The sequence below is a fragment of the Leptopilina heterotoma genome, unplaced genomic scaffold (genome assembly GCF_015476425.1).
Source record: "Leptopilina heterotoma isolate Lh14 unplaced genomic scaffold, ASM1547642v1 Lhet_352, whole genome shotgun sequence".
NCBI classification, from domain to species: domain Eukaryota; kingdom Metazoa; phylum Arthropoda; class Insecta; order Hymenoptera; family Figitidae; genus Leptopilina; species Leptopilina heterotoma.
The window spans coordinates 1-1081217 of NW_025111034.1; the positions used below are offsets into that span (position 1 = coordinate 1).

Below are 1081217 nucleotides of genomic sequence, written 5' to 3' on the forward strand. Positions count from 1 at the left end.
GTTTTTGGAGATAATTGAGCGGATATGCCGATTTCTTTCTATAAAAAAAATGATTTAAAAACATATATATGGTTGGATTTCTATCGAAATACTCTTTTGTGGTTAAAAACATGAAAAGAAAAAAAAATTTATTATGTCATGGATTAATGCACAGTAATGTATATTGAGCCTTTTCAAAAAATCTACAATTAAGAGCATGATCATGGAACTTTTAGTTTTAAAGTAGTATTATTTTAAATTAAAATGTTACAAAAAAATTAAGAGGTTAAAAATTTGGCCGCCGGCGTTTTTTATATATATATTTGTCGATTACCAAAAAATATTAAAAATATAATTTATTAATATTATCTGAAATTTTTAGATTTTGACAATACTTATAGTTTATCAAAAATATCTTAAAACAATTTGTCAAAAATTATTTTTCATACAGTTTTAGGTTCACTTTTCAATGGGGCAGTTTGTAAACCAACCTGTGCAATGATAGACAATTTTTAAGTTTTTACAGTCCAAAAAAGTGAGAGGAATGAAGGGTGAGAGGAATGACGATTTCAAATAGTTTAATTGTATTAATTGACCGATAAATTTTCACTCTAGCTTAGAATGCCTATCATGTTTATAAAGGATAACTTTATGTGAACAAAAATTTGCGATCCATTTTTTTATAAGAGTCATATTGTTTTTATTAGCGGTGAGAGGAATGACGCTTTAGGTTGTGAATCTCTGCTTATGTCTCAATTTTAATTTTTTTAACGCAAAATAATGACATTTTTAAAAAGTAACTTAGAAATTAATATTAGAGATGTTATTTAAATATTGATCACAATAATTAAGCAATATCTCTACCCACAGCAAAAAATATTGGATAATATTCAACGAGTGAGAGGAATGACGCGGTACTACATGACAAATTTCATTTTCTATATTTAAAAAAACTACACGACATATTTTATTTATATTTTTGAAAATTATTCTTAAATATCATAACTTTTAGAAAAAATTAATAAAGTACCAATTTTCATGTTTTAAATAATTGTTTTATCTATTGAAAAAATGAAAAGCACTTAGATGACAGGTTAGAAAATCGCATTTTGAGGTGGTAAAATATTTTAAAAATGTATTAAACAATAAAATTTTACAACTTTTTCTTGCAGAACATTTAGAAAAGTGATAAAATAGGGAAATATGACTTGGTATTTTCCCAAATGATTATAATTATTTAGAAAATCTTGGATTACACGCAAAATGAGGTTTTTTGGAGAATCACCCCATATATACGGTGGTTTTTCCGGAAATTACTAGTTTTTGGTTAATGTGAGCATTTTTTGAGTACAATGGGGTAAGAATATGTGGAAATTAATGTAATAATTTTTTTCTCTTTGAGAAATTTGATTTTTAGCGTTATTTTCGGATTTTTGAGTATTTTTTTGTTATTAAGAGCCTATAACTCCGAAATTTGACTTTCTATGAAAAAATGTTGTAGAGGAAAGTTGTTTGTATTTTTCTAATCTAAAGTAATATAAAGTTAAAAACATTGAAATTTGAAAAAATTGAATTTTCAAAATTTTGAAACTACTGTAGTTTGCGTAATTTTCGACGAAAATGGCTGGCTAACGAACTCGATCTGTATTTTAACACTAACTTTGTGCATACAAAGTTGCAAGTTGATGCAATAAGTTTTCAAGAGTTATCGTAGGGACACCATTGTGTCTACAGACAGACACGAAGACAGACATACGGACAGACACTTTTTTTAGACCATGTTTTTCGGACTCAGGGGACCCCAAAACGTCGAGATTTCATGAAATTAGCGAAAGTCAATTTTCGACCAAAACTAATACTTTCTCATATGATGAGAATGTAATAAAAAATTAGTTTTTTGCAAATAAGTCGAAAAGTTTTAAGTTTAGTGAAAAGTTGTCAACAGCAAAGTTGTAGCTGATGATAAGACGAGAAAAAAAGTCTCTGGTAGCAAGCTCCCATAGGCAATAGTTTTGGAGATAATTGAGTCGGAATATGGATTTTTTGTTAAAAAAATGATAAAAAATATATATATACGGTGGTTTTTCCGGAAATTACTAGTTTTTGGTTAATGTGAGCATTTTTTGAGTACAATGGGGTAAGAATATGTGGAAATTAATGTAATAATTTTTTTCTCTTTGAGAAATTTTGATTTTTAGCGTTATTTTCGGATTTTTGAGTATTTTTTTGTTATTTAAGAGCCTATAACTCCGAAATTTGACTTTCTATGAAAAAATGTTGTAGAGGAAAGTTGTTTGTATTTTTCTAATCTAAAGTAATATAAAGTTAAAAACATTGAAATTTGAAAAAATTGAATTTTCAAAATTTTGAAACTACTGTAGTTTGCGTAATTTTCGACGAAAATGGCTGGCTAACGAACTCGATCTGTATTTTAACACTAACTTTGTGCATACAAAGTTGCAAGTTGATGCAATAAGTTTTTCAAGAGTTATCGTAGGGACACCATTGTGTCTACAGACAGACACGAAGACAGACATACGGACAGACACTTTTTTTAGACCATGTTTTTCGGACTCAGGGGACCCCAAAACGTCGAGATTTCATGAAATTAGCGAAAGTCAATTTTCGACCAAAACTAATACTTTCTCATATGATGAGAATGTAATAAAAAATTAGTTTTTTGCAAATAAGTCGAAAAGTTTTAAGTTTAGTGAAAAGTTGTCAACAGCAAAGTTGTAGCTGATGATAAGACGAGAAAAAAAGTCTCTGGTAGCAAGCTCCCATAGGCAATAGTTTTGGAGATAATTGAGTCGGAATATGGATTTTTTGTTAAAAAAATGATAAAAAATATATATATACGGTGGTTTTTCCGGAAATTACTAGTTTTTGGTTAATGTGAGCATTTTTTGAGTACAATGGGGTAAGAATATGTGGAAATTAATGTAATAATTTTTTTCTCTTTGAGAAATTTTGATTTTTAGCGTTATTTTCGGATTTTTGAGTATTTTTTTGTTATTTAAGAGCCTATAACTCCGAAATTTGACTTTCTATGAAAAAATGTTGTAGAGAAAGTTGTTTGTATTTTTCTAATCTAAAGTAATATAAAGTTAAAAACATTGAAATTTGAAAAAATTGAATTTTCAAAATTTTGAAACTACTGTAGTTTGCGTAATTTTCGACGAAAATGGCTGGCTAACGAACTCGATCTGTATTTTAACACTAACTTTGTGCATACAAAGTTGCAAGTTGATGCAATAAGTTTTTCAAGAGTTATCGTAGGGACACCATTGTGTCTACAGACAGACACGAAGACAGACATACGGACAGACACTTTTTTTAGACCATGTTTTTCGGACTCAGGGGACCCCAAAACGTCGAGATTTCATGAAATTAGCGAAAGTCAATTTTCGACCAAAACTAATACTTTCTCATATGATGAGAATGTAATAAAAAATTAGTTTTTTGCAAATAAGTCGAAAAGTTTTAAGTTTAGTGAAAAGTTGTCAACAGCAAAGTTGTAGCTGATGATAAGACGAGAAAAAAAGTCTCTGGTAGCAAGCTCCCATAGGCAATAGTTTTGGAGATAATTGAGTCGGAATATGGATTTTTGTTAAAAAAATGATAAAAAATATATATATACGGTGGTTTTTCCGGAAATTACTAGTTTTTGGTTAATGTGAGCATTTTTTGAGTACAATGGGGTAAGAATATGTGGAAATTAATGTAATAATTTTTTTCTCTTTGAGAAATTTTGATTTTTAGCGTTATTTTCGGATTTTTGAGTATTTTTTTGTTATTTAAGAGCCTATAACTCCGAAATTTGACTTTCTATGAAAAAATGTTGTAGAAGAAAGTTGTTTGTATTTTTCTAATCTAAAGTAATATAAAGTTAAAAACATTGAAATTTGAAAAAATTGAATTTTCAAAATTTTGAAACTACTGTAGTTTGCGTAATTTTCGACGAAAATGGCTGGCTAACGAACTCGATCTGTATTTTAACACTAACTTTGTGCATACAAAGTTGCAAGTTGATGCAATAAGTTTTTCAAGAGTTATCGTAGGGACACCATTGTGTCTACAGACAGACACGAAGACAGACATACGGACAGACACTTTTTTTAGACCATGTTTTTCGGACTCAGGGGACCCCAAAACGTCGAGATTTCATGAAATTAGCGAAAGTCAATTTTCGACCAAAACTAATACTTTCTCATATGATGAGAATGTAATAAAAAATTAGTTTTTTGCAAATAAGTCGAAAAGTTTTAAGTTTAGTGAAAAGTTGTCAACAGCAAAGTTGTAGCTGATGATAAGACGAGAAAAAAAGTCTCTGGTAGCAAGCTCCCATAGGCAATAGTTTTGGAGATAATTGAGTCGGAATATGGATTTTTTGTTAAAAAAATGATAAAAAATATATATATACGGTGGTTTTTCCGGAAATTACTAGTTTTTGGTTAATGTGAGCATTTTTTGAGTACAATGGGGTAAGAATATGTGGAAATTAATGTAATAATTTTTTTCTCTTTGAGAAATTTTGATTTTTAGCGTTATTTTCGGATTTTTGAGTATTTTTTTGTTATTTAAGAGCCTATAACTCCGAAATTTGACTTTCTATGAAAAAATGTTGTAGAGGAAAGTTGTTTGTATTTTTCTAATCTAAAGTAATATAAAGTTAAAAACATTGAAATTTGAAAAAATTGAATTTTCAAAATTTTGAAACTACTGTAGTTTGCGTAATTTTCGACGAAAATGGCTGGCTAACGAACTCGATCTGTATTTTAACACTAACTTTGTGCATACAAAGTTGCAAGTTGATGCAATAAGTTTTTCAAGAGTTATCGTAGGGACACCATTGTGTCTACAGACAGACACGAAGACAGACATACGGACAGACACTTTTTTTAGACCATGTTTTTCGGACTCAGGGGACCCCAAAACGTCGAGATTTCATGAAATTAGCGAAAGTCAATTTTCGACCAAAACTAATACTTTCTCATATGATGAGAATGTAATAAAAAATTAGTTTTTTGCAAATAAGTCGAAAAGTTTTAAGTTTAGTGAAAAGTTGTCAACAGCAAAGTTGTAGCTGATGATAAGACGAGAAAAAAAGTCTCTGGTAGCAAGCTCCCATAGGCAATAGTTTTGGAGATAATTGAGTCGGAATATGGATTTTTTGTTAAAAAAATGATAAAAAATATATATATACGGTGGTTTTTCCGGAAATTACTAGTTTTTGGTTAATGTGAGCATTTTTTGAGTACAATGGGGTAAGAATATGTGGAAATTAATGTAATAATTTTTTTCTCTTTGAGAAATTTTGATTTTTAGCGTTATTTTCGGATTTTTGAGTATTTTTTTGTTATTTAAGAGCCTATAACTCCGAAATTTGACTTTCTATGAAAAAATGTTGTAGAGGAAAGTTGTTTGTATTTTTCTAATCTAAAGTAATATAAAGTTAAAAACATTGAAATTTGAAAAAATTGAATTTTCAAAATTTTGAAACTACTGTAGTTTGCGTAATTTTCGACGAAAATGGCTGGCTAACGAACTCGATCTGTATTTTAACACTAACTTTGTGCATACAAAGTTGCAAGTTGATGCAATAAGTTTTTCAAGAGTTATCGTAGGGACACCATTGTGTCTACAGACAGACACGAAGACAGACATACGGACAGACACTTTTTTTAGACCATGTTTTTCGGACTCAGGGGACCCCAAAACGTCGAGATTTCATGAAATTAGCGAAAGTCAATTTTCGACCAAAACTAATACTTTCTCATATGATGAGAATGTAATAAAAAATTAGTTTTTTGCAAATAAGTCGAAAAGTTTTAAGTTTAGTGAAAAGTTGTCAACAGCAAAGTTGTAGCTGATGATAAGACGAGAAAAAAAGTCTCTGGTAGCAAGCTCCCATAGGCAATAGTTTTGGAGATAATTGAGTCGGAATATGGATTTTTTGTTAAAAAAATGATAAAAAATATATATATACGGTGGTTTTTCCGGAAATTACTAGTTTTTGGTTAATGTGAGCATTTTTTGAGTACAATGGGGTAAGAATATGTGGAAATTAATGTAATAATTTTTTTCTCTTTGAGAAATTTTGATTTTTAGCGTTATTTTCGGATTTTTGAGTATTTTTTTGTTATTTAAGAGCCTATAACTCCGAAATTTGACTTTCTATGAAAAAATGTTGTAGAGGAAAGTTGTTTGTATTTTTCTAATCTAAAGTAATATAAAGTTAAAAACATTGAAATTTGAAAAAATTGAATTTTCAAAATTTTGAAACTACTGTAGTTTGCGTAATTTTCGACGAAAATGGCTGGCTAACGAACTCGATCTGTATTTTAACACTAACTTTGTGCATACAAAGTTGCAAGTTGATGCAATAAGTTTTTCAAGAGTTATCGTAGGGACACCATTGTGTCTACAGACAGACACGAAGACAGACATACGGACAGACACTTTTTTTAGACCATGTTTTTCGGACTCAGGGGACCCCAAAACGTCGAGATTTCATGAAATTAGCGAAAGTCAATTTTCGACCAAAACTAATACTTTCTCATATGATGAGAATGTAATAAAAAATTAGTTTTTTGCAAATAAGTCGAAAAGTTTTAAGTTTAGTGAAAAGTTGTCAACAGCAAAGTTGTAGCTGATGATAAGACGAGAAAAAAAGTCTCTGGTAGCAAGCTCCCATAGGCAATAGTTTTGGAGATAATTGAGTCGGAATATGGATTTTTTGTTAAAAAAATGATAAAAAATATATATATACGGTGGTTTTTCCGGAAATTACTAGTTTTTGGTTAATGTGAGCATTTTTTGAGTACAATGGGGTAAGAATATGTGGAAATTAATGTAATAATTTTTTTCTCTTTGAGAAATTTTGATTTTTAGCGTTATTTTCGGATTTTTGAGTATTTTTTTGTTATTTAAGAGCCTATAACTCCGAAATTTGACTTTCTATGAAAAAATGTTGTAGAGGAAAGTTGTTTGTATTTTTCTAATCTAAAGTAATATAAAGTTAAAAACATTGAAATTTGAAAAAATTGAATTTTCAAAATTTTGAAACTACTGTAGTTTGCGTAATTTTCGACGAAAATGGCTGGCTAACGAACTCGATCTGTATTTTAACACTAACTTTGTGCATACAAAGTTGCAAGTTGATGCAATAAGTTTTTCAAGAGTTATCGTAGGGACACCATTGTGTCTACAGACAGACACGAAGACAGACATACGGACAGACACTTTTTTTAGACCATGTTTTTCGGACTCAGGGGACCCCAAAACGTCGAGATTTCATGAAATTAGCGAAAGTCAATTTTCGACCAAAACTAATACTTTCTCATATGATGAGAATGTAATAAAAAATTAGTTTTTTGCAAATAAGTCGAAAAGTTTTAAGTTTAGTGAAAAGTTGTCAACAGCAAAGTTGTAGCTGATGATAAGACGAGAAAAAAAGTCTCTGGTAGCAAGCTCCCATAGGCAATAGTTTTGGAGATAATTGAGTCGGAATATGGATTTTTTGTTAAAAAAATGATAAAAAATATATATATACGGTGGTTTTTCCGGAAATTACTAGTTTTTGGTTAATGTGAGCATTTTTTGAGTACAATGGGGTAAGAATATGTGGAAATTAATGTAATAATTTTTTTCTCTTTGAGAAATTTTGATTTTTAGCGTTATTTTCGGATTTTTGAGTATTTTTTTGTTATTTAAGAGCCTATAACTCCGAAATTTGACTTTCTATGAAAAAATGTTGTAGAGGAAAGTTGTTTGTATTTTTCTAATCTAAAGTAATATAAAGTTAAAAACATTGAAATTTGAAAAAATTGAATTTTCAAAATTTTGAAACTACTGTAGTTTGCGTAATTTTCGACGAAAATGGCTGGCTAACGAACTCGATCTGTATTTTAACACTAACTTTGTGCATACAAAGTTGCAAGTTGATGCAATAAGTTTTTCAAGAGTTATCGTAGGGACACCATTGTGTCTACAGACAGACACGAAGACAGACATACGGACAGACACTTTTTTTAGACCATGTTTTTCGGACTCAGGGGACCCCAAAACGTCGAGATTTCATGAAATTAGCGAAAGTCAATTTTCGACCAAAACTAATACTTTCTCATATGATGAGAATGTAATAAAAAATTAGTTTTTTGCAAATAAGTCGAAAAGTTTTAAGTTTAGTGAAAAGTTGTCAACAGCAAAGTTGTAGCTGATGATAAGACGAGAAAAAAAGTCTCTGGTAGCAAGCTCCCATAGGCAATAGTTTTGGAGATAATTGAGTCGGAATATGGATTTTTTGTTAAAAAAATGATAAAAAATATATATATACGGTGGTTTTTCCGGAAATTACTAGTTTTTGGTTAATGTGAGCATTTTTTGAGTACAATGGGGTAAGAATATGTGGAAATTAATGTAATAATTTTTTTCTCTTTGAGAAATTTTGATTTTTAGCGTTATTTTCGGATTTTTGAGTATTTTTTTGTTATTTAAGAGCCTATAACTCCGAAATTTGACTTTCTATGAAAAAATGTTGTAGAGGAAAGTTGTTTGTATTTTTCTAATCTAAAGTAATATAAAGTTAAAAACATTGAAATTTGAAAAAATTGAATTTTCAAAATTTTGAAACTACTGTAGTTTGCGTAATTTTCGACGAAAATGGCTGGCTAACGAACTCGATCTGTATTTTAACACTAACTTTGTGCATACAAAGTTGCAAGTTGATGCAATAAGTTTTTCAAGAGTTATCGTAGGGACACCATTGTGTCTACAGACAGACACGAAGACAGACATACGGACAGACACTTTTTTTAGACCATGTTTTTCGGACTCAGGGGACCCCAAAACGTCGAGATTTCATGAAATTAGCGAAAGTCAATTTTCGACCAAAACTAATACTTTCTCATATGATGAGAATGTAATAAAAAATTAGTTTTTTGCAAATAAGTCGAAAAGTTTTAAGTTTAGTGAAAAGTTGTCAACAGCAAAGTTGTAGCTGATGATAAGACGAGAAAAAAAGTCTCTGGTAGCAAGCTCCCATAGGCAATAGTTTTGGAGATAATTGAGTCGGAATATGGATTTTTTGTTAAAAAAATGATAAAAAATATATATATACGGTGGTTTTTCCGGAAATTACTAGTTTTTGGTTAATGTGAGCATTTTTTGAGTACAATGGGGTAAGAATATGTGGAAATTAATGTAATAATTTTTTTCTCTTTGAGAAATTTTGATTTTTAGCGTTATTTTCGGATTTTTGAGTATTTTTTTGTTATTTAAGAGCCTATAACTCCGAAATTTGACTTTCTATGAAAAAATGTTGTAGAGGAAAGTTGTTTGTATTTTTCTAATCTAAAGTAATATAAAGTTAAAAACATTGAAATTTGAAAAAATTGAATTTTCAAAATTTTGAAACTACTGTAGTTTGCGTAATTTTCGACGAAAATGGCTGGCTAACGAACTCGATCTGTATTTTAACACTAACTTTGTGCATACAAAGTTGCAAGTTGATGCAATAAGTTTTTCAAGAGTTATCGTAGGGACACCATTGTGTCTACAGACAGACACGAAGACAGACATACGGACAGACACTTTTTTTAGACCATGTTTTTCGGACTCAGGGGACCCCAAAACGTCGAGATTTCATGAAATTAGCGAAAGTCAATTTTCGACCAAAACTAATACTTTCTCATATGATGAGAATGTAATAAAAAATTAGTTTTTTGCAAATAAGTCGAAAAGTTTTAAGTTTAGTGAAAAGTTGTCAACAGCAAAGTTGTAGCTGATGATAAGACGAGAAAAAAAGTCTCTGGTAGCAAGCTCCCATAGGCAATAGTTTTGGAGATAATTGAGTCGGAATATGGATTTTTTGTTAAAAAAATGATAAAAAATATATATATACGGTGGTTTTTCCGGAAATTACTAGTTTTTGGTTAATGTGAGCATTTTTTGAGTACAATGGGGTAAGAATATGTGGAAATTAATGTAATAATTTTTTTCTCTTTGAGAAATTTTGATTTTTAGCGTTATTTTCGGATTTTTGAGTATTTTTTTGTTATTTAAGAGCCTATAACTCCGAAATTTGACTTTCTATGAAAAAATGTTGTAGAGGAAAGTTGTTTGTATTTTTCTAATCTAAAGTAATATAAAGTTAAAAACATTGAAATTTGAAAAAATTGAATTTTCAAAATTTTGAAACTACTGTAGTTTGCGTAATTTTCGACGAAAATGGCTGGCTAACGAACTCGATCTGTATTTTAACACTAACTTTGTGCATACAAAGTTGCAAGTTGATGCAATAAGTTTTTCAAGAGTTATCGTAGGGACACCATTGTGTCTACAGACAGACACGAAGACAGACATACGGACAGACACTTTTTTTAGACCATGTTTTTCGGACTCAGGGGACCCCAAAACGTCGAGATTTCATGAAATTAGCGAAAGTCAATTTTCGACCAAAACTAATACTTTCTCATATGATGAGAATGTAATAAAAAATTAGTTTTTTGCAAATAAGTCGAAAAGTTTTAAGTTTAGTGAAAAGTTGTCAACAGCAAAGTTGTAGCTGATGATAAGACGAGAAAAAAAGTCTCTGGTAGCAAGCTCCCATAGGCAATAGTTTTGGAGATAATTGAGTCGGAATATGGATTTTTTGTTAAAAAAATGATAAAAAATATATATATACGGTGGTTTTTCCGGAAATTACTAGTTTTTGGTTAATGTGAGCATTTTTTGAGTACAATGGGGTAAGAATATGTGGAAATTAATGTAATAATTTTTTTCTCTTTGAGAAATTTTGATTTTTAGCGTTATTTTCGGATTTTTGAGTATTTTTTTGTTATTTAAGAGCCTATAACTCCGAAATTTGACTTTCTATGAAAAAATGTTGTAGAGGAAAGTTGTTTGTATTTTTCTAATCTAAAGTAATATAAAGTTAAAAACATTGAAATTTGAAAAAATTGAATTTTCAAAATTTTGAAACTACTGTAGTTTGCGTAATTTTCGACGAAAATGGCTGGCTAACGAACTCGATCTGTATTTTAACACTAACTTTGTGCATACAAAGTTGCAAGTTGATGCAATAAGTTTTTCAAGAGTTATCGTAGGGACACCATTGTGTCTACAGACAGACACGAAGACAGACATACGGACAGACACTTTTTTTAGACCATGTTTTTCGGACTCAGGGGACCCCAAAACGTCGAGATTTCATGAAATTAGCGAAAGTCAATTTTCGACCAAAACTAATACTTTCTCATATGATGAGAATGTAATAAAAAATTAGTTTTTTGCAAATAAGTCGAAAAGTTTTAAGTTTAGTGAAAAGTTGTCAACAGCAAAGTTGTAGCTGATGATAAGACGAGAAAAAAAGTCTCTGGTAGCAAGCTCCCATAGGCAATAGTTTTGGAGATAATTGAGTCGGAATATGGATTTTTTGTTAAAAAAATGATAAAAAATATATATATACGGTGGTTTTTCCGGAAATTACTAGTTTTTGGTTAATGTGAGCATTTTTTGAGTACAATGGGGTAAGAATATGTGGAAATTAATGTAATAATTTTTTTCTCTTTGAGAAATTTTGATTTTTAGCGTTATTTTCGGATTTTTGAGTATTTTTTTGTTATTTAAGAGCCTATAACTCCGAAATTTGACTTTCTATGAAAAAATGTTGTAGAGGAAAGTTGTTTGTATTTTTCTAATCTAAAGTAATATAAAGTTAAAAACATTGAAATTTGAAAAAATTGAATTTTCAAAATTTTGAAACTACTGTAGTTTGCGTAATTTTCGACGAAAATGGCTGGCTAACGAACTCGATCTGTATTTTAACACTAACTTTGTGCATACAAAGTTGCAAGTTGATGCAATAAGTTTTTCAAGAGTTATCGTAGGGACACCATTGTGTCTACAGACAGACACGAAGACAGACATACGGACAGACACTTTTTTTAGACCATGTTTTTCGGACTCAGGGGACCCCAAAACGTCGAGATTTCATGAAATTAGCGAAAGTCAATTTTCGACCAAAACTAATACTTTCTCATATGATGAGAATGTAATAAAAAATTAGTTTTTTGCAAATAAGTCGAAAAGTTTTAAGTTTAGTGAAAAGTTGTCAACAGCAAAGTTGTAGCTGATGATAAGACGAGAAAAAAAGTCTCTGGTAGCAAGCTCCCATAGGCAATAGTTTTGGAGATAATTGAGTCGGAATATGGATTTTTTGTTAAAAAAATGATAAAAAATATATATATACGGTGGTTTTTCCGGAAATTACTAGTTTTTGGTTAATGTGAGCATTTTTTGAGTACAATGGGGTAAGAATATGTGGAAATTAATGTAATAATTTTTTTCTCTTTGAGAAATTTTGATTTTTAGCGTTATTTTCGGATTTTTGAGTATTTTTTTGTTATTTAAGAGCCTATAACTCCGAAATTTGACTTTCTATGAAAAAATGTTGTAGAGGAAAGTTGTTTGTATTTTTCTAATCTAAAGTAATATAAAGTTAAAAACATTGAAATTTGAAAAAATTGAATTTTCAAAATTTTGAAACTACTGTAGTTTGCGTAATTTTCGACGAAAATGGCTGGCTAACGAACTCGATCTGTATTTTAACACTAACTTTGTGCATACAAAGTTGCAAGTTGATGCAATAAGTTTTTCAAGAGTTATCGTAGGGACACCATTGTGTCTACAGACAGACACGAAGACAGACATACGGACAGACACTTTTTTTAGACCATGTTTTTCGGACTCAGGGGACCCCAAAACGTCGAGATTTCATGAAATTAGCGAAAGTCAATTTTCGACCAAAACTAATACTTTCTCATATGATGAGAATGTAATAAAAAATTAGTTTTTTGCAAATAAGTCGAAAAGTTTTAAGTTTAGTGAAAAGTTGTCAACAGCAAAGTTGTAGCTGATGATAAGACGAGAAAAAAAGTCTCTGGTAGCAAGCTCCCATAGGCAATAGTTTTGGAGATAATTGAGTCGGAATATGGATTTTTTGTTAAAAAAATGATAAAAAATATATATATACGGTGGTTTTTCCGGAAATTACTAGTTTTTGGTTAATGTGAGCATTTTTTGAGTACAATGGGGTAAGAATATGTGGAAATTAATGTAATAATTTTTTTCTCTTTGAGAAATTTTGATTTTTAGCGTTATTTTCGGATTTTTGAGTATTTTTTTGTTATTTAAGAGCCTATAACTCCGAAATTTGACTTTCTATGAAAAAATGTTGTAGAGGAAAGTTGTTTGTATTTTTCTAATCTAAAGTAATATAAAGTTAAAAACATTGAAATTTGAAAAAATTGAATTTTCAAAATTTTGAAACTACTGTAGTTTGCGTAATTTTCGACGAAAATGGCTGGCTAACGAACTCGATCTGTATTTTAACACTAACTTTGTGCATACAAAGTTGCAAGTTGATGCAATAAGTTTTTCAAGAGTTATCGTAGGGACACCATTGTGTCTACAGACAGACACGAAGACAGACATACGGACAGACACTTTTTTTAGACCATGTTTTTCGGACTCAGGGGACCCCAAAACGTCGAGATTTCATGAAATTAGCGAAAGTCAATTTTCGACCAAAACTAATACTTTCTCATATGATGAGAATGTAATAAAAAATTAGTTTTTTGCAAATAAGTCGAAAAGTTTTAAGTTTAGTGAAAAGTTGTCAACAGCAAAGTTGTAGCTGATGATAAGACGAGAAAAAAAGTCTCTGGTAGCAAGCTCCCATAGGCAATAGTTTTGGAGATAATTGAGTCGGAATATGGATTTTTTGTTAAAAAAATGATAAAAAATATATATATACGGTGGTTTTTCCGGAAATTACTAGTTTTTGGTTAATGTGAGCATTTTTTGAGTACAATGGGGTAAGAATATGTGGAAATTAATGTAATAATTTTTTTCTCTTTGAGAAATTTTGATTTTTAGCGTTATTTTCGGATTTTTGAGTATTTTTTTGTTATTTAAGAGCCTATAACTCCGAAATTTGACTTTCTATGAAAAAATGTTGTAGAGGAAAGTTGTTTGTATTTTTCTAATCTAAAGTAATATAAAGTTAAAAACATTGAAATTTGAAAAAATTGAATTTTCAAAATTTTGAAACTACTGTAGTTTGCGTAATTTTCGACGAAAATGGCTGGCTAACGAACTCGATCTGTATTTTAACACTAACTTTGTGCATACAAAGTTGCAAGTTGATGCAATAAGTTTTTCAAGAGTTATCGTAGGGACACCATTGTGTCTACAGACAGACACGAAGACAGACATACGGACAGACACTTTTTTTAGACCATGTTTTTCGGACTCAGGGGACCCCAAAACGTCGAGATTTCATGAAATTAGCGAAAGTCAATTTTCGACCAAAACTAATACTTTCTCATATGATGAGAATGTAATAAAAAATTAGTTTTTTGCAAATAAGTCGAAAAGTTTTAAGTTTAGTGAAAAGTTGTCAACAGCAAAGTTGTAGCTGATGATAAGACGAGAAAAAAAGTCTCTGGTAGCAAGCTCCCATAGGCAATAGTTTTGGAGATAATTGAGTCGGAATATGGATTTTTTGTTAAAAAAATGATAAAAAATATATATATACGGTGGTTTTTCCGGAAATTACTAGTTTTTGGTTAATGTGAGCATTTTTTGAGTACAATGGGGTGAGAATATGTGGAAATTAATGTAATAATTTTTTTCTCTTTGAGAAATTTTGATTTTTAGCGTTATTTTCGGATTTTTGAGTATTTTTTTGTTATTTAAGAGCCTATAACTCCGAAATTTGACTTTCTATGAAAAAATGTTGTAGAAGAAAGTTGTTTGTATTTTTCTAATCTAAAGTAATATAAAGTTAAAAACATTGAAATTTGAAAAAATTGAATTTTCAAAATTTTGAAACTACTGTAGTTTGCGTAATTTTCGACGAAAATGGCTGGCTAACGAACTCGATCTGTATTTTAACACTAACTTTGTGCATACAAAGTTGCAAGTTGATGCAATAAGTTTTTCAAGAGTTATCGTAGGGACACCATTGTGTCTACAGACAGACACGAAGACAGACATACGGACAGACACTTTTTTTAGACCATGTTTTTCGGACTCAGGGGACCCCAAAACGTCGAGATTTCATGAAATTAGCGAAAGTCAATTTTCGACCAAAACTAATACTTTCTTATATGATGAGAATGTAATAAAAAATTAGTTTTTTGCAAATAAGTCGAAAAGTTTTAAGTTTAGTGAAAAGTTGTCAACAGCAAAGTTGTAGCTGATGATAAGACGAGAAAAAAAGTCTCTGGTAGCAAGCTCCCATAGGCAATAGTTTTGGAGATAATTGAGTCGGAATATGGATTTTTTGTTAAAAAAATGATAAAAAATATATATGGGTGATTCTCCCGAAATACTCCTTTTTGTGAGTTACAAACAGAAAAGAAAAAAAATTATTATTTATGGATTAATGCAGTCAATTATATTGAGCTTTCAAAAATCTACCACCTCTATAGCATGATCATGCTAACTTTTAGCTTTTAAAGTATATATTTTAAATTAAAATTTACAAAAAAATTAAGAGGTTAAAATTTGGCGCCGGCGTTTTTTATTATATATATTTTTCTATTTACAAAAAATTATTTAAAAATTATAATTTATTAATATTATCTATAAATTTTATAGATTTTGAAATACTTACAGTTATCAAAAATCTCTTTAAACAATTGTCAAAAATTATTTTTCATACATTTTAGGTTCACTTTTCACTGGCAGTTTGTAAACAACCGACAATCATATCAATTTTTAATTTTTATTCAAAAAAGTGAGAGGAATGACGGGTGAGAGGAATGACGATTTCAACATTTTTTAATTTTATTTAATTGACAAATAATTTTCCTCCAGCTTAGAATGCCCTATCATGTTTATAAAGGATAACTTTATGTGAAAAAAATTTGCGATCAATTTATATATATTAATATTGTTTTTATTAGCGGTGAGAGGAATGACGCTTTAGGTTGTGAATCTCTGCTTATGTCTCAATTTTAATTTTTTTAACGCAAAATAATGACATTTTTTAAAAAGTAACTTAAGAAATTAATATTAGAGATGTTAATTTAAATATTGATCACAATAATTAAGCAATATCTCTACCCACAGCAAAAATATTGGATAATATTCAACGAGTGAGAGGAATGACGCGGTACTACATGACAAATTTCATTTTCTATATTTAAAAAAACTACACGACATATTTTATTTATATTTTTGAAAATTATTCTTAAATATCATAACTTTTAGAAAAAATTAATAAAGTACCAATTTTCATGTTTTAAATAATTGTTTTATCTATTGAAAAAATGAAAAGCACTTAGATGACAGGTTAGAAAATCGATTTTGAGGTGGTAAAATATTTTAAAAATGTATTAAACAATAAAATTTTACAACTTTTTCTTGCAGAACATTTAGAAAAAGTGATAAAATAGGGAAATATGACTTGGTATTTTCCCAAATGATTATAATTATTTAGAAAATCTTGATTACACGCAAAATGAGGTTTTTTGGAGAATCACCCATATATACGGTGGTTTTTCCGGAAATTACTAGTTTTTGGTTAATGTGAGCATTTTTTGAGTACAATGGGGTAAGAATATGTGGAAATTAATGTAATAATTTTTTTCTCTTTGAGAAATTTTGATTTTTAGCGTTATTTTCGGATTTTTGAGTATTTTTTTGTTATTTAAGAGCCTATAACTCCGAAATTTGACTTTCTATGAAAAAATGTTGTAGAGGAAAGTTGTTTGTATTTTTCTAATCTAAAGTAATATAAAGTTAAAAACATTGAAATTTGAAAAAATTGAATTTTCAAAATTTTGAAACTACTGTAGTTTGCGTAATTTTCGACGAAAATGGCTGGCTAACGAACTCGATCTGTATTTTAACACTAACTTTGTGCATACAAAGTTGCAAGTTGATGCAATAAGTTTTTCAAGAGTTATCGTAGGGACACCATTGTGTCTACAGACAGACACGAAGACAGACATACGGACAGACACTTTTTTTAGACCATGTTTTTCGGACTCAGGGGACCCCAAAACGTCGAGATTTCATGAAATTAGCGAAAGTCAATTTTCGACCAAAACTAATACTTTCTCATATGATGAGAATGTAAAAATTAGACAATTGCGAGTTGTCGCACTGCAATGGCGGGTTCCGTACACAAATATTAAAACAATACTTGCAACATTTATCATTTGATAAAAAAAATAACTAAAAGAAATTAAAGTATTATTTATCTAATATTGTAAACAATAATAAGTAGAGGAACAAAATTGTCAAAATTAGTTCCTCTACTTATTATTGTTTACAATATTAGATAAATAATACTTTAATTTCTTTTAGTTATTTTTTTTTATCAAATGATTTTCATATATTTTTTAAATTGTCTATTTTAATTCTACCAATTACTGATAAATGTTGCAAGTATTGTTTTAATATTTGTGTACGGAACCCGCCTTTGCAGTGCGAGTTCAACTCGCACTTGTCTATTTTTTTTTACTTTTATTTAGAAGTTATGCAAATTTTTTAACTTTTTTGAAAAATACTGGAGATTTAGTTAAAAAATTATGATGAAGAAAGAGAAATGATACATATTAAATCATTTTTTTCTAAAAGAAACAAATTCGAATTTTACCCAAAAAAAAGTCAAAAGCCAGAGATCACACCCCTATCACCTCTATCCCCATGTTTTTGGGGTCGCTGAAACCGAATATGACCATGAAAAATTTTTTTCATCGGCAATTTTCCCGCTACAACCCCCTTACACCTGCTCCCGGGGGTTGGAATTTCAGTATAAAAAAAACTTAATCCCCTACAACCCTCTTAACACCCGCAGGGTAGGGGTTGGAATTCGAATTTTCACGAAAAGTGGAGTGCGGTGTCTAAACCTACGTTTTTTGGATCTCTGAAACCAAAAAAGACTACCAAAATCAAATCCTTTCCACCCTCAACCCCCTACAACCCCCTGCAATAATTTTTTTTAAATAAAACGAACCGATTTTTGGGAAATTGAAAATTAAATATTAATTATCAAAAATTATTGCAGAGGGTTGTAGGGGGTTGAGGGTGGAAAAGATTTGATTTTGGTATTCTTTTTTGGTTTCAGCGACCCAAGAAACGTAGGTTTAGACACCGTAATCGAGTTTTCGTGAAAATTCGAATTTCGACCCCTCACCCTGGCCGATGAAAAAAAATTTCCATGGTCATATTCGGTTTCAGCGACCCCAAAAACATGGGGATAGAGGGGTGTGACCTCTGGGTTTTAAATTTTTTCTTGTGTGCCTGTGTAATTATTATAAAATAGAAATTACTTTAAACTGTTTTTTCTTTTATTTCTAAAAAATATAATCTCGTCAAAAATTATGGAAATTATTTTCCTTTTTTGTAAAAAAGAAACTTGTTAAAAGAATTACCCTTTCGTACATATGTATAGTACTTTTACAAACTAATAATTTTAAAAGTAACTATACTAGGGCTACAATGATTTAAATCAACTTGATTTAAATAAATATGTGAAATGCATAAGAAGACAAAAAAACTGCAAAATTAATATTTTTGTTTAAAGTTTTGAATTCAAACAAGCAAAAAAGAATATGTTATAGAGTGAAAAATTGGAAGTCAGGAAAAAGTTTAAGGGGAAGTTAGGAAATTTTTTTTAATTCTTCAAAAGTCAGAGAATTTTTATAAAAAAACCACAAATTAAAAAACTTTGATCAATGTCAATTTAGTTTTTGTATTTAGAATTGTTTGTATAATGTAGCTCATAAAGCACGATTTTTATAATAAGTTTTAAAAACAATACAAATTTTTTTAACAAACAATTTTTAATTATCTTATGTTTTTCTTTAAAAATAATATTGTCAATTAGAAAGCATTAATTAATTTTTAATCAACAATACAGAATATTGAAAAATTAAGAAATGATTTTTATCAGTCCACAACTATACTAATAATAAAAATAAATCTGGTTACATTTTTATGAAATGAAAGAAAATCAATATTTTGAGAGATTGTATCTGATAATTTACTAAGACTATTTATTGCATAAATAATATATATCATGAGTATGAACAAACAATATAGAGTGCAAATTAAAAAAAATCAAGGAAATAATATGTAACATAAAAAATAGCACACGCAGCATCGAAAATTTCCTAAACATTTATTAAAAATTTACCTGCAAACTTCAAAATATTTACTGGAAAAGTTTAGTGACAATTTTGTAAAGATTTAAATGTCCCACTTCAATAAATATTTATTGTCAAACTTTCCAGAATTTTTCCAGAGCAGAAAATTAAATTTTCGCCTAAATCTTTACACAATTTTTACTAATCTTTACAAATTAATACTCCGAAGTTTGAAAGTAAACCTTTAATATATTTTTTATGAAAGTTTCGGTGCTGTGTGGGCATATACATATATTATATATATATATAATAAGCGGATTCAATGAATCGATGCAATCATCAGTTTTTAAAAATCCAAAATGGCGAATTCAATATGGCGGACGACGTATCTAAAAATCAATGCAATTTGTTTGAAAGTTGTTACTCGGGGGTTTTTGGGGTCGCTGATTACGAATCTAAAGTCAGATTTAAAAAATTATCCAATATGTATCCAATATGGCGGAAGACTTTTATAAAAATCAATCCGAATTGTTCAAAATTTTTTATACGGAGGATTTCGGGGTCGCTGCCCTGGTAACAATTTTGGGCTAATTCCGAATTAAATACGGACAGATTTGTACGGATTATTCCGAAAATTGTACGAATAAAGTCCAAGAATGATCCGCGCTAGTCTGATATCATTCCGAACGAAAACCTGAATCCGAAAACACTCCAGAGTAATCCTGAATGTCTACGAATTCAGTCCGTAATTAGTCCGCAATTATCTGAATTTATGGCCCGTAAAGAATACTTCTGAAATAAGTACGGAATTATCCGAAATCAATATGTAAAGAAAACGGAATCAGTCCGCAACAATCCGAGTTTAATCTAGTTAAAAAAACTTAATCCGCAAAATGTCTGGAGCAATCCAAACTCTGTAAGCAAGAAATACGGTATTAGTCCGCAGCAATTTGAAATTAAGTGTGGCAAAATCCTATTCCGAAAGAAGTACGAAACAATCCGAAAGCTGTATGTAACGAATCCGAAAATTGTCTGCAACAAATTGGGATTAAATCCAGTTGGAAGACATAATCCGAAACAAATACGAAATAATCAAAAAATCTGTACACAAAGAATCCGACATTAGTCCGCTTCAATTCGGAATTAGTGTGGTAAAATCCTATTCCAAAACAAATACGAAACAATCCGAAATATGTATGCTAAGAATCCGGTATCCCTGGTAAAAATTTCGGACTAATCCGGAATTAATGCCGGTATATTAGTGTGGATAAGTACGATAATTGTACGAAAATAATCCGCGTTAATCTAACATCAATCCGAATGAAATTGTGAATCCTAAATCAGTCTGGAGTAATCATAAATATCTATGAATTATGTTTGTAATTATTACGCAACAATCCGAAATTATGTCCGTCAAAAAACTCATTTAAAATAAATACGAAATAATCCGAAATCAATATGTAAAGAATTCGTATTCTTTATCATTCAGTCCGCAATAATCCGAATTTAATCCAGTTAAAAGATTTAATCCAAAACAAGTATGAAACAATCCAAAATTTGTATGCAAAGAATCCGGTAATAGTCAGCGTCAATCCGAATAATATCCGATCAAAACACCCCAGTCCGAAAATAAGTCTTATTATTATAAGAATTTGTAAATATGTACAATCCACAGACAGTTCAAAACAATTCATATTCAATCCAATTCAAAGACTTAATCCAAAATGATTTTGGTATAATATTGAATTTGTATATTAAAAACAATTTGTATTAAATGCAGATAAATTCAAACTATAATTATAATTTCGTAGGATAAAAACCTGACCAAAACTAGATTAATTCCGGATTTAATAATTTCACATTTCCAAGTTGCGTATTATCAGACTAACTTCGGACTAATTCCGGATTCACTGGTTATACACAAACCGCATTGAGCTTGAATTTATGAGCGACAAAAACCTGTCCATAAGCAGACTGTTTCGGATTAGCTACTGCGGATTCACTGGTTAAACCAACCGGATTACTTCTGCATTTACTAGTCGCATATGATCTGACTAACTGCAGATTAAACCGGACTAATTACGGATTCAATAGTTATAAAAAACGGTATTAATTTCAAACCTAATTCATGGTAAAAAAAACTCCACAATAAACCGTACTGTTGCGGAAAAATTCCGGATTAGTCCGAAATCGGTCCCAATTTTTATTCAGGGTATTTACTTATGGTAAATAAAATATTTAATTCTGCAGTCAATTTGTTTTTAAAAATTCACTAGTATTATTAGTTATCTTGTTTCAATATTAAAATTAACAATGATGTGTTAGTTTCTTGTAATTTCTTTTCGTGGCACTTCATAAATTCTATTATGAATTTGAACTCCCATGCGAGCGTGGTATAGTGGTTAGTGTATTCGATTTCGGTGCGATATAATGTTAGATAGGTGTAGGTTCGAATCCCCAAGCGTTAGAAATGTTAAGTTAATGTAAATAAAATTGCGATAGGTAAATCGAAAAATATGTTGAATGTACCATAAAGTAATAATAATTATGTGTAACTTGTATAATTATTTCTTTATTAACATTCACTAAATTGTCTGGACTAATTTTTGACTGTTTCGGACTAATTCCGGATTTACTAGTTAAAATTAACTGATTAATTTCGGACTTCATCGAACCAACTCCGGTTTCTTTAGTTGTTCACAAACCGTATAGAGTTCGGATTTTTCCGGATTAATTTCGGGTGACAAAAACCTGACCATAAACCGCATTATTTCGCACAAATTTCGGATTAGTCCGATATCTGTCCGGTTTTTTAACCAGGGTGATTACGAATTTAAAGTCAGTTTAAAGAAAAAACAAAATGGCGGATGAATTTTGAAAAATTGACTGAATTTGCTTGAAACTTGTTTCTCGGGGGTTTTTGGAGGCGGTGATTGTAAATTTGAAATCAGGTTTTAAAAATCCAAAATGGTTAATTCAATATGGCGGACGAATTTTCTAAAAATCAATACTATTTTTCTAAAACTTATTATTCGGGGGTTTTCCGGGTCGCTGATTACGAATCTAAAGTCATTTTTTAGAAATTAAAAATTATTTTTTGGACTAGGAATAACTGTTGTAAACTTAAATATTGACAGGAAAGTCGGAAAATCTATGCCAAAATTATGAAAATTGTAACAAATTGAGATTTAGTAGCCAGAATCAATTTAAACTTGAAAAATTGTTTTTTCTTTCAGTTTTTTCTTCAAATTCTTTTGTAAATTATTTTGTGGACTAGAAATAACTGTTGTAGGTTTTTTTATTGACGGAAAAATCGGAAAGTCTATGAAAAAATTATAACAAATTAAGCTTTCGTAGTTAAAATCAGTTTAGAGTTGAACAAAGTTAACTGGAGTTTAGTTCTAAAATATTTTTAGATCTATCATCATATTGATGATTTTTCTTTAATATCGGAAAATGTGTGAAAATAGCGGAAAACTCAGAAAAAGTCAAAATATCAAAATAATGTGTTCAAGTTGTTTCAGAATTAACAAATGTTATTCAAATTCATTTCCAAATTATTTTTTGGTCCCGGACCACAGTGGTCCAAAATGCAAAAAAGGTGGCCAAAATAAAAAAATTAAGTAATTGAAAAATTTTTTTTTACTTTTAATTTGGTTGAAGAAAATGTTAAAATACAATAAATACATGTTCAAAGCAAAAAATTTGTTTATATAATATTTTTTAAAAAAGTTTAAATATTGCTTTTCAATTCTTCTCAAATATCTTATAGCAGGATGAAAATTAACTTGTTATCTAAAAAGGTTGAAAATCTTTTAAATTCTAATAATTATGACAGTCCAAAATATATTTGAAATTAAAACATATATATCATTTGACTGTATATTTCAAACATAATAAAGTTAACACTAAAGTTAGCATCTTATACAAACAAACCTCTACTGTTTATGTCAAATTAATAAAGAAACTTTAGAAATTGTGAACAAAAAGTATATTTGTACTACATTGTTCAGTTAAATAATTTATTGTGATTTATTTTCCATATATTCATTTAACCCTTTATCGCCCAAATGGACAAAATTTTGGCATGAACTTTGAGGATTTATTTCGGTACTTAAAAATCAATAGAAAAATTCACGAATTATAAATTATAAAATTATAAAATTGTTATCAAGTAAATAAAGTATTTAGAATTAACTTGTTTATACATTTTTAAATTAAATTAAATATGAATAATAAGAATAAATAAAGACAAATAAATTTAAAGCGATAATAAAATATTTAATTTTGCTTTAAATGTTTATAAAATTAAATTTAAAACATACATAGTAGAAAAGTTATTCATTTTTAAACGTGTTTTTTTATGAAACATTTAGGGCTCCAACCACGATGTATCTGTTGATTGAACGAAGAATACAATAAATAATCAAAGATATTTCTTTTTAATACTAATAATACTTCACGTTTTCATACATTTATCAGTCTTTTTAATCTTAATTTAAGCATTATGACTGTATTCGTATGATATTAATACATAAAATTACTAATCACATAAAATAGAAAGATACTAACAATATTTAAATACTGTAGATGAAAATAAATTTAAATTTAGCATAACATTAAACAATGATTCGGTTTTAAGTGACAGTTAATTTAAAATTAAAATGAGATCTTATTTTTGTTAAAATAGAGATAAAATATATCCAAATATAATCATTAAAGTGCGATTTCCTGAGAAATTTACTACTTTTCAGGCTATTCTTAATAAATTTGTCAATATTACATTTATTGCTTCTCAAATAGCTTAAAAACAATTTTTTTATATTTCGCAATTAACAAAATAATAGTTGACTGTTATTGTTAAAATATTAAGAGATAATAATTGCCTGGTAGTTTCATTTTTCTTAATTTTCTGCAACACACTACACTTATTTACCTTAAATTTTTAAAAAGATATAACAATTTTTTAAATTTTCATTAGTTTTAAATTTGAAGTCATATAATAGTTATTTTAATTTAAAACATTTAGTTCTTTTAAACTTTGGCCTCATAAATATAATACTATTTTTAAAAAACATTTGTTATTATGCTCCAAGAAGTGATGACCTTTTTGTGGAATCACACTAAAAAGTTAAGTAGCCAAACGATAAAAAATCTTTTAACTTTATATTAATTAAACGTTGCTGCTCATTTGTAGAGGATCCAGCAAAATGTCTTCTTCATCACTCAAATGAGAATCAAGCAGTGCACTTTCATCCAAGTTTAAAAGAAACATTTTTTCCTCGTTTCCTATATCATTTTTAATTTCAACATTACTTAGGTTTAGCACATTTGCTATATTTCGTTTTTCCATAGAAACGTCACTTCCTGTGACATCTTCTTTGGAAACCGATTGATTATTATCAATTTCTTCGGATTCGAAAATTCTTTCAGTTAGTGTTGCAGTGTCAACATTCTCTTCTTCCTCTACCCCAAGGAGATTTCGTTGATTTTTTTCTGCATACGCTTTTGTTTTCATTTCTGTAATTTGAGCTATTTTCTTGCTAATATAAAGATGAACTTTGCCTGCAGCAACATCAGCATCTTCTTCTTTCCACTTTTTTTCCGTAACCAGATAATAACTGTAGAAATCTTAAAGGTATATGAATTTAAATTAATACATTCATTATTAAAAATTGGCACTTTCTTATTATTTTTCGATGCTGCAATATTAATAACTTTTTTAGTCAAAGAATAGAAAAATTGGAAGCTTAGAAAGTATTTACAGTAACACTTTTAATAAAGACTTACAAAATTTTTTGGGATATAGAACGTTTAAGTGTAAAAAATAATTAAATTTCAAAACCGTACGTTCATTTTTAGGTTACGTTATAATTGTCAGACTTTGATTTAATTTAAGAGCAATCGAAAGTTTAAGAAAATAAAGATATTTTGTAAAAAGTTAGACTTGTTCTATAGACTATATGTATAACTTATTTTTTTAAAGTAATTTTAATTACCTCTTACAGCAAGTAAAATTTTCGGGTCCAGCCTTTTTTTAGGATTTTTAGTTTGCTTATTCCTATTACTCCCCTTGCCAGGAACAGTGGTCTCTGATAAATAATCGTATCCGCAAAGTGCAACCAAAATATTTTTGGCGAAAGTAATATGTCTATTGTTAGGCACATGAAGAGCTAAAGTCCATGCCTGCATTGATAAGTATAATCCTCTACCAATATGAACCTATAAAAAATAGATTTATATTTAATAATTCTATTATGGATACTGTGTATATATTTTATTCTTTATTTGACTTATTCTTTACCAGTCTAGTCAACTTTCTACACAGAATTTTTTGATTGATTTGAAATTTTTTTACATTTTGTTACACTATATAAAGGAAATAAATCTCCAATATTAAAAATAGGCAATATAATCAAAAAACAGCTGCTCACAAAAACATTTTTTTAGGAAGAGATAAAATAGCATTTTTTTAAATTGTAATATTTTCATGCACTCAGAAGAAGTAAGATATTTAACCTAAGTTTCATCTTCTGTAATAAATCCAATTGCTGGGTATTTACTGCCTTCTTGGGGAGCTGAAGATTTTTCTACGGTCGCTTTATGAACTTCTATATAACATAAATGCTAATTAGATTTTAATAATTTAAATTAAATAATAAAAATTCAGTTATATGTAATTACCTAATAGAGTCTTATATTTATCGAGTCCTGTTTTTTGCCATTCCATATTTAATTTTCGAAGATTGGATAGTTCCTCAACTCTTCTTTGTACTTCATCATCCAAGAAATTTATTACATTTTCTTTAGTTGACAAATCATGATCTTTCTTTAACAGGCTATCCTTTAACATATTTATTTCCTCGAAAAAGAATGCATTCTGTTTTTCCAAGGATTCAATTTTATTTTGTACATTTTCCTGCAGATTATAATTTGATTAAATTTAATTATATGATAAAGAGGTATAATATTATTACTATAATTATTTTTAAAAAATTTCCTTACAATATTTGTAACGTTAGTCTTGATATTTGAAGAAACATTAATCATATTATGTTCACCACTTGTATTATCTTGATATAATGGTTCTTTCTCTGAAATATGAATAATATCACTTTTCGCTAAAAGCCGGTTATTATTCTTTGTTTTTAAATTTTCTAGACGCTTCTTTACCGTTTGATGAATTTTCTCTTGTGTTGCCTACAAGAAAATATCTCAAATAATAATATTTCATTTACAATTGATCAACTAAATAATAAATTAACTTTTTTAAAATATTATGTCAATTTAAAAATATGCAATGACACAAAAAATATGTTCGTTAATTCGAAGTAGATATAAAAAAACTAACCTGTCGTTTGCGACTAGTATTAGAAGGTTTCTTTTCATCATCAGTTGTTTCTGCAGCGGAATGTAGTAATTTATTTGAAAGTTGTCGAGGTCGATGATTCTGAATGATAAGATCCAACTCTTTTTCGTTTTCTGAAATTTTGTAAAAATAAAGATAAAATTGAAAATATATAGTGAAACCAAACAATTGTAGTGAACAGGGTAACGTATATTTATTTTTTCAAAAATAACAAATATCAATGTAAACATTCAATTTTCAAAGGTCAATTAATATTTTCTTATTTTTAAAAGAGATTACAAATAAAAATAACGAAATATATGAAGATTAACGTAAAAATAATGTCCACATTTTATTAACAATTTTCTATTTATGTATTTTTTAAATACTGTCATTTTTAATGTTTCAAAAAAAAATTTTTACGTAATTTTTTAGAATGTAAGCATAGAACACGTAATCTTTTTTATAAAAAATAAAGCTATCAAATATGTCTTACCAAGCAAAATTATAAAATTACTCTAATTAGGGATTTATTTATATCAATAATAAATTAGAAAAGATAAATTAATATCAAATTTTAAAAATACTCAATTTAATTTATAAAAATTAATTCTTTTTACTCTGACAAACTAAAACATTAACCTATAAAATTACTTGTTTGCTTACAAATGTCAAAATAATATTGTTTGGTAATTGATTTATTATAGCCATGGCATTTTATTAAACATTTTTACTTACCTGCCATAAAGAGAATAATACATTCTGTTTGAGGTTCTCCTTCTAATTTATACTTTTGGTTAGGCACGTGTTTTTCTGCGCTGAATTTCTTAATACTTTTAATAGGAACTTTCTTTTTTATTTTTGTTCCTCCGGTTCCTCCTAATATTAAAACATATGCTACAGACATTATTCAAAATTAATACTGAGCAAAAATTTCACTTTCAAAACTAAACTTTTACATTCGTCGAACAATTGCGATTGATATTTATACACCATGTACTACCGGCAAATTTTTTCCAAGAGGAATTGAGAACGAGGAAGATTCCCAAATATCACGTGACTTGTTGTATTTATGCGTGGTGCGCAAGTGCGCGGTTTAAAAGAATACGGCGCTATATCGTATAGGTTATATGTACTAACCTCTTTTACTTCCTCTTCTCATTCTCTAACTGTGCAAGTCCCTTTTCAATTAATAATTGAAAGTCGCGGAAAGTTGTAAAATTTTATTAACAAAGGAAATATTAAACCTCGTAATAAATATTGAAAAATTTGGTAAGTACAATTTAACATTCAGTAAAAATAATCAAAGCAAAAGTCTCTTGATTATCACAATGTTGTTTCTATTCTCTCTGTACAAGAAACCACATGTATAACCTCAAAATGGTTTTAAATATAACAATCTAATAATTAAATCCAATTAAATCTAAAAAAAGTATACTATTATAATAAAATTCAAAATATATTACTTACTAATTTTAAGAATTCATATATATATATATATATTATCATAAAATGCAGATCATGTTGTTAATGATAAAGTGTGCTTTATTATATTCCATTGTGCAATTAAAATAATATTTATGTCTCAAAAAAATATTCCATTTTACATAAATTGTAATCATATTATACCTACGCTATCAATTTATTTCAATGAATCTTCAATTTTTCATAAATATAATCAGTATATTTACATTATTTTATATTTGTAACTTATAGAAAATATTCATAAAGCCAACGATCACTTCGCATTTAAAGTGATAACCTTTATTGTTTTTATTAATCTGCCAACAGAGTGGTAAATACATTTTGACAAAATACGTTTTTCATAAAGTAAATATTGAATTCTTAGTTCAATAAGTTTTGATATATTTGCAAAAACATTAATATAGTTATTATAATTTATCTCGAAAAATTAAAATCTCTTCTTTACTGACACTTTTATTGAGCATTCAATACTTATTTGACATTGTTTTGTGAACATATTATTTATTTACAAATTTATTTTAGCTGCAATATGAGTGAGGAAGTAGCAGAAGTAGGTGCAAAACGCAAACGGTACAAAACGATTTTAGATCCAAATTATAATTCATCTATGTTGAGCATGAAAAGCGAGAGAGCCTGGTACAAATCAGCAGAAGAGAAGTTAAGAAACATAAAAGAAAGTAAGTGCAAGTGTATATATATAAATGGTTCATTGTCAAAAATAATACTTTATAATATAAAGTCTAGAAATTTTATAAATCTTTGCCCTATATTCGACTAAAAAATCAAGCTCATTAAAGACTATTTTAATTCATATTATATTAAAAAAAAAATTTAATTCTTAAATAGGGACTTTTAAAGCTTTTATTTCAGTGATTTTTCAAATTTTTCTAAATATAGAAAAAATAATTATCTTCTTTTTCAAAATCAAACTTTATTTTCTTCCTGTTTGCAATTTCTGTCGCTACTTTACTTTTGAAAATTTTCTATTATTCAGACAAAAATTTATTTTTTTAAAACTTAATGCTTTGTATGTTAGATAATTTTTAAAATACTATAAATTTAATTTCTTTATATATAATCATTATATTATGAAACAAAATTTAAATCTGTATGCGTATTAGATATCATACTTTTTTGTGAACTTCTATATAACATAAATGTTAATTAGATAAATTTGATAATTCAAATTAAATAATAAAAATTCAGTTATGTGTAATTACCTAACAAAGTCTTATATTTACCGACTCCTGTTTTTTGTCATTCCACATCCATTCATACAGTAACATCATTTTATTGACAAAAGTTTTTAATTTAAAGAAAAAGAATAAAAAGAAAAGAAATTGAAAAAACTTTTAAAAGTTATATTTTTTTGTACAGGAATGGCAGAAAAATCCAATGATCAAGCACTATTGAAAGAAGGATTACATGAAAAAAAGATCAAAGACGAGTTGGATGTATTGCATCAAGATGATTTAGATCATGGCATAAACTGCAATAAGTACGATGGTTGTTCTACAGACGATGAAACAGACGATGAAAATTTTCAAAATATGGCGCATCATAATAACAATTCTTGTTCTATAAATTTGGAAGAAACTCTAGTAAAAGAAAACATACCGACGAGCAGAGAAGAAATATTACGAAATGATCCGACTATTGTTGACAATGGCCAATGGTTTCAGTATCAGATTTGGTAGTACTAATCAACAACGTGAATGGCTTTTAGAAATGTTAAAAGTCTGCGCAGGTTCATCATTTAAAGATGTTAAATTATCGAACTATAAGGTTTTTAAATTATGTCACACTCCTTCCGACAAGATCGTTCATCACTTTTATTGTGACAATTGCGAAAAAAAGATTCTGTTTTATATTCTGGTTTTAAAAAAGAAGTAAAGGGTCAAAGAAAAGTTTGTTCAAAATGTGATAAAGAACATAGTATCGTTCTTAGCAATACAAATTTTTTTTTATCAATTGATTTAGAATATCAAATTAATTTATTATTACAAAATGAAGAAATTGCAACATTTGTCTTCGAAAATTTTAAAAGTCGAGAAACTGAAGTCTTCGATCCTATAATTTGTGATATTCATGATGGACAATTACACAAATCTATTATTGAGAGAGATAGTAAAATGTTAACGTACGTACTTAGTACAGATGGGGCTCCTCCTTTTAACATGTCGAAACGTTCATTTTGGCCCTTGCAAGTAATATTGAACTTTTTGCCTCCTCATCTTCGATTTAAATATGTACTACTTGTTGGTATAATGATTGTTCGTCATGAGCCAAAACCTGACTTAATGAATCTATTTATCAAAAAGTTTGTAGAACAAACGAAGCATTTACAATCAGAGGGTATACAAGTTAAAGTTCCACACCATGACAAATATATTTTACTGAGATTTGGACCTGTTTGTGTCGTTGCTGATTCTAAAGCAAGATGTGTATTGCAGAATAGATTCCAGTATAATGCATATTGTTCATGTTCATACTGCTATCATATGGCAAAATATTTTTATGGAGCGGGAATAAGGTTTCCATTTTTAGAGAAAGAACCAGAACTTAGGACACATGAGACTCATCTGACGGATGTAAAGGATGTTCTAAAACTTGGCTCCTCGTCTGTGCTAGGAGTAAAAGGCGAGTCAGCTTTTTTAGATAATCCTATTATTGATATGGTATGGGGATTTCCTCTTGATTATGTTCACAACGCAGTTTTAGGTGTTATTGTACAAATGTGGAACAACTGGAACAAAGAATATCTTGTTCCTGCTGAGCGTAGAGAAGTCGACAAATTGCTTCTTCAAATTCAACCTCCTCGTGATTTACATAGAGTGACTGAAAAAATATCAGATAAAAGTTTGTGGAAAGCGATGCATTGGAAGTCTTGGCTTCTGTACTATTGTTTGCCTATTATGTCCAAATTTTTACCACTCGAATTGGTAGAAAAATGTGCCTTATTCGTAAATTCAATTAAAACTTTGCTGCAAATAAAAATTACAGAAGCGGAATTAGCGAAATGTGAAGAAGATTTGTTAATATTTGTTGGTGATTATAACGCATTGTACGGTGACAATAACATGACATTCAATGTTCACATTTTATTACATGCTGTTCAATCTGTTAGAATGACTGGTCCCCTTTGGTCCACATCAGCGTTCCCCTTTGAACATAATATTTTCTGTTTAAAAAATACTATGAATGGGCAAAAAAGTATAGAACAACAAATGTCATCAAAGTCACTGAAACTACTTTCGTACAAACTTGAACCACAGAATCCTAATGTTTCTAGTATTGTTCAAGAGTATTGTAAAAATATTTTTAACTCTAAAACTGTAACTGACAGCGCTTTTACATTTGACAATTATACATTTTTCGGACCACATTTAAAAAACAAGTTTCAGAAGGAGTTGGAATTTGATAGGTGTATAATTAACAATCGAATTTATTGTAGTACAAAGTATAATAGATCGAAGAAATTCAACGACACAATTGTTATTTTGAGAAATGGGACAATTGCACAAATTACGGGAATAAAGGTAATAAACGGTGTAAAAAAATAAAAACGGTAATAAACGGTTGGTTGGAATTGAGAGAACTAGTTCTTAAACCTTTTTCTGTTGGAGAAGTAAAAATCGACCATATTTGGGAAATTACGAAAAATATTCAACATGTAGATATTCCATTGACAGAAATTGAATCCAAAGTTGTAGGCTTAGAATTTGTGGATAAGCAATATGTATGCCAAATTCCGAACACTATTGAGGCTCAGTAATTGTATGGAAATATATATACATTTATATTTCATTCAATTTAACTTTAAATAAAATAAATTGTGCATTAACTATTATATTTTTATTTGCTTATTCCTATGTTACATATACAATATTGCATATATGTTAATTATTTATCATACTTCTTTATTTATTTAAAATGATTATTATTATCAACATAGAGGAAAATAATAACAATTAATGCTTTCTATTTAATTTACTTACTAAATTAAAAAAATTTATTTTTAATTATTAATTTATTATTTTGGAAATTATTTGCGAATTATAGTTGATAAATAAATTTTTATAATTACATATTATTTAAGTAATTTGCATTAATAAAAAATGATTAAATTTAATTATTATTATCTAATTATTTTTATTATTAATTCTTAGAAAATTGACAACAAGATTTAAAACGATTGGCTTTTTCTCAATATTATTTCGTCTAAAGGAATTAAAATTAATTAATATGATTACTTTGATTTCATATACTTTATCGGGGATAGTATAAAATTGTGTTCAATGTTGAATTGGATTTATTTGCTAAAAATCGTATGCTCGCCACGACAATTAAAATTACTTCAGGTTAAGCACTTATTTTACAGAATACAATGGTTTTAAACTGATTCCAGTTTACGCTATTAGGATAAGTATTAAAATGTAAACAACTTGTGTACTAAATTTTCAAAGAATTAAACAGAATAAAAATGGAAACAGTTGTTTTTACCAAAAATGAATAAAAATGGAACTGGACAAAAACGACATTCGTTTGGATTAATGTGTGTACAGATTTCATAACAATTTGAATTCACTTTTATCGCTTTTAATCCTCACCTTCTTACCAGGTTTTATCTATAATTTTCCTTGCGATGAAGGAAGATACCTGGGTCCCTCATTTACAAAGGCTATTGTTCAAGGGTTCGTATTTTTTGTGGTAATCCTTCGTAGGGTCTAATACAGGTCTAATATATATGTATATATATATATATATATATATATATATATATATATATATTATTTTTTTGGCAAAAAATCGATATTCCGACTCAATTATCTCCGAATCTATTTGATATAGAATCTTGCTACTAGAGACTTTTATTCTCGCCTCATCCTCTGCTACAACTTTGCTGTAGACACCATTTCGCCAAACCCTATACTTTTCGAGTTATTTTCAAAAAAAGTAATTTTTATTACATTCTCATCATATGAGAAAGTATTAGTTTTGGTCGAAAACTGACTTTCGCTAATTTCATGAAATCTCGACGATTTGGGGTCCCCTGAACCCAAAAAACATGGTCCAGCGATGGTGTCTGTCTGTCTGTAGATCAAAAATTTTGTTCCCACGATAACTCTTGAAAAACTTATCCGATCGTATTTAAATTTAACACTTACAGTTGGTGCAAAAATGAAGGCCAAGTTCGTTAACCAGCCATTTTCATTAAAAAATACAAAAATTACAGTACTTTCAAAATTTTGAAAAATCAATTTTTTCAAATTTTTTAATTTTTATTTGCATATTACGATAGCTTAGGAAAATACAAACAACTTTTTTCTACAACATTTTTTCATAAAAAGTCAAATTTCGGAGTTATAGGATCGTAAATCGTCAAAAAAACTAAAAAATCCCAAAATGACTCTAAAAATAAAAATATTTTCAAAGAATTAAAAGTAACTTCAACTATTTTTACATAATCTCACCCAAATACACCCAAAAAACATATTTATAGACATAGAACTCTTAATTTCTCGAAAAATTACTGTATATATATATATATGGGACGTTCCATGTCAACCGGATCAGTTCTCTGTACATAATTCTATGGGATCAATTGTAACGTGTAAGGTATTAAAATGTTCGTCTTGAAGTACTCTAACAGTTACAATCTGGCCTTTTTAAAAATCCAAAATGGCGGCCAAGTTCTGACAGATTATATGTCTGAAAAGTAGAAAATATCTAAATAAAACTTCATTTAAGAAGAAAGAAAACGTTCGAATTGGTATTTCATTGATCACCAACACTGCTAGAGGTCTAAAAAATCAAAATATGTTGACACTTTTCAAAATTTTCAGAAATACAAAATGGCGGATCCAATATGGCGGACTATTTTTTTAAAAAATGACCAAATTTACTCGAAACTTGTTACTCGGGGGTTTTTGGGGTCGCTGATTACAAATCTGAACTCAATTTTCAAAAGTACAAAATGGCGGATCCAATATGGCGGACTATTTTTTTAAAAAATGACCAAATTTACTCGAAACTTGTTTCTCAGGGGTTTTTGGGGTCGCTGATTACAAATCTGAACTCAATTTTCAAAAATACAAAATGGCGGATCTAATATGGCGGACTATTTTTTTTTAAAAATGACCACATTTACTCGAAACTTGTTACTCGGGGGTTTCTCAGTTAGCTAAGTACAGATATTAACTTAGTTTCTCAAAGTACAATCTTTAGAAATTCCTTCTTTTTTCTCTGTGCTTTGAAAATTGTTACTGTATAAACATGTTTCTTTTAAACTTAGCATTACGTAATATTATCTTATGCATAGAATACAAACATGTTTTAATATTTTGAACGCAATAAACTTGAAGCAGTGATGTTGAAATTTTATTTAAGTCTGTATGTTTTGTCAAAATTTAGAACGAAATGTTTTTTCATCTACACTGAATGAATTTTGGTCAGACTGTAAGCTTTACATAGGAGCCGCCAGATTTCTCTGTCTCAGATTTCTCATCTCACCTCAAAACAGGAAGAATCTTTTCCCGAAAGGTGAACAGCAGCACCTAAGGAGTTACTGCTTACCCTTCGGAAGTAGATCTTCGCTTTTGGAGGTATGATGCGATCCCTAAGACAGAGAGCTCTGGCGGCTCCCATTTAAAACTTGCACTCTGCCCAAAATTCTTTCAGTGTATTTGAGGTTTTTGTTGATTAAACATACACATTATTTTGGTTTTAGTTCTGCAAATTTTCTTCAATTAATTTTAATTTTAGAATTTTTATATGCTTAAACAGTTCATTAAGTAGATTTAAATGTAATTACAATATTTTCTACATAACCTGTTTCTGACCATCCATTCTTAGGTTTAGTCTAGTTAGGCCATTCGCGATTTTTTTGGACAAGTTCACAAGCGTTACCTACGCGCATGCTTGCCGAAGCTTATCTTAGTGAAACCTAACTTTTCGTTCCATTACAATTTCGGAGAATCAAAAGTAGTGTTTTCTGTGACGTCGGTACAAAAAAGCTCAATGAAAGTTTTGTCCATCATGTGAAAAACCATTAATAAAAGATAAAAAAATGGAATCATCAAGGTAAGCAAGCAGAAATTTTGTGGGACTCATGGTTAAAAAAACAAAGTTATTTTATTATTTTATTAAGTTACAAGCTGTAAACAATAAAGGATCAATTTTCCGTTACTCAAAAAAAGGTGGTCCGACTATACTGCCCTATATAAGTGTGAAAATATTAACAGTATTCATTGTAAATTTTTTTTAACCTTTACAGTGTGATTATCAATTCATAAAGGAATCAGACATTCATTGAATCGTGCTTGCAAAAATGTTCCGTTATTTTGTACTTTTGAAAATTGAGTTCAGATTTGTAATCAGCGACCTGAAAAAACCCCGATTTACAAGTTTCGAGTAAATTAGATCGTTTTTAAAAAAATACTTCTTCATATTACATCCATCATTTTGTATTTTTAAAAATTGGGTTCAAATTTGTAATCAGCGACCCCAAAAACTCCCGAGTAACAAGTTGCGATTAAATTTGGTCATATTTTAAAAAAATAGTCCGCCATATTGGATCCGCCATTTCGTATTTTTGAAAATTGGGTTCAGATTTGTAATCAGCGACCCCAAAAACCCCCGAGTAACAAGTTTCGAGTAAATGTGGTCATTTTAAAAAAAAAATAGTCCGCCATGTTAGATCCGCCATTTTGTATTTTTGAAAATTGGGTTCAGATTTGTAATCAGCGACCCCAAAAACCCCTGAGTAACAAGTTTCGAATAAATTTGGTCATATTTTAAAAAAAATAGTCCGCCATATTGGATCCGCCATTTTGTATTTTTGAAAATTGAGTTCAGATTTGTAATCAGCGACCCCAAAAACCCCCGAGTAACAAGTTTCGAGTAAATTGGGTCATTTTTTAAAAAATAGTCTGCCATATTGGATCCGCCATTTTGTATTTCTGAAAATTTTAAAAAGTGTCAACATATTTTGATTTTTTAGACCTCTAGCAGTGTTGGTGATCAATGAAATACCAATTCGAACGTTTTCTTTCTTCTTAAATGAAGTTTTATTTAGATATTTTCTACTTTTCAGACATATAATCTGTCAGAACTTGGCCGCCATTTTGGATTTTTAAAAAGGCCAGATTGTAACTGTTAGAGTACTTCAAGACGAACATTTTAATACCTTACACGTTACAATTGATCCCATAGAATTATGTACAGAGAACTGATCCGGTTGACATGGAACGTCCCATATATATATATATATATATATATATATATACACGCATGCGCAGTAGTGTTTTATCACTATAACGCATGCGCAGTAGTGTTCTACCAATGTCAGGCATGCGCAGTAGTGTTCTGTCAATGTCAGACATGCGCAGTAGTGTTCTATCACTATAACGCATACGCAGTAGTGTTCTATCACTATAACGCATACGCAGTAGTGTTCTATTACTATAACGCATGCGCAGTAAAGTTCTATCAGTATCACGCATGCGCAGTAAAGTTCTATCAGTATCACGCATGCGTGGTAGTGTTCTATCAGTATGACGCATGCACAGTAGTGTTCTATCACTATAACGCATGCGCAGTATTGTTCTATTACTATAAAGCATGCGCAATAGTGTTCTATCACTATTACGCATGCGCAGTATTGTTCTATTACTATAAAGCATGCGAAGAACATTCAGAACTTTAAAATTTAATTTTTTAATTCACACACGATCTAAAAATTATTTTTCGACAATAACAAATTTTTAAAGCCCAAAATGTCCAAAATATGAAATTTCCAAAATAAAAAGTGTTGAATTGTAGTGTAAGTGAAAAGAATTAGATTTTTGAGTATTGGGATTTAACAATTCTATTTCTGTGTAAGATATTTTTTAAAAATCATTATTTTCAATGTTTTACAAAAATTTAAATAACTTCTAAAAAAATGAACACTTTTTAATGGTCTTAGGCTTATTTCAAAGGTTATTTTCTACAGAATGGGAATTACTTGTAAACACTAACGTGTAATTTTTCTTAGAAATTGCAAGTCGGCAAAGTTATATCCAAAAAATTCAATTTGAAATAATTTTTTTGTACAAAAAACTATCCTACTAAAAATATAAAACATGTTATGATGTAGATTTTTCAAGAAAATTTAGTAAAAAAATATGTTTGAATTTTAAAAATTATTTTTCTGTTAACCCGTTGCCTGTTAACGACCGTTGGGTAGTAAACATCTTAGCGCAAAATAAATGTAATTTCTAATGTAAATTATAGAATAAATTCTTTTATATCATTATTAACACACTATTGATTGCAATGATCCTAAATTAAGTAATAAATTAATGATTATTTATTATTTTTAAATAATAATAATTTGACGCAATTAAAGAGATATTGGTCTAAATTAAAATAATTAATTATGAAAAATAATGCCATATTTGATATAAATAAGGGAAATTCCACGTCAACACGGACAGAGCTCTAAACAAAAATTGCTTTGATGGATTTAAACGTTCTAGGACTTAAAAGATTTCTACATTCATGTAGAAGATGGGATTTAAGATACCGATCCAATATGGCAGACAAAATTCAAATTTGACCCGATTCTCTTAAAACGTGTTACTCGGAAGCTTATGGGGCCACAGATTACAAATATGAAATCACTTTTTAGAAATAAAAATCGCGGATCCAATATGGTGGAAATTTTTTTAATTTAATCAGATATAATTAAAAGGTGTTACTCGGGGGGTTTTTAAGGTATCTGATTACGAATCTGAAATAACAATTTAAAAATTGAAAATAGTGGATCCCATATGATTGAAAAAAATGTCCAATTTTGATACATTTCGCTTAAAGTTTGTAATAATAACAAATTGTTTACATTACAGAACAGTATGAAGCTAGAATTTCTTAAAAGTAACTTCAAATTCGTAATCAATTTAATTAAATCTGATCAAATATAAAATTTTGTCTGACATATTGGATCCGTCATTTTGAATTTAAAAAAAACTTTAGATTTATATTCGGGGACCCTAAAAACTGTTAAAGAATGAGTTACAAAATAATTTACCCTGTTTTTTGCTTTTAATTCATAAAAGTATTTTGAGATTTTTGGACCTTTTGACTTTTGACAGCTCTATTGGCATCGGAAATGAAAATTTGCAAAAAACGCCCATCGGCATCTTAAAGTACATGAATGTAGAAATATTTTAAACCCTAAAACGTTTAAATCTATCGAAACAATTTTTGTTCATTTGTTTAATTCATTTGACTTAAATAATTCGAATTTGCTACAAATATTTATTTATTTGATACTACAAATTAAAACTTTTATATCAAGTAAATATTTACTTGAATCAAATAAATAAAAACAAATAAGTTGAAATACAACCGAACGAGGGTTTATAGAAAATAGTTATTTGAAAATGTTTAATTTTGCCATAAAAAAATTAACATTATTTAAACAATAGAAAATTTAGTTATTTTTCTTCCATATAAAAAATCTATTTTTATTTTAAGAAAATCAAAATATTTTACTTGTCTGTAAACGAAGAAAATGTATTTTAATACTTTTTTCAGATAAAAAATATTTTTTTAAATGCGCAACAAAAAACATTTAAACATTGGAACTAATAAAAATTTTAAAATTTAATAATTATAAAAATTAAATTAATGTTTGTTTTACATTGTAATATTTCCAAACAAAATTTTTGTCTCCAAAAACTTTCATAATAATAACAATAATTTAAAATTAATTGAATCAATTTAATTAATACATATTATATAATTACATTATAATAATTATATATATATATATATATATGGGGCATTCCACGCCAAGTCGGACACCTTTTGACTTTTGCATCTCCGATTTTTTTCAAATATTTTTTTTCTTTTAGTGCTCGTTGAAATGAGCTACCATGATTTTTTTCAAATTTTTTCATCAAGCGGTTTAAGAGATACAGGTTTTTGAAAAATCACGTTTTTTACGTAAATTTTTTTCTGATCAATTTTTTTTTTTTTTTTTTTGATCAATTTTGACGTTCGATATATGAAAATTTTTGTTTTAACACGTAGTTTTTGATAAAAATATTAAAAATTTTTTTTTTAAATTTACCAAAAAAAATTTAAATTTTAAAAATAAAATTTAATTTTTAAGAATGTATGTATCGATCGATTTTTTTCAAAATTTTTTGTGAGAAACTGGTACTAAATTAAGAATTTTTAAGCATAGTCTGATGATGGGCTGATGAATTACAAGACGTTCAGGATATTAATTACTTTATTGTAATTTTGAGAAAGCATATTCATATGTAGAAAAACATTTAATTTCGTGACCGTTTAAATATTTTAAAGGTTTGAGATGTAGCGGATGAACGCAGCGCGTAAAATAGAAAAAGGCCAACGCACAATGAAATCTTAAGACGTGAACTTATAACAAAACAATGAGATAGAAGAGGACAGGAGCTTTGTCTGTCCTTCTCTATCGCATTCTTACGATAATTCATTCATTTTTCATACTTTTAGCTATAAATATAAAAATTGAAAAATCAGAAACAAATAGATCCCATCGTTTGCCCATCATCAGACTATGCTTAAAAATTCTTAATTTAGTACCAGTTTCTCACAAAAAATTTTGAAAAAAATCGATCGATACATACATTCTTAAAAATTAAATTTTATTTTAAAAATTTAAATTTTTTTTTGGAAATTTAAAAAAAAAATTTTTTAATATTTTTATCAAAAACTACGTGTAAAAACAAAAATTTTCATATATCGAACGTCAAAATTGATCAAAAAAAAAAAAAAAAAAAATTGATTAGAAAAAAATTTACGTAAAAAACGTGATTTTTCAAAAACCTGTATCTCTTAAACCGCTTGATGAAAAAATTTGAAAAAAATCATGGTAGCTCATTTCAACGAGCACTAAAAGAAAAAAAATATTTGAAAAAAATCGGAGATGCAAAAGTCAAAAGGTGTCCGACTTGGCGTGGAATGCCCCATATATATATATATATATATATATATATATATATATATATATATATATATATATATATATATATATATATATATATATATATATATATATAATTATTATAATGTAATTATATAATATGTATTAATTAAATTGATTCAATTAATTTTAAATTATTGTTATTATTATGAAAGTTTTTGGAGACAAAAATTTTGTTTGGAAATATTACAATGTAAAACAAACATTAATTTAATTTTTATAATTATTAAATTTTAAAATTTTTATTAGTTCCAATGTTTAAATGTTTTTTTGTTGCGCATTTAAAAAAATATTTTTTATCTGAAAAAAGTATTAAAATACATTTTCTTCGTTTACAGACAAGTAAAATATTTTGATTTTCTTAAAATAAAAATAGATTTTTTATATGGAAGAAAAATAACTAAATTTTCTATTGTTTAAATAATGTTAATTTTTTTATGGCAAAATTAAACATTTTCAAATAACTATTTTCTATAAACCCTCGTTCGGTTGTATTTCAACTTATTTGTTTTTATTTATTTGATTCAAGTAAATATTTACTTGATATAAAAGTTTTAATTTGTAGTATCAAATAAATAGTTATTTGTAGCAAATTCGAATTATTTAAGTCAAATGAATTAAACAAATAAACAAAAATTGTTTCGATAGATTTAAACGTTTTAGGGTTTAAAATATTTCTACATTCATGTACTTTAAGATGCCGATGGGCGTTTTTTGCAAATTATCATTTCCGATGCCAATAGAGCTGTCAAAAGTCAAAAGGTCCAAAAATCTCAAAATACTTTTATGAATTAAAAGCAAAAAACGGGGTAAATTATTTTGTAACTCATTCTTTAACAGTTTTTAGGGTCCCCGAATATAAATCTAAAGTTTTTTTTAAATTCAAAATGACGGATCCAATATGTCAGACAAAATTTTATATTTGATCAGATTTAATTAAATTGATTACGAATTTGAAGTTACTTTTAAGAAATTCTAGCTTCATACTGTTCTGTAATGTAAACAATTTGTTATTATTACAAACTTTAAGCGAAATGTATCAAAATTGGACATTTTTTTCAATCATATGGGATCCACTATTTTCAATTTTTAAATTGTTATTTCAGATTCGTAATCAGATACCTTAAAAACCCCCCGAGTAACACCTTTTAATTATATCTGATTAAATTAAAAAAATTTCCACCATATTGGATCCGCGATTTTTATTTCTAAAAAGTGATTTCATATTTGTAATCTGTGGCCCCATAAGCTTCCGAGTAACACGTTTTAAGAGAATCGGGTCAAATTTGAATTTTGTCTGCCATATTGGATCGGTATCTTAAATCCCATCTTCTACATGAATGTAGAAATCTTTTAAGTCCTAGAACGTTTAAATCCATCAAAGCAATTTTTGTTTAGAGCTCTGTCCGTGTTGACGTGGAATTTCCCTTATTTATATCAAATATGGCATTATTTTTCATAATTAATTATTTTAATTTAGACCAATATCTCTTTAATTGCGTCAAATTATTATTATTTAAAAATAATAAATAATCATTAATTTATTACTTAATTTAGGATCATTGCAATCAATAGTGTGTTAATAATGATATAAAAGAATTTATTCTATAATTTACATTAGAAATTACATTTATTTTGCGCTAAGATGTTTACTACCCAACGGTCGTTAACAGGCAACGGGTTAACAGAAAAATAATTTTTAAAATTCAAACATATTTTTTTACTAAATTTTCTTGAAAAATCTACATCATAACATGTTTTATATTTTTAGTAGGATAGTTTTTTGTACAAAAAAATTATTTCAAATTGAATTTTTTGGATATAACTTTGCCGACTTGCAATTTCTAAGAAAAATTACACGTTAGTGTTTACAAGTAATTCCCATTCTGTAGAAAATAACCTTTGAAATAAGCCTAAGACCATTAAAAAGTGTTCATTTTTTTAGAAGTTATTTAAATTTTTGTAAAACATTGAAAATAATGATTTTTAAAAAATATCTTACACAGAAATAGAATTGTTAAATCCCAATACTCAAAAATCTAATTCTTTTCACTTACACTACAATTCAACACTTTTTATTTTGGAAATTTCATATTTTGGACATTTTGGGCTTTAAAAATTTGTTATTGTCGAAAAATAATTTTTAGATCGTGTGTGAATTAAAAAATTAAATTTTAAAGTTCTGAATGTTCTTCGCATGCTTTATAGTAATAGAACAATACTGCGCATGCGTAATAGTGATAGAACACTATTGCGCATGCTTTATAGTAATAGAACAATACTGCGCATGCGTTATAGTGATAGAACACTACTGTGCATGCGTCATACTGATAGAACACTACCACGCATGCGTGATACTGATAGAACTTTACTGCGCATGCGTGATACTGATAGAACTTTACTGCGCATGCGTTATAGTAATAGAACACTACTGCGTATGCGTTATAGTGATAGAACACTACTGCGTATGCGTTATAGTGATAGAACACTACTGCGCATGTCTGACATTGACAGAACACTACTGCGCATGCCTGACATTGGTAGAACACTACTGCGCATGCGTTATAGTGATAAAACACTACTGCGCATGCGTGTATATATATATATATATATATATGGGACGTTCCATGTCAACCGGATCAGCTCTCTGTACATAATTCTATGGGATCAATTGTAACGTGTAAGGTATTAAAATGTTCGTCTTGAAGTACTCTAACAGTTACAATCTGGCCTTTTTAAAAATCCAAAATAGCGGCCAAGTTCTGACAGATTATATGTCTGAAAAGTAGAAAATATCTAAATAAAACTTCATTTAAGAAGAAAGAAAACGTTCGAATTGGTATTTCATTGATCACCAACACTGCTAGAGGTCTAAAAAATCAAAATATGTTGACACTTTTTAAAATTTTCAGAAATACAAAATGGCGGATCCAATATGGCAGACTATTTTTTAAAAAATGACCCAATTCACTCGAAACTTGTTACTCGGGGGTTTTTGGGGTCGCTGATTACAAATCTGAACTCAATTTTCAAAAATACAAAATGGCGGATCCAATATGGCGGACTATTTTTTTTAAAATATGACCAAATTTATTCGAAACTTGTTACTCAGGGGTTTTTGGGGTCGCTGATTACAAATCTGAACCCAATTTTCAAAAATACAAAATGGCGGATCTAACATGGCGGACTATTTTTTTTTTAAAATGACCACATTTACTCGAAACTTGTTACTCGGGGGTTTTTGGGGTCGCTGATTACAAATCTGAACCCAATTTTCAAAAATACGAAATGGCGGATCCAATATGGCGGACTATTTTTTTAAAATATGACCAAATTTAATCGCAACTTGTTACTCGGGAGTTTTTGGGGTCGCTGATTACAAATCTAAACCCAATTTTTAAAAATACAAAATGATGGATGTAATATGAAGAAGTATTTTTTTAAAAACGATCTAATTTACTCGAAACTTGTAAATCGGGGTTTTTTCAGGTCGCTGATTACAAATCTGAACTCAATTTTCAAAAGTACAAAATAACGGAACATTTTTGCAAGCACGATTCAATGAATGTCTGATTCCTTTATGAATTGATAATCACACTGTAAAGGTTAAGAAAAATTTACAATGAATACTGTTAATATTTTCACACTTATATAGGGCAGTATAGTCGGACCACCTTTTTTTGAGTAACGGAAAATTGATCCTTTATTGTTTACAGCTTGTAACTTAATAAAATAATAAAATAACTTTGTTTTTTTAACCATGAGTCCCACAAAATTTCTGCTTGCTTACCTTGATGATTCCATTTTTTTATCTTTTATTAATGGTTTTTCACATGATGGACAAAACTTTCATTGAGCTTTTTTGTACCGACGTCACAGAAAACACTACTTTTGATTCTCCGAAATTGTAATGGAACGAAAAGTTAGGTTTCACTAAGATAAGCTTCGGCAAGCATGCGCGTAGGTAACGCTTGTGAACTTGTCCAAAAAAATCGCGAATGGCCTAACTAGACTAAACCTAAGAATGGATGGTCAGAAACAGGTTATGTAGAAAATATTGTAATTACATTTAAATCTACTTAATGAACTGTTTAAGCATATAAAAATTCTAAAATTAAAATTAATTGAAGAAAATTTGCAGAACTAAAACCAAAATAATGTGTATGTTTAATCAACAAAAACCTCAAATACACTGAAAGAATTTTGGGCAGAGTGCAAGTTTTAAATGGGAGCCGCCAGAGCTCTCTGTCTTAGGGATCGCATCATACCTCCAAAAGCGAAGATCTACTTCCGAAGGGTAAGCAGTAACTCCTTAGGTGCTGCTGTTCACCTTTCGGGAAAAGATTCTTCCTGTTTTGAGGTGAGATGAGAAATCTGAGACAGAGAAATCTGGCGGCTCCTATGTAAAGCTTACAGTCTGACCAAAATTCATTCAGTGTAGATGAAAAAACATTTCGTTCTAAATTTTGACAAAACATACAGACTTAAATAAAATTTCAACATCACTGCTTCAAGTTTATTGCGTTCAAAATATTAAAACATGTTTGTATTCTATGCATAAGATAATATTACGTAATGCTAAGTTTAAAAGAAACATGTTTATACAGTAACAATTTTCAAAGCACAGAGAAAAAAGAAGGAATTTCTAAAGATTGTACTTTGAGAAACTAAGTTAATATCTGTACTTAGCTAACTGAGAAACCCCCGAGTAACAAGTTTCGAGTAAATGTGGTCATTTTTAAAAAAAAATAGTCCGCCATATTAGATCCGCCATTTTGTATTTTTGAAAATTGAGTTCAGATTTGTAATCAGCGACCCCAAAAACCCCTGAGAAACAAGTTTCGAGTAAATTTGGTCATTTTTTAAAAAAATAGTCCGCCATATTGGATCCGCCATTTTGTACTTTTGAAAATTGAGTTCAGATTTGTAATCAGCGACCCCAAAAACCCCCGAGTAACAAGTTTCGAGTAAATTTGGTCATTTTTTAAAAAAATAGTCCGCCATATTGGATCCGCCATTTTGTATTTCTGAAAATTTTGAAAAGTGTCAACATATTTTGATTTTTTAGACCTCTAGCAGTGTTGGTGATCAATGAAATACCAATTCGAACGTTTTCTTTCTTCTTAAATGAAGTTTTATTTAGATATTTTCTACTTTTCAGACATATAATCTGTCAGAACTTGGCCGCCATTTTGGATTTTTAAAAAGGCCAGATTGTAACTGTTAGAGTACTTCAAGACGAACATTTTAATACCTTACACGTTACAATTGATCCCATAGAATTATGTACAGAGAACTGATCCGGTTGACATGGAACGTCCCATATATATATATACAGTAATTTTTCGAGAAATTAAGAGTTCTATGTCTATAAATATGTTTTTTAGGTGTATTTTGGTGAGATTATGTAAAAATAGTTGAAGTTACTTTTAATTCTTTGAAAATATTTTTATTTTTAGAGTTATTTTGGGATTTTTTAGTTTTTTTGACCATTTAAGATCCTATAACTCCGAAATTTGACTTTTTATGAAAAAATGTTGTAGAGAAAAGTTGTTTGTATTTTCCTAAGCTATCGTAATATGCAAATAAAAATTTAAAAATTTGAAAAAATTTATTTTTTCAAAATTTTGAAAGTACTGTAGTTTTTGTATTTTTTAACGAAAATGGCTGGTTAACGAACTTGGCCTTCATTTTTGCACAAACTTTAAGTGTTTTAAATTTAAATACGATCGGATAAGTTTTTCAAGAGTTATCGTGGGAACAAAATTTTTAATCTACAGACAGACAGACAGACAGACAGACAGACAGACGAACAGACAGACACCATCGCCGGACCATGCTTTTTGGGTTCAGGGGACCCCAAAACTTCGAGATTTCATGAAATTAGCGAAAGTCAATTTTCGACAAAAACTAATACTTTCTCATATGATGAGAATGTAAAAATACACATTAACAGATAATATGAGAGCTTTATTACAAGAAACGGAATTTGTAGATTTTTTACTTAAAGTTGTCAATGGTGAATTAAATGATGCAGATGATAATGTTATATTACCAGAACATATTATTCAAAAAGGGAATAGGTACACAAAATTTAAAATAAAATTTAATTCCTTAAAGATAAAATGTTTTTAATAACTATGTGTGTATCTTTAGAGTAATATTAGAAAATTTTCGGTGTAAAAACATTTCCATTTTTAATAGCAGAAAGAAAAGGGATGTTCGTAGCGCGCAAAAATAGTGACTAGTAAGAATAAAATGATGAAAAATAAGAGATGAACACGGGCTTTCTAAATATGAGTCTATAAGTGGTTTCTACCTTGGACAATGGGTGATCCTGGTCGCTGAGGTATAATGGCACTAGTCCAATAATGGTTGACTAAGTGGATGCAGTATTGTGTGACTTAAAACAGGAACTATAACAGCAAATTTGACTTCCACATTCACTTTCAAAGATGCACATTTGAAATACACGTAGAGTGAAGGACCACCACTAAGACTGGGTTTATAGAGCACTGTGTCGTAGACAAACCACTTGTTATAGATAAAATTTGTAGACTGGACTTGTACAGAGCACCACTTCTCAATTTGAGACTTATAATATTGACGACTATATTTTCTTGACTGACTTTTCTTGACTGCTTTTCATGACTGCTTTTCTAGACTGAATTGCTGTTGATAATCTGGCTCTTCTTATACCAAAATTTGCCTGTGTATTTTAGAAATTGTTCACTTTTCAATGTATTTTAGGAATTGTTCACTTTTTCATGTATTTTACGAATTGTTCACTTTTCCACGCATTTGTATAAAACCTTTGTTACAGGAACACTTGTGGTGACTCACTATTAGATCGCACGTGTACATTCCCTATTACTCATATGTTATTTTATCATTTTGTTATTAATTGTTTATAATTTATTACAATTTGTTTTTTATAATTTGTTGTTATTTGTTAATTATAATTGTTTAATTTTGTTACAATTAAAGTTGTTATTATTTATTATTACAATTATGTTGTTGTTGTTGTTGATATTTATTATTACAATTCTGTTGTTATTTAATATTTATTATTACAATTTATTATTGTTTATGTTTATTTATTGTTGCTTATTATTGTTTGTTAAAGTTGTTGTTAAAATTGTTATATTTAACTATTTATTATTACATTTTGTCATTATTTGCTAATATTTATTATTACAATTTATTATTGTTTATTTTTGTCTATTATTACTGTTTGTTATATTTATCTATTATTATTTATAGTTATTATTTATAATAATATGTAAATAACAATTTTCTTATTAACTTTTATTATGATTATTATTATTAATTATTATGATTGTATTATTAATTATAATTATTATTAATTATAATTCTAAATATTATTATTAATATTATTGAAAATAGGTTACGGTGACGTAACACTATTAAAAAACACACCCGCACAGAAACAGTGATAACTCGGTTAAAAATGAAGCTAGATGCTTTTTTTAAGTTGTATTGGAAAGCTTATTAAATTTCCAATGAAATGCCACTATTTTAAGTCGTATTGCATAAATAGGAAGTGAGATATCATGTTATGAAGACAAAAAATAATTCTATATTTTTCGGAATTTCTTACCCTGACTTTGACTCCTGGCAAAATTTAGAAAAGTTAATGAAAAAAATTGTTATTTTTACAGACTATTCCTTGTAACCTAAGCTTTATATAGAGACCAAAAACAGCAAAAAATATTTACAGGTTCCCGAGATATTACAAACAGAGTCGGACCGTGCGAAGCAGAATTTTCAATCATCGATTTCTCTAATTTGCCGTTGAGTCAATTGCGTGTCTGTGTAAAAAGAGTCAAAAATTAATTTTACCAAGTACATTCTTACTGGGATCCCCTTTTTAAATATCAATATATAATAAACTAAATTAAAAAATGGATCCCAGTAAGAATGTACTTGGTAAAATTAATTTTTGACACTTTTTTCACCGACCATTGGATTTGTACTTATTATGATGGAAAAAGCCTTTACATTTTTTATAGTCTTAATAAAAAAAGTTTAAATGATGATCAAAGAGGTTATTTAATTAGATGATATCCTTTTGAACCACCAGTAGTTTTTACAACTGTTGATCAACAGGTTGTTACCTGAAAACAGTCTTGCTTGTGAAGTATATGCAATAAAATTCGCAACATCGTTATTTTTTTATATTATGCCCCACTCTGTCAATAACTACACAGGACCACAAAAGGGAAATTGAGGTGGACATGTTCTAAGCATAGGTAACCTTTATGTTTTTGGGGTCGCTAATTACAATGCCGGTGTCCGTATGACCCCATCACGTCAGCATCAAGGTCAACTCAAGGTCGAACACCATATATTTCAATATTTAATTTTTTTGACCTCGGATTCGGAAAAAGCGGAAAATTTTACGTCCGAATAAGTTTTGGCCATTTTTATGAACGTACCTTTCAAGGTCAATTGAAGGTCATCTAGAAGGTCAAATTTTAATTTTAATTCTCTTGTCCGGAGAGTTAGCTAGAAATGGATTTTAAAACAAATTGCTCTTAATGTTTTTGGGGTCGCTGATTACGATCTAGGTGTCCATATGACTCCATTACGTCAGCGTCAAGGTCAAATCAAGGTGAAAAACCTTAATTCGAAATATTTAATTTTTTTTGGAGGACAAATTTTTGAATTATATTTGTTTGATGGCAGTAAGGTGATCGTTTTCCAGGTGCCCTAATACTCCACTTCCCTTTGTCAAACTTCCCTCGATATCTTTCCACTTCGGTGATCACACTCTACCCAAGTCAATTTTATCAAAACCTAAAAACAATGAAATAATTAATAAAAATTTCATTTCATTTAATTAGGAAAGTACTTCTTAAGGTCTGTAACATGGATTTTTGGATTTCTACGACTGTCTTGGGTGCGTAATACAAAAACTAAAGGAGATAATTGTTTCAAAATTTTAAATGGACCTTCAAATATTAAATATAGGAGCTAACTTTGTTGCAAATTTTTGTGCCCCACTTGATAGTTTATGATACTTTCTAAGTACTAAATCACCAACCTAAAAGTCAACTTCATGTCGATTTTTATTATAATACTCAGTCTGTCTATTTTTCTCCTTATCAATAAATTTTGTAACCAAGCCACGTAATGCGTCAAGTCTTCTAACCCTGTTAATCCATTTCTCGGGAGAGATTCTGCGTACCCTATCCTACTTTTCTAATTCTTGTCGTAAATTTTTTACTGGTCGAGGATACCGACCAAAGTTTAAAAACGCAGGAGAAGTCTTTGTCGCAGCTTGAGTGGCAGTATTTACTGCATGACGAAATTCATGGATATGTAAGTCTCAGTCTCAATGGTCATTTCCAATAAATGTCGATATCATAGTTATTAGAGTCCGATTGCTTCTTTCTACCGGCTTAGCTTGAGGATGGTAGGGTGGCGTAGTAATATGCTTTACTCCATATTCCTCCAGCGTTTCTTTAAGGGTTTTGTTGTCATATTCTTTACCATTGTTAGTAAAGAGGAAGTCTGGAGTCTACCATCTAAACAGGTTCAATTCTTCGAAGGCCTTAGTCACAGATTTTCCGTCTGCAGATCTTAACGGTTTCAATTCGATCCATCTCGAAAACAGGTCTTGAAAAACAACAAGATATTTACATTTACTTTTACTTGGTGGAAATTCCATCGTGTTAGCTGTAATAACTGTCCATGGTCTCTCTTATATTCTTTGCCCGATCAATCCTACAGGTCCTTTTTGAGATACTTTATGTAATTGACATTGTACACAATGCTTTACAAAATTATGTACATCATTCCAGATTTCTGACCAAAAGTATTCTCTTGCAACCCTATCATAAATGTTTTCTCCACTCCCAAATGTCCCATAGATGGATTAGAATGAGCATCGCTTAAACTCTTAGTCTATGTTTGTCTGGTACTACTAATTTCCAACCATCTTCATCACCAACAATAGGGAGGAGTAAAGGATCACTACGATGACGGTATAAAAGGTCATTTTCAATTCTCCAACCAGGAAATCGGATTAGAAATTGTCTAATCATATCCCGTCGTCTAATATACCATTGATCCTCAATAGTCTCGAAAGCATCTATCAATACTTTATCTTCGGTCATTCTTGATAATGCGTCTGGAACTTGGTTTAATGCACACTTTCTGTAAATTATTTCAAATTCCCAGTTCAGCATCTCCAAAGCCCACCTTGCGAGTCGTACAGTCAGATCTTTTAAATTCTTCAACTACTTTAAAGCTGAATGGTCAGTATTGGCCTTGAATTTATATCCTTCGATGTAGGGTCTAAATTTTTTTATAGACCAAAGGAGTGCTATACACTTTTTTTCCGTCACAGAATAGTTTCTTTCAGCCCCAGTCAACACACATCTGATATACATCACTGGATGTTCTCCTTCATCAAACTCCTAAGTTAGAGCGGCGCCAAGGGCATAACTACTTGCATCACACTGTATTGTGAAAGACAAGCTGAAGTCAGGGCGAGCGAGTACTGGTGCTTCCTGTTGTCCGTCTCCCCATTCCCATGGTCGTCCTTTCTGCTGCATCTTAAAAAGTGGCAGCCTGATCTCACTGTCATTTTTGATGAATCTTGAAAACCATCCAACCATTCCTAGAAATCTCCTTAGTTGTTTGACATTCATAGGTGGTGGATAGCTTCGTACTGCTTCAGTCTTCTCTTGATCTGGTCGTAATCCTCCCTCGTCTAATAAATATCCCAAATATCGGACGTGTGAACATCAAAATTCACACTTGTCAGGATTTACAGCCAGATTTGCTTTTATAAGACCAGGTCCAAGTTGAACTTCCATATTCAAAGCTTTACAAAATTCAATGCCCAGAATGATGTCTTGTGTAACTGAACTAAAAATTTTAACGTCAAACTGTTGTGAATGTCCGTCTACTGTTATATTCAGTTTTAAAATTTGAGACAAATCGGACCATTATTAATGGAGATATACATTTTTGAATGGAGCCGTCTCAGCCGTTACTGTGCCCAGGCGGCGGTACTTAAAACTTTGAACTCGTTTTTCTCAAAACCATGGTTTGGGAGTCGATGATCACTGTAACTATTAGTTTGTCGTTTGTATTTGTCCTTATTTTGAGAAATCTTTTTCTCCCTAGTCTAAATTTTCTCGAGTTCGTTCGAGTCATAGTCACTAATACTATCTCTGTCTTCTTCTAATATCCGTTGTAACGAGAATTCTATTTTTATTATTTCCAAAATTAGTTTTTGCCAAAGACTATTTTCTCCTTACAATTACGAGTCAAAATTTTTTTTTGTGATTAAGAGAAGGAATTTAAACAAACTAAATGCCAAAAGGGCGCCAGACTATTTTTCACGGAAAGAACAAAGTTTGAAACAATAATTAAATTGTAGGGAAACGCCAACCACAATGAAAGAAAACTGGAGCAAAACTACACCGGCAAGACAAATTTTGAGGGCAATCGCCAACCTCAATTTGGCTCGCCGAGTGCGTAAGCTGGACTCGACCACGCGGGGAGACGCCAACCGCGTGCAATCGGGGCACAAAGAACAAACAAAACTAACTCACGACTGAAATATTAATTTAAAACGCGAGAAATTACCGACCAACTGCCGAGGAAAGAACAAGAGAATAATCAGGAGAGTTGTACTCACAATTAAATTTAACAAAGATACCAGTCACTACACTATAGCACTTTTCGAAAATGTTCTTCGACCCAAATCGACAATTCATGTAGTGGTAGCCTCCAAGAGCACAGGAAAAGAATGTGAGACTGTTGAAAATGGGCCACAACGTCCAATTCAACATCACGGTGAGAGAGTTCCATATAAAAATGTAAGATTCGGTACTGTAGGCAAACGTGACAGTTTAAGAGAAGAGAGGCGGTCTGCTGCTGGTAACATAGATTCCGTCTTGCGTGGCGTGTGGCAGGAATGAGTGCTCATTTTGAAGTGCATAAAAAAAGAAATAAAGTGAATTAATGAATTAAGGTATTTGTCGCGTAAATTCGTTTTCGACAGAATTTTTTTAAATTTCACATAATTATTCTTTGGATATTTATCTACAAAATGAGGCCTATTAAAATAAAATTGACCGTCTGTAAGTCTCTCAAAATGAAATTAAAGTTTCGATTTTTAACATGTACGGTATAGGAAAACTATATGAAAACCACAGATTTTTAATTTTTGCACTTATACTAATCGACAGATTTTTTAGAAAAACTAAAGTTTTATTTATTGAACCAAAATGAACTTTTATAAAAAAAATGAAAATTTTTCACCGTCTTGTTTAAAAGATATTTAACATCAAACTTGAAAAATTATTTTAACATTTACTGTAAATGACAGGTGAATTTTTAAACGTGGCAATAGCGCTTGTTAAATACTACAGCTTGTCTGCTACTTTTGGCGCGAAATTTTAAAGACGGCCATACGCCAAACTTGCGACGTTGCCACGATCGTTTTTGCATGCGAGAGGTTATGAACATACTTTGAGAACATCTGTGTGTCAAACTGTACGTCGGCAAAAGTTTTTCGGAAACTCGCATTCATAATCGTTTCATAAGTACAGTCAACGGATACAAACTTTTGACAGTGACCAGTCGCGCGACAAATACCTTAATATTTATTGACCATTGGTTTCCGAGCGCTTGTGACCCTCCTGGCGAAGTTTAGGCAAAATCTGCCATGTAACGTTTTACAGCGTTATACCGTCTTGGACAGATGCTTTCTATTCGCCTGTTCTGGTTGGTCGATATTTTTGTCATTTCTATTGCTAACTAATTTACTCTTATTATGAGTGGATAGTGAAATATGTACCTCTAGGCCAGTCGGTGAGTGCAAAAAGTGCACAAAAGTGCAACTGGAAAAGTCTCAATAGTTTCTTGTAGTTTGGGGGCCCCATATAAGAGCCCCATGGTTTGCTCTCGATTTCCGGTTGCAAAAAATAGTGTAAGCAATCGTCAAAGTTCGAGAAACGTAGTTTTTCGATGACCCTTGCTTCCGGTTAAATTTTAGAGGAAAAAGTTGTTATTGAAAGTTGTAGAGCCTAAAAATACCTTTCAAATGATTGGTCATACGTTGAAAAAGGTTAATTAGTTTAGTTGCAAATGAATTTAAACCATTAAAAATAGCACTTTTTTAATTGTTTAATAACTTTGTTAATAATTATTGAATTTGTTTACAACTCACCAGGAATATTCTCCTTGCGAAGCTGAATAAATTAAAAAAAAAGTCAACTCGATCGGACAAATAGTTTATGTTTTATTCCATTTGTTAACTAAAAACATGAAATTTTTCAACAGAATTTCCCCACTTTTGGACCTGCGAATTTCGTTTTTTTTTCTTCGAGAGTACAGTTTAGGAGTCAAACTTTGATTCCATTTAAATGGGAAATTGATTTTTCTTATCTAAGTGCATAATAATAGACGTTAAAAAAGGGTATGTTTTTTTGACATAAACAAATGGAATAACTCAGTCAATTTTCACTTTATCGATTTGGTGTAAAGGGATTTAAATTTCATTCGTTTTCACAAAACTTTTCCAAAAAAAAATCCGACCTAGCTTCAAGGAGGGGGGAGTTAGTTTATTTTTTTCAAAAAATTCCTGACTAGTTAATTATCAATATTTTTAATTGCAATTCATACCACTTATAGTTCAATGTATGTATTTTATGAAAAAAAATTGGACATAAGGTTTTGTGCATTTATTTTTAATTTATATCAAGTAAAAGTAAATGTATCCATTTTTCAACCTCTGAACGGCGGAGTGGGGGTACTCGGAGGAGCGTGATTCTCGCCGCCACAACTGAATTTAGCTGTTCAAATTTGCAAAAATGGTCATAACTTCGTTAATTATTTACCGATTTTTATCTTTCTTTTTTTAATTTGATGTATTTTTTTACGCTGAATCCAAAAATAATTTTATATGTTTTCAAAATACAATATTTTTAATAATAAGAAAGAAAAAATTTTTAACAACAAATTTTTAATTATTATTTATCATATTTGACAAAAAATTCTTTTCGTACATATAATTCCATTGAATTTAAAATAATATTATGACATAAAAAAATTAAAATTAATTATATATAAGTGTGTAGCATCAGGTTCACATATGCACGCCTGTTCAACTATCAATACAACGATGCTACACACTTATATATAATTAATTTTAATTTTTTTATGTCATAATATTATTTTAAATTCAATGGAATTATATGTACGAAAAGAATTTTTTGTCAAATATGATAAATAATAATTAAAAATTTGTTGTTAAAAATTTTTTCTTTCTTATTATTAAAAATATTGTATTTTGAAAACATATAAAATTATTTTTGGATTCAGCGTAAAAAAATACATCAAATTAAAAAAAGAAAGATAAAAATCGGTAAATAATTAACGAAGTTATGACCATTTTTGCAAATTTGAACAGCTAAATTCAGTTGTGGCGGCGAGAATCACGCTCCTCCGAGTACCCCCACTCCGCCGTTCAGAGGTTGAAAAATGGATACATTTACTTTTACTTGATATAAATTAAAAATAAATGCACAAAACCTTATGTCCAATTTTTTTTCATAAAATACATACATTGAACTATAAGTGGTATGAATTGCAATTAAAAATATTGATAATTAACTAGTCAGGAATTTTTTGAAAAAAATAAACTAACTCCCCCCTCCTTGAAGCTAGGTCGGATTTTTTTTTGGAAAAGTTTTGTGAAAACGAATGAAATTTAAATCCCTTTACACCAAATCGATAAAGTGAAAATTGACTGAGTTATTCCATTTGTTTATGTCAAAAAAACATACCCTTTTTTAACGTCTATTATTATGCACTTAGATAAGAAAAATCAATTTCCCATTTAAAAGGAATCAAAGTTTGACTCCTAAACTGTACTCTCGAAGAAAAAAAAACGAAATTCGCAGGTCCAAAAGTGGGGAAATTCTGTTGAAAAATTTCATGTTTTTAGTTAACAAATGGAATAAAACATAAACTATTTGTCCGATCGAGTTGACTTTTTTTTAATTTATTCAGCTTCGCAAGGAGAATATTCCTGGTGAGTTGTAAACAAATTCAATAATTATTAACAAAGTTATTAAACAATTAAAAAAGTGCTATTTTTAATGGTTTAAATTCATTTGCAACTAAACTAATTAACCTTTTTCAACGTATGACCAATCATTTGAAAGGTATTTTTAGGCTCTACAACTTTCAATAACAACTTTTTCCTTTAAAATTTAACCGGAAGCAAGGGTCATCGAAAAACTACGTTTCTCGAACTTTGACGATTGTTTACACTATTTTTTGCAACCGGAAATCGAGAGCAAACCATGGGGCTCTTATATGGGGCCCCCAAACTACAAGAAACTATTGAGACTTTTCCAGTTGCACTTTTGTGCACTTTTTGCACTCACCGACTGGCCTAATGGGGTTGGAATTCAACTCCTTTAAATTAAGGGTTTAAATATTATTTAATGGCCACTGAAGGTTATTTTCTAAATTAGCAGGGCCGGGATGCTCGCTAATAGGGAAAAGAGTATCAGTCATTTGTTTGTTTAATTTGATAAAATGTTTCATTTCGGGACTAATACTAAGTCTTGAGACTGATTGTCGTAAACTAATTACATTTGGTGCCATTGTTGTTGAAATAATATGCTGAGGTGTAGTCATGATCATTGTGGTTGCTGACAATGAAAGTGTATGGAAGGCAGTTGTCAAAATTGAGGTAGTAGGGATACTAGGTGTTGTCACAGTGGAGTATGAGTCACCTTTGGGGGGGGGGGGGGTTGGAAAAGGTTTACTGATCGGACTTGATATAATGTGTGGAGAATTTCTCTTCCTCTCCCTGCTAATAATCCTTGATTTTGATTAAATTCTCCCAAAACTCTCATGTCTCTTATTCTGAAATTGTCAATTTCCTCTTCGTCATCAGTTGTCACACCTGCACCCCCCTGTCTGGCAAACATTGGCAAACAATCTTTCTCGAAGAACTTGTAAAGTTCCTGCAATTGATAGTTGTTGGGAAAGTAACAATGTTACTATTTGTCCTACTGGCATTTTAGCAATAGAATTCTAAATATCTCTAAATCGGGACTATCTATCATTCTTTCCTTGTAGTCTATCATTTGCTCGATTGCACAAGCCATTTTATTAGTCAAAACACAGACTATATACGGTCCTGATATTATCCAATAATTAATTTTTTGTTGAAGATAAATTCGATGAATAGGAAGGTATCAAACATAAAAAGGCTTATGTCATATTTAAAGTTGCGACGTTTCGATGGTGTGGTTTACCATCCTCTTCAGGCTAATTTATTTAATAAAACACCAAAATTAATAAATTACAATAAATAATAAATAACACAATTATATAAAAAATTATAGTACCTGAATATTACAATTTAGAATACATTGCAACTAGTCAAGATTAAAAAAATAAATAACACGTAAACGTGAACGTAAAATGGACAAGCACACGACGAATGCTGTCATTTCGATACAACGATCAAATCAAACTGAAATTAAATATTAGAAAAAGCCATCTCTGCTAAAATATGGAGTCAATGAACTTGAAGGTAAACACGTGCGATAAACTCGTGGCATCTATTTTGAATTTAATCTTCTAATAAGGGGAAGATAAGTTTTATTTAGAAAACAAATGTCTTCTTTCTTATTAATAGTAAAATCATTACTCAAAATGTGTATCATTTCGGAAATAGATCGTTTTTTATAATTTTGTTCGCGATCGAGTATAGTGGAATTACTCCAGTCAAAATCATGGTTAAAGTTTAAATGATGTGCACGTACCACTGATGTGTCATTTTTGTTATTCTTATGTTCGCTGATACGGACTTTCAGTGGACGCTTAGTTTGACCTATATAATTCGCTGGACAATCTTTACACTTAAATTTATAAACGACATTCGTTTCTTGCCATTTCTCGGTCGTATCCTTACCCAATTTTACAACTGATTTCAAATTTTTATTAACAATTGGGATAGAATGAATATTATTAGACTTCAAAATTTTTGACTATTTAGTGTAATTATAATTATTGAAAGGTAAACAAACTCTAGGGATTTGTTTATACAGCTCTGAACGATTTTTTTGCAATAGAATCTATGTTAGAAAATTTAATTTTATTTAATCGAGATTTAATATATTTTTTAAAAAAGGAAGTAGGGTAATCGATATTTAAAAGAATTTGTTTAAATTTCACTAAATTGTCATTGTGAAACGAAGTGTGTGAAAGAAGAATCGCTTGATCTATAAGATTGTATATAATGTTTATTTTTTGTTGAATTGGATCTGAATGTGAAAAGTGGTAACAGTGATCGCAATGTAAACAAAAACAACGACAGTTACAATTAACGTTAAAAGTTAAAGAGTAATTTTTGTGGAAAAAATGGCCACAAAGAATCGAAGTGTTTTAAAAAGAAAAGAAGTCTAAATCAAAACGCGAATACAGTGAACGACGTTTTCGTCGCGATCGATGAAAATAATCTGTGTCGTGATAAATTCTTTTTTAGTACCGCATACAGCGAAAAGTGATGTTTGGATAGTGGTTCGACCGCGCACATTTGCAAAGACAAACAACTTTTCACAAATTCGTACGAAATTAAAAGTGGAGTGAAACTGGATAGCAATGCGACCGCGGAAGTGACAGCCAAAGGTGACGTGCAAATCACTACTTCTAATAGTGTTTGTGTTTTTGTTTGTGTTTGTTTTTGTTGTTTTTTTTAAAAGAATAGGGTTGTTTGTGTTGACTTTATTCTTTTGCAAAATACGTTTTTCGTCCCAAATATACGCACCAAATTGCTCTCAGTGTCTAAAATCGTGGACAGAAATCACAGTGTCGTTTTCACCAAAAATCGCACGCTTATAAAAAACGAAAACGGAATTTTAAGATTCACTGCTGATCGCGAAGGTGACCTATTTTTTGTTAAAACCGAATCTAACATCGCGAACGCTGTCGATAACATTAAGAGTGACAAAGTCGAAGGGCACCGACGATTAGGTCATTTGAATCAAAACGATATGAGCCTAATGATAAGAAACGAATCGGTCACCAGGATAAAATTTAAATTCGATAGTGACAGTTCGAAGTGCGACACTTGTGTGGCCGGAAAGATCGTTCGCGCACCGTTTCCAAAAGGAAGTCATGGATCATTCTCTTTGCTCGAAATTGTACATACAGACTGTGTGGTCTTATGACGACAGAGTAGAAAGGAGGAGCCCGTTACCTATTGACTTTTACAGACGACTACAGCCGATGGACGGAAATCTACCTCCTTCACAACAAATCCGAAGTTGTCAACAAATTAATCAAATACAAAAATCTTGCGGAAACGCATACCGGAAAGAAAATCAAGTCAATTCAATCTGACAATGGCAAAGAATTTGTCAATTTAGAACTAAATCGCATTTTGAAAAATTCAGGAATTCAAAGCCGACTCTCTGCTCCCTACACGCCGCAGCAAAACGGGATCACAGAACGCAAGAATGGATTCTGATTGAACCAGCTTGCATGCTAATAGACTCCGGACTACCGACGTCATTTTGGGGTGAGGCTGTTGCAACCGCGTGTTATATCCGAAACAGATGCGTCACGAAACCATTAGGCACCAGAACTCTACACGAGATATGGACGGGAAAACGTCCCGACATCCGACACTTTCGAAAATTTAGAGACAAGGTCTACTTTCTTAACAAATCGCCGGGCAAGGACAAATTGAAACCTCGAGGCATCGAGGGAACCTTCAGCTTATCAAATCTGGGGACACGACGACAAAAATATTCATGTCATACGTGACGTTCGATTTATGAATGAATCACCACAAAAATTGGTGAAAGTAATCCAACTGTCACTAATGAAAGAGAATTTTTTCACAATCCGGTGAGTGATCACTGATCAGGATGCGGACATCCCAATCGACAACGCTCCCATAGCTGATGCTCCTCACGTGAACAACCCAGAAATTCCGGTGGAAAATAGACGAAGACAAGGCAGACCTCAAAAAATAAAAACTGGCAAACCTGGACGACCGCCCAAGAGACGACGCTACATCAGCGCAGATAGGAATATACAACCAAACATTGAACGCGAAGGATCCATTCATTCCAGTGTGAAAGAGTTCCAAGAAGAAACACTCGAAAGGAATGATGCTCCCGAAAACTTTCAACAAAATGATCCGAATTCTTCAAATGACGAGGATTTTCATGGCTGGGAGAGCGCTGAATTCGCCATGAGTGTATGTGAAATTCCTCTTCAGCAAGCATTATCAGGACCTGACAGCACCGAGTGGGATGATGCCATCTACACCATACTTCGGAATAAACTGGGATCTGATGGATAACTGTAGAGAAGAAAGGCTCGAGTTGTCGATAAAGGCTACGCACAACAATATGGAATTTATTTTTTCGAGACGTTCGCTCCTGTTGCCCGTCTCAGCTCGCTTAGATTGATGGTGTCTTTGGCGGCTAAATTTATTCTTCGCATCACTCAGCTGGACATCGAGACAGCATACCTGAACGGGAACATGAAGATGGACACCGAAGTTGATATGGAGCAACCGGAATTACTAGAAGAAAATTCTTCGACGATTGATCAAGCACTCTGATCCGAAGATTTCTCGACGTGCTCAACAAATGTTGAATTAACTAAAAGGAAAGGCAACAGTCTGCAAGGTGAACCGAGCGATATATGGTTTACGTCAAGCCAGGCGTCAATGGCACACCACCTTAGACTCGACTCTCCGAAGGATGGCCTTGACGCCAACGAACTCTGATCCCTGCGTCTATGTCAACAAAGTAAATCTAACTTTAATTTTTGTTTATGTTGACGATATTTTGATTTTAACAGATGACAGGAATAGAGAGAACGAAATCAAGCAGTAACTTTCCAAGCAATACAAGGTTAATGATCTTGGTGAGGCAAAATATTTTCTGGGCATCCAGATTCATCAGGACAGGGAGAGCGGGACGCTATCTCAAACTAGCTACATCAACGAAATCCTACAACGGTTTTCCATGAGTGAGTGCAAACCTGTCAAGACTCCCCTCGCACCAGGTACAAAATTCACCAACGCCAACGACCAAAACTATCCCAACGACAGCAAGAAATTCCCGTACAGAGAACTGTTGGGATCTTTCATGTACGCTGCCTAGGAACGAGACCCGACATTGCACACGCTGTCAGTGTGCTAGGACAGTTTAATAACAATCCGAAGGACAAGCATTGGAAAGTTGCTAAGTGCGTGCTTATGTATCTCCTAAAGACGAAGGACTTGGGTCTAAAATTCGTCAAGGACAACAAACCATTGATCGCCTACACGGATGCCGATTGGGGACCATCCATAAACCACGTAGCTCCGATTTTTGAACTTTTCGACCCCTCCCCTCCCCCACGTAGCTTAACGTAGCATATTACCGAACCCCCTCCCCCCCTACCTAATGGAACGTAGCTTTTTTCTTTTTTTATGAATATTAAATTCTCTTTTCTAAAAATAATCAATAAAATCGTATTGAAACATAGTAAACAATATTAAACGTTTTTAAATCACAGTTTATTTTTTTCTTTGACAAGTAAGAGTTTGATACAAGACTAATTCTTAATTTTAATCGATATTTTTGTATATATATGTATATTTTTTCATCACTATATATTTTATCAATACCCAATGGGAAATTTACAACTGGCGTAGTACTGCGCCAGCACTGGCAGCACTGGCGGCAAGGCTGAGAGCCAGCACTGGCATAACTCTGGGATGATAACGCCGTCTGGCGCTGCCGAAGTACTGTCTGTCAGTGCTGCCAGACAGCGCTGGCGCAGCACTGGACCAGTGCTGGCTGAGAATATTGCCGCAATAAATGCCGTATTGCTATTAATTAGTCGTAAATTAATAATTATAAATAATTTAACAACAAAATGGTAAATAATATTAATAAATAGTTATTATTCATAAAATATTTCTCTTCTTAAAGAAATTGTATTAAAGATGGAGACTAACAATGGATATAGTAAATGAAGTAGAAAAAAATTTTTTATAACATTTAAAAATTAAATAATAAACAATTACAGTAAGTGAGCATTAGATTTTCATATTTTAGTACCTAACGATTGGAATCTAGAAATATCGCAAACCTATGAAAATAAACAAAATTGCTGACGAGGGGAATCGAACCTACGACCTACGGACTAACAGACTAACGCTCTTACTACTATGCTAACGACACGTGTGTGCAGTAAAATTTTAATATCTCAGTATCATTCAGACATACAATTATTGAGTCAAAGATGAGAAAAAAATAGGGATACGTTAGAAATAATAAATTGAAATAAAATAAATTAAACTAAATTTTTAAAAATTAAATTAAATTACTTTACTTATTGCATTTAACATTTTACGTAATTCTTAAATTACGTGGTAATTTTTTAATAATTTTTTATTCATAGTAAGAAGTATAATAGTATTTTAATAGGAACCAAATTATTATTGAAATTAAAGTTTAAATTTTGTTTATAATTTTAATTTGTTTAAATAATTTATTATTTACAAAATTAGACAATTGTGTTAAATTGTTATTATTAAATTTAATAAGAATAAAAAATGAACAACTGAAAAGTAAAATATTAGTTTTTTTCAATAAATTTATATTTATAAACATTTATAAACTTTTTTTATAATTTTTTTCAAGTTTATGTCAAAAAAGCAATGTTGGCAAAGAGCGTCGTGAACAATTTTTCTATACTCAGCCAGCACTTGCCGCCGTGGCTTGTCCAAGCTTTGGCGAAACAAAAATTCTGTACTGCGCCAGCACTAATTGTCGAGGCTCGGCTAGACTACGCCGAACAATCGCCTGAGCACTAAGCCAGTGGTGAACATCGGCACTACACTGGCATTTCCCATTGGGTATATGTGGACGTCCACATGAAAAGGGCCTATATTGTCGGTTCTAGTTTTCGAGATAATCACAATTTAGTAATTTTGGAGCAAAATCTTAATTTTTAAAAATTTTTTATTATCAATCTACATGTTTTGACAAGTCGAATCATGCGGTTTTCATTAATTTATCGATAATTTAACTGTTTGATTTCATTGGTTCTTTAGAAAATTGAAAAGGGCCCATTTTGGCGGTCATTTGCAAAATTAATCCGTATTTTAAAAATAGAGGTGTGGAAAAAATTTAAAACCTCTTGATTTTTTATCTTTAAGGTATCCTGGACTGTAAACAATTCTTATCTGAATAACTTCCCAGAAGAACCAGAGATATTGATGTTAGAGTCTTTTTTTCGTAATTGTCGAAATGAAAATTTGAATATTACGTTAATTTTTTCATAATAGAAACTGTCAAAAATTTTTTAATAAGTTTAATATCTATCCTTTTTCTTCAAATGACACAATTAAATTGTACCTAATAATTAATCTTGTTAAAAAATGGTTCTTTAATAGAAAAACTGTCCTTTTTAGAAAAAAAAAGTTTTTCGTATTTTCAAAATTAAGAGGGGGGGGGATGGTTTTAAAAATTTAAAACCTGTTGGTTTTTTATCTTCAAGGTAACCGTTTTTCTCGAAATGAGGTTTTTGGCGTTCTAAACTTTTAAATTCGTAACTCAGCGAATTTTTAACCAAAAAAGTTCTAAGACCACTCAAAATTTTCCAACTTTTGCCAGGAATACGCCCATATAGATAACTCCAATAGTGTTAAAATGGGCCCTTTTCATGTGGACGTCCACATATATTTCTCGACTTGACTTTCGAGCTGCCCGCGTAATTTCAAAAAAATGTATGTCAAATAAAAATACAAAGCTACGTTGCTCAGACTAAAACACCCTCCCTCCCCCCATGTGGTCTAACGTAGCACATTACCGAACCCCTTCCCCCCCAAAACAGGCTACGTGGTTTATGGATGGTTCCTTGGGGAAATTGACCAATCGACAATAGGTCATACATTGGTTCCATCTTCATTTTTGGTGGAGCCGCTGTCTCGTGGGGATCACGGAAACAACACACAGTCGCGTTATCATCGACAGAAGCCGAATAAATGGCCATCACAGATTCTGCGAAGAAAGCTGTATGTATCATCAATCTGCTGAACGATCTACGATTATCAACTCTTGCCAAGGTGCAAGAGAAACACGATTGTTTGTCGTTTTCAGCGACAACCAGGGAGCTGGAAAACTTGGGACGCTTGATTATTCCCCAAATGTCATTTTTCCGAAATGTCATTTTTCCGAAATGTCATTTTACCGAACTGCACTTTTGCGAATAGTCATTTTTGCGAAAAGCCATTTTTGCGAAATGTCATTTTTACGAATAGTCATTTTTGCGAAAAGCCATTTTTGCGAATAGTAATTTTTCTGAAAAGTCATTTTTACGAATTTTCATTTTTACGAATAGTCATTTTTGCGAAAAGCCATTTTTACGAATTGTAATTTTTCTGAAAAGTCATTTTTACGAATTTTCACTTTTGCGAATAGCCATTTTTGCGAAAAGTAATTTTTACGAATTGTCGCTTTTGCGAATTGTCATTTTTGCGAAATTTCATTTTTGAGAAATGTCATTTTTGCGAAAAGCCATTTTTGCGAATAGTAATTTTTCTGAAAAGTCATTTTTACGAATTTTCACTTTTGCGAATTGTCATTTTTGCGAATCGACATTTTTACGAATTGTCACTTTTGCGAATCGACATTTTTACGAATTGTCACTTTTGCGAATCGACATTTTTACGAAATGTCATTTTTGCGAATAGCCATTTTTGCGAAAAGTAATTTTTACGAATTGTCGCTTTTGCGAATTGTCATTTTTGCGAAATTTTATTTTTGAGAAATGTCATTTATGCGAATTGTCACTTTTGCGAATCGCCATTTTTACGAATTGTCACTTTTCCGAAAAGTCATTTTTGCGAATTGTCTTTTTTGCGAAAAATACAATAGTAAACTTGTAGGTATATATATATCCACTATTGTATTTTTCGCAAAAATAACAATTCGTAAAAATGACTTTTCGGAAAAGTGACAATTCGTAAAAATGGCGATTCGCAAAAAATGACAATTCGCAAAAATAAAAATTCTTAAAAATTACTTTTCGCAAAAATTACTATTCGCAAAAATGGCTTTTCGCAAAAATGACTATTCGTAAAAATGACATTTCGCAAAAATGGCTTTTCGCAAAAATGACTATTCGTAAAAATGACATTTCGCAAAAATGGCTTTTCGCAAAAATGACTACTCGCAAAAGTGCAGTTCGGTAAAATGACATTTCGGAAAAATGACATTTGGGGAATAATCATGCGTCCCGAAAAACTTCCCGAAAACCCGGTCTATCACTCCAGATCGAAACATATTGCAGTGAGATACCACTTTATTCGTCAAGTGTTAAAAGAATATCCAGTCGAGTTAAAATACTTACCCACGAAAGAAATGATCGCTGATGAGTCAGACAACAATTGTCAGAGGACAAAGGGTGTTTTTGGGTCAAAATTCGCAGATTGTGTTTCCGGTTTTGGACTAAAAATAATTCGCAACAACAGGTCACAAATTATGGAAGAGTGTTAGAATTTATAATTCCTTTTTGTTTAACTCTTTTTATTTCATATAGACGGCGCTTTCTTTTTTAATCGCCTTTTATCAACGTCTCCCTACACACATTGTCTTTTGGTTTCTCGATTTCGATCACCACGTTGTTCGCGACAAAATCAAATCTTTTGTGCAAAACTCAGTATTAAAGTGTTTATTAAAGATAATTATTTCTAACCGAATAATATCCTTTTTCATTTATTTCATCAATCCACTGCCAAACTTATTAACTTCTAATAATAATAAAAGAAAAATAGCTTTGATGTTTTCAAAAAATGTCAATAGAGTTATTGCTGATGACTTTAAAACAATTTATATTGCCAAAATCTTGGAAAGTAGGTCAAGTATTTCCTGTATATAAGGCTGGTGATAAGTCCAACTGCAAATAGTATATTACATTATAAGGGCAGAAAGATCGAAATTCCTGCACTACGCAAGATGATGCCCGAAGCGAAGCCGAGGGCATCATCGCGTAGTTTAGGGCTTTCGAACTTCTGCCCGTGTAATATATACTATTTTTCTTTATATACGGTCGAAAGAACGCTCGCTAATATATTTTTTAAGAATTAAGAAAATTGCAATTGAGTGCTTGGATACAACAAGGGGACGTACGCTCGGCGAGCCGCTTTAAAGTCAGTCAAAGGTACCGTAAAGTGTAAAAAATGAAAATTTAAAATTTTGAATTTCAAAAACTGCCATCCCATAGGAAATAGAAATGCGCATCTTTTTTTGAAATTTCTTTGAATAATTAATATTTTTATATGATAATGGAAAAAATGTGATTAATTTTCATTGGCAAATTTCATTGAATTTTAAAATATAAATCGTCGTATCTCCGACAAAAATGAATGAATTCTTTTGATTTTTGGTATACAAATGCATTTGGACCTATAGAAGACGACAATATCACGAAAATGTTAAAAGCAATTAATTGTTTATTGATTTTTAATTGTTAATACTGACCGGTCAAAAATAATTTTTTCTTATCTTTGGCTGCAAAAAATATGCGGGGAACTTTAAAATTTAAACAACTTCCAGTGAGACATTTGTTTATTACGATGTAAATAAGTTTTCTGTAAAATTGCAGAAAGATTAGTTTTATATTTACAGAAATACAATAGTTTTAAGAAAAATGCTCGCGCCGCCAACGATCCCTACCGCACAGATTTTAAGGTTAGTTGCACGGTAAAGTTTTATTTATATATAAATACATATATGTGTGTAATATTTGCATTGAATTATTTATTAACTATTACATACTATATATGTCGTAGGTAACTAGAAGAATCCGGCATTAAGCTTAATTCCTAGGCAATAAGCTTACTGCCGGCAATTAGACGAATACACGACGAAATCGTTCAGATTTGTCTATTTGCCTAGGCAGTAAGCTTAATGCCCGGCAGTAAGCTTATTGCCCGATGAAGATTCGGCAATTAGACGAATCACATTAGAATCCATTTGCAGTGCACAAACGTCTTATAAAAAATTAATTAAAAACAATAATAATAATAATAATAATAATAATTTGCAAAAAAATTTAAACTATAACTATTAGACGCAATTTTTCTTACGAGTTCATTGATACCAAAAACTCATTTTTCACCAAAATGTCAGTTAACTAAGTTTTTATATCTTATAAATATTTGTTATCATTGAGAAATATTTCTTGAGTCTAATAAATATTTTTTGACTCAAAAAGAAAAAAATTTCTTGGATGAAAAAAAATATTTCTTAGGAAAATATAAATTATTTATTTGACTCAGGAAATATTTTTTTTACTCAAAAAATATTTAATTCTGTCCAGAATTATTTAATTGATCCAAGAAATGTTTACTAGACTCAAGAAATATTTTTTTTACCCAAGAAATGTTTAATTCTGTCCAGAATGATTTATTATTATTATTATTATTATTATTATTATTATTGTTTTTAATTAATTTTTTATAGGACGTTTGTGCACTGCAAATGGATTCTAATGTGATTCGTCTAATTGCCGAATCTTCATCGGGCATTAAGCTTATTGCCTAGGCAAATAGACAAATCTGAACGATTTCGTCGTGTATTCGTCTAATTGCCGGCAGTAAGCTTATTGCCTAGGAATTAAGCTTAATGCCTGATTCTTCTAGTTGCCTACGACATATATACAACATAGGTATAAACTTTTAATAATTTTGTAAAACATTATGTGTAAGAATATAAATATTACAAATAATTCTAGCAGTATTTAATTAAATTAAGATTAATATCTGTGTTAAAAGAAATGTTTTTATTTTAAACATTATAAAATTTTTAAAACGTTTTTAGATGTCAATGTTATTGTTTAAAAACTGGAAAAAAATTTTATTTTAAAAATTTTTTGACAATTGTGATATTTTGAACTATTATATTTTAATAGATATTATTAGATTATACTAGATTCAACGTAATATGTTATTAAAAAGGACATTAAGTGTTGTTACAGCATATTAAATAATAGTTTTAATACATTATAAAGTCGATAAAAATTGAGTTATAAATAAACGATATACTAACAAAAATAAATATTAGAATTAATCTTAATTTAATTAAATACTGCTAGAATTATTTGTAATATTTATATTCATACACATAATGTTTTACAAAATTATTAAAAAAGTTTATACCTATGTTGTATAGTATGTAATAGTTAATAAATAATTCAATGCAAATATTACACACACATATTTATATATAAATAAAACTTTACTGTGCAACTAACCTTAAAATCTGTGCGGTAGAGATCGTTGGCGGCGCGAGCATTTTTCTTAAAACTATTGTATTTCTGTAAATATAAAACTAATCTTTCTGCAATTTTACAGAAAACTTCTTTACATCGTAATAAACAAATGTCTCACTGGAAGTTGTTTGAATTTTAAAGTTCCCCGCATACTTCTTGCAGCCAAAGATAAGAAAAAATTATTTTTGACTGGTCAGTATTAACAATTAAAAATCAATAAACAATTAATTGCTTTTAACATTTTCGTGATATTGTCGTCTTCTATAGGTCCAAATGCATTTGTATACCAAAAATCAAAAGAATTCATTCATTTTTGTCGGAGATACGACGATTTATATTTTAAAATTCAATGAAATTTGACAATGAAAATTAATCACATTTTTTCCATTATCATATAAAAATATTAATTATTCAAAGAAATTTCAAAAGAAAAAAAGATGCGCATTTCTATTTCCTATGAGATGGCAGTTTTCTAAATTCAAAATTTTGAATTTTCATTTTTTACACTTTACGGTACCTTTGACTGACTTTAAAGCGGCTCGCCGAGCGTACGTCCCCTTGTTGTATCCAAGCACTCAATTGTGTTTCTGTTACGTACAAGGTACTTAACAGGTACTATTTTATTATTATTTTTCTTTTTAATAAAGCTACAAAAGATAGGACAGAATTTATAAAACATAAATTCCTATATATTTTATAATATTGTTTATAAATTATATGCATAAATTTATAAACATTATTAATATTTAAAATTTTATATAATAAAAGAAACCTCTATTTGAAAATAATTAAAGGTAATGCATTTCACACATATGCATTAAGACGACCTAGGTGTATACGTTCACATCTACTGATTCCGCTGGCTAAAAGATCTAACACGACCACACCCTTGAGTTCTTCGCGTTACGGGCACACATACAAGCATGCTACACATGCCTCTGCTCATTGCCTTGTCTCTCCTATTGTCTTTCCTTGTCTCTCCTTCCTTTTCCCCTTTGGGCCTACATACTTAGGGACTAGAATATCATAACAAATGCACATGCATTTTGTAAGAAAATTTATATTTTTAGAAATGTATTTTATTACGAGGAAGTTCTCTCCTGTTGATGGGCAACCGAAAATGATGCCATGAATGTACGAATTTTGTCTTTGGGTTCGCGCTTCGGGGAAAATCGTTTTGGGTTCGGAGAATCGGTGGAGTTGGGGGGAATATTTCCGCGATATGAAGCGATCGTCCCTCTAGTTCTCTGTCTCATTTGCTTATTGAACTCAAGGGAAGGTTCCGCGCCATACGCGAAGTCCAATGCCTGAGACCTCGAGGTAAAAACAAGATTCGTATTTCTTATAGTTTTCTTTAATTTTATTTTGTTCATTGGTTTTTTTTTTGTTTATCTCAAATTTTGTTCAATTTTTTTATTGTAATTTCACGTAGTGTGGCGTTTATTTGCAATTTATGGGCGGAATAAATTTCATGGCGAGGGTGTGGATTTATAAAGGAGAACTAGACGGGTGATTTGCTGTATCTGCGAGAAATAAAAGGAAGATTGGAGACGAGCCTGAATTATCGTGCCAATCCTTATCAAAAGTAAAGGAGGATAACAAAGAGACCTCAACTTCGCGACAGAAATCAACAACGCTGTTTCTCCCGACCCACGCCATTGATGATCTTCCCAATCATTGTCGAAAGCGATGAGTATTTTGTTGAATCTCTCTTTATTGTTTTATAAAAGTATTGTCATGCACTGAATTTCATTTGACTATATATTTTCTGTGTGATTTAATTTATAATTTATATGTATGTCCTAAATTTGTATAAAATACTTGACTTGTTGTGTGAATGTCTTTTTGAATGTATGTATATTAATAACGCGGGCATAAGTTATAATTGTAAATTATTTGATTGACTCGAGTCAAAACGATCGATTTTCTGAATTTTAATATATTATTTTATTGTGCATTTATTTGTGATATTTCTTCTTTATTGAGTTCATTCCTTTTATCAATTGTTAAAATTTTCTTGATGTTTACATTTTCTATTTGATTTATTTTATTTGAAATTCAATTATTTTCTCTTTTAAAAGTGTATTTATTACAATTTGGAGGCTGACTCAACGCTTTATGAAGCGTATATATTTTATTCGTTTTATGCACTATTCCAAATTTACAGAAAATAATTTGATAATAGCTAAACATTTTATTGTAACTTATTATTAACAATAAAATGCCGGAGGACTGTAAGTTGCATGTATATGTGTATATGTATAATTATGAATGCAAAATACATATACTAGTAACTTATAAAATGTAGGACCAATATAACGTTATTTATACAACATATATTAAACACTTATAACTATGAATAAATTATAATTATAAATTAAAAAATTCTTTCTTTACAATATAATTATAATTTATATATTTAGTTATAAAAAAAATTGTTTCTGATAAGTATCAAATTAACAACGCCGTTTCCGTTCTCACGAAAACTGCATGCAATCAGAAACGTCAGCATAGTGCAAAGTCCAATGGGCCTGAAGAATTTCCCTACTTCTAATTCTAAAAATCCTTAGTTGACAAATTTACCCCACTTTGACATCAGGACAAGGAGTAGAGGCTTGTCGCAAAATTTCTATCGCTGCTGTACAATTTTCCTCTTCAAGCGATCAACACCTGTCCTGGCTGCGGCCTGACAGATCTGTTGATCGCAAGAAAGTAGGAAATGCCGCGACTAAGCCCGTCTGCGCGTCGGACCCCCGCGTATAACATATCAAGTACAACGCGAAAGGCAGACGAAAAATGTAATAGAATCTTCTAACCGACGGAGTCCAGTGAGAGCTGTTTTGAGTGAGATTCCAATTAATTAAATATTTAACAATTGTGAATCTTGTTTGTTAATCGGCCAGGCCGTACGTTTAGTACCTGCGCCGTCTCAATGCAGTGGCCATACAAAATTCGCGACTTCGCGTAAATAAAAATTGGTCGCATAGACGACTTAATTTTCGACATTCAACTTGTGTTTTGCCCGATGGAGGATCCCTGTTTCTCGACCGGCCAGTCCGCGCGCGTAGCACCTGCGCCGTCTAAAAGAAATTATGCCCTGTCGGTAGGATTAAGGATTTTAGCGGTAAGTCTGTATCGTTTCAATGATTTAATGTTACTTTTAACTTTAATTCTCTTTCAAACATGTGCAAGTTTGTAAATTTCTTAAAATCTTGTTAAAATAAAATTTTAATGTGAATGCCAAATCTGATTTTATTTATTTTAAAACTCCTGAAATAAATAAAGTAAATTGAAATAATTATTTATCAGAGTTAAAACAAAGCAGAAACGGTAACTTTTAAAAGTAGGATCACGAACCCACACAATTAAACAGGGCCTTAAAGACCCTGGCAGCTTGGTGCCTCCCCAAACCGAATTTAAATAAGAGCCATCTCAAAAGCTCGAATAAAAGGAACAACATAAATTTATTATTCTGGTTTGTAACAGTTTCATTTGACAGCCAGCCATCTTTATTTACTTTTGTTCCTCGCTTCAAAGCTTCTATCGGATACTCGTGAACGAAAAACTATAAAGGATAATAATAATAATATTATTTTTTTAAAAATACTTTGTTCTTACAATATTAAGATTTACGTTCCTCAAATTTTGAACGTTTTAATAAACAAAATTTAATTATATACAATAGATGGAATATATCAATCAATCCAAGTCAGGTTAATAATAAAAAACACATGTCTTATTTTAACGTTTCGACAGTCACAGCCGTCCTCTTCAGAAACTAATAAAAAAATTTTATTTATATTTTAATTAAAAATTATAAAAGAGAAAAAAAAGACAAATAAATTACAAAATAATTAAATGATAAAAATCACAAATTAATACAACATAATTATTTCCAAAAAAAAGACGTCACGAACACTTATCAATTAATACTTATAGTGCGATATCACTTATTAAACTAACGCAAAGAGAAAATTGAGAAAATTACAATGTACAGATTTTGTGTATTATTGCAGGTCAATGACCCGCGTATCAAATGCTAATGAGATTTCTTATAAAAGTAAACACACTAATAGAGAATGATCTATGAAATATACAATTAATATTAAATTAAGTAAAATGAAATAAAATTGGAATAAAAGATTTTAAGATATTTTTTCAAAAGTTTTACTAAAAAATTTTTTATAACTTTGATTTCGGTTTTTAGTATCCTCTTTTTTATTTAGGAATTTCTTTTGCAAATTTATATGTATCATTTTAGAGATCAATCTCTTACGCCAAACAGGTTCACTATCGAGAATCGATGTGTCATCCCAATCAAAATCGTGTTTTAACACCCGTCTATGCGCCGCAATAACATTTGTTTTTTGATTTTTTATGCTCATCCACTCTCACATTTAACATTCTTTTAGTTTCCCCGACATAACACGCAGAGCAGTCTTTACATTTTATTTTATAAACACAGTTACTTTTTTCTTTTTTATTTGTTATATCTTTACCTTTCTTTATATAATTACAAATGTCATTTGATTTTGGAATTGTTATTATATTGTATTTATGTAGAAGGTATAAGTTTTATTGTAAATATGTTTGAAGTTTTATTGTATAAATATTCTGAATATAACAATGTGATTTTTTTTAACTTTTTGAAAATAAACTGTCTTATCTATGCGTTTCTGGTTTAAAAGAATAACGCTAAGTCGCTTCTTTATAAATTTAATGATAAAGTTCAAAGGATAACCATTTTGACAAAGCAATTTTTTGACAATTCCGATATTTTTCTCATGAAAATTTTTATCTTCAGACCCGATTGAGGTTACTGAGGGAGTGTTGCAGGGCGAGTCACTTAGTCCACTCCTGTTTATTTTGTTTCTTGCTGATTTCGAAAGAAAGCTCAGGGACGCGGGAAATGAGGGTTTGAATTTAAATGGCTACGTCGATCTCCTCTTGTTGCTGTATGCCGACGACGCTGTTGCATTATCAAATACTCCGTCAGGAATGCGTAAATTAATAAGGGGAATTGAAAGATACTGTGAATTGAATCAATTGAAAATAAATGTAAAGAAAACTGAGATTGTACATTTTAGACGAGCGGGCAGAGCAACATCGGAAAGCTTTTTTTTAAATGGGAATCGTCTTAAAATTGTTAATTCGTACAATTATCTTGGTACCGAATTTTCTAGTTCTTCCTTGGGCAGATTGGCGGCGGAAAATGCAATTTTGAAGGCAAATCAGGCCCTTGGTACTGTAAAGAGGGTTGTGCACATAGGAAAGGCAGATTTTTGGCCGGCTCATTGTAAACTTTATAATAGTATCTCTGTAACAACTTTTTTATATTTAGCGCATATTTGGGGTTTAAGATATATAGATAAAATAGAAGCAGTACATACAGCCCATTTTAAACAATTACTGTCTCTCCCTAGGTGCACGTTTAATGCAGCGCTACGACTCGAATTGGGACTTATTAGTTTTGAATTAAATATTTTTAAGGCGGCGTTTCTTTATGTAATTAAAATCTTATAAATGAATGAGCTGCGATTGCCAAAGATCTGTCTCTTAAGACAAATTCAAATAATGAATGATCCTAGTTCGATTCTTGAATATAATTGGACAGCTCAATTGAATGTTCTTTTTATTAAGATAAATATGTCTCATTTGTGGACAACCCTCTCACCTGAAGTTTGGTCGGAAAACTTGAATATGGCTCTCAAAAAGTACGAAAGATTTTTGAAGTTTTCTGATATTCTAAGGTACGATAGATGCGAATCAAAAATTAATCGAGGGATCAGAACGTTAGAGGATAAAACCTCAATGTACTTGTTTCGACAACGTAGTCTTTATTTAACAAAAGTGTTTGCGCAATTGAGATTGGCAACGAAACATTATATTGGGTTTACATATAAGGGAAATCTTTATAGGTGGGACCAAAAAGCAATTTGTAGTATGTGCAATCTGAATGAGGAAGAATCTCTGGAGCATTTTGTGTTTCATTGTCCGATATACAAAGGGTACCGAGAATTTTATTTAGAAAAACTAACACTGTGGAATGAAAATGGTTGCACAATAACGGAACTTTGTAATATATCAAATGAATGTGATTTAAGAAGTGTTTGTTATTATATTATAAATAGTTTATTGCTGCGTTCTTTTGTTTTAAATGAGTAAGGACTGTCTATAAGTTAAGCGGAAACTCTCTGCAACAAAATTGTATATTTTATAAGCAGAATAAATATGATTATTATTACAACATAATTATTACCGAAAAAAAGACGTCACGAACACTTATCAATTAATACTTATAGTCGGACATCACTTATTAAACTAACGCAAAGAGAAAATTGAGATTTCTTATAAAAGTAAACACACTAATAGAGAATGATCTATGAAATATACACTGAGAAAACTGAAGTATTGGACTAAACATCTGGAGGGACAAATCGTTGATATTTGAGAGTTAGCTTTTGGATAACAATCTAAATGTTTAAATACACCATTGACAGATATTCGTGCCATTTCTCTTGGAGGGAAAATGAGTTTATAACAGAGGGACAAATTAACCATCTTGAGAAATCCCTTCCTTATCCTGCGCGAAATGAATAAATATGGCAACCTAACCCCTAAATTAAATACATAAAATGTCAGAAAAATAATTTCGCGCGCATCAGATCGTACACACTTTCTGCGCAACTTTTAACCCTCAGATATAATGGGAGAGAATATACAAGTAGATTTCCATTATCAATTCAAAATTTATTCTAGAAGGACTATTTAACTCTCTTCATAAGCAAAGGAAGCATACACTTTTTGAACCTCTGAATTTGACTCTCCAGTTTTCTCAGTGTACAATTAATATTAAATTAAGTAAAGATAGAGAAGATAAGTAAGATTTTAAGATATTTTTTCAAAAGTTTTACTAAAAAATTTTTTATAACTTTGATTTAGGTTTTTAGTATCCTCTTTTTTATTTAGGGATTTCTTTTGAAAATTGATATGTATGGTATATATATTTGACCAAGTGATAAATTCTACATATATTAAAATTTAATTATATTTTTTCAAATCATTAAAATTTTATTACAACATTGCAGCACTTATTAAAAAAATCAACTATTTAATGTTTGTTAAAACAAGTAATTTTTGAAAATAATGATAGATTTTGTTTATTAGAATTTTTAGAACTTGTGGATAATAAATTACATAATAGAATATAAAGTTTGATAGTTATTTTTTGTCTCATTTTATATACCAATAAAAATCTTCTCCTATCTCCTATAATATCTCCTATAATATTAACATATTCGTCGTCGTTTTGTCGTCCGTCGTTCGTGTATTTCCGTACTTCATCGTATGGTCATTCGACTTTTATCATTTATTCATATAGTATTGTATACATATACTCATGTATATGTATATGTAGGGGAGACTGGGGTAAACCCGTTCATTTTTTTTCAGATCGGCTAAAATCTAGGAAATTATTCTCTAAATCCAAGTTAATTTATATCATTTGAAAGCTTATGATTTCTACTAAAAAAATTAAAAAGAGTTTTTGATTTATATTTTTTAGTTTTACTTAGAGAAACTTTTTAATAAACATATACCAAATTTCGAAATCACAATTTTCCAGGGTAAACCCGCTCACCTTATCTTTTCAAGACGGAAGAGTTTTATTTTTTAAATATTAAAGTTCGTCTTATTCCCGTCTTAAGTATGAATTATTATTGATAATTTATGAGTTTTATAAACAATTCTATAAACAACAAATTGGTTTAATAAATAACACAGGCACACAAAAAAAAAGTGTCGTGGCCGAGACACTACAGTAGTATATTCCCATGTACTTTTGGCCGCTGAATCCGAATCTGAAGTCCGAATGCTCAAATTGGTTCTTTTTTTTGAGTTATACTCAAAAAACGACTCAAAACACGAATTTGAACCAAAAAAATTAAAAATTTTTTTGTGACATGACAATAGCATATTTCCATGTATTTTTTCCCGCTGAATCCGGATTCGAAGTCAGAATTGACAGATGTGCTCAAAATTATGAGCTAAACTCAAAAAACGACTCAAAAAACCGAATTAAAATGACGAAAATGAAAAATTTTTTCTGTGACATTGCAAAAGTATATTCCTTTGTACTTTTGCATGCTGAATCCGAATTCGAAGTCAAAATTAACAGATTTGCTCAAAATTTTGAGATAAACTCAAAAAACCACTCAAAAAAAGACTGAAAAAACCGAATTAAGATGAAAAAAATTTTTTATGACACTACACTACTATATGTAGTGTACTTTTTCATGTACTTTTTCCCGCTGAATCCGAATTCGCAGTCAGAATTGACAAATTTGCTCAAAATTTTGAGATAAGCTCAAAGAACTGAAAAAAAGCGATTTAAAATAAAGAAATGGAAATTTTTTGCTATGACACTACATTACAGTATTTCCATATCGAATCTCGCATTTAAAGTCAGAATTGACAGATTTATGACTGATTTGCTCAAAATTTTGAGATATACTCAAAAAACTGATAAAAATGTAATTTAATATGAATAAAGGAAATTTTTTGCTATGACACTACACTAGTGTATTCCCATGTATTTTTTCACTGTGATTCCAAAGTCAGAATTTTCAAAGTGGCTCAAAATTTTGGATTTCATTAAAAGTGCTCAAAAACATGCATGCTTGTACCTGTAACCAGGGTTTGAGTTCTAAAAAATTTTATGTCATTCTGATAATTCTAACTTCAAATTTGTATTCAGCGTACAATAAAATTCATGAGAATACACTACCGAATACCAAAAAAATGAACTCTTTTGCATTAAATTAAATTTTGAGCATTTTTGGATTTAACTTAAAATTTTGAGCCAATTTAATAATTTTAACTTTGAATTTAGAAGCAGATGTAAAAACATGAGAATATACTAATGTAGTGTACTAGCAAGAAAAGTAGAGTTTCTTGACTTTAATTTTTGTAACTTAACAGATTTTCTTGTGTGTCTCAAAATTTTGAGCCATTAGAATAATTCTGACTTCAAATGCGAGATCCGAGTGTAAAAATATATGGAAATACTGTAATGTAGTGTCATAGCAAAATATTTCCATTTCTTTATTTTAAATCGCTTTTTTTATCAGTTCTTTGAGCTTATCTCAAAATTTTGAGCAAATCTGTCAATTCTGACTGCGAATTCGGATTCAGCGGGAAAAAGTACATGGGAATATAGTAGTGTAGTGTCATAAAAAATTTTTTCATCTTAATTCGGATTTTTGAGTCTTTTTTTGAGTGGTTTTTTGAGTTTATCTTAAAATTTTGAGCAAATCTGTCAATTTTGACTTCGAATTCGGATTCAGCATGAAAAAATACATAGGAATATACTTTTGCAGTGTCACAGAAAAAATTTTTCATTTTCGTCATTTTAATTCGGTTTTTTGAGTCGTTTTTTGAGTTTAGCTCAAAATTTTGAGCACATCTGTCAATTCTGACTTCGAATCCGGATTTAGCAGGAAAAAATACATGGAAATATGCTATTGTCATGTCTCACAAAAAAAATTTTTTAATTTTTTTGGTTCAAATTCGTGTTTGAGTCGTTTTTTGAGTATAACTCAAAAAAAAGAACCAATTTGAGCATTCGGACTTCAGATTCGGATTCAGCGGCCAAAAATACATGGGAATATACTACTGTAGTGTCTCGGCCACGAAACTTTTTTTTTTTGTGTGCCTGTGTAATGAACATAGATTTCATGAATTACAACTATGGATTTAAATAGTGTTATATTTTATTAAGAGAAAGTGAAATGTAGTTACAATTTTGGTTTTAATAAGTCATAAATTGTGTTATTGTTGAAATATAATACGTGAAATTATTTTATTCTAAATTTTAAATTTAAAACTAAGTGAGCGGCTTTACCCCGACTTCACGTAAGCGACTTTACCCCGAGTGTATTCCTCACATTTCAGAATAAATTTAATTTAATCTTTTTAAAATAAGACAAAACTATATATGTACTTCGAAGAAGGACATCCAATAGCAACAAAAAAATTTGCCAGATAAATTAAGACTCAAAAATAATGATCGAAAAACTTAAAAATCCAAAATACGTTTTTTTTCTGACACCTCTAAAAACATTTGATCGTCTCTGATTCTATGTTGAGTTCATGAAACTAAACGAAAGTTCGTTAATATAAGTTGAATGTCAAGTACTATTCACAGTACCAATATCTTCATCTTAAGTTGAGGTCATGGCGTAAAATCGCTAGTGAGCGGGTTCACCCTGTGAGCGGGTTTACCCCAGTCTCCCCTACATATATATATATATATATATATATATATATATGGCAAAAAATCGATATTCCGACTCAATTATCTCTGAATCTATTCGATATGTAATCTTGCTACTCGAGACTTCTTTTCTCGTCTCATCCTCTGCTACAACTTTGCTGTAGACACCATTTCGCCAAACCCTATACTTTTCGAGTTATTTTCAAAGAAAGTAATTTTCATTACATTCTCATCATATGAGAAAGTATTAGTTTTGGTCGAAAATTGACTTTCGCTAATTTCATGAAATCTCGAAGTTTTGGGGTCCCCTGAACCCAAAAAACATGGTCCGGCGATGGTATCTGTCTGTCTGTAGATCAAAAATTTTGTTCCCACGATAACTCTTGAAAAACTTATCCGATCGTATTTAAATTTAACACACTTAAACTTGGTGCAAAAATGAAGGCCAAGATCGTTAACCAGCCATTTTCGTCAGACACTACTTTTTTTTTTTAAGTTTTTGGGTCAGTCAACTTAGGGAGCTCTCACAAATGATGTCACGTTTTTGGGGGCAGGGGAGGGGTCTCTACTTAACGTGACGCAATGTATTTTTGCAAGTGAAATTGCATGAAGTAGCGTGACAGTGTAGGGGGGGTCTAAAATCCCGAAAAATTGCGTGACATCATTTGTGAACGCTCCCTTAACTGTGTTAAAGAATTTGTTATTGATTTTGTAAAATGTTATAACTTGTATAAAAATCTGTTGTTATCAACAACTTGATAATAATACTTTAAAAATATTTTAGCTGCTTCTGCAAATCATGTTTCTGCTAAGAGAGTTAGTATAATTAAAAATAACTTCACAATTTTAATCATCAAGATAAAAAATTAGAGTTGTGCAAAAAGCTTGAAGCTTGATTGAGCTTTTTCGAGCTTTTCATTTTTCGAGCCGAGCCGAGCTGTGTAAAAAGCTCGAATAGTTTCGAGTACTCGAATTCACTCTAGTGCTTAAATTTAATCGAGTCCTCGAATTTACCCGAGAACTCGAATTTTTCGATTTCTTGAAGTTACTCAAGTACTCGAAAATGTCGAGTACATGATACATCGAGCCGGCTTAGGCTTGGCTCGCATCGACATTTCAAGCTTTTTGCACATCTCTACCAAAAATATACATTTTAATCCACTTAATCTTGCAATCATCAGCAAACAAAAACATGTGATGAGAATGTAATCCTTAAAGTCGTAGTAACTTTAAGAAAAGAAATGTACTATTAAACATATAATAGGAAATAATAACAAGAACATAAATAATGCACAACAATTGCAGTCCACCGCGAGCGAAGCGAGCCATTTGCGCGCGAAGCGCGCAACATCAAACGGAGCGCGAAGCGCGACGATCAATATTCGCGCGCCCCGAAGCGCGCTGAAACTTGCGAGCGAAGCGAGCCTTCGCACAAAGCGCGGACAGATTTTTTTAATATTTCTATAGTTTACTATTTTTTATTGATAAATTTACTATTTCTGATTTAGTACCCCGTTCTTTAATTGGTAAAGTTTGTCGAAAATCTCCTCCTAGAATTACAATTTTACCACCAAAAGGTTCGTTGGAATAGATAATCCATAATTTCTAAAGCATATTTTGGAGCCATTGGTGCTTCATCCCAAATTAAAACATCTATATTTTTTAAAAAGAGGCCTTCTAAAGATTGAACTTTAATGTTTGAAGATGAATCACTGTGTAATGGAACGGGTAAGCCTAAAACTTTATGAACAGTTTTTCCATTAGGAAGCAGAGTCGCAGTTATACCTGTAAATGCCATGTTGCAAACATTTATTTCTTTACTTCTTAACAATTGCTATAGAACCATCAAAAGAAGAATCCTTTAGGGCATCAAGTACATAATCAACTATAAGTTTTTATTTTACTTAAATATGTTTTTTTTTAATTTAGCATAATTCTGTTCTTCTATGTTAATATGTTCTGCAATATTTATATCATTAACTTGTTCAGTAAAAATTTCATCTTGTATATCTAATAACCCCTTAAAGTCAGTTAAATTATATCCTTCGTTAAATAACATTGTTTTAATATTTCTACAAGCCCTTTGTTCAGCTTCAATGTCGTTTATTTTTTAATAATCTTCTGACATTTGACCCTTAAATTGTTCCCATATATACACTACCGTCGGGAATTATCGGTACGGCTGCACGCGCACGGCCCAAAAACATACCAATCTTTAAATCACGATTATTTTGTAAATACAAATGTCAGAAAATTAACAAATATACCATTCTAAAGATTATTAAATTCTGCCATTAATGATACATAACTGAAAATTTTAATAATTTATACAAAGTTTGCAGCAATCGACAAATTTGAAAAAAAATTTTAAAAATAAAATTTTTTTGAAAATATTTTTAACCCCTGCACATTTTTTAAAAATTGTAGAAAAAATTTGAAACTTATATAGGTGTGATCATTCAAGTCTCATCTTTAATTCAAGACCAAAAGAGTTCAAATATCTTAATCGGTTAGCGAGATGTCATTATAAACGGCCGAGCATTTTCAGCCAAAAACCATTCAAAATCGACTAATTCAATGCATTTTTAAAAAAACATGGTCGGACGTTTATAATGACATCTCACGAACCAAATAAGATTTTTAAACTCTTTTGGTCTTAAATTAAACATAAGACTTGAATAAACGCACTTATGTAAGTTTTAAATTTTTCTACAATTTTTAAAAAATGTGCAGAGGTTAAAAAAATTTTCATAAAAATTTTGTTTTTAAAATTTTTTTGTCAAATTTGTCGATTGCTGCAAACTTTATATAAATTTTTTAAATTTTCAGTTATGTATCATTAATGGCAGAATTTAATAATCTTTAGAATGGTATATTTGTTAATTTTCTGATATTTGTATTTACAAAATAATCGTGATTTAAAGATTGGTATGTTTTTTGGCCTTGCGTGTGCAGCCGTACCGATAATTCCCGAAGGTAGTGTAGTTTATCCGAATGTACACGATGACATTGAATTAAAATTCTTGTAAATAATTGGCGAAGTAAATGAGGCATCATTCATAATGCAGCTTCTTCGATTGTCCTAATCCACTCAATATCATCTTCTACAAGTCTAAATGCCAAACAAGCAGTTGTAAAAGATTCATGAAAAAATTCAATAAACTGTTTTCAAACTTTTAAAAGAAGTTGCTCCTTTTACTGTAAGCAACAATAATCTAAGATGAAATAACTCCAATTGATGTGGATTAACTAAATAGGGGAATGTCTCCAGTTGTGAGGCGGGTTTTATTTTTTACCCGTAAATTGTAAAACGGGTAAACAAAATTGTAAATAAAATACACCGTTCGAAAGGTAACAGAAATACGCAACTTTTATTAAAAGAAAGTATAGTGTTTCGATGAACTCAAAAAATTTTACGATACATTTTTCGAGCACATTGCTTTTTTCAAAAAAAAAATGTCTCCAGTTGTGAGACACTCATTAAAAATTGCTAAAATTTAATAAGTTTGACATAAAACGTTATGTTTAGTAGAAATAATGAAATATATTAATAATATATATTATTATACAGGGTGTCCTGGTCAAGCGCGAACATATTTGAGTATTGTATTCTTCGCGAAAATCTAAGATAAAAAGTCCTTTGCCGTTTTTGAAAATATTGAGTTGTCTTTGAGTTATTAAATAAAAAAAGCGTCCAATTAGACGCAGCGCGCTAGTAAGAGCCGGCCAGTGGGCGTGGCCACGGGAGTCAGTACACAACGGTAGAAGTAGCACTTTGTAGTCAGTTCCGCTAAATTACTAAAGTTACTAAATTGAATTAACTTAAGTGTACTATAGTTTACTATAGTTTACATTAGTTTACTTTAGTTTACATTAGTTTAATTTAGTTTACTTTACTAAAGTTTAGTTTTGTTTAGTTGATTTTATTTAAGTTTACTAAAGTTTACTTTAGTTTACTTCAGTTTAGTTTACTTTAGTATCCTACAGTTTACTTTAGTCAATTCACTTTAATTTAGTTTACTTTAGTTCAGTTTACTTAATTTAAGTTAACTTTAGTTTCACAAAGTTTACTTAAGTTTAGTAAGTTTACTTATTATTAAGTTTACTTTAGTTTACTAAAGTTTACATCACTTTAATTAAGTTTACATTAGTTAAGTTAAGATTACTTTAGTTTCGTATATTTTACTTAAGTTTACATTGATTTAGTTTAGTTTACTTTAATTCAGTTTACTTAATTTAAGTTAACTTTAGTTTCACAAAGTTTACTTAAGTTTAGTAAGTTTACTTATTATTATTATTATTATTAAGTTTACTTTAGTTTACTAAAGTTTACACCACTTTAATTAAGTTTACATTAGTTAAGTTAAAATTACTTTGGTTTCGTATATTTTACTTAAGTTTACATTGATTTAGTTTAGTTTACTTTAGTTTCGCAAAGTTTACTTAAGTTTAGTAAATTTACTTATTATTATTATTAAGTTTACTTTAGTTTACTAAAGTTTACATTAGTTTAATTAAGTTTACATTAGTTAAGTTAAGATTACTTTAGTTTCGTATATTTTACTTATGTTTACATTGATTTAGTTTAGTTTACTTTAGATTCGTGTAGTTTACTTGGGATTGCTTTAGTTTAGTCAGTTTAATTTAGTTGAGGTTAGTTAAGGTTACTAAAGATTTCTTTAGTTTACTACAGTTTACTTTAGTTTACTTAAGTTTACTTTGGTAAAGTTTAGTTTACTTTAGTATCCTACACTTTACTTTAGTTAGGTAACTTTAGTTTAGTTTAGTTTCGCAAAGTTTAGTAAGTTTACTTATTATTATTTAGTTTACTTTAGTTTACTAAAGTTTACATTAGTTTAATTAAGTTTACATTAGTTAAGTTAAGATTACTTTAGTTTCGTATATTTTACTTAAGTTTACATTGATTTAGTTTAATTTACTTTAGTTTCGCAAAGTTTACTTAGGATTGCTTTAGTTTAGTTAGTTTACTTTAATTTAGTTGAGTTTACTTAAGTTTACCAAAGTTTTCTTTAGTTTACTAAAATTTACTTTAGTTTACTTAAGTTTACTTTGGTTAAGTTTAGTTTACTTTAGTATCCTACACTTTACTTTAGTTAGGTTACTTTGATTTAGTTTACCTAAGTTTACTTTAGTTTCGTTTATTTTACCTAAGTTTACTTTACTTTAGTTTAGTAACTAACCAAATTAACGTAACTAATGAAAATAATTTTTTAAACAAAACATTAGTTTACTTTACCTTAGTTTCGTTAGTTTACTTTAGTTTCATTAGTTTACTTTAGTTTAGTGAGTTTACTTTAGTATCATTTAGTTTACTTTAATTTGCTTTAGTTAAGTTTACTTAAGTTTATTTTATTTTATTTTACTTACCTTACCTTTACTTTACTTCAGTTTATTTAACTGTAGTTTAGTTTCGTTAAGTTTACTTTAGTTTAGTAACTAAATTAGTTTAGTAACTAACTAAATTAAAGTAACTAATGAAAATAATGTTTTTAACAAAACTAACTTACTTACTCTTAAAGATAAGAATAAGACAATTTTTTGGTCCCATACTTTTCCCATTTTTCGGCCATAGTTCAGAATGAGAAATTTCTTACTCTCAAAGTTAAGAAAAAGTCGATTTTTTGTCATAATTCAGAATGATGGGAAACTCTCATTAGCAATGGTTTGCTAGATTTTGACGATACATTAAGTGTATGGCTGAAAACTGATCAACTTTGGCCGAAATCTTGCACATGGTTTTACCATCTTTTTGACACCTTCATAAACAAAATTTTTTGGGTCATTATTGAGGAAGTTATGAATTTTTTATTTGAAAAAATGCCAATTTTAGCGTTTCTGATAGCGAACGGGTGGAGCTGCTAGCTATGAAATTTTGATTGAAAAATGTATCCTATGTTTTTTTAAATAAAAGTAATCTAGCAATAATTTAATACACAAACAAAATTTTTTGAGCTATTAATGAGGAACTTATTTGTTTAGGATTAATTATAATGAAATAATAAAAAATTAAAATGCTGTTCCTTACATTTATTGCAGTGTTATTATTCTTATAAATTAACAGTTATTTTTCGACTAAACAAAACATGACAGAGTAAAACAAATTATTTTTTTTAACTAAGTAATACAAATCATTTTTTTCAAAATAATATTAACAATAAGATACATGTAAATACAAATAAATAAGAAATAACAACTAAATTAAACTTTTTTGGCAATAAATTAAGAAAGAAATAAACATTTAATAACAATATCTTTAAATTAATAAAATTAAACAAAACTTATTTTTCTTTATAAAGTTAAATCTACTTAAATTAAAATAATCAGTCTTAATTTTTTTAAATTAACTAATAACAAATATTTATCATTTTTATAAAAACTAAAATAAAATATGAAATAAAAATAATTAAAACGAAAAAGAAAGTAAATTTTAACCAAAAAAGCAATTCCTTCTGCAGATATTCTTTTTACAGCAAAGATATTTCGCCAAAAATGGCAACCATTTTTTCCAAGCGACAAAAGGACGAACGGTCCCATGCCTTTTTCCCCTTAAGTACTTTGAAGCTTCATATACGATTACTTCCTTTGTTGGAAGTGATGTCCTCCTGCAGCTAAACATTGTGTTGCTCTCGTGATCATTGCTTGCGTTGATTTTCGCACCATTTCTTCAGTAATTGTTGCAAATGCTGCATGGATCCTTGCAACCAGTTCAAGTTCAGCAACTCTTTCGTCCTTAGAAAGTGGCTCGGCATAAACTAAGGATTTGATATATCCCCATAAAAAAAATCCAAGGGATTTAGGTCCAGAGATCTAAAAACATCATATTAAATGTTATTTTATTATAAATTTTAGAGGGTCAGGAATGTGAATTGTTACTTATTTGTAAAAATTTTATTTCAGAAAATATTAGATATTATTATTATAACTTATGTCAGAATTATTATTATGAATATCATAATTTAAAGATTTTTACTTTTAAAATAATTTTTAGTACTGTCCCTGCTTATTTAACAGACATCTAATCTAGTAGAATTAGAATTTAATCAGGGTTGTCATAGATTAGGGTAACTGAAATTGGTAAAGGATATTAGGGAAAAGTTAGGAACATTTTATCAAAAGAATTGGAGTAATAATAAACTTTTATAATTTTAAAAAAATGCAAAAAAATCTACTTTTGGATGTACAAAAATTCCTAAATTTCTTCTTTCCAAAACTGAATCAGTGAAATTTGATTGATTTTCATTGTATTCTCGCAATTTCAATCAGTGAAATTTCACTGAAAATCAGTTAAAAATGACTGAAATTTCAGTCATTTTTCACTGATTGGCCAATTAAAAAATATTTGAAATTTTCAATATGCGTACATATCAGAAATTTCCAGTAATTATTTAATTGGTCATTCAGTGGAAAATGCCTGATTTTTCAATCATTTTTAACTGATTTTCAGTAAGAATTCACTGATTCAAATCGCGAGAATAGAGTAAATTTGTCATTGTTAAAGATGAATTTGATTAATTATTAAATAAAAACAAATCTTTATTTTGAGCAAATTCAACTTTAACTGTATTGAAGATAATTTCAAAAGGTTAAATAGAATAAGACTCAAAACTTATCATCCCAAGGTAAACGTTATTTGCTTTTCGGGAACAAAATTTTTATTCAAAAGGTAGTGGATCCCTCTTTTAGGTTTATTATTAATTCAATAACCCCGGTTAGACGGTATTTTAATTGAAAAAAGTAAAAAAAGGATTAGGTGACAACAGTTAGAAAACCGTAATAAAACACTACTTGCAATATGATTCAATATAGAATGCTCTCGTTTATTCAATTCTAAATGATTAAAATATTCATTTAAAAAAATATTATACAAAACAAGAATTTTACTAGATTCTAAATTCTTTGTGTTTATAATTGCATAATAGTTAGTATTGTGAAATATTCCTTTTATAAAATACAATAGAAAATTCTTTTTTATGCGTAATAATAATATAACATTAATGATATCCAATAGTTATTTTTTGTTTGTTTATAAAATAATAATTGTTATGTCTTAATACAAATCGTAATGTGTAAAAGTGTATAAATGTGTAAAGTACACGGAAAAAATTAATTTAGTACATTTTACGAAACTAATTTTGGAATAGCGGATACGGAGAGGAGTTTAGTATAAGATAAAACAGAATCAATAGTAATATATGATGACTGCGTTTCTCGAAAACTCAAAAAAAATTCTATGGAATTCACAAATGATCGGTTGGACGTTCTAATTCAAGAGTTTTGTAAAATGTTTAGCCTGAAGCGCATGCGCCACGGAAAAAAATATTCACGGAGAAAAAGCGAATAAAGCAGAAAAAAGAATTTCTTAATGTACCAATGAGCTCTCAAGACCATTTTTTCTCGTCTTCTATAGGAGATAGATGATTGGTTCGACACATGTGACTGCACTCTACAACGCAATGGTTCGCTTGGATTGGCTTATTTTATTCTGACACTAACTTAACGGAAATACGCATACATATAAACGAATTCTGACGCAACGCACATACAATATAACTCGCACTTGTAGATGAAAGAATTGAGTTTCTTTATATACTAACTGAGGAGATTAAAACTGCGCTTGTGAGAAATGTCAATATACTGAATATTAATTTTTAAAAAAATCATTTTTTTAAAAGTTATACAAAATATTTTATGGTTTTTAAAATAACATTTTTTGATTATAATTAGTTATAAAATCTCTATAAAATTTTTCAATTTTTAGAAAATAATTTTATTCTTAATTTTAAATTATAAATAAATTGACAAAAAATTTTCAAAATTAAATTCAAACTCAAAAAATGTTTATATTAAATTGTCTAAAATTTGAAGTAATAACAGTTAAAACTTGAGAAATTAATATATATATTGTCATCGGTAAATATTATGATAAACTATAAAATTTATTGGACTGTAAATTAAAAGAAATTAATAATAATTAAAAGTTTGGATTACAAAAGCACATAAAAAATGTTACGAATTTGGAACAATGAAAAAAATGTGAAATACGTAAAAGAAAACAATTATCCAAATGTTACCGGCAGGTAAAGCAGTTCTCTTTTTCCTTCCACATATTATATCTATATACAGCAGACAAGTTAATACCGACGCGACGAGACAAGCTTCAACATATCTATTTATAACGCGACTTTTGGTACACCCCGTATAGAATTTTACGAAACTTTGTGTTCGAGAATTCACGATAGACAGCGAAGTGGAAACTCAAACCACGCGTTTTTAGATTGCACGAAACATTTTTACCATTTTCTGATAAAATGTTCACCAGAAAATACGAAACATTTCTACATTCAAGCTTGTTTTATAAATTACAACACTGGTTGCAGTTTCTCGACAATTGTTCTGCTTAAAGTAGTGAAAGTTTCTGGGTTTTTGAAAAACTTCGTCTAGGAATCTTAAATATCCGCTAGTGCGAAATTAGTTTCGTAAAATCTGCTGAACTTATTTTTTCCGTGTATGTAATAATTAATAATCAACTCACCAACTTATAAATCTTTTATTTATATTAGAGACAGAAAAGTCTCCTGTTACTCTTTATAGGTGAATCACTCAGATTCATACCTGTAGTATATTCCTTATCAAGATTTTCTCTTCCTTGTTTCTTTTATTTCTTTTATTCTTCAATAGTTTTTATTCCTCCTTAATTATTTATGTTCAGTATAAGACTCTTTGCTTATCTTAATTCAAAATTATATCAAAATTGATTTTAATATTCAAAAATCGGGGTCACCGATTTTGAACTTTTAATCAACTCTGATATTTGCAGTAAAGACAATTACAAAAAAATGCTTTTATAATAGCGAGATAGAGGTTCGAAATTTTAACACTCTGTCTTCCCTTTTAAATAAATCACTTTTATTTATTTTTTTAATAATCACTTTTTTTATAGTAATATTTTCTTTAAACAATTCTTTTTTTTTTAATTTAACTTCTTTTTTACTTTTATTCCTTTTTAATGTTATGGTAAATCACTTTTCTCACTTTATTTCTTTAAAATTACCTATTTTTATATATAATCAAAAAATCATATAAATTATCAATTCACTTCAACTCAATTTGATTAAAATCAACCCTTATTTTGGGGACAAAATATAAAACCTCCGCCTTTTGCGGGAAATAAGACTCAAAAATATGAAATCATCCGCTTTGCGGGAAAAACAAATTAACACTCTACCGATTTTCGGGAGGAACACTTAATTCTACGCAGCTTTACTGCGGGAGGAACAAATTCGGACTCCTCGATTATTCCACCTGAAAAATCGGTCACACCCTGGAAATCGACTCAAATTGTTAAAGGTGGGAGAAACTTTTGCACACGGTCCGCCAACTTATTGTTACCAAGGAAGCTTTTTGCAAGCTTGCAAATTCCTTGAAAAGTGGCGTGATAGAGTTCGATGTTCTCTATTCTATATTGCCCATGTGTATGTGTATTCTCCTTACCAGTATTTTACCAATACTTTTAAAAGTCTTTTTGTAGGTGATAATTTTTAATGAAGTCGACAAATTCCTTTTGAAATAAGAGTGATGTTCATATTCTTTCAATCAATTTTAGAATAATAATTTTAAAAATAATATTGAATATTATTGGGAATGAAAACAATTGAAGAATGATTATCGTTATTTTTTAAGTTTGGATATAATTTAATTATGAAAAAATAGTTTTAAGACAAATTAATTGATGAGTTAATTATGTAAAAATCCTCTTATATCCTGATAATATGTCTATTGAGTACTTAATTCTATTTACAAAAGTTCCAATTTTTAATGAAATTATACAATATAACAAATTTTTAATTAATGAAAAAATTAAAAATAGTTACGAAGTCATACGTAACAGTCATCAATAGATTTTCACTGATTCAGATTTGGAGAGTTCATTTAAAAATTACTTTCACCTTGAAAACTTTGGAATTGCAATAAATTTTACAATATTACCCTGAATTTAAATTTTCATGAAAAAATTAATTTTAAAATTATTCAAATTTTAATAAACTTTATTTCCAACAAATTGAAATTTAACTTTTCAGGGATAGTTAAATTTTTGAGTTAAACTTTAATAATAAATAATAAAATTAATTGAATTTTTTAAAAATAATACAATTTATTAATTAAATAGTAATTTTCAGAAATTATTCTAAATTTGACTTAAAATTTAAATAGAGTTTATTAAGAAATTGCTAAAAATTTTGTAAACTTTTTTTTATAAATAATACAGTTTGTTAAAAATTTTATTACACACTTTAAAAAATTCGAAGTTTCAATGAATTTATCTTAAAGGAGTGATATTTCAGAATTTTAGAAGCATAGCAATAAGTTTATTAAAAAAATATGTATACCTTGCAGGCCATTTAGTATGATTGCCATTTCTCAATTTGTAACCAATCCAATTTTCACCATAAGTGCGGTTTAAGTATTGAACAACCGCTGCTATACGATGAGCCGGGCATCCGTCATGCATTAATTTTAGTTGTCTCCGGATAGCTAACGGAATGTCTTCCAATAATTCTGGCAAAACTTGTTCCAGAAAGTTTAAATAGATCCGGCCCTTTAATTTATTAAACGAATTCAATAGGAGTATGAGGCAAATAAGAGATTATTTACAATCCATAAGTTTTGAATGTTCAAATGAACGAAATACTTATTATTAAAAATATTTTCATAAATTGCTGATTGCAATAAAACTTAGAAACTCTAATTTTATATTAAAAAACGTTATAATTATTTTTATTCACAGTGACACAAAATATTGTAATAAAAATTAAATTTGAAGAAGAAAAAAAATAAATTTCGTTCATTTGAACGTTCAGAACTTTGGGATCATGATTATTTTATCATTAAAAAATTAGCATAATCATTAATTAGTTAGTTAGTAAGTTAGTAATTAGCTAATTAGTAGTTGGTTAGCTATTTAGTAGTGTTGAAGAACAAACTTCGCACTCGATAATTAATTTTATAAAAGCAGCGAAAAGTGTCTTTCAAAGTAAAAGAAGTTGTAAAAAAGTAGCTATCAAAAAATTGAACTTGACGACCAAAAAAATCGTTTTAGACACTTGACAAAACTAACAAAAATTTTATTCCATATTTTTTATTTTCCTGAATTTTTCCTAATTTTCATCAAAAATATTTACTTCTTATATCCTGCTAATAAATTGAATTTTTGCAATTAATGTTATTATTCATGAAAGAATTTTAATGTTTATAACAATAATTTAATTCAGGGTGTCCAGCGATTCTTTAAAAAAAAATTCAAGTACTTTTCAAGGTTTTCAAGGTCCAAAATAATTTTCTCAAGGTCCATTTTTAGGGTACTAATTTTCAAAATATTTTTATTTATAATAATTTATAATCGAGTGTATATCAAGTAAATTTTTACTTAGTGTCAAAAATTTGAATTAGTGAAAATTATTACTAATTTGATTTAGTGACTGACTTTTTGCTTTTGAATTAGTAAATTTTACTAATAAAAATAATCATTTCTACTAATTTTTAAAGTGGAATTTACTAATTAAAAAGCAAAAAGTCAGTCGCTATTTTAAATCAGCAAAAAATTTTACTAATTCAAATTTAGAGAGTACTTATAAACAATTTTATCATTTCTACATACAACAGTTATTCATAAATAACATTAAATACAATTTATTGATAAAATATTAGAAATATTAAGAATAATTGATGTTTCATCAATCAAAATTGTTTTTAAATAATTGAATTCTATTGAGAATTTCTATTAAAATAATTGATATACAAATTATTAAATTATGAAAAATTTTTGAAAATAATTGAAATTTTGCAATGAATTTTATTCAAATTTTTGAATTTAATTGAATTTTATTTTACTTTTGAAAATAATTGATTTTTGCGAAAAAAATTATGCAAATTTTAAAATAATTGATTGATTAAAATAATTTTGGAAAATAACTGAAATTTTACAATGAATTTTATTAAAACTTTTGAAAGTAATTGAATTTTATTTTACTTTTGAAAATAATTGATTTTTGCGAAAAAAATTATGCAAATTTTATTTTAAATAATTGAAAGTTTGTGTAGAATTTTTTAAAATATTTTGTTTAATAATAAAATTCTTTCGGGAAATTTTATTAAAATAATAGAATATTGAAAACCATTTCAAAGTTTAAGAAAATTTTTTGAAAATTATTGAAATTATGCCATGATTTTTATTAACATTTATAAAAATATTTGAATTCTTGTGATGAATACTATTATTTACGAAAATAATTGAATTTTGCAATGAATTTTATTAAAATTCTTCAAAATAATTTAACTTTGTCGAAGATTATTGTTATTTATTTATAAAGATAATGGAATTGTTGACCACAATTTTTAAAATTTTTTGAAAATAATTGAATTTCTGCGAAAAATTTAATTTATTTTTAAAATAATTGAATTCTTGTGGTGAATATTGTTATTTATGAGAATAATTGTATTTTGCAATGAATTTTATTAAAGTTCCTGAATATAATTGAATTTTGGCGAAGAATTTTTATAAAGATAATTGAAATATTGAAGAGAATTCAATTTAAAATATCAAGGAAATAAATCTCATCTTTAAGAATTTTAATTTTTAAAGGTTTTGTCATAAAATTCAAGGTGCTCTGGGGTCGTCCATATACCACGTGCACACTTTTGGGGGGAGAGGGGGTTAAAAAAAGTTTGAAAATGTCCACGATCCCATGTATTTTTGTGTCCACAAGGGGGGAGGGGGGGTCAAAAATCTTTGAAAAACTGTCCACGTGGTATATGGACGACCCCTCTCTTAATTTGAATCAGTTAAAAATCGTGGTTTTAACTGACAGTCAGTGACTGACTTTTTGCTTCTGAATCAGTTAAAAATAACTGATTTTTAGTGAAAAAATAACTAATTTTCAGTAGAAAATAACTGAAAAAATAGTTAAACTTGACTAATTGAATCAGTCAAAAAAAAATTTACTGAAAATTCAGTTATTTTTAACTGACAATCAGCTATTTTTAACTAATTGTCAGTAGAAATATTACTATTTGAATTAGTGACTGACTTTTTGCTTCTGAATCAGTTATTTTTAACTAATTCAAATTTAGAGAGTGTTTTCAAGATTTTCAAGGAGCAGAAAAAATTCAAGTACTTTTCAAGGTTTTTAAGGTTTTCAAGGTAGTTGGACACCCTGTTAATTCTTGCGAAGAATTTTATAAACATGTTTAAATAATTGATTTCTTTCGACTAATTTTATGCAAATTCTAATTTAGATACCCAATGGGAAATGCCAGTGTAGTGCCGATGTTCACCACTGGCTTAGTAATGAGACGATTGTTCGGCGTAGTCTAGCCGAGCCTCGATAATTAGTGCTGGCACAGTACAGAATTTTTGTTTCGCCAAAGCTTGGACAAGCCACGGCGGCAAATGCTGGCTGAGTATAGAAAAATTGTTCACAACGCTCTTTGCCAACATTGCTTTTTTGACATAAACTTGAAAAAAATTATAAAAAAAGTTTATGAATGTTTATAAATATAAATTTATTGAAAAAATTAATATTTTACTTTTCAGTTGTTCATTTTTTATTTTTATTAAATTTAATAATAATAATTTAACATAATTGTCTAATTTTGTAAATAATAAATTATTTAAACAAATTAAAATTACCACGTAATTTAAGAATTACGTAAAATGTTAAATGCAATAAGTAAAGTAATTTAATTTTTAAAAATTTAGTTTAATTTATTTTATTTCAATTTATTATTTCTACCGTATTCCTATTTTTTCTCATCTTTGACTCAATAATTGTATGTCTGAATGATACTGAGATATTAATACTTTACTGTACATATGTGTCGTTAGCATAGTGGTTAGAGCGTTAGTCTGTTAGTCCGTAGGTCGTAGGTTCGATTCCCCTCGTCAGCAATTTGGTTTATTTTCATAGGTTTGCGATATTTCTAGATTCCAATCGTTAGGTACTAAAATATGAAAATCTAATGCACACTTACTGTAATTGTTTATTATTTAATTTTTAAATGTTATAAACAATTTTTTTCTACTTCATTTACAATATCCATTGTTAGTCTCCATCTTTAATACAATTTCTTTAAGAAGAGAAATGTTTAATGAATAATAACTATTTATTAATGTTATTTACCATTTTGTTGTTAAATTATTTATAATTATGAATTTACGACTAATTAATAACAATACGGCATTTATTGCGGCAATATTCTCAGCCAGCACTGGTTCAGTGCTGCGCCAGCGCTGTCTGGCAGCACTGACAGACAGTACTTTGGCAGCGCCAGACGGCGTTATCATCCCAGTGCCATGCCAGTGCTGGCTCTCAGCCTTGCCGCCAGTGCTGCCAGTGCTGGCGCAGTACTACGCCAGTTGTAAATTTCCCATTGGGTAATTGAATTCTTGAGAAATTTTTATTATTCAAGAAAATAATTGAATTACTAAAAGTTTTTAAAAATAATTAAATTTTACAAAGAATCCTTTTAAAATTTTTGAGAAATTTTAAAAAAAGAAAAAAAGAGAATAAAATTTCTTTGTGTCATTTTAATAAATATTTTTGAAAATAATTTAATTCCTAAAAAATATTTTATTATTTATTGAATTGATTAAATTTCGCACAGAACATTATTAAAAAATGACTCAAAATAATTTGAATTATGTGCAATAATCTTGTTATTTATCGACACAATTGAATTCTTTTGAAGATTTATTTATTTAAATAATTTAATTCTTGGGAAGAATTTTATTATAATCTAAAATTATATCCAAGACCAAAATATCAACAAATTTATTAACGAAAATTAATGCTAATATTTTTGTAAATAAATTGAATACTTCCGAAGAATTTTAAGAATAATTACATTTTTTGAGCAATTCCTGTAAAATTGTATTAAAAATAATTGAAATCCTGAGATTAATTTTATTATTTATAGAAATAATTGAATAGTTGCAAATTATTTTATTAAAACTACAAAAATTATTAAATTCATGAGAAGAATTTTATTATTTATAAAAACAATTGAATTTTGGATGAATTTTATCATTGAATTTCGATTATGTTTTTAAATAATTGAATCGTCTTAAAGAATTTGATTATAATTTTTGAGAATATTTCTTTGACTTCTAGTATTAGCGAATTTGAAGTACTCGAAATTCTCAAAAGAAAACTGAAATAGTAGCTTTTAGTAGCTGAAATTTAAAAAAGAACCCAAATATTAGCATGACGTAAAAAAAGAAGTAAATAGTAAGTTTAAATAGATGAGTGCAAAGTCTTAATTTATTTTAATTTATTAATTTATTTCTTAATTTTTTAAATATGTAATTGTCATGTTTCAAGAATATTTTTATTTCAATTTTAAAAATAATGTTTATGGTTAAAAAAATGCGTACTTACATTCAATCTGTCGGGTAATAAATACGGACCAATTATTTTGTTGTCAATAATTCCCGCCCAGATATTAATTTTAAATCTCTTTTGAATTTTCCCTTCGTGACAAACAAAAGAATTTTCGTCGTTATAATAATGTTCATTGTGCTGATTGAAAATTCCTTCCCGAGTGAAGAAACTTTCATCAGTCCACAAAATGAAGGGAATTACTTCCCTGTTGTGAAGAACCCATCGGCAAAAGCGTCTTCGGTGCGAGTAGTCATTGCCATCCAACTGTTGCACCTTCGTATAATGATACGGATGGATTTTATTTCTTTTAATTATTCTATTTACTTTTGTCTTAGTAGAATTAATTTCCCGCGCTATTCTCCGGCAACTTGTATTCGGATCTTGGCGAAGCTTATTTAAAATTTGGTTCTCCAAAATTAAATTTTGAGCTTCATTTCTATCGCGGCCTTCTACTCGATGAGGACCAACAGATCCAGTCTCCCGGATACGCTGGTCTAATCTTAAAAAAGTATTGTGTGAAGGCAATCTTCGGCCTTGTGCCCCATAAGTCACCTCGTACGTATGAGCCGCTAACCTGGCATTTCTCCCACACTCCCCAAAGATCAAGTACATATCACAGTACTCAGCAGTAGTGTACGGTATATTCATTTTTAAATTATTACCAAGCACAAAAAATTTTAAATTAATTTTCACACATAATTTGCCAGTTTTCACGATTTACTCACTAATGTGGTTCCGAGGGTGGTTTGCAAAAGACTAACTTTCATACATAATATGTTTTCCATCTTATCTCACTAATACCATTACATACTGAGGTGTTTAACTCCACACATTGCTTATGTTTACATTTTAACAGCAACCCCTTGCGATGTAAACATAACATTTCAATAGATAGATACATATGGGCAATTCCACGGAAAATTTTTCTACGACATTTTAGAATCGGTTAAACATATTTTTTTATCGTTCTTGATAGAAAAATATTAAATACGTATTTTCTTATTTTTCCATATTTGCCAAAATTTTCGAGTTATGAATTTTCGAAATTTTGGATTTTTAAAAGTAGACCTATTTTCAATAGCTTATAACTTTGAAAGTATTGAGTTTGGAAAAAAGTTGTCAAAGGAAGAAAGTTCTGGTTTTTCTTCAACTTTTAAAAGATTTAAAAAAAAAATTTTTTTTTCAATTTTTAATAAAAAAAAATTTTTTTTTATAAACAAATTAATTTTTTTTAAATTTGGGCGCGATTTTTTTTTATTTTTTTTTACTTATTTATACCTACTAATATACAGAAAAATTTCCAAAAAGATTCGAGATGGGCCGACTCGTAGTTTTCGTTCCATAAATTTTTTATAGAACGAAAACTGTAAATTATAAGTCTAATAGCTTGTAACTTTGAAAGTTTTGAGTTTAGAAAAAACTTGTCAGAGAAAGAAAATCTTGGTTTTTCTTTAACTTTTATGTAATTCAAAAAAAAATTTTTTTTTAATTTTTAAGAAAAATTTTTTTTTTTATAAACAAATTAATTAAAAAATTTATAGAACGAAAACTATGAGTCGGCCCATCTCGAATCTTTTTGGAAATTTTTCTGTATATTAGTAGGTATAAATAAATAAAAAAAAAATAAAGAAAAATCGCTCCCAAATTTAAAAAAAATTAATTTGTTTATAAAAAAAAAATTTTTTTATTAAAAATTAAAAAAAAAATTTTTTTTTAAATCTTTTAAAAGTTGAAGAAAAACCAAAACTTTCTTCCTTTGACAACTTTTTTCCAAACTCAATACTTTCAAAGTTATAAGCTATTGAAAATAGGTCTACTTTTAAAAATCCAAAATTTCGAAAATTCATAACTCGAAAATTTTGGCAAATATGGAAAATAAAAAAATACGTATTTAATATTTTACTATCAAGAACGATAAAAAAATATGTTTAACTGATTCTAAAATAGCGTAGAAAAATTTCCCGTGGAATTGCCCATATGTATTACGTTGTAGTATTGGAATCGTAAAATAAAGCATAATAAAAATTTTTAAAGTTAGAATTTTTTTGCAAAAAAACTTAAAAATTAGTTCCTATTAAAATAAAAAGACAGTAAATTGTGAGATATTTAAAAGAGTTGCAGATTTAATTACCACCAAAAAGGATTAAAATAATCCATTTTGGTTTTATTTTATACTGTGACTAAAATTTTACTACAAATTAAAACCAAGTTAACAATTAATAACAACTAACTAATTGTTTAAACTAACGAAAGTAAGTTTCGCAATTAATCAAACGTACGTAATTAAATAAACTTACGCCAATGATAAAATTTACGTAAGTTACGTCACTTACGTAAATGTGATTATTTTCGTAAATGAAGTAATTTTGGCCATTTTTCAAGTTGCGTAACTTACGTTAGTTCATTTAATTACGTAATTTATTTTAGTTATTACGTAAATAATGTGAGTTAAATTAATTGCGAAATTTATTCTAGTTAAGTAATTTACTCCAATTACGTAAGTTACTGTAGTTACGTAATTTACTCTGGTTTCGTAAGTTTCTGTAGTTACGTAATTTACTCTGGTTTCGTAAGTTGCATTAATTACTTACGTTGCTCTACTTACGGGTGTCAAGGGAAACAATTTTTCTGTGATTGACACTAAATAATTATGTGTTTCAATCTTTTGTTTTGAGTCGACGCGAAACTAAACTCAGTTTGTTAATTTAGTTTCGTGTGGATTTGAAACTAAAGTCACTTTGTTAATTTTGTTTCGTGTCAACTCAAACACTAAAACGAAAGTAATTTCTATTTAGTTTCATTTCAGAAGCGGTCCCTGGAGAATAACGTAACAAAATTAAGTAACCTTACGTAAGTAACAAAAATAACGTAACTTACGTAAGTAACAAAAATAACGTAACTTACGTAAGTAACAAAAAATAACGTAAGTTGCGTAATTACGTAACTAAAGTAATAAACGTAAGTATCACTGCTGAGATTATTACATTTCTAACGTAACAGACATAAGTAACATAACTAACGTAACTAAATAAACTAACTTAGCTAACATTAGCTAGTTACGTCAGTTTAGTTATTTACGTTAGTTTATTTAGTTTAGTTAGTAATTTAGTTATTTTAACACATCACAATTTTCAATTATCAGTATATCCCATAAATTCGAAAAAATCCAATTGAGAACAACAAAATTTCGAGTACTCGAAAAATTTGGGTCTCAAAATTATTCGAGCTTTTCATGAGGCTCGACTCGAGCTCAAACTGTTTAGACATTAACTGTTTTTTTTAAATCCGTGACATTCTGACATTAAAATAAATAATTATCAAAAGAATAGAAATGCTTTCGAAAGAAGAAATTGATAATTGTATTAAAATTCCGTGGTCTTTGGTAAATCTGTGACAAAAAAATCAAAAGCAATTAAAATTACTATACTTTCTCCAAATTAGAACTTCTTCAAACTTTTTTAAAGGACGCTTCACCTTAAAATAAAAAATAACCAAAAGAAAAAAAAATTGCTTCAAAGGCGAGGAATTACCAATTTACTTGAAATTAGTGGGCGAATAAATGAAAAATTAGTTAAAGTACCAAAATTTTTAGACATATTTTGACTAAATTTTCATCAGATAAGATTAACATAATCAATTTCGTGTTAATTTTTACTGTCAATGAAATATTACTACACATCACAACCAAGACAATGATTTGTCGAAATTCATCGAATTTTAATTTATCAGACTCAATAGACCCTAATCTGAGTAAGTAACTATGTAAATAAGTAAACAATGAAATACGCAAGTATGTAAGTAAGTAAGTAAGAAGGAAAAATAATTCGTTTACTTGATTACTTACTTGCTTACTGGTGTTTCATGTTTGCTTTCTTGATTACTTATGTAAAAAAAGTATCATCAATTTTTCATAGGTCTTTCAATTTTTAATTAATTTCCAAAAAATAAGAAAAGTCTCATTAAGAATGAGAAGAAGTTAGAATCAGTTATTCGTAAATTTTTCAATTTAAGTTCATTTTATTTACTTTTTTGAAATTGTGAGTACACAAAAAATAATTTATTTGTTTCAAAAAAATTATTACTTCACTATTATAAATTAAAAACCGCTGCCAAGTTTTTTTTATTATTTTTAACATTTTTGTTATAATTTTTGTATTTGAATCAAATAATATTTATTTTTACTTAACTTAAAAACATAGTAGCTAACTAACTGAGAAATTTGCTGGCAAATTAACTTACTCGCACTGTAAAAAGAAAGATACTAATTTAGTACCAAAATTGGTACTAAATCGTAATTTGGTTCTATTTTAGTACCGAAATCAGCTCCAATTTAGAACCTTTTTTTTATAGTGGCGGCAACTAAAATACTAACAAAACGAACTAACGAACTTACTATTTCGCTGGTGAAGTTCAATTCATCGAACTAAAACAAATTAAAATCAAATTTAGTCCCAACTACCGTAAAGAAACTAAGGGTGTTTTCGGCATATCCACAGATCGTGATCCGGATCACACAATAACCAATCACACCCTACGAAAAGTGATCAAGTGATCCGGATCACAAACTAACCAATAGTTTAGTTTAGTTTCGCAAAGTTTACTTAAGTTTAGTAAGTTTACTTATTATCATTTAGTTTACTAAAGTTTACATTAGTTTAATTAAGTTTACATTAGTTAAGATTACTTTAGTTTCGTATATTTTACTTAAGTTTACATTGATTTAGTTTAGTTTACTTTAGTTTCATATAGTTTACTTAGAATTGCTTTAGTTTAGTTAGTTTACTTTAATTTAGTTGAGTTTACTTAAGTTTACCAAAGTTTTCTTTAGTTTACTAAAATTTACTTTAGTTTACTTAAGTTTACTTTGGTTAAGTTTAGTTTACTTTAGTATCCTACAGTTTACTTTAGTTAGGTTACTTTGATTTAGTTTATTTTACTTTGGTTTAGTTCACTTAAGTTTAGTTCATTTAAGTTTACTTTATTTTACTTCAGTTTAGTTTAGTTTACATATGTTTACTATAGTTTCGGTTAGTTTGCTTAAGTTTACTTTACTTTAGTTTACTTTAGTTTAGTAACTAACCAAATTAACGTAACTAATGAAAATAATTTTTTAAACAAAACATTAGTTTAGTTTACTTTAGTTTAGTGAGTTTACTTTAGTATCATTTAGTTTACTTTAATTTACTTTAGTTAAGTTTACTTAAGTTTATTTTATTTTACTTAACTTTACTTTACTTCAGTTTATTTAACTGTAGATTAGTTTCGTTAAGTTTACTTTAATTTAGTTTAGTTTACTTTAGTTTAGTAACTAAATTAGTTTAGTAACTAAACTAGTTTAGTAACTAACTAAATAAAAGTAACTAATGAAAATAATGTTTTTAACAAAACTAACCTAACAAACGTAACGTTAGTAACTTTATTTACATTAGTTACTTTTTTGTAAGTTAGTAATTTAGTTAGTTTGTTTAGTCAGTTAATAAGTTAGTTTAGTTAGTTTGTTTAGGTTATTACGTTAGTTTAGTTAGTTAGTTTGTATGTAAGTTATTTTAATACCTCACAATTTCTGTCATCATTATACCCCATAAATTCGAAATTTTCTACTTATTAATAGTTTTTTAGTAATTTAAAAGCTCGAATCGAATCGAGTACTCGAAAAATTCGGAAACTCGAAAATTTCGAGTACATTATTCTAATCTTTTATGAAGCTCGACTCGGCTCGAACTCGGTTCGAGCTTCATCTGATTAGACTCATCACGGATCGAAAAATGGAAAGCTCGAAAATACTCGATCGAGCTTTTTGCACACCTCTACTAACTTAGATACTAAGTAACTTACTAACTGTCTTACAAAATTAATTACAATTTAACTTTCTAGCTAACTTACTTAACTTAGTTAAGAACTAACTTAATAACTTACTAACAAACTAACTCACAAACTTAATTACTAATTAACTTACCAACTAACTTACTAATCAGCTAACTTACTAACTAACTATTTAATTAACTTACTTAACTCAGTTAATAATTAATTAACTTACTTAAGTTTTTACTTAGGTAATTAGTAAGTTAGTTGCTAACTAACTATTGTCCCTGGTGAATCTAAATTCGTCGAATTTTGCCAAGTCGTAGACTTGGTGTTTGATTTAAAGTAAAATTTCATTCATAGTCAAAAATAACACCAAAATGGACTATTTTAATCCTTTCGGGTGTTAATTTAATCCTAGAGGGATTAAACTGTTGCAGATTATGTATGCAGCAAGAAGACGATTTTCGAGGTGGATATTAAGGAATCCACATAACACATCACTAATCTTCTGGATAGATTTTGTGCAAAATTTATTCAAAAGACTGTCCAAAATTTCTGTATAAAATTTTCATCAAAAATTTCATAATTCCATACGAATTTCGGAGTGAAATAAAAAATTGATTACTAATTCGCTCAAATTTCGAATGTAATTCGTTTGAAAGTGTGTCAAAAAAATTTGTATAACATTTTCAGCAAACATTTCAAGCAGAATTAATTACAAATTTTGAAGCCAAATATTTTTAAAATCTAAAATAAAAAATTTATTACTAATTCGCTCAAATTTTGTACAAAATTGGTTTCAAAGTGTGTCAAAAAATTTTGTATAAAATTTTCAGCAAACATTTCAAGCAAAATTCCATACAAATTTTAAAGCTAATTAGCTTTAAAATTTGTATTTAATTCTGCTTGAAATGATTGCTGAAAATGTTATACAAAATTGTTTGACAAACTTTCAAACGAATTACATTCGAAATTTGAGCGAATTAGTAAAAAAATTTTTATTTCAAATTTAAAAATAATTCGCTCAAATTTTGTACATAATTCGTTTAAAAATGTGTTTGAAAATTTTGTAGAAAATTGTCAGCAAAGAATTCAAGGAGAATCCCATCCAAATTTGGAAGCTTCCATAAAATGGCCTGCAAGGTATATGGGAAATATTAGACCTTTTTATTTCTGAGCTACATTCCACATTATTTCGAATGTGTTGTAACGTTCATATTAAATGCTTCTTAACTTTGAAGATGAAGAAGATCGAAAAACTGCTGTTAGGAAATACACATGCGTTAAGAAAGCGTTGGTTCTTCTCTCTAAATCTGAATATGTGAAATTTCACTTATTGTACGTTATAACAAGACGTCTTCTCGATCAATAAGTGCAGATACACTTATAAATAAGTGAATTTTTCACTTATTCTGGGTGAAATTTCACTTATTATAAGTGTATATGAACTTATTGATCGAGAAGACGACTTATAACGTACAAATATGTGAATTTTCACATATTCTGATTTAGAGAGTTTAATCCGGAAGCCTAAAACAATAAAAAAAATTATAAATAAATTTAAAAAAATTTTTGGTTTAGATCTCCGTACCAGACTCCAGTAAAATTATTATTATTATTATTATTATTATTATTATTATTATTATTATTATTATTATTATTATTATTATTATTATTATTATTATTATTATTTGTGTACTATTTATTTGCATGCTTTTTGTTCATTATAAAGTATGAAAATTCGTAAAAGAGTAATTTAATTTTGTCAAAATGAATTAATCTAAAGAAAGAATAGGTTGCTCATGACGAATATTAGACCTACAATAAATCTCTTGAAGCAGTCCTTTGAAAACAACGATAATAATTGTTATTTCGAAATATTTAATCTCACCCCCCTGAAGAAAAAATGAAAACTATAGTAAACTAAACTGAAGTAATGTAAAGTTAAGTAAAATAAAATAAACTAAACTAAAGTAAACTTTACTATATTAAAGTATACTAACTAAAGTAAACTTAATGATACTAATGTAAACTATCTAAACTAAACGAATCTAAAGTAAACTATACGAAACTAAAGTAAACTAACTAAACTAAAGTAAACTTATGTAAACTAAACTAAACTGAAGTAAAGTAAATTTAAATGAACTAAACTTAAGTGAACTAAACTAAATCAAAGTAACCTAACTAAAGTAAACTATAGGATACTAAAGTAAACTAAACTTAACCAAAGTAAACTTAAGTAAACAAAAGTAAATTTTAGTAAACTAAAGAAAACTTTGGTAAACTTAAGTAAACTTAACTAAATTAAAGTAAACTAACTAAACTAAAGCAATCCTAAGTAAACTACACGAAACTAAAGTAAACTAAACTAAATCAATGTAAACTTAAGTAAAATATACGAAACTAATGTAAACTTAATTAAACTAATGTAAACTTAATTAAACTAATGTAAACATAATTAAACTAATGTAAACTTTAGTAAACTAAAGTAAACTTAATAATAATAAGTAAACTTACTAAACTTAAGTAAACTTTGCGAAACTAAAGTAAACTAAACTAAATCAATGTAAATTTAAGTAAAATATACGAAACCAAAGTAATTTTAACTTAACTAATGTAAACTTAATTAAAGTGATGTAAACTTTAGTAAACTAAAGTAAACTTAATAATAATAATAATAATAATAATAATAAGTAAACTTACTAAACTTAAGTAAACTTTGTGAAACTAAAGTTAACTTAAATTAAGTAAACTGAACTAAAGTAAACTAAACTAAATCAATGTAAACTTAAGTAAAATATACGAAACTAAAGTAATCTTAACTTAACTAATGTAAACTTAATTAAAGTGATGTAAACTTTAGTAAACTAAGGTAAACTTAATAATAAGTAAACTTACTAAACTTAAGTAAACTTTTTGAAACTAAAGTTAACTTAAATTAAGTAGACTGAACTAAAGTAAACTAAATTAAAGTGAATTCACTAAAGTAAACTGTAGGATACTAAAGTAATCTAAATTGAAGTAAACTAAAGTAAACTTTAGTAAACTTAAATAAAATCAACTAAACAAAACTAAACTTTAGTAAAGTAAACTAAATTAAACTAATGTAAACTAAAGTAAACTAATGTAAACTATAGTAAACTATAGTACACTTAAGTTAATTCAATTTAGTAACTTTAGTAATTTAGCGGAACTGACTACAAAGTGCTACTTCTACCGTTGTGTACTGACTCCCGTGGCCACGCCCACTGGCCGGCTCTTACTAGCGCGCTGCGTCTAATTGGACGCTTTTTTTATTTAATAACTCAAAGACAACTCAATATTTTCAAAAACGGCAAAGGACTTTTTATCTTAGATTTTCGCGAAGAATACAATACTCAAATATGTTCGCGCTTGTGTATACTAAATAATAATATTTATTCGACAAAATATGATTATCAAATAAACACAATTAAATAGCTTCAACAAGAGCATTAAAATTGATTTCTTCTGAATCAATTGACTTTTTTCTACTTGACATGCCCAAAAATACTAGAAAAAAAAATCAAAACAACATTTAAATAGTATGCCTGCAAAGTCGTATTTTTTATACTGCCCAGATGGGTGTTGACACCGTCTCACAACTGGTGATATGCTGTGTCTCACACCCAGAAATTGGCGCTATTTTGAAAAAGGAAAATTAAATTATTTTCAAACGTAGATTGGAACAATGCAATATTGCATCACAAAATATAAGGAAAACACTAAAAGAAAATGCATTACATTTACCTTTTTCAATTAATTAACTTGGAAAAAAGTACTTTGCATTTATAGAAAAAACGCTTTTTAGTCGATTATCACACTTAGTGTTGGTATTTAACAAGAACAGTTTATATATCCGCTTCGGCGTACACGAAAAAGTTGGCTCATATAAAAAGAAATGTTTTTATATAAACCAATCGGCTTTTTAATATTGCATATTAAAAAAAATTGACTGTCTCACAACTGGAGGTGTCTCATAACTGGAGACTCTCCCCTACATTCTTCCCTATACTTTTACTTTACGAAATCTTTGTTTCCATTCAAGAGATTTTGTTACCCATGTATAATGCTCTGGTATATTTGAATACGCCCTTTGAGAATATATTTATATAAATATTTAACAGACTTGATACTCGAAACTATTTCTACATTAATATGTCAATTAAATACTTCTGAAAGTTTAGGGCAATACGGAACAACATTAGAATTATCAACAATAAATCCATTTGGTCGTTCATACGCTTTATTATTATTTCATCGACGACAATGAACATAGCAATTTTCTCCAATTGTAGTTTCTTCTTGGTAACTTTTTGGAAATTTTTTAAACATTTTTTATCAATTAAACACCAATCTTCACAAGGTCCGTGAATATTATTTTGCATTATTATTTTATGTAAGATAGGATTGATATTTTCATCAGGAATTTCTGCAGAAATATAACGATCAACACTTTCAACTGTTAATATTTTAGAATTTTCTTTCAACATAACTAACAAATGAATGTGTGGCAATCCTCGCTTTTGAAATTCAATAACATAAACATAAAATTTGACTTCTCCAAATAATTTATTATTAACAATAGGTTTAAGTAAATGTTTAACTTTTAATGCGAAAACCCTAGTTACTATATCAGGTCTATCAGCAGCAGTTTGATAGGGAAATAAATTTTCCTGTATCTCTTACCAATTTGGATTACACATCATTGCGATAAATAAATCTGGTCTACTATGACGAGCAACAATAGCCATCAAATCCTGATATTGTTGCATCATACTGCGAGGGGATCCTATAAAAGTAGAAGGCAATATAAGCGTTTTTCACACGTGTACATCATTTTCCAACACATGATTGTGTAAATAATCCATCAGTCTTTTATATCTTTCACTTCTCGCTTGAGCATGATTATTTGCACAAAATCTTAATCTATCTTTTTCTGTTTTTACATCATTTTCAACCACCCATTGTTAAAACAATCTACCTCCATATAAAAATTGATAAAATTCTTTATCTGTTACAGAATTTTGTATACATTTAATTATAAATTTTATAATTTCCTTTTATTCAATGTGACCAAATTTTGCCTCTTATAGAAAATAACAACAAATTTACAATTCTCTCCGTATTCAAAACTTTCAAATTTTTCCTTTTATTAAATATAATCAATGTCCAATTTAGTCTTTCATCCAATTTAACTAATTTCCAATTTTCTCTCTTATCCAATATTTAACCAATTTACAATTTTTCCTTTTCTCCAATTTAACCAACTTCCAGCTTTGTTTTTATCCAATATAAATAATATACCATTTTTCCTTTTATCCAATTTAACCACTTTAACCAATTTTCAGCTTTGTTTTTATCCAATATAACCAATTACTAATTTTGCTTTTTATCCAATATAACCAATTTCCAATTTTTTCTTTTCATCCAATTTAACCAATTGCCAGCTTTGTTTTCATCCAATATAAATAATTTCCCATTTTTCCTTTTATCCAATTTAACCAATTTTTAATTTTGACTTTTATCCAATATAACCAAATTTTTCCAAAATTTAAAATGGCGGATCCAATATGGCGGACGACAAAATAAAAAATTAATTATAATAGCTTGAAACTGAATATTCGGAGGTTTTTAGGGTCGCTGATTACGAATCTGTCACTATTTTTTCAGGGTATTTATCGAAATTTGATTTCAACAAAATTTTTTTTTATTTTGTTAATTGAAAGTGCAGTATTTAAGGTTTACAAAAATATAAGATTTATTAAAATCCGTTTATTATATTTCAAGATATGCATTTTTTAATTAAGCACTGTAAAAAACTTTAATTGTTTATAACTCAGAGAAATTTAATTTTTTTAAAAAATCCTTTGAACCGTTTAATAAACTTATAATGACGTTTACATTTCACATGTTGTCAAATGAATACAGTAAATATGAAATTTTACAGTTACACTTTAGGAAGCCTTACCCTGCATTCTTTCTTTACACACGTTTACAAATTAATAACTTTTTTTTGTCAATCAAACAAAACATTTTTTTCGAATAGTAGGTGTATATTGAGTAAGAAACTCATAGTTTAAATTTCTTTCCCTCGTGCAGTTTTTCTGTAGCTTCAAATTTTGCATTTTCGAGGTAAAACGTCATTTAAACTTACCTGTAGGAAAATTAGCTTATCAAAATATAATAAATGTGGTATCATTGGAAAGGTTATTAAATTACCTTTCGATCCATAGGTCACAGAATAAAATTCAATAAAAATTAAGAAAGTTACAGTCGATCAAAGATCAAATTTCATGCCAATTTTGATGATTTTTTGACACCTAAGTAACTTCTACTATTTTTTCTACATCAAACAGGAAAAAATGTTTAGGTTTTAATTTTTTTATTGATAGACAAAATGATTACAAAAGTTTTGAGTCTTTGTGGACCTCGATTAGATTAAAAATGACAATTATACACTAAATTTAGTGAACGAAACTACTTTCTTCATTTCTACCCGTGTAGAAATTTTGGCAGGGGCCTGGCCGGGGCCAGACCGGGCTTCCCTAAGTCGGGGTGAAACAATAAAACCGACCGGGGCCATGGCGACAGCCCGATTTGCCCCCGATTTGACGAGCTCCCAGACCGGGGCCCGGTCGGGTTCCCTGTTTCATGCGGGGTCAGGGCCCGGGCGGGCAATTTCTGCACGGGTAGTATCCCATAAACATTTGCAGCAAAAATTCAAGTAATAAAATTAGCCCTAAAGTGACTAAAATCACTAATCAAGGGTTTCAGATGTCGTAGATTTTGAATCCAATGTTAGTTTTTCAAATTTCAAAATGGCGGATCCAATATGGCGGACAAGTTTTTAAAAATCGATGAAATTCGTTTAAAATTCGTTACTCGGGTTTTTTTTTTGAATTTTTGTAATCTGACATCGGATTCGTCATCAGCGACCCCGAAAACCTCCGAGTAACGAGTTTTAAACGAATTTCATCGATTTTAAAAAAATTGTCCGCCATATTGGATCCGCTATTTTGAAATTTGAAAAACTAACATTGGATTCAAAATCTACGACATCTGAAACCCTTGATTAGTGATTTCAGTCACTTTAGGGCTTAACTAAATTTTATTACTTGAATTTTTGCTGCAAATGTTTATGGGATACTAGAAATGAAGAATGTGACATTGCCCTAATATTATTTTAAGAAATTAAATGTTCTTGAACGATAGTAACATAGAAGTGCTTTAAGTACAAGAAATGATTAGATTAATTAATATTTCTTTGAAACAAAATAATTTTTAATTAAGTTGAAACAATTATTAACTTATATTAATTTTCCCATTTTCATGGCTCAAGACTGTGGGTGTTGGATGAAATAAATGGTTGCTTTAAAGGAAATAAAAAAATGATTGACACAAGACACAAGAAAATAAATTTCTTCCAATAAGAAAATATGGGTTTGTTTCAAGTAAATTAGGTCAAGAAAATGCATTTACTTAATTCAATGAACTTTTTTTTTAGTGAACAAAAACTCAAAAAATACATTTTCCCTTGTCTTTACTAAAAAAGATATTTCAAAAATAATATTAGCCCATCTTTTAGTACTTTTGACCCATTTCCCCCTAAATTTTTTATTAAAACCAGCCAATATCGTAGGTTTTAACTTGTCAAAAATGTGAATCATCTTAAAATGCTATATGGGGCGTTCCATGACTCTATGCACCGACGAAATTTTGGTTTTGCTTATACCCAAGCAGCACGGAATATAACCTTAAAATAAAAAGAATATTACATTTCATATTCGGAATATTCTAGTGGAATGTTCCAGGGATCTTAAAGTAATATTAAAATGTCCGCCCTACAGGAATATTCCAAAAATAACATTGAGGGAATGTTCCACGGTAATTTCGAAGTAATATTCCAGGATGATTTTGAGGCAGTGTTCCACCGTAATATTAATGGAATATTCCAAGGTAATGTTGAATGAATATTAAGGGAATATTCCCAGAATATTCCCTGGAAATATTCCAAAATTTCATACTTTGAAAAAATTTGACTTTTTTTCTCTTTATCTTATTTCTTTAGTAAAAACGATTTTCAATGGTATTTTCAACATATTTAATATTATCTGGGAACATTCCCTCAACATCACCCTGGAATATTCCATTAATATTACAGTGGAACATTCCCTAAATGTTATCTTGGAATATTCCTGTGCAGCTGACATTTTAATATTACTTTAAGATCTCTGGAACATTCCACTGGAATATTCCGAATATGAAATGCAATATTCTCTTCAATTTAATGTTATATTCCGTGATACTTAGGTACTTTGTAATTTGATAGTGTTTAGGGTCCTAAATAAGTGTGCCAAAAAGTTTTACAAAATTTTTAATATTTTGCAAGATATTTGCAAGGGAGCGTTCATAAATGATGTCACGTTTTTTGAGGGGAGGGTGGAGGGTCTCTACTAAACGTGACACAATGTATTTTTACATGTGAAATTGCATGAATTTTGTTTGACAGGGGGAGGGGGGGGGCTATAAAATCCCGAAAAATTGCGTGACATCATTTGTGAACGCTCTTCAATCAAATAATTTCAACACTTTTTTTCAGGAATTTTTATCTCGTAAACTATATAAAAATACTGTTTCATTAATTTTTTTGAGAAATGTTTTTTTGAAATTTTTACTACACTATTCTTACGCACGTCACCGTCACCAATCTTGTTACAATATATATTGTAACAATATTGTTACGACAAATTTTCTAGACTTTGGGTTTTTGCAAGTCTAGACAATATAGTTGTATGTATAATAATATAAATTTTTCTTTCTAAACCAGAGTTTGAACATTTACAAAATTAAAACCTTATAGTGGTTAGAAAATGTAAAAAATTATTATTATTTATAAAAATGTAAATTATTTTATTTAAAATCATTGTGTAATAAGACAAAAATTATGAAGTGACATTTTAAAAAATTGTCATTGTACATTATACGAAATGTTATTTTTACGTATTCTCTTTCTAAATCTTTCATTTTGTCCGCTATCCTGGATTCGCCATTTTGTATTTTTAAAAAGTGACTTTGGATTCATAATCAGTGGAATTTTACTGAAAATCAGTTGAAAAGTACTAAAATATCAGTCATTCTTCACTGATTGTTATTTTATTGTGATTTATTTATTATTGTAAATTTCTGTCAAACAAATAATTTTACTAAAAGTTAGTTGAAAATTACACTTACAGAAATATAAGTCATTTTTCACTGATTATCTATTTAAAAAATTATTGTTGATTTCTGTTAAACAAATAAATAAGAAAATACACAAGTAAATAAATAAGTTCCCTTATAACACAGAGAGCGCAGCATTAGCGAGTGAGGTATTCACGTATATTTAAAAAAATTTCAACAGACACTACGTGCATCAACGAACCTTAAAAAAATCAACAATTTATATTATCAATCGTTTATTAAATCTATATATGTGATTTGTGTATATGTAGGCGTTAATATCTGCATATGAGTCAGTATACATGTGTATGTAATTTATGTACATGTGTGAGTATACATGTACATGTGATTAGTGTATATGTATGAGTGTTTTGCGCGCATGCTTGATATTCATAGAACACTACTGCGCATTCCCGACATTGATAGAACACTACTGTGCATGCCTAATATTTATAGAACACTACTGCGCATTCCCGACATTGATAGAACACTACTGCGCATGCCTGATATTGATAGAACACTACTGCGCATGCGTGACATTGATAGAAAACTACTGCGCATGCCTGACATTGATAGAACACTACTGCGCATGCGTGACTGTTAAAGATGAATTTGATTAATTATTCAATAAAAACAAATCTTTATTTTGAGCAAATTTAACTTTAACTGTATTGAAGATAATTTCAAAAGGTTAAATAGAATAAGACTCAAAACTTATCCAAAGGTAAACGTTATTTGCTTTTCGGGAACAAAATTTATATTCAAAAGGTAGAGGATCCCTCTTTTAGGTTTATTATTATTCAATAACCCCGGTTAGACGGTATTTTAATTGAAAGAAGTAAAAAAAGGATTAGGTGACAACAGTTAGAAAACCGTAATAAAACACTACTTACAATATGATTCAATATAGAATGCTCTCGATTATTCAATTCTCAATGATTAAAATATTCATTTAAAAAAAATGATACAACTAACAAGAATTTTACTAGATTCTAAATTCTTTGTGTTTATTAATTCATAATAGTTAGTATTGTGAAATATTCCTTTTATAAAATACAATAGAAAATTCTTTTTTATTGCGTAATAATAATATAACATTAATGATATCCAATAGATATTTTTTTGTTTATAAAATAATAATTGTTATGTTTTAATATAAATCGTAATGTGTGAAAGTGTGTAAATGTGTAAAGTATGTAATAATAATTAATAATCAACTCACCAACTTATAAATCTTTTATTTATATTAGAGACCGAAAAGTCTCCTGTTACTCTTTATAGGTGAATCACTCAGATTCATACCTGTAGTATATTCCTTATCAAGATTTTCTCTTCCTTGTTTCTTTTATATATTTTATTCTTCAATAGTTTTTATTCCTTCTTGTTAATTATTTATGTTCAGTATAAGACTCTTTGCTTATCTTAATTCAAAATTATATCAAAATTGATTTTAATATTCAAAAATCGGGGTCACCGATTTTGAACTTTTAATCAACTCTGATATTTGCAGTGAAGACAATTACAAAAAAAATGCTTTTATAATCACGAGATAGAGGTTTGAAATTTAACACTCTGTCTTCCTTTTTAAATGAATCACTTTTATTTATTTTTTAATAATCACTATTTTATAGTAATATATTATTTTCTTTAAACAATTCTTTTTTTGAATTTAACTTCTTTTTAACTTTAATTCCTTTTTAATGATATGGTAAATCACTTTTCTCACTTTATTTCTTTAAAATTACTTATTTTTCATATATAATTAAAAAAAATCATATAAATGATCAATTCACTTTAATTCAATTAAAATCAACCCTTATTTTGGGGACAAAATATATAACCTCCGCCTTTTGCGGGAAATAAAACTCAAAAATATAAAATCATCCGCTTTGCGGGAAAAACAAATTAACTCTCTACCGATTTTCGGGAGGAACACTCAATTCTACGCAGCTTTACTGCGGGAGGAACAAATTCGGACTCATTAGTTAAAACGACCTAAGGTATGGATCACACCTTGAAATTAATATAAAACGATAGAGTGGGGATGCCGGTGCACACGGCTTGCCAAACTTCGTTGTTGCCAGGCAAGCTTTTTGCAAGCTTGCAAATTCCTTAAAATGGCGTGATATAGTTCGATGCTCTGTATCCTCTATTGCCAATGTTTAAGTGTATACTTTTTCTTTGTATTTTACCAATACAATTAAGAGCCTTTTCTGTGGAAAGTAACTTATAACAAAGTTGACAAATTCCTTTTGAAATAAGAGTGATGTCCATATTCTTTCAACCAATTTTAGAATTATAATTTTAAAAATAATATTGAATGTTATTGGGAATGAGAACAATTGAAGAATGATTATCGTTATTTTTTAAGTTTGGATATAATTTAATTATGAAAAAATAGTTTGAAGACAAATTAATTGATGAGTTAATTATGTAAAAATCCTCTTATGTCCTGATAATATGTGTATTGAGTACTTAATTCTATTTACAAAAGTCCCAAATTTTTAATGAAATTATACAATATAACAAATTTTTAATTAATGAAAAAATTAAAAATAGTTACGATGTCATACGTAACAGTGACATTAATAGAAAACTACTGCGCATGCCTGATATTCATAGAACACTACTGCGCATGCGTAACATTGGTAGAACACTACTGCGCATGCGTAACATTGATAGAACACTACTGCGCATGCGTGACATTGATAGAAAACTACTGTGCATGCGTAACATTGATAGAACACTACTGCGCATGCGTAACATTGATAGAACACTACTGCGCATGCGTGACATTGATAGAAAACTACTGTGCATGCGTAACATTGATAGAACACTACTGCGCATGCGTGACATTCATGGAATACTACTGCGCATGCGTGACAAGACATGTATGTGTTTTGTGTGTATGTGTAACATTCATGGGTATGTGTTTTTTGGACATGTGTGAGTGAAGTATTTTCAAAGATAGTTAGACAGAATAGAAAGAGGTGTGAGTCAGTTAATTTATATCATTTGAAAGCTTATGATTTCTACTAAAAAAATAAAAAAGAGTTTTTGATTCATCTTTTTTAGTTTTACTTAGAGAAACTTTTTAATACACATATACCAAATTTCGAAATCACAATTTTCCAGGATAAATCCGCTCACTTTATCTTTTCAAGACGGAACAGTTTTATTTTTTAAATATTAAAATTCGTTTTATTCCCGTCTTAAGTATAATTTATTTTCGATAAACTATGAGTTCTATAAACAATTCTATAAACAACAAGTTGGTTTAATAATTTAAAAATATAGGTTTCATGAATTACAACTATGGATTTAAATAATGTTATATTTTATTAAGAGAAAGTGAATTGTAGTTATAATTTTGGTTTTAACAAGTCATAAACTTTGTTATTGTTAAAATATAATACGTGAAATTATTTTATTCTAAATTTTAAATTTAAAACTAAGTGAGCGGCTTTACCCCGAGTGTATTCCTCACATTTTAGAATAAATTTAATTGAATCTTTTTGAAATAAGGCAAAACCATATATGTACTTCGAAGAAGGACATCCAATAGCAACAAAAAAAATTTGCCAAATAAATTAAGACTCAAAAATAATGATCGAAAAACTTAAAAATCCAAAAAAAACGTTTTTTTCTGACACCTTTAAAAACATTTGATCGCCTCTGATTATATGGTGAATTCATGAAACTAAACGAAAGTTCGTTAATATAAGTTGAATGTTAAGTACTATTTCACAGTACCAATATCTCCATCCTAAGTTGAGTTCATAGCGTCAAATCGCTAGTGAGCGGGTTTACCCCAGTCTCCCCTACAATAAAAATTATAACATCTGAACTTTTACAAATCATAGACAGTTTATTCAATTCAAACACATTTTTTCTGGCGCAAATTGTTGAATTCTCTTCTTATTAGTCACACACTTTGAGATGGACGAGATTTTATGATCTTCCTGGCGTGATATTTTGATTCACGACATCCCGGAAATGAGAACTCGTGACGCGAATGTGCCAGGATCTTCTTAGGTCGGAGAATATACATCTAAAGCAACATAAATCATCGTAACAAAGCATCCGTGAGTGTCTGCATTCGCGAGCATTAAAAGGGTTCAAAGTCGTACTTTCGCCCGCCCTGGGGGCGCGGGAGCGAAAACTTTATCATATTTTGCACTTACATATATACATATATACCAAACTTTAAAGAAGAGACCTCTTGACAATGGCTTTTGCTCTCTTATTTTGTATATAAATATATATATAAGCAGTGCAAAACTTGGTTTTCTATGACGATTCGTACTACATCTTGATCTCCTGAGCCTTGGAGACAAAAGACATTTGCTAAATGCTATACATATATAGGTATGTGTATAATCGAAAGACACAACTTTCCTTTCTCATGGTGTCCAACTTTTAGTTTGACCTTTAATACCATTTCATGATAAAGTTATGTAAAAATTTTTTATTATCTAAATCTTGATTTTGACTTGATTCGTTTCTCTTCTTTTAACTTAAAAAAAATATTTATTAAATTGTACTAAAAAGCTAAAAATATTGACATTGAAATCAATACAAAAAATTTTTATTTTTTAAATTTCATCAAAAAAATTTTCTAAAGAAAATAGAAATCGAAAATTTAAAAATAGAATCAAATTTAAAGAAATAAAAATGAATTTAAATTATGGTTTAATCAAAATCAACTTCATAGAGTTCCTATATTTATGCAACCAAGAGAGCACGGTATTCTCCCCAGTTGCCATCTATAAGGAGTCAAAGTTTGATTAAGTTTTATAAAATCTTAAAAATAAATAACTTTCATTTTTAAAGGTGAAATTAAAAAAATATACTTGTGTTTTTAATAATACAGTTGTCATATTGAATTTCTTTTAGAGTTAAATGAAAAATATTGTCATACATGGAGAGAAATCTGCTACTAATATTACTCGAAAGAGCACATTACTTAAATTGCTTAACGTTTCTCTTATATTTTTAGCATGGATTCATATACTTATTGTAAAAATACTTTCAATGCAATAAGCATAAGAGACAGTAGCTAATTTTGCACGAAATCTTTATTATAAATACAAAGAGAACGTGCTATAAAAGTATTAGATTCTTCTTATAAGAATCGCTCGAACTCCGACTGATTTTCAGGCGGACTTTATACAACACAATCTTACCTGTGTATACGCACATATAACTCACACACATATATATTTCTCTCTCTCTATATTTGATATTTCTCTGTCCTGTAAAACATTATATATTATATGTAGTATTTAATACTTGTTGCTGTTATAAAAAGATAATATTTATTTAATAGTAAGTATATTAGTTAAAAATTATTGCATTTTTATTCGTGTTTGAATGTATAAACAACATGTGAAAATTGTTAGGTTATGTTATTGCAAACGTCACCGCGTTGTACGCGTTCCGTTCCTCGAAATCATCCAGAGAAATATATATGTGTGTGAGTTATATGTGCGTATACGCAGGTAAGATTGTGTTGTATAAAGTCCGCCTGAAAATCAGTCGGAGTTCGAGCGATTCGTAAGGCGCGTATCCACTAGACGAACCGAACACGAGCGCAACACGAATGACCGATATTTTCCTATTGTGTGTTCGGTTCGGCCCATGCTCCAAGTCGATCCACCAAATTTTCCCTGCAAAGTCGCATGGTTTAAACGTTCGACTAGCCACAAGAAAATATGTACTACATGTGTAGTTAATTTGAAGCATTCGCCACTATTTTTAAGTACATGTAGAAAAAAGGGTAGAAAAAAATTTGGGACCGTTCGGTTCGTGCTCGCAGCCGATCCATCCGTTGTCGGTTTATGACAATACCTCAAAGCAACAATAAAAGTGTGTCCCCAGTTTTCTATTTGCGAGTCCACTAGTAAACCTAAATTTCCCATAAACAAAAAAATTTATTTATTATTCACAAAATAATTATCAGAAAAATTTTTGCTAATATTTTTCTTTGCAACTATTAAAAAATAACTCATTAAAAAAAGCAAACCAAAATACTAATCTTTGTAAATTAGTCGAATTTAACTAATTATATTAATAAACATTTAGTCGCCTTTAACTGATTCAAATTAAGGTAACGTATTATTATTAAAAATTAATTTTTACTTTAAAAAGTAATTAAGAGTATTAATTATATATATATATATATATATATATATATATGATTATAATTAAATTAATCACCTGAAATTTTATTTATCTTTTACTATATAATAGTTAAAAAATAATACTTTCTGAACTTTACTGATTTCTTACTAAAAATATACATATTTTCTAGATTGGGAAATAATTTTAAAAAATGTAAACTTTTTTTACAAATTTTTTAGAAATGAATTAAAAAGTTCAAATTTTTCAATTTAGATTTTTAAATTTCAGAACAAAATCTTTATTAATTATCGGCGTCATTATTTTTGCATAGCCAATAAAAATTGTGAACATCAAATTTTTTAATTTATGACAGTAATAAAAAAGTGTCGAAAAACTTTTTTAAAAAAATCATGAGTTGAGCCCTTTTTGAAGTTTCCCCTTTTTTTTCTTGTACATTTACACATAGACGAGCGCAACACGAACCGAACGTTACCCAGTTGGGACGTACCAAAACGTTGAGCGAACATTTAAAGAATAAAGATTTAGAAAAGTTAGAATTTAAAATTCTTTTATGTGTAAATGTACAAGCAAAAAAAGGGGAAACTTCAAAAAGGGCTCAACTCATGATTTTTTTTAAAAAGTTTTTCGACACTTTTTTATTACTGTCATAAATTAAAAAATTTGATGTTCACAATTTTTATTGGCTATGCAAAAATAATGACGCCGATAATTAATAAAGATTTTGTTCTGAAATTTAAAAATCTAAATTGAAAAATTTGAACTTTTTAATTCATTTCTAAAAAATTTGTAAAAAAAGTTTACATTTTTTAAAATTATTTCCCAATCTAGAAAATATGTATATTTTTAGTAAGAAATCAGTAAAGTTCAGAAAGTATTATTTTTTAACTATTATATAGTAAAAGATAAATAAAATTTCAGGTGATTAATTTAATTATAATCATATATATATATATACTAGCTGTCGTACCCGTCTTCGACGGGTTGTAGTTTCTGATAATGCACTTAACAGTGTATCTACCAACCTAGAAAACCGGAAAATAGCCGGGAATTTGATTTGACAGGGAAAAAATAATAATTAGTTACTATTGTCTATTTCATTAGGAAAATAATACCATTTGAAACAGTGACCGACTTTTTATTATCAAATTAGTTATTTTTAACTAATTCAAATGCAGAAAACAATATTTCTCAATTTGTAGTACTTCAATCAATATAATGTATTAAAATAAATCTAAAATTTCCTCCAGTTTTTTGAGTTATAGTACAGTCTAATTCGAACTAATTGTATAGCAAGTAGATCCAGTTTTTCTCGGTTACATTAAATTCCCTGATATTTTACGTCTTTTCTGGTTGGGAAACACCCTGTTAAATGTATTATTAAAAAAAAACCCGTCCAGTAAACCAGGAAAAATTTGGACAAAGCCGGAAATTGTTTTAAACCAAAATAAACACCGTGTTTAACTTTTGTCTTTACATTGATCAAGATATCTCTAAAAGTTAAATCAGAGAGCCCACAAATACTACTGAATTAAGCTTCATAGCAATTGGTATCAATTATAATTTTTTCAATTTTTTGATATTCAAAACATTTTTATACTTACATCTTCGTTATAAGAAAGTATTTTTGAAAAATTATGCTAAAATGTGACTAAATAACATGTAATACTCAACTATAGAAAGTTTAGAAGCAATCCATGAAAAAATATAAAATTTAGAAATGATTTGTGTTAAATAAATTTATTTATTAGAGTCAAGTATTTATTTAATTAATCCAATTAAGATTTATTTGATTCAACTAAATAAAATTATTTAAACGAAATAAATTCTTATTAGATCGAAATAAAAACTTTTTAAATAAGATATTATTTTTCAAATAATTATAATTACTTGAATCATATAACTTTTTTTAGTGTAGCTATAGTAAACTAAAAGTTATTAATGTGAACGAACATTATCTATATTAATAAAATCAGATTACTATCTGTACATTGCTCCAAACTTGAAAATTTTTATATATTTTTTCGTTTTGAGACATTAGAATTCTAAAAATGTAAAAAAAATTTCTGTCTGTCTGTCTCTGTCTGTATGCAAAACTTTGTTCGCGCATCAATTGAAAACGGTTCAACCAATTAAAGTGAAATTTGGCAGTCTATTAGGTATTAAAGTAACTTACAATCATAGCCTTATCCGCTTAAAAAATATTAACTTGAACAAAAGTTATGACATTTTTCCAAAAAATTCAAAAAAACAAAAAAATGCAAATTTTTTATCTTTTGTAAAATGAATGAAAAAACTATCCTTAGCTAACTTTTTCAGATAAATACAACCCATTTCTACGATAAAATTTTTAAAAAAGATGTATTTTGAAATTTTTTTTCGTTTTTTTAGATCAACTTTTTTCTAAGAAAATAGTGATTTTTAATCTTTAAGCAAGCTTTTCAGGAAAAGTTATTAAAGTTTTTTATTTAAAGATCAGTATGTAAAGTAAAAAATTTGCTACATTAAACAAAAATAATTAGCTAAATGCCATAAAAAAGAAGGAAAAATGTTGAATTTTAAGAAATTCGGTTTTTTGAATTTTTGCTAATTTTCCATAATTTTAGATTTTTTACCGAAGGGTGGAGATAACAAATTAGGTAAAGTATTTTTTAAGAGCACAAAAATAATAAAGCTAAATGCTATAAAAAAGAAGGAAAAATGTTGAATTTTAAGAAATTCGGTTTTTTGAATTTTTGATAATTTTCCATAATTTTAGCTTTTTTACCGAAGGGTGGAGACTATTGAATAAGTAAAGTATTTTTTAAGAGCACAAAAATAATAAAGCTAAATGCCATAAAAAGAAGGAAAAATGTTTAATTTTAAGAAATTCATTTTTTTGCATTTTTGCTATTTTTCCATAATTTTAGATTTTTTACCAAAGGGTGGAGATAACAAATTAGGTAAAGTATTTTTGAAGAGCCCAAAAATAATGAAGCCAAAAGCCATAAAAGAGAAGAAAAAATGTTGAATTTTAATAAATTCGGTTTTATGAATTTTTGCTAATTTTCCATAATTTTAGATTTTTTACCAAAGGGTGGAGACTATTTAATAAGTAAAATCTTTTCAAAGAGCCCAAAAATAATAAAGCTAAATGATATAAAAGAGAAGAAAAAAATGTTAAATTTTAAGAAATTCGGTTTCTCGAATGTTTGATAATTTTTAATTTTTTGCTAAAGGGTGGAGACTATTCAAATAGTATAATTATACTACCGAAATAGCTAATGGTAACAAATTATTAATTAATTAATTATTAACTAATTATTAATTATTATTAATTAACTAATTATTAATTATTAATTATTAATTAATTTATCCCGGGTATTTTTGATTTTCCAGATTGGTAGAAACATTGTTAAATGTATTGGTAGAAACTAAAACCCGTCGAAGACGGGTACGACATGACAGCTAGTGCTATATATTTTCAAAATTTTTAAAATTCAAAATTTATCTTTTGAAATAATTATTGTCATTAATTTTACTTAAATTTTATACAGGGTTAATTTTAGTATTTTTTATTACAATTTAGTCATCAGAATGAAATTTGAGTTTTTCATTTTTTGATCATTAATTAATAAAATATAATAGCAATTTTGAATTCTGTGCAACATACTGACAAAAGTCTCATATTAATTATATGGATATTGTTAATATTCTGACCTAATAGAATTCTTTTAAGAAAGTAAACTTATGATTTCAACAACAAATTTTTATTGTTGACCTAAGAAATACAACCGTATAAAAATTAATTACAAAAAAATTTCAATTTTTAAACTTTTTAATTTTTCAATATTTAAATCTAACACTTTTTATTTGTTATTCAAAATTTTATTATTCTGACGATTAAATCTTCATAAGAAACACTAAAATTAACCCTGTACTAAGTTTAAGTACAATTCACTAAAGTATATGAAAAAACTAAAAATTTCGAATTTTTGAAAAAATGGCATAACTTTCGTCCATATTAATATTTTTTAATCTACTATCGCTAGGATTTTAAGTTAGGCTAATGCCTAAAAGACTGCCAAGTTTCACTTCAAACGATCGAACCGTTTTTCCGTGATACGCGGTCGAAAATTTGCGGACATACATACACACATACACACATACACACATACACACATAATTTTCTTAATAGTATTTTCGCATTCCTTAGAGTGTAAAAAGAAGGAATATAATAGAAATTTTGAATTCTATGCAATGTACAGACAAAAGTCTGATTTTATTAATAAGTATATATATATATATATATATATATATATATATATATATATATATATATATATATATATATATATATATTAATACTCTTAATTACTTTTTAAAGTAAAAATTAATTTTTAATAATAATACGTTACCTTAATTTGAATCAGTTAAAGGCGACTAAATGTTTATTAATATAATTAGTTAAATTCGACAAATTTACAAAGATTTCTTTATTTAAAATAAGTAATTTTTTGTAATAATTAGTATTTTGGTTTCCTTTTTTTAATGAGTTATTTTTTAATAGTTGCAAAGAAAAATATTAGCAAAAATTTTTCTGATAATTATTTTGTGAATAATAAATAAATTTTTTTGTTTATGGGAAATTTAGGTTTACTAGTGGACTCGCAAATAGAACAATAGGGACACACTTTTATTGTTGCTTTGAGGTATTGTCATAAACCGACAGCCGATGGATCGGCTTCGAGCGCGAACCGAACTTACCCAAATTTTTTTCTACCCTTTTTTCTACATGTACATAAAAATATTGACGAATGCTTCAAAATAACTACACATGTAGCACACATTTGGATCGACTTGGAGCATGGGCCGAATCGAACACACAATAGAAAAATATCGGTCATTCGTGTTGCGCTCGTCTAGTGGATACGCGCCTTAAGAAGAATCTAAAATAGCACATTCGGGTATGTTGCTCTGAGAATGCTCTTACTCCGAGAAAGAGTGGCTGTTAACTTGCTCCAAAGCAGTTCAGGTTCCAAGCAAGAGCAATTTGTGACGTCACGATAGACGTCTTCATGCTTCGCTCTGTGTGAGAATTTGGTTTGTGACGTAACAAAATATAAGCACTCTGCCCACGAGTCGAGCGTTACAAATCCAAGCAAATAGCGCCGAAATTTAAAATTATTAATAAAAAATTATCCAACTTTTAACCTAAAGTTAGAAAAATATTGTTATATTTGAAGTATTATTTCAAATTGTCACAAACAATAATGCATAATAATATAGGTATATTGCACAATATTTTTTTAATATTACCGTATTATGCGCCTATAAATTTTAAATTCAAAATTTTTTAATAAATAAATAAATATATTTCCTGCAGGGAAATATTGCATTTTAATTAAAGAAAATGTATAGTTTTATTTTTATGTGTGAAAAGAATTTAAAACTATTACAAAATAAAATTGTTATTATTAAGTATTAAATATTAAATAGAAATATTAAAATATCATATAGTTGTAAATTTGAACAGCAACTCGAACAGCAAAAGTAATATAAATGGAAAATAAAGTTTTCAAAACGCATTTAACCGAAACTTGGAAGGATTAAAGGCAGGACCTTTTTCCGAAGATATTTTGAGTGTTTTATGGGTCTTTTGTATTCTTTAAATTTGTAAAGCAATGGATCGATCCTCTTTTTTTTGCGAAAAATGAAAAGTTGTCACACAGATGTTGGGTTTTTCCAATCCCTACTATTTTTCACCAATTTTTACCTCGTTTTTTTGTATCCCTTCCATTTTCAAAAATTTCCCCTCATGTCCTTTGCTTCGAAAACCTCCTACGCAAAGGAGTTTTCAGTTTTGTTAATTCCGCGAAAGTGAATTGAAGTGCAGTGAAATTCTGTTTCAAAAAGTTTTTGCAGTTGAAATTATGGCAAATCAGGAAAACATTATTTTTCAAAGTATATATTTAAATGAAAAAAATGCAATCGTCGAAAATATGAACGGTCATAATATTATGTGCAACGTGATATCTAATTGTAAATATTAAAATTAAATATATATTTTAATAAATATAATAATTGAAATTTTGGGAAGATGTTTATTAAAATTTTTAAAAAGCCTAATTGATTAATTTCTTTGGATTTTTTTTAAATAATGGAGTTTCTTTAATAATTCTAATTGAAATTTTTGAAAGTTATTGAATTCTATGAACAATTTTTTTAAAGTTTTAAAAATAACCGTGTTTCTTAAAAATTAAAATCAAACATTTAATTATTAAATTTTATTAACATTTTTAAAAAATAATTTAATTCTTTCAAAGAATAAATACTAGTAAAGGTTTAAGATTATTAATAGAAATCTCTTTTAAACAATTTTATTAGAGTTTTTGTGAATGATTAAATTATTTCCAAGAATTTTTTAAAAAGTTTTTTGAAAATAATGTAGTTTTTTTACAATTTTAAATGAAGATTTTAAAAATAATTAAATTAAACAAATAATTTTTTTATTTTTGTAAATTGCTCGTGTCTGTTAAGAACTAAAATGAAATATGTGATTTTTGAAATTTATCAATATTGTATTGAAAATAGTTGAATTCCTCAGGAGAATTTTATTATTTATAAAAAATAATTTAATTCTTGCACTGAATTTTACTTTGAAAAGATTTCTTGACAAGAATCGTATTTGAACTAATAACTTCAGTTGTTTGCTTTTTTGCTTCCTAACTAATTTTTAATAATTTTCCTTTACAACTATTTTCAAATTTTACAATTTATGTATTAAAAATAATTGAATTCTTGCAAAGAATTATGTCAAAAAATTTGAGAATAATTGAATTCCTTTGAAGAATTTTATTATTTATGAAAATAATTAAATTCTCGCAAAGAATTTTACTAACGGTTTAAAAAATAATAATTAAACCCTTTTGAAGAATTTCTTTAAACATTTTTTTAAATAATGGATTTTCTTTAGTACTTTTTGTTGAAAGTTTTATAAGTAATTAAATCTGATGATTGAATCCATTTCAAATCAGGCAAGCCGACTAACTTCAAGTCGTAAAATTACCTGTCGATGAAATATGTTATTTTATATGAAAAATAAAGAGACACGTATTTTTTTATTTTTCGTAAAAACGTTTTTTAACGAAGTTAGCCGCATTTGAATTTTGAGCGGCAAAACCCTAAAAAACAGTGAAAAAAAATGGTTTTACTTATAATTTTTTTTCTACTGAGTTTAAATAAATTTTTCTTCTTGATTCTTATTGGAAGTCTTATTTTCTTCACAACCCCGTTTAAAATTTAGAAAAAGATTCAAATTTAAAAAAATGTCGGCACATTTTCCAAAAAAAATAAGCTTAATTTTCTCGAAAACACCACCTTTTTTGGGCTCAAATTTTTACAGTGACTTTGTATCAATATAAAGAAGAAATTACATGAGTTTCAAGTGGGCTAAACCATATTTGTAGTTAGGAGAATTTTTTTTCGAAAATTTTTTTTTAAGTTGAGAATTATTGAAGAGTACGTTTAAAACGAAGAGCAATAACAAATGAAGGTTTGTTGGGTATGTATAGTAACTTTTTTTATAACCAAAATTGTTGGTTATCTTTACTCAAGTGACAGATATTTTGACACACTGAGGAAATTGACGTAAGTATTATTTATTTCTAATTATATATTAATCTTATTATTCTAATAATTATAGAAATAGAAAACTGACGTTAATTATTTTCTAGAATTAATTGTGCTGAATTGCTATCATAACTTACAATGGAAAAAAGAAGAAATGAATGCTTTTCTACGAGTCGTAAAGTTTGTCCTGATTTCGAAAATGTACATAAGAAAAAAATATTCAACATTAGCAACAACAAATTTACTCAGTTAGAAGATTTGTTTCGTTTATTACAACCTTTATTTCCTGAAAGAAATATTAATTTCGATGATTTGGTGTGTAAAAATTGCTATTTGCGTTTTACTTCAAAATTTATGGTGCGTTCGGATGTAAGTATCTGTGAACCTATCGACGAAGAATTCAGCGACTGTAATTACATATTCCTTGAACCTGAAATACATGAAAATGATGATTTATTTGAACCTGACTTAGAAACACAAATGGACGAAATTAACGAAAATTCTTTGATGTTAAATTTAGTCGTTTCACCTTTACGAATATTAAATTCCGAAATGCCAGAAGAGAATGTGAAAAAATATGTTTGCCAAAAAAGAAAGAAACTTGTAGATTCATTTTCGGAATCAACAACAAATAAATTGTCTAAAATTTATAATGTATCATTGCCCAAAGAAAATGAATGTGACATGTGTGAACAATGGATACAAAATATGAAATTAGCATTACAAAATTGTACAACAATTTCCGAAAAGGTCCGTATTCTGACAATTTTACCTGCAAATCTTTCAAAAAGTACGTTACTTTCAAAGCTACCGGGTATAACTAAACATATGATTGATCAATCAAGAAAATTCCAACGAAACAATGAATTTTTTATTCCTCCTGATCCTTATTGTGGCCATCCTGTGAGAAATGAACATATTGAAATAGCTCGAGAGTACTTCCTCAATGACGATTTAGATTGTTCAAGAGAGAGTCCTAATAAAAGTGATGTTATAAGCGTTGAAATTGATGGTGAAAAATCGAAAAAGATGAAACGCTTTTTGACTAGAAGTATTGAGGAAATTGTTAAAGTTTTTCGTGAGAACAATCCGGATATAAGCATTGGAAGATCAAAATTTTACTCATTACTACCAAAGTGGGTAATAATTAAGCCGCAAAAAGAAGTATGCGTGTGCATATACTGTGCAAATTTTGAACTTCTTCTAATAGCATTAAAAAGCTTTAAAAAAGAACGATCCTTGAATACTAAAGAACTTCAAAAAGTTCTATTCTCTGCAATATTGTGTGTTTCTTCAACTGATAAATGCATTTTTCAAGAATGTGATTTATGTTCTGGGACAGAAGGAATTACAAATCAATTATTGAACATTTCTGAAGAAACAGCTACTAGTGAAGTATATTTTGCCCTTTGGAATAAAGCTGAATTAGAAAAACGAACAACTAGTTTTAACGCATATTTAAATGAGTTGAGAGATTGCACGCTTAAAGTAAGTGTTCATAAATTCATCAAGGATATTCAGAGGGAAGAAATAGCAAAAGTTAAAGATGAAGCTAAATTAAATTCAGAAAAACTGGTTTTGCACGGCGACTTTGCAGAAAATTGGAACATAATAAATAAAAATGAAGTTCAAAGCGCGTATTGGAAAACACAACAGGTTTCAATTTTTACAGCAGTATGTTATAACAACAAAAAAACGCAAAGTTTTGCTATTGCTAGTGATGATACAAAACATGATTCTGCTCATGCGTTATTGGCTATGAATCGCATAATTGAAAGTTGCAAGGAACAATTAGAACCAGAGTCGATACCTGAAATTACAATTATAACAGACGGAGCCCCTGCTCACTTTAAGAATCGTTTCCAGTTCCATGAGTTGTCAATATCACCTGTTAAAAAAAGTGGCTATTCTCTGCAACAGGACATGGCAAAGGAGCCTGTGATGGAATCGGGGGAATTGTCAAACATCTAGCAACGACACACAATTTGCAAAAGTCACATCTCGAATCCATTGATAATGCAGAATCTTTTGTAAGAGAAGTCCAGAAGTACACTTCTTCGATAAAACTACTTCTAATTTTAACTGCAGAACTCGACAAATTTCGAAAAATGAAAAATCGTGAATGGAAGAATGTTCAGACGATTCCAGGAATTCAAAAGTGTCATGTTTGGAAGGTTGAAAATAACGAAAACAATGAGAGAGTATCGTACATGGCTAGAACGGCTAAACATGATTGGAAAGAAATTGAATAAAAAGCGCTGTAAGTAAAATCCACTGTCACTGAAAATGTCCGGACATGGCAAAGGAGGCAAGACCAAGGGTTCTTTTGCCCAAGAAACCGAAAAGAGAGCTTCAATTTTCTACCCACTTTCCATTAAACAATCGGCCCTTTTCAGGGCCACAAATTTCTTTATACGTTTGAATAACTTCAAAAATTTTCAACTTAAAAAAAAAGTTTCGAAAAAAAATTCTCCTAACTACAAATATGGTTTAGCCCACTTGAAACTCAAGTAGTTTCTTCTTTATATTAATACGAAGTCACTGTAAAAATTTGAGCCAAAAAAAGGAGGTGTTTTCGAGAAAATTAAGTTTATTTTTTTTTTGAAAATGTGCCGCCATTTTTTTAATTTTGAAGCTTTTCATAAATTTTAAACGGGGTTTTGAAGAAAATAAGACCCCCAATAAGAATCAAGAAGAAAAATTTATTTAAACTCAGTAGAAAAAAATTATAAGTAAAACCATTTTTTTTCACTGTTTTTTAGGGTTTTGCCGCTCAAAATTCAAATGCGGCTAACTTCGTTAAAAAACGTTTTTACGAAAAATAAAAAAATACGTGTCTCTTTATTTTTCATATAAAATAACATATTTCATCGACAGGTAATTTTACGACTTGAAGTTAGTCGGCTTGCCTGATTTGAAATGGATTCAATCTGATGAATAATTTCTTTCTATTTTTTAAAATAATCGTGTTTCTCAATAATTGGAATTAATCATTTAATTTTTAAATTGTATTAAAATGTTTAGAAAATAATTTAATTACTTCGAAGAATAGATCCTAATATTAAAGGATTTTGACAACAATATTGAGTTGCTTCAAAAAATTTCTTTAATTTATTACATATAATCGATTTTGTTAATAATTGCAATAAATATCTTTTCTTTTAAAATTTTATTGAAATTATTGATAAAAATTAAACTCTTTTAAATTAAACTCTTTTAAATTATTTACAAGAATTTCTTTAAGTTTTTTTAAATAATATACTTTTTTCAATAATTTTAATTAGAAATTTTGAAGAATAATTGAACTAAACAAAGAATTTTTTTCAACTTTTTAAAAATAATCGTGTCTGTTTATTAACATATATATATATATATGTATATATATATAACATGTATATTTCATTATTATTATTAAATAATAATGAAATATTTGATTTTTGAAGTTTATTAAAATTGTATTGTAAATAATTTAATTCCTCAGAAGAATTTTATTATTGATAAAAATAATTTAATTCTTGCGATGAGTTTTACTACTTTAAAAAAATAATTGAATTTTTTCGATGGATTTATTAAAAATTTTGAGAAAATAATTGAATTTATGCAAAAAATTTGATTATTTTTGAAAATATAAACCATAATAATTTATTATGTACATAACATGTGAATTTAAAAACTGAAATTATTAAAAAATGGAAGTTTACATTTAAAAATAAAAAATTTTGTAATTTGCATAATAATAGTGAATTGAATATTTCTTATTATTTGCAGGTTCACATTATGTTATGAGCCTTGACAAGCAGAGTCTCCAAAATGCAGGAATTTTCTTGATTCCTGATTTCAATGAAAATATTCAGGTTAGTATATTATAACATTTTACAACTAAAAAAACAAATATAAATTTTACTAAAATGCTTATTTATATTTTATTATAGATTGATGATGCGATTGACGATGCCATTGATCCCATTGAAGGTTGTAGTAAAAGCCAGTGGTGCAATGAAAGTACCAGCTTTCTCATTGAAAAATACGCAGAATATTTACCGGAAGTTGGACCAATGAAGAAATTTAGAACAAAAGTCCACCTTTTCAAGAAGGTGGCTGAAGAACTAAAAATCAAATTTTCCAAAAGTTTTACTGGAATCCAATGTGATTCCAGATTTAAAACTGTAAAAAAAGAAAAAGTGTAGCAACAAAGCAGAATAGAAGTAACATGGAATTATCAAATTCTAACCTTTTTTCAGTGTGAATAAATTTTTTGAACAAAATTATCCTTTTTTCTTAAAACTTCATTTTCCTTATGAATTTAGCTTTGTTTTAGATGAGAAAATTCATTTCTATTATCTACATTTACTTTAAAATAGTGTTACATTAATAAAAATGCTTTAAAAGTCACCTCGTATACAAGCATCTATACACTTCTCATTACGGAAAAGGCTCGTATAAGAGATTTCTCATATTTCTCATACGAGCTACCGAGCTCGTATACGAACTCCGCGGTCCGTGTATCGAATTTTTTTTACTGGGATGTTAGGCTCAAAGACCGAAAACGCTCATTGAGCGAAAATATAGTCCACAACGCGTTGTGGCTCCTTCAAATTGTCCACAACGCGAAATTCGTGTTGTGGCATGTCAAAAAGTGCTCAAAACGCGTTGTGGTAATTTGAAAAGGGCCACAACGCGAAATTCGCTTTGGGGCTGCTACAATTCTGGATTCTTTTATATTTTCCATTACACGTTTTGGTAATTCAGAAAAATCATAACACACTTTGTTGCTTGCAAACAACGTGTATACTAATTACCTGTCTTATTATTTGATACTTAATTAATCAATTTTCTATTATAAGTATGTCATTAGCCTCTACGATTATAATACCTTTGAAATTTTCTTTATTCAATAAATAGTTACAGTAGTAAAATTTCCGCATCGGTGATTGATAAAGTAGATTTAATTAAAAATCTTTGTAGTCTTTGTGTAATATTTATACTGTAACATTTATATAATTCAAAAAGCTGTGCAGGATTTTAACAATAATATTAATAACTCATAATGGATAATAAAGAGGCAATATTTTTTGAGAAATTAAGTGAATTGATGAAGAATAGCACGGTACGATATTTATTATTTTTATATAAATTAAGTAAGTAAAAATAAAACAATATAAAAATATAGATCAAAGTACAAAATAATAAAATACAAATGTTTATGTTTAAAGTTAATTTCGGGTATTTATAGTTTAAATTATTTGTAAATAAAATTATATGTTATTTGCTAAAAAAATACTACAGTTATTTATTTCTTATCATTTCTAAATTACAAAAACGCGTAATGGCAAATATAAAAGAATCCAGAACGCATTGTGGCATTTTTTAATTACCACAATGCGTTGTGGCCGAATATTGTAGCAGCCACAAAGCGAATTTCGCGTTGTGGCCCTTTTCAAATTACCACAACGCGTTTTGAGCACTTTTTGACATGCCACAACACGAATTTCGCGTTGTGGACTATATTTTCGCTCAATGAGCGTTTTCGGTCTTTGAGCCTAACATATATATTACTAATATAAAAAATATATGCATATTACTTACAATAATATATATTAATGCCACCCGAAGTAAAAACCTAGTAAGTCGCATTTGCCGTTAAGGCGAAAGTTGCTTACATGGTAAGCGACTTTGAACCTTACGGAAAATGAGACTTACTAGGCATTTACTTTGGGCGGCAGATTATAATATAATTAAAAAATTTTTTAGGTGCTCCAAGGAATAGAAAAAGAAAGAGGATGGAAAATTTACTCCAATGGAAAATTCACGAATCCAGTATGGAGACCTGGAGAAAAATTCCCGAAGAAAAAGAATCTGCGAAACGTCGAAGACATGAAAAGAAAATGGAATTCCTTAAGGAGGTTATTGAGACATTGCGTTCTGAATCCAGAAGATTAAAACCTAAAGTATAGTATTGTATAGCTTAACATAATATAGAGTATATATATAAAAATATTTGCTTAAAATATATATTAATTTTTTATATTTAAATTTCAATAAAGGTTTACACATTTGTACACTTACGATAATAATATACAAAATTTATCTTATTCTCCAAAGCTGGTGACTCATCTCATCTCTTTTATTTTCTCCTAATGTTTATTCTCTATTCTCGTTAATGTTATTATTTTCATTTCTAAAAAGTTGTTCATTAACATCATCAAAGTTCTCAACATATTCATCCCACTCATCATCATTTAAAATACACAGGTTGTGTAAGACGCAGCAATCTAAAATAAATTTAGACATTTTTTTTACTGTAAGAAAATCGAGTCTTTGTAATTGACGAAACCGAACTTTCAGTAGTCCAAAAACATTTTCTATTTTAACTCTACTCTGAGATAATTTTTTATTAAAATTACTTTCTTCCTCTGACAAATTTCCATAATCACGATAAGGAACTAATAGCCACTTTTTAATTCCATAGGCTGCATCGCCTATTAAATGCAAAATTTCACCACAAATTGTGCGTATTTCGTTATAACTGAATAAAATTGTTTATATTGTGGCCTTGGGTCCAAAATATTTAAAAAAGTTGTTAAAAATCAGCAATTGTTACTTTACTTCATCGAATGCATTTTCGCTGTGAACACAGCTCATCAGGACTACAGAAAAAAATATAAAAAAGTTGTGTAAATAGAAAATACGAATTCAAGAGCAACATTGTGTGTGGATTAGACTTACCACATTGTTCAATGATACAAATTTATAAAAATTTTTAAAATTTAAATTAGAAAAGTTTTTTTAAGGCCAACATAACCTCAAAGTCGAGACCTGTCAAAACATGGAATAAAATTTGTTTGGATTTACTGGATTCTTGTTTGAACAAGATCCATTGAGACTTCCTTCATTCCAGAATAAATAAAAATCCAACAGAACATTCCAATTGATAAATAAACATAAAAATAATAAACAAAATAAATAACACATGTGCTCATCATTACAAAGGGCAGTGATACAATTTCAAAAAAACATAAAATATACAATAGTAAAGTCTATGACACAACACAAACTTTAGAAAAAAAAAATATAAAGATTGATTCACAGTGACAGAAATTCCTTCAAATAATATGAAGGTTATTTTATAGATGTATATGTATGCACCGGAATTATTGTCCTTTAGTGTTCGAAATTCTATCACATGTTCCAATAATGTCAAAATACATTATTGATAGATTGTCAATATCATTTCGAAAATTTACGGAATTTGAGTCCTTTGCGATGTAATACATTTCTAAAAAATTTCTGTTTCTATAAGAACCATCGACATCTAAGATTTTAACGCTGGTTTGGTCGAAGCAAAATGTATGTTTTAAATTCGTAGAGTGTTTACATAACGCTGTATTGGTTTTTTTGCGTAGTTGTGAATGATTATGAGCAGAAACTCTTTTTCTTAGTTCTTGTATTGTCTGGCCAATATATATGCCGTTACAATCATTACAACTTAATTTATATATAACGTTGGTCTTCTCGAATTTTGGAACTCTGTCCTTAGGGGATGTTTGAGAACATCAGGAACATATGGAATTACTATAGTGCGTGAAGGTTCGATCAATTTTCTGTCAAAATTTATAAAGTTATTATAATTTTTTTTGAAATTCAAAAATTGTATTCTTTGATCGATATTCCTTTTTATGAAATTATAAGGGTAGTTGTTTTGTTTTAATTTTTCAAAAATAAAATTTAAATTTTCAGCATGGAAATGTGGTTCCGATAGTAAAATAATTTTATCCACTAAAGAAAATATGATTCCCTTTTTAATATTAATATGATGGTTGGACCAAAAATTTAAATATCTACCTGAGGAATATGGTTTTTGGTACCAATTTGTCTCAATAAAACCTTTTTTAAAAATCAATTTTAAATCTAAAAAATTGATTTCTTTATTTTTTGAATACTCTACTGTAAATTTTAAGGAATCACCTTTCTCGTTAAAAGCATCTACCAGTCTCCGAATATGTCCCTCCCTGACACAAACAATGGTATCATCAACATATCTGAAGTAGAAAATGACATCCAAGGATTTGGCATTTAAAATTTCCTCTTCAATATGTTGCATCACCAATTCTGCTGAGAATGATGAAATCGGAGAACCCATTGGAGTGCCGAACTTTTGTCTATGATACTCGTGATCATACTGAAAATATGCATTAATCACACACAGACTGACTCCATCATAAAATTGATTAAAATTCAGATCTGTGTGCTCTTTAATCACATTCCACCTAACCTCAAGCAATTTAAGGACCAATGTAGGATCTATATTCGAAAACATGGAAACAGCGTCCAAAGATATGATAGTGTGTGTGTCTGGAACATTCATATGTCTGATTTTATTAATTAATTCTGTACTATTTTTTATGATGTGTTTTGAATTACAAGTGGCTCTATTTAAAGTTTTTCCTAGAAATCTTGAAATATTATATAGAGGTGAATTTAAGAAAGATGTGACAGGCCTCGCTGTAAGATTTTCTTTGTAAATTTTTATTAGTCCGTAAAATAATGGTGGGCGTCCATTTTTTTTTATTTTACGGACTAATAAAAATCCACAAAGAAAATCTTCCAGCGAGGACTGTCACATCTTTCTTAAATTCACCTCTATATAGTATTTCAAGATTTCTAGGAAAAACTTTAAATAAAGCCACTTGTAATTCAAAACACATCATAAAAAATAGTACAGAATTAATTAATAAAATCAGACATATGAATGTTCCAGACACACATACTATCATATCTTTGGACGCTGTTGCCATGTTTTCGAATATACCCTGTAAAAAAAAGTGTTGGAAGGTACGGGATTCCGCATTGCGAGTGCCAACCTACCAATGCGGTATTCGCGAATTACCGCATTGGGTGTCGTGGTGAATACGGAAATCAAGGGGTCCCAATGCGGTGCCAGTTTTAAGGTTTAAAAAAACGAAAATACGTGACAGGAGGAAATAATTAGTGTCAGTGCAGAAATATGCAAGTTAAAGGAATGAGAAAATAATAATAGTGACTGTAAAAATGAAACTTTAAGAAAAAAAGGTAAGTTGAACTGTCAAATATAGGCCCAATGCGGCATAGGCTGATTTCAATGCGCCACAGCAAAAGCAACTTTGACTGGTTTGAATGGCGTGAAATAGGTAAACAAACATTTTCTAACACATTTGTCTCCGTACACAGACACTTTTCATTAAATCTGCTAACGTACAATTGGTAAGCATCTTCTAAATTATAATAATCGAAAATATTGTTTAGATTCATCCAGAAACGTGGTTATAAAATAAAAAATTGGAAAGTAATGTAATGCAAATCATATGTCAGCTGGGCCACTGTGTTCGCTCGATTCGCTCTGCTTGCTTCTGCCCTCTACTGGCGACTTGCACTATGTACCGATTGTGTACCGCATTGAAAGCAGCCTACGCCGCATTGGACTCATATTTGACAGTTCAACTTACCTTTTTTTCTTAAAGTTTCATTTTTACACTCACTATTATTATTTTCTCATTCCTTTAACTCGCATATTTCTGCACTGACACTAATTATTTCCTCCTGTCACGTATTTTCGTTTTTTTTAAGCTTAAAACTTGCACCGCATTGGGACCCCTTGATTTCCGTATTCACCAGGACACCCAATGCGGTAATTCGCGAATACCGCATTGCCAGGTTGGCACTTGCAATACAGAATCCCGTACCTCCCAATACTTTTTTTACAGGGTAGATCCTACTTTGGTCCTTAAATTGCTTGAGGTTAGGTGGAATGTGATTAAAGAGCACACAGATGTGAATTTTAATCAATTTTATGATGGAGTCAGCCTGTGTGTGAATAATGCATATTTTCAGTATGATCACGAGTATTATAGACAAAAGTTCGGCACTCCAATGGGTTCTGCGATTTCATCATTCTTAGCAGAATTGGTGATGCAACATATTGAAGAGGAAATTTTAAATGACAAATCCTTAGATGTCATTTTCTACTTCAGATATGTTGATGATACCATTGTTTGTGTCAGGGAGGGACATATTCGGAGACTGGTAGATGCTTTTAACGAGAAAGGTGGTTCCTTAAAATTTACAGTAGAGTATTCAAAAAATAAAGAAATCAATTTTTTAGATTTAAAATTGATTTTTATAAACGGTTTTATTGAGACAAATTGGTACCAAAAACCATATTCCTCGAGTAGATATTTAAATTTTTGGTCCAACCATCATATTAATATTAAAAAGGGAATCATATTTTCTTTAGTGGATAAAATTATTTTACTATCGGAACCACATTTCCATGCTGAAAATTTAAATTTTATTTTTGAAAAATTAAACGAATTTAAAACATACATTTTGCTTCAACCAAACCAGCGTTAAAATCTTAGATGTCGAAGGTTCTTATAGAAACAGAAATTTTTTAGAAATGTATTACATCGCAAAGGACTTAAATTCCGTAAATTTTCGAACTGATATTGACAATCTATCAATAATGTATTTTGACATTATTGGAACATGTGATAGAATTTCGAACACTAAAGGACAATAATTCCGGTGCATACATATACATCTATGAAATAACCTTCAGATTATTTGAAGGAATTTCTGTCACTGTGAATCAATCTTAAATTTTTTTCTTCTAAAGTTTGTGTTGTGTCATAGACTTTACTATTGTATATTTTATGTTTTTTTTGAAATTGTATCACTGCCCTTTGTAATGATGAGCACATGTGTTATTTATTTTGTTTATTATTTTTATGTTTATTTATCAATTGGAATGTTCTGTTGGATTTTTATTTATTCTGGAATGAAGGAAGTCTCAATGGATCTTGTTCAAACAAGAATCCAGTAAACCCAACCAATTTTTTTCCATTTTTTGACAGGTCTCGACTTTGAGGTTATGTTGGCCTTAAAAAAACTTTTCTAATTTAAATTTTAATAATTTTTATAAATTTGTATCATTGAACAATGTGGTAAGTCTAATCCACACACAATGTTGCTCTTGAATTCGTATTTTCTATTTACACAACTTTTTTATATTTTTTTCTGTAGTCCTGATGAGCTTTGTTCACAGTGAAAATGCATTCGATTAAATAAAGTAATAATTGCTGATTTTTAACAACTTTTTTAAATATTTTGGACCCAAGGCCACAATATAAACAATTTTATTTGACAAAAATTAAGGTCCTGAAAACACTCTACGTTATAAATGAATGACATTTTAAATAGACTAGAGTCATGAACTTTTCCTGACACTCCTGTGAATACATCTATAAATGTTTTTTTCCGCATCACAAATACCTTGTAAGGTTAATGCAGTTTGGTCGTGTCGATTAACATAGGTGCTTTTTACTTTATGAGCTGGTGTTCTTATTGTTATATAGCTTCCATCTATGGCACCAATAATTCCTGGAAATCCGGCAATCTGTAAAATTTATTATTAACAGGTTGAATTTTCCAAACTATATAATAAAATTGCTTATTCAATCAACTTAAAAATAAACTTATTAAAGCATAATACTCACCTCCTCAAACTTTTCAGCAATTGCTGCTTTCTCTTCTTCAGTTTTTGGGAATTTAATTATGAAATTTCATTTAAAAAATTAATAATATTATTAATTATTAGATGACATGTAGATTCAGCAACATCGAATCTCGAAGCCACATCTCGAATTACAGATTTGTTTCCTGCAAACCTGTAGGAGCGAATTAAAATAATTATTTTTTTTTCATATAAGACTATATTCATAATATTATATTTATAAACAAGTAACGTACCAAAGAAACTGCAAAATTTGTGACTCGGTGGGGAAGTACATGGTGAACCATGATTATTTATGCTTACATTATTCGAGTTTTCATATATTTCCTTAAGTTTAGAAAATATTCCTTTTGATACTCGAAAGTTTCTTTTAAACTGCAAAAAATAACCAAATATATAAATTTAATTTTGAAAATATATATTTCATTTTTATATTAATTTTATAAATATAATATAATAATAATTTGAAACAGAGGCAGACTCGAAAAATCAGGAAAAGTGTCGTGCCGTAGAAAAAGATAACACAGCTCAACAAAAAAACGAAACAAATTTGCGCCTGGGATTATATAATGATTTTTCTATTTATTATTCACTAAAATAAAGGAAAAATATACATATTCTTTTTAGAGTTTGCTTTTGTAGTAGTTGCAGACATGTTAAGGGGGGAAATCACAAAAGTTAGGCCTATTTTAGGAATTTTTTTGACTCAATTAAAAATCTGTATAAAGTACGCTTTATTCCATGATTATTGATATGCAAACTATATTTTTTAAAAAAAATTTCATTACAAAATGGCTGCGGTGAATCATTTTATTAGAAGGCGTCTGTATTTGAGGGTTCCATGGCCGGACAACTAACGTCCTTACTTTTTAATTTAAAAAAACCAAAATGTTATAATTTTCTATACATCAACAGCTATCGACACACGTAGGATTTTTTCGATATTTTGATTTTTTGCAAAATAGTGCGTAATTGAACAAAAAAATGACAATTTTCAAAAAGAAAAATTCTAAAAATTGTTGATAAAAATAAAAGTAAGTAATATAAAAAAACCTTCGTGTGTCGATAGCTGTTGATGTATAGAAAATGACAACATTTTCGTTTTTTTAGATAAAAAATTAAGGACGTTAGTTGTCTGGCCATGGAATCCTGAAACGAGATGCTTTCTAATGAAATGCAAAAGTAAAAAAAATCTGTAAAGTACATTTTATTACGTACTTTACAGATTTTTGATTGACTATTGCATTCAGAAAATCATAAATTTTCAAAAATATGGTAAAAACGTTCTCCTATCTACAAAAGCAAACTTTTTGATAAAATATAATTTTTTTCATCATATCTGTCGATAAATCTATCGTAGAAAATATCTTAAATGTCAGGCGCAAATTTCATGTTGACTTGTGTTATTTAATTATTTAATAGTTGTTACCTAATAAAGTAACAAGTTGCTCATTTTATGACCATTTAGCTTTCTCAATATAATATATATACTAATTGCCTAATTTGTTATAATAGAATAAATATTTTAAAGTGTTAAGATAAAATTTCAAAAAATACAAAATTTTAATTTTTTGGGAATAATAAAAATATTGTTTAATTTGATAAATATTGACAATTATATACTTCATATACATGAATCAATTCGTTTTCATGCCAGAAATATAATTTTGACAAGAATTAATGAAAATTTTAATAAAGAAAAAAGTTATTTCAAAAAATAAAAAAATACTCATTTTTGAACCAAAAAAACGACACTTAATTGTTTATAACAATAGTATAAATTAACTTATCAAAAAACCGCTACATATTTCTGTTCGAAATTTAATTTTAAATATGTAGTAAAAACCTTGATGGACAATATCAATTGACAATTGTTTGAGTTATGCTGCTTGCAGATTTCAAAAACTGTGTTTTGAGAAAAACGCGTTTTAACGGACTATAAAAAGCACGTTTTCAATCATTTTGTTAATGTAAGGAAAAGGATGTACAGTAACAATGTTTTAAGTACATATGTATACATATCCTTGGTTAAAAAACCGGACAGATTTCGAACTAATCCGAAATTTGTCCGAAACAATGCGGTTTATGGTCAGGTTTCTGTAACCCGAAATTAATCCGGAAAAATCCGAATTCTATACGGTTAGTGAACAACTAGTGAATCCGGAGTTGGTCCGATGAAGTCCGAAATTAATCAGTTAATTTTAAATAAAATCAGACTTTTGTCTGTACATTGCACGAAATTAATTTTTTCTAGCATAATTTATTTATTTGAACAACGGAGAATCCAAAAATGGTAATAGAAAATTTCCTGTCTGTATGTATGTATGTATGTATGTCCGCAAAATTTTGTTCGCGTATAACTTGAAAACGTCTTGACCGATTAAAGTAAAATTTGGCAATCTTTTAGGTATTGGTCTAACTTAAAATATTAGCTATATTTGAAAAAAAATATTAAGCTGAACAAAAGTTATAAAATTTTCAAAAAATTCAAAAAATTTTTTTTTTAATTTTTGCAGATTGGCATAACTTTTTTAATTTATTAATAATATAAATGATTTTAAAGATATATAACAATAAATTAAATTAAAAAATAGGTAATATTAATATGAAAAAAATTATGAATTTTCCAAAAAATTCGAATTTTTTTTTAATTTTGACAGATTGCTGTAAATTAATCAGTTATGACTTTTGTAAGATATATATAAACAATAAATTTACAGATTTTAATCATATTAATTAGAACGGGAGGTATTCAATTTTTTCAAAAAAATTATAAAAATGGAAAATTTCCAAATTTTATATTTTTTAATGTATATATTTTTAAACTTTCTGTAATTAAATATTGCATGTTATTAAGTTATATTTTAGCATAATTTTTAAGAAAATATTGTCCTTAATTAAAAGATGGAAGTACACGGAAAAAATAAATTCTGTAAGAATTTCTGAATTTGTTCCATAATTGAGGATTTGTGCAAAGTTCCAGAAATTTTTAGAAATTCAATATAAGTATATCTGAATCGTTCCGAACTAATTACGAAACGGTTTTTGTGAGACTTTCAAAATCAGCATTGTAAATAAATTCCTGGAGAAATACAGGACTGGTCTATAATATTATCGAAATTTTATCGTAGAAATTATATTTCTTCTAAAATAGTATTTACAAGCGTCTAATCAAGGAGAACTACAGTTTAAATTTCATAATAATTTCCGAACTTCATCGAAAGAAAAGATCTGCCGACCCCGTTTCTCACAAGCGCTGAATAAAAGTAAAGTCTAGTATATAAGAGACTTCCCAGGTCCCTACAACCAGCGTGCGATTCAATGCGTCGTGTATTTGCGTTTATTTGTGTATAAATTATGTGTGCGTTAGAATATATGTAGGTAGCTATAAGTGTATTATGTATGTATTCATGTATGTGTGTGTATCCTCCTCAACCAATCACAGTTCGCCTTGCTTGACGAATGTCGATCAAGTATATACGCGTATACACAACTTCTTTTTTTTATTTTCTTTGCTACGGAATTGTTCCGGAACTATTATATAGCCCTTATAAGAGCTTCTTCATATATGAAGCGACCCTCTGAATTTTTCCCGAACTCATCGGAAGTTCTACCGTCCAGACTATCTGAAATACTCAGCCGCTACATTTCGTAAAAACTATCACATAAATACCGAGTTCTTACCATATAATTCCTGAATATCTATTTGGAAAGTTCGACATTTCTTCCAAATAACAGCTCTATAATAATTACCAACTTTTGCTCATATCCTCAATTTCGGAACGAATTCAGGAACTATTTCCGAATTATTTTTTTCCGTGTAAGTATAAAGATGTTTTTAATATCAAAAAATTGAAAAATTGTAATTAACAGACCAATTACTATCAAAATTGATACTGCAGGAATTTAAGAATATCTGTGATATGATACTTGCATTATGATACTGGGAAAAAACTTAGATAGTAAAAAGTTTTGTTATTTTAATTCTAGATTTAACTTTTAGGGATGTTTTAAGCATTGTAAAGGCAAAAGTTAAACAGGGTGTCTATTATTATTATTGTTTAACAAACTATCCGGTTTTTCCCAGCTTTGTCCACATTTTTCCAGGTGTATCTTTTCTCATCAAATATAAATTTTCTTGATAAGTATTAACAATGAATAAAACTACAAATGGCTACAAAAATTCACTTATTTTATGAAAATACTCTTCGACGGGTTTTTGTTTTTACTAACACTTTTAACAGGGGTTCTACCAACTGGAAAAAACGGGAAATATATGCAGGAATTTAATTTAATTGGGAAAAACTGTGAATTTAGCCTGCAATATAGGTCTTATTTTAGATTTTAGAAATTATAATACAATTAGTTTGAATTTGATTCACTATATGTAACTCCAAAAACTGGTGGAAATTTTAGATTAACTTATAATACAATAATTAAATTTCTACAAATAATTGACAAACATTGTTCTCTGCATTTTAATTAATTAAAAATAAATTATTTGGTGATAAAAAGTCAATCACTGATTTAAAATAGTAATATTTTTCTAATGAAATAGTTAATGGTACACGGAGAGAAATATCTAGCTTTAATAGTATGACACTACCTATACTAATTTCGCATGGACTATAGTCACGCTTCAAACGCATGAAAGCATACCGAAAAACCATGGTGAAGCGTGGACCCATGGTTTTTGAGTATGAATTCTTGCGTTTGAAGCGTGACTATAGTCATGCGAATTTAGTATAGGTAGTGTCATACTCTATTAAAGCTAGATTTCTCTCTCCGTGTAGCTAATTATTATTTTTTCCGGTCAAATTAAATTCCCCGCTATTTCCCATTTTTCGAGACTGGTAGACACACTATTGAATGTATTTGTAAAAACTAAAACCCGTCGAAGACGGGTTTGACAGCTAGTAAAATAATAATTATACAAGTTACACATATTAATTATTATTACTTTATGGTACATTCAACATATTTTTCGGTTTACCTATCGCAATTTTATTTACATTAACTTAAAATTTCTAACGCTTGGGGATTCGAACCTACACCTATCTAACATTATATCGCACCGAAATCGAATACACTAACCACTATACCATGCTCGCATGGGAATTCAAATTCATAATAGAATTTATGAAGTGCCACGAAAAGAATCCGTAATTAGTCCGAAGTTAGTCAGATCATATGCAACTAGTAAATGTAGAAGTAATCCGGTTTGTTTAACCAGTGAATCCGCAGCTAATCCGAAACAGTCTGCTTATGGACAGGTTTTTTCGCTCGGAATTTGTCCGGATAAATTCAAACTCAATGCGGTTTGTGTATAACTAGTGAATCCGGAATTAGTCCGATCTAGTCCGAAGTTAGTCTGACAATACGCAACTTGCAAATGTGAAATTATTAAATACGGAATTAATCTGGTTTTGGTCAGGTTTTTGTCATACGAAATTAAAATTATAGTTTGAATTTATCTGCATTTAATACAAATTGTTTTTAATATACAAATTCAATATTATACCAAAATCATTCCGGATTAAGTCTTCGAATTGGATTGAATATGGATTGTTTTGAACTGTCTGTGGATTGTATATATTTATAAATTCTTATTTGTATTTATTAAGAAGAGGGTTGTGGGCTTAGGACCTTGCAGGTCAACGCCACTAACGCTTGGGTAATCCCTTTACGTTCCCCATAACCACCCCTATATCCGAAGTCCTTTCCACAACAGGAGGACTTCGGTCAGGTTTCTGGTAGCAATAACGGTCTCCCCCAGAAAGAAGTAGCCCGTAATGTGTTCCCGCTCCTTCACAAGTGCAGGGCAGTGACACAAGATGTGTATCAGTTAATAGCCCTGTTATGATCTTTGCCTCTTTTCTATTTAATTTGCGGAATTCCGCTTTCCTCATAGGGTTAATACTACTTCCCATGAGTACCTTGGCTTGTCTACAGCCCTTAGTTACCTGCCATTCCCTTTGGTGTTCCGCAGCTATCCACTGTTTAATTTCCAGTGTCAGGCATTTGTTGGAAACACCAATGGGAGGTTCAGGTCCAATAAGTTGTTTTCTAGCCCCTTCTTTGGCTAGCTCATCCGCCCTATCGTTTCCCGCGAATCCACTGTGACCAGGAATCCACAGGAGGGTAACGCGGTTCGTTTCAGCTAGTTTGTTAAGTGCTTCATGACAATCACCGACCAGCCGTGATGTTGATACGTATCGTTTCAAGGAGAACATGGCCGCCTTGCTATCCGAAAGGATAAAAATATCTTTGTTGTGACAATTTTTCAAGGCTTCAACAGCACCATAAAATATTGCCACAATTTCGGCTTGTAACACAGGAACAGTGGTCCCCAACTTAAAGGAGTGTCCCACTTGGGAGGTTACATGATAGATTCCTGCACCAACTCCATTCTCGCCTTTTGATCCATCTGTGTACCAGACTTCACAGTCAGCTGGAATACTTGTCAGTCCATTTATCCAATCTTCTCTACTAGGTATATTAATCCTATACTTTTTGTCGAACAAAAGGACAGTTCTGTCCCTAATCATACTTAGAAGGGGGATTCTCACCAATTTCTTTGGGAGACGCCATCTGCCCACCTCCCTGCGGCCCACAGGACCACTCAACCGCAGGGCAGCCTTAACCGCCGCTGCTTTAATTGTAAGGTGTAAGGGTTCTAGCCCCAAGAGGGAACCAAGGGTAGCAGTAGGAGTTGTACGCACCGCCCCCGTTATGCCTCCAAGTACGATGGTACTTACCCTTTCCAATTCTGTTTGTGCTGTTTTTAGCTCAACTCTACTCCACCAGACCACACAAGCATAGGTCAGCCTAGGGAGCAGAATTGCTTCATAGATCCACAATAGTGTATCCGGTTTGAGACCCCAGCTACCACAAATGGCCCTTCTACATTGCCAAAGAGCAGCTGTAAGTTTCTTACATTTTTCCTCTAAATGCTTTTTCCAAAGCAGTTTGCTATCCAGGATTACTCCTAGATATTTTGCCTGCTCTGTGTATTTGATCTCTTTTCCGGACAGCGTAAGTGAGCACGAGGCTTTCCACTTGTACCGTCTGGTAAAGATAACCGCTTCCGTTTTCCCCGGATTTACAGATAAACCCACCTTCTCACACCATTTATCTACCTGGTTTAACGCCTTTTGGGCCACTTCGAGTATAACTTCAAGGTGGGGACCGCGAACGATTAACAAAATGTCATCCGCATAACCAATTACATGGTATCCTGCTTCGGTCAGAATTCTCAGTAGTTCATCCACCACCAAGGACCAGAGCAAGGGTGAAAGAACACCTCCTTGGGGGCATCCAGAGTTGACTGTCCCTTTCAGGACTGAGTCTCCTTTAGTTGATAAGAGGTTCCTGTTTTTTAACATATGACAGGTCCAATCAACCACTCCTGTAGGAATATTAAAAGCTGTCATAGCTCTTTTTATGGATTCCGGAGAGGCCTGACTAAAAGCTCCTTCTATGTCCATAAAAACACCCACAGCAAAGCCCTGATTCTGCAGTTGCCCATCAATTAGGTCTACTGCTCTAGCCAGAGCTGTTATAAATTCTTATAATAATAAGACTTATTTTAGAACTGGGGTGTTTTGATCGGATATTATACGGATTGACGCTGACTATTACCGGATTCTTTGCACACTGAATTTGGATTGTTCCATACTTGTTTCGGGTTAAATCTTTTAAGTGGATTAAATTCGAATTTTTGCGGACTGATTTCTTATGCTTTACATATTGATTTCGGATTATTTCGTATTTATTTTAGATGAGTTTTTTGACGGACATAATTTCGGATTGTTGCATAATAATTACGGACTTAATTCATAGACATTTAAGATTATTCCAGACTGATTTAGATTTCACAATTTCACTCGGATTTATGTTAGATTAACGCGGATCATTTTCGTACAATTATCGGACTAATCCACACTAATATACTCGGATTTAATCCGGATTAGTCTCAAATTTTTACCAGGGATATAATATGATTCGGGTGACTGTCTATTACCGGATTCTTAGCATACATATTTCGGATTGTTTCGTATTTGTTTCGGAATATGATTTTACCACACTAATTCCGAATTGAAGCGGACTAATGTCGGATTCTTTGCATAAAGATTTCGGATTATTTCATATTTGTTTCGGATTATACCTTTTAATTGGATTAAATCCGGATTGTTGCAGACAATTTTCGGATTCTTAGCATACAGACTTCGGATTGTTTCATGGGGGAGAGTCTCCAGTTGTGAGACACCTCCAGTTGTGAGACAGTCAATTTTTTTAACATGCAATATTAAAAAGCCGATTGGTTTATATAAAAACATTTCTTTTTATATGAGCCAACTTTGTCGTGTACGCCGAAGCGGATACATAAACTGTTTTTGTTAAATACCAACACTGTGTGTGATAATCGACTAAAAAGCGTTTTTTCAATAAATACAATAGTACATTGTACAACTAGTGGCGAAAGTGTGATTTTTCGAGAGTGAAGTTTGCGGCTCGAGCGTAGCGAGAGCAGCAATCACTCGAGAAAAATCATTCTTTCACCACGAGTTGTGCACTACGTTTTCTCCAACGCCTTGCGAGGAAAGGTTTCTTCGTGAGTTTCGTATAATTTTAATTTAACGTGTGCTTATGTTTAATATAATAAAAGACGAATATTTTGAGTGGGGAAGAAGTTAGATACAAAATAAATCTTGGTCAAAGAACAAGAAAAAAGAATAAATTCATGATTTACTTTCGCCACGCCAAATTTACTTTCGCCACGCTAAAAATTACTTTCGCCACGCTGAATTTACTTTCGCCACGCCAAATTTTACTTTCGCCACGCTCTTCAGAGCAGTTGAGAAAAGTTCTACTTTCGCCACACTTTTCTACCAAGAAAAGTACTCCTTTCAGAGCAAGTGTTGGAGAAAGTACTTTTTTCCAAGTTAATTAATTGGAAAAGGTAAATGTAATGCATTTTCTTTTAGTGTTTTCCTTATATTTTGTGATGCAATATTGCATTGTTCCAATCTACGTTTGAAAATAATTTAATTTTCCTTTTTCAAAATAGCGCCAATTTCTGGGTGTGAGACACAGCATATCACCAGTTGTGAGACGGTGTCAACACCTATCTGGGCAGCATAAAAAATACGACTTTGCAGGCATACTATTTAAATGTTGTTTTGATTTTTTTTTTTAGTATTTTTGGGCATGTCAAGTGGAAAAAAGTCAATTGATTCAGAAGAAATCAATTTTAATGCTCTTGTTCAAGCTATTAAATTGTGTTTATTTGATAGTCATATTTTGGCGAATAAATATTATTTTTTAGTATATAATAATATATATTATTAATATATTTAATTATTTCTACTAAACATAACGTTTTATGTCAAACTTATTAAATTTTAGCAATTTTTAATGAGTGTCTCACAACTGGAGACATTTTTTTTTTGAAAAAAGCGATGTGCTCGAAAAATGTATCGTAAAATTTTTTGAGTTTATCGAAACACTATACTTTCTTTTAATAAAAGTTGCGTATTTCTGTTACCTTTCGAACGGTGTATTTTATTAACAATTTCGTTTACCCGTTTACAATTTACGGGTCAAAAATGAAACCCGTCTTACAACTGGAGACTCTCCCCTACTTCTTTCGTAATAGGATTTTGCCACACTTAATTTCAAATTGTTGCGGACTAAAACCGGATTTCTTGCTTACAGAGTTCGGATTGCTCCGGACATTTTGTTGATTAAGTTTTTTTTAACTAGATTAAACTCGGATTGTTGCGGACTGATTCTGTATTTTTACATATTTATATCGGATAATTCCGTACTTATTTTAGAAGAATTCTTCACCGGTCATAAATTTGGATTGTTGCGGACAAATAACGGACTGAATTCGTAGACATTCAGGATTACTCTGGAGTGTTTTCAGATTTAGGTTTTCATTCGGATTGATATCAGACTAGCGCGGATCATTTTCGAACCTTTTTCTTACAATTTTCGAAATAATCCGTACTAATCTGTCCGTGTTAAATCCGGAATTAATCCGAAATTTTTACCAAAGATATGCACGGAGAAACTTTAGTTTGAAAAATTTGACATTATAATAATAATTATTTTTACAAAAACAATAGTAAGTAAGGGAGGATATACAGATAAAAATGACATTATTTTCTACTTCTATAGTGCAATAGTATATTGTGCAACAAGTACAGAAAGAAGCTGTTTTCCGACGAGTGCAAAGTTTCCTGTTCCGAGCGAAGCGAGGGCAGCAATTTGCACGAAGTCGGAAAATTTGTCGACAGAAATAGGTTGTTTTTTAGTACCTCATCTTACCCCTTAGGGTACCCCATCTTACCCGCCGGTGGGGCAAGTTGAGGAGATTTGCAATTTTTTCAATATTATTAATTATAAGCTTTTTTAAGAAACAGATGGCCTTTGTACGCCTTTTTTACGAAAGACTGATTCCCAAAGATGATAATTAAAAATAATAATACAGTAGGTATATATTCGATAATTTTCGTTTTTTTGCGCTTTAAACCTTAAGTACCCCGTCTTGCCCCACTCTCCCCTATATTACTGTAAAAACAGGTACTCTACAAATAGAAAACAAATACCTATCTATATCACCAAAAAAATCCAAAAGTTTAAGAACTTTGCCGCACTAGTGCAGCAAAGTACTATTTTGCGCCTACTTTACAGGCATGCAAAGTATTACTTTCCTTACAGGTGTTGCACAAAATACATTTTTCGGTAAACAGGTGTTGCACAAAGTACTGTGTGCAACACGTACGAAAGAAGATTTTCCGACTTCGTGCAAATTACTGCCCTCGCTCCCGTGTGGAAAAATATTGTGGCAGTCTAGAGTCCAATGATTTCCCGATTAGCAATCATCAAGTCCGTCTAATTCTAGACGGTCCATTAAGTCCCGAATCAGTGACTTAACAGATGGGCTTATTAGAAAAAATCTAAGTCAAATATGTCCGCCTAGTACGGTGTTATTAAGACCGTCTAGATTTGGTCTAGGATGTTATACGCGCATGCGTCGATGTATGCCCAGCTGTTAAGTAACATGGCGCCTAATGGCGTCGCGTCGTTTGGCGTCGTCAGATCAGTCAGCGTATGGTGCATTTTCTTTGTGAATTTTAGTATTCGTTGTGGTTTCTTTTTTATGTGAATAATAATGTACTATGTTGTTGCTGTTTTCTGTATAATTTAATTTTAAATGTGCACTGAAAAAAATAGATTTTGATGTGTTTTGATTAGTCGGCTGAAGCTAGCAGTCGTACTCAGCATCAATGTTTAGGCGTCATCTACAAATATGCCTCTCCTTCAAATTTAGTAATACTTAATGATTTAAAAAACCATCGAATATTGTTATTTGAGAATCAATATCCACTAAATAGCAAATGTAGTAAGTTTTTATTTATTAATTTCATTAATTAGTGGTTGACGCCTAAAGATTGGTGCTGAGTACAACTGCTAGTTTCATCCGGCTGTTTTGATTTGCAGTAAATTTTATTTTACAAAAAGACTACTGATCAGACCAGAAACGCTGGTCTATTCTAGACGATAGCGTGGAAGTTTCGTTTCAATTCTGAACAGCCGCTCCACAAGACCGTCTGCCCTGGGTCTAGAAAGACGTTAGACAGTCTATTAAGCGCTTGGTCAGCGACCTAAAATTTTTCACACGGGCTTCGCTCGGAGCAGCAAACTTTGCACTCGTCGGAAAACAGCTTCTTTTTGTACTTGTTGCACAATATACTATTATCGATATCATTTAAAATTATAGTAGACTATTAGTAATTACAATAGTGAGTTGGAAAGATTATTAAAATCTATATGATTTGTAAATTAGGAAAAAGAGATATTCACAAAAAGAACTTTGACAATAATAATTATGAAAAGTAAAAGTTTGAATTTTACATCTTACACTCTGTTATAGAAAAATTACTATTGTTTTGGAAAGAAGCAGAAGTGCTGAAAAGATTGCTCATCTTGAAGTTGACTATTGTATAATCTAAAATTGACTATTGAGAAGATTCCCATTGAAAATAGGAATTTCATTTCTCAGGGGCATACGCGATTGGTTGAACTTTTATATCAGTATTCCCAAAAAACTATAGTAATTTTATTTTTTCACGAGATGGATTTTTACTATAGTTTTTGTAAGTTTAATAATTCTTTTTTAATTATTAATATATTTAAAAAACCCGCTTTCAACGATTCACCAACTTGAGTTTCCTATTTTTATATTGAAATTTGCTACTGTTTTGAAATATAAATCTATAATTATTATATTATTATTTTTCCGATATTGAGGGAACTAACTCAGTAAAATATTTAAATAGTAATCTTTACAAAAATACTGTTATATCCTCGTTTGCTATTCGCTTTTTGTAAAATTCAGTATTATAATATTTAATTTTCCAAACTAGAGTTTCTCCGTGTGTAATTTTTAACACTAAACTAAGAATTACACTTAAAGTTTTTACTATATATTGAGTTTTTTGAATATATATTTAAACCGCACTTTGTAACATTTCACTTAAAGAACACAAGATGAATAGAATAATTTTTTCTTTTTGAATAAAACAAAAACACTATTTTCAACACTACAATAAACACAAAGAATATTTAAAATGGAAATAAAACTTTAAATATATAAATGATTTGCTGAGCGGTTTAAGTACGTCTCACAAATGCTAGAAAGCAACTGACGCTTCAAAGGCATTTCTTTGTAAATTTCCTTGAAAATTCAAGAAATTTCTAAATATTTCCCATACAAATGTTTTTTTGGCACTGAAGTCATTTTTGTAATGCATGCTTTATGCAAGGTAAAATTCTTCTCCCGTAAAAAGCTTGAAATCTCAATGAAATCGATTTCGGACATGTATAAATATTTTTGTCCCTTATTCTAGACTGTTCAAAGAATTGTTTAAGCTAATAAAAAAAAATTTTTTTTTTTGAAATGTCTACAGTGGTATAACCCTTAAAGAACAACATGATTTTGCTAGAGTATTTTTTTGGGAAACTCTTTTTACAGTGTCATAGTGTAGTTAGAAAAAAAGTAGTTAAAACTACCACATTCAGCAGCATTTTAACTACACTTCCACAGTTAGTGGAACCAAAATGAAGTAGTTGGTTTTATGTAGTTAAAATAACTACTTAACGTAGTTGAAATAACTAACAGATGCTTGTAAATGGCTCAACTATACTGTAGTAGTAAAAACTATTGTTAAAAATAGTTAATTTTGCTATTGTGGTAGCAAAAATAACTATTTTGTATTAGTTGCAAACAAAATGAGACTTACTGTTTTTATATAGTAAATACAACCTCTGAAAGTTGTTACTTTTATGATTTATGTAGTTAAAACAACTATTTCTTACTAGTTGCAGAGAAAGAAAGAAATTTACTGTTTTCAAATAGTAAAATCAATTGTTGAAAATAGTTATTTTTACTATTTATGCAGTTGAAAAGATCATTTTTTTCTACAGAGAAAAAACGTGAGTGGTAAAAGCATCCACATATGTGCAGTTAAAAAAATATAGTTAAAACTATTTATTTATTTATTTATTTATTACACTTGTCCTTGACACAGCATGTGTCTACAAGGGAGTTTCTTAATATAAAATCGAGTATTAATATACTAATCTATTGAGGCGTTCTTCAAGTACAAAAACCAAGCTACATACAAAGCGTCTTATCAAACCACGATCATTTGACGATAACACACTCAACCATTTATCAATTGGAGAGGGGTTGTACAAGGGGTCTTTGACTACATTAGCAAAAATGTGTTCACAAGAAGGGCAGAAAGCCAGAATATGAAATAAATTCTCACACTCCAAATTGCAACTGGCACACGTAGCATCGAAGCGAAAAATGAACTTCTTTTTATCAAAACAAATACGCGGAACATGGCAGTTTAATAATCTACATTGCGCTAGGATTCTCTTAAAGTAAAATGGCAAAAATAATTTAAGGTAACTCTGGGTTCCAGGTTGGAAAGATAGATGAGGGTAAATCACTAAGCTCTTTGAAGCAGCAAGACAAGTTCTATCACGATTCACTAAGTAGGCAGCATAAGTCCCGAGGATCGAGTCACCGTCAAGACCGAAAGCCTGGGGTGTCATTGCATCCCATATATCCACCAAACCGCAAGGTTCGAAAAAGAGTCTTTTTAAATGAGATAGCCAGTTCAGTCTGCACCCTGCACCTTTTTTAGCCAAAGATAGTAACTTTGTAAAACACATCCTGGGGTACCTTGAATTGTCCATCGAGTAAAAAATTTTATTAATCCAGGATATGGTGTGTTTCAAAATTTTGAAAGCTAGGTGCAGACTACCGGTTTCCAGTCTCACCGCATAGTTCGGGGTACAGGTGGGAAGGCACAAAAGACCTTTGTAAAAAGCAAGTTGCACCCTCTCCACATTATCCAGAAAATATATTCCCCATACTTGACAATTATAAAACAAAACGCTTAACGCGAGACTTTGGAATAAATTGGTGCATGTCTCCCAGGACTCGGCCCCAACCGAGTAAATCGTCCTCAAAACCGAGCCCACCGCCATATTAGCGGCACTAACAAACTTACGTGAAGCAGAAACAAAGGAACCCGAGTTTTGAAAAGTGACTCCCAAATAAACATATTCATTCACCACCTCGATGCTACCCTCGCCAAACTTAAATGCCTTAAAATTTCTCGCTTTGGAGTTACCAGAATTCGCAAAGACAATTATCTTTGTCTTGTCGACATTAACAGTAAGTTCATTTAGTGCGCAGTATTTATAAAGAGCCTTAAGCTTCCTGTTCAGTTCAGTCGGTGAATCAGCGAGAAGCACGTAGTCATCTGCGTAACCCAGCATAAGGATCTCTAACGAACTACTGATAGAGATTCCACTGCATTTATGATTTATAAAAAATTCTTCTAAGTCTGAAATAAAAAGTAAAAACAAAAGAGGACTAAGTACTTCTCCCTGAAGAACCCCACGCGTTACAGCCACGTAGTCGGTAATACCCTTTTCTGTTCTGATGCATGTTGATGCAACTGAATAAAAATCTCTTAAAATATTATTTATTTTAGAACTCATTCCTAATAAAGATAGTTTCTTCCACAATAACCGATGGGAGACAGATGGGAAGGCTCCCTTAAAATCAATAAAAGCCGCGTATAACACCTTACCGGGGTTACTCAAATGAATTTGTATAATTGAAGCTAAACAAAAAGTGTTATCCAAGCAGCTTCTGCCTTTTCGGAATCCCGATTGAGATTCCGGTATGAGTTTTAACCTATCAGCCCACACCATAAGACGATTACATACTACTTGCGTAAACACTTTCGCAATACAGTTGATTAAAGTGATCGGTCTATAGTTATCTGCAATCAAAGTGTCTCCTTTTTTATGAAGCATGCAGGTAGTTAGTTTACCCCATTCTTTTGGGACTTTTTCTGATTCTAATATTTTATTAAAAAGGTTGTTAAGAAACAAGATCCAGTTCTGTGGTAAGTTTTTGAGAAAGTTAAAATTAATCCCATCAAAACCGGGGGCCTTCCCATTTTTACATTTCATAAGACACTTGTTGACTTCGTCGGTTGTAATACAATTATCAAGTTCGGGAACGTATTGGGGTAAAACATACCTATCGAAAGTCGAAGTTACCGGGGTAGGAGGGAAACAGTTTATCATATAAGAATACCATGCTTCGGTATTAATAACTGAGTCGTGTTTAGGACGAGGACGATACGCATTAATAGCCTTCCAAAATTGAGCCGATGATTTACAATTATTTATGACTTTTAAACGATCAGAAACAAAATTTTTTTCCTTTAATTTTAGTAAGCTCATATGTCTATTTTTCTCGTCAAAATATAACCTCTTGGCAGGGCTTGAAAAATTAGTTTTTATATTGTAAATACAACCTCTGAAAGTTGTTATTTTTATGATTTATATAGTTAAAACAACTATTTATTACTATAGTTGCAAAGAAAGAAAGAAATTTACTGTTTTCATATACCTAGTAAAATCAATTGTTAAAAATAGTTATTTTAACTATTTATGCAGTTGAAAAGATCATTCTGTTCCACACAGAAAAACATGATAGGTAAAAACATCCACATACGTGCAGTTAAAAAAAATGTAATTGAAACTACCATATTCAGCAGCATTTTAACTAAACTTTCATAGTTAATGAAACTAAAATTGAGTAGTTGGTTGCTTGTAGGGTAAACCAGACAGTAGTCGGCCACTTAAGAAAATCTTTTTAATGAATTCTGTTTAAAAATTTCAAATAAAATTTCTTTACAATTTCTTGCACGTTTGATTGTTCCTTATAGTCCGACAAAATATTTTTTTTAATTACAAAAGCTTAGATTTCTTTATGATGACCTTAGAAATGATTAGATAAGCAAATTATTTTTATCTCATACACACAAAAAAAAATATGGTAAATTTGACTACTTTTTTACTATTTCCTGTAGTTCCTATAGGCGCCCGTAACATTATTTAGTAAAATGAACTATGACAGAATAGTTAGTCTAACTGTAAAATGTAGTAATAAATACCATTTTTACAGTAAATTTAACTACTAAAACAGTTATCTTAACTATTTGTTGTTAGTCATACTAACTGCTTCATTTAGTTGCAGTAACTAAATTTTCATAGTTCCTATAGGCGCCCGTAACAAATTGTAGTTGTAACAACTGTAAAAAATAGTTAAATTAACTACACAGCCACACAAAAAAAATAAAGTGTCTTGATCTGGGGTCGAGACATATGTATTCCAATGTATTTTGATGCGCTAAATCCGAATCCGCCATCAGAATTTGGCCAATGGGTCCTGGTTTCGTCCTAACCTCAAAAAATACCCTAAAATCGTTAAAATGGTCACTTTTAATTTATCAAAATTGAATCTAACCGCATATTGTTAATTTTCTAAGATCCCTTAATTTAAATAAACTATTCTATAAGCTTTTTTTTTTTTTTTTTTTTTTTTTTATTAATAGATATTTATTTCCCATTTCTTTTAGATATAAAAATTAGCATTTTTAAAAAAAATGCTTCAAATTTTTTATATTTAACTAAATTTTTTATTAAAATTAAATGTCCCCCTTTCTAAAATTATAACCCTACAATTTTTAAAGAAATAAAAATGATTCACCCATTTATTAATAGATTAAACCAAAACTAATACCTTCTCATGTGATGAGAATGTAAAAAATTTAGTTTTTTGACAGTTTTTAAAAAATAACTCGAAAAGTTTTGCGTTGGGCAAAAAGTTGTCAAAAGCAAAGTTGTAGCTGATGCAAAGCCGAGAAAAAAAGTCTCTGGTAGTAAAATCGCATATGCAAGAACGTCGGAGATAATGAAGTCGGAATATTGATTTTTTATCAAAAAAGTGCACAAAAAATATATATAGAGAGTGATTTTTCTAGAAATTACGAGTTTTTTGTGTTCAAGTATGTTTTTTAAGTATTATAGAGTGAGAATATGTCAAAATCAATTGACTGATTTTTATTCCTTTAAAATAATTCGATTTTTAGTGTTATTTTAGGATTTTTTAAGTTTTTTTGACCATTTAAGAGACTATAACTTCGAAAATTGAGTTTTTATGAAAAAATGTTATAGAGAAAAGTTGTTTGTATTTTTCTAATCTAAAATAAAATAAAGTTAAAAATTCTGAAATTTGAAAAAATTAATTTTTCAAAATTTTGAAACTACCGTATTTTTTGTAGTTTTCAACGAAAATGTCTGGTTAACGAACTTAGCCTTCATTTTTACACCAAGTTTAAGTGTGTTGAATTTAAAAACGATCCGATAAGTTTTTCAAAAGTTATCGTGGGAACAACATATTACCGTCTACAGACGGACAGACAGACAGCGGACAGACAGACAGACAGACAGACACACAGACAGACGCACTCGCCGGACCATGTTTTTCGGACTCAGGGCACCTCAAAACGTAAAGATTTCATAAAATTAGCAAAAGTCAAAATTCGACCAAAACTAATACCTTCTCATGTGATGAGAATGTAAAAAATTTAGTTTTTTGACAGTTTTTAAAAAATAACTCGAAAAGTTTTGCGTTGGGCAAAAAGTTGTCAACAGCAAAGTTGTAGCTGATGCAAAGCCGAGAAAAAAAGTCTCTGGTAGTAAAATCGCATATGCACAAACGTCGGAGATAATGAAGTCGGAATATTGATTTTTTATCAAAAAAGTGCACAAAAAATATATATAGAGAGTGATTTTTCTAGAAATTACGAGTTTTTTGTGTTCAAGTATGTTTTTCAAGTATTATAGAGTGAGAATATGTCAAAATCAATTGACTGATTTTTATTCCTTTAAAAAAATTCGATTTTTAGTGTTATTTTAGGATTTTTTAAGTTTTTTTGACCATTTAAGATACTATAACTTCGAAAATTGAGTTTTTATGAAAAAATATTATAGAGAAAAGTTGTTTGTATTTTTCTAATCTAAAATAAAATAAAGTTAAAAATTCTGAAATTTGAAAAAATTAATTTTTCAAAATTTTGAAACTACCGTATTTTTTGTAGTTTTTAACGAAATTGTCTGGTTAACGAACTTAGCCTTCATTTTTACACCAAGTTTAAGTGTGTTGAATTTAAAAACGATCCGATAAGTTTTTCAAAAGTTATCGTGGGAACAACATATTACCGTCTACAGACGGACAGACAGACAGCGGACAGACAGACAGACAGACACACAGACAGACGCACTCGCCGGACCATGTTTTTCGGACTCAGGGCACCTCAAAACGTAAAGATTTCATAAAATTAGCAAAAGTCAAAATTCGACCAAAACTAATACCTTCTCATGTGATGAGAATGTAAAAAATTTAGTTTTTTGACAGTTTTTAAAAAATAACTCGAAAAGTTTTGCGTTGGGCAAAAAGTTGTCAACAGCAAAGTTGTAGCTGATGCAAAGCCGAGAAAAAAAGTCTCTGGTAGCAAAATCGCATATGCAAGAACGTCGGAGATAATGAAGTCGGAATATTGATTTTTTATCAAAAAAGTGCACAAAAAATATATATAGAGAGTGATTTTTCTAGAAATTACGAGTTTTTTGTGTTCAAGTATGTTTTTCAAGTATTTTAGGGTGAGAATATGTCAAAATCAATTGACTGATTTTTATTCCTTTAAAAAAATTCGATTTTTAGTGTTATTTTAGGATTTTTTAAGTTTTTTTTACCATTTAAGAGACTATAACTTCGAAAATTGAGTTTTTATGAAAAAATGTTATAGAGAAAAGTTGTTTGTATTTTTTTAATCTAAAATAAAATAAAGTTAAAAATTCTAAAATTTGAAAAAATTGATTTTTTAAAATTTTGAAACTACCGTATTTTTTGTAGTTTTTAACGAAAATGTCTGGTTAACGAACTTAGCCTTCATTTTTACGCCAAGTTTAAGTGTGTTGAATTTAAAAACGATCCGATAAGTTTTTCAAAAGTTATCGTGGGAACAACATATTACCGTCTGCAGACGGACAGACAGACAGACAGACAGACACACAGACAGACGCACTCGCCGGACCATGTTTTTCGGACTCAGGGCACCTCAAAACGTAAAGATTTCATAAAATTAGCAAAAGTCAAAATTCGACCAAAACTAATACCTTCTCATGTGATGAGAATGTAAAAAATTTAGTTTTTTGACAGTTTTTAAAAAATAACTCGAAAAGTTTTGCGTTGGGCAAAAAGTTGTCAACAGCAAAGTTGTAGCTGATGCAAAGCCGAGAAAAAAAGTCTCTGGTAGTAAAATCGCATATGCAAGAACGTCGGAGATAATGAAGTCGGAATATTGATTTTTTATCAAAAAAGTGCACAAAAAATATATATAGAGAGTGATTTTTCTAGAAATTACGAGTTTTTTGTGTTCAAGTATGTTTTTCAAGTATTATAGAGTGAGAATATGTCAAAATCAATTGACTGATTTTTATTCCTTTAAAATAATTCGATTATTAGTGTTATTTTAGGATTTTTTAAGTTTTTTTGACCATTTAAGAGACTATAACTTTGAAAATTGAGTTTTTATGAAAAAATGTTATAGAGAAAAGTTGTTTGTATTTTTCTAATCTAAAATAAAATAAAGTTAAAAATTCTGAAATTTAAAAAAATTAATTTTTCAAAATTTTGAAACTACCGTATTTTTTGTAGTTTTTAACGAAAATGTCTGGTTAACGAACTTAGCCTTCATTTTTACACCAAGTTTAAGTGTGTTGAATTTAAAAACGATCCGATAAGTTTTTCAAAAGTTATCGTGGGAACAACATATTACCGTCTACAGACGGACAGACAGACAGCGGACAGACAGACAGACAGACAGACACACAGACAGACGCACTCGCCGGACCATGTTTTTCGGACTCAGGGCACCTCAAAACGTAAAGATTTCATAAAATTAGCAAAAGTCAAAATTCGACTAAAACTAATACCTTCTCATGTGATGAGAATGTAAAAAATTTAGTTTTTTGACAGTTTTTAAAAAATAACTCGAAAAGTTTTGCGTTGGGCAAAAAGTTGTCAACAGCAAAGTTGTAGCTGATGCAAAGCAGAGAAAAAAAGTCTCTGCTAGCAAAATCGCATATGCAAGAACGTCGGAGATAATGAAGTCGGAATATTGATTTTTTATCAAAAAAGTGCACAAAAAATATATATAGAGAGTGATTTTTCTAGAAATTACGAGTTTTTTGTGTTCAAGTATGTTTTTCAAGTATTTTAGGGTGAGAATATGTCAAAATCAATTGACTGATTTTTATTCCTTTAAAAAAATTCGATTTTTAGTGTTATTTTAGGATTTTTTAAGTTTTTTTTACCATTTAAGAGACTATAACTTCGAAAATTGAGTTTTTATGAAAAAATGTTATAGAGAAAAGTTGTTTGTATTTTTTTAATCTAAAATAAAATAAAGTTAAAAATTCTGAAATTTGAAAAAATTGATTTTTTAAAATTTTGAAACTACCGTATTTTTTGTAGTTTTTAACGAAAATGTCTGGTTAACGAACTTAGCCTTTATTTTTACGCCAAGTTTAAGTGTGTTGAATTTAAAAACGATCCGATAAGTTTTTCAAAAGTTATCGCGGGAACAACATATTACCGTCTGCAGACGGACAGACAGACAGCGGACAGACAGACAGACAGACACACAGACAGACGCACTCGCCGGACCATGTTTTTCGGACTCAGGGCACCTCAAAACGTAAAGATTTCATAAAATTAGCAAAAGTCAAAATTCGACCAAAACTAATACCTTCTCATGTGATGAGAATGTAAAAAATTTAGTTTTTTGACAGTTTTTAAAACATAACTCGAAAAGTTTTGCGTTGGGCAAAAAGTTGTCAACAGCAAAGTTGTAGCTGATGCAAAGCCGAGAAAAAAAGTCTCTGGTAGTAAAATCGCATATGCAAGAACGTCGGAGATAATGAAGTCGGAATATTGATTTTTTATCAAAAAAGTGCACAAAAAATATATATAGAGAGTGATTTTTCTAGAAATTACGAGTTTTTTGTGTTCAAGTATGTTTTTCAAGTATTATAGAGTGAGAATATGTCAAAATCAATTGACTGATTTTTATTCCTTTAAAAAAATTCGATTTTTAGTGTTATTTTAGGATTTTTTAAGTTTTTTTGACCATTTAAGAGACTATAACTTCGAAAATTGAGTTTTTATGAAAAAATGTTATAGAGAAAAGTTGTTTGTATTTTTCTAATCTAAAATAAAATAAAGTTAAAAATTCTGAAATTTGAAAAAATTGATTTTTTAAAATTTTGAAACTACCGTATTTTTTGTAGTTTTTAACGAAAATGTCTGGTTAACGAACTTAGCCTTCATTTTTACACCAAGTTTAAGTGTGTTGAATTTAAAAACGATCCGATAAGTTTTTCAAAAGTTATCGTGGGAACAACATATTACCGTCTACAGACGGACAGACAGACAGCGGACAGACAGACAGACAGACAGACACACAGACAGACGCACTCGCCGGACCATGTTTTTCGGACTCAGGGCACCTCAAAACGTAAAGATTTCATAAAATTAGCAAAAGTCAAAATTCGACCAAAACTAATACCTTCTCATGTGATGAGAATGTAAAAAATTTAGTTTTTTGACAGTTTTTAAAAAATAACTCGAAAAGTTTTGCGTTGGGCAAAAAGTTGTCAACAGCAAAGTTGTAGCTGATGCAAAGCCGAGAAAAAAGTCTCTGGTAGTAAAATCGCATATGCAAGAACGTCGGAGATAATGAAGTCGGAATATTGATTTTTTATCAAAAAAGTGCACAAAAAATATATATAGAGAGTGATTTTTCTAGAAATTACGAGTTTTTTGTGTTCAAGTATGTTTTTCAAGTATTATAGAGTGAGAATATGTCAAAATCAATTGACTGATTTTTATTCCTTTAAAAAAATTCGATTTTTAGTGTTATTTTAGGATTTTTTAAGTTTTTTTGACCATTTAAGAGACTATAACTTCGAAAATTGAGTTTTTATGAAAAAATGTTATAGAGAAAAGTTGTTTGTATTTTTCTAATCTAAAATAAAATAAAGTTAAAAATTCTGAAATTTGAAAAAATTAATTTTTCAAAATTTTGAAACTACCGTATTTTTTGTAGTTTTTAACGAAAATGTCTGGTTAACGAACTTAGCCTTCATTTTTACACCAAGTTTAAGTGTGTTGAATTTAAAAACGATCCGATAAGTTTTTCAAAAGTTATCGTGGGAACAACATATTACCGTCTACAGACGGACAGACAGACAGCGGAAAGAAAGAAAGACAGACAGACACACAGACAGACGCACTCGCCGGACCATGTTTTTCGGACTCAGGGCACCTCAAAACGTAAAGATTTCATAAAATTAGCAAAAGTCAAAATTCGACCAAAACTAATACCTTCTCATGTGATGAGAATGTAAAAAATTTAGTTTTTTGACAGTTTTTAAAAAATAACTCGAAAAGTTTTGCGTTGGGCAAAAAGTTGTCAACAGCAAAGTTGTAGCTGATGCAAAGCCGAGAAAAAAAGTCTCTGGTAGTAAAATCGCATATGCAAGAACGTCGGAGATAATGAAGTCGGAATATTGATTTTTTATCAAAAAAGTGCACAAAAAATATATATAGAGAGTGATTATTCTAGAAATTACGAGTTTTTTGTGTTCAAGTATGTTTTTCAAGTATTATAGAATGAAAATATGTCAAAATCAATTGACTGATTTTTATTCCTTTAAAAAAATTCGATTTTTAGTGTTATTTTAGGATTTTTTAAGTTTTTTTGACCATTTAAGAGACTATAACTTCGAAAATTGAGTTTTTATGAAAAAATGTTATAGAGAAAAGTTGTTTGTATTTTTCTAATCTAAAATAAAATAAAGTTAAAAATTCTGAAATTTGAAAAAATTAATTTTTCAAAATTTTGAAACTACCGTATTTTTTGTAGTTTTTAACGAAATTGTCTGGTTAACAAACTTAGCCTTCATTTTTACACCAAGTTTAAGTGTGTTGAATTTAAAAACGATCCGATAAGTTTTTCAAAAGTTATCGTGGGAACAACATATTACCGTCTACAGACGGACAGACAGACAGCGGACAGACAGACAGACACACAGACAGACGCACTCGCCGGACCATGTTTTTCGGACTCAGGGCACCTCAAAACGTAAAGATTTCATAAAATTAGCAAAAGTCAAAATTCGACCAAAACTAATACCTTCTCATGTGATGAGAATGTAAAAAATTTAGTTTTTTGACAGTTTTTAAAAAATAACTCGAAAAGTTTTGCGTTGGGCAAAAAGTTGTCAACAGCAAAGTTGTAGCTGATGCAAAGCCGAGAAAAAAAGTCTCTGGTAGCAAAATCGCATATGCAAGAACGTCGGAGATAATGAAGTCGGAATATTGATTTTTTATCAAAAAAGTGCACAAAAAATATATATAGAGAGTGATTTTTCTAGAAATTACGAGTTTTTTGTGTTCAAGTATGTTTTTCAAGTATTTTAGGGTGAGAATATGTCAAAATCAATTGACTGATTTTTATTCCTTTAAAAAAATTCGATTTTTAGTGTTATTTTAGGATTTTTTAAGTTTTTTTTACCATTTAAGAGACTATAACTTCGAAAATTGAGTTTTTATGAAAAAATGTTATAGAGAAAAGTTGTTTGTATTTTTTTAATCTAAAATAAAATAAAGTTAAAAATTCTAAAATTTGAAAAAATTGATTTTTTAAAATTTTGAAACTACCGTATTTTTTGTAGTTTTTAACGAAAATGTCTGGTTAACGAACTTAGCCTTCATTTTTACGCCAAGTTTAAGTGTGTTGAATTTAAAAACGATCCGATAAGTTTTTCAAAAGTTATCGTGGGAACAACATATTACCGTCTGCAGACGGACAGACAGACAGACAGACAGACACACAGACAGACGCACTCGCCGGACCATGTTTTTCGGACTCAGGGCACCTCAAAACGTAAAGATTTCATAAAATTAGCAAAAGTCAAAATTCGACCAAAACTAATACCTTCTCATGTGATGAGAATGTAAAAAATTTAGTTTTTTGACAGTTTTTAAAAAATAACTCGAAAAGTTTTGCGTTGGGCAAAAAGTTGTCAACAGCAAAGTTGTAGCTGATGCAAAGCCGAGAAAAAAAGTCTCTAGTAGTAAAATCGCATATGCAAGAACGTCGGAGATAATGAAGTCGGAATATTGATTTTTTATCAAAAAAGTGCACAAAAAATATATATAGAGAGTGATTTTTCTAGAAATTACGAGTTTTTTGTGTTCAAGTATGTTTTTCAAGTATTATAGAGTGAGAATATGTCAAAATCAATTGACTGATTTTTATTCCTTTAAAATAATTCGATTATTAGTGTTATTTTAGGATTTTTTAAGTTTTTTTGACCATTTAAGAGACTATAACTTCGAAAATTGAGTTTTTATGAAAAAATGTTATAGAGAAAAGTTGTTTGTATTTTTCTAATCTAAAATAAAATAAAGTTAAAAATTCTGAAATTTAAAAAAATTAATTTTTCAAAATTTTGAAACTACCGTATTTTTTGTAGTTTTTAACGAAAATGTCTGGTTAACGAACTTAGCCTTCATTTTTACACCAAGTTTAAGTGTGTTGAATTTAAAAACGATCCGATAAGTTTTTCAAAAGTTATCGTGGGAACAACATATTACCGTCTACAGACGGACAGACAGACAGCGGACAGACAGACAGACAGACAGACACACAGACAGACGCACTCGCCGGACCATGTTTTTCGGACTCAGGGCACCTCAAAACGTAAAGATTTCATAAAATTAGCAAAAGTCAAAATTCGACTAAAACTAATACCTTCTCATGTGATGAGAATGTAAAAAATTTAGTTTTTTGACAGTTTTTAAAAAATAACTCGAAAAGTTTTGCGTTGGGCAAAAAGTTGTCAACAGCAAAGTTGTAGCTGATGCAAAGCCGAGAAAAAAAGTCTCTGCTAGCAAAATCGCATATGCAAGAACGTCGGAGATAATGAAGTCGGAATATTGATTTTTTATCAAAAAAGTGCACAAAAAATATATATAGAGAGTGATTTTTCTAGAAATTACGAGTTTTTTGTGTTCAAGTATGTTTTTCAAGTATTTTAGGGTGAGAATATGTCAAAATCAATTGACTGATTTTTATTCCTTTAAAAAAATTCGATTTTTAGTGTTATTTTAGGATTTTTTAAGTTTTTTTTACCATTTAAGAGACTATAACTTCGAAAATTGAGTTTTTATGAAAAAATGTTATAGAGAAAAGTTGTTTGTATTTTTTTAATCTAAAATAAAATAAAGTTAAAAATTCTGAAATTTGAAAAAATTGATTTTTTAAAATTTTGAAACTACCGTATTTTTTGTAGTTTTTAACGAAAATGTCTGGTTAACGAACTTAGCCTTCATTTTTACGCCAAGTTTAAGTGTGTTGAATTTAAAAACGATCCGATAAGTTTTTCAAAAGTTATCGTGGGAACAACATATTACCGTCTGCAGACGGACAGACAGACAGCGGACAGACAGACAGACAGACACACAGACAGACGCACTCGCCGGACCATGTTTTTCGGACTCAGGGCACCTCAAAACGTAAAGATTTCATAAAATTAGCAAAAGTCAAAATTCGACCAAAACTAATACCTTCTCATGTGATGAGAATGTAAAAAATTTAGTTTTTTGACAGTTTTTAAAAAATAACTCGAAAAGTTTTGCGTTGGGCAAAAAGTTGTCAACAGCAAAGTTGTAGCTGATGCAAAGCCGAGAAAAAAAGTCTCTGGTAGTAAAATCGCATATGCAAGAACGTCGGAGATAATGAAGTCGGAATATTGATTTTTTATCAAAAAAGTGCACAAAAAATATATATAGAGAGTGATTTTTCTAGAAATTACGAGTTTTTTGTGTTCAAGTATGTTTTTCAAGTATTATAGAGTGAGAATATGTCAAAATCAATTGACTGATTTTTATTCCTTTAAAAAAATTCGATTTTTAGTGTTATTTTAGGATTTTTTAAGTTTTTTTGACCATTTAAGAGACTATAACTTCGAAAATTGAGTTTTTATGAAAAAATGTTATAGAGAAAAGTTGTTTGTATTTTTCTAATCTAAAATAAAATAAAGTTAAAAATTCTGAAATTTGAAAAAATTGATTTTTTAAAATTTTGAAACTACCGTATTTTTTGTAGTTTTTAACGAAAATGTCTGGTTAACGAACTTAGCCTTCATTTTTACACCAAGTTTAAGTGTGTTGAATTTAAAAACGATCCGATAAGTTTTTCAAAAGTTATCGTGGGAACAACATATTACCGTCTACAGACGGACAGACAGACAGCGGACAGACAGACAGACACACAGACAGACGCACTAGCCGGACCATGTTTTTCGGACTCAGGGCACCTCAAAACGTAAAGATTTCATAAAATTAGCAAAAGTCAAAATTCGACCAAAACTAATACCTTCTCATGTGATGAGAATGTAAAAAATTTAGTTTTTTGACAGTTTTTAAAAAATAACTCGAAAAGTTTTGCGTTGGGCAAAAAGTTGTCAACAGCAAAGTTGTAGCTGATGCAAAGCCGAGAAAAAAAGTCTCTGGTAGCAAAATCGCATATGCAAGAACGTCGGAGATAATAAAGTCGGAATATTGATTTTTTATCAAAAAAGTGCACAAAAAATATATATAGAGAGTGATTTTTCTAGAAATTACGAGTTTTTTGTGTTCAAGTATGTTTTTCAAGTATTTTAGGGTGAGAATATGTCAAAATCAATTAACTGATTTTTATTTCTTTAAAAAAATTCGATTTTTAGTGTTATTTTAGGATTTTTTAAGTTTTTTTGACCATTTAAGAGACTATAACTTCGAAAATTGAGTTTTTATGAAAAAATGTTATAGAGAAAAGTTGTTTGTATTTTTCTAATCTAAAATAAAATAAAGTTAAAAATTCTGAAATTTGAAAAAATTGATTTTTTAAAATTTTGAAACTACCGTATTTTTTGTAGTTTTTAACGAAAATGTCTGGTTAACGAACTTAGCCTTCATTTTTACACCAAGTTTAAGTGTGTTGAATTTAAAAACGATCCGATAAGTTTTTCAAAAGTTATCGTGGGAACAACATATTACCGTCTACAGACGGACAGACAGACAGCGGACAGACAGACAGACAGACACGCAGACAGACGCACTCGCCGGACCATGTTTTTCGGACTCAGGGCACCTCAAAACGTAAAGATTTCATAAAATTAGCAAAAGTCAAAATTCGACCAAAACTAATACCTTCTCATGTGATGAGAATGTAAAAAATTTAGTTTTTTGACAGTTTTTAAAAAATAACTCGAAAAGTTTTGCGTTGGGCAGTAGATAGGCTGGGGGAGTTCTGGATAGTAGGAATCTTTTACCGGCATTACCGACATTTTTTAGCGAAAAAAAAAATGAGGGTTGTGCAATAATGCGCAATAAAAAAAAAGCTTGGTATTTCCTGTTTTTGATTTTCGGAAGGTGCATTCTTTACCGATGACGCATTTTTTTTCGGTTCTTTGTTCTTAGGTGTTAAGAATGTTTTTTATAATAATTTAAGTATCAATATTAAAAAAAATTATTTTGATGAAAGAAAAGTGTTTGGGTCCAGACTCCCCGTAGCGAGGGATTTTCGAGTAATAGTAAGAGAGAGGAAAAATAGTTTGGGTAATAAATCTTAAGTCTAGGCAGGCCTCCCCCGCAGCGCGAGGGATTAACAAGTGCTAAAGTGTGCACAATGCAGGCATTGTCCCTTTCTTCTCTAAATACCCAAAATTTTATTACTGTTGAAACAAGTGGAGCAGGTTTCAAACAGGTGCAGTAGATTTGAAACAGGTGAATTTTTGACAAATAAATATATATTGTTTGTTTCTTTTTAAATTTAAATTTATTTTTAACATGGTATTTAATTTAATTAATTTAATATTATTAATTTATTTCTTTAATTATTATATATTTATTATTAATATATTATTATTAATAAATTATTAATAATGTTAAAAAAATGAGGGTTTAGCAATAGTGCGCAATAAAAAAAGCTTGGTATTTCCTGTTTTTTGATTTTCGGAAGGTGCATTTTTTATCGATGACGTATTTTTCGGTTCTTTGTTCTTAGGTATTAAGAATGTTTTTTATAACAATTTAATTAGAATTGTTATGAAAAGTTTATTTATAACTTCCGAGAAGCGTTATCTGTTTTTTTGCGTTTTGGAGTTAAGGGTACATTCTTTGGGAATTACGTTATTGAAATTCTCGATATATTATACTTTTGTCTTTGAGGTATCAAATTTTCTATTAATCTTTGTGCGATTATAAGTTTTAAAGAAACAATCTTTTTACATCTCTCACATGTTGACAGGTTTATTACTCTTAGAGATCGCCGGCCTGAAATTTGAGTGCGGAGTTTTCCATCTAAAAGGTTACGTTTAAATTTTTCAGCTGTATGAAGAGCGAGTGTATTGTTACGTGCTATGGAGAAAAAAAGCTGAGAAAAAAAAATGTTTTGATTTTTCGATTGGAGACTGAAGAATAAAGCCTTTATCTCAATTTGGAGAAAGTATTATTTTACACTAATATTTTTTAATTAGAATATTAGTCATCGTATGATTTCATTTTTCAGATCGTGAGAAAGGAAATGATTATTGTATTTCCAGGAATTGTTTTTAACAATTTTTTATTTAACCTTTATTTAACCTTGAAAATTAGTATAAAAGGAAGGGAACATTTGTTAATAATTTTTAGTATTGTATAAACAAGGTGCTTGTTCGGTTGCTCGTGTTTGTTAAACAAAAAAACATTTATTTTTTAATCTAACGAAAAAAGAACGGAAAAAATGGATTCTATAGATTTTTATAAACTCATTGAAATTATTGAGAATGCTTATGACATAGTGAAAAATATTAAAAGTAAAAAAAAATTATTATTTGAATCGGAAAAGTGGATGAAATTAGCGGTAAAAAATATTAATCTTTTAAATAAAATTTTGAAATCAAAAAAAGAATTGATTAACGTGAGTAAAAGAAAAAGAATTTTAACAACTGTTGGAATTTTAAAAACAATTAGTGAAAGATTTAAAGAAATTCAAAAAACTGGTAGAGGTAGCACAGGAAAAAAGGAAAAAAGAATAAAATGGGAAAATTTAGAATCAGCTTTTGAGAATAGGATTAAAACAGGAATGGTGATTAATTTAAAACACAAAGATTTATTCAACTTTTTAGAAGAGTCTAAATCATTAATAAAATCTCGATTAAAAAAAGCCTTTAGAGAAAATAGTAGTTTAAAAGTAAATTTTGTTTTAATGGGTAATTTTACAACTATTGAAAGCGGTGAAAATATAGAAGAAAAAAAATCTTTTAATACGAAAAATGAAGTTATTTCTCCCTTCTCAGATTTGGATACAATTCTTAATGAAGTAAATAAATATATTTTAAAAGAAGTGGAGGAATTTAATGAAAACAAGTCAGGTTGGTCATTAAAAGAGATTTTAAATTTAATGGTGAACATAAATAGACATGCGCCAATTCAAGTAGGCTGTTCGGAAAATATAAAATTGCCAAAATTTATTATAGAAAAACATGCTGTTGTAAATATAAAAAATGCAGACAATTACTGTTTTCTTTGGTCAGTAATGGCAGCTTTGTTTCCAGTAAAAAATAACGCGAATCTGATTAGTTCTTATCCGGATTTTAGGAATGTTTTAAAATATGAGGGAATAAATTTTCCTATAAGTTTGAAAGACGTGTCTAAATTCGAAAAAATGAATAGTTTGAAGATAAATATTTATGGTTTGGAAAAAGTTGGTAAAAATAAAGAAGAGATTGTTCCTTTTTATTTAAGTGATAATTTCTCAAAAAAAGATACTATTCACTTACTAATGATAAATAAAGGAGAAAATTTTTCTGCAATAAATAAAAGTGATAAAATAAACGATATTGATAATAATAGTAATAATTATCATTTTGCGTGGATTCGCAATTTGTCGCGATTGGTAAAGTCACAATTTACAAAACATAACGGTCGAACTTGGTTATGCGATAGATGTTTATGTCATTTTAATTATGAAAATTCATTTCTCAAACATAAAACTGATTGTATGAATTTAAACAAGTGTAAGGTTATTTTACCGACAGAAGAGGAGAATATTTTAAAATTTAAAAATTTCAGATTCAAAGAAAAGGTGCCATTTGTACTGTATGCCGATACTGAAAGTCTTTTAGAACCTATTAATGATAATAAAGTAATATCTGGGGCGTATAGAAAACATATTCCGACGAGCGTTGCATATTATCTAAAATGTGATTTTGATGATTCACTATCAGTGTTTGAAACTTATAGAGGGCAGGATTGCATTTCATGGTTTATGGAAAAATTAATAAGTATTGCTGATTTAGTTGACTTGTATTTAAAAACAATAGTACCAATGGAAACTTTATCTTTTCAACAAGAATTAGAATTTAGAACTGCAAAAATTTGTCATATTTGTGAAAATCCATTTGAAGATAATGATACTAAACATCGCGATCACTGTCATTTCACGGGAAAATATAGGGGTGCAGCTCACCAGGGTTGTAATATTAATTATAAAAATTCTCATTCGATTCCTGTAATTTTTCATAATTTATCAGGGTACGATGCACATTTTTTTATTAAAGAATTGTGCACTCGTTTTGACGGACCTGTAAAACTTTTACCCATAAATAAAGAAAAATATATATCGTTCACTAAATACGTAGATGGCAAAAATGTATGTTTTAAATTTTTAGATTCGTTTAGATTTATGCCTAGTAGTTTAGATAAGTTGGCGACTTTTTTAAACAATGACGAAAAAAAAATTACTGCGAAATATTGCAGTAATATTGATGAATTTAATTTACTGGTCAGAAAAGGGGTTTTTCCGTACGAATACATTGATAGTTGGCAAAAATTAGAGGAAAATAAATTGCCGCCTATAGAAGCATTTTTTTCGAAATTGAATAATTCAAACATATCAAATGAAGATTATGAGCATGCTTGCCAAGTGTGGAATACATTTAATTTAAATAATTTGGGGGAATATTCTGATTTATATTTAAAAACAGATGTTTTACTTTTAGCCGACATTTTTGAAAATTTTCGAAAAACATGTTTGTCAGCATATAATTTAGATCCCTTACACTATTTTACTGCACCAGGACTCGCATTCGATGCTATGTTAAAATACACGAAAATAAAACTAGAGTTATTGCGAGATATTGACATGTTACTTTTCATAGAAAAAGGTATTCGCGGAGGAATTTCTCAATGCTCAAATAGGTACGCGAAAGCAAACAATCGTTTTATGGGGACAGAATTTAATTCAGAAATTGAAGAGTCTTATATAATGTATTTTGATATAAATAATTTGTATGGCACAGCAATGAGTCATTTTTTACCCTATTCTGATTTTCAATGGGAGACCAATTTATTAGGATTTGATGTGGATAAAATTGATGACGATTCTTCTTTTGGATATATTTTAGAAGTAGATTTAGAATATCCTGCAGAATTACATGATTTGCATAAAGATTTGCCCTTATGCCCAGAACATTTTATTCCCCCCTCTCCAGACAGCAAGTTACCTAAATTGATACCACATTTATTTTCCAGAACAAAATATGTAATTCATTATAGAAATTTAAAATATTATTTAAAACTTGGAATGAAATTAACGAAAATTCATAGAATATTAAAATTTAAACAATCTCAATGGCTAAAAAAGTATATTGATTTAAATACAGAATTCCGAAAAAAGTCTACAAATATATTTGAAAAGAATTTTTACAAGTTAATGAATAATTCTGTTTTTGGGAAAACAATGGAAAATATAAGAAACCATAAAGATATTCGTATTGTTACAAAATGGGAAGGTAGATATGGTGCCAAAGCTCTTATTAGTAAACCGAATTTCAACAGTTGTTATATTTTAGAAAAGAATTTAGTTATAATAGAGATGAATAAAGTTAAAATTACATTTAATAAACCGATTTACGTGGGATTTAGCATTCTTGATATATCGAAACTCTTTCTTTACGATTTTCACTATAATTATATTAAAAAAAATTTCACTGATAAATCTAAATTATTGTACACAGATACTGATAGTTTAATTTATCATATTAAAATTCCAAACATCTATGATTATATTAAACGAGATTCCGATTATTTCGATACTTCCGATTATCCAGAAAATAACTGCTATGGTATACAATTAAAAAATAATAAAGTGCTCGGTTTAATGAAAGATGAATGCAACGGAAAAATTGTCACCGAGTTTATCGGCTTGAGATCAAAATTATATTCATATAAAATATTAAACGAAAATCGTGAGAAAAAAAAGCTAAAGGCGTCAGGTCTTCAGCTTTAAAAGAAATTACATTTGACGACTATAAAAAAACACTTTTTTCCAATGAAAATCTAGTTAAAAATCAATATTCAATTCGCAGTGAAAAACATCAAGTTTACACTGTAAAACAAAAAAAAGAAGCTTTAAGTTGGTTTGACGATAAAAGAGTACTTTTACCGAAAAATACAGATACGCTTCCTTGGGGGTACAAAAAATTAGTTAAATAATTAATGGGAAAAAATCAGTAATTTCAATAAAGAGAATTAAAAGTTATATATATATATTCTAATAACCTTTCTCTTTCTCTCTATATGAATTTCTCATGCTCTCACTCTTCATCTTATTAGTCACCATGCTTTTGGCAAAGCCCTTTGTGTGTTATCAGACTTTTCTCTCTCCTTTCAACATATGTTTATGTCTCTGTTCCTCATTTTCTAAACATTCGGGCCGGGTATAAAAAGTGGCCGGCTCCATATAGAGGACTCATTAGAAAAAGTGATCTCTTTTATTGAAGTTTGACACGTCTCGTCAAAAGCAGTGCAGTGATTTTGTGAATTTTTAGTGAAAAGAAAGTGAGTGAAATAATTCAAATTTATTTAAATATTTGAAAAGTTTTCAATTAATTTTAAAAAAAACTAAATAAATTTTTTCACTTTTTAAAAAATTAAAATAACAACATTTTTTTATTTTTGAAATTAAAATAACAAATTTTTTTTATTTTTGAAATTAAAATAACAATTTTAATTTTATTTTTTGAAATTAAAATAACAATTTAAATTTTTATTTTATTTGAACTTTTAACAATTAACTGATTTTTTTTTAATTTACATTAAACTTTTTTCCTCAATTTATATTTTCTTTTGATTTGTTGCTTTTATAAAAGATTATTGTTTTTTATTTGACTTTTTAAAATATTTTTCATTTAATTTATTAAAGATTATGAAATTTTTTTAAATTTTTGAATTAGTTTTTTAAAATTTTTATGTGAATAAAAGTTTTTTTGAAACATTTATTTTTTTTAATTTTTTAAAATTAGTTTTATAATTTTAATATTTTAATAACTCTTTTTTATTGTTTTTTAAAAGATGTTTAGTTTTATTATGGATTTTTTAAAAAAAAAAACTTTTATTTATTAAAATTTGTTATTTTTTTATTGTTAAGGAAAGCAAGAAAAAAAAAAATGAGCGGGTACGCAACTATGGTAGTGATTGTCCAAGCGCCAAGGAAATGGCTAGAAGAAAGTAATGTCAACTCGTTTATTGAGATGTGTTTAACTGGACTGTCAATGCGGTCCAGAGATATTTTTAACGGCGCAGTGAACCCTTACGCACCTGTCATCCTCAACTATGGTGGGGTCCGTGCAAAGGTGCACGGAATGGTTAGCGGATACTGGATCCGGAGAGTGGATCTACCATTTTCTGAAATCTTGGTAAGTAATTTTTGTTTCTAAATTATTTAATTTTTATAATATTATCAATAAATTCTTTTTTAAAAGTTTACACCTTTTTAAATATTTTTAAAGTTTATAATTTAATTTACTCATATTTAACTACTTTTTAATTATTCATCAATAACAACTTTTTAGAATTAAATTTTTTCTTTATTAAATTTTTTAATGTTAATATTTCTGAACTTTTTTTTGTAATATTATTTATTTTTTTAAATTAAATTTTTTTTTTTTCATATATCAACATTTTAAGAATTATATTTTTTTAAACTTATAATTTTTTATTTGTTTAATTTTTTTTAACCTAATTTATTAATGTCTATATTTTTATAAAATTATAATAACAACAAGAATTGTTTAGTAATTAATTTATTAAATTTTTGATGCAAAAATATTCGGCTTTTTAAATTAGTTTTAAATTACTTTTTAATAATATCGATTATGTTTTTAAAGTTTTAATTTAATTTATTAATATTTAACTATTTTTTATTTATTTATCAATTACAATTTTTAGAATTTAATTTTTACTTTATTAAATTTTTAATGGTTATATTTCTACCATTTTGTAATTTTAGTGTTAAAATTTTTTCAATTAAAAGAAGTTTATCCTCTTTACTATTTAATTTAATTTTTTAAAAAATAAACTATATAAATGTTTTTTTTTTTTTACAGAATGAAGAAAACTATACTGGATTTAAAATATATTTCCAAGTACCTAAAGAATGGGTTGATAACTGCATCGATCTGCAGAGATTAACCGATTTTATCGTGTTAGCGGCGGGAGTGAGACGCTATGGTCTTTTTGGAAACGTATCATTTGATTCGGATGAGTACTTCTTGGAGCACTTGGGGATTGTCGTGGAAATTAAGGAGGTGGGGGAATGCAAGTTCCTCCTAGAGCGAAGACCTGACATTCCAAATCTATGTGGTGATGGATTTGATTTCGATATCATCAACGCACAGGAAATCAATATTTATGATAAGCCTGAAGAAGTCGAAGAATCGGACACTGAAACTCATTCGCAAATGGAAATAACTTTCCACAAACCAACTCAAGAAGAAGGAGAAAAAGAAGAAGAAAAAGAAGAAGAAGAAGAAGAAGAAGAAGAAGAAGAAGAAGAAGAAGAAGAAGAAGAAGAAGAAGAAGAAGAAGAAGAAGAAGAAGAAGAAGAAGAAGACGAGGTTTTAAGGGCAGTGAAACAAATTTTAGTAAAACAGCAGGAGGAGCAAGTTGAGGCACAAAAGGGGGAGCAGGTAGTGGAAGGCGATGTTGTTCCCTATATTGACCCTCTGAATGCTGTTGTTAAAATTGAGCCGGAAGAACAGCAAGACGAACAAATGACAGAATGATAAAAAGTTTTTTTTAAAAAAAGGTCTTTTTATATTCGTTTCATTTTCACTCATTTTTTTAAAATCATTTTTGATTATTAATCAAATTAATAATTTTAAGAATGTATTATTTCAACATTTTTTTTTTAAATATTTGTAACGTCTTCAATAATTATTTATTTAAAATTAAATTAAATTCTTCAAAAGATTTTTTTAATTTTCGTATTAATTTTAACAATTTTTGAACAAATTTAATTTTAATTAAAATAATATTTTTAATAAATTTAAGAACACTAAAAACATTTAAATCTAAAAAAACTGTATTAAATATACATTATAATTAAATAAAAATACCACTTTTATAAAATTTGTTGTTAATTTATTTTGTATCCCTGTCATTTTGTTTACGTTTTTATAATTATAAAAATTGAAATGAAAAACATAAAAATAATTAATAAAGTTTACAAATTAGAAGGATATTTCATGTTGTAAAAAATACGCTTAAATATATAAAACATTTAAATTTATTTGAAACAATTATTACATAACCAATTTTTTAAATTCATGACATTTTGAAGGGCGCAAATAAATTTTTTTTTTTGCACTGAATGTTTTATACAAGCTTTTGTCAATGTTTGATCTCTAAGTCTTTTAATTGATGGACAATTCAAATCATTCATGTCGATAATTTTACAACAATTTTCATCAATGAAATTTTTTAACCATTTCTTTTTTTCTGAACCTTTAACATAAATTATTTTTGCTTCTTTGAATATTCTACTCAATATATCATTCATAAAAGAATATGGTATATCACCGTCATTCCAAGAAATACCATGAAAATTTTTCTCTAACCAATGATTAACACATTTATACTTGTCTGAGATACAATCCCATGAACACGGGGCTTGAAATACTATATTAAATGGCATCACATCATCATTTACGGAAACTACAGCTAATTCTTTTAAAATAAATTCATTAAATGGTAATTTAAATCCTTGCATATCTATTAAATACTTCATTTTTTTTTTCAATGCACTTAAAACTATAGAGAGTAAAATATAGCAAAGCGATGCGTAAGAGAGAGGAGTTTTTCTACACAGCTGGTCCACTTGCTTCGACGTGTGTCAATGTAATAGGAGACGTTTCCATTGAATGAAATCTTATAACTGACCTGGGACAAATTTCTCACAAGGTCGAGCACGTTGCAGTGACATAAATAAAATCCCCCCTTTTTTTTTTCTTCAAACGAATCACCATTAAATTGAAAAGTTGTTTTTTTAATTATTATTGTTGTTATTATTATTTATTATTATTATTTTTATAATTTTTAATAAATAATTGTTATTAATTGTTAATAATGATAATAATGATAATAATAATAATAATAATAATAATAATAATAATAATAATAATAATAATAATAATAATAATAATATTTATAAATTTAAAATTTACACTATTTTTTTTACAATTCCACTTATTGGTTTATATTCAACAATTCTATCATGTAGAATTAAACAATAAGCTGAAGTATTTGCAGGAAAATTTTCTTTTGATTCAAATTCTAAGCGAATATCAACTGGTCCACTTTTTAATGATTCATTTTGCTTCGAACAATCAATAATAATTAAGGGTGCAAATTGTATAAATTCTTTTTTTGTTAAAATTGGTTGTGATTCTTTACTATAATATGCAGATTGAAAATTTGTAAACATTTCATATAAAGTAGAGTACTGATTTTTATCAATATTAAGATTCATATTTCCATATGGATAACATTGGGAATTTAAAAATAATTTTACGTCAGCAATTTTACAATGATCGAAATGACTGGAATTTTGAACTGTATTATTTTTCCTATTTCTCTGAAATCCTAAAACAATAAATCTAGGTTTTTCCAATTGTGACGATGTTTTTACACTCCAAATATGTTTAGGAGTGACAGGTAATAAAGGATATTCATACAATTCCCAAGTTCGAAAACTTATTGGAATAGATGGATCTCTTTCAATATACTTTAATAATTTAAACTTTCGAGCATCTGATAATTTTATATACGGCAATAGCCATTCTACTTTTTCAATTACAAATTTAAATTCTTCAAGTGGTGCTACTTGTAAAACCGCATTTGCATCTGTTCTTGATCTCGTAAGAATAAGCTCATGTTTTGCATTTATAATCACTTTTTGATAATCTTCGGCAAACCCAAAAATCATATTCAATGGTATACAAACATCAAAATAACCGTCAGCATTAGTTAATGTTGGTTGATTACCAAATTCCAACCAGCCAACATTTTCAAGAAATTTACTTTGACTTGCATCAAGAGAAATATAATTTTTCATTAAACTTGTAAGGCCGACATTTTTATTTTTATCAATTTCAATGCCATTAAGTTCATATTTTGCTTCTTCGAATAAATGACAAATTCCATTAGAAACTATGCTTGTATTTGCAACAGCAGTTCCGTCTGCTTTTACGAGTTTACCACTCACACGTATGGAACTTTTACACGGGAGTAGACAGTGATCTTGATTTTGTACAGTGATGCGGATTTCGTCACTGTTATTGTACGTTGATGAGGTATACGGCTGCTGCGCATGCACCTCATAATGAGCAATTGATTCATCAAAAATAATTGGTGAATCAATATTTAAAATTTCCCCCTCCATAGCAAAAAAATATTCGTTTAAAAACAAATAAACTTACACAATTACAAAAAAATTTAAATCTTTTTATCCTCTTTTTTTTACGATTTTGAGACCGAGACTTTTGAGCAGCTTCAGGTTCTGAGGTGTTAACCTTTTCAGGATTCGCAGTTGACTGATTTGTTTTTGGCATGGTGTTTTATTTTTATAACCATAACCAATTTTATTTTTACTATAAAATACAATGCCCATTATTTTAAAGACTTGACGTGAAGTCTAATTGTTATTGTCTCTCCTCGAAAATTAACTAAGTTTCCATCTTGATCAACAATTTTCAGCTGAATATGATCTATTGTCTTTACAGCGACTGGCAAGTAAATGACGTGATTTGGCACTTCCACTATTTTATATCCTGGTGGTACAATAGGAAAAAATTCATGGATTGTATGCACTTTTTTCCCATTAATATATGCCCCTGTAGTTATGTTACACTCTACTCTTAGTGAATTTATTTTAATAATTGAAACTGGTTGATCAGATTCATGGTATTCTTTAGCTTTTAATTTTCGCGGTGAAAAACCAAGCAAGCTACCAATAGAATCATTGTGTTCGAAATTAATTTCTTTATCACAATAAATTGTACACTTTAATGTATTATTATTGGGTTTGACTCTAAAATTTATTCCTTTATTTTTCAAAATAAAATTCAAAACATGATCAATATCATTAATTTCATAACTTCCTGTGGGTATAGTGATAACTTCATTATCTACATAAAATTTATTTTTTCCCTCATCTACATTTGGAATTGAATTAAATGTCAAAAATTCAACAAGACCAAGAGCATAATTTTTAAAGGGAGATAGCTCTATAGGTGGGAAAAATTGAGATTCTAAGATGGAAGAATTTCCAGATAGCGTTAAAATAAGCGATTCGTCCATGATGACTTCTAAATATTTACTGATTTGAAAATTTAAATTATTTGTCTTTTATATGTATAGAATACATATCAGGAAAATTCAACTGATTACATAAAAATTTAAGACACAAATGACCGCATATATATGAGTCATAATTTTGATATTTGTTAGGATTATACATTATACTACCAACACCGAAATATTTTATAAGATCTAAAGGTGGTCGAAGATTACCGAAGCTGTCAAAATAAATAATTTTATTTTTATTTTTCTTATAAGCACACCAATGTGTACCAGGACCATTATTATCATCAAGATTTATTATTGCGGATTCATTTTCATTAGGGCCAAGTACAGGGAGCTCATTTCGCATAAAAACTCCTCGAAAAAATGGAATTTTTAAACATTTTGAAAATTTCAGTAAATCTAAATCTGTAAGGGCTCGGTGAGGTAGTTTCACTTTAAGTTTTTTGACTTGCATCCATGTCCTGTTTTGTACGGCTTCAAATAAAGTCCTAGTCCAGTATTGTATGGTTTTAAATAAAGTCCCTTTCCTAAAGCAATAGATTCCATCGTCGTATTATGTCGTTTACTTTCTTCTAGTTGACGCTTAGCAGCTTTTGCGTCATTCACAGCTTTGGCTATGCCAGCTGCCCCTCCGGCCAGAGCTCCTGTAGCACTTAAACCCGCAAACAAGGGAAGTAGAAACGGTAAAACACCGCCGACTTTAGATGGCATTGGTAAAACTCGAGGCTTATTTATATTACGCTTGCCGCCGGCTTCTTTTACAGCTTTACGTGCACCATGAAGAGCCGATTTAATAGTTGATGGTACATTTTTACCTACTTTCATTGATGCTTTAGCAGCCGTTATAATTTTTCGCAATGTTGATTTTTTCTTTCTATTTTTTCGCTTTTTTTTCATGTTTTTCTTTGTTTTCATTCCCATTCCAAATTTTGATTTTACTTTCATTGTGTTGGTTATTCCATAAGCAGCAAGCTTTTCACCAATAGGAGCGTCTTTTGCAAATACACGTTGCCAAGCTTTTTGTTCAAGAACTTTATCTGCAGCGTTTCGCGCTTCAATATTTTCCCTATTTTTCGAGTAAGAAATATCGTGTTCTTTACACGCTGCGTCAAGAGGGTTAATTCCTGGATCGCCTCTTTCTACTCTTTTTGCTACTTTTGTCCCTGGGCCGCAATATTGGTAGCCAGGAATGTGTAATTCAAAGGGTAAATTGTTTATAATTTTATTCAAAATACCTCTGCCACGTTTGACAGGTTTTTTACAACTGATTGATTTTCTCTTGACAGGCATGCTTATATTCTCTTTGAAATATTTTTTTAATACTAAAGTGAAAAAGTATAAAAACAAGGTATTTATACTAATTTGTGTCAGTTCATTGCAAAGCTTCAAGCTCTGCAGATCTTAAAAAAAACAAAAAAAATGATAATAGTTAATTATCAAAATATAAAATCGAAAAGCACCAACATTCAGCGATTGCATCGAAAAGCTCTAACATTCAGCGATCGCATCGAAAAGCACTAACATTCAGAAACTACATCGAAAAGCACCAACATTCAGAAACTACATCGAAAAGCACTAACATTCAGAAACTACATCGAAAAGCACCAACATTCAGAAACTACATCGAAAAGCACTAACATTCAGAAACTACATCGAAAAGCACTAACATTCAGAAACTGCGCATTCAAGTACAAGGTTCAAAATACTTGTTAACTCAAAAGAGGCTTTCCATAAACTGACCCAGAATCAAATAAAAGCTTCTTATTTATAGTTTTTCAACTCAGTGTATATCAAGATGGAGTTTGAAGCACAGTCTATTAAACTGCCAGTTATTAATTTTGACACGCTTACGCAAAAATGTGATAAAAATCTAGAAAATCGTCATGGCAATTTGTTACCGAACAGTGTTCGAGCGATATTTTGTGGTCCATCAAATTGTGGAAAGACAAATGCCTTACTTTCACTTTTGACACACCCAAATGGACTCAGATTTGAAAATGTTTATGTATATTCAAAGTCATTATATCAACCAAAATATAAATTTTTAGAAAGTATTTTGCAACCAGTAGATGGTGTTGAATACTTTGCATTTAATGAGCATGCGGACGTTATAACACCAAACGATGCGCGACCTAACTCAATATTCATATTTGATGACGTGGCTTGTGAGAAGCAAGATAATATTAAAGCTTTCTTTGCTATGGGGAGACACAAGGCCGTTGACTGCTTTTATTTGTGTCAAACTTATGCGCGTATTCCGAAGCATTTAATACGTGACAATGTTAATTTGTTAGTATTATTTAGGCAAGATGAAATGAATCTTAAACATATTTATGATGATCATGTAAACACTGACATGACATTTTCGCAATTTAAAAAAATTTGCAGTTCTTGTTGGCAAAATAAGCATGATTTTATAGTGATTGATAAAGATCGTGAAATTAATCAGGGTAGATATAGGAAATGTTTTGATTGTTTTATAAAATTAGATGATTAATATAGTAAAACGACAGTGTAATTTTAAACATTGAGCTAACAACATGCCACCTACACAGATAGAAAATTTACGAAAACAAAAAAATATTCTTGGTGAAATTGCTAAAGCGAGTGATTCGATTCGTCGAAAACATAGATTATTAAAATTGGGTAGGGAACAAATTGAACAATCGCTTAATGATACTTTTAAACCAATTGTAACACCAATTCAAAAATTAGTTGATGATATTGAAATAGTGAAACATATACAGCCCCTTAAAATTAAAACAAAAAATGAATTACCAATTAAGTCTGAAAATAAAAGTTTAATGATAAATGAAAATGATTATTTACTAAATAATGACAATAATTTTTATGAAAATTTCGAAACAAATGATGATGATGATATCAATTCATTTAAGACAGCATCTTCTGAAGCAAATATTCATGATATTAAATATAATAGTTCTAAAATTATCAATTCACCAAAAAAGGAAAATATTTTAAATGTGTATTTGCAATTATTAGATGAGAAAAAAAAAGACATAGACAGTGTATATGGCGTTCGAAAATTAACTAAAGGAAAATTAATGATTGGTGATTCACCAATAAATTTTGAAGAAAATGAAATTTTAATTAATAATAATAGTTATCCTACAACTCAAGGTTTACTTGAACTTTTATTTAAAAAAACACCCCAAGAAAATTTTATAAGCTTAACTGATCGTGAAAATTATAAAAATATTGTTATTTCAACAAATGCGCATAAAAAATATTACAAGGTAGATGGCGCTGTTCGTGATAGCAAGAATTTAAAATTTCAATATTATATAGCTACTCATTCCGGTAAAGGTTTAATTCCACAGTATATGATTGATCGAAAGAATAAAAAAATTGATTATGTTTACTGGGATAATCCTAATGAATTGGTTGATCGTTTAAGATTACTTTTAGCATCTCAAGCAGCTGGTAATCCTAGCCATAATAATGAGATAATTTCTATTATTGAGGAATTGCGAGAAGCTAGAATTATTTATTAATTAGTAGTTGATTGGTTTTTTTCATTTTCAAAATGAGTATTGATATATTCGGACGTCAATTTAAGAAGGCACAGGTTGTAAATCGTGGCCCCCCAGGTCTTGGTTTTAAACTCACATCCGAAGGAGATTTTAATATGGAAAATAAAAAGTTACGCAATGTTGCGGAAGCTTCCCACAAAAATGACGTAGTAAATTTAGAATTGTTGCGTAATTCATTGGAAAAAGAAGCAGAGAAAAATTTTAATAATAATACAATTTTACGACAACAAATTAATGATATTATTGGCATGATTAAGAGTTTAGAGTATGCTTTTGAAAAAGAATTTTTAAATGGCATCAAAGCAAATTATGCGGAACTACAAAAATTGGTGCATCTAAACTCTGAATTTATTTATCAATTGGATAGCAGACTGCAAGCACTTGAAGTTAAACTAAATTCATAAAAAAAAAATGGAAAATCAGAAATTGCAATTGGTTAAAGAATTGCACAAACCGGCCAGAAGAAATTATAAGCGTAGAAAAGTGGACATTCGAGGAATTGATGAAACTTGGCAAGCGGATCTCGTTGAAATGCAACCGTATGCGCGAGAGAATAAGGGCTACAAGTACATGTTAACTGTTGTTGATACGTTCTCTAAGTTTGCATGGGCGGTTCCTGTCAAATCCAAGAAAGGTGAAGATGTGACTGCAGCAATGGAATCTGTTTTAAATAAGAAACGCGTACCGAAGAATTTACAAGTTGATAGAGGAAAAGAATTTTATAATAAAAACTTTGAAAATCTTATGAAACGTTTTAATATTAATTTATACTCTACTTATAGTAATTTAAAAGCATCAATTTGTGAACGATTCAATCGTACGTTAAAAAATAAAATGTGGATGAAATTTAGTTTACGCGGTAATTATAAGTGGATGGACATTTTAAGTGATTTAATGTATGAATATAATAATACCAAACATCGAACTATTAAAATGAAACCAAAAGATGTAAATGTCAAAAATGAAAAACATTTGCTGTTAAATGTTTTCAAAAAAATTTCAATTAATGGACAGTTTAAGAAATTTAAAGTTGGAGATAAAGTGCGTATTAGTAAATATAAACATATTTTTGAGAAAGGTTATACTCCAAATTGGACAACAGAAATTTTTACTGTGAATCATGTAAAAAATACAAAACCAGTTACTTACCTTCTTAAAGATTATCAAGAAAATCCAATTAGTGGTAGCTTTTATGAAGAAGAACTTTCTAAAGTTAAATTTCCAAATATTTATTTAGTTGAAAAAATACTTAAAAAACAAGGTAAAAAATTTTTTGTAAAATGGTTAGGCTTTGATAATACCCATAATAGCTGGATAAATGCTTCAGATTTGTAATGTATTTTTAAGATTTCTGAAAAATTAAATAAAAGGTTGAAAAAATAAAAACCATGAATTATCTATTATTTCCTTTTTATTTTATAATACTAACATATTAAAATTTTGTTACAGTAGTTTGTGGATTTCAATCACTGTTTTCTTAATTTTTTCGAATCGATGTTCACTTATATACTTATTAAAAAACATAAAATTCCAATAAAGATTTTTAGCATTATTAACTATAAATTCATCGGAGACATTTTGAAATAGACTGACTTTATCCCAGTTAAGAAAATTTGTATATTTGTACATAAATTCTTCCGACAATTGTAAATGGGAACATAAACAACCCCATTCTAAATAATCAGGTGAAATTCTACGAAGAAGACTTTCATCTATATTTCTAATTTCTGAACAACAAATAGATTTCCATTCAAAAATATCTTGAAAAAATGCAAGAAAATCATTGGAAAATTTAAAGTCTTTATATTTGATTGAATCAATGCAATTATCTTTTCCTGTAATTGCTTTTAATATTTTTAAATCTGATTTTAAATAAGGCAGTGAAAAAGCTTCAGATAGATTACAATAATCTATTAATGCTAACATAAATTTATTATAATGATTCCCATTTAAAAGATCTAGGTTTAAATCAATTAATTTTTTTCGGATTAAGTACAGTATGTCTATATAGAGTGACGTCATTGCAGATAAAACAAACAAACTCTATTTCTTTTACAGCCTGTCTTCGCACAAGTTCTTTATATTACACTTTTTCCAATGCTATTAACTCTACAAATCACTGCACAAACTTTTTCTAATAAATGTTTCAAATTAAAAGCGATAGTATCAACAAATAAAATCTTAAATACTGAACTATTTGCACAATCGTATTTTCTTTGAATGCTTGTCAGGAACGCTTTATAATTTCTTTTTAAAATAACTTCAATTTCATTTTCATTGAAAACTTTTGAAAAAAATAAAATTTCCGCAACAGATTTTACAATTAAATTGTAAATTTCGTTTAAGCGCAAGGAAAATAAATATTCAAATCGATAATCAACACAACCAATGAGATTCTTAAAAATTCTAAAAGAAGTTTCTTTTAAAGTAAAAGGGTAATAAAACTGCTTGTCTCTTCTATCTTCCAGTGCAACTGCATTTTCTCCATGTAAAATTGCGAATCGTAGGTGAAAATTGCCGCATTGCATTACTTGAGGGGGAGTTTCTTCACCATTAAAATATGCTTCAATAAGTCTGATATAATTTTTCAAAGTTGTCCAATCTTCAAAATTCAGAGAAATATTACATTGTGGATGACTTGAAATAAATTTTACAACACTGACTAACTCTCCATTTGATGAAAATTCGGCTCCTATTGCAAGTTGTTTTGTGTATGACGAATTAAGATTAAATGAACTTGAAAAAACCAAATGATTCTTGGGCATGTAAGTCATTTCAATTTCTCACAGTTCGATAAATTCAATGAAGTTATGTGGTCCTCCCAAATATTTCAGAGAAAATTTTTTTTGTTCACACAATTCTTTTAAATGTGGTAATAAGGTATCGTCTTCACTAATTACATCCGCAATTCTCTTCGGCAAAAACACTTGAAACTCCTTTTCTATTTCTGCAACAACCCTGAGTCCAAATCTGGTATTCACTGTCTTTATATCCGAAACTTTTAGCACCTGATTTTCTTCTAAATCACTTAACTTCTTTGTCGGAAGAAAGTTTTTTCCTTTTCCAGCAATGTTTAATTTAGTAAAACTCATTTTTCACTAATACTTAATTTTTCAAAATCTTTTATCAATTTACGATAAGCTTGTAGAAATTCAATTGATTGCTTAGCTTCTTTAATCTCTTTTAAAAGTTTGTTTAATCGACACTGGAACTCTGTACTCTTTGCACTCATTAACATGTAACTTGTTGCTATAAAAATCTAACGACTGACTGAAACCGATCAAAAAATGTTCCTTTTATACCGAAAAATGACTCATAAAAATTCCAATATGATGAGCAATTAACAAAAATAACTAAAAAACAATAACATTTTACTCATCATATTCTATGAAAACCATACGTAGACTAAACAAATAACGGCTCCAAGAAATTTTCATATGTGGAAACAAAGAAATTATGTGTCATCGTTAAAGAATGCACCCTTAACTGTCAAAAACAATTAAACCAAACATTGCGCAATATTCAGGACAAAGAACCTCGATTGCATCATCGTCAAAAAATAAAGAATGTACCCTTAACTAAGAACAAAGAACCGAAAAAAAATGCGTCATCGGTAAAGAATGCACCTTCCGAAAATCAAAAACAGGAAATACCAAGCTTTTTTTTATTGCGCATTATTGCACAACCCTCATTTTTTTTTTCGCTAAAAAATGTCGGTAATGCCGGTAAAAGATTCCTACTATCCAGAACTCCCCCAGCCTATCTACTTTGGGCAAAAAGTTGTCAACAGCAAAGTTGTAGCTGATGCAAAGCCGAGAAAAAAAGTCTCTGGTAGCAAAATCGCATATGCAAGAACGTCGGAGATAATAAAGTCGGAATATTGATTTTTTATCAAAAAAGTGCACAAAAAATATATATAGAGAGTGATTTTTCTAGAAATTACGAGTTTTTTGTGTTTAAGTATGTTTTTCAAGTATTTTAGGGTGAGAATATGTCAAAATCAATTGAATGATTTTTATTCCTTTAAAAAAATTCGATTTTTAGTGTTATTTTAGGATTTTTTAAGTTTTTTTTACCATTTAAGAGACTATAACTTCGAAAATTGAGTTTTTATGAAAAAATGTTATAAAGAAAAGTTGTTTGTATTTTTCTAATCTAAAATAAAATAAAGTTAAAAATTCTGAAATTTGAAAAAATTGATTTTTTAAAATTTTGAAACTACCGTATTTTTTGTAGTTTTTAACGAAAATGTCTGGTTAACGAACTTAGCCTTCATTTTTACACCAAGTTTAAGTGTGTTGAATTTAAAAACGATCCGATAAGTTTTTCAAAAGTTATCGTGGGAACAACATATTACCGTCTGCAGACGGACAGACAGACAGCGGACAGACAGACAGACAGACAGACAGACACACAGACAGACGCACTCGCCGGACCATGTTTTTCGGACTCAGGGCACCTCAAAACGTAAAGATTTCATAAAATTAGCAAAAGTCGAAATTCGACCAAAACTAATACCTTCTCATGTGATGAGAATGTAAAAAATTTAGTTTTTTGACAGTTTTTAAAAAATAACTTGAAAAGTTTTGCGTTGGGCAAAAAGTTGTCAACAGCAAAGTTGTAGCTGATGCAAAGCCGAGAAAAAAAGTCTCTGGTAGTAAAATCGCATATGCAAGAACGTCGGAGATAATGAAGTCGGAATATTGATTTTTTATCAAAAAAGTGCACAAAAAATATATATAGAGAGTGATTTTTCTAGAAATTACGAGTTTTTTGTGTTCAAGTATGTTTTTCAAGTATTTAGGGTGAGAATATGTCAAAATCAATTGACTGATTTTTATTCCTTTAAAATAATTCGATTTTTAGTGTTATTTTAGGATTTTTTAAGTTTTTTTGACCATTTAAGAGACTATAACTTCGAAAATTGAGTTTTTATGAAAAAATGTTATAGAGAAAAGTTGTTTGTATTTTTCTAATCTAAAATAAAATAAAGTTAAAAATTCTGAAATTTGAAAAAATTGATTTTTCAAAATTTTGAAACTACCGTATTTTTTGTAGTTTTTAACGAAAATGTCTGGTTAACGAACTTAGCCTTCATTTTTACACCAAGTTTAAGTGTGTTGAATTTAAAAACGATCCGATAAGTTTTTCAAAAGTTATCGTGGGAACAACATATTACCGTCTACAGACGGACAGACAGACAGCGGACAGACAGACAGACAGACAGACAGACACACAGACAGACGCACTCGCCGGACCATGTTTTTCGGACTCAGGGCACCTCAAAACGTAAAGATTTCATAAAATTAGCAAAAGTCAAAATTCGACCAAAACTAATACCTTCTCATGTGATGAGAATGTAAAAAATTTAGTTTTTTGACAGTTTTTAAAAAATAACTCGAAAAGTTTTGCGTTGGGCAAAAAGTTGTCAACAGCAAAGTTGTAGCTGATGCAAAGCCGAGAAAAAAAGTCTCTGGTAGTAAAATCGCATATGCAAGAACGTCGGAGATAATGAAGTCGGAATATTGATTTTTTATCAAAAAAGTGCACAAAAAATATATATAGAGAGTGATTTTTCTAGAAATTACGAGTTTTTTGTGTTCAAGTATGTTTTTCAAGTATTTTAGGGTGAGAATATGTCAAAATCAATTGACTGATTTTTATTCCTTTAAAAAAATTCGATTTTTAGTGTTATTTTAGGATTTTTTAAGTTTTTTTGACCATTTAAGAGACTATAACTTCGAAAATTGAGTTTTTATGAAAAAATGTTATAGAGAAAAGTTGTTTGTATTTTTCTAATCTAAAATAAAATAAAGTTAAAAATTCTGAAATTTGAAAAAATTGATTTTTCAAAATTTTGAAACTACCGTATTTTTTGTAGTTTTTAACGAAAATGTCTGGTTAACGAACTTAGCCTTCATTTTTACACCAAGTTTAAGTGTGTTGAATTTAAAAACGATCCGATAAGTTTTTCAAAAGTTATCGTGGGAACAACATATTACCGTCTACAGACGGACAGACAGACAGCGGACAGACAGACAGACAGACACACAGACAGACGCACTCGCCGGACCATGTTTTTCGGACTCAGGGCACCTCAAAACGTAAAGATTTCATAAAATTAGCAAAAGTCAAAATTCGACCAAAACTAATACCTTCTCATGTGATGAGAATGTAAAAAATTTAGTTTTTTGACAGTTTTTAAAAAATAACTCGAAAAGTTTTGCGTTGGGCAAAAAGTTGTCAACAGCAAAGTTGTAGCTGATGCAAAGCCGAGAAAAAAAGTCTCTGGTAGTAAAATCGCATATGCAAGAACGTCGGAGATAATGAAGTCGGAATATTGATTTTTTATCAAAAAAGTGCACAAAAAATATATATAGAGAGTGATTTTTCTAGAAATTACGAGTTTTTTGTGTTCAAGTATGTTTTTCAAGTATTTTAGGGTGAGAATATGTCAAAATCAATTGACTGATTTTTATTCCTTTAAAAAAATTCGATTTTTAGTGTTATTTTAGGATTTTTTAAGTTTTTTTGACCATTTAAGAGACTATAACTTCGAAAATTGAGTTTTTATGAAAAAATGTTATAGAGAAAAGTTGTTTGTATTTTTCTAATCTAAAATAAAATAAAGTTAAAAATTCTGAAATTTGAAAAAATTGATTTTTCAAAATTTTGAAACTACCGTATTTTTTGTAGTTTTTAACGAAAATGTCTGGTTAACGAACTTAGCCTTCATTTTTACACCAAGTTTAAGTGTGTTGAATTTAAAAACGATCCGATAAGTTTTTCAAAAGTTATCGTGGGAACAACATATTACCGTCTACAGACGGACAGACAGACAGCGGACAGACAGACAGACAGACACACAGACAGACGCACTCGCCGGACCATGTTTTTCGGACTCAGGGCACCTCAAAACGTAAAGATTTCATAAAATTAGCAAAAGTCAAAATTCGACCAAAACTAATACCTTCTCATGTGATGAGAATGTAAAAAATTTAGTTTTTTGACAGTTTTTAAAAAATAACTCGAAAAGTTTTGCGTTGGGCAAAAAGTTGTCAACAGCAAAGTTGTAGCTGATGCAAAGCCGAGAAAAAAAGTCTCTGGTAGTAAAATCGCATATGCAAGAACGTCGGAGATAATGAAGTCGGAATATTGATTTTTTATCAAAAAAGTGCACAAAAAATATATATAGAGAGTGATTTTTCTAGAAATTACGAGTTTTTTGTGTTCAAGTATGTTTTTCAAGTATTTTAGGGTGAGAATATGTCAAAATCAATTGACTGATTTTTATTCCTTTAAAAAAATTCGATTTTTAGTGTTATTTTAGGATTTTTTAAGTTTTTTTGACCATTTAAGAGACTATAACTTCGAAAATTGAGTTTTTATGAAAAAATGTTATAGAGAAAAGTTGTTTGTATTTTTCTAATCTAAAATAAAATAAAGTTAAAAATTCTGAAATTTGAAAAAATTGATTTTTCAAAATTTTGAAACTACCGTATTTTTTGTAGTTTTTAACGAAAATGTCTGGTTAACGAACTTAGCCTTCATTTTTACACCAAGTTTAAGTGTGTTGAATTTAAAAACGATCCGATAAGTTTTTCAAAAGTTATCGTGGGAACAACATATTACCGTCTACAGACGGACAGACAGACAGCGGACAGACAGACAGACAGACAGACAGACACACAGACAGACGCACTCGCCGGACCATGTTTTTCGGACTCAGGGCACCTCAAAACGTAAAGATTTCATAAAATTAGCAAAAGTCAAAATTCGACCAAAACTAATACCTTCTCATGTGATGAGAATGTAAAAAATTTAGTTTTTTGACAGTTTTTAAAAAATAACTCGAAAAGTTTTGCGTTGGGCAAAAAGTTGTCAACAGCAAAGTTGTAGCTGATGCAAAGCCGAGAAAAAAAGTCTCTGGTAGTAAAATCGCATATGCAAGAACGTCGGAGATAATGAAGTCGGAATATTGATTTTTTATCAAAAAAGTGCACAAAAAATATATATAGAGAGTGATTTTTCTAGAAATTACGAGTTTTTTGTGTTCAAGTATGTTTTTCAAGTATTTTAGGGTGAGAATATGTCAAAATCAATTGACTGATTTTTATTCCTTTAAAAAAATTCGATTTTTAGTGTTATTTTAGGATTTTTTAAGTTTTTTTGACCATTTAAGAGACTATAACTTCGAAAATTGAGTTTTTATGAAAAAATGTTATAGAGAAAAGTTGTTTGTATTTTTCTAATCTAAAATAAAATAAAGTTAAAAATTCTGAAATTTGAAAAAATTGATTTTTCAAAATTTTGAAACTACCGTATTTTTTGTAGTTTTTAACGAAAATGTCTGGTTAACGAACTTAGCCTTCATTTTTACACCAAGTTTAAGTGTGTTGAATTTAAAAACGATCCGATAAGTTTTTCAAAAGTTATCGTGGGAACAACATATTACCGTCTACAGACGGACAGACAGACAGCGGACAGACAGACAGACAGACAGACAGACAGACACACAGACAGACGCACTCGCCGGACCATGTTTTTCGGACTCAGGGCACCTCAAAACGTAAAGATTTCATAAAATTAGCAAAAGTCAAAATTCGACCAAAACTAATACCTTCTCATGTGATGAGAATGTAAAAAATTTAGTTTTTTGACAGTTTTTAAAAAATAACTCGAAAAGTTTTGCGTTGGGCAAAAAGTTGTCAACAGCAAAGTTGTAGCTGATGCAAAGCCGAGAAAAAAAGTCTCTGGTAGTAAAATCGCATATGCAAGAACGTCGGAGATAATGAAGTCGGAATATTGATTTTTTATCAAAAAAGTGCACAAAAAATATATATAGAGAGTGATTTTTCTAGAAATTACGAGTTTTTTGTGTTCAAGTATGTTTTTCAAGTATTTTAGGGTGAGAATATGTCAAAATCAATTGACTGATTTTTATTCCTTTAAAAAAATTCGATTTTTAGTGTTATTTTAGGATTTTTTAAGTTTTTTTGACCATTTAAGAGACTATAACTTCGAAAATTGAGTTTTTATGAAAAAATGTTATAGAGAAAAGTTGTTTGTATTTTTCTAATCTAAAATAAAATAAAGTTAAAAATTCTGAAATTTGAAAAAATTGATTTTTCAAAATTTTGAAACTACCGTATTTTTTGTAGTTTTTAACGAAAATGTCTGGTTAACGAACTTAGCCTTCATTTTTACACCAAGTTTAAGTGTGTTGAATTTAAAAACGATCCGATAAGTTTTTCAAAAGTTATCGTGGGAACAACATATTACCGTCTACAGACGGACAGACAGACAGCGGACAGACAGACAGACAGACAGACACACAGACAGACGCACTCGCCGGACCATGTTTTTCGGACTCAGGGCACCTCAAAACGTAAAGATTTCATAAAATTAGCAAAAGTCAAAATTCGACCAAAACTAATACCTTCTCATGTGATGAGAATGTAAAAAATTTAGTTTTTTGACAGTTTTTAAAAAATAACTCGAAAAGTTTTGCGTTGGGCAAAAAGTTGTCAACAGCAAAGTTGTAGCTGATGCAAAGCCGAGAAAAAAAGTCTCTGGTAGTAAAATCGCATATGCAAGAACGTCGGAGATAATGAAGTCGGAATATTGATTTTTTATCAAAAAAGTGCACAAAAAATATATATAGAGAGTGATTTTTCTAGAAATTACGAGTTTTTTGTGTTCAAGTATGTTTTTCAAGTATTTTAGGGTGAGAATATGTCAAAATCAATTGACTGATTTTTATTCCTTTAAAAAAATTCGATTTTTAGTGTTATTTTAGGATTTTTTAAGTTTTTTTGACCATTTAAGAGACTATAACTTCGAAAATTGAGTTTTTATGAAAAAATGTTATAGAGAAAAGTTGTTTGTATTTTTCTAATCTAAAATAAAATAAAGTTAAAAATTCTGAAATTTGAAAAAATTGATTTTTCAAAATTTTGAAACTACCGTATTTTTTGTAGTTTTTAACGAAAATGTCTGGTTAACGAACTTAGCCTTCATTTTTACACCAAGTTTAAGTGTGTTGAATTTAAAAACGATCCGATAAGTTTTTCAAAAGTTATCGTGGGAACAACATATTACCGTCTACAGACGGACAGACAGACAGCGAACAGACAGACAGACACACAGACAGACGCACTCGCCGGACCATGTTTTTCGGACTCAGGGCACCTCAAAACGTAAAGATTTCATAAAATTAGCAAAAGTCAAAATTCGACCAAAACTAATACCTTCTCATGTGATGAGAATGTAAAAAATTTAGTTTTTTGACAGTTTTTAAAAAATAACTCGAAAAGTTTTGCGTTGGGCAAAAAGTTGTCAACAGCAAAGTTGTAGCTGATGCAAAGCCGAGAAAAAAAGTCTCTGGTAGTAAAATCGCATATGCAAGAACGTCGGAGATAATGAAGTCGGAATATTGATTTTTTATCAAAAAAGTGCACAAAAAATATATATAGAGAGTGATTTTTCTAGAAATTACGAGTTTTTTGTGTTCAAGTATGTTTTTCAAGTATTTTAGGGTGAGAATATGTCAAAATCAATTGACTGATTTTTATTCCTTTAAAAAAATTCGATTTTTAGTGTTATTTTAGGATTTTTTAAGTTTTTTTGACCATTTAAGAGACTATAACTTCGAAAATTGAGTTTTTATGAAAAAATGTTATAGAGAAAAGTTGTTTGTATTTTTCTAATCTAAAATAAAATAAAGTTAAAAATTCTGAAATTTGAAAAAATTGATTTTTCAAAATTTTGAAACTACCGTATTTTTTGTAGTTTTTAACGAAAATGTCTGGTTAACGAACTTAGCCTTCATTTTTACACCAAGTTTAAGTGTGTTGAATTTAAAAACGATCCGATAAGTTTTTCAAAAGTTATCGTGGGAACAACATATTACCGTCTACAGACGGACAGACAGACAGCGGACAGACAGACAGACAGACAGACACACAGACAGACGCACTCGCCGGACCATGTTTTTCGGACTCAGGGCACCTCAAAACGTAAAGATTTCATAAAATTAGCAAAAGTCAAAATTCGACCAAAACTAATACCTTCTCATGTGATGAGAATGTAAAAAATTTAGTTTTTTGACAGTTTTTAAAAAATAACTCGAAAAGTTTTGCGTTGGGCAAAAAGTTGTCAACAGCAAAGTTGTAGCTGATGCAAAGCCGAGAAAAAAAGTCTCTGGTAGTAAAATCGCATATGCAAGAACGTCGGAGATAATGAAGTCGGAATATTGATTTTTTATCAAAAAAGTGCACAAAAAATATATATAGAGAGTGATTTTTCTAGAAATTACGAGTTTTTTGTGTTCAAGTATGTTTTTCAAGTATTTTAGGGTGAGAATATGTCAAAATCAATTGACTGATTTTTATTCCTTTAAAAAAATTCGATTTTTAGTGTTATTTTAGGATTTTTTAAGTTTTTTTGACCATTTAAGAGACTATAACTTCGAAAATTGAGTTTTTATGAAAAAATGTTATAGAGAAAAGTTGTTTGTATTTTTCTAATCTAAAATAAAATAAAGTTAAAAATTCTGAAATTTGAAAAAATTGATTTTTCAAAATTTTGAAACTACCGTATTTTTTGTAGTTTTTAACGAAAATGTCTGGTTAACGAACTTAGCCTTCATTTTTACACCAAGTTTAAGTGTGTTGAATTTAAAAACGATCCGATAAGTTTTTCAAAAGTTATCGTGGGAACAACATATTACCGTCTACAGACGGACAGACAGACAGACAGACAGACAGACAGACAGACACACAGACAGACGCACTCGCCGGACCATGTTTTTCGGACTCAGGGCACCTCAAAACGTAAAGATTTCATAAAATTAGCAAAAGTCAAAATTCGACCAAAACTAATACCTTCTCATGTGATGAGAATGTAAAAAATTTAGTTTTTTGACAGTTTTTAAAAAATAACTCGAAAAGTTTTGCGTTGGGCAAAAAGTTGTCAACAGCAAAGTTGTAGCTGATGCAAAGCCGAGAAAAAAAGTCTCTGGTAGTAAAATCGCATATGCAAGAACGTCGGAGATAATGAAGTCGGAATATTGATTTTTTATCAAAAAAGTGCACAAAAAATATATATAGAGAGTGATTTTTCTAGAAATTACGAGTTTTTTGTGTTCAAGTATGTTTTTCAAGTATTTTAGGGTGAGAATATGTCAAAATCAATTGACTGATTTTTATTCCTTTAAAAAAATTCGATTTTTAGTGTTATTTTAGGATTTTTTAAGTTTTTTTGACCATTTAAGAGACTATAACTTCGAAAATTGAGTTTTTATGAAAAAATGTTATAGAGAAAAGTTGTTTGTATTTTTCTAATCTAAAATAAAATAAAGTTAAAAATTCTGAAATTTGAAAAAATTGATTTTTCAAAATTTTGAAACTACCGTATTTTTTGTAGTTTTTAACGAAAATGTCTGGTTAACGAACTTAGCCTTCATTTTTACACCAAGTTTAAGTGTGTTGAATTTAAAAACGATCCGATAAGTTTTTCAAAAGTTATCGTGGGAACAACATATTACCGTCTACAGACGGACAGACAGACAGACAGACAGACAGACAGACAGACACACAGACAGACGCACTCGCCGGACCATGTTTTTCGGACTCAGGGCACCTCAAAACGTAAAGATTTCATAAAATTAGCAAAAGTCAAAATTCGACCAAAACTAATACCTTCTCATGTGATGAGAATGTAAAAAATTTAGTTTTTTGACAGTTTTTAAAAAATAACTCGAAAAGTTTTGCGTTGGGCAAAAAGTTGTCAACAGCAAAGTTGTAGCTGATGCAAAGCCGAGAAAAAAAGTCTCTGGTAGTAAAATCGCATATGCAAGAACGTCGGAGATAATGAAGTCGGAATATTGATTTTTTATCAAAAAAGTGCACAAAAAATATATATAGAGAGTGATTTTTCTAGAAATTACGAGTTTTTTGTGTTCAAGTATGTTTTTCAAGTATTTTAGGGTGAGAATATGTCAAAATCAATTGACTGATTTTTATTCCTTTAAAAAAATTCGATTTTTAGTGTTATTTTAGGATTTTTTAAGTTTTTTTGACCATTTAAGAGACTATAACTTCGAAAATTGAGTTTTTATGAAAAAATGTTATAGAGAAAAGTTGTTTGTATTTTTCTAATCTAAAATAAAATAAAGTTAAAAATTCTGAAATTTGAAAAAATTGATTTTTCAAAATTTTGAAACTACCGTATTTTTTGTAGTTTTTAACGAAAATGTCTGGTTAACGAACTTAGCCTTCATTTTTACACCAAGTTTAAGTGTGTTGAATTTAAAAACGATCCGATAAGTTTTTCAAAAGTTATCGTGGGAACAACATATTACCGTCTACAGACGGACAGACAGACAGACAGACAGACAGACAGACAGACACACAGACAGACGCACTCGCCGGACCATGTTTTTCGGACTCAGGGCACCTCAAAACGTAAAGATTTCATAAAATTAGCAAAAGTCAAAATTCGACCAAAACTAATACCTTCTCATGTGATGAGAATGTAAAAAATTTAGTTTTTTGACAGTTTTTAAAAAATAACTCGAAAAGTTTTGCGTTGGGCAAAAAGTTGTCAACAGCAAAGTTGTAGCTGATGCAAAGCCGAGAAAAAAAGTCTCTGGTAGTAAAATCGCATATGCAAGAACGTCGGAGATAATGAAGTCGGAATATTGATTTTTTATCAAAAAAGTGCACAAAAAATATATATAGAGAGTGATTTTTCTAGAAATTACGAGTTTTTTGTGTTCAAGTATGTTTTTCAAGTATTTTAGGGTGAGAATATGTCAAAATCAATTGACTGATTTTTATTCCTTTAAAAAAATTCGATTTTTAGTGTTATTTTAGGATTTTTTAAGTTTTTTTGACCATTTAAGAGACTATAACTTCGAAAATTGAGTTTTTATGAAAAAATGTTATAGAGAAAAGTTGTTTGTATTTTTCTAATCTAAAATAAAATAAAGTTAAAAATTCTGAAATTTGAAAAAATTGATTTTTCAAAATTTTGAAACTACCGTATTTTTTGTAGTTTTTAACGAAAATGTCTGGTTAACGAACTTAGCCTTCATTTTTACACCAAGTTTAAGTGTGTTGAATTTAAAAACGATCCGATAAGTTTTTCAAAAGTTATCGTGGGAACAACATATTACCGTCTACAGACGGACAGACAGACAGCGACAGACAGACAGACAGACAGACACACAGACAGACGCACTCGCCGGACCATGTTTTTCGGACTCAGGGCACCTCAAAACGTAAAGATTTCATAAAATTAGCAAAAGTCAAAATTCGACCAAAACTAATACCTTCTCATGTGATGAGAATGTAAAAAATTTAGTTTTTTGACAGTTTTTAAAAAATAACTCGAAAAGTTTTGCGTTGGGCAAAAAGTTGTCAACAGCAAAGTTGTAGCTGATGCAAAGCCGAGAAAAAAAGTCTCTGGTAGTAAAATCGCATATGCAAGAACGTCGGAGATAATGAAGTCGGAATATTGATTTTTTATCAAAAAAGTGCACAAAAAATATATATAGAGAGTGATTTTTCTAGAAATTACGAGTTTTTTGTGTTCAAGTATGTTTTTCAAGTATTTTAGGGTGAGAATATGTCAAAATCAATTGACTGATTTTTATTCCTTTAAAAAAATTCGATTTTTAGTGTTATTTTAGGATTTTTTAAGTTTTTTTGACCATTTAAGAGACTATAACTTCGAAAATTGAGTTTTTATGAAAAAATGTTATAGAGAAAAGTTGTTTGTATTTTTCTAATCTAAAATAAAATAAAGTTAAAAATTCTGAAATTTGAAAAAATTGATTTTTCAAAATTTTGAAACTACCGTATTTTTTGTAGTTTTTAACGAAAATGTCTGGTTAACGAACTTAGCCTTCATTTTTACACCAAGTTTAAGTGTGTTGAATTTAAAAACGATCCGATAAGTTTTTCAAAAGTTATCGTGGGAACAACATATTACCGTCTACAGACGGACAGACAGACAGACAGACAGACAGACAGACAGACAGACACACAGACAGACGCACTCGCCGGACCATGTTTTTCGGACTCAGGGCACCTCAAAACGTAAAGATTTCATAAAATTAGCAAAAGTCAAAATTCGACCAAAACTAATACCTTCTCATGTGATGAGAATGTAAAAAATTTAGTTTTTTGACAGTTTTTAAAAAATAACTCGAAAAGTTTTGCGTTGGGCAAAAAGTTGTCAACAGCAAAGTTGTAGCTGATGCAAAGCCGAGAAAAAAAGTCTCTGGTAGTAAAATCGCATATGCAAGAACGTCGGAGATAATGAAGTCGGAATATTGATTTTTTATCAAAAAAGTGCACAAAAAATATATATAGAGAGTGATTTTTCTAGAAATTACGAGTTTTTTGTGTTCAAGTATGTTTTTCAAGTATTTTAGGGTGAGAATATGTCAAAATCAATTGACTGATTTTTATTCCTTTAAAAAAATTCGATTTTTAGTGTTATTTTAGGATTTTTTAAGTTTTTTTGACCATTTAAGAGACTATAACTTCGAAAATTGAGTTTTTATGAAAAAATGTTATAGAGAAAAGTTGTTTGTATTTTTCTAATCTAAAATAAAATAAAGTTAAAAATTCTGAAATTTGAAAAAATTGATTTTTCAAAATTTTGAAACTACCGTATTTTTTGTAGTTTTTAACGAAAATGTCTGGTTAACGAACTTAGCCTTCATTTTTACACCAAGTTTAAGTGTGTTGAATTTAAAAACGATCCGATAAGTTTTTCAAAAGTTATCGTGGGAACAACATATTACCGTCTACAGACGGACAGACAGACAGACAGACAGACAGACAGACAGACACACAGACAGACGCACTCGCCGGACCATGTTTTTCGGACTCAGGGCACCTCAAAACGTAAAGATTTCATAAAATTAGCAAAAGTCAAAATTCGACCAAAACTAATACCTTCTCATGTGATGAGAATGTAAAAAATTTAGTTTTTTGACAGTTTTTAAAAAATAACTCGAAAAGTTTTGCGTTGGGCAAAAAGTTGTCAACAGCAAAGTTGTAGCTGATGCAAAGCCGAGAAAAAAAGTCTCTGGTAGTAAAATCGCATATGCAAGAACGTCGGAGATAATGAAGTCGGAATATTGATTTTTTATCAAAAAAGTGCACAAAAAATATATATAGAGAGTGATTTTTCTAGAAATTACGAGTTTTTTGTGTTCAAGTATGTTTTTCAAGTATTTTAGGGTGAGAATATGTCAAAATCAATTGACTGATTTTTATTCCTTTAAAAAAATTCGATTTTTAGTGTTATTTTAGGATTTTTTAAGTTTTTTTGACCATTTAAGAGACTATAACTTCGAAAATTGAGTTTTTATGAAAAAATGTTATAGAGAAAAGTTGTTTGTATTTTTCTAATCTAAAATAAAATAAAGTTAAAAATTCTGAAATTTGAAAAAATTGATTTTTCAAAATTTTGAAACTACCGTATTTTTTGTAGTTTTTAACGAAAATGTCTGGTTAACGAACTTAGCCTTCATTTTTACACCAAGTTTAAGTGTGTTGAATTTAAAAACGATCCGATAAGTTTTTCAAAAGTTATCGTGGGAACAACATATTACCGTCTACAGACGGACAGACAGACAGACAGACAGACAGACAGACACACAGACAGACGCACTCGCCGGACCATGTTTTTCGGACTCAGGGCACCTCAAAACGTAAAGATTTCATAAAATTAGCAAAAGTCAAAATTCGACCAAAACTAATACCTTCTCATGTGATGAGAATGTAAAAAATTTAGTTTTTTGACAGTTTTTAAAAAATAACTCGAAAAGTTTTGCGTTGGGCAAAAAGTTGTCAACAGCAAAGTTGTAGCTGATGCAAAGCCGAGAAAAAAAGTCTCTGGTAGTAAAATCGCATATGCAAGAACGTCGGAGATAATGAAGTCGGAATATTGATTTTTTATCAAAAAAGTGCACAAAAAATATATATAGAGAGTGATTTTTCTAGAAATTACGAGTTTTTTGTGTTCAAGTATGTTTTTCAAGTATTTTAGGGTGAGAATATGTCAAAATCAATTGACTGATTTTTATTCCTTTAAAAAAATTCGATTTTTAGTGTTATTTTAGGATTTTTTAAGTTTTTTTGACCATTTAAGAGACTATAACTTCGAAAATTGAGTTTTTATGAAAAAATGTTATAGAGAAAAGTTGTTTGTATTTTTCTAATCTAAAATAAAATAAAGTTAAAAATTCTGAAATTTGAAAAAATTGATTTTTCAAAATTTTGAAACTACCGTATTTTTTGTAGTTTTTAACGAAAATGTCTGGTTAACGAACTTAGCCTTCATTTTTACACCAAGTTTAAGTGTGTTGAATTTAAAAACGATCCGATAAGTTTTTCAAAAGTTATCGTGGGAACAACATATTACCGTCTACAGACGGACAGACAGACAGACAGACAGACAGACAGACAGACAGACACACAGACAGACGCACTCGCCGGACCATGTTTTTCGGACTCAGGGCACCTCAAAACGTAAAGATTTCATAAAATTAGCAAAAGTCAAAATTCGACCAAAACTAATACCTTCTCATGTGATGAGAATGTAAAAAATTTAGTTTTTTGACAGTTTTTAAAAAATAACTCGAAAAGTTTTGCGTTGGGCAAAAAGTTGTCAACAGCAAAGTTGTAGCTGATGCAAAGCCGAGAAAAAAAGTCTCTGGTAGTAAAATCGCATATGCAAGAACGTCGGAGATAATGAAGTCGGAATATTGATTTTTTATCAAAAAAGTGCACAAAAAATATATATAGAGAGTGATTTTTCTAGAAATTACGAGTTTTTTGTGTTCAAGTATGTTTTTCAAGTATTTTAGGGTGAGAATATGTCAAAATCAATTGACTGATTTTTATTCCTTTAAAAAAATTCGATTTTTAGTGTTATTTTAGGATTTTTTAAGTTTTTTTGACCATTTAAGAGACTATAACTTCGAAAATTGAGTTTTTATGAAAAAATGTTATAGAGAAAAGTTGTTTGTATTTTTCTAATCTAAAATAAAATAAAGTTAAAAATTCTGAAATTTGAAAAAATTGATTTTTCAAAATTTTGAAACTACCGTATTTTTTGTAGTTTTTAACGAAAATGTCTGGTTAACGAACTTAGCCTTCATTTTTACACCAAGTTTAAGTGTGTTGAATTTAAAAACGATCCGATAAGTTTTTCAAAAGTTATCGTGGGAACAACATATTACCGTCTACAGACGGACAGACAGACAGACAGACAGACAGACAGACAGACACACAGACAGACGCACTCGCCGGACCATGTTTTTCGGACTCAGGGCACCTCAAAACGTAAAGATTTCATAAAATTAGCAAAAGTCAAAATTCGACCAAAACTAATACCTTCTCATGTGATGAGAATGTAAAAAATTTAGTTTTTTGACAGTTTTTAAAAAATAACTCGAAAAGTTTTGCGTTGGGCAAAAAGTTGTCAACAGCAAAGTTGTAGCTGATGCAAAGCCGAGAAAAAAAGTCTCTGGTAGTAAAATCGCATATGCAAGAACGTCGGAGATAATGAAGTCGGAATATTGATTTTTTATCAAAAAAGTGCACAAAAAATATATATAGAGAGTGATTTTTCTAGAAATTACGAGTTTTTTGTGTTCAAGTATGTTTTTCAAGTATTTTAGGGTGAGAATATGTCAAAATCAATTGACTGATTTTTATTCCTTTAAAAAAATTCGATTTTTAGTGTTATTTTAGGATTTTTTAAGTTTTTTTGACCATTTAAGAGACTATAACTTCGAAAATTGAGTTTTTATGAAAAAATGTTATAGAGAAAAGTTGTTTGTATTTTTCTAATCTAAAATAAAATAAAGTTAAAAATTCTGAAATTTGAAAAAATTGATTTTTCAAAATTTTGAAACTACCGTATTTTTTGTAGTTTTTAACGAAAATGTCTGGTTAACGAACTTAGCCTTCATTTTTACACCAAGTTTAAGTGTGTTGAATTTAAAAACGATCCGATAAGTTTTTCAAAAGTTATCGTGGGAACAACATATTACCGTCTACAGACGGACAGACAGACAGACAGACAGACAGACAGACAGACACACAGACAGACGCACTCGCCGGACCATGTTTTTCGGACTCAGGGCACCTCAAAACGTAAAGATTTCATAAAATTAGCAAAAGTCAAAATTCGACCAAAACTAATACCTTCTCATGTGATGAGAATGTAAAAAATTTAGTTTTTTGACAGTTTTTAAAAAATAACTCGAAAAGTTTTGCGTTGGGCAAAAAGTTGTCAACAGCAAAGTTGTAGCTGATGCAAAGCCGAGAAAAAAAGTCTCTGGTAGTAAAATCGCATATGCAAGAACGTCGGAGATAATGAAGTCGGAATATTGATTTTTTATCAAAAAAGTGCACAAAAAATATATATAGAGAGTGATTTTTCTAGAAATTACGAGTTTTTTGTGTTCAAGTATGTTTTTCAAGTATTTTAGGGTGAGAATATGTCAAAATCAATTGACTGATTTTTATTCCTTTAAAAAAATTCGATTTTTTAGTGTTATTTTAGGATTTTTTAAGTTTTTTTGACCATTTAAGAGACTATAACTTCGAAAATTGAGTTTTTATGAAAAAAATGTTATAGAGAAAAGTTGTTTGTATTTTTCTAATCTAAAATAAAATAAAGTTAAAAATTCTGAAATTTGAAAAAATTGATTTTTCAAAATTTTGAAACTACCGTATTTTTTGTAGTTTTTAACGAAAATGTCTGGTTAACGAACTTAGCCTTCATTTTTACACCAAGTTTAAGTGTGTTGAATTTAAAAACGATCCGATAAGTTTTTCAAAAGTTATCGTGGGAACAACATATTACCGTCTACAGACGGACAGACAGACAGACAGACAGACACACAGACAGACGCACTCGCCGGACCATGTTTTTCGGACTCAGGGCACCTCAAAACGTAAAGATTTCATAAAATTAGCAAAAGTCAAAATTCGACCAAAACTAATACCTTCTCATGTGATGAGAATGTAAAAAATTTAGTTTTTTGACAGTTTTTAAAAAATAACTCGAAAAGTTTTGCGTTGGGCAAAAAGTTGTCAACAGCAAAGTTGTAGCTGATGCAAAGCCGAGAAAAAAAGTCTCTGGTAGTAAAATCGCATATGCAAGAACGTCGGAGATAATGAAGTCGGAATATTGATTTTTTATCAAAAAAGTGCACAAAAAATATATATAGAGAGTGATTTTTCTAGAAATTACGAGTTTTTTGTGTTCAAGTATGTTTTTCAAGTATTTTAGGGTGAGAATATGTCAAAATCAATTGACTGATTTTTATTCCTTTAAAAAAATTCGATTTTTAGTGTTATTTTAGGATTTTTTAAGTTTTTTTGACCATTTAAGAGACTATAACTTCGAAAATTGAGTTTTTATGAAAAAATGTTATAGAGAAAAGTTGTTTGTATTTTTCTAATCTAAAATAAAATAAAGTTAAAAATTCTGAAATTTGAAAAAATTGATTTTTCAAAATTTTGAAACTACCGTATTTTTTGTAGTTTTTAACGAAAATGTCTGGTTAACGAACTTAGCCTTCATTTTTACACCAAGTTTAAGTGTGTTGAATTTAAAAACGATCCGATAAGTTTTTCAAAAGTTATCGTGGGAACAACATATTACCGTCTACAGACGGACAGACAGACAGACAGACAGACAGACACACAGACAGACGCACTCGCCGGACCATGTTTTTCGGACTCAGGGCACCTCAAAACGTAAAGATTTCATAAAATTAGCAAAAGTCAAAATTCGACCAAAACTAATACCTTCTCATGTGATGAGAATGTAAAAAATTTAGTTTTTTGACAGTTTTTAAAAAATAACTCGAAAAGTTTTGCGTTGGGCAAAAAGTTGTCAACAGCAAAGTTGTAGCTGATGCAAAGCCGAGAAAAAAAGTCTCTGGTAGTAAAATCGCATATGCAAGAACGTCGGAGATAATGAAGTCGGAATATTGATTTTTTATCAAAAAAGTGCACAAAAAATATATATAGAGAGTGATTTTTCTAGAAATTACGAGTTTTTTGTGTTCAAGTATGTTTTTCAAGTATTTTAGGGTGAGAATATGTCAAAATCAATTGACTGATTTTTATTCCTTTAAAAAAATTCGATTTTTAGTGTTATTTTAGGATTTTTTAAGTTTTTTTGACCATTTAAGAGACTATAACTTCGAAAATTGAGTTTTTATGAAAAAATGTTATAGAGAAAAGTTGTTTGTATTTTTCTAATCTAAAATAAAATAAAGTTAAAAATTCTGAAATTTGAAAAAATTGATTTTTCAAAATTTTGAAACTACCGTATTTTTTGTAGTTTTTAACGAAAATGTCTGGTTAACGAACTTAGCCTTCATTTTTACACCAAGTTTAAGTGTGTTGAATTTAAAAACGATCCGATAAGTTTTTCAAAAGTTATCGTGGGAACAACATATTACCGTCTACAGACGGACAGACAGACAGACAGACAGACAGACAGACAGACAGACACACAGACAGACGCACTCGCCGGACCATGTTTTTCGGACTCAGGGCACCTCAAAACGTAAAGATTTCATAAAATTAGCAAAAGTCAAAATTCGACCAAAACTAATACCTTCTCATGTGATGAGAATGTAAAAAATTTAGTTTTTTGACAGTTTTTAAAAAATAACTCGAAAAGTTTTGCGTTGGGCAAAAAGTTGTCAACAGCAAAGTTGTAGCTGATGCAAAGCCGAGAAAAAAAGTCTCTGGTAGTAAAATCGCATATGCAAGAACGTCGGAGATAATGAAGTCGGAATATTGATTTTTTATCAAAAAAGTGCACAAAAAATATATATAGAGAGTGATTTTTCTAGAAATTACGAGTTTTTTGTGTTCAAGTATGTTTTTCAAGTATTTTAGGGTGAGAATATGTCAAAATCAATTGACTGATTTTTATTCCTTTAAAAAAATTCGATTTTTTAGTGTTATTTTAGGATTTTTTAAGTTTTTTTGACCATTTAAGAGACTATAACTTCGAAAATTGAGTTTTTATGAAAAAATGTTATAGAGAAAAGTTGTTTGTATTTTTCTAATCTAAAATAAAATAAAGTTAAAAATTCTGAAATTTGAAAAAATTGATTTTTCAAAATTTTGAAACTACCGTATTTTTTGTAGTTTTTAACGAAAATGTCTGGTTAACGAACTTAGCCTTCATTTTTACACCAAGTTTAAGTGTGTTGAATTTAAAAACGATCCGATAAGTTTTTCAAAAGTTATCGTGGGAACAACATATTACCGTCTACAGACGGACAGACAGACAGACAGACAGACAGACAGACACACAGACAGACGCACTCGCCGGACCATGTTTTTCGGACTCAGGGCACCTCAAAACGTAAAGATTTCATAAAATTAGCAAAAGTCAAAATTCGACCAAAACTAATACCTTCTCATGTGATGAGAATGTAAAAAATTTAGTTTTTTGACAGTTTTTAAAAAATAACTCGAAAAGTTTTGCGTTGGGCAAAAAGTTGTCAACAGCAAAGTTGTAGCTGATGCAAAGCCGAGAAAAAAAGTCTCTGGTAGTAAAATCGCATATGCAAGAACGTCGGAGATAATGAAGTCGGAATATTGATTTTTTATCAAAAAAGTGCACAAAAAATATATATAGAGAGTGATTTTTCTAGAAATTACGAGTTTTTTGTGTTCAAGTATGTTTTTCAAGTATTTTAGGGTGAGAATATGTCAAAATCAATTGACTGATTTTTATTCCTTTAAAAAAATTCGATTTTTTGTGTTATTTTAGGATTTTTTAAGTTTTTTTGACCATTTAAGAGACTATAACTTCGAAAATTGAGTTTTTATAAAAAAATGTTATAGAGAAAAGTTGTTTGTATTTTTCTAATCTAAAATAAAATAAAGTTAAAAATTCTGAAATTTGAAAAAATTGATTTTTCAAAATTTTGAAACTACCGTATTTTTTGTAGTTTTTAACGAAAATGTCTGGTTAACGAACTTAGCCTTCATTTTTACACCAAGTTTAAGTGTGTTGAATTTAAAAACGATCCGATAAGTTTTTCAAAAGTTATCGTGGGAACAACATATTACCGTCTACAGACGGACAGACAGACAGACAGACAGACACACAGACAGACGCACTCGCCGGACCATGTTTTTCGGACTCAGGGCACCTCAAAACGTAAAGATTTCATAAAATTAGCAAAAGTCAAAATTCGACCAAAACTAATACCTTCTCATGTGATGAGAATGTAAAAATCTGAAAAAACTCATAAAAGTAGGTTTAAGTACACTCTAAAAAATGGTAAAAAAGAAAATTTTGACCTCGTTCAAAAAGTTAAAATTTTTTTTTAAATTTTAAATATTTTTATTTTGCTATTAAAAACGGGTTATAAAAAAAAAATAAATAAATAAAAAAAAAAAATAAAAAAAAATATAAAAAAAATAAAAAAAAAAATATATATATAAAAAAAAATATATAAATATATAAAAATAAAATAAAAATAAATAAATAAATAAATATATAAAATATATAAATAAAAAAAAATATACAATGTACACGGTATACTTTAACTATATGAATTTTTCTAGAATTTTTTATTGAATTCGTTCATTAGAAAAAGTTTTTTTTTTGAAAAAACCACTTTTACCCCCATAAGAAAGGGTTAAAAGTGAGTTCAGTTATACAGGTGATAGGTACCTTTTTTACATCCCAAAGAACCATTTTATAAGGTTAAATCAAAAATTCAGAGGCAGGGGCATTTTGCCTATGTAAACCGTGGAGACTCTTTTAACAGAAGAATTTAAAAGAGGAGTAAATTTTACATTAAAAATAGTATGTGCAAATTTTTTTATATGCATTTTAATAAAAAACGAGGTCCTCAAAGTCAATTGAAATTTTTCGTCTGTCTGGTCTTTAATGGGTTGAATATATTACTCGGCTTTTAATAAAATTTAGATCCCTTGAAGTAGGGGAGAGTGGGGACAACCGGTCCGGTGGGTAAACCGGCCTGGTGTCAATATCTCCGAAATGGCGAAACTGTCAAAAGTGATGTTTAGAAATTTGAAACATCCATGTGTAGTAAAGTGTCTGTTATTTACCAACTTGTTTATATTTCTTGAGACGCCCCCTTAATTATTAGTTTACCATCTGAAACAAAATGTCAGACCAAAATAAACCCTTAATATTCCCAATAAACCTTGCCCCAAAGACGATACATTTCCTATTTAAAATACATGGGATTTTGCTTCTTTTTACAAATTAATTTTTTTTCGTCAAATATTTCATTTTACATCAATGACAAATATATATTCTTATAGGAAATTTAACGCTCTAAAAAACGGTGTCTTATGACTTTTTGATAAATTATCTCCTTTGAGAGTTATTTAAAGTTAAAGTTCAACACTGTAAATTTTTAGATTTTTGTACTTTTGCGGCAAAATTATTATGAAAAGATTCATATCAAATCATGCAGGCATTCCGACGATATAAATAGCGAATTATTTTCGCAATGACATATGTTATCCTACTCAAAAAAAAATAAAATGCGTATTTTTATTAATCTTGAATAGGATTGTTTGCACTTTTTACGAATATTTTATGATTTTAGCAAAAAAATTACTTTTTTGTATTTTCTTCTATAAAATTGCGTAATTTTCATTTTTTTGTTGCTCTTGAGGCTCATTTTTCTTTTTTATGCTCTTTTATGTACAATTACGCAAAATAAAAAAAATAACCAAGTTGTAAATCAAGATGTTCATTACATGAACATTCTACCTTCCTCTTTACGATCAGCAAAAAAAATTTGCTGCCCCGTGTAAGAAGCATTAACGATAAATATATTTTATTTTTAAATCATTTTTAATACAATTTAACATTTGTAAAATAAAGTTCATTCCTCTTAATAGAAAGAATAAAATTTTCTTATACAGTAATATGAATCTAAATAAACAAAAAAAATTTTAGTAAAAAAGTGAATTTTTCAACTTTAATTGTAATTAATTCTATAATTTTCAATAGAATATATATACTTTATATGGGTAATTAAATTTAAAATGTCATTTTTGATCCTACTAACTTTGATTTTTCGATGTTGGATTTTCAACTTAACGATACTCTATTTTGGTTGACTAGAATATATGATGGACAAAAATAATAGTGGTCGAGCAGGTGGAAGCACATTTTAATTTTCACCAGGTGAAAAACGATAGGCTGAAATGATAAGAAATTTTCTTTTTTCGTTTATTCTTTTCTAAAATAAATTCTTACAACTTTAAAAAGTTAAAATATTTCAAATTACAATAATGAATGTTTCAACATGACTTAAAAAATATTTGCAATGAGTTCTGCCATAAATTAATATACTTTTGAAGACCAAAAAGACATATGAACATTGAGGGACACCACTGACATTTTTGAAAGATTTCACTGATAATTTTTTTTGAATAGTGAGAATAAAATCAGCTTATAAATTACAATCCAGTATCAAATCTTCATTAACTGCATATAAGAAGTAAATTTAACACAAATTTATTAAAAATAAAATAATAAGCTGCAAGAAACAGAATTTTGAGGGGACACCACTGACAAGGGACACCACTGACATTTTGCTTCATTTCTCATTTTCGAAAAAGAAAGAATTTATTTTTAAGTTAAAGTCGTTGCGGTTTTTAAAGTACGTGTAATAACTGAAAATGAGATACAATAATATTTAAAAAATATTAATATTATGAACAATTTTTTGAAGGGGACACCACTGACATAGTGTGCTCGACAAAATGATACTTGCTTTCTGCCACCAACCGTACAAGTTATAGATGTGATAGAATGTTGTAATGTTTTTTCTTTAAGAAGCTATATACATCACCAATACTATTAATGCTTAATAAGGCAATTATCTGCACTAGGTTATTTAAATATCAGACATGATATTCAAAATTTGCGATAATTACTAAAAAATATGAAACTTACGGACAGGCGATTTTGATTTTTTTTCTAGCACTGGATCAAAATTATTCTGCTAGCCCAATTACTATATAAAAATATAGACTCTTAGCTGTACAAAATAATTTTTCTGGTACTAAAAATGTGAGAATCAACAATTTTTATTATTAGGTAAAGTTCTGATTTCTTAAGTGCGGACAAGGGACACCACTGACATTTTGCTTCTAATTCTTCTGCCAAATTTTTTCAGAGAATTTCTAACGACCAAGAATTATTAATTTAAGTAGAAGGAGTGATTAAGAAAATTAATTGACTTGAAAAACTTTTATATATGAACTAGTATTCCAGATTTTTGGGCAGAACATGAAAATGACATTTTAAATTTAATCACCCATATACATCAATCGATTCAGCTTGATGCAAAGAATAAGATTTTTGATTCATTTTTCAATAAATAATAACATTTTATTGTACATCAACATGATTTTTGAGAAAAAATGAATTTTTATTAAAAGTTCAAATTTTTTGTCTATAATTGGTTTTAATTCTATAAATTTAAATACAATATATACTTTATATATACCAATCGATCCGTCTTGGTGCAAAGTTAATTGATAATTAACATGATGTCTGAAAATGATGTTAATTATCTATATGATAATGATGATGTTCGAAAATGTTATTTTTTCCCGAGGTTAGTTTATTTATGACGTTCAAATTTTTCAAATAAAGTTTAAAATTTTTTGTCAATAAAATTGAACATAACTTATTATGAGAGAATATTATTGCCTGATTGAGTCGATTAATTAAAAGAAAAATTTCAACTATAAATAAAATTTTTTTTCTCTTTCATAGATATTGCTTCTGAAATAAATATAAATATATAATAAAATAATATTTATGAACAAAAAATTGTATTTACACTGAGAGAAAAGAAGGTGCACTGCTGTTCATTTGGAGGTTGTGTATCGCAATTAAAATTTGGATCAACTGCGCACTCTAAAGGGGCGTGTAACGCGCCCCTTTAGAGCGCGCTGCTGACTCTTGACTCGTGGGACGCAGTGAGCTCGCATGGTCTCCATAACCTAGGTTATTTGACCATGCGGTCTCACTGCGTCCCACGAGTCAAGAGTCAGCAGCGCGCTCTAAAGGGGCGCGTTACACGCCCCTTTAGAGTGCGCAGTTGATCCAAATTTTAATTGCGATACACAACCTCCAAATGAACAGCAGTGCACCTTCTTTTCTCTCAGTGTATGAATTCCAAAATAAATAAAATAAGTAGAAGAATTTTTTTTTGCCTTTTGTAAAACATTGTTGATAGTACTAGTATAGAAACCTGAAAAGTTGCAAAATTTTAGAATTTTTAGTAAAAAATTGAAAGTAGGTAATTTTTTTTCTTAATATACAAAAGAATACAAAATGGTATCTTTATGTTAAATACTACACATGAGTATCAATAAATCCTGAAAATAAAAAAAGAAAAAAAATTTTTTTTTTTATTGAATTTGTATCTCTTGTTTTTTATTATTTTTTATTTTGCGTAATTTTACATAAAAGAGTATAAAAAGGAAAAATGAGCCCCAAGAGTAACAAAAAATATGAAAATTACGGAATTTTATAGAAGAAAATACAAAAAAGTAATTTTTTTGCTAAAATCATAAAATATTCGTAAAAAGTGCAAACAGAATCCTATTCCAGATTAATAAAAATACGCATTTTATTTTTTTTGAGTAGGATAACATATGTCATTGCAAAAATAATTCGCTATTTATATCGTCGGAATGCCTGCATGATTTGATCTTTTCATAATAATTTTGCCACAAAAGTACAAAAATCTACAAATTTACAGTGTTGAACTTTAACTTTAAATAACTCTTAAAGGAGATAATTTATCAAAAAATCATAAGAAACTGTGTTTTTAGAGCGTTAAATTTCCTATAAGAATATATATTTGTCATTGATGTAAAATGAAATATTTGACGAAAAAAAAAATAATTTGTAAAAAGAAGCAAAATCCCATGTATTCTAAATGGGAAATGTATCGACTTTGGGGCAAGGTTTATTGTGAATATTAAGAGTTTACTAGACGACAAATTGCGCGCCAACAGTGTTTCGAGTTTGACGATGAAAAATTAATTTTCAAAACATAATTAAAAAATCAAATAATTAAACATAATTTATAAAAAATAGACATATTTATATAAAATAAATGATCATATTTTGTTTATTAGAAAAAGCATTTATTACATGAAGTAATACGAACAAAATCATTAAAAATTAGGCCTAATTTTATTAAAATTTACTCTCTAAATCAGAATCAGTGAAATTCCTACTTAAGATTAGTGAAATTTGACTAAGAATCAGTGACTTTATTCTCGCGATTTGAATCAGTGGAATTAAACTGAAAATCAGTTAAAAATGACGGAAACTGAAAATCAGGAACTAAAACGAAACTAAAATTTCGAAACGGTTCTTGGTATTTATTCAAAAATAAATTTTATTTACTTATAAAATACGTTCACATACGTGAACCGCTCGCACCTACAAATCGTCGAATTTATCATGCAGCTTTCGAGTTAAAAAAAGATAATAAAATAAAATACTTATGGATTTCTGGTGGAAAAATCTACTGTAGAAGAGAAGAGGGATCACTGCGAGTTCAATTAACCCAGTTGGAAGATGTCGAGAAATTCAAATAGCAACTACTGGATAAAAATTCACTGGAGTGCTTCTTTTTTATTTGGTTCTTTTGGTATTCTTTAATATTACGATTAAAGCATTATGGATTAATTCACTTAATAACTCACGGTTTTTCAGGGTATAAATATTCAGTTCATTATTTTCATGACTTAATTAACTGTTATTTTTTCGATAGGATTTACTTGTATGCACTATCAAATTGGTTACAAATAAATAAATGTTTCTTAATTAAAACAATAAGTAACCAATTAACAGATTTCAGACCTTTATTGATTTTTTTAATTGTTTTAGAATTTACAATTGTGGATACTTTTGTCTTCAGCAAAATTCTTTTTCTTGTTGTTAAATTTACTTTTCAGTTAAACATCGAACAATGTAAATATATGAAAATACTGTTTCTCATTTGCTCCCTCGATTTCTACTCAATATACACTATTTTTGATTCTTGCACTTACTTTGAAAAGCTGTATTGCTATATCCATATGTTTAATCTAAATTTTATGCATATATTGGAGTTCTTGTTAAGAATTATTTTCTTTAAATTTAAATAAAAATGGATAGTTTATATATATGTCATGTTAATGCTCAGTCCCTTCCTGCCCATTTTATTGAATTTAAAAATTTCTTTAATAATAGTAATTTTGATATCATTGCCGTTACAGAAACATGGTTTAATGAGAGTTGTGCTAATAATCAATTTCAGCTTGATAATCATGTGCTTTTTAGAAAAGACAGATTGAGATGTAGAGGTGGAGGTGTCTGTTTTTACGTGCGAAGGGGTTTTGAATGCTTTTTAGTGTCTATGAGCAGTGAGGGATCATATCCAGCTGCGGAGTTTTTATTTTTAAGGGTCCAATCACCACATGATAATATGTTGATTGGTGTAGTTTACAAACCACCAAATTCTTCTTTTGGTGTGGACTTGGAAAATCAGATTTTTACCTTAACACAAAACTTTAATAATATTATTATTGCTGGTGACTTTAATTGTGATTTAAATGGTTCCTCCGGTATTACTAATTATCTTAGATCTATGACTTACTCAGCAGGCTTGACTGCGGTTCCTCACAGCTCAACACATCACTTATTAAACTCTAGTACCAGAATTGATATCATGTTTGTCAGTGGCTTGGATAAGGTGCGCTCATTTGGACAACACTCGGTGGAGTTCTTGTCCAGTCATGATTTAATACATATTGAGTTTGAATTTCAATTCAACAAATTACATTTAAATCAACAACCAAATCTAGTTCGCAATCTACGTAATATTAATGAATGGTTTATGATGATATTACGGATGAGCTTAATAAAAAACTAGAAAGAGCACTGAACGCCTGCATACGTTTCGTATATAATTTACCTAAGACTGAGCATATAACTCCATTTAGAATTAAATCGGGTTTATTACATGTTGCTACTAGAAGGCAATATTTTATTGGTAACTTGTTTTATTCAATTATTAATAATAAGACTCCTTTATATCTTTTCGACTTTATAAAATGCATGAATGTTAATCAATCATGTTTTGCTAAACTCCGAGAAAGGAAAAATATTTTAGATATACCCTTTCATCGCACATGTATTATGCAGAGATCATTCATTGTTAGAAGTGCAAGATTATGGAATAAACTACCAAATGTAATTAGGGAATCAAATAATCAATTTATTTTTAGAAAACTATTTTTCGATTTTTTGTTTAAAAAAACTAGTGGGTTTTTTGACATTACTTATTGGTAATTTTTTTTTTCTCACTTTGTTTATTTTTGAATCATTATTGTCAGAAGTTATAATTGCTTTAGAATTGTTATTTTCTTTTAATATATATTTTAGTTTTAAGTTCTACATTTTTGTTATATAATTTTAAGAATTTTATAAATATTTACTTAGTTGTAAATTTATGTACACAGTTCCTTAGTGGGCTCCAAGCCCTAGGAACTTGATCTAATTAAATAAATAAATAAATATACATTTATTTTATAATTAATTCAGGGTGTCCTGCAAGTACTAAGAAAAAAATTTCCTGACTTTGATTAAAATTCCCTGACTACCCTGACCGCTAGACACCCTTATTAATATATTAATTATTTATATCTACTGCTATTACTATTATTTATATCTAATGCTTTCATTCAAAAGTATTATTTATTTGAATAATTATATTTAATTATAATGTATTTTCTGTTTTGGTTTAAACAAAAAATATGTTTAAAAATATTATGTTTGAAAGCCTATATTAAATTCTGCGTCGACTGATATGTAAATAAATATTATTTTATATTTTTGAGAGATTTATCTCCTCAGACATTTTGAAAAAAATTGATTAATTTTTCTAATTTCGTGCACCCTAAAAAGAGTAATCTCATAGTTAAAGAAAAAATCCTCTTCTAATATCCTCTAAAGTTTTCTTCTCCAAAGGAAAATATTCCAATTTAATGTATATTATTTTTATTCTTTGGTGGTTAATAATAGAACAAAACAATTTTTTGATGTTCAAATGTCAGAAAAATTGAATTCAAATGAAATAAATAAAGGAATAAATATTTTAATAATTGTAAGTAATTAACTATTAGTTTTTAATTATATTTATTTAATTAAAAACATTTAATTCAGTGCATCAAATTAACTTTCCTTCATAAGTTCATAATCGTAATTAGTAAATAATATGCGAGAGAAAAATCCTCTAAAGTGAAGAGTATTAATTGTTATACCATATATAAGAGGAAAATATGCATTCAGTTTAGAGGATTCGGAATCAAATCAAATTTTAGAAAAACATACTTGGACATTTTTTAGATATTTCAAAAACTGTTGAATAAATTTTAAATTTCAAAGACTTAAATAAAAGCTGAGACTATAATGATTATGTTATATTATGAGAGTTTTTAATTTTGCTCCCCATTTTTCTAGACTGTGCAGCCACACAAACATATTACACGAAAATTGAAAAATTAATCAATTTTTTTTTAAATATCTTAGGTGATAAAATCTCTGAAAAATATAAAATAATATTTATTTATATATCAGTCGAAGAAATTTAATAGGCTTTCAAACAATCTAAGAACCAAGTTTCTATCATTTTGTAATAATAAACTATGTTAATTTAATTTCAGCAGCAATTTTTCTTAGCTCGCCCGTCGTTCGTACCGACAATTTCTGACTGTAGTGTATATTTTATTTTAAATCAATAATATAATTATTATTAATTTCAAAACGTTATATAATAATAAAATTCTTTTAATAACCAAACACTTTTATTTATTATTAATGTTGTCAGTTTCTTCTGACCTTCTTTTCTCTGTTGGTTTATGTATTTCTTTAATAATTTCTTTTAGAATTAATCTTTTAAAATTTATAGATAATACACACTTCTTAGATGAAGCAGATAAATATACGTTTTATTATCTGCAATGAAAGACATTAGTAAAATTAATTATTTTCTAACATTTAATTTTAACAATTTTATATTAGAATAAATTAAATATTAATATTATTTACATAAATTAAATACATAAAACTTAATCATTTAAAAATTAATTCAATTAAATTTATTTAACAATTATATTTATCTAAATAATTTCTTATCAATAATAATTTATTAACTTATAATTTATTTAATTGGATTAAATCACTTTATTACGTCAATAATATATCTGAAGGAATCGCGTTAATTAAGATAACGATTTTCACGAACGTATTTCCGAAATAGACTGAGACTTTCTTTTTTTAAGTACTTGAAAGACGAAGATGATGAAAAAGATTTGGATAAAGGGAATATAGCCCTCTTACGAACACTACTTTTATTTTAATGTGTAAGTATATGTTCGTATAGTGAATGAACCTCTCTATTTCAAATGTTTAAAAGACAAAGATAGAAAATATGAATTCAGCCAATTGAGTATAGCTCACGAGTGAAAGCAACCAATGGGATAGGCGTTACTATACTTCGAGATATTTCGAGAGATTTTCGTTTAGAGATTTCTTATATAGGATTTTTATTTTTTATTTTTTTATTTATTTATTTTTTTTATTTATTTTTATTTACACCTCAGGAATATTTACCACCAAAAACTTTAATGAATTTGCAAAGCGTTTTTTTTAACAAATATTAATTCTCAAAATGGGCCTGTGGGGTAAACCGGCCATAGGATATTTTCATTGTATCAGAGTTTTACGAAAGTTGAGTCAAAATTTCTGAACTGGGCCACCTAAAACAATCTTTTTAAATTTTCATTATGTCTATACATAATTTGTTACAGCCGGGTGATACAAAAACATTCCCGGAATGCGTTTTCAAAAATTTTAATTTTTCAATTAGTTATAAACAATTGAACTTTAAAGTACCTTTTTAGAAAATTTACTATTTCTTCGGTGTTTTTTGATAAAATTTAAAAATATTTGTCAGAAATGTACAAAAATACTGCCTCTATTAATAACAATAAAACATTTAAAAATTCATAATTATTTATGCAAAATAAATTGTTAATTAATTAAACAATTAAAGTTTTAAGTGACTTCTGGACTAGTTACAAGAAAAATTCAAAAACTACTGAAATCTATTTTTTCTACACTTTAATTTCCAAAAAAAAATCTTAGTACCTTTAATAATTGAGCAAATGACATAATTTTAAAGAGGGGCGTGCAAGCGCTCGGACTGCCGCGGCTGCTGCGCTAAGACGCGTCGAGACACGATTGTTCTTGAAAAACGTTTATTTAATACGCTTTTCTTATGATTTGATTTTTATTAATTTTCGTTATTCCTTTTGCAATAATATCTATTTAATTAACGTTCGTATTTTTTGAAAATATATTCATTGATTTTTTGTACAAGAGTAAAAATTCCTGAAGTGTAACAGTAAATTTTGAGATTCACTGTATTTACTTGGTAATACATGAAAATGAAACATAATTATGAGATAATCAAATGCCTAGAAGAATTTTTCAAAAAAATTAAATTTCACTTAATTATAAACAATTGAATTTTTTTGCAGTGTTTTATTAAAAAATTAATATCTTGGAACAGAATAAACGAATCGTTATAAAATTTGGTATGTATACTCAGAAAATGGTGTAGTTTCAAACGAAATAATTTAAAAATCAAATTGTTTAATTTTTGTAATTGTTATTGCAAATTTAATTGTTTACTTACAAAATAAACAATGTTCTTAACGTCGTAGTAAGTTTGTTCAAATTTTATCGTAAAGGATATTTTATAACGATTTCATAACCGTTTGAAAATTTATTGACCCGCAATTAGGAGCAAAGTTATTAGTTTTTTTCTGCCGGGCGGCACGTTTATTTACCGCGCGACACCCTGTAGTATGAATCTGCAATTTGCTGTTGAAAGAAGTGTAAAACTCAGAGATTTTGTCGAAATCTCACAAATTTTTTTTAACAAACTTAAAAATAAATTTTTAAGAAACTTAAGGAAGCACTTTTAATAATTTCGATTTTTTATAATTATTATTTTAATGCAAATAACAAATAAGTGATGACTATAATTGCTTTTCGTCTCAAGAAGAAAAAAATTTGTTTTCTCTCGATATTGGATAAATCTTATTAGTATTAACATATAAAAGACAAAAAATGATATTTCGACAATAAACATTTTTTTATAATTTTGAACAACTTTTCATTTTTTAAGCTAAATTAACAAATGAATAGCTCGCTTGTTTGTAGTGGAACAAAATTTGTTTCTTTTCTATTGGCTTTAGAATTACGTCACTATTAACAGCTGTACATAAATATTGTTCAAAAAATATTATTTATTAATGTTATAAACAAATTATCTTAACAAATTAATTGTTCATTTGTTTATAGTCGAAATGGCATCGTTTTTTCTAATCGTTCTAAAATTATGTTACCAATAATATTTATGGACATTTTTCATAGTTTATTATTTGTTTATGATAGAAACAAATAAAGTTAACTTAAAATGAACTCTTCACTTCATTATAGAAAAAATGGCTATAAAAATGTCTATGAAAATATTATTGGTAACAATTTTAAAACGTTTAGAAAAAAATACCATTTCGACTATAAACAAATGAACAATTCATTTGTCAAGTTAATTTGTTTATAACAAACTTCCTACGACGTTAAGAACATTGTTTATTTTGTAAGTAAACAATTAAATTTGCAATAACAATTACAAAAATTAAATAATTTGATTTTTAAATTATTTCATTTGAAACTACACCATTTTCTGAGTATACATACCAAATTTTATAACGATTCGTTTATTCTGTTCCAAGATATTAATTTTTTAATAAAACACTGCAAAAAAATTCAATTGTTTATAATTAAGTGAAATTTAATTTTTTTGAAAAATTCTTCTAGGCATTTGATTATCTCATAATTATGTTTCATTTTCATGTATTAAAAAGTAAATACAGTGAATCTCAAAATTTACTGTTACACTTCAGGAATTTTTACTCTTGTACAAAAAATCAATGAATATATTTTCAAAAAATACGAACGTTAATTAAATAGATATTATTGCAAAAGGAATAACGAAAATTAATAAAAATCAAATCATAAGAAAAGCGTATTAAATAAACGTTTTTTCAAGAACAATCGTGTCTCGACGCGTCTTAGCGCAGCAGCCGCGGCAGTCCGAGCGCTTGCACGCCCCTCTTTAAAATTATGTCATTTGCTCAATTATTAAAGGTACTAAGATTTTTTTTTTGGAAATTAAAGTGTTGAAAAAATAGATTTCAGTAGTTTTTGAATTTTTCTTGTAACTAGTCCAGAAGTCACTTAAAACTTTAATTGTTTAATTAATTAACAATTTATTTTGCATAAATAATTATGAATTTTTAAATGTTTTATCCTTAATATGAAACGAGTAGATATGCAAATTAGGTAAAGAGAGACAGTCTAATGTTACTTATCCTCGAAAGAGAAAGAAAGCAATAGCGTTAGATTTTCTGCGTTAAAAACAGAGACCGATTTATGTTATTTCTATTTGGAAAGAGGAAGAAAGCAATAGCGTTAGATTTTCTGCGTTATAAACAGGGACCGATTTCTGTTATTTATTTAGAAAGAAGAAGACAGAAAGATATTTGAAATATATATATATATATATATATATATATACTAGGGGGGCTCCGCCCCCCTGCGCGCTTTGCGCGCCAACCCCCTATTTTTATTTTAAAATTAATTTTTAAATTAAAAATTAATTAATAATATTTATTATCAATATTGGTTTTTAGCCAAATTCAGTAAAATTAGTGTTTGTTGAAATTATTTGTATTATTCAATTTGTTTTTAAGATACACTACGGGGGAGTAACCAATTTTGTATCTCAAAATTATAGATTCAGATTGTAGTATTTGAAATCAGGTCCGGAATATAAGACATGACTAATTTCTTTTTATTTAGATTTTGAGTTAAAAAATTCGTTTCTTCCCTGTAATATATCTTCGAAAAAAACGTTGAAATAAATAATTTTAATAAACAATAAAGCAGGAAAATTAATTTAATTAATAATATTACAAAAAATAATATTATTTTTGTAAATTTTTGTAAATTAAAAATACAATTTATTTTAATTTATTTTAATTTGTAATAATATGAAGTCGATTTTAAATAATATGGAAGGTACGTAGAAATGTAATTTAATTTTTGACACTGTTGACATTAATTGTGACGTACGATAACGACTCCTTAATGTCCCCTTTAAGTTAAAAAAAAGGTTGAATTTAATCTAAATTTTGATCCTTTGGAAGGCCTTAATGAGGGCTTTTTTATGTGTAAGTTAATAAATAGGTCAATTTTGATCTAAATTTTGATCTAACTCCAGAAGATATAAGGAAATTTGTCGATTTCATAGGCCCTCTTTTGACCTAAGTTTAAGGTTATGTTCGCCTCTCCACCTATGTCTGTGGCCGCAATAACTTTTGACCTGATTTTGAGGTTATATTTACCTTGTTACCTACGTCTGTGACCGCAATAACTTTTGACCTGATTTTGAGGTTATGTTTACCTCTTGACCTACGTATGTGATCTGAAATTATGTTAAATATACAATAGCTATTTGAGGCCAACTTCAGTGCGATGTCCCTTGACCTGATTTTGAGGTTATGTTTACCTCTTGACCTACGTCTATGCCCTAAAGGCCAACTTCAGAGCGATGACCCTTGACCTAATTTTGAGGTTATGTTTACTCTTTGACCTACGTCTATGACCTGAGGCCAACTTCAGAGATATGACCCTTGACTTGATTTTGAGGTTATGTTTACCCCTTGACCTACGTCTATGACCTGAGGCCAACTTCAGAGCGATGAACCTTGACCTGATTTTGAGGTTATGTTTACCTCTTGACCTACGTCTGTGACCTGAGGCCAACTTCAGAGCGATGACCTTTGACCATTTGTGGCCAACTTCAGGGCACTGAATCCGGCGGCGAAATCTTTTTATAATATAGAGAGATATATAATTTAAAGAGAAACGAAAGGTCTGCTCGAGTACCTGGCCTATTGTTTGAAGGGTTTCTTTCAACCAGTAGGCAGTCTTTTGAGTGACCAGTGAGCAGAGAGAGAGAGGGAGTTGCAGTGGTAGTCTATTTTATACTTGAGTTTATATACACTGTAAAAAATTTAGGGAGTTAACGGACTTGGGAGTTTAGAGTGAAATTTTTCAAGTTAAAAATCAACTCCAAAAGAGAGTTAATTTCTAACTCCCTTTATTCAACACCCGCGCGAGTTATTTTTTCATTAGGGAGTTAACATTTGGGTGTGAAGTTTTAACTCTCTTTATTTAACTCCCCTGGCATTAACTCCTCAACGGGTGCGACTTTTATAGAATCCCCTGGGGAGTTAAAATTTAACTCTCTTTTTTTACAGTGTAGTTACAGTTTATTAACAGATTTTTGCAGTATATAATACAGAAAAATAAAAGTGCAATGTGAAGAACACTTTTTTTTCTTTTTTCAAAACTAAAAAAAAATAAGACGAAAAAAAATTTTGTGATTAAAAATAGGGATAAGGAGGTAAGTTTTTAAAAATTCTGTAAAATACTACTTTTTAATGATATAAAATGATTTTTCTTTTTTGTAATTAAGAAATGCAAGTAATAAATTAACAACTTTCCCATCTAAGTCACTAACATTATCTACTTTTTCAACAATTAAACTTGTAAAGAAATTTAAATAACTTTCTAGAATCATTTTAAAAATGCTTGATCTCGTCCTTGAGTTTGCCTTGTTTTATTAAAAAATTAATATAATTTTAGAAATACTTTACATGGTTTAATATTTTTTTAATAAATCTTAAACAAGTACCAAGTTTTTTATTATAAAAAAGTTTATGTTGTCTGAAACGAAAAAAGAATATTTTTTATTTCAGTTTAAAATTAGAGTCTTGAAGGTAATAAACAGGTGCCATAATAATAAGGTGCCAGTTTCAGAATCATGTTTTTGACTTATTTTGAAAGTAATTTTGATTAGTAATTTTTAACTTTAAATTCTTAAAAATTGGTAAAAATTTAAAGCTTAGAGTGACCATCTGTACTGTTAATTTCAAAGTATTTTTATAATAGTATTTAATGTTAAAATACTTAAATAAAACTAAAAATTACTTAAGGGGGGAAACCACATTAGACGTCTGAAAAAATCGATTTTTTCTTTTTTGCATAAATTGTTCGTTGAGGTATTCAAAAATAGGCTAACAAAGTTTTTAGAGCAAAATTCGAAGTCCTCGCTGTACTAGCGATGAACGGAGCGCGCTCTAGGTTACCGTAGATTAGTAGAATAAGCGTAGCACTTTTGAGACTAAGGAGAGCAGAAAGTCACGAAAAGAGGAATTATTAGACTTACATGCTACTTATGAAGCACATGAAAGGATATATGAGGCAATTGTTCGTTATTAAATTTATTATTAAGTGAACTAAACTTGAAAAGAAAAAAATTTTGAGTACCTTTTTTAAAATAAAAAAGTTGCAAAAAAGTAGGCAAAAAATCGAATTTTTTTTAAAGTAGTGTCAATTTTTCAATTTTTAATATTTTCACTTAAAAGTTAGTTCACTTAATAATAAAATATTTATAGAATATGAATAAACTTGATTTTTTGCTTTCAAACAAAATTTGTGGGCTCAGGACTGCACGGCAGTCATGAACTCCGGCGGAGCAGCTCTATATGCAATAGCTCCCAATTTGGAAGATTTTTTATATAAACGCTTATAAAAAATATGAGTTACAGTTGAATACAAATGAACAACATAGTGGAAATGTTTTATTTCATTCAAAAAAATTCTTACTTTAAAAAAAAATTCGCGAAAAACGGCAAAAAAAACAGCGTTCTAATGTTGTTTTCCCCCTTAACTGACTAATATTCAATTTTTTTTATTTTATAAAAATTTTGTATTTTCTTATAAATTTAAATTTAAAAATAAATTAATATAAATAATATAATTTTTTAATTTTTAAACTTTTTTATAAAAATGTTTTTTGTTTAAAAAAATTAGGTAGGATAGTGTTGTATTATTATGATTACTATGAGTAAAAATGAAAAATTTAAAAAAATTTTATATTGTAAATGTTTTGAAAAAGACAATTTTTGTTTTAGCTTGATACTTTTTTAACCAGAAATGAACAAGCATTTAAGTTAAGATAATACATAAAATTCTGTCATGTTTGGCCTTTTTATTTACATATTTACTTGTAGATTTTAATGTTAAATACTATTAGCATTAATTAATACTATTAACATTAATTGTATTAAAATAAACTGAATGCTTATTTTAGCTTTATCCAAAAAAAATTAAAACATGTAAAGTATTTCCAAAATTATATTAATTTTATTAAACAAGACAAAGTCAAGAAATTTTTTAATGATTTTGGAAAGTTAATTAAATTTTACTTTTAAGTTTACTTTTTGAATACTTATATTGAGTTTTAGTGTCTTAGACGGGAAAAATGTTAATTAATACATTTTGCAAAATGAAAAAATTATTTATAGCACTAAAATGTAGCATTTACATAATTTTTGCAGATAGTGTACAATTAATTAAAATTGATTTAATAAATGGTAATAAATCATTAATTAGAGAATACAGTCGGGCCGCAGAACTGCACGGTACCCCAGAAATAACCCCTCCACTTGATTTCAAACTGAACGCTGACGATCTCATCCCTACTATCTAATTCTCATGACCGTACTTGGATATTTATCCTCTGGGATTAAAATTGAGTTCATAGAATTTTAAAATATACGGCACTGAATTTAGTAGCGCCACCGTTCACTGTGGAGTACTTAGAAACTAAAGCCAGCGTGCAGTTTGGCGACAGCGTTCAGTTTCAAAGCGTGCAGTTCGGAGGCCTGACTGTAATTTAATCCCAACAAAAACATCTTTGATGTTTTAACCCTTAAACCGCACACTTCCGAATCCATCCTTAAACCGCACACTGGGTGTGCGACACCCGGGGACTTTAATGTGTGTTCTCCAAGCTGGAAAAGGATATTATGGTTCAGAAAAATTATCTTCTGTAGCTCAGTACATCTATTTTGAAGGAAAATAAGTTTCATAATGATTTATTTAATCTTAATAATTAAAAAAATGTTTTTTAAAACTATTGAAATCACCTTAAACCGAAAACTGGGTATCAGCCACCCATAAATTTTTCGCTGTTAATTCCATAAAGTTATCAAATACACAAAGACACTTGGAAGACCAATGTCCCTCACGAAACATAAAGTTAAGTACAAAATGTGTCATTCAATAGCGACATATGATCAATTTTTACGACTTTAAACGAAATATTAGAGTAAAAAGCTATAATATGGGTGTCGCACACCCAGGGTGCGGTTTAAGGGTTAATATAATGGGTTTTGACCCAATAAGAAAAAAAAATTTTTTCCCAATAAGGGAAACTTTTTCAAAAAAAAAATCTATTATTAAAGTAATTTGGTGTTAAAGTTTTAGATCATTTTATTTTCATGTTATTATTACTTTGAAACAAATAAAGAAACCGCTGCCAAGTTGTATATTTTTTAAAATTTTGGTGCGCTCATTTTATAAACACTTTGCTTCCTCATAGAGATAATAATAATAATAAAAATAATAGGAAGATATATGAATAACTTTTTATAAATATGGTAAAAGTGATTGAATCTTGGGTCAATCAATGTATTTTTAAATACTCTACAATATAGTTGTAATAGTTTAATAGTTAAACAAAAATTTTCAAACAAAAATTTGAGAAAATGTTATTTTCCACAATTTTTGGTTTTTAAAATACCAATAATTTCGAAATTTATTATCGAATTAGGTTCAAAAATAGGTCAATCGAATCATTTTATAATGCTCTACAAGTTGGTAACGATAATTTTAAGATTACTTCTACATTTTTTAACAAAATTTTCAAAAAAATGTTTTTTTTTTTAAATTTATGATTTTTAAAAGTTTAATATCTCCGGTTAATATGGACGAAAAATGTTCAATTAAGACTCAAAAGATGCGTTTAAGAAAACTCTACAAAATTATGGAAAAACATTTATAGGTGTCCTAACATTTTTTTAAAGTTATGGGCAAAAAACGTGTTTTTGGAAAATTAAAAATCAAAAAAAAAATTTAGTTAAACTTTATTAATCTATCACAAAGTACTCTCACTTTATGTCCGCAACTCCTGAGGTCAAATAACATAAAGATATATCAAAAAATCGAACTCGAAAAATTTTGGTATTACAATACTTCCTCTATGAGGAAGTAATAATTAAGTAATTTTTTTTAATTAAAGCTTAAAGTCTATACTTTAACGATAAAATAAAGGGATTGTTAAAAAATGAAATTTTAAAATTGTTATTAACAATTCTTTAAAACAATTGCAAATTCAAGAATGTTCTCATTATTTTGGGAAAATTAAATTACCCTGTATTGATGTGCAAAACTCCAAGTATTAATTTAAAAAAAATTTCGCCAGTATTTTGGCAGAAAAATCTACACAATTTTTATAATATAGAAGGTTACTGATTTTTTTTTTAATTAATCCTCGGAGTTTGTACATAATTTTTCAAGTCATTTGATCAATATTTTATTTAGACATTTTTAAAAAATGATAATTTTTAATGTTTTACAAAAATTTTAATGACTTCTAAAATACTGAATGCTTTTTAATGATTTTAGGCTTATTTTAAAGGTGATTTTCTCCAGGATGAGAATTTTTTATAGGCATTAACGTGTAATTTTTTATAGAAAATTTAATTCGTCAAACTTAGATTAAAAAAAATAAAAAATTTTTAAACAATCTTATTAACAGAAAAATAATTTTTAAAATATAAACATATGTTTTTATTAAATTAAGATTTAATTTAAGGTTACATTAAGGTTTTATTTTGTGTGTTAAAGGACTAGGAGTGGGCGCGCAACGCGCGCCCTTTTTGTTCTAGTTGTTATTAATAGAGGCAGTATTTTTGTACATTTCTGCCAAAGATTTTTAAATTTTATCAAAAAACACCGAAGAAATAGTAAATTTTCTAAAAAGGTACTTTAAAGTTCAATTGTTTATAACTAATTGAAAAATTAAAATTTTTGAAAACGCATTCCGGGAATGTTTTTGTATCACCCGGCTGTAACAAATTATGTATAGACATAATGAAAATTTAAAAAGATTGTTTTAGGTGGCCCAGTTCAGAAATTTTGACTCAGTTATTATTTATAAGAATGTTTTTTTCATTAAAATATTTGCTTTCAATGGAAAATAATTATATCCCAATGAGAATTAGACCCTTTAATATTGTTTACCTGATAATTTCAAACATTTTTGTTTTAATATTTAAAAAAATTATTTATTTAATTAAAATTCAAACCTGTATTATTATTTACATTATTACAACCATTGTTCACATGATTCTTTATGTTTGTTGTTATTGTAGATTATATAGGGGAGAGGGCCCCAAGGTGGTCAGGGCCCTAAGGTGGTCACCCTAACCCAGGCGGAAATTTCCCACTGGCAGGGTACCGCGCCTGTACAGACGTCGGTAAGACTGTACTGGCATGGGTCCGCCTGACGACCGGAGCGGTGCAGACATTCTACTGGAACCTTACAATGTGTTGTAGTGGCTGCGCGCCTGGCTCGGTACAGATTTAATGCCGCCGAACAACCGGCGTTGTACCGGCATTCGTCCGTCTGGCAACCAGGACGGGACAAATTTTGTTTCGAAAGATGACTTGGTCCAGCGGGTACGGCGTTCTACTGGCATTCGTCCGCCTAGCAAGCGATGCGGGCCAAATTATATTCTCTATTGAAAAATAAAATAAAAAAAAAATTTAATTAACTATGCATGGTGCATGTTAATTAACATTTATTTATAGATCATTTGAAGCATTTTTTACACATTTTACATTTTTTTACACATTAAAATTCTAAACGCTCGCAGTGGGATACGAAGCCCAAGCCTATCCTAATCTACGCACCGAAGTCTAATACGCTAACCACTACGCTATTCGCTCGCTTGCGGATGTAAACAAAACAACGCCAATATACAATACCGCTAAACAAAAACTTATATATAAAGTGAATAATAATTTTTACTCAAATATTTTTCAATATTTTAGCATTTTATTTATATAATAATAATTATATATATTAATATATTAATTATTAATTAATTAATTAATTAATTATTATTATTTATATATTAATATATTATGCAAATAAATTTAAAGTTTTATTATATTTTTATTTAATCTTCAATGTTTTTAATATTTATCTTTATTTTATTATTTAGGAATAATTAGTTGAACACTTCACTTTATAACTATTCGAAATCAATACAAAATTAACCAAAATAAACATTTGTAACTTACTGCGTTTCATTTATACTTTATAAATCCTTTCTTAAAAACGAGGTGCGTAAGATCGACTAACTTCAAGTGTAGAACTTTTTCTTGATTGGCTATTTTTTCAAAATCCTTTATTCCTTTATTTTGATTGGATAAAATTCAAAATCCTTTATTTTGATTGGATATAATCGAGACGACATTATTTACTGATGTCAAAGCAGCTAACTTCAAGTGTAGAACTTTTTCCTCATTGGCTGATTTTTGGCTGATTTTATAATGAGTGTTCCTCATTGTCTGAATTTTATAATGATGGTGACCTCACACTTTTAAATTTTCGTTTTCCTCTTTTTTAAAATTAAAATTAAAATAAATTAATTAGAATTTATTTATTAACTAAAAGTTAACCAAAAGTAGTTTAAGATAAAAATAATTTTTATTTATGATTTGGTTTGTAATAAATGAAAAGTTTTTAATAATAAAATATATTTAATTTTATGATTCATTTTAGACGCTTCAAAATTGTTGCGCGCGCATCTTTTTTTTCAAACAATTGTTTGTTCGCTACAGCCATGTAACCTTACCTCAGTGTGAAACGCATAGTTTTTTTGGTTGGTGTTTTTTAACATTTTGGTAGTTAGTTATTATTTTGGAAAAAACTTTATGAATTTTAAACATGTACTAAAAATAACATGTGATTACGAGATACCAGATACTTGATAAACAGAGATTTAGTCAAGAGGTTCTAGATTAACAGATACTAGATTAACAGATACTAAACAGGTACAAAACAGATACAAAACAGAAAAATTTACCAAAAATATACTTATATTTAATAATATTAATAGATGAAGATACATTCTTTACATTCTTAATAATCTTCAATAAGAAAGGATAAGATAAAAATTCCAGTTACTGTTAAATGTGACAATAGTAACATTATTTACATGTGTTCTGAATTAAGTAATTTTATGAAAAACTATTTTTTAGAAGCGATATCTTTTCAATAAATTGAAAGAAATCATGTCGAACAAAGAAGGAACTGTTAACCCCTTCACTGTCAGTGGGCTCTATAGAGCCATAAAAATGTCGTGCCCTGTATGTCCATGGGCTCTATAGGGCCATCGAAAAAAAAGACATTTAAAAGTTAACGAATATGGCTAAAAATCCTTACTCGGGGGTTTTCGGGGTCGCTGAATCCAAATCCGTTGTCGAAAATTCAAAATTCAAAATGGCGGCTTTAAAATGGTGCCCAAAAAAAATTTTTAAGTTAACGAATCTGTCTAAAAATACCTTAAAATGCCTACTCGGGAGTTTTCTAGGTCGCTGATTCCAAATCCGTGGTCAAAAATTCAAGATTTAAAATGGCTGCTTTAAAAAAGCTAAAAAAAAATTTTTAAGTTAACGAATTCGTTAACTTTTTAATTTTTTTTGGTGGATATTTTGAAGCCGCCATTTTGAATTTTGGCTTTTCGACCACGGATTTTGAATCAGTGACCTCAAAAACATATAATATGACAATATCATGATTTTTAAAAAAAAAATTTTTTTTGAACACTTATGGCACAAAAACTTTATTTTCACTCGACTGTGAAGGGGTTAATTTAAGTGTTACAGATTTTAATATTATACTTACTGAAGGAGGAATGTTAAATGATACTCATATTGATGAATTCGAAAAATTATTGAGAAGGGAATCAAATTCTGCTTTTAGCATGCAAAGCACTTTGTATTTATATACGCTTGAATTTATTAGTCCGATTTAAAAAGGTAAAAAGCATATTCAAATACTTTTTAGTGGACCTATCAAGAAAGGTCATTGGATTTGCACTTATTATGATGGAATGAGACTTTATATTTATGATAGTCTTAATGAAGGATGTTTAAATGAAGATCAAAGGAAATATTTAAGTAGATTATATCCTTTTAAACCTCCAGTAGTTTTCACAACTGTTGATCAACAACCAAACAATAGTCTTGCTTGTGGAATATATGCAATAGCATTCGCAACATCGATATTTTTTAATATTATGCCCCACTCTGTCAATTACTATTATTATAACATGAGAAATCATTTAATGTTAATGTTCAAAAACAATCGTTTAAGTAAATTTCCGTCAGTAAGGTCGACTAATATTAGAACTATGACTGTTGAATGTAATTGGGAGTGTCTTCTTAGGAATCGAGCTAGAAAAAAAAAGTTTCCAAAATGAAGAAAATAAAATTGTTGACAATAATTTATCATCGTTGAATTCAACCAGCAATGTTTGTAAAAAAAATTTTGTTGATAGTTGTTTAGAAAATTTGCCTTTAATTCCAGCAAATGATGTTAATAATATTTCTATTGATTCAAGCAATGGAATGAAAGATACAAGATTAATAATAACTGAGAAGCAAGGAGAAAAAAGAGCTATGGTTTATTTTCCTGAAGATGAGGAAAAATATAAAATCATAAAACGTCAAAAAAAAGCTGCTTATCAAAAAAAATATCGACAAAAAAAGCGAGAAAATAATAAAATTGTTCGCTCTGAATCATTGGATTCTAATGAATTCATTAGTGCAGAGCAAACTTTAAATACGAGGCCCCAAAGCACATCTACAGCTTTATCATCAGCAGAAGAAAATATTTCTACTTCTAAAGTTAAAACGTCAATTCGTAACAGAAATGTTGCTTACAAGCGCACCTCTCGACAAAATAAACATACTTCTGTTCAAAAACAAAATCAGTCTGATATTATTTTAAAGTCACATATAGAGATGGGTTATTGTAATGAAATGAACATTACACGTGATCATTCTTATGTAAAACTTTGTGAACATAAAGTTAACAGTGAATTATTTATAAAATCAAAAACTAATGATGATTGTAATGATTCAAGAAATGTTACAAAATATACTAATTTAAAAAATGAAAATCAAGTAAAAAAAGATCAATAATACGTTCTTTAGAGGAAGAAGAACAACATCAAGTCATGAAACGTCAAAAGAAAGCTGCTTATCAAAGAAAGTTTCGACAAAAAAAACAAGAGAATAATAGAATTCTTAACCCTCAATCACTTCAAACAAAGGACAGTATTATTACAGTGTCAAAATCAAATATAAATTCAGAAAAATCCTCTACAACTGTTACTACATCTTTGGCAAAAGATAATGTAACTGTTACAGCAAATTTAGCAAATACTAATATTTCCTGTCGTCAAAAAAATGTAGCTTATCAAAAAACTCATAGCCAAAAAAACGGGATTCTGCACAGAATCAAAATTTCTCTGACAGTATTTCAGTCTTGCATATATAAGAACATTTTGCTGGTGCGATGAACATTTCATGTGAGCATTGTAATGCTAAACATTTCCAAGCAGAAAGAGTATCTAATAAAAAAAATTCATTTCATGATTGTTTTAAACATGGCGAAGTCATTTTTGAAGGTCTACCTGCTCCTCCACTCATATTAAAAAATTTATTTGATGGCACTCACGAATTATCTGGGCATTTTCTTCATAATATACGACCTTACAATAATTCATTTGGTTTTGCTTCTTTCAACGCTAACTTAGTTAATTTTAACAATAGACGACCAGGACCATATTGTTTCAAAATACATGGTCAGGTTTATTATCAAATGAATACAACTTTGTATGCAGAAAGGAACGATACTCCTTCATTTGGACAGTTATTTATTGTTGATCAAAACGAAGCTTCCGAAATTCGTTGTAAGAATAATGTTCAATTAAACCGAGATATTGTTAATGGAATTGAAACAGCCCTTCGGGATTGTAACCTATTTGCACAGTCCTACCGTATGATGCATGAAGAAATTAAAAAAACAATGAATGAAAATAATGCAGAAATTAAGCCTGAGATGCAATTATTATTTTCATTAAAGCCTGGGATGGATAGTAGACGTTATAATTTACAAAGTGTCAATGAAGTTGCAGCAATTTTTACTACAACTGCTGATGGTGATATTCCAGAATCATATGTTACCGTATATAATAAGAATACAAAAAGTTTACAATATATAAGTTCTATGAATCCCAATGTTGAGCCACGGATATATCCTTTATTTTATCCACATGGAACAAGAGGTTGGGAAAAAATCTGACCTGCGCTAATACAAATATACGTGTATCAAGAACTGCATACATCAGGCATAGAATGGCTTCTAGGGACAACAATGTATTTTTAAAGGGTGGTAGATTATTTCAGCAATGGATTGTCGACAGTTATGTGAAAATTGAAAAAGATAGGACAAATTTCTGTCGAAATAATCAAAAGAAACTTCGTGCAGATACTTACAAAGGTCTAATTGATCATTTACAAAGAAGAGCTGATGATTTGAACAATGAAGTTGGGAAAATTGTAATACTTCCATCATCTTTCACAGGTTCTCCGAGAAATATGTTACAGCATTACCAAGATGCAATGGCTATTGTGAGAAAATTTGGTAAACCTGATCTTTTTATTACGATGACGTGTAATCCAAACTGGCGTGAAATTAAGGAAAATTTATTACCTAACCAAACTGCCTCTGACAGACCAGATATTGTATCGCGTGTTTTTACCATAAAAAAAGATAAACTTATTAATACTATTGTAAAGGAACAATTATTTGGCGAAGTGATTGCTTATGTGTATGTCATTGAATATCAAAAACGTGGATTGCCGCATATGCATTTATTAGTGACTTTGAAACAAAATTATAAAATAACAACACCCGAGATTATAGACAAATATATTTCGGCAGAGATTCCAAGTCAGTCAGAAAATGTTATACTTCATGACATCGTTATGAAAAATATGATTCATGGCCCATGTGGAAATTGGTGTAAAGATAATAGTAGTATTTGTTTGAAAGGTTTCCCAAAACAATTCTGTTCTGAGACAATAATGGATGAAAACGGATACCCAACGTATCGCCGCCTTAGGACAGGATAATACGATCGCCTAAATGGAGGAACTACAGATAATCAATACGTTGTTCCATACAATCCTACATTACTTCAGTTATTTAATTTTCATATTAATGTAGAAGTAGTTTCAAGTATTAAATCCGTAAAATATTTATGGGACATTCCACGTCAACACAGACAGAGCTCTAAACAAAAATTGCTTTGATGGATTTAAACGTTCTAGGGCTTAAAAGATTTCTACGTTCATGTACTTTAAGATGCCGATGGGCGTTTTTTGAAAAATTCCATTTCCGATGCCAATAGAACTGTCAAAAGTCAAAAGGTCCAAAAATCTCAAAATACTTTTATGAATTAAAAGCAAAAAACGAGGTAAATAATTCTGTAACTCATTCTTTATCAGTTTTTAGGGTTCCCGAATATAAATCTAAAGTTTTTTTTTTAAATCCAAAATGGCGAATTCAATATGGCGGACAAAATTCAAATTTGATCAGATTCGATTAAAACTTGTTACTCGGGGGTTTTTAGGGTCGCTGATTACGAATCTGAAGTCACTTTTTAAAAATTCAAAATGGCGGATCCAATATGGCAGAAAAAAGCTTCAAATTTGATCCGATTCCCTTAGAACGTGTTACTCGGGGGCTTTTGGGGTCGCAGATTATGAATATGAAGTTACTTTGTAGAAATTCAAAATGGCGGATCAAATTTTTTAATTTGATCAGATTTAATTAAAAAGTTACTCGGTGGTTTTTAGCGTATCTGATTATAAATTTGAAGTCTCAAACACAAAGTAACTTCATATTCATAATCTGCGACCCCAAAAGCCCCCGAGTAACACGTTCTAAGGGAATCGGATCAAATTTGAAGATTTTTTCTGCCATATTGGATCCGCCATTTTGAATTTTTAAAAAGTGACTTCAGATTCGTAATCGGCGACCCTAAAAACCCCCGAGTAACAAGTTTTAATCGAATCTGATCAAATTTGAATTTTGTCCGCCATATTGAATTCGCCATTTTGGATTTTTAAAAAAAAAACTTTAGATTTATATTCGGGAACCTTAAAAACTGATAAAGAATGAGTTACAGAATAATTTACCTCGTTTTTTGCTTTTAATTCATAAAAGTATTTTGAGATTTTTGGACCTTTTGACTTTTGACAGTTCTATTGGCATCGGAAATTGAATTTTGCAAAAAACGCCCATCGGCATCTTAAAGTACATGAACGTAGAAATCTTTTAAGCCCTAGAACGTTTAAATCCATCAAAGCAATTTTTGTTTAGAGCTCTGTCCGTGTTGACGTGGAATGTCCCTTATATAAATACATTTTTAAGGGACATGATGCTGCTGCTGTAGTAATTACCGATAGTAGTAATAATACATGTTCTTTAGAATATAATGAAATAAAAAACTTTATTGAAACTCGATATGTTAGTCCTGTTGAAGCATGTGATAGAATATTTGGTAGACCATTACAGAGTAAAAGTTATTCTATTCTCCGATTACCTCTTCATTTAATTAATCGGCATACTGTAACCATTAGTGAAGAAGCAAATGATGATGCTATAAATGAAGCTTTACAGAAACGGACTATGTTATTAGAATATTTCGATTTAAATAGGCGTGATCCACAAGCTAGACAATATACATATGCAGAAATTCCATGTTATTATGTTTTTAAGAAAGAACGTGGTGAAAATGCATTAAAATGGGTGAAGCGTAAAGGGTCATTTAATGTCATTGGACGGATGTATTCAATTTCGCCCAGTCAATCAGAACTGTTTCATCTTAGATTACTTTTAATAGTAGTTAAAGGCGCTACAAGTTATGATCATCTGCGAACTGTCAACAATATTGTACATGACACTTTTCGTAGTGCATGTTTAGCATTAGGCCTTATTGAAGATGATGGAGAATGGGAACGTGCTTTGACAGAAGGAGAAGTATGGATGATGCCATAACAATTAAGACGTTTATTTGTGCGTATTTTAATTTATTGCCATCCAGTTCATCCAAACGAACTTTGGGAAAAGTTTAAAGAGGCTATGTCTGAAGATTATCAGAAAAATTATCCATCTAATGAAGCTCATAAAAGAGCATATAATGATATAATTAACTTTCTGTTGCATGAAGGATCAAATATTCGCAATTTTCCTGAAATGATACAGTTAAATGAAATAAGTATTGAAACAGAAAATCAAGCAAACAACGAAATGTCATTGCAACAACATAAAGAGATTGGTGAAATGCAATATGTGAAACTGAATTCCAAACAGAAGGATATTGTTGATGAAGTATTAAATGTAGTTATTCAAGATAAAAGAATACCATCTTCTTCATGTTATTACATTGATGGACCAGGTGGATCCGGAAAAACTTTTGTTTATACAACTTTATACCATTTGTTAAGAAGTAAAGGAAAATGTGTTTGTACTATGGCATTTACAGGCATTGCCGCAATATTACTTCCCCGTGGTAAAACTGTACATAAAACATTTGGGATGCCTGTTCCATTGTTCTATGATTCTACATCAAATATTAAAAGTCAATCTAAGGAAGCTACATTTTTGAAAGAGGTTGATGTCTCTATTTGGGATGAAGCTCCAATGGCGTTAAGATATGCTATGGAATTAATTGATAGAACATTACGCGATTTTATGAATGTTGATATGCCATTTGGTGGAAAAACTATGCTTTTGGGTGGTGATTTTAGACAATTATTGCCTGTTAAGGTTAATGCTACTAGAAGCGAATTAGATAATTTATCTATTAAATCTAGCACATTATGGAGTCATTTTAAGGTGATATCATTAACAGAAAATATGAGAACTTTACCTGGTGAAATAGAATTTTCAGAATATTTATTATCAGTTGGAAATGGTACTTTAAATGATAATGATAACAATATACTAGCACCAGAGAAATGTGTAGAAAATGGTGATATCATTCATAAAATATTTGGAGAATTAATTATCAATAATAAATACGATGATTTAGCAAAAGTAGCAATATTGTCTGCTCGAAATGTTGATGTTGATGAAATTAACAACAAGGTACTTGAACTGTTTGATAATAAAAGTGAGCGAATTTATACAAGTGTTGATAGTACCGAAAATTGTGATAATGGAAGTATAAATGATGCTATTTTACCAGAGTATTTGAATACTTTAAATCCATCAAATTTCCCGCCTTATGAATTACGATTAAGAGCCAATTGTATTGTCATGCTACTTCAAAATCTTAGTATTAATGAATGTTTATGTAATGGAACGCGAATGCAGGTATTAGAACTATCAAACAATCTGCTACGTTGTCGTATTTTAACAGGTGATAAGGTTGGAGATATTGTATTTATAAATCGTATTACGCTGTATTGTGAGGATATGTATCCTTTTACTTTCAAACGACGGCAATTTCCTATAAAATTAGCATTCGCAATGACAATAAATAAAAGCCAAGGACAAACTTTTGACAAGATTGGTGTAGACCTTCGTAAAAATGTATTTAATTATGGGCAAGTATATGTTGCATTTTCACGAGTTAAATCTTGGGAATCATTAATTATATATTTAGGAAATCAAAGACCTAATTTACTATTCAAGAATTATGTTTACATTGAATTATTGAAATAAAAGTAAATATTTTTTCTATAAAAATGTCTGAGTCGTTATATATATTTTTTCTTAAAAAAGGAGTGTGTCTCACAATCAGTATGGCTGTCTTTACGCGTAAGACTTTCTTCGACGCTTCTTATTGGTAAATTACGTCATTTTTTTGTAATAAGATTCACACGTAAGATTTCTTTACACGTTTCTTTCTTATCAATTGGTCAAAGACGTTTTAATTTCCTAATTTCAAATAATAGTTCAAACTTCAGATAATTAAGACACTTATTTGTACGTATTTTAATGTACTGCCAACCAGTTCATCCAAATGAACTTTGAAAAAAGTTTAAAGGTAATATTTCTCAAGATTATTAACCAAATTTTGCATCCCATGAATCTTATAGAAAAGCATATATTGAAATAAATTATTTTCTCACGTAAATTGACTTATTTTTTTCTTAAATAATAAGCATTTAAAAAATTATTGTTAAAAACAATGTTTATGTTTTTTCTCCATCAAAAAAATCAATTATGTTTATAGTATCAAATATTTGATATTCAATGTTAATTCGCTAAATCAAAAGTAATATATGTATACATATATATTTTCTTATAAGTAATTGACACGAAGACTGTTATTAAGACTGATTTTTTGTTAGACGACTCATTTTTAAATGCTATATTATTTTCATTGATTATTATTATCAATTTGAATTTTTTTGTTTAAAAATCTCTAAAAAATCATTTTTTTCTATTCTCACGTAAATTGACTTATTTTTTTCTTAAATAATAAGCATTTAAAAAATTATTGTTAAGAACAATGTTTATGTTTTTTCTCCATCAAAAAAAATCAATTATGTTTATATTATCAAATATTTGATATTCAATGTTAATTCGCTAAATCAAAAGTAATATATGTATACATATATATTTTCTTATAAGTAATTGACACGAAGACTGTTATTAAGACTGATTTTTTGTTAGACGACTCATTTTTAAATGCTATATTATTTTCATTGATTATTATTATCAATTTGAATTTTTTTGTTTAAAAATCTCTAAAAAATTCATTTTTTTCTATTCTCACGTAAATTGACTTATTTTTTTCTTAAATAAAATAATAGGCATTTAAAAAATAATTGTTAAGAACAATGTTTATGTTTATTAATTAGATAAGGAATCTAAATAAATACTATACGTTTCATTTAGAGGTTTACTTTATTTCAAGAATTCATCTCAACATATTCCACTACATAATTCTACATCTTGATTATCATTCTCATAAACATTTCTTTTTCAATTTTTCTTAAAAACATTTATTATATTTGCACCATTATTCTCATTGTAAGTACTTTTGTTAAAAAAAATTTAAAAATTAAAAAAAGGATTGCGCAAGAGAAAAAACGCGCGCGCGGCAGCGCGCGATCGTTCTCGTGTTTTTAAAAAGGAGAAAAAGATGAATGTAATTAATTTGAAAGAAATATTAAATATTAATTAACACTCACCTTGCATAGTTAATTAAACATTTCCTTTATTTTAATTTTTAATAAAGAATATAATTTGGCCCGCGCTGGTTGCTAGACGGACGAATGCCAGTACAACGCCGGGTGCTTGGTGGGCTGAAACCTGCACCGATCCGGACGCATTTTGCAATAGAATCACAGTGCGAATGTACTTTCGGCTCTTTAAAAATTAATAATACAAAAAATGTTTAAAGCATGATGGATTAAATTTATTATTATTATTAATTTTTATTATAAAAAATAAAAATAGCAAAACTTGTCAGATTTTAAAAGATATTTGTGGTAAGATTTTTAAAAGCGAATTTATAAAAAAAATTATCCTATATAAAAATAAAACTAATTTGAAAACTAGTAACAATTACTATATTCTAAGCATATTCTTATTAATAAATTAATTAATTAATAATTTTTAATTCACTTATTTATTGATTTATTATCAATAAATAAACAAATAAGTAATATTAAATAAATTTAATCAAATTTATTTAATATTACTTATAATTTATTTATAATAAATCAATAAATAAGTAAGTAAATTAAATTAATTAATATATTAATAATAAAATAAATTATATAGTTCTCAGTCGGTAGAATGCCTGTATTGCTCGGGTCATTAGACGGACGAATGCCAGTACAACGCCGGTTGCGAGGTGGTATAAAGCGCGTTCCACACTAGATGCACGACACAACGCGCGTGCCCCCTCTGCTCCATCTACCAAATGCTTTCCTCTCCTCACGTAGGAGAAGTTAGCATTGGAGAGGGGGCACGTTTCACGTGCCGGGCATCTAGTGTGGAACCTGCATTAAATTTTGATTCGGCGGTCGGATCAAATCTTTTACCGCGCCTGTACTGCCGACAGTAGAAAGACTGTACCGAACGTCGGATTCGACTTTGTACCGCGCCAGCAGACATTCTCATCCAAATCGGTACAGACTGCCTGCACTGGCATTGACTCTCCAATTCAACCGGCGCGGGCGCTAGACGGTTAGACGATCCGGTATTCGTCCGACTTTTCCGCCTGGGAAGATAAGTTTTTGTATATTAGTTAGTATCTTAAAATGTTTTTTTTATTGTTATTATTTGAGAAGACAAAGATTTTAGTAAAGTTTTGAGGTAAATAGTCGTATGAGTCTCTTTGTAACGTGAACTTCGTAAAATTTCTGTTTTTAAATGATCGAGAAATTTTTTCTCAGGGTGTTAAAATCATCGAAATTAACAATTTTAAATTAGTAAAAATCGTTATAATTATCTTTTTATATCGTACAATAATATTCTAAATGAATATTATTAATATTGTGCTTTAAAAAATTTTTTCATTAACGTTTAAAAAATTGTGTCTTGGCCCAAAGGTGGACACTTTTTTGGCCACAAGGTGGTCACTTTTGATTTTTTATGAAAATGTGTTTATACGCTATATTTATCAACATTTATCACTGTGAATGTGAATTTTATCAATTTTTAAGTTTTATGATGAATAATAATCAAATAGAATAATTTTCAAAACTTTACCTGTCTAATACATGCACAAAAAGTATCATTTTTGACGAAAGGACAAAGTGCAAAAAAAAATATGTAATATGTTTCTGTGATCCTGAAAAACAATTAATATTAAATAAACAACTTAATAATACGTTTATTACATTTTTTAAAAACTTTTTTAGTGAATTTATGTATGGTGACCACCTTGGGGCCACTTTTTTAAAAGTCGAATTTTCAACTTTTTTTAAAAAGTGCCATAACTTTTTTTTATTAATGAAATGAAAAAAACTTTTTGATAGGAAGTTAGGTAATAAGATAAAGTTTCAAATGCCGTATTATTGACCTTTATATATAATTCCATTTGAAATCTTCAGTCGTTCAAAAGATGGGTGACCACCTTAGGGCCCTCTCCCCTAAATGCAATATTATAGATAAAAAAACCCAACTGGCCGGTTTAATACCCCAGGGGGTGAGGCAAACCGGCCAGTTTGTAAAATTTTTTAAAGTTAACACAGCAACTAAACAATAAAACATAAAGTATAGGTGTCTCTGGGAAAAAGTTGCGCAATTAAATGATCTTTCAAACAACACGGAGAAAAAGGAATAGTTGACACATCCAGATATGTACATGGATATCACAGCCATATTATATTGAAAAATACGGGATATCCATAGTTAAGGTTGCTGCATCCATATTCTATGGCTGGCTGTATATTGTTGGAGCAGCAAAAGATCTATGGTTGGGTGATCTATAGTAATGGAAATGGGAAGCAAAAAATTGGAATCACTCAATTAATTAAATTCAATGTCACTTGAGATATTTTGTACACATTTTTGTTAATTAATACACACCAGTTATTGAATAACCGCATATTAACGAAATAAATTATTAACCGATGGGGGGAGACACGAACCCTAGACCTAACGCATACTATTCTTTTTTTCTTAAAACTTCATTTCCCTTATGAATTTTGCTTTGTTTTAGATGAGATAATTCATTTCTATTATCTACATTTACTTTAAAATACCCAGATAACAAAATGCGCGTTGTGTGCTACTAATATCATCTGCACGCGTGCCGATTTATCCGCACTATGCGCGTTCACTGGACCACTCAGATGCGTCATCATATGCGATCCATAACTGTCGCATATTGTGATGGGCACATGCGTGACGGTATAATGCGAATAAATTATATTTATACTTCAGCCTTATTTGAATTAAATAAAAAGAAAAGATTATTGACATTAGTAATTTTTTTTAAATTAAAATGTTATTTATAAAAACGATTTTAATTTAATATTTCAGTACAATTTTGGAATTGAAATTGTTAAAAACTTCCAAATTCTTTTTTTGAGGTTATATCTAATACAACAAAAATATATATGTACTTTAAACAAATTAAATTTAACTTTCTTATTTTGCTGCAGTACTAAAAATTAAATCCACAATAATTCCTCACAATAATATCGCAATAAAAAACAATAAAAAATGAAATCACAATAAAAACTTATTTTGATAACACACCACAAACAATGCTGTCGCCATTATAAAATGTGTGATTGCCGATACGGGTGGTTGCGCATCATTAATTGCGTGCGTATTAAGTGCACACGCATTCACAGCATTCGCACTGTGGATGGTAAAATGCGTATGGATTGACTCTTCTAGCAAGTCGCACTTGTGAACGGAACATGCTTATCATTTTGTATCACAGGCGCTTACGAAATGCAGTTCACAACACTCGCATTATTACCAGCGTCACAGACGATAGTAAGATGCGTATATGAACCGACTCATCTGGTAAGTCGCAGTTAGTGCAAGAAACATGCGTTTAAATGCGACGCACGATTGTTATCTGGGTAGTGTTACATTAATAAAAATTAGAGCTGTGACAAATAATTCGAACCGAACTGTTCGAATTTTTTCGCCTAGTTCGAATGTCGAAAATTCGACATTCGAGTTAGCTTAGTTCGAATGTCGGTTTTTCGACATTCGAACTAGCCCAGTTCGAATGTCGAAAAACCGACATTCGAACTATCCCACTTCGGATGTCGAATATTCGACATTCGAGTTACTACAAAATTCGAACCGAACCGAGTTTTGTTCGTTTTTGGTACGCTAAAATGTCGAATTCTAAAATTCGACATTTCAGTCGCCCAATTCGAATGTCGAATATTCGACATTCGAACTAGCCCAGTTCGGATGTCGAATATTCGACATTCGACATTTCGGCGCCCCAGAACCGAACTAAACTCGGTTTGGTTCAAATTTTGCACAGCTCTAATAAAAATGCTTTAAAAGTCACCTCGTATACAAGCATCTATACACTTCTCATTACGGAAAAGGCTCGTATGAGAGATTTCTCATATTTCTCATACGAGCTACCGAGCTCGTATACGAACTCCGCGGTCCGTGTACCGAATTTTTTTTACTGGATAATATTCCTTATATACTCTACACATATTTCATGAAAATGAATTTACATAAAAACTAATAGACAATAACGATAATAAATAATAAACAATTATAACACTATTTATACACAATAAACTCACAACGTGATTATATAGACGTGACAGGAAACCGACGTGACGGACAAATTGAGACGACCATTTTTAAATGGATGCCATGATAATGAATTGCGCGCAACATCCCGGTAAGAAGGAGTGAATTGAAAAGGAAAAAAACGTTTCTATCCAATAGAATGTCATTTTTGTCCACGATCAAATGAATTCCGAATTAAGAGTTAGCTGGAATTGGACGACATTAAAGTGCTAACAGTCCTTGCAATGGAGAGTATAGAATAGAATAGGATTAAACTGTTATCAAGTAAATAAAGTATTTAGAATTAACTTGTTTATACATTTTTAAATTAAATTAAATACAAATAATAAGAATAAATAAAGACAAATAAATTTAAAGCGATAATAAAATATTTAATTTTGCTTTAAATTTTTATAAAATTAAATTTAAAACATACATAGTAGAAAAGTTATTCATTTTTAAACGTGTTTTTTTATGAAACATTTAGGGCTCCAACCACGATGTATCTGTTGATTGAACGAAGAATACAATAAATAATCAAAGATATTTCTTTTTAATACTAATAATACTTCACGTTTTCATACATTTATCAGTCTTTTTAATCTTAATTTAAGCATTATGACTGTATTCGTATTATATTAATACATAAAATTACTAATCACATAAAATAGAAAGATACTAACAATATTTAAATACTGTAGATGAAAATAAATTTCAATTTAGCATAACATTAAACAATGATTCGGTTTTAAGTGACAGTTAATTTAAAATTAAAATGAGATCTTATTTTTGTTAAAATAGAGATAAAATATATCCAAATATAATCATTAAAGTGCGATTTCCTGAGAAATTTACTACTTTTCAGGCTACTCTTAATAAATTTGTCATTATTACATTTATTGCTTCTCAAATAGCTTAAAAACAATTTTTTTATATTTCGCAATTAACAAAATAATAGTTGACTGTTATTGTTAAAATATTAAGAGATAATAATTGCCTGGTAGTTTCATTTTTCTTAATTTTCTGCAACACACTACACTTATTTACCTTAAATTTTTAAAAAGATATAACAATTTTTAAAATTTTCATTAGTTTTAAATTTGAAGTCATATAATAGTTATTTTAATTTAAAACATTTAGTTCTTTTAAACTTTGTCCTCATAAATATAATACTATTTTTAAAAAACATTTGTTATTATGCTCCAAGAAGTGATGACCTTTTTGTGGAATCACACTAAAAAGTTAAGTAGCCAAACGATAAAAAATCTTTTAACTTTATATTAATTAAAGATTAAACGTTGCTGCTCATTTGTAGAGGATCCAGCAAAATGTCTTCTTCATCACTCAAGTGAGAATCAAGCAGTGCACTTTCATCCAAGTTTAAAAGAAACATTTTTTCCTCGTTTCCTATATCATTTTCAATTTCAACATTACTTAGGTTTAGCACATTTGCTATATTTCGTTTTTCCATAGAAACGTCACTTCCTGTGACATCTTCTTTGGAAACCGATTGATTATTATCAATTTCTTCGGATTCGGAAACTCTTTCAGTTAGTGTTGCAGTGTCGACATTCTCTTCTTCCTCTACCCCAAGGAGATTTCGTTGATTTTTTTCTGCATACGCTTTTGTTTTCATTTCTTTAATTTGAGCTATTTTCTTGCTAATATAAAGATGAACTTTGCCTGCAGCAACATCAGCATCTTCTTCTTTCCACTTTTTTTCCGTAACCAGATAATAACTGTAGAAATCTAAAAGATATATGAATTTAAATTAATACATTCATTATTAAAAATTGGCACTTTTCTTATTATTTTTCGATGCTGCAATATTAATAACTTTTTTAGTCAAAGAATAGAAAAATTGGAAGCTTAGAAAGTATTAAAAGTAACACTTTTAATAAAGACTTACAAAATTTTTTGGGATATAGAACGTTTAAGTGTAAAAAATAATTAAATTTCAAAACCGTACGTTCATTTTTAGGTTACGTTATAATTGTTAGACTTTGATTTAATTTAAGAGCAATCGAAAGTTTAAGAAAATAAAGATATTTTGTAAAAAGTTAGACTTGTTCTATAGACTATATGTGACTGTCCACGAGAAAACAAGGCTTAGCTCCCAAACGTGAATTTCACAGGGCGAGCGATTGAAGTACTACGATTGAAGTTAACTACGCTTGACATACCCATCTTTAAAACGATATATTGTCGAAAGTAATTGATATTTTTAACTTCTGACTTTTGCATTTGAAAAAGCAACATAAAATCTGTCGATTACCATAAAAAACTCAAATTGATTTTTCCGTGTTTTATCGTGGACAGTCAACGATTGAGGTTAACTACGCTTAACATACCCATCTTTAAAACGATATATTGTCGGAAGTAATTGATATTTTAACTTTTGACTTTTGCATTTGAAAAAGCAACATAAAATCTGTCAATTACCATAAAAAAATAAAAATTGATTTTTTGGACCTAAGCCTTGTTTTCTCGTGGACAGTCACATATGTATTACTTATTTTTTTAAAGTAATTTCAATTACCTCTAACAGCAAGTAAAATTTTCGGGTCCAGCCTTTTGTTAGGATTTTTAGTTTGCTTATTCCTATTACTCCCCTTGCCAGTAACAGTGGTCTCTGATAAATAATCGTATCCGCAAAGTGCAACCAAAATATTTTTGGCGAAAGTAATATGTCTATTGTTAGGCACATGAAGAGCTAAAGTCCATGCCTGCATTGATAAGTATAATCCTTTACCAATATGAACCTATAAAAAATAGATTTATATTTAATAATTCTATTATGGATACTGTGTATATATTTTATTCTTTATTTGACTTATTCTTTACCAGTCTAGTCAACTTTCTACACAGAATTTTTTGATTGATTTGAAATTTTTTTACATTTTGTTACACTATATGAAGGAAATAAATCTCCAATATTAAAAATAGGCAATATAATCAAAAAACAGCTGCTCACAAAAACATTTTTTTAGGAAGAGATAAAATAGCATTTTTTAAACTGTAATATTTTCATGCACTCGGAAGAAGTAAGATATTTAACCTGAGTGTCATCTTCTGTAATAAATCCAATTGCTGGGTATTTACTGCCTTCTTGGGAAGCTGAAGATTTTTCTACGGTCGCTTTATGAACTTCTATATAACATAAATGCTAATTAGATTTTAATAATTTAAATTAAATAATAAAAATTCAGTTATATGTAATTACCTAATAAAGTCTTATATTTATCGAGTCCTGTTTTTTGCCATTCCATATTTAATTTTCGAAGATTGGACTTTTGAAGATTTCTTTGTACTTCATCATCCAAGAAATTTATTACATTTTCTTTAGTTGACAAATCATGATCTTTCTTTAACAGGCTATCCTTTAACATATTTATTTCCTCGAAAAAGGATGCATTCTCTTTTTCCAAGGATTCAATTTTATTTTGTACATTTTCCTGCAGATTATAATTTGCTTAAATTTAATTATATGATAAAGAGGTATATATTATTACTATAATTATTTTTAAAAAATTTCCTTACAATATTTGTATCGTTAGTCTTGATATTTGAAGAAACATTAATCATATTATGTTCACCACTTGTATTATCTTGATATAATGGTTCTTTCTCTGAAATATGAATAATATCACTTTTCGCCAAAAGCCGGTTATTATTCTTTGTTTTTAAATTTTCTAGACGCTTCTTTACCGTTTGAGGAATTTTCTCTTGTGTTGCCTACAAGAAAATATCTCAAATAATAATATTTCATTTACAAATGATCAATTAAATAATAAATTAACTTTTTTAAAATATTATGTCAATTTAAAAATATGCAATAACACAAAAAATATGTTCGTTAATTCGAAGTAGATATAAAAAAACTAACCTGCCGTTTGCGACTAGAATTAGAAGGTTTCTTTTCATCATCAGTTGTTTCTGCAGCGGAATGTAGTAATTTATTTAAAAGTTGTCGAGGTCGATGATTCTGAATGATAAGATCCAACTCTTTTTCGTTTTCTGAAATTTTGTAAAAATAAAGATAAAATTAAAAATATATAGTGAAACCAAACAATTGTAGTGAACAGGGAAACGTATATTTATTTTTTCAAAAATAACAAATATCAATGTGAACATTCAATTTTCAAAGGTCAATTAATATTTTCTTATTTTTAAAAGAGATTACAAATAAAAATAACGAAATATATGAAGATTAACGTAAAAATAATGTCCACATTTTATTAACAATTTTCTATTTATGTACTTTTTAAATACTGTCATTTTTAATGTTTCAAAAAAAATTTTTTAAGAAATTTTTTAGAATGTAAGCATAGAACACGTAATCTTTTTTATAAAAAATAAAGCTATCAAATATGTCTTACCAAGCAAAATTATAAAATTACTCTAATTAGGGATTTATTTATATCAATAATAAATTAGAAAAGATAAATTAATATCAAATTTTAAAAATACTCAATTTAGGGGAATGTAGTCAAGGTTGGTCTACTGTCTAGGTAGGCCATCGCGATTTTGTGGACAAGTTCACTAGCGCCACCTACGCGCATGCTTGTCGAAGCTTGTCTTAGTGTAACCTAACTTTTTGTTCAATTACATTTTCGGAAAATCAAAAATTGTGTTTTCTGTGACGTCGGTACAAAAAAAGCTCAAAAAAAGTTTTGTGCATAATGTGAAAAACCATTAATAAAAGATAAAAAACAAATTGAATCGTCAAGGCAAGTATGCAGAAAATTTGTGGGACTCATGGTTGAAAGAAAAACAAAGTAAAAAATCGAATCCCGAAACGTTTTTCTTTATGGTTACAACAATTCGGTAATGTTACTTACTGTCAAGGTCGGCCACTATGTGTTTAAAATGCGCAAAGATGAGGACGAGCTACTTCATTTGCAAAAACTGCAATTCTGTATAACTCATAATATAATAGATCATCTTATTAATATTTTTATTTAATTTTATTAATATTTTAGTGCAAAAATTTTTTTTATTTATATTTATTTTTTTATATTGTTATTATTTTGTTATTTCATTAAGTTACAAACTGTAAACAATAAAGAATCAATTTTCCGTAACTCCAAACATGTTATTTTATTTTTTAACGATTAATGCCCTTTGAATTTTAAACATGGCCGACCTTGACTGTAATGGCCAACCTCGACTACAAATTTTTTTTTTTAAATCTTTATAACTTTTTCAATTTAAAACCAATCAATTTACTTTGTACAGAAAAGATGTTCCTATTAAACAGGACTTTCCAACCATATACTTCAATTGTCCAAATTCATTTTTAAGAAAAAGTTATAAACAAAAGTCAAAAAGGTGGCCGACCTAGACTATGTTCCCCTAATTTATAAAAATTAATTCTTTTTACTCTGACAAACTAAAACATTAACCTATAAAATGACTTGTTTGCTTACAAATGTCAAAATAATATTGTTTGGTAATTGATTTATTATAGCCATGGCATTTTATTAAACATTTTTACTTACCTGCCATAAAGAGAATAATACATTCTGTTTGAGGTTCTCCTTCTAATTTATACTTTTGGTTAGGCACGTGTTTTTCTGCGCTGAATTTCTTAATAATTTTAATAGGAACTTTCTTTTTTATTTTTGTTCCTCCGGTTCCTCCTAATATTAAAACATATGCTACAGACATTATTCAAAATTAATACTGAGCAAAAATTTCACTTTCAAAACTAAACTTTTACATTCGTCGAAAAATTGCGATTGATATTTATACACCATGTACTTCCGGCAAATTTTTTCCAAGAGGAATTGAGAACGAGGAAGATTCCCAAATATCACGTGACTTGTTGAATTATGCAGACGATGAAACAGACGATGAAGATTTTCAAAATATGGCGCATCATAATAACAATTCTTGTTCTATTAATTTGGAAGAAACTCTAGTAAAAGAAAACATACCGACGAGAAGAGAAGAAATATTACGAAATGATCCGACTATTGTTAACAAGGGCCAAAAAGTTATGTTCGAAAAATCAGGATTAACAATCAATGATGTAATGGAGATGGTCGTGGGTTTCAGTATCAGATTTGGTAGTACTAATCAACAACGTGAATGGCTTTTAGAAATGTTAAAAGTCTGCGCAGGTTCATCATTTAAAGATGTTAAATTATCGAACTATAAGGTTTCTAAATTATGTAACACTCCTTCCGACAAGATCGTTTATCACTTTTATTGTGACAATTACGAAAAAAAAGATTCTGTTTTATATTCTGGTTTTAAGAAAGAAGTAAAGGGTCAAAGAAAAATTTGTTCAAAATGTGATAAAGAACATAGTATCGTTCTTAGCAATACAAATTTTTTTTTATCAATTGATTTAGAATATTAAATTAATTTATTATTACAAAATGAAGAAATTGCAACATTTGTCTTCGAAAATTTTAAAAGTCGAGAAACTGAAGTCTTCGATCCTATAATTTGTGATATTCATGATGGACAATTACACAAATCTATTATTGAGAGAGATAGTAAAATGTTAACGTACGTACTTAGTACAGATGGGGCTCCTCTTTTTATCATGTCGAAACGTTCATTTTGGCCCTTGCAAGTAATATTGAACTTTTTGCCTCCTCATCTTCGATTTAAATATGTACTACTTGTTGGCATAATGATTGTCGACAAAAGCCAAAACCTGACATAATGAATCTATTTATCAAAAAGTTTGTAGAACAAACGAAGCATTTGCAATCAGAGGGTATACAAGTTAAAGTTCCACACCATGACAAATATATTTTACTGAGATTTGGACCTGTTTGTGTCGTTGCTGATTCTAAAGCAAGATGTGTATTACAGAATAGATTCCAGTATAATTCATATTGTTCATGTTCATACTGCTATCATATGGCAAAATATTTTTATGGAGCGGGAATAAGGTTTCCATTTTTAGAGAAAGAACCAGAACTTAGGACACATAAGACTCATCTGACGGATGTAAAGGATGTTCTAAAACTTGGCTCCTCGTCTGTGCGAGGAGTAAAAGGGGAGTCAGCTTTCTTAGATAATCCTATTATTGATATGGTATGAGGATTTCCTCTTGATTATGTTCACAACGCAGTTTTAGGTGTTATTGTACAAATGTGGAACAACTGGAACAAAGAATATCATGTTCCTGCTGAGCGTAGAGAAGTCGACAAATTGCTTCTTCAAATTCAACCTCCTCGTGATTTACATAGAGTGACTGAAAAAATATCAGAAAAAAGTTTGTGGAAAGCGACGCATTGGAAGTCTTGGCTTCTGTACTATTGTTTGCCTATTATGTCCAAATTTTTACCACTCGAATTGGTAGAAAATTGTGCCTTATTCGTAAATTCAATTAAAACTTTGCTGCAAATAAAAATTACAGAAGCGGAATTAGCGAAATGTGAAGAAGATTTGTTAATATTTGTTAGTAATTATAACGCATTGTACGGTGACAATAACATGACATTCAATGTTCACATTTTATTACATGCTGTTCAATCTGTTAGAATGACTGGTCCCCTTTGGTCCACATCAGCGTTCCCCTTTGAACATAATATTTTCTGTTTAAAAAATACTATGAATGGGCCAAAAAGTATAGAACAACAAATGTCATCAAAGTCACTGAAACTACTTTCGTACAAACTTGAACCACAGACTCCTAATGTTTCTAGTATTGTTCAAGAGTATTGTAAACATATTTTTAACTCTAAAACTGTAACTGACAGCGCTTTAATATTTGACAATTATACATTTTTCGGACCACATTTAAAAAAAAAGTTTTAGAAGGAGTTGGAATTTGATAGGTGTATAATTAACAATCGAATTTATTGTAGTACAAAGTATAATAGATCGAAGAAATTCAACGACACAATTGTTATTTTGGGAAATGGGACAATTGCACAAATTGCGGGAATAAAGGTAATAAACGGTGTAAAGTGTTGGTTGGAATTGAGAGAACTAGTCCTTAAACCTTTTTCTGTTGGAGAAGTAAAAATCGACCATATTTGGGAAATTACGAAAAATATTCAACATGTAGATATTCCATTGACAGAAATTGAATCCAAAGTTGTAGGCTTAGAATTTGTGGATAAGCAATATGTATGCCAAATTCCGAACACTACTGAGGCTCAGTAATTGTATGGAAATATATATATACATTTATATTTCATTCACTTTAACTTTAAATAAAATAAATTGTGAATTAACTATTATATTTTTATTTGCTTATTCCTATGTTACATATACAATATTGCATATATGTTAATTATTTATCATACTTCTTTATTTATTTAAAATGATTATTATTATCAACATAGAGGAAAATAATAACAATTAATGCTTACTATTTAATTTACTTACTAAATTGAAAAAATTTATTTTTAATTATTAATTTATTATTTTGGAAATTATTTGCGAATTATAGTTGATAAATAAATTTTTATCAGTGCTGATTGAGCTGTCGTGGTATACAGACGTAAATATTGTCCGTCTATTTTCGGCATATAATTTTGAATTTTGTGAATTATTTACTGTCGTGCAAGTGTCTGTGCAACGAAATTTATGGTTCTTAGAATACGAACCGTTACTTTTTTTTTGTTTTTTTGGTTTCCGGCCTCTTGTTCATGTGAATTTTTACCTCCCACACAGCACATGATATTTCCTAAATATTTCCTGAATATTTCACTGAAAGATTGAAATATTTCAGTGCAAAGTTCTAGAAATATTTCTGCAAACAGGAAAATGTCCGCTTATGTGGGAATATTGACGCGAAAGTTGAGAAAATATTTCATTGAAATATTCCTGCAATATTACACATAAAGATTCTGCAATATTGTGAAAATATTTCACAAAATGGAAGAATTTGTTAATGGTTCACCTATGAGAGAAGTTCAAAATTTAGCAAAGTCTGAAAGTTAATAATTAATTGTTATTAATCATAAAATTCAGGAAAAGTTTACAGATAAAGTTGTGTACTGTTGTGGGAAGGGAGAGAGTTACACAATAGTCATACTGTTGTCGTCTTGAGAAATTGCCTCCTGCACAGAGCTCAGAACAGGAAAAATTCCCGCAAAGTTCTGTCAAAGGTGGTGGTTTTTCTCAGTGACGTTCAGACCCATTAACCCCAAAAGCCATCGTCCCGTTCGACCACCTCACGCATTAAGCAGAGCAAGGAATTTCTTCCCGTAGTGCTATAATCAGTGTGGTAGTAAATTGGGGTTAAATAGCTTGTGGGTGTAAGGGTTTCGTTGAGAGTTTGCCTCCTGCACAGAGCTCAGAACAGGAAAAAAATTCCCGCAAAGCACTGTCAAAAGTGGCAACTCTCAGTGACGTATGATTGTGCGTAACTCTCGTACGGGGTGAAGTGAGTACTATAGTACCGACTCACGCGCAAAATCAGGAAATAAATCCCGTATTGCCAGTGTGTACGGTAGTAGTGCAAGAGCTGGTGTAGTAGTGTAGGTAAAAGAAAAAGAGACAACAGTTTAAGTTGGTCTTTAAAATTTTATTTAAAGTTTTATTTAGGAAGAGACTACGGAAGTAGTTCCGTTACAAGGGTTGGCGGCGAAGTGACTCCCTGACTGGGCATTTTCGTCGCCTTTTATACCCAATAACTCTATGCATAAAAAATCTGCCTCTCGGAAGGGGAAGATTTTTTATACATGTAAGAGGGATAACAAGAGACAAACTTGCTAGTCAGCTTACAAATAACTAAAACTTAATATTAAAATATAAAATAAACTTAATTAAACTTAAAAATCTAATTTTACATTCATTTTACCCTAATTGAGACATAATAATGCATATAATTTGCATAACGTTGTATAATTATATTATAAATAAAAGAATATATTTATCTCTTTATTTAATTTAATACTGATTTATTAATTATTTAATTAATACTAATTTATTTATTAATTAAACAATTAAACAATAATCAAAATTAATACTCAAGATAATATAAACGTATTAATAATAAGATTATTATTTTTAAACATTAAAAGAATTATTTCTCAATGGAAAAATAATTAACATTAAATTGATAAAAAATGAACAGCAATTCAATAAAACATAATAGTGTTGATAATATTAACAGTATTAATAATAACACACTAATATAATAATAATTATAATAATAAGAATAATAATATTTATACTTAATCAGTCAAATATTGTTAAACTAATTCTTAGTAAAACAATAAAAAGTATAAGTATCAATGATTATTAAATCATTATTACAATATATCCTGTTAATTTCAAAATTGTTAAAACGAATTTTCACTCGAAGTATATATATATAGTGGTTGCTGGGCCCTTTGAATCTTTGCTGGGGAGGAATGCGAAAGAGGAAAAGCGGAGACGTAGAGTAGAGAGAGACAGAGATAGAAAAGACAGAGAAAGGCGCGCGGTCAGGGAAATCGACGTGTAAGGCCCAGCTAGACTAATTTTTTCTACATGTCGATGTCGAAAAAGTCAACCCAAGGGAAGATACCACATTTTCACGAAGTTGAGACCTTCAAAAAGAAGGGCTCTCAACTTGTGCAGTGGTGTTTTTCTTTCGCGGAATTTTCACATACATGTGACCGGTATCAGAATTAAAATTAATTAATATGATTACTTTGATTTCATATACTTTATCGGGGATAGTATAAAATTGTGTTCAATGTTGAATTGGATTTATTTGCTAAAAATCGTATGCTCGCCACGACAATTAAAATGACTTCAGGTCAAGCACTTATTTTACAGAATACAATGGTTTTAAACTGATTCCAGTTTACGCTATTAGGATAAGTATTAAAATGTAAACAACTTGTGTACTAAATTTTCAAAGAATTAAACAGAATAAAAATGGAAACAGTTGTTTTTACCAAAAATGAATAAAAATGGAACTGGACAAAAACGACATTCGTTTGGATTAAAGTGTGTACAGATTTCATAACAATTTGAATTCACTTTTATCGCTTTTAATCCTCACCTTTTTACCGGGATGTATCGAAATTTTGAACTAACTATGGATCTCCCAACCAAAGTTTATATGGATGAGGCAGCCATATGTGAAAATCCATAGCATGAATTGTAAGCCCAACCATGCCTATGGATGTCACATCCATATTTGATTCAACAATATAATATGGCTCCCTCATCCATTGAATATGGAATGTGCTTCCATTCTGAAAGTTGTCTCTTCCATTGAATTGGATAACACAACAATATTCTGCTCAACAATATTTTTATGGATATCTCTTCCAGACCTTTTCTTTCCGTGAAGATATCGAAAAATGAAATCAATTGATTTATTTAGTCACAAGAGGAAAAAATCGTTAGTATGACCGGTTTGACCAACTCTCCCCAAAATTATACTTTTTTAAAAAAAGTAAAAATTGTTTGAAAGCGAAGCAAAAGTTACTATTTCTTGAGCAGCTTAAAAATTACTACTTGAAAGTAGTAATTTTTCATCGAAAATAGTATAATTATTACTATTTATTTTTCTCCATGTACCAGTAATCATTTAGAAATGCATCCGAAGTTATTCTGATAAAAAGTTTAATTTCGGAAACCATTTCTAAAAGTCACTTCCGAATATCCTCCGACGAGTAATTTTTTATATCACTGTAATATAAGTAATTATAAATGTTTTTTCTATACATTCTAAAAAATAGTTATATTGATATAAATTAATATAATTTATTTATTTCCAGACCTTCCACTTCAACGGATGAAAGTTTGCCAAGTGAAATAAAAGATGCTGAATTTGAGAAAAAATGCGATAAATATAACAACTGTCCTATAAGTCTATTAGATAAAATAAGTTACATGTTGTAAAATTAAAAAATCATCAAACTTGATAGATTTTTCATAAATTTGTCAATTCGAATAGGGGGGAAGTTAAAATAATCTTTGAAAAGCGGTGAAATTTTAAAAAATCTTTTATTATTAATAGGTGAATTTTTTACAATGTTAATAAATAAAAACATTAATAACTCAACTTGTACTGAACCAGTCAGATCCCATTGCACCGAAAAATGCAGCTGCTCCTGATTTTATTGCAGCTCCTGTAGAATCATTTCTTGTATGCTCTTTAAGCTTCTTTTTCTATTATTCAAACAATGTCAAGAAGTACACATTAATAATAAATTATTAACAAAATAGTTATTAGTATAGTGATTTCTCGCGAGTCATTCAATTCTCAAAAATTTTCAAGAACATAAAACTTAGCTTTTCGATTGATTTTAGGGACGTGTGAAGCATATATTTATCGCCCCAAAAGAATATATATATACACGGAGAGAGATTCTGTTTTAATATTTCGTATTATCATATTAGTATTTAGTAAAACCGATTGCAATTTGGGGAAATCGGAATACTTAGAGTTACTGACTGTAAATTTGAAACTTTTTCAAAATACAATTATTTCTCAAAATTCACGCTATAATATTTTCTCTCTAAATTAGAATTCGTAAAAATGTTTACTAATTGAAATTAGTGACTGATTTTTTGCTTTTGAATTAGTAAATTTTACTATTAGATTAGTAGAAACGACTATTAATTAGTTAAATATGCTAATTAAAATGCAAAAAGCCAGTCACTAATTCAAATTAGTAAACATTTTTATTAATTCAAATTTAGAGAGTTTAATATTTAATTATTATCTAACATTTTAATTGATATTCATATTTAATTCAATTTTTATTAGAAAATTCTACGAGAATTCAATTATTTAAATACAAAAAAAAATAATTTATTGAATAATTGAATGTTTCTTAAAATCGAACTCTCATAAAGAATTTTGTCAACAAATTTTTAAATTATTAAAATTCTTTTGACAAAATTTAATAAAAACTTTTAAAAAGAATTTCATTTTTCGAGAAATTTAATTGAAATTGTAAAAAAATAATTGAATCTCTGTAAAAAATTTGATTATTTATGAAAATAATGTAATTATTTTATAAAAAAATTTGTAAATAATTGAATGCATATGAAATTTTCATTATTTATGAAAATCACTTAAGTCAATTGAATGGAATGATTTGATCTAATGAATATTGCTTTAAATCAATTATAAATATTACTTGATTCAATAATGCATAGTTTTTAATTCAAATAAATATTTATTTGCATCAATAAAATAATTTTTTTGAAATAACTAAATATTTATTTGTACACGGAGAAAAATGGAGGGTTAAACTTAGAAGGTTAGGTTTTGAATGTTAGCCTGATTCTCTGGATAATTAGTATGAAAAAGATGAAGATACGTCTATTCTTTTCTTACACGGAGAAAAATGGTGCTGAGTATCTAGTAAAAGTTCCTATGGAATAGTAATAATTCTACTTTTATATTAAAAATTACTATTTATAGTAAAATGTACTTCGCATGAAGTAAATATTACTTTTTCTGGTAGTAAAAATTACTAATAGTAATTATTACATTAGTCACTTTTAAAAATTGCTTTATTTAATTTTTACATCGGCATTGTAAATTTCATTAAATTTTGTATTACTTTTTACATTCGATATGTTGTAAATATTACTCGTAGAAATTCTAATAATTACTTCTGCAAGAAACAACTTTTACTTTTGCAGAGCGAACTTTTTTTGAGACGCATGCATATCCCCTAATCGCCAAGTCGTCGAATGATCAAATAGTCGAATTATCAATTCGTCGAATGTTAAAAACATCGAATGTTCAAAACGTCGAATGCTCAAAACGTCGAATCGTCATTTAGTCGAATGGTAAAACCATCCATTCGTCGAATGCTCAAATAGTCGAAACGCCATCTGTTCGAATTATCAAGTAGTAGAATGGTAAAGTTGTCGAATGTTCAAAACGTCGAATCGTCATCTGTTCGAATTGCCAAGTAGTAGAATGGTAAAGTAGTCGAATGGACAAAAAGTCGAAACGCCATCTGTTCGAATTATCAAGTAGTAGAATGGTAAAGTTGTCGAATGTTCAAAACATCGAATCGTCATTTATTCGAATGCTAAAAACATCGAATCTTCATTTAATCGAATGCTAAAAACATCGAATTGTTAATTCATCGAATGCTTAAATCATCGAATTTTCCATTCGTCGAATGTTCAAAACGTTGAATGATCAAAATGTCGAATGCTAAAAACATCGAATTCTCAAATCGTCGAATGCTCAGAACATAGAATAGTCAGTTCGTCGAATGCTCAAATAGTCGAAACGCCATCTGTTCGAAATGTCAAGTAGTAGAAGTGTAAAGTAGTCGAATGGTAAAGTAGTCGAAACGCCATCTGTTCGAATTGCCAAGTAGTAGAATGATAAAGTAGTCGAATGTTCAAAACGTCGAATGATAAAAACGTGGAATGCTCAGAACATCGAACTGTCAATTCGTCGAATGCTCAAAGCGTCGAATGATAAAAACGTTGAATGCTAAAAACATCGAATCGTCAAAAGTTCGATGTTTTTAGCATTCGACGTTTTTATCATTCGACTACTTTACCCTTCTACTACTTGACATTTTGAACAGATGGCGTTTCGACTATTTGAGCATTCGACGAACTGACTATTCTATGTTCTGAGCATTCGACGATTTGAGAATTCGATGTTTTTAGCATTCGACATTTTGATCATTCGACGCTTAGAACATTCGACGAATGGAAAATTCGATGATTTAAGCATTCGATGAATTAACAATTCGATGTTTTTAGCATTCGAAGAATTGACGATTCGATGTTTTTATCATTCGACTAAATGACGATTCGATGTTTTTAGCATTCGACGTTTTGAACATTCGAAGTATTGACAATTCGATTTTTTGAGCATTCAACAAATTGATAATTCGACGTTTTGAACATTCGACATGTTGACGATTCGATGTTTTTAACATTCGATGAATTGATAATTCGACGTTTTGAACATTCGACGAATTGAGAATTCGATGTTTTTAGCATTCGATTAAATGAAGATTAGATGTTTTTAGCATTCGACTAAATGACGATTCGATGTTTTGAACATTCGACAACTTTACCATTCTACTACTTGATAATTTGAACAGATGGCGTTTCGACTTTTTGTCCATTCGACTACTTTACCATTCTACTACTTGGCAATTCGAACAGATGACGATTCGACGTTTTGAACATTCAACAACTTTACCATTCTACTACTTGATAATTCAAACAGATGGCGTTTCGACTATTTGAGCATTCGACGAATGGACTATTCGATGGTTTTACCATTCGACTAAATGACGATTCGACGTTTTGAGCATTCGACGTTTTGAACATTCGACGTTTTGAACATTCGACGAATTGAGAATTCGATGTTTTTAGCATTCGATTAAATGAGGATTCGATGTTTTTAGCATTCGATGTTTTGGCCATTCGATGTTTTTAGCATTCGACGTTTTAAACATTCGTCGTATTGACGATTCGATGTTTTTAACATTCGACGAATTGATAATTCGACGTTTTGAACATTCGACGTATTGACAATTCGATGTTTTTAGCATTAGACTAAATGCCGATTCGATGTTTTTAGCATTCGACGTTTTGTCCATTCGATTACTCGGCATTCGACTATTTGATCATTCGACGACTTGGCGATTAGGGGATATGCATGCGTCTCCTTTTTTCTCGAAAAAGAAGTAATCCGTACCACTACTACTATAGACCTGTGTGTTTGATGACGTCACTACTGTCATGCCCAGCGATCGTAGCCTGACGTCAAAGTCATTAGATTATAATACTATACTCCAAAGTTTTATACACATATTAAAATGTGCAATTCTAGCTTTGTATAAAATTATTTATAACATTTATTGAAATAATTCTTTTTTATTTTATACAAAATCAGAATAAAAAATCTAAAAATAATTATCTAATAATTTCAGAATTAAATTAAGTAATTTTAAATTAATAAACTGTCGTTTATTATTATTATTATTATTATTATTATTATTATTATTATTATTATTTTTTTTTTTTGTTTTACGAGGGAAGTTGGAAATCTGTTCATTATCAGATACCTCATGGCCCGTACCATGAGGTTATGTGGGGATGAACTCCGAACCACTACAAAGTGTAGCTTCAGCTAAAACAAGTTAGCCTAAGGCTCTGTCGACCCACTAAAACCAACTCCCCTTTACCAGGACTCTATTTCCACTTGCGGAACTACCTAATGGCTTTACTTCGCAAGTGGAAGTCCTCTCTCTTACTCCTCTCTGTCCATTGTTAAAAAGCAATCCTTTCATTAACCACCGGGGGGGAAGTCGCGGGAGTGGGAGGAGGAACGAGAATCTTCTCCCGTCCACATCTTTTGTCCTCATTACCGATGTAATGAAGAACTCGATGTGACGCCAAGAGTCCGCGCTTTGGAGCATAGTTGAGACCATGTCATCAGCGGTGAATTGAGTTTTCACCGCGTCAAACATGGCCCGTCTTAGCTCACTCCATTGCCCGCAGGAGAAGAGAGTGTGTTCCGCGTCGTCTATTTCAGCGCCGCAATACACACATTTTGCCTCCTTTCTGATCTTAAATCTATGAAGGTACTGACCGAAGCAGCCGTGACCAGTCATCGCTTGCGTAAGGTAATAGCCAACCTCGCCGTGCTTTCTTTTTAACCAGGTGGCGAGGTGGGGAATCAGGCGGTATGTCCACCTTCCTTTGGATTCCCCATCCCATCTTGCCTGCCAACTATCGACTAGTCTGATTCTTGCCGATTTGCGGATAGCCATCTTTAGGCTACCGCCGCTCTGTTGTTCCTGCGAGACAACTCGTTCTTTATTGAGCTGAAAGACTTTCTGTCTTTCTCTTGCCAACAAATCTGTTGGCGGTGTACTCGCAAGAACTAGAGCAGCGCAATCAGACACCGTCCTGTAGGCTGAGATTACTCTCCGTGCGCTCCCTGTCTGCACAGAGAGCAACCTGTCCAAGATGGCGTGGGTCTTAAGGGCATCAGCCCATACAGGGGCAGCATAAAGCTGCTTTGCTAGACCCACGGTCGCCACCAAGCGCCGCTTCTTTTCCCTGGGACCACCGATGTTGGGCATTAACCTAGATAGGTTACCCATACATTCGGCGGCCTTGAGTGCTGTGATGTGAGGACCGAAGCTTAGCCTTCGGTCCAACGTCACTCCCAGGTACTTAAGTTGATTTCCCCATGAGACTTCAGTTCCTCCTATTTTCACCTTTGGGGCTTTAAAAACTCGCCGGACTGTAACAAGCAGAGCCTCGGTCTTCTCTAAGGCCATTTGCAGGCCATGACGAGACAACCAACGCTCTACTCGCCGCAGACCTTCATCGAGTTTTATCTCGAGGAATTTAGGTTCCTGCGCTGTACACACCAGAAGTACGTCATCCGCAAAGGCTTTCAGGATCGTGTCTTCGGGTAGCTCCATTCTCAGGAGATCGTCGTACATGACGTTCCATATGAATGGACCCACCTTAGACCCCTGTGGTGCCCCGCAGGTCATCTCTTCCTTGAGATGGAACACATTGCCTTCGTACACGACCCATCTGTCACTGAGATAGTTGTCTATCATTCGCAACAGACAAGTCGGCACTCCTTTGCGTCTCATAGACTCAATGCAGATGTCCCATCTCGCGGAATTGAACGCATTCCGGATGTCGATGGAAACAAGAGCACAGAAACCCTTCCTCTTCCCCTGATTGACTTCCTTTGCCAGTTTCACAACAGAGAGTATTGCATCAACTGTTGACCGGCCTTTCCGGAAGCCAAACTGGTTTTCTGATAGGCTATTTTCGCCTACCAGGATTCTCTGAAGTCTTTCTAAAACCATCCCCTCTAGAAGTTTGCCCATCGTGTCCAATAAACAAATTGGTCTGAACGATGAGACTTTATCCAGAGGTTTATCGCCTTTCCTAAGGAGGACCAACTTTTGCACTTTCCAGTCACTGAGAAACTCTCCGGCTTTTAAACACGCATTAAAGACGTTGAGAAGCAACTCTGGGTATACCGCTACGACCTCTTTTAGGATCTCGCTTGGTATTCCATCCCTGCCTGGCGCCTTGCCATTTTTCAACGCCCTTGCCGCCTTTTTTAGTTCTTCAAGCGTGAAGAGCTCCTCCATCTGTACTACGCAAGTATAGTCCTCCCTGGGGCTCGGTTCCACATGGGGAAACAGCGCTCTTATGATTTTTTGGACCCAAATCGGATTGCCTAGACCAGAGGTTTTTTGTCTTGAAACTAATTTCTTAGTAACAATTCTAAACGCCAAACCCCATGGATCATTCTCGGTCTTCCCGATTAGGTCCTTCCAGCACTTTCGTTGGCTACTCCTTATAGCCCGCTTGAAGATTCGCCTGGCTTTATGCCAATCTTCTTGCAGCGTGAGGTCTCCCTTATTATTATTATTATTATTATTATTATTATTATTATTATTATTTTTTTTTTTTGCTTAGGGACTTTTGGGAAATCTGCTTACAGATACCTTGGATTCCGCACTCCAAGGTTATGTGGGGTTGGTGTGATAAAACAAAAGGAGATAAAAAAAAGAAAAATAAATATATAAAATAGTAAATTTAATAAACTGGCGACCTACTGCCAGCCCGACCCACTAAAACCCGTAACCCTTCTTCTGGAGCCTTTTACCCTCCCTCGGAACTGTCGTAAGACTTTAGCCTTCGAGGGTGGCGCTCCAACTCTGTCGCTAATGCGACTTTCTGCTTTTCTCTGCGGTTATCCTGCGTTAATAGTTAAAAATTTAAAACTATTTCAATATAAAAGCGGAATTAACAGCACAAAAATAATAAAACAAATGTTTAATTAAGTGTAAACAGTCAAAAGATAAAATTGCAAACTGATATATAAAAAAAAAGAAAAAATAAACGCGTATAAAATATTGAAAACATAAAACTGTACAAAGATGAATAAAAAAAACACAAACAATTAAAAAATGTATAAGGACAAATAAATCACAAAATAAATTAATAAAAAACAAACGAACAAAATTAAAAGCTGTTTAAATTACGCTTTTTGGCGGCCGTCGAGATCCTTCCTCGACATAACCGAGATTATGAAGTTCTCGACTTGCCGCCAATTCTCTTCCGACTGGGTCATCAGCGATACCATGTTCTCCGGTGTGCTCCGCGTTGTCCTCAGGGAACTGGCAATATGCACACACCTCGTCCTCGCGTAATTTAAAGCGACACAGGTACGAGTTAAAACACCCGTGACCTGTGAACGCCTGAGTCAAGTAATAGGAAACCTGACCGTGTTTCCTATTTATCCAGGTGGCGAGTGCCGGGATAAGGCGATAAGTCCATCGACCTTTTTCCTCACCATCCCATCTTTCTTGCCATCTTTCTATGAGCCTGTGCCTCGCTTCTTTGCGGATCAGGCCCTTGCTTGGTCTTATTTCCTCATCTAAGGAACTTCTTTCTTTAGAAAAGAGAAACATTTCTTCCCTTTCCCTCGCCAAAAGATCTGCTGGCGGGACACTTGCAAGGACCTGCACAGCACTCGTAGATACCGTCTTATATGCAGAGATGATACGCGTTGTTATCGATCTCTGCGCAGACAGTATCTTTTCACAGATGGTCACACATCTTTTACTCCTTAGGGATGGGGCCCACGCTGGTGCTGCATAGAGCATTTTAGCGTGGGCGACACTCGCCACCAGTCTTCTTTTTTGTTCACGGTGTCCGCCAACATTTGGCATTAGCCGTGAAAGATTAGCCGCACACTCGATCGCCTTATTTGACGCCGTAGCCATGTGGTGGTGGAAGTTTAACCTTCCATCTAACTCCACACCAAGATATTTAATTTGCTTACTCCACTTGACCTCGAATCCGTCTATCACGATTCGTGGGAGCTCATTACCACGTCTGTCTGTGACCAGCAGTGCCTCGGTCTTTTCCAGGGCCATTTCAAGACCTCTGGTATCCAGCCAGCTTTTAGCTAGTCGCAGACATTCGTTCACCAATGTCCCAAGAGCCTCCTCACTTTCGGCAGTGCACACGAACAACGCGTCGTCCGCAAAGCCGATGATCACCGCACCTTCGGACAGATCCATTCTCCCTCATATATAACCCACCTGTCGCTAAGATAATTATCCATTATCCGCAACAAGTAGGGCGGCATGTTTTTGTTTTTCATCGACTCGATGAGATCTTTCCATCTTGCGGAATTAAACGCGTTGCGTATGTCAATTGCTACCAACGCGCAGAAGCTCTTCTTTTTCCCAGGTCCCAATTTGTTTTTTCCTGCTTTGGCTATGTCCACAACTGCCTGGATGGCATCAACTGTGGACTTGCCTTTACGGAAACCAAATTGGTGATCCGATAGACTATTCTCTCCGGTCAAGTGGCTTTGCATTCTCTGCAGAACCATATCCTCTAGAAGTTTACCCATCGTATCTAGCAGGCATATAGGCCTGTACGATGAAACCTTATCTAGAGGTTTTTCACCTTTATTTAGGAGGACTAACCTCTGTCGCTTCCAGTCGCGGAAGAACTCTCCTCTCTCAAGGCAAAGATTGAAGCATCGAAGCAGAATCTGGGGTGAAGTGTCGATTACCAACTTTAGGATCTCGTTACTTATCCCATCGATTCCAGGCGCCTTGCCTGTTTTCAATCTTTTGCCTGCTTTTTGCAGTTCACTAAGTGTGAAGAGTTCTTCCTCTTCGACTTTGCAAAAACTCCAGTCCCTTCTAAGGTATGGCTCCGCAGGAGGAAACAAAGAACTTATTATCTTTCTGACCCAATCGGGATTGTCCAGGCCGGGGGTCTTTTGCCTCGTCACTAATTTCTTAGTTACGATTTTAAAAGCCAGACCCCATGGGCCCTTATCGACTTCCTCGATTAGGTCCTTCAGAGCAAAATTAATTTAAAATTACAGTAATATTAAGGCCAACGCACAACTGCTTCGCGAACGTCGTTCGAGAATGTAAAGCATGAGTTAGAAAAGGACACAAATATATATCTGTCCTTTTCTGACCCAAGCATTGCGTTCGCGAACGACATTCGCGAATTAGTTTTGCTTAGGCCTTTACACGAGCATGTAAAGTAAATGAAAATGGCTGTGAATTGCATATCTAATGAATGCCGCGCAGGTAATATGAAGTTGACCAGTTATGAATATATATATATATATATATATATATATATATATATATATATATATATTATTTTTAGTTTACTTCAATTTTTATACATATATTAATTGTTGTTCTTAGGTCATTAATTATTATAATGATAACAACAACAATTCACGCGCTGACGCGCGCGGTTAGCTTTTCGTTTACTATTTTCTATAAAATTAACAATTTTACAAATGAATAAAAATAAAAATTTATAATTCAAATTTTTTTTATAAGAGTAAAATATAAATTGGAAGTTATGTTTATTACTATTAACAACTATAATGTATAACTTTAACTATAATTCAATTAATTGAAATAATTATATTTTATGACTTCGAACAAACAATTTTGACATTTATAAATATATTGTAAAACTTAAACATAATTTTTTTCTTACAATTAAACCTTTACAATAAAAAATTTTAATTAATTGATTATTTTCAAAGTTGTCAATAAATGAATTCTTGAATGTTATATTTCATGAAGTTAGTTTTTGTATAATAAGCAAGAAAAAATAGTAAAATTGTTACAAAGAAAGATTCAATAATAAATTTCTTATTGAAATAATTATATATAAAAATAAAAAAATATTTAATATTATTGAATTTATCACTTGGTGAAATTATATTAATATGTATAAGAAGTTATCAATCCTCCAAGTCAATCAATAAAAAAAGAAAAAAGAAAAAAATCTTTTTTTAACGTTTCGACAGCACAGCCGTCCTCTTCAGAAACGTAAAAAAATAATAATTAAAAAAATTATTTATAATGACATAGTACGAGCATTATTATTATTATTATTATTATTATTATTATTATTATTATTTGTCAGTTGAGTTCGAAGAGTGATAATGCTCGTACTATGTCATTATAAATAATTTTTTTTTTTTTTTAATTATTATTTTTTTACGTTTCTGAAGAGGACGGCTGTGCTGTCGAAATGTTAAAAAAAGATTTTTTCTTTTTCCTTTTTTTTTTTTTTTTTTTTTTTTTTTTTTTTTTTTTTATTGATTGACTTGGAGGATTGATAACTTCTTATACATATTAAAAAAATATTTATTGTGCATTTATATAAAATTCCCTACTAAAAATTTCCACGGGAATACAAAATATAACAAAAAATTTTTAAAGTTAAATTTTTTAAAGCCTATAGGCTTTTGGACATTTTTTCTAAAAAGAAGCATAAAATATTTTACAAAAAAAGTTAACCGTGCGCGTCAGCGCGTGAATTGTTTCCGGTACTCATTATAATAATACATGGCAGAAGAATAACATATTCATGTATATAAAAATTGCAGTATATACTAAAGATTAATTGTGGGCCTCTTGAACTTTTTTGTCTAGGGCAGCTTAATTCAGTGTTACGCCACTGGTAATACTACCATCAGGCGCCCTGCCAGATTTGGATTTACTATATGTCCACTTTTAAAGTGGACATAAGGTACTTAAGGTAGACATAAGGTAACAGTTGAAAAAAATTATTTAGAAAGTATTATATAGCAAAAGAAAGTATTGATAATGTAAAATGTATATTTAGAGATTCGATTTAATCAAAAATTGCAATTAATAAAGCTCTTAATAATAAATAATTACTTGAAATTCCTGACAAATTCGATAAACATAAATGTACATAGGTGGTTAGACTTTAAATAGTGGAAAAAGTTCATCAAAAAAACTAAAAATGTTAGAAAAAGCTCTTATAATTAATAAATTAACTATTCTATAGTCGATTTATCCATTATTTAAGTTAAATTAAATCGTAAATTGTTCAATTATTAATGATAAATATGCGAAATGAGAGACCTGTCAATGTATTGGTAACATGCGTGATACTTGTATAGCAGACTACGATTGATTACGATCATATTCTAAACAGCGGAACGAAAGGAACTGATTTGGATAAACGTGCGAAGTTTCAAATTGATGTGTAAATATAGTAAACATTGAAAAATTGCTTTCTTTGATTTAAGAGATATTACTAATAAATCATATCTTTTACTTTTAAAAAACCTTTTTTTAACAACAATGTGATCAAAAATTAGAAATTTAGCAAAACTTTTACGATTATTAAAATAAATGAATTTATTTAAATAAATATTATTCTCAAAGCTAAAAATCAGTATTTTACTTAGAATAATAGATTTGAATAAAATTTTTTTAACAATTTGATTTAAAAAATAAATAACATGAACAATTAATTTTGATTGAAAATTAATTATTATTATATTTAGTAAAATATAAAAAATAAAAAAGCAGAAAATAAATATAATTAATGCTACAATCAATTATACTAAGAACGATACTTTATGAGGTGTAGAATAGAAATTATATCATGAGAAGTAATTTCGAAGTTATTTTATGTGAAAAAATCGAAATCTGTTAAAGGTGTCCAAGAGCGCTTCGAGTTCTTTTTAGCGCCATTGGCTATTTTTTCTTTTATCGTAGCAGCTCAATAATACACGGAGAAACTTTTATTACCACTAATTCTTAAAGCTGGTGAGACATTTTAGTATGTTAGATTCAAGGGAAAACGACATAAGTTATAGAAATTGCTATTGAGACTATCAAATACACTCATTCAGTATATATTTTACAGTTCTTCATAAAGAAACTAACGAAAATTAGTATGTTATTTTAGAAAGAAAATAATAATTTTTTAAAGTTCGGAAAGCCATGAATTAAAAAGAAACCAGGGAGTAAGACTAAGGAGGCTGAACTAATGCTATGGAAGTGAAACCATTCGTCGCATTGAAACTATACGTAAATTATGGTTTTCGCGCATGCGCACATGCAATATATTTGTCTCTGTCTTTCTCATTAACTCAGATGCGACTGAGAAAATCATGTTTAATGTTTGTGAATGTTGTGCGTTTCAGGAAATATTATTAATAATAACTATTAATAAATTGAAAAAAAAATTCATTTAATAAATATATATGTGCATACAAAAATATATACTAAAGAGTGTATATTTTTCAGTGATAAGTAATATATTAATAATATAATGAAATATTTATAAATGTTCAGAATCAATTTTTTTGGTATATAACTACAAAGTGTTTTATTCTTTGTGGAAACAATTGAACAATTCCTAATTAAATAATATTTACGAATTTGTAATTTACTTTAATTATATACTTTATAAATAAACAGTTTTAAGTGTCACATAAGAGTTATCAATAAGTTAATTTATTCGTTTGTTGATCATTGTAATATGATGTTTTGCATCCTTGGATGCAACAAACCATAATTTTGTAATTTTATTTTAAGAATTAAATGTCAAAACATAACCATAACCTATTGATATGTTTTTGTTTTCACACTTGCTCATATTTTACGATATAAAAAGAGAGGGCAATATGCGCATGTACTGCGCATGCGCGCGGAGCATAAGTTTTGTCATTCTGCGAGTATAGTTCCCCTACAGAAAAAGGTTTCATTTTTGAGAGACTTCACACAGTCAGTTCAGTCTCCTTAGTCTTACTCCCTGAAAGAAACACAACAAATTAATTGTCTATAGATACTCATAGAGACGATGGTGATACTTGGATCTGATGGTAGATGGCATTAGTGTATGTCAATGTAACTGTAGGTAAATATATTTAACACGACGTAAGAACCTAACCTATATCAATAACGCACACGCAAGTAAAGACACGACGATTGGTCACGGAACCCGAAAGATCGCACGATTCGTTAGAAGTACACAGCTGAATCGTCCTTATATATTAAACGAGTGGAAAAATATGTACCTTCGAGAAAGAGCATTTTTTTAAATAACTTTCTAATCAAATTATGTAAAAAAGTAAAAGTCGTGAAAAAAATTATGTTATATTGAGGAACAGTTCTTGAATTTAATTTGGCATGAGGAGACATTCACGTTTATTAATAAAAGGTTTTTTTCTTTCATACACGTGTGAATTTCAACTTCGAAAACATTAGGGTTAGTTCGCGACGTCAGGTGATGGACTCGGTGATGCTCGGGCGAAATCGGTTAAGTCCGCCCGCAGTCCTTCCAAAATTGGTATGTTACGTTAGAATGTCTGTTATATATTCTATCTATATGTGTAAAAAAGGTTAGAATTACCGTATTATTTCACAAACAAAAACTGGCATCTTATTCTTTTCTAAAGAAAAATAAGACTATTTCTAATGCAGATAGTAATTTTTGTACACCGAAGGTTGCTTAATATATAACGAACTTATCATATTTTCGTATTAATGTTGAAATTATCAGCACAACACACAAAAAATCCTCACATTCTAACGTACTTTTAGAATAAAGATAACCAAATATATTTAATATTAAAAGAAAAAGTTTCTCCGTGTACTGAAGACAGCTTCAAATTCCTCTAAAGGGTGTAAATGAAGGAAATATTAATGTAGAAAGTCACTTATATGGTGCAGACATCGTAGATTAACAGTGGTTTCATTTTTCATGTTTTCACATTACATAAGTTTAAATGCGTTTTTCTCGAAATGACATTTTTCAAAACGGTGGTCAGTCTAGCCAGAACAGTTTTGATCGGATTGACTTCGGCCAAAGTTTTTTTTGTTCGTCATTTACTAATGCTTTCGAGTACGTAGCGGATTTTTTTTCGCAATAAATATTTTGAAAAAATTTCGCTCTAAAAATAGACTTTTTTCATCAAACAGCTGCCAAATACACAAAAAATTAATATTTTTAAAATATCCTACGTAGGGGAGAGTCTCCAGTTGTGAGACGGGTTTTATTTTTGACCTGTAAATTGTAAACGGGTAAACGAAATTGTAAATAAAATACACCGTTCGAAAGGTAACAGAAATACGCAACTTTTATTAAAAGAAAGTATAGTGTTTCGATGAACTCAAAAAATTTTACGATACATTTTCCGAGCACATCGCTTTTTTCAAAAAAAAAATGTCTCCAGTTGTGAGACACTCATTAAAAATTGCTAAAATTTAATAAGTTTGACATAAAACGTTATGTTTAGTAGAAATAATTAAATATATTAATAATATATATTGTTATATACTAAATAATAATATTTATTCGCCAAAATATGACTATCAAATAAACACAATTAAATAGCTTCAATAAGAGTATTAAAATTGATTTCTTCTGAATCAATTGACTTTTTTCCACTTGACATACCCAAAAATGCTAGACCGTAGATTGGAACAATGCAATATTGCATCACAAAATATAAGGAAAACACTAAAAGAAAATGCATGCATTACATTTACCTTTTCCAATTAATTAACTTGGAAAAAAAGTACTTTGCATTTATTGAAAAAACGCTTTTTATAGTCGATTATCACACACAGTGTTGGTATTTAACAAAAACAGTTTATGTATCCGCTTCGGCATACTTGAAAAAGTTGGCTCATATAAAAAGAAATGTTTTTATATAAACCAATCGGCTTTTTAATATTGCATGTTAAAAAAAATTGACTGTCTCACAACTGGAGACTCTCCCCTACTCGAAAGCTAAATCTATCACAGATTTAGAAAAACTTTGAATTTTGGTTTTTGATTAAACGGTCTAACCAGAATATTGCCCACCGATTTACCCTGCATAGAAACAAGACCAACTTCGGCGCCCTCTGTAGGTAACAAATTGAAACTTTTTTAGTATAAATATATTTTCGTAAACTTAAAAAGTTAATAAATAAAGTCCTCGAAACCAAATTTTGTTTACTTTATTCCTGTGTCTTAAGTAAATTCATGTAAAACAGGTTCAAAAGGCACCTCAAAGGTGTCACTCGCCCTTAAGAAAAAAAAGACTTCTGGACAATAAAAATATGCTCCTTCTATTTTCAAAGTGCAATTTTTTATTTGTTGGTTCAGTTAAAGAAAATGGAGAAAGTAATTAATATTTGAAAAATAACACATATAATACCAACCCCCAAAGAAAAAATGGATGATTTAGACCAATAAAAATAATAAACAAACTCCTCCCATTTTCAAAATCAATTTTTCTATTTGTTGGTTTAGTTAAATAAAATAGAGAAAAAATAAATATTTAAAAAATAAATCATATAATTCCAACCCCCAAAAGGAAAAATGGATGCGATTTAGACCAATTAAAATAAAATTTAAACTCCTCCTTCTTAAAGAAAAATATTTTTTATTTGTGGCTTTAATAGAACAAAATGGAGAAAATATTAATATTTTTTTAAAAAATATAAAATTTAGTCCCAACCCCAAAAGATAAAATGGATGTTTAAGACCGATTAAATTAAAATTTAAACTCCTTCCTCTTAATAAAAACTATTTTTTATTCGTGGGTTCAATAGAACAAAATGGAGAAAATATTAAACTTTAAAAAATATGTCTCAACCCCTCACGAAAAAAAACTGTTATTAGCCAATAAAAAAATCAAACTCCTCCTATATTTTTATTAATTTGTTCAGTTAAACAAAATGGAGAAAAAATTATTATTTAAGAAATAAAACATATAATTCCAACCCCCAAAAGAAAAAAATGAATGTTATAGTCTAAGTAAAATAAAATTTAAACTCCTCCTTCTTAATCAAAGCTTTTTTTCTATTTGTTGGTTGAGCTAAATAAAATAAAGAAAAAATTAAATATTTAAGAAATAAATCATATATAATTCCAACCCCCCCCAAAAAAATGGATGTTTTAGACCAATTAAAATAAAATTTAAACTCCTCCTTCTTAAAGAAGGAGAGTTCTTCAATAGAACAAAATGGAGAAAATATTAAACTAAGTTATATAAGAAAACAAAAAATGGTGAAAATATTAAACTAAGTTTAATATTTTCACATTTTGTTCTATTAGAGAACTCAGCCTTCTTTAAGAAGAAGGAGTTTAAATTTTATTTTAATTGGTCTAAAACATCCATTTTTTCTTTTCGGGGTTGGAATTATATGTTTTATTTCTTAAATATTAATTTTTTCTCCATTTTATTTATCTCAACCAACAAATAGAAAAATAGGTTTTTTTAAGAAGGAGGAGTTTGAATTTTATTTTAATTGGTCCAGAACATCCATTTTTTCTTTTGGGGGTTGGAATTATATGTTTTATTTTTTAAATATTTATTTTTTCTTCATTTTATTTAGCTCAACTAACAAATAGAAAAATAGGTTTCTTCACGAAGGTTTCTTCACGAGTTTAAATTTTATTTTAATTGGTCCAAAACATCAATTTTTTCTTTTAGGGGTTGGAATTATATGTTTTAAATTTAAATATTAATTTTTTTTCTATTTTGTTTAACTGAACCCATAAATAAATATGTAGGAGGAGTTTGATTTTTTTTATTGGCTAATAGCAGTCTATTTTTTCGTGAGGGGTTGGAACTAAATTTTAAATTTTTTAAAGTTTAATATTTTCTCCATTTTGTTCTATTGAACCAACAAATAGAAAAAACGCTTTGATTAAGAAGGAGGAGTTTAAATTTTATTTTAATTGGTCTTAAAAATCCATTATATTTTTTGGGGGTTGGGACTAAATCTTATGTTTTTAAAATTATAAATATTCTTCCATTTTTTCAACTGAAGCAACAAATAAAAAAATAGATGTCTTTAAGAAGGAGGAGTTTAAATTTAATTTTGGTTGGTCTATATCTTTCATTTTTTCTTTTGGGGGTTGGAATTATATGATTTATTTTTTAAATATTAATTTTTTCTCCATTTTGTTCTATTGAAGCCCAAAAAAAAAATATTTTTCTTTAAGAAGGAGGAGTTTAAATTTTATTTTAATTGGTCTAAATCATCCATTTTTTTGGGGGGGTTGGAGTTATATGATTTATGTTTTAAATACTATTTTTTTCCCTTTTGTTTAACTCAACCAACAAATAGAAAAATTGATTTTGAAAATGGGAGGAGTTTGTTTATTATTTTTATTGGTCTAAATCATCCATTTTTTCTTTGGGGGTTGGTATTATATGTGTTATTTTTCAAATATTAATTACTTTCTCCATTTTCTTTTACTCAACCAACAAATAAAAAATTGCACTTTGAAAATAGGAGGAGCTTATTTTTATTGGCCAGAAGTCTTTTTTTCTTAATGAGTTAAGACTAAATGTAACTTTTTAAAAATTAAATATTCTCTCCCTTTTTGTACTGTTGAACCAACGGATAAAAAAATTGCTTTCTTAAAGTAGGAGGAGTTAGAATCTCATTTTAATTGCTCTGAAAAGTAAATTTTCTAATTATTTTAGGAAAACGGAAAAATATTGTCTATTTTATCTTTCTTAGTACTCTCTAAATTTGAATCAGTTAAAATTCTACCGATTCATTCAGTATTATTCAATTTAACTCAAACTTTAGTCATTTTCTGAATGTTTGACTGATAAATCAGTTAACTGAAAATTGTTGTCATTTATAAAATTCCACTAATTAGATCAGTAAAAAAGAATCACTAATATTTTTCAGTTAACCAAGTTATCTTACTGATTTTTTAGTTAGCAACTATGTTTCTATGACTGTTTCTTAAAAAGGTAAGTTATATAATTATTATTTTACTTTAAGCATAATTTCTAAATTATTATTTTGTTAAATTTCAAGTTTTGTAAAAAAATTAATTTTGTATTTACAATGTCATTATAAAAAGTGGACTACATATTTAGAAAAGGTAGGTACAGATTATATATTTTAAATGTTTTATTTAACCCCTTCGCAGTCAAGACCAAAATCTCATAAGTGGGCTCAAAATGTCGACAATTTTTTAGAAAACTAAAATTTGCGCAAACGAGCATACTATTGTATTTGAAGTCGCTGATTACGAATCCGATATCAGATTTTGATAATTCAAACTGGCGGATCCAATATGGCGGACAACATTTTCTAAAATTCATCGGATTCCTTTGAAACATTTACTCGGGGATTTTCAGGGTCGCTGATTACGAAACCGATTTCAGATTTTAAAAATTCAAAATAGCGGATCCAATATGGCGAATCAAATTTTCTAAAATTCATCGGATGCATTTGAAACTCATTACTAAAGGGTTTTCGATGATTACGAAAAACTTTTGAAACGATAATAAATACAAAATTTTCCCCCGCAGTCAGCTGTTAAGTATACTACATTACTTACGACCCCAGAGTTTACCACGTGGAGGTATGCGGTCGGATTTTACACTCCTTTATTTATTTTGTTTTTTTATATTTTTTTGTTTGTTCTTATATTGGATCCGCCATTTTCAAAACCGATATTACATTTTTGATCTACGACATCAATAAATCCCAAGTAATAACTTTTTAGTAAATCTGATAAATTTTTTTAAATTGCGCCAGCCATATTCGAACCGCCACATTGTATTTAAAAAAATATGATGCTAGATTCGTAATCAGCGACCCCGAAAACCGCCAAGAAACGAGTTGTAAATGAATCGGATGAGTTTTTAAAATTGTCGTCTGCTATATTGGATCCGCCATTTTAAATTTTTTAAATCTAAAATCGAATTTGTAATCAGCGACCCCGAAAACCGCCGAGTAACGAGTTTTAAATAAATCAGACGAGTTTTTGAAAATGTCGTCCGCCATATTAAATCCGCCATTTTGAATTTTCAAAATCTGATATCATATTTGTAATCAGCGACCCCGAAAACCCCTGAGTAACCAGTTTCAAGTGAATCCGATGAATTTTTGAAAATGTCGTCCGCCATATTGGATCCGCCATTTTTAATTTTTAAAATCTGAAAACGGATTCGTAATCAGCGATCCCGAAAACCCCCGAGTATCAATTTGTGGACAAATCTGTGTGTTTTTGTAGCCAAAAATCTGCTTGCGTCTATACACGTCATCGACAGTTTGAGCCCACCTGCACCATGACGTGTATACACGTCATCGACTGCCAAGGGGTCAGGGCCGTAACGACGTAGGTGCAGGCGGTGCGGTGCACCGGGGCCCCCAGCTGCCAGGGGCCCCCGATGCCAAATAAAGTCTTTATAGAATCGACATGAAAAATTGATTTTTTAGTTTTACAATTTTGCTAAAAATAAAATAAAGAATCCAAGCAACTTTTGTCAATGTAAAAGCGCAAACACAACTCTACTGCCTATCTTTCTGCGGGCAGCTAGCACAAGGGACGCGCATAAGAGTAAGCGAGATAAAAAATTCAAATTTTTCTCATCGCTCTCTCTCATGTGTGCACTTTGTCCCATCCACTTGCAAGCAGGCAACGAGCTGTGTTTTCGCCTTAATACAATTCCAGTCATATTTTGCGTAAGCGCAAACATATATGCTTTGGTATCCACTCATATTACACTGAGAAAAGTGGATATTAAAAATCTTAATATACTAGATATTAAGAAAAGATGCTAATGCATATCATCTACACTACCGTCCAAAAGTATCAGGATGGCATGTTTTTTCATAGAGTCGAATGTAATCGTCTTGATACTTTTGGACGGTAGTGTAGATGTTATGGTTTAATATCTCAGATATTCCAATATCTGAGATATTAAATTTGAACATATAAGATGTTTACATATTTGACTGTCACAGATGTTGACCATTAATATCTAGATAATAAAGCTTAATATCCATTTTTCTCTGTGTCATTTTACAAAATTTATTGACGATTTTGCCGCTATGAAATCAAGGAATAAATCGTTTTAGATGTAGTAACACAAGATTCAAAGAACTTTTTCTACACTGGCGATGTTTCTGTGATTCCAGATAATTTGTGATAATTCAATAATTATATTCAACATTAAATAATTGAAGAAAATATATGTAATATTAAAAATGTATCTTATAAAGTATATAAAAAATTGAAGTAATGATATTTTTTTCCGTTAACCTTCACCTTAAGAGGGCCCCCTGGTTTTTTTGCACTGGGGCCCCCAAGACCGTCGGCACGGCCCTGCAAGGGGTTAATAATTTAATTTATTTATGTTGAAATCAGCTTTTATAAAATGTTAAGTTAAGTTGTAAATGTTAAGGTAATTAAATTTTTATAATAATAAGTAAATAAAATAATAATAATAAATAAAAATAATTAATTTAAATATTAAGTTTCAATTTAATTTTGTAAAGATGTATAAATATAATATATTTTAATTGTGAATTGTTTAAAAACACAATTCATTTTACAATTATCAAACAAAAATTTAAATTCTTTTTCTCGTTTACATTAATTAAAGGTAATTAATAATTTTTAATTTCAAATTGTAATAATTAAATTAAATTAAAGATAATAATAAAAATTATAATAATTATTATTTTTTATTCAGTTTTAATAATTTCCATTAAAAAAAAATATTACTTTATGTGAATTTAAATCTTCTGCCTAAATGAGTCCGGCTGCCTGCGCATGCAGCTGTCGATAAAGAGCTGTGGCAGTACCTTTAGTATCGCGTCCGAAGTACAGTGATTTTAACTTTAGGGTTGCGCGTCATTTATAACCTATAAATTGTTACTCTCTTGCTCTCTGTGCTTCCTATAGTTGTATTATATACATCGTGTTTCGCATTTCTTTATATTTGTACAATTTCTACAAACCTGAAATTTCAAGTTGGATTTGAAGATCATACAGTAATACAAATTGTGAAAACTGAATATTTTGTGTCCGACAGTGTTTTTCGTAAATCGCAAATGAGAAAGTATAGTGTACTGAGACTGAAAACAATATTTTATGACACCTTACCTATAAATAATAATACACATTTCAGAGGAATTGTTTACACTTACTGTTCATTGTAAAGTTTCATTTTATTTATATTGAACTAGACTAAAAAATGTAATAAAATTAATATTTAAAATTTTTTTAGAGTTTTATAAAACATATTAATAAGAATTTCAAGGAATTTAACTCTAGGATTTAAAAAAAATCGATTTTTTTTGCATTAAATAGTCCCTTAGGGTATCAGAAATAACATATCGTAGTATTACGGCTAGGGAAAATCTCTAAGTAATTTATTTTCGTATTTTCGTAGCGGCGAGGTCCTTTTGTTAGCGCGCTACGGGAGGTGATCTTTGAAGGATCTAAAGCTAAATATATATATATATATATATATATATATTCATAACTGGTCAACTTCATACTACCTGCGCGGGCAGGCAGCATTTAAACTCAGGGCGATGTTCGTCCAAGTTAGTCCCGTGAGGGGAAGTAGCCGGGCAGTCATCGATTCGCTCCCGTGAGGGGAAGTGGCATTCTCCCACCATGCGGCCAGGGGCCTGAGCTCGGGGTTCGGAGCGAACGTAGCACAGCGGGGCGCCTGGTCCCTTAATCCCTCATTAAGTCATCCTTCCTTAATGACAGTGTTTAAAAAATATAAATTTCTCAAACATAAACATTTTAAAGTTTTTTTTATTAAATTCAGATCCCTTATTTTATTACGAATCCATACATATGTTGTTTGCCTTAAAAATGTTAATATTTAAAAAAACTTTTAATTTATTATGAACTGACACTCAAATAAATTCATAGTAAATTTGACTTTCAAGTAAATATATATTTTCTCTGGCTGTATAATCTACTTTTTACTTCAGTTGAATTCTGAAAAAACTTAAGAATTACAATCAGTCAGTTAATAATAAATTTTAAACTTTTTAAATACTAAAATTTTTAAGGCAAACTACATATGTATGGATTCGTAATAAAACAAGGAATCTGAATTGAATAAAAAAAATTGAAAAATGTTTATATTTGAGAAATTTATATTTTTTAAACACTGTAATTAAGGAAGGATGGCTTAATGAGGGATTAAGGGACCGGGCGCCCCGCTGTGCTACGTTCGCTCCGAACCCCGAAGTCAGGTACAAGGCCGCATGGTGGGGGAAGGCCCCTTCCCCTCACGGGAGCAAATTGATAATCGCCCAAGTAGCCTTCCCCCACCATGCGGCAAACCAAGTCGAAACTGAGTCCCGAGCAACCCTCGCAGCGGGGGCGCTTGGTCCCTCAAACCCTCATTAAGCAAAACTGTTAATGACTTTTCTATAAAAATATAAATTTGTTAAATAGTAACATTTTTAATTTTTCATTGACATATTTAAATTCCTTACTTTCTCACGATTTCATACATATGTTGTTTATCAAAAAAAAGTTAAAATTAAAAAAATTTGTTATTTTTTTCAGATACATAGAATGAAGTTAACTCTACCAAAAATCTTACCTATTATCAAATAAATATTTACTGTATCACTTAGGTTTTATCTAAATCAATTTAATGCTATTTGACCAAATAATTGCATTATTTGAAGCATAATACCATTTAACTTAATTTTTTAATTTTAACTTTTTTTTGGTGAACAACATATGTATGAAATCGTGAGAAAGTAAGGAATTTAAATATGTCAATGAAAAATTAAAACTGTTACTATTTAACAAATTTATATTTTTATAGAAAAAGTCATAAACCCCCGCCGTGAGGGTTGCTCGGGACTCAGTTTCGACTTGGTGCGCCGCATGGTGGGGATAAGCTGCTTCCCCTCACGGGACTATCTCAGACACTGCCCAAAACTCACATAAACATTCAGTTTATTATATGGGGCCGTCCATAAATCACGTGGACACATTTGGGGGGGCGGGGGGTGAATCAAAAGTCCACGTTTGTCCACGGGCGATTATCAATTTGCTCCCGTGAGGGGAAGGGGCCTTCCCCCACCATGCGGCCTTGTACCTGACTTCGGGGTTCGGAGCGAACGTAGCACAGCGGGGCGCCCGGTCCCTTAATCCCTCATTAAGCCATCCTTCCTTAATGACAGTGTTTAAAAAATATAAATTTCTCAAATATAAACATTTTTCAATTTTTTTTATTCAATTCAGATTCCTTGTTTTATTACGAATCCATACATATGTAGTTTGCCTTAAAAATTTTAGTATTTAAAAAGTTTAAAATTTATTATTAACTGACTGATTGTAATTCTTAAGTTTTTTCAGAATTCAACTGAAGTAAAAAGTAGATTATACAGCCAGAGAAAATATATATTTACTTGAAAGTCAAATTTACTATGAATTTATTTGAGTGTCAGTTCATAATAAATTAAAAGTTTTTTTAAATATTAACATTTTTAAGGCAAACAACATATGTATGGATTCGTAATAAAATAAGGGATCTGAATTTAATAAAAAAAACTTTAAAATGTTTATGTTTGAGAAATTTATATTTTTTAAACACTGTCATTAAGGAAGGATGACTTAATGAGGGATTAAGGGACCAGGCGCCCCGCTGTGCTACGTTCGCTCCGAACCCCGAGCTCAGGCCCCTGGCCGCATGGTGGGAGAATGCCACTTCCCCTCACGGGAGCGAATCGATGACTGCCCTTGTCCACAAAGGGGAGGGGGGTGTTAAAGCAAATGTCAACGTGGACATATAATCAAAGATATTTCCAAAAAAGATATCTTAAGCTTAATCAGGATGATCATAAGTTTCAGTTAATCAATTTCCCTGATAATTTACTGACATTAAAATTAATTTCCCTGACAAAATTCTTTTTACAGGAAAAATATGAATGTTTACGGAAAATGAGTAAAATTTATGATTTTAATTATTTTTTAAAATGACAATTATAACCCTTCCTGAGTTCAATTATTTTCTACAATTTCCACCCAGTAAAAAAAAGTATTGGAAGAGAGCTAATAGTATTGTCGGTAAGTTTCTGCCAATACGGTTTTTATGCGAAAACGTATTGGCAGAAACTCACCGCCAATACTATTCGCTCTCATCCAATACTTTTTTTTTACTGGGCAACTAAACCTTCGTCTCTGAATCAATTAATTTAAATAATTTTCCGAAAGTTCTTCTAAAATTCTGTTATATTTTAAAATTATTTTTGAATTTGATTAATAAATTTTTAATTAAAAATTTTTAACATGATTATTTCCTCTAAAATGTTAAAAATAATTTTAAAATGTTATTTTTTTGTATATATTTGAATTTTTGAAAATATGTAATTGAAAATATTGAATTTTAAAAAATTAGAAGCTAATTTTTAGGGGAGCGTAGTCCTAAGTTGGCCGTGGGCCTAAGTTGGCCACCCTGCATTTCTCAGAGATGGTATACTGGACGAATCTATAATTTTGTGGTATGATATATTGATAAACCGTGATATAATTTATGGACCTAATTATAATCTAAGATTATTCTACGCATTGTGAGGACAATATTATTGTTTACGACCAAAAAAATTTAATTTTTCTTGTTTTTTCGAGAGCAGCTACAAGATATAAATAATTAAAAATTTCTAAATGAGTGTGTGCGTTAGTTCCCACATAGCACAATAGTATGAGGTAAAGTTATGTTGAGTACTAATCGTAAGGCTCATAAGGTTACACGATATTGCTGTGGTAGACCTGAGGTGAACTAAAAACTTCCGCCATGGAGGTAAGGTTACATGTTAGGGTGTGGTAAGTATATATTATAAGGCTATGGTAACCTTACACGTTAAGGTTGAGATAACCTTACACGTTAAGGTTGATGTAACCTTACACGTTAAGGTTGAGGTAACGTTACACGTTAAGGTTGAGTTAAGGTTATATGTCAAGGTTGAGGTAAGGTAATTATTAAGTTGTAAGGTTGAGGTAAGGTTAAGGTAAGGTTGTGATAAGTTTACCATTTATGGAAAATATTGACAAAATAATTAATAATATAATAAATAAATATTAAATTAGAAATTTAAGTTTGTTGCTCTTCTCTATTTTGGAAACCTGACATGAAGCAGAAAATTTTGAAAACAAATTTGGGGGGACTGGGATTCGAACCCGGGATCTACGCGCATAAACCTAACATCCTAACTAACTGAGCTAAGTGGAGAACTGGTAGCAAGAAAATTAATTTTGCCTTTAAGGAGTTAATCATATTCTTGGTTCACCTTAAAGGCAAAATTGATTTTCCTTCTGACAGTTCTGTACTTAGCTCAGTTAGTTAGAATGATTGGTTTATGCGCGTCGATCCCGGGTTCGAATCCCAGTCCCCCCAAATTTGTTTTCAAAATTTTCTGCTTCATGTCAGGTTTCCAAAATAGAGAAGAGTAACAAACTAAACTTTTTAATTTAATATTTATTTATTAATTATATTATTAATTATTTTGTCAATATTTTCCATAACTGGTAAACTTATCACAACCTTACCTCAACCTTACAACTTAATAATTACATTACCTCAACCTTGACATATAACCTTAACTCAACCTTAACGTGTAACGTTACCTCAACCTTAACGTGTAACGTTACCTCAACCTTAACGTGTAAGGTTACCTCAACCTTAACTTGTAATGTTACATCAACCTTAACGTGTAAGGTTACCACAGCCTTATCATATATACTTACCACACCCTAACATGTAACCTTACCTCCATGGCGGAAGTTTTTAGTTCACCTTAGGTCTACCACAGCAATATCGTGTAACCTTATGAGCCTTACGATTAGTATTCAACATAACCTTACCTCATACTATTGTGCTACAGTATACTACATACTATCTACACGGAGAGAAAAATCAAGCGTTTTTAGTATGGAGACTTCCTATGGTAATTTTGTATGAACGCCCTGCTTAAGAGGCGTGTCCTTATATCTCAGTTGCATGAAACATATACTAAAATAGCATGGATCTCTTGCAATCGTAGTATACTGACGTCCCATGCGTTTAAAGGTAGAACTTTTATGCTGATAACGTAGAAATTGATACAAATACAGCAGAAATTTTACGCCTATTGCGCATGTGCATTCTTTTACTAAATAAGGTTAACTGTCCATACTAAAAACGCTTGATTTTTCTCTCCGTGTACAGTGGTCCTAAGTTGGCCACCTATTGTTTTTGTTTGTTTTTATTTATGTTTTACTTCTTTTTTGTTTTTTTCATCACGAGAAAGACCGTAAAAGTGTAATGTAGGAATTAAACAAAGACAAAAAACAAAAAAAATGGTTTAAAAAACATTAGAAAAGACATGGTACAAAAACGCCTTTCTCCACAGCCATCCACCACTGCAAATAAATGAAATAAAACAATGCTTCATTTTCTAAATAAAAATAGTTAAATAATGCGTTTTTATTCTCCTAAATGTATCAAATTTGTAAAATTTCTGCGTAATTAAAAAGAATATGCATTTCTTCCTTATACAGAAGCGAAAAAAGTGGTGGCCAACTTAGGACCGCTGTTTCTGAAATGTCCAAAATGCAGCTTTTCACTATTTATTGTATTAAGACTACAAAAACCATTCTATAACGTTCTAAATACCACAAAATTATAGCAAAACGATCTCTGAACACTAATATATACATTCCGAAGTGATTAAATTTCATTTTTTTTACCATTTTCGACCAATTTGCTTAGGCGGCCAACTTAGGACCACTCTCCCCTATTAATTTTCATTTTTAAATTTACCTTTAAAGATTTTTTATTCTTCAAAAATTGTAACTTTTTTTTTACTAAAAATTGTGGTATTTTGTAATCTTTTATTTTGCAATCTTTTTAAATGAGTCGAAAAAAGTCACAATTTTCTTAATTTCCCTGACAAAAAATTTTTTCCTGACATTTCCCTAACTTTACTGACATTCTTGCTATGAAATATGTTCAAAAATAATTTTTTTTATTTTTTAACATACATGAGTAAAAAAACTTATTCTTTTAATTTGCAATATCCACGTGGACAATTGTATAGGGGGGAGGCAGTTTGACAAATGTCCACGACTGTCTACAACGGGGGTGGGGGGTCAAAAATTGGTGAAAAATTGTCCACATGGCTTATGAACGGCCCCTATACTATTTTATTGCTTATGAAAAAGATCAATTTTATCATTTTTGGGATCCCTAGTTCGCCGGGGCCCCGGACAATCTAACCCTCCAAACCGTCTATTGCTACGCCACTGTTAACGTTCGACAAATATTTTTTTTTGGACAATTAAACATGGATCTCTTAGAATGTTGCATGTGTGATGAATTTGAAAATACTAGTGTAGGTGATTATGTGTATCATTTAAAATACGTTCATGGACTCACAATAAATCGTGGTAGTAACTCAGGTTTTCCATGTCCAAAAGTGGGCTGTTAAAGACGATTTGATTTATTCAGTTCATTAAAAAGGCATATACGAAGGTTTCATGCAGGGGATATGCCTAATGAAGAGGTTGGAAATGAAAACCGCGATGAACATAATGAAATTGTTGATAATGAACAATTTATTAGACATGAAAATAATTTTGAAAGAGGGAAAGAAAATAATGGACGGCAAATTCCTGATATTAATAACGAAAATAATCTACCCAAATTGAATCTACGAATGTCTGTAGTGCGTGTGATTGGTCGTTTGCAAGCTAATAGCGCAATGACTGGAAGCATGTTGTCGGATGTAATGGATGAATTCGAAGAACTATTATTAGATGTTGTAAATTCTTATAAAGAACGAGTTAAAAAATTGTTTTAAAATCGAAATATGATTGGTGATGAGGATGTACAGAATTTATTAAATGATTTCGAATTTGATAGTTCTTTTGAGGGATTGAAAACGTTAAATCATCAAATAAATTCCCTTAAACAATATTGTAAATATATTGATCCACATCAAATGCTCCTTGGTATACTAGAAGAGATCAGACTCTAGAAAAAGAAACTGGTTTTTATTTACCAGCCGAAGTTTTTGAAACTTTTCAATACGTACCAGTTATTGATATTTTAAAATTAGTTTTGTTTTTGTTTTTTTTTGTTTTTTTTTTGTTTTTGTTTTTTTCGCCATGCAATTTTATCCGAACGGGAGTCTGAAGATGATACCATGAGAAGTTTTATGGATGGTGAATATTTTAAGTTACACCCCTTTTTGCAAAGATTTAGAAATGTTATCAGAATTGAACTCTACGCCGATGAAGTAGAGATTGTAAATCCATGCGCTTCAAAGACGGTTGTCCACAAATTGTTAATGTGGTACATTAGAATTCAAAATATTCCTCCTCTTTTAAATTCACGAAATGCAAGTATTCATCAACTTTGCGTACGCTACTCTGAGGATTTAAAAAAGTATGGATACGAAAAAATATTGAAGCCTTTTCTGCATGACCTTAAGCAATTAGAATCTGATAAGGGAATAGTCATTAACTTTGGAGAAGAAGAGTTTGTTCTTCGAGCTACTGTTGTTGCTTTCTGTGGAGATGGCTTAGCTGTCCATGACTTTTATGGCCTTCTTGGTTCAGCTGCAAATAAATTTTGCAGAATGTGCTTAATAAGAAGAGCAGAGTTAATAGATGGAGACGTCATGCCAAAAGAAGAAAGGACCTCAGAAGTATTTGCTCATCACCTTGCTCAAATTAGAGCTGCAACAGGAGAGAGACTTTCAGCACTTGAAACAGAAACTGGCGTCCGTAGGAAGTGTTATCTCGAAGAATCAAAATATTTCAAAGTTGCTAAAAACAAAATTTTTGATCCAAAGCACGACATTCTTTTAGAAATAGGGCCGATGACTTTAAAATTAATTATTAATCATTTTGTATTCAAAGAAAAATTGTTTGATGTAACGTATCTAAATGGTCGTATCTCATCATTTTCATATGGAATATTGGAAAGAAAAAATAAACCATCACCAAATTTAAACTACGCTAATATTCGCAATGTTAACGACCATTCACTTAGCCAAAAGGCTATGCAAATGCGGTGCTTTCATCGAAGTTTTCCTATTCCTGTAGCCGAAAAAGTACCAAAGGGACACTCACACATGAAGTTACTGGCCTTACTTCTACAAATAATGGAAATTTTTTTTTCTCCTAGAGTTCCAAAAAGTATAATTGCATTTCTTGTATAATTGATTAAAGTCTTTTTAAAAACTTTTAAAGAAATGTTTCCAAATGTGAATTATATTAATAAATTCCATCATCTATCTCACTACACGGAATGCATTTTGTGGGCTGGTCCTATTAAGCTCCTATGGTGCATGGGTTATGAAAGGAAACATGGCCAAATTAAAAAACGCGCTCAAGTTGTCAACAATTTCAAAAACTGCCCAAAAACTTTAATACGTGTTCATTAATGTCAACAAAGTGCATTCTGGGGAGCAGGTAATGTAAATATGCATTTAGTTGTATCTCAAGGAGGAAAAACAATAAAAGTAGAAAATACACTCAGCCAGTTTCAATTAAGACAACTTAACTTCTTGGATAGCGACGTAGTATTTAAAACAAGAGCTGCTCGTGTGAATGGTGTTCAGTTCTGTATCGGCTTATATGTTTGTCTTGATGGAAAAGGAGACGATAACATTAATCTTCCAATATTTGGAAAATTTATTGAAATAATAATAATCGAAGAGAACAGAGTTTGCATTAGATCTGTAGTTTGTGAAACAAGTCACTTCGATCCAGATTTAAATGCATATTGCATTTTATCTAACGACGAAGAAAAAATCGATTATTTAACTATGAATACATAGAAAGAACCAACTTCTGAAGCATTGTTCATTAGTTTACGACATTTATTATGTTAATTTAGTGTTTTTATTTTTACAAAGCAATTTTTACAATTAAAAATAATTGTAAGTTCTATTAAAATTATTAATATTCGTGTTTTTATTAAAGTAACAAAATTTTATTAATGTGTATTGTTTCATAAAACGATGTTTTCTAACAAAGGCAAGGACTAACAAGGACTAACAAAGGCTGATTTTTTAAGTCTTAAAATTAAAATGGGACCTGTGATCAAACTATGTAACTTAATAAAAGAGACTTCTATTATTAGGGTGACTATTTAAATTTCAAAAATTCATTATTATTTTATAAATTATTATAATGAATAATGAAATTCGTATTCATACTTATTTTAGGAATATGTAATTAGTTCCAATGATACCCCAGATAATGGAAGATTAGAATCTTTAAATTCCCAAAATTCGCAAGAAGTCATCGACAAAATACCTGGCACATCCGACGACTTGTATACAACTTCGGCTTCAAATGAGTTTTCAGTATGTATGAATAAAAATATATTATAATAATAAAATGATTCTATTACCTAACATAAAAAACTTTTAGGTACATGGCACTGTCAGAGCCACTTTAGAGAATCACTCTCAAGGAATTTCAATTCTCCAGAATCTGGACAATGTCATTTGTGGAGAAAATCAAAGAAAAGAACTCGTCAGAATATTAGTAGCGGAACTCATAAATTGTCAACAAACTGGGTAACTATTTATTTGCACTTAATTGTTTCCAGGGTGTCTACTAACTTTAAAAACAGAAATAAGCGGGAATTTAATTTGACCGAAAAAACCGGCAATAAGCCAAGAATTTTTTGACAAATCGGGAATTTTTTTACCAAATTAAAAAAAGTTTTATTATTTTAATTCGTTTTTAAAAAATCGCTTTTTATTAAAATTTTTATAGATATTTATACTGTTCTCTAAATTTGGATTAGTTAAAAATAATTAATTTGATAGTAAAAACTCAGTCACTAATTCAAATTCACATTAACGGCGTTGGAGGTCGAGAACTGTGAAGTATTGCCAACCCACTCTCTCACATCTTTCTGTATTTTTTCACTCTGAGAATTTTTTTTTAAAAAACTAAGCACTTAATAAAAAATGTGGGCCTTTACCCTAAAATAAAATTAAATAAAGAATTTGTAAAAATTTATTTGGTCTCGATACGATGTTTCTACGAGCCACAAAACGATTTTTGCGATGAATTTTTACCTTATATATTTGTTAAATTATCTTTAATCATGTTTTGTAGTCTAAAAATTTATTTATTTTATTCCTTTGTATAAAAATAATTAATTTAATTATGTTTTTTATTCCTCAATTATATGATATATTAAAGGAAATTTGGCGTTAATAAATTTTCTATTCTAAAACAATAATTACTTATTCTACTATTGTAAATTACCTTTCTATAGGCAACCAGGTCATAAGTTTATTTCCGACGTCAAAGCTGTCAATTTATATAGCGAAAATAATATTGACGCTCGTAGAAACATCGTATTATTACAATTAGATTTTTACTTAAATCCTTAGTTCATATAGAATTTCAATAAGGAGCCCTTTTCTCTATAAGTTTCTGCTCTTATTCTTTCTTTTTAAATTACACAGCCACACAAAAAAAAAAGTTCTGATCTGGGGGTCTCACTATGTAGACTTTATGTTTTTTGGGTCGCTGAATCCGAATCCGAGGTCCATTTAACCCCATCAGATCAGGATTTTGACATAACCTCAAAAACCCAATATGGCGGACACATTTTTAAAAAGTTCATTGGATTCGCTTGAAATTCGTTACTCGGGGGTTTTTGGGGTCGCTGATTACGAATTTGAAGTCTGATTTCAAAAATTCAAAATGGTGGATCCACTATGGCGGACATGTTTTTGAAAAATTCATCGGATTCGCTTGAAATTTGTTACTCTGGGGTTTTTGGGGTCGCTGATTACGAATTTGAAGTCAGATTTCAAAAATTCAAAATGGCGAATCCAATATGTCTGTGTCAGCCATATTGGATCCGCCAATTTGAATTTTAAAAAACCGACATCAGATTCGTAATCAGCGACCCCAAAAACCCCAGAGTAACAAATTTCAAGCGAATCCGATGAATTTTTCAAAAACATGTCTGCCATAGTGGATCCGCCATTTTGAATTTTTGAAATCAGACTTCAAATTCGTAATCAGCGACCCCAAAAACCCCCGAGTAACGAATTTCAAGCGAATCCAATGAACTTTTCAAAAATGTGTCCGCCATATTGGGTTTTTGAGGTTATGTCAAAATCCTGATCTGATGGGGTTAAATGGACCTCGGATTCGGATTCAGCGACCCAAAAACCATAAAGTCTACATAGTGAGACCTTCAGATCAGAACTTTTTTTTTGTGTGGCTGTGTTATCCAACACTTTCGACTGATTATTACAAAACTTTTTACTTTGACAATTTTTTTAAAAATCATTTGACACTTAATCATAAAAGTGGGCCTTTACCCTAAAATAAAATTAAATAAAGAATTAGTAAAAATTTATTTCGTCTTGATACGATGTTTCTACGAGCCACAAAACGATTTTTGCGATGACAATTTACAGATGTAGGTGACTTGATTTGAGGAAAAAAAGTCCGCACCGAAAGGTGGAGTAAAGCGGGTTGCCTACGTAAAGGCATAACAGTATGATGAAACAGGACAGTAACTTTTAGTTTGTTGAAAATGATAAAAAAAATATTTTGCAATAATAAAAACTAATATAATGAATATAAATAAAGGGATTTTTGTTTATAAAAATATACATAATATAAAATATGTTAAATTAAAACGAAAAATATGAAAAACATTTTTTTTTATTTTGTTATTCATTAAAATAATTTTTTAAAAAGATTAAAAATTATAATTGCTAATTAGTATCTCTAGAGGAACAATTTATTAAATTGTAATTAATAAAAATATTAAAAATGACAAATATACAGAATTTAAAAAAATAAAATTAGGGTCATTTGGGGTACCTAAATGTAAACGGAATATCTATTTCTTACGAAAATCATTAGTTTTTTTTTTGTTAAAAGGTAAAACGGACGGATTTCTTTTGCATGAACTTGTTACAAGAGTTCCCTAGAAAAATTATATGAGGTACAAAAAAATATTGATGCACCTGAATCGCCTAAAACTGACTGTTTACATTTACCCCGAGATTTTGAAATTTTCCTAAAATTCGGGGTAAATGTAAAAACCACTGTAGTTAATCGAGGTTTAGGAAACAAGTTATTTCAAGTATACTACTGTTTTAAGATATAAAAAAACTGAAAAAAAATTCTTCGTAGATGTATAGTAAATCAACCAGTTGACTGTTAATGTATCATATAAAATAATCAATCAACCATTACAAAATTAGTAATGTAAAAACTTGAATTACTTGAACAAATTTTAAAAGATTTTCATTTAACTTGGTAAAAAGAAGTTTTTAAAGTTGCTAAAAAAGAATCTAAAATTGAATTTTTAAATTTTAAAATGGTAGATCCAATATGGCGGATGAACCTAAAAATAATATTTTTAAAAATTGATGAAATTTGCTTGAATCTGGCTACTAGGGGGTTTTTAAGGTCGCTGAATACGAATTTGAAGTCAAATTTTAAATTTCAAAAATGGCAGATCCAATATGGCGGATGAACCTAAAAATATTTTGAAAAATTGATCAAATTAAAATTTTTTTTTTTGATCAACTTTTTTTTAAAGAAGACCTAATTTCCTTTTCTATGTAATTTTACATTGCTAAAGTAATGAAATTGTGAAATAAAAGCAAATTTATTCCATTATTTTCTTTTAAAATGTATTTGAAGTTCTGTTTACATTTACCCCGAGTTTTCGAATTCTCGGGGTAAATGTAAACACTTAATTCTTTATTAACTAAATTGAAGAAAATCAAAAATCAAAGTCAATTTTTGTTAGGGCATTAATAAGGAAGAATTACATATTTTTGTTTGATTTTAAAATTTTTTTATGCAAATGCGGGACAAAATACTAAAACAATAAAACTTTGATTTTCAATATTTTTTGCATTAAAAAATAACTTACACTATGGCATTGCCAATTGTCAAAATAAAATATTGGCAATACTCAGAACATCTTGTAGGTGAGCTGAGGTAAAAATATTGACGTCGTACTTATTTTTGAATTTGTAAATTTAGCTTTTTTTGGAAGGTATTCACATAAGAACTGTTTTCAGTTTAGAGCACCTTGAAGATAAAAAACCAACACAGGTTTAAAGTTTTTAAAACCATCCCCGCCTCTTAATTTTGAAAATACGAAAGTCGACAATATGGGCCATTTTCTAAAAAAGACAATTCTTTAGAGAAATGAAAAGGGACTATTTTGTCGGTTATTTGCAAAAGTAATCAGTATTTTAAAAATGGAGGTGTGGAAAAATTTAAAACCTCTTGATTTTTCATCTTTAATGATAAATCGTCCAAGCGCCCGTTCTGCCGGAAGGACGTTCCGAAAAAAAGGGAATTTAACTTTTTTTTTCTGGCACTCCTTAGAATTAAAGTAGACGAAAAGACGAAAAATTCATATTTTTGACTTTTTTAAATAATAATAATAATAATAAAAAGAACGGGCGCTTGGACGATTTATCATTAAAGATGAAAAATCAAGAGGTTTTAAATTTTTCCACACCTCCATTTTTAAAATACTGATTACTTTTGCAAATAACAGACAAAATAGTCCCTTTTCATTTTTCTAAAGAATTGTCCTTTTTAGAAAATGGCCCATATTGTCGACTTTCGTATTTTCAAAATTAAGAGGGGGGGATAGTTTTAAAAATTTTAAACCTGTGTTGGTTTTTTATCTTCAGGGTGCCCTGAACTGCAAACAATTCTTATCGGAATACCTTCCAAAAAAAGCTAAATGCTGTTCTGAGTATTGACAATATTTTATTTTGACAATTAAAATGCCATAGTGTAAGTTATTTTTTAATGCAAAAAATATTGAAAATCAAAGTTCTACTGTTTTAGTATTTTGTCCCGCATAATTTCATCAATTTTTAAAAATATTTTTTTTAGGTTCATCCGCCATATTGGATCCACCATTTTGAAATTTAAAAATTCAATTTTAGATTCTTTTTCAGCAACCTTAAAAACTTCTTTTTACCAAGTTAAATGAAAATCTATTAAAATTTGTTCAAGTAATTCAAGTTTCTACATTACAAATTTTTACATTACTAATTTTGTAATGGTTGATTGTTTATTTTATATGATACATTATCAGTCAACTGGTTGATTTACTATACATCTACAAAGAATTTTTTTTCAGTTTTTTCATCCCTTAAAACAGTAGTATACTTGAAATAACTTGTTTCTTAAACCTCGATTAACTACAGTGGTTTTTAAATTTACCCCGAATTTTAGGAAAATTTCAAAATCTCGGGGTAAATGTAAACAGTCAGTTTTAAGCGATTCAGGTGCATCAATATTTTTTTGTACCTCATATAATTTTTCTAGGGAACTCTAGTAACAAGTTCATGCAAAAGAAATCCGTCCGTTTTACCTTTTAACAAAAAAAATAATGATTTTCGTAAAAAATAGATATTCCGTTTACATTTAGGTACCCCAAATGACCCTAATTTTATTTTTTTAAATTCTGTATATTTGTCATTTTTAATATTTTTATTAATTACAATTTATTAAATTGTACCTCTAGAGGTACTAATTCTGATTTTTAATGTTTTTAAAAAAATTATTTTAAAATTATTTATTTATTTAATTTTATTTTAGGGTAAAGGCCCACATTTTTTATTAAGTGCTTAGTTTTTTTAAAAAAAATTCTCAAACTGAAAAAATACAGGAAGGTGTGAGAGAGTGGGTTGGCAACACTTCACAGTTCTCGACCTCCAACGCCGTTAAAAACTTTTTAACAAATTAAATTTTCAAAGTATTTATTTTAATAAATAAATTTTATAGAGAGTCATATTTTAATGCTTTCATGTTTCTTAGTGCGAAGATTAATAAATAAAATTTTTATTAGTTAATTTAAAAAAGATACACACTTAAAATTTTTTAATAAAATTGAATTTTCGCAAAGTTTTTTCAAAAATTCTGAAAAATAAGATTTTTGAAATTTTTTAATTCTATTGTTTCAAGATAATTGAATTTTTATAAATAAATAATCTAAAAGTTTTGAAATAATTGAAATTTCTTCGCAATATTAAATTATTTTCAGAAATAATAAAACTCATCACACAATTTCAATCATGTTTAATACAATTTTAATCAAATTCCTCGAAAAATGTAATTATTCTTAAAAATTATGTTAAAATTCTTTGAAAAAATCTAATTTTTTCTAGAAACTGTAAAAAAAATTCTTCTCAAGAATTCAATTACTTCCATAAATAGCAACATTCTTCAGATTTACTAAGTTCTTTTAAATATTATTTTAAAAACCAATTCAATTATTTTCAAAAGTAATAAAATTCTTCGCAGAAATTAAATTACGTTTAAATTCTTCTCAAAATTTTAATTAGCTTTATAAATAATTAAATTCTATTCCACAATTAAATTATTCTCAAAAACTGTAATAAAATTCTACGATAACATTTAATTATTTTTATAATAATAAAATTATTTAAAAGGATTCAATTACTTTTATAAATAGTAAAATTCTTTGCAGAAATTCAATCAGTATCATACATTTTAATAAAATGGAATTAATCAAATTTCCAATTATAATTATGAGCAGACAAGATTATTTAAAAAATTGAAAAAATCCTTTGTTTAATTTAATTATTCTCTAAATTTTTAATTAAAATTATTAAAAAAACATTATTTTCAAAAAATTTAATGAAACTCGTCAATAGAATTTAATTATTGCCAATACGTTTTCGCATAAAAACCGTATTGGCAGAAACTCACCGACAATACTATTCGCTCTCTTCCAATACTTTTTTTTACTGGGTGGAAATTGTAGAAAATAATTGAACTCAGGGAGGGTTATAATTGTCATTTTAAAAAATAATTAAAATCGTAAATTTTAGTCATTTTCCGTAAACATTCATATTTTCCTGTAAAAAGAATTTTGTCAGGGAAATTAATTTTAATGTCAGTACATTATCAGGGAAATTGATTAACTGAAACTTATGATCATCCTGATTAAGCTTAAGATATCTTTTTTGGAAATATCTTTGATTATATGTCCACGTTGACATTTGCTTTAACACCCCCCTCCCCTTTGTGGACAAACGTGGACTTTTGATTCACCCCCCGCCCCCCCAAATGTGTCCACGTGGTTTATGGGCGTCCCCTTAATTCAAATTTTTTTAAAAACTTCCCTCATATACAGTTTCATAGAATTTTATAATTTTTTAAAGGAGCATTATTTTGATCGCAAAACACGAAAAGGTTTTTTGGAAATGCGTTTGTTGAACGCAAGAAAAAAGATTTCTAAATCAGATAAGAAATACCATCTGAAGAAAAATAAAATCGACGAACCCCTTCAAAACAAAATATATGATGTTGTTTTATCGGCAGAAGAACTGAATCAAAAAGTATTAAACTACTATTGAACTGCTATTACATTATTTTTTATTTCAAAAAATTTTACAATGTGCTTAATTATAATTTACGTTTTTAGATATATTTTATGGAGTATACGCTGCCTACAGAAAAAGAAAGAGATAAAATATCATCTGCATTAAGGGAAACGTTCACGAATCGACGAAAATGGATTGAAAATGATGGCCCTTCTATTAATGATATTTACAGAAGTTACCCTAGACTTTTCGATTATAACGGCGATATAGTGAGTTGATATAAATAAATTCTTAAAATAAAATTAAGAAATTTTTTTAAATTTGCATCTTTTAATCACTCTTAAATGTATTGTTTTAGATCAAACAAGAGTTCGACTTGATTATGCGTTAGTGGCGTTGACCTGCAAGGTCCTAAGTCCACAACCCTCTTCTTAATAATAATAATAATATACTCAAAAAATTTTAGATTACTGTAAAAAAACATAAAATTTATATTTTCGAACAAACTTCTAATATTGAGAATGGTAAAACTTAATTTATTAATTTTATTTTATTTGTTTACATAAAAAATGTAAATATTTATTCTTTTTGTTCGTACATAATACTTTATTATTTATAGAGCACTTAAGAGCATTGGTTATTTTACCTGCTATATTGCCAAACACGAATCTTCCGAAGCGTAAAAGGAAAGCAGAAGATAGTAATTCAGCTATTAATGAAGTAAAAAGAAAGGTTTCTGATATTAATATCTTAGTTACTTTACAATTGAAAATATAATGTAAAATTACTTACTCTTGAAATTACTTGTAGGCTAAAGGAAACAGTGGTGATGAAATTCATAAAACACAGAAAAAAATAGTATCTACATAAGAAAAAATGAAAGTGCCAGATACAAGTCTCATACAAATTTTGCCGGTTTGTGAACAATTTTTTTTAGTTTTAAAAAGGAGAATATGAAAAAGATAAATGTATAAATTGTGCATTGATTTTTCAGCTAGGATCAGACATTGATAATCATGTGGAGACTTATCGAAAGGAGAAAAAATCAAACGTGCAGCCATACATAATCTGCATTAAAGGGGGCTCGAACGACAAATACTTCATTCAAGCAGACGGACACTATATTCAGTTTTCTGATGATACAAATCCATTATTATCGTTTGATATATTGTACAAACTTCATTACGCTCTCAATGTACACTTCGCACCTTCTTTAACTTTCTTTTACAACTTCATTGAAATTTTTATTTATAAAACTTCAAAAGTTGCGAAAAATTCGGTTCAGTCTTTTGAAACCGCTTTAAAACATAACTTTTCTAAAAGTGATTAGATAATAATTTCCAAAATGTCATGTTCTTGTTTTAAGTTCAACTTTAAAATTTTTTAGATTTTATTATTTCTAAAATTCTTTGGTAATTACTTACGACTGATTAGAGAATAATTAATTTAAAAAATGGTTTATTCCGATTTAAAATAATTATTACGTTTTCTATGCATATTTTTTTAGTTTTACGTTTTGACAGCAATAACGGTAAAAAGCACTTTTAAAGCTTTCATGCTACATTTGTTTTTTACGGTAAAGCGTCAAAAACGTGTATAATATGCATCTAACGTGGATTTGAATATCTAGTTTTTAAATTCAGTACATGGTAATTACCTATTCAACATTATTTTATGATTCGATAAGTTTATCTTTGTTTTTATTATTATGAACATTCGATATATGTTAACTTTAAAATTATTACGTTTTTTATGTTCAACTTTCCAATGTAATAAATAATTTAATTCCTCAGTTTCAGATTTTTTTCTTAATAATATATATAATTATAATACTAATTTTATTTCATACAAGGAATAAATTATGCTCGTGAAGTTTCCCTACTAAAAAAATAATGACAAAACATCAGAAAAATAATCAGAATTTCTGGTGTTTTTGAGCAGTTTTTCTTACAATTGCAGCTCAAAAACATGAAAAAGACATAGAACCTTTCAAAATACTGCCAAGAATCATGAAAACTTTTATGACTGCCACCGAATTTTTTTATAGCATAGCAAAAATCTTTTTTGGGGATGTATTTTTGTGTTCCTTTATGCGTAAAAAGGTCGTCACGCCTTTTATAACTTAGGTATAAAATCGAAAAACCATTATACATTTTTTAATGTTTAAAATCATTTTTGTTTATTTCAACTTATTTAATGTTTATAAACTCAGATTATTTTGAAGACTGTTTTAAGTATACCTTATACTCTCTTGGCTTAAAATTCAAAAATAATATCAGTTTTTACATATCAGTTATAGTTCCCGAGATAGCTTATAATTTCTTCAAAATGAAGGTTTTGAGAATAAATTTTAGATATTTGGAAACATGAAATATCACAGATTCTAAATTTTTAAATTATAAACTTCCATTAGTTAAATTGAACAAGTTTCAAGTAATAAAATTTTTATTTAAACAATCATAAACCTTCAGAACAATGCCTTTTTTGCCCACTTGACTCAACTCAGAAACTACGCACCTGGGTGAAGATTCCTGAAGTGGCCCCCTGATTTGCAATCATGTAATAAAATTTGGATTTAATGTTATATTTCTATACTACTATATTAGAGAAACATTAGCTATAAATATTTTTGTAAAATTCAATTGTTATAAAAAGTTATAAACAAATTAGTTTTTGAGTAACATTTTTGAAAAAAATTTATATCTGTGATTGCTATTATTGAATTTCAATGCCCATTTGATATTTTATACAGAAAAATATAAACTTTAAAATTAAAAAAAAAACGAAGAAAAGTTTTTATTTTTTAATGAAAAATTAATTGTTTTTAATAAACAATTTAAAAAATTACCATGTTCTGCGCTAGCTAGCAACTTTTTTCAAAAATGTATCGAATCTATATAGATTCAAGTTCATTTTGCAAAAATAAAAAATTAGTTAGGTCCATATTTGTCCAAATGGCGTTTATTTGTTTATAACGGTGAGCGAAATATGTCGCGAATGACTTTGGGTCAGAATTTCTCAAACGGATCACATAAAACTAAAAAATTTTCTTTTTGAACCAAAATAGTTTTTTTTACTCTTAATATGGTTAAGAAGAATCCCTGAAAATATTAAGCCAAAAAATTTTTTTTTGTAAAAGTTATTAACAATTGAATTTTTTAGTACTGCTAAATTAACAAATTTTTTTCTCGAGTTCTAGTTGACGGATTTTAAAATTAAAATATGAGTTTTTTTCGTCTTGAATGGCACTATTTGAATATATTTTTTGTTTTTTTATTTTTTATAATTTTTTATATAATTTGTTTATAAAATGTTAATAAACAAATATTTTCTTCACGTCCTAACAAAAAAATTAAAATTGTATTCTATTCCTTAAATGTCTCTGAGTGAAAAACCGTTTTGAAAAAAAATGAGCCTCAATTAGAAAAAAGTTATTAATTAAAAACTGCAGCCGTGTAGGGCTTTATATGACGTTAAACTCGCCCCGCGCGCATTGGCATTTTTTTCAAAATTGTCTGCAACCTACAAATTTTATCGGATTTTCATGGGCTTGGTCTTAAATTAAAGGGGATAAAATTTCTAAGAGATCCCTCTAAACCAATTTTTGAATTTTAAATTGTTTATATTTTTTTTGTTACTCAAAGTTAACAATTTACAATATTTTTAGAAAAAATCATGTTTACTTTTTTATTTTTTCATTGCAGATGATTGGAATCAATTTTAATTAGTCCAGCATGACCACCAGACAAATAATAATGTATAATACAATTTATTTAAATTGTTGCAAACAATGTTAATTAACAAATAGATAACTTTAGTTCTTTTTTATAAATAAAATTTTTTTTTCAGACATATTTATATTTAATATTTATTTAAGTAATCTATGTCGATTTTGATAAAAAATTATTTTATATTTAATAATTACTATTGTTATTAACAATCATATGGACAATAATCTAGTTATCAATAATCAAGTAGAGCTTTACATGACTTTAAACTCGTTAAAATACGAAAAATAATTTTTCTTTTTGAAGAAATAAGCCATTTATTTGTTTAGAAAGTAAATAATTTGTTTACAACAAATGTAATTGTTTGTGCTAAGAAATTTTTAAAGTTTTTGAAAGAATGTACATAGTTTTTAATTAATAACTTTTTTTCTAATTGAGGCTCATTTTTTTTCGAAACGGTTTTTTACTCGGAGACATTTAAGGAATAGAATACAATTTTAATTTTTTTGTTAGGACGTGAAGAACATATTTGTTTATTAACATTTTATAAACAAATTATATAAAAAATTATAAAAAATAAAAAAACAAAAAATATATTCAAATAGTGCAATTCAAGACGAAAAAAACTCATATTTTAATTTTAAAATCCGTCAACTAGAACTCGAGAAAAAAATTTGTTAATTTAGCAGTACTAAAAAATTCAATTGTTAATAACTTTTACAAAAAAAAATTTTTTGGCTTAATATTTTCAGGGATTCTTCTTAACCATATTAAGAGTAAAAAAAACTATTTTGGTTCAAAAAGAAAATTTTTTAGTTTTATGTGATCCGTTTGAGAAATTCTGACCCAAAGTCATTCGCGACATATTTCGCTCACCGTTATAAACAAATAAACGCCATTTGGACAAATATGGACCTAACTAATTTTTTATTTTTGCAAAATGAACTTGAATCTATATAGATTCGATACATTTTTGAAAAAAGTTGCTAGCTAGCGCAGAACATGGTAATTTTTTAAATTGTTTATTAAAAACAATTAATTTTTCATTAAAAAATAAAATTTTTTTTTCGGTTTTTTTTTAATTTTAAAGTTTATATTTTTCTATATAAAATATCAAATGGACATTGAAATTCAATAATAGCAATCACAGATATAAATTTTTTTCAAAAATGTTACTCAAAAACTAATTTGTTTATAACTTTTTATAACAATTGAATTTTACAAAAATATTTATAGCGAATGTTTCTCTAATATAGTAGTATAGAAATATAACATTAAATCCAAATTTCATCACATGATTGCAAATCAGGGGGCCACTTCAGGAATCTTCACCCACCTTTCTTTAACAATAGATTTCCGAGTCTATTGCGATGATTATAAAAGAAGAATTTTATAACTTAAAACTTCTGCATTTTAACTAATGCAACTTTGTAACATAAACGAAGTTAATTATGTTACAAAGTTGAATTAGTTAAAATGCAAAATAAAAAAAAACTTTAAAAAACTTTAAACTTCGCGCGTTTATCCAAATCAGTTCCTTTCGTTTCGCTGTTCCGAATATGATCGTAGTCAATCGCAGTCTGCTACAAGTATCACGCATGTTACTCATACATTGACAGGTCTCACAGTTCGCATATTTATCATTAATAATTGAAAAATTTACGATTTAATTCAACTTAAATAATAGATAAATAGACTATAGAATAGTTAATTTATTAATTATAAGAGCTTTTTCTAACATTTTTAGTTTTTTTGATAAACTTTTTTCCACTATTTAAAGTCTAACCATCTATGTACATTTATGTTTATCGAATCTGTCAGGAATTTCAAGTAATTATTTATTATTTAGAGCTTTATTAATTACAATTTTTGATTAAATCGAATATCTAAATATTTATTTTACATTATCAATACTTTCTTTTGCTATATAATACTTTCTAAATAGTTTTTTCAACTGTTACTTTATGTCTAGTACCTTATGTCCACTTTAAAAGTGGACATATAGTAAATCCAAATCTGGCAGGGCGGACATTTGAATATGACCATAATATTACAGTAATTTTACCGGGCAATATTACTGTAATGTTACGTGCTACATAGGAAAGGGATATATGCAAGTAACCGAAATTTTTTTCCATAGCCATTGCGTAGCCGAGAGGCTTAGTGTAAATCAGGGGCGGATCCAGACAAGGTTTTTGGGGGGGCCATCTACTAGACGTTAGCTTGATGACCTTACATAAATGGAATTTTTATTTAAAAAATTCCAGGAAGTTTGAATTCTCGGGGGGGGGGGCTGTCATGTCACTGTGCCCCCCCCTGGATCCGCGCCTGGTGTAAATGCGTGCGATTTTAGGTTACGTTAGATATAAGTTAGGTAGGGTTCGAATCTGTTTAGATGTTAAGATTTTCCGATTTGTTAAGTTGTTAATTGTAAGTATGAATATGATAAAAGAGTAAAGCTTATGAATAATGAATGTAGAGTGTAGAGTGTTAATTACTTGAAAACATATTTTTTTATCCCACATGCACAAAAATGGCCCTTTTAGATAGCTGACGACAGGGAGTAAAGTCACTCATTTGTTCGACCATATGAAAATAGCGTCCATTTTCATATAAGTCGAACAATAAGTGACTGACTTTTATTCCCTGTCGTCTGCTATCTGAAATCGACACTTTTGTGCATTAGGAATAAAAAATATCGTAAGTAATACAGGAATAAAGGCAGCCAATTTGTTTACGATGATTTTTGTGACACGAGTGGAGGTCGAGGGCGCCCTCGACCTCCACTCGTGTCACAAAAATCACCGTAAACAAATGGCTGCTTTTATACCCTTGTTGCTTAATATACTATTTGAACGCATTGATTATTTTATTTTAATTTATTAAAATAAAACGACACAATAGAGCTCTCTACACCAGCATTTTTGTCGTCACGACGTAGACAGACGCGCCGGTATTCGTTTCACCCGTAGGTGTGAGGAGCGTCATTGTGTGGGTACGGATTACTACTTTTCCGAGTAAAAATCGTTACGAAATAGTAATAATTGCTCTGATTCGTAATAAAAGTTTAAATATTACTCGGCTTTTAATAAAATTTAGATTTCTTGAAGTAAATTATACTTTTTAAAAAAGTAAAAAACGTTTGAAAACGAAGCAAAAGTTACTATTTTTTAGAAGTTTCAAAATTATACTTGAAAGTAGTAATTTTTCATCGAAAATAGTATAATTATAACTATTTATTTTTCTCCGTGTGGGTGATTCTTCTGAAAGTAACATTTTTGATTTCTCGATTAATTTTATAAAATCTACTCTCTAATTAACAATTTTATTTGTTAACCATTTTCATAGTAAAAATTTAGCATTTACTTATCATTAAAAAAAGAAATTAAACAATTTTATTCTACTGAATTTATGCAATAGCTAAAATAATTTCATCTCCGAAGCCTTTTTAGCATGCCTCCAATAGGTCTTCTATAAGAAAACTAAATTTTTATGCTTTTTTCAAACTCTTAGAAATTTTTTAAAAATAGTTTCAGAAAGTACAATGTTTTTTCTATCATTATGTGCTTTTTAAAAATTTTTAGACCTCCGTTTTATATATGATAAAAATTTTAAAACTTTGTCTTCAGTTTTAGGTTAAAATTATCTAATGATGATTAATGATGTTTTTATACATTAAAACTATTCTAAACAAAATTTTAATGCACACTAAAATAAAGTTGAGAGTCTGACGTTTAATTTGCCCATATATTAATTGTGAAAAGGAGAAAAATTATTGTTTTTATAAATAATCAAATTTTACATATTCGCCCGAGTAAAAGTTCAATTTCATCTCCGAAGCCTTGATTTTTATTAAACAATTGAGTAAGGTAAATGACCCAGTCGCCGAACGTGTACCAGTGGCTGAACTTTTATTGATAAATTAAGTAAAAATAAGAACTGTTTTGAATTTTTTTATTAAAAATTATATTTTATGAAAAGATAAATGTTTGAGGTTGTCAAATAATATAAATATCTTGAATATTAGGTTTTCATTTTCTTACAAAAAATTATTTATTCGCACATGTTAATGAATCCATCGTTTGAGCGACCATTTTTTATTTTTTTCGTTAGACATTGCTTAAGTTTCGAATAATAAAATATTTATTACCTGACTGAAATTAATGTTCGCCATAGTTTTATACTCATTATGATTGTATATAAAATGCATATTGTAAATGATAATTCGTTTTTCCCCCTATTTTATTCTAAAATTAAGAATTTATCAACTCGTACGTCAAAATAATAAGTGTACTAGTGCCTGAACGTAGCGTTCAGCGACTGGGGTTGTTTATTATTTTTTCATGTCCCAGTTGCTACACGGTGAATTTGACAGATATTTCGAAAATAAAAATAACCTGTCTAAACGTAAAGATGTAAGTATATATTTTATTTAAAGTTATAATTTATTGGCCACCCTTCCAAAAATCTATGTAACGATCTAGAAAAGAAAAACCAACAAGAGATAACCAAGAGCCAATAAAAAAATACCCAAAATAAATGTTAATTAACTGTTGCTATTTCTAAAATATTGATTTATAGAAAAGATTATGTTTCAATTTGATTGGAATATTTGTTAACAATCTTACGAGACCTATTTAATAGAATTTAATTAACCCATTAAGTCCCATGAAGAAACCAGCCATTGTATTAAAAAATTAACAATTGGATTCATAGGCAAATGGAAAAAAAGATATACCTGTCTTTTTGTTTTTAATTTCCAATTGTTTAACAACATTTTTTAAACAAATTAATAAAAATTTAAAAATATTTGAAAATTGTTAACGCTAATCGATTCTACGTGGAGAAATAATAATGATTTGTATGGGTCATTTTTTACTCTAAGTCGTATTTTGTTTATAAAATTGTTATAAACAAATTAAGCTGGATAATGAGTGTTTCATCCCAAGCAACAGTTTTCAAAAGTTTTAAATTTTTATTAATTTGTTTAAACACTTGGAAATTAAATACATTTAATATGAATACCTTTTTTTCCATTTGCCTATTAATCCAATTGTTAGTTTTACTTAAAATCCATTTGTTTATGCTTGGGATGAAACACCCTATTACCCAGCTTAATTTGTTTATAACAATTTTATAAACAAAATATGACTTGTAGAAAAAAATGACCCATACAAATCATTCTCATTTCTCTACGTAGAATCGATTAGCGTTAACAATTTTCAAATATTTTTAAATTTTTATTTATTTGTTTAAACAATTGTTGATAAACAATTGGAAATTAAAAACAAAAAGACAGGTAAATCTTTTTTTTCCATTTGCCTATAAATCCAATTGTTAGTTTTACTTAAAATCCATTTGTTTATGATTGGGATGAAACACCCTTTACCCAGCTTAATTTGTTTATAACAATTTTGTAAACAAAATACGACTTGGAGAAAAAAATGACCTATACAAAACATTCTTATTTTTTCACGTAGAATCGATTGGCGTTAACAGTTTTCAAAAAATTTAAAATTTTTTTTGTTTAAACAACTGTTTTTAAACAATTAGAAATTAAAACCAAAAAAACAGGTTTATCTTTTTTTTCCATTTGCCTATGAATCCAATTGTTAGTTTTTTAATACAATGGCTGGTTTCTTCATGGGACTTAATGGGTTAATAAATAATTTTAATTAAAATTACTTTTTATTTTTAATACAACTTTTACCATAATTAATTTATCACTTACTTATTATTTATATTGATAATTAATTATTTACATTTAATTTTATAATTAAAAAAATTATCGATAGTAACACAATATTGTCAATTTATTCCGTCAAAATTCAATACATTATTTATAACCTGAATGTCGTCAAATTTCGTTTAGCAACTGGGCCTGCACGACTGAGACAACACTAAATTTTCCGTTCAGGCACTGGGCCAAATGACTTTGCTCTTTTATAATAAGTTTTTCCAGCATTAAATAGATAAAAATGGTTTCACAGCATTGGATTCGAAACTTAAATACCTTATCTATCAAAATAATATATTTATTACCACCATACTATTAATTTTATATTTTAAAAAGTTCAAAACATCAAGAGTTAACCTTAGCCGTGCGGCGACTAGGTCATTTACCTTATACGAGTAACTTTGACGAAATATTTTTGATGATTATATAAAACTAGCATACATAACACGCGCTAAAGCGCGCGTGAAGTTTCTTTTTTTTACACTGAGAGAAATGGATAGTCAGATTTTGATGTTAAAAAGATGATGTTACACGATACTATCATTATGCTATTGCCAACCATCACAGATGCTAAAAAAAATATAGTTATGCTACCCCGTACTACCAAGATGTTACTCCTGATGATATTGATGGTAACGGTGACTATCTAGATAGCTGTCTGTATATGTAGCATTAAAGATGGTCACCCTAACCACAATTATGTTACCCACTACTATAAATTTCTCTCCGTGTATTGACATTGAAAAATTCAATTATTTACAAAAATTCTACACAAAATATACTTAAATATATAAAAATAAAAAAACCGCTGCCAAGTTGTATATTTTTTTTTATAATTTTGGTGCTCATTTCATGAACACTTTACTTCCTCATGGAGATAAAAATAATAGAAAATATGAATAACTTTTTATAAATATGGTAAAAGTGATTGAATTTTGAGTCAATCAATGTATTTTTAAATACCCTACAAGATAGTTAATTTCAATTAGAAAAATATTTATTGAAAAATATTTTCAAATTTTCAAGATAGTTAATTAAAATAATTTAATAGTTAAATAAAAATTTTTAAACAAAAAAGTTGAGAAAATGTCATTTTTCACAATTTTTGGTTTTTAAAATACCAATAATTTCGAAATTTATTATCGAATTAGGTTCAAAAATAGGTCAATCGAAGCGTTTTTAATGCTCTACAAGTTGATAACGATAATTTTAAAGTTACTTCTACGTTATTCAACAAAATTTTCAAAAAAGTATTTTTTTCCAAAATTTTTGATTTTTAAAAGTTTAATAACTCCGGTTAATATGGACGAAAAATGTTCAATTAGGGCTCAAAAGATGCGTCTAAAAAAACTCTACAAAATTATGGAAAAAAATTTATAGGTGTCCTAACATTTTTTTAAAGTTATGGGCAAAAAACGTTTTTTTGAAAAATTAAAAATCAAAAAAAAAATTAGTTAAACTTTATTAATATATTAGAAAGTACTCTTACTTTATGTCCGCAGGTGAGATCTATAATTTAAAAAAATTCAACTTAAAAGCTCTTCATGATTTCGAGATATTTATGAAAATGTGATGTTTACACATACACACACACACACACATACGGAATGACATTTTTTAAAAATGTCATTTTTGAACTCCTGAGGTCAAATAACATAAAGATATATCAAAAAATCGAACTCGAAAAGTTTTAGTATTACAATACTTCCTCTATGAGGAAGTAAAATATTATTAAATTAAAAAAATAGTGGAAAAAATAAAGAAGTATACATAATATTATCTATACAACCATTAAAAAAACAAAAGCATAATCATGACTAAATTCAGGTGTGGACAGACTGGACAGAATGAATGAATGAATACGACGATTATTATAGTTAATTAATTGGCTGCCAATGACCTGAGTTGTTGCTTGGGTGTTGCTGAACAACATCCTGATTGATATAGAATTTTAAATTAACTTTTAAGTAGTAGCACCCCCAACCGTACGCTATCAGACAATCAAAATTAGTGAAAAATGAGGTTAAAATTAATTTTCTCTCATTCAAATATTTTTCTATTGGCTGCCAATGACCTGAGTTGTTGCTTGGGTATTGCTGAACAACATCCTAATTGATATAGAATTTTAAATTAATTTTAAAGTAGTAGCACCTCCACCCGCACGTAATCACTATTTCTCTAAATTTATTCAGGAAAGTCAGGAAAAAGTCAGGAAATTTTGTCAAAAGTACTAAAATAATATTCAATTTCAAAAATTCATAAAAATATTTTAAATGTTCTATTCGGTACCTGCGGACAAAAAATCCAAACCAAAATGTCCAAGACATAAAGTCCAAAGTCAATGAAGTCCAAAAAAAATAGTTTATGTTGGATTTTTGGATTGGACTTTATGTCTTGGTCAAAATGTTCAAATCAAAAAATCCAAATTTTCAAAATTATAAAGTATCATGTCGTTTTAATTGTTCTATATTAATTTTAAAATGTGAAAGTTACAAAGTACCGTAAGTGAGGCTAAATTCGCTCAATTTTTCAATTCTTTTTTAAATAACTTCGGGAAACGATGAAAATAAACATTGGCACTGAAAATATATAATCTTTAACCCTTTATCTTTCCTATTACTGCATAAAGAAATTAAAATATGTTGCAGAAAATTATTTATAAGCCGTTTTTTTGTGAGCGACTTTACCTTTAAATGATGGGTAAATTCGCTCACCATTATTATTCTGGCAAAATATATTATAATCTGCAAAAATGAAACTAAATATTCTTTAGAATCAATAAAGAAAAAAATTAAGAACAATATACAAAGTTATTGGAATAAATATTTAATATTGTTTTATCAATAAGTAATTAGATTCAATCATTCAATCAAACGTACTCATAACCATAAAAAACAAGGTTAAGTTTGACAGTTTAGTGCTTAAACCGTTTTAAATCGTTTAATTTTCAGTTATAAGAGTACTATTATTTAAAAAAATCGAATTATAAATTAAATTAATTAACATACTTAAAATATCCAGGCCCAAACATCTTTTTTGTAGACTTATTTCCTGAGCGAATTTACACAACAAATTTGAATTTTTTTTAAATTGATTTTTTGCAGAATCTGTTTATTGCTTTAATTTTTGTGCTTTATGAAAATCATGTTGGAGATACAGGAAATGTAATGTTCAGAAGTATTCAACTTAAAAATTTTGAAGTAAAGCTTTATTTCCTACTTTTTCATACTACTTGTTCAATATGAAAATTATTCACTTGTGTTTTAAATATAATTTCTACTGAAAGTTACCAATGAATTTGCTGCAAATAAATTTTAAATTAAAGTTTACCATTTATATTAACCAAAACAATTGTAAATCTTAAATATTTCTGTCTAAAAAGTATGTTAATCGAATTTTAAAAAATAGACATCGGTTGAGCGAATTTACCCTACATGAGCGAATTTAGCCTCACTTACGGTATAAAATAACAGGGAATTTAATTTGACCGGAAAAAATAGGGAATAAGACAGGAATTTTATGCAGAACCGGGAATTTTTTTACCAAATTAAAAAAAGTTATATTATTTTTATTTGTTTTTAAAATATCGCTTTTTATTTCAATTTGTATAGATAATTATACTGTTCTCTGAATTTGAATTAATGAAAAATAATTAATTTGATAGTTTTTGCATCTAAAAATTATATTATTATTTAATAATAATTATAATTTATAGTATAATTTTAGTACTTGAGAAAATTTAATTTTTATTGTTTAGGTATTAAGGAAATAATTAATTATTCAATTATTTTCAATATAATTTAAATAAAATTGAAAAATCAAATTTTCAATTATAATATTATAAACAAACAAGATTATTTTTAAAAAAAATGTTCTCTTTCGGATTTTTTGTAGTTTGGATTCTTTTTCTTGGATATTTTAGTGTGGATTTTTTGGATTGGACTTTTTGTCCTACGTACACTTGTGTTCATCGATGCCTTTGTCGGATGAACGTGATGCACTCATAGAAACATATGAGTGCAACACGTTCGTCCGAGGAAGGCATCGATGAATACAAGTATACATTCTTATATTCTTTATCATTGAAAAGATTTTATTTATTTCAAACTCATCCTATTTTTAACAATAATTGAACTTTACAGATTTAAAATTAAATTTTTTCATTTATTTTTTTTATTTAATAAAATAGAAATTGTTTTATTTATTTATTTTTTATTATTATTTCGATAAATATAGTTTTTAACAAATAGAAAATTTTGTAAATATTTTTTCCAAAATAAATTAAAAATTTCTTAAGGGGACATTCCAGTTCAAAATGTCAAAAAATCGATTTTTTTTGTTTTTATTTTCGGATTTCTTATAGTGTCAAGAATACTCTCCTAAAATATTGCAAAATTCGAAGTTGAACAAAAGTTATACATCCTTATTCTTCGCCATGTCAAAGATGTTCAAAATTCAAAATGGCGGATCCAATATGGCGGAAAAGAAAAATTTTTTATTTTAATTTTTTTTGTCCATCATATTGCATCCGCCATTTTTAATTTTGAAAAAATGATGTCATATTCGTAATCAGCGACCCCCCCCGTAACGATTTTCAAGCAAATCTAATGATTTTAAAAAAAAAATGTCCGCCATATTGGATCCGCCATTTTGAATTTTAAAAATCTGATTCCATATTCGTAATTAGCGACCTCAAAAACCCTTGAGTAACGATTTTCAATCAAATCCGATGATTTTTTAAAAAAAATTTCGAAACTTATTAACAAAAACTTTAAATGCTTTTTTCTCAAAATGTCTTTTTTTATCTGGTAAGAGTGATATCTCTAAAGCGATTTTAAAATATCAAACGGCTTTCGATTCAGCGTCATCATGCCTATAAGTGGAACCTCAAAAACTGGAAAATTTACAACTCCCTTTATTGTTATAAAGAAATTCTGAATAAAAACACCTTTTTTTTGCATATTTTGGGAAAAAAGTACTCTAAAAAAAAGGGGGGAAAGAAAATTTCACTTTTTGAGGTTCCACACCTAAAGAAATCTCTAACGTAGAGAATGTCACTTCGTTTTTGGTTTTATCTGTTTTAGAAAGTTTGGAATCGATCTTACCACCGAAAATGGGGATTTTCGAAAATGGAGTATATCGCCGCCATTTTGAAAAAAAAATTAAAAAATTTCTTTTTACAAATTCTTAAATAAATTATTTATTACATGTAAAAGAAATTTTTTAAATAAATGTCATAGTTATTTTAATAATATATACTAAAAAAGCCTTCTTTTTGCCTGTTTTGAACTGGAATGTCCCCTTAAACAGAATTTGATCTATAACTTTTTTTTCTACTTACGTACTTTGTTTATAAATTGTAATTGAGAAGCGAAAAATGTGCAAAATATTTTCTACTTTCTAATTTTAATTTCCCAACAATTTTTTAATTTTTTTGAAAAAATTGCTGTACTTATAATTTTAATTTGTCAAGCAATTAAGTTTTTCATATTGAAAAAAGAAAAACATTTTACATGAAAAATAACAATTATTTGTTAAGTATGTCTAAAATGTTTGTTACAAAGTGCTTATTTTTTTGGAAATAAAGGAAATAATGAAAAATAACATTAATAATTTTTCGATTAATGAAAATATTATTGAATTATTTTAAAAGTAAAAATAAAATAATATCATTAAATTAAAAAAATACTGAAAAAATAAAGAAGTATAATATTATTTATCAAAACATATAAAAAAACAAAAGCATAATCATGACTAACTTCAGGTGTGGACAGACTGAAAATGAATGAATGAATACGACGATTATTATAGTTAATTACGGTGTTAAATTTGTACATTTTACTAAAAAAATATTTTTTAATTCTGCCCTAATGTGAATAAATGCGAAAAAAAATTTAGTTTTCATTTCCGAAGCTTTCATCTCTGAAGCCTTTTCCTTGAAATGTCCCAGTAAAAAAAAACTAATTCGAACGGATTGAAATGAATTAAGATTTTTGGTAGAAAACGGGATTCATTCAAGCTCTTTGTATATTCGATTGAATTCGATTCAATTTGCCTGAAGTTGTGCAAACGAATTCGCATTTGTAAGAAATGACCAAAGCATGCATTGAATTCGTGCTGACGAATTAAAAAAAATTAAAGGCCCCAAAACTTGTCCATTGAATTAGTATGAATAGAAGGTTTGGAAGTTCAATACAGTTTGACGAATTCAGGAAAATTGCAACATAGCTCCAATTCGTATTTGTCACAAAGCGGGATTCACTGAAACTCTTTGTGAATTCTTTTTAATTTATTTCAATTAGTTTTTGTTTACTGGGGTGCAAGATTTTCTTTTGTTTTTAGCATTTACCTCCTTCCCTAGGGGTTTCAAGACCTTGCCGTTGGTGGGAGGCGCACGAGGGGCTTTTACCCAGTGGGAGGCTACTTCTCGATATCTCTCGTGGGGACAGAGGGGGCGAACCCTTCAAAATGGGTCGGCCGCTACAGAAACCGAATCTTCTGTGTTTCGCTGGGCAGTGTCTCAGGGCACGGGGATTTAGAGGGATATCGAGAGAGACGGGATGGATAGAGGCTTAACCGCGGGTCCATTCCGAAGACTTCCTACTGGTGGAAGTCTGACCAAGAAGAAACCCTTCCATGGTTACGTTGGCTGTGCCATGGCGATTGAGGCGAGAGTCTCTGCCACCCAATCCGTGATGAACTCGTGTCCATGGATGAATGATACTAGGGTTAACAAATCCGTCGGGTTCTTCCGTGGGGAGGGGGTTGGACTCTGAGATGCCAGGCGAACTTTCAGATGTAATTTAGCCTTTTCCTTAAATAGAGGCTCTTTAAGGATTGACCTTTCTTTCCTCTTTTCTCGTGGGACCATAATGGATACTACAGAAATTAATAAAAATAAAACCACACACGTGAGCGTCGAAGAGCCCTTTTGGGGGATCACGATGCTGGCGATCAAGGTGTGGACGCGACAGAGGGGACCGTGAGTCAGTCTTAAATATGGCTGCTTCCGGGATCCACTGTATGCAGATTAACTTGCATCATTGTAAGGGCGCTTCGGCGATTCTAGCCAAGAACTTTGCAAGGATGCAGGCAGCTATAGCCTTTGTTCAAGAACCTTGGGTTTACAAGGGTAAGATTAGAGGTCTAAGTGGCGGTGGGGTGCTAGTTAGTTCACCACAGGAACCAGTTCCAAGGGCTTGTCTGATCTATAAAGGTTTAGATGCTTTCCCTCTATTGGAATTAACTACCAGGGACTTAGTTGTTGTTAAGGCTAAGTACCTAGAAAAGAACGGAAATAAAAGGGAGGTTGTAGTAGCTTCCGCATATTTTCCGGGATCGGGGGATGACCCCGCACCACCTGTAGAGGTGGAGAAGTTGGTAGATTACTGTCAACGGCAAGGTCTCCCATTAATAATAGGTTGTGATGCCAATGCGCACCATGTCGTATGGGGCAGCACTGACATTAACGATAGAGGCAGAAGACTTTTAGATTTTCTGTTAGATACAGATTTAAATATTTTAAATCAGGGTAATGAGCCGACTTTCGTTACTGTTAACAGAAAAAAGGTGTAGAATATTACGATCTGTTCCAAGTCTTTTTGTGATGGCGTGAGGGACTGGAGGGTGTCTGATGAAGATTCCCTCTCGGACCACAGGCTTATTACGTTTAGATTGGAATCGAAGGATCGGGAACAGGAGTGGGAACGTAATCCTAGGAGTACCGACTGGGCTTCATATAGTGAATACCTCAAGGCCTCCATGGCATGCTTCCCCACTTCCTATGGAACGATGGAGGAGTTAGAGCTTGCAGCGGAATATCTGCGAGATTCTATTATCTGTTTCTTTAAAAGGAACTGTGTAGTTAAGAAAATGAGCTTCAATGGGGGCGGTAAATGGTGGACCCCCCGTTTGGAGGAACATAGCAAAACTGTAAGAAAGCTTTTTAATAAAGCCAAGAAACGTAGGCATCAGCGAGCATAGGATGAATATCATACCGATCGCGATTCTTATAAGAAAGAAGTAGATAGGGCAAGGGGTGTCAGCTGGAGAAGTTTTTGCGAGGGAATCGAGAGGGTACCAGAAGCTTCAAGACTTCATAAAGTACTAGCTCGAGACCCAATGGCAAAATTAACTACTATTAAACTGCCTAATGGGCAGTATGCCTAGGATAAAAGGGAGTGTCTAAAGCACCTGATGGAAGTAAACTTCCCGGACTTTAGAGAAGGTTTGGAAAACAGCCAGGGCATAGGACTAGGTAGGAACCGAGGATATCGGGAACACTGGAAACTAGCAGCCAGGGTTGTAACTCCGGAAGGGATTGATTGGGCAATAAGCACTTTCAAACCATTTAAGGCTTCAGGGGGGGACGGTATATATCCGGTTCTTTTGCAAAAGGGATTGGATTGTATTAGAGTACCCCTGTGTAAAATTATGAGAGCATGTATAGCTCTTGGTTATACACCGGAGTCTTGGAAAAAGACGAGGGTTGTGTTTATTCCGAAGGCCGGTCGGTCAGGCTATACTGCGGCGAAGGACTTCAGGCCAATCAGCCTAACTTCCTTTATATTAAAGACGTTAGAGAAACTGGTGGATAAGTTTATTAGACAGGAATGTCTTAGAGATTTTCCCCTACATCAGGGACAGCATGCATATAGAGCAGGCTTCTCAGTAGAAACAGCCCTCCATTCGGCAGTAGGTAGAATAGAGGGACAAATTAGCAGTGGTGGTTATGCGGTTGGTACCTTTCTTGATATCGAAGGTGCCTTTCCTAACACCTCTAGCAAAACTATCTGCAGGGCAGCCAGGATGCGAGGCGTGCCCGAGCCGATAGTTAAGTGGATCGACAGCATGCTTCACGAAAGGGCCCTGGAGGCAGAGTATGGTGAGGCCAAGGTAACCGGCCTTGTCTCAAAAGGGTGCCCACAGGGAGGAGTTCTCTCTCCTTTATTGTGGTGCTTAGTGGCAGATGAGTTAATTAGAAACCTCAATAGCCAGGGATATTATACGCAAAGTTATGCGGATGATTTCCTTATAATTATAAGAGGGCACTCAATTGAGACCCTCTTAGAACTTACGGAACGTGCGCTTAAGATTGTCATGGATTGGTGCAATCTGACTGGACTTTCTGTAAACCCAGAGAAAACGAATATAGTAGTATTCACAAGAAAATATAAGGTACCGAGTTTGAAGAAACCGATATTTTATGGAAAAGAGATTTCCTTTTCTGAATCGGCTAAGTATCTGAGAGTAATCCTGGATAAAAAGCTGGTTTGGAGGGAACATTTCGAATATCAGTGTAGCAGGTTTTGTACCGCGTTTTGGGCGTGTAGAAGGGCGATAGGGTCATCATGGGGACTAAGGCCTAATATGGTCAACTGGCTCTATCATATGATCTTAAAACCAAGGTTTCTTCACGCGGTGGTTGTCTGGTGGTCTAGGACTCAACTGATAACGGTTAAAGAGAAACTAGGCCAACTGCAAGCAATGATTTTCAGGGGTATTACGGGGGCAATGAGGACCACGCCAACAGCTGCTTTGAGATTCATGCTTGCCGAGGTACCTCTGCATATTGCCGCGGTGAAAAAGGCGGCTCTTACTATGAGCAGGTTAACTGCGCAGGGAAGGTGGAAGGTTGGTGGTATACACACCAAGCTTCCACGCTCAATTCTATCAATACCAGAATTAAGTATGGTGCAAGATAGAATGATCAAGAGGGTGAAATTTAAACCCTGCTTTAAGATCATTACACCTTCCAGAATGAACTGGAAGAAAGGTTTTCCACTTGGGGACGAAGTCTGGTATACAGACGGCTCCAAGATGGACTGCGGTGCAGGCTTCGGAATTTATCGGAAAACTGGCTGCATTAAAGTGGCTGAGTCATTAGGACAACATGCCACGGTCTAACAGGCAGAGGTCTGTGCGATTTTAACTTGCGCCCAAATATCCATTCGTAATGGAACAAAGGGCAAGAGGATTAGTATTTGTGTGGATAGTCAAGCGGCCTTAGGGGCTCTGAAAAATCCCACAATAGAATCAAAACTCGTCTGGGAATGCCGCAGCGTACTAGATGAGTTGGGTTCAGCAAATAGACTTTCATTGATTTGGGTACCGGGTCACTCGGGAATCAAGGGTAATGAAAGAGTAGACGTCTTGGCGAAAATCGGTTCCGAGACGAAATTTATAGGTCCTGAACCAGCAGTGGCAATAATGCCATGCTTGGTTAAGGGAGCCATAGAAACATGGGGTGAAAAGAAACATGAGAAGTATTGGGCGAACGTTGGGGTGGGAAGGCAAGCGAAAACTCTGTTGGGGTTAGCACTCAACAAGAGGCGAGCGAGCGATCTCCTAAAACTCGATAAGATCAGAGTTAGAACCGTAGTTCGTCTACTTATGGGTCATGGACTATTGAACTACCATCAGCATAAAATAGGCAGACAAGTTTCACCTATGTGCAGACTGTTTGGGGAAAGTAACGAAACTTCGACTCACATATTATCTGAATGCCCAGCGTTAGCTAGGATCAGGCTATCTAGCTGGGGTCAAGCAATTATTGACCCTAAGCAGGTGAGCAACCTATCGATAGAAGAGATACTGGACTTCTGGAGAAGAACAGGACTCTAAGAATTGATTTGTAAATATTAACCCTTAAACCGCACCCTGGGTGTGCGACACCCATATTCTAGCTTTTTACTCTAATATTTCGGTTAAATTCGTAAAAATTGAACATGTGTCGTTATTGGACGATACATTTTGTACTTAAGTTTATGTTCCGTGAGGGACATTAGTCTCCCACTTATATTAGTCTTTGTGTATTTTATAACTTTATGAAGTTGTCGGCGAAAAATTTCTGCTTGTTTGACACCCAGTTTTTGGTTTAGGGGGGGGTATAGTTAATTCGGTGAAAAAAACGCATGTTTTTAAGAATTTTTTTTGGCGATACGCAGAAAGTTAATTTATTTTATCGCTTTGCATATAGTACTGCAACATTTGAACAATATTTTTCTAAATTTTAATTTAAAAATATTAAGAACTGAGCAAGATTCTAACATTTTCCTCAGGCGCCTCCAAAAATTTGCGGTGTTCACTCTAACTCGCAACAGAATCATCCAAAACAAAAAAATCAAAGTGCATTTGTTAAAGGAGATGTTTTTTGAGGTAACATCGGAAGCCATTATTTTTTTATTAAAAAATTACCAATTTTACAATAACAAATTAATCGATTTTTTACAGTGAAAATCGACTTTTTGGCTTTCAAGTGCTACGGAAAATCGAAAAGTAAAAAAACAAAAAAATCCCTTCCGATAATACCTCAAAAAACATCTCCTTTAACAAATGCATTTTGATTTTTTTGTTTTGGATGATTCTGTTGCGAGTTAGAGTGTACACCGCAAATCATTTTTTTTTGACGCGGCTGAGAAAAATCTCATTATCTCGCTCAATTTTTAATATTTTTAAATCAAAATTTTAAAAAATATTGTTCAAATGTTGCAATGTTATATGCAAAGTGATAAAATAAATTAACTTTCTGCGTATCGCTAAAAAAATTCTAAAAAACATGCGTTTTTTTCACCGAATTAACTATACCCCCCCCCCTTAAGGTAATTTCAGTAGTTTTAAAAAACTCTTTTTTAATTATTAAAATTAAATAAATCATTATGAAACCTATTTTCCTTCAAAATAGATGTACTAAGCTATATAAGATAATTTTTCTAACAGATAATATCCTATTCCAGCTTGGAGAACACACTTAAAAGTCCCCGGGTGTCGCACACCCAGTGTGCGGTTTAAGGATGGATTCGGCAGTGTGCGGTTTAAGGGTTAATATAAATAACCATCAAATCAGATACTTTAACTAGATTTATATTTTAATCGAACTGAATATATTAAGTATTAAAATATAGGGCGTTATTTCTCAAACGCCCCAGCCAAAAATTGAAAGTCTAAGGATTGGCTTGATACTTTTAAAAATTGTTGTTCTATATAAAAGTAATAAATTTATAAAATATTAGCTCATTTAAAAAACGATTGTAGAAAGTAGTGAGGGTTAAACTATTAACATTTTAAGTAACACTGCTATTTGGTAAGCTCTTATAAAAAACATTTAAAAATAAATCTGAAAAAATCATACTTAAACTTTAACTGCGTTTTTTTCAAAACGCTGTTTTTTAAATCGGTTGCAGGAATTCTGAGTAAACGGATAGATGCTTCTGTCTAATTATTTTTGCATATTGTATTGTTCTTTAGTGGGTATACCTAAAAAATTTTAAAAACAAGCATTTTTAATACTTTTTTTTAAATAAAAAATGTCATTTTTTAATCTTTTTGTTAAAAGTGGTGCCATTTTTTTAAATTTTGATTTTTTAAGGTAATTTTAGGTATAACTACTAGATTAGAACCTCAACTGTAAAAGCTCTTTTAGTTTTTTGTTTTAGACCACTGAGGACGGCTCTACCCCGTGTGGAAAAAAAATTTTAGGGCGCTGACCAAGCGCTTAAGAGACCGCCTAACGTCTTTCTAGACCCAGGACAAGACGGTCTTGTCGAGCGGCTGTTGAGAATTGAAACAAAACTTCCAAGCTATCGAGAATAGAATAGACCAGCGTTTCTGGTCTGATCAGCAGTGCTAGTAAATTCTAATCTACGTCTATTCAAAATTTCTCATTATATGTTATGACAACTATTCTTAGAATGATAAGACTTAATTATATTTAAAATAATTTTAATGACTTTTTTTACATAAAAAGTATAAAAAAATATTTTAACTTTCTGTATTTTTCACTTCAACTTTCTTTAAGCGTAAGGTTTTGTGTCCCTCCCAATCTTTGGCATTGGAGATAGTAGTCTTTTTGTAAAATAAAATTTACTACAAATCAAAACAGCCGGATGAAACTAGCAGTTGCACTCAGCACCAATCTTTAGGCGTCAACCACTAATTAATAAAATTAATAAATATAAAAACTTACTAAATTTGCTATTTAGTGGATATTGGTTCTCAAATAACAATACTCGATGGTTTTTTTAAATTATTAAGTATTACTAAATTTGAAGGAGAGGCATATTGGTAGATGACGCCTAAACATTGATGCTGAGTACGACTGCTAGCTTCAGCCGACTAATCAAAACACATAGAAACACATCAAAATCTATTTTTTTCAGTGCACATTTAAAATTAAATTATACAGAAAACAGCAACAACATAGCACATTATTATTCACATAAAACAGAAACCACAACGAATACTAAAATTCACAAAGAAAATGTACCATACAGTATTTCAATTATACCATTTGAAATAGACGAAAATTTCTAAAGCGAACTAACCTCTTAACCAGATTTGACATCCGTTTTGTTCGCTCACAAAAGAGGTGCGTCTGATTCTGACATACAGATGTTTGAATTACGGAAACTTATTACAAATTATAGGTTAAGTGTTCCTCATTTTTGAATGTCTCCTTTTACCTAACTATTGAGGTAAAATCAACATTTGGTATCTCAAAACTTGACAGAAATTCATAAACAAAACCAAATTTCTAGCATACCGAAATCATTTCTTTCATTGTAGACCTGCAACCGCGAAGCGCCTCAAAATAAAAGTATCGTTTATGACGCCCTCTTTATGATATATTCTGCACACTTCTCATGAGGGATCCCTCTTAAATGAGCTAATATTTTACAAATTTATTACTTTCATATAAGAAAACAATTTCCCAAAGTATCAAGCCGGAGCGCATGATTATTCCTTAAATTTCAATTTCCTAATGTTCAAAACATCGAAATTCTTATCATCGAAACATCATTTCGCATAATTTTCAGTTTTCGAAATTTCATTCAACATAATTTTTTAATTTATCGATTTATTCTTTATCCTATTATTTAAATAGTCGAATTGTTTTTTAATATAATTTTTAATATGTCGAAAATTTTTTTGACATACATTTTGTTTTTCCGAATGACTATTTGTCATAATTATTAAACCTCCGAATTGCCATTTGACATAATTTTCAAACCTTCTATTCAATATTATCGAATATGTTTGGAATATATGAAAACAAAACTGGAGAAAAACAGGTTAAATTGACAGAGTTTATTAGACGGGGTTATTGATGTGAATACAGATCGATACTGATCGTTGTTGTACATGAGTATTTTAGTTGTCCCGTTTTACAATATAGGCGGCGCTTTAATCAGCCGGCGGTAAAATATGAAATAACATTCTTAACACTCCCACTTATTGAATATTTACTATTCCTTTTTTTTTAATTATCTTTATTTTTTATCTTTAATCCCATACCGATACATAAAAAATTGAAACGATCTTTCGCAATTGCTTTTGTGAATATATCGGCCAACTGTTTTTCTGAAGGAACGTACTCAACAGCTATCTCTCCACTCTCATACTTTTCACGAGTGAAGTGAAATCGAATATCAATGTGTTTTGTCCTTTTGTGGAATTCCGGATTCTTTACGAGACGTATTGCGCTTTGATTGTCGATATTAATAACAGTGGGACAATCACATTGATATCCGATGTCACCTAACAAATGTCTCAACCAAATCGCCTCTTTCGTCGCTGCACAGGCCGCAACATATTCAGATTCAGTTGTACTTAGCGTGACCATTTTTTGTCGCTGAGATGACCATGTTATCGGTCCATTTGCAAGTGTAAATAAATATCACGTGGTTGATCTACGCGTTACAATGTCACCCGCGAAATCGGAGTCAGAAAAACCTGTTAGATTTAGTTTACTCCCACTGCTTGAATACATTATTTCGACGTTTTGTGTAGCTTTAAGAAATCGAAAAATTCTTTTCACAGCGTTCCAATGACTCGAGTTGAATTTATCTAAAAAACGACTTACAACGTTAATCGCGAAAGAAATATCTGGTCGACTAACCATGCATAAAAAAATTAGCGAACCAACTGCTTCACGATATGGGATTTGTGAATTAGGAAATTCACTTTCGGTATTGGTATCTAGACTCACGTTCGGATCAGCCGGAACAGATAAAGGTCTTGCTTCTGACATTTTAAAACGATTCAACACTTTTTTAATATAGGCCTTTTGATGGACAAAAATTGTACCTTCTTTTCTATCACGAGCTATTTGCATTCCAACAAAAATTTCGGAATTTCCTAAAGTGATTTCGAATTCACTCTGCAGTGCATTGACTACTAGATTCAATGTTTTCTTACCTTTTGACATTATTAAGCCGTCGTCTACATAAAGTGCTAAATATATTTTAGAGTCATTAATTGAACCGAAGAATACGCACTTATCTGCACTTGTTTCTTTTAAATTGAACCGATTTAAGAACTCACTGAACTTTTCGTTCCACACACGTGAGGCTTGTTTCAGCCCATACATAGATTTTTCGAGTTTACAGACCATATTATCACTCCCGACACTAACACCTTCCGGCACTTTCATGTAGATGTCTTCAGTTAAACTTCCATTGAGGAATGCAGATTTTACGTCAAATTGTTGAATCTCAAGATCTTCTTCGGCAGCCACTGCAAGGAGGACTCGTATGGAGTCATACCTGACTACTGGAGAGAATGTTTCTAAATAGTCCAGTCCCTGTTGTTGAGAGAAGCCACGTGCGACCAGACGAGCTCTGAATCGATCAATATCTCCTGAAGGTGATCTTTTAATTTTAAATGTCCACTTTGAGTCGATGATATTTCTGCCAGATGGAGCAGGAACTAGTTTCCAAGTCTTATTCTTCTCAAGTGCATGAAGTTCTTCTTTAATAGCCTGGTTCCAAAATTCTGCATCTTCGCAGGAAACTGCGTCTTTGTATGTTTGAGGTTCGTGATATTCAATATAATTTACTTGATATCTAATCGGGGGTTTAATTTTGCTTCTGTCACGAAGTTCGCGAACTTGTTCTTGTTGTGGTTGTTGATCTCTAGGTTCTTCGACTTAATCGTCAACATTGCCTGCATCAGGAATAATTTCTCTTTCGATATCAGGAATAACTAATTCAATTTCTTTTGATCGATGATCATTGATGATGGCTGATTTGGATTCATTGAATATCACGTTTCGGGAGACGGTAATTTTTCGAGTAACAGGGTCGTATAGACGATAATTTGTAGATTCGTCCTGGTATCCGACGAATTGAAGTTTTTTAGCTTTACTGTCCAATTTCACACGCAGACTGTCTGGAATGTGGGCGAAGGCATCGCAACCGAATATTCTTGTATGAGATAGATTGGGTTTGTTTCCCGTCCAAATCTCATAGGGTGTCGTGTTAGTTACTTGAGTGGATGGAGTTCGATTTAATATGTACACGGCCGTATTTACGGCTTCTGCCCATAAAAAATGTGGCATGTCCTTTGCGTGCAGCATAGACCTTGCGCTCTCGATGATAGTGCGATTATCTCTCTCCGATCGGCCGTTCTGTTCTGAAGTATAGGGTGCAGTGTTCTCGACTTGAATGCCTTTATTTTTAAGATAATCTTTCATTTCTTTACTCGCGTATTCTCGTCCGTTGTCTATTCGCATGACTTTAATTCCACGATTGAATTTATTTGACACCAATTTTTGATACTCCTTGAAATACTCAAAAAGATCTGATTTGTGACGCATGAAATAGACACACCGAAAAGCAGAATTGTCGTCTTTAAAAACTACACAGAATCGCGCACCACCTAACGATTCAGTTGACATCGGGCCCATAACATCACTGTGTATAAATTCACCGGGTAGAACATTTCTGCTTGTATTTTTCTGTCGGAAAGGAAGTCGATGAGATTTACCGAATTGACATCCTTCACAAAAAAATCGTCTATTTTTGAGAATTTCACACCGTTTACGAGATCCTTTTTCGTCATGTCCTTAAGAGTTGATTGGTTGATATGTCCTAATCGTTCGTGCCAAGTTTGTAGACTGTCGCTAACTGTCAAATTTGCTTCACTTGCTATAATGGGTTTTAATAATAAACGACATATGTTATTATTTTGCTTGATACCTCGAAGAATCACCTCGTTTCCTTTTAACACTTCTATTGTGTTATGTGTGAATATCACATCCAGTTTCTTCGTTGTGCACACACCCACTGAAAATAAATTCTTTTTGAAATTTGGCACATATAACACATTATTTAGATTCACATCCAACCATACACTATTAATAAGTCTTTTTGCAGCCACTGCTCCAGTTCCCTTTACTTCGCAGACTCCGTTGTCTCCTAATTCAACGTACGACTTTTCGAGTGGAGTAAAAGTCGAGAACCACTCTCGTCGGAAGGTTATGTGATTTGATGCTCCACTGTCAGATAACCATACATCCTTAACATCACTTTCTAAAAGTGTTGATACTTCACTAGATGAGATTGCACCGAATGCCGATATTACAGATTGATTAGGTTCTATCACTTCTTTGGTACTGGAAATATTTTAAACAACTAACGCCTCGATATTATTATCACAACTATTACCGCACCCCCTATTTTGTTTTTCATTTGCCTTTTTTCGCGCACGGCATTCTTTAATTAAATGTCCGGTTTTGTGACAATAATAACACTCCCGTTTTTCGGCCTTTTTCAATTCTTTGCAATTTTTCGATGATTGAGTGAATTTTTTCTTTGAATTTATATTCACGGTGGCGAGCGCATTTGCCATATCATCACTTGTTGTAACACGTGCTTCCTCTTTTAACAAACGTTCGAGTAGGTTATTTAATGTTTGTTGTTCCGCGGTTACACTGTCCCAGGCTGTCACTAGATTGCTGTATTTTGAAGGGAGACTTCCAAGTACTTTTGCCATTATGGCGACGTCAGACACTTGTTCACCTAGATCTTTCAATTGACGGGCCATGTTTTCGATTTTTGCGACATGTTGTGACACTGAGTCATTTGTACTCATGCGATATTCATGGAATTTTTGCATTAGTAGTAATTTGTTCGAAGCGGTTTTTTGTTCGTGTATCGTCGACAGTTTTGTCCACATCGCCGCGGCGGTATCACACGTAATGAGGTATTCGAGTTGAGAATAATCCATGGTTGACGATATTATGAAAACAGCTTTTGCATTATCCTTTATCTATTCCGATCTTGTTGGATCAGCTGCTGCTGGTTCCGCTTTTGTGCCATCTACAATTTCTTTTAATCCGTGAGCAGTGAATATCGCATTCATCTGGAACTTCCATAATGTGAAGTTCGCTCCGTCAAACTTTGTCACATTTTTTGTATTGAGCGGGTCGGCCATTTTTACTGTTTATGTATGCACACACACACACACACAAAGAAACTGGGAACAGAAAATTCACGAGAAATGGCGTCGCGATTACGCGTGCTACGAGGTGACAATTTTCGATCTATTTATTCGTCTGTTTTTCTCTTTAGGTTATGCACTGATATTAAATTGGTGACTGGGCCCATAACCTATTCAATATTATCGAATATGTTTGGAATATATGAAAACAAAACTGGAGAAAAACAGGTTAAATTGACAGAGTTTATTAGACGGGGTTATTGATGTGAATACAGATCGATACTGATCGTTGTTGTACATGAGTATTTTAGTTGTCCCGTTTTACGATATAGGCGGCGCTTTAATCAGCCGGCGGTAAAATATGAAATAACATTCTTAACACCTTCGAAATATTATATTACATAACTTTCATTTATCGAAATTTTATTTGCCATAATGTTCATTTACTCGAATTATCAAGTGACATAAAGCGCATTTACTCGAATTCTCATGTGACATAACCTTCAAATCTTCGAAATGTCATATTTAAGAAATTTCAATTATCGAAATTTTATTTGTCATAATGTTCATTACTCGAATTATCAAGTGACATAAAACGCATTTACTCGAATTCTCATAAGACATAACCTTTAAATCTACGAAATGTCATATTTCAGAAATTTTAATTTATAGAAATTTCATTTGTCATAATTTTCATTTATTCGAATAACCATTTAACATAAAATTTATTTGTCCGAAATTCTATTTGACATAATTTTCAAACATCCGAATTACTTTTTAACCTATAATGCAAGTCACAGAAAGTTCATTTGTCCTAAAAATAACAATAGAAATGAGAAAAATATTTGAAAATTTCATTTTTATTTTTAGGACAAATGAACTTTCTGTGACTTGCATTATAGGTTAAAAAGTAATTTGGATGTTTGAAAATTATGTCAAATGGAATTTCGGACAAATAAATTTTATGTTAAATGGTTATTCGAATAAATGAAAATTATGACAAATGAAATTTCTATAAATTAAAATTTCTGAAATATGACATTTCGTAGATTTAAAGGTTATGTCTCATGAGAATTCGAGTAAATGCGTTTTATGTCACTTGATAATTCGAGTAATGAACATTATGACAAATAAAATTTCGATAAATGAAATTTCTTAAATATGACATTTTGAAGATTTGAAGGTTATGTCACATGAGAATTCGAGTAAATGCGCTTTATGTCACTTGATAATTCGAGTAAATGAACATTATGGCAAATAAAATTTCGATAAATGAAAGTTATGTAATATAATATTTCGAAGGTTTGAAAATTATGTCAAATGGCAATTCGGAGGATTAATAATTATGACAAATAGTCATTCGGAAAAACAAAATGTATGTCAAAAAAATTTTCGACATATTAAAAATTATATTAAAAAACAATTCGACTATTCAAATAATAGGATAAAGAATAAATCGATAAATTAAAAATTATGTTGAATGAAATTTCGAAAACTGAAAATTATGCGAAATGATGTTTCAATGATAAGAATTTCGATGTTTTGAACATTAGGAAGTTGAAATTTGAGGAATAATCATGCGCCCCTATCAAGCCAATCCCAACACTTTTAATTTTTGGCTGGGACGTTTGAGAAATAACGCCCCATATGCAAATTATTACTTTTTTAAACAGTGTAATTTTATTATGAATTATGTGAATTATTATATTAGTGTCTATATTTAATAAAAAAAACTCACGAAACAAATAAAACTAACCAATTGGAGCAACAAAGTCAATCCTCTTTAAAGAAGAAAAACTTTAATATTTTTAACAATTAATTTTGCGCAACTTGAATTCTTACTCTGAGTATGAAATAGAGTAAGTTCAATAGAAAAAACCATATAAGTTCAAAAAAAATAAGTTGAAAAATCGAATTTCAAAAGTGTCACTTTCAGAAGAATCACCTATATTTATATTTATATATTAATATTATTCTTTTTACTATACATATTGCTGAAAACGTTGAACAAAAAATTTTTGGTGGACGAAGGAAACATTTTAATATAATATAACATAAGATTACCTGCGATTTTTCAGGCATTGAAACAGAAATGAGAGATAAATTTCTCGATGGAGCTGTGATAGCCAGTGGAGGAAACCAAGGTGCACCAGTACAGAAAGCAAGAACACCTTGTGGATCTTGCATCGATTTTGATTTTTCACTAGAATTTTCAGTTCTTGCTCCCAACACTGAGAGTAATTGTTCTAAATGTGGAACTAGATTGCCGAACATTAGCTAAAACATAAAATAATTACTATAAATTATTATGTAGAAAAGAATTTACCAAGTAATTCATGTTATAAAAGTTAAAACAGCGATAAAAATAAAAACGATTTTGAAATTAGAAATATCAATTTTTACATATTAGGTCAATCAATCAGATAGGGTTTAATTCGCTTAATTTTATATCAGTATTAACAGTATTATTTGATCAGAAGAAAAAAAGGGACCCGTTTTTGTTTGAAATATCAAAAACTAAAATAATTAATTTTTTTAAATTTTCTTTTCATTAATTTGTTTTAAAGATGTTTAAAGATAAAAATATATGTTGCGCAAAATTAATTTCCAGAAATACAACCTCCAGAAATATTTCAATATGCAAGTTATTTCTAAAAACAATTTTTTATTTTTTTCGTGGGTTATGAAAATGACAAATGAACGAAGCATAAACAGAAAAAAGGTTACAAGTTTCAGGTGCAATTAAATACTATTACTGGGTGCCAAATCAGGAAAATCTGAATAATAGTAAGTTGCAAAATTGTTTCAGATGGTCTCCGAAATTTGTAGGTTATGTGCGACCTACACTTGTCGCCCTACAAAAACGGTACTGCCTGGCTTAAATGACGTAAAATTGGAAAACAATCATTTTAGAACGAGTTTTTCTCGGCACACCAAATGTATCGAAACCCTGGGCTCTTTTCACATATATTAACACACAATTAAGAAAAAAATATTTTTTTATTTATTCTGCCCTTCATGGCGACAAAATGGCTGCTGAACTGATTGTCCGGAAAAAAATGGTTGATACGATATCTCTGCTTCAAAATGTCGGAAACAAAAAATCCAAAGAATTTCTTAAAATATGTCAGTGGCTATAGCCTGAACCACAACCAACATTCTACATCCATTTTTAACCCCATTTTTTACCGTTTTAGGGGTGAAAAAGAGGTAACAAAAATTCAAACCGCCGACATTTTCTCATTTTTTTTTAAATTCATTTTTTTGGTTCAGGCCATAGCCACTGACATATATTTTAAGAAATATTTTTTTCTTAATCCTCAATATGTGTGAAAAGAGCCCAGTGTTTTGATACATTTTACTATGAAAAAATAAATGTTGAAAAAACACGCAACCGTGTTTCTGCATGGATTAAAAAAATGTTTCGGATTTAGGTAATTAAGAAGATTTGTGTCAATGGTTCGAATTTAGATTTTGCAAAAAGTGCTTGTGTGCAGAGAAAAACTCGTTCGAAAATGATTGTTTACCAATTTCACGTCATTTAAATTAGGCAGTGCCGTATTTTTTGGGCGATAACAGTTTATCGAACATAATCTGGAAATTTCAGAAACCATCTAACACCGTTAAGGCGGGCGCAAAGAAACTGATTCTCCCCGAGTACTTTTATGCCCGCTTTTGCTCGTGCCCTCAATGCCATATTTTTCATGCAGTTAGGACAAAAAATTATGCTCGCAACATGGACGCAAAGGTGATTACGACTCAGGCAAAATTTCAAAAAAAAAAAATTTTTGAATTTTTTGAAATTACCTTTTTTCCATATAGAAATTTCAATTAATTCTTGTCAAAATCATATTCATGACACAAATACGAATAGATTCATGTATATAAAGTATACATTTTACCAATATTTATATAATTAATAGCTATTTTTATAACGAACTAAAAATTAAAATTTCTTAAAATTTTTAAAAACTTATCTTAACACTTCGGAATAATTTTTTATCATAACAAATGAAGCAATTGGATTATAAAAAGTTTATATTTCAGTAAATATTTGTAAAACAATTTAAATGAGGAAGCTAAATGATTATAATATGAATAACTAGTTTGTTATTTTTAGACACTGTATTAATAATATAAATTTGATATGATCTTTCACTGGAAAATACAAATTAATGTTCTTTTACTGGTCAACGTTCTTTCACTAGTAAAATGGACATTTTTCAATATTCGATTAAAATTTTATATATTAGGGTAATGTCACCATGAGTGGACCGCCACTTTGAGTGGACTGCCTGAGCTTTAAAGTTATCTGGCACCGGAAACGTGAAATAAATAGTGCCAATAGCAGCACCGCACTTAGTAACCGAAAAAAATTAAGTTCCGCGATAAACATATACGTTACCCAACTTAAAATCCCCACACAGGATCCTTAAAGGATCCCGTACGGGATTTTGGGACAGGGTTTCTGTGCAGGTTTCGATGGAGGAACCTTAGATTCCTGTAAAGGTTCCTGTACAGGAACACTTACAGGATCCTGTACAGGAAATTATTTAATTTTTTAAATTTTTATATGTTAAGCAACATTTGACATACATAGACTTCATATTTCAATATGTTAGGCTCGTATAACAATGTTGGACAGAAAAATATATTGCGCATTCGAGAAACTCATAGAAAACTACTGCACAGGAGTTAAAAATATAAATAAATTAATTGAGGAAACTGTGTAGGATCCTTTACGGCTTCCTTACAGGATCCTTTATACTTAAGTACCTGCAGTTTACAAAACTGTAAAGGTTCCTGTGCAGGAACCTTTACAAAGTTTCCTGTACATGATCCTGCAAGTGTTCCTGTACAGGAACCTTTGATAGCTAAGGTTCCTGCATCGGAACCTGCACAGGAACCCTGTCCCAAAATCCCGTACGGGATCCGGTCAGAATCCTGCACAGAATCCCGAGAGGATCCTTTAAGGATTTACGGGGATTTTAAGCTGGGTACCGTTTGATGTAACGCGTTTTTAAGATCACAAACCAAAAAAGTCGCTCTTACAATAAGAAAAGTGATTCAGAAGTGTAAAAGTAGTGTAAAATTTAAGTTTTAAAAGGTTACTTATTTTTTTCCTACTACTTTGAACATTGAAATTAATTGTCTTAGTTTAATTAAGTGATAATTTTGACTCAAAAAAAAATTGTGGTGGCTGCCATTAAAAGTTGCATGTCACCATCAGTGGACCACTGTTTGTAACCATGAGTGGACTGCCTGTTTTTTCATTTTTAATGTCAGTTTACCATTTTTTGGATATAAATTAAAAATAAATTGGTTTGAAACTATGTTTTATGTTCTTTATTAATTTTTTTGTGATATTGATGTGATATGAGCCAAAATGATTAAAAATGGTTTCACTTGCAAACATTGCGACACACACATGGTCTGAAGCTGCATAAGCATAAATTTTGTATCAATATATCAGAAATATTAAATACATTAAAGAATTTAGAATAACAGAAATTACATGTATACAATTAGAAATTATTATAATTAGAAATTACATGTACCCCCACAGCACCGAAACTTTCCTAAAAATTTATTAAATATTTACTTGCGATATTCGGCATTTTAACTGAAAAGTTTAGTGAAAATTGAGTAAAGATTTAAATTTCCCGATTAAATAAATGTTTAGCGCGAAGCTTTCCTGAACATGTAAATTACGTTTTCGCATAATTATAATTATAATTAGGCGAAAATGTAATTTACATGTTCAGGAAAGTTTCGCGCTAAACATTTATTAATTCGGGAAATTTAAATATTTACACAACTTTTAATAAACATTGCAATTACAATATTCTGAACATTGCAAGTAAATATTTAATAAATTTTTAGGAAAGTTTCGGTGCTGTGGGAGTATTTCAGTTTTGAATATCTTGAATATCAGGATGCCTGTCGTCGACGGGCGAAAGCTCATAAATAAAATATTTTAAATAATTAAGATTATAGATTTTTATCAAACAATATAATATCACACTAAAATTATAAATCCAAACAAAATGACAGCACAAAATAAAAATTTAGAATAACTTTTGCAATTTTTTAGAAGTGGTCCACTCAAGGTTACACTTTTTTCATTCCTTAAAAATTAGCTTTTTTAAAGTCAATTTTTTCTTCAAAATAAAAAGAAGTCAAAGCTATTATGGTATAAACACTTATCTAGGGATCTAAACTAAAGCTTGGAATAGAAACCTCCGATTAATTTGCTTTCATATAGAATTTTTTCGAAAAAAAGCTTAGGCGGTTCACTCAAGGTGACATTACCCTATGTTATATTTATAAAATTTATATATAGGCTTCGAATTCTTTAGTAATTTTGCTATTTATTGTATATGTTTAAAACGAAATAAAAACTTTTTTTTTAATATCATCAACTTCAGGTTTGTATTTAACAACCCCAAAACTCCCCCCGTAACAAGTTTCAAAAAAATTAGTTCAATTTTTAAAAATTAACCTTGCATATACTTCATAAAAATGTACCTGGTAGGGTTTTTTCACCGTGACGCCGCTTGAAATCATGTCGGGCATAATTCTTTTATAAAGTGGGACACTTAAGAGAGTGAAATCAGACTTTTTTTATTTTTCTTTCCCTCTCCATAACTCCCACAAAACTCAAAATTTTGAGTTAAAAATTTCAGGAAGTTATTTTTAAGTGGGTAGGTAAAATATGAAAAAATACATGCGGAAGGCAATTTTTCCATAATTATCCGGTTATACCCTTTCTTTCTGAAATTTTGGATTATATTTAGCTAATGCTTTTTACCTTCAACTTACCAATGTTCTCTGAACAGCTTTCTTTACATTTTTGTGTATAAACGGATAAAAGACATCCAAGTCAAAAGGATCAATCTTTGCAACAACATTATTACAAGCAGATGTCGATTTTTCATTGAGAATTTTATTTTCTCTTGGGATCATCAGTAACGTCACATACTTAACATCAAAGAGAATTTGTATCGACAATTTCTGTCTCAATTCTTGGTTTGCTGATAATTTCTCATAATAGTCAATGGCTGACAGAACCACTTTGACTATTATTTGATTCAGAACAATTCTAGAATTCATAAAAATTTCCAAATTAAATAGAAATAGAATTTGTTTTTGGTTGAAAGACAACAAAAGGTGTGAAAGTCATAAAGCAAATAAAAGAAATTATTGAAAAAAGGAAAAAAAAGAAATGTATGAAGAGAATGTGAAAAAAGAAATGTGTTTGAAAAAAAATTCCATGAAAAATGACTCACTTTGGAATACTATGTGGTACAATTTTATTCAAATCCTTGCAGGTAGCTGAAAGATATTGCTGCAAATGAACTGAGGGTTGATAAGGGACAAGAATCTCAGACTTAATTCTCTTCCCCTCTTCAGCCTCCTCTTCAATCGTCACTTTCTCCCATTCCGAAATCATTGAATCAACTTTAAATCCAGCAACAATTTCTCTCATTAAATACCAATCCTGATGTTTAATTATTTTCAATTTAAAAGTCTCAGCCCAAGTAGACCAAACAAAAATACTCTCTTCCTTCAAAATTTCACACATATCCTGCCACTTAACATTTGTCGTAACAGTTCCTGATGTTTTCGATAATGTAAAACATTTATTTAAATTCGGACACAATAATGTCAGCGCCTGCAGAAATCTTGCACAAAAAATAGCATTCACATCCTGTTTGCCAAATTTTCCCTCTTTAATAATGCAATCCACTTTGACAAATTTTATAAATTTGTTCATCATCTCGGCACTTATTCTCTGTAAATTATCCTGAATTTCTTCACGATCGATAAATTTATTCGAAACTAGGTAAATATTAATATCTAATAAATTATTTTTTAAGGGTAGTGCTACTCTTTCTGTTTCGTACAAATATTGCTCGAGGTCGGTTAGGAGAACGTAGAGACTTTTATCAAAATTTTCTAATAGTTTGATAACATTTGGTGAAAATCCTTTAGCTTTCATTAGTAATGATCTTTTGTGATCCAGATCCATATTTTTGGAGAGATTCTGCGGAATGTCAGTAGGCGAATCTTTCCACACAAACCATCGTAAATCGTGTTCAGGATACTCAAACTTTTCATTCGAAACTTTAATTAATAGTTCCGTGACACTTGTTTTTAAGTTCATTAGACTTTCCTTCCACTTGTCGGCCACGATTTCTGTTTGTCAAATTACAAAAGATTAAAAATCAAAAAATTTTCAATTATTCAAATAACATTTAAAACTTATACACGGAGAAACCTTTGGGTCGTTTGCTCACCCGAGACTGGTGCGTCAGCGCCACCACGAAACTGGTTCATCTGCACTCCCATACTGGGAGATCAACATTCCCCGGTGTCATCTTCCCAATTTTTGGGAAGCTCATCCACCCAAACCGGTGACGCTATGCACCCAGTGGCGAGCGATCAGACTTCTCATGCAGTGGGAACCCTGGTAAAAATTTCGGACTAATTCCGGATTAAATACGGACAGATTAGTACGGATTAGTCCGAAAATTGTACGAAAAAGGTCCGAAAATGATCCGCGCTAGTCTGATATCAATCCGAACGAAAACCGGAATCCGAAAACACTCCGGAGTAATCCAGAATGTCTACGTATTCAGTCCGTAATTAGTCCGCAACAATCTAAATTTATGACCGGTGAAGAATTCTTATAAAATAAGTACGGAATTATCCGATATTAATATGTAAAGAATACGGAATCAGTCCGCAACAATCCGAGTTTAATCTAGTTAAAAAAAACTTAATCCGCAAAATTTCCGGAGCAATCCGAACTCTGTAAGCAAGAAATCCGGTATTAGTCCGCAACAATTTAAAATTAAGTGTGGCAAAATCCTATTCCGAAAGAAGTACGAAACAATCCGAAATCTGTATGCTAAGAATCCGAAAATTGTCTGCAACAATCCGGATTTACTCCAACTAAAAGGTATAATCCGAAACAAATACGAAATAATCCGAAATCTGTACACAAAGAATCCGACATTAGTCCGCTTCAATTCGAAATTAGTGTGGTAAAATCATATTCCGAAACAAATACGAAACAATCCGAAATATGTATGCTAAGAATCTGGTAATAGACGGCAACCCGAATCATATTATATCCCTGGTAAAAATTTCGGAGTAATCCGGGTTAATTTAACATCAATCCGAGTGAAATTGTGAATCCTAAAAATCAGTCTGGAGTAATCTTAAATGTCTATGAATTAAATCCGTAATTATAACGCAACAATCCGAAATTATGTTTGTCAAAAAACTCATCTAAAATAAATACGAAATAATCCGAAATTAATATGTAAATAATACGAAATCAGTCCGCAATAATCCGAATTTAATCCAGTTAAAAGATTTAATCCGAAACAAGTATGGAACAATCCAAAATCTGTATGCAAAGAATCCGGTAATAGTCAGCTTCAATCCGAATAATATCTGATCAAAACACCACAGTCCGAAAATAAGTCTTATTATTATAAGAATTTGTAAATATATACAATCCACAGGCAATTCAAAACAATCCATATTCAATCCAATTCAAAGAATTAATCCGGAATGATTTTGGTATAATATTTAATTTGTATATTAAAAACAATTTGTATTAAATGCGGATAAATTCAAACTATAATTATAATTTCGTATGACAAAAACCTGACCAAAACCAGATTAATTCTGGATTTAATAATTTCACATTTGCAAGTTGCGTATTGTCAGACTAACTTCGGATTAATTCCGGATTCACTGGTTATACACAAACCGCATTGAGTTTGAATTTATCCGGACAAATTTTGAGCGACAAAAACCTGTCCATAAGCAGACTGTTTCGGATTAGCTGCGGAATCACTGGTTAAAATTAACTGATTAATTTCGGACTTCATCGGACCAACTCCGGTTTCACTATTTGTTCACAAACCGTAGTTCGGATTTTTCCGGATTAATTTCGGGTGACAAAAACCTGACCATAAATCGCATTGTTTCGGACAAATTTCGGATTAGTCCGAAATCTGTCCGGTTTTTTAACCAGGAAAGCGAAAAATTTTGACAGGTGGGAAGACAGACTTCCCAAAGGTTTCTCCGTGTAGAATATTGACAACACACAGCATATTATTGTAAAATTAAGACAGTGTTGTCAATATTATACAATTGAGTCCATATTGTTGCAACTTTAGATGATGTAGAGAAAGTTATCAAAAGTAATTAAAAATTCTGCAGATGAAAATAAAATTACATTTAAAATGACAACATTCAAAGATAAAACACATTATCAAATTGTATGTTCACGAAGTACAAAATACAAAAGCTATGTTTCTTACCTTTTACTCGCTTCGTGAGGAGAGGTTGAAAAAATTCAGACCAAAAATTAACTCCAGGTAGAGAGAGATCATCCCAAATGGAATTGGAATTTTCAGGGACTTGAAGAGCAAGAGCCTCTTCACGAATTATGTGAACACCTTTAACTGATGTCACTAGATCTAATAATTGTGAAACTTCCAATGAAATAAAATTTCTCGTCCAATCCAACCAAGATTTAACATTCTTCTTAAGATCTTCCAAAGAGACACCAGTGAATTCGACTTTTGCAAAAGGTTTATGCATTTTTGTCATTGACGGAAGATATTTATCCAAAAGATCCTGATCTAAATCCAATTGCGACAGTATTTGAGTTGCTTCCACTTGATTAATATCATTAATATGCTGCGAAATTAATCCTCGATTATCGTTTGATTCTGTAAAATATTAAAACTGTATTGCACAATAAACATTATAAGTAAATAAATATTATTAATAAAACATATTAATAAATAAATAAATATTGTAAAAACATATTAAAAGATCAAAAATATATCAAGATACTTACTGATAAAACAATTATGAATTAAAGAAACCGTTTCCATAAACATTTTTAAGCTCAATTTTATCCGATTTCTGACACTATGATGATTCTCATTGGAAATTATGAATTGAATTGCCTGATTTCTAAATGCAATGAATTTATTGAGAAGATCCGTTGAAGGAATATCGGCGAGTAACATTAAGGATGCAAGACAATTCGCAGCTGACTAAAAAACGTTAACATTTTTTAAGGAATTGGACTAATAGTCGAATAAAAAATTAACTTCTATTTTCTTAATGAAAAAACATTTACATTGATTCAGAAAAAGTTTCATCAATTTTGTACAAATTTTGAAAAACGCTTCTCCATATCAATATCTTGCTACTCGTGTGTAAATTTTTAAGCATAAACCATAACAGTAATTATAATTTCAAGACATCCTACGGACGTCTTAAAGATATCCGGCAATAGTAAAAGTTTTAAATAAAATTAGAGAAACGATATAATAGGAAATATTATATTCACCTCTTTGGAGAGATCCAAAGATTGAAGTAAATTGTTGCAACCATTAAAAATTATTGTTTTAAATTGATTGATAATGCCCCATTGTTTACCAACAATTGGATAATTACTTGTCAATTCTGCATTGCCTACTTCAAATTTTAAACTAAAATGAATATGTTGAGCTATTTTGAACACCTTCGTTGCTAATAGAAAATCTTTACTATCAACCGCTGACCAAATATGCTCGGGAATGTCCATTAATATTTTTATCTGCATCACTACCGAATCAGAAATGTGCTGCGATTTTCTGCAAGGGAAAGATCTTGTAAATCCAAGATTCAGTTACATAATAAAATAGTAATTATTTATTGATAATAACGTGTCAACAGCTTATATTTCAGGAAATCCTATAGACATCTTAGGAATATCCAGATTTCCACAGATCAATGGTTATCCTTAGAAAGTTCATAAGATATCTTGAATACAAGGAAAAAAAGTATTCTTGTTTAGGGGTCTACCCACATTAAACGTGCTAAAAAAAGGCTATTTTAAAAAAAAATTGTTCAGGTTCAAGTTATAAATATTGATATGTGAGGCATTACATACAAAGTGTAAGGAAAAAACTTTTAATTTTTTAAAATATTTTTTTAATAATTATTAAAAATATTAAAAAATAAGAAAGTGGATATACTCTATTGATAAAATTTTTGGCATGCTGTATCTAATACCGTTTGGATTTTTTTTATACCATCCATGCCAAAAATTTCATCAACAGCGCACACTCACTTTCTCTTTTTAAGGGGAGAAACTCGTGTAAACACACGTTTTTTCAAGAATTTTTACACAAAAATGGTAAAGTTTATTGAATTTAAGTAAAGTATATGGGGCGTTATTTCTCAAACGTCTCAGCCAAAAATTGAAAGTCTTGGGATTGGCTTGATACTTTGGGAAATTGTTTTCCTATATGAAAGTAATTAGCTCATTGTTACGGCCGAACTCCGTAACTTTTTATATTGTTAATACCTTTTTTAATTATACTTAAACTAAAATTACATGAAACAATTAGATTGTTGACCCTTTTGAGGAATAGTTAGAAAATATGAAAAGTAAATTGCTCAATATAAGGAGTGGTGCATCTAAGTCACTGAACTCGGATCACGCCACTGCCTAAATCTGCAAGCTTGCAGAATTGGCTTGGCAACAGTCAAGTGCAATAAACTTAACATACGATTTCCCCACTAAATCGTTTTTCAATAAAATTGATTGATACTGGGAAATCTGGGCAGTTTAAGCCAGGCCGTGGTAGCCGGCAGTTAGCCCGGGCAGTTTAGGCCCGCAGTTTAATCGAGGCAGTTGTTGCCTGTAGTTATAGCCGGCAGTTTTTGGCCGGTAAGTCTGGCAATTGGCCGTGTTGATCGTGAAGATCAGGTTAAAGTTTGCATCCCTGAGCAAGGGATTTTCTCAAAAGTTATAAGGGTTTAATAAAAGGTTTGATCAGAAAAGTGAATTTTAATCGAGAATAATATAAAATAATTAAAGAGTAAAGAAAGGTTGATTTTAAAAGTTATATTGAAAAATAAAAATAATAAAAGTGACAAGTGAAAAAATTAAAGAATTGAAAAAAAAGAATATTGAAAATAAAGAGAATAAAAAGGAAATATAAGAATTTGTGAAAGAAATATAAAATAAAAGAAATAAAAGAGAATATCAAAAATAAAATGAATTAAAATAAATATAAAGATTAGTGAGAAAAATACATAAACTAAAGAATTAAAAGTTAACGTGAAAGAATCTAATATCAGCAAAATAAAATTAAAGTAATTCTAAAAAAGAATATTAATTTAAATATATTTTTTTAAGACAACCTTTATTTACGGGGTTTAGGTCTTAGATTTTGTAAAATTAAAAGGATTATTAAAGTTCAAAACGAAATATCTATCTAGTGAACCTAGATTAGGTATTTCTTAGTTTACCTATAAATCAACTTCAACTTGACGAAAAGCAGAATATTGAATTACTATTTCAAGAGTGTGAATTACCGAATAGTGAGTATAAAAGTCTTACACATCATAACACACACACACACTACTATTTCATTAACACGTAAAAAGTACTCATTTTACACACATAAAATTAGAATTATTTGTATTAGGGACTTTTGGGTAAAATACATATCTTATTGTTATTATCTAAATTCTGCATTTTAATTTCAACATCCCTTAAATTTTCCTATCTTCTCTTTTTCGCAAGAGTAGGGTTCTCAAACTCTTAGTTGAATCAATAACTAAGTAGATAGGGAATTCACTACCTCAACAATTTTTTTTGTTCGAAGTACACGTGAGTTAAAGTTTTAAAAAATTAATCTTTTAAAATTTGAATATTAAATTTCTAAATCCTACTTTAACACTCATTTAAAAAACAATTGTAGAAAGTAGTAGGGGTTAAAGTTTTGACATTTTAAGTAACACTGCTATTTTCAAAGCCATATAACTTTTATAAAACTTTTTTGATTGTAATGTATCTGTACACGGAAAACATTAGTTTAGTACATTTTACGAAACTAATTTTGGAATAGCGGATATGGAGAGGAGTTTAGTATAAGTTAAAACAGAATCAATAATAATATATAAAGAATGCGTTTCACAAAAACTCGAAAAAACTTCTGTGGAAATCACAAATGTTATCAATCTAAGTTCTGCAGTGGTCGGTTGGATGTTTTGATTCAAGAGTTTTGTCTTCTTCTTCTTCTTCTTCTTCTTCTTCTTCTTCTTCTTCTTCTTCTTCTTCTTCTTCTTCTTCTTCTTCTTCTTCTTCTTCTTATTAACCGTTCACACGGTTACGTTGACAACGCACTTGCCTTAAGCATCGTGCATACTGCGACTGCCATGATCAGAACAGGTACAAGAGTTTTGTAAAATGTGTAGCCTGAAGCGCATGCGCACACAGAGAAAAATATTCAAGGAGAAAAAAACGAATGAAACAGAAAAAAGAATTTCTTAAAGCACCAATGGAGCTCTTAAGACCATTTTTTCTCTTCTTCTATATAAGAGATAGATGGTTGATTCGACACATGTGACTACACTCTACAACGCAATGGTTCGCTTTGAATGGCTTATTTTATTCTAACACTAACTTAACGGAAATACGCATACATATAAACGAACTCTGACGCAACGCATATACAATATAACTCACACTGTAGATGAAAGAATTGAATTTCTTTATATACTAATTGAGGAGATTAAACTGCGCTTGTAAGAAATATCAATATACTTAATATTAATGTAAAAAAAAATTATTTTTTTAAAAGTTATACAAAATATTTTAGTTTTTAAAAATAAAATTTTTGAATTATAATTAGTTATAAAATCTCTATAAAATTCTTATATTTTTAAAAATAAATTTATTCTTAATTTTAAATTATAAATAATTGATAAAAAAATTCAAAATTTAATTCAAACTTCATAGACTAAAATTTACTGGAATGTAAATTAAAACAAATTAATAATTAAAACTTTCGATTACAGAACATAAAAAAGGTTATACTTGAAACAACTTAACAACGTTAGGTGAAATAGTTAAAAGAAAACAATATGATCCAAACGTTACTGGGAGGTAAAGCAGTTCTCTTTTTCCTTCCACATATTGATCATCCGTATACTAAGCAGACAAGTTAATACCGACGCGATGAGACAAGCTTTAAGATATCTATCTATAACGCGACTTTTGGTACACCCTGTATAGAATTTTACAAAACTCTGTTCTAGAATTCACAGCAGACAGCGAAGTGAAAACTCAAACCACGTGTTATTTAGATTGTACGAAACATTTTTCACCATTTTCTCATAAAATATTCCTCAGAAAATACGAAACTTTTCTACATTCAAACTTATTTTAGAAATTACAAAACTGGTTACAGTTTCTCCAAAATTGTTCTGCTTAAAGTAGTGAAAGTTTCTGAGTTTATAGAAAACTTCGTCAAGGAATCTTAAATATCCGCTAGTGCGAAATTAGTTTCGTAAAATGTACTGAACTAATTTTTTCCGTATAATTAATTTAAAGCATTTTTCATGTACTTTCTATAAATTTCACAAAAAAATTTTGACCCCCTTTTTTATAAAAATTAGGTTTTATTTTTAATTTTGACCTTAATTGGTATTTAAAAATATTTTTTTTAAATTTCCATTGGAAAGCTGACATTTTTCCCGAAAAAATCATGTAACTTTCATAGTGGGCTGACCATAAGTTTAGAAGAAAATTGAAAACAAAGTAAGCCGTGCGCCTGCGTTACTTATACGTTACGCCGGCGCTGCGCTGTTGACCGACATAAATATCACTGTTTTTTCTTTATTCGCTTCAGGAAAAGTTCTCTGTACTTTATGGAGTTGAGACTGTCATAAAAAAATGTCAGTATTACTGTTGCTAAAAATTTTTTTAAACAATTATTTTTAAAAAAAAACGTTAAAGCTTAAATTTTTGTTTTATTAATTAACCTTGAAAAAGAAAACTTGATGCTTAAAAATAAAATATTTTTCTAATACAATCGAAATAAAAATTTATCTGTGTAATTTTGCAAATTTTTAAAACAATTTTGAAACAATTTAAAAAAGTCTGCGTTACTATTATCACAGGCCTACAAATTTCAGACCCAGAAACGGGATAAGTCATTTCCGATGTAATTTGTCACCCTGAATCCAAAACTGGCAGCGAAATTGCTCTATCACGTCAGGATTCTGAGATATTCTAACCTAAAAGAGTAAAAAAGGCCATTTTTGGCAACATTCGACTCTCCATAAAATCTACAAAAATTTTTTTGTATCATTGGAACAACTTTTAAAAGAAAGTACAATTATTTACCTTTTAAAATATTCTACACCCGATCCGATCCGACTTTTTTTTTACTAAGATACAACAATTTAAAGTTCAGGTTACACGACCTAAAAACTGAAAAAAGGAAGAAAAGAATAATTGGAAAGTACTTTAACTTAAAGCATCTGATTCTTAATATTTTGGGATTGTTGATTAGAAAACCGATGTCGGATTTTCAAAATTCAAAATGGCGGATCCAATATGGCGTATGTCAAAATAAAACAAGTTGTTCATTTCATGATCATTAAGCTTCCTCAATAAAATATATACCAATTGTTTAATTTTTTATTTTAGAATAATTATTTTAAAGTGTTAAGATAAAATGTCAAAAAATACAAAATTTCAATTTTTTGTGAAAATTTAAAACATTTATTAATTCTATAAATTTTGATAAAATATATACTTTATATACATGAATCGATTCATTTTTATGTCAGGAATGCAATTTTGACAAGAATTAATAAAAATGTTAATATAGAAAAAAGTTATTTCAAAAAATCCAAAAATTAATTTTTTCAAAAATTAAAAAATTGTTGAAAAAAAATTTTTTTTTAGATATTTTTGAAAATCCTTTTGTTTGATTTTTGGTATTCGTGACCGTAATACACCTACAAAATTTTATCAAAATCCGTCAAGACGTGTAAGAGAAAATTTGTCCACAAGAATCGGTGACACACACACACACACACACACACACACACACACACACACACACACACACACACACACACACACACATACATACACACACACACACACACACACATACATACATACATCCGGACATTTGTTCCTCTCGACGAATTATATATACTACACTTGAAAATTTGTAAAAATAATTGGTTCTAAAAAGTTCGGAAATCGACATCACTATAAGGCTTCCTTTATGAGGAAGCAAAATTGATCGGATTCGCTTGAAACTTTTTACTCGGGGGTTTTTGAGGTCGCTAATTACGAATACGATGTCAGATTTTCGAAATTCAAAATGGCGGATGTAATATGGCAACATATTTTTAAAAAATTTAACGGATTCGCTTGAAACTCTTCACTCGAGTGTTTTTGAGGTCGCTTATTAAGAATCTGGTGTCACATTTTCGAAATTTAAAATTATTGTGGATCTAATGTGGTATTATATGTTAGTAAAATCGAAAAACGTAAAATTCGAAGTCTTTTGAGTACTTTAAAAAAAGATTTCCACACCTATAGATATCCAAATTGAGAAAAGATGTATTTACAGGTCTAGATATAAGCAAAGAAGTGATTCTGTATTATATTCTAAAAACGAAACCAACTATACGAAGATCCTTTGTAGAAAAATGTGTAAAGGTTCATAAAGAAATATAAAACTTTTAACTTTCTTTACTAAAAGAGTGTATAAATTATGCCCTAAATGTTCGAATTTTACGTTCTTCGAATTTACTAACATATAATACCATATTAGATCCACAATAATATTAAATTTTTAAAAAATTTGACACCAGATTCTTAATAAGCGACCTCAAAAAACCCGAGTAAAGAGTTTCAAGAGAATCCGTTAAATTTTTTAAAAATATGTCGCCATATTACATCCGCCATTTTGAATTTCGAAAATCTGACATCGTATTCGTAATTAGCGACCTCAAAAACCCCCGAGTAAAAAGTTTCAAGCGAATCCGATCAATTTTTTATTTTGACATACGCCATATTGGATCCGCCATTTTGAATTTTGAAAATCCGACATCGGTTTTCTAATCAACAATCCCAAAATATTAAGAATCAGATGCTTTAAGTTAAAGTACTTTCCAATTATTCTTTTCTTCCTTTTTTCAGTTTTTAGGTCGTGTAACCTAAACTTTAAATTGTTGTATCTTAGTAAAAAAAAGTCGGATCGGATCGGGTGTAGAATATTTTGAAAGGTGAATAATTGTACTTTCTTTTAAAAGATGTTCCAATGATACAAAAAATTTTTTGTAGATTTTATGGAGAGTCGAATGTTGCCAAAAATGGCCTTTTTTACTCTTTTAGGTTAGAATATCTCAGAATCCTGACGTGATAGAGCAATTTCGCTGCCAGTTTTGGATTCAGGGTGACAAATTACATCGGAAATGACTTATCCCGTTTGTGGGTCTGACAAAATTCTAAATTTTGTAGGCCTGTGTTATTATTAACTTAGATTTGAATTTAGAAGAGTTGTGATAAATTTAGTTCCCAAGTTATTAAATTATTTTTGTATATTTTACTCCTTTTTTGTTGCGAAACTCGTGTAGTTATTTTTTTACTTATTAACATCATCCTGAAGAGAATTTTTTAAAATCAGATTTGATTATGCTCCAACTGTACAAAAGACAATTTAATAACATGCTTTTATTTTTTTTAAATTGCAAAATTTATACACATACATTTTTATTTCGATTGTATTAGAAAAATATTTTATTTTTAAGCATTAAGTTTTATGACAGTCTCAGCGTAAGTAACGTAAGTAACGCGGGCGCACGGCTTACTTTGTTTTCAATTTTCTTCTAAACTTATGGTCAGCCCACTATGAAAGTTACATGATTTTTTCGAGAAAAATGTCGCTTTCTAATGAAAATTAAAAAAAATATTTTTAAATACCCATTAAGGTCAAAATTAAGAAATAAACCTTATTTTTCAAAAAAGGGGGTCAAATTTTTTTTGTCAAATAGCAGTGTTACTTAAAATGTCTATACTTTAACCCCCACTACTTTCTACAATTGTTTTTTAAATATGCTAATATTTTATAAATTTATTACTTTTATATAGGACAACAATTTCACAAAGTATCAAGCCAATCCTAAGACTTTTAATTTTTGGCTGGGACGTTTGAGAAATAACGCCCCATATAATGTAATCTATCTAAATTATTTTTTTTAATTAAAAATATTGCAAACCGGTGGCGTTATAAGCATTTGAAGTTAGACCTTTGGTTTTGCGCCGTGAGCCTACTGGTCTCAAAATTCAACTAAAGTCGAAAAACAGAATGTTTATCGTTAAAATACACAAATACGCTTTGCATGACGAAGAGAAAACTGAAAAATATATAAATTTTGGGACATTGTTGAATAAACCGCTTATTTTTATACAAACAATTTAAAAAAACAATGTTTAAAATTTTTTTGAAAAAAGCAGATCGTCATGGAATAGCCAGTAAGTTAAAGTAGATTTTCTGGTAAGTTTCATGAAAATTGGCTGAGCTACATTGCACGGCGCGCGAAAAAATACGTTTTGAGAAAATCGCGTTTAAAGTTTTCGATACAAAAAAAGTAGTCTTTAAAGGGACTTACAGCTTTTAACGCTTAGTCAGCTATACCAGGACCTTATAATAACTATTGCACTAACATCAAGCAAGATTCACTATCTCTTACTAATAGTACTTACTATTGACAATTAATAAAATTTTATTACCAAAGAAGCATTTATTATGTGCAATACCTCTAGAATAAAAACTGCTCTACCGATTGTGTACAAACTTGGTATGGACGTATCTTTCAACGCAGAAATTGAAAAAATTATGTAAAATATGATTGGACTTGATCAATTCGTAGTGTTTCCATAAAAATTAAAGATTTCAAAAAAAGCTGGTTTTCATTTTTTCAATTTTAGACCTTGGCAATTAGGAAGTATGGTTTTTTGTGTATTTTTACTAGCTGAGAAAATTTCAGCAAACCGAATTCAGATTGAATAAAATATAATTTTTGGAAAAAGAATCGTACAAGTTCAAGTTTTATTCACATTTAACATAGGGTTCCGTAAACGAAATGAACTTTTTTAGTAAAAAAAATTCGCATAATAATAATAATAATAATAATAATAATAATAATAATAATAATAATAATAATAATAATAATAATAATAATAATAATAATAATAATAATAATAATAATAATAATAATAATAATAATAATAATAATAATAATAATAATAATAATAATAATAATAATAATAATAATAATAATAATAATAATAATAATAATAATAATAATAATAATAATAATAATAATAATAATAATAATAATAATAATAATAATAATAATAATAATAATAATAATAATAATAATAATAATAATAATAATAATAATAATAATAATAATAATAATAATAATAATAATAATAATAATAATAATAATAATAATAATAATAATAATAATAATAATAATAATAATAATAATAATAATAATAATAATAATAATAATAATAATAATAATAATAATAATAATAATAATAATAATAATAATAATAATAATAATAATAATAATAATAATAATAATAATAATAATAATAATAATAATAATAATAATAATAATAATAATAATAATAATAATAATAATAATAATAATAATAATAATAATAATAATAATAATAATAATAATAATAATAATGCAAGAATAATAATAATAATAATAATAATAATAATAATAATGCAAGAATAATAATAATAATAATAATAATAATAATAATAATCATAATAATAATAATAATGTACAAGAATTCATTTCGTGTACAGAACCCTAGGTTTTGTGTGAGTAAAACTCGTGGTTGTCCGATTTTTCTTATTTCAAATAGAAAATTTAAGAGGATTGTAGAAGAGAAATTCTCCTCTCAAAACAATAATAATTTTTTTCGATGTATCCGTGGATGCTCTGTGTATAATTATTGTGAACAATTAAAGGATGCGCTGTAAAAAAGCCGTATCTGACAAAAATTGGTTGGTTAGATTTGCTTGACATTTAACGTCATAAATCAATTTTCGTCCAACATACGCTTGAATCAGTAAGAAAATTTTCCTTGGACAAATTTCGTGATCATTATAAATCAATTATTAATATTTAGCTCCAAAAGTTGAAGTGTCATTTTGGCGGATACAGATTTTTGACAGCGCACCCTTTAATTATTAAAAATATAATATCAATAATAATTTCTGGTCGTGACTTTGGATAAAAAATACCTAGTTAACATTTCTTTATCTGGTTCCATTTTAAATCCCATTAAATATTTTTGTTGTAAATGTTGAAACGTGTCTTGTATGTCGCAAATTCTCGAAACAACACATTCTGATGTTTCTTTCATTTCTGCAATAGTGTCTGCAGCTTGAATTAAATCTCGATACCTTTCTCTGAAAAGATAATTTATTTTTCATTAAAAAATTGTTTTTTCTTTTCTTAATTTTATTAAGAAAAAAATGATTGTAATTATAAATTAAAAAATTTTATAAATTTATTTTTATTTTTTAGTAGGTATCTTTATTTTTATATTATTATAAATTTAATCACTTTATGGTCTTCTTTAAAATTACTTTTGTCAATCGAACTTATAATCATAAATAATATAATGTGACATGTGTCATGAGTAATGCCTTCAAAAACTACTGAGATATCCGCTAAAGTTTTGACTTTTTATTAGGTACATTTATGTGAATTTAAAAATTTTTAAATTAACGTGTGGTACAAGTTCATATGTATAAACTTATACATGTTACATGCTTCAAAATCAGTAAAAACAAGATTATTCTAAGTGTAGTTGTTTATTACATGAACATTTTGCTTTCTCTTTGCAATCAACAAAAAAATTTGCTTTCTCGTGGAGGAAGCAGGGGAGACCGAGGAAGAAAGAAACAAAAATCAGTTATCTAAAGGTAGCGTTAAAACTGTTAGCCAGATAAACTTTGGCAATACATTTATTGAAAGCTTAAACCTTCACCTACACAGTAAAAACAAAGTCTTAAATTTAATGGTGGCTAGTTTTAATTTTTGACTTATCTTAAGCTATCAACTTTATTTAATCATAAAAACTAACTGAAAATTAAAGTTAGTTGTACTCTTACTTAAATAAAACTCAGTTTGTAATTTATTTGTAATACACCGGACTTAATTTCAGATCCAATGGTATTAATAAAAAGTTGGATGAAATTAACTTCTAATAAGGTACGCTAACAGCTGACTGTAAGTCTGGCGAGGCTGAAAAAGTTGATTGTGACGTCACAAGGGACGCAATTTGCAAACGTGAAAAGTCTGAATAGCGCGTCGCGTCGCCGGTTTACTTTTGACTCGTGTTTTATTAATAATATATAAGTCCATAAATTATATTTATAATTGGTGAATCTTAGACAGAAAGTTTAGTTTTATTAGTATGTTAATATTTTAATTCGATTATAAACAAGTTTATAAACAGTTTATAATCTTAATTTCACCTAATATATATGTGCATTAGCATTTAATTCTTTATCTTAAAGAGAGAAATTTCCACTGATAGTTTTAATAATTGTTGTTTGTTATAAGAAATTAAATGTGACATATGTTTATTTTAATAAAATTCAAGAATATGAACATACACTGTAAAAACAAAGTCTTTCTTTAAGGCGGTGTCAAAGTCGATTGGATTTTTGCATTGAGCTTCAATGGAAAAATCGCATCGACTTTGACACCGCCTTTAAGCTCGAAATTTGTCTTTTTTCAAGGTGTAAACGGAAGACTCCCCAATTGATACAAGTAAGGTGTTAAATAAACTGAAATTCAACTCTAAGCTTGTAAGAAGGCTGAAATTTGGCTAGATGGTTTGGCTGAATTTTAGCCTTCTTACTAGCTTACAGTTGAATTTCAGTTCATTTAACACCTCACTTGTATCAATTGGGGAGTATTCTTTTTAAACTTCTAATCATTACTGACATTCAGCCAATATGGTCTACTTCCGTTTACACCTTGAAAAAAGACAAATTTCTGGCTTAAAGGAAGACTTTGTTTTTACAGTGTATTAAATAAAACTCTAATAAGAAAATAAAATTAAATAGTATGTTTGCAGCAATCCTGTTTCGCGACCTCTGCAGTTGTTACTTTCCTCCTCACCCACTAAGAGGAAAGTATAAGATAAATGAATTATGTCAAATGTTTTAAATTGAAGACTACGATTAATTTAGAAATTATTCATTATAAAATTAAAAAAAAATTGGTATCATTTGAGTCAACTTGGACATTTTCTCCGCAGGTTCCTAGATTTTAGTACTAAAAAAGTAAAAAATTTAACTTTTAAATCATAAAAATAACTTTTTATAACTCAGTCATAAAAACGGCGTTTTTTGGTACTCCAGAGATAAGTAGAAAACTGCCTTTTCTTGAACAGAGCGTCATAAGAGCTCTTATTCGTACGGAGTGCAAATAAGACTACCCCAGAGTACGAAAAAGAAAAATAATGTAACGACTGCGATGAACCAAGTGAGAAGGACAGAATGAGTCGACGTTTTTATCGAGAATAGGTAGCACACAGACTACTGAAAAAACGCGTCGCGATAAACTCATTTGCGCAGGCGTAGATATATATAGCAATAGTAAAGGCCTAAGCACAACTACTTTGCGAATGTCGTTCGCGAATGCAATGCATTACTTTCCTCCTCGGTATCCGCTAATAACATTATTTCATTCTTTGGAAGTTATTTTTTAAATCGATAGTTTTCAGTAAATTTAAATAAAAAAATTTTTTTTTTAAATAAGTGATTTTAATTAATTGATTTAGTTCTTAAGAAATTTCCAATACAATCTAACATTTATATAGTCCAATCCATTCGTTTTGATGCAAAGAATAAGATTTTATTATAGGTACTAGCATAAGATAGTTAAGCATAATTCTAGTTCAATTATTAAAAGAATATATGACAGTTTGATAATTTCGATATTTTTTGACAAATAGAATCCTAGAAAGATTTAACCAAATTATACGATAAATAAATTAACTTTCGAATTTCTCTAAGTACATTTATAATAAACAATTATTTTAACGAAATGAAATTAAACGATTCAAATGTTTAGATTATTTGTCAATAACAAAAAAATGTTGATAGTAAGAGATGATGTAATAAATACTTAAAGCAGAACAATTACAGAAACGAATTTGTCATTAAACGATTGGTTCATTAAAATAAAAATTGATAAGACAGTAATTTTTTAGAAAAACCACGATGAAATATTAAAAACGGAGGGAGATAAAATAAAGAACAGTTTACTAAACTTTGAAAACTATTATTAAAAACGGTGGGAGATGAATTGAACAAAAGTATAAATAAATAAATATTAAATTCACACGAGAAAATTACGAGACTCATATAGTCAGAAAATAGTTTAAATTAGTAAAAACTAAATTTTCTGAAATTACGATTGTTTTAAAGAATCCAATATAAAAGACGAGTTCATTAGAACAGAAAATAAGACACATAGAAATGTTATTTTAAATTTATATTAAAGATTAGTGAAAATCAGTTGACTGTTAAACAAACGATAAAGTCTAAAAATTAAAACGATTGGTTGAGAAGAATTAATAACGAATTGTATTTGACGACAAAGTATAAATTATATTCTATAATAGATTAACCAATGATAGTTAAAAATAGTAAAAAGTCAAAATATTTATTTAAGATGAGTTTTTCAATCGAAAATACGACAGTTTAAGATCTCTTAAATTGAAAGCAAGGTCAATAATTCCAGTATTTAAAACATAAAAATTTATATGATTTAAAATAAATTTATGCGACAGTATCTAAATATTAATTTTTATACGAACAGTTTTAACAACGATAACTCATAACGATCTTAATTAAACTCATGTGAACCTGGATGTCTGTTAGATATGAAAATACGACTTAGAGACAACAAAAAGCATGACAGTTATACAAGAAGCAGATGTTAACGAAATTCTGATCAGCTAATAAATTTTATAAAATCAACAAATGTATTAGAACAGTTATCAAATCAAGAACAAAAGGAACGTGGAAACAAATGACAGTTTGGAATTCTATGAAAAAGCTCTTGATATTTCTTAAAGAATAACGATTGATTAGTTTTGTATCACGTACATAAAACTATAAATTAAGATTAAATGAATAATTTAACGTTTGACTGAAATTAAAATAATATTTGAACTTCATAAGTAGACGATCGATCTGTTTGCTAATTTAAACATAAGTTTTTGCTAATAGCAAATAATGTTTTTCAGATGTGATTCTTGTAATGCGACTGTTTCAAGACATTATCTCTTGAAATACTAATAATCAAATGTACATTGTTTATTGAAATTTGAGATTGAATATTGCTACTGATGAAAGTCAATATTTTAACAAAATTATGACGATAAGCGAATCCCAGACGAAAAAGTTTGACAAAGTTTTATTTACAACGACTAGTTAAATATGATAATAAAGCTCAGGCCTCGAACTGCCTTTTGCATCGAAAATTACGTACTTTACGTACCAAAAAAGGAAAAATTAGTGACCAATTTACGTACCAAAATTTGTAATTTTTTATTTAAAGTGCCAACTTTAAATCGCAAAATAGAATGATATAGTTTAAATAATTACATGGATTTCAATCAACATATTTTTATTAGTTTAGAAAATCTTAAAATTGAAATAATATTTTATATGTTATTATGATAAAATTTTACTTAAGAACTGTAAATTAAGAAGTTTTTGAAATTCTTTAAGGGTTCATACCACTTTGTCAACTTCAAAAAATTAAATTTTTTTACGGATTTTGAAAGTATAGAATATCTCAAAAATGTTGTGTAAAATTTTAGCAAGATCTCAGCACTTTAAATATATTATTTTAGGTGACATTTGAACGCGTACAAAGGCTATACATAGTTACTAGTTGAATCAGTAAATTTTTACATTATAAGTAACTCAATTCACATTTTTTCATGTTGTGTATTCTATTGTTAAATTTTAAATAATTAAACAATATTTTTTTAATAAAACGACGTTTTCATATAGTTAAAGAGTGTCTTTGTTAAACTATAAAAGACCTAAATCAATAAAATTTACATGGATCGTAAAAAAATTCTACAAAAAAGCTAAATTTTGAGGCATGAATAGTGGTATGAACCCTTTATTAACAAAATATGACTTTTGTTTTCGACCAATCACTGTTTCTGAAAATGATCACCGTCAGCGGATTGATCGGAAAGTGAATGTGAATAAAAATAGAGAAGGCATAACTAAATGTTTATTCACAATCTGTATACATATTTTGATTTTTAGTCAAAATGGTCAAAATTACGTACTTTACGGACCTTTTGTCAAAATTACGTACTTTTAGGTACCAAATTCAAAATTACGTACTTTTCCTTAATTTATGTACTCAGTTCGAGGCCTGAAAGCTGCAACGATATGTACAAAACTATTGGCGAAATAAATTAAGGCATATGACATGACGGATGTTCATCAAGAATGTATGAAATAATATGTTAAGTACGATTGTGTAAATATCGAATGTTTTTCAAATACATGATAATTGTCTGATATAATAACGAACAACAAAGTTGTGTGATAAAAGTTCAATGCGTAACTATATATATATATATACCTAATAACGACAGATTCAGTTTCTCTTCTAGACAGTTTGAATAAACAAATGATTAAACGACAGTTCTGCTAAGAAAAATTCAAATGAACAACTGAAATACACGACGGACAATATACGATATGTGACGATGGTAATAAATATACTTAAATGACGAAATTAATTATTTTGAATAATTTTCAGTTACTGAATGAAACACAGACATAATGATGATTGGTAGATTGGTAGATGAGCTGTTCGAAAGGTGTCCTAAGATTTACAGAAGTTACATATATCAAATTCGACAATGCTGAAGTGTCCAGAATATTTAACATGAGAAAGGATGGACTTGAAACGACTATATTTAAAATAAATTGAGAAACTTATAAATTATTTTAGCTTGAAATTTGTAAAATTGATAATTTTTATTTATATTGTAAACGAGTCAATCTCGGGAGGGAGTATTGGAATATTGTATATTCGCGCCTAATATCTCGCTTGACTCTAACAGTAGTTGATTCTACGTTACTGCCGTGTGCGCACGCACTCCATCTTCTTCTCGATATCGCTTCGACCGTGAACGTCTCGATCGTCTACGAGCTCTTAATAAACGACCGATTTCATCCGTATTTGTGTATTATTATTGACTACATTCTGCTCTAAATAATCTGCATGCCAACATGATTAATATCAAAGTTATTTTTTTGTGATTTAATAAACATTAGTTGAATTCAACAAAATGTCTTTTTAACGCTAAACATTTATTGTGTGTGGGTTTAAACTAATTTTGGTCAATTCATTTTGTCTATTACTGATAAATATTTATTGGTTAAAGATATTTACAAGAAACTAAAAAAATGTGAAAGTTAAACATATTAAACAGCAACACTTATAATCACACAGTGCAAAACACACGATTCTGATCTAATGACGCGACGCCATGGTCGCCATGATAATGACGTTTCCTGCGCGTGCGCTGACATATCCCACGCGGGATATGGGATCATGGGATCTCCCTGAGATATCCTTGGGATATCACGGAATGGAAATGGGATATTCGCGGGATATCCCGTGCTGTGAGGGTTTGCTTCATATTCTGAATTTATTAGTTCAAAACTAATTTATTTCAGTAAAATAAAAATTATTTCATTCAAGTTCAAGTGAATATTTTCTTATTTGATTCAAATCAAATAATTTTTTTTAAATATAAATATAAAAGTTGCTAACTTTTTTAGATAAATATAGAACCCATTTTCACAATAATATTTAAAAAAATAAGCAAAAAAAATGAATTTATGAGCCAAACCCAAATTTTTTATTTTCACAATTTTTTTAAATTTATTTTTCCGTTAAATATTGCTCATTAACAAAAAGACTGAAAAATGAATTAAATTTTAACTTTTATTTAAAAAAGAGTTTATTTACTAAATATTATGTATAAAAAATATAATTGAGGAGCCGGGAAGAAGAACTCGCCGAGCGCTCCACTGCACACGCTATTGCTAGTCAAGCGACCCAAAATGTTAAAAAAATTGAAATTCGAAATTTTGATTTTTAAATTATACTTCCTTGTAGAAAACAGAAATGCGCATCTTTTTTCCTTTGACTTTTTTTTATAGGATAAAAACTGTAGATAATAAATGGAAAAAACTAAAAAAAATTTTTTTATTAATTTAATTAAATTTTGAAACATAAATCGTCGTATCTTTGACAAATATTAATGAAATCACTTTATATTTGGTATGCACACTTATTAGGGTACATAGAAGACTACGAAATAAAAAAAAATTGAAAAATCATTAATTTGTTAATAACAATTAATTATAAATAGTGAACGGTCGGTAATAGGGTTTTCTTACCTTTGACGAAAAAAAGTCTGTGGGGAATTTCAAAGTTGAAAAAACTTTCAGTGAGACATTTGTTTATCATAATATAAGGAAGTTTTCTGGAAATTTGCAAACTAATTCATTCACAAGTTTCGAAAATATAAGCGTTTTTCGAAAAAGCGGGTGACGCGCTACCGCGTCTACACGTGGAGAATGATTCAAAGCATCTCGAATGAACGTGGAACGATGTTTTATTACTTATTGCTTCAATTTAAAACAAAAGTTTAAATACCGTAAACCGGGGCTACAAGGAACACCGTGGCTATAAGGAACAAAACTCTGTGTTCGGGTGGAGTTGAAGTTATCGGGGCCGTGTATGAATAAATTGTGTTACTTGCTTTTGAAAAATTGTTGCTGGGGTAAGTGCCAATACTACTTAATGCAATAATTGCGACTATTAATAATTTTGTGAACAGTAGTAGCTTGTAAGTGAGTAATTGTGTTTTAGTGAAATTTCAAACTTGGGAAACATTTGATTGCCGAGGTAAGTTGTTCCTATTTTAACTTCTCAAAGTAATTTTTTTTTATTAAAGGGATTTATTATGGGAAGTTTTATTGAGTTCACTAAGTAATAAATACGTTTATTTTGTATTTACAGTAAGGTTTACGAGAAAAAAACCAAAATTCACAAACGGCGGGTATATAAGGAACACAATTATTTCTTCCGAATTGTTAAAGTGTGTTGTTAAAACGTAAGTTTTTCGTAATTTCGTTTGTTTTTATCACCTAATTTGGTTTTTAGTGTTCAAAGATGGTTCGAAATTGTAAAAGAGTGTTGGTACCGACAAGTCACAAAAAACGACCAGTTATCATCATCGACCTCAACTGATGATACCAGCAACGTTTAGTTTTGTTTTTACATTTGTTTTATATTCTGTGTTTACTTTCGATCAATAAAAAATAATTTCTTTAACTTTAAATACGTTTTCCAATAGTTTTACCGCCTTGTTCCTTATAGCCCCATTTTGTAATTTCGAAAAAATGCGTCTTTTTCGTATTTTTTGCTTAAAATTCCAGCTTTGATCAAAACAATACTTTAACCCTTCAAAGTGCTCGCCCAGATCAAGAAAAGAAAAAAAAATTAAGGCAATATTTCAATAAACAAAAAAGTTGCAAGACTTTAAAGCTGAAATCTGTTCCTTGTAGCCCCAGATTACGGTATACATATATAATTAATATTATTTTTATTTTTATTTAAAATTCAAAATTTTAGAAGTACAATAATTTTTAAAAAAGTGAAATATTTGTTCTGCAGTTTCATTGTTGTCTTATCCTTGAGCCGTCCTTCAAATGTAAACAGACGATTTTAACCGTTTATTTTTTATTTTTCGGGACGTTTATAGTGAAACAATAGTACAACAAATAAAAAATATATATATAAAACTATTATCGTATTTTAAATAAAATGTGTGACAGGGTGAGTGTATAAATGTTGGCAGAAAATATTTTTTTCTTAATTTGAAAATACTTAGACAAAAAAACTGTTAGAATATTATATTTAATTTTTTTCCTTTATTGGTCAAATTAATGTTTTAAAATTTTTACTTTCTTTTATTACTTAAAAATTTCTATAAATTACAATTATAACCCTTCCTGAATTTAATTATTTTTTACAATTTTCAACTAAACTTCATCTCTGAATTAATTAATTTAAATAATTTCCCAAAAGTTCTTTTAGAATTCAATTATTTAAATACAAAAACTAAATTTTTTATCATAATTGTAATTATATAAATATAATAGTTTTTCAATTTTAAAAAATTTCCAAACCATCAAAATTTAGTAAAATCTATTAAAAATAATTTATTATTTTATTATTATATATTTAAGAAATTTAATTGGCAATATTTAAAACTTAACATACAATATTTTATTTAAAACCTCTTTAAATTAGTTAAGTAATGAAACAGCCCTGAACGTTCCACGTTCATTCGAGATGCTTTGAATTATACTCCACGTGTAGACGCGGTTGCGCGTCACCCGCTTTTTCGAAAAACGCTTATATTTTCGAAACTTGTGAATGAATTAGTTTGTAAATTTCCAAAAAACTTCCTTATATTATAATAAACAAATGTCTCACTGAAAGTTTTTTCAACTTCAAAGTTCCCCACAGACTTTTTTTCGTCAAAGGTAAGAAAACCCTATTACCGACCGTTCACTATTTACAATTAATTGTTATTAACAAATTAATGACTTTTTAATTTTTTTTTATTTCGTAGTCTTCTATGTACCCTAATAAGTGTGCATACCAAATATAAAGTGATTTCATTAATATTTGTCAAAGATACGACGATTTATGTTTCAAAATTTAATTAAATTGGTAAAAAAATTATTTTTAGTTTTTTCCATTTATTATCTACAGTTTTTATCCTATAAAAAAAAGTCAAAGGAAAAAAAGATGCGCATTTCTGTTTTCTACAAGGAAGTATAATTTAAAAATCAAAATTTCGAATTTCAATTTTTTTAACATTTTGGGTCGCTTGACTAGCAATAGCGTGTGCAGTGGAGCGCTCGGCGAGTTCTTCTTCCCGGCTCCTCAATTTATATAAAATATTTATAATTTCTTATATTTTGTTTAAAAAGACTATTAAATGCAACGTAAACAATAAAAGATTTTAGTATATATATATATCTATCATATTTTATATATGTTAACCGTAACTATATTTTCAGAATAAAACTTTTCCATCTAAAAAAATTCTCGTCGAGAATTCTCGTCTCTCGTGACACCTCTCTCGTCTTGTATCGTTTTAGCGATAATTAAAAAAATACTGTCTCGTCTCGAGTCGAAGTTCTCTCGTCTCGTCTCGCCATTATCGCGGCAACACTAGCTTTGCCCCATGGGGTGGCCGGTTTACCCCAGGGGTGGGGCAAACCGGCCCGTTTACAAATTTTTTAAAAGTTAACACAGCAACTAAACAATAAAAGATAAAGTATAGGTGCCTCTGGGAAAAAAGTTGCGCAATTAAATGATGTTTCAAACAAGACATCGAAAAATGAAATCGGTTAATTCGTTTAGTCACAGGAGTCAAAAAAACCGTAGGTATGGCCGGTTTGCCCCACTCTCCCCTACCTACATTATATCTAAAAAAGAATTTTAGTTGAAAAATGTAGTGTAATATAATTCTTAATATATTTTTTAAATATTATAGATAATACCCATTTTATTATACTTTGTTAATTCTTTTTAATTTAATTAATTTTATTATTTTTTGCAATATTATTTCATACTTTTTAATGAATAATGAACTTTATTAATTAAAATTAGTTAGTTTTGTATTTTTATTCTTTTTTAGATTTGTATAATTTTATTATTTATTTTTCCATTTAATTAATTATTACATTAATTATTGAAGAGTATGATATAATATTACAAAGGAATTAATATTTTATAGTTATTAATTTATTATTTTTCTGATATTTCTAATAGTTTTAATAATTTTCTTCATTTATTTTTCTATATTTTATTTTATTAATAATTATTTAATCATTATAAAACCTGAAATAATATTAAAAACGAATTAATACATACTTTATTTTTTAAGTGAATTTAAAATTACTCTGAATTAAGATTACACGGAAACTTTTGCGAGATTATATTAAATTGACAATTGAATAGAGATCATATTAAACTGAGCTCCAAAGACGATTTTATTATTTTAACAATTGAAACAAGATCATATCAACGGGAGCCGTCGATATATATATATATATATATATATATATATATATATATATATATATATATATATATATATATATATATATATGTCGTAGGCAGATAGCATATCCGGTAGTATGCAAACTGCTTAGGCAGTTTGTAAATCGCGGGCAGTTAGTAAAATGCCTAAATTTGAATGTATAAAAACAGGTAATAAGCAAAGTACCTAGGCAGTTTACATACTGCTAAAGACGTTTCAGGCAATTAGAAAAATGTATTGAAAATAGCAATGGGGTGAAAATTTCTCAACAGGCCACCTGAAATATACTTTTCAAATTATAAATCTTTTTTTCATAATCTTTTGTAGTAAGCCTAACTAAAAACATTTCTGATATGCGTTTTCAAAAAAATTAATTTTTTAATTATTTATTAAAAATTGAAGTTTTTATTGCCTGTCTAGAGGTTACAAATATTATTCGTTTTTAAAAAACTTTTTTTAAAATGAAAGTTTATTAAATTGTTCAGCGATCTGTGGAGGTAGAATTTTGAAAACTGTTTACAAATTTTTTTATTTAATCATATATTTCAACAAAAAAGAAAAAAAAATTTTATGAGAGTATATTTTTTATTAAAATGTATTTCTATTAATCTAAGCTACTTTAATTGAAACAAGAGTTCCAGATAAAGAATATTTATAAGTGTAGAATAAATAAAAATTTTATTTGTTTAAAAGTATTCATTCATATTTTTTAAGCTTTAATTCAAAAATATAATTTGTTTAAATAATTATATTTAATTCAAACATATTTTAAGTTTTGATTTCAACAAAAATTATTTTTAAAAATTTTATGTTTGATGTAAACTTAAAAGTTGATTATAAATAATTTAAAATCAACCATAACTTATGTTTGAATTAAATATAATATTTTCTTAAATTAACCAAAAAATTTGTTTCAATTAAACTCAAATATGTTTCAGATTTAAAAAAAAAATTTACAAGATAGTATAGTTGTATAAAAGTTATGCCACAGAAAAAATTTTGTGACTTTCAATACATTTTTCTAATTACCTGACACGTCTTTGGCAGTATGTAAACTGCCTACGTATTTTGCTTATTACCTGTTTTTATACATTCAAATTTAGGCATTTTACTGACTGCCCGCGGTTTACAAACTGCCTAGGCAGTTTGCATACTACCGGATTATGCTATCTGCCTCTACGACATAAATATATATAATCAGTCGCTTAAAATCGTTAATTATTTCTTTTATTGACAATAAACATCCGTAATAGGATTTTATTTTCTTCTTTTTGGTCTACTTTCAACTTAAAATTCAAAAGTTTCTTTAGAAGTCGAATATTGTCTACATATAATTTTATTATCCACTCTTTCACACCCATACGGTTTTACATGGGGATCCATATGGTTTCCTTTATGAAAGTGAATCCCATGTAGATTCCCATGTGGGAATCAAAAACGTGTTATAGTTTTCACTAATACATTTAACAGAGTGTCTATCAAATGCGAAGGAAAACCGAGAAATAGCCGGGAATTTAATTCGACTAGAAAAAATCGGAAATTTTCTTATTTAATTAAAAAAAGTTTTATTATGTTAATTCGTTTTTAAAAAATTGCTTTTTGCTTTTTTTATTAATATAACATTTTTATTTGACAAAATTTAAGCCCTACATTCAGCCGACAATATAGGTCTCATTTTAGATTTTAGCAGTCGTAACGTAGAGTCTACTTGCGATACAATTAGTTTGAATTAGACTCTACATAACTCCAAAACCTGGTGGAAAATTAGGATTAATTTTTAATACATTAATTGAAATACTACAAACGCATAAAGTACTACAAATTGACAAATACTGTTCTGTAAATCTGAATTAGTTAAAAATAGTATTTGATAGGAAAAGTCATTTACTGATTCAAATAGTAATATTTTCCAAAGAAATAGTTAATGGTAACTAATTATTAGTTTTTCCCAGTCAAATCAAATTCCCTATTGATAGACACCTCTTCAAATACATTAGTAGAAACTAAAATCCGTCGAAGATGGGTACGACAGCTAGTATATATATATGATAAAAATCAACGAAAATAATAATATTTTATGCATATTATACATAAACTAGTATTGACTTTATTAGTAAAAAAGTAAAGAAAAAATAAATTTTGCTTAAATTCACGAGTTGTAAATATGATGGTGCACTGGTTGCGGCGCTGTGCCAGCGCTAGTACGCTGCACGCGTTCACGAAAATTGCGATATCTCGAAAACTATTAAAGTCTCCATAGTTTTCATGGTCTTAAATTAAAGGTGAAATTATAAGAAATATTTTATTATATATCGAAAAATGCTCAAAAATCGGTCCCCTTCAAATAAAAACGGTTCAAAAAAAATTTTGGATTTTTTTTGGTCAAAAATAAAATTTTTTTTTTATTACACAACAGTCTTAAACCGTATGATTTCAGGTATAACATATTTAAATTTTATCGAAATCTGATTAATGGTTTCGGAAATATTAATATTTAAAAAAATTAGTGTCAAAAAATTCAATATGGCGTAACTTTTACAATTTTGAAAATTTTCAAAAAATTTTTGGTACATTAATTACTCTTGTCCAGTACTATAATTTCGCCAAATGGCGAATTAATCCAAAGACTCCTTGCAAATCGTGATATTTTTGACGGAGTCTTACCCAATAGCTTTAGACAGCTTAAGACAAGCCAGATCACGACCCTGCACGTGTGCAGTATATGACTTAAGAACAAAATCCCAGTCAAGACTCATTAAATCCGAATTTGATTCGTTCAGAAAGTTCAAAAGGCCACAAGGTTCCAAAAAATTATTTTTTAATTAAACTATCCAGTTGAATTTATTATTTGGATTCTTGTTAGCTAGCCTTAGCAAACTCAACAAACACTTCCTGGGGTAACGAGAATTATCCATTGAAGAAATTTTTTTAAACCAGGAAATAATGTTTTTTAAGATTGCGCAGGCAAGGGGTAGTGAGACAGTTTCCAGTCTAACCGCGTAATTAGGGGTACATAACGGGAGATTCAGCAGTTTTTTGAAAAAGCCAAGTTGAACCTTCTCAACGTAATCAAGAAACCCCTACCCCAGATTTGACATGCATAAAATAAAATGCTGGTCGCAAGACTCTGAAATAGGCTTTACTAAGGGTTTTATTGTTGGTGACTTGCTGACTTGCTTTTGATGATTCAATAAATTATTTATTGACACTAATACACCATGAAAAATAATTAAATAGTTTAATAATAATAATAACAATATTAATAATATAATAATAGAGCATAAGTATTCATAAATTAATATTTTTATCATTTCAAAAAAAAAATGTCAAAACATTTGTGTTAAAAACGCGTTTTTCATGGTTTAAAATCATTATGAACATTAATTTTTTTATGTAAAAAAAATTTTTTTTTTTTGACTTAGAAATTTTTTCTATTTAAAGGTAAACAATTCATTTCAGTATTAATGTTGAAAAACCTTTGGTGTGGCCTACAAGGAGAAGGGTACTTCGGGGGGCGAAGCCCCCCGTTCTCAAATAACCATCTCCAAATCATAGGCTCCAAATATTAATTATTCTGACAGTTGATAAAAAAAGAGGTCTGTGAAGTTGGCACCGACATGTCAAAATTTTTTACTTTTCTAAGTAGTATTCGTTTGTCCAAGATAGGTCCACGTTTGTCTAACCATTAATTTTTTTGTCCACCAAAAAAAAGTTTCAAAAAAAAAAAAAAAAATTCTAAAATTTTTTTCTTTTAAATTTTGTTTTTAACTTAGTCTAGGAGGGTGGAATAAATTTTCTAATGGGTGGACAAACGAAATTACAACTTGGACAAACGTCAGAAATAATAAATTCAATATTTCCACCAATTGTTTAAACAATTTCAGTAGTTGACTTCTGACAAATGTACATTTTCAATTTTTTTTGTTTCTCAATTAGTCTGAGAGGGTGGAATAAATTTTCTAATGGGTGGACAAACGAAATTACAACTTGGACAAACGTCAGGAATAATAAAATCAACATTCCCACCAATTGTTTAAACAATTTCAATAGTTGACTTCTGATAAATGTTCATTTTAGACTTTTTTCGTTTGTAAATCTGTCTAGGAGGGTGGAATAAATTTTCTAATGGGTGGACAAACGAAATTACAACTTGGACAAATGTCAGAAACAATAAAATCAACATTCACACCAATTGTTTAAACAATTTCACTAGTTGAATTAATTTTCCAGTAGGTGGACTAACGAGATTTTTACTTCAGGGTTGACACATTTCAGGCAATCACGGAATTCAGGGAAAAGTCTGGGAAAATAAAATTAGTCAGGGAAATCATGGAAAAGTCAGGGATTTTTACTAAAAGTACTGGAAAAAATTAAATGTTTTGAATTGATAAGAATATTTTAATTTTTTGTGTATTTTTTGTTTGCCGTATAAACTTAAAACTATGAAATTATGAATTCTAAAAAAACCTTAAATTTTTTCTACTTCTGACAATAATTTATTTGCTATTTAAATAACTTAATTCAATTCAAAAACTGCGATAAATTTATTACTTATAAATCATTTAATGAAGTATTTTTTTTTAAATTTTAATTCCAATAATTCTGTTGAAATTAAATTAAATTTTGAAAATTTTAACCCAATTCTTTTACATAATTTAACTATTTTAGTAAATATTAAAATTCTTTCGAGATATTTAAATATTTTCAAAAATTAAAAAAAAAATTTTTAACGTTTCAATTATCTTTATAAATCCCAAAATTCTTCGCCGAAATTCAATTATATTCAGGAATTTTTATAAAATTCATAGTAAAATTCAATTATTTTCATAATTTGGTGGGAATGTTGATTTTATTGTTTCTGACGTTTGTCCAGGTTGTAAGTTCGTTTGTCCACCCATTAGAAAATTTATTCCACCCTCTCAGACTAAGTTAGAAACAAAAAAAATAAAAAATGTACATTTGTCAGAAGTCAACTACTGAAATTGTTTAAACAATTGGTGGGAATATTGATTATTATTATTTCTGACGTTTGTCCAAGTTGTAATTTCGTTTGTCCACCCATTAGAAAATTTATTCTACCCTCTTAGACTGATTTACAAACGAAAAAAGTCTAAAATGAACATTTATCAGAAGTCAACCATTGAAATTGTTTAAACAATTGGTGGGAATGTTAATTTTATTATTCCTGATGTTTGTCCAAGTTGTAATTTCGTTTGTCCACCCATTAGAAAATTTATTCCACCCTCTCAGACTAAGTTAGAAACAAAAAAAATTGAAAATGTACATTTGTCAGAAGTCAACTACTGAAATTGTTTAAACAATTGGTGGGAATATTGAATTTATTATTTCTGACGTTTGTCCAAGTTGTAATTTGGTTTGTCCACCCATTAGAAAATTTATTCCACCCTCCTAGACTAAGTTAAAAACAAAATTTAAAAAAAAAAATTTTAGAATTTTTTTTTTTTGAAACTTTTTTTGGTGGACAAAAAAATTAATGATTGGACAAACGTGGACCTATCTTGGACAAACGAATACTACTTAGAAAAGTAAAAAATTTTGACATGTCGAAGCCAACTTCACAGACCTTAAAAAAAGTGAGGTTATGTTGAGGAAATGTTTTGACAATGATAGCGAAATCATAGAGATTTTTAGATTTCTAGCGAATCTTAGGTTGGTAGTGCTGTCCATAACTATTGCTATATATATATCTACACCTGCGCAAATGAGTTTATCGCGACGCGTTTTTTCAGTAGTCTGTGTGCTACCTATTCTCGATAAAAACGTCGACTCATTCTGTCCTTCTCACTTGGTTCATCGCAGTCGTTACATTATTTTTCTTTTTCGTACTCTGGGGTAGTCTTATTTGCACTCCGTACGAATAAGAGCTCTTATGACGCTCTGTTCAAGAAAAGGCAGTTTTCTACTTATCTCCGGAGTACCAAAAAACGCCGTTTTTATGACTAAGTTATAAAAAAATTTATTACTGCTTTACTAACTTTGCATAACATTTTATAAGCACTTGTGCCTTCAAAAAATGAATTAACTTAAGTTTTTTGAAATGTTACTTCAGTTTTACTTTACGAATGATTCAATTACTTTTGATACAACAAATTCCTGTTATACACTGAAAGAATTTTAGACAGGCTGCTGGCTTTTCATGTCCGAAATTAGTGCCCCTTGCGCAGGGCTCGCAGCTCATCTCAAAAAAGCGAGCATCTACTCCCGAAAGGTGAGCAGCTGCCCCTGAGGTGTTGCTGCTTACCTTTTGGGAGTAGATTCTCGCCTTTTTGAGGTTAACTGCGAGCTTGAGGCAGCGATCTCTAGCGGCACTCATATAAAGCCTGCAGCCTGCCCAAAATTCTTTCAGTGCAAATACCAAAAAAAATTTTGAATGCTTTGCTAACTTTGCACAAAATTTCATTTTTAAGCCTCCCAATGATAAATTAAATTTTGGAAAAACTATATCTGATTGCATAAATTCAATTATTTTCAAAAGTAATAAAATTTTTTGCAGAAGTTCAATTATGTTTAAGAATTTTTTAATATTCTCGTCAAAATGTCAATTATTTTTAAAAATTTTCCTTAATTTCATAATATCAAATCTATTATTTACAAAATTTTTATAAATTTCTTCGCAATAACTCAATTATTTTCATAAATAATAAAATTTTGTTTAGGAATTCAATTAGTTTTATAAATAAAACTCATTGCAGAGTTTTAATTATTTTTAATACAATTTTAATTAAATTCATCGAAAAATGTAATTGTTCTTAAAAATTTTATTAAAAATCGTTAAAAGAAATCAATTATTTAATATTGTATTAAGCAACAAGAGGATAAAGGCAGCCATTTCTTTACGGTGATTTTTGTGACACGAGTGGAGGTCGAGGGCTATTTAAATCTTAGTCCATACTTGTCTTCTTTTATTCCTTCGGTTCTATCATTCTATCTTCTTTTCTATTAAATTAAAAAAAATTCGATTTTTTCTTTTTTCTTAATCATTTTCAATAACCTTCATTATATCCCATTGAATCCTTTTTCAATCCCCAAAGGTAACTTTTTATACGCTTTTCAATGTGACGATTTAATGGTAAATAAAGAGAAATTAAAACTTTAAAAAGGAGATCAACTAAGAGATAAAGAGTGATAGAGTAAGAGATAAAAAGAGATCAATACAGTCCCAAAATTTAAAAGGTAGTTCAAGAAAAATATCTTCAAAGCTAGCGTGGCTGAGTGACATGTGTATTCGACTTGCGTCCCTAAGGTTCAGGGTTCGAGCCCTCCTGCGAGCGAGATTTTTCAAATTTGATTTTAAGTGTTATGCGTATAATGTTGGTTAATAATGTAAAATGAAATATAGATTTAAACAATAAATAATAATTTCATAATAAATAAATAACTTGATTTGTTAAAAATAGGTAATAATTAGAAGTACGAAAACTCTAAAAATATTTTTTTTAAATAATAAATTCAATTGAAATTGTAATACTTCATAAAGTCTTTAATATTGTTAATAATATTGGTCAATTAATTCTTTATATATAAAAAAGGATAAAATTTTGCAGCAAAGACAAATAAAAAGAGATAAAAGTACATAGGTATAAAAAGAGATAGATAGGGGATAATTGGGTATAAAAAGAGATAGAAATTCGGAGATAAAAAGGTATAATATTTCGGGTATGCAAAGTGGCTATTTTAAAGGGATAGAAAAAACTTTTTCTTCATACCTCGGTCGAAAGTACGTACTTCCCTTTGCGATTTCGCAGCAGAAAGTCAAACATTTGTGCTTTGGTTGATTTTCATACCCAACCTCTATTACAGCGGGAGTAAAAGAATTCTCTGTCGGTAAAAATATCACTGTCGGTAAATAAGAAAATTTCGAGTTCAATGACAATTTAACGACTAATTGTTATCGCAATATAAAATGAGAAAAAAAATTATCAAGAAAACTTTTTATACTTTATAAATTTATTATCCACAAGCTCTGAATATTGAAATAAACGAAATCTTTTGCTGATATAATTATTTTCAAAACTTATTTTAATAAACAATAAAAACAAAAATAAAATAATTAAAAATTTTTTAATTTCTTTTCTAATACGTGCCAAAATGTTATAATAAAATTTTAATAATTTGAAGAAATAATGAAATTTTGTTCATTAGAACGTTTAGAATTTTAGAAACATAAAATTAATTTTGTACCACCAGAAAAATTCTTTTGAAAATATAATTGAGGGGACGGCTTCTAAAAGGGGATACGCGTGGATTCTCGCGTTTAAGTTTTGTCCACTTGGTCAATTTTTGAAAGTATTACAAATTGCAATTTGAATTACCGAAGTTTGTGGAAAATGGAAAGGCGCATCTTTTTTCTTTAAGAAATAAATTTATATCTTTTTTAGTTTATAAAATAATGAGAAAAAACTAGATTTTTGAAAACCAAAAAATTTAAATGTTTTACGTCTTTAACTCGTGCTGGTGTTTTTGATTTTTTATATTTTGTAATCAAACAAAAACAAACTCACAGATTAAGGTTTCCTGAAACCAACTATATTTTTAAAACTTCAAAATCTTAATTAATAAAAAGTTTATTAATTTTTTCGAAAGGCATTGCAAAAAATGTTTTTTTTCAACTTTCAACGCTTCGTTTATCTAGGAAATTTCAAGGTACGAAAAACTTTCAGTGAGAAAGTTTTTTATTACGATACGGACAAGTTTTCTCTAAAATTTTATTAAAATGATATGGATATTTACAAAGTTATTAATGTTTAAAGCGCATGGTGCGTCAGATTTCTTGCGCCTGGAACGCATTGAGTACCGAATTGTTCATTTGCATGGAACATATTAAGACTATTTTAGTTTATTCATTTGTTTACTTAAAATAAATACAATTTTTATTAAAGTCACTGATAAATTTTTGCAATATTATTATTATTAAGAAGTAACCAATAATAATTAGCCAAAATCGTCTGGAAATAGTTAAAATTTACTGACATACAAATAATTAGTACACAGTTATTTTGACATAAATGTAATGTTAATTTAACTAATAAAAGTTTATTAAGAATAGTAAAAATATTATTATTTTAATTTTTGACTGGTTTTTTAATATCAAAGTAATTATTTTTAAATAATATTTAACTATGGATTATGACGATTCATCTAACTTTATATAACAGTAGCATCAGTTTATTTATTCTAACATGTATTGTACGTAAAGATATATGAAATTATTTTTAAAAAAATATTGCAGAATTATTCGCAAAATAAATTGTACAATAATTCCATATTGTATTTAATACTTGAAGTTAAAACAAATTTTATTTTATTTATATCTGTATTTTGGCAAACATTTTCATACAATAGATTTTTTTTTGTTATCATGTGCACTTCAAGGAAGTAACCCTTTTTTATATGCTATTTTTCTCAAAGTTGTCATTTGTTTTCACTCTACGGAAAAATATGGTGTCCAGATGAGTCGCGGTTACCGCGACCGTTGACTGCAAAAAAAGGGTTCGGTAAAACCCAATACAATTTTCCCAGGATTTCGAGATTTTTTTATCGCAATTAAGGAAATCGATATCTTTCTCCAAACGGACAGGAGTTTTTTAATAATTATTTTAAAAACATTAAATGTAGTAAACGAGATCATTTTGACGAAGAGTGGAAACCTTGAAATAAATGAAACAAGAAACTTAAAAATAAGAAATATTATTTTAGTTGACTTTTGTACATATAACAAAATAAAATATTTAGGTTAAAAATAAATTTCAATAAATTTTATTATATATATTGACAAAATATTTTTAACGCGTTGCAAACGAACAATTTGGGACTCAATGCGTTTCAGGCGCGAGAAATCTGACGAACCATATGCTTTAAACATTAATAACTTTGTAAATATCCATATCATTTTAATAAAATTTTAGAGAAAACTTGTCCGTATCGTAATAAAAAACTTTCTCACTGAAAGTTTTTCGTACCTTGAAATTTCCTAGATAAACGAAGCGTTGAAAGTTGAAAAAAAACATTTTTTGCAATGCCTTTCGAAAAAATTAATAAACTTTTTATTAATTAAGATTTTGAAGTTTTAAAAATATAGTTGGTTTCAGGAAACCTTAATCTGTGAGTTTGTTTTTGTTTGATTACAAAATATCAAAAATCAAAAACACCAGCACGAGTTAAGGTCGTAAAACATTTAAATTTTTTGGTTTTCAAAAATTTAGTTTTTTCTCATTATTTCATAAACTAAAAAAGATATAAATTTATTTCTTAAAGAAAAAAGATGCGCATTTTCATTGTGTATAAATTTATTTCATTGAATTTGAAAATGTTTTAAAATCACACTATTCGTCAATACTTATACGTGAGAATCCACGCGTATCCCCTTTTAGAAGCCGTCCCGTCAATTATATTAATTTATCTTTTTCACATTTTTTTTCGTGCCTGCCCCCGACCAGAAGCACTCGCTTTGCTCGTGCATCAAATGTCGGGGCAGGCGAATATTGTTTGCAAGAGAGAGACAGAGAAAAAACCAGAGCTTCGCGAGTGTCCGCTAGAGGCGTTAAAGCGAGGAGAAAAAGTAAACAAAGATGGCCGGTTGTCAAATGAAACACGATTGCAATTTTCTTAAAAAATAAATTAGCGAGCGTACTTTCGACCGTATATAAATAAAAATAGTATACATTACACGGGCAGAAATTCGAAAGCCCTAAACAACGCGATGATGCCCTCGGCTTCGCCTCGGGCATCATTTCGCGCAGTGCAGGAATTTCGAACTTTCTGCCCTTATAATGTAATATACTATATCTCTTTCTATATTTTTACTTCCAGTAGGGGGAGCAATCGATATCTTCATATTTTATAACAATACTTTTATAAGTTGTTTAATTTAAAAAAGGTTTGAATTTGAAATTTCTGAATGTCTTAATTCCTGTGGAAAATCCTATTCCAAAAATAAGATTAAAAAAATAGGAATTTTGCAAATGTTTTTCTTCTTTTTCTAAAACAAAATAATAATTTTGTTTAAAAAATTGTGATTCATAAAAAAAATGCAAAATAAATTGCATTATTATTAACTTTTTTTTTATAATTTTTCTTTTCAAATATTTTCAATTTTAAAATTAATATATTAAAAATCATCGAATTGTTGCAAAGAATTTTATCAAAAAATTTGATGAAAATAGAATTCCTTCAAAGAATTTTATTATTTAGGAAAATAACTGAATTTTCGCAAAGAATTTTATTAAAATTTTTTAAAATCCTAATTAAATTCTTTTGAAGAATTTCTTTGATTTTTTTTAAACTAATGGAGTTTCTTTAATAATTTGAATTGAAAATTTTGAAAGCATTTAAATTTTATGAAGAAGAATTTTATTAAAAGTGAATTGAAAATAATTGAATTCTTGCGGTGAATTTTACTATTTATATAAATTGTTTCGAATATTTAAATTCATCCGAGGAATTCAATTAAAATTGTTTTGAAATTTATTGAATTTTTGTAAAGATTTTACTATTAAAAAAAATAACTGAATTGTTTAGAAGGGTTTTACTATTTATAAAAATAATTAAAATGTTTCGCGAGAATTTAAAAAAATTTTAAGAAATAATTAAATTGTTATGAAAAATTTTATAGAAATATTTTAAAATAATGAAATTTTTTTAGAGAAATTCAATTAAAGTTGTTTCGAAAATAATGGAATTTCTTTAAAGAGTTTTATTTTTTTTTTAAAACAATTGAATTCTTTCAATTTTGTTAACGAATATATTTAAAAATTGCATTGAAAGTAATTTAATTTTTATATCCAACTTTTTAAAAATATTTTGTGAATAATTGAATTATCTTTAGAGAATTTTAAATTCTTGTTGAAATTGCATTTTATGGAAATTTTTGAAAATAATTAAATTCTTTTATGTAATTTTATTTAAATTTCATTAAAAATAATTTAATTCTTGTGGAGAATTTTACTATTTATAAAAATAATTGAATTTTTTCGAAGGATTTATTAAAATTTTAGAAAATATGAACAGTAATAATTAATTTTGTAATTAATAAGTGAATTTTATTAATTTTGATTATAAAATTAATTTAAAAATTTATATTTGAACCCGTGTGGAAAAGTGGTGTTGGCCCACGCCGGGGGCCCGCATGGATCGCCCACATCCATGAGGGGCCCACGTGGGTGATCCAGGCGAGGCCCCTCATGGAAACGACATGCTGATCGATGAGGGCGCCCGCATGGGCGATCCACGCGGGCGCCCTCGTCGGCCCACGGCGTGGCCCTCGCGTTTGCCCTCATATTTGCCCTCGACTTACCCTCACCTTTATTTTTCAAAATTAAGTTAATAAATTAATTATTTATTAATAATAAACAAGTTCAACTATTAATAAATAACATTGTTATCTAACGATTTTTACTTTTTTTAATTAAATCGTGACCAAAAAAAAAAAATCTGACGCACTCAGGAATAGAACCTACGACCTACGGACTATCAAACAAACGCTTTACCACTGTGCTAAGGGACCTACTTGAAATTTATTTCTTTATAGTAGGTGACTAGCTGACTTGCTTTTGATGATTCAATAAAACATTATTGACACTAATACACCATACCAAAAAACATGTTTTTCATTGTTTAAAATCATTATAAACATTAATTTTTGTTATGTAAAAAAATATTTTTTGTTTGGACTTAGAAATTTTTGCAAGTCAATGATGTGGGCGATACATGCAGGCCCCTCGCGTTGCCCCTCAAGGATTCGCCCTCATGTGAGTGTTATATTTTTTTAAAAGTAACATTAAATATTTGTTAAAAACGTGTTTTTCATTGTTTAAAATCATTATAAACATTAATTTTTTGTTGTAAAAAAAATTGTTTTTTTTGGACTTAGAAATTTTTGCTGGTAAATGATGTGGGCGATCCATGCGGGCCCCTCGCGTGGGCCCTCAAGGATTTGCCCTCATGTAAGTTCAATATTTTCAAAAAAATGTCAAAACATTTCTGTTAAAAACGCGTTTTTTATTGTTTAAAATCATTATAAACATTAATTTTTTGTTGTAAAAAAATTGTTTTTTTGGACTTAGAAATTTTTGCAAGTCAATGATGTGGGCAATCCATGCGGGCCCCTCGCGTGGGCCCTCAAGGATTTGCCCTCATGTGAGTTCGATATTTTCAAAAAAGTGTAAATAATTTTTTGTTAAAAATGAGTTTTTCATTGTTTAAAATGATTGTAAACATTAATTTTGAAGTAATAAAAAATGATTTGAGGTTTGGACTTAGAAATTTTTGCAAGTCAATGATGTGGGCAATCCATGCGGGCCCTCGGCGTGGCCCTCATGGATTTGCCCACATGGATCAGCCCTCGTCGGCCCCCGCCGGGGGCCCTCGCGTCGTGTGGGCTTCATGGGGGCTTTTTCCACACGGGAAGATTAAAACTATTTGTAATTTGCATAACAATAATAAATTGAATATCACGTTCCGCGCGTAAAATTTTCTAGTATTAAGGGTGTTTACGAGATGCTCGCCCTAGGGCGCCCCGAGGCGACCAAAGGTTCTCAAAGTCACTTTTATTATCGTTTGTTTTCATATAAATAAAGAATAATAAAAGTGACTTTGAGAACCTTCAAAGGGCGAGAATTTCGTGAACACCCTAAGGGGTAACACTACTCTAGAGCCAGAAAAAGAGACCTATATCTTTGATGATTTGTTTTGAGAAAATAAAAAGTAGAATAGTATTTCTTTTTGGAGGGTTTATTAAATACATATAAGGCTATTCAAGTTGGGTGGGGGAAAATTCAAGATGGATGCTAACTGGTGCACAAACATTGTATAGAAAGTGTATGGGATAGAGTCTAATTTTTTAAATATCTCGCTTAAACGAAATTTTTAACCATAAGTTTATTAAGATTTTATGTTTCATTTTTAAAGAACTATTTTTTGCAATAATAAAATCAATAAAAAATAAAAATCGATTTTTATTATTGCAAAAAATAGTTCTTTAAAAATGAAACATAAAATCCTAATAAACTTATGGTTAAAAATTTCGTTTAAGCGAGATATTTAAAAAATTAGACTCTATCCCATACACTTTCTATATACAATGTTTGTGCACCAGTTAGCATCTATCTTGAATTTTCCCCTACCCAACTTGAATAGCCTTATTGAAGTGTAGAAAAAAAAATTTATTTAAAATTTTATAACAAAATGGCGGCGATAAATTTCATAGTAAAAATCGACTATTTTTTTACGGCCGGAAAGGTTTCTTGAAAAGTTTAAGTCCTGGAACAGAAAACAAAGAAATTTCATAATCTATATAATATAAACTTGAAAAGTACATAGGAGTTTTTTTATTGGATGTAAACTTTACTTTTCATAAAGAATTTATTTTTTATTTTTTGTCGAAAAATTGATTATTTTACTAAACAAGTTGTAAATCCAGATGTTCATTACATAAACATTTTACTTCCTCTTTACGATCATCAAAAAAAATTTGCTTCCTCGTGGAGGAAGCATTACCGATAAATATATATCATTTTTAAAACAATTTAATATTTATAAAATAAAGTTTATTTGTCTTTATAGAAAGAATAAAATTTTCTTATACCGTAGTATGAATCTAAATAAACAAAAAAATTTTTAGTAAAAAAGTGAATTTTTCAACTTTAATTGTAATTAATTCTATAATTTTCAATAGAATATATACTTTATATACATCAATCTATTCGTCCTGATGCAAAGAATAAGATTTTTGATTTATTTTTCAATAAGTAATAACATTTTATTGTACATCCACATGATTTTTAAGAAAAAATGAATTTTTATTAAAAGTGCAAATTTTTTGTTTATAATTGGTTTTAATGCTATAAATTTAAATACAATATATACTTTATATATACTAATTGATCCGGTTTCCGTTTCCGGTACCGTTTCGGTGTACACGCGTTTGGAAAGAGTTAAGATTTTTTTTGAGAAATTTAAAGGTTTTAAAAAAGGGTGGGTAGTGTTGAGTGTGTAGTGTAATTGGCGATAGTGTAAAGGAAAGGTATGTTTGTATATAGTAGTGAATGTATCCTTTCTTAAAAAAGACATGGAGTGGAAAGGTCGAATGTATCGAAAAGTATCGAAGTAAAGAATGGGCAATGAGAATGTAAAATCTTAATAGAAGGGTGTTTTTAAAATTGTTTGTACATGTGAAGGTGGCGCTGCAGTCGTATGTTATTTAAAAAGAGCGCGAATATATAATCCTTTCTTAAAAAAGACATGAAGTGGAAAGGTCGAATGTATCGAAAAGTATCGAAGTAAAAAATGGGCAATGAGAATGTAAAATCTTAATAGAAGGGTGTTTTTAAAATTGTTTGTACATGTGAAGGTGGCGCTGCAGTCGTATGTTATTTAAAAAGAGCGCGAATATATAAATTTTATTTTTGTTAAGAGAAAGTACTCATAATAAATCTTATTTTGCATTGTCAAAAAAAACGTCAACATTTCAAATATAAATAAGCAAATTATTAACTGAAAAAATTTGAATATTATTATTAATGAAATAATGGACTTGGACACCCTATATTAAAGAACCAGTTGAGACCAGTAGAAATTGAACATGGATCTACTGGTGTCAACTTGCTTTCCAAATTGAAAAACTTTTCCGTGTAGCAATTCTACTGGTTTTAACTTGGAAATCTTATTTATGTAACTGAAACGGATATCCAAGATAAAATTGAAATGGTTCTATCTTGGATTGTCCTCTTCAATTTTTGTTTCGACTTGTTTTAACATGCATTTCCAATCTTATCATCTCTACTTGTATTTCCAAGTTCGCACGTACTACAAGTATCAGCTTGCATTTCCAAATACAAAATTAAGTTCAAGTATCTACTTGGTTCAATTTGGAATACTCGAATACTACATTTCACTTGTCCTGTTAAATTAAAAATCAACAAGCTTGAGTTTGGAACTTCCAACTCCAAATTTATATAGCACAGTGAAGGATTAATGTCATCTTGGTTTAATTTGAATCGGGGATGCATTCTATTTGGAATTTCAAGTTCAAATTTAAAGAGTTTGATTAATCGCTAATTGGAATTCTTTAAATTGTCATTTTCGCCAATTGTAATTTTTGCAAAGAATTATTATTGCAAATTTACATTTTACAAATATTTATTTTAGTTTACTGTTATTTTTCAAATTTGTTATTTTTGCAAACTTGCATTCTTCGCAATGGACAGTTTTACAAATTGTTAGATACTTTTGCTAATTGTTATTTTTTGCGAAACTGCTTTGTTGTGTATCATTATTTCTGCTAATTGTTGTTTTGATAATTTTATTTTTGCGAATTTGCATTTCTCGAATTGATATTTTTATGAATTTGTTACTGTTGCTATTTGTAATTTTGTAATTTTATGAAAATCTGTAGTTCACAACAAAACAATAAAGCACTTTTAACCGTTTTTTTGAAAAAATTTTTGTTATTTTTTTGGATTAACAAAATATATTACAAAATTTAAAAAAAATTAATAACTCCTAAAAGCCGTTAACAATAAATTAATGAAACTTACACTATTTACACAAAATTGTTTACTCTTTTAATAGAAAATATTTGCATGATTGTAAATTTAAAAATTCCGTATTTTTAATAACAATTTTATAAACAATTTTAATTATTTATGTGTTCGACCGCTCCTGTTGCAATGAAACTCATAGGAAGTATACTCAGTAGTCTCTTCTTGAAACCCCCAAAAAAAAAATGTTGGTATTTTCAATTTGGAATGTACATAACGAATTTTTTTATTAAAAACGCGCGCCAACTCCACAGTGGAAAAAAGTTGATTGTTGTGGAAAATTCAGTCTTTTATTTAAAAAAAATTTATAAAAAAACAAATAATAATTGTAACGTCTAGACTAAATTTTCCACGACAATCACATTTTTCCCATTGTGGAATGGACGCGCGTTTTTATTAAAAAATACGTTATGTACATTCCAAAATGAAAATTTTTTATTAGGGTCTTCAAAAAGAGACTACTATGACTATACCTCCTATGAGTTTCATTGCAATTATGGAGGGGTAGAACACATAAATAATTCAAATTATTTATAAAATTGTTATTAAAAATATGAAATTTTTAAATTTACAATCATGCTAATATTTTCTTGTAAGAGAGTGAACAATTTTGTGTAATCAGTGTAAGTTTTATTAATTTATGGTAAAAGGCTTTTGAGTTATTAATTATTTTAAAATTTTGTAATATTTTGTTAATGCAAAAAATTACAAAAATTTCAAATTTCAAAAAACGGTTAAGAGTGTTTTATTGTTTTGTTGTGAACTACAGATTTTCATAAAAGTTTTAACATTTTAGAAAATCAATGAAATTTTTTAACACAGTTGAGCTGGTCTGGCCCAGTCATTTTGGGAATTTTAATTTTTACGAATTTTCTGTTTTTTATTTCGCTTAATGTTATTTTTTGGCAAATATTTGCAAAAAATTACAAAGCGGTTAAATGACATTTGAGCAAAAATGTATTAAATATTTAATTAATATTTTTTACATAATATCATATATTTGCAAATCTCTATAAATATTTTAATTTCTGCTTGTATTTTTATAGGTACTTACAAAAATTATAATATTTTACATAAACTTATTACGTTTTCCAAAGTTGCAGTTTATATAGACAGGTCGAAAAATATTTCTCACGTCGATTCGATAGCCGCGGTCGTTAAGCGTTTAGATAGATAGGTCATAGGTACGGGGTTCGATTCCCATAGGGTTCAAGTTTTAATTTAATTCTTCCAGTTTAATTATAATGTTTGTATGTTTGGAGCGTGCTAAGAATATAAAGTTATTAATGGTCATAAGAATTTTTTATTATTTTTTCCACAAATATTTTTTTTCAAAACTATCTGTTCAATTGTAACCACCTTGGATTTCCAATTGTGAATCGATATCCAAGTTGAAACAAGTTCATGTTGTACAATGTAACCTATTTGGAATTTCCGGTTGACTGTAATGTTCAAACTGAGACCAGTTCATTTTGAACTTGACATTCCAAATTCAAACCAGCTGAAAATACTTATCTACTGGTTTGAAATTGGAACTTACGTGACAATAACCAACTTAAAGCAAGTAGGCTCCTGATTCTACCCGGTTCTACTGGTTCTTTAATATAGGGCAATGGACATATAAAAACTAGCACCGTAGACGGCCGCTTGCGGCCGTCGGAGGAGCTAGTGTGTGATAAAAAAAGGTAAAAAAGAAAAGTGTGTTTTGTGAGGTTAGGTTGCTTGAAGTGAGAGAGGAGAGAGAGACAGTGGAAAATTTTGTGCATTGGAGTGATAAGGAAGATTTCTGGAATGGCTGAGTTTGACTCAAGTAGTGTTAGCGAGAATGAGGAAAAGGCGCGAGTATTTGAAAGGGGGATAGGAAAGAATGGAAAAAAGATGACGTGTGAGGATTGCATGGATTTGTTGGAATTAGTATGGATGTTGAAGGATGCGATGGATGAAGGAGCTAAAAGAGTGAAGGGAAATTTGATGGATATGTATGAAGATGGGGAATCAAGGGACAAAGAGATAGTGGAAATTGAAGAGAGGTTGGAGAAATTGCAGGAAATGTGGAATGAATGGGATAGTAAGTGGCAAAAGGAAAAGGAAAGCATGTGGAGAAGAATAAATGGATTGGAAAAATGTATAAAGGAAGTGAATGAGGGGACTGAGGAAGTTGAGGGAAGTGAATATGAGAGGTTAAAGTTGAAAATGGGAGATTTGTCAAGACCACGAAGTAGTATAAGGAGACCTAACGGGACATAAAAATCTGCACACATTTGGGGGGACAGAGATATAGGAGATTGCACCAGTAGCAGAGGTTGCGCCTCTGTGGTTAAACTATTGTACTAAAATTTTTCGTCTGCTACTGTATATGAACATAACCTACAAATTACTGAAATACGACGAAGTGTTATGGCGGCCATGGTTTACATTTCAGCCGTAATGGTGCAACCTCTGCTAGTGGTGCAAATACTCATAACTCTAACCCCCCCAAAATGTGTTGATTTTTGCCGCTGCTAAGCATTGGCGTGAGGTCTCCTTATATACTACTTCTTGGTCAAGACGAGTGGATGTAGTAGAAAATGAAAAAAGGAAAAAGAATGTAGTGATCAGAGGTATGAATGTAGGTGTGTTGGAGGGTAAAAGAGCAGTGGAAAAAGTGTTGGCGTGGGTGGGGGTTAATGTCTCAGTGAAAATGATACAAGCGTTAGGAAGGGGTGAATATGGGGTACCAAAGTTATGGTTGGTGGAGTTAGGTAGTGAGGAAGAGAAAATGGTTGTGATGAGGGTGAAAGGAAGACTGTAAGGAAGTGTAATAAGAATAGATGAGGATAGATGTTGGAGAGAGAGAAGAATGTTATGGCTATTGAGAGAATGAGCGTGGACGGGGAGAGTGAATGGAAAACAGGTAAGAATGGGTAAAGATTGTATTTGGGTGGATGGGGTAAAGTATGTTCTGAGGGAGGATACGGGTGGAGGGATGGAAGCGTGTAAAGTGTGATAGACAGGGATAGGCTGAGAATGAGGTGAGAAGATTTTGCTTGGATGGATAGATGGATGGGTAAAAGTGGATGACTGGAGGGTGAAAGAGAGGTGAGAAAGGAGGAGAATGTTTTTGAAAAAGAGTGGGCGAATTGGGTCGAAGACAGCATGGGCATAGAAGGAACTGGAAACGGAAGCCCGGCACTGGCGATAGGTTAAGAGCGTAAGGTTGAGAGCGTGGAGAGAGTTGAGTTTAGGTTAAGTTGTATTTAGAGAATGTTTAGTTGTAAGGATTTTTGTAAATATAGGTTAAGATTATTATGTATGTATTTGGGAGTCTCGAACCCTACCTATTGTAGGGAGAGTAAGTAAACTAATAATATACCAATCGATCCGTCTTGGTGCAAAGAATAAGATTTAAGAAATAAATGAGTAAGATTTTCTTTTACGGCAACATAATTTTGCGGAAAGAACTTATTTTTTGATAAAAATGCGAATTTTTCAGCTTTAATTGTGATTAACTTTATAAATTCTCATACAATTTATGCTTTTTATATACACAATCGATTCGTCTTGATGCAAAGAATAAGATTTTATTATATATTAACTTCAATAACCAACTTAAAAAAAATTTTCTTGGAGAAATGTTTGAGAATTTTGTAAAGTCTATCAATCCATTTCGAAATATTTTTATGATAAATATGCCTGGTAAATTTTAGCCAAATTCGTTAAAACCTCTTTGAGTTATCGTGTTCACAAAAATCGGGATCCACACACACACAAACACACATCCATACATACATTCGGTCAATTGTTCAGGGTCTTATATAACATAGTCCTATATAGAAGAAAATTTGTTAAAAGGATTTTTAAAAATTTTGTAAATTAAACGACTACAAAGCTTCCTCACGAGGAAGCAAAAAGAGCACCATTTTTACAAAAATTGATATAAAAAAAACTCCTATCTACTTCTTAAGTTCAGGGCCGTAACGACGTAGGTGCAGGCGGTGCGGTGCACCGAGGCCCCCAGCTGCCAGGGGCCCCCGATGCCAAATAAAGTCTTTATAGAATCGACATGAAAAATTGATTTTTTAGTTTTACAATTTTGCTAAAAATAAAATAAAGAATCCAAGCAACTTTTGTCAATGTAAAAGCGCAAACACAACTCTACTGCCTGTCTTTCTGCGGGCAGCTAGCACAAGGGACGCGCATAAGAGTAAGCGAGATAAAAAATTCAAATTTTTCTCATCGCTCTCTCATGTGTGCACTTTGTCCCATCCACTTGCAAGCAGGCAACGAGCTGTGTTTTCGCCTTAATACAATTCCAGTCATATTTTGCGTAAGCGCAAACATATATGCTTTGGTATCCACTCATATTACACTGAGAAAAGTGGATATTAAAAATCTTAATATACTAGATATTAAGAAAAGATGCTAATGCATATCACCTACACTACCGTCCAAAAGTATCAGGATGGCATGTTTTTTCATAGAGTCGAATGTAATCGTCTTGATACTTTTGGACGGTAGTGTAGATGTTATGGTTTAATATCTCAGATATTCCAATATCTGAGATATTAAATTTGAACATATAAGATGTTTACATATTTGACTGTCACAGATGTTGACCATTAATATCTAGATAATAAAGCTTAATATCCATTTTTCTCTGTGTCATTTTACAAAATTTATTGATGATTTTGCCGCTATGAAATCAAGGAAAAAATCGTTTTACATGTAGTAACACAAGATTCAAAGAACTTTTTCTACACTGGCGATGTTTCTGTGATTCCAGATAATTTGTGATAATTCAATAATTATATTCAACATTAAATAATTGAAGAAAATATATGTAATATTAAAAATGTATCTTATAAAGTATATAAAAAATTGAAGTAATGATATTTTTTTCCGTTAACCTTCACCTTAAGAGGGCCCCCTGGTTTTTTTGCACTAAGGCCCCCAAGACCGTCGGCACGGCCCTGCTCAAGTTTATATTATATAGATTATAAAATTTCTTTGTTTTCGGTTCCAGGACTTAAACTTTTCAAGAAACCTTTCCGGCCGTTTTGGTAAAGAAAAAATAGTCGATTTTTACTATTTACTATTTTTACTATTTTTACTAATTATCGCCGCCATTTTGTTATAAAATTTTTTTAAAAAAAATTTTTTCTACTCTTCAATATTTATTTAATAAACCCTCCAAAAAGAAATCCTATTCTATTTTCCATTTTCTCAAAACAAATCATCAAAGATATAGGTCTCTTTTTCTGACTCTAGAGTAGTGTTACCCCTTAATATAATATACAATCTATCTAAAGATAACAAAAACAAAAGTATAAATAAAAAAAAACTTCAGAGTGTGAGGGACAGAAAAAGTGAATGAATGAAAGAATAGAAGAACATTCAAATTAATATAGTTAATTGGCTGCCAATGCTCTGAATTGTTGCTTGGGTGTTGCTGAACAACATTCTGATTGATATAGATTTTTAAATTAACTTTTAAGTAGTAGCAGGTCCACCCGTACGCTATCAGACAATCAAAATGAGTGAAAAATGACTTTAAAATTGATTTTCTCTCATTCCAATATTTATCTATTGGCCAATGACCTGAGTTGTTGCTTGGGTGTTGCTGAACAACATCCTGATTGATATAGAATTTTAAATGAACTTTTAAGTAGTAGTAGGTCCACCCGTACGCTATCAGAAAATCAAAATTAGTGAAAAATGACGTTAAAATTCATTTTCTCTCCTTCAAATATTTTTCTATTGGCTGCCAATGACCTGAGTTGTTGCTTGGGTATTGCTGAACAACGTCCTGATTGATATAGAATTTTAAATTAACTTTTTTGCACCTTGTTATGAAAAATATCGTTCGTAACTAGTGCGAGCAGTTGCCAATTTTTGAACGAGCACTTTTTTTTGAACAAAATGTAGGCGAAGCGAAGCTTCGTACTTGAGCAAATTTAATTTTTATTGCTTATTAAGGAAATAATTAATTATTCAATTATTTTCAATATAATTAAATTTAAATAAAATTAAAAAATCAAATTTTCAATTATAATATTATAAACAAACAAGATTATTTTTAAAAAAAATTTTCTCTTTCGGATTTTTTGTAGTTTGGATTCTTTTTCTTGGATATTTTAATGTGGATTTTTTGGATTGGTCTTTAAAGTCTTACATTCTTATATTCTTTAGCATTGAAAAGATTTTATTTATTTCAAACTCACCCTACTTATAACAATAATTGAACTTTACAGATTTAAAATTAAATTTTTTCATTTATTTTTTTATTTAATAAAATAGAAATTGTTTTATTTATTTATTTTTATTATTATTTCGATAAATATAGTTTTTAACAAATAGAAAATTTTGTAAATATTTTTTGCGAAATAAATTAAAAATTTCTTAAACAAAATTTGATTTATAACTTTTTTTCTACTTACGTACTTTGTTTATAAATTGTAATTGAGAAGCGAAAAATGTGCAAAATATTTTCTACTTTCTAATTTCACAAAAAATTTTTAATTTTTTTGAAAAAATGGCTGTACTTATAATTTCGATTTGTCAACCAATTAAGTTTTTCATATTTGTAAAATAAAAGGAAAATATTTTACATGAAAAATAACAATTATTTGTTAAGTACGTCTAAAATGTTTGTTACAAAGTGCTAATTTTTTTGGAAACAAAGGAAATAATGAAAAATAACATTAATAATTTTTTTCGAATAATGAAAATATTATTGAATTATTTTAAAAATAAAAATATTTCTAAATAAAATAAAATAATATCATTAAATTAAAAAAATAGTGAAGAAATAAAGAAGTATAATAATATTATCTATCAAAACATATAAAAAAACAAAAGCATAATCATGACTACTTCAGGTGTGGACAGACTGGACAGAATGAATGAATGAATACGACGATTATTATAGTTAATAACTAGCACAAATAACGCGCGCGTGAAGTTTCTTGTTCCACTTTTAACATATATATAACAATAATGTAATTTTTACATGTCACATGAAAATTAATGAAAGCGTGAATGCCAATGAGACGATAATGAAAAATATGGTCATTACATTATTTTTGACTTATTAATTATCAAAAATAAATTACATTTAATTACAATTAATTATTTATTTGTTATTTTGTTTCTAATAGTTTTCTAGTCAAAATTAATTAATATTATTTTCATGTCATTAACATTCAAAAATTCAATTATTCAGAAGAATTCTACACAAAATCACTATTTTTCTAAATTTATTCAGGGAAATCAGGAAAAAGTCAAAAAATTTTGTCAAAAGTGCTGGAATAATATTCAATTTCAAGAATTCATAAGAAAATTCTGAATGTTATTCTTCAGCATTGAAAAGATTTTATATATATTTCAAACTCTTCCTGTTTTTAACAATAATTAGACTTTACAGATTTAAAATTGATTTTCTTAAATAATTTAATTTTTGAAAAACTATCGAGAAAAAATTATTTTTTAATAATTATTTTGGAATAATTTTTTATTTAAAAATTAAAAAAATAATTGAATTTTATGAAATTTGTATTTAAAATTTTTTTATAAATAATATAAATAAGTAGTAAATGTCACGCCCGCCAAACAAAGTATTTAATTTATTATTATTATTATCATTACTCAAAAGAAATTCGATTATCTTTACAAAATTTCAATAAAAAATTCTTCGAAAAATTTATGAAAAATTACAAAAATGTTATCTTTTGAAATTATTACAGGTGACAGTTAAAAAAACGCGCGCTAAAGCGCGCGTCTAGTTTCTCCTGGTATTAATAGGTAATTAATAATATAATGCCTATTAACAATAAAAACTGGTACTTAATCACTTAACTACTTAATCACAAAAAATAATTAAAAAATTAAAAAAAAAATTTTGTGCAAAAATTATGATTATAAAATAGAAATTATGCATATTTTTTCATTTAGTAAGAAAAATGAATTCGTTAAAAATTGAAATTTACAAAATATATCACTGCTTTGCTAACTTTGCATAAAATTTCATATTTGTGCCTTCAAAAAATAAATTTATAAATGTTTTGATAAAATTCTTTATCAGACTTAAATTTTAAGAAATTTTAATTATTCAATAAATTATTTATTTTTGCATTTAAATTATTGAATGATCTAATAAAAATTTATTTAAAAATGAATTTCAGTTAAAGTTCTACATAATAATTGAATATTAAAAGCATTATAGCATGAATTTTAAGAAATAATTAAATTTTAAAATGGTTCCAAATTAAATTCTTTAAAAATTTGTATTTTTCATACTTATAACTAACAATTCTGTAGAATTAATTATTTTAAAAAAGTTTAATTGAATTTTTTTCTAAAATTATTTGAAGTATTTATTTTTTAATTCGTATTTAGTTGAAGAATTTCTGAATAATTTAAATTTCGTAAACAAATAGATTTTAAAATTCTCAAAGAACTTTTTTCAAAAATTATTGAAAATAATTTATTCCTGTGGAAAAATAATAATGATTAAAATTTATTTAAAAAAGAAGTTATTGATATTTTTAAATAATTTTAGAATTAAAGAAATTTGTAAAAAAATGTAATGGAACATTTTTTGGAGTATCTAATCATTTTTAGAGTGAATCAGAATATTCTTTAGAAATAATGAATAATATAATAATATTAATAATTTTTTTTAGATTAATAAAATATTTTTGAATTATTTGAGAAATAAAAATATTATTAAATTAAAAAAATAAAAACAAAATAAAGAAATGTAATATTATCTATCAAAACATATAAAAAACAAAAACATGAATTTTGTTAAAAAATCGTTATTTTATATTTTATTTCTATTTTCTATCAAAACGAATAAAAAACAAAAGAATAACCATGACTAACTTCAGGTGTGGACAGACTGGACAGAATGAATGAATGAATGAATACGACGATTATTATAGTTAATAGTAAACATAATTGTAAATAAAGAAAAAAATTGTTAGTAAAAAAGTGAATTTTTATGCTTTAATTGTGATTCTTTTTATTTCCAATACAATATTTGAGGCATTCTATTTCAAAACGACCCTCCTTCTAAACAATTATTGACAATTTAAGACAATTTTTAAGAAATATTTCTTCTATTTAAATAAACCAATTAAATTTTGTTACTAGCAGTATTGAAAGATAAATTCTTGAACCAAATGATAGTAAAAAGCTTTTTTTTTAAAAAAAACGTAATCTTAAAAACAATTTGATTTGAAGGTTAAACTTCTAAATTTTTCAAAACACGTTATATCCGATTTTGATAAAATTGATGTCAAAATAAAGCATAAATATTCTATTTTTATTCCTGTAAAAGTTATCTTGGACATTTCAGTGGATTTTGAGAAATTAATTAAAATCCACAATTGTTTCAGAGGTTAAAATATGTATAAATTGAGAACCACTTATTAAATAGAGCATTATTTGTTTTTTTTATTAACCTAAAATTGTTAATTAATAAATTTTTAATATATAAAAAAATTTAAATCATTAATGGAAACTGCATTTTATAATTTTGTCATTTATTATTTATTATTATTAATTTTTTCTTATCATTATTTAAAAAAAAGCATTTTACTATAATAAATTTCAAGAATTAATCTCTCAAAACTGCTAGTAACAAAATTCAATTGGTTTATTTAAATAGGAGAAATATTTATTTAAACATTGCCTTAAATTAGCAATTGTTTACAAGGGGAATCGTTTTGAAATAGAATGCCTCATATACTTTATATAGACCAATCGATTTGTCTATAATTAATTTCAATTTTGAAGGGAGAATTAAGAAAGAAGAAACATATTTTGTCAAAATTAAAAACAAATATAAAATTTTTTTAAAATTAAAACCAGGATAAAAATGTAGCACAAATAATGTAATTTTTAAAAAATTGTATTTTGTATTTCTGGACCACAAAACAACTAAACTCAACTCGAGTACCTACACAAAAACTTAAATGTTCATTTCCCATAAAAACCACTGAAACAAAAAAATAAAACAACAAATTGTTTTATAAACTTTACCCAACCAATGTCCTTAATTCAATTTTCTTCCTTTCACTTTCTTGTTGTATTTGCTTTTGTATTAATTCAATTTCCTTTATAGTATGAGCTTCGAACAATTTTTTAATGTCCATTCCCAAAAATTTACTTGTTGACATTTTTTACCAATTGTATTTAACTTAATTTCTTTATTAGGCTTTGACATGTCACCAAACTATTACAATATCTTTATTATATTTAAGGTTAGAATAAAATTATCTTAGAATTTTCCAATAATTCCACTGTATTCTCAAAGATGGCGACACAATGTCCTTCATACATTACACCAAATCTTGCTTTACCAACACAACCCGTTTTCTTTAAAATCGCTGGAGAAAAATAAAATATATATAGAATACCTACTTATAATAGATAAAAATATGATATATAAAAATTATTTTTTAAAAATGACTAAAATCATTATTATTTATTTAAAAAGTTAAAAACTTTAGTTTTTCCTTAATCAATAAATATAAATGGTAATTTAAAATTATTCGTTATACATGAATCGTTCTTTAAATTTATAAGCCTTAAAAATACATGTCAATATTTTATAATAATTGTAATAAAATATATAAGTTTTATATTAATTTTTCATTGAATACTATGCAAATTTAATTTTTCCCTGTCCTCTGAATAATACCTGGCCTTAATATATCACTTTCCCTATGAAAAATTTAAAACAAATAAGTAATATAATAAATTTACCATTGTTAACTTAATCGTCTTGTAAAAAAATGTACTATTGTTGCTATACTATTTAATTTTTTTATAGTATAAAAACAAATGAAAGCCACAATGAATAAACTTAGTTGGTACGTCTCAACAGTAGGGAGCGTAGTTTTTGTCTAGTACGTCGTCGAGCCAAAATGGCGGCCGCGTTAACTGTCGAACAAGAACAAGTAAGCAATAATTATAAATTTTTCCATTGTTTTTTCACTGCACGATAAAAAATTAATTTAAAATTATTTTTCAAGAAATTTTTAATCATTTGTTAATTTTCTCCTCACTACTTTTTACTTACTTGAATAATTATTAAAATTAAAAAAAAACATAGACGGTCTCCTTTTATAAAACAGCACACAGAAAACTTTTTTCTCCATCGAAACATTTTTGGCGGCGTTGTTAAGTTTGTCAGTGATTTAAATTACTTCAATTGATTTTTATTTATTTTTAGTGGACTTGAAAAATTGTTGAAGAATTTTCAAAGTTTTTATTCTATTTGTCTGGGGCTTGATAGACCGTGAAAATATTGTAATATAACTATATACTAATCGATGTCATCCGGTCGCGTCTGCATTTTTCGTAAAAAAATAATTCTTTATTTTTATTGTAAATTGCGCGTTTGGTTTCTTCATATAAAATTCTGAGAAATTTTTAGAGTTTTATTTTAAATTTTAGTTATTGAACTTGAGTTTTAAATGTTTAAAGTTTTATATTTTTTTGTAGATTATTGCATTTGTCATGTTTTTATTTCTTTCTATTTCACTACAATTATTTTATTTTGTTACTATGTGACTTTAATTTGCATTATTAATTTATTATTTATTAATGTGAAGATATATAATTTTTATTCTTTGTTATGTTATTGAAAAATTGAATTGGGTAGTTCGAAAATTTACCACCCGTTTGAAACTATATAAATAAAATATTTGTTGTTTTTAATATTTTAAAAACATTTACATATTCAAAAATGAAATTTCAAAATAAATTTATATTAATTTACCTAATACTGTCAATAATTATAATATTTATTTTCTTTTCTTTACAAAATTTAAATTTCCTTTATTTTTAAATGTTTTTTTATTAATTACTGGATTTTTCATTTTAGTTTTCAATTTTATTACAGAGCAATTACAAAATATTTTAATTTTATAATTTTTAGAAGTCGTTTTATTTAATTATATATTACATACTTAGAAAAAATTCAATAATTTTGTTATATTTTATTACACCTTATAATTATATTTAAATAGAATATTTTATAGATACTAAATAGAATTTTTGGTCAGCCGATGGTTGGGCCAACTAGCGAAATGATAACGGTTTGCCGAGCATTAGCGACCATGGTTGGTCTGACAACTTATCCCAAAGTCGGCCCATCTTTAAATAAATAGTAATACCAACCAATAAAAATTATTAAAAATTTAATTTATGTAAACAATTAACACATTATTATTATCGGGAATATTACATATGCCCAATGGGAAATTTACAACTGGCGGAGTACTGCGCCAGCACTGGCAGTACTGGCAGCTACGCTACCAGACAGCACTGGCATAACTCTGGGATGATAACGCTGTCTAACGCTGGCGAAGTACTGCCTGCCAGTGCTGGCTGAGAATATTGCCGCAATAAATGCCGTATTGTTATTAATTAATCGTAAATTCATAATTATAAATAATTTAACAACAAAATGGTAAATAATATTAATAAATAGTTATTATTCATAAAATATTTCTCTTCTTAAAGAAATTGTATTAAAGATGGAGACTAACAATGGATATAGTAAATGAAGTAGTAAAAAATTGTTTATAACATTTAAGAATTAAATAATAAACAATTACAGTAAGTGTGCATTAGATTTTCATATTTTAGTACCTAACGATTGGAATCTAGAAATATCGCAAACCTATGAAAATAAACAAAATTGCTGACGAGGGAAATCGAACCTACGACCTACGGACTAACAGACTAACGCTCTAACCACTATGCTAACGACACATGTGTACAGTAAAGTATTAATATCTCAGTATCATTCAGACATACAATTATTGAGTCAAAGATGAAAAAAAAATAGGGATACGTTAGAAATAATAGATTGAAATAAAATAAATTAAACTAAATTTTTAATAATTAAATTAAATTACTTTACTTATTGCATTTAACATTTTACGTAATTCTTAAATTATGTGGTAATTTTTTAATAATTTTTTATTCATAGAAGAAGTATAATAGTATTTTAATAGGAGATTAATTATTAAGATTAAAGTTTAAATTTTGTTTATAATTTTAATTTGTTTAAATAATTTATTATTTACAAAATTAGACTTGTACAAAATTTTTGCCATTTAAGTACCAATAATGTATCATTACTGGACCGAGCTAAGTCCTAATATTGACTATCCTAATTTGACATCGTAGATAAGAAATTTTAGCCATTAATATGCCTTTATTGGGACGAGTTACGTCCCATTACTGGTAATTACACAGGGAAAAAAAGTCTGACTCCGTTTACACCTTGAATTCAGCCCATGTATTTCACATAAGTCTGTCCTTGTTTAACGGGGCTGACTCTGTTTACATCTTAAATTCAGCCTCAAAAATAGGCTAAAAGTAAGACTTTTTTTAATGTGTATAATGTGCCATGAAAGATACAAAATTTTTGCCATTAAAGTGACATTAATCAGTCATTACTGGGCCGATCTTCGTCACATCACTGGCAATTGTATTTTGCCTTTAAAGATTGATCAACTTTGACGTTAACGTGCCATTATTGGGCCAAGAGTCGGCCCAGTGTTGGAAAATTAGAATATCTGACAATCGGCGCCATCATTGGTCCAGCAGTGGGACGTTTTGAACACCAGAAATGGCCCAGTAACATTGCCAATTCTCGGCAGACATTACTGGACCAATGATGGACCATTTTTGCAGTCGTGGCATTTCGCACTTGGGATTGTAATATCAGGGCCTGATCGGCGCCTTACCAAAATTTCTGCACGGATATAAACAAATTTTTTTAAATTGATTTACATTATTTTTACCATAAAACTATGATAAATTTGTCAAAAATGTTTTATAAATTAATTACATAAGAGCAATTCCATGTGAAGTGATCGACGATTTTTGGACATTGTTAGCAATTTTCTTGAAAATTTTTTTCTTTGTAGCTATAAGGATAAGATATAATAAAGTGAAGACGATTTTGAAAATTTCGAAAAAATTTTGAAAATATTCAAATTTGAAAATTTATGTACGAATTTTTTAAAATTAAGATAACTCCGGTTGTTTTCAATATTTTTTCAAAAATTTTTTTTTCAATTTCTCAGTATAACTAGTATTTTTTAGATAAATTTTTTAGAAAAAAAATTTTTTAGAAATTATTAAAAATTTTTCAAAAATTTTTTTTTTTTTAATTTTTTGAAAAACACCCCCCCTCCGATTTTTATTTATTTTTTTTATAGTGATAGCCAAAAGTAATAAGAAAATTTTCGTAAAAGTTTTATAATGCGATCGTGATAACTTTTCGAGAAATCAACAAAAAAGTCTATGGCGCCCCGTTGAGACTGACGCGCTCACGTACATATGTCCAAGAAGTTGGCAACGCCATTTCATTTTTTCTCAACAAAATTTGGATAAATCTAAAAAACGAAAATTGCATAAAAACACTTAGAAAACGATAACAAATATTGTGCTGGAAAAAAATTAAAATGTTTTTTAAAAATTAAAAAAAAATTTCTTATTATACTTCAATAATTTTTTTGGACATTTTTTAAAAATCAAAATTTAAAAAAAATAAAATTTGTGCTGAATTGTTCTCAGCGAGCACAATAAAAAAAGTATATAACAGTTTTTGAAAAAGTTAATAATTATTTTTAAAAATCACACTTCTCTAACCTTTTTGAAAAATCAAAAGTTTGGAAAAATAAAATTTGTCCTAAATTGTGCTCGTGAGCACAATAATACAGTCTTAAAACAATGTTTCAAAAAGTTAAAGAATTATTTGAGAATAATCATAGAGGAAATTGGGGAATTGTGGGTCACCTCCATTATTTAACAATTTTTAAAAATTTTTGATCATCCAATTTTTTTATTTTCTTTTGTTCGTCAAAAGTAAATTTTTCATTAGCATTTCATGACTTTACAGTATTTCACAATAAATAAACAACAACCAACTGAAAATTGCAATAAAATATTTATTTTGGGCGTTCAAGTTTTTACAAGAATTTTGAAGAATTGCCTGGTTAAAAAAAATTTAATATATTGTTTCTTTTTTTTTACTTCGACCCAAAAAAAAATTTGCATGAAATTTAAATAAATAAATAATAAAAAGCTTTTTGTAAAATGAAGCATTCGGGGAATTGTGGGCCACTATTTTTTTAGAAGTATGCAGGTACATAATATTAAAATCACATATAGCTAAAATAGTAATTTAATTGAAACAATGCTATTCATTGCAATGTATGAGATAGAGCTGTTGTAAAACTGTTGTAAAATTGTCTTTTAGACTTTTTTATTGTGCTCGCCGAGCACAATTCAGCACAAATTTTATTTTTTCAAAATTTTGATTTTTGAAAAATATTTTAAAAATTTTAGACTCAAAAAATACGATTTTCTTGAATAATTATTAACTTTTTCAAAAACTGTTATATACTTTTTTATTGTGCTCGCTGAGAACAATTCAGCACAAATTTTATTTTTTTTAAATTTTGATTTTTGAAAAATGTCCAAAAAAATTATTGAAGTATAATAAGAAATTTTTCTTTAATTTTTAAAAAATATTTTAATTTTTTGCAGCACAATATTTGTTATCGTTTTCTAAGTGTTTTCATACAATTTTCGTTTTTTAGTTTTATCCAAATTTTGTTGAGAAAAAATTAAATGGCGTTGCCAACTTCTTGGACATACGTACGTGAGCGCGTCAGTCGCAACGTAGGCCAGTCAATGAAGACAAAAAGTGCACAAAAATACAAACAGCAAAGTCTAAACGGTTTCTGGTAGTTTGGGGGCTCCTTATAAGAGCCCCACAGTTTGCTCTCGATTTCCGGGTGCGAAAAAGAGTGTAAACAATCGCCAAAGTATGGAAAACATGGTTTTTCGATGCTCGTTGCTTCCGGTTAAGTTTTAGGGGAAAAAGTTGTTATTGAAAGTTATAGAGCTTGGAAATACCTTTCAAATGATGGGTCATACGTTAAAAAAGGTTAATTCGTTTAGTTGCAAATGAATTTAAACCATTAAAAATAGCACTTCTTTAATTGTTTAATAACATTGTTAATAATTATCGAATTTGTTCATAACTTACCAGGAATGTTCTCCTTGCGTAGCTGAATAAATCCCAAAAAAAATTAACTAGATCGGAGAAATAGTTTATGCATAATTCCATTTGTTAACTAAAAACATGTAATTTTTCAACGGAATTTCCCCAGTTTTGGTCCATCGAATTTCGATTTTTTTTTGGAAAGTACACTTAAGAAGACAAACTTTCATCCTATTTAAATGGCCAATTGATTTTTTTTATCTAAGTGCATAATAATGGACTTCAAAAAAGGGTATGTTTTTTTTACATAAACAAATGGAATAACTCAGTCAATTTTCACTTTATATCAATTTAGTGTAAACGGCATTTAATTTTATTTGTTTTCACAAAACTTTTCAAGGGGGGGAGAGTTAGTTTTTATTTTTCAAAAAATTCCTGACTAGATAATAATTAATATTTTTAATTGAAAATTGTGCCACTTATAGTTCAATACATGTATTTTACGAAAAAAAATTGAACATAAGGTTTTGTGCATTTATTTTTCATTTACATCAAGTAAAAGTAAATATATCCTTTTTTCAACCTCTAAACGTCGGAGTGGGGGTACTCGGAGGAGCGTGATTCTCGCCGCCACAACTCAATTCAGCCGTTCAAACTTGCAAAAATTGTCATAACTTCGTTAATTATTTACCGATTTTAATCATTCTTTTTTTAATTTGATGTATTTTTTTACGCTGAATCCAAAAATGATTTTATATTTTTTCAAAATACAATATTTTTAAAAATAAAAGAGAAAATTTTTTTAACAAAAAAGTTTTAATTATTATTTATAACTTTTGACAAAAAATTCTTTTCATACATATAATTCCGTTGAACTGAAAATAATATTATGACATAAAAAAATTCAAATTAATTATTTATAAGCTTGTAGCATTAGTTTCACATATGCAGGCCTGTTCAACTATCAATACAACGATGCTACACACTTATATAAAAATAATTTGAATTTTTTTATGTCATAATATTATTTTCAATTCAACGGAATTATATGTATGAAAAGAATTTTTTGTCAAATGTTATAAATAATAATTAAAAATTTTTTGTTAAAAAAATTTTCTCTTTTATTTTTAAAAATATTGTATTTTGAAAAAATATAAAATCATTTTTGGATTCAGCGTAAAAAAATACATCAAATTAAAAAAAGAATGATTAAAATCGGTAAATAATTAACGAAGTTATGACAATTTTTGCAAGTTTGAACGGCTGAATTGAGTTGTGGCGGCGAGAATCACGCTCCTCCGAGTACCCCCACTCCGACGTTTAGAGGTTGAAAAAAGGATATATTTACTTTTACTTGATGTAAATGAAAAATAAATGCACAAAACCTTATGTTCAATTTTTTTTCGTAAAATACATGTATTGAACTATAAGTGGCACAATTTTCAATTAAAAATATTAATTATTATCTAGTCAGGAATTTTTTGAAAAATAAAAACTAACTCTCCCCCCCTTGAAACTAGGTTGGATTTTTTTTTTGAAAAAGTTTTGTGAAAACAAATAAAATTAAATGCCGTTCACACTAAATTGATAAAGTGAAAATTGACTGAGTTATTCCATTTGTTTATGTAAAAAAACATACCCTTTTTTGAAGTCCATTATTATGCACTTAGATAAAAAAAATCAATTGGCCATTTAAATAGGATGAAAGTTTGACTTCTTAAGTGTACTTTCCAAAAAAAAAATCGAAATTCGATGGACCATAACTGGGGAAATTTCGTTGAAAAATTACATGTTTTTAGTTAACAAATGGAATTATGCATAAACTATTTCTCCGATCTAGTTAATTTTTTTTGGGATTTATTCAGCTACGCAAGGAGAACATTCCTGGTAAGTTATCAACAAATTCGATAATTATTAACAATGTTATTAAACAATTAAAGAAGTGCTATTTTTAATGGTTTAAATTCTTTTGCAACTAAACCAATTAACCTTTTTTAACGTATGACCCATCATTTGAAAGGTATTTCCAAGCTCTATAACTTTCAATAACAACTTTTTCCCCTAAAACTTAACCGGAAGCAACGAGCATCGAAAAACCATGTTTTCCATACTTTGGCGATTGTTTACACTCTTTTTCGCACCCGGAAATCGAGAGCAAACTGTGGGGCTCTTATAAGGAGCCCCCAAACTACCAGAAACCGTTTAGACTTTGCTGTTTGTATTTTTGTGCACTTTTTGTCTTCATTGACTGGCCTAACGGGGCGCCATAGACTTTTTCGTTGATTTCTCGAAAAGTTATCACGATCCCATTATAAAACTTTTACGAAAATTTTCTTATTACTTTTGGCTATCAATATTAAAAAAAATAAAAAAAATCGGAGGGGGGGGGTGTTTTTCAAAAAATTAAAAAAAATTTTTTTAATAATTTCTAAAAAAATTTTTTTCTAAAAAATTTATCTAAAAAATACTAGTTATACTGAGAAATTAAAAAAAAATTTGAAAAAATATTGAAAACAACCGGAGTTATCTTACACAGTAAAAACAAAGTCTTAAATTTAATGGTGGCTAGTTTTAATTTTTGACTTATCTTAAGCTATCAACTTTATTTAATTATAAAAACTAACTGAAAATTAAAGTTAGTTGTACTCTTACTTAAATAAAACTCAGTTTGTAATTTATTTGTAATACACCGGACTTAATTTCAGATCCAATGGTATTAATAAAAAGTTAGATGAAATTAACTTCTAATAAGGTACGCTAACAGCTGACTGTAAGTCTGGCGAGGCTAAAAAAGTTGATTGTGACGTCACAAGGGACGCAATTTCGATGGGTTAGTGGAAAAAAAGGACACCTTGAATTATGTTTGAAAAAGAGGACACCTCGCATTTTAGCTGAAGAAAAGGACACGTCGAAAATATTCATTTTACATCAACTTTCGTTTGGCGATACTTTGTGTAATGTAATTGTTTTTCAAGTTTTTGTAATAGAAGATTTAAGAACATATTATCTTCATAGTTTTTTGAGCACAAAATATCATAAATCAATTACTTTACACATATTATCGTCAAACAAAAATGCATTTAAAATTAATATTTTCGAGGTGTCCTTTTCTTCAACTAAAAAGCGAGGTGTTCTCTTCTTGAACTAAAATTCGAGGTGTCCTTTTTTTCCACTAACCCAGCGATTTGCAAACGTGAAAAGTCTGAATAGCGCGTCGCGTCGCCGGTTTACTTTTGACTCGTGTTTTATTAATAATATATAAGTCCATAAATTATATTTATAATTGGTGAATCTTGGACAGAAAGTTTAGTTTTATTAGTAAGGGAAGTGCACCGGTTGTGGGCACCCCTACGTAAACTTTGACAGCAAGCAGATTTTACTGATCTAAGTATTGCAAGTCGTGTTCGTTGACAATACGGACTTTTCGTATTGATAACGAAACAAATATATGCATTTGTGTAATAGCTGTGAGCATAATAAAGAAAATTTGCATTAAATAAATAAAAAAGTAATTTTGTATTGTTTTCGAAGAGCAACATATGGGTGTAGATTCGTTCAGAAAAAAAGGGTTTAATTTTTTTTTGCAGTGTTGTTATTATATTTTGCGATATACCTTCGTGTTTAACCAAAATCCTGCATCACAAAATGTGTTGATCTTTTTAAAAAATGACTGTCATTCCTGATTGTGGGCACCTTTATGTTAAGGAGGCTCTACCATCTGACAATGATGTGGACTACTGTCTCATCTATCTAAACTTTCTGCCAAGGAAAGTGACAGCCACAAACTCCATTAAATGCGATGAATATAGTCGTTCAGTGCATTAGAAGTGCGTTATGGTTTGTGTACTAGCTACTTCACATGCAAGCATTATGCTTTTGTTAGCGATGAGCATAGTGTGAAAACGTGTCATCATTTTTGTTCTTTATCCCGGCAAAGTCTCTTAAAATAAAGAAACTTTCATTTCTTCTTTATTTGTTTTGGTTTCCTTTAATATTTTTTCATTTTTAGCGGATTTTTCAAGGGTGCCCACAACCGGGTACAAAAAATTTTTTGTCAAAAAATTTCCATTTCACTAAATTTCTAATAAAACTTTTTTATTTAAAGGAATCAATTTAATTCCTTTACTGACAGTCACCTTAGACCTCTAGCTTTAAATTCGTACACATATGTACATTTGTATAATGTGCACATGGACAAATGTTATGAGGCAAAAACAAAAGGGTGCCCACAACCGGAACACTTCCCTTATGTTAATATTTTAATTCGATTATAAACAAATTTATAAACATTTTATAATTTTAATTTCACCTAATATATATGTGCATTAGCATTTAATTCTTTATCTTAAAGAGAGAAATTTCCACTATTTATTAAATAAAGAAATTTCCACTATTTATTTATTAAATTTCCATTATTTATTATTTTTAATAATTGTTGTTTGTTATAAGAAATTAAATGTGACATATGTTTATTTTAATAAAATTCAAGAATATGAACATACACTGTAAAAACAAAGTCTTTCTTTAAGGCGGTGTCAAAGTCGATTGGATTTTTGCATTGAGCTTCAATGGAAAAATCACATCGACTTTCACACCGCCTTTAAGCTCGAAATTTGTCTTTTTTCAAGGTGTAAACGGAAGACTCCCCAATTGATACAACCCACATAGCAAAATCATTTTCTGCAAATTTGCGGCAAGTTTTCAAAGCCAAATTCGAAAACTTGCCTGGCAAATTTGCAGCAAACTTGCGGTAAATACCAAAATGTCCGTTTGGTGGCAAGTTTGCAGAGCAAATTTGCAGAAAATTTGCATGGCAAAGTAAATGTTAAATGCATGCGCAGTAGTTTTCTATGACATCTAGAGCTGCGCACTACATTTATGTCACCTTCCCTATTAGGGAAGGCAACGTTTATCAAAATACTTACATTTTGACTACAAAAAGATTTTTTTTGAAATTTTTAGGTTTTTTGAAAGTTTGCTGCAAATTTTCCTCAAGTTTACTACAAAATTATCTGCAAGTTTGCCACGCAAGTTTTCTGCAAATTTGCTCTGCAAACTTGCCACCAAACGGACATTTTGGTATTTACCGCAAGTTTGCTGCAAATTTGCCAGTCAAGTTTTCAAATTTGGCTTTGAAAACTTGCCGCAAATTTGCAGAAAATTATTGTGCTATGTGGGAAGTAAGGTGTTAAATAAACTGAAATTCAACTGTAAGCTTGTAAGAAGGCTGAAATTTAGCTAGATGGTTTGGCTAAATTTTAGCCTTCTTACTAGCTTACAGTTGAATTTCAGTTCATTTAACACCTAACTTGTATCAATTGGGGAGTATTCTTTTTAAACTTCTAATCATTACTGACATTCAGCCAACATGGTCTACTTCCGTTGACACCTTGAAAAAAGACAAATTTCGGGCTTAAAGGAAGACTTTGTTTTTACAGTTTAATTTTAAAAAATTAGTACATAAATTTTCAAATTTGAATATTTTCAAAATTTTTTCGAAATTTTCAAAATCGTCTTCACTTTATCATATCTTATCCTTATAGCCACGAACGCGTGGTTGAAAGGGATAGGGTAATGTCACCTTGAGTGGACCGCCTAAGCTTTTTTTCTAAAAAATTCTTTATGAAAGCAAATTAATCGGAGGTTTCTATTCCAAGCTTTAGTTAAGATCCCTAGATAAGTGTTTATACCATAATATCTTTGATTTTTTTTTATTTGGAAAAAACAATTGACTTTAAAAAAATTGCTAATTTTTTAGGAATGAAAAAAGTGTAACCTTGAGTGGACCACTCCTAAAAATTGTAAAAGTTATTCTAAATTCTTTAATGTATTTAATATTTCTGATATATTAAAACCAAATTTATGACCATGATTGCGTCGCAATGTTTACAAGTGAAACCATTTTTAATAATTTTGGCACATATCACATCAAAATCACAAAAAATTAATAAAGAACATAAAACATAGTTTCAAACCATTTTATTGTCAATTTATTTCCATAAAAATTGTAAACTGACATTAAAAATATAAAAAACAGGCAGTCCACTCATGGTTATAAACAGTGGTCCACTCAATGTGACATTACCTAGTACCAGTCAGGTAGCAGTGAGCGGCTCAAGGCTTGTCACTGCTACCTGACTGGTAGTATCCCTTCCAAGTCTCGCGTTCGTCCCCTTATTGCAGCCAGCCCTTCAATTGATAAATAATATGAAATTAATTAATGTAGTTTGTCTTCATATTGACCCAATAAATTTTTGAAATTTAGTAATCATAAAAACATTATTACTAATACAAATAGTAATATAATGAAAAAGTTTAGTAAATGAAGACAGCAAATTTAATTATGCATATGTATGGTAACTTTACTTTCTGAAAGTACTTCAGAACAGTTTCTATTAAATTTTTTTTTATTTCAAAAGCTAGTTGCTAATGATTATTGTCGAATATAATGTGTTAATTTTAAAATTCGCGCGGTTATATAAAGTTTGAGACTATCTCCTATACTGCAGGGTCTTCACTTTTGATTGATTATAATAATAGAAAATTTCTGAAAATTATGAAGATTTGAAATTCTCTGTGGAAAAGCCAATCAAAATTTGTAAAACTCTTTTACGATGTCTTACCGATTCATGCGTTTTAACCTTAAAATATTTCAGTAAAGTAATCTTTAACCAAAATTGAAAATTGTGTTGAAATTTGTTGCGGCATGAAAAATACAATTGTGGTAAGTTATTTAATTTCTAATACATTTTTCAATTAATAGTGTTCATATGTGGACGTCCACATGAAAAGGGCTATTGGCACTATTGGACTTATCTACATGGGCGAATTCCTTGCAAAATTTGGAAAATTTTAAGTGATCATAGAACTTTTTTGGTGAAAAATTCGATGAGTTACAGAATTTCAAAGTTTAGAATGCCAAAACCTCATTTCGAGTAAAACGAAATTAAAGATTGTGATACCAATTGATGGTGATATCTCTGGTTCTTCTGGGAAGTTATTTAGATAAGAATTGTTTCCAGTCCAGAGCACCTTAAAGATGAAAAATCAATAGGTTTTAAATTTTTAAAACCAACCCCCCTCCTCCATTTTGAAAAATACGAAAATTCAATAAAATGGGCCCTTTTCTAAAAAGGAGGTTTTTTTAATTATAAACCATTTTTTACAAGGTTAACGATTGGGTATAAATTTATTGCGGTCATTTAAATCAGGGTGTCTAGCGTCCGGGAAAAACGGGAAAACCGGGAATTTGCCGGGAATTTAGTTCGACCGGGAAAAACCCGGGAAATTGCCGGGAATTGAAAAAAATATCCGGGAATTTTTGGAAATTTTCTCTAATTCATTAAAATCTATAAAAAAAATTTCAATTTAAGGTAGTTCTCCGGCTGCTACTCTTTTAAAAATTGATTTTCGATAGATTTTCTTCAAATTTTGAGGAAATATTTCTTCGGATGCCTTTTAAATGTGATAGAAACTTCAAAACCTTTTGCCATGTCAAAAAACGAGATATTGTGGTTGACATTTTTTATTTTTAACATAAACGCATGGAAAAGTGAAAGTTTGAACTTGAATAAGTCAAAATTTAGCATCGCAAAGGGTTTTGAAATTTTTACCACATTTAAAGGGCACCAAAAGAAACATTTCCTCAAAATTTGAAGAAAATAAATTTTTACAAGAGTAGAAGCCAGAGAACTACCTTCAGTCTTATATTTTTCAAAAATGAAAAAAAGATATATTATAAGTATATAGGAAATTTCACGTTAAATTTCAGTCCACATTTTCAATTAGGATGAAAATATATTATTGTAAATATATTTTTTCATTTTTTATAGGTAACCAAATTTTTGGATTTTTAAAAATAGACTCTAAAATCTATAACTCTAAAACTATTGAATTTAGAAAACTTACTCTCTAAATCTGAATATGTGAAATTTCACTTATTGTACGTTATAAGTCGTCCTCTCGATCAATAAGTGCATATACACTTATAAATAAGTGAATTTTTCACTTATTCTGAGTGAAATTTCACTTATTATAAGTGTATATGCACTTATTGATCGAGAAGACGACTTATAACGTACAAATATGTGAATTTTCACATATTCAGATTTAGAGAGTATCTAATACATACTTACAAATAATAAGGATAGTTTGCAAAAAATATTTTGGTCCCCCTATAGAATAGAAAAATAAAGGATACGTATACCTTTTTTCTAAAAGGAATAAATAAAATATAAAGTAAAGAAGAAGAAGAAGAAGAAGGAAATCTTTACTTTTCTTTACTTTATTATACTTGGCTTAAAATGAAAAAGGAGTTATACACTCCATATACTATAAATAAAATATACTTGTGACGTAGAATTGACCGTATATTATTATTATTTATATAATTGTTGCATACATTTTTAACATTTTAAAGACTTCAATTAAAAGTTTAATTATAAATCCTAATATTTTTAACTTATTGCAGTTGAACCTCAGTGACTTTTAATGTAAATATCTAAAAGAAGACATAAATGCCATTGGGTATTGCAAAATAATTCAAAAATAATCATTTATCCACAAATATAAAAAAAATAATTGCAATTTCTATTATTTGAACTTTTGATTATCTGAACCAGATCCTGCCTGAATTAGTTCGTATAATTCAGTTTCCACTGTATTTAAAAAATTATGAAATTTTAATTGTATAGTCATTAATGTCTTAAAAATAAATCCGGGAATAATTTAGTTTTAGGTCCGGGAAAACCGGGATTTTGCCGGGAATTTGAAAATCATAATTCGCTAGACACCCTGAATTTAAAGAAAAAGAATAGAAATTAAACTTATATAAAATTTTTTAACAGTCTCTATTACGAAAAATTTCACGAAATATCTAAATTTTCACTTCTACGACTACAAAAACAAAGACTCTAACATCAATATCTCTGGTTTTTCTGGTAAGTTATTCAGATAAGAATTCCTTATAGTCCAGGGCACCTTAAAGATGAAAAATCAAGAGGTTTTAAATTTTCCCATACCTCAATTTTTAAAATACTGATTACTTTTGCAAATGATCGACAAAATGGGCCCTTTTCTTTTTTCTAAAGAAAACCAATGAAAATCAAACCAATGAAATCAAACAGTTAAATTATCGATAAATTAATGAAAACCGCATGATTCAACTTGTCAAAACATGTACATTGATAATAAAAAATAAAAAAAAAATTAAGGTTTTGCTCCAAAATTACTAAATTGCGATTATCTCGAAAACTAGAACCGACAAAATGGGCCCTTTTCATGTGGACGTACACATATAATTTTCTTACATGAATTATACTGAAGGTTTTGACTGTCTCGAATATACTCCTCATTTTTTAGATAAAATTCTTAGCAAAATTTACTTTTATTTTTTATAACCTAAAAATTATCAATGAATATTTCAATGAAAATATTATTTTTTCGTAGTAACATGTTTAAAAACCTGCGTAGCTTATTTAAAAATACAGTCGAACCTTGATAAGTGAGAATCTAAGGGACCAAGAAATTTTTCTCACTTATAGAGGTTTCTCACTATCAGAGGTTCTGACTGACAAGTGCTGCTTTTTTACTAATAGAGATTTATAAAGGTTTTGTTAATTAAAATTTCACTTTTACGTCATCAGAAATTTGATATTTGTCATTTTCAAGCTCGTAAATTTTTTCAAATGCTGATTTATCAATATTCGTCGAAAAAAGCCATTTGTTCTAACATGTCTATTCAAATTTTAATCACTGCTTACAAATTTCTATTCATATTTAGAAAAGTATAACATAGAAAAGATTCTCACTTATAGAGGTCTGAGAGGCGCTTTTCTCACTTATATATAGGTCTCATTAAGAAAATCATTCTCAGCTATAGAGATTCGAGAAACGCTTCTCTCACTTATAGAGGTCTAATCGAGAAAAATGATTCTCACTTATACAGGATTTTACATGTAAAAATGAAGGGACCAGAAAATTATTCTCACTTATAGAGGTTTCTCAGTTATCCAGTTCTCACTTATCAAGGTTCGATTGTGTGTGTTAAATTTCACTTTACTTTTTTTTAGAGAAATTATTTCTATATTATTTATTGTAAAAAAGTCTAATGTTATGAAAACGGAAAAATTTCATAAAGATTGAAAAATAATGTTTGGTTTTTACATAGTTTCTAAAACAAAAATTAAAAGTTTTAACCTTGATTTAAAAATAAAAACCTAATTTATAGATACTAATTTATTTAAGAGGATGTTATTCTATGGTCTCGTGCCTCATATACTTCAGTATTATACACGTAGCAACTGAAAAACATGACCTTATATTTGTTTGTTTACTAATAGTGTTATTGAAATAGCTATTAATTTTATTTCTTATATATAGGTATGTCAATTTGATGAACTCTCGAAAATGAAACGAAGTCGGATTCCATCCCAAAGCACATTCCAAGATGCTTGGTTAGCTAAACCACAACTCAAAGGCTGGGTGCAAAGAGTTGCAAATAATGCTAATAAAGCAAAATGTACCTTATGCATGAAAGAAATAAACATTTCGAGCATGGGTGTTCAAGACTTAACTAGCCACGTAAAAAGTCAAAAACGCATGGCTTTAATAGCTGCTCAAGCTAAAATAGTAGATGCTTCTTCATTACTCTCCAAGGAATCTACATTACACTCTGAATCAATTGTTCTAGAGTCAACTGCAAAAATCGTTAGAATCAAATATTAATCTAATTTTAGATATTAGTAATTTATTAATTATTACTTAATTTATTTATTAAATTATTACCTATTAGATATTTACACTACCGTCCACGAGTATCAGGACGATTACAAGCGACTCTGTGGAAAAACATGCCTTAACTTTTTCAATCATATCTCGGAAATAAGAGGAGGTACAAAAAAAAACTTAAATACGGTTAGAAAGCTGATTAAATTTTGCGTAAAATAAGCTGTCTTTGAAGTCATTTCGTTAACTATTTCTTGAGTTGTAGAGTGAAAAATTTAAGTATTTAAGATTTTTTTGTATCTCCTTTTATTTACGAGACATGATTGAAAAGTGATGGCGTGTTTTTATATACAGTCGCGTGTAATCGTCCACGGAGAGAAAATATTAGCAGAAATTTCTCTCCGTGTCCTGATACTCGTGGACAGTAGTGTATAAATATTAATTAATCTAAGCTAGCCTTTAAAACTATTAATTTAAAAATTTATTTTTATAATTTAATTTACAGAATAATTCTCAACCAGTAAAATCTGATAAAATTCTAATAAAGCAGAATGCACTGTGGAACATCTCAGATAAAGCAATTCCGGATCATTCTGTTTCTTCTCTTAAGACGAGTTTAGTAAATAGTTTCAAATTATCGAATTTTTATTAAATTTGGCAAAAATTTGTTTTGTAATTTTTATTTCTTTTAAAGTTACAATAATTATAAACACCAAAATTATATCATTCTAAATTTATTTTGTAATTTTTTAGGACTTATTGACTTCGAAAAACGAACAGCCAAAATCTCGGGGAGTGAACATGTACCTTGTTCAAGATAATGTAACAAGATCAGAAATACTATGGTGTCTACAGTGCGTAGTAGAGCACAAATCCTTCAGATCTATAGGCAACGATGTATCCATTCTGAAAAAAATGTTTCTATACTGTACAGTATGGATTGGCACCCTATTTTAATCAAGATCTTATCTCTATTGTGAGTCAATGTTCCCGATTCGTCGCAGACTTTGATGAAGCGTTAAACAAAGTATGCAAAAAACAACAAATGGACATCAACTTAAGATTTTGGGATCCAGTGAAAAATGATGTATGTACGAGATATTATACTTCTGCATTCCTTGGCAGAAGTAGAGCTGTTGATTTTTTGGAAGCTTTTTAAAGCTCTTTTGACATTGTTTCTATTGAAAAAATGATTCAAGTTTCAATGGACGGACCTAACGTCAATATAAAATATTTAAAAGACCTCAAGACGTGTCTCAAAACACCAGAAAACTCGACAACGTTACTTGATATAGGGAGCTGTGGTCTTCATGTGTGTTGCAATAGTTTTAAAAACGAGATAAAAGATACTGATTGGAATATTGTTTCCTTTTTACGAAACCTCTATAATTTATTTAAAGATATCCCTTCGCGATGTGCTTTATACGTTGAATATACAGATTCGGATCTATTTCCTTCAAAGTTTGGTTCAACCCGCTGGTTAGAAAACGCTGATGTTGCCGAAAGGGCTTTAGAAATGATTCCTTTTTTTCGAAAATTTGTGAAAAAAGCAGAAGAATATAAAACAAAACCAACGTCTGCTAGTTATAAATTAGTTAAAGAATTCGTACAAGATCCTCTGCTTGGTCCAAAGTTGGCGTTTTTTAAGACATTGGCATTTGATGTAGAGCCATTTTTGCGCAAATTTTAATCTGATTGGCCCTTAATACCTTTCCTGTATTCTGCTCTAAATGCGTCGCTTCGATCAATTCTGGAACGTTTTGTAAAACCATGCGTTAATCCAGATGTTGATTTTATAAATGAAGAGAATCTTCTTAAATTTAGTGATATTGAAATTGGTTTTGAAGTAACTAAGGAATTTAAAAAATGTAAAAATATGTCTCAATTAGATATTGTTACCTTCCGCCGTGATTGTAAAAAATGTTTACAAAAATTTGTAACTAAATTAATGGAGCGGTCCCCATTAAAATACAAATTAACGGAAGCAACTAGCTCTTTAAGTCCTGAAATTCCCATTAGCAAGGTGGAAAGAAAAAGATTTCGCAGATTACTACAAATTTTAAATGATATAACAATTGGATTGATTGTATATGCTCGGAAAAAGCGCTTCGACAGTATACAAAACTTTGCTCATCATCAGCAGTAGTTGAATCTTCCAAGAAATTTCGAAGGAGTCAAGAGCGCGTTGATCATTTTTGGATTCAACAGATTAGAAAATTTATTAATATATATAAGAAGTTATCAATCCTCCAAGTCAATCAATATTGACTTGGAGGATTGATAACTTCTTATATATATTAATATAATTTCACCAAGTGATAAATTCAATTATAATATTAAATTAGAAATTTTGATGAAGACTGTAATGAACTTAAAATTGTCATCCAAACGATACTAATCTTGTATCATGGCAATGCTAATGTCGAGCGTGGTTTCTCAATTAATAAAGAATGTATATTCGAAAATATGGCACAGGACACCACAGTGCTCTTGAAACAAAATCAGGGTTTTTGAAAATGGATGGTAGATTTTCCAACGTAGAGTTTTCCCACATGACCTTTACATGGAGAGAAAAAAAAGTAAACGGCTCTACCTGAAAGCGGGTACACTTTTTGGAAAGTAAGCGGCTCTATTTGTGTGGAGAAGATAACCGATATTCCTCAAAAAGTATAACCGTTCGACGTTTGCGGCGCTACTGCTGTGCTTTATAAAGGGAAAACAGCGCTCTCTTGCCAAATCAAACGGCTCTCTTTTTTTTCTCTCCGTGTAGTTTCTGAATTTTCAAGCCCCGAAATCGTACCTGATCTTATTTTAAAAATACATGTAAATAAGGCAAATTTTCTCAAGCGTACCAATGTCAAAATTTAAAGTTCCGGGATCGGACTAATATTTTCACAGTATTTAGTGCTATGAATGAGTACTTTAACCACCAAGTATTATGATTTTTTTATACAAAATTGAAGAGGAGGTAGGGTGTTGAAGATTTTGGGTAAGTATGAATAGGAAAAATGACGTTTATTTGTTTTTGAATTATTAATAAATTAATTTATCAAAATTATTAACATTGAAATATTTTACAACAAAATAAAATTAACGCACTTCTGAATTTTCTACTGTAAAGAATTACAAAATCCGCATCCGACGAGCCGTATGTTAAGTATTTTAGAAAATTTGACGTTTTATAAATAAATATTTATAAAAAATTAATTAAGAAATAAATATCATTGACAAAATAAAGAGTTACTTTTTTAAAATAAATATTTATACAATTCTACGTAAAAAAATTATATTCCAGTAATTCGCAACGGTTGATAGTTTAAATAAAATATTCAACATCTTTATGCGTATGCGTATGTTGCGCTGAATAGCTAACTATCAGGCTTAATTTTTTTGATATTTTTTAAAGAACAATTTTTTATTCAACTTTTACATTTTTCATGTAATAATAATTGCAAAATGACTTAATAATGATAAATAATATTAAAATAATAATAAAGAGCAATTCCATGTGAAGTGATCGACGATTTTTGGATATTGTTAGCAATTTTCTTAAAAAATTTTTTCCTTGTAGCTATAATGATAAGATATGATAAAGTGAAGACGATTTTAAAAATTTCGAAAAAATTTTGAAAATATTCAAATTTGAAAATTTATGTAGGGGAGGATGGGGCAAGGATAGTTAAGGGGCAAGGATAGTTAGTTGCTGTTATGCTTAGACGGCTTGCTCAAAAATCGCGTAATTCATAGTATATTCGCGTTTTAACACCAAAAGATGATTGTAAAAATTGCAAGTCAATCTGTCGCCATTTGCGAAGTTGGGAGATTATTTTTGAAAAAAGTCTGTTTTGCTAAAATGTCAACGTAATGTTTATCATATTGTTTTCTACATTAGAATTTCAGAATATTTTTTACGTAAAATGTTTTTCGGAGTGGAATTTCCTGCTGAACACGAATATCGTACTTATTTTCAAATTAATTCACGTCGTTCCTTAAAATTTAGAAAAAACTGAAATATGGACTCATGGGGCAAGGATAGTTAGAGATAATACGGCACGGTAAAAGCGTGTTAATACCATTGAAAATTTTAAAAAAGTGTTTAATTGTTCTTTTTAGATTGATATACATAATGGTGCGTAATTATATACGGAAAACGAAGCTTATGACCAAGAAATTGGTGGTCGTCTGAAAAAAATTGTTTAAACTTCTGATTCTAGTTCAGATGAATTTTAATATAATAATTGCAATTCAGAAAATGTTCCATACATATTTTTAATACTTGGGATATCAATATTGAATAGTCTAAAACCAGTAAAATAAAAAAAAACAAAAATTTACTGATTTTCTATAACATTTTTGGCATTCGAATTCTTTTAACTATCCTTGCCCCGGTACTGGGGCAAGGATAGTTAAAAATTTTTGTTTACTTTTTCATTCATATCTCGTAGGGATTTGAGTCTACAGTAAAATAATGTACCCAGTAAACGAAAACTAATTGAAATGAATTAAAAAGAATTCACAAAGAGCTTTCGTGAATCCCGCTTTGTGACAAATACGAATTGGAGCCATGATGCAATTTTCCTGAATTCGTGAAACTGTATTGAACTTCCGAACCTTCTATCCGTACCAATTCACTGGACAAGTTTTGAGCCTTTAATTTTTTTCAATTCGTTAGCACGAATTCAATGCATTCCTTGGCCATTTCTTTCGAATGCGAATTCGTTTGGACAAATTGGTACATATTGAATTAAATTCAATTGAATATACAAAGAGCTTGAGTGAATCCCGCTTTGTGACAAATACGAATTGGAGCCTACCAAAAATGTTAATTCGTTTCAATTCATTTGAATTAGTTTTTTTTTACTGGGTACAGCAAAATTATAGCCAAATAACCAGGCTTTCCAAAAATACTTTTCATTTGCAGATACATAATCAAATTTGGCCGCTAGATCCGAAAAGGTCTTACCTAACTATCCTTGCCCCATCCTCCCCTACTAATTTTTTAAAATTAAGATAACTCCGGTTGTTTTCAATATTTTTTCAAAATTTCTTTTTTTTTAATTTCTCAGTATAACTAGTACTTTTTAGATAAATTTTTTAGAAAAAAAAAATTTTTTTAAATTATTCAAAATTTTTCAAAAAATTTTTTTTTTTATTTTTTTGAAAAACACCCCCCCCCTCCGATTTTTTTTATTTCTTTTATAGTGATAGCTAAAAGTAATAAGAAAATTTTCGTAAAAGTTTTATAATGGGATCGCGATAACTTTTCGAGAAATCAACGAAAAAGTCTATGGCGCCCCGTTGAGACTGACGCGCTCACGTACGTATGTCCAAGAAGTTGGCAACGCCATTTGATTTTTTCTCAACAAAATTTGGATAAAACTAAAAAACGAAAATTACACGAAAACACTTAGAAAACGATAACGAATATTGTGCTAGGAAAAAATTAAAATACTTTTTAAAAATTAAAAAAAAATTTCTTATTATACTTCAATAATTTTTTGGACATTTTTCAAAAATCAAAATTTTGAAAAAATAAAATTTGTGCTGAATTGTTCTCAGCGAGCACAATAAAAAAAGTATTAACAGTTTTTGAAAAAGTTAATAATTATTCAAGAAAATCATATTTTTTGAGTCTAAAATTTTTTGAATATTTTTCAAAAATCAAAATTTTGAAAAAATAAAATTTTTTGCTGAATTGTGCTCGGCGAGCACAATAAAAAAGTCTAAAAAACAATTTTACAACAGTTTTACAACAGCTCTATCTCATACATGGCAATGAATAGAATTGTTTCAATTAAATTACTATTTTAGCTATATGTGATTTTAATATTATGTACCTGCATACTTCTAAAAAAATAGTGTCCCACAATTCCCCGAATGCTTCATTTTACAAAAAGCTTTTTATTATTTATTTAAATTTCATGCAAATTTTTTTTGGAGTCGAAGTAAAAAAAAAAGAAACAATATATTAAAATTTTTTTAACTAGGCAATTCTTCAAAATTCTTGTAAAAACTTGAACGCCCAAAATAAATATTTTATTGCAATTTTCAGTTGGTTGTTGTTTATGACTTATAGGTAATTGTAAAATACTGTAAAGTCATCAAATGCTAATGAAAAATTTACTTTTGACGATCAAAAAAAAATAAAAAAATTGGATGATCAAAAATTTTTAAAAATTGTTAAATAATGGAGGTGACCTACAATTCCCCAATTCCTCTATGATTATTCTCAAATAATTCTTTAACTTTTTGAAACATTGTTTTGAGACTGTATTATTGTGCTCACGAGCACAATTCGGAACAAATTTTATTTTTCCAAACTTTTGATTTTTCAAAAAGGTTCAAAAAGTTATCACGATCCCATTATAAAACTTTTACGAAAATTTTCTTATTACTTTTGGCTATCACTATAAAAAAAATCGGAGGGGGGGGGTGTTTTTTAAAAAATTTAAAAAATTTTTTTTTTTGAAAATTCTCTAATAATTTATAAAAATTTTTTTTTCTAAAAAATTTATCTAAAAAATACTAGTTATACTGAGAAATTGAAAAAAAAATTTTGAAAAAATATTGAAAACAACCGGAGTTATCTTAATTTTAAAAAATTAGTACATAAATTTTCAAATTTGAATATTTTCAAAATTTTTTCGAAATTTTTAAAATCGTCTTCACTTTATCATATTTTATCATTATAGCTACAAGGAAAAAAATTTTCAAGAAAATTGCTAACAATGTAAAAATTCGTCGATCACTTCACCATGGAATTGCTCTAAATTGTTAAAGTAAAAAAGGAATCATTTCTTTCTTGAAAGAGCAGGAAAAAACACCGAAACCATATAGCTCAAATTGTTTTTTACTCTATTATATAAAAAGGTACAATTTCTTTTAGAAAATTCACTATTCATACTTACCTAAAATATTCAACACCCTCCCCCCCTCTTCAATTTTTTATTAAATTTCATAATACTTGGTGGTTGAAGTACTTATTCATAGTACTAAACACTGTGAAAATATTAGTCCGATCCAGCAACTTTTAATTTTGACATTAGTACGCTTGAGAAAATTTGCCCCATTTAAATGTATTTTTAAAATAGGATCAGGTACGATTTCCAGGGGCGTATCCAGGGGGGGTTGGGAGGTTTAACCCCCCCCCCCCCGAAATTTTGGAAAAACATACAGTACCGGCCAAAATTGTCAGTCCACTCATTTTTAAAGGAATAAAAAAAAATTTTTAACATAAAATTTATAAAAACTCAAATTTTTTTTGGTTTTTACTTTGAAAAACGATAAAATTTTGCAAAGAATAAGACCTCACAGAAGTCATTTGGCCAAAATTTGTAGAAGATATTCTTCAAAATCGTCATTTTCAATGTTTTACAAAAATTTAAATAACTTCTAAAATAATAAACGATTTTTAATAATCTTAGACTTATTTTAAAGGTTATTTTCTACGGAATAAGAATTACTTATAGGCATTAACCTGTAATTTTTTATTTGGAATAAGCATGACGTCAAAGTTGGACAAAAAAATTGGAAAAATTTGAAATAAATTTTTTGTACTAAAAACTATTCTAGAACATATATATAATAAAACATGATATGATGTAGATTTTTCAAGAAAATTTAATAAAAAAATATGTTTGAATTTCAAAAATTATTTTTCTTTTAATAATATTATTTCAAATTTTTTGAATTTTTTTGTCCAACTTTGACGTCATGCTTATTCCAAGTAAAAAATTACAGGTTAATGCCTATAAGTAATTCTTATTCCGTAGAAAATGACCTTAAAAATAAGCCTAAGATTATTAACCACTTCACTGGCGGAGCGTTCCAAATGGCGTTCCGCGCGCCGAGGCCCAGACTGGCAAAAATACCGAAATGGCGTTCCTAATAAAACTTTATTTTTAAAGAGTGTACACTACTTTTAACTTATACAAAGCAATATTTCTATAGTTTAGACATCAGGTTACAAGATTATCACAATGAAAATTTCAGTTTTTGGGATTTTAAATGTTTTTTCAAACGTTGAAATAGTGGATTTTTAACACTTTTCACCAAATGGCGTTCCACTTTTTTTCAATTTTTACGCAGTAAAACTCATATTTTTTATTTAAAAAATATATTTACATACAAAACATTATAATATAATAATGTTATAAGTAAAAAATAAATATAAATAATTAATAAATAAAATATAATAATTATTAATAATAACAAAAGTGGAACGCCATTTGTTAAAAAGTGTTAAAAATCGACTATTTCAACGTTCGAAGAAACATTGAAAATCTCAAAAACTGACATTTTCATTGTGATAATCTTGTTCCCTGATGTCTAAACTATAGAAATATTGCTTTGTAGTAGTAAAAAGTAGTGTACACTCTTTAAAAATAAAGTTTTATTAGGAACGCCATTTCGGTGTTTTTGCCAGTCTGGGCCTCGGCGCGTGGAACGCCATTTGGAACGCCCTGCCAGTGAAGTGGTTAAAAAGCGTTCATTATTTTAGAAGTTATTCAAATTTTTGTAAAACATTGAAAATGACGATTTTTAAGAATATCTTCTACAAATGTTGGCCAAATGACTTCTGTAAGGTCTTATTCTTTTCAAAATTTTATCTTCTTTCAAAATATAAACTAAAAAAATTTTAGTTTTCATGAATTTTATGTTAAAAATTTTTTTTCATTCCTTTAAAAATGGGTGGACTGACAATTTCGGACGGTACTGTATATGTTAAAACCTAACTTTCTAATTTTGTTCTGAGTACACTTCTTATAAAATTCCATAACCCCCCCCCCCCCGAAATTTTTTTTTGCTACACCCCTGACGATTTCGGGGCTCGAAAATTCGGAAACTAGAGGTCGTGTAAGAAAACTCTACGTTGGAAAATCTTCTATCCATTTTCAAAAACCCTGCTTTTGTTTCAAGAGCACTGTGACACATTAGTTGCTCACAGAGTAGTGTACGATGCTGTAAATTTTCATGGTGGAATCAACTAGATAGACATAAGTAAATCACTTATTTATGCAGGTCGAAATGCTTATTCTAAGTATTTAGAAAACCAAAAAAAGAAAAATACAGAACGAGAAATGGAAAAGAATTAAGTAAGCAAATTATGAAAATAGCCGCCAAAGATCTAAAAGAAAAGAAAGCTTTAATTCTAGAAAATGCCCGCAAATGTTCAAATGAAATTGATTTGGAGCTTGAACAATTAGTTAAGCTAATATAAAAACATTTAATATATTGTTAATCAAAGCTCGTTAAATAGAAATGTGATTTTGATTTTATTACAACTACTTTAAAACTAAGCGATCTCATGTAAGGGTCAGAAATTCTCAAACGGATCACCTAAAACTAAAAAGATTTCTTTTTGAACCAAAATATTGTTTTTATTCTTAATATGGTTAAGAAGAATCCCTGAAAATATTAAGCCAAATAAATTTTTTTTGTAAAAGTTATTAACAATTGAATTTTTTAGTACTGCTAAATTAACAAATTTTTTTCTTGAGTTCCAGTTGACGGATTTTAAAATTAAAATATGGGTTTTTTTGTCTTGAATTGGACTATTTGAATATATTTTTGTTTTTGTAAATTTTTTTATTTTTTATAATTTAATATATAATTTGTTTATAAAATGTTAATAAACAAATCTGTTCTTCACGTCCTAACAAAAAAATTAAAATTGTATTCTATTCCTTAAATGTCTCCGAGTTTCGAAAAAAATGAGCCTCAATTAGAAAAAAGTTATTATGTAATTAAAAACTGCAGCTGTGTAGAGCTTTACATGACGTTAAACTCACCCCGCGCACAATGCCATTTTTTACAATTTACTGTTCAAAATTGTCTGGAACCTACAAATTTTATCGGATTTTGATAGGCTTGGTCTTAAATTAATAGGGATAAAATTTCTAAGAGATCCCTCTTAACCAATTTTTATATTTTAAATTTTTTATTTATTTTTTTGGTACTCAAAATTAGCAATTTACAATATTTTCCGAAAAAATCATGTTAATTTTTTTATTTTTTCATTGCAGATGATTGAAATCAATTTAAATTAATCTAGTATGACCAGCAGACAAATAATAATTCATAATAGATAACTTTGGTTCTTTTTTATAGAAAAATTTTTTTTACAGACAAATTTATGTTTATTTAAGTAATCTATGTTGATTTTAATAAAAAATTATTTTGAATTTTATAATTACCATTGTCATTAACAATCATATGAACAATAATCTAGTCTTCATTAATCAAGTAGAGCTTTACATGACTTTAAACTTGTTAAAATAAGAAAAATAATTTTTCTCTTTGCAGAAATAAGCAAAATATAAGAGACTTCTTTCCCCCAAATTTAAAAAAAAAATTCAAAATTGTTGAAAATAGGGTCATTTGGGGTAAATGTAAACGTAATATCTATTTTTCACAAAAAACATTTTTTTTTTTGTTAAAAGGTAAAACGGACGGATTTCTTTTGCATGAACTTGTTACTTTACTTCCCTAAAAAAATTTGATGAGGTACAAAAAATATTGATGCACCTGAATCGCCTAAAACTGACTGTTTACATTTACCCCGAGATTTTGAAATTTTCCTAAAATTCGGGGTAAATGTAAACACCACTGTAGTTAAGCGAGGTTTAAGAAACAAGTTATTTCGGGGCGCATGATTATTCCTCAAATTTCAACTTCCTAATGTTCAAAACATCGAAATTCTTATCATTGAAACATCATTTCGCATAATTTTCAGTTTTCGAAATTTCATTCAACATAATTTTTAATTTATCGATTTATTCTTTATCCTATTATTTAAATAGTCGAATTGTTTTTTAATATAATTTTTAATTAATTTTAATCGAATTATCAAGTGACATAAAACGCATTTACTCGAATTCTCATGAGACATAACCTTTAAATCTACGAAATGTCATATTTCAGAAATTTTAATTTATATAAATTTTATTTGTCATAATTTTCATTTATTCGAATAAACATTTAACATAAAATTTATTTGTCCGAAATTCCATTTGACATAATTTTCAAACATCCGAATTACTTTTTAACCTATAATGCAAGTCACAGAAAGTTCATTTGTCCTAAAAATAAAAATGAAATTTTCAAATATTTTTCTCATTTCTATTGTTATTTTTAGGACAAATGAACTTTCTGTGACTTGCATTATATAGGGCCCCTTATAGTAGAGGAAACATAGTCAAGGTTGGCCCACTGTTAAGGTAGGCCCATAGTTAGAAGCAAGTTACATTTGACCTACATTCAGGTCAATTTTAAGGGCAGTTTTAACCTACAGGTCAAAAATTGACAAACTAATCCCTCAGCCTTCAAAATTTAGGTCAATTTTAAGGGCAGATTTAACCTACAGGTAAAAAATTGACAAACTAACCATATGCCCTCAAACTTTAAGTAAATTTTAAGGATAGTTTTGACTTAAAAGTCAAAAATTGATAAACTTATCGCTCTGCCCTCAAAATTTATGTCAATTTGAAGGGCAGTTTTAACATACAGGTAAAAAATTGACAAGCAATTCCCTCTGCCCTCAAAATGTAGGTCAATTTTAAGGGCAGTTTTGACCTAAACGTCAAAAATTCACAAACAATTCTCTCTGACCTCAAAATGTAGGTCAATTTTAAGGGCAGTTTTAATTTACAGGTCAAAAATTGACAAACAATTCCCTCTGCTCGAAAAATTTAGTTCAATTTTAAAGGCAGATTCAACCTGCAGGTCAAAAAATGACAAACTTATCCCTCTGTCCTTAATATTCATGTCAATTTGAAGGGCAGTTTTAACCTACAGGTAAAAAATTGACAAACAATTCCCTCTGCTCTCAAAATGTAGGTCAATTTTAAAAGATTTTGACCTAAACGGAGAAAATTGACGAACAATTCCCTCTGTCCTCATAATTTCCCAGATAGCACAATACTTTGTAGGAACTTAGCAGGAAACTATCCGCGTTAAGTTCCGAACTTAACGCGGTTAAGTTCTTGCTAAGTTCCCTGAACTTTTAAATGTCCTCCGGTTTAAACTTAACGGTGTTAGCTTCCTGGAAATTATCGATATAAATTTGCTGAAAAATTGCAATGTAACTTTTGTGAAAAATAGAAATTTAAGTTTAAAGAAAGTTTTCTGTGTAACTTTCCATAAAACTAGCTCTTCTAAGTTCCCTAAAAAATGATAAGCAATTTTCCCCCAAAAATATAAATGTAAGTTTTCAGGAAACGTAATTGATTAAGTTAAAGAATATAATATATGCTATTATATAATTATAAAATTGTACACTTGGAAAATTAATATGTATTTATTACTTATTAATACAATAACAATAATAATAATAATAATTATGAATTTATTATAATTATTTTTTGTTGACAAAATTAATTATTAATAATAAACACCATTATTAATTTCAATGGAAAAATAATTTTAAAAAATTATTTTACAACTTGCTCTTATCTATTTAATTTACTACTACCTGAATTAAGTTTAGATTTCTAACAACAATTTATTGCGAAACAAATGTTTTTTTAAAATAAAATTTGGGGGAAGTGGGAATTGAACCCTAGTTTGCAGAACAGAAATCGAGAACCTAACCACTAACCTAAACGACTATCTGAATACAGGAAACAAAAATCTTCCACGCTTGATGCGCATACCAAGCAGATTGCGCGGGAAAATTTGAAAATGATTTCATTCAATGTAACACGAATAACTTTGTATATAGTTACTTAATATTTATTATATGATTTGTTAATTAAAACTTCATAATATAAATTAATTTTAAAACATTTCTATCAATAAAATTAGAAAATAATTAATTTATTATCTTTACATTTTTTTAAATACACATTTTTTTCTGTAGAAATTTTTTCAAAAAAAAGTTTGAAAATTTATTTATTTAAATTTATATCTTTTACGAAGAATAAAATTAAATAATAATAATATAAATAATTAAATTAAATAATTGTTACTAAATATTATTGGTTAATTAAAACTTCATAAATTAATTTAAATAATTTAATTAACTATAAATAATTTAATTTAATTGAATAATTATTTATCTAATTATTAATTCATTTTTAATATAAAACTAATAATAATTATTATACAATTAATTATATTAAATTAATAAATTAAATTAATTTTAAATTAAAACGATACTAAATTAAAATACTATTTTAAATTTATAATTATGCAAATTACAAAACTTTTTAATTTCAAATATTGACTTTAATTTCAATAATTTCACATTAAAAATTTAAAAGAATTCACTTACTTAATAAGTAATTAATTATTATTATTTATCATTTTCAAAAATTGTAAAAAAATTACTGTAAAGAATTTCGATTTTTTAAATTTTAATTATATTCATTTAAAATTTGTTCACTGCAATAATGACTAAACTAAATAAATTTAATTTTAGGGTGGTCACAAGTTTCAGTTTATCCCTGGCAAAATTCTTTTTACAGAAAAATATGAAAGTTTATGGAAAATGAGTAAAATTTATGAATTTTAATGATTTCTAAAAATTAGAATTATAACCTTTCCTGAAGTGAATCATTTTCTACAATCTTTAACGAAACTTCATCTCTCAATAAATTATTTTTTATATAATGTTCCGAAAGTTCTTCTAGAATTCAAATCTAAATACAAGAACTCAATTTTTTATGATAATTGGAACTGTCCATGTTTTTATATTAAATTATAAAGCTACAATATTTTCAAAAAATTGTAATAAGGAAATTCTTGGGTCAAAATTCGTGAAGTGGGCAACTAATTATCAGTTGGTCAATATTTTTCATGAAATTTATGTTTTTCTGTTTGAAATATTGACCAACTGAAAATTAGTCGCCCACTTCACGAATTTTGACCCAAGAATTTCTTTATTACAATTTTTAGAAAATATTGTAGCTTTATAATTTAATATAAAAACATGGACAGTTCCAATTATCATAAAAAATTGAGTTCTTGTATTTAGATTTGAATTCTAGAAGAACTTTCGGAACATTATATAAAAAATAATTTATTTAGAGATGAAGTTTAGTTAAAGATTGTAGAAAATGATTCACTTCAGGAAGGGTTATAATTCTAATTTTTAGAAATCATTAAAATTCATAAATTTTACTCATTTTCCATAAACTTTCATATTTTTCTGTAAAAAGAATTTTGCCAGGGATAAGCTGAAAGTTGTGACCACCCTAAAATTAAATTTATTTAGTTTAGTCATTATTGCAGTGAACAAATTTTAAATAAATATAATTAAAATTTAAAAAATCGAAATTCTTTACAGTAATTTTTTTACAATTTTTGAAAATGATAAATAATAATAATTAATTACTTATTAAGTAAGTGAATTCTTTTAAATTTTTAATGTGAAATTATTGAAATTAAAGTCAATATTTGAAATTAAAAAGTTTTGTAATTTGCATAATTATAAATTTAAAATAGTATTTTAATTTAGTATCGTTTTAATTTAAAATTAATTTAATTTATTAATTTAATATAATTAATTGTATAATAATTATTATTAGTTTTATATTAAAAATGAATTAATAATTAGATAAATAATTATTCAATTAAATTAAATTATTTATAGTTAATTAAATTATTTAAATTAATTTATGAAGTTTTAATTAACCAATAATATTTAGTAACAATTATTTAATTTAATTATTTATATTATTATTATTTAATTTTATTCTTCGTAAAAGATATAAATTTAAATAAATAAATTTTCAAACTTTTTTTTGAAAAAATTTCTACAGAAAAAAATGTGTATTTAAAAAAAATGTAAAGATAATAAATTAATTATTTTCTAATTTTGTTGATAGAAATGTTTTAAAATTAATTTATATTATGAAGTTTTAATTAACAAATCATATAATAAATATTAAGTAACTATATACAAAGTTATTCGTGTTACATTGAATGAAATCATTTTCAAATTTTCCCGCGCAATCTGCTTGGTATGCGCATCAAGCGTGGAAGATTTTTGTTTCCTGTATTCAGATGGTCGTTTAGGTTAGTGGTTAGGTTCTCGATTTCTATTCTGCAAACTAGGGTTCAATTGAAGGGTTACATAAAATAAGGGGACGAACGCGAGGCTTGGAAGGGATACTACCAGTCGGGTAGCAGTGACAAGCCTTGAGCCGCTCGCTGCTACCTGACTGATATTATCCCTTTCAACCATGCGTTCGTCCCCTTATTTTATGTAGCCCTTCAATTCCCACTTCCCCCAAATTTTATTTTAAAAAAACATTTGTTTCGCAATAAATTGTTGTTAGAAATCTAAACTTAATTCAGGTAGTAATAAATTAAATAGATAAGAGCAAGTTGTAAAATAATTTTTTAAAATTATTTTTCCATTGGAATTAATAATAGTGTTTATTATTAATAATTAATTTTGTCAACAAAAAAATAATTATAATAAATTCATTATTATTATTATTATTATTATTATTATTATTATTATTATTGTTATTGTATTAATAAGTAATAAATACATATTAATTTTCCAAGTGTACAATTTTATAATTATATAATAGCATATATTATATTCTTTAACTTAATCAATTACGTTTCCTGAAAACTTACATTTATATTTTTGGGGAAAATTGCTTATCATTTTTTAGGGAACTTAGAAGAGCTAGTTTTATGGAAAGTTACACAGAAAACTTTCTTTAAACTTAAATTTCTATTTTTCACAAAAGTTACATTGCAATTTTTCAGCAAATTTATATCGATAATTTCCAGGAAGCTAACACCGTTAAGTTTAAACCGGAGGACATTTAAAAGTTCAGGGAACTTAGCAGGAACTTAACCGCGTTAAGTTCGAAACTTAACGCGGATAGTTTCCTGCTAAGTTCCTACAAAGTATTGTGCTATCTGGGTTAGGTCAATTTTAAAAGTAGTTTTCATCAACACCGCAAAAATTGGCGAGAAAACTCTTTCTGACCTGACCTTCCCTCAAAATTTAGGTCAAATTTGACATATTTTTTAACCTATACTTATCAAAAAAGCAAATTAATTAGGATACTTCATGAGGTCGTTACCTTATATTAAAATTTGACAAAATTTTTGACCTATAGGTTAAAAGAAGCTTGACCTAAATTTTAATACAGTCGGGCCTCCGAACTGTACGCTTTCAAACTGTACGCTGTCGCCAAAGTGTACGCTGGCTTTAGTTTTTAAGTTCTCCACAGTGTACGGTGGCGCTACTAAATTCAGTGCCGTATATTTGAAAATGTTGCCTTTTAAGGAAGAATCTGACGGACAGTCAAATCAAAAGTTATTCCAATGTCATAATTTCGCAATTTAAAAAAAACAAATTAAATTTTAAATTCGTCTTGTTGGAAAGGCGAAGAATTTAATTTTGAATATTTAAAACGATTAAAAGTTTCATTTGAATAAAAATTACAATTTTCTGTCAATAAGAAACATTTGTTAAATTTTAGGTTATGTTACTTAAATCATTCATTATTGACAAAAAATTATCATTTTTATTCAAATATATATGTAAAATGTTCAAAATTTAGAACATTAAATTCCTTACGCTTTTACCAAAAGGAATTTAAAATTTAATTTGACTTTTTTTTTAAATACGAAATTATGACATTGGACTAACTTTTGTTCCGATTGTTTGTCAAATTCTTCCTTAAAATTAAAAATAAATTTACTGATTTAATCAAATTATTTTCTTTTCCATAATTTGGATAAATCAGTGGACTTCTTTTAATTTTATGAGGCAATACATTTCGGTTAAAAAATGTTAATTTTTCTAACATTTATAATTTTAAGAATAGTATATATATTTTTATGATTTTAATTAATTTTAAATCTAAAATTATGTATATTATAGTCCCAGACGATAAATGAGGAGCAACAAGTTTTCAAAACTTGATAAATTCCTATTTCCTTATTATTTCGAGAAATCGAAATAAATGACTTTCCTGACATAACCACTCAGTTAATTTCAAAATAAAAAATTTGTAATATTTAATGTTTGTAACAATGTTTTTATATTTAATACGTTCTGTTTTTAATCAAACTTTCACATAATAAAGTAACTTTAAGGTTTTGGTAATTTGTTCTAATAACAAACATAAAAATTAAAAGTCAACTTGGTTATGTCAAAAAGTTTTTAAATTGAAAATTCGCTGTTAATAAATTTTTTTTAAATTTAACAGAAACATGACGATTTGTGAGATATTTAAATTATTATACCCAGTGAGAAATTGCCAATAGACTTTAATCGGTCCAATATCGGTCCAATATTGGTTGCCATTTGATTTTTTCTCAACAAAATTTGGATAAAACTAAAAAACGAAAATTACACGAAAACACTTAGAAAACGATAACGAATATTGTGCTAGGAAAAAATTAAAATACTTTTTAAAAATTAAAAAAAAATTTCTTATTATACTTCAATAATTTTTTGGACATTTTTCAAAAATCAAAATTTTGAAAAAATAAAATTTGTGCTGAATTGTTCTCAGCGAGCACAATAAAAAAAGTATTAACAGTTTTTGAAAAAGTTAATAATTATTCAAGAAAATCATATTTTTTGAGTCTAAAATTTTTTGAATATTTTTCAAAAATCAAAATTTTGAAAAAATAAAATTTTTTGCTGAATTGTGCTCGGCGAGCACAATAAAAAAGTCTAAAAAACAATTTTACAACAGTTTTACAACAGCTCTATCTCATACATGGCAATGAATAGAATTGTTTCAATTAAATTACTATTTTAGCTATATGTGATTTTAATATTATGTACCTGCATACTTCTAAAAAAATAGTGTCCCACAATTCCCCGAATGCTTCATTTTACAAAAAGCTTTTTATTATTTATTTAAATTTCATGCAAATTTTTTTTGGAGTCGAAGTAAAAAAAAAGAAACAATATATTAAAATTTTTTTAACTAGGCAATTCTTCAAAATTCTTGTAAAAACTTGAACGCCCAAAATAAATATTTTATTGCAATTTTCAGTTGGTTGTTGTTTATGACTTATAGGTAATTGTAAAATACTGTAAAGTCATCAAATGCTAATGAAAAATTTACTTTTGACGATCAAAAAAAAATAAAAAAATTGGATGATCAAAAATTTTTAAAAATTGTTAAATAATGGAGGTGACCTACAATTCCCCAATTCCTCTATGATTATTCTCAAATAATTCTTTAACTTTTTGAAACATTGTTTTGAGACTGTATTATTGTGCTCACGAGCACAATTCGGAACAAATTTTATTTTTCCAAACTTTTGATTTTTCAAAAAGGTTCAAAAAGTTATCACGATCCCATTATAAAACTTTTACGAAAATTTTCTTATTACTTTTGGCTATCACTATAAAAAAAATCGGAGGGGGGGGGTGTTTTTTAAAAAATTTAAAAAATTTTTTTTTTTGAAAATTCTCTAATAATTTATAAAAATTTTTTTTTCTAAAAAATTTATCTAAAAAATACTAGTTATACTGAGAAATTGAAAAAAAAATTTTGAAAAAATATTGAAAACAACCGGAGTTATCTTAATTTTAAAAAATTAGTACATAAATTTTCAAATTTGAATATTTTCAAAATTTTTTCGAAATTTTTAAAATCGTCTTCACTTTATCATATTTTATCATTATAGCTACAAGGAAAAAAATTTTCAAGAAAATTGCTAACAATGTAAAAATTCGTCGATCACTTCACCATGGAATTGCTCTAAATTGTTAAAGTAAAAAAGGAATCATTTCTTTCTTGAAAGAGCAGGAAAAAACACCGAAACCATATAGCTCAAATTGTTTTTTACTCTATTATATAAAAAGGTACAATTTCTTTTAGAAAATTCACTATTCATACTTACCTAAAATATTCAACACCCTCCCCCCCTCTTCAATTTTTTATTAAATTTCATAATACTTGGTGGTTGAAGTACTTATTCATAGTACTAAACACTGTGAAAATATTAGTCCGATCCAGCAACTTTTAATTTTGACATTAGTACGCTTGAGAAAATTTGCCCCATTTAAATGTATTTTTAAAATAGGATCAGGTACGATTTCCAGGGGCGTATCCAGGGGGGGTTGGGAGGTTTAACCCCCCCCCCCCCCCGAAATTTTGGAAAAACATACAGTACCGGCCAAAATTGTCAGTCCACTCATTTTTAAAGGAATAAAAAAAAATTTTTAACATAAAATTTATAAAAACTCAAATTTTTTTTGGTTTTTACTTTGAAAAACGATAAAATTTTGCAAAGAATAAGACCTCACAGAAGTCATTTGGCCAAAATTTGTAGAAGATATTCTTCAAAATCGTCATTTTCAATGTTTTACAAAAATTTAAATAACTTCTAAAATAATAAACGATTTTTAATAATCTTAGACTTATTTTAAAGGTTATTTTCTACGGAATAAGAATTACTTATAGGCATTAACCTGTAATTTTTTATTTGGAATAAGCATGACGTCAAAGTTGGACAAAAAAATTGGAAAAATTTGAAATAAATTTTTTGTACTAAAAACTATTCTAGAACATATATATAATAAAACATGATATGATGTAGATTTTTCAAGAAAATTTAATAAAAAAATATGTTTGAATTTCAAAAATTATTTTTCTTTTAATAATATTATTTCAAATTTTTTGAATTTTTTTGTCCAACTTTGACGTCATGCTTATTCCAAGTAAAAAATTACAGGTTAATGCCTATAAGTAATTCTTATTCCGTAGAAAATGACCTTAAAAATAAGCCTAAGATTATTAACCACTTCACTGGCGGAGCGTTCCAAATGGCGTTCCGCGCGCCGAGGCCCAGACTGGCAAAAATACCGAAATGGCGTTCCTAATAAAACTTTATTTTTAAAGAGTGTACACTACTTTTAACTTATACAAAGCAATATTTCTATAGTTTAGACATCAGGTTACAAGATTATCACAATGAAAATTTCAGTTTTTGGGATTTTAAATGTTTTTTCAAACGTTGAAATAGTGGATTTTTAACACTTTTCACCAAATGGCGTTCCACTTTTTTTCAATTTTTACGCAGTAAAACTCATATTTTTTATTTAAAAAATATATTTACATACAAAACATTATAATATAATAATGTTATAAGTAAAAAATAAATATAAATAATTAATAAATAAAATATAATAATTATTAATAATAACAAAAGTGGAACGCCATTTGTTAAAAAGTGTTAAAAATCGACTATTTCAACGTTCGAAGAAACATTGAAAATCTCAAAAACTGACATTTTCATTGTGATAATCTTGTTCCCTGATGTCTAAACTATAGAAATATTGCTTTGTAGTAGTAAAAAGTAGTGTACACTCTTTAAAAATAAAGTTTTATTAGGAACGCCATTTCGGTGTTTTTGCCAGTCTGGGCCTCGGCGCGTGGAACGCCATTTGGAACGCCCTGCCAGTGAAGTGGTTAAAAAGCGTTCATTATTTTAGAAGTTATTCAAATTTTTGTAAAACATTGAAAATGACGATTTTTAAGAATATCTTCTACAAATGTTGGCCAAATGACTTCTGTAAGGTCTTATTCTTTTCAAAATTTTATCTTCTTTCAAAATATAAACTAAAAAAATTTTAGTTTTCATGAATTTTATGTTAAAAATTTTTTTTCATTCCTTTAAAAATGGGTGGACTGACAATTTCGGACGGTACTGTATATGTTAAAACCTAACTTTCTAATTTTGTTCTGAGTACACTTCTTATAAAATTCCATAACCCCCCCCCCCCCCGAAATTTTTTTTTGCTACACCCCTGACGATTTCGGGGCTCGAAAATTCGGAAACTAGAGGTCGTGTAAGAAAACTCTACGTTGGAAAATCTTCTATCCATTTTCAAAAACCCTGCTTTTGTTTCAAGAGCACTGTGACACATTAGTTGCTCACAGAGTAGTGTACGATGCTGTAAATTTTCATGGTGGAATCAACTAGATAGACATAAGTAAATCACTTATTTATGCAGGTCGAAATGCTTATTCTAAGTATTTAGAAAACCAAAAAAAGAAAAATACAGAACGAGAAATGGAAAAGAATTAAGTAAGCAAATTATGAAAATAGCCGCCAAAGATCTAAAAGAAAAGAAAGCTTTAATTCTAGAAAATGCCCGCAAATGTTCAAATGAAATTGATTTGGAGCTTGAACAATTAGTTAAGCTAATATAAAAACATTTAATATATTGTTAATCAAAGCTCGTTAAATAGAAATGTGATTTTGATTTTATTACAACTACTTTAAAACTAAGCGATCTCATGTAAGGGTCAGAAATTCTCAAACGGATCACCTAAAACTAAAAAGATTTCTTTTTGAACCAAAATATTGTTTTTATTCTTAATATGGTTAAGAAGAATCCCTGAAAATATTAAGCCAAATAAATTTTTTTTGTAAAAGTTATTAACAATTGAATTTTTTAGTACTGCTAAATTAACAAATTTTTTTCTTGAGTTCCAGTTGACGGATTTTAAAATTAAAATATGGGTTTTTTTGTCTTGAATTGGACTATTTGAATATATTTTTGTTTTTGTAAATTTTTTTATTTTTTATAATTTAATATATAATTTGTTTATAAAATGTTAATAAACAAATCTGTTCTTCACGTCCTAACAAAAAAATTAAAATTGTATTCTATTCCTTAAATGTCTCCGAGTTTCGAAAAAAATGAGCCTCAATTAGAAAAAAGTTATTATGTAATTAAAAACTGCAGCTGTGTAGAGCTTTACATGACGTTAAACTCACCCCGCGCACAATGCCATTTTTTACAATTTACTGTTCAAAATTGTCTGGAACCTACAAATTTTATCGGATTTTGATAGGCTTGGTCTTAAATTAATAGGGATAAAATTTCTAAGAGATCCCTCTTAACCAATTTTTATATTTTAAATTTTTTATTTATTTTTTTGGTACTCAAAATTAGCAATTTACAATATTTTCCGAAAAAATCATGTTAATTTTTTTATTTTTTCATTGCAGATGATTGAAATCAATTTAAATTAATCTAGTATGACCAGCAGACAAATAATAATTCATAATAGATAACTTTGGTTCTTTTTTATAGAAAAATTTTTTTTACAGACAAATTTATGTTTATTTAAGTAATCTATGTTGATTTTAATAAAAAATTATTTTGAATTTTATAATTACCATTGTCATTAACAATCATATGAACAATAATCTAGTCTTCATTAATCAAGTAGAGCTTTACATGACTTTAAACTTGTTAAAATAAGAAAAATAATTTTTCTCTTTGCAGAAATAAGCAAAATATAAGAGACTTCTTTCCCCCAAATTTAAAAAAAAAATTCAAAATTGTTGAAAATAGGGTCATTTGGGGTAAATGTAAACGTAATATCTATTTTTCACAAAAAACATTTTTTTTTTTGTTAAAAGGTAAAACGGACGGATTTCTTTTGCATGAACTTGTTACTTTACTTCCCTAAAAAATTTGATGAGGTACAAAAAATATTGATGCACCTGAATCGCCTAAAACTGACTGTTTACATTTACCCCGAGATTTTGAAATTTTCCTAAAATTCGGGGTAAATGTAAACACCACTGTAGTTAAGCGAGGTTTAAGAAACAAGTTATTTCGGGGCGCATGATTATTCCTCAAATTTCAACTTCCTAATGTTCAAAACATCGAAATTCTTATCATTGAAACATCATTTCGCATAATTTTCAGTTTTCGAAATTTCATTCAACATAATTTTTAATTTATCGATTTATTCTTTATCCTATTATTTAAATAGTCGAATTGTTTTTTAATATAATTTTTAATTAATTTTAATCGAATTATCAAGTGACATAAAACGCATTTACTCGAATTCTCATGAGACATAACCTTTAAATCTACGAAATGTCATATTTCAGAAATTTTAATTTATATAAATTTTATTTGTCATAATTTTCATTTATTCGAATAAACATTTAACATAAAATTTATTTGTCCGAAATTCCATTTGACATAATTTTCAAACATCCGAATTACTTTTTAACCTATAATGCAAGTCACAGAAAGTTCATTTGTCCTAAAAATAAAAATGAAATTTTCAAATATTTTTCTCATTTCTATTGTTATTTTTAGGACAAATGAACTTTCTGTGACTTGCATTATATAGGGCCCCTTATAGTAGAGGAAACATAGTCAAGGTTGGCCCACTGTTAAGGTAGGCCCATAGTTAGAAGCAAGTTACATTTGACCTACATTCAGGTCAATTTTAAGGGCAGTTTTAACCTACAGGTCAAAAATTGACAAACTAATCCCTCAGCCTTCAAAATTTAGGTCAATTTTAAGGGCAGATTTAACCTACAGGTAAAAAATTGACAAACTAACCAATATGCCCTCAAACTTTAAGTAAATTTTAAGGATAGTTTTGACTTAAAAGTCAAAAATTGATAAACTTATCGCTCTGCCCTCAAAATTTATGTCAATTTGAAGGGCAGTTTTAACATACAGGTAAAAAATTGACAAGCAATTCCCTCTGCCCTCAAAATGTAGGTCAATTTTAAGGGCAGTTTTGACCTAAACGTCAAAAATTCACAAACAATTCTCTCTGACCTCAAAATGTAGGTCAATTTTAAGGGCAGTTTTAATTTACAGGTCAAAAATTGACAAACAATTCCCTCTGCTCGAAAAATTTAGTTCAATTTTAAAGGCAGATTCAACCTGCAGGTCAAAAAATGACAAACTTATCCCTCTGTCCTTAATATTCATGTCAATTTGAAGGGCAGTTTTAACCTACAGGTAAAAAATTGACAAACAATTCCCTCTGCTCTCAAAATGTAGGTCAATTTTAAAAGATTTTGACCTAAACGGAGAAAATTGACGAACAATTCCCTCTGTCCTCATAATTTCCCAGATAGCACAATACTTTGTAGGAACTTAGCAGGAAACTATCCGCGTTAAGTTCCGAACTTAACGCGGTTAAGTTCTTGCTAAGTTCCCTGAACTTTTAAATGTCCTCCGGTTTAAACTTAACGGTGTTAGCTTCCTGGAAATTATCGATATAAATTTGCTGAAAAATTGCAATGTAACTTTTGTGAAAAATAGAAATTTAAGTTTAAAGAAAGTTTTCTGTGTAACTTTCCATAAAACTAGCTCTTCTAAGTTCCCTAAAAAATGATAAGCAATTTTCCCCAAAAATATAAATGTAAGTTTTCAGGAAACGTAATTGATTAAGTTAAAGAATATAATATATGCTATTATATAATTATAAAATTGTACACTTGGAAAATTAATATGTATTTATTACTTATTAATACAATAACAATAATAATAATAATAATTATGAATTTATTATAATTATTTTTTTGTTGACAAAATTAATTATTAATAATAAACACCATTATTAATTTCAATGGAAAAATAATTTTAAAAAATTATTTTACAACTTGCTCTTATCTATTTAATTTACTACTACCTGAATTAAGTTTAGATTTCTAACAACAATTTATTGCGAAACAAATGTTTTTTTAAAATAAAATTTGGGGGAAGTGGGAATTGAACCCTAGTTTGCAGAACAGAAATCGAGAACCTAACCACTAACCTAAACGACTATCTGAATACAGGAAACAAAAATCTTCCACGCTTGATGCGCATACCAAGCAGATTGCGCGGGAAAATTTGAAAATGATTTCATTCAATGTAACACGAATAACTTTGTATATAGTTACTTAATATTTATTATATGATTTGTTAATTAAAACTTCATAATATAAATTAATTTTAAAACATTTCTATCAATAAAATTAGAAAATAATTAATTTATTATCTTTACATTTTTTTTAAATACACATTTTTTTCTGTAGAAATTTTTTCAAAAAAAAGTTTGAAAATTTATTTATTTAAATTTATATCTTTTACGAAGAATAAAATTAAATAATAATAATATGAATAATTAAATTAAATAATTGTTACTAAATATTATTGGTTAATTAAAACTTCATAAATTAATTTAAATAATTTAATTAACTATAAATAATTTAATTTAATTGAATAATTATTTATCTAATTATTAATTCATTTTTAATATAAAACTAATAATAATTATTATACAATTAATTATATTAAATTAATAAATTAAATTAATTTTAAATTAAAACGATACTAAATTAAAATACTATTTTAAATTTATAATTATGCAAATTACAAAACTTTTTAATTTCAAATATTGACTTTAATTTCAATAATTTCACATTAAAAATTTAAAAGAATTCACTTACTTAATAAGTAATTAATTATTATTATTTATCATTTTCAAAAATTGTAAAAAAATTACTGTAAAGAATTTCGATTTTTTAAATTTTAATTATATTCATTTAAAATTTGTTCACTGCAATAATGACTAAACTAAATAAATTTAATTTTAGGGTGGTCACAAGTTTCAGTTTATCCCTGGCAAAATTCTTTTTACAGAAAAATATGAAAGTTTATGGAAAATGAGTAAAATTTATGAATTTTAATGATTTCTAAAAATTAGAATTATAACCTTTCCTGAAGTGAATCATTTTCTACAATCTTTAACGAAACTTCATCTCTCAATAAATTATTTTTTATATAATGTTCCGAAAGTTCTTCTAGAATTCAAATCTAAATACAAGAACTCAATTTTTTATGATAATTGGAACTGTCCATGTTTTTATATTAAATTATAAAGCTACAATATTTTCAAAAAATTGTAATAAGGAAATTCTTGGGTCAAAATTCGTGAAGTGGGCAACTAATTATCAGTTGGTCAATATTTTTCATGAAATTTATGTTTTTCTGTTTGAAATATTGACCAACTGAAAATTAGTCGCCCACTTCACGAATTTTGACCCAAGAATTTCTTTATTACAATTTTTAGAAAATATTGTAGCTTTATAATTTAATATAAAAACATGGACAGTTCCAATTATCATAAAAAATTGAGTTCTTGTATTTAGATTTGAATTCTAGAAGAACTTTCGGAACATTATATAAAAAATAATTTATTTAGAGATGAAGTTTAGTTAAAGATTGTAGAAAATGATTCACTTCAGGAAGGGTTATAATTCTAATTTTTAGAAATCATTAAAATTCATAAATTTTACTCATTTTCCATAAACTTTCATATTTTTCTGTAAAAAGAATTTTGCCAGGGATAAGCTGAAAGTTGTGACCACCCTAAAATTAAATTTATTTAGTTTAGTCATTATTGCAGTGAACAAATTTTAAATAAATATAATTAAAATTTAAAAAATCGAAATTCTTTACAGTAATTTTTTTACAATTTTTGAAAATGATAAATAATAATAATTAATTACTTATTAAGTAAGTGAATTCTTTTAAATTTTTAATGTGAAATTATTGAAATTAAAGTCAATATTTGAAATTAAAAAGTTTTGTAATTTGCATAATTATAAATTTAAAATAGTATTTTAATTTAGTATCGTTTTAATTTAAAATTAATTTAATTTATTAATTTAATATAATTAATTGTATAATAATTATTATTAGTTTTATATTAAAAATGAATTAATAATTAGATAAATAATTATTCAATTAAATTAAATTATTTATAGTTAATTAAATTATTTAAATTAATTTATGAAGTTTTAATTAACCAATAATATTTAGTAACAATTATTTAATTTAATTATTTATATTATTATTATTTAATTTTATTCTTCGTAAAAGATATAAATTTAAATAAATAAATTTTCAAACTTTTTTTTGAAAAAATTTCTACAGAAAAAAATGTGTATTTAAAAAAAATGTAAAGATAATAAATTAATTATTTTCTAATTTTGTTGATAGAAATGTTTTAAAATTAATTTATATTATGAAGTTTTAATTAACAAATCATATAATAAATATTAAGTAACTATATACAAAGTTATTCGTGTTACATTGAATGAAATCATTTTCAAATTTTCCCGCGCAATCTGCTTGGTATGCGCATCAAGCGTGGAAGATTTTTGTTTCCTGTATTCAGATGGTCGTTTAGGTTAGTGGTTAGGTTCTCGATTTCTATTCTGCAAACTAGGGTTCAATTGAAGGGTTACATAAAATAAGGGGACGAACGCGAGGCTTGGAAGGGATACTACCAGTCGGGTAGCAGTGACAAGCCTTGAGCCGCTCGCTGCTACCTGACTGATATTATCCCTTTCAACCATGCGTTCGTCCCCTTATTTTATGTAGCCCTTCAATTCCCACTTCCCCCAAATTTTATTTTAAAAAAACATTTGTTTCGCAATAAATTGTTGTTAGAAATCTAAACTTAATTCAGGTAGTAATAAATTAAATAGATAAGAGCAAGTTGTAAAATAATTTTTTAAAATTATTTTTCCATTGGAATTAATAATAGTGTTTATTATTAATAATTAATTTTGTCAACAAAAAAATAATTATAATAAATTCATTATTATTATTATTATTATTATTATTATTATTATTATTATTGTTATTGTATTAATAAGTAATAAATACATATTAATTTTCCAAGTGTACAATTTTATAATTATATAATAGCATATATTATATTCTTTAACTTAATCAATTACGTTTCCTGAAAACTTACATTTATATTTTTGGGGAAAATTGCTTATCATTTTTTAGGGAACTTAGAAGAGCTAGTTTTATGGAAAGTTACACAGAAAACTTTCTTTAAACTTAAATTTCTATTTTTCACAAAAGTTACATTGCAATTTTTCAGCAAATTTATATCGATAATTTCCAGGAAGCTAACACCGTTAAGTTTAAACCGGAGGACATTTAAAAGTTCAGGGAACTTAGCAGGAACTTAACCGCGTTAAGTTCGAAACTTAACGCGGATAGTTTCCTGCTAAGTTCCTACAAAGTATTGTGCTATCTGGGTTAGGTCAATTTTAAAAGTAGTTTTCATCAACACCGCAAAAATTGGCGAGAAAACTCTTTCTGACCTGACCTTCCCTCAAAATTTAGGTCAAATTTGACATATTTTTTAACCTATACTTATCAAAAAAGCAAATTAATTAGGATACTTCATGAGGTCGTTACCTTATATTAAAATTTGACAAAATTTTTGACCTATAGGTTAAAAGAAGCTTGACCTAAATTTTAATACAGTCGGGCCTCCGAACTGTACGCTTTCAAACTGTACGCTGTCGCCAAAGTGTACGCTGGCTTTAGTTTTTAAGTTCTCCACAGTGTACGGTGGCGCTACTAAATTCAGTGCCGTATATTTGAAAATGTTGCCTTTTAAGGAAGAATCTGACGGACAGTCAAATCAAAAGTTATTCCAATGTCATAATTTCGCAATTTAAAAAAAACAAATTAAATTTTAAATTCGTCTTGTTGGAAAGGCGAAGAATTTAATTTTGAATATTTAAAACGATTAAAAGTTTCATTTGAATAAAAATTACAATTTTCTGTCAATAAGAAACATTTGTTAAATTTTAGGTTATGTTACTTAAATCATTCATTATTGACAAAAAATTATCATTTTTATTCAAATATATATGTAAAATGTTCAAAATTTAGAACATTAAATTCCTTACGCTTTTACCAAAAGGAATTTAAAATTTAATTTGACTTTTTTTTTTAAATACGAAATTATGACATTGGACTAACTTTTGTTCCGATTGTTTGTCAAATTCTTCCTTAAAATTAAAAATAAATTTACTGATTTAATCAAATTATTTTCTTTTCCATAATTTGGATAAATCAGTGGACTTCTTTTAATTTTATGAGGCAATACATTTCGGTTAAAAAATGTTAATTTTTCTAACATTTATAATTTTAAGAATAGTATATATATTTTTATGATTTTAATTAATTTTAAATCTAAAATTATGTATATTATAGTCCCAGACGATAAATGAGGAGCAACAAGTTTTCAAAACTTGATAAATTCCTATTTCCTTATTATTTCGAGAAATCGAAATAAATGACTTTCCTGACATAACCACTCAGTTAATTTCAAAATAAAAAATTTGTAATATTTAATGTTTGTAACAATGTTTTTATATTTAATACGTTCTGTTTTTAATCAAACTTTCACATAATAAAGTAACTTTAAGGTTTTGGTAATTTGTTCTAATAACAAACATAAAAATTAAAAGTCAACTTGGTTATGTCAAAAAGTTTTTAAATTGAAAATTCGCTGTTAATAAATTTTTTTTAAATTTAACAGAAACATGACGATTTGTGAGATATTTAAATTATTATATTTATGTTTATCTCGATTTTAAAAAAATTATATTTATCAACTTTTGAAAACTTGCTCCTTAAATGCTCCTTAAAGACTGTGTACAGTCCTGAAAATTAAATAGTGGGGATGAGTTCGTCAGCGTACAGTTTGAAATCAAGTGGAGGGGTTATTTCTGGGGTACCGTACAGTTCTGCGGCCCGACTGTAGTAAGTTTAAATCAATAAAAGATGTTATAAACTGACATCTATTTTTAAAAATTTTATTGAAATTTATTTTCCTTTAGAGGAAAACATAACCTCAAACTTTGTTTAAAAGTTATAGGTGAGAGAGTAAAAATAAAACGCCAAAATTAGGTCAAAATAATAGGTGGGAAAGCAAACATAACTTTAAAATTAAATAGAGTCAAAATATAAGTCAAAATTTGATCTAATTTATCACATATAGGTTGAAAAAGGTCAATAACGATTGTTTCATTACTTCAAAATCCATGTGTACCTTGTCATATACTTATTGTAATTTATTATGATGCATTCATATTAAAAAAACATTATTTGAAATTTATAAAAATTAAAATAAATATAAAAAATACAGATAGGGGGTTGGCGCGCGAAGCGCGCAGGGGGGCGAAGCCCCCCTAGTATATATATATTATTATACAGTCGGGCCGCAGAACTGTACGGTACCCCAGAAATAACCCCTCCACTTGATTTCAAACTGTACGCTGACGAACTCATCCCCACTATTTAATTTTCAGGACTGTACACAGTCTTTAAGGAGCATTTAAGGAGCAAGTTTTCAAAAGTTGATAAATATAATTTTTTTAAAATCGAGATAAACATAAATACCCAGTGAGAAATTTCTCACCGGTCCAATCTCGGTCCAATATTGGGAGCCAAGAGACCGATCATCGGTCCAATAAAGGCTCCCAATATTGGACCAATATGGGCTGATGCTTGGGATGTAACGGCATCGCCAATCATCGGTTGTCAATATTGGTCCAATATTGGCCGAATATTGGCAACCAAGAGAAAAAAATTTTTTTAAATAAATTTTTTTAAATTAAATAATAATAATAAAAAATTAATGTTTATAATTTTTGTTTAATATATTTATTTGTTTAATTATTTATTTTTAATAATTCATGTAAATAATAAATAATTTATTATTTATAAATTATAATTATTTAAAAATGCAGCAGCTATTAGAAAATAGCATTCTGCAAAAAAATTCTATCATTGAAAAATCAATGATAGGCGAGAGAAATCCGCGTCTTTAAATAGATTCGCAGATGATAGACAAGAGATATCCGCGTCATTAAACGGATTCGCAGATATACTCTGGTCTCGCGACGAATCTCTCGATACTTATATACACTGGAGTCGCCGTGTCAGTTGCGAGAACGGTTACAGCGTCCCTCTTTCGGCGGAGATAAGAATTGTCACGTAAACTGCGGGTATAATAAGGCGGTCGGTAAAGCGATTTAGCAGTTTACGTGACAATTCTTATCTCTGCCGCAAGAGGGACGCTGTAACCGTTCTCGCAACTGACACGGCGACTCCAGTGTATATAAGTATCGAGAGATTCGTCGCGAGACCAGAGTATATCTGCGAATCCGTTTAATGACGCGGATATCTCTTGTCTATCATCTGCGAATCTATTTAAAGACGCGGATTTCTCTCGCCTATTATTGATTTTTCAATGATAGAATTTTTTTGCAGAATGCTATTTTCTAATAGCTGCTGCATTTTTAAATAATTATAATTTATAAATAATAAATTATTTATTATTTACATGAATTATTAAAAATAAATAATTAAACAAATAAATATATTAAACAAAAATTATAAACATTAATTTTTTATTATTATTATTTAATTTAAAAAAATTTATTTAAAAAAATTTTTTTCTCTTGGTTGCCAATATTCGGCCAATATTGGACCAATATTGACAACCGATGATTGGCGATGCCGTTACATCCCAAGCATCAGCCCATATTGGTCCAATATTGGGAGTCAATCGGCGCCCAGCACGGCAACCAATATTGGACCGATATTGGACCGATTAAAGTCTATTGGCAATTTCTCACTGGGTATAATAATTTAAATATCTCACAAATCGTCATGTTTCTGTTAAATTTAAAAAAAATTTATTAACAGCGAATTTTCAATTTAAAAACTTTTTGACATAACCAAGTTGACTTTTAATTTTTATGTTTGTTATTAGAACAAATTACCAAAACCTTAAAGTTACTTTATTATGTGAAAGTTTGATTAAAAACAGAACGTATTAAATATAAAAACATTGTTACAAACATTAAATATTACAAATTTTTTATTTTGAAATTAACTGAGTGGTTATGTCAGGAAAGTCATTTATTTCGATTTCTCGAAATAATAAGGAAATAGGAATTTATCAAGTTTTGAAAACTTGTTGCTCCTCATTTATCGTCTGGGACTATAATATACATAATTTTAGATTTAAAATTAATTAAAATCATAAAAATATATATACTATTCTTAAAATTATAAATGTTAGAAAAATTAACATTTTTTAACCGAAATGTATTGCCTCATAAAATTAAAAGAAGTCCACTGATTTATCCAAATTATGGAAAAGAAAATAATTTGATTAAATCAGTAAATTTATTTTTAATTTTAAGGAAGAATTTGACAAACAATCGGAACAAAAGTTAGTCCAATGTCATAATTTCGTATTTAAAAAAAAAGTCAAATTAAATTTTAAATTCCTTTTGGTAAAAGCGTAAGGAATTTAATGTTCTAAATTTTGAACATTTTACATATATATTTGAATAAAAATGATAATTTTTTGTCAATAATGAATGATTTAAGTAACATAACCTAAAATTTAACAAATGTTTCTTATTGACAGAAAATTGTAATTTTTATTCAAATGAAACTTTTAATCGTTTTAAATATTCAAAATTAAATTCTTCGCCTTTCCAACAAGACGAATTTAAAATTTAATTTGTTTTTTTTAAATTGCGAAATTATGACATTGGAATAACTTTTGATTTGACTGTCCGTCAGATTCTTCCTTAAAAGGCAACATTTTCAAATATACGGCACTGAATTTAGTAGCGCCACCGTTCACTGTGGAGAACTTAAAAACTAAAGCCAGCGTACACTTTGGCGACAGCGTACAGTTTGAAAGCGTACAGTTCGGAGGCCCGACTGTATATATTATATATTATATACACTACCGTCCGTGAGTATCAGGACGCCCCTTTTTTCATGAGTGGAAAAATGCTTAAAACGTAGAAAATAAGAATGACAAAAAATTTTCGTATTTTTTTCCTGAAAGCTAATGAAATTATGAAAAGACTGACACCTGATAGAAGAATTTTCGTTGACTATTCTGTCAGATACAGAAAAAATACTGAATTTTGCATGCTTTTCGTAATTTTTTAATTTCTGGAAAACTAATAAACTTTTTTTAGCGTTCTTGGTCTTGTTTCAATCTCTATTCAATGTAGAATCTAAATTAATTAATGGTATTGTGATATAAATTTTTCCAAAAAAATTTGAAACTGTGAAAGTCGGATAAAAAAATTTTGAAAAACAGATTGACACTTTTTCAACAAAAAAAAATTTTTTTTAAATTAATAATTAAGTAATTAAAAAGCTTTTTTTAATTTTAGTATATCTATTAAATGAACATATTTTACATTGACCTTTTTGACACTTTAATGGCTGATTCTAAGAAAAAATCGAAATTGATGTCCTTAATGATTTCTGTAAATCAGGATCGTCAATTATGAAAAGTTATTTTTTTTTAATAAAACTACTGTACTAGATGTTCGAATTTATGGAACAAATTTACTTTTTATATGATAAACAAAAAAGATATGTCCAAGAAATTACCCTGAAAATCATTCCCTCACTATGTCCCAATTGCTAAATTTAAAGAGAATTATTAACTCAAAGCGTAAAATTCCTTACAAATTGTTGGTTATCTTATTTTTTACTTATATAAGATAGTATTGACTGTAACTACATAAGTTTGTAATTTAAAAAAAGCCAATGGAAATATTTTTAATTATACTTTAAAATTTGTCCTTGAAAAACTTATCATTCCCTCACCGTTTTAAAACAGTGTGATTGGAGCATTTGAAGACCTACGAAGCTCTGCTTTAATTTTTTTCAAAGTTGTCAACATTGTCATTGACAACATTCACTAGAGTGAATGGTTGTAGAAAGGATGTTTTGTTAAAACTAATTTGTCAATAAGTTTGTTAAATGTTACATTTTTTAACGTCATTCCCTCATTTGCGTTCTATAACGCTAAGCACTTTTCTATTTAATAATCATAGTATCTTTGCATGTGGTTCAAGTAGTAATATCGTACTTTTCTTCGTACATAAGAAAGTAAGGTTATGTTTTTGAGATTATGGTCATTTTGTTTTGTTTCGTCATTCCCTCATCATCATTCCCTCATTATATTTTTTGATGAGGGAATGATCCTTGTGAGGGAATGATGTATTTCTTAATAAGTGCACTGAAAAAAATATATTTATGGTACTGCCATAAATATAGCCAATTCTCGCATATTATATTGGTGGATATAGGACTGCCATACATTATTGCTGTTTCAGTTATACGCAGTATAGAACAGCCATATGTATGTGAAGAACACCAATACTGCGTATTTTAAGAACAGAAATACAGTATTGCTGTTTCAGCTATACGTTTTAACCATACTCGTATGTCGGAATTGACAATATCATTTTTTCAGGGTGTAAAATATTTATATTTGCTTTATTTATTTCAGTACCGTCAACTGGGGCTATTTGGTGAACGCGAGGTTTTTAATTAATATAATTATTAAAATGAATTATTTTGTTAATTTAAAGTTTAATTACATGACAATACAGAGCAATAAATGTTATTATTTAATTTTTTGTCAGTTGGAAAAAAAAATTCTAAAAACGGAAAAATTGTGTCAAAAATTTTGAAAGTTCGGAAAAATTATACCAGATCTTCTAGACTTTTAATGTGTCTCTTAAACTGAGCTGGATATTTGTTGTCAATAAATTGTGTTGTGATGATACATACGCAATGCGCTAACTTTTTATTGACTATTTTAAGAGAAAAGTGGAAAAAACTGAAAAACCAGGATTCTATGGGGCTACCCAGTAAAAAAAAACTAATTCAAATGAATTGAAACGAATTAACATTTTTGGTAGGCTCCAATTCGTATTTGTCACAAAGCGGGATTCACTCAAGCTCTTTGTATATTCAATTGAATTTAATTCAATATGTACCAATTTGTCCAAACGAATTCGCATTCGAAAGAAATGGCCAAGGAATGCATTGAATTCGTGCTAACGAATTGAAAAAAATTAAAGGCTCAAAACTTGTCCAGTGAATTGGTACGGATAGAAGGTTCGGAAGTTCAATACAGTTTCACGAATTCAGGAAAATTGCATCATGGCTCCAATTCGTATTTGTCACAAAGCGGGATTCACGAAAGCTCTTTGTGAATTCTTTTTAATTCATTTCAATTAGTTTTCGTTTACTGGGTATTTTGTGCACTTAAAAAATCAAATATTTTTCAGAAATTTGTTGTTTAGTAAGTAATGAAGATTCTGTATATCATTTTTATACATTTTTGTCTTACTTTTCTGTTAAAAAATTATAAATTCGTTAATTAAAATCATTAAAACCTCAACCGGTGCGCAACGTAATTTCAATAAATGAACTTTAATTAATATTTATAAGTGTTTCAAATTAGTTTTAATACTTTTTCTCTCGTTTCTCTTAAAACAACTTGAAAAGTACATTAGATTCTCTTTCATTATTATTCTACGACGTAGATTTTTAATATGAAAATATATCTTTATCTTAACAATCTTAAAAACATAAGTAAAATTTTAGACTGATTATAGAAATCAAAGTTTTTCATTTAAATTGTTTAATATTACTTTTATAAATCACTGTGTTTTGTTCGTAACAATTAAATTGTTACATTATAGATTTAATTATTATAATTTTGCAATAAAATTATTAAATTATTATTGTTTTGCAATAAAAGAATAATTGGCGCTTCACAGAGTTTTTAATTATTGTGGAATCATATTAAAAATCATTCCCTCACGACTCTGTTATACCTTCATTTTCAGAAAAATTTTTTTATCTTTATATTCAATTTAAACTCAAAAAAGTTAGGGACCATGATAATATTTAAATCAAATAAGGCATAAACTATACGGTTTGTGAAAAAAAATTCAATAAAGAGTTAAAAAAAATTGATCAACTTGGAAAAGCCATTTTCAACATTTTTTTAGAATCAGCCTTTTTGAATTTTTTAATCCTACTTTTACGGTTTCAAATTTTTTTGGAAAAATTTATTTCACATTACTAATTAATTAGTAATTAATTTAATTAGTAATTAAGGGGACGGATTCTAAAAGGGGATACGCGTGGATTGTCACGTATAACTATTGACCAATAGTGCGATTTTCAAACATTTTCAATTTTTAAATTTAATGACACAAATTTATACACAATGAAAATGCGCATCTTTTTTCTTTAAGAAATAATTTTATATCTTTTTTAGTTTATGAAATAATGAGAAAAAACTAAATTTTTGAAAACCAAAAAATTTAAATCTTCTACGTCTTTAACTCGTGCTGGCGTTTTTGATTTTTCATATTTTGTAATCAAACAAAAACGAACTTACAGATTAAGACTTCCTGAAACCAACTATACTTTTAAAACTACAAAATCTTAATTAATAAAAAGTTTATTAATTTTTTCGAAAGACGTTGCAAAAAATGTGTTTTTCCAACTTTCAACGCTTCGTTTATCGAGGAAATTTTAAGGAACAAAAAACTTCCAGTGACAAAGTTTTTCATTACTATACGGACAAGTTTTCTGTAAAATTTTATTAACATGATATGAATGCTTACAAAGTTATTAATGTTTAAAGCGTATGGTGCGTCAGATTTCTCGCGCCTCGAACACATTGAGTCCCAAGGTGTTCGTTTGCAACGCGTTGAAAATGTGTTTGTCAATATTAATATTCGCAGTAAATAAAATTTAATAAAATTTATTTTTAACATAAATGTATAATTTTGTTATGTATAAAAACTATACAACTACAACAATATTTCTTATATTTAACTTTCTTGTTTTATTTAGTTTAAGGTTTCCACTCTTTGTCAAAATGACCTCGTTTACTACATTTCATGTTTTTAAAATAATTATTAAAAAACTCCTGTCCGTTTGGAGAAAGATATCGTACAAAACTTTTTACATCATTCATTTTGATTCAATTTTGAAAGCGGAAGGATTTTGTAATCTATAGTTTTCAAAAGTATTTATACTTGATTCTGGTAAATACTGAATTGCGTAGCTTTGCTCAGATTTTAACATTTTTCGGGATTATTACTTCTTGGTCCGGTTCTTGACCAAGACGGCCATAATTTTTTCTCAATTGTGATAAAAAAATCTCGAAATCCTGGGAAAATTGTATTGGGTTTTTCCGAACCCTTTTTTTCAGTCAACGGTCACGGCAGCCGCGACCCATCTGGATACCATATTTTCCCGTAGAGTGAAAACAAATCACAAGTTTGAGGAAAATAGCATTTAAAAAAGGGTTACTTCCTCGAAAAGTGCACATGATATCCAAAAAAATTCTATTTTATGAAAATGTCTGACAAAATACAGATATAAATAGAATAAAAATACTTCCTCTATAAGAGAGCAATATGTTTTAACGTCAATATAGAATATAGAAAATATAAAATTATTGTACAATTTATTTTGCGAATAATTCTGGGTCAGTCCATTATATTTCACCTGAAGCCGTTGCGGCCTATTTTTAAAAAAATCTCATAATTTGTAAAAATGATGTTTAATATCCATAAAATTCATTTTTGAGAATTATTTTATAAAATTTTTTGAATTTAACTTAGAATTATAATTTTTAAGTTGTGTTGCACAGAAAAAAGGTTAGATTGACAGTTATGAAAATTTAATAAAAAAGCATGGAAATACTTTAGATAATGCAAATTTCTTGATTGATATTTGTTAAAAATGAGCTAATTTACTTGTATAAATAAATTATTATGTAAACATACCCAAAATAATAGATAAAAATTGATTTTAAAATTTACCTATGAAATGTCAAAAGTCACTACATTTTAATTACATTTTTCTAAAAAGTTTATAAATATTAAAAAATTTATTACTACTTAATGTAAAGTATTTTCAATGTACTTTCATAATATGTGCTAACTTTTTAATTTTATAATATAGAAATATGAAAAATTTTACCTTTATTATTGAGTGTTTCATGATTTTCATTGATTTTAATTACTTATTTCTTCTCAGGTGCAAGACTAAAAAATCCAATTTTTGTCTTAATATTTAAGTTTGAACTTCTTTTCCATTCTATTAAATTTTGGTGGTGGAGAACGAGCTACTTTGTAGTTTTATTCATGTTTAAAAAATCTGCTTCCAAAAGCGAGTTAGTTGGTTAAAATCCAGGTAATTTTATAACACTGAAGTTGGCTATCTCAATAGTCATGCAAAAATCTACTTGCATTTTAACCAACAAATTCGTCTTTTCAGCAGATTTTTTAAACTAAATTTAAACTGAAAAGTAGCTCGTTCTCCATCACGAAAATTTAATAGAGTGGAAAAGAAGGTCAAACTTAAATTTTTCAAGACAAAAATTGGATTTTTTAGTCTTGCACCTGAGAGGAAATAAGTGATTAAAATCACTGAAAATCATGAAACACTCAATATTAAAGGTAAAATTTTTCATATTTCTATATTATAAAATTAAAAAGTTAGCACATATTATGAGAGTACATTGAAAATACTTTACATTAAATAGTAATAAATTTTTTTATATTTATAAACTTTTTAGAAAAATGTTATTAAAATGTAGTGACTTTTGACATTTCATAGGTAAATTTTAAAATCAATTTTTATCTATTATTTTGGGTATGTTTACATAATAATCTATTTATACAAGTAAATTAGCTCATTTTTAGCATATATCAATCAAGAAATTTGCATTATCTAAAGTATTTCCATGCTTTTTTATTAAATTTTCATAACTGTCAATCTAACCTTTTTTCTGTGCAACTGAACTTAAAAATTATAATTCTAAGTTAAATTCAAAAAATTTTATAAAATAATTCTTAAAAATGAATTTAATGGATATTAAACATCATTTTTACAAATTATGAGATTTTATTAAAAATAGGCCGCAACGACTTTAGATGAAATATAATGGACTGACCCTTCTGCAATTTAAAAAAAAATATTTCTTATGTTTTTTACTTAGGAATACATGTTAAAATAAATAAACTGATGCTACTTTTATATAAAGTTAGACGAATCGTCATAATCTCATAGTTAAATATTATTTAAAAATAATTACTTTGATAGCAAAAAACTAGTCAATAACTAAAATAATAATATTTTTACTATTCTTAATCAACAATTATTAGTTTAATTAACATTAAATTTATGACAAAATAACTATGCATTAATTATTTGTATGTCAGTCAATTTTAGCTATCTTCAGACGATTTTGACTAATTATTATTACATAGTTACTTTTTAATAATAAATAATCGTTTTTAACTAAACTGCGATTCCAAAAAGTTATCTGTGACTTCATTAAAAATTGTATTTTTTTAAGTAAACAAATGAATAAACTAAAATAGTTTTAATTTGTTACAAACGCACACACGGAGAAAAATAGAAAAATGATTTATGCAGTCAGTGTAGTACTCCTTTATAGAATAATATGTGACAGGTACACACTATAGTATTAGAAGTTTCATAGCTGAACAGTTTGGGACTCAACACAAGTTATCCCATTCATCAGCTTAAACAAGACTGTTTATATAGTCTAAGAGGGAATAAGAGTATAAAAAATTGGAATGAGAAATTACTTTCTCATGTAATTGTTAAAAGAACGCGGCAGTGTACAAAACACAAGTCAATAATAGAAGCGAATATTGAACAAATAGTACTCAGTCCAGTTCTTTCGAAAAATGAACGCCGTGCACATAAAGTAGATACCTACTCGAAAACCACAAGTTATTCTCTCTCTCTCTCACACTAATGGTCGTTCACTTATCTTACCGTTTCACTTACTCTTACTACTCTCAACTATTATGCAGTGCAGTTAAGTTCATTAAATTATTAAATATTGCTGTGAGAATAATTAATTATACATTTCATTCAAGGTCAATTCACTATTTTTTCAAACTTAAAAAAGGTTTCAAGGTTATTAAGAAAAAATTAATGTTTTCTATTTATTTATTATTAAATTCTAATAACCGTATCAAATTTAAACTAGTTGACAATATTATTTATTCAATATTATGAATATTGTTGACATCCATACTTACATTAATTACAAAGTAAAATCCATGCATGATCTAATTTATTTCATTGGTAAGGGATGTTTCTTAAATAGGAAATTTCCCCCATCGATTGCGTAGCCGAGAGGCTTAATGTAAAAGCGTGCGATTTATAATTATATGCGTATATTTAGTTGTATGGTTAGGTAGGTGTTCAATCCCGTATGATTGTAAGATTTTCCGATGCATTTAGTTGTTAATTGTAAGTATGAAGATGTGGGAAGAATAAAACTTGTGAATTAATGAATATGAATATATAAAGAGTGCATTTAACATATTTTTCTTTTTTTTAATGATTGGTTATTGTTTTTTTTTATATAAAATTGACGAAGTGAATAAAAGGAAACACTCGTTTCGCGTCGTGTCGGCCATTTATTTTGACAGGTTCCGCGCCTGCGTTTCCTTATTGTGAAAATTTCGAAGTAGGGGACTGAGTCCAGTTTCTCTACTATGCACACTGCAGCGCGCCTTATAATCTTCGCCTGTGTTTCAATGCTCTTTACAGTGACATTTGGAACTAAGGCCCTCTATACACTATACGCAACACCCTAAGATGCTTGATGGAAATGAATTAATGTACTTTTACTGGACTGAGTCCACTTTTTTCAATATTGACTCCCAGTTTTTCAAACTCTATTTTTCTCAGTGTTTAAATAATACATATTAACAGTATGTGGAAATATTTTAGAAACTTTTCTGTTAGTGCGAGTATTTTTTTCGAGTAAAATTCTTTTAAAGTTTTTTATTCAAATTACTGATTTTAAGAGAAAATACCTATAATCATTTTCATCATAAAAAAAGTGTATTCTTATTGGAAAATTTTTTTGAAGTGAAATTTTTTTTTAAATTTGTTTAAAGAATTGCAAAAAATTTTTTTTTAACCCGGGGCTACTTGTATTACATTTTAAAGTTCTTAAATTGTAAGAAACCGTATAAATCTAAAAATCGATTTTTTGGTCATAAGGTCCTTATTTTCTCTGACACGGTCACATCCCAATGGGAAGTAAACGATTGGTTCAATAATGGGCCATGCTTGGCGAACTCCGTTCCATTATTGGAACATTAATGGCAACCATCATTGGACCACCAATGGTTTAAACTTGGGATGATCACGCTACTGCCAATGATCGGTAGCCAAGCATCGGGCCAATATTAGTTGCCAAGGAATTGCCAAGAAAACAAAATCGATTTTTAAAAGCTTGATTTTTTATTGGCAGCCAACAAAAAACCAAGGTTTTGAAAATTGATTTTTTTTAATTATTAATTAAAATTTATTTTCAAAAAATATATTTTTCAAAAATTTATTTTTTAAAAATATATATTTTTTTAAATTAATAGAACATATTAATTTAATTTGTCACCTCTGGTAAAACAAAGATGAAAGACTGATAAATTCCCTCACTTTATATCTTACAGTGGAGGGATAACTGTGAATGTCTTTGCGAGAGAGGAGCAGGTACTTATATAGAGCCAGTGAAACAGGTCACAAGCGAGAAGAAATCACTAGCATGCACTCTGGCGGCGCTTGTCGGAAGTGGCGCAACGTTGGTTGCCAAGCGCTGTGTCGATAACGTCAGGATATGCATGCGCGCCAGAAAACAGTTCCGACAAGCGCCGCCAGAGTGCATGCTAGTGATTTTTTCTCGCTTGTGACCTGTTTCACTGGCTCTATATAAGTACCTGCTCCTCTCTCGCAAAGACATTCACAGTTATCCCTCCACTGTAAGATATAAAGTGAGGGAATTTATCAGTCTTTCATCTTTGTTTTACCAGAGGTGACAAATTAAATTAATATGTTCTATTAATTTAAAAAAATATATATTTTTAAAAAATAAATTTTTGAAAAATATATTTTTTAAAAATAAATTTTAATTAATAATTAAAAAAAACCAATTTTTAAAACCTTGGTTTTTTGTTGGCTGCCAATAAAAAATCAAGCTTTTGAAAATCGATTTTGTTTCCTTGGCAATTCCTTGGCAACTAATATTGGCCCGATGCTTGGCTACCGATCATTGGCAGTAGCGTGATCATCCCAAGTTTAAACCATTGGTGGTCCAATGATGGTTGCCAATTGTTTTGCCAAGAAAAAACCATTGGGCACCAAGCATGGCCCATTATTGAACCAATCGTTAACATTGGCAACTTCCCGTTGGGATATAGAAATTTAGTAGAATTTAGGGAATGTTCATTAGAGTCTTTAAGCAATTGAGGAGCTCGATGGAAGAAACGGCTCTTCGCTCGGACCGCAACACAGAAAAAAACTGAACTCAAAATGAGTAGCATATGCTACTCATTTTGAAGTGCAACAAAAATGATACCCCTTCGACTCATTCTGAGTTTCTGGGGAAAAGACTCAAAATGAGTAAAAGCGGTATCATTTTGGGTTTATGATAAAATTACAATAACATTGGAATAACTGGGAATAATTAATAAAAATATTAATTAAAATAATTGTATACAATGAATAAACACGTTGCACTTGTCAAAACATTAATACTTGAAGTCGATTTACCGCATTTATGAGAAATGAAAAACAAATTTTTAGGTTAGACACTTGTGAATTGACTGTCAGGGATGGCAACCATATGTAACACGAAACACGCGAAACACAAAAAAAGTAACGGCGCAACGCGCACCAGACATTTTCTACAGTTGTTGCCAACATAACACACACAAAAAATTATAACCTGACATTTTTTTTATCTTGAGAGCTTAAAAGCTCTAATATCAGTCGGGTGGCAGTGAGCGCCTCTGGTCCACTCACTCCTACCCGACTGGTATTAGCGCTTGCGGTCCGAGCGCAGAGCCGGTTCTTCGACCAAGCTCCTGAATTGATAACACAAGTCTTCAGAAAAACTTCCCAAAAAACACGTTTTTAGCAGTTTCTGAAAATTTCTACTGGGTAATTCCAAAGTGCTAGAGACTTGTCACAGGAGTCAAATTAAATTCTTATCCCTGTACTTAACGAAGATATAGCGATATTGTAATACAGAAAATAAAAAGTGTTATTTTAACCCGAATTTGGTGTTAAAACCACGTTTTATGCCGTTTAATATTGGCTAATTTCACACGCAACAAAAATCACACCAAGTTATTTCTATGCCTCGAGTGTAAAATGATTCATTCTCTCTAAATTTGAATCAGCGAAAAGTCGCTGATTCACCAGCCCAGAGTATGCAGCTGATGAAATAGCGTATATACACTGATGAAACAGCGTATATGCACTGATTTTCCAGCGTATATACGCTGTTTCATCAGCTGCATACTCTGGGCTCGTGAATCAGCGACTTTTCGCTGATTCAAATTTAGAGAGTTGGCGGTGAGTTTCAATTCGATTGAAAACCGTATTGGGGTCATTCTGACAATCCTGTCCTCTGGAACCTTTCGATTTCACGTTTATTGATTTACACTGTAAAAAATTTAGGGAGTTAACGGACTTGGGAGTTGGGAGTGAAATTTTTCGTTCTCCCCGTAAATTTCCTGAAAAATTACATAGGAAAATTTATACAATTTTAACGTATAAGTGTACAAAAAAATTATTTTGTAGTTTTCTCTAAACTTATATTCGTAAAGAACCCTAAAGAATTATAAGGAAATTTTCCCTAAAATAAATGTTAACTAACATAGTTTATTCGACGGGTTTTAGTTTCTGCTAATACATTTGAAAGGGTGTTTACCGGAAATTAAAGTTTACTGTGAAAAACTAATAATAAGTTAACATTAACTATTTCGTTAGGAAAATATTACTATTTTAATCAGTGACAGGCTGTTTTCTATCAAATTTGTTATTTAGGAACAGTATTTGTCAACATGTAGTACTTTATGCGTTTGTAGTAAGCTACAATTAATGTAGGTATTAAAAATTAATCCTAAATTTACACCAGCTTTTGGAGTCAAAGTAGAGTCTATTTCGAAATAATTGTATCGCAATTAGATCCTACCTTACGACTGCTAAAACCTAAATAAAATCTATATGTTTAGGCTGAAAGTAGGGCTTAAATTTTGACTCGGGTCAAAATTTAACATATTATTGATGTAATATTTATGTAAACAGTTACATAAATATTACATCAATAAAAATTAAAGGAAAAAGCAGTTTTTAAAAACAAATTAATATAATAAAACTTTTTTAATTTGGAGAGAAAATTCCCGGTTTTTCCTGGTCAAATTAAATTCCCGGCTATTTATCGGTTTCCCCGCGCAATTGGTAGACACTTTGTCAAATGTATTTTAGTAGAAACTAAAACCCGTCAAAGAAAGGTACTGGTATATAACATATTTACTTAAAAAAGAGTATTTTCATAAAATAAGTCAATTTTTGTAGCCATCTGCAGATTTATTTATGGCTAAAACTTAAAATCAAGTAAATTTAAATTTGTTTAAAAAAAATAAACCGGGTAAAATTTGGACAACGCCAGGAATTTTTTTAAACAAACATATATCCCATGCTTAACTTTTGTCTTTACATTGCTCAAAATACCTTTAGAAGTTAAGTTTCAATTAAAGAATATTGGATGAATAATTATGAATTGCATTATTTTGATGACAAAATCTTAATCAGAGACCCTAAAAATACTACTGAATTAAGCTTGATAGTAATTAATAACAATTATAATTTTTTCGATTTTTTGATATCGAAAATATTTTTATAGGGTAGAGTGGGGTAAAAAAGCCACAATTTTACTTTTGATGCTGTAAAATCTGTACTTAAAATTTTTTTCTCAAATTTCCAATTGTTATTGAAAGTTTAGTTATTAGGGGAGCGTGGGGGAATTGGAGCCCCTTAAGAAAAATTATTAAAAAAACCCGTGTGGAAAAAGCCCCCATGAAGCCCACACGACGTGAGGGCCCCCGGCGGGGGCCGACGAGGGCTGATCCATGTGGGCAATTCCATGAGGGCTACACAGAGGGCCCGCATGGATTGCCCACATCATTGACTTGCAAAAATTGCTAAGTCCATGCTTCAAATAATTTTTCATTACTTCAAAATTAATGTTAAGAATGATTATAAACAATGAAAAACACATATTTCACATAAAATTATTTACATTTTTTTGAAAACATTGAACTCACATGGGGGCAAATCCTTGAGAGCCCACGCGAGGGGCCCTCATGGATCGCCCACATCATTCACTAGTAAAAATTTCTAAGTCCAAACAAAAAATATTTTTTTACAACAAAAAATTAATGTTTACAATCATTTTAAACAATGAAAAACTCATTTTTAACAAAAAATTATTTACACTTTTTTGAAAATATCGAACTCACATGAGGGCAAATCCTTGAGGGCCCACGCGAGGGGCCCTCATGGATCGCCCACATCATTCACTAGTAAAAATTTCTAAGTCCAAACAAAAAATATTTTTTTACAACAAAAAATTAATGTTTACAATCATTTTAAACAATGAAAAACACATATTTCACATAAAATTATTTACATTTTTTTGAAAACATTGAACTCACATAAGGGCAAATCCTTGAGGGCCCACGCGAGGGGCCCTCATGGATCGCTCACATCATTCACTAGTAAAAATTTCTAAGTCCAAACAAAAAATATTTTTTTACAACAAAAAATTAATGTTTACAATCATTTTAAACAATGAAAAACTCATTTTTAACAAAAAATTATTTACACTTTTTTGAAAATATCGAACTCACATGAGGGCAAATCCTTGAGGGCCCACGCGAGGGGCCCGCATGGATCACCCACATCATTGACTAGCAAACATTTCTAAGTCCAAACAAAAAATATTTTTTTACATAACAAAAATTAATGTTTATAATGATTATAAACAATAAAAAACACGTTTTTAACAGAAATGTTTTGACATTTTTTTGAAAATATTGAACTTACATAAGGGCAAATCCTTGAGGGCCCACACGAGGGGCCCGCATGGATCGCCCACATCATTTACCAGCAAAAATTTCTAAGTCCAAACAAAAAATTTTTTTTTACAACAAAAAATTAATGTTTATAATGATTTTAAACAATGAAAAACACGTTTTTAACAAATATTTAATGGTACTTTCAAAAAAATAAAAACTCACATGAGGGCAAATCCTTGAGGGCCCACGCGAGGGGCCCACATGGATCGCCCACATCATTGACTTGCAAAAATTTCTAAGTCCAAACAAAAAATATTTTTTTACATAACAAAAATTAATGATTATAATGATTTTAAACAATGAAAAACACCTTTCTTGTTATGGTGTATTAGTGTCAACAATGTTTTATTGAATCATCAAAAGCAAGTCAGCTAGTCACCTACAATAAATAAATAATTTTCAAGTAGGTCCGTAGCACAGTGGTAAAGCGTTTGTCTGATAGTCCGTAGGTCGTAGGTTCTATACCCGCGTGCGTCAGATTTTTTTTTTTATGGTCACGATTTAATTAAAAAAAGTAAAAATCGTTAAATAACAGTGTTATTTATTAATAGTTGAACTTGTTTATTATTAATAAATAATTAATTTATTAACTTAATTTTGAAAAATAAAGTCGAGGGTAAGTCGAGGGCAAAGATGAGGGCAAACGCGAGGGCCACGCCGGGGGCCGACGAGGGCGCCCGCGTGGATCGCCCATGCGGGCGCCCTCATCGATCAGCATGTCGTTTCCATGAGGGGCCTCGCCTGGATCACCCACGTGGGCCCCTCGTGGATGTGGGCGATCCATGCGGGCCCCCGGCGTGGGCCAACACCACTTTTCCACACGGGAACCAACTTATATTTATAATAATACATTATTTTCGTCATTTCCTACTTATATCGTTATTTATCTTTAATTATGTTTAATTAGAAACTTAAAAAGAGAAAGTAAATTGGAAAAAAAAAATTTTTTAAAAAAAATACATTTTTTGCAATCACCCAATTTGTGGGGTAATGGGAGCTTTCACTTGAAATTTAAAAAATTTCTATATTTTAGGAATATTTTTTGTTTTCTAATAGAAAAAAGTGTTAATACTTACAATGAAGCCAAAACTTTAGACTTAGAATCAATTTTTTCCTAAATTATAATTGAATAAAAAATTTTTGAAAAAAAATTAAATTTTTCATTTTTCCCACCAAAAATTATTTTTTAATTAAAAGTTTTTTCATAAGGTGATACCTTTTACAATTTTGAAAGAAATAACGAAAGACGCAACATAGTAACGAAAATTCTTTGGTCTGACACTAATTCTCCCATTACCCCACAGAATTCTTACAGGCCAAAATTTGAATAAAAATATTAAAACATAAACAAATTTTATTATTATTTCAATTTTTATACAAGTATACATATCTACATATATTCACCTATAATATAATGAAAAAACAGAACTAAATAATACGATTTTAACTACTTATGGTGATGTTTAGAAATATTTGGCATTTTACAACGAAAACGCAAAAAATACATTTTCCCTTGTCTTTACTAAAAATTTGTCAAGAATGTAATCGTTTGTTTTGGAATGATATAAACAAAGGTTGTAGAAGATTTTCTAGACATTGCAGCGAATTTGAAGGCTTTTAAGTAGAGTAGAACGGGGTGAAATAGCCACATTTTTACATTTTAATTTATAAAATCTAAATTTAAAATTTTTTTCTCAAATTTCCAATTGGCATTGAAAGTTTAGTTATTAAGCTTGAATATTCTTGACGGAAATATTTTTTATCCCATGAAAGGACTAAGTTATAAGAGTTTTACGAAACCTCTGCAAATGGCTTTTTTGTACCACCTGGTGGGGGGAGAAAGCCACCTCGCGATTTTATCAAAATATGTTATTAATTTTGGTATTTTTATAGTTTTCCTTTATTTACATAACAAATAATCTTAGTTTTAAAATATTTTAATAAATTTTAAAGAGCTTTTATCAAGGAAAATTGAATATTATGTTAAGTTTACCTGTTTTCGATTTACACTGCCAATTTTTCGTACCTTTTTTAGAAGTTCTCTTTAAGTTTCACCACAGATAACATTTTTCGTTGCAACCGTTTATTCATTGTTTATTTTTTCAATGCACTTTGAACTACTACGTCGTGTTTAATTTATTTTATTAAATAAACACGAGAAATTTTGTAAAATAAGAAGGTTAGTTTAAATAGAAAACAAGTGAATTTCACAAAATATTCAATGGATTTTTTGCCCTGGCTTTTTTACACCCAAGACCAGTTATTAGAAAAGCAAAAATAAATTGTTAATTCAGTTGAATTTCCAAAAATTAACATTGTATACGTTTTCGGTATACTTTTCTCCTTATGTACAAACATTTACTTTTATTATTCGTTCACTTAATCAGATTGTAATATGTTTGAAAAGTTCACCAAAATGTTTTCAAAAAAGCAACAAAAAATTAAAATCACAATAAAAACAATATTAATCTAGGTACAACATTCAAACTAGATTCAAAAGTTGCGTATTACCTAATAGTATTTATATTCTAAACAGCTGATAAATCGGCTTAATAGTTTTTAAATAAAACTCAAATGGCTTTTTAACACCATGGCTTTTTCACCCCACTCTACCCTACTTACATTTTAGTCATCGTTTAAAAGCAATTCATTACAAAATGTAAACTTTGAAAATTTGTGATTTTTTAAATTTTTTGAAAACATTTTTTACTTAAATCTTAGTTATAGGACACTCTTTTAGGCAAAATTATGCTAAAATGTGACTAAATAACATGTAATACTCAACTATAGAGCGTTTAAAAGCAATTCATTAAAAAATGTAAATTTTGAAAATTTGCGATTTTCTAAATTTTTTTAATACATTTTTATACTTAAATCTTAGTTATTTAGAACACTATTTTTTGCAAAATTATGCTAAAATGTGACTCAATAACATGTAATACTTAATTATAGATAGTTTAAAAGCAGTCAATTAAAAAATAATATAAAATTTGCGATTTTTTGAATTTTTCGAAATCCAATATATGGGACAAAATTTTTTAAAATTTATGCAATTGACCTTAATTTTGTCTCTCGAGGGTTTTCGTGGTCGCTGATTACGATTTCGATTTTAGTTTCCCATATATCAAAATGGCGGATCCAATATGGAACAAAATTTTTACTTTATGCAATTGATCCCCTACTAAAAAAATAATGAGGAATCAAGACAAAACATCAGAATTCTGATTATTCGTCAGATTTTCTGATGCTTCTTCTTGACTCTGATAATTTGTCTGATAATTTGTCTTCTTGACTCTGATAATTTGTCATTTGTCTGATTTTTCTTACAGAATTTTTAGTATGGATTTGATGTTTTGTGAGAACTCTATCAGCTTCTCACTTCACTTCACAAACCAGGCTGACCATACTTGAAGCGTATCTTTTAATTTCTTAAAAATGAAGTTTTTTAGAATAAATTTTAGATATTTGGAATCATGAAATATCACAGATTCTAAATTTTTTAATTATAAACTTCAATTAGTTAAATTAAACAAATTTCAAGTCATAAAATTTTTGTTTAAAAAATTATAAACCTTCAGAACAATGCCTTTTTTGCCCACTCGACTCAACTCAGTCACAATGACCAATTCGCTACGCACCATTCTTTAACAATAGATTTTCCGAATCTATTGTGATGATTTAAAAACAAGAATTTTATAACTTTAAAATTCTGCATTTTAACTAATTCAACTTTGTAACATAAAAATTTAGAATCTATAGTATTTTACGATTCCAAATATCTAAAATTTATTTTAAAAAACATTTGTTAAAATAAATTATAAGGTTTGGGTGATAATTAAGAAAAAGATTTTTAAAATAAATTTTAGATATTTGGAATCGTAAAATACCATAGATTCTAGATTTTTATGTTACAAAGTTGCATTAGTTCAAATGCAGAAGTTTTAAGTTATAAAATTCTTGTTTTAAAATCATCACAATAGACTCGGAAATCTATTGTTAAAGAAAGGGGCCGTACACATAATACGTCACGCGATTTTTGACCATTTTTAACCCCTCCCTCCCCCTATGTCACACTTCGTCACAAACCTTGAACCCCCCCCTCCCCCTATAACGTCACGTCACACACGTAAATTTTAATGTGAATTTTATACATTTGACATTATATATTATATCCTACACTCAAAATTATTGAATCAGTTAAAAATATTTTTTTCTGACAATTAGTTAAAAATAACTGATGTTTCAATACAATTTTTTTTGATTAATTCATTTAGTCACGTTTAACTACCTACATCCCACATAGCACAATAATTTTCTGCAAATTTGCGGCAAGTTTTCAAAGCCAAATTTGAAAACTTGCCTGGCAAATTTGCAGCAAACTTGCGGTAAATACCAAAATGTCCGTTTGGTGGCAAGTTTGCAGAGCAAATTTGCAGAAAACTTGCGTGGCAAACTTGCAGATAATTTTGTAGTAAACTTGAGGAAAATTTGCAGCAAACTTTCAAAAAACCTAAAAATTTCAAAAAAAATCTTTTTGTATTCAAAATGTAAGTATTTTGATAAACGTTGCCTTCCCTAACAGGGAAGGTGACATAAATGTAGTGCGCAGCTCTAGATGTCATAGAAAACTACTGCGCATGCATTTAACATTTACTTTGCCATGCAAATTTTCTGCAAATTTGCTCTGCAAACTTGCCACCAAACGGACATTTTGGTATTTACCGCAAATTTGCCAGGCAAGTTTTCGAATTTGGCTTTGAAAACTTGCCGCAAATTTGCAGAAAATGATTGTGCTATGTGGGATATCACCGAAACTTTCCTAAAAATTTATTAAAGATTTACTCGCAAGCTTAGAAATATTTAAATGCAAAGTTTAGTGAAAATTGTGTAAAGATTTAAATATCCCACTTCAATAAATGTTTAACGCGAAACTTTCTTGAAAATATTCACGAAATTATAGTCGAAAATGTAATTAAAATGTTCAGGAATGTTTCAAGCTATATTTTTAAGAAAATTTGACGATAAACATTTATTGTATAGTGAGAAATTTAAATCTTTACACAATTTTAACTAAACTTTGCAAGTAAATTTTTCGAAGTATGCAAGCAAATCTTTAATATATACATATTTAGAAAAGTTTCGGTGTTTTGTGGATAATTTATCAGTTATTTTTTTAACTGATTCAGAAGCAAAAAGTGACTGCACTGCTGATTGTCAGTTAAAACCAAGATTTTTAACTGATTCAAATTAAGAGAATATATTATTTATCATATTATATTATAAATAATAAACCAATAGATGTTAAATAGGTACATAATAGATATTAAATAGTTTAAAGCATTTTTAACTTGTTTTATTTAGAAAAAGTGACATTGTCACATATAATTTCTTATAATCTTTGAATTGTGACGTAACACATGAGTTTACCCCCCCCTCCCCCATGTCACACTTAGTCACAATTCTCAGACCCCCTCCCTCCCCCTAGCCGCGTGACGTATTATGTGTACGGCCCCAAAGGTGCGTAGCGAATTGGTCATTGTGACTGAGTTGAGTCGAGCGACCAAAAAAGGCATAGGCCAGTCGGTGAGTGCAAAAAGTGCACAAAAGTGCAACTGGAAAAGTCTCAATAGTTTCTTGTAGTTTGGGGGCCCCATATAAGAGCCCCATGGTTTGCTCTCGATTTCCGGTTGCAAAAAATAGTGTAAACAATCGTCAAAGTTCGAGAAACGTAGTTTTTCGATGACCCTTGCTTCCGGTTAAATTTTAGAGGAAAAAGTTGTTATTGAAAGTTGTAGGATAAGTTGTAGAGCCTAAAAATACCTTTCAAATGATTGGTCATACGTTGAAAAAGGTTAATTAGTTTAGTTGCAAATGAATTTAAACCATTAAAAATAGCACTTTTTTAATTGTTTAATAACTTTGTTAATAATTATTGAATTTGTTTACAACTCACCAGGAATATTCTCCTTGCGAAGCTGAATAAATTAAAAAAAAAGTCAACTCGATCGGACAAATAGTTTATGTTTTATTCCATTTGTTAACTAAAAACATGAAATTTTTCAACAGAATTTCCCCACTTTTGGACCTGCGAATTTCGTTTTTTTTTCTTCCAGAGTACAGTTTAGGAGTCAAACTTTGATTCCATTTAAATGGGAAATTGATTTTTCTTATCTAAGTGCATAATAATAGACGTTAAAAAAGGGTATGTTTTTTTGACATAAACAAATGGAATAACTCAGTCAATTTTCACTTTATCGATTTGGTGTAAAGGGATTTAAATTTCATTCGTTTTCACAAAACTTTTCCAAAAAAAAATCCGACCTAGCTTCAAGGAGGGGGGAGTTAGTTTATTTTTTTCAAAAAATTCCTGACTAGTTAATTATCAATATTTTTAATTGCAATTCATACCACTTATAGTTCAATGTATGTATTTTATGAAAAAAAATTGGACATAAGGTTTTGTGCATTTATTTTTAATTTATATCAAGTAAAAGTAAATGTATCCATTTTTCAACCTCTGAACGGCGGAGTGGGGGTACTCGGAGGAGCGTGATTCTCGCCGCCACAACTGAATTTAGCTGTTCAAATTTGCAAAAATGGTCATAACTTCGTTAATTATTTACCGATTTTTATCTTTCTTTTTTTAATTTGATGTATTTTTTTACGCTGAATCCAAAAATAATTTTATATGTTTTCAAAATACAATATTTTTAATAATAAGAAAGAAAAAATTTTTAACAACAAATTTTTAATTATTATTTATCATATTTGACAAAAAATTCTTTTCGTACATATAATTCCATTGAATTTAAAATAATATTATGACATAAAAAAATTAAAATTAATTATATATAAGTGTGTAGCATCGTTGTATTGATAGTTGAACAGGCGTGCATATGTGAACCTGATGCTACACACTTATATATAATTAATTTTAATTTTTTTATGTCATAATATTATTTTAAATTCAATGGAATTATATGTACGAAAAGAATTTTTTGTCAAATATGATAAATAATAATTAAAAATTTGTTGTTAAAAATTTTTTCTTTTTTATTATTAAAAATATTGTATTTTGAAAACATATAAAATTATTTTTGGATTCAGCGTAAAAAAATACATCAAATTAAAAAAAGAAAGATAAAAATCGGTAAATAATTAACGAAGTTATGACCATTTTTGCAAATTTGAACAGCTAAATTCAGTTGTGGCGGCGAGAATCACGCTCCTCCGAGTACCCCCACTCCGCCGTTCAGAGGTTGAAAAATGGATACATTTACTTTTACTTGATATAAATTAAAAATAAATGCACAAAACCTTATGTCCAATTTTTTTTCATAAAATACATACATTGAACTATAAGTGGTATGAATTGCAATTAAAAATATTGATAATTAACTAGTCAGGAATTTTTTGAAAAAAATAAACTAACTCCCCCCTCCTTGAAGCTAGGTCGGATTTTTTTTTGGAAAAGTTTTGTGAAAACGAATGAAATTTAAATCCCTTTACACCAAATCGATAAAGTGAAAATTGACTGAGTTATTCCATTTGTTTATGTCAAAAAAACATACCCTTTTTTAACGTCTATTATTATGCACTTAGATAAGAAAAATCAATTTCCCATTTAAATGGAATCAAAGTTTGACTCCTAAACTGTACTCTGGAAGAAAAAAAAACGAAATTCGCAGGTCCAAAAGTGGGGAAATTCTGTTGAAAAATTTCATGTTTTTAGTTAACAAATGGAATAAAACATAAACTATTTGTCCGATCGAGTTGACTTTTTTTTTAATTTATTCAGCTTCGCAAGGAGAATATTCCTGGTGAGTTGTAAACAAATTCAATAATTATTAACAAAGTTATTAAACAATTAAAAAAGTGCTATTTTTAATGGTTTAAATTCATTTGCAACTAAACTAATTAACCTTTTTCAACGTATGACCAATCATTTGAAAGGTATTTTTAGGCTCTACAACTTTCAATAACAACTTTTTCCTCTAAAATTTAACCGGAAGCAAGGGTCATCGAAAAACTACGTTTCTCGAACTTTGACGATTGTTTACACTATTTTTTGCAACCGGAAATCGAGAGCAAACCATGGGGCTCTTATATGGGGCCCCCAAACTACAAGAAACTATTGAGACTTTTCCAGTTGCACTTTTGTGCACTTTTTGCACTCACCGACTGGCCTAGCATTGTTCTGAAGGTTTATGATTGTTTAAACAAAAATTTTATTACTTGAAACTTGATCAATTTAACCAATGGAAGTTTATAATTTAAAAATTTAGAATTTGTGATATTTCATGTTTCCAAATGTCTAAAATTTATTCTCAAATCCTTCATTTTGAAGAAATTATAAGCTATCTCGTGAACTATAACTGATATGTAAAAACTGATATCCTTTTTGAATTTTAAGCTAAGAGAGTATAAGGTATACGTAAAACAGTCTTCAAAATAATCTGAGTTTATAAACATTAAATATAATGTTAAAATAAACAAAAATGATTTTAAACATTAAAAAATGTATAATGGTTTCTCGATGGTATACCTAAGTTTTAAAAGGCGTGACGACCCTTTTACATAAAGGAACTCGAATTCAACCCCAAAAAAGATTTTTTGCTATGCTATAAAAAAATTCGGTTGCAGTCATAAAAGTTTTCATGATTTTTGGCTGTATTTTGAAGGGTTCTATGTCTTTTTCATGTTTTTGAGCTTCAATTGTAAGAAAAACTGCTCAAAAACACCAGACATTCTGATTATTTTTCTGATGTTTTGTCATTATTTTTTAGTAGGGTCTTAATTTTGTCACTCGGTGGTTTTTAGGGTCGCTGATTATACGAATATGATGTTTGTTTTCAAAATTTCAATGTGAGCGCTCCTAGGACATTTACAACTACCTGACTGGTATTAGAACTCTCGAGTAACAAAATTAAGATCAATTGCATAAATTTAAAAGAAAATTCTGCCATATTGAATTACACCATTTTAAATTTATGAAAACTTACATGAAATGTTTTGACAAAGAAGGAAGAATACTTCAATAAAATAATTCTTCTAAACCTTTATAATATTAACATATTCGTCGTCGTTTTGTCGTTCGTGTATTTCCGTACTTCATCGTTCAGTCGTTCGACTTTTATCATTTATTCATCGTATAATATACATATATAATAATACTCATTGTATACATACATATACGCATGCGCAGTAGTGTTCTGTCAATGTCAGGCATGCGCAGTAGTGTTCGGACAATATTACGCATGCGCAGTAGTGTTCTATCAGTATCACGCATGCACAGTAGTGTTCTATCAGTATCAAGCATGCGCAGTAGTGTTCTGTCAGCATCACGCATGCACAGTAGTGTTCTATCAGTATCAAGCATGCGCAGTAGTGTTCTATCACTATAACGCATGCGCAGTAGTGTTCTATCAGTATCACGCATGCACAGTAGTGTTCTATCAGTATCAAGCATGCGCAGTAGTGTTCTATTAGTATCAAGCATGCGCAGTAGTGTTCTGTCAATGTCAGACATGCGCAGTAGTGTTCTGTCAATGTCAGGCATGTGCAGTAGTGTTCTAGCAATGTCAGACATGCGCAGTAGTGTTCTATAACGCATCGCAGTAGTGTTCTATCACTATAACGCATGCGCAGTAGTGGTCTATCACTATAACGCATACGCAGTAGTGTTCTATCATTATTACGCATGAGCAGTAGTGTTCTATTACTATAACGCATGCGCACTTGTGATCTATCACTATAAAGCATGCGAAGAACATTCAGAACTTCAAAATTGAATTTTTTAATCCATACACAATCTAAAAATTATTTTTCTTCAATACAAAATTTCCAAAGCCCAAAATGTTCAAAATATGAAATTTCCAAAATAAGAAGTGTTAAATTGTAATGTAAGTGAAAAGAATTAGATTATTGAGTATTCAGATTTAACAATTCTATTTCTGTGCAAGATATTTTTAAAAAATTATTATTGTCAATGTTTTACAAAAATTTAAATAACTTCTAAAAACATGATAATTATAAGCTTAAAATAAGCTTAAAATCATTAAAAGTGTTCATATTTTTAGAAGTTATTTAAATTTTTGTAAAACATTGACAATAATGATTTTTTAAACATATCTTACACAGAAATAGAATTGTTAAATCTCAATACTCAATAATCTTTTCTACAGAATGGGAATTACTTGTAGACATTAACGTGTAATTTTTTTTAGAAATTGCAGGTCGGCAAAGTTATACACAAAAATTTCAATTTGAAATAATTTTTTTGTACAAAAAACTATCCTTCAAAAAATATAAAACATGATATGATGTAGATTTTTCAAGAAAATTTAGTAAAAAAATATGTTTGAGTTTTAAAAATTATTTTTCTGTTAACCCGTTGCCTGTTAACGACCGTTGGGTAGTAAACTTCTTCGGGCAAAATAAATGCAATTTCTTATGTAAATTATAAAATAAATTGTTTTATATCATTATTAACACACTATTAATTGCAATGCTCCTAAATTAAGTAATAAATAAATTATTATTTATTATTTTTAAATAATATAACAATTTAAAAACAAGTAAAATTTATGAAAATTTATTTTTAATTTAAGTCACATAGTGTATAAGGGATTGGGGTACAAAAGTTCCAAAACGGAAGTTCCAATCGAAAAGTTCCAAGAAAAAAGTTCCAAAATGAAAAGATCCAAAATTTATTTTTCCAAAGTACAAAAGTTCCAAAGTCCAAAATGTCCAAAATATAAATTTACCAAAGTGTAAAATTTCAAAAAAAAATTTCCAAAATAAAAAGTGTTGAATTGTTAAATAAGTGAAAAGTATTGGAGTTGTTTGAAAAAATAAGGCATCTCCAATATTTCACATTATTTTTTCTATCTGAATGCTTGTAATACAGAAATCCTTCGATATGTAAATAATTTTTTTCCGACTTGTATTAATTCTACCATAATTAAAATTTACAATTTAATATAATTTCACTGTTCACTATTTTATAGTTTAAATAAAATTTTAAATTAAAATAAAATTTTTAATTTTACTACTTTACAATTTAATTAATATAATTTCACTGTTCACTATTTTATAGTTTAAATAAAATTTCTAATTTTACTAATTTACAATTTAATATAATTTCACTGTTTACTATTTTTAAATTTGAAAAAAAAATTTAATTTCACAACATAATTTTGGAATGAGCACACGTTGAATGAAATTTTTGATTTGAAATTTAAAAAATAAAAAAAACAATGTTTGGAAAAAACGACTATTGGAAAAATAATACTTTGGTAAAAATGGCCTTTGGAAAAATAATACTTTGGAAAAATATCATTTGGGAAAATAATAATTTGGATCCTTCGGAATTGGAACTTCTGTTTTGGAACTTTTGACTCCATACCGTATAAGGGTTTTTGGAGTCGGTGAATTTAATTAATTTTAAAAAATTCAAAATGGCGGACATCATTTTTGAAATTTATTTGGATTTTTATCAATTTCAGTACCTAATGGTTTTTCAGGTCGCTGAATTTAAGTTTGACCATCATTTTTAAAACTTTAAAATGCAGGATCCAAATTGGCGGACATACTTTTTGAAAATTTTTTAAATTTATTTGGATTTTTATCAATTTTAGTATCAAGGGATATTTTGGGTCGCTGAATTTAAATTTGTCTTTCAAAATAAAAAAATATGAATTCAAAATGAGGGACGTAATTTTTCTAATTCATCCCGATTTTTATCAAATTTTGTACTCTATTCTATATCCTTTGCATTAGCTGATAAAACGAATCATGACACCCCTATTGAAAATCCCCATACGGGAAACCACATGGGAAACCACATGGGATCCTCTGTCAAAAACCATGTAAAACCCTACTTCCATGAAGGAAACCACGTGGTTTACCATGTGGTTTCCCATGTCAAACCATATGGGAAATTGAGACAGGATTTTAGTTAGGAATAGACATGGGGAATTTAAACAGTTCATCTATGCATAAAACCATATCAAATCCCACATGTTTTTCCCAGTCAAATCCTAAACCGAATCCCATGTGAAAAACAGTATCATTTATTTATAATTATTTTCCCAAGTCAATCCCCAAGTGAAAAACAGTATCATTTATTTATAATGATTTTCCCATGTCAAATGCTAAACCAAATCCCATGTGAAAAACATTATCCGCCTTATTGAATATCCCTACATGGGAATCCACTTGGAATTTTACAAGGGATTTCACATAGTACTTTATATGGGAATTGACATAGGATTTCATGCAAGATTTCACCTAGGATTTAATGAGATATCACATAGTATTTTATTAAAGATCCAATGAAGAAATTTTCAAAGGATTAAAAATTATTTAATAAAAAATTAAATAATAAATAGTATTAGTGTTACAAGTCATCAAAAAAGTAAAAAAACGATCATTTGAAACACGTCCTCTCTGCTACAGGTTCTCAGCTTTTATATACTTCCAGAATCGTCTCAACAGCGAGAGAAGTCACTTTCGCCACCTAGCGGTGAAAGTATAGGAGCGACAGTAATCTTTAACATTACTAAGGAAACCATGTGGAATACCACGTAGGATTCCATGTGGTTTCCTACGTGGGGATTTACATGGGATTTTACTTAGGAATTTAAGTAGAAATAAATTCCCAAATGAATTCCTAAGTAAAATCCCATGTAAATCCCCACGTACAGTACCGTCCGCAATTGTCAGTCCACCCATTTTTAAAGGAATGACAAAAATTTTTTATCATAAAATTCATGAAAACTAAAATTTTTTTTGGTTTATATTTTAAAAGACGATAAAATTTTGAAAAGAATAAGACCTTACAGAAGTCATTTGGCCAAAATTTGTAGAAGATATTCCTAAAAATCGTCATTTTCCATGTTTTACAAAAATTTAAATAACTTCTAAAATAATGAACGCTTTTTAATAATCTTAGGCTTATTTTAAAGGTCTTTTTCTACGGAATAAGAATTACTTATAGGCATTAACCTGTCATTTTTAACTTGGAATAAGCATGACGTCAAAATTAGACAAAAAAGTTGGAAAAATTTGAAATCAATTTTTTGTACTAAAAACTATTCTAGAACATATATAAAACATGATATGGTGTAGATTTTTCAAGAAAATTTAATAAAAATATATGTTTGAGTTTCAAAAATTATTTTTCTTTTAATAATATTATTTCAAATTTTTTGAATTTTTTTGTCCAACTTTGACGTCATGCTTATTCCAAGTTAAAAATTACAGGTTAATGCCTATAAGTAATTCTTATTCTGTAGAAAATGGTCTTTAAAATAAGCCTAAGATTATTAAAAAGCGTCCATTATTTTAGAAGTTATTCAAATTTTTGTAAAACATTGAAAATGACGATTTTTAAGAATATCTTCTACAAATTTTGGCCAAATGACTTCTGTAAGGTCTTATTCTTTTCAAAATTTTATTGTCTTTTAAAATATAAACCAAAAAAAATTTTACTTTTTATGAATTTTATGTTAAAAAATTTTTGTCATTCCTTTGAAAATGGGTGGACTGACAATTTCGGACGGTACTGTAGGAAACCACATGGAATCCTACGTGGTATTCCACATGGTTTCCTTAGTAATGATAAAGATTACTGTCGCTCCTATACTTTCACCGCTAGGTGGCGAAAGTGACTTCCCTCGCTGTTGAGACGACTCTGGAAGTATATAAAAGCTGAGAACCTGTAGCAGAGAGGACGTGTTTCAAATGATCGTTTTTTTACTTTTTTGATGACTTGTAACACTAATACTATTTATTATTTAATTTTTTATTAAATAATTTTTAATCCTTTGAAAATTTCTTCATTGGATCTTTAATAAAATACTATGTGATATCTCATTAAATCCTAGGTGAAATCTTGCATGAAATCCTATGTCAATTCCCATATAAAATACTATGTGAAATCCCTTGTAAAATTCCAAGTGGATTCCCATGTAGGGATATTCAATAAGGCGGATAATGTTTTTCACATGGGATTTGGTTTAGCATTTGACATGGGAAAATCATTATAAATAAATGATACTGCGCGAATGTTTTTCACTTGGGGATTGACTTGGGAAAATAATTATAAATAAATGATACTGTTTTTCACATGGGATTCGGTTTAGGATTTGACTGGGAAAAACATGTGGGATTTGATATGGTTTTATGCATAGATGAACTGTTCAAATTCCCCATGTCTATTCCTAACTAAAATCCTGTCTCAATTTCCCATATGGTTTGACATGGGAAACCACATGGTAAACCACGTGGTTTCCTTCATGGAAGTAGGGTTTTACATGGTTTTTGACATAGGATCCCATGTGGTTTCCCATGTGGTTTCCCATATGGGGATTTTCAATAGGGACCAGAATGTGCCGCGTGGAGGCTGCAAAGGTTTTACATTACACTTTCTGTTCTTTGTTTTTTTTTGGTTTATAATATCTATTTAAAATTTAAAAATTTTGTCCGACATATTGGATCCGCCATTTTGAATTTTTTTTTGACGTCATATTTATATTCAGCGACCCCAAAAACCCTTGTATACTAAGTTTCATAAAAATTCATCTACCAGATTTTGCTGAACATTTTAGGCCAATCATATGATTATTTTTCCAAACAGCGAAGGGGTTTATAAGATTGTTTTAAATTTTTTAAATTCTTTTGTTTTAAGTTTGCCAACCTGCATTTTCTAAGAAAAAAGTTTCGTATATTCGCATAATTCAAGTTATTTGAATCAAATAAATATATAGATAAAAAAATTATTTGAATGACTACATAAATAATTATTTGACGCAATTAACCCCTTCACAGTGTTTGACGTCTATAGAGGCCAAAATAATTCCTGCCCCCAGTGTGTATGACCGCTATAGCGGCATCGAAAAAAAAGTTATATAAAAGTTAACGAATAATAATAAATATTTAATAGTTATACAAAATGGGATTTTTTTATAAAAATAAAATTTTAAAAATTATTTAATTTATTCATTTTATACTTTTTTTGTTTCTACTTATTTTTGATTTTGGAAACCTAATATTAAAGAAGCCAAACTTGAAAATATATCTTGGAATCAAGATATATTAAATAGAAGTTCTTCTTTATCTTGTTTCTTTATCTAATTTTAAAATTACCTTTTATTGTCAAAGATTACATTTATTATTATTATTGTTGTTATTGAATAATTATTAAATTATTATTATTATTATTATTAAAAAAATGTTTTTTTAATTTTTTCCAAAACTTTAAAGGATTTTCAGGAATATTAGTTAAAATAAATAAATTCAATTAATTTTTTTATTTTTATACGGAATAAAGTATTTTTATTAAAATAAAGTTTGCTGCTTGTAATGCACAGAAATATGACAAAAGGAATAAAAAAAATTAATATAACTTCTTATTATTATAAATTTAAAAAAATAAATAAAAAATTGATTTAAATTAGAAAAAATTATTATCTTAAGTAGTAATTTTTTGCTTCTAATTCAATTATTTTTAATCGATTTACCCTGAGATATCTCGCGGGATATTGGGATATCCCAGGGACATCCCTGGGATATCTGTGACGTCTCAGAGATATCCCTGGGATATCCAAATTTCCATCCCATGGGAATTAATTATTTTTATGCAAATAAATGAATTATTGGGAATAAATTTATAAAACATTAGTAAGTAATAGAATTTTGCCGAAGAATATTGATATTTACAAAGATAATTGAAATTTTGAAGAGAATTTAAAAAAAAATTTTGAAAGTAATTTAATTTCTGCCAAGGAATTTATTAGTTTTGAAAATAATTTAATTTCTACGAAGAATTTTATTACTTTTAAAAATAATTGAATTTCTAGGTTGAATTTTATTATTTATAAAGATAATTGAAATTATGACGAGGATTTTATTATTTATATAGATAATTGAAATTATGACAAGGATTTTATTAAAATTCTTAGGAAATAATTCAATTTCAGAAAAATAATTTTATTATTCACAAAGATAATTGAATCTTTAAACAGATTTTTTCTAAAAATGTTTAAAAGTAATTGAATTTTGCAGAAGAATTTTTATATTTATAAACATAATTGAAATTTTGACAAAAATTTAAAAAACATTTTTGAAAATAATTGAATTTCAGAGAAGAATTTTAAATTGAAATTTCGACAAGAATTTTATTAAAATTTTTTTTAAATAATTGAATTTCGGAGAAGAATTTTATTATTTATAAAAATAATTGACATTTTAAAGAGAATTTAAAAAAATTGTTAAAAATACCTAACTAAAATTTTGCTATGAATTTTATTCAATTTTTAAAAATTTTATTCCGGATTGTTTGATATTAATGTATCTGTTGTCGAGAAATGTGATTTTTTCTAAAATTTCATGCGACTTTTCGTGACTTTTGTTGTAAATTTATGCGAATAAAGCGACTTTTTTTTAGTCTTAAAGACGATCCGAGCCCTGTTTATTGTGTAATTATTTTCAACATTTATTTTTACATCTAGCACCTTATGATTATATTATTAAATAAATATTAAAATTAATAAAATGTAATAACTTTTTTAATAGTTATCTCACAGTCATTTTCATTCAATTGTTTGATATTGAAAAAGCAAGTACTATTATTATTTTTTATTATACTCTCTTAACTTAAATCGATTAAAAATAATTGAATTAGAAGCAAAAAATTACTACTTAAGATAATAATTTTTTCTAATTTAAATCAATTTTTTATTTATTTTTTTAAATTTATAATAATAAGAAGTTATATTAATTTTCTTTATTCCTTTTGTCATATTTCTGTGCATTACAAGCAACAAACTTTATTTTAATAAAAATACTTTATTCCGTATAAAAATAAAAAAATTAATTGAATTTATTTATTTTAACTAATATTCCTGAAAATCCTTTAAAGTTTTGGAAAAAATTAAAAAAACATTTTTTTAATAATAATAATAATAATAATAATTTAATAATTATTCAATAACAACAATAATAATAATAAATGTAATCTTTGACAATAAAAGGTAATTTTAAAATTAGATAAAGAAAGAAGATAAAGAAGAACTTCTATTTAATATATCTTGATTCCAAGTATTAAAACTGTTTCTATTACTTGTTTGATTATTCTCATATACAAAATAATCAGTAATAATCACTATTTAAAATTATTAATCGCCATAAGAATGAAAATGTAACAATAATGTACTTACAAAATTATATAACAAATACTATTACTTAAAAAAAATTTCAAAATATGATACCAAACTCATTTTTCTCCGTATGGTAACATAGATTTTTAGATTTAATTTTTCTTTTATAATAGAAGTCAAGTATACTTATTTTAACTTTTATTTTTTGTATTTTATGATTTCTTAAATTAAAAAATTTGTAGTTTAACTTTTTCAAATACTTTTTTAGTTTGTTATTCTTTCTTTACATTGTTTTCAATCAGAATATTCATTATTCCTTTTATTTTTTATTTTCTCTATATTAGTATTTAGCTTCACCTCAATTTTTCACAAATTATAAAACAAGAGTGATTTTTCATTTTGAAAAAGAAGGAAAAAACAAACGCCGTTTAATAGAATTTCAATATAAGAACAAACAAAAAGAAAAGTTTTTATTTAAAGAAAACAGTAATTTCCTTTTCTACAGGCAACAAAGGAATTTATAGAAGCAGTTAACAAGTGTCGGGCAGGTCGACGTGCAGGTCCAGTGTCATGGAGCGCAGCCGTAAAGTTCCTAGCTGCTCGAAAATTTGAAGTTGCAAGAGCTTTGGCACTTTACGAACAGCATGAAGCTACCAGAAAACGAGAAGGTTTAGCCCTTTTGCAACCCACTCAGGAACCACTTTTGAGTGAACTACGAACAGGAAAATTTACAGTTTTGGTATGTTAATACAAAATTTCCCTTTCATCTCACATCCCTTCTTTATTTCTGGGACGCGTGAAAATTACTTGAAATTCAATTAGATGAATATATATAACAATTATGTATAATATACTATTATATTACATTATAAATAAATTTCATAATTGACACATATTATTATAATTTAATCCCTATTAAAAATAATCACGTGTAATTACATGTATAAATTTTGACATGTAAATACATGTACATGTAAATACACGTAAAAAAAACTTTTCCTCGTGTATTTACATGTCCAAATCGACACGTGATTATTTTTACTTGAGATGCCAAAAATCTCAAAAAGTTACTTTATTATTTAAATTTCAATTGCTTCTTAACTTAAGTAGTATGAAATTTAAAAAAAGGTGGTTCGAGCTGTTGTGGAAGTATCTATTGTATACTCTCTAAATCTGAATTAGTAAAATTCTACTAATTCTTAGTAGAATATTACTAATTGAAATGGGGAAAAGTCGTCCACCTAGAATTAGTAGAAATAGTTTGCGCATGCGCATATTTAGACGCCATTAGTTCTTACTAAATGAATTAGTAAAATGTTTATTCTTAGAAATTGTAAACAATATTTAGAATAAAGTATTTTTAATGATACATTATTAATTTACACGAAGAAAATAAAGAATAAATTGATAAAATTAAATATTAAACGAAAATTTAGTTCATTTTAAAATAGATTAAAAAATTATCACAATTACACACAGACAATACTATCAAAATTGTATTATTAGCTCTTCCAGAGTTTTTCAAGAAATAAAAATTTCTCTAAATATCACCAAAATCTATACGATCTTAGCAGATTTAGCACAAGAATTCTTTTATAGCACTCAACACTAGGTACGTTTTCGTTGCCTGCACTAAGTGTAACTTTTACACCACCTCATTAGTAGGTGCAGAAAGTGTAGCGAAATGTATGGTAAAATTACGTCACATCCGGCAAAGAGAACAGCATAGTGCAGGTTAGGTGTTAAAGTGTAAGAAGTGCAGGCAACGAGAATATACCTAATCAGAGCTGCCAGGTACCCTCACCAAAAGCAACTGCGCACTTTGCGTAAAGGCCAACGCAGAATAGATCTGTAACCGGAACCGCAATCGTAAGCGTAACCGTAAGAATGAGTTAAAGAAGGATAGGTATATTGTTTATCCTTCTCTAACTCATTCTTACGCTTACGGTTACGATTGCGGTTCCGGTTACAGATCTATTCTGCGTTGGCCTTAAAACAAGCCGTCTGGCTTCGCGCCGCTGCGAATGGGAGAGAAATCAGGGACGGATTTATGCGGAGGAATAATAATAAGTAATGACATTTGACGAAGAATATAATGCTGATTCTACACTTACTGAGTGCATGAGATAGACAAAGACAGAGACTATCGCTGTCTTTGTCCATCTCATGCTAGTCGTTCCGGAAAGTCAGGGCGACTCAGTAATGTAGAATTAGCATAATACTGATTCCACACTTAGGGTGCAGTCCCATGGCAGCGTTTTGCGTTCCGTTTTGTAACTAGGCCATGAGTGCAAATATAGCAAACATATATCTCCATCTCTCTCACACTTATGTTCTAGTTACAAAACGCAACGCAAAACGGTGCCATGGGACTTCAGCCTTACCCAGCGCTCCGCTTTTCCGTGGCGCTTTGCGTGAGATAGAAAAAGACAGAGACTATCTCTATCTTTTTCTGTCTCACGCGAAGCGCCACGGGAAAGCGGAGCGACTGGGTAAGTGTGGAATCAGCATAAAGAAACTCGCAAAAGTTCATCGGTCCCCCGCATGGATCCGTCCCTGCTTTCCCTCCCATTCGCAGCCGCGCGACGCCAGAATCGATTCGTCACACTTGAATTTCAATCACGGAGTAAGGGTGTAGTCCATGACAGCGTTTTGCGTCGCGTTTTGTAACTAGGCAATGAGTGTGAGAGAGATGGAGATATATGTTTGCTATATTTGCACTCATGGCCTAGTTACAAAACGCAACGCAAAACGCTGTCATGGGACTCCACCCTAATAATAAGGAGACTGTACTACCAGTGAGATTCCGTGCCAAATGTCTGGCTTGGTTCACTGAATCTTTTAAAATAACACGCATGCGCAGTTTGCAACTATCTTCGTCACTCTCGAAAGAACGATGAGAGAAATCATTATTTTGACACATGAGTTAGAAATTGTGGTTATGTTTTATTGTTGACAACAGCAACTATACAGGAAAATCAAGATTTCCTACCAAAAAAAAGCATGAAGGCATGGGCAAGATCGAATATCGAAGAGAACTCGCAGCGCGATTAGGAAAAAAGCATTGGAGAAAGGCATACTCATAAGCAAAGTGCATGTTGCAGATGGAGCTGCGGTTGTCCAATTGTTGGCGCTAACTTTTAAAATGTTGATAGCCTTTTTTGAAATTGATAAAAAATAAATATTTATTTTTATTCATTTTTTAATTAAAAGTAATTAAGAAAATTAAATAAACAAAAAACTTTTTTTAATATTATTAATAACAATGAACATACATTCTAATTCAGCATCAGATAATTAAAACTAGACAAATGGTATATATTTATCAATTTATGTTTATTAAAAAAGAAATTAGAATAAATAAATTGAAATCAATATTATTGAAAATAATAAATAATTATTAATAATAGTAACAAAGAATATAATTATAATAGGGCAGGAGTTTAAATCTTATATTTAAATGTAATGAAATTAAAGTTATTAGAATTAATTCAAAATTAGGTAGCAAACTAAATTTAGAAATGGCGTAGAACAGTTAAAGATAATTCCCTATTTAATGCTTAGCGTTCGCCAGTTTCATATGCCTTACGCTTATATGTTTGTGTAAGTTTAATTGTATATCAAATTCACAAAGAAAAAAGAAAAATTGTAATTAATTAAAAATTAGGCAGGGAACTGAATTGAGAAATGGCAGAGAACGGCAAAGGAAACGGCCGCTTGCGGCCGTCGACTGCGCTAGTAAATAATAAAAAATATTAATTAACAAACTGCAAAGAGAAGAGTAAGTGCAATATATTATAATATTAATAAATTCGATGGGTTAGTGGAAAAAGAGGACACCTCGAATTTTGTTTGAAAAAGAGGACACCTCGCATTTTAGTTGAAGAAAAGGACACGTCGAAAATATTCATTTGACATCAACTTTCGTTTGGCGATACTTTGTGTAATGTAATTGTTTTTCGAGTTTTTGTAATAGAAGATTTAAGAACATATTATCTTTATAGTTTTTTGAGCACAAAATATCATAAATCAATTACTTTACACATATTATCGTCAAACAAAAATGCATTTAAAATGAATATTTTCGAGGTGTCCTTTTCTTCAACTAAAAAGCGAGGTGTCCTCTTCTTGAACTAAAATTCGAGGTGTCCTTTTTTTCCACTAACCCAGCGAATTGTAATATAGGGTGCACTGTTAGAAATTTCTGTAATTTTACAGCAACTTTACAGTACAAACATATTGTGAATTTACAGTTTTTGCTGTAATAACACATAAATGTAGTAAATTCACAAAAATGTTGTAATTTTTACAGTAAAACCTTACAAATACAGCAAAATTTCATTGTATTTGAATAATTCACAGCAAAAAAAAATTGTACTTTTTATTTACAGTAAATTGTTTGCGAAATCACAGTATAAAACTCAAAGAATTTTACAGATATTCATTTTGTGATTTTAGCTGAGGTTTTTTACATTATAACTATAGCATTGACTGAATTTTAACCTTAAGAATATGATTTTAAGTCCTAAAAGTATAGCTGAATCATTTTTTAAGCTTAAAAATAGTTTCAATAAAAACTATTTTTTAATTATATTGCATTTTAGTATTAGTGAATAATTTTGGACTGAAAAGAAGAATAGAGTATGGTACACATGTTTCTTATATTTGATACTGTAACAAATTTAGTTTATTTTTATTTTTTGTCTTATGCAAAATTTTAATTTAACTTTACTTTAGTTCGGAGATGTATAATTTTAATAAATATAACATTAATTTTTATAATTTGACAAAAAGATAATATTTTATTCCTTATTAATTTGCGATTATTACATTAAATTAATTCATTTTTAACTGTCGATCGAAGAAAAGTCATTCAACATTCATATAATAAATAATTTGATTATTATAATGACTATTTCGCGTCGGGACAATATATACATAATACTTTGCAAGAGACTTTCATAGCCTCCCTTGGTCGAGCGCGTCTAGGCGCAGCTCCCAAGGTTGATGGCTCCATACAAGATAGACAACACTATATACGACTAAGGGTTCAAATCGTGGCGTCGCATTTCCGTAATAATGATAATAAAATGCTAATAAAACTTTTTTTTTAGTTAATTTACTTTTATTATAACATATCAGAAAACAATATAAACAGTTTTGATTTTTTATGTAAATATTCAAATGATAGAATTTCCGAATTAATAGTAGGGAATATTTTTGAAATACATGGTATACTGTAAATTTACAGCACTTTAGTGAAGTAAAATTACAATATTATTTTGATGGATAATTGTTTCTTGTACTTTTGCTGTAAAATCACAACAGAATTTTCTAACAGTGTGTGAGTAGAAATTAATAAAATGATTATTTTTGCCGAACCGGAGTAATTATTTTTTTTTGTATGATGAAGTGAATGAATACAATATAATATAATGCTATAATGCTAATATAATTAATATCTACTCACACATTTCCTATATTACAATTTTTACAATTTATTAATATTATTTAATAGTATAATATATATTGTAAACAATAAAACATAACTACACTTTCTAACTCATTTGTCAAAATAATGATCTCACTCATCGTTTTTCCGAGAGTGACGAAGATAGTTGCAAACTGCGCATGCGTATTATTTTAAGAAATTCAGTAAACCAAGCTATAGTCACCAGGTCATGGCCGTATATACACAGCGTAACGCAAGTATAAGTGCCAACGCTGAACATTGAAATTGAAAATTGAGTAAGGCTGGAGTCCCATGGCAGCGTTTTGCGTTGCGTTTTGTAACTAGGCCATGAGTGTGAGAGAGATGAAGATATATGTTTGCTATATTTGCACTCATAACCTAGTTACAAAACGCAACGCAAAACGCTGCCATGGGACTCCAGCCTAAGGCTGAAGTCCCATGGCACCGTTTTGCGTTGCGTTTTGTAACTAGGACATGAGTGCAAATATAGCAAACATATATCTTCATCTCTCTCACACTCATGGCCTAGTTACAAAACGCAACGCAAAATGCTGCCATGGGACTCCAGCCTGAACCAAGCCAGAAATACAGCACTATTTTGACAAGGGGATACGTTGGAGTGCAGTCTCCTTATTATTACTCCGTGATTTCAATGCACCGATCGGTCGCAACACGGCTTCACATTTTTAATGATAAATCGATGACGGATTAAATTTTTTAATTTTCGAAGGCTTACTTTTAAGCTGAAATTCTCATATAGATTTCTGTGTTTTAAAAAAAAATTTATCTAGATTCGCAGATTCGTTAAAACATAAAAATCGCGTTCTAAGTCGTCAATATAAAAAAAAATTATAACAATTTCCACATATATCAAAATTAGAAATGAAAAATTTTTTTATATGAAAGGAAGACATTTCATGATCATTTATTTCTTTATCACTCTACAACTCAAAAAATAATTAGCGAAATGATTTCAAAAATGGATTATTTTACACAAAATTTAATAAGCTTTCTAACGGTATTTAAGTTTTTATTGTATCTCCTTTTTTTCGGAGATATGATTGAAAAAAGTTATGGCATGTTTTTTCAAAGAGTCGCGTGTAATCGTCCTGATACTCGAGGACGGTAATGTATATACTGAAAAGTTTCAAAATAAATATTTTGATCTTTAAAAATTTTATTTAAAGACAAATCGACTGGAAAAATATATATTTTACAAATTAAGCATAAATATAATTTTTTACATAATAAACAAAGTAAAATATAAATATCTTGTCTATGTATTAATCGTCGCTTGGGTGCGATAATAAATAGGGTGGTCCAAAAAAGTAAAATCGGAATTTTGATGCTCTCACCCCCTAGGATTGTTCTATATCGAAAAAAATACCCATATTTTTTTGAAAATAAAAAAATATTTAGAGGTCGCTCAAAGCGCTCAAAGTTTCTCATGTATAATGCACTCAGAAAAAAATTTGTTCGTAACAACCAAATAAATGCATGGGAAAAAAACACTTTTTCGTAGAATTGGTATAGAATCCTTGAAAATCAATATTTTTCATTCAACAAACTCTGTTTCTCTTCAGAAGACTTCAAAGAATAGTGCTCAATTTTTATTTAATCATTTTTAGGGTTACGTACACCTACGGTGTATCGGCGGAACCCTATTGGTGAGACTCTTGTGTCCGTAGCCAAATCGTTTCCCCCCTAGCGGCTAAACTATTTGACATAGAAAGCTCAAATTTGGTACAGATACGTATTTTCACACGTAGATTACATAAAAAATATAAAGAATGTGATTGGAGGTGATGGCCATAGCGTTGTCAAGGAAATAACAAGATTTTTGGCCAAAAATGCATAAAAAGTGACCATTCCCCCCCCTTAACTTCTAAACTATTAGACATGGAGGGCTAAAATTTGGCATACTGGTGTATTTTAACGCAAATATTACAGAAAAAATTTAGAGAACTTGCTATGTAATAATGGCCATAGCGTTGTCAAGGAAAAACTAAAAAAAATTTTTTTTAATTTTAAAATTATTTGATCCAATTAACTAAAAATGGGTTTATTAGTATATTTTTACAGTCTGATCACAAAAAATATATTAAAAAATCTAAAAATATTGGACAAGTGCGAGTTGAACTCGCACTGCAATGGCGGGTTCCGTACACAAATATTAAAACAATACTTGCAACATTTATCGGTAATTGGTAGAATTAAAATAAACAATTAAAAAAATATATTAAAATCATTTGATATATTTGATAAAAAAAATAACTAAAAGAAATTAAAGTATTGTATAACTAATATTGTAATAAGTAGAGGAACTAATTTTGAAAATTTTGTTTCTCTACTTATTATTGTTTACAATATTAGATATACAATACTTTAATTTCTTTTAGTTATTTTTTTATCAAATGATTTTAATATATTTTTTTAATTGTTTATTTTAATTCTACCAATTACCGATAAATGTTGCAAGTATTGTTTTAATATTTGTGTACGGAACCCGCCATTGCAGGGCGAGTTCAACTCGCACTTGTCCAATTTTTAATATTAACTATTTTTTATAGTGCCCCATGTAGAAATCGTAGCAGGATTCTCATAGGGGCCTTGTAAAATTTCCCTTTTACCTATCTGAGTCTAGTAAGGAAAAATGTAGGGAACTGGTTGGGCCCCAGGATTTTCTGTGACGCTCGGATCTTGTCAGAAATGTCTTATAAGGAAATGTCGCGAGGACCCTACGAGAATCTCACAAGAAAACTGACTTTTTTCTGTTTAATAATTTAAGGTTTTTTGTGAATATAAACAAATTTATAACTCGGTTGTCAAATTTTAGTATTATTAATATTTAATTAAGGTTATTTGCTTTTAAATAATATCATTTATTTATTATGGGACATTGTATTATTATTTATAAATAATCTGCGTAGTTTTTACATATATTACTCTAAAAATAAAAATACAAAAAATAACCTGTTTTTTAGATAATAAAACATAATTAAAATTTTTATAAAAACTGTTTATTTAAATTTTGTTTGCTCATAAAGTTTTAAAAAAGAAAAAATTTTTTTTTGTAATAAGTTACACAGAATAACAAATTTTTATAAATTTAGCAATGAATTATACTAATAAATTTTTAAATATTTAACAGAATAATTACAACATTTTTAAAAAGAATAATGATTTATTTATGTAATATTTTAATAACAAATTTAATTGAACAATTAATAATTACAATAACAATTAGGTAATAATTACAAATTATAATTAATTAATAATTAATAATTACAATATTATAACAATATTATTATAAAAATTTTTACAATTAAAAGTTAAATTAAAAAAAAAATAAAATTGTTACAATGATTACAATTTTATTACACAATATTAATTATTACAGTTAATAACGAAAGATGATCCAGATGAATTATTTGTGATTCCATTTCTTGAATTAATTTAATTTATATTTTATGTATATTATATATTTTTTCTTTTTTTCCATCACTCATAACTTTCAAGAAATTGTTACTTAACCTTATAAATAAATTATTAATTTTTCCAATTACCTATTTCATTATTGTATTTCAGTGCTTGGATACAACAAGGGGACGTACGCTCGGCGAGCCGCTTTAAAGTCAGTCAAAGGTACCGTAAAGTGTAAAAAATGAAAATTCAAAATATTGAATTTTGAAAACTGCCATCTCATAGGAAATAGAAATGCGCATCTTTTTTTCCTTTGAAATTTCTTTGAATAATTAATATTTTTATATGATAATGGAAAAAATGTGATTAATTTTCATTGTCAAATTTCATTGAATTTTAAAATATAGGGTAGATGTACCAGTTGTGGCCACTTTAAGCTGTTAGTCGTCTTTTAGTAAGAAAATAGATTTATTAAAGTACTGAATTTTATTATAATTTTTTTATATCATATTTATTGGAGTCAATTATATTGATTTTCAAACTTAATAAAGTTTTTTAGCTATATTTGCTATTAAAAAATAAACAAATTGCTTCAAAAAACCTGTTTCACCAGTAGTGGCCACACCAGCACCACTTGTGGCCACCACTGTCCCAGTTGTGGCCACTGCTTAAAAAAGTGTTATCAGGATATTGAGGAATTATATTTTTTTAATAAATAATTAGAATTAGTAAATCTAACTTGTACAGTAATTAAGTACATTTATAAAAGAAATTAATTAAATTCCATAAATCTTTAATTTATTTAAAATCACAGTTTACTTTTTTAACATGCACTGGATTTTTTTTAAATCTTCCTTCTTCCTTTTATTAACATTTTTGCCTTTAAGAAAAAAAAAGTTTTGTTATTTTACCCACACTTTTAATATAATAATTATAGCATAATTCAAATTAAAAAACTAATTAATTAACTATTACAGAGGATAAATAATTAGAAAATACAACAGCAAGAAATGTATTACTTAAACGTGAAATTATTATTTTTATTCAGTTATTAATTCAATGGAAGTAAAATAAATACTGTCATACTTCAAATTATTTTTCGAAATGAATTCATTTATTAAGATAATTATAATATGAAAACTACTATTAATCAAACTAAAATCATGACAATTTTGCCGATAAAATATATAGTGTGGCCAAAAACGGTGCTTTTATATTTTTGCTGTACCGTTTTTGGACACGGGCTTTTTTACAAATATTTGAGGTTATTATTTTAAAAGCATTGTTTTTATATAAATATTTATCCCCTAGAAATATTGTATAAAAAGAAAAATATGAAAATATTGATATTAATGTCGAAAAACAATCATTTACTTCCCAGTGATATTTCAACTCATCTACTAAAAATTGTACTTATTCGCCACTGTCAAAATATTTGTACAGTTATGTGTGTTTTTAAATTAAATCAGCTGAATTTCTGTCAAAAACAAGTGAACACAGTGTTGCCTACTTATTTTAGAATTTTATGAAAGTATTTATAATTCACTAGTAACTATAAAAACTTCAATAATGCCAAAATAAATCTGAAAGTGGCCACAACCGGTGCAGTGGCCACAAACGGTACATCTACCCTAAATCGTCGTATCTCCGACAAAAATGAATGAATTCTTTTGATTTTTGGTATACAAATGCATTTGGACCTATACAAGACGACAATATCACGGAAATGTTAAAAGTAATTAATTGTTTATTGATTTTTAATTGTTAATACTGACCGGTCAAAAATAATTTTTTCTTATCTTTGGCTGCAAAAAGTATGCGGGGAACTTTAAAATTCAAACAACTTCCAGTGAGACATTTGTTTATTACGATGTGAAGAAGTTTTCTGTAAAATTGCAGAAAGATTAGTTTTATATTTACAGAAATACAATAGTTTTAAGAAAAATGCTCGCGCCGCCAACGATCCCTACCGCACAGATTTTAAGGTTAGTTGCACAGTAAAGTTTTATTTATATATAAATATATGTGTGTAATATTTGCATTGAATTATTTATTAACTATTACATACTATATATACAACATAGCTATAAACTTTTTTAATAATTTTGTAAAACATTATGTGTATGAATATAAATATTACAAATAATTCTAGCAGTATTTAATTAAATTAAGATTATTTCTGGATATTTATTTTTGTTAGTATATCGTTTATTTACAACTCAATTTTTATCGACTCTATAATGTATTAAAACTATTATTCAATATGCTGTAACAACACTTAATGTCCTTTTTAATTACATATTATGTTGAATCTAGTATAATCTAATAATATCTATTAAAATATAATAGTTCAAAATATCACAATTGTCAAAAATTGTTTAAAATAAACATTTTTTCCGGTTTTTAAACAATAACATTGACATCTAAAAACGTTTTAAAAATTTTATAATGTTTAAAATAAAAATATTTCTTTTAACACAGATATTAATCTTAATTTAATTAAATACTGCTAGAATTATTTGTAATATTTATATTCATACACATAATGTTTTACAAAATTATTAAAAAAGTTTATAGCTATGTTGTATATATAGTATGTAATAGTTAATAAATAATTCAATGCAAATATTACACACATATATTTATATATAAATAAAACTTTACTGTGCAACTAACCTTAAAATCTGTGCGGTAGGGATCGTTGGCGGCGCGAGCATTTTTCTTAAAACTATTGTATTTCTGTAAATATAAAACTAATCTTTCTGCAATTTTACAGAAAACTTCTTCACATCGTAATAAACAAATGTCTCACTGGAAGTTGTTTGAATTTTAAAGTTCCCCGCATACTTTTTGCAGCCAAAGATAAGAAAAAATTATTTTTGACCGGTCAGTATTAACAATTAAAAATCAATAAACAATTAATTACTTTTAACATTTCCGTGATATTGTCGTCTTGTATAGGTCCAAATGCATTTGTATACCAAAAATCAAAAGAATTCATTCATTTTTGTCGGAGATACGACGATTTATATTTTAAAATTCAATGAAATTTGACAATGAAAATTAATCACATTTTTTCCATTATCATATAAAAATATTAATTATTCAAAGAAATTTCAAAGGAAAAAAAGATGCGCATTTCTATTTCCTATGAGATGGCAGTTTTCAAAATTTAATATTTTGAATTTTCATTTTTTACACTTTACGGTACCTTTGACTGACTTTAAAGCGGCTCGCCGAGCGTACGTCCCCTTGTTGTATCCAAGCACTCATTTGTGAACTTCAGAACAAGAGTAAGTATTTATTAATTAGTAATTTAGATTCATTTGATAATTATTTACCGTTTTAAATTCAATAATAATATAGGTTTTGTGTTGCTAAATGAAAAACTGTGTAAAATAGTTATTCGAAGTCCAAGAATGTAATATATTTTCGATTATGAAATTTTAATTCCTCTTTTTTTGCAACTTTATTTTTATTTAGATATAATTATTTTCACACTTCATTTATGTTCTTTATTTAAATTATGTATTATTATATTAATTATGTAATTAATTATGTATTATTATATTTATGTTTCTTTATTTTTATGATGATAATAGCATTTTTTCTGTATATCTTTTTTATTTTTATTATTTACTTTTGTCAATTGGTTATAAATAACCTAAAATGATCATTAAAAACAAAGAAAGGTTTTAGAAAGGTCCTTGTGAGGTTCTCATAGGGTCCTCGCGACATTGTCTTGTAAAACATTTCTGACAAGATCCGAGCGTCACAGGAAATCCCGGGGCCCAATCAGTTCCCTACATTTTTCCTTACAAGATTGTTACTAGAATTCAATTCTTGATAAGGAAACTTAGGAAAATTTCTACATGGAGCCCCAAAAAACCCCATAAATTTCAAAATTATATAAAAATCGTTAAAAAATATTTTTTATTATTTTTATCAAAGTTTTTTTGTAGATTTTAAATACATATCACAAATATTAATTTTTAAACATTATTCCATGTAATTGCTAATTTGTTTAAACAAATTACAACTATTTATCTAATTGAGCTAAAGAGATGCGATTTTTTCTCAATTTTGCAACTTTTCAAGCCGAATGTAACCAGTTACTAACAACAAACTAAGAATAATAATTTTACCAATTGTTTAAACAAATTACTGTTGTTTAACTTCCACTTTTTATCAAATTGAGCTACAGAGTTGTAATTTTGTTCTTTATTTTGCATCTTTCCAAGCCAAATGTAACTACTTACTACCAACAATCTAAAAATTAAAATTTGACCAATCTTTTTTAAAAATAACTGCCATGTGGTAGGTTTTCTTCCAAAGTGTATCTAAAGGGAAAAACATTGACCGACCTAAAAGTTAGTTCGTGTTCTCTTTTTACAGGCTTGGTGGGGGGTGATGTTTGAGAAACTGATTTTTGTGGGAATTTACTTAATTTCTATAAATAAAGCTGAATTTTTGCTTCTTTTAAATGTTTTTTTGAATTCAGTGACTTTAATAACATAAGAATTAAATATATAAAAAAATAAAAATGGCGGATCTAAAATGGTGGATTTAAAAAAAAATGTTCAGTACTCCTTGAAACTTGTTACTCGGGGGTTTTTGGGGTCGCTGATTACGAATCTGACATCAGATTTTCCAAATTCAAAATGTCGGATCCAATATGGCGGACAAAATTTTTAAAAATACCTCGCATTTACTTGAAACTCGTTACTCGGAGGTTTTCGGGGTCGCTGATTACGAATATGATGTTAGTTTATAAAAATTCAATATGGCGGACAAAATATATTTAAACGAATGAAATCGATTAAAACTTGCTACTCCGTGGGGAGTTTCGAGGTCGCCGAATACGAATCTAATGTTGGATATTAAAAATTCAAAATGGTGTATCCAATACGACTTACGATGAAATTGTTCTCAGATTTTCTTGGTTCTTGGTACAGGTGTTTCCTCTAGTCGCTAATTTTAAATCTAAATTTTTCATAATCCAGAAATGGTTTACTGTAAATGTTTTACTAAAATTTAATCGCATTTCTGTGATACTACCATTTAAAAAAGTTTTTGACCTATGTAAAATTAGTTTCCATGTTTATTTATTTTCTTTTTTTCTATTTTTGCGACTAAGACACCTCCCCGTGGTGAAGGCGGGCAACGAATTCTCGGCTAAGTTTCTAGGTTAAAATTATGCCTTCATGGCAAAAGTAGGAAAGAAGTTTACGATGCAGAGGAGGGATACCTCAGTATCGACGATTTGTAAAAACCTTGGACAAAAATGGTAAATGTTTTGAGTATTTGGCGGAGAAGTTTCTGAAACTGTCTGACGCTAATATCAAAGAAGGCGTGTTTGCTGGGCCTCAGATACGTAAGTTATTATATGACGAAAAATTTGTACAAACGATGAAGCTTAATGAAAAAGCAGCCTGGACAAGTTTTAAAGAAGTTTGCTTGGAATTTCTAGGAAATAAAAAAGCCACAGATATAGAGAAATTGTAGGCAAAATGGTAGAGAATTTTAAAAAGCTTACATCAAATTCGTAATCAGCGACCCTGGAAACCACTGAGTGACAAAATTAAAGTCAATTGCACACGGAGAGAAAAATCTAGCTTTAATAGTATGACACTACCTATACTAATTTTCCATGGACTATAGTCACGCTTCAAACGCATGAAAACATACCGAAAAACCATGGTGAAGCGTGGACCCATGGTTTTTGGATATGAATTCATGCGTTTGAAGCGTGACTATAGTCATGCGAAATTAGTATAGGTAGTGTCATACTATTAAAGCTAGATTTTTCTCTCCGTGCATAAAGTAAAAATTTTTGTTCCATATTGGATGGGGGGTGCTCAAAGATTGGTGAAAAATTGTCCTCGTGGTTTATGGATGGCCCCTAAGCATTATACCGCGGCTTATATCATGACTATCAATAAATCTCGGTGTCAATCATTTGACAAAGAAGGAAGAATACTTCAATAAAATAATTCTTCTAATGTGTAATGAATTTATAAAAAAAATTTCTATCACTTGACTAAACTAATCGAAACAGAAACTATTATTTTGTGATTTGACTTGCTTGGTTGCAAATGTTTAGTATGATTTGTTTACATTTAGTTTTGAGTAAACAATTATGTGCAATGTTGCCAGACGTTTAAAGAGCTGTTCAATATATTTACACACATATTTTGCTTGGTCTTCAAGCACTTTTCAAAAATGTAAACAAAATTTTTTTTTTAATTTATTTAAAACTTATAATATAGTGTGGAGATTTTTCAAAAAGTCCCGAGATGGCCCTGGATGTGTTAAATGAGTTTTAAAACATTTTCAAAAATCACTTGCAAGCATCACAGTGGGATTTTTTTACAATTAATTTTTTAAAACTGTCTACAGCGCATAATTTTTAAGGAGGATAGTGACTCAAATAAAAATGTTAAGAATTTTTTGAAATTTGGAAAAACTCGTTGTTAAGAATGTCTAAATTATATAGAACAATTTTTTTAAAAATTTTTTACTGTCCCGTTTTTGAGAATTTAATTGTTGTAATTGCATGTTTTTATATGGGCTCTTATGGGGAGTGTTATGTGAAGTGCACTATTTTGATAATAACTTGTGTAAAAAAGTTAAACTTTTTTTAAAAATTATACTTTCTTAAAGTTTAATACTTTTGGAATAATTTTAAAAAATAATTGAGTAAACCGACTGTCCTGATTTTTAGAAACAACATTAAAACTGACGTAAAAATTACAGATTTTCTAGCCTCTCTAACATAATATACAGAAACGTGGCAACGTCGCAATGTAATCATATACGAATGAAATCTTATTCAGTGTTACCAACACTGTTTCTAGCATGCATATGGAATGCGCTGTTGTCACGATCTCCATGCTCATAAAATTTTTTTACAAAATTTTTTTACGTAATTAAATAATTATTTTTTAAGAATAATGAATTGGAATTATTAAAAATACTATTCTTTATGTCTAATATATTAAGTATTGCATATTTTACTTATAAAATATATATTAAAACAGTTGGTATTTGCGGTATTTGCAGTTTTAATCCCATATATATAAAAGCATGTGAATTCCCCTCTCGCCGCCTCCCCCGAAAAGACAGTCATCATCCTCCTTAATCTGTTTGAGTGCTCTTTTTTAAATTAAAGGATCTACGCTGTATAGACAGTTTGAGAAGTTAATTGTAAAAAAATTCCCACTGTGATGCTTGCAAGTGTTTTTTTAAAAATGTTTTAAAACTCATTCAACACATCAGTCCCACCTCGGGATTTTTTGGAAAATCTTCTCTATATTATAAGGAATAAATAAAATTTAAAAAAATCCGGGCCAAAGTTAGGAAAAATTAATTTGTTTATAAAAAAAATTCTTTTAATAAAAAATCTGTTTTTTTCGATACAGAATACAAAACATATTTTTTGACAATTTTAAGTGGTTGACTAAAATCTCACGTGGAATTGCCTATATATATATATATATATATATATATGTTTTTTTGGTTTTTTTCGAAAAAATAATCAGCTACGATTTTCGGAAATGAAAATTTGGAATCTTGGACCGATTCCAGATAAAACTGCGTTAGCACAATTTTGACTCATTTTAGGTAAACCTAAAAGTGCTTGAAGACCACCGGGTATAATATGAGGAGCTGTATCGAAGAACTCGCTCGACGCTCGAAAAAAGGGGATAATACCAGTCAGGTAGCAGTGAGGACCTCTGGGTCGTTCACTGCTACCTGACTGGTATTATCCCTTTTGTTCGAGCGTCGAGCGAGTTCTTCGATACAGCTCCTCATATAGCATAGTTTATACGAGTTTAAAAAAGTATGTTTTGTAACCGACTTTCAAATTTTCTTCGCTTATAACGAATTCTTGAAATAATACAGTTTTCCAGCAAACTGAAAATTTAAGGAAATAATTATAAAAATAAAAAAATATTATATATATGTCGTGAAACTGCTCAGTATGTTAAATTTAATTTTTGGTTTTCGTGTTTTATGTTTTTTAATATTCTTCAAAAAAATTTGTAATCTTTTTCTAATACTTCCGAAGAAGAAAAAAACATCTTAAAGTCTTAGTTACATTTTTATATACACACAATGAAATAAGGTCTTAAGTATCATAAGACAAAAGCAGAAATATCGCGCGCGCGTAGCTCTGCTAGTATTAAATTCTATTTCTAGCCTATACTAAAACTACTTTCTGATAGGTGTTAAGTAGTAGATAAGTTAAAGTATACGTAAAAGAGGTGATTTAGTTAATAAAACATCTTTTGTTTATTTTACAATAGCTTTAGAACAGTTATAGAGTTAATGAATTAAAATTTCAAAATAAAAAAAATTTTTTGGGTTTATTTCTCGTGAGCGGTCTTTTTTTGACAGCGTACTTGCCTAAAAAATATTTATAACATTATAATGTAATAAATATCTTTTAAACATAAAAACACGAAAAATGTAAAAAAAGTTTTTAGAAAAATTCCGTCTACAAGACGATTTTGTTGCTTGCGATTATATGAGGATTGGTCAGTAAATGGTCAGTAATTTCTGATCAGTAAAGTCAATATTTTTAAAGGCTTATTTCGCTTCGCGCCCTGCATTTTTAACAATGTATGTATTAATAAATTTTTTTCAAAATTTTTTGTAAGAAACTAGCACTAAATTAACAATTTTTAAGCCTTGTCCGATTGTGGGCAAACGATGGGATCTATTTATTTTGAAATTTTTAATTTTTATATTCGCAGTGGTGGCCAAATGCCTAACTTGCCATTTGATAAAATCACACAAATTTTTCACAGCAAATGTGTTTTCAGACTGAGTCTCTCCAAACTTAACCTTCTTTCTGTGTAAAATTGTGATTTGGTCAAATGACAAGTTAGGCTTACCGTTTTCACTGTGTATAGAAGAATTAAATTTTTTTTAATAAATTGTTCCCATCGTTTGCCCACGATCGAACAAGGCTTAAAAATGGTTAATTTAGTGCTAGTTTCTAACAAAAAATTTTGAAAAAATTGATCAATACATACATTGTTAAAAATGAAATTTTATTTAAAAAATTTTAAAATCTTATCGTAAATTATTTAAAAACTTTTTAAAAATATGTTTATTAAAAACAACGCGTGAAAACAAAACTTTTCATTATAAAAACATCCAATTTGATCAATTTTTGACCAAGTTATAGGCATTTTAAAAAAAATTTACGTAAAAAACGTCATTTTTCAAAAATCTGTATCTCCTGAACCGCTTTATGAAGACATTTTAAAAAATCATGGTAGCTCATTTCAAAGAGTACTAAAAGAAAAAAAATGTTTAAAAAAATTTGAGATGCAAAAGCAAAATGATTTCCGACTTGGCCTGGAATGCCCCAAATACATTATGCGGCAACCACGCATAATACATATTTAATTTTCGCGCTAAAAATGCCCTTTTGTATAGAAATAAAATTTTTTGTAAATTATATATTTTTTTAAATTGAAGGAAGTAATCTACTTCGAATTCTCAACTGAAGAGGCCCAACATTGTCGGGCGAAAGCTAATGTATTTTTAAAAAAGAGAAATAAATAAGTGGATTATATTTAAAACAGAAAACAAAAACATTATATACTAAAATTAAGTTTTACATTAAATCGTACGTCACAAAAAAATTAAAATGTACAATTGAGAAAAAGTTGCATCTCTGTAGCTTATTTTGATAAAAATTGAAGTTAAACGATAGTAATTTGTTTAAACAATCGATAAAATTATTATTACTTCCTCATAGAGGAAGTATTGTTATACCAAAATTTTTTGAGTTCGATTTTTTGACATATCTTTATGATATTTGACCTCAGGAGTTCAAAAATGTCATTTTTTAAAAATGTCATTCCGTATGTGTGTGTGTGTGTAATCATCACATTTTCATAAATATCTCGAAATCATGAAGAGCTTTTGAGTTAAATTTTTTTTAAGTTGTAGATCTCACCTGCGGACATAAAATGAGAGTACTTTGTGATAGATTAATAAAGTTTTACTAAAATTTTTTTGGATTTTTAATTTTGTAAAAAAACGTTTTTTGACCATAACTTTAAAAAAACTATAAATGTTTTTCCATAATTTTGTAGAATTTTTTTAGACGCATCTTTTGAACCCTAATTGAACATTTTTTGTCCATATTAACTAGAGATATTAAACTTTAAAAAAAAAATTTTGGAAAATAACCCAGGCAAGAACTGACGCTGGGTTCAGGCTTTACGGAAGCTTCGTTGAGGCTTGGTCAACATTGATCAAGCCTCTGTGGGACGGCGGAAGCAAGGTTGCTTCTAGCCATAATGTAACACTTATTTAAGACTGACGCTCCAGTCCTTGTTGAAGATTGGCGTTCAATGTTCAATCAATGCTGCGGAACCCTATTGCAGGACTCAAACAAGGCTGCTTCCACTGTTCCCAAATTTACGCGTCTCTCGCGCTCATTCAATATAATATGGATATATGAATTGTATATAATAATAATAATAATTATAATAGTAATGAATATTATTTTTATTCATGTTATATGCGTTTGTTTGGAAATAAGTTACTATTATAATAATTATATTATTTTCATATAAATAATATATTACTAACAATAAATGTCATTTGAAATAGTAATATTAAAAAAATAATTTTAGTAAAAGAAGACAATTTTTCTGTTAATCGGTACATTTTTTTCTCGATTTTTTAGCAGACTTTTTAACATTATTTACAAACATGTTCACAGTTTTTATTCACAACACAACACACAATTTTATTATTTTATATAACGCTTAAAACAAAGAATGAAAAATATTCGCTCGCATGTGGGATCGAACTCACTCCCCCCGCCCCTAACGCATACCGGAAGTCCTAAACGCACGCATTTAAACCGCTCGGCCACAGAAGGCTGGAAGGCATCGTGCCTAATCTACTATATCAATGCCAGCGCCGTATATTCTGTATAGGGTAAGTGTGAGTATTTCTGCGAATTTTTAGTGTAGGTTAACTTTGCGAAGCTCGTCTACGTTTACGAAAAAATGAAATGCAGTTTTTTCAATTACAAATTAAAGTTCAATTATTATATTTTCCAAATCATTAAACTCAATCAAATTTCGTTAATTATTTGTATTTAAAAAGTAAATTAAAAACTAATTGTCAACACAATAGTTGTCAATAATAATAATTGTCAACAATAGTTGACGCGCGAGTATTATTGTGTGACATTTATGAAGGAAATACCAATTATTGTGCGAGTATTATTGCAGAAAATCAGGTGTCGTATACCGCGCTGGTTGTCAAAAAAGAGGTAATGTTTAGTATGAGTTGCGCAGTAAACGTATTTAAAAATCGCAATAATACTAACATGCAGTAAAAATTCTGCTACTAATATAGTTTTAAGTATTATTAATTGAAAATCAATGAAAGATGGGTAAATTAATATATTTTTTGAATAATAAAGTGTACTTCTTTCATTAGTAACACTGAAACATGTATACTATAGTGAATATTGGAAATATCAACGGTTTTTAATATGCATTCATGACTGACATATTTGATAATTTCACAGAATTCTGTCATAATATATTTCAAATTTAAATAAATAAATTAATAATTTTCGGAATGTACATTTTTATGAGCTATTCTATCAAGTAAGATTCAAAATAATTTTTGTAATTATTTTGAAAAAATTAGGCGTATATTTCAAAATAAAAATAATAATTTTTTAAAAATCGCAATAATTGTGTCACTCGCAGGAATACCCACACTTACCCTATGGTCAAAATCGCGAAAAACGAAACTTTTGGAACGTAACAGTCTTTTTAAAACGTTCATAACTTTTAAATGATAAATACAAAAAATTTTATATTCCTATGTAATATTGTTAAAAACAAATATATTTTAAGAATTTATTAATTTCTTGTTATTTAAAAGTTATGGACAAAACAAAAAGACTGTTACGTTACATGCTTCGCGTTTTTGACCATATACGGCGGGTCACTCAGTATTTGTTCAGCATGGGACACGAATGTTCGTCCCATGCTCGATTCAAGACTCCGTCAATCTTGATAGAATATTTACTTTCTTTATTACCGTGTGCACTGAACAATATTAAATATAAATATCTATAAATTATTTAATATTAAAATATTTTTTATAATAATTTTATAAGTTAAATTATATATATTATTTTTTTTCCTGTACAGTGTCAAATTATTATTTTCAAAGTTTAAGAGTTTCGTTTATCTGAAAAATTATTAGTAAAAAAAATGTTCATTAGGTAGTAATAAATATTTATGCTTAGTAGTTTTACACTAGGATTAACTGTTTAGTAAATATTATCAAAAAATTATTTTTTGGCAAACGCGCGCAACTAAACACAAATAACCTTGAAACTTTAGCATTACCAACTCAACACATACGTTAAACTCTTGAGTTGGCAATGCTAATGTCTCAAGGTTATTTGTGTTTAGTCGCACGCGTTTGACAAAAAATAGTTTTTTGATAATACATATTTACTAAACAGTTAATCCTAGTGTAAAACTACGAGGCATAAATATTTATTACACCCTGATGAACATTTTTTTCACTGAAAATTTTTCAGACAAATGAAACTCTTGAACTTTGAAAACAATAATTTGACACTGTGCAAGAAAAAAATAATAATAGGGGAGACTGGGGCGAAAAGTTAAATTTTGCATAAATGATTTTTTTATTTCGCGTGAAATGTTGTTTCTTGACAGAATATTTGCCTAATGTCAAATAAATCATTTTTAAACAAATAAACCCAAAAAAACGAAAAAAAAAAATTTAATAACATGTAAAAATACATTTAACTTTTCGCCCCAGAGTGCGTTTATCAACAACAACAGGCTTTAACAACAAATATAAAAAATCTGACTAAAGATATTTAGCAAATACCTTTAGATATCTCTTTAGGGGACCCAAATAATGAAGTAAAAAAATCGCGGTGAGAATAAATGTAAAAAATATACTTAAAAGTTGATATTTTCTTTTACGAAAAAATTTTCAAAAGTAGGGTGAAAAAAAAATTTAAATATGGACACCACAAAAATTAGCAGAATGTCACATAACTCCGGACATTTATTTAAGGGGATAACACCTTTCTATAATTAAAATTGCAATGCTCTACTATTTCCGTTCGAAAGATAATGAATTTTAACTGTTTTCACAATTTAAATCTTCGCCCCAGTCTCCCCTATATAAATTAACTTTATTTATATGAATCTTATATAATTAATAATAATAATAATAAATAATAAATATAAATATTTATATTATTATTTAAATTATTTATATTAATAAATATATTATAAATAATAATAATAATATTATTATTAATTAATATAAATATTATACATTAAATAAATATTAATATTTATTTACCAATTGATATCCTAGTAATAATAATTTTTAAATAGTACACGGAAAGAAAAAGTCCGTCAACCATTAATGGATTAGTATATTACTTTGAGACGGGACACTTTTTCCGTTGATGGTTACTTAACTTTACTTAACGATTGAAAACGAGTCATGGATTGATTAGAATGCCAGTATGTGACCAATTGTTTTAGATTTAATGCTGAATTATTATCAATGGCTGTTTGAATGTTTACGAATCATTAGTGAAAGTTTGTGAAACGTTAGTTGACTCGTATTCTAAATCGGTGCTCTTCACTAGCGCATTGTTGCGCAGTGTACCGATGCGCATTTCTTCCGGTTTCTCTATAGTCAATGTGTTTTTGCTGTCTGCTATACATATCCCTATATACTATTATGTGTAATGTGAATATTTAACTTAACTAATAATTTGCAGTTGAATTGCGTCTAGAAATTGACCTCGATGAAAATATATTTTCTTTTATATTTCTCGCTAATTAAAAAGTAGTTATTAGTGCAAAATCATTTCTCACAAGTTGTGAAAAATTTTGTTATTTGGTATATAAGAACAGTTCGCTTCTAAACTTAAAGTGTTATAAGTGTGCGTTTCTACGTGTAGTTATTATAAGTGCGAAAATGTGTTGGTCTAAAGCGTCTAAGAGTGTAAATAAAATATCGGAACTGTGCAACGAAAAAAATGTTTTCATTCTGTACCAAATAGTGTCTAAAATTAGGGATAATTCTGAAAGAAGTTGAATTTTTTGAATGCTTTTGATAGTCATAGAAAATTTAATAGACAGTTTTCTAAATTTTAGTGAACGAGTTTTATATATTGATGACAGTTTTCTAAATTTTAGCAAGCAACTCGTCACTGATTGTGACTCAAAGTATGTTATCCATTCAATGATTTTGTGTCCCGTCTCAAAGTAATATACTAGTCTATTAATGATTGACGGACTTTTTCTTTCCGTGTATACAAAATTATCATAAAAATTATTTTAATATTAAGTGCACACGTCAATTAATAAACTATCAAGATTGATTCAGGCTTGAATTAAGATTAGATATGTTCAAGCTTCACTCACGAAGATTGACCGAGTCTTGAATCGAGCCTGGGACGAACATTGGTGTCCAATGCTGAATCAATATTGAGTGACAGTGATATAAAGACTGCTTTAACACTGGGTTACCCACGCTGGGCGTTCAAGACTCAATCAAGCTTCAACCCATCGTCACCATTGGTTTTTCGCGCCTGGGAAGAATTTTTTGAAAATTTTGTTGAAAAATGTAGAAGTAACCTTAAAATTATCGTTACCAACTTGTAGAGCATTAAAAAACGCTTCGATTGACCTATCTTTGAACCTAATTCTATTTTCATTTGTAACCCTTAAGTCGACTAGTTGTTAGACAGTTGAAAAAGTAAAGATACTTTACAGGATAACTACATAAATTCTAGAAAATATTGAATAATTAAATATTACCAATAACCTACACGGAGAGAGAAGTGTAAAAGTAGTGTAAAATTTAAGTTTTAAAAGGTAACTTATATTTTTCCTACTACTTTGGACATTGATATTGATTGTCTTAGTTTAATTAAGTGATAATTTTGACTCAAAAAAAAAAATTGTGGTGGCTGCCATAAAAAGTTGTATTTCACTATGAGTGGACCACTGTTTATAACCATGAGAGGACTGCCTGTTTTTTATATTTTTAATGTCAGTTTACCATTTTTAAGGAAATAAATTGACAATAAATTGGTTTGAAACTATGTTTTATGTTCTTTATTAATTTTTTTGTGATATTGATGTGATATGTGCCAAAATTATTAAAAGTGGTTTCACTTGTAAACATTGCGACACAATCATGGTCTGAAGCTGCATAAGCATAAATTTTGTTTTAATATATCAGAAATATTAAATAAATTAAAGAAAATAGAATAACTTTTACAATTTTTTAGGAGTGGTCCACTCAAGGTTACACTTTTTTCATTCCTTAAAAATTAGCTATTTTTTTAAAGTCAATTGTTTTTTCCAAATAAAAATAAAACAAAGCTATTATGGTGTAAACACTTACCTAGGGATCTAAACTAAAGCATGGAATAGAAACCTCAGATTAATTTGCTTTCATAAAAAATTTATTTATTTTTTTTTTGACAAGTAAGAGTTTGATACAAGACTAATTCTTAATTTTAATCAATATTTATATTATATATATATATACTAGGGGGGCTTCGCCCCCCTGCGCGCTTCGCGCGCCAACCCCCTAACTATTTTTAATATTTATTTTAATTTTTAAAATCATGTTATCTTAATATGATGGCATAGTAATGAGTTAGAGTAAATTATAACAGGAGATATTAAAAAAGATAACTAATAGAGAATTCTACTTTACGGAAGTAATTACTATAGTGTCAACTTTTTCAAGTTTGACACTCCTCATAGTAAATTTGATAATTCTTTTTTCTCAGTGTCAAAAGTATTAGTGGGCCCCTTTTTACCTGCAGTTGACATAAATGTTGACGTAATGTAAGGGCCATTAGGGGCTGTCCATAAATTACGTAAGTCATTTTTTGGGTACATTTGACCACCTTCCTCCCTCGTAAGATATTTTACATACATTAGCGCCATTTCTCCTATTGTTCGCAAGATCTTGCTGACCCCCCTCCCCCCTAAATGTCTTACGTTATTTATGGACGGACTAAAGATTTCGACGTAAAATAATAGACGTTTGTGGGCTTCATTTCTACCCGTAGGTCAAAACTGACCTTAAAATTGACCTAAATTTTAAGAAAATATCAGATCAGAGGGAGATTTCTAGTCAAATTTTAACTTGTAGGAAAAAACTGCCATTAAAATTAAAGTACATTTTGAGGACAGAAAAATAATTTTAACAGAATTTAAAAAAAAAATATGTCAATTTATAACATCTTTTATTGATTAAAGCTTAATATTGAAATTTAGGTCAAACTTCTTTTAACCAATAGGTCGAAAATTCCGTCAAACTTTAATATAAGGGTACGACTTTTTAAAAAATCCTAATAAATTTGCGTTTTTTATGTATAGGCTAAAAAATATGTCAAATTTGACCTAAATTTTAAGGAAAGGTCAGGTCAGAGGAAGTTTTTTCGACAATTTTTGCGGTGTAGATGAAAACTGACCTTAAAATTGACCTAATTTTTTAGGGCAGAGGGAATTGTTCGTCAATTTTTTCCGCTTAGGTCAAAAATGCCCTTAAAATTGACCTACATTTTGAGGGCAGAGGGAATTGTTTGTCTATTTTTTACCTGTAGGTTAAATCTGCCCTTAAAATTGACATAAATTTTACGGGCAGAGTAAACGCAATTTTTAACGCTTAGGTCAAAACTGCCCTTAAAATTGAACTAAATTTTGAAAGCAGAGCGATAAGTTTGTCAATTTTTAACTTTAAGTCATAACTACTCTTAAAATTGACTTAAATTTTGAGGGCAGAGAGTTAGTTTTTTACCTACCTTGACAGTGGGCCAACCTTGACTATGTTTCCCCCTACTATAAGGGTCCCTTAAAACTTTCTGAAACAGCGGCGGCGGCGATATGATTTTATATTAATAGGGATAGATATATATGTATATTTTTTCATCACTATATATTTTTATCAATATATGTGGACGTCCAAATGAAAAGGGCCTATATTGTCGGTTCTAGTTTTTGAGATAATCACAATTTAGTAATTTTGGAGCAAAATCTTAATTTTTAAAAATTTTTTATTATCAATCTACATGTTTTAAAAAGTCGAATCATGCGGTTTTCATTAATTTATCGATAATTTAACTGTTTGATTTCATTGGTTCTTTAGAAAATTGAAAAGGGCCCATTTTGGCGGTCATTTGCAAAAGTAATCCGTATTTTAAAAATAGAGGTGTGGAAAAAATTTAAAACCTCTTGATTTTTCATCTTTAAGGTGTCCTGGACTGTAAACAATTCTTATCTGAATAACTTCCCAGAAGAACCAGAGATATTGATGTTATAGTCTTTTTTTCGTAATTGTCAAAATGAAAATTTAAATATTACGTTAATTTTTTCATAATAGAAACTGTCAAAAATTTTTAAATAAGTTTAATATCTATCCTTTTTCTTCAAATGACACAATAAAATTGTACCTAATAATTAATCTTGTTAAAAAATGGTTCTTTAATAGAAAAGCTGTCCTTTTTAGAAAAAAAAAGTTTTTCGTATTTTCAAAATTAAGAGGGGGGGATGGTTTTAAAAATTTAAAACCTGTTGGTTTTTTATCTTCAAGGTAACCGTTTTTCTCGAAATGAGGTTTTTGGCGTTCTAAACTTTTAAATTCGTAACTCAGCGAATTTTTAACCAAAAAAGTTCTAAGATCACTCAAAATTTTCCAAATTTTGCCAGGAATACGCCCATATAGATAACTCCAATAGTGTTAAAATGGGCCCTTTTCATGTGGACGTCCACATATATTTCTCGAATTGACTTTTGAGCTGCCCGCGTAATTTCAAAAAATGTATGTCAAATAAAAATACAAAGCTACGTTGCTCAGACTCAAAACCCTGCCTCCCCCCATGTGGTCTAACGTAGCACATTACCGAACCCCCTCCCCCCAAAACAGGCTACGTGGTTTATGGATGGTCCCTTATATTGGATAAAAAAGCTGGAAATTGGTTAAATTGGATAAAAGGCAAAATTAGAAATTGGTTATATTGGATAAAAACAAAGCTGGAAAATGGTTAAATTGGATAAAAGGCAAAATTAGTTATATTGTTAATTAGTTATATTACAAAAAAGCTGAAAATTGGTTAAATTGGATAAAAGGCAAAATTGGAAATTTTTTATATTATATTTATTATAGTTATATTGGATAAAAGGAAAAATTGGAAATTGGTTATATTGGATAAAAACAAAGGTGGAAATTAGTTAAATTGGATAAAAGGAAAAATTAGTTATATTCGATAAAAACAAAGCTGAAAATTGGTTAAATTGGATAAAAGGCAAAATTAGAAATTGGTTATATTGGATAAAAACAAAGCTGGAAAATTGTTAAATTGGATAAAAGGCAAAATTGGAAATTAGTTATATTGGATAAAAAGAAACCTGGGAATTGGTTAAATTGAATAAAAGAAAAAATTGTAAATTGGTTATATATTGCATAAGAGACAAAAATTGGAAATTGGTTATATTGGATGAAAGACAAAATTGGACATTGATTATATTAGATAGAAGGAAAAATTTGAAAGTTTTGAATAAGGAGAGAATTGTAAATTTGTTGTCATTTTCTATAAGAGCCAAAATTTGGTAAAATTGGATAAAAGAAAATTATAAAATTTATAATTAAATGTATAAAACATGATGTTAGAATTCTAATGTAATATTACTATTTTTAAAATTTTAATTCCTTGATATAAGTAAATTTAATAAAATAAAAGAACAATGTCTTACACAGGAGAAAATGTTAATTTGACTACTTATGATTTAAGTATTGTTGTCACTGAAGGAGCAAAGCTAAATAATGATCATATGTATGAATTTCAAAAGCTATTGGGAAGACAATCAAATTTTTTTTATAATATGCAAAATACTTTGTTTACAAACACTTGATTTGATAGTTCCAATCGAGAAAAGTAAGCACTACATTCAAATACTTTTTTTTTTACTTTTACTTTATTTACTTTTTTTTTTTTTTTTTTATATAAATACTTATAAATCTGGTCATTGGATTTGTACTTATTATGATGGAATAAGCCTTTACATTTTTAATAGTCCTAATAAAAAATGTTTAAATCATTATCAAAGAGATTATTTAATTAGATTATATCCTTTTGAACCACCAGTAGTTTTCACAACTGTTGATCAACAACCAGAATACAGTCTTTCTTCTTGAGTGTATGCAATAGCATTCAAACGTTGTTTTTTAATATTATGCCCCACTCTGTCAATTACTTTTATTGTAATATGAGAAATAATTTAATGTTAATGTTCGAAAACAATAGTTTATGTAAAATTCCCTCTGTTCAACTTTCTAATAGTAGATCTTGTATAGTTGTGTATGACTGGAATTGCCTTTTAAATGAAAAAGATATTCAGCTTCAGTATGGAGAATCAAACTTTTCTAAAAACTCTATTAAGAAAGAAATTTCTTTCTTGAGAATAATAAATGAAATAAATGAAGGAAATATAGCATCAACAACACTTAAACAAAGTAGGGCTGAAATTCAAAAAAGTTATCGTGAGAGGCAAAAATTAAAACGTAAAATTGATAATGCAAATTATTCAGAGGAAGCACAGACTTCCATTTCTTTTTCGAGAATAATAAATAAAATAAATGAAGGGAATATTGTATCAACAACAGTTAAACAAAGTAGGGATGAAATTAAAAAAAATTATCTTGAGAGGCAAACATTAAAACGTAAAATTGATAATGAAAATTATTCAGAAGAAGCATACACATCCATTTCTTTGCCGAGAATAATAAATGAAATAAATTAAGGAAATATTTAATCAAAAACACTTAAAGAAAGTAGGGCTGAAATTCAAAAAAATTATCGTGAGAGGCAAAAATTAAAACGTACAATTGATAATGTAAATTATTTAGGTGAAAAACACACTTCAACTAAGAAAAAACTTCAAGTCAAATCCAAAATAGAATATGCTGAGAACCTTAAATTAAAAAATAAAAATAGTGTTACAAGTTATTTGTCAAAAACAAAGAATACTCGATGTCAAAGAAATTTTTGTGAAGGAGTATTAAAGCATCAAATTCAATATGAGTTGAATGTTGAAAATTATCTAGGTCCGATGAATTATTACTGCACACATTGTCAAGCTAAACATTTTAAAGATAAAAAAGTTGCTGGTAAAAAAGTTAGTTTTAATGACAGCTGTAGTCATGGAGGTGTTGTGTTAACTTTAATACAATATCCAGATGAATTAAGGCTTTTGTTAGAAGGGTTTCAACAAAAATCAGATCATTTTAAAAAGAATATAAGGCTGTATAAGAATTCTTTTTCTTTTGCATCTTTAAATGCTAATGTAATTAATTTCAATGGCAGAAGAAGAGGACCATCTGTTACAAAATTCAAGGTCAAATTTACTATCAAATTAATAGTGCTTTATATCCAGATAAAGGTGAGGATCCATGTTTTGGTCAATTATTTATTTATGATCCTGAGGAATAAATCAGATACAGATTAAAAAGTAACGAAAATTTGGATGAAGACGTTTTAAAATCTATAGAAAATATTATGAGAAATTATAATGCATACACAAAATTTCACATGATGATGTCAGAGGTAATTCAAATAGAAGCTGAATTAGCAAGACAAATAATGAAGACATTTCTGAGTTACAATTATAATTCACGTTGAAAAAAAGCTTTGATAAAAATAGATACAATTTTCAAAGTTTTAATGAAGTTGCTGCAATTTTTAATACAAACTGTGAAGGAGAAACACCAGAATCTTATGTAACGCTTTATAATAAATCTACAAATGAATTTAAATTGGTTAGTAATTTAGATCCGAATGTTGAACCATGGATTTATCCCATATTTTATCCACTTGGAAATAAGGGTTATAATATTAATATGATTCGTAGTGATAGTGATTACAGAAGTAGAAATCGTACTATTCCTAGGTCTGCCTACATTAAATACAAAATTGCTGTAAGAGATAAAGAATTTAATCATTTTTTATATGGAGGTAGATTGTTTCAACAATGGGTGGGTGACAATTATGTAAAAATAGAGAAAGATAGATTAAGATTTTGTGTAAATAAGCAAGCTCAATTTAAAAGTGAAACATATAAAGGACTGATGGATTATTTACACAATCATGAGTTGGAAAATGATGTACACGTGGGAAAAACGCTTATATTGCCTTCTACTTTTATAGGATCACCTCGCAATATGATGCAACAATATCAGGATTCGATGGCTATTGTTGCACGTCATGGTAGACCACATTTATTTATCACAATGACGTGTAATCCAAATTAGAAAGAGATACAGGAAAATTTATTCCCCTATCAAACTGCCCAGTAAACGAAAACTAATTGAAATGAATTAAAAAGAATTCACAAAGAGCTTTCGTGAATCCCGCTTTGTGACAAATACGAATTGGAGCCATGATGCAATTTTCCTAAATTCGTGAAACTGTATTGAACTTCCGAACCTTCTATCCGTACCAATCCACTGGACAAGTTTTGAGCCTTTAATTTTTTTCAATTCGTTAGCACGAAATCAATGCATTCCTTGGCCATTTCTTTCGAATGCGAATTCGTTTGGACAAATTGGTACATATTGAATTAAATTCAATTAAATATATAAAGAGCTTGAGTGAATCCCGCTTTGTGACAAATACGAATTGGAGCCTACCAAAAATGTTAATTCGTTTCAATTCATTTGAATTAGTTTTTTTTTACTGGGTGCTGCTGATGGACCTGATATAGTAATTAGGGTTTTCGCATTAACAGTAAAACATCTACTTAAACTTATTGTTGATAATAAATTATTTGGAGAAGTCAAATCTTATGTTTATGTTATTGAATTTCAAAAGCAAGGATTGCCACACATTCATTTGTTAGTTATATTAAAAGAAATTCTAAAATATTAACAGTTGAAAGTGTTGATCGTTATATTTCTGCAGAAATTCCAGATGAAAATATTAATCCTATCTATCTATCTATATATATAAAATCAGACTTTTGTCTGTACATTGCTCAGAACATTAAATTTCTCACATAATTATTCGTTTTGAGTATCAAGGATTCCTAATATACCAATAAAAAATTTCGTGTATGTATGTATGTATGTATGTATGTATGTATGTATGTATGTATGTATGTATGTATGTATGTATGGATGTATGTATGTGTGTATGTATGTATGTCACAGAATCTTTGTTCGCGCATCACTTAAAAACGGCTGAACCGTTTGAAACCAAATTTAGCAGAATGTTAGACCTTGGGCCAAGAAACGTTTATAAATTTACAGATTTGAAAAATTTTAATTAGAACGGGAGATATTCAATTTTTTCAAAAAATTCAAAAATCAAAAATTTTTAATTTTACATTTTTTTAAAAAATGCTTTCAAACTTTCTATAATTTAATATAGCATGTTATTTAGTCACATTTTAGAATAGTTTTGCCAAAAATAATGTCCTATAACTAAGATGTAAGTATAAAAATATTTTCAAAAATTTCAAAAAATCGAAATTTTTAAAATTTTAAATTTTTTAATGAATTGCTTTAAAACTCTCTATAATTAAGTTTTACATGTTATTTAGTCAAATTGTATCATAATTTTTCCAAAAATACTGTCCTATAACTAAGATGTAAGTATAAAAATGATTTTGAAAAATTCAAAAAATCGCTAGTTTTATATTTTTTAATAGACTGCTTTTAAACTATTTATAATTAAGTATTACATGTTATTTAGTCACATTTTAGGATAATTTTGCAAAAAATAGTGTCCTAAATAACTAAGATTTAAGTATAAAAATGTATTAAAAAAATTTTTAAAAATCGATATTTTCAAAATTTACATTTTTTAATGAATTGCTTTTAAACGCTCTATAGTTAAGTATTACATGTTATTTAGTCACATTTTAGCATAATTTTGCCTAAAAGAGTGTCCTATAACTAAGATTTAAGTATAAAAATGTTTTTAAATAATTTTAAAAATCACAAATTTTCAAAGTTTACATTTTGTAATGAATTGCTTTTAAACGATGACTAAAATGTAAGTATAAAAATATTTTCGATATCAAAAAATCGAAAAAATTATAATTGTTATTAATTACTATCAAGATTAATTCAGTAGTATTTTTAGGGTCTCTGATTAAGATTTTGTCATCAAAATAATGCAATTCATAATTATTCATCCAATATTCTTTAATTGAAACTTAACTTCTAAAGATATTTTGAGCTATGTAAAGACAAAAGTTAAGCATGGGATATATGTTTGTTTAAAAAAATTCCTGGCGTTGTCCAAATTTTACCCGGTTTATTTTTTTAAAACAAATTTAAATTTACTTGATTTTAAGTTTTAGCCATAAATAAATCTGCAGATGGCTACAAAAATTGACTTATTTTATGAAAATACTCTTTTTTAAGTAAATATGTTATATGCCAGTACCAGTCTTTGACGGGTTTTAGTTTCTACTAAAATACATTTGACAGAGTGTCTACCAATTGCGCGGGAAAACCGATAAATAGCCGGGAATTTAATTTGACCAGGAAAAACCGGGAATTTTCTCTCCAAATTAAAAAAGTTTTATTATATTAATTTGTTTTTAAAAACTGCTTTTTCCTTTAATTTTTATTGATGTAATATTTATGTAAACAGACCCAAGTAAAAATTTAAGCCCTACTTTCAGCCTAAACATATAGATTTTATTTAGGTTTTAGCAGTCGTAAAGTAGCATCTAATTGCGACACAATTATTTCGAAATAGACTTTACTTTGACTCCAAAAGCTGGTGTAAATTTAGGATTAATTTTTAATACATACATTAATTGCCCCTGTTGAAAATTCCGACGTCGTAAACTACGTTGTATACGACTTCGTAAACTACGTAGTAAACGGCGTAGCAAACGACGTCGTTTACGGTGTGGCGAAAATGATTATTTTAATATTATTTAATAAATACGTGACAAAAGCAGTTATTATATAGAATAAAAATTATTTTAATTAAAATAAAATCATACATCATTTCAAAAAGGTCGAATTCCTAATTGACAATAAATAAGACGTTGTTTTTATATTCAAATTATTTTTTATTAATATAATATAAAATATCTTTTTTAACATTATGTAACTCATAACAATTTTAAAAAATCTAACATAAGTGAGATAATAAATACAATTACTTAAAATATGGAGTGTAACAATTATTTCACTTAAAGATTTAAAGCACTTTTCAGATAAGTGCGCACTAATGTCGTTTTGAACTTAATACAAATTTAAAAGTTATAGAAAAATATAACCTATGTCATCCTTATATGAAATCAGCAGATATGCAAATTAGGTAAAAAGAGACATTCTGATGTTATTTTCCTTCAAAAGAGGAAGAAAGCAATACCGTTACCTAAAGAGAGATAGTTTTATAATGTTTTCAATGAATGAAAGAGAGATAGGTATGCGTTAACTTTTCTGCGTTATAAACAGAGAGCGATTTATGTTTAGTTACTAGAAAGAGGGGACAGAAAGAAATTTCCACTAAATGGTATAATGAATATTATATATATATATATATATATATATATATATATATATATATATATATATATATATATATATATATATATATATATATATATATATATGTATTTAATGGCAATAACTTATTATTATAATAATTATATTATTTTCAAATAAATAATATACTGCACTAGCAGTAAATATCATTTAAAATAGTAATATTGAAAAATAATTTTAATAAAAAAACAATCTGCGTTAATTGGTACATTTTTTAAATTCATTCTTTAACAGGCCTTTAACATTATTTACAAACATGTTTACAATTTTAATTTATAACACTTATACAGATTAAATATAGTAATTTTATTATTTTATATAACACTTACAATGAAAAATATCCGCTCGCATGTGGGATCGAACTCACGCCCCCCACCCTTGACGACCCGTCTCGAAGAATTTAAACCGCACGGCCACTGAAGTCTGGGTGTGAACTCTCCTAATTTACTATATCAATGCAAGTGTCATATATTCTGTTGCTTATAAGGACGAAGTGAAAACTATGACTAAAATTATTATACATAATAATCCCGAATTATTTTAATTATTATATATGAATATTTAAATAAATAATTCTTACTACAATTATAATAATTAAACAATTTTTTAAAGTATTACTTTCAGTTTTATCAAAAAAATTTTAAATGATTGAATTCTTATGACGAACTTTAATAGAATTCTTAATAGGCCAGTCGGTGAGTGCAAAAAGTGCACATAAATGCAACCTGAAAAGTCTCAATAGTTTCTTGTAGTTTGAGGGCCCCATATAAGAGCCCCATGGTTTGCTCTCGATTTCTGGTTGCAAAAAATAGTGTAAACAATCGTCAAAGTTCGAGAAACGTAGTTTTTCGATTACCCTTGCTTCCGGTTAAATTTTAGAGGAAAAAGTTGTGATTGAAAGTTGTAGAGCTTCAAAATACCTTTAAAATGACTTGAAAAAGGTTAATTAGTTTAGTTGCAAATGAATTTAAACCATTAAAAATATCACTTTTTTAATTGTTTAATAACTTTGTTAATAATTATTGAATTTCGTAACAACTCATCAGGAATATTCTCCTTGCAAAGCTGAACAAATTAAAGAAAAATCAACTCGATCGCACAAATAATTTATGTTTTATTACATTTGTTAACTAAAAACATGAAATTTTTCAACGGAATTTCCCCACTTTTGGACCTGCGAATTTCGTTTTTTTTCTTCGAGAAAAAAAACCGTTACAAGTTTAGGAGTCAAACTTTCATTCCATTTAAATGGGAAATTAATTTTTTTTATCTAAGTGCATAATAATAGACGTTAAAAAAGGGTATTTTTTTGACATAAACAAATGGAATAACTCAGTCAATTTTCACTTTATCGATTTGGTGTAAAGGGAATTTAATTTCATTCGTTTTCACAAAACTTGCCCAAAAAAAATCCGACCTAGCTTCAAGGAGGGGGGAGTTAGTTTATTTTTTTCAAAAAATTCCTGACTAGTTAATTATCAATATTTTTAATTGCAATTCATACCACTTATAGTTCAATATATGTATTTCATGAAAAAAAATTGGACATAAGGTTTTGTGCATTTATTTTTCATTTATATCAAGTAAAAGTAAATGTATCCTTTTTTCAACCTCTGAACGTCGGAGTGGGGGTACTCGAAGGAGCGTGATTCTTGCCGCCACAACTCAATTCAGCCTTTCAAATTTGCAAAAATGGTAATAACTTCGTTAATTATTTACCGATTTTAATCATTCTTTTTTTAATTTGATGTATTTTTTTACGCTGAATCCAAAAATGATTTTATATTTTTTCAAAATACAATATTTTTAATAATAAAAACGAAAATTTTTTTAACAAAAAATTTTTAACTATTAATTATAACATTTGACAAAAAATTCTTTTTGTACATATAATTCCATTGAATTCAAAAAAATATTATAACAAAAAAAATTCAAATTAATTATATATAAGCTTGTAGCATTAGGTTCACATATGCACGCCTGTTCAACTATCAATACAACGATGCTACACACTTATATAAAAATAATTTGAATTTTTTTATGTCATAATATTATTTTGAATTTAATGGAATTATATGTACGAAAAAAATTTTTTGTCAAATGTTATAAATAATAATTAAAAATTTTTTGTTAAAAAAATTTTAATTTTTATTATTAAAAATATTGTATTTTGAAAAAATATAAAATCATTTTTGGATTCAGCGTAAAAAAATACATCAAATTAAAAAAAGAATGATTTAAATCGGTAAATAATTAACGAAGTTATGAACATTTTTGCAAATTTGAAAGGCTGAATTGAGTTGTGGCGGCAAGAATCACGCTCCTTCGAGTACCCCTACTCCGACGTTTAGAGGTTGAAAAAAGGATACATTTACTTTTACTTGATATAAATGAAAAATAAATGCACAAAACCTTATGTCCAATTTTTTTTTATGAAATACATATATTGAACTATAAGTGGTATGAATTGCAATTAAAAATATTGATAATTAACTAGTCAGGAATTTTTTGAAAAAAATAAACTAACTCCCCCCTCTTTGAAGCTAGGTCGGATTTTTTTTGGGCAAGTTTTGTGAAAACAAATGAAATTAAATTCCCTTTACACCAAATCGATAAAGTGAAAATTGACTGAGTTATTCCATTTGTTTATGTCAAAAAAAATACCCTTTTTTAACGTCTATTATTATGCACTTAGATAAAAAAAATCAATTTCCCATTTAAATGGAATGAAAGTTTGACTCCTAAACTGTACTCTCGAAGAAAAAAAAACGAAATTCGCAGGTCCAAAAGTGGGGAAATTCCGTTGAAAAATTTCATGTTTTTAGTTAACAAAAGTAATAAAACATAAACTATTTGTGCGATCGAGTTGACTTTTTTTTTAATTTATTCAGCTTTGCAAGGAGAATATTCCTGATGAGTTGTAAACAAATTCAATAATTATTAACAAAGTTATTAAACAATTAAAAAAGTTCTATTTTTAATGGTTTAAATTCATTTGCAACTAAACTAATTAACCTTTTTCAACGTATGACCAGTCATTTGAAAGGTATTTTCAAGCTCTACAACTTTCAATCACAACTTTTTCCTCTAAAATTTAACCGGAAGCTAGGGTAATCGAAAAACTACGTTTCTCGAACTTTGACGATTGTAAATCCTTATTGAATTTTTGTGAAAGGTTTTAGTAGTATAGCTAGGCCGGTTCTGCCCCAGGTTCTGATCTCGGCTAAGTACCCTCGGTCGGTAATGCAGATTTCTACTTTATCAGTGGCTGTAGGGGTGTTCTACCTTACCATCGAATTCAAACCTGCTTGGCGGGAAATTTATAAATTTAATTTCAAACTTTCGAGTGGCTTAGAAGGGGTTCTCTGTTTTACCGACCGATTTTTTTAGTTCTAGCTACCGCCGACAGATGGTGCCACCATCGAATTCAAACCTGCTTGGCGGGAAATTTAAAAATTTATTTGATAAATTCAAACCGCTTGAACAGAGAGCCGCCATTTTGTTTTACCGACCGAGTGCGGTTTGAGTGTTGTCCCGAGAGATGGCGCCATAACTTAGTCGTTTGAATTTTTGTATTTCGCGGGCAAAGATGGCGCCATATTGTTTACACTAATAAGATTATTAAAATTTTAATAGATGGCGCTTGTAAAAGTTGTTGAAATCTATTATATTAAACATAACCTTAAAATATATTATATTAAACATAACTTTAAAATATATTGTATTAAACATAACCTTAAAATCTATTTCATTAAACATAACCTTAAAATGTATACCTTATTATCTAACGTAATACTAATGAAGGTATTTAATTAAATACAGTATAAATAACAGTTCATACATTTATTATATTCAATATACAATATTTACACTTGTTTTATTTTAAATTCAATATGGTTGTATGGACCACCAATATACTTCAGCCGTAATTGTCCAGAACTAATAGCTTCTTGCATCTGATCCAAGCACATAGAGTCATCAGTGAACATTGGTACAAATCTTGAAGGTAGGAATGTATTGAACTTTTTATCCACCTCAACGACGACCTTGACTCCATACCTGGTGTTGACAACCTGGATCTTTGTTATAGGATACTTATGTCCAGGAGTCAGGTCGGAAAGCGGCTTCGTAGGTAGGAAAGCATCCATGCGACCAATGGCGTTGATTTTGGTTAGATCCATCTTTTCTTAGAGATAATACTTTGTGAAGTCACAAAACAGAATGACTAAATCGGCTCAAATGCCTCTATTTATACCCAAATATCACGCATTATCCCCACCATTACTTCTACGCATGCGCATTACCCCCACCATTATATCCGCACATGCGCATTATCCTCTACTCTTATTATTGAGCCACACCCACTTTGTGACGTCATAAGACAAGTCTAGACTAGTTTTAACATGTTTAATAGTTTTACACTTGTGTAATAAAGATAAAAGGATGGGGAGGAGTTAATTAATGTAAACATTAATAGACATTTAATACATTTATTCATTATATAGGAAATTTTCACAATCATTATGAAAATCTTTCAATGTACAATCATTGTCAACTTCATCATTATTTTCTATATTATTTCGTAGTACATTCGATGGTTGTATCAACCAATTTCGTAGATTACATACATTTTTTACAGCACAGTTGCTGAAGCTACGTGTGTGATTTGTACATGTAGATGAACTATCTACACTTAAACTTTTTAGCGACGGACATTTAAAATCATCTAAATTAAACACATTTAATGTATGTTTTTCTAACCATTTTTGTTTTTCTAAACCTTTTACATAAACGGTAGGTGTACCTATTAGCACTTCCTTTATTATAGGTTGTAATTCTTCATAAGATACGTCACCAGCAGCCCAATCGATACCATGATAATTATTTGTAAGCCATCGATTCTCACATTTGTATCTTGCAGGCAATCGACTCCAGGCATATGGCGGCTCGAAGAGGTAGACCAATGGATGAGCATCTTGTTGCAGTGGTAGAATCGCCAACTCTTTGATGACAAACTCGTTGTATGGTCTCTTGAAGCACTGAATATCTACGACGTACGCCATGGTATCTGAAATAGAATAATGGCTCAAGCCTTAGAGAGATGCTCTCTTTATAGCCTTTCCCCCCACCACTCCAAATACCCCCACTACAGATGTCGTCTATGATTGGTCATTTTTTCTACCAATCACGTTACTTTTTTAACAACGCCGCTGATTGGTGTATACTGTATAATGCGGTCGTGAATTATAAGGCAATATGCAGCTGTATTGGCTGGAAAATTTTCATTTGCTTTAAATTCCAATCGTACATCTACAGATGCTTGTTTTAGAAATTCGTTTTGTTTTGAGCAATCAATAACAGCCAATGGTGCATAATCTTTAAAGTTATTTCTAGTTAATAAAGGTTCAGATTCTTTTCCATAGTAGGATGGTTAAAAGTTACAATACATTTCATATAGTATGGAAAATTTGTTTTGAGTAAAATTTAAATTTAAATTTCCATAAGGATAGTACTGTGAGTTTAAGAAAAGTTTAACATTGAGAAGCTTACAGGTATCAAATAAATTTGCATACCTTCCTTGATCTTCTTTTCGATTTGTTTGAAAACCAAGAATAACATATCGAGGTTTTTCAACTTGCGTTGAAGTTTTTACAGTCCACACGTGCTTTTGAGTGTCAGGAATCATAGGATACTCATACAAATCCCATGATCTAAAACTCATTGTTATAAGTGAGTCTTTTTCAATGAATTTCAATAATTCAATTTTTTGGCGATCATTTACCATTAAATATGGAATCAACCATTTAACTTTATTAATTATAATTTTAAATTCTTCACGCTCAGCTACTCTAATGTTTACTACAGCATTGAGATCAGTACGAGATCTTGTTAAAATAAGTTCATGTTTTGCATTTACAACAATCTTTCGATAGTCTTCAGCAAAACCAATAATCATACTTAGTGGAATATTTACATCAAAATATCCAGCATCATTTGTTACTCTAGTATTATCATCATAAGGTAGATAACCAGCATTTTCAGAGTAAATCATTTGATTAGGTGTTTGAGAAATTAGATTTTTCATTGTGGTTGTAATACCAACATTTTTAGAGCGATCAATTTCAACACCATTTAATTCATAACGAATCTCATTAAACAGGTAGGAAATACCATTGCTAATTAACTTTGTATTAGTTACAAGCGTATTGTTTGGCTTAACAATTCTACCAGTGACGTGTAAAGTACTTTTAGAGGGAAGAATGTACAAGTCTTGATGTTGAACTGCAATTCGAATCTCGTCACTGTTATTAAATGCTGATGACACGTATGGTTGATGTGCATGAATCTTATAGTGTGCCACAGAATTATCAAATTTAACTGGACTTAGAATGTTTAAAATTTCTTCCATTTTTGTTACAACAACAAATAAAAAGTATGTGAAAAATCCATTTTTCCTTGTTTTCTTGATAAACTCTTAGGCCGAGCTGCTTCAGAAATAGTATGTTCTGAGATGTTAGTCTCTTGCGAACTGATTGAGGAATGAATGACTTCTGACATGGCAACTCTTTTATATAGCTTCCACCAGTTTTTCTATGAAATACAATTCCCATTACGTTGATTTAACGTGTAATCCAATTGTTATAGTTTCACCTCTAAAATTTATTAAATCCCCGTCTTGATCAACGATTGTAATGTTACATTCAATTCTGATAGCATTTACCTTAAGAATGGCTACTGGTACATCTGACGTATGAGCCTTATTAGCTGTCAATATTCGTGGAGTAAATCCTAATAATTTACCATTTGAATCGTCTTATTCAAAACTCACTTCAAGGCTGCTTGTTATTTCACTACGTAAAGTATTATTGTTAGGTTTGATTCTTACAATTTCAAACCCATTTTCAATAGAGTTTTGAATATATTTTTCAATATCTTCAATTTCATAGCTTCCAGGGGGTATAGTAATCACTTTATCACCAATTTAAAATTTTTTTTACCTTGATCAATATTAGGAATTGAATTAAAGGTTAGTAATTCAACTAAGCCAAGTACATAGTTTTTATTAGATAATAATTCTATCGGAGGAAAATATTCTGCCTCCAGGACAGATGAATTGCCTGAGATAGTCAGAGTAAAAGGTTCTTCCATGTTGATGACTTTTTATAAACTGATTAGCTGGAATGACTTACAATCACTTATGTAGAATATATTTTTGAGTTATTTCAAGCTGTCCACATAAGAATTTTAGACATAAATGACCACAATTAAAGCTATTATAATCTTGATAATTTTGATGATTATACTGTATTAAAGTATTGTAACCTAAGTAATTGACAAGTTCATAGGGTGGTTGAAGATTACCAAAACTATCAAAGTATACTGCTTTATTATTAACTTTTTTATATGCAACCCAATGAGTTCCAGAACCATCTTTATCATCTAAATTAATAATGGCGGATTCATTTTTTCGAGGACCTCTTATAGGTAGTTCATTTCGCATAAAAACTCCTCGAAAATGGGAAATTTTCATTTCTTTAGCATATTTAAGTAAATCTAGATCTGTAAGTGCCGTTGAGGCAGCTTTAAACTTTTTTTTTTTACATCGTCTTTTAATACCTTGTCCTTTAACGTATGGTTTCAAATGAAGTCCCAAACCTTGTCGGTATGGTTTTAAATGTAGACCTTTGCCAAGTGCCACTGCTTACAACTTTCTATTATGACGCTGAGCTTCCTTCAACTGCTCTTTTGCTGCACTTGCATCATTAACAGCTTTTGCTACACCAGCAGCTCCCCCAGTAAGCGCTCCAAGTGCACTTAGACCAGCAAAAATTGGAATTAATGGTAACAGACCACCAACTTTTGATGGAACAGGTAGAATACGAGGTGTTAAAACCTTTTCTCTACCACCTGCTTTCCTTACAGCTTTTCGAGCTGTTTCAATAGCTGACTTTATTGTTGATCGAGCATCATTACCAGGAATTATTGATTTTCTTGCAGCATCAACAATTTTTCCAAGATTTACTCGTTTTTTTGATTTTATCTTCTTTACTCGTTTCTTTGACTTTGTCTTCTTCTTCTTTACTCTCATTCCAAATTTTGATTTTACTTTCATAGCGTTTGTTATTGCGTAAGCTGCAGCTCTTTCACTATATTGTGCGTCTGGAGCAAATACACGTTGCCACGCTTTGTCAGCAAGTACTCTATCAGCAGCGTTTCTTTCTTCAACGTTTTCTCGATTTTTCGAGTAAGCAATATCGTGCTCTTTACAAGCGGCGTCTAATGGATTAACACCTGGATCACCTCGGTCTAGACGTTTTGCTAACTTTGTACCAGGTCCACAATATTGATAACCTGGCAAATGTAATTCAAATGGTAACTTGTTTATAAGTTTATTAATTAACCCTTTTCCTTGAGAGCGATGATGTATAATCATACCTTACTCTGTGAAAGTTAAAATTAGAATGACTTGTTAGCTATATAAGCGCTGTATTTATACCTTTAGCGGCAGTCTAAATCAGGATGCGGTTCAAGGAACAACTTCACAAGCTGCCAGTCGTCAATCTAGACTCGATTGTTGAACAACAAGACAAGAAAGTGAAGCGTCATGGTAGTTTATTTTCCGGTAGTATTCGAGCTATTTTTTGTAGACCATCAAATTGTGGAAAGACAAATGTACTCCTTTCTTTAATTTTACATCCTAATGGTCTTAGATTTGATAATATTTACTTATACTCAAAGTCTTTACATCAACCCAAGTATAAATTCTTGGAACAAGTTGTTAATAATGTTGAAGGAGTAGAGTATTTACCATTTAGTGAGCATGAAAATGTCATTACTCCTAAAGATGCAAAACGAAATTCAATATTTATATTTGATGATATTGCTTGCGAGAAGCAAGATAATGTAAGGGCATTTTTTTGCATGGGTAGACATGTTGATGTTGATTCTTTTTATCTTTGTCAAACCTATGCCCGCATTCCTAAACATTTGGTACGTGATAATGTTAATTTATTAGTTCTTTTTCGTCAAGATGAGAAAAATTTAAGGCATGTTTATGATGACCACGTTAATACTGACATGACATTTAATCAATTTCGAGAACTATGTGCCACATGTTGGAATTCAGACAAGTATGGCTTTGTAGTAATTGATAAGGATTCTGATTTAAATGATGGAAGATATAGAAAAGGATTTGATAGCTTTGTAACTCTATAAATATAAGATCATTCCTAAAATATTGTTAGTTCAATATGAAACCTTGTAATAATAACATGTTTCATAAAGAAAAAGCATATCTTCATCAAATTGCTAAAGCTAGCGAGGCAATTAGGCGAAAACATCGTATGTTAAAATTAGGAAAAGAAGAAGTTGAAAATGTGCTGACTGAAACTTTTAAACCGATAGTTCAACCCTTACAAAAAATTATTAACTTGACAGACACTGAACATGAAAATGTCAAGATTGAAAAGAAAGAGCAGAAGATGGATGATAGCATATACTATGAAACTGAAACTGAAAAATCTCCAGATGATGATAAAATAAGTAATAAATTTCTATACTTATTAAATCATAATAGAAAGCAATGTTTAGATTCAACATACGGCATACGTAAGCTAAGTGATGGATCACTTATGATTGGTGATTCACCAATAACTCTTGAAGATCAGCATGTAAAAATTCGTAATAAACGATATCTTCAAACGCTTGGATTACTTGAACTTTTATTTAAAAGTAAACCTACTACATCGCTTATAAGTGAAGATGATGAAAGAAACTATAAAGAGATTCTGATTGCTACTAATGCACACAAAAAGAAGTATAGTTCCTCTGAATCTATACGTACGGATAAGAGTTACAAGTATTTGAATTTTATATCTCAATTCTTCCCTCGAACACCTACCAAACGGTCATCTGTAAGCGGTAGTTCATTACCTAAATTTATGATTACAAACAAAAATTTTCAACGAGAATATATCTATTGGGATGATCCAAATGAGTTGGTTGACTGTCTTAGACTATTAATGGCTTCTCAAGCTGCTGGAAATCCTAGTCACAATAATGAAATCATGTCTATCATTGAGGAACTACGTGAAGCTAAAATTATATATTAAGATGTGTTTTAGCAAATATCATTCATTTCAACAATGAGCATTGACGTGTTCGGACATCCTCTCACTCAAAGAGGAACAGCAAGACGAGGGCCTCCTGGAGTTGGTTTTAAACTTAATTCTCAAGGTAACTTTGACGTTGAAGGAAGAAAACTCTTTAATCTTGCTGACGCAGAAGAGCAACACGACGCAATAAATTTAAGACTTGCCCAACATATTATACGAAACGAGATAAAACCTGTTATTCAAATTACATCTTCTTTAAGATCAGCTATTGATGACTTGAATAATTTTATTCTAGTTATTGAAGCACGAGTTACCGAAAAACTTAAAGAAATTGAATCACATCAAAATTATATTATCAAAGAGGCTAAATTTATTCAACAGTGATGGCTGATAAAAAATTAACAGTAGTGAATGAACTTCATACTCAGGCTAGAAAAAATTATCCTCGACGGCGAGTTGAAATGCGTGATATTGATGAGACCTGGCAAGAAGATTTAGTAGAAATGATACCTTATTCAAAAATAAATAAAGGTTTCAAGTATTTACTAACAGTTATAGACATATTTTCGAAATATGCTTGGGCTGTTCCAGTAAAAAGTAAAAATGGAAAAGATGTTTCTCATGCAATGCAATCTATATTTGCTAAAAAACGCATACCAAAAAACTTGCATAGTGACAAAGGAAAAGAATTCTATAACTCACAATTTGAATCATTAATGAAAAAGCATAAAATAAATTTTTATTCAACATTCAGTAATATGAAAGCTTCCATTGTTGAACGGTTTAATCGAACACTAAAAAGAAAAATGTGGATGCAATTTAGTTTACGAGGAAATTACAAGTGGTATGATATATTGCCTACTCTTATTTCCAACTATAATGATACAAAACATAGAACAATTGGAATGAAGCCTAAAGATGTTACTTCAGAAGACGTTGAAATTTTAAAAGAAAGGATCTTTAAACTGAGAAAAATTCCTTTAAGACGACCAAAGTATAAAATTGGTGACAAAGTTCGAGTAAGCAAATATAAAAACGTTTTCGAGAAAGGATATACACCCAATTGGACAACAGAAATATTCACCGTGGATCAAGTTGTATCAACTCAACCAGTGACTTACAAGCTCAAGGATTACCAAGATCAACCCATCAGCGGAGGATTTTATGAAGAGGAACTTCTTAAAGTAAAATATTCAGATATTTATCTTGTGGAAAAAATTCTCAAGACACTTGGAAACAAAGTTCTTGTCAAATGGCTTGGCTTTGATAATTCTCACAATACGTGGGAAAATAAAGCAAATGTATAATCTATTATTCGCAAATCGTCCCCAGTAACTTAACGCAAATGTCAATCAACCAGCAAATCAATCAAAGATTAATGTTAGCGTAGAACCTCTCTATAAATCAAAACTGCTTCCAACAACAGACCTTTACACTGCCAGTGCTAAATTTAATTTAGATTAAATCAATAATGAATCAATAATGAATCAACAATGAATCAATAATGAATCAACAATGAATCAACAATGAATCAATAATGAATCAACAATGAATCAATAATGAATCAACAATGAATCAATAATGAATCAATAATGAATCAATAATGAATCAATAATGAATCACACAGGCCTGCAAATTTTGGCTTAGTTCTGTTACAGAAAAAGTGGTAGGTGATTCTTATAGCTTTTTTGACGTAGAATACGAATCCGATTTCCAAAATGGCCCATCACGTCAGGATTTCTTGTAATATTGCCTTAAATAGCCAAAAATGGCTATTTTGGCCACTTTTCGGAATTTTTTTTGGTTAGACAAAATTTTTTTTTTCAATTTGCAAAATTGCATCGTATAGTAATATATCTAAGCTTTAAAACCCATTTTTCAAAATTGCTTTACGATTTTTTAAAACAAAGTTATGTAGATTTGAAATTAAATGCCATTTTGAACTTCTTTATACCTACATTTTCCTAAATAAAAAAATTTCAAATCTACATAACTTTTTTTTTAAAAATCGTAAAGCAATTTTGAAAAATGGGTTTTAAAGCTTAGATATATTACTATACGATGCAATTTTGCAAATTGAAAAAAAAAATTTGTCTAACCAAAAAAAATTCCGAAAAGTGGCCAAAATAGCCATTTTTTGGCTATTTAAGGCAATATTACAAGAAATCCTGACGTGATGGGCCATTTTGAAAATCGGATTCGTATTCTACGTCAAAAAAGCTATAAGAATCACCTACCACTTTTTCTGTAACAGAACTAAGCCAAAATTTGCAGGCCTGTGTCATTATTAAATCAGTTGGCACTGGCATTGTGAAGGTCTGTTGTTGGAAGTAGTTTTGATTTATAAAGAGATTCTACGCTAACATTAATCTTTGATTGCTTTGCTGGCTGATTGGCATTTACGTTAAGTTACTGGGGGCGATTTGCACATTTAAATTATATTACATTAATATAAGTTTTAATCATATGTTATTATGTATATATGGAAGGATTTTTTAAATAAAAACACATGGAAATTGTATATAATTGCATTATTTATTAACAAACCTTTTATTTTTTTACAATTATATTTTACAAAATCATTCGTCGATTTTAGGGATCGCATAATGTCCCCACGGTAGAGTGTCGGTACTCCCCGGTAACAAATACCGTTTGTCGTCTTGCGGACTTAAAGCTACTTTAATTTGTTTTACAGTCTCGAGGTTGTGTAGTCGCGATCTTATATTATACTGTGTTCGAGTTTGAATGTCGAAATCTCGCAGACATTTTACATAATCATCAGAGTGAATCGATTTTTTCACAACGCCGGATTTAATACCTTTAGCTTTTTTAATAAAATCTTTACCTTCAACCCGTACGCTGTACATCTTACTCCGCAAGCCAACAAATTCGGTAACGATCTTACCGTTACATTCGTCTTTCATTAGACCGAGAATCTTTTTGTTGGCTTGCGGAATGCCGTACACGTTGTTTGCGGGATAGTCTGACGTATCGAACTTTTGGATGTCATTTTTCATATCATTGTAGACATCTTTACATTTAATTTCGTAGATTAGACTGTCTGTATCGGTATACATCAGTTTACAATTGTCGCCGTATTTTTTTAACATATACCCGTAGTGAAAATCGTAGATTAGCGTTTTGGATACATCAAGCACACTTAACCCCACATAGATCGGTTTGTTGAGTAGTACCTCGGTTTTACGCAGTTCAATGGCAACCAGATTTTCGTCGAATATCGCTCGACTATGGAAATTCGGGCGAGAAATAAGGACTTCAGCTCCATAGCGGCCAAACCATTGGGTGACAAGCTTAATGTCGACATGTTTACGAACATTTTCCATTGTTTTGCCGTACACAGCGTTGTTCATGAGCTTGAACAAATTTTTCTCGAACTCATTTTTGGCATTGGTTCGCATCATTGTATTATAGTCTATGTATGGTTTAAGCCATGTTGATTGCTTAAACAGTAAGACTCGATGAATTTTAACAAGCTTAATGCCGTTGGCGACAACTTGTTTTAAAGTGCGGTAGTGGATCACATATTTTTCTTTTGGTTGGAGAGTTGTTAATAATTTCTCCTGTTTCGAGAGGGGTGGTTTCGCATTTTCTGCGCAAAATGGCATGTCTTTGTGAGTATCGTGGAGATTTTCAGGATACTCCAAGTCAACTTCGAGTATGTATCCAACAGGTGAATCGTCGGATACATTAAAATTGAAAGAGTTGTCGACATTTTCAACCCATTTAAAGCCGCCATAAGGGAGCGCTTGAGCCATTGCCCAGCCATATAAATTGTTGGCGTCAAAGTACATGATGTAGCTAGTATCTTTGCTATCATCGAAATTTTCCATATATTGATTATTCGCTATAGTATATCGGTTGCAGCATTGACTTATGCCACCTCTAATACCGGACTCAACAAACATAATCATATCGATATCGGTTATTAGTTGCAATCCTATTTTCGTGTACTTGAGCATAGCATCCCAAGTTAAACCGGGGGTTGTGTAGTAGTGGGCAGGATCTAAACCATACGCTTTTACACATTCTACTCGGAAATTTTCAAAGACGTCCGCAAGTAACAATACATCAGTTTTCATATACAAATGGACATAGTCATATAGATTTTTACAGTCAAACTCGGTCCATACATTCTGCGCATGCGCATACTCATCATCAGAAATACCAGCGTCATACAGAGTACTATAAAATTTCTCGATCGGGGGCAATTCTGTCTCATCTAACTTACTTTTCGAGTCAAAGTATTCATAGGGGAATACACCCTTGCGCGTCAATAATTTAATTTTATCCGGATCTGTCACCGTACTGGCAAAAACGGAGCTTACAATTTTATACTCGTCTAGGTATGATGCGAGTTTTTCTAGGGATGCTGCCATGAATCGCAATGAGTCAATGAATCGAAAATTGACCTTACTCCCCTTGACGTGTTTAGTAAAAGAGATATACTTCTCTTTATTAATGGGGAGAAGGTCAATTTTTCCTTCAAAGCTCGTAGAAATCGCGTGAATTATAAAATGGGCGTCGTAACCGCTTAAATTGTGGAAGACTACGGGGATCGTTTGACAATCTTGATAGTTTAAATTGCATGATTCATGGGCAGCACCCCTATATTTGCCAGTAAGGTGACAGTGATCGCGGACTTTCTTCTCGCTTGCCTGTATTTTCTCATGACAAATGTGACATTGTCGCTTGCTTAAAATCATTGATTTCTTGAGGAGTTAAAGCAGTCATCGGTAACGGATTTTTAAAAACCTTATTCATTTTCTCTGCAATCTGCTTTAACTCCTCAGCAAACCATTTCGCAGGGTCAGATTCATTTTTCGAACACGGCACATATTTACATAATGATTCGTCGTAGCTACATTTGATATAATATCCGATGCTTAACAATTTGTGACGCTGGAAGACTTCAGTCTTACTTAAATTGTCTACATCTTCATCCGCTGGAAGAAGTAGACTTTCACAGTCGGCGTAAATTACATATGGCACCTTTTCTTTATTCTTAAAATTTTTAAATGTGATCAGACTCTTGTCAGGCGTCGGTAATTTAATTTTACACTCATTCATTTTTTTACAATTTTCAATGTGTGCGTTCAATCTTTCAACACCTGAAAAGTAGTGTAAACAACGGTCATAGATATGTTTTCGATGTGCCTTCTTCGATAATTGTTTAGACACTAGGCGTGACAAATCTTTAATCCACACATAATGGAAGTTCATAAAATCATCGTTGTCATACAATACAGTATTATCATCATTATTTTCATCCGCATACATGTCGGCAACATATAAGAGATGTACATGCTTATCTCTTTTTTCCGCAGTAAGATGGAGAGGGTGTACCGTAAAGTTACCATAGCTCTTTGATAGACCGTAGACATTAATCGAGACACCATTAAGCTTTTCAAATTTCGGGATATTTTTAAGCGTCACTGGAAATTCAATTCCATCAAAGTTCAATTCATCTTTAAATTCTTTATAACTGGTAACGCGCTCAGGATGTGATACATTTGGATGTAGGGCTGACAATACTGCCCACTTGAAACATTGATTATCTTTATTTTCAACATTAATGCATGCATGCTTGTTTTTTATTTGTGGAGGTAAACCGATGTAAGAGCTTGCACGCATTGGATTATATTTATTTACATTGATTTCAAGCCTTATAATCGATTGAAGGTTCCAATTCGAACCTTTCGAGTAAAACTCTTCAACACTATGTAGAATCGGCTGCTTAATGTACTGCTCGAACCAATCATCTAAAAGGGTTGTAGAGAAGATGTTGTTGGCCTTGGTTCCAAAAGGAATCGGCTTTACAACTTCTTCGCCATTCTCCACCCTCTTGAAGTTTGCGATGAGTACGCCGTACACGACGATGGGTCCATTCTTATTTAAAGCACCTCTAATATGGTCTTGAAACAGTGTGGACCCATCGTCTAAAAAGGCGCTTATATCAATGTGTACAAGATTTACAATCACATTAGTGTACAGTCTACACGCAAACGCACTCTCACATTCTTCCCAGCGCACACGTTTATTGATATCTGGGTCACTAATTCCAGCGCCATCTACAATATGGGACTCAAATAATGCGCGAAACCTTATGATGGATTGTAGAATGCTCACACATCTTTTCTTTTGATGTGTGAAGTACATCGATTTAAGAATGCTCGATAACACGTTTTCATGTTGTGAGCATTCTACAACCCATCTCTCAACGAATGAACGTCTCAAATTGACGTCGTCTAAAAGAGGAATCAACTCTAGAGCCTCCTTGATGAGAGTAACAGTTACGTCACTCTCATTAAGGATTGTACCGTAATTTGGATGCTTACGTGGTCCATCGGTGGTCTTCGCCTTACGCTTCATCTCTGCACCTGAAATTAAACACTTACAAGCTAACAAAAAGAATAAAGAACACACTTACAAGCTAACAAAAGAACACACTTACAAACTAAAAAAGAACACACTTACAAACTAACAAACTTATACTAAACAAAACGAACTTACAAACTAAAGAACTTAACCTACAAACCAATACAAAGTAAATGTAACAAAAAAGACAGTAAATATAACAAAAAAGACAATTAGTGATGGCAAGGGGAATCTGCTGTTGCTGCTGCTGTTGGAACCGCTGAATCTGTGAACAGAACAGCTACTGACTAAACTCGCCAAAATCCCTGAATATATACCCCGAAATCCCCACTCCTACCTTCACGCATGCGCACTAGACCATTTACCCTCACTACAACCTATCACGCATACCCACTCTTAAATTTTCCCCCACCTATTCACGCATGCGCAATACTCTTACTCTAACGCAGTCTAATTTCTATACAGGATACGCAAAATAAATATACTAATTTATAAAAAAATAAAAATTTATTAATTTTTAAAAATAAAATTTAAAGTTAAATTTAAAATTACGCGCCGCCGTCGATGGCAGCGACGCCGACCGTGAGCAGGCGGCGGCTGCGCCTCTGGTGGAGGTCCCGCCGGCTCTCTCTCCTCCACCCTGGGCTCGGGAGACTGCGCCCTGGGTATCGGCGACCTACACCGTGGCGGACTTCCTGGCGGGGTTGTAGGCAGCCATTCCACCGGTGTAGGCGACCTGGGTGGGGTCCCCAACTGAATGAAGGGTGGGGGAGACTCCGGTTCCATCCTGGGTTGAGGTGGTGTCGGCGGTCGTTCCACCAACGCCCAGGGTGGTGAATATGGCCGCCACATAGGGTACATGGCGTGCAGCGGTGACACCTCCGATGTCGGCGACCTGATGTCCACCGAAGGTGGTAGCGGATTCACCACCTGGTGCCACTGTGACTGGGTCGACCCTGGAGGAGTTGCGGGGAATGGCACCTCGTTACCTTCATGCTGCAACTGAAAAATATATTATATTATAATATAATATATTATATTATATTATATTATATTATATTATATTATATTATATTATATTATATTATATTATATTATATTATATTATTATATTATATTATATTATATTATATTATATTATATTATATTATATTATATTATATTATATTATATTATATTATATTATATTATATTATATTATATATATTATATTATATTATATTATATTATATTATATTATATTATATTATATTATATTATATTATATATATTATATTATATTATATTATATTATATTATATTATATTATATTATATTATATTATATTATATTATATTATATTATATTATATTATATTATATTATATTATATTATATTATATTATATTATATTATATTATATTATATTATATTATATTATATTATATTATATTATATTATATTATATTATATTATATTATATTATATTATATTATATTATATTATATTATATTATATTATATTATATTATATATATATTATATTATATTATTATTATATTATATTATATTATATTTATATTATATTATATTATATTATATTATATTATATTATATTATATTATATTATACTCACATTGTACTCAGATACCATCCTCACGAGGCAGTGGTAGCACCGGCAGCTCTCCATCTTAGACCGCTCCATGCCTCTCCGCGATCTGGAATGAGCTCTCTACTGCGTGTTAGTCACCCTCGTAGGGCTCTCTCCCCGCCAAGCGGTTCCCCCACTACGCGCTCACCCCACCGTGCACTCTCATTAACCTGTATGTGCGGTGGCTAAGTGAAGCTTCTTAAATTCAACACACCGTCGGTAACGCGCGAAATTTGAATATGAAAAACGCAAATTACTAATAAGGTATAATTGATATGATATATATTAGAGTTGTGCAAAAAGCTCGATCGAGTATTTCAAGCTTTTCGTTTTTCTAGCAGAGCTGAGCAGAATCAATCCGAACTTGAACCAAATTCCATCCGACACGTGCAGTATTAAACCTAAAATAATTTTGAGCACTTGAATTTTTCGAGCACTCAAATATTTTTGAGTAACTAAAACTCGAGCCTGGCTCGAGTATCGAGCCCGGCTCGAGCTCGACCATGCTATTCGAGCTTTTTGCACACCTCTAATATATATACCTTATTCTATTAATAAATAAATAAAATTATTAAAAATATTAAATAGTTAATTCTGAGCAACAAGTAAAAAAATAAGTTAAATGAAACTTAATAGATAATTAATTATTAATATTATTGTAAAAAAATTTTGTAAATAAATTTATGTTATAATAAATTAAAATAAACTAAATATTCATATTAATTTAAACTTAGTTTTAAATGTATATTTTTTAAAACTAAATTAATTTTAAAAAAAATAGTTTTAGTAAAATATAACAGTTTTTTAACCTAAATATTATAAAGCATTTAAAAAAGAATTTACAGAAAACCAAAATTTTTAATAACAACTTATTTATTTTTTTTATTTACTTATACAAATGCTTACGAAAATATATATGTATAAAACAATTTCATATAATATACAATAGAAAAATAATATTATAAAACGTTTGTAAAAACATAACAAAAACATATTTTTTATTACGGAAAAAACAATTTAAAAAAACCTTTTATAAACTGAACTCATGCAATATAAATACTTCAAAACAATAAAAAAATAAAAATATTTTTTTCAAATATCATTTAGGAAAAAAAAGTGATTAAAAAACCAAGTAAAATAAAAAATAATTTAATTCTTTAAAAGAAAAAAACTAAAAAAAAACATAGGGTAAGTGTGGGTATTCCTGGGAGTGACACAATTATTGCGATTTTTAAAAAATTATTATTTTCATTTTGAAATATACCCCTAATTTTTTCAAAATAATTACAAAAATTAGTTTAAATCTTACTTGATAGAATAGCTCATAAAAATGTGCATTCCGACAATTATTAATTTATTTATTTAAACTTGAAATATATTATGACAGAATTCTGTGAAATTATCAAATATGTCAGTCATGAATGCATATTAAAAACCATTGATTTTTCCAATCTTCACTTTAGCATACATGTTTCAGTGTTACTAATGAAAGAAGTACACTTTATTATTTGAAAAATATATTTATTTACCCATCTTTCATTGATTTTCAATTAATAATACTTAAAACCATATTAGTAGCAGAATTTTTACTGCATGTTAGTATTATTGCGATTTTCAAATACGTTTACTGCTCAACGCATACTAAACATAACCTCTTTTTTGACAACCAGCGCGATATGCGACACCTGATTTTCTGCAATAATACTCGCACAATAATTGGTATTTCCTTCATAAATGTCACACAATAATACTCGCGCGTCAACAATAATACATGTGTTGACAATTAGTTTTTAATTTACTTTTTTAAATACAAATAATTAACGAAATTTGATTGAGTTTAATCATTTGGAAAATATAATAATTGAACTTTAATTTGTAATTAAAAAAACTGCATTTCATTTTTTCGTAAACTTAGACGAGCTTCTCAAAGTTAACCTACACTAAAAATTCACAGAAATACCCACACTTACCCTATTTTAAAGAAAATACAATTGAAAGAAAACAACTGTATTCTGAGATTACTTACAGAAATAAAAACAAAAAACATTTTTTTCATTTACGAAAAAAAAGATTGAAAAACCTAGTAGAATAAAAAATGATTTAATTCTTTAAAAGAAAAAAAATTAAAAAACCTTTTTTTTAAGAAAATACAATTGAAAGAAAACAACTATATTCTGAAATTACTTAAAAGAAATAAAAACAAAAATATTGTTTAATTTTAGGAAAAGAAACGATTGAAAAACCTAGTAAAATAAAAAATAATTTAATTATTTAAAAGAAAGAAACTAAAAAAACATTTTTTAAAGAAAATGCAATTGAAAGAAAACAACTATATTCTGAAATTACTTAAAAGAAATAAAAACAAAAATATTTTTTTTCATTTAGGAAAAAAAACGATTGAAAAACCTAGTAAAATAAAAAATAATTTAATTCTTTAAAAGAAAAAAACTAAAAAACCTTTTTTTAAAGAAAATACAATTGAAAGAAAACAACTATACTCTGAGATTACTTACAGAAATAAAAACAAAAAAATTAAAAAGAAATTAATGCCTCTTTCTCGAGGATGCAGTTGCAAATGTTGAATTTGCCTTTGTCAAACGACGACCTCTATTTCCTCGAAGGGGACGAGCATTAATGTGAATAGCACGCCGCGGTGCTGGTGGCAATTGTCGCCGAGCTGGCACTGGTGGCAATTGTCGCGGTGCTGACACTTGTGCCAATTGTCGCGGTGCTGGCACTGGTGGCAATTGTCGTGGTGCTGGCACTGGTGGCAATTGTCGTGGTGCTGACACTTGTGGCAATTGTCGCCGAGCTGGCACTGGTGTCAATTGTCGCGGTGCCGGCACTGGTGGCAATTGTCGTGGTGCTAGCACTGGTGGCAATTGTCGTGGTGCAGGCACTGGTGGCAATTGTCGTGGTGCGGACACTTGTGGCAATTGTCGCCGAGCTGGCACTGGTGTCAATTGTCGCCGAGCTGGCACTGGTGTCAATTGTCGCGGTGCTGGCACTGGTGGCAATTGTCGCGGAATATGTGCAATGCGTCGACGTGGCGCTGGTAAGGGTGCTTCTTCCACCACCGGTAATGGTCTATCTTTTAGACCAACCGGTGGTGTTCTCATAATCAACTGAGGCCGAGTGTGGGTGCGGATGTAATTACCTACGGCCTCAGTTGATCCGTTGACGACTGGAATAGGCCGAGTTGGCACTATTAGAGCCTCCTGCTCTAACTCCTCCATTGGAATGGGAATATCTTCCAGGATGATATCCTCAATTAAATAATCGTCAATTCCCAGAACCTCGTTTATTAAATCATTAGGAATTTCACCTAAATTTTCACCTGCGGGGGGTTGATCCCACCTCCTTGGCGGTCTTAGAAACAGATCAGGTCGTTCTGGGTCGTATGTTTGATATTGCATTCTCTCCAAAACACCGTTCATTTGATTCTGAAATTTATAACAATAATATATAAACATAGAATATGATTGTTTAAATCTATAAACTAATTGTAAAGTTTAAAAAAAATTTCGTTAAGTTATAACGTTGGATGAATGAAAAATAGTATAAAAATAAAATATAAATAGTATAAAATAAGGTCTGATATTTCATAAAACCTTGACTGGTGACTTTAAGATTAATTTTAATATTTTATAATAAACAAATATTTATAAAAAGATACATTAATAGGTTTAGATTTATAATTTAAAAAATCACTTTAAGTTAAACTTTAAATAGAAAACAATTTTCACTCATGAATTTGACATGTGAGGTTAGGTTACACTCACAAGTCTTTCCACTCACAAGTCTCAAAGAAAAAACGTATAAGATTAATATTCATATTTGTCAGATTCTAAAAAAAGGAACATAAATTTATTTATAAAATTATTCTACAATAAGACTATAATAATATTAATTAAACATTTATATCATACTTACCATAATTAAAATATTTTTAATATAAAATACAATGAGGGTAAACTCTGTGAAGAGATACCAGGATGCACTCCCTTTGCGGAAACTTCCTGCTATCTTGGAGAGACACATCGACCTCCACGTCCGAACATACATGTTCACGTGCCCTTGGATATCATAGACGTCGCATCAATGCTCCGGCAATGCTATAACGTCTATGTAACTAACGGAGGCTGTTCAGGGCCCATCTTGGCCAGATGGTAGTACCCTGTTTAGGCTCGATCGTTCCCTCGATACGGGACAAACATTAAGTATGAGCGATTGTAAAAACGAGGAGTACCTGCGGGGTAATGCTTCGGCTAAATCCCTCACTGGTTCCGATCGTCAAGCGCTTTCGAGCGTGAGGGCGGTGGCCAGTGGCCCATGGATGCAGGAGGGCAACAACGCGTTGGGAGTTCCACAGATCATCGTGGATAGGGTAGAAAGAAGAGGAAGTACAAGCAGCGTGACAAGCCAGGTCAGTGGCATTTCTGTCTTCAGTAATGCTTCGGCAAAGGACATTGCAAGCTGCAACCAAGATCGAGATGAATGTATTAAGCTGCGAGAGGAAGAGGCAACATGCATTCTAGCAATGGAGGAAGCGGTGAACAAGATGATGAAGTCCTGCGAGGTCCAAAAGAATGTCAATATGACAATCAAGGATGGACTCAAAGGCATGAAATCGCTCATACAGGAGATCAAGGAGAAGCACGCAGCAGCTACGAAAAAGGATGAGAATCTCTACCAGGGATTAACTTGGTCGGAAGAGGCCAGACAGGATCGTAGAGTTAGACGAGATCGTTGTAACGCGATCGTGTTGAGAAACGTCGTCTTGGATGCTCAGAAACGAAAGAGAAGTGATCCTGAGCTTGCGAAGGATCCAAAAAGGAAAAGGGAGGAGGGACCTTCTAAAAGGTCCAAAGGCAAGGAGATGAAAACGGCACCAAAGCCAATTTCAGATAAGAAGGGAAGAGCCACAATGGTCGTCAAAGTGGCTGAAGGATCTACCTTTGCCGAAGTGCTAGCGAAGGTTCGAAAAGAGGCTGACTTGGAGGCCAGCCAGACAAGGGTTGTGGGAGCTGTACCCACTAAAAAGGGAGACCTCCTTATTAAAATTGGGGGGTCTTCGAACAAGAAGTTGTTCACCGAAGAGGTGACAAAGGTGATCAGCGATCTAGGTAAGGTGCAGATGGCGGATCGTCAGACTGTGCTGGAGATCCGCGACATGGACACCCTTACCGAACAGGAGGATGTCAAAGAAGCCCTGGACAAACTATCTACGGTGCCAGCAAAAAGCAGGAAGGTGACGGTCCTCGGACCAAATAAGCGAGGTATTAAGCTCGCTGTCGTGGTCACCTCCCAAGAGGACGCTAACAAGCTGGAGAAGATAGGGCACATTAAAATCGGTTTTGTGTCCTGCAAAATTAGTAGGAGAGTTATGGTCACAAGGTGTCACAGGTGCCTTGACTATGGCCATATAGGCAGAGATTGCCAAGCGGTAGATAGGTCGGCTGCGTGCTTCAAGTGCGGAGAAGCCGGCCATAAGGCAGCAGATTGTAAGAAGAGCCCATGCTGCTTCTTATGCAAGGCGAAATTCAGCGAAAAGGAAAACATCCAACATGTTGCTGGATCAGGGAGATGCAGAGTCTTCAGAACTGCCCTCGAGGAGGCAAAGAAGACTCTGTCAAGGACAAGGAGGAAATAAGGACAGAACAAGAGCGGCACGGAAGAGTCGCGTAACGACATAATGGGACCTTCACTTCACGAAGTTAAAAGCCAATAGGTAGTTCCGTGGGTTGAAGAATAGTCCAAATTAAGACGGGAGTGGTTTTTAGTGTGTCGACAAGAACAAGAGCGGTCATCCCCACATAACCTGGAATTCATTATCCAGGTATCTGAATTCACAGATTTTCCACTTCCGACTACAAAAAAAAAAAAAAAAATATATAAAATACAATGTAACACTTCCGAACACCGTTTTATTTATCGTTGGTTAAGTATAAACATGACGACTCAGGGGTGGCACGGTTAAAAAAAATTTCATAAATATTTATGTAATTAAAGAATTTATAACAACATAAATAATAAATTTCTATATTTTAAATTATTTTTAAGCTGAAAATTAAATAAAGAAAACTTTATTACAATTTATTTTATATAAACGTTAAAAATCCCGCCATAAATTAAAACAGTAGAAAGTTGTGTAAAGTACAATCTTATATAAATAAAAAAATAGAATTAATTATTTACTATATATTTATTTTTTCAAGTATACTAATTTTAATATAAATTTACAATCAAAATTTTTAATAATTATTATTTTTCTTATAATTTTTATTGTCGAAGTTAAATAATTTTGCACTGAAAGAATAAACCAATGAGAGACTTACACTTCTTTCAGGACTGAAGGAACATCGATTCGAAAGTATCGCAATTGAATTTTTTCTTTGGCGCGAAATTCAATTTGAATTTGACATTCTTTATTATTATGTTAGGTAATAATATAGAATAAATATATATAAGAAAATAGATATAAATAATAAGTAAAAATAATAATTATTAAATAAACTATAAGTATTAAAATTTAATATAAAATAAACACTAAAAATAATTTTTAAATTATTAAACTTACCTTAATTAAAACAAGTGGAGTAAATTGATTGGAAATAAAATAATTAGTTATTAATAAATAGCAATAATCAATGTATAAACAATCAATTATTTATAACTACAAATTAACCCTGAACCATATCGGACAGTAAAACAAAATGGTGGCTCACTGTCCAAGCGGTTTGAATTTTTCAAATAAATTTTTAAATTTCCCGCCAAGCAGGTTTGAATTTGATGGTGGCACCATCTGTCGGCGGTAGCTAGAACTAAAAAAATCGGTCGGTAAAACAGAGAACTCCTTCTAAGCCACTCGAAAGTTTGAAATTAAATTTTTAAATTTCCCGCCAAGCAGGTTTGAATTCGATGGTGGCGCCATCTGTCGGTGGTAGCTAGAACTAAAAAAATCGGCCGGTAAAACAGCGAACCCCTTCTAAGCCACTTGAAAGTTTGAAATTAAATTTTTAAATTTCCCGCCAAGGGGTTTGGAATTTGCAAGTGGCGCTATCTAGCGGTGGCAGCCGGAACTACACTCGGTCTGTAAGGTAGAATACCCCTACCAACCACTGATAAAGTAGAAATCTGCATTACCGACCGAGGGTACTTAGCCGAGATCAGAACCTGGGGCAGAACCGGCCTAGCTATACTACTGGTTTTTTATTTATGAAAGTAATTAAATTTTTGCTTACATTTTATTTTGCCAAGAATCTTGTTAAAAATTTGGAAAATAATTGAATTTCAGAGAACGATTTTATTATTTATAAAGATAATTGAAATTTTGATGAGAATTTAAACAAATTTTTGAACATAATTGAATTTCTGTGTAGAATTTTGTTACTTTTGAAAATAATTAAATTTCTACAATAATCTGTAACTTCTCCAACACTAAATTGTTTATAGTGTTTTTAACTAAAATTCTTCTACAGATAAATTATTTTTAATAATTAATCAAATACAATATGTTAAAAAATTTATCTAATTTCAGGAGAATTTGAATTATTAGGCATTTTTAAAAAATCTAAGTTCTTTAGAATTTTTAATTAAATTCATTAAAAATTTTATTCATAATAATTCATATAAACCTACAATATTTATTTTTGAACGATTCTTTAGATTGACTAAATTATTCCAATGAATTTTGAAGTGACAATCCATGTATAAATTCAAAGAAGACCGACAAATCGGGCACTAAAGTCTTGATTGTACTTTGATTTGTACTTTAAAAATTTTGAATTCTAGTGATGCCAATGAAGTCCTATATAGCATACAGTTAGACACTCTAAATTAGACCGTCCAGAAAAATCCCATATAGCATACAGTTAGACCGTCCAGATGCGTCTAGTTGGGGCAATCACTGGACTCTGGACTGCCCCGAAATTTTTCTACACGGGAACTAGGGGACAACTTTAATTTTTTTGGCATGGACCTACCCAGATTAAAATTAAAAGTACAATTATTATTTAAACAATTTTTAATCAAATTATTATTATTCTTATTTTTGTTTGAATTATAATTTTATTTTTAATGTAAATCAGGATTTGAAAAAGTTTGGTAAATTTGCATGATTAGAAAAAACTGCATCTTTCTAGTATACTATTCTGTAAATAATTGAGGCTCCGGATCTTAAAAGGGCACTTTTACCATTTATAATCAATGCTGAAAGTGCCCTTTTAAGATCCGGAGCCTCAATTAGTAATGAGCAAGAATAATTTGTTTTAATCTTGCTTAAATATTAATAATTATGTTTTAAATCGGCATCGGTATTTATGTAAGGTCCGGTAAATTGCAAAATTGGAAAAAATACACCTCTCTAGGAACAATATGTAAAAAGTGAGTAATTAACAATAATAATAATCATTTGTTTAAACAAATATAAATTTAAAAAATGCACAGTATTCTTACAAATTTATAGCCTGACATTCTCCAAAAAGAAAAATTGAATTCGGTTAAAATTTACGAATTATAGGTGATTTTGAACTTTAGTTTGTATGTAGAGTAGGGTAAGTGTGGGTATTTCTGTGAATTTTTAGTGTAGGTTAACTTTGAGAAGCTCGTCTAAGTTTACGAAAAAATGAAATGCAGTTTTTTTAATTACAAATTAAAGTTCAATTATTATATTTTCCAAATGATTAAACTCAATCAAATTTCGTTAATTATTTGTATTTAAAAAAGTAAATTAAAAACTAATTGTCAACACATGTATTATTGTTGACGCGCGAGTATTATTGTGTGACATTTATGAAGGAAATACCAATTATTGTGCGAGTATTATTGCAGAAAATCAGGTGTCGCATATCGCGCTGGTTGTCAAAAAAGAGGTTATGTTTAGTATGCGTTGAGCAGTAAACGTATTTGAAAATCGCAATAATACTAACATGCAGTAAAAATTCTGCTACTAATATGGTTTTAAGTATTATTAATTGAAAATCAATGAAAGATGGGTAAATAAATATATTTTTCAAATAATAAAGTGTACTTCTTTCATTAGTAACACTGAAACATGTATGCTAAAGTGAAGATTGGAAATATCAATGGTTTTTAATATGCATTCATGACTGACATATTTGATAATTTCACAGAATTCTGTCATAATATATTTCAAGTTTAAATAAATAAATTAATAATTGTCGGAATGCACATTTTTATGAGCTATTCTATCAAGTAAGATTTAAACTAATTTTTGTAATTATTTTGAAAAAATTAGGGGTATATTTCAAAATGAAAATAATAATTTTTTAAAAATCGCAATAATTGTGTCACTCCCAGGAATACCCACACTTACCCTATAGCCTGAAATGCGCTTTTTACGGTTGCGCGCAAGGACAAAAAATTCAATATCTCCTAAAGTTTCAGACCCTCCATCAATTTTTTTTGTGGAAAATACTCGTGAAATAAGTGGGAATCGAATCATTGTTATTAAAAGCAAAAAAATGGCACTTTTTTCAAAAAATTGTTTATTTAAAAATTATGTTTTAAATAATTTGTTTAAAAAAAAAATTTTTTATAAAATATTTACTTAAATTTTTTGTAAATAATAAGCATTTCCTGAAAATTTCATTAAATTTCATTCATTTTCCTTTGAGATATACCATTTTCAAAATTTAAAAAAAAAATTTAAAAACCTCGTACATCCAAAATTTTTAAAAAATTTTCGAAATCGATTAAGGGTTCTTTACTGGCATGTATTCCACTTCAAAATTTCGAAGTTTCAACAAAGTCGAAGAAGTAGAGGACAACTTTGATTTTTTAGACATGGACCTACCCAGATAGATTCGCGTGAACAGTTGAACTTGGCTTTATCAGTATAGAAACTATAAAAACTCTAGTTTCCCAAGACAAATTTCCACATGGGGTGAAAAATGGGGACGCATGATTATTCCCCAAATGTCATTTTTCCGAAATGTGATTTTGCCGAACTGCACTTTTGCGAATAGTCATTTTTGCGAAAAGCCATTTTTGCGACATGCCATTTTTACGAATAGTCATTTTTGCGAAAAGCCATTTTTACGAATCGCCATTTTTACGAATTGTCACTTTTGCGAATCGACATTTTTACGAATTGTCGTTTTTGCGAATTTTAATTTTTGCGAATTGTCACTTTTGCGAATCGCTATTTTAATAAATTGTCACTTTTACGAAAAGTCATTTTTGCGAATTGTCATTTTTGCAAAAATACAGTAGTAAACTTGTAGGTATATATAGATTCACTATTGTATTTTTCGCAAAAATGACATTTCGTAAAAATGTCGATTCGCAAAAGTGACAATTCGTAAAAATGGCGATTCGTAAAAATGTCGATTCGCAAAAGTGACAATTCGTAAAAATGGCGATTCGCAAAAATGACAATTCGCAAAAATAAAAATTCGTAAAAATGACTTTTCGCAAAAATTACTATTCGCAAAAATGGCTTTTCGCAAAAATTACTATTCGTAAAAATGACATTTCACAAAAATGGCTTTTCGCAAAAATGACTATTCGCAAAAGTGCAGTTCCGTAAAATGACATTTCGGAAAAATGATATTTGGGGAATAATCATGCGTCCCGGTATTTAAAAATAAATTGATTGACCCAATTTGATAGAAAGTTGTAGATTAACAATAATAATTTGTTTAAACAAATTAGCAATTACATAGAATAATATTTAAAAATCAATAATTGTGTTATTTATTCAAAATCTACGAAAAACCTTGACAAATAAATAAAAAATATTTTTTAACGATTTTTTCGTAATTTTGAAGTTTATGGGGTTTCTTTGGGGTACTATAAAAAATATTTAATATTAAAAAATTATTAAATAAACAATTTAACATTATTCTTTGAAGTCTTCTGAAAATAAGCAGAGTTTGCTGAATAAAAAATATTGATTTTCAAGGATTCTATACCAATTATACGAAAAAGTGTTTTTCCCATGCATTTTACATGGGAAACTTTGAGCGCTTTGAGCGACCTTTAAATATTTTTTGATGAAAAAAAATAGGGGTAATTTTTTCGATATAGAACAATCCTAGGGGGTGAGAGCATTAAAATTCCGATTTTACTTTTTTCCCATGCATTTTTGGACCACACTAGTGATAAACCATAACATTTCAGCTGTGTCTTGAAAAACATACCGTTTCGCGAATGTGCTGAAAAACATGCTATTTTAGAAATGTGGACTTTTTCATTTCGATTTTTGGTTCACAAATATAATATAATATGAACAATTTCAAAAATTAATAACAAATAGATTGCGTTATATTTAATTTGCATATTTTTCTATGATTTTTTAGCCTGAATACATTTCTTTTTATAATTGTCAACCTAAAACAACAGACGGAACGTCTAATTTTAATTTAGAAAAAAAGGAATTTTTACATCCAACCATAACTGAAGCGTTATCGCAAGCTATGCTTATAATATTTTTAAATTGCATTCGATTTAAAAATATTATAAGCATTGCTTGACCCAAACAATCTTTAGACATTATAAACAATTTCAGCTGAACAATCTTTTGGATCCAAATGAATTAAATCTAACATGTCTACTAAAATTTTGTTTTCCTTTGGGCAAAAATACTAATTAAAATACCCAAAAGCTTTTCATTATTATTGGAACTTTTATCAACTAAAATTGAAAAATCTCTGTTTTTAATGACTCTACTAATCTTTCTTCTTCACGTTTACTTAAAACATTTTTTTATAATTTGAGTGCATTTTGTTGTTTGCAAATTTATTCCGTTAGAAATTTTTGAATCATTAAATGTTTTTTTTAAAACGCGAACAACTATATCAATCATGTGGATTAGTATAATACGAGTTGCAATAAGAGACGACAAAGTTAATTCAGCTATTTTTATATCATTTTTTAATTGATCATTTTCTTCTGCAATTTTTAACGTTTTGGAATTTATGCAATTTTGAAGATTTTCATCGGCAGAAAGAACATGCCCTCTGTGTATTGCGCGATTACAATGATATAAAAGAATATCTTTGCGCGCAGTTCAATTTACGTCGCAAAATGCATAATAAGCTTTTTTGTACTTTTTCTATATGGCCTATCTGTTAATAATTGGAATTTTTAAATAGATAAACAACAAATGTAACAACTGACTTTTTAACACTCTGAAGAACGTGTAAATACTTTGATGAAGATTCTCCTCCTGATTTTTAAGGTTAAAAACAAAAGAATATCGAAAATTCTAATAGCTGATAGAAAAAGATAAAAGATTTTTATTTTCCGTCTTTATTTTTCAAATTAAATATTAGTTTTAAGCATTTTACCTTCCAAAAATTTTATTTTAATGAACTTACCAATTTTTTTCTATATTTTATTATAAAATATAAAATTATCAATTAATTATATTATATATACATAGACAAGATATTTATATTTTACTTTGTATATTATGTGAAAAATTATATTTATGTTTAATTTGTAAAATATATATTTTTCCAAGTCGATTTGTTTTTAAATAAAATTTTTTAAAGATCATAATATTTATTTTGAAACTTTTCAGTATATAAAGTATTTTAAATTAAGGCGCAAATTTCTGCCAATAGCGCAGGCGTGCGCAGTTGCGTTTGGTGATTGTACCTGGCAGCTCTGGCCCCAATGATATCTTAAATTGAGGGGCTGCATAGAATAATGGAGCATTAAGACCTCTACAACCTGCCTGCATGCAGGTTGCCAAGTGTACTAAATTTGAATTCACTGACTCTCTTACTCTTGTATGTCAGTGAGTCAGTGAATTCAAATTTAGTACATTAAAAGTTTGGTTACATCAACAGGAGACACCGGTTAAAACTACTTGACCGATACAGAAATCAAGTGCTGAAATAAGTCAGCACAATTTGACAGTTAGGTACACTGAGAGAAGTCTGGGAACTAATACGTCCCCTGCGAGGCTTGAGTGATCATTTTGAATGTTCTTATGTGAACCCTTGATCGGGACGTCTCAAGCCCCGATAAAAAACGTGGAACGTCCCGAAGCGGGATTACCTACAACTTTTAGTTTCGCTCGGCCATGAGTTGTTCTCGCACATGCGGGAACAATGTTTGACGGATTCGGGGCGTCTGAGCCCTAGATTCGAAACATCTCAAACGCGACAAGCAGAGTACACGGAAAGAAAAAGTCCGTGAATCATTAATGGACTAGTATATTACTTTGAGACGGGACACAAAATCCTTGAATGAATAAAATTCTTTGAGTTACAATGAATGACGAGAAGTTTGCTAAAATTTAGAAAACTGTCATCAACCTTTACTGAATGTCAAAGGGATGTTAAATACAAGGAATCTACATTTTAGCAGACAGTACATTACGAATTTCGAAAACAGTCAACGAAACTTTTATAAACTGTTAAGCAATATTATATAAAACTCGTTCAATTAAATTTAGAAAACTGTCTATTAAATTTTCTACGACTTTTAAAAATGGTTAGATGAACAGAAAAAAAAATTAAATTTTTTTCCAATTTATAGGTAACTTCAGACACATTTTGCCACAGAATGAACACATTTTTTTCATTGCACAGTTCGATGCTTTGTTAACACTTAAGACTAACACATTTCCGCATTTTAACGCATATAACCTAACAACCCTAGACTTACATATATATTCGCATACTTAATAACTACACGTAGAAACGCATGCTTATAACACTGAAAGTTTAGAAGCAAACTGTTCTTATATACCAAACGACGAAATTTTTTACAACTTGTGAGAAAGAAAAAATATTTTCACCGAGGTCAATTTCTGGACACAATTCAACTGCAAATTATTAGTTAAATTCAATATTCACACTGCACATAATAATATATATGGGTGATTAAAATTAAAATATCATTTTCATCTCCTGCCCAAAAATTTGGAATACTAGTTCATATATAAAAGTTTTGTAAGTCAATTAATTTTCCTAATCACTCCTTCTACTTAAATTAATAATTTTTAGTAGCTAGAAATTCTCTGAAAAATTTGGCAGAAGAATTACAAGCAAAATGTCAGTGTTGTCCCTTGTCCGCACTTAAGAAATCAGAACTTTACTTAATAATAAAAATTTTGATTCTCACATTTTTAGTACCAGAAAAATTATGTTGTACAGATAAGAGTCTATATTTTTATATAGTAATTGTGATAACAGAATAATTTTGATCCAGTGCTAGAAAAAAAATCAAAATCGCCTGTCCGTAAGTTTCATATTTTTAAGTAATTATGGAAAATTTTGAATATTATCATACCTGTTATTTATAGTCTTCGATAAATTTCGTCGTTTTATAAAATTTAGTTATAAAAATATTTGAAACATTAAATGACATCAAATAAATAATAAGAAACTTTCAAACATCCATTGATAAAAATTCAACATTATAAATCTAAAACATCTGGTCACATACTGCATTCTAATCATTCCATGACTCTTTTTTAATACTTCAATGACGTTTTTGATTTGTTAAGTAAAGTTAAGTAACCTTCAATGGAAAAATTGTCCCGTTTCAAAGTGATATACTAATCCATTAATGATTAATGGACTATTTTTTCCGTGTAGCTTATAGCGACGTCTAGCGGGAACTATTACGCCCTGGACTTCTCTCAGTGTAGTTTTGGCTTGGTTGCCTCAAGTAGTATCAATCGCTTGGTCTGCATCAGTCGGTATTGCCTGAGAAAACAATAGAAGCAACTGCAGGGCCAAGTCAAAACGGCCTGGCTCTCCGGTTATAACTACTTGACTTCATAACATTAGGATGACGACTCAAAAGAAAGCAGTTACAACTTTTTTTGTATCTCCGTGTACACTTTCTCCTTTACTCTTATTGCTGGTGCCTGTGCAGGCAGCCAGAATGCTGAGGTCTGAATACTCCTTAAGGGACGAGCGTGAAGCCGAAAGGAATAATACCAGTCTAGTAGCAATGACAAGCCCTTAGCTGCTCAGTGCTACCTGACTGTTATTATCCCTTGCAACCGCGCGCTCGTCTGATTATTCTATGGAGCTCCTTAATTAAAAAAAATGTATCCCTTTAGCTCTTACAGAACTTGAGATATTTATGAAAATGTAACGTTTACATACCCGCACATGCACCAACACTGAATGACATTTTCTAAAAGTGTGATTTTTGAATTTCAGAAATAAAAAAACGTAAAGAAAAATAAAAAAATTAGATTATAAATTTAAACTACCCACACAGTACCTAAGATTTCCTGAAACTCGACAGGACCTCGTTCAGCGAGGTTAGAAACATGAAGTGGCGATGTTCATGAAAGATTGTGTGGATGTTCAAATGTCCACATTGTAACAGTTATTTTATACACGACAAATAGGGGACAAAACTAAATGAATAAAATATAAGAATCAAATTTAAGAGCTCACGTATATTGTTAATTAAAGATAAACTTTAAATGGCACGAGCAATTGAATTACAGATTATTAATCAAATATGAAATTAGAAAATCAATATAAGTGTAAAATAGACAATAACAATGGTCGCACGTGACGTCACTTCATTCCTCAATGCTCTCATACATACACTTACATACGAAAATACAAATGTTACTTATGAATACACGAAAGGGAGATAAAAATTACTAATATTTGAGTTAATAATTGGAGATCAAATTAATAAAAAATACGTAGATTATTTACAGACCAAATTGATGATGAACATGGATTAGAGTAGTCTCTAGAAAAAGATGCGGTTATAGCGAGAAATCGGCGTCTTGTCCAAAGATATGTAAAAATAATATGAAAGATCCAATGGAATCCAGCATTCTCTCGTAGATATTTTAATTAGTTCACATTCGAGAACGACCCCGGGTAAGAAGAGGTTGATTAAAACAGATTAAAATGTTAACACAAAATTTCAAAAATGACATTGGTTTGGCATTTAAAGCAAAGTGAATTTTGACCATATGCGTCATTTTAATGCATTTTATTACCTTTTCATTAAAATTAATTAAAGTGTCAGGAATATTTAAGTTATAAATGGAATTCTAATGATTACAAATTTTATGGTATTAAACAGAATTAAATTGTTTTCAATTCTAATTACCCAATAAGAAGTAAAATGCATACCGAATTAAATAGAATATAAATGTGTGCAGATGAATTATCTTTAAAGGAATTAAAAAATGGAACTTCAAAAATGACATAAGTTTGGCATAAGTTTTGAATTTAGCGATATTTGTATACATTTTAATCTATTTTAATCAACCTCTTCTTACCGGGACGGCATGGATTCAGCAATATTCAGGAACTCTTTCAGCATAGGTCAGCATATATAATATATTTAATATCCTCGACACAACTTCTCTATTCCGCCTATTTCCAGCTATCTAAGTCCGCCACACTGGTTTTTTACAAACAAATAATGATAAGAATATAAATTTGACTATATCAATAGACACCATCATCCATCGCATTATAACAAGAATACCTGCGATTTCTCGACGAGATACATAGCGTAACCAGAACACTCCAGAGACCATTTAGATATAAAATTATAATTCGTGATTCGCAACGACGTGAGTAACTTGATAGAGCCTCCCTACCAGTTTTATTACGTCATGAGCAGTAATCAAAATTCTAAACATCGCGCATTCTTTGAGAAATCGCTCGTTCCGGTCTCGGGGCGCCTACGGCGCCCTCGACCTCCACTCGTGTCACAAAAATCACCGTAAAGAAATGGCTGCCTTTCTCCTCTTGTTGCTTAATATACTATTTCATGATCAGACGAATAAAATATAACAAAATATACATCTTTGACTATTTAAAAATTGACACTTATCAACAACTTTTACGAGGGGTGAACAACTTCGATATTCCTCGTACACTCGATAGATATTCACATGCATTCTATGGGTATTCCCATGTTTTCCAGCATATATTCAATATTCTCACTATTCACTGATATTCTTTAATATTCTCAGTATTCACTTATATTCTTTAATATTCCCTATATATTCCCATATATTCCTAAGTAATCTCCAATATTTTGACATATTCTATAATATTAACGAGCAGTAACAATAGTTTCAAGAAAACTGTAACATATTTTTACATTTGTCATTCAAATTTATACGCGTAAAGACTCCCGAAATTAAAAATTCTCTGCTATTTCGATACTCGAGTTAAAAAACAGAGTCAATTATTATAAGAGAAGATGCAATACATGAGGACGATTGGTGTGCGTTTTCATCAATAAATAAAGCCTTTTTTATTTGTTAACGCAGGGAGACCACATGTCAGTAAAGTCAGGGAAATGACAGGAAACAATATTTTTAGTCATGGAAATAAGGAAAAATGATATTCTTTTCGAATTACTTTCAAAAACTTAAAAACTTTTCTTCTAAATATTGCAACAAAATACCACATTTTTTAGTATAAAATAGAACTCATTTCGATTTTTATAGTGCGAAAAATAACTATAAACAAATCTTTCAAAAATTATTTTTTGTCCTACCTGCATGGAAAGTATGTCATTTCGGGCACTTAGAGCGGGCGCAAAGTATCTCATTCCCACCCAGGGTCAAGGGAAGCAGGCGCAAAATATTTTGCGCCCGCTTCCCCTTCCTCCAAACTGGCGGAGAGGACTTTGCGCCCGCATGTTAATTATTGGATTTTCTTCATTAAAATGCGATATTTTTGACTTTCTTTTTATGTTAACTATAAAAATGCAAACATTTTTAACTTGTTTTATTTTGTCTATAAAAATGTGCAATTTTTTCGATTTTCTCAAAAAAAAATTATGACAAATTTGGTTTTGTTCCCATTTCGGTTGTAAAAATGGTCAATTTTAAATACATTGTTTTCTTATTTCTATATTGAAACTTTTATCATGATAGACTTCAAAGAGTTAACATTTATATAGGGTTTAATTTTTAATTAATATAAGCGTTTAATCGTTCGTGCCCTCAATGACTTCCATGCAGTTAGGACAAAAAATTATGTTAGCATCATGGGCGCAAAGGTGATTACGACTCTGGCGAAATCACCTATTTTGCGCCCTTGATACGAAAATAACTATTTGAATCATTTTTCTATTTAAATTTTCGAAATATACAATTAAAAAGATTTTGAATAATTGAAATTTTGTAAAATTTAATTGAAATTAACTAATTTTTTTCAAGTATTTTATTACAATTTTCGAAAATCAACTTTTGAAGATTGCAAATTTTGAAAATAATATAATTATCAAAAGATTTAATAAAAAATCTTTAAATATAAATTTAAAAACAAATTTAGCTTCTAATTTAGATTATTTTTTAAATTCAATATTTTTAGTATTTTTAAATACACATTTCCAAAAATTCAAATACATACAAAAATAATAACTTTTTAAAATTACTTTTAACATTTTGGAGAAATAAATCATGTTCAAAATTTTTAATTAAAATTCATCAAAAAATTAATTAGTTTTCTTTAAAAACAAAAATTCTCGTAAGAAATGAAATTATCTTTAAAAGATTTTACCAAATTACAATTGTTTGGAAATTTTTCAATTGCATATAAATAGAAAAACTATTTTCCTTCAAAAATTATTTTTAAATATTAAAAAAAAATTAATTGTAAGAATTTATTAGTTTTTTGAAAATATTATACCTTAATAACTAAAGAAAAAACATAGACAGTTATAAGAAATTGAGTTCTGTATTTAAATAATTGAATTATTCTACAAGAACTATCGAAAAATTATTTGAAATAATTGATTCAGATATGAAGTTTAGTTGAAAATTATAAAAAATAATTGAATTCAGGTAGGGTTATAATTATAATTTTTAAAATTATTAAAATTCATTAATTTTACTCGATTTTCGTAAACTTTCATATTTTCCTGTAAAAATATTTTATAATAAAAAATAACTTTAATGTCAGTAAATTGCCAGGGAAATTGATAAACTTAAACAAGGGGTGAACAACTCTCATTCAGGGCGTACGAAGAATATATTCCCAACAAGGAATACTTGAGAATACTGAAAATATTTGGGAATACTTAAGAATATTTGAGAATATGGAATACACAGAATAGTTAGACGAATGTAAGAATATGTTTAAATATACGTAAATATCAAAGAGAATATCGAAAAATATATGTTTGAATATTTAAAGGAATATGCCGAGAAATATATGAATATGTTTGAAAAGAAGAGAATATGTTCGAAAATATTAGATTATTATATATAATATTTAGAAAAATTATAGAATATTAATCAATGTTTCCTGAGAAATATTAAGAAAAAGCGAAATTTATTTAAAACACCCTTTATGTAAAACCGGGATAAAATCTTATAAACTTTGAAAATATGCTTTGCTTCTGATTTTTATTTTATCTTTAAAAACTCTAATTTATTCTCTTAATTATATTTTTGAGTGTCATACCCCTCGCAAAATAATTAAAAATAAGTCTTAGAACTGATGTTTTCGTACACTGTCAATCCTTTGACGTATTTCCAATCATATATAACTAAAAGCTAGTTAGTACCTAATATACCCAGGGTGGTCACAACCCTGTTTAAAAAATTTGATAGAAATGGAAAGAAAAAAATTTCTTTCCATTTCAATCCTGTTTCTGAATCCAAAATTTTCAAAAATTACAATCAGTTTCTATCACATACTTTTAATAGAAAGTCTATCCAAATCAATACTTTGTCTATCCGAAAATTGTCCCATGTTGTCCCACTGATTTCAAAGAAAGTCCTATCAAATTCTATCAAAATTGATTATTAAAAATTGTTTCCAATCCAATAAGATTTTTTGATTTAAATTCTATCAAATCCTATATCGAAAAATGACAGAAAGTTCTTTCCTATTGTATCCAAGGTGGTTACAATTGAAAACATACGCTTTGAAAAAAAATATTTGTGGAAAAAATAATAAAAGATTCTTATGACCATTAATAACATTATATTCTTAGCACACTCCAAACATACAAACATTTTAATTAAACTGGAAGAATTAAATTAAAATTTGTACCCTATGGGAATCGAACCCCGCACCTATGACCTATCTATCTAAACGCTTAACGACCGCGGCTACCGAATCGACGTGAGAAATATTTTTCGACCTGTCTATATAAACTGCAAATTTGAAAAACGTAAGTTTATGTAAAATATTATAATTTTTGTAAGTACCCATAAAAATACAAGCAGAAATTAAAATATTTATAGAGATTTGCAATATATGCTATTATGTTAAAAATATTAATTAAATATTTAATAAATTTTTGCTTAAATGTCATTTGACCGCTTTGTAATTTTTTGTAAATATTTGCAAAAAATAACATCAAACGAAATAAAAAAAATAAAAAACACAGCTCAACTGTGTTAAAAAAATTTCGTTGATTTTCTAAAATGTTAAAACTTTTATGAAAATCTGTAGTTCACAACAAAACAATAAAGGGGCGCATGATTATTCCCCAAATGTCATTTTTCCGAAATGTCATTTTATCGAACTGCACTTTTGCGAATAAGTACTTATTTTTGCGAAAAGCCAATTTTGCGAAATATCACTTTTGCGAATTGTCATTTTTTCGAAAAGCTATTTTTGCGAATTGTCATTTTTGCGAATCGTTATTTTTACGAATTGTCAATTTTCCGAAAAGTCATTTTTGCGAATCGCCATTTTTACGATTTGTCAATTTTCCGAAAAGTCATTTTTGCCAATTGTAATTTTTACGAAAAGACATTTTCGAGAAAAATCATTTTTGCGAATTGTCACTTTTGCGAATCGCCATTTTTACGAATTGTCAAATTTCCGAAAAGTCATTTTTGCGAAAATTCCTATAGTGAATCTATATATGCATACAAGCAGATTTACTATAGGAATTTTCGCAAAAATGACAATTCGCAAAAATGACTTTTCGGAAAATTGACAATTCGTAAAAATGGCGATTCGCAAAAATGACAATTCGCAAAAATAGCTTTTCGCAAAAATGACAATTTGCAAAAATGACAATTCGTAAAAATGACTTTTCGCAAAAATGACTATTCGCAAAAGTGCAGTTCGGTAAAATGACATTTGGGGAATAATCATAAAATTTGATAGAATTTGTATCCAAACCTTTTGATAGAGAAATAATGGATTTTCATGTGGAAAGAATTTGATAGATATTTAATCAAAACTCATGGATAGCAAACTATAAGAATTTCCGACTCATAGAATTTGATAGAATTTGTATCCAAATCTTGGATAGAGAAATATTAGATTTTCATTTGGAAAGAATTTGATAGATATTCAATCAAAACTCATGGATAGCAAACTATAAGAATTTCCGACTCATAGAATTTGATAGAATTCGTATCAAAATCTTGGATAGAGAAATATTAGATTTTCATTTGGAAAGAATTTGATACATATTCAATCAAAACTCATGGATAGAAAATTATAAGATTTTTCGACTCATAGAATTTGATAGAATTCGTATCCAAACTCTTGATAGTAAAATATTGAATTTTAGTATATTATTAACTTTGATAGATAATACATCAAAACTTATGATAGGAATGGATTTAATTTTCTACTTTGGATAGAAGTGGATTGGATTTTCAATATTTGATTAAATTGGATTCGAATTTCAAGGAGTGAAGGAAGAAAATTCTATCAAATCCTATCCATTTTAATAATTTTTTTAAACAGGGAAGTTTCAGTTTATCAATTTCCCTGGCAATTTACTGACATTAAAGTTATTTTCTATTATAAAATATTTTTACAGGAAAATATGAAAGTTTACGAAAATCGAGTAAAATTTATGAAATTTAATAATTTTAAAAATTATAATTATAACCCTACCTGAATTCAATTATTTTTTATAATTTTCAACTAAACTTCATATCTGAATCAATTATTTCAAATAATTTTCCGATAGTTCTTCTAGAATAATTCAATTATTTAAATACACACGGAGAAACTTTTAATACCACTAATTCTTAAAACTGGTGAGACATTTTAGTATGTTAGGTTAGATTCAAGGGAAAAACGACATAGGTTATAGAAATTGTTATTGAGACTATCAAAAACACTCATTCAGTATATATTTTACAGTTCTTCATAAGGAAACTAACGAAAATTAGTATGTTGTTTTAGAAAGAAAATAATAATTTTTGCAAAGTTGGGAAAGCCATGAATTAAAAAGAAACACAACAAATTAATTGTCTATAGATACTCATAGAGACGATAGTGATACTTGGATCTGATGGTAGATGGCATTAGTGTATGTCACTGTAACTGTAGGTAAATATATTTAACACGACGTAAGAACCTAACCTATATTATTAACGCACACACGCACACGCAAGTAAAGACACGACGATTGGTCACGGAAACCGAAAGATCGCACGATTCGTTAGAAGTACACAGCTGAATCGTCCTTATATATTAAACGAGTGGAAAAATATGTGCCTTCGAGAGAGAGCATTTTTTAAAATAACTTACTAATCAAATTATGTAAATAAGTAAAAGTCGTGAAAAAATTATGTTATATTGAGGAACAGTTCTTGAATTTAATTTGGCATGAGGAGACATTCACGTTTATTAATAAAAGGTTTTTTATCCCACATGCACAAAAACGGCGCTTTCTGATAGCAGCCGACAGGGAGGAAAGTCATTCATTTCTTTGACCGTATGAAAATGGCGGCCGTGTTCTCCCAAGGGCAAGAAAATTAGCTGTTCACATGCATTTTTCTTGCCCAAGGGAGAAATCGGCCGCCATTTTCATACAAATCGAACAAGTGAATGACTTTTACTCCCTGTCGTCTGCTATCTGAAATCGCCGCTTTTGTGCATTAGGAATAAAAAATATCGTAAGTAACACGAGAATAAAGGCAGCCAATTTCTTTACAATGATTTTTGTGACACTCGTTCCGGTCTCGGGGCGCCTACGGCGCCCTCGACCTCCACTCGTGTCACAAAAATCACCGTAAAGAAATGGCTGCCTTTCTCCTCTTGTTGCTTAATATACTATTTTTCTTTCATACACGTGTGAATTTCAACTTCGAAAACATTAGGGTTAGTTCGCGACGTCAGGTGATGGACTCGGTGATGCTCGGGCGAAATCGGTTAAGTCCGCCCGCAGTCCTTCCAAAATTGGTATGTTACGTTAGAATGTCTGTTATATATTCTATCTATATGTGGAAAAAAGGTTAGAATTACCGTATTATTTCACAAACAAAAACTAGCATTTTATTCTTTTCTAAAGAAAAATAAGACTATTTCTAATGCAGATAGTAATTTTTGTACACCGAAGGTTGCTTAATATATAACGAACTTATCATATTTTCGTAATAATGTTGAAATTATTAGCACAACGCACGAAAAATCCTCACATTCTAACGTACTTTTAGAATAAAGATAACCAAATATATTCAATATTAGAAGAAAAAGTTTCTCCGTGCAGAACTCAATTTCTTATGGGGCGGTATTAATCCTACACAAATAAACTCTACACAAGAAAATTCTACACCGCTAACTGAACACGAGAAAACTCTCAGCAGAGTTTTAAAAAAATAATGCTACACAAGTAAATACAACATCCTAAAACCCTACACAGGAAACTGAAAGCTTAAAAACTCTCACCGTAAACTGCACACGAGTAAACTCTACACATTCATGAAAAAATGGAAATAACATTTTCAAATAATTCCACACAAATAAATCCTACATTAATAAACTCTCCACAGCTCTAAAAATTAAATAATGAATTCTTTTTATTATACTACACAATTAAATTCTACACATGAAAATTGTCATTAATCATTTTGGTTTATGTCTAAATTTCTACACAATTAAACTCAACATTTGTAAATTCTACACATAAAATGAAACTTAATAAACCCTACACAAGTCAATTCTACACATTATGTGAAAATTAAACTCCACACGAGGTAACTGTACACATGTGTCATTTGTTGTTAACAACAATTAAATGTCGTTACGAAAGAGACAAAAGAGAAACGTTTTCCAAACAACAAATGACACATGTGTACAGTTACCTCGTGTGGAGTTTAATTTTCACATAATGTGTAGAATTGACTTGTGTAGGGTTTATTAAGTTTCATTTTATGTGTAGAATTTACAAATGTTGAGTTTAATTGTGTAGAAATTTAGACATAAACCAAAATGATTAATGACAATTTTCATGTGTAGAATTTAATTGTGTAGTATAATAAAAAGAATTCATTAATTAATTTTTAGAGCTGTGGAGAGTTTACTAATGTAGGATTTATTTGTGTCGAATTATTTGAAAATGTTATTTCCATTTTTTTCATGAATGTGTAGAGTTTACTCGTGTGCAGTTTACGTTGAGAGTTTTTAAGCTTTCAGTTTCCTGTGTAGGGTTTTAGGATGTTGTATTTACTTGTGTAGCATTATTTTTTTAAAACTCTGCTGAGAGTTTTCTCGTGTACAGTTAGCGGTGTAGAATTTTCTTGTGTAGAGTTTATTTGTGTAGGATTAATACCGCCCCGTTGTATTTACTTGTGTAGCATTATTTTTTTTAAAACTCTGCTGAGAGTTTTCTCGTGTACAGTTAGCGGTGTAGAATTTTCTTGTGTAGAGTTTATTTGTGTAGGATTAACACCGCCCCATTTCTTATAACTGTCCATGTTTTTTCTTCAGTTATTAAGGTATAATATTTTCAAAAAACTAATAAAGAAATTCTTAGGGGAGAGTCTCCAGTTGTGAGACACCTGCAGTTGTGAGACAGTCAATTTTTTTTAACATGCAATATTAAAAAGACGATTGGTTTATATAAAAACATTTCTTTTTATATGAGCCAACTTTTTCGTGTACGCCGAAGCGGATATATAAACTGTTTTTGTTAAATACCGACACTGTGTGTGATAATCGACTAAAAATCGTTTTTTCAATAAATGCAAAGTACTTTTTTTCCAATTAAATTAATTGAAAAAGGTAGGTAAATGTAATGCATTTTCTTTTAGTGTTTTCCTTATATTTTGTGATGCAATATTGCATTGTTTCAACACTGTAAAAAATTTTGTGGTGAAAATTCCCCAAAATTCTGTTGACGCAACTTTGAAAGCATTTTGTGGAATATGTCCCAAAACTTTCTGGGGAAAATTTTCCCCAAAATTTTGTGAAATATTCACAAAGATTTTGGTGAAAAGTTTACCCAGGAAATTTTGTGGAAATTTCACAAATTTTTATAAATATTCTGTAATTTTGTTGGATGAATTTTCAACAACAGTTTTGAAAAAATCCACAAATATTGGTAACGTTTTCCTAAAATTTTGTGGTGAATTTTCAATTAAATTTAATGAAATTTCCTTAAATATTTGTGAATGTTCCCGACAATATTTTGATGGATTTTTATGGATTTTTAGAGAAATTTCACAAATGTTTGTAATTGTTATACTATATTTTTGGTATATTTTCTTCAGGATTATGTGGATTAAATTAAATTTTATTATATATTTACTTAAAAATGAAACCATGTGTTTAAATGAAAACTAATATATATTTTTTATTAGTTGCAATACTTAAGGTAATCTTAAGTTATAATACATTATTTTTTTTTTTTGCTTAGGGACTTTTGGGAAATCTGCCTACAGATACCTTGGATTCCGCACTCCAAGGTTATGTGGGGTTGGTGTGATAAAACAAAAGGAGATAAAAAAAAAAATAAATATATAAAATAGTAAATTTAATAAACTGGCGACCTACTGCCAGCCCGACCCACTAAAACCCGTAACCCTTCTTCTGGAGCCCTTTACCCTCCCTCGGAACTGTCGTAAGACTTTAGCCTTTGAGGGTGGCGCTCCAACTCTGTCGCTAATGCGACTTTCTGCTTTTCTCTGCGGTTATCCTGCGTTAATAGTTAAATTGAAAACTATTTCAATATAAAAGCGGAATTAACAGAACAAAAATAATAAAAAAAAACAAATGTTTAATTAAGTGTAAACAGTCAAAAGATAAAATTGCAAACGGATATATAAAAAAAGAAAAAATAAACGCGTATATAATATTGAAAACATAAAACAAATTAAAAAATGTATAAGGACAAATAAATCACATAATAAATTAATAAAAAACAAACAAAACAAATTAAAAGCTGTTTAAATTACGCTTTTTGGCGGCCGTCGAGATCCTTCCTCGACATAACCGAGATTATGAAGTTCTCGACTTGCCGCCAATTCTCTTCTGACTGGGTCATCAGCGATACCATGTTCTCCGGTGTAACTTGACTATTTACACCTTCGAACATGGCCCGCCTCTCCAAGTCCCATTTTCTGCATGAGAAGAGGGTGTGCTCCGCGTTGTCCTCAGGGAACTGGCAATATGCACACACCTCGTCCTCGCGTAATTTAAAGCGACACAGGTACGAGTTAAAACACCCGTGACCTGTTAGCGCCTGAGTCAAATAATAGGAAACCTGACCGTGTTTCCTATTTATCCAGGTGGCGAGTGCCGGGATAAGGCGATAAGTCCATCGACCTTTTTTCTCACCATCCCATCTTTCTTGACATCTTTCTATAAGCCTGTGCCTCGCTTCTTTGCGGATCAGGCCCTTGCTTGGTCTTATTTCCTCATCTAAGGAACTTTTTTCTTTAGAAAAGAGAAACATTTCTTCCCTTTCCCTCGCCAAAAGATCTGCTGGCGGGACACTTGCAAGGACCTGCATAGCACTCGTAGATACCGTCTTATATGCAGAGATGATACGCGTTGTTATCGATCTCTGCGCCGACAGTATCTTTTCACAGATGGTCACACATCTTTTGCACCTCGGGGATGGGGCCCACGCTGGTGCTGCATAGAGCATTTTAGCGTGAGCGACACTTGCCACCAGTCTCCGTTTGTGTTCACGGGGTCCGCCTACATTTGGCATTAACCGTGAAAGATTAGCCGCACACTCGATCGCCTTATTTGACGCCGTAGCCATGTGGTGGTGGAAGTTTAACCTTCCATCCAACTCCACACCAAGATATTTAATTTGCTTACTCCACTTGACCTCGAATCCGTCTATCACGATTCGTGGGAGCTCATAACCACGTCTGTCTGTGACCAGCAGTGCCTCGGTCTTTTCCAGGGCCATTTCAAGACCTCTGGTATCCAGCCAGCTTTTTGCTAGTCGCAGACATTCGTTCGCCAATGTCCCAAGAGCCTCCTCACTTTCGGCAGTGCACACGAACAACGCGTCGTCCGCAAAGCGGATGATCACCGCACCTTCGGGTAGATCCATTCGCAGAAAATCATCGTAAGATACATTCCATACAAATGGACCCACCCTCGAGCCTTGAGGAGCCCCACGCTGCATCTCTTCCTTGAGAGTGCAGGTGTCTCCCTCATATATAACCCACCTGTCGCTAAGATAATTATCCATTATCCGCAACAAGTAGGGCGGCATGTTTTTCTTTTCCATCGACTCGATGAGATCTTTCCATCTTGCGGAATTAAACGCGTTGCGTATGTCAATTGCTACCAACGCGCAGAAGCTCTTCTTTTTTCTTCTTTTTCTGGGGAATATTCATCAACTTTTTGGGGAAAATTATATTCATTAGAATTTTGTAAAATTTTCACCAAATTTTAAGAGATATTCACCAATTTTTTGGGGAAAAGTACTTTTCCCAAAAAATGTGTAATATTCATCATAAAAAGTTAGTGAATATTCCCCAAATTTTTTACAGTGAATCTACGGTTGAAAATAATTTAATTTTCCTTTTTCAAAATAGCGCCAATTTCTGGGTGTGAAACGCAGCATATCACCAGTTGTGAGACAGTGTCAACACCCATCTGGGCAGCATAAAAAATACGACTTTGCAGGCATACTATTTAAATGTTGTTTTGATTTTTTTTCTAGTATTTTTGGGCATGTCAAGTGGAAAAAAGTCAATTGAGTGTACGAGGAATATCGAAGTTGTTCACCCCTTGATTTTATTCTTCTTTAAGTTGCGGTACCCCGATAAATTGTGTTGGAAAATAATCGTTAGACTACCAGAAAGTAATAAAAAAAATCGAGAGGATTAAAACGCTGGGGTTTATGAGAAAATTTGATTTAAATTTTTTTCAAAAAATAGCCGCCATTTTGTTAAATTTAAAAAATTTTTAATTAAACCTGTGGGATTTCGAAGGACATTTAATCCGGAATTAGGGACAAAAAGAATTACATTATACGTAGATGCAAGAAAGATACAATAATTTTAATGTTTTTTTACCGTCATTTTCTTGTAATCAGACTTCGCAGTTTTAAAAATTCAAATGCGCCTAACTTCGTTAAATAATTTTTTTTTGCAAAACGGCAAAATACGTGTTGTCTAAAATTGTGTAAAAAATAATATATTTTCATAAAATACGATAATTTGACTTACACACATATAGCCTGTCTGAATTGAAATGGAATCAACCTAAATTTTGGATGATATGGCTCATTAAACTCTTTAAATAATCCGATAATATCTTTGCAATAACAAACATAATTTGTTTTTAAGTAATATTTAGAAAAACGTTTGTGACGGTATCTGTAGAAAGTTACTTTGACATCACGGTTCAACATTTTCCGTTTTTGTAAACGTGATGCCAATAATTCCGATTTTTCTTTCGATAGATCTAAATCTCTTACCAAATCATTAAGTTCAGATTGCGTATAAGGAATAAAACTTTTTACATTGTCTTCGAATTCAACTTTACTCGCACTTGATTCAAATGATTGATGTGAATCCTCGAGTTCTTTTTTTATTTTTGGGCACACAGGATACGGAACTGATGGTGAATGTGGAACTGGATTTGTGAAGGATTGCACTTGAGGATATTTAACGGTTCAATGACGTCCGTGTTGTCTTATTTTTCTTAAGCAAAAATAGCAATCTTCTACGTGACACATCGCTTTTCGCCAAATTGCAGGCGTATCGAATTTCATGTAGCAGCTACAACGAATTAAGATAATTTTAGTCAGTAAACTTGCTCCAAACAAGAAATTGTTAATTGAAATGTATGCAATTGAATACAATGCAAAGAGTTAAAACCTAAATGAGAAAGTTCGTAACCTAATTTACAACCTAAAAAAGGTTTTACTTCAAAAAATTATTAAAGTATATACATACCTTGAGCCAGCCATCCACATAGTTAAATTTGTTCTACAAGTGTTGCACAAAACATTTGGAGTCCAAGATTTATCAAGATTCTCAGTAGAAATTTCAAAATATAAACGATACGATTTTGGAATGTCTCCGAAAAATTTCTCGATGTCGTAAAAATATATTATCCGCAAACGTAGCAGAACTTATTCGGATCATTTTTACAGGTATATTTATGTTCTTTTGCACTCATTTCCACTTTTCTAATAAAGTTTTTAACCAAAAACTTCTGAGAAAAACCAACAGAGTCAACTGATATTTCTCGCTAATGAACTGTCAACTTAAGTTTTCATTTGTTCTATGAAATTAAGTTAGTTAGATCAGACTTTAATTTCTAATAATAAATCAGGTCGGTAAAATTCTTCATTTTGTGCAATCAATAATATAATCCAGTTTTTATTCTAAATTTTAAGAAATTTTCGATATATTCATCAAAAGCGTTAAAAGTGATGATCATAGTGAAAAATATTCGATACATGATTGATTGGAAATTTAATAACCTTTAATTTAAAAAAAGATTTATTGAAATTCGTCCATTGGAAACGAAGATATTTACATTTAAGTAAAATACTTTTTTTCACAACTAAAAATATGAAAAATCATCAATATCTTGGAAACTGTTCTACTTTCGCAACTTTGGACTTCATTTTTGGTTTCAGCGTGTGATTTTACGTGGGAAATGATAGTCAAATGTCGTGGATCAACAATTTTTTTTAAGTTTGTAAACTAGTGTTACCAAACGAAATTTTTATAACTATGCGAAAATTGCATTCAATATTGACACAATATTGACTGAACATCGCAAGTTAATATTTGGAGTTTAATTTTTGCTGAAGGTTTATATTTATTATTCTGTTTATGTGTACATTTGAACATCCACACAATCTCCAATGAACATCTCCACTCAATGTTTCTAACCTCGCTGAACGAGATCCTGTCGAGTTTCAGGAAATCTTCGGTGCTATGATGGGTAATTTTTTTTTTTTTTTTTTTTTTTTTTTTTTTGTTATTATTATTATCATCTATCTCCGGAGGAGAAGGCCTTAGTTTTTTTAAAGTACTGTAAATATTATAAAAACGTGATTTTTGTCAAACTTTTTTTGATAATTCATCATTAATCACTTAACTTTAAAATTACGAAAAGTAAAATATTTTCATAGAAATAATATTAAAGTTTACATTTTATAAAAAGTGCTATCTTTTCTTGAATGTCAGGGAAAGATGGCCACATATGGGTGATTCTTCTGAAAGTCCTAGTTTTGAAATTCGATTTTTCAACTTGTTATTTTCAAATTGTATGGTTTTTTCTATTGAACGTACTTTGTTGCTCCAATTTATTAGTTTTATTTGTTTCATGATTTTTTTTTAAATTATACACACTAATATAATTCACATAATTCATAATAAAATTACACTGTTTAAAAAAATAATAATTTCCATATTTTAATACTAAATATATTCAGTTTAATTAAAAATATAAATTTATAGTTGAAGTATCTGATTTGATGGTTATTAAGGTTAATATTTTCAAATCAATGCAGGTAAATACTAAAAACAACAGAAAAACTTGCACATTTCAAGGAAAAGGCTTCGGAGATGAAAAATAATTTTTTTGTCACATTTATTCACATTAGGGCAGAATTAAAATATATTTTTTAGTAAAATGTACAAACACACCGTAATTTTATTTTATCAACAAAAACAATTCGTCAATGTTACTCGTATACTCAATTATTTAATAAAAAGTAAGGCATCGGAGATGAAATTGAATTTTTACTCGGGCAAATAAGTAAAATTTGATTATTTATAAAAGCAATAATTCCCCTCCTTTTTACAAATAATTTATCGGCAAATTAAACGTCAGACTCTCAACTTTACTATGAAAATGGTTAATAATTTTTTGAGAGTAGATTTTATAAAATTAATCGAGACATCAAAAAGGTCACTTTCAGAAAAACCACCCATATATGTATGCGGGAGAGATGGTCAATACTTATAATACCATTTTTGGCTTTTAGATTAAACTTAATTTTTAATCGTTCACATTACTTTTCTTTTTTTCGGTTCATTTTCCTTTCATTTTTTGTTTATACCAGGGTGAAACCATGCCTAAAATATCAATGTTGTCCCCTAGTTTTTCGATTTTATTGAAACTTGATAAAATGATAAAAGAATATAATATGTAAATGAAGTGCCTAGAAGTAATTTTTGAAAATATCAACAATTTTTGGATTTACGGGATTCTTAAAATTTTGAAAAAAATTTTGAAAACTTTATATCGCGCAGACAAGTGAATGGATTTTAATGATTTTTACTCACATTACTTATTATATAGAGACATATAAAAAAATTAAATAACCAAGAAAAAAATTGTTTAAACAAAAAAAATTATTTTTAATTGTTTAAACAAATTTTTTGTTTAAAAGCGTATTTTTTAATTTTTTCTAATGTTGATATTTCGATTCCTCATGATTCCACAATTCTTTCAAGACCTTAAAATCTATGGTATGTTTATAAGTTTCTGAAATATCGAATTTTTTGTCATTGCGTGCAGGAACAAAATGCGAATTTCTGCAATGACATATGTGACTGTCCACGAGAAAACGCGGCTTAGCTTCCAAACGTGTATTTCACAGGGCGAGCGATTGAAGTACTACGATTGAAGTTAAATACGCTTGACATACCCATCTTTAAAATGATATATTGTCGAAAGTAATTGATATTTTTAACTTTTGACTTTTGCATTTCAAAAAGCAACATAAAATCTGTTGATTACTATAAAAAACTCAAATCGATTTTTTGAACCTAAGCCGTGTCACATAATTATGATGTTTCAAAGTTACAATAATTAATAATTCTGCAAATTATTAATTTTTGGGAACTACTAATTTTAATTATAATATCAATAATATCAATAAGTATCTAACGCTTTGTAGTAATTAAACAGTTATATTTAGTGTCTCGTACAACATATTTTGTTAAACTCATATACTTGAAAATGACAGGCGAAAATTTTAATAAGTGGCAGGCCGATTTTTGTGGTGCAGTGAAAGATAAAAATAAATACAAAATTCAAACTCAGAACGATTATGACGACATTTTAAAGGATTTACAAGAGGTGAAAATAAATGGACCAAAAACCAGTCGTCAGTACAAAAGAGTAAAGAGATATGACATTTTGGAAGTGGCAGGTATTTCGAAGTTAATAGCGAAATGCAATAATGATGAAATAAAATACTTTGTCCCTTTGGAAAAAGTATTTGAAATTCTGGAAGCTGCCCACATTTCTACTGGCCATGGTGGTCGTGACCGAATGCTTAGTGAAGTAGGTAAAAAGTACGCTAATATAACACGGGAGATTATCACCATTTTTTATCAATGTGCGAAATATGCCATTTAAAAAAAGTCAAAAGAAAACGAGGTTTAGTATCTAAACCGATTTTACATAATGAAATGAACAGTCGTTGCCAAGTAGATTTAATAGATCTACAATCGCAGGCAGATAAACAGTTTAAATTTATTAAGGTCTATCAAGACCATCTAACTAAATTCGTGATTCTTCGACCCTTGACATCGAAACGTGCAGAAGAGGTAAGTTTTTTTATTAGAATAAAATATAGTTTAAATAGGAAAAAATGTCGTTGAATTTTAAAACAATATAATCAATGACAATATTTATGTTTAGGTAATTAGTCTCTTATTGTTATTGACAGAAGCAAAGTTTGATTTCGAATTAATAATAACTGATAAATGATATCTTCAATTTAAATTACATATTTTAATTTTATTTTTAAATTCAATTTTAAAGGAAAGAAAATATATTAAATATTATTTAAAAATTAAAGTTAATGAAAATATATATTATTTTTATTGGTATTATTAATAATTAATCATTAGTAACAATTAATAATTATTAATATTTATTAACAATTAATAATGATTTTCAATTATTATTTTTAATAACTTTTTTTCATTTTACAGATTGCTTATCAACTGTTGGACATTTTCCTGACATTTGGTGCTCCAGTAATTTTACAATCTGACAATGGTCGTGAGTTTGTCAACCACATTATCACCGAATTTTATAGAAAATTGTAGGGGGGAGGGGGTTGAAGATTTTGGATAAGTATAAACAGTGAGTTTTATAAAAAATCGTAGCTTTTATATAATAAAGAAAAAAAATGGTGACCTTTATGTTTGTGGTAGGTTTTTTTCTGCTCTCTTAAAAAGAGAGAATTTTTTTTTTAAATTTAAAATTTAACCCTTTTTTGAAAATTAAAATTTTTTTTCAAAAAAAGCCCCCTTTTTTTCTTGTACCTAAAGAAGTGCAACAATTGTTTAAATAAATTATTCAACACCTTATGCGTATATCACGCTTGATATTCATATTAAAATAATAAAAAATTATTCAGATAAAAAAAATCATCTCTTTTTACATCAAAAATGTAAAAATTAAAAAAATATACTTTAGAAAATGTTAAAAAATATAAAGCCGAAAAGTTTAGTAAAAAAAAAACTTTTTTCAAAAAAATTTTTAATTTTAAAAAAAGGGTTAAATTTTGAATTTTTTGAAAAAAATTCTCACCATTTGAAAGAGCAGAAAAAACCTACTAAAAACATATAGGTCACAATTTTTTCTTATTATTATATAAAAGCTACGATTTTTTATAAAACTCACTGTTTATACTTATCCAAAATCTTCAACCCCATCCCCCCTACAATTTATTATAAAATTTCATAATAAACTGGTGGTTTTAAGTACTTATTCATAGTTCTAATTACTGTGAAAATATTAGCCCTATCTAACAACTTGCAATTTTGACATTGGTGCACTTGAGAAAATTTGCCCCTTATATATTACATACACATTTTCAGATTCAAAATTGTTTAAAAACAAATTTATAATTGCAAAACTTGACTTTTACTAAAAATTAACAAAAAAATATTAGAATGCGAAAATTCACGCTTAAGAACGTTTGGTGCACATCTCAGGCGTGTTTGCGCGAGATCGATATCTGTGCACCTCGAGACAAAAAATTAGATATTTCTGTTAGTTTTAAAGTCTCCAGGGATTTTTTTTGTCAAAAAATTCTGGAGAAGATAACGAATCCAAATATTATAGTTACAAAAAAATTAAAGGGGTGCTTATGCCCGAAAAAATGAAATCAAAATTTTTTAAAACTTTTTCCGGGCATATTTTGGATTTTTTTTCTTTAATATTGCACTTTAAATTGTTAGATAATCAACTATTATCACCTAAAATATAAACAAAATCTAACTAAATGGATAAAAGTTATTCGTTTTAAAAAAAAAATGTGCTTTAATGTTTAATGCCCGGTAAAATACACAATTTTGAAAATTTTGAAAAATCTTTTTTTCCTAAAATCTTTTGTCATAAAACACTACCTTCATACCAAGTTTCACAAAAATTGAAAGACCCATGACCAACTTTGATTTTTTTGAGAAAATTTGACCCTAAATCAGTTCTGTCAGTTGAAACCCAGCTTCTATATGTCACTGTATCTATGTAATGATTATCAAATACATTTATCAAAATATCAATTAAATTTTGTATTCCATTACAATCTTCACATTGAAGTAGAAAACATGAAGATGAAGGTGAATCGTAAATCATTTTTTTAAAAATAGTTTTATAAGAACTTAGAAAAGATGTTTCAGTGTCAATTTTAGTTAATTCACCCAAAGTTGAATCCTCTATCATGAGCTTAACATTTTGGTGAATCTTGCAAACGCAAACGGAGTGTGTTCCATTGCTGCCAGCTAACATACATTCTTTAGGTCGAAGTTCAGTAAATTTTGATAAACTTATTTGAGAATCTGGATAATCCTTCTGAAAAAGAGCATATAATTCTTTTATATTTCCCAGCAATAAACGTTTTTTGACATGAATACGATTTCCATCCTTCACGTAGGAAATAAAATCTTTTTTACCAGGTAGGACTCTGCTTATATCATCCGCGTGATAAAAATCATTTACTAAATTTACTGTTTTCAGAGGAAGTGTCGTTGTACTTTTACGTGGATTCGGAGAAGAACCAGGACCTTTTGTTTTGTTAAGTTCGAAGGCTTTGCGAGCTAAGCTATAAGAAACCTCGAAATATTTTGATAATTTACGAGGGCCCCAACCTTTCGGTGCCATTGTTAATAGTTTAACAATTGAGGCTCCCAATTCAAGAACCGGTCGGACGCTCGGACGACACGCGATAGTACCAGTCGGGTAGCAGTGAGTGGCCCAGAGGCGCTCACTGCTCACTGACTGGCAGTTGCGCGTGTCGTCCAAGCGTCTGACCTGTTCTTGAATTGGGAGCCTCAATTTCAGTTTAACTTTGAGCTTTCTTTAACATTTCTTGAATTTCAGAAACCATTTCACTTGATTCTTCTTTCAATTCAAATATTACTTCCTCATAGAGGAAGTATTGTAATACCAAAATTTTTTAAGTTCGATTTTTTGATATATCTTTAAGTTATTTTACCTGAGGAGTTCAAAAATGACATTTTTAAAGAATGTCATTCCGTATGTGTGTGTGTATGTGTGTAAACATCACATTTTCATAAATATCTCGAAATCATGAAGAGCTTTTGGAAGGTTTTTTTTCAAATTGTAGATCTCACCTGCGGACATAAAGTGAGAGTACTTTGTGATAGATTAATAAAGTTTAACTAAATTTTTTTTGGATTTTTAATTTTGCAAAAAAACGTTTTTTGTCCATAACTTTAAAAAAATGTTAGGACACCTATAAATGTTTTTCCATAATTTTGTAGAGTTTTTTAGACGCATCTTTTGAGCCCTAATTAAACATTTTTTGTCTATATTAACCGGAGATATTAAACTTTTAAAAATCAAAAATTTTGTAAAATAAGACTTTTTTAAAAATTTGGTTGAAAAATATTGAAGTAACTTTAAAATTATCGTTACCAACTTGTAGAGCATTAAAAAACGCTTCGATTGACCTAATTTTGAACCTAATTTGATAATAAATTTCGAAATTATTGGTATTTTAAAAACCAAAAATTGTGGAAAATGACATTTTCTCAACTTTTTTGTTTGAAATTTTTTGTATAACAATTAAATTATTATAACTATCTTGTAGGGTATTTAAAAATAGATTGATTGATCCAAAATTCAATCACTTTTACCATATTTATAAGAAGTTATTCATATATTTCTATTATTTTTATCTATATGAGGAAGCAAAGTGTTCGTAAAATGAGCACCAAAATTATCTCTTACCTATTACGCGATAAATTGGAACGAAAATCTCTTTTTTTAAATAGGAGAAAAATCTAAGAGGAATAGAATTTGATTCATATTTTCAATATTATTGTCCTCTTCAACATTTTTACTGACACCTTCAATTTCTTCTTCATCCATTTCTATGTCGGCAATTTCATTTTCCTGAAATATAACTTCTGCATCATTCGGAACGACAATAGGCTGTGCATTTGAAGTTATAGGAAAATCATTAACTTGAAGTTTAGCTTGTGCATCGAGTTGTACCCTGCAACTGGTACATATATATAACTCCCTTTTGCAAGCTTAAATTTTGTTTGCAAAGAAACATTAACAAGTCGAAGATTCCCTTCATCAATCCTCTTTGAAGAATGATTCTTCTTTTCCAGAGGATTACAACAGTACTTAAAAACCATTACGTTTAGTGAAACTGTACAACAACAAAATACCTATATTTATTACTTAAGGGGATGTCAAAGTCGATTGGATTTTTGCATTGAGCTTCAATGGGAAAATCGCATCGACTTTGACATCCCCTTAAACACTGTAGAAAATCAATGAAATATTTAGGTAAATGATTAAAAATGACCTTCAAATGATAGACTAACACTTGGGAATGAGGAAAGGAACCATGAAATTAAAATAAAATCCCATATTATGCATTTTCATATATCTTTAGAATAATTTATTCCTCATGAACGAAATCCAAAATTGAAAAATTGAAAAAATGTAAAAAGGTTATCAAAAAAAATTTTTTTCTCTCTTTCCAATAGAAATGAAGTTTTTAACACCTCTTTAAGTAAAAAATGAATTTCTGTTGCAAGTACGCTTTGTAATTGCAAGATTTCCCAAATTACTACTTTACTTACTTTACTTAACACATTTTCACATATCATCTTAATGAACAATTTCTGTAAACTTATTTTGTCTTTGGCACATTTCTTCTACATTTAGTTCTCTTTTTTTGACACCACAAAAAAGTTTCTGCTGAGCCTATATCACAAATTGGTACGATAGTCAAGTATACTTAACTGCGACTTATATGAAAAGATGGCTGACACTTAGTAGCAAGAATTTACGTACAAAGATAGATGGCGCTAGTGTGATAAAATGAAATAAAAAAGGTGGCCCAACCCTAATGCCCGGTTTCACCAACTCGTATTTGACTTTTCCCTAAATTTCTCTGGCAACAAGAATTACACTATCTGTCACTTTTCAAAACACTTTTTAGGTTAGGGTACGTTAACCGACCTCTTGTGGCCGGTTAGAGTTAACATCGGTTAAATCGAGATAACGTTCCGTTAAAAGTTGGTGAAACGCAAGTTGAAATTTGACGGTCCGTTAATGTCTTAATCGAGGTTGGTGGATCCGGGCATAAATCCTGTCCAACTCTAACAATACTCTTCCCTAATAATTAATTAAAAAATGTTTTAATTTCAAAATAAAATAGAATTGAAAAACAGTGGAGCAAAAAAGTCGACCGCAAAGTGGTCGACGAGGCGCTAATGATTTTAAAATTCATAATAAAAAAATGAAATTTTACTAATAATATAACTACAATAGTTTTTATAACAATATTTTTTAAACAATTAGAATTAATTTTACGTTTCGTTCTTTATCAAATGAAAAGTTGATTAAAGTTTTATCAGAAATGTGATTCTGCGAAAAGATATAATTAAACTTTTCAAAAGATGTAATTGTTTAAACAGTTACGATTGTTTTTAAAGTTTAATAAACATAAAACTCCAAAATCATTTATATGATATCACAAGTATTCTGCAAAAAAAATCAAAAATCGGTTAAGAATTATGGTCTCAAGCAACTTTGAAACATCATATTATGTCATTGCAGAAATTCGCATTTTGTTCCTGCACGCAATGACAAAAAATTCGATATTTCCGAAACTTATAGACATACCATAGATTTTGAGGTCTTGAAAGAATCGTGGAATCATGGGGAATCGAAATATCAACATTAGAAAAAATTAAGAAATACGCTTTTAAACAAAAAATTTGTTTAAACAATTAAAAATAAATTTTTTTTGTTTAAACAATTTTTTTTCTTGGTTATATAATTTTTTTATATGTCTCTATATAATAAGTAATGTGTGTAAAAATCATTAAAATCCATTCACTTGTCTGCGCGATATAACGTTTTCAAATTTTTTTTCAAAATTTTGAAAATCCCGTAAATCTAAAAATTGTTGATATTTTCAAAAATTACTTCTAGGCACTTCATTTACATATATTCCTTTATCATTTTATCAAGTTTCATTAAAATCGAAGAACTAGGGGACAACATTGATATTTTAGGCATGGTTTTACCCACCAAAGCGTGGGTTATCTACTCAATAAAACATAAAATTAAAAATTATGTTAAAAAATAATACAAAAATTAAGCTAAGAAATAAAAAATTGTATTAATTTTACAAGAATAAATGGATAAAAAAAGGTAAAGTTACTTTCACTACGCTTTCATAGAAAAATCTAAACTCTCAGCAATTTTTGCATATTTCTTATACAACTTTTTTCTATTCTCAATGTAAATAACGAATGAGAAAAATTATATTACTCATTTTTGCTAAAATTTACTTCTAAAATAGTGAAAATTTATAGAAGATACAGAAATGAGCAGAAATTTGAGGTTTTATTATAAAAGTAGTAATTAATGAATTAACTACTTAAGTAATTTTTTGCATTGGAAAAAATTTTGATGAAAAATAATTCTGTCGAGAGTTTTATTAATTCGATTTAAGGTAATATTAATGCGTCTCTTCCCCTTTCTCTCAGAAAATGAAAAAAAGAATTGCTATTTTTTTGTGAAAATTAAATAGAAAAAACTACTATTTTTGCTTGTATGCTTTAGCCTTCGAGAGATGCGACTGGAGCAGCCATAGCTATATTTACAGCACATTCACATCTTCCCCAAAATACCACACATCAGACTACCTTACAGGTGCGCAGATTAGAGATTAGTGCATTCGCTATTTTATTTTTTTCAGTTAATTATTCTTTCGTTGCGCTCATTGAGATTATATATATATATATATATATATATATATGGGCGAATCTCTGAAACTTTTAACCTTTATGTCCCTCACATTATTTTCATTTAAACAGCCTAAATATAAAAACTAACGATTTTTAAATATTTACATGTTTTTAAAAAGAAAATAAGGATTAAGATTTAACCATTGATATACATTATTTTTTTTATTTTTTCTATGTTTTTCTTTATTAAAGTTCACAATACCATGAGTTTGCAAATGTCACTTTCACTTTTTCTAAAAGTATTTTAACTGTTTAAATAAGATTTTTTTGGAAAACACGTTTTTTACTGTTATAAACTATTTAAAAATATCTTAAGAATTCCATAAACAAACTTAAAAAAAATAAAAAGTAAAAATTATGAAAGATATAATCTTCTAAAAAGTGTCCCTCAGTTTTTGTGTCGCTGGTCAAATCAAAATGGTTTTATAAAATAAACATTTAAAAACTAAATGAAAAAATTTGAAATAAGAGGCACAATTGAATAGTAATTCAAATTTTATGTGCGTGATTTTTATTTTTATTTTGAACTATATTTTAAGCAAAATAATTGTTGGATACTTGTGATACTGGTGTAGTACGGAAAATATGTCGCTGGTCAAATCATTAATTTCTCCAAAGTTTCTTATTTAATTTGCTCCAAAATTGGGGCACATATTGCTTTAGATGTATTTAAAACTGTGCATATGTTTTTATTTATTCTAATTCTTATTTAATTATTTTTTTTTACGTGGATATTCAAATTGTCGCTCGTCAAATATGTCGCTTGGTCAAATCAATAGTTTTCCAATCAATTTGAAGATTCGCATTTATTTGTTTCGTGTTATTTATCACGAAGTAACCAAAAATGTAATAAAAAGTGACAAAATGAAAGAAAATCAAAGAAAAGAAAGTAAAAAGCGAGAAAAAGTAAACGCGGAATGAAAAATTTATCAACGGAAGGGACTTAAGTAATATTTATTTATTTTTTATTAAACGTTCATGAAACTGTTAGTGTTTTTTCAAGGTTATATTAAGATCCTCGATATTTCTTCAAAACAATTCAGCCAATCAAATAATTAGAAAATTTCATGTTACTAATTCAAATAATTATACGTAAAAAATTTTCATTAAATTTTTTTATTGGGATTTTGTCCTTATTAGTTGTATTAGACGTTTATTATATTTATTTTCATGTTTAATTATGTTTTTGTGATACTGAGAAATAACTTACTTAAGTGTAGGAGATAAAATGTTTATGTATATCTTGTTACAGATTTAGATAACCTAACATTATTTTCTTTCCAAAAATGTATATTTTAAAATAGAAGGCAACAAAATAATGGTTGTACAGTAATTAAAATGAAATTTATTTTGGTCAAAGATGTAAGACCAAAAATATCAAAATTGTGCACACAAAAAATTTTTTTAAAAAATTTAAATTCGAATGTTAAAGTTTTCAGAGATTTGCCCATATATATATATATATATATATATATATATCGAGTCCTTATTGTCATAATTTTCTATACTTTATATAAATAATATTAAATTTCAGGGTGTTGTTTATCAACTTGATGCCGCACTTGAGAGTTCAGAGACACAAAGGCACGGATTAGTGTTCATTTACGATATGTCTGACAGTAAATACCAAAATTTTGATTACGACTTGTCACAGAAGATTCTCACACTGTTAAAGGTAAGTTGACGCATATTCTCTTTGATACTGACATTCCTTATTAATGACATCCTTTTAATGAATAAATTCGCTTTTACAGAAGAGAACTTGTTTAAAGGTAGATTTTTTCATTACAGAAACAGTTTTTTCTTTTAAAATAGAATTTATTTTTTTAAAAAATCTCAAACTCTTAAAATGTTTCACAGAAAAAGAATTTTTTTCCTACACGGAAAGAAATCTGGTAAGATAATATCATTTGAGAAAGTGATGGATTTTTAGGATCAATAGGCGAATAGAATTTAACCATCTAACGCGAGTAATATTAATATGAAAACATGAAAATATTTTGTAGGAGCTGCAGATAGAAAGAAAGCAAAAGCCCAAGTGCGAAAACCAACGCGGCCCAACACTGGCCCAGTATTGGCAAAGCTGGCATCGAGACTTGGCAGACAATATTGGCCCGACTTTGCGCCGACTCTTGTGGTGTTAACAGCGGTTGGACGTCGGCAGCCAAATCTCGGCAGACATTAATGGCCCAATATTGTCCGCCAGATCTCGGCAGACATTAGTGGCCCATTATTGGCAGCCAGATCTCAGCAGACATTAATGGCCCAATATTGGCTGCCATTACTCCCCCAGTGTTGACAAAATTAGAAAAAAATAAAAATAAATTTTTTTTTATTCAATTAACTAATTAATTTATAACATTTATACGGCTTATTTCCCTAAATTAAACGCAAACTTACAAATATTTGAAAAATTCTTACCTCTCGCGGGGATCGATACCTGAACCTGACGCACCACAGCCTAACACTCTGACCACTCTGCTACTCTGACTTGAAGTCGAGGAAGCAAAAGGGTTCTTATAAGCTACACTACACTGGCCGATACTGTGCCATTCTTGGGCCGAGCTACGTCCCAATATTGGCAATTATAATTTGACATCATAGATACAAAATGATAGACATTAATGTGCCGTTATTGGGCCAAGCTACTCCCCAATACTGGCAATTATAATTTGCCATCAAAGATACAAAATGTTTGCCATTAAAGTGCCACTAATGAGCCATTAATGGACCGATCTTCGTCACATCACTGGCAATTGAATTTTTCCATTAAAGATTGATCAACTTTGCCATGAATGTGCCGTTATTAGGCCAAGCTACGCCCCAATTCTGGCAATTATATTTTGCCATCAAAGATACAAAATTTTTGCCATTAAAGTGCCATTAAAGTGCCATTAATGTGCCTTTAATGGGCCAATCTTCGTCACATCATTGGCAATTGAATTTAATAAAATTTTAATATCAAAATTCATGGTATATTTTTAATATTTAATTATTATCTAAAAATTTGACTAGAATCCATTTTGAAATAAATTTTTACTAGAAAATTCTACGAGAATTTAATTATTTAAATGCAAAAATAAATAATTTATTGAATAACTAAATGTTTCTTAAAATTAAATTATGAGAATTAAATTTTAAAAAACATTCATTTATTCAATAAATTTTCTTAAGCAAATAATTTGCATCATTTCTATTTCTTAATTACAATTGCTTTAAGAAAAATTCAAAGATTTTAAAAAAATAAAGGAAAAAAATGTTTATAAATTCTATTTGTCAATTGCAAATATTAATTGAATAGTGAAATTGAAAATTTCTTAATTTTTAGATAATAAAGGAAAAATTTTACTCAAAAAAAGGTTTCTGTTACATTTATTCACGAATTTCTTTAATTGTAAAATTATTTGAAAACATTAATAAATTCTTTTTTAAATTAATACTTAATTAAACTTTTTCAAAAAAATTAATTCTTTAAAATTGACAGTTAAAAATATAGAAAATTCAAAGTTTCAAATACTTTAATTTGAATCCTTTTCAAGCTTATTCAATTATTTAAATACAAAATAAATAATTTATTGAATAACTGAATGTTTCTTAAAATTAAATTTTTATAAAAAATTTTACCAAATTAAAATGCCATTAATGTACCTTTAATGGGCCGATCTTCGTCACATTACTGTCAATTGTCTTTTGCCATTAAAGATTGATCAACTTTGCCGTGAATGTGCCGTTATTGGGCCAAGCTACGCCCCAATACTGGCAATTATAATTTGCCATCAAAGATACAAAATGTTTGCCATTAAAGTGCCACTAATGAGCCATTAATGGACCGATCTTCGTCACATTACTGTCAATTGTCTTTTGTCATTAAAGATTGATTAACTTTGCCGTGAATGTGCCGTTATTGGGCCAAGCTACTCCCCAATACTGGTAATTATAATTTGCCATGAACGATACAAATTTTTTGCCATTAAAGTGCCAATAATGAGCCATTAATGGGCCGATCGTCGTCACATCACTGGCAATTGAATTTTGCCATTAAAGATTGATCAACTTTGCCGTGAATGTGCCATTATTGGGCCGAGAGCTGGCCCAGTCTTAAAAAATTTGAAATTGTGACCATCGGCGCCATCATTGGCCCAGTAATGGGACGTTTTGGACACCAATAATGGCCCAGTAACTACTGCCAATTCTCGGCAGACATTACTGCACCAATGATGGGCCGTTTTTGCAGTCTTGGCATTTCGCACTTGGGAGCCAGTTGTAAAATTTCCATCTATTTGATGTGAAAAATGCTCGTAGGCCTTATTACAGTTTTAGCACAAGTCACCTGTTACTATTCCATCGGCCACCACTATTTTTCAGGCGGAGTTTGTACAACACAAACTAACCTTTATATACCTGCATGAACACATACACACAAACAATACATTGGCTGACGGCGAGGTATTGCTTGTGTGTATGTGTTCATGCAGGTATATAAAGGTTAGTTTGTGTTGTACAAACTCGGCCTGAAAAATAGTGGTGGCCGATGGAATAGTAACAGGTGAGTTGTGCTGAAACTGTAATAAGGCCTACGAGCATTTTTCACATCAAATAGATGGAAATTTTACAGCTGGCTTTTGCTTTCTTTCTATCTGCAGCTCCTTTAAAATATTTTCATGTTTTCATATTTTAATATTACTCGCGTTAGATGGTTAAATTCTATTCGCCTATTGATCCTAAAAATCTATTACTTTCTCAAATGATATTATCTTACCAGATTTCTTTCCGTGTAGGATATAAATTCTTGTTAAAGAAAAGAGATAAATTTTCAATAAAGGACCCTAAGTAAAAAAAATCCGTGGAAATACCCCCTGGAAATTCCAGGGAATTTCTGCACCGAAAGAAAAGTAATCACGTATTAGGAGGAAAATTCCCTTTTTCTAATAACCTCTTAATTTATACTCTCAACAGAAATGTATTCAATTTTAATGGAGAATATTTTTATTCTTTTCTGATTAATACACATTGAGACGATTTATGCTTTCAAAATACTATCATAGGGGAGACCGAGGTGAGTTGAAACGATTTTTACATTATCCAGCGTAACTCAGCCAAAAATTTTGTTTATTTGTTTATACACTCGTCTTAAGCCTACAATCTTGGCTATACAAGTGTTTGTTTACATCTCGTAAATTTCTCTTACAAACTTATATACATTTCCTTATTACTAAATTTTGCGCCTACAGAGCGACTTGAAAATTAGGAGTACTCGCATTTGCCTGGACCACCCGTCTAATGGGTTTTCTCGCCAGTAGAGAGGGAAACTGTAGAATACCTCTCCTGAGTACAACCGGTTTATCGACAGTCGAGTTCTAATGGTGTGTACCGCACAATAATGATAATATATTTACCGGCCCGGTACTGTCATTTCGCTCTGTTTTATACCGCCGAAGGAGATTTGCCGGTGATAATATATTTACCGTCCCAGCGCCGGCCCGGTACTACTATTTGGTTTTGTTTTTATACGGACGAAGGAGATTTGCCGGTGATAATATTTGTACAGGCCCAGCACCGGCCCGGTACCACCATTTGGTTTTGTTTTTATACGAACGAAGGAGATTTGCCGGTGATAATATTTGAGCCGGCCCAGCACCCGCCCAGCACAAAAATTTACTTAATACTTTCTACTGGCACAGAAGTTTTGCCGACAAAAATATTATTACTGGCCCAGTGTCGTCCCGGTTGTTTGCTAATGTTAAACTAGCAGAAAAAGAATTAAAGAAGAGGAAAAAAAATTCAAAAATTAATTTATTAATTAATTTAATAATTTAATTATTAATAATAAATTAATTAGTTAGTTATGCCGGCAATTATATTAATACCGCACCGGTTGAATATTAGTGCCGGCCCGGTACTGCTGCCAGGTGGAATGTCGGTTGGACTTTATAAGCTCACTTTGCATTTACTTTCCATATGCAGGTTTAGGTTAGCGGATGTGGTGTCGACTTTGCAGCCTCAGGGTCTTGAGTTCATTTCCTCGAGTCTTCAGATTTTTCTATACTTGTTTATGTTTCTCTGTTTTAGCATTTAATATATTTACTGTTTCCAATTTAAAATTAATAATAACATTGATAATAATAATAATAATTAAACAATTAATCAGACTGACATGTAATTTTTTTAACCGGCCCGGTACCACACTGGTTGTTTTTTAGTGCCGGCCCGGTACTGCGTCAGATATTTATTAGTGCCGGCCCGGTACGGTTGCCGGATACCTACCGAAGTTATCATCCGGCAATTTACCGGTACTGCGGTATTATTTTTTATCTTAAATTTTGAGACTGACGCAAAAAACAAAACCATTTCATGAAACTAGGATATCCAACAGTTATTAAGGTAAATATTAGAATAACAAAAATCTAATATGTGTCGAATAATAAAGTATCAAAATTTCAGCTAAAAATTGACTTTTAGCAATTTTTTTGCACACATATTAAATACATCTCATAAACTTTTCTCAGGTGGTCAAGTAAATTTGCATCAAATAGTGAATCACAAATGTAATAAATTCACGCTTTTCAAAAATTTTAAAAGGTCATAGATTTCGAGAAATCGGCTTTGTTACAATTCACCTCGGTCTCCCCTATATGCCTCAATTATGCTCCTGAATAATGTCAATTATGCTAAAATTATGATCTTCAACATTTTTTCATACTTTTATTATGGTTTGCATTTGAGAAATTTATTCTTTCACTTAATATTTATAAAACATAGGATTTAATTTTACAAATTAATTGCAAATAGAAACTTTTTTGAGCTTATTCCTAATTCTAGAAAACACATTAAACTTTTACAAAAATGTACTTAGTAAAACTAATTTTTTTGCTAATGCTTACAGAATTAACAATTTTTTAAAAATAAAATATTTAAAGATATAAATACAAAATTGTATACCACAAGTTATCAACAAATTATGGTACTTTTATGCTCAATAATTAGAAAATAATGTTTAAAATTATGCTTTTTAATGTTTTCGAAAATTGTTATTATTATTGAGCAATTCCATGTGAAGTGATCGACGATTTTTGGACATTGTTAGCAATTTTCTTGAAAATTTTTTTCCTTGTAGCTATAAGGATAAGATATGATAAAGTGAAGACGATTTTGAAAGTTTCGAAAAAATTTTGAAAATATTCAAATTTGAAAGTTTTTAATGAATTGCAAGAATTTGATCCATGGATGGTAAAAATAACATAAATAAAATAAATTTATGTCATATTTTTTGTTTATTTAAAAACAGCAACGTTTCGATGACGTGGGTTTGTTATCCTCTTCAGGCTAATTAAAACAATACACCAATTAAAAAGATAATAACAAATAAAAGTTAAAAACCCGCATTGACGAACATAAGAGAAGTAATAATTCTAATACATCCGTTGTAAGTGCACATCAGTGAAGGCCGGGTCATGAATTCGATTGGGACAATACCATTATTCTTGACCGTGAATATAATTACAAAAAACGTTGTTTTTCAGAAATGTTACACATAAAAAGTAACAAACACACAATCAACAAGAAAAATGACATTTTATATTTAAATAAATCTTATTTTCCTATAATAAGAAAATTGAAATCATGACCTAGCTTTGATATACACTGTATTGTTTACACTTGAGTTCATTGACTTCAACGGCAATGCCTTAGGTATTTTAATTTGTATTTTCGTTTAGTTTTTATAATTTGCTCGTCGTGAAATGTACATATTTATACCATCTGACTAGTTACTATGTAACTTTTTAACTTATTTTAATTTTTTACTAGGTAATTTTTAAAAATTGTTTATAAAAATTATAGTGTGTGTTAACTTTTATTTTTTATTATCTTCTTAATTGGTGTATTGTTTTAATTAGCCTGAAGAGGATAACAAACCCACGTCATCGAAACGTTGCTGTTTTTAAATAAACAAAAAATATGACATAAATTTATTTTATTTATGTTTTTTTTACCTTTCATAGATTCAACGCCATTTCATTTTTTCTCAACAAAATTTGGATAAAACTAAAAAACGAAAATTGCATGAAAACACTTAGAAAACGATAACAAATATTGTACTGGAAAAAAATTAAAATATTTTTTAAAAATTAAAAAAAAATTTCTTATTATACTTCAATAATTTTTTTGGACATTTTTCAAAAATCAAAATTTTGAAAAAATAAAATTTGTGCTGAATTGTTCTCAGCGAGCACAATAAAAAAGTCTAAGAACAATTGTACAACAAGTTAATAATTATTTAAAAAAATCACACTTTTTGAACCTTTTTGAAAAATCAAAAGTTTGGAAAAATGAAATTTGTCCCGAATTGTGCTCGTGAGCACAATAATACAGTCTCAAAACAATGTTTCAAAAAGTTAAAGAATTATTTAAGAATAATCATAGAGGAAATTGGGGAATTGTGGGTCACCTCCATTATTTAACAATTTTTAAAAATTTTTGATCATCCAATTTTTTTATTTTCTTCTGTTTGTCAAAAGTAAATTTTTCATTAGCATTTCATGACTTTACAGTATTTCACAATTACCTATAAGTCATAAACAACAACCAACTGAAAATTGCAATATAATATTTATTTTGGGCGTTCAAGTTTTTACAAGAATTTTGAAGAATTGCCTAGTTAAACAAAATTTTAATATATTGTTTCTTTTTTTTACTTCGACTCAAAAAAAAATTTGTGTAAAATATAAATAAATAATACAAAGCTTTTTGTAAAATGAAGCATACCCAGGCAGAAAAGTTGGAGGTGTGCCAGCACTAACGACCGGCATGGTACCGAACCGGTTGTAAAGTCGGACATATGGATCGTGCAGGCAGTCTGTACCGATTCGGACGAGAATGTCTGCTGGCGCGGTACAAAGTCGGATCCGACGTTCGGTACAGTCTTTCTACTGTCGGCAGTACAGGCGCGGTACAAGATTTGATCCGACTGCCGGATCAAAATTTATACCACCTCGCAACCGGCGTTGTACTGGCAATCGTCCGTCTAACGACCCGAGCGGTACAGGCATTCTATCGACTGAGAACTATATAATTTATTTTATTATTAATATATTAATTAATTTAATTTACTTACTAATTTATTGATTTATTATAAATAAAATAAAAGTAATATTAAATAAGTTTGATTGGATTTATTTAATATTAGGGGAGACTGGGGCGAAAAGTTATATTTTGCATAAATGATTTTTTTTAGACAATATAATTCGCTTAGATGCAAATATTTATACATCAATATTGTAGGGCAACTTGTCCCCTACAACTTTCAATAAAAAAGTTTCTGATATTTTCGCATACAATACATGTTTTGTCCTTTTTTAAAAATTTTGTTTTTTTAACTTTTCGCCCCATGCTGGGGCGAAAAGTTAAATGGCTGGGTCAAAAAGTTAAATTTTATTTTTAGCCTACTAAAACTATTTTCTGATAGGTGTTAAGTAGTAGATAAGTTAAAGTATACGTAAACAAGTAATTTAGTTAATAAAAGATCTTTGTTTACTTAACAAAAGCTTTAGAATAGTTATAAAGTTAATAAATTGAAATTTCAAAAAAAAAAAAAATTTTTTGTTTATTTCACGTGAGCGGTCTTGTTTTTTGATAGAGTACTTGCCTAATGTCAAATCAATCATTTTTAAACAAATGAACCCAAAAAAACGAAAAATAAAAAAAAAATTTTTAATAACATGTAAAAATACATTTAACTTTTCGCCCCAGGGTGCGTTTTTGGCTTTAACAACAAATATAAAAAATCTGACAAATATTTTAGCAAATACCTTTAGGTATCTCTTCAGGGGACCCAAATAATGAAGTAAAAAACTCGCGGTGAGAATAAATGCAAAAAATATACTTAAAAGTTGATATTTTCTTTTACGAAAAAATTTTCAAAAGTAGGGTGAAAAAAAAATTTAAATATGGACACCACAAAAATTAGCAGAATGTCACATAACTCCGGAAATTTATTAAGGGTGATAACACCCTTCTATAATTAAAATTGCAATGCTCTAACTATTTCCGTTCAAAAGATAATGAATTTTAACTGTTTTCACAATTTAACTTTTCGCTCCAGTCTCCCCTACTTATTTGTTTATTTATTGATAATAAATCAATAAATAAGTGAATTAAATATTATTAATTAATTAATTTATTAATAAGAATATGCTGAGAATATAGTAATTGTTACTAGTTTTCAAATTAGTTTTATTTTTATATAGGATAATTTTTTTTATAAATTCGCTTTTAAAAATCTTACCACAAATATCTTTTAAAATCTGACAAGTTTTGCTATTTTTATTTTTTATAATAAAAACTAATAATAATATAGTGATGTTCGTCATTTTTGGATTATAATAATTTAATATCAAGATGTTCAATGTTTTTTTTTTTTTTTTTTTATAAGTAATCCATATATTTATTTAAGCGCGAAGCTTTTCGTCCATACACGATGGACCTCATCAGGCGTTTCAGTCACTGCAAATTATATCATTGTCAATATTCAGAAAATACATAAAAACCCTCATAAAATACATAAAAGACAAAAATGAAAAATTTTTAAAATATTTAAACATATACAACATTAAAACAAAAAAACTTCCCATTCATTTCTCCATTACATAACCTCAAACTTACATTTGTGGATTACTTCCTTCACACAATTATTTTACATATCACAAAGAACAAAAAATTATTGTAATATTTTGTTTAGAGATGAGCGTTTGAATTTTCAAACTTAGGGCCATGGCCGTACGTTGTAAAAAGCAAACATAAGTATACACCATGTGCCCTTTATGATAAATGAACATTGATAGAAAAAGGAAATGCTTCAAAATATAAACGGAATCTAAGTTATCTACATGAATCAGAAAGATGGAAATCTACCTTATCATACATAGTGTGAGTATGCAAAAAGCGCGCAATTTTTTTAAAAATTCCAAAACACTATGTGTTCATGATCAGAGAGTGATAGATCTTGTTAAGCGATGTTAAATCACTCTTTTTATTAACCGAGTCGTTTTTAAGGATGTGAAACATCTCCCTAAACTTTCTCCTGTTGTTATTAGGTTCGTTACATATAATTCTAGCATTTTTAAAAAGAAATTGATGATCGTATTCATGCGAATGTTCAACCAGAGCCGTACTTCTCTTATCAAATTTACAATCTCTCTTGTGTTCATAAAGTCTGTCCTTGATATACCTGCTGGTCTCGCCAATATAACATGCCCCACACTGACATGGAATACTATAAACTACGTGATTTCTATGCTCAAAATCGGTAACATCTTTGTTTTTTAAAAACACACCAAACGGATCTTTCTCATATGAGAAAACCAACCGGATATTATATTCTTTAAATAAGTTTATATAAAAAGATTTTAATTCGTTTACAAAAGGTAAAGCAATTACATTATTATTGTTAAAGGATTCTTTTGATGTATTATTATGACTCGAAATATGAAAAAATCTTAAATTTATATATTTAGATAAAAAAGAAGGCGGATAATCATTTTCAATAAGAGTATCAAAAATAAATTTTAAATTATTATCATAAAACATCACATCAGATAATTTAATAGCCCTGTCAACCAGGCCGTATACGATGGATATTTTATCCTTATCGGATACATTAGAGTTAAAATTAACAAATCTGCCCGAGAAAGTATCTTTATGATACCAATTAGTGATAATACGGTTGTTTTCCCTTATGATGGTGGTATCGAGGAAGTTAATACGGTTATTTTGTTCAACTTCAATAGTGAACTGTATATGTTTGTTATAATTATTAAAAGCATTTAAAAGGTTATCGATGTTATCATCCTCAATCATGACGAAAATATCATCTACATAACGACGATAAAAAAGGTATGGAAACTGAAACTTCCTTAACACCTCCGTTTCGAGCTTTTCCATCACCAGGTCCGCGATCACACCAGACAGTGGAGAGCCCATAGGCGTACCAAAAACCTGTTTATAGAACTTTCCATCAAATGTACAATATGCACTATCAATACAGAATTCTAAGATTTCAAGGAAATCATTATCCGGTAGTTTAGTATGTTCACGAATTTCGTGCCATTTTAGTTTTATACACTTAAGAACAAGAGATTTTGGAATATTGGTAAAAAGAGACTTTGCATCCAAAGATATCAATCTAAATTTTGAAGGAATATTTAGACCTGTAATTTGTTTAATAAATTCAAAACTATTTACTACATGTGCATCTGTTTTACGAATGACTTTTTTAATAGGTATACTAATAAATTTGGAAAGATTATACATGGGTGAACCACAAAAAGAAGTAACAGGTCTCATTGGACATCCGCTTTTGTGTATCTTAGGGAGACCATAAAATTTAGGCGCAACGGAATTATAAGAATGTAAGAATTTTGAAGTAGGGCAATTTATGAAATTTTTATGAAGTAAAGAAGTTATTCTTTTATTTAAATCTCTCTGTATCGATGGAGTGGGGTCAGAATTTAGTTTCTTATAAACATTATTATCATCAAGTAAAACCAAACATTTTTTAAAGTACTCATCCCTGTCTAGAATGACTGTAACATTTCCCTTATCTGCCCTGCATACAATAATGTCACGGTTCCGCTTGAGAAAGTCACGAGTTTTTTTACCAATTTTGTCAACAGTGGAAGAACACACAGTATTGTAATTTGTGTGCAAGTAGTTTTGCAGGCCACTAGACAATTTACTTCTGAACTCATTTTTATTATCATTGGGGATGATGTTAATTTTGTCCTCTACTATGGCAAGTGTTTTTTCAACGATTTTACTTTTATTAGTGGGATTTATATAAAACTTATCCCCCAAACTTAAAAAATACAAAACATCTTGTGGTATAGTTTTTCTAGACAGATTTTTTATCCAATTTAAATTAACCACCTTATCAAATTTAATATTATAGTATTTTTCAACCAACCAATTAAACTTTAAAATAGACTTATTAATAATTTCTTTTTCGTATCTATCGAAAATATCTTTTTGTGAATTAAAAAAACCTTTACAAATATCATCGTCAGAAATAACGTTACGTATCGAACCCATTGACTTTGTCAAGCATGACTTCAACCAGACTATCGTTTTATTTATATCAGTTATTTCAAAATTCAAAGCGCTAATCTTATACTCCAAATCAATCTTTTTAAATTTTCTTATAATATCAAAATTTTGAAATTTTATAAATTTGTTAACATTAATCAAATGCGAAGGAAGGAACCCACCTGATCTACAACGAAGTAAAAAACGGTTTCGGTTTCTCAATCTAATTTTATGGTCTCCCTAAGATACACAAAAGCGGATGTCCAATGAGACCTGTTACTTCTTTTTGTGGTTCACCCATGTATAATCTTTCCAAATTTATTAGTATACCTATTAAAAAAGTCATTCGTAAAACAGATGCACATGTAGTAAATAGTTTTGAATTTATTAAACAAATTACAGGTCTAAATATTCCTTCAAAATTTAGATTGATATCTTTGGATGCAAAGTCTCTTTTTACCAATATTCCAAAATCTCTTGTTCTTAAGTGTATAAAACTAAAATGGCACGAAATTCGTGAACATACTAAACTACCGGATAATGATTTCCTTGAAATCTTAGAATTCTGTATTGATAGTGCATATTGTACATTTGATGGAAAGTTCTATAAACAGGTTTTTGGTACGCCTATGGGCTCTCCACTGTCTGGTGTGATCGCGGACCTGGTGATGGAAAAGCTCGAAACGGAGGTGTTAAGGAAGTTTCAGTTTCCATACCTTTTTTATCGTCGTTATGTAGATGATATTTTCGTCATGATTGAGGATGATAACATCGATAACCTTTTAAATGCTTTTAATAATTATAACAAACATATACAGTTCACTATTGAAGTTGAACAAAATAACCGTATTAACTTCCTCGATACCACCATCATAAGGGAAAACAACCGTATTATCACTAATTGGTATCATAAAGATACTTTCTCGGGCAGATTTGTTAATTTTAACTCTAATGTATCCGATAAGGATAAAATATCCATCGTATACGGCCTGGTTGACAGGGCTATTAAATTATCTGATGTGATGTTTTATGATAATAATTTAAAATTTATTTTTGATACTCTTATTGAAAATGATTATCCGCCTTCTTTTTTATCTAAATATATAAATTTAAGATTTTTTCATATTTCGAGTCATAATAATACATCAAAAGAATCCTTTAACAATAATAATGTAATTGCTTTACCTTTTGTAAACGAATTAAAATCTTTTTATATAAACTTATTTAAAGAATATAATATCCGGTTGGTTTTATCATATGAGAAAGATCCGTTTGGTGTGTTTTAAAAAAACAAAGATGTTACCGATTTTGAGCATAGAAATCACGTAGTTTATAGTATTCCATGTCAGTGTGGGGCATGTTATATTGGCGAGACCAGCAGGTATATCAAGGACAGACTTTATGAACACAAGAGAGATTGTAAATTTGATAAGAGAAGTACGGCTCTGGTTGAACATTCGCATGAATACGATCATCAATTTCTTTTCAAAAATGCTAGAATTATATGTAACGAACCTAATAACAACAGGAGAAAGTTTAGGGAGATGTTTCACATCCTTAAAAACGACTCGGTTAATAAAAAGAGTGATTTAACATCGCTTAACAAGATCTATCACTCTCTGATCATGAACACATAGTGTTTTGGAATTTTTAAAAAAATTGCGCGCTTTTTGCATACTCACACTATGTATGATAAGGTAGATTTCCATCTTTCTGATTCATGTAGATAACTTAGATTCCGTTTATATTTTGAAGCATTTCCTTTTTCTATCAATGTTCATTTATCATAAAGGGCACATGGTGTATACTTATGTTTGCTTTTTACAACGTACGGCCATGGCCCTAAGTTTGAAAATTTAAACGCTCATCTCTAAACAAAATATTACAATAATTTTTTGTTCTTTGTGATATGTAAAATAATTGTGTGAAGGAAGTAATCCACAAATGTAAGTTTGAGGTTATGTAATGGAGAAATGAATGGGAAGTTTTTTTGTTTTAATGTTGTATATGTTTAAATATTTTAAAAATTTTTCATTTTTGTCTTTTATGTATTTTATGAGGGTTTTTATGTATTTTCTGAATATTGACAATGATATAATTTGCAGTGACTGAAACGCCTGATGAGGTCCATCGTGTATGGACGAAAAGCTTCGCGCTTAAATAAATATATGGATTACTTATAAAAAAAAAAAAAAAAAACATTGAACATCTTGATATTAAAAAATTAATAATAATAATAAATTTAATCCATCATGCTTTAAACATTTTTTGTATTATTAATTTTTAAGAGCCGAAAGTACATTCGCACTGTGATTCTATTGCAAAATGCGTCCGGCTCGGTGCAGGTTTCAGCCCGCCAAGCACCCGGCGTTGTACTGGCATTCGTCCGTCTAGCAACCAGCGCGGGCCAAATTATATTCTTTATTAAAAATTAAAATAAAAGAAATGTTTAATTAAGTATGCAAGGTGAGTGTTAATTAATATTTAATATTTCTTTCAGATTAATTACATTCATCTTTTTCTCTTTTTTAAAAACATTTATAAAGTATAAATGAAACGCAGTAAGTTACAAATGTTTATTTTAGTTAATTTTGTATTGATTTCGAATAGTTATAAAGTGAATTGTTCAACTAATTATTCCTAAATAATAAAATAAAGATAAATATTAAAACCATTGAAGATTAAATAAAAATATAATATAATAAAACTTTAAATTTATTTGCATAATATAAATAAAATGCTAAAATATTGAAAAATATTTGAGTAAAAATTATTATTCACTTTATATATAAGTTTTTGTTTAGCGGTATTGTATATTGGCGTTGTTATGCTCACATCCGCAAGCGCGCGAATAGCGTAGTGGTTAGCGTATTAGACTTTGGTGCGTAGATTAGGATAGGCTTGGGCTTCGTATCCCACTGCGAGCGTTTAGAATTTTAATGTGTAAAAAAATGTTAAATGTGTAAAGAATGTTTCAAATGATCTATAAATAAATGTTAATTAACATGCACCATGCATAGTTAATTAAATATTTTTTTTTATTTTATTTTTCAATAGAGAATATAATTTAGCACGCGTCGCTTGCTAGGCGGACGAATGCCAGTAGAACGCCGGTCCCGCTGGACCAAGTCATCTTTCGGAACAAAATTTGGCCCGTCCTGGTTGCCAGACGGACGAATGCCGGTACAACGCCGGTTGTTCGGCGGCATCAAATCTGTACCGAGCCAGGCGCGCAGCCACTACAACACATTGTCAGGTTCCAGTACAATGTCTGCACCGCTCCGGTCGTCAGGCGGACCCATGCCAGTACAGTCTTACCGACGTCTGTACAGGCGCGGTACCCTGCCAGTGGGAAATTTCCGCCTGGGAATTTAATTGAAACAATTCTACACGGAAAGAAAAATCTAGCTTTTAAAGCATGAGATTACTTTATACTCTTTTGGCAGTTGCGTTTGCTTACCTATAAACGCAAGAATATATGCATTTTAAGCATTAAGTATCTCTATGGAAAATACGTATGATGAACTTACTTTCATACTAAGAACTTAATAGTCTAATCGCAAAGACGTTATGCGCCCGGGCTATTATTGCAAAAAGTTTCACCGCTTTCGGCGGTGATTCAGCTGCAACAAGCGATTTGGCTCCTCCTACTTGCCCTCTCCAACCGTCTGACGTCGCATGTGTAAGAAAAGCCGGCGTTGTTTTGGTGTTAGTTCGATCTAGTGTACATCGTTTTTATATTTATCTTTCTCGTTTGATCGATTTTCTGTGGTAAGTATGTCAAAAATACATTTGTACATTGTTTTAAATGAATTGTTTAAACAGTATTCGTTGTAATAATGCACAATTAATGTAATGGAAATAAATGATATCCGAGAATTTAACAGCTGATGCAGATATAACCTTATTAACATTCCAATTTTTAAATTCTAAACTTTATCGTTTGATTTTCTTTACTGCCCATGACAGTTTCATCTGCAGAATTCATTTTTAAATAATTTAGAAAGCAAATATTTAAAATCTGGATTAAAAAAAATATATCTTATCTGAAACACAATTATAAATCTTAAAAAGGAAATGTAATTATATAAAAGTATACCTAGTAAAAAAAATTCGATACACGGACCGCGGAGTTCGTATACGAGCTCGGTAGCTCGTATGAGAAATATGAGAAATCTCTCATACGAGCCTTTTCCGTAATGAGAAGTGTATAGATGCTTGTATACGAGGTGACTTTTAAAGCATTTTTCTTAATATAACACTATTTTAAAGTAAATGTAGATAATAGAAATGAATTTTCAAAGTAAAACAAAGATAAATTTATAAGGGAAATGAAGTTTTAAGAAATAAAGGATAATTTTATTTAAAAAATTTATTCACACTGAAAAAAGGTTAGAATTTGATAATTCCTTGTTACTCTAACTAACCGACATTAGATATTTCTCGTATACGGTAAGCAGATATTGTATTAAATTTAATTATTTTATATAAGAACATTTATATAATAAATAAATAATATATTATTAATTAGCAATGAAGAAAAACTTATTTATTCTACCGCCAATACAAAATCGTGCTTACCGCATCCGAGAAATATCTAATGTCGGTAAGTTAGAGTAACAAGGAATTATCAAATTCTAACCTTTTTTCAGTGTGAATAAATTCTTTGAATAAAATTATCCTTTTTTTCTTAAAACTTCATTTACCTTATAAATTTATCTTTGATTAACTTTGAAAATTCATTTCTATTATCTACATTTACTTTAAAATAGTGTTATATTAAGAAAAATGCTTTAAAAGTCACCTCGTATACAAGCATCTATACACTTCTCATTACGGAAAAGGCTCGTATGAGAGATTTCTCATATTTCTCATACGAGCTACCGAGCTCGTATACGAACTCCGCGGTCCGTGTATCGAATTTTTTTTACTGGGTAAGTATAGTATATATAAAAGTTTCAAAAAAATATTTTATAATATTTTCACAAGATTGAGGTTATGTTATTAGGTATTTGCACTGCTGGAAGTAAATAAAATTAAATTACCGTTTGAAAAACAAAAAATGTAGTTATTTTAATTAACCTGTATTTTTTTAAACTAAGTATTATTCTTTTAAATGTCAAAATAATCTACATCTTTTATTTATAATATTTTTCTATTGGAAAAACATTATAAATAAAATAAGCACGTATTTTCTCTAACGGGCGAATTAAAGTATTTAGCCTGCTAACGGGCGAAATAGTTACTCCGAAATACTTCTTTTAAGTAGTTAAAAAGTTTTTTAAATTTACGAATGTTAGAAAAACCATTTTCTTAATCAAAAACGAAAGTAAAAATTGTAAAAACATTTCAAATTAAACTTGAATAAAGTTTAGAATTTAAAAATTGGAATGTTAATAAGGTTATGTCTGCATCAGCTGTTAAATTCTCGGATATCATTTATTTCCATTACATTAATTGTGCATTATTACCACGAATACTGTTTAATAATTCATTTAAAACAATGTACAAATGTATTTTTGACATACTTACCAAAGAAAATCGATCAAACGAGAAAGATAAATATAAAAACGATGTACACTAGATCGAACTAACATCAAAACAACGCCGGCTTTTTTTACACATGCGACGTCAGACGGTTGGAGAGGGCAAGTAGGAGGAGCCAAATCGCTTGTTGCAGCTGAATCACCGCCGAAAGCGGTGAAACTTTTTGCAATAATAGCAAAACGATGTCTCTTACTCCGGGCGCATAACGTCTTTGCGATTAGACTATTAAGTTCTTAGTATGAAAGTAAGTTCATCATACGTATTTTCCATAGAGATACTTAATGCTTAAAATGCATATATTCTTGCGTTTATAGGTAAGCAAACGCAACTGCCAAAAGAGTATAAAGTAATCTCATGCTTTAAAAGCTAGATTTTTCTTTCCGTGTATTCATTGCAATGTATTAGATAGAGCTGTTGTAAAACTGTTGTAAAATTGTTTTTTAGACTTTTTTATTGTGCTCGCCGAGCACAATTCAGCACAAATTTTATTTTTTCAAAATTTTGATTTTTGAAAAATGTCCAAAAAAATTATTGAAGTATAATAAGAAATTTTTTTTTAATTTTTAAAAAATATTTTAATTTTTTTCCAGCACAATATCGTTTTTAATATCGTTTATCGTTTTCTAAGTGTTTTCATGCAATTTTCGTTTTTTAGTTTTATCCAAATTTTGTTGAGAAAAAATGAAATGGCGTTGCCAACTTCTTGGACATACGTACGTGAGCGCGTCAGTCTCAACGGGGCGCCATAGACTTTTTCGTTGATTTCTCGAAAAGTTATCGCGATCCCATTATAAAACTTTTACGACAATTTTCTTATTACTTTTGGCTATCACTATAAAAAAAATCGGAGGGGGGGTGTTTTTCAAAAAATTTAAAAAAAAATTTTTTTTTGAAAATTTTTAATAATTTAAAAAAAAAATTTTTTCTAAAAAATTTATCTAAAAAGTACTAGTTATACTGAGAAATTGAAAAAAAAATTTTGAAAAAATATTGAAAACAACCGGAGTTATCTTAATTTTAACAAATTAGTACATAAATTTTCAAATTTAACTATTTTCAAAATCGCCTTCACTTTATCATATCTTATCCTTATAGCTACAAGGAAAAAAATTTTCAAGAAAATTGCTAACAATGTCCAAAAATCGTCGATCACTTTACATGGAATTGTTCTATTGTTATTAAAAAAGTCAAAAATATTTTTAATTTGCAAAAAAAAGTCTTACTTTTGTTTAAAAAAATGTGTTGAAAAAACCTTTCTAAAACATCCAGGTCAAAAATTTGTTTCACGCTGTTGTATAAATAATAATAATATTAGAAACAAACTGTCAGAAATCTGCTGTAAATTTGATTGATTGACCAAATGAATATTTTTCCTACCACTCCAAATTATTATGAATTGAAATTCAAAATGTAATGTACAAATTTTGTCAGAAAATGATAAAATAATATATACCCGTGTAGAAATTTATCGTGGAAGTATATGAGAATCTGTCTAGTTGCGCTAGATTCTGTCTAGGAACTTAAAGGAAAATCTGGGCAGAAGCGAACTAGGAATGTGACAATAGAAACATCTAGACTAAACGTATTTTGAAGCGCTGATTACGAAAATGATAATGAAAATTGGCGCAAATTTAATAATTATGGTAAAAACCGTAAAATAACCATAAAATTGTTGGTTTTTGCGTATAATTAGTAAAAAAAGAAAAATTTTGAAAAACTTTTTAAGCAAAAGTTATAGATCTCACCAGAATACACATTTTATGTTCTAATAAAATGTCGGTTCTGGGTTGTGTACCTTCTAGTACTAACTAGGAAGTAAATTAGACTCCCTTTCTATATGCACAGAGCGATTTATGAAATTATAAAATGTGTATTTTGGTGAGATCTATAACTTTTGTTAGAATTTTTTTTCAAAATTTTGCGTTTTTTATGATTTATACTCAAAAAACCACTATTGTATGGTTATTTTATAGGTTTTTTTTATGGTTTTTACCATAAACATTAAATTTGCATCAATTTTTAGTATGATTTTCGTGATCAGAGTATCAAAATACGTAAGTAAACTTTTTTTTGTTAACACTGAATGTTCTTTTGAGCGAAAGTATATTTTAACCCGTTTTTATGGTATTTTATTGTTCTTTACATTTTTCTCAGAAAATAATAGATTTTAGCAAATAATGATGAGAACATTAAATGTGTATTTTGGTGAGATCTATAACTTGTTTTTAAATAGTTTTTAAAAATATTTTGTTTTTTACGAATCATACGCCAAAAACCACAATTTTATGGTTTTCTTTATGGTTTTCACCATGAAGATCAAATTTGACCCATTTTCATTATCATTTTCGTAATCAGCGCATCAAAATACGTTACTATACCAATTTTTATTAAAATCGGAGGTCCCCCTTATTCTGAAGTACACCCATATATGAGGCATTATTCCTGAACTGCCCCACAAAAAAAAAAAGTTCTTGGATTTCCTTTAATAAAGCATAATACAATTTATTTAAATTGTTGCAAACAATGTTAATTAACAAATAGATTACTTCGGACCTTCTTCATAAAAAAATTGGTTTTTTTGCAGACAAGTTTAAATTTATGTCTAATTTAGTAAAAAACTATTTTACAGTTAAAAATTATCATTAATATTAACAATTATATAAACAATAATCAACTTCCTTTTGTATTTGTAAACATTTTCGTCATTTTTTAAACTTTAAATATTTATATCATATGTACATTCTTTCAAAAACTTAAAAAATTTATTAGCTCAAACAATTACATTTGTTATAAACAAACTTTTCATTTTTAAACAAATAAGTAGCTTTTTTCATCAAACAAAATTTTTTCCTTTTTTATATTTACTATCATAAAAAAGAACTCCTTAATGAAATGGGAATACTATAAATTATTCATTTAATTCTAACGAACATTATAAGTTAAGAAATATTTATATTTTTAATAAAGTAAACCATTATTCAGTTAAAACAGTTTGCATTTAAATGCATATAAATAAATATATTTTTTCTGTGAAAAAAGAACAAAGTTAAATATTTGTTAACTTATAATGTTTATTAAAATTAAATGAATAATTTATAGTATTCCCATTTCATTAAGGAGTTCTTTTTTATGATAGTAAATATAAAAAAGGAAAAAATTTTGTTTGATGAAAAAAGCTAATTATTTGTTTAAAAATGAAAAATTTGTTTATAACAAATGTAATTGTTTAAGCAAATAAATTTTTTAAGTTTTTGAAAGAATGTACATATGATATAAATATTTAAAGTTTGAAAAATGACGAAAATGTTTACAAGTACAAAAGGAAGTTGAATATTGTTTATATATGTAATTGTTAATATTAATGATAATTTTTAACTGTAAAATAGTTTTTTACTAAATTAGACATAAATTTAAACTTGTCTGCAAAAAAACCAATTTTTTTTATGAAGAAGGTCCGAAGTAATCTATTTGTTAATTAACATTGTTTGCAACAATTTAAATAAATTGTATTATGCTTTATTAATTGTCCGGTGGTCATACTAGACTAATTTAAATTGATTTCGATCATGTGTAATGGAAAAATAAAAAAACTAACATGATTTTTTCTAAAAATATTGTAATTTGTCAAATTTTTGAGTAACAAGAAAAAAATAAACAATTAAAAATTCAAAAATCGACTTTGATGGATCTCTTAGTAATTTTAAATCAAGAACATCAACATCCGATAAAATTTGTAGTTTCTAGACAATTTTCAATAGTAAGTTGAAAAAAAATCCCACTGTTCATCGCGCTGGAGTGCGCGAGCGGACGGACAAATTTTACTTATTACACTATATCTTTGGCAAATTGTTTCGGGCCATTTTCAGACTTATATCTTCTTTTAGGGGAATTCCTAAGCTTTCATTTGAGATTATTAAAAAGAAAATAAAAACTACCGAACTTGCACAAAATTGCAAAACACTATTTATTTTAAAAAATTTTTGCAAAAAAAATTTTTTTTTTATTATATAAATAAAATATTTTAAAAGTACACAAAAAAACCTTTCTAAAACACTACTTACTTTTTTTAATTGAATAATTTAAGTAGAAACTACAAATGTTTAAAGAATGCATGTTCGAGTTGAAGCTGAAATTTCAACCCCCCACCCTTTTGATTGGGGTGAGGGGTTGCACCTGTAAATTGGTGTAGTAACTTGTACCTACTAGGCTAACATATTTCCAAAGTATAAAGGAAATCCAAGAACTTTTTTTTATTTTTGGGGCAGTTCAGGAATAATGCCTCATATATATGGGCAATTCCACGCAAGATTTACCTATGACCTTGAAAATTCGGTTAAACATATTTTTTTCTCATTCTATATGGAAAAAAAAGAAATACGTGTTTTTTTATTTTTGTTTAATCGCCCAAATTTTCGAGTTATGAATTTTCGAAATTTTGGATTTGTAACTGTAGACATATTTTCAATAGCTTATAAGTCTGAAAATATTGAGTATAGAAAAAACTTGTCAAGGAATGAAAGTTTTAGTTTTCTTTCAACTTTTAAGAAATGTAAAAAAAAAAATTTTTTAATTTTTTATTAAAAAAAATTTTTTTTTTATAAACAAATTAATTTTTTTTAACTTTGGACCCTTTTCTTTTTTATTTTTTTAAAATTTATTTATACCTTATAATATACAGAAGATTTTCCAAAAAGTTTTGGAGTGGGCCGACGCGTTTATTGAGTTGTACAAAATTTTCAAAAATCACGTGCAAGGTGCTCGTGTTCTACGAAACGCCTCACAATGGAATTTTCTTACAATTTACTTCTCAAAAAATGTCTACAGACTAAAATTTTTAATCGATTCGAGTATTTTTTGTTTTAAATAAAAGGAGAACAATTTCTGAACATATCCCTCCATGCAAACCTAAGAATCTTCAATTGTTTATAATTTTTTTTTAAATACAAAAAGTTAACAAATTAGTTGTGTAGTTTCCTTTAAAAATGAATGATTATTTTCTTATTTTGCTACTACACATGTCCTAAATCAGATTCAATTAATATAATATATGACCACCAGATAAATAGTAAAACATAAAATAATTTATCTAAACACTTATAAACAATATTAGTTAACAAATAGTTATCTTTGGTTCCTCTCCATAAAAAAACTTTGTTCTTTCATATTCATATTGTACTTTAGGTTCATTTAATGATTACATCTCACTTTCGTTAAAAAACTATTTTTAATTGTTATAAACAATAATAGTTAACAAATAATGAACTTTGGTTCCTCTGCACCAAAAAGAATTTTTTCATAGTTTTCATTGAAGTTTATTGCAAAGAATGTTTGTCTCAAAATAAAGCAATAAACATTTTAATGTAGAATATATATATTAATTGCATTTATTTTATTTTAATTAATTTTTTTATTTTACTTTTTAAAAACACAAGGAAAGAAAAAAAACATTTAATACAAATTTATATATATATATATTAAATTGTTTATAGTTATTGAACAAACTATTTCATACGTTCACTATTTTTTAACATATATTCTTTGTAATAAACTTCAATGAAAACTATGGAAAAAATTCTTTTTGGTGCAGAGGAACCAAAGTTCATTATTTGTTAACTATTATTGTTTATAACAATTAAAAATAGTTTTTTAACGAAAGGGAGATGTATTTATTAAATGAAGCTAAAGTATAATATGAATATGAAAGAACAAAGTTTTTTTATGGAGAGGAACCAAAGTTAACTATTTGTTAACTAATATTGTTTATAAGTGTTTAGATAAATTATTTTATGTTTTACTATTTATCTAGTGGTCATATATTATATTAATTGAATCTGATTTAAGAAATGTGTAGTAGCAAAATAAGAAAATAATTATTCATTTTTAAAGGAAACTACACAACTAATTTGTTAACTTTTTGTATTTAAAAAAAATTATAAACAATTGAAGATTCTTAGGTTTGCATGGAGGGATATGTTCAGAAATTGTTCTCCTTTTATTTAAAACAAAGAACACTCGAATCGATTAAAAATTTTAGTCTGTACACGGAGAGAAATCTGTTGCTATTATTGCTTGCAGAATCTTTACAAATTTTATTAGTCACTGCTGAATAGAATTTTAGCTTGAGGTTATAATAGTTTATATACGAAATCATCTATTTAATGTAACGGAGAGTTCGATGTAATAAAAACAAAAAGCAGCTGCTAATTTTGCACGAAATCTTTATTATAAATATAAAGAGAACGTGCTATAAAAGTATTAGATTCTTCTTATAAGAATCGCTCGAACTCCGACTGATTTTCAGGCGGACTTTATACAACACAATCTTACCTGCGTATACGCACATATAACTCACACACACATATATTTCTCTGGATGGTTTCGAGGAACGGAACGCGTACAAAGCGGTGACGTTTGCAATAACATAACCTAACAATTTTCACATGTTGCTTATATATTCAAACACGAATAAAAATGCAATAATTTTTAAATAATATACTTACTATTAAATAAATATTATCTTTTTATAACAGCAACAAGTATTAAATACTACATATAATATATAATGTTTTACAGGACAGAGAAATATCAAATATAGAGAAAGAGAGGAATATATGTGTGTGTGCGTTATATGTGCGTATACACAGGTAAGATTGTGTTGTATAAAGTCCGCCTGAAAATCAGTCGGAGTTCGAGCGATTCTTATAAGAAGAATCTAATACTTTTATAGCACGTTCTCTTTGTATTTATAATAAAGATTTCGTGCAAAATTAGCTACTGTCTCTTATGCTTATTGCATTGAAAGTATTTTTACAATAAGTATATGAATCCATGCTAAAAATATAAGAGAAACGTTAAGCAATTTAAGTAATGTGCTCTTTCGAGTAATATTAGCAGCAGATTTCTCTCCGTGTAGACATTTTTTGAGAAGTAAATTGTAAAAAATTCCATTGTGAGGCGTTTCGTAGAACACGAGCACCTTGCACGTGATTTTTGAAAATTTTGTACAACTCATTAAACGCGTCGGCCCACTCCAAAACTTTTTGGAGAATCTTCTGTATATTATAAGGTATAAATAAATTTTAAAAAAATAAAAAAGAAAAGGGTCCAAAGTTAAAAAAAATTAATTTGTTTAAAAAAAAATTTTTTTTTAATAAAAAATTAAAAAAAAATTTTTTTTTACATTTCTTAAAAGTTGAAAGAAAACTAAAACTTTCATTCCCTGAAAAGTTTTTGCTAAACTCAATATTTTCAGACTTATAAGCTACTGAAAATATGTCTACAGTTACAAATCCAAAATTTCGAAAATTCATAACTCGAAAATTTGGGCGATTAAACAAAAATAAAAAAACACGTATTTCTTTTTTTTCCATATAGAATGAGAAAAAAATATGTTTAACCGAATTTTCAAGGTCATAGGTAAATCTTGCGTGGAATTGCCCATATATTTCTTACATTTCACAATTTTTCATTCTATATTTTCCAGTTAGATTATTATATTTTCTATTAAATTATCTTTAAAATTTCCTTTTATAAGGGGAGACCCCACCTTTATTTTGACCCCTTTAAAATAAAATTATTAAACGAGGTAATATTTTTTTTCTTGCATCATTTTTAACCTGAAAACATATAAGATGGTCAAAAATACTTAATTATAATTTTTGAAGAGGTTAGAATTTTTTCAGTTGACCTATTGCATATTATTGCAAATCCATGCGAGAAGTTGTTTAAAATGGTAAAATATGCATGGGAAAAAATTTTCGTTGAAAAATATATTAAAAACTGTAAGTGAAGATCGATTTTTAATATTCAAATCTTTAAATTTTGCCGGAATGTCGGAAGCCCTCAACCTTTAATTTTTTCCAATTTGATGCTCTGAGTCGAAAAACATAGATAAAATTGACAATTAGCTCATTTTCATGGTAAAAACTATAAAAATCATGGCTTTTTGCATTTATTTCGGTATATATAAAGTATACCATGAAAGCTTCGGACTATGATTTTTATTGTTTTTTACCACAAAAATGAGTTAAATGTCAATTTTAACAATGTTTTTTGAATAATAGCATCAAATTACGTAAGTACCTATACACAGTTTGGAAAAAAATTGAAGATTTAAGGCTTTCGAAATTTCGGCAAAAGTTAAAGATTTGAATATTAAAAATTGATCTTCTCTTACACTTTTTAATATTTTTCAACAAAATTTTTTTTCCATGCATATTTTACTATTCTAAACAACTTCTCGCAAGGATTTGCAATCAATAGGTCAAAAGAAAAAAATTCTAACCTCTTCAAAAATTAAAATTAAATATTTTTGACCACCATATGTTTTCAGGTTAAAAATGATGCAAGAAAAAAAATATTACTTCGCTTAATAATTTTATTTTAAAGGGGTCAAAATAAAGGTAAGGTCTCCCCTTAAGTTAACATATAACTAACATTAATTTGTTCAAACAAAAAATTAAAGAGATTAGTATTTTCTCAAATAAAACTTTGACTTAAAATAAAATCACATATTCAAACTGATATTTTCAAAAAGACCGTTTCGTTAAACTCACTTTTAACGTGAAAAAGTAAAATCTTTTAGGACATTATTTTTCGCTTTTTTAGTAAAGCATTTACCGGAAAATCACATGTTGTTGTTGTTGTCAAGTAGATCCTCTAAATTTTCAGAGTTGATAACTGGAACTAAAGTATCAAATTAAAATATAAATTAATCAAATATATGGGAAATCGATAAGAAAATGTGTTACAAGGATTTATATTTCTTAAAAGTTCTTTTAAAAATAGAAAGAATCGGTATTACATATGCAATAAGGGTAGAAGATTTGGTCTGCTAGCTAATTACTATAACGAACTTAATGACACCTACTAGACGGACTTGTTCTAATTTCTTATGTCGGTAAGCTAGACAGTATCACAATAAATACTAGAGTCTCCATATCAAGAGAAATGCCCATGTAGAAAAATTTCGGGGCAGTCTGGAGTCCAGTGATTGCCCCAACTAGACGCATCTGGACGGTCTAACTGTATTCTATATAGGATTTATCTGGACGGTCTAATCTAGACTATCTTTCTCTATGCTGTATGGGACTTCATTGGCATCACTAGCATTCAAAATTTTTTAAGTACAATCAAGACTTTAGTGCCCGATTTGTCGGTCTTCTTTGAATTTATACATGCGCAATAGGTTGTCACTTCAAATTGCATGGAATAATTTAGTCAATCATCTAAAGAATCGTTCAAAAATAAATATTGTAGGTTTATATGAATTATTTTAAATAAAAATAAAATTTAAATCTATACATTATAAATTATTTAATTTCAAAATTGAATTTTATTAGAGTTACGTTTACAATTTTCATAAACCCGTGTAGCAATGTTAATTCGGGCATTATAAGGTTCGGAAAAGGTTTCCTTATTATTGTTAGGGTCCCTGTAGGGATAACCTATGCGTACCCTATACTATTTGTCCCGCAGTAGCCTATCCGGGCCCTATTAAGGGTCCGAATCCGGAAAACCTATTTTCGCCCTAAATATTTATAAGGCCCTGAATGGGACCATATTAGGGCCCTTTTAATTTTTTTAAGAAAATAGGTTTATAAATTAAAATCTAGGCTTAGAAATAAAACGAAATAATTAAATATTAAATAGAATTTTATTTATTCTTTTCACATCATATGTTATCTTTCGTAAAGTCTTATAAAAGTATTTTTTAAATTTATAACAAAATTTTACAAACATTTTCTCTAAGGACTAAAGTCTTTTTTTTATAACATAAATATTAAATTATTTATAAAACTCAAATCTTTTTTAAACTATAATAAAATATTTCTTAAATCTTTATAAGTCTTGTTTTTTGTAATAAACTTTTATAAATTTGAGGCGCAAGGATATTGTCTGAAACTCATTTACCAGAATTTCCAAGAGTTCGCATTTTATTAGGCAGAATTTAATTATAACTAAATTTCCAATTCAAAGAAAAAGTATTAAGTAGAAAACTTATATGAGCGAATTTCTATTTAAAGGAATTTACATTTGAATGAATTTAGTTTATCAAAATACTGTTTAGCATAATTTACATTCGTTAGAATTTTAAAATGTTAAACCAGATATTTTGATAATTTCAAATTTTTTAAATACAATTTATATTAAATTAAAATTTGTATTAATAAAAATTCGAAACAATAATAATTCGTTCAAATGTGAATTCTGATAAATACTAATTCTTTGAATTGAATATTCGGTTAAAGTAAAATTCTATCTAATAAAATTCAAACTTTTGGGAAATCTGTTAAATGAGTTTTAGGCAATAGTCATGCGTCTCATATTTTTTTTAAACTAAAATCTTTTGTAATTACATACATAAAACTTTTTTTATATTTATTGTTTTGTAATATTTTTTTAATTACGTTATATAACAATTTTTTATACTTCGCCATTTTCATCCGATGTGCTTGAATTATCTGTTTGGCATTCATTTCCAGGTTTCGGTTTTTGTAATGCCCTTTTCTGACGCTCCCCGTCCCAATCTTTAGCATTATTAATAACTTTGGACATTGCATTACTAAAGTCATGCTCCGTAATAGCTTTTCCAGTGAGAATGTTCTTGTGTGTTTGAACCATAAGATCTGCAAATTATTTAACTTATAAAAGCCGATAGTGTAAAAAAATAAAAATTATGTTCTTATCGTTATATTATTATAATTATTTTTTGATTATATTATTTTACATTTTCAACATACTTTGAATACAATTGTAGAATGTTGTGTCTTTAAACAAAGATTTTCCTTTTTTTTCCTGACAACAGTAAAGTTTGTAATCTTCTCCCTCGATAAATATTTTCGATAAACGGTCGTACAACTTTTCCCTAAATTAAGTTCACGATCCAAGAAAACGTTCAAGGAAGAAATCTGCAAACAGTTCAGAAAAATCCAACATTATTCACTTAAATAATACAATTTTTATATATTATTAAATGAAATTTACGAATTCTTTTTGTATATCGTTATTATCAGCACTTAATGTTATATCAAATGTGTTGAAATCTTCAACATTTTGAAATGGTAGTACTAAATTATTCTTTGAAATAAAATTTTGATCTACAAAAATGTCGTTTGCACGAAAGTTTTGAATAATCATTTGTTGATTAGCTTTAACTTCTCGAATATCAACAGCTAATCCCGTTAACATGGTTATAATATGTGTCAAATCTATAAAAATGTAGTCTTTGTAAATATAGATCGTCAAAATAGAAATTATGCATGCAAAATTTCTAATATGTATAAATATAGTTACCATTTTTACGAGCATTATGACTTTCTCTTCTATTGACTTTATCATTTTTAGAATCTATTAATCTATTAATCTATTAATATCCACTTAACTTTGTATAGTATGTTTAATTTTATCAACAGCAGAACTAGAAGTTGGATTCGGATGAGTGGTTGATTTATTCTTAACAGTTGAAATGGTATTACCTAATAATAAAATTTAGAATTTATTTTAGAAATTTTTAGAAATTATATTTATGACAGATTTGAAGACTGAATGAAAAATAAGAATTACCTGAAACCACAGATGAATGTTTGCTAGATTTGATGTTTCTCTTTGCCGATGATGTAGTAGCTCCTTTAATTTTGGATTTAACTTTAGGATTCTGTAACATATTCTTTTTGCGGTTTGCAGAAATGGACGCATCGTCTGAACTACTGTTATCTTGCTCATCAGTACTCTGTTCAAGCTGATCATATTCTGGGTCTGATTCAATACCCGACACTTTCATTACTTTAGCAGTTGCTTGACTCAGTGTGAGATTATTTCTTCTATATTTATTTTCAATGGATTTTGCCTTAATATCCTGGCCCTCATTTTCTGTGAAAGCATAATCCTTATTCTCTAGGACTTTTAATCGTTTTACAGCGTCACTATAAGTCTCTAAACAGAAAGAAATTATGATTTTTATTCTTAATCTAAATTTACCAGTCGAAAGCTTGTCGAATTCCGCATCGAACGAGATGAAAGACTTTAGAATAATGGACGATAAATAAATAATTATTAATTATTTATTTAACATCCATTTATAGAAAACCCTTCATATTGAGATTGTTGGATGCAGAATTCAATAAGATTAGTTATTTATAATTATGGTTAGTTTATCTTTATTCTAAAATATTTCATTTTTAATTATTTTCATAAATTAATTAATGATTCAAAAGCAAATAAAGATGTCATTTTTTTCTTAAAATAGGATCTTGCAAAACAAAAAAATAATTATGTAATTGCAATATTTTTAACGATAAATAAGGTCTTGTAGTTCAAAAAAATAATCATGACATTCTAATATTTACAAAGAAAGGTTACTTATTGGCATGTCCTCTAATTTTCACTGGATATGTCGGCCAACCTTCTGGTGCTAAGGCTTCACTTTCGATAAGAGAGTATAAAAGATTGATGTTCTCTTCGTCGTAAGGAGGGGGCATGAATCCAGTGATCGCTGTTTTTTAGGTTTCGAGCCATGAGATGCAATAAATTCCACTAATTGAAAATTATAAATTTCTCCATCTTGTAATTCCGACTGCTCAAACGGTGCCATAATTAGGATTCACTAAATTAAATGAAGTAAAAAATTACTACAAGCTAAGAATTAAACCAAGATGAAGTCCACAACGTTTATCAACAAAAATAGTTTTCTAATAAGTGTTAACTAATAGAGAAAAAAGGATAATGCAACAATACTGCCATAAAAAATTATTAAAAAGGGAGAGTTTTATTTATATTTTAATAATAATTGTATATTTTACAAAAATATAATATCCGAATAAATTAAAAAACCGTTTAAGTTGATCAACGTTGTAGACTACAACTTCGTAGAATTAAACACCTGTTTCTAAATGTATAAACACAAGATAATCTGGTAATTTTTAATTCAGAAAAAATCTTTTTCACTATACAATTTTCATTGTATTTTCCGTTACAGTTTAATAAAATGTCTGTACAATTGGCATATTTTGATTATTCTTACATGCATTTTATTATTGAAAAGAAAATTTTTTAACATAACCTCAAAAACTTCAAATGCTCTTGCGAAAAAGTATACGACAAATAATATCTCTACCGAATTAATTACCTTATATTCTTGAATATAAGGTAATTTTTATTCTTCTTAAGAACCCAGGTGCGATTTTTTGGTCGGCCCATAGTTGGGCCAACTTTTACAAAGTCGGTCCAACTTCTCGTGCCAGAGGTTGGGCCAACCATACAGATGATAACGGCGACCGTCTAATGGCGACGATGGTTGGCCCGACAACTCATAAGGAAGTTGGCCCAACTTACAATGCATATGTTGTGCCAACTATACATTTCAATGGTTGGTCCAAAGACTGACGCCAAAGTTGGCACAACTTTAGATGCGTAAGTTGGGCCAACCACAATTTTCAAAGTTTGGCCAACTTCAACAGCCAAAGGTAAAAAATTATTAAAAAACTACATTATTTAAACAATTAACACGTTATTATTAGCGGGAACATCAGATATAACCTTTACCTATTATTATTAAACACAATCTCATACATACATTTTCGAAAATATCTATCGCTCGCTGGGATCGAACCCCTAACCTAACGCACCGAAGACTTATACACTGACCACTACGCTACGCTCACATGGGAGTGCATAACGCAAAATGTATATTTAAGCTGCAACAGTCGGGCCAACCGTGGCCCAGAGTTCGGCCAACCAAGAAAGTTTAAGTCATTTAAACCGCATTTGACAAAGTTTTGCCAACCGTTGGGCCAACCGTGGCCCAGAGTTCGGCCAACCAAGAAAGTTTAAGTCAATGAAACTGCGTTTCTAGAGTTTTGGCAACCGTTGGGCCAACCGTGGCCCAGAGTTCGGCCAACCAAGAAAGTTTAAGTCAATTAAACTGCGTTTCACATAGTTTTGCCAACCGTCGGGCCAACCGTGGCCCAGAGTTCGGCCAACCAAAATAATGTAAGTCAATTAAACTGTGTTTCACATAGTTTTGCCAACCGTTGGGCCAACCGTGGCCCAGAGTTCGGCCAACCGAAACTGAAAGTCTTTTAAACTACGTTTGGATAAGTTGTGCCAACCTTTGTCGCCAAAGTTGGCCCGACGGTTGGTTAAACTCTGCATTTTATGGTTGGCTTGCAAAGTCGGGCCAACTGTGGGCACAAGTACTTGCCAAAGTTGGGCAAACTCTGGCAACCAAAACTTTGCTTGCCAAAGTTAGGCCAACCTTGGGCCAACCTTCAAACTCTGGCGGCCAACCTAAATTCGCACCTGGGAACTTGTAAAGCAGAGAATATAAAAAGTCTCTTTTTGTTAACGTACAAAGCATGCCAAGCACGTGGCAAAACTAGCAATTCATCATTACATTACGCAACTTCCAAATATTCACGTGACCACTATGCCACTATTTTTAAATCATAATATGAAATCAATAGTAATTTTAGAAAAATATTTCTATATTATATAGAATTTGTCATAATATAAATCTAAAAACTTTTGAGAAAGTTACATCTAAGTAGTCGTAGTTAATAAAAAAACAATTATTTTTGAGTACAAAATTGAGTTGACTCACGTGATATAACTTTCAATTTTGAACTGTTGAAACTTACTTAATATAATTTATCTTAAATAAGATTATGCATAAATTTTAACCACAACAAACTATGAATTACATTTTTAGTAATATTAATGTAAAAGTGGAACGACATATTTTTCAATCGGATAATTTTCTTTTAAATTAATACATAATTTAACTAATTTGCAATCCACATTCTCTAAATTATACGTTCTTTCAATTTTAGTGCATTCGGGCTTTAACTGCCACATTTTTAAATATTTAGAATCAAATGGATAATTGAAAATAGAATTTTTCTTATTTAAGACTTCTCCTTGTAAAGTGAACTGATTTTTATCATCTTTAGTAATTGTTTTTACATCGAGAATAGAGTCGTCGTTTATTAACACAGTGTTATTAGGAGATTCGCATGAGATTGTATATTGTTTAAATTTGATAGATGTTATTTGGTTTTGCTTTTGGTTTATAATTTTAATCAAAGTAGGAACTATTGCCTTTTTTCGAGAAAGGACCTTTCGTTCATGGAGTCGTCTACACAACTGTGACAACGGTCTGTTAGGTGTTTTTATATATTTTTTCAATTTTCCTAAGAAGTTTTCATAGGGAAAAGCAGTGATTTTACTAAGACAGCAACCCACATTTCGCACATCGTCAGCTAAGTGTATTAAGTGGTGCGAATTTAAAACTTGGGACTTAATTCCATAGTATCCTTCCATTACTATAAAAAATGCTTTTAAATACTCTTTTGCTTTATTGTTGTATTTGTGGCAAAACTTTTCACAACACAATATACGGCAAGCTACGTGAAACAGAAGAAAGTGTTTATAAATCGGTTTTCTGAGAATTTTCTTCAAAACTATGGGACCGCAATATAGTAAAAAAAAAACGGAATTTCGTAGCTTTCCATTTTAAAATACTATTTGTTGAGCGAGTTTTCCTTTGAAACTCGCAAGGTATTTGTAGCTTTAAGAGATTCATTCTTCTTGACAATTCTAGTCGGTCGAGTCTCCTTAATTTATTACGACCCTTTATAATCAATGCTTCGAGTAATCGTTTCATCACACCTAAACAGCACAGGTGCATAAAGTCTAAAATGAAGCAGCTAACGATGTTAATGAAAGGAAATATGTTAAGTAAAGAAGTTTCACTGTTGTAATGGCCAGCTTGAGTTCTTTCCCTGAAAGATTGGTTAGTTCTCTCATTTTCAGTTACTGATGGATAAACAGTTGTTCTGTCTACTTTGAATCCCGTAACTTCACATCTTTCACAAGCATTGAATGCCGTATGACCGGCAGTACACTTCAAAAATGCTCGGGCTGGTGTGTCACAAATAAAACACTTAATTTTAACATCGAAGTGTTGATCTTCTACATCAATTCCATTTTGTAAAAGGTTATTTATCTCATTTATGAATTCTTCGGTATATTTCTCTACACACTTTGGCTTTGTTTTACCAAAATAAACCGCAACGGCAAATGGTTCATAGATATCCTGGTCAGAATGTATTTTACAGTTAATAGGCCAAAGTTCCTGGTAACCTGAGTCGACCAATCGTAATCCATCACAAGAAATTTGTAATTCTATTAGTTTATTTTTATGAACATTAACACATAAACATTAATAATTAATTAATTATTAATACATTAATTTTAATTAACATTAACACATTCTTTAAGACTAGCTGCTATTCCAAAAAAGACAATTTCACCCATTGACCCATCGGCATCTTCCATTTGAACGATGTTATATTCAGCATTCGAAGTCCCAAGAAACGTTTTGGACGATTTTGGAAGGTTTGGCAGTAATCGTGTCCTTACACTGAGAAAACTGGAGTATTGGACTAAACATCTGGAGGGACAAATCGTTCATATTTGAGAGTTAGCAATTGGATAACAATCTAAATGTTCAAATTCACCATTGACAGATATTCGTGCCATTTCTCTAACAGAGAGACAAATTAACCATCTTGAGAAATCCCTTCCTTATCCGGCGCGAAATGAATAAATATGGCAACCTAACCCCTAAATTAAATACATAAAATGTCAGAAAAATAATTTCGCGCGCATCAGATCGTACACATTTTCTGCACAACTTTTAACCCTCAGATATAATGGGAGAGAATATACAAGTAGATTTCCATTATCAATTCAAAATTTATTTTAGAAGGACTATTTAACTCTCTTCATAAGCAAAGAAAACATACACTTTTTGAACCTCTGAATTTGACTCTCCAGTTTTCTCAGTGTAATATTTTTAATAATTTGTCTAAATTCTTTTGAGTAATTTGGGTTTCAATAGCCCATTTTCTAATTTCCTTCATCTCTGGATCAGTATCATCTAAAATCAATACATCAACATCTTCCATTTCAGAATCAGAACTGTTGTCTGTATCCGTATCAATAATTGATTCTTCTTCAGTTCCTATAATTGAAAAAGAGAAACATAAAAATGTTAGTCTAAAATATAATACGTACTACTTAAATACAGCACAGTAATAAACTAAATAAATTATACATTTTGTAAACCAATTTCGTTCATATTTTCATATTCGTCTTCAGAAATCATATTCTCATCATCTCCAAATTTTTTATTTAACAGATTATCTGAAATTTACGTAAAAATATCATAAATAAAATTCTCTTTCTAATAAATGTTTGACAAAATATATTTATTTTGAAAAATGTATATGAAAATTTTACCGGTTAAAATTGTGAGACCATCCTTTGTTTAATGAATGAAAAACTTGATTAAATATTAAAAGCATAGAAAATTAATTTTATATTTTATATTTTTTATAAATGTTAGGCTCAAAAGCCGAAAACGGCCAATGGCCGGAAAAAACAGCCAAACCTAGTTTTGGCAAGTGCAGTTTTGCCAAAACTAGGTTTGGACGTTTCACTTCGGCCATTGGCCGTTTTAAATTGACAAATCTAGTTTTGGCAAATCGACATTTGCCAAAACTAGTTTTGGCAATTTAAATTTGTCCAAAACTAGTTTTGTCAATTTAAATTTTGCCAAAACTAGTTTTGTCAATTTGTCATTTGCCAAAACTGGTTTTGTCAATTTGACATTTGGCAAAACTAGGTGAGGCATTTCAAATTGTGAGAAATTGAAAGAAAGAAAGAATAGAAAAAGAAAGACCGCCGTATTAATAGGAAATTTGTTTAGAATTAGCATGTACTTATTGTTGCAAGTTAGAAAACTTAGATTATTTTTTCTATGTTTGGGGAGTTTGTTATTAATTTATATAAACAATTATTAAAAAATGTTTGTCATTACTTGTATGTTTTTTATTTTGATACTGTAATCCACGGTAAAGAAAATAAGCCTAACTTGATAAAAAAATATTAATATTAAAAAAAGTTACAAGGGTTTTTCTAAGTTAAACTTTAACTGCTGTTTTCTCGAAAACTTGTTTTCGCACGTAAGGTCCCTTTTCATAGACCAGGTCACATATTGTTTCTGTATTGAATAATTGTGTGTATGAAATAAGAAATCGTCAACAAGGTAAATTAGCCTGTGTAAAGATAAATTAGTCTGTGTAAAAATAAATAAGTGTTAAAAAAGTTTTTTTAATTAACTTTTATGTGCAAAATATCAATGGATTTTTGTTAGAGAAATTTCATCTTATTGTAAATAGTATTAATCAATGACACATTTTTAAATAAATATATTCCTATTGTATAACGAAGCGGTCTTTCTCACAATTTGAAATGCCTCACCTAGTTTTGTCAATTTAAAACAGCCAATGGCCGAAATGAAACGTCCAAACCTAGTTTTGGCAAATGTCGATTTGCCAAAACTATTTTCGTCAATTTAAAACGGCCAATGGCCGAAGTGAAACGTCCAAACCTAGTTTTGGCAAAATTGCACTTGCCAAAACTAGGTTTGGCTGTTTTTTCCGGCCATTGGCCGTTTTCGGCTTTTGAGCCTAACATAAATATATTTTAAAAAGTGTCTTTTTTCACAAAATTCAAATTATTTCTCAAAATAACTAACAAATTTTTATGTTCATAGAATTATTTTAAAGATAATTATACGTAGAATTCGAATTATTTATAACCATTAATGACTAATTTTTTCTTGCAAAAAGCAACTCTGGAAAGTTGTTTCAAAAAAATTCACAAAATTATTTTCCATGTGCTTTTAAAAATATTTGAAACCTGCAGTTGTTTAGAACTTGCCAGGAAAATTTAAAGAACATGTTTTTTTTAATTTTATTAATTACTTTTGTATTAAAAAAATGTTTTACAAATTTCCTAACTTTTTTTGTACAAATTTCAAGTTTTTCATTTTGTCCAAAAAAGACATTAATGGTTATAAAATATATTTTTAAAAATATTTACTTTTAAATAAGGCTAAAAACATTAAAAAGGGATTATTATTTTAGATCTATTTGAAATTTTATGAATCAATAAAAAGCCCACTTTTTTAAAAATATCTAAATAAAATATTGACAAAATTATTTGATTTAGGTCTTATTTTTCTCTAAATTTCATTACCTTTCAAGAAATAAATTAAAAAATAATTATTTTCTATAGTTTTCATGTTTAAATTTTTTGAAAGGATAGTAACTGTTTTTAATTTTCTCTGCATAGTATATATTGTATAATACAAGTGCATAACCTCAAATAAGCCAAAATAGAATTGCGAATTTTTTTTTTTTTTTTTGATGCTAAGTTTCTTAAATACAGTTTATTGTGAATTATAAAATAGATAGTTTAATAATTATTTCTTTAGAATGAGGCGAATAATTAAGTATCAAATAATATAAATACTCACCTTGGAAATCGTTATTATTCTCTGAATCCACGTCAGAATCACTGCTTGTTGTGTTTAATTTCTTAAGTGACTTGATTATCTCCCTCTGTTTTCTTTTTCGAATTCGTTCAACGTCCCTTTTTCTTTTATTATTCATTTTTTATTGATATTTACACATAAGAACAAAGGTAGAAAACTGTGATAGCGAGATAGTAATCACTGATTAAAAAAGTGTACACTCTAATTATACGTAAGGAGCGTACACGCTAAAACACAAGTAATAGACTCAGTTGACAGTTGATTCAGTGCCATCTTCTATGAATTACAAGAGTCACGATATATAGCGAAAAGCAAGTAGGGCTCATATACGAACCCGATCAGAAACGTAAAAAGGGACCGCATTTCTATGCCTGATTAATAATTAGGGCAACCTGATAGAGAAATTATAGGGTCCTTATAAGGCTAGATGGGAAAATCTAATAGTAGGGCAACCTTACAGGGACCTTACAGAAACATTATTAATAATAAGGATAATTAAGGCAGTTTCTACACGGGAATAACTTCAAAAGATTATTGTAGAAATTTAATTACTTTCAAACGTAACAAAATTCTACGCAGAAATTCAATTATGTTCAAAATTTTTTTTAAATTCTCATCAAAATTTCAATTATTTTTATAAATAATAAAATCGCTCTCTGAAACTCAATTATTTTCCAAATTTTTAACAAGATTCTTGTCAAAATTACAATTATTTTTAAAAATTTTCTTTAATTTAATGATTTTCAATATCTACGATTTTAATAAAATTTTTCAAAAGAATTCAATTATTAAACAAAAATTCTGATAAAATGTAAGCAAAAATTTAATTACTTTCATAAATAAAAAACCTTTCACAAAAATTCAATAAGTATTTACAAATTTTTTATAAGTATCTTCTCAATAATTCAATTATTTTCATAAATAATAAAATTCTCAGAATTTCAATTATTTTTAATACAATTTTAATCGAATTCTTTGAAAAGTGTATAATTATACTTAAGAATTCTATTAAAATTCGTCAAAAGAATTCACGTGCAGTTTAAATGCGTCGCGTCGGGTCTTCAGGGGTGGGGAGAAGTGAGTTCGATCCCACATGCGAGCAGATATTTTTAATTGTAAATGTTATAGATAAAGTTCCGAATAGTTCTCGGGTTTAAATTAACTCAAAGTATACCACACCTACGTATTTTGGTGCGCTGATTACGAAAATCATAGCGAAAATTGGCGACTTGGTCATCTTCATGGTAAAAACCATAAAAAAACACCATAAAATTGTGGTTTTTTGCATTTAACTCGTAAAAAATGCAAAATTTCAAAAAATGTTCCCTACAAAAGATATAGACTTTACAAAAATAAACATTTTTTGTTTTATGCATTTTTTCCTAAAATTATTAGTTTTCGAGATAAATGCAAAAAACCATACAATACCATAAAAAGTGGTTAAAATATACTCTCACTTAAAAGGACATCTATTTTTAACAAAATGAAGTTTCTTTATTTATTTTGGTGCGCTGATTACGAAAATCATAGTAAAAATTAGCAACTAAGTCATCTTCATGGTAGAACCCATAAGAAACACCATAAAATTGACTATTATTATGCATTTATTATGTTAAAAAGAGGGTCGAATCTAGGTTGGGTTCACTCTAATGCCAACTTGAAAGTCCATTTGACTACTGTTCTACATTAGAAAGCAAGAGGACAAGAGCGGAGCCTGGCTTCATAGGCCAGTCAATGAAGACAAAAAGTGCACAAAAATACAAACAGCAAAATCTAAACGGTTTCTGGTAGTTTGGGGGCTCCTTATAAGAGCCCCACAGTTTGCTCTCGATTTCCGGGTGCGAAAAAGAGTGTAAACAATCGCCAAAGTATGGAAAACATGGTTTTTCGATGCTCGTTGCTTCCGGTTAAGTTTTAGGGGAAAAAGTTGTTATTGAAAGTTATAGAGCTTGGAAATACCTTTCAAATGATGGGTCATACGTTAAAAAAGGTTAATTAGTTTAGTTGCAAATGAATTTAAACCATTAAAAATAGCACTTCTTTAATTGTTTAATAACATTGTTAATAATTATCGAATTTGTTCATAACTTACCAGGAATGTTCTCCTTGCGTAGCTGAATAAATCCCAAAAAAAATTAACTAGATCGGAGAAATAGTTTATGCATAATTCCATTTGTTAACTAAAAACATGTAATTTTTCAACGGAATTTCCCCAGTTTTGGTCCATCGAATTTCGATTTTTTTTTGGAAAGTACACTTAAGAAGTCAAACTTTCATCCTATTTAAATGGCCAATTGATTTTTTTTATCTAAGTGCATAATAATGGACTTCAAAAAAGGGTATGTTTTTTTACATAAACAAATGGAATAACTCAGTCAATTTTCACTTTATCAATTTAGTGTGAACGGCATTTAATTTTATTTGTTTTCACAAAACTTTTCAAGGGGGGGAGAGTTAGTTTTTATTTTTCAAAAAATTCCTGACTAGATAATAATTAATATTTTTAATTGAAAATTGTGCCACTTATAGTTCTATACATGTATTTTACGAAAAAAAATTGAACATAAGGTTTTGTGCATTTATTTTTCATTTACATCAAGTAAAAGTAAATATATCCTTTTTTCAACCTCTAAACGTCGGAGTGGGGGTACTCGGAGGAGCGTGATTCAATTCAACGGAATTATATGTATGAAAAGAATTTTTTGTCAAATGTTATAAATAATAATTAAAAGTTTTTTGTTAAAAAAATTTTCTCTTTTATTTTTAAAAATATTGTATTTTGAAAAAATATAAAATCATTTTTGGATTCAGCGTAAAAAAATACATCAAATTAAAAAAAGAATGATTAAAATCGGTAAATAATTAACGAAGTTATGACAATTTTTGCAAATTTGAACGGCTGAATTGAGTTGTGGCGGCGAGAATCACGCTCCTCCGAGTACCCCCACTCCGACGTTTAGAGGTTGAAAAAAGGATATATTTACTTTTACTTGATGTAAATGAAAAATAAATGCACAAAACCTTATGTTCATTTTTTTTTCGTAAAATACATGTATAGAACTATAAGTGGCACAATTTTCAATTAAAAATATTAATTATTATCTAGTCAGGAATTTTTTGAAAAATAAAAACTAACTCTCCCCCCCTTGAAAAGTTTTGTGAAAACAAATAAAATTAAATGCCGTTCACACTAAATTGATAAAGTGAAAATTGACTGAGTTATTCCATTTGTTTATGTAAAAAAACATACCCTTTTTTGAAGTCCATTATTATGCACTTAGATAAAAAAAATCAATTGGCCATTTAAATAGGATGAAAGTTTGACTTCTTAAGTGTACTTTCCAAAAAAAAATCGAAATTCGATGGACCAAAACTGGGGAAATTCCGTTGAAAAATTACATGTTTTTAGTTAACAAATGGAATTATGCATAAACTATTTCTCCGATCTAGTTAATTTTTTTTGGGATTTATTCAGCTACGCAAGGAGAACATTCCTGGTAAGTTATGAACAAATTCGATAATTATTAACAATGTTATTAAACAATTAAAGAAGTGCTATTTTTAATGGTTTAAATTCATTTGCAACTAAACTAATTAACCTTTTTTAACGTATGACCCATCATTTGAAAGGTATTTCCAAGCTCTATAACTTTCAATAACAACTTTTTCCCCTAAAACTTAACCGGAAGCAACGAGCATCGAAAAACCATGTTTTCCATACTTTGGCGATTGTTTACACTCTTTTTCGCACCCGGAAATCGAGAGCAAACTGTGGGGCTCTTATAAGGAGCCCCCAAACTACCAGAAACCGTTTAGACTTTGCTGTTTGTATTTTTGTGCACTTTTTGTCTTCATTGACTGGCCTATCACCCGGCTCTGTGTTGTTTTCTTTGCAAGGGCACTTAAAAAAGGGCTTTTAAAAAACGTTGGAGGGGGTTCTGGTCTGGGTTTGGTACCTTGTAATGCCAACTAGAAAGTCAATTTACTCCCTTTCTACGTAAGAAAACAAGAGGACAAGTGTTGTCTTCTGTGCAAGGACACTTTTAAAGGAGCTTTTAAAAAACGTTGGAGGGGGTTCTAGTCTGGATTGGGTACCTTGTAATGCCAACTAGAAAATCAATTTGACTCCCTTTCTACATAAGAACGTAAGATGTCCTTTTAGGTGAAAGTATATTTCAACCACTTTTTATGGTATTTTATGGTTTTTTGCATTTATCTCGAAAACTAACAATTTTAGGAAAAATGTATAAAACAAAAAATGTTTATTTTTGTAAAGTCTATATCTTTTGTAGGGAACATTTTTTGAAATTTTGCATTTTTTACGAGTTAAATGCAAAAAACCACAATTTTATGGTGTTTTTTATGGTTTTTACCATGAAGATGTCCTAGTCGCTAATTTTCACTATGATTTTCGTAATGAACGCACCAAAATACGTAGGTGTGGTATACTTTGAGTTAATTTGAACCGGAGAACTATTCAAAACTACACCCATATTTATTATTACTAATTCATATATTCACATTACATTGAATAAACGTGAGAAACGAGTAACTTTGGGTAAATTATTTAAAATTAAAAAACTGAAATATTGAAATCGAACCTAAAAATTTAAATATTAGCACTGCTCATTAGATCTGATTAGCTCGTCCAGTCTTTTCAGCTCCCCGTTAGAGAATAGACTGTCTTTCTGGCTCCACACTAGAACCCAACAATTTTTCTACACGGGTAAAGGGAAAACTGTACAATAACTTTACGGGACCAGGACAGTTATTTGGAATCAATTTCCACGATAAAAACTATCTAGCTGTAGGCTAACATTAGGAAGGCCACGACAAATGTATATTAAATTTGAAGTATTTTTTATCTACAGGTCAAAAGGGTCCCAATAAAGACCTTTACGATACGTCAAAACTTATGTCAAATTTGACTTAATTTTTTACCTACAGGTCAAAAAGAGGCCCAATAACGACTATTACATTACGTCAAAATCTATGTGTATTTACCTATTTTTTTATCTACAGGTTAAAATACGGCCGAAGAAGGGCTGTTATATTACGTTAAAATTTATGTCAGATTTGACCTATTTTTAGACTATTTTTATTCCACGACAAAAACTGTCTAGCTGTAGGCTAACATTAGGAAGGCCACGACAAATGTATATTAAATTTGAAGTATTTTTTACCTACAGGTCAAAAGGCTTCCTAATAAAGACCGTTATAATACATAAAAATCTATGTCAAATGTGACCTAATTTTTTGATTGCAGGACAAAAGTTCTAATTTAAAACTTCCAAATCAGAAGTTCCAATCCAAAAGTTCCAATATACAAAATGTCCAATTTAAAAAAGTTCCAAAGTGGAAAATGGAATAACTCTTTCAACAACAGTGAATTATAGAGATGGGGTTCCCAAAGGAAAAATGTTTAGTTTTTATGTACGAACTTGCTGCATATGTTTGAAAATTATATGCAAGCTTTACAAGTAAAAAATAGGCTCATTCGTTTTTAGAGGTCAAAAGTAAAAATTTCTCTGCTTGATAGTTTTTAAATAATTAATAGACCTTTATACTTAACAAAGTAAATTTTTTTAATATCAATTCTATGAGGATTAAGCTTTAAGAAACTGCCTTGGTTGTCCACATTTAGTATATACTTTTTTAATAAAGTGTTTTATTGCAAAAAATGTACCTGTTGTGCAGTTGTTACAAGTCATAATGAGAACGGATATTTTTTCCAAAATTTAGCAGATTCGTTTGAAATGTAAAATATTTGTCAATAATGTAATCACACTCATTTTTTATAAAAAATCTCATGGTTTTTCTAAATTCGTCTTCAAAATTAATGAAAAAAAAACTTTTTTACGTTTCTTTCATTTCGAAACAATATTAATGCTGCCATCTCTATGGAACTGTCACGTACTATAACGTTGAGTCAAAAATTATTAATAATTAATGAAAGTTGTTATAAGAAATTATTTGTCTTGAATTTAGAAATGTAATAGATGATTCTTGGTATTGTAACAACCGACATTCACTTTGTGCAGTTGTTACAATTCACAAGCTGTCACTCAAATGCTTCTAGTTAATTAAATAATAGATTTAGAGCTAAATCAATTATGGCCTTTTAAAACTAGATAATATACCTTTGATTTAATCGTTTGACCAAACAAATTGGAGTTACACTCTAAGCACAGTAACTGTTTTTATCAAAATTGTAACAATTGCACCTAGTCTCCCCTACCAAAGTAAGCTTTCTAGCTGGATTAGTTTTTTTACAATTTCACTCCAAAGTTAGAAGCTTTGACAAAAAAGTACGAAAGAAATCAAATCTGAAAAACTTTTCTAAAAATTAATCAAATTCGTTTGACACTCGTTACTTTGGGGTTTTCGAGATCGTTGATTACGAATCCGATGTTAGTTTTTCAAAATTCATAATGGCGGTTCTAATATGGCGGACGAGTAAAAAGTTTCAATATATTAAAACGTTTAGAAGCATCAAAATCAACTTCAAAGTCGTTTTTCTCGAAATCTTTTTTTTTTGACCGTAGGTCCCTTTTAACTTTCCCTGGCACATATTTAGAAAGAAATATAAAAATTTAATACATATAAATAAATAACACAGACACACAAAAAAAATTTGGATTGCCAGGACTGCCATGTGGTAGGTTTTCTTCCTTAAGGTGTATCTAAAGAGAAAAACATTGTCCGACCTATAAGTTAGTTCGTGTTCTCTTTTTACAGGCTTGGTGGGGGGGGGGGGGGGGTGATGTTTGAGAAACTGATTTTTATGAGAATTTACTTCATTTCTATAAATAAAGCTGAATTTTTGCTTCTTCTGAATTTTTTTTTAATAACATTTAATTTATAATAATAATAATAACATTTAACTTTAATAACATAAGAATTGAATAAATAAAAAAAATAAAAATGGCGGATTCAAAATGGCATGGCGGATCTAAAATGGTGGATTTAAAAAAAAATTGTTTAGATTTCTTTGAAACTTGTTACTCGAGGGTTTTTGGGTTCGCTGATTACGAATATGATATTAGTTTAGAAAAATTCAATATGGCGGACAAAAAAGAACAGATTTCTTAATTTCTGTCTTGAGTACTGTAACGAAACGGCTCTCTCTCATTACGTTTACAACATGAAAAACAACCGCTGCCAAGTTGTACATTTTTTTATAATTTTGGAGCTCATTTCATGAACACTTTGCTTCCTCATGGAGATAATAATAATAATGGAAATATATGAATAACTTTTTATAAATATGGTAAAAGTGATTGAATCTTGGGTTAATCAATGTATTTTTAAGTACCCTACAAGATAGTTATAATATTTTAATACACGCAAAAAAAAAGGTTGGATAACACATCCAATTTTTATTGGATAGAAGGAAATTAGCTGTTATATCTATGTGAAATCATATATAAACAAACGGCGTTGGTTTCAGTGACAATTTTAAATTTATACTTATGATTAGTCATTATATCTATTTAGTTGGATACGGTTTCCAATGAGTTGGATATAGCAGCCAACTGAAATTTGTAAGTTCCGATTCCTATGATGCGCATGCGCTATCAAGAAGTTGCGACTCGATTCCGACAATTTCGTGCGTGAACGTGAACTGTCAAGACAAAAATACTATAATGGACGAAAACACGATAATTTTTTTGAAAATAATCGCGCCAACAAACTGTGAACATTTAATAACATTGTTAAACGAAAGTGATTAAGTGAAAGTGAAAGTGTCAAGTAATAAAGTAGCCTAATTGAAATCAAAGTTTGTAAAATTCTGTCTTCGCTTTTACAGAGAATCTTATAGATTATGAAACACTATTATCTCTTAAAGAGAATATGATTTTGATAAATTTATTTATTTGTGATGAGGAACAACCGCTCCACGATGAGGAATACCTAACGCGGAAAACATTTTTAGGTTATGTTTGTTAATTTTAAAGTAAAAAAATCATAAAGAGAATTAATTTTCAGTGATAACTAATGATATTTAAATCTTAATTATATCTAAAACATTCAATAAAAATTAAATTAGTAAAATTAAATAAACAAATAAATTTATTAATATTCATGTGTAAATTTAATTAAATATGTAAAATATAAATGGTTATTTCACTATTAGAAAATAATTGCATTATCCAACTTGAAAGTAGTGATAACAAAAAAAATAGACAGTTCACAAAATAAATTGGCTCCCCTATCCATCAAAATTGGATAGTACATACAACATCTAAGAATCCAAAATTAAATTGGTTGCCCTGTCAAACTAAATAGATCGCGCTCCAGACACTATCTAAAATAGCTGGGGTATCCAACACATAGTATACTGTATCCAACTATTTTTCTGCGTGTAGTTAAACAAAAATTTTCAAACAAAAAAATTGAGAAAATGTCATTTTCCACAATTTTTGGTTTTTAAAATACCAATAGTTTCGAAATTTATTATCGAATTAGGTTCAAAAATAGGTCAATCGAAGCGTTTTTTGATGCTCTACAAGTTGGTAATGATAATTTTAAAGTTATTTCCACATTTTTCAACAAAATTTTCAAAAAAGTCTTATTTTCCAAAATTTTTGATTTTTAAAAGTTTAATATCTCCGGTTAATATGGACGAAAAATGTTTAATTAGGGATCAAAAGATGCGTCTAAAAAAAGTCTACAAAATTATGGAAAAACATTTATAGGTGTCCTAACAGTTTTTTAAAGTTATGGTCAAAAAACGTTTTTCTGAAAAATTAAAAATCCAAAAAAAATTTAGTTAAACTTTATTAATCTATCTCGAAGTACTCTCATTTTATGTCCGCAAATGAGATCTACAATTTTAAAAAAATTCAACCCTAAAGCTCTTCATGATTTCGAGATATTTCGTCGGCTTAGTGGAAAACTGTACCATTTCAGGTATTCGTTATAAACTGTACCATTTCGGTAAATTGTTTTAAAACATACCATTTCGAGAAAAAAAGTTTTTTGATTTTTTTCCAAGTTTGTCAACACTGCTGCTAGACATAAAATAAAGTTATGCTTTTTTAAAAAACGGTATCTTAAATATACTCTTGTTCATCTTTTCAATGTATTAATTCGAAATTTCTAATAATTTAAATTAATTGCTTGTTAATCATTAGAAATTCTTTAGTGCAACGCTTTTATAGATCTTCATCAAAATGGTATGTTTTATAACAAACTTTTGAAATGGTATAGTTTATAACGAATACCTGAAATGGTACAGTTTTCCACTAAGCCGACGATTTATGAAAATGTGATGTTTACATACACACATACGGAATGACATTTTTCAAAAATGTCATTTTTGAACTCCTGAGGTCAAATAACATAAAGATATGTCAAAAAATTAAACTCGAAAAATTTTGGTATTACAATACTTCCTCTATGAGGAAGAAAAGATAAAGAAAATTGGACAAGTGCGAGTTGTACTCGCATTGCAATGGCGGGTTCCGTACACAAATATTAAAACAATAAGTATTGTATATCTAATATTGTAAACAATAATAGATATACAATACTTTAATTTTTTTTAGTTACTTTTTTTATCAAATGATTTTAATATATTTTTTTAATTGTTTATTTTAATTCTACCAATTACCGATAAATGTTGCAAGTATTGTTTTAATATTTGTGTACGGAACCCGCCATTGCAGTGGGAGTACAACTCGCACTTGTCCAATTTTTTTTTATTTTTAGTTAAGAAATTAAAGAGAGAAAACAATCTCTTATTTATTCTCTTAAAATTTCACTCTTCCTTAAAACATTTAATGCTACATGTTTTAACTAAAAAAAACTAAAAAAAATTTTTTTTTAATTTTTTTTCAAAAAGTTTCTTAAATTAATTTTTTTTAAATTTCTTTTTAAAAAGTTTCTTAAATAAATTTTTTGTCGTCAGACTGTACACCAGGATACCAATTTTCAGCTCATTAGGTCAAATAATGTAAAAGTTAGGAAAAACAAATTTTTTAGTTTTTTCTTGACAACGCTATGGCCATCATTACATATCAAGTTTTCTATATTTTTCCTGTTATATTTGAGTAAAAATACACCAGCATGCAAAATTTCAGCTCTCCATGTCGAATAGTTTAGAAGTTAAGGGGGGGGAATGGTCACTTTTTATGCATTTTTGGCCAAAAATCTTGTTATTTCCTTGACAACGCTATGACCATCACGCCCAATCACATTCGCTATATTTTTCCTGTAATCTACGAGTGAAAATACATATCTGGACCAAATTTGAGCTTTTTAGGTCAAATAGTTTAGCCGCTAGGGGGGACACGATTTGGCTACGGACACAAGAGTCTCACTAATAGGGTTCCGTCAGTACATCGTAGGTGTACGGAACCCTAAAAATATCAAATTAAAAGAAACAAAAATTAGTATAATAAATATTTGCACCAAATGAACTCAAAGAAAGAAATAGAAAGGGATGAAATAAATAATAATTAACAAAAAAAAATTTATATAAAAATTATTTTAGAATTTAATATAATCAAAATTATTCACAATTATAATTAATCAATATTGATAAGTGTTTACATTTTTGTTTAGCATTTGTCGCGTTCAAAAACAATTATATAAAAGTACAACAGATGAGCTCATCACATACATATATACAAATACACACTTTTATATTCAAGAATTGTAGTAGAACAAATTTAATAAATTATAAAATAACATTAATATTGCATTAAGACATACATGATCAAGTCAAATAAAAATTTTAAATATTTCATCAAAAAATATTATGCAAAAACAAAAGACGACAATTATTATGGCATTTTCTCAATAAGGCAAACTATAGATATATGTATATACAATAAAATCTCATTCTTTGTGTGACAAGAATTTTCTCATTTTAAATATGATTAACTTTGTAAAATATCAGATACGATATTGTTCTGTACAATTGATTATGAATGCGTTAAAATGGTGTACTCACTCTTTGGTGATAGTAATAAATATTTTGACGACTGATACCTAGTGCATACATCATTCCGTCGGGGATTCAATGAATTCTTCATTCATTGAAGAGTATATCATAAAGTAATGACGTTTAAAATTCACGGGTTACGCATGATGATACCTGGGATGAGTTCGTCTCTATTTTGCGAGGATTACAGATCTGTTCCAAAGATTCACCGGAGTACATCGAACTTCGCCATTCGATTTGTGATAATTTGATAATAGTTTTAACGAACCGCTATTGTACACAGAGAAAAATGGAGTTTGAAAAACTGGGAGTCAATATTGAAAAACAGGACTCAGTCCAGTAAAAGTACATTAATTCATTTCCAACAAGCATCTTAGGGTGATGCATACAGTGTGTAGAGGGCCTTAGTTCCAAATTTCACTGTAAAGAGCATTGAAACACAGGCGAAGATTATAATGCGCGCTGCAGTGTGCATAGTAGAGAAACTGGACTCAGTCCTCTACTTCGAAACTTTCACAATAAAGGAACGCAGGCGCGTAACCTGTCAAAATAAATGGCCGATGCGACGCGGAGCGAGTGTTTCCTTTTATTCACTTCGTCAATTTTATATAAAAAGAAACAATAATCAATCATTTAAAAAAAGAAAAATAAGTTAAATGCACTCTTTATATATTCATATTCATTAATTCACAAGTTTTATTCTTCCCACATTTTTAATACTTACAACTAACAACTAAATGCATCGGAAAATCTTACAATCATACGGGATTGAACACCTACCTAACTATACAACTAAATATACGCATAATTATAAATCGCACGCTTTTACATTAAGCCTCTCGGCTACGCAATCGATGGGGGAAATTTTCTATTTAAGAAACATCCCTTACCAATGAAATAAATTAGATCATGCGTGAATTTTACTTTGTGATTAATGTAAGTATGGATGTCAACAATATTCATAATCCTTAATATGAAACGAGTAGATATGTAAATTAGGTAAAGAGAGACATTCTTATTTATATTGCCTTTAGAGAAAGAGAGAAACCAGAGCCGGCGTTACTGGCGCCGTTACCCAGACGTTACCTTTGTGTTTCAATTATAAAAGTATATATATATATATATATATATATATATATATATATATATATATATATTCAATAAATGCAATCTTATCTTATGCATCCCTCAACATGTACCCCGGGCAATTCCGGTCCACCCCCATCGTCCATCTTATAGCGAATTCGGTTATCTGCTCCCAGAGTGATCTTGCTCGGAGTAAGAGTACATTTTGCTCTGCTCTCAAAATGCTCTGCTCTACTCTGAGGTACTCTATGACGTCATAAACACTGACAGAGTTCAACTGTTTCGGAGCAGAGCAAAATCATGAGAAGCCATGCTCAGTGATAACTCTGATTAATAAATAAATGGGCAATTCCACGCAAGATTTACCTATGACCTTGAAAATTCGGTTAAACATATTTTTTTCTCAATCTATATGGAAAAAAAAGAAATACGTGTTTTTTTATTTTTGTTTAATCGCCCAAATTTTCGAGTTATGAATTTTCGAAATTTTGGATTTGTAACTGTAGACATATTTTCAGTAGCTTATAAGTCTGGAAATATTGAGTATAGAAAAAACTTGTCAAGAAATGAAAGTTTTAGTTTTCTTTCAACTTTTAAGAAATGTAAAAAAAAATTTTTTTTTTATAAACAAATTAATTTTTTTTAACTTTGGACCCTTTTCTTTTTTATTTTTTTTAAATTTATTTATACCTTATAATATACAGAAGATTTTCCAAAAAGTTTTGGAGTGGGCCGACGCGTTTAATGAGTTGTACAAAATTTTCAAAAATCACGTGTGCAAGGTGCTCGTGTTCTACGAAACGCCTCACAATAGAATTTTTTTACAATTTACTTCTCAAAAAATGTCTACAGACTAAAATTTTTAATCGATTCGAGTGTTTTTTGTTTTAAATAAAAGGAGAACAATTTCTGAACATATCCCTCCATGCAAACCTAAGAATCTTCAATTGTTTATAATTTTTTTTTAAATACAAAAAGTTAACAAATTAGTTGTGTAGTTTCCTTTAAAAATGAATGATTATTTTCTTATTTTGCTACTACACATGTCCTAAATCAGATTCAATTAATATAATATACGACCACCAAATAAATAGTAAAACATAAAATAATTTATCTAAACACTTATAAACAATATTAGTTAACAAATAGTTAACTTTGGTTCTTCTCCATAAAAAAACTTTGTTCTTTCATATTCATATTATACTTTAGGTTCATTTAATAAATACATCTTCCTTTCGTTAAAAAACTATTTTTAATTGTTATAAACAATAATAGTTAACAAATAATGAACTTTGGTTCTTCTGCACCAAAAAGAATTTTTTCCATAGTTTTCATTGAAGTTTATTACAAAGAATATATGTTAAAAAATAGTGAACGTATGAAATAGTTTGTTCAATAACTATAAACAATTTAATATATATAAATTTGTATTAAATGTTTTTTTTCTTTCCTTGTGTTTTTTAAAATTAAAATAAAAAAATTAATTAAAATAAAATAAATGCAATTAATATATATTTTGAACATTAAAATGTTTATTGCTTTATTTTGAGACAAACATTCTTTGCAATAAACTTCAATGGAAACTATGAAAAAAATTCTTTTTGGTGCAGAGGAACCAAAGTTCATTATTTGTTAACTATTATTGCTTATAACAATTAAAAATAGTTTTTTAACGAAAGGGAGATGTATTCATTAAATGAACCTAAAGTACAATATGAATATGAAAGAACAAAGTTTTTTTATGGAGAGGAACCAAAGTTAACTATTTGTTAACTAATATTGTTTATAAGTGTTTAGATAAATTATTTTATGTTTTACTATTTATCTGGTGGTCATATATTATATTAATTGAATCTGATTTAGGACATGTGTAGTAGCAAAATAAGAAAATAATCATTCATTTTTAAAGGAAACTACACAACTAATTTGTTAACTTTTTGTATTTAAAAAAAAATTATAAACAATTTAAGATTCTTAGGTTTGCATGGAGGGATATGTTCAGAAATTGTTCTCCTTTTATTTAAAACAAAAAACACTCGAATCGATTAAAAATTTTAGTCTGTAGACATTTTTTGAGAAGTAAATTGTAAAAAAATTCTATTGTGAGGCGCTTTCGTAGAACACGAGCACCTTGCACACGTGATTTTTGAAAATTTTGTACAACTCATTAAACGCGTCGGCCCACTCCAAAAATTTTTGGAAAATCTTCTGTATATTATAAGGTATAAATAAATTAAAAAAAAATAAAAAAGAAAAGGGTCCAAAGTTAAAAAAAATTAATTTGTTTATAAAAAAAAAATTTTTTTTAATAAAAAATTAAAAAAATTTTTTTTTTACATTTCTTAAAAGTTGAAAGAAAACTAAAACTTTCATTCCTTGACAAGTTTTTTCTATACTCAATATTTTCAGACTTATAAGCTATTGAAAATATGTCTACAGTTACAAATCCAAAATTTCGAAAATTCATAACTCGAAAATTTGGGCGATTAAACAAAAATAAAAAAACACGTATTTCTTTTTTTTCCATATAGATTGAGAAAAAAATATGTTTAACCGAATTTTCAAGGTCATAGGTAAATCTTGCGTGGAATTGCCCAAATATATCTTTCTAGGAATTTAAACTGTTAAAATATAGTATATTGAACTATATTATAAATTATTTTATTATTTATTATTGTCAATTAATATAAAGTTTTAATAAATTAAGTATTACTATATATATATATATTATAAATTAATTAATTATTTTTATTTACTTCATTTTATTAATTTGTATTATATATTTTATTAATTTTTCTTTAATTTAATTTAAAGAAAAATAGACAAATATTCGACTGTTATCATTTGTTTAAGTTTACATCAGCTATTAAAGGACGTTTTTATTTTTTCATTAAAATTATTTAAAATTTCATTAAATAACTCTTCATCAGTTTCACTACTACTGTCACAACATTCCATTAAATACGTGATCATTTTCATGTTTCCCGCCATTTCAGACATAACGAATACACTCGAATCTTGTTATAACGAATCTCGTTACAACGGTCTCTCGTTACAACGAACATTAAAACTCTCGATACAACGACAAAAAAAACACGAACGAATTTAAGAATTTAATTTAACCAAAATTTTGGTTAACTCAAAAAAACGACTAAGTTAATCAACCCTTAACTTTATTTAACCTAAAGAATCTAGTGATGTGATTATTATTAAAAATTCTTACTTTTTCTTTAAACTGATTCCATAATGCAGAAACTTTTAATATAAATAAATATACTTTACGAAATTTTTTACACGTATTTGACGTTTTGTTCTGTTAATCACAGATAAATTCATGTGTTTGAATATAACGTGAAGTAGGATTCCTCCTTCCGTCGTAATATCGAGATTTTGAAGTCCCGAGATCGTCGTTATAACGAGAATCGAGTGTATGTGCTCTGTAAAAAATAGTGGAGTAAATTCAGTTACTCCGTTTACTCGTCAAAGAGTTGAGTGGGGAAACTGAACAAAACGCCCTTACTATGCTCCGGAGCAGTTCACAAATCGAATACTCCAAACGCTTCGCGCCGGTGCAGATTTGTCAAACCGAACATGCAAATCCTTCTTGGAGTAGCCTTGGAGCACTCTTAGAGCACTCTAGATCAGATAACCGAATTCGCTATTAAATACCTCTCATGCATATTTTCCAACTTTCCAATCTCACTCCATCCCCACACTTCCACTCCATAACTCACTCTCAACCACACTAATGCATCAAACAACCACACTCTTTTTCCAATCATCCTTAAATCTCCTTTTACCGAATCCCCATACTTGCCCTAATGCTTCACCCCGCTTTTCCACCCTCTTCATCACATTTAAGGTACTACTACACTTTAGAATTTAAAAAAATTTTACTTTTTTTTTATTGTATTTCTTAACTCCTTATGACTTCAGAAAACACCTCCTAAAGTATTTATAACCAATTGTAAAAAATAAAAGTAAATTTCTCAAAAAATATTCAATTAATGTAAAAAGTCATTGATAAATTAAGTAAGTCTTTAAGGGGATGGTGGGGTCCAGCTTTTTGTTACGACCAGTAGAAACATTGATGATAATGTATGTAACAGTGTCTGACATAAAAAAAGTGGAGGGATATTTGCAAAAGAATTTTAGGTAATTTATGGATGGCCTCTAACGATACATATTAGTTTAAACGTGTTTTCTCAAAATAACGTTTTCTGAAATTGCGGACAGTTTATCTCTGAATCTACTAAACCGATTTTAATAAATAATAACTCGTTTTGTTTATTATTAGCATGTCCTGTGTGAGAATTTACCAGAAAATGGTAAAAAAATTTTAAAAAAAACATTTTTGCAGACTAGAAAAATACTGAAAAACATAGTGTATTTTGACAAAAATTATTGAAACATCTGCTATTTTTTTATTTTACTACATTTTTCATTAATGGTGGTAGATTTCTATGACAGACACCTTCCTTTTTAAAAAGTAATTTGAATTTTTTGTTTCCGATTTGTCAATCTTAAGATAAACTGTCCGCAATTGGACAACTAACTTTTTGGAGTTTCGATCTGAATGCTGTCTGCAGATTATGATATTAAATAAAAATTAAAAACAAACCATTATTTTTATTCTCCAAATATGTACTAATATAGGCAAAAAAGTTTTTTAAATATTTATAATAAAAGACCTAAGAATTTTTTTTTAAAATTTGGTCTTTTAAGAGCCTTCTAAAGTGTAGTAGTACCTTAAATCCTGCTTTTCATTACTCATAAACCAATACCCTAAATAACAAAACTCATTCACCTCATCCACAATCCTTCCATTCATTTTCCATTCCACCTCATCATTATCTTTCTTCTTACTGAACCTAAGCACCTTTGTTTTCTCCACATTCACACTTAGATCTTTTTCTCTCACATATTTCTTAAATTCTTTTATTAACAGTTTCATTCCACTTTCATCCTCATCCATCAATACCACATCATCCGCATATGCCAAACTATATATTCTTCCATTCTTCAATATAACCCCACCCTTCCCTCATTTCCTCATTCTCTCTTCCACACGGAAAAGTTTTTGGGCGAGTCGCTGTACCTGTTGTGGTGGCGCTGCGTGACTTGTACCTATGGTAAAGTGACAGCCCCATTTTGGTAGCTTATTTTACTCACTGAGACTGCTGCTTTCCTACTGTAGGGCAAGAGAGAGAAAGAGAGAAAGCAGAAAACCTTTTCTGTAGGAGGCGAGTGAGAGACGGCTGCTCTCCCATAAACTTTTCCGTGCAGATCCGCTATCAACATATTAAACAATAATGGACTTAGGGGGCAGCCCTGCCTCAACCCTCTACCCAACCAAAATTCCTCCCCCTTTTATCCCCGATTTTTACTCTCTCCTTAGTGTTCTCATACAGCTCCTATATCCTTTCCACCAACCCTTCTTCGATTCCTTTTTCCCTTAATACCCTCCATAATATTTCTCTGTTAATATATGGAAATGCGGAATGCCGCTTTCAGGTCCACAAACGTTGTCACCATTTTACCGTTAACCCTTCCCAAATTCCTATTCACTTAATAATTCAGGACAAATATATTGTCCATCGTCCCCATTTCCTTTCTGAAGCCAGTTTGGTTATGCGGTATGCAGCCCAGCTCCTCTACTTTCTCCTCCAACCTCCTTCTTAAGACTTCTGCATACACCTTATAACCAACTGGCATCAACGTCAGCCCCCTATAGTCCTCCACCCTTCTTTCATCTCCCTTTTTCATAATCAGTGCTATCAATCCCGTTTTCCACGTTTCCGGACATCCTTCCCCATTCCACACCAAGTTCACTATCCTTCACATCTCTTCTCTCACCATTTCTTCCCCGTATTTTAAACTCTCTCCCTCCATTCTATCTTCCCCCGCCGCCTTACCCCTTTTCAATCTTCTAATCGCCTCATTTATTTCCTCCCTGCTTACTTCCGACTGTTCCACTTCTACATCTCTTCTTCTCCCCTCTCATCTTCTTTTACGCTCCATTCCTTCGCTTAATCCTTTAAAGTAATTCGTTCAATCCTCCATCCTGATGTCTTTATTAATCTCTTTTCCCCTTTTCCTTTCACCTCCCATTCCCTCCCCTCTTCCATAGCCTTCTCCACCTCCTTCAGGTATCTCTCTCTTCCTTCCTCTCTTTTCCTTCTGATCAATTTTCCGTGTTTCTTATGCCTTCGGTTGTACTCTTTTTTCTCCATTTCTTTATATACTCTCTTAGCTTTTCCCTACTCCTTTCATATTCTCTGTCCCACCACCCCCTTCTGCTTTTTGCTTTCCCTTCTTCTTCATTTTCCTTTTTTTCTTTACTTCCCCAATTATTCCTTTCAACCTTTCCCATCGATAGTTTACTCCTTTTTCCTCCTGTAACTCGTCCTTCTTCTCTTTAAGTCTCCTTTCAAACTCCATCAATCTCTGTTCGTCCCATTTTTATCTCTCTTGGTTATTCCCCGCCCTGTTTTTTCCATTCTTTTCTTCTGCCCTTCAATTTCTACTATCAGTGGGAACTGACCTGAGTCCGATTCGTTTCCTACTTGCAACTTACTTATTACTTCTTTAGTTTTTTCGTCCGCTATAACGTAGTCTATCACGGTCTGCCCTCTTCCTACAAATGTTATTTCCCCATCCATATCCCCCCTTGTACACCCATTACAAATAGACCACCCTCCTTCCCCTATTATACCTAACATTTTTCTTCCTTCTTTGTTCACTTCCTTATGTTTTGAATTTCTTTGATACCTTACTCTCCCTCCCTTATCCATCTCTCCTTTCTCTCCTCCACCATATCTTCTGTTCCTTCTTTAACAATCCATTTTGTTCCTTTAATCCATAGGCACTCCCTTCCCCAGTTTACTATATTGCCCTCTCTTCTTTCTTTCCATGCCTTCTCCAACAGCAATATATTAATGGTTCTTTCCCTCCTTGTTCTATCATCCTCTATTCTTACTTCTGTTTCCCTTAATTTACTCTTTGCCCTCATCACTTCATGCTTTTCCTCCTCGCTCCCCAGTTTCACCAACCACAATCTTACCTTACCCTCCTCATCTTCCCCTTCTACCGCTTTTACTTCTCTAATATTCACTTCCACCCCTATGTCTTCCAATACCTTTTCTATCCTCTTTCTCCCATTTTTTCTTTCCACCTTTGTTCCTTTTATTATGTTTTTCCTCTTTCTTTCTCTTTCCACATACTTCATTTGGTTTCTTATCTCTCTTACCTCCGTCTTTAATTCTTGTATTCCTTCCATGCTTTCCACCTCCTCTCTTTCTTCTAAATTTTTAATTCTTTTTTCCATTCCCTCTAAATTTTTTAAACTTTTCTCAATCCTTCCTACCTCCTCCTTCCTTCCTGCCTCTTTCTCTCTAACACCCTTCTCTAAGCTGCTTAATTTTTTCCATACATTTTCTTTTTCCTTCCTCCAGTCCTCTTCATACTTGATCCACATTTCCCTTATTTTTGCCATTTCTCCCCATACCCCTTCCATCTTCTTATCTATTCGCATACACCTCTCCTCATCTTTTTTCCTAGTCTCTTTCAATTCTTTCCTCACATTTTCTAATCCTTTTTTCGACTCTTCTCCCATTCTCTTTAACATACCCATAATCTCTTCGTACCCCCCATCCTCTCTTTTTACTTCTCTCACTACTTCTCCTTTCTTTTCTCAAAAAAAACTTGATACTAATACTTTAAGAATATTTTAGCTGCTTCTGCAAATCATGTTTCTGCTAAGAGAGTTACCCAGTAAAAAAAAAGTATTCCGAATAGAGAAAAAGTATTGGTGGAGACGTTCGGTGAATGCGTTTTCGCGACAAAACCGTATTGGTGGGTTACGGTGAATACATTTTGCTTACCGTGAATATATTTTTTTAAACTCTCGATTTAAAGATTCCTAAGCAAAGTTGAGAATATTTATAAAGAGCGTAAGTGATCTGAAGTATAAAAATGACGATTGCGAGAAGAAAATAAGATGAGAAAAAACGAAAAATTAAATGTGACAAACCTACAGCGTATGATGATGAAAAGGAATATTGACGATACCGACAGAAACTTGAGAAATCCAAGTAAATGTATGTGAAACAGTAAGTTCCGCCGGTAACGTCAAAGTTCCTTTTAATCATCATACGTTGTAGGCACAGAAAAGCATATGGTAATTGATCAACATTTGACAATCTGTTTGTCACATTTAATTTTTCGTTCTTTCTTAAAATTTCTTATTTCCTTCTCGCAATAGTCATTTTTATACTTCAGGTCACTTACGCTCTTCACGGAGAGAAGAAAGTTGTCAATCTTACTCAGCCCTGAGTCATAGTTACTAAACAATATGGTGACTTTTTCGTTTAACAAAACAAAAAGTAAACTTCACTAAACGGCCGTTTAGTTATTAAGACTACTAACTTCATAAGTATCGTCTACAATATAAATTGTCATATCTGCGATTCTGTTTACAATTTACCAAAATAAAATTTAACCTCTTATATAATAATTAATATAATAGTTAACACTTTATAAATAATTAATTATTTAGAAATAATTATTATTAATTAATTATTTTTTCAAAAATTTATTATATATGGGGAACGAGAAGAAAATCAAGTAATATTTTACAAAAATACACTGACGGTGATATAAGGTAACAATAATAAATCAATTTAAAAATTATCATTTCTGTAATTGTTTAGTTAAATAGAGAAAATTATAAGAGCTATATTTCTTTACAAAATATATTTGTCGCATATTTAAATAAACAGCTAACCTTTTTTTTATAATTATTATGATAACAATAACCTAATATTTGTTGTAATAACAAGCATAAATAATAAGTATAACACTGCAAATAAAGTTTTGAAAAATAATATTTTTTCTCGATTTCGTTTAACTTTTAATATGTAGCTTTTTAATTAATTTTAATAATTTTTTTAAAGTTCAATTAATAATATGATTAAAAATGTAAACAGAATTAGTTTTGTCTGCTTTACTAAGCAAACATTCATCCTTACTACTATGTTTAGTTTGATGGACAAAAAAAATGAACGCTGTTTTGTAACCTTTACTTAATATTTATTTGTCACAACTCAAATTTTCTTACTAAATGCGTAATAGTACAACTCACTATAACTCTTCTCTCCGTGTTTATAAATATTCTCAACTTTGCTTAGGAATCTTTAAATCGAAAGTTTTTAAAAAAAAGTATTAACGGTAAGCAAAATGTATTCACCGTAACCCACCAATACGGTTTTGTCGCGAAAACGCATTCACCGAACGTCTCCACCAATACTTTTTCTCTATTCTGAATCCTTTTTTTTACTGGGTAGTACAATTAAAAATAACTTAACAATTTTAATCATCAAGCCCAAAAATATATATTTAAATCCACTTAATCTCGCAATCATCAGCAAACAAAAACATGTGATGAGAATGTAATCCTTAAAGTCGTAGTAACTTTAAGAAAAAAAATGGTATTTATGAAACATATAATAGGAAACAAGAACAAGAACACAAACAATGCACAAAATAAACCTGAATAAAAAATTATTCTTAAAAAAACATTTTCAGTGGAGAGGAGTTTATTATATTGAATATTGTTTATAGCAATTTGAGTAAGTTACTTTTTAAACAAAAGGGATATAGGGTAACTGCTCCAGTCGTTGGCACACCTCTTGGGTTTTCTTTAAATAAAAAGATATAGCAAAAATCTAGCATGTTTTGCATATGATTATTAAAATTTTCAACATTTTTTACAAAAATCTAGTATATAACTTATTAGAAGTAATTACTTAATTGCATTAAAAAAATAAAATTAATATCATTCTCAAAGTGTTAGAAAATTTTCGGTTTTTCTAAAGAAAATCTTAAGATAACTAAAATTTTCAAACTTAATTTATTATTATTAGAAGTGAGTAAATTTGCTTTTTTCTTTGCAAATGGTTTAGTAGAATATTTAAATATTGATTAGTTTAACACGTCTTGTCTTAAAAATTATTAATTTATTTATTTGAATGGGGTGCCAATAAAATTATTTAAAAAGCAACTGTTCCAGTCGTTGGCACACACATGTCAACGACTGGACAAGCAGTATTTCTAACCAAGCTCTAGTCGTTGACACCCCTCATTTCGCAATGAAAAGTGAGGTTATGTAACAATGTTTACGTCTAGTCAATAATTTCAGTCTCTTTGAAAAATGATATATACATTTATTATTGAATTATATATAAGTATAATTTCTTGTATTTATTAATTATTTAAAATTATATAATAAATTATTCTTGATTTATCAGAAAATAAAAAAAATGTTAATTTGCTTGTTTGAAACATAAGAAATTTAAAGGTTATGTATGGGTGCCAACCACTGGAAACTGGTGGGAGCCAACGACTAGTGCTTGCAGTGCCAACGACTGGAAATTGGTGTCATTATATCATTATTAGTTAATTTAAAAGTTTTAGATTATTTTTATTCAAAATTGATCATTTTATCGTATCCTGCATTAAATTATGAATACACATATTACTATAAGTATTATATAATATTAATTTTTATCTATTAAAATAATTCTTAAAGTCAAAATTTGGCCTTAAGAGTGCCAACGACTGGAGCAGTTACCCTATATTCTTTAAATGAACTTAAATTAAAAAAAAAAGTGAAAAAACATTTTTTAGTGGAAAGGAATCAAAGCTATCTATTTGTTAATTAATATTGTTTATAACAATTTAAATAAATGATTTTATGTTTTATTAATTGTCTGGTGGTCATATTAGATTAATTTGAACTGATTTAGATCATGTGCAATAACGGAATAAGAAAATAAACGTCCTTTTTAAAAAAATTTATTAATTTGTTTGAAATAAAAATTATAAACAATTAATATCCCAAAAATCGGCCTCATTGGATGTCTTAAGAATTTATTCTCCTTTAATTTAAAACAAAGATCCCTCAAGTCGGTTAAAAATTATAGGCTGTAGACATTTTTGAATAGTAAATTGTAAAACACTGTGTGGTGCTTGCGCGCAGTATGCAGCGCTCGACAAATAGTCAAATTATGAAAAAGCTTTTCATTTGCACTAAGATTTCTTTTCAGTTCTTGTTTAGGGGAGAGTAGGGCAAAGACGTTTTTTAAAATATCTCCTTTATTTTCTGTCTATTCCAATTGGTATTAAAAATTTAGTTTTAATGCAATCAGACCAATTGATTAAAAAAATAAAAAAATCAAATATTTTAAGAAATATAACAAAAAAATTGTTTTGCAAAGATAAATTGATAATTTTACTGAAAAACTCTTATTTTTTAAATCATAAGTTTAAGTATTTAAATTTTAAAAACATACACGGAGAAAAAAAGTTAGCTAATGCAACTAATTCTTAGCAATCGCAGCTAATTTTAATTGCTATTATGTGGATAGTAATTATATTAGGTACTCCAGCTACTAAATATTAGCTAGGCGTTGTTAGCTATAGCAGCTAATAATCTAGCTAACAAAATAGCTAAAATAACTAATACACTGCAAGCCCGATCAGCGGTCACCCGATCAGTGGTCGCTTGTTTACGTCGTTTGTAGATGGGGCGGGCGAGGGGCAAAGAGGGAGTCGAAAAGTTGTGGCAGTAGCGTATACATTAAAGACGCTCTGGCCCCTTAAAAAAAATTCAGTAGTCAAGTAATGGTACCCCATCATAAAACAGTTCGTACGGTCCTATATGTTTACGCCCGATCAGCGGTCGAGCACCCCCGGAGCTGACCGCTGATCGGGCTTGCAGTGTATACCTGGCTAATAGTATTAGTTATAATAATGCTTTTATTTTACATTGCACGAATTTTTAATATTCTCTCTTCTAGAAAGAGATAAATTTTCAATAATTTTGAACATAAAATTAATAAACTAATTTATAAAAATATAATATTAAAACCAGGGAGTATAGACTTAAGGAGACCAATGTAGTGTGTATGAAATCAACCATTTTATGTCGGAAGTTCATGGTTCTGAATCTTCTCGTATAGCGCGCAACGATCGCATAGATAGCTGAAGTTTTAAAATGAACATGGATTTCTATAAGTTTACTAATTCATGTATATACTATATATTCAAATTATAAATATAAATATAATAATAATAAGATAACAATACAAAGTTTATATTACAGGGCTCGGATTGTGCGACTTTTTTGTGAAAAATGTGCTTTTTACAGATTTTTTTGATTCAGGAGTGTCGATCGCTTGACATAACCTCAAACTAAAAAGTGATTTTTAACAGCAAATAAAACCATAAGTAAAATGATTTCACCAAATTATGAAAGATCCAGTTGTACAATTATCAGGAAAAATTAGGTTGGACCAAAATTTGATGTAAAATCATAATTGTTAAACATTATGTGTTTTTTCTTTAAGGGTCAGTAACCAATTTTGATAAATAATAGCTCATTCTACTCTTTGAAACATTCTCTACATTTCCACTCGTTGAATTTTGTTTAAAATATTTTGTTCAAAAGTTATTTAAAAAATTTTTTTTTATTTTATTTGCTTAACTATTGAACAAAATATTTTAAACAAAATTTAACAAATGTAATTGTAAAGAATGTTTTAAAGAACAGAATGAGCTACTATTTGTCATAATTGTTAGATCACTTTTTAGTTTGAGGTTATGTTAATAACCTCAAATTATAGTAATAATTAATTTTACTATAAAGGTCATGTTATTCAGTGGCCACGTGCCTATTAAAACTTTATTAAAATTATTGATAGAACATTAAACTCTTTTAATCAATTTTATTATAACTTTTATAAATAATTAAATTTTTTGAAGAATTTCTTTGTTTTTTTTTAAATTGAATCCTTTAGTGAAGTTTTATAAAAATTGTATTAAAAATAATTGAATGTTTTCGAAGAATGTTATTATTTATGAAAATAAAATTCATTGTCATAATTTTATATTACCTATGTATTATTTGAAATTATTTTTAATTTCAAAATACAGCAAAAATAAGGTTAGGACGGTTAGGACTTAATCAAGCGACTATATATGCGATCGTTTGCCATCTACAGGATGTACACGTACTACTGATGTACTTCCGACAAAATGTTGCGCCTTTCAGTGAAGTACATGCATATAAGATTGGTCTCCTTAAGTCTATACTCCATGATTAAAACAGTCTAGTGCATGCGTGAAAATCTACGGGGTTCACAAGCACGGATTGATAACTTGTTTGCTGTAATGGCTAATTTGGATAACTTTTACAGCAAATGATTATTAATCTGTATAGCAATTAAAGATTAGGTGCTATAGCAAATAATTTGCTCACTCAGCTAAATTATTAGCATCAACAGCTAATAAATTTCTGCTAATGAAAAGCTGCTGTTTGCTAAAGTCTTTTTCTCCGTGTAACATGTAAATAAATTAAATATTTCTCTACACAACTGGCGTGGTGTTTTAGTTTAATTTTGTATCTAAATATTTTAAATTTAAAGAATAAAAAATAGTATATTTCGTAACGAGTGCGAGCAGTTGTCAATTTTTGAATGAGCACTTTTTTTGGAGTTTGTTCCAAAAAAGTGCTTGTTCGAAAATTGGTAACTGCTAGCACTAGTTACGAACAATATTTTTCATAACAAGGTGCAAAAAAGTGCCCTTTTTTGCACCGCGTTATGAAAAATTTGTTATGTGGGGTAAAGGCAATATTGAAAATAATTTAGTTAAAAACAATTGAATATATTAAGGTCATATATTAAGACCAAGGCCTATTATTAACTATTAAAATTTCTTGTTGATTAGTTTAAGAATAATGAAAAACAAAGACCGCATAAATTAATTGCTTAATTTAAAAAATATACATCGATAAATGTAAACCTATAGCGGCATTGCCCCACTCTCCCCTACCTACATTCTAAAGAAATATTAAAAAAAAATTTTTTGATCGCGTGTAGAAAGCACTTAAAACTGCATTTGTTTATAAAAAAATTATTAAAAAATATTTTTTCAAATTTTTATTTTATTATTCCAAAGTACATTTACTCACTGATATAACCATAAATTTTTATTCAATTTATGCAAAAACTCAATTAGTTAAAATTTTTTTTAAAAGGGTTCAAAAATCTTCATTTTTACAATAAAAAATATAAATAATTTAAATATTTTTGAAATACTCCGTGAAAATATTACTAGATACTAATACTTTCAAATACTTATTTTAAATTTTGCAACTTTGCGAAAATAGGGGGGGCCACTTCAGAAATTTTTACTCAATAATAAGTATAAATAATAATAAGTATCGTAGCAAATAAATGTTTTGAAAACTGACATTTTATCTGGAGTTCGTTAAATTCAAAATCAAATCAATTTACGTAATCGACCCCCTGGTACACTACTGCGTCTATTGTGAATCGGTATACATAAATAGGAATTTGAAAAAAATTGTTCCTTAGAGTATACAGTTTGATAATATGAAGAATAATTTCGATAGCCATAAGATCTAAAAATAGTTGTATATACATACCGCATTGAGGCAATGTTAGTAATGTTAAGGCAGTGTTCTCAATATTGCTGTAATATTACGTGCTATACTGGGGTATTGTTCCTGCATCCAACTATATATGGAATGTATAGCTCTCTCTCTCTCTCTCTCTCTCTCTCTCTCTCTCTCTCTCTCTCTCTCTCTCTCTCTCTCTCTCTCTCTCTCTCTCTCTCTCTCTCTCTCTCTCTCTTTCTATTTGACAGGGGTTGGTGGCGTCACGAGGTCACCCCACGAGCCAAAGAAACTTGCACACAGCACAGGGGATGCGAAGTGGCAATAAAATGATATTGTCGATTTTGCGCATGTGTCAAGACATAGGATATCGTTGACGCTCTTGGCATTTTCAGTGATCATCGGGAACTCTTTACGGCACGTTGTGTCTGTGTTTTATGTTAAAGCCACCAAAGACCCTGCCTCTTTTTCCATAAATTTTCCTCTTTTTAATTTATTCAAAATCCAGCCCCTCACCCTCCCCCTCTATCCCGCCTCCCTCATCACAACAGCAAAACATATATAAATTTTCTCCACTCTTTTTCTATGGTAGTTGATTTTTAAAGAGACAAAATTTTTAAATTATATAAACTCACTGTGGCAATATTGTCCATAAATGAAAGGACAGGGAAAATTTCTCATTGCTGTCGTTCTCCCCTTCTTTGCACCCTCTGCCAACAGTACACGCTAATGCTAATCGCGTACTATCGATTATGTTGAGTGACTAGCGTGACTCGTGTGTGATTTCTTTTTTTTTTGAGGGGGGGGAATTCGTAACGGGAAAAAAGGATTTTCCATTTATTTATTAAAAAATAGTTGCGCGTTAACGATTCTCATAGGAAGTTTCCGTTTGTCCATCTTCACTGTACTGAGAAAATATGATACATTTGTGAAACAAATGGCAAAGTGAAAAGAAATGGAATTGTAAGTTTGAAAACCCAAAAAAAATTTCTTTATGGAAAATATTTGTTTGTAGTAGTTTTTGAAATTTTTCGAATGCACTTTTTTATTGAAAGATGCAAAAACAAAGTTATGAGAAAAATTACACATGCTTTAAATAAACAAATTTTTTACCTCACCCACGCGCTAATAATCTTTTCAACGAATGCGTGGACCGTGCCTAGGTTGATGACGAGCATTGTGCGCGGTAATTGTATATATCGTTCTATTATTGCCACGTCTTCTGAAAGGTCATGCCTATATGTAACAATTCTTTGGAAAAGATGTAACATCAATTCATGTATCCTGTGCGAAATATATATCAAACGTCGCGTTTCCCTCTCTTACAAATTATATATATAAATATATATCCCTAGTAGAAATTTGTCCTAGTTATTATAAAGGAACTGTCCAGTCGCGCTTGAAATTGTCTAGTTACTTTACAAGCCATCTGGCTAATAACTATATTAAGATTTACTGTAGTTAAGACATTTATTTCATGCAATTAATATAAAATTTCTATTTAGCACCAAAGAAATTCAATAAAAAATATTTTTAGAAAATTTCTGTATCCATTATAATATATACATAATAAATGGAATAGAATAAAAAATTATATAATATTTTATAATTTTTAATTAATTAGTTGAATTATTATATAAAAATAATGTAAATAGTAAATTATTACATGTAATTTTCTATATTACTTTTTGATTGTTAATTCAATTAAAAAAAAATTCTAAATTCGAATATCCTAAATATTTACTGTTTTCAAACAACTTCCATTTTTTTAATGCACTATTATTAACAATAACACTGAAACAAATATTTTTCATTAGTATAAACAATTATAACCTTAAAACGATAACGCAATTTCACCGAAAAAATCTTGGGGGGTAACAGGGAGCGAACCCGGGTCCCGATGGACTAAAGTCGCACCGCTTAACGCACTCGGCCGTTCAACGCAATGGATACTAAGAAATTAATAATCACTGCACATATATTTCAGTTCAGTGCCGTAACTAGAGATTTTAAGCATTGGTATATATATACTTTTAATATTTTCTATGTAATAAAACATTTTAGATGATTTTTTAATTATTATAACTTTTTAGTAATTTAATTTGCAACGTTAACAATTAATAAATAAATTGATTACTGTAATTAAATTCTTAATTATTTTTATTAATTTATTATAAATTATTATAAATATTTATTATTTAATTTTATTATTTAATATGAGTTATTGATAATTAATTAATAATAATAAATCCATTAAATTTTTTATTAATAGAAAATTATAATTAAACTAAAATGGAATTTAAAAATTAATTTTTAACTATTTTTATTATTTTTATATTTATTATAAATGATTGTAAATATTTATTAATTAATTTTATTAATTAATATTATTAATTTATTTTATTAATTATTAATATTATTAATTAATTTTATTAATTAATATTATTAATTTATTTTATTAATTATTAATATTATTAATTAATTTTATTAATAATTATTAATATCTTTTATTATTAATTAATTTTATTAATTAATATTATTAATTTATACCTAATAATAAATTAATTAAATTTTTTATTAATAACAAATTAAAATGAAAAGTTTTAAAATATTGAAAAGAATAAGAACAAATTTATCTCTAGCTAATAATCAGTCGAGCTGTATAGTTATTAGACATTATTGCAGTGTCATCGACACGAAAAACTTAGAACTATAATTTCTAGGAGTACTTTAAAGTAACGTTAAAAAAACTAGACATAAGTTATATCTAGCCAATATCAAATTCAACTTGAATCTTTGACGAAGAGCGTTGGTCAGTAACTTTACAGTTATTTACCAGTCCGCCTAGAATCAGCGTCCGTGACAAAAAGTGTCCAGTAACTTGAACAATCGAGTGGCTCCATGACAAATTTCTACTAGGGATATATGGGTGATTCTCCTGAAAGTGGGCAATTTCATGTCTTTGAATTATATCTTCTAAAAAACTTAACATTTAAATATTAACATTGGACAAACATATTATTTAAACATCACTTATTATACCCACTGTTAGAAATATGTATATGAATTTTCAATAACATGTAAGTGAAGTCCATATCAATACGTGTAATTGAATATTCAATAACATTGAGTTGAATATTCAATAGCAACTGTAATTGAAAATTCAATAACATGGAATTGAAATTTCAATAACAAGGAACTGAAAATACAATTACATGGAATTGAAAATTCAATAACACGAAGTTGAAAATTCAATAACATGGAACTGAAAATTCAATAACATGGAATTGAAATTTCAACAACATGAAATTGAAAATTCCATAACACGAAGTTGAAAATTGAATAACATTGAATTGAAAATTGAATAATATGGAATTGAAAATTCAATAACATGAAATTGAGAATTCAATAACATTGAATTGGTAATTCAGTAACATAGAATTGAAAATTCAGTAATATAGAATTGGAAATTCAATAATATAATAGAATTGAAAATTCAATAACATTTATATGAAAATTAAGTAACAGATAATTGAAAATTCAATAATATTAATATGAAAATTGAATAACGTATTATTGAAAATGCAATAGCATTTAATTGGAAATTTAATAACATAGAGTTCAACATTCAATAATATTAATATGAAAATTAAATAACCAGATTTGAAAATTTATTAAAGTTTAACTAAACAATTAATACTTAATTGAAAGTTCAGGTAGAAATAATTTAAAACTAAAATGCATATATAACTTATAATGTATATCGTTTATTATTGCATTTTAACTACATTTGAACTACACCCTAAACTTATTTGTAAAATTGTTCAGTTCATCGCCTAATTTTTTGACTGACATCTCAAAGTTTGTTAATCTTCTTTTAGCTCCAGCAGCTGTTTTGTCTCCTTCTTCCTTTGGATTTATTTTTAGCATGAATCTGAAACGAAATTTTAAAAAATAATTTAATTATTTCAAAAAAGTTTAATTAAAATTGTATTTAAAACAATTAATTTATGTCGAACAATTTTATTAATTTCTTGAAAATAATTATTCAATCATTCCAAAAAATATGAAAAGAACTTTTTTTTAAATAATTTGACTTTCTCGAGGTATTGAAATTAAGTTTTTAAGAATCATTACATTTTTTGAGCAATTCCTGTAAAATTGTATTAAAAATAATTGAAATCCTGCGATGAATTGTATTATTTTAACGAAAATAATTGAACAGTTGCTAGGAATTTTATTATAATTCCCAAAAATAATTGAATTACAGAGAAGAATTTTATTATTTTTGAAAATAATTGAATTATTGCGGAGAAGTTTATTAAAATGTTTAAAAAGAATTGAATTTTTGTGAAAATTTTTATTATTTTTGAAAATAATTGAATTCTTCAGAAGAATTTTATGAACATTGTTTTAAATAATTAATTTTTTCGAAATATAATAAATATTATGAAAATTTTATTAGCTTAAATAATTGAATTCTTGTGGAAAACTTTATTTGTGAAAATAACTGAATTTTTCGATTATTAATTTAAAATAGTAATAAAAATAATTTAAATTCTTTGATGAGTTTTATAATTAATGAAAATAATTTTATTATTAGTGTTCGTAATTGAATTATTGTAAAAAGTAAATTGCATAAAATTTTGGTAAATAATTAATTTTTTCGAAACTTTCTTGAAAATTAGCGAATTAAAAAAAGTAGTGAAAATTCTCTAAAAATAATATTATTTATATTCTTTGTTCAGAAATTTGAATATGTAATAATTTTTTCACCTTCTCTATTCTTCAGAATAATTAAAATTTTCGTAATGAAGAAATCAAATTTTAAATTAGTATCAAAATTCGTTAAAGTTTTTTTTATATACTTTAAAGTTTAAAAATGTAATATAAATTGAAAATTTAATTCTAATTAATTTTTCAGTTATGTGTCATACGTATTTCTTTAAAAATTACTTAAATTGAAATGACTTGAAATTGTTGACAACAGTGCAACACAAAATTCCTGCGCGCGGATAATTTGTCTGGTAGACAAATAATTATAAGTGATTTCGTTTAATTGCAATTAGTTTTTAAGTTTAATCCCAATATAGAGAAAATATCTACTGCTTTGATTCAAAAATATTATTTGTTTGAATAATTATATTTAATTCAAACCTATTTTCAGTTTTGAATTAAATAAAAGTTACGTTTAAAAATGTTATGTTTCATTCAAAGTTAAAAGTTGATTATAAATAATTTAAAATCAACCATAACTTATGTTTGAATTAAATATATTATTTCTTTAAATTAACCAAAAAAAATATTTTTCAATCAAACTTACATATGTTTGTCTGTATGGCAAAAATTTTTAAAGTTTCATTTGAACAAAATATGTTTGAATTAAATAAATCGTCTTCTGAGTTAACCTACAAATATATCTCCATCTCTGGTGTCAATTAGATCAATTATTTTGTTCTTAGACATTTATAATTTGTTTTTCTTTCATAGTTCTTAATTATATAACATTAACATAACAAATTTAAAATAAAAATCATTAATGGCCACCTCACCCAATAATACATGACAAAAGAAAACATCAAAATATTAAATAAATAAAATAATTTTTCTATTAATTTTTTGTTTATATCGAAGCGTGGGTTATGCACTAATCAATAAAACTTCAAATTAAAAAAAAAACCGTCAAAAATGACTAAACACCATTTAATTGATTAAAATTTTATAGAATTTTGAATATTAATTACCTTTTTGAAATCCTTTAAAATAATCCAAAAATATTATCTGCTTTTAAATCCAGCACTTCACAATATTTTCACTTAAAAATTGTTTCATCAAACGCAGATTTGGTATTTCTCCAGCAAATGCTCAAGAGCAACTGACGCTTCAAAAGATTCGGGGAAAAAATTTGTCAGAAAATATATTCACTTTTCGAATATTTTTACTATATTCTACAATTTGAGAAATTTGACAAACTTTCGGTTCCAATAAATCCATACGAAAAAAAACGGTTCGTGAAAAAGTCATAAAACAGGCTCTTTGCAATAAGAACCCCTCACGAACGGTCATCCTAAGACAAACCAGATGTGGCAAACCTTTGAAAAAGAAAAAAAACTTCCAACATTTTCATCTTTTGTTACAAAATCTTTTTTAGAAAGCAAACATATTTTCGGAAAAATTTCGTAAATATTTTACAATATTCAATTATTTATAGCAATACCTATTAATAATAATTATAAGAAACCGTTATTTGTAAGAATTATTTCTACTTCTAAAAAAAAGATTAAAAAATAATTTTTGTATACTTAAAATATATACTGAAATTTTCAACAAGAAATTTGAATTTTTTATTTTTAGTAAGAGTTTTAAATTTTCAACAACAAAGTAATGACTTTTTAATAATATTGAATTTTTAATAACAGTATTGATTTTTCAATAAGAGTAATGAATTTTCAATAATAGTATTGAATTTTCAACAGCAGTAATGAATATTGAATAACATTATTCAATTTTCAATAACAGTAATGACATTTCAATAATATTGAATTTTCAATAACAGTAATGAATTTCGAATAACAGTATTGAATTTTCAATAATAGTAATGAATTTTCAATACCAGTATTGAATTTTCAATAACAGTATTGAATTTTCAATAACAGTAACGAATTTTCAATAACAGTATTGAATTTTCAATAACTGTGAATGTATTTTTCAATTACAAACTAATGGATTTTCATTTTTTCAATAACAGTAATGAATTTTCAATAACTGCGTCTGTTTTTTCAATTACGAACCAATGAATATTCACTTCAAGTTCTTTAATTTTCAATACAAACTGAATTGAATTCAAATTCAATAACTAATGTAATTGAAAAGTTGTTGAATTTTCAATTCTTTTCTAACAGTGCCCTTTATAAAAAACGATAATTTTTTAACACAAATTTAGTGGAAAACAACATTTAACAGCTGGAAAACAGCAATTCAATATGTCTTTACCTCTGAGTACCAAACTTTAAAGTACTATTACTTATAAAAAAAGAACTATCTTTAATTATTCAATAAATATTATGAAAGATTAACTCAAAAGCTTCAAATTTTGGGTGTACTTCCGATTAGCGGTTACCTCCGATTATTCTACAACTTGGTATACTTACGTAATTTTGTGCCCTGAATACGAATATCATAGTGAAAATTGGCGCAAATTAGAATTTTATGGTAAAAACCATAAAAAAACACCATAAACTTGTGTTTTTAGCGTATAATTAGCAAAAAACGCAAAATTTTGCAAAATGTTTTTTACAAAAGTTTTAGATCTGACCAAAATACACATTTTTTGTTCTTATCATTATTTGCTAAAATCTGTTATTTTGCGAGAAAAACGGAAAAAACCATAAAATACCATAAAAACTATGGTTAAAATGAACTTTCACTTAGAAAGACATACAATTGTAACAAAATAAGGATTCTTTACGTAATTTTGTGCCCTGATTACGAAAATCATGGTAAAAATTGGCGCAAAATGTTCTCTTACTTCCTGAATACAGAAAGGGATTCAAATTGACTTTCTATTTGGTACTAGAAGGTACCGAACCCAGACCCAATCCCCCTACAACGTGACCTTTAAAAAAGCTCGTTAAAGGGCCCCTGGAGCGAACATTACGAAGGCGGGCGAAGCCTGCCTTAGCTTATGTTCTTTTACTTCCTGAATACAAAAAGGGAGTTAAATTGACTTTCTATTTGGTACTAGAAGGTACCGAACCCAGACCCAATCCCCCTACAACGTGACCTTTAAAAAAGCTCTTTAAAGGGCCCCTGGAGCGAACACTACAAAGGCGGGCGAAGCCCGCCTTAGCTCATGTTTTTTACTTCCTGAATACAGAAAGGGAGTCAAATTGACTTTCTATTTGGTGAAAAAGTTAAACCAATCGGCCTTTTTCAAGGCCACCCCTATTGAAAATCCCCATATGGGAAACCACATGGGATCCTATGTCAAAAACCATGTAAAACCCTACTTCCATGAAGGAAACCACGTGGTTTACCATGTGGTTTCCCATGTCAAACCATATGGGAAATTGAGACAGGATTTTAGTTAGGAATAGACATGGGGAATTTGAACAGTTCATCTATGCATAAAACCATATCAAATCCCACATGTTTTTCCCATGTTAAATCCTAAACCGAATCCCATGTGAAAAACAGTATCATTTATTTATAATTATTTTCCCAAGTCAATCCCCAAGTGAAAAACAGTATCATTTATTTATAATGATTTTCCCATGTCAAATCCTAAACCAAATCCCATGTGAAAAACATTATCCGCCTTATTGAATATCCCTACATGGGAATCCACTTGGAATTTTACAAGGGATTTCACATAGGATTTTATATGGGAATTGACATAGCATTTCATGCAAGATTTCACCTAGGATTTAATGAGATATCACATAGTATTTTATTAAAGATCCAATGAAGAAATTTTCAAAGGATTAAAAATTATTTAATAAAAAATTAAATAATAAATAGTATTAGTGTTACAAGTCATCAAAAAAGTAAAAAAACGATCATTTGAAACACGTCCTCTCTGCTACAGGTTCTCAGCTTTTATATATTTCCAGAATCGTCTCAACAGCGAGAGAAGTCACTTTCGCCACCTAGCGGTGAAAGTATAGGAGCGACAGTAATCTTTAACATTACTAAGGAAACCATGTGGAATACCACGTAGGATTCCATGTGGTTTCCTACGTGGGGATTTACATGGGATTTTACTTAGGAATTTAAGTAGAAATAAATTCCCAAATGAATTCCTAAGTAAAATCCCATGTAAATCCCCACGTAGGAAACCACATGGAATCCTACGTGGTATTCCACATGGTTTCCTTAGTAATGTTAAAGATTACTGTCGCTCCTATACTTTCACCGCTAGGTGGCGAAAGTGACTTCTCTCGCTGTTGAGACGATTCTGGAAGTATATAAAAGCTGAGAACCTGTAGCAGAGAGGACGTGTTTCAAATGATCGTTTTTTTACTTTTTTGATGACTTGTAACACTAATACTATTTATTATTTAATTTTTTATTAAATAATTTTTAATCCTTTGAAAATTTCTTCATTGGATCTTTAATAAAATACTATGTGATATCTCATTAAATCCTAGGTGAAATCTTGCATGAAATGCTATGTCAATTCCCATATAAAATCCTATGTGAAATCCCTTGTAAAATTCCAAGTGGATTCCCATGTAGGGATATTCAATAAGGCGGATAATGTTTTTCACATGGGATTTGGTTTAGGATTTGACATGGGAAAATCATTATAAATAAATGATACTGTTTTTCACTTGGGGATTGACTTGGGAAAATAATTATAAATAAATGATACTGTTTTTCACATGGGATTCGGTTTAGGATTTAACATGGGAAAAACATGTGGGATTTGATATGGTTTTATGCATAGATGAACTGTTCAAATTTCCCATGTCTATTCCTAACTAAAATCCTGTCTCAATTTCCCATATGGTTTGACATGGGAAACCACATGGTAAACCACGTGGTTTCCTTCATGGAAGTAGGGTTTTACATGGTTTTTGACATAGGATCCCATGTGGTTTCCCATGTGGTTTCCCATATGGGGATTTTCAATAGGGACCAAACCATATAACTTGAAAAAGTTATACCAATCGGCCTTTGTCAAGGCCACGAAACCATATAACTTGAAACAGTTAAACCAGTCGGCCTTTTTCAAGGCCACAATCATTATCATGATCATTATTATCACCATATTCATATTAGGCACATAAAATCGCATAAGTACTTTTATTATACAACATTTTGCAAAATTTTGCGTTTTTGCTAATTATACGCAAAAAACACAATTTTGTGGTGTTTTTTATGGTTTTTACCATAAAATTATAATTTGCGCCAATTTTCAGTATGATTTTCGTAATCAGGGCACAAAATTATGTAAGTATACCAATGTGTAGAAGAATCGGAGGTAACTGCTAATCGGAAGTATATCCCAAATTTTTATCAATGAAATTTTTTAATACATCAATATAGTTATTGATAATTATTAAAATATAAGTGTCTTTAAAAATCTCCATGCTGGCACGACAAAGGATAAACGTGTATAAATAAACTATAAGACGTTCACTTTTTATATAAAAATCAATTGGAAATTAAAGAAAAAACATGTCACTTTTCAAATCTCCAAGAGAAATTGGAAAATAAATTATATTTTTCATATTTTTAAGAAAAAACACTAGAAAAACACTGCGTATTTTTATTCATTCCTTTGTCGTGCGCTGTCATAACTTTAATATTTCAATATAAATATCAATAAAAAACGGATGAAAACTTACAGTTTGGTAGGACAAAAGTGTATACCTAGCCATTTTTTTGTTTACTTTTGTTTAAAATATGTATTAATGGATTTCGTACAAATTTCCATTGTCGTGGAGTCCTTTGTCGTGTCAAAACATTTGCACGTGGTAGGTGCGAAACAAGTAAAAAGTGTGCCCGTGCCTAAAACTTTTTTAAAATAGGTAATAAAGTTGAAATTTATCTAATCTTTTCATATATTTTTAAATATAATTTTAAAAATGATAAAAATAAATCATTTAATTCAATTAATAATACCTATATGGAAGAAATATGAATTTCAGTGCCCCTCGATGATACGCCTCTGATGAGGTTAGTTTTCCTGTTTACTTTTCAAATCTCATTTCAATTACGCGAAAAGTGCTAATTACACGAAAACTAATGTTTATTAATAAATGTAATTTAAAATAAATATAGTTGATATGGATTGTCTAACATAAAAGAATAATTAAACAAACAGAAAAAAGCAAATGTCGAAAAAGAGCGACGTGAAAAAATTCAAAATAATCCTGGTGAAATTTAAATAATTTTAATATTATTTTTAAACTTTAAATAGTTTTGTAGCGTACCTACTTCAAATATAGTTTATTTAAATACCAATGAACAGTAATTAATAAAAAAAAGTTCAATTTTTAAACATTAAAAAAAAATTTTTATCAACTTAAAAGTGACCGGTTTTTGGAGAATCACCCATATGTGACCTGGTCTATGAAAAGGGACCTTACAAAAAAAATTTAAAAATCATTTTTTACTTTTTTGTTGATTTGGATAGGGTTTGAAACGCGCTTTAAGATGGTGAAAACCAAATAATCATAAGTTGATTAGAAATTTAAAAAAAAAATTTTTAAGTCAAAAGACACAAGAGTAAAAATACGAAAAAACTGACTTTTTGTTATTATACAAATTAAAATAACGAAGACGATAATTTTTTATTATTTAGAAAAGTTGAGTTTTTTTGACAACTGTCAACAGTTAAAATTCAAATTTGTTATCATATTCGTAATCAGCGACCTCAAAACCTTATTACTGTCTTTTTTACAAAAAACGATCACTTTTTAGAGAAGTTGACAGCTGTCAACTGTCAAATTGTCAATTTAACATCATATTCGTAATCAGCGGCCTCGAAAACCCTTACAAACATGGGTCACTTATTTATACTTATTGTAGCTATTTAGAAAACTTAGATTATTTGTTCTATGTTTGGGGAGTTTGTTATTAATTTAAATAAACAATTATTAAAAAAAAAATTTATTACTTGTATGTTTTTTATTTTGATGCTGTGATCCACGGTGAAGAAAATAAGCCTAACTTGATTAAAAAATATTAATATTTAAAAAAGTTACAAGGGTTTTTCTAAGTTAAACTTTAACTGCTGTTTTCTCGAAAACTTGTTTTTCGCACGTAAGGTCCCTTTTCACTGTCCAGGTCACATATATGCATATTGCGTGAACCTTGTGATCTACATACACGGCGATTATCTAATATCGTAATTTCTTGCCAAAAACAACACGACAGAAATTATTCATTCAAAAATTGGTTCTGGGTAGAATTTTTCTTTAAATATATACTACTATAAATTTTATGCAGAATATTTTCTTAGAATATTTCATTTATTTGTTTTGAAAAAACTTCCTTTCCCACAAACAGAAGAAAATTTAGAAGAAGAAACATTTTTCTCAATTTACGTTGATTTCAGTGCAGATTTTTTTTAATTTATAAAAATGGTAAAACTTATTTTTCATTCATACGTTAGTAATGTGTAAAATAAACTTTCGGTTATTTTTATAATTTTTATATTTCAGGGAAGTTTATAACTGAGACATTAAAAATTATCTATGAAAATACAAAATATATTTCTGTGATAAATATTTTTACTTCCTTGTACTGAAAATAAATTGACTTAAAAAATATGATTAAAAATTAATATTTATTATAAATTTTTCAAGTGAAATCTTTCTTTGGAAAAAATCGTATTTCTTTAAAATAAAAATGAAAAATTGAAAAGAGTAACTTAAAATAAATTATAGTTTTTTCATGAATTGTTTATAATCGCAATAATTAGAAGAAGAAAAAATTCTTTTGCACAGCAGAGTTCGAGGATCCAATTACAAACTTAGAAACTAAATACATATACTTCTTACAAACTATATTTACAAAAACATTTTAGCCTATTCGCATCTCTCTAAACCAACTATTCTGTTCTCTCAGTGTTAATAAAAAAATACTTGATAACAATATTTTGATTGAAAATAACAAAAAGAATAAAATTAATAGAATAAAAACGAAAATACCCAAGTGCGAAATTACTTTACTTCCCAGTGAGAAATTGCCAATAGACTATAAACGGTCTAATATTGGTTGCCGTGCTGGGCGCCGATTGACTCCCAATTGGACCAATATGGGCTGATGCTTGGGATGTAACGGGTTTGCCAAGCATCGGTTGTTAATATTGGTCCAATATTCACCGAATATCGGCAACTAAGAGAAAAAAATTTTTTTAAATACATTTTTTTAATTGAAAAATAATAAAAAATTAATGTTTATAATTTTTGTTTAATATATTTATTTAATTATTTATTATTAATAATTTATATAAATAATAAATTATTTATAAATTATAATTATTTAAAAATGCAGCAGCTATTAGGAAGTAGTATTCTGAAAAAAAATTCTATCATTGAAAAATCAATGATAGTCGAGAGATATCCGCGTCATTAAATAGATTCGCAGATATACTATGCTCTCGCGAGGTCTGTGAAGTTGGCTCCGACATGTCAAAATTTTTTACTTTTCTAAGTAGTATTCGTTTGTCCAAGATAGGTCCACGTTTGTCCAACCATTAATTTTTTTGTCCACCAAAAAAAAGTTTCAAAAAAAAAAAAAAAATTCTAAAATTTTTTTTTTTTTAAATTTTGTTTCTAACTTAGTTTAGGAGGGTGGAATAAATTTTCTAATGGGTGGACAAACGAACTTACAACTTGGACAAACGTCAGAAATAATAAAATCAACATTTACACCAATTGTTTAAACAATTTCAGTAGTTGACTTCTGACAAATGTACATTTTCAAATTTTTTTGTTTCTAACTTAGTCTGAGAGGGTGGAATAAATTTTCTAATGGGTGGACAAACGAAATTACATCTTGGACAAACGTCAGAAACAATAAAATCAACATTTACACCAATTGTTTAAACAATTTCAATAGTTGACTTCTGATAAATGTTCATTTTAGACTTTTTTCGTTTGTAAATCAGTCTAAGAGGGTAGAATAAATTTTCTAATGGGTGGACAAACGAAATTACAACTTGGACAAACGTCAGTAACAATAAAATCAACATTCCCACCAATTGTTTAAACAATTTCAATAGTTGACCTCTCACAAATGTACATTTTCAACTTTTTTTGTTTCTAACTTAGTCTGAGAGGGTGGAATAAATTTTCTAATGGGTGGACAAACGAAATTACATCTTGGACAAACGTCAGAAACAATAAAATCAACATTTACACCAATTGTTTAAACAATTTCAATAGTTGACTTCTGATAAATGTTCATTTTAGACTTTTTTCGTTTGTAAATCAGTCTAAGAGGGTAGAATAAATTTTCTAATGGGTGGACAAACGAAATTACAACTTGGACAAACGTCAGAAACAATAAAATCAACATTTACACCAATTGTTTAAACAATTTCAATAGTTGACTTCTGATAAATGTTCATTTTAGACTTTTTTCGTTTGTAAATCAGTCTAAGAGGGTAGAATAAATTTTCTAATGGGTGGACAAACGAAATTACAACTTGGACAAACGTCAGTAACAATAAAATCAACATTCCCACCAATTGTTTAAACAATTTCAATAGTTGACGTCTCACAAATGTACATTTTCAACTTTTTTTGTTTCTAACTTAGTCTGAGAGGGTGGAATAAATTTTCTAATGGGTGGACAAACGAAATTACAACTTGGACAAACGTCAGTAACAATAAAATCAACATTCCCACCAATTGTTTAAACAATTTCAATAGTTGACCTCTCACAAATGTACATTATCAACTTTTTTTGTTTCTAACTTAGTCTGAGAGGGTGGAATAAATTTTCTAATGGGTGGACAAACGAAATTACAACTTGGACAAACGTCAGGAATAATAAAATCAACATTTCCATTATTTGTTTAAACAATTTCAATAGTTGACGTCTCACAAATGTACATTATCAACTTTTTTTGTTTCTAACTTAGTCTGAGAGGGTGGAATAAATTTTCTAACGGGTGGACAAACGAAATTACAACTTGGACAAACGTCAGTAACAATAAAATCAACATTCCCACTAATTGTTTAAACAATTTCAATAGTTGACGTCTCACAAATGTACATTTTCAACTTTGTTTCTAAAATACAAAAGGTAAGCTTTTTGAATTTTTCAAATCCATTTATTTTCAATTCAATTTTACGTGAAATTTCGATTATTCGGAAATTCTCCAATTAAATATACATTGGAAGCAAATTAATTCAATAGAATTTTTAATTACCTAAATATATAAAAAATTCAGATTTTTTAAGATTTTATTTCAAAAGATTGACAAAATTTAATTATTTTTTTAAAAAATGCAATTAATAGTAACTTCTCCAAAATTCAATTATTAGGTATATAAAACTTGAGCTAGAATTAAGTTTTAAATCAATTTTTATTGGATTCAATTATTTAAATACAAACATAAATAATTCATTGAATAATTGAATGTTTCTTAGAATTGAATTCTTATACATATTTTTATCAACAAATTATTATAAATAATTGGATTCTTTCAACGCATTTTAATGAAATTTTTAAAAATAAATACATTTTTCAAAGAATTGGATTCAAATTGTATTAAAAATAATTGAAATTCTTCAATGAATTTTATTATTTTTTAAAATAATTAAATTCTTGTGATGAATACTATTATTTATGAAAATAATTGAATTCTGGAATGCATTTAATTAAAATTCCTGAAAATAATTAAATTTTTTTGAAGAATTTCGTTATTCATTTATAAAAATAATTAAAGTGTTGACGATTTTTTTAGATTTTTTAAAAATAATTGAATTTATTCCAAGAATTTGATTAATTTTGAAAATAATTAAATTCTTATGATAACAGGGTGTCTACTAACCGGGAATTTCGGGAAATAACCGGGAATTTTACACCAAACCGGGAATTTTTTCACCAAAATTAAAAAGTTTTATTATTTTAATTTGTTTTTAAAAAATCACTTTTTTATTTCAATTTTTATAAATATTCATACTGTTCTCTAAATTTAAGTTAGTTAAAAATAATTAATTTGATAGTAAAAACTCAGTTAACAATTCAAACATATTATGTAAATAAATTTTTAAAAAATTATGGAGTTAATAGAAATATTGTGAAATTCGACTGACAATATGTAATTAAATTTGTTAAAGAACTTCATAAGAAACTTTTTAACAAATAGAATTTTCAAAGTATTTTAATTTAATAATTCATTAATAATTGAATATTATAAAGAGTTAAATTTTAATGTATTCATGTTTCTTACTGCGAAGATTAATAATTAAAATTTTTATTATAGTTAATTTAAAAAAATATACATACTTAAAATTGTTTAATAAAATTAAACTTTCGCAAATTTTTTTTTAAATCTGAAAAATAAGATTGTTGTAATTTTTCAATTCTATTGTTTCAAGATAATTGAATTTTTATAAATAAATAATTGAAATTTTTTGAAATAATTGAAATTTCTTTGCTTTTTTTGAAAAATAATTGAATTCTTTTAAAGAATTTTATTTAAATTTTTCGAAAATAATCAAGGGAAGTTAGTGACCGTAATTATAATTTTATTTTTAAAATTTAAAGTCGCTCTTACAGTTTTAAATCAATTTTTTGCTTCTAAAAATTATATTATTCTATTATTATTCAATAATTATAATTATTCAACTTCTCTTAAATTTTTATCATTTCAAATTTCTGAATGTTCAAATAAATGATATTTATTTATTTCTTGAGCAGATTAAATGTTTATTACATATTAAGTAAATAATTAATTATTGCTGCTTATTATTTTCAAAAATTTTAATAAAATTCTTCACAAGAATTAAATTATTTTCATAAATAATAGCATTCTTTGGAAGGATTCAATTATTTTTATAAATAGTAAAATTCTTTGCAAAAGTTCAATTATTATCAATATAATTTTAATAATATTGAAAAATCAAATTTTCAATTATAATTATAAAGAGACAATATTATTTTTAAAAACTTGAAAAAATTCTTTGTTTAATTCAATTATTTTCCAAATTTTCAATTAAAATTATTGAAAAAAACATTATTTTAAAAAAATTTAAAGATTTATTTATATTTGAAATCAAATTTAAATTTAAATTTGATGAGAAAAAAAAACCGGGGAAAAATTAGGATATAGCCGGGAAAAACAGGGAAATAACCGGGAATTTTGTTAAACGAAAATAGTAGACACCCTGGATAAATCAAATTGCTGTTTATGAAAATAATTGAATTTTACTATGAATTTTATAAAAATTCCTGAATATAATTGAATTTCGGCGAAGAATTTTGGGATTTATAAAGATAATTGAAACGTTAAAAATTTTTTTTTTAATTTTTGAAAATATTTAAATATCTCGAAAGAATTTTAATATTTACTAAAATAGTTAAATTATGTAAAAGAATTGGGTTAAAATTTTCAAAATTTAATTTAATTTCAACAGAATTATTGGAATTAAAATTTTAAAAAAATACTTCATTAAATGATTTATAAGTAATAAATTTATCGCAGTTTTTGAATTGAATTAAGTTATTTAAATAGAAAATAAATTATTGTCAGAAGTAGAAAAAATTTAAGGTTTTTTTAGAATTCATAATTTCATAGTTTTAAGTTTATACGGCAAACAAAAAATACACAAAAAATTAAAATATTCTTATCAATTCAAAACATTTAATTTTTTCCAGTACTTTTAGTAAAAATCCCTGACTTTTCCATGATTTCCCTGACTAATTCTATTTTCCCAGACATTTCCCTGAATTCCGTGATTGCCAGAAATGTGGCAACCCTGAAGTAAAAATCTCGTTAAGGCCTAAGCACAATAAGTTCGCGAAAGAACATTTATCAGAAGTCAACTATTGAAATTGTTTAAACAATTGGTGTAAATGTTGATTTTATTGTTTCTGACGTTTGTCCAAGATGTAATTTCGTTTGTCCACCCATTAGAAAATTTATTCCACCCTCTCAGACTAAGTTAGAAACAAAAAAAGTTGATAATGTACATTTGTCAGAAGTCAACTACTGAAATTGTTTAAACAATTGGTGGGAATATTGAATTTATTATTTCTGACGTTTTTCCAAGTTGTAAGTTCGTTTGTCCACCCATTAGAAAATTTATTCCACCCTCTCAGACTAAGTTAGAAACAAAAAAAGTTGAAAATGTACATTTGTGAGACGTCAACTATTGAAATTGTTTAAACAATTGGTGGGAATGTTGATTTTATTGTTTCTGACGTTTGTCCAAGTTGTAAGTTCGTTTGTCCACCCATTAGAAAATTTATTCTACCCTCTTAGACTGATTTACAAACGAAAAAAGTCTAAAATGAACATTTATCAGAAGTCAACTATTGAAATTGTTTAAACAATTGGTGTAAATGTTGATTTTATTGTTTCTGACGTTTGTCCAAGTTGTAATTTCGTTTGTCCACCCATTAGAAAATTTATTCTACCCTCTTAGACTGATTTACAAACGAAAAAAGTCTAAAATGAACATTTATCAGAAGTCAACTATTGAAATTGTTTAAACAATTGGTGTAAATGTTGATTTTATTGTTTCTGACGTTTGTCCAAGTTGTAATTTCGTTTGTCCACCCATTAGAAAATTTATTCCACCCTCTCAGACTAAGTTAGAAACAAAAAAAGTTGATAATGTACATTTGTCAGAAGTCAACTACTGAAATTTTTTAAACAATTGGTGGGAATATTGAATTTATTATTTCTGACGTTTGTCCAAGTTGTAATTTCGTTTGTCCACCTATTAGAAAATTTATTCCACCCTCCTAGACTAAGTTAGAAACAAAATTTAAAAAAAAAAAATTTTAGAATTTTTTTTTTTTTTTTTTGGAACTTTTTTTTGGTGGACAAAAAAATTAATGGTTGGACAAACGTGGACCTATCTTGGACAAACGAATACTACTTAGAAAAGTAAAAAATTTTGACATGTCGGAGCCAACTTCACAGACCTGCTCTCGCGACGAATCTCTCGATACTTACACGGAGAGAAGAGTTGCAGTAAATGTGACAGAACGCGTTTAGTAAATCATTTAGCGCACCGGTTAGTGGCGCCAACTGTATGTTTAGTATAATACACTACGACACCTCTCTGTTTAGTAGAATATACTGTTTGCTCAGTGTATCTTACTATCTTACTAAACAGTGCAGTAGATGGCACTGTCTGTACCGTCAGTCCAAACCTAACGATTCTGTTTAGTATATTTAACTGCCATGTCAGTAGAATCTACTACGCCCTTCTCTCCGTGTATACACTGGAGTCGCCATGTCAGTTGCGAGAACGGTTACAACATCCCTCTTGCGGCAAAAAAGAATTATCACGTAAACTGCGTGTATAATAAGGCCGTCGGTAAAGCGAATTAGCGATGCGTGCGACAATTGCAATCTCTGACGCAAGAGGGACGCTCTATCTTTTCTCGCAACTAACACGGCGACTCAAGTGTTTAGTCCAAAAATTATAAACATTAATTTATTATTATTATTTAATTAAAAAAATTTATTTAAAAAAAATTTTTCTCTTGGTTGCCAATATTGGACCAATATTAACAACCGATGCTTGGCGAACCCGTTACATCCCAAGCACCAGCCCATATTGGTCCAATATTTGGAGCCTTTATTGGACCGATGATCGGTCTCTTGGCTCCCAATATTGGACTGGTGAGAAATTTCTCACTGGGTTGAAAAAAGTGTTGTCTAAATAAGCTTTAAAATTGTTCTCTTAAATAATTATCGCTATATTCTACATATAAATTTAATTTTTATTTTATTAATATTTATTATATAGAGTAGAACGGGGTGAAAAAGCCACATTTTTACATTTACATCTGTATTTTAAACTTTTTTTCTCAAATTTCCAATTGGTATTGAAAGTTTAGTTATTAAACTTGAAAATTCTTGACGGAAATATTTTTTATCCCATGAAAGGACTAAGTTATAAGAGTTTTATGAAATACTTCGCTGATCCAGCAAGATCGGAATGGATAAAGGATAATGCAAATGCTGTTTTCATAATATCATCAACCATGGATTATTCTCAACTCGAATACCTCATTACGTGTGATACCGCCGCGGCGATGTGGACAAAACTGTCGACGATACACGAACAAAAAACCGCTTCGAACAAATTACTACTAATGCAAAAATTCCATGAATATCGCATGAGTACAAATGACTCAGTGTCACAACATGTCGCAAAAATTGAAAACATGGCCCGTCAATTGAAAGATCTAGGTGAACAAGTGTCTGACGTCGCCATAATGGCAAAAGTACTTGGAAGTCTCCCTTCAAAATACAGCAATCTAGTGACAGCCTGGGACAGTGTGACCGCGGAACAACAAACATTAAATAACCTACTCGAACGTTTGTTAAAAGAGGAAGCACGTGTTACAACAAGTGATAATATGGCAAATGCGCTCGCCACCGTGAATCTAAATTCAAAGAAAAAATTCACTCAATCATCGAAAAATTGCAAAGAATTGAAAAAGGCCGAAAAACAGGAGTGTTATTATTGTCACAAAACCGGACATTTAATTAAAGAATGCCGTGTGCGAAAAAAGGCAAATGAAAAACAAAATAGGGGGTGCGGTAATAGTTGTGATAATAATATCGAGGCGTCAGTTGTTCAAAATATTTCCAGTACCAAAGAAGTGATAGAACCTAATCAATCTGTAATATCGGCACTCGGTGCAATCTCATCTAGTGAAGTATCAACACTTTTAGAAAGTGATGTTAAGGATGTATGGTTATCCTTATCTGACAGTGGAGCATCAAATCACATAACCTTCCGACGAGAGTGGTTCTCGACTTTTACTCCACTCGAAAAGTCGTACGTTGAATTAGGAGACAACGGAGTCTGCGAAGTAAAGGGAACTGGAACAGTGGCTGCAAAAAGACTTATTAATAGTGTATGGTTGGATGTGAATCTAAATAATGTGTTATATGTGCCAAATTTCAAAAAGAATTTATTTTCAGTGGGTGTGTGCACAACGAAGAAACTGGATGTGATATTCACACACAACACAATAGAAGTGTTAAAAGGAAACGAGGTGATTCTTCGAGGTATCAAGCAAAATAATAACATAATATGTCGTTTATTATTAAAACCCATTATAGCAAGTGAAGGAAATTTGACAGTTAGCGACAGTCTACAAACTTGGCACGAACGATTAGGACATATCAACAAAACAACTCTTAAGGACATGACGAAAAAGGATCTCGTAAACGGTGTGAAATTCTCAAAAATAGACGATTTTTTTTGTGAAGGATGTCAATTCGGTAAATCTCATCGACTTCCTTTCCGACAGAAAAATACAAGCAGAAATGTTCTACCCGGTGAATTTATACACAGTGATGTTATGGGTCCGATGTCAACTGAATCGTTAGGTGGTGCGCGATTCTGTGTAGTTTTTAAAGACGACAATTCTGCTTTTCGGTGTGTCTATTTCATGCGTCACAAATCAGATCTTTTTGAGTATTTCAAGGAGTATCAAAAATTGGTGTCAAATAAATTCAATCGTGGAATTAAAGTCATGCGAATAGACAACGGACGAGAATACGCGAGTAAAGAAATGAAAGATTATCTTAAAAATAAAGGCATTCAAGTCGAGAACACTGCACCCTATACTCCAGAACAGAACGGCCGATCGGAGAGAGATAATCGCACTATCATCGAGAGCGCAAGGTCTATGCTGCACGCAAAGGACATGCCACGTTTTTTATGGGCAGAAGCCGTAAATACGGCCGTGTACATATTAAATCGAATTCCATCCACTCAAGTAACTAACACGACACCCTATGAGATTTGGACGGGAAACAAACCCAATCTATCTCATACAAGAATATTCGGTTGCGATGCCTTCGCCCACATTCCAGACAGTCTGCGTGTGAAATTGGACAGTAAAGCTAAAAAACTTCAATTCGTCGGATACCAGGACGAATCTACAAATTATCGTCTATACGATCCTGTTACTCGAAAAATTACCGTCTCCCGAAACGTGATATTCAATGAATCCAAATCAGCCATCATCAATGATCATCGATCAAAAGAAATTGAATTAGTTATTCCTGATATCGAAAGAGAAATTATTCCTGATGCAGGCAATGTTGACGATCAAGTCGAAGAACCTAGAGATCAACAACCACAACAAGAACAAGTTCGCGAACTTCGTGACAGAAGCAAAATTAAACCCCCGATTAGATATCAAGTAAATTATATCGAATATCACGAGCCTCAAACATACAAAGACGCTGTTTCCTGCGAAGATGCAGAATTTTGGAACCAGGCTATTAAAAAAGAACTTCATGCACTTGAGAAGAATAAAACTTGGAAACTAGTTCCTGCTCCACCTGGCAGAAATATCATCGACTCAAAGTGGACATTTAAAATTAAAAGATCACCTTCAGGAGATATTGATCGATTCAGAGCTCGTCTGGTCGCACGTGGCTTCTCTCAACAACAGGGACTGGACTATTCAGAAACATTCTCTCCAGTAGTCAGGTATGACTCCATACGAGTCCTCCTTGCAGTGGCTGCCGAAGAAGATCTTGAGATTTAACAATTTGACGTAAAATCTGCATTCCTCAATGGAAGTTTAACTGAAGACATCTACATGAAAGTGCCGGAAGGTGTTAGTGTCGGGAGTGATAATATGGTCTGTAAACTCGAAAAATCTATGTATGGGCTGAAACAAGCCTCACGTGTGTGGAACGAAACGTTCAGTGAGTTCTTTAATCGGTTCAATTTAAAAGAAACAAGTGCAGATAAGTGCGTATTCTTCGGTTCAATTAATGACTCTAAAATATATTTAGCACTTTATGTAGACGACGGCTTAACAATGTCAAAAGGTAAGGAAACATTGAATCTAGTAGTCAATGCACTGCAGAGTGAATTCGAAATCACTTTAGGAAATTCCGAAATTTTTGTTGGAATGCAAATAGCTCGTGATAGAAAAGAAGGTACAATTTTTGTCCATCAAAAGGCCTATATTGAAAAAGTGTTGAATCGTTTTAAAATGTCAGAAGCAAAACCTTTATCTGTTCCGGCTGATCCGAACGTGAGTCTAGATACCAATACCGAAAGTGAATTTCCTAATTCACAAATCCCATATCGTGAAGCAGTTGGTTTGCTAATTTTTTTATGCATGGTTAGTCGACCAGATATTTCTTTCGCGATTAACGTTGTAAGTCGTTTTTTAGATCAATTCAACTCGAGTCATTGGAACGCTGTGAAAAGAATTTTTCGATTTCTTAAAGCTACACAAAACGTCGGAATAATGTATTCAAGCAGTGGGAGTAAACTAAATCTAACAGGTTTTTCTGACTCCGATTTCGCGGGTGACATTGTAACGCGTAAATCAACCACGTGATATTTATTTACACTTGCAAATGGACCGATAACATGGTCATCTCAGCGACAAAAAATGGTCACGCTAAGTACAACTGAATCCGAATATGTTGCGGCCTGTGCAGCGACGAAAGAGGCGATTTGGTTGAGACATTTGTTAGGTGACATCGGATATCAATGTGATTGTCCCACTGTTATTAATATCGACAATCAAAGCGCAATACATCTCGTAAAGAATCCGGAATGCCACAAAAGGACAAAACACATTGATATTCGATTTCACTTCATTCGTGAAAAGTATGAGAGTGGAGAGATAGCTGTTGAGTACGTTCCTTCAGAAAAACAGTTGGCCGATATATTCACAAAAGCAATTGCGAAAGATCGTTTCAATTTTTTATGTATCGGTATGGGATTAAAGATAAAAAAAAGATAATTAAAAAAAAGGAATAGTAAATATTCAATAAGTGGGAGTGTTAAGAATGTTATTTTATATTTTACCGCCGGCTGATTAAAGCGCCGCCTATATTGTAAAACGGGACAACTAAAATACTTATGTACAACAACGATCAGTATCGATCTGTATTCACATCAATAACCCCGTCTAATAAACTCTGTCAATTTAACCTGTTTTTCTCCAGTTTTGTTTTCATATATTCCAAACATATTCGATAATAATGAATAAATGCACTTTGAACGATTTCTCGTCGTGTTTAATTAATTTTATTAAGTAAACACGAGAAATTTTGCAAAATAAGTAGGTTATAGCTTAAGTAGAAAACAAATATATTTCACATAATATTTAATGGATTTTTGTACCTGGCTTTTTTACCCCCAAGATCAGTTTTTCAAAAAGCTAAATTAAATTTTAAATTTAATTTAATTTCCAAAAATTAACATTTTATTCGTATTGAGTATAGTTTTCTCCTTGTGTACAAACATTTACTTTTTATCCCACATGCACAAAAATGGCGCTTTCCGATAGCAGATGACAGGGAGGAAAGTCATTCATTTCTTCGACCGTATGAAAATGGCGGCCGTGTTCTCCCAAGGGCAAGAAAATTAGCTGATCCCATGCTTTTTTTTTGCCCATGGGAAAAAAGGCCGCCATTTTCATACAAGTCGAACAAGTGAATGACTTTTAGTCCCTGTCGTCTGCTACCTGAAATCGCCACTTTTGTGCATTAGGAATAAAAAATATCGTAAGTAACATGGGAATAAAGGCAGCCAATTTGTTTACGATGATTTTTGTGACACTCGTTCCGGTCTCGGGGCGCCCTTTATACCCTTGTTGCTTAATATACTATTTATTACCCGCTCACTTAATCAGGTTGTAATATGTTTGAAAAGTTCATTGAAATGTTTTGCGCAGAACAACTCAAAAATTAAAATAAAAACTATATTACTATAGGACATAGGTACAACATTCAAACTAGAATTAAAAGTTGCGTATTACCTAATAGTATTTATATTCTAAACGGCTGATAAATTTGTTTAATAGTTTTCAAATAAAACTCAAATGGATTTTTTACACCTGGTCTTTTTCACCCCACTCTACCCTATCTATCCCTATAATATAAAATCATTTCGCCGCCGCCACTGATTCAGAAAGTTCTAAAGACCCCCTATAAAAAATGTAAGGCAATTTTAACCTATTTTTTAACCTTCAGGTAAAAAAGAAGTCCCAAAGGTCTCTGTAAAAGGTCGTTACCTAGGTCAAAGTTTAGGTCATATCTGACCTATTTTTTAACATATACATCAAAAAAGCAAGTCTTCAAGAGGTCGTTCCCATATGTCACACGTCAAAAAAAGACAATATCAAATTGTGTCATTTCATTGGAAATTTAATAAGCTTTCCAATGCAGTTTAAAAAAAGCATCTAGCTTCATTTTTGACGGAGTTATCACTGTTTCTGTGCGGGCGTCTTTTCTGTGCTCGAGGTGTTAACGGTCGCACAATTTCCGCCGATAGTGTAGGTAATAAGTTGTAAAGTTACTTTAAAAATTACATTAGATTTGAACGTACTTTCAAAGTTCTTAAAAGTCTATACTTCATAATAAAAAGAATTAACGTAATCTTAATATTAGGTTTCAGTCAAAAAAGTTGTTATAAACTGACATCTATTTTTAAAATATCCTATTAACCCAAGTAGAAATCTAATACTGGCATAGTACTGACTGCCAGTAAAGCAGTACTGGAAAACCCTGGATGGTAACGCTGTCCAGTACTGATTTTATACCGTCAGTCAGTACTAGGTCAGTATTGAAATATTACTGGCATAACACTGCCTAATCACTGATTCGCAGGTAAAATTTAACAAATTTGGAAAATGCTGTAAAGCGTTCTCTAAAACAAAATTTACCTTTATAAGCTTATATTAAAGCTCGTTATTGGATTATTAAAGAATACCTACACGGAAAAAAAGTGTGCTAAATTTACATGAAGCGTTGATGTACTTTTCGCTAAACACTATTTGATGTAAAAATCGTTCTTATACCAAGAGATTCTTTCATGAAAACATGTATTCATTACATGAATTTACTTGTTGCATGAATAGAAAAAGATATATACTAATTTTGTTCGATCATTATACTAAAAACGTTCAAAAGACATGAAAGAAATGCTCCTTACATTCATATGTAAAATTTTCTCGAAATCTATGCGCTTTTCGGATGGATTTCTTGTAAATGGGACTGGGACCCGAGACGCATGTGCATCTAGATGCAGCTATATTATCGCCATAGTGTATATATATATATACTAGACGACAATTGCGCGCCAACAGTGTTTCGAGTTTGACGATGAAAAATTAATTTTCAAAACATAATTAAAAATCAAATAATTAAACATAATTTATAAAAAATAGACATATTTATATAAAATAAATGATCATATTTTGTTTATTATAAAAAACATTTATTACATGAAGTAATACGAACAAAATCATAAAAAATTAGGCCTAATTTCCACAATTTTTGATTTTTCAAATACCAATAATTTGATAATTTTTCACCAAATCAGGTTCAAAAATATGTCAATCGAAGCGTTTTTTAATGCTCTACAAGTTGGTAATGGTAGTTTTAAAGTTACTTTTATATTTTTCAACAAAATTTTCAAAAAAGTGTTATTTTCGAAAAATTTAGATTTTTAAAACTTTAATATCTCCGGCTAATATAGACGAAAAATGTTCAATGAAGGCTCAAAAGATGCGTCTGAAAAAACTCTACAAAACTAAAGAAAAACATTTATAGATGTCCCAACATTTTTTTTAAACGATCTAAAGCCGCGTTCCCATGAGATAAAATTAAAATCATTTTCACAAAGTTCTCCAAATTAGAAAAGCCTTTTGATGATGATTTCAAAAATGAAAGAAAATAAACGAAAGTGATTCACTCATTCAAGTATCTGGTCGGCTGAAAATTTAAAAAATAAAAAAAATCTATTTCTTATGAAATTTTAAAAAAAAATTCCTGATTTTGATTAAAATTCCCTGACTTCCGCTGGACACCCTTATTAATATATTAATTATTTATATATTATTTATTATTAAACTTTTTTATAATATAAATATAATTTTATTTATAACAAAAAATTGTAGGATAATAAAAAATTAATAATAAATAAATTTTAAAATACAATATACCGTCAGAAATTGTCAGTACGAACGACGGGCGAGCTAAGAAAAATTGCCGCTGAAATTAAATTAACATAGTTTATTATTGGAAAATGCAGCAATTTTTCTTAGCTCGCCCGTCGTTCGTACCGACAATTTCTGACTGTAGTGTATATTTTATGCTTCTTTTTTGATTAAGCATAACCATTCTACATAAATTTTCTATATATTAACCTAATTTGCGTCTACAGCCGACTTTTATTAGGAGTACTCGCATTGCGCCTGGACCACCCGTCAATGGGTTTTCTCGCCAGAGAAGAGGGAAACTGTAGAAAACCTCTCCTGAGTACAACCGGTTTGTCGACAGTCGAGTTCTAATGGTGTGTACTGGACAATAATCGACGGTGCACATCATTATACCTCGACGTCAAACCTCCCGCTCAGATTGTCTCACGTGCCGGAAAAATACCAAGCCAAGTGGGCGCGAACCAAGGATACTTATACCCTTGGTCCTTAAACGACCGCCAACGCCAGGCATCTATCCGACTGAGCTAATCTGTCGGTGAATTAATCTTTTTAAATTTATAGATAATACACACTTCTCAGATGAAGCAGATAAATATACGTTTTATTATCTGCAATGAAAGACATTAGTAAAATTAATTATTTTATTAGTTATTAAAATATGTATAAAATTTTTATATTGAATTTAATCTTTCATAACATTTTTTAACATTTAATTTTAACAATTTTAAATATTTTATATTAGAATAAATTAAATATTAATATTATTTACATAAATTAAATATATAAAACTTAATCATTTAAAAATTAATTCAATTAAATTTATTTAACAATTATATTTATCTAAATAATTTCTTATCAATAATAATCAATGAAATATAAATAAGTTTCCTTAAAAAGCACATATTTATTAATTTATAATTTATTTAATTGGATTAAATCACTTTATTACGTCAATAATATATCTAAAGGAATCGCGTTAATTAAGATAACGATTTTCACGAACGTATTTCCAAAATAGATTGAGACTATTTTTTTAAGTACTTGAAAGACGAAGATGATGAAAAAGATTTGGATAAAGGGAATATAGCCTTCTTACGCACACTACTTTTATTTTAATGTGTAAGTATATGTTCGTATAGTGAATGAACCTCTCTATTTCAAGTGTTTAAAAGACAAAGATAGAAAATATGAATTCAGCCAATTGAGTATAGCTCACGAGTGAAAGCAACCAATGGGATAGGCGTTACTATACTTCGAGATATTTCGAAATCGCAGCTCGTGTCGTGTGATAATTTCCAGTTCTAAAGTGAATTAGAATTTCTTTTAGAATTTTTTTCCAGTGTGCGAAATATATTCTACTTTTGCTAATTCTGTAAGTAAAATATTTTATTTTGTATGTTTAGCTGTGCTCTTATTTTTCTTTCTCAAAAAACAAGCATGGTTTGAAGTTTAAGGTTTTGTTTCAATATTTATGTTCTTTTACCTATAATTCATTGTCTTTCAAATGCACCTATAAAAGTTTACTATCAGTAATGTTGAATGATTAGAGATAAGATAAATTGCTAAATAAACGTAGAAAGTTTTTAAAAATTATAAATTAAAAGAAAAAATATGTGAAATTTAATTTGCGAGCTTTTTATTTTCGTCTACATATATACTCATGTCTATATTTTCGATTTTTGTTAAATAATAACTGAAAGATTGTATCAATTGCATGAAATGTTTGTTAAAATATTACAAAATAACTTGCTTTTCAAAACATTAATCGTTAAATAACGTTCTCTTGTGACTCTGTAGCATAAATAATTTGCAAAATAATTTCAAACACATGTTTTTAATGTAGTATTTATATATAAGCTATGTTCAAGTATAAATAATAACGAAATATAGAAATACTATTGTTTTATTAATAAATGAATGATTTAAGTTAAAAGTACAAGTTATTAAAATTTTTAACCCTCTAACATAGTTGTATATGTAGTTTTTTCTCTAAAATATAATCTGTGGTAAAGAAATTTAAAAATAGAAAAAAATTAATTCTTTTCTCTTGGTACGTTAAAATTCTTTCGGAACAACTAACAAACTCTTTATTTGAAAACCAGATTAAAGTATAGTTATTAAATTTACTGCAAATATAAAATGTTCAGTAACATTTCATTGATTCAAAGAGACTGTTTTTCTTGTAAAAATGTAAAAATTTATTCACATTTTCATCACTGAGAAAAATAGAGTTTGAAAAACTGGGAGTCAATATTGAAAAAACTGGACTCAGTCCAGTAAAAGTACATTAATTCATTTCCATCAAGCATCTTAGGGTGTTGCGTATAGTGTATAGAGGGCCTTAGTTCCAAATGTCACTGTAAAGAGCATTGAAACACAGGCGAAGATTATAAGGCGCGCTGCAGTGTGCATAGTAGAGAAACTGGACTCAGTCCCCTACTTCGAAATTTTCACAATAAAGGAACGCAGGCGCGGAACCTGTCAAAATAAATGGCCGACGCGACGCGAAACGAGTGTTTCCTTTTATTCACTTCGTCAATTTTATATTAAAAAAACAATAACCAATCATTAAAAAAAAAAGAAAAATATGTTAAATGCACTCTTTATATATTCATATTCATTAATTCACAAGTTTTATTCTTCCCACATCTTCATACTTACAATTAACAACTAAATGCATCGGAAAATCTTACAATCATACGGGATTGAACACCTACCTAACCATACAACTAAATATACGCATATAATTATAAATCGCACGCTTTTACATTAAGCCTCTCGGCTACGCAATCAATGGGGGAAATTTCCTATTTAAGAAACATCCCTTACCAATGAAATAAATTAGATCATGCGTGGATTTTACTTTGTAATTAATGTAAGTATGGATGTCAACAATATTCATAATATTGAATAAATAATATTGTCAACTAGTTTAAATTTGATACGGTTATTAGAATTTAATAATAAATAAATAGAAAACATTAATTTTTTCTTAATAACCTTGAAACCTTTTTTAAGTTTGACAGTCCTCATGGTAAATTTGATTATTCTTTTTTTTTCGTATACAAAATAGTGAATTGACCTTGAATGAAATGTATAATTAATTATTCTCACATCAATATTTAATAATTTAATGAACTTAACTGCACTGCATAATAGTTGAGAGTAGTAAGAGTAAGTGAAACGGTAAGATAAGTGAACGACCATTAGTGTGAGAGAGAGAGAATAACTTGTGGTTTTCGAGTAGGTATCTACTCTATGTGCACGGCATTCATTTTTCGAAAGAACTGGACTGAGTACTATTTGTTCAATATTCGCTTCTATTATTGACTTGTGTTTTGTACACTGCCGCGTTCTTTTAACGTTTTTTTAATTACATGAGAAAGTAATTTCTCATTCCAATTTTTTATACTCTTATTCCCTCTTAGACTATATAAACAGTCTTGTTTAAGCTGATGAATGGGATAACTTGTGTTGAGTCCCAAACTGTTCAGCTATGAAACTTCTAATACTATAGTGTGTACCTGTCACATATTATTCTATAAAGGAGTACTACACTGACTGCATAAATCATTTTTCCATTTTTCTCCGTGATTAAGTTTCTTGTTATATGTCTACCTATTTCAATTCAAAAGATTTAGTTTTCAAACTTCACAGCTTTATGAATATGGAGAAAAGTAGTTTCACTTATCATAATAATTCACTTCAAGTTGAAGGTCAAGATTACCATTACTTCATATCATTAATTATTAGTTTCATGTCATCAAATAATGGTTGTAAAAATATTAGAAAATAATGCTAATTCTATATCTTATTTAAATTATTGCAGAGCCTCAACAAGCAGATTTTAGCTTAAATAAATTTAATTCGTCAGTAGTCAATCTAAATATTTCGGAAGAACAAGTTTCTGGTGGATGCATCTTATTTGATGGTGCACTACATGTACTCTCCCAAGAAAATTCACTAAGTACACCACAGGACAATAATGCTGAAGGTGAATTAAATTTTGTTTATTAAAATGTTTCAAAGACATAATTATTATTTTACGGTTGAGAAAAATTCAGCTTTAAATTTTTTTAGAATCAGGTAATCAAAATTTAAGAAAGGAAAACTACATTTATCAGATTTTAAACTCAACCTACGAAGGAAGTTTTTTGCTTGCAGCTTATGATTTTGAACAAGATGAGGAGAAGGTAGCTAAATTACTTGAAACAAAAAAATCAACATATTTTTCGAAGAATAAAGTGGCAAAATTAGTCATAAATAATGAGTTTTGGCGAACAAATTCTTATAAGTAATTATTTTTTCTTATTGGACATATATATGCACAAAAATATTTTAATGCGATGAATATAAAATAAATTTTCTATTTTTGTTTACAGTATATCAAGTGATCGTTTAGAAGCGCTAGCCGAAGCTACATGTAAATTATTTCCGGATTTTTTAAAGGAAAGTTTTTATACTAGACCGTCAAATACAAAAGCTGCTGAAGGTGCCTTCCAAACCTATTATTCGAAGCAACGGGAAAAGGAGATTGCTATAGGACGACTAAAAATAAACTTTTTGGAGAGAGGAAAAAGAACTTATCAAGGTAAATATTTTTAAAAAAAAATTTCAATTTTTATAAAATCATGGTTTAATTTATAAATGTGCTTAAAATTTTAATTTTAGAAAATCAAGAATCTGATGATTTCGTAAAATTAAAACAACCAGTTCACATTATCGATGAAGACTACAAACAATTATGGTGCAATTCTGCTTTGAAAAAAAGAATATCTTTCTACGAGAAGACGGATTTTCGAACGATTTTTGAAACATTTTGTAATCTTAAACATTCTGTAGGATATTATCTGGTAAGCATATGCATTTATATGAATTTTTAATTTTAATATTTATTGAGAACTACTTAATATCATACATATTAACTTGTAGGTTCAGGTCGATTTTGAAAAGAACTTTAATATACAGAGCAACATTTTTGCAGAAAATTGGCCTTCAATTGAGGATAAAGTTATTAAAATAGCAAAGAAGAAAAAAGCTACAGACGAACTGATCAAACAAATATTGCGGGAAAATATTATATATCTTATATAACTTCTTTCCTCCGATTTTTTTTGTCTTAACTATACTCATCCACTTTCTGTCTTTGGTCCTTTTATGACTTCTCTAATCACTTTTTTATGTTCTCTTCTGACTTTAGTTTTCAATAATTAAGTTTACATTTTCTATTTTATACTTTTCAGATCATAAAAACACTCTAGCGTTGATTTTATTACCTTTAATCTTCAAAAGAATAGTTAAGCAGACTACAAAGTCTAAAACTAAAACTCACTGGAACCCACACAAAGAAGAAATATTAAAAACTTTTATTGTTCACATTAAGGTATGTACTTTACTGCTCTATATCAATATATTTTAATAATAAAATTCTTATAAATATTCTTAAATTTCAGGAAACCGTAAATTTCAAAGATGAACTACAAGCTGTGGAAAATAATCTGCTCGAAATGCACAACGATCACAAAATAAAGTTGCAACCGTATATAATTATCAATGGTCCATCACTGAATGACATAAAATCAGCGTTTGTGGTACTTGATAATTATAAATGCCAAGTATCTTCTCCTGTCGTAGCAGTTGATATTTGTTTTCAGTGTATAAAAGTGTTTGGAGAAAAATATTCGTCAGTTTGCAATCACGTGTGGCAATTTATAGAAAGAGAAGTGTATAAGTTTGAGGTCAAAGATTTGTATACGGCAGTAGCATCTGTGATTGAAAATATGAAAAAAGTTTATTAATTCGCTTGTTAACAATTACGTTTTGACTGTTGTGCGGTACTTACAATTGATATTGGAAATATCCAAGATTGTAATAATTTGTTTCTTAGAAATTACATTTGTCAGCAATTGTTAAAGTTACAACTGTGAATTTGAAGTAAATGGTTTCTATGTGGCAGTAACAACTGCAATTAAAAGCGTGCAAAAACTGTAATAATTATATCCATTGATTAACTGAAACATTGTGTTTTTATTCAAAATAAATTTTCAAAATCAATTAAGAGAAAACATTGGTTCAAAAAAAGAAATATTAGACAGAGAAATGTTAAAATTTACGCTTAAATTGTACAATAATCCATTACTTTCCAGAAAAGCAGTCGGGGAGATAATTGAAACATTTGACGATTTCATATCAGAACTATTTATTCCATTTCTTCAAAGTGAAATAAAGAGCAACTTAGCACATTTACAGCATGAACAATCTTTTAAGCAAGTACAATTTATTTTGGAAAACAATAAGCAATGAATAAAATGCTTTCAATAAAATGCTTTCATGCTTAATTCAATTTAATGAATTTTCTACTGAACACCGGAGATTCAAACTTTATAAAGATCAGAGTTTCTATATTGAACCAGAAGAGATTGAAATTGGGGAAGAAGCTATTCATGTCATTAAGGATCCAGAAAACATTGAGGTTAAAATGAAGAAAGTCTACGCAGATTATGTTCCCTTAAAGAAAACGTTGGAAAATTTTTTTAAAATACCAGAAATGTTTGAAGAAACGAATGAACATTATAAAAAACTGATGGCAGAAAAGGATGTTATATCTAACTTTGTGCAAGGAGATCTCTGGCGCAAAAAATATTGCTTGCAAAATGAAGAAAAAATTGTATTCCCTATTGGACTTTACTTTGATGAATTTCAGACTGGAAATGTGTTGGGGAGCCACGCCCTTGAACAAAAATTTGGAGGAGTTTACATATCAATCCTGTGCTTACCACCTCATTTAATTGCGAAATTGGAAAACATATTTGTTTTAACCATTTTTTACTCAAAGCATTTGCAAGAATTTGGAAATAAAAATATATTCTCGAGAATTATTCAAGATTTAAATCTAGTATCTGATGAAGGCATTAAAATCAATGTAAATGGAAAGTATTTATAAGTTTATTTTGAATGTGCCCAAATATTTAGAGATAATTTAGGGTTAAATTATATATGTGGTTTCCAGAAAAGTTTCATAGCATTACATTATTGCAGAATTTGCAAAGCTTCTTCCAAGCAATGCCAAGAAATGCTTGTCGAAAATAAAAAATTGATTAGAACAATCGAATCATACGAAAAAGATTTGTCAACAGACGATTCAAAATCAACTGGTATCGTTAAAGAGTGTGTTTTTCACATGGTAAACAAATTCAACATCACGGAAAATGTATCTGTTAATTTTGCTCATGATCTGGAGGAAGGGGTCGCTGTTTATTCTCTTAGTGGAGTTCTGGAACAATTAATTAAGGATAAGGAAATAAACGTTTCCTTATTCAGATGCAGAAAAACCGAATACGCCTAGACCGTTGTTTTTTTCTCCTGACAAGAACGGCCGATTTAAATTAAAAATTAAGCAATCAGCTTCAGAGATGCTCTGTCTTGTCAGGTATTTAGGTTTGACACTGGAAATTGTATATCATACTTAGAAAGTTAGTTAGTGTTCTAACGTCTCCAAGGCTGACTAGGGGTGAAATCGAAAACGTCAGGGAAATTATTCAAAAGCATAATGCAGTTTATATTAGTCTTTTTGGAGCACTGAAGCCAAAAATGCATTTTCTGATTCACTACGTAACAGTCATGTTGTTAAATGGTCCAGTGATCCATTATTCCACCTTAAAATTCGAAAGGAAAAATAAATCTTTAAAAGAAGTGACACGTAGTACATACCGCAAGCAATGTAAACCTGCCACTAACAATTGCCATTAGGCATCAACTGCAACAGTGTTACAACTTGGAGTGTTGTCAAAATGTTAAAAGTGACCTTTCGCTTGGACCGATAAAAAATCAAAATGAATTGCTTGAAACAAAAGATCTAATTACAAACATACCAGAAAACTCAATTGTAACAACATTAAAATCTGTAGATATTTTGGGAAAAAGTTTTTCTGATGGGACGTTCCTAGTAACCAAAATCACGGAGGAAAACCCCAAGTTTGGCGTGATTAAGAAGATTTTTATTTGGAATAATAATACTTACTTTCAAATCAATGAATTTGAAACCCTCTATTTCAATCACTATTGCCATTCTTATCAAGTAAAATCAAATCAGAGGAATTGTGATACTATTGTTAATATAAATCTGCTCCCTAAATTACCGCCGTGTTTATATGTGACCTGGAATGTTAAAAGGGACCTTAGGTCAAAAAAATCTATTTTCAGTTTTTTAGTGATTCTTATAGAAAACGATCTGCTCTTTTCAACGCAATGAAGCCCACACCTCTAGCTTTATTAGTTTTTTTACAATTGCGCTTCAAAGATGGACGCAATTGTCTAAAAAAACGTAGAAAAACATCAGCACAAAAGAAATGTATAAAAAGTGATCAGATTTGCTTGAAACTTGTTACTCGAGGGTTTTTGGGGTCGCTGATTACGAATCTGACATCAGATTTTTAAAACTCAAAATGGCCGATCCAATATGGCGGATAAAAATTTTAAAATTATTTAAATTTGCCTAAAATTAATTTCTTAGGGGTTTTTGGGGTCGCTGATTCAAAATGGTTTTATAACGAAGCGAACAGTAGAAAAACTAACCTTATTATATCATAATAAAAAAAGAATAACGACAGTGATCGCCAATTTTTCGTCAAATTGATTGCAGGAATTAACAAAAGAATAACGATAGTGATAGTCAATTTTTCGTCAAATTGACGATCACTGGAATTAATTTTAACAAACTTTTTATTTTTAAATTTTTATTTGAAGGGGTTTTGTTAATTCTTTTGACAATTTAATATTGATAAAAATTGAAAATTATTAAAAATTTCAGTAAAAAGTTACAAATAAATCCGATCAATTTTTTAATTTTGTCCTACCTATTATATCCGCCATTTTGAATTTTGAAAATCTGATGTCAGATTCGTAATCAGCAACCCCAAAAACCCCCACGTAATGAATTTCAGGCAAATTTAGATAATTTTTAAATTTTTGTTGGCCATATTGGATCCGCCATTTAGAATTTTGTAAATCTGATGCTAGATTCGTAATCAGCGACCCCAAAAACCTTCTAGCAACATGTACCGAGTAAATCTGATAAGTTTGCAAACTGTTTCAAGCGAATCTATTTGCTTCTTACATTTTTTTGGCGCCATATTGGATCCGCCATTTTGAATTTTGGAATTCTGATAGCAGATTCGTAATCAGCGACCCCAAAAACCCCCGAGTAACGAATTTCAAGCCATTTTAATATGCAGAAGTATGAATATCGGTTTGTTAACTTTAAGAACGTTTTTCTCGAAAACTTGATTTTGGACGTAAGGTCCCTTTTTACATTCCAGGTCACATATATTAAAAAAAAGCGATGAGTTAATCGTAAAAAGATTTGATTTGTAAATACGAAACACAAAGTGTTCGCATATTTTTGCATTTTATAGTGTATTATTAATCTATTTGTATCTTTAAAAATTCATAATGTAAGTTTTGTAATATAAATTGATATTTCTGTGAAATAAATTTCGTCTCTAATTTTCTATTTTTTATCAACATATAAAATCTCAAAATTAAAAAGATTGCACAACGAGGGTAGCCACATGTCAGTAAAGTCAGGGAAATGTCCAAAATTGCTACTTTTCGCCTTTTCTTCCAAATATTGCAACGAAATACAATAATTTTTAGTAAAAAAATGCAATTTATTTTAACTTTTATAATCGGAAAAATTACCATAAACAAATCTTTCAAAAATTGTTTTTGAATCATTTTTTAAGATAATTAAATTTTTCAAATATATATATAATAAAAATCTTTTTGAATAATTGAAATTTTATACAATTCAATTGAAAATAATAAATTTTTTTCAACTATTTTGTCAAAATTTTTGAAAATCAACTTTTAAAGAATTTTCATTGCAAATTTTGCAAATAATTGAATTATCAAAAAAGTTAATGAAAAACGTACCTATACATTTAAAAACGAAAATTTGCTTCTAATTTTTAAAAATTTGTTTAAATTTAATATTTTCAGTGTTTTTAATTACTTATTTTCAAAAATTCAAATACATACAAAAAGAATAACATTTTAGAATTATTTTTAACATTTTGAAGAAAAAAATTATTTTTAAAATTTTTAATTATAATTAATTAAAAATTAATTAGTTATTTTAAATTATTAAAATTTTTTTTATGAAATTCAATTATTTTCGAAAAATTACATTAAAATTTTTTCAAAAACTAATTTTTAGAATTGTTTAATCTTTAATCAGAATTTTTTAAGATTCAATTATCTTCGAATAAAGTAAATAAAAATTTATGGAAATTTACTTTTTTAGATTTATTATAATTTTGGTGAAATTATGTTCGTATTGACCATTAAAGTTTTTCAAAAATTAAATTATTTTTATTTACAGTTTTCAAAAATTCAATTATTTTTAAAAGATTAATCAAATTTCAATTCTTTGGAAATTTTTCAATTGTATATAATTAAAAAGCTATTATCTTTCAACAATTATTTTACAATATTGACATTTACAATTATTAAAAGATATTGAGTTTTTGTACTTAAATAATTGAATTTTAGAAGAAACTTACATGAGGAAAATTATTTAAAATAGAGATGAAGTTTAGTTAAAAATTGTAGAAAATAATTGAATGCAAGTAGGGCTATAATTGTGATTTTTATGAATTTTACTTATTTTCCGTAAACATTCATACTTTTCCTATAAAAAGAATTTGTTCAGGGAAATTGATTTCCTCAGAATTTTCTTAAAAAGTTTATAACCGAACTAAGAAAAAGCTTTTACTCCAAGCGTTGCACAAATACAAGTGAAAACTGTCGAATTGAAATAATAAGGTATACAGACATGGTTGTTTCAAATCTGTAAGTAAGACATTTGATAATTTCACCATTTCAGAGAAATTGACAACTGGCCGGTTTATCCCACTCTCCTCTATATTTTTCATAAAAAATTAAGAATTGGAAAATTTATTTTATTTATTCTAGTAATTATTTATATTCAATTGCAATTATTGTTTATTCAAGTTTACTTACCATAAAGTAGAACATTTAAAAAAATTAATTTTACTAGCCTAATTTTGACACGCTAAGCGCACTGTTTCTCTCTCTTTTTTTAATAATAATTTAGAAACAAAAAATAGAATATTATCACAATTGATAGTGAAACAAAAAATAGCAACAACAATAAAAAACTGTTGTCAAATTTTATCACTAATAGTTTTGTAACAGTTGATTTTTGTTTTACTTGACGCGTCCCACTTCCCTATGGGAAATTTACAACTGGCAGAGTACTGCGCCAGCACTGGCAGTAGAGTCAGAATTCCTGAAAGGAGCCACCCAAAACCTTTTAATTTTCTTTTTCGTAGTAATGTGGTTATTTTAATAGTATTTTATATAAGAAATCATAATACCAAAGGATTTTGCAAAAAAAGTTTTTTGTTAATGTTATTAACTATTGAAAATTTTAAACGTATTTAATTAAAAAATTAATTTCTCAAAAACTTATTGATCGATTTTAATGTTTCAAGTTGCATTTTCTTTGTCTTGAAATGAAGTATAACTGACATTATTTTCAAACAAAAATATTTAATTTTAGTGAAAAAAGCAATTGTTTATTTATAAACAATTAAAAATAAATAGTGTTCTGAATGATTTTTTAAGTTGAGAAAATTACTAAAATGTTCTTTATAAACCAATGAAAAATATCCCGTTGAAAAAAAATGGCACGAAGTTTTAAATTGTTTAAACTTAAGCATTTGTACCGCGGTGCAGGGCGCGACTCTGGTCCTTATTGAGCGTACCACGCGCGTGTTATCGTTCCTGCTCGCTGTTTAAGGACTGCGCTTCTTAAACACTTCATTTATTTAAATAATTTTTTAGGGGAGTGTAAGGTATGGTGGCGGACACTTTCTTTTTTGCGTCTTTCTCTCTCAAAAAACAATATTTTTCAAAATTTCAAAAGCAGGCAGTTGCTGACATCTATTAAGCATATTTCTGTCAGAAGCGGCTGTTAAAATTTAAATTCAGTGAAATTTTACAGCTCTTGGGTCAAAAAACTGATTTTTTTTATTTTTGAAAGTTGTAAGGTATGGTGGCGCATTTGGTGTATTTAACTAAAATATTATGTAGATGTTAAAATTATTTTTTAAAACTACTAGAAATGATGAAAAATAACAAAAGTAGAGAAAACTGATGATTTTACATTATAGAAAAAAAAGTTTCACTTCAGTTATGGTTACAATTTTGGACATGTGAAGTAGCTGGTGGCTGTTTTAACGCAACTAGAATAAGAGAAGACCGCAAGTGTCACATATTCGAGAATTGTTGCGTTGGAGCACATGAGGCATTAGTACACAAAAAATGCAAAGACAATTGAAACTCGTGCAAAAAATGATCCGCCACCGTACGTTGCAAAAATTTAGCCATCATACCTTACAAGCTATTGATGAAAATATGATGGTGTTACTTTCATACAGCGCGAATTGAGAAAAATGTAAAATACAAAAAACTGTTGTCCAAGGTCTAAACAATACGTTCCATACATTTACCAGACTCAATTTTCAAAAAATCTTCACTCTGGCACTGTTAACACACATATCCAAAAAACTTTTTTTCTTTTTTTCACTACTTTTTTATTCAAAATCACTTAAAGTACAAAGCACGCGTTTGATCATTAATACTACTGCATATAAAATGTCATCACGATAAAAGACATCGACCATAGTGATAAGGCGCTTCAGATGTGACGTTACATGCCAGATTTGACAAGTGCGCCACCATACCTTACACGCCACCATACCTTACACTCCCCTAATTAATTTTTTTTAATGGAATATTTAATTTATTCTTCTTATTGATTGGTAAATATAGATGTTTTACGTAGTTTGTTAAAATTTTTCATTGAGGAGCAAGTTTTCAAAATCTGATAATCAATTTAAAAAAAAATGTAAATAAACTTGAAGTTAATATTTTGAGAACCTCACAAATCAACATGACACTTTTAAATTTATGAAAATAATTTACTAAAAACGAATTTTTAATTTAAATACTTTTTAAAATAACCAAGAAGAATTATAATTTTTATGTTTTTTGATAGAAAAATCACCATAACCTTTAAGTCACTTAATAATTTGGTAAATATTCATTCCAAACAGAACACCTTACATATAAGAACATTATAATAAAAATAAATTATTAAAAATTTTGTATTTTAAAATTAACTGTAGGCAGTGGTTATGAGGAAAGCTATTTGTTTTAATTTCTCTGAATAAGAAAATATGGATTATTACACAGGCCGACAAAATTTCATCAATTGCATGTTGCCTAAAATGTTATTGCCGATTCTTATAGGATTTTGTCTGTAGAATCAGAATTTGACCTTGAAAATATTGGATTGGCTCTAGTTTTCAAGCAACTTACGTTTCAATACGCAAAATACGCATTTTTGGCATTTTTTGAATGGATGTAAAACGATATACCGAAACAGTAAATTTGTCCGCATAGGACCAAATTAAAGCTTAAATACTGCTCTTTAATATCCAAAAACAAAAAATTTAATTTATATACAATTTAACCTTTAATGTCCAATGGGACATACGCTGTTTCATAAACGGATTGAAAATAACATTACTTTTGACCAGGTAAGGCAATTTAAGTAATAATTAGTCCCTCTGGGGGTTTTTGTGGTCGCTGCTTATAAATCTGTTATGATATATAAAAATTAAAAATGTCGGACTAATTTTTAAAAATAGTTTACACCTTTATGATAGAAATGTAAAATAAAAAAAAATTCGCCATATTGAATCCGCCATTTTGAATATTAAAATCTGAATACATATTTCTAAGCAGCGACCACAAATACCCATAGAGAGACTAATTTTTACTTAAATTGTCTTACCTGGTCGAAAGTAATGTTATTTTCTATACGTTTATGAAACAACGTATGTTCCATTAGACATTAAAGGTTAAATTGTATATAAATTAAATTTTTTGTTTTTGGATATTAAAGAGCAGTATTTAAGCTTTAATTTGGCCCTATGCGGACAAATTTACTGTTTCGGTATTTGGTTTTACTTACATTCAAAAAATGGCAAAAATACGTATTTTGCGTATTGAAACGTAAATTGCTTGAAAACTAGAGCCAATCCAATATTTTCAAGGTCAAATTCGGATTCAACGAAAAAAATCCTATAAGAATTGGCTTCCATTGGTTGGGCAACAAAATTTTGTTGGCCTGTGTTATTATTACACATTTCAGGTACAAGTATTTTCCACTAAAAAATTACAGTAATACCGGTACAATTTTGGTTTTTATTGTTTATTATTTTGAGACATTTACAATAAATTAATATGAGGACAAGAATTAAAATTCAAATTAGATTTAAATATTTTTTAAAACTATTCTTTAGAAAAAGTTATTAGTATACACGGAGAGAAATTTATAGTAGTGCACGGAGAGAAAAAACAAGGCTTTTCCCCATGAAAAAATATGCATTTAACGCGTGAAAATTATCACAGCAAAAATGCAGGACGCTCACGGGTTTTCCCGGTGAGATTCTTGCAACGAGCTAAGGCCAATAAGGGCTAAAGCGTGGCCTAACCGACAAACGCAAGAAATTCATCGGGAAATCCGGTGAAACTGCTACCTGAGAAAGGCATGAATTGAAGTCACGGGGAAAAGCCTGGTTTTTTCTCTCCGTGTGGGTAACATAATTGTGGTTAGGGTGACCATCTTTAATGCTACGTATACAGACAGCTATCTAGATAGTCACCGTTACCATCAATATCATCAGGAGTAACATCTTGGTAGTACGGGGTAGCATAACTATATTTTTTTAGCATCTGTGATGGTTGGCAGTAGCATAATGATAGTATCGTGTAACATAATCTTTTCAACATCAAAATCTGACTATCCATTTCTCTCAGTGTACGGGTATGACAAATTTTAATGTTACATATTTCTATGTTTTCCAGAAAAAATATTTTTGATCGGTTTATATTTATTTAAAAATACCAGGACCGAACGTGTGCTTTAATTCCTACAAAAAAATAAATCGTGAGTCAGTATAGAAGAATATAAAATTTATTTTAATTCTCATTAATTTAATTGTAAATTTTTCAATTAAAGAAACAATAAAAATTAAACATTTGGATAAAAATGGTAAAAGCAGTGTTTTAGAAGCAGAGTCCTTGTACTGTGAGAAAATACGAACGTGTTTCTCATGTCACGCGCGCGGTACGCTCAATAAGGACCAGAGTCGCGCCCTGCACCGCGGTACAAATGCTTAAGTTTAAACAATTTAAAACTTCGTGCCATTTTTTTTCAATGGGATATTTTTCACTGGTTTATAAAGAACATTTTAGTAATTTTTTCAACTTAAAAAATCATCCAGAACACTATTTATTTTTAATTGTTGATAAATAAACAATTGCTTTTTTCACTAAAATTAAATATTTTTATTTGAAAATAATGTCAGTTATACTTCATTTCAAGACAAATAAAATGCAACTTGAAACATTAAAATCGATCAATAAGTTTTTAAGAAATTAATTTTTTAATTAAATATGTTTAAAATTTTCAATAGTTAATAACATTAACAAAATTTTTTTTTTTGCAGAATCCTATGGTATTATGATTTCTTATATAAAATACTATTAAAATAACAACATTACTACGAAAAAGAAATTTAAAAGGTTTTGGGTGGCTCCTTTCAGGAATTCTGACTCAGTACTGGCAGCTACGCTGACAGACAGCACTGGCATAACTCTGGGATGATAACACTGTCTAACGCTGGCGAAGTACTGCCTGCCAGTGCTGCCAGACAGCGCTGGCTGAGAATATTGCCGCAATAAATGCCGTATTCTTATTAATTAGTCGTAAATTAATAATTATAAATAATTTAACAACAAAATGGTAAATAATATTAATAAATAGTTATTATTCATAAAATATTTTTCTTCTTAAAGAAATTGTATTAAAGATGGAGACTAACAATGGATATAGTAAATGAAGTAGAAAAAAATTGTTTATAACATTTAAAAATTAAATGATAATCAATTACAGTAAGTGTGCATTAGATTTTCATATTTTAGTACTTAACTATTGGAATCTAGAAATATCGCAAACCTATGAAAATAAACAAAATGGCTGATGAGGGGAATCGAACCTACGACCTACGGACTAACAGACTAACGCTCTAACCACTATGCAAACGACACATGTGTACAGTAAAGTATTAATATCTCAGTATCATTCAGACATACAATTATTAAGTCAAAGATGAGAAAAAAATAGGGATACGTTAGAAATAATAAATTGAAATAAAATAAATTCAACTAAATTTTTAATAATTAAATTACTTTACTTACATATTGCATTTAACATTTTACGTAATTCTTAAATTACGTGATAATTTTTTAATAATTTTTTATTCATAGTAAGAAGTATAATAGTATTTTAATAGGAACCAAATTATTATTGAGATTAAAGTTTAAATTTTGTTTATAATTTTAATTATCGTGTGCCCTTGCTCTGTGCATACGGAAAGGGAGTCAAATTTTCTTCCTAGTTGGTACTAGAAGGTACACAACCCAGACCCGAGCCCCCTACAACGTGTCCATTTTTCAGATTTCGTATTCCACCTTTTAGATTCCGTATTCCACTTTTTCAGATTTGGTTTTCCACTTTTTCACATTCCGTATTCTATCTTTCAGGTTCCGCATTTGGTACCCTTTTTCACAATTAATTGCGGACATTAAAATTGCTTATCCTGGCCACAAAAACTAAAAAAATGGCACTTATGTCAGTCGGCCTTTTTCAAGGCCACAAAACCGTTGCGATTTGTAAAAATTTCATCAATCGGCCTTATTCAAGGCCACAAAACCGTTGCGATTTGTAACATTTCATCAATCGGCCTTTTTCAAGGCCACTAAACCGTTGCGATTTGTAACATTTTATCAATCGGCCTTTTTTGTTAAAATTATTTTGCAAAATTTTGCGTTTTTTACGATTTATACACAAAAATCACAATTTTATAGTTTTTATAATGGTTTTTACCATGAACATTAAATTTGATCAAAATTTCATTATTATTTTTGTGATCAGCGCATCAAAATAGTAAAGAAACTGTATTTTGTTAAAATTGGCTGTTCTTTTAAGCTAAAGTATATTTTAACTCGTTTTTATGGTATTTTATGGTTTTTTACATTTTTATCGGAAAATAATGGTTTTTATCAAATAATGATGAAAACATAAAATGTGTATTTTGGTGAGATCTATAACTTTTGTTTGAAAAGTTTTTCAAAATTTTTCGTTTTTTACGAATTATACGCAAAAAACTACAATTTTATGGTTTTTTTATGGTTTTCACCATAAAGATGAAATTTGCGCCAAATTTCATTATCATTTTCGTAATCAGCGCATCAAAATACGTTGGTATACCAATTTTTATTGAAATCGGAGGTCCCCCTTATTCGGAAGTACACCACCCAATTAGACAATTATGTTAAACTAGCTGTCGTACCCGCCTTCGACGGGTTTTAGTTTCTACTAATATATTTGAAGAGGTGTCTCCAATCGGGAATTTAATTTGATTGTGAAAAACTAATAATTAGTTACATTAACTACTTCATTAGAAAAATATTACTGTTTGAATCAGTGAATGACTTTTCCTATCAAATACTATTTTCAACTCATTCAGATTTACAGAACAGTATTTGTCAGTTTGTAGTACTTTATGCGTTTGTAATGTTTCAATTAATGTATTAAAAATTAATCCTAATTTTCCACCAGCTTATGGAGTTATGTAGAGTCTAATTCGAACTAATTGTATCGCAAGTAGACCCTACGTTACGACTGCTAAAATTTAAAATTAGACCTATATTGTAGGCTAAATGTAGGGATTAAATTTTGCCAAATAAAAATATTACATCAATAAAAATTAAAGCAAAAAGCAATTTTTTAAAAACGAATTAATATAATAAAACATTTTTTGATTAGATAAGAAAATTCCCGGTTTGGCAAAAAATTCCCGATTTTTCCTGGTCAAATTAAATTTCCGGTTATTTCTCGGTTTTCTTTCGCGGTTGATAGACACTCTGTTAAATGTATTGGTAGAAACTATAACACGTTTTCGATTCCTACATGGGAATCTACATGAGATCCACTTTCATAAAGGAAACCATTTGGATTCCCATGTAAAACCGTATGGTAAATTGCGACACGATTTTGAGTGATAACTATACCTTAAATTAACCCAAAAAGCCTATATTTATTTTAAAAAAATTCCATGTAAAATCTATTTTTATTTTTCAAGTAGGTATAATTTTTCCATATCCCTATTGAAAATTTCCACATGGGATTTTACATTTTACCTGTTTTTGCTTAATGCCCGGATATAATGTTGGAAAGCAACAACATACCCCAAAGATTTCTAAAATTCAAGAAGCAAAATTTTAAGTCATAAATAGGAATTTGTTATTTATTTTTATAACATTTTATAACATTTTTTAAAACATTTCTAGAATTCAAAAATAAGAAAATTTTAATTCATAACTCCCAATTTGACCTAATGGTGTTTTAAGGACTTTATATGTTACCGTACCCGCTGAAGTTAAATTTCAGTTTTATTGATGCTTTTACTGTACCCTTTATATTGAACATATACATATATTTTATTTTTTACGTTAAATGAAATATGAAAATACATGCTATGAAATTTCCAAACTTAAAACATTAAAATAACAATACACAAATTATTTGCAAACTCACGTTAATTGATTTTAGAAAATTTGTAATAGACATCAAATTCATGACTCTAAACTTGTAAATAAAATAAATGTAATGAATGTAATTTATAATTTTAAAACATCAACCGATATCAATACCAACTTCATAAAAAATTAAACAATATTGAAAAAAACTAATTAAAAATTTGGTCGAAAGTCAAAAATATGATTTTGGCTTAAAAATTCGGATTTATTATTTATATTTCATTTTTATAGTGAAAATTAGTTGTATTTATATTAAAAAGTAGCTACAGAAAGTGTCACATCAATTTAACAAAAATTAAAAAAATTTGCATTTTTTCAATTTTTTGAAATTTGTGAAAATGCTATAACTTTTGTTCAGCTTAATATTTTTTAATCGGATATGGCTAGAAATTTAAATTAGATCAATACCTAAGAGACTGTAAAGTTTCGTTTTAATCGGTCAAGTAGTCTTTGTGTTTATCCCGGACAAAATATCGCGGACAGACATACATACACACATACATACATTATAAATAAGATCAGACTTTTGTCTGTACATTGCATAGAATTTGAAATTTCATGTTTAGTTTTTCTATTCGAGTAGTAAGAATTCCAAAAATGACAATAAAAAAAATTATGTATGTATGTATGTATGTATGTATGTATGTCTGTGTGTATGTATGTGTGTATGTATGTCTGTCCGCGATATTTTGTCCGGGATAAACACAAAGACTACTTGACCGATTAAAACGACACTTTACAGTCTCTTAGGTATTGATCTAATTTAAATTTCTAGCCATATCCGATTGAAAAATATTAAGCTGAACGAAAGTTATAGCTTTTTTCACAAAATTCAAAAAATCAAAAAAATGCAAATTTTTTAATTTTTTGGCAAATTTATGTGACACTTTCTGTAGCTACTTTTTAATATTAATACAACTAATTTTCACTATAAAAATGAAATATAAATAATATATCCGAATTTTTAAGCCAAAATCATATTTTTGATTTTCGACAAAATTTTTAATTAGTTTTTTTCAATATTGTTTAATTTTTTATGAAGTTGGTATTGATATCGGTTGATGTTTTAAAATTATAAATTACATTCATTACATTTATTTTATTAAAAAGTTTAGAGTCATGAATTTGATGCCGATTACAAATTTTCTAAAAGCAATTAACGTGAGAGTTTGCAAACAATTTCTATATTGATATTTTCAGGTTTTAAGTTTGAAAATTTCATAGTATGTATTGTCATATTTAACGTAGAAAATAAAATATTTATGTTCAATATAAAGGGTATACAGTAAAAGTATCAATAATACTGAAATTTGACTTCAGCGGGTACTGGGACACAGAAAGTCCTTAAGATGCCATTAGGGCAAATTGGGATTTATGAATCAAAATTTTCTTTTTTTTGAATTCAAGAAATGTTTTAGAAATGACTTTGAAAATAAATAACAAATTCCTATTTATGAATTAAAATTGTTCTTCTTAAATTTTAGAAATGTTTGGGGTATGTTGTTGCTTTCCAAAATTCTATCCGGGCATTACGCAAAAACGGGTAAAATGTAAAATCCCATGTGGAAATTTTTAATAGGGATATGGAAAAATTATACCATACGGTTTTACATAGGAATCAATATGGTTTCCTTTGTAAAAGTGGATCCCATGTAGATTTCCCATGTGGGAATCAAAAACGTGTTATAATTTCTACTAATACATTTAACAGAGTGTCTATTAATCGCAAAGGTATCCCGAGAAATAGCCGGGAATTTAATTCGACTAGAAAAATCGGGAATTTTTTTATCTAATTAAAAAAAGTTTTATTATATTAATTCATTTTTAAAAAATTGCTTTTTGCTTTAATTTCTATTGATGTAATATTTTTATTTGTCAAAATTTAAGACTTACTTTCAGATTACAATATAGGTCTTATTTTCGATTTTAGCAGTCGTAACGTGGGGCCTACTTGCAATACAATTAGTTCGAATTAGACTCTACATAACTCCAAAAGCTGGTAGAAAATTAGTATTAATTATTAATGCATTAATTGAAATACTACGAATGCATAAAGTACTACAAATTGACAAATACTGTTCTGCAAATCTGAATTAGTTGAAAATAGTATTTGATAGAAAAAGTCATTTACTGATTCAAATGGTAATATTTTGCTAATGTAATAGTTAATGGTAACTAATTAAAATTAGTTTTTCCCAGTCAAATTAAATTCCCAATTGGTAGACACCTGTTCAAATATATTAGTAGAAACTAAAACCCGTCGAAGACGGGTACGACAGCTAGTACATACATACATACATACATACATAATTTTTTTATTGGCATTTTTGGAATTCTTACTACTTGAATATAAAAACTAAATATGAATTTTCCATTTCTATGCAATGTACAGACAAAAGTCTGATCTTATTTATAAAGATTGTTATTATTAAATTTAATAAAAATACAAAATTTGACAAGTACGAGTTGTACTCGCACTGCAATGGCAGGTTCCGTACACTAATATTAAAACAATACTTGCAACATTTATCGGTAATTGGTAGAATTAAAATAAACAATTAAGAAAATATATTAAAATCATTTGATAAAAAAAAACTAAAAAAAATTAAAGTATTGTATATCTAATATTGTAAACAATAATAAGTAGAGGAACTAATTAAAAAAATTTTGTTCCTCTACTTATTATTATTTACAATATTAGATATACAATACTTTAATTTTTTTTAGTTTTTTTTTATCAAATGATTTTAATATATTTTTTTAATTGTTTATTTTAATTCTACCAATTACCGATAAATGTTGCAAGTATTGTTTTAATATTTGTGTACGGAACCCGCCATTGCAGTGGGAGTACAACTCGCACTTGTCCAATTTTTTTTTATTTTTAGTTAAGAAATTAAAGAGACAAAACAATCTCTCATTTATTCTCTTAAAATTTCACTCTTCCTTAAAATATTTAATGCCACATGTTTTAACTAAAAAAAACTAAAAAAAAATTTTTTTAAATTTTTTTTGAAAAAGTTTCTAAAATAAATTTTTAAAAAAATTTTTTTCAAAAAGTTTCTTAAATAAATTTTTAAAAAAAATTTTTTCCAAAAGTTTCTTAAATAAATTTTTTGTCGTCAGACTGTAATAATACATCAGGATACCAATTTTCAGCTCATTAGGTCAAATAATGTAAAAGTTAGGGAAAAAAATTTTTTTAAAACATTTTTTAGTTTTTTCTTGACAACGCTATGGCCATCACGTCCAATCACATTTGCTATATTTTTCCTGTAATCTACGAGTGAAAATACATATCTGGACCAAATTTGAGCTCTTTAGGTCAAATAGTTTAGTCGCTAGGGGGGACACGATTTGACTACGGACACAAGAGTCTCACCAATAGGGTTCCGTACACCTACGGTGTACTGACGGAACCCTATTAATGAACAACTAAAAAGTAAAATATTAATTTTTTTCAATAAATTTATATTTATAAACATCCATAAACTTTTTTTATAATTTTTTTTAAGTTTATGTCAAAAAAGCAATGTTGGCAAAGAGCGTTGTGAACAATTTTTCTATACTCAGCCAGCACTTGCCGCCGTGGCTTGTCCAAGCTTTGGCGAAACAAAAATTCTATACTGCGCCGGCACTAATTTTCGAGGCTCGGCTAGACTACGCCGAACTATCGTCTGAGTACTAAGCCAGTGGTGAACATCGGCACTACACTGGCATTTCCCATTGGGTTTGATTAATATTGTTTTTAATTTAGCAAGTGAGTAATATAATATATACACGCGTATAAAATAGACTACCCATTGGTTTATTTTACTAATAGAAGAAACAATTCGAACAATAGGTCGCTTGTAAAATTTTATAACCCAGGCACTATTCATAGAAGGATTAAAAATGAGAAATTTGTTAAATAATTTCGTTTTATAATTTTGTCCGCATGCCCATGATTTCTAAAAGAAATCAAGTTCCCTCACACTCGAAATAATAATTTTGCAGTATTTGATTATCGAATTATGCAACTGGATGGAAACAAAAATATTTTTTCTCGTATATAATATTCATGTAATTTAAAGATTTTTTATTATGTAATATAAGGAGAATAATTAACTATAAAAATAATAATTCACGAAGCAATATAAAAAAAAGATACGTATAAAAATTGTTTAAGCAAAAAAAATTTTTTTTAAATTGTAAAATTTCTGTATAACGAGAAACATACGTACCTATTACACAGAAACTCTTTTTATTCCTTTTTTGTAACGCTCTGTTAAAAGAAAGCAATTTCTAATTTTTGTTTGATTTGATTAAAACGATTGTTTAAAATATAGTGCGTCTTTTAAAATTAAAGATTTTCTGTTACTGTGACATTGCTATAACATTACATACAATAAATAGTGATAAAAACTTTTTTTCAGGGTGCTTATCCGGCAAAATTGAAGAAAGTACTCATTGTTACGGCTCCATTGTGGTTCAAGGCACCATTCAAAATTCTTCGATTGTTTGTAAGAGAAAAATTGCGAGACAGAGTTTTTACAGTATCCATTCCTCAATTAACGCTTCATATACCACGAGATTCTTTACCACGTCGTTTAGGTGGTTCCTTGGAAATTCAGCATGAAGCATGGCTTCTACACTGTCTTAAATCTATGACGAATCGGGGAGGGGGTGAACTTTGCGAGGTCAGTATTTTCTTTTCTTTCATTTCAATTTTAATTAACTTTTTTATAATAATTTATTCATATAAATTTTAATATAACCTGTGTAGAAATTTACCCATTTGTCCCTGACTTTAGAATGTCACTCTCCATATTCCGACTAGAATCTCTAATCTAGAAAAACTGATCGTAACCCTATCAAATTCTAATTAGAATGTAGACTAGAAAAAATGATCAGGACAGTATTATATAAATTATCCATCTTTTTAGATAAATAATTTAGATTAATTAATAGCATTATTTATAAACAATTTTCGTATATTATTTTGCTTCCTCAAAGGAAGCTTTATAGTGATGTCAATTTCCGAATTTCTTCGACTCAATTATTTTTAAAAATTTTCAAGTGTGATATATACACGGAGAATTTCAATTTTCAATGTTTCGCGTTGGCACTTATACTTGCGTTACGCTGTGTATATATATATTTTGACAAAAGGAACAAAAGTTCGAACGCATGTGTGTATGTATTAGGGTGACCGTTAAAAACGACATTTTGGAATTTTGTCCATTTCCGGGTCTCATTTTGTCACAAATTGAAAATAATTAGATACGTATTTTTTATTTTTTTTTAAATTAATATTTAGTGGTGCATGTAGGCTATTGAAATTTTACATGTATTTCACTGGTTTACAGTGAAATTGTCAATCGAACAAAACGATTTTTTTTCGAATAGTAGGTGTTTTTTGAGTAAGAAAATCATAGTTTTAATTTTTTCCCCTCGTGCAGATTTTCTGTAGCTTCAAATTTTGCATTTTCGAGGTGCGACGCCACTTAAACTTACCGGTAGGAAAATTAGCTTGTCAAAATATAATAAATGAGGTATCATTGGAAAGGTTATTAAATTACCTTTCGATCCATAGGTCACAGAATAAAATTCAACAAAAATTGAGAGAGTTACAGTCGATTAAAGATGAAATTTCATGACAATTTTGATGATTTTTAGACATTTGAGTAACTTCTACTATTTTTTTCTACATCAAACAGGAAAGAATGTGTAGGTTTTAATTTTTTTATTGATAGACTATATCATTACACAAATTTTGAGCCCTTGTGGACCTCGATTGGATTAAAAATGACAATTCTACACTAAATTTAGTGAACGAAACTACATTCTTTATTCTTAGTATCCCTTAAACATTTGCAGCAAAAATTGAAGTAATAAAATTTAGTTAAGCTCTAAAGTTACTAAAATCACTAATAAAGGATTTCTGAAATCGTAGATTTCGAATCCAATGTTAGTTTTCTAAATTTCAAAATGGCGGATCCAATATGGCGGACAAGTTTTTAAAAATCGATTAAATTCGTCTTAAATTCGTTACTCGGGGGTTTTCGGAGTCGCTGATTACGAATCTGATTACGGATTTCGAAAATTGAAAAGGATGGATTTATAATGGTGAACGAGTTTTTTAAAACTCGTTTTTTTAAACTCGTTCACCATTATAAATCCATCCTTTTCAATTTTCGAAATCCGTAATCAGATTCGTAATCAGCGACTCCGAAAACCCCCGAGTAACGAATTTAATCGATTTTTAAAAACTTGTCCGCCATATTGGATCCGCCATTTTGAAATTTAGAAAACTAACATTGGATTCGAAATCTACGATTTCAGAAATCCTTCATTAGTGATTTTAGTAATTTTAGAGCTTAACTAAATTTTATTACTTCAATTTTTGCTGCAAATGTTTAAGGGATACTAAAAATAAAGAATGTAGTTTCGTTCACTAAATTTAGTGTAGAATTGTCATTTTTAATCCAATCGAGGTCCACAAGGGCTCAAAATTTGTGTAATGATATAGTCTATCAATAAAAAAATTAAAACCTAAACATTCTTTCCTGTTTGATGTAGAAAAAAATAGTAGAAGTTACTCAAATGTCTAAAAATCATCAAAATTGTCATGAAATTTCATCTTTAATCGACTGTAACTCTCTCAATTTTTGTTGAATTTTATTCTGTGACCTATGGATCGAAAGGTAATTTAATAACCTTTCCAATGATACCTCATTTATTATATTTTGACAAGCTAATTTTCCTACCGGTAAGTTTAAGTGGCGTCGCACCTCGAAAATGCAAAATTTGAAGCTACAGAAAATCTGCACGAGGGGAAAAAATTAAAACTATGATTTTCTTACTCAAAAAACACCTACTATTCGAAAAAAAATTGTTTTGTTCGATTGGCAAAAAAAAGTTTTTAATTTGTAAACCTGTGTTTTGCATGGGAAAAAACTTTTTTTCGTTGATTTGCTGTAAAATCGTTAAAAATTAATATTTTTTGACCGGACTGCTCTCTTTCTCTTCATAAATGTTCAAAGAATAATATACAATTTTTAACATATAAAATATGTTAAGTTAACTATTTTTTACAGGACTTAAAAGTTGACAATTGTTGGCATGCAGATTATTTAGAGCAGGATGTAGTCAATAATAATACACAAATACAGATGAAATCGGTCGTTTATTAAGAGCTTGTAGACGATCGAGACGTTCACGGTCGAAGCGATATCGAGAAGAAGAAGTGCGTGCGCACACGGCAGTGACGTAGAATCAACTACTGTTAGAGTCAAGCGAGATATTAGGCGCGAATATACAATATTCCAACACTCCCTCCCGAGATTGACTCGTTTACAATATAAATAAAAATTATTAATTTTACAAATTTCAAGCTAAAATAATTTATAAGTTTCTCAATTTTTTTTAAATATAGTCGTTTCAAGTCCATCCTTTCTCAAATTGAATATTCTGGACATTTCAGCATTGTCGAATTTGATATATAAAACTTCTTTAAATCTTAGGACACCTTTCGAACAACTCATCTACCAATCTACCAATCATTATGTCTGAGTTTCTTTCAGTAACTGAAAATTATTCAAAATAATTAATTTTGTCATTTAAGTATATTTATTACCATCGTCACATATCGTATACTATCGTATATTTCAGTTGTTCATTTAAATTTTTCTTAGAAGAACTGTTGTTTAATCATTTGTTTATTCAAACTGTCTAGAAGAGAAACTGTCTCATATATTAGTTGGTTTTTTTGAAATTACCTTAGAGGAATCTGTCGTTATTAGGTATATATATAGTTACGCATTGAACTTTTATCACACAACTTTGTTGTTCGTTATTATATCAGCCAATTATTACGTAATTGAAAAACATTCGATATTTACACAATCGTACTTAACATATTATTTTATACATTCTTGATGAACATCCGTCATTTCATATGCCTTAATTTATTTCGCCAATAGTTTTGTACATGGGTGATTCTAAAAACGAAGGACGAAAATCAAGAAAATTTGGACACAACATTTTTTTCTCATTTAAGTTCTGAAAAGTATTTTAACTTCAAGTTAATGATACTAATAAAGACATCCATAAGTGGCCAGACAAAATATTAAAAATTACAAAAGTTATGGTTATTTATAAACAATTTATCCAGAGAATTAAAATCGTGTCAAGAAAATTCACATTAACATAAAAATTAATGAATCGATTTTTATAAAATTGGTTACTCGGGGGTTTACGGGGTTGCTGATTAAGAATCCAATGTCAGTTTTTCAAAATTCAAAATGGCGGATACAATATGGCGCACGACTTTTGAAAAAACTTATCGTATTCGTCTAAAAATCGTTACCCGGGGGTTTTTGAGGTCGCTGATTAAGAATCTAATTAAATGAATTTTAAAAAAATTGTTCGATTTTTATTAAATTTGATTTTGTAAAATATATTTAAACGTTAAATAAGTTATTAACCTAGAGGAAAAGTTAGAACTAACAATTTACAATTTACCACCATTTTCGCAACTTTTGAATCAGATAGTTCAAGATTATTTAAAATACGGAATACTTGATGCATACGGAAATTTCCGAGGACTGAAAAGAAATCGAGTACCCGAAAAAATCGAATACTAAATACATTGAATACACCTCTAGTTTCTAACGTTGAGTTTAATTTTGAATTTACTTTTTAATAATTTATTAATTTATTTTTATTTAATTTATTTAACTAATTAATAATTAATAATAATAATAATAATAATAATAATAATAATAATAATAATAAATTGTAATTAATTAATTAATTATGATTATTAAAAACTATTTAAAATTTATTTATTTATTTTTATACATCTATGAACTATAAATATAGTAGTAGAACTAAAAAACATAATTAAATTGTTTTAACAAATTGTAAAAGCAATGGTTAATTTGAAAAAAGTTGACCTCGGATTGGTAATAAGCGAAACAGAAAATCACCGAGTAACGATTTTCAGACGAATATGTTAAGTTTCTCCAAAATCGTCGGCCATATTGGATCCGCCATTTTGAATTTGAAAAATTTTAAAAACTGACATTAGGTTCTTAATCAGCAACCCCGAAAACCCCCAAGTAACGATTTTTACGAGGATCAATAAAAGTCATCGGTTTAATTAATTTTTGTTGTAATTTAATTAATAACACAGGCCGACAAGATTTACTTTCCAAGAATCAGATAATACTTTTCCGAAGGTTTTCGACGTTCTGAATCCGAATCTGGCCTCAAAATAGACCCATCACGTCAGGTTTTTAAAATATTTTAACCTAAAAGTGCAAAAAACCTGTTTTTAGTCATATTTGATGTCATGTAACATGAAGAGATAATTTTTTATTTAAAAAGTAAATATTGCGTCTAAAAGTACTACTCTTCCCCTTTAATATCCATTTTGAAAATTTAAAAAATCTTCATTTGTCTCTGAGTAATCGTTCATTGAATTTTTTGAGTTTGGCGAATTTTTCGAAAACTGAGTAGAAACCGACAAAACTTCGACAATAAAGCAGATTTTAACTACAAACATCTAAATTTTTAATAGTTCTAAAGATTTTCGATATAACTGAATACGAATTCGATATCAGATTGACAGAATTGAAAATGGCATATTTTAGACAAATACAATCAATTTTAAGTAAATCGTCTGCCATATTGTATAAGCCATTTTTAATTATGTCAATCTGATATCGAATTCGTATTCAGTTATATCGAAAATCTTTAGAACTATTTAAAATTTAGATGTTTGTAGTTAAAATCTGCTTTATTGTCGAAGTTTTGTCGGTTTCTACTTAGTTTTCAAAGAATTCGCCAAACTCAAAAAATTCAATGAACGATTACTCAGAGACAAATGAAGATTTTTTAAATTTTCAAAATGGATATTAAAGGGGAAGAGTAGCACTTTTAGACTCAATATTAACTTTTTAAATAAAAAATTATCTCTTGATGTTACATGACATCAAATATGACTAAAAACAGGTTTTTTGCTCTTTTAGGTTAAAATATTTCAAAAACCTGACGTGATGGGTCTATTTTGAGGCCAGATTCGGATTCAGCACGTCGAAATCCTTCGGAAAAGTATTGTCTGATTCTTGGAAAGTAAATTGAATCAAATTTTGTTGGCCTGTGTAATTGTTTTTAACAAATTACGGATGGTGTATTTGTTTCTATAAGCACAATTTCACAAATCATAGAATTGTAAAAGTAAGTTCAAGTGTCTAATAATAAAGAACTACTTTGATTTTTGTGGGCTAAACTTTATTCATATAAAAAAATACTTATTCCATTTGTTTGTTTATGTCAATATAATTATTTATGCGAAATGAAAATTGAAAATTCAGTTATAGCAATTTCTTGTAAATTTAATTAGGATTATTTTAAGACCAGAAAATCGAACAATAGTTGAAAATTGTTAGTTTTACGCTATTTTTAGTGATATAGTATACATCCTATCTCAAAAGTGCCAGACGAATGAGAACCAGACGAATGAGAATTTGGCATTTTTTGTTTAAAAAATAGAAAAATAACATTAAATGAAAAAATCCTTCAGTACTATCTTATAGAGAATAATAATCTACAAAACATAAGTCTATAGAATAACCGAAAAATAAAATATTTTTTTAAAAATTGTATGCCAGACGAATGAGAATTTGTCTGGTCACAACACAATCTCCGTTACAAATTGAGAAATCTTGGTTAATAGATTAGAAGATTCAATAAAACCCGATTGGTATCACATTTAGTTTAGTTTAATTAACAACTACAACGAACAGTCACTTCATCAGAATGTTGATTTTTAATAATTTTTACATTTTTTGCACTGCCAGACGAATGATAACAAATTCAGGGGACAAACTTCGCGAAGATATTTTATAAATAAGATATAGAGAAACATCATAATTATTTCCATATTAGTAATCTACAACTATTCAAAATTACTAATTGAGTATGAATTTTCCGCAAAATATTTGAAAAGTGATATTTATTCTCAATATGAACTGTCATTCTCCCAAAGGGACATGCCAGACGAATGAGAATTTAGCACTATAATGTGTATTTTTTGCAAAAACATATTTTTTTTCATCGGTTTTTTTTCTGTGCCATAATAGAAACCATTAAGATTTACAATTTCCATTAAAAGTAAAATTATTCTTTCCAAAATTAATATACAAAACATGCTTCAGACATCAAAATTCCCTCTTTTGTAGAATCACCCACATATCGTTGCAGCTTTATTATCATATTTAACTAGTCGTTGTAAATAAAACTTTGTCAAACGTTTTCGTCCGGGATTCGCTTCTCGTCATAATTTTGTTAAAATATTAACTTTCATCAATAGCAATATTCAATCTCAAATTTCAATAAACAATGTAAATTTTATTATTAGTATTTCAAGAGATAATGCCTTAAAACAAGTCGCATTACAAGAATCACATCTAAAAAACATTATTTGCTATTAGCAAAAACTTATGTTAAAATTAGCAAACAGATCGTTTCGTCTACTTATGAAGTTCAAATATAATTTTAATTTCAGTCAAACGTTAAAGTATTCAGTTGATCAAGTTCCACTCGTTTCCAGTAAGATTATAATATAAATTTTATCTTAACTTATAGTTTTATCTACGTGATAGAAAACTAATTAATCATTATTCTTTGAGGAATATCAAGAGCTTTCTCATAGAATACTGTAATTATTGACCTTGCTTTCAATTTAAGAGATCTTAAACTGTCGTATTTTCGTTTGAAAAACTCATCTTAAATAAATATTTTGACTTTTTACTATTTTTAACTATCATTAGTTAATTTATTATAGAATATAATTTATACTTTGTCGTCAAATATAATTCGTTATTAATTCTTCTCAAACAATCGTTTTAATTTTTAGACTATCGTTTGTTTAACAGTCAACTGGTTTCCACTAATCTTTAATATAAATGTAAAATAAAATTTCTGTGTCTTATTTTTTGTTCTAATGAACTCGTCTTTTATATTGGATTCTTTAAAACAATCGTAAATTTAGAAAATTTAGTTTTTACTGATTTAAACTGTTTTCTGACTATATGAGTCTCGTAATTTTATCGTGTGAATTTAATTTTTATTTATTTATTTATACTTTTGTTTAATTCATCTCCCTCCGTTTCTAATAATCGTTTTTAAGGTTTAGTAAACTGTTCTTTATTTTATCTCCCTCCGTTTCTAATAATTCGTCTTTAAGGTTTAGTAAACTGTTCTTTATTTTATCTCCCTCCGTTTTTAATAATTCATCATTGTTTTTACAAAAATTTACTGTCTTATCAATTTTTACTTTAATGAACCAATTGTTTAATGACAAATTCGTTTATGGAATTGTTCTGTTTTAAGTATTTATTTTATCATCTCTTACTATGAACATTTTTTTTTGTTATTGACAATAATCTAAACATTTAAATCGTTTAATTTCATTTCGTTAAAATAATCGTTTATTATAAATTTACTTAGAGAAATTCAAAAGTTAATTTATTTATCGTATCATTTGGTTAAATCTTTCTAGTATTCTATTTGTCAAAAAATATCTAAATTATCAAACTGTCATATATATTTTTGTATTGTAAAAACTTTTTCGTATAAATTCTTACATAAATGTATATATTACAATTTAGAAGACTGTTGTCGAAAATTATTTAGATTTTAGGCTTTTATTTTATTTCTATTATATTTCTCTAACTTTCGTAATTTACTAATAGTTATTTAATCAGTTTGTATACGCTACAATATAGCTTTGTTTGTTTTAACAAAATCATTATGAGAATAATTTGAATTCATCTAGAATATTGTTTACTTACGTTCGTTAATTTTTGCTTTATTATTGTGATGTAGAAATTTGAACTTTTGCAATTGCTGACATTTTGGAAACTTTCGTTAACCATTTTATCATTGTCCTTTTGTAAAATTTGTCAAAAATGTCATTTTTTAGAGTATTAATATATTTTTCAGTTGTTTTCATCAAGTCGTTTGTTGTACAATCGTTATTTCGGCTTTCACTTATTTTTGAGAATTTCGTTATTTTGATTCGCTTTTTGTTGTAATTTACAGTAGTGTCAAAAACAGTACGAAATATCTGAAGTGTTAAACCTATAAAGTTTTGTATATATAAGTTTGATAAAACAATGGTTCGTTTTAGGATTAAAACTATTCACATAAATATCGTTTAAATAAATCGAAAAACCTGTCTAAAATAACAGTCGAAATGATTAGGGGAGAGTAGTCAAGGTTGAATAGGTGGTCAAGGTTGGATAATGGCGCTTATTTCGTTTTATCACATAGTGACACCAACTTTTTTACAATGTTTAGCAAAAACATTGCATTTTGGTAGAACTTTCCAATAATATAAGAGGAAATCGTCAAATTCGGTAGACAGGAGAAGTTATAGAAAACAGTCAGTACCTGATCCAACCTTGACTACACTCCCCTACTGTTTCTTTGAAAACATAAATTCGTATATTTATATTTTTAAATCAAACTTGTGATTACTTTAGGACAAACTAATCGTTTATTATTATTTTTTATTATCGAAATAATAAATATTATTTTCAAGACATATCGTTATAATTATTGCTGCATTCATAATCGGACTTTCTTATGGTTGAAGAAATAATTAGGTGAAATATATTTTTCTACCAAGGCGAAAATATTATTAGGCATTGACCTTTTTTTTGTAAAATGTTTACCATAATATTATTACAAGATCATTCAAATAGATCAAAATTAACATTTTCGTCATAATTATTGAAAACTGTCTTTCATTATTGGCTGAATCAGTAACACTTAGGCTTATTATTTGAGCTGACTAAACTCTTACCGGTAATACCTCTTTGTTTTCCTAACGTTTTTTTATTATAATTTTTTAATAAGCGATAGTCGTCATAGACTGGTGGCAGTCTTATAAAAAGTAAAGTTTTGACATTCGTAAAAATATTGTTTTTGAATTTTTGATTCTTTCAAGAGCAATCGTTTTTCTTTTTGTGACTTATATCATTTACTTGAACATTTCGTTTTGTTTAAGTTTCAAGTAATTAAAAATAATTACATTCACTTTAAAATCCAAAGGATTTTTGTAAACTGACATTATTCGATTTGTTTTGGTCCAAATTAATAGAATTTAAAAAACAATAAATACTTTATTCGTTATTAAATTAAAAAGAGTTTCGTCTGTTTTTCATTATTTAAACATTTTAAAACAAGAATTGTTCTTCTTCTCTTCTCGTTTTTTTTTGTTTTTATAATTAGAAATAAGTTTCTCACGTCGATCAAAAAGAAAATTTATAGAATCTCATTTCGTATCATATTTAGTTAATTATATTTGTTTCAGTTACACTCGTTAAATTTTATTTCGCATCGTTTCTTTAGTTCACTTAAAGTTTCGTTTTTATCGTAAGTATATAAAAAAATACCATACAGTGAACTATACTTATTCCATTTATGAGAATTGCTTGCAATTTAAATTTGTTTTTCTTTTTATTTATTTTTAAAAAGTATTTTAAGGAAATAACTGTCGTATTTAAAATATGAAACAAATCTATCATCTGTAATTTATCCGCCAACAGCTCGTAAAAATACACAAAAGGTTGTAGATTAATTTAAAGTTCAATTATTTATTCGTTAACAATTAAATTAATTATTAAATTATAACATAATTATAATTTATTGAATCCATTATTAATTATTAAATAATTAATACTATACTGTCGTTACTAATTCGCTAATAAAAATTTATTTTAAGTTTTCTCTGAAGCGAATTCATGGAAAGATCAGTCATTTGGTTTAAAGTTATTATTAGAAATTGTCGTTTAATTTTTTGTTAACAATTCGTTTATTTATGTACTTTTTTAAATTGATGTATTTTTTAAATTTCGTCTGAATTAAAGGAACAGTCATTATCTTAGAGTACTGGATAAATAGATTTATCTATAATTCTAAGTCGCTTTAGCTATTCATCATCGTTCATTCGTTGCTGAATCTGCAGTTTTATTTTTGTTATGCATCGTCAAGGTTATATTAAAAAGAATAAGATTCAGTCAATTTGAGTCAGCACTATCGTTTATATTTAAACTGTCATTTATGATTAAAAATTAACAAATTTCCTTTCATTATTGCCTGATTTACCGCCTTTTTCGTCTCTGATTGATCGTCAATACTGTCTTTCAACTTATCGTGATCACCATCGTCTTTATTAACAATACTTTCGTTTTTTTTATAAATTTATATTGCATATCATTTAAATTATGAACATTCGTTTTTTAATTTTCTTTATTATTTACTTTCTTCATATTAACTTTCGTATTTACTGTCTTCCTATTGTATGACATTGTTTAATTTATAAAAATTATTAATTATTATTATTATTTAATTAACAATCGTCTCTACTATCGTTATAACACATATCGTTTTATAACTTGATGTTATAACCGTCGTTGACAGTGGAGTCTATGAATAACAGTCGTTACTAATTGTCTCAGTTTCGTTCTCAGAGATCAAAATATCAATCATTTCGTTAATCAATTTTCTCCGTAGTAGCTGCTTCTAGGACCTCTACTTTCTTCTGGTGACACATTAACCAGACAAATTTAAAAGTTTATATAAAACAGTCATTTTTATTTATGTTGTCGACAAACCCCTCGTACAGTCGTTAGATATTAATAAATCGTATACACGGTCGTTATTCGCATACTGTCATAAACAATACGTTTTCAATTCGTTTACCAATCGTTTATCACCTGTAGAAATTAAAAAGTCATTTATAACATTCTGAATCATTGAAACAATTTGTTTCCTTGAATGAATCAGAAAATAAATTTGCTGTCAACCTTCTCGCATATTCAGACTTATTATTTGTGGTAAGATCCACTGGGTTTTAAATTCCCAACGCTATTGGACGTCGCCGCCAACTAGATTTGACCCTTTTCTACACTTATCTATTCATTTTGTAATGTCCAATTCGCTGTTCAAGTGAATGGTACCTTAAAAACAAATTGTTAATTATATTGTAAAATAAAAATTCATTGTTTGTCAAAAACTAGAAAAACTGTCATTAAATATTTTTCGTGCTTCAAGATTGTCTGCTCCTAAACCATTAAAACAGAACACATGCTAAAATGATTTGGAACTGATTCGTTTTTCCAACCCTATTGTTACTATCGATTGTTACGAAAAACAAACCTAGTTGTTTCAGTTTATCGGGAATGAACACAACTCCGTCAAAAAAGAAACAACCCAGAAAAACGGTTTCATGTGTCTTAAAATTATATAAATGAAATATAAAGAGTTTATAACACATCGTCATTAAATACTGTCAGTCTGAAGAAAATAAAACTTTTCGTTAAAAAACTAACCTCTAGTTTGAATAACTTGTCCTTCGTTCGTTGTAGCGTTTTATTTTTAACGACGTCAAATAATAAATTAAATAAATACTTAAATATTTATTTATAAAGTACTTTTTGATAAACTATACAGTTATAATAAAATTAATAGAATATAGAAATATACATTTATTAAAATGTATAGTCGTTAAATGTGTATCCTGTCACATTTTAATTCTTTTCTATACAAAAGAATTTTTAACACAGTCGAACAGTCGTAATATTTTCTAACAAAACATCATTTTGTATACATGTATATTATTTAATCTCAAAATTATTTGTGCACTATATTTTATGTTTAGATGTTTATGTATCGATACATTTTATATTTTAAAAAATTTTATTACAAATAATTATCTGGTTATTAAATTCTTAAACAGTCGTAAATGAACTATGTTCATTACAGCATTCGTTAAATAGTTTAAAAATGGCAAAAATTATAATTAAACAGATATTGGAAAATAAAATTAATAGTAATTAAAATATTACTATTAGGTTGAATTTTTGTTTTTAGGTTAACTCTTGCAATCGTTAAAAATAAACTTTTTCACATATCGTTTAATTTGAGGTTAGAATCGTCATTTGACTTATCCACAAAACATTCGTCATTAACCAGAGTTTAACCATATATTAATTTTAATATTAAAACAGTCATTGCCTATATAAATAATAATTCAACATCAAAACGTTCATATTTATTTATTTCTGAAAATAAAAATACTGTCATTTTTTCATATCCAATATTCGTTCAATAACAGATCTGTTTAAACTTTTCAAAATAATGTAATGCATGCAATGTGTAAATCGTGTAATTTGTGTAAAAACTTGCAAGTCGGATGTAAAACGTTTTACTTACTCAAACTAATCGTTTTTACCTTTCAGCGTAGGTTACGGTCAAAAATTCGCTGTTGATTTTCACTTGGCTTTTAAATTGATATCCATTTTCCTTTGTCGAACTATTCTTTATTTGCATTTGCAACACGACTAAAGAAATGCTGTGTTGCCAGACGTTTCAAAGTACCAAGCAAGTCAAATTACAAAATAATGGTTTTTGTTTTGATTAGTTCAGTCAAGCGATAGAAAAACTTTATATATATTAATTATACATCAGAAGAATTATTTTATTGAAGTATTCTTCCTTCTTTGTCAAAACATTGACACCGAGATTTATTAATAGTCATGATATAAGTCGAGGTAAAAGCCGTCCATAAACCACGAGGACAATTTTTTATTAATTTTTGACCCTCCCCCCATCCAATATGGAACACAAATTTTTACTTTATGCAATGGACCTTAATTTTGTCACTCGGTGGTTTTTAGAGACGCTGATTATGAATTTGATGTAAGTTTTCATAAATTTAAAATTGTGTATTCAATATGGCAGAATTTTCTTTTAGATTTATGCAATTGACCTTAATTTTGTTACTCGAGAGTTCTAATACCAGTCAGTTAGCTGTAAATGTCATAGGAGCGCTCACTGACAATTATTTTAGCACTTGCGTCGATTCACGACCAGCGAGCATGTATAGAAAATTTTTTTAAATTTCTCTTTCCCATATTATATTAGTCATTTGAAATTTTGAAAACAAACATCGCATTCGTTATCAGCGACCCTAAAAACCACCGAGTGACAAAATTAAGATTAATTGCATTAAGTAAACATTCTGTTCCATATTAGATCCGCCATTTTGATTTATGGGAAACTAAAATTGAATTCGTAATCAGCAACCACAAAAATTCCCGAGTGACAAAATTAAGGTTTATTGCGTAAATTTTAAAAAATTGTGTTCTATATATATTAAATCCGCTATCTTGAATTTCTTAAAAATAACATTAAATTAGTAATCAGCGACCCCAAAAGCCTTCGAGTAGGAAAACTTAGGCGAATTTAATTACATTTTAGTATTTTAAAAAATAGTCACCACCCCTTTCAAAGTTCCCTTCATATTTTAGGCCATATTTGGTCCGCCATCTTTAAATTTTACATTCTAATTTACTTTTTTTAAAAGTATACAATTTTTGTGCCTCTATGGATGAGAATTGAATATTATTCACGCATGTTTAACTCCTTAGCAGAGTAGTCAAAATAAAGTTTTCGTGTCACAACTTTGCTAAATTTTTTTATTTCTTTTAATGCCAGATATCATTATATTTTATGTTTTTGAGGTTACTGAATCCAAATATCTGGATGGGTAAATGGGTAAAAAAAATAACCAAACTTGAAAAAATGAAATTTCTTTTCTGTTTTTAAGATAAAACCGCTATATTTAATTTTTGTTTTAAACGAAATTCTTTTTTTTCACCCCGGAATCGAAAAGAGCACACTCAATACCTACAAGAAACATACTTGCGGTATAAAATATAATCTGTTTTATTCATAAAAGTATAGGTTGAATTTGCGCAAAGAATTTTCTTATTTAAGGCGTTAATGGGTTAATCATTAAAATAATATTATAATATTTGGGGAGAGTGGGACAAACCGTCCAGATGTCAATATCTCCGAAATGGCGAGATTGTCAAAACTGTTGTTTAGAATTTCAAAACAACCATGTGTAGTATACCTTATTTTTAAACTAACATTTATACTCAAAATGAGCGTATGGGGCAAACAGTAATAATTTCAATAAGTTAAAATTTGACTGGTTCCCTTCTTAAATTATTCTTTTCATGTAAATAGTAATTTTTTCTATAATTATTGAAATACCAGATTTTCTGTCTTGGTAGTTAAGACTTGCAATGTAGATATCAAGTTTTCTTGCACTTTCTTTCTTCTTTTCTGGACGTTTCGAGGAACCATGGCTACTTTTTTCGTAATTCGATGACGTTGTCGCAAAAGGTTCTATTGGTGCACTAGTATCTTTATATAAAAAAAAAGTTTGCAATCTTATAATCGAGTCAGTCAAAATATAAAATAAATGAACTAAAAAGAGTTTTAAAAATGAAAAGGTTTTTTTATTTTAAGTAAATTAAAATTTTTTTCACTTATATTAAATTCTTATTTCCCTAAAAATTCATGTCGGGAAACATGTTTTTCATAATTTTCTCATTACCAGGAATTTGCGGTTTTCATTAATTTATCGATAATTAAACTGATAGATTTCATTGGTTCTTTAAAAAAATGAAAAGGGCCCATTTTGTCGGTCATTTGCAAAAAAATCCTTATTTTAAAAATGGAGGTGTAATTGTGTAATTGTCGAAATGAAAATTTGGATATTGCATCAATTTTTTCACAATAAAGACAGTCAAAAATTTTTTAATAAGATTAATATCTATTCTTTTTCTTCAAATGACACAATATAATTGTACTTAATCATTAATCTTGTAAAAATATTATATTAAGCAACAAGGGTATAAAGGCAGCCATTTGTTTACGGTGATTTTTGTGACACGAGTCGAGGTCGAGGGCGCCCCGAGACCTCCACTCGTGTCACAAAAATCATCGTGAACAAATTGGCTGCCTTTATTCCCGTATTACATACGATATTTTTTATTTCTAATGCACAAAAGTGTCGATTTCAGATAGCAGACGACAGAGAGTAAAAGTCATTCACTTGTTCGACTTGTATGAAAATGGCGGCCTTTTTTACCTTGGCCAAAAAAGCATGGGACCAACTGTTTTTTTGCCCTTGGAAAAAAATCGCTATTTTCATACGGTCGAACAAATAAATGACTGTTCAAAACAGGCAAAAAGAAGGCTTTTTTAGTATAGATTATTAAAATAGCTATGACATTTATTTAAAAAATTTCTTTTACATGTAAAAAATAATTTATTTAAGAATTTGTAAAAAAAAATTTTTCATTTTTATTTCTAAATGGCGGCGATATACGCCACTTTCGAAAATGCCCATTCTCGGTGGTAAGATCGATTCCAAACTTTCTATAACAGATAAAACCAAAAACGAAGTGGCATTCTCTTCGTTAGATATTTCTTTAGGTGTGGAACCTCAAAAAAGTGGAATTTTCTCCCCCCCCCTTTTTTCAGAGTACTTTTTCTCCAAAATATGCAAAAAAAGGTGTTTTTATTCAGAATTTCCCTTATAAAATAAAGAGAGTTGGAAATTTTCCAGTTTTTGAGGTTCCACTTATAGGCATGATGACGCTGAATCAAAAGTTGTTTGATTTTTTAAAATCGCTTTAGAAGAACTCGAGATATCACTCTTTCCAGATCAAAAAAGACATTTTGAGAAAAACGCATTTTAAGTTTTTGTTCATAAGTTTTGAAATTTTTTTTAAACAATCATCGGATTTGCTTGAAAATCGTTACTCGGGGGTTTTCGAGGTCGCTAATTACGAATATTGAATCAGATTTTTAAAATTCAAAATAGCGAATCCAATATGGCAGACATTCTTTTTTTTAAATCATTGGATTTGCTTGAAAATCGTTACGGGGGGTTTTGGGGTCGCTGATTACGAATATGACATAATTTTTTAAAAATTAAAAATGGCGGATACAATATGGTGGACGAAAAAAAAATTAAACGAAAAAAAAAATTAAAATAAAAAAATTTTCTTTTCCGACATGTTGGATCCCCCATTTTCAATTTTGAAAATTTGATATCTAATTTTTGATCAGCAACACCAAATACATTTTTGTTTGTATTTTTTAAAAAATGCAAATGAGAAAACATTTAAATCATACGATTGCTTATCCGCATACAAAAACATCTTTGACATGGCGAAGAATAAGGATGTACAATTTTTGTTTTACTTCGAATTTTGCAATATTATTTTAGGAGAGTATTCTTGACACTATAAAAAATCCGCCATTTTGAATTTAATTTTAATTAAAATTTTCGAAATTATGTGTCAAATGCTTAATAAATAAAGCATAGATAACAAATTGAAACCAATTCAACGCATGTAACGCGGCAGTGCAACCGCCCGTGAAACTGCACGCTCCATGTCTTTTTTACAGCGCGTAACAGGCTTAAAAAACCATCGGTACACTTCAGAAAGCCTTACCCATTGTTCGAAGATAATTGAATCTTAAATAATTATACGAATTAGTTTTTTAAAATATTTGCGATTGTTCACAACGGGAGGCGGGGTGGGAGTCAAAAATTGATGAAAAATTGTCCATTTGGTTTATGGAACAACGATAAAATTTATACCTCTCACTCATACTTCGTTCTCGATCTGCCTTTCTTTTACTCCTTAATCTATCTGTGAGTGAAAAAAGAAAAATAATTAGCCAATAAGGAAATAAGACACCCATTTCGTATTTTGGCTTGAAAGTAAAATTCCATACTTTTCCTTCCCCCATCAAATTTTGTTCCTCTCTTTCTACCTGACACGGAAAATGGAGAAAACATGGTACCCCCTTCTAAACCCAAAAAGTGGGAATTACTTTCTTAACTATTCGTCTCTCTTTCGCTCCTACTCTAAACTAAAAGGAGAGACAATACCTCCCTCCCTCTCTTTCTCTCTCACTGTGAACAGAGTATATAAGGAAAGACTAACTTAATATATATAGATATAATAATAATATTCGCCTCTCTTTCGCTCCTACTCTAAACTAAAAGGACAGGCGATACTTACCACTCTTTCTCTCTATCAACCTTTCTCTCTCACTGCGGACAGAATGTACACGCTCTGGACAGACTGAATGAAAGAATACGAAGATTATTATAGTTAATTAATAAACTAATAGTAACATTTACATTTATAATAAGTATATTTACTCTTGTATTCGACGCTCACATACGTGTTACAAATATAATAAATATTATATAAATAAATTATACAATGCTGATGATCATGATAGTTATAACAAATTCATTGTTTAACTATAACTCTTAAAGCCCACACAGCACATGATATTTCCTAAATATTTCCTGAATATTTCACTGAAAGATTGAAATATTTCAGTGCAAAGTTCTAGAAATATTTCTGCAAACAGGAAAATGTCCGCTTATGTGGGAATATTGACGCGAAAGTTGAGAAAATATTTCATTGAAATATTCCTGCAATATTACACATAAAGATTCTGCAATATTGTGAAAATATTTCACAAAATGGAAAACTTTGTTAAACACCTCAAACCAATAGGAATTTTCTGAAATATTTTAAAACCCATAGGATATAGTAAGCCAAAAACTACTGCGCAGCTCTACAGGCCATAGAAACTGAGTTCGACCAGTGCGCATCATTTCAGTTAAATATTTCCAAAATATTTCAATGAAATGTTTTCTCAACTTTCGCGTCAATATTCCCACATAAGCGGACATTTTCCTGTTTGCAGAAATATTTCTAGAACTTTGCACTGAAATATTTCAATCTTTCAGTGAAATATTCAGGAAATATTTAGGAAATATCATGTGCTGTGTGGGAGGTAATTTATTTACAAGTGTTAATTCACTACTAGTAATATTATAATAATTGATTAAATTTTAGATTGATAGAAATAATGAAATATAGAAATTACGATTATTTATAAAAAGTAGTTGAGCGATTAACAATTCTAAAAAGTAATGAAAACTGGGTTTTTCCAGTACGTGACAATTTTTAAGTTAAAAGGATAGAAAGTTTTTAGGTGTACAATTTCGGTAGTATTACCTGAACAAAGGATCTGGTCTATAAAAGTAAGCTGTTCTGATTTTATGACTTCTTAAAGGAGTATACTTTTTGGGTATTTTTCAATTGTACCTAGTGTTAGAAAAACAGATTTGTTTGGAAAGAAATCGAAGAGTTTAGATTTTATTAAAACATCTGTTTCTTAATCCAGATTATCTTTATTATGTTTTAGAAATATTTTGAGTTTCTTAAAGTACAATTACTCATTCTTTAGAATGTTTGAAATAACATCCGCTAAAGCATGAAAATATGTTTAGGTACTTTATTATACTATTCCTTTGCCATTCTCAGTCTGAGGTTTATATTTATTGAAATATGAATTCAAATATATTATTTTAATAATTTTGATTTCACCGCGACATACAATCGTGATTCGATTAATCTCGAAGTGTGATTCGAGCGAGATAGTAGTCGCTTGTCACATATCGAGAAGAAGAAGAAGTGTGTGCGCACACGGCAGTGACGTAGAATCATCTACTGTTAGAGTCAAGCGAGATATTTGGCGCGAATAAACAATATTCCAACAACAATAAAAAACCAAAATAGGTTATTATTGGCAAAAAATATTAATTCTATTAATTCTATTAATTCTATTGTTCTGATGTCGCTGATTACACAGGCACACAAAAAAAGTCAAAACCCAGAGGTCACACCCCCCTATCCCCATGTTTTTGGGGTCGCTGAAACCGAATATGCCCACGAAAAATTTTTTTCATCGGCCATTTTCACGCTACCACCCCCTCACACCTGCTCCCGGGGGTTGGAATTTCAGTTTAAAAAAAAGTGGAGTAGGGTGTCTATTCCTATGTTTTTTGGGTCGCTAAAACCAAGAAAGACTACCAAAAACAAATTCTTACCTCCCTTAACCCCCTACAACCTCAGGGTGAGGGGTCGAAATTCGAATTTTCACGAAAAGTCGATTACGGTGTCTAAACCTACGTTTTTTGAGTCGCTGAAACCAAAAAAGACTACCAAAATCAAATCCTTTCCACCCTCAACCCCCTACAACCCCCTGCAATAATTTTTTTCAAATAAAACGGACCGATTTTTGGGGAATTGAAAATTACATATTAATTATCAAAAATTATTGAAGGGGGTTGTAGGGGGTTGAGTGTGGAAAGGATTTGATTTTGGTAGTCTTTTTTGGTTTCAGCGACACAAAAAACGAAGGTTTAGACACCGTAATCGACTTTTCGTGAAAATTCGAATTTCGACTCCTCACCCTGGGGTTGTTAAGGGGGTTGTAGGAGGTTAAGGGAGGGAAGAATTTGTTTTTGGTAGTCTTTTTTGGTTTTAGCAACCCAAAAAACATAGGAATGGACACCCTACTCCACTTTTTTTAAACTGAAATTCCAACCCCCGGGAGCAGGTGTTAGAGGGTGGTAGCGGGAAAATGGCCGATGAAAAAAATTTTTCATGGTCATATTCGGTTTCAGCGACCCCAAAAACATGGGGATAGGGGGATGTGACCTCTGGGTTTTGACTTTTTTGTTGTGCCTGTGTTATAAAACTGAAGTCATATTTCAAAAATTCAAAATGGCGGATCCAATATGGCGACCATGAAAATTTTAAAATTAAGCAATTTTTAGGAAACTTGGTATCAAGGGGTTTTGGGGGTCTCTAATTACAAATCTAAAGTCAGATTTCAAAAATTAAAGGTGCCGGATCCAATATGGAAGGCATAATGTTTTAAAAATTAAGAATTTTTATGAAACTAAATTATGGAATATCTTATTCCATTAGCCAACAAAATTTTTGTGAAAGTTCTATTTAAAAAGTTAATTAGAAATAACTATTTTGATAACAAAAAGTCGATCTCTGATTCAAATAGTAATATTTATATCTAGCTAATAAATACTAACCTTCTAATTTCTGATTAGCAGCGAGGTCCTGTTTAAATTTTTAACTTCAGATTTGTAACTAAGGACCCCAAAAACATCTTGATACGAAGTTTCATAAAAATTAATTAATCAGGGTGGCCACATGTCAGTAAAGTCAGGGAAATGTCAGTGAAACAAAATTTTTATCAGTAAAGTCAGGGAAATGTCAGGGAAACAAATATTTTGTCAGTATAGTCAGGGAAATGTCAGGAAAAAATTTTTGTCAGGGAAATTAAGAAGATTAAGAATTTTTTCGACTTTTCTTCTAAACATTGCAACAAAATACAACAATTTTTAATACTTGAAAAAGTGCAACTTATTTTGATTTTTATCATGCGAAAAATAACTATAAACAAATCTTTAAAAAATTGGTTGTGAATCATTTTTTAACATAATTTAATTTTTAAATATTTCTATAGTAAAAACCTTTTTGAGTAGTTGAAATTTTGTAAAATTTAATTAAAAATAATTAATTTATTTCAAGTATTTATTTACAATTTTTGAAAATCAATTTTTGTAGATTTTTAATTGCAAATTTTGAAAATAATTGAAATATCAAAAATTTTAATAGAAAATCTTTAAAGGTAAATTTAAAAATGAAAATAAATGAAAATTAGCTCTTAATTTTTACAATTCAATATTTTCAGTATTTTCAATGACATATTTTCAAAACTTCAAATACATACAAAAATAATAACATTTTATAATTCTTTTTAACATTTTGGAGTTCAAAATTTTTAATTAAAATTAAAAAAAAATTAATTAGTTTCTTTAAACTATACCTACCATTTTTTTAAAGAAATTCAATTATTTTCGAAAAATTACATCAAAATTTTTTTAAAAACTAATTATTAGAATTATTTTATAATAATTTTTTAAGATTGAATTATCTTTGAACAATATAAATAAAAATTTATGAAAATTTACTTTTTGGAGTTATTAAAATTTTTGAGAAATCATGGTCCTGTTTCTAATTAAAATTTTTCAAAAATTTGATCATTTTTATTTATATTTTTTCAAAAATTCAATTGTTTTTAAAAGATTTTACGAAATTTTAATTATTTAGAAATTATTTAAAATTGAAAAACTATTATATATATATATTTTTTTTTATTGTTTATACTCCTGCCCTATTGGCCTTACGCACTTCGACAAGAGTCCCCGAGAAATACTTTTTGGATTAAGCATAACCATTATACTTAGAAATTTTCTATATATTAACCTAATTTGCGTCTACAGCCGACTTTATTAGGAGTACTCGCATTCCGCCTGGAAAAATTGTAAAAAAATAATTGAATTCAGGAAGGGCTATAATTTTAATTTTTAGAAATTATTCAAATTCATCAATTTTACCCATTTTCTGTAAACATTTATATATTCCTGTAAAAAGAATTTTGTCAGGTAAAGAAATTTTAATGTCAGTAAATTGTCAGGGAAATTGATAAACTGAAGCTTGTGGCCACCCTGTTAATTTTAAAATTTGCATGGTCGACATATTAGATCCGACATTTTGAATTTTTTAAATCTGACTTCAAATTTGTAATCAGGGACCCTCAAAACCCCCTGATACGAAGTCTCCTAGAAGTTACCCGAGTCAAACTTTTAGACCTGTTTACCTCCTTAAAACTGAGGGTTTGTAAGGATGTAATAGGATGAAAGCAGAGTTTATTTGCATTGCAAGTTAACTCTGATTACCTCCTGCAAACCCCTGGTTAGCGACAAATTTAGATGGTAAAAGGGGGAAAGCAGGTGTCAGGAAAATGTCAGTGAAACAAAATTTTTGTCAGTAAAGTCAGGGAAATGTCAGGGAAACAAATATTTTGTCAGTATAGTCAGGGAAATGTCAGGAAAAAATTTTTGTCAGGGAAATTAAGAAGATTAAGAATTTTTTCGACTTTTCTTCTAAACATTGCAACAAAATACAACAATTTTTAATACTTAAAAAAGTGCAACTTATTTTTCCTAGGACCTTATTAAATACTGCTTGACCCTTACTTACAGAATTCTTTCCTCTCCAAAAACCCTGGAAAAACTGCTTATAGCATATTTGAGATCATTTTTAACTAATTTTTATAATAACTTTAATTATTAATAAATGGCATTATTATTTAATGATTTTTACTTTTTTTAAAATTTAATCGTGACCAATAGCGAATTCATAAATAATGTTAGTATATATGTGGGGATTAATACATATCCATTTATATATAAAAAAAATTTTAATTTAATATTTGTTAATTAAATTATTTAACGGTGTATATAATCATTAAATTGCATACTTATACGAGGCATTCTTTGTCAACGGAAGCCCCCTTCTCCCCAAAATTTGTTTAAGTGTAAAAAATCAGGAATATTCTTAAAAATTTTTTTTAAATAGTTACTTTTAATTGCCGACTGGCGTTTTTTAAAATTCAAAATGGCGGATCCAAAATGGCGGTCAATTTTTTTCAAATTCACTGGATTCAGTAGAAATTTGTTACTCGGGGGTTTTTGGAGTCGCTGATTACGAATCTGCTTTCGAAATTTCAAAATTCAAAATGGCGGATCCAAAATGGCGGTCAATTTTTTCAAATTTATTGGATTTAGTAGAAATTTGTTACTCGGGGGTTTTTGAGGTCGCTGATTACGAATCTGCTATCGAAATTTCAAAATTCAAAATGGCGGATCCAAAATGGCCGTCAATTTTTTTTAAATTGGATTTAGTAGAAATTTGTTACTCGGGGGTTTTTGGGGTCGCTAATTACGAATCTGCTATCGAAATTTCAAAATTCAAAATGGCGGATCCAAAATGGCCGTCAATTTTTTTTTAATTTATTGGATTTAGTAGAAATTTGTTACTCGGGGGTTTTTGGGGTCGCTGATTACGAATCAGCTATCGAAATTTTAAAATTCAAAATGGCGGATCTAAAATGTAGGTCAATTTTTTCAAATTTATTGGATTTAGTAGAAATTTTGTTACTCGGGGGTTTTCGGGGTTGCCCACTACGAAATTGGTATCAAAGTTACAAAATTCAAGATACCGGATGCAATATAGCGATCAATTTTTTCGAAATTCATTAGATTCAGTAGAAATTTTTTACTCGGGGGTTTTCTGGGTTGCCAACTACGAAATTGGTATCGAAGTTACAAAATTCAAGATACCGGATGCAATATAGCGATCAATTTTTTCGAAATTCATTGCATTTACTTGGAAATTGTACGTTATAAAAGGGTTTTTAGGGTAGCCGGTTTTTAAAATTTTTAAACGATTTTTAAACGGTAATTTAACGAAACTAGTAACGAACTGTAGTGCCATGATTAGCATTTGAGAACCTTTTGATTACAAATTTCCAAGTAAATGCAATGAATTTCGAAAAAATTGATCGCTATATTGCATCCGGTATCTTGAATTTTGTAACTTCGATACCAATTTCGTAGTTGGCAACCCAGAAAACCCCCGAGTTAAAAATTTCTACTGAATCTAATGAATTTCGAAAAAATTGACCCACATTTTAGATCCGCCATTTTGAATTTTAAAATTTCGATAGCTGATTCGTAATCAGCGACCCCAAAAACCCCCGAGTAACAAATTTCTACTAAATCCAATAAATTAAAAAAAAATTGACGGCCATTTTGGATCCGCCATTTTGAATTTTGAAATTTCGATAGCAGATTCGTAATCAGCGACCTCAAAAAGCTCCGAGTAACAAATTTCTACTAAATCCAATAAATTTGAAAAAATTGACCGCCATTTTGAATTTTGAAATTTCGAAATCAGATTCGTAATCAGCGACCCCAAAAACCCCCGAGTAACAAATTTCTACTGAATCCAGTGAATTTGAAAAAAATTGACCACCATTTTGGATCCGCCATTTTGAATTTTAAAAAACGCCAGTCGGCAATTAAAAGTAACTATTTAAAAAAAATTTTTAAGAATATTCCCGATTTTTTACACTTAAACCAATTTTGGGGAGAAGGGGGCTTCCGTTGACAAAGAATGCCTCACCTATACAATACAGAAAAATCGGAATAAACGCAAACCTACGAAATAAATAAAATCTAACGCACGCAAGACTTGAACCTACGACCTACGAACTACGGACTACGAAACTAACGCCCTAACCACTATGCTACGGAACCTAACTGAACACAGACGCTCTATTTTCAGTGACTTGTTGAGTGATTCAATAAAGCATTAATTGACACTAATACACTACAGCAAATAAATAAATTGTTTAATAATAATAACCTTTAAACATTCATAAATTAATATTTTTATTATTTAAAAAATATGTCAAAACATTTCAGTTAAAAATAATATTTATAAATTAATAATAAAAAAGTACATATTTCGGTAACCTATTCGCAGTTAATTTTTTTTTAATTTTTCTTTTCAAATATTTTCAATATTAAAATTAATGTATTGAAAATCTTCGAATTGTTGCAAAGAATTTTATCAAAAAATTTGATAATAATAGAATTCCTTCAAAGAATTTCTTTATTTAGAAAAATAACTAAATTCTCGCAAAGAATTTTATTAATATTTTTAAAAATCCTAATTAAATTCTTTTGAACAATTTCTTTGAATTTTTTCTTAAACTAATGGAGTTTCTTTAATAATTTTAATTGAAAATTTCGGAAGCAATTGCATTTTATGAAGAAGAATTTTATTAAAATTGTATTGAAAATAATTGATTTCTTGCGAAGAACTTTACTATTTATCAAAATAATTGAAAGGTTTCGAAGAATTTATTAAAATTTTAAGAAATAATTAAATTGTTATGAAGAATTTTATAGAAATATTTAAAAATCATGAAATTTTTTCGAAAAATTCAATTAAAGTTGTTTCGAAAATAATTGAATTTCTTTAAAGAATTTTATTAAAATTAAGTATATTCAAAATAATTGAATTACTTTTTGGAAATAATATTCTTTCAATTCTTTTGACGAATATACTTAAAAATTGCATTGAGATATCTAGTAATTTAATTTTTATATAGAATTTTTTAAAAATATTTTGAGAATAATTAAATTGTTTTTAGAGAATTTTAAATTCTTGTTGAAATTAAATTTTATGAAAATTTTTAAAAATAATTAAATTCTTTCGTTTATATTTATTTTAATTGGATTAATGATTATTTAATTCCTGCAAAGAATTTTAGTATTTATAAAAATAGTTGAATTATTTCGAAGAATTTATTAAAGTTTAAGAAATTAATTGCAATTTATGAAAATATTTAAAAATATTTGAATTCATCTAAGGAATTCAATTAAAATTGTTTTGAAAATAATTGAATTCCTGCAAAGAATTTTACTATTTATAAAATTAATTGAATTCTTGCGAAGTATTTTACTATGTATAAAAATAATTGAGTTTTTTCGAAGGATGTATTTAAATTTTAGAAAATAATTGTGTGGCGGTAGGCTTAAAGTTCGCCTTTGCCCACGTTGAAATCGGGCTTTAGTTTTTGTTCCCCCTCTCGTGAGTATGAGAATGCGAGCTGGAGAGTGCATGAGTTGAGCGACGACGGACACTTGAGATCCGTACTCGAAAAGAAATACATGTAAAGTTGGGTGGTCAGCCAGATGGCAATTTATTAAATAAATATTGTTAAAAGTTATTGATGCCTTATTTAATTTTATTTGGTAAATGGGAAAACGCCAACCTAAATTTCCCACACTGGTGACTACTGACGCGAGTTATTTTAGTCACATTTTTCTGTGATTCTAAAACACGCAATTAATGGCATCATTTTATATCCAACAAAATCGGATTTTTATAAATGCATCCGATGTGTATTTTAAATAATTTCGAACGAGAAAATTTTTTCTCACTTTATTCCGTGAAAAGTTCGCGATTTTAAACATTTTTCGCCGACTTATGGATTATTTCCATGCCACCACGTTTTTCGCACGTGTTGACGCCATTTTCAATACACCGACATTGTGCCACCCCGAGTAATTTTTAACCGCAATTTCTACACTGACTTTGATGGATGCGGCTTTTCTTACCGGATCTCAACCACTCAACAATTTTGCTGCTTCTGACGATGATCTTGGTGTGACGTCAACGCAGGCAACAGATTCCAGAGACAACTTTGAAATTAAACGCTTCTTTTTGTATGCATGGGCCCATTAATTTGAGCTCATGCAACAGGTATGTTATTTTTTCATGCCTAGTTAATATAAATTTTTACCGTTTCAATCTGAAACTTTTTCCTCGCCTAATGAGAGCCCCTTTTTTCATGCTCTCAACCTGCGGAGAAATTGTCTGGTGTCGAGCTTTCCGTCCAATTCAAGGATTATTACGGGATATTTTGCTGTTCAACGCCTTCTTTTTCTACGAAACGAGTATAAGAGTTTAATTCAACATTCGAGTGACCTGTCATGGATTCCTGCATCTACGAGTTTTCAACGTTCATCACACTTCGCATCGTCGTCGAGAGAAGACTTATTGCATACGGTATATTCGTGTTTAGTCTATGCGTGATAACTTATATTTTATCATAATTCAGAATACTTTTTACTTTTTTGACAAATTTTTTTTTTTTTTGTGAAATAACGGATACTTTTCGAGAAAACTTATTATTATTATAATATTAGGGGTAAACCTACAAGGTCAAAATTCTAAACATTCTCTATCCAAAACAAGTTTTATTTTGATTGCGGATTTTACGTTTATTTATCGGCTTGTCGTGTCTTGGGAGAGTTCGACCGGATTTTGAATGTTAAGATTTATTATTAAAATTAAATTTTCCTTTTCGCATTATTCGTTTAAAAATTTTTACGATAATATTTCTCAATTTTCGTTTTTGGTGAGTGACAGGTGCCCCGTTTCTTTCGATTTTTCTTTGTAAATTCTTTTTTATTATTTTCTTTTTTTTTACATCTTGTTGAATAACATGGATACTTCCTCGGGCACACACACCTCCGACGAACGATTGGATCAGTTGCAACAGCAACTTAATCGCGTTTCTGAGGGCGTAAATAACCTGCAGGATTTGCCCCGGGTCGATAGTTTGCGAAAATTACCTCGTTTTGTTTCGAACGATCCCGCTTTTTGGTTTATGCAGATTGAGTCAGTTTTTAATAATCATCGTATAACTACGGAAATAACCAAAGCTCATCATGTCATTGCCAACCTCGATCCTGAGATTTTGATTTGCGCTCGCGACATTATTTCAGCTGACCCTGCACCTGCGAATATTTTTACCAAAATTAAAGATCGGCTAATTTCGACTTATTCTGTTTCAACGGAAACTCGTCTTCGACAACTCCTTAAGGGAGAAATCTCGACCGATGGTAAACCATCTTTGATTTTAACTCGGTTACGAAGTTTGGGCGACGCGCATTGTAGCGTGGAAGTACTTAAATCGGTTTTTCTCGATCAATTACCTGCTTCATCGCGCGCCATTTTGGCTGCTTCTAACGTAACGGATCTTCAAGATCTGGCAAATCTTGCCGATAAAGTTTTCGAGGCTTCTAATATTGCTAGTTCTTGTTCTGCTGTCAATATGACATCCGCTACATCGAATTTTCAAACTGCTTCAGTTTTCGAATCTCAAATCAGGGAACTTTCCGCTCAGGTTAGTGCATTGAGTACACAATTGTCGCATAGCAAGAATGATCGTTCTCGGTCTAGATCTCGTAACAATCGAAACAATGATAGAGGTCGTTCTTCTTCTTCTTCGGGTGCAAAACCCAATTGCTGGTATCATCACAAATTTGGTGAAAAAGCAACTAAATGCAAACAACCATGTTCATTTTCGACTAAAACAAATCATCACAATAACAAAAATTCGGGAAACTAGATACGCCTCCCCGTTCGGAGACCATCGGTTTCGGCGTAAGTTCCAGACGTCTCCACATTCGCGATCGCAGATCAGGACTCCTCTTTTTGATTGATACTGGCTCTGACGTGTCCCTTCTTCCCGTTCAGCTAAATTCTAAACTCAAACCAACTGAAACTTTTTTATATGCTGCTAATAATTCGAAAATTCCAACATTCGGAGAAAAACGCATGATGTTGGATATCGGACTCAGACGAGATATCAATTGGAATTTTTATTTGGCTGCAGTGCCTTACCCTATTATCGGGGCAGATCTGCTCGCCAATAATGGTATCCTTGTTGACCTTTCCCAACGTAAATTGGTAGACTCAATGACCAACTTGATAGCGGGATGCGAAATTCACAAAGTGTCTTCATGCAGCGTGAGTACTGTCAATCATCAAGTTCCTTTTGCTGAGATTTTGGCTAAATACCCGGAAGTTACCGGACCTGAGCAGGGTATTTTAAATAAAACTCGTGACGTTTATCATCACATTTTGACCATTGGCCCTCCCCTTGCCGAACGCGCTCGTCGCCTCTCCCCAGAGAAATTAGTTGCTGCAAAAGCTAAATTCCAAACATGGATGGAGCTCGGAGTATGTCGACCTTCTAATAGTTCTTGGGCAGCGCCACTTAACATGGTCCTCAAAAAGAATGGCGAATGGCGTCCTTGTGGCGACTTTCGCCGTCTTAATTCCGTCACCGAACCCGATCGATACCCGGTTCCTCATTTGCACGATTTTTCCGCGAATCTTGCTGGTAAGACAATTTTTAGTAAATTAGATCTATACATGGCTTATAATCAAATCCCTGTCGCTCCTGAAGACATCGCTAAAACGGCCATTATAACTCCCTTCGGGTTGTTCGAGTTCCCGATGATGATTTTCGGCTTGCGAAATGCCAGTCAGACGTTTCAGCGATACATATCTCGAGCACTTCACGGCTTGGATTATGTATTCGCTTACATTGACGATGTTCTTATCGCCTCAAGGAACCCTTTGGAGCATGAGGAGCATCTCAATGAGGTTTTATCCCGTCTGAGGGATTTCGGATTGCGTGTTAACGTCGGGAAGTGCGAATTCGGACGAAGTGAGTTAGAGTTCCTTGGTCATATTATTAACAGTCAGGGTACTCGACCTACACCCGAAAAAGTCCAAGCGATCCTTACCTATCCTAAGCCTCAAACAATAACCGAAATGCGACGATTTCTGGGATTTCCGAATTTTTACCGGCGAAGTATTCGTAACGCTGCCGAGATTTTAGCCCCTCTAAATAAATTTCTTACCAGTTCCAAAAAAAACGACAAAACTCCAATCATCTGGGATCCGGAAGCGGACTCAGCTTTCGAACAAATAAAAAACGAAATAACAAACGCGATTCTTCTTTCGCATCCTGAACCCAACGCCACCACCCGGCTTGTTACCGATGCTTCGAATTTTGCAATGGGTGCTGCTCTCGAACAATATATTTCTGGTTCATGGAAGCCCTTGGCTTTTTTCTCTAGAAAGTTCACACCTGCTCAAAGAAATTATAGCACATACGATCGTGAGTTGACCGCCATTTTCGAATCAATTAAATATTTCAAGTATTTTCTCGGAGATCGTAACTTTCGGATCGTTACCGATCATAAACCCTTGATTTTCGCATTCAAACAAAAGTCCGAAAAGGCATCACCTCGTCAACAAAATCAACTTTCTTTTATCTCGCAATATTCTACGGCAATCGAATATTTGCCCGGTCCCGAGAACATCGTCGCTGACGCACTGTCAAGAATCGAATCAGTATCGCTCTCTTCCGAAATTGACCTTGTTGAACTATCTAATGCACAGATAGCAGACGAAAGTCTAAAGAAAGCAATCTTAAATTCTGAATGGTCCATTCGCCTAAAAAAAATCGTTTTCGGTCCGGAAAATATCGAATTATACTGTGACACATCTGGTGACAATTTACGTCCTTTCATTCCGAGTTCTCTTCGAGAAAAAGTAATGAAATCGTTTCATTTATTGTCTCACCCGAGTGCACGTATTATGGATCGAACCATTCGAAAGCGATACATTTGGCCTGAAATGCATAAGCAAATCTCTCAGTTTTGTAAAACTTGCATCGACTGCCAAAAGTCAAAAATTTCGAGACACAACATCCTTTTTCCTGCTCAGTTTGTATGTCCTGAATCTCGTTTCGATCACATTCACATGGACATAGTTGGTCCCTTGCCTGTCGATCAAGAATACCGATACTGTTTGACTATGATAGACCGTTTTTCTCGCTGGCCCGAGGCGGTCCCTATCAAAAACATCGAAGCCATAACTGTTGCTCGTGCATTTGTCGATACATGGATTTCTCGATTTGGAACGCCCCAAACGGTGACGACCGATCAAGGCACACAATTCGAGTCCAGGTTGTTTTCCGCCTTGCTTCAGTTATCAGGATCCTATAGAGTCCGGTCCTCCGCCTATCATCCCGCATCCAACGGTATGGTAGAACGTTGGCACAGGACTCTAAAGGCATCAATCATGTGTCATTCCGACTCAAATTGGACTCGTGTTCTTTCCACAGTTCTTTTGGGACTTAGGACCGCTGTTATGGATTGTGGGGCTTCTTCTGCAGAGTTTGTGTATGGGAAGGTTTTGCGTATACCGGGTGAGTTTGTGTTGCCGGAGAATTTAGTTCCTGAGCCTTGTTCATTTTTAAGTGAATTTAAAAATCACATGCGCGAAGTTAAACCGGTTCCTGTCGCTCACCATCACAAGCGAAAAGTTTTTGTGTATAAAGATATGTTAACTTGTTCTCATGTTTTTGTCAGAATTGTCAGAGTATTAAAAAAACCCTTGCAGTGTCCGTATCTCGGACCTTACAAAATTATTAATCGAACTTCTGATCGCGTTTACGAAATCGATGTCGACGGGATACACAAGCAAATTTCTGTTGAAAATCTCAAACCGGCATATATTGCACGTGATCCCTCCGAAATTAATAAACTCGAGTTACCTTTGACAATTCCTACAAATATTGAATTTAAATCTGGAAATCCACCAGTTTTGCAAAAATCTCAAGATTCGGCGGCTCCCTCGCGATTTGATGAGCCTGTCGGTATCTGCAAGCAATCTAAGCTGGTAGTCAATTTAGAAAACGATTTTCTCGAACAAACAAAAGTTTCGACTCATGTTGAACCTCCAGTCGTGGAGCCAACTTCCGTGATTCCTACTAGACGTAAGAAATTTATTCCTAATATTTTAAAACGTAAAAAAGTATCATTTAATATTTAAGTGTATATATATTTTTTTCTTATCAGAAAGAAAAGTATTATATCGAAGGAAAAGTATTATATTAAAAGAAAAGTATGATATCAAAGATAGAAGTATTATATTAAAAGAAAAGTATTATATCAAAAAGAAAAAATATTATATGTATTTTTTTTTTATTAAACTGTATGCAGTGTGTATGACTTTACTCTATAAAATAATTAGACTATTTTATCACAACCGTCGCTCAAAAAATTATTTTATTGTTAAATCAAATATATATGTAGTTAATTTTTCTTTTTATTTTATTTTATTTTATTTTATCGTTAACACTAGGAGGGGAGTGTGTGGCGGTAGGCTTAAAGTTCGCCTTTGCCCACGTTGAAATCGGGCTTTAGTTTTTGTTCCCCCTCTCGTGAGTATGAGAATGCGAGCTGGAGAGTGCATGAGTTGAGCGACGACGGACACTTGAGATCCGTACTCGAAAAGAAATACATGTAAAGTTGGGTGGTCAGCCAGATGGCAATTTATTAAATAAATATTGTTAAAAGTTATTGATGCCTTATTTAATTTTATTTGGTAAATGGGAAAACGCCAACCTAAATTTCCCACAATTGAATTCTTTCGTGAAATTTTTAAAATAAAAATTTTGTAATTTGCATTACAATAATAAGTTGTATATCTCGTTCCGCCCGTAACATTTGTTATTGTAAGAATATGTATTGTAGAAGCAATACAGGCTTTAAGGTTCAATTAGGACTTAAAAAGGAGTTGCCAGAGTTAAATAGAACTTACACAGGAGGAAAAAAACACCAAGGGTTTGTTAGGTGCAGGTTAGGATTAAATTATACTTACCAGGAGGTAAGCAGGTCTAAAAGTTCGACTCGGGTAATTAATTTTAAAATTTTCATGGCCACCATATTGGATCCGCCATTTTGAATTTTTGAAATATGACTTCAGATTTGTAATCAGTGACCTCAAAAGGAGCGAAGATCATATCTTTACACTGAATTCATTGATTCAGTATAGATTGAGTTTACCAAAAAACAAAGTATTTGCAATATTGGTTGACTTCAAAAGTATTTTCCCCTCTGAATCACCGTATTATGTGGAGGAAACTTTATGCAAAAGGCTGTGGTTCATTAGAATCATGGTAGACTTTTATGACAAAGCAAAATTAAAAGTAAAGAGTTCAAGAGGCACAACCGAAAGCATAAAAATAACAAAGGGGGTATTACAGGGAGATGTCCTTAGCCCGACACTATTTACCTTATTCATAGCAGATCTGAAGGAATTTCTTAAGAGTAAAGCAATAATTACGATTGTCAAAATTTTTTGTTACCAGTTGCTTTTTGTTCAAGATTTTGAACAAAGTTTGAAGATGGAAATTATTTAATTTAGACATGACTTCAATGTGCTAATTATGGCTGATTCTTCTGAAAGTGACATTTTTGATATCTCGATTAATTTTATAAAATCTACTCTCTGATAATATTATTAACCATTTTCATAGAAAAAATTTAGCACTTACTTATCATTAAAAAAATTAAACAATTTTATTTAAAACTGAATTCATGCAATAGCTAAAATAATTTCACCTTCAAAGTCTTTTTAACATGTCTCCAATAGGAGTTCTATGAGAAAATTAATTTTTTATGGTTTTTTTCAAACTCTTAGAAATTTTTTTAAAATAGTGCTAGAAAATACAATGTTTTTTCTATCATTATGTGCATTTTAAAAATTTTTTTACCTCCGTTTTATATGTGATAAAAATGTTTAAATTTTGTCTTCCGTTTAAGTTAAAATTACTTCACGATGATTAATAATGTTTTTATACATTAAAAATACACTACCGTCGGGAATTATCGGTACGGCTTCACGCGCAGGGCCCAAAAACATACCAATCTTCAAATCACGATTTCTTTGTAAATACAAATGTCAGAAAATTAACAAATATACCATTCGAAAGATTATTAAATTCTACGATTAATGATATGCAACTGAAAATTTTAATAATTTATACAAAGCTTGCAGCAATCTACAAATTTGACGAAAAAAATTTTAAAATAAAATTTTTTTAGAAATTATTTCAACCCCTGCTCATTTTTTAAAAATTGTAGGAAAATTTTGAAACTTATATAGGTGTAATCATTCAAGTCTCACCTTTAATTTAAGACCAAAAGAGTTAAAAAATCTTATTCGGTTCGTGAGATATCATTATATACGTCCGAGCATGTTTTTTGACAAATGCATTGAATTAGTCGATTTTGAACGTTTTTTGGCTGAAAATGCTGGGCCGTTTATAATGATATCTCTCGAACCGAATAAGATTTTTTAACTCTTTTGGTCTTAAATTAAAGATGAGATTTCAATAATTATACTTATATAAGTTTCAAATTTTTCCTACAATTTTTAAAAAATGTGCAGGGGTTGAAATAATTTCCAAAAAAATTTTATTTTAAAAATTTTTTTGTCAAATTTGTAGATTGCTGCAAGCTTTGTATAAATTATTAAAATTTTCAGTTACATATCATTAATCGTAGAATTTAATAATCTTTCGAATGGTATATTTGTTAATTTTCTGACATTTGTATTTGCAAAGAAATCGTGATTTGAATATTGGTATGTTTTTGGGCCCTGCGCGTGCAGCCGTACCGATAATTCGCGACGGTAGTGTATTCTAAAAAAATGTGAATGCACATTAAAATAAAGTTAATGGTCTGATTGCTTTTATTTTTGATTATTGGTTTTATAAATATTCAAATTTTACATATTGGCCCGAGTAAAATTCAAAAAAGAAAGACTTTAATATTTTCAGATTAATTTTGCGCAACTTATCTCAGCAATTTTTATACGCAGATTTATTATTTATGTTCAAAGTTCTAAATGGTGTAATCAATTGTTCAAATTTGTTGAGTCTCTTCGGATTCTATGTGCCTCCTAGACCAAGTAGACATTCACAATTATTTCTGATTCCTATTATTAGAACCGATTATCAGGGCAATTCTGTGGTAAATAGATTACGTAAGCTAATCAATCACTATAATTCTAATATTGACTTTTTTGGTGTCTCACTAAATAAATTCATAGTGGAATTGCGAAAAACTGTATTTGATGGTAACAATAATTATGATGCAGCCAGATAATTTGATTTTATACAATATTTAGAATTATGTATACTTTAGTACTTTGTACGATTGGGCATTTATTTGTCCGTATGCTTTTTGAATAAATAAATAAATAAACTTAAATTCTTACTATTGAGTATGAAATAAAGTAGTTTCAATAGAAAAACCATATAATTTTAAAAAAATATATTGAAAAATCGAATATCAAAAGTATCACTTTCAGAAAAATAAACATAAAAATGCAGATTTGTAAAATACTTGTTTTTTCATCACAAATAATTCCTAAATTTTAACCTGGAATTTTTAATATTTTTAACCTGGAAAACCTGGAAAAAGCCTGGAATTTTGAAATCTAGATTTTGTGGCAACCATGATTATGGACTTTGTAAAGACTCTTTTGTATAGATTTTTCAATCTTAAGCAAATAAAATTATTATTATAGTTAACATAACATATTTCATATGTTGAAAATTGTATATTATTCTTTGAACATTTATGAAAAGAAACAGAGTAGTCCAGTCAAAAAATATTAATTTTCAACGATTTTACAGGAAATCTACGAAAAAAAGTTTTTTTTCCATGCAAAATACATGAAAAATTTCAAAAGCCTACAGGCACCACTAAATATTATTTAAAAAAAAATAAAAAAAATACGTATCTAATTTTTTTCAATTTGTGACAAAATGAGACCCGAAAATGGACAAAATTCCAAAATGTCGTTTTTAACGGCCACCCTAGTATGCAGTAGTATGCATGTGTGTGTGTGTGTATGTCACCAATTGTTGTGGACTTTTCTTTTGCACGTTTTAACGGATTTTTCTAAAATTTTGTAGGTAGGGGAGACCGAGGAGGAAAGTAACAAAAATCAGTTTTTTTATTGTAGCGTTAAAACTATTTGGGCAATAATTTTTGTTGATAGCTTAATTGAAAGCTTGGACTTTCATCTGTTAAATAAAATTTGAATTAGACATTTAGATTAAATAATCAGTTCACAGCATGACTTTTTCACGACCTCTGCATTTGTTACTTTCCTCCTAACCCCCGAGGAGGAAAGTAACAGCACCTAGGAGGAATGTAACATTATAGAATTATGGCAAATATTATAATTTCAAGACTATTATTAATTTCAAATATTTTTATTATCAACTTAGAAAAATACAAAGATATTTAACCCTCCTGCGCATAAAGACGACTATAGTCGTCCAAACAAAGTTGTTTCCGTATGCACAAGGACGACTATAGTCGTCCAAACATTTTGGTTAATAACTTTTAAACAAATTATTCTAAATACATTTACTAAGTTGCAACTTAAAGCTTAAGACTCACAGATTGTCATACAATTCTTCAGAAGTTCATATTTATAAAATATTTGATAATAAATAATGAACAATGTTAGTGTAAAAATTAGAAAAAATAAGCTTAAATCATTAATTCTAAAAGCGGACAAATAAAAAAAAACGATTGGATTTTTACATAAATAAGTCTATAATGGTGTTTCGGATCGCTGGTTACATATATGAATTTTGAATTATAAAATTCAAAATGGCGGATCCAATATGGCGGACTAATTTTCAAAAAATTATTGAATTTTCTTGCAATTCGGTATATGGTGGTTTTTAGGGTCGCTGATTACGAATCTAAAGTCCATTTTTAAAAATTCAAAATGGCGGATCCAATATGGCGGACTAATTTTCAAAAAAATATTTAATTTTTTTGCAATTCTGTATATGGGGGTTTTTAGGGTCGCTGATTACGAATCTAAAGTCCATTTTTAAAAATTCAAAATGGCGGATCCAATATGGCGGACTAATTTTCAAAAAATTATTGAATTTTCTTGCAATTCGGTATATGGGGGTTTTTAGGGTCGCTGATTACGAATCTAAAGTCCATTTTTAAAAATTCAAAATGGCGGATCCAATATGGCGGACTAATTTTCAAAAAATTATTGAATTTTCTTGCAATTCGGTATATGGGGGTTTTTAGGGTCGCTGATTACGAATCTAAAGTCTATTTTTAAAAATTCAAAATGGCGGATCCAATATGGCGGATTAATTTTCAAAAAAATATTTATTTTTTTTGCAATTCGTTATATGGGGGTTTTTAGGGTCGCTGATTACGAATCTGAAGTTGATTTTTAAAAATTCAAAATGGCGGATCCAATATGGCGGCCAAATTTTCAAAAAGTTATTGAATTTTCTTGCAATTCGGTATATAGGGGTTTTTAGGGTCGCTGATTACGAATCTAGAGTCCATTTTTAAAAATTCAAAATGGCAGATCCAATATGGCGGACTAATTTTCAAAAAAATATTTAATTTTTTTGCAATTCGGTATATGGGGGTTTTTAGGGTCGCTGATTACGAATCTGAAGTTCGTTTTTAAAAATTCAAAATTTCAGATCTAATATAGCTGTTTAATTTTGAAATAATTGTTTAATTTTTCTTTAAATTGGAATCTGCAGTTGCTAAATTCCCACTTTATTACCAGTGAAATTTTACTGATTAAAATTTAGAAAGTGCATTTGGAGTTCTATCTAAAACTGCATGATTTAAATTCTATTGATTTTCAAGAACTAACTTTTCAGAATTTCATTCCGTGAAAGTTTACTTTAATTCTGTAGAAGTTATTCAAATTTTGGTCGTTTCAATAAAATATTTAGATAAACTAGTTCAAAATATTATTAAAAAATTGTTAATATAAATTATTATTGTTATTTACTAGCTTTTTACATAATGCACATGGATGATACAGTTTTTACCTAATTTTATAATTAGATGAGGTTTATAAGAACACCGATAGATAAAAGGAATAAAATTATTGATTAAACAATTTTTAAACAAATAACAAAAAGTAATTTGTTTAAGAAAATATTTAAATAAATTAATTTCTATTTGTTATCGGTATTTATAAAAATTTTAAAAACTTTTAATATTTTGCACTCTCTGTAAACAAATTTGGTAAATAATAAGAATTATTTATTTAAAATTTTAAAAGTTAGTAAATACTAATAATTATTTGTCTAAAAATTGTTCGTACAATTTTATTCATATTTTTATTAGTAATTATATAAAGTACAATAAATTGCAAAATTTAGAAAAAAATGTATTATTCTAGGCTCACTATAAACGAAGTTTGTAAATAACAATATAGTTAACCTTCACGCTACCAACGATTTTTGTTTGTTTTTTTGCCAAAAACGATTAAAATTCTTCAAAGTTTTTCCATATAATTATCTGTTAATAAAATTAATGTATTTTAATAATGTTATTATGCATATTTCACTTGTTTAAACAATTTAATATTGCAAAATCATATAATTTTCAAATAAACAGAGAGATTATAGCAAATATTTGATAACTTTTCATGTTTTCTTAGCTTTATTTAGAATTAAATCAATAAATTAAAGACAATATTTACTGAAACCAGTCATAAGTTTTATTAAAAAATTGTAATATTTTAATCACATAAGGATTAGAAAATTGCAAAATTAGAAAAGACTGCAACTTTCAAGGTGCATTCTTTAAAAATTTGGTAAATAACAAAAATTGTTTAAATAATAATTCAATTTTTATTCTTTATCTGTAATTATATAGATTTCAGTAAATTGCAAAATAAGGAAAAAATTGCAACTTTCAAGGTGCATTCTGTAAAAAGTTGGTAAATAACAACAATAATTTGTTTAAAAATTGTGTAAATAATAATTCAATTTTTATTCTTTATCTGTAATTATATAGATTTTAGTAAATTGCACAATTAGGAAACAATTGCAACTTTCAAGGTGCATTCTGTAAAATGTTGGTAAATAACAACAATAATTTGTTTAAAAATTGGTTAAATAATAATTCAATTTTTATTCTTTATTTGAAATTATATAGATTTTAGTAAATTGCAAAATTAGGAAAAAATTGCAACTTTCAAGGTGCATCCTGTAAAATGTTGGTAAATTACAACAATAATTTGTTTAAAAATTGGTTAAATAATAATTCAATTTTTATTCTTTATTTGAAATTATATAGATTTTAGTAAATTGCAAAATTAGGAATAAATTGCAACTTTCAAGGTGCATTCTGTAAAAAGTTGGTAAATAACAACAATAATTTGTTTAAAAATTGGTTAAATAATAATTCAATTTTTATTCTTTATTTGAAATTATATAGATTTTAGTAAATTGCACAATTAGGAAACAATTGCAACTTTCAAGGTGAATTCTGTAAAAAGTTGGTAAATAACAACAATAATTTGTTTAAAAATTTTTTAAATAATAATTGAATTTTTATTCTTTATTTGAAATTATATAGATTTTAGTAAATTGCAAAATTAGGAAAAAATTGCAACTTTCAAGGCGCATTCTGTAAAAAGTTGGTAAATAACAATAATAATTTGTTTAAAAATTGGTTAAATAATAATTCAATTTTTATTCTTTATTTGAAATTATATAGATTTTAGTAAATTGCAAAATTAGGAATAAATTGCAACTTTCAAGGTGCATTCTGTAAAAAGTTGGTAAATAACAACAATAATTTGTTTAAAAATTGTTTAAATAATAATTCAATTTTTATTCTTTATTTGAAATTATATAGATTTTAGTAAATTGCACAATTAGGAAACAATTGCAACTTTTAAGGTAAATTCTGTAATAAGTTGGTAAATAACAACAATAATTTGTTTAAAAATTGTTTAAATAATAATTCAATATTTATTCATTATTTGAAATTATATAGATTTTAGTAAATTGCAAAATTAGGAATAAATTGCAACTTTCAAGGTGCATTCTGTAAAAAGTTGGTAAATAACAACAATAATTTGTTTAAAAATTGTTTAAATAATAATTCAATTTTTATTCCTTATTTGAAATTATATAGATTTTAGTAAATTGCAAAATTAGGAATAAATTGCAACTTTCAAGGTGCATTCTGTAAAAAGTTGGTAAATAACAACAATAATTTGTTTAAAAATTTTTTAAATAATAATTGAATTTTTATTCTTTATTTGAAATTATATAGATTTTAGTAAATTGCAAAATTAGGAAAAAATTGCAACTTTCAAGGTGCATTCTGTAAAAAGTTGGTAAATAACAATAATAATTTGTTTAAAAATTGGTTAAATAATAATTCAATTTTTATTCTTTATATGAAATTATATAGATTTTAGTAAATTGCAAAATTAGGAAAAAATTGCAACTTTCAAGGTGCATCCTGTAAAATGTTGGTAAATTACAACAATAATTTTTTTAAAAATTGGTTAAATAATAATTCAATTTTTATTCTTTATTTGAAATTATATAGATTTTAGTAAATTGCACAATTAGGAAACAATTGCAACTCTCAAGGTGAATTCTGTAATAAGTTGGTAAATAACAACAATAATTTGTTTAAAAATTGTTTAAATAATAATTCAATATTTATTCATTATTTGAAATTATATAGATTTTAGTAAATTGCACAATTAGGAAACAATTGCAACTTTCAAGGTGAATTCTGTAATAAGTTGGTAAATAACAACAATAATTTGTTTAAAAATTGTTTAAATAATAATTCAATATTTATTCATTATTTGAAATTATATAGATTTTAGTAAATTGCAAAATTAGGAATAAATTGCAACTTTCAAGGTGCATTCTGTAAAAAGTTGGTAAATAACAACAATAATTTGTTTAAAAATTGTTTAAATAATAATTCAATTTTTATTCCTTATTTGAAATTATATAGATTTTAGTAAATTGCAAAATTAGGAATAAATTGCAACTTTCAAGGTGCATTCTGTAAAAAGTTGGTAAATAACAACAATAATTTGTTTAAAAATTTTTTAAATAATAATTGAATTTTTATTCTTTATTTGAAATTATATAGATTTTAGTAAATTGCAAAATTAGGAAAAAATTACAACTTTCAAGGCGCATTCTGTAAAAAGTTGGTAAATAACAATAATAATTTGTTTAAAAATTGTTTAAATAATAATTCAATTTTTATTTAAAATTAAAAACGGACTTAAGATTCGTAATCAGCGACCCCAAAAACCCCCATATACCGAATTGCAAAAAATTAAACATTTTTTGGAAAATTAGTCCGCCATATTGGATCCGCCATTTTGAATTTTCAAAAACAGACTTCAGATTCGTAATCAGCGACCCAAAAGACCTTCGTATACCAAATTGCAGGAAAATCTATTGTTGTGAGAAATGTATGCATTTGGTAACTACTGTTCGGGTAAAAACTCATTCTCAGGAGGGTTAAAGTACAAATTGTACATATTTGGCACAAATTTAATACATATTTAATACATTTTGGTACATTATGTCTCATAGATATCATCTTCTTATCTATATCACAGATGTAACATCTACTTTTAAACGTTATAATATTAAATTATTAAAATGTACAACAAAAATACGAAGTATATAGATTAAATTAATAATTAATTTATTTCTTTTAACGAACAAAATTTAATCTAAAAATTTAAATATGATTTACTTCACTCATTTCATAATGAATGCACAATATACTGAAACGAGGAGGAAAGTAACAACGTGTTACTTTCCTCCTCACTATCTTTTTTAACAAAAAAGTGAAAATTACACAAAAGTATTACACACAATTTAAAAATGCACTATTACAACTTAAAGACAGATAGTTAAGCTACAAAAAATCGAAAAGCACATTTTATTTAACTGTGTAATTAAAAAAATACGAGGGTTTGAAAATTTAAACGAAAATTTACTTTTGACGTGTTTTTGTAACGTCACATCACTAGCGGACCTAACCTCACCGGAAATGCTCTTGCACGCTATGGAGAAGTTGTAGGGGGCACTACTGACTACAAAAAAATTTAAACTCTGTATATCCGCTAATTTGTTTAAAAGATATTAGCGTTGTTACTTTCCTCCTCTGTTACTTTCCTCCTCGGTCTCCCCTAGATGTTTTTTTAGGTAACGCTGGGTGAAATTTTATTTTTTTTATTTTTTATAGCACTTGAAAGCCAAAAAGTCGATTTTTGCTATAAAAAAATTGATTAATTTGTTAAAATTGTAAAATTGGTAATTTAAAAAAAGCTTCCAGCGTTATCTCAAAAAGCATCTCCTTTAACAAATGCACTTTGATTTTTTTGTTTTGGATGATTCTGTTGCGAGTTAGAGCGTACACCACAAATCAATTTTATTTGGAGTCGCCTGAGAAAAATTTCATTATCTCGCTCAATTCTTAATATTTTTAAATTAAAATTTAGAGAAATATTGTTCAAATGTTACAATATTATATGCAAAGCTTTAAAAAAAATTAATTTTTTGCGTATTGCCAAAAAAATTCTTAAAAACATGCTTTTTTCACCGTTTAGACCTTACCCCCCTTAATTTATTATTTATTATAAATTATTGTAAATATTTATTAATTAATTTTATTATTTAATATTATTAATTGATTATTAATTAATTAATAATAATCAATTCATTAAATTTTTAATTAATAGAAAATTAGAATTAAACTAAAACGAAATTTAAAAAAATTAATTTTTAATTAATTTTATTAGGTAAGTTATTATTTGTTAATTAAATTAATTTTTTTTTTTGCTTAGGGACTTTTGGGAAATCTGCCTACAGATACCTTGGATTCCGCACAACAGAAGGAAATATTAAAAAAAAAGATAAATAAATAAGTGTTATAATAAATTTAATAAACTGGCGACCTACTACCAGTCCGACCCACTAAAACCCGTAACCCTTCTTCTGAAGCCCTTTACCCTCCCTCGGAACTGTCGAGAGACTTTAGCCTTCGAGGGTGGCGCTCCAACTCCGTCGCTAATGCGACTTTCTGCTTTTCTCTGCGGTTATCCTGCGTCCATAGTTAAAAAAAATGATTAAAACCATTTTACAGTCCAAGCGGAATTTACAGCACAACAATAATAAAAATAAAAATAAAAAAAAATGTTTAAGAAGTGTTAAAAGTCAAAAGATAAAATTGCAAACGGATATAAAAAAGAAAAGAAAAAAAAAGTAAACACGTTTATAATGTTGAAAAGACAAAACTGTACAAAGAAGAATAAAAAACACAAAACAAATTAAAAAATGCCGCCAATTTTCTTCCGACTGGGTCATCAGCGATACCATGTTCTCCAGTGTAACGTGACTGTTTACACCTTCGAACATGGCCCGCCTCTCCAAGTCCCATTTTCTGCATGAGAAAAGGGTGTGCTCCGCGTTGTCCTCAGGGAACTGGCAATACGCACACACCTCGTCCTCGCGTAATTTAAAGCGACACAGGTACGAGTTAAAACACCCGTGACCTGTGAGCGCTTGAGTCAAATAATAGGAAACCTGACCTATTTATCCTGTTTCCTATTTATCCAGGTGGCGAGTGCCGGGATAAGGCGATAAGTCCATCGACTTTTTTCCTCACCATCCCATTTTTCTTGCCATCTTTCTATGAGCCTGTGCCTCGCTTCTTTGCACAGCTTTATGGCGGCTCTCTTCGCCTTATCCTAATAATATTATTATTAATTAATACCTATTATTAATTTATTATTAATTAATATTATTAATTTATTAGTAACTAATTAATTAAATTATAAATTAATAACAAATTAAAATGAAAAGTTTTTAAATATTGGAAAGAATAAGAACAAAATCAAATAATAATCAGTCGAGCTGTCCAGTTATTAGATACATTACTGCAGTGCCATCGACACGACAAACTTAGAAATATGTAGACGTCCGCATGAAAAGGGAACACATTGGCACTATATTGGACTTATCTACACGGAGAGAAGATTCAACAGCAAAATACTGTGTACGCACAGCAAAATGCTGTGTATGCACAGCTCACAGCAAATCAACGTGTCAGAGGAGCACTAGACTGCGCATGAACAATTACACTGGAAAATACTCTGTCACTCACATGAAATCTTTGTGTCGACACAGTATTTTTGAGGTTTGTACAGAATAATTGACAGAGGGCGCACTGAATTTCTTGATGCTCTTGACACTCTTTCAGTCTGATAGACTGTATACAGTATTTTGCTGTTAAATCTTCTCTCCGTGTACATGGGCGAATTCTTTGCAAAATTTGAAAAATTTTGAGTGGTCTTAGAACATTTTTGGTGAAAAATTCGATGAGTTACAGAATTTTAAAGTTTAGAATGTCAAAAACCTCATTTCGAGAAAATCGAAATCAAAGATTGTAATGTGAATATCTTTGGTTCTTCTAGGAACTTATTCAGATAAGAATTGTTTTAAGTCTAGTACACCTTTAAGATGAAAAATTAATAGGTTTCGAATTTCCCCCTCCTTCATTTTGAAACAATGAAAAAATAAAGGACATCCGACAAAGTGGTCCCTTTTCTAAAATTGCGTTTTTTAATTCATAAACCTGATTTTTTGCAAAGTTAATGGTTGGATGTTATTTTATTGAGTTATTTGAAGCAAAAAAAGAGAAAGTAGACATACAAAATTTTTTTCATGGACTTTATATTATACAGTCGAACCTGGATAAGCGAGAGTTCAAGGGACCGGCAATTTTCTCTCGCTTATAGAGGTTTCTCGCTTATCCAGTTTCTTAACTACAGAAGTCTAAGTCACGGGACCAGCAAATAACTCTCGCTTATAGAGGTTTCTCGCTTATCCAGTTCTCTCTTATCCAGGTTCGACTGTATATACAGTCGAACCTGGATAAGCGAGAGTTTAAGGGACCGGCAATTTTCTCTCGCTTATAGAGGTTTCTCGCTTATCCAGTTTCTTAACTACAGAAGTCTAAGTCACGGGACCAGCAAATAACTCTCGCTTATAGAGGTTTCTCGCTTACCCAGTTCTCTCTTATCCAGGTTCGACTGTAATCTAAGAAAATATAGAAATTTTCATTTCTAAAAGAACGTAATTAAAAATTGTAATGCGAATTTTTCTGATTGTTCTAAGAAGTTATTCAGATGAGAGTTGTTTCAAGTCTAATACACTCTGAAGATGAAAAATCAAAAGGTTTTGAATTTTTCCGCTCCCTCAATTTTGAAACAGAAACAACTTTTGCAACAGAACGACAAAGTGGTTAGTGGTCCCTTTTCATTTTTTTGTCTAACAACGAAATAAAATACTTAAAGTATCAATAAATTAATAAAAAATGCATGATTCGACGTGTCAGACCCTGTAGATTAAGAAAAAAGAATAAAAAAAGTTTCGAGATTTTTTTTTAAATTAGTCAATTGCGATTATCTTCGAATCCAGAACAGACAAAGTGGTCCCTTTTCATGCGGACGTCCGCTTATAATTTCTAGGAGTACCATTAAAAAAACTAGACAGAAGTTATGTCTAGCCAATAGCAAATTTAACTTGAATCTTTGACGAAGACCGTTGGTCCGTGACAAATACTGTCCAGTAACTTGAATAATCGAGTGGCTCCATGACAAATTTCTACTAGGGCCCTGCCAGGAGGTTGCAAAAAACCGACTCAAAAGATTAATTTTTAATGACAATCTAAAGGTGAACATTTTATTTCAGTATTAATGTTGAAAAAATTTTAGTGTGGCCTACAAGCAGAACAGCGCTTTGGGGCGCTAAGCCCCCATGCACAAATTACGATAAAATTCATTCTCGATCCCCGACTACAAAAAACTAACTAATAAGAAATTGCTAATAATTATTAAAAGATGAACAATTTACATACTACTATACGCTCAATGGCGCCCTCACCTACGACTCGTTACAAAAACCTAGCGCTCGTTCCAAAAAGGCCGCTAGTTCACAATTATTACGCAATGTACTATTTTGAATTCTTATTTTAACACTTTGAAATAATTATTCTATTATAAAAAATTAAAGAATTGTCATGTATAGTTTTAATTTGACAATAACTTGAAAATAGTTTGAAAATTATATTCTTGTCATGCATGGAAAAAATAAGTTCAGCAGATTTTACGAAACTAATTTCGCACTAGCGGATATTTAAGATTCCTTGACAAAGTTTTTCAAAAACCCAGAAACTTTCACTACTTTAAGCAGAACCATTTTCGAGAAACTGCAACTAGTTTTGTAATTTCTAAAACAAGCTTGAATGTAGAAATTTTTCGTATTTTCTGATAAACATTTTATTAAAAAATGGTAAAAATGTTTCGTGCAATCTAAAAACGCGTGGTTTGAGTTTTCACTTCGCTGTCTATCGTGAATTCTCGAACAGAGTTTCGTAAAATTTTATACGGGGTGTTCCAAAAGTCGCGTTATAAATAGATATGTTAAAGCTTGTCTCGTCGCGTCGGTATTAACTTGTCTGCTGTATAGAGATCAATATGTGGAAGGAAAAAGAGAACTGCTTTACCTGCCGGTAACATTTGGATAATTGTTTTCTTTTACGTATTTTACATTTCATTGTTCCAAATTCATAACATTTTTTATGTGATTTTGTAATCCAAACTTTTAATTATTATTAATTTCTTTTAATTTACATTCCAATAAATTTTATAGTTTATCATAATATTTACCGATGGCAATATATATATATATATATTAATTTCTCAAAATTTTCATTAATTCTAATTTTTATTAGTTTTAACTGTTATTACTTCAAATTTTAGACAATTTAATATTAAAATTTTTTGAGTTTGAATTTAATTTTGAAAATTTGTTGGCAATTTATTTATAATTTAAAATTAAGAATAAAATTATTTTTTAAAAATTGAAAAATTTTATAGAGATTTTATAATTAAATTAAATTATAATTAAAAAATGTTATTTTAAAAACTATAAAATATTTTGTATAAATTTTTAAAAAATGATTTTTTTAAAAATTAATATTCAGTATATTGACATTTCTCACAAGCGCAGTTTTAATCTCCTCAGTTAGTATATAAAGAAACTCAATTCTTTCATCTACAAGTGCGAGTTATATTGTATGTGCGTTGCGTCAGAATTCGTTTATATGTATGCGTATTTCCGTTAAGTTAGTGTCAGAATAAAATAAGCCAATCCAAGCGAACCATTGCGTTGTAGAGTGCAGTCATATGTGTCGAACCAATCATCTATCTCCTATAGAAGACGAGAAAAAATGGTCTTGAGAGCTCATTGGTACTTTAAGAAATTCTTTTTTCTGCTTCATTCGCTTTTTTCTCCGTAAATATTTTTTTCCGTGGCGCATGCGCTTCAGGGCAAACATTTTACAAAACTCTTGAATTAGAACGTCCAACCGATCATTTGTGAATTCCACAGAAGTTTTTTTGAGTTTTCGAGAAACGCAGTCATCATATATTACTATTGATTCTGTTTTAACTTATACTAAACTCCTCTCCGTATCCGCTATTCCAAAATTAGTTTCGTAAAATGTACTAAATTAATTTTTTCCGTGTGGACTTTTTTTGCGCAGAAATTTTTTTATTATATTGAGGATGCTAATCAGTCATAAAATGAACAACTGGTTATTAGGTACTTAATTTTTTAATATATTTTAAACAAAATTTCAGTAATATATATAATATTCTTATAAAAAGCATTTTTTAACCCTTGCAGCACGCACCTCTTTTTTGAATAAGAAGCCAACTCAAGGTTTCTGTGGCTCTTTTCATTTCTTATAACTCAATAATTTAAAAACTTATCATTAAATTTACATAAAAGTTTTTTTTTAATATTCTTTATACATTACAGAATAAGTTTCCATACTTGAAAAGTTTCATTATAGATATTTTATTATAAAAAAACCAACAAATTTCCAGAAATTTTATTTTTTATTTAAAGATGTTTGTGTATTAAGTGTTCTTAAAAACAGTTATTTTTAAAATTTTCTTTAAAATTAATTGAGAATTTCTGTGTGGTATTTTTGTCCTTCTGGAATGAATCTTCCTATTATACAGATGATGACCTAGTAGAAATTTCATATTTCTGGTTTGCAGTAGTTTTTTATTCGCTAATTTTTAATCGGATTTTTCAGGTTTCCCCGCGGGCGGGTACTCCTCTTTCTCCGACGTCAAAAAACCATACGGTGCATCAGAGTCCAAATGGAACTCCAATTAGCAATCCAACTAGTCCTATGGCGGATAAGAATAAAATCAAAAATGGTATGGCAAATATTGGAGACATTGAGATTACAAATGGCGACACGTGGAGTGGAAATGATGAAGCTCCATCACCAGTACAGCCTCCGTCCTCAGCCAGCTCGGGCTTCAGCGATGATGATAGCCTTCATGGTGACTTGGGTCTTCAGGCAGTCAGCATGGAACAACTCGTTGAGTCAATACATTCAAGAGGCCGCGCTGGGCTCGTAGCAGAGTATGCTGAAATTAGACAAAGACCGCCCGAGGGTACCTTCAACAATGCGAAGTAAGTACGACATTAATCAATGAAATTTAGAAAACAATTTTACCATAATCAAACTAAAAGTTAATTACACTAAAGATACAACTACAAAAAGGATGTCTTTGTTTAAGACACTTTTGATTCAATGTTTAAGGCGTTTTTAGATGCCTTATAGGAAGACATTATAAATACCTTTATTCGAAAGAGTAGGGATTTTACAATTTGTCAGTATTTATAGTACATTATGCAACAAGGGAGGTAAGTCCGAGTTTATGTGCCTAAAACAATATTGAAGATCGAGGTTACCTTCATGTTGTATAAGGTGGATTCCACGTCAGTTCAACACACTTATTTTCATGACTTGTTGGGATTTGGCTGTACTTTTGTGAATTTTTGTGACCTTTTTTCTATGAGCCATGTAAAAATCAGAGTAGGACCATGAGAATTTTTGAGGAAAATAATAATTTATCATTATTTTACATATAAAATGATGATTTATAATTAATTTCTTCAAAATGTCCCATGGTCCCACTCTGATTTTTACATGGCTCATATGAAAAAAGGTAAGCTTTCGATTGGAATAGGTTACGAAAAAATAAAAAACACCGATTTTGATATACAGTAGAACTTGGTTAATACGATTCTGTAGGGACCGCACTAAGAATGCGTCTGATGCGGGAAAACGTATTAGGTGGGATATAAAATGTATGTCTTTAATTGCAGGGACCACTATAAATGAGCGTCTTAAGCGGGAAATCGTATTAAACGGGATCGTATTAACCGGGTTCTACTGTATATTAAAATTAAGAATTTGACTTTGAATTTCAAGGTCAAATTGAGAGAAAACAACTTTTTTTATCACCAGCTTATAGCCCGTGAAAACCCCTTTAAAAATCACTATTCATACTTTAAATTTGATTAATTTTACTTATCAATATATTAAATCGAGAAAAAGATATTTTCAAAAAAATCAAAATTTTGAAACTCCATAACTCAAAAAATATTTTATAAAATTCAAAAAAAATTAATATTTACACATCTACTAATAATAGTAACATTTTAGCAAAGTTTGGAGAAAATTCATTTTTTTACCTGGGCAGTTGAGGGATTTTGCCCCATATGTTCGTAATATATGGTTACGTTTTATTTTTTTACTCCGAATCCCTTTGAGATCCCAAGATGAAACTTACAGGACATGTAAAGCACATTTGCCCTAATATTTAGTAAAATTTTGAAAAAAATCAAAGATGTTTTTTCAAAAACGGATTTTTAATTTTTCAAAATTTCAAAAAAAAAAATTTTTTTGAATTTTTTTTTATATTAATTTTAACTTAAAATATACTTAAAATCAAAGAAATCCTTTTTTTTAAATCCAAAATCGGTTAATTAAAACCAAAGTGATACACGGAGAGAAATCTGCTGCTAATATTACTCGAAAGAGTAATAAACAAAACTTAAATTGCTTAACGTTTCTCTTATATTTTTAGCATCGATTCATATACTTATTGTAAAAATACTTTCAATGCAATAAGCATAAGAGACAGTAGCTAATTTTGCACGAAATCTTTATTATAAATACAAAGAGAACGTGCTATAAAAGAATTTCAAATCATCAGGAAGAAAAAAAATTCGATAATTTGAAACACTTCTTCTGAGCTATAAACTCTCAGTTATATAGTGTTAAAAAATCATGTTAACAGAGGGAGAAGTCGCTCTCGCCACCTGGCGGTGAAAGTATATGAACTGTGGTATTCTGTATCATTAATTAAAAAAACCACGTGCGATCCTATGTAAGATACCATGTGGAAAATTATATGGGAAATAATATACGATGTCACCTGGGATTTTATATAATTCTCATTCCTATGTAAAATCCTACGTAAGATTTCATATGGTTTCATATGCGGGAAATAACATAGGAAATTACATGGGATCTTACGTAGGATTTTACATAGGAATGAGAATTATATGAAATCCCAGGTGACATCGTATATTATTTCCCATATAATTTTCCACATGGTATCTTACATAGGATCTCACGTGGTTTTTTTTTATTAATGATACAGAATACCACAGTTCATATACTTTCACCGCCAGGTGGCGAGAGCGACTTCTCCCTCTGTTAACATGATTTTTTAACACTATATAACTGAGAGTTTATAGCTCAGAAGAAGTGTTTCAAATTATCGAATTTTTTTTCTTCCTGATGATTTGAAATGCTAATACAATTTATTATTTAATTTTTAATTAAATAATTTTTAATCCTTTGAAAATTCTCACAATGGATCCCTAATGTACATATTAAATCTTTTGTGAAATCCTATGTGAAATCTTATATATGAAACATGAAATCCCATATGAAATCCTTTATAGAATCCTTTATGTATTCTCACATAGAAATTCATGTGGATTTTTATGTAGATATACACAAACTCAAATTCCCACATGAATTCCTGTTTCAAATCGTGTTCCAAATATACATGTGTTTTTACATGGGATCCCATGTGGATTCTTACGTGGGATCTGGGATTTTATACAGGTTTTTGTATAAGAACCCACGTAAGATCCCATGTAGGATCCCATGTGGGTATTTTTAATAGGTTAAGTAAGATTCTATGTAGGAAGTTTGGTATGATTAAATATAGGTAAATTTTTAATAATTAAGTAAGATTTTATGTAGGAATTTTGGTAAGATTTCATGTAGGTAATTTTTTAATAACTAAGTAAGATTTTATGTAGGAATTCTGGTAAGATTCCATGTAGGTAAATTTTTAATAATTAAGTAAGATTTTATGTGGGAATTTTTCTACGATTCTATATAGGCAAATTTTTAATAATTATTAAGTAAGATTTTAACTAAGAATTTTTCTAAGATTTTATATTGGTCCCTACTAAAAATAAAATCAGGAATCGTCATGAATGGTCAGAATTTCTCAACATTCCTGAACAGTCTCACCACTTCTGACGTTTTCGAACGTTTCTCACTATTCCTAACCAAATACTTTACAAGCTCCTCCCACTTTACTCCCACCATTTTCGAAGCTGTGACCATTTCTGAAATTCTTGACTATTTCTGAAATGTGTGAACACATAACCTATAAAAATTTTGGTACATCTTTCTAATTTTGGTAAAGTCTCATGAAAATTTATATATACAAATCTTTCAAATTTATTTTTTACATTTCAGAATACATTATTCTATTATAAAAATTGTTCTTTTAACTTAACAAAAGTTCTCATTTTTCAAATTGGTATAATTATTGAATTAATTATACAGCAAAAGTAGGTAAATAAATCAAAACATTCGGACCATTCTTTTAACATTATTTAATATATTTATTTAATGTATATTTATAATATATTAATTTAATATATGTATATTTACTTGTAATTATTTAATATAGTTAATTAATAATAAATTTTGATTCATAATATTAGTAATTTACTATACCAGTCAGTACTTATTATGAGAAGTATTTGCATTATAATTGAAATACAGTTATATTTAAATTATTATTAATCATTAATAGAATAATTTCTTACTATAATGATTATTAATAATTTAAATTTAAAATTTATAAAAATTTCAATATTGCATTAATAATTCATTATTATTATAAATTATAATGTTAAATTAAATTAATATTAAATACTAAATTTATTTTAAATGCAGATATAATAATAATTATTATTAATCTGTATTCGTATTATAGTTTATGAAACATTCCAAATTGTAAAGTTAAGACTTAATTTATTATTGATTCAATTAATAATGTTAATTTTTATTAATTCACATAACCTATTATGAATAAATTGAAATATAATTAAATAATAAAAATTATTTGACAGTTTATTCTGATTTATTGATAATATTGGTAATTGAATTTTATTATTTTACAGTTGCTCTTTATATAGACAGTTGAATCCAGAAATATGTAAGTCGGTTCGGTAGTCGCAGTCGTTAGGGCAGTTAGTTTAGGCACTAGGTTAGGTCATGCGTCGGGGTTCGATCCCCGTAGGGTCCAAATTTTAATTTAATTCCGGGAATTAGTTTCAAGTTGTTCCGTATGTAAACAAACTGATATTAATTAATAAAATATATTTTTTAAAATTAATTTGTTGCAACTTTTTGCATATTGTTTAAATAAATAAAACAGAAGTGTCTTAAAAATATGGTCAAAAATGAGATACAAATGGTCTCAAATAGTCACCAATTATGGGCGGGGTCAACAAAGAGGAGGGGATAGTAGCAAACTTGTGACCACTTTAAACTTCCTCCTGATCAGTTGTGATAGATTTCTGACGAGATCCATCCAGAATCGTAAGAATACTGGATTAAAGTGGTCAGGCGGCCTGACCATTTGTCTGATCATTCCTGATTTTATTTTTAGTAGGGGTAAGTGTGGTGGAAATTTACAAAGGAAATTGACATAGGAAATCGACACCAAAATTATGTCAGAAAAGATGTAGGTAATCATATTGGAATCAACGTATATTTTTATCCAGTAACACGAATGCGTATTCCTATATCAATTCTCATAAAAAATCCTGTGCCAAATTCATATGTGCTTTTTTTATGGATTTCTATGTAGATTCTTACAATCATTCTAGGATTTTTTATAAATTTATAGTTAGTATTCTATGTAAGATCTTATGTAGGATCCTACATAGGGATTTTTAGTAGGGCACTGCAAACTTCTTAGCTGTGGTAGCTAATTTTCAGAGATTTTACAGCAAACATATGTTTACTGCTGCAGCTAATTTCTTTTTTTCCGTGTATAGAATACTTACTATGAAAATGACTATAATTAAAAAGAATGTCAAATTATGTTCATATAATTAACTTTATTGTCCACTCAATCAAATACGAAGACATTGTTGGCTGTTTCCTTACGATTTCAAATATCAACGCCTTTCTCCAAAGAAACTGAATTTTTCTCGAGTGTAAAGACTTTATCATTTAAATTTTGTATCAAGCTACATGTATTTTTAACGTCTAGCCTCAAATCTATATGCGATTTTGTCAAATTTAATTAGAAAGAACATATACAATAAAATTAAGCTACTCGGAACTTTGATCTTCGAAAGTAATAGAAATACAATAAAAATATAGACTTTATAAAGTTGTAACAAAGTGTTTCTTTACTTACTCTGTGAAATCTTTCGGCATTTTATTTGCCGCGTACAAATTAATATTCCTTAAATAATAGACTTTAAATTATTATTTATTAGACTTTAAATTTTATTGATTCACGTCAAACTGAGAATCAACAATCATTTTCTCCTTCTGAGAAAACTTACTTTAAATTTTTCCACTACTGTAAAATTTAGTTTCTCTTAAAATATTGTTATTTAAACCTGAAAATTAGCGAACCGTCAGATCGCTGGTCAACACTATTGTTATTAAACATAAGAAGGTGATACTCGATTTATCATTTCATGTCCACTGTCATCGCGAGATCCGGATTTTCAATCTTCGGGATCACTGCCGAGAGATTGATTCGTATTCCAACAAGTAATGTTTTACTTGTAATCATTACGGGTCATACGAAGTGACAATAAGGCGAAAGTCCATCGACGAGGACATCAGCTGTCAAAACACTGGCTGCAGCCATCTTGCGATCCGGACGTCGTCGCGCAGTGCCCCTCGCGGAGACTAAACGAACTTTCATGAACTTTTTTTCGACGGTCGATAAATGACCTGAATTACTTACTGTCGCGCATCGATTACCTACCGAAAATCTTTATATCAAGTGCGCGTGAGAGCAGGTAACTATCAAAATTCCCCAACGGCAAATTTCCCCAAGCGGCGTTTGACCCAATATGCTATAGTGAGTGCTGTTTTCGATGATGTTGGAGAAATCTGCAAAAATGATAAAAATGTAGTTGTGAGAAGTCCGCGAGATGCCGACATTGTTTCAGTTTGCGTATTTGTAAAATTCACATAGTCGTAGACATTTTTGTAGAATTCAGAAAATAATATGAGTGGTGATCAGGATTCCTGGTGGTGATTCAATAAATAAAGTGTTTAATTATTAAAATTAATTAATTGATTGATTAATTAATTAATTAATTAATTAATTAGTATTAAAAATACATGTTATGATTATTTAGTGTTATATAATTCTAATTACAATTTTGTAAAATGAACTAATTAATTAATTAATTAATTAATTAATTAAATAATTAAGAAGTGACAGAGTTATTGCCTGTCTTAATTAATTATGTGGATTGATTGTCAACAGTTCCAAATGAAAAAAAAATAATGAGAATAATAATGGATACCAATTTAGAGGTTAGTTTCAATTTTACTTTCAATAATTTTTTTTTCTTATATTATTTATGTTTACAATGTTTACTAATAATTTATATTTAATAATAATAATAATAATAATAAGAAATAAAAATGAATTGTAAAATAAATCAATAGAAAAAGAATTGTTTGATAATTAACATAAAAAGAATTGTATGTATTATTAAATAAAATATCAATTAATGGAAAACAAATTGAAATTGTAAGAGAAGTTAGTAATTAAAATCAAAATTATTAAGAGTGTACAGTTATGTAAAAAGTTTTATTCGAGGTGAATTAAATTTTGTTTTTCTTTTAATAATAAACATTTTTTTGCTGACACTCAAAAAATAGAGAAAACTTAATTACTATTCAATTGAAAGGGTATAAAAGTAAAATCGCATCACATTTTTTAAGGAAGAGAAAAATAATTCATTAAAAAAATGTACAAAGCAGATCTTTTTTATTTGTCTTTTTTTATTATTTATTTATTTATTATTTTTCTTTTTATTTATGGTAGTAAATAAATAATTGTATTAATTGTATATTTTTATTTTAACGTTTTATACATTCCTATATTTTACAAATATTATTTATTATTATTATTATTATTTACACTATTTGAATTTCTATTATTTTTACATCATTATATTTATTTTTCTTGTTAATAATGCTTTTATTATGATTCTAAAATAAAAAATTTGAATTGTAATTGTTAAATAATTATTTTTAATTAAAATTAAAATTTTCAATTAGTAATTAACGTTCATAAATTGATTTGCGTGTGGAAATGAACTTTTCATTAAATTATAGAACACAATTATGTAAATTAATAAAATAATAATCAAATTTTTTCTAATTAAAACAATTTTTTTTAGCTTTCTGCAAGTGGACAGAGACACCAAAAGATGTCGAATCAACCTCAAGGCAACCAGAGACGAGGAAACAATTTAAATCGACTTCAAATTGCTTCAAGACTTGCTTTCATTAGAGTTATTGTCAATTATTGTTCATATTTTTTTTTAATTAATATCAATTACTACTATTAATTATTACTAATATTAGTATTAATAGAACATTTCGTTCGAGAACTATTTATTTTAAAAAAAACATTTTTTTTCAATATTTATAATTTGTTTTTTCAATAAATACAAATTTTTTTTAAAAACTTTCAATTCACTTTTTCTAAATTTTGGAAATTGTACTAATTATACTTAAAATATTGACTAATTTATCAAACAAATAGAATAATTTATAATTCGTTTGCTTCTTGGTTACATTTCTTGGGAATGCGTCATGTATATAGTTAATATATTAATTTGTAATTTGTAGGATCTAAATAATTAAAAAAAATTGCATTATAATCTTATATAATAATATATAATACACTATCTGTAAATATTGTTTTATTTTTCCACATGAAACTTTAAAACATTTCTGTAAGTTATTTGAGTAAAAGTAAAGTCTGATTAAAACTAATTGAATTTGAATCAAATGTAACGTTACTGTTGATGAAGCAAAACTATATCCTGCATATTAAGCTATACCACTAGATTTTAATTTCGATTGACATAATCTTTAAAACCTAAAAAAATTGAAAATAAATTCAGATTCTATAAAACAGAAAATGTACGAATACTCTAATTGCCAGCAAAACAGAAAAAATAAATTACAAATATTTTTGCGTAAAGTAAAAAATATTTGACGCCTTCTTAACAAGAAATTCAGCATTTTGTAAAAACTTATGTTTGATGAACTTAGATATTTCTAAGCTTTGTAAAAAAAAAGAAATTTTTTAATACACAATTTTTACACGATTTTCGCCAGAAAGTGCATTTTCACTTTTTAATAATAAATTACCATAACGTGCACTCTAGCTCAAAAAATGTTAAGACATTTTCAAAATCAAATAAACAGAAAATTCTTATTTCTCAACAGAAACTCATCGAGTGTCCAGACTATAAGAAGGAAATGACATTGCAACGCAGTTTCTGCAAGAGAAAAAAATGTTACTATGCTTGGAGTTACGTTTAATAGATATAAATAATTAAAAGTTCAACAATTTGTTTCCAAAAATTCAAAATTTTCATGAAACTGAGACTTATAAAAATTGGATAATTTGAATATTTAAAGATAGGCAATTTTTTTCAGAATTAAATAAAGTTTTTCTAGATTCGTTTCAAAAATAGAAAGATTTTCCAAAAGTTTTCAGAAGGGAGCAAAGAAATCCCAAGATTTTCTAAAAAAAATGTTGACGTTCAATGAACTTTGCCAAAAAAAAGTATGAAAATTCAAAATTTTTAAATACAGTAAATTTTTTTCTGCATCAATTAAAGTTTCTCTAGATTCGTTTCAACAGTAGAAAGATTTTCCAAAAGTTTTTAGTAGGGAGCAAACAAAATCCAAAGAATCTCTGAAAAATTTTGACGTTCGATGAACATGGGAAAAAAAAATTAGGAAAATTCAAAATTTTTACAGACAAGAAATTTATTTTTGCAGCAATTAAAGTTTTTCTAGATTCGTTTCAACAATAGAAAGATTTTCCAAAAGTTTTCATAAGAGAGCAAACAAAATCCAAAGAATCTCTGAAAAATTTTGACATTCGATGAACTTTGCCAAAAAAAATTAGGAAAATTCAAAATTTCTAGAGACAAGAAATTTATTTTTGCAGCAACTAAAGTTTTTCTAGATTCGTTTCAACAATAGAAAGATTTTCCAAAAGTTTTTAGGAGGGAGCAAATAAAATCCAAAGAATCTCTGAAAAATTTTGACATTCAATGAACTTTGCCAAAAAAAATTAGGAAAATTCAAAATTTTTGGAGACAAGAAATTTATTTTTGCAGCAACTAAAGTTTTTCTAGATTCGTTTCAACAATAGAAAGATTTTCCAAAAGTTTTCAGAAGGGAGCAAACAAAATCCAAAGAATCTCTGAAAAATTTTTACATTCGATGAACTTTGCCAAAAAAAATTAGGAAAATTCAAAATTTTTAGAGACAAGAAATTTATTTTTGCAGCAACTAAAGTTTTTCTAGATTCGTTTCAACAATAGAAAGATTTTCCAAAAGTTTTCAGAAGGGAGCAAACAAAATCCAAAGAATCTCTGAACAATTTTTACATTCGATGAACTTTGCCAAAAAAAATTAGGAAAATTCAAAATTTTTAGAGACAAGAAATTTATTTTTGCAGCAACTAAAGTTTCTCTAGATTCGTTTCAACAATAGAAAGATTTTCCAAAAGTTTTTGGGAGGGAGCAAACAAAATCCAAAGAATCTCTGAAAAATTTTGACGTTCCATGAACTTTGCCAAAAAAAATTAGGAAAATTCAAAATTTTTAGAGACAAGAAATTTATTTTTGCACCAACAAAAGTTTTTCTAGATTCGTTTCAACAATAGAAAGATTTTCCAAAAGTTTTCAGGAGGGAGCAAACAAAATCCAAAGAATCTCTGAAAAATTTTGACGTTCGATGAACATGGGAAAAGAAAGTTAGGAAAATTCAAAATTTTTAAAGACAAGAAATTTATTTTTGCAGCAACTAAAGTTTTTCTAGATTCGTTTCAACAATAGAAAGATTTTCCAAAAGTTTTCAGAAGGGAGCAAACAAAATCCAAAGAATCTCTGAAAAATTTTGACATTCGATGAACTTTGCCAAAAAAAACTAGGAAAATTCAAAATTTCTAGAGACAAGAAATTTATTTTTGCAGCAACTACAGTTTTTCTAGATTCGTTTCAACAATAGAAAGATTTTCCAAAAGTTTTTAGGAGGGAGCAAACAAAATCCAAAAAATCTCTGAAAAATTTTGACGTTCGATGAACATGGGAAAAAAAAATTAGGAAAATTCAAAATTTTTACAGACAAGAAATTTATTTTTGCAGCAACTAAAGTTTTTCTAAATTTCTTTCAACAATAGAAAGATTTTCCAAAAGTTTTCAGGAGGGAGCAAACAAAATCCAAAGAATCTCTGAAAAATTTTGACATTCGATGAACTTTGCCAAAAAAAATTAGGAAAATTCAAAATTTTTAGAGACAAGAAATTTATTTTTGCAGCAACTAAAGTTTTTCTACATTCGTTTCAACAATAGAAAGATTTTCCAAAAGTTTTCAGGAGGGAGCAAACAAAATCCAAAGAATCTCTGAACAATTTTTACATTCGATGAACTTTGCCAAAAAAAATTAGGAAAATTCAAAATTTTTAGAGACAAGAAATTTATTTTTGCAGCAACTAAAGTTTTTCTAGATTCGTTTCAACAATAGAAAGATTTTCCAAAAGTTTTCAGAAGGGAGCAATCAAAATCCAAAGAATCTCTGAACAATTTTTACATTCGATGAACTTTGCCAAAAAAAATTAGGAAAATTCAAAATTTTTAGAGACAAGAAATTTATTTTTGCAGCAACTAAAGTTTTTCTAGATTCGTTTTAACAATAGAAGGACTTTCCAAAACCTTTTAGGAGGAAGCAAACAAAAACCAAAGAATCTGAAAAATTTTGACGTTCCATGAACTTTGCCAAAGAAAATTAGGAAAATTCAAAATTTTTACAGACAAGAAATTTATTTTTGCAGCAACTAAAGTCTTTCTAGATTCGTTTCAACAATAGAAAGATTTTCCAAAAGTTTTCAGGAGGGAGCAAACAAAATCCAAAGAATCTCTGAAAAATTTTGACGTTCCATGAACTTTGCCAAAGAAAATTAGGAAAATTCAAAATTTTTACAGACAAGAAATTTATTTTTGCAGCAACTAAAGTTTTTCTAGATTCGTTTTAACAATAGAAGGACTTTCCAAAAGTTTTCAGGAGGGAGCAAACAAAATCCAAAGAATCTCTGAAAAATTTTGACGTTCGATGAACTTTGCCAAAAAAAATTAGGAAAATTCAAAATTTTTAGAGACAAGAAATTTATTTTTGCAGCAACTAAAGTTTTTCTAGATTCGTTTTAACAATACAAGGACTTTCCAAAAGTTTTCAGGAGGGAGCAAACAAAATCCAAAGAATCTCTGAAAAATTTTGACGTTCCATGAACTTTGCCAAAAAAAATTAGGATAATTCAAAATTTTTAGAGACAAGAAATTTATTTTTGCAGCAACTAAAGTTTTTCTAGATTTGTTTTAACAATAGAAGGACTTTCCAAAACCTTTTAGGAGGAAGCAAACAAAAACCAAAGAATCTGAAAAATTTTGACGTTCCATGAACTTTGCCAAAGAAAATTAGGAAAATTCAAAATTTTTACAGACAAGAAATTTATTTTTGCAGCAACTAAAGTCTTTCTAGATTTGTTTCAAAAATAGAAAGATTTTCCAAAAGTTTTTAGGAGGGAGCAAACAAAATCCAAAGATTCTCTGAAAAATTTTGTCGTTCGATGAACATGGGAAAAAAAAATTAGGAAAATTCAAAATTATTGGAGACAAGAAATTTATATTTGCAGCAACTAAAGATTTTCTAGATTCGTCTCAACAATAGAAAGATTTTCCAAAAGTTTTCAGAAGGGAGCAAACAAAATCCAATAGAAAATCTTTAATAGTTGCTGCAAAAATAAATTTCTTGTCTCCAATAATTTTGAATTTTCCTAATTTTTTTTTCCCATGTTCATCGAACGACAAAATTTTTCAGAGAATCTTTGGATTTTGTTTGCTCCCTCCTGAAAACTTTTGGAAAATCTTTCTATTGTTGAAACGAATCTAGAAAAACTTTAGTTGCTGCAAAAATAAATTTCTTGTCTCTAAAAATTTTGAATTTTCCTAATTTTTTTTGGCAAAGTTCATCGAATGTCAAAATTTTTCAGAGATTCTTTGGATTTTGTTTGCTCCCTCCTGAAAACTTTTGGAAAGTCCTTCTATTGTTAAAACGAATCTAGAAAAACTTTAGTTGCTACAAAAATAAATTTCTTGTCTGTAAAAATTTTGAATTTTCCTAATTTTTTTTGGCAAAGTTCATGGAACGTCAAAATTTTTCAGAGATTCTTTGGATTTTGTTTGCTCCCTCCTGAAAACTTTTGGAAAATCTTTCTATTGTTGAAACGAATCTAGAAAAACTGTAGTTGCTGCAAAATTAAATTTCTTGTCTCTAAAAATTTTGAATTTTCCTAGTTTTTTTTGGCAAAGTTCATCGAATGTCAAAATTTTTCAGAGATTCTTTGGATTTTGTTTGCTCTCTTATGAAAACTTTTGGAAAATCTTTCTATTGTTGAAAGAAATTTAGAAAAACTTTAGTTGCTGCAAAAATAAATTTCTTGTCTGTAAAAATTTTGAATTTTCCTAATTTTTTTTTCCCATGTTCATCGAACGTCAAAATTTTTCAGAGATTCTTTGGATTTTGTTTGCTCCCTCCTAAAAACTTTTGGAAAATCTTTCTACTGTTGAAACGAATCTAGAAAAACTTAAGTTGCTGCAAAAATAAATTTATTGTCTCTAAAAATGTTGAATTTTCGAATTTTTTTTCATATGTTAATCGAACGTCAAAATTTTTCAGAGATTCTTTGGATTTTGTTTGCTCCCTCCCAAAAACTTTTGGAAAATCTTTCTATTGTTTAAACGAATCTAGAAAAACTTTAGTTGCTGCAAAAATAAATTTCTTGTCTCTAAAAATTTTGAATTTTCCTAATTTTTTTTGGCAAAGTTCATCGAATGTAAAAATTGTTCAGAGATTCTTTGGATTTTGTTTGCTCCCTTCTGAAAACTTTTGGAAAATCTTTCTATTGTTGAAACGAATCTAGAAAAACTTTAGTTGCTGCAAAAATAAATTTCTTGTCTCTAAAAATTTTGAATTTTCCTAATTTTTTTTGGCAAAGTTCATCGAATGTAAAAATTTTTCAGAGATTCTTTGGATTTTGTTTGCTCCCTTCTGAAAACTTTTGGAAAATCTTTCTATTGTTGAAACGAATCTAGAAAAACTTTAGTTGCTGCAAAAATAAATTTCTTGTCTCTAAAAATTTTGAATTTTCCTAACTTTCTTTTCCCATGTTCATCGAACGTCAAAATTTTTCAGAGATTCTTTGGATTTTGTTTGCTCCCTTCTGAAAACTTTTGGAAAATCTTTCTATTGTTGAAACGAATCTAGAAAAACTTTAGTTGCTGCAAAAATAAATTTCTTGTCTCTAAAAATTTTGAATTTTCCTAATTTTTTTTGGCTTAGTTCATCGAATGTAGAAATTTTTCAGAGATTCTTTGGATTTTGTTTGCTCCCTTCTGAAAACTTTTGGAAAATCTTTCTATTGTTGAAACGAATCTAGAAAAACTTTAGTTGCTGCAAAAATAAATTTCTTGTCTCTAAAAATTTTGAATTTTCCTAACTTTCTTTTCCCATGTTCATCGAACGTCAAAATTTTTCAGAGATTCTTTGGATTTTGTTTGCTCCCTTCTGAAAACTTTTGGAAAATCTTTCTATTGTTGAAACGAATCTAGAAAAACTGTAGTTGCTGCAAAAATAAATTTCTTGTCTCTAAAAATTTTGAATTTTCCTAATTTTTTTTGGCAAAGTTCATCGAACGTCAAAATTTTTCAGAGAATCTTTGGATTTTGTCTGCTCCCTCCTAAAAACTTTTGGAAAATCTTTCTATTTTTGAAACAAATCTAGAAAGACTTTAGTTGCTGCAAAAATAAATTTCTTGTATCTAAAAATTTTGAATTTTCCTAATTTTTTTTTCCCATGTTCATCGAACGTCAAAATTTTTCAGAGATTCTTTGGATTTTGTTTGCTCCCTCCTAAAAACTTTTGGAAAATCTTTCTACTGTTGAAACGAATCTAGAAAAACTTAAGTTGCTGCAAAAATAAATTTATTGTCTCTAAAATTGTTGAATTTTCGAATTTTTTTTCATATGTTAATCGAACGTCAAAATTTTTCAGAGATTCTTTGGATTTTGTTTGCTCCCTCCCAAAAACTTTTGGAAAATCTTTCTATTGTTTAAACGAATCTAGAAAAACTTTAGTTGCTGCAAAAATAAATTTCTTGTCTCTAAAAATTTTGAATTTTCCTAATTTTTTTTGGCAAAGTTCATCGAATGTAAAAATTGTTCAGAGATTCTTTGGATTTTGTTTGCTCCCTTCTGAAAACTTTTGGAAAATCTTTCTATTGTTGAAACGAATCTAGAAAAACTTTAGTTGCTGCAAAAATAAATTTCTTGTCTCTAAAAATTTTGAATTTTCCTAATTTTTTTTGGCAAAGTTCATCGAATGTAAAAATTTTTCAGAGATTCTTTGGATTTTGTTTGCTCCCTTCTGAAAACTTTTGGAAAATCTTTCTATTGTTGAAACGAATCTAGAAAAACTTTAGTTGCTGCAAAAATAAATTTCTTGTCTCTAAAAATTTTGAATTTTCCTAACTTTCTTTTCCCATGTTCATCGAACGTCAAAATTTTTCAGAGATTCTTTGGATTTTGTTTGCTCCCTTCTGAAAACTTTTGGAAAATCTTTCTATTGTTTAAACGAATCTAGAAAATCTTTAGTTGCTGCAAAAATAAATTTCTTGTCTCCAAAAATTTTGAATTTTCCTAATTTTTTTTGGCAAAGTTCATTGAATGTCAAAATTTTTCAGAGATTCTTTGGATTTTATTTGCTCCCTCCTAAAAACTTTTGGAAAATCTTTCTATTGTTGAAACGAATCTAGAAAAACTTTAGTTGCTGCAAAAATAAATTTCTTGTCTCTAGAAATTTTGAATTTTCCTAATTTTTTTTGGCAAAGTTCATCGAATGTCAAAATTTTTCAGAGATTCTTTGGATTTTGTTTGCTCTCTTATGAAAACTTTTGGAAAATCTTTCTATTGTTGAAACGAATCTAGAAAAACTTTAATTGCTGCAAAAATAAATTTCTTGTCTGTAAAAATTTTGAATTTTCCTAATTTTTTTTTCCCATGTTCATCGAACGTCAAAATTTTTCAGAGATTCTTTGGATTTTGTTTGCTCCCTACTAAAAACTTTTGGAAAATCTTTCTACTGTTGAAACGAATCTAGAGAAACTTTAATTGATGCAGAAAAAAATTTACTGTATTTAAAAATTTTGAATTTTCATACTTTTTTTTGGCAAAGTTCATTGAACGTCAACATTTTTTTTAGAAAATCTTGGGATTTCTTTGCTCCCTTCTGAAAACTTTTGGAAAATCTTTCTATTTTTGAAACGAATCTAGAAAAACTTTATTTAATTCTGAAAAAAATTGCCTATCTTTAAATATTCAAATTATCCAATTTTTATAAGTCTCAGTTTCATGAAAATTTTGAATTTTTGGAAACAAATTGTTGAAGTTTTAATTATTTATATCTATTAAACGTAACTCCAAGCATAGTAACATTTTTTTCTCTTGCAGAAACTGCGTTGCAATGTCATTTCCTTCTTATAGTCTGGACACTCGATGAGTTTCTGTTGAGAAATAAGAATTTTCTGTTTATTTGATTTTGAAAATGTCTTAACATTTTTTGAGCTAGAGTGCACGTTATGGTAATTTATTATTAAAAAGTGAAAATGCACTTTCTGGCGAAAATCGTGTAAAAATTGTGTATTAAAAAATTTCTTTTTTTTTACAAAGCTTAGAAATATCTAAGTTCATCAAACATAAGTTTTTACAAAATGCTGAATTTCTTGTTAAGAAGGCGTCAAATATTTTTTACTTTACGCAAAAATATTTGTAATTTATTTTTTCTGTTTTGCTGGCAATTAGAGTATTCGTACATTTTCTGTTTTATAGAATCTGAATTTATTTTCAATTTTTTTAGGTTTTAAAGATTATGTCAATCGAAATTAAAATCTAGTGGTATAGCTTAATATGCAGGATATAGTTTTGCTTCATCAACAGTAACGTTACATTTGATTCAAATTCAATTAGTTTTAATCAGACTTTACTTTTACTCAAATAACTTACAGAAATGTTTTAAAGTTTCATGTGGAAAAATAAAACAATATTTACAGATAGTGTATTATATATTATTATATAAGATTATAATGCAATTTTTTTTAATTATTTAGATCCTACAAATTACAAATTAATATATTAACTATATACATGACGCATTCCCAAGAAATGTAACCAAGAAGCAAACGAATTATAAATTATTCTATTTGTTTGATAAATTAGTCAATATTTTAAGTATAATTAGTACAATTTCCAAAATTTAGAAAAAGTGAATTGAAAGTTTTTAAAAAAAATTTGTATTTATTGAAAAAACAAATTATAAATATTGAAAAAAAATGTTTTTTTTAAAATAAATAGTTCTCGAACGAAATGTTCTATTAATACTAATATTAGTAATAATTAATAGTAGTAATTGATATTAATTAAAAAAAAATATGAACAATAATTGACAATAACTCTAATGAAAGCAAGTCTTGAAGCAATTTGAAGTCGATTTAAATTGTTTCCTCGTCTCTGGTTGCCTTGAGGTTGATTCGACATCTTTTGGTGTCTCTGTCCACTTGCAGAAAGCTAAAAAAATTGTTTTAATTAGAAAAAATTTGATTATTATTTTATTAATTTACATAATTGTGTTCTATAATTTAATGAAAAGTTCATTTCCACACGCAAATCAATTTATGAACGTTAATTACTAATTGAAAATTTTAATTTTAATTAAAAATAATTATTTAACAATTACAATTCAAATTTTTTATTTTAGAATCATAATAAAAGCATTATTAACAAGAAAAATAAATATAATGATGTAAAAATAATAGAAATTCAAATAGTGTAAATAATAATAATAATAATAAATAATATTTGTAAAATATAGGAATGTATAAAACGTTAAAATAAAAATATACAATTAATACAATTATTTATTTACTACCATAAATAAAAAGAAAAATAATAAATAAATAAATAATAAAAAAAGACAAATAAAAAAGATCTGCTTTGTACATTTTTTTAATGAATTATTTTTCTCTTCCTTAAAAAATGTGATGCGATTTTACTTTTATACCCTTTCAATTGAATAGTAATTAAGTTTTCTCTATTTTTTGAGTGTCAGCAAAAAAATGTTTATTATTAAAAGAAAAACAAAATTTAATTCACCTCGAATAAAACTTTTTACATAACTGTACACTCTTAATAATTTTGATTTTAATTACTAACTTCTCTTACAATTTCAATTTGTTTTCCATTAATTGATATTTTATTTAATAATACATACAATTCTTTTTATGTTAATTATCAAACAATTCTTTTTCTATTGATTTATTTTACAATTCATTTTTATTTCTTATTATTATTATTATTATTATTAAATATAAATTATTAGTAAACATTGTAAACATAAATAATATAAGAAAAAAAAATTATTGAAAGTAAAATTGAAACTAACCTCTAAATTGGTATCCATTATTATTCTCATTATTTTTTTTTCATTTGGAACTGTTGACAATCAATCCACATAATTAATTAAGACAGGCAATAACTCTGTCACTTCTTAATTATTTAATTAATTAATTAATTAATTAATTAATTAGTTCATTTTACAAAATTGTAATTAGAATTATATAACACTAAATAATCATAACATGTATTTTTAATACTAATTAATTAATTAATTAATTAATTAATCAATCAATTAATTAATTTTAATAATTAAACACTTTATTTATTGAATCACCACCAGGAATCCTGATCACCACTCATATTATTTTCTGAATTCTACAAAAATGTCTACGACTATGTGAATTTTACAAATACGCAAACTGAAACAATGTCGGCATCTCGCGGACTTCTCACAACTACATTTTTATCATTTTTGCAGATTTCTCCAACATCATCGAAAACAGCACTCACTATAGCATATTGGGTCAAACGCCGCTTGGGGAAATTTGCCGTTGGGGAATTTTGATAGTTACCAGACTCACCACGAAGCAAAGATGCGCGTCTGCTTCGGCGTTCCCGTCGGCCATTTAATTCATTCTCATTTTGGCGTCTTTGTGACAGGTCGCAGTAGACCTTTTTCATAATAAAAATTAAATTAAAATTACATTATTGTGTGTAAACCTCCTAAAAAGATGAGCCGAGGAACAATGAGGGGACGTCGGCGCATCTCCGGTGAGTCTCAAGAGTAATAATGTGTTATCTCCCTGTGAATATCGATCAAAATTAATAAATGTCAAATTTCTTTGTTTCACGACATTTCTGTAATTTGAACAGGTCCCGTCTGGACCTGTAATTTATTATTATTAAATCAAAATTTAAACATTAACTGGTGATTTCTCTTACCCCGCGCTCTCCTTGAAAAGATTGAGCTAGCATAAAATTAATTAAAATAATAGGTTTGAATATTTTTCCATAAAATATCTCTGGCGTTTGGGCATTAATTTAAACAACAAAGTAACGTGTGTTTTATTTAATTAGTTGATCCTAAAGTAAACAAAAATAAATTCTTGAAATAAAATAACCTTATTTAGAGTTATAGTATATATACCCGTTATAGTATATATAAGGAAAGTATATTTGGAAGTATAGAGAGTCGTTTGTCGTCCTTTTCTTATCATTGGTCTGTCTCGTTTATTGTCAAGTCTCTCTTACATTTCGAAAGGGTCAGCGACCCTTTCCTAATTTCTCTTTAGGTCCGGCCTGGAAGGAGAAGACAAGGAAGTTATGATTCAGAATTTGTTTTGATGGAAAAAGAGGATGAGATTCGCATACAGTAGTTTTAGTTTTTCTGGAAGAAGGCATTGAGCAATTAGCAGATTCTGTCGGAACGCGTTTAGAGTTGGATGCATCATGCATCGAGTGTTGTAATAGCGAAGTGTTTCGCGAGAGAATATTTGAGGCTCCGGATCTTAAAAGGGCACTTTCACCATGTAAAGTCTATGCGGAAAGTGCCCTTTTAAGATCCGGAGCCTCATTTATTGAGTAGTTTTTTTAGTTTATTTATTTATTGCCGTTAATGTAGTTAAATTTAGGTTGTTTTGTTTAAAATAAATGTTGTTATTTTACAAAGTGTTGTGTTTGATTGTAACGGAAAACTCATTGTCTGTTTCCCGCCAAAAAAGTGTTCGAATTTAGATACAACAGGTAAACGCTAGAATTCACAATAAAATCCGGAGTTGGAGGTTGCTGCATCGCAACGAGATCTTCTCAGCGGAATTTCCCTTCGATGAGTTTATTGGTTTCATAGTCGTGTAGAGATAGAGTAATTTGGTTCAGCGTGCGTAAAAATTTAAATTGAGGGAAAACGATGCAAATTAAGATAACTTTTGCTAACAAAACGACCGTCACGATCGACTTAACAACAAACACGTCTGACTTTAACGAAGATTCGGGTATAACCGAGGGGCTATTTACTTGTGTATTAGCGTGTTCGCTCCTCCCGTAATAGTCACGTAATAGAGCATTATAACGTCAGTGTAATACCACATAATATAAAGGTAATATTCTGTAATGATCAGTAATACCCTGTAATAGTTCTGTAATACCCTATAATATTAGATAATGCGCGTAATAGCAGGAAAATTTAGTGTGGTAGAGTGTACACCATTTTAACCAGTAATTACCCCCTCGGGTATAACTCAGTCAATTTTACTTAAAATATATAAAATGTGCAGAAATTATACAAAGTTTAAATGTTGATGTGTAAATGGTAAAAGCTACTCTATATTTTTTCATGTAATTAATAACTCTGACAGTTGCAACATTATAAGAAAAAAAGCAGAATTGCAGAAGCTTCATCTCTCCTTTTGATTCGAATAATTTATAATTATATATGTAGAATGAAGTTAGTTTTGATCCTCTTTATCCGGAATAAGATGTTGTGTAGGATAGATTTTGCCTTTATAGGATCAAAAAAATTACTCTATTACTATAAAAGTAATTTAGTAATAATGATGTTTATTTTGACGACATTTCGATCCCATGAGCAGGTATCATCATCAGGGCGATAGAAAGAATTACATAAGTTTTTAAAAAGTAAGTTTTTGGATCCAATAAAGGCAAAATCTATCCTACACATCATTTTATTCAAGATATAGAGGATCAAAACTAACTTCATTCGACATATCATTATTCCTGCATCACACAAAGATGAGTCGAAAAGCCAGCTTAAACTCATTTTTCGTCCTTGTAAAAACTTATATAATTCTTTCTATCGCCCTGATTATGATACCCGCTCATGGGATTAAGGGTATGTCCAAGTTGTGAAATGTAAACAAACCAAACACAAAAATCGCACTTTTGTAACAGACGTTTCTCTTACAAAAATTAACATTTTCACACTTTCTCTACAAAAATGGAAAATTAGAGTTTCAAAGTGTCCAAAAAAATCATTTTTGGCTATGAGCTATAAAAAGCAATTAGTAAAATAACTAATTAAAGTGACCTGTAAAATGGCATTTTTGACGCGTCGCGAAAATAAAACTGTTTGAGTATATCAACCGCACTGACGATGAAGAAGTCTCATGTCAGCGATTGGACCTTCAACATGTGGAAACGGAAATTTTTCTCTTTCCTCCTTGAAATTACAAGAGAAAGGGTAAAAACTTACTCATCGTCCGTGAGGTTGATATAGTCAAACACTTGAATTTTACGCGATCTGAGACTCTGTTGCTCTCTGCGCAAGCGCAGAGCGTACTAAGAATGCATTGACAACACCATGTGGAAATGCACATTTTCTTTTGAATGAAACTTAGTTGTTTTCTCATTTTCTTACATAAATATAAATTCACATTTTCTTTATAAAAATGGTGAACTGACGTACTCTATTTGGTAACTACGCCTTGCATAGCTGAAAGAAATGAGAAAACAACTAAGTTTCATTCAAAAGAAAATGTGCACTTCCACATGGTGCTGTCAATGCATTCTTAGTACGCTCTGCGCTTGCGCAGAGAGCAACAGAGTCTCAGATCGCGTATATTTCAAGTGTTTGACTATATCAACCGCACGGACGATGAAGAAGTTTTTACCCTTTCTCTTGTAATTTCAAGGAGGAAAGGGAAAAATTTCCCTTTCCACATGTTGAAGGTCCAATCGCTGACATGAGACTTCTTCATCGTCAGTGCGGTTGATATACTCAAACAGTTTTATTTTTGCGACGCGTCAAAAATGCCATTTTACAGGTCACTTTAATTAGTTATTTTACTAATTGCTTTTTATAGCTCATAGCCAAAAATGATTTTTTTGGACACTTTGAAACTCTAATTTTCCATTTTTGTAGAGAAAGTGTAAAAATTTTAATTTTTGTAAGAGAAACGTCTGTTACAAAAGTGCGATTTTTGTGTTTGGTTTGTTTACCTTTTGGTTTGTTTACATTTCACACCTTGGACTTACCCTTAAAACGTCGGCAAAAAAACATCATTATTACTAAATTACTTTTATAGTAATAGAGTAATTTTTTAGATTCTATAAAGGCAAAATTTATCCTACACAACATCTAATAATTATATAGTTGTAAAGAAAATAATGAAGAATAAACATGACTCAGATTTAAAGTTTAATGAAAACCAATGAAATTGAAAATATAATTGTAGGTATCAGATAACATTATTTTAAGGAAATTTGTTTAAACAAACATTATTATTTGTGGAGAATGCAGAGTAGAAAATTGAAAGGAAAGAATAGAGAATTAAAGTAAAGTTAATTAATGATTTAGGCCAGTTTCACCAATTCCAATTAAAAATTAATAAATGATGATTAAAGTCAATTTAACCGCTCATGAAGGGTCGGTTATGGATTTAATTATTGATTAACTTGTATTGGTGAAACCGGACCTTATAATGATAATGAGATCAAATTGAATAGAAAACTAATTAGTATAAATTAATGGAAAACTAATTAATATTCTTGTGTTTTAGGATTAGATCGAACCAATCAAAGAACAGATACACAGATGTTTTGTGCTACGACCATAGCAGAGTTTGTTTATCTCTATTAGATGGTGATTCAACTTCTGATTATATTAATGCAAATTTCGTTGATGGTTATAAACAAAGAAATGCGTTTATAAGTACTCAGGGTCCATTACCAAAAACTTGTGGCGATTTTTGGCGAATGATCTGGGAACAACAAACACTTGTCATCGTCATGACAACTAGGTATGATGATACAGTTTTTATTTATATAACAATTTACTAATTATTAATTAATTGAATGTTATTATTATTTATATATAGTAATGATGCTATCACTCGGTCGATAAAATATTAAGATGATGAAAAAAATCGATCACTCCGAGTCAGGATTAATCGATTTTTTTCATCATCTTAATATTATTATTATTTGTTTATTTTTTTTTGGAAGTGGAAAGCCTGTAAAAATTCAAAGATACCTAAATTAAATCTAAGGTTATGTAGGGTTGATTGCTCCTGTGTTGGTCAATCCAATTTTAATACCACTCCCGTCTATGGCTGGACATTTTTTCCTGCTGAAGTACTTTCAGACTTTAAACTTCATAGTAAAAAGTCCCTGTGATTTCGTTTGCGCGATCTGTGGTTTTCTCTTTCTTCCTTAAGATATTTGTTAATAGTCCTTGCGAGTCTTTTTAGCTTCTTCAAGAGTCATCCTGAAAACTACGTATACTCCATGTCCTAAGAAATGGTTGATGTTCACCACGCCGCCAAACTTTGCTCTGCATAAGAAGCAGCTTGCACCTCCTTGTTGCGTCATAGGAGCGTTACCATTCTACTTCTAAACTTTCAGAGCTATTGTTCCAGCGTCTCTGGGACTAGGGCTTCATTCTTGTTTTCATGCGGGCTCACGTTTGACTTCTAGAAATTCTTCTCTTCATCCTCAACTTTATATTCTCCTCTGTGCAGCTAATTGCAAATTTTAGGCGATCGAACCCGTGGTGGCACGGGATTCAGAATTAGCCATCCGTAGTCACAAAAATTAACTAAAGAAGACATGCAGGGTGATTACAGCTTACTAAGTACAGCGTAAACCTGAGACGCAGGAATACTATAATTATATAGTATTCCGATGAAGTAGGCAGCGCCGCGCCATGGTGTACTGGCAGATTAAATAATTATACCCAGAGATAGGAACTTTATGCTTGAGCATAAAAGTATATATTTCAAAAATGTGGTGTAGTGTTAAAATTCACATTAAAATGTATTTCTGAACAATTATAATTGCAATTTACGAAAGCATTAAAAAGCGTAATTTTTGTTGCTAAGCAGCATATATGTTGCATAAATCAATAGCTTTAAACATAATATCATAATTATTGAGCATAAGTGTTCAATATTTTGATAACTTGAGATACAGTTTCTAATTTATATTTTTAAATATTTTATTTACAAAAAATTGTACATTCTCTAAGCGTTAGGAAAAAAATTACAATCAGCTTTTAAAAAGCTTAGACCAGAAAAATTCCCTGGTAAAAATTTCGGACTAATTCCGGAATAAATACGGACAGATTAGTATGGATTAGTCCGAAAATTGTACGAAAAAGGTCCGAAAATGATCTGCGCTAGTCTGATATCAATCCGAACGAAAACCGGAATCCGAAAACACTCCGGAGTAATCCTGAATATTCAGTCCGTAATTAGTCCACAACAATCTAAATTTATGACCGGTGAAGAATTCTTATAAAATAAGTACGGAATTATCCGATATCAATATGTAAAGAATACGGAATCAGTCTGCAACAATCCGAGTTTAATCTAGTTAAAAAAACTAACTTTAATCCAACTTAAAGGTATAATCCGAAACAAATACGAAATAATCCGAAATCTGTACACAAAGAATCCTAAAAATCAGTCTGGAGTAATCTTAAATGTCTATGAATTAAATCCGTAATTATTACGCAACAATCCGAAATTATGTCCGTCAAAAAACTCATCTAAAATAAATACGAAATAATCCAAAATTAATATGTAAATAATACGAAATCAGTCCGCAATAATCCGAATTTAATCCAGTTAAAATATTTAATCTGAAACAAGTATGGAACAATCCTAAATCTGTATGCAAAGAATCCGGTAACAGTCAGCATCAATCCGAATAATATCTGATCAAAACACCACAGTCCGAAAATAAGTCTTATTATTATAAGAATTTGTAAATATATACAATCCACAGGCAATTCAAAACAATCCATATTCAATCCAATTCAAAGACTTAATCCGGAATGATTTTGGTATAATATTTAATTTGTATATTAAAAACAATTTGTATTAAATGCAGATAAATTCAAACTATAATTATAATTTCGTATGACAAAAACCTGACCAAAACCAGATTAATTCCGGATTTAATAATTTCACATTTGCAAGTGGCGTATTATCAAACTAACTTCGGACTAGATCGGACTAATTTCGGATTCACTGGTTATACACAAACCGCATTGAGTTTGAATTCATCCGGACAAATTCTGAGCGACAAAAACCTGTCCATAAGCAGACTGTTTCGGATTAGCTGCGGATTCACTGGTTAAACCAACCGGATTACTTCTGCATTTACTAGTCGCATATGATCTAACTAACTGCAGACTAAACCGGACTAATTACGGATTCAATAGTTATAAAAAACGGTCCAACTTTTTATTCAGGGTATTTACTTATGGTGAATAAAATATTTAATTCTGCAGTCAATTTGTTTTTACAAATTTACTAGTATTATTAGTTATCTTGTTTCAATATTAAAATTAACACTGATGTGTTAATTTCTTGTCATTTCTTTTCATGGCACTTCATAAATTCTATTATGTATTTGAACTCTCATGCGAGCGTGGTATAGTGGTTAGTGTATTCGACTTCGGTGCGATATAATGTTAGATAGGTGTAGGTTCGAATCTCCAAGCGTTAGAAATTTTAAGTTAATGTAAATAAAATTGCGATAGGTAAATCGAAAAATATGTTTAATGTACCATAAAGTAATAATAATTAATATGTGTAACTTGTATAATTTTTTTTAATAACATTCACTAAATTGTCTGGACTAATTTTTGACTGTTTTGGACTAATTCCGGATTCACTAGTTAAAATTAACTGATTAATTTCGGACTTCATCGGACCAACTCCGGTTTCACTAGTTGTTCACAAACCGTATAGAGTTTGAATTTTTCCGGATTAATTTCGGGTGACAAAAACCTGACCATAAACCGCATTGTTTCGGACAAATTTCGGATTAGTCCGAAATCTGTCCGGTTTTTTAACCAGGGTTAGTTTTATTAGTTACATTTTTGTAATATTACAATGTGTTATCTACAAATGGGGATAGTGCAACATTAAGAGCAAAAAAGTTTCTAATTGTAAATTCATTTTTAAAATTAAGTATGTTTTTATAAATATTAAGTAAAAAAACAAATTTTCAAATGTAAACCATAATAAATGCATAAAAACATTTTTAAGAGCATAATTATAGTATAATGGACATTATTTAGGAGCATAATTGAGGCATATATAATAGTATTGTGAAAGCATAAAGTTCCTGTCTCTAATTACACCTGCAGTATTGCACGGTGGGGCGAAAGGGTCGATCGCCCCCCCCCAAACTCACTTACTCACAGTTTAATATTAGGTATTAATATCTATGCCTTCATTACTATAAGGTTTTAATTTAAGAATCGCCCCCCCAAAAAAAAATTTGCTTGAATTCGCTAAGTATCGGTTGTTAATATTGGTCGAATATTGGCAACAAAGAGACAAAAAATTATTTAATTAAAGAATAATAATAAATTAATGTATTTAATGTTTATAATTTTTGTTTAATTATTTATTTTTAATAATTTATGTAAATAATAAATAATTTATAAATTATAATTGCTTTTAAAGCTTAGAATTATCACGTAAACTGCGTGTAGTGTAGGGGAGACTAGGTGCAGTTGTTACAAATGGAATATCTCAGAAACAGTGAATTGTAGAGATGGGGTTCCAAAAGGAAAAATGGTTAGTTTTTATGTACGAACTTTCTGCAATATGTTTAAAAATTATATACAAGCTTTACAAGTAAAAAAATAGGCACATTTGTTTTTAGAGGCCAAAAGTAGAGTAGTACCGACAGAAGTGGGCCACACTTTGGTTTTCATGCTTTAGAATATTCAGAAATTAACATTTTTGAACACTTTTTGCGTTTATTTGTATAGAAAGGGGTTACCTAACTTTAGGCAAACACACATTTTGAAATTTTTAATTTTAACATATTATTTAACATCGTTATGCAAAAAAAGAGAAATTTACGATATCATGATTTTGTAGACAGAAGTGGGCCACCTAAGTTTTTCATCTAAAATAATAAAAGGGATCTAGCACTATGATTGTTTATGTTAAATTATTAATTTTTTCAATAAAATAGTATTGTAAAACCAAGCACAAGAAGTGCGTTCCGAAATTTTATTAATTTTTATTTGATTTATATAGCATAAAGTAATTTGTCGTAGTCAATGAGTTCATAGCCAGTCGGTTTAGCCTTTCTTGGTGGCATGATAGCTAAAAATTCAAATTAATTCATAGAACCACTTCATTCGTTTATACAAAATCACCTTATGTCAAATCAGAACGTCAATGCAGTTGTCCACTTCTGTTTTCAGAAAATGGCCCACTTCTGTCCACAAGCATAATTTGACGAGAAATAACGTGGCCAGAACACCTCGCGACAATATGAAACAGTCCCTTTAAATTTTTTAAGGTTAGGTCTGATACTATAATAAAGGCTACTTGCCCGATTGAATTCGATGAATACCTTATATAAACAACGGTAACTTCTACAATGACCTTCTGTTGATAACAAAAGAAAAAAAAATTTCGGTTGACAGATATGTCACTAGTAAAACCAAAAACGTCGATTTCTATGAGGATTAAGCTTTAAGAAACTGCCTTGGTTGTCCACATTTAGTGTATACTTTTTTAATAAAGTGATTTATTGTAGAAAATGTACTTGCTTTGCAGTTATTACAAGTGATGATGACAACCGATATTTTTTCTAAAATTCATCAGATTTCGTTTGAAATGTAAAATATTTGTCAAAAATGTTATTACACTCATTTTTTATGAAAAATCTCATGTTTTTTCTAAATTCGACTTCAAAGTTAATGAAAAAACAACTTTTAAAAATTTTTTCATTTCGAAACAATATTAGTGCTGCCATCTCTATGGAACTGTCACGTACTATTACGTTGAGCCAAAAATTATGATTAATTAATAAAAATTGTTATAAAAAATTATTTGCCTTTAATTTAGAAATGTTATAGATGATTCTTGGTATTGTAACAACTGACATTCACTTTGTGCAGTTCTCACTCAAATGCTTCTAGTTAATTAAATAATAGATATAGAGCTAAATCAATTATGGACTTTTAAAACTAGATAATATACAGCTTTGACTTAACTGTATGACCAAACAAATTGGAGTTAAACTCTATTCACTGTAACTGATTTTATCAAAATTGTAACAACTGCACCTAGTCTCCCCTATAATAAGGCCGTCGGTAATGCGATGCGTGACAATTGCAATCTTTGCCGCAAGAGGGACGCTGTAACCTTTCTCGCAACTGACACGGCGACTCAAGTGTATATGTATCGAGAGATTCGTCGCGAGAGCAGAGTATATCTCTGAATATATTTAGTGCCATCAAAGTGATCATGCGCACTTCTCGATATATAATATAAATGAATACTTAATACGCCTTCTTACATTTACATTATATTAAGTTTAACATATTTCTAAATTTTTTAAATTTATCCTGACTCAGTGATTTTGTAAATATATCGGCAATGTTTTCATTCGAATTAATTTTAATTACATTAATAATATTTTCTTTTACACTTTCATGTATGTACATGTATGTATTAATGATAATGAATTTCTATATGTTTCTAATTTTTTGTGAAGTTTCCATATCTCGCTATCTTTATTACTAGGCCTATTATTACACCAGAATTATCTTCGTAAATATTAATTGGATTTGTACTTTTTATATCGAATATTTGAATTAGTTTTTTTACAAATTTTAATTCACTCACTGCTTCAGATAAAGCAACATATTCTGCAAAAGTTGAAGCTTTTGTTACTGATTTTTGCTTTCGTGATTTCCAATATATTACTTCCAAATAAACGTATTACATAGCCGGTTGTCGATTTTCTATCAAGGTTATACCTGCCCAGTCGGCATCAACATAGCAATCAATTTTATAAATTTCATTATTACTGTTACGAACCAGAAAATATTTAAATAATTAATATAGTTAAATTAACTATATAGATTATTTTAGGCCTTTGAGATGGCCCTATTTTCGAGTTTGTCGGAGGAATTTAAACTGCCAGAGCATGAGCTCTGTTTATCTTACTGGGATTCGTGTTTCCTTGTTGCTTAAATCAGAAATAAAAAAAAGAGGAGGGGAGAGAACAAAATAGAATGAAGAATATAAGTTAGAGTTAAAGAAGTGAATTTATTTGTTTAAAATTTAATATTGTTATTTTCCATCTCTCGCACAATTAAATGAGGGAGGAAAATGGTATTTGTTACCCCAGAACGACACAGAGTACTTACCGCTCCGGGATCCTTAAAACTACCGTCAGAAGATTCTTCTTTCTGCGGGCGAAGATTTCACAATTTTTCGAAATGCGGTCACACGTACACGCACAATTATGAATTTTAATTGTTCTTAATTATTAATTTCTTAAATTAATTTCTTAAACCATTAAAACAGGGCGGACACGGCAACAACACGAAACCGGCCGGTCTTTTCGACAAGAAGATTTTAAAAGGATTATAAAATTTTATTTCTTCACTATTTTAATTTTTAAGACGACCACGCGGATTTCGAGGTATTTTAAAATTTTATTTTACGTCCGGCCAAATTGCTTGTATAAGCATACAATCAATTTGGATCCTGTATACCGGACGGGAACGTTATAGGAAATATTATTTTTACTCCGACAGAGTTCGAGTCTCTGTGCTGTGGGAAACCGTACTGAACAATTTGGATGGTCATTGATGTGTCTTTTATAGTTTAATGGATTTCTAATTAGATGGGAAAATATTGCAATAAAAGATGGTGGGGACAGGACGTTGGACCTGTTGCCATGCCAAAATTGCTGAACTTGCATTTTATGGAATCGGTTCATTGCACTATGTTAAAATAAATTCCTTTTTTTCTTGTATTCTTAGAAAAGAATATCTTTTAATATTCTTTTAATTATTGAAACAATTTTTAATTTGTTTATTTATTTTTCAAATTAATCTCTTAAAATAGGATTAATGTAGGTTGGAAATAATGGACATTTCAAAAATAGAAATTCCATTCTATTTTGTAACCCATTAAAGGTTGTTACAAATCCAACATTAAATCAGTTGTCCCAATAATTATTTTAATATTGCGTAGAAACCTTCCGCAAGTATGCAGTTTATGGCAGGCAATGTTCGTAGGCTAGGTTGGTAAAAGGAAGCAAGAAAGGATAAATTATAATTCATAAATAATTAAATAAAACCTAAAAGTTCCCGTTCATGTATATATTGTATGATAAATACAGTTTTAATTTAACCGGGCCAGCATCTACCCTGTATTCAATAATTTGAAAAATTAAAAGATGTATTAAAATAATAAAATTCACTATTAGTGGGAGAGAAAAAGAGCTACAGGACAGAAAGAGTACGCAATACTCTGTAAGAACAATATGTACGAGAGAGAACGCTTTAATAATATACATAATATTCCTTCTCTCTCGCACAATGTCAAGGGGAGCGCGGGGAGCCTTCACTCAACGCGTTGAGTGAAGCCTCTTGTCCATTCTTCGTATATATATATATATATATATATATATATATATATATTGTATTTTATTATTTTAATTCTAATAGTTAATAATTTTTCCTTTACATTTTATTTTAAATAAAATAGGCAACATATATATATATATATATATATATATATATATATATATATATATATATATATATATATATATATATATATATATATTAGGGTGGTCCTTAAAAAGGTTTTTTTCGAATTATATATATATATATATATATATTATATTATATATATATATATTATATATTATATTATATATTATATTATTATTATATTATTATTATTATTATTATTATTATATTATTATTATATTATTATTATTTATTAATAATTAATTAATATTAATATATTAATATTATATTATTATATTATATTATATTATATATATATATATATACATATGAGGCCTTGGATCCAATAACTCGCCCGACGCTCGAAGACACGCGCTAATGCCAGTCGGGTAGCAGTGAGTGGCCCAGAGGCGCTCACTGCTCACTGACTGGAAGTTGCGCGTGTCTTCGAGCGTCGGGCGAGTTATTGGATCCAAGGCCTCATATATATATATATAATATAATATAATATAATATAATATAATATAATATAATATAATATATATATATACACATTTGCTTATGTGGTTGTTGTTTATAAAGTCATAAAAAAATAAAAATGATAGCCCTTCATTAATTGATTTACCTGAAAGTCATGAAAATAAAATATTTTAATTGCTGAAATAGTACTTCAAGACGGAAGAAAAAGGATTACGGTCTTTGAGCCGAGTTCATTTTCTGCGCGATTGCAAAATGCTAAGCATGCATTTAATTAATTAATTTTAATTAATTAAAAATAAAATATAAAATTTTTGTTACGATAATGGCGTAACAATTACCGCTATAAGTTAAATTTAAATCTTTATTAAAGCATATATAAAGTGTGATTCGTTATAACAATTTTGAAATCTGCTTAGATAGTTTACACTATAGCTTATATCTGGTCTCGTCGCTGAACTTACATATAACAAAGCTCCAATTAAATTTCTATACTTAATGTCCCTTTCACAATTATCAGATTTTTCAAGTTTTAAATTAACTTCCATTGGTGTATTATACAATTTACAATTTTTTAACTTATTTTTTTTTTACCAATGACTCAATGTATTCTTTTTGATTTAATTTCATTTCTTTACGAGTTTTATCATACAAAATTGTTATCCCTAAATATTCTTTAATTTTTCCAAGGTCTTTCATTTTGAATCTTTCTGATAAATTGTTCCTTAATTTTATCTATCATATTTTGATCTATCATATTAGTAAATACGTAGTATTGTTTTTAATCTTTAAAGTATACAAACAGTAGTCGAAGTTGCTTTTCCCAAAACCTAAATTTAATAGAAATTTGTCAAGACTCTTATACCATGCTCTTGGACTTTCTTTCAAATCATATAAGGCTTTTAATAATTTACAAACTTTGTTCGTACCGTCCTCATAACCCTTTTGTTGATAAACGTAATCTTCTGAGATTATTTCACCATTCAAAAACGCTGTTTCTACATCCATCTGTTCTATTATCAGGCCCATCTTACAACAATATGACAATAATATTTTTAATGTTTGCATTCTTGCAACAGGGGAGTATGTATCCTCAATTTCCTCACATTGTTGAAAACCCCTTGCAACTATTCTTGCCTTATAAATATCATTATTTTTTTTGTGTATACCCATTTTAAATTTATAACTTTTTTATTATCGATATTTTCAACCAATCTCCAAGTTTTATTTAATTTTAAGCTTTTAATTTCTTCCCAGCAAACACTGTTACAGATCTGTTACAGAACTGTGACAAATAATTGAAGAACATGTGATGTAACTGGTGACTCACAGGGGACTCACTGAGTACGCAAAATGTCGTAGTCAGAAGGTTGTCACAGTTAAGTAACAGATCTGTAACATGGTGACGAAGATACTTGTCACAGTTCTAGAACAGTTACAAATTTCTGTTACTCATATCTGTCATTAAAAAATATTTTAATTAAAATTAAAAAAATATTCCACGCTGTTCTCGCATGTCATACATACCCGGAATATTTATACATGTCGAAGAAAATTTGTTTTGCTATTTATTTAAATATTTACAACCACGAGGTCTCGAACGCAAGACGCAGCTAGGAGTGGATTATAAATCAAACGCTCTACCAACTGCGCCACGGAGGAAGTTTAGAATTTACATATATAACGAAGGAACTATGAAAATGTGCTTTGTAACTTGAAAAAGGATACTGTATTTGGGTCATTCTCACAATCGAGACACATGACACGTACATTAGATTTTTAAAAATAAATAATAATAATTTTTCAAAATCTTTACGTCCTAATAATAGCATTCATCATGATTTAATCGGATCCTATGAAAAATAAATCGAAAATTTGAAATATTTAAAGATACACGTGTTTATATAGCATAAAAACTCCCCTCCGTTACCGTTCATGAAGTAAGTTTCATTTATAGAAAAGGTATTATATTAATTCTGTAATACAAAAAAATCTTTTGCCCGGTAATATCTACTTATTATTTTATTTCTAATTCAATCATGAAAAATAAAGTAAAATATTTGTTAGTTATTTTTACCTAGAATTAAATTAGTTTTGTGCAGAAATAAAACTCCCCTCCGTTACCGCTCACAAATTTAATTATAAAATATAAACAAAAACGATAAAATAGAAATAAATACATCAAAACTCTTTGTAGTGTCAGTATAGTTATGGTTATTGCATAAAATGATGAAACAAAATGAAAACAATTAGTTTTAAAAGAATCTTTAGTTTGTCAGTGTTCATCGACACAATAAAAACTTCCCTCCGTTACCGCAGTAAATTTAGTTTTTAGGATGTAAATAATAATAATTTTTAATAATCTTTAAAACATTGTTTTATTTAAAAACAAAGAAAACAAATGCTGTCATTAATTTATTTATAATATTTATTTTTTTTATATTATAATCATAACATTTTGAAGCTGTATAATGGAAGAAAACTCCCCTCCGTTACCCATGGTATATTTCCATTACACAGCACGTAAATTACAGACTTTATTAATCATCGGATTTGCCTGAAAATCGTTACTCGGGGGTTTTTAGAGTTGCTGATTACGAATATGATAATAATTTTTGAAAATTCAAAATGGCGGATCCAACAAAGCGGACAATTTTTTAAAACATTCATCGGATTTGCTTGAAACTCGTTACTTGGGGGTTTTCGGCGTTGCTGATTACGAATCTCATGTCAGTTTTTGAAAATTCAAAATGGCGGATCCAATATGGCCGACATTTTTTTTCAAAACTGCTCAGATTTGCATAAAATTTGTTACTTGGTGGTTTTCGGGGTCGCTGATTACGAATCTGTTATTAGTTTTTAAAAATTCAAAATGGCGGATCCAACATGGCGGACACTTTTTGAAAAATTCATTGGATTTGCTTGAAACTTGTTATTAGGGGGTTTTCGGGGTCGCTGATTACGAATTTTGGGTCAGTTTTAAAAAATTTTAAATGGCGGATCCAATATGGCGGATAATTTGAAGATTGATGCTATTCGATAGAAATTCGTTCCTCAGGGGTTTTTGGGGTCGCTGAATTCGAATTTGATGTTTGTTTTTGAAAATTGCAAATGGCTGATCTAGTATGAATAATTAATTAGATTGGCTTAAAACTTGTCGCTCTGGGGATTTCGGGATTTTGAATTTTCAAAAACTGACATCGGATTCGTAATCAGCAACCCCGAAAACTCCCGAATAACGAGTTTCAAGCATACCCGATGAATTTTTGAAAAAAGTGTCCACCATATTGGATCCGCCATTTTCAATTTTCAAAAACTATCTTGAAATTCATAATCAGCGACCCCGAAAACCCCCGAGTAACGAGTTTCAAGCAAATCCGTTAAATTTTTGAAGAAAGTGTCTGCCATATTGGATCCACCATTTTGGATTTTGAGAAACTGACATCGGATTCGTAATCGGCGACCCCTAAAACCCCTGAGTAACGAGTTTTAATTAATTTTCATCAATTTTGAAACCCATTTAGCTGCGAGAAATTTTCAACAAAAATTCTGATTAAAAAACATTAATTTTTAATACTAATGTTGATAAAGATTGTAACCACGTATTTTATAGGCTTATTAGGATCCCCCTTTTGCCAAAGGACTAATAATAAAAGTGAATTTTCAACTTTTTTTAAAATGAAATTTCAATTCTGAATTTGTTCATTTCTAGAGATTGACCCATTTGCAACAATAGTATAATTATGTTATGTATAATATACATTATATTTAATAATGTTAATTGAAAAATGTAAATTTTCAAAGTTACAAGCATAAGGAAAGGCTTAAAAATTACTTTTTAAATGAAAGATTAAAGCAATAAATTTAAGCTTAATTAATGAAATTTCTACATTTTTATAACAAATTTATATTCTATAATTTTTCATTTAAATATAAATAGATTTTACAAAATTCTTTGTGAAATTAATTTATCAAAAAAATTTGCTATTACGAATAATAATAATGTCAAACAATTAACGAATAATTACATTCTCGATTACATTACATGCACCTTTAAAACATTTATGAGACTTTTATACATAATAATATTGTTTAAATAGTCACTTGAAGAATAATAAAACTGAAGAAAATTTAAAGATAGAGTAAAAAATGCTACTGATAGTAGTATAAAAGAAATAAGAAAGCAATTTGTTGTCAATAATTACTATATGAGTGATTCTCCACAAAGTGGTAACTTTTGAATATGTTAAAATTTTCTTTTTTAATTAAATTTTTTGGAAATTTTTTATTTAGATCTTTTTAATAAAGCTTGAAAATGATTATTTTATAGATATTTGAGTTTAATTCTTTCTTTAGTTTGATATACAAACAATTTAAAAATTTGTAATTTAAAGGTTAAATAATTTATTTGAAAAAGTTAATTTTCGACTGTGAATAATTATAAATAGTGTAAATAAGCAAATAATTACTTTAAACTGCTTTAATAAATAAATAAATAATATTTTTACTCATACCTGTTATTGAAATTACTTGTTTTGATACAGGTTAATCGAGGTTAATAATATTTATTCAAGAAAACAAAACACTTCCATTACGCGAAACAAAATTAGGAACTGGAGTTTACAGGAACTGGAGTTTACAAATCAAAGAAAAAAATTCATTGAAACCGTAAAAATTCATAAAAATAAACAATTTTTGCAGATTATTAAAGAGATTTGCTTACTCTAAATCACTATTATTTTTATTTTTTTTTATACATTTAGAATTCGGCAATTTTGTCGGGTATGGAGTTACATACCATTAAAATACGCTATAAAATAATAGTAACTTTTGTAGTTTTAAATCTAAAAATTATATTTCTTTTTGCAAATTTAACATAAATACAACTTATTAACTTAATAATATTAATGGCAAATAAAATCGCACTAAAAAAGGGAATAAAATTAATGAAAATCAATGAAATTGTAAACTCCAGTTCTAAATAAAAAAAGATTGGGGAAAATATTAAAAAAATATTTGTACACAGATTTTTTAATGGAAATTAGAAAACGACACACTAAAACTTAGTTTTTGAGATGAACTTTCGAATAGAATAAATAAAAAAACGTTTAAAATAAAGTTTGTGCAAAATAAAACATATTAAACTTCATGATTCATGTATGGAGAAACGACAAATGTGCATTTTTTGAACATTTGCAATTGAATTACAACTTTTGTTTTAATTAAAAAAATTTTTTCGATTATGATATTACTAAAAAACATATTGAAGATTAATTATGCAAAAGTTTGAAGTAGATTAGATAACAATTTTTCAAGTTATTAAATAGGAAACAGAGGGGAAGCAAAAGTGACCACTTAATGAAGAATCACCATATAGGTATTTTTTATAAATTATTACGAATTATATTATATTATATTAAAAATAATATGAACTACACCAAATTTGTTAGAAGAGTTTAACATTGTTCGGACAATGTTAAACTGTATATTACAGAACTGCATTGCAACAGATGTTTAGACCAATTACACAACAATGTTCATACACAGTTATAGAACAAGGTTGGAACAACAGTTACAGAAAATTTGCGACATTAAAGTTATGTAACTCTTACATCACATTGTGATAGAACTGTGACATAAGCATAATACAGAACTATTCTGTAACTAACTTGTAACTATGTTCTAGAACTCTGTTACAATCAGGTTCTATCACAGATCTATAACTAGTTAGGAACAAATGTTCTATAACACTGTAACCTCACTATTATAGAATACTTATATAACGTGTTTGCTAGGTTTATCAATACCAATTTTCCATTTCGCATTATCTTTTGAATTTTTCGTCTCCTCGAATGTAAAAGGGGTATCAGCTCTACAAAAATTTACTATAATATTGTTATTTTTCATTTTATATTCATTATATCTATCTGGGCAACTTTTTAATCTTTCCGATCGTCTTAAAATTGGTTTATCTATGTTACTTTCACTTTTTATATTTTCTTTTATACTTTTAAAACTATTTTCAAATGATTCTTCGCTATCAATTTCACTGTCATTTATATCATATTATATCTATCTTCATTAATTCCTATATATTTCTCGTCTTCTTCAACAATCTCAACGTGTCTATAACCGACTTCACTATAACCGATCAAAATTCCCATTTCGACCTTTTTATCCCATTTAGAGCTTCTTTTTTGTTCGGGTTTTCTTACAAAGACATTACTCCCGTATAATCGTAAATTTGAAACATTAGGTTTTTTATTAAACAAAATTTCATAGGGTGTTTTTTTATAATTGTATCAGTTAATGTTCGATTTTTCAAATATGTTGTTGCTGAAACTATTTCCGGCCAAAATCCGAGGGGCTTCTCACTTAAGATTCCGTTAGATTCACTTAAACATTGCTTGACAGATTTTTACGAAATCATGCAAAGTTGAGCGTTTTACCTAGTTCCTTGCGCACGCGTTCAATGACAGACTTATACGAAATCTGAATCAGAATATGGCGCTATTTCATGAGTGAGAAGCCCCTCGCCAAAATCTTTTATGAACTTGAGCTTCTTCTAATAAACAACGCGACATATTCATAATTATTCTTAATAGTTTAAACGTTCTAATAAACGTTCCGCGACACCATTTAATTCATGCGCGTAGGGAAGACACGGTGAGATAGTGATGCCTTTAGTTTTTACAAAATTATATACATCTTGATTTAAATATTCCTTACCATTATCACATCTCATAAATCTTATTTTTTTACCTGTAATATTTTCACTTTCATTAACATATTGAATTATACAAGTACATGCTTCTGACTTTGATTTCATAGTATAAATTTTTGCAATTTTACTAGTCATCAATGAATGAAATGAAATATTTTTACCTTTAGAGCCTGCTGTTTGAAATGGTCCACAAAAATCAGTATGAATAATCTCTAGAATTTCTTTTGCCCTATATCTATTATTTTCGAAAGGAAGATTGTGCATTTTATTTTCTATACAGGTTTTACATTTTATAAACTCATTATCAAGATTGTCTGGTATACCTTCTACCCTCTGAGCAAAAGGATATCCCAGAGATATCTCGCGGGATATTGGGATATCTCGCGCGGGATATCCTAATATTCTCCACACTGGATATGCCACGTGAACCACACAGCACATGATATTTCCTGAATATTTCACTGAAAGATTGAAATATTTCAGTGCAAGGTTCTTGAAATATTGCTGCAAATTGAAAATGTCCGTCTGTGTGAAATATTGATGCGAAAGTTTAGAAAATATTTCATTAAAATATTCCTGCAATATTACACATGATGTTTCTGCAATATTCTGAAAATATTTCACAAAATTAAAAAATTTGTTAAACACCTGAAACCAATAGGAATTTTCTGAAATATTTAAAAACCCATAGGATATAGTAAGCCAAAAACTACTACGCAGCTCTTCAGGCCATAGAAACTGAGTTCGACCAGTGCGCATAATTTAAGTTAAAAATTTTCAAAATATTTTATTGAAATATTTTCTAAACTTTCGTGTCAATATTTCATATAGGCGGACATTTTCAATTTGCAGCAATATTTCAAGAACCTTGCACTGAAATATTTCAATCTTTCAGTGAAATATTCAGGAAATATTTAGGAAATATCATGTGCTGTGTGGGGAGAAATAGTAATATTATGTTGAAAAATAATTAGAGCTTTAAAGAGTTGAAAAACCATTATTAAATTATAACCAGAATAAGAAAAAAATTATTTCAAAAATAAAAGATTATTTGACTAATATGAAAGTTATTTTTTTGTGATTTAATAAACATTAGTTGAATTCAATAAAATGTCTTTTTAACGCTAAACATTTATTGTGTGTGGGTTTAAACTAATTTTGGTCAATTCATTTTGTCTATTACTGATAAATATTTATTAGTTAAAGATATTTACAAGAAACTACAAAAATGTGAAAGTTAAACATGTTAAAAAGCAACACTTATAATTACACAGTGCAAAACACACGCTTCTGATCTAATGACGCGACTCTATGGTCGCTATGACACTGAACAGCTGGAAAGGTCGACGCATGCGCGTGTAAGATTATATGAGTACATACATATAAAATTTTATTTCTTCTTGTTTAAAGGGAAAGATATACTGGATTTTCAGTAATTAATCTAGAAATTCATGCAGTATTTGTTTAGAATGTAGTTAGAATAAATATTTAAATAATTTAATATATCATCTCCAAAAAAGTAACTAAAAATCGTACACTTTAAGCTGTATTTATAATAGTATATTAAGCAACAAGAGGAGAAAGGCAGCCATTTCTTTACGGTGATTTTTGTGACACGAGTGGAGGTCGAGGGCGCCGTAGGCGCCCCGAGACCGGAACGAGTGTCACAAAAATCATCGTAAAGAAATTGGCTGCCTTTATTCTCGTGTTACTTACGATATTTTTTATTCCTAATGCACAAAAGCGGCGATTTCAGATAGCAGACGACAGGGAGTAAAAGTCATTCACTTGTTCGATTTGTATGAAAATGGCGGCCGATTTCTCCCTTGGGCAAGAAAAATGCATGTGAACAGCTAATTTTCTTGCCCTTGGGAGAACACGGCCGCCATTTTCATACGGTCGAAGAAATGAATGACTTTCCTCCCTGTCGGCTGCTATCAGAAAGCGCCGTTTTTGTGCATGTGGGATAAAAATATATTTATTTTCCACTTTTGTTAATTTAATGCAACAAATATCTAAACAAACTTTTTCTAATTTAAATGCGTTAAATATAATTTCACAGCTCTTTGACACACACTCTTTGACACAAATTTCGTTTTCTGCGCATGCGCTGACATATCACACACGGGATGACCCACGAAAGAAAACTTTGCATATCCCGTGGATATCCCAGGGATCTCTAAGGGATATCCAAATTTCCATTCCGTAAGATATCTCATGGGATCTCCCTGAGATATCACGGGATGGAAATGTGATATTCGCGGGATATCCCGTGCTGTGAGGGTACTAACTGTTTTTCAGATAAAATATTTAAATAATTTTAATTAGATGTAGTTTTTAGTTTCGACTTGTGGCTGAATATATCATACTCTACAACTTAAAAAATAGTTAACGAAATGACTTCAAAGGCGGCTTATTTTACGCAAAATTTAATCAGCTTTCTAACCGTATTTAAGTTTTTTTGTATGTCCTTTTATTTACGAGATATGATTGAAAAAGTGATGGCATGTTTTTTCATAGAGTCGAATGTAATCGTCCTGATACTCGTGGACGGTAGTGTAAAATATTTAAATAATTAAAATTTACATGTCCTAGTAAGCGATGCCATTTTTCTTTCAATTTCATTTTATCTACATTTTTATTAGCAATATTAACAAATTTGTTTTCAGGAAATAAATTATTTTTTATATGATACAATCCATTTTCTTTGTAAGCTACTGAAAAATCGGTGATCCACCATTTGCTTTTCGTATGGAACTGCCCCTTATTATTTTCTCCTTGTTGATTTGCTCGATGCGCACTCACTCCTTGCTGATTTGAATGATGGTTACCGCGTCCTTTGACGTAGTTCCCTCTTCCGCTTTCTTGTCGGCCTGGTGTTGATCGCCATGAGGTACTGCTACTTGCTTTTTGTTCACCATGTCTGCAATCTTTCTTGATATGTCCAGTCTTGCCAGATTGATAGAATATTCGATTCTGATGACCTTTGCTCAATATAAATGCATTGGATTTTCTTCCAAAATCATCATCTTTTCGATTTTTTATTTCCGCCATCTGTACACTGAAAAAAATATATGGGCAATTCCACGTGAGATTTCAGTCGACCTCTTAAAATCGGCCAAAAATATTTTTTTTCTATTCATTATTGAAAAAAACAGATACGTATTTTTTTATCTTTTTTTTGAGGTCAAATTTTTGAGTTATGAATTTTCAAAATTTTCGTTTTTTAAATGTAGGTATATTTTTAATGTCAGATAACTCAAAAAATATTGCTTCTTTTCATTTTTTGACATGAAAAAAAGCTTTTGTTTTTCTCTCTACTTTTGAATAATCATAAAAAAAAAATTTTTTTTTAATTTTTTATTAAAAAAATAAAAAAATTTTATAAACAAATTAATTTTTTTTAACTTTGGGTATGATAAATTTTTAATTTTCTTTTTTTAAAACATACCTGGAATTGATAAGAATGTTTTGCAAAAAGTTTCAGAGTTGGCCTGACAAGTTTGATGGGTCCAAAAAAATAATTAAGCTGTCCGTGCAGGTCGCACGCACGCGGCACAATGGGATTTTTTTACAATTTATTATTAAAAATTGTTTAGAGCCTAAAAATTTAATAATAATCAAAATCCGATAAAATTTGTAGGCTCTAGACAATTTTTAGTAGTAAATTGTAAAAAAATCCCATTATGCTGCGTGCGAGCGACCTGCACGGACAGCTTAATTATTTTTTTAAACCCATCAAACTTGTCAGGCCCACTCTGAAACTTGTTGCAAAACCTTCTTATCATTTCCAGGTACGTTTTAAAAAAATAAAATTAAAAATTTATTATACCCAAAGTTAAAAAAATTAATTTGTTTATAAAATTTTTTTATTTAAAAAAAAAATAAAAAAAAAACTTTTGTTATGATTATTTAAAAGTAGAGAGAAAAACAAAACTTTTTTTCTTTTGTCAAAAAATAAAAGAAAGCAATATTTTTTGAGTTATCTGACATTAAAAATATATCTTCATTTAAAAAACGATAATTTTGAAAATTCATAACTCAAAAATTTAGCCTCCAAAAAAATAATAAAAAATACGTATTTTTTTCAATACAGAATAGAAAAAAATATTTTTGGCCGATTTTAAGAGGTCGACTGAAATCTTACGTGGAATTGCCCATATTTATGATACTGACATAAATATGGCCAATACTCACATATTATATTGGTGGATATGGGACAGCCATACAGTATTGCTGTTTCAGCAATACGCAGTGTAGAATAGCCATACCCAGATAGCACGTTACACTACCGTCGGGAATTATCGGTACGGCTGCACGCGCAGGGCCCAAAAACATACCAATCTTCAAATCACGATTTCTTTGTAAATACAAATGTCAGAAAATTAACAAATATACCATTCGAAAGATTATTAAAATCTACGATTAATGATATGTAACTGAAAATTTTAATAATTTATACAAAGCTTGCAGCAATCTACAAATTTAACAAAAAAATTTTTTAAATAAAATTTTTTTGGAAATTATTTCAACCCCTGCACATTTTTTAAAAATTGTAGGAAAAATTTGAAACTTATATAAGTGTAATTATTGAAATCTCATCTTTAATTTAAGACCAAAAGAGTTAAAAAATCTTATTCGGTTCGAGAGATATCATTATAAACGGCCCAGCATTTTCAGCCAAAAAACGTTCAAAATCGACTAATTCAATGCATTTGTCAAAAAACATGCTCGGACGTATATAATGATATCTCACGAACCGAATAAGATTTTTTAACTCTTTTGGTCTTAAATTAAAGGTGAGACTTGAATGATTACACCTATATAAGTTTCAAAATTTTCCTACAATTTTTAAAAAATGAGCAGGGGTTGAAATAATTTCTAAAAAAATTTTATTTTAAAATTTTTTTGGTCAAATTTGTAGATTGCTGCAAGCTTTGTATAAATTATTAAAATTTTCAGTTGCATATCATTAATCGTAGAATTTAATAATCTTTCGAATGGTGTATTTGTTAATTTTCTGACATTTGTATTTACAAAGAAATCGTGATTTGAAGATTGGTATGTTTTTGGGCCCTGCGCGTGAAGCCGTACCGATAATTCCCGACGGTAGTGTACGTTACAGTAACCTTATGGTAAGGTTACCGTGTAAGGTTACCAACATTACAGTGTAAGGTTACCGTAAGGTTAAAATGTCCCACCTTTCCTAATGTTACATTGTAAGGTTACCATAACATTGCACCGTAATATAATATAATATATTCAAATATATATTTATTTAAAAAATTAATTATTTAATATTGAATTTTTATTTAGTCCTATAAAATAACATAAAATTGTAACTATTATATGTTAAATTATGTAATATAATTATTAATTTCTCCAAAGAATTGGAGTTTTGAATTATTATCCGTGATGAATGGATAATAATAAAAATTGTTAACGTCGTAATAGACGTCAACTATTAACATTATCAGTCAAGATAATATTGTGAATGATCTGTTCAGGAGACGGATACTTATACCCTGCGTGATACTAGTCGTGCACGAGAAATATAGTTCGAGCCATCTGTGAGAGATTTTTAGAACTAATGGAAGATTCTCTGATAATTCCCAATCTTTTTGACAGATGGCTCGAACTACATTTCTCATCTGTGACTAGTATCACGCACAGTAAAAGTATCCGTCTCCTGAACAGATCATTCACAATATTATCTTGACTGATAATGTTAATACTTGACGTCTATTACGACGTTAACAATTTTTATTATTATCCATTCATCACGGATAATAATTCAAAACTCCAATTCTTTGGAGAAATTAATAATTATATTACATAATGTAACATATAATAGTTACAATATTATGTTGTTTTATACTAAATAAAAATTAAATATTAAATGATTAATTTTTTAAATAAATATATATTTGAATATGGGTGATTTTCACGTAACTGTGCAATTTCAAGATCAGTTTGTTTGAATATGAGGTAGTTTGGAAATAATAGTTTAATTCACACTTAACAATAACTTTATTATAATTTAGAATTAGAAACACTGTGTCGTTCCATTTTACAACCTTTCGTAAGGCTCAACCTTTTGATACTGGTGTCTTACACACTTGTCGTTTCACTTTCGTTATCTCTCCATGTCGCTCTCGACGGAGATGATTCATACTTAATACAATCACACAAAATATACTAATGAGAAATTCAGAATAATATAACACACCTCCTTGAATTTTCAACAGTATATTTTAAATTTAACAATAGAATTGTAATAAGTTTCAAATTAATTTTAATGCTTTTCTGTTTTTAACAAATTTTGTTTTATCTAAACTTTTCGTTAGAATATCTGCCAAATTTGACTCGGAGTTAATTTTTATAATATCTATTGTACCATTTTCGTAGTTTTCATTTATGTAATGGTATTGTACTTCAATATGCTTTGAATTTTTTGTGTAATTGCCAAACTTTGCAATCGCTATCGCACCTGAATTATCCTCATACATATTTATCGGTGTATCTATTTTCAAATTAAATGATTCATTGAGTAAATTTCTTAAAAATAAAACTTCTGTCACTGCTTCTGACATAGCAGTATACTCTGCGAAAGTTGAACATTTAGTTACTGTCGATTGTTTACGTGTTTTCCAATACACCAAATTGCCATATAGTCTTATTATAAATCCTGTAGTTGATTTTCGATCTATATTATCGCCTGCATAATCAGAATCAACCATACAATCTAATCTCTCATTCTTTACACTCGTGTCAGAATAATTCAGTTTTAGGTCTTTAGTTTTATACAGATATTTTAAAATTCTTAGGGCATATTTAAAATGCGTTTGATTATAACAGCTTTGAAACCTGCTCAAGTAATTTACGCTGTAAGAGATGTCTGGTCTCGTACCTGTGCTAATATATAACAATTCGCCAATTAAGTTTCTATACGCTATTCTTTCATCGATTTGAGTAGCTTGTTCTAGTTTTAAATTACTCTCCATAGGAGTATCGTACAATTTTGCATCTTTTAAGTCGTATTTTACAGCTAAAGATTTAATATATTTAGTTTGACTTAAAGTCATTGTTTTTCTATCTTCACTGTAATCGATATCAATTCCTATGTAATTATCAATTTTACCTAGATCCTTCATAGAGAATTTTTTTGTTAAGTTCGTTTTTACTTCTTTAATTTTGTTTTCGTCTTTACAGCAAATCAAAAGGTCATCAACAAAAACTAAAATATATATTGGATCTTTACTTGTATTGTTTACATATAAACAGTAGTCGTACTTGCTTCTGACAAAATTTAGTTTTTCAATACATTTGTTGAAACAGTCATACCAAGCTCTTGGACTTTCTTTTAGCCCGTAAAGAGCCTTTTTTAATCTACATACTTTATTATGACCTGTCTCATACCCTTTATGTTCATTGACATATATTTCTGACTTTACAGTCCCATTTAGGAATGCAGTCTCAACATCCATTTGTTTAATAGATATATTGTTTGCACAACAATAACTTAATAAAATCTTTAAAGTTTGTATTTTCCCTACTGGAGAATAAACATTTTCAAGACTCTCCTTTTGTTGAAACCCTTTGACAACTAATCTTGCTTTATAAGTATTATCATTTTTTTGTTTATAAATCCATTTTACATCTACAATTTTTTTATCTTTCGGTCTATCAACAACAGTCCATGTTTCATTTTTCATTAAACTTTTTATTTCTGAATTCATAGCCTTTTGCCATTCTCTAGACTCACTGGAGTTGAGCGCCTCCTCAAATGTATTCGGTACATTTGCATTTACATAACTTACGTATATATAATGTGTTATAGGATTACCGTATCTTTCAATAGGACTTTTTTGTCTAGTAGATTTTTTTCGTACATTTAAATTTTGCTGGTTAATATTTTTAGTTTTTAATTTTTCTACCTCAGTGTTTATATCTATTCTATCCTCACTAACATTTTCAAACACGCTATCAGTATCATCGTCGGTTTGATTATTTATTTCATTGTCATTCACACTTTCATTATCATTCATTTCGTTTTGCATGTTTATATTCATAAAACTTTCCTCATCAACGATACTTTCATTCTCATCTCTAGTCTTTTCTAAACAAATCAGTTCATTATCATCTTCAATGACTGTAACATGTCTCGCATTAATTACCTTATTAATTATCAAAACTCTATAGCCATTGTTTGTGTAACCTACTAACACGCCTAATTTAGCCTTATCGTCCCATTTGCCTTTTCTAAGGACCTCGGGTGTTCTTACAAAAATTTTGCTTCCGTAAATTTTCAAATGTTTTGCATTGGGTTTTGTGCCAAATAGAATCTCATAGGGAGTTTTATTTTCAGATGTATTGGCCAATGTACGGTTTTTTAAATAAGAGACAGTTTTTATCATTTCGGGCCAGTATTTGTTATTTATTTTTGCCTCTTTGGCTAGACATCTTCCTGTATCCATAGCTGATCTATTGAATCTTTCTGCGACCCCATTCAGTTCATGAACATGAGGAGGACAGGGTAATAATTCAATACCTTTGAATTTTATAAAATTTAGAATTTCGCGATTTATATATTCTCTCCCATTATTACATTGAAGTTTTTTTATTTTTTTATTAAATTGATTTTCAACCAGATTGACATATTCAATGAAGCAACCTGCTGTTTCGTCTTTACTTTTAATACAATAAATTTTACTACATTTACTGAAGTCATCAATAAAGGTTAAGAAATATTTTTCCCCATTATTACCTGTGGTTCTATGTGGGCCATTTAGATCAGTATGAATTAATTCTAGAGTTTCGCGAGATTTAGTTCTCTTATTTTCAAACGGTACATTAGTCATTTTGCTTTCTATTAATTAATTATTATTATATTATTATATTATTATATTATTATTATTATTATATTATTTATTTTATTTTTGATTATTAATTTTGTTTTCTAATTTGTCTGGTAAACCTTCTAACAATTTATAGTCAACTAACTTTTTTTAAATATTGGAAATTAACATGCCCTAAAGCTCTGTGCCATTTTTCTTTATCAGTGAGTTTTATTGAATTTGTATAAATAGCATTGTTTTCTCTAAAAAGACTTTTCATTCTATATAAACCATTTATTTTATCAGCAACTGCTATCAATTTTTTATTTTTGTTATAAATTTTGGCATTTTGTTCTCTAGCTACAATAGTACTTACTTCTGTTATCTTTGAAAAACTTAATAGATTTTTTTTAATGCCATTAACAAAATAAACATTTTTTAGATTAACTTCTACTTCCTCGTAGTATTTTTTAAAAAAGGTTTTGACGGTACCTATTTTAGTGGCTTTTAATTTTTTACCATCTGTCAATTTTACATCTATCGGATTTTTTAAAGAAATAAAATTAGTGAAATATTTATCATTTTTGATTATGTGGTCAGTACAGCCGCTATCTAATAACCAAACAATCTCATTACAATTCATATTAACTTTGTTATTGTCAATTTTTTCTACCTTGTTTACCCTGGGATTGATTACTTCTGTTGTCCACGTCTCTGATGAGTAGTCGTTGTGTTGATCGCCAGATGATTTACTTCTTTGTTGATTATGGCCTCTTCCTCGATTAGAACTTCTGCCTCGACCGCTGCCGCGTTGAGCACCTCTGTTGTAGCCTCTCTGTGAACCTCGTTGATTGTTGTGTGTTCCTCTACCTTGGTTAGATTGAGCACCTTTGTTTTGGTTGCCGTACTGATTATACCAGCACTCATTATTGTAATGTCCACTTTTTCCACACTGAAAACATTTTTCTTTCGTTTTTTCTCCGAATGTACTCACATTGTTTCTTTTATCATGATCGCTTTTGCTCAAGCTTTTTTCTTTAATTTTTGATTTTGCATATTCGACGGTTCTTTGTTCTTCAGGCACTAAATCAATAAAATCACCAATATTGCTGTAACTTTGTGGTAACGCTTTTATTATATAGTTTAGTTTCTCTTCTTCTGATAGGCTTCCACCAACTGCTTTCAATTGGTTACAGGCAGTTTCGAACTCGACAAAAAATTCTTCTACAGTGTCAAAGTTTTTTAGTTTGACTTCTTCCAACTTGCCTCTGTTGATTATTTGTAAAGCCGTAGATTTAGTTTGAAACATTTTTTCAAGTTTTTTCATCATTTCAAATGTCGTGTTGCATTCACTTATGTACTCTAGTTGTTTATCGGAAACAGCACTAATTAATATTGTTTTTGCTTTTAGGTCCATTTTATTCCAGGTATTTTCATCATCAGTTTCGACTCTTTGTCGTTTTGCTGGTGTTTCGCAATCTTTGTATTCCAAAATATTCATCATTCTGAATTTCCAGCTTGGGAAATTAATTCCATCAAAAACTGGGATGGTGATGTCATCGATTTTCGCCAGTCTTGCCATCTCTTCTTTTAGTTTTAAATTATCGTCTACTGATAATTTTATAATCAGAACTTCCTTCAATATTTTAAGAAAGGTTTTTCTCAAGTACTTTTTTTGATCACTTTTTAACACAAGTTTTTTGTCTTCCATTTACACACACATACAACCATGCTCTGCTATTATTATTATGTGTATATATTGACTTTTATCTATAGCTTTCCTTGCGATGAAGGAAAAAAGAAAATATTATTACCTGGGTCCCTCATTTACAAAGGTAAAAACATTTCGCCGCCGCCGCAGAGTCAGGATTTCTAAGGGCCCCTTATAGTAGAGGGAACAGTCAAGGTTGGCCCACTGTTAAGGTAGGCCTATAGTCAGAAACAAGTTACATTTGACCTAAATTCAGGTCAATTTTAAGGGCAGTTTTAACCTACAGATCAAAAATTGACAAACTAATCCCTCAGCCTTCAAAATTTAGGTCAATTTTAAGGGCAGATTTAACCTACAGGTTAAAAATTGACAAACTAACCAATATGCCCTCAAACTTTAAGTCAATTTTAAGGATAGTTTTGACTTAAAAGTCAAAAATTGATAAAGTTATCGCTCTGCCCTCAAAATTTAGGTCAAATTTACAGGCTTCACAGCACAAAATTGGTTCAAAATAGGGGAATAGGGGAAACTTCGATTAAAAAAAGGGGAAAAATAGGGGAATTTCTGAATGCAGATTTTTAAACAAAAACACTGGTTTTAAACAAAATTAAAATTTATTTAATTGAAAGTATTTGTTAATTATAAAAGAATAGGTCTTATGCGTAATATTCATTATTGCACAGACGTGCACGTACCTAAATTTCGAAGAATAAAATATTAAAATTTTCATATTAATAACATAAATGCACTGCTTTAACGGAAATTTTAAGTTTTTTAACTTTTGCGCTATTTTAAAACTTTACTTATTGATATTGTTTATAAAAAACCTAGATAATAAAAAATTTAATCGAACGAAAAAAATAAATTTTCAAAATTTTCTTTGCTTTTTGCATTGTACTATTGATTCTACAACTTTAGATTTTCTTTTTAATATGTTTTGATTTAATTCATCAACCTTACTTCTATTTTCTTTCTCTTTCTTACGAAGTTTTTCTAAACTTTTCATTATTTCGTTAACAATCACAGTTTCTTTATTTGACGTTATTGCATTTTTTAAAATTAGTTGCATTGATTCCGCACTCTTGATGGAAGTTTCATATATTTCTTTTGCAGATTTAAGTTCGGATTCTAAGGTTTTAATCTTTGTTTTTTCTTTTCGCATACTATCTAAAACCGCCATTTCTTTTTCTTGATGTTCAGCCGCAACTGCCCTTTGCCTCGTTTTTTCATCAGCAATGCGTTTTTCACTCTCTAAAAAGGATTGATATGAACGATGCCCATTTTGTGCTAAGTTTATAAGGTTGTTTGGTATAGAGACTTCATGAACCTTGTAATCATATTTTTTTAATCCTTCAGAAACCGCTAAATTAGCATTGAGCATTCTTTCTGACATATGTGCTTTATCATCAGTTAACAGCAATCCTGATCTAGAGAAACCTCTTTCTACGTCAGCGCTACCATGGGCCAATGCTAAAGTTGCTTGAATTACTTTTTTAATTTCAGGATATCTTATATTACACGATGTTTTTAAAGCAAAAACTGATGACCAATAGGAGTCAATTCGTTGATCTTGACCCAAAGTAAACTGAATTTCTTCATCCATCTGGAGTAACCTCCACTCACACATTAGTTTTTCAAGATCCACATCAGTAATTGGCAAACTGTTAACGATATTTTTAACATACCTCACACTTTCATGACTTTTTATTTTATCTGGAGAAAGGCACTGAAAGTATTTTAAAGTTTTAACATTTTTTATTTTATTCAATAAGTGAGTTGCAGATGAAATATAAAACTTTTTGAATGAAAGCAATAAAATCAATTTTTCTTTTTGTTACAAATTAGCTAGCGAATCACGTGCGCTTTCTCCAATATTAATATCATTCAAATCAATGAAATTTGAAGAGTTTTTAAAGAAACTGTTAACGTCGATGTCATCTATTGCCAATTTACTTAAAACGCTTTGTTTTATAATGCTGGACAGTAAAATCATGATTAGTTTCTTCAGTTGTGGATAAAGTACGTGGATGAGAGGTTCTTCCCTTTGCATGATTAAGGTAAATTCAGTAGTAAATATTTTAGAAATATATACAACGAATTGTAAACAGCACTTTAGATTTTCATTTTTCAAGTAATTTCTCATGTCTTGATAATTTTGCTTTTGCAAAGTCCCATCTTCGTATTTAGGAATATACTTTAAAAAGTACTCATTTAAAGCAAGCATTTGCTCAATCAGTACTTCAGCAGCAGAACCAACTGTTAGCCATCTCGTATTCACATGTTTAATAAATTTGTGTTCAGGTAAACCTAATTTTATCTGAATTTTATTAAAATCTTCATATCTTTTATCTCGATGATGGAAGAAATAATAAGTTTTAATAATACAATCACCAACGTCTAAAAGCATGCAGTCCATTCCTTTCAGAAACGCATTATGCGCTCCATGAATCAGACAAAATCCCAAGTCAACAAGAGGTTTGTAATTAAGACTCTTTAATTTTTCTTTAAATAATCGTAGAACAGCTTTGTTAACATTAGGTCCGTCACAGGCAACTGCGAGTAAACGATTCAAAGACAAATTGTTATCGTCTAAAGCTTTTAATAAATGACTAAATAAAATTTCTGCGTTTGCTTTTCCTATAAAATAAGTGACCAGATGTCGACTCACAATTAAATTTTCTGACTCCGACCAAAATCTTAATCTGATTTGTAATTCTTTTTTACTTTTAATGTTACTCGTTTCGTCATATTGCAGTGTAAAAAAGACTTTTGATTCTTGAAGCTCTTGTATCATTAAATTTTTAAAGTAAGGACCAAGTGCTTCAGTAATTAAATACTGAGCCTTGCTAGCTGATAAAGAGAATGATTCTGGCACACATCCCGGAAACATTGCTTGGAAAACTTCTTTTTTCCCATTACAACTATAAACCGAGTTATTGGTTTTAATATTTTCCATGCACCAGAACAGTTCAGCTCTAATAGCGGACTCCTTTCTATTAAATAACAAAGCAATATTCACATTCTGACTAGATGCTGGCGGTTTAGATTGAATCTCTGTTTGAGGAGTGACTGCTGACGAAGATTTTAATGACTGAGATTCAGGCGCTTCTAAAACTGATGTGTCCGTCAAATTCGAAGATGTAACAAATAGTAACTGATTTCCACTAAGTTTCAATAAATTATTTTTATGTTTAATTGTCTTTGCATGTTGCTGCAATTTTTCAAACCCCTTTTCAGAAGAAAGCGTTACGTTACAAATTGAGCAAAAACAAGAAAACTCATCGTGTGGAACTATTTTCGCCCAATCAGATACCAGAGTGTCATTACAATCTTTCTTTTTTAACCATTTTTCTTGGAATTTTGTGCGATTCAACGACATTCTAATAATTATTTTCAGCAACTTGCAATATCTGTAAAAATAACCGAAAATGGTAGATATAAACAAGTAACTGATTAGAGGTTAGGATACTGCAAAGTAAATGTCTCAAATGACATCTATATAATATGCATGTCAGATTATAAATATATAGTTGCTTGTTTAAACATCATTTAATTAATCGTCTTACCTTTACAAAGATAATTTCTTATTTAAACATGTTAAATTATAATAATTTTGCTTGAATAATAAAAACAAATATCGCTCTCTTCTTTTTCCCTATATGACTTTTATTGCGCAAAATTGGCTTTATGGTGGGTCTCCAATGGGTACCTTTAAAAACTTTGAAACTTTATCACGTAGATATAAAGGTCCAGTCCCATGTCAGCGTGAAAACAGGAAACGTAAAACGTTTTGCCAATAACATCTTCCGATCAATGGAAATCATTCTAAAAGAAAATTCTTATTGGTTGAACGTTTTCCGTTTCCCGTTTCACGCTGACATGGGACTGCACCTTAAGAATGACAATATGTAAATTTCAAGGGTGAGGGGATTTCAGTGTTGCGTGTGTTTTGAAGCTAACACTAGTTCTGGAAAAAGCCGCTTCTTAATGTGCGCTGAAGAAGGAGTGTAAAGTCATAGAAGTGCGTAAAGACCATATCTATACCAAATAGCATAAATTAGACCCATTTCACTTAAAATAGGGGAAATTAGTAAGAAAAGAGGAAAAATATCAGATTTTCTTAAAAAAAGAGGGAAAAAGGGGAATTTTTTCAAATAGAGGAAAAATAGAGGAATAGGGGAATCACTGTGAAGCCTGAATTTAAGGGCAGTTTTAACCTACAGGTCAAACATTGACAAACAATTCCCTCTGCCCTTAAAATTTATGTCAATTTGAAGGGCAGTTTTAACCTACAGGTCAAAAATTGACAAACAATTCCCTCTGCTCTTAAAATTAAGGTCAATTTTAAAGGCAGATTTAACCTACAGGTCAAAAATTGACAAACTAATCCCTCTGCCCTTAAAATTTATGTCAATTTGAAGGGCAGTTTTAACCTACAGGTCAAAAATTGACAAACAATTCTCTCTGCTCGAAAAATTTAGTTCAATTTTAAAGGCAGATTCAACCTGCAGGTCAAAAAATGACAAACTTATCCCTCTGTCCTTAATATTCATGTCAATTTGAAGGGCAGTTTTAACCTACAGGTAAAAAATTGACAAACAATTCCCTCTGCTCTCAGAATGTAGGTCAATTTTAAAAGATTTTGACCTAAACGAAGAAAATTGACGAACAATTCCCTCTGTCCTCAAAATTTAGGTCAATTTTAAGAGCAGTTTTTATCTACACCGCAAAAATTGTCGAGAAAACTCCTTCTGACCTGACCTTCCCACAAAATTTGGGTCAAATTTGACATATTTTTTAACCTACTTATCAAAAAAGCAAATTAATTAGGATACTTTATGAGATCGTTACCTTATATTAAAATTTGACAGAATTTTTTACCTATAGGTTAAAAGAAGCTTGACTTAAATTTTAATAGTAAGTTTAATTCAATAAAAGATGTTATAAACTGACATCTATTTTTAAAAATTGTATTAAAATTTATTTTCCTTTAGAGGAAAACATAACCTCAAACTTAGTTTAAAAGTTATAGGTGAGAGAGTAAAAATATAACGCCAAAATTAGGTCAAAATAATAGGTGGGAAAGCAAACATAACTTTAAAATTAAATAGAGTCTAAATATAAGTCAAAATTCAATCTAATTTATCACATATAGGTTAAAAAAAGGTCAATAACGATTGTTTCATTACTTCAAAATCCATGTGTACTTTGTCAAATACTTATTGTAATTTATTATGATGCATTCATGTTAAAAAAACATTATTTGAAATTTATAAAAATTAAAATAAATATAAAAAATACAGATAGGGGGTTGTATGTTATTTATTATGATGCATTCATATACACGGAAAAAACTGCATGGTTGTGACAACTATATATATATATTGAAAAATACGGGATATCCATTTTTTTCTATGGATGTGTCAACTAAAGAAATGGATGTGGTATATGGATGTGATAACCTTAAAAATGGATTTTTCCGTGTAAGAAAACATTATTTTAAATTTATAAAAATTTAACGGCGTTGGAGGTCGGGAACTGTCAAGTGTTGCCAACCCACTCTCCCCCACTGTCCAGTATGTTTCGTGTAATTTTCCACTTTGATCACTTTTTAAAAAAAAACAAAGAACTTAATCAAAAAAAGGGCTCTTTACCATAAAATAAAATTAAATAAAGAATTAGTAAAAATTTATTTGGTCTCGACACGATGTTTCTACGAGCCACAAAACGATTTCTACGATTACAATTTACAGATGTAGTTGGCTTGATATGGGGAAAAAATGGCCGCACAACAGAAGGTGGAGTGAGGCGGGGTTGCCTACGTAAAGGCATAACAGTATCATAATACAGGGCAGTAAGTTTTATTTTGTTGAAAATTATAAAAATAACATTTTTCAGTAATAAAAACTAATATAATTAATATAAATAAATGGGGTTTTGTTTATAATAATATACATAATATAAAATATGTTGAATTAAAACGAAAAATATGAAAAATTTTTTTTTTAAATTTTGTTATTCATTAAAATAATTTTTTAAAGAGATTAAAAATAAAAATTGCTAATTAGTACCTCTAGAGGTACAATTTATTGAATTGTAATTAATAAAAATAATAAAAATGACAAATATACAGAATTTTGAAAAATTAAATTATTTATAAAAATTGAATTTTTTTGTATTATTATATGTAAAAATTAATTAATTAGTAATTGGAAAATTATATAAAATTAAAAATTATTTATTAATTAAAAAACCGTAAAAATATGTATTATTTTTTTCCTTATATATTGGTTACATTATTAGTAATCATGTTTTCTAGTCTAAAAAAATTTATTTATTTTAATCCTTTGTATAAAAATAATTAATGTAATTATGTTTTTTTATTCCTCAATTATATAAGATAATAGAAGAAATTTATCGCTAATAAATTTTCTATTCTAAAACAGTAATTACTTATTCTACTATTTTGAAGCCCCTTTCAATAGGCAACCAATTTATAAGTTTATTTTTTATGTTGAAACTGTCAATTTGTATAGCGAAAACAATATTGACGCTCGTTGAAAAATCGTATTATTAAAAACAAATTTTTTCTTAAATCGTTATTTCATATATAATTACAATAAAAAGCCCCCTTCTTTTATAAGTTTCTGCTTTTTCTCTTTCCATTTAAATTATCCAACACTTTCAACTGCTTCTTACAAAACTTTTTACTTTGATAATTTTTTATAAAATAATTTGACACTTTCTCAAAAAACGGGCTCTTTACCCTAAAATAAAATTAAATAAAGAATTAGTAAAAATTTATTTGGTCTCGACACGATGTTTCTACGAGCCACAAAACGATTTCTACGATTACAATTTACAGATGCAGTTGGCTTGATTTGGGAAAAAAATGTCCGCACCGAAAGGTGGAGTAAGGCGGGGTTGCCTACGTAAAGGCATAACAGTATCATAAAACAGGGCAGTAAGTTTTATTTTGTTGAAAATAATAAAAATAATATTTTGCAGTAATAAAAACTAATAGAATGAATATAAATAAAGGGATTTTTGTTTATAAAAATATACATAATATAAAATATGTTAAATTAAAACGAAAAATATGAAAATTTTTTTTTTTAAATTTTGTTATTCATTAAAATAATTTTTTAAAATGATTAAAAATAAAATTGCTAATTAGTACCTCTAAAGGTACAATTTAATAAATTGTATAATTAATAAAAATATTAAAAATGACAAATATACAGAATTTTGAAAAAATTAAATTATTTCTAAAATTTATTGAATATTTTTGTATTATTTTGGAAAATTAGTTAATTAGTAATTGGAAAATTATATAAAATCAAAAATTAATTATTAATTACAAAATCACAAAAAAGTATTAATTTTTACCTTATATATTTGTTAAATTATCTTTAATCATGTTTTCTTGTCTATAAAAATTTATTTATTTTATTCCTTTGTATCAAAATAATTAATTTAATTATGTTTTTTATTCCTCAATTATATGAGATAATAGAAGAAATTTATCGCTAATAAATTTTCTATTCTAAAACAGTAATTACTTATTCTACTATTTTAAAATCCCTTTCTATAGGCGACCAGGTCATATAAGTTTATTTCCGACATCAAAGCTGTCAATAATTATTTGTATTATATATAGTGAAAATAATATTGACGCTCGTAGAAACATCGTATGTTATTACAAACAGATTTTTACTTAAATCCTTATTTCATATATAGAATTTTAATAAAGAGCCCTTTTCTCTATAAGTATCTGCTTTTATTCTTTCTTTTTAAATTATCCAACACTTTCGACTGATTTTTATGAAACTTTTTACTTTGTCAATTTTTAAAAAATAATTTGACACTTTCTCAAAAAAAGAGCTCTTTACCGTGTCTAGAAATTTTGTGAATGTGCCTACGTAAAAGACTAACAGCATCAAAAAACTAGGAATTAGTAATTCAATTTGTCAAGTCATTTAAACGATATTTTGTAATAATGAAAGTTAAATATAAGAAACATAAATAAGCTTCGCACTCAATTATGAGTTTTAAAAAAGTAGGAAAAAGTAGCCTCGACGACAAAAAAAAGTAGGAAATAGTAGTCTCGATGACAATAAAAAAGTAGGAAATAGTCTCTAAATTTAAATTAGTTAAAAATAATTAATTCGATAGTAAAAAATCAGTCACTGATTGAAATATAGTATGTATATGAATAAATTTTTAAAAAATTATCGAATTAATAGAAATTTCGTGAAATGCAACTGAAAATAATAAAATTTACTAAAAAATTTCATTAAAAACTTTTAACAAATCGAATTTTCAAAGTATTTTAATTTAATAATTGATAAATAATTAAATTTTATAAGGAGTCACATTCTAATGTATTCATGTTTCTTGGTGCGAAGATTCATACACAATTAAAATTTTTATTAGTTAGTTTAAAAAAAGAAACACACTTCAAAATTTTTAATAAAATTGAATTTTCGTAAAGTTTTTTTGAAAACTTGGAAAAATAAGATTTTTAAAATTTTTTAATTCTGTTGCTTCAAGATAATTGAATTTTTATAAACAAATAATAGAAAATTTTTGATATAATTGAAATTTCTTTACATTCTATTAAAAATAATTTACTTCCTTTAAAAAATTTTATTTAAATTTTTCGAAAATAATCCAGGGAATTTAATCACTGTAATTATAATTTTATTTTTAAAAATTTCTTTGCATTATATTCAATTATTTTCATAAATAGTAAAACTTGAAAAATGTAATTATTCTGAAAAAATTTATTAAAATTCGTCGAAAGAATTCAATTATTTCTAGAAACTGTAAAAAAATTCTTCTCAAGAATTCAATTATTTCCATAAATAGCAAAATTCTTCAGATTTAATAAATTCTTTTCAATATTTTTAAAAAATATACTTCACAAGAATTCAACTATTTTTATAAATTTCCATAAAATTCTAAAAAACAATTCAATGATTTTCAAAAGTAATAAAATTCTTCACAAAAATTAAATTATTTTTAAAAAATCTAAAAAAAACTGTCAACATTTTAATTATCTTTATAAATGAATAGCAAAATTCTTCGACAAAATTAAATTTCTTTCAGGAATTTTAATAAAATTCATTGTAAAAGTTCCATTATTTCCATAAATAATAAGAATTCAATTATATTCACCACAAGAATTCAATTATTTTCAAAAAATTTTTTAATTGAATAATTTGTATGTCTAATATTTTAATGAATTTTCTAAAAAGAATTCAATTATTTACAAACAATTTTGACAAAATTCTACACGAATATTCAATTATTTTCTAAAAGAATAAAAATTTCATAGGAATTGAATAATTAAAAATAGAGTTTATCTAAATTTTTTTTTTTAAATCAATTATTTGAAACTTTTTTTTTATCAAATCCTCGCAATAATTCAATTATTTCCAAAAATAATAAAACTCATTGCAGAAGTTCAATTATGTTTAAAAATTTTGTTGAAATTCTCCTCGAAGTTTCAATTATCTTTATAATTAATTAAATTGTTCTCCACAATTCAATTATTTTCAAAAATTTTAATAAAATTCTACCCAAACATTTAATTATTTTCATAAATATGTCATAGCATTCTTTAGAAGGATTCAAATACTTTTATAAATTGTAAAATTCTTTGCAGAAATTCAATTAGTTTTCAATAAATTTTAATGAAATTGAATTAATCAAATTTTCAATTTTAATTATGAACAGACAAGATTTTCTTTAAATTGAAAAAATTCTTTGTTTAATTGAATTATTTTCCAAATTTTTAATTAAAATTATTAAAAAAACATTATTTTCAAAAAATTTAAAGTGACTCGTCAAAACAATGTAATTATTCATAAAAAATCAAATACAAATTTTTGAAACCATTTGTAGATTTATTTATATTCGAAATCAATTAAATTTAAATTTGATGAGAAAATAAAACCGGGATAAATTAGGACAAAGCCGGGAAAAATCGGGAATTTAAAAGTTATCATTTAGAAGAAAATCTAAACACAATTTATAATCAGTCACTGTTGATAGAGTAAATGTCGATAAAATTATTTATTTATTCAAAATGTTAACAGGTAAAACCCTTTCGTTATTAATTATTCCCTAATATCTTATTGACGGTCGTTTTTCATTAACGATTTGAGTTTTTAACACGATTTTTGAATGGAAATTTGAAAACTAAAAACCTAAATTTAACTATTTGTTGAGAAAAGTAGCTTTTAATAGCATTAGGCTCAAAAAAGTAGCCAAAAAGTAGCCTCGTGTCAAAAAAGTAGCAAATAGTAGGTTTTAGTAGAAGAGTGCGAAACCTGCATAAATAAAGGGATTATGAGAAATGTACATAATATAAACATGTCAAATTTAAAAAAAAATATTTTGATAAATTTTTTATTTTTTCAATCTTGATATATTCATTAAAATAATTTTTTAAAATGATTGAAAATTAAAATTGCTAAATATTTTCTTTTAAGGTACAATTTATTAATTTGTAATTAATAAAAAATTTCGGAATATTACATTTATTGTATTTTTACATTCTCATAGAAAATGAGAAAGACTTGGATTTGTGCGATGTTGAAAAATTTCTAATTTTGATAAATCTTTATTTTTCATGACCCCCTGATGAAACAAAATTCACCCCCGATGAAATTTTCAAAATTTTTTATTTTTTACAATTTTCAAAAAAATATTTTTTTCTAATTTTTTTCTTAAATTTTGTACAAAAACAAACAAATTTTCCCTTGGACACTTTTTTATAAAAAAAAAATTATGAATTTTATTCAAAATTTACTATTTAATGCTTTTTTAAATTTTATGTCAGCCATGTATAAAGTACCCTGTAAAAAAAAAGTATTGGGAGGTACAGGATTCCGTATTGCAAGTGCCAACCTGCCAATGCGGTATTCGCGAATTACCGCATTGGGTGTCGTGGTGAATACGGAAATCAAGGGGTCCCAATGCGGTGCCAGTTTTAAGCTTTAAAAAAACGAAAATACGTGACAGGAGGAAATAATTAGTCTCAGTGGAGAAATATGCGAGTTAAAGGAATGAGAAAATAATAATAGTGAGTGTAAAAATGAAATTTTAAGAAAAAAAGGTAAGTTGAACTGTCAAATATGGGCCCAATGCGGCATAGGCTGATTTCAATGCGCCACAGCAAAAGCAACTTTGACTGGTTTGAATGGCGTGAAATAGGTAAACAAACATTTTCTAACACATTTGTCTCCGTACACAGACACTTTTCACTAAATCTGCCAACGTACAATTGGTAAGCATCTTCTAAATTACAATAATCGAAAATATTGTTTAGATTCATGCAGAAACGTGGTTATAAAATAAAAAATTGGAAAGTAATGTAATGCAAATCATATGTCAGCTGGGCCACTGTGTTCGCTCGATTCGCTCTGCTTGCTTCTGCCCTCTACTGGCGACTTGCACTATGTACCGATTGTGTACCGCATTGAAAGCAGCCTACGCCGCATTGGACTCATATTTGACTGTTCAACTTACCTTTTTTTCTTAAAATTTCATTTTTACACTCACTATTATTATTTTCTCATTCCTTTAACTCGCATATTTCTTCACTGACACTAATTATTTCCTCCTGTCACGTATTTTCGTTTTTTTTAAAGCTTAAAACTTGCACCGCATTGGGACCCCTTGATTTCCGTATTCACCACGACACCCAATGCGGTATTTCGCGAATACCGCATTGGCAGGTTGGCACTTGCAATACGGAATCCCGTACCTCCCAATACTTTTTTTTTTACAGGGTATAGAAAATTTAACCGATACAGACTTTGTTAAAAATGAAATTTTATTTTAAAAATTTTAAAATCTTATCGTAAATTATTTACAATTATTTTTATTGCAAATTACGCGTGAAAACAAAACTTTTTATTATAAAAACATCCAATTTATTCAATTTTGACCGAGTTATAAGCATTCAAAAAAAATTTAGGTAAAAAACGTCATTTCTCAAAAATCTGTATCTCTTGAACCGCTTTATGAAAAAATTTGAAAAAAATCAAGGTAGCTCATTTCAAAGAGTACTAAAAGAAAAAAAAGTCTAAAAAAAATTTGAGATGCAAAAGCAAAATAATTTCCGATTTGGCCTGGAATGTCCCACATACAACTCAAGATTCAGCTAAAATAAAAAGATCAAGAATATATTCCTACCCAAAACATAAATTTAGAAAAAATACCAGGAATAGATTTTACGCAAGTACATGTACATAATTATGTGGACGTCCACTTGAAAAGGGCCCATATTGTCGGTTCTAGTTTTCAAGATAATCGCAATGCGCAATTTAGTAATTTTGGAGCAAAATCTTAAATTTTAAAAATTTTTTATTAGTCCATTTTTTGCACTTTTTTGGAAAAAATTTTTTAAATTGTTATAAGCGATTTAATTGTCGATTCTAATTTTAACAGCGATGTATTTTAACATAATATGAACTGATTTTTATAAACACGGCTCCCCTAGGACAAATTTTCTATACTTTATACATGGCTGACATAAAATTTAAAAAAGCATTAAATAGTAAATTTTGAATAAAATTCATAATTTTTTTTACAAAAAAGTGTCCAAGGGAAAATTTGTTTGTTTTTGTACAAAATTTAAGAAAAAAATTAGAAAAAAATATTTTGTTTGAAAATTGTAAAAAATAAAAAATTTTGAAAATTTCATCGGGGGTGAATTTCGTTTCATCAGGGGGTCATGAAAAATGAAGATTTATCAAAATTAGAAATTTTCAACATCGCACAAATCCAAGACTTTCTCATTTTTTATGAGAATGTAAAAATACAATAAATGTAATTTTCCGAAATTTTTTATTAATTACAAGTTAATAAATTGTAACTTAAAAGAAAATATTTAGCAATTTTAATTTTCAATCATTTAAAAAAATTATTTTAATGAATATATCAAGATTGAAAAAATAAAAAATTTATCAAAATATATTTTTTTAAATTTGACATGTTTATATTATGTACATTTCTCATAATCCCTTTATTTATGTTTCTTATATTTAACTTTCATTATTACAAAATATCGTTTAAATGACTTGACAAATTGAATTACTAATTCCTAGTTTTTTGATGCTGTTAGTCTTTTACGTAGGCACATTCACAAAATTTCTAGACACGGTAAAGAGCTCTTTTTTTGAGAAAGTGTCAAATTATTTTTTAAAAATTGACAAAGTAAAAAGTTTCATAAAAATCAGTCGAAAGTGTTGGATAATTTAAAAAGAAAGAATAAAAGCAGATACTTATAGAGAAAAGGGCTCTTTATTAAAATTCTATATATGAAATAAGGATTTAAGTAAAAATCTGTTTGTAATAACATACGATGTTTCTACGAGCGTCAATATTATTTTCACTATATATAATACAAATAATTATTGACAGCTTTGATGTCGGAAATAAACTTATATGACCTGGTCGCCTATAGAAAGGGATTTTAAAATAGTAGAATAAGTAATTACTGTTTTAGAATAGAAAATTTATTAGCGATAAATTTCTTCTATTATCTCATATAATTGAGGAATAAAAAACATAATTAAATTAATTATTTTGATACAAAGGAATAAAATAAATAAATTTTTATAGACAAGAAAACATGATTAAAGATAATTTAACAAATATATAAGGTAAAAATTAATACTTTTTTGTGATTTTGTAATTAATAATTAATTTTTGATTTTATATAATTTTCCAATTACTAATTAACTAATTTTCCAAAATAATACCAAAATATTCAATAAATTTTAGAAATAATTTAATTTTTTCAAAATTCTGTATATTTGTCATTTTTAATATTTTTATTAATTATACAATTTATTAAATTGTACCTTTAGAGGTACTAATTAGCAATTTTATTTTTAATCATTTTAAAAAATTATTTTAATGAATAACAAAATTAAAAAAAAAATTTTTCATATTTTTCGTTTTAATTTAACATATTTTATATTATGTATATTTTTATAAACAAAAATCCCTTTATTTATATTCATTCTATTAGTTTTTATTACTGCAAAATATTATTTTTATAATTTTCAACAAAATAAAACTTACTGCCCTGTTTTATGATACTGTTATGCCTTTACGTAGGCAACCCCGCCTTACTCCACCTTTCGGTGCGGACATTTTTTTCCCAAATCAAGCCAACTGCATCTGTAAATTGTAATCGTAGAAATCGTTTTGTGGCTCGTAGAAACATCGTGTCGAGACCAAATAAATTTTTACTAATTCTTTATTTAATTTTATTTTAGGGTAAAGAGCCCGTTTTTTGAGAAAGTGTCAAATTATTTTATAAAAAATTATCAAAGTAAAAAGTTTTGTAAGAAGCAGTTGAAAGTGTTGGATAATTTAAATGGAAAGAGAAAAAGCAGAAACTTATAAAAGAAGGGGGCTTTTTATTGTAATTATATATGAAATAACGATTTAAGAAAAAATTTGTTTTTAATAATACGATTTTTCAACGAGCGTCAATATTGTTTTCGCTATACAAATTGACAGTTTCAACATAAAAAATAAACTTATAAATTGGTTGCCTATTGAAAGGGGCTTCAAAATAGTAGAATAAGTAATTACTGTTTTAGAATAGAAAATTTATTAGCGATAAATTTCTTCTATTATCTTATATAATTGAGGAATAAAAAAACATAATTACATTAATTATTTTTATACAAAGGATTAAAATAAATAAATTTTTTTAGACTAGAAAACATGATTACTAATAATGTAACCAATATATAAGGAAAAAAATAATACATATTTTTACGGTTTTTTAATTAATAAATAATTTTTAATTTTATATAATTTTCCAATTACTAATTAATTAATTTTTACATATAATAATACAAAAAAATTCAATTTTTATAAATAATTTAATTTTTCAAAATTCTGTATATTTGTCATTTTTATTATTTTTATTAATTACAATTCAATAAATTGTACCTCTAGAGGTACTAATTAGCAATTTTTATTTTTAATCTCTTTAAAAAATTATTTTAATGAATAACAAAATTTAAAAAAAAAATTTTTCATATTTTTCGTTTTAATTCAACATATTTTATATTATGTATATTATTATAAACAAAACCCCATTTATTTATATTTATATACTGTTATGCCTTTACGTAGGCAACCCCGCCTCACTCCACCTTCTGTTGTGCGGCCATTTTTTCCCCATATCAAGCCAACTACATCTGTAAATTGTAATCGTAGAAATCGTTTTGTGGCTCGTAGAAACATCGTGTCGAGACCAAATAAATTTTTACTAATTCTTTATTTAATTTTATTTTATGGTAAAGAGCCCTTTTTTTGATTAAGTTCTTTGTTTTTTTTTAAAAAGTGATCAAAGTGGAAAATTACACGAAACATACTGGACAGTGGGGGAGAGTGGGTTGGCAACACTTGACAGTTCTGTTACGAGCACAAATGTAAATTATTCGCGCAAACGCGATTACTGCTCGGTGATTCGTTGAGTTCAGAATTTGGTTAAATCCTTGATAGGAACCGGGAAATTTCAAATAATAAACATTAATATTCCGTAAAAACGGAGGGAAAAAGCTCACAAGCAGAATAAATCATTCAATAATTAATAACATTAATTATTGAAGGAAATTAGTCCTCTTGAGAGTAAACCCAAATAATTTATTTGCTAAAAGTTCAAGAATACAAGTTATGACTAAGGAAACTTAAAAGCAACCTTTCTAGTCTATAGTCAACTTAAATCTAATCTGTAGTTACAGTCCAGCGGACTTGTTCTCCGCTGTTAGTCCATGTTGGAGGAAATGCGCATGTTCTAAATGACGCGCATCCCCCACTATACAGTAGTATAGTATAGTATAGTAGTATCCCCACTATATAGTAGATACATTTATGCACTTCACTAATACTAATACTGACTCATACGTCATACTTGTCGATGTTGATACATACACATTCATCATAACATTATGATTCCAATAATTATCACATGATAATTATTTCAATATATATATACACATGCATACATTCTAATAATAATATTTATATTTATAATAATTATATTTACACCTGTACATGACACATACGTGTTACAAATATAGTAAATATTATATAGAATTATACATAGTTGATGGTCATGATAGTTATAACAAATTAATTGTTTAACTATAAAGCTTGAATGTAGTTTATTTACAAGTCTTAATTCATTATCAATTATATTATAATAATTGATTAGATGTTAGATTGATAGAAATAATGTAATATGCAAATTACAATTATTTATAAAAGTAGTGGAATAATTAACATTTCTAAAAAGTATTGAAAACTGGGTTTTTCCAGTACGTGATTTTATCCTGAGAAAAAGGATAAAATGTACGTTGGTCAACCGATGTGTTTTATGGTTTTACCTCCAAAGAGGGTCTACTTGAGAATTGAAAGACAGTTTTTTATGACATCTTTGGGGTTATCTCTCTTAGTTATGGTTGACAATTGTGTTTGAGTTTTAAGGGTATATTGTCTTCAGAGTGACAATACACAAACTCATATTGCTGGAAATGTGTTTAAACCTTACTATTTTTTGTAGCGATATTTTCAAAGACATATTGTGTCTGCGAAACATATGTATTTCATCTTTTGTTATATTTCGGCTATTGATAGAGAGATATTTGAAGAATACAATATTTTAGGAACATATTTACTAAATCGAACGCAGAAAGTTCTTCTCAATCTATGGACAGGATATTATTTTAAATATAAAATTAATATTATATTTTCCCGCGACTTTTAATCGCATTTCGATTAATATCGAATCACGATTCGAGCGAGATAATAGTCGCTCGTTACAGTTCCCGACCTCCAACGCCGTTAAATTAAAATAAATATAAAAATAGAGATAAGGGATTGGCGCGCAGGGGGGCGAAGCCCCCCTAGTATTGGTATATATATATATAAAAATAAATATATTGTTCAAGGGTTCGTATTGTTTGTGGTAATCCTTCGTAGGGTCTAATACAGGTCTAATATATATATAATATATATTGGCCTCAGAATCAATCTACGAGTGCGAAAAGGACACTCACGCTTAGGGCCTACCACCTAAATATAAGAACGAATATTTTTTTTAATTTAAAAATCATATCGTAGATTATTTTCCTTGGGACACGTTCTACGTGTCTTCAACGAAAATTAAATTAAAAAATCTTTATAATTCACTGGTGAATTCACTCACTATATGTGAGTGAATATAAAGTTAAATAAGTGAATTATTAGTGAATACTTCGTGAATTAGTAAATAGTGATTTAGTGAATAGTAAGTATTAGTGAATATAATTAGTGATAGTGAATAGTAAATAATAATAGAATTACATTAAAGTACTACTACACTTTAGAAGGCTCTTAAAAGACCAAATTTAAAAAAAAAATTTCTTAGGTCTTTTATTATAAATATTTAAAAAACTTTTTTGTCTTTATTAGTACATATTTGGAGAATAAAAATAATGGTTTGTTGTTAATTTTTTTTAATATCATAATCTGCTGACAGCATTCAGATCGAAACTCCAAAAAGTTAGTTGTCCAATTGCGGACAGTTTATCTCAAGATTGACAAATCGGAAACAAAAAATCCAAATTGCTTTTTAAAGAGGAAGGTGTCTTGCATAGAAATCTACCACCAATAATGAAAAATCAACTAAAATAAAAAAATAGCAGATGTTTCAATAATTTGTTTAAAAATACACTATGTTTTTCAGTATTTTTCTAGTCTGCAAAAATGTTTTTTTTTAATTTTTTGACCATTTTCTGGTAAATTCTCACACAGGACATGCTAACAAACAAAACGAGTTATCATTTATTAAAATCGGTTCAGTAGATTCAGAGATAAACTGTCCGCAATTTGAGAAAACATTATTTTGAAAAAAACGCGTTTAAACTTATATGTATCGTTAGAGGCCATCCATAAATTACCTAAAATTCTATTGCAAATTAAAACTTCTCCATTTTTTTATGTCAGACACTGTTACATACATTAGCACCAATGTTTCTACTGGTCGTAACAAAAATCTGGACCCCACAATCCCCTTAAAGACTTACTTAATTTATCAATGACTTTTTACATTAATTGAATATTTTTTGAAAAATTTACTTTTATTTTTTACAATTGGTTATAAATGCTGTAGGAGGCGTTTTCTGAAGTCATAAGGAGTTAAAAAATGCAATAAAAAAATTAAATTTTTTTGAATTCTAAAGTGTAGTAGTACCTTAAGATACTGTTTTCTAAATTTTTTTAATAATTAAATAATTAATTGAGTTGTATTTTGTTTTTGATGTTAATTATTAATAAAGTTAAAAAATTTAGTATAATTTTTTTTATGTTTATTAATAAATTTAAAATTTTGCTAAAATTTGGAAATCGTCTGTAATTGGATAAAAGGCAAAATTAGAAATTGGTTATATTGGATAAAAGGAAAAATTGGAAATTGGTTCTATTGGATAAAAACAAAGCTAGAAATTGTTTAAATTGGATGAAAGAAAAAATTGGAAATTGGTTATATTGGATAAAAGGCAAAATTAGAAGTTGGTTATATTGGATAAAAGGCACAATTAGAAATTGGTTATATTGGATAAAAGGCAAAATTAGAAGTTAGTTATATTGGATAAAAGGAAAAATTGGAAATTGGTTATATTGGATAAAAACAAAGCTGGAAATTGGTTAAATTGGATAACAGGAAAAATTGGAAATTGGTTATATTGGATAAAAACAAAGCTGGAAATTGGTTTAATTGGATAAAAGGAAAAATTGTAAATTATTTATATTGGATAAAAACAAAGCTGGAAGTTGGTTAAATTGGAGAAAAGAAAAAATTGTAAATTGGTTAAATATTGGATAAGAGACAAAATTGGAAATTAGTTAAATCGGATGAAAGACAAAATTGGACATTCATTATATTTGATAGAAAAAAAAATTTGAAAGTTTTGAATAAGAAGAGAATTGTAAATTTGTTGTTATTTTCTATAAGAGGCAAAATTTGGTAACATTGGATAAAATGAAATTTTAAAATTTATAATTAAATGTATAAAACTTGATGTTAAAATTCTATTGTAATATTACTATTTTTTAAATTATAATAATAATTCCTTGATATAAGTAAATTTTATAAAATAAAAGAACAATATCTAACAAAGGAGAAACTGTTAATTCGACTACTCATGATATTGTATTGTTGTCACTGAAGGAGCAATCCTAAATAATGATCATATGTATGAATTTCAAAAGCTATTGGGAAGACAATCAAATTTTTTTTATAATATGCAAAATACTTTGTGTTTACTAACAATTGATTTGATAGTTCCAATCAAGAAAAGTAAGCAGCACATTCAAATACTTTTTAGTGGATCTTATAAATCTGGTCATTGGATTTGTACTTATTATGATGGAATAAGCCTTTCCATTTTTGATAGTCTTAATAAAAAATGTTTAAATCATGATCAAAGAGATTATTTAATTAGATTATATCCTTTTGAACCACCAGTAGTTTTCACAACTGTTGATCAACAACGGGGTACTAAATCAGAAATAGTAAATTTATCAATAAAAAATAGTAAACTATAAAAAATATTTCAAAAAATACACATTAACAGATAATATGAGAGCTTTACCACAAGAAACGGAATTTGTAGATTTTTTACTTAAAGTTGTCCCTTCAACTACTTCATAAGTAGCATGTAAGTCTAATTCATGTAAGTCTAATAATTCCTCTTTTCGTGCCTTTCTGCTCTCCTTAGTCTCAAAAGTACTACGCCTATTCGACTAATCTACGGTAACCTGGAGCGCGCTCCGTTCATCACCAGTACAGCGAGGACGTCGAATTTTCTCTTAAAACTTTTTCAGCCTATTTATGAATACCTTAACTAACAATTTATGCAATAAAGAAAAAATCGATTTTTCAGACGTCTAATGTGGTTTCCCCCCTTAATAATCTCTCGCCTATCATTGATTTTTCAATGATAGAATTTTTTTCAGAATGCTATTTCCTAATAGCTGCTGCATTTTAAAATCAATTATAATTTATAAATTTATAAATAATTTATTATTTATTTAAGAAACATAACGGGACATGCCCTTTCGTACAAAAGTATAACTCCTAAATCTAATATAAGCAATGAATTTATTTTACTTAAATCTAGGTTGACACTTTATTGTGTGTGAACAATCTCAGTTTCTAGTAAACATTATGTTACGCAATGCCGCTGTGAATCTTTGTAACATTATATCATCAAAGAAATTTATTTCACTAGAAATCAAATTAGCTCCTCTAGTGATTCGATTAATTAATGAATTATTACCATAGTTTGTTCTACGAAATGCCACTAAGAATAAGGTGTAACGTCTAGTAAACAATTCTAGGAACGGATAAATTTACAATAGATAGAAGTGAAGAGTGTATTGAGTGTATTGTCATACACGAAAAATTTTTTTCACGAAAGGTTCCCGAACTGCACCTGAACGGTGGACTTGAGAAAAAGTTGAGTTCTACTCCTACCTGTTCGATTAATGAATAACCGCATGACTTTATAATGGAGGGAGGAACTTTATCTGAAGTTTTTTACACTCACTTCTTAATTTAGAAAATTGTATGTAATTGAATTGACTTTTATTTTTAATATAATTCAAGTGAGCGGTTTTTTAGAATAAACAAGATGTTTTAGTTCATTAGTGAACCAGAGTGGGAATTTCGATGAATTGACATATATTTCAATAGTATGCAGTTTTCAAAAATATTATACAAAAGATCATAAAAAGCAGTAACATCATTATCAACATTCTCATCAGAGAATAATAAATTCCAATTAGTAGAATTCAATAGGGTAACAATACCATCAATATTAGCATTTTTAAAATCATATACCATATTAAAATTTTGCAAATAATCAGAATTAATGAGTAGTGAAGGATAATAATTATCTAATGGCAATATACTATCATTTAACAATTCAAATGTAAAATAATCACTATTGCATATGTGACGCGATATGGAGAAAGGGATCTAAGAAGCCGAGCAATATCAACCAGCTGGTAAGAGTCACCCCCACTATATCGAAGTCTGCCTCCTTCCAAGCGTCACACACATTAGACTCTCGCATGGAAGGTGAGAGACTTCGATATGGTGGGGGTGACTCTCAACAGACGGTTGATATTGCTCGGCTTCTTAGGTTCTTATATCGAAAAAAATCAGGGCTTTTTAGCATAGAGTGGTCTATACCTTTAGCGCATGGGCGCTTCCTTACGGCGAAAGAACGAATTTGTACGATTGCAGCAAGAGCTCGCCTTATTTTAGTAAGGAGCCTTGCTGCAATCGTACGAGTTCGTTCTTTCGCCGCAAGGAAGCGCCCATGCGCTAAAGCTACAGACCACTCCATGCTACAAAGCCCTGATTTTTTTCTCCGTGCACGGATACTCAAATACGTATTCCACAGCTTGTTCGTAAAAGGTGACAAAAGAGGAGTTTGAAGATATGACAACTTATTACGCCATATACTTCGGTACTAAGGTTGGGTGAGACTTAGGTCAGGAAGCCGAACCTCCGCGTAGTCTCTGCTCGTAATTTCACGAATCTTTGTCTGTCAGTGGGAAAAAATGCATGTTTCTAGACAAAATTCTGCACACAAGTAAAAATCTTAACGGATTTTAAAGTTTATTTTTAAATCTTCAGGAAGGTTTGCGCTATAAGCCTTGACTGACACTTTTTTTAATTATTTACAACATAACCTAAAAAATCATTTAAATCCTATTCAAATTCATTCTACAATGATTAACTACATCTACAAATGTATATAGGGAGTTTTAGTAGGTCACTTATGTTCATTTTTATGTCGCCTAGGCGTCATGAAAAAGCTAAAAAAGATCCCTATATATATTTGTAGATGTAGTTAATCATTGTAAGATAAATTTGAATAGTAAAATCCGTTACGATTTGACTTGTCAGAAGAATTTTGTCCAGAAGCTTTTATTTTTCCCACTGTGAGACGGGGTCGGAGCCGGAAGCTATATCGTTGCAATTCCACAGTAAAAACAAAGTCTTAAATTTAATGGTGGCTAGTTTTAATTTTTGACTTATCTTAAGCTATCAACTTTATTTAATCATATAAACTAACTGAAAATTAAAGTTAGTTGTACTCTTACTTAAATAAAACTCAGTTTGTAATTTATTTGTAATACACCGGACTTAATTTGAGATCCAATGGTATTAATAAAAAGTTAGATGAAATTAACTTCTAATAAGGTACGCTAACAGCTGACTGTAAGTCTGGCGAGGCTAAAAAAGTTGATTGTGACGTCACAAGGGACGCAATTTCGATGGGTTAGTGGAAAAAAAGGACACCTCGAATTATGTTTGAAAAAGAGGACACCTCGCATTTTAGTTGAAGAAAAGGACACGTCGAAAATATTCATTTTACATCAACTTTCGTTTGGAGATACTTTGTGTAATGTAATTGTTTTTCGAGTTTTTGTAATAGAAGATTTAAGAACATATTATCTTCATAGTTTTTTTAGCATAAAATATCATAAATCAATTACTTTACACATATTATCGTCAAACAAAAATGCATTTAAAATTAATATTTTCGAGGTGTCCTTTTCTTCAACTAAAAAGCGAGGTGTTCTCTTCTTGAACTAAAATTCGAGGTGTCCTTTTTTCCACTAACCCAGCGATTTGCAAACGTGAAAAGTCTGAATAGCGCGTCGCGTCGCCGGTTTACTTTTGACTCGTGTTTTATTAATAATATATAAGTCCATAAATTATATTTATAATTGGTGAATCTTAGACAGAAAGTTTAGTTTTATTAGTATGTTAATATTTTAATTCGATTATAAACAAGTTTATAAACATTTTATAATTTTAATTTCACCTAATATATATGTGCATTAGCATTTAATTTTTTATCTTAAAGAGAGAAATTTCCACTGATAGTTTTAATAATTGTTGTTTGTTATAAGAAATTAAATGTGACATATGTTTATTTTAATAAAATTCAAGAATATGAACATACACTGTAAAAACAAAGTCTTTATTTAAGGCGGTGTCAAAGTCGATTGGATTTTTGCATTGAGCTTTAATGGAAAAATCGCATCGACTTTGACACCGCCTTTAAGCTCGAAATTTGTCTTTTTTCAAGGTGTAAACGGAAGACTCCCCAATTGATACAAGTAAGGTGTTAAATAAACTAAAAATCAACTGTAAGCTTGTAAGAAGGCTGAAATTTAGCTAGATGGTTTGGCTAAATTTTAGCCTTCTTACTAGCTTACAGTTGAATTTCAGTTCATTTAACACCTTACTTGTATCAATTGGGGAGTATTCTTTTTAAACTTCTAATCATTACTGACATTCAGCCAACATGGTCTACTTCCGTTTAAACCTTGAAAAAAGACAAATTTCGGGCTTAAAGGAAGACTTTGTTTTTACAGTGTCGGTTAAGGGAGCGTTCACCATTGATGTCACTCAATTTTTCGGGATTTTTGACCCGCCCCCCTCCCCCTGTCATGCAATTTCACATGTAAAAATACATTGTGTTACACAGAAAAAAAGTCTTAAATCTGTGAAGGACTAATTTTAAAATCAGGCTTAATTTTAGTCTGTAACGATATTTTAGCCTCATAATTAACTTAAGAGTATTTTTAACACGCCTTAATCTTAAAGCAATACATATTTATGACTTATTTTTATATGTAAGTTTTAAATTTAGTCTCAGCGAGACTAGTAGAAACTTTAAAAAGTCAACAGATAAAATAAAGCCGAAATGTAGACTAGTTTTTAGTCCCCTAGCGTCTATAGTCCTCTGGAAAGGGAGACGCGCTTGGGCGTGATAGTTAAAAAGCAGCCAAATTAACCAGGCCTTCTTTATGTGTAAAACTCTGACAAGAATTATGTACATATCTTCTTCTAAACGTTTTTTATTTAGAGAATATAGTTAATAACTATAATTTTATATGCAATAGAAAAATAAATTTGAACTGTATTATTTACTACTTTTAAGTATTTAAGAAAGCTTTATATTAGTCACTATTTTGACTTGCAGAGTAAATTGAAGTTTAAAAGGAAACTACTTTTTTAACCCACATGTACAAAAATGGCGCTTTTAGATAGCTGACGACAGGGAGTAAAGTCACTAATTTGTTCAACCGTATGAAAATGGCGACCATTTTCTCCCATGTGCAAAAGTAACAGCTGATCCCATGCATTATTTTTGCCCAGGGGAGAAAACGGCTGCCATTTTCATACAAGTCGAAAAAGTGAATGACTTTTACTCCCTGTCGTCTGCTATCTGAAATCGCCACTTTTGTGCATTAGGAATAAAAAATATCGTAAGTAACATGGGAATAAAGGCAGCCAACTTGTTTACGATGATTTTTGTGACACTCGTTCCGGTCTCGGGGCGCCGTAAACAAATGGCTGCCTTTAAGTCGGTTCTAGAATGAGCACGGTTGTTCGTGTTTGCTATCGTGAACGTGTACGTGCTCCATGCTAAACTATATGGAACGCGTACACGTTCACGACAGCAAACACAAACGACTGTGCTCATTGTAGAACCGACTTTATACCCTTTATACCCTTGTTGCTTAATATACTATTAAGTCCACTTTTTGGCTATCGGCTATTTTTAAGACTACATAGCGACTTCATTCAAGCCTGAGTACCGATTTTTTTAAGACTCTTTTTACAAACTAATTTTAAGTCTAGAATGACTACTTTTTGTTACATCTTAAAATTAGCTCGTTTGTAGACTTTATCCAAGACTTTTTTTTCTGTGCACGTTTAGTAGAGACCCGTCCCCTCCTTCCTCCTTTTTCCACGATAGTCTCTGGACCCATCCTTTCTACGACAACCCGTGTTATTGCTAGAAATTATGCGCCCCTACAATCCGTGCGTACTGGAACACCAGGTAAAAAACTTGTGATAAGATTTTCCGTTTCCGCCTGCTCACATGGGGAACTTTCTCTGAATTTGTAAAATCCATTTATTCTTGCTGTTTGGTTGACTTTTAGTGAAAAACCCCGCCACCACGACAAGGTCTCCCCGATATATCCAAAATGTGCATGATGTTCGTCAGTGGACAATCATCGGCGGGAATTATTATTATTTTATTATTATTATTAAATAAATATTATTAATAAATATTAATTAATTAAAGCAGCCCAAGCAGCACGTAAAAGTATTGTAACATTACTGTAATTTTGTAATTATAGTAATATTAGTCCATCTCTAAGTACTATTACATTTTATGTAACCATGTTATATTGTAATATTACTGCAGTGTTACCTGTAATATTACCTTTAGGCGTAAAGTGCAATATTACCTTAATATTAAGTGCTATTTGAGAATAAAAATCAAGATTTCAAAGAGTTAAATTAAATCTTTAGTATTAAAATATGAAATTAAGTTTTAAATAAATTATAAAATAATTATAGGGTAGTCGAGAGAGGGCGTACAAAGTGTGCACAATATTGGGGTCCGGAACCTGGAGATGAAGTTTCAGCAGGTGGTTTTACTGTGACCACTTTGGAAGTGGACACGAATCCAGATTACACAGTATCGAAACTCTTACTCGCCAATAACAAGGTTTTTCATTTTGATCTATTAAATAAAATTAAATAAATACTTAAATCAACGATCACTACAAGTTAAGGTAGTAATATAATTAAAAGAAAAACGATTGTTTCATTAGATTTCAACAGCATATTTATTTTATTAAAATAAGAGAGTTAATATTATAAAGTAAAAATTTTTAAATTTTATGAATTCCAAAATCATACTTACACTAATTTTATAATGCTCGCTTTAAATCAGTGCCTGATTGGTAGGGTGGCGCTTTTCTCAATAAATTTCTTCCGCAATAGATGTTTTTCCCAATGGTCCAAATATTTTTTTTCCAATGGAAAATTTGACATTTAGTATCAAAATTTAAAGCAAATAAATACATACACTGGAAACTCAGAAGAGCGATATTCCGAAGAACGAAGCAGATATAGGCGTGGCGCGATAAGAGTCGGAGGGGAAGAAACGGACGAGTTCAGAAACTGAAATCTGCAAGCAGAAGCGCCTATTTTAAAAAAGGTTCGTGATGTTCACGTCGTGTGTGCTTTTAGTGATGTACGTCTAACCGATAAATGATCAACATCCTTCAAATGTTCTCGGTTGAAACAAACTTCAAGGAAATGATATTTTTGATTTTTCTTTGTTTTTGTTCGGCTCGTTTCGTTCGACAAAAATCGATTCTTGATGACAGTAAATTATATTATAAATGAAGGGTGGCATGATAAAAGGGGGAAAATAATTATAATTTTATGATTTTACAGAAAACGAAAATACATTTAAAAATTTCCCTGACCATTTAAGAAGAAGTATAATAAAACTGTTTCGAAATATTATTGCGCTTTACCAGTGGAAATACAATTTATGAAGATAAATATTAGTAAGACTACATATTATTGAGAAAAATAAGTAAAAGTGGACCATTTTGGGGTTACGTCAAATGCGCATATTTTCTTATAAAATTAATTTTTAAATAAATATATAGTTTAATGATAAACTGACAAATTTGTTTTTTAATATTGAATTGACAAATTGATTTAAGGAGTTAAACCACTCTAGAGCGTCAAAAAGAGCTTCTAATTTCAACATTTTTTTTTAAGAAAAGTTTAAAAGTAATGAAAAATATGTTTACATATCTCTATTAGGTACACTTTAAAGAGAAAAAAAAATACTTTATAAATTTTTTTTTGTTTAAAAACAGCAGATGTACATGCACGTGATGGAAATCCTTTGTAAAAAGAATTCATTCGCGGCCGGAAAGGTTTTTGTTATAATTTTCATCCTAGAACAGAAAACAAATTTTTTTCTCTACCCAGTAAAAAAAAACTAATTCAAATGAATTGAAACGAATTAACATTTTTGGTAGGCTCCAATTCGTATTTGTCACAAAGCGGGATTCACTCAAGCTCTTTGTATATTCAATTGAATTTAATTCAATATGTACCAATTTGTCCAAACGAATTCGCATTCGAAAGAAATGGCCAAGAAATGCATTGAATTCGTGCTAACGAATTGAAAAAAAAATTAAAGGCTCAAAACTTGTCCAGTGAATTGGTACGGATAGAAGGTTCGGAAGTTCAATACAGTTTCACGAATTCAGGAAAATTGCATCATGGCTCCAATTCGTATTTGTCACAAAGCGGGATTCACGAAAGCTCTTTGTGAATTCTTTTTAATTCATTTCAATTAGTTTTCGTTTACTGGGTAGCTATTGAAATGTAAAAATAGAAAAAAATTTGTTTTTTGTTCTAGGATCAAAATTGTACCAAAAACCTTTCCGGCCGCGAAGGATTTCTTTTTACAAAGAGTTTCCATCACGTACATGTACATCTGCAGTTTTTAAACAAAAAAAATTTATAAAGTATATTTTTTTCTCTTTAAAGTGTACCTGATTGAGATATGTAAACATATTTCTCATTACTTTTAAACTTTTCTTTAAAAAAAATTTTGAAATTAGAACCTCTTTTTGACGCTCTAGAGTGGTTTAACCCCTTAAAAAAAGTCTGCTTTAAAAAAGTTGTTTGTTTTTAAGAAAATTGTTAACCACTTCGGCGGCATGGCGTTCCAATTGGCGTTCCATGAGTAAGTGGCAGAAGCGTCAAAAAGTGCGAAAATGGCGTTCCTATTTAAACTTGATTTCTAAACTCTGTTAACAAATTAAGTTTACCAAACCAAATGTTTTTAAATATTTGAGATTATGAATCTTAAATTGATTTTGAAAAATTGAAATACACGGAGAGACCCACATTCGTAAAAATTACTAAAAATGGTTGCAATGACCGGAAATAAGGAGACTTTTAGCATAATGTGCTACAGAATTAGATAAATTTACAAAAGAAATAGATAAATTTGCTACATTGAAATAGCAAGTTTTAATATTTTGTGTAAGAGTTGTAAATTTAGCAAAAATTGATTATAGTTTTCTCTAATTTAATTAGACAAAATCTGACAAATGAAAACATTTTCCACTAAAACCTACGATCCACTGTAGTAATTTTTGGTGAGCAAGTGTGGCTAGCGAGTGCAGTCATATGGTGCCTGCATTTCTATTGGTTGCTAACTTCGTCAATCTCCATAATTGAGCCGATGCTATCCGATCATTGACAGTGACTATGTTTCGCGTATGTAAAATAAATTTGGATATTATCTACAATAATTAAATATAAAGTGAAACGTAGGTCGTTCGTTATCTCAGAAATTGACCATTATAAATTGATAAATTTTGCATTTATTCCTGTCCCAAGGACTATGTCTTATAATAAGTTGTTAAAAGTAAACTTCTTTCTCGTAAGTGCTGTAAATTTTCATCATTCAATATATAAGGAAACAAAGATGTATACTTTCAGCGAAATTTGTCGTCGTGCGTGCAGTTGTGTATTAGTGTATTAATTAACCGCGTCTATACATATAAGTGAAATAAACATGTGTGTGTCTTCAAATATTTATCCAACAAATATATAAGTGTGTGTGTGTCTGTGTATGTAAAAATCCTTCCAGTTTACCTCCGTTAGTCAAGAATTGACGGGAAACCGGCGACAAAAATCCGTATTTTTTCTTTCACTCTTTCTTTCTGCATTTACAAACGACTATAGTAATTTTACGTACACAATGCTTCTGAGTTTACTACAGTTGTTTGGAACTATTGGACGAAATAGTAAGAAACTTTGCTAATTTGGTGAACATTTGTCGGGATTAGTGACTTAGTGTAGAAAATAGTAAAAAATACAAAAAGTCCCCTTATTTCCGGTGGTTGCAATGTGAAAATAGTAAATTCTAGTGTGATTTTATACAAAAATTAGTAATCTCGGTCTCTCCGTGTAGGCGGATCCAGTAATGTGAACTATTTTTGATAAATATTGGAAAAGCATTCGTAAAAAATATTAAAAATTGGCTACATTAAAACCTTTATAAAACCATTTAACACCTCCAAAAAATAATTTTTTCTTGTCCTATTCACTTTCATTTATCTCAAATAATAAGAATATTTAATTTTGGCAACTTTAACTTGACTATACAGACTTTTGAAATCAAGTTCAAGTAGAAACGCCATTTTCACACTTTTGCCGCTTCTGCCACTTACTCATGGAACGCCAATTAGAACGCCATGCCGCCGAAGTGGTTTTAAATGTTTACTTTTGAAAGTAAGCAGTACTGAAATTTTCAAATGCAAACTACAAACAGGAATATTTAAAAATTAACAGAAGAACAATATTTAAGTTGTTCAAAATTCGATAAAGAATAAAACTATTTCTAAATATAGACATAAAATTTTTCAGCGAAATTTAATATATTTAATGATATCAAAAAGAACTCTCTAAATCTGAATTAGTAGTTTTCTACTAATGAAATAGTGCGGATTTGTTTACCAATTAAATTAGTAATTGTTTTTACTAATTTTTAGTAGTTTTTACATTCTCATCACATGAGAAAGTATTAGTTTTGGTCGAAAATTGACTTTTGCTAATTTTATGAAATCCTTACGTTTTGAGGTCCCCTGAACCCGAAAAACATGGTCCGGCGAGTCCGTCTATCTGTGTGTCTGTCTGTCTGTATGTCCGTCTGTAGACGGTAATATGTTGTTCCCACGATAACTCTTGAAAAACTTATCGGATCGTTTTTAAATTCAACACACTTAAACTTGGTGTAAAAATGAAGGCTAAGTTCGTTAACCAGCCATTTTCGTTGAAAACTACAAAAACTACGGTAGTTTCAAAATTTTGAAAACTCAATTTTTTTAAATTTCAGAATTTTTAACTTTATTTTATTTTAGATTAGAAAAATACAAACAACTTTTCTCTATAACATTGTTTTAAAAAAACTTTTTTTTTTAAGTTTTTGGGCCCGTCTAGCTTTACTGTGTTAAAAAAATTTTATTGGTTTTCTAATATCTTAAAACTTTTATAAAAATCTGTAGTTTACAATAGAACAAAAGAACAGTTTTAACTGTTTTTTGAAATTTTAAATTACTTCCTCATAGAGGAAGTATTGTAATACCAAAATTTTTCAAATTCGATTTTTACATTCTCATCATATGAGAAAGTATTAGTTTTGGTCGAAAATTGACTTTTGCTAATTTAATGAAATCTGGACGTTTTGGGGTCCCCTGAACCCAAAAAACATGGTCCGGCGATGGTGTCTGTCTGTTCGTCTGTCTGTCTTTTTGTCTGTCTGTCTGTCTGTCTGTAGATCAAAAATTTTGTTCCGACGATAACTCTTGAAAAACTTATCCGATCGTTTTTAAATTTAACACACTTAAAGTTGGTGCAAAAATGAAAGCTAAGTTCGTAAACTAGCTATTTTCGTCAGACACTACTTTTTTTTTAAGTTTTTGGGTCAGTCAGCTTAGGGAGCTTTCACAAATGATGTCACGTTTTTGGGGGCAGGGAAGGGGTCTCTACTAAACGTGACACAATGTATTTTTGCAAGTGAAATTGCATGAAGTAGCGTGACAGTGTAGGGGGGGTCTAAAATCCCGAAAAATTGCGTGACATCATTTGTGAACGCTCCCTTAACTGTGTTAAAGAATTTGTTATTGATTTTGTAAAATGTTATAACTTGTATAAAAATCCGTTGTTATCAACAACTTGATAATAATACTTTAAAAATATTTTAGCTGCTTCTGCAAATCATGTTTCTGCTAAGAGAGTTAGTATAATTAAAAATAACTTCACAATTTTAATCATCAAGATCAAAAATTAGAGTTGTGCAAAAAGCTTGAAGCTTGATTGAGCTTTTTCGAGCTTTTCATTTTTCGAGCCGAGCCGAGCTGTGTAAAAAGCTCGAATAGTTTCAAGTACTCGAATTCACTCTAGTGCTCAGATTTAATCACTTGACCCTTTTTGTCATGCCACCCTTCAAATAAGAAAACGTATCAGTATTAATATTTGTATAACATATATATATATACAAAATATAATTATTTTTTGTAAATAAAAATTAGGTTAACTGTACACGGAAAGAATATTGGTAGTGCAGGTCACTTCTAGAATATTGCGCGGTGCTACCCAAACTGTGAAGTCGCAACGCACCCAAAAAGGGGCGACTAATAGCGAATTCGGTTATCTGCTCTAGAGTGCTCCAAGGCTTCTCCAAGAAGGATTTGCATGTTCGGTTTGACAAATCTGCACCGGCGCGAAGCGTTTGGAGTATTCGATTTGTGAACTGCTCCGGAGCATAGAAAGGGCGTTTTGTTCGGTTTCCCCATTCTACTCTTTGACGAGTAAACGAAGTAACTAAATTTACTCCACTATTTTTGACAAAGCACAGTGGGCCAGCAGATAGGCAAAAACGGCCAAAACTCGACTATTTTATTTCAATTTTTTATATAGGTTATACCAATCTACATAAGTCAAAGTACCGTTTGGCCAATTTGGGTTAAATAAATAATAGTTGGGTCTATTATTCTTTGAAGTTTAATTTGATAGGTTCGTTTTAGGATGAGAATAATCGAAATAGGTCAAAACTAATAAAGATTTTATAAAATTTTGCACTTGATTCTTGAACAGAATAAACAATAAAGTAAGTTCATAAGAAAAAACATTAATAAAAATGTTCAAAACGCATTTTAATTCGATTTTATTATTCAAAAGTTGTATTTATATTTCATTATGCGCGCTGCCGATTGAAGATTCCCCTAGATTCCGCAACATATTAAAAAAACTAAAGTATAAAAGATTAAAGTATTTAATATACTTCAATTTTATTCTGCTCACTTTTGCTCGTTTTCATTTATTGTATAAAAATATTGCAAATAGAAAATTCGTTTTCACTTATAGTTTCTTGACAAATTTGTTTGTAGATACTTTCCACGCTTTGCCAATTCAGACTATATCGCTCCTGCACTCAATTGTTTTGTTGTTATTTTATGAACTTCAACTATTTTATTTCTGTTTATTTTCACTAACTGACGTTACTTACCATTAAATTTCTCTTGAATGCAGAATTCTAAAATATTTATTAATAAATTTTGTAAGTAAGATGTTGATTTGTTTATTATTTTTTAATCCATATTAAAATCATTTTCAAGCACGAAGCTTTTCGTCCATCAACGATGGACCTCATCAGGTGAAATTCGAAAATTCAAAATCTGTAAACAGTTCCTTAACTTTTACAAACAATTTACACTTAAAATTAACATCCATAAATTACATGTCAAAAAGATGTTCTGATTTAAAATTACATTATATAATACTAATAATTTTTATAAGGTTTTTTTTTTTAAAACACAAAAATACAAAAAACATTAAATTTAAAAAAAACGTTAGAATAACATAACCTCACTTACTAATAGGATCTCTTCTCTCACATGTCGTCATTCATTTATAAAAGTGATATGAACATTGTAAGAAAACATTGTTGTGAATCCTCACAAATGTTCAACTTTTTCCAAAAAATAAACAAAAATAAAAAGATCATTGTTGCAAAAAAGACACTTTGTGGGAAATAAAAACCACATGTATAATTTAAATCAAATGTAATTAAAAAAAAAAAAAAATTTAATGTTTTTTGTATTTTTGTGTTTTTTAAAAAAAAACCTTATAAAAATTATTAGTATTATATAATGTAATTTTAAATCAGAACATCTTTTTGACATGTAATTTATGGATGTTAATTTTAAGTGTAAATTGTTTGTAAAAGTTAAGGAACTGTTTACAGATTTTGAATTTTCGAATTTCACCTGATGAGGTCCATCGTTGATGGACGAAAAGCTTCGTGCTTGAAAATGATTTTAATATGGATTAAAAAATAATAAACAAATCAACATCTTACTTAAATTAATTACAATCCAAAAAACAATAACATCTTATATATAATAAATTTTGTATTTTGAGAATTAAATAATAATTTTTTAATACTTTTCAATAGATTATATTGAAAATTGGAAAAGTTAAAATGTTAGAATTAACAAAAAAGGAGATTCTTGAAAAACTTGACGAATTTAAATTTTTTGTCCGCCATATTGGATCCGCTATTTTGAATTTTTTAAAACCAACGTCGGATTTGTAATCAGCGACCTCAAAAATCCCCGGGTAACGATATTCAAGTGAATTAGATGAATTTTTAACTTTGTCGTCCGCCATATTGGATCCGCTATTTTGAATTTTGAAAAACCAACGTCGGATTTGTAATCAGCGACCTCAAAAACCTCCAAGTAACAATTTTCAAGTGAATTAGAAGAATTTTTAAATTTGTCGTCCGCCATATTGGATCCGCCATTTTGAATTTTAAAAAACCAACGTCGGATTTGTAATCAGCGACTTCAAACACCCCCGGGTAACGATATTCAAGTGAATTAGATGAATTTTTAACTTTGTCGTCCGCCATATTGGATCCGCCATTTTGAATTTTGAAAAACCAACGTCGGATTTGTAATCAGCATCTTGATCTTTAAAAAAATTCTTTTCTCATTTTGCGTCAACGAAAATGTTACTGACTTCAGTTTTACTATTTTGAGGGATTTTTTAATGGAACAGTTAATATAACTTATGATGACAAGAATAACCTGAAGTATCATGCAACGCATCGTATCGAGCGAGCGTGGTTAAGTGGTTAGGTTATCGGTTTACAAATGTTAGGGTTGTGCCTTCAACTTCCAACGTGTGGGGATTTTTTCTCTGTTAGTATATAGGAATTAAGTATTATAAATTACATGATAACAAAAGTAGGTAAAATGATGAAATAATGAATCTCAATAATAATAAATAAGAATAAATAATTTTTTTAAATAGTTAATTAAACTGTTCCTTTTATTGGACCTAACTAGATTCTCTAGGTAGAACTAGGCTAGAAGAGCGTGACGTTTCAACCTAGGGCCTACAAGGATAAACAAGCTAGGACCAAGTTAATAAAGGGGAAATCTAGGTAGAACCAATAAAGAGCCATTAGAAAATTTCCACACGGGGGGTTGAAAAAATTTCCAAAAAAAAAATATTTTTTAAATTTTTTTGTCAAATTTGTCGATTGCTGCAATCTTTGTATAGATTATTAAAATTTTCAGTTATGTATCATTAATCGTAGAATGTGCAGCCGTACCGATAATTCCCGACGGTAGTGTATATATATATAGTAATACTTAATTTATTAAAACTTTATAGTAATTGATAATAATAAATAATAAAATAATTAATGATATAGTTCAATATACTATATTTTAACAGTTTAAATTCCTAGAAAGATATATTTATTTATTAATCAGAGTTATCTCTGAGCATGGCTTCTCATGATTTTGCTCTGCTCCGAAACAGTTGAACTCTGTCAGTGTTTATGACGTCATAGAGTACCTCTAATTTAATCTAATCTAATCTAACACCGAGATCGAGCTGGATTTTCCTCAAAAGGGGAAAGTAAGCACCTAGGTTATAAAACCCATTGTACCAGACTCCAGCTCGCTCGTTTATAGCAACTTCTTAGAGTCCTGTTCTTCTCCAGAAGTCCAGTATCTCTTCTATCGATAGGTTGCTCACCTGCTTAGGGTCAATAATTGCTTGACCCCAGCTGGATAGTCTAATCCTAGCTAGCGCTGGGCATACCGATAATATGTGAGTCGAAGTTTCATTACTTTCCCCACACAGTCTACACATAGGTGAAACTTGTCTGCCTATTTTATGCTGATGGTAGTTCAATAGCCCATGACCCGTAAGTAGACGAACTACGGTTCTAACTCTGATCTTATCGAGTTTTAGGAGATCGCTCGCTCGCCTCTTGTTGAGTGCTAACCCCAACAGAGTTTTCGCTTGCCTTCCCACCCCAACGTTCGCCCAATACTTCTCATGTTCCTTTTCACCCCATCTTTCTATGGCTCCCTTAACCAAGCATGGCATTATTGCCAGTGCTGGTTCAGGACCTATAAATTTCGTCTCGGAACCTGTTTTCGCCAAGACGTCTACTCTTTCATTACCCTTGATTCCCGAGTGACCCGGTACCCAAATCAATGAGAGTCTATTTGCTGAACCCAACTCATCTAGTACGCTACGGCATTCCCAGACGAGTTTTGATTCTATTGTGGGATTTTTCAGAGCCCCTAAGGCCGCTTGACTATCCACACAAATACTAATCCTCTTGCCCTTTGTTCCATTTCGGATGGATGTTTGGGCACAAGTGAAAATCGCACAGACCTCTGCCTGCCAAACCGTGGCATGTTGTCCTAATGACTCAGCTACCTTAATGCAGCCAGTTTTTCGATAAATTCCGAAGCCTGCACCGCAATCCATCTTGGAGCCGTCTGTGTACCAGACTTCGTCCCCAAGTGGAAAACCTTTCTTCCAGTCCATTCTGGAAGGTGTAATGATCTTAAAGCGGGGTTTAAATTTCACCCTCTTGATCATTCTATCTTGCACCATACTTAATTCTGGTATTGATAGAATTGAGCGTGGGAGCTTGGTGTGTATACCACCAGCCCTCCACCTTCCCTGCGCAGTTAACCTGCTCATAGTAAGAGCCGCCTTTTTCACCGCGGCAATATGCAGAGGTACCTCGGCAAGCATGAATCCCAACGCAACTGTTGGCGTGGTTCTCATTGCCCCCGTAATACCCCTGAAAATCATTGCCTGCAGTTGGCCTAGTTTCTCTTTAACCGTTATCAGTTGAGTCCTAGACCACCAGACAACCACCGCGTGAAGAAACCTTGGTTTTAAGATCATCTGATAGAGCCAGTTGACCATATTAGGCCTTAGTCCCCAGGATGACCCTATCGCCCTTCTACACGCCCAGAACGCGGTACAAAACCTGCTATACTGATATTCGAAATGTTCCTTCCAAACCAGCTTTTTATCCAGGATTACTCCTAGATACTTAGCCGATTCAGAAAAAGAAATCTCTTTACCATAAAATACCGGTTTCTTCAAACTCGGTACCTTATATTTCCTTGTGAAAACTACTATGTTCGTTTTCTCTGGGTTTACGGAAAGTCCAGTCAGATTGCACCACTCCCTCACAATCTTAAGTGCACGTTCCGTAAGTTCTAAGAGGGTCTCGATTGCTTGCCCTCTTATAATTATAAGGAAATCATCCGCATAACTTTGCGTATAATAACCCTGGCTATTGAGGTTTCTAATTAACTCATCTGCCACCAAGCACCACAGTAAAGGAGAAAGGACTCCACCCTGTGGGCACCCTTTTGAGACCAGGCCTGTTACCTTAGCCTCACCATACTCCGCTTCCAGGGCCCTTTCGCGAAGCATGCTGTCGATCCACTTAACCAGCGGCTCGGGCACACCCCGCATCCTGGCTGCCCTACAGATAGCTTTACTAGAGGTGTTAGGGAAGGCACCTTCGATATCAAGAAAGGTACCAACCGCATAGCCCCCACTGCTAATTTGTCCCTCTATTCTGCCTACTGCTGAATGGAGGGCTGTTTCTACTGAGAAGCCTGCTCTATACGCATGCTGTCCCTGATGAAGGGGAAAATCTCTAAGACATTCCTGTCTAATAAAATTATCCACCAGTTTCTCTAACGCCTTTAATATAAAGGAGGTTAGGCTGATTGGCCTGAAGTCCTTCGCCGCAGTATACCCTGACCGACCGGCCTTCGGAATAAACACAACCCTCGTCTTTTTCCAAGATTCCGGTGTATAACCAAGAGCTATACATGCTCTCATAATCTTACATAGGGGTACTCTAATACAATCCAATCCCTTTTGCAAAAGAACCGGATATATACCGTCCCCCCCTGAGGCCTTAAATGGTTTGAAAGTGCTTATTGCCCAATCAATCCCCTCCAAAGTTACAACCCTGGCTGCTAGTTTCCAGTGTTCCCGATATCCTCGGTTCCTACCTGGTCCTATGCCATGGCTGTTCTCCAAACCTTCTCTAAAGTCCGGGAAGTTTACCTCCATCAAGTGCTTTAGACACTCCCTTTTATCCTGGGCATACTGCCCATTAGGCAGCTTAATAGTAGTTAATTTTGCCATTGGGTCTCGAGCTAGTACTTTATGAAGTCTTGAAGCTTCTGGTACCCTCTCGATTCCCTCGCAAAAAGTTCTCCAGCTGACACCCCTTGCCCTCTCTACTTCTTTCTTGTAAGAATCGCGAGCGGTATGATATTCATCCCAAGCTCGCTGTTGCTTACGTTTCTTAGCTTTATTAAAAAGCTTTCTTACAATTTTCCTATGTTCCTCCAAACTGGGGGTCCACCACTTGCCACCCCCATTGAAGCCCATTTTCTTAACTACACAGTTCCTTTCAAAGGAACAAATAATAGAATCTCGCAGATATTCCGCTGCAAGTTCCAACTCCTCCTTCGTCCCATAAGAAGTGGGGAAGCACGCCATGGAGGCCCTGAGGTCCTCACTATATGAAGCCCAGTCGGTACTCCTAGGATTACGTCCCCACTCCTGTTCCCGATCCTTCGATTCCAACCTGAACGTAATAAGCCTGTGGTCCGAGAGGGAATCTTCATCAGACACCCTCCAGTCCCTCACGCCATCACCTAAAGACTTGGAACAGATCGTAATATCCAACACCTCTTTTCTGTTGACAGTAACAAAAGTCGGCTCATTACCCTGATTTAAAATATCTAAATCTGTATCTAACAGAAAATCCAAAAGTCTTCTGCCTCTGTCATTAATGTCTGTGCTACCCCAAACAACATGGTGCGCATTAGCATCACACCCTATTAACAAAGGAAGCCCTCGCCTTTGGCAGTAATCTACCAACCTCTCCACCTCTCTTGGTGGTGCAGGTTCATCCCCTATTCCCGGAAAGTAAGCGGACGCTATTACCACCTCCCTTTTATTTCCGTTCTTTTCTAGATACTTAGCTTTAACTACAGCTAAGTCCCTAGTAGTTAATTCCAAAAGCGGGAAAGCGTCTAGACCTTTATAGATCAGACACGCCCTTGGAACTGGTTCCTGTGGTAAACTAACCAGCTCTCCACAGCCGTTCAGACCTCTAATTCTCCCCTTGAAAACCCAAGGTTCTTGAATAAAGGCTAAAGCTGTCTGCATCTTTGTCAAGCTCTTGGCTAAAATCGCCGAAGCGCCCTTACAATGATGCAAATTAATCTGCGTACAATGAATCCCGGAAGCAGCCATTTTAAGGCTGGTTCACGGTCTCCTCAGTCGCTTCCCCCCCCTGGGTACCCTGCCCAGCAGCTGTGTCCGTACCATGCCTCGCCACTCTTAGAGTGATTTGACCTAGCCCAAAACACAGTTTCAACTGCCGGGCTTGGAGAGCTTCAATGTCGCTCTCTGGTACTCCTAGCGCGAGAGTCCAGCCCACAGCCGCAGCTTGGTCCGCTCTCCCCTCGCCTCCCGAATACACCCTCCACGCGGATGTATCCACCCCGGTATTTTGTCTCCCGAGGTTTTTAAGGATTGAAGCCTGGTTCACCCTAGGACCGGGTACCCACGCCACAACCCTTACCAGCTTGATCAGCTCAGCCGGATCAGCCACCTTGATGGCAAGGCCCCCTAACGCCTGACCGAACCTAGGTATACGACTATTTAGCCATTCCCTAGATTCTGAGTCCAGGCACTCTACTAGGATCGCTCCCCTAGTGAGGCGAACTTCTCCGAAATGAGGATAGGGTCCGACTTCGTCCCCCCCAATCTCCTCATGAATTGCTACCCTTAATTGGTCCAGATTAGCCAACGTCATCTGGACCCTAGGATAGCCTTCCGCCACGATCGCCCCGGCTAATGACGATCTAGTAATTTCCGCAAACGATAAGGTTCCCCCTTGTGGGCCCCTTAACTTCTTTGACGGCATTCTATTGGTAGGGGAAGCCTCCTCCGAGTCCTGCCGTCTTTTCCCCGGCCCGGACCCCGACGCCCTCCCCCCCTCTCCAGTAGTGTTCCGAGAAGGGCCAGCGGTATGCGGTTCGGTTCTCAAAGAGCCCCGAGCTTGCTCCCGCCTTTTCTTCCTTTTTGCAGCCCCACTTAGTCTCTTGCCCTCAAGGGCAAGGTTACCCAAGTGTTGCTGCACCCTATCCACTTGTTGCAAGGTTTGGTCCCTTGTGGTCCCTACCCCTGCTCCAAGCGTAGTCCCCATACCAGCATTGCGATCCCCCAAAGAGGGCTCTACAGTGTTCGCATGTTCGACGTTTCTGCTTTCATTATTTGTATTAGTAGTATCCATTTTTGGTCCCACGAGAAAAGAGGAAATAAAAGGTCCATCCTTGAAGAGCCTCTAATTCAAGGATAAGGCTAAATTCATCCGAGAGTTCGCCCGGTATCTCGGAGTCTCGTTTAAGATACCTCCATTCGAGACCCCCCACGGTGACGGGTCGTCCAGAGGACGGGCCCCTCCTGTAACACAACCGTTCCCGAACTTTACGAGAGCTAAGTAATGCCCAGCGATGGTCGTCCCCCGTCCAACCCCCCACCACGGAAGAACCCGACGGATTTGTTAACCCTAGTATCATTCATCCATGGACACGAGTTCATCACGGATTGGGTGGCAGAGACTCGCGCCTCAATCGCCATGGCACAGCCAACGTAACCATGGAAGGGTTTCTTCTTGGTCAGACTTCCACCAGTAGGAAGTCTTCAGAATGGACCCGCGGTTAAGCCTCTGTCCATCCCGTCTCTCTCGATATCCCTCTAAATCCCCGTGCCCTGAGACACTGCCCAGCGAAACACAGAAGATTTGGTTTCTGTAGCGGCCGACCCATTTTGAAGGGTTCGCCCCCTCAGTCCCCACGAGAGATATCGAGAAGTAGCCTCCCACTGGGTAAAAGCCCCTCGTGCACCTCCCACCAAGGGCAAGGTCTTGAAACCCCTAGGGAGGGCATAGAGTACCTCAGAGTAGAGCAGAGCATTTTGAGAGCAGAGAAAACTGTACTCTTACTCCGAGCAAGATCACTCTGGGAGCAGATAACCGAATTCGCTTTAAGTCTCCCTTTTTTGAATTAGAGAGATTTCGGAAATTATATATAACAGTTTATTGAAATACAGAGCTTAACCAAAAAAGGACAACTATTATCGTACCGAGACAGGTGGATAGTTTTTATAATTAAATATATAATTACTAATGTTTTTATAAAAAAATAATAAACAAATGTAAATTTTTTAGGTTATTTAATTAAATTTTCATAAAATTAGAAAATAATGATATTGTATTTGCAGCAAATATTTCTAAAAAGATAATTTCTAAAAAAGATATATTTGAACTGAATATAAGTTGTGTTGTTCTGGGTGTATAATATGTGTTTTTATCTTAAACATAATGTCTGATTCAAACAAGACTCAACCTAACCTAACTGCCAAAGTTTGTGTGCGTTGCAATAAAAAGGTAGTTGAAGCTGTTGTTTACTGTAAGGCATGTAACTCCCCTTACCACTCTTCTTGTGCATCGGCCACTGCTGTTTTGCTAAGTGGTGCACTTTCAAAATGCTCGCTGTGGAACACGTGCACGTTCACCAAATGCAACGGACTCACCTACAGCTAGCGCATCTGGAACTACAGCAACACTGATGTTGAGCGCATTGTTAGTAATGCAATAAATAATCTCAGCCAACACCTAAATCAGCATCTTAATCAGCATCTAGGACCCATGAGGGATTCAATAGTTGAATTAAAAAATCAATTCTCCGACATAACCTCAAATTTAAAGGAAATGTCATCTGATCTACATGATGTTAAATCAAAGGTTGGCAACACTGATGTCAGAGTTGACGATCTTTCTAAGCGAATCAATGAGATAGAAGGTACGATATCTGCTCTGTCTATTAACACTGATCAGGCTGTTCTCAAATTTAATTCTGTTAATAAACAAGTTAAGGAATTAGAAAATAGATTTAAACGTTAAAATAATTTGATCCTGCATGGCAATCCTGAGTCATCATCTACGACTGTAATCGAAGATGATAAACAAAAAATCACTAAATTTTTTTCTATATTTGTTGATATCGCCTCATATAGTGACTTTACATTTCAAAGACTTGGTAAATTTGTTCAGGACCGTCCAAGACCACGACCGTTGACAATCATTTTTCAAAACCCGGAACAGGCTGGATCACTTCACAGAAAGTTCCTAGAGGGAAAGAAAAATGCTCAACAGAATGCGTCATTAAAGGGAATCAATCTCCATCCGGACAGGACAAAGATGCAAATGGAAGAACTGTTACACCTGAAAAAGAAAATAGAGATGCGTGCCTCGAAAGGAGAGAGACCTTCGCATTGTGTATTGACGAGGAAATCCCTAGGTCGTTCGGAACATTTCGCGAGTGGCCATAAACTCTCCAACGAACTCAAATTAAAACAGTGGGAGGCACCTGTCGGTCAGCGATATGAAACTTCTAGCCAAGTAAATTATACTTGTATCGACGGTTTCCACTCGTCTACTTGTCGCCTGTCTATATACTACCAAAATATCCGAGGCTTACGAACTAAATTACATTTGCTGCGTCAAAATATAACTTTTTCTGATAATGATCTGTTTGTTTTCTCGGAAACATGGTTGAATAGTAAAATTTTGTCTTCGGAATTGGGATTTGAAGGGTATGACATTTTTCGCTGTGACAGATGTTCATTTACTAGTGCCAATCAACGTGGTGGTGGAGTGCTGATTGCGGTTGCCGTGAAATACAGAGCGAGATTGCTTTCAACCTCTTGCAAGGCGATAGAATATGTTTTTGTCAAATTTTGTATAAATCACACACAGTATATATTCGGCTGTTTTTATGTTCCACCTAATAGTAACCTTGAATATTATTCTACGGTCTGTTTATTTTTAGAGGAGGTTTGTGGTTCACTTCCTACTGCTGTAATAAGTGTCCTTGGAGATTTTAATGTACCGTTTATAGAGTTATGACAAATGATGGTTTTACTTATCTCCTTCGTCATGGATCAACACGATCACATAGACAAATCTTTTCTGTGTTTCTGGACATGATTAATTTATTAGGATTGGAACAGATTAACAAATTTTCAAATTCAATGGGATGATGTTGTTAATAACGATAAGGATATTTCTAACTTATTTGCTAAGTATTTTTGTTCTGTCTATGATGCTAGAGTTGCGGTCGACTCTCAACCTCTCATTTCTAATATTTTTAATAATTTACATGTTGACATTTTATCAATAGACAAGGGCAGTATTTTTAATAAATTAAAAAAACTAAATATTAATAAGGGTGCTGGATCAGATGGGATTTCTCCTTTAATGTTGAGGTCATGCTGCTCAACATTTGTTGAACCGTTACACATACTTTTTAATAAATCTATTTCAAGCAGAATTTTTCCAGCAGACTGGAAGAATGGAATTATTATTCCAGTGTATAAAAATAACGACAAAAATAATATTACTAATTACAGACCAATATCATTGCTTAACACTATAGCTAAAATTTTTGAAAAAATTGTTAATAATATGATCTATAGTCAAATAGCAAGCAAAAAAATTCCTGAGCAGCATGGTTTTACTAGAGGGAACTCGACGACAACTAACCTGATTACACAGGCACACAAAAAAATAAAAAAGTCAAAACCCAGAGGTCACACCCCCCTATCCCCATGTTTTTGGGGTCGCTGAAACCGAATAAGACCATAAAAATTTTTTTTCATCGGCCATTTTCCCGCTACCACCCCCTTACACCTGCTCCCGGGGGTTGGAATTTTAGTTTAAAAAAAAGTGGAGTAGGGTGTCTATTCCTATGTTTTTTTGGGCGCTAAAACCAAAAAAGACTACCAAAAACAAATTCTTCCCTCCCTTAATCCCCTACAACCCCCTTAACACCCGAAAGGTGGGGGGTCGAAATTCGAATTTTCACGAAAAGTCGATTACGGTGTCTAAACCTACGTTTTTTGGGTCGCCGAAACCAAAAAAGACTACCAAAATCAAATCCTTTCCACCCTCAACATCCTACAACCCCCTGCAATAATTTTTGATAATTAATATTTAATTTTCAATCTCCCAAAAATCGGTTCGTTTTATTTGAAAAAAATTATTACAGGGGGTTGTAGGGGATCGGGGTGGAAAGGATTTGATTTAGGGAATCTTTTTTGGTTTCAGCGACCCAAAAAACGTAGGTTTAGACATCGTAATCGACTTTTCGTGAAAATTCGAATTTCGACCACCCACCTTTCGGGTGTTAAGGGGGTTGTAGGGGGTTAATGGAGGGAAGAATTTGTTTTTGGTAGTCTTTTTTGGTTTTAGCGACCCAAAAAACATAGGAATAGACACCCTACTCCACTTTTTTTAAAACTGAAATTCCAACCCCCGGGAGCAGGTGTAAGGGGGTGGTAGCGGGAAAATGTCCGATGAAAAAAAGTTTTCATGGTCATATTCGGTTTCAGCGACCCCAAAAACATGGGGAAAGGGGGGTGTAACCTCTGGGTTTTGACTTTTTTATTTTTTTGTGTGCCTGTGTTATTTTTACTGAATTTGTATCTAAAAACTTGCTGAACGGTAATCAGGTTGACACAGTCTACACTGATTTCAGCAAAGCCTTTGATAAGGTATGTCATGAGATTCTTATAGGTAAACTGAAACACCTAGGTTTCAACAAGGGTTTGCTTTTATGGATTTCTAGTTATCTTTCTAATAGATTTTTTGTTGTTAGAGTCGACAATGCATATTCTGAATTTTTCTGTTCCACTTCCGGTGTACCACAGGGCTCAAACCTCGGACCTCTTTTGTTCTTGCTGTACATAAATGATGTCAATATAGTAATTAAAAAATCTTGGTTCTCTTTATTTGCTGATGATCTTAAGCTATATAAAGTAATTACCAGCATTCAAGACTGCCTGGATTTACAGTCAGATATTAAGCGCTTATATACTTGGTCTATTGAAAATAAAGTTTCTATAAACGTTAGTAAATGTAGTGTCATCTCTTTTAGAAGACGAAAACTATCATCGTCAATTACATTTACTTATAACATTAATCATGCTATAGTTCCGAGAGTGTCCGAAATTCGTGACCTTGGTGTCACATTTGACAATAAGCTGAACTTCGGCAATCATATTGATAATGTTGTATGCAGTGCAAGGAGTGCTCTTGGTTATATCACTTGTAACGCAATTCATTTTAAACAGTTACGTGTACTAAAAGTCCTATACTTCGCAAATGTAAAATCTATTAATGAGTATTTGTCAATTATATGGAAACCGTACTGTGATGGAGATATTGTAAGAATTGAAAGAGTGCAGAAAGTATTCATACGATTCGCTGCAAGGCAGACTGGAAATCCTTATTATTTTTTTCTTACATGACTACTCTGAACTTAGAGATCTCTTTGTGATACCATAGATGGAAATTAGATATTTATATTTGATTTTATATTGTATTTAGTATATTGCAACGTACAAACACGTATATATATATATATATATATTAGACTGGTCGTTAATTTGCGAAATTTTGAATTTCTTTCATTCCACCCCCTAATTCGCTTCCAAATGTGATAAAAATGAGCTACGCGAAAGAAGAGCTCATTTAATTAATATTAACCCGTGCCTGTAGAGGGTTAAAGTTTAAATGGGGTTTAACATAGGTTTAGTGCATTTATTCAGACTTTATATTCTAACTTTTGTTTTTATTGATTTTTTTGTTTACAACTCTGCATACTTACAGTTTAGGATGTGCTAAAACCGAATATGTAGTCAAAAATAAGTTTTGACAGGTGACAGCTGTCAAAAATGCTGTCAAACTTTTGACAAGGAGTATTTGAGTATTTTATTTAATTATTTTACATTCATTTAAATAAGTTTAAGTATTTTCTAGACAATTGAGATCAAACTAAGTGGCAACATGTCTTTTTGACAGTTGACAGCTGTCAAAAAATGTCAAACTTACAAAATTTTAGTTTTTTTTAGAAATTTTACCTTTCTTTTTTCAAATAAAATTATTCTTTAGACTACTGAGATCAAACCGAATAGCGGAATATTATTTCAACAGATGACAGCTGTCAAATATGCTGCCAAACTTTTGAAAATGAGATTTTTTGAAGTATTATGCAATATTTTACTCAATTTTAATTTTTTTTAAACACTAAGATTTATTTAAATGGCAACATGTTATTTTGACAGATGACAGCTGTCAAAAATGCTAACAAAGTTTTAAAAACGAGATTTTTAAAAGAAAAAAAAGGCTCAACTGTTGATAGCTAGGTCTATTAATACTAACCATAAATAGCGCAGCCCAATACCATGTAATTCTATTATTTTAGTAAAGTTTTCTAATAAACTATAAATCATATTAAACTTACGTTTCATTTATTTTCCACTGTCAACATATTCCCAAGTAAATAAATAGCAAAATATAATTACTGTCTATTTGACCTAAGGATCTTTTAAAAATCTCGTTTTTAAAACTTTGTTAGCATTTTTGACAGCTGTCATCTGTCAAAATAACATGTTGCCATTTAAATAAATCTTAGTGTTTAAAAAAAATTAAAATTGAGTAAAATATTGCATAATACTTCAAAAAATCTCATTTTCAAAAGTTTGGCAGCATATTTGACAGCTGTCATCTGTTGAAATGATATTCCGTTATTCGGTTTGATCTCAGTAGTCTAAAGAATAATTTTATTTGAAAAAAGAAAGGTAAAATTTCTAAAAAAAACTAAAATTTTGTAAGTTTGACATTTTTTGACAGCTGTCAACTGTCAAAAAGACATGTTGCCACTTAGTTTGATCTCAATTGTCTAGAAAATACTTAAACTTATTTAAATGAATGTAAAATAATTAAATAAAATACTTAAATACTCCTTGTCAAAAGTTTGACAGCATTTTTGACAGCTGTCACAATTAAAAAAAAATATAATTATTTTAAGTTATTAAACAAGTTATTAAACTTCTTGAAACTAGTAGTTAGATGCTTTTTTAAAATTTCATTGGAAAGCTTATGAAATTTCTAATGAAATAACACTATTTTCATTTGCATTGCATAAATAGAAAGCGAGATATTATGTTATAAACAAAAAAAAATAATTATATTTTTTTTGAATTTCTTACCCTGACTTTGACTCCTGGCAAAATCTAGAATGCCGTAGGTGCGGAGAGGAAGATGAAACCTCGACACACATTTTGTGTCACTGTCCTGCTCATGTGAAGAAGCGTGAACACATTATAGCCCTACTGGAAGTAAAAAGATAGAAAGAGATAGAATTTTGGGGATTGAAAGAGATAAAGTTTTTTCTATCCCTTTGAAATAGCCACTTTGCATACCCGAAATATTATATCTTTTTATCTCCAAATTTATATCTCTTTTTATACCCTATTATCCCCTATCTATCTCTTTTTATACCTATGTACTTTTATCTCTTTTTATTTCTCTTTGCTGCAAATTTTTATCCTTTTTAATACATAAAGAATTAATTAACCAATATTATTAACAATATTAAAGACTTTATGAAGTATTACAATTTCAATTGAATTTATTCTTTAAAAAAATATTTTTAGAGTTTTCGTACTTCTATTTATAACCTATTTTTAACAAATCAAGTTATTTATTTATTTGTTATGAAATTATTATTTATTGTTTAAATCTATATTTCATTTCACATTATTAACCAACATTGTACACATAACACTTAAAACCAAATTTGAAAAATCTCGCACGCAGGAGGGCTCGAACCCTGAACCTTAGGGACACAAGTCGAATACACATGTCACTCAGCCACGCTAGCTTGAAAGATATTTTTCTTGAACTACCTTTTAAATTTTGGGACTGTATTGATCTCTTTTTATCTCTTACTTTATCACTCTTTATCTCTCAGTTGATCTCTTTTTTAGTTTTAATTTCTCTTTATTTATCATGAAATCGTCACATTGAAAAGGGTATAAAAAGTTTTTTTGGGGATTGAAAAAGGATTCAATGGGATATAATGAAGGTTATTGAAAAAGATTAAGAAAAAAGAAAAAATCGAATTTTTTTTAATTTAACCCTCCTGAGAATGAGTTTTTACCCGAACAGTAGTTACCAAATGCATACATTTCTCACAACAATAGATTTTCCTGCAATTTGGTATACGAAGGTCTTTTGGGTCGCTGATTACGAATCTGAAGTCTGTTTTTGAAAATTCAAAATGGCGGATCCAATATGGCGGACTAATTTTCCAAAAAATGTTTAATTTTTTGCAATTCGGTATATGGGGGTTTTTGGGGTCGCTGATTACGAATCTTAAGTCCGTTTTTAATTTTAAATAAAAATTGAATTATTATTTAAACAATTTTTAAACAAATTATTATTGTTATTTACCAACTTTTTACAGAATGCGCCTTGAAAGTTGTAATTTTTTCCTAATTTTGCAATTTACTAAAATCTATATAATTTCAAATAAAGAATAAAAATTGAATTATTATTTAAAAAATTTTTAAACAAATTATTGTTGTTATTTACCAACTTTTTACAGAATGCACCTTGAAAGTTGCAATTTATTCCTAATTTTGCAATTTACTAAAATCTATATAATTTCAAATAAGGAATAAAAATTGAATTATTATTTAAACAATTTTTAAACAAATTATTGTTGTTATTTACCAACTTTTTACAGAATGCACCTTGAAAGTTGCAATTTATTCCTAATTTTGCAATTTACTAAAATCTATATAATTTCAAATAATGAATAAATATTGAATTATTATTTAAACAATTTTTAAACAAATTATTGTTGTTATTTACCAACTTATTACAGAATTCACCTTGAAAGTTGCAATTGTTTCCTAATTGTGCAATTTACTAAAATCTATATAATTTCAAATAATGAATAAATATTGAATTATTATTTAAACAATTTTTAAACAAATTATTGTTGTTATTTACCAACTTATTACAGAATTCACCTTGAGAGTTGCAATTGTTTCCTAATTGTGCAATTTACTAAAATCTATATAATTTCAAATAAAGAATAAAAATTGAATTATTATTTAACCAATTTTTAAACAAATTATTGTTGTTATTTACCAACTTTTTACAGAATGCACCTTGAAAGTTGCAATTTATTCCTAATTTTGCAATTTACTAAAATCTATATAATTTCAAATAAAGAATAAAAATTGAATTATTATTTAACCAATTTTTAAACAAATTATTATTGTTATTTACCAACTTTTTACAGAATGCGCCTTGAAAGTTGCAATTTTTTCCTAATTTTGCAATTTACTAAAATCTATATAATTTCAAATAAAGAATAAAAATTCAATTATTATTTAAAAAATTTTTAAACAAATTATTGTTGTTATTTACCAACTTTTTACAGAATGCACCTTGAAAGTTGCAATTTATTCCTAATTTTGCAATTTACTAAAATCTATATAATTTCAAATAAGGAATAAAAATTGAATTATTATTTAAACAATTTTTAAACAAATTATTGTTGTTATTTACCAACTTTTTACAGAATGCACCTTAAAAGTTGCAATTTATTCCTAATTTTGCAATTTACTAAAATCTATATAATTTCAAATAAAGAATAAAAATTGAATTATTATTTAACCAATTTTTAAACAAATTATTATTGTTATTTACCAACTTTTTACAGAATGCGCCTTGAAAGTTGCAATTTTTTCCTAATTTTGCAATTTACTAAAATCTATATAATTTCAAATAAAGAATAAAAATTCAATTATTATTTAAAAAATTTTTAAACAAATTATTGTTGTTATTTACCAACTTTTTACAGAATGCACCTTGAAAGTTGCAATTTATTCCTAATTTTGCAATTTACTAAAATCTATATAATTTCAAATAAGGAATAAAAATTGAATTATTATTTAAACAATTTTTAAACAAATTATTGTTGTTATTTACCAACTTTTTACAGAATGCACCTTGAAAGTTGCAATTTATTCCTAATTTTGCAATTTACTAAAATCTATATAATTTCAAATAATGAATAAATATTGAATTATTATTTAAACAATTTTTAAACAAATTATTGTTGTTATTTACCAACTTATTACAGAATTCACCTTGAAAGTTGCAATTGTTTCCTAATTGTGCAATTTACTAAAATCTATATAATTTCAAATAATGAATAAATATTGAATTATTATTTAAACAATTTTTAAACAAATTATTGTTGTTATTTACCAACTTATTACAGAATTCACCTTGAAAGTTGCAATTGTTTCCTAATTGTGCAATTTACTAAAATCTATATAATTTCAAATAAAGAATAAAAATTGAATTATTATTTAACCAATTTTTAAACAAATTATTGTTGTTATTTACCAACTTTTTACAGAATGCACCTTGAAAGTTGCAATTTATTCCTAATTTTGCAATTTACTAAAATCTATATAATTTCAAATAAAGAATAAAAATTGAATTATTATTTAACCAATTTTTAAACAAATTATTATTGTTATTTACCAACTTTTGCAGAATGCGCCTTGAAAGTTGCAATTTTTTCCTAATTTTGCAATTTACTAAAATCTATATAATTTCAAATAAAGAATAAAAATTCAATTATTATTTAAAAAATTTTTAAACAAATTATTGTTGTTATTTACCAACTTTTTACAGAATGCACCTTGAAAGTTGCAATTTATTCCTAATTTTGCAATTTACTAAAATCTATATAATTTCAAATAAGGAATAAAAATTGAATTATTATTTAAACAATTTTTAAACAAATTATTGTTGTTATTTACCAACTTTTTACAGAATGCACCTTGAAAGTTGCAATTTATTCCTAATTTTGCAATTTACTAAAATCTATATAATTTCAAATAAGGAATAAAAATTGAATTATTATTTAAACAATTTTTAAACAAATTATTGTTGTTATTTACCAACTTTTTACAGAATGCACCTTGAAAGTTGCAATTTATTCCTAATTTTGCAATTTACTAAAATCTATATAATTTCAAATAATGAATAAATATTGAATTATTATTTAAACAATTTTTAAACAAATTATTGTTGTTATTTACCAACTTATTACAGAATTCACCTTGAAAGTTGCAATTGTTTCCTAATTGTGCAATTTACTAAAATCAATATAATTTCAAATAAAGAATAAAAATTGAATTATTATTTAACTAATTTTAAAAAAAATTATTGTTGTAATTTACCAACATTTTACAGAATGCACCTTGAAAGTTGCAATTTTTTCCTAATTTTGCAATTTACTAAAATCTATATAATTTCAAATAAAGAATAAAAATTGAATTATTATTTAACCAATTTTTAAACAAATTATTGTTGTTATTTACCAACTTTTTACAGAATGCACCTTGAAAGTTGCAATTTATTCCTAATTTTGCAATTTACTAAAATCTATATAATTTCAAATAAAGAATAAAAATTTAATTATTATTTAACCAATTTTTAAACAAATTATTATTGTTATTTACCAACTTTTTACAGAATGCGCCTTGAAAGTTGCAATTTTTTCCTAATTTTGCAATTTACTAAAATCTATATAATTTCAAATAAAGAATAAAAATTCAATTATTATTTAAACAATTTTTAAACAAATTATTGTTGTTATTTACCAACTTATTACAGAATTCACCTTGAAAGTTGCAATTGTTTCCTAATTGTGCAATTTACTAAAATCTATATAATTTCAAATAAAGAATAAAAATTGAATTATTATTTAACCAATTTTTAAAAAAATTATTGTTGTTATTTACCAACTTATTACAGAATTCACCTTGAAAGTTGCAATTGTTTCCTAATTGTGCAATTTACTAAAATCTATATAATTTCAAATAAAGAATAAAAATTGAATTATTATTTAACCAATTTTTAAAAAAATTATTGTTGTAATTTACCAACATTTTACAGGATGCACCTTGAAAGTTGCAATTTCTTCCTAATTTTGCAATTTACTAAAATCTATATAATTTCAAATAAAGAATAAAAATTGAATTATTATTTAACCAATTTTTAAACAAATTATTGTTGTTATTTACCAACATTTTACAGAATGCACCTTGAAAGTTGCAATTGTTTCCTAATTGTGCAATTTACTAAAATCTATATAATTACAGATAAAGAATAAAAATTGAATTATTATTTACACAATTTTTAAACAAATTATTGTTGTTATTTACCAACTTTTTACAGAATGCACCTTGAAAGTTGCAATTTTTTCCTTATTTTGCAATTTACTGAAATCTATATAATTACAGATAAAGAATAAAAATTGAATTATTATTTAAACAATTTTTGTTATTTACCAAATTTTTAAAGAATGCACCTTGAAAGTTGCAGTCTTTTCTAATTTTGCAATTTTCTAATCCTTATGTGATTAAAATATTACAATTTTTTAATAAAACTTATGACTGGTTTCAGTAAATATTGTCTTTAATTTATTGATTTAATTCTAAATAAAGCTAAGAAAACATGAAAAGTTATCAAATATTTGCTATAATCTCTCTGTTTATTTGAAAATTATATGATTTTGCAATATTAAATTGTTTAAACAAGTGAAATATGCATAATAACATTATTAAAATACATTAATTTTATTAACAGATAATTATATGGAAAAACTTTGAAGAATTTTAATCGTTTTTGGCAAAAAAACAAACAAAAATCGTTGGTAGCGTGAAGGTTAACTATATTGTTATTTACAAACTTCGTTTATAGTGAGCCTAGAATAATACATTTTTTTCTAAATTTTGCAATTTATTGTACTTTATATAATTACTAATAAAAATATGAATAAAATTGTACGAACAATTTTTAGACAAATAATTATTAGTATTTACTAACTTTTAAAATTTTAAATAAATAATTCTTATTATTTACCAAATTTGTTTACAGAGAGTGCAAAATATTAAAAGTTTTTAAAATTTTTATAAATACCGATAACAAATAGAAATTAATTTATTTAAATATTTTCTTAAACAAATTACTTTTTGTTATTTGTTTAAAAATTGTTTAATCAATAATTTTATTCCTTTTATCTATCGGTGTTCTTATAAACCTCATCTAATTATAAAATTAGGTAAAAACTGTATCATCCATGTGCATTATGTAAAAAGCTAGTAAATAACAATAATAATTTATATTAACAATTTTTTCATAATATTTTGAACTAGTTTATCTAAATATTTTATTGAAACGACCAAAATTTGAATAACTTCTACAGAATTAAAGTAAACTTTCACGGAATGAAATTCTGAAAAGTTAGTTCTTGAAAATCAATAGAATTTAAATCATGCAGTTTTAGATAGAACTCCAAATGCACTTTCTAAATTTTAATCAGTAAAATTTCACTGGTAATAAAGTGGGAATTTAGCAACTGCAGATTCCAATTTAAAGAAAAATTAAACAATTATTTCAAAATTAAACAGCTATATTAGATCTGAAATTTTGAATTTTTAAAAACGAACTTCAGATTCGTAATCAGCGACCCTAAAAACCCCCATATACCGAATTGCAAAAAAATTAAATATTTTTTTGAAAATTAGTCCGCCATATTGGATCCGCCATTTTGAATTTTTAAAAATGGACTCTAGATTCGTAATCAGCGACCCTAAAAACCCCTATATACCGAATTGCAAGAAAATTCAATAACTTTTTGAAAATTTGGCCGCCATATTGGATCCGCCATTTTGAATTTTTAAAAATCAACTTCAGATTCGTAATCAGCGACCCTAAAAACCCCCATATAACGAATTGCAAAAAAAATAAATATTTTTTTGAAAATTAATCCGCCATATTGGATCCGCCATTTTGAATTTTTAAAAATGGACTTTAGATTCGTAATCAGCGACCCTAAAAACCCCCATATACCGAATTGCAAGAAAATTCAATAATTTTTTGAAAATTAGTCCGCCATATTGGATCCGCCATTTTGAATTTTTAAAAATGGACTTTAGATTCGTAATCAGCGACCCTAAAAACCCCCATATACCGAATTGCAAGAAAATTCAATAATTTTTTGAAAATTAGTCCGCCATATTGGATCCGCCATTTTGAATTTTTAAAAATGGACTTTAGATTCGTAATCAGCGACCCTAAAAACCCCCATATACAGAATTGCAAAAAAATTAAATATTTTTTTGAAAATTAGTCCGCCATATTGGATCCGCCATTTTGAATTTTTAAAAATGGACTTTAGATTCGTAATCAGCGACCCTAAAAACCCCCATATAACGAATTGCAAAAAAAATAAATATTTTTTTGAAAATTAATCCGCCATATTGGATCCGCCATTTTGAATTTTTAAAAATGGACTTTAGATTCGTAATCAGCGACCCTAAAAACCCCCATATACTGAATTGCAAGAAAATTCAATAATTTTTTGAAAATTAGTCCGCCATATTGGATCCGCCATTTTGAATTTTTAAAAATGGACTTTAGATTCGTAATCAGCGACCCTAAAAACCCCCATATACAGAATTGCAAAAAAATTAAATATTTTTTTGAAAATTAGTCCGCCATATTGGATCCGCCATTTTGAATTTTTAAAAATGGACTTTAGATTCGTAATCAGCGACCCTAAAAACCACCATATACCGAATTGCAAGAAAATTCAATAATTTTTTGAAAATTAGTCCGCCATATTGGATCCGCCATTTTGAATTTTATAATTCAAAATTCATATATGTAACCAGCGATCCGAAACACCATTATAGACTTATTTATGTAAAAATCCAATCGTTTTTTTTATTTGTCCGCTTTTAGAATTAATGATTTAAGCTTATTTTTTCTAATTTTTACACTAACATTGTTCATTATTTATTATCAAATATTTTATAAATATGAACTTCTGAAGAATTGTATGACAATCTGTTAGTCTTAAGCTTTAAGTTGCAACTTAGTAAATGTATTTAGAATAATTTGTTTAAAAGTTATTAACCAAAATGTTTGGACGACTATAGTCGTCCTTGTGCATACGGAAACAACTTTGTTTGGACGACTATAGTCGTCTTTATGCGCAGGAGGGTTAATAGAAAAGAGATAGACTGTGATAGAATCGAAGGAATAAAAGGAGACAAGTATGGACTGAGATTTAAATAGGGATAGAAAGGGAAAGAAGTGAATAGTAAGAGGATAAAAGGCGATAAAGTAAGGGTTATTAAAAGAGATTGAATAAAAAGAGAAGATAGAAAGAGATTGAGGGAAATAAAAAAGGGATAGCCTGGGATAGAAACAAGATTATTAAAAGAGATAAGTATATTCTTAGGTGAAATTAGAGATAGAAAGAGATAGGTGTGGATATTGAAAGTATTAAAAGAGATGAAATAAAGGTTATTGAAAAACATTTATACAGAAGGAGAGATAAAAAGTGATGGAAGTGATAAAGTGGGGACAGACTAAGATAGAGAAACTTTATCTCTTTCTATCTCAGAGATAAAAAAATATTCAAAGAGATAGGATTTCTATCCCTTTACTTCCAGTAGGAAGGTTACTTCTTTCTTGGAGAGGCCGTTATTGCTACCAGTAGCCTGGTCGAAGTCCTTTTGTTGTGGAAGGGTCTTCGGATGTAGGGGTAGTTATGTAGGGGACGTAAAGGGATCACCCAAGCGTTAGTGGCTGCGAAGGTCATAACCCTTAATACTAAATAAAAAACAAGATATCTCGCTTCCTATTTATGCAGTACAAATGAAAATAGTTTCTTTTCATTGGAAATTTAATAAGCTTTTGAATGCAATTAAGAAAAAGTATCTAGCTTCATTTTTAACGAAGTTAACACTGTTTTTGTGCGGGTGTGTTTTTCAATAGCTCGAGATGTAAGCGGTCGCACAATTCCCGCTGGTAGTGTAGCTCTGCAAAGGGCTGATTGATATCATGTTTTTAAAACAGTTTAACTGTTACAGCTCTGCAAGTTTCTATTCAGTATCTGCAATACATGCCGTCATTCTCTTGTTGAACATAAAAAAATATCTGTAAAAGACCTCTTTCAACTATGCCAAATTATGAAGATATGATGATATTATTAAAACAAACCAGGGGCAACGGCAGTGACTGTAACTGTTACATATGGGCAATTCCACGTGAGATTTAAGTTGACCTCTTAAATTGTTCTTCCATTTGCATACGTAAAAGTATTAGCACACTTAAAAAAAATTATTTCATTCAAATAATTTTTTTTATCTAGGGTGATGGGGGGTGATGTGCAAAGTTTTTTTTTGTTGGACAAAAAACATGTTAAATAATTAAATTTTTAAATATTTCAAAATTGAATGACTTAAAGGCATTATAATAGAATATTTCTGCATTATTAGATGTTCAGAATTTTAAATTTTTCCTACAAATTTTTCGCTTTTTCAAAAACGTCTGTTTTTGCATTTTCCAAAAAAGTTGGGGCGATGTGCAACACCAGTAAAATTCAGGTATGTATTGCATAAATATCGATGAAAATCTCTTTAATTATTAATTTTAGGCTTTTTCAATGCAAACTAATCGAAATCTGCCAAAAAAAATTTACTAAGGTATAGTTGACCTCTAAAAAGTGGAGATTTCACCAAAGAGAAAAAAATTTTTTTTGTTTAATTTTTTATTTATTAATAACTGAATAAGGAATATAATTGAAGGAAAATAACTAAGAATTTTTTATTCATCATGTGAATCGCAGTTATGGCACGTAAAAAGTAGTTACGTCCACCTAAAAAAAAGTGTTGCACATCACCCCAAATATGATATTTTGCGAAAAATGATTTGTACGCAATACAATGCAATGGAAACACAAAATATAAACAGATATTTAAAAACACTTAAAAACCCAACAATAAACTCATTCTTATCTATAAAATAAATTAAAACCTTTCACGAAACGACTAGAAATGTAAAGCGCGAAAAATATTTCCTTCTCGAGAAATTTATGTCAACTTACGTACAGCAAACCTAGCTGCGTGCTGTCTCGTGAGTTTTATATCAAAAACAAGCTACTAAGGACACAAACAAATAGAAATACTTGGCTCTGTTCAATATCGAACTTTAGATAAGAAATTGGCGGTGTTGCACATCCCCCCATGTTTCACATCACCCTATATATTTATTTGATTCAAATAATTTGAATTATGCGAATATACGAAATTTTTTTCTTAGAAAATGCAGGTTGTCAAACTTAGACCAAAAGAATTTAAAAAATTTGAAACAATCTTATAAACTCCTTCGCTGTTTGGAAAAATAATCATATGATTTGAATTTTCCCAGAATTTTTCACGAAACAATTGTCAATTCATTAGTAAGTTCCTTCACTAAATGTAAAGTTGAAACCTACTATATCGACCAAGTTTCAAATTCTAGAAGTACCGGTATCTAAACCTATATGATTGTCCCAAAATGTTTAGCAAAATCTGGTAGATGAATTTTTATGAAACTTAGTATACAAGGGTTTTTGGGGTCGCTGAATTCAAATATGACGTCAAAAAAGATTCAAAATGGTGAATCCAATATGTCGGACAAAATTTTTAAATTTTAAACAGATATTATAAACAAAAAACAAAGAACAGAAAGTGTAATGTAAAACCTTTGCAACCTCCACGCGGCACATTCTGGGGTCATGATTCATTTCATCAGCTAATGCAGAGGATATAGAATAGAGTACAAAATTTGATAAAAATTGGGATAAATTAAAATAATTACGTCCCCCCTTTTGAATTCACTATTTTTTATTTTGAAAGACAAATTTAAATTCAGCGACCCAAAATACCCCAAGATACTGAAATTGATAAAAATCCAAATGAATTTTAAAAATTATGTCCACTATTTTGAATTTTTAAAAATGAAGGTCAAATTTGAATTTAGCGACCCGAAAAACCCCTAGATAATGAAATTAATAAAATTTCAAATAAATTTCAAAAATTATGTCTGCCAATTTGAAGTTTTAAAAATGATGGTCAAACTCGAGAAAAAAAATTTCATTTCAGACGTATTTTCACCGGAAAAAACAGGTAGATACTCTCAAAAGCTCAAAATATCGCGTCCATGGACCCTCAGCTACAAAACCCTGAAGCGACCAATTTTTTTTAAATGGCGGACGCTAATATGTCGGCTAAAACTAAATAAATGGCTCACATATGAAACATTGGGCTCCAACTTTTTCAAGTCACTGAAATTGACTAAAACTCGTTACTTGGAGGTTCTTGGGGTCGCTGTTTATTAATATGATGCTAGTTTTAAAAAATTCAAAATGGCGAATCCAATATGGCGAAGAAGTTTTGTAAAAATTTATTGGATTCACTTGAAACTCGCTACTCGGGGGTTTTGGGGTCGCTGAATACGAATATGAGGCTAGTTTTCAAAAATTTAAAATGTCGGATCCAATATAACGGACGAGTTTTGTAAAAATTAATTCAATTCACCTGGAACTTTCTACTCGAGTGTTTACTTGAAATTTATTATCTTTAATAACATTTCCTTGCCGTCAGTTTTTTCATTTCAACTGACGTTGCTCTACTCGAATACATCAAAATATTTAAAAAGAAAATAAAACAAAAATGATGTTATGCAATAAAGTACAGCACTTTAAAGAAACAAACTATTACAAGTCTTAAAACAAAAAACTATCATTCAAATACATCAAAATATTATGCAAGAATAATGAATACTGTTCATATAGGCCAGTCAATGAAGACAAAAAGTGCACAAAAATACAAACAGCAAAGTCTAAACGGTTTCTGGTAGTTTGGGGGCTCCTTATAAGAGCCCCACAGTTTGCTCTCGATTTCCGGGTGCGAAAAAGAGTGTAAACAATCGCCAAAGTATGGAAAACATGGTTTTTCGATGCTCGTTGCTTCCGGTTAAGTTTTAGGGGAAAAAGTTGTTATTGAAAGTTATAGAGCTTGGAAATACCTTTCAAATGATGGGTCATACGTTAAAAAAGGTTAATTAGTTTAGTTGCAAATGAATTTAAACCATTAAAAATAGCACTTCTTTAATTGTTTAATAACATTGTTAATAATTATCGAATTTGTTGATAACTTACCAGGAATGTTCTCCTTGCGTAGCTGAATAAATCCCAAAAAAAATTAACTAGATCGGAGAAATAGTTTATGCATAATTCCATTTGTTAACTAAAAACATGTAATTTTTCAACGGAATTTCCCCAGTTTTGGTCCATCGAATTTCGATTTTTTTTTGGAAAGTACACTTAAGAAGTCAAACTTTCATCCTATTTAAATGGCCAATTGATTTTTTTTATCTAAGTGCATAATAATGGACTTCAAAAAAGGGTATGTTTTTTTACATAAACAAATGGAATAACTCAGTCAATTTTCACTTTATCAATTTAGTGTGAACGGCATTTAATTTTATTTGTTTTCACAAAACTTTTTCAAAAAAAAAATCCAACCTAGTTTCAAGGGGGGGAGAGTTAGTTTTTATTTTTCAAAAAATTCCTGACTAGATAATAATTAATATTTTTAATTGAAAATTGTGCCACTTATAGTTCAATACATGTATTTAACGAAAAAAAATTGAACATAAGGTTTTGTGCATTTATTTTTCATTTACATCAAGTAAAAGTAAATATATCCTTTTTTCAACCTCTAAACGTCGGAGTGGGGGTACTCGGAGGAGCGTGATTCTCGCCGCCACAACTCAATTCAGCCGTTCAAATTTGCAAAAATTGTCATAACTTCGTTAATTATTTACCGATTTTAATCATTCTTTTTTTAATTTGATGTATTTTTTTACGCTGAATCCAAAAATGATTTTATATTTTTTCAAAATACAATATTTTTAAAAATAAAAGAGAAAATTTTTTTAACAAAAAATTTTTAATTATTATTTATAACATTTGACAAAAAATTCTTTTCATACATATAATTCCGTTGAATTGAAAATAATATTATGACATAAAAAAATTCAAATTATTTTTATATAAGTGTGTAGCATCGTTGTATTGATAGTTGAACAGGCCTGCATATGTGAAACTAATGCTACAAGCTTATAAATAATTAATTTGAATTTTTTTATGTCATAATATTATTTTCAATTCAACGGAATTATATGTATGAAAAGAATTTTTTGTGAAATGTTATAAATAATAATTAAAAATTTTTTGTTAAAAAAATTTTCTCTTTTATTTTTAAAAATATTGTATTTTGAAAAAATATAAAATCATTTTTGGATTCAGCGTAAAAAAATACATCAAATTAAAAAAAGAATGATTAAAATCGGTAAATAATTAACGAAGTTATGACAATTTTTGCAAATTTGAACGGCTGAATTGAGTTGTGGCGGCGAGAATCACGCTCCTCCGAGTACCCCCACTCCGACGTTTAGAGGTTGAAAAAAGGATATATTTACTTTTACTTGATGTAAATGAAAAATAAATGCACAAAACCTTATGTTCAATTTTTTTTCGTAAAATACATGTATTGAACTATAAGTGGCACAATTTTCAATTAAAAATATTAATTATTATCTAGTCAGGAATTTTTTGAAAAATTAAAAACTAACTCTCCCCCCCTTGAAAAGTTTTGTGAAAACAAATAAAATTAAATGCCGTTTACACTAAATTGATAAAGTGAAAATTGACTGAGTTGTTCCATTTGTTTATGTAAAAAAACATACCCTTTTTTGAAGTCCATTATTATGCACTTAGATAAAAAAAATCAATTGGCCATTTAAATAGGATGAAAGTTTGACTTCTTAAGTGTACTTTCCAAAAAAAAAATCGAAATTCGATGGACCAAAACTGGGGAAATTCCGTTGAAAAATTACATGTTTTTAGTTAACAAATGGAATTATGCATAAACTATTTCTCCGATCTAGTTAATTTTTTTTGGGATTTATTCAGCTGCGCAAGGAGAACATTCCTGGTAAGTTATGAACAAATTCGATAATTATTAACAATGTTATTAAACAATTAAAGAAGTGCTATTTTTAATGGTTTAAATTCATTTGCAACTAAACTAATTAACCTTTTTTAACGTATGACCCATCATTTGAAAGGTATTTCTAAGCTCTATAACTTTCAACAACAACTTTTTCCCCTAAAACTTAACCGGAAGCAACGAGCATCGAAAAACCATGTTTTCCATACTTTGGCGATTGTTTACACTCTTTTTCGCACCCGGAAATCGAGAGCAAACTGTGGGGCTCTTATAAGGAGCCCCCAAACTACCAGAAACCGTTTAGACTTTGCTGTTTGTATTTTTGTGCACTTTTTGTCTTCATTGACTGGCCTAATATACAAGCGAATAGCACAAGCTTGAATCAAAGCAACACAAAAACAAAATAGCATTATACAAGAATTCACAGCACTCTTTAGAAAAAAGCGAATCCAATACCTTTTTAAATAAATCATCTGCTATATTGGTACTGAATTCCCGATTCGTAATCAGCGACTCCATAAACCCATAACTAACGAATTTCAGTCAAATCTAATCCATTTTTCGAAAAGCCATCCGCCATTTTGGATTCTACATTTAAAATTGTAAAAAATGGATCTAAGATTCGTAATCAGCGACCATGAAAACTTCCAAGTAACAATTTTCAAGTAAATCCAATTAGTTTTTAACAATTTTATTCGCCATATTAAATTTTATCCGCCATATTGGATCCGCCATTTTGAATTTTCTAAATCTGACTTTGAATTCGTAATCATAGACCCTGAAAACTCCCAAGTAACAATTTTCAAGTGAATCCAATTAGTTTTTAACAAATTTATTCTCCATAATAAATTTTATTCGCTATATTGGATCCGCCATTTTGAATTTTTGAATTCTGACTTTGGATTCGTAATCAGTGACCCTGGAAACCCCCGAGTAACAAATTTCAAGCGAATTCTCAGATTTTCAAAAAATTTCGTCCGTTATGTTGGATCTGCCATTTTGAATTTTTAAACTCTGACTTTGTTTTCGTGATCAGGAACATCAAAAACACTTAGCTGTCAAATTTTATAGAAATCTATCAAGTTTTGCGATTTTGTTCACATGGCTACGATTTTGTAAATAAAAATTCACTTTAGACGCTATTTTGTGTCCGCCATTTTGAAATTTTTTCTTTCGGAATACCCCTATCTGATAGGGAATATATTTATGACGCGATATTTAGGACTTTTAGATGTGTTCCAATACGAATACCCGTACTAAAATTAGAAAAATTTAAAAAAAACTAAAAATTTCATGTTTTTAAAAAAAACATGTAATTTGTTTATTTACAAATTTATAAAAATTTGTGGGACGCTATTCGAAAGAGCGGTTTTTGGCTAATAAGAAAAGACTATTGCGGAATTTTTTCTGTAGAGTTTTTATGTTAAACTGTAGTGTCAAACTTTGTGACAAAAAATTGTACATTTGGGCGTTAATGAGTTAAACCGCACACTGAGTGTGCGACACCCGGGGACTTTAAAGTGTGTTCTCCAAGCTGGAATAGGATATTATCTTTAATAAATAGTACATTATGCAACAAGGTTACCTCCCTTGTTGCATACTTTGCTTTATACAACAAAGGCGTAGTATGGTTACTTTATGCTACCTGTACCGGTGCATGCTAAGTTCTCCCATATAACCCAGCTGGTCAATTAAGTAACCATTATTGCCCTAGGGAGATAAAGGGTACTTTATTGACCTGTGAGCGGTCAATAATGTACCCTTAATCTCCCTAGGGCTATAATGGTTACTTTATTGACTGCTGGGTTATAAGGGGGAACTTAGTACGCGCCTGTACAGGTAGATAAAGTGACCATAATACGCCTGAGTTGTATAAAATTATATTATGTAGCTCAGTACATCTAGTTTGAAGAAAAATAGGTTTCATAATGATTTATTTAATCTTATAATAACTACAAAAAAAATTTCTTAAACTACTGAAATTACCTTAAACCGATAACTGGGCGTCAGCCACATAGAAATTTTTCACCATCAACTTCGTAAAGTTATCAAATACACAAAGACACTTGGGAGAATAATGTCACTCACGGAACATAAAGTTAAGTACAAAATGTACCGTCTAATAGCGATACATGTTCAATTTTTACGAATTTAAACGAGATATTAGAGTAAAAAGCTAGAATATGAGTGTCGCACACCCAGGATGCGCTTTAAGGGTTAAATTTTTAAAAACTGACATCATATTCGTAATCAGCGACCCCGAAAACCCCCTAGTAGAGTTTCAGGTGAATTGAATTAATTTTTACAAAACTCGTCCGCCATATTGGATCCGCTATTTTAAATTTTTGAAAACTAGCATTATATTCGTAAACAGCGAGCCCAAGAACCCCTGAGTAACGAGTTTCAGTCGATTTCAGTGACTTGAAAAAGTTGGAGCACTATGTTTCATATGTGAGCCATTTTTTAGTTTTAGCTGACATATTAGCGTCCGCCATTTTGAAAAAAAAATTAGTCGCTTCATGGCTTTGTAGCTAAGGGTCCATGGACGCGATATTTTGAGCTTTTGAGAGTATCTACCTGTTTTTTCCGGTGAAAATACGTCTGAAATGAAATTTTTGTCAAGAAAAATCGTGTTTTTTTGAAAAAAATTGTTTATAACTATTTAACAATTTGGTATAAACAAATTTTAACAGCAGAATCTAAAAGAGGAGTAAATTTTACATTAAAAATGGTATGTGCCAATTTTTTATATCCATTTTAATAAAAAAAACGAGGTCCTCAAAGTCAATTGAAATTTTTTGTCCGTGTGGTCCTTAATGGGTTAAATATATTTGTGACCCACGTACATGCCAAATATGGGAAACGATCATAAGCCGTACTTTACTGTACTTTGCCCATACTATTCTGTACTATTCTGTACTTTGCTTGATTTTGCCCAAACTTTTATTTCCACGCGGTAGATAATGTAAAGTGTACTTGAATTTATTTCAGTGATTAATTTTACTAGAATATTTTAGAAATACATATCAGTTTATGACAACTTTTATTGACTGAAACCTAATACTAAGATTACGTTAATTCTTTTTATTATAAAGAACTTTGAATAACCTTGAAGGTATAGGTTCAAATCTAGTCTAATTTTTAAAGAAACTTTACTACTTATTATATCCATAGAGAAAGATTACATTTACATTTGAGATAAATTTTTCTGTAATTAAACAAGTACTCTTAATCCCTAAATTTTGAAATAACTTTACATCCTGTTAGCTTTAAATCAAAATATGTTGTATCAAAATGACACTTTACTTACAAGGCAAAAAAGTAGGACAAAATTAAACTTAATTTTAATGATATAAAAATAGGTCACGTTTGAGATCATTTTGAGTAACGACTCCTTAGAGAGCCTACAGGTCTAAAAGAGACTTCGTTAATCCTCTTTATATGTGGACGTCCACATGAAAAGGGCCCATTTTGGCACTGTTGGAGTTATCTATATGGGCGTATTCCTGGCAAAATTTGGAAAATTTTGAGTTTTTTTTTTTGTTTTTTTTTTGAAAATTCGCTGAGTTACGCAATTTCAAAGCTTACAACGCCAAAAACCTCATTTCGAGAAAATCGGAATTAAAGATTGCGATACCAACTAATTGTTGTATCCCTGGTTCTTCTTGGAAGTTATTCACATATAAGAATTGCTTCCAGTTCAGGGCACCTTGAAGATAAAAAACCAACAGGTTTAAAATTTTTAAAACCATCCCCCTTTCTTAATTTTGAAAATACGAAAAATCGACAATATGGGCCCATTTCTAAAAAGGACAGTTTTTCTATTAAAAGACCATTTTTTTACAAGATGAATGATTAGGTACAATTTTATTGTGTCATTTGAAGAAAAATAATAGATATTAAACTTGACGCAATATCCAAATTTTCATTTCGACAATTACAAAAAAAGACTCTAACATCAATATCTCTGGTTCTTCTGGGAAGTTATTCAGATAAGAATTGTTTACAGTCCAGGACACCTTAAAGATGAAAAATCAAGAGGTTTTAAATTTTTCCACACCTCCATTTTTAAAATACGGATTACTTTTGCAAATGACCGACAAAATGGGCTCTTTTCATTTTTCAAAAGAACCAATGAAATCAAACACTTAAATTATTGATAAATTAATGAAAACCGCATGATTCGACTTGTCAAAACATGTAGATTTATAATAAAAAAAAATAAGATTTTGCTCCAAAATTACTAAATTGCGATTATCTCGTAAACTAGAACCGACAATATGAGCCCTTTTCATGTGGACGTCCACATTTATATATGATGTAAATTTTGACCTGTAGGTTAAGAAATAGGGTAAATATGACCTAAATTTTGACGTAATGTAAAGGATCTTATTCGACCGTATTTTTACTTGTAGGTAAAAGAACCAAATGGAAAATGCACCACGAGTGCAGTACTATACCAGCGTTGGCAGTATCGGGGCTACACTTAATTTCAGTACTGGTACAATACAGATATAACGTATAGGCATGTAGACAATGTTCTGTACTGACAATCGGTACTAACTCAGTACTGGCGTCAATGCAGAATGTTAGTGTTGCGGTAGTACAGGTGAATACATATTTTCAGTGACACACCGATGTTACTTTTACTTTTATAAAAAAAATTTATAAATTAAAAAAAAAAGAATTTCATGCTATTCTCATGTCATGTATGCTTGGAATGTTAATACCTGTCGAAGAAAATTTGTTTTGCTATTTACCTATAAATATTTACCATCATGAGGTCTCGAACGCAAGACGCTGCTAGGAGCGGATGCTCTACCAACTGCGCCACGGAGGCTTATGAATGGAAAGTTAGAATATACATACATACGAAGGAAGTATGAAAATATGCTCTGTAACTTGAAAGTGGGATATTGTAATTGCAACAATAGTATATTATAATATACATTATATTTAATATATATTACAGAAGAATATTAAAATATAAGGAATCATTTAAAAATTAATTTTTAAATGAAATATTAGTGCAATAAATTTAAGCTTAATGAATAAAATTCCTAAATTTTTATATAAAATTTATGTTCTAACTTTTCATTTAAATAGACAGATTTTACAAAATTATTTGCCAAATTAATTTATTAAAAAAATTTTCCATTATGAATAACAATAATGCCAAATGCAAATATGTACCGAATAATTACATTACACCATTAAAACAAATACGAGACTTTAATTGTTGCCAACTAATATACTATTTGATTAAGCAACTTTTAAAGAGTAGGAAAAATTTTTTTTAAAATTTTTTTACAAAATGGCGGCTGTAGGATTTCGTAAACAGTGCTTAGTTTTTTTGTAGACACCCGTGGCGAGCAGCAGAAGTGCCCTACATCGGCTTTTGGAATCAAACAAATTTTTTTTCATAAACTACATAAGATTATCTAGTGAAGTACACATGATTATAATTTTAGAATTTTTTTGGAATAAGTCACATAGATTTTAAAGTAACGTAACGGTCGTTATTTGGCCTCTTTGTGACCTGTAGTTCAAAAATTAAGTCAAATTTGACATAAATTTTTACGTAAGGCTGTTAATGGGCCTTTTTGACCTGTAGGTCAAAAAATAGTTCAAAATTGACATAAGTTTTTCTCAAAAAGAATTGGTTTTTAATAAAAAAATGTATTGTACATAAAACATATATGATGATTAGACCTACAACATTTGTATAAAAGATTTTTTTATATTTTTAATATGGTTTAAGATAAATCCAAAAAATTGATTTTTTATGGCGTTTTCATAGTTTTTTCAATGATAATCTAATTTGCGCCAATTTTCACTATGATTTTTGTATTCTGAATACTAGCAGACTAGATTTCATTAAATTTTAACGGAGAAACTATTCGGAACCTTCGCAACATTTCATGGCAAATTTACCATAATATTGCACGGTAATCTTTCGCCACCATTTTCATGCAATATTACAGTGAATTCCAGAATAGTATGTGTCTTTGTTTTTTAGTACCTAATAAATTGTCAAAGTTTTAATTGCACTCTCCCGCGCCGGCTCACAGTGGGATTTTTTTTACAATTTACTGTTCAAAAATGTCTACAGTCTACAATTTTTAACCGATTTGAGTGTTCTTTGTTTTAAACTTTGTTTTAAACTAAAAGTTACATAATCTTGTAATATACAAGTAATTTATCTTATTTATATTAACTAAGCCGAACCTACAATGGTTTTAGTATATTTTTACGTAATAATGCAGTGAATCTAGTAAAATTGCCATAAAAAAAGTCTATGAAATTAGGAAGTTCATTAGCCTCTCTACTAAGTCTATTAAATATTGAATGATATCCGTAATTAGTTCTGTGAAATGATTCAAAAAATAACGTAAAATTTCTGGTTCCTCGATTAGGAACTGACAATTTAATCATTGACAATAATATTGTGCAATCAATTTTACAATTTAAAATTTTGTATAAAAAGGTCATGTCATTATATAGAAATCTGGATGTGATTAAAGGTATCTGCAAAAGAACACTTAAGTTACTATAATCATGGCTGTATCTGTCGAAAGGTATACGAAGTTGGCGTGCTATAAGTCGGAAAAATCTATTCTGAACACGCTCTATTCTTACTCTGTAGATTGTATATAAAATGGTACTCAAATACAATTTTTTAAAAAAGGACGTTTATTTTCTTATTCCGTTACTGCACATAATCTAAATCAGTTCAAAATAATCCAATATGACCACCAGACAATTAATAAAACATAAAATAATTTATTTAAATTGTTATAAACAATATTAATTAACAAATAGTTAACTTTGATTCCTCTCCACTAAAAAATGTTTTTTTTCACGAATAATTTTTTATTTAGGTTTATTTAAAGAACATGTGTCCTCTCCTTGTTTAGAAAATAATTTATTTAAATTGTAATAAACAATATTAATTAACAAATAGTTAAATTTTTTTAATATTAATAATGTTTACAACAATTTAAATAAGTTACTTTTTAAACAAAAGGGACATATATTCTTTAGAAGTTTAAATGAATTTAAATTAAAAAGAAAATGTGAAAAAAACATTTTTTAGTGGATGGGAATCAAAGTTAACTATATGTTATTTTTTATTTAATATTGTTTATAACAATTTAAATAAATTATTTTATGTTTTATTAATTATCTGGTGGTCATATTGGATTATTTTGAACTGATTTAGATTATGTGCAGTAACGGAATAAGAAAATAAACGTCCTTTTTTAAAAAATTGTATTAATTTGTTAACTTCGATGGATGTCAAGAATTTATTCCCCTTTAATTTAAAACAACGAACACTTAAATCGCACTGTAGCAGATCGAGTTATAGAATTGGGAGGTTCAATTGTAGACTGTAGACATTTTTGAACAGTAAATTGTAAAAAAATCCCACTGTGAGCCGGCGCGCGAGAGTGCAATTAAAACTTTGACAATTTATTACTAAAAACAAAGACAGATAACATTCTGAAAATTTCACGGTTTTTAATGAGATCTTAAATTTTAAAATAAGATTTTTTTTAAAACAAAATCTGATAGGGCTCATGCTTAAACATTAAAAATAAAATTATTTAAAAAATCGATATTTTTTAATTTTCAATTTTTGTTATTAAACTTCAATGTTTTTTAAGTAAAAAAGGTTCCTAACAAATTAAAAATTTTATTTAAAATAAGTGAGTTATAATAAAATGAAAAAAAATGTCAAGAAATTTTCAATGCAAATATCTTGAAAAATAATCAAAATATTTACTTAATATTTGGTACACTTGTTTAGGACCCAAAATACCGAGGGGTGAACAACTCTCATTCAGGGAACGAAGAATATATTCCCAACAAGGAATACTTGAGAATACTGAGAATATTTGGGAATACTTGAGAATATGAAATACTCAGAATAGTTAGACAAATGTAAAAAACCGCTGCCAAGTTGTACATTTTTTTATAATTTTGGTGCTCATTTCATGAACACTTTACTTCCTCATAGAGATAAAAATAATAGAAATATATGAATAACTTTTTATAAATATGGTAAAAGTGATTGAATTTTGGGTCAATAAATGTATTTTTAAATATACCCTACAAGATAGTTACAATAATTTAATAGTTAAACAAAAATTTTTAAACAAAAAAGTTGAGAAAATGTCATTTTCACAATTTTTGGTTTTTAAAATACCAATAATTTCGAAATTTATTATCGAAGTAGGTTCAAAAATAGGTCAATCGAAGCGTTTTTAATGCTCTACAAGTTAATAACGATAATTTTAATGTTACTTCTACGTTTTTCAACAAAATTTTCAAAAAAGTCTTATTTTCCAAAATTTTTGATTTTTAAAAGTTTAATAACTCCGGTTAATATGGACGAAAAATGTTCAATTAGGGCTCAACACAGTGAGAAATTTCTCACCGGTCCAATATCGGTCCAATATTGGGAGCCAAGAGACCGATCATCGGTCCAATAAAGGCTCCCAATATTGGACCAATATGGGCTGATGCTTGGGATGTAACGGGTTCGCCAAGCATCGGTTGTTAATATTGGTCCAATATTGGCCGAATATTGGCAACCAAGAGAAAAAATTTTTTTAAATAAATTTTTTTAATTAAATAATAATAATAAAAAATTAATGTTTATAATTTTTTTGTTTAATATATTTATTTGTTTAATTATTTATTTTATAATAAGGCCGTCGGTAAAGCGATTTAGCAGTTTACGTGACAATTCTTATCTCTGCCGCAAGAGGGACGCTGTAACCGTTCTCGCAACTGACACGGCGACTACAGTGTATATAAGTATCGAGAAATTCGTCGCGAGACCAGAGTATATCTGCGAATCCGTTTAATGACGCGGATATCTCTTGTCTATCATCTGCGAATCTATTTAAAGACGCGGATTTCTCTCGCCTATCATTGATTTTTCAATGATAGAATTTTTTTGCAGAATGCTATTTTCTAATAGCTGCTGCATTTTTAAATAATTATAATTTATAAATAATAAATTATTTATTATTTACATGAATTATTAAAAATAAATAATTAAACAAATAAATATATTAAACAAAAATTATAAACATTAATTTTTTATTATTATTATTTAATTAAAAAAAATTTATTTAAAAAATTTTTTTTCTCTTGGTTGCCAATATTCGGCCAATATTGGACCAATATTAACAACCGATGCTTGGCGAACCCGTTACATCCCAAGCATCAGCCCATATTGGTCCAATATTGGGAGTCAATCGGCGCCCAGCACGGCAACCAATATTGGACCGATATTGGACCGATTAAAGTCTATTGGCAATTTTTCACTGGGAATAGATGCGTCTAAAAAAACTCTACAAAATTATGGAAAAACATTTATAGGTGTCCTAACATTTTTTTAAAGTTCCCGTGTAGAAAAATTGTTGGGTTCTAGTGTGGTGCTACAAAGACAGTCTACACGGAGAAAAAGGAATAGTTGACACATCCAGATACATGGATATCACAACCATATTATATTGAAAAATACGGGATATCCATAGTTAAGGTTGCTGCTTCCATATTCTATGGCTGGCTGTATATTGTTGGAGCAGCAAAAGATCTATGGTTGGGTGATCCATTGTAATGGAAATGGGAAACAAAAAAATTTGAATCACTCAATTAATAAAATTCTATGTCACTTGAGATATTTTATACACATTTTTATTAATTAATACACACCACTTATTGAATAACCGCATATTTACGAAATAAATTATTAAACGATGGGGAGACACGAACCCTAGACCTAACGCATACTAAACACTAACGCTATCCACTACACTATACACACAACTACAATATTTGAGCATATAATATTCCTTATATACTATACACATATTTCATGAAAATGAATTTACATAAACACTAATAGACAATAACGATAATAAATAATAAACAATTGTAACACTATTTATACACAATAAACTCACAACGCGATTATACAGACGTGACAGGAAACCGACGCGATGGACAAATTGAGACGACCATTTTTAAATGGATGCCATGATAATGAATTGCGCGCAACATGTATCGAAATTTTGAACTAACTATGGATCTCCCGACCAAAGTTTATATGGATGAGGCAGCCATATGTGAAAATCCATAGCATGAATTGTAAGCCCAACCATGCCTATGGATGTCACATCCATATTTGATTCAACAATATAATATGGCTCCCTCATCCATTGAATATGGAATGTGCTTCCATTCTGAAAGTTGTCTCTTCCATTCAATTGGATAACACAACAATATTCTGCTCAACAATATTTTTATGGATATCTCTTCCAGACCTTTTCTTTCCGTGTATTCTCTAACTGGGCGCTGAAAAGACTGTCTGACCATAGGCTAATCAGACCAGTGACAATCGAACCACGCGTTGGTCCAGACTGGACGAGCTAATCAGGGCTAATATTTAAAATTTTAGGTTCGATTTCAATATTTCAGTTTTTTAATTTTAAATAATTTACCCAAATTTACTCGGTTCTAACGTTTATTCAATGTAATGTGAAAATATGAATTATTAATAATAATAAATATTATTGTTATTCATATATATGTGTGTATATGTATTTAATGACAATAACTTATTATTATAATAATTATATTACTTTCAAATAAATAATATACTGCACTAGCAGTAAATAGCATTTAAAATAGTAATATTGAAAAATAATTTTAATAAAAAAACAATTTGCGTTAATTGGTACATTTTTTAAATTCATTCTTTAACAGGCCTTTAACATTATTTACAAACATGTTTACAATTTTAATTTATAACACTTATACAGATTGAATATAGTAATTTTATTATTTTATATAACACTTACAATGAAAAATATCCGCTCGCATGTGGGATCGAACTCACGCCCCCCACCCTTGACGACCCGACTCAAAGCATTTAAACCGCACGGCCACTGAAGTCTGGGTGTGAACTCTCCTAATTTACTATATCAATGCCAGTGTCATATATTCTGTTGCTTATAAGGACGAAGTGAAAACTATGACTAAAATTATTACACATAATAATCCCGAATTATTTTAATTATTATATATGAATATTTAAATAAATAATTCTTACTACAATTATAATCATTAAACAATTTTTTAAAGTATTACTTTCAGTTTTATCAAATATTTTTTAAATAATTGAATTCTTATGACGAATTGCAATAGAATTCTTAAGTATAATTATACACTTTTCGAAGAATTCGATTAAAATTGTATTAAAAATAATTAGGAAATTCTGAGATTAACTAAGAAATTTTTAATAATAAAAAAATTCTGAGAATTTTATTATTTATAAAAATAATTGAATTATTGAGAAGAAACTTATAAAAAATTTGTAAATACTTATTGAATTTTTGTGAAAGGTTTTTTATTTAAGTATTCCCTTTGCAGATTCGTTATTATTAATTGCATATTTGCATGAAATTTCCGACAAATTTCATGTGTCATATTATTTTCTAACTTGAAATATTGAGGGAGAAAAACGGCTTTTAAAAGTCACTGTTTTCAAAAACATTAAATTTCAAAGATTAATAACTTCCGTAATTTTCATCAAATCTCAAAATAAAAAAATACGTATTTATTTTTTTTCGATACAGAATCCAAAAAAAATTATTCCAATGAAATCAAATTTTTTAATGAAAATATTGTGGAGAATGCCCCATACACTTTTCGAAGAATTCGATTAAAATTGTATTAATAATAATTAAGAAATTCTGAGATTAACTAAGAAATTTTTAATAATAAAAAAATTCTGAGAATATTATTATTTATAAAAATAATTGAATTATTGAGAAGAAACTTATAAAAAATTTGTAAATATACTTATTGAATTTTTGTGAAAGGTTTTTTATTTATGAAAGTAATTAAATTTTTGCTGACATTTTATTTTGCCAAGAATCTTGTTAAAAATTTGGAAAATAATTGAATTTCAGAGAACGATTTTATTATTTATAAAGATAATTGAAATGTTGATGAGAATTTAAAAAAAATTTTGAACATAATATTGAATTTCTGTGTAGAATTTTGTTACTTTTAAAAATAATTAAATTTCTACAATAATCTGTAACTTCTCCAACACTCAATTGTTTATAGTGTTTTTAACTAAAATTCTTCTACAGATAAATTATTTTTAATAATTAATCAAATATAATATGTTAAAAAATTTATCTAATTTCAGGAGAATTTGAATTATTAGGCATTTTTCAAAAATCTAAGTTCTTTAGAATTTTTAATTAAATTCATTGAAAATTTTATTTATAATAATTCATATAAACCTACAATATTTATTTTTGAACGATTCTTTAGATTTACACTTTCTAACTTTGTATATTTTAAGTTGCTTTTCCGAATAACTAAAGAAATACCACGTATATGAAGTTAGCTAAACAACTTGAAAATTCAGAAGTCGCATATAACTAATAATTTGCCGTTTTTTAGTCGCTAATTAGTTGTGCAAAAATAAATTTTGTCGCTCTTCAAATTTTTTTTTTATAAGCTGCTTTGCTAACTTTATATAAAGATATAGCAAATCCATCATTCTAAAATTAAGATTTCACAAATTCAAAATGGCGGATTCAATATGGCTGAAAAAATTTAAAAAGTGGCTCAATTCGCGTGAAACTGTCTACATGGGGGTTTTCGAGGTAGCTGATTACGAATATGAAGTCGGTTTTTAAAAATTCAAAATAGCGGATCCAATATGGCGGACAAGTTATTCGAAAAATTATTACACGGGGGTTTTTGAGGTCGCTGATTATGAAAATGATGTCCGTTTTTTAAAATTTTAAATGGCAGACACAATATACCAGACAACAAAAATTTTTGAATTTTCCAAATTCGATATAGATTTTAAATCAGCGCGATTAATAACTCTATATAGCAAATTTTGAGTAAACTCAAATACTTTTTGCAACATCTGCAAGCCATATTAGATATGATATATTCAATTATATAAAACAAATACCAGATTAGTAATCATCAAAAACTGACACTGGTTTTCTTTAATAGGATTGGTTGATTTTCAATCAGTTTTCGTTTCTAAATTTGTCGCTTGGTCAATTTAGTTAAATGGCAGTGGTTTTAAATTTGTCGTTTAATTTTTGTATTTTTTAACAATTAAACAAATTTTATAATCCGTTGCAACTCAAACAAATGTTTGAAAATCATGCAATTCTATAAAAAAAACTTTTTTTCGACTGCTTTGCTAACTTTTAATTGAAATAATAGTTTAAAAAATTCAAAAATTAAACAAAAAATTTAAAGCCACTGCCATTCGACTAAATCGACCAAACGACAAATTCACAGACCAAAACTGATTGAAAATCAACCAATCTTAACTAAGGAAAAGCCATTTTCTCCACTGCTTTGCTAACTTTAAATCGAAGTAATTATTTAGAAAATTCTAAAAAATTAACAACAAATTTAAAACCACTGTCATTCAACTAAATCGACCAAACGACAAATTCACAGACCAAAAGTGATTAAAAATCAACCAGTCCTACTCAAGAAAATTAATTTTTTTCTATTGCTTTGCTAATTTTTAATTGAAATAATTGTTTAAAAAATTAAAAAATTAAACAAAAATTTGAAAACCACTGTCATTCAACTAAATCGACCAAACGACAAATTCAAGGACCAAAACTGATTGAAAATCATGTAATTCTACTCAAGAAAATCAATTTTTTTCGACTGCTTTGCTAACTTTAAATCGAAATAACTGTTTAGAAAATTCTTAAAAATTAACAACAAATTTAAAACCACTGTCATTCAACTAAATCGACCAAACGACAAATTCAACAAAAAATGTTTTGAAAACTTGATTTTTTTATTTAACATAACCTCACTTTTTGGAGTTTTTTCTGGCTTTAAAACTTCATAATTAAATATTAATTATGTTTAAACTAAATGTTTTTTCAGAAATGTGTTGAGGAGTAAATTGTCGAAAGGTATAGAAACTAATTTTTTTTGCAATGAGAAAAACAAAAGTTATTTAAGCTGGTTAAAAAAACATTGACAAAAAAAATGATTTATTATATCTGTACAGAAATCAGAATTTTTCAAATATAATAATGTTAAAGGATTTAATAAGAGAGAATATTTTATAACGTTAAAACGTGTTAAAAAATTTAGGTTATAAGTTTCAGTTGCTATTCAATGTACGTATTTTATAAATAATATTGAACAACTATAGCTATTATAAAACAAAAGAATGAATCTTAAAGTTGACCAAAAAATCATTGATAAATATATTATATAAAATTAATATAAAAAAGGCAAACTGCAATAAAATCAAAAACAAATTATCTAAGTTTTTTATTTCAAATATTCAACAAATCTACTGGAAAACCCGTTCCGAAGTAGAAGCATAAATTGCTTTTACTCACGGGTATGTTTACACGATAACAGTAAGCCTACTGAGTAAAACTACGTTTCATTTTTTTATTTCAGACAACACTGAACAAAGTTATCGTTGTGACCGTTCACCCGAGCATTTTCAAAGGAGTCACCTTGGACGCATAAAAATAATTATTAAATGATTTGAAAAATTACTAAAAAAAATTTTTTTGTATATTTTTAGACACCAATTATAACATGTAAAATAAGTTATAGGATTATATTTTATTTTCTGTGAAAAAAAAATTCCTGAAAAAAGCCTGAAATTTCGGCCGTCAAATTTTTTTTTTCGTGCCTTAAATTTGTTGTTAATTTTTAAGAATTTTCTAAATAATTATTTAGATTAAAAGTTAGCAAAGCAGTCGAAAAAAAGTTTTTTTTATAGAATTGCACGATTTTCAATCAGTTTTGGTCTGTGAATTTGTCGTTTGGTCGATTTAGTTGAATGACAGTGGTTTTAAATTTGTTGTTAATTTTTAAGAATTTTCTAAACAGTTATTTCGATTTAAAGTTAGCAAAGCAGTGGAGAAAATGGCTTTTTCTTAGTTAAGATTGGTTGATTTTCAATCAGTTTTGGTCTGTGAATTTGTCGTTTGGTCGATTTAGTCGAATGGCAGTGGCTTTAAATTTTTTGTTTAATTTTTGAATTTTTTAAACTATTATTTCAATTAAAAGTTAGCAAAGCAGTCGAAAAAAAGTTTTTTTTATAGAATGGCATGATTTTCAAACATTTGTTTGAGTTGCAACGGATTATAAAATTTGTTTAATTGTTAAAAAATACAAAAATTAAACGACAAATTTAAAACCACTGCCATTTAACTAAATTGACCAAGCGACAAATTTAGAAACGAAAACTGATTGAAAATCAACCAATCCTATTAAAGAAAACCAGTGTCAGTTTTTGATGATTACTAATCTGGTATTTGTTTTATATAATTGAATATAAAATATCTAATATGGCTTGCAGATGTTGCAGAAAGTATTTGAGTTTACTCAAAATTTGCTATATAGGGTTATTAATCGCGCTGATTTAAAATCTATATCGAATTTGGAAAATTCAAAAATTTTTGTTGTCTGGTATATTGTGTCTGCCATTTAAAATTTTAAAAAACGGACATCATTTTCATAATCAGCGACCTCAAAAACCCCCGTGTAATAATTTTTCGAATAACTTGTCCGCCATATTGGATCCGCTATTTTGAATTTTTAAAAACCGACTTCATATTCGTAATCAGCGACCTCGAAAACCCCCATGTAGACAGTTTCACGCGAATTGAGCCACTTTTTAAATTTTTTCAGCCATATTGAATCCGCCATTTTGAATTTGTGAAATCTGACTTCAGATTCGTAATTAGCGTCCCAAAAAACCCCTAGATACAGAGTTTAAAAAAAATCTGTTAACTTGATTACTCGGGAGCATGAATGAGTTAAAATGATTAAATGTTTATTAATAGAAAAAAATTTTAATTATTTAAATTTTAATTATTTTTGAAATCCAATTAGTCAGTTGATCTACGACAAAAAAACGGCAAATTCCTGTAAGGTGTAATTTTTCTTTTGTTTAGATTAAACAGTTTTAGAATGATGGCTTTGCTATCTTTATATGAAGTTAGCAAAGCAGCTTATAAAAAAAAAAATTTGAAGAGCAACAAAATTTATTTTTGCACAACTAATTAGCGACTAAAAAACGGCAAATTATTAGCTATATGCGACTTTTGAATTTTTAAGTTGTTTAGCTAACTTCATATACGTAGAAATACCCAATCTAGGTTCACTAGATTGATATTTCGTTTTGAACTTTAATATCCCTTTTATTGCACAAATTCAAGACTTAAACCCCGTAAATAAAGGCTGTCTTTAAAAAATATATTTAAATTGATATTCTTTTAATAAAATTACTTTTATTTTATTCTTGCTGATACTAGGCTTTTTAATATTCTCTTTTAATTCCTTCACTTTATATTTTTTTCACAAATTCTTATATTTCTTTTTATTCACTTTGTTATTTTTTTCAATATTTTCTTTTATTTCTTTTATTATTTTTCACTTATCACTTTTATTAATTATTTATATTCAATATAACTTTTAAATTCAACCTTTCTTTACTTTTTTAAATTATTTTATATTATTCTTAATTATAATTCACTTTACTGAATAAACTTTTATCAAACCCTTACAACTTTTTGAGAAAATCCCTTGCTCAGGGATTCCAAATTTAACTTTGATTGTGATGTTTTTAGTCATGAAATTTTATTTATGATATTTTTCATCCCTTCGGAAATCACAACAACCAAATTAATTATATATATATCTTTAAATATTTATAAGTAAAATGATCTTTTTATTTATGGGTTAGTTTCCCGAACCGATAGAAGGTTATTTTACAAAAACACTTTTATTTCATTAGGAATTCTCAGTAGGCAATTAAGGGTTATAAAAAAGGACAACTAAATCCGATCCTAGTTCAATTAGTTTATTTTCAAGCAAATCAGGTTAAAACATCAAACATAGTATTCCGAATAAAAGTTACTTTATAATATTAAGAGTTGCATAATTAGAACTATACAATTTACTTACGTATGTAGTTTCCTTAATTCCTACCGCACTGAACGAAATGAAGGAGGATCGTTTTCGAGACTACTTGCTTTCCTTCAGGCGGGCAAAACGATTTTATTATCTTCTATATTTTCAGCGAATTAAATTATACCGAACTGACTTGTCATAACAAAATTCAATAAGGAAGTAAAACATTCCTTACCTGTTGAGTTCATTTCATTGAAAACATTGTAGAGTATATCTGACTTATGCAGAGATACTCCATCTAACACTTGCTTCAATGATTTAGTTGTTTTCACTAACAAACTGTTAATGATTCCGATCCATAATTGAAATAATGTCGCGGCCCTACCGGAAGGACTCATTTCTACGGATGAATTTAATCAATTTAGTAAGGTTTTAATTTAGTATTCACAATATAAAATTTATTTTAATGGAAAATTCAAACTACTCAATTCAACCTTGTTGTCTTCACTCGTCTGAATTCTTTATCCTTTATGCGATTATTTAATTCGGTTATCTATTACCTTGAAATTATCGTATGGTTACTTTCATAGACTAACAAGGCAATTCTAAGTTTACCGAAAAGATTGCACCGGTCGTAGAATTAAGAGTGAGTGATTGACATGGTTTAAATTTATGATTCAGTTCAAATTATTCCATATTCTTTATTTAACGTCCATCCGATGTTCACGATGAACAGACAGTCAACTCCGCGAGATCACGCTGTACACGAAGAACTACCGCGAAGAAGCAAATTGCATTGGGGAACATCGGTTTTTATATACGAAATTGAGCTCTGGGTGTGTCAGACTTTAATGGAGAGGGTTAAAGGATTAGGAAATAATCTTTCAATTAGACTGGAATTTGGAAATTTGCAATGTCATTGCATTCTTATATTGTGAAACAGTGTTAAGCTCATCATATTTGTTGCAGCAGATAATTTGCAACTGAGTCTTTGAGGTTAAAGACTTTGCAGAAACGCTCATGTTTCTGTTTTATCAGCAAACTACATTTTGGTCATTGACGCAAAAGAGTTTCTGATACTTTTAATTTAAGGAGCCATTTCACAAGAGTGATGAAATTATTTCTTTATTTCATACTCAGCAATTGTTCAAATTTAAATAAAAATTATATTCCAAGAGAGGATATGTAATTTAGGACTCTCAATTCTGTAAAATAATAATGCACGCACATTGCAATCTCCTTATGAATTATTGACATGTTTAAGACTCTAGCTTTTGGAATAATTTGAATAAGAATCAAAAACAACTAAAGAAATATTTGTGCACAAGAGAAACTAGACCTTTGATTCTACTAAATTGTTAATTTGGGAAGTCAGTTCGGCATTTTATCTTCGCTTGGCAAAAATTATATAGGCTGAAAGCAAATAACGAAGACAACGAACTCTCTTCATTTTAATATAAATTGCAAGTTTGCAATTATAAATTTTTGTGTCATATTTTAATTCATTACGCCATCCTTGTCTACAATCAGACAATGATGTTGCAACACTATAGAATATATTATCACAATACGTATAATTTTATATATATCGATAATAAATTCTACAAAATTTTGTAATCGTGCATCCCAATTTCAATGCAGCATGGATAATCAGTTAAAAAAATCGGTACAGATCGTAACGTAACAGATCTTCACGATCAACACGGCCAATTGCCGGACTTAGAATTGCCTGGCCAAAACTGCCGGCTACAACTGCAGGTGACTACGACCTGTACTAAACTGCCGGCTACAACGGCCTGGCTTAAACTGCCCAGATTTTCCAGTGTCAATCAATTTTATTGAAAGACGATTTAGTGGGGAAATCGTATGTTAAGTTTATTGCACTTGACTGTTGTCAAGCCAATTCTGCAAGCTTGCAGATATAGGCAGTGGCGCGATCCGAGTTCAGTGACTTAGATGCACCACTCCTTATATTGAGCAATTTACTTTTTATATTTTCTAACTATTCCTTAAAAGGGTCAGTAAACTGTTTGTCCAAGAAAAGGAATTTGTTAAGAAATACCGTGTTTTATTCTTAGGTTTTTCACTTCAAATTGTGAAACTTAAAGGAATGTTAAATTCCATTAAATCTATTATTTATATAAAATTAGATTTTTATCCGATTAAAATACTTTAGATTAAAATATTCAAAAAGAAGAATGTCCCTTTTGTGAAATTACAAAGGGTTGTTTTTTGTGTAAATGTTTTTGTGATGTTTAACAAAATCTCATGTTGCGTGTAATTGTTGCATGTAATTTTAGTTTAAATATAATTAAAAAAGTTATTAACAATATAAAAAGTTACGGAGTTCGGCCGTAACACAATGTTTCCTGAGAAATATTAAGAAAAAGCGGAATTTATTTAAATTGCCCTTTATGTAAAACCGGGGTAAAATCTTATAAACTTTGAAAATATGCTTTGCTTCTGATTTTTATTTTATCTTTAAAAACTCTAATTTATTCTCTTAATTATATTTTTGAGTGTCATACCCCTCGCAAAATTATTTAAAATAAGTCTTAGAACTGATGCTTTCGTACACTGTCAATCCTTTGACGTATTTCCAGTCATATATAACCAAAAGCTAGTTAGAACCTAATATACCCAGAGTGGTCACAAGTTTCAGTTTATCAATTTCCCTGGCGATTTACTGACATTAAAGTTATTTTCTATTATAAAATATTTTTACAGGAAAATATGAAAGTTTACGAAAAACGAGTAAAATTTATGAATTTTAATAATTTTAAAAATTATAATTATAACCCTCCCTGAATTCAATTATTTTTTATAATTTTTAACTAAACTTCATATTTGAATCAATTATTTCAAATAATTTTCCGATAGTTCTTCTAGAATAATTCAATTATTTAAATACAGATCTCAATTTCTTATAACTGTCCATGTTTTTTCTTCAGTTATTAAGGTATAATATTTTCAAAAAACTAATAAAGAAATTCTTACAATTACATAATTTTTTTTTAATATTTAAAAATAATTTTTGAAAGAAAATAGTTTTTTTATTTATATGCAATTGAAAAATTTCCAAACAATTGAAATTTGGTAAAATCTTTCAAAGATAATTTCATTTCTTAAGAGAATTTTTGTTTATAAAGAAAACTAATTAATTTTTTGATGAATTTTAATTAAAAATTTTGAACATGATTTTTTTCTCCAAAATGTTAAAAGTAATTCTAAAAAGTTATTTTTTTTGTATGTATTTGAATTTTTGGAAATGTGTATTTAAAAATACTAAAAATATTCAATTTAAAAAAAAATTTTAATTAGAAGCTAAATTTGTTTTTAAATTTATATTTAAATATTTTTCATTAACTCTTTTGATAATTATATTATTTTCAAAATTTGCAATCTTCAAAAGTTGATTTTCGAAAATTGTAATAAAATACTTGAAAAAAATTAGTTAATTTCAATTAAATTTTACAAAATTTCAATTATTCAAAATGTTTTTAATTGTATATTTTGAAAATTTAAATAGAAAAATGATTCAAATAGTTATTTTCGTATCAAGGGCGCAATCACCTATTTTGCGCCCATGATGCTAACATAATTTTTTGTCCTAACTGCATGGAAAGTACATATGTCATTGAGGGCACGAACGATTAAACGCTCATATTAGTTAAAAATTAAACTTTATATAAATGTTAACTCTTTGACGTCTATAATGATAGAAGTTTTAATATAGAAATAAGAAAACAATGTATTTAAAATTGACAATTTTTACAACCAAAATGGGAACAAAACCAAATTTGTCATAATTTTTTTTAGAGAAAATCGAAAAAAATTGCACAGTTTTATAGACAAAATAAAACAAGTTAAAAATGTTTGCATTTTTATAGTTATCATAAAAAGAAAGTCGATATTATCGCATTTTAATGAAGAATATCGAATAATTAACATGCGGGCGCAAAATACTTTTCCCCTACCCCAGGGTGGAAATGAGTTACTTTGCGCCTGCTCTAAGTGCCTGAAATGACATACTTTCCGTGCAGGTAGGACAAAAAATAATTTTTGAAAGATTTGTTTATAGTTATTTTTTGCACTATAAAAAGCGAAATGAGTTCCATTTTATACTAAAAAATGTGGTATTTTGTTGCAATATTTTGAAGAAAAGTTTTTAAGTTTTTGAAAGTAATTCGAAAAGAATATCATTTTTCTTAATTTCCATGACTAAAAATTTTGTTTCCTGTCATTTCCCTGACTTTACTGACATGTGGTCTCCCTGCGTTAACAAATAAAAAAGGCTTTATTTATTGATGAAAACGCACACCAATCGTCCTCATGTATTGCATCTTCTCTTATAATAGTTGACTCTGTTTTTTTAATTCGAGTATCGAAATAGCAGAGAATTTTGAATTTCCGGAGTCTTTACGCGTATAAATTTAAATGACAAATGTAAAAATTTGTTACAGTTTTCTTGAAACTATTGTTACTGCTTGTTAATATTATAGAATATGTCAAAATATTGGAGATTACTTAGGAATATATGGGAATATATAGGGAATATTAAAGAATATAAGTGAATACTGAGAATATTAAAGAATATCAGTGAATAGTGAGAATATTGAATATATGCTGGAAAACATGGGAATACCCATAGAATACATGTGAATATCTATCGAGTGTACGAGGAATATCGAAGTTGTTCACCCCTCGCAAAATACTATTAATAAACAAAATATAAAAAAAATTTGAGACATGAACCTTAACTCTCCTGCGACCCGTGTAGAAATTTCGGTGGGGCCCTGATCAGGGCCGGATAGGGCCGACCTATTAGGGAATGAAACGCCGCGCCCGATATGGCCCTGATCTGGAAATCCACATTTTCTTGTCGCCCCGATCTGGCCCTGATCGGGCGCGGCGTTTCATTCCTTACTATGGCCCTAGTAGGGCAATTTCTACACGGGGAAATGACCCATATACAGTCAACTCCATACAAACAAATTTTGAGAAAGTTTAATTTTAACTCTACACAGTTTAATTAAATACGAATGAGCAGGGTGGTTTTATTCTGGTGGTTTTACTTATTGGTTTTTTTCCTTTTTTCTTACTTTATTTTATAGCTAGATTTTACAAATTTTATTGTTATTCTTTATTCATTGTTTATAAGCCCGCATAAAGCTCATTAGCAAATCTCCGCCTGTTAGTACTTATAATAAGTCAAGGAACATGCTTAATTGTATTTATTATAATAATATAAATTTTTTTCTTTTTTTAACACTTGTGATTATTATAAATAAATTTCTAAATACCTACTAAATACACTACCGATCAAAATTGAGAGACCACCCATTTTCAGGTGATTTAAAAACATTTTAAAACATAAAATGTATGTAAATTCAATTTTTTTTTATTTTTTGAAAGATGATTAAGTTTTGAAAAGAACAAGATCTTTTACAAGTCATTTGGCCAATATTTTTAAAAAATCGTCATTTTCAATGTTTTACAAAAATTTTAATAACTTCTAAAATTATGAAAGCTTTCTAATTATCTTAGGCTTATTTTAAAGGTCATTTGCTACACTATAAGAACTAATTATAGGCATTAACGTGTAATTTTTTTTTAGAAAATGCAGGCCACACGGAGAGACCGAGATTACTAATTTTTGTATAAAATCACACTAGAATTTACTATTTTCACATTGCAACCACCAGAAATAAGGTGACTTTTTGTATTTTTTACTATTTTCTACACTAAGTCACTAATCCGACAAATGTTCACCAAATTAGCAAAGTTTCTTACTATTTCGTCTAATAGTTCCAAACAACTGTAGTAAACTCAGAAGTATTGTGTACATAAAATTACTATAGTCGTTTGTAAATGCAGAAAGAAAGAGTGAAAGAAAAAATACGGATTTTTGTCGCCGGTTTCCCGTCAATTCTTGACTAATGGGGATAAACTGGAAGGATTTTTACATACACAGACACACACACACTTATATATTTGTTGGATAAATATTTGAAGACACACACATGTTTATTTCACTTATATGTATAGACGCTGTTAATTAATACACTAATACACAACTGCACGCACGACAACGAATTTCACTGAAAGCATACATCTTTGTTTCCTTATATATTGAATGATGAAAATTAACAGCACTTACGAGAAAGCAGTTTACTTTTAACAACTTATTATAAGACATAGCTCTTGGGACAGGAATAAATGCAAAATTTATTAATTTATAATGGTCAATTTCTGAGATAACGAACGACCTACGTTTCACTTTATATTTACTTATTGTAGATAATATCCAAATTTATTTTACATACGCGAAACATAGTCACTGTCAATGATCGGATGGCATCGGCTCATTTACGGAGATTGACGAAGTTAGCAACCAATAGAAATGCAGGCGCCATATGACTGCACTCGCTAGCCACACTTGCTCACCAAAAATTACTACAGTGGATAGTAGGTTTTAGTGGAAAATGTTTTCATTTGTCAGATTTTGTCTGATTAAATTAGAGAAAACTATAATCAATTTTCGTTACATTTACAACTCTTACACAAAATATTAAAACTTGCTATTTCAATGTAGCAAATTTATCTATTTCTTTTGTAAATTTATTTCCGGTCATTGCAACCATTTTTAGTAATTTTTACAAATGTGGGTCTCTCCGTGCATCAAACTTGGACCAAGAAAATTAAAAAAATTTGGAATAATTTTTCTGTACTAAAAATTATTCTAGAAAATATATAAAATATCATACCATGTAGATTTTTCAAGAAAATTTAATAAAAAAATATGTTTAAATTTTAAAAATTATTTTTCTGTTAATAAGATTGTTTCAAATTTTTTGAATTTTTTTGGTCCAACTTTGACGGCCTGCATTTTCTAAGACAAAAATTACACGTTAATGCCTATAAGTAAATAATAAAATGCAGCAAATGACCTTTCAAATAAGTCTATAAGATCATTAAAAAGCGTTCATTATTTTAGAAGTTATTCGAATTTTTGTAAAACATTGAAAATGACGATTATTTAAAAATATCTAAATAAATTATTGGCCAAACGACTTCTGAAATATCTTGTTCTTTTCAAAATTTTATCATCTTTCAAAAAATGAACAGAAAATAATTAATAACTTTTAACTCTATACAGTTTAATTGTATATTTTTTATACTCATTTAATTTCATACAGATCATAACTCTACACAAGCATTTAATAAAAAAATTATAAAATGTTTAATTCTAAACTGTTTAATTAAATGCTTGTGTATAGATTTGATCTGTAGGATATTAAACGAGTCTAAAAAAATTTACAATTAAACTGTATAGAGTTAAACGTTATTAATTACTAAAAACTTATTTTGTATGGAGTTGAAATGTGCACAATTAACACGCATTTAATTAATCTATATAGAGTTAATATTAAACTTTTTCAAAATTTGTTCGCATAGAGTTGAACTGTATAGAATTAACGGTGTACAGTTTTACTGTATACAATTAAAATGTATAGAGTTGATACCACGTCAATTAATTAATTGACTAATCAATTAAGTACAAACTTTTATTTTTTAAAACATAAGTTTAAGTATTTAATTTTTAAAAACGTAACATGTAAATAAATTAAATATTTCTCTACACAACTGGCGTGGTGTTTTAGTTTAATTTTGTATCTAAATATTTTTAATTTAAAGTAAAAAAAGTTTGTTATGTGGGGCAAAGGCAATATTAAACATAATTTGGTTAAAAACAATTAAATATTCGAATTTTCTATGTATTAATTCACAATATAAGGTTACAATCACTAAAAGTTTTTATTTTTTATTTAAATAGTTTAATTCTTTTAATAATATGTTGTTAACCTTATGTTTCGTAAATATTATACTAATAAATATCACTTGTTAATTTTTTTAAGGCTTATAAATGCTTTCTTTTAGAAATATAAGCGAAAACGTCGCTGCCCCAGCGTGTGGGGCAAAGGCATTTTTTGCATTGTTTTTAAATTTCATTAAATAATGTTTTTATAATTATAATATACTAAATAACAACTATTAAAATTTCTTGTTGATTATTTTTAGAATAATGAAAAACAAAGACCGCATAAATTAATTGCTTAATTTAAAAAATATACATCGATAAATGTAAACCTAGCGCCTTTGCCCCACTCTCCCCTACCCAGCATATTTCTCTCATAAAAAACGCTTTATTAAACCTTTTTTATTAATTCTCATATAATTCTATATCAGTATAAGCGTTATATTATCATCTTCGAAAATCCTGAGAAAATTTTCCGTTTATCAGCAAGAGCTCGTAAAAAGTGCGTTCTATTCAGGCCAAAGAAGAATAGAAACGATACCATAATCATTTTATAATAAATTGTAATCCCCAAGTAAGAGTTAGAGAAGGATAAGTATATTGCTTATTCTTCTCTAATTTACTCTTCCGTTTACGTTTGCGATGTCGGTTACGTTTCTATTCTGTTCGGCCTTTCGTTTCGAAAGGGACCAATACAATTGTTGTTGTAGAAGCAGCTTCCTAATTACTACAGAATATTACTATAGAATTACTACATTACTATAGAATATTAGTGTAATATCATTATTTATTTACATCATAATGTATATTTTAACCCTCACGTGTCTGATAGAGTAGGACCTTTAAAGGGAATAGAAAACAAAATTTTATAGCAAAGTGCTTAATATTTTCAATCTATATTATAATTATATCACTTTATGAGGCTCGTTGGATGCGAAATTTAGTAAGGTTTAAAATTGTAACTTCAAAGCTACCCTCACTCGCACTGAAACAGCGGAAGGCGCATGATTATTCCCTAACTGCGTCATTTGACAGAAGGGACATTTTACCGATTTGCTTTTGACCAAAATGTCATTTTAACGAATTGTCATTTATTCGAAATGTCTTTATGATGAAATAGCATTTAACCGAATTGACATTTTAACGAACATTTTTGCGATAATATTACTGTAATGTTACTATAATATTGATGGGTAACCCTGCCGGAAGAAGGGACTGAAAAAATACTGAAATTGTACTGGCCTCCAGTACAATTTCAGTCCGTTTTTTAAAATGTTTCGGTAGACATTTTTAAAGTCCTTTAACAATAGTTTCAAATGTAGGTTATGTCAACAAACCATTGTTAACAGTTTGGAAGTGAAAATAAAAAAGGTTACCAAAATTTTCAAAGAAATTCCCGTTAAATTTTAAAATTATATTGCAACCCTTGCTTTAACAATAGACCCGAAAGCCTATTGTTGTATGGGATTATAATTTAATGGCTTAAAAAGTTTACAATTTAAATAATTCAATTTTCAAAACAAAAAAATTTTAATCTGTGATGTTTCATGATTACAAATATCTAAAATTCATTATAAAAAATGTTTAATTAAAAAAGTTATAAACTATCTCGCAAACTCTAATTGTTTCGTAAAAACGGATATTATTTTTGAATTTAGATTAACATGAATATTTAGCATACATAATAATTACTTGTAAAGAATCCGAGTTCATGAAAAACAAATATAATGTTGAAATATAAATAAAAATTATTTTTAACATTAACAAAGAAATATTCGTCCTTCAACTTAATGACGGTCAGGCCATAAACATCACCGATAGCGACCCTTTTGCAGGTAATCTTTCCCAGTACAATTTCAGTGCTGAAACGCAGCGAATTTTCACTGAAATAGCACTGAGCTCTCAGTACTAATTCCCCAGTACAATTATATTCCGAGTTTCGTTTTCGAGATAACTTGTAGTACCGCTAGTCCACCTATGGTGTCGCCACGATCTTCAGCTAAAAAGGAACGATTAGTCTACCACCTATACATTCCTTGTCACCATTTCCGCCATATCGTTTTTTCGTGCGGTAGAAGCCACATCGTCAGTTTTCTTATTCCGCGTTGAAAAAGTAATTTTTGTGTTCAATATGGGTAAATCAAAGTCAAAAAAGAAAAAGCATCGTTCAAGTTCACCCTCACCATTAAGAGAAATTGCAGTTCTACGGAAAGAATTGGAAACATTAAGAGAAGTAGTGCAGCGTGATCGCCATGTGGCGACGGATCACGACTTTAGCCCACCACGCAGGTCTGAAAGCAGATAGTCACACTTCGAGCTGGATGATTATCGCTCGAGGTCTCGTAAGTATAAAATATAGAACGGTAGGCTCATACGTGGTATGAGATATACCGTGTCACATTTTTTGGCGATGGGACCTCACGAGGGGAGGAACATATCGCGCAAATATGGTGACAGGCCCCCTGTGTGGGGATAAGTCGTGCATTCTGGTCGGTAAAATAGAAACCGATTGTTTCAATGAGCGGTTAAAATTATCTGTTCACAGGTTCGTTCTCACCAGAGAGGTCACTTTTGTCGGTTTATGAGAAACATGATGGCAGTGTAAACAAAGACACTGATAAGGAGGAGGAAGTTTTAAAAACAATCCCCCTAGACAAAGAGACTTTAGAGCTTCTGGGAGAAAAGGCGTCATCTTCTGAAAACAATGATTTATTCTTGCATCCAGAAGTGGGAGATCGGTGGCAAATTTGGTCACAGGATGGTCTGAAAAAAGAAGAGAAACAAGAACTGTTGAAAAAACATGCTCGAAAAGGAAACTATAACTTCGAGGCACCGGAAATGAACCCGGAAGTTGAAGTCTCACTGAACGAGACCGTTAAAAAACGCGACAAATTCTTTTTAGCAGATCAAAATGTTTTAGGTTCAGCGATGTCTGCGTTGGGTACTGGTCTATCATCTCTACTTACTAGAAGCGACGATGCTAGTCGATCAGAGGCCCTTTCTTACTTTATCGATGCCGGTAAATTAATTTCTGATGCGTTTTATAGGCATACTAAAACGAGAAAAGCTTTTATCTATCCAAGCCTAGATAAAAAAGCCAAAGACCTATTGGAACGTGAAAAAACCGATTCCTTTTTGTTCGGAAAAGACCTATCAACGAGACTTAAGTCAGCAAAATCGATGGAGAAAGTGGGACTCACTTTGAAGTCTCAAAATCAAGTGGTGAAAAAATTTTCCAGACCGTCGACATCGGGAAACTGGAAAACCCCGCCTGTAAGAGAACGAGGATACAAGACGGGATACAAGACGAAGAACTTTTATCATCGAGAAGCATCGCGAGGGAGACATCGCCCGGAAAAATTTCCGAATCGGAATTATCCTCCTCAGAACCAGACCAAGCCTCGAGAGAACTCCCAGCAATTCCAGCAACAGCAGAAACAGTAACGGTAAGTCATCATGCGGGACGGTTAAAACATTTTATTAGCGCCTGGTCTAATATAACAAAAGATAAATTTATTTTGAATACCATAAAAGGTTATGAAATCCCGTTTGACGAGATACCAATCCAAGATTGTTTACCTCCGGAACCTGTCACGAGTTGCGCTGAGACGTTACTGTATATTGAAGCGATTAACCAATTACTAAAATTAAAAGCTATAAGAAAGTGCAAACCTTGTTTGGATCAATTTTTATCGTCTTATTTTTTAATAGATCGGTCAAATGGAAATAAAAGATTCGTGTTAAATTTGAAAAAATTAAATAAATTTATGTCAACAAATCATTTTAAAATGGAGGACATTAGGTCAGCAATAAAATTAATTTCGGTTGATTCGTTTATGGCAAGTATTGATCTTAAAGACGCTTATCATTTGATACCAATAAGATTCTCTGATAGGAAATACTTACGCTTCTCATGGCAAGGACAATTATTCGAATTTGTTTGTATGCCATTTGGTGTGTGCACGGCACCTTGGGTTTTCACAAAACTGGTAAAACCGGTTATAAATCATTTAAGATCTTTAGGCTTTATGTCAGTAGTATATCTCGATGACTGGTTGTGCATAGATAAAAATTTCGCATCTTGTGTTACTAACGTCCAAAGAACTAAACAAACCCTCGAAAAATTAGGATTTGTATTGAATTTTGAAAAAAGTAGTCTCGTTCGCAGTCAAAAATGTCAATTTTTAGGTTTTATTTTAAATGCACAAAAAATGACACTCGAGCTTCCAGATAGAAAAAAGGAAAAAATCTTAATTAAAGTAAAAGAATTTAAAAATAAAAATGTGTGTCGTATACGGGAATTCGCGCAGCTAGTAGGGACCTTGACATCATCGTGTCCAGCAGTTGAGTATAGCTGGCTACATACGAAAGCATTTGAGCGTTGTAGATACCTTGCCTTATTAGCAAGTCAAGGAAATTACGATTCAAAGATGACTATAAGAAATGACCTAAAATTGGAGTTTGATTGGTAGATAAACACCATCCCGAAAGTAGTGAATCCGATTAGGTCTGAAAATTACAAGCTCGAGATCTTCTCCGACGCATCTCTGATCTCACATTAACTATCTAGAGCTCTTGGCTGCATTCTTAGGACTTAAATGTTTCGCCAAAAACTTAGTAGAATGCGAGATCCTACTAAGAATCGACAATACGACAGCAATTTCGTATATAAATCGCATGGGCGGGATACAATTTCCGAAACTCTCAGAAATAACGCGCAACATTTGGAACTGGTGCGAAGATAGAAAATTATGGTTGTTTGCATCTTACATCGCATCACAAGAGAATGTTGAAGCCGACAGAGGCTCACGTATTCAAAACCTGGATACAGAATGGGAACTATCTCACACAGCATTCACCCAGGTAATCCAGTCATTCGGTGTTCCGGATATAGATCTTTTTGCATCTAGATGCAACGCTAAATGTAAAGATTATGCTTCTTGGCATCGTGATCCAGAGGCCAAATTCATTGACGCTTTCACAGTGAACTGGAAAGATTTTGATTTCTATGCCTTTCCTCCGTTCGCTATTCTACTGAAAGTGATTCGCAAAATTATATTAGACCAGGCGCAAGGAATACTAATATTTCCTAAATGGTGTACACAACCGTGGTACCCCCTCCTCTTATCTCTCCTGATAGAACCTCCATTAATACTCAACTCATCACCTGATTTACTTATATCTCCGTGCAGGTCTCGTCAACATCCACTGTCGAAGTCATTAATTTTGATGGCAGGGAGACTCTCAGGGAAGCGTATCGTAGAAAAAACATTCCTAAAGAATCAATAAATATTATGCTCTCATCTCTAGCCGACTCGACCATGAAGCAATACACAGTTGCCATTAAGCAATGGCTGGTTTTCTGCGATAAATTTAAAATTGATCCATATCAAGCAGATGAAAATCAGGCACTTAGATGGCTGACAGATCGTTTTCAAGCGGAAACGTCGTACGGAACCATTAACACCTGCCGAGCGGTGTTGGGATTGTTACTAGGTGAAAAGGTCTCACAGGGAGCAACGATAACGCGATTCCTCCGTGGTGTCTTTCGGCTCAGACCGACCAAACCAAGGTACGAAGACACCTGGGACGTGGCTCCTGTGTTAGAGACAGTCGCTGCATTGTTTCCACTGGATTCACTTACGCTCTCTCAGCTTACTTCTCGTCTAGTAGTACTTCTTGCCCTGGCTACAGCGCACAGGATGCAAACTCTCGCTGCAATTAATTTGGACAAAATAGTCGAGAAAAATGAAGGATATTCAATCAAAATCGTTAATTTAATTAAAACGTCGCGACCAGGAAAATGTCAACCTTTACTCTCTTTACCAAGGTTTTCGGACAAACCCGAACTATGTTTAGCAAGCACACTTGAAGAATATTTAAAAGTAACAAGCCCACTTAGAGGTTACATAAAAACACTTATTTTAACGACAAGAAAGCCGTATAAACCAGCTACTACACAGTCGATTTCAAGATGGATTCGGACATTTCTAGCTAGTAGTGGGATCAACAATAAATACAAAGCGCAAAGCACAAGACACGCAGCGACATCGACAGCTTTAAAAAAGGGCGTAGATTTAAATATTATTAAAAGTACGGCTGGCTGGTCGAAAGACTCGTTAACTTTTGCAAAGTTTTATAATCGGCCAATCGTTGAGGCCAAAAATTCATTCGCTGAGACAGTTTTGCTAAATTGTTAAATATAAAAATTCTTTTTTCCTTTGTACAACTTCGACTTTACTTTGTTCTCAACTTAATATATGTTTTGACTATTTCAAATAAATAAAATATTACTTCATGTAGCTCTAAACATCTACAAGTTATCTCGAAAACGAAACTCGGAATATAATTGATCGATTAAACGAACTTACCTGTTGTGAAGTTCAATCGTAATTATATAAAGAGTTTCGTTGAGAGAACCCTTAAAAAACTATTATCCCACCCGTAAAATATTATGTTTTAAACTTTAAACTATATGGCGGAAATGGTGACAAGGAATGTATAGGTGGTAGACTAATCGTTCCTTTTTAGCTGAAGATCGTGGCGACACCATAGGCGGACTAGCGGTACTACAAGTTATCTCTCAACGAAACTCTTTATATAATTACGATTGAACTTCACAACAGGTAAGTTCGTTTAATCGATCAATTTCAGTCCATTCTTCCGGCAGGGAATATTACCATCAGGCGGACATTTCACTATGACCATAATATTACAGTTATTTTACCGGGTAATATTACTGTAATGTTACGTGCTACATGGGAAAGGGATATATATGCAAGTTATGCAAGTAACTGAAATTTTTTTCCATAGCCATTGCGTAGCCGTGAGGCTTAGTGTAAATGCGTGCGATTTTAGGTTGCGTTAGATATATAAGTTAGGTAGGGTTCGAATCTGTTGTTAATTGTAAGTATGAATATGATAAAAGAGTGAAGCTTATGAATAATAATAATACACATGTAGAGTGTTAATCACTTGAAAAAATATTTTTTGAACGCACTGATTATTTTATTTTAATTTATTAAAATAAAACGAGACCATATAGCTCTCTACACCAGCATTTTTTCGTTACGACGTGGATAGACGCGCAAGCGCGCCGGCATTCCTTTCGACTGTCGGTATGAGGCGCGTCATTGTGTGGGTACGGATTACTACTATTCCGAGTTAAAATCTTTACTAAATAGTAATAATTGCTCTGATTCGTAATAAAAGTTGCTTCGCGCAGAGTAATAATTGCTCGGGACATTTTAAATATTACTCGGCCTTTAGTAAAATTTAGATTCCTTGAAGTAAATTATACTTTTTTAAAAAAGTAAAAATCGTTTGAAAACGAAGCAAAAGTTACTATTTCTTGAGCAGTTTCAAAATTACTACTTGAAAGTAGTAATTTTTCATCGAAAATAGTATAATTATTACTATTTATTTTTCTCCGTGTACTATTAGGTAATACTAATAATAATAATTATTCGTAATAATAATTTTAATCCCAGTTTGGCTGTTGTGTCTAAAATATTTGTAGTTTTTATTGTAAAGTTTAGTTTTTAGTTCTCTTGAAAAAAAATTGTGGTTAACTTTTCAAACGTATTACAATTGAAGGGCTGGATGATATAATGTGTTACGCGCCATTCACTTAACATGGCGCGTAACGCACCTTATAGCATCCAGCCCCTCAATTAGTTTTCATGATCAGAAAATAAAAATATATGTTTATACCTCAAGAAGAAAGTGTACTGAACACGTATGTATTTTGTATTTTAAAAAAAATTTCTGATTTCAAGATTATTATAGCTTTTTGTAATAACACTGGTAGACAACCTCTCAATTTTGAGAAAAACGGGATCAAAGTATCAAAAATGACATTTTTGGCACTTTTTGAAGGACTATACAAAAAGAACGCGACGTGATAAAAAGCTCAAGTATGGCCTAAATGAGAGCTCGAAACCAGAACTTTAACATCCAAAAGCAAGAAACCATGTAGAAATATCTCAAAATTGTGGGGAACAACTTTTTACCAATTTGTCCTATATTATATGATCGCTAAAATAATATCTGTTAGGCGCGCACGCGGTAAAAAGTTGTTCTCCACTATTTTAAGTTATTTCTACATGGTTTTTTGCTTTTGAATGTTAAAGTTGAAGGTTTGAGCTCTCATTTAAGCCATATTTGAGCTTTTTATCACGTCGCGTTCTTTTTTTATAGTGGTTCAAAAAGTGCTAAAATTGTCATTTTTTGACACTTTGACCCCAATTTCTCAAAATTGAGACGTGATGGGACAATTTCACTTACAGATTCGTAATCTACGGCAAAAATCCTGTAAGAATCAATATTGTTTATTCTTGTAGCAACATTTTGTCGAACAGTGTAATAGCCACGGTGGGCTTGAACCAACTTTTAAAAAAAAGTATTGCGAAATAGGATTTTTTTGTGTGAATTCCAACCTAGGCGTTTTTGAAAAAAGTAATTTTTAGTATTTCTATCGTGAACTGTGTATACAAGCACTTTAAAAAAACGTACCAAATCAAATTTAATTTCAACTTTCATGAGTGTACTATAGTATTTTGGATCGCAGAATCTGAATTTGATGTGGGATTTAAGATTTTCAAAATAGCAGATCCAATATGGCGACCAAAAACTTTAAAAATTATTTAGATCCACTTGAAACTCAATACTTGGGGGTTTTCGGGGTCGCTAATTCTGAGTCCAATGTCAGTTTTTGAAAAATAGAAATGGTGGATCCAATAAAGTGAACAAAATTTTTAATATGTTCTAAATAAATGTTAATTTTAATTCTAAGTGATGTCATTATTTAAAATATAATCTTGTTTGTCTATTTCCTTTTTTAAAAAAATTAATTCTTTCAAATACGGACGTTCGGATTCAGATTTAGCAATCCCAAAAGCTCCGAGTAATGAGTATCAAGCAAATCTAAACAATTTTTAAACTTTTTGGTCGCCATGTTGGATCCGCCATTTTGAAATTCTTAAATCCAACATCAAATTCAGATTCTGCGATCCAAAATACTATAGTACACTCATGAAAGTTGAAATTAAATTTGATTTGATACGTTTTTTAAGGTGCTTGTATACAGAGTTCACGATGGAAATACTAAAAATTACTTTTTTCAAAAACGCCCCGATGGATTATTTTAATTTTTTTTCAAAATACTCAGGGAAGTCTCCAGTGTTGGAATCCACAAAAAATCCCATTTCGCAAGACTTTTTTAAAAGTTGATACAAGCCCACCGTTATAGGCATGAAGGGAAAAAACGCCAAGCACAAAAAAATCTCCTCAAATTTATTTGATAAAACAAATTAAAAATTACAAAAGAAAACTTATGAAGAATGTAAATTAATTTTAAAAAATGGAGGACTAATTTTACATTCGTTGGATTTCGCGTGGACGTATAAATAATAGGTTTAAAATTCGTGAACAGGTATACAATTTTTTTAAATAGTTGATAAAGTTTATAAAAAGATTTTTTCAATAATAGAATATTTAAAAATAACATTATTTTCATATAAATAAATAAACAATTTGAAAAAATAAGAATTATTAACATCTTTTACTTTAATCACAAAGTGGTTTTTGAACCCCACCAGGTGAAGTAAAAAAGCCACTTGCAATTTTAGTTTCGTAGAACACGTACAGCTCAGTCCTTTTATAATCTTATCCAGGCCGTTTCTACACGGAGAGAAATCTGTTGCTCTTAGCGCATGAGCAGACGTACTAAAAACGCATACACACCACCATGCGTAAGTTGCAAAAAATCCATGCTGATTTTTCATGGATTTTGAGCAACTGTGGCACCACTGATCTCAATATTAACTGGATGGGCGATTGCTGTAGAAAAGTGGCTTCCGGTGTGAAAATAATTAAAACCTTCGTCGTCATATTTTAGATGCCGGAGAAGCAGCGTAGAGCGGCTTCGTTTGTGTTAGTTGCCGTATGAGTGTGCTTTTGATATAGTGTGTGTGTGTTTCCAAAGTTTTGACATCTCAACCCTGTCGAAAATTTCACCAACAAATGTGGGTTTCATGATGTTTGAAAATAGTTTTATTTTGCTCAAACACAGATCTCAGTATCTTGAAACACACTTCTATAATTAAACATATTTTAAACACACTTCTGACATACTTTTTATAGTAAGTAAATCATTCATTCAACACTATTTAAACATGTTACTCACATTAAGAGTAAACAGTCATAAGACATTTTCTTGACATACATATCAGGGTTCATACCATGTTTTGAAAACACTAAGTTCACAAACTATTGTATATTTTACAATGAACATACTTGAAACTATCTTTTGACAAACATTTGTATGTTTGTTCAGTATTACTAAACAATGATTTCACATGCTTTGGAAAACAATGAATCACTCGAGTTGTATGTTAATAGTATGTTTAGAGAACACTATCTGAACAAGTATGAACACGGAAAGAAAGTTATTTTCAAATTTTATAAAAATATTTTACAAGTGTTGGACAAAATGCGACAAAGGTAAATATTTATATCAGAAGTATTAAACTTTAAAAAAACTTATATGATATTTAGTAAAGTTATATCAAGTATCATAAACTTCTAACAAATTTTAATATAACTTTACTAAATTTTATAAGTTTTTTTAAAGTTAAGTATTTCTGATATCAAAATTTACCTATATCGCATGTTGTCCTACACTTGTAAAATACTTTTATAAAATTTGACAATAACTTTCTTTCCGTGTATATGTTTCATTCGTATATTATTATCCCAGCAAACACGTTCTATAAGTATTCCATAACAGTGTGGTCACCGAAGTGGTCACAGTGTTATAGGACACTTGTTATAAATTCATTAATTAAGCTTAAATTTATTGCTTTAATATTTCATTTAAAAATTAACTTTTAAGCCTTTTCTTATACTTTTAACTTTGAAAATTAACATTCTTCAATAACATAACATGTTAAATATAATGTATATTATACGTAAAATAATTATACTATTGTTGCAAATACAGTATCCTTTTTTTAAGTTACATAGCACATTTTCATAGTTCCTTCGTTGCATATGTAAATTCTAAACTTCCTTTCATGAGCCTCCGTGGCGCAGTTGGTAGAGCGTGTGATTTCTAATCCACTCCTAGCTGCGCCTTGCGTTCGAGACCTCGTGATTGTAAATATTTAGATAAATAGCGAAACAAATTTTCGTCGACAGGTATAAACATTCCAAGTATATATGACATGCGAGAACAGAATGGAATATTTTTTTACTGTAATTTAAATATTTTTTTAATGGCAGATTACTATAAAAAAATAAAACTTTAAAAAGGTTGTAAAGAGAATGTTAAGTGTGTGTTTAATTAGTAGATCAGGGTTTCATGAATGTGAAGAGAGTGTTTCAAGAGTATTTTTACCTGAACATTGTGTGTTCTATAAACACACTTCTGACACACAATTCAGTGTTTTCCAAACACTCAAAGCGTTCCAAAATACACGGATTAGACACACTTTATTGTGTTCACAAACACATAATCGACACACAATAAACATTCTATAAAACACTATTTAAACACGCTTTGTCCAAGATATTTTCGACAGGGAAGTGCTTTAATAATTTTAATTTAACTTTTGTGATATAAAACACAGACAAGGTGTTAATTTGTTTATATTGTGGAAAAAAAGAAGCAAAGGGTGTTTCCTTTCACATGAATGTACATATTTAAACAGTAAATACATATTATTGAAGTGTATATTTTTAGGTTATATTTTGTTTCCTTTTTGCGTAGAATATTTTACACACTTTTGCGTATTGTTAAACACATATTAGTGTAATGCTGAATAATTTTAGTTTCCTTACCGAATTAAAAAAATATTGTTTTTAATCAATTGTTATTTAAAAAATAAAAATATTATTTCAATAATATTTGAGTTTATATAATGTTTGAATACTAAAAGTTCTTTTTACTATATTAATTAATCAGTTTTTAAAATAAAATAAGTGATTAATAAATTATTTAATTAAGAAAGTAATTGACGGTTAATTAATTATTAAATTTAAAAAATTTGCTAATCAGTTAATTACTTTTCTATACAGCAAAACGTATATCAATCTTTCTTTCTTTCTTTCACTTTTATATTCAAAAATTTCCGCCATTTGTGTAAAAGTGGGCATCTAAAATGTGGCGTTTCCGGTCTTCTAATATTTTGCAGTTTTAGATACAGTCGCCCATCCAGTTATATATAGAGATCAGTGTGTGGCACAAGCTGTGCAAAGTTAGCACTGGCCTTTGCAAAAATTAGTCTCGTGCGTTATTCGTAGCACTTTTCTCTCCGTGTATGATATTTCAACATAAATATTTAAATATATTAGATTAATATTCTGAAGTTATAGCTATAATGTAAAGGCAACTAGCCTGTATATTCTCTAAAATAAAATAAAAATAATCTAGAAACAATTAATAACTAAGCTTTCAGCACTAATTGGAATTTTGAAAAAAATGAAATATTCCGATTTTGTAGCGTAAAAAGTAAAATAGTGGCTTTTTTCACCCCACTTTACTCTAGTTATTTAACCAAAACGCCGTTTTTACGAATTGGCACTTTTGCGAAATGTCCTTTTTACGAATTACCACTTTAAGAAATTGTTGTTTACTGATTATTTATTATTTTATTTATTAACTTTTAAAAATTTTAAACAATGACAATTAAAGTTACTTACAATTTCGAGATTTATTGTCTATCAGATTTACAATAATGAGGCTACAACCAGCTTTACGTCGCTGCTTTACAGGTAATGCAATGAGATGAGCTTTTCAGTTCGTTCTTAGTCACTTTTAGCACTAAAAACAACTATTTCGAAAGATTATTCTACAAACTCTAAAAGTTCTTTCTGACACTGTACCTTGATACAAAAGAAAGCTTGTGTAACATGGCAATTCAATCAAATGTCATTTGGAGAATATGCATGCGCCTCAAACGGCGGGTTCCGTACACCAATACCAACTTATTAAAATCATTTGGTACACAAACATAAATGAAAAAGGAAAATATAAGCATGGCATGTCTAATGTTGTAAGCAATAAGTAGAGAAACCAATTTTGAAAATTTGTTGTGTGTGTATTAAAAATATATCTTTTTATATAGTCTATAGTATCTTTTTATAAACTTTCGTATTATTCTAGAATGTATTTTGAAGTTATTTATTTATTGTTCCATAATGAATCTACATATAACTGAAATTTTTTAAATAAATTTTGAATAAGTTAAACTACAGTCTTATTAAGCAAGATTTTTTCAATATGTATTTGTTGTACTATGACACTTACCAAAATATTTTAAATAGTTTTCCACTAATTATAGTAGGAGATGTTAAAAAACCGCAAATTTACTTTTTATTAATATTGCACATAAATTGTTATTTTTTTATACCCATGTATAAGCTGGGTTTCCAGACCCAGCTTAAGAATTTACGTACATATTAAACTTAGAAGTTAATGAATCAGAAAGTAAATATTCTTTAGCGGAAGTAGATGAGAAATACTTTTTCCTCTAGATCCGAAGGACCCAACTCCAGCACGTGGGGGTTAATATAATAATAAATATCTTTTTATAATAGATGTAAATGTTTTTTGGATTATTTAAATTTAGTATATGATGTTTTTGTTTTTTATTTTAAATATAATCCACTTATTTATTTTCCTTTTTTAAAAATACATTAGCTTTCGCCCGACAACAACGACTGGGCCCGCGGGTTATTTTAAATTTGTGACACAGTAGGTCCCTGTTTTATCAACCTACAGTGATAAGTGTTTTAATATAAAGAAAAATTTTTTCATTCCTCTAGAGATAACTGTTCATACATAATTTAACCGCACGTGTTTGCTAAGCAGAATGTATCGTTGTAAATACATTATTCGGCAACCATTATGCCTTACGCATAATACACATTTAATTTTTGCGCTAAAAAATGCGCTTTTGGAAAAAAATAAATTTTTTTTGTAAATTATATATTTTTTTAAATTGAAGGAATTAATCCACTTCGGTAAGTTTTGAGGTTATGATATAATTTTTTCAAAAATCTAATTATTCATTCTTCACAAAATAGAATATTTTTTTATTATATTTTTTATTTAAAAAATTAATTCTTTATATCTTTTTATATGAATTTATATGTATTCTCTAGAATTCTCATCTGAAGAGGCCCAACGTTGTCGGGCGAAAGCTAATATATTTTTAAAAAAGAGAAATAAATAAGTGGATTATATTTAAAATAAAAAACAAAACATCATATACTAAATAATTATATTTTTATTTATACATTATGATTTATGAATAATTGTAATTTATTTATTTAATCAAGTACCCTGGCTAAAATGTGTTGAAAGTTGGAAAAAGTTTCAACGAATGGAAAATTTTTCTCCTTTGATTACAGACTGAAGAGACAAGAGAGGTTTGTCACATGTTGTATACTGCTTGGCCAGATTATGGAGTACCTCAGTCGGCTAGGGCTTTATTGCAGTTCCTTTCGTTAGTACGACAACAGCAAAATTCACTTTTAACTAATAGAGGCGATACCTGGGCTGGACATCCTCGCGGACCTCCTATTGTTGTACATTGCAGTGCAGGTATCGGCAGAACAGGTAAATCATTTACAAATAAGTTACTTTTCATCACAAATTTAAGGAATATCGACTGCAACAGTCGCATTTGAAAGTTATAGTGACAAATAGAGGGGGGTAAGATAGTAAGATTTTTTAAATCAATGCATAATATCTCCAGAACATAGTATTAAAATTTCAAATCAATCAGATTAAAATTAATAGAGTTATGAGTGTTTTAGGTTGGTATCAGTATCTTACTAATTATAGGTTCAAAATTCATTGCCTAGCAAAGGTTGCTAAGGGTCAGTTTTTTATAACCATTGGTTACAATTTTTTTGCCTAGAAACGGTTGCTAAATGTCAGTTTCTTGGAAATCATTGTTTATAATTTATTGTCTATCAATGTGGCTAAGTGACAGTTTCTTAGCGACCATTTAGGGGAGAGTAGGGCAAAATGGGGTACTTTTTGGAAATTGGCTGTTTACAAAGAACCAAACGAATAGACCGATTCAACTTACCTTAAAAAAATACCTTAAGAAATATAATAATACCTAATAATTATACATAAATTAATTTTTCTCTCAATTACACTGAGAAAAATGGTGTTCGCAAAGGTCCCAGCCGGATGAATTATACACGGAACGGCTTCTCCCGGCCGGTCAGCGGGCGGGAGAATTCCAGTTCCGAGCCGGGTGCCAGCGCGCTCCTGGCCTAGTCACTAATCGGTAGAGTGCCCGTTTTCATTTGGTTGGCAAGTGGTTCCCTACCATTACAGTTACACCTGCGTCCGGGCTAGGATCCGCGCCGGTTGGAAATTTCCGCCTGGGAATGCGTTTTAATCCAGTTTTCTGATACGTTGAAACGCCATTAAAAAGTATTAAAACACATTTAACTTTATTATTATGAATACGAAGAAACTATTCTGAACATTTCAAAAGGAACTGATTGATGAAAATAATAATGCGGAACTAATTAGTATACGCTTCAAATTCTGGTTTAATTAATATTTAAAACTTAGGAAAAACACAAATCAATACTGAACTTCTTTATTCAGGCACAACGATTTTGGGGCAGTACTGCTCTTAATGCGAATTTGGGCAAGTGCACGGAAAAAAAAAGTTCACGAATCTCTCGTGAACTAGTATATCACTTTTGGATGGGACACAAAATTCTTGAAAATTAACAAACACAGTTCGTCAAAATTTCATCAACTCCTTCACTAGAAACATAGTACGGTTTCCGAACTTTTCGTCAAAGTTAACGAAAAATTCGTGAACTTTTAAAAAATGCTAGAAACAAGAAAAAATAATTTCCAGACACTACTTTTTTATAGTATTTCACTTTATTTGATAACTTGACGCCTATTACGCACCCAACTACACAGAATACACAATTTTATCGCCATTAAAATTCGTAATTCGCTTCACGGGATTCGAACCTAGTACCTATACCCTATAACATAATATTTCTAACAACTAACTGCCACGGCTAAATCTAGATACACTGTCCTTCGACAAACGAAACGATTAGCTTTGTCTGCTGTAAAACTCAGGACCGTGCAAAGTAGAAAAAGTCCCTTATCGTAACTTTTAATTCATTTTATGAATTATTTGTTTCACAAAGGAAATTAGCAAACAAAAATATTCACTAAGTAATAAAAAACACTGATTCTAAATAATAACTTTCATCAAAGAATTTTCCCGAATGTAAACACCGATGACACCGACTGAATGATGAATGCTTGATCAGCCATATTTGATGCGCATTACGAACTGCGCATACTACTGACACTCGCGAGTTCACGATTTTTTCGTGAACTTGTACCTCTACTTTTGACGAACTACTCTTCCTTAACAGTTCATCAAAAATTCATTAACTTTGTTTCAGTTTTTCGTTGACGTTCGCCATTTCTAATCAAAAGTGAATGAAAATTTTGAAATTTTGTGTCCCATCCAAAAGTGATATACTAGTTCACGAGAGATTCGTGAACTTTTTTTTTCCGTGTGAGTGCGACAGATTCAGTGGGTGCTGTTAATTAAGATATTGCACGCCTTAGAGTAAAAAAGGCACTAAACAGTATCTTACCAAAACTTGCGTCTGCATTAGAGGAACATAGTTAAGGTTGGCCCACCTTTTGACTTTTTGTTTGTAACTTCTTTTTTTAAACAAGTTCATTTCATGACCATTTAGCTTCCTCAATATACCAATTGCTTAAGGATTGTCACCGGCAATATAAGGAAATGAGAGAAACGTATAAAAATTTGACAGTTTGTTCTTTATATTGTTTTAGAAACATATGATTTTTTTCAGAATTTTTTATCACGTAGTTTTTTCTTAAAAAAATAAAATAAATTTGCAATTTAACATAGGCTCTTATGGGAGCTCAGATAAATCTTTGAAAAAGAATATGAAGGAAATGAGAGAAAAATCTGTGGTTTTGTATATAGATAGACAATGTCAAAAAGTTTAAACTGGAAGAGTTTAGAAAAAGTTTACCACAGATTTAGTGAATAAATAATTAATTAAGTTTTTGTTTTCATAACAGTAATAATTGTATAAGTATCAAACATAAAAACACATGAAAATGTGGCAACATCGCAACAACACATAACCAAAAAAAATAAAAATTTGATCTGTACACTTGAAATTAACAATATTCCTTAAACTTATAAGTCAAGAATTTTATGTTTCTTTTGTATCATAATTATATTTCACATTTGTTTATCGTAATTTTCGTGTTTTCAACACTGAAATGGGAACTATCCCCTTGCCCCTCACCACCGCAGTGACAATCCTTAAAAGAGTGTTGGAAGGTGTCGAAAATTTTTAACTAACACAGTCACAGTCAGTGTACATGTGAGGGGCCCCTCCGAAAAAAAGACGATACTGACCAGTTAAAATGTCGGTTTCTTTGCGAATTACATATTTAGACAAATTTTGTAAAAAAACGAGAACACTTTTTCAAAATATGAGAACGTACATTGAGTAGGAATATATTTTACTATTTGCTCGCGAAAACTGGATTATATTTGTTTCTAAATGTGCCCGTAGTTTGTAAAATTGGAAAGTATTATTTACCGATGAAATTGAATAAACTTGCTGTCGATCGAAATGACACCTATTGGTGCTGGAGCATGATGTTTTGTTACCATGAAAATGAGAATTACCATGCGATAGTGAACAGTAGTTGTCACTGACAAGTGAGAGTGCATCACAGTGAAAAGTCGTGATCTAAAGATTGTGAAAAGAGAATAATATTCCGGTGTTTTTGAAAAGGAGAATGTCTGGTAAGTATAAAAATTTGTGTTTATTTATATATGTGCATATAGTTCCTTAATAATTTACAAAACTTCCATATCTTTAAATATTTGAAGAATTTGTTTATTTTCAATTAGCAGATCTAATTAAATTATTGCTTGATTAATTCTATGTGCATGTAGTTTTTTTGAGGTTAGATTATTCTTATGAATGTAAACAAATACTCTCTCTAACAAAATTATTCAATTGGCAGTTAATTATTACTCTGTATTATGTTTTCTTCAAACAACAATTTTTTTTCTCATGTACTACTAAAATAAATATATTATTATATTATTTGTTTACAGAAAAATCATCTAGGAGAAGAAGAAGCAAGAGCGGAGGCCGGTGCCGTCGCGAAAGGGTTGAGGCCTACAAAGAGGTGGTAGAGAAGGAGAAAAGTAAATATTACTTTATTTATTTATAAATTTACTCATTTATTTGTCATTTTTAATCAATTTTTATAAATTTATTTATTTAAAAATTGAGAACTATAATGTAATGGTGAAACGTATTCTTTATAAAAAAATGCAATTTTTAAAAAAATGTTTTCTTATATAATTGAGGAAGTAAAGTGAGTATTTTATGTCTGCAGTAAATTTATTATATTTACATTGTGCAAAAATTTAGATAATTATAATATTTTCAGATGACGCAATTGTGAAAAATCCTCTCTCCAATAGAAATCAAAAGGAAAAAGGAAATGGGTAAGAATTTTTTTTTAAATTTAAAGTTTTTGAATTTATCTGTAATAAATGGTTTTGAAAAATGAAATTTATGTCTAAAACAGTAGCTTTTTCAAATACCAAAGTAATAGATTTTTCACTTCAATAATGTTTTCTTCAACAGCCATTTGATCGAATTTCAAAAGTTGGAATTTTTATTTATTTTTCCAAATTTTTTTATGCTAATTTTATCGAATTGACTAAAATTTTAATGATTTTTTTTAAAGTAAACAAAATATTTAATTTTTAAAAGTTAAAATATTTTAAAAATTGAAAATAAATCGGATAAAAAAATATTCGTAATTTTAAAAATCGAACAAATGATTATTTTAACTTTAGAAATATAAAAAAAGATTGTAAAAATTTGTACATAAACAAATTCACGTCAGATATTAGTCGATTTTTAAATTCAGTCAATTGTATTTTTAATTATATTTAGGAGAAGAGTACATGCATATTCTTTTCTGTAGTCAAAAAAATGTTTGGGTTTTGAATTTTAAAGATTTTTATTCTTGACACAAAAAAGCTATGTTTATTTACCGATAACTTGAAAATTATCAAGTTTTCAAAAATTTTATAACCTGAAAAATATTTACATCTTCTGCAACTTTTAATTAACGCTAACAAAGAAATAGTGATTTTTTATTTAGTAGACAACAATTTTGTTATAAAGAAATTAATTTTTTTCAATTTAATGATCCTCAAGTTTTGAACGTTCAAATGAACGAAATATTTTTTGTTGAAAATATTTTTATGAATTACTAATCACAAAAAAATTTACAAACTGACATCTTACGTTTAGAAACTCAGTAATTAATTTTTTGGATAGAGACGCAAAATAATTGCAATAAAAATTTAATTTATTGAAGAAATAAATAAATTTCGTTCATTTGAACGTTCAGAACTTTAGGATCTTTCAATTTACTCTTTCTTTGAGAAAGAATAAAATAAATTATATTTTGATTTCAGACTTCGTACTTGATAATTAATTTTAAAAAAGTAGCTTTTAAACTAAAAAAAGGTACATAGTAAAAAAGTAGCTATCGAAAAATTAAACTTGACGAAAAAAAATCGTTTTACACACATCACTAAATTGACAAAAATCCCATTCTATATTTTATTTTTCTGACTTTTTTTGTGGCATTTTATTAAATTCTTTTTAAAATCATTGAATTCCTAAAAAGTATTTAATTATTTATGAAAATAATTGAATTCTTGCAAATGATTTTATTAGAATTTTTTTAAATAATTGAATTTCAAAAAAGAAATTTATTGCTTTTAAAAATGATTAAATTCTTGGGACGAATATTGTTATTTATGAAAATATTTTAATTTTAAAAAGAATTTTATTAAAATGTCTCTATAAGTAATTGAATTTTCAGGAATAATTTTGTTATTCATTGACATAATTGAATTCTTTCGAAGAAATATTTATGTAAATAATTGAATTCTTGGAAAAAATTTAAATAAAATTGTATTAAAAATAATTGAAATACTGACATGAATTTTATTATTTATGAAAATAATAATTGAATAGTTGCTTTAAAATTCTTAGATGAGTTTTATTATTTATGAAAATAATTGAATTTTGGATGAATTTTATAAATGCATTTTTTAATAATTGAATTCTTTTGCAAAATTTCATGAAAATTCTAGATATTGAAAATAATTGAATTCCGAATACTTTTTTGAAAATAGTTGAATCATTTTAAAGAATTTGATTATAATTTTTGTGAATTGTTGTTTGATTTCTAGTATTAATGAATTTAATGTTCTTTAGTGGAAATTCTCAAAAAAATACAAACAAAAATAGTACCTTTTAGTGTCTTGAATCTAAGAAAGTACCCAAATAGTAGCAAATCGTAAATAAAAGTAGTAAATAGTACCTTTCAATTTTATTTGTTTATAAAAAAAGTTATTTTAACAAGTTAGTTTATTAGATGCACTCATATCCTATTTTCAAATTATTTTTGTCATTCACGTAATAAATCAATGAAAATTTAAAAAATTCATAATTTGAAAAATTTGTCCACCTATAAAAAAATACAAATATATATTTAAGGTTTTTTTTATTTATACAAGAAAAAATATGTTTATTTAAATTTAAAAGTTCAACTAAAATCTAACGTGTAATCGCTTCCATAATTATAATATTCTTAATAAATAAAACTGCTTCTTTCGTTTCAGGAAGAGCGATGCTACGAAAAATGGTCCGAATAGGAGTAAAGAGAATGAGAAAAATGGGAGAAAAAGAGAAAATAGATTTGAAGAAAGAGGGAGAGAATCTAGTGGAAGAGGAATTATAAATAAGAGAGGATTCGGAGGTAGGAGAGGATTTGGAGACAGAAGAGGGTTTGGGGTCAGAAGAGGATTCGGAGATAGAAAAGGATACGGAAATAGAAGAGGATTTGGATATCACAGAGGAGACGGAGAATTTGAAGAAAGGGGATATAAAATTGAAAACCAAAGAGGTAGAGGAGGTGGATTTAACAAAGGTCGAGGGGGGCATAAAGAACCGGGTACTGTTAACTACATCACCTGTAACAATGTTTTTTGTTAATTGTAAAAATAGATTTTTATTTCATTATACTTCCTATAAAGATTCTTTTATTATTATTTTATTAAAAACCACGAGTACTTAGGAAAAGATATAAGGGAATAAATATAAAATTGACAAGAAACATTTTATTTTTTATTTCAAATTTTGACATTTTTCTATAATCTGAACCTAAATATTTTAAGAGGTTTTAAATTTTGAAAAATGCTAGAATAATTTTTAAATTTACAAATATGAATCAAAATTTACAAACTATTCTTGCTTTTCTTGAATAGAAATATTGTTACTTTTCCAGGATGTTTTACAAAGTTGCCTCGCCTATGATCGATTTCTCTAAAGTCCCCTGAAATCAAGAAAATCACAGTCGCTTAGAGAACACATTATCTTTACAGAAACTTATCTTTAGGAAGCAAAAGCTGTTGGTAAATTTTACCTGTAAACTTAAGTAAAGTAAGCATTGTATAAAATGGTGAACCCATACCAATTCAACTCTCTATCCGGCGTATGTTCAAACCGGGCCAATTCCATGATACGAAGAAGACACTGCTTGGGATACCGAGAATTATCCATTTCATATATCTTATTAACCCAGGCTAATGTTCTTCTCATTATATCACACGACAATGGCAATCTACCCGCTTCTAATCGAACAGCGTAATTTGGTGTATTTCGAGGTAAAAATAATAATTGTTTAAAAAATAAAGCTGGATTTTCTCAATATCCTCGACATGATTTGTGCCCCAAATTTCGACAGCATAAAAAAGATTACTTTTTACTAAACCATCAAATAGCTTCGTATACGTCACCCATGAGTCAGCCTTTGTACCATAAATTACACGCATTGACGCTCCTATCGCAGATTTTGCTGTGCTGACAAATTTTCTCATTGCCGTCAAAAAGTTTAAATTAGAATCAATAGTTACTCCTAAGTATACATACTCATTTACAACTTCTATTGTTTCTTTGCCAAATTTAAAGGACTTAAACAAAAAACAACTATTTTTGTTTTATCGACATTTACATTTAATTTATTTTCACGACAATAGAGACGCAAGGCTTCTAGCTTTTTTGAGAGCTCAATGGGAGTATCCGAGAGCAGCACCAAATCATCTGCGTATGCCAAAACGAGAATTTCTACAATACTAGTGACCAATAAACCTCTGCAACCATTTTCTATTAAAAATTGTTCCAAGTCACTAATAAATATTGAAAACATTAAAGAGCTTAAGACTTCTCCCTGCAATATCCCCTGAGTTACTTTAACTGTACTTAGTCTGCAATAAATTATTATAAAATGGTGAACCCACTCTAGAAGCAGAAGCAGAATAGGTTTGAATAAATTAAGATAGGACACATATTTCTACAGAATATTCCAATATTTTATCCTATATCGAATTCTCATGAAAGAACATAAATTCAAATAGAGGTTTTTAAGTGTAGCATATATATGTATAGGAGTTCACATTTATTATTTATTATGAATGGAACACATAAATGATTACACTGTAAAAAAAGGTTCTAAATTAGAACTAATTTTGGTATTAAAATAGAACCAAATTACGATTTAGTACTAAAATTGGTACTAAATTAGTATACCTTTCTTTTTACAGTGTATTATTGCTAATAAAATGAAATAGCTGTGCTTTAAAATGATTTATCGTAATATTAAACAGATTTTAGTTAAAATAACAATTTAAATATTATTTATAATAGCGGAAAATCTAATTTTGAAAATATTAGAAAGTAGAATTTACCAGTGAAATGACAATCATTATGTCTTTCAAATACAAATTGGTCCAATTTATTTTCCTTATATTATATTTAGACAAAAAATTAGACCGTCCCGTGTGGAAAATGAAAATTGGTCCTAGCCAGGTCCTACCTATTTTGCCCTGTTAATAGCTTGGTCCTAGGTTGGCAGTGTAGGTTGGACCAACAATGGCTGGTGATGCGATTCTAGCCTGGTCCTAACTTGGGAGCCTAGTTATGACCAGTTTATTTATATACTTTATTATAATTTTGATTAGTTTATAATATTTGCTAAAGAAATAACCTAAATTATTAATAATAAGTATTAGTTTTAATTAATTATTATTTTTTTCAATTAAATGATGACCAAAAGCGAATTCATAAATAATGTTAGTATATGTAGAGATTAATATATATTCCTCTAATATATACATTAAAAATTATAAAAAAATTATAAATTTGTTAATTAAATTATTTTACAGTATGTATTTTTATATTATATCAAGAAAAAAAATATCTATACATTTTCGTTAAAAACAGGTTTTTTATTGTTCTCAATCATTTTTAACATTAATTTCTTGGTCTAAAAAAAATATTCGTCTTTTGGACTTGGAAATTTTTCCTAATTAATTAAGCGGGTGATCCACTTTTTAAAAAAATGTCAAAAAAATTTATGTTAAAAACACGTTTTTCATTATTCTAAATCATTTTAAGCATTAATTTTTTGTTGCAAAAAATTTTTTAGACTTGGACTTAGAAATTTTTGTTAATGAAACTAGGAAGCCCAGGTAGGTCCTGGGTTGGACCTGGGTGGGTCAGCCCACATTCCAATTGCAATATCTCTTAGTGTTTAGCAAATAAATAAATAAATTTTGCTGTTTTATTAACTTTTGTAACAAATTACTTAAAAATTTGCAGTTTTTTATCTAACTTCGCAATTATTACACTTGAGTAGCGAAATATGAAGATAAATTATAATTTTAACAATTCAGCATTTGTTTAAACAAAACATTGTTGTTATTTATTAATTCTTAAGACAATAAAGCGTCTAGACACTTGTAGTCTTTTAAAATTTTGCAATTAACTAATCTGAGTATTTACTTATTGCAAAATTAGAAAAAACTGCTAGTTTCTAGGTTGATTGTGTAAAAAGTTAGTAAATAACAATTATTTGTTTAAACAATTGCTGAATTAATAAATTAATAAATTAACTTTATTTTATAGTATTTGTATAATTTTCTGATTTATGTCAAACAATAAATTGTTTAAACAAATATGATTATCAATTAATTTTATAAATATTAATTGAGAATATTTATCAATTTTTACATGTTTTTCATGTATCAATTTTGACACATTATTTTCCTAAAAATTTTTCTAAGTCATAACTGGATCTCCTAGCTAGTACCAAGTTAGGACCAGCCCAGGATATATAAAAAGGGGTTGCCAAGTTAGGTCCAAGCTAGGGCCAATAATCATTTTAGGCATAGCATGGTGATTTCTACACGGGGTGTCAAATAATACTGATAAAATTAACTCCCTTTTAGCGACACCAAATTTTGAAAAAAGTAATTAATTTTGTTTGGATTTGATTATCATATTAAACAGAACATTAAATTTCTCTAGTTTGAATCTTTTTCAAAGAAATTGATTAATTGATTAATTTAGTTAATGATTAGTAAAATAAATAAGGGCGATGTCCAAGTTAGTCCCGTGAGGGGAAGTAGCCTTCCCCCACCATGCGGCACATCAAGTCGAAACTGAGTCCCGAGCAACCCTCGCAGCGGGGGCGCTCGGACCCTCAAACCCTCATTAAGGAAAACTGTTAATGACTTTTTCTATAAAAATATAAATTTGTTAAATAGTAACATTTTTAGTTTTTCATTGACATATTTAAATTCCTTACTTTCTCGCGATTTCATACATATGTTGTTTACCAAAAAAAAGTTAAAATTAAAAAATTAAGTTAAATGGTATATGCTTCAAATAATGCAATTTTTGGGTCAAATAGCATTAAATTGATTTAGATAAAACCTAAGTGATACAGTAAATATTTATTTGATAATAGGTAAGGTTTTTGGTAGAGTTAACTTCATTCTATGCATCTGAAAAAAATAACAAATTTTTTTAATTTTAACTTTTTTTTGATAAACAACATATGTATGAAATCGTGAGAAAGTAAGGAATTTAAATATGTCAATGAAAAACTAAAAATGTTACTATTTAACAAATTTATATTTCTATAGAAAAGTCATTAACAGTTTTCCTTAATGAGGGTTTGAGGGTACGAGCGCCCCGCTGCGAGGGTTGCTCGGGACTCAGTTTCGACTTGGTGTGCCGCATGGTGGGGATAAGCTGCTTCCCCTCACGGGACTATCTCGGACACTGCCCGTCGAAACTCAGTTTCGACTTGGTGTGCCGCATGGTGGGGATAAGCTGCTTCCCCTCACGGGACTATCTCGGACACTGCCCATAAATAAGTAAACTTGAGAATAAAAGAATCAATTAAATCAATTAGCGGCACACGCTGACACAGGTCACTTTGTGCAGATGGTTTGTAAGCTCTTCTAAATAGTCATATTAAGAAGGGTCGACGACTATTGAAAACGTGTCGTAAATCTTGACTTGGACAAAGGCACACGGGCACAGGTTTCGACCTGTGCCCGTGACCTGCAAATAAAATTGCAGGTGAGTATAAAAATCAATTATATATTTTTCAAATTCTTCATTATCACTTTCTTCTGAAAAAGGTAAAAATTATGATAATAATCTCTTTTCTTTGTAATATTCATTAATTGTTGAGTAACAAACTAAATATGATTTATTGATTGTGAAAGTATTTAATTTATGGATTTATTATCTAGAATAGTAACTGTGTAAGAATGTTTTTATAATATGAGCGATTCCACGTCAAATGATCAAGGGGTCTTACGGTGCAATGTTTATTTTGATAATTTTTTACTCTTAAACAATGAAACATAAAAATGTGGCCGAGTACAGTTTCGAAAGGTTTTTTCATGCTCTTTCGATTGGAAATAAGCATTTTGAAAAAAAAAATTTCTTGGACCAAAAAAAATCAAAATTAAAAATAAATTTTAATTTTTGGGGGGGAAGGATACGATTTTGTTTTTGTTTTTTTTTTAAACGAAAGCTGAGATTTTTTCCTAAAAGGACATATATATGCAAAAGTGGGACTAGAATGTTTAAACATTGAAAAAAAGAGATTTCTACTGACCGGAGGGCTCAAAACCCGGTTTTTGGCTCCATTTGGTAGAAATCTCTTTTTTTCAGTGTTTAAACATTCTAGTCCCACTTTTGCATAAATATGTTTTTTTAGGAAAAAACCTCAGCTTTCGTTTAAAAATAAAAAAAAATCGTGTCCTTCCCCCCCAAAAATAAAAATTTATTTTTAATTTTGATTTTTTTGGTCCAAAAAAATTTTTTTTTTAAAATGCTTATTTCCAATCGAAAGAGCATGAAAAAACCTTTCGAAACTGTACTCGGCCACATTTTTATGTTTCATTGTTTAAGAGTAAAAAATTATCAAAATAAGCATTGTACCGAAAAACCCAAAACTTTCACCCCCTCCCCCTCGGAAAATATTTGACTAAATTAAAAAATATTTTAACCAAAAATCACTATCCACTAGTACTACAAAAGCCCCAAGTTTAGGCACGATTGGAGAAAAATTTTTTTCCACCTTGATCACTTGACATGGAATTACTCATATAGCCGTTTAAATTTTGTTCTTATTTATTGTTTTTTATTTATTATTAAAATAACTAATTTAGCAATAAATTATTTAGGATTTACTATTTTACTATTTTTACTATTTTTAACAGTAAAAATATTTTCACATTTTTGCTTTTCTTTTCGTTTCCCAATCTGTTATATAATGAAAAGAATAATGACAATTTTGAAACATTTTTCTACATAGTTCATTTATTTATTTTTTTCATTTTTATTCAAATTAAAAAACTTTTACTAATACATTAAGAAATTTATGATTTGGAATTAATGAAATGAAGAGAATAACAAAAAATTCGAATGTAGGTAAAACAGATTACAATAATAAACAATTGTTATTCTATACGCCAGAGGGTATCTTTCTCCTTTTTTCGTAAAAAAATAGTGCAATCGGAATATCTTTTCGAAAACTATTCATTTAAATATTATTGAAAATGGAAAATCAAGAAAATGAAAAAAATATACAACCTACTTCTAAAGAAGGGACTCTTTTCCTGTCATCCAGACGTAAGTCTGCAAAACGTAGAATGAAGATACTAACGTGAGTAATTTCCAATGTTTATACAAATTTTTTTAAGGTTAGGGAACGCAAATCGACATTTGCTATGTTTGTTTCTTTTATAGTTAATTCGGTCGAATTATTTTCACCTGGAAAAAGTTGTATAGCACATAAAAAAATATTGCAATTTTTCACTCAATTTTCTACTCGCTCGCTGTTCGGCAGTGGGATTTTTTTACAATTTACTGTTCAAAAATGTCTACAGCTTACAATTTTTAACCGATTTGAGTTTTTTTTTTTAAATTAAAGAGAACTAAATTCTTAAGAGATCCCTCGAGGCCGATTTTTAAATTTTCAATTGTTTATAATTATTTAGTTTAGTCAAAGTTAACAAATTAACACGATTTTAAAAAAAATACGTTTAATTTCGAATTCTATTACTGCAGATGACCAGAATCAATTCAAAATCATGTAATATGTTCTCTAGACGAAAAATAAAGAATACAAAATTTTTTTTCATTTGTTATAAACAATATTAGTTAACAAATAGTTAACTTTGGTTCCTCTCAAACAAAAAATTTTTTTTTTACATTTATATTTTAATTTAGTCTTATTTTAAGAATATATATCTCTTTTTTTAATAAAAAAATTATTTCAATTGTTATAAACAATATTAGTTAACAAATAGTTAACTTTGGTTCCTCTCAACAAAAAAAAAATTTTTTTTTTCACATTTATATTTTAATTTAGGCATATTTTAAGAATATATGTCCTTTTTTTAAAAAGCAAATTATTTCAATTGTTATAAACAATATTAGTTAACAAATTGTTAACTTCGGTTTTTCTCAACCAAAAAATTTTCTTTTTCACATTTATATTTTAATTTAGTCTTATTGTAAGAATATATGTCCCTTTTTTAATAAACAAATTATTTTAATTGTTATAAACAATATTAGTTAATAAATAGTTAACTTTGGTTCCTCTCAACCAAAAAAAAAATTTTCCGCCATGTCCTTGTTCATGACTCTGGGTTCGGCTGAGAGCGGAATTATAAAAATTTGCTTCTGCAAAATATTTATTTTTTCAAAAAATTATTGTTTATAACAATTGAAATAATTTGTTTATTAAAAAAGGGACATATATTCTTAAAATAAGACTAAATTAAAATATAAATGTGAAAAAGAAAATTTTTCGGTTGAGAAAAACCGAAGTTAACAATTTGTTAACTAATATTGTTTATAACAATTGAAATAATTTGCTTTTTAAAAAAAGGACATATATTCTTAAAATATGCCTAAATTAAAATATAAATGTGAAAAAAAAAATTTTTTTTTTGTTGAGAGGAACCAAAGTTAACTATTTGTTAACTAATATTGTTTATAACAATTGAAATAATTTGCTTTTTAAAAAAAAGACATATATTCTTAAAATATGCCTAAATTAAAATATAAATGTGAAAAAAAAATTTTTTTTTTTGTTGAGAGGAACCAAAGTTAACTATTTGTTAACTAATATTGTTTATAACAATTGAAATAATTTTTTTATTAAAAAAAGAGATATATATTCTTAAAATAAGACTAAATTAAAATATAAATCTAAAAAAAAATTTTTTGTTTGAGAGGAACCAAAGTTAACTATTTGTTAACTAATATTGTTTATAACAAATGAAAAAAAATTTTGTATTCTTTATTTTTCGTCTAGAGAACATATTACATGATTTTGAATTGATTCTGGTCATCTGCAGTAATAGAATTCGAAATTAAACGTATTTTTTTTAAAAATCGTGTTAATTTGTTAACTTTGACTAAACTAAATAATTATAAACAATTGAAAATTTAAAAATCGGCCTCGAGGGATCTCTTAAGAATTTAGTTCTCTTTAATTTAAAAAAAAAAACTCAAATCGGTTAAAAATTGTAAGCTGTAGACATTTTTGAACAGTAAATTGTAAAAAAATCCCACTGTGCGTTGGTGCATCCCGGGTAAAGCTGAATGATCTACGTTTTACATATCATCAAATGTAAGGGCGAATAAGGATATGGTCCATTAACCCTTTCAGTGTCACTGACGCCTATAGGCGTCATCCAAAAACTAGCCAGTAGTGTCAATGACGTCTTTGACCAAAATCTTATACTTTTATATTTTAATTCACTTGAAATTGGTTGCTCGAATTTTTTTAGGGTTAATAAGTACTATTTCGGTGTAAATTTAAAAAAAATTTAAATTAGCCAAGGAATAAATTCGAAGCGAATTTATTTTATTTTAGAAATTTTAATTTTCCGTTTTTATAAATAATATTTAAATTGTTATTTTAACTAAAATCTGTTTAATATTACGATAAATCATTTTAAAGCACAGCTATTTCATTTTATTAGCAATAATACACTGTAAAAAGAAAGGTATACTACACTGAGAAAATTTTGGGGACGCTGCGGAATTTCATAAGAGTCGCTGGCACTCTCTGTCTACGATTCGCAGCCGCTCCGCAAAAGGCAGCATGTACTCCTCACGGGGCTGATTCTGACTTTGGAAAGGTAAGGATCAGTTCCATGAGCACGGAGTAAAGTCCATGAGAACAGTTTCTTACTTTTTTTCGGGGCGGCTGCGAATCGTAGGTAAAGTTGCGCTCCAGCTCTTGATTTAACGCAGCAGTGTCACCTACCGGACCAGCATTGTCCCCAAAATTTTCTCAGTGTAATTTAGTACCAATTTTAGTACTAAATCGTAATTTGGTTCTATTTTAATACCAAAATTAGTTCTAATTTAAAACCTTTTTTTACAGTGTAATCATTTATGTGTTCCATTCATAATAAATAATAAATGTGAACTCCTATACATATATATGCTACACTTAAAAACCTCTATTTGAATTTATGTTCTTTCATGAGAATTCGATATAGGATAAAATATTGGAATATTCTGTAGAAATATGTGTCCTATCTTAATTTATTCAAACCTATTCTGCTTCTGCTTCTAGAGTGGGTTCACCATTTTATACAATGCTTACTTTACTTAAGTTTACAGGTAAAATTTACCAACAGCTTTTGCTTCCTAAAGATAAGTTTCTGTAAAGATAATGTGTTCTCTAAGCGACTGTGATTTTCTTGATTTCAGGGGACTTTAGAGAAATCGATCATAGGCGAGGCAACTTTGTAAAATATCCTGGAAAAGTAACAATATTTCTATTCAAGAAAAGCAAGAATAGTTTGTAAATTTTGATTCATATTTGTAAATTTAAAAATTATTCTAGCATTTTTCAAAATTTAAAACCTCTTAAAATATTTACGTTCAGATTATAGAAAAATGTCAAAATTTGAAATAAAAAATAAAATGTTTCTTGTCAATTTTATATTTATTCCCTTATATCTTTTCCTAAGTACTCGTGGTTTTTAATAAAATAATAATAAAAGAATCTTTATAGGAAGTATAATGAAATAAAAATCTATTTTTACAATTAACAAAAAACATTGTTACAGGTGATGTAGTTAACAGTACCCGGTTCTTTATGCCCCCCTCGACCTTTGTTAAATCCACCTCCTCTACCTCTTTGGTTTTCAATTTTATATCCCCTTTCTTCAAATTCTCCGTCTCCTCTGTGATATCCAAATCCTCTTCTATTTCCGTATCCTTTTCTATCTCCGAATCCTCTTCTGACCCCAAACCCTCTTCTGTCTCCAAATCCTCTCCTACCTCCGAATCCTCTCTTATTTATAATTCCTCTTCCACTAGATTCTCTCCCTCTTTCTTCAAATCTATTTTCTCTTTTTCTCCCATTTTTCTCATTCTCTTTACTCCTATTCGGACCATTTTTCGTAGCATCGCTCTTCCTGAAACGAAAGAAGCAGTTTTATTTATTAAGAATATTATAATTATGGAAGCGATTACACGTTAGATTTTAGTTGAACTTTTAAATTTAAATAAACATATTTTTTCTTGTATAAATAAAAAAAACCTTAAATATATATTTGTATTTTTTTATAGGTGGACAAATTTTTCAAATTATGAATTTTTTAAATTTTCATTGATTTATTACGTGAATGACAAAAATAATTTGAAAATAGGATATGAGTGCATCTAATAAACTAACTTGTTAAAATAACTTTTTTTATAAACAAATAAAATTGAAAGGTACTATTTACTACTTTTATTTACGATTTGCTACTATTTGGGTACTTTCTTAGATTCAAGACACTAAAAGGTACTATTTTTGTTTGTATTTTTTTGAGAATTTCCACTAAAGAACATTAAATTCATTAATACTAGAAATCAAACAACAATTCACAAAAATTATAATCAAATTCTTTAAAATGATTCAACTATTTTCAAAAAAGTATTCGGAATTCAATTATTTTCAATATCTAGAATTTTCATGAAATTTTGCAAAAGAATTCAATTATTAAAAAATGCATTTATAAAATTCATCCAAAATTCAATTATTTTCATAAATAATAAAACTCATCTAAGAATTTTAAAGCAACTATTCAATTATTATTTTCATAAATAATAAAATTCATGTCAGTATTTCAATTATTTTTAATACAATTTTATTTAAATTTTTTCCAAGAATTCAATTATTTACATAAATATTTCTTCGAAAGAATTCAATTATGTCAATGAATAACAAAATTATTCCTGAAAATTCAATTACTTATAGAGACATTTTAATAAAATTCTTTTTAAAATTAAAATATTTTCATAAATAACAATATTCGTCCCAAGAATTTAATCATTTTTAAAAGCAATAAATTTCTTTTTTGAAATTCAATTATTTAAAAAAATTCTAATAAAATCATTTGCAAGAATTCAATTATTTTCATAAATAATTAAATACTTTTTAGGAATTCAATGATTTTAAAAAGAATTTAATAAAATGCCACAAAAAAAGTCAGAAAAATAAAATATAGAATGGGATTTTTGTCAATTTAGTGATGTGTGTAAAACGATTTTTTTTCGTCAAGTTTAATTTTTCGATAGCTACTTTTTTACTATGTACCTTTTTTTAGTTTAAAAGCTACTTTTTTAAAATTAATTATCAAGTACGAAGTCTGAAATCAAAATATAATTTATTTTATTCTTTCTCAAAGAAAGAGTAAATTGAAAGATCCTAAAGTTCTGAACGTTCAAATGAACGAAATTTATTTATTTCTTCAATAAATTAAATTTTTATTGCAATTATTTTGCGTCTCTATCCAAAAAATTAATTACTGAGTTTCTAAACGTAAGATGTCAGTTTGTAAATTTTTTTGTGATTAGTAATTCATAAAAATATTTTCAACAAAAAATATTTCGTTCATTTGAACGTTCAAAACTTGAGGATCATTAAATTGAAAAAAATTAATTTCTTTATAACAAAATTGTTGTCTACTAAATAAAAAATCACTATTTCTTTGTTAGCGTTAATTAAAAGTTGCAGAAGATGTAAATATTTTTCAGGTTATAAAATTTTTGAAAACTTGATAATTTTCAAGTTATCGGTAAATAAACATAGCTTTTTTGTGTCAAGAATAAAAATCTTTAAAATTCAAAACCCAAACATTTTTTTGACTACAGAAAAGAATATGCATGTACTCTTCTCCTAAATATAATTAAAAATACAATTGACTGAATTTAAAAATCGACTAATATCTGACGTGAATTTGTTTATGTACAAATTTTTACAATCTTTTTTTATATTTCTAAAGTTAAAATAATCATTTGTTCGATTTTTAAAATTACGAATATTTTTTTATCCGATTTATTTTCAATTTTTAAAATATTTTAACTTTTAAAAATTAAATATTTTGTTTACTTTAAAAAAAATCATTAAAATTTTAGTCAATTCGATAAAATTAGCATAAAAAAATTTGGAAAAATAAATAAAAATTCCAACTTTTGAAATTCGATCAAATGGCTGTTGAAGAAAACATTATTGAAGTGAAAAATCTATTACTTTGGTATTTGAAAAAGCTACTGTTTTAGACATAAATTTCATTTTTCAAAACCATTTATTACAGATAAATTCAAAAACTTTAAATTTAAAAAAAAATTCTTACCCATTTCCTTTTTCCTTTTGATTTCTATTGGAGAGAGGATTTTTCACAATTGCGTCATCTGAAAATATTATAATTATCTAAATTTTTGCACAATGTAAATATAATAAATTTACTGCAGACATAAAATACTCACTTTACTTCCTCAATTATATAAGAAAACATTTTTTTAAAAATTGCATTTTTTTATAAAGAATACGTTTCACCATTACATTATAGTTCTCAATTTTTAAATAAATAAATTTATAAAAATTGATTAAAAATGACAAATAAATGAGTAAATTTATAAATAAATAAAGTAATATTTACTTTTCTCCTTCTCTACCACCTCTTTGTAGGCCTCAACCCTTTCGCGACGGCACCGGCCTCCGCTCTTGCTTCTTCTTCTCCTAGATGATTTTTCTGTAAACAAATAATATAATAATATATTTATTTTAGTGGTACATGAGAAAAAAAATTGTTGTTTGAAGAAAACATAATACAGAGTAATAATTAACTGCCAATTGAATAATTTTGTTAGAGAGAGTATTTGTTTACATTCATAAGAATAATCTAACCTCAAAAAAACTACATGCACATAGAATTAATCAAGCAATAATTTAATTAGATCTGCTAATTGAAAATAAACAAATTCTTCAAATATTTAAAGATATGGAAGTTTTGTAAATTATTAAGGAACTATATGCACATATATAAATAAACACAAATTTTTATACTTACCAGACATTCTCCTTTTCAAAAACACCGGAATATTATTCTCTTTTCACAATCTTTAGATCACGACTTTTCACTGTGATGCACTCTCACTTGTCAGTGACAACTACTGTTCACTATCGCATGGTAATTCTCATTTTCATGGTAACAAAACATCATGCTCCAGCACCAATAGGTGTCATTTCGATCGACAGCAAGTTTATTCAATTTCATCGGTAAATAATACTTTCCAATTTTACAAACTACGGGCACATTTAGAAACAAATATAATCCAGTTTTCGCGAGCAAATAGTAAAATATATTCCTACTCAATGTACGTTCTCATATTTTGAAAAAGTGTTCTCGTTTTTTTACAAAATTTGTCTAAATATGTAATTCGCAAAGAAACCGACATTTTAACTGGTCAGTATCGTCTTTTTTTCGGAGGGGCCCCTCACATGTCCACTGACTGTGACTGTGTTAGTTAAAAATTTTTGACACCTTCCAACACTCTTAAATAAAATTTTTTGGTTAAGTGTAATAAGCATTTGGTTAATACAAATAAACGTATTGGAAGAAATTTTTTTGTTGAATCAAACAAACGTTTGGTTGACTGTATAGCAATGCATTTATTTGGTTGATTCAACCAAAATTTGGTTGATTCGAACAAATTTTTTTCTGAGTGTACAAATCTAATGTTAAAATTTTATTTTTCAAATTATCCGATCCACTATGACGGATTGAAAATTATGATTTTCTACATTTTTAAGTAAATAGTCTAAATATTAATTTATAGATTAATATTTACAAAAAATAATTATTGGGATGTTTTAGAAACTCTTTTATAGAAATTTAACTTTTTATACCTCTGCTCTTAAAAATCGATTATTAAAGGAATATTAAAAAAAAAATTTGAATCCGCCATGCCATATTAGATTCGGTAATTTAAAAAATAAATTTTTAACATTAGATTCGTAAATAGCGCTTCCAAATATCCCCCTTGACGTTGTTTTAGAATATTTACTTCGAAAATGTAGAAAATTAAAATTTTGAACCTGCCATATTGGATCCAAAATTTTGAAAATTAATTTCTAATATCAGATTCATGATAAACGATCGAAAATAGCCCCGAGTAAGAAATTTTTTTGAATTTTTGACAACACTTATGTGTTAAAACCTTGGATATATTGTGGTGCATTTTTATGACCCACTTTAATCATCCGCCATTTTAAAAATTTTTCAAAATTAAATTTTTGGCAAAGTGCTATCTTATAGTGCAGCTAAAAATGAAGGCAAATGTGACCTGATGAATTTTTTGCATGAAAATTAAAAAAGTTATGAATTTTTTTTTAAAAAGTGCATTTTTCCTATGTATTTTTAATGGGAAATTTCGATGGATCTCTGGCACGTGTTAATATTAATCAATCGGCTTCAAATTTTGGGAAATTTTTTTTTTATTTTATTGGAACTAAACTGGGGGGTGGCGTAAACAAAATTCGAAAGTCGCATTGTTACGGACACCCTATTGTGCACGTTTGTACGCTCGCTTTATATTCCACCTCGCTACGGAGTTTAATTCCGCGGTACGCGCTCCCACTAAAGTCGCAATATCTCGAGAACTATTAGAGTCCCCATAATTTTTTTTTATGAAATGAAAGGTGAAATTACAAGGAATCGATATTTACTTATTAGAAAATTCGAAAATTAGGCCAACTGAACTAAAAATTAATTCAAAAAATTTTTTTGACTTTTTTTTTGACAAATTTTAGAAATTTTTTTTTGTTCATAATATCAAATTAAACTACGTATTTTTAACTATATCGCCTGTAAATTTTATTAAAATCGATCAAAAAGTTTCAGAGTTATTAATTTTTGAAAAAAAACGCAACACTCATTTTCAATATGGCGTAGCGGCCGCCATTTTGAAAATTTTTCAAAATCCTTTTAGGGTTAAATTTAATTCATATAAGACTTCTATTTCCCAAGGTTTCGAAGAAATCGGAAGACCACTTGCAAATCGCTTTTTTTCTGACGGAGTCTTACCCATTAACTTTATAAATTTTTATACAATTATTTATACTTTGTATAGACCAATCGATTCGTCTTGATGCAAAGAATAAGATTTTATTATATATTAACTTCAATAACCAACTTAAAAAAATTTTTGTTAGAAAAAAGTAAAAAAAAAAAATTTTCTGAAGATTTTTTAAAGTCCATCAATCCATTTCGAGATATTTTTATGATAAATATTAAATAAACCTGGCAAATTTTAGCCAAATTCGTTAAACCTCTTCGAGTTATTGTGTTCACAAAAAACGGGATCCACACACACATACCCGTGCAGAAATTAAAATGTGGGCCTGATAAGGTACTGGACAGTTTTCCCGATCTCTGGTGTGGCTCTGGGTAGAGAAACTGACCAGTGCCCGACTAGTGTGTGACGCTGTTCCCGACCAATGCCCTACTTAGGGAAAAACTGGTCAGGGCCTTTTCAGTTTTTCTTAAAATTGCCCTATTTTGTGAGGTTAATTTATTAATAAGTTAATTATTATTAATTATTATTAATTATTATTATTATTATTATTTTTTTTTTTTTTTTTTTTTTTGCTTAGGGACTTTTGGGAAATCTGCCTACAGATACCTTGGATTCCGCACTCCAAGGTTATGTGGGGTTGGTAAAATAAATAAAAAAGGGAATATTAAAAAAAAAGATAAATAAATAAATGTTATAATAAATTTAATAAACTGGCGACCTACTACCAGCCCGACCCACTAAAACCCGTTACCCTTCTTTTGGAGCCCTTTACCCTCCCTCGGAACTGTCGTAAGACTTTAGCCTTCGAGGGAGGCGCTCCAACTCTATCGCTGCTGCGACTTTGTTCTGTGTCTGCGGTTCTCCTGCGTCAATAGTTAAAAAATTTAAAACTATTTCAATATAAAAGCGGAATTAACAGCACAACATCAATAAAAAACAAAATTTTTTAAGAAGTTTAAAAAGTCAAAAGATAAAATTATAAACGGATATATAAAAAAAAAGAAAAAATAAACGCCTATAAAATATTGAAAACAAAACTGTACAAACATGAATAAAAAACACAAACAATTAAAAAATGTATAAGGACAAATAAATCACAAAATAAATTAATAAAAAACAAATGAACAAATTAAAAGCTGTTTAAATTACGCTTTTTGGCGGCCGTCGAGATCCTTCCTCGACATAACCGAGATTATGAAGTTCTCGACTTGCCGCCAATTCTCTTCTGACTGGGTCATCAGCGATACCATGTTCTCCGGTGTAACTTGACTGTTTACACCTTCGAACATGGCCCGCCTCTCCAAGTCCCATTTCTTGCATGAGAAGAGGGTGTGCTCCGCGTTGTCCTCAGGGAACTGGCAATATGCACACACCTCGTCCTCGCGTAATTTAAAGCGACACAGGTACGAGTTAAAACACCCGTGACCTGTGAGCGCCTGAGTCAAATAATAGGAAACCTGGCCGTGTTTCCTATTTATCCAGGTGCCGAGTGCTGGGATAAGGCGATAAGTCCATCGACCTTTCTCCTCACCATCCCATCTTTCTTGCCATCTTTCTATGAGCCTGTGCCTCGCTTCTTTGCGGATCAGGCCCTTGCTTGTTCTTAATTCCTCATCCAAGGAACTTCTTTCTTTAGAAAAGAGAAACATTTCTTCCCTTTCCCTCGCCAAAAGATCTGCTGGCGGGACACTTGCAAGGACCTTCACAGCACTCGTAGATACCGTCTTATATGCAGAGATGATACGCGTTGTTATCGATCTCTGCGCCGACAGTATCTTTTCACAGATGGTAACACATCTTTTGCTCCTCAGGGATGGGGCCCATGCTGGTGCTGCGTACAGCATTTTAGCATGGGCGACACTCGCCACCAGTCTTCTTTTTTGTTTACAGGGTCCGCCAACATTTGGCATTAACCGTGAAAGATTAGCCGCACACTCGATCGCCTTATTCGACGCCGTAGCCATGTGGTGGTGGAAGTTTAACCTTCCATCCAACTCCACACCAAAGTATTTAATTTGTTTACTCCACTTGACCTCGAATCCGTCTATCACGATTCGTGGGAGCTCATAACCACGTCTGTCTGTGACCAGCAGTGCCTCGGTCTTTTCCAGGGCCATTTCAAGACCTCTGGTATCCAGCCAGCTTTTTGCTAGTCGCAGACATTCGTTCACCAATGTCCCAAGAGCCTCCTCACTTTCGGCAGTGCACACGAACAACGCGTCGTCCGCAAAGCCGATGATCATCGCACCTTTGGGCAGATCCATTCGCAGAAAATCATCGTAAGATACATTCCATACAAATAAACCCACCCTCGAGCCTTGAGGAGCCCCACGCTGCATCTCTTCCCTGAGAGTGCAGGTGTCTCCCTCATATATAACCCACCTGTCGCTAAGATAATTATCCATTATCCGCAACAAGTAGGGCGGCATGTTTTTCTTTTCCATCGACTCGATGAGATCTTTCCATCTTGCGGAATTAAACGCGTTGCGTATGTCATTTGCTACCAACGCGCAGAAGCTCTTCTTTTTTCCAGGTCCCAATTTGTTTTTTCCTGCTTTGCCTTTGTCCACAACTGCCTGGATGGCATCAACTGTGGACTTGCCTTTACGGAAACTAAATTGGTGATCTGATAGACGATTCTCTTCGGTCAAGTGGCTTTGCATTCTCTGCAGAACCATATCCTCTAGAAGTTTACCCATCGTATCTAGCAGGCATATAGGCCTGTATGATTAGACTTTATCTAGAGGTTTTTCGCCTTTCCTCAGGAGGACTAACCTCTGTCGCTTCCAGTCGCGGAAGAACTCTCCTCTCTCAAGGCAAAGATTGAAGCAGAATCTGGGGTGAAGTGTCGATTACCAACTTTAGGATCTCGTTACTTATCCCATCGATTCCAGGCGCCTTGCCTGTTTTCAATCTTTTGCCTGCTTTGTGCAATTCGCTAAATGTGAAGAGTTCTTCCTCTCCGACTTTGCAAGAACTCCAGTCCCTTCTAAGGTATGGTTCTGCAGGAGGAAACAAAGAACTTATTATCTTTCTGACCCAATCGGGATTGTCCAGGCCGGGGGTCTTTTGCCTCGTCACTAATTTCTTAGTCACGATTTTAAAAGCCAGACCCCATGGGTCCTTGTCGACTTCCTCGATTAGGTCCTTCCAGCTACGGCGTCGCGACTTACGGATCTCTTTCTTGAGGTTCTTTTTCGCCTCCTTGAAAGCCTCTTTCAGCAAGGGATCTCCCTTAGATCGGGTGTATGTCCTTCTTGCTTTGAGGCATTCCTTTCTCAAGGAGGCCAGCTTTTCTGACCACCAGTGCAAGGATTTTTTCCTTGGAAAGGCTCCTTTGCGACGTGGCATCGACGCATTGCAAGCGGTGAAGATTATATTTCGCACCGCTCGCACCTCTCCATTTAGACTTTTCGGCCTCCTCACCCAACCAGAATCCTCAATTAAGATAGATTCTTCTAGGGACCGGCTGAACTTCTCCTTGTTGAGTTTCTTAATGTTCCACGAGGAGGTTTTGCGACTAGGAGCTTCCTGTCTTTTTCCTCCTCGTGTGTCTCCCATTGAGACTGAGAACTCAATGTACTGGTGGTCACTTGCGGTATATTCCTCAGAGACCCGCCAGTCGCTTATGCGGCTAAATATATTAGACGATGCGATCGTTAGATCTATAATCGATCCGATCGCACCTCGTCTAAACGTCCATGTTTTTCCCCGGTTTACAACTAATAAATCGTTCTTGGAGATCATTTCTCCAATCAGAATTCCTCTCTTGTCGAGCCCCGTCTCACCCCACTCTGGCGACTTCGCATTAAAATCGCCAGTGATGATGACATCCAGCTTGGATTCTATGAGGCTCGATTCTAGGTCTTCTATATTGGCTTCAAAGGTGGTCAGCGGGTCGTTGGGTGAGAAGTAGCAGCTATACATACGTATATTAGCCACCTCTATCCACACAAACCCGCTGCTTGTCTCCAAGAACTTGTCAACCCGCAATTCTGGGTTGCACAGCTTGATGGCGGCTCTCTTCGCCTTATCCTGATACCAAGGTGCGAGGTCGCTTCCTTGATACTGCTCACTGCAGAACAGGATATCGACCTCATTTTCCCTAGCTGTTTGCATCAGGAGCACCTGTGCATCCTTACTTGTATGCAGGTTGACTTGAAGGAGCTTTATGAATTTGCCCTTTTAAGTTTCTCCAGTTCCTCCTTGTAAACCGGGCAGGAAATTCTTCCAGGGATATGGTTGACTTCCGTTTTTCCCAAATCTGTACACGTTATGCACTTTGGCTTGTCACTAGTACACTTTTTGGAGAAGTGTCCCGCTTCGCCGCATCTCCGACAGTTTTTTGTTCTGTCGGGGCCCTTGCAAATTCGGGTCACGTGTCCATAGGCTAGGCACTTTTGACATCTTGCCACTTCTAAGTGCGTTCGGATGGATGCGTTTATCCAACCAATACGCACTTTGCCTAGCTTAAGCAGACTCTCGCTGTCCTTTTCACTCAAGCGTACTAGTGCCACTTTCGTACCACCAAAACGTGTCAGAAGTCGGCAAGTCACATCTAACTCGGGCTTTTGCAACTTCTGCTTTAAGACGGTTAAAACGTCCTCTTCTGAAGTTGTTTCGTCAAGTTTCCGAATTTCGAGGGTCTTTTTACTGACAAGAGCCGTAACCTCGGCCTTGTCCTGAAGAACGGAGGTAAGATTCTGAGCGAACTTTGAAGTTTCACCCCCCTTTTTTACCACAACGAGAACCTTTTTTTTAAGAGTTCTCCTAATTTTCACAATCTCTGTGCCAGTTTCCTCTGGATTTACCGAAGTTGTTGCCAGCTTTATAAGATCATAGTAGGTCTCTGGATTCCGGGCCGAAATTTTTATTGCCTCCGTTGTTCTAATTTTGGGGGGGCGCTTCTGAAGTCGCTCCCTCTCCTCCGCTTTCTTCAAGGCCTTTCTCTTACGGGCGTCCCGTTTCCTATTGGAGACGGTTTCAAAGTCTTTTTCGTTTTCAGGCTTATTTTCCACAGTTGCCTCCGAATAAGAAGCAACCTTGGCCGAAGCAGCCTTACTCACCTCCGTCTCCATAACAGTAGGGTTTGCCTTGGTCTCCTTGCTCTTAACCCTCTTACCCTTGGGAGTGGTCACAGTAGAATCAGTCTCCGGACCTTCATACTCTCTAGGGCGCTTCTTTGGGTCGATGGGCTTGCTCTCGCCAGATGTGGCGTGAGACATCGATCTAGGAATTTCAGGATTCGACTCTGGTTTGCTTGGGCTAATGAAGGGCCTAGGTATAAAACGCAGGTTACTGCGAAGCACCTCGTGCACCTTTCCCAATTCCACCATTCTATCCTGAACATCCTTCCTCGACATAACCGAGATTATGAAGTTCTCGACTTGCCGCCAATTCTCCTCTGACTGGGTCATCAGCGATACCATGTTCTCCGGTGTAACTTGACTGTTTACACCTTCGAACATGGCCTGCCTCTCCAAGTCCCATTTCTTGCATGAGAAGAGGGTGTGCTCCGCGTTGTCCTCAGGGAACTGGCAATATGCACACACCTCGTCCTCGCGTAATTTAAAGCGGCACAGGTACGAGTTAAAACACCCGTGACCTGTGAGCGCCTGAGTCAGATAATAGGAGACTTCTCCATGCTTTCGGTTTATCCAGGTGGTGAGTGTTGGAATCAGACGATAGGTCCATCTGCCCTTTTCCTCCCCATCCCATCTGTCCTACCATGTCTCGATAAGTCTGTTTCTCGCGTATTTGCGGATGCGGTCCTTGCTAGGTCTTTCTTCCTCTGGGTACTCGGGATTACTTCTTCTTTTAAAAAGAAGAAATACTTCCTCCCTTTCCCTTGCCATAAGATCTGCCGGCGGGACACTTGCAAGGACTTGCACAGCACTCGTCGAGACCGTCTTATACGCAGAGACGATACGGGTATTATTATTATTATTATTATTATTATTATTATTATTATTATTATTATTATTATTTTATTTTCTATTTTTTTGCTTAGGGACTTTTGGGAAATCTGCCTACAGATACCTTGGATTCCGCACTCCAAGGTTATGTGGGGTTGGTATGATAAAACAAAAGGAAATATAAAAAAAGAAAAATAAATAAATGTTATAATAATTTTAATAAACTGGCGACCTACTACCAGCCCGACCCACTAAAACCCGTAACCCTTCTTTTGGAGCCCTTTACCCTCCCTCGGAACTGTCGTAAGACTTTAGCCTTCGAGGGTGGCGCTCCAACTCTGTCGCTAATGCGACTTTCTGCTTTTCTCTGCGATTATCCTGCGTTAATAGTTAAAATTTTAAAACTATTTCAATTTAAAGCGGAATTAACAGCACAACAATAATTAAAAATAACAAATGTGTAATTAAGTGTAAAAAGTCAGAAGATAAAATTATAAACGGATATATAAAAAAAAGAAAAAATAAACGCGTATAAAAAAATTGAAAACATAAAACTGTACAAAGATGAATAAAAAAAACACAAACAATTAAAAAATGTATAAGTACAAATAAATCACAAAATAAATTAATAAAAAACAAACGAACAAAATTAAAATCTGTTTAAATTACGCTTTTTGGCGGCCGTCGAGATCCTTCCTTGACATAACCGAAATTATGAAGTTCTCGACTTGCCGCCAATTCTCTTCCGACTGGGTCATCAGCGATACCATGTTCTCCGGTGTAACTTGACTGTTTACACCTTCGAACATGGCCCGCCTCTCCAAGTCCCAATTCTTGCATGAGAAGAGGGTGTGCTCCGCGTTGTCCTCAGGGAACTTGCAATATGCACACACCTCGTTCTCGCGTAATTTAAAGCGACACAGGTACGAGTTAAAACACCCGTGACCTGTGAACGCCTGAGTCAAGTAATAGGAAACCTGACTGTGTTTCCTATTTATCCAGGTGGCGAGTGCCGGGATAAGGCGATAAGTCCATCGACCTTTCTCCTCACCATCCCATCTTTCTTGACATCTTTCTATGAGCCTGTGCCTCGCTTCTTTGCGGATCAGGCCCTTGCTTGGTCTTAATTCCTCATCCAAGGAACTTCTTTCTTTAGAAAAAAGAAACATTTCTTCCCTTTCCCTCGCCAAAAGATCTGCTGGCGGGACACTTGCAAGGACCTGCACAGCACTCGTAGATACCGTCTTATATGCAGAGATGATACGCGTTGTTATCGATCTCTGCGCCGACAGTATCTTTTCACAGATGGTCACACATCTTTTGCACCTCAGGGATGGGGCCCACGCTGGTGCTGCATAGAGCATTTTAGCGTGGGCGACACTCGCCACCAGTCTCTGTTTGTGTTCACGGGGTCCGCCTACATTTAGCATTAACCGTGAAAGATTAGCCGCACACTCGATCGCCTTATTTGACGCCCTAGCCATGTGGTGGTGGAAGTTTAACCTTCCATCCAACTCCACACCAAGATATTTAATTTGCTTACTCTACTTGACCTCGAATCCGTCTATCACGATTCGTGGGAGCTCATAACCACGTCTGTCTGTGACCAGCAGTGCCTCGGTCTTTTCCAGGGCCATTTCAAGACCTCTGGTATCCAGCCAGCTTTTTGCTAGTCGCAGACATTTGTTCACCAATGTCCCAAGAGCCTCCTCACTTTCGGCAGTGCACACGAACAACGCGTCGTCCGCAAAGCCGATGATCACCGCACCTTCGGGTAGATCCATTCGCAGAAAATCATCGTAAGATACATTCCATACAAATGGACCCACCCTCGAGCCTTGATTATTATTATTATTATTATTTATTATTATTATTATTTTTTTTTATTATTATTATTATTTATTATTATTATTATTTATTATTATTATTATTATTAGTTAATTTATTAGTTAATTAGTTAATTAATTAGTTAATTAATTTAAAAGAAAAAGTAAGAAAATTAAAAATTTTTGAAAAATATAATTTTTGGTTTTATGATTAATTCATTTTTTTTAAGGTTGTCGCTCCTTTCTGCCTCCTTAATTTTATAATATAAATAAAGGTTATAATTTTTGTTTTCAAATGTATAAGTAATAATTAATATTTATTTAATAAATATTTTAAATAATATTTAATAAATATTTATTATTAAAATAATATAATATATATACAAACCAAATGATAAATGCATCCTATAAATTAATAATTATTAAAATTCATTAAGTATAGGGATCTGAAATCATGACGTCACAAAACAATATGGCCGTCGACAACGGGGTCAGTTTTTAGTAAACACATGCGAATTGACAGTAAATTTTAAAAATTAGTTTCAAAACATTAAAAAATCATGATCAGTATAGCTGAAATATGTCGCTTTAGTAATTCTACACCTTCGTGTAGAAATTTTACAGAAGGAGAGAAAGTGTTACGTGCAAAACATGTAATATATTGTGGAAAGAAATCAAACGAAAATTCCTTGGTTGATCCAAAGAATGTAAACATAATTGCTTTTTGTTTAAAATCATCGGGAATTAGAGAAAACCCACATGAAATAACAGGTCTAATTAACGATAGCAATATTGTAAATATGAAGTGCAGCTGTAAAGCAGGAATGAGTGAAAAGTGCAAACATGTAATTGCAGTTCTATTTCAATTACACGTGTAAGTATGCATATATATCTTTCAAAAATAATTATTATTTTATAAAATGACACATTAAATTGGGAACAAAATTTGAATCTAAAATGTTTTTAACGTTTATTTTTTTAATTTAATTACCTAGAAATACTTTTTCCCTTTGATAAAATATAAACACAATATATTCTAATTTATAGGTTATGTTGACTTATTTGTTATTATCATTGCTGAAAATTAACGAATTATTTTAATAATCGCTGTTTCTGCATGGCATGTTTAAAATTTTGATTTCAAAGGATTAGTTTGTTAAATATTTATAAGAATAATTTTTTAATTTGACAGAACTGAAGCAGAAAATCTAGACGTTACAGCATGCACAGACACTAAATGTCTGTGGAGCGTACCTCAAAAAAAAACATTGGAAACTTACAATCCACTTCCATTAAGGAGTCATGAATGTTTTACAAACTCTTTTAATCAAGAATATCCAGTGCATATTTCCGAAGAAGACCAAGAATTTATAAAGGATCGACTCTACAACGTTAATTTAAACTCATCTCTAACGAAACATCTGTACGCTGTTAATAGTTCTTAAAATCATATATTTAACTTATTTAATTAACTTTAAAATTGAATTTTTTCAATTTGCACTCAAATCAATTTTTACAGTTTTAATATATATCATACATATTATTATAATATATATATGTATGCATATTTTGATACATTTTTATATTTGATTTCATCATTCTAAGTAAAATTAATTTATTAGGTACGGACGACACGAAGAAATTGTTCCGGATATACACAATAATAATAATAATAATGTAAACGAAAACTTTGCACAACTCCAAGCTCTATTAGAAAATTTACCTTCCCAGAGTATGAGTAATCTTGAGAATGAATCAATTGAAGAAGAGATTAAATCGTGCTGTCAATCCTTTTTAAATAGAATCACTGAGGAGACTAGTGTTATTTGCATGGATACTCAATGTAATCGACAAAAGTGGTTTAATGCTCGTCAATTTCGAATTACTGGTTCTCGTTGTTATAGAATTTATACTTACAGTAGTAATACGAATGCTCAATGGGAAGCTAAATCTTTGAATTTTTTCTATCCAAAGGCATTTCATCCAAATGTCGCAATGAAGCATGGTATTACAGAAGAAGAAAATGCACGCAAAGCTTATGTCGAAAAAATGAAACTCGAAGTATTTCAATTTGGCTTGATTGTTCCAAAAGAAAATCCATGGCTTGGTTATTCTCCGGACGGAATTGTTTTTGAAAATGGAAAGCCAGTAAAACTTATTGAAATTAAGTGTCCTTTTTCGGGTAAAGAAAAAACTGTTCAAGATATTCTTGCAGATTTAAAATTTATTAAATTTCCTGAAATTAAGTTAAGAGAAAAGCATGCATATTATGGCCAAGTGCAATTGGGCATGGCTATTCTTAATCTCGAGTTGACAGACTTTATAATTTATTCCTCTTTCGACAAAAGCTTTGTGATCATTACAGTGGAATTAAATTTAACTTTTGTTAGAGAAATGTTAAAAACATTAAAAAAAACATATTTTTGTAAAATGTTGCATTTTGCTTGCATTCAAGAAGGATTGTCAAATGAATAAAATCATAAAAAAAATTTTATTGTAAATTATTTACTTATTTTGTTTTATAAACCTTTAATATAAAAACATTTTTTAAACAATAATAATTCAGTTTTACTGAATTGTTTACATATTAAATAATAAATTGCAATATATTAATGCTGAGATGACTGGATGACAAAAAAGGTTTTTTTTATTTTCTATCCTTAGATGCGTATGTCCTGCACGATGCCAAGGTTTTTCATTGCGATTGTAAAACATCTTGATCAGGGAATCTTTCATCACTCAAAATTGGAGCACTTAAATTGACAACTGCAGATATAATTGTCATTATATTATCGCATTTTTTTACCAAGCAAGAAGGCATTTTATTTCCGAGGATTTGAAAGACTTTCAGTCTCTGATTTAGTCTTTCAATATGCACTCTTGCAGAAGCAATATTGCAATTATTTAATGCTTCAGCTTGAGAGAATTGAGACTTTTGTCTAAGAAACGGTGGTCGGACAATTTTTATGCCGTGCTGAAAACACACGTCATCTATGAGAAAACCCTTATCCACCATTAGTTTCTCATTATTATTCAATAATTGAATGATTCCACTTTGCTCGAAAATTGCCTTATCGGAAACACGTCCTCCATATGCAGGGCTTACGTAGCTAAGCAGTCCACCAGGTGTACACGCTGTGAGAAATTTTAACGTAAATCTTCCTTTGTACAACGAGTAAGTCAATAATTGGCAACACAAACTTTGTGGCTTTTGAATCTCGATTTCCGTACAATCTAAAATTAGAGCAACATCTGAATAATCTTTGAAACAAAAAGGAATATTTCTTCGAATTTCCTCACTTTGAGGAAAGACAATTGCGAATTTTAGGGCATTCCCTAAAATGTCCAAAGTATTGCAAATAATATTTGGAATATGCCTCTCAGAGACTGATTTGAACAATACATTGAGAAAGGCGTAGCTGTCATTTAATTTTAACTTCATAAAAGTTAAAATTATCCGATCCCGAACAGATAATTTACCCGAGTAAAATTTAAATCGTGGAGTCAGCCTTTCAACTATCTCGACAAACATATCCAGCATTTGAAAATTTGGAATACCAGTAGAGCTCTTCAAATCCATTTCTGTCTTTAAAAACGAAGAAAAATTCGAATCTGACAAATCTCCACTTTTAACTTGAACTCCGATGTCTACATAAGTTGGAATTTCATTTTCAACTTGATTTTGAGGTAATTCCAAAGATTCAACAGCTTCCTGGTTTTCTTTCGAATTTATTTCAAAATTCAAATTTTGTACTGAAATTTCAGAGTTGTCTTGCTGAATTTGCCGATCTACTCTTCGTTGTTCTCGCGCTTTCGATTTTTCTTTTAATTTTTGTTCAGTACTTGACGTAATTGGCAATGGTAAATTGCAAGAAGGCACGGCGGTGGGATTTAAATAACGCTTTCCAGCATGGTTTTCTAAAAAAAATAATTTAAATTACTTTTTTTTAAAATTATTATGAATATTACGAATATTTTCTAATTTAAACTGCTACGTAAATTTTGACAATTTTTATTAATTTGAGGTTATGAAAATAAAAAATTTGATATATTATTTTTAAAAAATACATTAAACATTCAATTTAACATTTTTTTAGATTTTGATAAATTGAATTTTATGTACATATTATGTTTATAAATGAAAACACACAAACTTACCTGCTGGTAATGTGTAATCTGCCTGCGAAAAATGTAAAGAACACACACACATATTTGCAGTTACTTTTTTACCCATTCGTAATACTCTTTCCCATTGCTTTCTACGTTCTATGATCTCTTCAATTCCGCTTTTATTTATTACTTTTACAAAATTTTTATTTGGTGGAGGAAATTGATGAAACCTTATATCCAAGTTAACACAAGCTTTACTTGAGCAATTAAAAACTGAACAATATCGCTTGCTCTTTGTTTTTTTTGGACTGAATTTCATTCCCTGAATGTTTTTCTCTCCATTAAAATCACTCATTTTTATATTTCACTTTAAATTAAACAATAATTAAATATTAAAAACAGAAAATTTAGGCTGACACATTCGTAAACAAACGTAAAGTTTTGAATCTGACCCAGTTGTATTAGTTTGTCAATCTGACACCAGATAGCGTGTCGCTGTATTTCAGATCCCTATAATTTAATAATAATTGTTTATTAATTATTATTTTTAAATTCATAATTTTTATTTTTAAATAAATGTATAATAATTATTTATTTAATAACTATTATTATTCGTTATTTATAATTTAGTTGTTATTATTAATAAATAAACTTTATTATAATATTGTACTTAATGAAAAAAAATTATATGTATTTTCGTTTTTTAAATATATTACCATAATTATTTTATAAAGTGTTTTAAAAGAACACGCTTTTTTAACTTAAATAACTGTTTTAAAAAAGTTAATTTAAAAAAATTAAATTTGTTTACATGCTTTTAAAACGAGGAAAACTGTCGAGGCCCTGATCAGAGCCCTATTTCATATCTAGTTTTGGCCAGAATTTCTGGTCAAACCCATAAGATAAAAAAATTCTTAAAAATGTAGCATAATTACTCCGTTTAAGTAATTTCTTCAATTGTTTATAATTTTATTAAAGGAACAATTTAAAAAACTTAATTCATTTACACTTTATTCAAACGAGAAAAACTGTCGAAGCCCAGATCAGAGCCCTATTTAATATCTAGTGAACACCTAACTTGGGGTTTTGGCCAGAAATTCTGGTCAAACCCACAAAATAATAAAATTATTAAAACGATAGTATAATTACTCCCTTTAATTGTATTCTTCAATTGTTCATTATTTTTTATTAAAAGTAATTTTAGAGATTTAATTTTTTTACACTTTATTTAAACAAGGAAAACTGTCGAGGCCCTGATCAGTACCCTATCTAAAATCTAATGAACACCCTACCTGGAGTTCTGGCTAGGAATTCTAGTCAAACCCCTAAAATAAAAAAATTATTAAATAACTAAAATAATGATTGCCTTTCATTGTTAATAGCTTCTACAACAAAAAGGAATTCTAAAAACTTTATTAAAAAAAAAAATTTTAATAGGGAAAACTGTCGAGGCCCCGACCAGAACCCTGTTTTAAATAGGGCAAAGTGGGGCATTTTCTGCACGGGTACATACATCCAGACAATTGTTCAGGGTACTCTTATATAACATAGTCCTATATAGAAGAAAATTTGTTTAAAGGATTTTAAAAAATTTTGTTAATTAAACGACTACAAAGCTTCCTCCACAAGGAAGCAAAAACAATTAAAAATTATTATTTTTTGTAAATTTCTTAATTTATAATTTTCATAGTTAACAATACCCAAGTAGCACGTGTCGTTACTGTAATGTCACTCTAATGTAATCTAACTTCATATTCTGAATCAGCGACCTCGAAAACCCCCGAGCAACAAGTTTTAAGCGAGTCCGATGAATTCAAAAAATACGTCCGCCATTTTGGATCCGCCATTTTGAATTTTGAAAATCTGACTTTAGATTCGTCATCAGCGATCCCCAAAACCCAAGTGTACCCAATCTCACAAATTTTGGTCGCAAAAAAATTTCTTAACATTTTGGACCCACTTTATAGTATTTTCTCCTCACAGCGAAGGGGTTAAGAGCACTTCGAGTAACATAATATAACTTTTTTAATTATGTTTGAGTAGTTGAGATATAAACTGCGAATACTTTTTGATAATTGTTTAAAAACTTCTTCTTATTTAAGAAAATCAAATTTTTTTATTTTCAGGAACATTTTGTACTTTGGATATTTGCATATCGCGACTGGAGGACACGAGTACTGTAGATATCCGAGGAACAGTTGAAAGAATTCGAACACAGAGGGCTTACAGTATTCAAATGCCAGACCAATATGTCTTTTGTCATCGTGCACTGGCGGAATATGCACTTTCCAGAGGGATTCTGAGTCCACAGCATCTTGCCATGTTACCACCCACAATCGAAGAGGACTCCGATTAGGTTTATAATTTTTATTAGAGAAACGAACACAATTTTAGATTGATATACTTACCATAAATAGGTATATTCTTGAATTTCCCTTCCATTTTTGTCAGGTTTGAAACCAAATCATCGCACAGATAACGAAAGAAAAATAATGTCATTATTATCATTGTCATTTTTCTAACTTTCCAATATTTCTCATGTTCTCGTAAGTCGGCCTGTTAGCTAGGGAAGACAAAGAAAATCCCCGTTAAGTTTCAAAAATATAACAAATCATTAAATGCAAATCAATCAAAATGAATGGATCAAACAGAATAACCAAGTTGCGTACCATGGTGAAAAAGAACCTAAAAGTTTCCGAATTGCGTACAAGGATTTATTATACTTGAACGTATGACTCCTCCGTTCTTTTTTCCCTTTATGTTTCCCTTCAACTGCTGAGAGGGGATTTAACTAGAGATAAGGGCTTCCTAACATATAATTTTATTATATTATGTTCTAATTCACTTTAAAATAATAATAATAATCTACCTTTGGAATAATAACAAAAGAATTATTGTCTTAAGGACATGTCCAAGTTGTGAAATGTAAACAAACCAAAAAGTAAACAAACCAAGCACTAAAATCGCAATTTTGCGACAGCCGATTCTCCCGCAAAAATTAACATTTTTACCCTTTCTTTAAAAAAAATGGAAAATTAGAGTGTCAAAGTTTCCAATAAAATTATTTTTGACTATGAGCAATAAAAAGCAATTAGTAAAATAACTAATTAAAATGACCTCTAAAATAGCATTTTTGACGCGTCGTGAAAAATAAACTGTTTGAGTATATCAACCGCACTGACGATGAAGAAGTCTCATGTGAGCGATTGGACCTTCAACATGTGGAAGGGGAAATTTTTCCCTTTCCTCCTTGAAATTACAAGAGAAAGGGTAAAAACTTCTTCATCGTCCGTGCGGTTGATATAGCCAAACACTTTAATTTTTCGCGACGTGAACTCTTTTGCTCTCTGCGCGTGCGTACACCGCACCAAGGTCGCAATGACATCGCCATGCAAAAAGGCACATTTTGTTTTCGACTGAAACTTACTTGTTTTCTCATGCTTTCAGCTAAGCTAGGTATAGTTACCAAATTCATTACGTCAGTTTACCATTTCCATAAAAAAATGTGAATTTATGTTTATTTAAGCAAATGAGAAGTTCGAAAAAATGCTTCACTATTTGATCTATAATGAAGCATTTTTTCGAGCTTCTCATTTGCATAAATAAATATAAATCCACATTTTCTTTATGGTAATAGTAAACTGACGTATTGAATTTGGTAACTAAACCTTGCATAGCTGAAAGCATGATAAAACAACTAAGTTTCAGTCGAAAACAGAATGTGCATTTTCGCATGGTGATATTATTGCGACCTTGGTACGGTCTGCGCGCGCGCAGAGAGCAACAGAGATCACGTCGGAAAAGTAGTCACTAGGTCATGGCCGTATATACACAGCGTAACGCAAGTATAAGTGCCAACGCTGAACATTGAAATTGAAAACGTCGGAAAAGTTAAAGTGTTTGACTATATCAACTGCACGGACGATGAAGATGTTTTTACCCTTTTCCTTGGAGGAAAGGGAAAAATTTCCCCTTCTACATGTTGAAGGTCCAGTCGCTGACATGAGACTTCTTCATCGTCAGTGCGGTTGATATAGTCAAACAGTTTATTTTTCGCGACGCGTCAAAAATGCTATTTTACAGGTCATTTTAATTAGTTATTTTACTAATTGCTTTTTATTGCTCATAGTCAAAAATGATTTTATTGGAAACTTTGACACTCTAATTTTCCATTTTTGTTAAATAAATGTAAAAATGTTAATTTTTGGTGGAGAATCGGCTGTCTCAAAATTGCGATTTTAGTGCTTGGTTTGTTTACATTTCACAACTTGGACATGCATGATATAAATCCATTAATTACGTAAAGTTTTAAGGAGGGAAGGGGAATCTAATTATTTCTTACAATCAGCAGAAAAAATGGGTTAATATTTTGCATAGGAAGGAAGGGGTGGGGTAAAATTGAAGCAAGTCATTAATGAACAAACGGTAAGTATTTTTTTAAATGGATCCAAATGTATTTATTACTCCTCTCCCTATACTCACTGTAAAAGAATAAAGGACAGATGTTTTGCTTGGCTCGAGGGGGTAATTACTGGTTAAAATGGTGTACACTCTAATACACTAAATTTTCCTGCTATTACGCGCATTATCTAGTATTATAGGGTATTACAGAACTATTACAGAGTATTACTGATTATTACAGAATATTACCTCTGTATAATGCTCTATTACACTTTATTACGTGATTATTACGGGAGGAGCGTACACGCTAATACACAAGTAACCCCCTCGGCTTGGCTACTTGCGCAACTAATAAAAATTAAATAGGGTCCCATACGCAATTCGGAAAAAACTTATCCAAGCTGCACAACTTGGTATCACCTGGATTAATCAACATGATTCGGAAAAGTCTCTCCTTTTTTTACAAACTATTGCAATCAGAAAATTAATTTCCAAAATTCTATTTAAGGAAGAATCCGACAAACACTCGGAACAAAATTTAATCCAATACCATAATTTCACATTTTAAAAGAAAAGGTCAAATAAAATTTTTAATTCTTTTTGGTAGAAGCGTAAGGAATTAAATTTTCTACATTTTGAACAATTTAAAGTTTATATTTCAATAATAATTATAATTTCTAGTCGATAATAAATGATTTAAGTAATATATCCTAAAATTTAACAAATGTTTCTTATTGACAGAAAATTGTAATTTTTATTCAAATGCAACTTTTAATCGTTTTAAAAGTTCAAAATTAAATTTTTCGCATTTCCACCAAAAAAATTCAAAATTTAATTTGTCTTTTTCTTTTAAATTATGAAATTATGACATTGGACTAACTTTTGTTTTGACTGTCCGTCTGATTCTTCCTTAATATATTTATAATATTATTTTTAGTAGACTAGGAATTAAATTCCTTTCCGTCGAGATTTAAGATTTTTTATAAATGAAAGAATATATTGAGAAACGCAATTTGGAAAGCTTGACCCAAAAAGTTGACGAATTTAACAAAAGACTAAACTTTAAGCAATTAAAGGCTAATTTAAATAGCGTCTTTTTAAAAAGCGAATACGAGAGAATTTAATTTAATTTCAAGTTTTCCCCAATTTATTAGCAAAATATTTGAAGAGGATAATGCAATTTTTAATAAGTAACAATTTTTTAAAAAGAATTTGTAACATAAAACAGACAGATATTTTTGGGTAACCAAAGAATGCTTCCTACCCACATAGCACAGTTTTTTCCGGGAAGTTTCCAGGAAGTTTCCCACGTTAAGTTCGGAAATTTGACGTGTTAAGTTCCTGGAAACTTCCAGGAAACTTGATATGTCTCAAGATTTAAAGTTTCCACTGTTAACTTCCAGGAAATTATCAATGGAATTTTCCTGGAAAAAGGACTGGAAATTTCCTGAAAAATTTAAGGAAGTTTTTTTGGAAGTTTCTCTAAAATTATTTCTGTTAATTTCACTATTGTTCAGTAAATTGTTTTAGAAAATTTCCTCTAAAATAGAAACGAAAGTTTCTTGTATAATTTATTCGTTAATATTATATTAATTATTATTTAAAATAATAATAAATATTTAATACGTATACAAAATGGGGTTTTTTCATAAAAATAAAATTAAAAAAATTATTTAATTAACTTATTTATACTTTTCCCGCAGTTGTTTCTACTATTTTTGTTTTTGGAAACCTTATATTAAAGAAGACAAACTTGAAAATAAATTCGGGGGAACGGGGGATCGAACGCGGGTTTCGACGGACGCAACGCAACTACCTAACCAACTACGCTAAACTAATATGTGTGTAGAGGAAAAAAATCTTTCTCTTAAGGTACAAGTAATCTTAATGGTTGGTAAATATGAATGGCGGGATAATTTAAAAATTTTATTCTCACAATTCAAATATTTCTTATATATAATTGTTAGAATTTCATTTTTATGGAGATTAATAATTTTAAATAGTGCTTATTACTGATTATTTTATACATATGAGAATAATTAAACAAGTAATACAAGCAGTTTTAATACGTGAAATTAAGATATATTAAATACAAGTTTTTCTTTACTAGATATAATTCTTTTCATTGAAATAGTCTTCCTATTGAAATTGAAATCAATATTAAATGCATTTATTTTTAATAAATGCATTTAATATTATTATTATTTTAATAATAATTAATAATTGTAATAATAGAAATTAAAAAAATAATATATCATAATAATATTATTATAATTTACTCGCGCTAACGTTCGTTCGGTTGTATTTAAAGTTACTTGTTTTTATTTATTAATTTGTTTTTATTATATTTTGAGATAAGTAAATATTCACTGGACATAAATATTGTAATTTTAATTAATTACTATTATTAACTATAATTATCTTCGCACTTCATTCTTTCATTCATGCCACAGTTTGACGTTATAGTTGTTGTGTATGCTTTTGCTTTTTTTTCTTCGGAAAATATTGGAAAATATTGTTTGAAAAATCGAAAATATGCAGGTATTTTTTAAGATTTATAATAAAATAATATTTGAAATTAGAAAATTTAAACAAAAAGTTATGATTAACAAATAAATTTTGTTTTTATATGCTTTTTTTACAACAAATTTCGCTTGACTGATCTTTAAGTAATTCTCATTCTGTAGAAAATGACCTTTAAAATAAGCTCAAGAGCATTAAAAAGTGTTCATAATTTTAGAAATTATTCAAATTTATGAAAAACGTTGAAAATGACGATTTTTTAAGAATATTTTGAAAAAATACTGTCCAAATGACTTCTGTAAGGTCTTATTCTTTTCACAATTTTATCATCTTTCAAAAAATAAAAAGAAAAAAATTTAATTTGCATAAAATTTTGTTTTAAAAGTTTTTTCATTCACCTGAAAATGAGTGGTCTTTCAATTTTGACCGGTAGTGTATTTCTAATAATAATAATTAAACAAAATACATACAATTTTAATTAAATTCGTTAAAAAAATTTGATAAAGAAAAAATTTCACATTCTACAAAGAAGTGAAAAATTCGTCAATTTAGATGAATTTTTTTTAAACAATATTATCACAAAACAAATTTGAGTTCGTGAAAATTTGAACTAATTAAAACAAAAGTGATACAAATTTTCTAAAAATTAATTTTTAAATAACACAGGTCAACAAAAAAAGACTAACTTTTTTTTATGAGATATCGGAATGGTTTCCGATGTATTTTTGGACGCTGAACACGATCCCGACTTCCAAAATTGCCCATCACGTCAGGATTTTGAGAAAAGTGGGGGTAAAGACCCCAAAAACGCTTTCTTGAGGATTTTCAACATTTTTTTTCTCTTTAACCTGACGTGCTAGAGACTTCCACAAGGTCTTAAATTAAAGCTTGTAATGTGCACTACAAGACCCATATCCATAAATTAAAAAAAATTAAGATTTTTTTTAAAAAATGGGGTTGAAGACACTAAAAAATGTGTGTTTTTGGATTGCTTTAATAGACTTCTTGCAATTGCTTGGATTCGATTGAAAATGGTTACTTAGGGTTTTTGGGGTCGCTGATTACAAATCCGATATTAGTTTTCAAACATTCAAAATGGCGAATTCGTAATCAGCGATCCCAAAAACCCTGAAGTAATAAACTTTTAAGCGAATCCAAGAAATTCTTAATTTTTATATCTGCCATCTTGGTTCCGACATATTAAATTTTTAAAAACTGATTTTGGATTCGTAATCTACGACTCCAAAAACCCCGAGTAACAAATTTTAAGCGAATCCAAGCAATAGCATGAAGTCTATTAAAGCAATCGAAAAACCCACCTTTTTGGTGCCTTCAACCCCATTTTTTAAAAAAACTTCTAATTTTTTTTTTTTTATTGATATGGGTCTTCTAGTGCACATTACAAGCTTTAATTTAAGACCTTGTGGAAGTCTCTAGCACGTCAGGTTAAAGAGAAAAAAAATGTTGAAAATCCTCAAAAAAGCGTTTTTGGGGTCTTTACCCCCACTTTTCTCAAAATCCTGACGTGATGGGCAATTTTGGAAGTCGGGATCGTGTTCAGCGTCCAAAAATACATCGGAAACCATTCCGATATCTCATAAAAAAAAGTTAGTCTTTTTTTGTTGACCTGTGTAATATATGAAGTTAATAAAAGATAAAAATAAATAAGATTACTTTTTCTTATACAAGCTTGTATATTAATACTTGTATATTAATTAGTTTTCAACTACAATAATTTATAAATAACTATTTCTATATTTTCGAATGTTAAATTATTATTATTTATATTAATATCGATTGAATTTCAAAAACTTTCAAATTAATGTTTCAGAAAAGTTGAAAATTGTAAAAAACTGAAATTTATTATATTCTAGAATTTTTAACTAAAATTCTTCTCTAAATCAACTATATTTAATTTTAATTTTTGAAAAAGTTCTTTGAGAATTTGGAAAAATTCCCATGTTTGGAAAAATTGCCATATGTAACTTCATTGTAACTTTAAATTATTTTTTTAAAAAATTAAATTAAATTTTTTCAAAAAAATTAATTCTTCAACTTGTCAGTTAAAAGTGTACGAAATTCAAATTTTCATATATTTTAATTTGAAACCTTTTCAAAATTATTCACATATTTAAATCTAAGTAAACAATTTTTTGAATAATAATTCTTATAAAGAATTTTATCAACAAATTTTTAAATAATTGAATTCTTTTGACGAATTTTAATAAAATTTTTAAGAATAATTACATTTTTCTGCATAGAAATTCGATTAAAATTAAACTAAAAATAATTAAAATTCTGCAAATAGTTTTAATTTTGAAAAATAATTTAATTCCTAAAACAAAATAATTTATTAATAAAAAAAAAATTTTATTCATAAAAAAAGTTTATTATTTATGAAATTAATTGAATTATTGCAAAGAAATTTATAAAAAATTTGTTAATAATTGAATTCCTGTGAAATATTTATTATTTATGAAAATAATTATATGTTTAAGTACAATTTTATACAAATTTTTTCTAAATATTTAAATTCTTTTGGGTCTATTAAAATAGTAGATATTGAAAATCATTGATTTGAGCAAAATTTTTGAATGTAATTGATATAATGCTGGTAAAGAAAATAAGTAAATAATAATAAGTAATAAGTAATAAGTAATAAGTAATAATCAGTAATAAGCACTATTTAAAATTATTAATCTCCATAAAAATGAAATTCTAACAATTATATATAAGAAATATTTTAATTGTGAGAATAGAATTTTTAAATTATCCCGCCATTCATATTTACTAACCATTAAGATTACTTGTACATTAAAAGAAAGATTTTTTTCTCCTCTACACACATGTTAGTTTAGCGTAGTTGGTTAGGTAGTTGCGTTGCGTCCGTCGAAACCCGCGTTCGATCCCCCCTTCCCCCGAATTTATTTTCAAGTTTGTCTTCTTTAATATAAGGTTTCCAAAAACAAAAATAGTAGAAACAACTGCGGGAAAAGTATAAATAAGTTAATTAAATAATTTTTTTAATTTTATTTTTATGAAAAAACCCTATTTTGTATACGTATTAAATATTTATTATTATTTTAAATAATGATTAATATAATATTAACGAATAAATTATACAAGAAACTTTCGTTTCTATTTTAGAGGAAATTTTCTAAAACAATTTACTGAACAATAGTGAAATTAACAGAAATAATTTTAGAGAAACTTCCAAAAAAACTTCCTTAAATTTTTCAGAAAATTTCCAGTCCTTTTTCCAGGAAAATTCCATTGATAATTTCCTGGAAGTTAACAGTGGAAACTTTAAATCTTGAGACATATCAAGTTTCCTGGAAGTTTCCAGGAACTTAACACGTCAAATTTCCGAACTTAACGTGGGAAACTTCCTGGAAACTTCCCGGAAAAAACTGTGCTATGTGGGATATTATCTGCCATAGAGATCAAAACTAGCCAATGATCAGGAAGTGGTCCTAATTGTTGCTATCTTCTTTAAAGAAAGGACTTGAAATCATAGCTTTGAATACGTCATTTTTTAAGTATAAAATAAAAAATCGAGGAAACGTCAGGACAATATTTGAAAACAGGAGTTCCCTCACCCCTACGAAAAGCAAATGAATTTTTAATTTTGTCTATCGATTTTTTTTTCTATAATCTATAGCTTCGATGTGCCTATTCAAAATATCTACTTAGAAACAGTGTTCCTCTTGAAACCATTGGATGTTATTCCAAAATACGCATACTCACGGGATAAAAGTACCAATGGTGTTAATATATTTATAAAAATACTTTGTCAGTTTGCAGACTCAAAAAACAATTCTCTATATTACTTAAGGTAATAATTGTCTACGAAATCTAAAACTTATTATTGTATCATTTTGGAAAAAAGGAAAATAATGCTGTAATTTGTGAACTAGTAGTCGATTTTTACTCGATACGTGTTCATTGATAAACGCCCCATAAACTTGCCGAAGCTTTCTTGACTGATACCTTCAGATAAAGCTAATTTGTAAATGTGATTATCAAAGCTGCAGATATTTTCTTTGATTGATTTTTTAAAAATGTTTTTCTAAATACTTCTTATTAAAGTAGTTTTTATTAAATTTTGAGTATACTTTTAGCTTTTTACTCTTATATCGTATTCGTTAAATCTTTTATTTTTAGAAAAACCTGAACGCTTTTCTAAAAATTTGGGTATTTTTTAATGTAATGCAAATGATAATTTTTCACACTGAAATCTAAAATTGTTTGTTGAACTTAAAAACGTTTTGAAAAAACTGATTACTTTGATTCCTGATTACTCTGCATCAAATTTAAATAATTTTGATGAATTCCAAGTATTCTTTCATAACTACAGTATTTTTGATAAAAATACTAATTACCCCGAATAAAATTAAAGTAATTTTCATGAAGACTACACTGTTAGAAAATTCTGTTGTGATTTTACAGTAAAAGTACAGGAAACAATTATCCATCAAAATAATAATGTAATTTTACTTTACTAAAGTGCTGTATATGTATTTCGGAAATATTCCCTACTATTAATTCGGAAATTCTACCATTTGAATATTTACATAAAAAATCAAAACTGTTTATATTGTTTTCTGATATGATTTAATAAAAGTAAATTAACTAAAAAAAAAATTTTTATTAGCATTTTATTATCATTATTACGGAAATGCGACGCCATGATTTGAACCCTTAGTCGTATATAGTGTTGTCTATGAAGGAGTTTACACTGTAAGCCTTAAATATAAGCCTCCGCGCGCATAAACGGATATACCTCCAGGAGCATATATTTGCGCCTGCGCGAACACGTGGTCAAGGCAAACTCTTTCACAACACAGCTGCAGGTAAACACTTTGCGCAGACGCAAGTATATCCTCATGGAGGCATATCCGTTTATGCTCGCGGAGGCTTATATTTAAGGCTTACGGTGTAAACTCCTTCTATGTAGTCTTGTTTGGAGCCATCAACCTTGGGAGCTGCGCCTATAGACGCGCTCGACCAAGGGAGGCTATGAAAGTCTCTTGCAAAGTATTATAATATATATTGGCCCGATGCGAAATAGTCATTATAGGGTCAGAATTCGTGAAATTTTCACAGAAAATAAAAAGTATTTTTTTTTTAAATCGAAATGTTGAAAAACATTTCTATTTGACCTTAAGAATGTGTCCACCAAAAAACAAAAACAAAATTATTTTTTATAAAAGTTATTGCAAAATTATTTTTTTGAAACTTTTTAAACAAAATTTGATTTCTCCTTAATGAATGAACCGATTTAAATGAACCAGGCGGGAATATAAAGGGGATAAAATATACTTTCGTTCAGAATTAGAAAATTTTTAAAAAGTTTATTTTTTAATAATTATTTAACAAATTTTTTATAAACAATTAATTTTTTTTAATGTTCTACGCCTTTTAAAAATTTGAAAAAAATATTGACATACACTTAAAACTATAAGAAATCAAAATCCGTTGAGACAATTTTTGAGCGACAATTATTTTAAAAGTTATAATCAAAATTATATTGAACGGAGATGCGATTTTGATGACTTTCAGAATAAAAACATTATACATCTCCGAACTAAAGTAAAGTTAAATTAAAATTTTGCATAAGACAAAAAATAAGAATAAACTAAATCTGTTACAGTATCAAATTTAAGAAACATGTGGACCATACTCTATTCTTCTTTTCAGTCTAAAATTATTCACCACTAAAATGCAATATAATTAAAAAATAGTTTTTATTGAAACTATTTTTAAGCTTAAAAAATGATTTAGCTATACTTTTAGGACTTAAAATCATATTCTCAAGGTTAAAATTCAGTCAAAGCTATAGTTATAATGTAAAAAAAACCTCAGCTAAAATCATAAAATGAATATCTGTAAAATTATTTGAGATTTATACTGTGATTTCGCAAACAATTTACTGTAAATAAAAAGTACAATTTTTTTTTGCTGTGAATTATTCATATACAATAAAATTTTGCTGTATTTGTAAGGTTTTACTGTAAAAATTACAACATTTTTGTAAATTTACTACATTTATGTGTTATTACAGCAAAAACTGTAAATTCACAGTATGTTAGTACTGTAAAGTTGCTGTAAAATTACAGAAATTTCTAACAGTGTACATTTAAATAAATCAGAATTCTTTTGATGAACTAAGAATACTTTTGACGAATTATAAACATTTTTGATCAACTACACCCAAAAAAAGTAATCTAATATTTAGAGGAAAAATCCTCTTCTAATATTCTCTCAATTTTCCTCTGAAATCAAAAGTATTCCACTATTATAGGGGAGAGTGGGGCAGCAAGGGGAACCTTTTTGAAATTGGCTGTTTACAAAAAACCAAACGAATATACTGATTCAACTAAGTATCAGAATTCTTCTTTGTACACTTAGCTTTAAGGAAATTATAATAATAGTGGAGAATGTACAATATTTTTATCCTTTGGTGGTAGGGGAGCGTGGGGTAATGGGAGCTTTTAAATTTCACGTACTTAAAAGCCTTCAAATTCGCTGCAATGTCTAGAAAATCTTCTACAACCTTTGTTCATATCATTCCAAAACAAACGATTACATTCTTGACAAATTTTTAGTAAAGACAAGGGAAAATGTATTTTTTGCGTTTTCGTTGTAAAATGCCAAATATTTCTAAACATCACCATAAGTAGTTAAAATCGTATTATTTAGTTCTGTTTTTTCATTATATTATAGGTGAATATATGTAGATATGTATACTTGTATAAAAATTGAAATAATAATAAAATTTGTTTATGTTTTAATATTTTTATTCAAATTTTGGCCTGTAAGAATTCTGTGGGGTAATGGGAGAATTAGTGTCAGACCAAAGAATTTTCGTTACTATGTTGCGTCTTTCGTTATTTCTTTCAAAATTGTAAAAGGTATCACCTTATGAAAAAACTTTTAATTAAAAAATAATTTTTGGTGGGAAAAATAAAAAATTTAATTTTTTTTCAAAAATTTTTTATTCAATTATAATTTAGGAAAAAATTTATTCTAAGTCTAAAGTTTTGGCTTCATTGTAAGTATTAACACTTTTTTCTATTAGAAAACAAAAAATATTCCTAAAATATAGAAATTTTTTAAATTTCAAGTGAAAGCTCCCATTACCCCACAAATTGGGTAATTGCAAAAAATGTATTTTTTTTGAAAATTTTTTTTTTCCAATTTACTTTCTCTTTTTAAGTTTCTAATTAAACATAATTAAAGATAAATAACGAAATAAGTAGGAAATGACGAAAATAATGTATTATTATAAATATAAGTTGGTTTTTTTAATAATTTTCCTTAAGGGGCTCCAATTCCCCCACGCTCCCCTAAATAATAAAACAAAACAATCTTTTAAGATTCTGCGTCAAACACACTGAATTTAATTTAAGTAAATAGGGTAAGTCCGGGAAAGATGGCCAATTCAAATATTTTACAGAATTTGTAAAAAAATATAATTTATTATGGATTATTCTTTAACATTTTGTGACTAATAATAAATGTAAACAACAAATTGTTGGAAATTAATGAAAATGTTAGTGTAAGCCTTTTTCATTTTTTTCATGGGTCTAAAAAAATTTGAGATACCTATTCAGATTTCTTATTGTTACACAATCGGTCAAAATTGAGCAACCACCTATTTTCAGGTGAATGAAAAACATTTTAAAACATAAAATTTATAAAAACTAAAATTTTTTCTTTTAATTTTTGGAAAGATGATAAAATTTTGAAAAGAGCAAGATCTTTATGATCTTTATATAATTAAAATTATAATAATTATAATAATTATTATATAGTTATTTAGGCTTATTCTAAAGGTCATTTTCTACAGTATGAGAATTACTTATAGGCATTAACGTGTAATTTTTTTTTAGAAAATGCAGGTCACCAAAGTTAGACAAAAACAATTCAAGAAATTTGAAATAATTTTTTTGTAGGGGAGACTGGGGCTAAACCGGACAAGTCAAATATTTTCGAAACCATGAAGAATTCCAAATAATGTTAATAACCTCTGAACGCGCTATTTCGTGAAGCATATATTGCATGAGGTTTTAGGAACATGTCATTTTTCTTGTAATAATAGTAAAAAAAAAAAAAAAAAATACAAATTTTTTTTTCTTATTTTTTTGAGTTTTTATCGTTATAATTAAAGTGCACATATCATATGGCAATTGTTTTATTAGCTGAAGGTGTACTCAGTTTAGTAGGAAAAAAGTTTAATGGAAAACGTTAAGAAGAAAAAAATTATTACAGGTTAATAATTAGATGGCGGTGTGGGGCTAAATCGGTCGTCGTGATAAAAAACAATCAAATTTGCAAATACTATAATTTATTTTACATTAATGACCTATTTTATGTTATATTCTTTGCATATAACTACCTACAAATAAATAAACAAAGAATTGATTTGACTTTGCTACAAAAAAAAACGAAAATTTGTGTCTCTCTCTTTAATTAATTAGCCGTTTCCGATTTAGCCCCAATGGGGTGTCCGGTTTAGCCCCACCAATTTTCAGATTTTCGTTTTTGAGGTAGTCACCTTCAAAGCAATATATCTCCAAAGCCATTGTAGTTTTTTAAAAACGAACAAGTGCGATTTGTAGGTGAAGGAACAAGCTTCAAAACGGTATATTACTCTTTAGCAAAAAATATTTTTTTCTATGAGTTTTCTGGTCAAAGACCAAATCCGTCCGGTTTAGCCCCGGTCTCCCCTACTATTCTAGAAAATACATAAAACATGATAATATGGTGTAGATTTTTCATCAGTTTTGGTTAATGAATAGGATATAAAAGGAGATATTTTTATGATCTTTCTTTGAAACCTCACACATATATTTCGGTGCACTAGAATCGATAAACACCAATTTTAACATCTCTATTGGATTTTTTTTTTTTTTTTGCTTAGGGAATTTTTGGGAAATCTGCCTACAGATACCTTGGATTCCGCACTCCAAGGTTATGTGGGGTTGGTATGATAAAACAAAAGGAAATATAAAAAAAGAAAAATAAATATATAAAATAGTAAATTTAATAAACTGGCGACCTACTGCCAGCCCGACCCACTAAAACCCGTAACCCTTCTTCTGGAGCCCTTTACCCTCCCTCGGAACTGTCGTAAGACTTTAGCCTTCGAGGGTGGCGCTCCAACTCTGTCGCTAATGCGACCTTCGTCTTCTCTCTGCGGTTTTCCTGCGCCCGTAGTTAAAAAAAATGATTAAAACTATTTCATAGTCTAAGCGGAATTTACAGCACAGCAATAATAAAAAAACAAAATTATTTAAGAAGTGTAAAAAGTCAAAAGATAAAATTGCAAACCTACACGGAGAGAAAAAAAAGAGAGTCGTTTGATTTGGCAAGAGAGCGCTGTTTTCCCTTTATAAAGCGCAGCAGTAGCGCCGCAATCGTCGAACGGTTATACTTTTTGAGGAGTATCGGTTCTCTTCTCCACACAAATAGAGCCGCTTACTTTCCAAAAAGTGTACCCGCTTTCCCCAAAAAGGAGAACCGTTCTCCCCTCGAGAGTAAGCAGCGTGCTTAACCTCAAGTTGAACGGCTGTTTCGCATTTAACGCAACCGCTCTACCGACAGGTAGAGCCGCTTACTTTTTTTTCTCTCCGTGATACTGACAGCCCCGACCCACTAAAACCCGTAGCCCTTCTTTTGGAGCCCTGTACCCACCCTCGGAACTCTCGTAAGACTTTTGGCCGAATGACTTCTATAAGGTCTTATTCTTTTCAAAATTTTATCATCTTTTAAAACATATACCGAAAAAAATTTAGTTTTCATAAATTTTAAGTTTAAAAATTTTATTTTTTATTCCCCTGAAAATGGGTCGTCTCTCAATTTTAAACTGTAGTGTATAATTTTTAATTTTAGGTTTCATTAAGTAATACATAACTCACGCTTTGATATAAACAAATAATGAAAGGAAAAATTATTTTATTTATTTAATATTCCATGAGGATGCCCTCATCGGCCTCATGTGTGACCCTCATATTTGTCCTCAACTTTATTTTTCAATTAAATTAATAAATAAATTATATTTTAATAACAAATAAGTCCAATTATTAATAAATAACATTATTATTAAATAATTTTTAGTTGTTTTTAACAACAACAAACGAAATTTGTTAGTTCTATATTAACAATTCTTTTTTCTCTGTGTATACCATACAGAAAAATAGGAATAAACGCAAACCTTTAATTAATAAATAAAATCTAACGCTCGTGGAAATTGAGCCTACGACATAATAGACTACCAGACTTATTCTACGAAAGCGCTCTGGAATTTAACGTTTTATTATCAGTGCTTTTTCCACACGGGAAAAGCCAAAAATTATAAATATTGGCTATCTCCCCCGCATACATGTGGCCATGTTTCCCTGACATTCCGGCGGAGATGGTCAAATGCACTCTTTAAAAAATGTTAATTTTAATATTGTTTCTATGAAAATATTTTATTTTTCGTTATTTTAAAGTTAAGTGTTCAATGTTGAATTATCAAGAAAAGTTTAGACAAAATTCGCTTTTTTAATAATTTTTACAGTACACTCGAACGTCGGTTTAGCGGACCTTTTGAGCTGTGAGGTACGAAAGGACATCACAGAAGGTCTGATTTTATGTCAGTAAAGTATTAAGAAAGTGGTCTATTCTTTTAACTGATTTGCTTTTGGGTGAAGATTCCTGAAGTGGCCCCCTGATTTGCAATCATTTAATGAAATTTGGATTTAATGTTATATTACTATACTACTATATTAGAGAAACATTAGCTATAAATATTTTTTTAAAATTCAATTGTTATAAAAAGTTATAAACAAATTAGTTTTTGAGTAACATTTTTGAAAAAAATTTATATCTGTGATTGCTATTATTGAATTTCAATGTCCATTTGATATTTTATATAGAAAAATATAAACTTTAAAATTAAAAAAAAAAACCGAAAAAAAATTTTATTTTTTAATGAAAAATTAATTGTTTTTAATAAACAATTTAAAAAATTACCATGTTCTGCGCTAGCTAGCAACTTTTTTCAAAAATGTATCGAATCTATATAGATTCAAGTTCATTTTGCAAAAATAAAAAATTAGTTAGGTCCATATTTGTTCAAATGGCGTTTATTTGTTTATAACGGTGAGCGAAATATGTAGCGAATGACTTTGGGTCAGAATTTCTCAAACGGATCACATAAAACTAAAAAATTTTCTTTTTGAACCAAAATAGTTTTTTTTACTCTTAATATGGTTAAGAAGAATCCCTGAAAATATTAAGCCAAAAAAAATTTTTTTGTAAAAGTTATTAACAATTGAATTTTTTAGTACTGCTAAATTAACAAATTTTTTTCTCGAGTTCTAGTTGACGGATTTTAAAATTAAAATATGAGTTTTTTTCGTCTTGAATTGCACTATTTGAATATATTTTTTGTTTTTTTATTTTTTATAATTTTTTATATAATTTGTTTATAAAATGTTAATAAACAAATATGTTCTTCACGTCCTAACAAAAAAATTAAAATTGTATTCTATTCCTTAAATGTCTCCGAGTAAAAAACCGTTTCGAATAAAAATTTGCCTCAATTAGAAAAAAAGTTATTAATTAAAAACTATGTACATTCTTTCAAAAACTTTAAAAATTTCTTAGCATAAACAATTACATTTGTTGTAAACAAATTATTTACTTTCTAAACAAATAAATGGCTTATTTCTGCAAAAAGAAAAATTATTTTTCGTATTTTAACGAGTTTAAAGTCATGTAAAGCTCTACTTGATTATTGATAACTAGATTATTATCCATATGATTGTTAATAACAATAGTAATAATTAAATATAAAATAATTTTTTATCAAAATCGACATAGATTACTTAAATAAATATTAAATATAAATATGTCTGAAAAAAAAATTTTGTTTATAAAAAAGAACTAAAGTTATCTATTTGTTAATTAACATTGTTTGCAACAATTTAAATAAATTGTATTATACATTATTATTTGTCTGGTGGTCATGCTGGACTAATTAAAATTGATTCCAATCATCTGCAATGAAAAAATAAAAAAGTAAACATGATTTTTTCTAAAAATATTGTAAATTGTTAACTTTGAGTAACAAAAAAAATATAAACAATTTAAAATTCAAAAATTAGTTTAGAGGGATCTCTTAGAAATTTTATCCCCTTTAATTTAAGACCAAGCTCATGAAAATCCGATAAAATTTGTAGGTTTCAGACAATTTTGAAAAAATGCCAATGCGCGCGGGGCGAGTTTAACGTCATATAAAGCCCTACACGGCTGCAGTTTTTAATTAATAACTTTTTTTTAATTGAGGCTCATTTTTTTCGAAACGGTTTTTCACTCAGAGACATTTAAGGAATAGAATACAATTTTAATTTTTTTGTTAGCACGTGAAAAAAATATTTGTTTATTAACATTTTATAAACAAATTATATAAAAAATTATAAAAAATAAAAAAACAAAAAATATATTCAAATAGTGCAATTCAAGACGAAAAAAACTCATATTTTAATTTTAAAATCCGTCAACTAGAACTCGAGAAAAAAATTTGTTAATTTAGCAGTACTAAAAAATTCAATTGTTAATAACCGTAAGTGAGGCTAAATTCGCTCAATTTTTCAATTCTTTTTTAAATAACTTCGGGAAACGATGAAAATAAACATTGGCACTGAAAATATATAATCTTTAACCCTTTATCTTTCCTATTACTGCATAAAGAAATTAAAATATGTTGCAGAAAATTATTTATAAGCCGTTTTTTTGTGAGCGACTTTACCTTTAAATGATGGGTAAATTCGCTCACCATTATTATTCTGGCAAAATATATTATAATCTACAAAAATGAAACTAAATATTCTTTAGAATCAATAAAGAAAAAAATTAAGAACAATATACAAAGTTATTGGAATAAATATTTAATATTGTTTTATCAATAAGTAATTAGATTCAATCATTCAATCAAACGTACTCATAACCATAAAAAACAAGGTTAAGTTTGACAGTTTAGTGCTTAAACCGTTTTAAATCGTTTAATTTTCAGTTATAAGAGTACTATTATTTAAAAAAATCGAATTATAAATTAAAGTAATTAACATACTTAAAATATCCAGGCCCAAACATCTTTTTTGTAGACTTATTTCCTGAGCGAATTTACACAACAAATTTGAATTTTTTTTAAATTGATTTTTTGCAGAATCTGTTTATTGCTTTAATTTTTGTGCTTTATGAAAATCATGTTGGAGATACAGGAAATGTAATGTTCAGAAGTATTCAACTTTAAAACTTTGAAGTAAAGCTTTATTTCCTACTTTTTCATACTACTTGTTCAATATGAAAATTATTCACTTGTGTTTTAAATATAATTTCTACTGAAAGTTACCAATGAATTTGCTGCAAATAAATTTTAAATTAAAGTTTACCATTTATATTAACCAAAACAATTGTAAATCTTAAATATTTCTGTCTAAAAAGTATGTTAATCGAATTTTAAAAAGAGACATCGGTTGAGCGAATTTACCCTACATGAGCGAATTTAGCCTCACTTACGGAACTTTACAAAAAAATTTTTTTTGGCTTAATATTTTCAGGGATTCTTCTTAACCATATTAAGAGTAAAAAAAAACTATTTTGGTTCAAAAAGAAAATTTTTTAGTTTTATGTGATCCTGTTTGAGAAATTCTGACCCAAAGTCATTCGCTACATATTTCGCTCACCGTTATAAACAAATAAACGCGATTTATATATGGACCTAACTAATTTTTTATTTTTGCAAAATGAACTTGAATCTATATAGATTCGATACATTTTTGAAAAAAGTTGCTAGCTAGCGCAGAACATGGTAATTTTTTAAATTGTTTATTAAAAACAATTAATTTTTCATTAAAAAATAAAATTTTTTTTTCGGTTTTTTTTTAATTTTAAAGTTTATAGGGTAAGTGTGCCAATTATGGCTCGGTTCTGGTTTAGCCGTCTTTGATATAGAAAATTCAAAAATTATAATGAAAGAAGTAAATTTATGGCTTATTAAACTAAAAGCCCGTGTCATATAGATAATAAAACTTTTATAAAAACTTTATAAAAATTAATTATTTAAACAAAATTAAAGCAATAAGAATTAGGATTAAAAACGTCAATTATGGCGCGGTTGAGTCAATTTCGGCGCGCCAATTACGGCGGGGAAAATAACGTGTATTTAGAGGTTGTGTTGCGCGCCATAACTGGAGCACGCACATTCAATGAAAATGTGCCAATTATGGCGGGGCACAATTTTTGTACTTAAATAATTAAACCAATAATAGTTCAAATGTGTTTTTTTTCGTACAATTATATCGAGTTAGGTCGAAAATAACTTTTTCTATCATTTTCAAATAACTATATTATTCTAAAATAGTAAATAATTCTATTTTTTACAAAGTCGCCATAATTGGAGCACCCGCCACAATTGACACACTTACCCTATTTTTCTATATAAAATATCAAATGGACATTGAAATTCAATAATAGCAATCACAGATATAAATTTTTTTCAAAAATGTTACTCAAAAACTTATTTGTTTATAACTTTTTATAACAATTGAATTTTAAAAAAATATTTATAGCTAATGTTTCTCTAATATAGTAGTATAGAAATATAACATTAAATCCAAATTTCATTACATGATTGCAAATCAGGGGGCCACTTCAGGAATCTTCACCCTTTTATGTATTATGATTAATAATATGTATTTTTTTAGTTTTATTAATACAGTCAGTTCTCCAAACCGTAACATTTGAAACTGCGACAAACTTCGAAGTGTAACAACTACTCTCTAAAACTGAATCAGTGACTCTATTCTCGAGATTTAAATCAATGAAATTTCACTGAAGATCAGTTAAAAATGATTGAAATTTTAGTCATTTTTCACTGATTGGACGACTAAAAGATAACTGAAATTTTCAATATGTGTGACAGAAATTTTCAGTAGTTTCTTAATTGACAAATCAGTGGAAAATGACTAAAATTTTAGTTATTTTAACTGATTTTCAGTGAAGTTTCACTGATTTTAATCGCGAGAATAGTGTCACGGGACGTCATTAACTTTCAAGGTCTTATTCTTATGTAGCCATTACTTGTACTCATTCTTACTATGAGCCACACACAAAATTTATGCGTGGACGTCTCTGAGAAGGTAGGTATTCACTGCAAAAAAACATCTTAAAACACATTGTAGCCACTTTTAAGATATTTAATACAATAATATCTTAAGGGGTTACATGGGTCAAAACGATCAGAAAACGTATGTTTTTTAAATAATTTTTTTTCATAAAATAAATAAATTTTTTTATTTGAACACTTTGGTATCTGAAAGTACACTATTAATAAGTAAAATATAAAATTGTTGATAAAAAATATTATAAATGAGGCCCGTAGCAACAGTTCTTCGGTCCCCTTTCCAAAAAAATTGCTTTTGCGGTGGTCAAGATATCTTTTGACTGCTTCATCTAAAATCAAAATACAAAAAATTTTCTATTAGTGGGTGAATATATCTCGTGATTGAACAAAGGGTTTTTAAATAAATTGAAATTTTGATTTTTGACCGTGTCTTTTGTCAAAAGTTACAATTTTTAGAACCATTAACCATGAATATTTTTTAGATACTTTAGAACCATTAAGACGGTTCTAATCAACAAAAAAAATATTCCTTAGTTCAATCACGAGCTATACTCATCCACTAACAGAAAATATTCGGTTTTTTTTATTTTCGATGAATCGGTTCTAATCAACAAAATTAAAATAAGATGCCTTCTTTTTACAGTGTTAAGGGTTCATACCACTTTGTCATCTTCAAAGAAGCAACATTTTTTTTATTACGGATTTCGAAAGTAAAATTTGTCAAAAATGTGCACGGAGAGAAAATATATATTAAATTTTGTAAAAGTATTTTACAAATTGGGGAAAAAGTGCGACAAAGCGAATTTTTAGTATAAAAAATACTAAACTTTAAAAAAACTTATGTGAAATATAGTAAAGTTTTATTAGAATTTAATTAATATTCTTGATATTTGATATAATTATACTAAATTTCACATAAGTTTTTCTAAATTTTAGTATTTTTTATATCAAAATTTCGCTTTGACGCACATTTTCCCCAAATTGTAAAATACTTTTATAAAATTTAATATATATTCTGTCTCAGTGTGGTGTAAAATTTTTTAGAAAGATACACGGCTATGTAAGTATACAACACAAACTTTAAACGCGTTTTTCTCAAAACCACATTTTTCCATGCTGCGGGATGTTTTTCTCGGAAACTACTGGACCGATTCTCAAATTTTTTTTACGAAAATCTTCGTCACATATGTGGGTATCACCGGAACTAAAATTATTTAAAAATATTAATTTTTACTATTTTTTTAAAACGAAAAACTGCCAAAAAAACCTTAATTGAAGGGCTACATAAAATAAGGGGACGAACGCGAGGCTTGGAAGGGATACTACCAGTCGGGTAGCAGTGACAAGCCTTGAGCCGCTCGCTGCTACCTGACTGATATTATCCCTTTCAACCACGCGTTCGTCCCCTTATTTTATGTAGCCCTTCAATTTTCGAAAAAAAATTTTTAATTGCCGCCATTTTGTTATTTTTGCATAAAAATTAAAAATTCTAGTTCGGGCGATAGGCACAGTCCTACTGAAGATAAATCAACTTGAATTTTGTGTTCTAGATTTTTCTAACCTGAGAAATCCATCCCGCAGCTGGCATCGGTATTTTTAGCAGGTCTAAAATTATTGTTAAATTTTAAATAAACAAATAATATTTTTTTAATAAAATAAGGTTTTTTATAAAGTTAAAGAGTGTATTTATTGAACTAAAAAAATTAAGATTAATATAATCCATAGGAATCGTAAAAAAATTCTAGAAAATAGCTTCATTTTCAAGCGTGTAAAGTGGTATGAACCCTTAAGGTGTGTTACAGTTTCAAGTCCAGGAGTAGGGTTAATTTAAGGTAATGTTACATTTTCGATACCAGACTGTATTTAACCCTCCGTCACACACCTAGGGAGGGATTCCCTCTACGGTTTCAGTATTTTTTAAATAACTTTTGTTTTCCTCATTGCAATATAAAATAAGTTTCTATACCTTTCGACAATTTACTCCTCAACACATTTCTAAAAATATTTAGTTTAAACATAATTAATATTTAATTGTGAAGCTTCAAAGCCAGAAAAAACTCGAAAAAGTGAGGTTATGTTAAATAAAAAAATCAAGTTTTCAAAACATTTTTTGTTCCACTGTTGGTTAATGACAAAATTATATTATAAATATATAATTAAAATGAATTGTTTAATGATTTTTTTGCTTATTTGTTAATGTTACATTATTTTTACATGTCAAGTGGAATTCCTTCGAAGATGTGCATTCGTGTAATTAATTTTTATTTTTGAGACTGAAAATTAATTTTATTAATTTTATAATTTAGAATAATTTACTACATATTTGTAAGTTTGTGTTAAAACTAAATTTTTGTTGATTCCTTTGTTTATGTTGTAATGTTGCTTATTTTACAATGTGGTGAGGGATTCCCTCTAAACGTGTGTAAAGTCGTAATTTTTTCTCATGTGTGTGACGGAGGGTTAATATAATTTATAAATAAATAAGTATTTTATAAATCAAATTTTGTTTTCAGTGTATAATTATTAATTAATAATAAATAGTAAAATAACAATAATTTTAATCATTTTATTACTCAATGAATAGAAATATATTTTGAACAGAATTATATTTAATATTGATAAAATTAAAAGAATCAGCTGTCAGTTTCTATTGTTTTTGAATTGAAAATTTATAGTTAGTCAAAATAAAAACTATTATATTCAGAAAATAAAACTTTTTACTCTAACAAATTATGTAATATAATATAATGATACGTAAAAAATTATAAATAAAAATGTTTATTAGTAAATAGGTAAGGTAAATGACCCAGTCGCAGGACGTGTACCAGTGGCTGAACGTTTATTTATAAATTAAGTAAAAACAGTGGCGTAGCAATAGACGGTTTGGGGGGTTAGATTGTCCGGGGCCCCGGTGAACTAGGGGCCCCAAAAAAGATAAAATTGATTTTTTTATAAGCAATGAAATAGTAGAGTAGCATTGACAGAAGTGGGCCACTTGCCGTTTTTGGTTTTACAAGTGACATATCTGTCAACCGAAATTTTTTTTCTTTTGTTATTAACAGAAGGTCGATTTTTAGTTGGTCATTAAAGTGTGCGACGTACAATTGTGTTCTCCAGCAATTAGTGCAAAAAATTATCTACACAGAGAGAAAAATCAAGCGTTTTTAGTATGGACAGTTAACCTTATTTCGTAAAAGAATGCACATGCGCAATAGGCGTAAAATTTCTGCTGTATTTGTATCAATTTCTACGTTATCAGCATAAAAGTTCTACCTCTTTAACGCATGGGACGTCAGTATACTACGATTGCAAGAGATCCATGCTATTTTAGTATATATGTTTCATGCAACTGAGGTATAAGGACACGCCTCTTAAGCAGGGCGTTCATACAAAATTACCATAGGAAGTCTACTACAAACGCTAAACAAACTACTACATACTACAAACGCTTGATTTTTCTCTCCGTGTACTTTTTCTTTTTTTCTCATTGCAAAAGTTATCGTTGTTTACATAAGTTATTCATCGAATTCAATCGGGTGAGTAACCTTTATTATAGTATCAGATCTAATCTTAAAAAATTTAAAGAGACTGTTTTATATTGTTCGTAAGTGTTATGACCACGTTATTTCTTGTCAAATTATGCTTGTAGACAGTGGGCCATTTTCTGTAAACAGAAATGGGCCACTGCATTGACGCTCCTTTTCGAGATTTAGTGATTTTGAATAAACTAATAAAGTGGTTCTATGAATTAATTTATATTTTTTAGCAATCATGACACCAAGAACGGCTAAACCGACTGACTATGAACTCATTGTCTATAACAAATTACTTTATACTATAAATCAAATAAAAATTAATAAAATTTCGAAACGCACTGCTTTTGTTTGGTTTTACAATACTATTTATTGAAAAAATTAATCATTTAACATAAACAATCATAGTGCTTGATCCTTTTATTTATTTTAGATGAAAAACTTAGGTAGCCCACTTCTGTCTACAAAATCATGATATCGCAAATTTCTCTTTTTTGCAAAAAGATGTTAAAAAATATGTTAAAATTAAATTTTTTTTTGTGTTTACCTAAAGTTAGGAAACCCCTTTCTCTACAAATCAGGGGCGTAGCCAAAAAAAAGTTTGGGGGGGGGGGTTATGGAATTTGATGAGAAGTGTACTCAGATTAGGCTTTAACATATATGTTTTTCCAAAATTTCGGGGGGGGGGGGTGAACCCCTAAACCCCCCTGGCTACGGCCCTGCTACAAATAAACGCAATAAATGTTTAAAAATGTTAATTTCTGAATAATCTAAAGCATGAAAACCAAAGTGTGGCCCACTTCTGTCGGTACTACTCTATATAATAAACTGGATGTTTATGTGAGTTTTAATGCTGCCTGCCCGCGCAGGCAGTATGAAGTTGACCAGTTATGAATATATATTATATTATTTTTAGTTTACTTCAATTTTCATACATATATTTGTTGTTCATATATATTTTTTCTTACAGTTAAACCTTTACAATAAAAAATTTTAATTAATTGATTATTTTTAAAGTTGTCGAAAAATGAATTCTTGAATATTATAATATTTCATGAATTTAGTCTTAGTATAATAAGCAACAAAAAATAGTGAAATTGTTACAAAAAAAGATTCATTAATAAATTTCTTATTGAAATAATTAAATACAAATATAAAAAAATATTTATTGTGCATTTATATAATATTCCCTACTAAAAATTTCCACGCGAGTACAAAATATAACAAATTTTTTTTAAAGTTTCAGGCTTTTGGACATTTTTTCTAAAAAGTAGCATAAAATATTTTACAAAAAAAGTTAAACGCGCGCGTCAACACGTGAATTGTTGCCGGTTATCATTATAATACGTCGGGTTAGCGCAATATCAGACTTATTCGACAAACAAAGCAAGAACATACTTATTCAGAAAAAAGGCTTATTCAAAATATAAAGTAAAAACAAACGAAAATTAAAAAAAAAAATTAACCTTTTTAGTCAGATTTTAAATTTTACTTTTGTACAATTGTTTTACGAATAATAACTTTAATTTAGTTCCATTGAGAATAATTTTTTTAATATTTTGTTTTTCTAATATGAAAAGTATTATTAAAATAAAATTATAATATTCTTGATAATTTAAACTCTGACTAAAAAGGTTAATTTGCGAATTCGTTTGATTTTACTTTATATTTTGAATAAGCATGTTCTTGCCTCTTTTCTGAATAAGTATGTTCTTGCCTTGTTTATCGAATAAGTATGATATTGCGCTAACCCGACATAGTAAATGACAAAAGAACAACACATTAATGTATAAAAATTGCAGTATATCTAAAGATTAATTGTGGGCCCCTCGAACTATTTTGTCTAGGGCCCCTCAATTCGTTGTTACGCCACGGAGTAAAAATAAGAACTGTTTTGAATTTTTTATTAAAAATTATATTTTATGAAAAGATAAATGTTTGAGGTTGTCAAATAATATAAATATCTTGAATATTAGGTTTTTATTTTCTTACAAAAAATTATTTATTCGCACATGTTCATGAATCCATCGTTTGAGCGACCATTTTTTATTTTTTTCGTTAGACATTGCTTAAGTTTCGAATAATAAAATATTTATTACCTGACTGAAATTAATGTTCGCCATAGTTTTATACTCATTATGATTGTATATAAAATGCATATTGTAAATGATAATTCGTTTTTTCCCCCTATTTTATTATAAAATTAAGAATTTATCAACTCTTACGTCAAAATAATAAGTGTACTAGTGCCTGAACGTAGCGTTCAGCGACTGGGTTTGTTTATTATATTTTCATGTCCCAGTTGCTACACGGTGAATTTGACAGATATTTCGAAAATAAAAATAACCTGTCTAAACGTAAAGATGTAAGTATATATTTTATTTAAAGTTATAATTTATTGGCCACCCTTTCAAAAATCTATGTAACGATCTAGAAAAGAAAAACCAACAAGAGATAACTAAGAGCCAATAAAAAAATACCAAAAATAAATGTTAATTAACTGTTGCTATTTCTAAAATATTGATTTATAGAAAAGTTTATGTTTCAATTTGATTGGAATAAAAAAATAATAACAAATGTTAACAATTTTACGAGACCTATTTAAAAGAATTTGATTAATAAATAATTTTAATTAAAATTACTTTTTATTTTTAATACAACTTTTACCATAATTAATTTATCACTTACTTATTATTTATATTGATAATTAATTATTTACATTTAATTTTATAATTAAAAAAATTATCGATAGTAACACAATATTGTCAATTTATTCCGTCAAAATTCAATACATTATTTATAACCTGAATGTCGTCAAATTTCGTTTAGCAACTGGGCCTGCACGACTGGGACAACACTAAATTTTTCGTTCAGGCACTGGGCCAAATGACTTTGCTCTTTTATAATAAGTTTTTCCAGCATTAAATAGATAAAAATGGTTTCACAGCATTGCATTCGAAACTTAAATACCTTATCTATCAAAATAATATATTTATTACCACCATACTATTAATTTTATATTTTAAAAAGTTCAAAACATCAAGAGTTAACCTTAGCCGTGCGGCGACTGGGTCATTTACCTTAGGGTAGACTGGGACTAAAAGTTAAACAGTCAAAATTCATTATCTTTCGAACGGAAATAATAAGAGCATTGCAGTTTTGACTATAGAAGTGTCTTATCACTCTAAATAAATGTCCTTAGTTATGTGACGTTCTGTTTTGTGGTGCCCATAATATGAAGTGTGTTTTGACTCTATCACTGCAAAAAGATGTGTCTTGTTTTGAGACGCTTTTAGTGTCTTAGACACCAAAAATGTCTTAAATTAAGACGTTTTTGGTGTCTAAGACACTAAAAACGTCTCAAAACAAGACACCTCTTTTTGCAGTACATTTGTAAATTTTTACATCAAAGAAAATTTCAACTTTTAAGTATATTTTTTGGATTTATTCTCATCACATTAAATATTTTATCCTATTTGGATCCCCTGAAGATGTACCTAAAGGTATTTGCTAAATATTTTTAGTCAGATTTTGTATATTTGTTGTTAAAGCCAAAAACGCACCCTCGGGCTAAATGTTAAAAAATGGGTGGGGCTAAGTTAAGTGTATTTTTCTCATGTTTTTTAACATTTTTTGTGTGTTTCTGGTTCATATGTTTAAAAATTATTTATTTGACATTAGGCAAGTAAGCGGTCAAAAAACAAGACTGCTCACGTGAAATAAACCCATTACCTGTTTTACGCATACTTTAACTTATCTACTACTTAACACCTATCAGAAAGTAGTTTTAGTAGTCTAGAAATAGAATTTAACATTTAGCCCCAGCATGTTATGTACGCCCATGATTTTCTTTGACCTGACTCATTGAAGGTCCTTTTCGCTTTAACGACTACCCCCAGACAGTCCGCTAAATCGGTGTTCGAGTGTACTGTAAGAAAACTAAAGCCATATCTCCCGGACTTATCCTAAACAAATAAATTCATTAATTAATGTAAGTACCTAAATAATTATTAATCATTAATTTTATTTATTTTATTAAAAACATTTAATTCGTTGCATTATAGTTGCTTCTTTTTATCCGTTTATAACCATAATTAGCAAATAATATACGAGAGGAAAATCCTCTAATATGAAGACTATTACTTTTGTACCATATATATGTATAAGAGAAAAATATGCATTCACAGGGTGTCCAGCTACCTTGAAAACCTTAAAAACCTTGAAAAGTACTTGAATTTTTTTTGCTCCTTGAAAACCTTGAAAACACCTTGAATTTTATGACAAAACTTTGAAAAATTAAAATTCTTAAAAATGAAATTTATTTCCTTGATGTTGAAGTTGAATTCTTTTCAATATTTCAATTATCTTTATAAATATAAAAATTCTTCGCCGAAATTCAATTATATTCAGGAAATTTAATAAAATTCATTGCAAAATACAATTATTTTCATAAATAACAATGTTCATCACAAGAATTTAATTATTTTAAAAATTAATTAAGTTTTTGGAAAAAATTCAATTATTTTCAAAAAATTAAAAAAATTGTGGTCAACAATTCAATTATCTTTAGAAATAAATAACAATAATCTTCGACAAAGTTCAATTATTTTGAGGAATTTTAGTAAAATTCACTGCAAAATTCAATTATTTTCGTAAATAATAGTACCTATTCATCACAAGAATTCAAAAATTTTAATAAAATTCATTGCAAAATTTCAATTATTTTCAAAAATTTTTCTTAATTTAATAATTTGTATATTAATTATTTTAATAGAAATTCTCAAAAGAATTCAATTATTTAAAAACAATTTTGATTGATGTCTCTTAAATCGATGTTCTTTATATTTCTAATATTTTATCAATAAATTGTATTTAAAGTTATTTAGGGGAGACCGAGGTGAGTTGAAACGATTTTTACATTATCCAGCATAACTCAGCCAAAAATTGTCCTATTTTTATGAGCTTTGTATTTTTGGATAGGTAATTTTGTGTAGTATGTGAATCAAAAATGAAAAATTTTTAAATTTGTAAGGGTTTAAGAAAAAATTGCAAAATCTAAAACTGTTCCTGGTGTTACAACTCACCTAGTACCAAGGTGAGTGGTTTAAGAAAAAATTGCAAAATCTAAAACTGTTCCTGGTGTTACAACTCACCTAGTACCAAGGTGAGTTGTAACACATGTCGACATTAGTTGTAACAGTTGCAAGTTTTGTGATTTTAATGAAAAAATTCATTTTTAATGCTTAGTTTAGTTAGTAAAGTAAATTTAATTAGTTAGTAAAGACATCTTATTAATAGAAACGAATAAAATACTCGTTTTAGTACCTTCATTTACTTTTGGAGTTATGTTATCACATATTTCGTTTTCCTTAACACTAATTAGATATTTTAAACCAATCTTTGGTATTTAATTACGATCTATAATAACAATTTGAGCTTTATAATAGCTAAAAATAATATTATATAATATATTTTATAGAAATTTAAGAATAATAAAATTTTGTTTGAGAATTTTTAAATAATTAAGGAGTAATTAGAGTAAGAAAAATTATGAGATCAATATAAATCAAATTAAACCGAAAACTAAATTAAAAATGAACAACAAGCTCAATAATAACAAAAAAACCTATAAATAGAAATTATTTTTGACTTTTATTTATGAAAGAGCAACTCGAAAAATGTTTTTATTAATAATTTTTTTCCTTTGGAAAATATAAAAGTGATTTACACGAAAATTTGTAAAATTCTGAATACTTTTAAAGCCAAAATATAAAACAATATACTTTAGCAAAAATCCAAACAGTCTCTATTCGATCAAGCAAAAATTTGCGTAAACCTATAGGTGAGTTGAAACAGCCTGTTACAACTCGCCTAGGTGCGAAAAATTGTGCATCGGTTCGAATAATTATATTTTATCTTAAATTTTGAGACTGACACAAAAAAGCAAAACCATTTCATGAAACTAGGATATCCAACAATTATTAAGGTAAATATTAGAATAACAAAAATCTAATATGTGTCGAATAATAAAGTATCAAAATTTCGTCCGAAAACTTACTTTTAGCAATTTTTTGCACACATATTAAATACATCTCATAAACTTTTCTCAGGTGGTCAAGTAAATTTGTATCAAATAGTGAATCACAAATGTAATAAATTCACGCTTTTTAAAATTTTTAAAAGGTCATAGATTTCGAGAAATCGGCTTCGTTACAACCCAGTAAGAAGTAAGGAATTAATAAGAATTCAAAATTTTTAATTCTTTTGAATTTCGTTTCTGACCAATTCTTTTCATTTTCATTTGTAGAAGCCGAAAAGAAACTAAGTTTATTCTTTTGAATACCGTTTTAATATTTTAAGCGGAAAAAAAATTTGTCGGTTTGAAGATTTCAACCCTCAAGTTTCATTGTCGGAGACAAACAGCTTGTCCGCTCAGCTATTTAGACTGTACTATGACTAGCGAATTTTAGAAGCACTTATCTCAAAGTGTTGTAAACTTCAGAGGAATTAAAAAATTACAAAATATTAAAACGGAATAAACAGGAATTGAACTTACCGAGTATCACACAGTATTTCGGAATTCACAAAAATTAGAGAAATATTAGAACGGAATTGATTGGAATTCACTTTCAAGAAATCTTCGCCTCAAAAAGGAATACATAGGAATTGGACAGAAACGGAATTAAAAAAAATTGATAATTTAACATTTTCTGTAAATAGTTAAAAATGTTCAATTCTTCTCAATTCCTTACTTCTTACTGGGAACTCACCTCGGTCTCCCCTATGAATAACTGTTGTAAATATAGAAATTATAAAATTGTTTAAAAGTACTCTCTAAATTTGAATTATTAAAAATGTTTGCTAATTTGAATTAGCGACTGACTTTTTGCTTTTTAATTAGTAAATTTTACTAAAAAAATTAGTAGAAATAATTATTTATTAGTAAAATTTACTAATTCAAAACCAAAAAGTCAGTCACTAAATCAAATTAGTAATAATTTTTACTAATTCAAATTTAGCAGTAAGTAAAAATTTACTTGAAATGCACTATTATACTCGTTTTTAATAACAAATATTTTGAAATTTAGTACCCTAAAAATGGACCTTGAAAAAAATTATTTTGGACCTCGAAAATCTTGAAAAGTCCTTGAATTTTTTTTAAAGAATCGCTGGACACCCTGAATTCAATTTAGAAGAATTTGCATCAAATCAAGATTACTTTTTTAGGGTGTAAAAGTACTTTTTATGAATAAAATAAATAAATTTGATGAACTTAAAGTACTTTCAATGTACGAATATAATTTTTATGAACTGAAATACTGTTAATAAACTAAGAATACTTTTGATGAAGTTAGGAAACTTTAATTAAAGAAGAAGTACACAGAAAAAAACCGAAGTCAAAATGAGTAGCAACCCAGTGAGAAATTGCCAATAGACTTTAATCGGTCCAATATCGGTCCAATATTGGTTGCCGTGCTGGGCGCCGATTGACTCCCAATATTGGACCAATATGGGCTGATGCTTGGGATGTAACGGCATCGCCAATCATCGGTTGTCAATATTGGTCCAATATTGGCCGAATATTGGCAACCAAGAGAAAAAAATTTTTTTAAATAAATTTTTTTTAATTAAATAATAATAATAAAAAATTAATGTTTATAATTTTTGTTTAATATATTTATTTGTTTAATTATTCATTTTTAATAATTCATGTAAATAATAAATAATTTATTATTTATAAATTATAATTATTTAAAAATGCAGCAGCTATTAGAAAATAGCATTCTGCAAAAAAATTCTATCATTGAAAAATCAATGATAGGCGAGAGAAATCCGCGTCTTTAAATAGATTCGCAGATGATAGACAAGAGATATCCGCGTCATTAAACGGATTCGCAGATATACTCTGGTCTCGCGACGAATCTCTCGATACTTATATACACTGGAGTCGCCGTGTCAGTTGCGAGAACGGTTACAGCGTCCCTCTTGCGGCAGAGATAAGAATTGTCACGTAAACTGCTAAATCGCTTTACCGACCGCCTTATTATACCCGCAGTTTACGTGACAATTCTTATCTCTGCCGCAAGAGGGACGCTGTAACCGTTCTCGCAACTGACACGGCGACTCCAGTGTATATAAGTATCGAGAGATTCGTCGCGAGACCAGAGTATATCTGCGAATCCGTTTAATGACGCGGATATCTCTTGTCTATCATCTGCGAATCTATTTAAAGACGCGGATTTCTCTCGCCTATCATTGATTTTTCAATGATAGAATTATTTTGCAGAATGCTATTTTCTAATAGCTGCTGCATTTTTAAATAATTATAATTTATAAATAATAAATTATTTATTATTTACATGAATTATTAAAAATAAATAATTAAACAAATAAATATATTAAACAAAAATTATAAACATTAATTTTTTATTATTATTATTTAATTAAAAAAAATTTATTTAAAAAAATTTTTTTCTCTTGGTTGCCAATATTCGGCCAATATTGGACCAATATTGACAACCGATGATTGGCGATGCCGTTACATCCCAAGCATCAGCCCATATTGGTCCAATATTGGGAGCCTTTATTGGACCGATGATCGGTCTCTTGGCTCCCAATATTGGACCGATATTGGACCGGTGAGAAATTTCTCACTGGGAAATGATACTCATTTTGAAGTGCAACAAAAATGATACTCCTTCGTCTCATTCTGAGTTTCTGGGGAAAAGACTCAAAATGAGTCAAAGGGGTATCATTTTGAGTTTATGATAAATTACAATCACATTGGAATAACTGGGAATAATTCACAAAATATGAATTGTCAAAACATTAATACTTGGAGTCAATTTATTACTTTTGAGAAATAAAAAAATTAATTTTTAGGTTAGACACTTGTAAATTGACTGACAGGGATGGCATCCATGTAACACGAAACATGCGAGACACAAAAAAGATAACGGCGCAACGCGCAACATATTATTTATACAGTTGTTGCCAACATAACGCACAAAAAAAACTAGAACCTGACATTTTTTTCATTTTGAGTTACTCATTTCGAGTCAGTTGAAGTTGTCGATTACTCATTTGGAACAAAAGTGAGTCGGGTTTTTTCTGTGTAAGCTAAAATTAAATTTGAGTGCTCAGATATAAATTCTGAATTTTATTGAAGAATATGAAAAACTTTTTGAGAAAACCTGAATTATTTTTGAAAAACTAATCGTCGGCTTGGTGGAAAACTGGACTATATTTCAAGAATTCGTTATAAACAATACCATTTCAAAAGTTTATTATAAAACATACCATTTCGATGAAGATCCATAAAAGTATTGCAGTAAAGGATTTCTAATGATTAGCAAACAATTGATTTAAATTTTTAGAAATTTTGAGTAAATAGGACAAGAGTGATCTAAAGAAAACTCTTTTTAAAATGCATAACCTTATTTTATGTCTAACAACAGTGTTAACAAACTTAGAAAAAAGTCAAAAAACTCTTTTTCTCGAAATTCTTGAATTCCCCTACTGAAAATCCCTGTATAAGATCTTGTACAAGAAAATGCACACGTTCAGCAGCTGAACTTGTACAAGAAAATGTACAATTTCTTGTATAAGGATTTGAAAACAGTTCTTGTACAAGAAAATGTATATGATCTTGTACGGGTTCATGTACAAGTACTTGTATACATGAACACGTTCATGTTCTTGTACAAGTAAATTTATAAATAAATTTTTTTTAGAAAATTGGAATAAGGAAATTTATAAATGATTTTTTTTTTAAATTGGCTTTTTAATAACTTATAATCGTTAAGACTCTTCACTTTTGGCAAGCTAAAAACTATTGCGCAGCTCTAAAGGCTTATAAAAACTACTGCGCAGCCTTTAATGTTTATAATTTTTACAACTTAAAAATAATGTGTAAAGAGAATGTACAAGTACTTGTACGTGTTTATGTATACAAGTACTTGTACATGAACCAGTACAAGATCATATACATTTTCTTGTACTAGTTTATTTTCTTGTACAAGTACTTGTACAAGTTCTAATACTAGAATTTTTTTTAAATCCTTATACAAGAAATTGTACAAGTTCTAAAACAAGAACTTGTTTCAAACCCTTATACAAGAAATTGTACATTTTCTTGTACAAGTTTAGCTGCTAAACGTGTGCATTTTCTTGTACAAGATCTTATACAGGGATTTTCAGTAGGGGGTCATTTCGCAGAAGAGTTAAGGTTCATGTCTCAGATTTTTTTTATATTTTGCTTATTAATAGTATTTTGGGTCCTAAACAACTATACCAAATTTTAATTAAATATTTTTATTATTTTTCAAAATATTTGCATTGCAAATTTCTTGACATGTTTTTTTCATTTTATTATAACTCACTTATTTTTAAAAATTTATTAAATTTGTTAAGAACCTTTTTTACGTAAAAACCATTGAAGTTTAGTAAAAAAAATTGAAAATTAAAAAATATCAATTTTTAAAATTATTTATTTATAAAATTATATTTATTTTTAATGTTTAAGCATGAGCCCTATCAGATTTTGTTTAAAAAAAAATCTTATTTCAAAGTTTAAGATCTCATTAAAAAACCGTGAAATTTTTAGAATGGCATCTGTCTTTGTTTTTTAGTAATAAATTGTCAGTTTTAATTGCACTATCGCGCGCCGGCTCACAGTTGGATTTTTTTACAATTTACTGTTCAAAAATGACTACAGCCTACAATTTTTAACCGATTTGAGTGTTTTTTGTTTTAAATTAAAGGGGACATCCTGGGAGGACGATTTTTCAAATATTAATTGTTTATAATTTTTTATTTTAAAAAAATTAATACAATTTTTTTAAAAAGGACGTTTATTTTTTTATTCCGTTACTGCACATGATCTAAATAAGTTCAAAATAATCCAATATATCCACCAGACAATTAATAAAACAAAATAATTTATTTAAATTGTTATGAACAATATTAATTAACAAAAAGTTAACTTTGATTCCTGTTCACTAAAAAATGTTTTTTTTAACGTTTACTTTTATATTTAGGATCATTTAATGAATATATGTCCTCCTCGTTCAAAACATAACTTATTTAAATTGTTATAAACAATATAATTAAACAAATAGATAACTTTGATTCCTCTTCACTAAAAAAGGTTTTTTTCCATATTTTCTTTTTGATTTAATTTTATTTCAAGAATACATGTCCTACTTGATTAAAAAATAACTTATTTAAACAAGGAGAGGACATATATTCTTTAAATGAACCTAAATATAAAAGTAAATGTGAAAAAAAAACATTTTTTAGTGAACAGGAATCAAAGTTAACTTTTTGTTAATTAATATTGTTCATAACAATTTAAATAAATTATTTTGTTTTATTAATTGTCTGGTGGATATATTGGATTATTTTGAACTTATTTAGATCATGTGCAGTAACGGAATAAGAAAATAAACGTCCTTTTTAAAAAAATTGTATTAATTTTTTTAAAATAAAAATTATAAACAATTAATATTTAAAAAATCGTCCTCTTAGGATGTCCCCTTTAATTTAAAACAAAAAACACTCAAATCGGTTAAAAATTGTAGGCTGTAGTCATTTTTGAACAGTAAATTGTAAAAAAATCCAACTGTGAGCCGGCGCGCGATAGTGCAATTAAAACTGACAATTTATTACTAAAAAACAAAGACAGATGCCATTCTAAAAATTTCACGGTTTTTTAATGAGATCTTAAACTTTGAAATAAGATTTTTTTTAAACAAAATCTGATAGGGCTCATGCTTAAACATTAAAAATAAATATAATTTTATAAATAAATAATTTAAAAAATTGATATTTTTTAATTTTCAATTTTTTTTACTAAACTTCAATGGTTTTTACGTAAAAAAGGTTCTTAACAAATTTAATAAATTTTTAAAAATAAGTGAGTTATAATAAAATGAAAAAAACATGTCAAGAAATTTGCAATGCAAATATCTTGAAAAATAATAAAAATATTTAATTGAAATTTGGTATAGTTGTTTAGGACCCAAAATACTATTAATAAGCAAAATATAAAAAAAAATCTGAGACATGAACCTTAACTCTCCTGCGAAATGACCCTAGGGTCCTGAAATGGTACATTTTTCTACCCAGCCGACGTAATGTTCTTTCTGCGAAAATTTGAATAATCTTGATAAATTTTAAATACTTTTGATAAAATCTCAATATTTTTTATGAAATCAGTATATTTTAGATAAAATCTACCTTTACAATTTTTTCCAATTTTCTTTAATATATTTTAAGTTACATATCTGCTTTCTACATTTGATTAAGTTAACCTGTGGGCACCCTTATGAAAATGTATGTTACGTAAAAATTGTCGTGATTGGCGTTATTTTAGTGACTTTTTTGCGACGCCACGAAAGTTACCCTCTGGGCACGGAAACGTCTTTGTTCTAGAACCGACTTAAAACGTTTTTAGAACGTTTCATGTCCGCTACATAACGGCTTAAGAACGTCCAATGTTCTAAAAACGTTTTTAGAACATAAAAAGTTTTTAAGACGTTATGTGGAGGACATGAAACGTTTTAGAAACGTTTCTAGGACAAATACATTTGACGCTCCGGATCTTAAAAGGGCACTTTTACCACTTAAAATCAATGCTGAAAGTGCCCTTTTAAGATCCGGAGCCTCATTTCCGTGCCCAGAGGGTATGTCCTGAAATTTATGTCAAACGTAAAACACCACTATGAAAAAAGTATTGGAAATATATGAAGATTATTATTTAAAAAAGAATCTATTTGCAGATTAATTTTGTAGTTTTAAAAGTGTATTTTTGGTTATGATTAATTGCAATCATTTTTACATTGAGTGTTTTGTGAGACATTTTACAAAATCCTAAATTATATGTTTGTCTGGTTTTTATAGTAAGTAAAAATTCTTGTTGAATTGTGTAAAACTTTAAGTTTTTGCTTTATATTAATTATTCGGCTGATATTTGAATAATATCAGGTATTTATTAATCATATATAAGGTGTATAAAATAATCACTTAAACATCATTGGTTTGAATTTCATGTCCATTGTGTTTTTTCATTCAAAACTTGACAAACCTAAACTAAAATTGTAAGAAGCAAACTTCTTAGGTATAATACCTTCCTTCGGAATACGTCACTTACTTTTATGTGATAATTTATAATTGAGCGGATGGGAAGAAGAACTTGCCGAGCGCGTGGTTGTATAAGGGATAATATCAGTCAGGTAGCAGTGAGCGCCTCCGGGCCACACACTCCTATATCTGACAGGAACTATCCCTTTTGGTCGAGCGCTTGGCGAGTTCTTCTTCCCATCCGCTCAATTGTATTCTTAAAATTTATATAGTTAATCTGGAAATGGATTCTTTTTCGAATAATAATCTTTATATATTTCCAATACCATTTTCATAGTGGCGTTTCACGCTTGACATGTATTTTATAATACCTATAACTTTCGTGACGTCGCGAAAAAACGTCACGAAAATAACGCCACACACATAATATTTTTTGCGTGTCATACATTTTCGTAAGGGCACTGGGACATTGGATGTCTTTAGGACATCCTTAAGATGTCTATGTCCGTTCAAACAACGTCGAAAAAATATCTTATATCCTAAAGACATCCTTCGGACATATGATGTATTTTTGGCGTCTTTCGAATGATGTTCTAAGGATGTCCTAAGGACGCCCAAAAGATATCCCATGTTCCAGTGCCCACAGGATAAGTTTTAAAGAGGTTCTATGGCTGCTACTCTTGAAAAATCGACTTTCGATCAATTGTCTTCAAATTTTGAAGAAATGTTTTTTTGTGTAGGGGAGACTGGGGTAAACCCGCTCACTTTTTTTCAGATCGGCTAAAATCTAGGAAATTATTCTCTAAATCCAAGTTAATTTATATCATTTGAAAGCTTATGATTTCTACTAAAAAAATAAAAAAGAGTTTTTGATTTATCTTTTTTAGTTTTACTTAGAGAAACTTTTTAATAAACATGTGACTGTCCACGAGAAAACAGGGCTTAGGTCCAAAAAATAAATTTTGAGTTTTTTATGGTAATCGACAGATTTTATGTTGCTTTTTCAAATGCAAAAGATAAAAGTTAAAAATATCAATTATTTTCGACAATATATCGTTTTAAAGCTGGGTATGTCAAGCGTAGTTAACTTCAATCGTCGACTGTCCACGACAAAACACGGCTTAGGTCCAAAAAATCAATTTGAGTTTTTATGGTAATCGACAGATTTTATGTTGCTTTTTCAGATGCAAAAGTCAAAAGTTAAAAATATCAACTACTTTCGACAATATATCGTTTTAAAGATGGGTATGTCAAGCGTAGTTAACTTCAATCGTAGTACTTCAATCGCTCGCCCTGTGAAATTCACGTTTGGGAGCTAAGCCCTGTTTTCTCGTGGACAGTCACATATACCAAATTTCGAAATCACAATTTTCTAGGGTAAACCCGCTCACTTTATCTTTTCAAGACGGAACAGTTTTATTTTTTAAATATTAAAGTTCGTCTTATTCCCGTCTTAAGTATGATTTATTATTGATAATTTATGAGTTATATAAACAATTCTATAAACAACAAATTGGTTTAATAAATAATGAACATAGATTTCATGAATTACAACTATGGATTTAAATAGTGTTATATTTTATTAAGAGAAAGTGAAATGTAGTTACAATTTTGGTTTTAATAAGTCATAAATTGTGTTATTGTTGAAATATAATACGTGAAATTATTTTATTCTAAATTTTAAATTTAAAACTAAGTGAGCGGCTTTACCCCGACTTCACGTGAGCGACTTTACCCCGAGTGTATTCCTCACATTTCAGAATAAATTTAATTAAATCTTTTTAAAATAAGACAAAACTATATATGTACTTCGAAGAAGGACATCCAATGGCAACAAAAAAAATTTGCCAGATAAATTAATACTCAAAAATAATGATCGAAAAACTTAAAAATCCAAAATACGTTTTTTTTCTGACACCTCTAAAAACATTTGATCGTCTCTGATTCTATGTTGAATTCATGAAATTAAACGAAAGTTCGTTAATATAAGTTGAATGTTAAGTACTATTCACAGTACCAATATTTCCATCTTAAGTTGAGTTCATAGCGTCAAATCGCTAGTGAGCGGGTTTACCCTGTGCGCGGGTTTACCCCAGTCTCCCCTACACTTTAAATGTGGTAAGAATTTCAGAACCCTTTGTCATGCCAAAAAACGAGATATTGTGTTTGACATTTTTAATTTTTAACATCCCAGTAAAATAAAGTGACCATACGTCCCGGATTGTGCGGGACTGTCCCGGATTTTTCCCCTTTGTCCCGCAAAGGCTAGCGTCCCGCAAAACGTCCCGCATTTGACATAAAATGTCCTGCATATCCCGGAAAATAGTTAAGAATATCCTGCATCTACAGGTTAGCACAGTAGCGTATATAAGTGTGAGAGAGATAGACTTCGTGATATTTTAAGAAAAATTCAATTGTCAGAAACATATGTGATTCAATGTTACAAAATAAGCATAATATAAATATTATTAATGTAACACTATTTTAAAGTAAATGTAGATAATAGAAATGAATTTTCAAAGTAAAACAAAGCTAAATTCATAAGGGAAATGAAGTTTTAAGAAAAAAAGGATAATTTTGTTCAAAAAATTTATTCACACTGAAAAAAGGTTAGAATTTGATAATTCCTTGTTTCTCTTACTTACCGACATTAGATATTTCTCGGATGCGGTAAGCACGATTTTGTATTAAATTTATTTATTTTATATAGGAAAATTTATATAATAAATAAATAATAATATATTATTAATTAGTAATGAAGAAAAACTTATTTATTCTACCGCTAATACAAAATCGTGCTTACTGCATCCGAGTAATATCTAATGTCGGTAAGTAAGAGTAACAAGGAATTATCAAATTCTAACCTTTTTTCAGTGTGAATAAATTTTTTGAACAAAATTATCCTTTTTTTCTTAAAACTTTATTTCCCTTATGAATTTAGCTTTGTTTTAGATGAGAAAATTCATTTCTATTATCTACATTTACTTTAAAATAGTGTTACATTAATAAAAATGCTTTAAAAGTCACCTCGTATACAAGCATCTATACACTTCTCATTACGGAAAAGGCTCGTATGAGAGATTTTTCATATTTCTCATACGAGCTACCGAGCTCGTATACGAACTCCGCGGTCCGTGTATCGAATTTTTTTTACTGGGATAATCACATGTAGAAGTTGAAGTTTGAACTTAAATAGCATTGCATATGGTTTTGAAATTTTTACCACATTTTAAGCGGACTCGAAGAAACATTTTCTCAAAATTTGAAAAAAATTGATAGAAAATCGATTTTTTCAAGAGTAGCAGCTGGAAAACCTCCTTATGTTGCTCTCTCGTTCAATTAAGTGCACCCTTACATACATACACTGAGAAAACTGGATAGTCAAACTTAGAGGGTTAGGTTTTGAGTGTTAAGCCTGATTCTCTGGATAGTTAACTTTTCCCTCCGAGTTAGTCAAATTAATCATCGGAGTGTCTATTTATCCCTCCGAGATTGTTACGAAAAACTTTACCTCAAATATAGTCTGTTTGTTCCTCCAGATAGTTAGTTGAATACTCCAGTTTTCTCCGTGTATATATTTATAATAAGAGGCTGTTTATACCGTAGAGGGCAAAAAGTAGGGAAAGGTAAATTTAGCTGGTGAAAGGGAGAAATAGTTAAATTTGCGCCTGCGCAGCACAGTCTTTCATTAAGTCCAATGCACAATAGGTTCTCGAAAGTCGTTCTCGAACGAGATGGAAGAGATAAAAAAGGGCACAAATATATCTCTGTCCTTTTATAACTCATGCTTTGCGTTCGCGAAGCAGTTGTGCTTAGACCTTTATAAGTATATATGCACTTATGTTGAACGACAGAGTGCCTTCCCAGTAAACACAAATAACATGCGCATAACATTTATAGAACAATTCTTTGCAAATGTCAGCTTATAGGTATAAGGTGTTACTGGTGCATAATGGTTCTATAAAGGTTATGTACCATTAACAGAGGTTACATATATAAGCTGCCATTTGCATAGAATTGTTTCATAATTGTTATGCGCATGTTATTTGTGTTTACTAAGTTGCAACAAATATAAGTGAAATTTCACTTATTCATATTTAGAATAGATTTAGAAAAGTACAGTTTTCTTGAAAGTATCAAATTAATACAAAAGTGGATCAAATTGATGCTAAAAGTTTAGATCAATTTTTGGTTTGATCCAATTTCTTGGTATCAATTCGTTGTAATTTGATACTTTTAAATTAACATCAATGTACCAAAAAATAGTTAAAACAACTAAGACAATGGTATAGTTATATTTCTCGTCTAATTTTTTCGGAATGTGTATTTTTGTTAAAATCCGAGTACATTTAATAAAATAATAATACTCTCTAAATTTGAATCAGCTAAAAATAACTGATTTAGAAGTATAAAGGACTAACTTTTTGTCACTAATTCAAATACATTCGGGTCGCGACTCTGGCGAACTTGACAGTGTCGAATCCCGCAATTTACAGTGCCGTATACATTGTTTGTTAAGGGAAGGGTATAGTATTTTAGCTTTTATTTTTTCATTTTTTTGTATTTTTTTATTGTAATCTACTATATTTCAAGAGTATTGTGTGTCACAGAATTAACTATACCCTCCCCTTAATATCAAAACAAATTAATTTTTGTCAAATATGTATTAATTAAATTTTCTGTTGATTTTCTATTTGATTTGTTTGTCTAATTTGTAGTCCTCAAAAGTATGTATGACGACGTCCCTGAAAAAGCAATTATCAGGCGTAACGTAGCATTCATTGGTGTGAAGTTGGAGAAAAACGAAAATTTCTGACAGTTCGACAATGTCGCGACCCAACTGTAGTAACATTTCTACTGAAAATCAGTTACTTTTAACTGATTCAACATCAAAAAGTCAGTCACTGATTGTCAGTTAAAACTATATGATTTTTTAACTGACACAAATTTAAAGAGAACCTTTTATGAAATCTTTGTATTCTTTTGATGACAAAAGAACACTTTAAATCAAATCATAATACTTTTATAAACGAGTTGACATTTTTCCTTTAGAAATCATGAGCACTTTCGAGTAATCTTTATGTAACGAGAGTATTTTGAAAAAACTATCTTTTTAATTTACTTCAAGTGTTTTTAATTACATATCTCGATACTACTGATGAAATCAAAGTTTCAATAAATAAATAGAAGAAATAAAAAGATTTTCAGTGAATGGTTTTGAAATGAAAAAATACTTTTATTTTATACCTTCTCTGCAGTTTTGTGAGGAAAAGAAAGCAAATCTTAGTAATTTGTAAGAAATAGAAAATTTTCATGAAAAATGTAGATTTGTATTTGCGGCTAAAGATTTTTGCATAAAACTATAAAAACAAATGTAAAGAATAAAAAATTGCTTCTTTAATGTTGAAAACTATTGTCACACGAATAATTAATATAAAACTCGAAATTTAACATTTGTGTTCTTCCATTCGCTATAGTACACGCGCTATCTGACTGACTAATTACAAGTTAAAAGAAGATCTGAAATTGGATCAGTAAAAATATTATTATTAATTTAATTTGAGCAGAAAAAAATATAAATAATATAAATTTAAAAAGAATAAGAAAAAAATTAGAAAAGGCACAAATTTGAAATTGTTTTCAAAAATAATTTCTAGTTAAGTGGTGTACACATATTTTAATACACAATATTGGAAACCTTTTTTCTTAAAAATAATTATACTCAAATACAAAATTGTGTGTAAAATCAAGTTCTCTATCTCACGCGAAAATTTAGAGTACACTCGAATCTCGCTATAACGAGAAGTTCGGGAGTCAAGTCTCCTCCTATTACGAACGCAAGAGGACAAAATGAAAAACCCCCACTTTTTAAGATTCTTCATTCATTTTTTTATTGTTTACAATTCACATCACGTCAAAATTACAAACGTTACCTATCTTAATTTGAATTTTAACATAAAGAAAATTTATAAAAGCTAAAATTTTGAAGATGTTCGATTCATTGATATAATCTCAATTACGAAGTGACTTTTTATGCAAATTATAATATAAATAGTGGGGTAATCGGGGGTAAACTTATCTCGCTATACCGAAAGATAGAGCCCTCGTTATAGAGTATAGATAGTTATAGCGAAATTTGAGTGTGTTGTTATATTATAATAAAAAAGTGTAACCATTGTCATTAATTATAATTTATTTCCTCAGTATGAAGACATAAATGTATGATGTTGATAATATTGTTAATCTACAATATCAGTGAGGAATATGTCACTCATGGATTTTTGTATAAAATACATTTTATTCATTTTTTATTATTGTGATTCATATATATTTGTGTTTTACAAATATTCTTAAAAAAATGTAAAACTTTTAAAAAGTAACTTGAGTAATAATTTTTTGGCGATAGGAAAGAGAGAGAGAGAGAGAGAGAGAGAGAGAGAGAGAGAATTACAAAACGTTGCTAATAATATACTGAATAACACACGGGTCCATGAATGTGAGTATTTTTGAATACGATCCTGAAAATATTACATAATTATTATTACTAATTAATTATTGACGTACACTGAAAAAAATGTATTTTTGTTACTACCGTAATTATGGCTCATTCACACATATTGCATTGGTTGATAGGTACAGCCATACAGTATTGCTGTTTCAGCCATACGCAGTGTAGACTAACCATATGTATGTGAGAGACAGTAATATATATGTGTAAAACAAAACCATACTCGTATGTTAGAATTAACAATATCATTTCTTTCAGTGTATATTTTCAATATTTACGGACTCTACATTTTGTAATTAGATACGTTAATTAGCTATTTATTGCAAATTTGGCAATAATTAAGAAAAAATTTTATCTTACTTTGCTGAGGGTTGAACACACCTCCACAAAAATCATTTGTATTTTCGTTACGGTTTTTAACAGTATTCTTTTTTTAATACGAAACTAGATTATTAGCAAAAAAATGAAAATATAACAATAGTTTATATTGACTTTATATTTATTTAGAATTGTGTGAATGGAATCAAAGACTTTTTCTCAAAGTCAGTGCGACATCAATATTAAAAAAATTAATTCTAGAACATTTTTAAAAATCTTAAATTCTTCGGATTGGTATTACAAAAAAATTAAAGTATAAAATTTTTTAAAAATCTTATTCTTAGAGAAGGAAAAAATTTGTTCCCATGTATGTCACTTTGTTACTTTGAAAAATGTATACTCTGCGAAAAGAATGAATTTTATTATAAATGTATATGAATTATTTCGATTTACTGATTTAAATGAAAGAGATATAATATGTACCCAAGTAGTACTATAATTTTACTGTAATATTACCACCAGGCGAAAATTTTAATATGACTGTAATATTACGTGCTATTTGGGTATAATCTTATAACAAAAAATATAGTCTGAATGTATTTGTTCTTAATTTGTATTTCTGCAAAAGAATTCTCCGTAAAAGTTTTCAATTATGTATAGTTTGTCCAAATATAGTAATATAAAGATTTAATGCGAATGATTTTTTAAAATATTTTAATGAATTACAGAAAACGAATTTTAGGACAAACAAAAAATGTTCTAAAAATATAGTTATATTGTTGATTACTAGTTTTTTTGTTTGAAAAAAGTAGTTTAAAAATATTCCTGAGAATTAAAACACCGTACGTTAGAAATACAATGAATATAAACGTGAAAGTGATGAAACGTTTCAAGGTGATGAAAGAAATAAAATAAATTAAAAATTGTATATATCGTGACCTCGAATTAATGTCGCACATTGTATCTAATTAATAATAATAATTTAATATATTGCAAATATATCTATACTTTATTGTTTTTTTATTAGTTCCTGATTCAGAAATTTTATTTTTTTCAATACAGGCAAACTTCTTTACGGCGAACTTTTACATATACGTCAGGAACTCTTCAGGTAAGCGTAAAAGGGATTATATCGGTGAGAGTTGTGACTGTGTGAGTGCAGGTTCTAAAAATTCTAGTGTCACTTAGTTTTCATAATATTTTCATAATCTCTTGATTGAATTCGGCCTTGGTGCCGTTTTGGTACCCTTGTCTATAATCCTTTTGGAAGGTCCCTCCTCCTTCTTCCTCTTTGTATGCCCTTCGCAAGCTCAGGACCGTTTCTCTTTCGCTTGTGACTCTCCAAGCTCGTCGGTCAGGGTTCGTTAAAATTAAAGAAATTAACAGGCTAAATTACAGAAACATAGAAAACGTGTATTTACAAATATTAAAGAAACTAATGAAACGTACAAAATCATGTAAATCGCGAGAAAACGAATGGAAAACTAATTATACGAAAAATGTCGGTAAGTGGCGGGAACGTGAACATCGGTCGGTGTGCGGATATAAATTCGCGACTTCGTAAAACGTGCGCGTATTCAGCATTTTTACTTACGGTAAAACCGTTCGTAAATCGTGAATTATGGTAAAACCATTTCGTGACAAACGCTACTTCGTCCGTTGTCGTAGAGACCGCGTTGAGACAATCGTCTCCTAGTGTCTACGGTAAAACCGTTTTGAGGTAAAACCTCATCATCTGTGGTAAGACCACTTAGAGTAAAACCCTTTCGCTGCGGTAAAACCGCTTCGGCTCCTACTGCGGTAACACCGCTTTGAGAAGTGACGATCTCGGACCGTGCATTCAGGGTCCTCGATTCGGTGCGCTGTGGAGGGAGAAGATCTCGGCGGGAGAGAACTTCTCGCTTTATTAGTATAATCTGGATTATTCCACGTATAATGTGTGTCAGTTTTCAAGGCTAGGTAATTAACTATTTATAAATGTAACTGCATGCATTTTCACTTAGTTAATAAAAATCATTCAATTTCTTATGTGAAGAAATAATATTCAATTTTATAACTAATATATTTAATTTCTAACTAATTAAACAGTCTATATTTTAAATTCTCCCGTATAAAATAAGCATTTTAAGACGCAAAGAGGAATCCTGGTTGGTAGAACAATGTGCACTTAAATATTCTTTGCAATTGTTCTATGAAAATGCCTATCAAGTACGCAATTTGTTATATCAAAGAATAGTATTCCTTTCAGCACAACCAACCAGAGGTAAAAAAAATGTATATATCCCAGTATAATTTCTTCTTTTAGTATACATACATAAGGGTAAAAAATTTTCACTTAAAAAAATATTGTTAAGGGATAATATTTGACAATTTTAGATAAGAAATGCCCGTATGTAAGTTTAATATAAGATGCTTTTGGAAAGCAGCTATTAGATATTGAAATTGAGTAGAATTTCAAAACTACGTGTTACGTTCGTTATTATTATTTATAAACATGTTCACAATGTTTGTTTATACCACTTACTCAGATTAAAATAGTAATTCTATTATTTTATATAACGCTGAAAACAAAGAATGAAAAATATCCGCTCGCATGTGGGACCGAACTAACGTCCCTCTCCCCACTATGGGATATTTTCGTAAAAAGTGTGCCAAAAACAAAGAACTTTTGAAAAATGTAAACTATTTTAATAAATCAAACAGAAAATGGAAGTTTGTTTTCTACAGAATAGAGAAAAAATAAGCAGAAAGTGAAAAAGATGTTTCTAACCCATTAAAAAATATAGTAAAAATGACAGTTTTTGAGAAAAAAGGCATTTTTGTATGTTTTTTTTAGAAAAAGGGCAATAATAACTGTGCTAAAAAGCAAATTTGAAGACGCAGTCATGTTGCTTACGATTCTAAAGTAAATAATGCAAAATCAAAAGGGCGGATCCAATATGGCTAGCATATTTCTTAAAATTCAATCTGATGCGCATGAATATTGTGAATCTTACCCAGTGTACAAAGTTACAGAACAATGCTATAACTATTCTAGAACAAAAAGAACAATTTCTATAACTAGTGAGGAACAGGTAGGTCAAAATGTCTTCCCCCTGGGGGCAGAAAATAGGAAAAATGCTCAAGAAGAGATCTAATACTTGCATAGTAATAAAAATGTAAATAATTAATAAAATTGCTTTTTTTCAAAAATTAAAAAAAATATTTTTTTCTTATTTTCTTTCATCATTAATTTAAACAGATTATCTTATTTATTTAAATTATTGACTGAATTATTACTTAAACTTATACTTTATGTAACACTATTAAGAATTATACACAAAACACTTAAAACTAAGACGGAAAAATATTGCACACACGGGGGATCGAACCCTAGACCTCGAGGACGTAAGTCAAATACACATACTGCATAGCCACGCAAGCTTGGAAGTGATTTTATTTAAACTTTCTTTTGAATTATGGGACCGTTATATATACAGTGCTATAATAAACAATGTTCTAGAACAGTTATAAAACATATTTGTAACCAAAATATGTAGAAACCAGGGTCTAGGAGCAGCGCCTTGGTCGGGGTGTTCGGAGGGCGAAGCCCCCTGACAACAAAAAAACAAACTCAAAATAATTATCTTTTATAACATGCAAAAAATAAACAATTTGTCTCAGTAGTAATGCTGAAAAAACTTTAGTGTTGTCCACAAGCAGAATCCCAATCAATGTTATTCAAATCTCAATACTTTATGACATTAATCACTCTTCATAATTTCCGTTTTACGTTTTTAGCACGTGGGTGACACTAGTACGCTTTCCCATTAGGTAAAACTAGCCTGAGAGTTGACTGTCGCCACCGGTGGCGCTGGCTGGCTAGTTGGCCGATATGACTTTACGATGCATGGGCTAAATAAACAAAAATATAATTTTTACTTATTAAAATTTATTTATTCGTATTTATTTATATAATATGTTGATTTAAAAAGTTTCTAATATATTTTGTGATATATTTCATTTTAATAAACAGTAAACATTTTCAATTATAATAGAAATTGGGTCATTCCAATGAAAACCGTCTAGAGCTGGTTGCTCGATGATTTTAAAAAATGATGTGATTAATTAACTATAATAATCTTCGTATTCTTTCATTCAGTCTGTCCAGAGCGTGTACATTCTGTCCGCAGTGAGAGAGAAAGGTTGATAGAGAGAAAGAGAGGTAAGTATCGCCTTTCCTTTTAGTTTAGAGTAGGAGCGAAAGAGAGGCGAATATTATTATTATATCTATATATATTAAGTTAGTCTTTCCTTATATATTCTGTTCACAGTGAGAGAGAAAGAGAGGGAAGGAGGTATTGTCTCTCCTTTTAGTTTAGAATAGGAGCGAAAGAGAGACGAATAGTTAAGAAAGTAATTCCCACTTTTTGGGTTTAGAAGGGGTACCATGTTTTCTCCATTTTCCGTGTCAGGTAGAAAGAGAGGAACAGAATTTGATAGGGGAAGGAAAAGTGGGGAATTTTACTTTCAAGCCAAAATACGAAATGGGCGTCTTATTTCCTTATTGGCTAATTATTTTTCTTTTTTCACTCACAGATAGATTAAGGAGTAAAAGAAAGGCAGATCGAGAACGAGGTATGAGTGAGAGGTATAAAGTTTATCGTTGTTCCATAAAACAAATGGACAATTTTTCATCAATTTTTGACTCCTACCCCGCCACCAGTTGTTAACAATCGCAAATATTTTAAAAAACTAATTCGTATAATTATTTAAGATTCAATTATCTTCGAACAATGGGTAAGGCTTTCTGAAGTGTACCGATGGTTTTTTAAGCCTGTTACGCGCTGTAAAAAAGACATGGAGCGTGCAGTTTCACGGGCGGTTGCACTGCCGCGTTACATGCGTTAAATTGGTTTCAATTTGTTAGTTAATGCTTTATTTATTAAGCATTTGACACATAATTTCGAAAATTTTAATTAAAATTAAATTCAAAATGGAGGATCCAATATGGCGAATAATATGGCGCTTAACAAAAATATAGCTTTATTTTGTAAATAAAATGCGGGCCCAGAAATATTTTTTTGTTTTTATTTTCGGATTTTTTATAGTGTCAAGAATACTCTCCTAAAATAATATTGCAAAATTCGAAGTAAAACAAAAATTATACATCTTTATTCTTCGCCATGTCAAAGATGTTTTTGTATGCGGATAAGCAATCGTATGATTTAAATGTTTTCTCATTTTCATTTTTTAAGAAAGACAAACAAAAATGTATTTGGTGTTGCTGATCAAAAATTAGATATCAAATTTTCAAAATTGAAAATGGGGGATCCAACATGGCGGAAAAGAAAATTTTTCTATTTTAATTTTTTTTTTCGTTTAATTTTTTTTTTCGTCCACCATATTGTATCCGCCATTTTTAATTTTTAAAAAATTATGTCATATTCGTAATCAGCGACCCCAAAACCCCCCGTAACGATTTTCAAGCAAATCCAATGATTTTAAAAAAAGAATGTCCGCCATATTGGATTCGCCATTTTGAATTTTAAAAATCTGATTCAATATTCGTAATTAGCGACCTCGAAAACCCCCGAGGAACGATTTTCAAGCAAATCCGATGATTTTTAAAAAAAAAAAATTCAAAACTTATGAACAAAAACTTAAAATGCGTTTTTCTCAAAATGTCTTTTTTTGATCTGGAAAGAGTGATATCTCGAGATCTTCTAAAGCGATTTTAAAAAATCAAATGGCTTTTGATTCAGCGTCATCATGCCTATAAGTGGAACCTCAAAAACTGGAAAATTTCCAACTCTCTTTATTTTATAAGGGAAATTCTGAATGAAAACACCTTTTTTTGCATATTTTAGAGAAAAAGTACTCTAAAAAAAGGGGGGGAAGAAAATTCCACTTTTTTGAGGTTTCACACCTAAAGAAATATCTAACGAAGAGAATGCCACTTCGTTTTTGGTTTTATCTGTTATAGAAAGTTTGGAATCGATCTTACCACCGAGAATGGGCATTTTCGAAAATGGCGTATATCGCCGCCATTTTTAAATAAAAATGAAAATTTTTTTTTAAAAATTCTTAAATAAATTATTTTTTACATGTTAAAGAAATTTTTTAAATAAATGTCATAGTTATTTTAATAATATATACTAAAAAAGCCTTCTTTTTGCCTGTTTTGAACAGTCATTTATTTGTTCGACCGTATGAAAATAGCGATTTTTTCCAAGGGCAAAAAAACAGTTGGTCCCATGCTTTTTTTGGCCAAGGTAAAAAAGGCCGCCATTTTCATACAAGTCGAACAAGTGAATGACTTTTACTCTCTGTCGTCTGCTATCTGAAATCGACACTTTTGTGCATTAGAAATAAAAAATATCGTATGTAATACGGGAATAAAGGCAGCCAATTTGTTCACGATGATTTTTGTGACACGAGTGGAGGTCTCGGGGCGCCCTTGACCTCGACTCGTGTCACAAAAATCACCGTAAACAAATGGCTGCCTTTATACCCTTGTTGCTTAATATAATATTTTTACAAGATTAATGATTAGGTACAATTTTATTGTGTCATTTGAAGAAAAAGAATAGATATTAATCTTATTTAAAATTTTTTGACAGTCTTTATTGTGAAAAAATTGATGCAATATCCAAATTTTCACTTCGACAATTACACAATTACACCTCCATTTTTAAAATAAGGATTTTTTTGCAAATGACCGACAAAATGGGCCCTTTTCATTTTTTTAAAGAACCAATGAAATCTATCAGTTTAATTATCGATAAATTAATGAAAACTGCAAATTCCTGGTAATGAGAAAATTATAAAAAACATGTTTCCCGACATGAATTTTTAGGGAAATAAGAATTTAATATAAGTGAAAAAAATTTTAATTTACTTAAAATAAAAAAACCTTTTCATTTTTACAACTCTTTTTAGTTCATTTATTTTATATTTTGACTGACTCCCCTCACAGCACCGGGATATTCAGGATATCCCAGAGACGTCCTGGGGATATCGATTTGTTTTCGGAAGTTTGGATATCCCTGGATTATCCTCTGGATATCCATGGACGTCCCTAGGATATCCCAGAGATATCCAAACTTCCGAAAACAAATCGATATCCCCAGGACGTCTCTGGGATATCCTGAATATCCCGGTGCTGTGAGGGTCGATTATAAGATTGCAAACTTTTTTTTTATATAAAGATACTAGTGCACCAATAGAACCTTTTGCGACAACGTCATCGAATTACGAAAAAAGTAGCCATGGTTCCTCGAAACGTCCAGAAAAGAAGAAAGAAAGTGCAAGAAAACTTGATATCTGCATTGCAAGTCTTAACTACCAAGACAGAAAATCTGGTATTTCAATAATTATAGAAAAAATTACTATTTACATGAAGAGAATAATTTAAGAAGGGAACCAGTCAAATTTTAACTTATTGAAATTATTACTGTTTGCCCCATACGCTCATTTTGAGTATAAATGTTAGTTTAAAAATAAGGTATACTACACATGGTTGTTTTGAAATTCTAAACAACAGTTTTGACAATCTCGCCATTTCGGAGATATTGACATCTGGACGGTTTGTCCCACTCTCCCCAAATATTATAATATTATTTTAATGATTAACCCATTAACGCCTGAAATAAGAAAATTCTTTGCGCAAATTCAACCTATACTTTTATGAATAAAACAGATTATATTCTATACCGCAAGTATGTTTCTTATAGGTATTGAGTGTGCTCTTTTGGATTCAAGATTGGTTATTTTTTTAACCCATTTACCCATCCAAATATTTGGATTCAGTAACCTCAAAAACATAAAATATAATGATATCTGGCATTAAAAGAAATAAAAAAATTTAGCAAAGTTGTGACACGAAAACTTTATTTTGACTACTCTGCTAAGGAGTTAAACGTGCGTGAATAATATTCAATTCACATCCATAGAGACACAAAAATTGTATACTTTTAAAAAAAGTAAATTAGAATGTAAAATTTAAAGATGGCGGACCAAATATGGCCTAAAATGTGAAGGGAACTTTGAAAGGGGTGGTGACTATTTTTCAAAATACTAAAATGTAATTAAATTCGCCTAAGTTTTCCTACTCGAAGGCTTTTGGGGTCGCTGATTACTAATTTAATGTTATTTTTAAGAAATTCAAGATAGCGGATTTAATATATAGAACAAATTTTTTTAAAATTTATGCAATAATCCTTAATTTTGTCACTCGGGAATTTTTGTGGTTGCTGATTACGAATTCAATTTTAGTTTCCCATAAATCAAAATGGCGGATCTAATATGGAACAGAATGTTTACTTCATGCAATTAATCTTAATTTTGTCACTCGGTGGTTTTTAGGGTCGCTGATTACGAATGCGATGTTTGTTTTCAAAATTTCAAATGACTAATATAATATGGGAAAGAGAAATTAAAAAAAATTTTCTATACACGCTCGCTGGTCGTGAATCGACGCAAGTGCTAAAATAATTGTCAGTGAGCGCTCCTATGACATTTACAGCTAACTGACTGGTATTAGAACTCTCGAGTAACAATATTAAGGTCAATTGCATAAATCTAAAAGAAAATTCTGCCATATTGAATACACCATTTTAAATTTATGAAAACTTACATCAAATTCGTAATCAGCGTCCCTAAAAACCACCGAGTGACAAAATTAAGGTCCATTGCATAAAGTAAAAATTTGTGCTCCATATTGGATGGGGGAGGGTAAAAAATTAATAAAAAATTGTCCTCGTGGTTTATGGACGGCTTATACAAAGAAGGAAGAATACTTCAATAAAATAATTCTTCTAATTTACAACGAATTTATATAAAGTTTTTCTATCGCTTGACTGAACTAATCGAAACAAAAACCATTATTTTGTAATTTGACTTGCTTGGTACTTTGAAACGTCTGGCAACACAGCATTTCTTTAGTCGTGTTGCAAATGCTTGGTATGACTTGTTTACATTTAGTTTTGAGTAGAAAATTGTGTGCAATGTTTCCAGATGTTCAAACAGCTGTCCAATATACTGTATAAAACATGAAATTTTTTTACAAATTAATTTATTGCAACTCTCACAGGTACCTAATGACACTTTTTAAACAGATATTTAACCATTATATATGTCTCGTATTAAAAAATGTTTTATTAATTTCTTAATTTTAAGTACTTTGTGGTGAGTAAATATGTTTGAAAATGTACTCAATTCCCACAAAACTCAATGTTAAAAGTTAAAAACAAAGACGCTTATAAATTTTTTTACAAGTCCCCACAGGCCTAAAAAATTTAACTACATTTTTTAAAAACTTTTATCTAACAGTGGTACAAATTTCAACAAATTGATAATGTTAATTCTATTTGCAAAAAAACCTTCCTATTATCTTGAAAAAATCTGTAATTACCTTAACGTTTTATAAACATTTTACAATATAGCTCAGTGTGTTAAATTTAATTTTTAGTTTTCGTGTTTTATGTTTTTTAATTCTTCAAAAAAAAATTGTAATCTTTTTCCAATATTTTAGAAAAAGAAAAAAACGGATCATAAGGTCTTACATTTTTATATACATACAATAAAATAAGGTCTTGAGTATCAAAAGATAGAAACAGAAATATCGCGCGCGCGTAGCTCTGCTAGTATATAATATTCTTCAATAAAATTGGATTATATTTTAGTGGTTTATAGCCCCAAATATATTTTACATTCTTTTAAATATTTTTTTTAAATGTCTAACTGGTTATGCAGTCTAACATAACCCATTTTGCGAAAACTCAGTATAAATCATTAAAAATAGATTAGAAATACTGATTTTTATTGTGAATAAATATATTTTTGCAAAATTCATTTAAATAAACGAAAATTATTTGAAAATAACTCACCAGAACAGATAAATCAGAATTTTTTTGTACTTGCACAGTATAATAAACATGAATTTCTTTCTCTTATATCTTCTGTGGAGAAAAAGGAATTTTCACGAAACTTTTTTAAATTGATTTATTTTAAAATTATAAATTTATTTAAATTGGAATTTTTTTGGGACCTGTACTCATTAATTATTTAATAAATATGAAAAATTTTATAAATTTAACCTTATTTTGATGAAATTTTTATTTTCATGACTAGACTGAAGTTTGTTTTCTTTAAACGAACGACAAGGTGATGAACTTCAGTCCAGTCATGAAAATAAAAATTCAATGAAAATCAGGTTAAATTTATATAAGTTTTTATATTTATTGAATAATTAATGAGTACATGTCCCAAAAAAATTTTAATTTAAATAAATTTATAATTTTAAAATAAATCAATTTGAAAAAGTTTCGTGAAAATTCCTTTTTCTCCACAGAAGATATAAGAAAAAGAAATTCATGTTTATTATCCCAGTAAACGAAAACTAATTGAAATGAATTAAAAAGAATTCACAAAGAGCTTTCGTGAATCCCGCTTTGTGACAAATACGAATTGGAGCCATGATGCAATTTTCCTGAATTCGTGAAACTGTATTGAACTTCCGAACCTTCTATCCGTACCAATTCACTGGACAAGTTTTGAGCCTTTAATTTTTTTCAATTCGTTAGCACGAATTCAATGCATTCCTTGGCCATTTCTTTCGAATGCGAATTCGTTTGGACAAATTGGTACATATTGAATTAAATTCAATTGAATATACAAAGAGCTTGAGTGAATCCCGCTTTGTGACAAATACGAATTGGAGCCTACCAAAAATGTTAATTCGTTTCAATTCATTTGAATTAGTTTTTTTTTACTGGGATACTGTGCAAGTACAAAAAATTCTGATTTATCTGTTCTGGTGAGTTATTTTCAAATAATTTTCGTTTATTTAAATGAATTTAGCAAAAATATATTTATTTAAAATAAAAATCAGTATTTTTAATCTATTTTTAATTATTTATACTGAGTTTTCGCAAAATGGGTTATGTTAGACTGCATAACCAGTTAGACATTTAAAAAAAAATATTTAAAAGAATGTAAAATATATTTGGGGCTATAAACCACTAAAATATAATCCAATTTTATTGAAGAATATTATATATTAATCACATCATTTTTTAAAATCATCGAGCAACCAGCTCTAGACGGTTTTCACTGGAATGACCCAATTGTATTATTAATCTTAGCGGGAAATTGAAATATAATTAGTTTCATGCGCTCAGTTATACCCGTTATACCAGTTATACTGAGTGTAATTAATTGAGTAAATAAATAAACAAATTTTGAATACAACTTAAAAAAAATTGGAGTTTTCTTGCAAGTTGTATTGATAAAAATATGATTTATTTCACTATATCTACATTGGTTTTAGAAGACACAAATTTTAAGACACAGGAAATATTATTTATTTAATACAAAACTTTTCAAATTAGTCATTTGACTAAACATTAGCAATACATTAACAAAAATAATAATTAATGAAGTCTTTAAATAAATATATCCTTTCGTAAAAACGAGGTGCGTAAGATCGACTAACTTCAAGTGTAGAACTTTTTTTTGATTGGCTCTTTTTCAAAATCCTTTACTTTGATTGGATATAATCGTGACATTACTTACTGATGTCAAAGCAGCTAACTTCAAGTGTAGAACTTTTCCCTCATTGACTGATTTTATAATGAGTGTTCCTCATTGGCTGAATTTTATAATAATGGTGACCTCACACTTTTATATTTTCTTTTTTAAAATTAAAAAAATAATTAATTAAAATTATTAACTAAAAGTTAACTAAAAGTAGTTTAATATAATAATTTTTATTTATGGTTTGGTTTCCTCATTGGCTGATTTTATAATGAGTGTTCCTCATTGGCTGAATTTTATAATGATGGTGACCTCACACTTTTATATTTTCGTTTTTATTTTTTTAAATTAAAATAATAATTAATTAAAATTATTAACTAAAAGTAGTTTAATATAATAATTTTTATTTATGGTTTGGTTTGTAATAAATTAAAAGTTTAATATTAAAATATATTTTATTTTATGATTCATTTTAGACTCTTCAAAATTGTTGCGGGCGCATCTTTTTTCCAAACAAAAATTGTTTGTTCGCTACAGCCATGTAACCTCACCTCAGTGTGAAACGCAAAGTTTTTGGTACGAAAAATTACAAAATGTTACAAGTGTTAGCAACTGTCAGCCATTTGCAAAGTGTCACACGTGTATCGTTTCGATAAGAAGTATTGACTATTATTTGCCGAGTGATTTTTCTTCTGAAAGTGTTGATTGTGAATTTTGTGGTTTTGTTTTTTGTACATTGAAAAAAGTTAAAGTACATTACATACGTTACGTACGTAAGTATTAAAATACATGTAAATACAAATTAAATTTTTTGTTAATATTATTTGTATATTAATTAGGAGGAGTTTGTAAATATAATGTGAATTATTTGATTTATTAATTTAAAGGATTTAATTAATTTAATTAAAGTTAAAGACATTAATTTAATTAAAGTTTAAAGGAATAAAGGACATTTGCCTGTTATTTTGATTTCTGAATGTAGAATATTGATTGATTTTTTTAAATTCTGATGTTTGAACCGGCAGATTGGCTCAGTCGGATAGATGCCTGGCGTTGGCGGTCGTTTAAGGACCAAGGGTATAAGTATCCTTGGTTCGCGCCCACTTGGCTTGGTATTTTTCCGGCACGTGAGACAATCTGAGCGGGAGGTTTGACGTCGAGGTATAATGATGTGCACCGTCGATTATTGTCCGGTACACACCATTAGAACTCGACTGTCGATAAACCGGTTGTACTCAGGAGAGGTTTTCTACAGTTTCCCTCTTCTCTGGCGAGAAAACCCATTGACGGGTGGTCCAGGCGCAATGCGAGTACTCCTAATAAAAGTCGGCTGTAGACGCAAATTAGGTTAATATATAGAAAATTTATGTAGAATGGTTATGCTTAATCCAAAAAAAGTATTTCTCGGGGACTCTTGTCGAAGTGCGTAAGGCCAATAGGGCAGGAGTATAAACAATAAAAAAAAAAAAAATTCTGATGTTTGTACATTACATAATTATAATATAGTGGTAATAATTGTTATTTAATATTGGTTCATATTTGTTTTCTTAATCTCAATTATTGATTTTTCAACATTTTGGTAGTTAGTTATTATTATTTGGAAAAAACTTTATAAATATTAAAGGTAAGTACTAAAAATAACATGTGATTACGAGATACCAGATACTTGATAAACAGAGATTTAGTCAAGAGGTACTAGATTAACAGATACTAAACAGATACCAAACAGATACAAAACAGAAAAGCTTACAAAAAATACGCATATATTTATTGTTGATAAAATATATAAAGATTAAAGATAAGTACTATTGATAACATGTGATTACGAGATACCAGATAGTTGGTAAACAGAGATTTAGCCAAGAGCTACTAGATTACACTGGTTTACAGTGAAATTGTCAATCGAACAAAACAATTTTTTTTCGAATAGTAAGTATTTTTTAGTAAGAAAATCATAGTTTTAATTTTTTTCCCTTGTGCAGTTTTTCTGTAGCTTAAAATTTTGCATTTTCGAGGTGCAACGCCACTTAAACTTACCTGTAGGAAAATTAGCTTGTCAAAACATAATAAATGGGGTATCATTGGAAAGGTTATTAAATTACCTTTCGATCCACAGGTCACAGAATGAAATTCAACAAAAATTGAGAGAGTTACAGTCGATTAAAGATGAAATTTCATGACAATTTTGATGATTTTTAGACATTTGAGTAACTTCTACTATTTTTTTCTACATCAAACAGGAAAGAATGTTTAGGTTTTAATTTTTTTATTGATAGACTATATCATTACACAAATTTTGAGCCCTTGTGGACCTCGATTGGATTAAAAATGACAATTCTACACTAAATTTAGTGAACAAAACTACATTCTTCATTTTTAGTATCCCTTAAACATTTGCAGCAAAAATTGAAGTAATAAAATTTAGTTAAGCTCTAAAGTTACTAAAATCACTAATAAAGGATTTCTGAAATCGTAGATTTCGAATCCAATGTTAGTTTTCTAAATTTCAAAATGGCGGATCCAATATGGCGGACAAGTTTTTAAAAATCGATTACATTCGTCTTAAATTCGTTACTCGGGGGTTTTCGGGGTCGCTGATTACGAATCTGATGTCAGATTTCAAAAATTAAAAATGGCGGATCCAATAGGTGCGAATTTGATGGATTTTAAAAAACTCGTTCACCATTATGAATCCATCCTTTTCAATTTTCGAAATCTGACATCAGATTCGTAATCAGCGACCCCGAAAACCCCCGAGTAACGAATTTAAGACGAATGTAATCGATTTTTAAAAACTTGTCCGCCATATTGGATCCGCCATTTTGAAATTTAGAAAACTAACATTGGATTCGAAATCTACGATTTCAGAAATCCTTTATTAGTGATTTTAGTAACTTTAGAGCTTAACTAAATTTTATTACTTCAATTTTGGCTGCAAATGTTTAAGGGATACTAAAAATGAAGAATGTAGTTTCGTTGACTACATTTAGTGTAGAATTGTCATTTTTAATCCAATCGGGGTCCACAAGGGCTCAAAATTTGTGTAATGATATAGTCTATCAATAAAAAAATTAAAACCTAAACATTCTTTCCTGTTTGATGTAGAAAAAAATAGTAGAAGTTACTCAAATGTCTAAAAATCATCAAAATTGTCATGAAATTTCATCTTTAATCGACTGTAACTCTCTCAATTTTTGTTGAATTTTATTCTGTGACCTATGGATCGAAAGGTAATTTAATAACCTTTCCAATGATACCTCATTTATTATATTTTGACAAGCTAATTTTCCTACAGGTAAGTTTAAGTGGCTTCGCACCTCGAAAATGGAAAATTTGAAGCTACAGAAAAACTGCACGAGGGAAAAAAATTAAAACTATGATTTTCTTACTCAAAAAACACCTACTATTCGAAAAAAAATTGTTTTGTTCGATTGGCAAAAAAAAGTTTTTAATTTGTAAACCTGTGTTAACAGATACTAGAATAAAAGATAAAAAATAAGAAATATAAACAGATACAAAACAGAAAAACTTACCAAAAATAGACTTATATTTATTGTTTTTATTTGCACTTATTATGATAGAATGAGACTTTATATTTATGATAGTCTTAATGAAGGATTTTTAAATGAAGATCAAAGGAAATATTTAAGTAGATTATATCCTTTTAAACCTCCAGTAGTTTTCACAACTGTTGATCAACAACCAAACAATAGTCTTGCTTGTGGAATATATGCAATAGCATTCGCAACATCGATATTTTTTAATATTATGCCCCACTCTGTCAATTACTATTATTATAACATGAGAAATCATTTAATGTTAATGTTCAAAAACAATCGATTAAGTACATTTCCGTCAGTAAGGTCGACTAATATTAGAACTATGACTGTTGATAATAATTGCGAGTGTCATCTTAGGAATCGAGCTAGAGAAAAAAGTTTCCAAAATGAAGAAAATAAAATTGTTCACAATAATTTATCATCGTTGAATTCAACCAGCAATGTTTGTAAAAAAATGTTGTTGATAGTTGTTTAGAAAATTTGCCTTTAATTCCAGCAAATGATGTTAATAATATTTCTATTGATTCAAGCAATGGAATGAAAGATACAAGATTAATAATAACTGAGAAGCAACGAGAAAAAAGAGCTATGGTTCACTTTTCTAAAGAAGAAGAAAAATATAAAATCATAAAACGTCAAAAAAAGCTGCTCATAAAAAAAACATCGACAAAAAAAGCGAGAAAATAATAAAATTGTTCGCTCTGGATCATTGGATTCTAATGAATTCATTAGTGCAGAGCAAACTTTAAATACGAGGCCCCAAAGCACATCCACAGCTTTATCATCAGCAGAAGAAAATATTTCTACTTCTAAAGTTGAAATGTCAATTCGTGACAAAAATGTTGCTTACAAGCGCACCTCTCGACAAAATAAACATACTTCTGTTCAAAAACAAAATCAGTCTGATATTATTTCAAAGTCACATATAGAGACAGGTTATTGTAATGAAATGAACATTACATGTGATCATTCTTATGTAAAACTTTGTGAACATAAAGTTAACAGTGAATTATTTATAAAATCAAAAACTAATAGAAATGAGGGAGAAATTATTATAAACAGAAGTTTGCAAAGTATGCCTTCAACATCAGCGCAGAATAATATTAGTACATCAGGAGAAGTAATACACAAAGGAAATTATAAAGACAAAGATAATGTAATTATTGAAAATGCAACAATTAATTCAAAAATCAACAGTTCAGAGAAAACTTTTAATAATAGACAATTACAATGCATGACATCGAGATCATTAGAGAATTGTATTGATTCAAGAAATGTTACAAAATATACTAATTTAAAAAATGAAAATCAAGTAAAAAAAGAATAATAATACGTTCTTTAGAGGAAGAAGAACAACATCAAGTCATGAAACGTCAAAAGAAAGCTAATTTTCAAAGAAAGTTTCGACAAAAAAAACAAGATAATAATAGAATTCTTAATCCTCAATCAATCCAAACAAAGAATAGTATTATTACAGTGGCTAAACCAAATATAAATTCAGCAAAATCCTCTACAACTGTTAATACATCTTTAACAAAAGATAATGTAACTGTCACAGCAAATTTATCAAATACTAATATTTCTGGTCGTCAAAAAAAATGCAGCTTATCAAAGAACTCATCGTCAAAAAAAACGGAATTTTGCACAGAATCAAAATTTCTCTGACAGTATTTCAGTCTCGCATATAGAAGAACACTTTGCTGGTGCGATGAACATTTCATGTGAGCATTGTAATACTAAACATTTCCAAGCAGAAAGAGTATCTAATAAAAAAATTCATTTCATGATTGTTGTAAACATGGCGAAGTCATTCTTGAAGATCTACCCCCTCCTCCACTCATATTACAAAATTTATTTGATGGCACCCACGAATTATCTGGGCATTTTCTTCATAATATATACGACCTTACAATAATTCATTTGGTTTTGCTTCTTTCAACGCTAACTTAGTTAATTTTAACAATAGAAGACCAGGACCATATTGTTTCAAAATACATGATCAGGTTTATTATCAAATGAATACATCTTTGTATGCAAAAAGAAACGAGACGCATGCTTATTCCGAAATCTTTTTTGACCAAATAGATATTTGATATAAAACTACTTAACTGAAAATTCACATAATATGCACATTATTTGACATAAATTTCATTGCACACAAAAACCATTTAACATAAATATCATTCGTCATAGAATTCATTAAACAGAAATATTATGTTACATAAAACTCAGATAACTTAATTCCCATTTGACATAAAAATTATGTAACATATATTTCTATTGACATAAAAATCATTTAACATAAATTTTTTTTGACATAAAACTCATTTAACGTAAATTTTATTTGTTATAAAATTCATTTGACATCAATTTCATTTGGCATAAATGTCATTTAACGTAATTCTCAATTGACATAAATATCATTAGACATAAAATTAGCTTGACATAAATTTCATTTGACGTGAATATCATTTAACATAATTATTATTTGACGTAAAATTAAATTTATATAAATTTCATTTAGCATAAATACCATTTAACATAATTCTCATTTGACATAAAATTTACTTGACATAAATTTCATTTGGTGTAAATCACATTTAACATAATTTTCATTTGACATAAAGTTCATTTGATATAAAAGACATTTAACATAATTCTTATTTGTCATAAAAGTCATTTAACAAAATTCTCATTTGACATAAAAATCATTTCACACAAATTACAATTTACATAAAAATATCGGCGTCAATTTTAAAAGTAACTAATTAGATATTATTAACAACAATGTGATTCGACAATTTTGAAATTCGCGCCTATATTTCTAGGTCAAATGATCTTTATGTGAAATGAAATCTATGACATCTGAATTTTATGTCAAATGAGAATTATGTGTGATGACTTAACCGTCAAATGAAATTGATATCAAGTGAACTTTATGTTAAATGAAAATTATGTTAAATGAGATTTATACCAAATGAAATTAATGTCAAGTATATTTTATTTCAAATGAGAATTATGTTAAATGGAATTTATGCTAAATGAAATTTATATAAATTTAATTTTACGTTAAATAATAATTATGTTAAATGATATTCACGTCAAATGAAATTTATGTCAAGCTAATTTTATGTCTAATGATACCCAGTAAACAAAAACTAATTGAAATAAATTAAAAACAATTCACAAAGAGTTTCAGTGAATCCCGCTTTGTGACAAATACGAATTGGAGCTATGCTGCAATTTTCTTGAATTCGTCAAACTCTATTGAACTTCCAAACCTTCTATTCATACTAATTCAATAGACAAGTTTTGGGGCCTTTAATTTTTTCAATTCGTCAGCACGAATTCAATGCATGCCTTGGTCATTTCTTATGAATGCGAATTCGTTTGCACAACTTCAGGCAAATTGAATCGAATTCAATCGAATATACAAAGAGCTTGAATGAATCCCGCTTTCTACCAGAATCTTAATTCATTTCAATCCGTTTGAATTAGTTTTTTACTGGGTATTTATGTCAAATGAGAATTACGTTAAATGACATTTATGCCAAATGAAATTGATGTCAAATGAATTTTATAACAAATAAAATTTACGTTAAATGAGTTTTATGTCAAAAAAAATTTATGTTAAATGATTTTTATGTCAATAGAAATATATGTTACATAATTTTTATGTCAAATGGGAATTAAGTTATCTGAGTTTTATGTAACATAATATTTCTGTTTAATGAATTCAATGACAAATGATATTTATGTTAAATGGTTTTTGTGTGCAATGAAATTTATGTCAAATAATGTGCATATTATGTGAATTTTAAGTTAAGTAGTTTTATATCAAATAACTATTTGGTTAAAAAAGATTTCGGGAATAAGCATGCGTCTCAAAGAAACGATACTCCTTCATTCGGACAGTTATTTATTGTTGATCAAAACGAAGCTTCCGAAATTCGTTGTAAGAATAATGTTCAATTAAACCGAGATATTGTTGATGGAATAGATACAGCCCTTCTGGATTGTAACCTATTTGCACAGTCCTACCGTATGATGCATGAAGAAATTAAAAAAACGATGACTAAAAATAATGCAGAAATTGAGCCTGAGATGCAATTCTTATTTTCATTAAAGCCTGGGATGGATAGTATACGTTATAATTTACAAAGTGTGAATGAAGTTGTAGCAATTTTTACTACAACTGCTGATGGTGATCTTGATTATCATTCTCATAAACATTTCTTTCTCAATTCTTCTTTAAAACATTTATTATATTTGCGCCATTATTCTCATTGTAAGTACTTTTGTTTAAAAAAATTAAAATTTAAAAAAAAAGAATGCGCAAGAGAAAAAACGCGCGCTGGAGCGCGCGATTGTTCTCGTATAATATATATTCAGTTTAAGCAACAGAGACTTACTTATAATACTCCTTAATATGAAACGAGTAGATATGCAAATTAGGTAAAGAGAGACATTCTTATTTATATTGCCTTTACAGAAAGAAAGAAAGGTAGCCGTTAATAGAGCCGGTGTCACCGGCGCCGTTACCCAGACGTTACCTTTTGTGTTTCAATTATAAAAGTATATATATATATACATTGCACGGTAAGTTTAAACAAATTTTTATTTTTTTTCATACCACCCGCAATTTTTTGACACATTCTGTTTCTGGAGGGTTCTACGAGTAAGACGAGATAAGAATTAAAATCTGGTGACCAGCCGTTTTGTAAAAAATTGATTTTTAAGTTTTTAATATAGTTCCGCAAGTGCGCTATGAGTGATATTAGCCATATAATAAATAAAACTTCTTACTAAATAACAAAAAGTTTATAGAATCGTTATATCTATTCATAAAACTATAGATAAAATATTAGGAATAAAGAAATATACATTAAAATTTTATTTTTATTAAAATAAAGATAAATTTTGTACACGAAATTTTTTGCGCGCAAATTTTTTAAACATTTGACTGAAAACAATAACTTTTTTTAAATATTATGTAACATATAATATTAGTATAAATATCCCGAAATAATTGATAAATCTGCATAAAAACAGTTAAATATGGCGGCTGTTGTATTCCATAATAGCTTTGAGTAATCGTCCAGCATAGTCTGGATGAGTCTGATCAACCTTATATTTCGTCCAAATTTTTTTAAAATCAGCATGTACAGACTCCATCGCTTGTTCAGAGTAAAAACCAAGTTCTCAGTTATACTTTCTACAAAAGTATGGCACGTGCTCAAATACTGCATGTACTTTAGGAGTAATATTAATTTTTAAAGATATGTAACTTTTCTTGAAGTTTCTTATATGCGATTCAAAGTTTTCGTCCAATTTATCTGAAAAGCAAGAAGTATACTTCTTGCTTTTAAAGAAACGCATAAAAGAAATTCCAAAAAAAGTTACATATCTTTAAAAATTAATATTACTCCTAAAGTACATGCAGTATTTGAGCACGTGCCATACTTTTGTAGAAAGTATAACTGAGAACTTGGTTTTTACTCTGAACAAGCGATGGAGTCTGTACATGCTGATTTTAAAAAAATTTGGACGAAATATAAGGTTGATCAGACTCATCCAGACTATGCTGGACGATTACTCAAAGCTATTATGGAATACAACAGCCGCCATATTTAACTGTTTTTATGCAGATTTATCAATTATTTCGGGATATTTATACTAATATTATATGTTACATAATATTTAAAAAAAGTTATTGTTTTCAGTCAAATGTTTAAAAAATTTGCGCGCAAAAAATTTCGTGTACAAAATTTATCTTTATTTTAATAAAAATAAAATTTTAATGTATATTTCTTTATTCCTAATATTTTATCTATAGTTTTATGAATAGATATAACGATTCTATAAACTTTTTGTTATTTAGTAAGAAGTTTTATTTATTATATGGCTATTATCACTCATAGCGCACTTGCGGAACTATATTAAAAACTTAAAAATCAATTTTTTACAAAACGGCTGGTCACCAGATTTTAATTCTTATCTCGTCTTACTCGTAGAACCCTCCAGAAACAGAATGTGTAAAAAAATTGCGGGTGGTATGAAAAAAAATTAAAATTTGTTTAAACTTACCGTGATTGTCTTTTATCTATAGTTTTTCTTGCGATAAAGAAAGAAAGAAAATATTATTACCTGGGTTCTCGGAGTTAATCCTCATTTACAAAGGCTATTTATTATTCAAGGGTTCGTATTGTTTGTGGCAATCCTTCGTAGGGTCTAATACAGGTCTAATATATATATATATATAAATATATATATATAAATATATATATATATATATATATATATATATATATATATATTGGCCTCAGAATCATTCTACGAGTGCGAAGAGGACACTCACCCTTAGGGCCTACCAACTAAATATAAGAATGAAATTTTAATTTAAAAATCATATCGTAGATTATTTTCCTTGGGACACGTTCTACATGTCTTCAACGAAAATTAAATTTGAAAATCTTTATAATTTACTGGTGAATTCACTCACTATATGTGAGTGAATATAAAGTTAAATAAGTGAATTATTAGTGAATACTTCGTGAATTAGTAAATAGTCATTTAGTGAATAGTAAGTATAATAGGATAAAAACAAAGCTGGAAATTGGATAAAAGGAAAAATTGGTTATATAGGATAAAAACAAAGCAGGAAATTGGTTAACTTGGATAAAAGCATAATTGGAATTTGGTTATATTGGATAAAAAAGCTGGAAATTGGTTAAATTGGATAAAAGGCAAAATTAGAAATTGGTTATATTGGATAAAAACAAAGCTGGAAAATGGTTAAATTTGATAAAAGGCAAAATTGGAAATTAGTTATATTGGATAAAAAAACCTGGAAATTGGTTAAATTGGATAAAGGGAAAAATTGTAAATTGGTTATATTGGATAAAAAAACCTGGAAATTGCTTAAATTGGATAAAACGAAAAATTGTAAATTGGTTATATATTGCATAAGAGACAAAATTTGAAATTGGTTATATTGGATGAAAGACAAAATTGGACATTGAATATATTGGATAGAAGGAAAAATTTGAAATTTTGAATAAGGAGAGAATTGTAAATTTGTTGTTATTTTCTATAAGAGGCAAAATTTAGTAAAATTGGATAAAAGGAAATTATAAAATTTATAATAAAATGTATAAAACTTGATGTTAAAATTCTAATGTAATATTACTATTTTTAAAATTTGAATTCCTTGATATAAGTTAATTTTATAAAATAAAAGAACAATGTCTTACAAAGGAGAAAATGTTAATTTGTCTTTTTATGATTTAAGTATTGTTGTCACTGAAGGAGCAATGCTAAATAATGATCATATGTATGAATTTTAAAAGCTATTGGGAAGAGAATTTAATTTTTTTTATAATATGCAAAATACTTTGTGTTTACAAACACTTGATTTGATAGTTCCAATTGAGAAAAGTAAGCAGCACATTCAAATACTTTTTAGTGGATCTTATAAATCTGGTCATTGAATTTGTACTTACTATGATGGAAAAAGCCTTTACATTTTTGATAGTCTTAATAAAAAATGATTAAATCATTATCAAAGAGATTATTTAATTAGATTATATCCTTTGGACCACCAGTAGTTTTCACTATTGTTGATCAACAACTAGAATATAGTCTTTCTTGTGGAGTATATGCAATAGAATTCGCAACATCGTTGTTTTTTAATATTTATGCCCCACTCTGTTCATTACTATTATTGTAATATGAGAAATCATTTAATGTTAATGTTCGAAAACAATAGTTTATGTAAATTTCCATCTGTTCAACTTTCTAATAGTAGATCTTGTACAGTTCTCTATGACTGGAATTGCCTTTTAAATGAAAAAGATATTCAACTTCAGTATGGAGAATCAAACTTTTCTAAAAACTCTATTAAGAAAGAAATTTCTTTCCCGAGAATAATAAATGAAATAAATAAAGGAAATATTGCATCAACAACACTTAAACAAAGTAGGGCTGAAATTCAAAAAAGTTATCGTGAGAGGCAAAAATTAAAAAGTAAGATTGATAATGAAACTTATTCAGAGGAAGCATACACATCCATTTCTTTCCCGAGAGTAATAAATGAAATAAATGAACAAAATATTTAATCAAAAATACTTAAAGAAAGTAGGGCTGAAATTCAAAAAAATTATCGTGAGAGGCAAAAATAAAAACGTACAATTGATAACGTAAATTATTTAGGTGAAAAACACACTTCAACTAAAAAAAAATTTCGAGTCGAATCCAAAATAGAAAATGCTGAGAACCTTAAATTAAAAAATAAAAATAGTGTTACAAGTTCTTTGTCAAAAACAAAGAAGACTTGATGTCAAAGAAATTATTGTGAAGCAGTATTAAAGCATCAAATTCAAAATGAGTTGAATGTTGAAAATTATCTAGGTCCGATGAATTATTACTGCACACATTGTCAAGCTAAACATTTTAAAGATGAAAAAGTTGCCGGTAAAAAAGTTAGTTTTAAAGACTGCTATAGTCATGGAGGTTTTGTATTAACTTCAATACAAGATCCAGATGAATTAAGGCTTTTGTTTCAAGGGTTTCATCAAAAATCAGGTCATTTAAAAAAGAATATAAGGCTGTATAATAATTATTTTTCTTTTGCATCTTTAAATGCTAATGTAATTAATTTTAATGGCAGAAGAAGAGGACCATTCTGTTACAAAATTCAAGGTCAAATTTACTATCAAATAAATAGTGGTTTATATCCGGATAAAGGTGAGGATCCATGTTTTGGTCAATTATTTATTTATGACCCTGAGGAATCAATCAGATACAGATTAAAAAGTAACGAAAATTTGGATGAAGACGTTTTAAAATCTATAGAAAATATTATGAGAAATTCTAATGCATACACAAAATCTAACATGATGATGTCGGAGGTAATTAAAGTTAAAGCTGAATTAGCAAGACAAAAAAATTAAGAAATTCCTGAGTTACAATTATTGTTTACGTTGAAAAAAGGCTTTGATAAAAATAGATACAATTTTCAAAGTTTTAATGAAGTTGCTGCAATTTTTAATACAAACTCTGAAGAAAAAACACCAGAATTTTATGTAGCGGTTTATAATAAGTCTACAAATGAATTGAAATTGGTTAGTAATTTAGATCCGAATGTTGAACCATGGATTTATCCCATATTTTATCTACTTGGAAATAAGGGTTATAATATTAATATGATTCGTAGTGATGGGTGGTTGACAATTATGTAAAAATAGAAAAAGATAGATTAAGATTTTGTGCAAATAATCAAGCTTAATTGAGAAGTGAAACATATAAAGGACTGATGGATTATTTACACTATCATGAGTTGGAAAATGATGTACACGTGGGAAAAACGCTTACATTGCCTTCTACTTTTATAGGATCACGTCGCAATATGATGCAACAATATCAAGATTCAATGGCTATTGTTGCTCGTCATGGTAGACCAGATTTATTTATCACAATGATGTGTAATCCAAATTGGAAAGATATACAGAAAAATTTATTCCTCTATCAAACTGCTGCTGATAGACCTGATATAGTAACCAGGGTTTTCGCATTAAAAGTAAAACATCTACTTAAACTTATAGTTTATAATAAATTATTTGGAGAGGTCAAATCTGATGTTTATGTTATTGAATTTCAAAAGCGAGGATTGCCACATATGCATTTGTTTGTTATATTAAAAGAAAATTCTAAAATATTAACAGTTGAAAGTGTTGATCGTTATATTTCTGCAGAAATTCCTGATGAAAATATCAGTCCTATTTTACATAAAATAATAATGCAAAATAATATTCACGGACCTTGTGGAGATTAGTGTTTAATTGATGGGAAATGTTCAAAAAAATTTCCAAAAAGTTACCAAGAAGAAACTACAATTAAAGAAAATTGCTATGTTCATTGTCGTCGAAGAAATAATAATAAAGTGTATAAACGACCAAATGGATTAATTGTTGATAATTCTAATGTTGTTCCGTATTGCCCTAAACTTTCAGAAATATTTAATTGCCATATTAATGTAGAAATAGTTTCGAGTATCAAGTCTGTTAAATATTTATATAAATATATTCTCAAAGGGCATGATGCGTTTCTTTCGATTTAAATAAAAATACAAAACTTCTGGATTATTTTAAACTTAATCAACGAGATAGTAATACTCTAAAGTATTATTATTTAGAAATACCAGAGCATTATACATGGGTAACAAAATCTCTTGAATGGAAACAAAGATATCGTAAAGAAATATTATTGGGAAGAATGTATTTAGTTAATCCACATCAATTGGAGTTATTTCACCTTTGATTATTGTTGCTTACAGTAAAAGGAGCAACTTCTTTTAAAAGTTTGAGAACTGTTATTGGAGTTGTTTATGAATCTTTTACAACTGCTTGTTTGGCATTAGGACTTGTAGAAGATGATAGTGAGTGGATTAGGACAATGGAAGAAGCTGCATTATGGATGATGCCTCATTCCCTTAGCCAATTATTCACAATAATTTTAATTCATTGTCATCCTGTACGTCCGGATAAACTATAGGAACAATTTGAGGGTTAAATGTCAGAAGAGTATTAAAAAATTAACGACATTGAAGCTGAACTTATAACTTATAGAAATATTAGAACAATGTTATTTAACGAAGGATATAATTTACCTAACTTTCAGGGGTTATTAGATATGCAAGATGAAATTTGTACTGAACAAGTTAATGATATAAATATTGCAGAACATATTAACATAGGAGAACAGAATTATGCTAAATTAAATGTAAAACAAAAACTTGTAGTTAATTATGTACTTGATGCCTTAAAGGATTCTTCTTTTGATGGTTCTAAGTGCTTCTTTGTTGATGGTTTTGGAGGATCTTGAAAATCATTTTTATACATTACGCTATGGCATTTGTTAAGAAGTAAAGGAATAAATGTTTGCAACATGGCATTTACAGGTATAGCTGCGAGTCTGCTTCCTAATGGAAAAACTGTTAATAAATTTTTAGGCTTACCCGTTCCATTATACAGTGATTCATTTTCAAACATTAAAGTTTAATCTAAAGAAGGCCTCTTTTTAAAAAAATATAGATGTTTTTATTTGGGATGAAGAACCAATGGCTCCAAAATATGCTTTAGAAATTATGAATTATCTATTAAGAGATATAATGAATTCCAACGAACTTTTTGGTGGTAAAATTGTAATTTTAGGCGGAGATTTTTGACAAACTTTACCAATTAAAGAACGGGGTACTAGATCAGAAATAGTAAATTGATCAATAAAAAAATAGTAAACTATGGAAATATTTCAAAAAATACACATTAAAGTACTACTACACTTTAGAAGGCTCTTAAAAGACCAAATTTAAAAAAAAAATTTCTTAGGTCTTTTATTTTAAATATTAAAAAAACTTTTTTGCCTATATTAGTACATATTTGGAGAATAAAAATAATGGTTTGTTTTTAATTTTTATTTAATATCCTAATCTGCAAACAGCATTCAGATCGAAACTCCAAAAAGTTAGTTGTCCAATTGCGGACAGTTTATCTCAAGATTGACAAATCGGAAACAAAAAATCCAAATTGCTTTTTAAAGAGGAAGGTGTCTTGCATAGAAATCTACCACCAATAATATAAAATCGACTAAAATAAAAAAATAGCAGATGTTTATTCTCGTAATTGGATTTTTTAAACATTCTTCTTCCAGAGAGAAAAAACTTCCAAAGCATTCTTCGCAATCAGTAAATTTTTTAAAATTTTGGCTTACTTGACCCGCTACAAAATACATCAAGCATTCTTGTACCTGAGGTAAATCATAGTCATGGACAGCAGCATTTGTGAAATTTTTAAATTCACAATCTTTGCTTATGACTATCTCTAATTTGGATTTAATTTCATTTATCACAGTAGATTTGTTTTCGCTATTTTCAAATAACACTTTTAGCCGAGACATAGGAATAAGTGGTTCACTTCGAGTATTTTCCTCGAATTTACAGTTTCCAGTTCGAGGTAATTTAAGAATACTGAAGAATGTTAACATTATATAAATTTGTAAAAATGTCGGAGTTGCAAAATGGTCGTTCGTTCCACCAGCGAGGCGAATTGTCCTAAAAAATCTCTACACAAAAAAAAAGAAAAATGATTTAAGGCTATGTCCAAGTTGTGACATGTAAACAAACCAAAAGGTTTCTAAACCAGCACTAAAATCGCAATTTTGCGACAGCCAATTCTCCCACAAAAAATAACATTATTATACTTTCTTTACGAAAATGGAAAATTAGAGTATCAAAGTTTCCAATAAAATTGTTTTTGACTATGAGCAATAAAAAGCAATTAGTAAAATAACTAACTAAAATGACCTGTAAAATAGCATTTTTGACGCGTCGCGAAAAATAAACTGTTTGAGTATATCAACCGCACGGATGATGAAGAAGTCTTATGTCAGCGATTGGACCTTCAACATGTGGAAAGGGAAATTTTTCCCTTTCCTCCTTGAAATTACAAAAGAAAGGGTTAAACTTTCTTCTTCGTCCGTGCGGTTGATATAACAGTTTAATTTTCCGCGACGTGAACTCTGTTGCTCGCTGCGCGTGCGCAGACTGTTCCAAGGTCGCAATGACATCACCATGAAAAAAGGCACATTTTGTTTTTGACTGAAACTCAGAGGTTTTCTCATTTTTTCAGTTATTCAAAGTTTAGTAACCAAATTCGATACTTTAGTTCACCATTTCCATAAAGAAAATGTGAATTTATATTTATTTACGCTAATGGGAGCGGCGAAAAAATGCTTCATTATAGACCGAATAGTGAATTTTTTCGCCGTTCCCATTTTCGTAAATCAATATAAATTCACATTTTCTTTATGGAAATGTCGAACTAAAGTATCGAATTTGGTTACTACACCTTCCATAGCTGAAGAAATGCGGAAATAACTAAGTTTCAGTCGAAAACAAAATGTGCATTTTCGCATGGTGCTGTCAATGCATTCTTAGTTTTGGTTTTGAATGATACTCAGTGGTTTTCTCATTTTTTCAGCTATGCGAGGTGTAGTAACCAAATTCGATACTTTAGTTCACCATTTCCATAAAGAAAATGTGAATTTATATTGATTCGTGTTTTGGCTACCTGCTATGCAACAAGCCATGTAACCAACAAAAAAAAAAAAATTTATATTGATTTACGCAAATGGGAACGGCGAAAAAATGCTTCACTATTCGGTCTATAATGAAGCATTTTTTCGCGGTTCCCATTTGCGTAAATAAATACAAATTCACATTTTCTTTATGGAAATGGTGAACTAAAGTATCGAATTTGGTTACTAAACTTTGAATAACTGAAAAAATGAGAAAACCTCTGAGTTTCAGTCAAAAACAAAATGTGCCTTTTTTCATGGTGATGTCATTGCGACCTTGGAACAGTCTGCGCACGCGCAGCGAGCAACAGAGTTCACGTCGCGTAAAATTCAAGTGTTTGACTATATCAACCGCACGGACGATGAAGAAGTTTTTACCCTTTCTCTTGTAATTTCAAGGAGAAAAGGGAAAAATTTCCCTTTTCACATGTTGAAGGTCCAATTGCTGACATAACACTTCTTCATCATCCGTGCGGTTGATATACTCAAACAGTTTATTTTTCGCGACGCGTCAAAAATGCTATTTTACAGGTCATTTTAGTTAGTTATTATAATTAATAATTATTATTAATTATTATTTACTAATTGCTTTTTATTGTTCATAGCCAAAAATGATTTTTTTGGACACTTTGAAACTCTAATTTTCCATTTTTGTAGAGAAAGTGTAAAAATGTTAATTTTTGTAAGAGAAACGTCTGTTACAAAAGTGCGATTTTTGTGTTTGGTTTGTTAACCTTTTGGTTTGTTTACATTTCTCACCTTGGACTTACCCTTAAGGCAATCATTTTTATTATAAAAAGAGATTTATTTTATTGAAAATATATTCTTATTTTTAATATACAAAACATTATTTTGCGGACATAAGGGAGCGTTTACAAATTACATTTAAGTATAAAAATTATAAGTTATTAATTACAAAAATTATTAATTACAATAATTGAAAGAAATTTTCTTTCTATAACAGAAACGTGAGAATACATACGTGGTAAATCATGTTTAATTTGTTTTACGAGTTGAGAAACAACTCCTCACCACCACTACATATTTAAATAAATAAAATTAGAGTAAAAAGTTATGAATAAATTTATAACCGTTTTTTGATAAAGTCTCTTAGAGTGAAGTTAGCAGATAATTACCATAGATTATGAATTTATGAGAGATTCCCGGTTATCTTATAGTGAAGCCCGGTTCATAGATGCTTTGAAGGTTAGAATAAAATAAAATTCAAGTTTTGCTGAATTTGAATTTAATTTATAATTAATTAATTTTAAGTTAAATTATTAAAAAAACCTTGATAAATTTTACTTATATTTTGAATATCACTTTTAAAATTTATTGAATTTTTATTTTTATGATATGTGACCTGGTCTATGAAAAGATGTGTCAAAAAATTATTTTTTTTTACTTTTTTGTTGATTCGGATAAGGTTTGAAACGCGCTTTAAGATAGTGAAAACCAAATAATCATAAGTTGATCATAAGTTGTAATCAGCGACCTCAAAAACCTTATTACTGTCTTTCTTACAAAAAACGATCACTTTTTAGAGAAGTTGACAACTGTCAAATTGTCAATTTAACATCATATTCGTAATCAGCAACCTCGAAAACCCTTACAAACATGGGTCACTTATTTATACTTATTGTAGCTATTTAGAAAATTTAGGTTATTTTTTTTATGTTTGGGGAGTTTGTTATTAATTTATATAAACAATTATTAAAAAAAAATTATTACTTGTATGTTTTTTATTTTGATGCTGTGATCCACGGTGAAGAAAATAAGCCTAACTTGATTAAAAAATATTAATATTTAAAAAAGTTACAATGGTTTTTCTAAGTTAAACTTTAACTGCTGTTTTCTCGAAAACTTGTTTTCGCACGTAAGGTCCCTTTTCACTGTCCAGGTCACATATAAATTAATTCTATTAAACGTCTTTTATTTTCATTTTGTTCCGTTTCTAAAATTTTAACTTTGTTAAAATCAAAATTGTGTTTTAAGTCCTTTGCATGTAAAGATAATGCTGTATTGCCTGTGTCATTTTCTGCTCTTGTTGATCGGGCATGTTCGTACATTCTCCTTTTCAAATATCTACGAGATTCTCCAATGTAAACACTATTACAATGGAAACATGGAACCTGATAGATAGTATTTATTAAGATTTTCTTTTAATGAATTTTCTTTTAATGATTTTCTTTTATCTTTAACCGATATTGAAAAGTGTTTTTATAAAGTATTGTCCATGGAAAAGACAAACGAAATATTAAATTTTTTATAAATATTATAAAAGATTTTTTCTAATTTTTCAAAATATGGTAAAGATATTATTGTTTTGTTATTTATTTCATTAATTTGTTTATTTGATTTATTTACATTATTGTTTATGATTTTATTATATCTTTTAATAATTTTCTTATCTATTAAGTATTTAGGACATCCATTATTTGTTAATATATTTTTTACAATGTTTAAATTTTTAATTGAAATTTTGAATTTGATAATTTTATTGCGCGGTCAACAAGGGCGTAAATGACACTGATTTTATATTTTAAACAGTGTTTTGATTGAAAGTTTATATAGCGACCGGACCAAATAAGTTTTCTATACCAATTTGTTACAATTTGGTTTCTTCAATAGTTAAAGATAAATCTAAAAAATTTATAGAATCATTCTTCATATTTTCCAAAGTGAAGCTTAAATTCTTTTCCTTTGAGTTAAATCTATCAAAAAAATCCGAAACTTTTTTTAAGGTATACAGATGAGAGTATCATCTACATATCTAAAATAGAAAAAAACTTTATATCTTATATTATTTAAAATATCATTCTCCAAATCTTCCATGACCAGATTAGCACATACTGAACTAATGGGCAAACCCATTGGTAAGCCGAAAGCATCTATGAACCGGGTTTCACTATAAGATAACCGGGAATCTCCCATAAATTCATAATCTATGGTAATTATCTGCTAACTTTACTCTAAGAGACTTTATCAAAAAAACGGTTATAAATTTAATCATAACTTTTTACTCTAATTTTATTTATTTAAATATGTAGTGGTGGTGGTGAGGAGTTGTTTCTCAACTCCTAAAACAAATTAAACATGCTTTACCACGTATGTATTCTCACGTTTCTGTTATAGAAAGAAAATTTCTTTAAATTATTGTAATTTATAATTTTTGTAATTAATAACTTATAATTTTTATAATTAAATGTAATTTTTTAGAATGTTTTCTCTTGAAAAGGATGGTAGCTACCATCGAAATGTCGAGACAATTAAATTAATAATAAATATGTTGACTAACTAAAAATTGTCTTCAAAATTTTTCAATGGTAAATTTGGATTCTTTGGCCTAAACCTCAAAACACAAATAATAATAATAATAATAATAATAATAATAATAATAATAATTAAACTGTGTGAAGAGATACCAGGATGCACTCCCTTTGCGGAAACTTCCTGCTATCGTGGAGATACACATCGACCTCCACGTCCGAACATACATGTTCACGTGTACTTGGATATCATAGACGTCGCATCAATGCTCCGGCAATGCTATAACGTCTATGTAACTAACGGAGGCGGTTCAGGGCCCATCCTGGCCAGATGGTAGTACCCTGTTTAGGCTCGATTGATGCTCGATACGGGACATACAATAAAAAAAATATGAACATGAGTAAGGAGATTATTGAATTACCCCAAGGAGGAACCCCGAAAGGGGACAATACTCCCGACGGTGTTTTTCAGACACCGCCGCAGGCCCCACGGATTTTGGGGGGGCCAAAGCACAAATTGCGCGGATAGGGAGCTCACCGGCTTCGAAAGAAATGTTGTTGAGCAGGTTGACTTGATCACGAAAATATTGGAGAGCATGTGGCGTGCCTGCAAGAAGCAGAGGAACATCAGTAAGGATGTTCAGGACGGTATGGTGGCTTTGGGGAAGGAGCACACGGTGATCCGCAGTAATCTGCGTTTCATTCCACAGCCATTTAACAAGTCTGAAATTCATACTCTAAATATTGAAACGCCAAGTTCAAACCCTGGAACACCAAATAAGGAAACTCAAGCGTTTGTTAAAGGACAGGAGACAACTGATAATAGAAAGCGCGAGAGAGAGAATGGAAGTCGAGAGGCAAGTCTTCAGAAGGGAACTCCAGTGGAAAAGAGGGTTAAGCGCAAGAAATCTTCAGCACAAAACCCTATACTTCCAAAGGAAAGTGAAAAGATGGCCTCAGGGGAGACTTATGGTTCAATCACCTCAAGGAATGCATCGGCAGAATGTGACGAATTTAAAGTAGTCAGCAGAGGAAACAAAGGACCTCCAAAGAAGAAGCCTGCAGGAAAGCAAGGGCACTGACAGAACTAAAAGCTGTCGGAGATGCGGCGGTGAGGGTCATATCGCGAAGAATTGCTCTGTCAAACAGCCTAAGTGTTTGACGTGCTCTGAATTGGCTAAGACAGACGTGCTTCATGTTGCCGGAAAAGGTTCTTGTCCGGTTTACAGAGAGGAGTTGCAGAGACTTAAAAAGGCAAATCCTTAAAGCTTCTGCAGGTCATCCTGCATACAAGTAAGGATGCACAGGTGCTCCTGTTGCAAACAGCTAGGGAAAATTAGGTCGATATCCTGTTCTGCAGTGATCAGTATCAAGGAAGCGACCTCGCCCCTTGGTATCAGGATAAGGCGAAGAGAGCCGCCATCAAGCTGTGCAACCCAGAATTGCGGGTTGACAAGTTCTTGGAGACAATCAGCGGGTTTGTGTGGATAGAGGTGGCTAATATACGTATGTATACCCTGCCGGAAGAATGGACTGAAATTGTACTGGGGAATTAGTACTGAGAGCTCAGTGCTATTTCAGCGAAAATTTGCTGCGTTTTAGCACTGAAATTGTACTGGGAAAAATTACCTGCAAAAGGGTCGCTATCGGTGATGTTTATGGCCTGACCGTCATTAAGTTGAAGGACGAATATTTCTTTGTTAATGTTAAAAATAATTTTTATTTATATTTCAACATTATATTTGTTTTTCATGAACTCAGATTCTTTTCAAGTAATTATTATGTATGCTAAATATTCATGTTAATCTAAATTCAAAAATAATATCCGTTTTTACATAACAATTAGAGTTTGCGAGATAGTTTATAACTTTTTTAATTAAACATTTTTTATAATGAATTTTAGATATTTGTAATCATAAAACATCACAGATTCAAATTTTATTGTTTTGGAAATTGAATTATTTAAATTGTAAACTTTTTAAGCCATAAAATTATAATCCCATACAACAATAGGCTTTTGGGTCTATTGTTAAAGCAGGGGTTGCAATATAAGTTTAAAATTTAACGGGAATTTCGTTGAAAATTTTGTTAACCTTTTTTTATTTTCACTTCTAAACTGTTAACAATGGTTTGTTGACATAACCTACATTTGAAACTATTGTTAAAGGACTTTAAAAATGTCTACCGAAACATTTAAAAAAACGGACTGAAATTGTACTGGAGGCCAGTACAAATTCAGTATTTTTTCAGTCCATTCTTCCGGCAGGGTAGCTGCTACTTCTCACCCAACGACCCACTGACCACCTTCGAAGCAAATATAGAAGACTTAGAATCGAGCCTCATAGAATCCAAGCTGGATGTCATCATCACTGGCGATTTGAATGCAAAGTCACCAGAGTGGGGTGAGACAAGGCTCGACAAGAGAGGAATTCTGATTGGAGAAATGATCTCCAAGAACGATTTATTAGTTGTAAACCGGGGAAAAACTTAGACATTTAGACGAGGTGCGATCGGATCGATTATAGATCTAACGATCGCATCGTCTAATATATTTAGCCGCATAAGCGACTGGCGGGTCTCTGACGAATATACAGCAAGTGACCACCAGTACATTGAGTTCTCAGTCTCAATGGAAGACACACGAGGAGGAAAAAGACAGGAAGCTCCTAGTCGCAAAATCTTCTCGTGGAACATTAAGAAACTCGACAAGGAGAAGTTCGGCCGGTCCCTAGAAGAATCTATCTTAATTGAGGATTCTGGTTGAGTGAGGAGGCCGAAAAGTCTAAATAGAAAGGTGCGAGCGGTGCGGAAAATAATCGTCACCGCTTGCAATGCGTCGATGCCACGTCGCAAAGGCGCCTTTCCAAGGAATAAATCCTTGCACTGGTGGTCAGAGAAGCTGGCCTCCTTGAGAAAGGAATGACTCAAAGCAAGAAGGACATACACCCGATCTAAGGGAGATCCTTTGCTAAAAGAGTCTTTTAAGGAGGCAAAAAAGACCCCCGGCCTAGACAATTCCGATTGGGTCAGAAAGATAATAAATTCTTTGTTTCCTCCTGCAGAGCCATACCTCAGAATGGACTGGAGCTTTTGCAAAGTCAAAGAGGGAGAACTCTTCACACTTAGTGAACTACAAAAAGCAGGCAAAAGATTGAAAACAGGCCAGGCGCCTGGAATCGATGGGATAAGTAATGAGATCTTAAAGTTGGTTATCGATACTTTACCCCAGATTCTGCTTCGATGCTTTAATCTTTGCCTCGAGAGAGGAGATTTCTTCCGCGACTGGAAGCGATAGAGGTTAGTCCTACTGAGAAAAGGTAAAAAACCTCTAGATAAAGTCTCATCATACAGGCCTATATGCCTGCTAGATACGATGGGTAAACTTCTAGCGGATATGGTTTTGCAGAGAATGGAAAGCCACTTGACCGAAGAGAATCGTCTATCCGATCACCAATTTGGTTTCTGTAAAGGCAAGTCCACAGTTGATGCCATCCAGGTAGTTGTGGACATAGCCAAAGCAGGAAAAAACAAATTGGGACCTGAAAAAAGAAGAGCTTCTGCGCGTTGGTAGCAATTGACATACGTTTGATTCCGCAAGATGAAAAGATCTCATCGAGTCGATGAAAAAGAAAAACATGCCCCCCTACTTGTTGCGGATAATGGATAATTATCTTAGCGACAGGTGGGTTATATATGAGGGAGACACCTGCACTCTCAGGGAAGAGATGCAGCGTAGGGCTCTTCAAGGCTCGAGGGTGGGACCATTTGTATGGAATGTATCTTACGATGATTTTCTGCGAATGGATCTGCCCGAAGGTGCGGTGATCATCGGCTTTGCGGACGACGCGTTGTTCGTGTGCACTGCCGAAAGTGAGGAGGCTCTTGGGACATTGGTCGAACGAATGTCTGCGACTAGCAAAAAGCTGGCTGGATACCAGAGGTCTTGAAATGGCCCTGGAAAAGACCGAGGCACTGCTGGTCACAGACAGACGTGGTTATGAGCTCCCACAAATCGTGATAGACGGATTCGAGGTCAAATAAGCTAATCTTTCACGGCTAATGCTAAATGTTGGCGGACCCCGTGAACAAAATAGAAGACTGGTGGCGAGTGTCGCCCACGCTAAAATGCTCTATGCAGCACCAGCGTGGGCTCCATCCCTGAGGAGTAAAAGATGTGTGACCATCTGTGAAAAGATACTGTCGGCGCAGAGATCGATAACAACGCGTATCATCTCTGCATATAAGAGGGTATCTACGAGTGCTGTGCAGGTCCTTGCAAGTGTCTTGCCAGCAGATCTTTTGGCGAAAGAAAAGGAAGAAATGTTTCTCTTTTCTAAAGGAAGCAGTTCCTTGGATGAGCAATTAAGACCAAGCATGGGCCTGATCCGCAAAGAAGCGAGGAACAGGCTCATAGAAAGATGTCAAGAAAGATGGGATGGTGAGGAAAAAGGTCAATGGACTTATCGCCTTATCCCGGCACTCACCACCTGGATAAATAGGAAACACGGTTATGTTTCCTATTATCTGACTCAGGCGCTCACAGGTCACGGGTGTTTTAACTCGTACCTGTGTCGCTTTAAATTACGCGAGGACACAAAAGAGAGTTATCGTGGGAACAACATTTTGGTCAACATACATACATACATACATACATACATACATACATACATACATACATACATACAGACGTACTCGCAAGAACATGTTTTTCGGGTTCAGGGGACCCCACAACGTCGAGATTTCATAAAATTAGCAAAAGTCAATTTTCGACCAAAACTAATACTTTCTCATGTGATGAGAATGTAAGAAAAATTAGTTTTTTGAAAATAACTCGAAAAGTTCAGGGTTGGCAAAAAGATGTCAACAGCAAAATTGTAGCTGAAGCAAAGGCGAGAAAAAAAGTCTCTGCTAGCAAAATCGCATATGCAAAAATGTCGGAGATAATGGAGTTGTAATATTGATTTTTTGACAAAAAAGCGCACAAAAAATATATATAGAGAGAGATTTTTCTGGAAATAAGACTTTTTTGTGTATAAGTATGTTTTTCAAGTATTTTAGGGTGAGAATATGTTAAAATCAATTAACTGACTTTTATTCCTTTTCAAAATTCGATTTTTAGTGTTATTTTGGTATTTTTTTTAGTTTTTTTGACCATTTAAGAGACTATAACTTCGAAAATTGAGTTTTTATGAAAAAATGTTATATAGAAAAGTTGTTTGTATTTTCCTAATCTAAAAGAATATAAAACTAATAGCTTTGAAATGTGAAAAAATTGAATTTTCAAAATTTTGAAACTAGTGTAGTTTTCAACGAAAATGGCTGGTTAACGAACTTAGCCTTCATTTTTACACCAACTTTAAGTGTGTTGAATTTAAAAACAATCCGATAACTTTTTAAAGAGTTATCGTGGGAACAACATTTTGGTCTACAGACGGACATACATACATACATACATACATACATACATACATACATACATACATACATACAGACAAACACACTGACAGACGTACTTGCCAGACCATGTTTTTCGGGTTCAGGGGACGCCAAAACGTCGAGATTTCATGAAATTAGCAAAAGTCAATTTTCGACCAAAACTAATACTTTGTCATGTGATGAGAATGTAAAAAAGGTTATATATCTTAAAATAAAACAAATATCTCGTTTGATACAATACAATAAATTCATGTAAAATTAAATTTAAAAAAGAAAAAATTTTAAATCTTTAAAACGTAAAAATACAAGCAAACAATGTACAAATCAACGCCAAAATTTTCTGCCGCTGTAAACTAATTCAAATAAAAGCAAACTAAGATACTTAAAAATCTTCCTAAAATAAAAAAGGAGGAAACGAGTCTGTTTTTAAACAAAAAGTTTACCTTTATTTAAAAGAATCATTGCAAATGTTAATATAAAACAACGAAAACATTATTATATATTATGAAAAATAAGGCTGCCAAGGGACGTCAGCCTAATAAAAGGGGGCAGTAACAACAATTTTGTTGTCATGTCCTATACAAAAAAAAATTTTCTCTGATTTTAAATTTAAAACAAAATTAATTAAATAAGTATCCACATGTTTATTTTTCGCATTTTATAAAATTAGCCAACTACAAAAAGCACTAACAAAATTCATCAATTATTAAAAATCACTGATATCAGAGAAAGATTTTTTAAATAAAATACTTATCTTACAGAAATCTATGTAAAAATTATACCACACGCAGTTTTTCTTAGCAGCTGACAAGGGACGTCAGCCTAATAAAAGGGGGCATTTGTTATGTATGACTTCGTAACCTTTATATTTCAATACAAACAACGAATTTTATTTGAATTATATAAAATCCATTTAATCATTCTTTTAACCTAAAAACACAAAAACACATGTTAATTGGCAATACTCATAATTTCCAGCATAAAGAAAATTCTTAACAACCCACTTTTAATCGGGTATTTAGCACAAAGAATTAAGCAAGATACAATTTTCTTTATTTTTAATATTGAAAGTTAAGGTTTCTCTCAGTTAATTTCAATTGTTGCACATAACAAAGTAGAGCAATTTTAGATTTTGCAAGTACCAAATTCTGCAAGCTGTCAGAATGTCACTTAGTAGCAACTAAGTGCAATAAACTGCATTGAGGATTTCCCCACCTAATTGTCAATCAATAAAAAGAAATGACAAGGAGAAATCTGGGCAGTTGCCCGCGTAAACTTGGCGAAACTAAGTTGGGCAGTTTATTTTAGGCAAAGGTACCTGAAGCGATAAATTTTTTCAGTCATAAAGACTTAAATTGTTTGTTAATTATTGTGAAACGCAGGGCGTGGTCCCTAGTTATAGTATAAAGTAAAATACTAAAATTGACACTATCGTCATTTGAACTAAGAATAAAAGTTCAACACGAGACAAAGAAGGACTATTACTACAATCTAAAAATAAAAAAAAACGATTGAAAGTGAGTAAACAAATTTACATTAGCACATACACATACAATACAATTACAGAAGCACACATAAATTTTTATACGTTATTTATATGAGACTATTTTTGAATGGATAAAGGAATATCATTTTTGTAATTGGAAATTAACATTTTTAAAAAAGAACATAACTTGGGAAAAGTCTGTATTTAAAAATTAGAAGCTATAAAAATATATGTATATCTTATAATTTTCCGCTTATTGATTTTTATTTATCCTTCTCACTAAATAATCATTTATTAAAGAAATATTAATTTATACAAATTTCTATTGTTATTAATTTGGCATTATTGCCACACAACTGAAATAAATAGCTGTGTAAGGGGAAAAGTCCCCTACCTTCAAATATTTTTATTCCGAAGAGCAAATACGTTTACCTTGGGATATATAATTTTTTACTTTTATTCGCTTTAATTTGTTGAAAGTATATTTTTTTCAAATATAGTTAAAGTAGAATTTGTTTGAAATGAGATTCATTTTGTTAATTAATAAATAACCAAATTCATATCTAACATGCATTTTAATAAAAAATGAAGTGCTTAAAGTCAATTCAAATTTTTCATCCGTCTGGTCCTTAATGGGTTTGTTACATCCCGAGCAGAAGGCGAGTTTATTAGGTTAGGTTATAGAATTTTGGAGGAATGGTAGGCTGATTATGGTCAAGTTGGTAAAGCTTGTCCTTTATTTTTAAGTAGGATCGTTTGTACTTGTCAAAACTACGGGTTTTGAGTTACAACAACAATAAATATTCCCTTTTAACAATTTATTTGTTATTAAAATGTATGGTTACAATAATTACACAAATGTTACTTACTTTTTATTTACAGAATAGTCGTAGAATTAGGTAATAGCGCTGGTCGTATAAGTTTGGTTTTCAGAACGTTGTTTCAATTGAATGAAACTGAGAAAGTTTGTTATGTTACACTTACGTAACTTTCACAACTTTAGGGTTTTTGCGTTTGTTTCAAGAGTTAGTAGCGTTTCTAAGTGTTACATATCGTCACTTGCACCTATTTATGGAAAGAAACTTGTTTCTAAGTGTGAGAAAAGCAACTTGCACAATAATTGAGTACAATTCGGTCTACAATTGACAATTAAAGAAAGAATTGGTGAAAAACTACAATTAATGAAACTTGACATGCAAAATACGACAGTTAATACATTGAAATTATTGATTCTAAGTGTCAAATTGCTTTTCTTGCACCTTTTACGGAAAAAAACTTGTTTCTAAGTGAATAACAAAATTGACTTGCACAATAACCGAGTACAACTCGAACTGCAGTTGCCGATTAAAGAAAGAATACAATAAATAATGAAAAACTGAAGGGTCCCTCTACAATGACTACTTGTCTATAAAACCGCACCGGAAAATTTGACAGATTTTGATGAAAAAGCTTTGCTTTATATACTATAAAATTATTAAAAGTGGGGAATTTGTAGACAATTATGGGGGAAAAGTGTGTTAGCTTCATAGAATTAACACTTATCTCCTATAATATTAAGATATTCGCTGTCGTTTCGTCGTTCGTGTAATTCCGTACTTCATCGTTTGGTCGTTCGGCATCACTAAAAAAAATATATATATATATATATAATATTATATTATATATATATATATAAATATATATAAATAAATATATATAATATAATATTGTAATAATTTATTATATACATTATATATATATTATATATTCATCGTTCTGTCGTTCGGCTTTTATCATTTATTCATCGTATCGTATGTATACATACCCATTGTACGTACATATACGCATGCGCAGTAGTGTTCTGTGAATGTCAGGCATGCGCAGTAGTGTTCTATCAATGTTAGGCATGCGCAGTAGTATTCTATCAATGTCAGACACACGCAGTAGTGTTCTGTCAATATTACGCATGCGCAGTAGTGTCCTATCAATGTTACGCATGCGCAGTAGTGTTCTGTGAATGTCAGGCATGCGCAGTAGTATTCTATCGATGTCAGACATGCGCAGTAGTATTCGGACAATGTTACGCATGCGCAGTAGTGTTTTGTGAATGTTACGCATGCGCAGTAGTGTTCTGTGAATGTCAGGCATGCGCAGTAGTGTCCTATCAATGTTCCGCATGCGCAGTAGTATTCTATCAATGCCAGGCATGCACAGCAGTGTTCGGACAATGTTACGCATGCGCAGTAATGTTCTGACAATGTCAGCCATGCGCAGTAGTGTTCGGACAATGTTACGCATGCGCAGTAGTGTTCTGGCAATATTACGCATGTGTAGTAGTGTTCTATCACTATAACGCATACGCAGTAGTGTTCTATCACTATAACGCATGCGCAGTAGTGTTCGGACAATGTTACGCATGCGCAGTAATTTTCTGACAATGTCAGCCATGCGCAGTAGTGTTCTATCACTATAAAGCATGCGAATAACATTCAGAACTACAAAATTGAATTTTTTAATCCATACATAATCTAAAAATTATTTTTCTACAATACAAAATTTCCAAAGCTCAAAATGTCCAAAATATGAAATTTTTAAAATAAGAAGTGTTGAATTGTAATGTAAGTGAAAAGAATTAGATTATTGAGTATTGAGATTTAACAATTCTATTTCTGTGTAAGATGTTTTTAAAACATCATTATTGTCAATGTTTTACAAAAATTTAAATAACTTCTAAAAACAGTGTTCACTTTTAATGATCTTAAGCTTACTTTAAAGATTATTTTCAACAGAATGGGAATCACTTGTAGACATTAACGTGTAATTTTTTCTTAGAAATTGCAGGTCGGCAAAGTTATACACAAAAATTTCAATTTGAAATAATTTTTTTGTACAAAAAACTATCCTTCAAAAAATATAAAACATGATATGGCGTAGATTTTTCAAGAAAATTTAGTAAAAAAATATGTTTGAATTTTAAAAATTATTTTTCTGTTAACCCGTTGCCTGTTAACGACCGTTGGGTAGTAAACTTCTTAGCGCAAAATAAATGCAATTTCTTATGTAATTTATAAAATAAATAACGCATGATATTGTTTTTATATAATTATTAACAGACTATTGATTGCAATGATCCTAAATTAAGTAATAAATAAATGATTATTTATTATTTTTAAATGATACACTGAGAGACCTTTGGGTCAGCAGCAGACTTTCGATAGGCTGCTACTGACCATTTTGGAGGAACGCTACAGGACTATACTTTTGGGTTGCTGCGGTAAAATTTTGGGCGCGTGACAGTCCCAAAGTTGTTCAGCTGCAAACCAAAGGCAGCATTCCCACTACTTCGGTGAGCTGCTCACCAACATTTGGGACTGTCACGCGCCCAAGATTTTACCGCAGCGCACCAAAACCATAGGGGAGCTGCTGTCACATACGTTGTTCCGCTACAGTCCCAAAGGTCTCTCAGTGTATAACAATTTAAAAACAAGTTATATTTATGAAAATTTATTTCTAATTTAAGTCACATTTAGTATATAAGGGTTTTTGGAGTCGGTGAATTTAATTAATTTTAAAAAATTCAAAATGGCGAACATCATTTTTTAAATTCATTTGGATTTTTATCAATTTCAGTACCTAAGGGTTTTTCAGGTCGCTGAATTCGAGTTTGACCATCATTTTTAAAACTTCAAAATGCAGGATCCAAATTGGCGGACATACTTTTTGAAAATTTTTAAAATTCATTTGGATTTTTATCAATTTCAGTATCTAGGGATATTTTGGGTCGTTAAATTTAAATTTGTCTTTCAAAATAAAAAATTATGAATTCAAAATGAGGGACGTAATTTTTTTAATTCATCCCGATTTTTATCAAATTTTGTACTCTATTCTATATCCTTTCCATTAGCTGATAAAACGAATCATGACCCCAGAATGTGCCGCGTGGAGGCTGCAAAGGTTTTACATTACACTTTCTGTTCATTGTTTTTTTTTGTTTATAATATCTGTTTAAAATTTAAAAATTTTGTCCGACATATTAGATCCACCATTTTGAATTTTTTTTTACGTCATTTTTATATTCAGCGACCCCAACAACCCTTGTATAGTAAGTTTCATAAAAATTCATCTACCAGGTTTTGCTGAACAGCGAAGGGATTTATAAGATTGTTTTAAATTTTTTTAATTCTTTTGGTCTAAGTTTGTCAACTTGCATATTCTAAGAAAAAAGTTTCGTATATTCGCATAATTCAAGTTATTTGAATCAAATAAATATATAGATAACAAAAATTATTTGAATGAGATAATTTTTTTAGTGTGCTAATACTTTTACGTATGCAAATGGAAGAACATTAATTTATTTATTATAAATTTGGTATAAGGACTACATAAATAATTATTTGACGCCTTTAAAGAGATATTGGTCTAAATTAAAATAATTAATTATGAAAAATAATTGCATATTTGATATAAATAAGGGAAATTCCACGTCAACACGGACAGAGCTCTAAACAAAAATTGCTTTGATAAATTTAAACGTTCTAGGGCTTAAAAGATTTCTACATTCATGTACTTTAAGATGCCGATGGGCGTTTTTTGCAAATTTTCATTTCCGATGCCAATAGAGCTGTCAAAAGTCAAAAGGTCCAAAAATCTCAAAATACTTTTATGAATTAAAAGCAAAAAACGGGGTAAATCAATTTGTAACTCATTCTTTAACAGTTTTTAGGGTCCCCGAATATAAATTTAAAGTTTTTTTTAAAATTCAAAATGGCGGATTCAATATGGCGGACAAAATTCAAATTTGAACAGATTCGATTAAAACTTGTTACTCGGGGGTTTTTAGGGCCGCTGATTACGAATCTGAAGTCACTTTTTAAAAATTCAAAATTCAAAATGTCGGAAAAAATTTTCAAATTTGATCCGATTCCCTTAAATCTGAAATCACAATTTAAAAATTGAATATAGTGGATCCCATATGACTGAAAAAATGTCCAATTTTGATACATTTCGCTTAAAGTCTGTAATAATAACAAATTGTTTACATTATAAAACAGTATGAAGCTAGAATTTCTTAAAAGTGACTTCAAATTCGTAATCAGATCAAATAATTAATTATTATTATTATTATTATTATTATTATTATTATTATTTTTTATTTATTATTATTTTTTTTTATTAATTATTATTATTAATTAATTATTATTCGTAATCTGATCAAATTTAAAAAATTTTCCACCATATTGGATTAATCATTTTCAATTTCTACAAAGTAACTTTGTATTCATAATCTGCGACCCTAAAAGCCCCCGAGTAACACGTTTTAAGGGAATAAGATGAATTTGAAAATTTTTTCTTCATATTGGATCCGCCATTTTGAATTTTTAAAAAGTGACTTTAGACTACCCGTCAAAATTGAGAGACCACCCATTTTCAGTCGAATGAAAATCGTTTTAAAACATAAAATTTATTGAAACTAAAATTTGTTTCTGCTCATTTTTTTAAAGATGATAAAGTTTTGAACAGAACAAGATATTTCAGAAGTCGTTTGGCCAATAATTCATTTAGATATTTTTAAAAAATCGCCATTTTCAATGTTTTACAAAAATTTGAATAACTTCTAAAATAAAAACTTGAACCAAAATAATATAAAAAATTTGAAACATTCTTATTTACAGAAAAATAATTTTTAAAATTCAAACGTATTTTTTTTAATTACATTTTCTTGAAAAATCTACACCACATAATGTTTTATATATTTTCTAAAACAGTTTTTAGTACAGAAAAATTGTTCCAAATTTTTTGAATTTTTTTGTTCCAACTTTGACGGCCTGCATTTTCTAGGAAAAAAATTACACGTTAATGCCTATAAGTAATTCTTATAATGTAGCAAATGACCTTTAAAATAAGCTTAAGATCATTAAAAAAGCGTTCATTATTTTAAAAGTTATTCAAATTTTTGTAAGACATTGAAAATGACAATTTTTTAAAAATATCTAAATAAAATATTGACCAAATCACTTCTAAAAGATCTTGTTCTTTTCAAAATGTTATCATCTTTCAAAAAATAAGAAGCAAAATATTTTAGTTTCCATACATTTTATGTTTTAAAATGTTTTTCAATCACCTGAAAATAGATGGTCTCTCAATTTTGACCGGTAGTCTAGATTCGTAATCAGCGACCCTAAAAACCACCGAGTAACAAGTTTTAATCGAATCTGATAAAATTTTAATTTTGTCCGTGCGGAATGTCCCATATATATTTAGTTATTTTAAAAAAATTATTTTATTGATGCAAATAAATATTTATTTGAATTAAAATCCATGCATTACTGAATCAAGTAATTGACCTAATTGATTTAAAGCAATATTTATTAGATTCAATTATTCCATTCATTTGACTTAAATAATTCGAATTTGCTACAAATAACTATTTATTTGATACTACAAATTAAAATTTTTATATCAAGGGCAGTTCCATTCGAAAAGTAAATGGTGGATCACCGATTTTTCTTACAGTTTGTAATTTTGTAGTATTTGGGGTACTAAATTTTTGCAAGATATTTAGATTTGAAAAAATATAAACTGAAAATAAATAAATAAATGTCAATTTTTTATAATATTAAAAAAAAGTTAAGAAAAATTAAATTTTCAATAATTTGTTTAAATAATAATTTTTTATTGTTAAAAAAATATGCTAAGGACATCCTGGAGTTTCCTAAAAATTTTTAATAAAATTCATTGTAAAAGTTCCATTATTTCTATAAATAACAAGAATTCAATTATATCCAACACAAGAATTCGATTATTTTCACAAATTTTTCTTAATTCAATAATTTGTATTTCTATTATATTTTAATAAAATTTCCAAAAAGAATTTAATTATCTAAAAACATTTTGACAAAATTCTACAAGAATATTCAATTGTTTTCTAAAAGAATTAAACTTTCATAAGAATTGAAATATTAAAAATAGAATTTATCTAAATTGTTATTAAAAAATCAATTATTTAAAACTTTTTTTTATAAAATCCTCGCAATAATTTAATTATTTTTATAAATAATAAAACTCATTGCAGAATTTCAATTATTTTTAATTCAATTTTAATCAATTTTCTCGAAAAATGTAATTATTGAAATTATTCTTAAAAATTAGATTAAAATTCATCAAAAGAACTCAATTATTAATTTCATAATATGCAATTATATACAAAATTAATATTAATATGTACATATACTACTTATATGTATATTTTAACAATGAAGATGCTATTCAATAAATAATAAAATTTCAAATATTATAATAATAATGTGTAATAATAAATATATATGGAAGGAGAAATAAATAAGATGACAACCGAGCGAGCGTCAGCGAGCGAGGTGTATGTCGCTAGTTCATTATAATTCTATTTATACTTAGAAGTTCGGAGAAAGAATGCAATTTTGACAAATGATCTAAATATCTACCTCAATTATGGAAAAAGTAAAGCTAGAGTTACAAGTAGTGATTTACAGAACTCGGGTTGCGTAATAAGGTCATAGCAGCCGAGTGCGAGCTTACGTGAGTCACTCCTTGACTCAACGCATTGTTTCTTATTTTTGTCAATTTCTATCTCTGGTTTTGTTTTTTAATCATTATTCTAATATGTAGGACGAAGTATAGAATTTCAGTTATAACTTCTATCTCAATTTCTGAATTTTAAATGCTTTTATCGTGGTTATTATATGTTATAAAAATAGTTACATCGCAGTTACATAAACAGTTTCTTAATAAAAATATACCTGGGATGTAACAGTCCTCCCTCCTTACTTTTTTTATCGTCTCGATGAAATTCTACTTTTATCGTTTAAATACCCATGCCGCGACTATAAAATTCTGAAATTGAGACTGTCTTTTATCACCTGAATTACAATTTTCATACAGTGTTCGCAGTGACATCAATATCCTTCCGCTCTTATTACATTCGGCGGCGCCTAGATAAGAATGTGAAGTGATAATTTTACGTGTTTGTTGTGTAATGATATGTGTTGTTTGTGTTTTCTTTATCATCTTCATAAGGTATGTATGGATTTCGTTTTTCTCAGGGTGGTCGTTGACTCTTTGTTTCTCGTAGAGGTGATTTTTTAAATTGTCAACCTCAGCATTTTGCATCCCTATAAAGGATGGTGGCACCTAGGACATCTTCAGTATTTGACTGACTTCTTGAGATACAGAGTAGACACGACGTTGAATAAAAGTAAGAAGTAACTATTTTAAGTAACTATTTTTTAATATTCCCTTTTTTGTTATTTATGGCGAAGAAAATTGCAGCATGAGTTTGGAGAAATTTTTACAATCCATTCAAGTTTTTACGGCTTCGGTCCATTCACAGGCCGACAAGATTTACTTTCCAAGAATCAGATAATACTTTTCCGAAGGTTTTCGACGTGCTGAATCCGAATTCGGCCTTAAAATAGACCCATCACGTCAGGTTTTCGAGATATTTTAACCTAAAAGTGCAAAAAACCTGTTTTTAGTCATATTTGATGTCATGTAACATCAAGAGATAATTTTTTCATTTAAAAAGTCAATATTGCGTCTAAAAGTGCTACTCTTCCCCTTTAATATCCATTTTGAAAATTTAAAAAATCTTCATTTGTCTCTGAGTAATCGTTCATTGAATTTTTTGAGTTTGGCGAATTGTTCGAAAACTAAGTAGAAACAGACAAAACTTCGATAATAAAACAGATTTTAACTACAAACATCTAAATTTTAAATAGTTCTGAGGATTTTCGATATAACTGAATACGAATTCGATATTAGATTCACAAAATTCAAAATGGCGTATACAATATGGCAGACGATTTATTTCAAATTGATTGTATTTTCCTCAAATATGCCATTTTGAATTCTGTTAATCTGATATCGAATTTGTATTCAGTTATATCGAAAATCCTTAGAACTATTTAAAACTTAGATGTTTGTAGTTAAAATCTGCTTTATTATCGAAGTTTTGTGTTTCTACTTAGTTTTCGAACAATTCGCCAAACTCAAAAAATTCAATGAACGATTACTCAGAGACAAATGAAGATTTTTTAAATTTTCAAAATGGATATTAAAGGGGAAGAGTAGCACTTTTAGACGCAATATTGACTTTTTAAATAAAAAATTATCACTTGATGTTACATGACATCAAATATAACTAAAAACAGGTTTTTTGCACTTTTAGGTTAAAATATCTCGAAAACCTGACGTGATGGGTCTATTTTGAGGCCAGATTCGGATTCAGCACGTCGAAATCCTTCGGAAAAGTATTGTCTGATTCTTGGAAAGTAAATTAAATCAAATTTTGTTGGCCTGTATTATTCGTTGTTGGAAATAGACTGCTTCGAATCGATGGGACGTCCTGGCCGTCCAAAAAGAGATACTCATCCGAGATTTAAAGTGGACAAAAAGATACGATTTGCAGAGCTGCATCGTTTGAGGAAGGAAGTTCAGGAAGATTCGGCTCAATTAACTTCGATGCTGAATTTAGTGCTGTAAGTGATTTATTTTTTTTATCTTCTTTTTATTGTTACCCATCCTCATTAAAAAGAAATTGGAATTAACAGGTAATATATATATATTTCTGTTATATGTTTAAAATAACATTCCTGTTAATTTTTGACAATTTTTGTAATAATTTTGTTGTTTGTTTTTATCTGTTTAAAGCAATCTGAACCAAAAAATACAGTTGACACTATGGTGTGGGTCAATGATAAGCCGAAATTCATATCTGCACCTGAAATCGTGACTAATGATGAACCGTTGGATCTTTCGATGAAAGCGTTTATGATAAACAAAATTTTTCAACCGAAGGTTGTGTTAAGGGATATTAAATCGCTTCTAAAGGACACTTTGAAACTGAATCCAATGACTAGCACGTCACTTTAACAGCAGCCGGGCCCTTCATTCCAACCACAACCTGGTCCTTCGTGGTACCTTGAACCAGAAGATATGGAAGTCTCTGTAGATGAAGGTCCTTTAAAACTGAAGTTGTGCACGTGCGGAACATGTTTATAAAGTTCCTTTTTTTTGTTCATTATTAAAGTGTAAGGATGTGAGTGTGTTACAAATTAAAATGTGTGTTATTTTAAAAATTTCTTCTTTTCTTTGTAGAATGAATGTGTGTGTGATAATTTGAATAAACAATTGATTTTTATTACATTCTTATTAATGTTGAATCATTTATTAGACCCTTTTGTAATTCAATTAGAGTTTTTCTTCGTTTTTCTTCTTTACATTTTTATAATTTTCATAATTTGTATTTAAATGGTTGCTAATGTCATCATTGCATCCTGAAATTGTTGTTTTTAACTTTTACAAAAGTTTATTTTATTTTTAAAATAGAAAATTCGAAAAGTTTAATTCTTTAATTATGATTGAACAATTACTTAAAAGAGTTTTATAGTAATTAGATACTATTTGGAATATTTTATTTACTCAATGGATATTTGATGAAATGCATACTAATGCATATTACAAATTTTGATTCTGTTGTAGTGTCGTATGATTATTATTATAATTCGAAAGTTTTTACTTACTTTACGAAGACAAATTTCTTATTTAAATTCTTAACACAGATGTAAGATATTTTCAAATTTTTAGATATTTCTAATCATCAATAATTCTGGGAATTCTTCAATATTTGAATAATAATTTTACCGGAACATATAGAAAATTTTACAATTAAAGCTTGTAATTTTACAGTTTTTGCATTGTGTATTTTTATAGCGTTTAATAATAATTATATTGGATTAATTACTGCAGTTATATAGAGTTGTATAATGCACTTAAACAAAAATTATTAGAATAAAATTGACAATTTACAAGAATAAATTCCATTGATTATGTTAAAAATTAATAGTTAATTCATCTTTAAAGAATTTTTATTATTGAAAGTGTGAAATCATTAAGAAAATAAATAATCCATTAATTTTTATTCAAGTAAAATAAACAAACCATCAAATAAACCAATTGAATCTCAAAGAATCACGTTTACAATTTTCATAAACAATTGAGTTTTTAAAGATTTTGATTTTTGTTGAATAAATTTAGTTAGCAAGTTTTTATATATATATATATACAAATTTTTATTTTTGAATAATTAAAGTATTATTTAATATTAATAATTGAAACAGCATCATTACTATTAAACATTAAAATATATTTATTGTTCAGTTGAATTAAATTGTTATTTGGAAAATAATTTTACTAAAACTTAAAATACTTGAATTATTTCAAATATTTAATTAAAATTACTTCTTTTTAAATTCATTGATTTCTCTCGGAAATATTTGAAAATAATTAAATTCTTTAGAGAATTCTTATATTATTGTAAAAGAATTGAATTCTTCCAATTTAATGAAATATTTTCAGACTTTTTTTTTTGAGACTCATTCAATTCAAAATTCATTTAATTCATTAATTAATAATTTATTGAAAAATGAATTTGTTTCAAGAGTGAGCATAGAGACTTAAAATCTTGTGTAAAAATGCGTGTTGATAGTGCTTTATAAGAGCATACGTCTGGACCGACAATATGGCGGGTCGAGAGGTTCTTGCTTTGCTCTGTATGAGGGGAGAGGCGTAAGACTCAGCGCGCGAGCATTGGATAGTGGACGTGGGGCCTTTCACTCCTCCGCGTGGCGAGTCGACTCCTCTTTCCTTATACTTGCCTGATACTTGAGGCTCGATTCAAGTCTTTCAAACGTCATTATTTATTAATAATAATTATTTAAAAATTAAAAATTGATGATATCCTTAAATGTTAAGTTATTTTCTTTAAATTTGTATAATTTTTGGTATAGATTTATAGTATACCAAAAATTATTAATTAATAATAATAATTCTTTAATATCAATTTGTAATTCATTTTAATTTTAATAATAACTATTTGATTTGTTAATTGTTAATTAAAGCAATAAATTATTTTGTATGTTAGTAATATTTTATTTATTTATAGTAATTATTATTATATATATATGTGTTTTTTTAGTAACAATAATGATGTTTATTTAATTTAATTTTTATATTATTATAGGTTATTAATAAAAATATTAATTTATTAATACATTAAAGCTATGGCTAATTATTAATTATCACTAATTAACAAATAGATCGTTTACTTATTTAATATGAGTATAATTTATAAAATAGTATCAACATAACAATATTATTATATCATTATTATTCCTAATGTATTATTTTGAAATTTTAATTTTAATTTATTTATTAGATTGAGATTAGTAGCAATATAATTAATTTATTAGTATTTTAAAGTGAATTAAATTTTAAAGCGTATTGTGCATTGATTAGTAATCTATTGTTAATAATGTTAAAATTATCTGGTTTTCCGTTCGACTTTCATCATTTAAGAGCAAGAATTGATTTGAATTTGAATTATTTGCCGCTCTTTCATGATGGAAGTCAGCAAAGCATGCGCGTCTTACTATTAAACTGGAGGCACTTGCATGCATTGGTCACGTGGTTGAGTGGAACCACTATCCGGCCATCGCGGTGTGCCACGCATAGTAAAAGAGGTGCGAGCACAGTCGATGTACAATCGATGCGTGCTTAAAGCTGGTGCGCTCATTGGAATGATGCTGCCTTATGCTCTATTCATTTCTTGCTGTTGTTTCAGGCTAAAATTGTCGAAATTTTGCAAATTTTTGAAGCCTTTCCTCCCTCCTTAGATTTTACATTGTCCTCAATGTAATAGAGTGGTAGGATTCGTTTATTTTTTTTTATTTGGCTATTTTTGTATTATTTGTGCTTAGTTTCTTCTTCTTTTCCATCTTGTGGTTATTAATATGTAGCACAAATATAGTTTTCTTACTATTAGGATGATTATTATTAGTAACAGTAGCTGAAAGAATAATATAAATCCATTTTTAATTGTTGTGATGTAGTCTTTGGCATTTAAAATCCAGCTTAAGATAGGAATTTCCATCTGTAAACAGATTTGGTTTTCAAGATGTTATTTTATGTTGTTTCATATTATTGAATTTTTATGTATAGATTATGATTTATTAATTAATTTGACATTTAGTTTATTATTATAGCTTGATTAATTTTGTCTTAGTATGGTTTTTACTTATTTATTTATTTTATTTATATGTATATTTGTTTTTCTGGTTATTTAATTGTATTAAAATATTTTTGAATTTTATTATAGTATATTTAGTAGTTTTTATTATTAATTTGTTTTTAGATTTTATTAAATAAAAGAGGAAAGAAAAAGGCAACCACCATTCCTCTTCCTTCGTTTTCTTTCGTCTTTTATATTCATTTTATTTATTTACATTTAATATTATATATATATTTTTTTTTGTTAAAATAAGGAGGAAAGAAGAAGGCGACCGCCAAATCCCCTTTCTTCATTTTCTTTCGTCCTTCTTTTAAAGGATTTTTTTTGTTTGTTTTATCTGGTTTGTTTATTATATTTTTGTATAAATTATTTACATATGTTTATTAATGTAGTAGTGTTTTATTATATAATTTATGTAATATGGTTAATTAATTAGTTGATTAATATAGAATGATTTCTTATTAACAGTCTTTTTGTTTATAATTGATACATATTTTGTTTAAAATTATAATTATTATTATTATATATATATATTTTTTACTGTTAATTGGAATCATTTAAAATTTAATCCCATGGTATTGTGGGTGCTGGTAAATTCCAAAATTCGTCAGAATCGTCGGATTTATTAGAAGCGCAATTTTCTTCTTTTAAGATTTTCTTGTTTCTAATTACACTAAAACAATGTTCTTTAGTATGTCCCCTTCTATAACAATATTCGCAGCAATTTTCCCATTTAAAAAGTTTTAATTTTAATACTGATGGTTCGTCGTGGGACATAACATAAATTTTTCGTTTTAGATTTTTGGGTCTTTCTTCTTCGCTAAAGAAATAAGTGTCATTTAATTCTTTTAGAATTATTTTAGGTGCTAAAAGTTCTGATTCTCTGATTGTTCTGCAACCATTTCCAGTTGCAATGAACACATTATTGTTTTTGTTGTCTGTTACTGTACACTTCACTTGCCACAACCTATTTCAATCAGGACCAGAGGTTTTGTCAATTAAATAAATGGGTTTATCTAAGTTGTATTCCGCTGATAGTTCCTCGAGTACTCCTTTAGGATATGATATGTTGTCAATGTTTCCTTTTGGGAATATAAAAGCTGGTACTAATTCTCCTTGTAGTGGTGGGAAGAAAATGATAGATTCTGACATCTAAAAATTAAAATTATGTTATTAGGTCATTTCGCAGGAGAGTTAAGGTTCATGTATCAGATTTTTTTTTATATTTTGCTTATTAATAGTATTTTGGGTCCTAAACAACTGTACCAAATTTAAATTAAATATTTTTATTATTTTTCAAGATATTTGCATTGCAAATTTCTTGACATGTTTTTTTCATTTTATTATAACTCACTTATTTTTAAAAATTTATTAAATTTGTTAAGAACCTTTTTTACGTAAAAACCATTAAAGTTTAATAAAAAAAATTGAAAATTAAAAAATATCAATTTTTTAAATTATTTATTTATAAAATTATATTTATTTTTAATGTTTAAGCATGAGCCCTATCAGATTTTGTTTAAAAAAAAATCTTATTTCAAAGTTTAAGATCTCATTAAAAAACCGTGAAATTTTTAGAATGGCATCTGTCTTTGTTTTCTAGTAATAAATTGTCAGTTTTAATTGCACTATCGCGCGCAGGCTCACAGTTGAATTTTTTTACAATTTACTGTTCAAAAATGACTACAGCCTACAATTTTTAACCGATTTGAGTGTTTTTTGTTTTAAATTAAAGGGGACATCCTGGAAGGACGATTTTTTAAATATTAATTGTTTATAAATTTTTATTTTAAAAAAATTAATACAATTTTTTTAAAAAGGACGTTTATTTTCTTATTCCGTTACTGCACATGATCTAAATAAGTTCAAAATAATCCAATATATCCACCAGACAATTAATAAAACAAAATAATTTATTTAAATTGTTATGAACAATATTAATTAACAAAAAGTTAACTTTGATTCCTGTTCACTAAAAAATGTTTTTTTTTCACATTTACTTTTATATTTAGGTTCATTTAAAGAATATATGTCCTCTCCTTGTTTAAATAAGTTATTTTTTAATCAAGTAGGACATGTATTCTTGAAATAAAATTAAATCAAAAAGAAAATATGGAAAAAAACCTTTTTTAGTGAAGAGGAATCAAAGTTATCTATTTGTTTAATTATATTGTTTATAACAATTTAAATTAGTTATGTTTTGAACGAGGAGGACATATATTCATTAAATGATCCTAAATATAAAAGTAAATGTTAAAAAAAACATTTTTTAGTGAACAGGAATCAAAGTTACCTTTTTGTTAATTAATATTGTTCATAACAATTCAAATAAATTATTTTGTTTTATTAATTGTCTGGTGGATATATTGGATTATTTTGAACTTATTTAGATCATGTGCAGTAACGGAATAAAAAAATAAACGTCCTTTTTAAAAAAATTGTATTAATTTTTTTAAAATAAAAAATTATAAACAATTAATATTTAAAAAATCGTCCTCCCAGGATGTCCCCTTTAATTTAAAACAAAAAACACTCAAATCGGTTAAAAATTGTAGGCTGTAGTCATTTTTGAACAGTAAATTGTAAAAAAATCCAACTGTGAGCCGGCGCGCGATAGTGCAATTAAAACTGACAATTTATTACTAAAAAACAAAGACAGATGCCATTCTAAAAATTTCACGGTTTTTTAATGAGATCTTAAACTTTGAAATAAGATTTTTTTTTAAACAAAATCTGATAGGGCTCATGCTTAAACATTAAAAATAAATATAATTTTATAAATAAATAATTAAAAAAATTGATATTTTTTAATTTTCAATTTTTTTTACTAAACTTCAATGGTTTTTACGTAAAAAAGGTTCTTAACAAATTTAATAAATTTTTAAAAATAAATGAGTTATAATAAAATGAAAAAAACATGTCAAGAAATTTGCAATGCAAATATCTTGAAAAATAATAAAAATATTTAATTAAAATTTGGTATAGTTGTTTAGGACCCAAAATACTATTAATAAGCAAAATATAAAAAAAATCTGAGACATGAACCTTAACTCTTCTGCGAAATGACCCTATTATTGTTATTCGTAAACAATTTTTAATTTATCAACATGTTTTTTGAACCTGTGTCCTTCATCATTTAATAAAATAGCATTATTTTTATTTAGAATATCCACAATTCTATATGGACCATGATAATGAGGATCGAATTTTCTTTTTAGACCTTCTTTCATGACATAAGCTTTATCACCTACTTTTCCTTGAAAAGGTTTGATAGATTTATCATACCTTTCTTTGGATTTTAATTTAGCATTTATTAGATTTTTAGCTGCTAGTGCCCTTATTTCAATTAATTTGGTAATAAGTTCAGTTAAATAGGAACCATATGTTTCTAATTTAACTTCCTGAGGAAAAGAACTAGGAGAACGATCAGTTTTTCCAAAAACTAACTCATAAGGGGTGAAATTGGTGGCTTTATGCACGGATGTATTATAGGCAAACATTGCAAAGGGCAGTAGTTTGTCCCAATCGTCATAGTCTTTAGTGTATTGTTTTATATAGTCTGCTAAAACGGCATGACTACGTTCTAAAGCACCGTTTGTTTGGGGCCTATAACCAGAGGTTGTAACTTGTTGCACTTTGAAAATTTTGGATAAATTTGACATTAATTTGCCAATGAAAGAAGTACCTTTGTCTGTTAAAATTACTTTTGGGGCTCCATACACTGAAAATAATTCTTTTGCAACAGCATGAGCAATAGTAGTTGCTGAAATATCTGGAATTGCAACTGCTATACAGTATTTGGATAAATGGTCTTGCATCGTGAGAATATGACAATTTCCGTCTGGGGTTGTAGGGAGTTTTCCTACTGTGTCTAGTGAAATTTCGTCAAAAACATCTAAGGGTGTGTCTGTTATAATCATAGGTTCTCTAGTTTTTGTTCTAACTAATTTTTGTGTTTGACATGTGGGACATTTTCTCACAAATTCTGTCACTTGTTCCTTTAATCGTGGCCAATAAAACTTTTCGCGAATTCTTCTATATGTTTTTACTATTCCTTTGTGTCCTGATATTTTACTTTTATGGAATTCACTTATGATATCTTCTCTATTTTCTTCTTTAGAAACAGATACTTGTCCATAACACATAGTTATATTAATATTGCTATCGTAGAAAACTAATTCAATAATTTGTCTTAGTTCTCCTCTTAACAATTCGTCTGTGAAGTCTCCATGTCGAGAAATTCTTATTTCTTTTGCCTTCTCTTTAGAAAGAAGTATTTTCAAATTCTGCATTCCTAAAATAATGTCTTTTTTTGATAATAGATCATAGTAATTATCTTTTGCTATTATAGAATATATGTTATATCGTTCTCTTGGGGTTACAAGAATTTGTCCTTTTATAGGATTTTTATTTTTTATTTCTTCAGGATCTATTACTGCAATGTCAATAAGTAATCTGCTTATTGGAGTTGTGAACTCGCAATCGGCAGATAGAAAATGAACATAGTTATTTCAATGATAAGTAAGATTTTCTCTGTCGCTTGTGATGTTTGAAGATTTTTCTGATATTCTTGAATAATTCAGAGGCAAATTTGGAGGAATACTGTTTATAGCATTAAACTTATTTTCCTGTGTTTCGTTGTCCGTGGATTCTTCTTTATTTTTCTCTTCTTCGTTATCTGTATTGTCTTCTTTATCTTCTTCATCTTCGCTTTCCTTTTCTTCATTCTCCTCTTCTTCATCTTCATTATTATCATCTGTGGTTTCTTCATCTTCATCATCTGTATCGATATCTGTTTCGTGCAATGAAGTGTGATAAGGTGTTGACATAGCCTTTGGAGTTTTGAAAAATACAGGTGTGTTAGGTTCTGATGTTGAGGGTCTGAAAGTGACATTTTTGAGTTTGTTTTTGTTCATTTTGTTTTTCTGTGGTGTTTGATGTATTGGTTTTTCTGGTTCTATTGTTTCTTTAATTGAATTTTCAATATCAAAATTATTTGTTTGATTTTTCTGCCACATAGATTCACCTTTAGCGTAATCCCAAAAAAATTTAATTTTTATGAGAATTCTGAGTGGTCTCCTGAAATTAATTCATTAGCTGCTTTATAAATAGATTCGTCGTCGTTTTCATCTGAGTGTGTAATCCAATCTCTAGGGGGTTGAGGTGAGTCTATTAGCCAATCTTCATGTTGTTTTAGGGATTGATTAAAACGTGATATAGAATTTCCTAAATCTTGAGTTATTTCTTTTCTGCTTAAGTTCATCGCATTGTTTTCTTCTTCGTCGGAACTTTCTTCGCTTCCTTCTAACTGGTGGTTCTCCGTTACTACTGTTTTTTCTGAGTTTGGAAAATTTACATTTTTGGATAGCAATTATGGAGGTACATTTTTAGGTCCAGGCATGTTTTTTATAGCTGCTGGTGGAAGTTTCAAACTAGGAAGCAAACTTCTACTAGGTTTTTGAATAGGAGGATTTGGTATCTCTATATCTTCTTCAGTAATATCTTCATCTGAATCTTTATCTATTGTTATTACTCTAAGTTGTGTTGCTCATCTTTGTGATACTCTTGATCATATTGTACTTTGATTTAAATTACCTTTTGATGTTGATGGTTTTAGTATTAATTTTTGAGGTTGTAATTTTGATTGTAGAGGATTCACATAGACTTTTGTCGGTGGTTTCTTTGGTTTCTTTGGGTCATTATCAAGTTTTTTATTAATTAGGATTTTAACTTGCTTTTGTTGTTCGATCTCAGTTTGAGAATTTTTGTTAATTTCTTCATTAACATTTCTAGAAAGAGCGTCGGCATTTGTGTTTAGCTTTCCTGATTTATATTAAGAAGAAAGAAGCTATCAAGCTTTCCTGATTTATGTTGAAACTCATACTCATACTCATAGTCTCTTAATTTTAGTCTCTATCGTATTAATCGCTGTCCTGGATCCTTTATGGTGTCGATCCATCTTAATGGTTCATGATCACTTACTAAAGTAAATTTCTTCCCATAAATATATGGTCTAAATTGATGTACAGCATATAAGACAGCTAGACATTCTTTTTTAGTTGTTGAATAATTTAATTCTGGTGCACTTAGTACTCTGGAAACATATGCTATTGGAAGATCAAATACATCTTTTTCCTGACTTAAAACTGCACCTATAGCAAAGTCTGAAGCGTCAGTTGTTAATGTAAACGGTTTTTCGTAATCTGGATATTGTAAAATGGGACTAGTACACAAAGCTTCTCTTAGCTCTTTGAAACTTTCTTCTTGTTCTTGTTTCCATTCGAATTTAGCTTCCTTTTTTAACAAATTAGATAATGGTTTAGCTTTTGCTGAAAAATCTTTTATGAATCTTCGATAATATCCTGCTAATCCTAGAAATTGTTTTACATTTCTGGGTGTTTTAGGTGTAGGAAAATTTTTAACTGCTTCTACGGTTTTTGGATTGTGTTTTACACCTTTACTGCTTATTATGGGTCCTAAATAAGCTACTTCTTTAAAAATAAATTCGCATTTTTCTGGTTGTAATGAAAGATTTGCACTTTTTAGTCTTCGTAACAATCGTCTTACCTTTTTACCGTGTTCTTCTAAATCGTTAGCATAGACTACGATGTCATCTAAGTATACGAATAGTTCAACTCCTTGAAGTCCTGTTAAAACTTGGTCCATTAATTTTTGAAATGTTGATGGTGAATTTTTCAATCCCATGGGCATTCTTATGTATTCGTAATGTCCATGTATAGTAGAAAATGCTGTTTTTGATCTATCAAGGGGATCTAATTCAATTTGATGAAATCCACTTGCTAAATCGAATACAGAAAAATATTGAGCTCCTCCGAAGGTGTCAAGTATACTAATTATATTTGGTAATGGATAACAATCACCAATTGTCTTCTCGTTTAGTGCCCTGAAGTCGATTATTATTCGCCACTTTTTCTTACCGGTTCCATCGATTTTCTTTGGAATTATGAGTAGTGGTGAGTTGTATGATGAACAAGAAGGACATATAGCACCTTCCCAGTGGGCACACTTGTTCAAAAGACGTCCTAAGGATGTCTTTTTGCGGACGTCTTTTGGACTTGTACAAAAAGACGTCTTTAAGACGTCTTAAAGACGTCCTATTCATGTTCTATGTCTTGGCCATTAGATGTCTTTCAGGTGTCTAAAAGACGTCTTTTTCATTCAACATTTGAAAATAGAAAAATTTTCATAAATAGAAAATATTATTTTCTAAGTTCAACTTGGACTTGGAAATTTATGAATGTGAAATTCATTGGAATTTTTCCAAGTTAAATTCATTTCATTGACAAGTGAGATCGTTAACTTTGTAGAGGTTGATATCTGTCTTGAACGGCTGAGGTGCTTAAGGCGCAGTGTTTTCAAGCCCAAGGTATCCGAGTTCGATCCCAGCTTCGTAGGAATTTTTTCATTATTTCTCCACATTTTAGAAAAAATAAAATTAAACTTAAAATAAATTTAATACAATATTACTGAATTTTAACCTAGAAAATGTTATAAAAGATATGTTTATTTAAGATCTGAAGGAATGTAAAAAAGGACGTCCAAAAGACGTCTTTTAGACGTACTTTAGACGTCTTTTCTTATGTCTTTTAGACGTCTTTTGGACGTCTTTTGGACCAGACATAGAACGTCTTTTAGACGTCTTTTAATTGACTTTTTGATGACTCAAAGACATTGCCATCATTGTCCCCGAATCGTCCGCGGACAAAAAGGGACGTCTTTAAGACGTCTTTTAGACGTCCCTGTGCCCACTGGGTTTTGACTTCATTCTATCAATAACTTTATCAATTTCTTCTTTTTGGGTTGGTGAAAATCTGTATTGCTTAGTATGAATTGGTATTTCGTCATTTGTAAGAATTTTATGTTGTACCATATGTGTTGGTGTTAATTGTTCTCCTGCCAGATGAAAACTGTCTGGAAATTATCTTACTAATTGCCTTACATGTTCTTTTTCCTCTTCATTCAGATGATCAAGTCGCAAACATTCTAATATGGCTGAAACTCTATCTGTTGGTGGTATGTATTCTTCTTCTGTTGAATAGTTATCTAAATCTTCACCTGGTAATTTATAAAATTGAAAAGGAATTAATTCTTGAGGTGGTATTTCAATTTCTGCATCTTTAGATGTCATATTTATGGCATAGATATGACAAACACCGTTGTCGTTTGTTGCTACTCCTTCACCTACTAGTAATCCTTCGACTGTTTTTATTAATGGTAGATATCCTTCCTTTAATTCTGTATTTAAAATGTCAATGGGTATTACTTGTCTTGTTCTGGCTTTGATAGTTACATTTTTTCTTTTATTAGCTTTGTTTTCAGTTAATGCATTTCTAGCTTCTGTTGATTCCTTATCTGCAAAAAATATAGGTTTTACAGGATCTGAATGTGTGACTATAGTATTATGCCAAAATGAAATTTCAACTTTTTCTTCACGTAGATATTCACGACCTAGTATACCATCCGAGTCTATAGGGAAACTTGTAGATACTACTTGAAAAGTTATTAGTTTCGAATTGATGTCTAATTGAACTGTTCCTAATGTTAGAATTTTAATAGGAACAATTCCGGCTATATGTATAGCTTCGTCTTGGTTTATTGATAATTCTGGTAATATTATGTTTTCTTTTATGATGTTTATATCAGCAACTGTATCTATCAATAAGGTTGCTGATAAATTTTGAAAGCTTGAGGATTTGATAATTATTAATGAAGATTCTCTGGAGTTTCTTGAATGGAAGATGTGTTTTGTAACGATAGAATTCTCGCGTTGGCTGGACGCTCTTTGAAATCTTCGCTCGTCGTCGCGTCTATCCGTCGAGTCGTGTTTAAGTTTAAAATAATAATAATAATATAATATTCTGGTAATATTATGTTTTCTTTTATGATGTTTATATCAGCACCTGTATCTATCAATAAGGTTGCTGATAAATTTTGAAAGCTTGAGGATTTGATAATTATTAATGAAGATTCTCTGGAGTTTCTTGAATGGAAGATGTGTTTTGTAACGATAGAATTCTCGCGTTGGCTGGACGCTCTTTGAAATCTTCGCTCGTCGTCGCGTCTATCCGTCGAGTCGTGTTTCTTTTCAAAAGAGTGTGGAGATTGAGAACGAGGTGGTGTTCTATTTCCATCTTGAGGTTTATTAAAATATGGTTTTTGTGGAGGAGGATAAGGATAAAAAGGATAAAAAGGATAAGAATTATATGGCATATAAGCATTAGGAAAATTAAAGTTAGGGTAATTAGGGTATTGTTGAGGAAAATTATTATTTGGCATATAAGGTGGATATGGATTTCTTAATATTCCAGTAGGAACAGATGATTGAGATTGATATCTCGTTTGTTCATGAGGATATGAAAATTGTACTCTATTACTGGGACTTCTTTCTCGATATCTATAATCTTGTGGTTGATGTCGGGAATAATAATAAGCATTGTAATCAGGTTTGTGATAACCATGACGTTGTTCGAAATCTAAAGCAATATCAAACGCATCATCAAGTGTTTTAGGATTTCGCGCTTCTATTATAGTTGTCATAGTATCTGGGAGTCCTTTTATAAAGGCTTCTAGAGCACAATGATTTAGGGGTTTCATTTGGGTTAAAGCATTAACTGCTCCATATAAATTAGCAAGTGTTGCGTTTGCTCCTGATAATAACTGAGATAACCTATCATAAAATTAACTAACATTTTCGCTTCGGTTCATACGAATTGTGGATATTTTTTGTAAATACCATGCGTATGATTTATGAGTAGAAAATCTTTGTTTTAAATGATCTATTAATTGTTGAATGGTTCCAAAAAACTTACCATGAGTACTACTTCTAGCAGCACCCTTTAATTTAGCAAGAACAGATTTTAAATACTGATCTTCACAGTGTTTTGGAATAGTAGATTCAGCATTTATAATATCTTCAATAAAATCTTTGACTGGCATATTTTGGCAGTCATAAAAAGGAATATTCATTATACCCTGTTGCAACGCAAACATTCAGCCATAGAATTTACCATAGTATCATGAAGGGTTCTATTCATAGAAGTTGTGAAGGTTGTGCCACTTGGTCCTGTGGTTTCATCATTATCGTCTGTATAGTCTTTTTGGTGTCTTCTACGAGGCATTTTGATGTTATTTTAAATTAGTTCGATAATAATATCAAATAAAAAAGAAAGCCCTAGAACTCCAATAATATCCGAATTGTCGTCACAAATTATCGTTTGAAATTCTACTACTGTATAATTATTACAAACTCTTGTTTCTCCGTGCGTTCGTAAAGTACCGTCTCTCAAAAAGTATTTTATTATACGGTTTACTCCTAAAAATGGATTAAGTCTGTCTTCTTTAATGATATTGATAGGTAACGAGGGATCTAATATAAATAGGCCTTCGTTATTTGTAAAGAATGAAGAATTTAATGATAATAGTGGATATAATTCGCTATACTTTAGTGAAAACTGAAAATATGAGTTCATTAATTAAATTATATAGTCCTTTACTGGGAGTATTACTCTCGTATAGGTGAGAAATTTGCTTTATTTTTTTTTATATGCTTGAGATTTGTTTAAATCAAAATATTTGATGAATTGTTGATTTCAAAATTTTTGGTTATATACCAAATTTTTAACCACCAAATTATTGAAAATAATGTCACAAAAAAAGAGTTAATAATAGTATTAGGCAATACATATAGTGAAAATATTATTAATTAGAATGTAAATTCTCTAGGATCTGTATTATTTTTGTGGTTCCTGGGGGTCGATTACCTAATTTGATTTCACTTTCATTTCACTGTGATTTCACCGCATTTCAATTTTTTCCTAACCACGTGCTTTTCGGTGAAAGTTCGTGTCGAAACGTCTAATCTACCCTGTTTAAAAAATTTGATAGAAATGGAAAGAAAAAAATTTCTTTCCATTTCAATCCTGTTTCTGAATCAAAAATTTTCAACAATTACAATCAGTTTCTACATAATTTTAACAGAAAGTCTATCCAAATCAATACTTTGTCTATCCGAAAATTGTCCCATGCGTTGTCCCACTGATTTCGAAGAAAGTCCTATCAAATTCTATCAAAATTGATTATTAAAAATTGTTTCCAATCCAATAAGATTTTTTGATTTAAATTCTATCAAATCCTGTATCGAAAAATAACAAAAAGTTCTTTCCCATTGTATCCGATTGAAAACATAGTTTTAAAAAAAAATTTGTGGAAAAAATAATAAAAGATTCTTATGACCATTAGTAACATTATATTCTTAGCACACTCCAAACATACAAACATTCTAAATTAAACTGGAGGAATTAAATTAAAACTTGTACCCTATGGGAATCGAACCCCGCACCTATGACCTATCTATCTAAACGCTTAACGACCGCGGCTATCGAATCGACGTGAGAAATATTTTTCGACCTGTCTATATAAACTGCAACTTTGAAAAACGTAAGTTTATGTAAAATATTATAATTTTTGTAAGTACCTAAAAAAATACAAGCAGAAATTAAAATATTTATAGAGATTTGCAATATATGCTATTATGTTAAAAGTATTAATTAAATATTTAATACATTTTTGCTCAAATGTCATTTGACCGCTTTGTAATTTTTTGCAAATATTTGCAAAAAATAACATTAAGCGAAATAAAAAACAGAAAATTCGTAAAAATTAAAATTCGCAAAATGACTGGGTCAGGCCAGCTCAACTGTGTTAAAAAAATTTTAATGATTTTCTAAAATATTAAAACTTTTATGAAACTCTGTAGTTCACAACAAAACAATAAAACACTTTTAATCGTTTTTTAAAATTTTTGTTATTTTTTTGCATTAAGGGCATTTGAACCTTGATGACGTTTCAGTTTGTGCAAAGCATGTGTGACGTCATCAAGGTTCAAATGCCCTTAACAAAATATTACAAACTTTAAAAAAAATTAATAACTCAAAAGTCGTTTACCATAAATTAATAAAATTTACACTGATTACACAAAATTGTTCACTCTTTTAAAAGAAAATATTTGCATGATTGTAAATTTAAAAATTCCCTATTTTTAATAACAATTTTATAAACAATTTGAATTATTTTTGTGTTCTCTACCCCTCCAAATGCAATAAAACTCATAGGAAGTATACTCAGTAGTCTTTTCTTGAAGCTCCTAATAAACAATTTTGGTATTTTCAATTTGGAATGTACCTAACGAATTTTTTATTAAAAACGCGCGTCCACTCCACAATGGGAAAAATTTGATTGTCGTGGAAAATTCAGTCTAGAAGTTACAAATATTATTTGTTTTTAATAAATTTTTTTAAATGAAAGTTTATTAAATTGTGCACCAATCAGATTAAATCTGATATCTTAACTTTAAAAAATATTATTGCTACGCATTTGTTAACTAATATTTTGGAAATTTTTTCCTCTTTTGTTCATATATGTTGTTAAATAAAAAATATTTGTTAACAGTTTTCAAAATTCTACCGCCACAGATCGGTGCGCAATTTTACAAACTTTCATTTAAAAAAAAATTATTAAAAACAAATAATATTTGTGACCTCTATAGACTGAATTTTCCACAACGATCAACTTTTTCCCACTATGGAGTTGGCGCGCGTTTTTAATAAAAAAATTCGTTATGTACATTGGGAGCGTTCACAAATGATGTCACGTTTTTGGGGGGAGGGGGGGTCTCCACTAAACGTGACACAATGAATTTTTACATATGAAATTGCATGAAATTGAGAAAATTTTTTAACACAGTTTAGCCGGTCTGACCCTACTATTGGCAAAATTACAAATAGCAACTGTAACAAATTCATAAAAATATCAATTCCAGAAATGCAAATTTGCAAAAATAAAATTTGCAAAACAACAATTAGCAGAAATAATGATTCATAACAGAGCAGTTTTGCAAAAAAGAAAAAATAACAATTAGCAAAAGTATCTAACAATTTGTAAAACTGTCAATTGCGAAGAATGCAAGTTTGCAAAAATAACAAATTTGCAAAATAACAGTTTAGTAAAATAAATATTTGTAAAAATGTAAATTTGCAATAATAATTTTTTGCAAAAATAACTATTGGCGAAAATGACAATTTTATGAATTCCAATTCGCGATTAATCAAACTCTTTAAATTCCAAATAGAATGCATCCCCGAATAAAATTAAACCAAGATGACATTATTCAAGATCCAAACTCAAGCTTGTTGATTTTTAATTTGACATGACAAGTGAAATTTCATGTGGAAGGAATTTAATAGGTGTTCCATCAAAACTCATAGATAGAAAGTTATAAGACGTTTCAGATAATAGGATTTGGTAGAAAATGTATCCAAATCTTTGATAGAGAAATATAGTATTTTCATGTTGAAAGAATTTGATAGGTATTCAATCAAAACTCATAGATAGAAAATTATAAGATTTTTCGACTCATAGAATTTGATAGAATTTGTATCCAAATCTTGGATAGAGAAATATTAAATTTTCATTTGAAAAGAATTTGATAGGTATTCAATCAAAACTCATGGATAGAAAACTATAAGAATTTTCGACTCATAAAATTTGATAGAATTTGTATCCAAATCTTGGATAGAGAAATATTAAATTTTCATTTGGAAAGAATTTGATAGGTATTCAATCAAAACTCATGGATAGAAAACTATAAGAATTTTCGACTCATAAAATTTGATAGAATTTGTATCCAAATCTTGGATAGAGAAATATTAAATTTTCATTTGGAAAGAATTTGATAGGTATTCAATCAAAACTCATGGATAGAAAACTATAAGAATTTTCGACTCATAAAATTTGATAGAATTTGTATCCAAATCTTGGATAGAGAAATATTAAATTTTCATTTGGAAAGAATTTGATAGGTATTCAATCAAAACTCATGGATAGAAAACTATAAGAATTTTCGACTCATAAAATTTGATAGAATTTGTATCCAAATCTTGGATGTGAAAAATTTCACCTTTAATATTGAGTGTTTCATGATTGTGTTATAAAATTTCTGCATCTTAACCAACAAACTCGCTTTTAAAAACAGATTTTTTAAACACGAATAAAACTACAAAGTAGCTCGTTCTCCATCTCCAAAATTTAATAGAATGAAAATAAAGGTCAAACATAATTATCAAGACAAAAATTTGATTTTTTAGTCTTGCACCTGAGAAGAAATAATAATACAAGTAAATTAGCTCATTTTTAATAAATATCATTCAAGAAATTTGTATTATCTAAATTATTTCCATGCTTCTTTATTAAATTTTCATAACTGTCAATCTAACCTTTTATCTGTGCAACTCAATTAAAAATTAAAATTCTAAGTTAAATTCAAAAAATTGTATGAAATAATTCTCAAAAATTTTATGAAATTTTACGCAAACATTTAATTACTTTCATAAATAATTAAACTTTTACAGGAATTTAATTATTGTCATAAATATTAATTAAAAATTGTAGAAAATAATAATAATAATTTTGAAGAAGTTACATACAGTAACAATTTTCAATGGATTTTCATATGGAAAAAGAATAATAATAACATGTTTATTTAAAAAAGAAGTTATTGATGTTTTTGAATAATTTAAAAGAAATTCATAAATGAATATAACAGAACATTTTTTTAAGTAAAATTTTTTTCTTTATTTTTCAAAAGTTTCAATTTCAATATTGAAATTCGTAATTGGCAAATAGAATTTATAAACAATTTTTTCCTTTATTTTTAAAAAACTTTAAATTTTATTCAAGCAATTGTAATTAAGAAATATAAATTATGCAAATCATTTCCTTATGAAAATTGAGCATATAATAAAGAAAGTTTGGACTGACAGAATTAATGAAAGAATTAAATACGAAGATTATTATTTAGTAGAAAATAATACATAACTTATAGAAAAATATTTCTGCTAATTAAAAGTAATTGAAAAATATGAAAAAATTCGATTACTCCCATTTTTCCACAAAAAAGTCGAAAAGGGGGTGAATTAACAGCATGTGACTGTTACAGAAATCAATGTTAATTTTTTCGACCACTTTTCTCTTAAAATATTAAATAAATTAAGCTAGTTTTTTGTGAATAACTCTAAAATATAATAAAGAAGAGCAGTGATGTGCAAAAGTTTTAATAATTCTAAAATAAATTATAAAAAATACTTTGAAATCGGAAAAGACGAGAAATTGATTAAAAGTAATTTTGAGAACTGATAATTTTAAAGTTATTTTTTAATAAATAATTTTAAAAATATTAAAACTTTTTCACATCACTGCCCTTCTTTATGATATTTTAGAGTTATTCACAAAAAAATAGCTTAATTTATTTAATATTTTAAGAGAAAAATGGTCGAAAAAATTAACATTGAATTCTGTAACAATCACATGCTGTTAAAGTGCATTTTGAGATTTATTCTACAATAGTAATTATAGTAGATGCTCTTTATGATTCAAAAACATTTATTTATAAATGGTTAAATTGTGGACTTTGCAAATTATTGTATGTATTTATTATTAAATATATAACAAATATTATTGATCTTTTTATTTGATGCAGCAATTTCAAATAAAATACTTATAATTTAAACCAATTTTTAAATTTGACGAGTCAGTTTTCAAAAGTTGAGTTTGTTATTTTAATAAATTTAAATCAACAATATTTCTCACGTAACCATAAAAATTAATGAAAATTAATCAATACTTTTTAGTGAACGATTTGAAATCTCTTGAATAAGTTAAATATGCGTAATTTTCTTAACTTTTCAGGAAAATGTATTTATTTACTTGTTAAATTTGTTTCTCAGTTATTACTAAATTTTTAAAAACTTATGATTTTAATTAGAGATGTGCAAAAAGCTCGAATAGCATGGTCGGGCGCACTAGAGATTTTTCAAAAATTTTGAGTTGAATAATTTTTTCTCTCCACTCAAGTTCAAGTACTTAATGAAATCTAAGTTTGTACAAAGTTTCATTTTTATTCATTAATTATTGTGGCGTATAGATTAAAATAATTGATTTTGGTACTCAAAAGTAAATTTTTGACCTCCTCATTTTTTTGTTATATCTTTTTAGGAAATGATTTACAATAAAGCTCAAATATTTAGTTTTGAGCTCTAACTATTTGTTTTCTAGGGACAATAAAGATACTTTGATTTTTATAAATGTTATTAATAAAAACTTTATAAATATATAAAAAGTACCTCCGGGGTTACTTGGCGCGGTTCTTATCTACTACATCCACAGTGTTATATACCATAAAAAATCTCAAATGTTACAATTTTATAAATTATTATAAATATAATTATTTTGTTTAAAAATTTTAGTGAAGGGTGCGTTTTTTAAAAATTTACAGCATATATTTTATAAAAGTTTTCTATAATTTTACGATTACACAAAAAATGTTCCTAATTGTAATTAAATATGATCCTTTTTTAAATTTTTTTATTGTAAAATGACAGTAAAAAACTTATTTTACTATATCATATAATGTTTCAACTTTAAATCGTATAATTTAATTAATTTCAATCATGCGCCAGGCAACCCCGGCCCGGGGTTGCTTGGCGCACTTTACATAGCTTTGAATAAAGTGGTATAAAAAAAACTATCAAATAGATTACAATTTTTTTTTTGTTTTAAATTGAAGCTGAGATGTTACAGTAAGTTTTCCGTGCAATAGGAATTTAAAAAAAGCAAAAATGTTTTAGTTAAACAACAAAGAGTAAAAAGTGCGCCAAGTAACCCCGGTCTCCCCTACTCTTTGTTGTAAAAAAAAAATAGTGAGAAACTTGACGCTGGCTCTGACTTGCGCAATAGAAATTAATAATATTTTGAAAATATTATTTGGGAATTAAATTTAGAGTTTTTTTTATAATTAATTAATTAGTTAGTTAATTAATTAATAATATTGAAAGGTAAATAAATTAAAATGTTTGTAGAAATTCTGTTTTTTTATACCTTCAAAAGGTAAGTAATTTTTTAATTTTTAATTGTAAATGTTTGAGTGAAATTGAAAATTTATGAAGAAGAAAAATAATTTTATACAATTTAAATAACTTTAGAAGGTAAGTATATAAGTATATTAAGGTTAATTTTATTGTATTTATGCAATTAATTTTTTTTATTACATTTTATGAAGTTCAATTACAAATTTAATATTAAATAAATTTGATAATTTTTAATATTTTGTCAATTTTATTTCTAATGGTCCGTCAGCAGCTGCCCTCTCGTGGCTCTGCTTATCATTACAAATTGTTTTTCTCTTTAAAACATTTTTATGTTTAAAAAAGCATTCAACAATGAAATTATTGAATTTTAATATTAATTTAATTTCAGTCTTCTAATAGATGAAAAAAATTGATCCTGAAATCAATCAGAGGATTGATTTCAGGATCAATTTTTTTTAGTCTGTCAAAACGAATTTCCCTTAAATAATAAATAACAAAAATGGCCTATATCTTCTGAAATGGTTCAGTGGTAACGCTTCAGACTTGTAATTTGGAAATCTGTGTTCAAATCTCGGTCGATAAAAATTTTTTTTTATTATTCTTTTAGAAAATATTTGATTTAATTTTTAGTTAATTAAAATAATTTAACCGACAGATTAGCTCGGTCGGATAGATGCCTGGCTCGGTGGGCGGACCCAAGGGTACTTGGTTCGCGCCCATTAGCCTGGGATTTTTCCGGCACGTGAGATAATCTGAGCGGGAGGTTTGACGTCGAAGTATAATGATGTGCACCGTCGATTATTGTCCGGTACACACCATTAGAATTCGTCTGTCGATAAACCGGTTGTACTCGGAGAGGTTTTCTACAGTTTCCCTCTCCACTGGCGAGAAAACCCATTAGACGGGTGGTCCAGGCAAATGCGAGTACTCCTAACCTCAAAAGTCTTTCTGTAGAAACGCAAATCTAGTTGGTATATAAATGTGTGTGTTCTGACAGTTGGCCTTGCTTAAAGTCATTTAAAAAGAAAAAAAAATAATTTAATTAATTAATTATGTTATTATTAATTAATTTTTCTTTATTCCTTGGTCGAAAGAACGTTATTCCCTTTTCGATTTCGCAGCAGAAAGTGAAACATTTGAGCCTTGGTTGATCTATAAATAATATTTGTGTGAATTATCAATAAATTTTTTTAATATTGCTTTTAGAATTCCGTTAGTAATTTTTACGAATTTTCTATTGCTCACAGCTTTTATTATTTACAGACAACAGTTTAATTTATTTAATTTATTAATTTCCAAAAGTTTTCATTTTTCCAAAGTGTTTTTGACAGCTGCTGCCCTCTCGCAGTTTTTTTTGTTACTTTCTTTTCTGCGTATTTTTAATGCTTTTTAAAGTATAAAAAATAATATTATTCAATTTTTAGAGTGAGATGATATTTTTTTCTACTTTACATAAAAAAAAATTAATCATTTAGTAACAATTAATTTTATGGAAATAATAATTCATTTCCTATAATTAATTTTATTATTGTAAGTTGGGGTTAAATATTTATTTAAGAAAAACATCTATCAGCTGCTGCTATCAAGTGGCGCTTATTTTTACTAAATTTTTTTTGTACATTTCTCTTTTTGACAATATAAAATATGTTTGTAAATTACTTTATGTCACAATAATAATAATAATAATAATAATAGTAATAAATTTTTATTATTATAAGTTGTAAAAAAAATAATGAATAAAATTATTATTATATTTAATATAATCTTAAAAAAAAGTTTAGTAACTTGTGGTTGGCAGAAGTGCGTCGTGTGAGTTGATTTACTTATGTATTTGTTAGGTTGGTGTAAGTGTTTGATAAAATTAGGTTAGGTTCAATGTTTACTTGTGCCAACGGTGCCGGTGCCGGTTTTAAAGTTTGACGACGAGTGATGTGTAAGAATTTATAATTAATACTTTTTGTTGTGGCTTTTGGATTTTTAAAATTATTTTCAATTATTAATGAGGAAAATTTACTCTAAAAATTATTATCAAATGTGAACTAACTTATAAAAAGGATTATAGGTGTATTTTGAATGTCTCATAACTGTTACAATGCTACTGTAGACCTGTAGATCCATTTTTATGGTGAAATGCATAGTGAAAGTATTTTTGAGACAAATTTAAATTGCTATAACATAATAATATAAAAATACTTGTAAAATAAATAAATACTTGATTTTTTTAAAGGTATAAACAATCGTTGGTTCCACCACCGCAAGATAATTGAAGGAGATTTTTTCAAGGATGTTCAAGAATGCTCTTGAATCGAATACTCGGTATGCCTATGCCGGTTGATTTGCAAAATCTACTTTTCCAGTATTTTACGGACACGTTTAATATGACTATTACGACTGCAAAGAAGACGGGGAAATTGAACATGGGAAGTTTTGATCTTGTCACGTCTGGTAAAAATAATAGGAGATAGTGAGACTATTTACATTCCTGAGGAAGCTTTCGACGGGGATTGTACCAGCTGAATTGCATGTCGTGCACGTTGAGCGAGGAATGAGTTGGGCAGAGGCTACTGATCGATGATCGGGATTCACCGTCACTAAGAAAAGTTTTTACTTGAGACATCAAGTTAGTAACAGTAGTAAGCAAACTGCAATTCTCGCGGTTACTGTTGACAGTGGGGAAAAAGAAGGCCTAGGGCAAAAAAGACCAACTTTATATTGTCTATAGGTACGAAACAATTAATTCTTCATCCCTCTTTCATTCTTAAATTACTTTTGGCTTGGCTCTTGGAATCAATTTTTAACTTATGAAATTTCTCAGAATTTTTAAAAAAATTATTATAAATAATAATTGATGTAAAGAAGAATTTTAGTTAAAAATTCTAGAAAGTAATAATTAAATTGAAATTTACATCAAATCGCGCGCGGCTAACTTCTTATTACCTTTTTTAAATAAAATTAGCAATTTTAAAAATAATCAAATTTGAAAATTTTCTAATTTAAATTTTTGTTGAAAATATTTAAAAAATTCAATTTTGTAGAATTTAAAAATAATTGCAAAAATTCTTTTAAAAAATAAAATTCTTATTAAATTTAACTGTGTTCAAATCTTGAAAAATATTCTCGTAAAAATCCCAATTATCTTTATAAATAACAAAATTCTTCTCCAAAGTTCAATTATTTTCCGAAATTTTTCTAGTTTTAATGATTTTTAACCCTAGAAGGAGTAACTGGGGTGTCTGGACACCCCAAGCAAAATTCAAAGTATTCCCATGGCTTAACCAATATTTTTTTACGCTTTTAATTTTTTACCCGTTGATAATTTAGTTTGAACCTCTATTTTTTGACACCTGTATGTGCCGCCAAAAGTTTTGCTCTAGGAAGAGCTCTATCTCCCGTTAAAATACGTCTGGGGTGTCTGGACACCCCAGCAGTTACTCCCTAACGTTAGAAAAATTGTCAATATAAGTAGATTCAAATTTTTGTAAAAAATCGTTTTTAATCAATTAAAATTATCTGATAAAGTATAAATTGATAGGTTATGCATGAAAAAGTTGTATTTTATAAAAAAGGAACATTTTTCTACAAAAATTCTATTTTTATGAAAAATAGACATTCTGTATTTCGTAACAACTTATGAAATTTGAGTTAAGATTTATTAAAAATTTATGTGCTCTCTCTACAGTCAGAAATTAAATTCTAATACAGAAAAATGTAGTATATGAGAGTCAAATTTAAATTATAAATTCTGTATTGTTAATAATATTTTAACATATATAGAGGTATTAAGAATTAGCTTTGGAAAGTTTAATACCAGTACTTTTAAGAACTATAAACAATTTTTGGATTTTACGTTTAGAAATGAAGATATAATATTTTGAAATAAAAAATGTACCATGGGGCGAAGCGACGCATTCTTGAGGGGGTTAAGTGACAGCGGTACCAAGACGCATCAAGAGCCGACGAATGGCGGTTTTTAAAAAAAAATATGAAGAATTAACGACAGACTCTGAATAAAGCTAAAAAACATTTTTCTCATGTTTAAAAAATATTTTATATTTTTATTATTTAATTTGATTTGAAAATTATAATTTAAAAATTATTAAACTTTTATTTAATTAACAAATATTTAAATAAACAATAAATTTACAATAATCTTCTTTGTTTATTTACATTTAGATAAGATAATTCGTTTAAAATGCAGGTAATTTTGAGTGCGTCGCTTCGCCCCGCTATCGTCGCTTCGCCCCACTATTTTCGTGGTTAGAAAATTGTTTATAACTTTTTTCAGGTTTAGCCTATCAACAAATTATACATTAACAAAAGTTGCGTTATGTCTTGATAGACATAATTAAATTATTAATTTCAATTATTAAGAAAGAGGATTTTTATAAAAAGAAAGAAATTATTTATATAGAATAACTAGAAACTAACTTCTTTCTTAACTAGAAAGAAATTATTTATATAGAATTTAATTACTTTGAAAACTGGTAATTAAAATGATTAAAGAAAGTCAATTATTTTAAGAGAAGAAGAAACTCAAAGAAATTATTGATTTTGAAAAGAATATGTAAAATTTTAATAAAATTCTTCCTAAATTCAATTATTTTCATAAACATTAAAATTCTTCGAAGAAATTCAATTAGTATCAAATTTTTTGATAAAATTCTTTGCAAGAATTTAATGATTTGCAATTTTTTCGCAATAATTCACTTGTTTTCATAAAGAATAAAATTCTTCGAAGAAACTCAATTATTATTAAATTGTTTATAAAATTCTTTGCAAAAATTGAAACATTTGCAAATGTTTTATACATTTTTTCGCAATAATTCAATTATTTAACCCTCCGTCCGACACCTGGGTCCAGCCAGACTCCTAGGCTTTTCAACTTCATTTAATTATATTTATACACTAACTAGAAACTTGTGCTCTCAGTTTGTTTCATAAACTTCATACGTATAGCTAACGATTTACAAAAAAACTAGTCGAAAAAGTCTATCTTCAGAATATTTTATGAATCTTCGAAATACAGCATTTTGTAGTCGTCAGAATAGGTGTCGGGCGGAGGGTTAACAAAAAAATTAATAAAATTTCTTCATCAGAATTCAATTCTTTTTGAAAATTTTAATAAAATTCGTTGCAAAAATTCAATTATTTTAAAAAAGTTTGATAAAATTCTTCGAATCGATTCAATTATTTAAAATGTTTTTAAAAATTCTGGTTAAAAATTTCAATTATTTTAAAAAATTTTCCTTAATTCAATGATTTTTATAATATGTACTAAAATGAATGAATTTCAAAAATGATGTCCGCCATTTTGAATTTTTTAAAATTAATTAAATTCACCGACTCCAAAAACCCTTATACACTAAATGTGACTTAAATTAAAAATAAATTTTCATGAACTTTACTTGTTTTTAAATTGTTATATTATTTAAAAATAATAAATAATCATTTATTTATTACTTAAGGGTGTTCGATGGTCTCTGAAATTTCTAGATTATGTTGGACAAATAGTTATCACCTAACAAATACGGCACTGTTTGGTTTAAATGACGTAAAATTGGTAAACAATCATTTTCGAACGAGTTTTTCTCTGCACACAAGCTCTTTTTGCAAAATCTGAATCCGAACCATTGACACAAATCTTCTTAATTACCTAAATCCTTGATATTTTTTTAATCCTTGAAGAAACGCGATTACAAAATGGGAAAGGCCGGAGTAATGTAATGCGAATCATTTTGACAGCTGAGCCTTTACGCTCCCTGCATGCTTCTGCCCTCTAATGGCAAATGGTTGTAACAAACGTCTTGCCGCCTGTCATTACATTACTTTTGTTGCTTTTGCATTTACCATTTTGCAACCGCGTTTCTGCATGGATTAAGAAAATATTTTGGATTTAGGTAATTAAGAAGATTTGTGTCATTGGTTCGGATTCAGATTTTGCTAAAAGTGCTTGTGTGCAGAGAAAAACTCGTTCAAAAATGATTGTTTACCAATTTCACGTCATTTAAACCAGGCAGTACCGTTTTTGTAGGGCGAAAAGTGTATGTCGCACATAACCTACAAATTTCAGAGACCATCGAACGCTCTTAATTTAGGATCATTGCAATCAATAGTGTGTTAATAATGATATATAACAATTTATTTTATAATTTACATAAGAAATTTCATTTATTTTGCGCTAAGAAGTTTCCCGAGTCGAAATTTAAGCCCTACTTTCACTCTGAATTTTCAGGGGCTGTTGAGTGTTAGGAGTAGTAAAGTAGGGTCTAATTCTAATACAATTAGACCCTCCTTTGACTCCCAAAACAGGCGGAAATTTTCCAATCTTCCATTTGGAGAAGCAAAGGAGGGTCTAATTTTAAGAAACCTGTACCGTACTTTTAAACCTCGTAGACCCTACTTTCATACTCCTAGACCCTACATTCTAAAAGAAAATTTAGAATTATTTTTTAATGCATTACTTGAAACACTGCAAATGCAAAAAGTACTCCAAATTCATAAATACTGATGTGTTTTATAGCGTCTATATACACGAAGTGTATATAGACGCTATAAAACACATAAAATTCCACTTTTACTCATCCCTAGTGCTTCAATTGAATCTGAGCAAATCTTCAAATTTTTCTTTTTCTAATTGTAGGGTCTAGGAGAATGAAAGTAGGGTCTACGAGGTTTAAAAGTACGGTATAGGTTTCTTAGAAGTAGACCCTCCTTTGCTTCTCCAAATGGAAGATTGGCAAATTTCAGCCTATTTTGGGAGTCAAAGGAGGGTCTAGTTTTTAAAAATTGTATTGAAATCAGACCCTACTTTACGACTGCTAAACCTGAATAAGCCCTACATTTTCAGAGGCTAAGTAGGGTCTAAATTTCGACTCGGGTTACTACCCAACGGTCGTTAACAGGCAACGGGTTAACAGAAAAATAATTTTTAAAATTCAAACATATTTTTTTACTAAATTTTCTTGAAAAATTTACATCATATCATGTTTCATATTTTTTGAAGGATAGTTTTTTGTACAAACAAATTATTTGAAATTGAAATTTTTGTGTATAACTTTGCCGACCTGCAATTTCTAAGAAAAAATTACACGGTAATGTCTACAAGTACTTTCCATTCTGTAGAAAATAACCTTTAAAGTAAACTTAAGATCATTAAAAGTATTCATGTTTTTAGAAGTTATTTAAATTTTTGTAAAACATTGACATCGCATGCTTTATAGTGATAGAACACTACTGCGCATGCGTTATAGTAGTAGAACACTACTGCGTATGCGTTATAGTGATAGAACACTACTGCGCATGCGTTATAGTGATAGAACACTACTGCGCATGCCTGACATAGGTAGAACACTACTGCACATGTCTGACATTGACAGAACACTACTGCGCATGTCTGACATTGACAGAACACTACTGCGCATGCTTGATACTGATATAACACTACTACACATGCGTTATACCCAGATAACAAAATGCGCGTTGTGTGCTACTAATATCATCTGCACGCGTGCCGATTTATCCGCACTATGCGCGTTCACTGGACCACTCAGATGCGTCATCATATGCGATCCATAACTGTCGCATATTGTGATGGGCACATGCGTGACGGTATAATGCGAATAAATTATATTTATACTTCAGCCTTATTTGAATTAAATAAAAAGAAAAGATTATTGACATTAGTAATTTTTTTTAAATTAAAATGTTATTTATAAAAACGATTTTAATTTAATATTTCAGTACAATTTTGGAATTGAAGTTGTTAAAAACTTCCAAATTCTTTTTTTGAGGTTATATCTAATACAACAAAAATATATATGTACTTTAAACAAATTAAATTTAACTTTCTTATTTTGCTGCAGTACTAAAAATTAAATCCACAATAATTCCTCACAATAATATCGCAATAAAAAACAATAAAAAATGAAATCACAATAAAAACTTATTTTGATAACACACCACAAACAATGCTGTCGCCATTATAAAATGTGTGATTGCCGATACGGGTGGTTGCGCATCATTAATTGCGTGCGTATTAAGTGCAGTTCACTGCACACGCATTCACAGCATTCGCACTGTGGATGGTAAAATGCGTATGGATTGACTCTTCTAGCAAGTCGCACTTGTGAACGGAACATGCTTATCATTTTGTATCACAGGCGCTTACGAAATGCAGTTCACAACACTCGCATTATTACCAGCGTCGCAGACGATAGTAAGATGCGTATATGAACCGACTCATCTGGTAAGTCGCAGTTAGTGCAAGAAACATGCGTTTAAATGCGACGCACGATTGTTATCTGGGTAGTGATAGAACACTACTGCGCATGCTTGACATTGACAGAACACTACTGCGCATGCTTGATACTGATAGAACACTGCTGCGCATGCCTGATATTCATAGAACATGCAGTAGCGCATGCGTCTATGTATGTACAATGAGTATATGTATATACGATATTATGAATAATGAATAAATGATAAAAGTCGAACGACCGAACGATGAAATACGGAAGTACACGAACGACGAACGACAAAACGACGACGAATATGTTAATATTATAGGAGATTACTAATATTGTGGGAAAAAATATATTTGTAAAAAACCATCGCCCCCCCCCCCCCGCCCTGAGTACTTCCCACTCTACCGTAACCCTTAATGTCAATGTTATTGAATTATTCTTTAGGTAATCTTGGTTTTGGAATAACATTTTTTGAAAAACATTTCTTTTTCAACAAATTTTTTTTTTTTGAATTACACAGATGTAATAAATAAAAAATTAATAACATTATATAAAAATAATAATATTATATACACTTTTAATTCTAATAGAAGAATTCGATGTTAGTAGCAATTAAAAAGAACTCTTAGAAATGTCATTAATCTTTTTTGAATATGAAAATTATATTTTCTTTGTAAATACTCGTTGTCGCTATTTGAATTTTTAGTTTTGTCATTGAACACATCAAAAATGTGATAAAGTAGAATTCTTTATTTATAATTAAATTAATAAATAATAATTATTATTATATTATATATTAATTAATATATACTTTATTTCATATTTAATTCAATATCCTTTTGCAGATTGATGTATCACTTTGTCGAGAAAAAGTAATTAATTTTAAAGAAGTTGTCGGCTCTATTATTTTTATAACAAAATATTTAATAAAGTATAAATTAAATGTACATTATAAAAGACAACTAAATCCGAGCGAGCATTAGCGAGCGAGGACAATGACGCTAGTCTTTATAAATATCTAAATTTATTGATAAAATTCTAACATTTTCAGGAATTTTCATAAAATTTGTTGCAGAATTAAATTATTTTTATAAATAACAATATTTATCACAAGAATTCAATTATTTTCAAAAGTTATAAAATTTAATTATTTTAAAAAATTTTAATAAAATCATGTCAAAATTTTAATTATTTACAAAAATTTTTCTTAATTTCATGATTTTCAATATTTTTTTTATTGTTTATACTCCTGCCCTATTGGCCTTACGCACTTCGACAAGAGTCCCCGAGAAATACTTTTTGGATTAAGCATAACCATTCTACTTATGAAATTTTTTATATATTAACCTAATTTTGCGACTACAGCCGACTTTATTAGGAGTACTCTCATTCGCCTGGACCACCCGTCAATGTGTTTTCTCGCCAGAGAAGAGGGAAACTGTAGAAAACCTCTCTTGGGTACAACCGGTTTATCAAAAGTCGAGTTCTAATGGTGTGTACCGGACAATAATCGATGGTGCACTTCATTATACCTCGACGTCAAACCTCACGCTCAGATTATCTCACATGCCGGAAAAATACCAAGCCAAATGGGCGCTAACCAAGGTTACTTATACCCTTGGTCCTTAAACGACCGCCAAGCGAGGATCTATCTGACTGTGCTAATCTGTCGGTCATGATTTTCAATATTCTAATTTAAATAAAATTTCCCAAAATATTTCAATTATTTATTAAAAATTTTAATAAAGCTCTACACGAAAATTCAATTACTTTATAAAATAATGGAAATTTCATATGAATGCAATTATTAAAAAAAGACTTTGCATAATTTTTTTGAAAAAAAATCAATTGTTTGCAACTTTTTTTTAAATTCTTCACAATGATTGAATTATTTTCTTAATGGACCATTCAAGCATTATGTAAGCATTTAAAGAGAGGGGGAGGGGGGGTCAAAAAAACCTCAAAAATATGCTTACGTAATATTTAATTGGCCCCTAAATAATAAAATTTATTGCATAATTTCAATCATTTTTAATACAATTTTAATCAAATTTCTCCAGAAATGTAATTATTCTTATAAATTTTGTTAAAATTTATCAAAAGAATTTAATTATTTAAACATTTGTTGATAATAACTAAATTTATTTAAAAATGAAGTTTTTGGTGTATTACAGGGACGTCAGGGAAAAACAAAATTAAATATTTGTGTCAACCCTGAGAATAAAATTTGAGTAATAGGGTAATTGTACTAATTACCGAGGGTGTCACATTTGTCGATGTTATCATGATAATAACTAAAAAATATTGTCTTAAATGTCTCATTTGATTGTGGATATAATATTAATATATTTTTTTCACATTTATAACGCATAAGAAAATTAATATTTATCACTTTTTGCATATTTACAATATACTACAATGTTTAACCCTCCGTCTTCTCACACACCTAAGGAGGGATTCTCTCTAAGGTTTCAGTATTTTTTAAATAACTTTTGTTTTCCTCATTGAAAAATAAAATAAGTTTTCTATACCTTTCGACGGTTTCCTCCTTAACATATTTCTAAAAAACATTTAGTTTAAACATAATTAATCTTTAATTATGAAGCTTCAAAGCCAGAAAAAACTCGAAAAAGTGAGGTTATTTTCAGTAAGAAAATCAAGTTTTCAAAACATTTTTTGTTCCACTGTTGGTTAATGACAAAATTAATTATAAATATAATTAAAATTAATTATTAAATGACCTTTTTTGTTTATTTGTTAATGTTACATTATTTTACATGTAAATTGTGGAATTCCTTCGAAGATGTGCATATTCGTATAATTAATTTTATAACTTAGTATAATTTACTACACATTTGTAACCATCCTCGACAATTGGTACGTTTACCCTATAAAAATCAATTTAAATTTTGTAATTACTTACAATAGGATAATTGAATTTTATTATTAACACCTTCTGACTTGTTTTTTTAAAATCAACCATTTGACAATTTACTTTCATTTGTTTGAGAATCAAAATTAAGTTTTGGGGATTTCACATTTGGAATCAAGGAAATTTATAATCAAAATGCAGTATTATACTTGATATTCATTTGTATAATAACGTATTGTTAAAAGTGAAAATGAAATTTAGATTTAACTTTTATTTTATTGTTAGTTACGTTTTTTTATTCAATATAAATGCATTTATTTTTGTGTCTTTCTGGTCCATGATTTGAATTTATACCTCCCGCTCAAATTCAATTTTATTGACAAAGGGAATCACCGGCATGTATAAAAACAACGCGCAAGTTGCATGCAAGTGGGCGCGCAATTGCCAACCACTGAAAGTAAAGCTGCTTCTACAACAACTTTTTTTCCATCGACATGAGCGTGAAAACGATGCGCGCGCAACTGTTTTGCATGGTTTTAAAAGTGCATTTTGTTCGTGTCGATGAAAAAAAAGTTGTTGTAGAAGAAGCCTAAAATACTTGTTGATTCGTTCCGCCTGCTTTGAATTTGTTTACTTTTGTATAACCTCCAATTTCTGATTTTACAAAAAGAATTTTAAATTGTTGAATTCTGTTTGGAAATTTTTTGAAAATAGTAGATATTGAATATCTTTGAATAACGAAAAGTTTTTAAAAATAATTAAATTTTACAAATAATTCTATAAAAATTTTTATAGAAAAATATATTTTTAGAAAAATATATTTTTTAGAAAAATATATTTTTTAGAAAAAAAAAAAATATATATATATATATATATTTTTTTTTGAAACTTCAAGCTCGCGGGAAATCGCCTTTGTTCTCCACACATACTCATTTTGAAGTGCAACAAAAATGGTACCCCTTCGACTCATTTTGAGTTTCTGGGGATAAGAAATAATCAGAATTCACCATAATATAACTAGAGATTTACAGAAAGCAACAAGAATAGAGCCCCGACAGAGATTTATTGCTATGCCATAAAAAAAAGTCGGTGGAAGTCATAAAAGTTGTGGTGATTCTTGACCGTATTTTAGAAGGTTCTATTTCTTTCTAATGTTTTTGAGCTGCAATTGTAAGAAAAACTGCCCAAGAACACCAGAAATCCTGATTATTTTTTTGATATGTTTTGTCATTATTTTGATAAATTTTTAACAATATTTTATGTTTGACCGCCATATTGGATCCACCATTTTGAAATTTAAAAATTCGATTTTAGATTGTTATTCAGCAACCTTAAAAACTTCTTTTTACCAAGTTGAATGAAAATCTATTAAAATTTGTTCAAGTTATTCAAGTTTTTACATCACTAATTTTGTAATGGTTGATTGTTTATTTTATAGATATTCTGTTTACATTTACCCCAAATGATCCTATTTTTGTAAATATTTTAATTCTTCAAAAGAATTAAAAAAAACATTTTTTTAAATAATTGATTTTTTGAGGAATTAAAATTAAATTTTTAAGAAATAAAAATATTTGAAATCCTGTGATAAATTTTATTATTTATGAAAATAATTGAATAGTTGCTAAGAGTTTTAATAAAATTATCAAAAATAATTGAATTTCTGAGAAGAAATTTATTATTTATGTAAACAATTGAATTATTGACAAAAATTTTATTAAAATGTTTAAAAAGAATTGAATTTCAGTGAATAATTTTGTTATTTTTTAATAAAATAATTGAATTCTTCATAAGAATTTTATAAACTTTGTTTTAAATAATTATTAAAATTTTATTTTAAATAATTGAATTCTTGTGGAAGGCTTTATTTTTGAAAATAATTGAATTTTTCGATTAATTTAAAATAGTATTAAAAATAATTGAAATTCTTCGTAAAGTTTTATTACTTATGAAAGTAATTGAATTCTTGCTTAGGATTTTATCAAAATTTTTTTTAAATAATTGAATTTCCATGAAAAATCTTATTATTAGAGAAAGTATTTGAATTATTGTGAAGAATTGTATAAATAATATTGTTGGAGTTGAATCTCGCGCGCTAACAAGCGCATGCGTGACAACCGCGTTTGAACGCATCTCATGGTCGAGGAACGCTTTGCGATTCTCATTCACTAACGAACAGTTGGAAATCGTTGTAGTCGCTCAATAAACTCAGTTGTCCTTTTTACGCACAAATAATTGTTTTACTGAGTTCCACCTTAACCATTTTTAACAGGTTATGGGCCCAGAACCCGATCAGTAAAAATTAGTGCAGTGAAAATCGTTTAAAATAAGTTTAATCGGATTCTTGAGAAATTTTGTTCGCACGCGACGCCACCGAAAGGACGCGACGGCCATTTTTTTTCCCCTCGACTCGCAAACGGTACACGCCGCGAGACAGCGATGAGTTCGTCAATTTCTGCTCGGATCGAGCCGTTGGGAAAAGAAAATTACGACACGTGGAAGCTTCAAATGCAAGCTCTACTAGTGAAAAACGACGCGTGGGACTACGTATCGGGCACAAAACCTCAACCGGAGATAGTGCTTGGGGACGACGAAGCTCCGACTGAAGAGTCGACGGCAGCAAGGTCAGCTTGGACCGCCATCGACATGAAAGCAAAGTCAGATCTGATCCTTTCGATTTCACCATCTGAGCTGAAGCAGGTGAAAAATTGCGTTACGTCGAGGGAACTATGGCTGAAATTGCAGTCCATTTACCAGTCGACGGGACCCGCAAGGAAGGCAACCCTACTCAAACAACTAACCCTCCAGAAAATGTCGGAGAACGATGACGTGCGAGATCATCTTCGAAAATTCTTCGACGCAGTCGACAAGCTGGAGGAGATGCAAGTTGAGGTTAACCATGATCTGCTTACGATTCTGTTACTCTACAGTTTACCCGCGAATTTCGAAAACTTTCGGTGCGCAATCGAGTCCCGGGATGATTTGCCTCCGCCGGAAAGTCTAAAAGTTAAAATTCTCGAGGAATGGGACGCAAGAAAAAACAAAGTGCGCGAAAACTTCCAAAGTGCGATGGTCGCGAGTGGAAAGGGGAAGAATGCTTTTCACAAGAAACCTTTCAAAACGAAGGGACCACAATCCGGGAATAGTGAAAGTGGTAAATCCGTGGAAAATAATTTTCGAGCAAAGTGTTTTCGGTGCAAAAAGTTCGGTCACAAAGTGAGAAATTGTCCCCTTGAACGTGACGACGACAAGCATACAGCCCGCATGGCAAACGAAGAAGCCTATCTCGCGAGTGCGTTGCCCATTAAAAACAGTGAAGATCTACGTTATTCAGTGTCAATCGACGAACCCATAAATAAAGTAGATCTCGTGAGTGAATCATCAATCAATCCCAGTGAAAATCCGCATTGCCCCGTGCCAATCGATAAAATAAGTGAACATAGCTGTCTGGTTACCATCGCGGACCCTCCGACCGATCAGATAGCGTTGAATGCGGTTAACGAATCAGACGCGAAATGGTGCTTAGACAGCGGTTGCACATCGCACATGTGCAATAGCAAAGAAAAGTTCGCAAAATTGGATACTTCCGATCAGACAACTGTGAATCTGGCGAGTAATTCGTCAACGGAAATACGCGGAAAAGGTCAAGTGAAATTGACAGTGCGCGATCGAGCAAATTCGAAAATGTTGAGACTCGAGGACACCTTATTCGTGCCGGATTTGAGATCTAATCTCATGTCCGTCGGAAAAATCACGGATACCGGGTGCAATGTACTCTTTCGGAAAGAGGACGCAATCGTGTACGACGCCGATGGAAACGAACGATTCGTCGCGAAAAGAACGAGCGGGCTCTATTATGTAAACGAGAAAACGGAAAGTGCTGCTTGTGCGACGACACCTCGAAATTCGAATCTAGAGACATGGCATCGTCGCCTGGGACATCTCAACGAGGTAGACGTGAAAAAGCTTATCGGGAATAAAACCGCGTCCGGAAATCGCGCAAATACGGCGGATAAACTCGCGACTTGTGAAACGTGTCTGAAGGGGAAACTGACACAAACACGGTTTCCGAAGAAAACGGAACGTAGCACGAAAATTCTAGACATTGTCCACTCAGACGTATGCGGACCCATGCGCACCGAATCTATTCGCGGATCGAGATATTTCGTAACGTTTATCGACTGCAGCACCGGGTGGTGCGAAATATATTTTCTGAACAAGAAGAGTGACGTATTCTCAAGCTTCAGAACCTACAAGGCGATGGTGGAGAACCAAACCGGACAGAAAATCAAACAACTGCAATCGGATAACGGCGGCGAATACTGCGATAAGGAGTTCGACGATTTTCTAAAAACATGCGGAATAAAACGAAGGTTGACGGTACCTCATACACCGCAACAAAATGGTTTAGCCGAGAGAAGAAACCGCACGGTGATTGAGATGGCCAGGTGCATGCTCATTGAAGCAGATCTCCCACCATCCTTCTGGGCAGAGGCAGTAGCAACGGCGAACCACATTCGGAACCGATGCCCGTCAAGCAGCCTTCAAGGACGAATCCCTTTTGAATTGTGGACCGGCAAAAGGGTAAATATTTCTTACTTTAGAATATTCGGATCAAAGGCCTACACGCTGGATAAAGTCCAAAACAAAGGGAAAATGGACCCCCGATCGAAAGAATGCATTTTTGTAGGCTATTCCGATGTTTCCAAAGCCTACAGAGTTTGGATACCAAGCGAAAGAAAAATGCAAGTTACTCGTGACATCGCCTTTCTAGACAAGTTCGACAGCGACGGAAAGTTTCAAGATTTTCTACCAGACGATCTGATCTCAACGATGGAAATCAACAAACCTTCAACTCGAACTCTGGAAATTGAACTACATCCTGGAGGAAAGAACGATGATCAAGGAGAAGCCGCACCAGATCCACCCGTAATTCCTGCACCGAATCGAGAAAATGAGGAAGAAGGGGAAGAAGAAGACGAGATTCTTCCTCACATTCCGTACGTTCCCTATCCAAGAGGACGAGGCCGTCCAACAATCCTTAGGACGGGTCGCAGAGGACGACCAATGAAAATATACCACCACAACGAGAGAATTTTTAATCCAGTGGAACCTGACATAGAAGAGGAACACGCAAATCTGGCCGAAGTTGATCTGGAGGATGCATTGTCCGGAGATGATGCCGACGAATGGTGGGAAGCCATTTTAGAAGAATTTGGATCGTTACTCCAAAAGGAAACCTTCGAAGTATGCACCAGACCAATTAAGCAGAACGTCATCGGATGTCGCCTAACCCTCAGGAACAAACACTTCACAGACGGAAGCATCGAGAGACGAAAAGCTCGTCTCGTAGCGAGAGGGTTCACTCAACGACCCGGGATCGACTTCAAGGAGACTTTCGCTCCAGTCGCTCGCTTGAATTCGATAAGAACGGTAATGGCAATTGCAGTCGAACGCGATATGAAAATTCACCAGCTAGACGTCACCACAGCCTATCTGAACGGCAGATTGGAGGAAACTATACATATGGAAATACCCGAACTCCTGAAGGAAGTCCTAGTGGACATTATCAACTGTGGAAAATTCGACGAAAATGTGATTCGAGCAGCATCGACCATGCTTCACGACATCCAAGGAAGAGACAAAGTATTTCTTTTAAAAGGAGCTCTCTACGGATTAAAACAAGCTGGCCGACAATGGCACAAAATATTGGACGCCGAATTGAGGTACCTCGGATTCAAGCCTCTCGAATCGGATCCATGCATCTACATTTCCGGATCTGGAGATGACACTACGATCATCGTCGTCTACGTCGATGACATGATAATCATGTCAGAAAAATTGTCACGAATACAGAACGTGAAACGGGAGCTAACCAAAAAGTATGCCTCGAAAGACCTAGGAGAAATAAAACGCTGCCTAGGAATGGAATTTACAAGAACCAAGGAAGGTCTACAAATCACCCAGAAACTGTATACCGAAAATATTCTTGATCGTTTCGGAATGACTGACGCAAAACCAGTCAAAACGCCAATTGACCCTAACGCAAAACTGGCGAAACCGGAACAAGGATCTCATGGAAGCGGAAGAGCGTACGAGTTTCGCGAATTGATCGGGTCATTGATGTATTTGGCGGTCGCTACTCGACCTGACATCGCATTCGCCGTCAATTACCTGAGCCAATTCAACACCTCTTTCGAAGAAGAACATTGGATTGCCGGAAAGAGGATCCTACGATACCTGAAGGGAACTGCAGACCATGGAATCAGCTACTCCAGAAACGGAACAAATCCCTTGGGTTACGTGGACGCAGACTGGGGGTCTTGTGCTGAAGACCGACGATCATACACCGGTTTTGTTTTTATTTTTGCAGGTGGAGCTGTCAGCTGGGGATCCAAGAAGCAACGGACGGTTGCACTCTCGAGCACCGAGGCCGAGTACATGGGCCTCACTGAAGCAGCCAAGGAGGCTATCCACCTTCGACGTTTCATGAAGGAAATGGGATCATCCGTCACTGAGCCAATCGTCATCTTCAATGACAACCAATCAGCGCAGAAGTTGGCCAAAAATCATGTGTTTCACGCCAGGACGAAACACATTGATATCCGTTACCACTTCATCCGAGATGCCATCAAGGACGGGGATATCAACGTAGTTTTCAAAGGCACACAGGACATGACTGCAGACATACTCACGAAAGGTCTCGTGAGCAATAAGCACGATCAGCATAAACTAGGCCTCGGAGTGATACCCGGTTCTGAAGGTCGCGTTCATCGCAATTGAGGGGAAGTGTTGGAGTTGAATCTCGCGCGCTAACAAGCGCATGCGTGACAACCGCGTTTGAACGCATCTCATGGTCGAGGAACGCTTTGCGATTCTCATTCACTAACGAACAGTTGGAAATCGTTGTAGTCGCTCAATAAACTCAGTTGTCCTTTTTACGCACAAATAATTGTTTTACTGAGTTCCACCTTAACCATTTTTAACAAATATACATAATAATAGCTTTTTGATTTCTAGTATTAGTGAATTTAAAGTAGGGTTAATTCTAAAAAAAGCAGAAATAGTTGTTTTTAGTGGCTGGTATCTAAAAAAGTACCCAAATAGTAGCATAACGTAAAAAAAGTAGTAAATAGTAGGTTTCAGTAGATTAGTGCGAAGCCTGCAAAATTGTCAAAAATTAGAGGTTATGTAAAAGTAAACAAATTTAAAGCAGGCGGAAAGAACCAACAAGTATTTTATTTTCAGTGATTGGTAATTGGATCGTCTGCTTTTTTTTCCTCCAGCTATCTGACGTCATTCTCAAACTCGAAATATGTCGATGTAGTGAAACCAGGGTTGCGCAGTTACGCGTAACTCTAGAGAATTTTTCACGTAAATTACATGGTTTTTTACATTTGTAAAATATATATTACTAGCGCCTTAGACGGCCTTCGGCCGTCTTCGTTGCTTCTATTCCTTCTTCATTTTTGTTCAATTTTTAAAAGTTCTAATGTTCAGTTTTTTAATTTAATAATTTTTTATATAAAACCAGAGCCCTCGTCGACCGCTTGGCGGTCGACTTTGTTGCTGCTTTATTCTTAATTCTATTTTAATTTTTAATTAAATTTTATTTTATATTTTTAATTATTATATTTTTATTATTTGATATCCTTCTTTTTTTATTTATGATTTCATTTTATTTATAAATAAAATCATTTTATTTATAAATTTTTCTTGAGATAAACCAGACAAACCCAAGACAGCTCTATCTATTTCGTTTACATTTAGAGCGTGAGGTGCGCTTTCTATGTTCTTTTTTATTCTCTATTATTTCTTGCTTCCGATACTTTTCGAGTTCGACTTTTTTCAATTCGAGCTTTTTCTGCTTTGCATTTTTTTAGAAAGGATACCCCCCACCATAAGAAAATGCATTGTATTTTAAATTCTTGAGGTAATTTACATACGTAATATACGTAGAAAAGACCATGAATATAACGTGACGTATATTACTTGCGCAACCCTGAGTGAAACATCCTAAGGCCGCTGTCATGGGACTCCAGCCTAAAGGCCTTTCTCCAATAGGTTCCCAAAACTGCGTTTGTCTGGCGAATGACTGCGTTGCGTTGATTTTAGCATACACTGTAAAAAATCCATATTGAATATTCCATGAAATGTGTATGAAAATAACAGAATTAATGAAATTTAAATGGTCAGTCCATGTAACTTTCAAGCATTTATTGAATTTTCATACGAGTGTCGGTCGATTGACATAAAATTACAACGGAACCACGTATGAATTTTCATAGTCTTTTTGAAATTTTCAATCGACAGTCTAGTGAAATTTCACTCGGTAGTCTGTGTAATTTTACCGAGAGTGTGAAAGTTCAACATATTTGTTTAATTTTATTTCACTTAAAAATTTTATTTCGAAAAAAGATATTATTCTATTTTAAACATAGATATCATTAACTTCATTATAAAAAAAAGTATTCATTTTTATAACTTGAACACTTTCCAATAATTATCTAAAAAAATTAACAGATATATTATAAACTTGCAAGAAAAAAAAGTTAATAAAATAAATTTTAAGGTTATGTTGAGCACATAGTTTTCTGTTGAATTTTCATGTCAGATGGGAATTTTATAATCAAAAATGTAAAATTCATCCGAGGGTCCATTGTAATTTTATGTCAATCGAGGTACGATTGAAATTTCAATAAGAATTTCTTACAGTGTATGTTGCCTTAAAGTCCAACGCACAATAGGTTCGCGAAAGTCGTTCGCGAACGAGACGCATGAGATAGACAAGGACACAAATATATCTCTGTCATTTTCTAACTCAAGCTTTGCGTTCGCGAACGACTTTCGCGAACGCAAAGCATGAGTTAGAAAAGGACAGAGATATATTTGTGTCCTTGTCTATCTCATGCGTCTCGTTCGCGAATCTATTGTGCGTTGGACTTTAGCAATCGACGCAACGCAGAGTTTTGGGAACCTATTGGAGAAAGGCCTTTATGTGGAGGATCAGAAGTGTGAACGGTATGTATATACTGACGTACGTATGACCTAACCTTTAATCTCTGTGGTAGAGTATGCGCAATGGTTATTTGTGGTTTTCACTGTTTTTTGTTTTTAGTCGAGTCGATATTGGTGACATTTGTTGAAGGATTTTGAAATTAAGTATGCCTAAATTAAATAAAAAGCATATCACGCTTGAGCAGAAGGACATGATGCTGGCCTTTATGCTAAGTCATAAGGACTTAGCACAAGGCAGGATGTCAGGATCCAGTTATAAACAAGAGTCGGTAAGTTTTTCGTTTTTTTATCTTTTTTCAATTTTGACATCTTTTTGATAATTTGTCACCTTTTTCCTCCGTTTTGGTGATTCATTTATTTCCTAAAATTTTAATAATATTCTTGAAAAAATTTCAATTATTTTCAAAAATTTTCCTCAATTGATTTTTAATATTTATTTTTAATATTTACTATTTTAATAAACTTTCCCAAAAAAATTCAATTTTTAAAAAACAATTTAATAAAATTAATTAAACTCCATTCTTTAATTCTTATCATAAAATAATAAAAACTTTACAGGAATTCAATTATTTACAAATATTTTATAAATTTCTTCCCAATCAATATTAAATTATTTTCTTAAATAATAAAACTCATTGCAGATTTTTAAGTATTTTTAATAAAATTGTAATCGAATTTTTTACAAATTTTATTAAAAATTTTCAAAAGAATTAAATTATTTAAACATTTGATAATAAAATTCTTTATGAGAACTCAATTTTAAAAACGTGCCACTATTTAATAAATTCTCTTTTTTGTATTTAAATAATTGAATTCTAATACAATTGATTTAAAAATGAATTTCAGTTAAAAATTTAGATAATAATTGAATAATAAAAGAATTATATCGTGAATTCATAGAAATAATTGAATTTTGAAAAGGTTTCAAATTGAAATCATATAAAAATTAAAAATTTCATACTTTTAACTGACAATTCTGTGGAATTAATGTTTTTTGAAAAATTTTAATTGAACGTCGTTTTTAAAATTATTACAAGCTTTTATTTTTCAAATATTGAATTGAAGAATTTCTGATTAATCTAAATTTTATAAAATTGAATTCTAAAGAAATAAATTTGAAAGTACTCAAAGTACTTTTTCAAAAATTATTAAAAATAATTTAGTTATAGAAGAATTTTAGATAAAAACAAAAAGAAACAATTTAATTTTGAAAAGGATAGAAAATAATTGTAGAAATTCAATTATTTTCAAGAGTACTAATATTCTCCGCAAAAATTAAAATTTGTTCAAAAATAATAAAATTTTTCTTAGGGGTTCAATTTTTTTTACTAATAATAAAAATCGGCACAGAATTTAAATTGTTTTTAATACAATTTTATTAAATTTCTCAAAAACTGTAATTATTCTTCAAAATTTTATTAAAATTCGTCGAAAGAAATCAATTATTTAAAAAAATGTTTTTAAAATTTAAAGGAATTGAATTTTAAGAAGCATTCAATTATTCAATAAATTATTTTTGTATTTAAATAATTGAATTCTCGTAGAATATTCTAATTAAATTTGATTTAAAAATGAATTTCAGTTACAATTTTATATAGTAATTGAATATTAAATTCTATATTTCTTGAATTTTAGAAATAATATAATTTTGAGATTATTTTTATTACGATAATTTTTGTGACACGAGTGGAGGTTTCGGGGCGTCTACGTAAACAAATAGCTGCCTTTATACCCTTGTTGCTTAATATGCTATTTGAGTGTTTTAAATTAAAATTAAATGTAAACTTCAAAATAATTAGTTTCTAATTTTTTCAAATTATAATTTTTAGAAATTATTAAAATTCAAAAAGAATTTTGTCAGGTAACATAATTTTAATATCAGTAAAGTGGCAGAGAAATTTATTAACTAAAACTTGTGACCACCCTGGTTTATAAACTACGTTACGCTTTTTTGAACTTTTTTCCATCCTCTCTTTACGTTATAAATTTTACATACTTTGGTTACATTTTTTCTACAAAAACATCACGCTGAACTAATCCACCCCTTTGAGGCGGGACGTAGTTTTTGCACGGCCTCCAACTTGTCTTGGCAATAAAATTTTTGCCAGCGAAAATTTTTGATTATTAACGAAATTGGTAAACTAAATCTTTTAATAATTATGTTTTTTTTATTAGCTCAATAAAATATAGCTATGAATAATTAAACGTTCTTTTTTAATTGTTAAGCGATTTTTATCTTATAATGAGGTCTCGGATCTTAAAAGGGCACTTTCAGAATTTAGTTTAAATGGTAAAAGTGCCCTTTTAAGATCAGGAGCTTCAGTTTTCTACTTTAATTTAATACGAATATTTTTCATTAATCTTGGATTTTTATATACAGGACGAGCTATATGAAACAATGACGGAGCTATTAAACAACGTGGAAAATGGAGCGGTGAAGACTATGTCTGCTTGGAGAAAGGTTAGCGCTAAAAAAGACTAAATTTTAAGAAATTATTTATAAATTTTTAATTTTTCGCGGAAAACACTGTAAAGATTAACTTTAATCATTTTTTCTTTATTTTTTAATCTATACATCAAAATACATAATAATGAGTAAGGCCATTCCACAAATTTATAATTGTGTGCACCAGCAGGGGTAAAAGTATTTTTAAGCATGTAAAAAGAGATTTTAATTTATCGCTGAAAACACCATAAAGATCAGTTCTAATAATTTTTGCAAAATTTTTTCTGAAATCTATACGTGAAAATAGATAAGTATGCAAATTTTTAGCTATTTAGGTAAAAAATTGAGTACCAGTTTTTAACTTTCTGGGACGCATGATTATTCCCCAAATGTCATTTTTCCGAAATGTCATTTTACCGAACTGCACTTTTGCGAATAGTCATTTTTGCGAAAAGCCAATTTTGCGAAATGTCACTTTTGCGAATAGTCATTTTTGCGAAAAGCCAATTTTGCGAAATGTCACTTTTGCGAATTGTCATTTTTGCGAAAAGCTATTTTTGCGAATTATCATTTTTGCGAATGGCCATTTTTACGAATTGTCAATTTTCCGAAAAGTCATTTTTGCGCATCGCCATTTTTACGATTTGTCAATTTTTCGAAAACTCATTTTTGCGAATTGTCATTTTTACGAAAAGACATTTTTGTGAAATGTCATTTTTGCGAAAAGCCATTTTTGCGAAAAGTCATTTTTACGAAAAGTCATTTTTACGAATTGCCATTTTTGCGAATTGTCATTTTTCCGAAATGTCATTTTACCGAACTGCACTTTTGCGAATAGTCATTTTTGCGAAAAGCCAATTTTGCGAAATGTCACTTTTGCGAATTGTCATTTTTGCGAAAAGCTATTTTTGCGAATTGTGATTATTGCGAATTGACATTTTTACGAATTGTCAATTTTCCGAAAAGTCATTTTTGCGAATCGCCATTTTTACGAATTGTCAATTTTCCGAAAAGTCATTTTTGCGAATTGTCATTTTTACGAAAAATACAATAGTGAATTTATAGACCTACAAGTTTTCTATTGTATTTTTCGCAAAAATGACAATTCGCAAAAATGACTTTTCGGAAATTTGACAATTCGTAAAAATGGCGATTCGCAAAAATGACTTTTCGGAAAATTGACAATTCGATATTAAAGTGTCAAGATATACGATGTAAAAAAATTGATCTATAAAAATAATTTTTTCTTTTTGCAAATAGATTCTTTTTAATTCTTAAAATATTTTTTTAAAAAAGAAGTCCTTATAAATATTTAAACCATAAAAAACAATCTATTTTCAAAAAGAAAAAAAAATAAGTTTCAAAAATTATCAAAAAAAATTTTGAAAATTAATAATTATAAAAAAGAATTGGCAATCTTTTTGGGACTATAATAAGACATTAACACATCTTAACGTTTCGAGATCGGTACTGACCCTTTCATCAAAATTTATTAATCAGTTAATTCTGGATTACATATTTAAAAAGGTTTTTTTACGAAGTAAGAATCAAGAAAATGATTGTGAAAAAATGATGGTCACTGTTAATTATCATAAAAAGGGTAACGCACAAAAAGTGCATAAATTGGATCCCGGTCAAATTTGTTAGTATTTTTTGGTTATGTTTGTTCAAAATTACTTCAACTCAAACATAAATCCAAAATAAATTTGACCGGGAACCAAATTATGTACTTTTTGTCCGGAGTCCTTTAAAAGTCAAAAAATTTTTAAATAAAATTGAAAAATAACCTTCAGCTTCAAAAAAACACATCATTGACTGTACAAATAGATTTCATACAAATCTTAAAAAGATAATTAACAGTAACCATCATTTTATCACAATCATTTTCTTAATTCTTACTTCGAAAAAGAACCCTTTAAATATGTAATCCAGAATTATCTGATTAATAAATTCTGATGAGAGGGTCAGTACCGATCTCGAAACGTTAAAATGTCTTAATGTTTTATTATAGTCCCAAGAAGATTGCCAATTTTTTTATAATTATTAATTTTCAAATTTTTTTTTGATAATTTTTGAAACTTTTTTTTTCCTTTTTAAAAGTAGATTGTTTTTTATGGTATAAATATTTATAAGAACTTCTTTTTTAAAAAAATATTTAAAGAACTAAAAAGAATCTATTTTTTTAATTATAAATTATTTTTATAGATCAATTTTTTTACATCGTATATCTAAAAACAAATGTCTTGACACTTTAATATCGAAAATTAAGTCATTTGAACGAAACCTATAGTGTTACACGCCATTATGTAGGTACTGTCAATGTGAACCGAATTTACATTTCAGTTTTTTTTCTCGGAAACTACTAACGGTTCCACGATGAAATTTGTAGGACTTGTAAATCACACTTGTTGCTTCTTTTGACAACAAAATTTTAAAAATTAAAAATGACGTATTTTCAAAAACGAAAATCAAAATAATTCTGTTTACAAAATTTTTAAAAACGAAAATAAAAAAAAAATTTTTTGATAGTCTATCTATAGACAAATTTTTTGATACCTTGAAATAAAAATCGAACAATTAGAACTCAAGTTATAGCGTTTCTAAAAAATATTGTTTAAAACTAAAAAGTCCCGTATTTTCGCCATTTTTTAAAATTTTGAAAATAATTTGTTGATAATTTATGTCACTATAGTAGTATTATTTAAGCCAATTTATAGCCAAACCTTATTCGATCAAAAAAATCTTGGTCGATTTGACGCGGACTTCACCAATTTTCAAAATTAATAAACAAATTATTAAATTAAAATTAATTAATTAAATTTTAAATTAGAGCTGGAGTGATTTTAAAAGGCTGACTATTGAGAAGGAAACCTTACGACGAAAACAAATCATGGAAGACGAAAAAGAAATTTATTTAGTAAAGTTGACTAATGCCGAAAAAATAATGGTTGAGAAAATAATTCCAAGTTCATCATTTGGCCTTAAAATTTCTGAAAGAGGAATTAAGAAAAAAGTTAAAGCAGACGAAAAGGAAAAAAAAGTATTCCATATTTTGTACTATTCATACTTATTTGTAGTTATAGGGAATTTTTTGTTTTTTAACCAATCAAATTATGCTTACAAAAATTAATTATTTGTTATTCTCTATTCTTTTTACTTTTAATATACGATGCAGAGAAAATCTGAATTCATTCTTGCTGCTTATAACTTTGAATTCTCTGTCAAAATGAGTTAACAGATTTTACGTTTATTAAATTGGTAGTAATCCTGCAGATAGCATACCTTATTTGCTATATGATTCTTCTATGTAAACAAAAGTTTGAGTGGTTTATTTATTAAAAAATTATTTATTATTCATTAAAAGATTTTCTTTTAATTATTTGATTAAAATGAAACATGAGGATTATCAAAATGAGTATTGTACTAGGATCATTTTGAACACAGGTATTATCTGTCAGTTTTAAAGTAATGTGTTTAATAGGGGAGACCGGGGTTACATGCCGCAGGGGTTGCTTGGCGCACTCGAGTTTTTTCAAAAATTTTGAGTTGAATAATTTTTTCTCTCCACTCAACCCAGTAAACGAAAACAAATTGAAATGAATTAAAAAGAATTCACAAAGAGCTTTCGTGAATCCCGCTTTGTGACAAATACGAATTGGAGCCATGATGCAATTTTCCCGAATTCGTGAAACTGTATTGAACTTCCGAACCTTCTATCCGTACCAATTCACTGGACAAGTTTTGAGCCTTTAATTTTTTTCAATTCCTTAGCACGAATTCAATGCATTCCTTGGCCATTTCTTTCGAATGCGAATTCGTTTGGACAAATTGGTACATATTGAATTAAATTCAATTGAATATACAAAGAGCTTAAGTGAATCCCGCTTTGTGACAAATACGAATTGGAGCCTACCAAAAATGTTAATTCGTTTCAATTCATTTGAATTAGTTTTTTTTACTAGGAAGTTCAAGTACTTAATGAACACTAAGTTTGTACAAAGTTTCATTTTCATTCATTAATTATTGTGGCGTATAGATTAAAATAATTGATTTTGGTACTCGAAAGTAAATTTTTGACCTCATTTTTTTGTTATATCTTTTTAGGAAATGATTTAAAATAAAGCTCAAATATCAAGTTTTGAGCTCTAACTATTTGTTTTCTAGGGACAATAAAGAATCTTTGATTTTTATTAATGTTATTAATAAAAACTTTATAAATATATAAAAAGTACCTCCGGGGTTACTTGGCGCGGTTCTAATCTACTACATCCACAGTGTTATATACCATAAAAAATCTCAAATGTTACAATTTTATAAATTATTATAAATATAATTATTTTGTTTAAAAATTTTAGTGAAGGGTGCGTTTTTTAAAAATTTACAGCATATATTTTATAAAAGTTTTCTATAATTTTACGATTACACAAAAAATGTTCTTAATTGTAATTAAATATGATCCTTTTTTAAATTTTTTTATTGTAAAGTGACAGTAAAAAACTTATTTTACTATATCATATAATGTTTCAACTTTAAATCGTATAATTTAATTAATTTCAATCATGCGCCAGGCAACCCCGGCCCGGGGTTGCTTGGCGCACTTTACATAGCTTTGAATAAAGTGGTATAAAAAAAAACTATCAAATAGATTGCAATTTTTTTTTTGTTTTAAATTGAAGCTGAGATGTTACAGTAAGTTTTCCGTGCAATAGGAATTTAAAAAAAGCAAAAATGTTTTAGTTAAACAACAAAGAGTAAAAAGTGCGCCAAGTAACCCCGGTCTCCCCTACTTGACACAATGGTATATGTATTGGCCTAAGTTACGTTTTCGTTTAGGCCTCATCACCTTTCCGAAAATAGAAGAATAGAATAGAAATATTTCTTCTTTTAAAAGTTTGGCATACGAGCAATTGAGCGTCTGGATCGAATAATCCGCTCTCCGCTCGACTGTATGCTTACAAGCCAGTCAAACATACCAAAGTGGTCTAAAAATTGAAATTCAAAATTTTAATTTTTGAAACATACATTCTTGTAGGAAATTGAATGGCGCATCTTTTTTTCCTTTAAAATTTTTTTGTAGAACAATTATTTTTGAAGACAATGACCAAAAACTGAAAATTTTAAACTTATGAAATTAATTAAATTTTAAAACATAAATCATCATATCTTTGGTAATTATTATTGGATTTAAATGAAATTTGGCAAACACCTTTTTTTGGGTTGAGAGAAGGCAATGACAAAATCAAAAATCAAAAAAGCATCAATTGTTTAACAATTTTGCATTGTTAATTGAGAGAGGTTAGAAATTCTACTTTCTCAACTTTGCTGATAAAAAGTCTGCGGGGAATTTTATAATGCAGAAAACTTCCAGTGAGACATTTGTTTATTGCCATTCAAGGAAGTTTTTTGCAAAATTTCAAAAAGATTTGTTAAAAACTAACGAAACTATGAATAAATTTAAAAAATGCGCTCGGCGTTAAACATAGCCACGTCAACCCTATATACACACAAATGTATAAAGCTTCTGTTTTTTCTTCATAAATACAAAATTTCATTGAAAACAATAGCAATTGAACCATTTATTAATTTAACAATCCTTAATAATTATATTATATTTGTTTTTACATTAATTTTTTTATTAAGTAATTGTTAAATTAATAAATGGTTCAATTGTTATTGTTTTCATTGAAATTTTGTATTTATGAAGAAAAAACAGAAGCTGTATACATTTGTGTGTATATAGGGTTGACGTGGCTGTGTTTAACGCCGAGCGCATTTTTTTAATTTATTCATATTTTTGTTAGTTTTTAACAAATCTTTTTGAAATTTTGCAAAAAACTTTCTTGAATGGCAATAAACAAATGTCTCACTGGAAGTTTTCTGCATTATAAAATTCCCCGCAGACTTTTTATCAGCAAAGTTGAGAAAGTAGAATTTCTAACCTCTCTCAATTAACAAAGCAAAATTGTTAAACAATTGATGCTTTTTTGATTTTTGATTTTGTCGTTGCCTTCTCTTAACCCAAAAGAAGGTGTATGCCAAATTTCATTTAAATCCAATCATAATTACCAAAGATATGATGATTTATGTTTTAAAATTTAATTAATTTCATAAGTTTAAAATTTTCAGTTTTTGGTCATTATCTTCAAAAATATTTGTTCTACAAAAAAATTTTAAAGGAAAAAAATATGCGTCATTCAATTTCCTACAAGAATGTATGTTTCAAAAATTAAAATTTTGAATTTCAATTTTTAGACCACTTTGGTATGTTTGACTGGCTTGTAAGCATACAGTCGAGCGGAGAGCGGATTATTCGATCCAGACGCTCAATTAAGTTTTTGAATAATTATTCTCTTAACTTTTTCAGATTGCCTTAGACAGTTCCGAGAATTTGGAAGATGGAGATTTGAAAGAGTAAATATTAATTTAATATTTAATTCATATGTACATTAAAATTTAATGTGTTTTTAAGAAAATAACAGGGGATAAAAATGTACAATTTTAGAGGTTCTAGAAAAACATGTTTAAAGTCTAAAGTTCTGTTTTTATTGCAAGTACAAACTTTTTTTTCTACTAGAAAACAAGAACAATTTTTTAAAAATAGAAATTATACCAATTTATTAGTAAAGTAAAAAGAGGAATTTTTTTCCAAATTTAATATTTTTTTATTTCTTCTTTTTTCTTTTTAATTTTTAATTATAATTAAATTTATAGTTAAATTTTTGTCTTGTTTGGGAAAAATGTAAATAACATTGTGTATAAGTCCTACAATGCAACAAGTTATTATACCTCTGCTAAAAATTAATTTTTTATAAACACACAATGCAATTTAATTTACAATATGCATTTTAATGCAGATAAAATTATATTTTATTTTATTAAATGGATTTTGCAGAGGCAGTATCGATTTTGAATCCTTCAAAACAGAGGAAGAAAAGGTGGTTATAGGAACATCAAAGCAGATTGACATTAAAGGTAGTATAATTATTATTAATAATTTGTTTAATTTTTTTTCATGCCTTTCTTATCAATACCTATAAATAGTGTTGTATAATTAAAAATTGAAAAAGACGACGAAAAATATATTGTATTTTCTAAATTTCAATTAGTATTTTTGTATTAATGAAATAGTGCCAGATATTCTATTAATTACACAGGTCAACAAAAAAAGACTTACATTTGTTATAAGATAGCGAAATGGTTTCCGATGTATTTTTGGACGCTGAACACGATCCGGACTTCCAAAATTGTCCATCACGTCAGGATTTTGAGAAAAGTGGGGGTAAAGACCCCAAAAACGCTTTTTTGCGGATTTTCAAAAAAAAAAATTTTCTTTTACCTGAGAGAGACTTCCACAAGGTCTTAAATTAAAGCTTGTAATGTGCACTACAAGACCCATATCCATAAAATAAAAAAAAAATGAAATTTTTTTCAAAAAATGGGGTTGAAGACACTAAAAATGTGTGTTTTTGGATTGCTTTTATAGACATCTTGCAATTGCTTGGATTTGCTTGAAAATGGTTTCTCGGTGTTTTTGGGGTCGCTGATTACGAATACGATATTAGTTTTCAAAAATTTAAAATGGTGGAACAAAGATGTCAGATGTAAAAATTAAGAATTGCTTGGATTCGCTTGAAAATTGTTACTCCAGGGTTTTTGGGGTCGCTGATTACGAATCCACCAGTATGAATTTTTGAAAACTAATATCGGATTCGAAATCAGCGACCCTAAAAACCCCGAGTAACCATTTTCAAGCGAATCCAAGCAATTGCAAGAAGTCTATTAAAGCAATTCAAAAACACATTTTTGCTGTCTTCAACCCCATTTTTTAAAAAAATCATTTTTTTTTATTTTATCGATATGGGTCTTGTAATTCACATTACAAGCTTTAATTTAAGACACGTTAGGTTAAAGAAAAAAAAAGTTGTGAAAATCCCCAAAAAAGCGTTTTTGGGGTCTTTAGCCCCACTTTTCTCAAATTCCTAACGTGATGGGCAATTTTGGAATTCGGGATCGTGTTCAGCGTCCAAAAATACATAGGAAACCATTCCGCTTTCTCATAAAAAAGTACACAGAAAAAAACTTTACTCAAAATGAGTATGATATGATACTCATTTTGAACTGCAACAAAAATGATACCCCTTCGACTCATTCTGAGTTTCTGGGGAAAATACTCAAAATGAGTAAAATCTGGATCATTTTGAGTTTATGAAAAAATTACAATAACATTGGAATAACTGGGAATAATTCATAAAAATATGAATTAAAATAATTGTATATAATGAATGTTTATTTATATAATGTTTTGTATTAATGTTTTGACAAGTGCAACGTGTTTACGTTGCACTTGTCAAAACATTAATACTTGGAGTCGATTTATTGCATTTATGAGAAATAAAAAGCAAATTTTTAGGTTAGTCACTTGTGAATTGACTGACAGGGATGGCAACCATATAACACGAAACATGCGAAACACAAGAAAAGTAACGGCGCAACGCGCAGCAGACATTTTCTATAGTTGTTGCCAACATAACACACACACAAAAACTAGAACCTGACATTTTTTCTATTTTGAGTTACTTGAAGTTGCCGATTACTCATTTCGAGACTGACTTCCAAATGCGTTGCAACAAAAGTGAGTCGGGTTTTTTTCTGTGTAAGTCTTTTTTTATTGATCTGGGTTATAATAGTAAGTATCTTGTGGAACGAACATAGACATCTTAAGGAAGTCCTAAAGACATCCCATGTCCCAGTAACCACATGGCACCTTATTTACTTATTTATGGGTCGTAAATCAATTTTCTTCAAATGAGCTAATAATAATGTGATATTTAAAATTTTTTCTTATATTTTTAATATAATATTAATTATTATTTTTAATATTAATATATATTTTAGATGATTCAGCTGAACCCTCCAAAAAGCAGAGTGCGACTAAAAGGAAAAGTTTGACTAATTTCCTGAATACAAAAAGGGAGAAATTGTCAGGTAATTTAAAAAAAAAATAAATAGTTAATATATAATATATTGATTCGGACATTTCTTCTAAACTGTCTCAAATAAAAAAAAAATTTTCATTGTCTTGAAATCACAGTAGATTCTAAAATTATATTTAATTATATGAATCTATTATATAAAAAATTGTGTTATAATTAAATTATATAAACCTTAATTTAGATGCGCCGATAGTTATAGAAAGTGATGAGGAGTATGAACAAGATGTGGCGTCTAAAATAAAAGGTATATTTTATTATACATTTAAAAAAATTTTAGAATTAATATTAAATGTAATATCAAGTTTTGACTCCGGGCACAAAAACTAACAAGTGCCCGACTAGTGTGTGACGCTGTTCACTACCAATGCCCTATTTAGGGAAAAACTGGTCACGTCCTTTGAGTTTTCCTTTAAACTACCCTATTTTGTGAGATTCTAAATTATGTTATTTATTAGTCCATATATGTATATGCGATTTCATTATTAGTAAAAAATATTTTAGACAATTATTTTACAACTAGTAACAATAAAGATTACTAAATTCTGATGAAACCTACAAAATAAAAAAATATATTAAAACAGTAATAAACAATGGTTCTCTTCCATTGTTAATAACTTTTCTATGAAAAGGAATTTTAACAATTTAAGGGGAGATTACACTGATTTTTTTAAATAATTGATGTTTCTTTTTTTTTCATTTTTGGAGTATAATTATCTAAGGATACGGGAAAAAACAGTCTCGCGAGCAGGAGGGTAGAAAAAGCATTCCTCTCCAACCTCGAAATTTCGTGTTTTTGTTAATTAACTACCTAACTACAATTTGTTTATTTTTCAATTTACAGTTTTTCCTGGTACACCGCTTAAAAGAGTAGTTCTTAAAGATTGGTGGACAATTTTCCCAAAATCCGTTTCCCAAAAAAAAACTTTTCCCAAAACAGTTTATCCCAAAATATTTTTTTCCCAATGCTGGATTTGCTAAAAAATTTTCCCAATGTTATATTTTTTCCAAAATGTATATTTGTTGCCAAATTAGTAGTAAATAATCACATTCGAACATAATGTCCAAGTGATTGTAAATACGTAACAAGTTTGAAAAAATAATAGTTTGAGTAAATTCTAGTTTGAAAAAATATTTGAATAAATTCTACTTCGTACTAATAATAGTTTTCTACTTCTACTAATAAATTCTATTTCGAAAAAAACAATAATTTGAGTAAATTTTATTTCGAAGAAATAATAGTTTCAATAAATTTTTGTTTAAAAAAAATACTTTTAATAAATTGTAGTTTGAAAAAATAATAGTTTAAAAAAATTCTAGTTTGAATAAATTCTAGTTCGACAAATTAATAGTTTCAAATTTCGAAAAGAAACTAATTTCAATAAATTCTAGTTTGAAAAAATAATATAGTTTGAGTAAATTCTATTTCGAAAAAATAATAGTTACAATAATTTTTTTTTTGAAAAAATTTGAATAAATTGTAATTTGAAAAAATAATAGTTTGAGTAAATTCTAGTTTGAAATTTTTTTTTAATAAATTCTAGTTCGAACAGATTGGTGGACAATGTTGGATTATTTTTTTTTGGGAAAAATGATTTACTTGGGAAAATTTTTTGTTGGGAAAAATTTTTTTGGGGAAATTGACCCCCCACCGTTCTTAAACTATAAGAAATGTCTATTGTTACATGCCAAACGTTATGTATATAATAGGTCTAGTATATAACTTTAAGTTAAATTTAAGTAAAAACAAACGTTATGTATATAATAGGTCTAGTATATAACTTTAAGTTAAATTTTAGTATATTTGGTCCTTCAAAGTTTAAATGCGTTTTTCTCGAAACTGCATATTTTGAACTTGCTTACACTCTTAGTTTGATACTATTCAATTAAATAACTTGAATTTTGGACAGCATGCTCCTTGCATGTGTAGTTTTCGTGAAAACTAGGATTTTTAAGATTCATTAATATTTAAGAAAGTTATAAACAATTTGAGTTGCAAAAGTATGGTTGAAAAATTCAAAAGTCTGTCATCCGGTTATTTTTCAATAAATATTTATAATTCTAGTTTACACGATAGCCAAAATGGTATAGATTAAGAAACTTCTCAATTTTTTATTTCGGATTAACCGTTGCAGAGAAAAACTGTGAAAAACTTTTAGAGAAGACGACTTTCTAAAAAAAAATCTTTGAAAAAACATTAAAATTAGAGTAATCTACCCTTAAGTTATTTAAACTTTATTTAAACGTGGAAAAGTCTAGGCCCTGGTTAGTCCCCATTTTCGAAATGCATAATTTTATATGTTAGAAGTTTTCTTTAATCAAAATTTCTTTTTGTGAATTTTTATTTAGTATAACATTCATTTAAATAAATTTTAATAATATTACATTTTTTATAATAAAAATTTTATTTGTCAGAGTTTCCATTACGATCGAATTATTTTGTATAGTTCTAGAATTAAACTTTAATTATTTTAGAAAACTTTGTAACGATAGCGTACGCGCATATAAAATGCAGCGGTACCAGTGCACTCGGCAGCGTGAAGGAGAGACACGTACGCGCACAAGCCTTGCGTCGCTGACTCCCCTTCCCGCACCGTCACCGCACTCTCGGTAGCCGTCTTTCTATATCTCTCGTTGCACGATTCTCAATTTTCAGTTCGTGGCTCGACGCCTCGAGGAGCACTTCGGGTAAGGGCGGGCTTCGAACTCACTCCTCCTAATACATCGATACCTTCACTCAAGGGGCTCTTGGTGAAGCTATCGATGAGAAAGGTTAAGTACACCTGGTTATGGGAGCACCCATGCTAAGGTGAACACCTTCATTCTCTCGACCTGGTCTCTGCGACTTCCCTGCGGGAGCTCTCACGAGAAGATGCGGAGACCAATGCACTCTACTACTTGGACCTCCCTGCGGGAGCTCTCACGAGAGGACCTCGTGGTAGAGGGTGACACCTGCAACCTGAAACTCTGCCCCCCAGGTGTATATAGGAGCTCATATTACACCTGAGGCTAAGCGACGGAGACGATTTCTTCCCTCAGGGAGCACCCTGGATAAGAAGTCGTCCGTTGAGTTTCCTTTCGCAACCCCTGCGCGTCAAGCAAGAATGTCGGCAGCGTACCGACATTGGAGTTGGTCACTCGGTTACCAGTCAGGCCACTCCCTCAGAGTGCACGTACTAGTCGCGTTTGTCACGTTGGGCAATGGGGCGAATTCTAGATTAGTTCCGCGTAGGGAAATTCAATATCTTGAGCTTAGCTAAGCAATGGTTTCTTTTATTTTATTTTCAGGCGAGAGAACTTGGGTGTAAAACCTGCAAGTCAGGGGGAAGTCACTTCGGGGTAAAGCGACACGAGGCGAGACATTTGTTATTATTATTTTCTTATTATTGTTATTCTTTTACAACGATTATTATTTTATATTTTAGTTTTTTTGTTTTATATTCTTTATATTAGGCTACGTTACTATTTTGTTATTTTTCATTTATTTTATTCTTATTTCATTTTACTTTGTTAATTTTGTTTTAAACCTTTTATTCTTTATTTTGTTACAATATATTTATCTTACGAAGGTTTAATTAATTGTCTCATTATTGACTACACCTCTCCTCGAAATTACAGCAAATCAATTCTTAGATGGCGCTTCACGCCATTAACTATGGTTAATTATTTATTTAATTAATATTTAAGGGAACCCGGACTCCATCCGGCGAGCGAATTCCCAGCAAATAAAACCCAATCATTACAACTTCCTTAAATTTTTATTAAATCTCAATAAAATTTCAAATTACTTTTTCTAATAAATGAGCTTAACTTGTTAGAAAAAACTTATATATAATTAAAATGATAAAAAGCTGAGTAGATCTTAATAGATATCAAAAACGTCTCTATGAAGGTTAAAAAATATTTTAATGTGATTCTGTTTCTATAGTTAATTTAACTGTCTAGAGGCCTCAATTTTAAGGCGTTTTTCCGAGTGGGATAAGAAAGAAAGTTTAACATTTTTAATATTTACTATTTTTGCAAGTTGTTTATTAATGTTCAAAGAATACAGAAAAAAATTAGGAAAAAAAATAATCATAAATTTTAAAAGTTATGAACTGGTGAAGTGGAAATTGAAAAAAATTATTGTTGACACGATAACTCAAAATTTAATCAACCGATTTACTTCAAATTTTGCAGAAATGTTCTTTGTATATCTCTTTATGGTCGGAATCTTGGATTTTGAAAAATATTTTTTTTACTATTTTTAAAAAATTCAAAAAAGTTAAAAAACAGAATGAAAAAACACAATTTTTTTAAATCGTCGCCATTTTGCTAAAAAAATTCATTTTTTCTTTTCCAAGGTACCGACCATAGCAAAGCCTTTAATAATCAAGATTTTCTTTGAGCCTATATCACAAATTGGTACGCTGGTCAAGTATAGGTTCGTATACTTAACTGCGATTCATATGAAAAGATGGCTGACACTTAGTAGCAAGGATTTACGTACAAAGATGGCGCTAGTGTAATAAAATGAAATAAACGCGGTGGCCCAACCCTAAACCCTGTCCAACTCTGACAACTCTCCCCTAATAAATATATTAGGTTATCTCAAAAACAAAAATTTCGAACTAAAAAATGTTTTTAATCATATATACCTAATTAAAATTTCAATTTTAAATTAAAACATTTTTAATTTCACTTAAAATATTACACTTACATTATAAAATAATTTATTACAATTAAAATTATAAAGTATAAAAATTATTAAATTATTTAGCATTTCTTTTGAGATTAGAAACCTAAACTAAAATTTACCACCATAAGAGTAGGGGAGAGTAGGCCACATTGAACCAGCGTCAACAGTGAACCACTTTAATTTTTTAAGAAATGACTGAGTGAAATTTTTTCTTATTTAATATATAAGTTAGTTTTACCGAAACAAATTATGTCCAAAAATTTCGGGCACGTAGGTTTATTATTTATAAAAAAACTAAAAAAAACTGTTTTTCACGTACAAAACAAAAAATTTTGTGGAAATATAATCAAGTTTTTTTTTGAAATAGGAAGTTTTAAAAATTAGTAAACTTGTGATTTATTTTGCTTTGGGTATCAACTTCAATATTCCGATGTAATAAAGAATTTTAACTCTTACATAAATTTATTATAAACAATTTTTTTTGTGAATGTCATGTAAATACAGTGAGTGCAGCATCATTGAACCACCCGAAAAAGCAAAGAATTTTCAATTTTAAGTGTTGTAAAGTTGTCTGCTCTACTAATTAGTAAGAAAAATACTGGAAGACATGCTTTCATCACAATTGTCAACGGGATAAACTTAAACTGTCACTTTTGCTACTCAATCTGACATCGAAATATATTAATCTCCTATATTAACAAATAATAACTATTTAACAATAATTTTCTATTTTTTTGAGTAAAAAATAAGATTTTTTACAATGTGTAAGTGGAAATATTATTTTTGAAGTAAATTGTAGTGTTTTATTGGAGGAGGTTCAATGTAGACACAGATCCTTCAAAATAAGAAAAGTGTAACTTGTTAGAAAAAAATTAAATTTAATTATTTAATCATAATAATTTGTGTTTGTAACGTGTGTATTAACTAAAGGATTACTTCAGTTTAATTTTGATACAAAAACCTGATCAAAATTAGTAAAATTTAATTAGTTCTTGGACTTTGTAAAAAAAATGGTTCAATGTAGCCTACCCTCCCCTAAATGTTTCAAAAATAATTTTTAATTGCTTAAATGTAATAACAAATTATAAAAAATAATAAACTAAAATAAGTACATTATTTAAAAATATTTATAATGATTAGGGGAGACTGGGGCGAAAAGTTAAATTTTGCATAAATGATTTGTTTAGACAATATAATCTGCTTAGATGCAAATATTTATATATCAATATTGTAGGACAACTTGTCCCCTACAACTTTCAATAAAAAAGTTTCTGATATTTTCGCATAAAATACATGTTTTGTCCTTTTTTGAAAATTTTGTTTTTCTTAACTTTTCGCCCCATGCTGGGGCGAAAAGTTAAATGGCTGGGGCTAAATGTTAAATTCTATTTTTAGCCTACTAAAACTATTTTCTGATAGGTGTTAAGTAGTAGATAAGTTAAAATATACATAAACAAGTAATTTAGTTAATAAAAGATCTGTGTTTATTTAACAAAAGCTTTAGAACAGTTACACGGAGAGAAAATTTATTACATATATTAATACAAATCATATATATTTTGTAAAAGTTTTTACAGTTAGGGGAAAAATTGCACCAAACCGAAATTTTCATATCAAAAATACTAAACAGTGAAAGAAATAATTTGAAATTTAGTAAAGTTAGATTAAAATTCTTGATATTTGATATTATTATACTAAATTTCATATTATTCCTTTCACTGTTTAGTATTTTTGATACCAAAATTTCGGTTTGGTGCACTTTTTCCCTAAATTGAGAAGCACTTTTACAAAATTTAATATAATTTTCTTTCCGTGTATAAAATAAAAAAAAATAAAATTTCAAAAAAAAAATTTTGGTTTATTTCACGTGAATGGTCATGATTTTTGACAGAGTACTTGCCTAATGTGAAATAAATCATTTTTAAACAAATAAACCCAAAAACCGGAAATATCAAAAAAAAAATTTAACAACATGTAAAAATACATTTAACTTTTCGCCCCAGGGTGCGTTTTTGGCTTTAACAACAAATATAAAAAATCTGACTAAAGATATTTAGCAAATACCTTTAGGTATCTCTTCAGGGGACAAAAATTAGCACAAAAAAAAATTAGCAGAATGTCACATAACTCTGGACATTTATTTAGGGTGATAACACTCTTCTATTATTAAAATTGCAATGCTCTAACTATTTATGTTCGAAAGATAATGAATTTTAACTGTTTTCACAATTTAACTTTTCACCCCAGTCTCCCCTATGTATGATTATGTTTGCGTTTAATTTTTTAATATTTAAGAAAGTTGTTTCTCTTATTATTTCTTTTTTAATATCAATTACTTTTTCTTTAAAATGTCATATTTCTTTCACTAAAAATCAGTATGAAAAATTTTTAATAGTGTTTGCTGATGTCAATGTTGAAGAGGGCCAATGTTAAAGACTCGAAAAATTTGGAGCTGAATGGTTTTGAATAACGGCTGTTATTCGTGATTGATACAAAAAAATAGAAGCTTTAAAAAAGAAGATTTTGTAAGTAAATTATAACTAAAATAAATATAATTTTCATAACGTGGTGCAAAAAAGGGCACTTTTTTGCACCTTGTTATGAAAAATATCGTTCGTAACTAGTGCTAGCAATTGCCAATTTTTGAACGAATACTTTTTTTGGAACAAACTGTAGGCGAAGCGAAGCTTCAGTTTGTTCCAAAAAAGTACTCGTTCAAAAATTGACAACTGCTCGCACTCGTTACGAAATATACTATTATTTATTAGATAAATAAATATAAAATTCAAGAAAAGTTAAAACTTAAATTCACTTTCTTTTTCTTACAGATCAAATCAGAATTAAAAAAGAGGTTAAATTACTGAAATGAATATGTTGCTTACATCTAAAGATAAAGTTCTGCCAAAAGTTATTTAAAAACTCTAATATTAAATGTTAACAATATTGATATTAATTGACAAATCTAATAATTTTTTTAATATAAAAGTAATAAATTTTGTTGATTATTGAAACAAATAACCTTTTGTTCTTCGAATAAATTTATTTTTTGTCGTCAAACATATTCCTTACTATGTTGGAATATTAAGAAGACTCACTTCTTCTTTCTTGATCATTTAAAGTATAATTACTTTCATTAAAAAACAAATCATTTTTTTTATTTTTTTATTTCTTTCCTTTATATGACATTGAAATAGTTAAAAATTCATTAATCATATTGATGAAAGTTTTTAATATTGTTTTTCTCAATTTTATTAACAGAAAATAACATGTATGAACTACTTTTCCCCCCACAAATATGCAGTCAAATTTTCCACTCTCCTCTCCCCTAGTATTCAGTTCGTTTACATAAATTCGATGATTTTCAAGTAATAAAATATTCACATGCAAAAACAATAAAAATCTTCAAAGGAATTAAATTTTGTAACTAAATTCTTATAACATTTGTAGAAGCTTCAGGAACTCTTATTAGAGTTTTTATGAATAACTAAATTCATTTCACGACTTTCTTAAAATTTTTTGAAAATAATGTTTTTTTAATAATTTGTATTGAAAATTTGGAAAATAATTGAATTGTCGAGAACAGTTTAATAATTTATAAAGATAATTAATTGAGATTTTGAGAATTTAAAAAAGTTTTGAAACATAATTACTTTTGAAAATAGTTGAATTGTTTTTTAAAATTTTATGGAAATTTATAAAAATAATTGAATTCTTGTGAAGAATTTTTTTTAAAGATAATATTCAAAAGAATTTAATAAATCTCAAGAATTTTGCTATTTATGGAAATAATTGAATTCTTTCGACGAATTTTAATAAAAAATTTTAAAAATAGGTACAATTTTAAAATTGTATTAAAAATGATTGAAATTCTGTAATAATTGAATATATTGCGAAGAAATTTTTAAAAATAAAATTGTAATTACGATGACTAACATCCCTTGATTACTATTATCGAAAAATTTAAATAAAATTCTTTAAAAGAATTTAATTATTTTTAATAGAATGTAAAGAAATTTATATTATTTGTTTAAAAAATTCCATTATCTTGAAATAACAGAATTGAAAAATTTCAAAAATCTTATTTTTCAGGGTTTTAAAAAAATTTTGCGAAAATTCAATTTTATAAAAAAATTATTTTTATTTTATAATTAATTTAAAATTGTAATGACAAATAGAAATCATCAGAATTTTATTTACTTCTTTTAATTAAAAGACTAAAATTTTGTTAAATATTACCTATATTTTGTCAAATTGCAATTATGCAGATTTTTGTTCTTTACTTCTAAACAAAATTAGAAAATTATTAAACAACTGTGATTAATGAACAGAAAATTTATTTATTTTGCATTATTTTTGTTTATGAATCACAATTTTTATAACAAAATTATTATTTTGTTTAAGAAAAAGAAGAAAAATATTTGCACATTTATATTTTTAATCTTATTTTTTGAACAGGATTTTTCACAGGAATTAAGACATTCAAAAATTTCAAATTTAAACAACTTATAAAAGTATTGTTATGAAACAGGAAGATAGCTATTGCTCCGAGTCGAAGACTCGGAGTGATCGATTTCTTCTTGTTTTATAATAATTATTAAATATAACCAAGTAATAAAATTATTATTTTATATTATAAGAATATTGTTACTGTAACTTAATCAAAATTATTTTTATCATTTTAATTCAATTATTATTTTCTAGAATTTTAAATTATTTTTTATGAAAATAATTGAATTCCCCAACTGAAAAAGTCCGTCTGGATTTTCCACATGGAAATTTACGCAGAAATCCATGCGGAGATTTGAAATAATTCACATGGAAATCTACATGGAAATTTTCTATTTCTTCTATTTTTAAATATTTTCAAAAATAAACATCAAATTCAAATTATGAGACCCCAAAGAGTACCACTCCTACTTTCTGCATTTTTAGAGAGGTTTTCGTTCATATTTTGAGTTTATTAAGAATATAAAAAAATCCATGTGGAAATCCACATGGCAATCCATGCGGATTTCATGTGGATAGTTTCAAATATCCATATGTATTTCTACCTGAAAAGTCCATGGTAAAATCCAGACGATTTTTTTCAGCTCTTGTGAAATTTTTATTAATTATGAAAATAATTAAATGACTAAATTAAATAAATTAATAAACTTTATTAAAAATTATTAACAATATTAAAGTCCGTATTCCGTTTGCATATATATATTTTGTCTGTTCGCCGTTAGAGGGAGCGAAACGCCCCCCGCTGCGAGGGCTACTTGGAATTGAGTCCCGAGCAACCTTCACAGCGGGGGAGCGGGGGTCGCTTGGACCCTCAAACCCTCATTAGGAAAAACTGCTAATTACTTTTTCTATAAAATATAAATTTTTTAAATAGTACCATTTTTTATTTTTCATTAACATATTTAAATTCCTTACTTTCTCACGATTTTATACATATGTTGTTTACCAAAAAAATGTTAAAATTTAAAGATTAAGTTAAATATTTATTTAATAATAGGTATGGTTTTTGGTAGAGTTAACTTCATTCTATGTATCTGAAAAAATAATAAATTTTTTTAATATTAACATTTTTTGGTAAACAACATATGTATAGAATCGTAAGAAAGTAAGAAATTTAAATATGTTAATGAAAAATAAAAAATTTTACTTTTTAAAAAATTTGTATTTTTATAGAAAAAGTCATTAACAGTTTTCCTTAATGAGGGTTTAAGGGTCCGAGCGATCCCTGCTGTGAGGGTTGCTCAGGACTTAGTTTTAACTTGGTGTGCCGTATGGTGGGGGAAGGCATCTTTCCCTCACGGGACTAACTTGGACATCACTCCTTGTATGTAGTGTAGAGAGTTAACAATCGTGCTTCGTGAGTGGTATATTCATTTTTTGAATATATCACATTACTGTTTGATATACTTTTTTTATTTTGGATAACATTAGATATTTTCTTTTCTTTTTTTTTGTATCATTTCTCTACAATTTGTAGAGAGTTAATTAAAGTCTTTTGTAAGAGGTATAGTTTTATTTTTTTAAATATTACATTATCATTTGATATAGTTTTTTTAATTTTGAATTTAAAGGATAAAGAAATTGACATTTTTTAGGGTTCCGTACACCTACGGTGTATCGGCGGAACCCTATTGGTGAGACTCTGTTGTCCGTAGCCAAATCGTGCCCCCCCCCTAGCGGCTAAACTATTTGACCTAATGAGCTCAAATTTGGTCCAGATATGTATTTTCACTCGTAGATTACAGGAAAAATATAGCGAATGCGATTGGACGTGATGGGCATAGCGTTGTCAAGGAAATAACAAGATTTTTGGCCAAAAATGCATAAAAAGTGACCATTCCCCCCCCCTTAACTTCTAAACTATTCGACATGGAGAGCTGAAATTTTGCATGCTGGTGTATTTTTACTCGAATATTACAGGAAAAATATAGAGAACTTGATATGTAATGATGGCCATAGCGTTGTCAAGGAAAAACTAAAAAATTTTAAAAAAAAATTTTTTTTTCCTAACTTTTACATTATTTGACCTAATGAGCTGAAAATTGGTATCCTAGTGTATTATTACAGTCTGACGACAAAAAATTTATTTAAAAAACTTTTTGAAAAAAAATCAAAAAAAAATTTTTTTTTAATTTTTTTTTAGTTTAAACACGTGGCATTAAATATTTTAAGGAAGAGAATGAAATTTTAAGAGAATAAATGAGAGATTGTTTTCTGACTTTAATTTCTTAACTAAAAATAAAAAAAAATTGGACAAGTGCGAGTTGTACTCGCACTGCAATGGCGGGTTCCGCACACAAATATTAAAACAATACTTGCAACATTGATCGGTAATTGGTAGAATTAAAATAAACAATTATAAAAATATATTAAAATCATTTGATAAAAAAAATAACTAAAAAAAATTAAAGTATTGTATATCTAATATTGTAAACAATAATAAGCAGAGGAACTATAATAAATTTTGAAAATGTTGTTCCTCTGCTTATTATTGTTTACAATATTAGATATATACAATACTTTAATTTTTTTTAGTTATTTTTTTTATCAAATGATTTTAATATATTTTTATAATTGTTTATTTTAATTCTACCAATTACCGATCAATGTTGCCAGTATTGTTTTAATATTTGTGTGCGGAACCCGCCATTGCAGTGCGAGTACAACTCGCACTTGTCCAATTTTTTTTTCTGTTTTGAATAACATTTGATTTTTTTTATTTAAAAGATAAGAAAAGAAATATTGGATAAAATTGAAATTTGGATATTGGATGAAATAAAAGATAAGAAAAGAAATATTGGATAAAATTGAAATTTGGATATTGGGTGAAATAAAAGATAAAAAAGAAATATTGGATAAAATTGAAATTTGGATATTGGATGAAATAAAAGATAAGAAAAGAAATATTGGATAAAATTGAAATTTGGATATTGGATGAAATAAAAGATAAGAAAAGAAATATTGGATAAAATTGAAATTTGGATATTGGATAAAATAAAAGATAAGAAAAGAAATATTGTATAAAATTGAAATTTGGATATTGGATGAAATTGGAATTTAAAGTATTTAAAATTTAAAATGGATTAAAGAGAAATATATTGAATGAAATTGGAATTTGACGTATTTAAAATGGAATAAAGAGAATATATTGGATAAAATTGGAATTTGACGAATTTGAAATAGATTAAATAGAATATATTGGATAATATTGAATTTAGGCTTATTGGATATGTAAATTGGATGAATTTGGAATTTGACGAATTTGAAATATATTAAATAGAATATATATTAGATAAAATTGAATTTAGGGCTTATTGGAAATGTATATTGAATAAAATTGGAATTTGACATATTGAAAATGAATTAAATAGAATATTGGTTGTTGAATTCAAAAACATTGTTTTATGGGTTAAATATGATTTGATTGGTTAAATATTGATATGTTGGTTAAATAATTAAATATTGGATAAAATTGGAATGTGGCTTATTGGAAATGGAGTAAATACATTTTTTTAGTTGAAATCTTGAATATTGTTTTATGAGTTAAATATTGGTTGGTTTGTTATATTGATATAAAAGACAATGATTTTGTAAGAACTGATGAAATTGTGATGTAGAAAATATAAATTGGGAAAACGTAATTATTATTATCAAAACCCACAAATTGGAATTAAAATTAGATTAAGAAGAAAATATTGATTAAAAAATGTCGAGAATAGAAGGCCATGTTAATTTAAGTGCTAGAGAATATAGAGAAATACTTAATAATAAAAAAATGTTAAGTGATAATCATATTTATGAATTGGGAAAAATTTTGGAAAGAGAATCAAATTCTATGTTTAGAATGCAAAGTACTTTATTTGTAAATGAAGATCTGCTTGAATATATTAGACCTATTGGAGTAGGCGAAAAACATATTCAAATACTATTTAGTGGTCATAATAAGAGGGGTCATTGGATTTGTACGTATTATGATGGAGTAAGAATTTATATTCCTTGATAAATTTTACATCCGTTTTCATTTATTTTGTTGTAATAAATTTTACGAGGCCTTATGCGGTTTAAACAATTTTATTTATTTTGACGACGTTTCGATACATTGAGTATCCTCTTCAGGTCAAATAATTGAAAACAAAAAACAAACAGTCGTTCAGTCATTTCATCGAAAAAACAAAAGAAAACAGAAACACCTCATAAAGAGGGTTTCCATTAATTTATTATTATTATTATTATTTTCGATGAAATGACAGAACGACTGTTTGTTTTTTATTTTCAATTATTTGACCTGAAGAGGATACTCAATGTATCGAAACGTCGTCAAAATAAATAAAATTGTTTACACCGTATAAGGCCTCGTAAAATTTATTACAACAAGAATTTATATTTTTGATAGTCTTAATGAAAAATGTCTGAATGGAGATCAGTTGAATTATTTAAGTAGATTATATCCTTTTAAGCCACCAGTAGTTTTTGTTACTGTTGATCAACAACCAATGGGTAGTGTTGAATGCGGAGTATATGCAATAGCATTTGCAACATCATTATTTTATAATGTTATGCCAAACACTGTTAATTACGAAAGCATAAATAACAAAATGAGGCAGCATTTAAAAAATGTTTTAAGATAATCGTCTATGTCAGATTTCAGAGATGAGAAGATCAAATATGAGACATTCGATTGTAGAGTGTGATTAGAAGCGTCTTTTGAAATATGAAAAAACAAATTCTTATAATTTTTTGAAGACACACCCTTGGAATAATGTAAATAATAATAAAATTGTAACAATGGAGCAGTCAAAGGATAAGTGTTCTTTGAATAAAAAAAATTATAATAATTTTAATTCAATTAGTAATAATGATAATAGAGGCTGTATAATTGAGCACTTCAAAAGTAAATTAACAATATTAAAGTCCGTATTCCGTTTGCATATATATATATACATATAAATTTAATATTAATATAGTTAAATATTAACAAAATAGAAGGGTAAGTGTGTCCATCATATCGGGTGCTCCAATAACACAGGCACATAGGCACTATTCCTATGTTTTTTGGGTCGCTAAAATAAAAAAAGACTACCAAAAACAAATTCTTCCCTCCATTAACCCCCTACAACCCCCTTAACACTCGAAAGGTGGGGGGTCGAAATTCGAATTTTCACAAAAAGTCGATTACGGTGTCTAAACCTACGTTTTTGGGTCGCTGAAACCAAAAAGGACTACCAGAATCAAATCCTTTCCACCCTCGACCCCCTACAACCCACTGCAATAATTTTTTTCAAATAAAACGAACCGATTTTTGGGAAATTGAAAATTAAATATTAATTATCAAAAATTATTGCAGGGGGTTGTAGGGGGTCGAGGATGGAAAGGATTTGATTTTGGTAGTCTTTTTTAGTTTCAGCGACCCAAAAAACGTAGGTTTAGATACCGTAATCGACTTTTCGTGAAAATTCGAATTTCGACCCCCCACCTTTCGAGTGTTAAGGGGGTTGTAGGGGGTTAAGGGAGGGAAGAATTTGTTTTTGGTAGTCTTTTTTTATTTTAGCGACCCAAAAAACATAGGAATAGACACCATCCCAGTGGGAAATTTCCAACCGGCGCGGATCCTCGCCTGTTCCGACGCCGGAGTAGTGGTACTGGCTGGGAACCGCCTGCCTACCGCCCGAGAACTGGTATTCTACCAAAAGATGACTTGGCCAGGAGCTGGCTGGCCATCCGTCTCGGAACTGGCATTCTACCGCCCGGTAACCGGCCGCGAAGAGCCGTTCCGTGTATAATTCAACCGGCTGGGACCCGGCACTGTACCGACTGCGGATCTTTCATTTCCTAGCCAGATGTGCGCTGGCAATACTGGCATTCTACCGCCTGACAACCGGCTCGGATCAAAATAATAATTTCAACAAATATCAATAAAAAAATAATAATTAATTGCAAAAGATAAATACTGATAACAATTAATTGATAGTTCACTTTACACATTTTTTTATACACTTAACGGTATTTTTTTATATTCACATTTGAAAAATCATAACGCTTGGGGGTACGAACCTACGCCTAACCGAATATGTACGCACCGAAATCACGCACGCTAACCACTATGCTACGCTCGCATGGAACTCTCAAATCTTAAATGCTTTCAAGTCTCACTAGCTAAAATGAAAATTGTAAAATTACTACGCGGCAATAAACAATTTTCAAATACGGACTGATGTTATACCGGTATTTATGAATATTTTAATATTTCGTTTAAAAAGGAACTTGTTAAAATTGTTATTTTATTATTATATTTTTTAATATTTTATTACCGTAATCTGGGGCTACAAGGAACAGATTTCAGCTTTAAAGTCTTGCAACTTTTTTGTTTATTGAAATATTGCCTTAATTTTTTTTTCTTTTCTTGATCTTGGCGAGCACTTTGAAGGGTTAAAGTATTGTTTTGATCAAAGCTGGAATTTTAAGCTAAAAATACGAAAAAGACGCATTTTTTCGAAATTACAAAATGGGGCTATAAGGAACAAGGCGGTAAAACTATTGGAAAACGTATTTAAAGTTAAAGAAATTATTTTTTATTGATCGAAAGTAAACACAGAATATAAAACAAATGTAAAAACAAAACTAAACGTTGCTGGTATCATCAGTTGAGGTCGATGATGATAACTGGTCGTTTTTTGTGACTTGTCGGTACCAACACTCTTTTACAATTTCGAACCATCTTTGAACACTAAAAACCAAATTAGGTGATAAAAAACAAACGAAATTACGAAAAACTTACGTTTTAACAACACACTTTAACAATTCGGAAGAAATAATTGTGTTCCTTATATACCCGCCGTTTTTGAATTTTGGTTTTTTTTTCGTAAATCTTACTGTAAATACAAAATAAACGTATTTATTACTTAGTGAACTCAATAAAACTTCCCATAATAAATCCCTTTAATAAAAAAAAATTACTTTGAGAAGTTAAAATAGGAACAACTTACCTCGGCAATCAAATGTTTTCCAAGTTTGAAATTTCACTAAAACACAATTACTCACTTACAAGCTACTACTGTTCACAAAATTATTAATAGTCGCAATTATTGCATTGAGTAGTATTGGCAGTTACCCCAGCAACAATTTTTCAAAAGCAAGTAACACAATTTATTCATACACGGCCCCGATAACTTCAACTCCACCCGAACACAGAGTTTTGTTCCTTATAGCCCCGGTGTTCCTTGTAGCCCCGGTTTACGGTACGTAATTATTAATAATTGAATGAAATTTGAATGCAAAACACATTTTTTTAATTATTTAATTTGCAGAAATGTGTCAATAAATAATTACTTAATATATTGTTTAAATTAAAAAGAGATTATTAATTAATTAACAATAAATAAATTAATTAATAATCTGTTTTTTATATATTTATTTAATGTGTTATTTATTGTAGGTATTATTATATATTGAACACATTTTCTTTCAAGTTAATATTATTATTTATTAAAAATTATTTATTTAATTGCACATTAATAAAGTTGGATTTTTATAAATATAATGAAAAAATTAAGTTTCTTATATTCTTTCTTTGCATCAATACAATTAATTTATTTATTGGTTAAATAATAATAATAATATTATTATTATAAATGCAATTAGTTATTGTAATAATTAATTAGCTATGATATATATAATAAAATAAATTTATGATTATACTGATAATGTGAACTATAACAATAAATGACGAGATCCGCAGTCGGATCCGCCCCAGCACCGAGCCAGTACAGACCTAACATCCGTCATTCTTCCGACGCCCGTAGAAGAATGAAATCCGCAGGCGGAACAAATCCAGTACCACGCCAGTACTGACGAAAGTAGAAAGGCGGATCCAAAATTCTGAGCCTAATCTGTACCGCGCCGGTTGAATTTTGGGATCCGAATCGGTACAAAACATCGGTACTGGCGGTCCGCACGGGCGCGGATCCCAGGCGGTTGTAAACTCCGACATTCGTCCGACTTTTCCTCCTGGGATACTCCACTTTTTTTTAAACTGAAATTCCAACCCCCGGGAACAGGTGTAAGGGGGTGGTAGCGGGAAAATGGCCGATGAAAAAAATTTTTCATGGTCATATTCGGTTTCAGCGACCCCAAAAACATGGGGATAGGGGGGTGTGACCTCTGGGTTTTGATTTTTTTGTGTGCCTGTGTTATGTCAACTTCCCAGGTAGAAATTGACGACCGGGATGGTGCCGGCCCGGTACAAACGGCGGATTATAAGTGCCGGGGCGGTACCGGCATAAGACCGTAATTTTCACCGTCTTGTACCGGGAAATTGCCGGATGATAACTGCGGCAGGTATCCGGCATACGTACCGGGCCGGTACCGAATAATCCACCGGGGCGGTGCTGGCCCGGTTATTGTAGGAAGGCATTTAGTGCCGGTGCCAGTGTGTTCATTCCACCGGCGCAGTACCGGTAAATTGCCGGATGATAACTTCGGTAGGTATCCGGCAACCGTACCGGGCCGGCACAAATGAATATCTGACACAGTACCGGGCCGGCACTAAAAAACAACCGGTGTGGTACCAAGCCGGTTAAAAAAATTACATTTCAGTCTGATTAATTGTTTAATTATTATTATTATTATCAATGTTATTATTAATTTTAAATTGGAAACAGTAAATATATTAAATGCTGAAACAGAGAAACATAAACAATTATAGAAAAATCTGAAGACTCGAGGATTTGAACTCAGGACCCTGAGGCTGCAAAGTCGACACCACATCCGCTAACCTAAACCTGCATATGGAAAGTAAATGCAAAGTGAGCTTATAAAGTCCAACCGACATTAGAGCTGGCAGCAGTACCGGGCCGGCACTAATATTCAACCGGTGCGGTACCGGGCCAGTATTTGTATTTTTTAATTTATTTTAATTCAATTTAAATTATTAAAAATAAATAAATAAAAATAGTAATTATAAATAATAATAACCGCCCTATTCACCGGTTAAATACCGGGCCGGCACCAATAAGCAACCTACTCGGTATTAATATAATTGCCGGCACAACTAACTAATTAATTTATTATTAATAATTAAATTAATAAATTAATTTTCAAATTTTTTTCTCTTCTTTAATTCTTTTTCTGCTAGTTTAACATTAGCAAACAACCGGGATGACACTGGGCCAGTAATAATATTTTTGTCGGCAAAACTTATGTGCTAGTAGAAAGTACTAAGTAAATTTTTGTGCTGGGCCGGTACAAATATTATTACCGGCAAATCTCCTTCGGCAGTATAAAACAGAGCGAAATGACAGTACCGGGCCGGTAAAAATATTATCACCGGCAAATCTCCTTCGGCGGTATAAGACAGAGCGAAATGACATTACTGGGCCGGTGCTGGGCCGGTAAAAATATTATCACCGGCAAATCTCCTTCGGCGGTATAAGACAGAGCGAAATGACAGTGCCAGGCCGGTGCTGGGCCGGTAAAAATATTATAACCGGCAATTCTCCTTCGGCGGTATAAAACAGAGCCAAATAACAGTACCGGGCCGGTGCTGGGCCGGTAAAAATATTATCACCGGCAAGTCTCCTTCGGCGGTATAAGACAGAGCGAAATGACAGTACCGGGCCGGTGCTACGCCGGTGCTGGGCCGGTAAAAATATTATCACCGGCAAATCTCCTTCGGCGGTATAAGACAAAGCGAAATGACAGTACCAGGCCGGTGCTACGCCGGTGCTGGGCCGGTAAAAATATTATAACCGGCAATTCTCCTTCGGCGGTATAAAACAGAGCCAAATAACAGTACCGGGCCGGTGCTGGGCCGGTAAAAATATTATCACCGGCAAATCTCCTTCGGCGGTATAAGACAGAGCCAAATAACAGTACCGGGCTGGTGCTGGGCCGGTAAAAAAATTATCACCGGCAAATCTCCTTCGGCGGTATATAAACAGAAGTAAATTATAGTACCGGGCCAGTGCTGGGCCAGATATTTTTAATCAACCGGCCCGGTACACACTACCAGTACCGGTACAAATCCACATTTACCACCGGGCCGGTATTTATTTCATATCCGGCCCGGTACCTTTTTGCCGGTACCGGCATAAGTCCGACTTTACAACCGGTTCGGTACCATGCCGGTCGTCAGTGCTGGCACACCTCCAACTTTTCTGCCTGGGTTTGTAAAAAATACAATTATATTTGTAACTATAAAGAAACACATTAAAACCATTATTAATTTAATAAAATTATTTAAGAACAAAAATTTATTGCTTTTGTTTTTAATGGTCCTTTAGCAAATAAAATGATTTCTATTGTTGATAAAAATTTTCTCTTTTTTTAAACTTAGAAAGTTATAATAATTATTAAACTAAAATTATATTAAAAATTTTTGTATTAATTTTATACTCCCAATTTATTTAAAACTTCCCGCCTTTATGGTAAAATCAGATGACACAGAATATATACAGAAATTTGAGGTTATGCACTTGAGTGATAAAAATAATAAATAAAACGAAGTTATAAGACTGTTTGCTATTTGAAGGGTGAAATAATTTAGTTCTCTTATTTCACCTGTTTCCTTTAATCGACATATTATTTACCTGACGGGTGAAATAATATAGTTTTTTTATTTCGCCCGTCTTTAGTAATCGCATATTTTTACTAACGGGCGAAATAAACAATTTCTCTTATTTCGCCCGTCTTTTATATTTTCACTGACGGGCGAAATAAACAATTTCTCTTATTTCGCCCGTCTTTTATCCCATGGACACTCATGAAGCTCTGGTTTTTTCTCTGTCTCTCTCTTGGAAACAACATTCGCCTCCCCCGACATTTGATTTGATGCAGTGCTTCTGGTCGGGGGGCCGGGGGCAGGCACAAAAAAAATGTGAAAGATAAATTAATATTATATTTTCAAAAGAATTTTTCTGCACGGAAAAAAAAAGTTCACGAATCTCTCGTGAACTAGTATATCACTTTTGGATGGGACACAAAATTCTTGAAAATCAACAAACACAGTTCGTCAAAATTTCATCAACTCCTTCACTAGAAACATAGTACGGTTTCCGAACTTTTCGTCAAAGTTAACGAAAAATTCGTGAACTTTTAAAAAATGCTAAAAACAAGAAAAAATAATTTCCAGACACTACTTTTTTATAGTATTTCACTTTATTTGATAACTTGACGCCTATTACGCACCCAACTACAAAGAATACACAATTTTATCGCCATAAAAATTCGTAATTCGCTTCACGGGATTCGAACCTAGTACCTATACTCTATAACATAATATTTCTAACAACTAACCGCCACGGCTAAATCTAGATACACTGTCCTTCGACAAACGAAACGATTAGCTTTGTCTGCTGTAAAACTCAGGACCGTGCAAAGTAGAAAAAGTCCCTTATCGTAACTTTTAATTCATTTTATGAATTATTTGTTTCACAAAGGAAATTAGCAAACAAAAATATTCACTAAGTAATAAAAAACACTGATTGTAAATAATAACTTTCATCAAAGAATTTTCCCGAATGTAAACACCGATGACACCGACTGAATGATGAATGCTTGATCAGCCATATTTGATACGCATTACGAACTGCGCATACTACTGACACTCGCGAGTTCACGATTTTTTCGTGAACTTGTACCTCTCCAGCAAACACTGTTACAGATCTGTTACAGAACTGTGACAAATAATTGAAGAACATGTGATGTAACTGGTGACTCACAGGGGACTCACTGGGTACGCAAAATGTCGTAGTCAGAAGGTTGTCACAGTTAAGTAACAGATCTGTAACATGGTGACGAAGATACTTGTCACAGTTCTAGAACAGTTACAAATTTCTGTTACTTATATCTGTCATTAAAAAATATTTTAATTAAAATTAAAAAAATATTCCACGCTGTTCTCGCATGTCATACATACCCGGAATATTTATACATGTCGAAGAAAATTTGTTTTGCTATTTATTTAAATATTTACAACCACGAGGTCTCGAACGCAAGACGCAGCTAGGAGTGGATTATAAATCAAACGCTCTACCAACTGCGCCACGGAGGCTCATGAAAGGAAGTTTAGAATTTACATATATACACGGAGAAACTTTTAATACCACTAATTCTTAAAACTGGTGAGACATTTTAGTATGTTAGGTTAGATTCAAGGGAAAAACGACATAGGTTATAGAAATTGCTATTGAGACTATCAAAAACACTCATTCAGTATATATTTTACAGTTCTTTATAAGGAAACTAACGAAAATTAGTATGTTGTTTTAGAAAGAAAATAATAATTTTTGCAAAGTTGGGAAAGCCATGAATTAAAAAGAAACACAACAAATTAATTGTCTATAGATACTCATAGAGACGATAGTGATACTTGGATCTGATGGTAGATGGCATTAGTGTATGTCACTGTAACTGTAGGTAAATATATTTAACACGACGTAAGAACCTAACCTATATTATTAACGCACACACGCACACGCAAGTAAAGACACGACGATTGGTCACGGAAACCGAAAGATCGCACGATTCGTTAGAAGTACACAGCTGAATCGTCCTTATATATTAAACGAGTGGAAAAATATGTACCTTCGAGAGAGAGCATTTTTTTAAATAACTTTCTAATCAAATTATGTAAATAAGTAAAAGTCGTGAAAAAAATTATGTTATATTGAGGAACAGTTCTTGAATTTAATTTGGCATGAGGAGACATTCACGTTTATTAATAAAAGGTTTTTTTCTTTCATACACGTGTGAATTTCAACTTCGAAAACATAAGGGTTAGTTCGCGACGTCAGGTGATGGACTCGGTGATGCTCGGGTGAAATCGGTTAAGTCCGCCCGCAGTCCTTCCAAAATTGGTATGTTACGTTAGAATGTCTCTTATATATTCTATCTATATGTGTAAAAAAGGTTAGAATTACCGTATTATTTCACAAACAAAAACTAGCATTTTATTCTTTTCTAAAGAAAAATAAGACTATTTCTAATGCAGATAGTAATTTTTGTACACCGAAGATTGCTTAATATATAACGAACTTATCATATTTTCGTATTAATGTTGAAATTATTAGCACAACGCACGAAAAATCCTCACATTCTAACGTACTTTTAGAATAAACATAACCAAATATATTTAATATTATAAGAAAAAGTTTCTCCGTGCGGTAGAGCTGTGCGAGCGCCTTCAGTTTCTAAGGCCAAAATAATATGCATTTAGATATCATTTTGTCCGCAGCAACTTAAAATAAAGTACTTTTATTTTAAATATGTATCTTTAAAGAAAATTGTATTAAGAATTGTTCAAAATAATTTTTTCAACATTTTTAAAACATTAATATTTTCTTAAGTGATAAATAATTACTTATTTAACAAACGCGCAGAAATTTAAGCATCCGCAGCAATAATTAGCGCACTTATCCTATGTCTGTTTACTATCGTTTACATTGAAGTGATAATTAAATATATAAGGACGTTTTCTATATAGAGACAGCAATTTATTTGTATGGCTTTGTAAAAGCCGGATTCATATTGACGGTCATAGAAACATTAAATAATTAAAAAAAACATTTTCTAAGAATGTTTATTGACTGTAGTTTATTTCTAAAAGCCAATTTTTTAAAAAAAGTTTCAGGTTTTTTAAAATAAATTATCAAAGTGAAAAATTTGGGGAAAAAAGCATAAAATTTTAAATCATTAGAAATAAAAAAACCAAATATTTTTTCTAAAAATAGTCTTTTTAGGAATAAACTATAGTTGATAAATAATAAAGAAAAAAATTATCCATTAAAATTTAATTTTTCTAAATGTGTCAATATTATTCCCAGTGTAATAATTTTCAAATTGTCTATAAAAAAATTAATCTTGGTATTTGAAATAATTCTGTTTAAAAAAATTTTTATAACTAATATAATTTAACAAATTATACATTTCATAATTTTTTATTATTTACTTTTTTTTGTTTAGAAATTTTATTTGTTTAATAATTTTTTCATAAAAAATTTTCCTTTATTGTTTTAATACTTTTCCATAATAATATTTTTAAAAAGTAAGTATAATAATAAATAATAATAGATATAATAACAATAATAAATATAATAGTAAACAATAAGAGTAATTGACATTTAATATTTTTGTTCCTCACGCATATTCCTACTGTACCACGCAAACGGAGCAACCTGTTATGGTCGGCCATGTCCCAACTTCTCATATTGAGCTATCAGTTTGAAATGTTTCGTAAAACGCGGATTGATATTGACGCCCATAGAAACATCTAATCGTCATAAGAAAGATTGTTTTGTATTCTCTATTAAATATTATTTTTCCCTAAATCGCCCTTTTTTTCATTTTCTGTCTGGATTTTTAAAAATTAATTATCAAAGTCAAAAATTACACCAAAAGAGGGGAAGTTTTCGACTTTGATAATTAATTTTGAAAAATTCAGACAGGAAATGAAAAAAAGGGCGATTTAGGGAAAAATAATATTTAATGGAGAATATAATTCAAACTTCCTTATGACGATTAGATGTTTTTATGAGCGTAAATATGAATCCGCGTTTTACAAAACAAAGCAACAGCTCGATGTAGGAAATGGCCGACCATAACAGGTTGCACCGTTTTCGTGTTGAAAGTATTTACACTATGGTAATGTAGGGACGTAGATGATCAACAAAAATAATAAGTCATTACTTTTATTATTTAATGTTATATAAATAATTATATTTAGGGGAGACTGGGGCGAAAAGTTAAATTTTGCATAAATGATTTTTTTTTGGCAATATAAGCCGCTTAGATGCAAATATTTGTATATCAATATTGTACTTGTCCTCTACAACTTTCAATAAAAAAGTTCCTGGTATTTTCACAAAAAATACATGTTTTGTCCTTTTTTGAAAATTTTGTTTTTTTTAACTTTTCGCCCCACCCTGGGGCGAAAAGTTAAATTCTATTTTTAGCCTACTAAAACTATTTTCTGATAGGTGATAAGTAGTAGATAAGTTAAAGTATACGTAAACAAGTAATTTAGTAAATAAAAGATCTTTGTTTATTTGACAAAAGCTTTAGAATAGTTGTAAAGTTAAAAAATTGAAATTTCAAAAAAAAAAAATTTTTTTGGTTTATTTTACGTGAACGGTCTTATTTTTTGACAGAGTACTTGCCCAATGTTAAATAAATCATTTTTAAACAAATAACCCAAAAAAACGAAAAATAAAAAAAAAATTTTTAATAACATGTAAAAATACATTTAACTTTTCGCCCCAGGGTGCGTTTTTGGCTTTAACAACAAATATAAAAAATCTGACTGAAGATATTTAGCAAATACCTTCAGGTATCTTTTCAGGGGACCCAAATAATGAAGTAAAAAAATCGCGATGAGAATAAATTCAAAAAATATACTTAAAAGTTGATATTTTCTTTTTCGAAAAAATTTTCAAAAGTAGGTTGAAAAAAAACTTTCAATATCGACACCACAAAAATAAACAGAATTGCACACAACTCCGGACATTTATTTAGGGTGATAACACCCTTCTATAATTAAAATTACAATGCTCTAACTATTTTCGTTCGAAAGATAATGAATTTTAACGGTTTTAACAGTTTGACTTTTCGCCCCAGTCTCCCCTATTTGTTTATTTATCTATTATTATTTATTATTATTCTTACTTTTTAGAAATATTATAATGGAAAAGTATAAAAAAAAGTAATGTAAATTTTTAATGATCAGAAATTAAATAAATAAATAATTATTTTCCATATAGAAAAATTGAATAACAATGTTATTTTTAAAATTTTCAGTTTAAAAACAAAGATTTTTTTCAAAACAATACTTCTATAGGTAATTATGAAAATCATCGATTTCATTTGGAATTTTTTTCATGGATTTAAAAACCTATTTTCTACCAAATTACGCGTGTGTTTCGAAATCCACCAATTTTTAAGAAAAATGAAAATTGAAAAAGGTCAAAATATTTTCTGTCCGCTTTTATTTTATGACCGTTGAATTCCTTATAAAAAATTACTTTAAAACTAATTTTGTGAAATATTTAAATTATATTTTTCATATACTTAAAAATATCAATAATAAAAATAACAATAAAAAATTTTTAAAATTATAAATTTCATAATTTTTTATTATTTACTTCTTTTTGTTTAGAAATTTTATTTGTTTAATAATTTTTTCATAAAAAATTTTCCTTTATTGTTTTAATACTTCTCCATAATAATATTTTTAAAAAGTAAGTAAAATAATAAATAATAATAGATATAATAACAATAATAAATAAATAAACAAATAATAAATGTAATAGTAAACAATGAGAGTATAATTGACATTTAATATTTTTGTTCCTCACGTTCATTTCTACTGTACTACGCAAACGGTGCAACCTGATATAGTCGGCCATGACTAACCTCCCATATGGAGCTGTCAGTTTGCTATGTTTTGAAAAACGCGGATTGATATTCACGCCCACAGAAACATCTAATCGTCATAAGAAAACTTGTTGAATATTCTCTGTTAAATATTATTTTTCCTTAAATCGCCCTTTTTTTCATTTTCAATCTGGATTTATTTTAATTAATTATCAAAGTCAAAAAATTGCATCAAGAGTGCTGAAAAGAGGGGAAAAGAGTGGAACATGGGGAGAAATCGCTTGCTACGCCTATGCGTACTTTTAAATATTTCCCACCGTGCAGCGTCCTTAAGTGGAGAATAATCCCCTTAAAATTAGAGGACGTTTTTTGAGCCATATACAAGAGGAAAATATGCATAGAAATAAGAGGAATCCTCTTAAAACAAGAATATTTTTTTTCAGTGTTTATTAAAATTTTCATTCACTCTTGTCAAAATTGTATTTCTGCCATGAAAACGAATCGATTCATGTATATAAAGTATATATTTTATCAATATTTATAAAATTAATCGGACGATATTTTTATTTTTAACAAAAAATTCAAATTTTGTATTTTTTGAAATTTTGTTGAATACTTTAAAATAATTATTCTAGAATAAGAAATTAAGCAATTGGTATATATTATATTGTGGAAGCTAAAAGATCATGAAAAGAACAACTTGTTTTTTACTCCACTACTTATTTTTTATTAAGGTTTTAATTTAAAATAATAGATATTAAGCTTAAAAGAACCTATGCGACATTTATATTTTAGGTTAGTTCAGTTGTTTATTTACATTCCGTGGTTAGATTTAAGCGCCATAACCACTAGGAAATTCTAGGGAATGTAGATTAACTGAACGCGTTCATTTTAAACTGGGATTAGGCTGAAGTCCCATGACAGCGTTTTGCGTTGCGTTTTGTAAATAAGCCATGAGTGTGAGAGAGATACAGATATATGTTTGCTCTATTTGCACTTATTGCCTATAGTTACAAAACGCAACGCAAAACGCTGCCATGGGACTCCAGCCTTAGGGTGCAGTCCCATGCTGAGCAGAAAACAGAATGCAAAGCAGAATTTCGTGAGTGCAAGAGAGATAATCAGATATCACTATCCTTTCCACTCTCACGAAATTCTGCTTTGCATTGTGTTTTCTGTTCAACATGGGACTGTACCCTTAGGCTGGTGAAACGCACTAGCGGTTAAATCTGTCGATCAAGAGTTGAACGAGTTCAGTTGAACCAAGCTTAACCGCCAGTTGGTGAAACTGGCCCACACGTTAACGTGTGTTAACAGCCGGTTAACGTATCTTAACCTGAAAAGTGTTTTGAAAAGTGACAGATAGTGAAATTCTTGTTGCTAGAAAAATAAATTTTATGAACCATAAGTCAGTGAAATTAAGGGAAAAGTCAAATAAATTTTATTTCAAAGAAATTTTAATTCAATTGTTCAAAGATACTTCAATTTTTTAAATAAATTCTATTAAAAAATAAACACATTAATTAAAATTTTCTTTAAATTAATACAAATTTTAAATAATGTTATTTAAAATTCGGATAAAATTGTAAATTCTAATTCAATTGTTAAAAGATTTGAATTTTTAAAATAATTTTATTAAAAAATAATAAAAAATTTGTTGGGGCGGTATCATTTTCCCACAATTCAAGTGTATATAGGAAAACTGAATAAGTTAAAATGCATACGAGAAAACCATATACAAGTAAATTTAAAAAATAAAATCATTAAAATTATGTACTTTCGATTCACAGTCAGCGAAATGAGCAACTCAAAAAAAGAACAATTTTATTCAAGGCAACCATTTAAATTTTTATATCTCAATTTTTTCATTGAATTTTTAATTTCTTTGGACTTTTTGATCAGGACAAAAAATAAGTCCAAAGTGTAACTATTTTTTTTTACTTTTTTGGATTTCATTTACTTTGGAATTTTTTGATTGGACTTCTTGTCCGGTTACCCTTGTATACAGTTGAAAATAATTAAGTTACAGTAATACAGTTCTTCATTAAAATTTGTAATTTCTAATAGTGTACAGTTTTCTCGTGGTCAGTTTAACGAAATACAGTTTTTTTAATTTAATTTAATGATTATTGAATTGAATTTTTAAAATAATTTTATTAAAAAATTATTAAATTAATTGACACTTCCCGTGTGGAAAAAGCCCCCATCAAGCCCACACGACGTGAGGGCCCCCGGCGGGGGCCGACGAGGGCTGATCCATGTGGGCAAATCCATGAGGGCCACGCCGAGGGCCCGCATGGATTGCCCACATCAATGACTTGCAAAAATTTCTAAGTCCAAACCTCAAATAATTTTTTATTACTTCAAAATTAATGTTTAGAATGATTATAAACAATGAAAAACACATATTTCACATAAAACAGGACAGGGGACACCACTGACATTTTGCTTCTAATTCTTCTGCCAAATTTTTTCAGAGAATTTCTAGCGACTAAGAATTATTAATTTAAGTAGAAGGAGTGATTAAGAAAATTAATTGACTTCAAAAACTTTTATAAGTATTCCAGATTTTTGGGCAGGACATGAAAATGACATTTTAAATTTAATCACCCTTATAATGATTTTAAACAATGAAAAACACGTTCTTAACAAATATTTAATGTTACTTTTTAAATAATATAAAACTCACATGAGGGCAAATCCTTGAGGGCCCACACGAGGGGCCCGCATGGATAGCCTACATCATTGACTTGCAAAAATTTCAAAGTCCAAACAAAAAATATTTTTTTACATAACAAAAATTAATGTTTATAATGATTTTAAACAATGAAAAACACGTTTTTTGTTATGGTGTATTAGTGTTAATAATGTTTTATTGAATTATCAAAAGCAAGTCAGCTAGTCACCTACTATAAAGAAATAAATTTCAAATAAGTCCCTTAACACAGTGGTAAAGCGTTTGTCTGATAGTCCGTAGGTCGTAGGTTCTATTCTTGAGTGCGTCAGATTTTTTTTTTGGTCACGATTTAATTAAAGAAAGTAAGAATCGTTAAATAACAATGTTATTTATTAATAGTTGAACTTGTTTATTATTAATAAATAATTAATTTATTAACTTAATTTTGAAAAATAAAGTCGAGGGTAAGTCGAGGGCAAAGATGAGGGCAAACGCGAGGGCCACGCCGGGGGCCGACGAGGGCGCCCTCATCGATCAGCATGTCGTTTCCATGAGGGGCCTCGCCTGGATCACCCACGTGGGCCCCTCATGGATGTGGGCGATCCATGCGGGCCCCCGGCGTGGGCCAACACCACTTTTCTACACGGGTTTGTGAAACTGTCTTAAAAATATTACATAAAAATTACATAAAAATAATACAATTTGTTAAAAATTTTCATAAGAGATTAAAAAAAACCAAAGTCTCAAAGAATTTTTATTTAATAATTTATAAATAATTGAATTCATTTGTACAAAAAGTTACAATTACAATTTTTATAATTAGTAAATTTTAAAATGATTTAAATTACGTATTTTTTTTTAATAAAAGTCTTGAAAAATTTTATTTAAAATTGTAAAAATTTAAGTTTTTAAAATATTTCAATTTTGTTATTATTAATTAAATTGAAGATGATTGAAATTTTATAAACAAGTAATTGGAAGTTTGTAAAATAATTTTAATTTCCTAAATTCTATTAAAATTAATTGAATTTTTAAAGAATTTTATTGTAATTTTTAAAAATAATAGACAGAAGTTTATTTATAAATTTATAATTTTTTTTTTATTTTATTTTTAACTGTTTCAATTTTTGAAAGAGGGATCAGGGAAAAAGTCAAAATTCTATCTAGAAAACGTACACTTTTCGTTAGAATTGACCAATCATAATAGAGAAAGTATAGTTATTTCGAATATAGTATACGTTTAGTTAACCATGGCTTATAACATGTTGGTGGAACGCATAGGCGGTTAAAGTCAACTTAACAGCGCCTTTAACTTTAGCGGACCGTCAGTTAATCGAACCTTTAACTACGAGTTGGTGGAACCGGGCATAAATCCATTTCAAATCAGGCATGTCGACTAACTTCATGTTATAGAAAAAAAATTGTTTTGCTTGTCATTTTTTTTCTTTTGAGTATAATTTAATTTTCTTTCTTGGGTCTTGTAGACGGTCTTGTCCTCTTCACAATCCAGTTTGAAATTTAAAAAAATATTTAAAATTATAAAAATAGGGGATGATTTTCTGAAAATAAATAAGATCAATTTTCTCAAAAACATCACATTTTTTTGTTATCATATTTTTACTACAAATTCTTAAAATAATTATGAACACTTCCTATGAATTTCAAGCGGGCTAAACCATTCTGTCAATCAGGAGAATTTTTTTTAAATTTATTTTTACAAATTTTCAAATTGTTAACGTTCACGTGAACAATGTTATAACGATTCATTTGTTTTTAAAAATGCAAGTTAACAATTTGAAAATTTAAAAAAATAAATATAAAAAAAATTCTCTTAATTGACAGAATGGTTTAGCCCGCTTAAAATTCATAGGAAATGTTCATAATTATTTTAAGAATTTGTAGTAAAAATTTGATAACAAAAAAATGTGATGTTTTTGAGAAAATTGATCTTATTTATTTTCAGCAAACCATCCCCTATTTCTATAATTTTAAATATTTTTTTAAATTTCAAACTGGATTGTGAAGAGGACAAGACCATCTACAAGACCCAAGAAAGAAAATTAAATTATACTCAAAAGAAAAAATGACAAGCAAAACAATTTCTTTTCTATAACATGAAGTTAGTCGACATGCCTGATTTGAAATGGATTCAGTCTACTGTGTGATTCTTGGATAGTTTATGAATTGAAATTATTATTGTTGTTCAACTGGATGCATAAAACAAGAAACTTTCAATGAAATACCGAATAAAAATTAATTAACCCCTTCGCAGTCAAGACCAAAATCTCATAAGTGGGCTCAAAATGTCGACAACTTTTTAGAAAACTAAAATTTGCGCAAACGAGCATAATATTGTATTTAAAGTCGCTGATTACGAATCCGATATCAGATTTTGAAAATTCAAAATGGCGGATCCAATATGGTGGACATAAAAATTAAAAATCGACTGAATTCACTAGAAACTTGTTACTCAGGGATTTTTGGGGACGCTGATTACGAATCCGATATCAGATTTTAAAAATTCAAAATGGCGGATCTAATATGGCGGACAACATTTTCTAAAATTCATCGGATTCACTTGAAATTTTTTACTCGGGGGTTTTCAGGGTCGCTGATTACGAAACCGATTTCAGATATTAAATATTAAAAATGGCGGATCCAATATGGCGGACAATATTTTCTAAAATTCATCGGATTCACTTGAAACTTTTTACTCGGGGGTTTTCAGGGTCGCTGATTACGAAACCGATTTCAGATATTAAAAATTCAAAATGGCGGATCCAATATAGCGGAAGAAATTTTCTAAAATTCATCGGATTCACTTAAAACTTTTTACTCGGGGGTTTTCAAGGTCGCTGAATACGAATCCGATTTCAGAATTTGAAAATTCTAAATAGCGGCTAAAATGGCGCCAGCCATATTCGAACCGCCACATTGTATTTTAAAAATCTGATGCTAGATTCGAAATCAGCGACCCCAAAAACCGCTGAGTAACGAGTTTTTAAAAATGTCGTCTGATATATTGGATCCGCCATTTTGAATTTTTAAAATCTGAAATCGGATTCGTAATCAGCGATCCTGAAAACCCCCGAGTAACAAGTTTCAAGTGAATCCGATGAATTTTTGAAAATTTCGTCCGCCATATTGGATCCGCCATTTTGAATTTTTAAAATCTGAAAACGGATTCGTAATCAGCGAACGCGAAAACCCCCGAGTATCAATTTGTGGACAAATCTGTGTGATTTTGTGGCCAAAAATCTGCTTGCGTCTATACACGTCATCGACAGTTTGAGCCCACCTTCACCATGACGTGTATGTACACGTTATCAACTGCCAAAGGGTTAATAAGTAGATTTAGCAAAATAATCAGAAAAATCAATAAAAATGAAATTGACCTTTTTAAAACTTGTGTAATAAATTTTTCACGATAATATGAATATTTCTCTATCTAAAGGAATCATAATAGAAGCGAAATCAAGCATTGTTGGTTAGTCAAAGAGTATTATTATAAACGAAATAAAAATTATTTTCTAAAAAGTGCAAAAATCCCATGTTAATTAAATGGGAAAAGTATTGTTATTTAGGCAGGGTTAAACGGCATCGTAAAAATTTTTTCTAGTTTCTAGAATTGTTTTTAGGTCAAAAAGAAACGATTTTGACGATACCTAAATGAAAATAGCTAACTTGGGAAATAACGGACATCCTAATATTTATGTCCTTTTCTAACTCATGTTTTGTGTTCACGAATGACGTATGCAAAGCAGTCGTGCTTAGGCCTTTTTGCGTAACTTCGGAACCCTGCTCTTAAAGGTCTTTCTCCAATAGGTTCCCAAAACTCTGCGTTGCGTCGGTTGCTATGGCAACATATGCTGAAATCAACACAACGCAGTCATTCGCAGAGTTTTGGGAACCTATTAGAGAAAGGCCTTAAGGACTTTCTCCAATACGATCCCAAAACTTTGCGTTGCGTGGGTTGCTATGGCAATATATGATAAAATCAACGCAACGCAGTCATTCGCAGAGTTTTAAGAACCTATTGGAGAAAGGATCGCGCGCAACTATTTTCCATGTTTTTTTAACAGTGCATCTTCACGGAGAGAAATATCTGGGCTTTTTAGCATGAAGTTCTTCATACTACGATTGCAAGAAACCTATGCGATTTCGGTAAAAGTTTTCTGCAATGTGATTGGTCGGCCCAGGCTCTGGGCGTGGCCTAATAGCCAGTTGCAAGGGTCTAATACCGAAAAAGCATAGGATTCTTGCAATCGCAGTATACTTTCTTGCAGTCATAGTATACTAACATTTCATACTTTTAAAATACAAAGCATTCATGCTATAAACGATTGATTTTTCTCTCCGTGTTGGATGCTATTCTCGAAGTAAGTTCCGTGCACGAACCGATGACTTTCGATTGACTTTCTCGATCTGTCCACCTAACGTTCGTATGCAAAACGATTCGATTAGAATACTTTGAGTGGTCAAGACCTCTCGAAGTAAACGTTCGTCTACGAATAGAGTTTTAAGCAGATCTCTAAAACTCAAATCTCAAATTTTTTGACATGGAACATATTATATAGTTCTAAACTATTAACTTATTTGAATAAATTCAAATCTAATATATTATTTGAATAAACAATATTAAAAATTTTAGTCGTATATTTATATAATTCGTATTTTTGTAATAACTCGATGTAATAAGAATTTATAATTTATCACAATTTAGAGTGATAATTATTCACAAAATATATATTATTTTCCCTGTATGAACTATACATTGACAAGCATAAAAAAGTAGTTGGGCATTTTTAAAACACAATATGAATTTCATATTTTTATTTCATTTTTTCTGTTTTAATCAAATTGTCTCAGCATCATACATAATAAATATTCTTTTTCCATTTCTTAATAAAAAAACATGTTTTAGTACAACTTTTTATAGGTTAGGTTTTCAGATGTCAAAAGAAAATGATATATTTATTAATATTAGTTTAATAAATACAGGGAAGTACTCTATTAAATTCCACTTAATCAAAAAGATTTAACAAAATCATCAGCCATTGAGATACATAAGTCTAATATAAATAAAAATATCCCAGGCAGAAATTTACAACCGGCGCGGATCCTCGCCCGTACTGACGTCGGAGTAGCGGTACTGGCTGGGAACCGTCTGCCTACCGCCCGAGAACTGGTATTCTACCAAAAGATGACTTGGCCAGGAGCTGGAATTCTACCGCCCGGTAACCGGCCGTGAAGAGCCGTTCCGTGAATAATTCAACCGGCTGGGACCCGGCACTGTACCGACTGCGGATCTTTAATTTCCTAGCCAGATGTGCGCTGGCATTCTACCGCCTGACAACCGGCTCGGATCAAAATGATAATTTCAACAAATATCAATAAAAAAATAAAAATTAATTGACCGACAGATTAGCTCAGTCGGATAGATGCCTGGCGTTGGCGGTCGTTTAAGGACCAAGGGTATAAGTATCCTTGGTTCGCGCCCACTTGGCTTGGTATTTTTCCGGCACGTGAGACAATCTGAGCGGGAGGTTTGACGTCGAGGTATAATGATGTGCACCGTCGATTATTGTCCGGTACACACCATTAGAACTCGACTGTCGATAAACCGGTTGTACTCAGGAGAGGTTTTCTACAGTTTCCCTCTTCTCTGGCGAGAAAACCCATTGACGGGTGGTCCAGGCGCAATGCGAGTACTCCTAATAAAAGTCGGCTGTAGACGCAAATTAGGTTAATATATAGAAAATTTATGTAGAATGGTTATGCTTAATCCAAAAAAAAGTATTTCTCGGGGACTCCTGTCGAAGTGCGTAAGGCCAATAGGGCAGGAGTATAAACAATAAATAAAAAAAAAATAAAAAAAATAAAAATTAATTGCAAAAGATAAATACTGATAACAATTCATTGATAGTTCACTTTACACATTTTTTATACACTTAACGCTATTTTTATTATAAACACATTTGAAAAATCCTAACGCTTGGGGGTACGAACCTACGCCTAACCGAATATTTACGCACCGAAGTCACGCACGCTAACCACTATGCTGCGCTCGCATGGAACTCTCAAACCTTAAATGCTTTCAAGTCTCACTAGCTGAAATAAAAATTGTAAAATTACTACGCGGCTATCAACAATTTTGAAATACGAACTGATGTTACTCTCTAAATCTGAATATGTGAAAATTCACATATTTGTACGTTATAAGTCGTCTTCTCGATCAATAAGTGCATATACACTTATAATAAGTGAAATTTCACTCAGAATAAGTGAAAAATTCACTTATTTATAAGTGTATATGCACTTATTGATCGAGAGGACGACTTATAACGTACAATAAGTGAAATTTCACATATTCAGATTTAGAGAGTATACCGGTATATTTTCAATACTTTACTAAATGTGTATTTATGAATATTTTAATATTTCCTTCAAAAAGAAAATTGTTATATTTTTATTATTATCTTAGAATCTTATTATTTTGTATATGTACTAATTTTTAATATTGTATCACTAGAAGTCCCTAAAGCTTGTTTGGTTGTCAGTCGTGTCGATAATGTGTGAGTGTGTCGAGTCAGTTGGCTGTTGGTTGTGGCCGTAGTAGGATCTAAAGAACCCAGTTATTATTAATTATTGCCTTCGTGGTGTAAATTACTTGTATAGCCTTCGTGGTGGATTATTGTGTGTGGCCTTTGTGGTGAATTATAAAAGAGATTAGCTTAGTAGACCTAAAAGAAACTGAAATATTTAATTAGCACATATTAATTTAAAATAAACTATTATCTGAATTATCAGATTCGTTTTTATTTCAACAGAATATTTTAGAAGCTAATATTTCAGAAGTGGGATTCCAAATTTTTTTTAGAGAACTCAAATAATAATGGTTGTTTAAATGTGCTCGAAATGTGATTAATATAATAAAACGAAAAAAGTAAGAAAAAACGTGTTCAAAATGGCGGACTAACAGCGCATCGCTTGAAAAAGTTTAGTGAAGACTTGTGCGCATGTGCCTAAATGTGATTTTCGTGTAACAGTTCCAAAAAACTACGATGATACCCGAATAGTGCCTTTTAAGTGCAAATGACCTCTCAGAAAAGGGAAGGAGCACAGTCGCTTCTCATGATTTATCTCATTCCATATCAACATTTGATGGTTTGTCAGGAGCAGACTCAGCCAGAATTTGGATTAAAGAACTCGAAACGACAGCGAACTTGCATCATTGGACTATTGAAATTGCATTTGAGACGGCACTTAGTCACCTGTCAAAAGCTTCGAGAAACTGGTACATCGCAAATGTGGACAAAATTGTTGATTGGACAAGTTTTTGTTTAGCATGTGGTAATACGTTTATGTTGGACAAACCCATGACAGAGAAATGGCGAGATATGCAATCCCGTAATCAACTTCGTGGAGAAAACACACGTGAATATTTCTTTGATAAGGTACGTTTGTGTAAAGCCTTAAATCTAGGAAATGAAGAGATAAAAACGCAAATAGCTGTAGGTCTTTGGTCAAAAGAGATAAGCACCGCAATTTTAACCCGATACCATTATTTGATTTGGATGAATTACTACGAAATATTATAAATTTGGAGACTTTGGAGAATACCCTAAAGCAACGCATCATCAGTAGCAGAAAATCACCGAAATTCAATGCCGGACAACAAGAATTATCGAACGAGGAAAGCCGTAAAACCAGTAACCGAGATCAAGGAGGATTCAAGGAACGACGCAGAGAATACACCGAAACTAGAGACAGCCGGGAATGTTACCGCTGTCATGCCATTGGTCACATCGCAAAAAATTGTCAGGATAAGCGTAAGGAAAAATGTTTCAATTGTCAACAAGTAGGTCATATTTCTAAGAATTGTTCCAAACCAAAAACAATGTCGCAGGCTAAGGTAAATACAGTAAATTCTAATAATAATTGTAATATTACACGGAAAAAAAAGTACAACTGAAATAGAGAAATTTTTCGCCATAACAGCTAAACATTTCGTCAAAAACGAGCGAGCGATATTGGCATTATCGCTAGAATCGCGATATTGAATTCTACTTGAAAGACAACCTAACCCTAAAATGATTTTTAATTTTTTTCAATTGTATGTTTCAAATTATAACCATATGAAAGTAAATTATTGAAATTAATACTGTTTTAAAACTAAAAAAACACAAAACTGATATTTATGCTGTCAAAAAAATTTCTGGGTAGGAGCCGTAGGAGCGGCAGGTTTCCATATAGTTCCAATATGGCTGACGAATTGCACTCAACCAAAGCTCACTATCACTGAATTGGCTAAACTTTCGGCTAATGTAGTTAAGCTTAATTCCAAACGTGGGTTATGTTGTTCTTTATTTTAATTATATTCCCAATATTGCTCGTTCGCGTCATGAAATTTTTTTCCGTGTAAAAATGATGTAAGGGCAAAATATGAGAAAAAAATTTTTATAGGTGGGAAAGATCTTGTAGGTCTCATTGATCCGGGCATTTCAGATTGCCTCATAAAAGCATCGATCGCTTTGGACTTTGGATTTAAATTTGTAAAAGCACCTAATGTACTTATTGGCTTCGGCGGTGGTGAAGCAAGATCGAGTGGTATTGTTTACGAGACCTTGAAGGTAGACGACTGCGAAGTTGAAAATACACGATTCAGAAACTTTCCGTTTCGATTAAATCCCGAAGTCGATATTACAAAAAAAATCGTAGATACGGATTCTATTAAGAATATTAATTTACAGGCCGCGTCAATTAATTTTATCCGCGTTAAAGTCGAAAACGAAATTTTTCAGTTACCGATTGCTAATCAAAGTCGTGACACAGTTTCAATTAATAAAGGTGATAAATTGAAAAATATGGTTTCAATTATTGAGCGAAGTGTACCAAAATTAGAACCACGAAGAGAGACAATTGCTGAGAACGACATAAACGTATCACCGAACGCAAATATTGATGGTATAGCTGAATTGTTAGTACTATTAAATAAATATCGAGAGTGTTCCGCAATAACTATCGCCGAGTTAGGGTGTACTCCTTGATTAAAATGGACATCATCGAGAAACCCGGTAGTATTCCGTGTTTTGCAAAACCATATAAATTAAGTTCTTTTTTACTTTTTTAAATTTAAAACTTCAAATAAAAATACTAATTTCGCAGCCTTCTCGCTTCCTAATGCATTTCGCAGTTTTGAATGCACTAAACTGAAAGTTTTGAATATATGCTCAATATCAGCAGAACTGGCAGAAACCGATAGCAATCTGTACAATATATTCAAATGTCCTTTTTCGACGATTCCATTAAATTTTTGAAAAGAAGACCTCCATTCGAGTGCGCTCATCTGCTTAATAATTTCTTTTCTCATTAACGGTCCTTAAAATGGGTCCGCTCCAATGGAAAATTTGAGAAGTACACTCTCTAAATTTGAATCAGCGAAAAGTCGCTGATTCACCAGCCCAGAGTATGCAGCTGATGAAATAGCGTATATACACTGATGAAACAGCGTATATGCACTGATTTTCCAGCGTATATACACTGTTTCATCAGCTGCATACTCTGGGCTGGTGAATCAGCGACTTTTCGCTGATTCAAATTTAGAGAGCAGGTAGGAAATCCAGGCCATTATTTTTAAAATGTTTCTCTAATATTCCATAGCAGAATTTTTTTCTGATAAGGTTAATGAAATTTTATTCTCTTCTTCTTGGGCATAAGAATAAAGAGGAGTAACAAGAAATGCCAAAAAATGAACCGGCTTAAGCACTTGAGCATAACGTTTTTGGAAAATTTTCGTTCTTTAAGAATTGAGAATTCCTGTGTTTTTTAAAGTTGTTTCTAATTCTTTCCAAATGAATACTGCATCGAAAATCTTGCAAGTAACTGCCTGAATTTTATCCAGAGCAATCGCTATAGGTTTTGAAAGGTTTAGTAGATCTGCGGCGTTTTGCTTAATTCCCATGTTAAAAACAATTTTCTTAATATCTCGATCTATGTCATTTGGAAATCTATCACTTATATCAGCAATTGTTGCCCAATTTTCCAAATAATTTTGCAAACAATCGTGCATTGTATTCCACCGAATTTTAAGTGGAACTGGTAAATTTTTACTATCTTTTGATTTCATTTCTTGAAATTTAGCACGAGCAAAATGATTATTTCTAAAGTATTTTACAATTCTCACCACGTGGTTGCTAAGACTAGAAATTTCGAAATCTTGAGCAAGCAAATTCAACCCATGAGCTGAACAATAACAAGTAATTAAATTTTCGAATATTTCACTGTTTGGGCTTTCATTTTCATGTGTCGTTTATAATTCTTTAGTATTTTGTCCCTCCGATGAATTCAACAAGTCACCATCTGTAACGACACTACCAACCACACATAAAAATTTAGCTTGTACTTTTCGAATTTCGAAATATTCAACTTTTAAAATGCTGAATAAAAAAATGATAAATTAAAAATTTAGTACACTGTTTTATGAGCTATATAAATAATAAAAATGTGTTTTGTGTAAATTAGTATGTATATATATATATATGTACAAAGAATGATTTGGGGACGTATGTTTTTTCGCGCATATATAGCTTCCTCATTACCTAAATAATAAGGCTAAAGAGAATAATTGTAATATACTCTAAAATTTCTAAGTTTAAATCGACGATAAAGTAGACAATGCATACTTTAAGGACATAAAAATGTGTATATCGCAAATGTCCTCAAACCATACGTTATACTTGTACGTCTTTCATATGTACAAAGCATTATATGAGGACTAAGTTATATATAGAACGTATAATTTAAGGACAATTTCATATGTAAAACGCATACTTTGAGTACAATTTTAACAATTAATTTGTCCTCAAAGTATACTTTATACATATAATAAAAGCAAACTAACATGCATGAAACCCCACAATATAGTCCCTAAAGTATGCGTTGTATAAATATAGATAATTTAGGCGTTACATAAATATATATAAAAAGGACAATGCTCATATCAGTTTTATACTCTTTTCATACTCTTATGCGCAGTAATTTTGTGTGTAAAATGGATCATGCGTAAAAGTTATATTTTAAAGAGCAACAAGCATACAATGGGGACTCTATATGTTTTACAATTAGATTCTCTGTAGTAATTCTATAGGTAATCTAACGGAAAGGAAAAGGCATATAAGTCACCGACTGGGCAGTAGTCGATATTGAAAAAATCTGTTATTAAATTTCAATGTACTATTGTTCCATTAAAGACAGACAAGTCGTATATCTTTACGAAAAGAAGGTTTCACCTAAAAAGACAGTGCACGCACAGTAAAACAAGATGTGAAGGATTCATCAACTTGATTCTCTATGCATGTGTGCAATGCATAGTCAAAGTAAACAAGATTTAAGTTTTTGTTTCTCGAAAATGACTTACGGTCCTATGTTGCCTTACTTGTATATTACATTTAAAGCTTGTTTTGAACAAAATATTAAAAATGACCTACTTTTAAAAACTCAAATTGAATTTTTTTTAATTTTCTGTCTCTTATTTTTTAAAAATATACTTTAAAACAAATCTTTTAAAACATTGTAATCGAAAATCGTATGATAAATTAAGACTAAAGTTATTGCATTTCAAACTGAAGTGACTAAAAAATTTTAAGTCCCGCATCTCCGACATTTTTTAAAATTTTGTTACTCAGATATCTTGTTTCTAATAATAAAGGCCGTAGCAGTATAAGCATGTAAAAATTGCCCCCTCCTGGATTGGGTCCATATTTAGGGAATAATTTTGACCTATTATGAGAATTATTTTCACTAAGTTTCAACTCGAAAAAAATTTTGTTTTTGAATTAAACGATTTTTTTGAAAAATTAAAAAATTTGTTTTTCCTCCAAAATTAATGAACCGATTTTCATAAAAAAGTTTTTTTTGTACAATACAATATGAACAGTTGATAAAAAAATTGACAACCAAATTCTAACATAGAAAGTCAGTAAAAAGTCAGTAAAAAAAATTTTTTTTTAATTTTTTTTAAAAAACCTTTTTTTTATCGAATTTTTTTTGCACTACCGCCATTTTTTTCTATAAAATAATAGTTATTTCAAAAGTAACATATTTTTTGCAAGATGATTGAAAGGGTACTTCATACTTTAAAAAATAAAAAATCAGTCAGAGAAGCAGGCGCAATGCGTCTACATCGCATCATAGGGATTTGTGGCCTAAAATGACAAAAAATAAATAAATAATAATTTATTTAGACATTTTTTTTGTACTTAAAATTGAAATTTTTTTTTATTACCATAGTAACGGTTGCCATGGCAACGGTTTTTATGGCAACCATTACTATATCAACAGTTGCCGCGGCAACGGTTGTTGTGGCAACCATTAACATAGCAACGGTTGCCTTGGCAACGGTTGTTATGTTGTCTTAACCCTTTAACGACGAGATGTGCTACTTTTCAACATGAAATTCAATCTCTTACAATTAGTAGAAAAAAGCCATAAAAGTTTTTAAAAGTCCATACCCTACTATTTTTGGGGTCGCTCTTTCGAATAGTGTGGTCAAAATTTTCAAAAAATGATATTTAAACCTTCTTTTTTCAAAAATACTAAAAAAAGTCAACTTTTTTTAATGTAATTTTTTTCAAAAGAATTTTTTTCTGTGTCATAACGCTTTTCAAATAGAACAAAAAGTATCAAAAACGTGTTCCCGATAGTTGTACTTAAAAAATATTCATTTATAAATTTTATTTTCTTCGATTTTGAATTTAAAATGGCGCTTAAAGGACAAAATTTTTTTCTTATTTTACGTAAGATGACAAACTTTTTCAAAATTGCTCAAATCTAATTGAAATTTGTTATTCAGGGGTTTTCGTGGTCGCTGATTACGAATCTGATGTCCATTTGTCAACATTCAAAATGGCGGATCCAATATGGCGGATGACTTTTTAAAAAATTGATCGGATTCGCTTGAAACTCGTTACTCGGGGGTTTTCGGGGTCGCTGGTTACGAATCCAATGTTAGTTTTTCAAAATTCAAAATGGCGGATCTAATATGGCAGACAAAATACAAAAATTGGTCAGATTTGCTTGAATCTTTTTACTCGGGGGTTTTTGGGGTAGCTGATTACGAATTTGACATCAGATTTTCAAAATTCAAAATAGCGGATCCAATATGACAGATGACTTTTTTAAAAATTGATTGGATTCGCTTGAAATTTGTTACTCTGCGGTTTTTCGCGTCGCTTATGACGAATCTGACGTTAGATTCAACAAATTCAAAATAGCCAAAGTATAATGAAAGACTAATTTTTTAAATTTACTCAGGTTTGCTTGAAATTTGTTAGTGTGGTATTTTTGGGGTGGCTGATTACGAATATGAAGTCACATTCCAAAAATTCAAAATGGCGGAATTATTATACTCTATTTGCTCTGACTCTACCAGTATCAACTTATCTATATTTAACAATATGTGACAGGAAAATTTAAAAGTGATCTATGGTACGAGAAAATCGATGTTAGTTTTTCAAAATTCAAAATAGCGGAACGAATATGGCAGACGAAATTAAAAAATTAGTCGGATTCATTTGAATTTTGTTACTCGAGGGTTTTCGGGTCCGCTGATTGCGAATCCGATGTTCGTTTTTAAAAATTCAAAATGCTTGGTATAAAATAGCTATAAGAATTGGTAAGGATATTTTTTTAAACCTCGTCCGCGATATCGATTCCACCATTTTGAATTTTGAATAACTAACATCGGATTCGCAACCAGCGACCACAAAAACCCACGAGTAACGTGTTTAAATCAGGTTTGAGAAATTTTAAAAAATTCGTCCGCCATTCTGGATTCGGCATATTGAATTTTTTGAATCTAACGTCAGATTCGTCATTATCGAACCCAAAAACCCCAGAGTAACAAATTGCAAGCGAATTTAAACAATAGCAAATACTTTTTTGCTAAATAGCAATCTACATCATTTCTTACTTTATTTACTAGTCAGTTGATGACAGGCTTTAAATATTTATCTAAGATATTTAATATTTAATATTTAATATATTAGATATTTAATATTTATCTAAGATATTTATTTAAGATATTTAATATATATATTTATTTATATCTTAAGATATTTAACTCTATTTGTAGAAACATAAAAATAAGAAATATGCAATTATTTAAAGTTTTCCTTTAAGTTATGTTGAAAAAATCGGTGGCTTAAAAGGTGGTCGATATATCGACCACTGGGACTGAAAGGGTTAATACAATTTAAACATTAGCAAATACTTTTTAGCTAATTTGCAATCTATAACATTTCTTACTTTATTTATTAGTTAGTTGATAAGAGGGTTCAAATATTTAACAAATATAATTTTAGCTTAAGGGGGAAACCTCCTTTAGACGATCGAAAAATGCGTCATTTTTTGGATCTTTTTTCTCGGGTAAAATAACTTCAAACGTTTTGTAATTTATAGGGATCTTTAATACATGTCTTGAGAGTCTAAAAAAAATTTTGGAGAAAAAACAAAACATTTTTAGTATGGAAATATACACAGCGTCCATGGCACCTCATTTTATCTGTGAACATTCTAGCGTTCTGAATTTTTTTCTAAAACAAAGAAACCAACCTTTTTTTAAACTTTAGGATAATACCTTCTATATGACATTTCGATTTTTAAAAAAAAATTTCGAGAATTGATTTTTTTACCTACTTTTAAGTTAAAAGTGATTTTTCGTGCATAAAAATTGACTTTAAAATTCCAAAAAAATATGCAAATTTTTTTTTCAAGAAACACTAAATGTCATATTAAAGATTATTTAATTATCTTCAAAATGATGTACCATAAAGCCCGATTGATTCAAAAGGGCGTTCTCAATCGTGTTCACAAAATTAAAAAATGGTGTTTTGAGAAAAATGCGTTTGAAGTTTTTTTTAAATAAAGTGACTCGAGTGTCAAACAAGTGAAAGAAGGGTTGCCACATAGAAATTACAAATTATACTGACAGTAGTACTCTGAATGAAAAAAGAAGACAGATTGAATGCTAAAACAGAAAAAATTCTGGACTCTGATAAACATTTCACCAGACGACGCATGAAAAAAAATAATTAAAAATTTTGTAACTTCTTCAACAATACAGAAATCGACTTAAAATTTGATGGGAATATTCTTGAATAGTTGTAGAATCAATTGAAGTTATTTCCAGAAAGTCGATTTTTTTGACGCAATAAAGGAGGTTCCCCCCTTAAAACTCCGATTTGATGCAGCACCCTAAACTATGCATCTAACTTTTTTTAATAGAATTTAAACATTAGAAAAACTTTTTAGCTAATTTGCAATCTATAACATTTCTTACTTTATTTATTAGTTAATTGATAAGAGGGTTCAAATATTTAACAAATATATTTTTCGCTTAAAAACTCCGATTTGATGCAGGTCCCTAAACTATGCATCTAAGTTTATTAATAAAATTTGAACTTTAGCAAATACTTTTTAGCTTAATTGCAATCTATAACATTTCTAACTTTATTTATTAGTTAGTTGATAAAGGGGTTTAAATATTTAACAAATATATTTTTCGCTTTAAAACGCCGATTTGATGCAGGTCCTCAAACTATGCATCTAAGTTTTTTAATACAATTTAAACAATAGCAAATACATTTTGCTAAATAGCAATCTATATCATTTTTTACTTAATTTATTAGTCAGTTGATGACAGGGTTTAAATGTTTATCTAAGATATTTTTTAGCTTAAAAAATCTGATTTTATGCAGGTCCCCAAACTATGCATCTAACTTTTTAATATTTAAACTTTAGCAAATACTTTTTAGCTTAATTGCAATCTATAACATTACTTACTTTATTTATTAGTTAGTTGATAAAAGGGTTCAAATATTTAACAAATATATTCTTCGCTGAAAAACTCCGATTTTATGCAGGTCCCTAAACTATGCATCTAAGTTTATTAATAAAATTTGAACTTTAGAAAATACTTTTTAGCTAATTTGCAATCTATAACATTTCTTACTTTATTTATTAGTCAGTTGATGTCAGGGCTTAAATTTTTATCTTAGATATTTTTTAGCTTAAAAACTCTTATTTGATGCAGGTCCCCAAAGTATGCATCTAAGTCTTGTAATACAATTTAAACAATAGCAAATACTTTTTAGCTTAATTGCAATCTATAACATTTCTTATTTTATTTATTAGTTAGTTGATAAAAGGGTTCAAATATTTCACAAATATATTCTTCGCTTAAAAACTCCGATTTGATGCAGGTCCTCAAACTATGCATCTAAGTTTTTTAATACAATTTAAACAATAGCAAATACTTTTTAGCTAAATTGCAATCTATATCATTTCTTACTTTATTTATTAGTCAGTTGACGACAGGGTTTAAATGTTTATCTAAGGTATTTTAAGCTTAAAAACTCTGATTTGATGCAGGTCCCCAAACTATGCATCTAAGTTTATTAAGAAAAATTGAACGTTAGCAAAAACTTTTTAGCTAAATAGCAATCTATATCATTTCTTACTTTATTTATTAATCAGTTGATGACAGGGTTAAATGTTTATCTAAGATATTTTTAGCTTAAAAACTCTGATTTGATGCAGGTCCGCAAACTGTTCATCTAAGTTTATTAATAAAATTTAAACTTTAGCACATACTTTTTAGCTAATTTGCAGTCTATAACATTTCTTACTTTTTTTATTAGTTAGTTGATAAGAGGGTTCAAATATTAAACAAATATATTTTTAGCTTAAAAACTCCGATATGATGCAGGTCCCCAAACTATGCATCTAGCATTTTTAATACAATTTAAACAATAGCAAATACTTTTTAGCTAAGTTGCAATCTATAACATTTCTTACTTTATTTATTAGTTAGTTAATAAGAGGGTTTAAATATTTAACAAATTAATTCTTCGCTTAAAAACTCCGATTTGATGCAGGTCCCTAAACTATGCATCTAAGTTTATTAATAAAATTTGAACTTTAGCAAATACTTTTTAGCTTAATTGCAATCTATAACATTTCTAACTTTATTTATTAGTTAGTTGATAAAGGGGTTTAAATATTTAACAAATATATTTTTCGCTTTAAAACGCCGATTTGATGCAGGTCCTCAAACTATGCATCTAAGTTTTTTAATACAATTTAAACAATAGCAAATACATTTTGCTAAATAGCAATCTATATCATTTTTTACTTAATTTATTAGTCAGTTGATGACAGGGTTTAAATGTTTATCTAAGATATTTTTTAGCTTAAAAAATCTGATTTTATGCAGGTCCCCAAACTATGCATCTAACTTTTTAATATTTAAACTTTAGCAAATACTTTTTAGCTTAATTGCAATCTATAACATTACTTACTTTATTTATTAGTTAGTTGATAAAAGGGTTCAAATATTTAACAAATATATTCTTCGCTGAAAAACTCCGATTTTATGCAGGTCCCTAAACTATGCATCTAAGTTTATTAATAAAATTTGAACTTTAGAAAATACTTTTTAGCTAATTTGCAATCTATAACATTTCTTACTTTATTTATTAGTCAGTTGATGTCAGGGCTTAAATTTTTATCTTAGATATTTTTTAGCTTAAAAACTCTTATTTGATGCAGGTCCCCAAAGTATGCATCTAAGTCTTGTAATACAATTTAAACAATAGCAAATACTTTTTAGCTTAATTGCAATCTATAACATTTCTTATTTTATTTATTAGTTAGTTGATAAAAGGGTTCAAATATTTCACAAATATATTCTTCGCTTAAAAACTCCGATTTGATGCAGGTCCTCAAACTATGCATCTAAGTTTTTTAATACAATTTAAACAATAGCAAATACTTTTTAGCTAAATTGCAATCTATATCATTTCTTACTTTATTTATTAGTCAGTTGACGACAGGGTTTAAATGTTTATCTAAGGTATTTTAAGCTTAAAAACTCTGATTTGATGCAGGTCCCCAAACTATGCATCTAAGTTTATTAAGAAAAATTGAACGTTAGCAAAAACTTTTTAGCTAAATAGCAATCTATATCATTTCTTACTTTATTTATTAATCAGTTGATGACAGGGTTAAATGTTTATCTAAGATATTTTTAGCTTAAAAACTCTGATTTGATGCAGGTCCGCAAACTGTTCATCTAAGTTTATTAATAAAATTTAAACTTTAGCACATACTTTTTAGCTAATTTGCAGTCTATAACATTTCTTACTTTTTTTATTAGTTAGTTGATAAGAGGGTTCAAATATTAAACAAATATATTTTTAGCTTAAAAACTCCGATATGATGCAGGTCCCCAAACTATGCATCTAGCATTTTTAATACAATTTAAACAATAGCAAATACTTTTTAGCTAAGTTGCAATCTATAACATTTCTTACTTTATTTATTAGTTAGTTAATAAGAGGGTTTAAATATTTAACAAATTAATTCTTCGCTTAAAAACTCCGATTTGATGCAGGTTCCCAAACTATGCATCTAAGTTTATTAATAAAATTTGAACTTTAGCAAATACTTTTTAGCTAAATTGCAATCTATAACATTTCTTACTTTATTTATTAGTTAGTTGATAAAAGGGTTTAAATTTTTAACAAATGTATTCTTCGCTTAAAAACTCCGAGTTGATGCAGGTCCCCAAACTATGCATCTAGCTTTTTTAATACAATTTAAACATTAGCAAATACTTTTTAGCTAATTTGAAATCTATATAGTTTCTTACTTTATTTATTAGTTAGTTGATAAGAGGGTTCAAATATTTAACAAATATATTTTTAGCTTAAAAACTCCGATATGATGCAGGTCCCCAAACTATGCATCTAGCATTTTTAATACAATTTAAACAATAGCAAATACTTTTTAGCTAATTTGCAATCTATAACATTTCTTACTTTATTTATTAGTTAGTTAATAAGAGGGTTTAAATATTTAAAAAATTAATTCTTCGCTTAAAAACTCCGATTTGATGCAGGTTCCCAAACTATGCATCTAAGTTTATTAATAAAATTTGAACTTTAGCAAATACTTTTTAGCTAATTTGCAATCTATATAATTTCTTACTTTATTTATTAGTCAGTTGATAGGAGGGTTCAAATATTTTACAAAAATATATTCGTAGCTTAAAAACTCTTATTTGATGCAGGTCCCTAAAGTATGTATCTAAGTCTTTTAATACAATTTAAACAATAGCAAATACTTTTTTGCTAAATAGCAATCTATATCATTTCTTACTTTATTTATTAGTCAGTTGATGACAGGGTTTAAATGTTTATCTATGATATTTTTAGCTTAAAAACTTTGATTTGATGCAGGTCCGCAAACTATGCATCTAAGTTTATTAATAAAATTTAAACTTTAACAAATACTTTTTAGCTAATTTGCAATCTATATCATTTCTTACTTTATTTATTAGTCAGTTGATGACAGGGTTTAAATGTTTATCTAAGATATTTTTAGCTTAAATACTCTGATTTGATGCAGGTCCGCAAACTATGCATCTAAGTTTATTAATAAAATTTAAACTTTAGCAAATACTTTTTAGCTAATTTGCAGTCTATAACATTTCTTACTTTATTTATTAGTTAAGTGATAAGAGGATTCAAATATTTAACAAATATATTTTTAGCTTAAAAACTCCGATTTGATGCAGGTCCCCAAACTATGCATCTAGCATTTTTAATACAATTTAAACAATAGCAAATACTTTTTAGCTAATTAGCAATCTATAACATTTCTTACTATATTTATTAGTTAGTTGATAAAAGGGTTCAAATATTTAACAAATATATTTTTAACTTAAAAACTCCGATTTGATGCAGGTCCCCAAACTATGCATCTAAGTTTTTTAATACAATTTAAACAATAGCAAATACTTTTTTGCTAAATAGCAATGTATATCATTTCTCACTTTATTTATTAGTCAGTTGATGACAGGGTTTAAATGTTTATCTATGTTTAGCTTAAAAACTATTATTTGATGCAGGTCACGAAAGTATGCATCTAAGTTTATTAATAAAATTTGAACTTTAGCAAATACTTTTTAGCTAATTTGCAATTTATAACATTTGTTACTTTATTTATTAGTTAGTTGATAAGAGAGTTTAAAAATTTAGCAAATATATTTCTATCTTAAAAACTCTTATTTAATGCAGGTCCCCAAAGTATGCATCTAAGTCTTGTAATACAATTTAAACAATAGCAAATACTTTTTAGCTTAATTGCAATCTATAACATTTCTTATTTTATTTATTAGTTAGTTGATAAAAGGGTTCAAAAATTTCACAAATATATTCTTCGCTTAAAAACTCCGATTTGAAGCAGGTCCCCAAACTATGCATCTAGCTTTTTTAATACAATTTAAACATAAGCAAATACTTTTTAGCTTAATTGCAATCTATAACATTTCTTACTTTACTTATTAGTTAGTTGATAAAAGGGTTCAAATATTTAACAAATATATTTTTAGCTTAAAAACTCCGATATGATGCAGGTCCCCAAACTATGCATCTAGCATTTTTAATACAATTTAAACAATAGCAAATACTTTTTAGCTAATTTGCAATCTATAACATTTCTTACTTTATTTATTAGTTAGTTAATAAGAGGGTTTAAATATTTAACAAATATATTTTTAGCTTAAAAACTCCGATATGATGCAGGTCCCCAAACTATGCATCTAGCATTTTTAATACAATTTAAACAATAGCAAATACTTTTTAGCTAATTTGCAATCTATAACATTTCTTACTTTATTTATTAGTTAGTTAATAAGAGGGTTCAAATATTTAACAAATATATTCTTCGCTTAAAAACTCCGATTTGATGCAGGTTCCCAAACTATGCATCTAAGTTTATTAATAAAATTCGAACTTTAGCAAATACTTTTTAGCTAAATTGCAATCTATAACATTTCTTACTTTATTTTTTAGTTAGTTGATAAGTAGGTTCAAATATTTAACAAATTTACTCCTCGCTTAAAAACTCCGATTTGATGCAGGTCCCTAAACTATGCATTTAAGTTTTTTAATACAATTTAAACAATAGCAAATACTCTTTTGCTAAAGAGCAATGTATATCATTTCTTACTTTATTTATTAGGTAGTTGATGACAGGGTTTAAATGTTTATCTAAGATATTTTTTAGCTTAAAAAATTAAATTTTATGCAGGTCCCCAAACTATGCATCTAAGTTTATTAATAAAATTTGAACTTTAGCAAATACTTTTTAGCTAAATAGCAATCTATATCATTTCTTACTTTATTTATTATTCAGTTGATGACAGGGTTAAATGTTTATCTAAGATATTTTTAGCTTAAAAACTCTGATTTGATGCAGGTCCGCAAACTATGCATCTAAGTTTATTAATAAAATTTGAACTTTAGCAAATACTTTTTAGCTAATTTGCAGTCTATAACATTTCTTACTTTATTTATTAGTTAGTTGATAAAAGGGTTCAAATCTTTAACAAATATAGTTTTAGCTTAAAAACTCCGATTTGATGCAGGTCCTCAAACTATGCATCTAAGTTTTTTAATACAATTTAAACAATAGCAAATACTTTTTAGCTAAATTGCAATCTATATCATTTCTTACTTTATTTATTAGTCAGTTGACGACAGGGTTAAAATGTTTATCTAAGGTATTTTTAGCTTAAAAACTCTAATTTGATGCAGGTCCCCAAACTATGCATCTAAGTTTATTAATAAAATTTGAACTTTAGCAAATACTTTTTAGCTTAATTGCAATCTATATAGTTTCTTACTTTATTTATTAGTTAGTTGATAAGAGGGTTCAAATATTTAACAAATATATTTGTAGCTTAAAAACTCTTATTTGATGCAGGTCCCCAATGTATGCATCTAAGTCTTTTAATACAATTTAAACAATAGCAAATACTTTTTTGCTAAATAGCAATCTATATCATTTCTTACTTTATTTATTAGTCAGTTGCAGACAGGGTTTAAATGTTTATCTAAGATATTTTAAGCTTAAAAACTCTGATTTGATGCAGGTCCGCAAACTATGCATCTAAGTTTATTAATAAAATTTAAACTTTAGCACATACTTTTTAGCTAATTTGCAGTCTATAACATTTCTTACTTTATTTATTAGTTAGTTGATAAGAGGGTTCAAATATTTAACAAATATATTTTTAGCTTAAAAACTCCGATATGATGCAGGTCCCCAAACTATGCATCTAGCATTTTTAATACAATTTAAACAATAGCAAATACTTTTTAGCTAATCTGCAACCTATAATATTTCTTACTTTATTTATTAGTTAGTTGATAAGAGGGTACAAATATTTAACAAATATATTTTTAACTTAAAAATTCCGATTTGAAGCACGTCCCCAAACAATGCATCTAGCTTTTTAAATACAATTTAAACATTAGCAAATACTTTTTAGCTAATTTGCAATCTATAACATTTCTTACTTTATTTATTAGTTAGTTGATAAGAGGGTTCAAAAATTTAACAAATATATTCTTCGCTTAAAAACTCTGATTTGATGCAGGTCCCCAAACTATGCATCTAAGTTTATTAATAAAATATGAACTTTAGCAAATACTTTTTAACTTAATTGCAATTTAAAACATTTCTTACTTTATTTATTACTTAGTTGATAAAAGGGTTCAAATATTTAACAAATATATTCTTCGCTTAAAAACTCCGATTTGATGCAGGTCCTTAAACTATGCATCTAAGTTTTTTAATACAATTTAAACAATAGCAAATACTTTTTAGCTAAATTGCAATCTATATCATTTCTTACTTTATTTATTAGTCAGTTGACGTCAGGGTTAAAATGTTTATCTAAGGTATTTTTAGCTTAAAAACTCTAATTTGATGCAGGTCCCCAAACTTTGCATCTAAGTTTATTAATAAAATTTGAACTTTAGCAAATACTTTTTAGCTTAATTGCAATCTATAACATTTTTTACTTTATTTATTAGTTAGTTGATAAAAGGGTTTAAATTTTTAACAAATGTATTCTTCGCTTAAAAACTTTGATTTGATGCAGGTCCCCAAACTATGCATCTAGCTTTTTTAATACAATTTAAACATAAGCAAATACTTTTTAGCTTAATTGCAATCTATAACATTTCTTACTTTACTTATTAGTTAGTTGATAAAAGGGTTCAAATATTTAACAAATATATTTTTAGCTTAAAAACTCCGATATGATGCAGGTCCCCAAACTATGCATCTAGCATTTTTAATACAATTTAAACAATAGCAAATACTTTTTAGCTAATTTGCAATCTATAACATTTCTTACTTTATTTATTAGTTAGTTAATAAGAGGGTTTAAATATTTAACAAATATATTTTTAGCTTAAAAACTCCGATATGATGCAGGTCCCCAAACTATGCATCTAGCATTTTTAATACAATTTAAACAATAGCAATACTTTTTAGCTAATTTGCAATCTATAACATTTCTTACTTTATTTATTAGTTAGTTAATAAGAGGGTTCAAATATTTAACAAATATATTCTTCGCTTAAAAACTCCGATTTGATGCAGGTTCCCAACTATGCATCTAAGTTTATTAATAAAATTCGAACTTTAGCAAATACTTTTTAGCTAAATTGCAATCTATAACATTTCTTACTTATTTTTTTAGTTAGTGATAAGTAGGTTCAAATATTTACAAATTTACTCCTCGCTTAAAACTCCGATTTGATGCAGGTCCCTAAACTATGCATTTAAGTTTTTTAATACAATTTAAACAATAGCAAATACTCTTTTGCTAAAGAGCAATGTATATCATTTCTTACTTTATTTATTAGGTAGTTGATGACAGGGTTTAAATGTTTATCTAAGATATTTTTTAGCTTAAAAAATTAAATTTTATGCAGGTCCCCAAACTATGCATCTAAGTTTATTAATAAAATTTGAACTTTAGCAAATACTTTTTAGCTAAATAGCAATCTATATCATTTCTTACTTTATTTATTATTCAGTTGATGACAGGGTTAAATGTTTATCTAAGATATTTTTAGCTTAAAAACTCTGATTTGATGCAGGTCCGCAAACTATGCATCTAAGTTTATTAATAAAATTTGAACTTTAGCAAATACTTTTTAGCTAATTTGCAGTCTATAACATTTCTTACTTTATTTATTAGTTAGTTGATAAAAGGGTTCCAATCTTAACAAATATAGTTTAGCTTAAAAACTCCGATTTGATGCAGGTCCTCAAACTATGCATCTAAGTTTTTTAATACAATTTAAACAATAGCAAATACTTTTTAGCTAAATTGCAATCTATATCATTTCTTACTTTATTTATTAGTCAGTTGACGACAGGGTTAAAATGTTTATTAAGGTATTTTTAGCTTAAAAACTCTAATTTGATGCAGGTCCCCAAACTATGCATCTAAGTTTATTAATAAAATTTGAACTTTAGCAATACGTTTTTAGCTTAATTGCAATCTATATAGTTTCTTACTTTATTTTATTAGTTAGTTGATAAGAGGGGTTCAAATATTTAACAAATATATTTGTAGCTTAAAAACTCTTATTTGATGCGATGTCCCAATGTAATGCATCTAAGTCTTTACAACATAATTTAAACCAAGCAAATATTTTTGCCTAAAATAGCGAATCTATATCATTTCTTGACTTTATTTACGTAGTCAGTTGCAGACA

The 1081217-nt window shown here is 29.3% G+C and overlaps 16 protein-coding genes and 2 long non-coding RNA genes across 25 annotated transcripts; 11 read left to right on the forward strand and 7 right to left on the reverse strand.

Moving 5' to 3' along the window:
* Nucleotides 1-25231: 25231 nt before the first annotated feature.
* LOC122505300 (girdin-like) lies at nucleotides 25232-27476 on the reverse strand. Its single transcript, XM_043616809.1, has 6 exons — nucleotides 27235-27476; nucleotides 26500-26630; nucleotides 26154-26348; nucleotides 25833-26067; nucleotides 25668-25759; nucleotides 25232-25370 (listed from the first exon to the last, which is right to left on the reverse strand). Exons 1-5 carry the CDS (start codon nucleotides 27401-27403, stop codon nucleotides 25668-25670), a joined length of 822 nt encoding a protein of 273 aa, XP_043472744.1. The 5' UTR covers nucleotides 27404-27476; the 3' UTR covers nucleotides 25232-25370.
* Nucleotides 27477-27617: 141 nt separating this feature from the next.
* On the forward strand, nucleotides 27618-31825 carry LOC122505298. 2 transcript variants are annotated; one of them, XM_043616808.1, is made up of 3 exons: nucleotides 27618-27768; nucleotides 28504-28658; nucleotides 29359-31825. In XM_043616808.1, the coding sequence occupies exons 2-3, from the start codon at nucleotides 28511-28513 to the stop codon at nucleotides 29676-29678; spliced, it is 468 nt and encodes a 155-aa protein (XP_043472743.1). In that variant the 5' UTR covers nucleotides 27618-27768; nucleotides 28504-28510; the 3' UTR covers nucleotides 29679-31825. The 2 variants fall into 2 exon arrangements, with proteins under 2 accessions (XP_043472743.1, XP_043472742.1); XM_043616807.1 differs by having other exon boundaries at nucleotides 27619-27768.
* A 136681-nt stretch (nucleotides 31826-168506) lies between these two features.
* LOC122505318 (DDRGK domain-containing protein 1-like) lies at nucleotides 168507-170151 on the forward strand. The gene is made up of 2 exons (XM_043616828.1): nucleotides 168507-168740; nucleotides 169431-170151. The coding sequence occupies exons 1-2, from the start codon at nucleotides 168510-168512 to the stop codon at nucleotides 170106-170108; spliced, it is 909 nt and encodes a 302-aa protein (XP_043472763.1). The 5' UTR covers nucleotides 168507-168509; the 3' UTR covers nucleotides 170109-170151.
* Nucleotides 170152-235137: 64986 nt separating this feature from the next.
* Nucleotides 235138-240471, reverse strand: LOC122505306 (girdin-like). The gene is made up of 7 exons (XM_043616818.1): nucleotides 240276-240471; nucleotides 238661-238791; nucleotides 238315-238509; nucleotides 237998-238229; nucleotides 237833-237924; nucleotides 237314-237536; nucleotides 235138-236523 (listed from the first exon to the last, which is right to left on the reverse strand). The coding sequence occupies exons 1-7, from the start codon at nucleotides 240442-240444 to the stop codon at nucleotides 236066-236068; spliced, it is 1500 nt and encodes a 499-aa protein (XP_043472753.1). The 5' UTR covers nucleotides 240445-240471; the 3' UTR covers nucleotides 235138-236065.
* A 163-nt stretch (nucleotides 240472-240634) lies between these two features.
* On the forward strand, nucleotides 240635-241146 carry LOC122505314. Its single transcript, XM_043616826.1, has one exon. It carries the CDS (start codon nucleotides 240647-240649, stop codon nucleotides 241139-241141), a length of 495 nt encoding a protein of 164 aa, XP_043472761.1. The 5' UTR covers nucleotides 240635-240646; the 3' UTR covers nucleotides 241142-241146.
* Nucleotides 241147-246680: 5534 nt separating this feature from the next.
* Nucleotides 246681-370840, reverse strand: LOC122505303 (conserved oligomeric Golgi complex subunit 1). Of its 2 annotated transcripts, none has more exons than XM_043616812.1 (9): nucleotides 370818-370840; nucleotides 332552-332719; nucleotides 322762-323047; nucleotides 322261-322462; nucleotides 321716-322129; nucleotides 318662-319571; nucleotides 318195-318474; nucleotides 313437-313649; nucleotides 246681-246864 (listed from the first exon to the last, which is right to left on the reverse strand). In XM_043616812.1, exons 2-9 carry the CDS (start codon nucleotides 332671-332673, stop codon nucleotides 246754-246756), a joined length of 2538 nt encoding a protein of 845 aa, XP_043472747.1. In that variant the 5' UTR covers nucleotides 332674-332719; nucleotides 370818-370840; the 3' UTR covers nucleotides 246681-246753. The 2 variants fall into 2 exon arrangements, with proteins under 2 accessions (XP_043472747.1, XP_043472746.1); XM_043616811.1 differs by lacking the exon at nucleotides 370818-370840 and adding an exon at nucleotides 370092-370348.
* LOC122505307 lies at nucleotides 361786-363449 on the forward strand. Its single transcript, XM_043616819.1, has 2 exons — nucleotides 361786-362280; nucleotides 362618-363449. The coding sequence occupies exons 1-2, from the start codon at nucleotides 361860-361862 to the stop codon at nucleotides 362857-362859; spliced, it is 663 nt and encodes a 220-aa protein (XP_043472754.1). The 5' UTR covers nucleotides 361786-361859; the 3' UTR covers nucleotides 362860-363449.
* A 44-nt stretch (nucleotides 370841-370884) lies between the features above and the next one.
* Nucleotides 370885-885825, forward strand: LOC122505304 (tyrosine-protein phosphatase non-receptor type 9). Of its 3 annotated transcripts, XM_043616814.1 has the most exons (10): nucleotides 370885-371011; nucleotides 449911-450144; nucleotides 540319-540408; nucleotides 542038-542178; nucleotides 654869-655132; nucleotides 702388-702776; nucleotides 724790-725029; nucleotides 775998-776148; nucleotides 849466-849673; nucleotides 884941-885825. In XM_043616814.1, the coding sequence occupies exons 1-10, from the start codon at nucleotides 370979-370981 to the stop codon at nucleotides 885168-885170; spliced, it is 1980 nt and encodes a 659-aa protein (XP_043472749.1). In that variant the 5' UTR covers nucleotides 370885-370978; the 3' UTR covers nucleotides 885171-885825. The 3 variants fall into 3 exon arrangements, with proteins under 3 accessions (XP_043472749.1, XP_043472750.1, XP_043472751.1); XM_043616815.1 differs by lacking the exon at nucleotides 540319-540408; XM_043616816.1 differs by lacking the exons at nucleotides 849466-849673; nucleotides 884941-885825 and adding an exon at nucleotides 814673-815165.
* On the forward strand, nucleotides 382778-387768 carry LOC122505311. Its single transcript, XM_043616822.1, has 3 exons — nucleotides 382778-382810; nucleotides 386467-386793; nucleotides 387565-387768. Exons 1-3 carry the CDS (start codon nucleotides 382793-382795, stop codon nucleotides 387766-387768), a joined length of 549 nt encoding a protein of 182 aa, XP_043472757.1. The 5' UTR covers nucleotides 382778-382792.
* LOC122505305 lies at nucleotides 497550-501611 on the reverse strand. The gene is made up of 2 exons (XM_043616817.1): nucleotides 501080-501611; nucleotides 497550-500468 (listed from the first exon to the last, which is right to left on the reverse strand). Exon 2 carries the CDS (start codon nucleotides 499458-499460, stop codon nucleotides 497757-497759), a length of 1704 nt encoding a protein of 567 aa, XP_043472752.1. The 5' UTR covers nucleotides 499461-500468; nucleotides 501080-501611; the 3' UTR covers nucleotides 497550-497756.
* Nucleotides 569967-571879, reverse strand: LOC122505315. The gene is made up of 4 exons (XM_043616827.1): nucleotides 571488-571879; nucleotides 570693-571061; nucleotides 570423-570604; nucleotides 569967-570037 (listed from the first exon to the last, which is right to left on the reverse strand). The coding sequence occupies exons 1-3, from the start codon at nucleotides 571495-571497 to the stop codon at nucleotides 570507-570509; spliced, it is 477 nt and encodes a 158-aa protein (XP_043472762.1). The 5' UTR covers nucleotides 571498-571879; the 3' UTR covers nucleotides 569967-570037; nucleotides 570423-570506.
* Nucleotides 635672-640514, forward strand: LOC122505308. The gene is made up of 6 exons (XM_043616820.1): nucleotides 635672-635688; nucleotides 635775-635887; nucleotides 636077-636285; nucleotides 636366-636547; nucleotides 636627-637077; nucleotides 637148-640514. Exons 2-5 carry the CDS (start codon nucleotides 635862-635864, stop codon nucleotides 636786-636788), a joined length of 579 nt encoding a protein of 192 aa, XP_043472755.1. The 5' UTR covers nucleotides 635672-635688; nucleotides 635775-635861; the 3' UTR covers nucleotides 636789-637077; nucleotides 637148-640514.
* Nucleotides 707065-710385, forward strand: LOC122505317. 2 transcript variants are annotated; one of them, XR_006301903.1, is made up of 3 exons: nucleotides 707065-708776; nucleotides 708867-709047; nucleotides 709923-710385. It is a non-coding gene; the product is annotated as an uncharacterized LOC122505317 (long non-coding RNA). The 2 variants fall into 2 exon arrangements; XR_006301904.1 differs by having other exon boundaries at nucleotides 708746-708759.
* On the reverse strand, nucleotides 718985-721262 carry LOC122505316. 2 transcript variants are annotated; one of them, XR_006301901.1, is made up of 3 exons: nucleotides 720593-721262; nucleotides 720322-720502; nucleotides 718985-719447 (listed from the first exon to the last, which is right to left on the reverse strand). It is a non-coding gene; the product is annotated as an uncharacterized LOC122505316 (long non-coding RNA). The 2 variants fall into 2 exon arrangements; XR_006301902.1 differs by having other exon boundaries at nucleotides 720610-720623.
* Nucleotides 852805-856304, forward strand: LOC122505312. Its single transcript, XM_043616823.1, has 4 exons — nucleotides 852805-852920; nucleotides 853239-853331; nucleotides 853580-853637; nucleotides 855843-856304. The coding sequence occupies exons 1-4, from the start codon at nucleotides 852914-852916 to the stop codon at nucleotides 856213-856215; spliced, it is 531 nt and encodes a 176-aa protein (XP_043472758.1). The 5' UTR covers nucleotides 852805-852913; the 3' UTR covers nucleotides 856216-856304.
* On the reverse strand, nucleotides 865579-869058 carry LOC122505313. Its single transcript, XM_043616825.1, has 4 exons — nucleotides 868956-869058; nucleotides 868545-868637; nucleotides 868239-868296; nucleotides 865579-866033 (listed from the first exon to the last, which is right to left on the reverse strand). Exons 1-4 carry the CDS (start codon nucleotides 868960-868962, stop codon nucleotides 865661-865663), a joined length of 531 nt encoding a protein of 176 aa, XP_043472760.1. The 5' UTR covers nucleotides 868963-869058; the 3' UTR covers nucleotides 865579-865660.
* LOC122505310 lies at nucleotides 879166-880461 on the forward strand. The gene is made up of 2 exons (XM_043616821.1): nucleotides 879166-879578; nucleotides 879897-880461. The coding sequence occupies exons 1-2, from the start codon at nucleotides 879265-879267 to the stop codon at nucleotides 880147-880149; spliced, it is 567 nt and encodes a 188-aa protein (XP_043472756.1). The 5' UTR covers nucleotides 879166-879264; the 3' UTR covers nucleotides 880150-880461.
* A 112870-nt stretch (nucleotides 885826-998695) lies between the features above and the next one.
* Nucleotides 998696-1035984, forward strand: LOC122505301. 2 transcript variants are annotated; one of them, XR_006301900.1, is made up of 10 exons: nucleotides 998696-998711; nucleotides 999006-999500; nucleotides 1017012-1017180; nucleotides 1019292-1019372; nucleotides 1025722-1025768; nucleotides 1026250-1026329; nucleotides 1028253-1028342; nucleotides 1028532-1028594; nucleotides 1035421-1035550; nucleotides 1035854-1035984. XR_006301900.1 is itself a non-coding variant. In XM_043616810.1 (9 exons), exons 3-9 carry the CDS (start codon nucleotides 1017058-1017060, stop codon nucleotides 1031653-1031655), a joined length of 504 nt encoding a protein of 167 aa, XP_043472745.1. In that variant the 5' UTR covers nucleotides 998696-998711; nucleotides 999006-999500; nucleotides 1017012-1017057; the 3' UTR covers nucleotides 1031656-1032063. The 2 variants fall into 2 exon arrangements, 1 of the variants encoding a protein (XP_043472745.1); XM_043616810.1 differs by lacking the exons at nucleotides 1035421-1035550; nucleotides 1035854-1035984 and adding an exon at nucleotides 1031636-1032063.
* Nucleotides 1035985-1081217: the final 45233 nt, after the last annotated feature.

What these genes read in the sequence shown, in the direction of transcription:
- LOC122505310 (XM_043616821.1), top strand. Translation starts at nt 879,265, where the DNA reads ATGATCAGTATAGCTGAAATATGTCGCTTTAGTAATTCTACACCTTCG. An exon ending in GTTCTATTTCAATTACACGT is followed by an intron (nt 879,579 to 879,896) that starts GTAAGTATGCAT and finishes TTAATTTGACAG; the next exon opens with AACTGAAGCAGAAAATCTAG.
- LOC122505315 (XM_043616827.1), bottom strand. An exon ending in ACATTCATCTGTGGTTTCAG is followed by an intron (nt 570,605 to 570,692) that starts GTAATTCTTATT and finishes TTTTATTATTAG; the next exon opens with GTAATACCATTTCAACTGTT.
- LOC122505314 (XM_043616826.1), top strand. Translation starts at nt 240,647, where the DNA reads ATGGCGCATCATAATAACAATTCTTGTTCTATTAATTTGGAAGAAACT.
- LOC122505301 (XM_043616810.1), top strand. Translation starts at nt 1,017,058, where the DNA reads ATGCCTAAATTAAATAAAAAGCATATCACGCTTGAGCAGAAGGACATG. An exon ending in CCAGTTATAAACAAGAGTCG is followed by an intron (nt 1,017,181 to 1,019,291) that starts GTAAGTTTTTCG and finishes TTTTATATACAG; the next exon opens with GACGAGCTATATGAAACAAT. An exon ending in CTATGTCTGCTTGGAGAAAG is followed by an intron (nt 1,019,373 to 1,025,721) that starts GTTAGCGCTAAA and finishes TAACTTTTTCAG; the next exon opens with ATTGCCTTAGACAGTTCCGA.
- LOC122505298 (XM_043616807.1), top strand. Translation starts at nt 30,114, where the DNA reads ATGTTAACGTACGTACTTAGTACAGATGGGGCTCCTCCTTTTAACATG.
- LOC122505312 (XM_043616823.1), top strand. An exon ending in GGTGGTAGAGAAGGAGAAAA is followed by an intron (nt 853,332 to 853,579) that starts GTAAATATTACT and finishes TAATATTTTCAG; the next exon opens with ATGACGCAATTGTGAAAAAT. An exon ending in CAAAAGGAAAAAGGAAATGG is followed by an intron (nt 853,638 to 855,842) that starts GTAAGAATTTTT and finishes CTTTCGTTTCAG; the next exon opens with GAAGAGCGATGCTACGAAAA.
- LOC122505300 (XM_043616809.1), bottom strand. Translation starts at nt 27,403, where the DNA reads ATGTCTGTAGCATATGTTTTAATATTAGGAGGAACCGGAGGAACAAAA. An exon ending in TATTATTCTCTTTATGGCAG is followed by an intron (nt 26,631 to 27,234) that starts GTAAGTAAAAAT and finishes ACAAAATTTCAG; the next exon opens with AAAACGAAAAAGAGTTGGAT. An exon ending in ATACTAGTCGCAAACGACAG is followed by an intron (nt 26,349 to 26,499) that starts GTTAGTTTTTTT and finishes ATTTTCTTGTAG; the next exon opens with GCAACACAAGAGAAAATTCA.
- LOC122505307 (XM_043616819.1), top strand. Translation starts at nt 361,860, where the DNA reads ATGGCTGAGTTTGACTCAAGTAGTGTTAGCGAGAATGAGGAAAAGGCG. An exon ending in AATGGGAGATTTGTCAAGAC is followed by an intron (nt 362,281 to 362,617) that starts CACGAAGTAGTA and finishes CTTGGTCAAGAC; the next exon opens with GAGTGGATGTAGTAGAAAAT.
- LOC122505304 (XM_043616814.1), top strand. Translation starts at nt 370,979, where the DNA reads ATGGCGGCCGCGTTAACTGTCGAACAAGAACAA. An exon ending in CAGGAAAATTTACAGTTTTG is followed by an intron (nt 450,145 to 540,318) that starts GTATGTTAATAC and finishes TGTATGCTTTAG; the next exon opens with CCTTCGAGAGATGCGACTGG. An exon ending in TCTTACTCGCCAATAACAAG is followed by an intron (nt 776,149 to 849,465) that starts GTTTTTCATTTT and finishes CTTTGATTACAG; the next exon opens with ACTGAAGAGACAAGAGAGGT.
- LOC122505305 (XM_043616817.1), bottom strand. Translation starts at nt 499,460, where the DNA reads ATGAAGCGTAAGGCGAAGACCACCGATGGACCACGTAAGCATCCAAAT.
- LOC122505303 (XM_043616811.1), bottom strand. Translation starts at nt 370,228, where the DNA reads ATGTCAACAAGTAAATTTTTGGGAATGGACATTAAAAAATTGTTCGAA. An exon ending in GATAAAGAAATGTTAACTAG is followed by an intron (nt 323,048 to 332,551) that starts GTATTTTTTATC and finishes TTTCCCTTGCAG; the next exon opens with AAAATCGCAGCACATTTCTG. An exon ending in GTACCACATAGTATTCCAAA is followed by an intron (nt 318,475 to 318,661) that starts GTGAGTCATTTT and finishes TATGAATTCTAG; the next exon opens with AATTGTTCTGAATCAAATAA.
- LOC122505313 (XM_043616825.1), bottom strand. An exon ending in GGTGGTAGAGAAGGAGAAAA is followed by an intron (nt 868,297 to 868,544) that starts GTAAATATTACT and finishes TAATATTTTCAG; the next exon opens with ATGACGCAATTGTGAAAAAT. An exon ending in CAAAAGGAAAAAGGAAATGG is followed by an intron (nt 866,034 to 868,238) that starts GTAAGAATTTTT and finishes CTTTCGTTTCAG; the next exon opens with GAAGAGCGATGCTACGAAAA.
- LOC122505318 (XM_043616828.1), top strand. Translation starts at nt 168,510, where the DNA reads ATGGTAGTGATTGTCCAAGCGCCAAGGAAATGGCTAGAAGAAAGTAAT. An exon ending in TACCATTTTCTGAAATCTTG is followed by an intron (nt 168,741 to 169,430) that starts GTAAGTAATTTT and finishes TTTTTTTTACAG; the next exon opens with AATGAAGAAAACTATACTGG.
- LOC122505306 (XM_043616818.1), bottom strand. Translation starts at nt 240,444, where the DNA reads ATGTCTGTAGCATATGTTTTAATATTAGGAGGAACCGGAGGAACAAAA. An exon ending in TTACAGAAGATGACACTCAG is followed by an intron (nt 237,537 to 237,832) that starts GTTAAATATCTT and finishes TATTTTTTATAG; the next exon opens with GTTCATATTGGTAAAGGATT. An exon ending in AATTTTACTTGCTGTTAGAG is followed by an intron (nt 236,524 to 237,313) that starts GTAATTGAAATT and finishes TATATCTTTTAG; the next exon opens with ATTTCTACAGTTATTATCTG.
- LOC122505308 (XM_043616820.1), top strand. Translation starts at nt 635,862, where the DNA reads ATGATTTTGAACAAGATGAGGAGAAG. An exon ending in TTGAACAAGATGAGGAGAAG is followed by an intron (nt 635,888 to 636,076) that starts GTAGCTAAATTA and finishes TTTTGTTTACAG; the next exon opens with TATATCAAGTGATCGTTTAG. An exon ending in AGGAAAAAGAACTTATCAAG is followed by an intron (nt 636,286 to 636,365) that starts GTAAATATTTTT and finishes TTTTAATTTTAG; the next exon opens with AAAATCAAGAATCTGATGAT.
- LOC122505311 (XM_043616822.1), top strand. An exon ending in TAGAGTCAACTGCAAAAATC is followed by an intron (nt 386,794 to 387,564) that starts GTTAGAATCAAA and finishes GTAATTTTTTAG; the next exon opens with GACTTATTGACTTCGAAAAA.